The 827,030-nt window shown below is 40.7% G+C and overlaps 7 protein-coding genes and 3 long non-coding RNA genes across 40 annotated transcripts; 7 read left to right on the top strand and 3 right to left on the bottom strand.

The window, feature by feature from the left end:
* Positions 1-7,680: 7,680 nt before the first annotated feature.
* ciita (class II, major histocompatibility complex, transactivator) lies at positions 7,681-87,467 on the bottom strand. 4 transcript variants are annotated; one of them, XM_069906959.1, is made up of 24 exons: positions 87,324-87,464; positions 79,138-79,449; positions 51,969-52,100; positions 48,833-48,916; positions 48,671-48,736; positions 47,701-47,745; positions 41,251-41,337; positions 39,398-39,472; positions 37,941-38,033; positions 36,076-36,222; positions 35,328-35,453; positions 32,039-32,107; positions 30,529-30,753; positions 27,820-27,885; positions 25,251-26,970; positions 23,962-24,141; positions 21,179-21,250; positions 19,938-20,018; positions 18,983-19,096; positions 16,998-17,081; positions 15,114-15,197; positions 10,849-10,932; positions 10,082-10,176; positions 7,681-9,805 (listed from the first exon to the last, which is right to left on the bottom strand). In XM_069906959.1, exons 2-23 carry the CDS (start codon positions 79,445-79,447, stop codon positions 10,101-10,103), a joined length of 4,020 nt encoding a protein of 1,339 aa, XP_069763060.1. In that variant the 5' UTR covers positions 79,448-79,449; positions 87,324-87,464; the 3' UTR covers positions 7,681-9,805; positions 10,082-10,100. The 4 variants fall into 4 exon arrangements, with proteins under 4 accessions (XP_069763060.1, XP_069763059.1, XP_069763062.1 ...); XM_069906958.1 differs by having other exon boundaries at positions 10,086-10,176; positions 87,324-87,463; XM_069906961.1 differs by lacking the exons at positions 79,138-79,449; positions 87,324-87,464 and adding an exon at positions 62,958-63,028 and having other exon boundaries at positions 10,086-10,176.
* On the top strand, positions 70,238-86,357 carry LOC138747590 (uncharacterized). Of its 2 annotated transcripts, XR_011347565.1 has the most exons (6): positions 70,238-70,321; positions 71,246-71,338; positions 75,004-75,124; positions 75,546-75,707; positions 82,952-83,120; positions 86,244-86,357. It is a non-coding gene; the product is annotated as an uncharacterized lncRNA (long non-coding RNA). The 2 variants fall into 2 exon arrangements; XR_011347566.1 differs by lacking the exons at positions 82,952-83,120; positions 86,244-86,357 and adding an exon at positions 75,838-76,110.
* A 13,872-nt stretch (positions 87,468-101,339) lies between the features above and the next one.
* LOC138747579 (Golgi apparatus membrane protein TVP23 homolog A-like) lies at positions 101,340-130,622 on the top strand. Of its 2 annotated transcripts, XM_069906942.1 has the most exons (8): positions 101,340-101,439; positions 101,517-101,602; positions 115,169-115,313; positions 118,785-118,874; positions 120,162-120,293; positions 124,263-124,391; positions 126,096-126,129; positions 130,363-130,622. In XM_069906942.1, the coding sequence occupies exons 1-7, from the start codon at positions 101,431-101,433 to the stop codon at positions 126,120-126,122; spliced, it is 618 nt and encodes a 205-aa protein (XP_069763043.1). In that variant the 5' UTR covers positions 101,340-101,430; the 3' UTR covers positions 126,123-126,129; positions 130,363-130,622. The 2 variants fall into 2 exon arrangements, with proteins under 2 accessions (XP_069763043.1, XP_069763042.1); XM_069906941.1 differs by lacking the exon at positions 126,096-126,129 and having other exon boundaries at positions 101,341-101,439.
* Positions 130,500-187,963, bottom strand: nubp1 (nucleotide binding protein 1 (MinD homolog, E. coli)). 7 transcript variants are annotated; one of them, XM_069906938.1, is made up of 11 exons: positions 176,083-176,200; positions 171,852-171,956; positions 171,628-171,761; positions 149,739-149,807; positions 146,418-146,450; positions 144,718-144,808; positions 142,052-142,206; positions 141,091-141,201; positions 134,296-134,398; positions 132,357-132,440; positions 130,500-131,160 (listed from the first exon to the last, which is right to left on the bottom strand). In XM_069906938.1, the coding sequence occupies exons 1-11, from the start codon at positions 176,111-176,113 to the stop codon at positions 131,108-131,110; spliced, it is 969 nt and encodes a 322-aa protein (XP_069763039.1). In that variant the 5' UTR covers positions 176,114-176,200; the 3' UTR covers positions 130,500-131,107. The 7 variants fall into 7 exon arrangements, with proteins under 7 accessions (XP_069763039.1, XP_069763035.1, XP_069763037.1 ...); XM_069906934.1 differs by lacking the exons at positions 130,500-131,160; positions 171,628-171,761; positions 176,083-176,200 and adding exons at positions 131,167-131,688; positions 185,062-185,219; positions 187,629-187,963; XM_069906936.1 differs by lacking the exons at positions 130,500-131,160; positions 176,083-176,200 and adding exons at positions 131,167-131,688; positions 187,629-187,953.
* Positions 156,100-166,240, top strand: LOC138746745 (uncharacterized). 2 transcript variants are annotated; one of them, XR_011347092.1, is made up of 3 exons: positions 156,100-156,332; positions 163,556-163,623; positions 164,818-166,240. It is a non-coding gene; the product is annotated as an uncharacterized lncRNA (long non-coding RNA). The 2 variants fall into 2 exon arrangements; XR_011347093.1 differs by having other exon boundaries at positions 163,553-163,623.
* Positions 185,711-249,072, top strand: LOC138747576 (tektin-3-like). 5 transcript variants are annotated; one of them, XM_069906923.1, is made up of 8 exons: positions 185,711-185,820; positions 188,360-189,045; positions 201,451-201,534; positions 204,058-204,128; positions 208,626-208,769; positions 215,164-215,386; positions 226,395-226,549; positions 248,266-248,691. In XM_069906923.1, the coding sequence occupies exons 2-8, from the start codon at positions 188,374-188,376 to the stop codon at positions 248,567-248,569; spliced, it is 1,653 nt and encodes a 550-aa protein (XP_069763024.1). In that variant the 5' UTR covers positions 185,711-185,820; positions 188,360-188,373; the 3' UTR covers positions 248,570-248,691. The 5 variants fall into 5 exon arrangements, with proteins under 5 accessions (XP_069763024.1, XP_069763027.1, XP_069763023.1 ...); XM_069906926.1 differs by lacking the exons at positions 185,711-185,820; positions 248,266-248,691 and adding exons at positions 187,812-187,908; positions 248,889-249,072; XM_069906922.1 differs by lacking the exon at positions 185,711-185,820 and adding an exon at positions 187,812-187,908.
* Positions 249,013-322,054, top strand: emp2 (epithelial membrane protein 2). 3 transcript variants are annotated; one of them, XM_069906945.1, is made up of 5 exons: positions 249,013-249,101; positions 311,679-311,782; positions 315,773-315,872; positions 317,294-317,434; positions 318,671-322,054. In XM_069906945.1, the coding sequence occupies exons 2-5, from the start codon at positions 311,705-311,707 to the stop codon at positions 318,835-318,837; spliced, it is 486 nt and encodes a 161-aa protein (XP_069763046.1). In that variant the 5' UTR covers positions 249,013-249,101; positions 311,679-311,704; the 3' UTR covers positions 318,838-322,054. The 3 variants fall into 3 exon arrangements, with proteins under 3 accessions (XP_069763046.1, XP_069763044.1, XP_069763045.1); XM_069906943.1 differs by lacking the exon at positions 249,013-249,101 and adding an exon at positions 287,875-288,103; XM_069906944.1 differs by lacking the exon at positions 249,013-249,101 and adding an exon at positions 288,370-288,565.
* LOC138747577 (activating transcription factor 7-interacting protein 2-like) lies at positions 320,952-366,032 on the bottom strand. 5 transcript variants are annotated; one of them, XM_069906928.1, is made up of 11 exons: positions 365,930-366,032; positions 350,335-350,395; positions 348,343-348,576; positions 347,592-347,728; positions 340,969-341,106; positions 335,939-336,022; positions 335,611-335,804; positions 329,404-329,501; positions 327,590-327,684; positions 326,701-326,777; positions 320,952-326,036 (listed from the first exon to the last, which is right to left on the bottom strand). In XM_069906928.1, the coding sequence occupies exons 3-11, from the start codon at positions 348,569-348,571 to the stop codon at positions 325,937-325,939; spliced, it is 1,152 nt and encodes a 383-aa protein (XP_069763029.1). In that variant the 5' UTR covers positions 348,572-348,576; positions 350,335-350,395; positions 365,930-366,032; the 3' UTR covers positions 320,952-325,936. The 5 variants fall into 5 exon arrangements, with proteins under 5 accessions (XP_069763029.1, XP_069763031.1, XP_069763030.1 ...); XM_069906930.1 differs by having other exon boundaries at positions 320,952-323,434; XM_069906929.1 differs by lacking the exon at positions 365,930-366,032 and adding an exon at positions 360,117-360,247.
* grin2aa (glutamate receptor, ionotropic, N-methyl D-aspartate 2A, a) lies at positions 365,696-608,398 on the top strand. 8 transcript variants are annotated; one of them, XR_011347558.1, is made up of 16 exons: positions 365,696-366,415; positions 381,143-381,268; positions 406,472-406,667; positions 407,737-408,153; positions 493,259-493,851; positions 518,748-518,862; positions 538,064-538,269; positions 542,994-543,162; positions 543,338-543,491; positions 550,068-550,193; positions 553,510-553,739; positions 558,012-558,172; positions 574,920-575,107; positions 586,161-586,399; positions 587,801-587,955; positions 598,413-598,603. XR_011347558.1 is itself a non-coding variant. In XM_069906919.1 (16 exons), exons 3-16 carry the CDS (start codon positions 406,659-406,661, stop codon positions 603,983-603,985), a joined length of 4,263 nt encoding a protein of 1,420 aa, XP_069763020.1. In that variant the 5' UTR covers positions 365,696-366,415; positions 381,143-381,268; positions 406,472-406,658; the 3' UTR covers positions 603,986-608,398. The 8 variants fall into 8 exon arrangements, 7 of the variants coding, with proteins under 7 accessions (XP_069763020.1, XP_069763016.1, XP_069763015.1 ...); XM_069906919.1 differs by lacking the exons at positions 587,801-587,955; positions 598,413-598,603 and adding exons at positions 601,952-603,541; positions 603,920-608,398; XM_069906915.1 differs by lacking the exons at positions 587,801-587,955; positions 598,413-598,603 and adding an exon at positions 601,952-608,398 and having other exon boundaries at positions 406,503-406,667.
* Positions 608,399-736,286: 127,888 nt separating this feature from the next.
* Positions 736,287-799,111, top strand: LOC138747015 (uncharacterized). Of its 2 annotated transcripts, none has more exons than XR_011347233.1 (4): positions 736,287-736,350; positions 786,074-786,326; positions 798,151-798,388; positions 798,477-799,111. It is a non-coding gene; the product is annotated as an uncharacterized lncRNA (long non-coding RNA). The 2 variants fall into 2 exon arrangements; XR_011347234.1 differs by lacking the exon at positions 736,287-736,350 and adding an exon at positions 736,361-736,486.
* The last annotated feature ends 27,919 nt before the right edge of the window (positions 799,112-827,030 follow it).

Below are 827,030 nucleotides of genomic sequence, written 5' to 3'. Positions count from 1 at the left end.
TTAAACTTGCAGCAGTAAATTTGTATTCTCTTTGTCATAGCTACTCTGATTGCATTCACAGGCCATGAAAGATGATATTTTTTATATTGCACAGTCTGGCCAATGGATTTCAATAGGTCACTTGAATTTTTTTCCTGAACTTTTATTCCCAACAGCAGCTGAAATTTCTATTATTCGCAAAAGATTTGAACAAATAAAAGCAAATTTCATAATGTTACAGAAGCATTAGATTGTTTCTTTTAAAGACTAATGCTTTAGGATATATCTATTTTGTTTGAAAATGGATTTAAAGTTTTGAAAGAAATAATAAGAAGTTAAACATGAAAATCTGCAGACATATAATGCTGGAGAAACTCAGCAGGTCAGTGCACTTTACATAGCAAAGATAAAGATATATAACCAAGGTTTTAGGCTGAGCCCTTCAAATGTCTTTAAATTGAGACATACTGCACGGTAACAGCCCACGAGCCTGCGCTGCTCAATTGCACCCAATTGACCTACAACCTTGGTACATTTTTGAAGGGTGGGAGGAAACCAGAGCCCCTGAAGAAAACCCACGGAGACACAGGGAGAATGTACAAACTCCTTACTGACAGCGTGGGATTCCAACCCCGGTCCCGACTGCTGGCGCTGTAACAGCATTGCGCTGACTGCCTCTCTAACTGTGCCGCCCAAAAGAGCCACTCCTTTAGCCGGAGATGGAAGGCTCAGCTCCAAAACATTGGTTATGTATTTTTAACTTTGCTATATGAAGTATGCTGTTTTACCAGCTGAGTTTCTCCAGCATTGGGTTTTAACTTTTTAATTTGTACATGCAGGAGCTTCTGAGCTTCCATGCAAAAAGACTGACTACTGATGCAGTAATTGGGTTTAAAAGCCAGGAGATTAACAACAGAGAAATGACTGCATCTTAAAAGGCATATTAATTAGCAATCTATGATGTGCCCATGGATGGTGTGTCCATGGAATCTTCTAAGATACATAGGGCTCGAAATGTTAAAAACAATTCTTTTGCAAGCTCCCGTGTGAGTTAGGACAGCCCTACATGCTTGATTCCAGATGAAGGGCTGAGGCCTGAAACGTTGACTGCTTATTGCTTTCTAGAAGTGGTGGAGGAACTCAGCAGGTCAGACAGCATCCATGAAAAGCTGCCAGACCCGTCAAGTTCCTCCAGAATTTTGTGTGTTTCTTTGGTCATGGACCAGTTGAAGTTGGAATTCTTTAATTCAGTATGGAATATTTTTTGCCATTTGTAAGCTCAGTGTATGTAGCTAAAAGTATTATCAAATTATAACACAAATACATATGTGAATGCCTGTGTGGAAAAGTACCGTATATGTCAACCAGTAGATAGGTCGACCCCTTCTTTTTGGTCTCATTTTAACGGGTTCTATGGTATATCCATCGAATAGGTCGACCCCCATTTTCGGGCTGTCTGGGCCTCCCAGCAACAGCCCAAAATATTTTTAAACACCCCAATTGCCAAGTAACAAAGCTGTAAATTACCATAAGAAAAACAAAACCTCAGCCTACTGGACAGAAATGGGAACCTCCAACCAGAAAAATAAGGACTCCACTCCTGCCACGTGGCAGGAGCAGGAGCGACAACCTCGGCCTATGTGGCAGAAGCGGTGACCTCGTTCTCCTGGCAGGAGTGGGAACCTCAGGCTCTATCATTGTAGAATGTCTGGGTGGGTTATGGCAGCAGGGAGGTGTTAGGGAATGGCGGCAGCAGGGAGGCGTTAGGGAATGGCGGCAGCAGGGAGGCGTTAGGAAATGACGGCAGCAGGGAGGCGTTAGGGAATGACGGCAGCAGGGAGGCGTTAGGGAATGGCGGCAGCAGGGAGGCGTTAGGGAATGGCGGCAGCAGGAGGTGCTTCTAGGGTTGACCAATATACCAAATTTGCATCAAACATTTTTTGACCTTAATATAAGATCTAAAAAGTATATCTGGTGTGTTTCAACCTCCATTTTTTTGTGATTTTTGATGGTTTTACAACTCCACGTGTATGCCAAAATATACAGTACATAGTTTGTGTGGAAGAGCCAGAGGGAAATTCTTGGTGAATGTGATTGAGTTTATCATTTTCTTCCTCCTGTCTGCACCTCACTACCATCCAGAAACATAAACAGCCTTCCACTTGAGGCATAATTCACATGCACCTTCTTGAACATCATATTGCTTTTCAAGATATGGCCTCCTCTACATCAGTGAGGCAAACATAGACTTGTGGACTGGTTTTTAAAATTTTTTTATTTTTCACACGATGAACCATATTGACCAAAATACACATAAACCTTTCCCTCTTGAATATATACAGTGCCATTTTCTCCCCTTTTTCCTCCCTCCTTCCCACCCCCCTCCCCACCCACTCAACGTTCAACATATACGATACATTAAACCCATTAAACAATATCATCACACAAAGAAAATAAACAAGAAAATTGTGTCATCTACTTTTACACACTGAGTCAGTTCATTTTGTCGTCTTCTCCTTCTGCCATTTTAGGGGGTGGAGGTCCGCGGTAGGCCCTCTGTTGTGTTCCATGTACAATTCCCAAATTTGTTCGAATAATGTGACTTTATTTTTTAAATTATATGTTATTTTTTCCAATGGAATACATTTATTCATTTCTATGTACCATTGCTGTATTCTCAGGCAATCTTCTAATTTCCAGGTTGACATAATACATTTTTTTGCTACAGCTAAGACTATCATAATAAATCTTTTGTGCTCCATCCAAATCGAGGCCAAGTTCTTTACTCCTTATATTACTTAGAAGAAAGATCTCTGGATTTTTTGGTTTGTTGCTTTTTGTGATTTTATTTAATACCTGATTTAGATCTTCCCAAAACTTTTGCACTTTTTCACATGCCCAAATTGAATGTACTGTTGTTCCCGTTTCCTTCTTACAGCGAAAACATCTATCTGATACTGTTGGGTTCCATTTATTTAACTTTTGGGGAGTGGTGTATAGCCTGTGTAACCAATTATATTGTATCATGCGTAACCTCGTGTTTATTGTATTTCTCATAGTTCCGGAGCATAGCTTTTCCCATATTTCATTCTTTATCTTCATGTTTAAATCTTGTTCCCATTTTTGTTTGGGTTTATAGCTGATTTCATCATTTTCTTCTCGCAGTTTGATGTACATGTTTGTTATAAATCTTTTAATTATCATTGTGTCTGTAATCACATATTCAAAATTGCTTCCTTCTGGTAACCTCAGCCTGCTTCCCAATTTGTCCTTCAATTAGGTTTTCAGTTGGTGGCGTGCAAACATTGTACCTTGAGTTATACCATATTTGTACTTCATTTGTTCAAAAGATAATAATTTATTTCCCAAAAAACAATTTTCTATTCTTATGATCCCTTTTCTCTCCCATTCTCTAAAGGAAAGGTTATCTATTGTGAAAGGGATTAGTTGATTTTGTGTCAATATTAATTTTGGTAGTTGATAATTTGTTTTTTTCCTTTCTACGTGAATCTTCTTCTAAATGTTGAGCAGATGGTGCAGTACTGGTGAATTCCCCTGTTGCACCAGCTTTTCATCCCACTTATATAGTATATGTTCAGGTACCTTCTCCCCTATTTTATCTAGCTCTAATCTGGTCCAATCTGGTTTTTCCCTTGTTTGATAAAAATCTGATAGGTATGTTAATTGTGCTGCTCTATAATAATTCTTAAAGTTTGGTAGCTGTAAGCCCCCTTGTTTGTACCATTCTGTTAATTTATCTAGCGCTATCCTCGGTTTCCCCCCTTTCCATAAGAATTTCCTTATTATTTTCTTTAGCTCCTTGAAGAATTTCTCTGTTAGGTGAATTGGTAACGATTGAAATAGGTATTGTATCCTTGGGAAGATATTCAATTTAATGCAAAAGCCTTTCTTCGGGTGGGCTTTTTGCCAGGAGTGTCAGGAGACCCCAGCATCTGCAGATTTCTTGTTTGCCACCCTGGATGACCCCTTTGTTTTCCTGTCTCTTTCTCTGGCATCAACCAAACTTCTTCCTCTGTCCACCAATCCCACATAGCCCCCTGTCCTGCTCCTCACCCCTGTACTCTTTAGACTGGTTTGTCCTTCCTCTATTCTGAGTCTTGATAAAGGGTTCTGCCTCAAAATGTTGATGATTCTTTTTCTCCCACTGAGTTCCTCTAGCAGATGGCGTTCAGCTTCAGACTCCAGTCATCTGCAGTCTTCAGTATGTCTCCACACAAAAATGTTGTTTTATTCAAAAAAATTGAAGGTAAAAGTGTTTTGTTTCCCCTTTCACTAACATCAAATTCACTGTTTTAAAATTAAGAATATAGTTTTGAATTCTCTCTTAAATCAACCCTATCCACAACTGTTTTGGAGGAGGGACTGCAGTCATTTCTACACAAGCAAAATCTAACCAAAGCATCCAAGAGGAAAATGCAGATTCACTTGGCTTTCCACAATGACTCTAAAATTATGAATGGTTTTGACAGCATAAAGGAAGTCTTGTTAAATCCAGCAAGATTAGACAATCACTAATTGAGTCATGCTGGAGATGTGCTCAATCTATGTGCATCTGCAAACCTGCCTTTGAATTCTCTGGAGCATAAAGTTAGAAATTGTTAGATGTCAAGGAATTAGTGGCAATGCCATATATCAAATAAACATTGTAAAAGGTTCAACGAATGTGTATTTTGACCATTTCTTCTGATGCAGAAATATTCTATATTGTTGAACAAAAAAAAAATCTACTTAAACAATTAGGCATTAGTTTAGAATTAGTTGGTCCAATGCTATTACAGTGCCAGTGATCTGGGTTCAAATCCAGCACGGTCTGTCAGGTGTTTGTACATTCTCCTCATGTCTGCGTGTTTCCTCCCACCATTTAAAACATACGGGGATGTAGGTTTATTGATGTTTTTGCAGGGCATGGGCTCATGAGCAGGAAGGATCTATTACTGTGCAATATGTCTAAATTTTAAATTTAAATAGTCACCTGGCATTGGAAAATATGGCTCAATCTTCATGTGCGGGGAAAGTCAACCATGTCCAGGAGTGTGTTCTGCTCTTAAATTTTTCTTTTTAGCCATTCAGCAAACATGAAAACATTGACAATGACAGACCCTGCACAGTTCACGTAGCAGTTAGAGCGTTTTCATGGCTTTATCATATATCAGGTGTATGTCGATTTACGCCCCCCCCCACCTAATTTTCTGCAAGGATCGTGCTGGACTAATGTCCAGGCCCCCCAGCGACAACCCCAAACTTGGTTTCAACCCCCCCAGCTCCAAGTGACAAATCTGTAAAAAGAAAACAAGGAAAAAAAAAATTTGCTTCTGGCTGGGAAGATGCCAAACGTTGCTGGGTCAAATAAAAATAGTACAGATGAATCAATAGAAGATGGTCAAAAGCCGAAGTCACATCATTTTCACTATATTAAGCATGCAAGCTATTATGCATTTCTGTTGAATGAATTGCAAGTGAATTGCCTTTATTGCATTCCCAACAATTGCTTGGTTTTAATTTATAAGACATTTATACCATCCTTTTAAAAATTATTCAAATCAATTATAGAAGATCAAGCACGTCTTATTTTGGAATAAAAAAATGCATCTGCTGGCTGTCACATTTTTCCTCTTATAGCTCGAGCTAGAAGGTCCAAGACTCTTGTAAAAGCCTCTGGGGTGGAACTTCTCTACTCCGAGCTGGGAAGTCTTAACATGTGCAGTGTACTTGTACTAATTCACAAGAAGTAACTCCTTGCATTCAGCCATCCCACATGAAAACAAATTTCTCTAACATCCAGCTGCACGTAATTTTTTTTCTTTCAAACTGACTTGCGGGTGACCAAAGTCCAATTTTTAAAAAAAAATGATTTGTATGTGTTTATCCTGAGGACAATAATTTTAACTTGTCGAATGAAAATCTTACAGAAATTAATCATTTGTTTTACATTTGATCCAACTTACCATCAAGGCTGGGTTTAAAAACCAACAGCCAATCTGATCACAAGCAGACAGGTGAAGAATTGTTCCCAATTATTTTTAAACCAGACGGACCATTGTGTGCCTATGCCATGTACATACAAATAAGATTTTTAAAAATTCATTGCATACCTTCTATTTTCCATTCTGTAAACTCACGAAGTGTTTAAGATGGGGTTGGTAGGAGATATTTTTTTAAAAAGTTAACATGGTTTGTGCACTTTTACTGCCTGGCTAGTTGAATTGAAGAATCCTGTCTGATTTCTCTCCCAATACTATGTGCAGTAATCGCACCAAAAATGAACAACCACATCTTGAAGATAACTCACCATGTTTTCAATCTGCTTCAAGTACAGCTCGTTGCTAATGGTTTATGCAAGTGGAATTTTTTAATAGCTTAAAGCATTGAGGGGGAAAGACAATATGATCTCTGGTTTTCTTTAAAAGTTGTAAACTGGGTGTCTTTTATAGATTTTGGGCTGCTGATCATGAAAAAATGTTCATCTCACATACTGTTTTTTAGATATAACCTATTTTTTGTGATTTCCTACAATGTTTTAACTCTTCGAGTTTGCTACCCACAAAACAACCTGGTTTGCTCAGTCCAAGCATGCCTGGGCCTGCACTCAGTGACGGTGCCCTGCAAATGTTGCCTGGACATGCTTAGAAGACATTTAAAGATGTTGTTGAGAATTTTCTTGGCAACTACAGAGCACCAAATGACATCCAGCTGATTGACAAACAATGAAAAGCAACATGTCATTGAAAATTCATTTTCTGCATTCACACTTGGACGTCTTCCCTGCTCATCTTGGTGCCGTCAGTGACGAACACGGTGAAAGATTTCACCAGGACATTGCAACCATGGAAAAGCGGTATCAGGGCAACTGCAATCCATCAATATGCTGGCCGACTATTGTTGGACACTGACATTAGAGACAACAGATGCTGAGGACAAACAAATCTCAGTGGCAAAACATTTTTAGGTCAGTTGAACTAATGCAATAAATCGGCATCACAAGTTGATGTTTCTCTACAGCAAATCTGAAATTATCTTCATGTTCTGCTTGAAATTGTCTATCATTATCCCCATTTTTTTCAGGAATCAAACCTTTTGGAGAAAAAAAACTGTTGTTCAGTGTTATCACCCACAACAAGATACTGTTTTCCTGCAGTTTCTTTACACCCAGGTTAATGAACTGCAATTTGTTTAAAAAAGGAAATGCTCAGCAAGTCAGGTATCACCAGTGGACAGAGAAACAAAATGAACATTTTAGGACAATGATTTTCATCAGAACTCGGGTATATAATGCAATGAATGTGAATCAGGTGAAAGAGAGAGGGAAATTGCATCAGAGATAAACATGCAAAATAATAATTTAAGTAATTATGGTAAAAAAAAACTATGGTTACTGGAAATTGGAAGTAAAAATAAGGTTCTGAAAAAAGTTTGTAGGTCAAAGAACATCTGCAATAAAGAAAATGATTTTGCTGTGTGCATTTTTAACAAAATTATTGCAGAGAAAGTAATCAAATTTTAAACAAGAATGTGATGAATATTTAAATTCAGCTTTGTCCTTCAGGGACATACGAGGAAGGCTCAAGCATGGACTTGGCAATGTAAGGTTTTCTGGAGTTGATCATGTTGGAAAAGTAATGGGAAGTCCAGAAATCTTCACAAATTTCATTTTCTTTATTTAGAACAGCAGCACAATTCAAGTGATGGTTTAGTGCAATTTATTTATTTTTTTTTATATAGCAAAATTGGAAATAATCATTTTTAAATTTAAATTAAAACTTAAAAACGCAAACTTCGTTCACACTCGTGACGGCATTAATTCTATACAAATGCTTTACAAACCATGTTTCCATTTTACAATGACAAATTCTACAAATTTTACATCAGATATGAAGAACAACTCACTTTTGTACACTGATTGAATTAAAATATATTGTATGATTTCATATGTTCCAGGAACAATTTAATATGTAAGACATGCAACATTTAAAATCTTAAAGATGTTGAGATATTGATTAGGTAGCAAGAATCTTAGTAATCTTATTGCTGTATTCAGATCTACACTGCTTCAAAATGGTGCAGAATACAAAGCTGGATAATCATCTCTATCATATCAAAGGCATTACATCATTTACCAAGTGTCCATTCTAGATTAGACATGTAGTGGTGGTTATTTTCCTATCTCGTGAAATTGGGTAAAAGCTTTATCAGGCTAACTTTGCAGTCTTTAATTTGGTATAACAACACTAATCTGTTGGCATAAAATCACATGCAAGGTTGGAAGAAACAATGAGGTGATTTCTTATTCTGACCTGCAAACTAACCAAGTAATTTGAGGACATCCTCTCCAAATGAGGGAGATTTTTGAATTAAATTCCCTCCAGCAACAATATTGCATTGGAGGTTAAGCAAGTCAGTTGCCAACTTTGTTCGTGTTTTAGCACAAGAATCGATACGGCTTTTTCCAATGGAATTAACCAAGCAGCAATAAATTTTCACTAAAGTAACCAGTGTATTTAGTGAATGTTTAATAATTCAAATGATCTTCCATTTCTGGGAGGTTTAACTGCCTGCAAAGAATACCTGCCTGAAATACAGGTAATTACCAAGCAAAAAGTGAATACTGGTGTCCAGCACCTATCGGGATTGGAAGATGGCCAATTAGTGAATTTTCCAGTTGCTTGAGATTGCTTGTTGCGTGGATTGGTGGAACTAACCACTAGGGGGCGCCAATTTTAAACTTTTTTAACTTATTGATTTTCCACAATTTTTTTTGCCAGTTGCTTGAATTCCAGATATTGATTAAGACAGAATCTAGAGCATTCAAACAGAACATTTGTCTTTTCCCATCAAATTTTAAATCAGCTGATGAGCACTTTATTTTTCCTTCTAAGGAAGACATTAAACTTCTTGTTTAGTGAATTAATACTATTGAGTTTTACCATCCCTGTGTAGAAATAACCTCCACATTTTAATTTGTCTCTGGTCGGAGGTTTCTCCTGATTTTCTTATTTTAGAAATAAGGGGTCATCTTCATTGATCTTCTTGCTGTTTCTAGAGGCCTGTTTATAGTGAAGAAATAAGCTAGTGTTAAGGTGGATATTCTCGCTAAATCTACTTCCATAAAACCTCTGAGGGCAGATCCAGCATGCAAATTCCAATCCACCCTGAGGATGCAGTCAGAAGTGAAGCGCAGTCGCTCCACCTCCTCCATAATTGCCACAGCAAGCGGCGTAAAGGGGCAGGCTGATGACATCACAATTACACTGTCAGCCCGCAACCAAGGAGCTCCTACGGTGAATGGTGCTGAGTTTAGGGCTCCCTTCTGCCACCTGGAAATGTCCTCTTCCTGTTTCTCCTCCATCCCTCACTCCTTCACCAAGCTGGGCCAGGAGGCAGACGGGCGTGGTGGAGCCCAGAGGGGTAAGCCTCTTTCATTTTAATGCGGGATCAATGGGCTTCTTCATTACCCATAATCCACCACACAGCAGGAACTGCTCTGCATTTGCCAGAGCGATTCCAGCTGCATGGGAATTATGGATAACAAAGATGCCTATTGCTCACCGAGTAAGTTTGACTTCTCGGTGACAGGCTACTGCACCACTCGCTTCAGCTCCCGATGCTGCTCTCCATAAAAGCAACGCTGGACCAGCCTTGTAGGCTTTCTCCATAAAAATTAAGTCCACTTTTTTTCCTCGTTGAGCTGGCTTCAATGCAGCAGCACTCCATAAAAGGGCTCTAGTGATGAAAATACTCAGTGCAATGTACAGAGATGTGAAGAGTCAAGGTTTTCTCTATGAAATTCCATTTCTGATTGGGGTTTCTTCTGAAAGAGTGAAAACAAAGTACTGTGTTTTATTTCCAGTGACTTTCTTTTAAACTCAGCATTGGGAAATGAAGAAAATGACTGTTGGCTGCCACAATGTTTTATTTTATTTGTACCACTTCAATGACAAAGATAGGAAAGCGTACTTTTCAAACATACAACACTAGCTAAGAAGAATCATATTGAGGAAAAAAAAGATTTAAAGTTCCAGCAAAGCACTAAAACAGTAAAACTAAACATTTAATTAGGAGAGAAGGGAATGGAAATTTGATATACCTACTTGAGGAAAGTTTTCCTACTGTAAATTAATTCTGACATCAATCTGTTGAATATGTTCTGACATCCAGTGCGTAATTGTGGGACTCCATATCCTGTCAATGAAAGCAGAAAATTGTGAAACAGAAAACAAACTCATCACCCAGTAGGATAAAGGCACTATTCAGTGAAGCATCAAACCCCTCAAACAACCAAATTTCAATTTTAGCATTATTGGACTTGGTACATTTTGCCACAGAATACATTGTAAGTCTTGGTCCTCAATCCATCCCTGTTACACATGGAAACCATGAGATTGGCTCCCTATGTACAAATACAGTAAAATCCCCGTTGTTTGGAATTCAATCAACTGGCAAAAAATTGTGGAAAATAAATAGGTAAAAATATGAAAGTTTAAAATTGGCACTCCCAGTGATCGGTTCGCCAATCGGGCAACACGCAATCTGAACCAACCAGAAAATTCTTTTATCTGGCATCTGCCAATCCCCAGGGGTGCCAGATACTGGGGGTTTTACTGTAGTTCACTGATGCAATCTGGATATATATGAAAGCAGATTTGCATACATATGTGACAGAGTGCGAATGTACATGCAGTTCAGTACATGTGTTTGAGAATGCATGCTGACATTAAAAGAAGTAAATATTCATGCAGGTTGAAAAGGTCATACCTATTCAAGGTACAGTGTCAGAAAAAGCCACCGTGTTACAAAGGCAATTCTTGATATTATTGCAAATGTTAATCATCTGTGATGTTTGGACTAACTTACCATATTTTCTCAATATGAGGGCAATCTTTTAAACTTTGTGTCAGTCTCCGGGCTCCGACATCTGTAATTTTGTTGAATTTAACACTGTGAGGATTTAAAAAAAAAAGTCCCTAAATAATCTACAGTCGCAGTAGTATGAATAATTCAAAAGAATATAATATCTGCTGAAATATTTTCAATGCTTCATAATCACAATTTTATGAGATGGAATCACAGTGAAAATGTGATATTAGAAGAGAAATTGATGTCAGCTCGTTTTCTACTCCAAAATAGGTGGCAGATTGCAAGTCTCGTGCCCAAATTTAGTCATTGAGCTTATAATGACTTCTGACATTGGAATCAAATTTGGGTCAAGTTCCTCACTAACGGATGAGTTACGTGATGGAGTAGTGGCCGGTAGGAGAATACAAAGGAAAAAAGTAAAGAAAAAGCAAAGCCCCAGACACCCAAACCACAACAAATAAAAAATAAAGGTGTGGAGGAAATGGCACCAAAGAAAAAAAGCCAAAAACAATGGGAAGTAAAGAAGAAGGAAAGATGCTGGAAGAGAAAGGTGAAGGCCTTATCTGTACGAAGAAGCAGGGACCCGCCATGGAAAGAGGAGCCCACTCCCTGAGGTCAGTGGAAACCCCGCAGGGTCGCGACCCACTGAACGCAGGACTACAAAGATGGCTCACGGAGCCAAACAGAGATGCGCGAGGAATCGCACAACAAAGACAACACTGACGGGAGCGGGGACCAGCTGTGGAGTGGAACTCCACAGCTTGAACAGCTGAGAAAGACCCGACAGCAGGGCTCCCAGCGGGAAGATATAGAAAATAACGGGAATGGGAGGGAGGAGAATGATAAAAGGAAATCAGAGAAACAGCAGATGACCAGCCCAGAAGAAGAGGACCAACATCAAGACACCATAAAAAAAACCCCAGCAAACTGAGATAAACAGCCCAACAAGAAAGTCAGAAGAGACACAGATACAAGGAAGAGAGGTAGAGGACACAGGTCCTGGAGTGGACACAGGGGAAGAGGAGGGAGAACATCAAGCTCTGCACAAAGAAATAGAAGATAAAGGGAATGGACTGTACATAGATTTTAAAAAAATTAAGAATATATGGAAGTAGTAAAAGAATGGCAGACATGAGAATTTAATTAAATAAAAAGAAGAATAAAAGGTACAGAAGAAAAAGTGAGTAGATTAGAGATGGCCATGACAGAAATAGGGAAAAGAATAGACAAGGTGGAAGAACGAGAAACAGCCGTAGAAATGGAAGTGGACGACTTAAAAAGGAAATTGGAAGAATGATAAAAAAGTTAAAGAAACACAGGAGTTGTTAGCTCAGAAGATGGATATAATGGAAAACTATAATAGGAGAAACAATATAAAGATAGTGGGCCTTAAGAAAGATGAAGAAGGCAAAGATTTGAAAGAATTTATAAAAGAATGGATCCCCAGGGTCCTAGGAATGCCAGAAATACAGGAAGGAATGGAAATAGAAAGGGCACACAGAACATTAGCCCCTAAACCACAGCCACAACAAAAACCAAGATCCATTCTAGTAAAATTCCTGAGATATACGACAAGAGAAAATATATTGGAGAAGGCAACGAAAAAAATGAAAGAAGACGAAAAGCCACTGGAATACAAAGGTCAAAAAATTTTTTTCTACCCAGACATAAGTTTTGAGCTCCTGAAGAAGAGGAAGGAGTTTAACGCAGCAAAATCGATCCTATGTTAAGATATCCAGCGGTGCTTAAAATAGTTATCCCGGGGCAGCAAAGCACACTGTTCTCGGATCAGGAGAAAGCACGAGAATTTGCAGAATGCCTGCAAAACAGACAGTGATGATGTAACAAGAACAAAAATGACGACAAACTTCATATAAAGAAGAAAAATAATGTATAAGTAAGAACTAAGAAGGGGAAGAAAGGAAGTAAGGGGGGAATTAAGAGGGTGAGCTTTGTTATAAGTGAAGATAAAAGTCTTTTCTGGAGGGGGCTGGGTGGGAGAGAATAACAGTCACTGCGAAATCAGTTGACACTTGCGAGCGGGTTCGCAATCCAAATGGAGAGGGGAATTGTGGTTGCCCGGCAAGGGACAAGGGGCAACTCAGAGAGGGGGGGCATTTGGGGTTAAGGGAATTTTAGATGTGGGAATAGTGGAAATATTTTATGTTTTAGAAGTGTTGTCTTACAGTGTGTTCAAAAAATGAAAGCAGAAATGGAAAAGGAGGAAAGGTGGTGATGAGGAAGCGGAAATGAGAGGTAAACAAAGTATGAAATGGCCATGTTGAACTATATGACTATAAATATTAATGGAATACATAACCAAATCAACTTAACAGTGCAAGTAGTTAAATCAGAGGGCTGTTAAATTTACTGAAGAAAGTAAAACTTGATATAGCATTCGTGCAGGAAACACATCTAACTGAAGTGGAACATAATAAATTAAAGAGAGACTGGGTAGGGCACGTAACGGCAGCATCATATAATTCAAAAGCCAGAGGAGTAGCTATATTAATCAATAAAAATGTACCAATCAAAATAGAGGATGAAATAATAGATCCAGCAGGGAGGTATGTAATGATAAAGTGTCAGATATATTCAGAACTCTGGAATTTGCTCAATGAAGAGGATCAAAAATTTATACAAGATATCTTTTTTTAAGATTGCAGATACGCAGGGGAATATACTGATAGGAGGGGACTTTAACCTTAATTTGGACTCAAAGATGGATAAAACTGGACAAAAGACTAGCAGAAAGAACAAAGTAACCAAATTTATAGTTAAATCAATGCAGGAAATGCAACTTTTGAATATATGGAGGAGACAACACTCAAAGGAGAAGGAATACTCATATTATTCGGGTAGACACAAAACATACTCCAGGATAGACCTGTTCATGTTGTCAGCCCACATCCAAGGGAGAGTTAGAAAAACAGACTATAAAGCTAGATTGTTATCGGATCACTCACCCCTGTTATTAGCAATAGAGCTGGAGGACATCCCACCGAGAACGTATAGATGGAGATTAAACTCCATGCTACTTAAAAGACAGGATTTTAGAGAATTCATTGAGCGACAAATTAAAATGTACTTTGAAATAAATACGGAATCAGTGAAAGATAAGTTTATACTATGGGATGCAATGAAAGCGTTCATCAGAGGGCAGATAATAAGAAGATGAAGAAGGACTACAATCAGGAAATAGAACAGCTGGAAAGGGAAATAGCAAGTACAGAAAAAGAATTAGCAACAAGGGAAGATACAACAAAAAGAAGAGAATTGGCGGACAAAAAAATAAAATATGAAACACTACAAACGTATAAGGTGGAGAAGAACATAATGGAAATAAAGCAGAAGTATTATGAGCTAGGAGAAAAAAACACACAAAATACTAGCTTGGCAGCTTAAGACAGAACAAACTAAAAGAACGGTATTGGCATCAAGGAAAAAGGACAAACAAATTACATATAACCCAACAGAGATCAATGAAAACTTCAAGTTCCTCACTGAGAATAAGGATATTGCAGGAGAGGAGGTGTGGGAATCAGCATGTGAGAAATGCTTTTCTCCATCCAGGCTTCGTAGGAGAAATAACAAGCAGAATTTCTTCACTAATATTTTTTCAGCAGATTCAGGCAGATCTTCTGCTTTAGCTATTGTAGATCCGATAAAACTGCTGATGCTCTGGCTAGTTAGAGTGGCGAGTTTAGTGGGGGGGGGGGGGGGGGGTTGTGCAATACTAGCGCAGTAGTTAGTGCAACGCTATTCCAGCGCCAGTGACCCATGTTCAAACCCGGCACTGTCTGTAAATGGTTAGTGGGTTCTCTCCGGGTCTGCGTGAGTTGAAACTGGGTGCTCCTGTTTCCTCCCACCCTTCAAAACATACCAGGGTTTAGGTTAATTGGGGTATTTTGGGTAGCACGGGCTTGTGGTCTGGAAGGGCCTGTTACCGAGCTGTATGCTTAAATTTAAAATATTTTGTAGAAAGAGATTCAAGACCCATTTTTGCCTAATGATACTGATCCCTCACAGTTTTAAGGCATTAGCTAGGCGTCTAATGTTGCAGAGATCTGTGAGACTGTTGTACACACCTGGAGTAATTTGCCTTTAGAAATATATTCATATTTGCCTTCTTTAAATATAACCAATTCCATGAAATAACACCAGAAGCAAGAAAATGAGCTGAAAGAACAATGCAAGTAGTTAAAGTAGCCCTTAACCTAACTTTATAGAATTGCCATCAACTTAATATTAATGTTACTTACTCCAAAACTTTCAAAGACTTCATTACTGGGAGTATTTCTGCTAGCTTTTCTGCACCTTTGTCACCAATTATGTTGTCATAAAGACTGTGAAATAAAAGAATATTGGATGAGACAAAGTGTACATTGATAATATTAGTCATTTTATGTCTATAAATAAATTACAGGTGGCAAAGTTAATGTGGCATTTCAATCAAGAACTTTAATTTAGCAGCCAAAAACACCCACTCATCAAAAGATTGCAGGCTTACACACAAAATTACAACAGTTTCAATTTTTTTAAATCCAGCTTGCCAGCAGATTTTAGATTGTCCACACACTTAGTGGCAAACATCAATCTTAAGGGCGGTACACTTAGTGCAGTGGTTAGCATAACACTACAGCTCCATTGGAGCGCTCACACCCCTAACGTCGAGGTACTCGAGATGGCAGAGGTCGACAGCATCGAGTCCACGCTGCTGAAGATCCAGCTGCGCTGGATGGGTCACGTCTCCAGAATGGAGGACCATCGCCTTCCCAAGATCGTATTATATGGCGAGCTCTCCACTGGCCACCGTGACAGAGGTGCACCAAAGAAAAGGTACAAGGACTGCCTAAAGAAATCTCTTGGTGCCTGCCACATTGACCACCGCCAGTGGGCTGATAACGCCTCAAACCGTGCATCTTGGCGCCTCACAGTTTGGCGGGCAGCAGCCTCCTTTGAAGAAGACCGCAGAGCCCACCTCACTGACAAAAGGCAAAGGAGGAAAAACCCAACACCCAACCCCAACCAACCAATTTTCCCTTGCAACCGCTGCAATCGTGTCTGCCTGTCCCGCATCGGACTGGTCAGCCACAAACGAGCCTGCAGCTGACGTGGACTTTTTTACCCCCTCCATAAATCTTCGTCCGCGAAGCCAAGCCAAAGAAAACAGCTCCAACAACCTGCCTATAAGCAGTATGTACGTTCTCCCCATGACTGCGTGGGTTTCCTCCAGGAACTCTGGTTTCCTCCCACATCCAAAGACATACAGACTTAGTAGATTAATTGGTCACATACATGTATCTGGCTGGTACGGGCTTGTGGGCCTGCAGGGCCTGTTACCACGTTGTACTCCTAAACTTAAAAAAATTAAAGCTTATCATGACTTGTAGGTTTACTTTTAAAGTCAGGTCCATTGATGATTGAATACAGTGCTGTGAATGCTGAAGGTATCACAGAGAGGAGATAAAGGCATGTGATTTACAGTCAAATATCCTTTGAAAAATTATATAGCAGTAACAAAGGTACAGATTCACTTTAAGATGTGGCCAGCATTTACAACATAGAACAAGAGAACATGGTACAACCCTTTTAGCCCATAATATTTTGCTAATCGATGGAAATCTACTCCATAACAATCTAATTTTCCCATGGCTCACATGCAAAACCTTCTATTTTTCTTGCATTCGTGTGCCTATTGAAGACTTTTGCATGTCCCTATTATACCAACCTTCACCACCACCTTCAGCAATGCATTCTTGGTGCCCATTACCCTATGTATAAAAAAAAACCTTTCCTCCCCTCAACTTTAACAGATGTTCTCAGGTATTTGCTATGGTCACCCCAGGTAAATGGTGCTGCCTGTCCACCATAATCTTTTATACCTCTATTGTCATCTCTCATCCTTCATCACTCTTATCTGTTGTCCATCATTCATTCATTTTAAACCTGAGGTTAATCAATTCTTGCTGATCACAGGGATAAGGAAAACATGAAAATGAATGGTTCCAAGTTGCGATGGATTCAATAATTGACAGAACAGGTTGAAGGGAGTGGGTCATGTTTATGATGTCGAATATTTCTTTAAATAAACAAATCATTTTCCTGAATCACCCCCCACAAGGGGATTTTAAAAAAAAACTTGCCTGAGAGTCTTCAAGAATTTCAGGTTAGGAAGAGATCTTGCCAGTTCCTGTGCACCTCGGTCTGCTATCTGATTGCGTGATAATCTATCAAAGACAGAAAAAAAGCCACAATTTAAAAAAATTTAATTTTAAATTTACACATAGAGCATGGTAACAGGCCCTTCTGGTCCACAACCCCATGCCGCCCAATTGATCTACAAAACTGGTGGGAGAAAACCCATGCAGACACAGGGAGAACATACAAGTTCCTCACAGACAGCACCAGATTCAAATCCTCATCACCGGCGCTGTAATATCTTGTCACTAACTACTACGCTAACTGTGCCTCCCAATGATGATGTTCGATCTGCTGAATGGGGTGTTGGAAATTTAACCCACAAGAATCAATTCAATGTTGTTGCATTCTGGAAAACCTGGCACCAAATGAACACACCCAAGACATAATATAGAAAAAAACTTGATTGAACTTTGTCCGTGGTTAATTAGAAGTGGTCAGGTTTTCAATTTGTTTGCTAGAATTAGGATGGTCGATCCTGGTCGGCCATCTTTTTGGAAAGTTACACCACATTACCTCATCTGAAGGGAGAGCAGAGGGGCATGGGAAGGAGCAGGAGAAGGGACAGCAGGATGGGAGAAATGGAGGGAGTGGAGAGGAGGGAAGTGAAGCAGAGGGAAAGAGTATAGGAAAGGTGAGGGGAAAAGTGAGAAGGAGAAAAGGGAAAGAGGAAGGCTAGGTAGAGAAATGTGAAAATGTGGAGGGGTAAGAAGTAACAGGAGGGATAAAGACAGAGGAAGATGTGAGAAAATAAAATGAGGAAATTGTATCAGTTGTTCATTTGCAAGGGAACGGTGAATCATTTGTTTGGGCAATTATGATGTTTATTAAAGATATTGTCACAGTGCAGGCATTGCCTCTAGACCAGTGGTTCTCAACCTTGTACTTTCCACTTACATACCACTTTAAGTATTCCCAATGTGGGTGTAAAGAAAAAGTTTGAAAACCACTGTTTTAATTGGACCTGATTGACTTGTCATGTGCATGGTTTCATAACTCCAAAGGAAATGGGCCAATGACAATATTTTCTCAAGCGAAATATTTCAGTAATAATTGGGTCTACAGTAGTGATTCTCAACCTTCCCTTCCCACCTTAAGCAATCCCTTACTAATCACAGAGCACCGATGGTAAAGGGATTACTTAAAGTGGTATGCGAGTGGAAAGAAAAAGGTTGAGAACTACTGTCCTAGAGGGTATAAATGTTTTATGGAGCCTCAAAATTCTGCCTCTCAGGCAACATTATGGGTGATTTGCATCCACTTTAATTCTATGAATTCTGATAAGACAATTAGGAACCTGCAAGATCTACACTCGTGGGGCAGCTTGGACTGGTGGGTGTGGTTTGGAAGTTGCCGCTATCCTTCCTCCAGTCATGCTGGATTCCAGTAAACTTACATTGAAGAGGTTTTCAATTGTGAACCTAGGATTCCTGCAAGTCAATCGGGATGCCACACTTCCCACTGGTAGTACTTTGTCATGTAGTCTGCTTGATGCAGGAATCCTGCTTGTCGATTTGGAGGGTTTGGTCAAGGCAATTTTGGCAGTACTTCTTCAGATGCACATGGGAAGGTGAGATTACTGCTGCCTGGTAAACCATGAGCATGAGGCGGGGTCATTGGACTTGGGTTGGATGCACCTCAAGAGATCCAAGGATCAGGTAATGAAAATCTACTTTTACGGCATGCCATTTCAATCTTACACTAAGACATGAAGAAGGAAAAGAGTAAATACATAGTGGGAACTTGCATGTCCACTAAACCATTCATGTTCTGAGTGCTCTCAGGGAAGTTGGGTTGGGGTGGGATTCTGTATGATATGAGCTGGCCCATTACTATCTAATTGAAGCCAGTAACATGGTTCTCCCAGATTCATTTACTGACTTATGCAATGGCAGATAAAATTATGCAAGCACATACATTTGTTACTTACATTAATTTTTCGAGTGACGTTAAGTTAGACAGAACCTCTGCCAGTCTCTCAGCTCCTTCATCCCCTATTTTATTTTCATTCATTTTAACTTTCTGTGAACTTGGTCCTTCAAGACTATATTTAAAAAAAAGCAGTAGACAAGTTCACTTGAAAATCTACCTTTTCAGTACTAAAAAGTGTGCCATAATTTTTAAAAAGCAATTAAACCAGGAAGGTCTAATCATCAGCTAAGCTATGGTCTTTCTAAAATTATGAAATCTACCTATTAAATCTTTATTGCTCTTCCAATAGTTCCCCCCCCCACCCCCCCCCCCCCACCTTCCTCTTGCTATGCCTGTCATGTACAATATTATTTAGGCATGTATTCTATTTCTTAAGCAAATTAAAATATTAGACACAATAGTGTTGATGAGACAAACATCTATGCTGAGCTGCTATATTGTAAAAGATTCTACCATTAAACCAGAACACACATTATCACATTGTATTCATAGTGATGTATATTTCCAAAGTATTATAATATGGTAACAATATTATGTGGCAGACAACTCCACTTGAGCATGTAATTTTCTAAACAGATTAACAGTCTGTACTCTAACTTGAATACGATAGAGATGTAGTTAATTCAGGATATATTTTGAACTAAACTGATGAAATCCATCTTCAAGTGTTCCAATTTGGTAATCAGATTTTTAAAAATTGATTTATTTGTCAAATACTAAAATGAATTCATACTTAGCATCTCTTTAAACCCAACGCGACATTCTAGTGATTGATCAAGCCAGGTTTTCAGTCTGACATGTCTCATAATTTTCATAAAAGCAATAGAATTGATTTACTAATAATTTTGCATGGTAAATCAAGTAAAATTGATGTAATACTTGTTAGTAAAGGCTTGAGAATATTTGTCAAAATAAAATAGTGACTGTATCAGACAGTTCAATCTTTTACTCACTCTAAATATTTCAGAAATTCCAGCGATGGTAGAATCTTTGTTAATTTCCGAAATCCCTGAGGTCCATTTACAGGGCCGAGGCTGCAAGATTAAATCAAATTTTATTTCATCTCTAAACATCCATCAGAGATTCATTTAACCTAATTGTACTTAACAAGCCAATGAGAATGAAAAATAATCGTTGATGGTAGCCAGACAAATTGTCAAAACTTCTGAGATCCTTTTTTTTAATAAATTGGCAAATAATAGATACAGGAAAAAATTGTACTGAATCTATTAATCCCACAACTAATGTAATGAGTCCAATTCTGGACTTTGCATTTGCAAAGATCCATAAACAGTATACACCCAACAGCAATGTGGGCTACAAGACCATCATATTTACATTCAACCTTGTTATAAAATTCATAATTCACCTTTCTTCTATGCTATCTGACAGAGGTGTATAAAACCCACCTCACTGACAAAAGGCAAAGGAGGAAAAACCCAACACCCAACCCCAACCAACCAATTTTCCCTTGCAACCGCTGCAATCGTGTCTGCCTGTCCCGCATCGGACTGGTCAGCCACAAACGAGCCTGCAGCTGACGTGGACTTTTTACCCCCTCCATAAATCTTCGTCCGCGAAGCCAAGCCAAAGAGAAGAGATAAAATCATGAGATGCCATGATAAGGTCATCAGTCGGAATCTTTACCCAGAGCAAAAGCATCACATGTCAGAGAACATGCACTGAAGGTGAAGGGGAGGAAGTTTAAGGGAGATGTATGGGGCAAATACTTCACAGAGTGTGCTAAGTTCCTGGAACAGGCAGCCAGGTGTAGTGGGGGAAGTAGATACAACAATAGCATTTTAGAGTCTTCCAGATAGACATGTGTATATGACAGGAAAGGAAAATATACCTCAGGTGCAAGCAGCAGATTTTCAGTTTGATTTGGACATCGTTCAGCACAGACAAAGTGCCCATTCCTGTGCTGCACTGTTCCACTGAATGCCAAACTCATTGATAAAGAGAAGCATGAGACTTTTGCTGAGTCTCTGGTCTTTCTGATTTCTCCTAAGTCTCCTACAAAAGTTTGTCTTTCAGGCATGGCTAATGAACCACAAAAAGTTTGAGGCATGGCCAGCAATATGCAACCTCTGAAAATCATTAAAATACCACAACCACCTACAACCTGATATCTCAATGAGAAAACTCTTCATTCATAAATTACCAAGATTCCAGATTGAAAATCGTCACTTACGCAAATTCTAGAACTTGTAGACTCCTCACAGCAGGTAACCCGTGGAGATTATCCCCAGATATTCTTTGAATGCTGTACAAGGTTAAAAAAAATAGAAGCAAAAGATGAAACAATATGTCTTTATCGTCCGTCCTTTATTACGTGGCGATGCCCTTCTCAACTAGAGAATGTCCTGAAAGAAGTTGACTACAAACTTCAATTACAAATCCTCAATTCCAAATACGCACTTAATAGGACAGCTGGATGAGACTATTTTCCAAGTAAAAGGGGAGTTTATATACATCTTTCAGCCCTTAAAGTTCATTCTACCTCCTGCCCACATCTTGGTTATGTATCTTTACCAAGATCGTGTTCTATGGCGAGCTCTCCACTGGCCACCGAGACTTAAAGAAGAGGTACAAGGACTGCATAAAGAAATCTCTTGGTGCCTGCCACATTGACCACCGCCAGTGAGCTGATATCGCCTCCAACCGTGCATCTTGGCGCCTCACAGTTCGGCGGGCAGCAACCTCCTTTGAAGAAGACCGCAGAGCCCACCTCACTGACAAAAGACAAAGGAGGAAAAACCCAACACACAACCCCAACCAACCAGTTTTCCCTTGCAACCGCTGCAACTGTGCCTGCCTGTCCTGCATCGGTCTTGTCAGTCACCAACGACCCTGCAGCAGACGTGGACATACCCCTCCATAAATCTTTGTCCGCGAAGCCAAGCCAAAGAAAGAAAAGAATAAAAGTATTCTGTTTGACCTGCTGAGTTTCTCCAGCGTTGTGTTTTTACTTCCACCTTGGTGTCTGCAGACTTTGGTGTTTTACTTTAATTCAGTGGTTCTCAACCTTTTTATTTCCACTCACTTAACATTTTAAGTAATCCCTATGCCACTGGTGCTCTGTGATTAGTAAGGGATTGCTTAGGTGGTATGTGGGTGGAAAGTAAAAGTTTGAAAACCATCGTTATAATTGTACCTGATTGACTCGTTCTGTGCACGGTTTCATAACTCCAAAGGAAATGGGCCAATGACAATTTTTCTCAAGCAAGATATTTCAGTAACAATTGGGTCTGGAGCAGTGATTCTCAACCTTCCCTTCCCACTCACACACCACCTTAAACAATTCCTTACAAATCACAGAGCACCGATGGCAAAGGGATTACTTAAAGTGGTATGGAAGTGGAAGGAAAAACGTTGAGAACCACTGACGTAATTCTACTATTTAATTTGTTATTTGGAAATTGCATCAAGGCAGTCTGGTTAGAGCAGCACAATTAAGATATCTGTCAGATTTTTATCAAACAAGGGGAAAAACCAGATTGGACCAGGATAGAGCTAGATAAAATAGGGGAGAAGGTACCAGAAAATATACTTTATAAGTGGGATGAAAAACTGGTGCAATATAGAAGTTCACCAGTACTGCACCATCTGCTCAACATTTAGAAGAAGATTCATGTAGAAAGGAAAAAAACAAATTATCAACTACCAAAATTAATATTGACGCAAGATCAACTAATCCCTTTCACAATAGTTAAACTTTCCTTTAGAGAATGGGAGAGAAAAGGGATTAAAAGAATAGAAAATTGTTTTTTGGGAAAAAATTTATTATCATTTGAACAAATTAAGTACAAATATGGAATAACTCACGGTACAATGTTTGCATACCACCAACTGAAAACCGACTTGAAGGACAAATTGGGAAGCAGGCTGAGGTTACCAGAAGGAAGCAACTTTGAATATGTGATTACAGACACAATGATAATTAAAAGATTTATAACAAACATGTACATCAAGCTGCAAGAGAAATAAAATGATGAAATAAGCTGTAAACCCAAACAAAAGTGGGGACAAGATCTAAAGATAAAGAATGAAACATGGGAAAAGCTATGCTCCGGAACTATGAGAAATACAATAAACACGAGGTTACGCATGATACAATATAATTGGTTACACAGGCTATACACCACTCCTCAAAAGTTAAATAAATGGGACCCAACGGTATCAGATGTTTTCGCTGTAAGAAGGAAACGGGAAAAACAGTACATGCAATTTGGGCATGTGAGAAAGTGGAAAAGTTTTGGGAAGATCTAAACCAGGTATTAAATAAAATCACAAAAAGCAACATACCAAAAAATCCAGAGATCTTTCTTCTAAGTAATATAAGAAGTAAAGAATTAGGCCTCGAACTGGATGAAGTGCAAAAAAGATTTATTATGATAGCCTTAGCTGTAGCAAAAAAATGTATAATGTCAACTTGGAAATCAGAAGAGAGCCTGAGAGTACAGCAATGGTACATAGAAATTAATAAATGTATTCCATTGGAAAAAATAACATATAATTTAAAAAACAAAGTCACTTATTTGAACAAATTTTGGAGCCATACATGGAACACAACAGAGAGGGCTTGCCTCGGACCTCCACCCCCTAAAATGATAGAATGAGAAGAAGATGAAATGAGCTGACCCAGTGTGTAAAAGTAGATGACACAATATTCTTGTTTATTTTCATTGTGTGATGACATTGTTTAATGGGTTTATTGTATTGTATATGTTGAATGTTTAATGGGTTTGGAAGGGGGTGGGAAAGAGGGAGGGGAGGGGGGAAAGGGAGAAAATGACACTGTGTATATTCAAGAGGGAAATGTTTGTGTGTATTTTGATTAATATGGTTCATAGTGTGAAATTTTTTTTAAAGTTTTTTTAAAAGGCAGTCTGGTGTATCACTTTACTGAGGAGGAAGCTGAAACACATGTCTAAACACACTACAAGAAACTAAGCATGAGAGGCATCAACTCACCTTGAGAGAAATTTTCTTTCTTTGTGAATCTGCACCAGTAAGTCAAGGTCATCAATATCTTTCAAACACTTGACCTCAAAGGGATTGACAGAAAACTTGACAAGGGACAGGTGAAACAGCTCATGTAGTTCAGTTTGTTCTAAATGCTCCCAGAGTTTTATTGCATCATAAATTGACACTCTGCGGAGGTAAAACAAATGAAAGTGAGTCAGAAATTGTTAATTTAAAAAGTTCAATAATGCAAATTGGGATTTCATTTGTAGTGTTCTCACTGTTGACTTTGATCCTATGTGAACCATCCAGTGTATGCTAAAGGTCAGGACAGGGGAGGAAGGTTTCACAAGTCGTTATGACAAAAATAGTAACTATTTAGACAATATGGAAATTAAGGATTATCGGGATTCAGCGGGAAAATGCCATTGGAGCAAATGATCAGGTCAGCCTTGATCTCACTGAAAGGTGCAGTAGGCCTTGCCTGCTCGCTCTCTCTATCCTTAACTTTCCACAGCATGCCACACAACCAACACGGTGCATTGACCTTCAAGTTGCTATTGATCAATTTGTGCCTGACTGCGGTATTTCCCTTTGAAATAAATTCTGTGCCTTTGAAGTAAACATACAACTTCCCAGATGTATGAGCACAAATCAATCCCAATTTCTCAAACACTATGTCTCGAAAATTTTGACATGTGTGCCGCAGAGAGCATTCTATCTGGTCGCATCACTGTCTGGTATGGACAGGAAAAAGTCCAGCAAATTGTTTACGGGCACCAGTCTTCACTCCATCGAGGACATTGACAAGAGGTGGTGTCTCAAGAAAGCAGCCTTTATCCTCAAGGACCCCCACCTCCCAGGCCACCCCCTCTTCCCACTGCAAGTATCAGAAAGAAGGTGCAGAAACCTGAAGATGAGCACTGAATGGCACAAGGACAGCTTCTTCCCCTCTGCCATCAGATTCCTGAATGGACAATGAACCACAGACACGACCTCACTCTCATATTTTCTTACGCTATTTATTTATTTTTGTGATGTAATTTATACCAATATTTGCACTGTGGCGCTACTGCAAAACAACAAATTTCATGACACTCTGTTTCTCTCCATGAAAAATGTGAAAATTGTAATGAGATGAAAAATAAATAATTCTATGGTACAGGTTTGAAGCTTAAATATAGGAGACTTTCAAAAAAGTAAGGATGACTTAACAGAAGGACGGCCTTAAAGAGAAACGAAGTTCAAAAGGACAACAGATGAAATTCAGCTTGCACTTGGGAAGTCTGCTTACATACCTAAAGGAGGTCACATTCTTCAACGTAATGAACTGCTTGATTCCTTGTAGGTCAATGCTTGTATCCCTCAAGTCAACTGCAAAGTTCTTCGGGGCTCTCTGCAGAACATACAGCAATACGAAGATGTCCGGTGGGGTTAGTCGCGTACCTTTGAAGGATAACTTCTCGCTTAGTTTAGCAGCCACCTGAATGGCGAGGTCTGCACTCTGGGCTTCATAAACACAATGACAGAGCTCCAAGAGTTTACAAGCATTGAGCGAACTGACCTCGAGCTCGGACAAATACTTCCACAAGCTCTTTTGCTTTTTGCTTTTAACATTCAGCTTTGAATAACTGGAGAGACAGTTCAGAAAAGTATTTCCTTCTTGAGATGCCATCCCTGCCAGAAACCTGCGGACCATGTCTAACCAGTCCGCTTGGGATTTCCTTTTCTTGTTCTCCAGCAATATGATTTTTTTGAGGCCTTTGCATTTGATTTCTTCGGTAAACAATAAATACAGTGCTCCCAGGAAGTTCTGCAGGGAAGAATGTGGAAAGGTTTTCCCACATTCCTGCTCCTTCACTTCACCAGTCTTTAAGAAAGGTCTCAGAAGCCCGTGCTTCAGTCCAAAATTGGACATTTCTGCGGACCTGCTGGAGTCTGTGCATACACATTTATGGCACTGAATTCCAGCGAAGGCATGCTTGTTCAACTCCAGGAGGTGGTGCTTCTGTGAGGCAAGAGTGGTTTGCATTGGAATTTTGGAGCACAGGAGGATCTGAAGGACATTCAGGAATAAATCGGTGAGAGTGGGTGGCAATGCTAAACAAGCATCTCCACGCCGACACTGGCCTTTGAGGACAAAGCAGATAAACCTGCAGAATAAAGGAACGTGGCAAAGGCTGAGCATGTACGGCTGTTCCTGGAGACACGTCATCACTTCTTTAACCATAGGCAAGTCTTCGAAGTACCTGTGCAGGAATTCTCGCACATGGGCTGGGCTGAAACCCAGCACCTCAACAATCTTGTCCACTCTGCCAAGGTACTGGTTGAAGGTCTCTTTGGGTCTCGCAGTAATGAGAACCGTGCAGCCCTTGAGCAGCTTTTTCTGAAGGAGACCCGCCATCAGCTGTTTGGCACTGCAGGGTTTCTCCGTCAAACTGCAAGCTGATTGCTGGAGGAGGCCATCGTGATCTTGGAAGTCCTCAAAGTCATCAAAAATGAGCAGAACCTTGTGTGCATTTTGGCACAGGTATTGAAAGACTTCACCTGTGTTCTTTAGTGAAGGAAGAAATGGTTGGAAGAGCAAATCCCTCAATGTGTAATGCCTTGTAAAGCTGAATGTTCGACACTTAAACCAGAAAACAAATCCAAACTCCCCAAAACTCCCATTCACCCAGTCATGGCAGATCCTTTGGACAATGACACTTTTCCCAATCCCTGCTCTCCCGAGCAGTGCAATCACTTTCGTTTCTTTCTGTCGTTTCCCTGAAACGTGCAAGAGATTGCTCATATTTACAGTTCTTCTTTCTCGTTCTGCGATGTCATAGATCCTGCATTCTTTGTCCAAGCACTTTGTGGAGTTCCGTCCAGATTTAGTTTCAGCCTCACCCTGCACCATTGAGACCTCCACATAAATGTCGTCAAGAAGCATTTCATCGTGTTGGTGGCAAATGTAAGAGTGTTGGGTTATGTCCTTCAAATATTCTTTTACCATTTCCACACAAGCTTCCACACCCTCTGTTGAAACAAAAGATTCATTAGTTACATGTTACAATCTTGTCAATAGTGGCACAGAATTTTGTCCTTTATCACAACAGAACATAGTTGCTTCTGAAATTTGGTGCAGCTTCCTCCAATCAGTTAGTTTTGGAAAAGGTGTACAAGAGATTCCTAAATTATGGCAGGTGAACACTTTTGGATATGCAATACCTCGCAAGGGCAGTATATGGGAGAGATTGCACTGTAGTTAGTTTAATAGAGAATGTGCTCAGAGAAATATTGCAGTTCCTTTAGGAAATTATCACAGTGGGGTTGTGCGGGGGGGGGGGGGGGGGGCGCGATATGATGGGCCAGATGATCAAGGAAATTGTCCAAACAAATGATCGCAGTGATTGGGTGCAATTGGTAGAGCATGTAATTTGCCACATTATTAGAGAGTTGTACCAGGCAAAATGATGAAACAATATTCTGTTTTGGGTGATAAGCAAGAAGAATTGGGGCAATTTTCAGGATTATTTTAAAATTTCATTCAAAGAAGAATAACTGCCATTTAACAGTGAAAATAACATAAAAATTTACATGGGATCTGAAAAGATTTGACCGACAAAGAAATGTTTGGAAATCTCAGCCCTGCAAATTTCACATTTCCGAGACCAAAGTAAATGTCTGCCCTGATGAAATTCCACGCATTGTTGCAGACATCAGCAATGTCAAGAAAGTTTTAATATCTTTTCACAAATTCACTTTTGTTTGTGCTGATTGGAAAGAAAATTATATTGCACAACATTTTCAGTTTTTAAATGAGGCTCAAAATACAATATATATGGTTTTGCTCAGGGCTAATGAGTTGGAAAATTTTGTATTTACTTGTTAATGTGGGTTGCTTGATTGTTGGAATCAAAGATTCTTCACCAGATGATTCTGTTTCAAGATCTTGAATGTAAAGAAGAGATAATTAGATAATTTGCACAGAGCCAAGGTTCTCCCTCATTGCTTCTGCATGGCTTCCTAGTTCTATAAAGACTCTTCAGACATTAGACTTCCCCACCATTGCTAACAGGATTTGTTGATTACCCAAACTGTAGTGTGCTTCCTTTAGATTAAAGCTTCAGTTTCATGAGGGACCAGCAATTCCTCTACAGTCTTCTATTTCATTGTGCAACTGGCCTAATAATAAATCTTCTAACCTACTGAAGCAGAACTGGGCACTTCAATGGCACATGAGCAGAATGTCCTCTGGTTCAACTTGTCTGGGGTTGCACATTCTCCCTGTGACCATGGGGGCTTCATCTGGATGCTCCAATTTCCCCCAAAGATGTGTGGCCCAGTAGGTTAATGAGCCACTGTAATTTGCCCTTAATGTGAAATAAATGGTGGACTATGGGATTCAGTGAGAATGTGGGAAGAGTTTTTAAAAATGGGATAATTGTAGGATTGACATAAATGGGTTTGGAGAGCAGAACAATCTGTTTCCATGACCCAAACACTGAAACTGTGCATTCATTATTTCTTGATTAGTGGCAGATTAAATAATCATTACACATACCATATGCATGCATGTAATAGTTGATAGCATGCAAAGGTTGACCCTTCCCCCCTTAATTTTGGGCCCAAATCTGGTATTTTCCATATATCGCATATAAAAGTCAGTCCTCTCCCATTTTTGTCCCTGGCCGCCAGTCCACCTGCGCTCCTGATGTCCTGCCTGCCCGCCCACCCATCCAAGCTCCCGAAGCCCCAATTGTGGACTTACCATCTGGTTCTGACCACCTGCCCACCCACCCATCCAAGCTCCTGACGCATCGAACAACACAGACATGTACATAGTTATGAGCCCAGAGGACCCCACAACCCAACAGCAATAGATATTCACCAAGATAAACGGTTACTTCAACAAAAGTTGCTTTTAATTATCTTTAAACATGAAAACAGAATCACACCTTAATTTATCACTATTAACTTAACTAACCTATTAACCCCCTTCTAATTCTAAGTGCTTGTGTATGTAATGTGTGTGTAGGTTTGGAAAAGTTCTTTGATTCACAGTCCAATCTCACTTCTCATTCCTCCATGTTCACTGGTTGCAGGCAATTCTTATACTGTGCACAGAATTTAATATTTATGAAGTTCACAAAGCTTTGGTGCTTGAAAGGTAAATGGTTACTGCTCAGGGAGGTTCTTGTCAGTTTTCAGAGAGAGATTTGTTGTTCGCTGGACACCAACAACTGATTCCTATTTAATCAGCCACTTCAGTGTCTTGCCAAAGAAACTTGCCCCATCAGGGTTTTCCAGATGATAACCTCTTTCTTTCAGGACACCACAGAGTTCTTTTTTGGTTCTCTTATTTCAAGAGAAACATAAGGTGGCCTGTCCTCTCCTCTTGTATGAACTAGGCTGAACTAAGCACTCACAACCCATCTTCCAAATGGGGTTTTTCCTATAAGCTTTCCGGCTTGCCCTGTTCCAGTCTCTGCTGCTGACTGTAAAACTGCAGAACTGATCTCTCTCTCTCTCAGAGAAAAGCCTGTTTGACCTTCTCTGCTTGAAAAACCACATGACCTCTTAGAACAGCAAACAGCACTCCCAGATGGCCTGCAGCTCCGAACCTACTCCTCAGAGTTCTTTCATTTGTTGCTTTTCAAAACAACAATCCAGTAGAGAAGTCCCTTAGGCACTCCCCAAAGCTTTTGGAAAGGCATTCAGAGCCGGCCGGTCTAACTCCAGTATTTTAAATGAGATCTGTTTTCAAGTGTTTGTATGTGACCTACACTAAAGTACCTGCCCCAATTTATCTCCCAAAAACATATCTATAATCTATTACAGCATGTAATAGTCAACCCCCTCAATTTTTAACTCTAAAAATTGGCCCACAAAAGTTGACTATCACACACATATCTATGGTCGTTGAAAAGCAAAGAAACTGCAGGTACTGCAAGTCTGAAATAAAACCAGAAAATACTGAAAGTACTCAACAGGCCTGCTGGCAGCATCTGTGGAGGCAGAAACAAGGTTTCAGGACAACAAACCTTTGGTCAGAATAGGGACAAGTTAGAAATGGGCGCAGTGGAAAGAAGAAAGTCTGTGGAAGTGTGTAGAATCAAGAGGCCATGTGACCCAAAAAGAGGTGGTGACCACAGAGAGAGGGCGATGAAGGATTGTTAGCTCACAAGTGATCTGCTTGAAGATGCAAGACAACAAAAAGAGCATTTCAGTATTCTGCTTGCATTTCAGATTTCCAGTACCTGGAATGTTTTGCTTCACCCTCGTTTGTTCAAGCAATTTTTTTTTCTTTCCTCCTCTATCTTCATTCATCTCTTCCCATTCACGTTTCCTCCAGACCAACTATTTTCACTAATAAGCCTTCACTCCCACTCCCAATCAACACCACAATCCCTTGTGCCACTCAACCCTTTCTTCCTCCCTCCATGCCCGTACCATCCCAACTGCTGTTCCAACTCAAAACACATTTGAAGTGAAGGCTGAAAGGTTATTGATTTGAAAGATTGACCTCATTTCTCTCTTGCCTTGATCTGCTGAACGTTTCCCCCATTTTCTAGCTTAATTCACGCCACATACCTGGCCCCACACTGACGACGGACTCTGGCGTCATCGGAATGTCTGCAGACTGAGCACTCGTCGGGGACTCCTGCAACCTATGAAAGTCCACAGAGCGAGGAGGGGAGGCAGCTGGGGTAGGTGGACTGCCCTCAGGACTGATAGGTGAGCTGGCATTGGAAACGAAAGGTGAAGCCTTCCCTGGTATAGCTGGAACATTCTGACAATAGCCTTGCGTGGAACCAGCTGTCAATCAAAGCATACAGAGATCAAAAAATGATTATTCATCTCTAGACTAACTTGCCTTGTTAGCTTGGTGCTGAATGATAATCGAAGCATGTTTAAAAGAAGCAAATTTGAGAACAGCAGTGAGAGTCATTTCAACCAGTAGTATTGAGAAAGGTTGCAGGTGATATTTAAATAAAACAGGCCTGTCAGGCCCACAAGCCATTGCCACCCAAATATCCCAATTAACCTACAACTATTTTGAAAGGTGGGAGGAAACTGGAGCATCCAGTGGAAACCCACACAGACACAGGGAGAACATACAAATTCATTACAGACAGCGCGGGATTCAAACCCCTGTCGTTGGTGCTGTAAAAGCATTGCGCTAACTGCCGTGCTAACCATGCCCCTGTTTCCCTGATACCTGGACCCAATTTAAGCTTTTACACCAGCCACACCTTACAGGAGCAAGTCAGACACTGCCTTGCATACACTGAATTCTTAATATGATATGTGAAGAAAACCATGCACTGTTATTTTGTTTATATTTCCTGTATCTACAGTGAAACCTCATTAGAACGTGATTTGTTAATCCACGGAATCGCTTATAGCGCGAGTGTCTGTGGATCCCAAACATTAATTTTCGGATGCCAGGCTAACAGCCACAAACTCAAAAATGGACTCTCGTGACTCATTTGCAAGATGAGTATGTTAATATATGGTCTTATTATAGGGTTTGAGTCACTGTATTCTGTTTTCCTGCTTCCTGAATCATGACATATAGGCATCTGTTCCGCGACTCGGCTGTAACACGGTATGAAACCTTGGACCCCAACTACCGCGTTCTAATGAGGTTTTACTGTATTTTCTATGAATAAAGTTTATTTTTGAAATTAAAACAAAACCCTGAACCAACAGGCTCTTTGCTCACCCACTCCTACATTGTCATAAACCTAGGGTCGAGCAGAAACATCATCACAAGGGACTTGAACTCATTAATCCCATATTTTAGTTTAATATTATAATGGGTTGCACTCTAATTATGCAGGTTTTTTTTTGGATGGTCACTAAACTGAGACTCTCTCGGATCTGCGTATCCTTTTCCTGTGTTGTATGTTCCCCCGTCATTCTAAACGTACATATTAGGAAATTTGGGAACGCAAAAGGAACAAGTTAAATGATGATTCATTTTCATTTTAATCTCCCTCGCGCATTGTTACATCTGCTGTTTCACTGAGTGCATTCACACCTCATAATGAGCTGCACCCATTAAAGCGTGATTGAATAAAGACCAAAAGTGACTCACGTAGGGATTGAACAGGTGTGGCTGAGTGCAGGGTTGGAACTTCAAGGTTTGGCGGACCCTCATTTAGAACTGGGAAAAAAAAGAAAACAATTTTACAAACGATTCATCTTGTCAACAATTCATTTCACAGTGAAAAGGCCAAAGGGTTTCCTTGAATGAAAAATAAACATCTTAACCACTTTAAATGACGGAGGACAAAAGGCAACTTAATGAGCGATGATGAGAAGCGTATCAGATTATGGGGGCCATGGGTAGAGTGGATAACCAGCACCTTTTTCCCCAAGGTGGTAATGACTAATACCAGAGTGCATCTGTTTTAAAGAGAGTGGAGGAAAGTTTAGGGAAGATGTCAGAGCTAGTTTGTTTTTTGATTTACACACACACACACACACACACACACACACACACACACACACACACACACACACACACACACACACACACACACACACACACACACACACACGTGGAATGTACAGTTAGCGGTAGTGGTTGGGTAATTCAAGGAGCATTTAACCCTTTGGACTCCAGCCATTTTTAGCCTTTCATAACATATATATTCCAGACTGGGTCTATGGGTAAACTACAGTACGAACACCAGCTGGTGGTTGAGTATAAAACCAGTCCTGGGAAACGAGGACATGGAGTATATGGCCTGGAAATCGGGACATTGGGTCCAAAGGGTTAAGAGAATCTTAAGAGGATGTACATGGGAGCAAGATAAATCAGGTGGTTATGCAGTGTGAGGAAGGGAAGGTTTAGATGATTCCTGAGTGGGTTTATACATGCCAGCACACATGGTGGGCTAAGGGCCAGTACTGTGCTATAATGTTCTATGTAATACTGGCTACCTTAACTTACCAAAGTGTGTAATGAAGCTGTAACTCATTGTAACTTAATGAGCAGTGATAATAATGGGAGTTCTCTGCAAGGCCACCAGATACATTCCCTTGGTAACCCAAGGGAATGTACTGCCCTGTGAGTTCAGGAACCCACACAACCAAGGGTGCAGGGCTGCCAGAGTTCACCGGAACGCCATCACGGCACCTCACGGGGCTGCTCCCACACCTCCTAGTCGCCATTTTTTTGGTGACCTCCGGCACCTAAAAAATTAGCATTGCACCCCCACACACAACACTAGAATGTTACAGGACCTGGCAGGGCAACTATGCACTTGCCCATCTCCACCAAATGTCCTCCAGACCTCTCTTTCACGTCAATGCTACTTCTTTAAAAGCATGTGAACATTGTACATGAGAAGTTTGACGAGGAATGACTGACAGAGTTTAACCACACGACCACTGTGAATATTTTCCGACAATAATTCCCATCTCCTTTAATTTCTTTGACCATCATGAATTTGTGTCCATATCCCACAACTCCCCAATCTTCTCTTACAGTAAACTATATTTTCTTGGCCAGATCATTCACTTTCTTCAGTCAAAATGTGTTAGTTCATCACCAGAGAAACAGCCCATTAGTCTTCCCACATTTCAGATCATTCATGGGTGTACAGCCAGTGAGAATGCGCCCCCCCCCCCCACCCCCACAACTTTCCGAATGTACTTACTTTCTACAGAAACCTGCCCCTTTGCACTCTTTTCTCCAATCATGCTTCTGTAACTATGCCCATTTTCCTTTCACTTCTTTGCAGAAGTATTACCCAAGTAAATGTTCTTGAAAATTCACATCAACCACATCCACAGCATTCTCTTACTTTTATATTTTTCATAACTTTTTCTATGAATTTATTAATAGACTCTCAGGGTGCCTATCTTTTTTAAAATTTGAACTGACCATGTTTTGAATAAGTATTACAGTAAAAAGAAATCAGAATAAAGTACTGTTTACATAGAAAAACGAATGCTGCATTTCATGAAGGCTTCTTTAACTCTGCTTCTCTCTCCACAGATAGGGTCCAATTCACTGAGGACTTCCAGCACACTCTGGTTTGGGAAATTTCACTGATTGGCACCCTGCTGAGGAACTGTCGGCTGTCCCACCTCACTCATCTCAGACTTCTCATTTATTCAGATAGTGGGGAAAGTCTATATCCCTAGACTGCTGGATTCCCATTCCACTGCTTCACTCATCCTTGAGACCACTGGTGGGTCAGAGACTTGCTGGAAAGACGTCCTAAATTGTATGCATTCCCTCAGTTCTCTGCCTGTACTGGCTGGACCATAATCAATCCTGCAGAAAAGTTAACTGAAAGTGTTTGACTTCACTTCGCTTTCCAATACAGTAAAACCCTTGGTATCTGGAATTCAAGCAACTGGCAAAATAAAAATCGAGGAAAATAAAAAAAAGAATAATAGGTAAAAAAAATACGCAAGTTTAAAATTGTAAAAGTTAAGTAACACCTAAACTTTTGGTGAGAATGGGAGCAAATATTCAGCCAGCAGAGCGAGGGCCTTGGTTGTGCTTTGCTCACAGCAGCAGTTTGAATAAAGTCGTGTGAAATGCCAATGGCGTCGCCCAGGAGAATAGCTGGTTGATGCCAGTCGCCGTTGGGGTGACTCTTTATCCATGCTTAGTTAGAGTTGCCTCAGTTTGAGGCTTTATTTGTAAACTTGGGGGGGTGGGTGGTAATTATCTATAATGTTATTGTTTGTCTTTCGGACGGCTCCGTGGAGGGGGGAGGAACTTGCAGATGCAGTGACGGTTAAATGTTTTCAAAGAATGTGACTGAAAATAAAGTAAAATGCTTTAAAGTTTATATATTCATGCAAGTGAAGTTTGTTCAGCCTAAGTTCAGTCTGGTATTTTTGCCTTTAATCTTTTAAACTGTTCATTCTTAATGCAGATGCATTAGTTAGGCATTGTAAGATAAAGACTCATGTGTCCAGAAAATACACCTATCTGGCATCTTCCAATCCCCATAGGTGCCAGATACCAGACATTTTACTGTATGTCTTTAATTCTTTGTAAAATATATGTTGTTTAATGTTTCAAATGATTGGTATTTATTTGTATTTAATATTTTCATATGAAGATTTATCATCTTGAAACATAAACTCTTTCTCTCTCTTCGGTTGCTGCCCGACTTGCTGGGTATCATAGACAACATCCGTGGGGACAGAAACCTTTTTTTTAAACTGCTCGAGGAACATCACATAAATGGAGAACATTTTCATCTCTGCACCGATTAATTACAGTAGCTTTTCCTCAAGAGGTATGTCCTGGTTATGGTGATCCAAAAATAGCCGCGGTCTTCTGAACATTAGAGACCAAGCAAGGTTCATTCATTTGAGATATAAAAGTGAGAGAAACAGATTTATACACAGACCTAGAAGGCAGCTGTTTTCTTGAATGAGGATGTTGATGACTTGCTGAGGAAGTGTGGATGTCGATATAAATGGAAAGCCGGCAGCAGTGGCATCTGTTTCATTGTTGACCGAGTCCTCTTTGTTCACTGAAATATAAAAATTCAACAACCATAATCTGCCTTTTCTCAGTATATTCTCAGAGAACAAGGACTGGATTGAGCAATGATGCAGCCACATCCACTGGTAAGCACATCACAGTCGAGAAACACAAGAACTGCAGATTACGGAATCCTGAGACAAACAAAGAGAAGCTGGAGGGTCACAGAGATCCACGGAGAGAAATGGTCAGTCAGTGTTTGTGGTTGGGACCCTTTATCGAAGGTGAAGTGGGAAAAGGAGGTGGAAAACATCAAGGGGGAGGGCCTGGGAGGGGCCGAGAGGTGATAGGATGCTGAATGAATAAAGGTCGGAGAGATGGCGAAACAAGTAGGGGAGAAAACCATTGCGGGGCTGTGGGTGGGAAGCTTGAGAGAAAGTAGCCTTGATGAGAAAGTGGACAGAATTAGAGAGTCATTGAAAGAGCCGGATTAGGGGGGGGGGGGGGGTTGAGTGGGGAAAATCACCGAACTCCAGTCAGAGAGAGGAGGACAATGTCTTTAAAGGAGCCATACCCAGAAAATCCTCCATCTCCGAGTGATATCCAAATATCCAAAATGAATTAGGGTCATCTAAAGATTACATTGAGAATGAGATTTCAGTGCTACAAACCTTGGGTAACAGGTGTGTTTTGTCCAAACTGTGAGATTTGGTTCTTTACTTCGTTCAGATGGTTGATCCCTGAAGAGCACGTGACTGGGGAAAGGACATCCAGTGTCTTAGGAGTATCTTCTGGAGGAACAGCAAGATTTTCTTCATCTAAACCAAGAATAAAATGCATGGTTATGAATAACTCACAGATCAAATAATGTACTTTACGGAGCAAAGATAAAGATATATAATCAACATTTCAGGCTTGAGCCGTTCATCAATCTTGACTAAATGTTGGATATATATCTTTATCCTTGCTCTGTAAAGTGCACTGTTTGACCTGCTGAATTTGGCCAGCATCATGTTTTTACTTCAACCGCAGTGTCTGCAGAGTTTCCTGTTTTACTTCCATGACATTGTCACAGAAATGTTCTATTCTGAAATTAGCATCTTCCATACCTTTTTCTCCAAAGCAACGTTACTGGACTAGTGCTTACAAAAATAGGATGATAACACTGGACAATTAAGATGTTGCTTCCTGAACACCTTTTGGTGTATTTTATGGATTTTGGGCAGCTGATCACAAAAATCTCCTTAGCATTTTCCTAATGTACCATTTCTTTTTAGATATAATCTATTTTTGCGATTTCCTGTTATATTTTAAGTCTACTTCAAGCATGAAATGCAACATTTCATTTAAAATTAATTTTTTGCATTCGCACTTGGACGTCTTCCCTGCTGATCTTGGTGAAGTCAGTGACGAACACGGTGAAAGGTTTCGACAGGACATTGCGACCATGGAAAAGCAGGATCAGGGCAATTGGAATCCATCAATGCTGGCCGACTATTGTCGGACACTGACACGAGAGGCATCAGTTGATGAGTACAAACAAAAATCAATGGCAGAACATTTTTAGGTCAGTTGAACAAACACAACGTGTCAGTATCATTATACGATTAAATATGCTAAATTCAATAAAAGTTTAATTAATGTTTCTCCAACTTCCTACATGATACAGAAAATCTGAAATTATCTTTGTTTTCATCTTGAGGTTGTCTATCATAATTCCTAATTTTCTTTATTCAGGAAAAAAATGTGTTGTCCAGTGTAAGGAGACCACCAGCATTGCAGACTCCCCTCCAAGTTGCATTCTACCCATAGTTTTTTTTAAAATTTAGACGTACAGCATGGTAACAGGCCATTTCAGCCTATGAGTCTGTGCCGTCAATTTACACCCCCTTAACCTACACTCCCGGTACATTTTAAATGGTGGGAAGAAACCGGAACCCCTGGAGAAAATCCCCGCAGTCATGGGGAAAGCAGACAAATTCCTTACAGGCAGCGCATGTCTCCAACTCCGGTCTGGACCCGATTGCTGGTGCTATAAGGCATTGCGCTTACCGCCATGCCAACATTGAAATATATATTGTTGTTCCTTCATCAGAGGGAAAGGGTTTAAATCCTCCCCAAAAGCATTACAGGAGAACCTTTAACAACAAGACTACAGCAGTCCCCAAAAGCGGCTCACCACCACCTTGTCAAGGGTAATTACGGATGAGCATTAAGTGCTGGTGTTGCTAGCTATGTCCACATCCCACATAGTGGTTTGGTGCTGCAGTTTCAGAACAAGCCCAAAGATCACTAGTGCAAATTGATAGGGCAACAGTGCAAAATGATTCGCTAAAGCAGTGCTTTTGAGTTTCAGCATCTTTTGGTTGCCCAACTCCACAAGGGACCTGGTCCTAAATGATCTCACTCAGGAAACATCAATAGACCATTACATTACTTGCCTCCTCTATCCCATCTGCAATCAGGACAACCAAGGATCAGTCAAGAAGCAGAATGGAAACCCACCCCTCCCTGATCCAACTCCTCTGCTACTCACCTTGTTCACAGTGTGAACTTCGCTTTTTAGTAAGAGTTGATGTAGTTTTCCTTTTGCATTTCTTCCCCACATTATTTGTGTTGGATTTGGTCTCTGTTAATAAATAATTTAAAACATTCAGTAATCAAATCTTTCCAAAACCAACCTCAATTAAAAAGGAGTAAAAACACAAAAGCTGGAGAAACTCGGCAGATCAAATAATGTACTTTACGGAGCAAAGATAAAGATATATAACCAACATTTCAGGCTTGAGCTGTTCATCAATCTGACAGAATGTTGGATATATATTTTTATCCTTCCTCTGTAAAGTCCACTGTTTGACCTGCTGAGTTTGTCCAGCATTGTGTTTTTACTTCAACTGCAGTGTCTGCAGACTTTCGTGTTTTACTTCCATCAATTAAAAGGAATTTTTCAGTTCAATATACAAGTTCAGTGGAATATACCATTGTTCTGTGGTTGGTGACACAGCTGGTAAACTATCAGATAAACAACTAGGAGAATAGACTTCAAATCTTACTATGGCAGCTGTAGAAATTCAGTTCCATTTACAACCTAGTTTGGGGAACAACTAGTCTCAACATGATGATCATGGAAACCATTAGCCCATCATGAAAATATTTGGTTTACCAGTCTCCTTAATCTGCATTCCTTATTTGGATCAGACAACTCAACCTATCCATGTGGCTGAGACTTAATTGCACTCTGAAGAGGCTAAGATGGTCACTCATTTTTATAATTACCATAATGTACATCAGGGAAGGGACAGAACTGGATTGACCAACTGAGTCTAACACAACACTGATTTTGGACAAAATTACTCCCAGTCAAGCTGACCATGCAGACATCTGGGGACAGGTATTCAAGATTCCTCCATCACAATGCCTGGGCATTTCTTGTTCTGTTAATAGAACAAACCAGAGATGGTGCACAGTGCCATATGGACATCATGGAAAATCGTGGTATCAGGACAAACGTGGATGAAGGACCACCCCTCCCACCTCCACACCCCACCCCAATTACCATGATCATTTAACAATACTTGGAAGTAACTTTTCCAGAACAAGTGCAGTGGTTCAAGAAGAATGAAAGGGAGCTATGGAGTGCGACGCAGAGAGGTACAGAGAGATAGAATAGAGGGAGAGAGAGAGAGAGAGAATTAGAGAAGTATTGGAAAGAAAATTCACGAAGGCAAAAGGGAGAAGGAACAAGAGAGAGATTTAAGTCGGTCCAGAACCACTTCTCAGCAAAATACTTTGGCCTGGGCCTCAGATCCCTGAAAATCAGTACAAGCCAGCAAGGACTGGCTGAAGGGATTGTTTTCTCCGAGCATTACCAAAGTACGACACCAATGTTTAATTATTCAACTAACTGCAGCTTCCGTTTCTGCAAAGGTTGGGTTTTATGGAGTATGGAAGCACAGAGGGGATCGGGGGAAGCTGGTACTGTAAATTCCTCACCTCTTCTTAGATGCTTTGACCTGGCAGCTTGATCCTGAAACATACCTTCCTGCCATCTGCCTCCACCATCAGCAGCTGATATAAAAGAAGATGCGCATTTTAGTGCAGGTCTACTTATCAGCAATGAGCAGTAGAACATGTTCAACTACATACCCTCAGGGGCTAACTAAGGGTTGTAGACAGCAACAGTATCATCTGTGATTCCAGATATCACCAGGTGATAAATCCCACAAAGCCTACCTTCCATACATTTTTCCTCTGGCCTTCCTGGTAGGAGACTTGGTATAGAGAGGAAGAGGAATCCAACATAGGGAATTACAAAAATGCATGGCATAGGAAAAGGTCTCTTGCCCCAAAGGTTCAATTGGAACTTCTACATGTGACCCCCTGCTGCTCTACAATGCTTGACCATTTCAACTGATCCTCCTTTTCCTTTGTCTTCATCCAATAACTGGGCTAGTTCAGTGGCTGAATTGTGCCACATTTAGCCTTTTCACTGGGTATCCTATAACTGCCCAAGGTGGCGGGGGCGGGGGGGGGGGGGGGGGGGGGACTAAGGTTACAACAGGGATTATCTGCAAATTGCTGCATCACGTCAGAGCAAAGTGGATACTTTCCAGTTGGTAGGAGCAGGGCAAGTGACCCTTATCCTCCTGAGATCCCATCTAGGTTAAATATTAATGGAATTGCAGAGGTATTGGAGTATGTGTAAGAAAGCCATTGGTGCGAAGGACAAAGAAATACCTCAGCGATGAAAGGAGCCATGATGTGGAAGTAAGGGTAAGCCTGGTGTAGGCTGATATCGATTGATCAAATTTAATTAATGCTCACATGTGCCTTGCTGCTTTGTGAAATACTTTAGAGAAGTGAGGTGCCCCATGACGCATGTTGCCTGGCAACTTCAGCTTAGCTCATAAATTTCCACTAGCCTCGAGCTCCCCACATCATGTGACTCTCAAGAACAATGCCCGGGAAAAAAGGGGATATATTTCTGTGATCGGTCCACAAAATGCCGCAATTTGCAAATGAATAGTATGTAGCTTAATGCTGATAGGGTAATGCTTGTCACATGTTTTGTGATTGGTTAAGTCAGATTGCGGCAGGGTATACTAGCCTATTTATTTGTATGTTCAGGGAGATCCTTGATCCTCTACGGAGGTGATGGACCTCCCACAGGCCTGTGTATCAAATAAAGTGGTGCCCTTAATAATGTGGTGGTCCTGAAATTTGTTCTAAGGTTGAAAGGCACAAAACTTTAACAATGAAGCACCACCCCCTACCAATGGCAAGTTCCACCTCACAGCCATTGACGTACAAGCTGTCACAGATCCTCCCTTATTCAACAACCGGTCATCTATGCAGTACCTGATTCCTGTCCTTTCCACCCACCGCTTTCCAAATACCCTCTAGTTCAAAGATTCACCCTCCCCCCTCTCCCAAATCTCAACCCCCCCCCACCCTCCCAAATCTCCATCTGGTCCCTGACCCAGTCTAATCATCGTGCACCCCCCGATTCACCTCCTAGTGGCTTAAATTAGAATTGTGGTTACATTTGTCAGCACTAGGTCTTCTGTGATCCTTAACAGTCTAATAGCAAAACATTTTTTTTTAAAGTACAAGTGTCTCTCTGTTTTATTGAAAAAGAAGAAGAATATAAACTACAAGTTGTAAATCAATTTCTTGGGACCTTCAAGCAATTTCTTTTCATGGTGTCATTCGTTAAGTTTGTTAAATATTTGGGTTCTCCCATTCTTTGATGACACACTAGAACACCCTTTCTCATGTATAACCTCCAGACTACTTTATATGATCTCACACCATTAGGGACAAACAGCTTTGAATGACTAGCTCACCTCGTTTCCTGTTTCTTGCTTTGATGCAGGATGGCAAAACACAACACTGGCAAATAGTTTCATTATCTGTTGCATAAGTGGTGTGGACTGGAATTAAAAGATTAAAAACTGTTTTAATTAAATATGTTAATGGTTTATTTCCTCGATGCAATAAACTGCATGCTGTAATATTACAATAGGAAATTTTCCCCATCAAAAGTAAAGTCCAACTGATTTCCACTCAGGACTTTAATCACAGAAGAAGAGTAAACCCCCTGCTATCCAGAATTCAAGCAACCTACAGCCTTATGCAACCAGAAAATAAAATAGGGATAGTGTAGCAGCTAATGCAATGCTGTTACAGTGCTGGGGACTGGGGTTCGAATACCATCCTGTCTGTAAGGAGTAAGTAGGTTCTCCCTGTGTCTGTGTGGGTTTCTTCCAGGTGCTCTGGTTTCCTCCCACTGTTCAAAACCTACTTGGGGTTGAAGGTTTATTGGATGTGAGAGGGTGGCACAGGCTTGTGGGCCAAAAGGGGCTGTTACTATGCTGTTCCTCTAAAAAAAATTAAAATATATAATAAAATACTGTGTAAAGAAAAAATATGTTCTCTGAAGCATCACATAACCTTTGGCGAAGATGGGAGCAAATATTCAGCCAACGGAGTTCCTTGGTTGTGCTTTGCTTGTTGCAGTTGTTTAAATAAAGTTGTTTTTGAATAAAATGACAATGACCAGGATGAAGGGCTGGTTGATGCTACTCAGTGTAGGGATAATGTTGTTGTTGTTTGTCTTTTGGACGGCTCCGTGGAGGGGGAGGAATCTGCAGATGTGGCGACAGTTAAATGTTTTCAAAGAATGTGACAATTTTTATCTTTTAAACTGTTTCTTCTTAATCCAGGTGTATTAGTTGGGCATTGTAAGAGAAAGTCTCAAGCAACCAAAAATACACTTATCTGGCATCTACCAATCCTCATAGGTGCCGGATACCAGGGGCTTTACAGTATACTAAGTCCTTGATTATAAACGGTCTTTTCATGGACATATTGCAGAACCAGGTCATGCTCCTGGAAAACTTCTTCCCAACCTTTTTCATTGCACTTTATCACCATATCTTCTTGTCCTTTCTCCTATGTGCATGAATATGACTTCCTTTTGGATGGATTGATACTGTTTGCTTAACTTTCATTGGTAAGATCTATATTCTAACCATGCTCTAGGGCAAAAGGGTTCTCCGGAATCCCCTGCTGAATTTATTGGTGACAATATTTTATTTTCTGGATAGTTCTGGAGCACCTTCATCTCCCATAACCACCAGAAAAATGAAAAATCAACTGAAATCTCCTTTCAAAAACAGTAATTATTCTCGTTCCCCTGACATATCTTTCAGAATGGAACACCCTGGTGAATACATTGCACTAAAAAGGAAAAACACAGAAATGCTGGAGGAACTCGCTCAGCAATTCTCAAAGCATTCATAGAAGGTAAAGATACATAGAACACTACAACATAGTACTGGCCCTTCAGCCTTGGATGTTGTGCTAACCCATATATTCCTTCCTAAAAAAAGGACTAAACCCTTCCTGCCTTGAAACGCTCTATTTTTCTCCCATCCATGTGCTGAGGTATCTCTTAAAAGCCCCTAAAGGTTTGGCCTCCACCATCATTCCCGGCAAGGCATTCCAGGTACCCACAACTTTTTTTTTAAACTTTATTTAAAGATTTTATCATATGAATAAAACAAAAAAAATTACATTTAAAGAAAAAGAAAAATAAAGTAATTATTACAACACAGCATTAATGACCTAACTTAAGTCAGTCTAACCCCCCCCCCCATATCTACGGCCACTAAAAAAAATCTATATATATATATAAAAGAAAACCCACCCTTCCCCCCAAAAATAAAGAGTGAATAAAGTTAGTAATATTATATATAAAAAATCACTCACAAACAAAAAAAATAACAAGTAAAAATACTAATAAAAAAAAGTTATCAATCTAAAATATCACACATAAAACATATTTAAGTCAAACTTAATTGCATGTACTTAACAAATGGAGTCCACTTCAGCTTATAAAAAGACATCTTATCTTGAATTGAAAAAGGTATCTTTTCCATAATTAAACAAGACTTCATCTCTAAATACCACCTATCTAAGGTTAGTATATTTCTATCTTTCCAAGTAAGCGCTATACATTTCTTAGCCACCGCTAAGGCTAAATAGATAAAAGAAATCTGATAATCATTTAAGCCTAAGTCAATTAATGATTGCATATTCCCTAATAAAAATATATGAGGATCTAATACAACATAGATATTATATAAACTATTAAATATAGATTGAATACCTTTCCAAAACTGTTGCAATCGATCACAAAACCAAACTGTATGTAAAAAAAGTATTGGCCGTCTGATCACAACGAAAACAACAATCTGCCTTACTAAGACCAAACTTTTTAAATTTCTCTGGTGTTAAATATAATTGATGTATAAAATTATAATTAATCATCGCTAATCTAGCATTAATCAATTTCCAAATACTATTCTGACAAATTTCCATCCAGGCTTCTTCAGCTATTATAGAACCTAAATCTTTTTCCCATTTCAACTTATCTTTATCCCAATCTGTCTTGTTTTCATTTTCTTGTAAAATACAATACAAATCAGATATATACCCCTTTTTTGGTATGGAAAGTACATATTTCTCAAAACTAGTTTCAGGCAATAAAATCATATGTCGGCCACATATCTGTTTTACAAATGATCTTAACTGATAATATACAAAGGTACCCACAACTCTCTGTATAGAAAACTTACCCCTGATGTCTCCCCTAAACATTTCTCCCTTCACTTTGTACAGATGTCCATTAGTGTTTGCTACTCCCACCCTGGGATAAAGGTGCTGGCTGTCTACCTTATCTATGCCTCTCAGAATCTTGTAGACCTATATTAAGTCTCCTCTCATCCTTCTACGCTTCAAAGAGAAAAGTCCTAGCTCTGCTAACCTTGCCTCATAAGATTTGTTTTCCAATCCAGGCAACATCCTGGTAAATCTCTTCTACACCCTCTCCATAGCTTCACATTCTTCCTATAATGAGGTGACCAGAACTGAACACAATATTCCAAGTGTGGTCTCACCAGAGGTTTGTACAGTTACAACATGCCCTCACAACTTTTGAACTCATTCCCCCTATTAATGAAGTACAACATCCCATAGGCCTTCTTAACTATCCTACCAATCTGCATAGTGATCTTGGAGGAAGCATGGATTTGGACCCTAAGGTCCCTCTGTTCATTCACACTCTTAAGTAAACAACCATTAACCCTGTACTCAGCTTTCTGGTTGTCCTTCCAAAATGCATAACCTTACACTTATCTGGATTGAACTCCAACTGCCACATTTCCACCCAACTCTGCATCCTGTCTATGTCCTTTGGTAACCTAGGACAACCTTCAGTACCATCCACAATTCCTCCAACCTTCATATCATCTGCAAACTTACTGACCCCTCCTTTGGCCTCTTCATCACAAAGAGCAGTGGTCCCAGAAAAGATCCTTGCAAAACTCCTCTAGTCACTGACCTCCAGGCAGAATACTTTCCTTCCACTACTAACTTCTGCTTTCTACATGCAAGCCAAAGTTTTATCTACACAATCAAGGTTCCATGGATTCCCATGCCTCATGACTTTCTGAATGAGTCTCTCATGTGGGCCTTTGTCAAATGCCTTACTAAAATCCATATAGATCACATCTATCACCCTACCTTCATCAATTTCTTTTTTTTTTAACCTCCTCAAAAAACTCAGTTAGGCTCATGAGGCATGACCTTCCCTTCACAAAGCCATGCTGAATATCCTTGAGTCCAAACTTTAAGAATCCTCTCCAATAATTTGCATACCACTGACAAGACTCGCCAGTCTATAATTCCCAGGATTCCCCCATTACCTTTTTTAATCAAGGTGACCGTATTTGCCATTCTCCAATCCTCTGGCACCTCCCCTGTGGCCAAAGAGGACTCAAAGATCATAGTCTCCGCACCTGCTATCTCTTCCCTCACTTCCCACTGCAACCTGGGTAGATCATGACTGGCCCTAGGGACTTATCAATCAATGTTTTTAAGAAGATCCAACACTACTTCTTCCTTAATCTCAGACTTTCTATTCCTTAATCTCAACTGTTGTTTCGGGCCTGAGCCCTTCTTCAAGGTACTTTACAGCAAACCCTTATACACCTCTTATATGAAAGGCACCATGAAGCAGGTGTTCCCATTACATCAAACTCAATGATGCCATACTTCTCTTTAACATGAAGGTGTACTATCCGGGCTGTCAATGGGTATTGGAGAAAGTTGGGATTCAAAAAGCCACCTCTGTCACTTCGAGGGAACATCACCTTCTGCCACACAAATGTTGGGGTCCTTTTCTCCAGCAGCAGACAGAGGGACTGACATCAATGCAAGCAACATTACTGTCAGATTATGACATGACGACAAACCAGAAGAATTTTAATGTCCTTTCTTAGTCACTTAGTTCGAACAAAAATCGAAACAGAAGGGTGACTTCATGGTGGATTTGCAACTATGAAGAGGTTTTAATAGAATAGATGTGCAAAGAACTTTTTCAATTGCAGGTTTTGGAATGTTTTTATTTTTGTCAATAAGAATGATATCATTATGGCCAAACCATGATCTTGCTATGTATATTTGTGTTGGAGCCACTTTTCTTTACATTTATACATACATACATCACATTACATACATCACATGAACCTATTCCCCCCAATTGCACCAAATTGACCTACAACCCCCAGTACATTTTCGAAGGGTGGGAGAAAGCCAGAGCCCCCCGGGGAGAAGGTACAAACAGTGTGGGATTCGAGCTCTGGATCTGATCACTGGCGCTGTAACAACATTGCACTACTCACTATGCCAACCTTGCTGCCCATATCTTGTTTGCGTGAAACTTTGATGAGGTTCCTCGTTCCTTAGACTGAGAAATTATTCAAGTGGAAAACATCATCAAATGATTTTTATCAATGCCCTCAAATGTAAAATATACCAAGAATATTTAGAAACAATTGTACTATTTATTTTGAAGGGCATATGCGCCAGATGTTCAGGAAACTTTATCTTTATATTTCAATGTACACGCTATCCAAAAATCCCACTGCATGCAACACAGAACATTCAATTGAACATTTTCTTCACAAGTAATGTTATTCCCTTTACTTAATGTTAACATATCATCAGTTATTATTTATATATATCCCTTGTGCAAATAGTTCATGGGGCTTTCACACAGATTTCTACTAATTAGTATGCAATGCCAGGTGGACACCATTGAACTCATCAAGTCCATGCCAACTTCAAGCAGAACAATCTCATCACTTCCATTCCCCTTCGCTTTTTCCCTGCAACTTGATCTCGCTCATATCCCCCACCGCACTCTCTTCGGTTCTTTCGCCACTTATCCACATGAAGGATCATTCAGAATATCCCATTAACTTACCCACACATCTTTGGGATGTGGGAGGACACCAGAGCTACCGACAGATTCAAGGGGACGGCACAGATGGCATCTGAGACTAGGATTGAACCCAGGCCCCCAAAGCATTGAGGCAGCGATGCCATGAGTTGCCAGAAGGACCTGACTAGAAGCCATTGTTATAAAAACAGTTCCCAAAGAACTGCAAAAGAGAATTCAGAAGGAACATCTTGGACAAAGAGCATTCAGGAAGAAAACTCACTACCACAGGGAGAAGTGAATGAGGGTTGACAAAGGAATACACTGATCTTCTTTAGAGAAGAAAACTGAGGAGGAGGTCACTCAAATGGAGGAGAAAATTTAAAGTGGACTTGTTGGGTTTATGTGCTGTATCCCTACATAAATCTATGTGATCTCACCACAAAGCAAGTATTAAAGAAAGAGGCATGTTCACCTACTTTAATTCACAGATCTGAGATTAAAATCGATATTAGATCCAAATTTGAATATGCAGAGTCACTTTCCATTTGGTGGACTTCAGATTCTGCTGACCATTTGAAATTATGTCAGATAGCCTTAAACATTAACTGAAACAACAATGGTACTCCCTGACTGCCTGTTGCCTCAAGCAAGAAATAACATGTCTGTAAGCTAATGGTCAACCTTTCCTGTCTCCTACTCCCAACCTGGTGTCAACCCAGAAGGAAATGAATTTGAACAATGGAATTTGTGAATCATTAAACAATTTAGAAAGGTGTGCTATTTGCAGGATTTAAACTTATTCTACATTAGATGAAAGTGTTTAAATTTCTTGTCAACTTATAATTGGGAAACAACAACACCGCTGCAAGCCAACAAGTGATAAAGAGTGTAGACACTCCAACAGATCCAAGCACTCAATTTTGTGAAAGATCTTGGTTTGGTGCAACCCTCAAACGATAACATCCTGCTGTGCACCCACACACCCTTTATTCATTAAAACACTTACAAGTGGTGTTACTTAATGGAGTGGCTCTAACTGAGATTTCTTCGCCTGCAAAAGAGATAAAAGAGTCAAATAAAATTGTTAAACCATCATGTTTCAATCTTCAAATTTCAACTGAAAATTTTGGTGGCACTCATTCTTGGGCGAATTTCTTTGGATCTCATCACAGTGCGGTGCTAGAACACTGATGGAAGTGGGGAGACCAGGTTGTATACCAATGAATTCATCTGGTATGCCATCAATGCCATAAAATACTGATGATACCTTACTTTGGAAAACTAGATTAGAACAGGCCTTGGCAGGGTGCATGTGACGCGGTTTCCTGACCTCACTCCTTTGCAATGACTTAACAGGTCAGAGTGAATTCAGTGAATACTTGATGAAAAGATTGGAATGAAAATCAGGGATATGATAAAGCTATCAATTATAATCAATTACTTATTTGACATGTCAGTTTTATTATTTAAAACATTTTCAGTTCAGTTGTGGCTGGTACCAACCTGCAGTTCATTACTGAGGAGTATGAGTGACCTCACTGGAGCAATGCTCCCACTGCCCCCCCCCCATCTCCCTATGTACCCCTCCCCCAACACTCTCAAGACCCCCTCTCCAACTCCCTCCAGACACCCACCCTAGCTCCTTCCAGACCCCCCAGCACCCTCCCACACCCCCCCAACCTGGCTCCCTGCACCCCCGCCCACCGACTCCCTCCCCAAACCCCCCCAGCTCCCTTCAGTTCTCCCTCCCCCGACTCCCTCCAGAAACTACACCCCAGCTCCCTCCACACATCCCCTTCCCTGACACCCTCCATACCTGACCCCAGCTCCCTGCAGTTTCCCCCCTCCTCTTCAATTTCTCTAGCTCCCTAAGGAAATTATCCCAACAGAATCAACAGTGGACAGAGCACCATATTCAACATTTGCATTTATTTGAGCAAAGGTCATAGCTTTTTGAACCAATGAAAGTGACTCACCAAAATATTGCTCTAGTTCTATTGTGTTAAATGGCCGTGGATCCTGTAAGTACTTTAAGATCCCATCTACATAATAAGGAGATGGTTGCAGTTAGTTAGGTTGCAGAGTGTGAATCTATCATCCATTCGCCTGTTTAGAAGAGACTCAATCAGACAACGTACCTATTCTCCCTTCAGATTGTTCACAATTCATATCACAGAAATCATTTAGAATCCTGTGCAGCTCGGTGTAATTGTCATCAAGACCTTAAATGGAAGAAAAAAATAACATTTAGATTGTTTATGCCAGGGTAAAAGTCTTGAACCACAAGAAAATAGACAAGAGTTTGGTATATGGTGCTGCACTCCCACCCCATCACTCAAGATGATCATGGCTTCCCCCACCATCCCCCCGCCCCCCCAACTCCTCAAACGATTATCTACCTGGTCTTCAATACTTTCTATGATCTAGCCTCCACATCCCTCCAGGAGAGAGAATTCTGAAGATTCACCCCTTTTGCAAACATCATTGCTATGAACCTCAGTTTCTGTTGTCTGTTGCTTTATCTTGTAACTATGTCACCTCATTGGAGGCTCTCCCGCAATTGTAAACATCCCAGGATCTGCTCAAGATTCAAGATTCCTTTATTGTTGTGTAATAAAAACAGTGCAATGTTACACGGAATTTGCTTTCATCTGCGTAAGGCAGATAGATTCACCTTTGGCAGAAATTGCCTGAAGCGCCTCTTGCAGTCAGAGAAAGAGAAGCAAAAGAGAGTCCCCCCCAGAGTCACCACTGAGGGTCCGTGGATTCACCTCCAGCACTGCTGCAGCCACACAGAGTCTAGTCCAAACCATCAGCCGCCCGAGCTCCTGATCTGAACCTCCGACACAATCAGCAAACCTTCAGGACCCTCGGCACCTCTCGCATCCCATTCCAATACCTGGTACCCCTTCAGCCAGTCTCAAGTCAGTCTCCACCAGTCCAGAGTCTAGTGTGAACCCCTCGACCAGAGTTGTCAGCAGCCCACACCCCATTCTGATATGGTACCTTTAGGACCTTGTAGGTTTCAAGTCTTCTCATCTCCAAACAACATGGTTCCAACTGCTTTAACCACAATCCTCTTATCCACACGAGTCCTTTTAACTATCACATCTCCAGTTCTAGGGGCATGGAACATCAATTCCCGGTATACATGAGGGAATTAAAATTAAACATTTCCGCAAGTCAAAGAACTAAAGAGGAGGAGGCTGATCTCAGGTAATGCAGGAGGAGATGGAGTCAACCAGCAAGAAAGAAAGATGTTGACCCCAGAAGCCCATCAGGAAACCAGCCCTTCCTGTTAAAAGTTCAAATCAACCAATTTTTTTTTTACTGCGGGATCAGTTTAGGTTGCAAGTGCATCCATATAGACATTTGTCTTGTGTACTATTTAAATAGGACACCTGATTGGCTGCTGTGATTTGGAGTGAGAGGTCCAGCCAGTGAAACCACCCAGGCCCAACCCCACAAACTGTCCAACACAACTGAAAGAGGAATTTCAAGGTGTTCTTCATTTTCATCATCCCTTCTGATATTTTTTGTTTCCTTCTGTTGATGCACATCCACGTACAGACATTTAATTCATCGAGGTCTGAATTCCAATATGTGTGGTCTATTTTCTCAAACTTCCAATTTGCTTCTTGCTCCTTCTGCAGTTGACAGCAGTTATTCTCATCCTGTGCACAGAGCCATCTCCTCTTGCTCCCTTTGAATTTTAAGCTTTATTCTTTGGTCTATCCCAACCTCCTCACTTTCAACCTCTCTGAACTTCTTGCTTCCTCCCTGTCTCATCAAATCACCTGCTGTGTAGGACTCAAAGTGTAATGTTAAGTGAGCAAGTTCCAGCAGTGTGTTATGCTGATAGCACAGGCAACTGCCTGGGCGGTGAGGAGGAAAAGAGATATCGGTTTCAAGGATTCCAATCAACTGGTTTGTCATGCGAAATCGTGGAAATTTTGTGTATCATGGCTGCATCAATCAAAGCCAGAGCTGACTGCTGAATTAAAAGAGACTTTGAGGAGTCATAAGGACTCAGTGATCATGGATCCATTGAATATCATGGGGAAATGGTTCAGCCTTATTATATTCAAGATGACCGGCACCCATGTAACACAAGAGCAGAGCAAAGGAGATGCAGCCTCACAGCTTCGGAGATGGTTTCAATCCTCACTTCCGGCAGTTATGGCGAGGAGTTCACTCGCTAAAACCTCTCTGGTTTCCAACACATTCCAAAGACAGGTTAGTCTGTATTGTGTTTGGAGACTATCAATTTACAGAGTATAGGTGAGTGGTAGAATCTAGGGAAAATTGAAGAGAACCTGGAGTCAATGAAATGGGGTTAGTCCAGGTTTGGTGGGGGCAGGTCGTTTGTGGTGGGCATGGATTTGATGGGCTGAATGGCCTATGTTGTGCTGCATGATCATGGATTTTTAAAAGTCACCTGCCATTTGTCAACCCCATTGTGGACTTTGTTAAACACCAGCACAATGGACAAACAATTACTGATAATGCTTTAGAGTTAAATGCACTTGTCTGTACAACATCTCCAAACATATCACGTAACTACAACACCTCAGACCATCACAAGCTTCTCTGGGGTTGGTTGGCTGCATGTGGCATCCCGTTGGCAAGTTTGTAATTGGAATCCAAGGTGTAAGAACATAAGAAATAGGAGCAGGGGTCAGCCACCCGGCCCATCGAGCCGGCTCCATCATTCAATGAGATTATGGCTAATCTGATGATCATCCCTACCTACCTGCCTTTCCCCATATTCCCTAATTCCCCTACTATGTAAAAATCTATCCCACCTTGTGTAATATATGTTTACTACTGCTTCAAAGGGCAGAGAATTCCACAGATCTGCCACCATCTTAGAAAAGCAGTTCCTCTCCATCTCTGTCTTAAATCTACTACCCTGAATCTTGAGGCGGTGTTTCCAAGTTCTAGTCTCCCCCACCAATGGGAATAACTTGCCCACCTTTTATAATTTGATAATATCCCCTCTCATTCTTCTAAATTCAAATAAGTACAACCTCAGACGACTCTATCTCTCCTCATAGGCTAACCGCTATCTGGAATGAATCTGGTTAACTTCCTCTGGGCCACCTCCAAAGCCAGTATGCATCTTTTCTCAAGTAAGGAGACCAGAAGTATCCTGCGCAAGTCCACTTGCACATTTGGTCATTGAGAATCAGATCAGAATATGAGCAAATATTTGAAGCAAAATCAACAGATTTCTCAGATAACAAGCAAGGTTCTCTTATCTGCTTCATGTACCTGTCCCATAAGCGACATCTCCATTCTGAGCGCAAGTGTTGGTAAGAGCCAGCTGCTCTTCCTGAAGCAAAGTCAAATAGTTGTGGTTTTTCACTGCAGATGGCACTGCTGTACACTGTTGGTTTCTCATGTCTGCAAGCAAAAACAAAAGCCTAGATTTGAAAAACATGCCCAAAAATAAAAGGGCAGCAGAGTTAGTGTAGCGGATAGTGCAACGCTGTTAAAGCACCACTGATCGGGACCAAGGTTTGAATCCCAAGCTGTCTGTGAAAGGAGTTTGTATGTTTCTGCCCTTGTCTGAGTGGGTTTCCTCCAACGGGATCTGGTTTCCTCCCCCATTTAGGACGTACCTGGGGTTGAAGGTTAATTGGATGTAATTGGGCAGCACAAGCTAGTGGGCCAGAATGGCCTGTTACCGTGCTGTATCTCTAAATTTAAATTGAAAATAGTAGTGTTCACTGACCATTTGCTCATTCGCTCATTTTCAGATATGCAGAACTAAAACCCCTCAAATTACAGCTTATGAACAAGAAGGATATTTGTGTAAAATTGAAGAACTGTTTATGTACTTGGATGTGATTCAATGGCACAAGCTTTGTCAAAGTAAAACTGAAAGTAGCAGGGCCATGCTTGTGGGACACCCAAAACAAATATTCAAACATGATATCTGAGATAAAGGTTTACTCAAAAACAAAAATTTCTCAACACAAAGCAGGAGGAAACCATCACAGTTGATGATTCTCCTCCAAAGAGTTCAAGACACACTGTATTCACATTCTTAATTAAAACACTAAGATGTAGGAGCAAAATTAAGCCTGTTCCACCATTCAAATCCTGGCAGATATACTTTACTCTCCTGCCTTTGCCCTTTGATACCTTTAGTAATCAACCTCCACCTTAAATATACCCAATGACTTGGCCTCCACAGTCTTCTGTGGCAACAAAGTTGGAGCCTCCTAACTTTTAAATACTGTATAAGGAAAACATGGTCAAAAGAGAATGCAGTTCACACAGCCCACAATCTCCACACAATAAATCATACAGAATTATTCTGGTTAAGTAAACAAAATTGCATTCGATTACTTAAAGAATTTATATTGGATAGGGGAATCACTTCATTGGCCAACACTTGGCTTGAATGTTACCCTTCAGCTATCTTAAGTATAACTGCTGAACAGCAAGTTCCTTTCAACTCTTTTTGACAATTTACAGAATGCATAGGATGTGGCAGGGAACCTGAGGTAGAAATGCAGCAAAATTGATAATTGATACCAGTCTAAGAATACTGTAAAACACACTGAGCAATAAGAATAAAGTAGATGACCTTGTTGTACAGCTACAGATTAAAAGATATGACTGTGCCATCACCAAGATATAGCTTAATGATGGATGTGACTTGGAGCTGAATGTCCAAGGGTACACAGTATATAGGCAGGTAGGTAGAGGGGGTGGTGTGGCCCTAGTGGTAAGCAATGAAATTAAATCACTAGAAAGAAGGGACATGGGGTCAGAAGTGGGATGAGTTAAGAAATGAAAAGGGTAAAAGGACCCTAATATCAGTTATACTCGGGCCCCCAAAAAACAGCCAGGAAGTGGACTAGAAGTGACAGCTGGAAATAGAAAATGTTAAAATAATTATGGGGGATTTTAACATAAAAGGTGATTGGAAAAGTCAGGAAGTTTCCAGATCTCAGGAGAAAAAGTTTGTAGAATGCCTATGGGCTGGCTTTTTGGAGCAGCTTGTTGATAAGCCAACCAGGGGATTGGTGGTTTTGGATTGGGTACTGTGCAATGAACCGGAGGTGATTAGAGAACGACAGGTAATGGAACCCTTGGGAAGTATTGATCATAACATGACTGAGTTCAGTTTCAAATTTGAAAAGAAGCTGATATCAGGTGTCACTATTTCAGTGGAACAAAGGAAATTACAGTGGAATGAGGGAGGAACTGGCCCAAGTGGACTGGAACAGTAAATTAGTTGGAGGGACAGCAGAGCAGAATTGGATATTTCAACAAGAAATAAAGAAAGTGCAAGATAGATATATTCCAAGAAAAAAGAAAATGATGAATGGAAAAATGGCACAAATGTGGCCAACAAGAGAGGTTACGGCTAAAATAAAAGCAAAAGGGAGGGCAGACAAGGAAGAAAAATTTAGTGGGAAAACAAAGGACTTGGACATTTTTAAAAATACAAAAAGAGACAAAGAAAGTCATTAGGAAAGAAAAGATGAATTATGAAAGGGAGTTGTCAAATAACAAACAAAAGGATACTAAAAGTTTTTAAAATATTTGAAGAGTAAAAGAGACACACGGGTAGATATAAGACCAATTGAAAATGATGTTGGAGAAATTATAATGGGTAACAAAGAGATGACAGAGGAACTAAATGAGTATTTTGCATCAGTCTTCACTGAAGAAAACAATAGCAATATACCTGATAATCAGATGTCTCAGGGAATAGAATTAAGAACAGTCAAGAGAGATAGTGCTTAGTAAGCGAAATGGACTGAAGATAGATAAGTCTCCCGGACCAGATGAGGTGCGCCCATGGGTTCTGAAGGAGGTGACTTTGGAGATTGTGGAGGCAGTGGAAATTATTTTCCAGGAATCAATAGACTCTGGCACGGTTCCACAGAATTGGAAGGTTGCAAATGTAGTTCCGCTGTTCAAGAAAGGAAGGAGGCAGAAAAAAGGAAATTATAGGTCTATTAGTCTGACGCCAGTGGTTGGAAAGTTGTTGGAGTTGATCCTCAAGGAATACCTTGAGGTACATAACATAATAGGTCCAAGCCAGCACAGTTTCATGAAGGGAAGATCCTGCCTGACCAACCTATTGGAATCTTTTGAGGAAATCTCAAGTAGGATGGACAAGAGAGAGGCTATGGATGTTGTGTATTTGGATTTTCAAAATGCCTTCAATAAGGAGAGAGGTTATTTGCCAGATCAAATATTTAATGTAGAAAAGACTAGCTTATTTTGGAAAAAAATGCCTGAAAGGACCTACATTTCAAAAGAGGGAAAAAAAGTGCACCAGGGCATAAGGCATCGAAGGATAGGCTAACATTATTGCTTGGGGGTAATGCGTCCGGGGATTTCAGCTCAAGCCTTTGCTTGTATATCGCTCCCTAAATCCAAGGGCACTTCGTTGCATCATTAAGACATCTCTTCCTGTTATTTGGAAAGCAAATGCTAAGGCTTGGGTTACAATTGCCATCTTTGAAGATTGGTTCTTGAACCATTTTGTCCCTGCTGTTGAACATTATTGCCTGGCCAAGAAAATTCCTTTCAAGATTCTCCTTGTGTTTGACAACGCACCCGGACATTCAAGCACTTTAGATGAACTTCACCCCCATGTAAAGGTTGTATTTTTAACCCCCAACACGACATCGCTACTTCAGCCAATGGATCAAGGAGTCATAGCCTCCTTTAAAACCTATTATTTACGGCAGACCTTCTCACAAGCGGTCAGAGCTACCCAAGATGAAGTGATGAGCTTAAGGGAGTTCTGGAGAAATTATAACACCTATGATGCCATCAAAAATATTGCTGATTCGTGGGATGAAGTGAAGCAGTCAAATATGAATGGAGCGTGGATCAAATTGTGCCCCCAATTCGTCCATGCTTTTTAGAGGTTCACAGATGACAACATTGCTGAAGCCAGGCAAGCTGTGATTGATTTTGGTAATCAATTGCAGTTAGACATCAGTGAAAACGATGTCGTAGAGTTACTCAACTCCCATGCTGAAGCACTAACCAATGAAAACCTTATGGAAATAGAGCATCAGATGACAGCACTTGAGGAAGACTCAGACCTAAACACTCCAGAACTGAAAAAGTTTTCAATGAAAGAGTTAGCTGAAGCCTTTCGTCTCATTGAAGCAGGGATGGCAAAGTTAGAGGAACAAGATCCTAATACAGAGAGGTTTACCAAAGTTTACCGTACAGTTACCGAGGGCCTCAGCTGCTACAAAGCCATTTATGACAAGAAAAAGAAAAGCTCTGTACAAACCTCCCTTGATGCCTACTGCAAGAAATCGACTCCAGTAGTTTTATATGCATAAAAAGGTAAAATATGTACTATATACTAAGACAAACATTTGACTAACTGATGGTAAATAAGAATCGTATGTACTGACTTACCTACAAATCTGACTTAAAAACTGACTTAGGATCTGATCTCGTTCGTAACCTGGGAACTGCCTGCGTAAGTGTAGAGAAAGAAAAAAGCTTGGGAGCAGACAACAGGTAAACATATTGAAAGAGTCAACCATTGTTCTTGGTCTGAAATCAAATACAGGTCAGACTTAGTCGGGGTAACGGGTTTTCTTCTCTATATGCCAACACTGAATAATTAAGCTACTGCACGCTAAACAACTTTTCTTCATCCTATCCAACAGCACTGTGACCAATTAATTACTTTTTGGAAGTGTGGTATTCCTCAATTTACAACAAATTTAATTTTAATTTAATTTCAACATACAACATGGTAACAGGCCCTTTCAGCCTGTGCTCCTGAATTGACCTACACCCCAGTACATTTTTGAACAGTGGGAGGAAACCGGAGCACCCAGAGAAAACTCATGCAGACACGGGGAGAACGTACAAACTCCTTACAGACAGCATCGATTTTAACCCTGGTCACTGGCGCTGTAACAGAGCTGCACTAACTGCTACGCTTACCTTGCCGCCCTATTGCAGCCATTTGTACAAAACAATGTTCTGAGGACAATATTCCCTGCTGCTCAGCAGTTTTGTTGATATTAATCGAATCGAGAACATTGGTCAAGACACCAAGAAGTATCAGATAAGTCCCATGAAAGAGGCCATTTGACCCATCGCATCCATGCTGCTTGTAAAAGAAGTACTCAGTCTAATATCATCTATAGATTTCTTGTTTACTCAATCAAATCCATCCTTTTCACAAATGGACTGTAGCCCTGTGGGTCACAGCTCTTCGATACACATTGGAGATTTTTTTTTTAAATGTGGTTGGCAAGTCTGCCTCTCCACTCTTTCAACAAATGTCTTCCAGTCCCTGCACCCCCCCCCCCTCCTCGCTCCCGACCCCGACTGTGTAAAGAATTGTCCTTCCCTCTTCTAGTGTAGATTGAAAGTCAGGTGACATCTCCATCTGGAACCTGGTGGGAGTGTGGGTTGTGGAGGGTCACATGACCTCACTGACTGGAACCTAGTTAGAAGTCATATCACCTGACAATGAAGGTTGGACCCCGCCCACCCATTGGTGCACACCTGACCATTGGCCATTTTAATCACCTAGTGATCACCTGGGACAGACCCTCCAGCTTACTGTACTATAAAGTCCACCACATGTAGTAGCTCTTTCTCTCTTGCTCTTTGGCCCTGAGGCGAACCCTGCTGTGGACAATGCTGGAGAAGTTGTTGGTAAAGTGTGTACTACATAGGGACTGGGAGTATTGTATACTGTTCTAGTTGTAGATAGCATCTGAGCCGTGCCCATGTTAGACAAAGAATGGTGGGTTGCGTATTATAGTCCTTGGTTGAGATAAGTCTGTATAAACAGTTGCTAGTATTGGTAGAATTAAGTCTGATGTGACTGTGTTGTGAGTGTTATCTCTGATATGATCCCCTTACATGTGTTTGAATAAAGATTATTTCTGAATTCAACCTGTGTTCAGACTCGTTGCTCTTTGAACCCATCAAACTTGTTTCCCTTCCCACACAAGCTCCCACTAATTACCTTAATTCTGTGCCTCCTGCTATTAATCCCTTAAGTAATCAAATATTTTATCCAGGCTCATCAGAATTTTACACAGCTCAACTGAATTTCCCTTCAGCCTCTTCTGTTGCAACAAAAAACAATCCAGCCTATTTAGTTTTGCCTCAGACTAAAATCGGTCATCCTGGTAAATGTTCTCTGCACCTTTTCCAGAGCACTCAGACCTTTCCTCTAATCTGATGGCCACATAGAACCATAGAACTTTACAGCACAGAAACGGGCCCCTTTGGCCCTTCTAATCTGTACCAAAACATTTATTTTCTAGACCCACTGACTTGCACCCAGTCCATAACCCTCCATACCCTTCCCATCCATCCAGATTCTTCTTAAATGTTAAAATTGAGCCTGCATTCACCACTTCAGCCGGCAGATCGCTCCACACTCCCACCACTCTCTGTGTCATGAAGTTCCCCCTCACGTTTCCCCCTAAACATTTCCTCTCACCCTTAACCCATGTCCTCTGGTTTGTATCTCGCCGACCCTCAGTAGAAAAAGCCTTCCTACAGTTACTGTCTATCCCCCTCATAATTTTAAATACCTCTATCAAATCTCCTCTCATGCTTCTAGGCTCCAGGGAACAAAATCCTAACCTGTTTAACCTTTCCCTGTATCTCAGTTCCTGAAGTCCAGGCAACATCCGAGTAAATCTTCTCTGCACTCTTTCTGTCTTATCGATATCTGTCCTGTAGTTCGGTGACCAAAACTGCACACAATACTCCAAATTTGGCCTCACCAATGTTTTGTACAACTTTACCATAGCATCCTGTCCCCTATACTCAATACTTTGATTTATGATGGCCAATATACCAAAACCTTTCTTTATCACCCTATCCACCTGTGATGCCACCTTCAGGGAATTGTGCAGAGTTGACGCCAAGGGGGGCATCCATGGGCATTGCTCCCCATACGGTCACAGCCATCGCTGGCCGTCAGACCTGCCCTCGCCTGCATCACTAATATGCATCAAGCGCCACTAGCTTCTAGCTTGACGCACGCTAGTGACTCTCCATCCTCCCCAGGCCGCATGACTAGCATGCATCACATGTCGCTGGCGGTTAATGATGCTTAACGGCATAAAAGCAGCACTCTCGGCACCTCCATGGGAGAGGGGTGGATGATGGTAACAGCACCACCTCCCGCCCCCGAGTTTATGAGCTTTGCATTGTGACATTCTAACATTTGTTCTGGCGCCAACGCTGGAATTATGTATCTGTATTCCCAGATCCCTCTGTTCTACCGCACTCCCCAGTGCCCCACCATTTATCGTGTATGTCCTTTCTTGTATTGTCCTTCCAAAATACAACACCTCACACTTGTCTGCATTAAATTCCATCTGCCATTTTTCAGCCCATTTTTCCAGCTGGTTCACATCCCTCTGCAAGCTTCGAAAACCTTCTTTGCTGTCCATTCTTTATCACCTACAGACTTTCTGATCCAATTTACCACATTATTATCCAGATCATTGATATAGATGACAAACAACAATGGTCCCAGCAACAATCCCGGAGGTACACCATTCATCTCCAGTGTGAGAATCAATCATCCACCATTATTCTCTCACTTCTCCCATCCAGCCATTGTCAAATCCATTTCACTACCTCACCATGAATACCTTGCATCTGAACCTTCCTGACTAACCCCCCATGTGAAATCTTGTCTGTAAACAATATCCAAACTGTGATCTAACAAGTACTGGTGGAAAGTGTGCTGACTGGCTCTATCGCAGTCTAGTATGGGGACACCAATAGTTCTGAGTGGAAAGCCCTCCAAAAGGTAGTGGACACAGACCAGGACATCACAGTAAAACCCTTCCCATCATCAAAAACATCTACTGCTGCCCTCAGAGGGGAGCAGCAATCATCAAGGATCAAAATCACAGCACACACTCTGTTCTCGTTGCTGCCATCAGGAAAGAGGTCTAGGTGCCACAAGACTCGCACCACCAGGTTCAGGAACAGCTGCTCCCCTCCACCATCAGACTCCTCAACAACAAACTCAATCAGGGACTCATTTAAGGACTCTTACTTTTATACTTCATTGATTTTTTTTTCTCACTCATGATTGAACACAGTTTGTTTACATTTCTTTATTTGTTACGTTAAGTTAGTTTTCTTTTGCACTGGCAATAATGAGTGGCACGGTTGGCGTAGCGCTTAACAAAATGCCTTTACAATGCCAGCGATTGGGACTGGGGATCAAATCCTGTGCTGTTTGTAAGGAGTTTGTATGTTCTCCCCGTGTCTGTGTGGGTTTTCCCCGGGGACTCTGGTTTCCTCTTACCATTCATAACAGGTGTAAATTGGGCGGCGCGGACTCGTGGGCTGAAATGGCTTGTTACCATGCTGTGTGTCTAAATTTAAATTTAAGTGGTAATTCTACTGCACCTGCAGGAAAAAAAGCATCTCAGGGGTGTGTGTGATGTCACGCGTGTACTCTGACAATTAATCTGAAATCTGAATCCGAATACAATTCTTGGTCCTACCCTTGCATTTTATGCCTCAGATAACAAAGCAATGTGTCCAAAAGGATTCTTGAATTGATTATTGCTACATGTACCAATTGTGATGGTACAGATTCTATCACCAATGTGTCTATGTACCGATGGTAGTGTAGGATGACTGAGATTGGCTGAGAGTGTAGCGACACCTAGTGGCAGATCTTAAAGGGTTGCTCCTAGCCAGACCAGGTCATTCTGGACTGCTCGACCTACTTGTGATATGCTCCAGTCTTTTAGTTAATAAAAGCCTTGGTTTGGATCAACAAGTCTTTGGTTCTTTCGACGCGCTCGACACCAACGTACTGTGGAAAAACATGGTTTTGCATGTAATCCAGGCAGCTCACAGAGGTGCTGCAGTCTGTCACAATTTAGATTGACAAAATTTTTAAAAAAATCATTAGAAAACCAACAGGTAACAAGATTAACCATAAATAATAATGTTAACATCAACAGAAAAATAAAATACAGACTTTAAATTAAAAATAACTGCTGTTTCCTGATGGGAATCTGGTACAACAGCTGCACCAGTTACATCCAGCCCTTGTACTTTTGGTATCTGTGGATTATATTCTTGGAGGCCTTCAGTTCCTGTGCACCTTTGCCCTCTCGATTTTTCACTTCCCTGTCCCCTTCTGGGGACAATTCCATTTCCTACTTCTCTTCCCAACTGTGCAAACCTCAGTGTTCACTTGGTCAAAGACTTTTGATGCGAAAACTCAGAAATGCTGGAGGAACTCGGCCGATCTCGCAGTATCTATAGGAGATGAAGATGATGTTTCTGGCCCGAGCTCGATCGAGGTAATACATATCTCGAGGAAGGACCTGAAACGTTGGTAATACATCTTTAACTCCCATGGACGCTGCGACATGGGCTGAGCTCCTCCAGCATTTCTACATTGTTATTACAATCAGTGTCTGCAGACTTTCGTTTTTCACAAAGGCTTTTACTTCCCTGTCAACTATAATTGTTGTATCATCTGTGAACCCCTTGACCTCGTACATGACATTTAAGTTTGAGTTATTAAAATAAATTAAAGGAAGCAAGGGTCTGAGTACTGCCCTCACAAAAAGCGTTACATTCACAAAAACATATCTCAGCCATTATCCTCTCTTGCCTGCTGCTGAGGCCATTTTGAATCCAATTTACCTCTGCTTTGACTCTTCTGAACTTGCCCCATTTCAGCTTGGCTCTCCTGGGGAAAACAGGCATCTTTTCAAAGTCATCACTAAATTCGGTAGGCAACATTAAGCTCATTGACCCTCCTTGTTACCCCATCAAGCGAGCCAATCATGAAAGTTAGACATGTGCTTCATTTAATAAATCTTCATTTGCTTTCTCTGAATAATCAATGACTTTCTGATGAATGCACATCTGGGCCTTCCGAATTGAATCCTAACCTTTGAGGTTCTACTTTATGATCAGAATATCATATGAAGTGTCCAATGATGGTATCAACACCACCAGAACATCTTCCATGCTCCTCCCCTCTTCACCTTCTGTCGGGACCGCTCCTGCCATGACTCCCTCATCCACTTATCCCTTCCCACCGATTGCCCCCTTGGCACCTTCCCCTGTGGCCCCAGGAAGAGCGACACTTGCATCCACACACCAATACCCTCCCGCCATTCAAGATCCCAAAAAGTCCTTCCAAATGAAGCAACATTTGTGAATCTGCAGGAGTCATTTACTGCATCCAGTGCTCCTGTTGTGGCATTCTCTACATCGGAAAGACTAGACGCAGGCTGGGAGATCGCTTCGCCGAGCACCTTCGATCTGTCTGCATCAATGACAGGGATCTCCCAGTGGCCAACCATTTTAATTCTGCACCCCACTCCCATGCTGACGTGTCTGTCCGTGGCCTCATGTACTGTCAAACAAAGGCAACCCATAAATTAGAAGAGCAACACCTAATATTCCATCTGCACACTTTCCAGTCAGATGGCATTAACATAGACTTCTCCGGTTTCTGATCGCCCACTCCCTGTTCCCTCTCTTCCCTTTCCCTCAGTCTTCTTTCCTCCAGTTCTCCAATTCCCCCCTCCCTCTGCTTGCTAGTGTTTCCTCCCTTACCCATCTATTACCTCTTGCCTGTGGGCCTGTGCTCCTCCCCCTGCCCTCTCCTCCACCATTTTGTTCGGGTGCCCGCCAACATTTTGCTCACACCTTGAGGAAGGGCTCAAGCCCAAAATGTTGGTTAAATATCTTTATGATCTAAAGTACACTGGTTGACCTGTTTCTCCAGCATTGTGTTCTTATATGCCAGATGTATTACCTTCAATGACCCTTGTTATCTCCTCTGGAAATTTTAATCAATTTGTCCTGAATTAAATCTATGCTGAGAGCTTTTGTTTATTTTTTTTCTTTCAAAATGTTGACTGGCCATTGTTAATGTCTATTCCTTACTTCCTTTTTTAAAAAAAACCAATGGTGTTTTAAATACACAAAAATGGAAGAGAGCAAATAGATCTTGGTGTGGATGTCAACAAATCCGCTTTACATAGTGGGGCAGCTGGGTAAGATGGTCAGGTACAAATGGAACACTCATTTAATGTCTGAGACACAGCACATTAGACCGGTGAAGTCATGGTGAGGAAGTATAAAGCATTGGTTGGGTCTCAGCTAAAACACACTTGTAGTCACCACATTTAAAGAAGAATGCAATTGACCCAAGGGAGAAAATTACAAAATTCTCAAGGCCCAGGGAGGTTTAAATATTAAGAAATTAATATTTACCGTTGGCATAGTGATTAGCGCCATGCCTTTACAGCACCAGCGACCGGGACCGGACCTGAGTTCGAATTCTGCACTGTCTGTAAGGTGTTTGTACATTTTCCCCGTGTCTGTGTGGGTTTTCTCCAGGGGACCTGGTTTCCTCCCACCGTTCAAAACATATCGGGGGGTGGGGTAAATTGGACGGCACTGATTCGTGGGCCGAAATGGCCTGTTACCATGCTGTATGTCTGAATTTAAATTTTAAAGTTAAATTTTTTAAAAGTGGTTGAATTGTGGTTATTTACTTTAGAATACTGAAAAGTGAAAGGAAATTTAATTAAGGACTGGCTAGAATGAAGAGGAAGGACATTTTCTGAGAAGATTAACTCAAAAGGTATTGGCAGGAACTTGGGGTGAGGTGGGGAGTAACAGTCATGGTCATGGCTATGAAGCTCAGAAACAGGCTCTTCGGCCTAACTCGTCCATGCCAACCAAGTTGCCAATATGAACTAGACCTATTTGCTGGCAATTGGCACATTTTTCTCTACGCCTTCCATGCCCCCTCCCTTGCCACTATTTGGGTCCCAAAACAGTCCTTCCAAGTGAGGCAACATTTCACTTGTGAATCTGCAAAAGTCACCTTCTGAATCTGGTACTCCAGTTGTGGTCTCCTCTATATCGGAGAGATGAGGCCCAAACTGGTAGATTGCTTCTTTGAGCATCTTGTCTCTGTCCATCACAATAGCGTCGATCTCCTAGTGATCATCCATTTCAATTCTCTGTCCCATTCCCTTACTGACATGTCTTTCCATGGTCTCATGTACTACCAGACTGAGACCACTTTCAAAATGGAGGAACAACACCTCATCTTCCATCTGGGCACCCTCCAACCTGATAAGTGTTAACATCAACTTGTCCGGTATCCGTTAAACCCCCCCCTATCTTCTTCCCCAGCCTCCTTTCCTCTCATTCTGTCTGTCTGTCTGTCTCTCTCCCTCTCTCTTCCCCCCCCTCCTTTCTCTCTGTCTCCTTTCACCCAACTAAAATAAATTCTCACCTTTCCTCTTATCGAATTAACACTTTTTGTCTGTGGTCTGGACTCTTCCCCCTCCAATTTTTCCCACTTTCTCTCTCGTCTTTAATTTACACACCTGCCTGCTTTTTGCTTATACCTTGAAGAAGGACTCAGGCCCAAGACATCAGTAATATATCTTTACCTCCTGTGGATGCTGCGAGACCATAGATCCTCCAACATTTCTGTTTTTACTTTCCTGACACATGCCTGGGGAGTTTTTAAACTCACTGCCTGATCGGGTATGGAAAGCAGAAACTCTCCTTCCATTTAAAGCAATTGATATGGAAGTCTCCAACCCAGTAGCTGTGATTTAGTCTCTTTCGCTAAACCTCCTTCATTCAGATACCCCCACATCATCAAACATCTGGTCCTCGGGCACTTGTAGCTGGATTTGACTGGAAAATTATAGATATTGCCTTCATTATTTCTCCCCATCTTTTTTTCCCCCCTCTCCTCATCATCCAGGAGCATAATTTAATTTTTTTAAAATTTAGACATAACACTGCAACAGGCACATCCAGCCCATGTGTCCATGCCGCCCAAATGTACCCCATTAACCTATAACCCCCATGCATTTTGAAAGATGGGAAGAAACCAAAGCAACTGGAGGAAACCCATGCAGACACAGAATAATATACAAACCCCTTACAGAGAGCATCGGATTCGAACCTGGGCCGCTGGCGCTGTAACAGTGTTGCGCTAACTGCTATGATGTCCGTGCATTTCATTTTTCCCTTAATATTAATGATCCCTTAATATTTCCCATCTCTTAATTTTTGTACAAATTATTTCTCTTCCCTAATTACAACATATCCATCTCCTGCCTCACTTGCCTGCCTCTTTTGTGTAGAGAGGTATTTTATCTGAACAATATTCATATTCCACCCCCCTCCCCCACCACATACTTTACATTCAAGAGCTCCAGAATAAATGCATATTATGCAAACATCCAGACATTGGGTTTAAAAAGAATAAAAATGTTTCACAATTGACAACTTAAACTGTGCAGGAGAATGGCCCTGCTACTCGGGTCACTGCTACACAGCACCAGAGACCCAGCTTCAACACTGGCCTCAGGTATTGTCTATCGAGTGTTTGCAGGGTTTTATTATGTCTGCATGGGTTTCATCCAGGTGCTCTGGCTTCTCCCACACTCCAAAGGTATGCAGGTTTCTGGGTTAAGTGGATGCTGCTATTCATCATTAGTGTGTAGGAGTGTGATAGAATATTTTGTGTTTTATATTGTAATAGATATGATTTTGGGAGATAAATTGTGGCAGGTTTTTTTAAGTGTAGGTCACATTCAAACATTTCAAAACAGATCTCATTTACAATCCTGGAGCTCTGCTCAAGCTGGACAGGTCAGCTCCAAATACCTTTGCAAAAGCTTTGGGGAGTGCCCAAGAGACTTCATTAATGGGTTGTTGTTTTGAAAAGCAACAGATGATTAGATTCACAGCTGCAGTCTGTCTGAGTGGAGGTTGCTGTTCTAAGAGGGTCATGTGGTTTTGCAAGCAGAGAGAGTAAAACAGGCTTTTCTCTGAGATAGAGAGAGAATTAATTCAGTTCTGCAGTGTTAGAGTTCAGCAGCAACAGCTGGAACTGGAACAGGAGAAGCTGGCAAGCTTGTGGAAAAACCCCATTTGGAAGATGGGTTGTGAGTGCTTAGTTCAGCCTGGTCAACACTCTTGTGGTCCATACAAGAGGAGAGGGCTGGCTGCCTAATGTTTCACTTGAAATAAGAGAAACAAAAAGGAACTCTGTGGTGACCTGAAAGAAAGAGGTCATCATCTGGAAAACCCTGATGGGGCAAGTTTCTTCAGCAAGACACCGGCGTGGCTGATTAAAAGGGATCAGTTTGTATCCAGGAACAACAAATCTCTCTGAAAACCAACAAGAACCTTCCTGAGAGGTAACCATTTACCTTTCAAGCATCAAAGCCTGGTGAAGATTCATAAACGTTAAATCCTGTGCACAGTACAAGAATTGCCTGCAACCAGTGAACTTGGAGGAGTGGAGAACTGAGATTGGACTGTGAATCAAAGAACCTTTCTGAACTTACACACACGTTACATGCATGATTAGAATTAGAAGGGGGTAAAGCTAATAGTAATATGTTAAAATTTGATCCTGTTTTCATGTTTAAAGATAATTAAAGCTACTTTTGTTTAAGTAACCATTTGTCTTGGTGAATATCTATTGCTGCTGGGTTTTGGGGTTCTCTGGGCTCTTAACGGGAGAATCTGAAGGAAGTTCATCAGAACATGGAAAACAATTTTTTTTAAATGGAATTTATGTTCTTTGGCTTGGCTTCGCGGACGAAGATTTATGGAGGGGTAATGTCCACGTCAGCTGCAGGCTCGTTTATGGCTGACAAGTCCGATGCAGGACAGGCAGACATGGTTCCAGCGGTTGCAAGGGAAAATTGGTTGGTTGGGGTTGGGTGTTGGGTTTTTCCTCCTTTGTGTTTTGTCAGTGTGGTGGGCTTCAAAGGAGGTTGCTGCCCGCCGAACTGTGAGGCTCCATGATGCACAGTTTGAGGCGATATCAGCCCACTGGTGGTGGTCAATGTGGCAGGCACCAAGAGATTTCTTTAGGCAGTCCTTGTACCTCTTCTTTGGTGCACCTCTGTCTTGGTGGCCAGTGGAGAGCTCGCCATATAACACGATCTTGGGAAGGCGATGGTCCTCCATTCTGGAGACGTGACCCACCCAGCGCAGTTGGATCTTCAGCAGCGTGGATTCGATGCTGTCGGCCTCTGCCAGCTTGAGTACTTCGATGTTGGTGATGAAGTCGCTCCAATGAATGTTTAGGATGGAGCGGAGACAACGCTGGTGCTAGGAGCCGTAGGTGATGGTTTATGTAGAATTAGTATAAATGGGTAGTTGATGGTTGGTGTAGGTTGAAAGGACGATTTAAATGCTGATTGCTGTTGTCTATTCAAGTCTTTCCTGCCTTAGAACAACTAATTGCAGCTAATTAAGTAATTATGATGAGTAATTTTGTTAAAATTCAAAAAAGTCAAGTTCTCATGTATCGAGTGGCTGAGTATTAGCCAGAACAATGGGCATCTTGGGCTAGAAAAAAGCCAGAGTTATTCAGATTGTTGAAAAGCAGGAAATAACTTTCTATTCGTGAAACCTCGGATTATTTACTTTGCCGTGCATGATGTCATGGTCATGGGTTTATATCTAATGCTGCAGTTACTAATAGTGGGTCAGGCAGCAAGGGTGGAAAGGCACCATCACAAGTTGGAGAGTGAAAGAAAGAGGGGGCGATGGAGAAAGTGAGGCAAGACTTGCTGTGGGTATGAACTGTTGAGAGAGAAAATGAGCCAAGGTATTAAATGAGGGTTTCCATAGAGTGGAATAAAGGAACACAAAACTGCAGAATGCAACAGGGTGGTGGGATGAATCCGGCAGGTCAGGCTGTGTTCATGGAGGTAAGGAGGAGCTCCTATCACAAGGAGTAGAAATGTTCCATTCTAATACACACACGTTCCTAAAATTGATACTTTACATCGTCGTCACATGGCAATCTTGTATTTTTCCGCCTCTGTCCATTTCAAGCCAACTTGTTTCCTGTCCGCGCTCGTTCCGACAGAGGGGTCTAAAAAAAGTCAACTGTTTCTCCTCTGACCTGTGATTTTTATCAAGGAGCTGCATGAAAATGCGCATTAAAACATGTTCGATGCTGGAGTCTAGGGGAAACGATCATTCCGTCCCTCGGGCCAATCATCAATTTCCACCGGTTCAATAACCATATAATTCGTTTCGCACAACATCGGAGGTTAAAAGGACCGGATGCTGAGAACAAGCCGACTTGCTCAGACGCACGGGGCAACATTCCGCCGCTCTCAAACTTGCTTTCAGTTTCCCGGAAAGCCGATGGATGGTTCTCAGAATCCTAACAATACTACTCGGGGAATCGTTGCACCAATTTTAGGCGTGGTCACAATTGCTATTCTTTTCGCCACGTGAAATCAAAATAACATTTTTAAAGTTGCAGTTCTTAGCAATGGTCTAAACCAGTGGTTTTCACACCCCCCCCCAATTCCCTATTAGGGATTAGTGAGGGATTGCTTAAGGTGGTTTTGTAAGTGAAAAGGGGGGAAAGTTTGAAAACCACTGTTTAAAGAAAGGTCATGCTGTGTAGATTCAAATCTACCAGCTCTGATTTGACTGGACACAATCGATGTGAAACAACAACGCTGGAGAAACTCAGCAGGTCAAACAGTGCACTTTATACAGCCAAGATAAAGGTGCAAAACCAACGTTTCAGGCGAGCCCTTCATCAAGGAATGAATCAAGCCCGAAACGTTGGTTATGCATTTTATTTTCAAAATTTTAGTTTTCATTTGCATCGATACATACATACAAATTCTCTTTGCTATAACAATACAATGTAATGAAAAAGATACAAAATGATATATAAATGTTTTCTTTGTATCCCCTTCCCCCAAAAGAAAATAAACCTCCTGAATTTATTTATCATTCACTAACATTAATATATTCCTAACATATTATTCTAACCTGTACATATAAATTAGGAGGAGCGGGTGTTATGGATGATGTGGGTGGACTCTCACCATATGGTTTCCAAATCTATAAAAATTCTCAGGTTGATTCCTTAAATTATAAATAATCTTTCCCAATGGTATACAATTGTCCATATGCCATCTTATAAAATTATCTGACTTCCAGGTTCCTACCATACATTTCCGTGCCACCGCTATTGCTACACTCAAACATTTTCGTTGATATTTGTCTAACTTCAGTTTAGTATCGATAAATCACCAAGCAAAAATATTCTGGAATCTATATCTTCATAATTTGTCCCGATAATATATTCAAGTCTTCCCAAAATATTTCCATTTTTTTCACCAGACCAAACTGGATACCCCTAGATTTAGTTCCCGAGGCCGGGAACTAAAGAGGTTCCTCCTCTTTCTTTGTTACATCTGAAACATTTGTCAGAACAATTTGAATTAAGTCCATGTAATTAATATGGAGTGTAGTAGAATTGGTGTAAAAAATTATATTGTAGCATTTGATATCTAAGTTTAATTGTATTCGTTAAACTCTCCTGGCACAAATGAATTTGCATATTTAAATCTTTTTTCCTTTTTTTGACTCCTTTTTCTGCATTGTTGTCTACATTGTATATACATATTAGTAATACATTTCTCAAGAAATGTATGAATTATTAAATACTCAAATGGGCTCTGTTCCAGAAGTGTAAAATGCACGCCTAATTTCTTTTTTCAATATGATTTAAGCTGATCGTGTGAAAATCAAGTTTTATTTGGTATATTGTATTCCTCTTTCATTTGTTCAAAAGTCAAGAAAAAAAAAGATTTGAACAAACAACCTTTTATTCTTTTTATCCCTTTATCAAAGGAAGGATTAGTTAAAGTCAAAGGAGTAAGTGGATTCTGCTTTAACATAAAGTGGGCTATTTGGTCGCCCTTAATTCCACTTTGTATATGAATTCCATTCCACGTCTTGAATAAATGTTTCAAAATTGCTACTCCTTTCAAAAGTTCCTTGTTCCAGTTATACCTAAAATGTTCTGGATGAGTTTCCTTTCAATATGCACCGACGCGATCTGCTCCCCCATTTGAGAACAGGAGGATAGGGGGTCCCGTCGCCGGGCAGGTTTCCCCAGTCCTCCCTCCCCCGGGGTTGTCATCGGACGCGCGGGGCGCGAAGCCGGCTGGCCAGCCTCCAGCGATCGTTTGCCGCCAGCCCTCCTCAGACTGTTTCCCTTACGTTGACCCGAGCAAAGCTGCGAGAAAGCAGAACATGAAGCGCCAAAGACTGCAGGGGCAATGAAACACCGACCCGCTGGAGCAAGTCAGAAGGTACATGCAGCCCCCATCGTTGAATGCGCAGAAGTGCTGGAAAAAGGCAACAGGTCCCGCAGTGAATAACAGGAGCGATTCGTGACAGTTTCAGACCGCGAATAAAAGCATCAACAAATAGATAACCGGTGCCATTTCAGTATTCCCCCTGATCTTTCCAATAGTGTTCAGATTTGACCTACCGAAGGAGCCACGATCTCCTCGACCCACCGCCGTCTCGTCCCCGTCAGTCCCCCCCAAACAAATCAGCACCAGGAACACAGTGGCAGTGGCGGGGAAATCCCGGACACGCAGGCGCAGTGCGCCTCGCACAACCCGATCAAAAGTGATCTGGAGACGGCGGACGGTGTCTTTTGGACCCCCCCCCCCCCCCCCGCCCCGCTGAAGGGACTCAGCGAGCCGAGCAGCATCTGTGGAGGCAGACGGGTGGTCGGGATTGGCAATGAGGTGAAATTCAGACACGTCTCTCGGGAGGTATTTGGATAGCACCTCGACAGGTTTTTTGCTCTGAGCCCAGCTGCTGCAGTGAGGATTTGGGTTCTCTCCCTTTTTAAAGTAGCTTTTCTCTCTTTATGGGTTGTACCGAAGGAGCAAGTAATATTTTACTTCTGTAGACGAGAAACTCCCTCCTTTCCTACGGATTATAAACGACCTTTTAAAGCAGATGCAGTTTCGTTTGTTGAGGGAGATGCTTTAGAAGCTGGAACTGACAGCCCTTTTGGCCCACAATGTAGAGCCATCCTATGTAAACCTACTCAACAATCAATGCAACCCTTCCCTATTCATAGTCCACAACTCTTCCCCCTTTTCCCTTATATCTGTGAGCTTAAAAGTCTCTTAAATGCCATTAGTGTGCCACAGTAATACATTCCAGGGACCCACATTATTGTTTTTTTTAAAAAATCCCCTTAATTCCAGGCTTCAGGACTAGCCAGTTTTTCAGTCTTATGATTTTATTTCTGTTTTACTTTCTCTTCCACTTTAGCCTGTTTGACCTTGTGCACTCCTTCAGGTGTCAACAGATTTTCAAGCATTCAAAGTTTGGCACGTATGTGTCGGCCCGTCAGCATTTGGGCAGAAGAAAGGCCATTCTGTACGAACTTTTGTGAATCATTAGACTTTCTGTAGAAATCTTCTCATCCATCGTGCTCTTTCTTCATGAGGCTCTTCACCACCTTGGCAAAACTCTCTGCTTGGCCATTAGACTTTGGGTGATGCGGGCTTGAAGTTATATATGGAAACCTCCCCCCCCCCCCCCCCCATACTGGCAAAGGACTCAAATTCACTGCTCGAACATTGTGGGCCATTTTCTGATGCTACCTCTCAAGGAACTGATTTGCTGGATGTTGACTGCAGTGTTGCTACCTCTAGGTAATTGGAAAGTTACAATCAACAACTTTAAAGTGTGACCAGTCTGGTCCAGGAAGTGGTGTAAGCAGGTCCCCTTGCTGCTTTGGTCTAAAGGTAAGGCATATTTCACATGAAGCAGTGGTCTGGTGTATTTCTTGGTTCATTCTTGGCCTCTCACCTCTCGAGCTCTACGTTTGCATTTTTCCTCACCAAGATGTCCTTTGTGTATCTTTTAGAGCATTTCCTTGTGTAGCAACACTGGGATCACAAGCCTGTTCCCTTTGAAGACAACATCTTTCACAACTGACAGTTCATCTCTGCATGCCCAGTAATCTCTGCTATCTATTGGACAGTCATGCTGGCCATCCTTTCTGCATTCTAACTTTGAGCTTTTTCATTGTCTCATCTGGCTCTGTTGCTTTCCAGATCTGCTCTCTTCTATCCCAGTATACCGGAAATGAGGTGATAATCATGGTAGGCCTGTATCTCCCTGTTAACCTTGGTCGCTCTTTACTTGTTAACTGCTCGAGACCATGCATCTGCTGCAAACATGTGGGTAAATAAATTTCACATCATATTTCTGCAGCTTTATCAACATGCATTGTACCCTCATGGGACAGTCATTCAGTGGTTTGAACATAATTGAGACCAGTGGATAATAGCGCCTCTACTTCCTTGGGAATTTGTGGAGGTTTGGTATGACACCCTGGAAAATTTCTACAGATGTGTGGTGGAAAGTGTGCTGACCGGATGCATCACGATCTGGTATGGGAACATCAATACCCCTGAGCGTAAAGCCCTCCAAAAGATAGTGGACACAGCCCAGAATGTTACAGGCAAACCCCTCCCCACTATTGAGTACATTGACAGGGAACGCTGCCATCGCAGGGTAGCAGCAATCATCAAAGATGCACACCACCCTGCATGCACTCTGTTCTCGCTGCTGCCATCAAGAAAGAGGAGCAGGTGCCACAGAATTCACCCCACCAGGTTCAGGAATAGCTGCTACCCCTCCACCATCAGACTCCTCGACGACAAATTCAATCAAGGACTCATTTCAGGACTCTTACTTGTGCACTTTATTGATTTTCTTTTGTTCTCTCTGTATTGCACAATCAGTTTGTTTACATTTGTTTGTTTGTTTACATGTTTACGCTCTGTACAGTTTATATTTTGCACTACCAATTAGAGGTAATTCTGCTCTGCCCGCAGGAGAAATGAACCTCAGGGTTGTATGTGATGGCTTGTACTCTGACAATAAATCTCAAATCACATCACATACAACCCTAAGATTCTTTTTCCTGTGGGCATGGCAGAATTTCTTATTACCAGTAACTGTAAACTATATTCATAGAAAGAACTCTCAACAATGTGCAAATTCAGAGGTATAAATACTCAGTAATAAATAATGGCAAATGACAAGATATCAAATGAGGCTCTGAATGAATCTATTGTTCTGGAGTCTGACTGACTGCTGAGGAGTGGTAACTATTCCTGATCTTGATGGTGTGAGTCGTGTGGCACCTGTACCTACTTCCTGATGGCAGCAGCAAGAACAGAGCACATCCTGGGTGTGTTATTATGCATGTATAATAAAGATCTACATTTCCCAGGAGGCAATACGTGCATTTGGCACAGGAGCAAAATTCCAACTATGACAGAAGTCGAGGACACTGTTGGTTCAAGCAGCTCGAAAAATAAAGTTGTTTAAATGTTAAAACCATGCAAAGTATGTTGGTGTTTATCAAAAGAGCATTTGAATACAAGGTGAGAGATGTCTTGCTCCACTGGTTGAGACAATGGGGAGACTATAGCTGAAACCGAGTGCAAATCTCGTCTCCCTACCTGAGGAAAGAAAGGCTTGCAGCAAAAGTTCACCAGAAGTTTCCAAAGAATGATCAGAAGCAGCAAACTCATCATAAATTGCAAAAAAAAAACTTGGACACATGCATTTACGGTAAGCTGGCAGCTAAAGTTAGCAACACTGACAAACAACAAATTCAGCCCCAAACTCCCACAAGCATAGAGGGGGAGAAAAAGAGAATCAGTTCTATTTGAAAAGGTGCTGCTGAATTTGCTTGTTGTTCTTTCATATCATCTGTTTATTTACCAGTCTTCTGAATAATACCTTCACAATTCTGCTCTAGAAAAGATTAAACTAAGATACAACAATTAAGTAAAAATATAATACATCTTTAGAAGTCATTATTGTCTATTTCAGTTCAATTTCTTGTTTCATTCAGGTGCTTCCTGAATCTTTGGTACCATCGGAGTATTTTATTAGAGCAGAGATCATCGTTTCCATTGTTTATACTTTGCAGTGATCTCGATCATTAACAGTGGTGTCACAGGTGGAGAGGGTTGTAAAGAGATCCTTCATAAATCAGTTTTGCGTATAGGAATTGGGATTTTATGGTAAAGTTGTATAAAACATTGGTGAAGCCAAATATATATTGCTGCCTGGTCTGATCTGTGTAAAGAGAATTAGAATTAGAATTCATCAGAATTGGCAAAGTGAGAAAACACATTCCAGAGAATGGGGAAGGGATGGATAGGACAAAGAAAATAATTGCAATGAAATGGGGTCAGGGCTGCAGAGAGAAAGAGAGAGAGAGAAAGAAAGAGAGTGAGAGAGAGGATCAAATCTGTGCTTATGATGGGTTTTGAAATGTTTGATACAGTGAAAATCCACCAAAAAGCTTTCTGGAGGCTGAGATAGAACATGATTGGACTCTGACCGAATGTCTGGATGTTCAAATTGTTTGTGGTGGCTAGAACACATCCAGAGTTAGGGTGATGAGATGTTTGTCAGAGAAATGGTCATTGAGGAGAAGGTGGTGGCTGGTTTGCCCATGAGCAGCAGTTACCTCTATTGCCGGGTCTCGTCGTTTCCCGGGTGTTGTTTGTAGAAGGAGCAGGGAGGTTGGCACAATCAGGCCACTGCACCACATTTCCAGTGCTTCCAGTTTATGTGTTGGGCATCACCTTTGCCCCATCACTGACTCACAGGATTTGAGTTGAACTGGAAATGGGGATGGTCCTGCTGGGCTGTCAAAGCCTCAGCTTGTGCAGTGAGTACTGCAATTTGTTGTTCCAGCTCTGACTTCTCCGGCTCAATGGTTGTTGTATTGACCATATTCACCTGCACTGCAGAGGCTGTCTCGATGTAATGGAATTGTGTTAATAGTAAAATTTAAGTTAAGGTAAGTTGTATTTCTTAAACTATGTCTTAAGTAATGTAATGAGTTTGGAACAGGGTTACACACAGGTCACGGCAAAGATATCATTTGGATTCAGAGCAAAGTGTCAGTTTGGAGTTGCAGTATCAAGAAGAACAATACCATAATGGAACAGAAGTGTTCTTAATTGAAACTCAAGCACCAGGTGTGGTTCTTGAAAGCACTTCAGGCCTCGAACAAGAGAAATGAAACTCGGGGCAACTTGAGTGACCTACTTAAGCCTTTTGAAACAGAAGTGAAATCATCTTTCAGAGTCGTGATATCTGCAAGCCAAAGTTAGAAGATCACATGGTTTACAAAAAACTGGGGTTGGCAACTGTTTAATATATTATTTTTATCCTAAAGCAGGAGGGATCTTTAAACCAGAAGAAGGCTGTAGAAGTTGAGAGTCAAGACCCTGTGGCATACACAGGGGTAACACAGTAATTTGTAGAAAGAGAAGGAGATATTGGTCTGTACTATATCACAGTAACCAGAACACTGGTGTTAGACCTTTGTAAAACAAAGGGTTGAATTCTGACTGTCTCCTTTTGTTATTAGAAGGCAGCCTCATCATGGGAAGGAACTCCAGAACTCTTACGAAGCTAAGAGGGAGTTGAAGATCACCAGTGCGAGAGTTTAAGAAGAAATTTCTTCCTGGGAAATTAGCTCATCAAGATTTGTGAGTTGGAACAGTCTAAGGGCTGAAACAGTGTTAACAAAGATTTCATTACTGCTTTAAGCAATAATTTAAAAGGACTTGATGTTTTGTAATAATTTCTGAACTACAATTTAATAGACCTGCAAGTTCAACATGACTTTAAAATACTGGGCCTTAAAACTAACTTTTCAGACTCAAGTTTAAGCTGAAATAGTTTGAACTTTAGTACAATAACATTCGCTCATAGTAGGTTTTAAGCTTAGCATTAAGTAAGTTTAGAGTTAAGTAAGAACTGTTATGTGATTAATAGTTTAATTAAAAACTATTATTTTGAATTTACCGCTGTCTGGTGAATCTTCCATTGCTGTTCCTGTGTTAGTACTAACCGGTGGTGGGGTGGGGGGGGGGAGTTAGTTTGTAACACTGAGTTTTTTTTTGCAAGTTCGTCAATGTTGGTCACTTGAAAGATGCCCATCAGACGCCCCTGAACCTGCATGTGCACGCAGCGAAAGAACTTCCGTTTCCAGACGTTGTCATCAATCTTCTTGTCACCAATCAGCCTGCGTCATCTCCCCAGCATTTGTGATGGCCTCAAATCACCGAGGTAATCATCTGCCAGCAGCTCCAAAATGCAGGCTTGATCTGAAGGTTGCGTTCCCTCTACGACGTCTGCTTTAAGCACGATGTATGGCATAATTTTAACAGGATTAAGCAGCACGTCTTTTACTTCACAGGCAATCTGCTCCAGGACACGAGATGTCCTCTGGCTGGTGATATAGAGTGAATGGAAGTGTACCTCGAAGATCAAAACCCACACTCATACATTAGTTTTAAAAAGGGTGCATATATCGAGTCTGACTTCATATCATTGGGCCATTTTCCTACATGTAATTACAAGGTCACCAGATGTAGGTGATGCTAAATCTTGCCACAGAGTAAAAAGTTAACACAAGTTAAGCAAGCCACATTGTGTCTTTCCTTTATTAGGCGCAACTCCATAACAGACTAAACCACTTAAACCCCACCTCACGTCGCCCATCCCATAAGTTGCTATGAAGCTGTCCGTGCCCACGCCAGCACGTCTGGACTCCCGAACATTGCCTCTGGTGAATGACGAGCAGCAACCAGCCCAACGCAAAACATGACAACAGAAAAGTAAAGCAAATTTCAGGGCAGGGAAAATAATGTTTGTTCCAATGAATGGAAAATATACAAAGGCCACAAAAAGCAAGCTTTTCTAATCTCTCCGAATGACTGGAGCACGAGGGGTTGAAATTATACTACAACTGTTCGAAGCCCAGATTGAACCATTTCTGGTGGACAGTGAGTAATTCTGGTCATCCCATCATAGGAAGAGTGGGCTGCCCTTGGGGTAAGTACAAACCAGATGAGAACTGGGCTCCAAGGGTTCAGCGGTGATTTGATGGGCAAAGGAAGCAGATAAAATAGAGCTAAATCCTTCACATCAGATGGGGAGACAAGGACTGGGGCACACTATCTAAAGACTGCTGTGCCAAGCTGTTCGAGCCTGGAATTCGGAAATTGTTCTAGGTGCAATTTACACAAGGGTGATGGAAATGTGCAACTCTCATCTACAAATGGGATTTTTAAATCTGTAGCATATATATAGAATTATATAGCACAGGAATGGGCCCTGTGGCCCATGATGTTTGCACCAAACATGATGCCAGATTAAATTAAATCTCTTCTGGCTACACACTATCCATAACCCTCCAATCCCTGTCTCTTAAACAGTACAATTACATCTGCTTTCACCAGTACCCATGGCAGACCATTCCAGGTTCCTCCCAATCTCTGTGTAAAAAAAAATCTTGCCTCACACTTCATGTTCAAGTTTTTCATCAGATTGTACAAATACAACCCAAAAAAAAAGTGTTCTCCAGGCCTCAGTGCAACCCACTGCAAACACACAGAGATGCACACACATACCGTATATACACATGTAATAGTCGAATTTGGTGCGCCACGTTTTAGGGTAAGATGTAGAGGGTCAACTATTAAAACGATTACTTTTGCATCGTTCGAGGTGTTGGAAGCTGGAATGGGTGGCTGGGCAGGTGGCTGGGACCAGTGGTAAATCCCTGTCTGGGGTGACTGGAGCTCAGATGGGTTGGCGGGGTGGCAAATCTGCCTTCAGGGCGTCAGTAGCTCAAGTGGGCAGGCAGACCGGGCCTGGGTGAGAGTCTGCGTTCAGGGCATAGGGAGTTTGGATGGGCAGGTGGCCAGGGCAAAAAAAAAGGGGGTGGTAATCAGCTTTTATATGTAATATGGAAAAAAAATCAGATTTTGTGGCCATAAATAGAGGGGGAGGGGAGGAAACAGACTGTGACATGGTATCAACTATTACAAGCAATATATATGCCCAACACATACAGAAATATTAAAATTAATTTCATTGTTAAATAAATAATTGAGTCACGGAGTGTTTATATGAGCAGTTCTTGACACTCTCACCAACTCTTCCCCTCCCCCCCCCACCCCCACCTTGAATGCACAAGCTGTAGTAGAGGTTCTCAACCTTTTTCTTTCCATATGCCATAGGTGCACTGTGATTAGTAAGGGATTGCTTAAGGTGGTATGTGGTTGAAAGAAAAAGTTTGAAAACCAGTGTTTTAATCATACCTCATTGACTCGTTGTGTGCATGGTTTCATACCTCCAAAGGAAATGGGCCAATGACAATTTTTCTCAAGCAAAATATTTCAATAACAATTGGGTCTAGAGCAGTGATTCTCAGCCTTCCCTTCCCACACACTGAAGCAATCCTGATGGTATAGAGAGTGGTATGTGAGTGGAAGGAAAAAGGTTGAAAACCATTGCATTCTTACCCGAGGGGGGGGGGGGGGGGGAAAAATCTGTCTACCTTAACTGTGCCTTTTATAAACAAATAGCGCCTTTGGAAGACTACACAAAAGAGTCTGGAAAAACAACCAACTGAAAAACCTCACAAAGATAAGCGTATACAGAGCCGTTGTCATACCCACACTCCTGTTCGGCTCCGAATCATGGGTCCTCTACTGGCATCACCTACGGCTCCTAGAACGCTTCCACCAGCGTTGTTTCCGCTCCATCCTCAACATCCATTGGAGCGCTTTCATCCCTAACGTCGAAGTACTCGAGATGGCAGAGGTCGACAGCATCGAGTCCACGCTGCTGAAGATCCAGCTGCGCTGGGTGGGTCACGTCTCCAGAATGGAGGACCATCGCCTTCCCAAGATCGTGTTATATGGCGAGCTCTCCACTGGCCACCATGACAGAGGTGCACCAAAGAAAAGGTACAAGGACTGCCTAAAGAAATCTCTTGGTGCCTGCCACATTGACCACCGCCAGTGGGCTGATATCGCCTTAAACCGTGCATCTTGGCGCCTCACAGTTTGGCGGGCAGCAACCTCCTTTGAAGAAGACCGCAGAGCCCACCTCACTGACAAAAGGCAAAGGAGGAAAAACCCAACACCCAACCCCAACCAACCAATTTTCCCCTGCAGCCGCTGCAACCGTGTCTGCCTGTCCCGCATCGGACTTGTCAGCCACAAACGAGCCTGCAGCTGACGTGGACTTTTACCCCCTCCATAAATCTTCGACCGCGAAGCCAAGCCAAAGAAGAAGAATTCTCTCAAAGGTGGGGGGGGAATAAACACTAAATCTCCTGCAAATTTCTACTAACCAAAGATATGGTGCAAAACTGAACATGAAGTTTAGTTGACCCACATTGGACATTGTACAAACAAATGGCATGTTGGTGAGGCATTTGCATTAACAGCTCACTCGTTTGTCCATTCATAAATGTACTTATTTAAAGACCAACTTACAAACTGAAACACATCTCCAAATTCTCTTTGTTATGATCTCATTTGTTTCATCATGTGCTCAGGCCTGAAGTGTTGGCTATAGATCTTTGCCTTCTCTGGACGCTGCAAGACCTGCTGAATTTCGCCAGCACGTTTTGCGTATTTACCACAATCGCAGCTTCTGCGGACTCTCTCCTTTCGCCCCATTAAAGAATGAAATCACTTACTGCCAGCTTGTCCACTTGTCCACATTTGATCCTTGCCATTGGAAACTTGTTGAAACCCTGAACAAATCCATGGAAAATGGACACAGAGAATGGAGAGAAATGCTTGATAGTAGCCTTCATCTTTACCGAGAACAGATACCAGGATAGTTCGCGACAAATCTTCAGGTTCACATTGGCTGTAATGTTTATAGCCATCCTTTGTTAAAAGTCCCTTTTCCAACAAGTCAATCAGCAGGGTTTGGAATTTCGAAGGAGGTGCATTTGATAGCACATTAATTAAGCCAAGTAGGAATTTTCTGGACTGAATCATACCTAGAAAATATGAATTTGGAGATAATTAACACCATACATCAGATAAGAATATTCTAAATAGCCATTATCAAGTTGCCAGTATCCTTTCTCTTGTGGAATAAATCAGGAATGAATCAAGTAAATAAATGGCTGCAGTGGTTTTTCCCGATACTTATCTTTCCATCAGCAGATGTAATGTTTACTGATTGGAAGAAAGCAGTGATGAGGTTGGCATTCTTGTTTCAGTCCTGTTGCACATCTGAACCCCAATCCTTTTGCCTCTTCAGGCTGCTGTCTGACCCACTGAGTTTCTCCAGCAGTTTGTTTTTCAAGCCTCACTCCTCCGAATAGGCCTGATTTCAAACATTTCATGGTATGGTAACATTGGGCCTATTTTCAACATGAGGTCTGATGCATGACAAAATGCCAGCTGAAATTCTAAAAAATCCTGACAGTCAGGTCATCTTTACATGTACTCTCCTTTGCATGCCTCAGGCAGGTTGGTGCTGGTTTGGAGGGTAAAGGAAATGAGAGGATGTGGTGCGCTGTCGTACAGAAAGGAGACACAAGACTTAAAAACTGATCAATAGGCTTTATTCCACTTAAAGTCCCTGCTGCAGTTCGCTGTAGCTCCGAGTCACTGACCCTGAGGGGCCAGATGTGGCTTATATCCCGGCAGATGATTGGCAGCTTCACCAACTTCCTCAGTGGGTGGGCCAGCCACTTATACACAGAACAGTACATATCACCACTAGAACATGGATCATGACTTTGCAGCACAGTACAGGCCCTTCAGCCCACAATGTTGTGCTGATCTATGTAACCCTATTTGGAAAACCAGTCTTATGAGGCAAGGTTAGTAGAACTGGGACTTTTCTCTTTGGAGCATAGAAGGATGAGAGAAAACTTAATAGAGGTCTAGAAGATTATAAGAGGCACAGATAGGGTGGACAGCCAGCACCTGTTTCTTAGAGCAGGATCAGCAAACATCAGAGGACACATGTACAAAGTGAAGGGAGAGAAGTTTAGGGGAGACACAAGGGATAATTTTTTTTTAATATATAAACGCAGAGAGTTGTGGGTGCCTGGAAAGCCTTGCCAGGGATGGTGGTGGAGGCTGAAAAATTAGGGGCATTTAAGAGACTTAGACAGGAACGTGGATAAAAGAAAAATAGAGGGTTAGAGGATTGGGTGTACTCATCAATCTAAACCTTTCCTACCTTCCAGCCGTAACCTTTTTTTTTCCTTGCATACGTGAACTTGTCAAAGAGTCTTTTAAATGTCCGTATTGATCCAGCCTCCACCACTACCCCCAGCAATGCATCCTAGGCATTGTAAAAAAAACTTTGCCAGACTTCTCCCCTAAACTTTGCTGCCCTCACCTGTCCTCCAGTATTTGCTGCAATCTCCCTAGAAAAAAAGATGCTGGATGTCCCAGCAGATTATGTGCCTCCCATAATCTCGTAGCCCTCTATTAACTCCAAAGAGCAAATCTTCAGGCCTGCATTAACCTTGCCTCATAAGATATGTTCTCCAGTCCAGCCAAATCCTGGAAAATCTCCTCTGCACTCTCTCCAAAGCTTCCCCATCCTTCCTGTAATGAGGCGACCACAACTGAACACGATGGTGTTGAGGCAGCCCAGGCTAACCATTGCAGTAAGTCTCCTGCATCGTGCTTTGCTTATGGTTTCAAGGGATGTGATGATACAATCACTACACTGGCTGCACTTCTGCAGGGGCATCCTAGGAGGCTGGCCTCACTGGCCCTTTTTAAAATCTCGAGCCGACCCCCTTAGCAGCAGTCAGGCATGTAGAACCAGGAGAGTACGTAGACCTGGTTGAAGCTGATTAGAGTCTATTGTACAGTCTGTGGACTTTGTATCTGAATTCTTCGCACAGCAGTGCCCACAAGGAATGTCTGCTTTGCATGCAGAGGCAGCATTTAATCATCCACCCCTAACTGCTCTTGAGAAGATAATGGAGAACTCCCTTCTGAACTGCTGCATTCCTTCAGGGACAGATAGACCCACAATGCTGGATGGGAGAAAGTTCCAGAAGTTTTGTCCAGTGATGATGGAGGAACCGCAGTCCCCGAGTAAGAAATTAAAGTATGGGGTGGTGGATGGGATATCAAGCTCTTTGAGAGATGTCCGAGATCTAGTAGTTCAGGAAGGTGGGAGGTACTCCACCATTCTCTTGACTTGTGGCCCATGGAGGATGGAAAGGTTTTCAAAGTGACAGGATCTGAGACACTCGCTGTGGAGTGGCCAGCCTTTAACATGCCCTTGCGGGAGACAGTAGATAAGAACCATAGCAGAAGCCCAGTAATTCCTGCTGCTCTGTGAAAACTCAGAAATCAGGTGCGCTTTCGTGGGGCGAAGAAAAAGTGGGCTTGCACTCAGCACAGATCTGGCATGACCTGGTCACTTCCCTGATGTCTTCTATTGAGTAGGGCAAGTTGCAGGACTTGGAAAAAATGAACCATGCAGGTGACCCCTGGATGGCAGAGCTCATTGTGTATGGTCTACAGTTGACTGGTGTGTGCAGAGGCACAGCATCCCCCGGACAAAGCATCTGGAGGGTCCGCCCTGGCTGGTAGGCGATGTCAAAACTATAAGTAGAGCGTTTGATCCTCCACCTCGCAATTTTGTCATTCTTGATTTTGCCCCCTTGGCATTGCTGAACAGGAATTTGACAGAGTGCTGCTCCGTGAGAACCGTAAATCTTCTACCTGCCAGGTAGTGCCTCCAGTGACTTACGGCTTCTATTATGGCCTGAGCCTCCTTTTCCACAGACTGGTTCCGGAACTCGTGGCCTTGAAGCATCCGTGAGGAAAAAGGCAACCAGCCTGCCTACCTGATTGAGGGTAGTGGCCAGGGCTACATCTGAAGGTGCTTGGAATGTATTGCCAAGGGTGGTGGTGGAGGCTGGAACAATCTGGGCATTGAAGAAACTCTTTGACAGGCACAAGGGTAAAAGAAAAATAGACAATTCTGAGTAAAAGTTTAACTTTTAAGGGTTTTTTGATATATACTCTATACAGTAGGTCAGCAGAACATTGTGGGTTGAAGGGGCCTGTACTGTGCCATAAAAATGTTCTTTTCTAAATAAGACAGACCTCCCTTGCCTCCATGAACTCCACCTGCATCTGTACACTCTGGATGCACTCTCGCTTTCCTTCTCTGACTGGGGAGAAGGCTTAAGAGGGTGAGAGCATCAGCAACAGACAAATACCGTTTCCCTAGACACACTCTCCTCGCCCTCCTCCCATCAGGGAGAAGGATCCTTGCAGCCATCAGGCTCCTGAATGAACCCCATAACAGTGGTATCTTGCTGTCCTTTTGCTTGTAACCCTATACTTTGTAAACTGTGCTCTTTACACAGTTGCATGAATTTCAGAGATAACCTGCCCGATTGTTGATAGAAGACCCCTTCTCTCTTTTTTTTTTTAAATTTTTTTATTTTTCACACCATAAATCACATTGGCCATGATATACACTTTTTCTTTTTCACACATATACAGTGACTTTGATAGAAGACCCCTTCTCAATGTTCAGTAAAAGTCCAAAAAATCCAGGTGCTGGAAATTCGGACCAGGCAACAATCCAGACTTCTCAAAAACTTTTGGCTTTTGCGTGCATAAGCGCCTCAGAAGCACAAGCAACAAACGACCACCAGAAAGTCGCACAAATGTAAGATTTTTTTGGGTACCTTGTATGAAAAAATGTTTTGCTAATAAACTATCAAGACATAGCCGTTTAATCACCCTAACTTTGAATTTTCCCGTGAATCTGTAAAATCCAAACCGACCCAACCCCGAGCAGTCCGAATTTTAGAACTTTTACTGTATTGGTTATTTTTTGACCAAAAAAGGTGACTCAACCGTGGATAACAAGGGAAATTAGAGACAGCATTGGGTCCAAAGAGAGAGCATATCAATTGGCCAAAAAAAGTACCGCAACCGAAGACTGGGAGCAGTTCAAGATGCAGCAAAGGAGGACAAAGGGATTAATCAAGAGGGCAAAAATAAATTACGAAAGTAAGCTTGCGGCAAATATAAAAACCGACTGCAAAAGCTTTTATATATATGTCAAGAGGAAAAGATTGGTGAAATCCAGAGTAAGTCCTTTGCAGTCGGAATCAGGGGAATATAATGGGGAATAAGGAAATGGCAGACCAATTTATTTCTTACTTTAGTTCTGTTTTTACAAGAGAGGATACAAATAACCTCCCAAGGATGTTGAGAAACATAGAGACTAATGCAAGGGAGGAACTGAAAGAAATCAGTATCTCTAAAGACATGGTCTTGGGGAAATTGATGGGATTGAAGGCAGATAAATCCCAAGGGCCTGATAATCTACATCCTAGGGTACTCAAGGAAGTGGCCATTCAGATAGCAGATGCTTTAAGAATTATTTTCCAGAAATCGATAGATTCAGGATCAGTACCCATGGATTGGAGGGTAGCTAATGTTACCCCACTATTTAAAAAGGGGGGTAGAGAAAAAGCAGGGAATTATCGGCCAGTGAGCCTTACATCAGTAGTGGGCAAAATGATGGAATCCATTATTAAGGATGTAATAGCGGAGCATATGACTAGCAGAGAAGGGATCGGACGGAGTCAACATGGATTTACAAAAGGTAAATCGTGCTTGACAAATCTATTGGAATTCTTTGAGATGGTGACAGGTAAAATAGATGGGGGAGAGCCAGTGGATGTGGTGTACCTGGACTTCCAAAAGGCCTTCGATAAGGTCCCGCATAAACGACTGGCTTCCAAAATCAAGGCTCATGGGATTGGGGGCAAAGTATTGATGTGGATTGAGAACTAGCTGGCAGGTAGAAGACAGAGAGTTGGGATAAATGGCTCGTTTTCTGAGTGGCAGGCGGTGACCAGTGGGGTACCACAGGGATCTATACTGGGACCCCAGCTGTTCACAATTTACATTAATGATCTGGATGAGGGGATTGGATGTAATACCTCCAAATTTGCAGATGACACTAAGCTAGGAGGGGTTGTGTGCACGGAAGAGGGGGGTCAGGAAGCTCCAGTGTGATTTGGATAAATTGAGGGACTGGGCAGATCCATGGCAAATGCACTACAATGTGGATAAATGTGAGGTTATCCACTTTGGTAATACAAACCGGAGGGCAGATTACTATTTGAATGGCAATAGGTTAAGAGATGGGGAAGTGCAGAGAGATCTAGGGGTACTTGTACATCAGTCTCTGAAGGCGAGCGTGCAGGTACAGCAGGCGGTTAAAAAGGCAAATGGGATGTTGGCCTTCATATCAAGAGGGTTTGAGTCTAGGAACAAGGATACCTTACTGCAGCTGTACAGGGCCTTGGTGAGACCCCACCTGGAGTATTGTGTGCAGTTTTGGTCACCTTATCTAAGGAAGGATGTTCTTGCAATGGAGGGAGTGCTGAGGCGATTCACCAGGCTGATACCTGGAATGGCAGGAATGACTTAGGAGGAAAGATTGCGCAAATTGGGATTGTACTCGCTGGAGTTTAGAAGATTGAGAGGGGATCTCATAGAGACCTATAAAATTCTGGCAGGACTGGACAGAATGGATGCAGATGGGATGTTCCCAATGATGGGAAAATCCAGAACCTGGGGTCATGGTTTGGGGATAATAGGCAAACCATTTAGGACCGAGATGAGGAGGAATTTCTTGACCCAGAGGGTGGTGAATCTGTGGAATTCATTGCCACAGAGAGCAGTAGAGACAGGTTCATTAAATATATTTAAGGGGGAATTAGATCTACTTCTTCAGTATAAGGGTATTAAAGGTTACGGAGAGAAGGCGGGGACGGGGTACTGAACTTTAAGATCAGCCATGATCTCATTGAATGGCGGAGCAGGCTCGAAGGATCGAATGACCTACTCCTGCTCCTATCTTCTATGTTTCTATGACAAATAAATTTAAAATTAACATTTAAAGCTTTTTCATTTTGAAAAGATGGAGCCCATATACAAAAACTGGTTTAAAAATATAAAGATCTTTCAATATCTGGTCTGAGTGGTGAACCTGTGCTCCCAAATTAAATCAGATTTACATGAACATTCTCCTTTATTTTATATATATTATTTTTTAATCTATCTATATATCTATCCACAAACACAATCTATTTTTTTAATAATCATTAGGAAAAGGGGGAGGGTTAGGGAGGGAGGGTTGAATATATTCACATTTAATTTGATATGAATACATACATGTACCTTTTGATGCGATTTAAATTTTTAAATAAAATATATATTTTTTTAAATGAAAGCTTAAACTTAAATACAATAAAATACAACCAACCGTATATTGTTAGCAAGTGACATGGTCATGTTGAGTGCATTGGGTGGTGGTGTGAGTTCGGTGCGGCATTGAGAATGGAAGATCCAAAACACTCATTGAGAGAGGAGAGCAGCAAGTTTGTTCAGAATGAAAAATCGATGCTTACCAAGTCGCAGTAAAGGCATAATATCTTTTTTAAAAATGAGAATTTAATACAACAGCTGTTTAAAGAGAAGAGGTGGAGCAGGATTAAACAGCAGTAGACCAATTGTTTCAAATAAAAGGAACTAGACTAGACCAGTTGAGACAACAATTGGAGCAGCTGAAACTGTGGGACCCAAGAGGAAGTTAAGGCAATGCAAGAAGATACATTATCAATACTTACACACTACTTTTTTTAAAAATTCCTTGCATCTGCCACTTGAAGTGCAACAAAGAGAGGAGAAAGAAAAATGAAGAACATGCTGTCGATGACTTTCTAAGGAATCTTGTGCTTGACAATCCCACATGATATTTGTTTTTCAGATCCACATACTTTACAGAAACAAAAGAATGGACAGACCTTCTTATTACTATAAAGCTTCAATGGAATTCCCAGACGACTGGCAGGGGTAAATTTGCACCTGGACACAGAAAGTAGTTCTTTTGTCTGTACTCTCCCCTCAAAAATCACAAGGTTTGAATCCAATACAAGCAACTTAAATCGAAGCTGACATTCCACACAGTGCTGAGGGAGCGCAGTGCCTTTCAGAGCCATTGTCCCTGAAGTGAGGCATTAGACCAAGGCTCCATCTGCTCTCTCAGATGGGCATGAGGGACAGGTGACACCACTTAATGGCCAGGATTGGAAGCATTTCCAGTATCAATGAATATCACTCAAACTGTTGACTTAAGTCCACTCAGTATTTACTGACACACCACCTAGGAGATGGCAGGATAGTGTGACCCTATTACACGTCAGCAACCCCAGGTTCAAATCCGGGATTGCAAGGAATTTTTAAGTTCTCCTCATGTCTGCATGGGTTTTCGCCTGGGTGCCCTGGTTTCTTCCCACCTTCCAAAAATCGTACAGGGCTATAGGTTAGTTTGGATCTCATTGGGCAGCACAGGTTTAAATGGCCTTCTACCGTGCTGTCAAATAAAATTAAAAAATTTAAAAATATATAAGAATGAAAAGTTTAGACAAGGATGAAGTGTGATAAATCAGCAGATCCACAAGACAAACTGTGGCAGAATGATAGAAAATATCGCAAACGTGTTCTTGAATGTTTTAAAGTGGATAGGAAACTTACACAATCCAAATTAGTGGTTGAAGTGAGAAAATAATGCACACTGAAATACAACATTTAACCCAATTACTCTTGCACTAAAAGGTGATAGTAAAAGAGTCTCCTGGTTTAGATTTTTTCAGACTGCAATGTTATAGCAAACCTCCAAATAGATTTACATGTACTGAAGAGTATAAACTTTACATTACCCATTAGAATTATAAAAGACAAATGTCATATCATCTCCAAAACTTCAAAGAAATGTAAACATTACAGTTGTAGGGAAAAAGGATTGAATATTTTGGTGTTAGTGCAATAGAATTCTAAAGATACAGACCTGAGAAGAGGGAATCCAGAGGCGAACTGCGCAGGGTTTAACAGATAAGGTTTCTGCATAATGTGGAGCATAGAAATAGTGTTCTGATATCACCTCCTGTTCCTTGCATGGTTCATGCAAATTTTGTTTCTCACATTCACTCATATGCAGCAAAACCAAAGCTTCTCTGTTTTGAAACTAAAATTGCGAACAAATCAAAATAAAAGGGGAAAGGGTTTTTACAGTGAAATCTGACGTGAGATTAGATTTTTTTTCCTTTACAAGACCATATTATGCTAACTATTAATACAATAGTTCATCTAATACAAAATTCTATAATATTTCACCTTTCTCATTTATATCTTTCCCCATTATTGTACATTTGTCTCCCAATGCCACACCTCAACAGATAGGAGTGGGTATATTGCAGGACTATGAGATTTTATGATTATTTGGTAATTTTATTACATTAGATTGTGTTATATTTTTGGCAGAAATTAATATAGTGCAAAATGTATCCAATGCTCTGCTATTTAGAAGATAAAGAAAAACCAAGTGGTAAACTAAAGCCAAAGCCACTCAAGTTTGAAGATCCAAACTGTATGAACTATGTGGGTACAAGACATTTTTATTTTGCTTTTCATGTGTCTTTCAGGTCATTGCAAAGCAATTTACAGTCAGTGAATAATGAAGCCCACCATTTTATATTTTTATCTATCTCTCTCTTGGTTCGTGCCTATTTACAAGTGGTGAAATAATCAGTCACTGGGCTGCCATTGTCTTCTGCTCATTCTTAATTGCAGTTCAGAAGGAATGAAGTGAGGTGCCTTGACCAACTGCAGTACTCCCACGGTGCTTTTGGATGGAGACTGCCAGGATTTAGACCCCATGAGAACGAAGGAACAAATGATGAGGGCAATCCGTTAAACAGGAAACCCAGAACCCAAATTCCACACACCATCCACAAAGAACAGAACAGTAATAAATGGATAACTTGTTAATTATAGCAATGAGTTTGGGATAGATTTTGACTGGCTAGCAATAAAATTTCAACAGTCTCTCAGACTCATGGAATCAAAGAGTTTTACAGCACTTCAGCTCAAGTTGTCCATGCTGACAAAGTTATCTCCCTCAGCTGATCCCATTTGCCCACATTTGGTCCATCCTCCTCTAAACATTTGGCCCAGGATTTTCCTGTCTAAATGTATGTGAAGCTTTGCAATTCTCCCCCCATCCCACCCCCTCAGGCAGCTTGTTGCACATACCTGTGTGAAAACAGTGACCCTCAGATCATAGAAATCTTTCCCCTCTCACCTTAGATCTATGCCCCCTAATTTTAGTCACCCTGACCCTGGGGAAAGGACTTTGACTAAGCCCTTCATGATTTTACATACCTCTAGAGTCAATCCTCAGACTCTGCTCCAGGGAGAAAAATCGTATCCTGTCCAGACTTGCACTATAACTCAAACCCAGCAGTCCCAGTGACATCCTTGTGAATCTTTTCTGCACTTTTTCTCAGATTAAAAATGTTTTCCTGTAGCTGGATGACCAAAATTTCCCTATTCTTTAAAAATACTACCTTGGGATTTTAGCACCTTGGTTTCTTATGTCAGCATTGCTGCCTCTCAGATGATGATCATAACTTATTGTCAAGAACATGTCGCAAAAATGCATTGTTTTGCAGCACAATATCATAATCCAAATATTGCTATAAAATTACATTAAAAAATAAATCAATTAGTGCAAAAATCAGAGAGAATGAGGTAGTGTCTATGATTCATTGTCTGTTTAGAAACCTGATGGCGGAGGGGAAGAAGCTGACCTTGTGCCGCTGGGTGTTCGGCTTCAGGCTCCTGGACCTCCTTCCTGATGGTAGCAGTGTGAAGAGGGCACGGCCTGGGTGGTGAGGGTCCTTGAGGATAGAGGCTTCTTTCTTCGGACACCGTCTCTTGTAGATGTCTACGATGGAGTGGAGACCGATGCCTGTGATGATGGTGGCTGAGTTAACAACTCTCTGGAGTATTTTCCTGGCCTATGCATTGGCACCTCCATACCAGACAGTGATGGAACCAGTCAGAATGCTCTTCCCGGTACACCTGTAGAAATTTGCAAGAGTCTTTGGAGACATACCAAATCTCCTCACCAAGTATAGCTGCTGGTAAGCCTTCTTCATGATTGCATCGACATCATGGATGCCTCAAGACTGATCCTCAGAGATGTTGACACCAGGAACTTGAAGCTCTTAACCCTTTTTTGTGCTGACCCCCTCGATGAGGTCTGGTTTGTGTTCTCCAGATTTCACCTTCCTGAAGTCCACAATCAGTTCCTAACATTGAGTGCAAGGTGGCTGTTGCGACACTGCTCATCTAGCTGATCTATCTCCCTCATGTCCGCTTCCTCATTGACGTCAGTGATTCTGCTGACGACCATGATGCCATCAGCAAATTTGAAGAGAGCATTTGAATTGTAGCCCTGCCTCCATTTTGTCCAAGATACAACTCTCTCAAAGTAGATGCAAAGAAGGTTCATAGTCATGCACGTCTGAAGTACGTGCAAAATGTGGCGGAGCTGCTGCCACAGAGTTCAATCTGATCTCCCGTGCTGTCTGCCTGGAGTTTATGGTTTGCCCACAAGATCATGTAGATATCCTCCAGGTGCTCCGATTTCCTCCCATATCCCAAACACAGGAGTTGGGGGGGTTAATTAGCCTGGGTGGGAGGATTATGACCAGGGGTGCAGTGATGCGCACTCCGGCACCTCACGGGGCTCCTCAGGGACCTCATAGGGCCACTCCGAGCAGCGGCAGCACCCCCACCCCCACTGCTGAGCACTATCCTCAATTATAGAATGCCAAATACAACATGGCAGCCACCAAGGGCAAGTCTCACAAGACCTCCTTGTCTCCATTTTTGGTGAGCTCTGGCACCTAAAATATTTGCACTAATGTGGTGATATGTAATGACACCACTAGGTCACCAGGGGTCATCCCAGTGACCTTGTATATAAAGCAGCCCAGAGCTACAGTCTAGCCTTCCAGGTTCGTCTTGCAGAGAGACAAAGCCTCTTAGTGTACATATTAGTTTATTAAAGCTGTCTTATACTCGCACTGCTGGTGTGGTTATTGTCAGTACAACTATACCCTTGAATATGATGTAAATGTGGGTAGAGTAAAATGGGTGTTTGATGATCGGTGTGGACAGTGGGCCAAAAGATGATTATTTGATGCATGGATTTATGACTCTACTTTGTACATATTTTGGGAGAGCTCCAGCTACGCCAAACATTGTATTTAGAGCAAATAGCATAAAAAAATTGATTAACAAAAGCCTTTGAGGGTAATTGCAGATATTTGAGGAATAAACTTGATGATCCATATTTCTAAATGAGCTGGGGGGCCTTGGGCCTTAAAAAATGTGGGATGTTTACTTTTCATAAACTTAATTCAGGATTGCACTGGGACTTTACATTCAGTCTAAATGGGAAATGAAAAATACAAAATTAAATGGGTTTTAAATTGGCCATACAAAATATCAGTTCCTCAAAGGTCATGGCGTCACTTCCCCACAACCAACTTATGTAATCTGCCAAACTTTCAAACAGATCCACTTTCAACATTCAATTCCTCCAGCTGACCTGTTCTCTCCCCTTTTGCTTCTCAATTCAAACAAGCATTTTTGTTCCCCCAACTTCTTCTTTCGTTCAAATCCTCCATTTCCCACCCCCACTCCTGTGCACCAGGAAGAACCCAAAAAAAAAGGATCCCAATACAAAACATGCCATGGATCCTGCCAGACCAGTGGCTCATCTGGGTTTGCTGCAAGTAGAACCCAGCTCTTGGTTTGGGGTAATATCCAATCTCCCTTCAACATCTCCTCAGTACATACTCGTGGTCTTCCCATCCCCTGTCCACAACTGATGTTGCAACTCTCCTTCCCCTCTCATTCAGTGCTGATATTAAACCTCTATTCTAAACCAAGAATCCAGTTCTTACCACTCTTCCTCCTAAATCAAGTTTCTCCACACTTTTTCCCGATTTCTTTCTTATATTTATTCCCAACTGTTTCTTTCCTCATTATTTCATTGTTCTTCTTCTCCCCAGTGCTTCATTCCCCATTTATTTTTTTCCTACAACTCTTCTCCTCCACCTTCTCTCTCAGGATCATTTGTTTCCAACTGCTACTAATAACACTGGACAACAATTTCACCCTCTCCCACCAAAAAAAGGTTTGCTTCCTGAAAACAAATTTAGGTATTATGATAGATGACTTCAGATTTGCTGTATCATGTAGAAAGTTGGAAAAACATTAAGTTTTATCAAATTTAGCATAATGATGCTGACATATTGCACTCGATAAATGTTTTGCCTGATTTTTGTTTGTACTCGGCATCTGATGCCTCTCATGTCAGTGTTCCATGATGGATTCCAGTTGCTCCGATATCACTTTTCCATTGTCGTAATATCCTGGTGAAGCCTTTCACCATGTTTGTCACTGACTGCACCAAGATCAGCGGGGAAGAAGTCCAAGTGCAGATGCAGAAAATGAATTTTCAAAGACATGTTAGCCAGGATCTAACTTTAGGGGGAGCGAGCACATAAAAAAGGTGCCATGACACATACTAGATGGTGAGTCAGTGGTTGAATGGCGGGCTGCACTGATTTTTTTCAGGGACAGGGCGCCAGACAGACCGGGGTGGGGCACAACACATGCCAAATAATTTTAAATTCATTGCACATTTTTATTTTGTATTTATCACTAACTTCTTATCATGTTGAAAGCCAAGGAGAAATAAATACCTTTGGAGCTCTTCCTCCCCAGATGCCAGCGGCCAGGCTGCTCCCTGGACCACATTTTTCGAAAGTGGTGCCTTAATGAACTGTCTCCTCACTGCTCAGTCTCCCGTGATACACTGGCCCTAGCTTTGCCACTGCCTATAATGTACAAGGGCAGGAGTCTGGTCTTGTCAACTGCAGCAGCAGTGAGGTCTTGTTCAGAAGTGAGAGAGTGTAAAATTATTGTCTATTATCACCAATGTCCCACTGTGGACAGAGGAGCAAATGGAAAATTAAGAGGAGTAATTATCCAATTTCATGCAATAGTTCTATAAGGAGGCACAGTAGCAGAAGAACAATCCAAATTTCCAGTTTGCTCCAGTACGATCCAGTGATCATGGGGGGAAATCAGATGTGGAGAGGGTAAGCAAGTGTGTGTTCTTGGGAGTCACCATCTTGGAAGATCTATCCTGGACCTATCATGCTAATGGCATCATGAAGAAAGCACACCAGCACCTCTACTTCCTCAGGAGTCACCAGCTGCATAGCCAAGAAAGCCCAGCAGTCGCCTCTACTTCCTGCAAAGGCTGAGCAAAGTCCACCTCCCACCCTCACAACATTCGACAGAGGACGTATCGAGAGCATACTGGTTTGGAAGCCGTACCACCTCGGACCACAAGACCCTGCAGAGGATCGTGAAGTCGACAGAAAAGACCATTGGGGAACCTCTTCCTAGCAAGAAGTTTTTGCACTACCACTACCCACAGGGAAAAGAACTTCAGAATTGTATATAATGTCATATATATACTCATTAAATAAATCTGAAATCTCATTCCAACTACCTCGATAGGTCCAAAAGGTGGTAGAAGAGAGAGTCTCCTGAATACACATTCTGTGTTAGCTGATACACTCCAAGGGGGAAATATCAATCACAGATACTTCAGTCCATTTTTTGAATAAAACTAATATATAGTTATGGGTTTGAAGAGACAATGATTTTGAATAGTACAGAATAATTTGGGTAATGAGCAAACAAGACAAAAGCTGAGGGTATTGACTTTCAAAGTTGAGCAATTTTGGGAAATGAATTGGCCTAAATAAATTCTCTTCGAATTGTAAGCTTAAACATCCTTGTTGGACCGTCCGTTTTATTTGCTTCTCTTGCCTGTAACTTTACACCATTGCCTGCAGATTTTCCTCATTCTCCAGTTCTTTCTTTATTCACATCTGGAAACCAGGTACTTGATTTATGAACCATTCACAGAACTAACTCACACTCCTTCTTTCCACTGCCTTCTGGAACTTTCCTCACCCAACCAAAACCAGCAGTTACTCTCATTAACCATATATAGGAGCAGAAGGAGGCCACTCGGCTCATCGAGGCCACTCCGCTATTCAAGCTGACTCATTCTCCCACTGCAGGAAGGGCCGAAAAGCGAGAGTGTGGACTCTGGAGGCAGGTCCGAACAGATCATCCAACGCAAGGGGTTTCCCTCAATGCTTTAACCATCCCAAATTTGAAAAAAACCCATTCCTTTCTCCCATAGAGGTAACCACGCCAAGGGAACAACTGTTATCCACAACCAACATACAAACGTTGCACCTTCCCAAATGTCCAACATTCTGGCTTGAAGATATATTGTCACTAGATCCAAACTCCCTAACATAGTGAGGCATCTGTAACTAGTAAGACTGAAACCATTCAGCAAGGTGTTTGCCAGCATCTCAAGAACAATTTCGAATGAGCAATATTTTCTGGTTTTGTCAGTCTTCTGCATGTTCCCATAAGTTCATCTTTAAAAATAGCCATTTCGTTGAACTTTTGTCACAAATTCTCATAAGAACATTGAAAGAATAACTAAACGTTGTCTTCTTCTGTTGGATAAGAAAACACAGATTGAGAATCCAAGCCTCAGTTTAAAGGGTGGCATCAACCCTGGGTTGAATTCTGCATCAGCAATTAGGAGCTAGTTTCGGGATATGGTTGTTTTTTACCCCCCTTATCTTATCTCAGGCGAGTGAGGAAATTGTTTAAAAAAATGCATAGTCTCAATTGATCACGCCAATAAATTGGTTAATTATCTCCAATAAACGGGTTAATTATTTCCAAGCACTCACCTGTGCCTCGTTAGAAACGACCGTGCACATCAGTCTGTTTGCAGTGTCCTTATTCAATAGTTCACTTTACAAAAAAAAACATATTCAAAAGTTGTTCTATCCACATAATTCGGAAGTGTACTGTTCTTTTTGAGCTTCAGTTGCCATTAATTTTGAGCTGATCATGTATCAAACTAACAGCTCACCCTAATCATTTCACCACCAGGCTCACCTTGTTCTCTGCTGCCCCAGGATTCATGCCCTGTGCTATGTGAGGCATCCAAATGTCTTGCTTCGGACAGCATGTAATGTTGGGAAGTGGGCTGGGTTCTGTCAGCTGCAGAAAACACCCTCTGAGCTCTTGTTCAACCATTATTGGGCTGTAAGTATTTGTGCATCTGTGTATTCCAAGGCAGTTGAAGGGATTCCCCAAATTGGACAACTCGGTGGTTCAGGGCCCAATCCAATTTTACTCATCAGACAGTATTTAACTCCTCGTCTGCATTTTGTAGCAATAAAAATAAAGCCTTGTGGTAAAGGATCTTTAAAACAAAACTTCAAAGTTAGTAGAATTTTGAGAATATTTCAGGAACCTGTTTTTTTTTTTGGGGGGGGGGGAAACTGGTCAAGCCCACGACAAAATAGAGACCCGAGTTAAACAGAAAAGTCTGCAGACCCTGCTATTATAGTTAATACACAAAAGTGTTGGAGAAACTCAGCAGGTCTCGCAGCGTCCAATGGAGGCAAAGATATATAACCAACGTTCCTGGCCTGAGCCCTTCGTCAGCGACCAAAGAAAAATGGAGGAGAGAAGGAGCAAGGGGATGCTGTGAAGACATAAGTGGACAGAGATGGGAGGGCAGGAGAGAAAAGCTGAGAATGGATTGAGGGAGGGGGTAGCTCTGTGAATGTGGATGCGGCCCATCAAACTCCATCTTCACACTTTTAAGGTGACACTGAAAATCCAGTCCCAACAGTACAGCAGCGCAAAGCTGCGACATTACTATTAGTCTAAAGTCTTTATATTCAGTATCCCACACCATTAGAGTCACTACACGGGAGCCCCGGACGCCCACTGTGTGGGACCTGGATGCCAAGGAGATCTTCCGGTTCACCAGCAGTACGGTGAGTGAAAAACGCTGCACTGTGTCCGGGAGGATGAAGTTCTCCATGCTTCCACTATCCAATAAGCAACTCATCGTATGGTCATTCCTTTGGGTTAGGAGAGGAGGGAGAGAGAGAAAGGAGAGAGGGGAAAGGCAAAAGAGAGAGGGATGGATACAGAGGAATGGAGAGAAAGAGAGAATGACAGGGAGAATCGAGGTGGTGGGAGGGCAGATATGTATGGAGGGATCACTGTGTATGTCTGGAACAGAGATTTTGAGCAAAATGGTGGGAAGTTGGGCACAGCTGACTGCCTACTGGTGTTTCAGGGAGTCATCCCACCAGGGAAGTTAGGAGTAGTCAATGAACTGAGGTGTGTGAGGAAGTGAAGCAGCTCCTCTCACCTATCAGTCCATCAGAGCCTAGTGCTACTCCACTCACTCCCCAGAACTCTCGGAAGGATAATAACCGACGGTTGAAGAGGGGAAGCAGCCAATTCATTATAGGAGTAACACCACTTTTAATGGCTGGTCTAAACTGATTTTAAAAAGTATGAAAAATTTTGTGTGGTTCCAGATATGACTCCTCTACTATAAAACATCTGCAACTTCTTGCTATAATTCTTTGAAGTTGCAACTAAAAGTTCGCGAGGAGTTTCTGGGGATTTTTCCAACGGTGGAAATAAATTCAGGTGGCCTTTCATCACAAATAATTCAATGCAATGGGTTGCAAATGCATATATCGGTGCAATTAGAATTTCTCTGCAGGCAACTGCGTGATCTAAAATTTACTGCCAAAATGATACTGTTTAATTTGCATCGTAGACTAAGAAATTCCGCATTTAAAAAGCTTCTTTCGTGATCCAAGACATCTTAAAGAGTATTATAAGAAGAAAGTATTTCTGAAAAACTGATTCTGTTATAATGAAAGACAAAAGTGCTTACTTAATCTCAGCAAGCGCCCACAGGAATACATTTAGATCTCTGAAAGAAACTAAAATTAAACTGGCTCTACCGACTCAACATATGTGTAAGTAAATTCACGGTGAAGAAAAAGGTAACAATTCTGCAAGATAATTAATAAATACAAAACAGTGGCGCGACCTGAGATGCAGACTGCTGGAGAACAGGGAACGGAGATGCGGCACTCCCCCCCTCCCCCCCCCCCACCAGGTCTAACTGTCTAGGCTCTATACCGACTACTGTCAGCTCCTGGCAGGCTTTAAATGGCCTGGTTTTATTTAAAAATACTGTGACCGCAGGGTCTGGACCCAAGATGGTGGCACCTATGTCAGCAGCTGCCACGAGGGGTTCCGGACTCTGGGAAAGCACAGCACCAGAAAATGGGGGAACACTCCCTGTTTGAGAAGGAGAAGGAGAGGAGATGACCCATGGGACAGTGTCCAGGATCGACACCAGAGTGTTAGCGGGGAGTGGGAGGATTGGGTAACCACATGGGGGCATACACTTCTGCTCTAAAACTCATTCAGCAGGGGTGGGGGGGAGTGGTCCTGGCAGTGCCTACTTGCCTCCATGTGCTGCTGTGGTCGCACTCCCCCCCGCCACTGTTAAATGTGGTGCCATATATAATATGCACGTGGCCCACATTATAACACAATTTCCCTTCTGATGTCACGAACGTAAGTATTTTTCCTTTTCTATTTCAGTTTGTCTTTCATTTAGAGAACAGGTATGTCTTAATATTAAAAATATATTTTAATTTAAAAGGTTTTGTGCTGAAGGCTTGGTCTGTGGGTGGGTGCATCACTGTGCGTGGTTGGGGGCAGGCACAAGACCTCAGATGAAGGGGTGATGGCTGCGAATGCCCCCCCCACCCTGGCTCTGACATCAATGGTGACCACAGCGCTGGAGCAGTGAGGAGTTCTGCGGATGAAGAACACACTGGTGGTGGGATGTTGGCAACTCGAGGCAAGGAACCCACCCAGGCTGCAGGCAACTGCAGTTAAAGGATTCACACTGGGCTGAGGACTGCTGGGGATTGGCTTGAGTCTGGCTGAAGGGGTACTAGATATTGGAACTGGGATGGAAGAGCGCGCTGAGGGTGAAGATGCCCTGATCGTGTCGGAGGTTCGGATCTGGAGCTAAGGCTGCTGATGGTTTGGACTGGACTCTGGGTGGCTGTGGGGGCTGCAGGAGCACTGGAGGCGAATGTATGGACACACTGACTCTGAGGGGACTCTCATTTGTTTCTCTTTGATTGTAAGAGGTGCTTCGGGTAATTTCTGTCCAAGACAAAGCTCTCTGCCTTATGGCAGACTAAGCAAATTCCGTGTAATATTGCACCCTTTATTACATGACAAAAAAGGAATATTGAATCTTGAATTTCTATCCAAACTTCTTTAAGGAAACAGGCAAGAATATTATCCTTTTTCATTGTATAATCCTTTCCCTGAAGACCAACTCCCTCTCTATTGTTAAAGCTGCTCATGAGAGGAGTTCAGTTATTCTTTAGCTAAGTGACTTCTACTTTGCATTGAGTATCACCTCCTGATATGTCCCATCGAACTTTGACCTTCCACTGAACATCAGTGCTTGAACCTCCAGTCACTTTCTCATTTCCTTGGGAAATTTTTAATAAATACATAGTTGCTTGTAACTCAGTAATGTGATTTTTAATTATCTTTTTAAATTCATATAATCCATTAATACAGTTTTTAAATGTCTCTGTAAACTATTGAAGACACCAAAGGAGGTTCTGGAAGCACCGTGGCCTTGGGTTCCTCAGTCTGCAGCTGGTCGCTAAGTGAAACCGCTCTGCGTTGGCAGAGAGTAATGGAGCTGTGGGATCTGAGTACCGGGACTTGGATTGGCAAAGGTTCCTGGTTCCGATGATGAGCAGGGCTGACAAAGAACCTCAGGTGCTGATAGGCTTCCTAATCATATTGAAAGTTTGGCACTTGCATGTCTAGAACTTGGGTTCACCACTGTGCAGCTATGGATGCTCTGGGAGTGCAGGCAGCTTTGGAGGTAGGCGAAATTCATGGAGCCTTGATGACTCTGAAGGGACTTCCTTCTGCTTTTCTTTCTCTTCTTGGTAGGGGTGCTGGGCTAGTGACACCTCCTTGTCTGCCTTTGTGCTCATGACAATAAAGGAACCTTGAAGAGGCAACTTTCTGTGCAAAGAAATCAATCAAAATGTCAGCAGGTAAGTACCACCAGGTGACGTGTGTGGCTGCCAAGTGTGGGTGGAGGGTCAGATTGTGAGTGATTCAACTCAATATAATAAGTGTTAAACACCTTGAAAGTGTTGTGATGACTATGGAATGTCAGTGTAAATTAGTCGCAAACTGAACATTCTTAGAAAAATTACATCTAAGGAAGTTCTTCTTGGAATGCCTGAGCATTTGATAATGCTCCTCATAAAACATTCTTGGCTGATGTTGTTTATGGGATTAAAGCAGATTACCACTTCAGGAAACTGGTGTCATTGCTCTGAGATAGAAATTCATTCTGTTAGTACCAGATGAATGCCATAACCATTCCACATTGTGTCTTTCTTTGGCTTGGCTTCGCAGACGAAGATTTACGGAGGGGTAAATGTCCACGTCTGCTGCAGGCTCGTTTGTGGCTGACAAGTCCGATGCGGGACAGGCAGACACGGACTCAGCGGTTGCAAGGGAAAATTGGTTGGTTGGGGTTGGGTGTTGGGTTTTTCCTCCTTTGTCTTTTGTCAGTGAGGTGGGCTCTGCGGTCTTCTTCCAAGAAGGTTGCTATTTATACATTTGGTATACCTGTATGAACTTTTGTTCCCGTCACCCCTCTATTGATCTTCAATCCAATAAAACCTCCGTAATAAGTTCCTTACTTTGTTCACTTTCCCCCAATCAGCTACACCTCCATTCTTCTGTAACTTCATCCAGCCTTGTAATTTTCTGGGAATTCTGTGCTCCACCAACTTTCTCCACATTCCATGTCATCATTGACACCCTTTTAAGTTTTGGAATTTGTACCCTAAATGTTTCCGCCTTCGTCTCTACACTAAAACGCGCACGCACACATACTCTTCAAAGTAATGATGCTCGGTGGTTCTTTTTATTTCCATCTGAGAATAGAAGGATGTTGCGTTAGCATTCATCTGAATGAGAATAATTTCTTCAGCACTGCACTGGGTTGGCAGTCTTGATTTTTAGTGTATGGACAGGGGCATCACTAGGGTTGGTGTCACCCGATGCGGTAATTCATGGTGTCACCACCCCCCGGCCCCCCACTCCTGGATTTTCTCCCATACCAGACCATAGAGAATGCTTAGTAATAATATTACTCTAATTCCCGTATATCTCTGAATGTAATGGCAATGGTAGTGATTTACATAGTTTCATGTGGTTAAAGTGAACATTTGGTCAGAAAACAATAGAATTTGAAATAAAACTGTTTAAGAACTACATCAAAGTTATGTTTATTTTAATGTTAAACTTTATTGTTACGTGAGATATGAAAATTTGACAAGAGCAGCAACCATAAAAACATCATATAACCATATAACCATTCATGGAGCGGAAACAGGCCATGTCGGCCTTTCGAGTCCGCACCGGTTCAATAGAACAATTCCACTAGCTCAAACCTCCCGCTCTCTGCCAATAACCCTCCAAACCCCCACCCCCTCACCTCCATGTACACATCCAACCTTCTCTGAAATGACAGAAGGGACCGTGCTGCAACTATCTCATTCGGAAGATCTTTTCCCTGATCTATCCAGAACCCCGTGCAAGTGGTCTCTAAACATCCTCCACTTAACCATATAACCACTTACAGCACAGAGCAGGCCAGTTCAGCCCTACTAGTCCATGCCGTAGCAAATCCCCACCCTCCTAGTCCCACTGACCAGCACCCAGTCCATACCCCTCTAGTCCCCTCCTATCCATGTAACGATCCAGTCTTTCCTTAAATGTAACCAATGATCCCGCCTCGACCACGTCTCCCGGAAGCTCATTCCACATCCCCACCATCCTCTGCGTAAAGAAATTTCCCCTCATGTTCCCCTTATAATTTTCCCCCTTCAATCTGAAACCATGTCCTCTAGTTTGAATCTCCCCCTTTCTTAATTGAAAAAGCCTATCCACATTTACTATGTCTGTCCCTTTTAAAATCTTAAACACCTCTATCAAGTCCCCTCTCAATCTCCTACGCTTTTTCTTTGCTTTTCCCAGAGAACGTGTGAAAAATGCTAAGAGTTTGTCAAATGTGCCCAGGAAAGTTTCCTAAATCAAGGTACCAACTAGAGAGAGGGCAATACTAGATCTCATGAGGGAATGAGACAGGGCAGAAGTATGTGGTAGAGAACACTTTGGATCCAGTGATCATAATGCAATTAGTTTCAAGATAATTATGGATCAGCAGCAACAAAAACAACAGCAGGTGCAGACGAAACCACATGATTCAAAGCATCGTTGCAATTTGGTAATAATGACCGGAGGTTCAAAAAAGTAAATGAGCAGAGAGTTTTAGCCTTGTAGGTATACATGCAAGTGGGCTTCCAGAAAATGTTTTTCTTGTTATAACTACGGGCATTTTTACTTAAAATAAAAAATAAATTTCTGCTGTCACACCACACAAATAAAAATTATAGATATTTTGGTATCACCCCCTCTGATGGTGCAACCTGGTGTGGTTTGCAACCTCCACACCACCCCAGGGCGTCAGTGTGTGTAGAGCAGCCCTTTGACCCAAGAAAGTGCAAAAATAAATCTCACCTGTGGGATAATCACAGCCTGTGACACCCCACTTGAGGTAGCAGTTGGGGAAAATATGCGAATAGAGATTAGAATTCCCTCAGACTAGTTATTTCCTTGGTATTCCATGATCTGAGATCTGAATTAGCAGGTGGTGGAAGGCTGAGGCTTGGCTGAATCATTGAGGAGGCTATGATCTGGAGATGAACCAGATGGAGGAGGAGCTGCGCACCAGAGGGACTCAGCAGGTGCCGGGGATGCAATTTCGAGCCTGAGCATACCTGAGGAGGGAGGGTTTCAGACCGAAACGTCCACGACCGGTGGCTTTTCCCGCTGAGGGTCCTCCAGCACAGAGTGCAGCTTAACCGGCGGGAATTGAGTGACGCACCGCCCGGAACCAAAGTGAAGAGATCTTGGCGCAGCCGCCGCCCGGACTCATTTAGCAGCTGCACCAGCCTTGGAGAGCGATGAGGCAGGTAAGGAGAGTCCCGGTCTCTTTAATTCATTGTGTCTTTTTTAAAAAAAAAAGCAACGTTGTCGTTATCGTTTCCAGGCGCTGGTGGACGACACCGAGGACGTGTCCCTGGATTTCGGCACCGAGGAGGAGGAGGAGCTGGCGCTGAGGAAGAACAGGATCCGGTAAGGGAGCTCCCCTGGGGCGGGGGGACCCCCGGGCTCCCCGTTTTGAGTTCTGTGTGCCCGATGGAGATGTGGGCCATTCCTGCATTTTGTCAGAGTCCATTCATGCCCACTTGGTTGACTGTGGAATGGTCTAACAAATCATTCAGTTGATGTATTATCCCAACATTTTTTAAAACCAGGAGAGAGTAAAATTGGGTGGACCATCTGTTGAGTTCATTGGGTTCACAGAGAGATGAGTCTGGACACAAGTGTTACAATTGCACATGATTTTTATTAACACGGGAAATAAACAGAACGTTAAATGGTACTCGATCACTATTTCACTTAAGTGACGGTACACTTGACCCATTCACACACAACAAATGGGGACCCTTGCACACACCCAGTTCCCTGACCAATGGGGTTGTGGCTCTCTGCAAGAATTGATCTTTTGCAATACTACGGCTCAGCTTCAAATGCCAGTTTTCTTGCTATCTCGTGTTGAGGCTGGGGGCAGTCTGGCGGGCATAATCCATGTTGTACCTGGAGCACCCTTTTTCTGGGCTGTCGTTTGACAACAGGATGCCATTCCTGCTCGCATTCTCTTTAAATGGGTGCTATAAGTGTCGTGATGGATCCCTGTAATGATAGTCAGGGGAGTTGGGACTGAAAATTAGTCAATTTGTGGTTTTTTTAAAAAAATCAAAGCTCCTGAAGCCCCCACCCCATGAGGTATTTGTTTCTGTTAATGGGAGGGCTGGGGCGATGCTGTCAATGTTAAATGAAATGAAAGTATATACAATATTTCCTGCTAGTGTGTAATCTGCAACATAGTGACTGTGATCTGTAACGTTGTAATTAAAAGATGAAATTACAATTTCCTGAGTGTGCTGTGAGACATTAAGCAGAGTAGATTCCACAGCTCAGGTGCAAAAGAAAAGGTCTATTACAAAGCCTTTTCTTGGAGGTACATAAAAAGGATATGGTTGAATATCCAGTGTTGAGGTTTAGATTTCCATGGCAACAGCTCTCACTGAGAGCTCTGCATAATAAGTGACAGTGTCCTGTTGGTTGTGGTAACCGTGCTGACTGAAATCAGCGATGGTATCGCAGCAGTCTATATATTGCATTGAAGTGATCCTGCAGGGGAGGTGCGTGGAATTTTTCACTCCCTCTTGGAGTGTTTGTTAGTATGGTAGAATATTAATACAGTTTCTCCAGGGAACGGAACCCACAGAGTGCTTCCTGGTCCCTGAGCAACTAACTCTCCCTTTCTAGGTGGACCTTGCGGCTGCTGCACCCATATCCTTTCAGACTCCTCAGGGTTAAGAAGGTCAATTTTTGATGTGGCCAAATGTCTAGAAAGCGAAACCTACCCCCCCCACCCCGAGCAGAGGGGTGTGAATTGAGATGGTCCATTGTTTCTTGCAGCATCCTGAGCCACCCCTTGAGCGTGTTGTCAGGTGTCAATGTGCATATCGTTTGCTTTTTTTTTATAATTTTTTATTTTTCACACTGTGAACCATATCAACTGAAATATATACAAACATTTCTCATTAAATATACACAGTGGCATTTTCTCCCATTTTTGCCCCCCTTCCCACCCACCTCCAAACTAATAAATATTCAATGTATACAAAACAATAAAACCATAAAACAATGTCTTCACACAATGAAAAATAAACAAGAAAAATGTGTCATCTACTTTTACATACTGGATCAAGTCGTTTTGTCGTCTTATCATTTTAGGGAGTGGAGGTCCGAGGCAAGCTCTCTCTGTTATGTTCCATGTATGGTTCCCAAATTTGTTCAAATAATGTGACTTTATTTTTTAAATTGTATGTTATTTTTTCCAATGGAATACATTTATTCATTTCCTTGTACCATTGCTGTATTCTCAGGCTCTCTTCCATTTTCCAAGTTGACATTATACATTTTTTTGCTGCTGCTAAGGCTATCATAATAAATCTTTTTTGCGCTTTATCCAATTTGAGGCCTAATTCTCTACTTCTTGTGTTACTTAAAAGAAAGATCTCTGGATTTGTTGGTATGTTATTTTTTGTAATTTTATTTAATATCTGATTTAGATCTTCCCAAAACAAATTCACTTTCGTACATGCCCAAATTGCATGTATTGTTGTTCCCATTACCTTCTTACAGCGAAAACATCTATCTGATAATGTTGGATCCCATTCTTTTAACTTTTGAGGCGTGATATATAACCTGTGTATCCAATTGTACTGTATCATGCGTAATCTTGTGTTTATTGTATTCTTCATAGTTCCAGAACATAACTTTTCCCATGTTTCATTTTTTATCTTTAAGTTTAAATCCTTTTCCCACTTTTGTTTAGGTTTGTAGCTTATTTCATCATTTTCTTTATCTTGCAGCTTAATGTACATGTTTGTTATTAATCTTGTAATTATTATTGTGTCTGTAATCACATATTCAAAGCTGCTTCCTTCTGGAAGCAGTTTCCCAATTTATCCTTTAAATAAGCTTTCAGTTGATGATATGCAAACATTGTACCATGAGTGTACAATATTTGTACTTCAACTGTTCAAATATTAATAAATTATTTCCCACAAGACAATTTTCTATTCTTTTGATTCCTTTTCTCTCCCATTCTCTAAAGGAAAGGTTATCTACTGTAAAAGGAATCAGTGGGTTTTGTGTCAATAGCAATTTTGGTATTTGGCAATTTGTTTTTTTCCTTTCTAAGTGGATATTCTTCTATATATTAAGTAAATGATGCAATACTGATAAGCTTTTATATTGCATCAGCTTTTCATCCCACTTATAAAGTATATGTTCCGGTACCACCTTCCTTATTTTATCTAGTTCTATCTTAGTCCAATCTGGTTTTTCCCTCGTCTGGTAAAAATCTGATAAATACCTTAATTGTATGGCTCTATAATAATTTTTAAAGTTTGGTAACTGCAATCCACCTTGGTTATACCTCTCTGTTAATTTATCTAACGTTACCCTCGGTTTCCCCCCTTTCCACAAGAATTTCCTCATTATTCTCTTTAGTTCATTAAAGAATTTCTCTGTTAAGGGAATTGGTAACGTTTGAAATAAGTATTGTATCCTTGGGAAAACATTCATTTTAATGCAATTTACCCTCCCTATCTTTGTTAACGGTAATTCTTTCCAATGTTCTAAGTCTTCCTGCAATTTCTTTATTCGTGGCTGATAATTTAGTCTGTACAAGTAGCTTAAATTTTTATCAAACCTGATCCCTAGGGATCGGATTGCTTGTGCTTGCCATTTAAATGGTGATTCTTTTTTAAATTCTGTATAGTCTGCGTTACTCATTGGCATCACTTCACTTTTATTTGCGTTGATCTTGTACCATGATATTTCTCCATATTCCTTCAATTTCTAATGTTATTTATATTTCTGGTTCTGTTAGGTATACTATGATGTCATCTGCAAATAAGCTGATTTTATACTCCTCCTCCTTTATTTTTATCCCTTTTATTTTATTTTCTGTTCTAATCAGTTCTGCCAATGGTTCTATTGCTAAGGCGAACAATGAGGGGGATAATGGACATCTCTGTCTAGTTGACCTACTTAATTTAAATTGGCTCGATACATATCCATTTACTGTTTCCTTCGCCAACGGTCCATTATACAATGCTTTAATCCAATTAATATATTTTTCCGATAGAATGAACCTCTGTAATACTTTAAATAAATAGTTCCACTCTATTCTGTCAAAGGCTTTTTCTGCGTCTAAAGCAACAGCCACTGTTGGCTTCTTATTTCCTTGAACTGCATGAATCAGATTAATAAGTTTACAGACATATCCGCTGTTCTTCTTTTCTTAATAAATTCAGTTTGATCTTGCTTTACTATTTTTGGCACACAATCGGCCAATCTGTTTGCTAATAATTTCGCTGTTATCTTATAATCTGAGTTAAGTAGAGATATTGGTCCATATGATGCTGGTGTTAATGGATCCTTCTCCTTTGGTATTACTGTAATTATTGCTGTCTTACATGAATCAGGCAAGTTTTGTGTTTCTTCGATCTGGTTCATTACTTCCAGGAAAGGAGGAATTAATAACTCTTTTAATGTTTTATAGAATTCTATTGGGAATCCATCCTCTCCTGGTGTTTTATTGTTTGACAGCTTTTTTAATATATCCTATACTTCCTCTATTTCAAATAGTTTTATTAGTTTGTTTTGTTCCTCTCTTTGCAATTTTGGCAGTTCAATTTTAGCTAAAAACTCTTCTATTTCATCATCTTTCCCCTCGTTCTCAGTTTTCATTAATCTCTATTGGGTTATATGTAATTTGTTTGTCCTTTTTCCTTGATGCCAATAGAGTTCTTTTAGCTTGTTCTGTTTTAAGTTGCCAGGCTAATATTTTGTGTTTTTTCCTCCCAGTTCATAATACTTTTGCTTTATTTTCATAATGTTCTTCTCCACCTTGTACGTTTGTAATGTTTCATATTTTAATTTTTTGTCCGCCAATTCTCTTTTTTGTTACATCTTCCCTTTTTACTAGTTCCTTTTCTGTACTTACTATCTCCCTTTCCAACTGCTCTATTTCCTGATTGTTGTCCTTTTTCATCTTAGTTACATAACTTATTATCTGCCCTCTAATGAAGGCTTTCATTACATCCCATAATATAAATTTGACCTCACTGATTCTGTAATTATTTCAAAATATGTTTTAAATTGGTGTTCAATAAACTCTCTAAATTCCTGCATTTTAAGTAGCATGAAGTTTAACCTCCATCTATATGTTCTTGGTGGGATGTCCTCCAGTTCTATTGCTAATAACAGGGGTGAATGATCAGATAGTAGTCTAGCTTTATACTCAGTTTTCCTAACTCTCCCTTGAATATGGGCCGACAACAAAATCATATCAATCCTTGAGTATGTTTTATGCCTACTTGAATAATATGAATATTCCTTCTCTCTTGGGTGTTGCCTCCTCCAGATATCAATAAGTTTCATTTCCTGCATTGATTTAATCATAAATTTGGCTACTTTATTCTTTTTGCTTGTCTTTTGTCCAGTTTTACCCAACATTGGATCCAAATTAAGGTTAAAACCCCCTCCTATCAATATATTCCCTTGCGTATCTACAATCTTCAAAAAAATATCCTGCATAAACTTTTGATCCTCCTCATTAGGTGCATATATATTGAGCAAATTCCAAAATTCTGAGTATATCTGGCACTTTAACAGTACATACCTCCCTACTGGATCTATTATTTTCTCCTCTACCTTTGATTGGTACATTTTTATTAATTAATATTGCTACACCTCTAGCTTTTGAATTATATGATGCTGCCGCTACATGTCCTACCCAGTCTCTCTTTAATTTATTATGTTCCACTTCAGTTAGATGCATTTCCTGCACAAATGCTATATCTATTTTTTTCTTTTTTCAGGTAAATTTAATAGCCTCTTCCTTTTAATTTGGTTATGTATTTCATTAATGTTTATAGTCACATAGTTCAACGTGGCCATCTTGTATCTTGTTTACACCTCATTTCCACTTCCTCACCACCTTTATCTCCCTTTTCCCCATTTTCATCTGTTTTCCCTTTTTAAACTCCAATGTATGACAACACATTTAAAACATAAAATACTCCAACAATTCCCACACTCAATATTACCTTAACCCCAAATGACCCCCTTCCTCTCTGAGTTGCCCCTTATTCCTTGCCGGGCAACCACAACTTCCTTTTCCATTTGGATTGTGATCTTGCTCACAATCATCAACTGATTTCGCAGTGACGGTTATTCTCTTCTCCACCCCCCCCCCCCCACCCCAACCCCCCAGAAAACAATTTTTATTTTACACATATAACAAAGCTCTCCCTTTTTTTCCCCTTACTTCCTTCCTTCCCTTCTCTTTTCTCTCTTTAGTTCTTTACATGTACATTGTTTTTACATCTTTATATATACTTTATCGGCGTTCTTCATTCTTATTACATCTCCTTCTGTCCATTAAACACTCTGCGAATTCTTGTGCTTCCTCCAGATCCGAGAACAAACTGTTTTGCTCCCCGGGTATAAATATTTTAAGCACGGCTGGATGTCTTAACATGAATTTATAACCTTTTTTCCATAGGATCGATTTTGCTATATTAAACTCCTTCCTCTTTGAGTTCAAAATTTATGTCTGGGTAAAAAAAATATTTTTTGAATTTTGTATTCTAATGGTTTATTGTCTTCCCTAATTTTATTCCTTGCCCGCTCCAGAATATTTTCTCTTGTATATCTCAAAAATTTTACTAAGATGTATCTGTTGTTTTGGGGCCAGTACTCCATGTGCCCTTTCTATTTCCATTTCTTCCTGCATTTCTGACATTCCCAGGACCTTCAGGATCCATTCTTTTATAAATTCCTTCATATCTGTGCTGCCTTCATCTTCCTTCAGGCCCACTATTTTTATGTTGTTTCTCCTACTATAATTTTCCATCATATAAATTTTCTGACCTCACAACTCTTGTGTCTCTTTAATTTTTTGTCACTTCCAATTTTCCTCTTAAGTCGTTGACTTCCATTTCTACAGCTGTTTCTTGTTCTACCACATTTTCTACTCTTTTCCCTATTTCTGTATTGACTAGTTCTAATCTTTGCATTTTATCTTCTGTTCTTTCATTTTTCTTTTAGTTGCACTAAATTCGAATGACAACCATTCTTTTAGTGATCTCATTTGTTCTTCATAAAAAGCTTTATATTCTGTACATCTGTTTTACTTTCTATTTCTCTGTGAAGATCTTGGTCGTCTTCTTCTCTTCTTTATCTATCTCTTCTGATTTTCCTGATGAGTTGCTTGTATCACTTTGTCGGACCTCCCCTTCTAGGCTGTTCATCTGTCGGGCTGCCTGCAGCTGCTCCTCTTGCCGTTCACCCCGTCGGCTTTCTTCCTCACCTGGTACCTCACTCCCTCTCCTGCCACCTTCCTCATCTTCCAGCTGAGAGCCCTTGTGTCAGGCATCCCTCAGCTGGTTGCGCTGTGGTGGCTCGCTCCTCGGCTGAACCCCCCTCCCGTCGGTGTTTTCTTTTACCTTGTGCGACTACGGCTCAGCTTCAAATACTCCTGACATGTGCGACTCCTCTTGCATGCAAAGTTGCGCGCTTTTGTTTGGCTCAGAGAGCCATTTTTGCAATCCACTGGTCAGGGGGGGGTGGGGGGGTAGGGGGTCGCAACTCCACAGGGCCGGCACCAACCTCGGAGAACGGACGTTCTTCGCCACCACAGCTCCCCATTCCTTCGTGCAGGTAAGGCCTTCTTTCTTTTCCTGTGACTTTTCTTTTTTTTTTCCCATTTTTACTTTTTCCTTCTTGGGTGCCGCCTTCTTTCTCTTCTCTGACTCAGCCTCTGCAAAGTCATCAACCACACATCCTCATCTCCTGACCATGCATCTCTCCTCTCTTTGCATGGGTAGACATACCAGCCAGATCGGGTTGTCTGAAGCTGCCATGCTTTGACCAGCTGGCAGGTAGCTTTAGTGTATTTTGTTGCTATGCAGCTTATGCATGCCCTAACCTCGTTTATTGCCTCCCACAGGGACCTGTGCTCGATTGTCAGGGGTTTTATTGTTCATCTTTCTGAACACTCTGCTTAACTCCCACGTGATATCCCACTGGCACTTCAGTACTAGTAGCCATAGGGCTTCCCCACCACTCCCCCCAGCCCCAAGAAACCCCAACTCTTCTTGAAGAGAGACTACGTGGTGCCCTATCTTCTTTATGTGGGGGTCCAACCTGTCGACCCAGTTGTCTGGCTTGCCAGCCATGCCACCAAACAGCTGAACCCCTGGCGGTCAACAGACCACCTGCGGATTTTATACTCCGACCCTGGGTCCCTTTCCTATTTGTGGGCTGCCTTCTGCTGCACACCTTGGTGAGCAGTCCACAATCAACCATGCACGCAACAGGACGCCCACACACACTTGCTAATACAATCTCCCAGATTGTTAGTACAATCTTCCACTCCCACATGCTAAAGACTCCACATGCGTCCAGCTGAAACTTTGAACCCTGCTTGGAGTGCCAATTGTTGTGTTGGGAAGAGTATCAGGTTCGGTGAGTTTGCAGAGAGATGAGTCTGGACACATTAACATATGGGAAACAAATTAGAGAACATTAAGCAGTCCTTGATCATTATTTCACTTAAGCGACGATGGAGACATTCACCGAGTACCGACCTATCGCAATGCTAGTGGCTCACCTTCAGTGTAGTGCGTACCTTACCTGCGACTCTTCCAGTAATGTCCACAGCAGTGACCTGGCATGGAACGATGTCCAGGACTTAGACCACGAGGCAGATAGAAAGAATGTGATGTGCATTGGTGTTGTATACAGTGCTAATCTGTGCTTCTAGACAATAATAATCCTCGGTGATTTACCTTGGCCAGCAGTAAAATGTTCACTAATGGGTGGCTGGAGTCCAACCTTGATTGACAGGTGATGTAATTTCCGAATAAGCTTCAGATAGGGAGGACACGCGACCACCCGCGTAAACACATTCCAGGCAGGGAGGCCTTGTTTTCTCCACACACACCATCTAACATTGATTGAGACATCAGATTTGGATGTGACAGTTCCTTCACACTGTTAAGGGCAGCATGGTTAATATATTGGTTAACACGGTGCCAGTGACCAGGATTCGAATCCAGTCAGTCTGTAAGGAATTTGTACGTTCTCTCTGTGACTGTGGGGTTTCCCCCTACTCTTCTAAATGTACAGGGGTTGTGGGTCAATTGGGTGGCAAGGGCTTGTGGGTTGGAAGGCCCTGTTACCGTGCTGCATGTCTAAATTTAAAATATAATACTGCTATTAAATATGTCAGATTAGACCTTCCAAATTGTATCATGTGAAATTGTCAATAAATTGCATCACCTCATGCTTGTCTGAATTAAACTCCATCTGTCACTTCTCTGCCCAACTCTGTCTCTATCCTGTTGTAACCTACAACAACCTTCCACAGCACCTCCAACCTTTGTCATCTGCAAACTTACTGACCCACCCCTCCACTTCGCCCAAGTCATTTCCATGTCTGAGTACTAAACAAACACAACTTAAAAGCTGTCTGTCAATTTACAATGTCTTGTGGAGACGCTGAAATTTTATGACTAAATATTAGTTAGCTTTGTTTGCTCTAGTGTAGAGAAAGAAAGTAGTTTTTGAACCTGCAGTCAGTTTCATTCTCTAGTCAAAAACATACTTACAGAAAAGTTTAAAAATAGATGATAGTTGTGCCTTATTTCCTAAGAAGTGGTGGCCATTGCCCGCCAGTTGCCATGTGACAGAGCAAGGCTTATCTAATGATGAGGAATTCCATGTTCAATAGAAAGTGTCTGGGTCTTATTGTAGAGATTATTCAAGGTCCAATTATCTTTAGTTACTTTAATGATTTATTTCCAAACTTAAGTCTAACTCTGCAATCATCAACTCTGTACCCAACTCCTCAGCAAATAAAGCAGTACGTGTCTGCATGTAACAGCATATAGCTCATGTTCAATACATGGCATAACAGTATTCTTTGCTACAAAAGTGCCATGCAGTGATTATCTCTAACAAGAGGGAGTCTTAGCTGCTTGCCCTTAATGTTCAATGGCATTATCATTGCTGAATTCCCACCATTGACTAGAACTCAACTTCATCAGCCAAGGATCTACTGTGACTCCATCAGGTCAGGCAAACAATTTGCTCTTGTGATCCTTTCTGCCATTTGTAGTGCACAAATTGGAAATGTAATGGAACTAGGCTGAATATGCAACACCAACATGAATAGGGAAGGTTGTAGAATATTGTCCAGAACAAAAAGCTTGTTTGATTAGAACTCTATCCATGGCACAAAGCATTCAGGCCACTCATATTCAGTGCTTCATCTGTATTGTGTTCTGTCTTCTTTGGCTTGGCTTTGCGGACGAAGATTTATGGAGGGGGTAAAAAGTCCACGTCAGCTGCAGGCTCGTTTGTGGCTGACAAGTCCAATGCGGGACAGGCAGACACGGTTGCAGCGGAAAATTGGTTGGTTGGGTTTTTCCTCCTTTGCCTTTTGTCAGTGAGGTGGGCTCTGCGGTCTTCTTCAAAGGAGGTTGCAGCCCGCCAAACTGTGAGGCGCCAAGATGCACGGTTTGAGGCGTTATCAGCCCACTGGCGGTGGTCAATGTGGCAGGCACCAAGAGATTTCTTTAGGCAGTCCTTGTACCTTTTCTTTGGTGCACCTCTGTCACGGTGGCCAGTGGAGAGCTCGCCATATAACACGATCTTGGGAAGGCGATGGTCCTCCATTCTGGAGACGTGACCCATCCAGCGCAGCTGGATCTTCAGCAGCGTGGACTCGATGCTGTCGACCTCTGCCATCTCGAGTACTTCGACGTTAGGGATGTTCTGTAGTTACTCACTTAACCCACCAAATTGGACAAATGTCCCAGAGACCACCCATAGGAAAATTGGAACAGTGGGTGCTGATCCTCAGCAGGAGAGAAAATGGCATGAACTTGTTTTCCTTCCCTCGGTATTAAATCAAAGGTCGTTCACCTGAAATGATGTTTCTGTTTTTCTTTCCTGCCCTACTGAGTATTTCCAGTAATATACCTGTAACATCTGCAAGTTCTCTTCAAAGTTCCAGTGGTGTTCCTCATTATTGTTGGGTCTAAATTCTGGAATTTCCTAACTTGAAGCATTGAGGGCATACCTACACGAGTTCAGCAAGAAGGCTCACCACCAGGGAGGGGGAATAAATGCTGGCTTTGTCACCGATGTCTGCACCCTGGAAAATTAATGAAAATCACAATGAACCTCTATGTGGGAGCAGCAATTTTATTTAAAAAAAATTGTCTCTTAAAATAGTAACTGAAAAGCAAAATCTATAAATGTGAGAAAGTTGTAGTAAAATCCAGTTGCTGGAAATACTAAGCAAGTCGGAAAGCAGCTGATAACTTTGTGTTCAAGTTTATTGTCAGATTTAAACTTGGACAGTGAAAAGAGTTCTTCTGCAGTGATTGGTCTAAAATGTAAACTGTCACTTTCCTCAAGAATGTGGCATGACCTGCTGAGTATTTCTAAGACTTGGTCTTTATTACAGAAATTGATAATGTGCTCTGATAATCTCCTGCATGTAGAAAAGAAATGTTTTCTTTCAGGCCTGGAGTGGAATCTCTAAGGATGAATGTGGAAATAAATGATATTGAATATGGGTATAGAATTTAAAAATTGAAATTATTTTAAATGGAATGCGTTTAATATACAGTCATGTAATTAACATAAATTTGCTCCCATGCATTTACTGTTTTGGACTGGATGGGGAAAGTATTTGCTCACAATCGTTAGTAATTTTGGAGATATAATTTCATTTGATCCTTTCAATTTATGGTCTGATAATCATTTGATAATTAAAGGATATGTTTTTCTTCCTTGTACATAGTAACCAATGCCTGGTCCTCATCTTGTTGGGCTAGCTTAGTTTATTTGTATAGCACATTTAAAACCACTTGCGTTGACCAAAGTGCTGTACAGATCATAAATTACACCTTAGCTTAAGCAGCTATTTAAAGTGCAGTATAAAATGGGTCCCTGAGGTTTAGAATTGTACATATAACTTGGTAGCAATCACTTCAAAATGCTTGCTAGGGAAAAATACAACTGAAACCTGGATTTAAGAGTTAATGGAAGGGGCTGATTTGATGGAGGGAGGAATGTTGTTCTACATTTTGGGGGCTGCAATAATGAAAGCATGATCTCCCCTCAGTTTGCAATTTGAGTGTGGAACAACCAAGCGCCCTAAATATTTCGATCTGAGGGGTCTCGGAATAGGGCATTAGAAGATCGGTGATGTAAGAGGGTACTAGTCCATTGATGGCTTTGTAAAAAAGCTGGAAAACTTTAAAATCTATCCTGAGCCATACTGGCAGCTAGTGAAGGGAGGCGAGAATAGGGTGATATCGTCCCTCTTGGCTGCTGTCAGAAGCCTTGATGCAGCATTCTGAACCAATTGCAGATGGGATAATGACGACTAATTCCCGTATAAAGGGAATTAAGAGTAGTCTAAATGGGAGAAAATGAGCTACACAGACCTCCTTACTGTTTATCAAATGGCAAATGAGTGTGTTAAGCAATCCAGTATAACTGTTCCTCCATTATTTACATCTCTCCAGGAGGCATGAAACTAGGGTGTTATTTGAAACCTTTGCATTTCAATCTTGAGATTCTGCATGATGGCATTTTTTTAAAAACCTTCTGAAAGTGTGTGTCTTATTTCACCTCCTGAAATGATCTATTTAATGATCATTAGTTATTCTCTAATTGTTTTTTGTTAATAAGTACGAACAATATACTTATTGTGCAGCTTTGCAAATTCTTTAGTACATTTGATCTTGAGTAAGATATACAAATACACCTTGAAACCTGTCCAGCAGATTTGTATTTCTTCTGCTAATTTCCATTATCCATGGAATGCAAGAAGAAACCTGGCCAACTCATTGATACTGGAGGCATGGATTAGTATTGTTATACCATTACATTTGAGAATGCTGCAATATAACTGATAGGATTAAATCTTAATTTACAAGAGAGGATGCCTCAGGCGTCCTGTGAAATTGAGTTTTTTTAAAAGTAACTAGTAAATTGTAAATCCTGTGAATTAGCACATTAAAATAAATTGAACTTCAACTTTTTCTTACAGCATGATGCTTTTGACATTTTTTTTAAAAGTAGGAAATACTGAAAAAAGAAAGTTGGTATTTTAGATTGATAACTTCTAAAATCTGAGTATTTCTAACATTTTCTATTTTTATTTTTTATGTCGGGTATTTGCAATTTTTATTGCCCTTTGAAAGTAAAGTTGTCTGAATTGGAAATGCAATAACAATCATCGCTCGGCCCTCTCATTGTACCTGTATAACAGACTTTATCACTGCACCTTGGTACATATGACAATAAACTTGAACTGAGCTGGGCACTTCTGTGATTTCCTCAACAGTTATACATAGGATGACTCGATTTAACTTGCAGTGTTTTGATTGGAGCTTTGTCGGTCCCTCTAACCTCATGCTGTCCATGTTGACCAAGTGGTCTCCCGAGATCGACCTCTGTGGGAGACACCAGCAATAGCTTAATCTGCAAAAGCATACATTTGAAGTAATTATGTACCTCAGCAGCAACGGACAAAAATATCTATTTGAATGCTGATAAAATAGAAATATAATTAAGATAGAAATGTTAACACAATGTGGATAAAGCAGTTATTGGAGGTTTGGTTGTATCTTTCATCATTCTGCATTAAATAACATGATGATAACATGCTCTTTCACTCTGCAGATTTGTTTATTTTGCAAGTGTTGAAGTCAGTCAATGTACTGTTTGTGCACATTCCTCTTTGCTCAGATTGGAAAGTTCCACTGAAAGTAAAATTCCTGTTCTGATATTGCCTCAATAACTCCTATATCCATCTTTAACTAGATTGATATTCTATAATTTATGTGGGATTTGATTTTGAAGGTACATTATCATGATCAACTACAAAAATATTAATATCTTTGAAATTTATTCTTTAAATCCCTCATATAAGTACCTTAATATATATTTTAATATCTTTTTTAGGCATCCATTAGCTACATTTTTTCACCTGTTTTTCCGTGTAAGTGCTGTCATTACTTACCTCTTCTGTGACTGGTTTAGCCGAAGCTTCATTGCCTGTTTTGTGACAATACTCCTCCTCTTGTCCTGCGATTTCTGGTCAGTAAAGGTAAGAAACTTGTACCTGGTAACTTTGGGTCTCAGTTTGAATGTTTTGTATAATTTAGCTTTTCTGAAGAATGAAATAATTATTTCCTAAACATTTAACACTGCAAGTTAAATAATTGTCTAATTATTTTTCCAAGACATAACCCAGTCTTTGTGGATGATTGGTAAAATTAGTGGATAAATACGAAGTTGAAAAATGAGAATCCTCAGCATAGATTGAATACGTTACATATTTTCTGTATGTGGAGTTTTAGACACTCTTTTGCTATCCAGGGCCACTAAATTAAATTATTAATGATAGTTGTTATCAGGTAAGAGCTCTACTCTTGTGCCTGAAAGGATAATAAAATTGATGAATGTAAATTGTCCTTGCTGTGTAGGTGAATGGTGGAATCTGGAAGGAACTAATAAGAATGTGAGGCGAATAATAAATGGGATTAAATTAGTATGAGTGTAAATGGATGGTTGATGGCTGGTCTAGACTCCAGTGGGGTTGGGTAGGGGGGAAGGGAAGGGGAGGAGAATAGCTGAAGAGCCTCTGGAGCCTGCCTCAGAGGCCTTCTGTGCTGCATCTTCTCTATAACGGAGAAATTTATGTGCTGATCACCAGAAGTAATCGGCAATATGAATGCACCAGCGAGGGTAAAAGTCAGTGCTGGAGAAGCTCAGCAGGTCAAATAAGGGGGAGATGGGCAGGCTCTGTGAAGGGGGTGGACAGTTGAAGGAAAGAAGACAAAGGCAATGGGAAGGGAAGGAGAATGGGGAGTAGGCTAACAGAAACTAGAGAAGTCGGTTTATGCCATCTGGTTGGAGAGTACCCAGACAGAATGTTAGGCGGCACCTCTAATTTACTGGTGGTTTTGTTTTGACAGACAATGAGGCTGTGGACACAGGTAACAGAGATGGTGTACCTTTTGTAAATATTTATAATCTCTCTCCTTGTGACCACCACCCATCCTAACTATTTGATGTTTTCCCATTATCAATTAATTTGTTTCATATGTTTGAATAGCCTAGTGTTGCATAGTGGTTAGTGCAACGCTGTTACAGTATCGGTGACCTGGCCTGGTTTCGAATCCCATAATGTCTGTCAGGAGTTTGTATTTTCTCCCTATGCCTGTGGAGGTTTCCTCCCACATTCCAAGACCTACGGAGTTTGGAGGTTAACTGATCATGTTGGGCTCGTGGGCCAGAAGAGCCTGTTACCATGCTGTATCTCTAAATTTAACAAAATGGACGTGTTAAATGATGGTCAGAAAGTCCTGTAAAGTGAAGCTGACAGTGGGGAATGACTTCTGCATGTATTCATTTAGAAACTACACCCACAATAGAGGAATCTGTTGCTTAAGCTATGATTTTTCTGGCACTTAGGTCAGCAGATGGCATTACATTTGTATTTGATGGAATTGAGATTTAAAAGTTAGATTTCTGTACTGTACATTTACCACTGATTGGCTAATATTAATGAGTATTGAGAATAGGACATTCCTGAGTACTTTTCGTAACCTGAACTGTTCCCAAGTTAGAAATTAACAAAGTGTGTGGAAGAGGATCATAAAAACGACTGTGACAGAAGAGCGAGTTGTTGTGGGAAGAGCAGCCAACCTCACTTACAACCTCTGTCATCCTTCATCCTTCCTGGTTCATCTATCCCCCCCCCCCCACCCCCCACCCTGTCCATATTGTACTGGCTATCTCCCCTCTGCACTTTCAGTCTTAATCAAGGTTTCCAACCAGAAACTTTGACCATTGTTTCTCCCACTGATGTTGTTTGCCTCATTGAGATCCTCAAGTAGATTGATTGTCGCTCGAGATTCCAGCGCCTGCAGTCTCTAGCCTCACTGAATTAGTGCGAGAGCCTTTCAGTTCAGGTTGCCCTAACCTAGCTCTCATCAGGGAGGGGTGGGGAAGAAAGAAGGCGTTCAGAGGACCCGTATCTTCACCCAAGGACAAATTAAATTTTTATTGGAGGATAGATGGAAGAAGACAAATGATTTTTTATCAAAGAGCTCACCAATAAAAATTTTATTACAGTATTTAATTCTGTGCCAATAATTTGAGGCAGAGTTAAAATAGATTTTACTCAGTTATTTAAACATTTTCATTCATCATTCTCTTTTTGACAACACAAGAAAATTCATTAATTTAATGAAAATGAGAGTGAATTATTTTTAATGCACAGCGTATGTGAGTGTCCTGTCATCATTTCCTTAATGAGCGCTTCCAGTATTTTCCCTATTGTTGATCTTAAGCTTTTTTTATATAAATTTTTATTTAGTACTTCACTGTGAACCACATCAGTAGCAATATATATATATATTCAGTATTAAAATATACACAGTGACATTTTCCATCCCCCCACCCCTCCCCCCCCCAACCTTGCTACGTCTGGAAATAATTAAATATGAAATATTGGATGGCACAATTTCTTTTTCTTCTTTTTTGTCTACTTCTATCATTTATTTATTTCTTCTTCCTTCTTTCTTTTCCTGCTTTAAGTTATAGAGCTTCTTTCTTAAACGTATATTTAAGTTAGTAGTTTGCTTTGTCAATTTCTTCCTTTATCTTTCCCCCCAAACCATTATAAAGTGATTTAAGCCTTTTTTTCCTAGGTTTGGTAAAGAGTTGGCTTTAAAAAAAAAGTTCCTACCTTTTAGTTTAATAAATATTTTTTTTTTATCTAAAGCAAAAACTATTCTAATTATCTAACCCCTCCCTTGTGAAGTTATGATTAAGGATAAATATTCCATTAATATATGAAAGAAAAGACAACCAAACCATAAAATGGGATCCAATAATCTTATAAATTCTGAAAATAATCAAGGGACCCATAAATTTAGAAAGTTAAATTTAGTAGAACATCTAATTTTTTTTCCAGAGTCAGACATGCCATCACATCAGATAACCATTGTATGTGTAGGAGGGACAGCATCCTTCCATCTTATATTAACTCTTTTTGCAATAAGGAGAGCAAAGGCAACTACATGGGATTGTAGCCCAGACAAATTTAAATTAGCCGACTTACTTACTCCAAATAGGTCAATAAAAAGGTTTAACATTAAGAGCTAAAGACAAGGTATGGAAGATATTTTCCCAGTAACTGGAAAGTGAGGAACGTGATCAAATACTATGAAATAATGTACCTTCTTCAGCCTCGCACCTGTCACACTTTGACGAGAAATTAGAAGAGATGGGAAGGATCAAAACCTACAAAACTACAGTTGTCTTTGTTAGTTTTGACATGGGGAACTTCATTAAGCTTAAATGCAGTTATGATCCAGTATAAGGATTGGGCATGTTGAACACTGAACATGCATTTCTGGCCACCTCAATTCCCAAGCACTCTGAATAGGCTTAATTCTTTTGCTAGATTATCCAGTGGGTTGTTCCTTCTTGTTTATCTATGCCATGGTTAAAGATCAAAAGAAAATAATGATGAAACTAATCTGTATTTGTTTTGTATTGGTTGCAGAATGTAACAGGAAGGCTTTTGGTTGGCTTGCGCTGGTGGAACCAGATTGATGAAGATGGAAAAAGTCATTGGCTTTTTGAAGCTAGAAAGGTAGATAATTTTAACATGGGAAAACCATTCAATGCGATGGCAGTAACAATGGCGATGGCAGTAACAATGGCGATGGCAGTAACAATGGCATGTGCAAATTGTTGCTAATTGAAATAATTGCTGTGTTCATTGCCTTGTTTTTTTTTTTGTTAATTCAACTTCCTTATTCATATTGTGCAATTAAATGTCAGGAGTGAGACATGACAACAATACGGAATCTATGTCTTTGAAAATCAAAAATAAACTATTGAAAAAAAAACATGAAAGTCTGCAGATGCTGTGATTGTAGTAAAAACACATCGAAATGCTGGAGGAACTCAGCCGGTCTTTCAGCGTCACCAGGAGACAGATATATTGCTGATGCTTCGGGCTTGAGTCCAAGGAAAAAAAATAAGTAGAATAAGAAGAAAAAGAAAACTCCGAATAGAGACAGTGGTGGCTGGGGGAGGAATCCAGACCAACAAAAGGTGCTAATTGCCCAATTACATCTAATTAACCTACAACCTGGTACATTTTTGAATGGTGGGAGGAAAGTGGAACCCCCCCCCAGGGAAAACTCACACAGACACAGGGAGAATGTACAAACATTTTACAGACAGAGTGGTCCCGATCACTAGTGCTGTAACAGCGTGGCACTAACTGTGCTGTCCAACAGTTCTATATCTATGAATGTTGCAAGGACCTACTGAGTTTCTCCAGCACTTTTGTACATCCACTCTAAGCCAAATCCTTTCTTTTTTTTGTAGTGGAGCACTCTGTGGCAAACCTCAATCTAGTAAACAGGAAATGCATTCTTTGTTGAAGCTATATTGTTTCCCATTTTTCATTATTTAAAAAGTTTTCAAATTTCTTCACAACCTGCTGCTAAGAATATTATTATCATTCAAATTAGCCCTTCAGTTTCCTTTGCATTCTCTTAATGGACAAATTATAATGTTTTAGAAAGCATCATGTTTGCTAGATTACATTTTTGACACTTAAAAAGCATCTGAAGAAAATTACACTAAAAAAAAATCCACGCTTTCATCTGCTGTTTGAAACCTTTCCGTAATAGACTGGTTGTTGTGATCAGGTTTTTTTTAAAAAAAGAACTTTGGACTATGTCGCAGCTATTGCCTCATAATTTCATCAATAGCAGGTGTTCTCTCTCCCCATCTTTCACTCCTTTAAGCTCGTCTCTCTGACTTTTATCCACTTTTCCCCCTCATCTCTCATGTTCCCTTCATTTGTTTTTTTTGCTTGAATATTTAAATTCGAATCAATGTTATGCTTTTTGTTTATTTACAGACTACTGCTAAGAACAGAACTACATCTACTGAGGCAGAGGCTCAGATCTTCTGGCTTGGACTAGTCGTCTGTCCCTTAATTTGGACAGTGTTTCTTTTCAGTACTTTATTTTCCCTGAAGCTCAAGTGGCTGGTAAGAATTTTTAAACTGAAATGTTTAGTTAGTTTTTATTTTTATTTTTTTGTCTTCATCAATGAAGACAATCATTGGAATTTATCCAGTCCTCATTGCTAATGTCTCTCTTTGTACTGTGACAGAGTATATAGATATGTTTTTGGGAGATAAATTGGGAAAGGCTTGTTAGAGTAGGTCACATACAAACACTTGAAAACAGATCTTATTTGAAATACTGGAGCTCTGCCCCATGCTAGACATATCGGGGCCTCAGAGCTTTTGCAAGAGCTTTGAAGAGTGCTTAAGAGACTTCACTAATGGATTGTTTACAAAAAGCAACAGATGAAAGAGTTTGTCGGAACCACTTCTGTCTGGAGGTGTTGTAAGAGGGTCATGTGGTTTTGCAAGCAGAGCGAGTGTGTGTGTGTGTGTGTGTGAGAGAGATCACTAGTACAGTGTTACAGCCAGCAGAAGCAACTGGGACTGGAACAGGGCAAGCTTGTGGAAAGCCTTTTGGAAGACGACCCGGTCAAAGCCCTTGTGGTTCATGCAAAAGGAGAGGACTGGCTGTCTTATGTTTCACTTGGAATAAAGGAAATAAAAAGGCACTTTGTGGTGACCTGAAAGAAAGAGGTTATCATCTGGAGAACACTGAGGGCAAGTTTTGTCAGCAAGACACTGAGGTGACTGATGGAAGTACATCAGTTGTGGATTTCCTGGAACAACCAATCTCTCTCTGAAAACCAACAAGAACCTTCCTGAGCGGTAACCATTTACCTTTTGAGCACCAAAGCCTAGTGAACTTTATAAAGGTTAAATTCTGTGCACAGTATAAGAATTATCTGCAACCAGTGAACCTGGAGGAATGAGAAGTGAGATTGGACTGTGAATCAAATAACTTTTCTGAACTTACACACACGTTACATACATGTGCGCTTAGAATTAGAAAGGGGTTAAGCTAATAGTAATACGCTAAAGTTTGATCTTGTTTTCATGTTTAAAATTAATTAAAAGATACTTTTGTTTCAGTAACCATTTGTCTTAGTGAATATCTATTGCTGCTGGGTTTTGGCATCCTCTGGGCTCGTAACAATTCCAGAAACAATTGTTTCTGCCCTACTGTTCTTAGCCTTCATTTGGACCCTAGTCAGATGGGATGGGTTGAAATTATGAATATATTCTGTCCAATTTCTCAGCAACCTTGTTTTACTTGTTAATTTCTATTCAGAATATCAACTTCAGATGTAATCTTCTGGGCTTTGAGAAAGCTCTTCCTAATTCTGATATAATTATAATAAATAGTATATCACGAGGATTGAAAACCAGTCAGAAAGACATAACATTAAAATGTGGAAAATACACAAAAGTGCCGGAGGAACTCAGCAGGTCCCAAAGCATCCACAAGAGGCAAAGCTATATAACCAACCTTTCAGGCCTGTGGATTCTGGGTTTTGTTTAGAAAATAAAGTATTTTTCCTTTATCAAATCTATAGGATTTGATTTATATTTTTCAAAGATGATAATAATCAAATAAAATTGAATATCTGTTTAGAAAATTCATACATTAAAGGAACTATTCATGACTGTATTTCCAATACACTATTAGGAATATAATGTTAACCATGTATTTTTCTTTTAAGAATATAGACTTCAAAATATGGATATTTTGAATGAAATCTTGATCAAATCCTCAAGGGAGTGGGATTTTCAAGGATAAATAGAACAGAGAATATTAGAAGCATGGGCACAGTGGAAGACTCTGACTTGATTGACATGCTGGGTGGGCTTGTAATTTGGCAGTCTTTCACCTTCCTTTTTAAGTTTTATTTTCAAATTCTGCTTGTGTGTGGTGTTTTGTAAAGGGCATGTTCTATAGGGTTGCATTACATCTGCTGATGCTGGAAAGTCGGAATAGTTAGGACAGCGTGGTTAATGTAGTGGTCAGCGCAACAGTGTTACAGCGCTAGGGATCAAGACTGGGGTTCAAATACTGAGCTGTCTGTACATGTTGTAGGTTTTTCCCGGGGGGGGGGGAACATCTCTGGTTTCCTCTCGCCCTTCAAAATGTATTGAGGGTTATAGGTCAATTGGGTTCTACGGGCTTGTGGGCTTAAAGGGCCTGTTATGTACACATCTAAACTAGATGGCATGTGCAACGTTACACAATACTTGGGAAGCCCCAAAATGTTACATAGCCAATGAATATGAAATGACTATGCCATTATTTATTTAATGTCAGTAAATTTGCACACCAAACACTGATAGCAATGACCAGAAAAGTAGACTGAGTTGACATTGTTGGGGGGTGGTGGGTGGGCAGGATGTCAGAAAATTTTGCATTGAAAAGAACTGAGGGGTGAGATCATTGAGGGTGTACAAAAATATGAGAGGCATAGATAAGGGGAACAGTCGGTCTTTTTAGTTATAAAGAAGGAGGGCCCATAATTAGAGGTTAATAAATTTGTGAGTGGGGAAAAGTTAAAAAGGCAATCGGCATGGGTAAGTTGGGGTGAAAGGCATGTGTCTGTTCCACACAGCTGCATGTCTGCAGTATCCCTCTCATATTAGCAGTGCCAGAGAATCTTTCATGGTGAGAGCTCCAGTTTAAAGTCTTATCCAAAAGATTGTACTTTGACATTGCACTTCTGTAATTCCATTTACAGTTACTTCTATCCACCTGAACATCATCCATGCTCTCGCATGCTCCTGTCACTTGGGTGTTTTAAGTACTTGCAAGCATGTTTCAACTAGCAGTAATCGAGATTGGGGATAGTCCTAACTTTGAAATTTAATCTACTTGTGAGTTATTGTGTGTTGTGCCCTTTGTAGTACTGCTATCAACCTGCTTGCATCATATGCTAACATGTATTGGTTATTTTTAGATTAATGCTTCAATGCGGTTGACTCATCTTGCCCACTTTAATCAACCTCCTTTTGAAATTGGTTATAGATTATCACCTCAAATGTTTGTAGATGTCTCCAAGCTTCTTGGTTTGGTGCTTGGAGTTAAATTGTTTCTATCCTTTAGATTATTAATTCATTCATGCATATTCAAGTTCCAATCATGTAAAGATCATCTTTGTTTTAATTATAATTCGTGATCAATTCTGTTGTGATTTCAGTGAAATTATCGAGATCTTCGAATGGATCCTTTCCTGTCATTATAGTCAGTGTGGTACTTACTCCATTCCGTTGCACCTCCACCCTCCCCAAAAAAAAGAACTAAATGATCATCTTACTTTAAATGGTGTGGTTGGACAATTATGATTATCACTTGAGAATATTCAAAAAAGGAATCCTCAAAATATAATTTAACATATAATCTAGTTGTGCTAAGCATTGAGTTTGACTCTCCAAGTTGCATGTTCTGTGACAAATGTATTTGGTTTGCAAATAATGTGCTCCCATGTTCTCGAGGTTTTAACTTTGATTTATTGAATATGACAAAATAATTTATCAATTTTGCAATGCAATGGGGAAATAGATATTTAGTGCAGTTCTTTAATTCCAGTTTTTCAATATTGAATTAGTTGCAATTGCCAAGGAAGTCATGACATTGCAAATTTGAGTTAAGAAAATAATTTTAGTAAAAATAATTTATTTACAGAAATAAATTGTATGCTGCCTTTGAGTGAATCCTTACCTTTTATAAATGTCTGCTTATTCTGAATTACTTGCATGGTTATGACAAAATGATTTGATAATCAACCTTGCAACATAGAAGGGAAATGGATATTTAGTGTTTTTTTTTTAATTCCACTTTTTGAATATCAGATTTGTTACAATTTTCTAGGAAGTCATGACATTGCAAATTTGAGTTAAACTAATTTTAGAAAAATTATGGTAACATTACACCATATGATATTTGTGTATTTTCAGTAAAAAGTTGTATTGGTGTCTTTGAGTGAATCCGTGCCTTATATAAATGTGTCTTCTTATTCTGAATTGCTTAGTTATCTTCAGCTCACTAATTTACTTCTGTTGCAGGCTTTGGTGATAGCAGGACTTGCCTTGCAAGCAGCTAATCTGTATGGATATATCCGTTGCAAGATAGGAGGCAGCAAGAACATCACAAGGGCAGCTTCAACTTATCTTGGCCAACAACTCTTCCAGAGGGTAAGACTAAGGTCGTATACAGTTAAACATTTACATGAAAGAAAATTGTTGATACAGGTTCTTTTAAACTATGAAACTGAAAGAAAAATATTTAAGAGTAAAGGAAGCATTTCTGTTTGGTTGTCAGGTTGGTAAGAGTATCCAGTTTGGTGGGTTAACAGAGACGAGTCTGGACACGTGTGTTACAACTTTTATTAACATATGGGAAACAAACAGGAGAACATTAAACTGTACTTGATCACTATTTCATTGAAGCAACAATATAGACATTCACCTCAGATTTAGGTTGGACTCCAACAGTAAACCTATATTCGACCCGTTCACACACTACAAACAGGGACTCTTATACACACCTGGTTTCCTGATCCAATGGGGGTGAGGCTAACTACATGTATTGATCCATCGCAATACTACGGCTCAACTTCACTTCTAGGAATGTCCACAGAAGTGAACTGGGATGGAGTGATGTCTGGGGCTTGGACCATGAGGCAGAAAGAATGTGCTGTGCATTGGTGTTCAAAACAGTGCTAATCTATGCTTCTAACCAATAATCACCCTAGGTGATTTAAATTAGCCAACGCCGAGATGTGCACTAATGGGTGGCCGAAGTCCAACCTTGATTGATGGGTGATGTAACCGAATAAGTTTCAGACAGAGGCCACGTTTCCTCCATACATGACATTGGTTTGCATCAAACAAACGTAGCATGAGCAATGTAGGTCTGAACTTGAGGTACATTTGTGTGACATTTATATTCTGTGGATGAGCATTTTGTAAGTCAAAGAGCTTCCTTTTGTGGGGGTAAAAAAAATTGCATGATGAATTTTGTTGACCGACAGTAAAATACATGGAATTCAGTATCCCATTAATGGATGTAGTCAAAAGATTATATCTAAAATGAGATTCTGAACAGCATGTATTTGTATGTATGGAAGCTATATTTGACAAGAAATTATAACTTTAAATCATCAATCATATGTTTGGCTGCTTTAGAGGAGAGCTACGTAATCTAAAAAAATACAATGAAATATAAATTAATCCCCAGTTCAGCAGTGGGAGAAATAGGATTCTTTAAGATGCTAATGGTCCTGTAGCTTCACCAAATTGATGCCTCATTCTGTCGTACACTTCTGCACTCTTCATTGAACCAGGTCAATCTCCTGGTTTGATGGAGATGGTGGAGCAGGGAATACACTGGGCTGTGAAATTTCAGCTGCTGGTGCCTTACAGTGTCTCATGGACACCCCGTTATCTGGGTGGTTAGAGCTGTTTGTAGTCTGTCCAATTTCTTTGAAAGGTTATAAGCCTATTCTATTATGCACAGTGTCTGCCTTTGGGTGCTAAATGGTTCCAGTATAGCTGGCAAGAGGTGTACATGCATGGTAAGCTCTGACATCAACATTCAGACTGAAATTAACTAAAATGGCATCACTGATCTGCATCTTAAATGGGCATTACAGCCTTTAATGTACAGGGGGATGCCAGGCACACAAGGCTTAAAATGCTCTCCTTGAAGGATTATTGGAAAGTTTGTAAAGATGTACGTGGCTGGCAGAGTAGTTAATGATGTGAGCAAGTAGGTTTCTGCTCAGGTTTATGTTTTGCATTAATTACTCTTCTAAAAATGTCATTGAAGATTCATGACAGATGAATCTGCATTTTTAAATTTGGTTTTTGTCTCTAACTCCTGGTCATTTGTTACAGTCGGACATCATATTTGGAGAGCTGTAAACTAAAGGTAATGCAAATAGCATTGATGTCGTCCTCTCCACAGAAAAAATGAGATGAATCAGATGAAAAATTAATTCTAAAAATAAAAAAAACTTTATCAAAGTGTAAATTAAATTAACTGAATTTTCTTCAGTGGTTGATTTTCAGTGAGAAGAGAATAATTCTAGCAAAATCAAAGGCAGTGCCTTATATTTGAAGAATACAATTTTAATTTTTTTTGCAGTTTTGCTTCCGTGAGATTTGCCCTTTGCTACATGTTTTATACTGCTGCTAAAACTTAAAACAACAGATTTTATTTAAAAACACCACAAACAAGGACAGCACTTTTATTTGCAAAATAATGCTAAAAATACTTGTATATTTTAAAAAGAGTTGTAACAAGTTCCATTTTAGAAAGCATAAAAAATCTTATTTTTACTTTTGTAGAAAGCAGTATGCTTTCAAGGAGCACCTTGAAGGTGTGAGAGAAGTAGAGGGGCCTGATAGAATACTCTAGAGCCTTTGACATGGATGCTGAATTTAAAAAGTTCTAAAAAAGCACCTGCAAAACCAAAAAAAGAGCCTAAAAATCTTCTAAAACCGCCACAAGACTTGCCAGTCGGCACTTCCAGCCGAATCAAATTTCTGCCATTTAGCGCCAAAGATGCCATATCTGGCAATCCTGACTCTGCATTGTTCTGTCAAACACTCCCAGAGCAGGTACAGAGCACAAATAGAAGCAGGAGTGGGCCGATCAGACCCTGCACATCTCCTCCATTTAATATCTTTTGTCTCAGTGCCACATGGATGCTGAAGCTATCCATGTGAAAGAAAGATGGAAGGGACTCATATCTAGAGGAAAGCTGGTGAATGGATAAAGTTTGAAGGACTATTTGAGGAAATATGGCGAGTGAATGGCACTTAGTACAATTTGGGATAAAGCGGTTTTGAATGGACTGAAATTTATGGAGTAAAGAAGATGCCAAAACAGCCAGGTAAAGTTGCCAGTATTTGAGGTTACAACAGGTGGACTGAGGCAGTGCATGTGTGTCAGATTGAGGAAGTAGGAAATTGTTATAGTCAAAAATGTAGTGGGGTCAGATAAAGAATTTGTAAATGATCTGGTTCAGACAGAATGCTGAGTCTGCTTGAAGCAGTTGGGTTACGGGAATCTATGGCTAATCAACCAAGTTCATGTGGGTTGAATAATTTCCCTTGTGCCTTCCGGTATTGACCAGAAGAAATGTCAAGTTGCGTATTCTCAGTGGCATAGACTGAGATTAGAAATGACTTCCATTCAAGAAGAAATTTTCCTAACTTTGGGATATTCCAAAGTACTTTATTTCACTTAAGTATTTTTAAGCAAATCTATTGTATGTTGTCTTGTATTGATGATGTAAAATTTAGCTCATTCAGCATTGCATGTTGCAGAAAGGTCAAGAGTCCTTTCTGTATATACCCAAGAATCCAAATGGAATCTTGCTGTTGACTGAAGGTGTTATCAGATTGTAGCTGACCATTAGGAGTCAGCAATGGGGAGCTTTGAAGAGATTTCCAAAACCAAGATGGAGGAATAGAAAGAGAAGCCATGAAAGTGAAATCAGCAAGGTAAAGCCATTAAACTGGTTTAAAAAAAATCAAATAAGAAATATTCAGATATGACACAGCAGGAGAAATGGACGTGGATTTTTGTTATGTATCTAAGGATGAGGAGAATTGACTTGGAGGTGGAGGGGTGGTAGCTTATGGTCAATACTGTCTCATGCTCAAGGAAGGAGGATTCTGATTTGAACAAACATTGAACCCTGAATACCTTTGTTATAGGACTTGTGTTTTTTTTCTTGTAACAATGTTTGTATCTTAAGTATCACTCATTGTTAATTTCACTGTAGTTATCTTTATTTTCTCATTTTAATTAATGCTATCCTGCCACTGATGTTAAGGTAAGGAATAATCATGTGTGTTCAAGATCTTAACTGAACAAGTTAGTGAGATGTCTGTAAATCTCCCAGCAGTAGAGTTTTTTGTATTCTGGACAATATTTAAAACTTAAGTCACCTAAAATATCTCTTAACATAATTGGCAAGGCCATGCCTGGGACAGATTTGTAACTGTACTTTCTACATTACACCATTGTGGACATCTCAGGGAATGCAAATTGCGTTGTGTCTTGATCCAACTCCAATGGCATTCATGCTCCAGGACTTTCCTGAGACTGCTTCAGTGTGTGCAAGAAAATGCACAAGGGCCTTGGGCACTATAGTGGATGCACACTGCAGTGAATCTTAAGACTTTTCACATTGGTGGAAATGAAATTTCTGGGTTAGCATTGCTAATTCTCATAGATTCTTATTTTCTTTTTCCCCATTATTTATTAAAAGGGATGTTTAAATAGTGTGTTTGTCATTTGTTTCATAAACATGGGCACTAATAGAAATCTCCCAACAGGAAATATTCAAAATAAGTTTTTGCCTGATATTTCCATTATAATGCAATATACAGGTTTTATACCAACTATTTTTTTTCTCTATTTAACCATTCCAAAAAATATATATTCTTTTATACATAGCTGTGTTCCTTTTTAGTTTCTTAAGTTACAAATGTGTACATTATGTACAGTTCTCTGTATTTTGAAATGTTCAAATATCAGTAAGAACATCTCTAACAACAATTGTGAATGGGTTCTGTGTGGCAAACTAATTTTAGTGTTAAGATTAAGTGGACTCAAAACATACTCTATGCCCAACTTGAGTTTGAATCTTTTATTTCTTTTGCCATTATCCTCTCATAAGCTGTATACATTATAGCCCTCTCCAGACTCTCCCAGTATCAACTTGAATCAGAGGAGCAGATTTAAATCTTAACAATTGAAGGAATGAAAAGTATAATTAACTTTCAAGGTGAAGAGCTATGATGGTAGCCAAAACTATAACCTTGCCTTCCCAGATTTATTGCATTTCTTCAAACTACCTTACTTTGCATGTGGAGAATCATTCATTTTGGTCCAAAAGCCCTGTATTTGCTTTTGATGTTATAATTGTGCCCTGTGGTAAATTTCAAGTTTTATTTTGGTTCACTCTTAATTGCAAGGCAAACTGATATTTAATTAAGTACAAACCTTTATCCATATTTCTATGTATCCAATATTAACTTCAGTCCTTGAAATGCCAATTGTCTGTGAAAACCAGCTTCAAAAAATTTCTTGCCAGTCATACCCTTGCATTATTACACTTTGTACAGTAACAGGTCCTTTGAGTCCACTTGCCAGTCCTGCCCAATACACCAATTAACCAACAAATCCTTTCAATTTTTGGAGGGTGGGAGGAAACCTGCACAGACATTGGGGAGAACCAACAAACGGTACAAGATTTGAACCTTGGTTGCTCGCAATGTAATCATTTTTTTTTTGCTAACTGCATCACCCTTGAATTTAACTAGGTTTGAGTGGGAACCAGAAGTAGCAGGCGGCTTTTGAAAGGCAAACAAGGAAAGGTAATGGATAGAAACTGCAGATCTGGGACCCAGAATGGAAACTGAAAGGATTACCTCAGTGTTAAAAGTTGAAAGTGTTAGCTCCATTAAACTCTTAATTTGCATCATCCTGTTGTTTCTCTCTATTCAACAAATAAACCTTTTCCCAGCTGTCATTGTTAACCTATCCCACATCCATTATAAAAAAAGTCAGGATACTTATTCCTGTCCCAAGTCTCTAACCAGGAAGCCCAAAGTGTTTGTTACTAAAATGACTGCTTGTTTATCTGGGCTCAGCAGTGAGATTCAGTTCCTTGGAACAACAATGCTCTAAATAGTAGATTGTCCTGTAAAATCAATTTAGTGCAGTTAGCGAGATGATTGAATTTGAGATTGCCCATCTGACATTTTCTCCTAAATTAGGACAAACATTACCTGTGAATAAGCTCAGGTCACCAAAACAGTAAAAATAGGTGGGAGAATTTTGAATCCCTTGATGTCTTCAAATGAACAAGCTACAATAATGGTCTGCTCTGGCTGTGAAACTACAATGCCTCTTCCATGGATCCAGTGATAAATGCTGGTGCATTTGCCACTTTCCTCTCTTGCTGAGCAGCCTCAATGTTGGGTTCCCAGTGTACCCTGTCACTCCAGTCAGTCCTGGTGTAGGACAAGATTCACAGTTCATTTTGTTAGACTGTTCCTAGCTTAAAAACAAAAAAATCAGATGTCCATTTCAGTTGTAGATATCTTGTCATTATTAAAGATTTTTTTCTTCCTCCCACCACAGACATCTTGGATTTCCAACAAAGGAAAAAGAACGTAGTGCCGAAGAACTTGGAGTATTGCAGCATCAATAGTGGATTTATTTCCAAGCAGTTGCCATTTATGTTGTGAATAGAATAATCTATGCTATGAGTAAAGATGTCAGTTGAAGGCAGTTTATTTTATGTTGTAAATTTTGCAAAACAGTTTGTTTTGAAAGTACAGTGCCTTGCATACAGTTGAATTTAACACATTCATTGTATAATAAATTATTACTTTACATGATTTCTCATTTTTCAGAATTCAAGTTTGTTATGCACACTCAAACACACCGCTTCTGTATTCACAGATGTTTTAATTGTTCAAGCCCTCAATTATTTTTAGGCAGAGATTTTCCACATCTTGCCATTTTTTTGAGGAAACAAATTTATTCCAATCAGTAACCCTACTTCTGTTTCATTTAATGCTGGTGGGGTAAATTGGGACCCATTTCCCTGGCACTAGCATCTGAGTTTTAAACACTTTACAAACTTTTACATATACAGAAACAAACACACTGATCAACATCAAAGAGATCAGATTAAAACATAAGAGGAAGCACCACCTAATGTGCAAAATCACATTCATGGTCCATTGAAATTTAAACCTGTACAGGAATAGGGGGAGGTGGAAATGAGTATCTCAACACGGAGAAAAATAGTCCCAATGAATTTGATTGTGAGTTGGTCAAATTAATTCAGCATGGTGCAGAGATTTTTCTTGAAGTCACATTAAGCAGTTTTTTCCACTTCAGAACTGTGTGTGACACAATATTCCTGGATTCCTGTTTCAGAAAGTTTTTATCAGCAATTACAATTTGTTAAATAGAAAATAACCTGAAAATTCAAACACAATTTGGAAAGAAGCATTTGCCATGAAGATTTCCCAGACAAACCGGGATTATAAGAAGTTCTTCCACACTATCATGAGGGACAGATGTTGGAAAAACTAATAGCACACCAACCACTTGATCCTGCTGTGGTGAAACTATTCCGGAAAAACTAAATATAGGGCTACCTGGTTATTTCAAACCCTCACAACTTCCTAAGGCATTTCCTTATTTGCCTTTGTGATCTTCATCTTGCTGGGAAGAGGGGGAATAGCCTGACAAGTTGATAATCTGTTTCCATACATAAATGGACAGTTTAGGGATATTTTGTCCCATGCGAGTTAAGTGGGGTAGCACATTTCAGTCATTGTTGTCACAGAAGACATCACAAAATGTACTGAACAAGCTTAGAAACACATTCAATGAAATTGGGTAGTGTCTGCTTCAATTTCAGTAAGTCTTGGAGGTGCTTTGAAGTTGATCCTGAAAGTGTGGATGAAAATAATGAACAAGTGTGAGTGATTGAGTACAAGAGTCAGAATATAATGTTGCAGGTGTGTAAAACATCAGTTAGGCCACACTTGGAGTATTGTGTGCAGTCCCTGTCACCCCATTACCCTTTCAAAAGGGGAAAGAAAAGGTTTACCAAGATGTTGCTAGATTAGAATGTATTAAGTACGGAAACGGGTTGGAAAAAACTGGAGTTGTTTGCTCCAGATTGTTCGAGGTTGAGGGATGACCTGATAGAAGTTTATAAAATTACGAGGGACATTGATCAGGTAGACAGAATCACTTTATCCCAGGGTAAAAGCGTCAAATACTAGAAAACATGTATATAAAATGAGGGCCCGGAAGGTGGTGGTGGGAGGGGGGGAGAAAAAAGTTTAAAGGAGATGTGCAGATCAAGCTCCCCCCCCCCACAATGAGAGATAGTTTCCTGGAACAGGCTACCAGGAGTAGAGGCTACATAATTACAAGATAAAAGTGATATTCAGATTCCTCAATGACTTCCAATTGCGATAAGTGTAGATTCATGGTATAAATTGAAATTGATGCATTGAGGTGACGTCACTTTCAGGTAGCTAATATGCCCCAGGCCAAATTATGATTTCTTACTCTTTATTGCTTCTAGGTAATAAAGCACAACTTACGTTTTATAATATCTTTATAGGCAATGCATGCAGAAGAATCGGGAATTTCTGATAAGAATGATTTGCCTTCATCACAACTCTTTCCTGTAATGAAATTAAAATGCATTTGAGAATCATTCAACATTTCACAAGCAAACACTGACTTTAACTTTGTGAAGTGCAAGGATTTGAGGAACCAATCTCACTTCTATTTTGAATAATGCTGTCATTTGAAACCAACTGTCTCCGAAAAAGAGAAAGCAGCGCACATTATTGTTTCTGTCCTATGACCCAGATTTAGGTCAGTACATGTACATAATCTTTTATCTGAAATACGAACATTTTTTCCATGACTCGATGCAACCCACACTCAACTCGCTCTTGAATAACCCATGTCGGTCATTAGTGGAACCTTTACAGGTGCCAGTGGAGAAACAAAGTCCATTGCCTCCAATATGTCGTAGACAGTCCAATGCCCGGACACCACACCCCTGTTCACTGCTGCCAACATCCAGCGCTGCCATAATCACCCTCCATCCAGCATCTGAATTGGGAGTTCGGATGGGTGGACAGCCAGGACATCGGTGGTTCAGATGGGTGGACGTTTGGGGCAAGGGTCCTTTGAAGGGACGCTGGGAGAACCAGTAGGCAGGCAGGTGAGGTGTTGGGAGCCACCGTTGGTAGACTGCTGGGGCGAGGGTCCACTGTTAGGGCATCGGGAGCTCAGATGGCCACTGCAAATATCCCGAGTTCAGTGCTGCCACAACCTCTCCCCAGCACCCCTGTCCAGAGACCACTCTAGTTGGAGTGTATCTTTGTTTTGTGCCCAATCTGAAATTAGCACAATTAAAACGTAGCGCTGTTACAATTATTTGAAAATGTAAGTGTCTGGTCTCAAGGGTTTCGGATAAAATATTCTGCACCCGTACAAGATTTATGAACCTGCATATTTTCACAAAGAATTTCATGCTTTACATTTAAGCTCCTGATGGCCTAACTACGAAGGATGGGGCAGTGAAAATTGAGACTATGGAAGATTGTTGAAGGTACATCCCTTTCAAAATAAATATTTTTAAGGCTATTTGTTCATGTCATTAGGTTTAAGACTGTTCGTGAGGAATATGACATGTTGATCCTCAAATTTGGCTTCACCCTGACAACAAATGAAGCCAAGAACAAACATGGTTGAAGGAGATGAAATGGTTGACCACAGGAATCCCATATTTGGCATGAACATAGAGTTTTCTAATTTTAGGTAACCCCTACCCCCATTTGGTTCTACTCTTCCCATCTCTTCTTTCTGGACTTTATTTTTCTTCCCTTTTCTTTCCTACATCTCTTCCTAATGGTTTCTCCCTCTACCCGTCTCTCCATCTCTCACACCTTCTGTCCAATCACCTCACTGTCCCTCTCCTAGCTTGTTTCCTCCTTTCTACACTATATAGAGGGTTCAGATCCAGAATGGTGACTGACCATTTCAACCGATGGATACCATCTGACCTACTGAATTTCACCAACAACTTTGTGTAATTTTGCAGCATTTACACCTACAGAATGGGAGAAGCTGAAACAAGTAAATTGTGACCATGTTCCACCTTGCCGTCTCTATTGCACATAATTAATCAGGCATGTGATTGAAGGAGTATCTGACTGAGCTGGTTAAGTGTTAGTTCTTATCAGAGGGCCCTGAGATTACAACTTCATTGATGACTGGAGTTCACTTCATCTCACCATAATCTCAGCTAGTTATTAACCTCAAAGCAAAAAGAATTAGCAAGATTAATGAATGGCTTAGGGAGACAACAAAACACATTTTTCTGAAGGCTTTTACACTACCATCAGCTGTTTTGGTGTCAGTTTAAAGGTATTCAATTATCAATAGGAAAACAGCAATATTTACAGTCATTGTTGCACTTTGGAAATTCAGGGAAGTTCTGTGTGCGATTTCACAGGGACATACCTATTCTGGGATCCAAGGGTAGTTTACCAAGAAAGGGAATGCTTAAATCTTTGCACATCTTCATGGCACCTCCTGTGGTTGGTGGGAAAATTTGGGACTCGTGCTGTAAACGTAAAGAACACAGAATAAGCAACAAGAGCATGTGATATTAACACGACAGACTAAAATCAGATGAAGCTTGTTCCACAGTCTGAGTTCCTCTCCTGGTTTCTTCCCCCCCCCCCCCCCCCCCACCCCACCTTTATTTCCATAACAGCATCCCCTTCTATCTAGTCAATAAAATGATCAGACCTGGAACGTTGACTGACTATTTCTACCCACGGATGCTCTCTGACCTGCTGAGTTCCTTCAGAAGTTCCCTGCTCAAGATTCCAGCATCTGCAGCTTTTGTTTCTCGATTGCTCAGTGCCTGCTTTGTCACGCACTGCCAAACAAATCAGTTCTATGTAAGGAACCCTGCTCGATGAGTTCTCATTCTTCAAATCTCTATTGTTATACACCTACTTGTATTGACTGGCATCCTAAGCTTCAATGCAAAACTAGGGGTAAAGGCAGTCAAACATTTCTCATTAAATTTTCACCTCCACCATCTGAACAAGCCCACCCACCAATAACAAATACAATAGAATCCCCATTATCTGGAATTCAATCAAATGGAAACCTAAACAACTGGCAAAAATAAAATAGAGAGAGAGAGAGAAAGAGAATAAATAAATAAATAGAATTCAAGATAAATAAGAATAAATACTTTTTTTTTTAAATTAAAAGTTTCAAAATTGTAAAAGTAAATGCTCCCTGTAGCAACACACAACCCTTTGGTGAAGATGAGAGCATTCAGCCAGCGGAACGCCCCTATAGTGCTCTGCCCGCAGCAGCTATTTGAATAAAATAGTGGTGCCCAGGATCAAGAGCTGGCCAATGCCACTCACAGCTGGGGCAACTCTTCCCAAAGTGTCTCCCTATCCCTGCCTAGTAAGAGTCTTTATTAGAACCACAGAAACAGACCCTTTTGGCCCTTCTAGTCTGTGCCCAACCATTTTTATGCCTGTCCCACTGTCCTGTTGTGCATGGTCCTCCTAACTTTTCCCATCCATGTACCTGTCAAAATTCTTCTTTAATGTTAAAGTTGAGCCGGCATTCACCACCTCATCTGGCAGCCCGTTCCACACTTCCACCAGTCTGTGTCAAAAAAATTCCCCCTAAACCTTTCTGCTTTCACTCTTAACCAGTGTTCTCTGGTTAGTATTTCACCGACCCTCAGTGGAAAAAGCCAATCAATATTTACTCTGACTGTCCCCTTCAATTTTTAAAAATAATTTTTATTTAGTACTTCACCATGAACCACATCAGTAACAATATATACAAATATTTAGTATTAATGTTTACACAGTGAAATTTTCATTTTCCCCTCTTTCCCCCCCCCACCCCCAACGCCAACAACTTAAAGCAGGAAATAAAAGAAGAAATAAATAAATGATAGAACACAAAAGTAATATTTAATAACTTTCATAATTGTAACTCATCACGTCAAGAGATGAAGGTCTGAAATTGGCGGTTTCTAATAAACTCTGTATGGTTCCCAAATTTGTTCAAATAGAGCATATTTGTCTTTTAGGTTGTAGGCAATTTTTTTTCTATTGTTCATTTCTCCGGACCATTGTTGTATTTTTAAAGTTGCTTCCGAATTCCAAGTTCTCATTATGCACTTTTTTGCTGCTGCGAGGGCAATCAGAATAAATCTTTTTTGAACCCTGTCTAATTTTAGGCCCAATTCTTTACACTTAATGTTGTTTAACAGGAATATTTTTGGCATCCTATTTTTCATAATTCTATTTAATATTAGGTTCAAATCCTCCCAAAAGGTTTTCACTTTTGTACATTGTTGTTCCAATTTCTTGTTTACAACGGAAGCATTTGTCTATGGAGTCAGTTGTATTGTATCATATGAAACCAAGTATTTATTGTATTATTCATGAACCTGCACATGGTTCCTTCCATCTTTCATTCTTTCTTCGTATATTTAAATCTTTTTCACAACCTTGTTTGGGTTTATATATTCCTTGTTTCGCTACACATGTTGGCGATTTTTAAAAAAAATTTACTATCACCATATCTGTAATTGTATTCTAGCAGCTTCTCTCAGGTAGACTAGTTCCCAACTTTTTTAAACAACTTTTCTACTGATAATATGAAAATATTGTACCATGTGATATTCCATTTTTTTTTAACTGTTCAAATGTCAAGAAATTACTTTCCAAAAAGCAATCTTTTATTCTTTTAATTCCTTCTCTTTCCCATTCCTTAAAAATATTGTCTGTTGTAAATGAATGGGTTTTACATTAATAACATTTTTGGTATTTGATAATTTATCATCTTTTGTTCCAGATGTATTCTCTTCCATGATGATGTACATGGAAGATTGATATGTGGCACCAGTTTCTCATCCCATTGATAGACCTTTTCTTCTAATTTATATAATTCGATCTTGAGCTAAGCCGGTTTTTCTCCCATCTGATAAAAATCTGGTAAATATCTTAACTGTGCTGGTAGCTGCAATCCTCCTTGTTTATATGCCCACGTTAATTTTTCGAAAGCCACCCTTGATTTTTTTTTTAACCTTTCCATAGAATCTTTCTTATTAATTTGTTTAATTTCATTAAAAATTCCAGTCAAGGGAATCAGTAGCATTTGAAACGGGTATGGTAGCCGTGGAAGTACATTCACCTTGATGCAATTTACTCTCCCTATTAGAGTTAGTGATAAATCTTTCCATTTCTCTAAGTCTTCCTGTATTTTCTTTATTAATGGTTGGTAATTTAATTTATACAAATGATTTAAATTATTATCTATCCTGATACCTGGTGCCTGTGATTGCCATTTACATTTTGTATAATCGACTTTGTTCATTGGCATCACCACTTTTATCAATATTAACCTTGTGACTAACCCCCTCAATTTTAAATATCTCGATCAAATCTCCCCTCATTCTTCTATACTCCAGGGAATAAAGTTGAACCTTTTCCTGAAATCTGGCAACATCCTAATAAATCTTCACTCCACTCTTTCTATCTCATTGTTACCTTTCTTGGAGGTAGGTGTCCAAAATTCCACACAATACTCAGAATCAAAATTTATTGTCATGAACAACTCATGAAATTCGGTGTTTTGCAACAGCATCATAGAGCAAACATACATATTATAACCATCTTATGACATTACTACAAAAAATAAAATAATAATAAAAATAACAGTGCACAAAAAGTAAGGCAGTTTCTTTGGTTCACTGATTATTCATGAATCTGATGGCAACAAGGAAGCTGTCGTCCTTGTGCCGCTGAGTGCTCATCTTTAGGCTCCTGTATATCCCCCCCCCCCCCCCCCAAAAGTAACAGAGTGAAGAGGGCATGGCCTGGGTGGTGGGGGTCTTTGAGGATAGAGGCTGCTTTTTTAAGACACCGTCCCATGTAGTCGTCCTCGATGGAGTGAAGTCTGGTGCCTGTGGTGTCACAGGCTGAATTAAAAACTCTCTGGAGTTTATTCTTGTCCTGGGAGTTGGCGACTCCATACCAGACAGTGATGCAACCAGCCAGAATGCTCTCCAAGGTACACGTGTAGAAGTTTACAAGAGTCTTCAATGACGTACCGAATCTCCTCACAAAGTATAGCCGTTGGTGAGGCTCCAGGACAGATCCTTGGAAATAACGACATCCAGGAATTTGAAGTTCTTGACCCTCTCTACTATTGAGCCCTTGATAAGGACTGGGTCGTGTTTCTCTGACTTCCTCCTTTTGTCCACAATCATCTCCATGGTTTTGGTGACATTGAGCGCAAGGTTACTGTCATTACACCATTGACGAGCTGATCTATCTCCCTCCTGTATACTTCCTCACTGCCATTTGTAATTCTGCCGACAACTGTGGTGTCGTCGGCAAACTTGTAGTTGGCATTGGAATTATGCCTGGCCACACAGTCGTGGGGGAATAATGAGTAGAGCAGTGAGCTAAGCACACATCCTTGGGGTGCACCTGTGTTATGATCAGTGAGGAGATGTTTCCAATTTGTACTGACTGTGGTTTTCCAATAACAAAGTTAAGAATCCAGTTGCAGAGTGGGATACAGAGGTCTAGAGTTTGTAGCTTCTTGACCAGCATTGAGAGAATATGGTATTGAAGGCCGAGCTGTAGTCTATGAAGTGCAGCTGTATGTATGAATTGCTGTTTTCAAGATGATCCAGAGCTGAGTGGAGAGCCAGTGATATTGTATCTGCCATGGAGCAATTGTGAGGATTGGCAAATTGCAGTGGATCCAGATCTTTACTTAGGTATGTGCTAATTCTGGCCACAACCAGCCTCTTGAAGCATTTCATCACAGTAGAAGTTAGTGCTAGTGGGGGGTTGTCATTGAGGCGGCTCACACTACTCTTCTTGGGCACCAGGATGATTGATGCCCTTTTGAAACTGGTGAGAACCTCTGACTGCCACAATGAGAGGTTGAAAATACCCGTGAACACTCCGGCTAGTTGGTTGGAGATTTTCAGTACCCTGCCAAGTGCACTGTCAAGGCCTAACACCTTGCGAGCATTCACCCTCTTGAACGGTATTCTGATGTTGCCCATGGGAACAAATATCACAGGGTCTTGAAAAGGGATTCTAGTAGGCATCATTTGGTTCTTCTTCTCAAAGTGGGCATTAGGTAGTGAAACATCGCAACCATCTATAGTGCTTGCCTTTGCTTTGTAGGTTGTAATGGCATGTATCTGTCTCTGTCTTTAGCTTCTTCTGGAATGGCCTTCCACAGGTTGTACCTGGACTTCTTGTAAAGATCTCAGTCCCCAGCCTTAAATGCCCTTGTTCTCACCCTCAGCAGGTGTTGGATTCTCTGATTCATTCAGGGCTTCTGGTTGGGAAACACTCTGTATTTGTGCATGGGCACACAGTCATCCTCGCAGGTCTTGATGAAGTCAGTGACACCTGTTGCATAATCATTCAAGTCTATGGATGAGTTCTTGAGTATGTTCCAGTCCACCGATTCAAAGCAGTCCTGCAGATGGTCCTCCACCTCCCTTGACCACACCTTCGCTGTCTTCACCACTGGTGCTGTGGTCATCAGTCTCTGCTTGTATGCCGGGAGATGTACAGCCAGGTGATAAGACTTGCCAAAATGCAGTTTATGGTATGGTTCTTATGCATTCTTCATGCTGGTGTAGCAGTGGTCGAGTGTGTTGGTTCCCCTGCTCTCACATTTGACGTGTTGGTGGTAGTTTATCAGAGTCTTCTTCAAGTTAGCCTGATTAAAGTCTCCCACAATGATCAGGAAGGCATCCAGATGTGCTGTCACATGGCTGTTTAATCATACTGCTTAGTTCCTCCGTGCCAGCCTGGCGTTAGCCTGAGGTGGAATGTACACTGCGACCAGGATGATGGTGGTGAACACTTGATCGCCGAATGTTCCAGGTCAGGGGAGCAGGACTGGGACATGACCATCACGTCTGTGCACCACGATGAATTGATGATGACACAATCGCCACCTCCCCAGGTGCCAGTGTTCGATCAGCGCGATGGAGGGTGTATCCCTTGGCCTGCAGTGCCATGTCTGGAATGTCTGCGTTTAGCCATGTTTCCATAAGCACATCACACAGCACTCCCTGATGTCTCTCCAATGTTGAAGTCTAGCTTGGAGTTCATCAAGTTTGTTCTCCAAGGACTCTATCATGGCCAGGAAGATGGTAGGGAGCGGAAGCCTCAGGTCCCCGCATCTCAGCTTGACCTGTAGACCCCTATGTTCACATGGTCGGGTCTTCTTTCCCTGGCTCGTGAGTCGCTGCAGGAGTTGTTGTTGTACCTTCAGTTGTTGTTGTTTTGGCCTCACCAATGTCTTATACAAATTTACCATGACATCCCAGCTCCTATACTCAATATTTTGATTTGTGAAGGCCAATATTCAAAAGCTCTTTTTCCAACCCTATCCACCTGTGATGCCACTTTCAGGGAATTATGTATCTGTATACCCAGGTCCCTCTATTCGACCACACTCCTCAATGCCCGACCATTTACCGCATATGTCCTTCCAAAATGCAACACCTTGTACTGGTCTGCATTAAATTCCATCAGCCATTTTTTAGCCCATTTTTCCAGCTGGTCCACATCCTTCTGAAAGCTTTGAAAACCTTCTTCACTGACCATACCTCTGATCTTTGGGTCATCTGCAAACTTGGTGATTCAATTTACCACATTATCATCCAGATCATGAATACAGATGGCAAACAACAATGCTCCAAGTACCAATCCCTGAGGCACACCACTAGTCACAGGCCTCCAGCTGAGAAGCAATCATCCATCATTACTCTCTGGCTTCTCCCGTCCAGCCATTGTCAAATCCAGTTCTTTTAACTGCGTATTCTTAATGCAGCATTTGCGATCCCTGTAGGTGCTGGATAATGGGGATTCTACTGAACTTATTGTAATAAACATAATGTGTTTAATTTCTGGAGCTCATAAGGGTTTGCCCTTGAACTGCTATCTTGTCCAGTTTCTTTTGATGTGGAGACTAAAACAATTTCTATCAACATCCTGCTAGCATTGGAAATTTGATAATTCTCCTGAAGGAAGAAATTATTTCTAAGTTACTCATAAGTTTGAGATATCTAAAATTATGTCCATCTTAACTGCAATATCTGAAAAAGGCCTAGAGCACGTCAATGGCCCGAACTCTACATTGTGAACGGACGCCGCAGAATTGGAATGAGAGGAAAATCTACTTGCAAATTTTAAGGTGTTCATGTAAGAAACACTTCACCTTGCACTTTGGGCACACAAAACCACTCATATTTTCAACAACTCCAATTATAGGCAGTTTCACTTTCTGGCAGAAGCTGATTTCTTTTCTGACATCCTGTAGTGAAATTTCCTGTGAAGAAAAAAACAACACAATAAAGATAGAGTATGTAACATCCTGCAGTGGCGTACAAGTTAAATTGCAAACATTTCAGAATCCTTTTTGTCAGATTTACTTTTATGTTCATTATAAAGAAGCGATAGATCAAATTCTCAAGGTCAAATCATGCTCCGGAAATCTGAAAAGATTCTAAACTGGTCTCAGCTCATAGAAAGATCTTGTCATATCTCGGTGCTGCAGAACTTACACTCAAGTGGTCAAAAAACCCAGTGTGAAGTGATGGAGGGGAGTGTATCTGATGATGCTAATTCCATTAGAAAAGTCATTGTTAATTCATTTTCTCTGTCCAACATTTGCCTGACCTGAACCTTTCTAGCAACTCCTCTTCCTATTTTGGATTTCCTGCATATTTGAGAAAAGCAGTTTCTGATTGATTTTACACTGAGTATGGAGACCATAGAACGCATAGGAACAGGGCCTTTGGCCCAAATTTCTGTGCTGAACGTGATGCCTAAGTCAAAGTAAAACTCAGCTGTTTGCATATGATCCATATCCTTTTATTCCCTGCATTTATCTAGAAGCCTCTTAAAAACGACTATAGTTTCTGGTTCCATAATTACTCCTGCAGCCAATTTTGCAGGACTTCAACTGTGGTTTTCATTACTGAAACTGTCCAAAGTCAGAAAATGTCTCTCCCTTCACCCATCTTAAAATTATTCAAAGAAAACAGGGAAAATGGCACCATAATTTTCAGTGCCCACATGGTTTTTCTCCTGTCTTGTGCAAGAGGTTAATATTTAAAGCTTGGACCATCCCAGAGAGTAGGCAGCCCTGCTTTTTGCCTTGCGTAATGCAACCTGACCTGGGGAGTGGTGATGATCACAGCTCCATCGACCTGCGTGGCACTCAGGTACTGTACAATGGAGAGATGTTCATCTGAGGTACCAGGCGGTGTATCAACAATCAAATAGTCGACTTCTCCCCAGTCCACATCTCGCAGAAATTGTTTGATCAAACCTAAAGGAGCCAAGCAGCATTTTGTCAATAAGCCTTAGCAGGAGGAAAACAAAAATAATCTTGTACATTGGAACACAATGCAAAGTGAATCACTGTGACAATTAGATTTGCACTCATGATTCTTCATAAGCCTGCTTTTCACAGAAAAACCACAATCGTTGGAAAACATTTGCAGCAAGAAGGAAAATCATCTCTGGATAACAATCCCACAAAGACAGAGCTGTTTCAGAGGATGTGGACAGTACTTCAAGGAGATCTAATTGTTGAGAGGGAAAGAAACTTAAAAGAGTGAATATTACTCTTTTTTTTTTACATACAGACCAATATCTGACGTGGTTTTATCATAACAGAATATGTTGCATATGAACAAAATGCTATTTTATTCAAGATTATTGTATTTTTAAAGCTAGAAAATGATTGATTTAAGGTTTGATACTTGATATTGTTTATTTTTAGTTGATACTGTATATACTCATGTAATTGTATAATATTTTGGACCACTTTTTTGGGCCAAGGGGCGGGGGGATTGACTTTTGCACTGGTCAAACTTTTGATCTCATGAATTACCTGCGTCGTTCAAGGCATCAGGAACTCAGAGGGTCAGGACCGGGCAGCAAGCCTGCAGTTGGGGCTTTGGGAACTCGGATGGGCGGCCGGGTGGGACGCAAGAAGCTCAGATGGGCGGGCAGTCAGGGCCAAAAATGGGGGGGGGGGAAGGGGAAGGGTCAATTTTTACACGAGTTATACAAAAGCACCTAATTTTTGAGCCAAAAAAGTAAAAGGGGGAGGGGTTTTACTGTTATACGGTATCGCTGATTACAAGTGTATATGGGGTATTTGCTGAGAAAACTGTGCCAATTGACATGCAAGTCAGTTTCATGTCAGAGCTTTTGGTTTTATTTGGAGGCAAATAACTTCAAAATTGCTTATTTGACTAGTAAATGCAGCAATGGGGATCAGTTTGAGCATCCTCTTAAAAGCATACAATATATGGAAAAAAGGTTACATAAAACCATTTGTATGGAGAGAGGTCTTTTTACAGGGAGTGAAGAGGTTAAGGGTGGTCCAGCAAATGACTTCAAGGTTGGAAGAAATAACAAGTAAATTGTGAGGTCTCTCTCTACTGGGGAAGAGGTTAATGGAGGAGTACAATTTTTTTTTTAAGTAATCACTAAAGAATTACAAGGGAAAATTTGTTTTTACTCAGTTGTTTCCAATGTTGAATTCCTGATGTGAAAGAAAATTGCTGAAATCGTTTAAAAAAATTAGACAACTACATGAAAAAGACGAATGTTAAAGGATATGCATACATTTTATAAGAATGCGATTGGAGCAAACGTCTCAGGGATAAAATAACATCTGTGCAGAATTGACGTTATAGGTCAAACTCCCGTGAAATAACATCCTCTGAGTTACACAAGCAACACAAAGCAAAAGCCATCAGTAATGAGTTAATGTTGGGTAGCAATTAGATGCAAAATGGTAGAGTGCAATTCAGAAGAAGTCGAGACTATAATGTACTGGGATATACCCCAACCACACAAAAATCATCAAGGTCCAAAGGAGCTGATGCTGATGCGATGTGTCAATAATTTGATTAGAGGGGACATTCTGAAGAAATAAGAACCCTGAAAGGAGTAATCTGAATTTAACACTAAAAATTTAAAAAAACAAGAAATTGCTGTAAGCACTCAGTATGTCTGTCAGCATGTTTAGAAAGAAAAGCAGAGTCAAAGGCCTTTCATCAATTCTAAAAGCATCAGGGCTGGTAACCGATGTCAGAATTACCAAGTGGTTCTATTTTTATTTCCCATTTATATCTCATCTGAAATAACATCACAAAACCACAAGTTTGCTACCTTCTGAAATGATTAACTGTTCCCAGAAACTACTGCTCAAAAAAAAACCCATTCCTCATGAGCATTATGGTCAGGTTAACTGAATATCTAACATACCAGCTTTGGTCTGCTTCCTAAGTTGAAAAATTAGAACCCTCAGTTAGCTTCCTGTTTAAACTCCCTCAATGGTTTAAACAAAAGGGCAAATAACATTTTTTAATTGCAAGCCATTCTTTCTATCTGCGAAATTGACCACACAATTGACTTTTCACCTCAGCTGCTCAGCCTCTAAAGAAAATTTGATCTCTGGGTTCCCCTTCATTGCTTATAAGGAATGTTTGGCCCCACTCAGTTTACCTGTGACCTGATTGGCCATATTAAGAATTGGCATCACAGCACACCAAAGTTCCTCAATGCTACAGAAATTTGCTTAAGAGCTAAATGGTCTCCAAAACTAGCTTCCCTCCATACCAGAGTTCATCTATTTTCTTAAACATTGTAAATATAGCATTAATAATTAAACAAATTATGTATGACAAAGCATAATTGAACTGAAAGACAAATGCTGTCTGATCTTTTGAGTGTTTCCAGTATTTTCTGCTCTATTACGATTTTAATGACAGAAAGTTATTAGTCAAGTCAGAAAATATTAACTCAACAATAGAACACCAACCATTTTTCTTGGGTCCCCTCCAAATGATAGCATCGTCAAGACTGCTGAGCAAAAATCCTACTGACATTATACCCAGGTTTTCTTCTACATACTGTGAAAGACAGATAAAACAGAGAGAACCTCATATAATTATTGTGTTCAGAGAAAGCCAATCATTTCATAAAATGGGAGAGGTGCTGCATGCAGCTATTTCAAGACTTTTTCACAAAAGGGAATCAGATACAGAGCTTGTGTGGGTGGACGGATGCTACCGAGGTGATTAATGAATCCTCTAGGAACCTGAACTCATTTAGAAATTCATTATGAACAGCATTTATGAATTTAATTGAAAATGCTTCCAATATGGCATTGTAGGTACCATTGTTTTCAACCAAAATTGGCATCGTGCCTCAAGTCTCTTTCTCAAGCAAGAGAGCAAGCAAAATCTTTATTTTTCCTGAGTAAGAATTATTTCAACTCTTCCACACAACCAATTAAATGAGAACCTGTTAGTCAATGCATTTGTGCTATTGGATAATAATAACAACTTTAAAATTTAAAAAAAAATTAAAAATTAATGATACAACATGGTAGAAGCCTATACCGGCCATTGAAACCAGTACTGCCCAATTAAGCTTACAACTTCATTTTTGGAGAGTGGGAGGAAACCAGACCTCCCAGGGAAAACCAACACGGGCCATAGGAGAATATACAAGCACTTTACAGAGAGTGCTGGATTCGAACTCGGGTCATTGGTGCTGTAATAGCGTTGCACTGACCGTGCTAAGTCTTAACAGACTTGTAGTGACCAATAAGAAAGGAGTTTCTAGACAGCCCCATAAATGTATATACAGTAAAACCTTTGGTATCTGGCATCTATGGGGATTGGTAGATGGCAGATAAGTGAGTTTTCTGGTTGCTTTAAACTAATTTTAACTGCCTAACTAATACATCTGCATTAAGAATAAAAACGTCAAGAGAAAAATACTTGACTGTACTTACATCGAACAAACTTCAGTTGCATGAATATATAAACCTTAAAGCATTTTGCTTTATTTTCAGACACATTCTTTGAAAACATTTAACCATCGCTGCAACTGCAGGTTCCTCACCCTCCATGAAACCATCCAAAAGATGAACAATAAGATTATAGATATTTACCCCCCCCCCCTTAAGTTTACAGATAAAGCCTTACTAATATACTTAATAATATACTAATAAAGATTCTTACTAAGCAAAGATAAGGAAACACTAAGAGTCACTCCAATGGTGAATAGCATCAATTAGCTCTTCATCCTGGATGACACCATTTTATTCAAACCCAACTTTATTCAAACAGCTGCTACAAGCAAAGCATGACCAAGGTACTCTGTAGACTGAATATTTGCTCCCACCTTCACCAAAGGTTTATTTATTACTTCAGAGAGCATTTACTTTTACAATTTTAAACTTTTTTATTTGAATTTTCACTTTTTTAAAATATACATTTATCTCTCTATTTTTTTTCCTCCTTTTCTTTTTGCCAGTTGCTCGAATTCCAGATAACAGGCTTTATTGTATTCAGGTTCCTTTGACAATAAGAAAGTTGTACAATTGGAATGATTTGTTGATTGTGGGTTTAATTAGCAGAGTTTTGACCTTGCACCCTCTATATCAGGGGCTTCGCCCTTCCAATCACATCGAGTGATCCAATCACTTATTGCATTAAAATGAATACATACCACAGGAGACCATCCTGAACCACTCTGGTGTACCTACAAGAAAAAAAGGAAATATTTTAATTGGGATTGACTTTTTTGGAATAATTATTTTTTATATAAAGTTTGGGATTTTATAGAAAATAAAGATCTGGGCTCCTGGAACTCATACTTCTGATTGCTATTTAATCGAATTGAAAACTCTTTAAAATACGTAGTTGGGTAATGTCCACTTTCCTCCATATTAGCAATGGCAGCTAAGGAGAATAAATATGTAATGGGCGAGAAGATAAACTGACAGCCATGTAGATGTTCTAATCATAAATTAACTTCTGTCGAGGACCAAATTTGAGAAAGACACTCAGAGACAAAGGTTCTAATCCCTCCCCACCTCACATGCCCTCATTCTCTTTAATGACTTCCAGTTCCCAAAATTTGACATCCAATCCCTTAACACCTCCATCCTCAATAAAGAAGTTCACAAAGCCCTTCATTTCTTTCTTAAGAAGAGTCCTAACTAGTCAACCCCCCTCCACCTGGCAGAACTTGTTCTCACTCTTAATAACTTCTCCTTTGACTCATTCCACTTTCTCCCATTCAAAGGAGTAGCCATAGGTACCCACATGGGTCCCCGCTATGCCTGCCTCTTTGTGAGCTTTGTGGAGCAATCCAGGTTGCAAGCCTACACAAGCAAGGCCCCTCAACTCTTCCTTTGCTATATTGACGACTGCATCGGGGCTGCCTCATGCACCCATGATAAGCTCATCAACTTCATTCACTTTGCTGTTATCTTCCATCCCGATCTCAAATTCACGTGGTCTATTTCTATTTCTTGATCTTTCTGACTCCATCTCGGCAGACAAGCTTTCCACTGACATATTTTACAAACCCACCAACTCCCACAACTACCTTGACTACACTTCTTCACACCCTATCCCCCACAATGATTCTATTCCTTTCTTGCAATTTTTCCATCTCTGTTGCATCTGTTCCCAACACAAGGTCTTCCGATCTAGGTAAAGGTTCCATTATTGTCAGATAATACTACATTTAAAATGTAACATACATGAAATTTGTCACATAATACTACATTTAAAATGTAACATGCATGAAATTCTTTAACTTTTGTTTATGGTAAGGCAAAGAGTCACCACTCTGTCCAGCATCTCTTCACAGAAACCAACAACACCTGGTGTTCCTCGGCGGTCTTCCCTCCAAGTACTGACCAGTCCTGTGCCTGCTTAGTTTCCAAGATCAGACAATACCTCCCATAAGGGGTGCTTTCTTCACAACTCCCTCAGCCACTCACTCTCCCCACCACTCATCCCCCCGCCACATGTTTGCCCACTCTTCCTCCCTCACCACCATTCGGGGTCCCAAACAGTCCTTTCAAGTGAAGCAAAACTTCACTTGTTCCCTTTGCGGCCTTCTCTTCATCGTAGAGACTGGGCGCGGGCTGGGAGATCGTTTCGCTGAGCATCTGTCTGCATAAGTGACATAGATCTCCCAGTGGCCAACCACCAATTCTGTGCTGCACTCCCATTCTCACGTGTCTGTCCATGGCCTCATGTACTATATCATCAAGACCACCCGTGAAATGGAGGAATAACACGATTTTCCGTCTGGGCACTCTCCAACTGGATGGGGTTGACATCAACTTCTCTGGTTTCTGCTAGTCTACTCCCCATTCTCCCTCCCTTTCCCTTTGTCTTCTTTCCTCCATCTCTCCACCCCCTTTCCTCACCATTCACAGAGCCATTCCTCCCCCCCCACTTGCTCCTCCATATCCACCTATTACCTCCTGCCTTTGAAACCATACTCCTCCCTTGCCTCTCCCCCCACCATTTTGTTTTGGTGTCTGCTGACAATTTTTCATACCTTGTTAAAGGAAGGACTCAAGCCTGAAATGTTGGCCCTATATCTTTACTACATAAAGTACACTATTTGACCAACTGAGTTTCTCCAGCATTGTGCTTTTACTGTGATCTAACTAAATGGCAGTCACCAGCAGTGAAATGGGTGATTCCTGCTTCTATTTCTTCATCATCGATGCTGCTATCTTGAATAACTCAAAAGCAGCATTCACTTTTCACATTTCAGAAGTACGAAGCAATTCAGTGCAGTTATTGGATATTTTGTGCTGTGAACTTGCACTTAATTGAAACCACAATGAAAATGTTTAGATGAATTTTCTGCAGACATTTTATAACCAGATGTGAAAGAAATGTTGTCTTCTTTACTTGGCTGGTTTGAAACCCAGCATTTCAAAGATAAAAGGGCTTTCTCTCATTAATCGGGCAAATTGCGTAAATACAGTATGAAGTCCTTTTTCTTACTAATAATCCTCAAATTGCTCATCTCGTCCACACAATGACCTGATTTTTTTTGTGTTATGCTTCATTGTTTTATTCAAGTCTGCCAAATTGACCACGAAGCAGCAATGAAACTAATAACTCATTGTTTTTCCTATGTATTCTTTTAGCAACTGGATTCTCAAAATGCAGTACTGGTTTCACAAAGTCCAGGAAGTGCCAGATTTCTTCCTCAATCTTTGTTAGGTTGGTTCTCATTTGTAAGAAGCAGGTTCCCCTTCCCTATGACAAGCCCACCTACGAGCATACTGGGTGAGAACATGATCAGCAATCTGCGATGGTGCCATGGTGACCGACTTCCATGATCCACCAAATAAATAGTTACTCAAGCAAAGAAGCAGAGGGTGACTAATAACTGCTATAGCATATCCAAGAGGAATCAATCTGATGAATCTTTGCTGCAATCAGTTGATAATAAACTTGAATAAAACCTCAACCTCTTTTCTAAAGCCTGCAGCGCAGAATTGTATAAAATAATTAATTTTTATATTCTATGCATCAATTTATGAATTATAAATGAAAACATTTACATCATCCTGTATTTGCCAATTTTAACATTCAAGAATACCAAGTCATGTCCAATGACTTATGAGTAAGTCTTTACCTGTCCCAGATACTTCATCTGTGTTCGTTGTGTGCAAAGGAGCTTGGCCAGAAAACAAACTTATCCCAATCAATTCTCTCTTTTTTCACAACAATCCAAACCAACCCAAGCTCAGTAACTGACTCTTTATAATAGTCTAATGGCAAAATTAAAAGTAGTGTCAATTCAACAGCATTTTTCACTCGTTTTTTTTAATTGGCATCATTTTTGTAGGAACTTACTGTTTGGGGAAAAAAAGTCTTCAAAAGTCTAGCTTGACTTAATTGATAATTACCAAGCTACAAATAGAATTTTACGATGCTGTCTTGTGGAGTCAAATGTTGATTAAAATACATCAAATTACCCACAAACATGGAATTTCTTTCTTACCTGCTCACCTTCCACTCCCATCATTTTTGGAATTGATGGACCACATATGTCAACATCCAGAAGAGCAACCTGCCAACCAAAAAAATGCCAAGAATATACGTTACAAGCTTTCAAAATTTGAATCTCCAAGATCAGTATTACTTTAACACGCCATTGTGACTCCAGAACAGACGAACAATGCTGCAAGTATAAACATGTCATCATTTAATGGGAGAACATGTGGCCCAGAAAAAGGCGGTACAGTTGACGTAGCGGTTAGCACCACGCCTTTACAGCGCCAGTGATCAGGACTGGACCAGAGTTCAAATACCGCGCTGTCTGTAAGGAATTTGTACAGTCTCCCCGTGTCTGCATGGGTTTTCCCCGGGGCTCCAGTTTCCTCCCACCATTCGAAATGTACTGGGGGTGTAAATTGGGCGGCACGGACTTGTAGGGCCGAGGCAGTCTGCTACAGTGCTGTATGTCTAAAAAAAAATTTTAAATGCCACAAAGCAGACAAGGAAAGTGAGAAACCGGAATGCCTCTTCCCTCCTCTTATCCAAATTGGAACCTCCTAAAAAACACAATGCTGGAGACACTCAGCAGGTCAAGCAGCGTACTTTATAATAGCAAAGATATATAACATATGTTTCGGGCTTGAGCATTTCATCAAGGTAGGAGCAAAATTAGGCAGGTGTCTAAATAAAATGATTGGGGAGGTGGGGGTTTCAGTACTTTTTCCCAAGACCATGACATCTAGTCTTCACGTTGTGATTTTTTACGAAGGTGGCAGATTGGACCAATCTGGCTTGAAAGTTCTTCACAGAGATGACGGAGGTGTAGAGAGGGATATTGTAGAATCAATGGTTCTTGATTTTTGAGATACTCTTTTCCTATTTACTTCCTCCATTCTACCTTTACCTTATATCTGTGTTCTGCTTTTTTAAGCAGGTAAAAAGGAAGATCCAACGTGTTGATCCCAGTGGTCATTGTTGAAATCCTTCAGGCATGCTCTAACACAGTCTTTGGATCTCTTCTTCTGTCTACCACATGAACCCTCAGTTAGTTCTCTTAAAATATATGTATTTTGATATTTTATCACCAGTCAATCTTCCAACATGTAATTACTCATCTGATCTGCAATTCTTTCATCAGTGTATTAATGCTGGAATTTTAGACCTACATCACAGTAAAAAGCCCTTTCATCCCATGTCTGCCCAATCGCACCCAATCGACCTACAGCCCTGGTACATTTTTGAAAGGTGGGAGGAAACCGGAGCATCTGAAGGAAACCCAGGCAGACACGCGGAGAATATATAAACTCCTCACAGACAGTGCCAGATTTGGACCCAAGTTGCTGGCACCGTCACAGAGTTGAGCTCACCGTGCCGCCCCATTAACTTGCCACTTGATGTTTTAGCAAAGTGACATCAGTTAGGAAATGCACCTAGAATGTGATATATTCAGGGGTAAAAAAGAAACCACACAAATGTTTCTATATAATTCATCATTTCCATTCTCCTCAGTCTCAACTCTTGGAATAATCTATGTGCTACTTATACTGATTATGCAACAGTTATGTTGTGTTGGATTCTGTTGAGGGAGATGACCGGACAGAAGATGGCCATGGGCACCAGGTCAATGGCAATGAGCCTGGCAGAATGGTGCAAAAGAAAAGGAAAAGGAGAAATGCAGTAATTATTGGGGACTCCATTATCAGGGGTACAGACAGGAGGTTCTGTGAGCCAGATCAGTATACCCGCATGGTGTGCTGTCTCCCTGGTGCAAGGGTTCGAGATATCACAAATTGGGTCCAAAATATTCTGAGAGGAGAGGGAGAGCAGCCTGATGTCTTGGTACATGTGGGTACAAACGACAGTGACAAGAAGAGGGAGGAGGTAATGAAAAGGGATTACAGTGAGCTGGGACGAAAGCTGAAAGACAGGAACGCTAGGGTGGTGATCTCGGGATTACTACCTGTTCCAAATGCAAGTGATGAAAAGAATGTAAGGATAAGGAAAATGAACGTGTGGCTGAGGGGCTGGTGTACAGGGCAAGGATTTGGCTTCTTGGATCATTGGGATCTCTTTTGGGGAAGGCATGATCTTTATAAGAGGGACGGGTTGCACCTATATCCAAAAGGTGTCAACATTTTGGCAAGTATGTTTGGTATAGCAGTGGGGCAAGGTTTAAACTAATTTGGCAGGGGTATGGAAACCAGTGTGATAGGGAAAAGGGTAGGGAAGATAAAGTAATGGCCAGGAAAAGTAAAATAGGAAAAGTAATGTTGGGAGGAGAAAGTAAAATATCAGATGGTGCAGTGAGTTTTCAGGTCAATGATAGTGTTAAGAAAATTACAAAGAAAAATAGTGGGCAAAAAAATCAAAAGAAAAGGTTACAGAAGTCACTAGATATTAAAAGGACAAAGAGCATAAGGGTACTTTATCTGAAAGCCCGCAGTATTAGAAATAAGGTTAGTGAACTTGAGGCACAAATCGATACCCATGCCTATGATTTGGTAGCCATCACGGAAACATGGCTACAAGGTGACCCGAAATGGGAATTAAACTTTCAAGGGTATCAGGTGGTGCAAAGAGATAGACAGGATGGTAAGGGAGGTGGAGTTGCACTCTTAATCAAAGATGAGCTCCAGGCATTAGTGAGGGATAAGATCTAAAGAGCATAATGTTGAGTCCATTTGGGTAGAGATAAAGAATAACAAAGGGAAAAAATTATTGGTGGGTGTTATCTATCGCCCACCAAATAACAATAGTTTAGTGGCACAGGAAATAAATAGAGATAAGTGAGGCATGTAATAATGATACGGCAGTAGTCATGGGGGACTTTAACTTCCACATAGATTGGGAAAATCAAGTTGGCTGTGGGAGTCTGGAAGAGGACTTCATAGAATGCATCCGCAATAACTTTCTTGAGCAGCATGTTAAGGAACCAACAAGAGAAAATGCTCTCCTGGATCTAGTGTTGTGCAATGAGATAGGTAGAGTAAATGATGTAATAGTCAGAGACCATCTGGGAAACAGCAATCATAGTATGCTTGAATTTCTCATTCAGATGGAAGGGGAAATAGTTAGATCTAAAACTAATATATTATGCTTAAACAGGGGTGACTACCATAGGATGAGGGAGGAATTGGGCAGAGTGGACTGGGAGCACAGGCTAATTGATGAAACAGTTGAGGAACAGTGGAAGATTTTCAAATAAATATTTTGTAATGCTCAACAAAAATATATTCCGATCAGGAAAAAGGGCAGCAAGGGAAGGAAAAATCAACCGTGGTTAACAAAGGAAATAAAGGAGAGTATAAAATTGAAGGCGCAAGTGTACAAAGCTGCAAAGAGCAGTGGGAAACTGGAAGATTGGGAAAACTTTGAGACAACAAGGGGTTAAAAAACGGGTAATAAGAAATGGGAAAAAGGATTATGAAAGTAAATTGGCACAAAATATAAAAACAAAAAGCAAAAATTTTTATAAATATATAAAACGGAAGAGGGTGGCCAGAGTTAACATAGGACCCTTGGAGGATGAGAAAGTAAAACTGGTAGCAAAAAAATGAGGAAATGGCCGAGGCATTGAACAAATATTTTGTGTCAGTCTTCACGGTGGAAGACACGTCCAGCATGCCCAAGTGCAGAGTTAAGGATGGGAATGTTGGGGAGGGCCTTGATAAAATAGTTGTTACAAAGGAAGTAGTGATGGAGAAACTAATGGGACTAAAACCAGACAAATCACCTGGTCCTGATGATATGCATCCAAGGGTTCTGAAGGAAATGGCAGAAGTTATAGTTGATGCATTGGTGGTCATAGACCAAAATTCCTTGGATTCTGTGCAGGTCCCGGCAGACTGGAAGACAGCAAATGTCACGCCACTTTTTAAGAAGGGATGTAGGCAGAAGACTGGAAATTATCGGCCAATTAGCTTGACATCTGTAGTTGGAAAAATGCTTGAAGCTGTCATTAAAGGTGAAATAGTGATACTTTGGAATGTAAGAGTTCAATCAGGCAGACGCAGCATGGTTTTAGAAAGGGAAGATCTTGTTTGACAAACTTGTTAGGATTCTTTGAGGATATAATGGGTGCGGTGGATAGAGGGGAACAGGTTGATGTTGTATATTTGGATTTCCAGAAAGCATTTGATAAGGTGCCGCACAAGAGACTTCTCAGTAAGTTACAGGAAAGTGGAGTCCGGGGAACTCTATTGGCCTGGATTGAAAATTGGTCGTCTGACAGGAGGCAGAGAGTCGCGATAAATGGGAGTTTTTCAGGTGGGCAGAGAGTGGTAAGTGGGGTGCCACAGGGGTCGGTGTTAGGCCTACAACAGTTCATCATTTTCATTGATGACTTGGAGGAGGGGACAAAATGTGGTGTAGCCAAGTTTGCGGATGACACCAAATTGAGTGGAAGAGCAAATTGTAATGAGGATGAGGAGAGTCTGCAGAGGGATAGAGTTAAGCTGGATGAGTGGGCAAAGGTCTGGCAGATGGAGTACAATGTTAGTAAGTGTGAGGTTATCCACTTTGGGAAGAAAAATAAAAGAGCTGAATATTATTTAAAGGGTGAAAAACTACAGCATGTTGTTGTGCAGAGGGACTTGGGAGTGCTTGTACATGAATCGCAAAAAGTTAGGTTGCAGGTGCAGCAGGTTATTAAGAAGGCAAATGGAATGTTGGCCTTCATTGCTAGAGGAATTGAATTCAGGAGTAGGGAGGTAATGTTGCAACTGTATAAGATACTGGTGAGACCGCACGTGGAGTACTGTGTCCAGTTCTGGTCTCCATATTTGAAGAAGGATATACTGGCTTTGGAGACGGTCCAGAGGAGGTTTATTAGGTTGATCCCTGGGATGAAGGGGTTGACTTATGAAGAAAGATTAAATCGTCTAGGATTGTATTCGCTCGAGTTCAGAAGAATGAGAGATCTTATAGAAACATATAGGATTATGAAGGGTATGGATAGGATAGATGTAGGAAGGTTTTTTGAGCTGGCCGGGGAAACTAAAACGAGAGGACACAGTCTCAAGATTCGAGGGAGTAGATTTAGGACAGAGATGAGGAAAAATAGTTTTTCCCAGAGAGTAGGGAATGTTTGGAATTCTCTAACCAGGGAAGTGGTTGAGGCTGCCTCATTAAACATATTTAAAATTTGGTTACATGATAGAGGAATTAGAGGATATGTGGAGGCAGGTAGGTGGAGTGAGGTCATAAATTAGATCAGCCATGATCGTATTGAATGGCGGAGCAGGCTCGATGGGCCATTTTTGGCTTACTCCTGTTCCTACTTCCTTTGTTCCTAACACCAATGACTGAACAACTGCAAATGATGATGGAAAAAATCTTTCTTTTGAGAGCCTGCATGACTTTCTCCTGAGAAGTATGAACAACAGATGGCGCTGGTGACACCAGGATGCCAAGAGACATTTTACTGGAGGCATTTCTCATCAGAGATCATAAAATGGGCTCCTTTTTCACTGAATACTAATGGACAATCACTGTCAAACTAACCTACCATTATTGACAGCACCATTTTACAACACAATCCAGTGAAAATACAGAATATTATTTCAAAACAATCATTTATGTTAACTTTCAAGGCTATATACTTAAAAGGCAAGTTAGCTCTTTAAAAAGCAAATTTCCTATAAATTTTCAAGGATATTTGGAGCTCAATACCAGGGATATCAATTGTGACTAGAATAAGCCTTTTATCGCAGCCACTGATTGCCAAAGGGGTAGACAAAAGAGGCATTTAAACCCAGACATTTTTTCAATCCCATTATTGACTGTATATTTCTACCCCAACAGCAGCTGGGTGTGAAATATAGTTCTCTACAGCCTTGATCATCAAAACATCAAAAGACCACTGTTCCTGTACTTCTGTTCTCAATCCTGGATGTGTGCACAAAAGGGTGGAGAAGATGGGCAAACAGCCCAGCCACATATTGAGAGAACAGCTGTGAAGTTTGGACAACAGATGGCGCTAGTTGCAACAGGATGACACAAATGTTTTATTTGAATGGCCACTTGGAGGTAAAGAGACTGAGGTGCTTTACATGATTCAATGCTGCTCAGAAATGTCCAAGGCCTTGTTTTAGGGTTAACCTCGCCAGATCTGCAAATGTATTTTTCAGATTCATATTTAAATTGAAAGAGTTTTATATGCATTAAAAGCAACTTCCTCCAGTGCATTAGTCAGAATATATCTACAAAGTGAACACATTGCTAACAAAGATTAAAGCCACACCCATCTAAAATCTATTCCTATTTACATGAATTTACACGACACCAGCATTACTCACACCAGCATTACTCGAGTAAGAAAGGCAGCAAGAATAAACATTTGTTTGCTCATATCCCTGGCAACATAAAACGGGAAGGAAGTTTTGGCAGAAAGCATGTTTAAAAGATATACTTCCTTCTTTCAGGCTTCAGCAATTCATGGTTTGACTAAAGTTGTTACTATTAGAAGAAACCATTAGCGTCAGTATGACACACACCTCGAGGACTGGTCAAGTGTTAGTGATGCTCCGACAATTAATGAGGACATTCAAACTGTTGTTCTTTCCTGCTCACCGATGCAAGGTCGAAAGATATGAAAAAGGTAACAAGACTTGGGTGGAGTAGACATTATTTAAATGTTCATGGCAAACAAAATTAAAATTCAATTATAAATGGAGTATTGGGGAGTAGTCAGAGGAATGGAAAGGGGAGAAGCTGAGATTATAGGGGAACTGGATATAAATTGGATTAAATTGTTTACTGTCATGTGCATCGAGATACAATGAAAAACTTTGTTTCTGTGCTTTTCAGAGAACACACAACTTAAGTGCAATAAATAATGCAAAACAAAAACACAGAAATGTAGAATTTAGTGTCATGGAGAAAAGGGCAGTTAAAAACAGCCCAAAAGCCACGATAAAGTAGGATTCTGTGAGATCAAGGGGTAATCTTTTATTTATGAGATGTCCATTTATCAGTCTGATAACAGCAGGCAAAAAATTGTTCTTGAATAGGATATTACATCTTCAAACAGGATAGTGGGGTCTTTTAATATATTGGCTGCTTCCCCAAAGCAGGAGGAACTGTAGACAGAGTAGATAGAGGGGAGGGTGGTTGAATTATACAGCATGGTCTCAGGCCCCTAAGCCCAACTCATTCACACCTACTTGATCTCATTCCATTTGCCTCAAACATATTCCTCTTAAACTTTCCCTTTCCACGTACCTTGTCTTTACCACTTCCACTGGCAGCTCACTCTACATACCCATTATGAAGATTCAAGTTTCAATTTATTGTCATGTAATAAAGACAATGCAATATTACATAAAATTTATTTTTGTCTGCCGTAAAACTGCCTAAAGTGCCTCTTACAGTCAGAGAAATACTCCCTTTCAGCTTCCTTTTAAATCTTTTCTGTCTTACCTAAAGCCTATGGCCTCTAATCTCATCCTGGGAAAGATTTTGGTGACCATTCAATACAAAAAACTAAAAATTCAAAAAAGTACTGAACTCTTCTAAGCCCGATGTCTTTTTTTTTAACCTGCATTTAATACAAAAACATTTTATATCAAGGATACATGGAAAGGAACCTGCCAGTTGAGAACAGAAGAGATTTTCTATGATGGATGAATTCTTACCCAAGATAACTTCATTTTCAACGGTATTAGTAATTACACTTCAAAAGTTTAACAAAATGAACACAGCAATAAATGCTCTTGGCTTCAATTTATTGCTTCTGGGAGTCATGTGATCTTCATGCATTTTAGAATTACAAATAGACTTTGCAATTATTACAAGTGTCTATAGTGTATGGTATTACACTGGTTGCATGACTAGACTAAGGATCCAAAGGTTTGGGCATGTTAAAATCCCACTATAGAAGTCGGCATTTAATTTGGTTAAGTACCCCCCCCCACCCCCACCCCCCGTCAAATTTTCTGAACTGCTGTGGGAATTCTCCTGTTTTTAATTCTCTATGGCTACCTTTTTCCTTCTTTCTCAAAACCTTGTTATCCCTTCACATCTTGGTTGTTGGCCTTACTTTCACTGTTATGGGAACAAAATGATCCTGAATTCTAACAATTTAATTTTTGAATACTTCCCTGGTTGCACGTAGACTAGCATGCAAATGTGGCTCCCAGACCACTTCAGCCAAGAAGGCAATTTTCAATATATACTATTTTGCCTCCTCCCTACTCAAAATTTTAATTTCCAAACTTCCTCGCCCTTCTTCATTACTAGAATCGTTGAGTTACTGTGACTAACATATGCTCGCCCACTTACACTCCCATCACTAGGCAATTAAATTCCTAGGTCTAGAGCAGACCCTCTTGTAGGATTTTCGATGTACTGGCTCGAAGTATTCCTGGTACACTTCAAATATTCTACCCTTCTCTGCCTTCCAGTCCAAAATGATTCCAGTTAATATTTGGGAAGTTGAAATCCTCTACCAGTATTATCCTATTATTTGTCTACCCCTTCCTCTACACATATTACTGCAAAGTAGTCACTCTGTTTTCATTTCTAGGTTCCACCCACAAGGATATTCTCTCTCCTTACTGAAGTATTGACTGGCCTCCTTGAATAATATTGCAATATCATCTTTTACATCCTTCTCACCATACCCCACCCCCCACTCCACATTGCTTGAAGCTCTTGAATTCTGCCACTCCTTCCCATTTTTCATCTCTGTTGTAGCACAATATCCATATCCCATGTGCTGATTAATGCATCCTCCAGTTCTAGTCTTTTCATCTTTCCAACTTCCAGTTGCTGATATCCAAGTTTAAAATTCTTTCCTTAAATACATCCCCCACCTCCTTCCATCTCTCTCTCCTTCTTCGAGAGGCTTTAGAAACTCTGTGGTTACTTAACCTAATATTGCTTTAAGTGATATAGTGCCACCTTCTGTTTGATTTGTCTTGATTTGGAAATATTTTATAACGTTAATGTGCTTTAGCAATAAAAGGTTTTTTTTTTGCTCCACAATTCTTGGTTGTGGCTTAATTTGGTGAAGAGGTTAAGAGAGATAGCGTGAAATGTTTGTACTGTGAAGCTGCCGCAAAACCAAGAATTTTGTGATGTTCATGAGAATACCAATTCTGATATAGATCTCGGTGAATTTAAAGCACAATTGAAAACCATTCAATGCTGCTCAGGGCAACAGAGAAAAGAAAGAGGGGGATAAAAGTCCTGAGGGAATATTGCGAGCACACAAAGAGAAATTATTGCAACCGAGTTTCAGACACTGACTAACCCTCAATGAAAGCAATTCTCTGGTTACATTCAAAGTGTTATATAATGCAAGTTGTTGGTATAAGAAAAAGCTTGCTGCTTCTCTCAGTGAGGAAGCTTCTGGGAACGTTGACAGCAACTTTATTTATTCATGTCATGTGAATTGTTAGAGGCAAAAAAAACTTTAAATGCATCTACCTTTGCTGCTAATTGCAAGATTCCTCCATTAAATTGACACTGTGACAACCAAAGCCCAAAGGATTTCCCGCAGATGAAAAGATTTCAGGGAAACCATAGATGTGGTGCAGAAAGCAGAAGTAACATCCAACATTTTGTACCCCTGATCCTTGAAGTTTGTACATTTTAAAAAAGGTGTGCAGGTGGTGGGCGGGTGAGATAACAGAATCTTACACAAAAATGAAACTGGATTCCAGAGGCATTACTCTTTGGGAGTGGATATCATTGTTGTGTGATGAGAAATGGATTCATGGTTTACAGCTAAAACCTGAAGCAGCCAAATTATTTCTCATCATGGATATTTTCATGTAGGTCATCCTCACCCACCCTGTTAGTGAGTAAATAACAGTTCAAAATGAATCATCAACACATATGGAGTAAGGGATTTAAACTATTGTGACTGGGATTGCATTGAAATGAACTTAATTTCATTTTGATCAGGCATATAGCTAAACCGAACATGCTTTCATTTCTCTGGCATGTATTCCAATACAATACAGATTTCTGGGCGCAACAGTATGTATAACATTTTAATACATCTGAAAAGTAGATCTGCTTCAAAACATTCCTTACATTCCATCTTTCTTTAAAAAAAAACAAAGGAAGAATCTTGAACACGGGACCACACTGATGATAAATAAACTTGAACTCGAATTTCCAACTGGTTTGTCTCATCTACCACCTGCTCAGCTGAAACATAGGAGGAAAAAGTTTGTGCTTCCAACCCTCTCACACAGGCAACAGTTTACTAATTAATGAAGCTTCTCAGAATCACATATTGCTTGGATGAAAGTTATTATATTTTAATAACCATACTAGACATTAGAGAGATAGGTATGAAATGCTATTTCTTTAATTGATCCATAGCTTGCCATTTTTGATGGGATCTCTTTCAACAATTAATACGGTGCTCCTCAATTCATTAGTGGACTGCACAGATGCCACAAGAAACTCAGGCCATCACATATACCTCCCTTCCCTCCGTCATCTCCATCTCCAACTCGTGCTGCCTTGGAAAAGCAGCCAAAGTATTAAAAAATTCATCTCACCCCAGCGAAATACTCGTCAAAGCCCTCCCGTTGGGAAGAAAATTCACAAGTAGGAAAACCATCATATTCAAGGACAGTTCATGCCCACTGTTATCAGATTCCCGAACAAACCTCACAATAGTGACATTATGTTAGTTTTGCTCCATATCAACCAATATCTCTCTGTAATTGCTTTCTTTTCCCTGCCACGTCTTAATAATTGTACCGGGATTGAAATGTCCAACTCTGTTGGCTCCCAAAACAACAACCTTTACACTGCACCTAAGTACACGTGACAATCAACTTGAACCAGAACTTGAATTAGGAATAAAATTTTGGAATCAAATCATTTAAGCCACTCAACTTTGACTTCTCTTATTAGTGACCTTAGTAGATCAGGCTGGAGTCTTAAAAGAACAGTTTCATTGATGACAATAGCCTTAGTTTAACAGACAAAAAGTGACTTGAAATTTAATCAAACACCACATGCCATAATCTATCGTGAAGCTTTTTTTTTAAACAGTTTAATAGATGTCTTAAAATTCTGTGTTGGGCGTTTGAAGAATAGCATAAACACAACATTTAAAACACAAGGCTAGATTTTACAATAAAAGGCAGCTAATTCAAACCCCATTCACTGATGAGACACACAGTGGAAAGCTAAGCAGAACTTTTGATCAGCAAAGTTAACTGCACCCTTTTTTTGATGATTTTCAGATGTTGGGCAGGGGGCAGCTACAGTCTGGGGGAGATGACTAATCATCAGCGGGATTATATCAGAGCTGCCAAAGTCATATTAAAGTTAACCATGGCAAAGGAAAAGTAGAACATGTACTTTTGCAGCTCATCTTCAAAAATAAGTATGAGTTGCAGAGTACAATTTCCAACCAGTTTCATTTTCCTTCAAATCTGTTCATTTTTCTATTTCAGACCATTTTCAAACCCGGCCCATCCCAATGTACAATGGCACACACGTCCACCCCTCCTTCCAACAAGGAGGTGACTTTTTGGAATCCTCAACAGCAATAAAAAAAATAACAGCTCAAATCACTTCACAAGGATAGAAAACATAGACATAGAAGATAGGAGCAGGAGTAGGTCATTCGACCCTTCGAGCCTGCTCCGCCATTCAACGAGATCATGGCTGATCTTAAAGTTCAGTACCCCGTCCCCGCCTTCTCTCCGTAACCTTTAATACCCTTATACTGAAGAAGTAGATCTAATTCCCTCTTAAATAGATTTAATGAACCTGCCTCTACTGCCCTCTGTGGCAATGAATTCCACAGATTCACCACCCTCTGGGTCAAGAAATTCCTCCTCATCTCGGTCCTAAGTGGAACCATGGCCCCGGGTTCTGGATTTTCCCATCATTGGGAACATCCCATCTGCATCCATTCTGTCCAGTCCTGCCAGAATTTTATAGGTCTCTATGAGATCCCCTCTCAATCTTCTAAACTCCAGCGAGTACAATCCCAATTTGCGCAATCTTTCCTCCTAAGTCATTCCTGCCATTCCAGGTATCAGCCTGGTGAATCGCCTCTGCACTCCCTCCATTGCAAGAACATCCTTCCTTAGATAAGGTGACCAAAACTGCACACAATACTCCAGGTGGGGTCTCACCAAGGCCCTGTACAGCTGCAGTAAGGTATCCTTGTTCCTAGACTCAAACCCTCTTGATATGAAGGCCAACATACCATTTGCCTTTTTAACCACCTGCTGTACCTGCATGCTCGCCTTCAGAGACTGATGTACAAGTACCCCTAGGTCTCTCTGCACTTCCTCATCTCTTAATCTATTGCCATTCAAATAGTAATCTGCCCTCCGGTTTGTATTACCAAAGTGGATAACCTCACATTGATCCACATTGGAGTGCATTTGCCATGGATCTGCCCAGTCCCTCAATTTATCCAAATCACACTGGAGCTTCCTGACCCCCTCTTCCATGCACACAACCCCTCATCATGATCTGCCTCATTCTATAGATTAGTGCCTGAATCTTACAATTTTCTCTTGAAAAACAAAAGACAGAATTTGCGCTGTTGAAAATATATGAACAAATCAAAATTCAAATCTGTCAGTGTATTTGGTTAATGCCATTAATGGCACAATGTCCATAGCTAACAATGAGTAATAGATCAAAGGCAAAATATAGCAGATGAAGAAAATCAAAAAACCAAGAGCACACTATCATAGAAACACCAAGAATGTCAGAAAACATCTCTGGAGAGAAAAACAGAACTTATGTTTCAGGCTGGTGGCCTTTCATATTTTGGTGTGTGAACTTGGAGTTCACTAAATTGTTTCCCTCTTTTTGGATGATATATCTGTTGAGACATGCCTGGTTGCCTAACGGTCTGGCAAGCATTCTAATTTTCTTACCTGCAGAGGTCCTTAATCAGTTAGTATTGAAAAGTAATTTTATAGTCCTCAAAAAGTGCAAACAAAAAAAATATAGGATTCTAGAACCCTTGATTCTGATCTGTCATTCAAATATTGGCTGAAGCATTTTTCTTTTCAATCATATTTTCTTCTCCCTTTAACACCCTTATTAATGAGAATCTCATTGAAACATACCAAATATTGAAAGGGCTTGAGAGAGTGGGTATGGAGATGTTTTCAGTGGTAGGAGGAAGTAGGACTAGAGGGCACAACCTCAAAATAAAAGGATCTCCCTTTAGACCAGAGGGTATGAATCTGTGCAATGCGTTGCCACCAACAGCTACGGAGGCCAAGACATTGCGTGTATTTAAAATGGAGGTTGATGAGCAAGGGTGTCAAAGGTTATAGGGAGAAGGGCGGAAAGGAAAAATATATATCGACAATGATTCGAATGGAAGAGTAAATTTGAAGGGGCAAATGACCCAATTCTACCACTATGACTTATGGTCTAACATAAGGTCAATAGAAGCTAACATTAGCAATAGGAAAAATGTGTTGCAAAGTACACAAAAAAAACACGAAGACTGGGTAAATGCAACTTTAATTTCTGAAAGGTAAATCATATTTGATAAATCTATTCTTTTTTTTCAACTCAAGGATGAGGAGGAATAAGTCGATGTGGTATGTTTAGAAGGACTTCAACGAGGTCTGCACAGAAATTATTGGACAAAATTATAGCATGTGAAATTGGGGAGTGGCTAAGGGATAGTAAAACAGTAATCTAGAATAATGCGTTTTGGCATTTGTTCATTTTCTATAGTGCTTTATACATAGCCACTTTGTTCTGGAATATTTGCGGCTTTTTTACACTACCCCTGCTGTGTGAAAAGCACTGACTCAGAATTGGAGGGAGGAGTCATTCCAGTCCTGGCTTTTTTTCCAGCAGCAGAGGTAGTAACTGCACCAGAATGCCATCTGTGTACAAGGGAAATCCGGCATTCCGGACCAACTCAGGTAAGATTGTGTACTTTTTTTAAAAATCGTGTATTTATGGGTCACCTTTTAAAAATTGGACAATACATGCAAGTAGGACAATAGGGAAAATGTATTTAATAATAATACCGTTGTCCTGTCTCTCCTGGCAGCCCACAATTATACACCAAAGGCAAAAGGCAGAGTCGATCTAACTGATAGTGAGTTGTTCACTAGGGAATACCTGACCAACAGGCACTTTGGGTTTACCCCATATATGCATGCTCCCATAAATACAGAAGTTTGAAATGAGCTGGAGATTAAATGAGCTAATGGTGAAATAGTGGGTAAAGCACTGATTTGTTGCTGGAAGGAGAATGATAGATGATTTAATTCCTAAGTATATAATTCATGATTTTTGACAGGACAGATGTAGGGTGGCTGTTGGTCTTTCAAAATAAGGTTTGATCTTTCAAGAGTAAGATTTTTTTTTAAAGTATATATCAAAGGGTACTGGAACTCTACAGAAGGAGGGTGTGAATGCTCAGTTACTGAATGTATTCAAGACAGTCACTGACAGACCTTCAGATATTAAGGGAGAGATTAGTGTTAGGGAGTGGCAATTTGATAAAAAACCAGCCTCCAACACTGTCCCCAAAGTGTCTCCAGTCACCTTGTGCAGCTGTGAGCAAGCTGGTCTGTGGGTTTGTCTTAAGTTTGACCAATCTGAAGCCCCCAACATTATCTTTTGTTACCAATCACCAGCCTCCAACAATTGATAGCAGTGATTAGCAAAGTATTACTTTGAAAAGAAAAAGTTTGAAAACCACTGTTTTAATCATATCTAATTAACTCGTTAGGTGCACGGTTTCATAACTCCAAAAGACATGGGCCAGTGACAATTTTTCTCAAACAAAATATTTCAGTAACAATTGGGTGTAGACCAGAGCAGTGATTACTTAATCACTAGTATGTGAGTGGAAAGAAAAAGTTTGAAATTCACTGCTACAAATCAAATTTTCCCACACTTCCATAAATTGCGCACATACGTTTGATTAAATTGCTTTCTCATGCCTTTTTATATATTGTGCATGTCTGTTTTATTAAATTGTGCGCGTATTTTCCTATGTTCTTTTAGAAATTGTGCGTGTTTGATTTCCACAATTTTCCCATGCTCTTCTATTAATTGTTATGTGTTAATCAAAGTAACATTTGATTGCAAACCCATGTGTCCAGATTCGTCTCTCTCGGACCTGAGATTTTCTGAACACAACAATGACCAATGCGGGAACGGACAGTGGGCCACTGGGAGAGTATCCCGACAGCCCGCCACCAGCCCCCAACGATAGATGGCGATGATGCTAGTGAGCCACGCAGTGTCGACGATCACTGTTGGCATTACCATTATCACCATAACTTCAACTTCACATACAAAATTGGGAGAATATTTTTGAGCCATTTTTTGGGGAAAATAGGTCTAACATGCCATCAAATAAGGTATGTTATACGGGCACTAGATGCCAATGCTGTTGTGTTACATCTCTTTTGTTCCCGGAATGTCAGCTTGCTGTGTAAAAAGATGCAATGACCAGGCATTAAGCCAGCTTTGTTCAGTTCAGGTCTTCCTTGTGGCAATATTGTGGGATTTCTGTATAAAAAGCATATTTGACTATGTGGGTTTCCTCTCAGTGCCTGTTTCACAAACGGAGAATTGGAGAAATATAGCATGGAAGCAGATCCTTCAATTTTTTTTCCCCTTTGATATGATTCATAGTAACAACTCAAATTTAGCAATTTTGAAGGAAAACTGAGGCACTCATGCCGTGATGGACATTTCTTTATTATATTTGCAAAGCTAACAGCAAATCATCCAATAATTTGTGGTGAATCAGAACTCAGGCATGTGGGCAAAATAGCCTCCTTCTCGGTCATAAGGAATTTTGAGAAATCTCTTCCTTGCCAAAAACTGTTGGCACCTTTCATACATTAGCGATGACATTGCTTAGAATAAGGGAACAGGTGTCCCCAGTAAAATATCATGCCAGAAAAACAGTGGGAGAGAAATTCAACTTGTTACTTGCTAAAATGAGGCCTATGCTCTCAGATTTCGAACGTTAATCTTCCACATGCATCCTGGAGCAGAAGGATAGCAGCTAAATTAGCTTAGGTGAACTAAAGCATTGGGATCATTAAAGATGAAAAATGAAAACCAGCCTATCAGCTCAAACTCTAAACAGTGGTAGGAAAGGACCAGGGAGGTTTTTTTTAAAACTTTTTAAAAATTGAATTGAATTTTTTGAAGAGGTGACTAGGAATGTGGATGAGGGTAGCGCAGTGGATGTTGTCTATATGGACTTCAGTAAGGCCTTCGATAAGGTACCACATGGAAGGTTAGTTAGGAAGGTGCAGTCTTTGGGTATAAATTTTAAGATAGTCAAATGGATTGAACATTGGCTGAAAGGGAGAGGCCAGAGAGTGGTAGTGGATAATTGTCTGTCAGGTTGGAGGCCGTGTGCCTCAAGGATCTGTATTGGGCCCATTGTTGTTCGTTATATACATTAATGATCTAGATGATGGGGTGGTGAATTGGATTAGTAAATATGCAGACGATACTAAGATAGGTGGAATAGTGGATAATGAAGAAGGTTTTCAAGGATTGCAGAGGGATTTGGGCTGCTTAGAAAAGTGGGCTGAAAAATGGCAGATGGAATTTAATGCTGATAAGTGTGAGGTGCTTCATTTTGGTAAGAAGAATCAGAATAGGACATACGTGGTAAATGGGAGAGCATTGAGGAATACAGAAGAGCAGAAAGATTTAGGAGTAACGGTACATCGTTCCCTGAAGGTAGAAACTCACGTGAATAGGGTGGTGAAGAAGGCTTTTAGCATGCTGGCCTTTATCAATCATTGCATGGAATATAGGAGTTGGGAGGTGATGTTGAGATTGTATAAGACGTTGGTGCGGCCTAATTTGGAGTTCTTTGTGCAGTTCTGGTCGCCTAATTATAGGAAGGATATAAACAGAGTGGAGAGAGTGCAGAGAAGGTTTACCAGAATGTTGCCTGGGTTTAAGCATCTGGAGTATGGGGAGAGATTGGACAGATTGGGTCTTTATTCTTTGGAGCGTAGAAGGTTGAGAGGGGATTTGATAGAAGTATTTAAGATTATGAAAGGGATAGACAGAATGGATGTGGATAGACTATTTCCGTTAAGAGGAGGAAAGATTAAAACAAGAGGACATGAGTTAAGAATTAAGGGGCAGAGGTTTAGAGGTAACATGAGGGGGAACTTCTTTACTCAGAGAGTGGTAGCCATGTGGAATGATCTTCCGGGAGAAATAGTGGCGGCGGAGTCAATTGTATTATTTAAGAAAAGGTTGGACAGGTATATGGATGAGAAGAAGATGGAGGGTTATGGGCATTATGCAGGGAGGTGGGACTAGAAAGGGGTGTTTGGTTCGGTGCGGACTAGAGGGACCTAATGGCCTGTTTCCGTGCTGTAATTGTTATGTTACTCCTGAAAAACTTATCTCATTGTCTTTATTAAATGTAATGAATGATGAACCCACTTGTCTTAACTTGTAGCAGGAAACATTAAGACCATAGCCAAAGTCTGCAACATGGAATGCTAAAGTCTCCTACACTAAATCTAATAAGAGTTGCTAATTAAAATGAAACAGAGTCATAGAATTCTACACCATGGGAAAAGGGCCTTTGACCAAATTAGTCCCATTTCCCTGCATTCAGTACATATCCATCTAAATGTTTCCGATCCACTTACCTGGAAGCATCAGGATTTAATATAACACACATTTTGTCCTTAATTGTTAAATCAGAATATTCCTTTAAAAAAGTGGAAACAAAACTGGAAACAAAAATGATTTTCGGGGGAGAAGTAAAAATTGGGCTCTGGCAATTCAGCGGCCCATTTACATTCTGCTAATGGTAAAGTAAGGTAAGGAACTAAGTAGCGGAAAATTCAATCTCACCCACTATGGCAAATACCTGTTTGAACCCAAGTAAAGCACATTATAATTATTCTAGGAAAGGGACATAACATTCAAAACTGGTTTTCCATTTAAATATGCCAACAGAAGCAGGTCGCTTTATTAAACACACTAAGCAGGTGATGTGTCTAAATCGATGCATTTTGTTGAAAGCTGAACAAGTACATGAAAAGAATAAAATATCAGAGCAAGTAGGTGGAAGTATGATCATGTGCGACCAATTTATATTGATTGTGAAAAAAGATTTGTATGATTCAGGTTTCTTTGGAACACAAGAGATAGAGGGAGGGAAGACTCAATTTACATGTTTAAATTAGGAATCCAAGAGAAGGTGAAAGGAATGTATTTTTATCAGCAGAGATGCCAATAACAAGGAGGGAATAAATTTATGGTAATGATGAAAGATTTTATTTCCATGAAAAGTGGTGGGGATTTGGAACAATGCATGAAAGAATTGTGAAGGCAGAAATACTCAGCAATTCTGTTAAAAGTCTGGAACACCACCAATTACCAAATAAAACTGCGATGCTCGAGCTGAAAAATTAATCTAAATTGCTTTTACAGCAGGAATAGGCACAATGGGGCCAAATGGATTTCAAACGTGCCATAATTTTTTTTACACCAGCAAAAGACATCTGAGCTGACTGACCTTTCACTGCGTTGTAAGATTCAGAGAAATTCCACTGAAGTATTATTTTAAATTCCAAAAAAAAGACTGAATGAACAAGATCTGCTGTAGAATTTTCCTAAACACCACAAAAACTAGACAATATTTTAAAAACATAGCAAATAAGCCTGTGTAGCTTCCTACAGTTCTCAACAAAGTGCTTATTATTGTTTGATTAAAAACTTGTCACAGCTATTCTTTCTTAGCCCTCCTTCACTAATACCACAAGATGCTTTGGAACAACTCTGCACCATTGTATCTTCTCCATTACTCCCCCAGCACACATTACTGAAATACTTTGCTGAGATTTCTTTCTTAGCAATGCTGTTGTTAAGTCATGAAAAGGGATGGAGGGTGTCTAGCTTATAAATGTGTGGCTCACTTTCATGTGGATTGCTGGCATTTATATTGCTTTTTGAAAATGAATAAACACTGAAATCTGGGGAAATGGTGGGAAATATGTCATTTTTTTAAAGAATAGAAATTCTTTCTTTTAACCATAATGCTAAAGAATCACGGAAATTTGCTGTATTGTTAAGTTGGCGATTTGGAATTAGTTCAGACAATAGTCACAGGCTTCTTTTTTGTGCTGAGACACCATATCAGCTTTTAAAACATATACTTTTGAGGAAGAAGATTCTCAGTTTATTTGTTTTTGACACATTTCCCAGTATTTTAAAACTTCAATGATTCTCCTGAAGCACGTTTATTTTGGTATAATAATCAGGTACAGTAAAACCTCTGGTATCTGGCACCTACGGGGATTGGTAGATACCGGATTGAGTCTCAATTTTACAATGCCCAACTAATACACCTGCATTAAGAATAAAGTTTAAAAGAACAAACTAAACAAACTTCACTTGCATGAATATACAGGTACACAATCCTTTATCCAGAACACAAGGGGGACAGTGTGTTCCGAATTTCAGAAAGCCAGATTTAAGCCCTCCCAAATTTTGCTGCCGTATCCACCCCCACCCCCTTCCAATCACACTGCTGTCTCCCCACCACCCGCCTACCCGGCTCACGCTGCCAATCTCCCCCCCCCCCCCCCCCCACCCGCCTGCCCGGCTTGCGCTGCCACCTCTCCCCCCTTGCCGATTTTTGGAGCTTTCTGGATTTTAGATGTCCGGATAAAGGATTGTGTACCTGTATAAACCTTAAAGCATTTTACTTTATTTTCAGTCATATTCTTTGAAAACATTTAACTGTCGCTGCATCTGCAGGTTTCTCCCCCTCCACGGAGCTGCCCAAAAGACCAACAATAACATCACAATTAGCTCCCCCCACCCCAGCCGCGAGCAGCATCAGCCAGCTCTTCAGCCTGGGCAATGTCATTTTTTCCAAACACAACTTTATTCAAACAGCTACTACGAGCAAAGCATGACCAAGGCACTCCACTGACTGAACATTTGCTCCCATCTTCACCAAAGGTTTGTATTACTTCAGAGAATATTTACTTCTACAGTTTTAAACTCTCATTTCAATTTTTATTTCTACTCATTCATCTCATTTTTATTTATTTATTTTCCCTGTTTTTTTTTTGCCAGTTGCTTGAATTCTTGATAACAGAGATTTAATGCTTATATTAATGCTTATATATTACTTTATTTGCTTATTTTGAAAATTAGTTTTTATTTCATTTTTTGGAATATAACACACCAGGAATAATTGCCCATTCACAATGGTACGAGTTGATTTGCCTGGACACAAGACAAAATCTTTCTACTGTATTTTGGGATACGTGACAATAAACAATTGAATTCAATCCAATTTAACCGCTCTTCAGAAGGTACTGATCAAGATCCTTCCTAACCTACCACAGTATTATTTCAATGAAGGTGCAGGGAGAGTGTTTGAATTCATGAGTACACTTCTCTCTTGAGGCAGAAGTCTCACCTCTACATGCATGAACAGAGCTGTAATCTGCATCCCACTTTACAAATTGCAGTAAAACCCCTGCATTTAGTTGTTCTGGAATAAACAAAATTATTGAGTGCAACTGATATAGAGAAAATATTGTGACGACCCAGTTCAACACTTTAGCTTTCTACGGGCCATTTAGGTTTTGTCTATCTTCAGAACATTTCCTGTTCCTGGCTACAGCTTCTTCAATACAAGAGTCCAATGCAATTTATCTGGCCGATATATTCTAAAGTCATGAAAAAAAATCTAATATTCTGACAATAATAACTATGTAGCCTTGATTTCGCTGAAAACAAAGTCTTTTTACTGAATGCATACGAGTAAGTAGGTGAAATAACTATGGATAAATCAAATTGCTTGAAAAATTGTAGTTCTGGCCAACTGACACCTGATTTTAGACTCGCTTGTTATATGACAATGCCATTTGAAAAGTAGTTTTCCCAAGCCATAACCTCTCTAAATATGTCCCTTAGTATTTTGATGGCAGGTGATATCATCAGGCCATCTAGCAACTGCATGCAATTCCATTGTTTTAGCAATTTTGTGCCGTACAAAGTCTCTTTGTTAGTGATATTGATTAAGTTTATTATTGCACAAGGATCAAACTGTTGCTTAACTAACATCTCCAAAACAAAAGCTCTACCAACAGAATTTATCCCAATCCATCTCCATCTTGTTCATTAAATTTCTCTAACATGGAAGATTTCAGATTCACTTGCCACAACTTTGTGCAAATTACTACTTCAAAGGTGTGGTGTACGATCCAGTGATCATTAGGGAATTAGAGGTGGAGAGGATGAGAAAATTTAAGTTCTTGAGAGTCACCATCTTGGAGGTGACTCTCAACACACTAATGGCATAGTGAAGAAAGCACATCAGTGCCTCTACTTCCTCCAGAGTTTGTGGAGGTTTGGTATGAAACCAGAAACCCTGGCAAATTTCTACAGATGTGTGATGGAAAGTGTGCAGACTGGCTGCATTATGGTCTGGTACACCAATACCAGAGGGTAAAGCCCTGGAAAAGGTAGCAAACACATCCTAGGACATAACAGCCAAGCCCTCACCACCAGGTTTAGGAACAGCTGCTACCCCTCCACCATCAGACTCCTCAACAACAAACTCATTTAAGGACTCTTACTTTAGCACTTTATTAATTTTTTTCCCTTCCCTGTATTGCACAGTTAGTTTAGATTTCTTTATTTGCTTACATGGGCACATTATGTAGTTTTTTTTTGCACTATCAATAAGTAGTAATTCTGCCTTGCCCACAGACAGAATCTCATGGTTGCTTGTCATGTATGTACTCTCCGACAATAAATCTGAATCTGAAATTAAGTTTAAAAAAACATGTTCTTTATAATTTCTTCATTTTGAGGTTAATTCTTAGTTCTTTCATTCTTACCTCTACATTGATGCAAGATGCAAAAGATTATTTTTAAATCCTTACCTGTTTGGAGTCATCATTTGCTATCCCATGAGCTAGGTGTGCACTGAACGTGCTCTTGCCAACCCCTCCTTTTCCAGATAAAACCAGGATTTTATGTTTAACAGATATCATTTTCTCCTTGATTTCCTGAATAGCTGGAGTGTTAAAGTAAAGTTGAGGTATTTCACATTTTGAGCAAGAACCATATTAATGACGTGATAGTGAAAAATACACTGGAAATCTACCTGGATCTGGAGCTTTTGAGGCACCGGATGCACATAATGCTTGATTAGGACATCCTTGACAGGCAGAAGTCTTTCCAGCATCTTCACTGGCTGTTCCTGGACAATCTAAAATGTAACAGACAGGAATGCACACAGTTATTTTATGTGGAATTCTCCCCTGACCACATGGCCTTTCTCCGACATAACGGAAATGAGCCAGGGTGTTAATTGTAAATTTCCCTGTAGTGGAAGGAAAGTTTGTTATGATGAGAAAGATTACATGGCTGCAGAGGAATAAGAGAAAGGAAATTGGTTTCATGGAATTGGACTAATGGGATTGCTCTACTGGGAGCCAGCATGGGTTCCAAGTAAGAGGTAGAGAGAATCAGGTTTCAGAATTTGTCATGAACATGTCATGAAATTCATCGTTTTGCAGCAGGATCTCAGCACAAACATTTATATAAACCACCTTATAAAATAAATAAAAATAGTTCAAGTTTGTCAAAGTAAGGCAGTGTCTGTTGTTCATTCAGAAATCTCATGACGGAGGGGAAGAAGCTGTCCTCTTGCTGCTGAGTGCTTGTCTTCATGTTCCTGTACCTTTTTCCAGATGGTAGCAGTGAAAAGGGCATGGCCTGGGGGTGGGCATCCTTGAGGATAGAGGCTGCTTTCTTAAGACACTGCTTCTTCTAGATGTCCTCAATGGAATGAAGACTGGTGCCCGTGATTTCGCAGGCCAAGTTAACAACCCTCTAGAGATTTTTCTTGTCCTGAGCATTAGCACCTCCATAGGAAATAGCGATGCAACCAGCCAGAATCCTCTCAACGTTACACCTGTAGAAGTTTTCGAGAGTCTTCAGTGACACAACAAATCTCCTCAAACTCCTCACAAAGTATAGCTGGTGGTGAGGCTTCTTTGTGATTGCATTGACATGGATGCTCCAGAACAGATCCTTAGAGATGTTGACACCCAGGAATTTGAAGCTCTTAACCCTCCCCACTACTGAGTCCTCGACGAGCACTGGGTCGTGTTCTCCTGATTTCCTCCTGAAGTCCACAATTATCTCCTTGGTTTTGCTCAGGTATGTACAAGGTTGTTGGTGTGACATCACTCAATGAGCTGATCTACCTCCCTTCTGTACACTTCCTCATTGCCATCTGTGATTCTGCCAACAACCATGGTGTCACCAGCAAATTTGTAGATAGCACTGGAATTGTGCCTAGCCAGTCATGGATGTAGAGTGAGTAGAGCAGTGGGCTAAGCCTGCATCTTTGAGGTGCGCCTGTGTTGATTTATCAGTGAGGAAATGTTTCCAATTCATACTATGTATGAGTTGCTTTTTTCTAGGTGATTCACAGATGAATGGAGAGCCAGTGACATTGCATCTACTGTAGAGCGATTATGACAGTAGGCGAATTGTAGTGGGTCCAGTCCCTTGCTAAGGTTCATGTTAATTCAGGCCATGACCAATCTCACAAAGTATTTCATCACAGTAGATGTTAGTGTTACTGGGAGACAGTAATTGAGGAAGCTCACACTACTCTTCTTGGACACCGGGATAATTGATGCTCTTTTGAAGCAGGTGGGAACCTCTGACTGCAGCAGCGAGAAATTGAAAATATCTGTGAACTAGTTGCATGGCACAGAACCTTTCGCCAGGTTCGCCATTAGGGCCAGACACCTTGAGAGGGTTTACCCTCTTAAAACAATACATATAACATTACAGCACATTACAGGCCATTTGGCCCTTGATGTTGTGCTGACCCATATATTACTTATATTAAAAAAATACTAAATCCTCCCTATCCCTTAACCCTTTATTTTTCATCCATCCATGTGCTTGTTTAAGTCTCTTAAATGGCCCTATTGTTCCAGCTCTACCACCACCACCCCTCCTGGCAATGTATTCCAATCACCCACAACTCTCTGTGTAGAAAACCTACCCCTGGTGTGTCCCCTAAACCTCCCTCCCTTCACTTTGTACATATGTCCTCTGGTGTTTGTTTTTCCTGTCCTGGGAAACAGGAGCTGGGTGTCCACCCTATCTATGCCTCTCACAATCTTGTAGACCTCTATTAAGTCTCCTCTCATCCTTCTGCACTACAAAGAGAAAAGCTCCAGCTCTGCTAACCTTGTCCCATAAGATTTGTTTCCTAATCCTGGTAAATTTCCTCTGCACCCTCTCCATAGCCAACCTATCATGAGGTGACCACAATTGAACATAATTACCTCTAGTGGTCTGGAAAATTCTTCCAGCCAAAAACTTGTTGGGCAGATCAGTCAAATCTGAACTAGAATTGAGATATTTCAGTGACTAGGGTGGAAAAATGCATGCACTTCAACAGCCACCCGTCAGGTTTTCACCAGTTTAATTCCTCAGTGAATTCCCCGAACTGTGACTCTCAATCAGCTCTTGGACTTACTGACTATAAATCTTCATGGAGGAATGTCTTGAATGATGTTCCAATGTCAGCCTCAGAGACAGATATCACAGGGTCCTCAGATTTCACAGGGATTCTCATAGGCACTGTTGAATTCTCCTTCTCAAAGTGAGCATAGAAGGTTCATTGGGAAATGAAGCATCACAGCCACCCTTGCTTTGTAGGATGTAATGACCTGAACTCCCTGACATAGCTGTCATGTATATGTCTCTCTCTCTCTCTCTAAATAGCAGTTAGGGACAGAAAAATTTAAAAAAGCCGCAGTTACATCCAGAGAGAAAAAAAAAACTTTTTACCTAAAATGTTAAACTCAATACTCTCCAGTGGCAAATTAGATGTCAGATATGGATCAAGTGAAAGTGGTGGACATTTGCAGAAAAGGTAAAGAGTTGCTGACATTTTGTTGAGAAACAACACCTGTATAGCAATCAATTTAACATAAAAAGAGTTGAGGAAAGAGACTGAACAGGAATACAAGGACTACAATAATTCATGGATCCAATGAAGGACAAGAATAGCCAAGTTCCTTCGATTTGGAGAAGGTGAGTGCAGTGCTTCTTTAGCTGAACAAATAGAACTCAACTCACTGGTATTTGCCAACCTGCTCTCGAGGCCCACAACTGACTCTTCAATACCTCTTCTTGACATTTCTATCATCACACAAGGTATAGCTTAATGAGCAATATTCATTCTTTAACCTCCTGACTTTGACATCAATCTCACTTTCACTTTCTTCCACCTTGTGTCTCATAATCATTGTTTCATTTTCCTAGTTTCTCAGTCTGTCATATCTACTATGTTGACACAATTTTTCCTGCCATATCATCCTTGTTCTTAACATGGCTTCCCTTCCATTACAGTGTGCACAGCTTGCAACCACATCTCAATTTCTCACAATTCTGATCTCAACCCCTTTACTTCCAGCCAAAACAAACACGTTCCTCTTGGGTCTGGGAAAGTGATTAGGAGATCTCCTGGAGTGACTGGTGACCGCGACCGATCCGGGCGAGCTCAAGGAGCGACCAGTCACAACTTCTATACCACCAATTCCTATATTCAAGAGATCATCTTCTATAATTGTTGCATATTTCAATGTGATTCCACTATTGAACACAGTTGTTTGCTCCTGCCTCTCCTCTCAATATTCTAGAGATCTACTTAAATGCTTGTTTTGTATTATAAGCATCAGTGAACCAATTGGATTTTTACAACATTCTGATGGCTGCCATTAGCTGGCCCCGACCGGCCCCCCTGGGAACTCGCCCGGACCGGCCCCCCCCCCGGGAGCTCGCCCGGACCGGCCCCCCCCCCCGGGAGCTCGCCCGGACCGGCCCCCCCCCCCCCCCGGGAGCTCGCCCGGACCGGCCCCCCCCCTCCCCCCGGGAGCTCGCCCGGACCGGCCCCCCCCCCCGGGAGCTCGCCCGGACCGGCCCCCCCCCCCCCCGGGAGCTCGCCCGGACCGGCCCCCCCCCCCCGGGAGCTCGCCCGGACCGGCCCCCCCCCCCGAGAGCTCGCCCCGACCGGCCCCCCCCCCGGGAGCTCGCCCGGACCGGCCCCCCCCCCGGGAGCTCGCCCCGACCGGCCCCGACCGGCCCCGACCGGCCCCCCCGGGAGCTCGCCCCGACCGGCCCGACCGGCCCCCCCGGGAGCTCGCCCCGACCGGCCCGACCGGCCCCCCCGGGAGCTCGCCCCGACCGGCCCCCCCGGGAGCTCGCCCCGACCGGCCCCCCCGGGAGCTCGCCCCGACCGGCCCGGACCGGAGCTCCAGCTCTTCCACCACCGTCGCTTCGCCCGGCCGCTCCACACTCACGTGCTGGGGCGTTTCTCGGGACGTCCGCCATCCTACCGCTCCTTCCCGTAGGCACCGTTGCGCTCTGCCGGTGTCACCGCCCCTGCCACCGACTCCACGAGCGCCGCGGACAAACGTTCCGGCCGAGGAGCAGCGTTGCAGCGAGGCGAGGGACGGACCGACCGACCCTGACACCACGGACATTTGGATCTTGCAACCTTTTTGCCGTTGTATGTTAAGGAGATGATGAGCTTCGATGGGGCTGTGTCAGCAGGACGTGAACATTGCCTTTGTATTGCCCTTGCGAATGAACTTCTGAAGTTGACACTTTTTCCACCAATCCCTTCACCTTCTGTGACTGCTAGAAACAAACTTACTTTCTTTCCCTTCAGTCCAACAAACCCTATCCCTGGAACTCCTTTCAGGACCCCCCCCCCCCCCCATTCAGGAATTCCACGAGAAACCACATGGTTTACGATTTTCTTGAGCACTCTCAGAATCAGAATCGGGTTTATTGACTTGTACGTGTCGCGTAATTTGTTGTTTCTGCACATTTACAGGGGCAGAATTGCCATAAATTACAGTTCAGTAAAGACCATATTTTTTTAAAAATAAATTCGCGCAAAAGAAGTGAGGTAGTGCCTGGACCTTCATTTGCACTCAGAAATCTGATGGTGGAGGGGAAGAAGCTGTTTTTGTACTGTTGGGTATTCATCTTCAGGCTCCAGTACCTCCTTCCAGTGAGAAGAGGGCATGGCCTGAATGGTGAAGATCTTTGACGATAGAGGCTGCTCACTTGAGACACCTCCTCTTTAAAAATGTCCCTAATCGAGTGGACAAATGCTATTTATGGCACTGACCAAGTTGACAACCCTCAGTAGCCTTTTCCTGTCTTGTGCATTGGCACCTCCATACCAGTCAGAATGCCCTCCACGGTACACCTGTAGTAATTTGCAAGGGACTTTGGTGACACACCAAATCTCAAAGTCCTGACGAAGTATAGCCACGGGCAAGCGGTCTTCATGATTCCATTGACAAGAAGGTCCCAGGGTAGATCTTCAAGGAATTTGAAGCTCTTTACCCTCTCCACTGCTGACACCTCGATCAGAACTGGTTTGTGTTCTGGTTTTCCCTTCCACAATCATTTCCTTCGTTGTGCTCACTTTGAATAAAAGGTTGTTCTTGTGACACCGTTCAACTAACTGATCTATTTCATTCCTGTACGTCTCCTCATTGCTGTCTGTGAATCTGCTGACGAGTGCAGGGACATCAGTAAATTTGCAGATGGCTTTTGAATTGTGGCTCACCACACAGTCATGGGTGTAGAGTGAGTACAGCTCTGGGCTTAGCACGCATCCTCGAGGTGCGGCAGTGTTGCTTGTCAGTGAGGTGGAGACTGTGGTCTTCCAATCAGGAAGTCAAGGATGCAGTTGAGGGAGGTGCAGAGGCTCAGGCCTTGAAACGGAAGGTGCTGAAAGCTGAGCTGTAGTCGATTCAAAACAGCCTGTTATACATATTGCTGTTGTCTAGGTGATCTGGGGTTGAATGAAGAACCAGTGCGATTTTATCTGCTGTGGTGTGATTGTGGCAGTAGGCAAATTGCTGTGGGTCCAGGTCTTTTCTTAGGAATGGTTTAATTCTGGCCATGAACAACTTCTCAAAATATTTCATTTCAGTAGATGTGAGGGCTACTGGGTGATAGTCATTGAGGCAGTTCACCCTGCTCTTCTTGGACACCGGGATGATTGATGCCCTTTTGAAGTAGGTGGAATGTTCGACTGTAGAAATAAGAGATTGAAAATATCCGTGAACATTCCAGCTAGTTGGCTGACACAGATGTTCCGTACATTGCCAGGTACACCATCAGAGCCTGATGCCTTGCGAGAGTTCTCCATCTTAAAAGATGTTCCGACATTTGCCTTAGAGTCAGCTTCCATAGCGTCACCAACTTCTGCAGGGATTCTCGTTGGTACATTTGAATTCTCCTTTTCAAAGTGAGCATAAAAGATGTTCAGCTATCAGGGAGTGAAGCATTGCAGTCATTTATATGTTAGGCTTCACCTTGTAGGATGTAATGCCTGAAAGCCTTGCCATAGCTGGCGAGTTTCTGATTCTGCTTCTAACTTCACTTGAATTGTTTCTTTGCTATTAAGGTCATACCTAGACTTTCTGTATAAATATAGGTCACCAGTCTTAAATGCCATCGACCTAACCTTCAGTAGGTTATGAATCCTTTTCTTCATTCACAGCTTTTAGTGATGTACTCATAGTATGTGCTCATGGGCACACACACATCCACACAGCTTCTTCTGAAGTCGGTGACAGCTGTGGCATTTTCATTCAAGGTTGAAGATGAATCCTTGAATATGGCCCAGTCCACCGATTCAAAGCAATCCTGCAGGCCTAGTTCCACCTCCCATCACCATACTTCCACCATCTTCACCACTGGTTCTGTTGTCCTTGGTATCTGCTTGTACACCAGGAGTAGAAGTACAGTCAGATGATCAGACTTGCCAAAATGCAGGCTTGGGTTAGCTCGGTAGGCTTTCTTGATGGTGGTATAACAGTGGTGATGGTGGTGTAACACTGGTTAAAATGATTTCCACTTGTAAAATAATTCATTTCTTTACAATCTGGTAGAGTGTGCACCATTGATTAAAATGATTTAGCAAGTGATTATATCGACTATTAGGTAAAACAGAATGAAGATAGCTTCGAGATATTCCTAATTTGAGATCAATCCAGGATTACCTAATATAGTTCAATTTGCTATTTTAAGCAGAAATTCAACCCTCAGAAAGCATCAATGCAACTCTTAACTGTCCATCTAATGTATTTTGGGTGGAAGTTGCTCAAAATTATAATGTAACGGCTATATACTATACACTAAGATTGATCTTGAATGGCTACAGCAAAGTTTAAACACAGTATGTTGTTTAAGTTTCCAGTTTTATGACATATTTTCATTAACATTTGACAATTAGGATAGGTACACAAACATCATTCTGCTGGTGAGAATGAAAATTGTATGAAATGTTCTGCTTTCCTCTATCTGCACTGGAATCAGAATGCCAGAGCAGATAGAGGAGGGAAAAGATGATGTGAAAATTGCATATCAGGGGAGAAATGTTCTCAGGTGTATCTATTTCAGTGCAAGGAGTATTGTAGGAAAGGCAGACAAGCTTGGAGTGTGGATTGGCATATGGAATTATGATACTGTAGCCATTAGTGAAACTTGGTTGCAAGAGGAGCAGGACTGGCAGCTCAACGTTCCAGGTTTCTGTTGCTTCAGCCGCAATAGAATGGAGTGGGGGGGGGGGGGGGGGGGGGGGGGGGGGGCGAGAATGAAAAATTTTAATTTTAAATTTACAGTGTTTAAATTTTTTTTAAATTTAGACATACAGCATGTAACAGGCCATTTCAGCCCACGAGTCCATTCTGCCCAATTTACACCCAATTGATCTGCAACCACTGGAACATTTTGAAGGGTGGGAAGAAACTGGAGACCCAGAAGGAAACCCATGCAGACACAGGGAGAATGTACAAACTCCTTACAGACGGCACAGGATTCAAACCCCGGTCCTGATCACTGGCACTGTAAAGGCATTGTGCTAACCACTACACCAACCATGCCACCCCTAGTGCAGAAAAGCAGTTCCTCATCTCTGACGTAAATCTACTAGCCTGAATCTTGCCCCCTCGTTCTCGTCTCACCTACCAGTTGAAAAACTTACCTGTGTACTTTTACCTATTATTGTTAGTCAAAGCTATAGGCATGAAGAAACAAAAATAGACTGTTGGTTCAGACCAACCACTGAGTGATTGTCCCTGACTTCATTTACAGGCCATTTAGCCCATCATGTCCATTCTGACTATGTTACCCATCTGAGGTAGTCCCATTTCCCTGCAGTAGAATCTTATCCCTCTAAACAATTTCCCATCTATGTACCTGTCCAAACATCTTTTAAATGTGGGCATTTTATCTGCTTCCACCACTTCCTCTGGAAGCTCATTCCATGTATGCACAACCCTTTGTGTGAAAGTGTTGTCCTTTTAAATCTCTCTCTCCCCCCCCCCCCCCCCCCCCCACCCACCACAACTTAAACCTATGCCTTCTTGACTCCTACCCTGGGGAAAAGAATGTGACTATTCACCACCCCACCCCCAATCATATATCTCTTTAATGTGACCCCTTAGCCTCCAATGCTCCAGGGTAAAAAGTCCGAGCCTATTTAGCCTCTATTAATAATTGAAGCCCCCTTGTCCCAGTAACATCTTTAAAATATATAAATAATTTAAATATAAATTTCAGGTTCTCCTGATATTATCTTTTCTTCACATCAGCCTATCTCTCTAAACAATGATTGGGAGGTTATCAGTGGTGCTGTCACATCTTGCAATGGCATAATTCCAGGATTTGTGGAGGAAACGATATTTTTCTCCCTTTGAATGCATCTCCTTCTCTGTACCACCCAGCCTTATCTTCTGAAAAAAAGTCCCTAAGAACAAGGTTTTTTAACTGCACTTAAGAATAAATAGAATGTAAAGCATCCAAAATCTGAAATGAAAACAAAAAAAAAACAGGAACACATAGCAGATTAAGGTTGGAGAAACAGACTTAATGTTTCAATTCAATGACCTTTCACCAGAATACAGTCTACAATGAATCTGCATTGATTTCATAACAAACTAAGCCAACAAGCTCCTCAAACTGGGGTAAATTCATAGCAGATATGAAATTATTTTACTATGCACCAAGGAGAGGGCGTTCTCTATGTTTGTATGCAGACATAATAGCTGATTTTTCTTGGATTTAACTTCTGGTGAGTTGAATTTCATGCCAGAAAAATGTCTTACTATAAAAATTCATGAAAAACTGCCAAAATATGTCCATTTTGTTTGCTTATACTTGTGATCCAACCCTAACAATGTATACAGCAATACAAAGTATAAAAGTAAGAGCACAAAACAATGTACACTGTTACAGTGAAAAGAGAACCATATATACACGTGTACGAGATTGGGCAACATGATTAATGTAGCATTTAGTGCAATACTATTACAGGGCCAGCGTCCTTGGTTTGAATCCCGTGCTGTCTGTAAGGAGTTTATACGTTCTCCCCATGTCTGCATGGGTTTCCTCCAACACTTCAAAATGTACCATAGTTGCCACGGTTGGCTTACAGTTAGCGTGATGCCTTTACAGCACCAGCGATCAGGACCAGGGTTTGAATCCTGCACTGTCGGTAGGGTGTTGGTACATTCTCCCCGTGTCTGTGTGGGTTTTCCTCGGGGGCTTCGGTTTTCTTCCATTGTTCAAAACGTACTGAAAGGATGCAGAGGGAGAAACAGTCACTACATTTAAAGTACATTTGGATATTTCCTTGAAGAGCTGTGATCTACCAGGCTTCAGATCAAGAGTTTTGATTCACTAGACAACAGATCAAGGGCTGTGATCCACCAGGCTACAGATCAAGAGCTATGATCCACCAGGCTACAGGTCAATAGCTGTGATCCATTAGGCTACAGATAAAGAGCTGTGATCCACCAGGCTACAGGTCAATAGCTGTGATCCACCAGGCTACTGGTCAATAGCTGTGATCCACCAGGCTACAGGTCAATAGCTGTGATCCATTCTCTTCTTTGGCTTGGCTTCGCAGACGAAGATTTATGGAGGGGGTAAAAGTCCACGTCAGCTGCAGGCTCGTTTGTGGCTGACCAGTCCGATGCGGGACAGGCAGACACGGTTGCAGCGGCTGCAGGGGAAAATTGGTTGGTTGGGGTTGGGTGTTGGGTTTTTCCTCCTTTGCCTTTTGTCAGTGAGGTGGGCTCTGCGGTCTTCTTCAAAGGAGGTTGCTGCCTGCCAAATTGTGAGGCGCCAAGATGCACGGTTTGAGGCGATATCAGCCCACTGGCGGTGGTCAATGTGGCAGGCACCAAGAGATTTCTTTAGGCAGTCCTTGTACCTTTTCTTTGGTGCACCTCTGTCACGGTGGCCAGTGGAGAGCTCACCATATAACACGATCTTGGGAAGGCGATGGTCCTCCATTCTGGAGACGTGACCCACCCAGCGCAGCTGGATCTTCAGCAGCGTGGACTCGATGCTGTCGACCTCTGCCATCTCGAGTACTTCGACGTTAGGGATGAAAGCGCTCCAATGGATGTTGAGGATAGAGCGGAGACAACGCTGGTGGAAGCGTTCTAGGAGCCGTAGGTGGTGCCGGTAGAGGACCCATGATTCGGAGCCGAACAGGAGTGTGGGTATGACAACGGCTCTGTATACGCTTATCTTTGTGAGGTTTTTCAGTTGGTTGTTTTTCCAGACTCTTTTGTGTAGTCTTCCAAAGGCGCTATTTGCCTTGGCGAGTCTGTTGTCTATCTCATTGTCGATCCTTGCATCTGATGAAATGGTGCAGCCGAGATAGGTAAACTGGTTGACCTCCAGATAAAGAGCTGTGATCCACCAGGCTACTGGTCAATAGCTGTGATCCACCAGACTACAGGTCAATAGCTGTGATCCATTAGGCTACAGATCAAGAGCTGTGATCCACCAGGCTACAGGTCAATAGTTGTGATCCACCAGGCTACAGATCAAGAGCTGTGATCCACCAGGCTACAGATCAAGAGCTATGATCCACCAGGCTACAGATCAAGAGCTGTGATCCACCAGGCTACAGGTCAATAGTTGTGATCCACCAGGCTACAGATCAAGAGCTGTGATCCACCAGGCTACAGATCAAGAGCTGTGATCAACCAGGCTACAGATTAAGAGCTGTGATCCACCAGGCTACAGAAATAGAGAGGTGCATGGTCATGGAAGCTGAGAAAAATAATTTAAAATTGTGGTGTTCACGCATTGTCAGCTAATGTACTCAATGAAAGGGTTTGGGCAGATTCAGTGTTTTGGACAATGTTTACAAAAGTGTACAAGAGAGAGGGTAGTGAAGAGAGCTGCTGAATTCTTGATTCTTAATGAAACAAAAAACATGGAGGAGGGACTGAGCAGCCGACATCCTGAGGGGAGGAACCAAGTGGTACAATGAAGGTGTAAGAATGAGATTTGGGGTTGAGGTTAAATAAGGTGTTAGGGTTGAGAACAGTTTAGTTCAGCCAAGAGTGTGAACAAGAGGCTAGAACAATTTGAGTAAAGTGAGGTTTATGGCTGGGCCTGAAATGAATGGGTGTGATCTTTTCAATTTTGGTGGAAATTGTGACTCATTCATGACCAATTATTAGCCAAGCTGACTGACAGAGGCAGTGGAGAAGTGGGCAGAGTTGGTGGTTGGATATGACTGAATGTCAGACAGATGGCACATGGTGAAGTGTGTAGATGGGGTCACCAAATAACTGAAAAATAGAAAGACCATGATTAGATCCTTAGGCATTCCCAAATGATTTGAATAGAAGCCATTATCTGTCTTTAATTGGATAGCTGAGTGAAATCAATCAATGGCGCCCACTTAACCTATCAATGGAGGAGAAGCTTTAAAAGAGAAAGGTGTGGTTCGGCAGAAGTAGTTAAGGTGTATGTTGTAATTAAACCATCTCAAAGGCTGCCAGGAAGACAGGAAATAAAGGAAGGGGAAATGCACTGCAGTCACAGTCACATGCATGTAATTAACATCAGCTGGAGAATCAGGGATAGGCTATAGAGGATATTATAGAAAGAGAAACAACATTTGAGGATAAGGATGTATTACAACATCAGCCAGCATTGTGGCCAGGAATAGAAATGTAGTAGCACAAGTCCTCCCGGGTTCCAACTATCTAACTTATGGACACCCATAACGGACGGACAGGGATGGACCTGTGGCACCTTCAAGACTCCTTTATTGTCATACAATAAAACAGGTGTAATATCACACAAAATTTTGGTCTGCTATAAAGAGAAGCAAAAGAGAATCCTCCCAGAGTCACTGAGTGTGAGGAACCACTGTGCAACTGTTATTGCTGTCTAATATGAATGTACTGTATGGGCTGGCCAGACAGTACTCCTCCCCTTAGAATTCCCATAAAGGCAGTTATGCCCAAATCTCTCCCTCAGTACCTGCCTTGGAACCAGGCCAGTAACATGAGACATGCTTGCAGTTTATGGTGATTAAAGCCTATTTATCACGACTTCTAGTCTGACGTGAGTTATTGATAATCACCATACTTTCATGCCATGGACAAGGCAATACGTGTGGATAAACTGGACACTGACCCTAAAGCTCCAGAGGCCTCTATAAAATTCATACAGTGGCTACACTGCCTCAATGCCTTCATAAGACAAAATGACGTGCAAAACAAAGAAGATAAACGAGACCGGCTCTTCACACAGGTCAGCCACCATGTTTTTCAAATGATCAGAGACTGCAGTACTTGCACAGCCGCCATGGAGCTCCTGCAGTCAGTACCAAAACCTGACGGACATCAACTATGCTAGGTATCTTCTGGGCCATCAAAGCCAAGTGCCTGGTGAGTCAGTGGACGAGTATATGTGGGTCTTGTGGGAGCTGGGGCGAGCCTGTGGCTGCAGAGAAGTTTCCACTTGGAGGAGCTGATCCAAGATGTGTGTGTAGCTGGCTTCACGTCAGATCAAATCTTAAGTTAGGTTATTAATGTTGTGTTGCAATAATTACTTCATTTTTATTTTTTCTTTAAATGTAATTTCTTTGTTTATTCATTTAATAAAATCTTTAAATAAAGTTTCAAAAAAAAAAGGTCAGATCAAATCCACCAGAGACTGCTAGAAAAGGGCGATCAGAGCTTGCAGGAAGTCGCGGACCTGGCCAAATCATTTGAAATAGCTCAGCAAAAAGCGGAAGTCTTTTTCTCTGGCATTGCAGCTGCTGCGTGGAGAGCACGGGCGCTGCCATCTTGGGACACAGGATCTCAAACACCCAAAGTGCCACCTATGTGGCCACACAAAACATCCACATTGGAGCTACCCGGCCAGAGATGTGACTTGTTCCTGCTGTGGGAAGAAGGAGCACTACGAAAGAGTATGTGGGTCCAAACCTTCTTCCAGCAGGGCCACTTGCAGGCAGCAGCCATCGCCATCTTGGACCGCGTCACTTCTCCGGGACCATGGGATAACAACCCACGACAGCACCACTTCTGGCAGCAAGGAACAGCACTGCGTGCACACCATGGGCGCAGCCATCCAGTCAGTGTACCTGTAGATGTTGATGAGGGACAAGAGGTTCCTTAGTCTTCTAAGTAAGTAGAGGCATTGGTGCATATTCTTGACCATTATGTCAATATGCTTATCTCAGGTCAGGTCATTGGAGATGTGTATCCAGAAGAACTTGAAGCTATCTTCATTTTCCACTTCAATGCCATTCATGTGGACAGGGATCTGGCCTCTACCCCATCTCTTCTTCATTTTATTGACATTGAGCGAGTTATTTTGGCACCATGACCTTTTCTTGTGTTCCATCTCCGTTTTCGTATCTGGCCTATGACAGTCACCAAATTTGAAAATGCTGATGGAACAATATTTAGTTGTGTAATAATTGGTGTCGAGGGTATCTACTGCGGCACTTCTTGAAGAGTGCAGATTTAAGTGAGATACCCATGGAAATTAAGACCAAAAAAATGCTATGGCCATTGGGTATGACATCATAATGACAAAGTATTATCATAAAGGTCCTTCAGCTGCTTGGGTTATATGCCACTCAGCCCAACTATAGAATATCAAAGTCATGCAATGGCATATGAGAAGTTGCTCCACTTCTGAACCTGCTATAATAAGTGACTATTAACATTATTTATCTGGTCAGTATATGTTCTTGTGCTTAAACTAATTTTTAAGCAGATTATTCTCTTGCTATATATTTAATTGGAGTATTTTTCAATTTCTGTTCTCTATATCATTAAAATAGTTCAAGAATAAGAAAAGTAGAAATATTAAACAATTTACTTCTTTTAATATATATTATTTCATTGTTCTGTTTCCATATAACCATATAACCATTTACGGAGTGGAAACAGGCCATGTTGGCCTTTCGAGTCCACACCGGTTCACTTTTCATTCAAAGTTATAGTCCAAACCAGTGGTTTTCAAACTTTTTCTTTCCACTCACATACCACTTTAAGTATTCCCTATGTCGTATTCCCTCTGTGTTAAGGGATTACTGAAGGTATGTGAGTGGGGGGGGGGAATTGAGAATCACTGCTCTAGACCCAATTGTTACTGAAATATTTTGCTTGAGAAAAATTGTCATTGGCCCATTTCCTTTGGAGTTCTGAAACCGTGCACATAACGAGTCAGTAGGGATGATTAAAACAGTGGTTTTCAAATGTTTTCTTTTCACTCACGTTTGGGCATCTGCCTATATTTTGCTCATAACTTGATGAAGGGCTCACCCTGAAACGTTGGTTATGTATCTTTATCTTTACTATATAAAGTACACTCTTTGACCTGCTGAATTTCTCCAGCATTGCATTTTTGCTTCAAGTCTGGAGACTTTCTTGTTTAACACAAAGCATTCAGGACTCCCCAAGAAGCAAAAAGTGGCACAAACTTAACTTTAATGTGATAAAGGCCAAGTACTCCAACAAGATTATTGTGTTTGTATGTGTATGTAGGGGTGGATGATGGGTGTTGATTGCAGGACAGTTTGTCCAGTGAGATTGTTGCGAACATATTGAGTGGGAAGATCAGCACAGGCAGTTCAGTGTATTTACTAATATCCCTTTCACACTTGCATCCCAGTAAATCGGCCGTTCAGTGTCCTGGGATAGGAATGAGGGTATGGCTTTTCACACAAGACCACTCCTAACCGGGACACTAAATGCTTTCACACGTTTTATCCCCGGCTTTTGGTCTGTTCTAATTTTAATAGAAAGCGCCTGCAATGCAATTGCCCATTTCACACTTGCCCGATCTCGCCGGGGATTATATTAGGGGTCAAGGCCGGCAATCCCCGGCGTGAAATGACGCCGGCGTTGAGCAGATTTTGCTTTCACACTTGCCACTTTAAAGGCTGATTGACGTTCGATTCCTGGGATCACTGGCATGTGTGAAAGCGGCTTAAGTCAAGCAAACCTGCTCTATCAAGATAGATACTGACCACCCATTGCCTATTATTAAACAGCACCATCAGAATAGTTCTTGGGGGCGCAAATGTTTCTGTGGCCCTTGTTCACGTGGAAGAGGGATTGATGTGTAACCTTTCTTATATACAGGTTGTCTTTGGCTCTCCAGTCCGGGTGGAAATACTGCTGCAATTGTACCTTCTTTCCCTTTGAAGGAATAGAGCACTTTCTCGTGACAAGGGATAGGGTCTCCTCTCAAATTGAACTCTGACTTGTACTTTGAGAGCATTTTAAGAGGGACAAATTGGAGGGGGGGGGGGTGACTATTTAGACTAAGATGGGCCTGGAACAGGAGATCAACAGCAGAAGATGCAGTGATTTTTTTTTGTGTGCTTCCACCTGTACATTGTGGGAAGGGGGAATAATCCCACAATCTAGATCTGGAAATGCTGCCCAGATGTGCCAATATCAAGCAAAGAAAAGGTGGGGGGGGGGGGGAATAGGCTTAATGCATGATTAAGTGGGATGGATGACGCGCATTTTACCCCTTTGCATCCATCATCTGATTGGAATCAAGTCATCGCTCATAGGCTGCCACCACCCACCGCAGGCGTCAACATGGAGGAACAAGATGGACCCCTGACTCGAGTAGGCGCCGCTTGCGATGCTGGGGTCCACGCCGACGCCGCCCGCGCGCGCGCAACCTCTGCACCAGCAGCTGACTCCGTTGCTAAGGGTCCGGGATGTTGCGGCGTCCCTGGCAACCGCCGGGCGGCCCCGCTCCAGCGCCCAGCCGGCTGGCCCTGCGACGGCGCGCGCGCCGAGGTGACGGGCGAGCCGTTAACTCGGAAGTGGTTTCTCCGTGAGGCGCGGGCGCCCCCTTCTCGCGGCCCCCGTGCGACGTTTCCGAGGGTTAACACCCGCTCTGCCTCTCCCCCCCGCCGCCGCCCCCCGAGCTCGCCGTTCCCCTCGCAGCAGGCGTCCCGTCGGCCAGATCTGGCACCGCGTTAGTTGAAAGAACGATGCCAGCCATGTATGCCTTGCTCATCATGGTCCACTTTATGATGTCGTGCATGTCATAATGCGTCGTGAGAAAGTTTTATGTCATTACTATAGTAATATGTGCTCACCGTCTGACATCTGGGTGAAGCCAAGATTGCATTTTGTCTTTTGTCTCCAATTGTTTTTTTCTTCTTCTTCATTGCCTTAGATTTCTCATGAAGTCAAGAGCTATTTATCATCGCCTCAAGCTAATAGAATTCCATTTCTCTTGTAGGCACTGTAGCCACCATGTATGGCAGGTGTTGCACAGCCGATTTGGAAACGAGATGCAGTAGCGTTAACCTGCCGTGGAGACCGAGCACCTATTACAAGGTTGCAGGCGTCAACAGCACGCTCGGTCCCTATACGAAGAACCTGTGTGGGAGGCAGTACCCAAATATGACCGCTTACCCACCGATGACCTCGTGCTCAACAGTGGGCGGGGGTCCCCTAATCAACTGCCCCGTGCCTTCGTACCCGGTGATGCACTCCTGTCCAGCCATCGCCCCCCGGCCGCCAGTAAGCAGCCCCGTAGTGAATCCTTGCTCTGTGATTGACCCGTGCCCTTCGATGGACCCGTGCTCCCCGGGAACCTCAAATCGCATCGCCCTTTTCAGCAGATACACTCCGGGTGAATGGTTGGAGGCCAACCACACCAACTACAAGCAATCCAATTGTTCCAGGCATAATGCTGAGAAGCTCAGGGAGGACACATCAAGACTCATCCAGGACAAAGCTCAGCTGACAAGGAAAATACAGAATGATACCAGTGCTAACATTGGGCAGAGGATAGAGGACATCAGCTTCTGGAAATTGGAACTTGATCATGAGCTTGATCAAATAATCATGGAGATTCATGCTCTTGGGCAAGTGAAGAGAAGAGTGGAGAAAGCACTGGAGGAGACAGATGCCCATCTCCAGGTCAGAGAAATAATTACCATATATACTCGTGTAAAAGTCAACCTCATGTAAAAGTTGACCCCCAATTTTATGGCCAAAGAATTTGGGATTTTCACCATATCTCATGTAAAAATCGACCCTAGTTCTTCACAGATAACAGATCAACAGTTGCAAGTCCATGCATATAAATGTTATAATGAGGAAATGAATGGTTTAGGACAGTGATTCTCAACCTATTTTTCCCACTCACATACCACCTTAAGTAATCCCCTATTAACCACAGAGTACTGATGCCATTCGGTGCTCTGTGATTAGTAAGGGATTACTTAAAGTGGTATGTGAGTGGAAATAAAAGATTGATAACCATTGATTTAGGACGGTGGTTTTCAAACTTCCCCCTAAAATCACATTCCACTTTAAGCAACCCCTCTGCCATAAGTGCTCTGTGAGGATTGCTTAAGGTGGTATGTGACTGGGAAGGGAAGGTTGAGAACCACTGCTGTAGTCTCAATTGCTACTAAAATATTTTGCTTGTGAAAAATTGTCATTGGCCCATTTCCTTTGGAATTATAAAACCGTGTACCTAACGAGTCATTTAGGTACGATTAAAACAGTGGTCTTCAATCTTTTTTAACAGTGGTTTTCAACATTTTTTGTTAGTAATTCTGTTTAATGTTGATAGTTTTATCTTCTATCTCTTTAAAATTGCTTCTGCCTCCTAATGGGTATCCACACAGGATCTCTTCAGTATCTTTACTGTTGATGTTGAAACCGATGAGAGAGGTGCAATTCACCCTTCTACAAGAGGGGAATGCTTTTTGTCTGTGGGCGTGTAGCGGGGGTGGTGAGATGCAATTTCATAGCGTGGCTGTACACAATCAGCTGAGAGAATGCAAGTGGTCAAATCGTTGTGCTGATATAATTGTTGCATAATGTTGAAGTCAAGACAATGAAAATTTTGGTTCCTAAAAACCTTTGGGTCTATTTTATAGATTTTGAGCTGATGATCATAAAAATCACTTTCACAATTTCCTATCATGTACCGTTTTTCACATATACCCTATTTTTGTGATTTCCTGTCATATTTTAAATCTACTTCAAGCATAAAAAAACCACGATGAGCCACATGTCATTGAAAATTCATTTTTGCATTCGCACTTGGACTTCTTCCCTGCTTTCACCAGGACTTTGTTGAAAAGCAGTGTCAGGGCAACTGGAATCCATCAATGCTGGCCAACTATTGTTCGACACTGACACGAGAGGCATCAGATGCTGAGTACAAACAAAAGTCCGCATCATGATGTGACTAAATATGCTAAATCCAATAAAAGTTGATTTAATGTTTCTCCAACTTCCTGAGTGATACAGCAAATCTAAATTATCTTCGTATTCAACTTGAAGTTGTCTATCATAGTCCCCAATTTTTGTTCAGGAAGCAAATTTTTTGTAGAAAATTTGTCGTTCAGTGTTACCAATGTCACCATGCACCCAACTCGACACACTGCAGATCAGCATCTGCTTGAGGGACAAGTGACCTCTCGCTCTGTATTATTACATTAATTGCTTTTGTTCCTTATTTGTTGAGAGACATTTGGATTTCTGCTACTGATTTTGGATTCAAATGTGAATTTCAGCCTCTCAACAGTAGTATCCATGTAATAGTCCAAACATTAAAAAATGGTCCAGAAAATTAAACTTTTACACGAGTAAAAGTGCTATACAGGGATATCCACAGTAGAAGAGTGGAAAAATAACATTATTCTCAATTCCTCACTATCAATACTATTTTCTTCTTCTTTGGCTTGGCTTCGCGGACGAAGATTTATGGAGGGGGTAAAAAGTCCACGTCAGCTGCAGGCTCGTTTGTGGCTGACAAGTCCGATGCGGGACAGGCAGACACGATTGCAGCGGTTGCAAGGGAAAATTGGTTGGTTGGGGTTGGGTGTTGGGTTTTTCCTCCTTTGCCTTTTGTCAGTGAGGTGGGCTCTGCGGTCTTCTTCAAAGGAGGTTGCTGCCCGCCAAACTGTGAGGCGCCAAGATGCACGGTTTGAGGCGTTATCAGCCCACTGGCGGTGGTCAATGTGGCAGGCACCAAGAGATTTCTTTAGGCAGTCCTTGTACCTTTTCTTTGGTGCACCTCTGTCACGGTGGCCAGTGGAGAGCTCGCCATATAATACGATCTTGGGAAGGCGATGGTCCTCCATTCTGGAGACGTGACCCATCCAGCGCAGCTGGATCTTCAGCAGCGAGTCCACGAGTCCAAATACTATTTTATACTAATAGCATTTGACATGGTTTTGAATGTCTGATTATTAAAATAGATTTTGTTGGACAGATATAGACCTAGTTTTCTTAAGCTATATATGAAATAATTTAAAAGTGCAGCTTGGATGATTGCAGGGTAAGGTTATATCTTTCAGAAGTAAAACACAAAAATTTGTAGACACCGTGATTGAATTAAAAACTCAAAGCTGGAGAAGCTCAGCAGGTCAAGCTTTAGAGAGCAAACATAAATATACATAACCGACATTTCGGGCTTGAGCCCTTCATCAAGGTATGGGAAAATGTCGGCAGGCATCCAAACAAAAGATAGTAGGAGGGAGGGGTGGTCGCAAGGCAGGAAGAGAAGGGAGGAAGGGGTCTGAAGTGATCAAGGGAAGGGAAGGATGGCTCAGTGAAGGGAGAGGGAAGGGAGGGATAGCTCAGTGAAGGGAGAGGGAAGGGAGGGATAGCTCAGTGAAGGGAGAGGGAAGGGAGGGAGGAGAACGGGGAAGGAAGTGGGGGGGGGGGAAGAAAGAGGAGACCAGGTTGGCAAAAACGGAAAAAGTCGATGTTAATGCTATCTGGAGACCAGAACTGCACGCCAGATACTCCAGATATGATGAAGGGCTCAAGCTCGAAACATCGGTTATGTATTTTTACCTTTGCTACATAAAGGACACTGCTTGACCTGCTGAGTTTCTCCAGTTTTATGTTTTTACTTGTATCTTTCAGATATTGATGCAAAACCCTTGAATTTTGTTTTCCAGTCAGTGATGAAGTTTGAACTATCACTTTATTATCTGCTCTTGGTTACCCAGCTACTTGTTATTTTGTGGCTACCTTGATTTTTTTTTAACTGACTGCTCGAATTAGTTTGAGATGATTTTGGAATGTACATTTTTATATACTTGTGGCATAAAAGAAAAAGTGCACACTTATTTTCACATGAATATCTTTATGTTAAATACATCCATAAATATAAGTTTAAGCAAAGATTTTATAATTTTTGCTCAAAAGGACTCAGCGAATCAAGATTAAAGGAAGAGTGGGGCAATTGTGATATCCATTACTTCTTGAGGTTCTTTTATTGAGAATGCATGGACCTTTTGGTGCCTTGATCAATAAAAGAGAATATTATTCAGCTTCAAAGTTAATATGATTTTATAACTTTTTTGTGTATGTTGAAGGTGTTACTGGCAAGACTATTTATTGCCCATTTCTAATTGCCCTGAGGATGTAGTACGAGCGTGACTTCTTGAAGCACTGTGGTCCCTCTAATAAAGGTATTTCTGTAGCACTGGTTGGAAGGGCATTTGAGAATTTGGATCCTGTGATGACAGGATAGTTTTATTTTTCCCAGATCGTGATATTGTGCAACTTGGAAGAGAACTTACACCTGCACTATTTCTTGGTGAAAGAGATTGTGGAATGGGATGACCTGCCCGAGAAGTCTAAGTGAATAATCATTGTGAAATATACAGCAAGAACACATCAATTTATATGGTAGGGGAATTAAGGGATATGGGGAAAAGGCAGGTAGGTGGAGATGAGCCTATCATCAGATCAGCTATGATCTCATTGAATAGCGGAGCAGGCTTGAAGGGCTGGATGGCCTCCTCCTGCTCCTATTTCTGAAATTCTTGTGTTCAGTGATGAAGGTAAAGGAATATTTACAATGATGGACAGTCCTGGGTGTTGGCAAGCTTCTTGAGTGTTGTTGACACTACATTCATTCAGGTAAATAGAGAATATTCCATCATCTTCAAGATACCCTCATAACCTAACAATTGGGCTATAAGGGAGCTTCAAAGAGAACATATTGTGGGTACAGACTAAGTTCTCTTGTGAGGGAAAAGAAAGGTAACTTAAACTCGAACTCCCTAGGCAACTGAAGAAATGGAGACAACAATCAAATCACAAACATTGCCTCAGCTCAATGTCAGGCTCATAAAATGTTAGAAAATTGAGCAGAATTTAGCAGGATAATTGAAAAGTGAGATGAAAGAATAACTGAATGTGGAGGAAAATGAACAATGGCATGAAATCTATGTCAAGTTGTTCAGTGCTAAAGGTTGCAGGTTCCTAATCACTAAGCCTCACTTTAAAGGCCCTCTGGTACAAAGAACCCAGGTTTGACCCATTCAGTGTGATCCTGCAGAATGACAAGTTTTCAATGCTCCAATCCCACTGAAGTGCTTTGACAGCCAATTAAATTGCTGGCTGTCAAGATGCATGGATGTCATAGTTATTAATTGAAAATGTACTTTAAAACACATTTAAATGAATAAGTAAAACACAAAATTCTGCAGACACGGTGGTTGAAGTTAAAAAAGAACACAAAATGCCGGAGAGGCTCAGCAGGTAAATTAATAAAATTATTATTTTTTAAAAATGTCAGTTATCTGAAAAGTATTCCTCCCCCATTCATTTCCATTGAAGTATCTGGAATTACTGAATCCACCCCAGATTTAGCCTGGTTCGATCGTCATACTCTTCTTTCTAACTCTTGACTATATAGTGCTGTATCAGAGTGCAGTTGTCTGCACTTTGCAGTCAACTGCATGGAAGCTTGCGACTAATGTGTTCAACTATGTCTGCAAGGGAGTCCTGAGCTTGCACATTTGGGAGTGTTACACAAGAAATGGGTGGCGTTTCTTGCAGAAATGCTGGGCGGTTGTACAATTTTGAAACAATAGGTCTTTATAAACTAACTGATGATCAAAGAAAAAATGAAGATGATAGAGGAAAAAACATCTTTTGGAGGCTACAGGGATGGCTGAGGTTTAATGAATGCTCTCTCTCTTTGCGAAAGTAGTGGATGGTGTCAGTATTGCAGTTAACATGTTTAGAACATTGGATGCGAGGTAAAAATGAGGTCCATGAATGTTTGCCAGTACTCCAGGAACGTCACCCAGTTGACGTATGATCCATCCAAGTTGCTGTTGAAAGTGGGGGAAATGATAGCTAAGGTTTCACATTTCTTGGGATAAAGGAGTAATTCCAGCAACTGCAGAGTCCCAAACATTGTGGGAGAGTTGATTGGTCACTGCAACTGCTGGAGTAATATCTGTGGTGAAAGTAATTTGCATTTGTAAAAGAACATGAGTAAGGAAGTGAAAGCCAATGTGGTTCCATTGCAGGCAAATCATGTCTGAAGAAAATGTTGGATCCTTTCGTGAATTAACATCAACAATTGATGAAGGTGATTCAATTGATGATGCCTCTATGGATATCTGGGATGTTTAATCTGGGATAAATTCTTCATTGGTTGGTGTCAGACTTAGCACAAAGTTGAGATTACCGGAGCAGGAAGTCCTTCAGAAGCAGAGGTGGGGTGGGGGAGGAATAGTGGAGAGAAGTGACAAGAAGCCACAGGGGTGCTAATGGTGAATTTAGGGTACAAATTTAACAATGTACTTTGATGGAAATGTAGGGATATGATTGACACTGTGGGTGTGAAAAGACTTTGAACGTTTTTTTTTTGTAAATAATTTATTGTGAATAAAGTCTATTTTAAGAAGAAGAAAAGACCTTTGACCACAAGGCTATCAGGCAGTGGTCAGCACAGAAACTCCTGCAGATACTGAGAGAGGATGACTTGATGGACCTGATGGGGTGGTAATCTGAGCAGACCATCCAGGTCATCGCTAGGGCTCACAAAAAACACCAGGGCTTAGCCTGGCTGGTGGTGAGAGGAGCCCTCCCAGTCAGATCCTTCCTGTATGACCGGAACAACATCACCCACCTGCTTGTCGTCCCTGAGATGACAACGTTAGAGTGGACATGTTTGCCCACCTCTTTGCTGATTGCAGATTCACTAAGAGTGTGTGGAGAAGAATGCAAGGGTCCTTGTCACAGTTAAGCCCCAGCAACAGCGTGACAGAGGACTCTCTGATCAATGTGCTGTTCCTGGGGATGCACACAGAGTCAGATGTCCAGAACTGCTGGAAGACCATAATCTTGGTGAAGGATGTACTTTGGTCTGCCTGAAACCTGTTAGTCTTTCAGTTCGTGGAAATGTTGACGAGGGTATGCTGCCGACTGGCACATTCCAGGCTGCAGAAGTACATCCTGAGGGACCTATTAAAGTTTGGTACAGTCAATGCAAGGGTGCTTTGGGGAAGAACCACAGCTAGGAGTTCCACCCCCTCTCCCGTACTGGACATTTAAGGGCTGAGACTTGGAAGTCCCTCAAAGGACAGAGAGTGGAGAAGTGACAAGGTGCCACAGTGGTGATAATGGTGTAAATGGAATCAAATGTAACAATGAACAGGGACGGGTACGTATGGATATGAAAGCAAAGGTGGGAACAGTCTCTGCATGATTTTCCACTTGAAAATAATTAATTTTGAATAAAGTCTATTTTTGATTTAAAAGAAAAGTTATTTGCAGATTAGTAACATTTCAGAGACCAAAGTTCAAATCTCTCCATGACAACTGTGGAAGTCAGGGGAACACGACCCAGTCCTCATTGAGGGCTCAGTAGTGGAGAGGGTCAAGAACTTCAAATTCCTGGGTGTCACATCTCTGAGAATCTGTCCTGAACCCTCCATGTTGATGTCATTACCAATGCCTATACTTTGTGAGGAGTCTGTGGAAGTTTGGTATGCCACCGAAGACTCTTGTAAACTTCTACAAGTGTACCGTGGATAGCTTTCTAGCTGGTTGCATCACTGCCTGGTATGGAGGTGCCAAATCTCAGGACAAGAATAAACTCCAGAGGATTGTTAACTCGGCCTACAATATCACAGGCACCAGACTTCACTCCATCGAGGACATCTACATAAGGTGGTATCTTAAAAAATCAGCCTCTATCCTTAAAGACCCCCACCACCCAGGCCACGCCCTCTTCACTCTGCTACCATCAGGATAAAGGAACAGAAGTCTAAAGACAAGCTCTCAATGGCACAAGGACAGCTTCTTCCCTGCTGCCATCAGATTCCTGAATAATCAATGAACCAAAGACACTGCCTTACTTTTTGTGCATTGTTATTTTTATTTTTTATAGTAATGTTGTAAGATGGTTATAATACGAATATTTGCTCTATGATGCTGCCATGAAACACCAAATTTCATGACTTGTTCATGGCAATAAATCCTGATTCTGGAATTCAAATTCAATGAGTAATTCTGGAATTTGGAAAAACAGCAGAAACTGTGCTCAGTAATGATAATCACAAATTCTACCAGATTTTTCCTTTTTAAAAGTGAACAATGTTGTCAGGTGGAGAAACCTGCCTCTCTTACTTGTTCCAGACCTACTCCTGGAGTCTAACTCTTAAATATTCTTTGAAATAGCCCAGAAAACCACTCTGTGGAGATCATTACCTTTACAAGGGGCAGTTGAGGATGGGCAATAAATGGTAGACTTGCCAATATATCTCGTATTCCAAAGAGAAAGAATGAACTGAGACAAAAATCAGCTCTAGGGTGTAATTCTAGGAGCTCTTTAGGTTATTGTCATCTCAAGCTGCTCCAACAATTGGAGAAAATGGGCTTTAAGAAGTAAGGAAAGAGTGAAGTCCTGTGGTGGGTGGTAGGGGGAGAGATTAATATTGTAAATGAATTATGGTATAGGGCATTGAACTGGAAGGATTAAAACTTCATCAGCCATAACTTGATCCTTTGCATCTGGGGGCACAGTGGGTTAGGTCTGAATAATGGAGATGTGAGTTTGATATCAAGAAACTAATTAGAATGTATTCATAAAAAGATGTTTCTGCGATTAGCTCTAAGGAAAAATAAATAGTAAATAAATGAGGTGGAAAACAGTAATTTCACTCCAACAATTTACAATGGATGTAAACAGCCACTGAGCCAAGTCTTGGTGGTAGTTATTAACATACCAATTAAGCCAAAGAATGGAATTTTGGGAAAATGAGTTTGCTCATGTTATGAAAAATATAATTAGCTCATACCTTTCTCTAATGTACTAAATTAGAAGTAACACATTTTCTTGCAAAGAGTAGCTTTATTTCTATTAAACACGAAGCATGACATTTAATTCATCTGCATTCTTCCCAATTTTTAAATCTAAATGTTAAAAATGTTAATAAGTAGTTTGTTTCTTTTCCCCCTTTAAAAGGTCTAAATTCTAGCCCCATTCCTGTGGCTCAGGAATGCGGTAGAAGGAAGATAACACTTCAAAGAATCTGGAACATTCCGTTGCTCATGTCAGTCGTTACTTAGTTAGAACTAATCAATTCTTCATGCCCTGTGGCTCTGCTACACTCATCCTGTATTAATCCGCACGTCGTCACGTGGGCAAAGTCTATTGTTTTTAAAGTAAAATTTTAAAAAATTATTGAAATGTGGAAAAACTCAGCAAAGTTCTTGTAAAAGTTCCTGGCCCTGACATATGAATTGTTTACCTTGCCACAGATGCTGCCAAACCTGCTGGGTTTTTTTTCCTTCATTTTAATATTGAATTTAACATCATCTACATTTTTTAAAGTATTTGCATGCATGGGTTTTAAACAGTGCTGTGATCATAAGGCAAATAGAGTCCACATAGCTACCAACAATATTAGGGCTCCATTAGCCTTATGACCATTATTTTCCAGGACCTTTCAAATTGATCTCAATAGGCAGATTTGATGTGGTATCTCATTTGAAACTGAGCCGTAGGCATATCCTCCTCCTTGATATGCATCTCTCTAAAAGCTATCTTCTTGTAAAATTAATTTGTTGTGTGGAACTGAAGATTTTGGATGTTGGTTCATAAGCATTTCCTGAGGTTTTGTCTCATTTATCAGAGCATAGTTAGGAGGCAGACTGTGGACTTATTTTGTAGACAATTGTATCTTGCCCACTATATTGGTGAAGGCTTGTGGTTTGTTCAACCTTGCACATTTATCACTCTTTTTCAGTGGCTGCTGTTTGCGCTTTAAAAAAAAATTCCAAACCTTTAATCCAGGATTAGGAAAGATTTTTTTTTGTTTTTAACCAAGTAAATGCCATATGTCAAAGGAGCATTAGTCAATATAAGGAAACAAACGTGGCCATTTGGCTTCCTTCCAAAATGAAATTCAACTGATAAAGCATTTGCAGAAAATGGGGAGAGTTGTGGTGAGAGATAATTGACCTAAAATATTTTCATAATGAGTATTTCAATGGGGTGTGCAATCCAATTCCAATTTGAAAACAAAGGTCATCAGTACAATTGGGGATTTTCTGCAAGGTTCAAATGCGCTTGTGGGTTAGGGCAGCCAGGTATTCATAATCATATCCAGTGGAGTTTAGCTCATGCTTTGGCACTTTTTCCATGATATATGCCTCAGCTGTTAGGCTGTGGCAACCTGTGAGGATTTCATTTGAGTGAATTTCTTTAATAAAATACTTAATCTTTGTAATTAAGCTGCCACTCTGTTGCCCATAGCTCTCCCTCCAGTAACTGTGTCTGCCAAGTGCTCTTACCTAATCTCTGAGGTTCTGATTACACTGAACAACAAATGTTTTCAAAAGGATGGCTTCATGAAATGATAGACAACTTCAAGCTGAACACAAAGATAATTTCAGATTTGCTATATTACGTAGGAAGCTGGAGAAACATTCATTTGTTTTAAACTTCGGCATGTTTAATCACATAATGATAATGCTGAAACATTGCGTTAGTGCAACTGATCTAAAAAATGTTTTGCCGCTGATTTTCATTTGCACTCGGCACCTGATGCTCTCCTGTTAGTGTTCAACAACAGTGAACCAGCATTGATGGATTCCAGTTGCCCTGATACTGCTTTTCCATGGTCTTGATTAAACCTTTCACTGTGTTCGTCATTGACTGCACTAAGATCAGCAGGGAAAAATCCAAAAGCGAATGCAGAATATGAATTTTCAAAATGACAATTTGCACTTCATGGTTTTTTAATGCTTGAAGCATGTTGACAATCAACTGGATGTAGTTTGGTGCTTTGTGGTTGCAACAAATGTAACAAAATGTATTGTAGCTGTTGCGACATTAACAAAACCTTTCTGCTGTATTGAATCTTCCTGAAGACAATAATTGCTATTGTTAAGAATACTTAGTATGTTATTCCCTGAAGAATAACAACCTGCATATTGCATTCAGCCTATATAAATGTAATGTATAGCATCTGTATATGTGAGCTGTTTTTATAGCCTGTCTGCATCTATCCTGACTAAGAATGCCCAAGCCTAAGACAACATTTGCATAGCACCTGAACTGAGTGCATGCCCAGGGCTGCTTGGACTGACCAAAACAGCTTGGTTTGTGGGCATTATACTAGTAGACTTAAAATGTGATGTGAGATCACAAAATAGGTTTGCTGGCTGCGCACTGTCCTCTTTGGAGAATTTATTCAGATCTCGCTGCCTCAGTAGACCCTTGCCACCCTAGTAATCATCTGTTTGACCGGCTGCCCTCTGGTAGACGTTTTGGGTCCATTAAATCACGGACAAACAGACTTAAAAACAATTTTTACCCCAGAGCCATACATGAACTGAATACCGCCAGATATTGAATATTGTATTGTTTTATTGGGTTGTTGTTTTTATATTTTATTTGTTTGATATATGTGTGCCCTGTCAGGATGCGCGTTCATTTTCGTTGTACTTGGGCAATGACAACAAAGGTTATATTATTTCTAAAAGACGGTACGCGATAAGAAAATCGTAAGGTGATTTTGATGATCAGCAGCCCAAAATGCATACAAAAATGTTCAGGAAGAAAAATCTTTGTTGTCCAGTGTTATTATTCTTTTGCTTTTCTTCCCTTAAATCTCTGTTCTGTGATCTGCATATTGCTTAAACAAGTGGTTCTCAACCTTTTTCTTTACACTTACGTAATCCCTATGCCATCGGTACTCTGTGATAAGTAAGGGATTGCTTAATATAGTACGTGAGTGGGAAGGGAGGGTTGAGAATCACTGCTCTAGATCCAATTGTTATTGAAATCTTTTGCTTGAGAAAAATTGTCATTGGCTCATTTCCTTTAGAGTTCTGAAACTATGAACATAACAAGTCAATTCGGTACGATTAAAACAGTGGTTTTCAAACTTTTTCTTTCTACCCTCATCCCACCTTAAGCAATCCCTTACTAATCACAGAGCACCTGTGGCATAGAGATTACTTAAAGTGGCATGTGAGTGGGAAAAAAAAGGTTGAGAACCACTGGCTTAAACCGTGTAAATTCACCGATTTTCATTCTGTTTCTCTTTTCATGGACGCAGTCTGACTGGCTGAGCATTCCAACATTTTCTGTTTTACCTTAGTAATATGCAGTTTTCCATATTTTAATTTTATCTCGTACTGGTGTTTATTGAAAACTCCTAATAATTTTAGAATTATAACTCATTTGCCCAAGACTCCATTCTGCAAATTTAAGGTTTAATCCTTAGGTTTCCCTGGAACATCAGTTAATTTTTTATTGTTCTCTCAACTCTATTTTCTTCTTTCAGTGGTTTATATTGGTCCTTGTTTAATTTATTTTCTGAAAACTGATAATGTAACGCTTCGACATCTTTGCACTGAAGTGTCCTTAGATTTTGAGTTCAAGTCTCTGGAATGGTTATTGAAGCCTTGGCCTTTGTAGCAAGGTACATATACATAACTGAACCATACAGTCTGTAACTTATTAAAATATGAGTTAAATAAACATTTTTTCTCATCAGCTAACATCACACTTTAAGAATAATGTATCTATTTGCAATGAATATCAAATATGACAAAATTCAATGGCCCATGTATGGCTTTGAGAACTATGCCTTCTGAAACCTGGTTCAATTAATTTCAATAGAAGCGAGTTCCATTGAAGCAGTTTCGTGTGCACACTTTACTGCTTCATATGTTTAGTGCAATCCACAGGGGAGGAATTTTTATCCCAATGGTTTCAGACGGAGATTATTTTTCATAAAGCATACAGTGACGTAGTCATTTTCAATACACCTCAAAGCACTTCACACCCAATAAAACACTTCTATATATGTCTGTGTGTTGCTTTCCCAATTTGTTGCTCATTAAACTACCAAACAGCTTCCTAAAAGTGATGGGAGTGAAACTATTATGTTCGCCCTTCTCATACCCATTTTACTGGGACCTTAATCTCTCCCAGCCAAATATAATTTAAACACTTTAAAAGAAGTCAATAAAATTGTTCCAAAGGTTTAAAATGAATAATACAATGATATTCTTTGTGGCTTATTTCAGATGGTTCAAGAATGTTTATATCACCGTGAAAAGAGGATGGGCATTGACTTGGTTCATGATGAAGTGGAGACACAGTTACTTGAGGTGAGTTACCAGAAGGCAGCTAGGAACAAGAGCAAAATCAAGTTGTGCTGGACTGTGTTTCACTTCAATAGATAACTGCAACAGTACCTATATTTCCCAGTAGCCAGAAAGCATTATCCGATGATTCCACTGAGCACAACACCTCATTATTACCCTGATACTGCAAAGCTTCATGAATCAATCCTGAATTTGGAACTTTGTTGCGGACTGCATCAGAATATAGGCCTGAGATATGGTAAAGCCTAAAACCTCAAAGTGAACACTTTGTCAAAAATGGTCTTCCTAAAAGTAAACCACAAAAATCTGCAGATACTGTGGTTGGAATAAAAACACAATGTTGAAAAAACTCATCTGGTCAGATAGAGTACTTTAAATAGCAAAGATAAAGATACATTATCAACGGTTTGGGCTTGTGCCCTTCAGAAAAACCACAATGCTGGAGCAACTTAGCTTGAAACATTGGTTATGTATCTTTATCTTTGCTGTATAAAGTACATTGTTTGACCAGCTGAGTTGCTCCAGCATTGGGTTTTTACATCTTTCCAAAGCTCTTTGTTTCCTATTACTACAATTTAGGCATGACAATGAATAGTTACTGTTGACTAGTAGTGCAGTGCTACAGTTCAACAGTCAACATGAAATAAATAAGAGATCTCAGAAGCCTGAAGATTAATGCCTATAATTCAGAGATGAACATTGTGCTTTGCTTTTCAATGGTGTAAGTGCTTAAACTGTTTGAGCCATCTGAATCCATTTGCTGATATTAGCATTTTGTAGTTCACTGGTATTCACTGATCAGATAGAATTAATCAGCAAATGTGCCTTTTTTGTGTACATTGCTAACAAGTAGGCTATTATCAGCAGGAGGTTTGTAAAACTGAGCCCAAATCCTTCTTTACAAATTAAAAGTTACTCATCTGAAGCAATACAGCTTTGTACCACTTAGATGTGGTCACACTGGTTATCTCCTCCACATTCTAATCTCAACAGTGGCTTTAATTTTTGCTACCAATTTTGAAAGGTGTTTTTAGGAAAACTCCTTCTGAATGAGGTAACCCAAAATTAATTCTATATTCTGATTGTAAAATCAGGGCAAAACCATGGGTGTGGTCCTTAAAATATATGTAGCAGTGCATTCCGAGCCCTGAATTAAAGGTGATGTTCTACACCAGTAGCAAAAATTAACGCCAAATTTATGAATGAAATGCCAAGGGAATGACCAGTGAGCCCGCGTCTGAGTCCTGCAGTGTGAGGGCTGATGCCTGATAAATGCTGAGCCCAACATGGTTAATGGAGGCTCGTGCAAGATCTCCTCCTTTACTGGGAAACTTGGAGCCGTTATAAAAGCAAAATAGGGTGGTGTGGTTAGTGTAGCGGTTAGCGCAATGCTGAATAGGCATCAGGGACTGGGGTTTGAATCTGGTCCTGTCTGTAAGAAGTTTGTATGTTTTCCCCGTGTCTGTGTGGATTTCCTCTGAATGCTCTGGTTTCCTCCAACCATTCAAAAACGTACTGGAGGTGGAGGTCAGTTGAGTGGCACAGATTCGTGGGCCGAAAATACCTATTACCATGCTGAATGCCTAAATTTAAAATAAAAAAAAATGTAAAAATGGATGGACAGAGAAAGAGAGTAATGTTTCATCAGAAATTCAATGTTGTGACCTTAAATGTTAACCGTTTCTCTCCCACAAATGCTTCACGCCCTGTTGAGTATTTTGTACTCTATTTCGGATGTTTATAGCTTTTCCTTATTCTCTCCCATATATCAACCCAGAAGATTGGCACATGGGAGGCTAAACCACTGGATGCACAAGAGTCCACTCGCCATGCTGCGTAATGCATTGCATCAGCATTCAATCAGCTGACAGGAAGCAAGAAAGCTATTCTGCCGTGAAATGGCAGAAACTCATTGTTTACTGGCACCCATTTCCCCATCCCTAGCGATGTAAACTCTACACCTACTTTTTAAAGGGGCAGAAGTAAAATATATGACATTTTTGTCAGTTCTTCAGGTGCCCAGCTGGTCTCCTGGTCCAGATCCGACACAACTGATGTTCACCAGGAATCTATACGGAAACCAAATTTCCCCACTTATTTGACTTCAAACTTCCATCATTGAGGACACAAGAACTGCTCATACTAACCCTCCAAGACTACTATTTATTAAACAATATTTTATTTATTTTTATATATGTATATATGCACTGCAAATGCATTGTTTGTGTGTTATGTCTGGCTATGTGCTTGCATGTTTTTGCACTGAGGACTGGAGAATGCTGTTTAATTGGGTTGTACTTGTACATTGGGATGGTAATAAACTTGATAATTAATACAGAAATTCCTGGTGAACTTGGATTAACAAAAAATTTTTATCTAGGCACTGGCCCTCAAGGGGTGAGAAATGACTGGTATGCTTAAGAGTGTCACCTTTCTACCACCCCCACTCTGCTGGTCATGATAGAAGTGTACCAGAATTACGGACATTAGAAGATGCTTCTAGTTTTTTTTATTATTTGTTAAAAGGAAATGAGAATAATCAAGTGCATCCAAGAAAGATTGAAAAGAGGCATAGAGAGAGCCACCGAACAACTTGCGTAAGTAATTTTTAAATTTGCTACAGCACTGAAATCTGAATGATAATTCACTTCCTATCACTAAGTTTGAGAGTTTATGCCTAGCTCACTCTGTACGTGTACTGAAAGGTTTCTGTCATTTATAATTAAAACAAAACATGTAATTTTGCATTCGATCTTCCTGAATGTGATAGACTGAATAACTTCTGCAATTATGATGTGAAAAGGACGAGGCGGATCATTGAGCCAATGCCAATTTTTAGTGCAGTCACATCTACCCATTCCCTCATTCATTTCCTGCAACCCATTATCTTGCGCTTGTCAAATAACACCCCACTTCTCTCCCCTGATTCTTCTGCCAGTCACATACACTAGGGGAGATTTATAGTTGCAAAGCACCTTACAATCTGGACATGGTTAAGATGTAGGAGCAAACCAGAACACTCCAGGAAAACCCACATGGTCTCAGGGAGAACGTGCAAACTGCACACAGCACAGCGAATCCAAATTGAACATGGGTCCGGTGCCGTGAGGTGGCTGCACTACCTGAAGCATCAGTGTGCCACACGGCACCAGTGATTGGGACCTGAAAGTCCTCCTTGTGCTCCACTATCGTGATACAGTCAGCAGCATGTAGAGTCCTCTCTGTTGCAGCCAGTTGATAATTAGTTAAAATCAGCAGGCTGACAGGCTCTGCCAAGCCAATTTAATGCCACCACTATCAACTCAGTCTTTATTTGCACCTCCTCCATTTCCCACTCATCTGCCCTGGCCCGCTCTGCTCCCAGATGTAATAAACACAGGATTCCCCTTGTCCACACCTACCACTCTACTAGCCTCCACATCCAACACATGATCCTCCGTAATTTCCTCCCCTCCAACGTGATCCCACCAGCAGACACATCGTTCCCTCTCTGCCTTCCATAGGGACCTCTCCTTGCGTGACTCTCTTATCCATTCATCCCTTCCTATCAATTGCCTCCTTTGCACCTTCCCTTGGGCTGCAAAAGTGCCCACATCATCTCCCTCACTACCACTTTGACCCCCAAACAGTCCTTTCAAGTGAATTAACACTTCACTTGTGTATCCGCAAAAGTTATCTACTACATCCGGTGCTCCTATTGCGGCCTTCTCTACAGTGGAAAGACTGGGCACAGTCTGGAAGATCGCTTCACTGAGCTCCTTTGCTTTGTCCGCATCAGTGGTCAGGATCTCCAAGTGGCCGACCACTTCAGTTCTGCGCCCCACTCCCATGCTGACATGTCTGTCCATGGCCTTGTACTGCCCCACTCAGACCACCAATAAATTGGAGGAGCAACACTTGATTTTCTGTCTGGGTGCTCTCCAACTGGATGGCATTAACATGACTTCCCCAGTTTCTGCTAGACTATTCTCCATTTTATCTCCCTTCCCCTTTCCCTTCTTTCCTCCAGCTCTCTGCCACCTTCCCCCTCCATTCACAGAGCCATTCTTCCTCCCCCTTGCTTGCTGGTGTGCCCTCCCTCCCTTATTCACCTATTTCCTGCTGCCTGTGGGATTGGTTCTTCCCTCTGCCCCTCCCCCCACCAATGACGTGCCTACCTATTTGTTTTTTACACCTTAATGGAACTCAAGCCTGAAACATAGGTTATGTTTCTTTATCTTTGCTATATAAAGTGCACTATTTGTCCTGCTGAGTTTCTCCAGGATTGTGTTTTTACTACAAGCCAATTTAATACCACACAGGCAGCAGGCAAACACCATTGGATCACTAATAGATCACAGAAACCATCCCTTTGACCCATCACATCCACGATGAGCGTCAGGTACCTAGCTATACACACCCCATTTGGTCCATAGCCTTGTATGCTTGCTAGTTTATGTGCTGGTCCAGTTACTTCTTCAATGCCTGACTCTACCGCCCACTCAGTTCATTCCAAACTCCAACCATCCTCTGGGAGAATTGTTTTTGCCTCTGATTCATTTCAACCTCCTACCCCTTCCCTAATCTCATGTCTACTAGTCTTGGGTTCCTGTGCTGATTGGTTTATCCACCCTCTTATCAGGCTGCAATGATCAGGCTATGTTTTCATCCTGATACACACTCCAATAATCACCTGGTCTCTCCCTTCATTCTCTTGTCTGTACAGGTACTACACATTTCCTCATCCTTCTTGAAGGACTCGCCTGATGGTTCTTCTTAACAGGCATCACCAGGCATTTGCCCAGCAAAGTGTCTTGAGCTTAATTAGAATGTTTACTGCAGCTATTCAAATGTGTTCTTAAAACAAAATTTGATATTCTAAGTGCTATGGTCATTGCATGCAGAGTAGTCTTTTACAGAAGGTAAAACTTGAAGGTGTCTACTCTCTTGTGCATGACTCAAAGCCCTCAGACTTGGAGTCCTTGAAAGCATCCTGCTATTGTTGGTTCAGTTCCCACTCTAATTAATCTATTAAATGTAAGTTTGGGATTCTTGTGGATGTGGTCAAACAGAGTATTGGTTTCACCTTTTGCTTTTGCCTTGTGTTAGAGCAATCATTGATAAATTAAAACACAAGGTCAGATAAAAATTGCATTCAATATTGGCTGGGAATCTTCATGTCTTTTGACTAACACACGTTATCGAGCAATTGTGAAAGAGAACAGTTTTATTGCAGCAGAACATATGGTTTTTGCAACTTTTGGATGAGAAAATGAAAAATACTGAGCATTATTCATTGCTAAACCTTTCCTACAGCCTCACGTACTGAGGCCATGCTTAGTACTTCCCTTCAGTTCAAAAGTTATTTTCAACCCATACCTTGCTTTTCTTTCTCATTCTTCAGTGCCACCATTTTACCCTCCAAATCTGCCCTTCATTTTGGCACCTTAACTGAACATGGGAAGGAGATGCTTAACTGAGCCATGAACTTTGGTACTGTTCTAAAATTTTGGAAAGTTGAGCTCAGATTTATTTACAGTAAAAGTCCTAAAATCCAGACTGCTCGGGGATTGGGTCAGTCCAGATTCTTGGGCAGTATTTTTAAAATTCGAATTTAAGGAGAATAAACAGGTAAATTTGGATAATTTATTAATGAAACATTATTTCATATAAAATACAAAGTGAAAAAAAAAATATAAATTTTCTCTCATTTCTATGACTTCCACCTGGTCGCTTCTTGCCACTGTGCATCTGTGGCACTTACGTGTGTACTCATGTACTCACGCTTGCAAACAAAAACTGAGAGTTTCCGAGGAGTTTGGATTCTCGGGTGGTCTGGATTTTTGGCATTCAAATTTTTGGACTTTCACTGTAGTTTAAATTCAGTTGATCAAATGATCTGGAATTCGTATCAGTGCCAATGACTAGATTGTTAAAATCCCATCTATCATCCTCATTTGATCCAGCCTGTAGATGATCCTCGTTGTACAGGTGTGACAGTTGCGAACCCATTGACTTGAGCTAGCAAGTCATTGTTGCATATGAATCCAGCAGTTCAAGAGGTTAACACTAGCGAGAGTGCAGAAAAGGTTCAATAACGTGGAAGAGAGAGCCATGGTCATCAGGAGAGATTAACTAGGCTGGGTTTGTCCTCACTTGATATAGATAATGAGGGGTGACTTTATAAAATTGAGGGGTCAGGTAGGATAGATAAAATATATTTTCCGACTAATGGAGTCTAGAAATAGAGGGCACTAATTTGAGGGAAAATGTTTAAAGGAGATCTGAGGGTTTTTTCACACCAAGCGTATTGAATATTTGGAGCAGGTTGCGAGAGAAGATGGTGGACAATGTTTAAAAGGCATTTGGATATGTATTTGCCAGGAAGGACTAGAGGGATACGGGCCTAATGCAGGCAAATGGGGTTAGAGTACCTAGGCATCCTGGGCCATAATGATCTATTTCTGTTCTTCATTTTTCTGTGTTCTATGAAAGTGGCTTGCCAGCTCATTTAAGTTGCTGTAATTTGCCCTCTAAAAAATTGGAGCATTAACATTGACTTCTCCGGCTTCCATTACCCCCCACCCCCACCACTTCTTCTTCTCCCTGTTGCCTTTCCCCCAGCTGGGTGTGTCTCTCTCTTCCCTTTTCCCTCTGTCTCCTTGAAAAGAGCCTAAATAAATTCTCACTTCTCCTTTTATCATATTCAGTTAACATCTTTTGTTGGTCTGGACTCCTCTGTTTTACATTCTTCAGTCTTTATTCAGATGCCTTCTTGTTCTTTGCTTGTCCGTTGAAAATGGGCTCAGGCCTGAAACGGCGGTGATATATCTTTACCTCCAATGGATGCTGTGAGACTGGCTGAGTTCCTCCAGCAGTTCTGTGTGTTTTAACAAAAAAATGGAACTGCCTGTTGTTTTGCCAGCTTTTCTTCCAATTGTGATTTTTGACCGCAAATCTGCAGAACAATCGTGGCATCCAGTGGGTAAACTGAAGGATCTTCTCACACCTAACCTCTAAACTACGTTTAAACAGCAGCAGGTAAGGTGGATCTTTACTATTTCCTTCTATGAAGTTACCTTGCAAACATGGACCTTTCTGTTTGTTATTAACAGAAATAACAGGGCTGCCCAACATGAACTGGAAAGAGATCTATGTGACAAATGCTCTGCATACTGGATTGATGATAAGGCACATCAGTTGAAGAACACCTCGGATGGTATCAACTATTACTGTGGAATTGAGCAAGTGAATGCTACGTAAGTGTAATAGCCCAATCTGATACCTTGTTTTGGAAAATTTATACCTGAAGATAAATGCATTCAAAGTTAACATAAGGACATGAACAGCGAGAGAAACTCCATTAAACTTGTTTCACAAGAATTGTTTCAGGTGTTTGATGGGAAAGGGACAAAATGTTAAAATGGAGTGTGTTCTTCTGATAATTTGGTCATGTGGGTAGATTTTGGATTCTTTTGTGGCAAAGGGGCAGGCAAATTTCCATCTCTCCCATTTTCTTTTTTCACTGAAAATGCCCTGATAATTCAGATTTGTATGATGGGCTACTACTGTCTTGTTCTCAGCAAGTTCATGCAAAGCTCCTCCATCCACAGTTTTATCTACTATTCCCATTGCAGTTGGATGAGAGTTGAGAGAGCTTTTCATAGCACCTGCAGTGTGTAATCTAGGAATATTGCCGCTGACGTGAATCCCGCTTTTTCCGAAACCAGTAAAACTGAATACGTATTGGCACAGAGAATACCTATTGCTCACAGAGAGTGAGTTGGAGAGCCTTTCCCCTTAAGGTCACTACATCCACACCCAGGCCACTTGGACACACTGCATTTGAAGAGGTTTTAGGATGAAGCCCAAGGGTCAGCACCCCTTTTGAAGCTGAAGATGGCACATCTGCTGTCATAAACAAGGATACTGATTGCTTGTTGAAAGTCCTTCACTGACATTTGGGATTTTGTGGTGCAATCAATAATCATGGGAGCAGCAATTTGGACTGCGTCTATTCACCAACAAAGATTTCTGCACAATTTGGCATTTTTTTGTTTATTAACCCCTGTTGATGTGTACAATAATTTGTATATATTTGACTCACAAAATTGTTGAGGTAGGCCCTGGAAATGATGGCTAAAACTGTGGCGATGAACTTAGACTCAAAGATACTGTATTACTCAGTGAAAGTTCCGATGAAAAATCTACGCCTCGTGTCAGCCATTTCACAGAGGTATGAAGGACACAGTAGCCCAGACCCTAACTGGTAAGCTTCATTAAGGTGAAAAAGCAACAAAGATTGATCACATAAATTAATTTGATGTTTGAGACTGAGTTTCAGGACTGTCTTTAGAGCACCCAGTGGGAGTGTGCATTATGGCAACAGTGCTACTTTTGAGCTGAAGGCAGACCCTGGCACATTTCTGTCCTCATCAACCTGACCTTATCCCCAACTGCATCCAATTAATACTTCCTTTTCCTCTTTGTGTCAGATCCTTATCTTTCTGACATGTCAACTACATATTCCCTGATTGGGCATGCTTCTCTTTGATGAACTGGGACAAAGGGTCATATGAAAGCTTCATCTGTGCAATCCCCCACTTTGCAAAGAGACTTCTTACTTCAGATACTATCTGAGCTAAAATATCTTGTGAAACAGAACAGTGAAGATGGATCTCTGACCTTGTATACCCATCTGTCTCAGGTGTCAACAAATCATCCTGATGCTTTTTTCACTCTCATTTATTGGCCTACATGGAATCTCGCCCTTTTCTGCGTAACTAGATCAGATTTTCTGAAGAAATAGAAATCCAACAACTCAACGGTCTCAATTTGGTGTGAGCTTTACTTATATAACTACATGCCAGTCAGCCAAGTGCCAGAGTTCTAATGACTGCAACCAGTAGACAAGGATCTCTGGTGGGATAGCACAGTCTGTAAAGGATAATCAACAATGGCTGGAGAAGGAGCATGTTAAAATGTTCAATCAATGCAAATTTGGCAGAGTATATGGCAAAGAATGGCATGGAGATGCAATAATGAGGACAGCAATTATATCAACAAAGCAGAGCAGAGGCACCTTTTAAGAAACCCACCTACCCAAGGTGGCCCTAGGATCCCACAAACGCAGACCACACATGGGTAAAATGTGTATCAGTTGGCAACTTGCTCTCAGAAGATCTGGTAGCATACAACATTTAAGTATTAAGCAATTCAAATTATTCCTTTCACTGCTAATATGGCCTTATTTTCTGTTCCCTAGACTGTAAAACTGAGAAATCATCTTGTTTTTCAGGGATCCTTCACTGATCAGGACAATTAATACTTTGAGATTGGAAAGTTCCAAATAATATGACCATTCTAACTAATGGTGTTTAGAAAGGAGATCCATGCAACACTCTTGAATAACTTCAAGCTCCAAAAATATTTAAATTTGGCATGGCACGGTTAGTGTAGCAGTTAGCTCAATGCTCTTACAGTGCCAGTGACCCAGGTTCAAATCGGGTGCTGTCTGTAAGGAGTTTGTATGTTCTCTCCGTGTCTGAATAAATTTTCTCTGGGTGCTCAGGTTTCCTTCCGCCTTCCAAGTGTTGTAGGTTCATTGGGGTATTTGGGTTTAAATTTAGATTTAAATAGGGATATTCACCTGGCATTGGGAAATATGATTTAACCTTTGTGTGTGGGGAAAATTAACCAATTTTGACCATTTCCAGAGGAGTGCAATCTGTTCTTGAAAATTCCTTTCCTGTGTCCTTGACCACCTGAGATTCAGAACATGTTCAGCATCTACATGTTGAAAAATGCACAATCTTTCAAAAACATCACTTGGAAATCCCTGAACCAGAACAAAGATAAAGTCAGACTTGTGACAGGAGTGGTGTACATCTACTCAAAATGAAAAACTTTAATTAAATATTCAAGATAATGTAATGGAAAAAACTATATACTGGCTTTGGAAGAAGTGCAGAGAATGTTCCCCAAATTCATTCTGGAAATTAGGGGATTAGTTCATGAGGGGGGATTGATCCTGGGACTTTACTCACTGGGAGAAGAATGAGAGGGGATCTTATTGAGACATATAAAATTATGAAAGAAATAGATAAAGTTGAAGCAGGGAAGTTGTTTTTACTGGCAAACAAAGCTAGAAATAGGGGTCAAAGCCTGAAGATTCAGGGGACTAAATTTAAGAAAGAGATAATGAGGAACTGCTCTCCCAGAGAGTAGTGAATCTGTGGAATTCTTTGTCCATGTAAACAAGTATTAACCATATTTAAGACATAAATTTTTGAAGAATAGAGGAATTAATAGTTGTGGGGACAGGCTGGGAAATGGAGCTAAGTTTCTAGTCAGATCAACCATGCTCTTGTTGAAAGTTCAAGCAGGCTTAATGGCCTACTCCAGCTCTTATTTTCTATATTCTTATGATGCAATTTTTCTGAGACTAGTCTAGTCATTTACGGTTGTAGGTGGCTACTTTCTAGTCAGAAGTTATTCTAAGAATGATGTTAGAACTGAAAATATACTGGAGTAAATGAACACCTTTCACATCATCCAAAAATGCTTTGTAGCAAATTAAATATGTATAATTGTAGTTACAGAATTGATGCAGGAAACACAATATCTAACATGCCTCGAACGAAGTTCTACTAACAAATGCGATTATGACCAGAAGTATGCTTTATTTATGTTGAACGAGGGATAAATATCACCCTGGATATCAGGGATAACTCCCTTGTTCTTTGAAATAGTGCCATGAGTTCTTGCCGTGAGTTCTTTTATATCCATCCAAGAGAACAGATAAAGCCTTGGTTTACTATCTCAGAATACATAAACCTCAGTAATACAACACTCCCTTAGTATTAAACTGAAGTCACTGCCTGGATATTTGAACTTGAATTTCTGGAGTGGAATGTGAAGCCACAATTTTCTGACTCACAAGTAAAAGAGCACCCCACTGGGACACACCCATCACTAAGGAACTCTGAAGTATAAAGTATGCATTTTAGTAAAATTCAAAAATGTGACTCATCAAGTCATGGGAATACATAAGCTGGGCTGACCATTGACAGAGCTCATTGGGAATGTTGGCTCAGGATGTAGTCTAATGATGACCTTCCATTCTCACCACTGAACCCCAGCAACTACTTCTGCCCAGGATCTCAAATGAAAATGGACACACGTAGATGGGGAACGTGTTAACTGTGAGGTTTTACTGATGGGAGATCTGCGCCTTCAAGGCATATTAGCAATTAAAGATATTTAATAAATTAGGTTGATTCTTCATTCCTTGCAATATACTTCTACCACAGCCTGAAGTCAGAGGCAGACTATTTGTCTTTGACTGGGTCGTTGCTTACAGCTGTTTTCTGATTCCTGCGAGAAGGGAGACAGGAGTGGATTTCCAAAGTAAGTACAAACTCACTGCTGCAATTTCCTTTGGAATTTTCCCTGAAACTGTGAAGGAGGAAAACAGAGCAAATTGAGCTGTTCTGTCTGTTTGGCTCAGGCACTATATGCAGATAAATCTTTCCAGCAGTGATGCCATCCAATAAAAACACGAGAACATTCAGTGGTGGAGAAAGCTATTTGCAAACATGCATGTTTTTAATAAATCCAATTGTGGAGAGTTCCAAAATGGTCAGTATGGTTTCTCAACTTCGTCGACTCAAGTTCACCTTTCATTACAGGTTGTTGGTATAGTTGTCTACCATTCAGGCTTAGGTTTGCTGAATGCATCTCCAGTGCATGGTTTGCTGGATGGCGCTTTTTTTTTCTCTCAGCAGGCAGTTTTCAAAACAAACTCCATTGTCTTGTTGTGATGGGTTTACCTCTTGTTTGAAAGATCTCGCCATTGGTAAAGACCACAGGGGCCTCAACTTTCAGTACGAAAACAACAACCAACTTGTGTTGTCATGTTTTTGAAGAAGAAAACCACAGAGGGAATGCAATACATTTTTAAAGAATATTTCCTGTCCTAAACATAATTTTTCAATCAAGAGCAGCTGGGTGCCTTAAATATTTGGCAAAGAAGTGGAGCAGGAATGCATTGGTATATATAATATTCATTCCCTTTTTCTGCACAAAGAGTGGTGAATTCAATTCTGTAGCTCTCAACGTGATAGGACTAAAGGAATTGTGCCATCCATATCAATGATTAATAAATCTAGTGAAGAAATCCACATGAACATGTCCACCTCCTATTTAAATAGTATGGTACATTGGAAGTACTAAAGAGACCGAATACACCAGCACACATTGTATGATACATTATACAGGAAGAGTTAAAGAGGTTATTTGGATGAACATGCCTGTCTCCATTTTAATGTTCTGAATCATTAACTGTGGTTGTGAAGGAATAAAGTTTGTAAACTTATATTCCCTCACCACAAAATAAACAACACTTCTGTTGATTACTGTAGGCCTGCTGACTCAAAGATTCCTCAGTCTCAGTTGGCCTAAGTGATTCATTTTATTTAACTGTTTTCAGTCAAGTAGAAGGAAATCTTTCCTTTTTAATCTTTTTATTAATTTTCCACAAAAAAAAACAATAATATACAGAAAACTACAAAAAGTAATAAACATTGTCCTTGAATATAACCACCAAGTACTTTTAAATTAATTCAACATTTCCATATATTAACAGTTGCATCGAGTAAGGAAATAAAGAGTTAATGCTTAAAACTATAAAAAAGACATCTAATTCCGATGGAGAAAAAAAGGATTAAAAAACCTCAAAAAACAAAAACAACAGGTCAATCCATTCTGAGAGTAATTTCAAAGAAAGTAGAAAAGAGACTCTGAGTAAACACAACACACTTGGAGAGAAAAAAACAGACTGGAAGTGGTTGAATTTTGTTTATTAGTTTGAGTCATGCAAAAATATTGAATAAATGGTCGCCAGGTTTTTTCGGTATCAAATGTCTGACTTCTAATTTTTTTCTAAATCTAAGCATGATATGATGGAGGAAAGCCATTGAAGAAAAGAAGGCAAATTGCAATCTTTCCATTTGACTAATATAACTCTCCTTGCCATCAATGTTAAAAAGGCTACTATCCTTTGGGCTGAAGCAGGTACAAAGCATGATCCCAAAAATAGCTGTAAGTTTGGCTGTAAATCTAGGTCCAACACTTCACCTAAAGTTTCAAAAACACCTTGCCAAAAATTATCTAACTTTGTATAAGACCAAACTGGCCTCTTTGGATTTACACCTATCACAAATAGGACTTGTATTAGGAAAAACACAGACCAATCTGTCCTTAGACATATGTGCCCTATGCACTAACTTGAACTGAATCAGAGAGTGATGGGCACAAATTGAAGAAGTATTGACAAATCAAAAAATTCTTTCCCATAAATCATCAGATTTATGCTCAAATTCCAGTTTCCAAGCACCTTTAATTTTATCATTGGATATAGGATGTAAATTAAAAAAGCTATTAGCTATCAATCCTTAAGGAGAAGAAAATCTATGATGGAACTTCCATCCACTGATGACGTGAAATTTACATGCAAATAAAAATACAGAACATCTGATTCAGAATAGATCTATAAATTTTAATAAAGTCTGTTTTTTCAGTAAGGCTTTAAATTCAAACCAACTGAAATTGCGCTTTTACCTTAAGCAATTCATATGTGTATTACTTGGCTAGGATCTCAACGCCTGTCTCCTGGTTGAAGTATACAGAAGAGAACATCCTGCGTTCACAATGTGAGCGGGCAGCCTCATCGAGACTGCGAGATGAGCTTGAAAAACTTCTAGCTGCGACTTCAGAGGAATTGTGGAAGCAATTTAACAATGTCAATCTTGCATTTACACATCGCATCTTTGAAATTGGTGATGCCAAGAAAAAGTTACAGATGCACCTGGCAAAGGTAAGGGATGCAAACAGAATACAGTAAAACCCCTGTTATCCAGAATTCGAGCAAACGATAACCTTGAGCAACTGGCAAAAAAAATTGTGAAAATAAATAGGGAAAAAATACAGAAGTTTAAAATTGGCATGTCTTGCCATTAGTTCACAAGTCACGTAACATGCAATCTCAAGCAACTGGAAAATTCACTTATCTGGCATCTACCAATCCCTATGGGTGCTGGATACCAGGGGTTTTACTGTATATATTTATTTCTGAGGAATGTGGGTTGATTGGAGGATGCCCATACCTGGAGCAGGCGGTAATAGAGAGCCTTCTTGATCTGCTCATTTCTGTTGGGTCAGAGAACTTCAGGATTTTGTTTCAACTCAAATAAAGAAATGATGCTGTATATCAGTGCCTGAATGTAAATTGGATGGGAATGATCCTGGGTTTTCTGCACAGTATTACTCGTGTCTTTGATGGTTGAGATCTCAAATGTAATGGTACTTATAGTGAAATAAGAAAATCTGCAGACCCTGTGATGGTAGTTGATACACAAAAATGCTGGAGAAACACAGCATAATTTTAAATACCTCTATAAAATCTCCCTTTGTTCTTCTTCGCTCCAGGGAATAAAGTCCTAACCTATTTAACCTTTCCCTGTAACTCGGTTCATGAAGTCCTGACAACATCCGAGTAAATCTTCTGTGCATTCTTTCTATCTTATTGATATCTTTTCTGTAGTTAGGTGACCAAAAATGCACACAATACTCAAAATTTGCCCTCATCAGTTTACCATAACATTCCAACTCTTATACTGAATACTTTGATTTATGAAGGCCAATATGTCAAAAGCTCTCATTACTACCCTATTCACCTATGGTGCCACTTCAAGAGAAATGTGTATCCGTATTCCCAGGTTCCTCTATTCTATTGCACTCCTCACTGCCCTACCATTTATCGTGTGTACATCACCTCATACTTGTCCATATTAAATTCCATTTGCCATTTTTTTAGCCCATTTTTCCAACTGGTCCAGATCCCTCTGCAATTTTGAAAATCTTCTTTGCTTTTCACAACTCCTCTGATCTTTGTATCATCTGAAAACCTGCTGATCCAATTTACCACATTATCATCCAGATCATTGATATAGATGACAAATAACAATGGTCCCAGCTTCGATCTCTGAGGCACACCACGAGTCTGAGCATTAAGCCTGGATGCAAACAAATCAATCTCTGGCATGCCAAAGGTGTTTGCTAGTCCACTCAGTGCTATCATTGAATTTCCTGGACATCAGGTCCGCCTGTACGGTGTTCCAACCCGGCAGGTAGGCAGCAGTAACCCAAATGCTCCTCTATATACACCAGTGCCATTACTCAGTGGCTAACTTGTTACAGGAAGGAGATTTAAGACCTCCAATATTATTGAGATAGGCCATAGCTGAAGTGTTATCTAACCTCAGCAGTACATGAATATCAGCTTCCTTCGCACAGAAAGACTTTAGCTCTAGAAACTCCGCCAGCATTTCCAATTAATGCCTGATTTAGAGGCCTCCCTGAGCTCTATGTCTGTCCATCTGCCCCCAGTAGAGACCTTTAGATTCATGGCTCCCCAACCTTCACCACTGGCATCTGACCTGATCTCCAGCACCATCTTTCTGAGCTCAATCCGCGCGTGAGCCTGCGAGATATGGTTGATCCACCATACCAGTGTTGGATCTGGCCTCACTAGTTAGCCTCGTGGACCTGTCAAAGTGTCCCTGGCTGCCTTAAGAGCAGATATTTTATCCCTTTCCAATAACCTATAACTTAGCAGGCCATGTTGTTCCGCCAGGAAAGCCACCACCAGTTTCCCAATCAACCTGGCCACCTTTTTTATGGAGGGACAACACCCTGTCATAAGCCCTCTGCAGGCAGTTCTGATCTCTGCTGCTTTATCCTCTGGCAGGGTAAGTCTCATGTCTTCTGTATCAATAATGAAGCCGAGGAATTTTAACCTCTTGGTAGGCACCAACACTGATTTCTCGGGATGTATAAGAAACTCCATGTGGCTTAACAATCTCGAAGTGGCTGCTACTGCCCTTTTTGTTTCTTTGAACGATTTGCCCATGATAAGAGTATCATCGAGGTAACCCATTACCATGTGCCCCTCTTTCCTGAGCTTGGCCAATACCGGCTTCAGAAACTTGGTAAATGCCCTGGGTGCTGAGCTCAGCCCATTCGGCAAAGCCTTATGCTGCCATAGTTCTCCCTTCCAGGAAAATTTTAAGAACTTCCTGTGCTGTGGGCAGATTGCAACCAAATAATATGCGTCTTGCAAATCTATCGAATCCATGTAATACCCCTTGCTTAACATAGGCAATGCAGAATATATGTTTTCCATATTAAAATGTCTGTACAAGATATATTTGTTAAGATCCGATAGATCCAGTATAACTCTTATGCCGCCACTTCTTTTGAGTCGCGTGAAAATGTTTGAAACAAACTCATGGTTTTCATGGCTACAACGTTCAATAATGTTTTTCCTTTTTAACGCCATGATCTTGGCGTGTCCAGCCTCCGTCAGTTGCGGTCTGCGCATTTATGTATATAGACCCTTCCTCCTTATCGGAGAGGATTTCTGTGGGTCAAATTTGATTTTATAACCCTTTACTGCCTGCTGAATAGAAGCATCAGTGGTAATATTACACCATCTATCATAGAATAGCGTTAATCGCCCGCCAACCTTTAAAGCCTTGTAATTATCAAGAGTACTCAACTGTAAATGCGTAACGTTCACTTCCTCGACCCACCTAGTCTATGGGCTGGTGCATTCTGGGCCCACCTACGTGAAGCACTTTGAGCAGGAAAATTCTGCTGCCGGTGTCTCCATAGAGGATGTTGCCCACTTGGAGCGGGAAACGGCCTCAGATAATCCACTTAAATTCCTGCGATAGGGGTGAAACATAACAGGTTCTCTTGCCTGTGCTCTCAAACATCTGACCATGCCAACTGCTGCCTTTTGCTGCTCACTCAAATCTTTCACCTGTTTGCTGAGATCGTCACTGAATAGAAATTTTGTTACAGGGTTAGATGGTCTGCACAAATTATCATATCTTTTATTTAGGTCAAGCTTGATCAGCTCCTTCCTGAAGGCATTCAGTTCATAGTTTGCATGGGATAACAGCCCTCGAGCTTCTTGTTGGATCTCCAATAAATTATGTGAGAGCATTTGTGCAAATGCAGTGATACCTTTAACCACTGACTTCTGTAGTCTTTGCAGTTTCATGTCTTTTGCCCTTGTGGGAACCTTCAAATTGTCCCATATCATGGGGTTTACCTTAGGCACCTCCAACAGAGGGCAGTTAACAGGGCAGGGGTACTTCTTGATGGATTCTTCTAGTACCATCTCCTGAAAAGCATTCAACACCATATATGTGATAGACCCCGCAATATCATCTATTAGTGGCTGGGCGATACCCCCTCGGTACTGTAAACTTTGCGGCAATAGCCGGTATATTGTCCTCCTGACTGGTCTGAGCAATATATGGGGATTTGGGTAAATCCCTGCCATTGTTTCGCAAGTAAACTGGGCGATATGTCAGAATGGACCTGATCTTCATTCACTGTAAATGCAACGCAAAGACATTGGAAAAATTTTTAATGATAATCTGGATGTGGTCGACTAAAGGTTCACTTCTGTACTGATCCATTGTGCATTTGTCACTCTAAAGTAGTGTGAGTCATTTTTCAAACCAGGAGATTGAAAATATCATTGCAGATAAATTTTAGGTGTTGCAGTTTCCCATCAGATAAGAAAGTTTTATGCTGGGTAGAAAATGCTTGGGGAAACACAAGTAGGGATAAAGAATCAGGAGTCAAATTTCTTTGTGTACTTTTGGCACCAGACTTGTCCCAATATTGCATTAGTCTGGCATAACCCTGTTTTCAAATGCAGAATTGCTGTGAGAATACATTTCCAGATGGATCAGTCTAACCAAGTTATGCAGCCTGAAACCCACTTTTCTCCATGGATTGTCTCAAAATTCAAGATTCCTTTATTGTCATGTATTAAAATAGGAGTAATATTACACAAAATTGACTTTAGTCTTCCGTAAGGGAGACAAATATCTGTCATCAGCAGAAATTGCCTGGCACCCTTTACAGTCAGAGAAATAGAAGCAAAAGAGTTACTGAGTGGCCATAGACTCTGAAGCGACACGGCCTTCTGCCCAAACCATCGTCAACCTGAGGTCCCGATCCAAACCTCCGACATAGTCAAGAAGCCTTCAACGCTCTCGGCAGCCCTCTCACAACCCAGTTCTGATACCTGGTACCCCTTCAGCCAGTCTCGAGCCAGTATCCAGCAGTTCACAGCCTGGTGTAAGTCCTTTGACTGCAGTCGTCAGCAGCCCACAGCCTACTTGGGTTCCTTGGCTTGAGTCGCCACAACTCGCCATCCGTGTGTTCTTCAGCCACAAAGCCACAGAACTGGTTTGCCACCGTGGTCACTGTCCCATAGGGTCATCTCCTCTGATCCAGATTTCAGATTAATTGTTAGAGTACATACATGTCATCACATATAACCCTGAGATTCTTTTTCCTGCAGGTGAGGCAGAATCACCACAATGCAAAAAAAAAGCTGTATTCAATGTACACATCTAAACAAATAAAGAAATATAAACTAACTGTGCAATATAGAGAGGAAGAAAATCAATAAAGTGCAACAGTAAGAATCCTTAAATAGGTCCCTGATTGAGTTTATTGTTGAGGAGTCTGATGGTGGAGTGGGAGCAGCTGTTCCTGAACCTGGTGGTGTGAGATGTGTGACACCGATACCTCTTTCCTGATGGCAGCAGTGAGAACAGAGCATGGGCTGGGTGCTGTGGATCCTTGAGGATTGTTGCTGCTCTCTGATGGCAGCATTCCCTGTAGATGTTCTCATTGATGGGGAGGGTTTTGCCTATGATGTCCTGGGCTGTGTCCACTACCTATTGCAAGGCTTTACACTCAGCGATACTGATATCCCCATGCCAGGCCATGATGCAGGTGATCAGCACACTTTCCATGACACGGTCAGAGTTTGAGGCATCTGTCTGTTAACTTTCACAAATTACAGTGCAAAGTTGAGAGATAAGACTTTCAGCCCATTTGATCATACTCTACCAGTTTACAATCTGAGTTGATCGAGCACACGGCTAAAAACTAAGTGTTAAGGATTACCCTAAAGGAATAAAGAGCCAATGAGGCTTTGGAAGAGAATACCAGGTTTGTGTAGCATTATCAACAATTAAAGTAAAATAAAGTGGATTGAATTTAATAATTCGTAAAATAAATTAAATTACATGCGAGTTATGTAAATTAAGTTTTAAAATATCAATTAGGCAAAAATATTGCCTTTATCTGCTGGGGAGCCCCATTTTTCAACTTTTAAATGTTTAGCTCTGGACCACATGTTATCTGTGTTTTATGGTGGGAATGCACCCCTCCCCCCAATTAATTCACTTTTTTAAAAGGGGTCAAAGTTCAACTTTGGATCTTTGAAAATCATTGGGAACTTGGGGAACAATGTGCATGAAGAAAATCACTTGAAGATTATTGGGAAGTAACTCTTTAGATTTCTCCTCAGAATTCAAAAGGCATTACCACTTGTTATTTTTAGTGAAACATTAAGGATTGGCCAGCAAATTTCAAATGGTGATTTTTACCTTTCCTGATCTCCATCAGAAGTGTATTCTGAGGGTGATGACTCCCATGCCTGTTGGGGATACAGATGGTGTAGGCACAAGTGGGGAACAAAGAGACATTGTTCAATTTAGGAACTGGCCTGGCCGATTGATGTTCTATTATTCCTTATCTTTCTCACAGTTGTTCTCTTGTTCTGTTGGAGTGACAATATAGAATTTGGGTTGTATTGTGTTTCCAGACCAGGAGATCTTGGTTAAACTCCACCGTGGTTAAAAGAAACAGGGCTGGGGAGAAATTCAGTTGCCTTTTCATTAGGCTCTAGACTTTTTCATTAGGGCAGAGAAATCAGGTATTTTTTTACATTGTTACATTGTAATCAAACCATTAAAACCACAGGAATTGGTTAGAAATGTGAAATAAGAAAGTCTGCAGACTTTGTGATTGTAGTAGGTACACAAAATTGCTGAAGAAACTCAGCAGGTCACACAGCATTCATAGGAGACAAAGATATATGACCAACATTTTGAGCATGAGTCCTTCATGAAGGAATTGGTTAACCAGGTTGTGCATTCTTATTCTAGATTGGCAGCTGGAAGTAACATGGGCTTGAAGATTTGGGTGTTGGTGGAGTATGCTACAGAATGCTGAGATAGCTCTTCAGATACTTGATTTTCCATGTGGAATTCCCTGCTTCAGCTGTGTCTTCAGATTCCTCATTGGTCTAGCCCTCGCCCTTGTCTGTAATCATCTCCAGACTTGTACCCTGGCAATGTCTGCATTAATTCATTTCTGAATTTGTGCGTATTCTTGACTTTTGTCACTTCAATATTGTCAGCAATGTCTTCCCCTGCCCAAACCTTTAGTATTTTCCCTTCCTAAACCTTACCAACTTTTTCATCCTTTAAAATACTTTTTAAACCCTGCCTCTTCAGTCTTGTTTATGGGCGTCTGTCTCAGATTGTCATCTTCTTCAGCTTATCGTTCTAGACAGAACGGCCTGATCTGCTTGAGCATCGGATGGAAGGGCAGAATGTACTCAAAGTCAGATCACAGTGCATCCGAACTCCCACGATCTCACCGGACACGGCACTAACTCCAGTGGCTGAACACAGTTTTGTTGAGCCGATGAGCAGCAAACACTTCATTTCTAACTCCTGTGCTCTTCCCATTATACTTGGTGTATCTAGCCCATCCCAGTCCCTTTAAAATGGGGTCACTAGCCTGAATGGAAACAGCAAGTAAAGGCAATGTTTTTGCTTATTGATATTTTAAACTTAATTTGCATGAATCAAATGTATCTTTAATTTATTTTACATATTGTTAAATTCATTCCAATTTAAAAAATCTGTAATTGTTGTTAACTCTCCCCAAACTTCTAGCATTCCCTTCCAATGCCTCATTGCCTCTTTATTTCTTTTTTTAAAAAATTTTTTATTTTTCACACTATAAACACATTGATCAAGATACATACATTTTCCCTCTTGAACATATACAGTGTCGTTTTCTCCTCCTCCCCTCCCTCCCTCCCTACCTCCCCTCCCATTCATTTAAAGTTCAGAAAATAGGATATATTAAACCCGTCAAACAATGTTGTCACTCAATAAAAACAAATAAGAAATTCCACTGAGTCAGTTCTTTTCATTCTCTTCTTCTCCTTCTGTCATTTTATGTTGTAGATGTCCCCTTAGCTTTGACCATCTGCCATATCAGCTCAGCTGGTTCTCCTCTGTTGTTGACAGTTCCAGAGAGACCCCCTGCCCGTGGTCTCATCTCCGCTCATGGACCACTCTGTTGCATTGGACGATTTCAGGATGTTATAGTTTAAAGAAGTTACTGAAATTGCAGAGGAGGTGTGTGCATGAGGCCTGTTGGGGGATGGCCCAATTGGATGCAATATGTCCATTTCTCTTTGATAATGTACCTGCAAAAGGTTTTATGTTTTGTCTTTTGCATTAAGAATGATACATAAATGGAGATTTTGTTCAGTTGTAAGATGATGATACGGAAATTAATGTAAGAGAGATTTGAACAAAGCAAAGTCAGGAGAAAAGATATTCTACAGTGACCAACCAATTAACTACTCAGGAAACAAAGCTTAAAAATTACTGTCTAGACATGAGTGCAGCACGGTTGGCATAGCAGTTAGTGCAGTACCTTTACAGCGCCAGTGATTGGGACTTGTGTTCGAATCCCACGCTGTCTGTCAGGAGTTTGTACGTTCTCCCCCATGTCAGCATGGATTTTCTCTGGGGCTCCGGTTTATTTCCACTGTTCGAAACATACCGGGGTGTAAGAGGCTAAGAGTCCCAAATTTATTAGGTTGCTGCATAATCATTTCAAAGAATAAGCAGTTTTAATCAGAAAAACAGCCTTCTAATCCTTTACGATGTCAATTCAATGACCTTAAATCAAATTGATATTAAAATACTTGCACACTGGAATGGTGATGACCACCTGACCTGTCACTGAAAATGTCTGTAAAATACAAATGGGATTGACAGGTCGCCTGACAGATTCTCATCCATTCCTCATTTGCTTTGCCACTGACATTAAATGTGGCCAGCTTTACACCAGGAGCACTCTGCTGAAGGTGGCTTCTATATATTCATCAGAAAACTGCTGGCCGGTGGGGAGTCACGTGATGGAGTAGTGGCCGGTCGGGGAACTCCAGCCCTCTCCGGAAAAGTAAAAAAAAGACAGTGAAAAAACAAAGGCACAAACACAAAAACCAAAATAAAGTGAAAGTAAAGGTATGGAGAAAATGGCAGCTAAGAAAGAAAAGCCAAAAGCAATGGGAAGAAGAGAAGAAGAAAGGATGTCGGAGGAAGAAGGTCAAGGCCTTACCTGTCCGAGGAGGCCCGCTGCGGAGAGAGAAGCCCACTCCCTAAGGTCAGTTGAAGCCCCGAACTCGGGACTACAAAAATGGCTCACAGAGCCAAACAAAAGTGCGCAACCGCGCATGCGCAAGACAAAAATAACACTGACGGGAGGGGGGACCAGCTGAGGAGTCGATCTCCACAGCTGAAATTGACAGCCACAACAAAGCAGCAAGAGGAAAACACAGAAAATAACGAGAGCTAGAAAGAAGAGAGTAAAAAGAAATCAAAGAAACAACAGATGACCAACCCAGAGGAAGAAGACCAGCAGCAAGACACTTCTAATAAAAATAAGAAGACCAAAAATACCCAACAAAATAAAACAAACAAACCAACAAGAAAACCAGAAGAGACAGAGGTAAAGGACACAGATCCTGGAGTGGACTCAGAAGAAGAAGAGGAAGAACACAGAGAAATGGAAGATGAAGGGAAGGGCAAGACAATGGATATATTTTTTTTTAAAGAATATATGGAATCAGTAAAAGAATGGCAGTCACAAGAATTCAGTGAAATAAAAAGAAGAGTAAAAAGAAAACTGCTGGCCTAATATAAGTGTACTTACATAATCCAGCATGCACTGTGACCACTAATATTTTGCCATATCTTTGCGTAATATTATAACTGAAAGAAACTGCACTCTGCAAACACCATTCATGGCTTCTTGGGCTATCCCAAGGGCTTTACAGTTAATTGCATTCTAATGAATTGTTTAACTTTAGTCTCAAAATACCAAACAGACCAACAGGGTTACCTCTAGCATTACATACAGTTGCATAGAGAGAACAATTTAAAGAGCATGGGATTACAAGGAAAAGCAAGATCAATTAGCACCAAACAAGGCCAGCATGAGAACATTGTCATGGGGTTCATCCAGGAGCCTGATGGCCTGAAGGGAGCAGGGCAAAAAGTGTGTGTCTGGAGTGTGAAGGGTCTTTCAGGGTTGGCTGCCTTTTCAAGGTAGCAGGTAATCTAGATGGAGTCCATGGAGGGGAAGGAAAGTTTTCATTATGCTCTGAGCTGCCTGCATTACCTTCTGATCTAGAGCAGATACCATACCACTCTGTGATGCATCACAGTATACTTTCGATGATGCCCCTGTGGAAGTTGTTAAGGGACAAAGGGTGGGGGGGTTGGGAGAAGCATGCCAAACTTCTGCATCACCGGGTTCAGGAACAGCTGTTACCCCTCCACCATCAGACTCCTCAACAATAAACTCAATCTAAGACCCAAGGACTCTTCCTTTTGATGCACTTTCTTGATTGTCATATCTATGTGCTTGTCCCAGGTCAGGACATTGGGGATATTTATCCCTAAGAACTTGAAACTATCTACTCTTGACTTCTGCACCATTAATGTGGACAGGGTGTAGACTCTGGCTCCTCTCCTTAAGTCATTGATAATCTCCTTCATCTTGCAAATGTCAAGAGAAAGATTGTTACCTTGGCACTATGCCATGAGGCTTTCAATCTCTTTCCTGCATTCTGACTCATCGTTATTTTCTTTCTGGCCCACCTCTGTGGTGTCAGTGGAAAATTGTAGGACTTTTGAAAATTATAAATTGTAGTTCAGAGATAAATATGAGTTCAGAATTTGTCAGCAGTTTGCAGTGATTTGGTATGACATCTGAAACCCTGGCAAATTTCTACAGATAGGTAGTGGAAAATGCGCTGATCGGCTGCACCATGTTCTGGTATGGGGACACCAGTACCCCTCAGCCCTGAAGAAGGTTGTGGAGACAGGCCAGGACATCACAGGAAAAACCCTCCCCACCATTGAGAAGATCTACAGGAAACACTGCTGCAATCATCAAGGGTCTACATCACCCATCCTAGGTTCTCTTCTCACTGCTGCCATCGAGGAAGAGGTCGAGATGCCACAAGACTCACACCACCAGGTTCAGGAACAGCTGCTCCCCCTCCACCATCAGACTCTTCAACATTAAACTCAATCAGGGACTTATTTAAGGACTCTTACTGTTGCACTTTATTGATTTTCTTTTTCTCTGTATTGCAGTTTATTTCTTTATCTGTTTAGATGTGTACGTTGAGTACAGTTTTTTTTGCACTCTCAATAAGTGGTAATTCTGCCTTGCCCATAGGAAAAATAATCTCAAGGTTGTATGTGATGTCATGTATGCACTCTGACAATAAATTTGAAATAATTCAGAATAAACCCAGTGATCTGGTACCATGTTCAAATGAGATAATAAACTGGTATGTCTACTCACTACTGAACTGTCGCTTGGTTTGTGTTCTTGGAGTGGAGTCTTGAACCCACATCCTCTGCCTCACAGGTGAGACTGGTGCCTTTTGTTAAAATGCTGCTAATATATAGAAATAAGGAGAACACATGTTAGAATGGAGTTAGAGGTTGCTTGACTGGTTTACTACTGCAATGATTTATCTTGGGCTATGGACATGTTCCTGATTGAGAGGTTTTAGCCAACTGGCGCGGGACATGATCTGTGCTTTGTTTCTCCAGGTTCTGCAAGAGATATTCCAAATGGAATGCACCATTGAGGAACTGAAGATGGCCATCAGGCAAAAAGAAGCCCCCATGAAGGTGGCACAGACCCGTTTGGAGGAGCGGATCAAGAGGCCCAATATGGAGCTGTGCTGTGATCAACCTCAGCACAGGTGAGTCACTTTTTTTCCAGCAATGTGTATCACCTAATTACACTGGGCAACAAAGATAATTTTCCTCCTGAACCCTTTTTTAGATATCACCTATGTTTGTGATTTCCTATTATATTTTAAGTCTGCTAGTATATTGCCCACAAAGCAAGCTGTTTTGGGCAGTGCTTGGGCATGCACTCAATCCAAGTGCTATACAAGTGTTGCCTTCGGCCTGGGCATGCTTGGAAGGCATTTAAAGATGTTGCTGATAATTTTATTGGCAAAGTGAATCCAGCTAATCAACAACATGATTCACAAATACAAAACTATGAAGTGCAACATGGTCTTTGAAAATTAATTTTCTGCATTCACACTTGGACCCTTTCCCTGCTGATCTGGGTGCAGACAGTGAAGAACATGGTGAAAGATTTTACCAGGATATTGCAACCATGGAACAGCGATATCAGGCAACTGGAATCCATCAGTGTTGGCTGACTACTATTGGACACTGACGTGAGAAGCATCATATATGCTGAGTACAAACTAAAATCTGCAGCAAAACATTTTTAGGTCAGTTGAACTAATGCAATAAATCGGCCTCGTTATGTGATTAAACGTGCTAAATTCAATAAAAAGATATTTGATAGATGTACAGTATTTAAAATTATGAAGGGTAAAGAAAGAGTAAATGTAGATGTGCTTTTTCCACTGAGGGTAGGTAAGATACAAACCAGAGGACATGGGTTAAGGGTGAAAGGGAAAAGTTTAGGGGGAGAATGAGGGGGAACCTCTTCACACACAGAGAGGAGGGAGTATGGAATGAGCTGCCAGCTGAGGTGGTGAATGCGGGCTCATTTTTAATTTTTAAAAAGAATTTGGACGGGTACATGGATGGGAGAGGTATGGAGGGCTATGGACGGTGCAGGTCAGTGGAACTAGGCAGAAAAATAGTTCAGCATGCACCAGAAGGGCTGAAGGGCCTGTTTCTGTGCTGTGTTCTTCTGTGGTTTACTTAACGTTTCTCCAACTTCCTACGTGATACAGCGAAATCTGAAATTATCTTTGAGTTCAGCTTGAAGTTGTCTATCATTATCTTCAATTTTTTTTCAGGAAGCAAACCTTTTGGGAAAAAAATTGTTGACCAGTGTTATTCAAGGATTATTCCATTCATGCCATTAATATCTGCCATTAGGCAATCGATGATGAATATAATCAGTAATCATGGTCCTATCCTGGCCTCACTTGTATGCCAGTCTAACACAGTGAAATCTCTTCAAAATATGGCCACTTTGAATCAGTTTTTCTCCTTTTTGATGGACTTTTCTCTTCAGGCCTACTCACATTTAAATTTTTCATTTGTAATTGTGGGCACTTTATCAGTGAGGTCAATTACTGCATTTAAACCACCTGATGATTATTTCTTCTCAATCAGTGCTCAGTACATGTGCTGATTGTGAATGAACTTCTTACTGGATGCACAACTCTTCCTCGTCATACCGTTCTTCTGCTCCAGAGAATTAATTTAAAATATTTTCAACCATTAGCGTGGACTCAATAATGGAAAGTAAATCAGTGCAATTTATAAAAATTAAGTCACACTTTCACCACCTTGTCAAGAAAAATTAGTCTAAAGGATATGAAAGTATCTGGTTAGTTGAGCATGATGCCAATCATTTATTTACCCCGTGCATAGTTGGTCTTGGTAGCTAGTAGACCGGCATGACTCTGGATTAATTTCTAAGGGTAGCCAGACATACCTTATCTTCTCTGGGGACCCTCCAACCAGATGACATTAACATTGACTTCTCTAGTTTCCATTAAACCCCTGCTCCCCCATCTTCTTCCTCCTGTTACCTTTTCCCCATCTCTCCCTCGCCCTCTCCTTCTCTCTTTCCTTTTCCCTCTGCCTCCTTTCACACAGCCAGAATCAATTCTCACCTCTCCTCATCGTATCCAATCAACACTTTTTGTTGGTCCGGACTCCTCCTCCGGCCAGTCTTCAGTCTTTATTTTTATGCCTTTCCATTCTTTGCTTATTCTTTGAAGAAGGGCTCAGGCCCGAAACATCGGTAATACATCTTTACTTCCTATGGACACTGCTAGACAGGCTGCGTTCCTCCAACATTTCTGTATGTTGTTTTCTAAAGGGAGTCACCCGATTGATAAAGTCCTTAATGAGCTCCCAGTGTCAAACAAGGCTACATCACTGCCCCAACATCTTTCTTGCAGCAATCTTTCTTGAGTAAAGTTAATACAGTACTAATGGGAAGTGTTTAATCATAGTGATTACTTTCGAGAAGCAAAGTCACCTGAACATCAGCTCTCAAGCCATAGTAAGCAGAGGTAGCTGCTGTTTGCACATGGTTGGAAAACATGATGTTTATTGCAGTAATGTTGTTCTTCTAGTTGTCCACCAGAGCAAGTAAATAGGTGAACTTTATAATCAAAGCTCCCAGACCAAGGTCTCTACCAAATGGCCCCAGCTGCACCACATTGCCTTCTGACGATGAATGTTCACCGAGACCCTAAAACAGGTGGTCCACTTTCCACATCTCCGTCACCACTTCTCGCTGAAGCCAGACATCAGCGATGAAATTCATTACTGCCTTCGAGTCAAAACACATGTCGTTTGATTTTAGAAAACGAGGCTCAAAACTTATGTTCTATTGGGTAGCAGTGACTGCTGTCATCTCCTGGCCTGACTCTCAGCTCACTCCATTACAATTTTAAACAAAAATACAGTTGATGTCCTGCAATGCATTTGCAATGCACAAAGTGGTTTGAGTTTAGGGTTTGACTGCACAGCGACTCGAGTAAAGAGTGTGAAATTGATTTGCAAACTATAAGCATCCGCTACATTAAGTTCTGAGAGCACAAAAGAGCTGCAGTATTTTGTAAGTGATACCAATAATGATTTCATAATTAATTGAGCAAGAAAGGAAAAGACTAGAATTTTAACAAAGTTTAAAAACAATTTGTTCTTATCATCCTCTTTCTCTGAGCATGTTGCTTCTTCACATTGATTTTCACTCTCTTCTATTGTCCTGTATGTTTCTGTACTCTTTATTACAACCACTATACTACTTGAGAGATGTTCAGTCATTATTTTTACCTACACAACTGAGTGGGTGATGATTTCAAATAAAAATTTTCTATCTAATGCTTTTCACTTGTTCAGCTGGAATAGGCCAAGGGAAAGGCGCACAGATTACTCAGCTTTCCCTGGGATTTTTCTCATCTTTGGTATTTTTTGGGAGCAGAAACTGTCGATGCTGTTACCTGGAGTACTTGCTGCATTTCTGGTCTCCTTATTTCAAAATCATGGGCGTCAGCATCTCTGAGGATCTGTCCTGAGGCCACCAGGTTGATGCAATCATGAAGAAGTCTATACTTTGAGAGGAGTTTGAGGAGATTTGGTATGTCACCAAAGATTCTCACAAATTTCTATAGGTGTTCCATGGAGAGCATTCTGATTGGTTGCATTGCTGTTTGGCATGGAGGCACTCATGAACAGTACAGGAAAAAACTCTAGAGACTTGTTAGCATGGCCAGCAACAGGTAGATTTGGAAAATCTAGCTGGTGCGGGACTGCAAGAGAATGAGTTTATAGAATGTCTGCAGGATATATTCTTAGAGCAGCTTATGATGGACCCCATCAGGGGGAAGATGATTCTGGATTTGGTGTTATGTAACAATGCGGATTTGATAAAGGACCTTGAAGTAGGGGAGCCATTTGGTAATAGTGACCATAACATGGTAAGTTTTAATTTTCAATTTGAAAGGGAGAAGAAAAGAAAGTCGGAAGTTTCAGTATTACAGTTGAATAAAGGGGATTATGTCACCATGAGGGAAAATACAATGGAAGGATGCCCTGGCCAGGAGAACAGTGGAACAAAATGGCAGGCATTTCTGGACATTTTTCAGAAGGTACTGGACCAGTTCATTCCAAAGAGGAAGAAAGATTTTAAGGCAAGAAAAGAGCTGACAAAGGAAGACAAAACAGTATCAAGACCAAGGAGAGGAAGTATAATATAGAAAAGAGGAGTGGGAAACTAGAGGATTGGGAAACCTTAAAAGAGCAACAGAAGATTACTAAGAAAGCTATACAGGAGGAAAAGATGAGGTACGAGAGTAAACTAGCCAATAATATAAAAAGGGATAGTAAAAGCTTCTTTAGGTATGTAAAGAGGTTAAAATTAGTTAGGACCAAAATTGGGTCTTTAAAAACAGAAACAGGCAAAATTATTACAGGAAGCAAGGAAATGGCCGATGAGTTTTACAGATACTTTGGATCTGTCTTCACCAGGGAAGATACAGGTAAATGCTAGATGGGGAGTAGAGGTCCTGTGGTATCAAAGGAATTGATAGAAATTCCAACGATAATGGAGGAATTGATAGAAATCCAGATTCAGAAGCATGTGGTCTTGAACAAATTGAATGGACTGAAAGCTGATAAGTTCCCAGGGCCGGATGGACTGCATCCCAAGGTGCTCATGGAGGTTGCTCTTGAAATTGTGGATGCATTGGTCGACATTTTCCCATGTTCTATAGGTTCAGGAGAGGTGCCTGTGGATTGGACGGTGGCTCATGTTGTGCTGCTTTTTAAAAAAAGAGGGAGAAAAAAATGACAATTACAGATCGGTTAGCTTGACGTCATTAGTGGAGAAGATATTAGAATCTATTATAAAAGAAGAAATAACAGAACACTAAGACAGAAATAATATCATTGCAAGTCAGCGTGGATTTCTGAAGGGAAAATCATGCTTGACTCATCTTCTGAATTTTTTTGAGGATGTGACGAGAAGGGTGGACATGGGAAAGCAAGTGGATGTGGTGCACTTGGACTTTCAGAAAGCTTTTTATAAGGTCCCGCATAGGAGATTAGTAGGCAAAATCAGAGAGGGTGATATTGAGGTAGGTGCTGACATGGATAGAAAATTGGTTGACAGACAGGAAACGAAGAGTTGGGATTAACAGGTCACTTTCGGGGTGGCAGGATGTGACAAGTGGGATCCTGCAGGGCTCGGTGCTGGGCCCTCAGTTGTTTATCATATATATTAATGATTTAGATAAGGGGATTATAAATAACATGAGCACATTTGCAGATAACACGAAACTGGGTGGCAGTGTGAAGTGTGAGGAGGATATTAGGAAAATGCAGGGGAACTTGGACAGGCTGGATGAGTGGTCAGATGCATGGAAAATGCGGTTTAATGTGGAGAAATGTGAGATTATCCACTTTGGTGGCAGGAACAGGAAGGCAAATTATTAATTAAATGGAGTCAAGTTAGGGAGTGAGGAAGTGCAATGTGATCTAGGTGTACTTGTTCCTCAATCACTAAAAGCCAGTATGCAGGTTCAACAAGCTGTGAAAAAGGCAAATGGCATGTTGGCCTTCATAAAAAGGGGAATAGAGTATAGGAGTAGAGATGTCCTTCTGCAGTTGTACAGGGCCCTGGTGAGATCACACCTGGAGTATTTTGTCCAGTTCAGCCTCCTAATTTGTGGAGGGACATACTCGCTATTGAGGGAGTGCAGCAAGGTTAATTCATGGGATGGCAGGATTGATGTTTCTACATGTTTCTGATGTTGGGGGAGACTAGGACTTGAGGCCATAGTTTAAGAATACAGGGAAGGCCCATTAGGACAGAGATGAGAATTTTTTATTTTTTTTTTACCCAGAGAGTTGTTGGTCTGTGCAATGCTTTGCTGCAGAGGGTGGTAGAGGCAAGTTCTCTGGATAAGTTGAAGAGGATGTTAGATTGGGTTCTTGTGGACTGGGGAATTAAAGGTTGTGGGGAGAAAGCAGGGGCGGGTTAATGATAGTGGAAGATCAGCCATGATCTAAATGAATGGCAGTGCTGGCTCAATGGGCTGAATGGCCTACTCCTATTGTCTATTATTGTCTATTATTATGTGGATCAGTCTTTACTCCATCGAGGACAACTACGAGGCAGTGTCTTAAGAAAGCAGCCTCCCTCCTCAAGTAAACCCCACCCCCCAAATCATGCCCTCTTCTCTCTGCTACCACAAAAAAACTGGTACAGGAGCCTGAAGATGAGCACCTAGTGGCACAAGAGCAGCTTCTTCCCCTATGCCATGAGATTTCTGAATGGACAATGAACCACAGAAACAATAAATGTCATGACATGCTTATGAAATAAATTATGATTTTATTCTGCTTTATACTTTGAGAAAGGAGATTCACAGAGTTGATTGCCTTGACTACAAAATACCTCTTCCTTCTATCCCTCACTGTTAAAATAGATTCCTCAATTGATAATGAAATGACAGCAGTCTGCCAAATTACTAGCTTCCTAATCAAGGGACTGAAACCTAAAGTCAAAACATTGACCACTGGGATGAATTTGTTTTAAGATGGGGGATAGGATAACAGTTATTTCCAGGGGTAAGCTTGGAATTTATCATCGTGTTGGTTTTCTGTTTCTGCCCTGATCACCTACCCAATGTCTACACCAAATCTACGTTAATACCAATGAAGGTCCACATCCTCAACTTATGCCCTCAAATTCTATCAATCATTCACTCACTATGGGAAACTTACAGTGGCCAGCTAGCCGACCAACCTACACACGGGCATCTGAAGGAAACTGAACACAGTCACAATGATTCCACACTGCCAGCTCCCAAGGTGAGGATTGAACCTAGGTCTGTGCTGCTGTCAACACTGTTAACACTGTGTAGTCAGGTTAAGTTTATTGTCAATCTGATTTCACAAGTACACTGTTCTCAGTGCGAAACATGCAAACGCACAATCAGAAATAACACACTTTCAAACAATACATTTGTAGGACAAGTATTCATATACATAAATAAATAGTTTTGGAAATATGAGATGATTAGTATGAGCAGTTCCTTTGGTTGTTCAGCATTCTCACTGCCTGAGGGAAGAAACTGCTTCTCAACCTGGTGGTGCTGGCTCTGATCCTCCTATATCTCTTCCCCAATGGGAGCAGCTGAAAGATGCTGCGTGCAGGGTGGAAGGGATCCTCAATGATTTTGTGCATCTACTTCAGACAATGATTCTGGTAGATAGCGTCGAGGGGAGGGAGACTTCAGTGATCATCTAAGCCACTGTTATAGTCCTGTGGATTGACCTCCGATCCATTTCTCTGCAGCAACTGTAATGCAGCTGGCCAGGATGCTCTTGACAGAGCTCTTGTAGAAGGTTGACATGATGGCAGCCAATAGCCTTCCCCACTTCAGTCTACTCAGGAAGTGCAGTCACTGATGGGCCTTCCTGACAACTAAGGAGATGTGTGTCCATGATACGTCCACTACAGAGTTATTGATGTGTAGTTGAGGATGGTTGTTCCTGAAAGCTGCTCCCTGTGTAGTTACTTACCACGAGGCCAAAATTGGACTGGGGCTTGTCATGTATTCCAGAGCCATAGAACATCTTAGCACAGAAAACAGCCCCTTCGGCCCTTCTAGTCTTCTATTTTTCTGCCTCGACCCACTGACATGCACCCAATCCATGGCCCTCCATACCCCTCCAATCCATGTACCTGTCCATCTTTTTTGAAAATGTGAAAATTGAGCCGGCATTCACTACTTCAGTTGGCAGCTCATTCCACACTCCCACCACTTTCTGTGTAAAGATGTTCCCCCTAAACCTTTCCCCTCTCACCCTTAACCCATGTCCTGTGGTTTGTATCTCACCTTACCTCAGTGGAAAATGCCTACTTGCATTTACTCCTCATAATTTTGCATATCTCAATCAAATCTCCCCTCATTCTTCTACGCTTAAGGGAATAAAGTCCTAATCTGTTTAACCTTTCCTTGTAACTCAGTTCTTGAAGTCTGGGCAACATCCTAATATATCTTCTCTGCACTCTTTCTATCTTATCGATATCTTTCCTGTAGTTGGTGACCAAAACTGCACAAAAGACTCCAAATTTGGCCTCACCATTGTCTTATACAACTTGACTTTGAAAGCATTCCTGGCTGTTCACATCTCCAATCTTTGTGTCGTCTGCAAACTTGCTGATCGAATGTAGACCAAAAGCACCCAGTGAGGTCACAGGCAGGACTGCAGTGAACTGGTCCACCTGCTTCAGGCTGTGTGCACCAGGTGGGGTGCAGCCGGAGACTACTCAGATCTACGTGCTGAATGGAATAACAAAATGGTTCACAAAAGGCTGAAAAGAAATCTTTCAAATGTGCCTCTGGTTCCTTTCTGCACTGAAATCCCCAGGTGCAGATTGAAATTTGGAACAAATGAGGAATGTGGCTGAATGAGAATTAAAAAAAGATGAGCATTTCTTCATCGCCCTTCACAACTTTTGAACTTCTTAAAGCCAATGAAATTTGTTTGAGTGTTGTGGTGATTCTAATGGGAGAAATAAAGCTCACCAGGGTGGGGTCAAAGTGAAGATAAAAATTTGACCAGCTGTTTATTTGAATCAATAGAATACAACCTTCCATTCTCCTCAGACTCCAGGGAACTTTCCATATGTCCCAGACTCATTCCAACAAGATCAATGTAAAAGTAAAACATGAAAATCTGCAAACACAGGATTGAAGTTAAAACACAATGCTGGAGAATCTCAGGAGGTCAAACAGCATACTTTCTACAGCAAAGATTCACAACCAATGTTTTGGGCTTGAGGCCTTCATCACGGTCTGAAAAATGTAGGCAGGCGCCCGAACAAAATGGTTGGGGGAAGGGGCAGGGGTGGAGCACAGTCCCAAAGTTAGAAGGTAATAGGTAGATAAGGGAGGGAGGGCACAGCAGCAAGCAGGGGGAGGAGGGGTGGCTCTGTGAATGGAGAGGGAAGGGAGTGGAGAGCTAGAGGGAAAGAGAGAATGAAGAGTAGGCTAGCATAAATCAGAGAAGTCAATGTTCATGCCATCTGGTTGGAGATCGCCCAGACAAAAAAATCAAGTGTTGCTCCTCCATTTCAATTCTGCGCCCCACTCCCATGCTGGCACGGCTGTCCATGGCCTCATGTACTGTCCTAACAAGACCATTCATAAATCGGAGGAGCAACACTTGATTTTCCGTCTGGGTGCTCCTCATCCTGATGGCATGAACATGATTTCACCAGTTTCTGATAGCCTACTCTCCTTTCTCCTTCCCTTTCCCTTTGTCACCTTTTGTCTAGCTCTCCATCCCCTTCCCTTTCCATTCACAGAGCCATCCCCCCTCCCCCTGCTTGCTGGTGTGCCTCCTGCCTTTGGGACTGTGCTCCTCCCCCTTGCTCCAACACCACCCTCCCCATCCCACAATTGTATTTGAGCGCCTGCCTACATTTTGTATACCTTGATGAAAAGCTCAATGTAAACTTATGATTTGCTTTCACCCAACACTGCTGTTTACAGAACAATAAGAAGTCTTGATCTTCAGAATGATGCTTTCTCTTTGTCCATTTAGGCTCAATTGTCACCAGTCTTGAGGCTCTGACATCAGACTCCAAGGCTGCTGCGTTTGCTTATTCCATAATTAATTCCAGTTTACCCCTGTAGTCACTAGCTCGTGTTTCTGGTGAAAATGGGTTGTGCCTGGAGCAGCTTTTGATTTCAGTTTCGTAGAATCTGTGGTAGGTTTGTACAGCATCGTAGCAGACACTGCACCTACAGTATCCATGCCACCTTTTTGCCCATCTACACAAATCCCATTTGCCTATATTAAGTTAGATACATTTATGCTTTGCCTATTTGACACTATTTAAATGTCATTTAAATGCAATAATTGCATGATTCTGTGACCTCAGTTGGCAGTGAGTACAGACACCAATCACTCTATATGTAAATAAAAACGTTTCCCTCAAATCCCCTTTAAAATTCCTTCCTTTTGCCTCTCATTTATCATATTTCTGCTATGAGAAAAAGATTCTGGCTATACACATATATCTTCTTATTATCTTGGATCACTCTGTCAGGTCATCCCTCAGCCTCCTTCTCTCCACAAATCCATCCCATCCAATCTCTTCCCATAACTAAAGTCCTCCAATCCAGGCCACATCTTGGTGAATCTCTGAATTCTGTCCAGCACAATCACATCTTTCCTATAGTGTAGTGGCCAGAACCACACACAATACTCCAAGTGATGTCTAACCAGTGTTAATAATGTCCCAATTTTCATATTCTTAGCCTGGATCGACAAAGGCAGGGATGCTGATGTCTCCTACATCACCCTAATAGCAAATTGATTTCTTGAGCATCTCCCCATATCAAATCAGAATATACAGTAAAACCCCTGGTATCCGGAACCTATGGGGATTGGTAGATGCCAGATAAGTATATTTCCAGTTGCCTGAGACTTCTTACAATACCTAACTAATGCACCTGCATTAAGAATAAACATTTTAAAAGATAAAAATACTATATTGTACTTACACTGAACAAACTTCACTTGCATGAATAGTTAAACCTTAAAGCATTTTCACTTTATTGTAAATCACATTCTTTGAAAACATTTAACCATTGTTGCATCTGCAGGTTCCTCCCCCTCCACAGAGCCGCCCAAAAGACGAACAGTAACATTATAGATAATTAACCTCGCCCTCCCCTAAATTTACAGATTAAGCCTCTGACCAGGCGACTCTTACTAAGCAGGGATAAGGAGACACTTTAAGAGAGTCACCCCCAACGGCGAGCGGCATCAACCAGCTCTTCACCCTGGACGATGCCATTGCTGTTTCACACAACTTTATTCAAACAGCTGCTGTGAGCAAGACATTCATCATTTTGAATATTTGCCCCCATCTTCATTAAAAGTTTATGTGTTACTTCAGAGAACATTTACTTTTACAATTTTAAACTTGCTTATTTTTCACCTATTATTTTTATTTATTGTCCTCGATATTTTTGCCGGTTGCTTGAGGTTGCCAGTTGCTTGAATTCCAGATAACAGGCATTTTATTATATTATGCTTGTGAAGAATTTAGTTCTGCTTCACTCAGGAAGTTTCTTTTACAGCTGGCTTATTTTTCATAATACTTGGGCTATTTGTCTGATAAATGAAACACTTCATTGTGTGGTAAAAAAGGATAAGACTGATGTTATATCAGAAAAAAAAATTCCAAACTACCCATGCCTTTTATGTCTTGATGAGAGTGCATGTCAACTTAGGTTCATTATGTAAAATGACAAGCACAAAACACACTGTCCAAATTAAATATGTCATTTCGTATATCCCTCAAGTAGTAAGTAGAGGTTATCAACACTCACTGTGTCAGTAACCATTTTGTAACTTGAATAATTTTTCCTTCAGAGAAAGACTATCATCCCCAAAAAAATCTGAAGCATTTCCTATTAGCTATCTACTGGTCCAAGTCTTCTACAACTTGGCAGAGAATGATGTGGCCTCAGGAAAAAGGAGAAAATTATAAAATATATGAAAAGCTTCAATTTTCACCTCTCGATCCAGTGTTTAGTAAAATATTTTCTGTTATTAGCTACAAATTGAAAATGGTAGGGCCGAGATAGATTGAGAATGGATTGAAAATTCATCCATGTAATGTTAGGAATTTTTCAGAAATTAAGAATTATTGGATAGAATTCTGTTCTTTCAACGTCTGCCAGTAAATATATCACAAGATGGGTTGAGATAAAGAAGAGCCTTTCAGCCCATTTGACATAGCCAATAAAAATCCTAACTTTTCTTTGACCCTGGCATGGAATCAAAATGTCAACAGTGAAAACACTAAAGAAAGTACAAGGAGTTGTATAGTTCTTGTAACTTCTTGGATTTTTTTCCCCTCATCCATTTCTCCTTTTCTTCCTCATAGAAAAGGTCATGACACGTTTCCACAGGCACTGAGAGCCTGTTGTCTTTCTGCTACAATGGAGGAGTATCTAAATGCCCTTCATAGTAATGTGTTGAATCTAGTCTTCTCTTGAAACATATAAATGCATCACACATTAGTGGACAAAAGCAAGGGTGAATTTTCCCCTCCTTTTTAAGAATGCACTCAGTGATTCTAGTGCCCACCACTCTTGACGTAATATAGGTTAAGCAATCAAGGTAGGTGAAAAGTAGAGATTCAGGAAATTCAAAACAGAAACAAAAAATGTTGGAAAATGTCAGGTCAGGCTGCATCTGAGGCTAGAGAAGCAATTAATGTTTCAAGCGGAAGATCCTTTGTCAGAACAACTCTGGAGTGGAACTTGAACACACAACCTTATGCCAAACAACAGAAACATATTACCCCACTGAGCCACAAATGATTCGGTGGAGAAAACTGGGAACAGGAAATGTGAACAGCCATGATGTTTGATGTTTTGTGACATACCAAGACAAATAGTCAGCAGGTATTTTAGAGTATATTACATGGGAACATTGAAGTAATCTACTCTATATCTATTTTGCAGTTTGCATGTCGTTTGACCTAAAACCCTTACATTTTCACTCTTTATACAGTAAAGGTACAGTTAGATACCACTTTGCAACAATCTCTTTCCTTTTTTCTGACCAGTGGTTTTTCTTGGCACTAACCTTAGCTGATCCTTGTTACATTCTCTCTGGAAACAAATAATCAAGAAAGTGCATGTCAGATTTCTCATCCTGCTAAAGCTATGGCAATTAAAATTCTCTGCTTGTTGATCTCCATTTGGACACTTCAAGAAAGAGCAATTGAATGCTATTTTTTTTTTCAAAATTGAATACAGCAAAAACCCCATTGTCTGGAATTCAAGCAACCAGCAGCCACAAACAACTAGCAAGGAAATTGGGGAAAATAAATAGGTAAAAAATACAGGTTTAAAATAGGGGCACCTTGCTGTTAGTTCGTCAATCCATGCAACATCCAATTTCAAGCAACTGGAAAATTAATTTACCCGGTATCTATGAATCCCCATAGGTTCTGGATACCAGGGATTTTACTGTGTTCTGAATGCTCTTCCACCAACATGTTGTCTGCCAGGCAGCACAGGATGCTTCAGGGGTGTTTTAACCCAAGAAAACTTGCATCTCTCCACCCTTAAATTAAACCTGAGACATTAACATAAATGCACTAAAATGCGGCCTTAAATCATTCAGAGAATAATAACACAGAAAGCTGTTTCCATTCATTGCTTCATCTTCCAGCCAGACCCACAATGAAAATTCTTGGCTGTAGATGCCTTTAATTGGATGAACATTTTGCTGTCTCTATATAATCAGCATTACCCATCAGCTCTCTATTCTTGGTAATTAATATATTAACCACAGCAGCAGGAATTCTACACCATAAAAGACACCAACTAACTGGTCTAGTTTTCCATAGTTTGTTTCTAACTAGTAATAACATTTGGAAGACTACAGACATTCAGCATGTTATTCCATCGTCTCCCCACCCCCCACCCCCAGTGTGTGAACCAAACTAAAACAAGGCATTTTGTTCATCAGTCAACAATGTCCAGTCCTCTCTTATCAAATATGGCTGCAGCCTAATGTCATCATCACAGGTGGTCTTTAGGGCACAGGCCTCAGCCCAAAACATCTTGATCACCCATCCAGCAGAGTCTGGTGGGTATTGTAGCATAGATAAAAGCTCACACTCGACTGGAGGGAGAACTAACTCTTTTATTAGCTTATAACACAGGTAAGGTTCATGAACAGGCTTCAGAGGGGTTCAGGGTTTAGGCAGGAAACCAGGGTTTTATACGGGCCCTCCAGGGGAGGAGGTGGGACCAGTCGTCAGTACAGGATATTTCTAGTGAATCCCAGTTCACTACAGGTATGTTCACTAATACTTGGCAACGAGGACTAAAGAAATCTGATAAAGCATGGGCCCCAGAATAGATTCCTGCAGAACACCATTGTTCACTGACCTCCAGGCAGAATATACTCCATCTAGTACCACCCTCTGCCTTCTGTGGGCAAGTCAATTCAGGTTTCCATGGATCCCATGCCTTGTGACTTTCTGGGGAACCTTGTCATATGCCTAACTAAAATCCATATACACCACATCCACCACTGATATCTTTTGTCACCTCCTCAAAATTCTGTTCAAAGTCAAAAGGTATTATCTGTGAGATAAAATCCATCTATATAAAATCAGTGTTTTGGCTTATACAACAAATATAGCTTAACAGGTCTTGGAAATCCACATACACGACATGAAAAATAAAAACTACTACATTTTCTGAGTAGTTTATGTTCTGACATAAACACCGATTTCATTTGATTGTGGTTGAGACACTTATGCAATCAGTGGAGGAGCAAGGAATTACTGAGAGCACCTAAATTCCCATGTTTTTCTGCAAAATCAGAAACGTTAATTTCACAGCACGGTACAGGCCCTTCAGTCCACAATGTTGGGCTAACCTGTATAAACCTACTGTATGATCAATCTAACCCTTGCCATCCTCCTGCCCCCTCTTTTTCTTGTACCAGTGTATCTTAGAGTGCCACTATTGTATCAGCCTCAGCCACTGTCCATAGCAGTACATTCCAGGAACCCACCATTCTCTGTGTAAAAAAAAAACAACTTCTGACCCTTCTCCCGTAAACTTTCCTTCATTCACCTCAAACAGATTCCTCTGATATTGGCCATAGCTGCTCCAGGGAAAAGGTAGTTCCTATCCATTCTATCTATTTGCCTCGTAATCTTATACAGATCCATTAAGTCATCTCTCATCTGCAAGGTAATATTTCACAAGATAATATCCACAATTTCACCATTATTACCATAATGCAGTACAATGCTTAATTGGAGCTAAATAGCTTTAGGAGGTATATTCATATTTATCCTAAAATCTCCTCAGGGCCAAATGTTTCTGGAGAGTAAAAACCAGATACAGATTTGTCTTGGCCCTCTCTAGAAGTTAATGAACTCTGCTCATCTCAAACTTATCAAACTTCTGGAGACCATAAACTTTTACAATAAGGCTGAACACGATTCTCAACATGTTGTCCTAAAATCCTATTTTTCAACACTGCTTTAACTCATGTATTTTAATTAATAATTCACCTTAAAAAAACATTTGTTTCTGTTTGTGTGTTGCCACCCCATGAGAAGGAATGTCTGGTTGATTTATTTGTTCTGTCCACCACTGAGAAACTCAGAGAAATAGTCATTGATTTTCTTGGGAAATATAAATAGTACAGCTGACAGGCTAAATCACAAAGTACTACCATAGATGAATATTCCCAATGTTCTCCAGCAGTAACTAGTGATATTTAATGAATTTATGTAACTTGAGACCATACACGACAGCTTGATGTTAAACATCTTTCTTGCAATCCTAGAAACAGATAATCAGAAATCCCTTGGAAACCATGCGAACATTTATTTGTGATATTTTCCCTCACAGTCTTTTGGCAAGATTGTGCCTGGACATTGGGGGTGTGCCTGTTAAATTTAAGCATTTATGACCTTGATCATTAAAACATAATTTTAGTTCACTTAAGGGCACATATCCCTTTTCTCAAAGGGAGGAAGGTTGCACGGTGTTACAGAAATTTAGAGGAAAGTTAATCTATTTGTTTCTCCTAAACTAGTTAGCTTTAGAGTAACTAACACCCACTAGTCCAAAATTTAAAATCCCATCCTCTCACATTTCAAATGAGTTCCAAACAAAATTCAGTTTTGAAAGTGCAGTGTTCACTGTTGGGAAAAGACACACTGCAGGAAGTAACGAACAAAAAGGTCTCCAGTAATGTTGAGGATTTTAAAAAACACATATTATTGCCCTTTCATGTGCAGGATTTACATTCAGAATGTGCTTGATGTCCTTTTAACAAATAAAGTATGAAAGGGAATAATGCATTTATGCAGACATATACTGATAGATTGTTCAATTTTTGAAGTGAACATTGAAACCTATGGAATAAATCCAGACCTGATGTTCATCTAGTTTGAGTTGGAGAATCAAGAACATCATGTTGAGGTCCTATTTTGGATTGATGCTGCATTTGAATGTTCCAGGTTTCTAAATTCAAGTTCCAGAAATTTGAAGAGACAAGCTAGACCAATCACACTAGTGCAATGTCAAGAGAGTGCTGCACATTGGCACAGATGAATAAAGGGGTGAATGTCTCCCATGGATGCTTAAAAATGGAAATCTGAGATTAGGTACCGATCAGCCACAGTCCTATTAAATAACAGTGCAGGTTTAAGTGTTGCATGGCCTGTGCCTAATTTCTGCAGTAAGTGAATAAGATATTAAACTGAAGACACACCTACTCACTCAAGTGAGTATAAAGGTCCCAATAGATTAATTTTGAGCACAGCTATTCTCCCCAGTGCTCTGGTCAACTTGATACTCTTCGTTGTAAGAAGAAATTACAGTAAAGCCCCTGGTATTGGACATCTATGGGGATTGGTAGATGCTGGATAAGCAAGTTTTCCAGTTGCTTGAGAGTCACTTTTACAAAGGGGTGAATATACCTCATATACCTGCGTTAAGAATGAACAGTTTAAATGGCAAAAATACTATACTGTACTATACTTACACTGACCAAACTTCACTTCCATGAATATATAAACCTTATTTAACTTTATTTTCATTCATTTTCTTTGAAAACACTCAACCTTCACCGTTCTTCCCCCTCCACGGAGCCCCCCCTCCCCCCCCCAGTTTACAGATAAAATCTTACTAATATACCTCATGCTCTACAAATAAAGATCAAGACCCTTCCTAAGCAGGGATAAGGAGACACTTTAAGAGAGTCACCCCCACAGTGCATCAACCAGCTCTTCAATAGAAAGGGCACACAGAACATTAGCCCCTAAACCACAGCCACAACAAAAACCAAGATCCATTCTAGTAAAATTCCAAAGATATACGACAAGAGAAAATATATTGGAGAAGGCAATGAAAAAAATAAGAGAAGACAAAAAAAAAAACCACTGGAATACAAAGGTCAAAAAAATTTTTTCTACCCAGACATAAGTTTTGAACTCCTGAACAAGAGGAAGGAGTTTAACGCAGCAAAAACAACCCTATGGAAAAAAGGTTATAAATTTATGTTAAAATATCCAGCAGTGCTTAAAATAGTTATCCCAGGGCAGCAAAGCAAACTGTTCTTGGATCTGGAAAAAGCACGAAAATTTGCAGAACACCTACAAAACAGACAGAAAAATGAAGAGATGTAACAAGTACAAAAATGACAACAAACTATATATAAAGAAGAATAAAGTATAAGTAAGAACTAAGAAGGTAAATAAAGGGAAATAAAGAGGAAATTAAGAGAATGAGCTTTGTTATATGTGAAGATTAAAATCTTTTCTGGGGGGCTGGGTGGGGAAGAATAACAGACAAGGGACAAAGGGAAACTCAGAGGGATTAAAGGAATTTTAGATATGGGGATAGTGGAAATATTTTATGTTTTAGAAATGTTGTCTTACAATGTGTTCAAAAAAGAAAACAGAAATGGATAAGAAGGGAAGGTGGTGATGAGGAAACAGAAAGGAAAGATAAACAAAGTATGAAATGGCCATGTTGAACTAGATGATTATAAATATTAATCAAAAGGAAGAAGCTGTTAAATTTATTGAAGAAAGAAAAAATTGACATAGCATTCGTGCAAGAAACACATCTAACTGAAGTGGAACATAAGAAATTTAAGAGAATGGATAGGACATGTAACAGCAGCATCATATAATTCAAAAGCCAGAGGAGTAGCTATATTAATCAATAAAAATGTACCAATCAAAATAGAAGAGGAAATAATAGATTCAGCAGGGAGGTATGTAATGATAAAATGTCAGATATATTCAGAATTTTGGAATTTACTCAATGTATACGCTCTTAATGAAGAAGATCAAAAATTTATGCAAGATATCTTTTTGAAGATCGCAGATACGCAAGGGAATATACTAATAGGAGCGGATTTTAACCTTAATTTTGACTCAAACATGGATAAAACATGGATAAAACTGGAAAAAAGACTAACAGAAAGAACAAAGTAACCAAATTTATAATTAAATCGATGCAGGAAATGCAACTTTTGGAGATATGGAGGAAACAACACCCAAAGGAAAAGGAATATTCATATTATTCGGGTAGACATAAAACATACTCAAGGATAGATCTATTCCTGTTATCAGCCCACATTCAAGAAGAGTTAAGAAAATGGAATAAAAAGCTAGATTGTTATCGGATCTCTCACCCCTGTTATTGGCAGTAGAGCTGGAGGACATCCCACCGAGAACGTATAGATGGAGATTAAACTCCATGCTACTTAAAAGACAGGATTTTAGAGAATTCATTGAGCGACAAATTAAAATGGACTTTGAAATAAATACGGAATCAGTGAAAGATAAGTTTATACAATGGGACGCAATGAAAGCATTCATCAGAGGACAGATAATAAGTTATGTAACTAAGGTGAAGATGGACTACAGTCGGGAAATAGAACAGTTGGAAAGGGAAATAACAAATACAGGAAAAGAATTAGCAATAAAGGAAGATACAACTAAAAGAAGAGAATTGACAGACAAAAAAATAAAATATGAAACACTACTAACATATAAGGTGGAGAAGAACATAATGAAGACAAAACAGAAATATTATGAACTAGGGGAAAAAACGCACAAAATACTAGCGGGGCAGCTTAAGACAGAACAAACTAAAAGAACGGTATTGGCATCAAGGAAAAAGGACAAACAAATTACATATAACCCAATGGAGATCAATGAAAACTTCAGAGAATTCTACGAACAACTATATCAAACTGAAAACGAAGGGAAAGAAGACAAAGTAGATGAATTTCTAACTAAAATTGAACTACCGAAATTGCAAACAGAGGAGCAAAATAAATTAATAAAACCATCTGAAAATAGAAGAAATACAAGAGATATTAAAAAAAACTACCGAACAATAAAACACCGGGAGAGGATGGACTCCCAATAGAATTTTATAAAACATTTAAAGACTTATTAATTCCTCCTCTCCTGGAAGTAATGAACCAAATTCAAAAAAACACAAAACATACCAGATTCATGCAAAACAGCAATAATTACAGTAATACCAAAGACGGGGAAAGAACCACTATAGACCAATATCTCTACTCAACACAGATTATAAGATAATAGCTAAACTATTAGCAAACAGATTGGCCGACTGTGTACCAAAATAGTAAAACTAGATCAAACTGGATTTATTAAAAAAAGGCAAACAACGGACAATATCTGTAAATTCATTAACTTAATCCATGCAGAATAAGGAAACAAAACTCCAACAGTGGCGGTTGCTTTTGACGCAGAGAAAGCCTTTGACAGAGTAGAATGGAATTATTTATTCAAAGTACTACAAAAATTCAACCTACCAGAGAAATATATTAATTGGATTAAATCATTATATAAGGGACCACTGGCGAAAGTGACAGTAAATCAAACCAATTTAAATTAAGCAGATCAACAAGGCAGGGATGTCCACTATCTCCCTCACTGTTCACGTTAGTTATAGAACCACGAGCAGAACTGATAAGAACAGAAAATAAAATAAGAGGGATAAAAATAAAAGAAAAGGAATATAAAATCAGTCTATTTGCAGATGACGTTATAATATACTTAACAGAACCAGAAATATCAATAAAAGAATTAGTTAAGAAATTGAAGGAATATGGAGAAGTATCGGGGTACAAGATCAACACAAATAAAAGTGAAGCAATGCCAATGAATAATGCGGATTTCACAAAGTTTAAGAAAGAATTACCATTTAGATGGCAAACACAAGCAATTCAATACCTAGGTATACAACTAAATAATAATCTCGGCCATCTATACAAATTAAATTATCAGCCATTAATGAAAAAATTACAAGACGACAGAGCACTGGAAAAACTTACCACTAACACTGATAGGAAGGATAAACTGTATTAAAATGAACATCTTCCCAAGGATACAATACCTATTTCAATCATTACCAATTCACCTAACAGAGAAATTCTTCAAGGAGCTAAAGAAAATAATAAGGAAATTCTTATGGAAAGGGGGGAAACCGAGGATAGCACTAGATAAATTAACAGAATGGTACAAACGAGGAGGCTTATAACTACCAAACTTTAAAGATTATTATAGAGCAGCACAATTAAGATACCTATCAGATTTTTATCAAACAAGGGAAAAACCAGATTGGACCAGATTAGAACTAGATAAAATAGGGGAGAAGATACCTGAACATATACTATATAAGTGGGTTGAAAAATTGGTGCAACATAGGAATTCACCAGTATTGCACCATCTGCTCAACATTTGGAAGAAGATTCACGTGGAAAGGAATAAAATAAATTATCAACTACCAAAATTAATATTGACACAAAATCAACTAATCCCTTTCACAATAGATAACCTTTCCTTCAGAGAATGGGAGAGAAAAGGGATCAAAAGAAAAGAAAATTGTTTTTCGGGAAATAAATTATTATCTTTTGAACAAATGAAGGACAAATATAATATAACTCACAATACAATGTTTGCATACCATCAACTGAAAACTGACCTGAAGGACAAATTGGGAAACAGTCTGAGGTTACCAGAAGGAAGAAATTTTGAATATGTGATTACAGACACAATGATAATTAAAAAATTTATAACAAACATGGACATCAAACTGCAAGAAAAGGAAAATGAGGAAACAAACTGTGAACCTAAACAAAAATGGGAACAAGATCTAAACATAAAGATAAAGAATGAAACAGGGGAAAAGCTATGCTCTGGAACTATGAGAAATACAATAAACACGAGGTTACGAATGATACAATATAATTGGTTACACAGGCCAATCACACCCCAAAAGTTAAATAACTGGGACCCAACAGTATCAGATAGATGTTTTTGCTGTAAGAAGGAAACGGGAACAACAGTACATGCAATTTGGGCATGTGAGAAAGTGAAAAAATTTTGGGAAGATCTAAACCAGATATTAAATAAAATCACAAAAAGCAATATACCAAAAAACTCAGAGATCTCTCTTCTAAGTAATATAAGAAAAAAAGAATTTGGACTCGATTTGGATGGAGCACAAAAAAGATTTATAATGATAGCCCTAGCTGTAGCAAAAAAATGTATTATGTCAACCTGGAAATTAAAAGACAACTTGAGAATACAACAATGGTACATAGAAATGAATAAATGTATTCCATTAGAAAAAAATAACATATAATTTAAGAAATAACATCACAATATTCAAACAAATATGGGAACCATACATGAAACACAATAGAGAAATCCTACCATGGACCTCCACCACCTAAAATGACAGAAGGAGAAGACAACGAAATGAACTGACTCAGTATGTAAAAGTAAAAGACAAATATTTATTGTTTATTTTTATTAAGTGACGACATTGTTTAATGTATCATATAGATTGAACTTTGAATAAATGGGAAGGGGGGTGAGGGAGGGAGAGAATGGAGGGGGGAAAAGGGGAGAAAATGAAACTATATATTCAAGAGAAAAATGTCTGTGTATATTTTGGTCAGTATGGTTCATAGTGTAAAAAATAAAAAAATTAAAAAAAAACCAGCTCTTCATTCTGGGTGACATCATTGCTGTTTCACACAACTTTATTCAAACAGCTGCTACGAGCGAAACACAACCAAGGCTCTCCACTGGCTGAATATTTGCTTCCATCTTCACCAAAGGTTTATGTGTTACTTCAGAGAACGTTTACCTTTACAATTTTAAACTTTTATGTGCACTTTTATTCTTATTTATTTTATTTTAATTTTTAAAATGTATTTATTAAACTATTTTTTTTTGCCAGTTGCTTGAATTCTGGATAACAGGTTCACTGTGATTGTATTGTGCACAGTTTATATTGTTGTTTCTTTTACTGTCCAGGTTGGTCTGTGAAGTGTACACCATCGATGCAACTATACAGACACTGAAACAACGGCTCCAGGAATCTCAAAATGCTTTGCAACTGTTGGTGCAAACTAAGTCTGTCTTAGAATATGACATTGCTGTAAAGGCCAACTCTCTCTTCATTGATCAGGAAAAATGCATGGGGATGCGCAGAACCCTCCCCAACACACCACGCCTGATTGGCTGCACTCAGCTGAACATGGGCCATTATTGTGCCCGCCCACCCCCAGAAAAGAAACCTTGCAACTGTGGTTGCAAAAATAAAAGGAAAGTAACATAAACAAATTAAAATAATGAAGCCTACTGGCTTTGGATAAGTGCATGCTTTGGTCTGTTTCAGAAAACAAGACTTGATTATTGTGTGGCAAAATAAAATAAAGAAAATTTGTGGTTTAACAAGAATGTTCATAATCAGAGCCACTTGCCTCAATTGGGAGATGACATTTGACATTGCCTGATGTCATCTCACCGTGTAAATCTCATTAGGTTTTCATCAGAATGTTATATTGTGCTGACGACCCACTTTTTGCTCATTTTAGTACAGTATGACCTAATTTTCACCTTTTATTATCCATTCTCTGCTCTGACACTATATCTAGAAACCTGTACCTTTGCCAATTTTAAAGATGAATGGACCCAAGGCGGACATTGTCACTGGGTCAATCTCAGGGCGAGAAAGTCGTTGAATTTCAGGAAAGAACCACTTCAAGGCAACTGGGTGAAGAGGTGATGCCATGGTTTTCCATCTTGATTCCTCGTCAGATAATAAAGGCTTCATGTTTATTTGGGGCAAAGCTGATCCAGAAATTAAGGTCAGAACATCTTGCTTTTTATTCTGTGAAAGGATGGGTATTATAACTGAACTGGCTTCCAAACAAGTTATGGATATTATGAATTGGTTCTGAATAATGAGCTCCCATTTATTCTTCTTTCAACAGTGTAAGACCATACATTTTAGTAAAGAAAAGCTGAAAAGGAAGTCTCTCTGAAACAAAATCTGTGGGTTTAGAATGACTCCATTGTGCTATAGGTTTATAATTAGCACCTAACCTGGTGTTGAGTAATGCTGAATATACTGTACCAACTCCCAGTAATTTCTTCCTAAAAGTTGTATCGTAAACCAACAATATTGGTTATCAGACTGTTAGTCTTGAACACTTTAGTCTGAGAAATCGTTAATTCACTGATGAATTTCTGTTAGATTTTTTGAGGCTAGCTTATCAACATTGTACCGTTAAACTCCTGGTATCCAGCACCTATGAGAATTTGTAGATGCTGGATAAGTGAATTTTCCGATTGCTTGAGATTGTGTGTTGCGTGAATGGCAAACTAAGTGCTAGGGGGCATCAGTTTTAAACTTTTGTATTTTTTACCTATTTATTTTCTGCAATTTTTTTTGCCAGTTGCTTGAGGCCACTGGATGCTTGAATTGATAATGGGGATTTTACTGTATCTGTTTGAGTGGGCAAGAGACTGAGTATTCTGTCACAAGGACCTGGCTCCCCATCTTTTCTCCCCATCCATAAGGTAAAAGTAAGGAGTATGATGGAACTCTTTTATCCTCCACTTGCCTGAACCAATACAGTTCCAACACGCAGCAGCACAATGGTTTATTTGATTGCCGCTGCATTCATGAGCGTCCAGGTACAGCCACTCTCATCTCTACTGCACTATGTGCCACATAATACCCAGCTCACTGTCTTCTTTGGCAGCACCTGCTGCAGCCAAGGATTTGGCTACCCAGGAGAACATTGATTGCAGGTAACACTTAGATAAGTTGTCATTTCCTCATTGTCTCTGAGTCATTCCTAATTTAGCTGCACATTCATCATGGAGATGGTTTAAGAAGGTGGTTCAGCGGCAACCAGAGGTAGACAATATTGCCATAAATATTGCTTAAATAAATCAAATTATATCAAGAGTGCACTTAACACTCATAATGAAATCCTCTAACAACATCATTTACCGTTTCTAGAAGCTAAAGGAAACATTCCTTCCTTTAGTAAAACCCGTTCTGCTCATTGTGTCCTGTGCTGTCACCTGAATGGGAAGAGTGAAGCTCATCTATCTATTTGGATTCTTCGTGACAGGTAAAGGAAGATCCCTCACTGCAGATTTCAGTTCTTCTCCCCGAAAAAAAAAACGAGTAGTTTGTTCATAACTGGAGGCTGAAGCATTGGCCTTTCACTTTAAAGGAAAGAAACAACAGCTGAGGGTGTTAGAAGTGTGAAAAATCATTAGTTAACTTTGAAATCACCTCTCTTACTCCATTGTTCCAATCTCAGCAACCTGTTATGGAATGCTGTCGGAAATCAACTCCAAGCTTTGTGTGCTAATTCTTCATGGCTCTTAGCTGGTTCAATAAAGACTCCTTAGCAGCAATTCTATTGCAATGGAATAGAACATTGCAGAACGATCAAAGGATGTCTTGTTGCAAAACTGAGTATCCATTTTAACCCTTTGGACTCTGGCTATTTTTAACCTTTCATAATACAGTATATACTCCAGACTGGTGTCATGGTTAAACTACAGTATGAACACCAGTATGAACCAGCTGGTGGTTGGGTATAAAACCAGTCCTGGAAAACAGGGGCACGGAGTATATACACTTGTTGGTAGTCCCTGAAAATAGGGACATGGAATTCAAAGGGTTAACATCAGGAGTTCCTTGTCTGTTTCCTCTGAGTTTATACAGTAGATCCTGACGGCAACTAATTAAAGAGACTGATGAATACAAACCATATAAATTGGAAGTTTGGACTCTTCTCCTGCACCTTTAATTAATTGTTCTTTGTTTACAATACTGTAAGGCCTCTTGATTCTTAGCCCATATTATCTGATCACCTGCTATTATGGTGACATTCTGTTCCGTCCACTGGGAGAAGTTCAAGTTTATTGTCGTCCACAATTGTACAAGTACAACCTGATGAAACTGTTCTCTGGACCTCAGTGCAAAACATGCGGACACACAACCAGACATACAGAGAATTCAGATGCCCCCTCTTCAGGCAACAATCCCAGTATATTGCATTGATCCTCCCTGCCATTCTTATGGTGCTGTGAATTAACTTCCAATCCATTTCTCTACAGCAACCCGAGCACACTGTGATGCAGCTGGCCAGGATGCTCTCGATAGAGCTCCTATTGAAGGCTGACATGATGGTGGCCGGTTGCCTTCCCCGCTTCAGTCTTCAATCATTCTAAGGAAGGATTATGTCAATTGGAAATACAAGTCTGCAGATACTGCAATGTGGAGCAAAAATGCAACTGCTGGAGAAACTCGAGTAGTGTCTATGGTGGAGGGGAGGGGGTGGGGGTAGGGATTATGGATAGAGACCCTGCAGAGGACCAACTCCGACCTGATTATTAAATTAATTGGAGTTTGTTGGTGAGTTGACAGTGGCTGTTAATTAATGAACTGAATTAATATTCATAACAGCCACTGTCAACTTACCAACAAACTCCAGATTCAGTCCTTAAATTTTGTGTACCCAGATCAGAAAATATAGGTCAAAGGATGTCCTGAACTAGTATAGTTCAGGTAGCCCATCCACCGTTTAAATATAGAATTTCCTGACCAAGACTTGATCATTCCACAGCTCAATTACATCATACATGGCACAGATGACTTCAAATGTTCAGCTCTCCTGCACCTCCTCATGAGGAACACAGTCTTTCATCATAAACACGCCGGCACCTGCAAACACGGAACTCCTCATGATCACCTCCCACCTAGCACATTTAACACTGCTGCTCAGTATAAACATTACCCTAGACCATAAACACAGCTCCTCAATACAAACATACCACTTACTGCAACCACCACCTCTCACCAAAAATACCATAAACAGATCTCTCACCATAAACATTGACCTTCAATATGATATGGCCCTCACCTCTCATCACAGAAATCTGCTCTCACCTTTACTACATTGTCACCATAAACAGTATAAACTACAGAGGACAAAATCAAGTGCAATAACTCTGAGGCTGTTCAAACTGAAGCTGCTCTGTAAGGGCCCTAAGACTGCCTTTATGCTCACACGCCTACAGAGAGGTGGTATGAATTTCTTATTCTTCATACAAAATGCCTTCCAGTATTTGGAAAAGATGACTCATTTCCTGGCAGTATAATCTCCCAGACTTGGCAATGCCTGTACCTGTGGAGCCTCAGTCCAGATGTTGTTACAAAGCCCTGAAGAACGCAAACTATGGAGCATCTGTGTTTGTTTAATTCATTCAATTACCTTGTGAACGTGTTGATTTAGTGCAAATGGTAGAAGACAAGCACTCGGATGCTTTGCTGTGCAGAGACAATAATATTTTCAGTGATCAGAATTGGCCTGTTTCAAAAATCAAGATGTACTATTCCAGACATCTCAGAATTTTATTCCTTTGAAGACTGAGAGTGAAGGTACACAAAGGGCAGGGCAGTGATGCTTTTACTCACACAGAATATGAGCCTTTCTTGATGAGCATGTTTTTCCAGCTCAATCACACTTAAACGCATCACATTATATTTAAATAGCTTCAACAGAACAAAGCAGCAGAGTGCTTTGCCATGGAACAAAAATCAGAAATCAGGGCAGGAGAGCTGGGTCGCAATGGAGGGGAGCCCTGGAAGCTACGACTGATGAATCATGGAGAGTTTGCAAGGTTATCATACATATTGGAGAGGAATAACATCACCAGATGGATTGGAATTGCAGAAAATATAAGCATGGAGTTTACTTTTAATAAATACCCTTAAGATTATCACATTCAAGAGGAAAGCAAGTGGCAATACCTCCATTGCATTGTTCTAACCAAGATATACATCTGCCTCTTAATGAAGAGGAACTGTTCTTTGGCTTGGCTTCACGGACGAAGATTTATGGAGGGGTAAATGTCCACGTCAGCTGCAGGCTCGTTTGTGGCTGACAAGTCTGATGCGGGACAGGCAGACACGGTTGCAGCGGTTGCAAGGGAAAATTGGTGGGTTGGGGTTGGGTGTTGGGTTTTTCCTCCTTTGTCTTTTGTCAGTCAGGTGGGCTCTGCGGTCTTCTTCAAAGAAAGACATGCCATGGGAACGTGGCCAATGCCATCAGTCCAAATGGGTTAAATCAATAAGATGTTCTGGAGAGAAGGTAAAGTTGCCTTCAACCTTGGCTGCATAGACCATTCCTGTTTCTGTGTCTTCTTCAAAGGAGGTTGCTGCCCGCCGAACTGTGAGGCGCCAAGATGCACGGTTTGAGGCGAGATCAGCCCACTGGTGGTGGTCAATGTGGCAGGCACCAAGAGATTTCTTTAGGCAGTCCTTGTACCTCTTCTTTGGTGCTCCTCTGTCACGGTGGCCAGTGGAGAGCTCGCCATAGAACACGATCTTGGGAAGGCGATGGACCTCCTCTATAGACACAAAAAGCAGCAGCATTCATTGCAACAAGCCTTGCAACCAAGAGAAGACATCTCTGCAGAAACACAGACTAATATGTCAGGGGCTCTTTCAACAGGCTTTCAAACAGCGCTCTGGCCTGAACACAAGCTGCTAGCAAAACTCAGTAGGAGAAGCAGAAATGGTTGAGCTGGCCTTTAAGAAGCTCTGCCATCTCCTTGGCATTGGGAACGTATATTCATAACACTAGTCTCAGCTCGATGACTCTAAATGGCCATTCTTGTCATCAAGAAGAAAAAGATATCTGAGAAGTTAACTGGATGTGAGGAGGTAGCAAGGAGTTAGCCAGTAAGTGGTTGGTATGTCAACTTCAGGTTGTGGCGGTCAAAGGCCAGGGGGTATATAATGAAACTGATTGGCAGAAGGAAACATCTTTTCCTCATATTTTGGCGGTGGATAGAATCCACTGCCTCAGGGGATTGGAGAGGCAGAAACGCTCTAAAGTACTTCAACGTGTGTGCGCGAAAAGCACACGTTAGAGTGGCAGCTCCAGTCATGTTTATTGTCACAGGTACCAAGGGACAGTGAAAGGGGTTGTTTCTTGTGCTATCCAGCTCGTCTACCCCTACATAAGTACATCAGAATAAAACACAGTGCAGGAAGTGGCATGACAATGAGAGGAAGAGCAACATTAATGTTACTAGTGCAAGATTCATTCAGAAGTCTGATAGCGGTGGGGACGAAATTGTTCTTGAATCTGGTGGTGTGTGATCTTACCCTTTTGATTCTTCTTCCTGACATGAGAGGGAGAAGAAAGAGTGGCTGGGGTGGGATGAGCCCTTTAATATGTTGGCTGCTTTTAATAACTCTCTAAAAATGACACAGACAGATGCCAACATCAAAACATTTCTATCATTCTGTACATTAATGTACCTGTGTAGCTCCTGGATATCCTTTAGATATCCAATAAAGACCAATGTATAACCTCACCAACAGAAATATTCCCAAAAATAAATTTACTTTTAAGCTCTGCCCTCTGGGTCTCATTTTCCCTTATACCACAGAATCCTACAGGTTCAAAGTTGAAACGTAGTCAGGCAGTGAATGAATGGCTGCCTCGACCCCAGCCTCAGAATTTCTATCTGGGGGTAGAACCTCAGGAAATATTCTCTGAAAGTGGCACATTGAATGGAACACACTTGTGTGTGAGTGTGAACATAAACCTATTGTCAATTGTGTGTGAACATCCCATACCCTTGTGTGTGTGAGTGTGAACATCACACTGCCCTTGTGTATATAAACGTCATCACACTACCCTTGTGTGTGAGTGTGCCTTTGACTGTACTTCAATGGCTGGCAAGCCATTAGGGATTACCTTAACTCAGGCTGCCGTATATAACTCCAAATGCTTCTTTCTTTATTATCTCATACCTCTATTGCCCCACCTGGCCATATAGAAGAATAATATTCGCAATGTAACCACATGTGATGCCAGTCTTTATGAATAAACTGAGCACAAGCCAAGCACACATTTTCCCAGTACTTTCATGGATTAACAATGAGGACTGAAGAACCTAATCAGTCCCAGCATATTGCATTTACGAAAAAAAAGGTTTGAAATAATGGAATGAATGTGGCATGGGGGATGTACTATCCAGCTATGATCAGATCTGCTCAGTGCAAATGATTAAGAATATAAGAGAACCTAGTCAGCTGGCAACATGCTAGTCATTTTCCCTGGCAGTGAAGTTTTGCACCATTAATTGCACACAGGAAGAAAGTTTGTAGAAACTTAAAGAAATTTCACTGAGACAAGTAAGGAGATAACTTTCAGCAGCGAAACGTATTTGCGATGGTGCAAAAGGTGTGTGAAAGGGGAAGGGGGAAGAATTGGGAGCCAAGCAGGGTAAGGGTGAAAGGCAATGTGATGATGTGAGAAAGGAGTTTCATCAAACAAATGGACATTTTTTGAAGTAATTAGAGAATCCCAGGTCCTTCTTAAGGGACCTTCTGAATTTATTACTCAGCATATTCCATGAGTAAGTCATGCTAATATTTGACTTGCTGAACTGCATAATGTCATTCAATTCTGACTAAATAGTTCACTTTATCAAGCCTCAGTTAGGATTTCCACAGGCTACGGAGTGAATGAATCAGCAAATCGCAGAGGCATTGAGATATACAGTAAAGTCCCTGTTATACGGAATTCAAACAACCGGCAACCTCAAGCAACCGGCAAAAAAAATCGTGGAAAATAAATGTAATAAAATTGGCACACCTCGCCCACTAATCACCCAACACACAACTTCAAGCAACCGGCAAAAAAAATCGTGGAAAATAAATGTAATAAAATTGGCACACCTCGCCCACTAATCACCCAACACACAACTTCAAGCAACCAGAAAATTCACTTATCCGGCATCTACCAATCCCCATTGGTGCCGGACATCAGGGATTTTTCTGTACATCACTGAAACAGGTCCTTCTCCCAGCTTGTTCGTGCCAACTAAGGTACTTTACAAAGCTTATCCCATTTGGCCCACATCCCTCGTCTCTCTAAATCTTTCCTATCCCTGTACCTGTCCAAGTGTCTTTTACATGTTATAGCTGTTCCTGCCTCTACCACTTCCTCTGGTAACTAGAGAGGGATACACTCAACCCTCTTGGTGAAAAAACTAACCCTCAGATCCATTTAAAATGTAAATATAAATGCCCTCTAGTTTTAGCCTCCCCTACCTGAGGGAAAGGCCTGTCACCTTTCATCTTATCTATGACCATTATTATATAAATGTCTTTCAAGTTACCCCACAGCCTTCTTCACTGCAGGAAAACCATCCCAGCCAATCAATCTCTCATTATGATTCAAACCCTCTCTAGCTTAATCTCATTCCCCCCTCTAGTATAGCGACCAGAACTGCACACAATATTCCAAGTGCAGCTGTAACTCTTGTCCTCAATGCCCTCTCTAATGAAGACAAATATGCCACTTGCCTCCTTCAACATCTACCTCCATTGTTCATTGACCACTGTCATAATTATCACTTGTTATTAAAGATTTTATGCAAATACTGAGTTGGAGCAATTGAATAATAAATAATTATTGAATAACGGGGCAGTAAATTACATGCACATGAAAACACGAAAAAAAAACATTGCACATATGGTTCCTCCTATTTTTCTTCAGAATCCTGGTGGAAAGACTTTTATAGGTACAGTAGAAATCCAAACATCCGCATGCCACCCGAGAATCTGAACTTATCAAAACCCCTCAAACCTTTTAAATTTAGTGGGCTTTTGTGTGTGTGCGTGCACGCGCAAGCGCCACAGATGCACCGTGGCACTTTTCTTTAAAACTGCTCGTTTCGATAAATGAAGCACACTGTATTTGCTAATGGATGAACTATCAAAATGTACCTGTTCACCTCTTTATTCCTCCTTAAATTTGAATTTTAAAAGTACAGCCCGAGAATCCTGAAAATCTGGACCGACCCGATCCCTGAGCAGCCCAGATTTCAGACTTCTGCTGTGCAACTCTTGTAAGGCTTTGTGTGTATAGGTGGCCGATTTGTAATATTTGCATGGTTAAGCAAGCATTTGTTTGATGTCTGGCCAAATGTACAAACATGTTGTAGTGACAGAGTGCTAGTAATCCTCCTGACCATTAGAGGGAGTTGGAGACTAGTTTTGTTGCAGCTTCAGTTGGATTCAAGATGGATGCCTCCACATGGTCGTGAATGAGTTCTATAGCTAATAAAGTATAGTTGTTTGAAAAAACCTGTTTCTTTATTACAATAAAAGAAACATCATACTTGTGACATGTGCCATCATGCTCTTAATATGATAGCACTCAATCACATGGCCCATGGGAGCAAGCACCCTGATTCGTCATCCATAACCTGTAAATCACAAAGATGAGCACTGAGGAGAAACTTGGAGAGGGGTTCAGCCATCCCCCACCTTTCCTCATCCCACCAGCTCCTTCCATTAAAAGTGCAGATGTGCTCACCTGAATGATGATCAGGTATCTGATTGACCATTGCAGCTGTGTTGATTCCCCCCCACATCTGATGTAATGGCACTGGCTAACTTGATGTTTTCCTGATCTTCTTGACTACAGGGTGTCCTCTACGTGCCCTGATTTCCTCTCACATCACAAAGGCATGTGGGTTGAGAGTTTAAATGCCCCGACTGTGCAAGTGATGGGGAAAATCTGGAGGGAGGGAGTTGAAGGGAATATGGGGAGAATAAGATGGGATTAATGTAAAGAGGTGCTTGGTACCCATTCAGGTGTCCATGGGCTGAAATGTGTGTCCATAATACAATGAGTATTTGTGGGATATTTGGTTATTGTCATTCTGAGGATTAATGTCTGAAGCAAATAAATTGGCTAGATGGATCTATTACATTGCTAAGAGAGCTGACAATTTAATGGAGTTGTAAATTTGGTTCACACACTCATTTTATTAGTCATGTTACCAGCATGTGATCTTGACCCATAGTTCGTCATATCTACTTCCTATCCACTTTGAATTCCAAAACATCAGGTTGATATATTCTTATTTTCCTCTACTACCTGGTGGCCAACCTTTTAATTTTTAATTTAGACATACAGCACAGTAACAGGCCATTTCGGCCCATGAGTACGTGCCGCCCAATTAACTTGGCCCCCCCCCCCCACCCCCCACTCCAGGTCGTACTCGTGGGCTGAAATGCCCTGTTACTGTGCTGTATGTCTAAATTAAAAATTAAAAGGTTGGCCACCCCTGCTAGTTGAATATGTTAAGCAGCTGTTAGCGAAATGTACCACTGTATCAGCACATTTCTTCCATCGAGTGTAAAGTTTGACATGCTCAAAGTATGCTCAAAGATTGTTGCAGGGCTTTGAAGGAGTGTGGGATGTGGGAAAGCTCAGAATAACCGTATTCCTAACCTTCATGGGTAAAATAGTTAAGTTGTATGTGTGAGCTTGTATTTGAGGTTGAGGCCAAAAAAAAACGTGTTTACCAGTTTTCTTGAGAAGGGCTTCTGGTATATGGTTGTCCTGTGAGAAAATAAAAACTGATACTTGTCTAAGTAGTTAGTTACAAAGTTTGTACCTGGTGAATTTTGGTTCCTGCACTAGTGAGTAGTGAGCTTCCCGACAAGCAATGGAACTCAAAGAAATGTACGGTATTTTACTCTGGATCACGATAACCTTCAAGGGTATTGCACTATTCCATCTGGTGCTGTGTATTCCACACCATTTTCTCCAGGCAGAGTGTGATTTTGCTTCCTAACTTCAAAGACGACTGCTATTCCATGAAGCAGTCTGTATGTACCTTGATCTGTGAAGCAAAAAACACTGATACAGTATCTTTCATAAAGTTTCTCAAAGTATTACAATATTGATATAATTGACTTGTAACCAGCATCTGAACTATTTATTTTTGGTCCAGAGTTAAAGGCCAGTTGATATTTTTTTTTTATTTTAAGCTTTCATAAACCTGGAGATGAAGGAGAAGGAGGAGGGTGGTTGTGAGATGGCATAAGTGCCATGCCCACTCTGGTCTCACTCTCTTGTTTCTCTCTCCCAATCTCAATCTGAGCAGGTCAGTTGTTCACCCCATAGTGGAAAAGGGGTCCTTTTCTGACAGAAAAAATCTCTAAGACATCATCACGACCCAAATAAGGGAGCGTAGCAGTTAGCTCAATGCGACTGGGACCAGGGTCTGTAAGGAGTTTGTACATTCTCCCCTTATCTGCATGGGTTTCCTCCAAGTGCTCTGGTTTCCTCCCACTTTTCAGAGCATGTTATGTCTTCTTTCTTCTTTGGCTTGGTTTCGCGGACGAAGATTTATGGAGGGGTATGTCCACGTCTGCTGCAGGCTTGTTGGTGACTGACAAGTCCGATGCGGGACAGGCAGGCGCGGTTGCAGCGGTTGCAAGGGAAAATTGGTTGGTTGGGGTTGGGTGTTGGGTTTTTCCTCCTTTGTCTTTTGTCAATGAGGTGGGCTCTGCAGTCTTCTTCAAAGGAGGTTGCTGCCTGCCGAACTGTGAGGCGCCAAGATGCACAGTTGGAGGCGATATCAGCCCACTGGCGGTGGTCAATGTAATTAAACATAAAAGGTAGGGTGTAATTGGGTGACATGGACACATGGTCCGAAAAGGCCTGTTACCGTGCTGTATCTCTTTATGTATGTGTAAATCAAATTAGCTGGAGGCTGAACAATCAATTCATGATCACCCACTTTATCAATTACTAATTGTCAAAATTACCCCCTCAGTGTTGTGAGGACCTTATGAATGTAGAACAATATAACACACCTGACTATACAACGTTTTAATCATTTCCAGCCTGGATCTTGGCTCCAAGTCTCATAAGAACAGAAAATTGATTGACGATCAACACATCTATCAGAATCACTTCAAAAATGTTCTGATTACTTGCAGAACATGTGAAAGGAGACAAAGCCCTACTAAATAGCACTTTGCTGTGACTCAGGCAAAGCCTGAGAGTAGAAGGGGGTCTCAGAGACTGAGACACCTTGCAGGGAAGCAAAGTGGAATCACCCAATTCACAGACTGCTGAGGTTCAAATGTCAGAATTTGTTCCCAGGAACATTGATGCGCTTTCAGCAATTAGCTCTGGCTTTCATGGAATGCCATGCACAAGAGCTGTGTGAGTCGATGTATGCAACATCTGAGCATGATGGTGGGAACAGGAAGAGGTTAGAGATGTCCATGCACTGGGCAGACCATGTGGTTTGAGGCAAGGAAAATCGCATGGACGTTACATCTAAATCTGCCTTGTTGATTGAGGACTCGATGATAAATATGTGGATTATGACTGCTACACATCAAATGGCTGTTGGCCATGACATGAATGCATAGCATCTCTGTCATTTTGCATTGAGGCAGAGCAACGGGTTTTGCTTTGTATTCACAAGGAACTGGTCCTCGTGGGTGGCACGGTTGGCGCAATGCTATTAGAGCGTCTGGTACCCGGATTCCAATCCGGAGCTGTCTGTAAGGAGTTTTTACGTTCTCCCTGTGTGTGCATGAGTATCCTCCGGGTGCTCTGGATTCCTCCCACCCTTTGAGACAAACAGGGATTGTAGGTTAATTGGTGTTTTCGGGCGGCACAGATTCTTGGGCTGGAAGGGTCTGTTACCATGCTGTATGTTTAAATTAAAATTCCAATTTATGGGGGAAGTGAACTGTTGGGTGTCTTGAAGCTAGGAATAGGTCCAGCTGCCAACCATTAGAACCAAATGTGGGCCCATCAGCATCTTGGACCGACTTTACCATTCAATAAGATGCCAATTCTTCCTTTGCATCAGTCATTTTTCTGCACTTAAACCAGGGGTCCCCAAAGTTTTTAGACTGTGGACCCCCTCATCAAGCCCTAGTCATGGAATCCTGGCACTGGGTGGGGGTGCTGGATGGGGTTGGGTGCTGGATGGGGTTGGGTGCAGGCTGGACAGTGGGGAATGAGAGGAAGTTGGTACAGTGGCTAGATGTTTGTTTTAGTCTGAACAGTCTGGCTTTTGAGCCCTCTGACCTCCATCTGGTGCCACCTTGAGCTGAACATTAATTTGTCCTCCATTTGGGGGTGGTGTGGAGGCGCTATTTTAAACCTCTCCTCCCCCAATCCCCTGGCATTTATTGACCCCCCTGGATGGTCCCATTGACCCCTGGGGGTCGATATTGACCACTTTGGTGACCTTAAACCATAGTCCTTGGTTCATTTAATATTGAGAACTCTATCCATTGCTTGATTATATTCTTCCATAGCTTCCTCTCTGCGTAACAAAAGGAAACCCCTCTAATCTTGTCTATCAAATTTGAAGAGGCAACTTGTGGTTTGCCCTGTACCTGTGCCAATATCTTCTGGCAAATCCTTCTCCTTCATACACACCTCTAGTGGTTAGCCTCTAGCCCCTTCTGCGGTTGTGAATTACTGAGATTCTAGAGATATCAGCACCTATTCTACAATTTTAACTTTAGCTTCACAGCTTTCCCTGGGTTTCTGGACCGACCAGTGCAGTGAGTAAGCTGCAGTCCGCTGAGGGAAATAGGCTAGTGCTAGTTGGTGTTAAAGTAGGTAATTAGGTCTCTTACCTATTTGTGGGATCAGTTTCATTCACAGTACTTTTGCTCAGCATCTTTCCCTCCATGTACTGTGCAGAGTTGCAACATTGGTTTGTGACTTCAGTACATTGTCATGGTCCATTCTCTTTAAAGGTATATGATAATAATTGGGAGGGAAGGTAGTAGTGGGCATCTTTGAAATTGAGTCACATAGGCACACAGCAAGGAAACAGGCCCATTGGCCTACTGACCCCATGCCCCCTTCGACCATCCTACACCAATATACCTGAGCGTAAAGCCTTGCAAAAGGTAGAGGACATCACAGGCAAAATCCTGCCCACTATCGGGAACATCTATGGGGAAAGTTGCCGTGGGAGAGCAGCAGCAATCATCAAGGATCCACACTACCCAGCACACGCTCTGTTCTCGCTGCTACCATCAGGAAAGAGGTGTAGGTGCCACGAGACTCGCACCACCAGGTTCAGGAACAGCTGCTACCACTCCACCATCAGACTCCTCAACAACAAACTCAATCAGGGACTCTTCCTTTTGCACTTTATTAATTTTTTTTCCTCTCTGTATTGCACAGTCATTTTGTTTACATTTATCTATTTGTTTACAGAATACACTGTGTACAGTTTTTTTTTTGCACTACCAAAATGTAATTCTGCCTCGCCTGCAGGAAAAAGAATCTCAGGGCTATATGTGATGTCATGTATGTATTCTGACAATAAATCTGAAATCTGAATACGATTTTTAAAATTCTCCTCATGTTGTAGAAAACCATCTATTGTTAGAGCTTTTTTCTAAAAAAAGGTATATACTATTTAGAATATGAAATTGGATATGATAGACGGAATATCTTATTTAGTTTATGTAACTCTCCATACTATCTTATTGAATTGCACCTTTTGTTTGTGTATGTTCTTTATTAAACTCAATAAAAATATTTAAAAAAAAGAAAACCGTCTCTCTCCTAAAGGGTTGGATGCACAAAGCCTAATGAAAATAGTGAGTTGGAGCCTGGTTCTGTCATCTCAACACGAATCCTTCCATGTTCACTCAAATCAGGCCCTGCAGATTAAAACTCTGCTTTGGTACTCAGCACAAGTGTATACAACGTTTTCAGACCTGAATGATCCCAACGGTTGAAGATATGAAAAATCCAGAACAATGAGAATCAAATTTAAAATAAAACAAGCTGGAAATGTGAGATATAAAGTGCAAATGCTGGAAAAACTCAATAGGTCAGGCAGATGCAGCTTGACCTGCTGAGCATTCTGGTTTTACATCAGATCTTTAAGCCCAAATCTTCTGGTAAAATAAAACTAGAACTAACTGCTCCACAGAACAGAGAGATGGTGTCAATGGGATCTTTTAAACTGCTGCACCTGGGTAGCCCACCTGAGGCCCAGGTGCAGTTAATGGGTCAAAGGTTTTCCCAGGATCTTTTAACCTTCAGGGGGATTGCCCTATTAAATCGCCAACCTAGCAATTTAAGGGAGATCTCGCCCCCGTGATGACATGGTGAGTGATGCATCACACGCTCACTGGATGAAATGAAGTAAAAGATTTTAAACTTACTCTTCCTAGGAAGCATGTTTAAACCAAATTATAATATCCCCATTCCTGACCTGTACTGCTGAGTTCCTCCTTTACATTTGAACTTGGCACCAATGTCCTGCCCAGTGGTGCACGTACGCAAGTGTGACGTCACCGGAATAATTGGGTTTGCCATTTTTGTTTTCAAGTCGCCGGTGGACGAGATCTAGGTAAATTTAACTGGGTTCCCTAACTGCCTCTGAGGTTGATTTAAGAGCATGCTGAATGAGTCGGATCCTTTCAAGCTGCCTTGTGAGTGGGGTGCTAACCGGGAAAATTGCCTGGTTAACCCCATTTTACATGGCATCTTGAAAGTGCCTAGTGACTCCGACAGGTCTAAATCTAAGTAGCAAATGCGATCAAAGTTTTGGATTTGGCATCCCATTTCAGCTGTAAAAATCTCTCTGCCATTGGAGACCTCGTTATTCTGCTGGAATATGGAAACTAAATAAACTAAATAAGCAAACCTTCAAAAATAACTTCATTGCTTTTGCGCGCATTTCAGACAGGTACAATTCTGTGGGATGCAAAACAGCAGCAATTCCTAATACAGGGCACAAAACAAGTTTTGTGAGGTGTGCTTTAGATGCAGAATAGTTGACAATGGTTTCTAAAGAGATAAAGTTGTGTTGAGCCTGAGGACATTTCTGTGTGGATGGGAGCCATAATCTACTTAGGCCAAATGTCTTAAAGAGTCTCACATGATGTCTACTCCACCCTCCTAAATGATTGTGGCTGCCTGGAGCACCCTTATACAAGTGTAGTGAGACCCAAACTTACATTTTCTGTTTTCCCTTTTCCCAGGACCATAGATAAATAATGGTGAGAAACATGTAGTAGAGTTAGTTAGGACTTCTATAAATGGACAGAGAGGATACAGACAAAATCCCTTATTTAATTAGCAGAAATGTTCAGACTTGGACCTGCTACAGGAATGATTGACACACTTGAGGTGATTCGGTATATCACTGAAGACTCTCGAAAACTTCTACAGGTGTGCCGTGGAGAGCATTCTGGCTGGTTGCATCACTGCCTGGTATGGAGGTACCTATGCTCAGGACAAGAATAAATTCCAGAGAGTTGTTAACTCAGCCTGTGACATCACAGGCACCAGACTTCACTCCATCGAGGACGTCTACAAGAGGTGGTGTCGTAAGGATGCAGCTTCTATCCTCAAGGACCCAGCCTGTGTCCTCTTCACTCTGCTACCATTGGGGAAAAGGTACAGGAGCCTGAAGAAGAGCACTCAGTGGCACAAGGACAGGTTCTTCTCCACTGCCATGAGATTCCTGTATGAACAATGAACCATAGACACTGCCTATTTTTTGTCTTTTTCTTTATCATGCATTATTTGTATTTATTTTGTAATGTGGTTTCTCTAAATGTTTGCATCTGTGACGCTGCTGCAAAACAATGAATTTCATGACATGTTCAAGACAATAAATTCTGATTTTGATTCTGCCTAGTGAGCTCCAGGAATCACACCCAGAAACCATCATGAATATCATTATTCCACCACCTCCTCCCAATCCCCATAGCATCCTGGATTCAAACTGGCAACTGCTCCAGGATTACTGTGAGCACTGTTCCTTCTAAGCTAATGGTTCTCAGCCTTTTTCTTTCCACTCACATACAACTTTAAGAATTCCCTATGCCGTAGGTGCTCTGTGATTAGTAAGGGATTGCTTAAGGTGGTATATGGGTGGAAAGAAAAAGTTTGAAAACCACTGTTTTAATCGTACTTAATTGACTCATTATGTGCAAGGTTTCAGAACTCCAAAGGAAATGGGCCAATGACCATTTTTCTCAAGCAAAATATGTCAGTAACAATTGGGTTTAGAGAAGTGTTTCTCAACCTGAGATGAAAGGCATTTGTATAGATGAATGGACTTACCAGTCCGAACCTACCTGACCTTCCCTAATCCCTCCCTTAGCTCTTCCTTGGGTTTCCCAATAAAGGCGGGTGTGCCCAGACTGTACCTGGAACCTGGCCAAATAGTGCATTAGTAATGCTCAGGATTTTGGTAATTAAAGCTGTTTAATCACTCCATCATGTTGATGTGATTATTGTGTGCTCCACAAAACCTTCCCTTTTCACTCACATACCACCTTAAGCAGTCCCTTACTAATCACAGAGCACCGATGGCATAGGGAACACTTAAAGTGGTTTTCATGATGTTTTACCTTACAGTAACCTAAAATAATGTAGTAATTAATAATTATACTTATTGAAAATAATCTCTTAGCTAACTGCTTCTGTTAACTAGTTAGCCGGTTAAACGAGTAGTTAATTATACTGGTATTATAGTAAAACACACCAGTACAGTTTTATCAGCCATGGGAGATTGGCTGTGCCAAAATTATCCTGAAACAATTTCAAGATTACATTTGCACAAGCATTCAGTCCACACATACTTTAGCCACATGAAAAAAAAATTTCACAATGTAAGATTTTTGTGCACACTGACTACTAAAAATTAGAGGGAACATTGACTGCGAGCACCTGTTTTGGCACAGGATCAAAAAATGTATTGCGAAGGCCAAATATCTAAATCCATTTTGTATCCTATTCCCCACGATACAAGGAGTAAAACACTGTGGTTAAGTGAAAAAATACACAAATGCTGGAGAAACTCAGCATCAAAGAGTGCCTTTATCTTCTTTGGCTTGGCTTCGCGGACGAAGATTTATGGAGGGGGTAAAAGTCCACGTCAGCTGCAGGCTCGGTTGTGGCTGACAAGTCCGATGCGGGACAGGCAGACACGGTTGCAGCAGTTGCAGGGGAAAATTGGTTGGTTGGGGTTGGGTGTTGGGTTTTTCCTCCTTTATATAGCAAAGGTAAAGCTACATCACCAATGTTTCGGGCTTGAGCCCTTCATCAAGGTGATACAAGTGTGTGTTGGGGAGGAGGGGTTGGTGGGGGGGGGGAAGGGGGGTGAGGGGAAGGGGGGTGAGGAGCATTGGGAGCTATTCCCAGCTGGAAGAAAGGGAGAGATTTGAAGGGAAAACCCTTCAGTGAACAAAAGTGTTTTTGTGTGCAGAAAAAAGACTGAAAGCTTCACCCTTAATGAATGAAGTGACACACAATGAGTCAATAGGAAACCTGCAAACTGAATGATCAAAGCGTGACCAATTTCTGGTTGCTGACTGCCCACTAAAATTTAGAATTAATTTTTTCTAAAAAAAAACTTTTAAATGCCCACTTAATACTGTTAAGCAATTGTGAGTAATTTATTCAAAATGATGTTTTTTTTAAATGTTATTTTGGTTGGATGATGATTGCAGTCGTGACTCACCAGTGACTCACACTCAAAACCCCAACTGCTTCATCTGTGGAGATACTTCAATGCGACTATAATTTGGTCAAATGTACCATTTTGTTTATTTAACATTATGTACACTACTCTTTCTTCTTTCTTCTTTGGCTTGGCTTCGCGGACGAAGATTTATGGAGGGGTATGTCCACGTCTGCTGCAGGCTCGTTGGTGATTGACAAGTCGACGCGGGACAGGCAGGCACGGTTGCAGGGGAAAATTGGTGGGTTGGGGTTGGGTGTTGGGTTTTTCTTCCTTTGTCTTTTGTCAGTGAGGTGGGCTCTGCAGTCTTCTTCAAAGGAGGTTGCTGCCCGCCGAACTGTGAGGCACCAAGATGCACGGTTGGAGGCGAGATCAGCCCACTGGCGATGGTCAATGAGGCAGGCACCAAGAGATTTCTTTAGTGCACCTTTGTCTCGGTGGCCAGTTGAGAGCTCGCCATATAACACGTCTTGGGAAGGCGATGGTCCCCCATTCTGGAGACGTGACCCACCCAGCACAGTTAGGTCTTCAGCAGCGTGAATTCGATGCTTGCGGACTCTGCCAGCTCAAGTACTTCGATGTTGGTGATGAAGTCATTCCAATGAATGTTGAGGATGGAGCGGAGACAGCGCTGATGGAAGCGTTCTAGGAGCCGTAGGTGATGCCAGTAGAGGACCCATGATTCGGAGCCGAACAGGAGCGTGGGTATGACAACGGCTCTGCACATGCTGATCTTTGTGTGTTTCTTCAGGTGGTTGTTTTTCCAGACTCTTTTGTGTAGTCTTCCAAAGGCGCTATTTGCCTTGGCGAATCTGTGGTCTATCTCTTTGTCGATCCTTGCATCAGATGAAATGGTGCAGCTGAGGGAGGTAAACTGGTTGACCGTTTTGAGTTCTGTGTGCCCGATGGAGATGTGGGGGGGCTGGTAGTCATGGTGGAGAGATGGCTGATGGAAGACCTCAGTTTTCTTCAGGCTGACTTCCAGGTCAAACATTTTGGCAGTTTCCGCAAAACAGGACGTCATGCGCTGGAGAGCTGGCTCTGAATGGGCAACTAAAGCGGCATCGTCTGCAAAGATGGCAGTCTCTTCAATCTGAGGTGCCTGCAAGCTCACACCAAGACACAAGAGCAACTTGTCCGTGAATTACTCTTTGCAGACGATGCTGTCCATACACTACTAGCACTAGGTCATTTCATGTCAGGCCTTCGCCCCAAGGCCGACTACAAGAGTGGATCGAAAACTTAAGTCTTATCTTTCAGACAGCTGCCCTAAAAGACTGTTCCAACATCACATTCATATCCAGAGGCACCTCGTAGCGCCCTCTGGAGCCGATGGAGGTGGGGTTACTGGTGCCGTAGCGCCACCCGTCATAAATACACGGCAGAGCAATGGCTGTCTTCCCTACCCTTAATCCCCCCCCACAGCTGGAACTGTTGTGGGTTGGAATCAATGCTTCAGAGCTGGCCACAGCACATTCAGGAAGGTACGTCTTTAGGCGTAAGGGCGAAGAACCTCTGCCTTTACAGACTGGTGCTTTCCCTGCTTGAAAGTGCCTAATGATGGAAACAAGGATGGAAAGCCAAGCAAATCCCATTGGTTCAGTGAGAACCATGGCCTAGGCTTGCAGTGAAGAAATAACGTATATACCTGTTTTAAAGTGACATTTTGTAGACCATTTTTAGCGTTAAATGTAGGGGGTTGACTCTTACATGGATATTACTTTTGACTGTGGAAAGCATCTGCTTCATTGGAGGCAGCGGGAATTCGATTGGCGGGCGGCTGGGACCAGGTAAAAGTCTGTGGTTGAGGCATCGGGAACACCAATGGGCAGATGGATGGAGCCCAGGCAAGAGTTTGCGGTCGAGGCATTAGGAGCTCTGGCCTAAGGGGGACCGGGACCCAGGCAAGAGTCTGAGGTCGCGGCGTCAGGTGGTTGGGGCCAAATGAGAGAATAGGGTCGATTTTAACATGGTATGTATGGAAAAATACCAGGTCTTGGGGCAAAAAATAGGGGGGGGTCCAATTTTTACATGGTATCGGCTTTTACATGGGTAAACATGGTACTGTTCAGTTTTTGACTGATGGAAGTTAGTCTGCAGGAAGAAAGGCCCTTCTCATGTTAATAAAGTATTTAGTCTTCAGCATTCCCCGCTCATTGCACATTGTCACACTGAGCAGATGGCATTGTCCGACACTTGGTCTGTGCTGATGTGCATCGCCAGTGCACCACTGAAATTACAAAGACATCTCAAGCTTTTGCTGTTTCTAACATATTGCTGCCAACTCAGGACCCTGAAAGTGCTCCGGGCACTATTGTCAAGGAATTGCTTAAGTCTGTGTAAATGCATTGTACGCCTAGCAACAGCGAAGTGGGTAACAGGAGTTGTCTAAAAAAAAAACTGTTCCTATGCTGCCTGCCAAAGCTGATTCAAAAAGAACTCATCGCCGTGGATTCAAAAACAAAAGTTTTTCCCCAATTTTCCCTCCTGCTGCAATAGCAACAGTGGTTGTTCAAAGTCACATGGCTGCATTTCAGTGGAGATTCATTGAAACATGACAATGATTGCCTCCAGGGCTCCATAATGCTACACCCTCTGACTGACTTCAAATCATAATCAATTAAGCCATCAGTGGCTGCCCACTGAGCACTCTTCTTAATCTGTAGAGCTCTATTCTAATTGTTCGAATCACCTGATATCATTGGGAGCCAGTTTTGACGTGTATCTTGACACACTTGTTTTAGACATACAGCACGGTAACAGGACCTTCTGGCCCGAGAGCCCATGCAGCCCAAATTAACCTGCAACCTAGCAACTGGCAACCAATCAGAATAAAATCCCTGTATCCTGTCTCTCTGCTTCCTGCCAATCAGCCAATGCTCCATCTATCCTCATATGTTTCCTGTTATACCATGGGCTCGTACCTTGTTAAGTAGCCTCATGTGCAGCACCTCATTAAATGCCTTCTGAATATCCAAATACACAACATCCACTACATCTCCCTTTATTCAGTCTGCTTATCCCTTCTTCAAAGAGTTCTAATAGATTTGCCAAGCAAGATTTTCCCTTAAGGAAACCATGCTGGCTTTGGCCTATCTTGCCATTTACTTCCAAGTTTGGGAGGAAACTGGAGACACAGGGAGAATGTACAAACTCCTTACAGAGGGCGCTGGATTCGAACTCCGGTCACTGGCGCTGTAATAGCGTTGCACTAACCACTACGTTAACCGTGCCACCCCATCAGCAGGTCTTTCCCAGCTGACAGTCGGGTGCTGAAATGTAATCATTCTTATTTTACCCATATAATTGTCAGAAATACTTGGAAACATGGAGATACATAATTTCAAAAGAGATCATTTAATCCAAAGTTTCATATCTCTCGTGTTATTGAAGGGAGGAAATTGGCACTGCAGTAAGGCCATACTTTGGTAGATTTAGATTCGTTTTATCAGAGTTATTTATTATGTTCACATGTATTAGGGGATTAGCTATAATGGTATGGATGTTCTGTAATGCACCAGAGTTGATTCGACAGCTTAGAGTAAATCAACCATTGTGGACCAATATGACTGAATTCAATTTGAGATTTAACAAGGTGAAACTAACGTCAGATGTGTTGGTCTTTCAGTGGAGTAAAAGGAATTAGAGGGGAGCTAGCCAAAGTAGATTGGAAAGGGGCACTAGCAGGGAAGACAGCAGAGCAGCAATGGATGGAGTTTCTGCAAGAAATGAGGAAGGTGCAGGATAAATACAGATCAAAAAAAGAAGAAATATTCCAATGGAAAAATGTCACAACTGCGGCTGACAAGAGATGTCAAAGCTAACATCAAAGCAAAAGAGGGGGCAGACAAGGATGCAAAAATTAGAGGGAAGATGCAGGACTGAGAAGTTTTTAAAAATTTGCAGAAGGGGACTAAAATACCCAAAAGGAAGAAAAAGCAGGTGAATGAGAAAGCAGGCTAGCAAATAGCATCAGAAGATACAAAAAGTTTCTTCGAGTATCTAAAGAGCAAAAGAGAGGTAAAAATAGATATAGGACCACTAGAAAATGACGCTTGAGAAATAATAATAATCAAGGAGATGGCAGAGGAAATGAATGAGTAGTTTACATCAATCTTCACTATAAAAGATATTAGCAGTGAGCCAAATGGGGACGAGCATCAGGGATGGGAAATGAGTGTTGTTACTCTAGCAAGGGAGAAGGTGCTCAGAAAGTCGAATGGTCTAAACCCGGACCCAGATAGATTGTACTCTCGGGTTCTGAAAGAAGTCACAGTAGAGATTGTGGAGCCTTTCGTAATGATCTGTCAGGAACCCACAGATTTTCGTATGGTCCTGGAAGACTGGAAATTTGCAAATGTCACCCTACTATTGATGAAGGGACGAAGACAGCAGAAAGGAAATGATAGATCGGTTAGCCTGACATCAGTGGTTGGGAAGATGCTGGAGTCGATTGTAAAGGATGAGGTTATGGAGAACTTGGAAGTAAATCACAAGATAGGCCAAAGCCAGCATGGTTTCCTTAAGGGAAAATCTTGCTTGGCAAATCTATTAGAACTCTTTGAAGAAGGGATAAGCAGACTGAATAAAGGGAGATGTAGTGGATGTTGTGTATTTGGATATTCAGAAGGCATTTGATGAGGTGCTGCACATGAGGCTACTTAACAAGGTACGATTCCATGGTATAACAGGAAACATGAGGATGGATGGAGCATTGGCTGATTGGCAGGAAGCAGAGAGACAGGATACAGGGATTTTATTCTGATTGGTTGCCAGTTGCTAGTGATGTTCCATAGGGGTTGGTGTCAGGGCCACATCTTTTTAAGTTGAATATTATTAATTTGGAATATAGAATGAATGGCTTTGTGACCTGCTTTGCAGATGATAGGAAGGTAGGAGAAAGAAATGGTAGTGCTGAAGAAACAGGGAGGCTGCAGAGGGACTTTGACAGATTAGGAAGATTGGCAGGGAAGTGGCAAATGAAATACAATGTCAGAAAGTGTATGGGCATGCACTTTGGTAGTAATAAATAAATGGGTTGGCTATTTTTTAAATGGGGAGAAAATTAAAAATCCCCGGATGCAGGATAGCCTGAAGGTAAATTTGCATGTTGAGTCAGTGGTGAGAAGGCAAATGCAATGCTAGCTTTCATTATAGATGGATAATATACAGTAAGAGCAGGGATGTGATGTTGAGGCTTTATAAGCCACTGGTGAGACCTCCCTTGGAATATTGTGAGCACTTTTGGCCTCCTCATTTAAGAAAGGGTGCTGATGTTGGAGAGGGTTCAGAGGAGGTTCACAAGGTTGATTCTTGGAATGAAAGGGTTATCGTATGAGGAGCATTTGACAGCTCGGGTTGTATTCATCGGAATTTAGGGGAATGAGGGGGGAATTCATTGAAATATTTTGAATGTTGAAAGGTGTGGACAGAGTAGATGTATAAAGGTGATTTCCAGGCTGGGAGAGTTTAGATTGAAGATGGAAGGGTGTCCGATAGAACAGAGGTGCAGAAGAATTTCCTCAGCCAGAGGGTATAAATCTGGAGAATTGGCTGCCACAGGTGATTGTGGAGGCTAGGTCATTGGGTGGATTTAAGGCAGAGATTGATAGGTTCTTGATTAGCCAGGGCATCAAAGGTTATGGGGAGAAGATTGGGCAGAGCGGCTGAGTGGGAAAATGGATCAACTCATGATTTAATGATGAGGCAGAGTTGATGGGCTGAGTAGCCTATTTCTGCTCCTATGGTCAATAAAATACAAACCCTGTGAATCCCATTAAAAGATTTGCATATGAACAAGCTCATTTCAGGCTGCTGTCAGTATTGTTATCGGTAACTGTGGTGGTACACCACCGGCCTACTGCAGGAGGCAACCTCTGTACCTGCAGGAGTGTAAGGGGACAGGGCAACACCTGGCCGGCTGTCAATCAGTCGCCCTGAATGGATCAAGCCCCACCTGGTCGGGTGTCAATCACCCTCCCGGATATAAGCCTGCGCTGGCCTCCCGAGGCCTCACTCAGAGTTGCTGCAGTCACAGCCAGCTGGCTCTGTGGAAGTCTTTGTGGATTAAAGCCTGTTGTACAGTCTTTATCTTTGTGTGTGTGTGATTCTGGCTAACAGCGCACCACAGTAACATCTCCCTGTTTGCAGCAAGACCTATACAAAATAATTTCTGTTTTTCTGGTCACTTAACAGTTCAGAAGTATTGAAGGACTATCTCGCACAGTACAGAAGGCATAGGTTTTGCTCTGCATTCAGTGAACAGCTCCAAGTTTGTCCTCTGCCAAAGTAAATGCACTGCATGAGGGTGTAGGAATTTGAAACAGCAGGAGACATGTCCAAACAACTCCAGGGTGCCTGGGAAAGCTGAAGGGAAGGTGAAAGATTGACAATATTGTGCATTATGTATGTTAAACATGTGAAGAAGAAAACATCATCCAATCCTGCTATAAATCATGTTTTCCCTCAATATTCAAGTTGAGACATCCTTTTCTTTTTAAAATATTTTTATTGATACAATGTGCTACAAAATTAAGAAAACACAATATTCTCCTAATAAGGAAATGCAGTGCACAGAGCACAATTGTAACAATAAAATAAGATTAAACAACAATAAAAAAGAAAAATCTCAAAACCCCTTCCTCTAAGCAAGGTTGAAAGTTGTCATGAATGAATCAAGTGTCACCAGCTTGGACAGGAGAGCACAGAGACATGCTTATTATCTTAGAAGGTTAATTACAAATACAACTACAGTAAAAGTCCATAAATCCAGGCTACTCGAGAACCCAGGCTCTCAAACTCTTAAAATTTAGTGGGCTTTCTTGTGCGAGCGAGTGCCGCAAATGCACCGCGGCAACAAGTGACCATGCTTAATACAGGTCACCTTATCACAAGGAAATTCATTTGTATCCTGTATTTTCCTTGTACATTTTTAGACATAATTTCAAGCATTACATGCTGTTTTTTTGTGAAAGAATTTTGTTTACATTTTTGACGTGTTGAATTTTTCTTTAAAATTTCTCATTTTGATAAATAAACTATCAAAATGTACCTGTTCATCTCTTTTTAACAAAAATGTATTCCTCCTTAAATTTGAATTTTATAAGTACTGCCTGTGAATCCGAACATCCAGACCGACCCAATCTTTGAGGCCTTTTCAATTCCAGTAACTGATCAACTGAAACAATATAAAATGTTACACCAATTTGTTGCCACCTGAAGCTGCCAGTTTGAGCAGTAGAAGCATACGCCTCCATAGATCTTTGTCCGCGAACCCAAGCCCAAGAAAGAAGAAGCATTTAATTGATAAGAACAAGCATTTGGTGGGAATGAAGCAAATGGATGTGAAAAGAAGATGACCCAGTCCCCATGGGGCACTTCAGATGTTCTGAAGTATGGATTCATTTGGTGGAATATTGCTGGGTCAACATTCTGCCAGATTGATGAATAATTAGCTGTTTAAAATCAGAACCAGAAATTCTTTTCATTGCAGTGTTGGAGCCAGTTGCCTCGCGCAATAGTTGGACGTGAAATTAGACCTGTTCATGTTTCCAAGCATAAATTCATGTTAAATGCAACTAATGTGGGAGTGTTATCAATAACATTATGCATTTCTGACAATTTCAGTAATACTGTACAATAAGATTTTATATCAGTCATTATCATCATTTGGCTGAAATCATTTAGCGTTCAGGATGGGGATTTCTGAGGATCCTCAAACATGTATTAAGTATTCTATCCACTCGTTTGATTGCTCACTCGGAAGATTCTGGCTTAATCTCCACACTAGAACATTAACAGAGAGTTCACGGTGAACATTTCCCATAAATTGGAGGAACAATGCTTAATTTTCCATCTGGGCGCTCTCCAAACAGATGGCATCAACATGAACAACTCCGGTTTTTGCTAGCCTACTCTCCATTCTCCCCCCGCCCTTCCCTATCACGAAACAATATTTATTTGTATAGATGGATACTTGTTCTAAATATGTATTGTATGATTGTCTTCTTTTTTCCAGCTCTCCACCCTTTCCCTCTCCATTCATCAGAGCCATCCCTCCTTTCCCTATTTGCTGGCCTGCCCTTTCTCATCCAACTATTACTTCCTACCCTTGGGACTGTCCTCCTCCCCCTGCCCCCATCACCATTTTGTTCGGGCACCTTTCGACATTTTTTTATTCCTTGATGAAGAGCTAAAGCCAGAAACGTTGGTTATGTGTCCTTATCATTGGTAAATAAAATACACTGTTTGACCTGCTGAGTTTCTCCAATGTTATGTGATTCAAGCCTGATCTTGGAAACTAAGCAGTTTCAAGCCTGGTCTGTACTTGGAGGGGAGACTGCCGAGGAACCCCAGGTGCTGTAGGTTTCTGTGAGGGGTGCTGGATAAAGTGGCGACTCTCTGTCTGCCTGACAGTAGACAAAGATTAAAGAATTTCATGTGTGTTACATTCTAAATGTAGTATTACGTGACAATAATGGAAACTTTAACTTTTCTACTTCAACCACAGTGGTTGCAGACTTTTGCGATTTTATTTTATGGAGAGCATCGGATGTTGTCTGAGATAATCCTTCAAATGGGACGTTAAATGGATGCTCCTGGTTGGCTCGGGAGTTTAAAGGAGTTTACACTTCTCTTTGCAAAAATGTCGGAAGATTCCATGGTTTCTTATTCTCTCAGACTGGCTGCTTTAATAAGTTACTGAAGCGTAGCCAAATTGAAAAATTCAGAGCTGAGTTGCATCTTTATGAAGTAATCGTGTAACTCAAGGATCAACGGAGAGTAAAATAGAGTTGAAAACTTGACATGGTGAACAGCCTCCTATTTTCCAGTCAACGCAGCTCAAAATAAATAAACTGGCCATTCATTGCATTGTTATTTTAGCTGCTGATGTTCTATAAATTGACTGCTGCCTGAACAGGCCACATTTTGATGTAATTAATTTTGAACAAAACAATTTTGTGAGTAGAATGCTTTCTTCTTTCCTATATCACAGCTAGACCCAGCACTAATGTACTTGGAACAATTAATTTGTCAAGCTTGGTGTTATCATTAAACAAAGGAATAATGAAAGACTGTTCAAAAATTATAGACTGAAAAATACACAATATTTGGGTGTTTTTTTTTATGATTAACGGCAATAGCTAAAAGACAAAATGAAAGGGTGGAATTTATTCCAAGTCTCACAATAGATCTCTCTCTTGGCTTGGCTTCGCGGACGAAGATTTATTGAGGGGGGTAAAAGTCCACGTCAGCTGCAGGCTCGTTTGTGGCTGACAAGTCCTATGCGGGACAGGCAGACACCAAGGGAAAATTGGTGGGTTGGGGTTGGGTGTTGGGTTTTTCCTCCTTTGTCTTTTGTCAGTGAGGTGGGCTCTGCGGTCTTCTTCAAAGGAGGTTGCTGCCCGCCGAACTGTGAGGCGCCAAGATGCACGGTTGGAGGCGATATCAGCCCATTGGCGGTGGTCAACGTGGCAGGCACCAAGAGATTTCTTTAAGCAGTCCTTGTACCTCTTCTTTGGTGCATCTCTGTCTCGGTGGCCAGTGGAGAGCTCGCCATAGAACACGATCTTGGGAAGGCGATGGTCCTCCATTCTGGAGACGTGACCCACCCAGCGCAGCTGGGTCTTCAGCAGCGTGGACACAATAGATAAAGCCAAGTTTATTGTTATCTGATTGCACAAATACAACCCAACAAAACAGCGTTCTCCAGTCCTTGGTGCAGAACATGCAGACGACACACACATATTTAGGACAAGTATCCATCTATACAAATAAATATTGTTTCGTGACTATGAGAATCTCAGATGGTCAGTGTGAGCAGTTCATTTGGTCGTTCTGCATTCTCACTGCCCGTCGGAAGAAGTTGTCCCTCAGCCTGGTGGTGCTGCTTCCTATACTCCTGTATCTCTTTCCTGACGGGAGCAGCTGAAAGACGCTGTGTGCAGGGTCACTGATTTTTGCACACCTTCTTCAAACAACGATCCCGGTAGATCACGTTGGTGGAGGGCGGGAGGGAGACTCCAGTGATCCTCTCTGCCACTCTTATGGTCCTGTGGATTGACCTCAATTTGAATTTTCACGACCGTAGTGACAAGAGTGAGCGGAACGGAAGATTTAAAACAATAACATGGTTTCCTTAAGGAATGTAAAATTTATACTTCCCTGGAATCACAAGTTTGAATCTCACTACAATAGCTAGGGCAGCAAAGCATCAGCAATCAGGATTGGGGTTTGAAACATGCACTGTCTGTAAGGAGTTTGTATGTTCTCCCTGTGGCTGCATGGATTTCCTCCAGGTGCTCCTTATTCCTTCTACCATTCAAAACGTACCGGAAACTGTAGGTCAGTTGGGTGCGTTTGGGTGGCACGGGCTCTTGGGCGGAAATGGCTGGGTAAGTCTGTATGTCTAAAACTCACAAGGGGACCATAAAACTACTGGACTGTCATTTTAAAAATCTTGGTCAGTATTGTTTTTTAAGAAAGGAAATCTGCTGCCCTTTCCCATTTCCCTTCGACCAGACATTAACAGTGTGACTGACTCTTCATTGCTTCTGTAGATGGTTTCCAAGTCACACAACTCGAAGGGATGGACAATATCTGCTGATCTTCCATGGTATGATTGGCTAAAGGTAAAGAAGGCATCAGACTTAATCAAATTACTCTTCAGGTAATAGTGGGGTTTAATGGAAGAGCTGTGAGGAGGCCAAGATTCACCGGAATTCAATGATCACCAAAGATCTGAGACATCTGCAGAAAGTAAAGCAAAAATCACCACTGTCCTGGAGTGATCTTTCAGCCCTTTCCCGGAGATAGCTCGGGAGTCATGTGCTCTGTTTACTTTGCACTGAGACAAGGTCTCGATGAGGTTCATTGAAACATGATTCCAGAAACAAGGGTGTTATGAGGAGAGATTGAATAGTGTGGGACTATACTGAATGGAGCTTGGAAGGATAAGGGGGAATCTTATAGAGTCATATCAAATTATGACAGAATTAGCTAATATAGAAACAGAGAGGGTGTTTTCACTAGCAGGTGACACCAGAGGTAAGTAGTAACTGCTTCTTCCAGAGGGGAGTAACTCTGTGGAATTCCTTGCCCAAGATGGAAGGAGCAGCAACCTCATTTAAAGTATTTAAGACCCAGTTAGATACATTGTTTGAAGAACAGAGGGATTAATCGTTTTGGGGAATCGGCGAATGAATCAGTGCAGCTGAGTGCATAACCAAATCAGCCATAATGTTATTGATTGATGGAGCAGGCTCAACAGGCCAGATGTTCTACTCCTTCTCCCATTTAATATGTTCTTATAACTAAGGATTTGCTTTTGATATAAATAATGATAGATAGCAATGTACCTGTGCATTCTTTGGCTTGGCTTTGCGGACAAAGATTTATGGAGGGATAATGTCCACGTCAGCTGCAGGCTCGTTTGTGCTGACAAGTCCGTTGTGGGACAGGCAGACACGGTTGCAGCGGTTGCAAGGGAAAATCCGCCCTGCTCCAGCTCCCTCAACAGCCCCTAAGGCGAGAGCTGGATGAGGTCCTCACCCGGGAAGAGACATATAAGGCAATTGAACAACTGAAAAGTGGCAAAGCAGCAGGTATGGATGGAATCCCCCCAGAGGTCTGGAAGGCTGGCGGCAAAACTCTGCATGCCAAACTGCATGAATTTTTCAAGCTCTGCTGGGACCAAGGAAAGCTGCCTCAGGACCTTCGTGATGCCATCATCATCACCCTGTACAAAAACAAAGGCGAGAAATCAGACTGCTCAAACTCTAGGGGAATCACGCTGCTCTCCATTGCAGGCAAAATCTTCGCTAGGATTCTCCTAAATAGAATAATACCTAGTGTCGCCGAGCATGTTCTCCCAGAATCACAGTGCGGCTTTCGCGCAAACAGAGGAACTACTGACATGGTCTTTGCCCTCAGACAACTCCAAGAAAAGTGCAGAGAACAAAACAAAGGACTCTACATCACCTTTGTTGACCTCACCAAAGCCTTCGACACCGTGAGCAGGAAAGGGCTTTGGCAAATACTAGAGCACCTCGGATGCCCCCCAAAGTTCCTCAACATGGTTATCCAACTGCACGAAAACCAACAAGGTCGGGTCAGATACAGCAATGAGCTCTCTGAACCTGTGCAATAAACATGAATCAACTTGCTCAATTGTGAACACTACAGACTGATACATTTGATAACAATTTGGTGCATTAAGAATTCCTTCCCTCCACTTCCCTCACGCCCTTTATAATCTGTCCCATTGGTCAAGTATTTAGTTAACACTTTTTTTTTGTCAGTTTGCTGCAAATGATTGAGCTTCTAGAGTTGTCGTATCATAGCCTGCCTACCCACCTGATTTAGCTTACACGGACACCATTCCCAACATATTTTAAGCCAACCACTGTTCCAACTACAGTACTTACAAAATTGAGACCATTCCCAATGCATTTCCAGCAGCTGCGTTCCTGCTAATGTAATTCACTCACTGTATTTTATTGAAGCCGTCATGGGTTGAAGAAATGAAACATCTCCTGCAGGATTTATGAAATAAACAATTGTTTGCAGACCTAAATCTGCAGAAGCTTTTACATTAGTCATGTCATAAACAACAAAAATCCATGACAATCCCTTTCTGCAACTTGCACTTGACACAAACGACAACTTGGACTTAAAAGAGTGACTTTGAAATGGGAGATGTTTTAAGAAGCTTCACAGGGCCATGAGCAGATAAACTTCATGTTTATCTTCACCGAAACAGTTCAGCGATCAAAACCTCAGCCACAGAGGTAGTTTGCCACAAGTATCACAGGAGAGAAGAAAGTAGTTGAGAGGCAGAGAAATTTTGGGAGACAATTCCAGAGCTCAGGGCCTTGACTGTTGAAGCTTTGGTCATTTCTGGTTGAGTGATTAAAACTGGGGATGCGTGAGAGGCTAGAACTGAAAATCTGCAGTGATCTTTGCTGGCCAGTAGTCATGAAAGGGGTAAGACCATGCTCGGACTTGCTCCTTTTTCGTGTTTGGTAGGTGACTGTATTAACCGAGGCAGTGTGTATGTGAGCGGCACGGTTAGTGTAGCAGTTAAGCAAGTACAATGCTGTGACAGCGCCAGCGACCTGGACCATGGCAGGAATCCCACACAGTCTCTAAGGAGTTTGTACATTCTACCCATGACTGCCTGGGTTTTCACTGTGGGCTCTGGTTTCCTACCACCGTTCAAAATATACCGGGTGGGGGGGGGGGGGGTTTAGGTCAATTGGGTGAAATCAGGCAGCAAGGATTCGTGGTCCGAAAGGGCCTGTAACCGTTCTAGATGTCTAAATTTAAAATTTTTAAATCACCAAAGAGCAAGGCCCCTCAACGCATAGTCATGTTGGGAAATGTGTATTGCTCTCATCTTGACAATATACTTCTGAAAATGTTCTGTAACCTGGGCTTTTGAGAAGAAACTAACAAACTATAATCTCTACCTGAATTAAAGATTCAAAATCAAAATTCAAAACGTAATGGCAAAATCCAAATATATTCCAAAGCCTTGTCTGAGGTCTGGGAGATACTTTTAGCCTAGTTTACTCAGGCAAAATATTGTATGTTTCTGTAACTAACTAATTTCAAATAAAATGAAGGAAAATACTGTGGATGCAGAAGATGTTGGGCAGATGGGGCAGCGTGGGCTCATGGCTGACCATGCTGTTTGTCTAAATTTAACAAATATTCAGCATTATCAACAGAGAACGGGACAGAGCCAACATTTCAAGTTGCTAACAGTTGGGTGGTGCAGCTCTGTCACATCTCTGGCTTTAACCTTTCCTGTGCTGTCTGTATATTTGTACAGGTACTCCCCGACTTATGACTGCAATTTGGACCGAAGGATTGGTCATATCACAAAATGGACATGTCAGAATTTTACCCACACGCGTGGAGTACCAAAGTCTTAAAGCAAACTTTTTAATCAAATCTTTTTTTCATCGTAGATTTGACAATAACAATTTAAAGCTACCTGAATTTGTCGATCAACCTCGGTGAATCTTTCCACATTCTGGTCCATGCTTACCTTGTTAGTTGGCGTCCCAGGGTCCGTAGCTGGGCGCAGCCATCTTGATTCCAGTGCGCATATGCGAGTCTTCGGTTGGTGCATGTGCAGTGGGTTCACGATATTGGTGTTTGGTTGGTGCATGCGCGAGGGTAAGCGCCCTAACGATATTGAATGTGTGCCCTTAAGTCTCGTGCATGCACCACCCGAACTCTAATACGTGAACCCACTGAGCATGCACCAACCGAAGACTCGCATATGCGCAATGGAATCAAGATGGCCGCGCCCAGCTACGGACCCTGGGACGCCAACTAACAAAATAAGTACACACATTTTGGCTCTTACATGTTATAGTTTGTCAAATACAATATAATCCGTGTAAATTTTATATTTTTTTAATATTTAAAATAAAATTTTGGTCATATGTGCAGATGGACCTAAGTCTCATAGGTCGCAAGTCAAGAAGTTCTTGTCTATACAAAGCATCCTCTGGTGGGTGTTCACCACCTCCTCACAAACAGGTAGAGATGAGCAATAAATGCTGGTCTTATTGATGTCCCTGTCGGCTGTTGGAGAAATAATAGACTTGATAGCTAAATTAAAATTCAGCAGAGAGGAATTCATCCAGGCATCTTACAGTGAATAAACAGAGGAAATGGAATTTGTTAAAAAAAAAATGTCAGGGCAGCATATGTCTGTGTTAAATGAAGAAAAAATGAATTTGATCCAACTTAAGTTTATACATTCATCTGAGCATCATTAGTTCACTAGCTTTCATTGTTAAATCAATGGGTGGCTTGTTTAATGAAACAACCAACCAATACAAAGATTTTATAATGCACTTCAAAACATCCAGATGATTTTCATTATATGGTGCAATACTAGACAGGATATTTAAGAGAGTTCTCTTAACCTTTATGACATGAAAAAGGAAAGTTTAATAGCCAGCTGGTGATGGGTATAATTTTTCTTTTTATCAGTTATTTTAGTCTTGTTTGCAAATGGAAGTATTTCTACACAAGGGAGCAGATTGAGGATGGGCAGATGTATGGAGAGATTTGAGAGAGTTAGGGGGAGAGAGAGCAATCTCCCCACATCTCTCAGAAGCAAGAGGTTTCACAGCTTATGGTTACAGTGGCACAGTTAGCGTGGTAGGACAGCCCGGGTTAGCACAGCACCATCACAGCGCCAGTGACCCAGATTCGAACCTGACGCAGTCTTTAAAGACCCCAGTTTCCTCCCACCCTGCGTACGGGATTGATTGGGTGTAATTCGGAGCAGCGGGTCTCGTGGGTCAGAAAGACCCTCTACCGTGCCGTATCATGGAAGAAAATTAAAAATTTACCATGTAGCCTTTGGAATTAGTCCAGATTGAGTGCATTCGATGTGACAAAGTCGTTCAGGTTGTGTATTCTCCATTCTTCATGCCTTTTTTTGTTCTCCTCTTTTGCACTTTGATGCCTCCCCACAGTTAATCAGCACAAGGTCTGTCTGTGTTTTTATCTACCTGGTTTTATTTTGCTACTTTATTCAGATTCCTGAGTGAAGGGAAACGGCCTTAACTTTCTGCTGTTCTTACACTTTTTGTTCCATTTGGCTGATCTTCTCACAGCTTTAGAACAACTGCATCTGGCTTAAGAGGTTGCATGAGGAGGAGAAAATATTCCCTCTTCTCTGATCCAGCCAGTCGCATAACCCAGAGAGCCTGCATGGATTGAGAGAGGCTTGATTTCCAGCCTTCTTATTGAGATAATTTAAAAGAAAAATTAAATGCATTCTTCTATATTTTTCTCAGATCAGAAGCCTCTCCTGAAGCCAAATGTTCCAGTTTTCTCTGGACCTGATGATGTACAGTTTGCCAACAGATAGTCAGACACTTAAGACCTTGAGATAAAGTTGGATTTATATAGTGTCTTTTGACTAATGGTATCCCATAGTGTTTCATATTAATCAGAATAAGGATTTATTGACATGTTAAGTCATCACATTTGGTGTTTGGCAGTAGCATCATGGTGCAAACATATATTATAACCAGCTTATGATATTACTATAAAAATAAAATAATTATAATGATAAAAATGCACAAAGTAAGGTAGCATCTATGGTTCATTGATTATTCAGGAATCTGATGGCAGCGGGGAAGAAACTGTCCTTGTGCCGCTGAGTACTTGTCTTTAGGCTCCTGCACCTTTTCCCTGATGGTAGCAGAGTGAAGAGGCCATGGCCTGGGTGGTGGGTGTCTTTGAGGATAGAGACTGCTTTTTTTGGACACTGCCTCATGTAGACATCCTCGATGGAATGAAGTCTGGTGCCTGAGATGTCACAACCCGAGTTAACAACCCTCTGGAGATTATTCTTGTCTGGAAAGTTGGAGTCTCCGTACCAGACACTGATGCAATCAGCCAGAATGCTCCCCACACCTGTCGAAGTTTTTGAGAGTCTTTGGTGAAATACCAAACCTCCTCAGACACCTCACAAAGTATAGATGCTGGTGAGCCTTCTTCGTGATTGCATCAACATGGAGGCTCCAGGACATATCCTCAGAGATGTTGACAGCCAGGAATTTGAAGTTCTTGACTCTCTCCACTACTGAGCCCTCGATGAGGACTGGATCGTGTTCCCCCGACTTCCTGCTGAAGTCCACAAACATCTCCTTGGTTGTTGCCGTTACCATTGAACGAGCTCATCTATCTCCCTCCTGTACGCTTCCTCATTGCCGTTTGTGATTCTGCCAACAACTGTGGTGTCATCGGCAAACTTGTAGATGGCATTAGAATTGTGCCTGGCCACACAGTCAAGGGTGTATAACGAGTAGAACAGTGAGCTAAGCACGCATCTTTGGGGTGCCTGTGTTGACGATCAGTGAGGAGACGTTGTTTCCAATTCATACTGACTGATGATCTTCCGATTAGAAACTCAAGAATCCAATTTCAGAGTGGGGTGCAGAGGCCTGGAGTTTGTAGCTTCTTGACCAGCACTGAGGGAATAATGGTATTAAAGGTTGAACTGTGGTCTATAAAGACTAGCTATGTATGTATGAGTTGCTGTTTTTGAGGTGATCCAGAGCTGAGTGGAGAGCCAGCGATATTGTATCTGCCATGGAGCAATTGTGATGAGAGGTGAATTGTAGTGGATCCAGATCTTTACATGCTACTTCTGGCCATGACCAGTCTCTCGAAGCTTTTCATCACAGTAGAAGTTAGTGCTAGTGGGTGGTAGTCGTTGAGCCAGCCCATACTACTCCTCTTGGAATGATTGATGCCCTTTTGAAAAGCGAATTGAAAATCATAAAACTCAATTTTTAATTGGACATCAGCCAGGTGTTTTTTTTTCATTAAGAAAGAGAATAAAAGGCAAGACCCTTGCATGGAATAGTTTAGGTTTGTTATGTAATTAAGGGGCAAGAGCACACTGATGCGGTACAGTAAAAACACAAAGTTGGGGAAATACAGCAGGTCAAACGGTGGACTTGGTATAGCAAAGCTAAAGATACATAACCAATATTTGGGGTTTATCTTTAGCTTTAGGCTTCTTCAGGTGCATTCTTTGCCAAGAATGCGCCTGCAGAAGCAGATTCAGACCTGTGGAATGGTCATTCAGGTGGCAGCACTGAAAGCGCTTTAAGGCCTGCATTCAGGTGCTGGGGGGACCTCAGTGCTCTGGCATTTTCAAGTGGCCTCCCGACATCCGCCATATGGGTATAATATGTGGCTTTACATCGGGGGATTTTGGCCACCTGAAAGTGCCTTTTGTTTTATCAAGTCCACCCCGTTTGTCCTGATGAATTTCTCCAGCTTTGTTGTTTTATTTCAACCATAGTGTCCGCAGTCTTTCATGTTTTATTACTATTGAGGTCTCATTGTTATTACAAGAGCCCTGGGCCTACAGAGTTACTGGGTAAATACAGTAAACTGCCACCCCACCCCAGTATCCAGCACCTATGGGGATTGTAGATGCTGTTAAGTGAATTTGCCGTTCACTTGAGATTGTGTCTTGTGTGGTCTGGTGAACTGACCGCTACGGGTGCCAATTTCAAACGTTCATATTTTTTACCTATTTATTTTCTGTAATTATTTTGGCAGTAGCTTGAATTCTGGATAAGGGAGATTTTACCATAAAAAGAAGTTCCTATCCTATGAAACCTGTTGGAAAAGTTGGAGATCCCTCTCATTCACTTCAAGTAGCTTATTCTTGCTTCATTGCTCTGTTTCTGATATGTTGATTAACCATTGGCCAGTCTTGAATGCTGAATATAGAACAACTTCTCTGTTCCCATGATCTTAATATTCATGTTATGCAAAACCTATCAACATTTCAGGTGGTGCCTGGAGCGCGATTAGTTGAAAAACAGGTTTTTGCAAGTGTGCCTTTGAGGCTGACATCATCAGTGTACAGACTGCGTAGTCATGAGACCTCCTGTGGAGGTGGCGATGCAACCAGTGCAGCCTGGGATTTGGAGGTTTGGCAGGGTTGTCCAGGTTCAGCCTCAGATGTGTAACTGCAATAAGAAGCTAACAAGTGGCAGATTGGGCATACAGCCTCACTCTTGAAGAAAACTATTCTGATTAACCATCAACCTGTTCCAAAATCTCCCTGATATATAGCACTGATAAATTATTAGGCTGCTCCCCACATCACTGTGTGGATTGTGTCCATCCAAAGGTATGCTTGACATCATCGTCAACATGGTACAAAAATGCGCAAAGCAACACTAGATCTGATATGCACACTGAAGGCCATACCTCCTTCAATTGGGACTGGGGAACAGTCTCATCAAATTCGACTTCCATCAAAAATGTGTCTCCATCTTACATTTGCTCCACAATGGCATGCAAGCTGTGATACTAACTGATGGATCTGCAACAGAACTAGTCTCAGTGTTAAACAAGACTGAATCATTGCCCCAACACATCTCTTAATTTTTCTTGCCAAAATGACGCACTCGTTCAACTTCAACAAACTTCCTGCAAGGGTGAAGATAATCCTAAGAGCTAAGGTGAAGCTGAAACGGTTGCAGCTGGGCAGAAGATAAATGAGTTTGAAAGCACACACCTCCACATACGAGAATATCTCTTTCCTATGGTTATCAGACCCTTGAATAGACCTCCCGTTAGTAGAGGATGTGCTGCGCTGTTTAATTGTAGGCAAGCAAGAAATCTACAGAGGCTGGGGAACGCCACACAAAAGTGCTGGAGAGCTTAGCAGGTCACACAGCATCTGTAGAAAGCAAATAGGAAGTCCAAGTTCAGGCCCGAAACATGGATGCTTTCCACGGATGCTACGTGACCTTTGTATATTGTACTGTTTTAACAGCACCTTTTGTTCTTTTTAAAATATTTTTATTCATTTTAATATAGAACATATTCTTTCTTTTCTTTGGCTTGGCTTCGCGGACAAAGATTTATGGAGGGGTAAATGTCCACGTCAGCTGCAGGCTCGTTTGTGGCTGACAAGTCCGATGCGGGACAGGCAGACACGGTTGCAGCGGTTGCAGGGGAAAATTGGATGGTTGGGGTTGGGTGTTGGGTTTTTCCTCCTTTGTCTTTTGACAGTGAGGTGGGCTCTGCAGTCTTCTTCAAAGGAGGTTGCTGCCCGCCGAACTGTGAGGCGCCAAGATGCACAGTTTGAGGCGAGATCAGTCCACTGGCGGTGGTCAATGTGGCAGGCACCAAGAGATTTCTTTAGGCAGTCCTTATACATATACAGATGATATAATTTAAGAAAATTATATGGATAATTATATAGAATTAATAAAGCTTTCAGTGGAACAAAAACATACGTTGTAAATCATGGCACCTTTTGTTTACACTTTTTATTTTGTTTGAGACTATCCCCTACACTTTGGTTTTATTCTCGTGCTAACTTTGATACTATGAACAGGTTGACTTAATTGGATAGGACACAGATCAGTTTTTCCCCACTCTTTCCTAGTGCATGTGACAAAGTTACATGGTTACTCTAACCGCTACGCCTTCACAATTGGGACTGAGGTTCGAATCTGGCGCAGTCTGTCAGGAGTTTGGACATTCTCCCCGTGTCGGCGTGGGTTTCCTCCCATAAGGTCCATCAGGTGTAAATTGGGCGGCACGGACTCATGAGCTGAAATGACCTGTCCACATTTAAAAAAAAAATCAACTGAATTCAATTCGATTCATGCAAAGGATTTTGAAATGAATGTAGTAAAAGAAATGGGTAGAAGTGAGTCATTGTGTTAAATATGCAATGTGGGAGTGACTGCAGAATGTAGTCTACTTCTGAATCCGGATTTACTCACGATGCAACTAGCTCTCACCAAACACTGATAAAGAGAGATCAAATTGTCCCAATTACATATTTCATGCCAACTGATCTTACCTCTGCCTCATTTGCCAATGTATATAAATCCATGCCCCTGAGGTAGCTCAGATTTTAAATTCAATAATTTTTTACACTTCTGTTCAATCTTCCTCTTTACTTCTAGAAGAAGAACCCAGGTTCCCTGGACTCTTCATCCTCCTCCCCCACTCCCTGGAAAATCTCATTCCCCCCCATCCCCTGGAAATCTCATTCCCCCACCCCCTGGAAAATCTCATCCCCCCACCCCCTGGAAAATCTCATCCCCCCATCCCCTGGAAAATCTCATCCCCCCACCCCCTGGAAAATCTCATTCCCCCATCCCCTGGAAAATCTCATCCCCCCATCCCCTGGAAAATCTCATCCCCCCACCCCCTGGAAAATCTCATCCCCCCACCCCCTGGAAAATCTCATTCCCCCACCCCCTGGAAAATCTCATCCCCCCACCCCCTGGAAAATCTCATCCCCCCACCCCCTGGAAAATCTCATCCCCCCATCCCCTGGAAAATCTCATCCCCCCACCCCCTGGAAAATCTCATTCCCCCATCCCCTGGAAAATCTCATCCCCCCATCCCCTGGAAAATCTCATCCCCCCACCCCCTGGAAAATCTCATTCCCCCACCCCCTGGAAAATCTCATCCCCCCACCCCCTGGAAAATCTCACTCCCCCCTCCTCCACTTCAATGCACACTCTTTAAAATATTCCCCTTTGTGAAGACGCACACAGAGCTGAACCCCTTGTGGAGGCACATTAAAGGGACAGGAGTTTCTCCCGAGTCGAGCCTGCACGACTCTGCCAGGGCGATGTATCCCAGCTGATCCGCAACCACCACCTGACTCTCTAGTTGTGGCCCCGGACATTAAAAAAAAACTGGAAAGTGTTTCTCTGGGACGGGAGGAATAGTTGGCGTCGTTGCATGGATTTCCAGCTGCCCAGTCGGAGAGCGACGGGGAGTTCTGGGTGTGACTGGGGCAGTTGGGAAATCCTGATACGGCGAAAGTTTACACATGAAATCGAGTTCCCCCCGCCCTTAAAAACTGCCAACCCAGGAGACGCCTTGGAAGTGAGACTCGCGAAGGCTCATCTGCTCCCCGCTCGGACCAGTCTCTGTAAGTAACTTGCGCGTGTTTCGGTGAAACGTCCCGATCGAGGAGGGAGGCTTTTAATGTTTCCGATGATTTTTCGTTTGCAGTTTTAATAGGAAACACAAGGACTTTATTTTTTTGTTTGCCTTCAATCTCGGCCGCGGCGTGTTGGCTGTTTCGCGGACCCGAGGCGGGGCTGGGCGAGAACTCGGCTGGAGCCCGATGTGCAAGGCGGGGGAAGCGGCAGGTGTCCTGGCCCCCGGGACCAGAGGGTCCCAGTACCGGGACTTGTCGCCCTCGGCCGGTTCCACGCAACCCAGTTACCGTCTGAAGAAGGGGCGAACCCTGACAGTCAGTCGCTCCTCCTGCAGCCGCCTCGAGTTGGGAGTTCGGAGTTGCCGCAAACTTTGGAAAAGGGCGTGGCTGTTCCCCAAGTGTTGGTCGAATTTGCTCTCGCCCCGCGCCATCGAACGGGATATTGACAAGGTGGGCTTTCTCCGTCGGGGTTGAGTCCTCCTAATGGACCCTCGGCTGCCAACGCGGCCACTCCGTGTCCTGGCTGCGACGGGCTCGCAGACACTGCTCTGGCAGCGATTTCATCTTGAATCGGGAGACCTGGACGCCGCTCCCTCCCTCTCTCCCCCCAGGCTGCCCGGGGCCGAGGGAGGCGGCTCACCTTGGCCGGTCGGTCGGGACCTTCTGGCCAGGTGCAAACACCTCATTTCGAATAACAGCCACAGAGCGTGTGGGCGCGGGGATGGTTTGTCACCACTTCAAAGCAGTTTGGGTCAAGGGCGGGGGACTGATCATTTCTACCTGCCGTCAAACACCGGAGCCTGTTGGCAACCGAGATGAAGAGGAAAAATCCCCACACAAATGCTGGAGAAACTCAGCAGGTCATGGAGCAAAGCCCGAAACGTCGGTGATGTATCTTTCCCTTTGCTCCATAAAGGCGCCGTTTGACCTGCCGAGTTTCTCCAGCATTTGCTCAAGGTTGAGCTGTTTTTGTGCTCCTCTGGGTGATTTTATTTTGGGGGGGGGGTCAAGAAAACTTTGTTTTGCATTTCTAGAACTCTAGGTGCGGGCTCTGCCTATTCAGCCCGTCTAGTCGAAGCTGTTTGGATGCCTTCCACTTCCGTCCTGTTGTACAGAACGGTCTCCACTCCGGGTCGTTTCTTGGGTCACCGCTGACACGGCGATTGGCCTTCATGAAACGAGGGGGGGGGGGGCTTGGTTATGGTCACTGGCTCTATTGTCAGCCAATCTGCAAACCGTGTCGTCCCTCCTCACCACCACCAATTCCAACAAGGAGTCGAGGCAATAATTAAATGCAGCCCTCCTAAGGCGTCAGCCCAATTTGGCGTTCCCCTCCTGATGGTGGGTGTAACTGGTGTTAGCCGAGGTAGTCCTCAACAGTTACACCCACCATCAGGAGGGGGATGCCAATTGGAGTGATGCCTCAGGAGGACTGCATTTAATGGTCTTCTGACCTTCAAGCATTTGTTTTGAATATGACTAAGGTGGGGATTGGGTGGTCCAATCTAACAGCACAGTACAAGCCCTCAGTGTTGCACTGACCCAAAAGGAAACACTAAATTTTTCTGACCTTGTCACCCTCTATTTTACTTTGGGTGGTGGAGACTCTGGCTTAAAGAATAAGTTATCCAAGTGAGCTGCTGCTACAAGTACAATAGAAATCTGCTGATTTGTGGGCCCTTTTCTCGAGTGGTTATTCAATGTGATGCCAAAGATTAAGCCTCCTTGTGTACCGCTTTTCCATTTCAGCATTATCATTTGATAGAATCAGTCAGTCCCAGATGAGTCTGCCTTCGGGTAAAGAAGTCCAAACATTCACAATCCTGAGGGAGTTAACTTGTTCACCTTCTTTTCGTGGATGAGCCATGCCATTGGGCATATCTTCTCCTTTAGAAAGGAAACAGTCTCTTGGCACCTGGCCTGGCAAGCTTCCTCTGAATCCCATCTGTCAATAATATGATCTCTTGTTCTAAGCTCCTTTGAAACCTCACTTGATGGAAATGGTATGATGAAGACCGGTTGTGCCCACTTTGGCAGCATGGTCTGAATATATTGGTGTCCTGCTTGGTGCAACCCTGCACACTTGGGAGAGGATCCCTGTACAGCAGGCAGGTCAAAGCAAAGCAGTGTGATGGAGGGTTCAGTTTCATGTGTTAACGGGTGGCCAGGGTTCTAGGGGTGTCTGCATCACCTCCTGTTGGACGTGATGGAAGCTTCTATTGTCTCCTCCCTTTGTTCCCTCTGGGTCAACCCCACCCAGAGATTTGACAAGCTGACCGAGCAGCTTCTCCAAACTGAGTTGTAGGCTGATTCATTGCTGGATGAGTGCCAGGCTCCTGCAATGGTGTCAGTAACCTGTCGCTGTGTACAACGCATCCTACATACTAAGAACTTTGGTCAATTTCACCAAGATGGTTTTGACTACTCCTTGCAGAACTTGTGTGTCTGAAGCAAAAGAGATCTGGGCAGTTTTTAATCAGGCTGCAGTAGATGTGGCTGACTTCACCACCCAAGCTCAAGCAAACAAATTTTTAACATAACAGCTACACTTTGGATGAAATGTGGTCTGTTGAAGTTTGAAAGGATTGTACTGACTTTTGATGTATGTACATTACTCATCAGCAACTTTAGTTTTCATATTGTCCAATCTTCCCCACCCTGTCTCTTGTTTATATAGACAGTAATTTCTGCTCTTAATTGGCTCGGAATTTGTTTGAATTTTGTATGTTTTTAATAAAATTTAGATAATTAAAGAATTGGGTCTGAGATGTTGCTTTTAAGTGGTCATTTAGTTTGATGCTTCAAATGTAACCACTTGGTTAGTGGCCATTGTTGATGCTGGATTTAGCATTGCTTCTGTGGAGAGTTAGGTAGCAAATTCCCAATTCTGTCAGGAGACCATCACCTTGTGGTTGGGGGGGGGGGGAAAGGAAAGACACGGGGTGCTGGTCAAGAGCCTCTGCTGGAATTAGACTCTAAGAGGATCGTGCTTCCTTCAATACGCCACTTCTAGTCATAAGGAGTAATTGCAGAACCACCGGGGGCCCAGAGTGAAAAGGAGAACACTGGGGGCAGAAACCATACCCTAGATGTGCCCCTGCTAATGGATTGTATAAAGGAATGGCATAAGTCAGTATACAGGATGGAGAATGAAAACTTGGCTGAATGGTGCACCAACAACAACCTTGCACTTAATGTCTCCAAAACTAAGGAGCTGATGCTTGAGTTCAGGAAATGAAAACCAGAGGTATACCATTCAATGATCAGAGGTGGTGAGGGTGAACAAATTTGTTCTTGGGAGTCATTATCTCAACACACCAATGGCATTGTGAAGAAAGTGCGTCAGTGCCTCGACTTCCTCAAGTTTGTGGAGATTTGATATGACATCAGAAACCCTGGCAAATTTCGATATAAAGGTGTGGTGGAAAGTGCACTGACCGGCTGTATCATGATCTGGTATGGGGACACCAATTTCCCCTGAGCATAGTAAAGCCCTCCAAAAGGTTGTGGACACAGCCCAGGTTATCACAGGCAAAATCCTCCACCATCATTGAGTACATCTTCAGGGAACGCTGGTGACAGAGGGCAGCAGCAATCATCAAAGACCCTCATCACCCAGTACACGCTCTGTTCTTGCTGCTACCATCAGGAAAGAGGTCTAGGTGCCACAAGACTGGCACCACTAGGTTCAGGATCAGCTGCTCCCCCTCCACCATCAGACTCCTCAACAACAAATTCAATCAGGGACTCATTTAAGGACTCTTACTTGTGCACTTTATTGATTTTTTTAAAAAATTCTCTCTGTATGGCACAGTCGTTAGTTTACATTATCTGTTAACAATTTATTTGTTTACATGTATATGTTACTGCAATCTAATTCTGCTACACCTTCAGGAAAAGAAAAATCTCAGGGGTGTATGTGATTTGTGTCCTCTGACAATAAATCGGAAATCATGGGTCACAATCAATCTGACTGGTTTTAGGAACAGTTTAATTTAAAGGCATAAGATTTGCAAAATCTTTATTTTTATCTGCTCCTGCTCCGTGCTTTTCCTCCATTTCTAGGTTACACCCTATGTCAAACTCTGTCTCCCTCCCCCACCCCCCCTGCCTTGCACTTTATTCCACCAAGTTGATCCAAGCTACTGAAACAATTCTCAGGCTTCTACTTCCAGCGTCACTCTATAAAATCATCTGTGGAGGGATAGGACAGGCACTGCTACATAATTTCAATATTTTAGAAAAGGGTGACTGATGGTGGTGTAAAGGATCATGGAGTTCCTACAAAAGTGGGAATAGATTTTAAAAAAATAACAATGAAAATCAGCATGGATTTTAAAAAGGAAAATTTAGCCTGACCAATTTATTTGAATTTTTGAGAGAGAACTGAGAGTAGTGTAATGCATTACCTTTATGTACATAAAGGTACATATTTATGTACCTAATTATGTACATAAATATGTACATAATTATGTACCTTTATGCCCCATGATATACTACCAGTAATTAACTCGAGGGACAAGTACCAGAGTGAACTGTGAGTTGGCTTCAGGATAGAAAGCAGAGAGGGAGTAAAGGACAACTTTCCATTGTGGAAGGTGTGTAGTGGGTTCCACAAGGTCTAATACTAGGACACTGCTGTTAACAATTTGCATGATCGATTTAGGCGATGGAATTTAAAAAAAATATATATTTGTAAGTGTGCAGATCACTGTAAGGGAACAGGTCACTGGGACATGCTGCAAAATACAGTTTAAAAAGAACAATGTAGAAATGGCAAGCAATTACCTAATGGGCTTGTATATAATGTATATAATGAGGTAGTGTATCCTAGCACCAAAGAAGAGGTACAAGGACTGCCTAAAGAAATCTCTTGGTGCCTGCCACATTGACCACCGCCAGTGGGCTGATAACGCCTCAAACCGTGCATCTTGGCGCCTCACAGTTTGGTGGGCAGCAGCCTCCTTTGAAGAAGACCGCAGAGCCCACCTCACTGACAAAAGGCAAAGGAGGAAAAACCCAACACCCAACCCCAACCAACCAATTTTCCCTTGCAACCGCTGCAATCGTGTCTGCCTGTCCCGCATCGGACTGGTCAGCCACAAACGAGCCTGCAGCTGACGTGGACTTTTTACCCCCTCCATAAATCTTCGTCCGCGAAGCCAAGCCAAAGAAAGAAGATCACTGTAAGGGAACAGGTCACTGGGACATGCTGCAAAATACAGTTTAAAAAGAACAATGTAGAAATGGCAAGCAATTACCTAATGGGCTTGTATATAATGAGGTAGTGTATCCTAGCAAGAAGAAGTTAATTATTTCACGCAGGGTGTATCTGGGTGGGGTAGAGGGAAAATGGAATCTTCGCGGTCCAATATGCTGAAAACCAAACCAATGACCCCAGAAGGGGTAAAAACTGAAAAGCAGAAAATTTGTGTTGTATTTTGGTTGAATCAACTAGTTAAAATTCCCATGTTATACAGAGATATAAATGGATCGGGCTCTTTTTTTTCCCAGTGAGAGTGAAAAAAGGCTAAAGGGTGATCATGAAGGTCTCATTTTAAAATGAGAGATTTTGATGGTAGGAGCAGAGAAGGTATCTCCAAATGTAGGGGAGGTCACAGTTGGAGAATAGAAGTACAAGATGGTCATTGTTTCATCCAAAACCGAATCCAGAAGAAGCTTCTGCACCAAGGAGTGGTGAGATTGTGGAACTCGCAGAGAGTGGTTGAGCTGGATGAAAGAGTTGGCCGACTATTATCAGGAGGAGAATGGAGTGTTTTAACTCATTAGAAGGGGACAGTGAGAGGGAGAGCTCACGTGGAGCAGAAATGATAGTATGGGCTGATTGGGCTAAATAGCCTGTTTCATTGTGCATTATTGCCCATTCCTCAGTAATTCATTTCCTTTTGAATATCATTAAAATTTTTTCCATCCATGTACTTGTATCTTGTACAGAGTTGAAACTTAGTTAAATTTAATTGCAATGTTGACATGGTATTAACCCCTCTCCCACTATAAAAGTTGCAATGATAAAAATAGATACAATTTTTTTTATATATAAAGAGAAAATAATAATGTTTTGGATTGCACGAAGGATTGGCTCACACACTGGGGTCTTGAAGTATTTGTATAAAATGACTTTAGGGAAGAAGATTGTTATAGGTCTTAAAAGGCCAGAAGTACATTTTTACCAATTTATCAGCATGGGTCAAAATAGAGATGGATAAAATAGGAGAGAAATTAGCAGAGGAATTTATTTATAAATGGGATTCAAAGTCAATAACTGGTGTGCAGGAGGCATCTTTGCTTAAACATTTGATCATTTGGAACAAGGTAAATGAAATTGGAACGAAAGGAAATGTATCACCCAAAACACCTTTGATTCAAAATAACCTTGTACCTTTTACTAAAGATAATCCATTTAAAAATATTCGGTTTCACAATGGTATTAAAAATCTAGAACCTTGTTATGAACAAGGTCATTTGATCTCGTTTCAACAGTTAAGAGATGAATATGCAATTCCTCAAAATGTACTTTTTTTGCTATCTTCAATTGAGAGGATATTTGCAGGGAAAAATTAGGTCCGAACAATTTGCTGGCTTGTATTGAGTTGGAGATTCTCATTAGAGGTTATACTAAGAAATTTATTTTGCAGAACACAAGATTGTATGACAAATGTTAAAATATTATTTGTATCAATTCTATTTAACACCACCAAAATTGCACAAAATGAAATTGGATTTGTCAGATTAAATGTGTTGGATGTTGTGAAGAAATAAGAACTTTTTTTGCATTCTACATGGTCATGTTCTAAAGTTAAAACTTTTTGGATGGATTAAGGAAAGTTTTTCCAACAGATTATTGGTATTGTTTTTCCACAAAATCCAGTAATTCATTTACTTCAAGGCCCACCCTTTGTAGTCCTTCTGGGAAATGAGTCCAATTTGCTAATAAAACAATTCTTGACATTCTCTTGGCCTTTTCTGTTGCAGAATGGAAAATGGTGCATCCATTGAATTGTAATATGACCACAGCTTCTGTTTTTCCCCCCCTCACTTGAATGAGGTAGTAAAGTGCTGTGGAACATTCAGAAGAGGTGATGGATGTTTATATGTACACGTTCTCTGATTTGGGTACATGTGTTGAAATGCAGATGGATTGCAAACCACACCGATGCTTTGGGTAGAATTTCAAATGTGTATCAACAATACTTAAAACAGAAAATGCTTCAAACATAAAGCGGGTTAGCAACTTCTATAAAAAGTTCAGACAAAAGGAAAGGTGCATTTTTCATAAATTTCAGGTCAGCCCAAAGTGCTAACACTCTTCAACTACAACTTTGCAATAAATGTAGTGACTAGAGTTTGCACTTTCTCCAAACAGCAATTAAACAAATTGCAGTATATTCAGAAGGGTCAAAATGGAGATGGATAAAATGGGAGAGAAATCAATAGAGGAATTATTATAAAAAGCCCACTAAACTTGAGAACCAAGTTTATATAAAAAAAAAAACCCATTCACTATGTTTCTCTTTTCCTTCAGGCAGTGTAAAATATGGTGGTGGTGGTGATTTCCTTAAACCTGTGGGAGCACTGTCAAGGCACAGGTTATTACCCCCGTCTGCTGCAAGTTCTACGGGCAAACTGTCACCTCAAGTACAGAAACTTGCCACTCATTCCACCTCTAATTTGAGTTAGTGTTTCACCAGTTCAACCCCTGGGGCACTTTTTCCTAGATTCTGTATTTTGCTGTTCTCTCATTGTGCACTCAATCTTCAACTGTGTATTATAAAACCTAGAACAGTGGGTCTCGACCTTTCCACTCGCATCCCACTTTAAGTAATCCCTGTGCCATCGGTGCTCTGTGATTAGTAAGGGATTGCTTCACCTGGTATGTGAATGGGAAGGGAAAGTTGAGAATTACTGCTCTAGACCCAATTGTTACTGAAATGGTTTTTTTTTGAGAAAAATTGTCATTGGCCCATTTCCTTTGGAGTTGTGAAACCCTGCACATAATGAGTCAATTAGGTATGATTTTTAAAACTGTGGTTTTCAAACTTTTTCTTTCCACCTACATAACACCTTAAGTAATCCCTTACTAATCACAGCACTTATGGTATAAGGAATACTTAGTGGTATGTGAGTGGAAAGGAAAAGGTTGAGAAACACTGACCTAGAAGCATGAGGTTTGATTGCACCTTGACCTATTGACTACTTGTATTGCTGTTTGCATTTGGGTATATTGATACCACAAACATATTCGTACTTGCAACCAGCATTACCCCATCACACAAAATAATTGTAATTAAAATGTTGCCTCGAAGGGTCAGAATGTTGTGGAGATGATGTTTAAGATCATAGGAGGTCATGAACAACTGAATAGAAGTAATCACTACTTGGGTGAGGGGTGGACAGGATTCTGAGCAGTTTGTATTCTGCAAGCAAGGTGAATGCTCAATTTCAAATGCAAATCTGTGGGCCTTATTCTGTCATCAGAGCAAGAACGTTGTCAGAGAAACTGAAGGAAAACATTGTGATAATATGTATAGGCAGTAATTTTTCATTGCTCTAGGTAGGACATTCCACACTGGTGCTCAGTTGAGGGAAATTGAAGTAGTTACAAACACAATTCTTCCTTTGTGCATAAAATTGATGCTGTTAGTGTCCTTGAGCTGGGGGTAAAAGATTGGCAATGTATATGAATATTCATAAAGCTTCAGCTTTTTGGAAGGACCTCATTCAGAACGATGCCAGCTTAGAAATTCACTGCTGGTCAATTGTGCAAAATTTGCTACATATTCTTGGTGAATTGCACCACGACTCGGAGTTTTTTTCTACTTTGAAGCCAAGGAAGTGACTTTCAGGGAAGAGTGCAACACATTGGAGAGGCTACGACAGGGAGGTGAAATTCTGGCCAACCATGTTTCCTCTATCTATGGGTGAAGAGAGAAATATTAATTCATGATCACAGGTTAAATGTGAAGATGGGATAGGTCTGATGATCATGAATGTGTTAAGTTGAGGCTGCGTAAAATAGTTTGCCTCCACAAGTACCTGAATTCTAGACTCCACTTGCCCTTTCTGCCCAAGAGATCTTGTTTGAGGAAGGGAAGGGCTGTGGTTTCTATTACCTTGCGATACAATTCCAGCAAGTTGAATGAAGAAGCGAGATTATTAGTAAATGTCTGGACTGATCATTCTAACCTTTTGATGCTCTACTACTTGTATATTTTTGAATATGCACTGATGGATTGTGGGTGGAGAGAAAAAGGTTGAAAACCACTGTTTTAATTGTACCTAACTGACTTGTTATGTGCATGGTTTCAATGACAATTTTTCTCAAGCAAAATATTTCAGTAACAATTGGGTCTAGAGCAATGATTCTCAACCTTCCCTTCCACACTCACATCCCACCTTCTTCTCTTTGGCTTGGCTTTGTGGACGAAGATTTATGGAGGGGGGTAAATGTCCACGTCAGCTGCAGGCTCGCTTGTGGCTGACAAGTCCGAAGCGGGACAGGCAGATGCGGTTGCAAGGGAAAATTGGTTGGTTGGGATTGGGTGTTGGGTTTTTCCTCCTTTGTCGTTTGTCAGTGAGGTGGGCTCTGCGGTCTTCTTCCACCTTAAACAATCCCTTACTGATCAGAGCACCAATGACATAGGGATTACTTTGTGGTATGTGAGTGGAAAGAAAAAGGTTGAGAACCACTGTGCGAGACTTTCATTGATTTGCAATAGTCCACTAGTTTTGTGGTCTTTGTTTAAAATTCCGGATTATTCCAATGTTTTTTTTTGTTGTTGAAAAACACTTCACCCAACCCCTTGCATTGTGAAAGGAAACTGCATCATAGATTTGCAAACTTTGTAATGTAGATAATTAATCTCTTAGTACATTGCTCTTTTGGGATTTTAAAATGCTACATTGCATTTTTTGGTTGGCTTGTCATTCATCCTCAATGACGTGAAGTTGGGTTTACCCTTTTGTGTGGGATAGCCCAATAATATAGTTGCCAACACAAGGAAATGTGTGATGACACATCTGTTCTAAGTTGCGTGGGGTTGTGGTCATGTGCACAATACAGTGATTCTTCTAGCAACTCTTAGTTTGCAGAAGAATTGTGTAAATTTCCAGATTAGTGCCTGAGGTTTTGAATCCTATGGAAGATTAGTTCCTAGCTTGGTGCTACATTACAGGGAATGGTAGTTAGCTTGTTGGACTTGTAAACTTGAGACATTAGTTCAAACCACGAACAGCAGTTGGAAATTTTAAATTTAAATATTTTTAAAAATGGTTATAATTTTGAGCATGGTTTTTGGATCTGAATAGCTGGTGGAACAAGCCTGAGAGGTCTGTTCCTATTTCTTGTGCTCTTATCCAGTTTGACCTATGTGGGAATCCATACTCTCTATCATTTGCCATTTCAGTTGGTAGTTGTCATCGCAAGTCAAAGTAGCTTAAAATGTCATCAGGGTTGGGAGGAATCTGCTTCTAATGTGAGCTTGCACTAAACATGGTGCTGGATGTAGTGGAGACAGGTTACACCTTGTGATTTGATCTTCATTTAGATCAGGCAACCCAAGAAGAGCTTTCCACCCTGGAAATCAGCTTCTACTATCTCTGGATTGTAAAAGATTTTTTTCTAATTCTTTGGTTTTCGTGGCATTGAAGTGATGAAGTGGCATTCCCTGGTTTCTCTATAGTTTTTAAAATTTCAGTGGAAATTTTGATATGGCACTACATCGCATGTAAAATTTGAGAAGGGTGAAGTTCAATTAACTTTGCAACTTAAAAAAAAATTATAACTCATAGTCTGTTTATTTAAACACTAGCAATAGTAAATCTGAAATGTTCTTGAACTGCAGTTGAACCTGAATCTACTGAATTTGCTGTTTCTTTAGATTACAAGCCTATCATGGGCTTGACTGCAATCGTCCATTAAAAACAATCGACGTTCTCTGAAATGTGAATTTTCAGAAGTTGTTCTTAAATGAAGTCTTTCATAATCATTAGTTCAGTGGAAATTTCAATGCATGGAGATCAGGCACTTCATAACTGGAGGCATTACTTCAAACAATGAAAGTTAGTGTCTGAACTTTTATTCCATGATGGTTATAATTTAACTATGGCAGGAATGTCATGAATCTAGTTTGCTTATGAGAATTTATGATCTGCACCAACTTGGTTGTTTCTCAATTTATTTTTAGGCTACTAAACTCCCACTGAGCCCTGATCACTTGTGATGCCCTGACATCACAATGAGGCAATGGTAGCAAAACCACACCAAGTTCTGAAGTTGGAAAGGGAGTTCTAAGATGTTGGATTGAGCAACATTATATTTTTCTTTTGTGCATCACCGAACAGCCAGTACTTCATTGTGGGGGTGGGATCCCCCTTAAATTGCTGGGTTGGTGATTTAATGGGTTGATTTTATTTCTTTCCCCCCCCCCCCCCCTGCAATTTAAAAGGTGCTTCCAGCACCTTTACCCCAGTAATTGCATCCAGATCCCAGGAGGGCTACTCAGGGGCATCTTGTAGATAGTTAACACTGCTTTCTTGGTGACCATTGGTGATGAGAGGAATTATTTAAGGATTACCAGTACATTGGATGACTTTACATTGGATGATTTTGAAATTGTGTGTGTCTTCAAGCAAATAAAAAGTGCCCATTCTTTTGTTGGTGGGGAATCTGAAGGTGAGTCACTCATCAGTCAATCTCTAATTTGACCACACAAGCAACTCTGAAACTTCTGGTCTGCAATGACTTGGAAAAATTCGACGGGATGTGGGGATGGTCATGTGCTGGGTGTGGTCCTGCTTGGTTGCTTGCATGACAATTGTTACTTCACTCAAGCAGAGACGGCTGCCACCTCAAGGCAACTAAAACAAGAGTAGCAAAGTATAAATGGACATTTTATGGTGCAGTCTTCTGTGCTGCAGTCCCCAATGCATTTTCATACTTCAGGAATACTACCACAGCTTTGTGGCTTTTGTCTTGTGCTGGATTTTGGTAATTGCTGTAAAATTGATTATGACCAACATAATTTTGAAAACGTCACATGGTGTTTGATTCTAATCTGCTCTAAATACTCTACATTCATGGATGACTTGTGCTATTTGTTCACATGAATGTTTTCTCTCTCTCTCTCTCTCTCTCTCTCTCATATAAAAATCCTTGTGATCGTACCATAAGCTTGAAGATCATGTGCATCAAATGTTCTGTTTGTGCAGCGTCCAATGGGTAGGGAGGTGGTTTTATAAAAATATACATAAAGGCTGGCATCTGAGTTGAGAAAGGATCAATCTTCCCCACGCTAGTCCATACCTTTCACTATTTAACTAGTGGTTTATATTTTTTTGTTTCCTTTACACCAGTGGTTTTCAGACTGCCGCCCCGAAACTTGCATTCCACTTTAAGTGATCCCTCTGCTGTAAGCGCTCTGTGATAGTAAGGGATTGCTTAAGGTGGTATGTGGTGGGGGAAAAAAAGGGTTGAAAACCACTGTTTTAATTGTACCTCATGGACTCGTTATGTGCACGGCTTCAGAACTCCAAAGGAACTGGGCCAATGACAATTTTTCTCAAGTTATCAGTGGGCGGGCCAGCTCCATATTTACACTAATCAACAATAACTATAAACATGTGGAGGTAAAATATCACCACAGATTGTTTTTCAAAATTTAACTTTTGTTTAAAATCCCCATCTGAGCATGTACGCCGTTCTAGTTGGTATGACTTCTGTGTTGTCATTTGCATGTTTGATAGAACCTAGGGAGGGACTGTACATTTAGGATGATGGGGTCCCTGTAGCTCAGTATTCTCTAATCTTCATAGATTAGAAGAAGGTGAGAACATTGAGAACTGCTTGATCTCGCAGCCTGTGTGGAAAAAATCTCTCGAGTGAAAATTCCAGCCGAGCCAAAGAAACACAACGAATTTACATCAAAAGAATTTAAAAAAAAAACCTTGATCAATTTCAACTGTTCAATTCTGCTTTCTTAAGAAAAGGACATTCAGTCATGGAGTAATATAGTACAGAGACCCAATGTGACTCCCTTTTTCAAAAAAAGGCAGGAAATCGCAGGCTACTAGTTGACCAGCTGTTATTGGCAAGATGCTAGAGTCAATAATGGAGGAAATGGCCCATCAGTTATTCATTTGAACATAATTGTACATGGTCTTCTCAAAAGTAAACTGTTTGAAATTTGCTTGAATTCTGTGAGGATGTCATGAAGAAGGTTGCTGGAGGGGAACCTATACATGTTTATATTTCCCAGAAAGCTCATGGTTTTGGAGGAGTACATTAGAATAGTTTGTGATCTGAGAGATGGCCAGTTTCCAGAGTTGGAATAAATGGGTCCTTTTCAGATTGGAAAGAGGCAAGTAGTGGAGTACCCCAGGGATTAGTTCTTCACCCACCCACTGCTCACTACTTCACTATTTATATTACTACCTGGAGGAAGGAACAGTTTGCAAAGTCTCCAAACTTGCTGACGGAAGGGAGACTGACTCTGTAACTTGATAGCGAGTGAGTGGGCAAAAGACTGGTAAATGGAGTTTAATATTGGGCGAGGGGGGGGGGAAAGGGGAGGGGAGAGAAAGTGCCAATGGTGGACTGGAAACAAAAATCAAAGGCAGATTACCATCTGGATGGAGAGAGGCTGAAAGAGAATGTAGTATTTAAGGGTCCTTGGTGTTTGAATCACAAAGACCTAGCAGACTGATCCAACACGAAGGCAGACAGCATTCTGGCCTTCATTGCAAAGGTGGTGGAGTTTTTTAAATGGGGAGATTGCAAATGTACAGTGAATTGGAAACACTCCCCTGGAATACTGTCCAGTTTTTATCTCTTTCCCCCCCCCCCCCCCCAAAGGTGACATTGGAGATGGTGCAAAGGAAATTCACAGGAGATGAGAAGAATTTCCTATTGAGAGAGACCAAATAGTTTGGGGTTGTATTCCTTGGAACTTTAAGTGATAACATTCACCCTGTTGTGTTGGAATAAGATCACCCTTTATAGAGTTTTGTTCAAGATAAAGGGGTATGTGATTAAAACTAGGGTATGTAGAAATTTCTTTTTCAGAATTTCTTTTTGGAATCAGGACTGGTAGATGGGGTAAATGAACACAAGAAATACAATCTTAGGGTCAATTAATGTCATTTGAGGAATAAACATGCTACGCCACATAATACTCTTGTGTTATTTTCAATTAATTCACCTTGGTCTTGTCCCAATGTAAGGCCTTTTTGGACAGATTTATGAAATTCTTTGGAACAAGTTACAGGAATTGATTTTCTAAAGTCCTGATTTATTTTTATTAGGAAATATTAAAGGCACAAGATCCAAATTAAAATGATCAGTTTATCAATTGGAATTTGTTAAATTAGCTTTAACAGTAACAAAGAAATGTATTGCAGTCACTGGCAAGGTTGGGTGGGGCAGGGTTCTTTGTGTAAATGTTATAATTACATGTATGGAACAGTTTAAATATTCAAAAGAAATAAAATTTTTGCAAAAAGTCTGGCATGTCATGACTGAGTTCTGGCTCCATCTACCTACAGCTTTTTTTAAATTCCTCCTCTCTCTGCCTTGATTGAATTAAGTTGCTGTATATTGTGTCATCGTTGATCCTTGGCCCAAAAATCTGGTGTTTTTGAATGACCATTATGCCTGCCTGCTGATCTGAGCTCCTGACTAGACTCTCCACCTGGTCCCACCTATCTGAGCTCCTGATGCCTTGAACAATGTGGATGCTTAGTGGTTAAAAGTTGGACCCAGATAAAAGTCACGCCACCCCCTTTTTTTGGGCCCAAAAATTGTGATATTTGCACAAGTACGTTATTGTCACCTTTTGAAAACCCTCAAAGACTGAGCATCCAGTCTGGATTTGTAGCCTTCTGAACAAGGAGACTTCTTCCATCTTTATCCAAAATGTGCCCTCTTCTCCAGCCTGAGGGAATAGCTCCTCACAGATCGCATTGGGAACTGGAGCTGGATGAGTTCCAGATCATTCAGGAGGCAGATGGGGTGATTATCAGGGAGGGTAGTCACACCTCCGAGGCAAGTAGATGGTGACAGTCAGATGAGGGGAGGGGGAAAGGAATAGACAGTGAGTGCAGAGTACCCCATATGGCCACTCCCCTAAGCAGCAAGTATGCAGATTTGGGTGCTGTTGGTAGGGGTGAGGTGGAATAACAGGGAAAGACTATAGCAGCCAGATTCCGGAAGGGAGGGTTATAGAGGACAGTAATAGTGATGGGAGATTCACTGCTTAGGAAAACAGCAGATTCTGGGGAAAATATCAAGGCTCTCAGATGGTATGTTTCCTTCCAGGTGCCAGGGTCAATGTCTCCCATGAAGTCTGTGATATTCTTGAGAGGGAGGAGGAGCATCCAGAGGTCATCAGAGTACTAATGACGTAGATAGGAATGAGTTTAGGGAGAGAAATAGTTTTTTTTTTTACACACCATGTGGTGGGTGCCAGGAATGCATTGGCAGGTGTGGTGATGGAAGATGGTAAAATAAGGACACCTGGTTGGGGATGCGGATTTAAGAAAAATAGAGTATGATGAGTTTTGGGGGGGTGGTGGGGTGGTAAGGATTGGAATAGGTTTGCATGGGTGGTTCAACATCGTGGACTGAAGGGCATGTTCTGTTCTAACCTTTTTCCTTTTGATTTTACTCACATGAGCATTTGTTTCTCCTAATTCGTAATATTTACCATCAAATACTTGGGTGTCCTTGCCCTTTAGTTTTGTCAGGACCACCTAGAGATGATTAATCCTGAAGATAAAGGAGATACCGAGAACCCGGTAACAGTACAGGGAAAGTTTAAATAGGCACCCATTCCTGCCCTGATCCCTGTGCTCAAACCAAAAATAAAAGGTTTTTTTTAATTTGGAATGTAAAGTTTGTGAATTTTGTTCAGCCTGACACTCAACCGACAATGACCGCAGGACAGTTTGTTCACCTGCAAAGTTTGAAATATTTCTTCCTGAGAATAATTTCCTATGTTTAGCAGCCCTTAACCCCTGCCAAGTTGTATGGCAATCCGATTGGTCTTGCCAGAATCTGCTGATATACCTTTTTAACGTCACTGAGTGAGTGGGCAAAACTTTTGTTTCCAATCTAAACCGTTCAAAACTCTTCTCCGTGCCATGTTGTGGGCCTGTAAATCAAACATATCAAATTTGGATGTAATTTCCATTTTAAACACAAACATTCTGCTGTGTTCCAAGACAGCACTTTGCTGGTTTTCAACACATGTTTGTAGAGTTCTCAGCATCTTTCTCATTTTGTAATATCAGCTAATTTAAACCAACGTACCAAATTTTTTCCTGATCTTCAGTTCAGATTGTCAATTTGAGTTGTTCTGAGGCCCTGAAACAACTGGTGGAGATGAAGCTGAAATCAACTATGAACATACTGGGGATTGTAGGTTAATTGGACAGCACAGGCTCATGGGCTGAAATGACCAGTTAACGTGCTGTATGTATTTTAAATAAAAACTGCTATTTCATCATCAAGATGTGGGTGTTCTTGGGAAGACCAGTATTTTTTCCCTTGAAGGTGGTGTCCATCTCTTGAACCACTGCAGCCAGTGTGGTGAAGGTACTCCCATGGTGTTGGTGAGGGATTCTCTGGTATTTCCCAATGGCAAGGAAGGACTGCGGAAATGTTTCCAAGTCAGAATGTGGGAGGGCTGTGACAGGGAGGTGTGAAGTGTTCCTGGCAGTGAATTTGTGGGTGGTAATGTTTTCAGCAGTTTACTTGCCCTCTATTTGATCCTCATTATTGAGAGGTGCTGTCAGAATAAACCTATGGATGGATCTGACTAATGTCTTGTATTCTGCTCTTGAGTTTACATGTGTATAGTTTGCAAAGAGGATCCTGTTTTTGTACAAAACACTCCTTCCAGAGGTGATTGGGTGAAGATAGGGAATAAAAATTGATTTGCAACCTCGTGCCTGCCTTTTCCAAACCCAGATGCGCTGAGCTACTCTGTCGCCTAAATGTACAGCAGAAAAAGCCACGAGATATTTTCAGAAAGAGGGAGAAACTTGTATACTTCATCTACCATTTTATTCAGTTCCTGTTCAGCCAATTTTTGTGATTGTGTATGCAAATAGTCCTTGAATCTCATCCAATTACACCCCCATCCCCATCTCTTGGCAGACCCTGCTTGTCTAACTTGAGATGAGGCTTCATTTTGTAATGTTGTGGATACCCCAAAAAAGTCTTGCAATCATCACCGTAATATTGGCAAACAGTAAAGGACCACTTTGTTACTGATTTAATAGGAGCATCTGGTCATCTCACTTCAACTCTGGTTTCCACTGGACCATGTGCACCCCAGAAAATGACAAGGCTGATCAATAATCTATAGAAATGTTCACTGATCACTAGTGCCTGTGAAATATGGGAGAGAGAATACCATGTAACATTGTTCCTCTGACACCACCATACATGTTATCATTTGGTCACCTACTACTCTTCTTTCTTTGGCTTGGCTTCGCGGACGAAGATTTATGGAGGGTTATGTCCACGTCTGCTGCAGGCTCGTTGGTGACTGACAAGTCCGATGCGGGACAGGCAGGCACGGTTGCAAGGGAAAATTGGAGGGTTATTGGCGGAGAATAGGTTGGGGGATCTAGTGGAGTTGTTTGAGTGAACTGGCATGGACTTGAAGGGCCGAAATGGCCTGTTTCCATGCCATAAACTTATATATATTAGCCCAACAAGATTGTTTCCATTCATTATTGAGGCATCAACATGGTATTCCAAGCATAATTAAGATGGAGCAGAGATAGAACACGAAGCAAAAAAGGATACAAAGACGGTTCAGTAGTGACTCTTTTTACAACTACAGATGAATCACAAATTTTAAACACCGAGCAAATGCATAATAATCTAAGTGTATTTCATTTGTATGGACTGAATTTACTTTAAAAAAAAAAGTCACTCAAGATTGGAGATTTGCCAAAGAACTGATAGAACAAGTCTTCACTTCCACTGAATTTTCTGTACATTTTGCTAGTGACTCATTTCCCACTAGGTCCCAATCACTCAACCCCAGTCCCAATCGCTCAACCCATCCCCAGCTGCATGTAGATCCCTCCTATCCATGTATATATCAAGCCTCCTCTTAAATAAAAGAATTGACTCTGCCTCAACTATTTCCTCTGGAAGATTATTCCATTCAGACACCACTCTCTTGAGTGAAGAAGCATCCTTTAATGTTTCTCCTAAAATTTTGCCCCCTGACCCTCAACTTGTGTCCTCTTGTTTCAACCTCCCCTGCTCTCAGGGGGAAGAGTCTACTTGCATCTAGTCTATCTGTTCCCTTCATAATTTTAAACACCTCTATCAAATCCACTCTCAACCATCTACGTCCCAATGAATAAAATCCTAACCTCTTCACTCTTTCTCTGTACTCTAGGTATCTTTCTGCTTTCATGCTATAAGTTACCACGAGAATTGGCAAAGCAATTTGACAACCAAATCTGGTACTTTTATGGAGTGGGTATTTGGGGCAAATGGAAATGATTGGATAATTACCACGCCATTCAAACTTGTCGGTGGACAGTATTGCTCTATTTGGGTATTTATTTCTGAAATGCACTGGTTTGAAGGTGTGATCGAGGCAGATACTCTGGCATTTGGATGAGCATGTGAAATGCCATGGTTTACAGGGCTGTAGGCCAAGTAGCACAGAGTGGGGTGAGTAGAAAAAAAAACTCAACGGCTGGTATGTGACTGGTTCCACACTCTTAATGTTATATTTAACCATAATTTTCTGAACATTGTTTCACCCACTCCCCACTTCTGGTGCAGGTTATTGTAATTGGTCTGTAAATGGTGTGAACCCTGAAAATTCGACCTCCAGTGGAGAGTGCTGGGAAAATGCAATTTGCTTTTGTTGACTTTGAATAGGGAAGTAAGCGGTATGTAAATGATGGCATAGTTGGTTTTTTTCACTGAATTCAAATATTTGGAGCCATTTTTAAAAAAAAGTGATACCCTTTTATCTCTTCCAATAGCCTAGTGTGAATATGTACGCAGCTATAAAATAAGTTTTCAAAATAGCTCTTCAGACTGACTGTTTTCTTTTTCCCCAATGAGATGTTGGTAGTTCTAATGAAGAACATTTTCGTGCATTGAAGAGCACTTGGCACTAAGCAGGAGTGAGGCAGATTAGTTTGCATATTTTGCAGTGGACCACACCCGGTACTGTACCACAAGGATCCATCAGAAAGCGTTTGTCTGTGGATGAAGAATCCTTGATGACATCTGTCGTATTAGGTGCTGACATGCAGATCGTGGTCTGAAAGTTTGTTTTGCTTTGTTTCTGATGGAGGGGGAATTTGTTCCAGGGCCTGGACTTGCAGGCTGAGTGATGAAAGAGTTTGTGTAGGAGGTGCATAGTGGTTTAAATTTTGACTGGGTGCTTTGAGTATGTTCTTAACAGCTTGTTAACAAAAGGGACAATTGTTTATTTTGGGATGGGAGGATTTGCTTATGCTCTAAACTGCACATTTCAAATCGATCAAGGAAGTATGATCTTTCACAGCAAAAAGAAAAGCTGTAATTTTGCATTCTGGGAGGTGAATAGTTCTGTAGACTTTTGGTATATAGGCGAGTGTTATAATCTGAAAATATTTTAAATTATTAATTTTCGTGGAAATTGTAGGATTCTTTCAGAAACACTTGGGTGAAATAATATTTGTATTGGAGAAGGGGCAGCTAACATGGTGATTAGCGCAACGCTGTTACAGCGCCAACGACCTGGGATCGAATCTGACCTGTCTGTGTGAGGTTTCCTCCCAAAGTGTACGGGTGTTGTAGATTAATTGAGCCAGAAGGGCCTGTTACTGTGCTGTGTCTTAATTTGCACTCTTCTGGCACAGATTTCCAGGTTCACATTGTAAGGTAAAACATCATGAGATGGGAATGTGTAAGGAGTTACCCTGCCCTGTACAGGGCTGTAACAAGATGTAAATGCATCCTTGTACTTACAAGATAAGAGAGACATTGATGGATTGAGAGGCAGGAAGCTAGCAGGGAAAGGATAGCAACAGTTTTAGTCATTGGACAAGTAATGATATGATGATGTTCTAAGCATGTATCCAAGGGTATAAAAAATCACCATTTTGCTGATAACGGCAGAATGCATTCTCCGACTAACTTTGTTAGTCGCAAGTGTTACAATCCGGTAATAAAGAACAAAGAACCCTGATTTCGACTCAGCCTGGTGTTTGTCTCACTCATTCATGAACAAAGCAGACCTAACAATATCTGAGTTGGGAGGTGATTTTGAGATTATTCAAGGCATTGGTGAGGCCAAATTTGGAATACTGTGTGCAATTCTGGTCCCCAAATTATAGAAAGGATATCAATAAGGTAGAGAGGGTCCAGAGAAGATTTACTAAAATGTTGCCTGGATTGCAGTATCTAGAATAGAAAGAAAAATTGAGTAGACTTGGTCTTTATTCATTGGACCGTAGAAGGTTGAGGGGGGATTTGATAAAGGTATATAAAATTAGAGGGGAATAGATAAGAGTAGATGTGAATAGACTCTTCCCCTTGAGGGTAGGAGAGATTGGAACGAGGGGCCATAAGTTTAGGGTTGGGGGGCAAAAGTTTAAAAGTAACATGAGAGGAAACTTCTTCACTCAGAGAGTGGTGGCTGAGTGGAATGACCTTCCGGAAGAGGAGGTTGCAGCAGGGTGATTTTTGTCATTTAAGAGAAGGTTGGATGAGTACATGGATGTGCAGGGGGTTGGAGGGTTATGGACAGGGAGCAGGTATGTGGGACTAGAGGAGATCACTTAAATCGGTGCGGCCGAAATGGCCTGTTCCCGCACTGTAATTGTTATATGGTCATATCATTATCACTTCACTAGAGTTTCTGTCAATGAAGGTCTGGAACACAGAAATGGTGACCTGTTACTGCATTTAGGAGCGTTTTAATCTTCGATTCACAGTTTAATCCAAACTACCTAATACTTGTAACTTTTTTAAAAAGGTGGTTTCAATTCATTTCAAAATATTTTCCACAGTTTATGCAGGGTTTATCATTTTAATTATTTAAAAAAAACCCTCCAAACATCTAGCTTAATGTTCTTGAACTGTCGAATACAATGCGTATTTTAAATAGTGAAATCTGGATGATGGGTTAAAGGTTTTTTTTCGGTTGAACTGCAATGTGCCAATAAGAAAGACCATTTGGTTCCTGATGAGTTTGCCCAGCTTTCTGAGCAAGTGTAATTTTTGCATCTTGTTTTCCGAGGTTCAATATGCTGATGTCTTCTTGTATTTAGGATGAAACTCGTGGTATGTCACTGTGACTGCGAGCAGAGGTGCATGGATTTTTAATAGGCAAAAATCAATTCTAGTTCAGTTACCAGCCAGAGACTGACTGTTTTTGGAGTTGATTAAATACAATAAAACCTCCAGTTTCTGGCACCTATGGGGAATTGGTAGATGCTGGAGGAGTGAATTTTCCAGTTGCTTGAGATTGCATGATTGGTGAACTAACTTCTGGGGGAGCCAATTTTAAACTTTTTTAAACCTATTTATTTCCCGTGATTAACTTTTTTTTTGCCGGTTTTCCTGCCTTACCTCAGAATTACCTGGACCTCTGTAAAAACTAGCTGTTAGTTGTAAGCTAATAAAAGTGTGTGCTCCTCAAGTCTCCGAGTTCTATCGATCATGTTACAATTTTATTGGCTTACTTTTGGATGGAAGTTCTTCTGAAGCCAGGCATGCTCCAGGTCGACCCTCTGTCCCCAGAGGCCCCGGAGGAATTTGATTGGAGTGCTTCCAGTCCTACATCGCAGCTTCCACTCTGCTTCGATGTCTTCCACTCTGATGCCCTCAGGAGATTGGTCCTCCTCTCTGCAGTTGGCTCCCAAGGGATACGCAGTCATCAGGGACTGCGAGACATGAGATGGCCATCAAGGGTCTGAAGGCCCACGACATGAGGCCTCTGAACGATGTGCTGATTGAGGCACCGACTCTCTCAATGTTGGCAATGACTGGGTGAGTTGCTGGATGACTGTCCTGGATCTATGGACACTGATGAGAAAGTCCCATTATGAAGCGGTCTCTTCCCAGGTGAGGGAAGAAGAGCAAGTCTGGGACAAGTTCCTAGTTGGAGTGAATTCAAGGTATGTGAAGCAGTGACTCCTAGAACTGGGGAAGAAGGACCTTGCCAGTATCCTCAACTTGGTGAAATCCCTCGAATAGGCCCAAATAGGAGCCTATTGCTAACGAAAGCAGCACCTTCTCCGAAAACCAGGCCTGTGATGCACAGCAGTTGCCTCCGTACGGTACCGACTACCGTGGCCACACATGACTGGGAGTGCTACTTCTGTGGACTGGCCAAATACCTGTGAAAGATGCTGTGCGTTCTGGATTATGGTAAGAGGGGACACTGGGCAAAAGTCTGTCGGGCAAAGGGGAACTTCCAGAAGCTACCAGGCTACTGCATATGCAGCCCCCGAACAGTCGTACACCCCGTGCCCAAGCCCAGAGGAGTGGGCCCTGGCCTCTCCATGCTGCTCGCTGCTCCCATCTTGCTGCGCCTCATGGTGGGAGCTGCTACAAGAAGAGAAGGAACAGCGGGAAAAATGGCTGGCACTGCTACTGGAAGAGAAGCAATGGCAGAAATGTCAGCCATCTTGCTGCTCCTTGTGGTTGATGTCACCTCACTGGCCTGTGGATCAAGGAAACGCTGTCGGGGAGAGCAATGCAGTATCCGTCGTTCCTGACCAAGCGGTACCCTACCAGCTGAACAACTAGATGATGGAGGTGAGGGTAAATGGACATCTGATGGACTGTTTAATAGACACTGACTCGCAGGAGAGCTTTATAAACTCTGACTGCTCAGTAGTACATCTGAGCCAAGGTGCCCAGGAAGTTCTGGAAGAGCAAAGTGCACCAGTACTAAGACGCTTAACTAGAATAACCAGACCCCCAGACAGGCTCAACTTGTAAATAATTATAAATATTTCTTCCTGAATGGGGTCTCTGTTTTTGCCCACAGGTTCTTTTCTGAAGGAGAGAGTGTGGTCCTGATTATAAACGCTTTTCCCGCCTTGCCTCAGAATTACTTGAATTCCTTTATAAACACTGGCCGTTAGTTGTAAGCTAATAAAAACGCGTGACTACTCGGAGGAGCACAATCGATCATGTTAGTCATTCAGGAAGCATTAAGGAAAATGGAATAATTCACCAGTAGTAATTTTGAATTTGGTAGGGAACATTTCATCTAAACTTTTCAACATGACCTTACCAGAATTCCAGCGTAATTGTTTGTGTGGGGCTGATGGAAGAACTGCCTGTCTAGATTTAAAATTGATTCAATGGGCATATTACATGAGAAATATTTAAATTAATGGTTTTGCCAGATGTGCTCTGATCCAAATTTAAGGTTTCTTCCAAAAAATGTTTCTATGAATTGCACAGGCTTGTATTTTCCATCACACTGTACCACACACAGTTTGTTATCACTATCACAAAGATCAATATCAAAATATAATTTGTCTTTTTTTGTTTTTCCAGCAAACTTTGTACCTTGAAGTAACGAGATGTTGGTGCTCCTGGGATTTATTCTCGTCTTCCACATAGCAACAGCAGCCCTGCTGTTCATTGCCACAATAGATAATGTGAGTTGACTTCCTAACGTGAGGAGCTACTCACACGAGCCATCCGAGACATTCGTATTCATGAAACCATATTTGTCCGTCATATGTATTTGTCTGTATGTGTGTTTGTGCCTGGTTATGTCTATCTCTCTGGCATGTGTATTTGTATGTGTGTTTGCGCCTGGTGGTGTGTCTGTCTGTCTTGTAATAGAGGATCGGAGAATGTTGTTTCGTCAGGTTGTATTTGTACAATCATGTCCATAAACCTGACTTCAGATGCGGTTGTGCAGAGGTACATGTGACCTAATTTATCAGATTTATTGACACAACAGATCAGAAGGCCAATGTCCTATTTATTGTGGGGAAGTTATTAGAAGGGTTGAGATTAGCTGTAGTTATTGTGAGAAGAACTCTGGAGACTAACCTCCCTCTTCAAGAGGTTGGGTTTGTCTTCTAGATAAGAGCAATGTCTGAGCAGAAACAAAAACCCTCTAGTGCCTTCAAAATGACTAAATGTGAATAAAATCATGGTGGTGTGCTTGATGCCCATTATTGTTTACATTTTGAAATTTATGAATTTGTCAGTCTTTTTTATTACCAGACAAACTGTCCTTTTGCAGTTTACTCTGAAGTGTTTGAGTCAAAGTGTTCCAGTCAAAGCATGGCTGATTTTTTTTAAAATATAAATTTATGATAGACTTGGATGACAAAAAAACGAGGCTTTCTTCAAAGGACAGTGGAAGCAGAGTTCCAAAGACACTTGACACTCAAAGATTTGCCCATATAACTGAAATGAGCAATCGTTTATTTTTGAACACCCTTTTTTGTTCTAGATCCTCCCACTGGGGGAAAATGTCCTCCTGCAGTAATAGTTTCTTTCCCGGCACCAACATCTTAGAAGTTTTAACGTAGCCCCCCCCTTTTTTTAAAAAAAATCCTGCATTCCAATGAATTCCTTGTATTACCAAGAGAACTTGTGTATTGTTAAACAATATATAATGTAATTGGGAATAGTTAATGTGCATGAAATCTTTCCACTGACTGGTGGAACAAATGAGGATAAACTGCATTGTCAGCTCAAAAAAAAGATAAATTGGAAGGTTTTTTTTTCACCTTTTCCCCCCCCCCCCCCCTTGCAATGGTTGAATGGACTTTCTTTATTGAAATGGGAGGGTTTTCTTACAAGGGAAGATTAGACAAGCAAGTCATGTAGCTGATGGAGTGTAAGGGTCTTGCCGAAACATCCAAGATGTTGACGAGGCTTGACAGAGTAGGTGTGGAGAGGAAGAACTCTAAAACCTGGGCCTGTGCAACTGGATCCTTGCCTTCGCATCATCGCAAGGCCAGTCAGCACGATTTGGAAATGACATTTCCTCCTCACTGACGACCAACACAGGCACACCTCAAGGATGCAGGCTTAGCTCACTGCTCTACTCACTCTACACCCATGACGGTGTGACTGGACACAATTCAAATGCCGTCTACAAATTTGCAGATGAAGCCATGGTCATTGGCAGAAACATGCAGATCAGCTAGTTGAGTGTTGTCACAAAATGGCCTTTCACTCGATGTCAACAAAACTTGGGAGTTGATTGTGGACTTCAGGAAGGGGGAATCAGGAGCACATGAACCAACCCTCAAGGGGTCAGCAGTGGAAGAGGTTGAGTTTCAAATTCCTGGGTGTCAACATCTCTAAAGACCTGTATTGGGGCCTCCATATCAATGCCATCATGAAGAAGGCTTACCAGTGGCTATACTTCCTGAGGAGATTTAGTGTGGTCACCCTTGCAAATTTCTACAGTTCCTGTCAAAGGAATTCTGACTAGTTGCATAACTGTCTGGTATCGAGGTACAAAAGCAGAGGACAGGAAAAGACTAGAGTTGTGAACTTATTTAGTGCTATCATGGGCATCACTCTATTGAGGCCCTCGACAAGAGGCAGTGTTTTGAGAAAGCAGCCTCAATCCTCAAGGTCCTTCACCACCCAGGCCACGTCCTCTTCACACTGCTAGTCTCAGGAAAGAGGTACAGGAGCCAGCGGCTCAGAAACTGCTTCTTCCCCTCTGCCATTAGACTGCTGAATTGTTGTTACAAAATGGCGAAGTTCGTGACAGTAAAGTATGGATTCTAACCAAAACGAACGAGGTTTTTTCCTGAAGATCATGGGATTTTGAAATTTGCATTATCTTTTGAAGAAATTTTTTTTGGATAGATTTGGATATTAAAAGAAAAATCAGCCATGAATGACAGCAGGGTTGAGGGTGTGCCAGAAGCCAAAACCTTTATTAGTTTGTATGGAAATTTTCTTTCTTAATAAACAAAAAGAAAGTTTTGGCTAGCAATGGACATGATGGGCTGGTTTTCTTTTCTGCTTTTTAATGCCTATGATTATAACCTGTGGCTCTGAGATTTAGCCTAAAGTCACACAAAATAATTCTGGCATGGATTAGCTCAGTGTTATCAGTTTGAAGGAATAATGGAATGTCAACAGGATTAAATGGACAACTATCATAGATAAGAAATTGGGTTAAGGAATGAAAAGTAGCATTGAGGTGAACGGTTGATTTTTGGATGGTGTGAATTTACCCTTGTATTTCAAAAGAATGCCCTTTTCATTTTAATAACCTGGATTTGAAAATGGAGTTGCATAGAGCTGGGATGCATTTTTTTTTTTGTTTAATGAGTATAGGCTGTAGTTTCAATAGAGTCCAAGACAAGAGGGCACAACTTCAGGATAATTTAATATCAATTTAAAACATGCAAAAAAAACCCAACTTTTTAGTCCGAGGGTTGTGAGTCTATGGAATTTGTTGCCACAGGTGGCTGTGGAAGTGAGGATATTGCATGTATTTAAGGCAGACATTGACAGGTATTTGATTAGTCAAGGCAGCATCCAGGGGTACAGAGAGAAAGCCAAGGAGTGGGGCTGAGTGATGGGATGGATCAGCTCATGATAAATGGTGGAGCAGGCTCAATGGGCCTATTTTTGCTCCTAGATCTTGTGAAAACATATGGGGTTCTTGACTTTTTAAAATGAGCAATCAAAAAAAAACCTTTTGGGTCTCATCTGGAGTTTTTGGAAACATCTAGGGATTGTACTCTTTTTGTTGGAGTGTGCTGGAGGTTTTCTGGCATGATACCAGGGGTGGGGAACTCTGGGTATGGGAAGCTCTGGTGGGTCTGTCTAGAGGAGTGACGATAGATCACTTTTGGAGGTTTTAAAAATCGTGGTCTGAGCTTCTGCAGGACAATTGCAGTTGCCTGAACTGGATTCAGAAGGATGATCTTGCTGGCTTTCTCCACCTTTTTTGAGTTTTTGGCCCAGCCCTCCTCTCCTCTGAAAGGAGCCTGACACCCCCTGGCGAGTCAAATTGTACATAGCTTTCATTTGTCAAAGCTATAGGTGAATTTTTTTTAAATATTGTTGAAATAAGATGCACAATCTAATTCTAAAATGACTTAATTTAATCATGAATTTTTAAAATTTTTATTTTCAAATGGATCCTCACTAAAATCTTTTGGATCTTGGATCCTGTGCCAGGTCAGCCCAGGGAATCCCAAGACTGTTGTGTTTCAGCTCAGTAATGGTGTTTGATAAATTAAACTTGGATGAACCATTTCTCAGTAACCAGGGAATAAAGATTTGAGGTGGTAGGGCAAAAAATGACCAGGGCATTTTAAAATAAAAATGCACCAGAAATACTTTTTGAAATGGATTCAAGGGAAATATTCAGGCAGGATTTGGAAAAAATGGGCTGTGAATTGGGATGGGGGTCTTGGATTATTAAATTGCTGTTAAATAGTGATCGAGACAGGAGTGAGGAGTTAAATAATATCCTTCATTATAATTCTAGACTGATCAATAAAACAAAGACAGTGAAGTTATGTAAATAACGAGTCATGAGAGAAGATAAATTATTGGCATTCCACTTCAAAAATGCAAGCAACATTTGAAAGGGAAATGCATTTCACTTCTTTGCCTAATCTTCCAAAACATTTTCTTTGCCGTAGGCTTGGTGGAAAAATGACATCAGCAGCACTGATATATGGCAAACTTGCTACTACTACAATGCATCTCAGTGCAATGATGAAATAGTTTCTAGTTACGGAGGTAAGTGTTGATGTCAAATTAATACTGTGCATAAAGTTAAATCTATTCAGAGACTTGACATTTTCTGATCGTGATGAGTAATTAAATTGGAAGGTTTTAAAAAAAAAAAAAAGCCCTTTAGAAATATTTAAAATACTGTGGTATTGATGCTGTTTACTATCCTTTGTTTAATAATTTTTCTCATCTGATCCAAAGGGCATCATTATTGGGGCCCTCGGTACATCTATGCTGTTTCGTGTAATACCAACACCTCAATTTGTCCAGATTAAATGCCATCTGCCCACTCCTCAAACTGATCTATGCCCTGTTATATTTGACCACCTTCCTCAATATTTATAATTCTACCTATTTGTCATCTGTAAGTACCCAGCTCTGCTCTGACTGAAATGCCACTGGTCAGACGCTTCAGTTAATGAAATGCCTTCCACCATGATCCAGTTTTCGTTACCAAAATCAGTCACTTCCTTGATTCTCTGTCTCTGCGCTTGCTTTCTAACCCAGGACTTTGTTCCAATGCTCTCTGGCTAAACTGCCATCTTTTGCTCAATAAAAGCTCTTGACCACATCCTTACCAGAACATTTCCTATTCTCTCACAACCTTTGTGTTGGATTGTGGTTTGTCCTTCCCTTGGAATTTCAATCTTGAACTCTCCCCTCCCTCAAGTCTGGAATTCCCCCACTCTAAAACCTTCTGAGATTTTTAACTTATCTCTTTAAAGTCCCCTTTAAAGACTGTTTGTCACCAAGAATTTGGCCAGCGGTCCTTTTGTTTCCAGTTGTTGTTCTATTTTCAGAACAACCTATCAACTCACTGTGCCATCCTAACGTAACTAATTTGTCCATGCCAATCTCAACTAGTTGTCCCATACTGATATTGAACAAAAGTTACCTACCTGCCGGATGACCAACATGGGAGATTTACATTTTTTGGCAGAAGTGATGCTAATAATTGGATTTGTGTTGTATCCAATTTTTAAAATCTGATTTGCCCTATAAGTTGATTAGTCTCTCTGGGGAGACTTTCCCAGAGATGGGCAAGGAAAGTAATAGGTCCATTAAATAATTGGAAGATATGCAGGGGGTGGAGAGGGGAGCATATTGGTGTTGTTAGTTTCTCTTTATTCATCGAGATAAAAGACAATGTGGAGAAATCATAGATGGGTGGGAGGTGGGGGGGAAGAGAATGGGTGTAGGAGATGGACCTACTTGTATAACTTGTGCTTTTTTATTGTGCAACCTTTTTGTTAACCTATTTTTGTGAACTAGTTGATTTATTTAAAAAAAAAATTGAAACCCAGTTCTAAGATTTAAGGATGATGTAATTGAGAAACATGGTGAGGACTTTGAGATTGATAATTAGATTTGTGCCTATTCTGAGTTTGGGCCAAGAGCCAATCCTTGAATGTCTTTATCTTCTGCAGATGCTATCAAAGCAATACAGGCGACAATGTGTCTGTCGGTGATCTTCTGCTGTATTTCATTCATTGTGTTTGTTGTTCAACTGTTCCGGCTGCAGAAGGGTCAGCGATTCTTCATTGCTGGAACCTGTCAACTACTTTCTAGTAAGTGTGTCCAATAATAATAATATATATAATTTTTTGTATGTTTGTGTGCTTCTTCAAAAGCTCAGCTGATAGTAAGGTGGAAACAAGACTGAAGTGATTCTACACCTTGCTCAAGCCAGAAAGCCTTTAAATTGTTTATGATCATGAATTGGGGTCCCTGCTTGGTCTTCTCAACCATTGGTTTGATCAAAGATGCACAACATTGGCTGATCTATACATCATGATTTAATCTTGCTCCTATTGCTCTCTAAACCCATTACATCACTTTTTTCTGATTGGTGATTCTACAATGTCAGATTAACATGATTCTCATTAAGAACTCTGGTAAGATTGTCACTTCTTCTTAGTAGATACAAGTAGGTTCCCCTTTCGACATTTTGAAGAGAACACTTGTAACTGGGTCCCCAGGTCTATGTCCAAGAAACTCTATGTATATCACATAGACTTCAACGTTAGAAGTGAATTAAACAGACAAATGAAGTTGACTGTTTAATGGCTACCTCATTCACCCTATCAGTCATTTGTATCAACTTTCTGCCCCCCCCCCCCCCCCCCAACTTCTCTGCTACCAAATCACTTGCTGCAACAAAACAAAATGTTGGAGGATCTTGATGGCCTGTGGAAAGCAATAGATGCCCAATGTTTCAGGTCAAAACCCTTCATCAGAAATTACATGGAGAGGGAGGCCTGGAGCTCTAGCAGTTTTTCAAGATGTGAATGAGGTCTCCTGCAGAATCTTCCTGATGTAACACAATCTCTGGCCATCTCCAAATGGCCATTCAGGTGCTCTTTCCCCAAGATGATGTTTTGCCTTCACCTTTTTAACAAGGCTGAGATTAAACTTTTTTTTTGTTCAATATTCTTTCTTGCCTGGTTATGGAACCATGGTTGTTTGAAGTTTTTTTTAAATCTATTTTCCCTGTGTGAAGTATCCTTTGCATCTTGGTTTTAAAAACCTCTATTGAATTGTAAGTTGTTAATGACTTGTTAAGATTCAGAATGAACTACTGTGAAATCTACAGCATCACATGCTGATTTGTAAATAAAATTCATTCAGAAGTGATCTTTCTTTATTTTTTAATCAATTATTCACTTTTCCTTTGACTGGACCCTTGTTCAGCATATTGCATTTGTTGATTGCAAAAACTGATCAGTGATCCTTCCTGGAAGGGAACAAGTGTGTGTTATGAATGAATCCCATTGACAAATGATATTTTTGTTCTTGTTTTGTAGGTCTCTGTGTAATGATTGCAGCTTCCATTTACACAGACCATGAACAAACTTTCCATAAGAATTTGCACGAAGGAAACTATGGCTACTCCTTCATTCTAGCTTGGATTGCATTTGCTTTCACTTTTATCAGTGGCATTATGTACATTGTTTTACGAAAACGTAAATAGAAGCCTGGATGGGCCTAAGTACCAGTCCAGAGAAATTTCGCTTTTGGGCAAATTTCAAAATCTGCAAATTGTACAGTAATGATTAAATAAAGCAAAAACATGGTGGTTAATTTTGCGACTGTTTTGAATTTACAAATTCTTTAAGATCAGTTTGGCACAGTTTTAATAAGAAATAGATTATTATTTGATGAGGTAAATTGAAAGTTTTAAAACCAGCAACAAGCAGTTTTTGTTATTCTACAAGTAGTCAATATGCAATGTTTACATTTAAAGGAGGTGGTTTAAGCATTTCAACCTTCGTGTTATTAAACTAGTGGCTTGTTACTCCTTTTCCTGTCATTCTGAATGTTCACTAACCTTGGCCAGATGTTTATTTCCAAAAACATATTTTAAACTGTCCATTTTTAATTCCGGAAAAAAAAAAATTAATCAACTGCATTGCCAACCTGAACCACACCATAAAAGCCCGAACTAGACTCGATGTGCAAATATACCCAAGTTGGTTGGAAGAGGTGGGTAATTCATTAAGTGCTGTATTCATGAAATTGTATCAGATATTTCGATCTGAATTTTTTTTTGGATTAGTTTAAGTAATTATAATTAACTATATTCTCGTTAATAGTTAATAATATTCTATAGTTAATAGTGAGCAGTAGTACTGCTGCTACTCAGTTCCATGGACCTGGGTTCAATCCTGTCCTTTGATATTGTTCTGGTGTTTTCCTTGCAACATCTTGAGTTTCTGCTAAATGCTCCAGTTTCCTCCCATGTCCCAAAACACTGGTGAGTGACAGCAAAAGTTTGGTTGGGGGTGTGGGGTTGCAGGGGATTGTTGATGAGTAGGCAATGGCTGTAGGGATAAGAATGTTCTAAGAGCAAGGATCAACTTGATGGGCCATATGGCTGCCTCCTTTTTCATAAATATGAAAAATAAGTAAATGGAAACAATTACATTCTCGCAGGAATTTAAAAATAAGTGATCACCCCTTTTCAAATTATTGAGGCATTTTTTGATGTTTAATAGGAAAAAGTAATACAGATACTTGGAGAAGTAGTAATCTGATTTTTGGAGAGAAGTAAATTTTGATGCTTGGGTGTATTTTTACATTTTATTTATGTAAGCCATCTCCTTGAGTGTAAACTACTGGAAGTGATCATTTGCTTTCTTGAAGCACTACCAAGTGAAATGCTCTGAGGTTATTTCTTTTGCTTAATATTGGTAGATTAAGCAACACTTTTTTTGTGATTCTTCCCTTCAGACAGCAGTGGCTTTGAATTGATTTTAAAGTTCATTTTGTGTTCCAGTGATGTGAAACGAGACTTTTGTTGTGCACTGATTTCTTTTGTGCATCTACCCCGTGAATATCTTGTAATGTAAAACTTTCAGTTTCATTTTTCTGCCACTCGATGTCCCAGGAGTAATTTAAAACAATTTGCATTGAATAATCAGGACACCTTTCATCAATTTGCTGTGATTATCTTTATGAAACACTGATCTGAGCACCTCCAGCATAGTTTACTCCCATTATTTAGCCACATCAAACTAAGAAGCTTGCACAGGAACTGACAAGAGTCCTGACCACCTTAGTATTTGTGGATACAGAAACTACTGCTGTAAATGAATACTTGAATTCATGAGTGTGTGAGTGCTGCTTGTTCCTGATTATGTTTGCAAAGACTTTGAAATCCAACCATCAGACAGAATGTGTCACATGGCTGTTTTATATTCCTTTCCTCCATTCCTGCACTTTTATAATTGGAGAACGAGCAACCTAAATTGAAAATAATGTAATTGCACGGAAACTACGTTCAAAAGAGCATCTCATTTCTTAAAACTTTTATCCCAGAGAAATAATTAACAGTAAAATCAATTTTAACTTTTAAATAAATCCTATGTAGGAAATGCCGCTATAGATAATGACCGTCATTGTGGTTCCTGTTTCACCACATATTCTTGTGACTTCTAGTGGCAGAGAATGAAGGTGCTGTTGAGTAAACATTCTTGAATGGAATCTACAAGTGTCTGAAACGTAATGCTTTTGAAAGCCATGACTTTTTAAAAATTGCCATTGTAGCCAAGTTTAATGAGCAAATATTTCATTTTATACAAAATGTTAATGGTTATTGTAGCCAAGTTTAATGAGCAAATATTTCCTTTTATACAAAATGTTAATGGTATATCTTTTTCAACAACAGTCAATAGAAGCAATTACAAAACTGGTAATTTTGTTAAAAAGTTCATAGGGGACACCATAATGCATTTCAGTGAGCATCACAGGATTTGATTTTTGCAAATAGGTTCAATTCCATAAAGCAATGATAAATAAATTAGTGCTTTGATAAATAATCAGTCCTCTATGAAATTCTCACAGCCACTTAAATCTTATTCGTTGTTGCAGTAGCCACTTGTTCTGAAGTTGGTGTTTTCTCGAGCACAATATATTAGTCCTAATTTTCTCATGTATATATTGCATGCTAATTTGTTATTGGTGCTTTTTTTAACTCTAGTGTTATTGTGCACAATGAAATAAGGTAATACTCATGCCCAGTATAAATGTGCATAATAAATAAGGCTTTTATCATGCAATGACATAACATTTTAATTAATTCTCTGCTTAAATGATTGGGGGAAATTTAAAAAAAAATATTATCAGATTGCAAGAGGTGGGGGACACAGTTTCTGGGTATTTGTGTGTATTGAAACCATTGAAAAATATGCATGAATTGATGAGATTTATTGTAAATTAGATATGTTTCAAAGTTTGCAGTGCATGAATTTTAGCACCAACCTCTGCATTGTTTTATTTTTAAAATTGGCATTAATTTCAAACAAATCCTTTTTTAAAAATGAAATACATGTATGAAGATCCTCTTAAAATAGTTGAAATTGTGATGTGTATATAATTCAACAATCCTTTATGTGGTAAGCCTGGTTATGATGGATTAAGTAGGCCATTAAAGAGCTAGAAATATGAAACATTAGTTTTAGTTAGCAATTTCTGTTTTGATGTAATCTACCATTTTGACATTTAAAAAAAAAATCATTCCACTAAGCCAGGTTTCGTGTTGGAATAGTGGGATGGATTTTAACTTGGCATTTTTATTTAGTTACCACAATTTTAACAATGTAATATAGATTGGTTTTTAAAAAAAAAGTCTGAAATACAAATGATTATCTGTATTATGTACAATAAAGTACTACCAAGCAAATCAATAACTTGTGTATATTGTCTGAATATTTACTCCTGATGTAACATTGAGTTTATCTTGTCTGACATGCAATCCTCAACTCCTCATGGTCTACATAAATGTATCAGGAAATGTTCAGTGATCTGTTACAAATCATATTTACATTTTCTGATTAACGTTTCAATTGTTCTAGATTGAGAAATTAGAAATTCATACTTTACTAAATAGTTTAATTAAGATGTGTTCAATCTGAAGCCAACTTGATAAAATTTAGTGTCTTGCTGAAGTGGATGAGCACCATTATGATTCAGTGTTTCTATTTTCTTAAATGGAATCTACTACAAGTGTCTGCAAAAAGAGATGCAGCAACTTCATTAATACCGTCTCTACAAATTCTAGAGTGAAATTTGTTATTCAATTCAAAATATTTTAGAGTTTTTGAATGTGATATTTTGTCATTTACAGCTACTCATTCAGCTTGTGCATCAATGTTCAGCTTGGAGTCAAGTATGGGTAAAATCTTATTATCCCAATTATTTTGTAAAACTGAACTTCAAAACATCCATTGCTGGGTTTACAAGGCTTTCAGAAGTTCAAAGTACCAAAAAAAACAAAGTTGAATGATGAATTAAATGGGAAATTTAAGGTCACAATATCCCATTTTTAAAGGGAAAAATGTAATGATTGAGACGATAGGTTTTTCACTAGGTAGCAGAAACACTAAGATAGCAAGAAGAATAACTGTCTTTCCACATGGTTCATGATCAGTGCCAATTTATCTATACAATAGAAGCTGGCACAAGATAAATAAAACAGCTTGATAAAATCCTAACCAAAATAAAGTAACAAGTTAAAGTACTATATATTTAATCTTACATTTTCATTCACACAACCTGAGAAAGTAATTTTGTTTGATTAACATTTAACCACGTAAACCTGCTTGTATGCAAGTTCACTTAATCCATCAAGAACAGCCAGAGGTATGAGTTAGTGCTATTGGTAGTTTTCACATAATAAAACCAGACTGATAGATATTTCTTCTGTATCTTGTTTCTAGTAAATAAAGCTGGTGATTCACAAAATGATAGTTTTTTTTTTGTTGCTCCAGCTTAAAAGTAGATATTATTTTACTGGTATATTGAGTCAAAGAACATGCCACTGGAAGAGGCTTGGCTTCTGGAATTTGTGATGGGCACCGCAAATTAACATCCTCGTAGGTATACATCTTGATTGTGTACAGGAGCAAAAATCTGACTGACATCTAATAACAAGTAAGAGACCATAATTTCTTTTTCTACACAGGATACATTTTGTTCTGACTTTTGGAGTGGGTTATCAGCTTTAGAATGCAGATCTGATGTTGAAATGAGCTCAAATAGTCTATTAAGCAGCACAGATTAAAAGGAACCTAAACAGATATAGAATGTGAAGATATTCTCTGAATTCGCAAGTGAACACAGTAATCCCAATCATCTCCCACCCCCTCCCCACCAAATGACAGCGTGGACCTATCACCCAGACCAAAGGGGTCAATGGTGTTTTATTTAACATTTTGCAATTGCTGTGTCTGGCTGTAGCCGCGAGGGATTGTAATTAGACAGATTATTCATTGATGTTGATGCAAACTTGAAACCTAGTTCCACACTATGATTCCAGAAAGCTTACTGGCATAACATCTGACTTAAAAAAAAAATCTCTTGCAGCAAAATAGTGGGATAGAAGTAAAGCATTTCTGAACATTGCATTTGCATCACCCATAAGGGTGAGGCAAGTTTTATATCATTAAAAAAAAATCATACATTTTTGGTTACATTAAGTTAATCAATCTGATTAACAATGATTCCAAAGGATGGGGTCAACAGCCAAAATATTTTTCTGTCCAAAGCAAATCAGGCCAGCTTAATTCTAACATAGTTCCAAAAATATCCACCCTTCAAAATTGAAAGTCTTCCTTTGAACAGAAAATATATGGAGATATTTATTATCTTTGACTTTGGATTGTAGAGACAGAGATTACACATGGAAATATTTCCAAGTGTAGATGTACCAAATAAGAAATGGAATTGGCACTTAGAAGCATGATTCATTTTAGTGTGTATTATGTTTACTCAATATTAGAGAAGCATTTATTATTTTAACGTTAGGATAGATCACAGACAAAGGTGGGAGTGGCAAATAACTGGGAGGTCAGATTCACTCCTGTCGGTGTTCCACAAAGTTGACATCTAACCCAGACTCCTCCACATTGGTGAAATCAAGCATAGAAAAGTACATGTGCTGTTTGCAATGGTAATCCAGAGCTTCTGACTCCACCATTTTAACTCTCCTTCCCACTCTTCTTGACTCTCTATTGCAACTGAAAGGCAAACCAACTTTGAAGAATACCATCTCATATTCTGCTTGGGTGGTTTACAACCCAATGATATATTACTGAGTTTTCAATTTCCGATAACCCACACCCGTGCTCTCTTCCCATACACACCCACCCTTCACCTAGTTTTTTTTACTCTTGTTCAACTCTTTGAATCTCTCCTCCCACCTGTTTTGACTCTCCATCTGTGAACTATTAGCCTCTGTTCCACTCTGATAAACTGCTGGATATTGGCAATATTCCTTGTTACCTCTCAGTCCTGATGAAAGGTCTTAAACTGAAATTTTGACATTCCCATCACAGATTCTATTGAATCCAAAGTTCTTCCAGTGTTTATTTTTAGATTCTAGCATCTGCAGTGTCCTTCGTCTTTACCCAATTTGTGTTTGTCCAATGTAGAGGAGACCACATTGGGAATACTGAATGCAGTACACTTGTGAAACATTGCATCAGTTGGAAGGGTGGTTTCAGACTTGAGAAGGCAAGAGGTAAAAGAATAGGTGTTGCATCCCCTGAAATTGCATAGGAGGTTTTCTTATGAGGGGAATTCAGCTTTTGCTCTATTCAAGAAGGGACTGAGTAGAGATGTCAAAATAGATAATATTGCAATCTGAGACTGCTATGGAATGGCACAAGATCATCAAGAAGTCCAGCACAGTATGGGCCCTTCAGCTCATGGCTATTGGGCTGACCAATACAAACCTACTCCATATCAATCTAACTCTTTCCAACTTCAGAGCTCATAACCCTTCATTTTCTTTACATTTGAGTCTTTCAAATACTAGCCTCCCCTAACCCTATCGACAATCTATTCCAGGCACCCACCATTTTAAATGGTAGTAAAATACTTCTATGTTCCTTAAACTTTCCTCCACTCACCTTAAAATCAATGTCATCTGATATTGGCCATTACCACCCCGGGAAAATAGGTGCTAGCTGTCCTATGCCTCTCAATCTTATAAGTTGCCCCTCATTCTCCATCAGTCCAAAGGAAATAGCTCAACCTTTCCTCATAAGTCATGTTCTCTAATCCAGGCAAATCTCTGCACCTGCTACAAATCTTCCACATCGTTATAATGAGGCAACCATTATCAACATCAGGTGCAATCTGCATTGAAGAAGTTACCATGAACAGCGGTGAGGTGGTGCTGGTCAGGGAGATGGTCTTCTTTTGTAAGCAGAGATCAAGTTTTTGATGTATTAAAGATAATTTTCCACTTGTGGCTTCATATTGACACTCAAAATCCTGTCGTCGTTTAACCGCTAATACAAGTATTCAGCTGATGCTACTGTGATGCTTAGTTCCATTATTCTGAAATCCGAAAAAAACCAAAATCAAAAAAAAAACTTCTGGTTCCAAGCATTTTGGGTAAGGGGTACTTGACCTGTATGGCACACCTATTCTTTCATTGACTGCCAAAGTTGGTGCATCCTTCTCGTATATTTTTCCATAGGAATTTTTCTTTTGTTGAGATTAAATAACTCCTTCAATGCCTTCCATGTTGATTCACTGTTTTATCCTTTATATATTTTCCCAGTTCACTTCATTGTAACGGTCTTTATTTCAGTTTGGGACAGTTGCTTCAGATCCACAGTTCTCACCCACAAACTTCCTTTGTCACTCTTCCTGGAGGATTCTCTATGATGAAATTATTAATTAATTCTTCAATACTGGATTAATAATTTGCTCCCTATATATTTCTTTAATTAACTAACCCAAAATATACTCTATGAATTCACCTTCAAGTATGCCCAAGTTAATCAATTTCTGCAAATTAAAATCATTCTTCTTACAACCCCCATCATTGCTTGATTTATTCTCTGCCTTCTAGTATAGGGGCTGTTAGGAATATATATTACTCCCCTCAAGGATGTCTTACCCTTACTGATTCCTGGTTCTATATCTCGAGCTTATGCACCCATCTCAATCCTCACCCACTCTTGCTCTGATCTCATTGTTTTAACTGCAGTTTAGAAAGCATGAGGAAATTCGGGAAATACAAATTGATGGCAGTTGGGTAAAATGTATGACTTTAAACTCGGCTATACACATTGCTGGATATCTTGCTTCTAACCTTGCATCATGTTGGAAATGGTTCTTGATTTACTGTGAGCAACACCTCAGCTGATTGTCTGAGATTTTACATTGCTTGTGCAGAGCAGATTGATAAGAATATTCAAATCATTTATTTGTTCAATTATGCATTTTGCATGTTAAAATATACCAACAGATTAAAAGACCCCAAATAAAGCAATTTTCAGCTATTGCTTGGAATCAAAACAGCTAGCAGGTACCTCTTTACCTAGTTTGATTGTTAAGATACCATTCGTCGTCTTTTGTAAGATCTATTATCATACGACTACTTGTCAGATTATACTCCTGCAAAAATAAAATATGAATGCATTATTAATTAAAATGAATCCGAGTAATGCATTTCTTGACATCTCAGACTTAATGCAAGTTTTACTGGTTATATTATAAACAAGCAGTACACTTTACCACCATGTCTTCAGTGATCCCACATCCAGTTAAGTACAGAGATCTGTTTTTAATTGTTGACTCAAATGAAAAGCTGTCAACAGATGGAATAAATTGAATGCTTCTGAAGAAAGATCAATCTGAAACATCAACTGGTTTCTTTTCCATCGATGCTGCATTTTCCAGAATTGTGCAGCTTCTCCATGTTTTTTCTTTTTTAAATTTGTTTTCCAGTATACAGAATAATCCTAGTACATGGCAGCTGCAGGGATTGGTAAATGCCAGAGAAGCATTTTTTCCAAGATTGCATGCTGTGTGATTGGTGAACTAAAGGTGGCGTGGGGTGCCAATTTTAAACTTCAGTATTTTTTACCCATTTATTTTCTGTGATTTTCTTTTTGGTGGCTGCTTCAATTCCGGATAATGGGGTTATACGTGTATTTTTAGCTTTCGAATATGATGCAGCAGGATACCCAATTATTAGCCATGCTGGTACTGCTGTTCATTTTGGATAACTATTTAAAATTAAGCATTAATTAATTAAATACAATTTGTTTGTCGATGTCTATTTACTAATAGAGTTTTTATGTAAATAGTCTGATTTTAATTCATTACATAATGTATTTCAAAATATACTATTCCAAACTAGCAATTCTTTAAGAAATGAGTTAATTAAACCAAAACATTCAACACAAAGAGCATTTTGGACCTACCTGCCTTGCATCACCTTGTTGTCCTTCACTGTCAGGAGACCAAATCAGAATGTCTGGAGACACCACATTTCTTTGTGTAATTATTGAAGTGACACCTGTTGACAAAAAATAAAACTCAATATCTAAATTAAGTGCTGATCATATTTATACAATTAAAGCTGAAATGGCTGAATGAACTATTCCAAATCTACCAAAAAAGTTAGAGCAGATATTTTACATTGGACCTTCCCATCTGGGTTGAATATATTTGCATCATATTCTTTTAACTTTTTAAATAAACAGTGAGTACTTCCATTAGAACAACGGGTAGGTACTGTCATTGTGCACTTTCAGTTTGTTTACATTTCTTCATTTGTTTTTTTTGCACGACCAATAAATGGTAATTCTGCCTCTCCCTCAGTAAAAAGAATGTCTGGGTTCTATGTGACGGCATGTATATACTCTAACAATAAATCGGAAATCTGAACCAGAAAATCGGTTCACCCACCAACATTGGCAGCAATAATTCCTAAACTTGCATCAATCTGCTATTTTATTCTAAAAGTACTATAAACAAACACAGCAGGTTGCAGAACAGATACACACCTGATTTAATTCTATCACTGCAGGAACAGTGACCAACTACAGACTAGACAACTACTTTGTCGAACACCTATGCTCTGAATTCAAGGGCCATCTGGAGTTCCTGGTAGCAAGCTATCTTAATTCTCCTCCCCATCCAGTCCTGTCTGTTTTCAGCCTCCTTCAGTGTCACAGTGAGGCCAAATGCAAACTTCAAGAAGAGCACTTTATATTCTGCCTAGACAATCTGCAAGCCAATGGCAAAAACATTATTCTTTAATTTCAAGTAATCAGCACTCACTTGGTTCCTTTCTCTCTCCTATGGATCCACTCTGGTCTTCTCTCCCTCAGGTGCTGGAGCCAGGATTCAAGAGGGTGCTAAAGGCAAGAAGGGCTCCAGAAGGGCCTTGGGTGCTGAAGGCTTCCTGATAAGTGTCATGTTTGGATCTAGAGCTCGGGCGGCCGATGGATGGAACAGGAGTCTGTGCAGCTACAGAGGCTGCGGGAGCACTGGAGGCGAATCCATGGACACTCAGTGTCTGAAAGGACTCTCTTTTGCTTCTCTTTCTCTTGTACTGTAAGGGTGATACCGATGGTGGCTCTTTATCTGCCTTACAGCAGGCAGAATACAATTTCATGTAACAGTACATGTTCTGTACTATTACATGACCATAAAGGAATTTTGAACTTTTCCAGACTACCTCCAGTCCTGTGGTAGTTTCTTTCCTTTTCTCCTCTGCTCTCACTGACACTTTTTCACTGGTTTCTCTAACCCCCAACTATTTTCATCTACCCACCATCTTTCCCTTATCTGGTTCCACTCTTCACTTCCCTTTTGAATTAGATTCCATAATCTAAAGTCTTTTAGTTAAAACACAATGCTGGGGAAACTCAGCAGATCAAACAGTGTACCTTGTGTAGCAAAGGCAAAGATACATAACCAATGTTATGGGCTTGAGCCCTTCAGGGTACAAGCAAAATGTAGACAGGCACCTGAACAAAGCCATTTGTTGTCTTCACTGATCACCTCCTCATCTCTGTTACTATCTCTACCCTGCCCTCCCTCACCTGACTCCAACTATTGCCTGCCAGCTCATGACTCAACCACCCTCCCATCTCCCTTTTACACCGCCAGTCCTGATATAGGGTCTTGATTTGAAAAGTTGACTCTCTTCCCCTCCACACAAACTGCCTGATCCAGTATGTTTTATTTTGCTAACAAATTCCAGCTTTTTGTTATTTAAGATAGTTACCAGAGCTGTATATACTTGCTGGAGTTACAGTGTCCAAATTCTTCGGTAATGCAATATTCCTTTCATTCTTTGCATCTTTAGGCAGAGAGTTTGCAAATCTAAGGAAAAATATTGAAAGAAAAGGAATATTAATCCATGCCATCAATCGAGCGGGAAGTCTGGTTCCCTTAGAAAATCTCAGATTTCAAACATTTGATGCTGCAGCTTTGTTGTAATTGATGGGTAATATACCAATCTTAAATTGTGTGAAAAAAATAGCAGAAGTTAAAATGCACAAATCAAATTAGAAATCAAGAGAACTGCTCAGTATTTCATCATACATATTAATGATTTGGCTGAATGTAGTGAGTTGTACTTTCAAGTTTGCAGATGCCACTATACAAGGCAGACATCAGCAAGGAGGAAATTGCAAAGAACATTCACAAATAAAGTGGTAAAATTATGACAGGTAAAGTTTAAGTAAGAGCAAATAATTTATTCTGGATCTTCGAAAGTAAATGACATCCAAAAGTTGAAATAACAAAGATTCATAGCTATATATTACTGTACACAAGCAAATACAAAAATGTAAAAGACGTTGTATTTTGTTGGAAAGCGTAAAATGGCCAAACCAGATTTCCAATATAGGGCTGATGCAAAGAAAACGTTCTCTGGATAGTGTAAGTTTGGAATTTTCCCTCTCAAATAAGAGATGTTAATTTAAAATTGCAACTTTATAAACAGGAGTCATTTTATGTCAATGGGATCTTATGGTAGCTAATTTAATTATGACCCATTTAAAAGTATTTAATTAGTTGTGCAGTCCTTAGGATATCCTCATATTTTAAAAGGTAATGTGCAAGTACAAATAGTTCTTAATGGGGTAAACATATGCAAACTAAATTTAGCCTAAACCTAACTTGGCAATATACAAAGGTTCAACACTGTCCACTGTTTATAGTCACAGCTTGTTCAACAACATTTTTACAAGTTTATGACAGAAAAACTCCCTAATAATTGAAAATGTCATAGAACATAAAGATAAAACTTGGTAACAGGCCCTTTGGCCCATCAACAATAAATTGAAAATAAAGATCAAGGATTGATTCCTGGGCAATTTTTTTTTTAACAGAGTGATGACATCAGGCTATGGGTGGATAATTAAGAATGAATTGGATTGGAACGGATTCTCCCAGGTGGATGTGTGCTTTGTAGTGATCCTGTAGATTTGTCAAAACATGAAGGAAAGTTTATCATGACCAGAGTCAATCAAAATGCCTTTTGTGACTTTAGGATTATAAGTGTGTTTATTATTGGGGAAGAGTGGGTAGTGACAGATTTGAAAGGGATGTGGAGATATCCCAAGGGGCAGAAACTGGTAAACATCTACTAATGTGAAGGCTAGGGCATGTGACTGGGATGTCAGTCTGGCAAGAATAGAGTTCAGTGGTCAGGCAGACAAGATTTATTCAGATGACAGTTAAGGAGAATACAAATACCATTTCAGCAGGTTGGGGGGCGGGGGGCGGGGGGAGCTCGCAGTGAAGAAATACCACAGATCACCAATGCATTCCCATACAAATCTGCTCTGCAGAATGATCTAATTACACAACCTAGTTATTCACTTGAAAAGATCCATGATAGTCGTGTGGTATTCATGAATTGTTAGAGGGAGATGAAGAGTCTTAATAAAGTAAAATTGTCAGCAGCCAGGTTTCAGGGTGAAGTTGGGTTTCTCTGGATTAATTAACAAGCTGGGGGGAGGTAGGTTTATTCCCTAGGTGGATGATAGGGCAGGGTACAGGGGGAATGGGGATGAGAGCAAAATCAGAAGGAGGAGCAAACTTGGGTAAGGATTTGCATGTAGGTTTGCGTGGTAGGGAAGAGATGTAAGATGGTAAAATGGGACAGCTGATGGAGCTGTTGCATCTCGTTCCAACAGCCCAGAATCAATCTGGAGCTCCAGTGCTGGCTCTATGGAGTTTGCACATTCTCCCCATGTGGGTTTTCTCAGAGTAGTTTAGTTTCCTCCCACATGCCAAAAATGTGCAGCTTGGTAGTTAATTGGGTCCTGTAAATTCCCCCTCGAGTGTAATGAATGATAGGATTGGTGGTGATGTGGGGAGAATAGATTACTGTAGGATAGATGCTTGATACCAGTATGGATTCAGTGGACTGAAGGGGCTTTTAATCCCGTTGGACTCGGTGACCCTGATTTTAGGAACTACCACAAGTGCATATACTCATGTCTCTATTTTCCAGCACTGGTTTTATACCCATACTGATTTTTAACCTTTCATACTATAGTTTACCCATGGAACCAATTTGGAGAACAAATTGGTCCTTTATCCAGACATCTAAAATCCAGAAAGCTCCAAAATACGGTAAGTGGGGACCAGCGGCAGGGCAGCCGACTGCGGTTGGGAGAGACGGCCGAGGGACCAGCGGTCGGGGGAGACATCAGCACAATTCGGGTGGACTTTCTGAAATCCGGAATTTGGAACACACTAACCCCCAAGGGTTCCAGATAAAGGATCGTGCTCCTGTATTATGAAAGTTTAAAAATGGCCAGAATCTAAAGTGTTAACTGCACTGAGAGCTGAGGATAAAACTAGTCACTTGCATGTATTTCTGAGTTGAGCCTCACAAGCACTTTGAAGACCTGCTTCAAAGTGGCTTTGAAAACTGGCTGTATGCCAGAAATCTTAGACATGCTATCGAGTTGTGGATTGCATGATTTTGGGAACATTTGGTTTCCTGCTTAGCCAAGATTATGAAAGACCCAGAAAAAGAATTATATACTTCATGCAGTATGTCCACAGTTTACTTTATGAAAAATCTGTTGTTGAATTTGAATTGTACAGTGTCCAAAAACTGGATTCATTTTCTTTTTTTAAATTTTTAAAAAAATTTTTCACACTATGAACCATATTAACCAAAATACACACAAACATTTTCCTCTTGAATATACAGTGTCATTTCTCCCCTTTTTCCCCCCTCTCTCCTCCCTACCCATTAAACGTTCAACATATACAATACAATAAACCCATTAAACAATGTCATCAAACAATGAAAATAAATAAGAAAATTGTGTCATCTACTTTTACACACTGGGTCAGTTCATTTCGTCGTCTTCTCATTCTATCATTTTAGGGGGTGGAGGTCCACGGTAGGCCCTCTCTGTTGTGTTCCATGTACGGTTCCCAAATTTGTTCGAATACTGTGACTTTATTTTTTTAAATTATATGTTATTTTTTCCAATGGAATACATTTATTCATTTCTATGTACCATTGCTGTACTCTCAGGCTCTCTTCTGATTTCCAGGTTGACATTACACATTTTTTGCTACAGCTAAGGCTATCATAATAAATCTTTTTTGTGCTTCATCCAATTTGAGGCCTAATTCTCTACTTCTTATATTACTTAGAAGAAAGATGTCTGGATGTTTTGGTATGTTGCTTTTTGTAATTTTATTTAATAGCTGATTTAGATCTTCCCAAAACTTTTCCACTTTCTCACATGCCCAAATTTCATGTACTGTTGTTCCCATTTCCTTCTTACAGCAAAAACATCTATCTGATACTGTTGGGTTCCATTTATTTAACTTTTGGGGAGTGGTATATAGCCTGTCTAACCAATTATATTGTATTATGTGTAACCTCGTGTTAATTGTATTTCTCATGGTTCTGGAGCATAGCTTTTCCCATTTTTCATCTTTATGTTTAGATCTTGTTCCCACTTTTGTTTGGGTTTACAGCTTATTTCATTGTTTTGACTGTGGTTTCGGGGCTAATATTCTGTGTGCTCTTTCTATTTCCATTCCTTCCTGCATTTCTGGCATTCCTAGGACTTTTGGGATCCATTCTTTTATAAATTCTTTCATATCTTTGCTTTCTTCATCTTCCTTAAGCCCCACTATCTTTATATTATTCCGCCTACTATCGTTTTCCATTATATCCATCTTCTGAGCTAACAACTCCTGTGTTTCTTTAACTTTTTTGTCACTTTCTTCCAATTTTCTTTTTAAGTCGTTCACTTCCATTTCTACTGCCATTACACGTTCTTCCACATTTTCTAATCTTTTCCCTACATCTGTTATGACTAGCTCGATTCTACTCACTTTTTCTTCAGTACTTTTCATTTCACTAAATTCTAGTGTCAGCCATTCTTTTAATGCTTTCGTGTGTTCTTGAAAATTTTTTAAATCTATGTACTGTCCATTCATTTTACCTTCTATTCCTCTGTGCAGAGCTTGGTGTTCTTCTTCTGTGTCTGCTCTTGGGTTTGTGTCTTCTATTTCTCATCCTTGTATCTGTGTCTCTTCTGACTTTCTTGTTGAGCTGCTTGTCTCAGTTTGTTGGGTACTTTTTTCCCCCATGGTGTCGTGATGTTGGTCCTCTTCTTCTGGGTTGGTCATCTCTTGTGTCTCTAGTTTCCTTTTTTCTTTCTCACCCCTCCCATTTCCGTTGTGTTCTTTATCTTCTAGCTGGGAGCCCTGCTGTCGGTCCTCTCTCAGCTGGTCCACCCTCCCGTCAGCCTTGTCCTTGTCGTGCGCATTGCGCACCCCCGTTTGGCTCCGTGAGCCATTTTTGCAGTCCATCGGTCGGTGGGTCGCGACCCTGCGAGGTCTCCACTAACCTCGGGTAGTGGGGTCCTCTTTCCACGTTTCTCTTCTGGCGTCTTTCCTTCCTGTTGTTTTTGGCTTTTCTTTTTTAGGTGCCATTTTCTCCACACCTTTATCTTTTATTTGTTGTGATTTGTGTGTCTGGGGCTTTGCTTTTTCTTCACTTTTTTTCCTTCTTTTCTGGAGAGGGCTGGCATTCTCCTACCAGCCATCATGTGACTCCTCCTGTGATACTCACTTGAAGCTCCTTAGATTGTTCTCTGTTCTAAAGTTGTTACCTAAATGCCAGATGTTTATGCTACGCTGACATTTTTGGGACTCCACCATCAATGCCATTGTTATTATAATACAAAAGAAATTATCAACAGAAGCGAAGAAAGTTTGGTTTTTATAAACAGTTTTCTAGATGAACATGGATCTGCAAAAAGCATACGATTTTCCTGAATTGCAAGTTTGCTTAGCATCAACAACAAATTTTGAGAATGTCACGAATTGAAAACAGTTTTTGTTAATATAGAAGTCAGAAAAAAAAAATTATCTGACATTAGAGCACTGTGGTACAATATATTCCAGACACAAGTTCACAACCAGCAGGATTTTTCCATATATTTCCACTTCTAGATTCTGGCATGGTCTCGGAGGAGTGGAAAATTGCAAATGTTCCTGCAGTATTCAAGAAGGGAGGAAGGCAACAGAAAGGAAATTATAGACCAGTTAGCCTGTGGTTGGGAAGATATCAGAGTCAATTGTAAAGGATGAGGTTACAGAGTACTTGGAGGGACATGACAGGATAGGCCAAAGCCAGCATGGTTTCCTCAAAGGAAAATCTTGCTAAAAAACCTATTGGAATTCTTTGAGGAAGTGACAAACAGACTGAATAAAAGATCCAGTGGTTGTTGTGTATCTGAAGTTTGTAAACCACGGTTTTAAATCATACCTAATTGACTCGTTATGTTCACTGTTTCATAATGCCAAAGGAAATGGGCCAATGACAATTTTTCTCAAGCAAAATATTTCAATAACAATTGGGTCAGGAACTGGGATCCTCAACCTTCCCTTCCCTCTCACATCCCACCTTAAGCAATCCCTTACTAATCACAGAGCACCAATGGCATAAAGTGGAATGTGAGTGGAAAGAAAAAGGTTGAGAACCACTGGTCTAGGACAAGGCGCCACACTTCAGGATTGAAGGGCATCCGTTTGGATCAGAAATTAATAGGAAATTTCTTCAGAGGGTAGTAAATCTGTGGAATTTTATTATATGTGGTTGTAGAGGCCAGATCATTGAGTGTCTTAAGATAGAGATTGATAGGTTCTTGATTAGCCAGGACATTAAAGGTTTATAGGTTCTTGATTAGCCAGGACATTAAAGGTTTATGGGGGAAGGCCAGGCAGTGGGGCTGAATGGGAAAATGGAATAAGCTCATAATTAAGTGACAGGGAAGACTTGATGGTCCACTTCTGCTCCTACTGTATGGCTTTATGGTTTCTGGAGCGAATACATTCCTAAAAATCCTCTTTGTTGTAAGTCTCAGGTGAAAATACACAACTTTAACATGATCAGCATTGTAGATTAATCTTCTATAGTTAAATGAATCAATACCTTGTAAGTTTCTGTAAGTTTAGCTCATAAATAGCAGTATCAGGAGTTTTCTTGCAAGGCAAAAGCTGTGATGCCTGGTCTGATGGATCCACCAGGGCTATATGCGAATCCATGTAGTTTGCATTTGCCATGGACTCTGCACATTTCACTTTTGCTCCAGGAGGTGGATAATTTGATCCAGGAATCATTTTAGACTGTTGTATCAATGAAGATCAATGGTTACAGTAATAATGACTGTAATTAATATAAAAATAACAGCAAGTACAAGCTAATGTAAATTAATCTAGAATATGTATATTTAAGTAAAAAGCTGAAGATCATTTTGTACCTCCTCGGATTTCTTCCTGAGCGATGCTCTATTTATGGTCTGTAAAGCAATCTTTACTTTTCTTTCCAAATGTTTTATTCTAATCTGTGTGAGAAAAAAATCATCTCAACATCCTGTATATCTTAATAAATGTTTTATAACCGTGTTAATGATATGAATCTATACAAGTCAAGGTCACATAAGAAGAGTATAGGAATATTTTATTACAAAAGAATCAAATGTATAATCAAGCAAAATTCAAGGCATTGAATTCAGGGTATCCTCTGTATGGCAACATCCAAAAATATTTTATGAACATATTTGGAACAAAATGGTCTTAGGGAAGGAACAAGTCTTCTTAAAGATAGGATGGATCTCTATGTGTGGAGCCAGAAAAGACCAAAAAGAGTATTTTATAAATCTGTATACTGTGGAGCAGGATAAACATGCTTGGAAGATGAGGGAGATGACTAAAAATAGCCTAGGGCATGTCTGTTTCAATAGTGAAGAGCAGATTTAGATCAGATCAAGGTGGAGAAGCTTCCAGATCCAGACCAGGTGCCACCCAGAACACAAGGCAAAAAGGAAATTCTTTGGACATTAACAAACATTTTTTAAAAAACCTCAAAAGGACAGGAGAAGATCCAGAGGACAAATTGATGCCATTATTTATAAACAGCTGTAGCCTCAGACCTGTTAATGAGGCTGTTAATGTAATCTGATGTCAATGGTAGCTAAACTGGCATGGTTAGTGTCACCTTTAGTGCAATGGCATTACAGCAGTGATTGGGACTGTGGTTTGTATCCCATGCAGTCAAAGGAGTTTGTACGCTCTCCCAGAATCTGTGTGAGTTCCCTCTCTCTGTTCGAAATGTACTGGGGGTTGTTAGTCAATTGGGTCATTACCATGATACATGTCTAAATTTAAAAACAACTGTTGAACAGGATTCTGAGAGATAGAATCTATCACTCAGGGGGGATTTAAGGAGGAGGGCAGCATGGATTTGTGTGGGAAATTGTATATCACAAACTTGATAGAATTTTTGAAGAGGTGACAAAGAGAGTAGACTAGAGCAAGGTAATTGATGTTTCCACCTGGCAGGTGGGTACGGAAGGTTAGAACATGAGATTGGAAGTCACCTCACCAATTGGATAAGAAAATTGGCTCAGTGATAAGAATCAAAGTAGCTGGAGAGTACAGTTTTTCCAGATTGGAGGACCATGATCAGTGTAGTACCTAATGATTTGGGTCGAGGAGCCTTGCATTTGTGTAATCTACACAATAATTTGGACAACGATGTTTTTAGCAAAGTAAACTTGCTGATGACACAATAGGTGTTGAGGGAACAGTGAAAAGGTTACCTGAATTTACAAAAGAATCTAGATTAGATGGGGATTGGGTGAAGGAAAGGCAAATTCAGTTCTAACTTGGGTAAGTGTGAGATCCTGCGAGTGGGCAAATCAAACCAGGGCCCTGAAGAGTGCTATGGAGTAATGGGAGCATTCATTCATATCATATGGAAAGGACTGCCAAAGTGGTAAAGTACCTAATTACATGGAGAGGGGTTTGCAGGGTATAAAACAAAAGGGTATGTTGCATGTCATGAATAAGCTGGGTCAGTATGCCGTATGACTGTCACACACCCCTCACACACAGTTTAGTAACTGTGTTCAACCACAATGTACTCACACATATAATATGTGCAAAACAGAAGTATGCCCCATTTCTAATGGATAATTTTTGGCATAGGAGCTCTTAACCACTTGCATATGGACAGTTACTGCCCAAAACATTCGCCAGTGAGTGGGGAGAAGTGGGAATGACGTCTTATTCAGAATTTAGTTTGAAGAATGGTAGTTGGGCAGGTGCATCAAGGCAGAACTGAACATAACTTAACAATTTAATGGGAAAGGATAAATACAATAGGAGCCACGTGAATTTTGCTTGATAGAGAAATTTAGTAAATAATAGAGGGGAAACAGGTCCTTACAAGGAAACTCATGGTGTTCATAGGTAAAATGTTCCTTCAAAGAGAAAGAGTGGGATTGCCAAACCTGGAAACCCTAGCCTGCAAGATACACAAGGGTAAAAGGGGGCAAAAAGGTTTTGCTTGTCAGGTACCATGAACTTAAGGCAGACAAGCCGAAAAAGCTCAGTAAATGTTAAAATGAAAAGAGAAACTAACAAAGGTGAGGGCATGAAAAATTACAGACAATTAAATCGGAGAAAGTTCAAAGATGTTGCTGTATAATAGCTTGTAGTAGGAGGTGGCGGTCATAACAGCACACTATGAAAAACAACTATAAAGAAGGCATGCATCTGTGAAATATGGATCAGGTAAATCTAGTAAAATGTATTAAGGAATTAGCACCTTTGAAAATGTTCAAAACAAGATTGGGGTGAAGTTTACAGGAGGCTGTTCAAAGAAGTAAGGAAGGAAATTATAGAAGCTCAATTTGTTAATTTTCCCTGGCAACAGAGGTGAAGAGTGAGAGTGCTGACACCAAACTATCCACAGAATGGAGGAGATAAAATAATTACAGGCACCAACAAAGAGTTGATGAGAAAAGTGTATTTGGTGTGGTCTACCTGATTTTTGCAAGATTTTTGTTGAGGTCCCCAGTGGGTTCATTAAAAAATAACAGCCCATGGGATCCAACAGAGAGTCAAATTGGATCCAAAATTAACTCAGTAGCAGAACTTAAAGGTAACTGCGTTCAGCTGTTTTGTGATTGGAAGGCAGTTACCTGTGGGATTCCACAAGACTCATTATTTAGTCCTTTTTGTGAATGATCAATGATTTAAATGCAAATGTAGGGGGCATGATAAATAAACTTTCAGATAATTCATTAATTGGCCACATGGTTGACTGAAGAGGAAAGCTTTAATTTTCAGATATAATATGTTTTGATATTTTAGAAAGAAAAATGGCAAATGATGCCTACCTCAACTGGAGAATTATGAGATAATGCATTTAGAGAGGTGCAATAACACAAAGGAATATAACATTAATGACAGGAAATTGAGTGGTATGGAGGAGCAAAAAGAAATACAAGAATATTTTCAACATGGACACTAAGACCCAAACAACCTTCTGTACAGTAATTTTTCTGATCTGACTCCAGCAGGCATTTTGACCACAAACTGATGCCCTTGCATGTATTGGGAAAAGTTATTTTTCAGTTGTGTTTGTTATAATTAAAAAAATTAAATAATTACCGGCACTGTATATACTCATGTAAAAGTCAATCTCATTTAAAAGTTGACCCCTTATTTTTGGCTACTAAATATGGAATTTTCCAAACATCTCAATCTTAGTCTCTCCACCCACAGGCTGGAGATCCTAACGCCTTGAATGTGGACTTGCGCCTCAGTCCTGGCTGCCAATTGGAACTTCCGATGTCTGCGACAATGCCCAAGAATTGGTGCCCAAGACCTCCCCTGCAGCAGGACGTGTTTAGATGTGCAGACTCTATTATTACTTTAAATTTAGACATGCAGCATGGTAACAAGCCCTTTTGGCCACAAGCCTCCGCTGACCAAATACACCAATTCACCTCTACACATGGTATGTTTTGAAGGGTGTGAGGAAATCAGACACCCCAGGGAAAACCCACAAAGACTTGGGGAGAACGTACAAACTCCTTACAGACAGTGTGGGATTTGAACCCTGGTTCCAATTGCTGGTGCTGTGAAGGCATTGCACTAACCACTAAACCAACCATGCCACCAACCATTAATTCTTTATTCGTTTAGAGATCATTTGGACTTGTGCTACTGATATGGTATTTTAGATTCTCATATGAATTTCAGCCTCTCAAATAGTTGATCTCCTAAATTTAACTTTAAATATTGATCTACAAAATTCTGCTTTTACACTAATATTCACTTTTATTCACTAATATTCACTTAAATTTTTTTTCATGGAACGAACATTTTTGAATGTTAACTGTAAAGCTGACTGTCAAGGGATAAACAGGCTCTACACTTTACTAGGTATCTCCAATTAAAAGGTAATCTTCTCCCCCCCCCCACCCCCCCACTAAAAATATTCCAGGTCCTGAGCCACGAATGCATGCATTCCAATGACTTAGGAAATTTTTCAGTCCAGATGTACCTGACTGTGCATATTAGGAAAAATAAGTCTAACATTTCATGTGTTAGGAATTAATATTGCTGTCAGGGGCTGTCGGCTGTTGGAATATTCAGGTGGGAGAACCCTCTGAAAGTGTCTAGACAAGATGAAATACCTGGCAGGTCCTTATAGCCTGTGCCAACCAACTGAACGGAGCTTTTTGCAGACATTTTCAGCTTCTTGCAAATGCGGTCAGAGGACCCTACCTGCTTCAACTTGGAATACATCATTCTGGTGCCCAAGAGCAAGGTGATGCAACAATCATCAGGTCAGCGGCACTGATTATCTGACATGCTATGGAGCAAATCAACTTCCATCTCAAGAAGGACCTGCACCTACTTCAGTTCACTTATCACCTTAACAGAACAATGGTAGATGCCATCTGGGTGAATCTCCATTCTTTGTTAGATCACCTGTGTCAGGCTGTTCATAGACTACAACTCCGCATTCAACACCGTCATTCCAGCAAAATTCATAAGCTAAAGGACCTGGAACTGTTTATCCTTCTGTAACTGGATCCTTGACTTCCTCATCAGCAGACCCCAATCAGTGTGAATCGGCAACATCACCTCCTCTTCTCTGACCATCAAGTGAGCCGCTGCTTAGATAAGGTACCTCGAAGGAACCCTACCCACCCTGGTTACAACCTCTTCTCTCCACTACCTTTGGGCAGAGGTAGTAGAGAAACCTGTAAACCAGCACCTCTAGATTCAACAATAGTTTATATCTAACAACTATTAAACTCTTGAACCTTCCCTTGGATTACTATACATCCATCTCATATATTTGTTTCTTTAATCCAATTAGTTTACTATTATATTTGTTTTCACAAGTACTTGGTCGGCTGCAGCAATGAACAGAGCGTATGAAGAGTGTAGCATGTGCATGAAAATAAATTAATCCTAAAAAACTTACTTGAATGCTTTTAGCCAGTTCTTCGTGTTTTTGTGTACAGTCAATGTTGTCAATTCGTCTTGTTAATTCCTCAAGCTTCTTGCCCAAAATATTGTGATCAAGTTCAGTGGAAATCTTTCTATGAAGGACATTTTGAATCTAATGACACAAATTGGAATGAGTTTCTTGATTAGAAATATAGGAAATGAAAGCAAAGCTCGCAAGTTCAAAAGATATACATTGTTACATTAAGCAGTATCAATTGTAATGTGATGGCCTAGTCCTTTCAGTATTGTTCTTTACCCTTGTAACATTGCCTGAAGAGGGCGCACAAAATCAGTGAACCGGTGCGGACTCGAAAGGCCAACATGGCCTGTTTCCGCTCCGTAAATGGTTATATGGTTAAAAGGAATTACCATTCAATTGAAGGAAAAAAAATCTAAATTTGTTATCCTTTTCACATTAACACAAATAATTTTCCTTTTGTCTCTGTTCTTTAAAAATTTCCTGCAGGTCTGATTCTAAAAGTAATATGACATTCCATAGCCTAATGATTTTGTGCGTGGAGTTGGCTTTTATTTAAAGCCCAATTACACCTCTTGGTGTGTGCACAGCACTAAATGAAATCTTCAAGAAATGGCAAAAGCCATGTGGCCAAGAGTTAGACCATGATTGATCAGAAGAATTAACTGAATTAAAATAAACATATTTCCGTGGATACATTACTTTTTTCAGTCTCTTCCAATACCTCTACCACGGATATTTTTGCAAAATTTGAATATTAGGAAGTTTCTTCGGAAAGGCAAGTTAGCCAGAGTCTCCATGGAAACATTAACTTGGAAATACCACACGGAAGGGATTTGCAAATCCCAAATTTGACTCAAAAATCGATCAATTCCTTTATCAATGGATAATAAAATTCTACATACATGGTCCAGTAAAGGGATCAGATATGTGGAAGATTGTTATATGCAAGGGCAATTAATGTCACTTGAACAGTTAAAAAATAAATATAATATTCTTAATAATACAATCTTCTCCTACTTTCAATCGAGCTTTTATCAGAGGTGAATTAGGACCAACCATCATATTACCAGAGTGCGGTGAGATAGAGAATCTGATTTGAAAGGGGAACGCAAGAAACTTTACATCTGTAATGTATTCTTTACGTCAATCGAGCAACCCTAAGCGGAAGTTATACAAATCGAAACAAAGATGGGAGCCAGACTTGTATTGGTGATAAGAACTGCTCCAATTTATGTCAGGATTATATGACCAATACAATTAATGCAAGATATAGATTGGTGCAATACAATTTTTTTTGCATCAGCTATATCTTACCCTACAGTAGTTGCATAATTCAAATATATTGATATATGTTTTCGATGCAGTGAAGAAACAGGAACCTTTTTACATTCCACCTGGTCGTGCACTAAAATTAACGCCTTTTAAGTATTTTACGAAATCAAATTATTGGGAAACAATTACCACAAAGTCCAGAATGGTTTCTCTTAGGATGGGTCCAAGTGCGCCGCCTTCAAACAGTCCACAGTGAAAAGTTTGTCTTAACCCCCTATGTCCAAAGTGAAAGTCCTGCCGGACCGCTGGAGGACCTTGCATGGACACTCGTACGGGCGTTGCAAAGGGCCGCGCCAAACAAATATGAATTCCGCTGAGTCCAGCTCTTTAGGACGATGTGATGGCCGGATGCTGTGATGCAAGGGAGGCAGGAGGCTAGCGAGGATAGCTTCTTATGGAGATCCGCCAAAGGTTTCGCAGGCTCGGATGCGACATTAGGCTTGGGGGCGAAGAACTCACCAGGCAGCGAGAGCGGCGCGCCATAGACCAGTTCCGCAGGAGATGCCTGTAGGTCATCCTTGGGTGCTGTTCTGATGCCGAGGAGGACCCAAGGCAGGTCGTCTGCCCAGCCTGGGCGGTGAGGCGAGCCATGAGGGCAGATTTCAGATGATGATGAAACCTCTCCACCAAATCATTTGCTTACGGGTTGTAGGCTGTGATGTGGTGGAGTTTAACTCCCAGGAGGTTCACCAGCTGAGCCCAGAACGCGGAGGTGAACTGGGTGCCTCTGTCACTTGTGATGTGCGCTAGGACTCTGAACCTAGTGATCCAATGGCTGACTAGGTTCCTGGCACACGTCTCTGCGGAAGCCTCTTTGATGGGAACAGCCTCCAGCCATCTCGTGGTCTGGTCAACTATTGTGAGAAGGTAGCATGCCTCTCTGGACACCGGCAGGGGGCCTATGATGTCAATGCGGATGTGCTGAAATCTCCGCATTACCGGGTCGAATTGCTGGATTGGGGCCTGCGTATGCCGGTGGTCCTCGGAGGCTTGGCACCTGGTGCAGTTCCTCACCACCTCAGCCATCTTTTTGCCACACAAACCACTTTTCCACCATTCACACCGGTCTTCACCGAGGGGTGGGCTCGGTCATGGAATAAGCTGAAAACCCACTGTGGTGGGACTACTGGGCGCAGCGAGCTGGTGGAGCCGTTGCAGAGCAGCGTGTCCGGGCTGTTGGGCAACTGAATATCCTGGAGCTCAAGGCCAGAGATGGCGGTCTGGAGAGCCTGCGTCTCGGTGTCCTGTTTCTAGGCCTGTGTCAATTGTGTGTAGTCAAGGCCGGGGGGGCGAGAGCATTGGTCACCGGACGAGAGAGCACATCCACCACAACATTGTCTTTACCTGCCCTGTGCCAGATGTTGGTGGTGAATTCTGACATGTAGGAGAGGCGGCATTGCTGACGAGCCGACCACGGATCTTTGGCCATCACGAGTGCCTGCGTGAGAGGCTTATAGTCTGTGAACACAGTGCAGGGCCTGCCCTCCAGAAAGTATTGAAAGTGCCAGAAGGCCAGGTACAGCGCCAGGAACTGTTTGCTAAAGATGGCCAGCAGGCGCCACTATCCGCTGAACCACTGCTCAAGTACGCCCCCTACTGCCTTGGCTGAGGCCTCCACTGAGAGCGTCGTGTGTGTCTCCGGGCATGGGTTGACCAATAGAGTTGCGTTGGCAAGGGCCTCCTCCAACCAGGTCAAGAATTTCTCCTTAGCGGCAATCGGCGTGAACAGCGATCGCGTGGTGCGGGCGGCGCCGGGGATGAACCGATGATAAAAATTCACCATCCCCACGAACTCCTGTAGGCCCTTGAGGGTGGATGACTTGGGGAACCGCTGGACGGCCGCGACCTTCTCTGGCACCGGGGCAGCACCTGCTGCCGAGATGGTGCCCCAGGAACTGCAGCGTCTGTGCCGAACTGGCACTTGGCCACTTTGACCGTGAAGCCAAACACCACCAGTCGGACAAACAGGGTACAGAAGTGGGACTTGTGCTCTTCGTGGTTGTGGCTGGCAATAAGGATATCGTCCAGGTAACTAAACACAAAGTCCAAGTCCCTACCCACTGCGTCCATGAGGCACTGAGAAGCCTGGGCTGCGTTCTTGAGCCCGTTAAGACATACGCAGGAATTCAAAGAGGCCAAAGGGGGTGATGATTGCCATCTTGCCGATGTCCTCGGGGTGGACCGGGCTCTGATGATACCCCTGCACCAAATCGACCTTGGAGAAGACTTGTGTGCCGGGGAGATTGGCTGAGAAGTCTTGAATGTAGGGAACCAGGAACCTGGTCGCGTCGTTCAAATGCTGGTACTCACCACAGGGTCTCCATCCCTCGGAGGATTTGGGACCATGTGGAGAGGGGATGCCCAGGCGCTGTCTGAGTGACGGACAATCCCCAACTCTTGCAGTCGGGAAAACAGTTCTTTGCCAGCTGCAGCTCCTTGGGTGGAAATCGTCTGGGTTTGGCATGCAGCGGGGGGTCCTGCGTGGAGATATGGTGGTATACCCCATGCTGGGGTAAGGTGGTGCTGAATCGTGGTTGTAGGATGGTGGGGAATTCATGGAGTATGCTCAAATACTCGTCCCTGGAAGTGGCACCTCCTCAAACTCTCCATCTCTCTTCCTCTAAAGCTACATTTTCAATGTTCTTAATTTTTTTTACTATATGATCCATTGTTTAAAAAATCCTTTCACATCTGCACCTTCATCTTTCAGGTCCACTAATGTCAATTTTCTGGGTCAATAGGTCATGTGACTTCATAATCTCTTTGCCCCTAGCTTCCAATTATTATTTTTTTTAAATTCAGTCACCTCCGTTTCCAAACCTGTCACTGTTTTCCACTTCTTCACATTGCTTTTTCATTTCTGTCATTACATTTTCCATTCTTTGAATTTTTACATCTGTTCCTTGTTATAATAGCTTTAAAATTGGACATCATTGTTTCCATTAAAGTTCTTATTTGTTCAAAGTATTTTTTATCCACCAACTGGATTTGCCTTTTACCCTGCATTTTTTCCTGTTGTTGTTTAGCTTTTTCAAAAGCTTCTCTTTCTTCGTCCACGTCTTCACTCAATAATGAGCCCGTTTCTATCATAATTTCTCCCGTTGTATTAGCAGCAACCTGCTGCCGACATCCGCACTCATCGGTGTCTCTTTTAGAATGTATACTGGGCGTGCGCGAGGAGTCATGCATGCGCGCTGGCATTTCTCTTTCTGACTCCATGAACCATCACTTGATCCTACTGAGCGCAACGTTGCCCCCGAGCTGCCCGCTTACCAGCTTTGGGCCGTCATCTTTGGGAGAACTCTCGCCTCGCGAACTCCGGTAAGGCCTCCTTTGTTGTCGGGCGATTTCTTTGTTTTGTGGCGCTCTGATGAGCTGAAGTAAATCACTGCCACCATACCAATGGCTGTTAACGACTGTTTTTATTCAAATTCAGCATTCCCCTTTAAGGGCAGCATGAGCTCAGTCACCTGGTGCATTGTGACGTCATAATCACTGCCCAGGGCACGCACTGGAATCAAGAAGAAACCCCCGATGATGCCATCTTCTAATGGCTGCCCCGCCACATGGTGATACAAGTGGGGTCGGTTCACCATTAGACTGTGCGCGGCCACAGTTTCTTCCTGACTTATCGCTGTAGGTTTTTCTTTCTTTGGAGCCATCTTCAGGCTTTCCTTGGACTGTTTAACGACTTTTATGTTTTATTTCAAAGTTTTCCTTTTCTGTCACTTTTTCAACTTTCTCTGGAGAGGGCTCTACCTGACTCCTCCATAAAGGTGTTCTTCCTCTTCCTCCTCCTCCAATCAATCTTATTCCAAAGTTCAATTAAATGTTTCAGTATGGGTGTTTTTCTATTCACTATTAACAATCTTGTATTCCATTTATAAATAAATTCTCGTGGATTTATCTTACCTATTTTATTAAGTTCTATATTCACCCATGCTGGAACTTTATTTAAATCATACATTATTAAATCTCAACTGGGGTGTTTTATAATAATTTTTAAAAAGTGTCGAGCTGTAAACCTCCTAAATCATATTTCCACATTAATTTTTCCAAAGAAACTCTGCCATTTTCCCTTTCCATAAAAAATTTCTAACACAAGTGTTTAATTCTGTAAAGAAATTTTGAGGAATTGCAATTGGAATCTATTGAAATAAATATTGTATTTGAGGAAAACATCCATCTTAACAGAATTTACTCTACCTATTAAAGTAATGGGTAACATATTCCATCTTGCCAAATTTTCTTTAATTTTCTTTAATAAAGATAGATAATTCAAATTAAACAACTTTGTTAAATCTGGTTGCACACAAATACCTAAATATTATATTCCAACATCTGGCCATCGAAATTCAATTACTTTTTTACATTTTGCATAATCCCATTAACTAAAGGCATAATTTCACTTTTATCCCAATTAATTTCTCCATATTCTTTTATTTTGACTTTGTTGTTGTAAAGAATTTAAAGGATCTGTTCAATAAATTTATTTGCAGATGACATTTTGATTTATTTTATGTTTTTCCTGATCCACCCTAATACCCACAATCTTATTAATTCAGCCAAAGGTGTTATGGCTAAAACAAATAAAGCTGGTGATAATGGACAACCTTGTCTGCTTGATCTAGTTAAATCAAAAGATGTTGAAACCTGACCAACAGTCACTACTTTTGCACTAGGTTTCATATAACATTTTAACCCAATCTATAAACATTGATCCTAATTTACATTTTTCCAAAACTTTAAAGAGGAAATCACATTCTAATCTATCAAATGCCTTTTTAGCATCTAAAGCCACTGTTACACTCAAGAGATTCCCTCTTTTGAACTAAATGTATTAAACTAATCAATCTCACGGCATTATCTGGAATTTACGATCCTTAATAAATCCAGTTTGATCCATATGTATTAATTTTGGTAAATACTTTGCCAATCTATTTGCTAAAATTTTAGCTACTATTTTTATAATCAACATTTAATAATGAAATTGATCTACAAGATATTGGTCTCATTAAATCTCTATCTAGTATTGCAATTGAAAATTGGTCGAATTTCTGGTAGAAAATGTACCTTCATAGCTTGATTTAACACCTCCATGAATGAGATATTAAAAGATCCTTAAATTTCTTATAAAACTCTACAGGAATCCATCTTCAAATGGACGCTTTGAAAGCAACTTAGAAGAAATATAATGGCAATCTAACAATTTATTACTTTCAACATTAATTTCTCTTAAATTCATATCTCCTTAATATTCAAAATAAAATTAAAACTAAGATCACCTCCTCCCAGGATATCTTCTTGGTAGTTTCATAACTTAAGCAGGGAAGGTCACTTTTTTCATCTTGTGAGGTTTTGATTTTCTTCTGTTTATTTTTTCCTTTTCTTCTTGAATGGATCCTCTTTCTTAGAATTTGACCTTGTGGTTTTATACAAGATTATATAGATATAGAAAATAAGCACAGTATTTTCCTCAAAAAAAAATTAGTTATTTTAGGTTTTGCAATTCTCTATTGTCAACATTCAATGTACACTTCACTAAATTGTAGTCGAATACAAAATAACTAAATGGAGCACATAAATTTTATATTTTCTGGTTTAAGATCTGATAAGACCATTTCTGACGTACTGTTATAGTTTGGATAAGTTTCCTTCAAGGTAACTTAATTTGTTTTTGCTTTACTTCCATCTTTAAGACAATCAACTAACAACAGAAATAAACTATAATTTTTATGTTTAACTTATTACGTGAACAACAAGTTAAATATGACCACAATTGCTATGTGTGACATCCTATAAATTGTCCCCTTTCCACCCACAACTAGATATTCTTTAGGAGGCTGTTCAATCAAATAAAACAAAAATCCAGGAATATTTGAAAGCAAATATACCTGTACTACAAATTCAGTACTGCATCATATTTATAATCAAAGTCCCTCCAGGTAATAAAGTTAGATATTCTTTGATTTACCAAATTATTCAAATGTGCATAACAGTACTAGCTGCAGACATACAAGAATCCAGTTTACTTACCAGAGCCTTTCCTCTCTTTTCGTATCACTGGAGGGCATTCAACATCACCTTGGTCATCATTGAGAAATTTGGATTCATCAGATTTCTCTTCATTGCGGTTCTTTGAAACATTGGTACTTTGACTTTCAGTGTGTACACTTCTATTGCATTTGCCATTTATATTTTGAGTAAAATTAAATGGTGATGACTGCATACTATACGTCCTGTTCTCTTGTGTCTCAATGGACATATTTTCTAAAAATAGGAACAGATGAAAGCTTTAATTTCTTCATATTACTGGTTTTGTCATTAGAGTCTGAAGAAATAAATTTATCTTCAGCATCAACACGGTGAAGGAGTGGTTCAATATTCCAAGTCTTATCTGAACTAATGGATTTTAAATGATTTTCCTGATTCAGAAGTTCAGGAACCTTGGGAGAATTGGTTTTTACCTCTGTTGAAATCCTCTCTTAATACTCATGAAGATAGTACGAATAGCGCTATCATCTGAAGCAGCTTTGTTTCGATCATCAGTTTCAGAGGATAAATTTGTAATGCTTTTCAGAAAGCTACCACTCTGATGCTCTTTCTGAAGATGTGTTTTAGTTTCAAAGTGACCATTGTTTCGAAAGTTTTTGACATTTTAACCCTAGACTCCCAAGGCGTTTTTCTGTTATTCAAACATGAGGCAATTTTTTGAACTTAGGTCTTAATCACTTCAATGTTGTTGTTAAACGTCACATTCTGGTTTATTTCAGATTCTGGAAGATCATTATTAGCATCTTTGGAAATGAAGAGTTCATTAGATTTATGATCATCTATACTTCCTGCATTCATGCTCTGCAAATTATTTCCTTGATGATCAGGTTCTTGAGATGTCTTCTTCCTAGTAATGTTTTCCATTATAGGTGGTCACTTACTTTAAGGGTTTTCTTTTCTCGAAAACCCTCGTGTGGACAAACATTTGCAGCATCCATATTTGATTATCTACAATGTTCAAAGATAAACTGATAGCATCATAATTACAGATGATATTAATACAGAAATCCATCACAATTCTCATTCAAGTTTTCATTTTTCTGCCAACTTTTCGCTTCATCCTAGATAGACAAGAAACCTCAATCCGAAGTGGAGTATACAATTACATTTTGAACATATTTAAAATAATCCTACAAACACTTTGATTTGCTCACCAAACCGATGGAATTTTTTCCTATTTTCACAGCAGCTAATTTCCATGCAGTTTGTTTGTAATCAGTAACACTACACATTCTAATAAAATTATTAATAATCTTTTAAAAAAATCTAGGAACATTTCCTAACTCTCAAATCTAATTCTTATGGTTTTTTAAAAATGCAGAAGAAGTCAATGAAGGACCATGGCTCTTTTGAAAGGAACCAGTATGACTGAAAGAAGCACTGATAGCCATCAATTGCTTGATGTGGCTAAATCTGCATGACATGAATAAACTGGAGATAAGACAAAAAGAGCACAAGACTGAAGAGCCACAGAATAAGTTCGAGAAGCCAAATTACACTCGAGGTTATATACCAAGACATTAGCTTAATTTTAATATATTTTAAGTACAAATTATATAAATCTCTGGCAATCATTTCTGGGATGATTAGTGACTACTGGGAAATTGGTATGGGATCTTTTGAACTTTTCCAACACATACTGGAAACAATTTGCAAACCAGAAGGAGAAAGAGCCAGTGCTTTAGGTCAAATCATTTTGTCAGAAATGCAAAGAAGTTTGGTTTTGGTTTTAAGTTGCAAGGAGAATGGAGAGATAATCTCAGTCAGCTTCCCTCATTTATGTAGCAAAGAGAGGGCTTATATTATCCAAATGGAAACCCTGGTCCAATCCTGACAAATATTCCCAAGTATTGATGCGTCTTCTCTTTTGCCAATCTATTGTCATGTAGATAATGATCTCATTTTAGAATTAAAGTTGATAACTTCATATTAATCCATGATAAACTGTATCAGCCATATACTTGGCCCACTTACCCAATTTAAAATTCTTTATTATGTACTTTGTGTCCTCAATTCATACCAGCTTGAAAATAATCTGCAAATGTAGAAATGTCACATTTAGTTTCTTTACCTTTAAGTGAGCATTTTATTGTAGATACTGCATTTTCTAAAGGTCAGGTTGCAAGTTCCTAAAAACGTTAGCATCATTCTGAAAGGAACTTGCTATTTAAAAAAAAATCATCAGAATGTTTACAGCACAGAAGGATCCAATTCACCCTCTGGTTTACATTAGAACTCTAACTGGTCCCTCTTCCCATAATCCTGCAAATAAGGCTTTTTAAAAAAAAGTGATGCAGCAGTTCTGTGTGGAATTTGTATGATCTCCCTGTGACCATCAGGTGCTCTGGCCTTCTCCTACACCTTGCATCCTGGCTGGTAGGCTAAACAGTGACTGTAAATTACCCTAAACTTTAGGGCCTAAAGTGTCATGGGTGTGTGAGAATTGGGGTGGGTTTTAAAAGGCAAACAAGAGGATAGGTCGCAGGGTAACAAACTTGTCGAGGCACAACATGAAAAAAAGGTCTTTCAGGCCACAAATGTACTGACCATCAATCACTTTTTAAAAATTTTTATTTTTAAAAGGCTTCCTACTTTCTCATCAACTCCTCCCCAGATTCTACCTCTCAAACTACAGGTCATTTACTAGCCTATCAACCTGTAAATCCTAGGGATTAGTGGTTGGAACTATTGCTGTTTGTCAGGCAGCACTTTCCAATCTGTGTCCTCTTCTACCAAAAAGAGGAGCAGAATCATGGAAACACCATGAATGGCAGTTTCACCTCCAGGTTTTGCACTAGTCAGGTTGAGAAAGCTATTGCTCAACCTTTATAATTGGCAAGTGTAAATCCTGAACCACAGCATTGTGGGAGTATCTTCAACAGAAGGACAACAGCAGTTCAAGGCAGTGAATCAACAATACTTTTTTCGTGGACAATTAAATGCTGTCCTTGCCAACATTAAACATTTTCCATGAACTAGAAAAGTTTTGCCTGGCACACAAATATTTTTAAAAATAGGCTAAACCTTAAATCAATATGACTCAGCAAGGGTGGCACAGTGGTGCAACAAGTGGATATACTGCCTCACAGTGCCAGTGATCTGGTTTCAATCCCAACCTCTGGTACTGTGTGCACATTGGGTGGTCACTGTGTGAAAGTGAACAAAAAAAAAAAATCTGCCGCTACTTGGGTCTAGTGTCATGCACAAAAATGCTGGAGAACCTCAGAAGGTCACACAGCTTCCATTTAAAGTACAAGCAGTCAACATTTCCAACCTGAGCCCTTCAGGTAAGCCAAAAATCAGGCTGGTATCTAAATAAAAAGGTGAGGGGAAAGAAAAACAAACAAGAGCCCTCTGCCCAATTAATGATGGTGTTGTCTCTATACGATAAGTATAGAATTATGTTCCAGGATAAAGTGGATAGCACAGGTGGAAATCAAGGTGGGTGATTCAATTCACATTGGGATGGTTGACAGGGTTTTGTTTTTGTAGCCCATCTTGAGACAATAAATATCACATTAAAAATTAATCAAAATTAATATTTAAAATTAATCAAACACCGTCAATGATTAAAGTCTGAAACAAAATGAAAAAATGCTGGAAACTCCACAGGTTAGGCTCTCAAGTTTGAATACAGTAGTTTATAAAATCTGTAACTCCATCCGTCTGATGCGGTTCCCATTTTAAATCTCAAAAAAAAAAAAGGCCCTGAGTCATTTATTCCAAGTTACAGAATACTGAAACCTGTTTGGACAAGGTAGAGGGCAAGTCTGAACCTACCTGCCTCGACTCAGCCACTTGAATTGCCTGAGGTGGAATGGTGAAACATCTTACTGAATCTCTCTCGTCCTTTTAGGGACTGTAGAACCACAATGCTACTGGGAAAAAAAGTTCAGGATCTGGACCCAGTGACAATATTTGCAGGCAAGGGTGATTGATATGTCAAGGTGAAGAACCTGCAAGTGTTGAGGTTCCCATGGATTTGCTGCCTTGTCTTCCTTTGTGGTGGAGATTAAAAATTTGGGATATGCCATCAGTACAACTTGGGCAAGTGAACTACAGGATAATCCTGTAGTCATTGTGCAGCAGTGATGAATAAATCAGACTGTAGCCATGAGCGTTGTAGTGGATAGGGTGCATTCTGGGGAATGCAGATACTGAAATCTGGAGGAACTCAGTGGGTCAAGCTGCTTCAGTGAAGATAAAGAATGATTGAATTTTTAAAAAAAAAAAGGGTTTTAGACAGAATTACTGACTATTTTTTGTCCCACTGATGCTGCTTGAACTGCTCAGTTCCTCCAGCAGATCATATTTAGGTGGATGGGGTGCAAATTAAGTACATTGCTTCATGCGAGATGGGGTCAAGTCAATTTGAGCCTCGCCTCGCCTCATCAAATCAAGTCAAGTCACCTTTATTTGTCGTTCATACCACAACTATTAAAACAATGCACAGTAAAGACAAGACAGTGTTTTCCAGGACCTTGGAGCAGATTTGCACAAATAGGAGTTCAATATTGCCATAATACAATAGAAATCCATGATATACTAGTACAGGTACACAATCCTTTATCCAGAACCCTTGAGGACAGTGCGTTCCGAATTTCAGATGTTTCCGGATTTCGGAAAGCCAGATTGAAGCCGGTCTGACTTGCACTGCCAGTCTCTCTCCCCACTTGCCGGTTTTTGGAGCTTTCCGTATCTTCGATGTCTGGATAAAGGATTGTGTACCTGTACACACTTTCTAGGAATTGGGGGGAAAAAAAACTGTTGCACAATCTGGTCACGTGGTCTTTCTTCCTACTATGATGGCCATGTGCAACACACGATGCATGCAAAAGGCAAATAACATTATGAAGGACATTAGAAGGGCATTAGAAGTCCTTCATAATGTTATTTGCCTTTTGCATGCATCGTGTGTTGCACATGGCCATCACAGTAGGAAGAAAGACCCCAATAATCTTCTCCACTAACTCTCATTATCCTCTGCAGGCTCTAAAGTGGTACGGTTTCCAAACCTGGTGGTGATGCAATTGCTCAGAATGCTCTCAATACGTCCTCTGTAGAAGCTAGTGAGGTGGGAGAAGCACTGCTGGGCTTTCTTGGCTCTCTAGCCAAGAAACTTGGTACTCTTGATGACCTCAATGGTCAGTGGATCATAGTTCCCCCTGGGCCCTCCTGAAGTCAACAACCACCTCTTGTTTTATTAACATTCAGATACTGGCTGCTAGCTCTGCACCAGTCCGTTAGCAACTGCACCTCATCTCTGTATGCTACCTCAACGTTCTTGCTGATGAGGCCTACCACGGCCGTATCGTCTGTGAACTTGACGCTGTGGTTCGAGCGGTTATGGGTCAGCAGAGTGAACAGCACTAGACTAAGCACATAGTCCTCGGGGCCCCCCGTGCTCATCGTAATGGTCTTAGAAGTACTATTTTCGATTCATACTGCCCAAGGTCTCCCCGTCAGGAAGTCAAGAATCCAAGTGCAGAGGGAGGTGTTTGGGTCCAGCAAGCTCAAAATCCCTATCAGGTAAGGAGGTACGATTGTGTTGAATGATGAACTGAAGTTAATAAACAGGATTCGAATATGCACGTCCTTATTTTCCAGGTGGGCGAGGACGAGATGGAGGGTGGTGGCCATGGTATTTTTCATAGAGCAGTTGGATCAATGTGCAAGCTGCATGGGGTCCAGTGAGGGGGACAGCAAGAGCTTGAATTTCCCCATAACGAGCCTCTCGAAGCACTTCACGATGGTAGATGTGAGCGTGATTGACAACTTCTTTGGGACGGAGACGATGGTGGCAGCTTTGAAGCACGTTGGAACCAAGGTGCTGCTCTGGGAGATGGTAAAGATGTCGGTGAGAACATCTGTCAGCTGAGCCGCGCGTCCCGTGAGCACTCTGCCAGGAATGTTATCCAGTTCAGCAGCTTCCCGTGGGTTGACCTTGCCTAACATTCCCCTCACGTCGGCCACTGTGAGCCACAGCACCTGATCATTTGGACGAGAGGTTGTTTTCTTCATTTTTCACCTCAAAACGTGTGTAGAAGTTGTTCAGCGCATCTGGGAGGGAGGCATCACCAGCACAGACAGATGGTGTAGTCTTGTGGTTGGTGTAGTCTTGAATGCCCTTCCACATGCGTCACTTATTGTTGCGGTCCTGAAAGTGACTATGAATTTGTTGGGTCTGTGAACACTTTGCCTCCCTAATGGCCTTAGACAGCTTGGCTCTCACAATAGTTGTGAGAGCCTCCCTTGTCTGAAGGGAGTTTCAGCTCCTCAGCAGTACGTGCACCTCCGCAGTCACCATGGCTTCTGATTAGAGTGAGTGATAGTGGTCTTGGGCACAGTGATGCTGTCAGTACACTTACTGATGTAGCTGGTCACTGATGCCGTATACTCTTCCAGGTTGATGCAGTCATCATTCATTGCTTCCCTGAAAATGTGCCAGTCATATGCTCAAAGCAGTTCTGAAGTGCATGGATGGCTCCTGCTGACCAGGTTTTAACCTCCTTCACAACTGGTCTGGAGCATCTTGATTATTTAATGATGCTGAAAAGACTTTGGGGAGACCACTCACTAAGTTGCCAGTCTCTGACCTACTCATACAATTGTGATATTTATATGGGTAGCCCACGAGTTTTTGTTCTGTATTGACCTTTAGGAAATTGATCGGTAAGATACTCTTGTTGGAGATGGTTAATTTTCAGTACGTTAGTTGTATGAATTTTACTTACTATTTTTCAGCCTAGAAGATAGAAACATAGAAGATAGGAGCAGGAGTAGGTCATTCGACCCTTCGAGCCTGCTCCGCCATGGCTGATCTTAAAGTTCAGTACCCCGTCCCCGCCTTCTTGCCTATCCTTGTATTTATTTTCAAGGTTTTGCTGTAGAAGTTACAAAGGGAATTGAGATGCACATTATTAATGCAGATCTTCAATTCAAAAAATGATGATGGAAGGCAGGGAAAATGCTAAATATGACTTGGTCTACAACACTGCACTGAGGAATTCCTGCAGTGACATTCTGACTGAGCTCCAATAACTCAACTCTTTCTTTGCACAAGGTAGGACACCATTGGAGTGCTTTCCCCTTGATCCCGTTTGGCTGCATATCTCTCAGTCAAAGCAGATGCTAAGAGGACATATCCTTTTGCGTAGGAGTCCAAAATTAGGAGACTTGGTCTCAGGCTAAGTGAATCACTCACTTAAGAGGAAGAAGAACTTTTTAGTTCTTTCACACAGTTGTAAATCATTGGAATTCTCCAGCCAAGATAATATATAATGAATCATCAAGTAATATTCCAGCCCGAGATGCACATTTCTGTACTATAAAAGAATTTACAACCATGGGAATCAGGCAAGTGAAGTTGAGGTCATAATCAAATTTGCTGTAATATTATTGAATGATGGAGCAGGCTATAGGAACACTACATCCTACTCCCACTTCTAATGTCCTTACAGTAACAGAACAAGATTGATGTACAATTTAGTTCAAATGCTTCAATATTATTTAAAATATGGTAAAGGGAGTGGTAATGGATTTAACTATAATTGTCAATCATCATACCTCTGAGGGAACAATTGAATTACTTGTCTATATCTGTATTACTGACCCTACTTTCCATTCCAAAGTAACTCCTTCACATATATGGTCTTTCGTTGTAAGATTGCTAAACAAGAATTTTATAGGCTATCACCGAGTAATGAATTCCATTTTTATAGATCTCCATTCGTTTATTTTGTCGACAAATTGGAAAAAGTATTAAAAAAACCCTCAATTTGGTACCCTTTCCTCCACAGTATTGTAACAAATAAAAAAAGACACACAAAAACCAAGAAGAAAGAGTAATTACCAAAGTGGAGAGAGGTACCCAGTTCAGCTATTTGTAAAAACATATATATGCATACATGCCTGACTCTGAACTTCATAACATTATGGAGTTTGTTCATCTTGAGGTCACACACAAATCAGGTTCCTGAATTTTACTGAATTGTACTGCAGCAAGTTTTTAATGAAATCAACACATCTCCTCAATTAACTGAGCTATTAACACTTCCATTCTTATTTGGTATTCACTTATTGCATCAAACAGTCTTTCGCATGGTCATCTGTTCAATATTAATTAAATAAGAACCCTTATCATTAAGTCAGATGGCACCTGTGGAATGTGAAAATGTTAATGTTGAAAGTGAAGACTCATCAAAACTTTTCTCGGTTTAATTGCATTTCTTATTCCTCCAACTGTATTTTATTTTTCAATTTTAATTTATACAACAGCTCCCTCTATCACTCGACTGGTGTACTTGCATTTTTAAAAATATTAGGCTTGAATTGGAAGGGAGAATTGGGCAAGTACAGAGCTTAATAAAGTCATGGTAAGAATAAAAATGTCAGAAATAAACACTGCATCATTAAAATAGGATTAAGGATAAAAATGTACAAATACAGCTTGTGCTATTCCTTCTGGAGATATGATCAAGAATGTCAAAAAATTAGATTAAAGCAAAAATAGGAATATTCTAAGAACCAGAAAGATAATAACAAGATGCTAGTCCGCAGCATTTGTTTCATTCCTCGCGATCTTCCAGAACATGCAACGGAACAGATAATGGTCTAATCTGTAGATTAGATGTTATATAATTAGCATTAGATGCTGACAGCATATGCAACAGTGAAGCTAAGAGAAATGGAGTATAAAAGGTAAGAGTTAAAACGATTTTTCGGGATGATGAATATAATCCACCTCTTAGTAATACAATTGTGGACTCAGAAATTGATTAGTTCATTTGTTTTATGTCAAAAAGCATGAAATGATTAAAAAACGTGAACAGGATTGCTGTTACAGTATCATCTTACTTGAATTTCGACAGCATCTGGTGTTGTCATCCATGGGCACAAGAAATCATTCAAGTGTCTACTCCTTATAACTTTAGAAATGCAGCAACTGTGCCTCAGTGTAACATCACTTCATGAATAATTTTAAATGGTTAGATATTTGTTAATTTGTGCATTTTGATTATGGAGGGGACATTTAATAGTTCCAACATTTTCCCAAGAGCACAGGAAAAATAGCACTATACATGAATACTTTCCATTAAAACCACATGTGGAACAAAAACATATTGATGAAAATGAGTTCTCACATCTGAACTGAAGATCCAAGCAAAAATTCAAATGCTTACTTAAAAACTGATCACTTAAACCAGATTAGAATATGGCTAAAATGCATTAAAATGTATAGTATCACGACTTGAAACAAGGATAGCTGCATATTAACAGCAATAAAAAAAAACAAAAGTCTGTAGATAACATGGTTGAAGTAAAACAATGCTGGAGAAACACAGTAGGTCAGTGTAATTTATATAGCAAATATAAAGATACATAACCAATGTTTCAGGCTTGTGCCCTTCATCAATGCACATTATCACAGCTGCTTTGATTAACAAAAACACTTCTATGTGAGAAAACACCCAAATTCATATTTACTGCTTCATTTTTAAACATACAACACCCTACAAGAGCAACACAGTGGCACAACTTACTGAACTGCTACTCAGCTGCAGCAGCCCAGGTGGGTTTGGGAATTTATGTTCCCAAATAATTGGGTTGCTTTCCTCCGGTACTCCTGTTTCCTTCCTCATCATAAAAACAGGAGGCTATAAATGGTAGAATCTAGGATGGAACATTGATAAGAATATGGGGAGAATAATCAAGTTGAAATCAGTGTAAAAATGAGAGCGTGCAAGAAAGATGGTGTGGACTCAGTGGGCCAAAGGGCCTATTTCCATGCTGCATCTCTCCAACTTCAAGTATTTGCATTTAGTTGATGTAAACAACATAATAAGAGAGAAACCAACATCTTCATGCACCAACCAAAAAATATTCAGCAACAAGTTTTGATCCCAATTTCTACAAAAGGAAATTAAAACTCCCAAGAATTCTTATAGACTGGACAAATCATTTTCATGTTATTCTATAGAAACATTATATATTTTTATAGCACTGAAACTTCAACAATTTGAGGTCCTCATTACTTACTGCAATTGTATTCCAATTTCAGATTTACTCATGTGTTACTTATAGTTTAACCTTTACCACACATTTCATGTACATGCTTTAAGCATCAATTTTCTTCTGGTTGTTCACAGTAAAAGTTACAAGCATTTACTGCACTCTTCCTAGTTGGTGGACGCCATAAAACAATAAAGATTTCTTGATTTGTGACCACATGATTTTTGGATTTTGGCTATATTGATATTATAGATATTTAGCTCTGATGTTTAAATGTCTGCATTTCAAAAAAATAAATCTTTTATGTACATTTTAGTTCTATATATTCATTTTTCAGGAGCTGAGGATTGCTGGCATAGATAGTTTTTGAACTGCACAGTCGCTTTTCTCAAGGTACTTCCACAGCACCAAAACTTCAGGTCTAACCCACGAACCCAGGAAGGAAGGAACGGCAATAACTTTCCACATCAGGTTGGCACTTGACTTGGAGAGGAGCATATTGTGGACTTGGGAAGGGGAGGCCAAAGGTCCATTCACCTGTCTTTATTGATAGGACAGCAGTGGAGAAGGTTATTACCTTCAGATTCCTGGTAGTCCAAGTAACGAAGGACATAGTGCACATAGAGGCAACCATGAAGAAGGAACACCAACATCTCTTGTTAAGAGTTCAGTGAACCCCACATCAATAGAAATACACCAAAGCAATGGTTCCTTAAAATTAATTTAATTCTGAGTATAGAACAAGATCAACACTTAACATATCGACACTAAGTTATTTACACAACCTAATCTATGCACAAGTGTGTGTAATGTGCTTTCAATCTTCCACTGTCCACATTTCCAAGGCTATTTTTTCCAGTAATCTTCAATCCTTTGCACAGAATCAGTCAATACATTCAAGCAAACTTCAGTGCTTTACTTAGAACTACCAGGCAGGAAAGTTGTGGAGGGTTACAGAGAGATGGTTGTTGCTTGTTGGACACCCTAAGTAGTAGTGTCTTCCAGAAGAAACGTCTTCTTTCCAGGTTCTTCTCACAGAGTTCTTCTTCTCTTTGCCACACCAGGAAGACTAGCCGCCACTCCTGATTTCCATAGAGTACACTCAGGCTATCATATTAGAACTCTGCCCAGTCTTGAAAAAGGAAGCCTTTTCAGCAAGCTCCTATTCTGTCCAGCCTTTTCTCAGACTACCTCCAGCTAACCGCCTTCTCTCTCGTTCTCTGCCCCTCCCCTCCTGATGTTCTAGGCTTTTTTTTTGGTTTCAGTTTGCAAATGTTGCAATTTCCAGGCTCTGCCAAAAAAAACACATGGCCCCAACTCTCTGCAAATGTCTCCGTTTCTGGAGCATCCCAGCAAATTGGCTGTTCAGTATCCCGGGTAGGAATGGGGGTTTGGCCTTTCACACTAGATCACTCCTAACCGGGACACTGAACACATTCACACTTGCAAGGGTTTAACCCTGGCATTTGGTCTGTTCTACCTTTAATAGGAAATGCCTGCAATGCAATTGCCCGTTTCACACTTGCCTGATCTCAATGCAGAGTCTGCAGATGCCAGGGATTGTATTAGGAATCGAGGCCGGCAATCCCCGGCCTGAGATGACGCAGTTGTTGAGCAGATTTTGCTTTCAAACTTACCACTTCAAAGGCCGAATGGCGTTTGATTCCTGGGATCACTGGCAAGTGTGAAATGGGTTTTATATTACAAAGAGCTTAATGTTGATTTTAGGAAGGCCAAGGGACTACCTTGTCTGTATTGAAGGGAAGGAGGCAGAGACTCAGAAACTTCAGGCTCCTGGGAGTCCAAATCCCAGATCATCTTTCCTGAAGCCAGCCACGTGAAGGCGGCACACCTGTCTCTCTTCTTTCTAAGGAATCTGAGGAAATTTGACAGGTCATTGGATAGTTTTATCAAATATCTACAGATGCACGGTGGAAAATATACTGTCTGATCGCATCACAGGCAGATTTGGCAATACAAGTACCCAGAAATGCAAAAGGCTGCAGATGATAGCAAACACAGCCAGGTCCATCAGAGGTTCTGTCCTCCCATTCATTGCAAATGTAAGATTATGGTCTCATGAAGGCAGACACCATCATAAAGGCTCCCATCACTGTGATCACAACTTCACTGCTACATTCAGGCAGAAGGCACTGATGTCTAAAAAAAAAACAGCACTTGAGGTTCAAGAACAGTTTCTTTCCAATGGCCATCAAGCTCTTGAACCGCCTCTTGGTGCACTTCCCATGCACTATTGCAAGCCACTTTTTTGCACGAGGACTACGGTTCATATTATACGCAGCATCAGGTTTTTATTGTCTCTTAATTTTTATTCAGTTTATGATTTTAGTTTTTCTTTATCGGTACCTGTTTTGCTGTAGCAAGTAAACCTTTCAGGCATATCTACGTTGTACAATGTGTATAATAAATCCATCATCATAAAGGACCCCCATCACCCTGGTTTCAATTTCTTTTCTCTGCTCCCTTCAGACAGAAGCTTCAAGTCCAGTACATTCAGGTTCAAGAACAGTTTTTATCCAACAGCTATCAGGTTCTTGAACCTCTCTGTACTACTCTAACCACCAAAAGGTTCTAAACTACTGAAACATCACTTTTTTTCCTTGCAGTACTTTGTGCGAATATTTATCATGTTTTTCTGTCTTGCATTTGTGGTCATTTATATTTTTACTTTTGTAGTTGTTGCATCTTATGTACCCATTTGGCTGCAACAAGAAAAAAAAATCAGTGCATCTGTACATTATGCTGATGTATATGACAATAAACATGCAATACATTGAACATTAAACATGTAAATAGGTGGAGTTCCCATGCTCTGAACTTCTTGGCAGTAGAGGTCACTTGCTGATGGAGCAGCACTGATTGTAGTGCACGGTGTGACAAGTGGTGGAGAGAACAAATGATCAGGATTTTGGTTGATACCATTTCAGCAAAATGCTTTGTGCTGGATGCTGTCAACATTCAAGAGATTGTTAAAGCTGCACCCAGCTTGCAAACAGAGAATAGTCCATCATATTCCTGATTTGTGCCTTGTAGATGATAGAAAGACTTTTGGAGGTTAGACAAATCACTCATGATAATGTAACGACAATTTGACCTGGTCTTGGAGTGCTTCATTTGCTGAGAAAATTGAAAGCAAATTGAACAATCAGGGAAATTCCAACTTCTGACCTTATGATGAGGCAGCTGACTTCAAGATTCTTTTATTGTCATGTCATGAAACAACATTTATTTTAGACTACTTGTAAGGCTAACAAAAATTCATCATCAGTAGAAATTTGGACCCTTCACAGTCAGAGGAAAAAGCAGCAAAAGAGAGCCCCCCCCCCCCCCCCCCCCCCCCCCACCGAGTGTAATGGAGCATCCATCAATTCACCTCCAGTGCTCCCACAGCCATAGTTTTCAGTCAAAACCATCTGCAACCCAAGCTCCAGATTCAAACCTCCAATGCAATCAAGAAGCCTTCAACACCCTCTTACATCTCAGTTCTGATACCCAGTACTCCTTCATCCAATCTTGACTCTAGTCTCCAGCAGTCAGTCCACAGCCTGCATGGGTTTCTTGCTGACACATGAGAACACTAACCTGGGAACACTTGCAGTAATATCCTGAGGGTAGACTTTTTTTCTACAACAGCCACAGCTTTGTGCAAGGTACAACTCCAATGACGAAAGAATTTTCCTATGTCAATTGACTTCAGTTTTACCAGAAATCCCTAATGTTAGATTAAATCAAGAGAAGCCTTGATGTCAAGGGTGGTCAGTGTCATGTTACCTCATAGGCCGGCTTTGAGACCTGGAGCTGTGATCCTAATGAAGATCAAAGTGGGTGAACAGGATGCCATGCAAGACTGCTACCATGGCATTGTTCATTACAACTAGTAACATATTGTCATTGATTGAGACACACATTACGGCAACTGGATTGAAAATGCTTGTAGTTTGTGAATAGGACTTGCCCACACAATTTTCTATATTGCCAGGTTGATGCTAGTGTTCTAACTTTACTGGGAAGAGCTTGGCTAGGGCTAGTTATAAAGCTTGTTCTTCAGTATTACAGCAGAATTTTGCCCCATACCATAATCTTTGCTTTATATAATAAAATGCAGCCATTTTTATATCATGTAGTGAATTGAATTGGCAGAAGCCTAGCTTGTGTGGGACAACTCTCCCAATTTAGATTCTTTAGCATTTGTAGATATTTTTGAAGAATTACTTGCTTCACAAAATTAATTTATTCTTTGATTAGTTTCTTTTGGATATGGTAAACAGTTACCGTATATTTCGACATACAAGTCATGAAACCCAAAAAAAAACAAAAAGGGGTTCGACTTGTGAATGCCAGATATACTTTTGAGACCTTAAATTCAGCTCAAAATCCAACCCACACTGATTCAGCATACAAGTCGACCCTTGAAAAATGGAAAAAAACCGACTGCGACAGATTTGCATTGAGATTTTTATTGAAAATAATCAATTAGCACCTTTCAAAATCATTCTCACCATCAGCTGAAGGTGACAACCACATCCATAATCTCACTGCTTAAACATTCAACATATGGGTCCAAGTCAATTATCTCTTCTGCCCTGATCATCTAACACAGTGGCCCAAGGCTCTGTGCCAATGGGTCAAATGGGCTGGCTCCCATTCAATAAATTGGCTTCCTGCCCAAATGCGACTGATTGCTTCACCTACTTGTCAGATGCTATCCAGCTATCAAAATTTGCAGGATGCCCATAGCCATTGAGACCTAGACTTCAAACTGGCATCATACCCCTTTATGGTCAACAGGAATGGCAAGTGTTAATGGCCTTTCCTGCAAGGTCTTCACCTGCATGGGGGATGATGGATCGGCAAGAGGGCCCTTGCTCTGCCACGTTTTGAGGTGCCCGGTGAGGTACCAGGCCCCTGCCCAGAGGGGGTCACGGAGAGAGGGGCGAGTGGGTGGGAGAGGGGAGAGGGATGCTGGCTGATGACATCAGCCGACCCCGAGCCAGCCGCTTACAACGGCTGTACATTCATGTGAGGCGCGCCGCCGATTCTCCTTCCCAGAGAGGGAGTTCAGTCGGCGCCTTGGAGCCGGCCACAGCGCATTCATAGAGGCGAGATTCCCGAGCAAGGGCGGAGAAGCTTCGCCTTTACAGTCAGGCCTTTTCACTTCACGAAAAGGCCTGAAGGCACAGAAATCACTGTACTGCTTCCATTCTACATGCTACAAATTCATATTTTTTAATTATCACGTGCATGGAAAAAGCGAATCGACCCACGATTTTCCGGTCTTTCGAACTGTGCAGATACTGACTGGACGCCTTCAATTGTAACAATCCTTTCAAAGAGATAACTCGTAATTTGTACGCAAGAATGGCCCTGAAATATTGCACCCCTCGACTGCATTCTAACCTTGTCTACCTGCCTCGAATACTGTTCATTTCCCCTGGCGTGACTCGGAGTGTTGGACTTTGTGGGTTTTGCAAGAGCGGCTGCAACTCGACAGCCTGAACCAATCACAATTGCTAATGAATGATGCGGACTTACTCTACGAATGAAATAAAAAAACCTTGCCAGTACACGATCAGTGCTCTTTATCGATTTATTACCCCCCCCCCCCCCCAATAGATTTCCCTCCACTCAAAGCTTCTCTGCCTTAGAACTTGCAGCCCAGACGCCAGGAGACAGAGGTCACAACTATAGACACTACGGCGTCTTTTGCGGTCACCCTCCGAAACCAACATCCCTTGGAGGAATAACCCCCCCCCAAAAAAAAAGTTACTGGTTAAATTAAATATTCAAAGAAAGCTACTTTTGGGAAGATTCAGTTTAAAAACACGTCACTTGTTCTCTCCCTCTCCCTCTTCCCCCCCTCTCTCCCCCCTCCTCCTCCCCCTCCTCCTCCCCCCTCTTCCACCCCTCTCTCCCCCCCCTCCTCCCCCCTCCTCCTCCCCCTCCTCCTCCCCCTCCTCCTCCCCCTCCTCCTCCCCCTCCTCCTCCCCCTCCTCCTCCCCCTCCTCCTCCCCCTCCTCCTCCCCCTCCTCCTCCCCCCTTTCTCCCCCCTCTCTCCCCCTCCTCCCCCCTCTCTCCCCCTCCTCCCCCCTCTCCCCCCCCTCCTCCTCCCCCTCTCTCCCCCTCCTCCTCCCCTCTCTCTCCCCCTCCTCCTCCCCCCTCTCTCCCCCTCCTCCTCCCCCCTCTCTCCTCCTCCTCCCTCTCTCCCCCTCCTCCCTCTCTCCCCCTCCTCCCTCTCTCCCCCTCCTCCCTCTCTCCCCCTCCTCCCTCTCTCCCCCTCCTCCCTCTCTCCCCCTCCTCCCTCTCTCCCCCTCCTCCCTCTCTCCCCCTCCTCCCTCTCTCCCCCTCCTCCCTCTCTCCCCCTCCTCCCTCTCTCCCCCTCCTCCCTCTCTCCCCCTCCTCCCTCTCTCCCCCTCCCCCCTCTCTCCCCCTCCTCCTCCCCCCTCCTCCTCCTCCCTCTCTCCTCCTCCCCCCTCTCTCCTCCTCCCCCCTCTCTCCTCCTCCCCCTCTCTCCTCCTCCCCCCTCTCTCCTCCTCCCCCCTCTCTCCTCCTCCCCCCTCTCTCCTCCTCCCCCCTCTCTCCTCCTCCCCCCTCTCTCCTCCTCCCCCCTCTCTCCTCCTCCCCCCTCTCTCCTCCTCCCCCCTCTCTCCTCCTCCCCCCTCTCTCCTCCTCCCCCCTCTCTCCTCCTCCCCCCTCTCTCCTCCTCCCCCCTCTCTCCTCCTCCCCCCTCTCTCCTCCTCCCCCCTCTCTCCTCCTCCCCCCTCTCTCCTCCTCCCCCCTCTCTCCCCCTCCTCCTCCCTCCCCCCTCTCTCCCCCTCCTCCTCCCTCCCCCCTCTCTCCCCCTCCTCCTCCCCCCCCCCTCTCTCCCCCTCCTCCTCCCCCTCTCTCCCCCTCCTCCCCCCTCCTCCTCCCCCCTTTCTCCCCCCTCTCTCCCCCTCCTCCCCTCCTCCTCCCCTTTCTCTCCCCCTCCTCCTCCCCCTCTCTCCCCCTCCTCCTCCCCCTCTCTCCCCCTCCTCCTCCCCCTCTCTCCCCCTCCTCCTCCCCCCTCTCTCCCCCTCCTCCTCCCCCCTCTCTCCCCCTCCTCCTCCCCCCTCTCTCCCCCTCCTCCTCCCCCCTCTCTCCTCCTCCTCCTCCCTCCCCTCTTCTGCTGCTGCACAGAGGTGGCCTGAGATTGGAGCCCTCTTTCACCCCAAAACAGGACCAACCAACGCCTGAGAACCGCCAACACGTAGAACAATGAACTCCCATGCGCAGATTTAAACCCCCCCCCCTCCAAAAGCCCCACTTTGTCAAGTGGGACCCCCACACATCAGTCGAAGTGAACGTCCAGTAAAATCCCACTTTAAACCCTTGCAGCCCCGGACCCAACCCCATGCAACCGGGGATGGAGCCACCTTCCCTGTTGGAGGTTCTCACACTTCGAAAGGAACTTTCAACAAATGGCCGGAAAAGTCTTGCCACTTTATCTTATGATGATGATGATGATGAAATCGGCATCTTAAGTCTCATGCGGGGTAAACGTTTAAAGAAAAGTCCATACCTCGCTCAGGTACGCGCTGTCCCCACCCGGCCGGGGCTTCAGGTAGGGCAGGGCGGCGCATGCGCACAAGCGGCGACCGTTAACGGCGGGAATGACGGATGAAATTTCAAAGCGACCCCGGGGCCAACCGTGCGCCGGACCCGAGGCGCAGGCGCAGTCGGGCGGCGGCTCCGGCTCTCGCCGAAGGCGGGCGGGCGGGCGGGGCCCGGCATCGCGGCGAGTGAAACGTGCGTCGGCGGACACTGTGCACGGCTTAAAAAGGGAGAGGGGCGAACCCAGCCCACCTCCAACTAACCGCACGACAGGGGGAAGTTCCTGCTCAAGCACCCCCCCCCCCCGAGTTGGGGCATCTTCCTGCAACTGGGCGACAGGGCTGAGTTTGCGTGATTAATTAGAGACATTGACACGTGTCGGTTGGAGCCCCTTGGGGTCTTTTCCATCTACCCAGAGACGTGGAGGGAAACACCTGCAGACAGACACAGTCAGGTAGGTCGGTCAGGCAGGCAGGCACTTGCCTCTGCTCCCATATACACTGGTCGTGACCCGTGATGGAGACGTGGTTTTATTTGTACTGTGCAGGTGCCGGCCCTTCGGCCCTCCGTCTTGTGCCAATCTCTCTATTCAGACCTGGGAACCCTCTACTCACCGGCCGGCCTTAAATGCTCCCAATGTTTCCGCCTTCACCACCATTCCTGGCGAGGCATAGCAACTCTTTGCATTTAAACCCCCCCCCCCCCCACCCCCACCCCAACACACCCACACACACGCACACTACCCTTAGACCTTCCTCCATTCACTTTGCAGGGTGCTTGCAATTCCCGCATTGGGGGAAAAAAGTGCCTCTCCCAGAAAAGTCCCACCCACCTCTGCTCACCCCCCTTCGTAAGACTTCTTTTCCAATCCAGGCAACGTCCAGATAAATCTCCTCTGCACCCTCTCCTTAGCTTCCTATAATGAGGTGACCAGAAATGAACGCAATAAGTGTGGTCTCGCCAAACGGACAGTGTATCCATACAGACCTTTTGGCTCAAATTGCTGGCCAAAATATTGCCACCATACTCATCCCAGTTGCTTGTGTTTGGACCATATCCCCCCAAATCCTTCTTATCCATTTTCTTCTTAACTACTGCAATAGAACCTTCCTCAACCACCTCCTCTGCAAGCCTGTTCCATGCACTCATCACACTGTCTAACAAAGAAAGTTGTGCCTCAGGACAAATCTCTTGGATTTATCTCTTCCCCTTCACTTTAAACCAATGTCCTTGGTGACGAATATCCCTTCTGAGGGCAAAAGATTCTGCATTCATCTTGTCTATTCGTTCAAAGATTTTATATACCTTAGTAAAATGTGAAAGTCTGCTGGAGAATCTCAGCAGGTCATACAGTGTACTTCATAAGAGTAAAGATGCATAATGAACTTTTGGGCTCGAGGGCTTCATTGGGGGAAAAACAAAATAACGGGGAGATGGGCAGGGGAGGAGCCAGCTCCAAAGGCAGGAGGTATTAGGTGGATGAAGGAAGGAATGGAGACCAGCAAACAGGGGAAGGTGGGATGGCTCTGAATGGAGAGGGAGAGCTAGAGGTAAGAAGTCAGATGGATGAGGAAGGAAGGGAGGGAGAATGGGGAGTAGGCTAGCAGAAATGAAAGAAGTTGATGTTAATGCCATCCAGCTGGAGAGTGCCCTGACGTAAAATTAAGTGTGGCTCCTCCAATTTACGGATGATCTTGGTAGGACAGTATAGGAGACCATGGACAGACATGCCAGCATGGGAGTGGGGTGCAGAATTGAAATGGTTGGTCATTGGGAGATCCTTGTTAACTGATGTGGACAGAGCGAGTCTAGGACTTTAAGTGATATATTTTCAGAGTCTATGTAGCTGGTTGATGTCCAAAAAATATATATACAGGATGGGATAATTGCTACACTTGAGGATGTGCGCCAAGCTGGCTTTGGATTTGATCTGTCTAAAAATGTAGCAAAACTAAAGATTGAAAGGAGAGCTTATTTCTAATGTCTCAATTTTTTTATCAATACTTTTCTCTTGCAAATGGAACTCATGGACAAATAAGCAGTGATTTTAAACAGTCAAGATTTGCACAATGGATCTATGCATATTTACTTGTAATATTTTCTGTGATTTAAGATTTTTTTCTTGACATGCTATCATTGCTCTATTGTCTTTATGTACATCCCAAATTTTGTGTAAAATTCAAAAATGCAGATGAATCATCAAAAGTGCTCAAAAGAAATATGAGTGTTACTTGTCAAAACTATTTGGGAGAATCGGTGAAGAAGTGTCAGTTTGAATATAACATAGGGAAGGGTATGGTCATGGACTTTGGTTGAAGGAATAAAGGCATAGACTATTTTCGAAATGGAGTAAACTCAGAAAACTGGGCCAAAATGACCTGGGAGTCTTAGTACTGGATTTTCTAAAGGTTGACTTGCAGATGGAGTAAGTAGTGAGAAAGGCAAATAGAATGTTAGTATTGCCATTTGAGAGGATGAGAATATAAAGGAAAAGGTGTAATGCTGAGGCTCAATAAGGCATTGGTCAGACCATATTTGGAGTGAAACACAAAAGTCTGCAGACGCTGTGATTGTAGTAAAAATACATCGAAATGTTGGAGGAACTCAGCCAATCTTTTCAGTGTCCATAGGAGACAAAGATTATATTGCTGACTTTTCAGCCCTGAGTCCTTCAAGGATAAACAGAATAAGCCAGAAGCAGGAAATCTCAAAGCCTCAGAATTCAGACAATGTTGGCTGGGGGAGGAATCCAGATCAACAAAAGATGTTAATTGGCTATGATAAGAGATGAGGTAAGAATTTATCATGTTTGTGCGAAAAGAGAAGGAAGGGTGAGACAGAGCAAGGGGAAGGCAATGGGGGAAGAAGTAAGGGGGGCATTTAATGAAAGCCAGAGAACTCAATCCAATTGGAGAGTGTCCTGTCGGAATATAAGGTTTTGTTCCTCCAATTTACGGGAGGTCTCAGTCTGGCAGTTCGCGAGACCATAGACCGACATGTCAGTAAGGGAATGGAATGGAACATTGAAATGGGTGGCCTTTGGGAAATTCACTCAATTGTGGCAGACAGAGCCAAGGTGCTTAACAAAGCCATCTCCCAGTCTGCGTCCAGTCTCTCCAATGTAGAGGAGACCATAATGAGAGCACCAGATCCAGTAGATGACCCCTGCAGATTCATTTGAAAAGTTTGTCCCAAAAGGTGGTGAGGGAGGAGGTGTGGGTACAAGAGGAGCATCTCCTATGGTCACAGGGGTAGGTCCCAAGGGGACGATTGATGGGAAGGGAGGAGTGGACAAGATAGTTAAGGAAGGCATGGTCCCTGTGGAAGGCGGAGGGGGAGGATGTGACTAGTGGTGGGATCATGTAGCAGGTGTTAGAAATGATGGAGGTGAATGTGTTGGATGCAGAGTCTGGTGGGGTGGTAGGTGAGGACAAGAAGAATCCTGTCATTTTTGGCATGGGGCAGAGGAGGCCAGGGCAGGTGTGTGGATAAATGGAGGATATGCAGGTGAGCGCTGAGGGAAAGTCACATTGTTTGAAGAAGGAGGACATCTCTGATAATCTGGCATGAAAGTCCTCATCCTGGGTGCAGATGCGACGGAGATGGAGGAATTGAGAGAATGGAATCCTTACAGGGGACAGGGTGGGAAGAGGTGTAATTGAGGTAGCTGTGGGGGTTGGTGAGTTTGTAGAAGATATCTGTTGAGAGTTTGTCTCCTGAGATGGAGACAGAGATTGAGGAAAGGAAGAATGTTGCGAGACATGGACTGTGAATTTGAGGTCAGGATGGAAGTTGGAGAATTGTGAGCAGTTTTGGACCTCATCCAAGGAAGGATCTGCTGAAGAGGGTCCAGAGGAGGCTTACAAGAATGATCCAAGAGATCAGAGGATTAATAAATGAGAAGTTTGATGGCTTCTGATAGATTGGCGAGCTTTGCAATACATTTTTTTCCTGATTTGCTGTTTCAGTAACTTTTATCTCACTAGAGCTTAGGATGAGTAGGGATCTCATTGAAACATACTGAATATCGAAAGGCCTGGACAGAGTGGATGTGTAGAAGATATGTACAGTAGTTGGAAAGTCTCACTCCAGAGGGCACCCTTTTAGTGGGTATCCTTGTAGAACAGAGATGAGGACAAATTTCTCAACTTGACAGTGGTGAATCTGTGGAATTTGTTGCCGAAGATGGCTCTGGAGGTCGTCATTGGCTATATTTAAAGAAGAGATTAATAGGTTCTTGATTAGAAGGTGTCAAAGGTTACAGGGAAAAGCAGACTGAGAGGAAAATTAAATCACCCGTGCTTCGAGAGGCAGAGCAGACGCGATGGGCCAAATGACCTAATTCTGCTCCTACATCTTGCATTAGACTGCTCTGCATTGTGCAAGCTCAATTACTGGTCATTTTTTTTTCGTTGAGTGAGCAAAGTTGAGGCTTTTAAATTGTAAAAGGTATGTTTTGCATTATGGACAGATATAATCATAGATGTTAATTTTGTTTACTTTTTGTAGAATTTGATTAAAAATACATCTTGAGTATTTGAATGAAGATAAAAAGGTAAAATTACTGGGAGGGTTGGGGAAATGAAATTGGGGAGGGACTCAGCAGCAGACAGAATTATTAAAGGAACTCTCTGGGCCCTTACCTCAGCTGCTTGTGTATGTAATTATGTATGTAATTTAACCTTTTTTATCTTGGCCTTCATAAAAGGGTTCCTATTCAAGATGTTGACTGATCATTTATACCCATGGATGCTGTTTGACCTGCTGAGTTCCACATGCATTTTTTTGTATATTCAAGATTCTAGCATCTGCAGCTTTTGTTTCTGTATTGCTGGTTTTGATGCAGATTTGTTCAAAAACTGAATTGACAAACATTTATTATCCAGGGATACTTGCCTCTAGTGGCTTTCATTCTCCTAAGTGCTCAGAGATAATAGCTTTCAGCTGGGCAAAGTTGTGCAATATTCAACCACAGTTTTTGATTCTTCTGATAGATGGATTGCAAGGGTGTTGCAATACATTTATTTTTCTGATTTGCTATTTCAATAACTTTTGTAAAGCTTGATCAACTCTTGAGAATTGCAAAACCTTACAGAAGCCCAGTTTATGCCATAAACACCAGCAAGGAACCATTAGCCATGGTTACAGTCTTCAGGACCCTCCTGGAGATTTCTTTGTGAATCACAAATTAATGAATAATAACTGCCTTATGTTAAAATAACCCATTAAATGAAGCAAACAATAACTTGCTTGTTTGTTAGAGCATAAGAAACAGGAGCAGGAGTAAACCTTTCAAGTACCTCAGTGTCACTTTCCTTTGCCATTCCCATTATCCCTAGACCCCTCGCATGTAGTTTTAATTACCTACCTAGAGGAAAGATATCAGTAAGATTGAAAAAGTGCAGAGATGCTGGAACTTGAACTGAGTTATAGGGAAAGGTTGAATAGGTTAGGACTTTATTCCCTGGAGCATCAGAGAAGGAAGGGAGATTTGAGAGAGATATACAAAGTTATGAGGGGTATAGATAGGGTTAATATGAACAGGTTTTTGCCATTGAGATTGGATGAGACAAGAATATGTGGGTTATGGGAGAACGATGAAACATAAGGGGGAACATCACTCAGGGTTGTGAGAGAGTGCCAGTGGATGTAATGAATTGGGTTCACTTTCAACATTTAAGAGCAATTTGGATGTATATGGACGGGAATAAGCTCAAGGGCTATAGTCCGGGTGCAGGTCAATGGGAGGAGAAGGAAAGTAGTTTGGTAAGAACTGGATAGGTCGAAGGGCCTGATTCTGTGCTGTAATGTTCTCTGGTTCTATAAAACATATCTAGAGAATCTACACTGTAGTTTCTCTATGGTAAGATTAACCTTGTAAACTAACTAAATCTTGAGAGTGCAGGTGGATAGTGGCATTGTGAGGTCAGGAATTTCCCATTTTTATAAAATTATATCTGTCTGTCGTTTCTTTGATATATAAAAAAAATAGATTTGATGGCTCCTCATTTTGTCAATAAAAGTCTGAAATAGTGTTGAAAAATTTGTTTTGGGGTTTGAATTACTGTATATCTTGCAGGGCTTATGTCATTTATTGTAGTGTATGGCAAAAATAGTTGATTTGTACTTAGTGAAAACTTCTGTATATGAAGCACCTTATAAAAACAGGAATCCTGAATCCTTCGAAAGCATATAGTTGGCAGCTGTCTTGTGAAACATAATTAACTCTCAGTATGCAAGAAAGCAAGGCCACACCCAACCAGTGCTATTTTAAGGTTTACCAATCAGCTAGAGATTGGTAAATTGACAGATCATTGTGCTACTTATTCAATCAATCAAGAAATTGTAGCTATAAATTGCTTGTGGATTCATTATGAAAATTGATTTTAAAGATAATTACTTCAAGTGGGAAAATGTGGATTGTTCCACTGGATCTCCAAGACAAATATGAGGTAGTCCTGAGGAATAAGTGATTTTGCATATTGGTAGACAAGGAGAGTGGCAGATCCTTATTTCTTTTTTTGAATATATTATTTTTGTTTTTTTCCATAAATATACTTAGCAAAATTTTCCATTTTCAAGATGTATATATAAACTTACAAAACAAACCAAAGCACATCAACTCCTTCCCTCCCATCCCCTTCGCAGTATAAATCCATACGCTGTCAGGGCTAACGGTTCTTTTTTTAAAAAGAAAAGTCTTTGGGGAAGTCATTTATATTATTATAGTAGCACCCTATATAGTCCAAATACACTTGCTATATTTTTACAAATACATCGGATTTGTTCATTGTTTGTTTTCCCCCCTTGGGTATACAACTGTTCATCTGTCTTCCATTCTACTATCTGTAGAGGGGAGTCGATTTCTAAGTAATTGTAATACATTTTTTGGCCACAACTAAAGCTATTTTGACAAATTAAATTTGGAATTTAGTTTGTTTATTACTTATTTTAATAAAATTCCAAAAGATGAAGGCCACCTCTGTGTTATATTGATCATGAACTGCTCTGATGCCAGAAAAGAGCTGTTAGTACTATTATAAAGCTATTTGTTTGCATTAGGATAACTGAATATTTATTATCTTTATTTATTTATATTTCTAATTTATTGTTCATATCACAAAGTCATCCTCTGCAATTTCTATCATGTGCCACATTGATCCCACCACCAGACACATCTTCCCCTCTCTGCTTTCCACCGGGACCACTCCCTCCTTGACTCCTCCATCCCTTCCCACTAATCGACCCCTTGGAACCTTCCCCTCTGGCTGCAGGAAGTACCACACTTGGATCCACATCTCCCTCACCACCATTCGGCGCCCCAAACCCTTCCAAGTGAAGCAGCACTTCACTTGAATCTGCAGGGGTCATCTACTGCATCTGGTGCTCCCATTGTGGCCTTCTCTCCATTTTTAGAATAATTTTTTTAAAATCAATTATGGTAATTGCCTTTTGGTTTACTTGTTTAAAACCAAGTGCAGTGAATGTTTGATTTTTCAAAGGCAAAACATTGAGTATTAATGACCTTGAGAGACCAGATTAATGAAGAATTTGGACTGTGTGTGTGTGTGGAGATGCTTTTAATGTAGGTCTCCTTATCACAAGGAGAATCTGCTGATCACCATTAGGAATGATTGGGGGAGTTTATTAAGAGAATATTCAACACTAAGCATTGTGATTATACCAATTAATTAAGTAATGGAGAATGGCATATGATTTAGTCAAAGAATTTGTCCATCAGTGGTATTCAGCTGAATGCCCGATAACTATTGGTCTGTCCCTCTTTCACTTTTTAAGCACCTAGTACCACATTAACCATTTTCCAGTCATCTGATACCAACCCTGTAGCCAAAGCAAATTGGAAAGTTTATAAAAATGATATACAGTACTAGGGCACCATTTCTTTTTCCCTGAAAAGGCAAGTCCTTTTTAATTTTTAGGGGCTTGGGAGGCAGGATTCATCATGTGTCCTTGATTGCTCTTGAGAAGGTGCTGCGAACTTGTCTTCTTGAATCTTCTTTGCCGGCTGCCCTTCTTGCTGGTGGAGGTCGTAGGCTTGAGAGGTAGTTTCAGAGTTGGTTCAATAACTGCAGCAAATTTCATGGATGGCACAGGCTGCAGCAATTGTGTGCCAGTGGTGGAGGGAATGAACAGAGTGCAGGTCAACCTGGCTGCTTTGTCCTGAATAAATGCAGCTCCAACTTTATTAAACTCCTGAATGAAGTAGGAGCAGCTTATTTTCAGGCAAGTGAAGTATACTGCATAAAGCTCTTCACTCGCACTTTGTAGATTTAGGATTTCAGAAATTAAGTCATTCACAGTAGGGTACCCAGCCTTTCCTTTATGTGACTAGATAAGTTTCGAGTTAAAATAGTAACTCACAGAATGTTGTTGATTCAGTGAAACTAATGTCATTGAATATCCAGGGTATGAGGTGGCCATTGCCTGATAGTCCTGTGGAATGAATGCTGCTTACCACACTATCATAACGTGCCTCCACTTTGTCGAGGTCTTGCTGTATGAAGGCAATGACTGCTATATTTTCAAAGTAATGATAAATAAAATTGGATATTGTGCAATCATCAGGAAGCTTCTGAATTTGAAGTATTCATTAACTGACACTTAAGTGCACATTGAAAAGCGACTTGTTTCTCATTTTGTTTTTGCAGATGGCTATACAAACAAGAAATTGATGATCATTTTAAATATACAAATTATTATAGAATAGAAATAAATACAATGTTTCTACAATTTAATCCATGTAGATTAACAAATGGTTATGTATTAAAGGGATGGTAGCAAACAAAAACTTCACATGCTTATTTCTACTTTCAAAGTGTGTTGATGAGATACTCCAGGAAGTACACTAACATCTCCTTGTCCCTCAGCAAGTTGAAAACATACTTACTGGATGCATAGTATGTGATGTAGGAGCTTCTCTTTTCAAAATGCGGCTTGGAGCAAAACAGAAACTTGTTTCCCCTCCATGGACTCCCATCTTCATCTCTTTCTTCTAAGGCTGCCTTTCTTATATTCCCATGAGAAAGAAAGAAAGCTCAAGAGTGAAACGTGCATCAATGGGCTTAAAGACCTTCTTTCCTGCAACTATCAGGTCACTGCAGTGCTGTCACGCGGCTCTTCTTGGTATTAATTGATCTATTATTTCATTGTAACTCTATGCTCTAAATTGTGCTCTTCTACTTTAAGCTACATGAATGTGGAATTTGAACTGTTAAAGTGCTTGCAGAAGAACCAAACTATGCTAAATATAATGTGGTAAATAAACAAACATAAATTTAGTTTCTATGGTATGATCTTGAAAAGTGTACCTCCGACAGGGATGTATCCATTGCTTTTGATGGCCTTCACCAAGAAAGAAGATGGAGCTGCGGAGTATCATAAGTTTCACATTATTCCCCAAGAAAGAACACCAGAAACATAAGTTTCACATTATTCCCCAAGAAAGAACACCAGAAATTAAATGGTTAAGAGAAAGGAAATGTTTAAAAATATCAACATCTATTCATTCAAACAGACTTTGTGGTCTTTCATATTAATGGAAACTGAGCAACATGTTTTCTGGAACATCATGCATGACATTTCTTGAAAGGCTTCCTGTGTTGCAGCTGTAGATTTCTACAAGATGTGGGCAGATTTCCACCTGAAACAATTAGACATTTCCATAAATTAAAAACCTCAGTATTCAGATAATCTTTGCTAATGTCTTGATATTTTTTGGGGGTGGGGGGGGGGGAACAATTTGCAATAAAATTATCAGGGACAAATGTATTGTCATTATTTTATAGCTTCTAAAATGCTCATCACTTTTCAACTGCCACCTCACTATTTATAACTTCTGAAATCAATGACTGGAAAACTGGTCTCCCCTAGAGAGGTAACTGACTGTCCTGTTGATAACACACATGGTCCTCTTTGCCCCCTATATTGTGCAGCTTTAAATAATGCTTGTAATAATAGATTTTTCCATAAATGATTGCAAAAACATTGGATTTTCATTTGTTTTTCGATGTTAGAAAATTTTGCCCTGTGGATTCAAAATAGATTGAAAAGTTGAGCTGGAGATCAGTGCCAAGAAATCATTGAGTATCTCAGTATGAATAACATTATTGAATCTGAAGGTGAGGATAAAAATGTTCAGAATGATGACCTATGAATTAAAAAAGTGATACTGTTAACAGAAATATGTGAGATATTTACACAAATCTTTGTGATAGAAAAATAACTTGCAGAACCAAAGCACCATTGAAGACTGGAGAGTAGCAAATTTGGAGCCTGTGCTGAGAGGGTGGGAGAGATGACTGGCAATCGCATCATTCTTTCCAAAAAAATGTTTTTATCTCAATTTTATTGATTTCTTAGACTGATGTGTACATTATTGTAGTCCGGAGGCATTATCTTTAAACAATGTGATGACCTTAAAATATAATTTTTAATGTGTTCAGGTTGATCAACAGAAAAAGAACATGCAAGATTTAATTTTAGATAAGAGAAATTTATTTCAGCAAAATGCTGAAATGTATAAAATCCAGCATTATCGACAATAACTTTCGTTATTGGTGGATGACAATTATAAGAAAGAATTTGTAAATTTATATACATTTAAATTGGCTGAGGCAATTGAAGGTTTAAAATAACAATTATCTATATGATATTTTCAGTCCATTCGTTAGATTGTGGACTTGCATTACTAACTTTTCTTTAATAACTACTTGGGCAATGCAGTGTTTAAGGCACCATACATTGCGAGTGTACTTTTAGCTTTTGAATAAGCAAGGAGTAAGATTTGCCAAATTCTATTTAATAAAGCAAACACCTGCATTTAAGTAGGCTTCAGAAAGGCTGTGGCAGTCTCAACTTCTGCAATCTCCAATGCCAAAGTCACTGTATTCTGTTTCCCATCCTGTATTATTAGTATTGCTTTTCTGTATGTATAAAACACATTACTGGACATGCACTGAGAAACAGGCTGCTTGGATTTTTAATGCAAGTTTTATTTTCTTTATCTGTTTATTGAACTTGGTGTATACTTTCATGCTAATGTTTGTCACAGTTTGCTTTAATTGCAACACTGATTTTTCTCACAAGAATCTCACTTGAAATAAGTATATTGTTAAAGATGGCAATTTGTTTAAAATTCCTAAAATAGTACTGTATTTGGGGTGGAAAGTTTCTTTGGAAAGATGATAGATTGAGATAGTGGAGAGGTGATAAACAGACAGAGTTGTTTCTTCTCAAGTATGTTGAATTTATAAACTTCTGTGGGACTGGCTTAAACATGGATTATATCATGAATGGCAGAACCCTGGAAACAAAAACAAGTAATAATGGATTATGAAAAGATGATTGTGACTGAAAAAAACATGATATCTGTGCAGGAATATGTTGGGAAAACAACAAAAGAAATGTATATCTGCAATTGTCCGATTGCTTCGTATTGATGGTTGAAAACAAAACTGCAGATGTTTGACTTTTCCTTCTCAGTTAATATCAAACAATTTACCTTGATGGTTACATTATCCAAAAACCTAAATGATTGAACCAAAACCAAATTCAAACCCCACTTTGACAGTTGGAAGACTTAAATCAAATAATTAACTAGAGCTGGAGTGTAAAAGAATAGCTAATAATGACCACAAAACCACAGATGGTCATACAAGCCCATTTATTTCCCAAATGTACCTCAGAAGGAAATATGCCCCTGCTAAACTGGTCTGGCTGTTGTGTGACTGCACATATCACCAATGCGAATGACTTTGATCTGCCTCTTCAGGTCAGAAAGAGTTCGGGATGAACAATAGATGGCAGAGCAGTTAGGGTAGTGGTTAGCACAATACTATTACATCGCCAACGACCTGGGTTCAAATTGAGAGCTGCCTGTAAGGAGTTTGTTCTCCCTGAGACCATGTGGATTTCCTCCAGGTGCTCTACCCTTCAAAAATGAATGGGTTTGTAGTTTCATTGATGTATTTGAGAGGTTGTGCTTTATCTCTAAATTTTAAAAAAAAAAAATGCTGACCTTCCCAATGAATAAATCAAAATGTGTAAATTCCTTCAAATATTTGTTTAAACTAATCAACAATTAAATAGATGAAATGTCGGAGGAAAAGGTGTTTCTCAATTTAATTGACCATTAAATCTAACATTCAATCAATAAAAGAAATATAATTAGAAAATCAAAATAAGCATTTAAGACAAAATCAAACACATAATGATGGAGGATTTCAGTAGAAAGATTAGAGAACCATACTTTATCAGCCAAGTACAGGTAGATATTTAAATATATTGATAGTGAGCTGTGACCATTGAGAATTCTTTATCCCGGAGATGGAAATTCATTAGCTTCTATCACATCTCACAGGAGATGAGAGAGACCATAGGATTTGGATAGTTTGTCAGTATATTGAGGAGTTGCTGTGAGACAATACATGCATCCCTGAGATCCATATCTTAGACCTGAGCAGCCACATTGCCTTGATTCATTGTTGGGAGAGCACCAGCAGAGGGCAGTGATTCACATCAGGATTGTCACTCCCATTTTTCAGGCACAACATTCGATACGAGTGAAATGTCTTTATTTAAAAAAAAAACATACTTGTGAAAATTTGAACCAGAGGTCCTAAAGCACAACAATGAATCAGCATTCTCTGATGCACCAATTGAGATGTATAAATTAATGCAATTATTCAAATCACTACTGCATTGATATAAATGTGCTAATTTGTCAGTTGTACAAAAATATATCATAAACTGGTTCTGATGAGTTTGTCAATGCTTTTATATCAATTTGTATAAAATGAAGCCTGTATGTATTTTTATGCAGATTTGATCTGTATAAGCATCTGCCTTTTCCATAAGACTTGCAATGAAAGAACATCTTGGTTTGGACTCTTCAGCCAGGATCTTCTGCAGTAAATAGTACTGGATGCACTACCCTATTTCTGAAGCATATTTAGAAGCGTGTGGTCAACAGGATCTTATTATATCAAATATTTTTCATTTTCCTGCTTTGAAAATTAATTACTTGGCACAAAATGTACATTCATGCTTCTATTAAATAAATTGGATCAGCCATTTTTGCAATGTAAATGATGAAATATATCGTCCCAAATGTTTGACAAAATCTCTGATTGCAAAACCTGGCTAATAACTTACTTTTGTTGCAATGCACAGTCAGACTGAGATTTGCTTTATAGACACCAATTGGGGTCAGAAGAGTGATCTTTTCACATTGTTTGTCCATTCATGTATGCTAATTGCACCCAACCCATTTGAAATAAATATAATTTATTAAACTATCAGATGCATGCTAATGGTCAACTTTAGAAACATTAAAAATAAAAATGAGGCAATTCATTTTGCATTTTTATTATGCAAACACTTTTTGTAAAAGAAAAATTAAATGCATTTTCTGAATTTCACAACATCTGACCGCAGCAGAACTGAGAGAGAACAGTATTGATGGAGTGAAACACGAGTCTGCAGACCTTCAGATTATAGTATTGATGGAACCTGCCTATTCTCTTAGCAAGTGATGATGACCGTAATCTAATAAGAAATATAATATGGTTATTCAGTTTAGTTATCCAATTCTCATATTCACTTATGGCATAAAGGAAGCCATTCAGCCCATGAAGTCTCAGAGCAATCTCATATTTCCTTCTCCCTTACTTATTTCTATCTCTTGTATGCCATAATTCCCATCCTAATTCTCCTACTACACAAGAAGTAATTCACAGTAGCCAATTAACTTATCAACTCGTATCTTTGGGGTGTGGGGGAAAACTAAAGCATCTTGGGCAAAATGGACACAAAGAGAACATGAAAAGTCTACCCAGACAACATTGTTCAGGATTGAACCTGGATTTTGGAGCTATGAGGCAGCAGGCACAATTTGTTTTACCTACTTGGGAATCTTTGCTGGTAATTTAAGAGTCGTGTGTTTCTGAAACAGAATATGCCAAAAATTTAAGAAGATTCTTTAAAATAAAATTATCACATAAGCCCAAAAAGGCCCTGAGGCAATGCTCTTTCATTTTTATAGCAGGAATCAGTTATAGCATTTACCCATTCTCCCACTCAAAACATCAAGTATGTCACAGAGATTACCTTTAATTCTTCTAAATTGCATGATTATGGGGAAAAATTAATTTGAGAAATGTTAAAAAGGCAAAAAAAAGAGATAAAGCAATATGATAATGAGGAACATTTACTGACTGTGTTAATTGGAGTTTTTATTCAGATTTCAGATTTATTTGAGATTTATTTTCAGATAACACTCATGACATCACACACAAACCTGAGATTCTTTTTCCCCACAGGCACTTATTGGTACTGCAAAAAAAAACTGTACATAGTGAATACATGTAAACATATAAAGAACTGTAAACTGATAACAAATGGAAACCAACTGACTGTGCAATAGAGAGAATAAACAAAATCCATAAAGTGCACAAGAAAGAGTCCTTAAATGAGTCCCTGATTGAGTTTGTTGTTGAGGAATCTGATGGTGGAGGGGAAGCAGCTGTTCCTGAACCTGGTGGTGTGAGTCTGTGACACCTAGACCTCTTGCGGTAGCAGTGAAAACAGTGTGTGTGCTGGGTGGTGTGGATCCTTGATGATTTCTGCTGCTCTTCCAGGGCAGTATTCCCTGTAGATGCTCTTTATCGTGGGGAGGGTTTTGCCTGTGATGTCCTGGGCTGTGTCTACTATCTTTTGGAGGATATGGGTGTCCATTTTCTCAGAATAATTTAATTGCCTGAAGAATAATAAATGCTTTTTTACAGGACTTCAATGCATAGTGTAGCTATCATTACTGACATTTGAGTTTTTGAATTTCAATCATGTCATATTAAAACTTCCAGGAAATCAAGAAAAAATAATTTGAACAGTTTGATAATTGGATAGAACATTATTATATTGTGTCATTCTTACAGCTAAAGATGCAGGTTTTCTAATGACTTAATTAAATATTTTTAAATGTACTTCAGAGGCCAGAAAATAATTAGCTCAATGTAGTTTTCAGAAATTCTTTTAATTTGAAACAAGATTTCAGTTGAAATATATTTTACTAATCACTTCCAGGATTAGCAGATCATTGCCAAGGATTGCCCAACCTGAGTTCTCCTTGAGAAGGTGTTTATGAACTGTCTTGTTTGTTTAGGAAAGTCCTGATGCAGTTCCATTGCACAGACTCGGAAATGATAAAGGAACAGTGATATAGTTGCAAATCAGGATGCTACATGATTTGGAGAGCTATCTTCATGGACCTGATCTGAGGCAGATGTTGGTGAGTTTGAGAGATTCTCCTGAATTCAACCTTTATTCATTAATGCTCTGTACTTTATAGTTGACAAACATAGCAGTCCTAATGTCCCAGTGGTTGAGGAAACAAATACTTTTGATGGCAGACTTGTTGCTAGTAAAGTAGGTCCTTAAAACAAATGGTGTTAAGTTTTAGCAGAGTTGACGGAGTCGTGCTCATCCAAGTAAGAGAAGAACATTTTAGCCTGATTTGAGTCTTTTAGATGGTAGAAAGACTCTGGGGAGCCTGGAACATATAATGCACCAGAGGGTAACCTTCCTTTGTTTTTCATTTGTGATAACTGGCTTGTCCAGTTGAGGTTCTAGTGTTCATCCCAAACTCTGAGCAGCCTCATTGTACAGAGAAATGAGAGAAGAGAGATTCCTATAGATATCGATCGATCTCGAGATATAGATATATATAAATTCTGATTTATAGAATGCTCATTATTTAAGTTGCAGAAAAATTTGGGGCTTGAGCATTAAGACCATGGATCAGGTGTACACCAATGACTCTGGTGTGTACAAGGTTTCACTTTGACCCACTTTGGTTATACTTGAACCACACACCTATCCTGCTCACCATGGCATACAGACTGCTGACAAAGCAAACTAGGTAATTTTTCAGGGAGATCAGGATGTGGCTGGGGTGGGGGGGGGGGGGGGGGAGAGCACAGCATTGCAGCAAGATTTCTTTGAGACGATAGAATGGAGCTGTTCCAAGGAGGCAGCCTCCTACAGCAGTCTTGTAAACAAAGGAGTACACAGTCTCAGTAACTGGCTACATCAGCAAGTGCATTGAGGATATTACTGAGGTCAAATGCTTCATAACTAGGGCTAACTCGAAATCATGGTTGGATGCAGAAGTCTAGGCCCTTCTCAGAATTCGTGAAGCTGCTTTCAGAACAGTGGATAAGATGGCACTAAGATCAGCTAGGGCTGAACTCTCCTGTGTAACTTGGAAGGCATGTGAGTACGCACAGAAGATCCAGACAACTGTGCAACACTAGCGACATGAGGCGCAAGTGACAAGGGGTCAAGACTATAAAGGATTGAAAGTCAACCTTGTAAGTTGACTCCTTTCCAGACATACTGAACACCTTCTATGCACGTTGATGAGAATAACAGGATGACACTGAAGAAAGCTCCATGTCCCCTTGATGAATGCATAGCTTCAGGAGAGGTGAGGAGAATCCTACCCAAGGTGAACCCACACAAGGCGGAGGGACCAACAACATATCTGGTTCGGTACTGAAGGACTGCGCTGACCAATTAACGGAGGTCCTCATGGACATCTTCACTCTGGTAGTCCATAATTCTCACAGGGTTCAAGACAGACACCATCATCCCAGTACCCAAGAGGGTTACTGGCCACCATTATGCCAACCTTCTATCAGAGCTCTATTGAGAGCTTCCTGGCCAGCTGCATCATAGTGTGGTACTGGATCGTAAGTAAATCCACAGGACCATAAGAGTGGCAGAGAAGATCACTGGAGTGTTCCTCCTTCCCCCACCCCCCTCTATTGATGTAATCTATTGGGATCGTTGTCTGAAGAGGGTGTACAAAATTCTTGAGGACCCCTTCCATTTGCTTCAACACCTTTCAGCTGGGAGAGAGACACAGGAATATCAGAGCCAGCACCACAGCAGTGAGAATGCTCAACAATCAAGGGAACTGCAACACCAACCATCCCAGACTCTCCTATTCATGCTTTATTTATTGTATAAATAAATACTTGTCCTGCATATATATTTTTTGGACTCTACATGTCTTGTATCAGGTTGTATGTCTGCATATTTTGTACCAAGGACCAGAGGACACTGTTTTGTCGAAATCGGATGACAATAAACTTGACTTGAAGACGTACTAAAGAAACATAATAATGATAAATGACAGGAATAAATTAAAGATTTAGGCCAATTTTACATCGATTCAAATGTAAATTGAGGATTAAAATAGGAGAATGAGCAGTAGCCAGTAAAACAGAAAGAAATGCATTCAAATAAAACTGTTTTCATGGAAAATGATGAATTGTGTGGAAATACAATTCTGAGTTAGTGAAATTATAAATGTGAACTAGCTATGCAATACTATAGGTCTAATATTTTAAAGTATTAAGAAGGTATAGTTAAAAGTTTAAGGCAATGACTTTAAGGTTCCAGTGATGCTCAAAAACGACCTGACTCATTTAAATAGTTTTGGAGCACCACTGGAACTTTATGGAGAAAGTAATCCTGCAATACACCATAAATTCCATTTGATGGTGCATGATGTCTAAGATGAAGAAAGGATAGCTTTCAACAAAGCAACTGAAGGCTAAACGATGAAACTCTGGAGTTGAGAGACAAGTTAAAGCTCTGTTTTCATTTAGTGATTACAGGGGAAATGGAATAGTGAGAATTAAACTACAACTGTGTCATTGTTTCTAATGAAAAGCAACATTATCTTACAAGGAGAAAAAAATAAGTCAATGAACAAGAGGAATTTCAAAGTATCACTAGAAATATAATGACTAGATAGATATGCTAATTATAAAGTCAAATAGCAGCAACATAATAAGAATTAATGCAAAGATGATGGACAGTAGAAAATAATCTGGGGATCTGGTGGGATATTAAATCCAATAACTTGATCTTAGTTGGCAGTGAAAAATGTGGATGTGGCAAATTTACATTAAAAAAAATTACTGTAGATGTACAGTAACAGACTTTTCTGGCTTACAAGCCCCTGTTTCCCATATACACCCATCATCCTACAACCCCCCCCATATGTTTTGGAGGGTGGGAGGCACCTGGAGCACCCGTGGAGACCACACACCGACACGGGGAGAACTTACAGACAGCACCTGATTCGAACATGGGTGGCTGGAGCTGTAACAGCATGGCACTAAACACTCTGCTGCCCCATCCCTTAATAGTTTGCAGATAGGATATAGATACTTACAGATAAAGAGAATTAAGGGATTCATCGCATGTTAGATCTGTGACAATGAATAATTTGATGATGCTATAATTTGACACTGGTTAGTTTTGAGTATTGAAAATGCTCTGTAAGGAAGCACAAAGAATCCGATTGCAGCACCAAAGTTAGTGATAGAAAATAATGCTTCCTCAAATTCTTGTAGTGGGAATTTGGACTTGGGTAATAACTGTGCTTCTATCATTTCTGTTCCCTCCCCCACCAAACTCAAACTTGATTATAATTAGGTGTGTCACAGTTTTAGTGTGGTTTCTATTTAAAAAGAAAGATGTTTTAGATCTTGATCTTCATGCATCTTAATTGTAATGCTCCCAGTTTATGTCAACTGTCATCACTTTGTTGGACAGTAATCAGGGAAGTGTATCAACCCTTAAAGCCACCCTTCCCATACCATTCTAAGAGATCTCGAACCAGAGTCCATGTCTCAAAATGAGGGCTAGATTATTTTGGTCTAATATTAAACAAAAATATGGCAGAGAAACATAACAAAGTTCCAAATGTTGAAGAATTTTTGGCAGAACAATTATAAATGGTGCATGTCACAATGGTAAGGTACAGTGATGCAAATTGCACTCAAAAGACATGAACAATTCACCTTACCATCAAAGGATGGATTCATTTGAAAGATGTGGCTAGGATTGTGACTGGATGCAAATAGGTCATGAATGCTTCATTTTGTAACACGCTATTAATAAGTAATGGTGTGGAACAGCTATAAATGTTCAGATCAGGTGCTATGAAATCATTGCAAAATCAAACTAACTTGATTTTGTGTTTTTGATACATTTTAATACATAATTTTTCCTTCTCAACTTGTACTAATAAATTACAGTATTTGCTGGGTTAATAAAATCAGTTTGCTAATATCTAGTTCTTTTTATCTTGCATGCGTCAACTCCTGTAAATATATGCTGATGTTTGAGTGCACAACAACGTGTGGGAAAAGGAGGAGGCGGCTTTAATTAAAGCTGCATTCTGGAGAAGTACAGTGTCCATAGAATTCTGGATTCTTCCTACTTGATATGAACTGTGTTCTATAGTTGGCTGAACTGAAATTCCCTGGACTTCATAAGAACAGGATTCCCATCATCCTTACCTACTACCCCACCAACCTGCCCATCCAACATATTCTCTGCACTTTCTGCCACCCATCACCAGGCACATCTTCCTCTCCCCTCCTCTTTTCCTGTAGGAACTCCTGGTGAAAGATTCATGCCTGGACTGTCAACTGCCTTTGACTTTGGATGCTACATTGCCTGTTGGGTTTCTTCAGCACTTTTGTGTGCTGCACGAGACCTCAGCATTTGCAGATTTTCTTATTTACCTCTTGAGGTTAAGGCCTAGTGTTTTGTGAAGAATACATTTGAGTCACCCAACAAAATTTATCTTTTTGAGAATCATGCCACCATCAGAGAAGGATCTATTTGATGTTGATTTGGTATTGCCTGGTGTTTGACCGAGATACTAGTTGGAGGGTGGGGAGTGAGGTTTGAAAAAGGGATTTTGACATTTGACTACAGTCTTATGATGAATGCTGAGAAGCCACAACCTAAATAATCATTTAAATACTGTAAAGACCCCAATATCCGGCATCTTCAGAGATTGCAGATGCTGGACATGCAAATTTCCCAGTTGCCTGAGACATTTTTACCAATTTTCCTGCATTAAGAATAAACAGTTTAAAAAAAAAAGTGCAAAATGTAAAATGAAGAAAAAAAATCAGTCTTGCAGTCCTTAATTATGCAAAGTTAACTTTAATTAGTTAATTCCTGTAACATACCAAATTTAAATTCGAACCCCTAGCACTGGTGCTGTAACAGTATTGCACTAGCCATGCTGTTATAATTAACCACCCCTCCCTCAGATTTACAGATAAAGTCTTACTAATATACTTACTAATAAAAGTAGATGCTTACTAAAGGGATAGGGGACCCTTTGGGAGAGGAGAGTCACCCCCAACGGCGAACGGCATTAGCCAATTCGTCATCCTGGGCACTACCATTTTATTAAAACACAACTTTATTGAAACTTTATTCAAACAGCTGCTGCAGGCAAGTCATGACTGGGGTGCTATACTGGCCAAATGCTTGCTTCTATCTTCACCAAAGGTTTGTGTGTTGCTTTGGAGAACATTTACTTTTATAATTTTTTCAATATTTGTATTAAATTTTACAATAATAATGCAAAAAGAAGCCATATTTATTTAAATATAAAGAGTAATAAGAAAAGAAATGTACAAAAGAAAGACTTGTATTAGAAAATCTGTTACATATATGTTAGATATTATAACAAACAAAAAAAAGTAAATAATCATGTAATCATTTGATCAGTTAAAACATATGGCTAATTGAAAAAGATTAAAAAAAAATTGATACTATACTACAAATTTTACACAGTTCCCTTCTAAAGTATTTATTTGGTAAATACATACAATTTCACTATCATTTATGTAAAAAAAAATAGACAAACTCACAAGACAAGATTTAAATGATCTTAATAGATTATAAAAAAAATAAAAGAACCCCATAAACTTAAAGTTGAAATCTGTTACAAGAGAGGAACATTTGATTTTTGTTTTAAGTTAGACGTGCCATCATGTCATATAACCAGTGAGTATGAGTTGGAGGGACAGCATCTTTCAATATTGATTATCTAGCAATAAGGGAAGCAAAAGAAACTACATGGGATTGGGACACAGTTAATTTCAAATCGATTACCTTAGTTGATCCAAAAAGAGCAATTAAAAGATTAGGTATAAGATTTGCATTAATAACTAAAGATAAGGTACGAAAAATATCTTCCCAAAATTTGGAAAGAAAGGAAAAAGACCAAACCTATGTAATAAAGTACCTTCTTCGGTCTTGCATCTATCACAATTCCAAGAAATATTAGGATAAAATTTACCCAATTGAACTTTAGAAAAGTAGGCTCAATATAGAATTGTAGAAGCGAATGATGCGCACATAAAATATCTGAGAATAAGAACGGAAAATCTTGCTACCATAATTTTTTAATCTTATCGAAGGAGTTATCCCTAGACTTTAAGAGTAAATCATTTATAACTGATATCAGCTTTTTTAAGATGTTTAAAATTATAAATCATCCCTTTCATATTTAAAACAAGGTCCTGAGGAAGTCTCAAGGATACTAATTAAAAAATCTCCTAATTTGTAAATAGCTAAAGAAATTATACTTGGGTAATTTAAATTTAAAAGGTAGTTGTTCAAATGAAGCTAAATTATTATCAATAAATAAATCTTGAGAAGATTGGATAACCAACTTAAACTATTCATGAAAAGCAGAATAGTGCTCCGAAGGTGGGAAAAAAGAATTAAATAATCTAGGGCTAGTAGTAAAAATTTATGAAATAAAAAAAAATTCTAAATTGATACCAAACTCAAAGTATGTTTAATTACAAAATTATCAATTCATTTGGAAGTATTGAAATAAGAGAATAATTTTTAGTGGAATTAATTTCTAAATTAATCCATTTTGGAGCATCTATTCCATCCTTGTAATGAATTGGAAAAAAAAATGTGATACATCTAATATTAGGTAATGCTAATGACCTTTTTAAGATTTTAAAGGAAAACTTTAAGCTTAAGCTTATTTTTCCAAATTTATGAGGAAATAATTAAGTCAAGTGAATCAAAAAATGTTTTAGGAACAAAAACAGTCACAGCTTGAAAAATGTACAAAAATTTAGGTAAAATATTCATCTTAATAACATTAATTCACCCAATTAAGGACATCGAAAGACGAGACCACTGAGATAAAGCTCCTTCACGTGATTCAATAAAGTAATAAAATTCTCTTTTTAAAAAAAAATAATAATTTTTTTTGTAATAGTAACACCTAAATAAATTGATTTTTAGCTACATTAAAAGGAAGGGCAGTATCGAAAGAACCAGAAGACTTCAACACAAACAAGATTTTATTTATAAACTAAAAATTGGCCAAATTGAGGAAGCAATGACAAAATGGATGGGATTGAATGATCAGGATCTGAAATGTTCAGGAAAAGATCATCTGCATATAAAGAAACCTTATGAACACTTCCACCTCTTAAGATTCCAAAAATATTATTGGATTGGTGAAAGGCCATAGCTAATGGTTCTAATGCCGAATTAAATAACAAAGGGCTAAGACCTTGCCTAATACCATGGTAAAGATTAAAAGGTTTGGATTTTAAGGAGTTGATGAGGATTGAGGCAACAGGAGATGAATGTATCAATTTAATCCAATCGATACATTTAGGGCTAAAATTTTTCTAACATTTTAAATAAATAGTCCCTTTCCACCCTGTCAAAAGCTTTGTCGGTATTTAAGAAAATAATGCAAATAGGATGTGACAGGAAGAGAATATAGAATATTCAATAAGTGGCGGATATTAAACTGAATAAAACCAATTTGATATTCAGAAATAATAAGAGGCATAATGTTTTTCAACCTATAGGCCTATATTTTAGACAAAATCTTAGCAACAGCATTCAAAACAGAAATCAGTCTATGAACAATCAGATAGATTCTTATTTTGGGGAATAAGTGAAATTGAAGCTTCATTAAAAGTAGCTTGCAATTCCCATCAGTAAAATGTTCAGAACAAACTGAATCTAAAAGAGTGCCAATGATTGGGAAAAAGTTTTGTAAAACTCAGCTGGGAGGCCATCAGGACTGGGAACTTTGCCAGATTGTAAAGAGTTAATTACTGCAGTTATCTCCTTAGAAGAAACAGGCTTTTCCAACACTGACTGCTTTTGTAAAGAGCGCGGAAACGGTCAAATTGTCTAGAAATTTCTCCATTTAAAAAAAAATTGAAGCTTTAGAAGATTCTGATTTATAAAAGTTGGAGTAAAATTGTCAAAATGCTTCATTTATCTTTATATCATCAGTAGTTACAATTAAAAATTAGCAGTGAAACCTTTCAATTAACTTGCTAGTATAGCAGCCCATGGCCCACTCCACAAGTTGACATAGCAATTGTTGAACACGATGATTGGGCAGACAGCCTACTCCCATAGGCCGCAGGAATAGTGGTCAAATTGGCCAATCGCAGCCAGTGGATTGCAGGGGGGTCCAATCTGGGCCGTTGCATCCAGTTCAACCAGTCAGCAGCCAGCCTTGCTCAAGCCACGTCCTTGTGGTGACACATCAACTGTCTATAAAAGGTAAAGTTGCAGCCCAATAAGGTCAGTGTCAATTCTTTCTACCTCGAGCTATTACCTGAGTTATAACCATAGTGACCCTGCTACAATAGCAGCTTTCCTGCTTTTTCACTATGAATATAAAATTTAGATTTACTCTGCAAAAGTTGTGTCTGAATAGGATATGTAATGAGTAAGTTATATTTAGTTTTTTAGTTTGACCCTTTTTTTCAGCATACTGTTGATCTATGAGCTTCACTTGAATGGCCAATTCATCTCTCTCCAATTAACTTTCTTTTTCACATTAGGCATAAATGGAATGATTTGACCGCTAATATCAGCTTTAAAAGAATCCCAAACTAGAGACCTCCGAAGAGAAATTATTTTCAAAAAAGAAAGCAAATTGATTTTTTATAAATTCCAAAAAATCAGGATCACACAATAAAATATAATTCAAACATCATTGTTTAGTAGCTCTAGGTCGATGGTTCTCTTATCTTTTTCTTTCCACTCAAATACCACTTTAAGCATTCCCTATGCCATAGGTGCTCTGTGATTAGTAAGGAATTGCTTAAGGTGGTATGTGGGTGGAAAGAAAAAGTTTAAAAACCACTGCTTTAATCAAACCTAATTGACTCGTTATGTACAGGTTTCATAACCAAAGGAAATGGGCCAATGACAATTTTTCTCAAGCAAAATATTCCATTAACAATTGAGTCTAGAGCAGTGGTTCTCAACCTTCCCTTCTCACTGACATACCACCTTAAGCATCCCATACTAATCAGAGTACCGATGGCATAGGGATTACTTAAAATGATATTTGAATGGAAAGAAAAAGGTTGAGAACCACTGGCCTAGGTAAATCTGAAATATTAATTGATAATTCCACCAGAGAGAAGTCAGAGCTTAAAATGCTCTCTTATTTACAAAAGTTGATGAGTGGGATTAATTATTTATCTACAAAGAAATAATCAGTCTAGAAATATGTGTGATGCACATTAGAGAAGAAAGAATACTCCTTATCATTAGGGTGAAAAAAAATCGCCGAATATATTTGATGCCACATTGTAACATGAATGAGTTGATGAGTATGGCAGTTTTAGAAGACGATCCGTCCAGTACAGGATCTATCCAACAGTTCAGGTCACTCCTACAATCAAGGAATATAAATTTAAATCTGGTAAAACTTTTACAATTTTAAATTTTTATTTAAATTTATTTATTCCAATCTTTATTTATGTATCTATCCATTTATTTATTTATTTCCTCGGGGTGGGGGGGTGGTTGCCAGCTGCTGAATTCCAGACACTGGAGATTTTACTGAAATCAGAACTACTGGGATCTGTAAATGGAACTATTCAAACAAAATTTACAATCTACCAATCTTACCCTTTTTATCCTTTGAAATGTTGGGAGAAGTTCATTCAAGGTCAGTGAATTTTATGAATTCTTGGATGTTCAGATAACTTAAAGGCCATGACTTTCTTTTTAGAAATGTTGGGAAAATTTCAAATAGGGCCTGTGAAGAACATCATCAGTTTATAGGTTCTTGGATATTCAAATAACAAAGGCCATGTCTGTTTCTCTTATGTTGGATGATTTAATGAAAGTTTGCAGAATTCTTAAAGAATTTAATTATCTTGTGTTTTAAAAATAGATTGGATAGATACATGGATGGGAGAGGTTTGGAGAGTTATGGAGTGGGAGCAGTTTAGTGGGACTAGCGAAATAATGGTCGGCACAGGCTAGAAAGGCAAATGACCTGTATTCTGTGCTGCAGTGTTCTATGGTTCTATTTTTTCATTCAGAAGGTACTTCAGTTAGATAGTTACAGGTAGGTCAGAGTTCATACTTCTAAGCTGCATTTAGGAAGGCTTGGATGATATTTGATTTTGCTTATTTCCCAAAGAGTAGTAAACCTCTGAGCCAAGTTACCAGCTCAGTTTTGAGTGCATTCTTTCAAGGGAGCTCCATTAATCCTGCAATGGCAAGATCATATCTTATAAAAGATAAATTAAATAACATTAGTCTATGGTGGCTACTCAGACTAGTTTTAGTCATTAATTAACAGCCGTTTTGAAAGAGATTTTCTATTTTTTTTTTCTCCAGAGTGGCAGGATGAATTCACAAGGGGTTTTAAATCATTTTTTTCCAGATGTGATAATGATTGGGAGTGTGTGGGCTCAAGGCATTGTGTTTTTGTGCAGCAGGCTGAATGGACCCACCAATCTTTTACCCATCATTTTTGTCTATTACTTAATTAAAGACAGTTATAAGCTTATTATAGTTCTATTTTTTCAGGCTGTCTGAACAGGCTATTCATATTGATGAACATCATATGCCTCCTGGGTGGAGGAACAAAACATCATATTTCTTTGGGTAGTCTTAACACACAGCATGAAAATTTAATTTTCTAATTTTAGAAATCCCCACCTCTATCTGGTTCCACTGCTTCCATCTCTTTTTTTTCACCTGCTTATGTTCTTGCATTTCTTTCTAGTTTCCCCTGCCTGTGGTCTCTCACTATCTTTCTGTCTACCTCAACAACTTCTGTTCAATACCCTATGAATCTTTTAGCCCCTCTTCAGCTTCTATCCCCCTTTATATACTTGATATCACCACTTCTTTCTTTAGTTAGATAAAGGGTCCCAACCTGAGACATTGACTAACCATTTCTAATATTGGATACTGCCTGACCCACTGAGTTCTTCAGCAACTCATTGTTTGTGTGATTCCAGCATCTGAAGTTGTAGTATTTTTCTATTGCTCATGTTAAATATTTGCTATAAACTACTGTTTTCAAAAGCAATAATAGTGCAGATCTGACATGTAGAATTAATTAGTCACACCATTGGAGTATCGTTGATGGAAATCAGAGAGGAATTAAGTTCTTTCAAATTGATTATAATTATAAATCTTATTATGGAGGCAACTTAAGTAGTTATTAAGTATGTATCAAAGGCACTCTTAACACAAATATTTTGCACAGCATTCCTGTTCTGTGTTACACTTAAGGCATGCTTCAGTTATAGCAGCATACAGTAAGCAAATGATTTTCTTTCTTGCTACAACAGTATAGATATCAAAATTGCAACTTGTTTTTCCAAAAGATGGCAGTAGAAGAATTACACTGGTTTTATTTTTCTGTCATTATAAACTGTCTCTGAGATAAACATAGACAGCATTTGACAAAAACATTCTGCTGCTTTCATAATTCAGTAAAATCCCAATTATCCGGCACCTACGCGATTCACAGATGCTGGAAATGCAAATTTTACAGTTGGCCGAGACTCCCTGTTCCAATCCCTAACTAATATACCTGCATTAAGAATACACCATTTAAAAGATAAATGGCAGTGCAAAATGTAAAATAATTTGAAATAAATATCAGTATTACAGCCTTTAATTATGTAAAGTTCGCTTTAATGAAGTAATTTCCGTATCTTCCAAAATTTAAATTTAAACCCCAGTCACTGCCACTGTATTGTGCATTGTGATATAATCATATAACAATCACAGTCTCTGTTACACGAACTGTGCCACTGTCATAATTAACCTGCCCTTCCCCAAGTTTGCAGATAAAGTCTTACTAAAATATTTAATACGAATAAAAACACTTACAAGGCAGGTACAGGGAGACACTTTGGGAAAGTTGCCCCAGTGGCGAGTGGCATCGACCAGCTCTTCATACTGGGCACCACCATTTCATTCCAACGCACCTTTATTCATACAGCTGCTGTGGGCAGGGCATGGTTGGGGTGCTCTGCTGGCTGAATGCTTGCTCCCATCTTGACCAAAGCAACCTGAGTCACCTCCATGCAAGTCAGGCGCCCGGTGCACCTTTCTCACACTGACAACCCAGCTCACCTCCACGCAAGTGTCTCGGTCAGGCCCTTGGCGCACCTTCCCCGGGCTGATAACCCAACTCACCTCTACGCAAGTGTCCTGGTCTGGTGCTTGGTGCACCTTCCTTGCACTGACAACCTGGCTCATCTCCACACAAGTGGCAACAGTGAAAAGAATGCATGTGCTTTGAGGGATATTGCTAGTTCATTGAGGCAAAGCTGCGTGTGTCTAACAAAGTCTCAGCGCTCCCTTATGGGGTTCGTTTGTCCAGTTGTATTAATTCCGTCTATTTATTTACTTATTTGTTTTTGCTGTTGTTTGAGTTTCTGGTTGATTGAATTCCAGATAATTGGGATTTTACTGCAGAAACAAATGTGAAAGAACTAACAGACCACTGGAATATTAATAAATGGAGCATTCTTTCTTTGTGTGTTTGAATCCAGTTCCAGGAGAAAGAAAAAAGAACAATTTGTTGGCAGCCAATTTGTTGCCACCATTTTGCATCCAAGATGAATTTATACTTCATTGATTTGTCTGAGGCATCACAGTTCCGATACTGATCTTATCCTTGTTCAATAATGAGATGAGCATCCTTTCTGATAATGTCCCTCAATGGTGTACTTTTATTCCCAGTCAGGGACTAAGTCAAGAAGGTCATTTTCTATTGGTGCTTTTGATTAAGTAATGGAATTTGGCCAAATGATCATGAATGTATGGGAAGATTGAGTACACAGCCTTGTGGGGCACCTGTATTCAGGATTATTGTGGTGTCACCCATCCTTACTGCTTGTGGTCCACAGATCAGGAACTCAACTCTCCACTTACTGATTCCTACATCTTGAAGTTTTGGATTACATGAATTTATGAGTATGATGTTGAAGGCTGAATCTATAGTCAATAAATAGGAGTTGGACATAGGTGTCCTTGTTGTTGAGATGTTCCATGGTAGAGTATAAGGCCAGGGCAATGGCATCAGCCATTAACCTGTTCAATGGTAGGAAAATTGTGATGAATTGAGGCCGACTGAAGTTAATTGGGCCATGAACAACCTTTGAAGCACTTCAGAATGATTCACTGGGTGATAAACATCGAGTCACTTTCTATTGCTTTTCTTGAGTACCGGGAGAATAATAGGCTGTTGGTCAGCTCAATCTTGTCCACTGAATATATGTGCAAAATTTTGGACAAAATCTGCTTCAGGTTCCATATGCAGCCAGGAGTTGCTTAACACCACACTTCCACATATTTCACTCACTTTATTTAATTACTTCTCTTGAGATTGTCCTCTTTTCATATGAATTTCAAATTCTGGTAAAATCTATGAAAGGTCACTCTGTATATTCACTGATCTTATTCAGCCTTTGCTTTTTTCTGGTTGTTAAGTCATATATTGTGCAGCTGTCTAGGTCAAGCTTGTATCAACCATGGGAAATCTTGGATGCGAGATCCCATGTGAACCAGAATTGCATGTGGAAGTGGAGATATTGGAGGAGAATTTGCATATGTGACTCATATACACCTACTGCAAGCCAAGAACAGAATATTTTGGCAGGAAGCTATAAACCTACCTCCTACTCATTTGGTTGATAGTAATGTGGAGAATTTTGTTTTAATATTTATGCATTCAATGTACGCAATCCCTATCTTTTCAGGCAAGGGTCAACAGCATGAAAGAGTTATCCTTTTAAGTCCTGAATTGAGTTCACTGTCTTAATGGCAATATTTAAATAAATTTATATCCACTTGATTTTTAAGACAAATTTCATAGCTAAGTAAATTTTAAGAGAAATGCAGCAAAGGTTGATATCTTATGAAATAATTTCTTGAATTAATTCTAAAGAATTTGTACATTAATTATTTTATTGTCACGTATACCAAAATGCAATAAAAAGCTTTTTACATGAAATGCAGGCAATCAAACTGAAACAGAAGTAGTGGAATATAATAAATAGACAAATAAATCAGACAACAATTGTAGGGATTAATATTACAGTAGTCAAATAATACAGGGAATAGATAAAAGTACAATATACAATACAGTGAAATACCTTTTGCCAGTGTGAGATCCATTAAAGAGCTTAATAAAAGTAGGAAAGAAATTGTCCTTGAATTGTCAAATTCATGTTCTGCCCAATGAAAAGGGTGAGAAGAGAGTGAGAGCAGGGTGGGATGGGTTCTTTAATATTTTAGTAGCTCTACCAAGGCATTGAGAAGTACTGATTGAGTCAATGGAGCTTGGTTTTCCTGATGACTTGAGCTATATTTAGCACTCTCTGCAGTTTCTTGTGATCTTGGACAGATCCTGTACTAAGCTGTGATGCACCTAGATAGGTTACTTTCCATGGTGCACCTGCAAGAGTTTATAAGAGCTTGGGGTCTCCTCAGGCTTCTATGAAAATTCTCTGGTACACCTCCTTGGTTGTTACATCAACATGGTTAGACCAGATCAGGTTGTTGGATCTATATACACCTAAGAACCTCAACACCATTGCTAGATATGTGCTTCTCCATTTCCAATTCCGGAGTGGAATGGAGACTTTATTGCTCATGGTGGAAGCCTTATACCAATTTTTTCAAAATGTAATTTTCTTTTTATTCCTTTTTAAAATTTAGAGATATAGAGTGGTAACAGGCCCTCCCAGCCCATGACCCTGTGCCCCCCAAATACACCTAATTAACCTACTAAACATGCGGAAATGGGGAGATCAAACAAACTCATTACAGATTTAAACTCCACAGAAGAAGAATTTTTAATCCATCATGTTGGTGGGGATTTTTGCCTGGTTAAAGGCCTTGGAAATTCTGTCAACCTTCCTCTTTTAATTTAACAAGAGGCAAACATAATCCTCAGAGATTGTCAGAAATTGGCATTTTCAGCTGCTAATCCAATTTCTCAGGAGTTCTGATAATTTCCCATTTCTGTAGAATTTCTCTACTAGTAACTTGTTCAATGATTTATAAAGGGATGTTTCATTCCACCTGGCATAAAAAAAATCTGATAATCTTTACCAATGCAAATATTTGATGTGTTTTCACTCAAGCCTTTTCAGCTTTTTTTGGTATTAGAGTACATTCGATCTTTTAAAATATTTCCAAAACATTGTTAGAGGAAGAGGAAAATTAGATCCAAAAATTCCTGGTGCTGTTGCAATCCCCCGTCATTAAAAAGCAGCCTGAGAGTAGCAGTGAGAAAAAGGTGGCCAAGGTGTTCTTTATGATTTTGACAGCCTCCATGAGGCAATGCCTCACAAAGATTTTTTTCAATGGAAGGGAGATTGGTACCGGTGCTGGAATTGGTTATGTTTGCCACTTTCTATAGCCTTCTGCATTCCTGGACACTGGACTTGTTAAACCAGGCCTTGGTGCAATCAGTATACTTTCCAAGGAACAGAAACAGAGGTTCAATAGAGTATTTGACAAAACGCTGAACTTCCTCAAACTCCTCAGAAAGTAGAGATATTGGTGTGCCGCCTTCAATGTTCTGGCTCCAGGGGAGGTCCCTAGTCCTCTCCATCGTCATTGAAGGCAGGTGCATAGTCCATCCATCTCCATTTCCTAAAGTCTGCAATAAGCTGCTTGGTCTTTTTGATGTTGAGAGCAACTTTTTTGTTTTGACACCACATACCCAGATTCTCAATCTCCATCCTATATTTGACTCAACGTCAAGTCCAGTCAAATCACCTTTATTTGTCATTCATCTAATGCAATGTACAGTAAGGATGAGATAGCATTCCTCCAGGACCATGAAGCAAATTTACAGAAATAAAAGTTAAATATTAAAACACAATACAATAAAGATCCATGATATAACTAGTGCATATAGGTTTTGGGAATTGAGGAGCCTGATGGCTTGGGGGAAAAAACTGTTGCACAATTTGGACATGTGGATCCGAATGCTATGGTACCTCCTTTCAGGTGGCAGAAGGGAGAGGGATGTGAAAAGTCCTTCACAATGTTATTTGTCCTCTGCATGCATTGTGTGTTGCAGATATCTATCGTGGTAAAAGAGGTCCCAATAATCTTCTCCAATAAACACTATCCTCTGGTCTGGGATGGTATAGTTTCCCAACTAGGTGCTGATGCAATTACTCAGAATACTTTCAATACATCCTCTATAGAATGGAGGGTGGGGGATGAACTTTTCTCAGGAAGAAGAGGTAGTGCCGGGGTTTCTTGGCTATGCAGCTGGTGTTAAGGGACCAGGTGAGATTCTCTGCCAAGTGCACACCAAGAAACTTGGTACTCTTGACGATCTCAATGGTAGAGCTGTCAATGGTCAATGGAAAATGATCTCCCCAGGCCCCATTTCATTTGTTTTATTAACGTTCAGATATAGATTGTTGGCTCTGCACCAGTCTGCTAACGACTATACCTCATCTCTATGCTGACTGATCATTTTTGCTGATAAGGCCCACCACGGTCGTTTCATCAGTGAACTTGGTATTGCTGCATAGTCATGAGTCGGCATAGTGAACAGCAATGGACTAAGCACGCAACCCCAGGGGGCTCCTGTGTTCAGTGTAATGGTATTAGAAGTGCTGTTTCCAATCCGGACTGCCTGAGGGCTCCCCGTCAGGAAGTCAAGAATCAAATTACAGAGGGAGGTGCTTGGGTCCAGCAGGCTCAACTTCCTTATCAGGTACTGAGGTATGATTGTGTTGAATGCCGAACTGAAATCAATAAACAGCATTCGAACACGTGTTCTTATTTTCCAGGTGGATGAGGGTTAGATGGAGGGTGGTGATGATAGCATCACCCATAGAGCGGTTGGATCTGTATGTGAAATGCAGGGGGTCCAGTAAGGGAGGGCAGCAAGAGCTTGATGAGCAACTTCATGATTGTCGTCGTGAGTGTGACAGGACGGTAGTCAGTGAGACAGGACACTGACGACTTTGGCACAGGGATGATGGTGGCAGCTTTGAAGCACGTTGGAACCATAGTGCTACTCAGGGAGACGTTAAAGGTGTCAGTGAGAACTTCTGCCAGCTGAACTGTACATCCCATGAGCATTCTGCCAGGAATGTTATCCAGTCCAACAGCTTTTTGTGGGTTGACCTTGCCTAACACTCTTCTCACATTGGCCTTTGTAAGACACAGCACCTGATCATTTGAAGAGAGGTGGTTTTCTTCACCGCCACATCATTTTTCACCTCAAACTATGTGTAGAAAATGTTCAGTGCACCTGGGAGGGAGGCATCACCGGCACAGGCAGAAGACGTAGTCTTGGGGTTGGTAATATCTTGAATACCCTTCCACATGCATTGCATGTCCTTGCTATCCTGAAAGTGACTATGAATACGCAGATTTTGCCTCCCTAATGGACTTAGCTTGGCTCTTGCAATAGCTAGGGCTACCTTATCGTCTGCTCCGAAGGCAGAGTCTCAGCTCCTTGACAGTACACACACACACATCTGTAGTAATCCATGGCTTCTGATTAGAGCTAGTAATCATAGTCTTGGGCACAGTGGCGTTGTCAGTACACTTACTGTAGCTAGTCACTGATGCTGTATACTCCTCCAGGTTGATAGCAATCACCATCAATTGCTGCTTCCTTGAACATGTGCCAGTCAGTGCACTCGAAGTGCAAGGATGGCTCCTGCTGGCCAGGTTTTAACCTGCTTCAGAACTGGTCTGGAGCATCTGATGAGTGGACTGTATACTGAGATATGGTCTGAATATCTGAGATGGGGGTGGGGCTCAGCTGATAATTGTTGGAAATGTTCATAAACACAAGGTTCAATACGTTCACTCCTCTGTAGCAGTGTCCACATACTGATGGAATTTAGGCAGCACTGATTTTAAAATCCCCAGCGATAACATACGTTTTGTGAGAAATGGTCACTAATTAAACATTTCAAACCCTTTTAACAGTGCACATGTTACCAACAGTTTCTCCAGCACCTTTCCACGTTTCTAGGCCTGGTGTGAAGCAGGGTGATCCCTTGCTGACAGAGGTAGAACAAGGAACACATGGAACCTTTATGGTGCTGGAGGGTCTAGCCCACCAATGGCTTGGTGCCAGGAGGGTTAATCCAATTACCACCGCCAATGGCCCAAGGCCAAATACAGACAGGCTAGAGAGTCCAGTTCAGGTAATTTACATGGTACCCATGGCAAAGTGTGCACTACTGGGTGGGATGGAACCAAACCTTGATTGGCAGCCGGTGTGTCCTCCAACTAGGTAGGGGACAATGCTGTCATGTGACAATCACACCCCTTCCCAATGCAATAATATCAGATTCTCCTTCAAATTTGAGTCTCCTTCCTTACAAACTGCAGATACAATTTTGGAAGTCAGTTGTATCACTTGGCACTCAAAAGACAAATAGACTGGAATTTTGAATCAAGTCTACTGTCACTGATGTTGCAAATATCCAGTAAGGAAAGATTACTGGAGTGGCCAAGATTGCAATGGCACAGTGACAAGAGTCATGAGAAATCCGCTTTCTCCCAGACTCTTGGCAATGCAACTGTTGAGTTATTTGATAGAACTGAGTGGGCTGGTGTTCATTTCAGGAAAGATAATTAAGTTCTGACTTTATTATTTTAAATATCAAGATTGCAAGGAAATATTTATCCTAACCATCTCCTAGGAATAATGATCCTAACCATCTCCTAGGAATAATGATCCTAACCATCTCCTAGGAATAATGATCCTAACCATCTCCTAGGAATAATGATCCTAACCATCTCCTAGGAATAATGATCCTAACCATCTCCTAGGAATAATGATCCTAACCATCTCCTAGGAATAATGATCCTAACCATCTCCTAGGAATAATGACTGTCCTTGCCAATTGAAGGCATTAGTATCTAGTGGGAAACTGATAGAAAAATTTATTCTGATGTAAAATTGATGGCCTGCTACTATTTTTAATGGTTAATCAACATGGACATGTTGTAAAATAACAGCTGTAGTTGGAGTCTAGCATATCTATAAAGCATTTTTTTTTAAAAACTTGGTTTTATCTACTTTTATATACCAATCCATTTTAACTGTATCCGGTAATATTTTGACATTAAGGCTTGTGGTAAGATGTATTCTTTTTCAACTTCAGGGAAACCATTAGTTCTATTATCTTCCGAGAGCAAAATACCAACAGAAGCTGAATATTTTTTGATATTAATGCACCTGCTTTAAGTACAGATGGTGTAACAAGATGTAAAAGTTTAAAGCGTGTTTTTTTTAAAAAAAAACTTGCAATCGCCTTAGTAATGAACAAGTTCAAGAGAGCACAACAAAAAGCAGCCCATTTGCTTTCAAACTGCAGGAATCAGATAGTTTTGCAAAACAGTAGAGTACTTTTTGACTTGGACGAGTTTCAATTAATCCCATCTAGTAAACTATTGTTAGCCGCCAGCAGTATTGAATAAAGATTGTAATTTTGAATCGGCGGAGCATCTGCGGAGATTTTGTTGACAAGTGCTTTGCGAGCAGTTCACGCTTTGTCGGTTGTTGGCATTGAGAAAGGCTCGCGGTGCTGAAAGTGACAGCTCCAGTGTTGACATGGATTATTTCCGTTTTCTTGGGAGTCATAACGATTATGTCTGTATGTGGTGGGGGAAGGGGAGAAGTGGGACTTGGTTGATGGAGGGAGGACCCGAATGGCTTGCAGATTCGTCTTGGATCGCATTTAGATTCCTCGAATCCTCCATAAATTAAAACTTCCAAAACATTGCGTCCCGGGATTATATTTCCGATTCAATTTACAGTATTTTTGTTTTGCATGTACAATGTTCTCCCCTGTTGTCTTTTATACTGCTGGTTCCAACGGTGCACTGGGTCCGATTTCTCTTTGTACACAATGCGCCAAGAGGACTGCACGTCATTAAAAAAAAACTACTCGAACCTGTCTTCATAACGGTTAGAAGTAAATATAATGCGGGTCAAAGACCACCAGACCCACTAATATATCATTTGAATTTACTGTGTCAACCCCGTAATTAGGGGCAGATTTAGTCATTCATGGTGCGGTAACAGAAGCTACAGGGATTACGTTATTTTTCCACATATGGGGAGATGTGCTTTTCAAAATCGAGGCGCTTTAAGGCATCACGACTATATTTTATGAAACAAACGACCAATTGTAGAGAAATAGAGCGTGTTTGAATAAGAACACGTCCAGAGGTGTTTTGCAGGAGTGTGGGCAAACAAAAAAAATGACCCAAGCCATACAAGGGGAATCGAGGACGTAAGCCCAAACACTGTCAAAATAGTACGGTTTAAGGAAAGATGGAGGCTTTTAAATAGCTTGGGCGATTTTAACAGCTTCAGAGCCTAAATTTTGATAACATGGTTCACTTGGCTTAATTCAAAGGACAGTATTGTATTATTTCATCGTCCTGACGGTCCCGAGCAACTCTACTCTGCACACCCTTTACTGTTGTCTCACAATCAACCAGAAAATATGTTTTCGAATTTATAATGTAAGTGGAAACGGGGAAATGCACTGTACTGTAGTGTAAACGGTTACAGTCCAGGCCGGCCACCTGCTCAGGTTGTGAGTTATTGTCGGCGAAGCCACTTGGGGGGGAAAAAAAAAATCCTTTCATACCACCTCGAGCACAGCAGGCCAGCAGATGGGAAATGGAAGAGTTCACGTCCATACCCATCCTCGTATTTGTGCGCCCCTCTCCAACTTTTATATCCAGGCATTGATTTATTTATTTAAACTAAGTAAGTCCACTTTTGGTGCAGTGACTGGTTGTAGCTAAAGCGTAGTACACCCATTTTAAGGTAGAACTGTTCAGCATCGATTGTCATCGTTTCACTGAAACATACCTTAGCCACGAGGAGGAGGAGGCTGGGACTTGATATAAACAGCCACCTTCCATTGAGTCAGCCGAGTAGAACACACAGAATATTGCAGCATGCTGCTTTGTTGGGCTTTTGGTACATATTCCGTATCGACTTTCCGCAGTCCACCTCGGTTCCTGTGTCCGGTATCGTGTCTGCGTTCGTGTTCCTCGGCTGGCTGCATTAGAAACCTTACTGAATTTCTTCAGGAAGGATGAAGAATTACTCGTGTCACACGAATGCTTCCGTGTACAGAATACTTATTCTTTAAATAGTTTATTAATCCGCTCTAGCGTCATTGATCATTTGTGTTACACAGCGAGAAAGAGAAAGAGAGGAAACGACTATCCGAGACGCCCACGGTACGAAATGGATTGAATGAATGAAATCAAGGGTATCACAAATGAAAATCCGTCATTCACAGCCAAAAAAAGCTAGCATATTCCTTTCAAGGGAGAAATTCCGAGGGACGTGAGCAGCCTGCTAATGTGCCAGGAAAAGGAGGCTATGATTTCTAAACGCCTCCGAAATAGAATCTCTCTTCTCAAGTTGACTCCTGACAAACTGGCATTTAAACAGAAGCTCCGAAACCCGTCTCCCGATGAATTGAAGGGGGGGTGGGGGTGTGCATATAGCCTCTGGGGAACCAGCTGACTTCGCCAATAAGCGGCACTTCGTGGGGATAAAGTGCCGATACGTGGAGTTGTTGAGGGGTTTTGTTAGATTCTTTGTGCGCAAAAACGGCCGTCTTGGAACATGCTTCACAATTTTACCAAAGGCCACCCTTCCAAAAAAACGTGGCGCCTATGTCTAAACCTTCACCGATTCATAATGGGTAATTTCAGTCCTAAGTGACCCTTCACGCCTTTAAAGACCATTTTGACCCACTTAACACCGCCAAGTTCTGATCCAGCACAAAACGAGTCATTTCTTAGCTTTAAGCTGGTGATCTCAGTGCATGCGGTGCTGAGACACATCACTGCGGAATGGAGAACTGCAGGCTCCACGAAGATCTGAAATATTGGCGGGGTGATTCCTTCCGGTAACTAGACACTTGATACAATGTGCTGCTCCCTCCAGTGAAAACATTGAGTTAACCATGTATTGTCTCTGAAATGGAGAACTCCCTCGCGAATTCATTACGTTACCAGATGATTGACGTATCAGTGCAATCTCTGGTGGAGTTTAATACAGAAACGTGCTGGAGAAACGCAGCAGGTCACGCAGCGTCCATAGGAAGCAAAGATTTATAATATTGTTTAGGGCCTGAGCAAAAAGAGGACAGGCGCCTAAATTTAAAAGAAAAGAAGGGGGGGGGGCGAGGAGTTCAAGTCAATTGGCAAGAGGTTGTATAGATGGCAATGGGTGGGAGGGCAGAAGGTATAAAAAAGCTGAGAGGTGATGGGGTTAGAAGAAAGACAGCTCTCTGAATGGAGAGGGAAGGGGAACTAAAGGAAAGGGAGAGGGAAAGCCCTAACAGAAAATGGAGAAGTAGAACCATAGAACATTACAGCACTGAGGGCCCTATTGGTTTGGGCATTCTCCAACTGGATGGCATTAACATTGACTTCTCTGGTTTCTGTTAGCCTACTCTCTATTTTCCCTTCCCTTTGTCTTCTTTCCTCCAGCTCTTCCCTTCCCTTTTCATTCATGGAGCCATTCTTTCTCCTGCTGCTTGCTAGTTTTCCCTCCCTCCTTATTTACCCATTACCTACTGCCTTTGAGACCCCCTGTCTCTCTCCCACCCCCACACTTTTTCATACTTTGATGAAGGGCTCAAATCTGAAACGTTGGTTAAGTATCTTTATCGTTGCTATTTAACCAGCTGAGTTTCTCCAGCTTTGTTTTTACTTCAATCCTGATGCCTGCAGACTTTTGTGTTTTACCTTTGACCCTTCTGATTTGAGATTCGGATTTCAGATTTATTGTTAGAGTTTATACAACCCTGAGATTCTCGTCTATGCCGAACTATTAGTCTGCATAGTCCCACTGACCTGCACACAGATGTTAATGCCATCTGGTTGGAGAGTGCTCAGATGGACTATTAGGTGTTGTTTCTCCAAATTGTGGGTGGCTTGGATCTGGCAGTGCATGAGGTCATGGCACTCCCTCCTATTGCAGCAGACAGAACCAAGGTGTTCAAAGAAATGATCTCCCATTCTGTATTCACTCTCCTTAATGTAGAGGAGGTCAAAATGGGAGCATCGGATGCAATAGATGACCTCTGCAGATTCATGTGTGGCTTCACTTGAAGGACTGTTTGGGGCTCCAAATGGTGGTGAGGGAGCAAGTGTAGCATTTCCTGCCGTCACCAGGGTAGGTACCAAGGGAATAATTAGAGTGAAGGTTAACTGGATGAGGGAATCATGGAGGGAGTGGTCCCTGAGGAAGTTGGAGAGGGGAGGAGAGAAAAATATGTATGTGGTGGGATCACATTGTAGGTGATGTAAATTGTGGAGGAAAAAATATTGGATGCGGTGGCTGGTGGGATGGTAGGTGAGGACAGGGAATCTCGTCCTTGGGTCTAGGGACTGAGGGGCCAGGTTGCATGTGCCTGAAATAGAGGAGAAATAACAGGTAAAGATTGAATTGTTGGCAGTAAAGTAGAAGAAGAAAGACATCTCATGATCTTGGAATGGAAGACCTCATCTTGGTAACAGATATGATGGTGATGGAAGAATTGAGAGAAAGGAATAGAATCCTTATAAGGGACAGGTAACTGTGGGAGTTGGTGGGGTTTGTAGAAAATGTCTGTAGAGAGATTGTCTCCTAAGATGGAGATGGTGAAATTTAGCTGCAAAGTGGATAAAGTTAACAAGCTCATCATGGGTGTACAAGGCAGCACCACTGCAGTGCACCAATGCAGCAGAGGAAGAGTTGAGGTGCCTTGCATGTGTAAACGTAGCATGGATTTCCCCACATAACCAACTAAAAGGCAGACGTAGCTGGGACCTTCGAGATTACCCATGGCTACCCCTTTCACTTGAAGAAAGTGGGAAGTCAAAGGAGAAGTTATTGAAGGTGAGATCAAGTTCTGCCAGGTGGAGGAGGGTGCTGGTGGAGGGGGACTGGTTGGGTCTGTTGTTGAGACCAAAACGATGGCCTTTGAAACCTTTGGCATGGGAATAGATGTTTACAAAGATTAGACTCCCAGCACTGCCAAACTAGTCTATCTGCAAATTGGAGGAAGAACACTGAAATAACATCTGGACAATCTCCAACCAGATGGCATTAACACCCATCTTGGGTTTCTGTTAGATCTTTCTTACTTTCTCTCTATCTCCTTTCCTCCAGTTCCCCACGCTCTTCCCCTCCCCTAACACCTCAGCTTTTTCTTATGCCCTTCCACCCATATCCACCTATGACCTCTAACCTGTGCTCCTTCCCCTGCCCCTTCTTCCCTCCTCTCCCCATCTCTTTGTTCAGGCGCCTGCCTGCTTTTTGTTCATACCTTGAAGAAGGGCTCAGGGTCGAATTTTTTGTGTGTCTTTGCTTCCTAGGGACGCTGCGTGACTTGCTGTGTTTCTCCAGCACTTTTGTGCGTTAAACGACAGTCACAGCGTTGCAGATTTTCCTGTTGAACGGTTTGGTGTATTAGACCTTTTTAGTAAATTGGTCTCTGAAGTCACCTATGAACAGCCCGGTCTCTCTCGCTCGCACACGCCGCACGGAGTTGTAATTCACATTGTGTCCGTAAGGATGTGTTGTCAGGTTCCTCGAACGGAGAGCCCAGGAATCCACGAGTCCAGTATTGCAGTCTCAAATGAGACAGACAGCAGGATTTCGGCAGAAGCTCATGAGTACGGCACCGGGAAATGCAAGCTAGTTTGGGGTTGATTTTACTGATGCTGAAGCGTGATTCTCGGAGATAGGTCCGTCGAGATCACCGCCCAATGCAAGCAGTAGTCTCGTGGCACATTTTGGGAGAAGGCTGCATGGATGCTTTAGCAGGCGTGTCGGTCACCGAGGAAGCAGTCATAGGCGTGGGGTTCAGTGCAAATGGGTTACCTTGCAACCTCCTTTTTGAGTTTTCAAACTGCAGCTATGTCGAAGAATGATGCTGTAAGTACGACTGGTGCTTTTCTCGTGCGTTTGAACTCCTACTGCAATTGTTATACTTTGCTGTCTGCAGCTCTTGCTTCGAAACACAAGACCCATCCATACGATTTCATTTTCTACGTTGCAGGTCTTTGTTTGCACAATATACTGTCTGCAAGATCTAAGTCTCGCTGTTGAAACTGAACTCCGTTTGTTTCATAGAGAAATCAGCTTATTTTTCCTCGGTGGTTTTACTGCTAATTTTCTTTAAACCTGCCTACAATTATTGGTTTGACGAAATTAAAAAAAAAAAGAATTGGTGGAAAGTGCAGCACGTTTATTTTCTATTTTAATTGGGCTTACTGAATTTTATGCCCACTGTAGACCAACTTTGCATCCTTTCATACTTCGTTAGTTCCTGACGTAAGAGCAGCAGCCGAATCCCAAGGAAATAAACTGGATCTTAACGTGTCAATCTGGGGAGATGCAACGCCGTTCAAAACGACCCTTGGTGTTGCGAGCCAAGATATGAAAACCTCTCCAACATGCCAGCGAACAAAAGCATTTCGTGATGTCCAAGGTACATGTTCACATATATTGTTTCACGCACCGTGACCATTGGAACTGCAGGGGGCACTGCAGCCTTTCACCTCAAACTACCAATGTGAAAGAATTTATCTTTAGAATAAACTTCATCCCAATTTATTTCCTGTCGTTACTGGCCAATTTACCCCATCACGGTTAACGTCTCTAACCCGTAGAGAAATCTTAAGCTTGCAAAAAAAACCATCACTGCATGCTCCCATATTATTAAAATCCACAGTTATATAAATCTGTTTTCTCTGATTTAAAGTATTTCAATAAGATTAATTTGCGGCACCCATTAAATAGCGTGGACTACACCAGAGCCTAAACTGATTCATCAATTGATTAGGAAGGATAAAACGCCCACTTGGTCGAATGATTTATTTCGTGACTTCAGTGACCAAAATAGCTTCTCAAGCCGTCGTTGAAGATATTACCTTTACTACCACTGCAAATCAAACTAGCATGGGGCAACGACTGCATATTTAACTACCCCTCCCCCTCTCCCACCTGCCGACACGTTAAAGGAAACGTGCATTTCTTAAATTGCTTCGAGACCATGTGGTGCAGTATTAAAACCATGTCAAGTCCTGATGTCCCATATATGTTGCATCGAATGTCCGATTGGGACAGACAAGTTCGCGAGCTATGCAGCCGCATAGTATTAGGCAGAAATAGACCCCTGTGCAAAAGCAAACACGACTGATGTTAGAAAAGGACACATATTCCCCAAATATGTCAATAGAATGTGACCCCTGACGATTGAGCACTCCAAATGATTTGCCAGCCGTCCTAAGCCTTTAGATATTCTTATAAAACCTGTCCTGAATACTCAGTAGTATGTAAATTAGGTCAGATGCCTTTTTTTTGGGTCTTCTGACGAGGGAGGAGAAGCTCCCACAATATGCGGAGACTGCGGTTTCCTCGTCCTTATTTGGTGAATAGGTGCACTTTCCCACGTTGATGTTTTGTGGATGAAATCTAAAAGAGGGGGAGAGTGGAAGGAGAAAAAGGTGCTTTGTTTCGGTGCAATCTGCAGATTTTGGTCATCTTCACCTTCACAGGGGCTGGAGCTTCCGAAAATGGGACGCCTCGGGGTTCTTGCGGTGGTGGTTCTCGATCTGCTCGTCTTCCACTTGGATCTAATCGGGGGGCAGCAGGGTTACCCGACCCTCAACATCGCCATCATTATGGGCACAAACCCCGACAGCATTGGCTTTCGGGACGTGTGGCTCAAGGAAGACGCCCCCGACTTTCCCATTGATGTGAACGTGGTGACCGTAGCGGTGAACCAGACCGACCCGAAGAGTATTATCACTCATGTGTGTGATTTGATGTCGGGCACCAAGATCCACGGGGTGGTGTTCGGCGACGACTCGGACCAGGAGGCTATCGCTCAGATTTTGGATTTTATCTCCTCCCAGACTTTTATCCCTATCCTGGGAATCCACGGTGGCTCTTCCATGATCATGGCCGATAAAGTAAGTGCAAGTGGAATTGTTTCTTATCACATTCTTTTCACAGGAGGAACTGTCTCTTTCTCATCCATTGAAAACTTCCTGCCAGACTTGGAAGTGTGCACTGATGCTCCTTGGAGGATGCGGACAGGTAAGATAATACTTCAAAGAAGGATCACATCCTCTGTAAACTAAGGGATTGTACCTGGTACACATTTTTCTTTGGTCATGGATGGCATTGTTTGGGACAAGGAAGCGGCATTTTTTCCACATTCACTCAAAGACCAGCAGCAAAGGTTGATTCTGACCATTCAACAGTTCAGTCCCGTACATGCTCCAGGTGTGAGAGAAATCGATTGAAACCGATAGTGCGCATAATGGACTCAACCACGTGTTAGGCTACTTTAAAGTGTCAACCCTGTGCAGTGTATTGTTCGACTTCAAAGGAAGCAGCCAGAGGATGTCGAATTCTTGCTGTGGTTCTGTGAGTGAGGGGGCGCAGCTGAGTTGCATTTCACTCAATTCATTCATGCATTCGACCGAGTCGGGCTCAGATTTGCAAGCGAATCAACTTCAAACCACAGTGGTTGCCAGAAGTTATTTTAAGACAGCAATCCAAATACTTGATGCAAGACAATAACTAAGGATTAGCAGCGTGGAAAAAAAACCTATTTAAAATGGTTATTGAGAAGTGAAGTAATCTTATTTGGATATGACCGTTTATTTAAATAGTTTCTGCCAAATGGGATTGTGGTTGGACTGCCAAATTAAAGAACGTGTAACTCAGAAGTTAATATTCCAACAAGGAACAGAAAATTGAAAAGTCTAAAATAGTAGTTTAAAAAAAATCTGCTTGGATCTAGAGAATTTAATTGAATTTCAGATGAACTTTTACTTGCATCAATCTCACTTCCACAGGAAAACTTTGCAAAACTTTGCTTCAAGAAATTGAGAATGCTGGTCATAGATGACAGATGACAAGTGATACACTCTAATTTTGTCTCAGGCTGTAAGTGATATTATAAATAATTGGAACATGAGAATGTGGATAAATTAAAAATTTTGATGCACCTGTCTTGCCCCAGAATCAAAATCCTGGTGTGTGCATGTGTATCTGTAACTGTGATTTTATTTGATATTGGACAGGAGGATAATAACTAGTGAAAATTCTAATGTAATAAAATTTAAATGAAAATAAAGGAACATATTTCACTGACTATTTGTTTATGACACCATTAAAACCTATGATAAAGACATACGGCCCAAATTGGTGTTCAGGACTTGTCCGAGTTTCTTGCATTCAGTCCATATCCTTCTAAAGGCTTCTTATCGTATTTGTCCAAATGTCTTTGAATGTAATAATTGTATTTACTTTTGCAGTTTCTTCTGGAGGCTCCTTCTGCCCTTGGGTTCCTTTTTACATCTCTCTCCTTATCTTGAACCTATGACCTCTAGTTCTAGAATTGTCTGTGAATATTCACTTTATCCATGCCCTTCAAGATTTTATGTACCTCTATAAGGTCACTTCTCAGCCTCCCATGCTCCAGTTGTAAATTTAGATATACTTCCTCTGTTCACTACATCACCAATTTGGTGTCATCAGCTAATTTACAAATCTTGTTAATTATACTGTCATCTAAATCATAAATATACAAAATAAACAACAGTAGACTGAGCACTGACTCCTGTGATAACCATTGGTCACAGGCCTCCAATTAGGAAAGCATCCCTCTACTCTACCCTCTGACTCCTTTCACCAGCCAATTTTGAATCCATTTGGTCAGTGAACCTTGAATCTCATGTGACCTATCTTCGACTACTCTATCATGCAAGAACTTGTCAAAGGCTTTACATATATCCACTTTGTCACTGCCTCAAAAAATTCTATCAGACTCGTGAGACATGATCTTCCATGTTTAAAGCCGTGCTGACCACTTCTAGTCAGTCCCTGTATATCCAAATGCTGGTAAATCTTATCCAACAGAATCCCCTCCAGCAACTTTCCCACCATTGATGTCAGGTTTACAGGCCCATAGTTCCCTCTTTATCCTTGCTGCTTTAAAAAATGTTTACGATATTAGTCAATATCCTGTCTTTTGGCACTTTACCTGATGCCAAAGATGAACTAAATATCTCTGCAAGGACAGTTTTTAAAAAAAAACTAACTCCTCACAAGGTCTGAGGATGTACTTAGTTAGGCCCTGAGTATTTGTTCACCTTAATCTGGTCCAAAGCTGCCTCCCTGGTAGTTCATATATGGTGCAGGATATTGCAACTTGTCAATTCCTTAGATTTCATGATCTTTACCACAGCAAAGACTGATGTGAAGTATTCATTTAAAATCTCACCCATCTCCTGTGGCCCCACACAAAGATGGACACATTGATTTTTAATGGGACTAATTCTCTCCCGAGCCACCTTTTTACTCTTAATATATCTGTAAAATCGCTTCAGATTTTCCTTCATTTTGTTTTCCAGATCCATCATTAGTCTCAATTTGACCAAAACCATTGACTGGCCATTTCCACTCGTGGATGCCGCCTGAGCTGCTATGAGTTCCTCCAGCAGCTCCTGGTTTGCCAGATCCATCTCATTATTTTTTCTTTAGAGTTCTTTTATGGACCCAAACCGCTTAAACTCACCTAGGGATTTGCTTGACCTGTACTAATTAAAACTGATCTTTTTCTGACCAAATCTCAATATCCTTCATCCACCAAAGTTTCATAAACTCACCAGCCTTACCTATCAGTCTCATTGAATCATGTTGTCCCTGAACCCTTGCTATCTCACTTTTTAAAGCCAGCTGACCTCTTGCATGCAAACAGCCTTTCCCAAACAATCTCTGAATGTTGTTAAAAGTTTGTAAGGGAAAAAAAAACACTTTTTCTGTTAACTTTTTAAAGTTACACTAAAAATACAAAAACTGTAAGCTAAGACATGTAGATATCAAAGACGACCAAATAGGAAAATTACTTTAAAAATGACAATTTCCATAAAGTCATCAAAAAAACAGGAAGGATAATTGGGAAAGGAAAATTAAATTCATTACAATGAATCAAAAACCAAAGGCAGCACCAAAGGTGAAAAAGCAAAAGACATTAATGTAACATCAAAAGTATGAGTGGCAATTAGTGTTAAAGAATAGATGTGATTCAGTTTTTGAATGAAGAGACAGGGCAACTGTTAATTATTTTTAAGACTTGTTCAGGGAAAACGATATTAATTCAATATCTAATTACAATAGTACAATTACTATTCTATCCAGCTCTGGTTTTCAAGCTCCAACCAATGCCTGTGAGTTGCACAGCAAAGCTGGAAGACAGGACAAAATTATAAAAATGAATAAATTTTGTTCCGAATTCATAATTAGTTTTGAGACTTGGGGACAGGAAAAAAACCTCTCTGAAGAAGTGTTAACACCTCTCCTGCCCTGCTATTAGTGGTTGTGCAAATGAGGTCATTATACAAAGGCATGAATGAAAAATTGTGGTTTCTGTGAGTTCAAATTCCATCCTGATAATTTGAGAATTTGAATGGTAAATAAGAAGTTGCAAGTTGGAAAACTGCAACCAAACACATAAAATGTTGCAAGTTGATGTTTCAGGTTGAAACCCCAAAATTCCTCCAGCTCTTGGTGTGTTGAGAAACTCAGGGCAGATTTTCATGATTTCCAAATAATTTTTGAGCATTTGAAGATACATTTCCCTGTTTTCTTTTCTACCCATCAAATAAAGGAATTAAAAAATATTTTGCAATTATTTTAAACATTTTTCCTTTTTTAAGATATCAATATTTATCGAGGCTCTATTCAATTCTGTTTTCCTTGACAATGATTTTAAAGCTGGCCATATCTGCAAGAAAAAGGTTGAACACAAGAAAGACCGAGTCATTTGTATTTTCAAATGGGTGGCACACTTAGTGTAGCATTTAGAGGAATGCATGTTACAGTGCCAGTGACTGAGGTTCGAAACCGGCTCTGTCTGTAAGGAGTTTGTATGTTCTCCCTGTATTTGCATGGGCTTCCTGTCAGTGCTCTGGTTTCCTCCCACCCTTCAAAATGTACTGTGAGCATAGGTCAGTTGGGTGCAATTGATCTACACAGGCTTGTGGGTTGAAAGGGCCTGTTACCATTCTGTATGTATGCCTAAATGTCAATCAGTTTGATCATTTTACTCACACAATCAGTGTTTCTAACACAGGCAAATGCCCAAGGATCACATGATATATTCTCTCTATCTTTATTTATTAATTCACAGGATACAGGTATCATTGGGCCAGTCGTTCATTTAATATTTATACTTTATTAGCCTTTAACTAATCTCTTGTTAGGCTACTTCAGAGGGCAGCTAAGAGTCAAATGCATCTATTAACCCTTTGAAGTATGTGAAATGATCTTAATTTCAGCTTTTTACATCTCTGTCACACAGCTTTAAGTGTTCAGTCTAGGTGCCTGGGGTGAAATATATTACAAATAATTCTTGCTTGTAATATTGTGAAGTGTTTCTGTGTTTGGCGGGAAAACATTCAAGCGTGGGGTTTTCTTAAATGTTATTGTTTTCTTAGGCGAATTAAAGTAAATACTGACTGTCAATGCTAACAATTATTTTAAATGCAAATATTGTGGTTAAAATTGTGGTTATTCCTACATCACCCCCCCCCCCCCCCCAAAACTACCATTAATCAAATTTCAAGGTACTGGTCTATATTGCAAAATAAAATGGTGTACTATATAGCAATACTGTTATACATGATAGGGAAAGGAATTTAGAAGCAATCTTTGTTCCAGTAACTTTCATGATTTGTCTGAGTGTGGCAAATTCAACTCTGTGATGTGGGATTAGAATATCTAACTAAATTATGAAGTCATTTCCTGACATCCAAAACATACTGTTCCTTGATAGCATGAAATTACCCAATAGCGTATAGTAGCTCTTGCCATCACAAATTCAATTTGCATGCACACATTTATCCATGGATACAGAGTGAAATGTTTGAGATTGTAACACTTAGTGGCCATTCAATGAATGGTCTGCAATCCTGAAAATTTTAAAATGACCAAAATAATTTATAACTATAGTACTTTCATGAATTAATTAAAGATATTAGAGACATTAATACTCCATCCCAACCCCAGTAGCCACTGGGGTCTCTATCTCAACCCTGGTGGCCCACAGGCAGGTCTCCACCTTGGCTCCAGTGACCCACAGGATTGAGCCTCCCTGGGCCTGGTGGCTTATAAGACTGACCTCTGATGCGAACTCTCACCCTGACCCCACTGGTTTACAGAATCAAGTTTCTGCCACCCACGTTGCTGAGCCTCCATTACGCACTCTCTGGCCCATCTCACTGCCCTTCCCCACCCCCCTGACTTTCCCAACTTTTCCCTTCTTCGCTTCAATCTGTACCCTCCACCTCCTGATCCATCCCATCCTCCTCCCCCCCAACCCCCTCTCCCTGATCCCTGCCTGGTCTCCTGGTCTCGACCATCCTCTCTGACCTTGTTCTGTCCTCAGTAGAGACCTCACCTTCATCCCCCTTCACCCACACTGAAATGACTTCCTGTATATCATGATGCTGAACTCTTCTTCCATTGGTTCCCTCTTTGTGTCCACCTCTACAACCAAGATTCTACAATCCTCACTGCAGACCTCTTCTGCCACTTTGAACCTTCTTCTTCCTCCTGGACAGCTCATTCTGGTTTTATGCCTGCTCTAGACCTTTATATTTCCAATTGACCTCGTGACATCAGCCATATTGACTTAATTGCTCCCCTCATTCATTGCAATTCCACCTCCTTGGCCCTCCACACTTTCTGCACTAATCCTAACGTCAACATCAAACCTGTAGACAAGGGTGGCGCTATTATGGCCTGGCACACTGAACTCTTTGGTGAAACTAGATGACAACTCTAAGACACCTCCTCTTACTTACCCCTCCAAAAGGATCCCAACAAGCCTCATCAAATCACTGTATCAGGAGCTATCTCTGAACTCATCACTTCCAATAATCTCCCTAGCAGAGCCTCCTACCTTATTGTTTCCCAACCTGCACTGCCCATTTCTACTTCCTACCCAAGATCCACAAACCAATTGCTCCTGCAGACTCATCGTTTCCCCGTGCTCCTACCCTACTGAACTGGCATCCATTTACCTTGACTCCATTTTGTACCTCCTGGTCTGGTCCCTCCCGACCTATATCTGGGATACTTCACCTGCCCTCCTCCACTTCAACAATTTCCTGTTCTTGAACTCATCTACCTCATCTTGACGTGGACACCCAATTACTATACATCTCCATCCTCCATACCAAAGGCCTCAAAGCCCTTTGTTTCTTTCTCGACAACAGACTCAACCAGTTCCCCTCTACCACCACCCTCCTCTAAGCGGGGGAAACTTGTCCTCATCCTCAGTAACTTCTCCTTTGACTCATCACACTTCTCCAAGTCAAAGGGTAACCATGGGTACCTCCATGGGCCCCCTCTATGGTTTCATTTTTGAGGGCTCGGAGGAGCAATCTGTGCTACACCAATACATCTCGCATCATCAAGATCTGGTATGGGGAACCAATACCCCTGAGCGCAAAACCCTCCAAAAGGTAGTAGACACAGCTCAGGACATCCCACTATCATGAACATCTACAAGGAATGCTGCTGTCAGAGAGCAGCACACACTCTGTTCTCACTGCAGCCATCAGGAAAGAGGTATAGGTGTCATCAGATTTAGGAACAGCTGCTCCCCCTCCACTATCAGACTCCTCAACAATAAATTCAATCAGGGATTCATTTCAGGAGTCTTACTTTTGCACTTTATTGATTTTTTTTTTCCCCCCTTCTCTGTATTGCACAGTTTACTTTTCTATATTTGTTTACACATGTATGTTGTGTGCACTTTTTTCTTGCACTACCAATAAGTAGTAATTCTGCCTCTCCTACAGGAGAAAAGAATCTCAGTGTTTAATTTTTAAAATGTATTTTAAATTTAGACTTGCAGCACGGTAACAAGCCATTTTGGCTCATGAGTCTTTGCCGCCCAATTTACACCCAATTAACTTGCACTCCCAGTACGTTTCGAATGATGGGAGGAAACTGGTGCCCTGGGGAAAGCTCACGCAGACATGGGGAGAATGTACAAACTCCTTGCAGACGGCAACAGATTCAAACTCCTATCTTTATCACTGGCGCTGTAAAGATGTTGCACTCACTGCTATACCAACTGTGCCACCCATAATGTGATGTCATGTATATATCCTGACAATAAATCTAAAATCTCATTCTGAAATCTTTCAGATAGTAACAACAAAAATGTCAACAATGATGTTACACCTTGGTGTATTTATTAAATACATTTGAATTTGGAACTCCATTTAGGTTCTTATTTGTTCGACTTTTAGTCTGATAAAGAAGCCGGTTCGTTAAATTTATGTGAAGTTGGCCCAGTTGATTTAAATTTAGACTAACAATATGAACACATTTCAACTGTGAACTAAGAATGGACAGGAACAGAAGATCTTTGGAGGTAATGCTCACCTGCTTAGTACTAATCAAGAGTGGATTGGTGTCTCAGGCAAGATTCTTCTGTTTTTTTTTTCATCTGCTAGTGATGGATGGATTCTGTAGCAGGTAGTTGATTCATTTGGCCATAACACAGTGGTGGAAGTGAAAATATCTCCCCATAAAATGGACAGTATGGTTAGCATAGCAGTCAGTGCAACCCTGTTACAGCGCCAGCGATTGGGATTCAAATCTGGTGCTGTCTGTAAGGAGTTTGTACCTTCTCCCTGTGTCTGTGTGGGTTTCCTGCAGGTGCTCTGGTTTCTCCCCACCTTTCAAAACATTAGGCAACACCAGGCTCATGGGCCGTAATGGCCCTATTACAATGCTGTATGTCGAAATTATAAAATAAATTAAAATGTAGAACCAGTGACAGATATCATTTTAAAAACTTCGATATAACACTGAAGATGTATCATTGATTTCATTGAATTGTCATTTTAACTTAAATTCAGGTTCCAGAGCGGCGCTGTTTTAATGAGAAGTAAAACAGATTGCTGTTACATTACATCATTCCTGTTGCTAAAGGCCATTGAAGGTATCAGGTCACCCAAAATGAGACAAAAGACTGTCGATCCTTACAGCAAAGAAATGCAATAGAGGAATGCTATTTAAAAAAAAAAAAAAATTGCTAGATTAATTGATGTGGAGATATTGAAACCAAATTGTACTTGAAGACTTTTTTAAGATGTTTTGTGGTCCAGGTGATCTAACACCGATAAGAGGGCCAGTATGATAGCATCAGCTGGTGACCTGTTATGATAAACCAAGCTCTCAAAGTACTTCATCCTATTAGACACAAGTACTAGTGGTACTAGTGGCTGCCTGATGATCAGACAGATCACCTTGAACTTCTTGGGCATGATGGGTGACCTTTTGAAGCCAGTGGGGTCCTCAGACCATAGCACGTCTGCAAAAAGTTCAACTAGTCAGTCTATGCAGCTTTTAAGAATGCAGCCAGGTGCACAGTTCATGAAAGGAACCTTCAGGATGCTTTCTGAAAACTCACCCTCTTGAAGGTGCTCTTCACATCATTCTTAGAAGCTGGGAGCGCAGAGTTTCTGGTACCTGTGGGAACTCGTGAGGATGCATGACTGTTTTCCCTTTGGAAGCAAGCTTAGAATGTATGGATGTCAAGTAGAAGAGATGTACCACAGTTCATGATACTAACAGGTTTTTTCTGCAAGGATGTAATGGCTACACCCAGTTGCTGAGTGTCCACTTTGGTCTGGAATTGTATTTGTGCATTGGTAATCGCCTGGCAAAGGTTGTACCTGGACTTCCTCTCTGTCTCTTGGGTACCTGCTCTTTATGCCACTGAGCTGGTCTTAAGCAGGTTGCAGATCTCTTAGTTCATTCACGGCTTCTGTTAAGGTACACTCCGCTCATCTCAGTAGGAACACCATCATCCGTGCATTTTCCGATAAAGTTGGTAACAGATGGCGTATTCATCTCGGTCTACTGTTGAGTCTTTCAACGTAGTCCAATCCATCATCTCCAAAACATTACAAAGCTGCTCTTCTGCCTCCCTACTTCAGAAATGTGGTTTTAAAAAAAAATTGGAGGATAGCTATCTATAAATTTTGTTCATGAAATCGATCTCAGTAACTTAAAGAAGTGTGGGTATCCTGCCTGATGAATAGAGGAATACTTTACTGCGAATAAAGGAAATGTGACTGGTCTTCAGTGCTTTCTTGGTTTTGAAGCAGTGTGGCTCAGGCAGATTTTATTTAAAATTAAAGCGCAAAGTTAACCAAATAGATCACCGTATGGAACCTTTGAAACTTGCAATTACTACTCTAGTCCTTTAAAAGTTTGAAGCATGGCTTCTGCTCCACAGTGTCCCGATTCCAAGATTCATTTGAAAGGTAAACCAGATTTCTGGAGTGTAAACCTATGTGACAGCCAGAGAGCTAGAGTATATATCTTCGCACGCAGTGCCTTAAATGGTAAGGGATGAAAACCAGAATAGTTTGAACATATGCAAGCTTATGTTTTGGTGTCCATTCATGACATGAAGACACCAGAGGCCAGGATTTTCCACTCCCCAGTGGCAATGCTTGTCAGAGTTATTCTAGGTACAGGCCTGCCTGGTCAGAATTGACTTAATTCATCACGAACTCATGAGGTTCTTGGTGGAGAAGTGGATGGCAGAATGATGTAGGCGTAGTGAGTATAGAGACGAGGTGTTCACTGTTGCAGGCGACAGATCTCTGACATTTGTGGGCAGAAATGTCTGCTTACAGGTATATGGAACTGCCAGCTGGTGGTTCTGCAAGGGATTTAAATGTTCTCTGTCACCATACCTTCCCTGCTAATCCTGAAATGCTGTTGAGTGCAGTGTTGTAAAAATGAGAATGTATGTTTATTGACTCATTTCAGTAATATTACAAAATGCATCATGTTCAAAGCAGCAAGAATCTTATTCTATCCACAGTCATCCACCCTAACATCCGCAGAAAGCAAAAGTAAAGACAGAAGATAATGCTGGCTGAATTGCTGTATAAATGGTCACACTTTAGTTCAATCCTTCATCATGCAATCATTGAAAATAACAATGGATGTCCTTAGGATCAAGAGTGAATAAAGAAGGATTGTATACAATTTGCGGTGTAGTAATAATATGACATTTTATGGATTTTGCATATTGACAGGAGGCATAACTGCTTCAATATGATTCAACACTGATTCAGTATGGTACCTGTACAATTAAAGGTCAGGATTCATGATTCATAAATATTTGGGTTATACAGGTGCAACCTTAAGAGGTGATGTTCACATAATTTGAAATCATTTGTGTAACAGTGTGGACATTCCTATCTTTGTCCAAGGCTGGGATCCTAAATTGACTGCTGGCACTACAATTGCTTCCATATTAAAACAGCTAAGACCCAAATGAAAAAAATGTTACTGTTTGTAACTGTTCTTTTCCCATTATATCCATTTAAGTTCTTTGCAAAAATTTAGGTTGTATAGAAGGACTCAATGGGTCTGATGTTGTCTCCATGGGTGTGATATCCATTGAACTATTTCAAGAGCACAGGGGCAAAACTTTCACAGGCAAACTGAAGTTAAGTCAAAATGCATGTTTTGTTAGATTTTTTTTTAAACAAAGATCTAGCTGATGATCTGCAGAAGGAGAAGGGGCTTGAGCAGTGGTTCTCAACCTTTTTCTTTCCACTCACATACCACTTTAACTATTCCCTATGCCATAGGTGCTCTGTGATTAGTAAGGGATTGCTTAAGGTGGTATGAGGGTGGAAATAAAAAGTTTGAAAACCCCTGTTTTAATCGTACCTGATCGACTCGTTATGGGCACAGTTTAATGACTCCAAAGGAAATGGGCCAATGACAATTTTTCTCAAGCAAAAGATTTCAGTAACAATTGGGTCTAGAGCAGTGATTCTCAACCTTCCCTTCCCACTCGCATACCACCTTAAGCAATACCTTATTAACCACAGAGCACCGATGGCACAGGGATTACTTAAAGTGGTGTGTGAGTAGAAAGAAAAAGGTTGAGAACCACTGGGTTTGAGCCACACCAGTGCCATAGATCTGTCATTATCCTTGGTTAAGATGCTCAAACCTAGACCTAAGTGGTATGCTGGGGGAATACCAGTCACCTGCTCATCATTTGTATTCTCTTTTCTCTCTTTCTTGATATGAACTGATCTGGTGAAAACAACCCATTTCAGAGACATCCAACTCTGAAGATTTGTTTAAAAGTCCTCCACAAAATTCTTGGAGAAAGATCAAGGCACCCAAAAACATTGAGATGATGAATCCACTTTTTTTTTTTTTCATTTTTAAGATCTTAATGTCAATGCTCATCTCTTCTTGTCTGTAAAACCACTTCTTCTGCTGAATGTACACAGACTCTTCTGTGGTGTAATGTTCCAGGAATTTGACCCATCATCTATAATACAGAATACTGTTGAGCAATAGCATGGATCTCCCAGTGCCCATCCATTCAGTTCCCATCCCATTCCCTTGCTGACATGTCTGTCCTTGGTCTCATGCATTGCCAGACTAAGACCACCTGCAAATTGGAGGAACAACACCTCATCTTCCGTCCGAGCACTCTCCATCCAGATAGCATTAACATCAACTTCTGTTTCTGTTAACCCGCCTCCACCCTTCTTCCCCCGATACCCTTCCTGCAGCTCTCTCACACTCTCTCTCTCTTTTCGCTTTTCCCTCTGTCCACTTTCACAGAGCCAAAAATGATTCTCACCTCTGCTCTTCTCATATCCAATTAACACCTTTTGTTGGTCTGGACTCCTCCCCTGCCAGTCTTCAGTCTTTATTCTGACACCTTCCTTTTCTTTGCTTATTCCTTGAAGCAGGGCTCAGACCTGAAACATCAGTAAGACATATTTATCTCCTCTGGACGCTGCAAGACTGGTTGAGTTATTCCAGCATATTTGTTTGTTTTTATGATTAGTATAATATTTCCTGGTCAGGATGTTGTTCAACTTTGAGGAGAACCTGTGGATGATAGTCTTTCCATGCACCAGCTTCCTTTTCCTTCTTGGTAGTAGAGGTTATCAGTTCAGAAGGTACTGCTGGACAAATAATGTCAGTGTATTTTGTGGATGATATTCATTGCAGCCACTATATGCTGAGGATGAGGATACCTGATTGCCTCTAGATGGCGTGAATCTTGAGAGTTATTGGCCTCTTTACCAACAAATAATGGGACTGATTCTTGATTTGACCACTGCAAAGAAACAGAGTTTAAGAAATGTAGAATATGTACATGCATTAAACATGCTACAACCCCAACAGGTCATATTCATTCCCATTCCACTACTCTCTGATGCAACCTTCAACATTATATGTTACAATAAAATCACCTCTCATTCTTATAAATTCCAAAGAGTACAGACCTCTTTTGACAGGACAATATTCACATCTAGGTATTAACCTCATGAATCCCTTTTAGACTGCCTCCAATGTGATTACAGTATATCTCTTCTTGGATTAAGGGATTAAATCTGTGCAAAATAATCTTGGTGTGGCTTCACCAACACCCATTTCAACAAATCTTCCCTACTTCAAAACTCCAACCCTTTGCAATAAAGGCAAAAATGCCTCATATTATCCGAACTAATTTTTGTACCTGCCTTCTAACTTTTTATGCTACATGCACAAGAACATATAGGTCCCTTTTAACCTCACTCATTTGCGGTCTTTTACCATTTAGATTACAATCTACCATTTGATTCTTATTACATGACCACTTTTCCCTAAATTAAGCTCCATTTACCAAATTTTCACCTACTCACTCAATTTACATCCCATCACAGAATCAAAATATCTCTATCACAACTTGCCCTTCCTTTATTTTTGTGGCATCAGCAAACTCTGAAATCTTGCGTTCAGCCTCCTCATTCAGTTTATTTATATAAGTAGGAAATAATTTAGAGCCAAGAACTGATGCTGTAGGTACTAGTTATATTCCAACCTGAAAATGTTCCAATGATTTAATCTCTCTGTTTTCTTTGTTTAACCAATTTTCGATTCATACCAACACTCTTACTTCAATACCATTAACAGTTCACTTGCCTTTTATATTGCACTTTGCCTAATGCTTTTTTGGAAGGTAAAATACACCACATCTACAGATCTCTCTATTCTAATTGTTTGTACATATTTAAAGAACCGAAGCAAATTTGTTAAACATAATTTGCCTTTCATGAAAACGTGCTGATTTTCATATGATTTTCATGAAAACGTGCTGATTTTCATATGATTATAATAAAATTTAATGATGAATTTGTTATTTCTTTTTTTGATTATTGACTCGAGCGTCTTACCAACAATAGATAGTAAACTAACTAGTGCATAATTTGCTGGCCTTTGCCTTCCTTTTTGAACAGGGAAGTTACATTTGATGCTTTCAGTCCTCCTGGGATTCTCTGAGTTTTGAAAAACTTCAACCAATCTGCTCACTACCTCTGCAGCCACTTTTATAAAACCAAGAAGGCATGTGATGGGTATTGATAATGAGTGGGGAGTTGCCAAGAATGTCAGAGAAAATGGTCGCTTTCAAATACTGAAAGGGGAATGGGAAGATGTGTTTAGTTTGCTGGAGGTGCCAGGAATAACAGATGGAGATTCATTAAATATAGAGGCAGGGAAGATGAAAAGTGAGGAAGAGGGGAGCTATATCTTGGGTCTGAGAAGTGTAGAGTACAGTAGTGCAGAAAATGGAATGGACATTGTTAATATTAATTTCAGTTGGTTGTTGGCAAAGAAGATGACATTACAGGATAGATGTGAAGGGGAAGGAGGATATAAGATGATGGAGAGGGTGTAGACAAGCTAGCTAATAAGGTAGAAAGCTTGAAGATGATATTGGTTGATGATATATCCCGGAAATAGAGATGAAGAAATCTAAGAAGCCAATGGAGCAATCAGTTGAAGGTGAATGAAGGTGACAAAATTAATTAAATTTTCTATTGGGTGCAAGAGCAGGATTCAGTACAAATCCAGTCATCAGTGGTGAGGGAGAGCAAAGTTTGGGCTGAATTTTCAATGCTTATCTTCCACTTATTGGCTCCCAATAATTGCTAAATCAGGAGGCTGCAAGGAAACACATATCAGTATAGATCAGTGGTTCTCAACTTTTTTCTTTCAACTCGCAGACCACTTTAAGTAATCCCTATGCCATCAATGTTCTGTGATTAGTAAGGGATTGCTTAAAGTGGTACGTGAGTGGGAAGGGAAGGTTGAGAATCACTGCTCTAGATCCAATTGTTACTGAAACCTTTGGCTTGAGAAAAATTGTCATTGGCCCATTTCCTTTGGAGTTCTGAAACCGTGCACATGAGATACAATTAAAACAGTGGTTTTCAAACTTTCTTTTCACCCACTGTAGAGCTCGTTGAAAGAACCAAAGACTTGTTGATCCAAACCAAGCAAAAGACAGGAGCTCTTCACAGGTGGCCGACCAGTCTGGAATGATCCGACCTGGCTAGGGACACAACCCTTTAAGGCCCAGACAGTAGGCGTGGCTAAGCGCTCAGCCAATCGCTGTAAGCACAGTCATTACACTCCAGATACTGTAACTATATACATTGGTGATAGGTCTGTACTATCACACCCACATACCACCTTAAGCAATCCCTTACTAATCACAGAGCACCTCTGGCATAGGGAATAGTTAAAGTGGTATGTGAGTGGAAAGAAAAAGGTTGAGAACCACTGGTCTAGATAATTTGCACCAACTGTTTAGTATTGCATATGTACATTATGTTATTCTTGGTCTCTAATGCCAAGTCAAAATCTTTTGCTGCTTCCCATCATGAACTTCATCAGTGAAAGATAGTAATTAATGGATTTTGGAGAAATGCAATTTCAATATTTGAAGCAATTTGCTCCCTTATATTTTGTTTCTTTGCTGATAAACATAGATATTAAAGTAATTATTAATCATTGGAGCTTCCACATCACAAGATGCAAAATAAATTGCTTGTGTTGATCTCTTTATAACAGCATCAAATAGTATTTTTAAAGCATCTTTAAAATAATAAAGCACTGAAAGAAACGAGCTGAATCGGACAAAAACTATGTGTGGAAAGAACAGCAGATGCTGGAATCTTCACCACCTCAGGCAGCAGCAATGGGGAGAAATGGTCAGTCAGAGCTTTGAGGCAGGTCCTTTATTGAGATGCAACAACGGCTTCCAACCTTGCTGCCTGGCCCATTGAGTCCTTCCGGGCTTTCATTGTTTGCACAAAAGTTGCGTTGTTCTGAGCTTGATGTTTAAAGAATCCTGGTCAAAAGTAATTTTGGAGGAGAGTTTTGTAGATGATAAAAGGGTAGAACATGGGAAAAGTTTAAGGATGGAATTTCAGTGTTTACTGCAAAGACAAAGCTCTTTTCTTGCCTCCTTCTGTCCAAATAAATGATTCCTGATGCTGTACATCAATGACTCAAGTTCTCTTAAAGTGCCACTCAGCACCGGAGTCATCTCGCAGCAGGAACACTCCTACTATGCCACCATCACCATAAAAATAACCTTGGAGCAGGTTTCATTGATAGAATGAGACCAGGGAATGGTTGAAAAGGAGAAATAATAATTAGCTTAATGTATTTTTTCCCAAAGGCTATTAGTGTTGTGACAGAATATAGACATGTTGAAGGGAGATAAATTGGGGCCGGGTTCTTGGTGTAGGTCACATACAAACACTTTAAAACAGATCTTATTTAAAATACTGGAGCTCTGCTCATGCTAGACATGTTTGGGTCAACAGTCTTTGCAAAAGCATTGGAGGGTGCCCAAGATTTTTCACTAATAAATTGTTGTTTACAAAAAGGCAACAGATGAAAGAGCTTGTCGGAGCCATATTCTGTCTGGAGTGGAACTTGCTGTTCTAGGAGAGTCATGTGGCTTTACAAGCAGAGAGAGTCAAACAGGCTTTCTCTGTGTGGGAGAGACACACACACACACACACACACACACACACACACACACACACACACACACACACACACACACACACACACACACACACATCAGTTTTACAATCAGGACCAGCCACTGGAACAGGTCAAGCTGGCAACCTTGTGGAAAACCCCATTTGGAAGTCGGTTGTGAGTGTTTAGTTCAGCCTGGTCAAAGCCTTTGTGGTTCATGCAAGAGGAGAGGACTGGCTTTCTAATGTTTCACCTGGAATAAGAGAAACAAAAAGGCACTCTGTGGTGACCTGAAAGAAAGAGGTTATCATCTGGAGAACCCTGAGAGGGCAAGTTTCTTTGGCAAGACACTGGCATGGCTGATTAAAGGTGTACAAAGAAAACCGACAAGAACCTTGCTGAGTGCTAACCATTTACCTTTCAAGCACCAAAGCCTGGTAAACTTTATAAATGTTAAATTCTGTGCACAGTTGAAGAATTGCCTACAACCAGTGAACTTGGAGGAATGAGAAGTGAGATTGGACTGTGAATCAAAGAACTTTTCTGAACTTACACACATATTACATACACCTGCACTTAGAAGGGTTTTGGGGTCCTCTGGGCTCGCAACAGGGTCTTGAACACTACTATCCTAACCTAACACTAGCCATAAACTGCTCCAGGACCACCAAGTATGCATGCACTGTTAAAGTGCACTAATTATATCTGAATATTTATTTATCTATCCTTTTATAATTGTTATCTCTAATCCTTGGTATATTGTGGTCATTTAATTTATGCTGTCGTTGATCTATCTTGAATACCTGTGTGGCTGCAGCAGGTAAGAATTTTGGAATGTCTGTACATTACAATAACTCATACTGTCAAGGTGGCAAGTGTACTCAAAATCACTGGACATTCCCCAAAGAATGAATTCCAATGAAATGTTTCACTCAAACTATTTCATTAGTATATAGATGATAATTTAGTTACACCTGGATTTGTTCTTTACTACTCTCTTGATCGCCAAAGTGAAAACAAAGATAGATATAGACAAAAAGGCTTTTCAGAAATGACTTTCATATTGTTGTATGCTCTTTCTCTGAGTGAACATGGAGGAGGGAGAGAAAGTTGAGTTCAGGGATGGATCAGGCCACCCTGATTGTTTAGGGTGAGTTGTGAATAGATGAGAATAAATATAACAGATGGTGTTTGGAAGAATGACAACAGAGTGACACCACGTGATGAATTTCTTACTGTTCCACTGGAAGAGCACAAATCATTTTCATTAGCTTGTTGTTCAAATAAATGTAGTTATTATTCTAATATCACACATCAATGTTCTATTTAATAGATGTGTCACAGTATAAATATAGCACAACACCATTTGTATTGTATAAGTTGAATATTTATGGGCATTGGAGGGAGGTGGGTAGAGGGGAAGGGGGGTGGAGAAAAGACCACTGTGTAAATTTAATGAGATACGTTTGTACACATTTTGGTTGATATGGTTCACAATGAGAAAAATTAAAAAAATATATATAAAAAAGCACAAAAGCATTTGGTCTTTTAGCTGTAATGTCACTTGTCTCTTGAAATTTTGACTTTTTTCTGGTTGGGGTAAAACACGAAAGTATGCAGAAGCTGTGATTGTCGTAGAAACACAAAAATGCTGAAGGAATTCAGCAGCTTCTGCAACATCCATACGAGGCAAAGATAATATGACCAATGTTTCAGGCCTGAGCCCTCCTTAAAGGTATGAGCAGAATGCAGGCAGGCGTCTGAATAAAACAGACTGGGAGAAAGGAAGAAAGGGCAGGAGAGGAGCCCAGACCAACAGACAAAAGGTGAGAATTGATCGGGGAGGGGGTACCTCTGTGTATGCAGAGCTGGAGGTAAGGAGAAAGAGAGAAAGGCCTGGAAGAAAAGAGAATCAGAATTTATTGTTGTGGACATGTCTTAACATTTTCAGCAAAATTATAGGTTCAAATATTGCTATCAATTACAATGTTAAAAAAATTAATAATGGTGCAAAAGAAGAGAAGTGAGACAGTGTCTTTTGTTGATTGTTCATTCAGACATCTGATGGCAGAGGGGAAGAAGCTGTTTTTGTGCTGCTAGGTTATCAGTCTTCACTCCATGAAGGACATCTACAAAAGTCAGTGTTTTAAGAAAGCAGCCTCTATCCTCAAAGACCTCAACCATCCAGGCTATGCCCTCTTCACATCAGGAAGGAGGTACAGGAGCCTGAAGGTGAACACCCAATGGTACAAAAACAACTTCTCTTTTGCCATCAGATTTCAGAATCCTTACATGGGGTCAAGATGTGGTCGAGGTAGCTCAGGGTCTTGGTGGGTTTGTAGAAAATGTCTTGAAAGTTTGTCTCCTGAGATGAAGACCAAGAAAGTGAGAAAGGAGAGAGGGTTGCTAGAGTTGAATCAACTGAACTTGAGGTTGGGGTGAAAATTGGCAGCAAAGTAAATAAAACCTCCTCCTCCATCAGCGCTGTCTCCGCTCCATCCTCAACATTCATTGGAATGACTTCATCACCAACATCGAAGTACTTGAGCTGGCAGAGTCCGCAAACATCGAATCCATGCTGCTGAAGACCCAACTGCGCTGGGTGGGTCACGTCTCCAGAATGGAGGACCATTGCCTTCCCAAGATCGTGTTCTATGGCGAGCTCTCCACTGGCCACCGAGACAGAGGTGCACCAAAGAAGAGGTACAGGACTGCTTAAAGAAATCTCTTGGTGCCTGCCCCATTGAGCACCGCCAGTGGGCTGATCTCGCCTCCAACCGTGCATCCTGGCGCCTCACAGTTCGGCAAGCAGCAACCTCCTTTGAAGAAGACCGCAGAGCCCACCTCACTGACAAAAGGCAAAGGAGGAAAAACCCCAACCCCAACCCACCAATTTTCCCTTGCAACTGTGCCTGCCTGTCCCGCATCGGACTTGTCAGTCACCAACGAGCCTGCAGCTGACGTGGACATTTTACCCCCTCCATAAATCTTCGTCCGCGAAGCCAAGCCAAAGAAAATAAATAAAAGTTGATGATCTCATATGGATACGTGAGACAGCACCAAAGTAGTAGTCAGTGAAGCAGAGTAAGTGTTGAGGAGCCTTGCCTGTAGCATGGATTGCTCTACATAGCCAAGAAAAAAGGCAAGGCATAGTTTGGGCCCATGCACATACCCATGGCTACCCCTCTGATTTGGAGAAAGTGGGATGAGTCATAGGTGAAGTTATTAAGGGTGTGGACAAGTTCTGTCAGCTGGAGGAGGGTGATAGTGGGAGGGTACTGATTGGGTCTGTTGTCGAAGAAACAAAGGGCTTTGAGGCCTTTGGTATGGGGGGGTGGAGATGTATAGTGATTGGATGTCTATACTGAAGATGATGCAGTTGAGTTCAAGGAATTAGAAATTGTTGATGTTATGAATGGCATGGTAAGTATCCCGAATGTAGGTGGAAGGAACTGGACCAGGGGGGGACAAAGTAGTGGTGAGGTAAACATACCAGTTCAGTGAGGCAGGAGCATGAGGTAACAATGAGTCTGCCTTTTCAGGTTCATTTCTTGATGTCTATTTGCTATTATTTTATTTCCAGGCTACCAAGAGAAATTCAATGAAAAACAGCCTGAAGTAAATAAGAATACAATTTTTCACCATCAGATTCAAAATTTATTGTCAAGAACATGTCAAAAAATGTATTGTTTTGCAACAACGTCACAGTGGAAACATTTATAGAAACCACCTTACAAAATAAATAAAAATAGAGCAAGCAAAAGTCAAAGTGAGGCAGCCTCTGTAGTTTATTGTTCATTCAGGAATCTGATAGCAGAGGGGGAGAAGCTGTCCTTCTGCTGCTGAGTGCTCATTGTCAGGCTCCTCTGTCTTTTTCCTGATGGCAGCAGAGTGAAGAAAGCGTGGCCTGGGTGGTGGAGATAGACCCTGCTTTCTTAAGACACTGCCTCTTCTGGATGTTCTCGATGGAGTGAAGACTAGTGCCCATGATGTTGCAAATTGAGTTAACAACCCTCTGGAGATTTTTCTTGTCCTGACCATTGGCATCTCTGTACCAGACAGTAATGAAACTAGCCAGAAAGTACTTCATGGTATACCTGCAGAAATTTTTGAGAGTGTTTGGTTACATACAAAATCTCTTCAAACTTCTCACAAAGTATAGCCCTTGGCGAGCCTTTTTTGTGATGGCATTGACATGGAGGTTCCAGGACAGATCCTCGGAGATGTTGATGCCCAGGAATTTGAAGTTCTTGACTCTCTCCACTGCTGACCCCTTCATGTTCTCTTGATTTCCTCCCTAAGTCCCCCATCATCTCCTTGGTTTTAAATAATGTCAGCTTGGTATGCAGAAGGAACCTCACAGTCTTTTGGCACAACCTTACATCAGTGTTTGCTAGTGTTTTCCTCAGGAAAGCTATCTCCATGTTGGAACTTTGTCCACACAGGGTTTTGCAAAGCAAAGGTAGTCTTCAAAGCAGGTCAAAGACCAGCTTAAAATAGGATCATTAAAATAATCTGCCAGGATTTGTTGCATCTTGCTCTTTGCTAGGCAGTTGACCTTGTTGGTATCTTGACAGTGAGATTGAAGGTGACCACCAGCAATATTGAGGCGAGGAAGTCCACTCCAGAACTGATGAATAAAGGTTACTTGTTTCAGGAGCCCAGTTTAACAGAGAGTTCCCAGAACAGGTATTTTGTTGCTCATTGTTTTGTACTGCTTTGTGTATATATATAAAAAAAATTTCATTGATATTCCTTACTACTCTTTAACAGGAACATCTAATCCAGGCAGGTGACCCGATAAACACTAATTTTACTTCCTATTTTCCAACGTATGAGATTTTATTTACAAAGTTCACATTGTGTCTTAAATTAGAATCACAATATTTCTAGCTATGAGGATAGATTGAATAAAGTTTGAAAATCTCTGTATCATAGGAGGCTGAAGGGTAATTTATTTGAGTTACATAAAATTATAAGGGGCTGAGATAAATAGAAAGAAACTATTACTTTTAGCAAGGGGTCAAAAGCTGTAGAACATAGACTGAAAGTAATTTAAAGTAATTGGTGGGAAGATTACTAGAGATGAAATGCTCTCTAACTTGCTTGGTAATAGAGCTCTTCAATGCATTACCTGAAGGCAGTAGAGATAGAACCCTTTTCACATTTGAAAACTGTTTAAAGTGCACTTAAAGAGCAATAACCTGCTCTCGATCCGGTGCTGGAAGGTGGGCTTTAATGACCTCACTATGCCTGTGTCATTCTTAAAAAGACAACCTGGCCTAATCTATTTATCAGCCATTCACTTTCTAAGTGCTGACAAATTCAGGATTTCCATACACACAGACTGGAACATGCAAATTTCAGTTTGGGAAAGTAAAACCCAAAAGTTTGCAGACTCTGTGGTTGAAGTAAAAATGCAATTCTGGAGAAACTCAGCAGGTCAGAGAGTGTACTTTATATAGCAAAGATGGATACATAACTAATGTTTCAGGCTTGAGCCCTTCATCAAGATATCGTCAAAATGGGTAGGTGTCTGTTGCCTGCTTAAAAAAGGCTTCAAAAGTAACCCTGGAAATTATAGGCTGGTGAGCCTGACGTTAGTAATAGATAAACTTTTGGAAGGCGTTCTAAGAGATGGGATATACAAGTATTTGGATAGCCAAGGACTGGTTAGGGATAGTCTACATGGCTTTGCGTGTGGTAGGTTGTGTTTAACCAATCTGAATATAGATTTTTGAGGAGGTTACCTGGAAAGTTGATGAAGGAAAGGCTGTGGATATTGTCTACAGGGACTTTAGTAAGGCCTTTGACAAGGTCCCACATGAGAGGTTAGTCAGAAAGATTTCAGACACTCGGTATTCATGTTATTGATAGTTCTGGTTCTGTTAAGTATACTATAACATCATCCGCAAATAAACTGATTTTATATTCCTTGTCTTTTATTTTTATCCCTTTTATATTATTTTCTGTTCTTATCAATTCTGCTAGTGGTTCTATTGCTAACGCGAACAATAAGGGTGATAGTGGGCATCCCTGCTTTGTTGATCTGCTTAAGTTAAATTGCTTTGATATATATCCATTTACTGTCACTTTCGCCAATGGCCCCTTATATAATGCTTTAATCCAATTAATATACTTCTCTGGTAAACTGAATTTTTGCAATACTTTGAATAAATAATTCCATTCTACTCTGTCAAAGGCCTTCTCTGCGTCTAAAGCAACTGCTACTGTTGGCGCTTTACTCCCTTCTACTGCATGAATTAAGTTAATAGATTTACAAATATTGTCTGTTGTGCGTCTTTTTTTAATAAATCCAGTTTGGTCTAGATTTACCATTTTAGGTACATAATCTGCTAATCTGTTTGCTAATAGTTTAGCTATTATCTTCTCCTTTGAAGAAGACCGCAGAGCCCACCTCACTGACAAAAGGCAAAGGAGGAAAAACCCAACACCCAACCCCAACCAACCAATTTTCCCTTGCAACCGCTGCAATCGTGTCTGCCTGTCCCGCATCGGACTGGTCAGCCACAAACGAGCCTGCAGCTGACGTGGACTTTTTACCCCCTCCATAAATCTTCGTCCGCGAAGCCAAGCCAAAGATCTTATAATCTGTGTTAAGTAATGATATTGGTCTATATGACGCTGGTGCGAGTGGATCTTTCCCTTGCTTTAGTATTACTGTAATTATTGCTGTTTTACATGAATCTGGTAAGCTTTGTGTTTTGTCAATCTGGTTGATTACTTCCAGGAGGGGAGGAATTAATAAATCTTTAAATGTTTTATAGAATTCTATTGGGAATCCATCCTCTCCTGGTGTTTTATTATTTGGTAGTTTTTTATTATCTCTTGTATTTCTACTATTTCAAATTGTTCTGTTAATTTATTTTGTTCCTCTATTTGTAATTTTGGTAGTTCAATTTTAGTTAGAAATTCATCTATTTTCCCTTCTTTCCCTTTGTTTTCAGTTTGGTATAATTGTTCATAGAATTCTCTAAAGTTTTCCTTGATCTCTGTTGGATTATATGTGATTTGTTTGTCTTTTTTCCTTGATGCCAATACCATTTTCTTAGCTTGTTCTGTCTTAAGCTGCCATGCTAGAACTTTGTGCGTTTTTTCCCCTAGTTCATAATATTTCTGTTTTGTCTTCATTATATTCTTCTCCACCTTATATGTTTGTAATGTTTCATATTTTATTTTTTTATCTGCCAATTCTCTTCTTTTAGTTGCATCTTCCTTCATTGCTAATTCTTTTTCTATATTTACTATTTCCCTTTCCAACTGCTCTGTTTCCTGATTATAGTCCTTATTCATCTTGGTAACATAACTTATTATTTGCCCTCTAATGAACACTTTCATTGCATCCCATAGTATAAACTTATCTTTCACTGATTCCGTATTTATTTCAAAGTACATTTTAATTTGTCTTTCAATGAATTCTCTAAAATCCTGCCTTTTAAGTAGCATGAAGTTTAATCTCCATCAATACATTCTTGGAGGGATGTCTTCTAACTCTATTGTCAATATCAAGGGTGAATGGTCCGATAATATTCTAGCTTTATATTCTGTTTTTCTTACTCTATCTTGCATACGAGCTGATAACAGAAATAGGTCTATTCTTGAGTATGTTTTATGTCTACCCAAATAATATGAATATTCCTTTTCCTTTGGGTGTTGTTTCCTCCATATATCCAAAAGTTTCATTTCTTGCATCGACTTAATTATAAATTTGGTTACTTTGTTCTTTCTGTTAATATTTTTCCCAGTTTTATCCATATTTGAATCCAAATTAAGGTTGAAATCCCCTCCTATTAATATGTTCCCTTGCGTATCTGCTATCTTCAAAAAAATATCTTGCATAAACTTTTGATCTTCTTCGTTAGGTGAATATATATTGAGTAGTTTCCAAAACTCCGAATATATCTGACATTTTATCATTACGTATCTCCCTGCTGGATCTATTATTTCCTCTTCTATTTTAATTGGTGCATTTTTACTGATTAATATAGCTACTCCTCTTGGTTTTGAATTATACGACGCTGCTGTTACATGTCCTACCCAATCTCTCTTTAATTTCTTGTGCTCCAATTCAGTTAAATGTGTTTCTTGCACAAATGCTATATCAATTTTTTCTTTTTTCAGTAAATTTAGCAGTTTCTTCCTTTTGATTTGGTTAGTATTACGTTAATATTTAAAGTCATATAATTCAACATAGCCATTTCATACTTTGTTTATCTTCCCTTTCCGTTTCTCCATCATCACCTTTCCTTCTTATCCATTTCTGCTTTCTTGTTTTGAACACTTTATAAGACAACATTTCTAAAACATCAAACATTTTCCTTATTCTCCTATTTAAAACTTCTTTAACCCCATTCTCCCCTTCCCCCTCCTGAGTTGCCCTTTATCCCTTGTCGGGCAACCACATCTCTCCTCTCCATTTGGATTTGTGAATTCACTCGCAAACGTCAACTGATTTTGCAGTGACCGTAACTCCTCCCCACCCAGTCCACCCCGGAAAAGATTTCAATTTTCATATGTAACAAAGGTCACTCTTTTAATTCCCTCCTTATTCCCTCTATTCTCTTTCATTCCCTTATTAATTCTTGTCTATACTCTATATATTTTCCTCTAAATACAGATACATTCATGTATACACACATATCCATACACATCTATATACATATATATTTTGTATATATATATATATATATATATATATATATATGTGTATATATATATTTTGTGTATAATCATGCTCCGAATCATGGGTCATCTACCGGCACCACCTACGGCTCCTAGAACGCTTCCACCAGCGTTGTCTCCGCTCCATCCTCAACATCCATTGGAGCGCTTACACCCCTAACGTTGAAGTACTCGAGATGGCAGAGGTCGACAGCATCGAGTCCACGCTGCTGAAGATCCAGCTGCGCTGGATGGGTCACGTCTCCAGAATGGAGGACCATCGCCTTCCCAAGATCCTGTTATATGGCGAGCTCTCCACTGGCCACCGTGACAGAGGTGCACCAAAGAAAAGGTACAAGGACTGCCTAAAGAAATCTCTTGGTGCCTGCCACATTGACCACCGCCAGTGGGCTGATAACGCCTCAAACCGTGCATCTTGGCGCCTCACAGTTTGGCGGGCAGCAACCTCCTTTGAAGAAGACCGCAGAGCCCACCTCACTGACAAAAGGCAAAGGAGGAAAAACCCAACACCCAACCCCAACCAACCAATTTTCCCTTGCAACCGCTGCAATCGTGTCTGCCTGTCCCGCATCGGACTTGTCAGCCACAAACGAGCCTGCAGCTGACGTGGACTTTTTACCCCCTCCATAAATCTTCGTCCGCGAAGCCAAGCCAAAAAAAAAATATTGTGTATATATATATATATATATATATTTTGTGTGTATATATATATATATATATTTTTTTTTTGTGTGTGTATATATATATATATATATATATATATATTTTGTGTATATATATATTTTGTGTGTATATATATATATTTTTTTTTTGTGTGTGTATATATATATATATTTTGTGTATATATATATATTTTGTGTGTATATATATATATATTTTTTTTTGTGTGTGTATATATATATATTTTGTGTATATATATATTTTGTGTGTATATATATATATATTTTGTGTATATATATATATTTTGTGTGTATATATATATATATTTTGTGTGTGTATATATATATACATATATATTTTGTGTGTATATATATATATTATATATATACATATATACACACACATACATATAGTTCATGGTCATTTTTACTCTTATTACATGTCTTCATCTCTCTGCTTGTTTTGTAGTTGTTCTGCAAATCTTCGTGCTTCCTCTGGATCCGAGAATAGTCTGTTTTGTTGCCCTGGAATAACTATTTTAAGTACCGCTGGGTACTTTAACATAAATTTATATCCTTTTTTCCATAAGATCGTTTTTGCTGTATTGAACTCCTTCCTCTTCTTCAGGAGTTCAAAACATATGTCTGGATAGAAAAAAAATTTTTGACCTTTGTATTCCAGTGGCTTTTTGTCTTCTCTTATTTTCTTCATTGCTTTCTCCAATATATTTTCTCTTGTTGTATATCTTAAAAATTTTACTAAAATGGATCTTGGTTTTTGCTGCGGTTGTGGTTTCGGGGCTAATGTTCTATGTGCCCTCTCTATTTCCATTTCTTCCTGTAATTCTGGTCTTCCTAGGACCCTGGGGATCCAATCTTTTATAAATTCTCTCATATTCTTGCCTTCTTCATCTTCCTTAAGGCCCACTATCTTTATATTATTTCTTCTATAATAGTTTTCCATTATATCTATCTTCTGAGCTAACAGCTCATGTGCCTCTTTAACTTTTTTATTAGATTCTTCTAATTTCTCTTTTAAGTCCTCTACTTCCATTTCTACGATTATTTCTCATTCTTCCACATTGTCCACTCTTTTTCCTATCTCTGATATGACCATTTCTATTTTATTCATTTTTTCTTCTTCATTCTTAATTCTTCTTTTATCTCATTAAATTCTTGTAATTGCCATTCTTTCACTGATTCCATATATTCTTTAAAAAAAAGATATATCCATTGTCTTGCCTTTCTCTTCTTCTTCCATTTCTTTCTGTTCTTCTTCCTCTGGGTTGACCATCTGTTGTTTCCTTGTTTTCTTTTTACCCTCTTCTTTCTTGATGTCGTTATTGTCTGTGTTCTGCACCTGCTGCTGTGCTGCAGGTGTCTCTCTCAGCTGTGGAGATCGACTCTGCAGCTGTTCCCCCCTCCCGTCAGTGTGGTTTTTTTCATGCGCATCATGCATGCGCGAGGAGTCGCGGTTGCACAATTTTACTCGGCTCTGCGAGCCATTTTTGTAGTCCCGTGTCCGGGACTTCCACTGACCTGAGGGAGCGGGCTTCTCTCTCCGCGGCGGGCCTCCTCGGACAGGTAAGGCCTTCACCTTCTTCTTCCGATGTTCTTTCTTCTCTTCTTCCCGTTGTTTTCGACTTTTCTCTCTTCGTTGCCATTTTCTTCTCACCTTTATTTTTACTTTGTTTTTAATTTTAATCTTGTATCTTTGTGTTTTGTGCGTTTTTTTTTAAACTTTTCCGGAGAGGGCTGGAATTCCCTGACCGGCCACTACTCCATCACGTGACTCCTCTATCATTTAGGTGCCTTGACGTTCGGCGTATGTGATCCTTTCTCTCTATCAGTTACAATCTCTGACTCTCTGAATTGTAGTGGTTGCCTCTTCTCCTTCGATGAAGGCTCCTTCTTTGAGCTGAGACCATAGTCGATGTTGAGTTCATGATTATACGAGGGAAAAAATACCGAAGTGTCTTCTTCAGTTGCAGTGTACATACTGGACAGGTAACCCTGGCCATTGATCTGCAGATTCATCTGCCCAGTGTTTTTAGTTTTACAACCGTAAATTCCAATTTGTAGAACCTACTTGTAAGGACCATCCACCATCTGCAATCCATGGCTTTATGTGAACCTGATTGAGAGGCTAAACAGGAAATACACCTTGCCCAAGGGTGACCTGTAGGCTATTGGATGGAAGGACCAGATTAAACCTTCTTTTGCTGAACAATTGCACCAGCACTGAACCAAAATATATACAATGAACCTTGAATAAAATCTGGAATGTACATATTAATCACGTGAATTGTTTGATTACAAATTTATAACTATGGAGCATGTGCAAATAAAGGAAAAACATATCTTTGTTTCCAAACATTATAGAGGGCACTGTATGATGCTGCATAGTTCTGAGGGACATTTGCATTGTTGGAAGATCTTTTTTTTCATGCATTTTTCTCCATTTTACCCTATCCAGCATGGAGGAGTCCAGGGCACTATTTTGGCCATCAACCAAAATCTTTAAAGGCAGATTGTTTGGTCATTGTCAAATTACTGGAGTTTCCATGAGCTTACTGTATATAAATTGTCCAATGTATTTTCCCATATTACAACAATGATTATTCTTTGTAAATAGTTTAAAAACTTAAGACACCAAATAAATGAGGTTTTTAATTTTCTTTTAATCCCACTCCAAGATGCATCTTTTCTCCCTCCTTTCATTTTGCTTTCAGTGCTCAATGTGAGTTTGAATTCAATATTCTAACTTGAGCTTCCTGATCCAAGTACCATACTCTTCGCCCAATGATTCACCAATCTGGTTGCTGACAGAGAAAAGCAGTTGCTTGTTCAATACACTGTGCATTCCAAATGTCACACCAAATTGATTTTCTGATTCCGGGGGATGAAAACCTCCCATGGGAATTCTGGATTAAATACTAAATTTTTGTAGCTTGTTTGGCAGAAAAGTAAAATTTGACACCTCATTTGAAGATGTATGACAGTAGGAAGTTGATGTAGACCAGGGGCCTCAAAACATTTTAGTCCATTGACTCCTTCATGGAATCCATGATCCCTAATCGACCCAAGGCATGAATTCCCCACCCCACCGGCGACATTCTTTCTACTTCCAAAAGTACAAAGAACACACACCTTTTTCTTCTCCACTCGTCCTCACTCCCTTGTCCTCCATCTGCTCTCAACTTATTAAAAGGCCAAACCCAAATACAACAAGGCAGCCACCAAGGCCTGCTCTCGCAAGAGGTTGGCCACAACTGCAATAGATACTATTTTATGTAGATACATCCCTGCTTTCCACTGCAAAAGTTCAATCGACCCCCACCCCCCCGGTGTTTAGGTGTTTATCAACGCCCTTTCGACTCCCAGGTATTTATCGACCCCTTGGATACTCCCATTGATATTGACCACTTTGGAGACCTTTGAGGTAGACTAATATCATGTACTTCAAAGAAGACAAAAAGTGTTTCTGCACGGAAATTCTATTTTATTGTATGCCTCTCGATAAATTTGGAGACATGCATTGTGAAAGAGAACCAAGACTCAGTTTATTGGTCATATATTCATAACTATTAAGTTCACTCAATTCTTCACTGGAAATAGACCACATCATTATATTCCCTTCAACTACCATATGCATGAAAATTCAGCTGTGTTGAAACTTTCGAAGCAAGGACAGCCTCATTTCATTCAGAATCCTCACAATCTATTGGAAATTGAAAAGTTCACCCTGGCACAGAAGTGAATATCCCCTTCCATCATTGATTATTCTAAATTCTGCAACTGCAACAGGGCACTATGAGAGGACCTTCTGTGGAACGACTGTAGCGAATCTGGTGATTGTAGCCCATCACAATCTCCCAAGGATGATTGGGTATGAGCTGCCCTTGCCACTGAAGCTAACTATGCAAAAATAAATAAATAGATCCAAAAAATTTACAACTCTATGAGAAGAACATTTTCATCATCCCCTTTTCCTGCAACTACTTCCCTTAGACCAAGAATCTCACGCTATGAGAAACATCCTGTCAAGATTGTTAGAATCTGAGGTACCAAATGAGGGCAAGGGTTAATTGAAAGTAAATTATAATACATTGTAAGTTATAGAAACAAAGTCGAGTCATCATTCGTTAGGTATAAAAGCAGAGATAATTTTTTTTACTATTCGTCCACAAAAAAAAATATTTGAATATAGATTTCAGATTTCAGCTTTATTGTCAGAGCGATGTCATGTATGGGCTGCTTAAATCTATATTCAGATATTCGGACTTTAATTGAAAATTTTCATTTGGACATGGCTCTTAATTCAGACGTTGAAATATTCTAGAGACTCTGATGTTTGTCTATTTCGAAGAATTAAATACAAAATAAACAGCTAATGCTTATTATTGGGTGCATCAGTTCTCTTAACGTTAATGAAAATGGGGGACCGGCTAGGACCAGATCTTTCCTCTGTCTTCTGATGGGTAGTAAATTGATCTTAAAAATGGCTGTGATTTTGATCAGTGTCATTGAATGTGACTGCCTGAATCCTGATAACTAACATCCTACCTCTCATCAGATCCTCCTGTGCTATTTAATGTGCATCCATTGGACATTTCCAGGAGAACACGATCTTCATTAAAATAATTCTTATGAAATGCATCCTCTCAAAAGGTGCTGGGTGATTTTGGGTCTTTTGGTGAGGATCACGTTTGTCCTCTCATGTAAAAGATCCAATGGTGCTAATACAAAAAAAATAACAAGATAGTTATCCCATGAGCAATATTCACCATGTCATTTTTAGTGGTTTTTGGGGATCTTGCAGTGCTAAACTGGCAGCTGCATATCAGATGTTACAGTAGTTAGTACACCAAAAATGCCTCATTGACACAAAAATATTGTTAAGAACATTAAAGATGCTATACAAATATGTCTTTTATCCCAAAATGGCCACATACTGTTAAAATCATTTGATTTTAAATGATACATTGATTGCTGTAAGTCAATGAAACTGGAATTCATTGGGCAGCGCAGACTGTGCCGTTGAAGTAAGAAATTACAGCAGCTTCCTCTCGCCTTTGGGAACTGCTAGTTGGAGATGGAGGAGATTTTTCTCAGTTGACTGTGCGTTGTTACGGATGATTTATGATGGAATTCGCAGGACAAAAAAAGGCACAATGTCACCTTGACTCACTAGACCGCATTTCTGATATAAAATGAATGCCGGTGAACAGCTTGAGCTCCATCGCAATTTGGTGCAGTGGAAAACAAAGTGGGAAAACAATTCAAACACTAATCAATCTATTCTTTAGGAATGGGTGTTAATAAACATCATTGTCACATTTTTTTTTAACCTCCCATGGAATAAAAATAGTAAAATAATGTCTTGTGTTTAATGCTTGGTAAAAGTGGCTTAAGTATTCTCGATTTTGCCTGGATAAATTTATAGGTAATTTTAAACTACATTTATTATTAGTGTTGATACTGCATTATTGCTGAACATTTTGGAGACTAAACTGCTAACAAATCATCTTGCAAGCGCACTTACTTGCTGGCAGAACTGGCCCACATAGACACAGCAATTCACTGAGGCAATTCAGGTGTAATAGTGAAATTAAAATTGTTGTCAAGCCACATAAAATATATATAAGGGAAAATTATAAAATGGAACATAGAAGCGATTCATTTTAAAGAGCTCCATAAATAAAGAAAGAGGAGTACAAAAGGTTAGACTGTTAATAGTGGAGGGGAAAAGTTCTGGGATAAGCAATAGACCAGAATTAAAGGAATGCAGACATCCTGGAGAATTATGGGGCTGGAAGAGACCATTGTGGTAGGGAGGGATGAGACCAATGAGAGATTTTAAACCAAGGATGGGAATTTTAAAACTGATGTGTAAACTAAATGGGAATTAGTGTAAGTCAGCAAGTATAGGGGTGAAGGGTGAATGAGATATGATGTGAATTGGTGATGAGCAGTGAATATTTTCCTTTGGCGGACGGAGGGTAGATAGAGTGAGGCCAACCAAGAGTGTATTGGATTGATGAATCTCTGGATAATATAGATGAGGGTTTCAGCAGCAGGTAAATTGAAGCAAATGTGGTGTCTACTGATGTTATGGATTTTTTTTTGTTATTGGTTTTTTTTGGAGGACAGCATTATTGACCATCCCAAATGACCAACGAGGACACATTTTTAAATGCATGCAGGTCTTCTGGTGAGGATACTCCCAATACTGTGGTGAGGAACTTCCATGATTTAGACCCACCAATAATAAAGGAACAAGGAACCATTAGTGTAGTGGTGAGTGCAACGCCATTACAGCACCGGCGACCTGGGTTTGGATACGGCACAGTCTATAAGAAGTTTTTACATTCTCCCTGTGCCTGTGTGGTGCTCCTGCAAGTGCTCTGATTTTTCTCCCACTTTTTAAATGTACAGGGATTGTCAGGGTATTTGGGTGGCATGGGGTCGTGGGCCGGAAGGACCTGTGGTGATGCTGTATGTCTAAATATAAAATGATTTGTGACATTGAGGGAATCCTGGTGTTGACAGAGGCAATAGATTTTGAAGGTTCTGGCAGAGTAGCCAGGCAAGAAATTAAAATGTGTTTGTGCTGCATGAATAGTGGAAAAAAATACTCAGAGTGTCGATGGAATACATGATTGACATTGAATTTTTAAAGTTAGATTTCTGCTTATCTAGGCAAGTGGAGAGTATTGCAGCTGATGGAAAGGCTTTGGGGTTTCACTTGCATCCTGTTGCAGGACGAGAATTGTTTTGGGTGCAACTGGGAAACAGCAGAGGGAGTTGTTGGATGAGCAACCAAGACCACCTGTAAATTAGAGGAGAAACACCTAATTTTCCATCTGGACACTCTCCAACTGGATGGCATTAACATCGACCTCTCTGGTTTCTGCTAGTCTACTCCATTTCTTCCCTATCCCTCTGTCTTCTTTGTTCCAGCTCTCTACCCCCTTCCCTCTCCACACTGAGCACCCCTCCCTTATCCAGCTATTACCACTTGCTTGTGGGACCGTGCTCCACTCCCTGCGGCTTTCCCCACACCTTGATGAAGAACTCAAGCCCAAAACATTGGTTATGTATCTATCTTTGGTAAAGTAGGCCGTTCGACCTGTTGAGTTTCTTTAATATTGTGTTTTTACTTCAATCATGGTCTCTGCAGACGTCCGTGTGCTACAAGAGGGAGGTATTTAATGGCCTCTGGATTGTGGAGGTGATACAAGCCATGGAATAAATGAGAAAATTGGAAGAATGTTTCAGACGAAATGTGGTAATCCTAGGGAACTTTAATCTAGACACAGACTGGGAAGAGCAATTTGAGTACAAATTTTACTACTATTTAAAATACTATAGTGTTTTACTACTATTATACATGGGCCTTGTGAGATCAAGGAGGTTTGCTGCATAATTTTGGTCTCCTTGCCTAAAAAGGGACGGCAGCAAAGCTTCACAAGACTGTTCCAGTGGTGGATTTGGGGTATGAAGAGGGATTAACCAAACCAATTATTAAAGAGCTGGATGGATGATACAATGATGGTTGTCCAATTTGAGGAATCTAGAACTGCAACCCAAAGAAAAAGGATTGGCTAAAATGACCAAAATGAGGAGAAATTTCTTCACTTAAAGGATGGTGAATCTTTGGAATTCTCCAAATCAATATTGATAATTTTCTAGATATTAAAGGAAAGGCAAGAAAATAGTTTTAAGATCCACCACAGACCGACTGAATGGTGAAGCAGGTCCAAAGGACCAGCTGCTTTACTGAAGATCCAATGTCACATTTTCTTGTGACACTCTGCTTCTAATTTGCTCTTGTAACTGCAGTATTTGTAATACTGACTCCAGGATACCTTTGGTGGTGGTGGGGGGTGGTGGTGGTGGTGGGGGGGAGGGGAAAGGATGAGGTTGGAAATTGGGTTGGTTGATGGTTAGTCACTATCTTGTGGAAAATGGTAATTTTTTGTTACTTTGTGGCACAAATATTACTTGCTAGGTTATCACCCCATGTCTGCATGTTCTCTGCATGCAGGACCACTTGATGTTCTGAGGTGTTCTGACTGGAATCGAAAATTAGGCAATAATCCAGGAACCTCCCTCTTTGTGATCATATTGCTGGAGGTAAGGTCATTAATGAGACAGCTGAAGATGGTTGCATCTCCTGCAGTGTTGTGCTGGTACTGAGATAATTTGCCATCAGCAATGGCGATCACTTTCCTTTCCACAGGGTTGCACTAAGCATTATTCTTGATTCCATCCAACTCCAGTTTTACCCTGGATGGCTTGATCTGAAGACCCTCATCATCCATTACTCTGGCCTTCATATCAACATGGAGTTGCCATATTTTGCCATGATCTTCCTAAGACCCTCACACATACAGTATTAAGATAGGCAAAGGTCTTGAACAGACCATAGTTTTATTCTTGGTACTCTTTTTGGAGTTATCTTGCTGTGAAAATCGTGTCTCCTGTTCCACAAAATTCATGAAAATCACACTGGATATTCAGAAGTAGATTTCCCTCAAGGTAAGTAATTAGCTCTTTAACAGGACTCTACTGAGGGTTTTACCAGTGATTAAGAGTTAAAGAGACAACCAACTGAAAAAACTCACAAAGATTAGCGTACACAGAGCCATTGTCATACCCACACTCCTGTTCGGCTCCAAATCATGGGTCCTCTACCGGCATCACCTACGGCTCCTAGAACGCTGCCACCAGCATTGTCTCCGCTCCATCCTCAACATTCATTGGAGCAACTTTATCACCAACATCAAAGTACTCGAGATGGCAGAGGCCGACAGCATCGAATCCACGCTGCTGAAGATCCAACTGCGCTGGGTAGGTCACGTCTCCAGAATGGAGGACCATCGCCTTCCCAAGATCGTGTTATATGGCGAGCTCTCCACTGGCCACCGAGACAGAGGTGCACCAAAGAAGAGGTACAAGGACTGCTTAAAGATATCTCTTGGTGCCTGCCCCATTGACCACCGCCAGTGGGCTGATCTCGCCTCCAACCGTGCATCTTGGCGCCTCACAGTTCGGCAGGTAGCAACTTCCTTGGAAGAAGATTGCAGAGCCCACCTCACTGACAAAAGACAAAGGAGGAAAAGCCCAACACCCAACCCCAACCCACCAATTTTCCCTTGCAACCGCGTCTGCCTGTCCCGCATCGGACTTGTCAGCCACAAACAAGCCTGCAGCTGACGTGGACATTACCCCTCCATAAATCTTCGTCCGCGAAGCCAAGCCAAAGAGACAAGAGTTAAAAAAAAATCCTGTGTGAATCGAAAGAATAAACTGAATATGCAACACGCTGCAGTCACACCCACCTTTTTCCATGCTTGTAAAAGATGGACAGTGTAAAGCAGACAGCTGAACCACTTCTGAATGACCTTACCATCAAGTGGCAAGGCAAGTCCAGATGTACAGACCCTGTCCCACATAATTCGCATAAAAAGCAGTGCTCGATTGCATGAGGAAACTAGAATGGAGGAAGCAGAGAATTGCAAATTGAAGAACTATCCCAACAGTTCTGTCACCTGTACAAAATGAACTTTTGAGCCCAGCCTGACCTAATCAGATACCTTTGAATACAACACTGAAGATTATATATCATTATTGCCCTTGAGAATGAATGCTGAACAACCACACAACACTTGCATTCACAGACATATTAATCATGGACTGTGAATGCACCTTTGTATTTTCGGTTTGTCAAGCTGGGAAATTTGCAGCCCATTCATTCAAAAATTAGGATGACACTTTTGGCATTTAATGTTTATCTTACTTTCAAGTCATCTTTTGTGTCGCATTCAACTGCTATTCCATCTATTTTAAATGCACTTTACACACATTACTTCCTGTTTCGCTGTTTCGGGAGATTTTAAAACATTTTATTTGTTTTGTTATCTGATTTTTATTTTGTACAAGTTATTAAAGCAGAAATAATAGTGTAATTATGCATAAAATGTACCCAGAATATTAATCTAGCCTATTTGCCGGAGAAGGAAAGGACTGGGGTCACTGACTTGATACTTTTTATTGAAGTTAGTACAACACACAATTGCTAAATGAGAAAGTTGTGAACAGCGGGTGTGGTGTGACTAGGGACTCTCTTATGACCATCCAATATAGGTTTCATATTATTTTCAACATGACACATGGGTTTTTTTATGGAATTGCAATGATTTCATGGTTATAATTATTAATTCTAACAGTTTATTGTGGATTAATTTAATTGCCTAGATGTAAATTCTCCAGATGCCTTGGTGGGATTCAAACTCGTGTGTCTGAAATGTGATTCCAGTAATTGCAGTCATTGAAAAGAGTGTAACTTACACCCATGAATGCAGTTTTCAAAGCACTCCTAATGATTTTGACTCGAAGTGTTGGTTCATGGTAAATCTGTTGTATTACCTGTGCTAGCTCACTCCTCCCCAAAACCCCTTGTACAACACACCTGCTCTAGGTGGCTACTTCATTGACCTTGAAGTCTCAGTTTGTGGTTGTCCCATGCATGAATGGAGCAGCCCTCAAGTAGAGATCAAACCTCTGGGGCTCCTGTGGCCTTGACTCAATTCCACCTTGTCAGGATGGTTTTATTGTCTTTTAATGTAATTTTTTTAAAAGCAGTGGAAATTGATTTACATTATTAAAAAAATTATTTAAAGCACTGCTAATTTAAAAAAAACATAAGTGTACAGAAAATTAAAAACATAAGCACAAAATTTTCTTTTTGTATGAAGGTTGGTGACTTCATTTGAATTAATGGACATATGCTTGATACCCAGATGTGAAGTTTATCCAGCTCCTTAGCTTTGCAAATGACAGAATATGCTGTTATGAGAGATCTAGGGCATTCCGTATTTCCACATTGCAGTGGGCAGTTGTGCAAGTCCATTTTATTAAACTGCCATTTTTTTAGAGCTCCTTATCAATGATGCCACTTTTTCACCCATGTCTTATTAATTTGGCTTAACAATGGTGAGAAAGATCATGGGCTAGAAATTAAAAATGCTGGAATTTTTCAGTTTCGGGATCCTTTATCTGTCCTGACGAGAGGCCTTATTCTGAAAATTAATGGTTTCTCTTTCCACAGATGCTCCCTGAACTGCTGGGTTTTTCAAGCATTTTGTTTTTATTTCAGATTTTTAGCATCGGTATGAAAAAAACTGTTCTCCAATAATAAATTATTGTCCATAATTATATGCAAAGAATTTCCAACAACCCAATTATATTAGCAGCTGGCATAGAAAAGTTATGAAGAGGATATCAAAGAGAACCACATGTCATGCATTGAGGGAACAACTTCATAGCTTTTGCAGTCGATTCTTCATTGGGCAGTATTTCCACTGGTGTGGGAAGGCTATTTAAACCTAGATTTCACGAACAATTTTGGGTACAAGAGCAATGAATTTAATTGATCAAAATTTTAAGCATCGATATCAATTGAGAATTTGAAAAAGCAAGTCAGTAATGAATGAGCATTTCACTTAATTAGGCTATGTTTGAAAAAACCTTATCTCTGCAATAACAATTAAAAACCAATTAGAATGAAGAATTTAAAGCTTTGTTTAGTAAATCAAATGAGCAAGTTGTGCCTCAGGTCTGATCTTCCTGTCTGGATTAATTTAAATCCCAGTCAAGGTAATAAAAATCTAGCCAATATGTGCAAAATAATTAAAAGGAATGTTAAAAGCTTGTCCTTGTCAAGTCATTTTGCATAGTTAATATATATATAATTCATAAAACTTTCAAACAGATAAAACTGTACATTCACAGTATAGGACAAAATATTCCATTCACTCACAAGACACTTAGGACATCAACGTGGCATCAATTTTACTTCTACGTACATTTCGTGACCAAACGGTGGGATTCCAGCTCTTCAGTGTGCAAAGCTGAGTTAAAGCTGTAGTCTTTTCCCTCAGAACCTTTGTAGCGTCTGCACCAACCTTTGGGGGCTTTCCCCAGCATCTATTGCTGGGTGTGGTAATATGTCCGTCTGTAATAGTTGGTTGTTGACAGCTCCTTCCACTGGAACACTCAAAAATTTTAGATCAACCAGAGGAAATCTTTCACTAAATTTATAGTTTCTCAGCAGCTCTTGACATTTGTTTCAGTTCAGGGGTGAACCTGGGAACAACCAAAGAGCACAGCCCTGTGAAGGGAGTTTTTTTTTCTAAAAAAATATACTTATTTACAAACTATGCATTTAATCAATGCAAATACTTGCCTTGTCTTCATTAGTTGCATCAAGCATATCTTTGGAAGTTTTACATTATGTCAAGATGACATCAATTTTCCACTCCCGTGCAAGTGCTAAATTTGAGAGATGATTATACACAGTCCGTTACCTCCGTGTTCATTGTGGGAAGACCCTAAACTGTGACCTTTTCTCATACGTCCTTTGTAACTTCTGCATTAAGCTTCATCATTTCGATCAGGCATTTTTTTTTCTACCTATGGCACCCCTAAGGCTCTGCTCAAAGTTTATGGGCCCCCCTTCTCTGAGAAGCAGGCAGGTTTTGGTTTCTTCCCTACTTCTCTCATATCAACTACATTTAAAAAAAAACAACAAATATTTATATGCCATGAGGCAAAAAGAAAACAAGGGTTTTACTAAAATGTGCTGCGGCCCCCAGGCTGATTTAGATACACGCATTGGAAAGTGCCAGTCTGCAGCATTCGGTTCAATTTTCAGCTTCCATGTTCTCCTGCCAGCCTTTTGGTGACAGACAACAGGTGGGAGTGGTTAAAGAAGGTGAAGGGCTCAGGCCCAAAATGTTGGTTACATATCTTTGCGTCCTATTGGTACTGCGTGATCTGCTGAGTTTCTCCAGTACTTTTGCACATTACACTAGTTATTAGGTCTGACCTGTAGAATCCTACTTGAGCACTTATTTAGAATGTTCTAAGTGTATTATAAATTGGAAAGCACATCAACTGATACTTGTGTTTAAAAAATGAGGTCCTTGTTTTAAAGTATAAAAATCTTGGTACAGTGTTGTTATGCGTTCGTATATATGTTGCATTAGGATTTCACTTGACTATTGTCCTGGTGCCATAATGGGAAATAACTGAAATGGCTTTTAGTTAAATTAACTGCGATCAACTGATATTTATATCGTGCCCCTTAGTAAGAACAATCCTAGTAATCGCAAAGCAAGTAACTCCATCTTTCCATTTTTCAAACTGAAGGAGCAGATAAATAACATTGTCTCAAAAACCTTGAGGAAAATTATTATTTCACAGTGGTATCATTGTTAGTATTGAATACTTCCTGTAGACCAACACATAAATATTTGTGTAAATAGTAGTTACTCCTTCATAGCTGAAATATACTAGAAATGTCAGACTAATTAAGAAAGATTGAGTGCATTATTTAAAAAAAACATCAATTAAATCCAGTTTAATTGCACATTTAAAATGCACTGAAATATCAGTTTCACCACTTGCAAACTTCATTAAATTTTAAAATTTATCGGAGCTACTTAGAGCACATATTAAGTCATTCATTTTGGCATAGTATCTTCTTAAAGGTAATTTTATATCTAAATTTACCACAAGAGGTATATAGGAACAGAACAATACAATTTTCTGTGACTGCTTTGGTTCTGATTAAATTCTTAATAGTTATGAATATAGTTCATTATCTTGTACTTGTTTTCAGTGAATTGTTACAACATTTTTCCTAATAATAATTATATTAAATAATATCAATGCTTAGTAAATGGATATAATTTGCTTTTGGTGCTCAAACACAAGTTGCATATAGGGCTAGGGTCCAGTTGAGTCTCCTAAAAAGCGTTAGAAGTGGCATTTAGTACACGAGTCATAAACAAAAGCTGATCTGTGAGGTTCCTCTCAGAACCTTAATGTAGATCTTCCAGCTGCCACATGGTTCCTGTGCTGATCAGCAGAATAAGAATCTCCCTCCACGTGGAGTGAAATGAAAGTCAGAAAACCCAGAGAACTGGGGGACATTTACCTCTCTAGTATATCTAGATCCCTTCTCCCTCCCCATTACGACCAAGTGCAACATGCTTAAGTTGGCAGTGATTGAGATTTCAGATTCATTCTCATAGTTCATACATGACATCACATACAACCTTGAGATTCTTTTTCCTGTGAGCGAAGCAAAATTACCACTTATTGGCAGTGCAAAAAAACTGACTCAACGTACACATGTCAACAATATAAACAAACCGACTGTGCAAACAGAGAGAAAAAAACCCATAAAGTGCAAAATTAAGAGTCCTTAAATAAGTCCTTGATTGAGTTTGTCATTGAGTCTGATGGTGGAGAGATAGCAGCTGTTTCTGAACCTGGTGGTGTGAGTCTTGTGGCTGCTATACCTCTTTCCTGATGGTAGCATCGAGAACAGAGCATGTGCTGGGTGAAAGTTCTGCTGCTCTCTGACAGCAGTGTTCCCTGTAGATGTTCTTGGTGGCAGGGAGAGCTTTACCTATGATGTCCTGGGCTGTGTCCACTACCTTTTGCAGGTCTTTATGCTCAGGTGCATTGGTGTCCCTATACCATGCCATGATGCAGCCAGTCAGCACACTTTCTACCACACCTCTCGAAATTTGCTAGGTTTTCTGATGTCATACCAAACCTCCTCACACTTTGCTTCTTGCTACAGGCAGGTCAACAAAAATGTGAACAGCAGAGATTGTAGTTTTCTATGTCACAGGAAAATGTCAGTGCTTGTGTCAGTTTTCTGATGAGCACCAATTGACGTAGAAATAATTAATGGTGCAGTCTAACACACAGAAATCTAGCAATGTAAAACATGAAAGTCTCCAGACACCGTGGTTGAAGTAAAGGATGACTCTGTGAATGGAGAGGGAATGGGATGGAGAGCGGGAGGAACGAAGACCAAGGGAAAGGGAAGAGAGGGAGAACGGAGAGTAGGCTAGCAGAAAATGGAGAAGTTGATGTTAATGCCATCGGCTGGAGTGTGCCCAGACGGAAAATTAAGTGTTGTTCTTCCAATCTATGGGTTGTCTTGGGTGGACAGTACTTGAGGCCATGGTCAGACTTATGAGCAAAGGAGTGGGACGCAGACATGTGAGTATGGGGTGGGGTGTGGAATTGAAGTGGTTGGCTGCTGGGGGATTCCTGTCACTAGCTTAATGTGTTTTGTTTTTCCATAAAAGGGATGAACAAACATGTCCAATGAACAGGCAAAATTCATAAAATTACAGGTGTTTTCCAAGGTGTTCATGAGTTGACATCAATACAATTGCAGCTATTTTTCATTAACTTGCTTGTTGCTATTCCTAGGATCTTTCATATTTCCTGTCCTCAACCAACAACTCAATTGTTTATATTGGCTGCCTTCACTTCATTCTCCTTCACTGATTACTCTGGATCCATTGAATTTTCCAGCTTCACATTCGGTGACAAACCTTCTGCTCCTTTCACTGTGAAATTGTCTTCAGCTCCTGAAGTTTTGCTCTTTGCAACTTGTAGATCTTGCCACCTTTCTGTGTATTCCTCATTTTGGAATGCCCATGTTGTTTGAAGTTCAGATGGGAGATGACCAGATTCAAACTGAGTGGTTTGATATTCTGAGAATGTTCCTTTTGGTTGTGGAATTGGGGACTAAGAAAGCATCGTGTTGACAATTTGAATTTGAGATGGGGAGAATTTTTTTCCTTGTCCAAAAGTTATACGTGTAGTGTTACCTCATTATAACACACCCTGTACATATTGTGGATGTTATCATTAACCCCCGGACAGAAATTAAAGAAATGTTATTTTCACTTATAATGTGGGAATCTCATAGTGTGGAATTAAGGTTGTTTGTTTACATGCACAAGGGATTGTAATTGCACTGTACAAGAAATTCTGCACTTCAGCTGGCTTTAGATGTTCCAACATTGAGAGAGTGTTAAGATGGATATTTTGTACTATAAGAGAATAAAAGGATTTGGAGATTTGGCACAAGAATGGATTTTGGACCAAACGTCAGATCATCCATTTATCCAATGACAGAAGTGGTCTGAGGAATGGTATCTGCTCCTATTTCTTGTGTTTTTACTTTTTTAAAAATTTTTTTATTTTTCACACTATAAACCATATTGATCAAGATACATACATTTTCCTTCTTGAAAATATACAGTGTCGTTTTCTTCCCCCCCACTTCCCTCCTCCCCTCCCTCCCACCCTACCTCCCCTCCCTCCCTTCCTACCTCCCCTCCCATTCATTTAAAGTTCAGAAAATAGGATACTTTAAATCGGTCAAACAATGTTGTCACTCAGTTAAAATAAACAAGAAATTCCACTGAGTCAATTCTTTTCATTCTCTTCTCCTTCTGTCATTTTAGGTGGTAGAAGTCCACGGTAGGTTTTCTCTGTTGTGTTCCATGTATGGTTCCCATATTTGTTCAAATATTGTAATGTTATTTCTTAAATTATATGTTACATTTTTTTGCTACATCTAGGGCTATCATAACAAATCTTTTTTGTGCTCCATCCAAATCGAGTCCAAATTCTTTGTTTTTTATGTAACTTAGGAGGTAGATCTCTGAGTTTTTTGGTATATTGCTTTTTGTGATTTTATTTAGTATCTGGTTTAGATCTTCCCAAAATTTTTCCACTTTCTCACATGTCCAAATTGCATGAACTGTTGTTCCCATTTCCTTTTTAAAGCGAAAACATCTGTCTGATACTGTTGAGTCCCATTTATTTAACTTTTGAGGTGTAATGTATAGCCTGTGTATCCAGTTATATTGTATCATACGTAACCTCGTGTTTATTGTATCTCTCATGGTTCCGGAGCATAGCTTCTCCCATGTTTCATTCTTTATCTTTATGCTTAGATCTTGTTCCCATTTTTGTTTGGTTTTACCATTTGTTTCCTCGTTCTCATTTTCTTGTAGTTTAATATACATGTTTGTTATAAATATTTTGATTATCATTGTGTCTGTAATCACATATTCAAAATTGCTTCCTTCTGGTAACCTCAGACTGTTTCCCAATTTGTCCTTCAAGTAGGATTTCAGTTGGTAGTATGTCAACATTGTATCGTAAGTTATATTATATTTATCCTTCAGTTGCTCAAAGGATAATAGTTTATTTCCCGAAAAACAATTCTCTATTCTTTTGAACCCTTTTTTCTCCCATTCTCTAAAGGAAATGTTATCTATTGTAAAAGGGATTAGCTGATTTTGCGTCATTATTAGTTTTGGTAGTTGGTAATTTGTTTTATTCCTTTCTACATGAATCTTCTTCCAAATGTTGAGCAGATGATGCAACACCGGAGAATTCCTACGTTGTACCAATTTTTCATCCCTTTTATATAATATATGTTCAGGTATCTTCTCCCCTATTTTATCTAGTTCTAATCTAGTCCAATCTGGCTTTTCCCTTGTTTGATAAAAATCTGACAGGTATCTTAATTGTGCGGCTCTATAATAATTTTTAAAGTTTGGTAGTTGTAAGCCTCCTTGTTTATACCATTCTGTTAATTTATCTAGTGCTATCCTTGGTTTCCCCCCTTTCCATAAAAATTTCCTTATTATATTCTTTAAATCCTTGAAAAATTTCTCTGTTAAGCGTATTGGTAATGTCTGAAATAGGTATTGTATCCTTGGGAAAATGTTCATTTTAATACAGTTTATCCTTCCTATCAGTGTTAGTGGTAAATCTTTCCAATGCTCTAAGTCGTCTTGTAATTTTTTTCATTAGTGGATAATAATTGAGTTTATATAGATAGCCGAGGTTTTTATTTATTTGTATACCTAGATATCGCATTGCTTGCGTTTGCTATCTGAATGGTGATTCTTTCTTAAATTTTGAGAAATCCGCATTATTCATTGGCATTGCTTCACTTTTATTTGCGTTAACCTTATACCCCGACACTTCTCCATATTCCTTCAATTTCCTATGTAATTCTTTTATTGATATTTCTGGTTCTGCTAAGTATATTATAACGTCATCTGCAAATAGACTGATTTTATATTCCTTGTCTTTTATTTTTATCCCTTTTATTTTATTTTCTGTTCTTATCAGTTCTGCTAGTGGTTCTATGGCTAATGCGAACAATAAAGGAGATAGTGGGCATCCCTGCCTTGTTGATCTGCTTAAGTTAAATTGTTTTGATATATATCCATTTACTGTCACTTTCGCCAATGGCCCCTTAAATAAAGCTTTAATCCAATTAATATATTTCTCTGATAAGCTGAATTTTTGTAGTACTTTGAATAAATAATTCCATTCTACTCTGTCAAAGGCCTTCTCTGCGTCTAAAGCAATCGCTACTGTTGGAGTTTTATTTCCTTCTACAGCATGAATTAAGTTAATAAATTTACAGATATTGTCTGTTGTTTGTCTTTTTTTAATAAATCCAGTTTGGTCTAGATTTGCTATTTTAGGTACATAGTCGGCTAATCTGTTTGCTAATAGTTTAGCTATTATCTTATAATCTGTGTTAGGTAAAGATATTGGTCCATATGACGCTGGTGTAAGTGGATCTTTCCCTGCCTTTGATATTACTGTAATTATTGCCGTTTTGCATGAATCTGGTAAGCTTTGAGTTTTATCAATCTGGTTGATTACTTCCAGAAGGGGAGGAATTAATAAATCTTTAAATGTTTTATAGAATTCTATTGGGAATCCATCCTCTCCTGGTGTTTTATTGTTCGGTAGTTTTTTTTATTATCTCCTGTGTTTCTTCTATTTCAAATGGTTTTGTTAATTTATTTTGTTCCTCTGTTTGTAATTTCGGTAGTTCAATTTTAGTTAAAAATTCATCTATTTTATCTTCTTTCCCTTCGTTTTCAGTTTGATATAGTTGTTCGTAGAATTCTCTGAAGTTTTCATTAATCTCCGTTGGATTATATGTGATTTGCTTGTCTTTTTTCCTTAATGCCAATACCATTCTCTTAGTTTGTTCTGTCTTAAGCTGCCACGCTGGAATTTTGTGCGTTTTTTCTCCTAGTTCATAATATTTCTGTCTTCATTATGTTCTTCTCCACCTTATATGTTTGTAGTGTTTCATATTTTATTTTTTTTATCTGCCAATTCTCTTCTTTTAGTTGTGTCTTCCTTCATTGCTAATTCTTTTTCTATATTTGCTATTTCCCTTTCCAACTATTCTGTTTCCTGGTTGTAGTCCTTCTTCATCTTAGTTACATAACTTATTATTTGCCCTCTGATGAACGCTTTCATTGCGTTCCATAGTATAAACTTATCTTTCACTGATTCCGTATTTATTTCAAAGTACATTTTAATTTGTCGTTCAATGAATTCTCTAAAATCCTGCCTTTTAAGTAGCATGGAGTTTAATCTCCATCTATGCATTCTTGGTGGGATGTCCTCTAACTCTATTGTCAATAACAGGGGTGAGTGGTCTGATAATAGTCTAGCTTTATATTCCATTTTCCTAACTCTCTCTTGCATGTGAGCTGATAACAGGAATAGGTCTATTCTTGAGTATGTTTTATGTCTGCCCGAATAATATGAATATGCCTTTTCCTTTGGGTGTTGTTTCCTCCATATATCCAAAAGTTGCATTTCTTGCATCGATTTAATTATAAATTTGGTTACTTTGTTCTTTCTATTAATTTTTTTTCCAGTTTTATCCATGTTTGAATCCAAATTAAGATTGAAATCCCCTCCTATTAGTATGTTCCCTTGCGTGTCTGCTATCTTCAAAAAGATATCTTGCATAAATTTTTGATCTTCTTCATTAGGTGAATATACATTGAGTAAATTCCAAAACTCCGAATATACCTGACATTTTATCATTACATATCTCCCTGCTGGATCTATTATTTCCTCTTCTATTTTGATTGGTACATTTTTACTGATTAATATAGCTACTCCTCTAGCTTTTGAATTATATGATGCTGCTGTTACATGTCCTATCCAATCTCTATTTAATTTCTTGTGTTCCACTTCAGTTAAGTGTGACTCATGTATGAATGCTATATCAATTTTTTCTTTTTTCAGTAAATTTAACAGTTTCATCCTTTTGATTTGGTTATGTATTCCATTAATATTTAAAGTCATATAGTTCAACATAGCCATTTCATACTTTGTTTATCTTTCCTTTCCGTTTTCTCATCATCACCTTTCCTTCTTATCCATTTCTGCTTTCTTTTTTTGAACACATTATAAGAGAACATTTCTAAAACATAAAATTTTTCCATTATTCTCCTATCTAAAATTCCTTTAACCCCACTATCCCCTCCCCTTCCTGAGTTGCCCTTTGTCCCTTGTTGGGCAACCACATCTCCCCTCTCCATTTGGATTTGCTAAATCAATTGCAAATCAATTTGCAAGCGTCAACTGATTTCGCAGTGACCGTAATTCTTCCCCACCCAGCCCCCCCCAGAAAAGATTTTAATCTTCATATATAACAAAGGTCACTCTCTTAATTCCCTCCTTACTTCCTTTCTTCCCTTACTTTCCCTTCTTAGTTCTTATCTAAACTCTAATTTTTTAAAATATACATACACACATATACACACATATATACATACATATGTGTGTGTATATATACCCATATACACACATACATATAGTTTGTGGTCATTTTTGTTCTCGTTACATGTCTTCATCTCTCTGTCTGTTTTGTAGTTGTTCTGCAAATTTTCGTGCTTCCTCCGGATCCAAGAATACTCTGTTTTGCTGCCCTGGAATAACTTTTAAGTACCACTGGGTACTTTAGCATAAATTTATATTCTTTTTTCCATAGGATCATTTTTGCTGTATTAAACTCCTTCCTCTTCTTCAGGAGTTCAAAACTTATATCTGGATAGAAAAAAAATTTTTGACCTTTGTATTCCAGTGGTTTTTTGTCTTCTCTTATTTTCCTCATTGGTTTCTCCAATATATTTGCTCTTGTTGTATATCTTAGGAATTTTACTAAAATGGATCTTGATTTTTGTTGTGGTTGTGGTTTAGGGTCTAATGTTCTATGTGCCCTTTCTGTTTCCATTTCTTCCTGTAATGCTGGTCTTCCTAGGACCCTGGGGATCCATTCTTTTATAAATTCTCTCATATTCTTGCCTTCTTCATCTTCCTTAAGGCCCACTATCTTTATATTGTTTCTTCTATTATAATTTTCCATTATATCTCTCTTCTGAGCTAACAGCTCTTGTGTCTCTTTAACTTTTTTATTAGATTCTTCTAATTTCTTTTTTAAGTCATCTACTTCCATTTCTATGGCTGTTTCTCGTTCTTCCACCTTGTCCACTCTTTGACATGATCATCTCTAATCTATTCATTTTTTCTTCTGTTCTTTTTACTCTTTTTATTTCACTGAATTCTTGTGACTGCCATTGTTTTATTGATTCCATATATTCTTTAAAAAAATATCCATGTACTTGCCCTTCCTTTCATCTTCCATTTCTCTGTGTTCTTCCTCTTCTTCTTCTGAGTCCACTCCAGGATCTGTGTCCTTTACCTCTGTCTCTTCTGGTTTTCTTGTTGGTTTGTTTGTTTTATTTTGTTGGGTATTTTTGGTCTTCTTATTTTTATTAGAAGTGCTTTGCTGCTGGTCTTCTTCCTCTGGGTTGGATATCTGTTGTTTCTTTGATTTCTTTTTACTCTCTTATTTCTTGTTCTCGTTATTTTCTATGTTCTCCTCTTGCTGCTTTGTTGTGGTTGTCAATTTCAGCTGTGGAGATCGACTCCTCAGCTGGTCCCCCCTCCTGTCAGTGTTCTTTTTGTCTTGCGCATCGCGCACACGCGACTCCTCGCGCATGCACGGCTGCGCACTTTTGTTTGGCTCCGTGAGCCAATTTTGTAGTCCCGAGCTCAGGGCTTCAACTGACCTTAGGGAGCGGGCTTCTCTCTCCGCCGCGGGCCTCCTCGGACAGGTAAGGCCTTCACCTTCTTCTTCCGACGTACTTTCTTCTTCTCTTCTTCCTGTTGCTTTTGACTTTTCTTTCTTCGCTGCCATCTTCTCCACACCTTTATTTTCACTTTATTTTAGTTTTTGTGTTTGTGCCTTTGTTTTTTCTCTTTTTTTTAAATCTTTTCCGGAGAGGGCTGGAGTTCCCCGACCGGCCACTACTCCATCACGTGACTCCTCCCTCTTGTGTTTTTACTTGATTTATTTTATTACTTTGATTTCTTTAACTAACTGCATTCATGTAAGCAACTTTGTTCTGTCAAGGTGGATCCATGCAAGCAATCCGATACCTAGGGATCAGGTTAGATAATAACAAGCCACTTGTATAAACTAAATTATCAGCCACTAATAAAGAAATTGCAGGAAGACTTAGAACATTGGAAAGAATTACCGCTAACATTAATAGGGAAGGTAAACTGCATTAAAATGAACGTGTTCCCAAGGATACAATACTTATTTCAAACATTACCAATTCCTTTAACAGAAAATTCTTTAATGAACTAAAGAGAATAATAAGGAAATTCTTGTGGAAAGGGAGGAATCCAAGGGTAGTGTTAGATAAATTAGCGTTAGATAATCAAGGTGGTTTGCAGTTACCAAATTTTAGAAATTATTATAGAGCCACACAATTAAGGTATTTATCAGATTTTTACCAGACAAGGGAAAAACCAGACTAGACTAAGATAGAATTAGATAAAATAGGGGAGAAGGTACCGGAACATATACTATATAAGTGGGATGAAACGCTGGTGCAATATAAAAACTCACCAGTACTGCATCATTTACTAATACATGAAAGAAGATCCACTTAGAAAGGAAAAAAACTAATTATCAAATACCAAAATTACTATTGATGCAAAATCCACGAATCCCTTTTACAATAGACAACCTTTCCTTTAGAGAATGGGAGAGAAAAGGAATCAAAAGAATAGAAAATTGTTTTTTGGGAAATAATTTATTGTTTGAACAGTTGAAGTACAAATAGGTACAATGTTTGCATATCATCAATTGAAAGCTTATTTAAAGGATAAATTGGGAAACAGCTTGAGATTACCTGAAGGAAGCAGCTTTGAATATGTGATTACAGACACAATGATAATTAAAAGATTTATAACCAACATGTACATTAGGCTGCAAGAGAAGGAAAATAAACTATAAACCTAAGCAGAAGTGGGAAAAGGATTTAAACATAAAGATAAAAAATGAAGTATGGGAAAAGTTATGTTCTGGAACTATGAAGAATACAATAAACTCAAGATTATGCGTGATACAGGGTAACCCATTGGTTACACAGGGTATATATTACAACTCAAAAATAAAAAAAAAGGATTCAACATTATCGGATAGATGTTTTCGCTGTAAGAAGGAAATGGGAACAACATTACATGCAACTTGGGCATGTATGAAAGTGAATACGTTTTGGAAAGAATTAAATCAGATACTAAATAAAATAACATACCAAAAAAACCAGAGATCTTTCTTTTAAGTAACATAGGAAGTTGAGAATTAGGCCTCAAATTGGATAAAGAGCAAAAAAAATTCATTATGATAGCCTCAGTAGTAGCAAAAAAGTGTATAATGTCAAATTGGAAAATGGAAGAGAGCATGAGAGTACAGCAATGGTACACAGAAATGAATAAATGTATTCCATTGGAAAAAAATAACATATAATTAAAAAAAATAAAGTCACAATGTTTGAACAAATTTGGGAACCATACATGGAACGTATCAGAGAGAGCTTGCCTCGGACCTCCACTCCCTAAAATGATAAGAAGACAAAACGACTTGATCCAGTGTGTAATAAATAGATGATGCATTTTTCTTGTTTATTTTCCTTTGTGTGAAGATATTGTTTTATGGTTTTATTGTATTGTACATGTTGAATATTTATGGGTTTTGGAGGGTGGTGGGTAGAGGGGAGGGAGGGAAAGGGGAACAAAAAAAGGGAGAAAAAACCACTGTGTAAATTTAATGAGAAACATTTGTACATATTTTGGTTGATATGGTTCATAGTGTGAAAAAAAAAAGTGGATCCAGGCTAGTAACATAGTCCCAGGTATATCAGTTTACTTACGCAAATATCACCTTGGGACAAGATTGACTAACAGATGGTGATTTGCCATTTTCTTTATTATTTTCGAGATATATCATTTATCTAGGATGACACATATAATAGAACTTCATTCATGTTACATATGCAATACTAATGATAAAATTACATAGTGGGACTTTGCATTTTAGTGCAAGAAATCATGATCTAAGAATGTTTTCTTAAGAAGTGATCTGTGTTTTTTCATTGTTTTCTTGCCTGAAATCTCATTGGTGAATAGTTTGTAAATTAGAAGGTGAATTACTCAATGTGCCACTCAGTATATTCCATCATTACCTAATATCTAAAGATAATTTATTTTTCTATCCTTTGCGCAATATTAAACCAAATAATGTCAAATTATCTGTGGCTGCACTGTTGATGGATATTTAGGATTCATCAGGAAGTAATCAGGAAGTGTTCTCGTGGGGAAATTACTGCTGAATAGGCATTACACTGAGAGCTCACTGAAAATAAAAACCATTTATATGTAAATTTACCAGTAAAATATTAAATATTTACTATCCTTGACTTTCAACTTTCTTTAACTAATGCTTTTCAATTTTGATGAATAATTCATATTGATTTGTGCAAGTTTTTTCAGACAAGCAATGATATTAAAATAGAATTTTAACATTGTGATTATATAAATTTCCTTCTCTGTGCTTTCCTCTATTCTCTTTTAACTTGGCAGAAGCAGGATGCTCATTGGCAACTGCTGGTGTTACTTTGTTATCAGTCTTTAGCAGCTGCTGGAGAATGGTAGTGTAAAAGTTGGATGAAAAGCACGTTTTTGTATGGCATCTGTGTGCTTTCCTCGTTACCACCAAACATTCCACAACTGAATTACGCAGCACTAAGTGCCCCTCTTCGAATAGCTTCTGCAGTGGTCTGTGGGAAAACACAGTGTACGCTTTCTGCTGGTTTCCCAAGCTGACATCAAGGTCAGATGATGGAATGCCGGCCTCATTGCTTGAACTCCCAAGTAAGTGTCACCAGATTTCAGATTTATTGTCAGAGTACAGACATGACATCACATACATCCCTGAGATTCTTTTTCTTGCTGGTGAAACAGAATAACCACACATTGGTAGGGGAAAAAAACTGCATTCAATGTACACATGTAAAAAAAAGAAATGTAAACAAACTGATTGTGCAATGCAGAGATTTTAAAAAATCAATGAAGTGCAAAAGTAAGAGTCCTTAAATGAATCTCTGATCCCCCAGTGATCTCTGGATCATACGCCTCTGGTTTTTCCTTCCTGAAGTCAACAATCAGCTCTTTCGTTTTGGTGACATTGAGTGCGAAGTTGTTGTTGGTGCACCATTCAGTCAAGTTTTCAGTCTCCCTCCCATATGCTGACTCATCGCCCCTTTTATATCACCCATTACTGTGGTATCGTCAGCATATTTGTAAATCGTGGTGTTGTCATACTACGCTATACAGTGTAGAGTAAGGGGCTAAGAATGCAGCATCACTGCACTGAGATAGTGGTAGGAAGCACAGCTGGATTCTCAGTCCCATCTGAGGTGTGGATTAGATGGCCATCTTTCTCTTTGTAGGCTCTGTGTTTGTTGGTTCTGAAAATGAATGCAGTGGTCTTTTTTTGGAGGTTAAACATTGATTGCTGCTGGAAAGTCATCAGTTTGGTGAAAGACAAACATTCCACTGGAAAACCAGCAAGTTTTTGGCACAGCAATGAGGTCTTCACAACTGGCATATTCCAAGTCGAAGGAGCACTTGCAGAATGCAAAACGCAAAACTTCAATTTGTATGTAGCCAAAAGAGATGGAGGAAATATTTTGTCTTTTTTTCCCCTCAGTATTCACAAAGGAAGCAGACATAGAGTTGTGGGAAGTAAGAAAAACAAGCAGTGAAGTCATGGAACCTACACAGATTAAAGAGGAGGAAGTACTCGCTCTCTTAAAGGAATAAGGGTAGATAAATCCCCAGGGCCTAACGGGATATTCCCTCAGCCTTGAGGGAAGCTAGTGTAGAAATCGCAGGAGCTTTGAAAGAAATATTTAAAATGTCCTTAGCCATGGGTGTGAGGGTGGGGGATTGGGGGATAGCTCGCGTTGTTCCCTTGTTTAAAAAAGTAACTCTGGAAATTATAGCCCAGTGATCGTGGCATCATTAGGAGGTAAATTATATAAGAGATCGGATAACCAATTATTTTGATAGCCATGGACTGATTAGAGATGGTCAACATGGGTTTATACATGGTAGATCATGTTTAACCAATCTGATAGAGTTTTTTGAGGAGTTTACCAGGAAATTTGGTGAAGGAAAGGCTGTGGATGTCGTCTACAAGGTCCCACATGGGGGGTTAGTCAGGAAGGTTCAAATGCTAGGTATTCTTAGTGAAGTAGTGAACTGGATTCGACAATGGCTGGATGGGAGAAACCAGAGCGTAGTGGTGGATGGTTGCTTCTCATATTGGAGGCTTGTGACTAGTGGTGGGCCTCAGGGATCAGTGCTGGGACCATTGTTGTCTTGTCATCTATATCGATGATCTGGATGATAATGTGGTAAATTAGATCAGTAAGTTTGCAGATGACACAAAGATTGGAGGTGTTGTGGACAGTGAAGAAGCTTTTCAATGCTTGCAGAGGGATCTGGACCAGGTGATAAAGTGGGATGAATAATGGCAGGTGGAATTTAATGCAGACAAGTGTGAAGTTTTTTAATTTGGAAGGACAAACCAAGAAAGGGCATACACGGTAAATGGTAGGGCATTGAGAAGAGGGGTAGAACAGAGGGATCTGGGAATACTGATAGATAATTCTGTGAAAGTGGTGTCATATGTGGATAGGGTTGCAAAGAAAGCTTTTGGCATTTTAGCCTTCATAAATCAAAGTATTGAGTACAGGAGTTCAGATGTTATGTTAAAGTTGTATCAGACATTGGTGAGGCCAATTTTGGAGTACAGTGTGCCTAACTACAGGAAGGATATCAATAAGATAGAGAGAGTGCAGAGAAGATTTACTAAGACTTTAGGGACTGAGTTACAGGGAAAGTTAAACAGGTTAGGAATTTATTCCCTGCAACCTTGAAGAATGAGGGGAGATTTGATAGAAGTATTTAAAATTATGAGGTGGATAGACAGAATAAATATAGATAGGCTTTTTCCATTGGGGTGTGTGAGATTCATACAAGAGCACATGAGTTGAGGGTGAAAGGGGACAAGTTTAGGAGGAACATGAGGGGGAATATCTTCACACAGAGAGTGTGGAATGAGCTTCCAGCTGAAGTGGTAGATGTGGACTCGATTTTAACATTTAAGGGAAATTTGGACAGGTATATGGATGAGAGAGGTATGGAGGGCTATGACTGAGTGCAGGGCAGTGGGACTCAGCAATAAAAAATGGTTTGGCAAAGACTAGAGGGGCTGAAGTAGCCTGTTTCTGTGTTGTAATTGTTCTATGGCTCTATTATAGGATGCATCTGCAACTGGAGGGAGGAGACTGTTCAAGTGATTCACTGATGTTCTGTTTAAATATGAAACAAAACCATTAAAAGAAATTGTTGAAGTCAAATTGAATGTAGATAGCTGGAAACTGGCTGAAAGATGTAGGAGTTTACCTTGAGACTACATTGAATTTCTTTGGAACTGTGGCCGAGGACAGAGAGGATAAGAGTGGAATTTGGGTAGAGAATTGAAGTATTTTGGAAGCTCAACAGCATGCTCATGGGCTGAATGGAAGTGTTTAACAGTCTGCTTAGTCTACCCCAAAGTCTAAGGAAAACAAGAAATAAGGTTAAGAGCAGGAAGCATCACTGAAAATCCAGAAAAAATAATCGCAATCTGAAAATTTGTGCATGTCTAAATTTTCATATATTGTAGATAAATGTTTAGTCTGACTGACCAATCTAAAATTCACCATCTAAAGCCACATGCACTTCAGGTTTAATGGCTGAGGACCAGATTGTTTAGGGGTCAGAGAGAGTGGGGTAGAGGAAGGAGAATGCTAAGTTATCCATGGGGGAATCAGAAGTGAAATTATAAATTGAGCCTGCTTGAATATAAAGTACTGAACAGCATGGATTCTGCTTCTTTGTCACCTTCTTCACAAATTTGGTTGACAAACTGTCCATGCCTTGTAAAATGCAATTTGACACAATTTTATATAACATCTCCTCTTACACTGATGTTCCATGAGATTTTAATTCTGCATTGCAACGAGTGAATCACTCAGTTACTAATGCATTTGCAAGAATAAATGAGTAACAATTTTGTTAGTATTGGCTTTTGAAGGCTTGAAAAATACTTAAAACTTTGGTCTTAAAAAGAAATCATAAAGGAGTGTTATTTGAATTGTTTTCCCATGTTTAGCTGCAGTTACAGTGGACCTTAATAAAAACATAAGAGCCCCTTTCACAATAGATAACCTTTCCTTTAGAGAATGGGAGAGAAAAGGGCTTAAAAGAATAGAAAATTGTTTTTCGGGAAATAAATTATTATCCTTTGAACAAATGAAGGATAAATATAATATAACTCACGGTACAATGTTTGCATACCACCAACTGAAAACCTACTTAAAGGACAAATTGGGAAGCAGACTGAGGTTACCAGAAGGAAGCAGCTTTGAATATGTGATGACAGAGACAATGATAATTAAAAGATTTATAACAAACATGTACAAGTTGCAAGAGAAAGAGAATGAGGAAATAAGCTATAAATCCAAACAAAAGTGGGAACAAGATCTAAACATAGAGCTAAAAAATGAAATATGGAAAAAGCTATGCTCCGGAACTATGAGAAATATAATAAACACGAGGTTACGCATGATACAATATAATTGGTTACACAGGCTATATATCACGCCCCAAAAGTTAAATAAATGGAACCCAACGGTATCAGATAGATGTTTTCGCTGTAAGAAGGAAACGGGAACAACAGTACATTCAATTTGGGCATGTGAAAAAGTGAAAAATATTTGGGAAGATCTAAATCAGGTATTAAATAAAATCACAAAAAGCAACATACCAAAAAATCCAGAGATCTTCCTTCTAAGTAATATAAGAAGTAAAGAATTAGGCCTCAAACTGGATGAAGCGCAAAAAATATTTATTATGATAGTCTGAGGTGTAGCAAAAAAAAATGTATAATGTCTACTTGGAAATCAGAAGAGAGCCAGAGAGTACAGCAATGGTACATGGAAATGAATAAATGTATTCCATTGGAAAAAAATAAGATATAATTTAAAAAATAAAGTCACATTATTTGAACAAATTTGGGAACCGTACATGGAACACAACAGAGAGGGCCTACCGTGGACCTCCACCCCCTAAAATGATAGAATGAGAAGATGAAATGAAATGACCCAGTGTGTAAAAGTAGATGACACAATTTTCTTGTTTATTTTCATTGTGTGATGACATTGTTTAATGGGTTTATTGTATTGTACATTTTGAACGTTTAATGGGTTTGGAGGGGGGTGGGAAAGAGGGAGGGAAGGGAGGGGGGAAAAAGGGGAGAAAATGCCACTGTGTATGTTCAAGACGGAAATGTTCGTGTGTATTTTGATTAATATGGTTCATAGTGTGAAAAATAAAAAAAAAAGAACATCAGAGCAAGAGTGGGCCACGCAGTCTTTCAATAACATCAATAACATTGAACCTTTCCTTTCAATAACATTGTGAATGATTCCCTATTTAAAGTTCATGATCCTGCCTGGTCCCTCTATTCTTTGATTCTCAGTGTATTCAATCATCTGTCACTCTCATCCTTGAATATAATAAACAATCACCAAGGAGGGCAGAAAATTCTAAAAAAGTTAAACCCTTGAGAAAAAGACAGTAAAGAAATGGTAATTGGCCAAGAATCTGATTTTCCTTCCTCAACAGTTTTCAAGATTTTCGATCTGAATCTTGAAGCCATTTTTTAAATTTTTTTTAATTTTTCACATTATAAACCATACTGACCAAAATACATACAGACATTTTTCTCTTGAATATATAGTGTCATTTTCTCCCCTCCCTCCCTCACCCCCCCTTCCAATTTATTCAAAGTTCAATCTATAAGATACATTAAACCCATTAAACAATGTCGTCACTTAATAAAAATAAACAAGAAATTTTACTGAGTCAGTTCATTTCGTTGTCTTTTCCTTCTGTCATTTTAGGTGGTGGAGGTCCGTGGTAGGATTTCTCTATTGTGTTTCATGTATGGTTCCCATATTTGTTCGAATATTGTGATATTATTTCTTAAATTGTATGTTATTTTTTCTAATGGAATACATTTATTCATTTCTATGTACCATTGTTGTATTCTCAAGTTGTCTTCTGATTTCCAGGTTGACATAATACATTTTTTTTGTTATAGCTAGGGCTATCATTATAAATCTTTTTTGTGCTCCATCCAAATCGAGTCCAAATTCTTTATTTCTTCTATTACTTAGAAGGAAGATCTCTGGGTTTCTTGATATATTTCTTTTTGTGATTTTATTGAAGTGAATTTTACCTGAGCTGCAGCAATTTGGTCACACCAGTGGTTTTTCATCGTAATTCGGTGATGTGAAATGGTTGCTAGCCATTCAGAAGACTCGGATGCAACTCATCCATAAAATGGATCACAAAGTCTAAATTTCAAAATGAGAAGGGATTCCTTGACTGTTGTCATAGTCAGGGCCACTTTTTGGGCTACGGGTTATGTTTATCTCCTTTGCATTCACTTCCATTGATTTTAAGCCTGAAATGTGAGCTTTCGTTTTAGGTTCTCATACATTTTGTTCAGATCTCTTGGCGTGTTCAGAAAATTTAGTGTAAATATTATTTTTGAACTGATGAAGAACAACAAAGAAAGCAGTGGGATGATTCAGCATTCAGTAAAGGCTCGTAAAACTAAGAATGGATAGTTTCTGGTGTTTGCCAACAATTGTGGAGAGGAAGGAAGGTTAAAAGTTTCGATAAAGTAAAAGGCATGATAAATAGCATCCTATTCCATAACAATTAAAGTCAGTGCCTTTAAACTACAAAACATAGAACACTTTGATGATGGAAGGCAGCTTGGCAAAGATACTCTTGAGGAGTGGGGTAAATAATGAGATAAAGCTCTTTTAAGATCTGCTGATGTTAGAATTTTTAACACCAAACATAAATCTTTTCAAGATCACTTTTGCTTTTAATTATTGTGATGCAAATCTTGGCTGCTACCACAAATGCTGAACAAGCAATGATTGACTGATTACCATAAAAAAGTCAATCTAATTTAATAATGAAAAAAATGTATTTATAGCATGTGATTGTATCTAAAGCAGAACTTTTGAATGTTTGGCTTAGGGAATCTTTGACTTTTTAAAATTCATTCTAAAGGAAAGCAAGCAAATGAAATCAATTTAATTTTTAGCCCATCATCCAGAATATGTTACTTCATCAAATGGAACTTGCTACAACTCAAGCCTCAGAAAGTACCATAGTATTGCACATTGCCAAATTGATTTGTCCCATGTCTGGGTGAGAAGGTGACTGATTTTAATTTGAAAAATGAGAATTGGTAACATCAGTTTTATTCAAGATGGCCTGTTGAAAATCAACATGTTAGGTCACCTCTCAATATGTATCTTTGAATTTTTTTATTGGTAGATGATGGTATCAGACAATGATTCCTGTCTCTTATAACTGAATCATGCGATTAGCAGTGCAGTGCTGTATGGAGTTGAATTCCATGTTCAAGGGACAGGCAGTGTAATAACTGCTATAATAGGTCAAATACCATCACCAGCTGCCATTTAAACATATCAGCTGATATTGAGGAGAAAGACTCTGACAAGATCAAAAAGAAGGATATTTTTGCATTTATGGCTGATAGTGATCAGATAATGCCTCATGATAATGCTGTTGAGGGATAATTATTGACTTGGATTGTAGGAAACTCTCCTGCCTTTTAAACAGCACTATGGAATTAATGAATTTGAAATCTCACCTGTGTAAACGCATCCTTTCTGTAGTGTAGCAACTAGAACTGTACAAAGCGCTCCACCTACGGCTGAAAGCTGCACCATAACCTCTCTGCATATGTATTCTGTGCATCAGCTAATGATGGTGAGTATCCTTGGTGTCTTCTTCACTGATTTATCTCCTGTGGCTCCAAAGTGCAAGTATGATATGCACTGGGGGTCAGATGCTGGTATATCTGATTGTCAGACATCAAATTCAAACAGTGCAAAGACCTTTGATGAGCTGGCAAAATCAGTCAAAGCAGTGTCGGGGTAGAGAGTCGAGTACTAAAAGGTGAGTATCAGAAGCTGCAGAGGTAACTCAGAATGGTGAGCTCCTCCATGGCTGATCTCACGCAGGGACCACTGCCAGTTTAGCGGTTATGGCATTAGTGTTGGGACAAAGTGGAAACGACCACTTGATTATGTATATACACCATAAGATTCCAGATGCACTTAACAATTAGTTTTAAGATGCAATATTTCATTCCATTAGCATTACACAAATGAATTTCTATGTCTCTTTTAACTCAAGTTAAGTTTAGCAATCGGAATCATAAAATTATTACATGTCCCGCTAGATAAAAAGGATTCATCCTAATTTCACCTTCCAGCAAGAAGTTTCTAGCTATTTCTACAGATATCCAAATACATTTTAAATGAGGTGGCAAACTTTGGCTCTTATCTTTTCAGGAAATGAGTTCCGGGCCCCTGCAATCTTCTTGGCTGCTACATCTGAATTATTTGACTGACCAATATAAATTTATTTGCCTGGGTTTTGATCCCTTTCATAAGGGAAAAGTAGTTTCCCTTTGCCACATCTGAATGATATATTTGATTGAAGAGTAATCATTGTGTTAATGGTTCACAGGGCTTTCTGTTATTTATACTTACATTGATGCTTGGTGGCTATACAATTTTTTCAATTACTTTATTTGTTTTTAGTCTATTCATGATTGACATTTTTTGTTCTGTCAGCAACTTCAATTTTGCACTGTCAGATAAAATAGAGAAAAGTTAACTTTCGTGAAAAGTCCACTGACTCTCAGATAAAAGATAAAGTACTTGCTGTTTAACATTCCAAAACACAGATTGTAACGTTAAAAGTGGGCCAGTTACTGCAGATAATTAGTTAACTCAGAAATCAGTATTCTAGTGTGCCCTCTTCATGTTTTCAACCACAGATGTTCTGATCAAAAACAAGGAAACTGAAATCTTGTGGAATGATGTACTTCAGCTAGGAAGAGGCTAAATTGAAAGTCATCAGTAAACTATCGCTTCGACAGTGGATGTGTCTTTCTGTTATTGTTCAGTTGTAGAGTAATAGCTTTTGCCATCACATATATGCTTGGAGCAGCCAGAACCAAGTGTCACAGTTACACAGTCTCACTAGACAGCTGTGCTCTAGTGGTGGGACTTAGATCAATGGTCTTAAATGAAGGTATCTGTTTTCAAGCAGAATTCAATTGAGTGAAGCCATCCAGCTGAGGTGGAAACTAATAACTAGAGGCACATATTTAGGCTGGGGCCTGCAGGGGCATAACACCAACCCCAATTCAAATAATTAAACAGATTCAACGTTTTTGTCTGCATCTAGATCCATGACTTCCTGTCGAACAGACCATAACCAGTGAAGTTAGATAAAAACATACCATCCTTGATCCCACTCACCGTCAGCGCTCCTCAAGCACATATACTCAGTCCCCTTCTATGTGCCCCCTGCCTCCATGATTGCACAGCTAAATTTTGTTCTTGTTCCATTTTCAAATTTGTCAAAGCTGCCACAAAAGTAGGTCAGGTATCAAAGAACGACAAAACGGTATACAAGAAAGAGATTGAAAGTCTGGTGGCATGGTACCAAGGTAACAACCTGTCTCACTCAACACCAGTAACTCGAAGGAGATGATCTTTGGCTTCAGGAGAGGAGTGCGGAGTCCACACCCCTGTCCATATTAATGGTGATGAAATCAAAAAGGTACTCATCTAGACATATTCCCAACATAATTGCATTATTTATTCTGTTTAATGAAAAATAATTCAAAGTAATCAATCGCAATGGACGTGATCAACTGTCAAACCAAATGATCGAGATAAGTTTTTGGAATGTATTCGTTGAGGCGATTGGAGGTGTGGGGATAAATACGGACTTTGGGTATGAATATGTACATGGAGGCTTTGTTTAATGGACTTTGTAAATCTGTGAAAACTAAAATATTAAACAAAAACTGTCTAACTAAATGAAATCAGTTTAATGCAAAACAAAGGATGGAGCTTTTTTTGTTGAGAAAGATTAGAATCACAGCCTATAATTATGTGACTCCGTTATTGTAACACTTGGGGAAGATCCTAGCAAGAATGAGGTTATACAGGTGTAGGGAAAATTGAGGAGCCACTTACCTGGCAGATGTGTTGCTGCTTCTTTAGCACCAAGGTCAGGGAATATGGGTGCTAAAGCCTGTGGCACATTTAGAAGACCAAAAGTTCAGAGCAGTTCTTTTTGTTGTTAATGTTAATACTAATTCCCTGGCATTCTCTCAGCTGTTACATCATGAATGTACAGAATCATACCTTTTTTGGGTCATTTGTGATAGTTGCAATATTTATTTTCTGACTTGTCCAGGTATGAGGTAAAAATAGAAACAAAGCTACTAGCATAATTTGCTCTGGTAGAAAAGCATCTGTCTTCATGCCTCCCTGGAACCCCAAATTTTCTTCAGTGCTTCTAAATACAGAGGAAGCCCCAAAGGGATACCCGTAGCTCTTATGTAAAAAGGACAGAGCCATTCTTGCCTGGAGACAGTCATAGGCAGTAGATGGCTGCAGGATTCTGAAGATATCATTAATTTCTTCTCTCCCAAAAGAGCAATGTACAATAAAAGGAGCCAAGTAATTGTTTGGAAAGCCATGCTGCTCTTTTTGGCATCATGTTTGCTGCTCCTTGTTACTAGAGACCATGCATAAGAGTGAGAGAGAGAGAGAGACCTTATTTATATTGGGTGCCAACCATCTGGAGCAGTGTCCTAGTGATTCTGATGCATTAGCTGGTGCTTGAATTTTATTCCTGCCTTTAATGAGCCTGGAACATGGCATCTGTCAGGTACATACTCACCTGGAAACATTTCCACTGAGCTTTTCAAGTTGCTCGCTCTAATTTGCACACGGGAGCCCTGAGGACAATTGACATGGAGTTTACAGTACTGCCCCTGGAATTCCAGCATACTCGTCAATTACTATAGGTTCTGGGTTAAATCCCGACATGTCCCAGAGCTCAGTTTAAATATAGTTTTGTGGGGGTTTTGGACAGACTAAATACCTCAAATACAATAATTAGCAGGAGGAAGCTCATAATGCACACAAGCTCTTAAAGTCACTGACAATCCTAAATACAGCATGTAGCGTGAGATCCTGTTATAAAAACATGTCGTGGTGAAAAAAGAGACGTCGCGCTAAATCAGTGTTACTTATCTATACTTGTTCAACCTGCCTCACCTCCATTTTAGCTGAACCCCAGCCGTACCTGCACGACCTGGCCACACTCTGGCTGCATTATCTGGGCAGCAGCTCCCGACAGGAGCAGAACCTTCGGCAGCTGTTCAAGCTGAGGGATTCTGGAGGAGAGCGCACTGCCACCAGCGTGCTGCGCATCTGGACGACGACAACCCGCTGAGCTGTGACTGCTGCCTGCGCTGGCCGCTGCAGACCAGCTCAGCTCTCAGCTCTGACCAGCAGCCGTCGGTGCGCGTGTCTCATGGCGTCGGGTGTCAGCGGCTGAGGGCCAAACAATGTATTTCAGGTGCAGATCCAATGACTCATCGTGTTACATCCAAATACACGGAAAATATGGGTAGAAAAAAATCGGGGTTTAACTGTACTCATCAACACTGATTTGTAACTGTTCCTCACTTTTTCTCATTCAACATTGCCACGCCTCTACTGACCTTAACATCAGACACTCTCATCAGCAAAACCTTTCCTCCTGAATTTACTTAATGCCTTACAATGACTTTTCCTTTGTCCGTCTGAATATTTTTCTATTTGTGTGAGAATTAGTGAACTTGCATATTGGTCAAAATGCTTGAGATGGGACATGGAGTTTCGCAGTCATTTCAAATGCACGCTTGAAACTCAGGAAGATTGACTGCTGGGATTGAGCGTGCAGATGTCCTTTGCTGAGAGCAAATGCTCTAATTTCTATTTTTTTGCATTGCATTGATCAAATTGGCAAGAACCACTTATTGAAAATAAACTTGATAAAGCAGGATCAGCTTTATGGAAACTAACAACAAATGTAATGAATGAATAGGAACACACATATTCATGATCCACAGTGGAGCCATCCTCTAAGATAACATGCAAAAATGTTATAGTATCGCCAGAAAGTTGCCTGGAAAATCATTTGGGCTGAGAAATGGAATGAATTTCAGTGACAGAATGTGTCATGTTGAAGCACCTTCAGGATGCACTAGGGACTGCACTGAGGTTTTATTTTCAGGCCCTATTTTTAATAGGCCATCTCTATGCATTTCCTAGACACATTATTCATTGTTTTTCTCATTATTAATGATAATTGAAAGACTATGTCTGTGGTTGATCTGTTTGTATTATTTAAAAAGCATTGAGACATTAATGCCAGTGGCGGTATATGTACTCCGGACTTGGCTCATGGGTAAATTGTAGTGAACACCAGTACAAAGCAGCTGGTGGTAGGGAATAAAACCTGTCCTAGTTAAAAGGGACACGGAGAATATGTACTTGTTGGTAGTCCCAGAAAACCGGGATACAGAGTACCATATTTTCACTCATATAACATGCACACGGATATAACACGCACACGCATATAACACACACAAAATCTTAAACTATGTAAAAGTATTCTCGTATAGTGCCCATAAGCATATACCGAACAGGTGTAGTATTCTATATTCCAACTCACGAGAGCAATTTGGATTTATTTGGGATAGGCGCCAAAACACATTCCATAGTCCCACTATCTGCCACAGTTAATTTCCCACGATTTACAACCCATTCAACTGCCCCCAGAAGTGTCAATCGCCTATTATATAGATGATAACCTCCTGCAACACATTAACAAACTTTGGAGAGGATCGGGAGGAAAGAGATGTAGTAGTTATATGCAAGGATAGAAGGAATCAATTAAATAGATCGAAGACAGTCTTAAGAGTTAAGCAGGATTTTAATTCTGTCATGATATTAAAAGCCCTTTAAAATAAACCTTATCTTGTTAAAAAATAATCTGCAACTGAGAGATTTATAGTTTGATTTGAAGAAATGAGGATGATTAAACTGACGCCATAGGGCAGAATCATCCCAATGTTGTCTCAGAGGCACTTGATATGTCAATCTCCTCCCTGAGGGGATGGATCTGAGCAATTACCATTGATAAGATGTAGGGGCCTAGCCAGAATATCCTGTTTCTTGGAATACCATGGCACTCAGGCCAAAGAGATATTTCCTGAGACTGCCAAGGTCAAAATTTTGAATGTTGCCATTTTGTATGATTCCAATTCCCACAGTATTGTTTATTAGTTCCCACACTCACTATAAATTGTATGTATTGTTTATTGCAGCTTCCACTTTAAATCGTGCACGTTGTTTATTGCCAGTGCGACTTTCCCATGCCCACTCTAAATTGTACATATTCAACATGTTAAAAAAATTCTTGTATAGTGTGCACATGCATATAATGTGCGGTGGGTTACCCGGTTTGTAAAAAAATGAGTTATATGCATAAAAATATGGTATATGCACTGATTTGTAATCCCTTAAAACCAGGACATGGAGTCCAAAGAGTAAAGGTGCTTTTTCCTGGTATGTATATATGTGCTTTTGAACCTGATCCTGATATTGCCTGACATCTGCTCCCATGTAATTTCCACCAGGAATAATTTTTACTCGTTTACTCAATCCTAACTGCCTTTTCCTGCATACTAGGATATTGAAATCAATTCTGGTATTCCACAGCAGCCCAGGCTGAAATTACATTTCTAGAATATAAGAAATGAATTTTCAGCCCATTTGGATTAGATGGTGCTTTTACCTTTCATGGTGTTCAGAAGCCTGTTTAAAAAAAATAAAATAAAATAAATTACACCTTGGAATTAATGGCATCAAGATTTGCTAGTGTTGGATTGACAACCAGGAAACTCTGCAGGTTGTCAACTGGCTGCTCAGGCATGAAATTAGGGTTTCAGGTAAGAAAACCGGAGGAGAAACAATCTTCCTTGCATTTCAATAGCTGGGAATAGCTAGTATTTGCTGGCAGTGCCATTAATGACCAGATCCCATGAATGAACAGATAATAAACCTTCTGCTCTTTCCCAGCATGTCTTCTGTGAAAAGGAGGTCAGCTGAAGGTTGGGAATGGAAAGTGGCAGTCTGCTCAGCTTTGGCAAACTTCCCTTTCACTGACAGGGCAGTAGGAGTGCTTGAAGAGGATTTTATAACATTTACAAATTGAAGAGAACAAGGCATCACAATGTTTGCCATTCTCAGTTCACTCCAACCAGTGATAAGGATAAAGATGGAGTCGATGATGAACATTGCCCATATTTAGTAGTATATGACTTTCGGTTAGTAATAGAATTGTAGCATCATGTTATTATTATGACACAGAGAGTAGTCCATCAAATCTATGCTAACTCGAAATGGAGTTTTAATTCCTCTGTTAAATCCCCATGGCCCAACAAATTATTCTCAAGAATTCATTAGAGCACTAGTAGAGAAATGAAAATGCTTTAAGGAAATAGAAATAAGAGGAAAAAAGAGAGATATTTCCATTAATCATCAATAAGAAATAGGTACAAACACTTTTTGTGTCCCAAGCTCTAAAGGTCATTCTAGGGTACTGCTAAGTTCAGATTTAATTGACGAAGAGCTGTTGTGTGACCATGTCTGCACAGGTTAATTGCTATGAAAGAAATTTATGTTTGAAAACATTCACATGCAAAACCATTTTTGGAGAATGTAAAGGCTCCTTGGAAACCACATTTTTTTTCCTCTTTTTGTAATCTTGCCAGTTGTTAGGTTGCCAAGATCTTACAGGCAATTGTGAATGGCCAACTGAACTGCAAATTGTCATGCAGCTGTTGATCTATCTGGTCGGGATCTCCTGGTGGGGATGGACAGATGTCTAATGTTGGAGTCAGACAAAAATTAAGCTGCTGCTTTGTTCCCATTTCTCCTCCTCAATAATTGAACATTTTTTGATACATTACAGCAAACATCATTGGATGGGAAAAAAGAAAGACTTGCATTTCTACTACGTCTTTTGTCATCTCTAAATATCCCAAATTTCTTCACAACTACGCTACTAAAATCTATCAGCATATAATAATCAATTGGAAAAAAAATTAGTGGAGCAATAATTGTTGGGAATGGTCCTTGAAGCCAATATTTTGAAATGTATTTCATCCTCTTGTCCGGACATATAGAGTATTGATTGAATGCCTCATTTGAAAGCACTTCCAACAATGTAGCATTCCCTCATTAGTGAAATGGAGTGTCATAACTTACTGTGCACCACTGATCCAGAGACAAGAGATTGAATCCAACCTTGGCAATTGGGAATGTAAATTCAAGTAATTCAATCAAGCTGATATCCCTAATGGTCACCACGGTAGAATCAGATGGTAAAATCCATCTGATTTACCTGTATCCTTAGGGGAAAGAAATCTGACTTCATTATCCAAACAGGCTTGTATGTGAATCCAAAGCCATCAATTTAGTCTGAATAGTTTTCTCAGTTCAGGGACTGTGAATGAGAGGAGGAGCATTTAATAAGCACCAAGAAAGGTAGATGCTTGTTTAAATCTTTCCATTGGCTAATTAGCTCTAGCCAGTAAAAGGAAAGGAAGCTCAAGAGGAGTGGCCATTGTGGAGTGGCCCAGTGGAACTCTAAGGCTTTGGTGAGCAGAGGTTGAGGTGGTGGTGCAGAACCTGAGGTAAAATAAGGACAATTCAGTTGAGGAACAGAAGGATTCTGCAATGAGGCACAGTTAAGAACAGTTTTTTCAAACTTTTTATTTCTACTTTCATGTGGGAATGGCAGCTATGGCAGGAACATGTTCATTTTGCAGTCAGGGAACAGTATCCCTGATGACTTCATCGATGAGAAGTGCATCCATCTGCAGCTCTTTACAAACCCTGAATTGGAGGAGCAAATCTGTAGAGAGATAGCAGACAACAGCAGGAAACATAAGGTTGTGATAGTAGGAGATGTTAACTTTCCATGTATTGACTAGGACTCCCAATCTGTAAAAGGACTGGATGGCTTGTAGTTTGTCAAATGTGTTCAGGAAAGTTTTCTCAATCAATATATAGAGAAGGGATGGCCAACTTGTTAAGTTAGACCGACAGCTCGGTAACAGGCCATTTCGGCCCATGAGTCTGTGTTGCCCAATTAACCTACACCCCCAGTACGGACTCATGGGCTGAAATGGCCTGTAGGTCTAAATTAAAAATTAAAACGTTGGCCACCCCTGATATAAAGGTACCAACTAGAGAGAATGCAATACTATTAGGGGATGAGACAGAACTGGTGACAGAAATATATGTACGGCAACATTTTGGGTTCAGTGATCATAATGCCATTAGTTTCAATTTAATAATGGAGAAGGATAGACCTGGGCCATGGGTTGAGATTCGAAATCGGAGAAAGGCCAATTTTGAAGAAATGAGAAAGGATCTAGAATATGTGGATTGGGATAAGTCGTTTTCGAGCAAGGATGTGCGAGGTAAGTTGAGGACCTTCAAAGGTGAAATTTTGAGAGTACATTGTATGTTCTTGTCAGGATTAAAAGCAAAGTGAGCAGGCTTAGGGAGCCTTGGTTTTTGAGGGATGTTGGGGATCTGGTTTGGAAGAAGAAAGAGGTGTATAGCAGGTATAGGCAACATGGAGCAAATGAGGTAACTGAGGAATATAAAAGATGCAGGAGAAACCTCAAGAAAGAAATCAGGAAGAGTAAAAGAAGACACAAGGTTGCTCGTATTAAGAGCAAAAGGATAGTAAGGAACAATGTTGGTCCCCTTGAAGATCAGAATGGTTAGCTTTGGATGGAGCCAAAAGAGATGGGGGAGATCTTAAATAATTTTTTGTTAGTACAGCATTCACTCAAGAAACTGGCTCAGAGTTTTGGGAAGTAAGGAAAACAAGAAGTGAGTCCATGCAACCTATACAGATTAAAGAGGAGGAATGGTTGCTGTCTTAAAGCAAGTAAGTGTGAATAAATCCCCAGGGTCTGACAAGATATCCCCTCAGACCTTGAGGGAAGCTAGTGCAGAAATTGTAAGAGCTTTAGCAAAAATATTTAAAATATCCTTAGCCATGGGTGTGGTGCCGGGGAATTGGAGATAAGATCACATTGTTCCATTGTTTAAAAAAGGCTCCAAATATAACCTTGGAAATAATAGGCCACTGAGCCTGACATCTGTAGTTGGTAAATAATTGGAAGATATTCTAAGATAGTGGTTCTCAACCTTTTTCCTTCCTCTCATGTGCCACTTTAAGTATTCTGTATGCCATAGGTGTTCTCTGATTAGTAAGGGATTGCTTAAGGAGGTATGTGGGTGAAAATAAAAAGTTTGAAACCTCTATTTTAATCATACCTAATTGACCCATTATGTGCATGGTTTCAGAACTTCAAAGGAAGTGGGCCAATGACAATTTTTCTTAAGCAAAATATTTCAGTAACAATTGGGTCTAGAGCAGAGATTCTCAACCTTCCCTTCCTACTCACATACCAACTTAAACAATCCCTTACTTATCACAGAGCACTAATGGCATAGGGATTACTTAAAGTGGTCTGTAAATGGAAAGAAAAAGATTGAGAACCACTGTTCTAAGAGAATGAAATACAAGTATTTGTATAGCCCGGGACTAATTAGGAACAGTCAACATTAGCTGTGGACCTGGTAGGTCATATTTAACCAATTTGATAGAATTTTTCAAGAAGGTTACCAGGAAAATGGATGAAGGAAAGGCTATGGATGTTGTCTACATGGACTTAGTAAGACCTTTGACAATGTTGCACATGGGAGGAGGAGGTTAGTCAGGTAGGTTCAGTGTGAGGTGTTGCATTTTGGAAGGACAAACCAAGAAAGGGCATACATGGTAAATGGTAAGCCACTGAGGAGTGTGGTAGAACACAGGGATCTGGGAACACAGATACATAATTTCCTGAAAGTGGCATCTCAGGTGGATAGGGTTGTAAAGAGTGTTTTTGGCATATTGGCTTTCATAAAGTATTGAGTATAGGAGTTACGATATTATGGTAAAGTTGTATAAGATATTGGTAAGGCCAAATTTGGAGTATTGTGTGTAATTTTGTTCACTAACTACAGGAAAGATATCAATAAGATAGAAAGAGTGCAGAGAAGATTTACTAGGATATTCCCGGGACTCCAGGAACTGAGTTACAGGGAAAGATTAGGGTTTTATTCCCTGAAGTGTAGAAGAATGAGGGGAGATTTGATAGAGTATTTAAAATTATGAGAGGGTTAGACAGTAAATATTGGTAAGCTTTTTCCACTGAGGGTAGGTGAGATACAAATCAGAAGACATGGGTTAAAGGTGAAAAGGGTAAAGTTTAGAGGGAACCAGAGGGGGAACTTCTTCACACAGAGAGTGGTGGGAATGTGGAATGAGCTGCAGGTGAACTGGTGAATGCGAGCTCAATTTTAACATTTAAGAAGAATTTGGAGAGGTATATGGATGGGCTATGGACTGGGTGCAGTCCAGTGGGACAAGATAGAAAAATATTTTGGCACAGACTAGAGGGCCAAGGGGGCCTGTGTCTTTGCTGTAATTTTCTATGGTTCTAAATGGTCTTGAGATATGGGGGGGATTAGATTTAAGACAGAGATGAGGAGGAACTGCCTCTCCCAGAAAGTTGTGACTCTGTGGAATACTCTGCCCTATGAAGTAGTGAAGCAGCCTCCTTAAATGTATTTAAGACGCAGATAAACATATATTTGAATAACAATGGTATTAAGAGTTTGGGGAACAGACAGGCAAGTTAAACGGAGTCCATGACAGGATCAAATATGATCTTAATGAATGATGGAGCAGGCTTGATGAGCCAGATGGCCTACTCTTGGTCCTTTTCCTTATGACTTTGTGTTCTTTGGGTCAATATTAACTGCATCCATCTACTGAATTTAAATAGAAGACAAATGGACTGAGATTTAAAACAACCAAATGAGAATTGTCATCGAGGCTTTATGGCTAATATTCACTGGAGTATGTAAACATTGAGAGTTTCCTCTTCCGGTCATACTTTTAATGATACTTTAATGTCATTTACGCCTCAGACCACCTGCTTTTCATATTATCCGTTTCAATTGTGACATTGATTAATTGTCTCAATCATAATGCTCTTGCACACTCGACCTGAGAAGTGGTGTTTGAAATTTTGCATTTCTTAGAGGCCAGATATGAATATGTGCCGGTGAGGGGAAGATTTTAAAAATGGCAAAAAAATCTGCTGGAAGAATCCAGTGGATCGAGCTTATCAGTGGGGGTGGGGGGGTGGTAATTTTGAAATGTGTGTGTGTTGGGGGGATTGGTGAACCAGACATAGGATAATGAACATATGAGGATGGGGATGGATGGAGTTGGGGCACAAGAAACAGGTGATTGGTAGGTATCAAAAGAGAGAGAGAGAGAGGGAGGGAGAGGGCAAGGGAGAAAACCGACATTTTCATCAACATTTTTCAATTTCAGCTAATCATCACCTCCTTTCCTTCTCCCCAACCACCTCTAGTTCTTAATCCCCGTCCACTTTTTCTGTCCTCTTTCTCCTTTGGTGAAAGTGCAGTGAATATAATATAAATTCAGATTGTGAGAAATTTCAGTGAGTGAATCTCACATTCACCAAGATTTACACTCAGTATGTTTGCAATTTCTGAGAAATGAAAGAAAACCAATTATATACAAATGAAATCCAAGATGATTCATTTCCAGAATAAAGTTATCGGTAGAACAGATGGAGAGTATTTCACAGGAACGGCATTGAAACATAAAAGTAGGACTAGCAGAAAGTTAAAAGTAAAACACGAAAATCTGCAGACACCGTGGTTGAAGTAAGAACACATCGCTGGAGAAACTCAGAAGGTCTAACTGTGTACTTTTGGTAGCAAAGATAGAGATACATAACCAATGTTTTGAGCTTGAGCCCTTCATCAAGGTTCATTGGAAATGAAGGGCTTAAGCCCGAAACGTTGGTCATGTATCTTTATCTTTTCTACCTAAAGTACACTGTTTGACCAGCTAAGTTTCTCCAGAGTTGTTTTTATTGACAGAAAGTTAGACTTTTTTCAGTCATCTATGGGATGTGGGTGTTGGTGGGTTTGGGTGTTGCCCTGGTGAAGGTGATGGTAAAATGAGGCTGATCAGGAGTTGCAGTATTTGAATCCAGCAGTGAGGAAGTGAGCAATGATAAGCTACCAAGTCTGGATGCGTTGTGACATGAAGGGGATCCAGCAAATGCAGTGTGGTCCTATGATTTGCTAATGTTGTCCATTTGGAAGTTTGCTCCCAAAGAAATTTTAGCAAAATATTGCAATTCATCTTACAAATGGTCCACATGGTAGACACAGTGGTTGGAGTGAGTGATTAATATGCGAGCATGGCTGATAATCAAGCAGACTGCTTTGTCCTGGATAAATTGCAGCAGAAGTCAAATATATAAGTCAAAAATAATCTACCTATTACCGGTACTTTGTATTTGTGTTGCTATTCATTGATATTTAATTAATGAAGCCAATTTAAACATATCAAGATAGACCCATCCTCTTTGACTTTCATTAATTTTCTCATGATAGAATCTTGTTTTCAGTTCATCATTTACATGAAAATGTATTATTCTGAAAAATCCTATTTAAAAGATCAAATCATAATTTTTTCACTTCGTATGCAATCTTTTGTTTTCCCAGCAAACCTCATTAATCCTTTGTTTATGACGTCAGGTCGCTCGCCTGAGTACTACTGGTACCATGTAACCCAGTACTACCTGTTGCATGGTCAGGTGGTCGACGACTAAACCAGCACCCCCACCAGGCTTGCCTGGTGGGGAGGGTGGCTAGACATCCGGCAGGATGAGAAACAAGACCTGTTAAAGGGCGGATGAACCCTCCCGTAGGGTCAATGGCCACGTAACAAACACGTGCCGTGAAGCCTGGAAAGAGCATCCCTTGCATCGAAGCTTGATCTCTTCATTCACTGCAACAGAACTTACCCCAGCCGTCTTGGACCTCACCATCCCACTGGATCTGGGAGGAGATATCAAGAGGGCGGGTCTGGACCTGTGCAACTCTACTCACCTAAATCCATTCACATACACGCTATTCCTATCTGAGGAGTCAGATATCCTCATATCAAACACCACAAAATGACTGAAAGGAACCATCATCATCCTATGGGATGGATACAGAAGAAGAAGTTACATAATTTTGTGTAGTTTTGGGTTAAAGGAATGAATATGTCATGTTCATGCAAATTAATCTATTTACAAGTTTCTAATTTTCATTTATCCTATGATATTAGGTAATGACCATTTAAAACTGCATCTAATGATATATTACACACAGTAAGGGAATGTTTCAGGAGTTATACAAGTAGTGATAGGCAATTGAAACAATCTTTTGCAAAGACAGTTGTGAGAAGTCACCATCTTGTATTCCTGAATAGCATACCTTACTACGTTCCTAGTTTTGAGTGCTGTAATAGATTTCCAAACATCAAACATTCTTTCACATGAAAAATGAATCACCTTTAAGGCCAGGCTGTACAGTGCGTTGGGCATGGATCTTTTATTTTTAGGCTCTTGGTTTAAATCTAGAACAAATAATGAAGTTGAAAGACCCTCATAACATCTAGAAAATAGGTGTGGGATAAGGCCATTGAACCATTTGAGTCTGTACCATTGTTCAATACGATCGTGGCTGATCATTTAATTTCACTATTTTATTTCTGCTTTCTTTCCGTACCCCATGATCCCATGAGCCTTGAGGACCACATCTAACTCTCTTTTGAATATAACTAATGAAGTGGTGTCAACATCATTCTGTGGCAAGGAGTTTCACATCCATAAGTCCCTGAGTGAAGAGGTTTCTCCTCATCGCAATCCTAAATGACTTCTTAGAGTGTGATCCCTTTTTTTGGACTTCCCCAAAATTCAGGAACACTTTTCCTGCATTTAATCCACCAGGTCCTGTCAGAATTTTACATGTCCCTATGAGACCATCTCTCATTCTTCTGAATTCCAGTGAGTATAACCTTAATCCATCCTCTCTTTCTTCATACATTAATCATGTTATTCCAGGAATCAGTCTGGAGAACCTTTACTGCACTCCTTCGATAGCAAGAATGTCCTTTTTTCAGATTAGGAGACCAGTGCTCAAGATGTGGCCTCATTATGGACTGATACAACTGCAGGAAGACCTCCCTGCATCCATATTCAAAATCTCTCACAATAATTCAGAAATTTAGTGGTGATTTATTGATGCAACAGAAACAACAAGGGTTTTTAAGAACATAATAGGGGAAAGGGTAGATCATGCCCTATCATTCTATAGGATCATGGCTGATTTTTTTTTAACCTTTGCACCCAATCTCTCTATTTTTTGCTTCCTCAAATATGCAAAAATGTATCAGTGCCAGTTTGGATTGCAGTCAATGGCTGAACCCCCGAATTTTAAGATTAACACCACCCCTCTCCCCAATCTTGCCTCTGAGTGAGAACTTTCTCCTCATTGCAATCCTAAATGGCCCAACACTCACCTTACTTATAGTTGCTTTTTTTCCCAACACTCTATGATTCTGGAAATCTCTACACCAAAAATATTGTTGCAACACTATTCAATGACATCCCTAAAGAATTAACCGGATAAAAGCAATATTTATTATCCATTGTATATAATGCTGCAATATATCCGGAGCACCTACAGATGGGCTAGAGGTGATCATGATTTCTACATGTGGGAGAAATCAGACACAAGCCAACATCCATCATATCACATTACAGTTATTATTTTAAATATGATACCGTGTCAGCATAAGAACATACATGTATCCTAGGAGCCTCTCAAAAAGAAATAAGATTTCTAGAGTTTACCCAACAAAGGACATGTAAGATTGGCAAAAATGTTACACAAACTTGCAAAGGATGAAATAAAACATTGTTTTTGTAAAGAATAATAAGAACATGCAGGCGACAATGGACCCAAGGCAATGGAAAACCTAGAACAGAAGTAATGATCAGAAATATAAGGTGAAATAATACTTAACTGTCAATCATATACGGTGCTTTATTTAGTGATGGGGAATAAATGTTATAAAATTTTTTATATTTCTCTCTTTCTTAAATGCTTGAAAGTCTTGGCAAAAGGCTAGCAAACACATTCACATCCTCAAAGTTAATGCAGTCAGACAAATCAGATTATTCCTCTCTTGAGGCAAGATTGGGCATATCAGCATTTCCTCCCGATGAATACTTCAGCTCAAAATAAAGCTCAGAACTGCTTAAACTCATAATGGATATTGGTTAGCCAGCATCTGTGCAAATTCAAACCGGCCACTGAGTTACAGGGAAAGGTTAACAGGTTAGGACTTAGTTCCTCGGAGTGTAGAAGAATGAGTGGAGATCTGAAGGGGATAGACAGAGTAAATGTAGGTCGGTGTGATAGAAACCAGAGGACATGGCTTAAGAGTGGAAGGGAAAGGTTTAGGGGAACATATGGAGTGGTGGGAATGCGGAACGAGCTGCCATCTGAAGTGATGAATGCAAGCTTAATTTTAACATTTAAGAAGAATTTGGACAGCTCTATGGATGGGAGAGGTAGGGAGGGCTATGGACAGTGGGACTAGGCAAAAAAATGGTTCAGCATAGACTAGAAGGGCCAAAGGGCCCTGTTTCTGTGCTGTAACGTTCTACGGTTCGATGACCAATGAAGAAATATCTATTTTAATCAGTGAAGTGACAATAATATAGCTTGATAAATAAACAATTGGCATTAGTGTTAAGCCACGTAATTTTAATTATTTGAAATAAAATAATTTTTAAAAACTTTGTGATAACAGATTGATTAAAAAAAATAAGTTTATCACTCACATGTTAAATTGAGTTTTACCTGCAATTAATTGGTGATTCAAAAGGATAAATGCCAATTTCAGATGAAGGAGAAACTAACCACTGAACCATTTAAGAGCCAGCTTTATCCCAATATACTTTTTTTTAGTCTCATTAGTTTGGTAGATTGAATTTTTTGTCCATGGCGCAAAATTACTTTTTGGCCTTAGAAGGCTCTTGGTGCTTGAGGTTACTTTCTTGAAGTTTAATGAATGTATATTACACAGTCTTATACCAGTTCTTTAGAATTTTAAAGCTATTAAGATTTATAAAATTCAAGCCTTGTCAACCTTGTGCAATAAAATGTTTAATTCTCATCGAAGCATTCATTATTAATTGAGTACCTTCCAGGTCACATTTACAAAGGTTTCAATGAAATGAAACAGCTTGAGAAAATTGTTCGATTTTGTGTTTAAATCAAAAGAAACCATTAACAATTGGATTATAACAAGCCAAAGTGATTTTATTTGAAATTATTGTGAGCATCAGAAAGGAAGGAGAAAGAAGCCATGTAAATAGCTGATGTAGGTTAGAGAGAAATGCTGCAGTCAGTTATTAAAGATGTCATTGTTGGGCATTTGGAAAGGAGTGAGAACATTAGTCCAAGTCAGCATGGGATTTACAAAAGGGAAATCATATTTGACAACTTTTCAAAAAAATTTTTGAGGATGTAGCTAGTAAAATAGACAGTGGTAAACAGTTAATGTGGTGCTTTTGGACTTTCAAAAGGCCTTTGATAATGTCTTGCTCAAGAGATTGATCAAATTCATAAATATAAATAAATAGATAGTATATTTCAATCTTATTTAAACAGTTGCAGTGAAGAATTGGGATTGGTGGAATTGCTTTGAGAGTTTCTGTTATTTGCCTTATTCTGTGTCTTAAGGAAAGCTGAACAGTGTTATATGGAGCTGATTGGTAGAGCACTCGAATTTGATCTCCAGCACATTTGCACTTCTATGCTACAACATGCAGGTGTAGAAATCTTTCAGTTAACTGTCCCATCCCACAATGGCTATCCATCACTGTGATCTGGCCCATTGATGATGATGCAAATGATGTTCTGTAGGCCACCATGCAAGTCAAGGCTCTTCTGTAATAGCACAACAGCTGCATGGATGAACAGAAAGAAAATGGCTGGCAAGAGTTTGTGCCAGTGGTAGTAAATTGGCAATTGCCCTTTACTGTAGATTTTTAAATTGAAATTTTAATTGTTTTGTGCATTTATACAGGTGCTCCCCATCTTACCATGGCTCGACTTACGATTTTTGAAGTTATGATGGTTTGAATCCGAACTTTCAATTTCAAATTCTGATCTGTTCCCATGCTTGAGATTATGCGGATATAAGAGTAACACTGATGACCCTGTCGCTTTAGCATCTTCACCATCCAGCAATTAATTTCAATTCAATACTTCATACATTCTTCATGCCCAGGGTTCTTTCAGCTGTGTACGTTAATGTTCTTTTTCAGTGTAGAATAAAGGTATTCAAAATGTAATTATAAAAAATTGTAGGTGCATTTTTTTTCGACACAATTTTTTTTTGACTTGCAATAGGTTTGCCGGAACATAATCCCATTGTAAATTGAGGAGTACTAATACGTGGCATTATATCATCCAATTTATGGATACAGGTCTCCTGATAATAGAATAATCAAGAATAAAAGTAGAAAATGTTGGAAGCACTCTTTAGGTTAGACAGCATCTGTTGGAAAGTGAAACAGAGTTACTGTTTCAGGCTGGAAACCCTTCAAAGGGAGGTAAGAATGGCTGCTGTGAAAGTGGTGGAGGACTGGAAAGGACAAAGAAAATATTTATAATAGGGGGAGGTGAAGCCAATTGAGTTAACGGAAGGACTTAGATGAATCTTCCTTGTGTTATGTGTTGCTATTGGCAGAACTGTTGGATATGCACAGCCAGTCAGGCTGTGCTAATGGAGAAAATAAAACTATCAAATATAGTTGACTTGTTAAAATGACGATTTTGGTACAGACAGAGAAAGTGAGTTCCATAAAGTTGGAAAATTTGATATTGAGTCCAAAAGACTGCCATGTGCCCATTGGAGGATTGGCTGTTATAGCTCGAGCTGGCATTAGTAACTGTGCAGGAGGCCACAGATAGGTAGGTCAGAAATGAAACCGGATAGAGAATTATCCTGAATTCTGTTTTTCTATTTAGTGATTATCAGAATTCCAAATTTTAACCCTTGTTAGCATCCAGTCTCGAGCAGGCTTACTTGGTTCCAGGCTGATAATGTGCAGAAAACAATATTCCCATTTTTCTTCATCTCAATCTTCAGTCTCAGTGACAGATTGCTTAATTAGAACCCATGTCTCTGACATGTTTATGCTATGCTTAGCTCAATTAGAACTGTCAAAATCTAATTTGCTGGTGACATCTCCTGGATATTATCAATAGGAGATATTCATCGCCTTGCCTTTAATCTTATTTAAACTTTAGCAGTGAAGGATATTCTGACAGTCAAATGTCATTTCTCTTTCCACATCTGAAGCCCATGAATGGCTTCCTGAGCTGGTAATCTCCTTGAGAAGTTCTTGGGCTGGACTTCAGCATGGAGCGATCAATAACTTTGTGGGTTCCACATTCATACAAGAGTCCAGAAACCTAGAAGCATTCATTCTAGGGAATGCCAGCAATTCAGTGCAGAATCATGACTTTTTCTAGCAAAATCTAGGTTTTGGATTTTGGACAAATAAAAGGAGAAGCATTTAAAAAGCAGTGGGAGAGGTAAGTGCTTGTGTAAATTTTTCTATTGGCTCCATTAGCTATAGCCAATAAAAGGAAGGGAAGCTCAAGTTAAGCAGCCATTGTGGAGCAGCAGTGTGTGAGTGGTGCAGTTTAGATTGGGAATTTGAGGCTTTGGTTCAAGAGGCCCAGTGTAGGAGTGCGAATTTGAAGCTTTAGTTTGAGAGGTTCGGTGAGCAGAAGCTGAGGTGGAGGTATAAGAGTTGAGGCAATGTAAGGACAGGTTTTTACAACTCTTTCCTCTTTAATAGAGAGTGAGAGTGACAGCCAGGGCAGGGACATGCAGAAGGTGGATACTCATGGATGCCAGCAGTATCCGTGATGACTTCATCTGCGAGAAGTGCACCCAACTGGAGCTTCTTACAGACCGGGTTAGGGAATTGCACCTGGATTGGGATGAACTCTGGATCATTCAGGAGGCTCTTGAGATATTAGACAAGAATTACAAGGATGCAATCACACCTAGGATACAGGAGGAAGGTAGCCGGGTGGCATTCTGGAGAGGGAAAGGGAATAGGTAGGCAATGCAGGACACTCCAGTGCCATTCCTTTCTACTTCAAGTATACCCCTTTGGATACTACTGAGGGGAATGACTTATCTGGGCAAGGTAGCAGCCAATAGCACCCTGTCAGCCCCAGACCTCTGAAGAGAAGTGTGAAGTCAGGTAGAGTGATAGTCATGGAGGACTTGACAGTCAGGGGAACAGATAGGAGATTTTTCAGCCACAAGAGAGACTCTAGGGAAGACTCCTCCCTTGTCTTTTTATTCCAGTGCCTGCCTGCTTTTTGTTCATGCCTTGACAAAGGACTCAAGCCCAAATTGTTGGTAATATATCTTTACCTCCTACAGATGCTGCGAGACCAGCTGAGTTCCTTCAGCCGTACTGTACTTTGACTACAATCGCTGCATCTGAAGACTTTTTTTCATGTTTCACTGTAGGATAGTGGGTTCTCTCCTGGGTGCTCAGGTCCAGGATCTCTCTGAGCGTGTGCAGAATATTATTAAGGGGGAGGGTGAGCAGCCAGAAGTTGTGGTACACATTGATACCAATGAAAAGGCAGGAGTTGTGTCGAGGTCCTGCAGAGCAAGTTTAGGAAGTTAAGAAAGAGGCTGAAGAGCAGGACCTCCAAGATGGCAATATCTGAATTACTCCCCGTGCAACAAACTAGGAAAGTTAGAACAGGAAGAGAGTGCAGACAAATGAGTACTGACAAGATGGTTCAGCAAGTTCTTGGATTATTGGAATCTTTTCTGAGGAAGGGGCTGACCTGTGGAATGGGTTGCATCTGAACTCGAGGGAAACTAATATCCGAGCAGGGAGGTTTGCTAATATTATTTGGGGGGTGGGGGGGGAGGAGTGTGGAGGGGGTTTAAAGTAGATTTGCAGGGGAGTAGGAAACAAAGTGAAGAGGCAGTTGGTGCACAAGTAGGAGCCAGCTAATGGATGGTTTGCGTGGAAGGACAGGCTGATAGAGCAAATTTGCTGCCAGTGGAATGAGTTGCAATGCAACAGGGACACAGAGTCAAAAGTAACAAATAAAGGGCTAAAGATTTTGTATTTAAATGCACACAGCATAAGAAATAAAGTGGATGACCTTGTAGTTTAATTGTACATTGACAGGTATGATGTTGTGGCCATTATGGAGTTGTGGCTAAAGAATGGATGTCATTGGGAGGTAAGAATACCCTGTGTATTGAAAGGACAGGCAAGTAAGCAGAGGGGGTGGGATGGCTCTGTTGGTGAGGAATAACATTAAATCATTAAAAAGAAATGACTAGGATCAGAAGATATAGCATCACTGTGGCTTGAGTTAAGAAATAGCAAAAGTAAAAAGACACTTTTGGCAGTTACATACAGACCTCCAAACAGTAGCCAGGATGTTAACAACAAATTACAATGGCTAATAGAAAAGGCGTGTCAGAGGGGCAATGTTATGATAGTCATGGGGGACTTTAACATGCAAATAGATTGGGAAAAACAGGTTTGGACTGGATCCCAAGAGATAGATTTTGTTGAATGCTTTCAAGATGGCTTTTTAGGACAGCTTGTTGATGAACCCACTAGGACAAGATTTCCTAAACTGGAATCCTGGGGTTCCACGGAAAAGCACAAGGATTCCGCAGAAGAAATGACGGGAGTAATAACGATCTATCTGGTTTTATTTAAATCAATTATTGCCTCTGTCTTTAATTCAATTTGTTTCTGGATGGCAGCAAACAGTGCACTCCACCCTAAGAAAGAAAAATAACATCATGAGGCCTCGTATCAGCAATGCAGACTCCAGACCTGCACATCATTTTCAACTCATGAGAATCCAATTTCTTTTGGCATGAAGCTGACCATAGTTTAAAGATATTCAACACGTGCAATATTAAGATCCATGAATTGTTAGTTTAAAAAAGAAACTAGGATAATTCATCTGAAGAAATTACTGAGGTGCCACTTTTTTCATGAAGATTCTTTGATTATTTTGAAAAATCAGGAGTTATAAAGAAACAAAGTTATGACAAAAAATATTTGTCACTTGGATTCACCTCAGCGGGGAAGAAAACGGCACTAGATGCACAATTTTCATATTATGCAGCAATGAAAGTGAAATACAGGAACCGACTTGATGTCACTCCTGGCAGAAGGATACAACTTTCTAATATTGTGCCCAACATTAAGAAGATCTGTGAGGATTCCATTAAATGTAAATTAGAGGCAATAGTGGATTCTGTGTTGAGTTGTGTATCAGAGGTGATCAGAGAGCTTAGAATATAGGAAACATTAGGGGGCAGAGATATCAGGGAAGGGAAATGAATGCTGTTACAATTTCAAGAGAGGTGCACAGAAAGCAGAATGATCTAAGGGTGGATAAACCTTCCAGACCAGATGGATTGCATATTGGTAGAGATTGTAGAGGCATTAATTCAAGAATCAATAAATTTGGATATAGTCCCGGAGGACTGGATAATCGCCAATGTCACCCCACTAGTCAAGAAGGAAGGGAGGCAGCAGAATGGAAATTGTAGGCTGGTTTGCCTGATGTCAGTGGTTGGGAAGACGTTTGAATTAATTGTCAAGGATGACAGATTATTGGTCTTTGAGGTTTAGACTAGCAGGGGAGTAGCTACGTCATATACCCTAGACCGGTGGGGCGGTCCTCTTCTAGGGGGCCATCCTCTGCGACCGAGCACTGAACGGATTATTTGGAGACACATGGGAAGATCGGCCAAAGCCGGCATGGTTTAATAAAGAAAAAAATCTTGCTTAGCAAACTTATTGGAATTCTTTGAAGAAGTGACAAACAGGCTAGAAAAGGAGATGAAGTGGATGTTGTGTATTTGGATTTTCAGAAGGCCTTTGACAAGGTGCCACAATTAAGACTAATTCACAATATAAGAGCCCATGGAATAACAGAAAACGTACATGAATAGAGCATTGGGTGATTGGAAGGAAGCAGAGAGTCAAAATATAGGGCTCATAATCTGGTTGGCTGACAGTGGCAAGTGGTATTCCACGAGGGTCGATGTTGGGGTTGCTTCTTTTTATTACATTCAATATTTTAGATATATAGCCTGGTAACAGCCTGTGCCACCAAATTAACCTACATCCTCGGTACGTATTGAAGAGTGGGGGGAAACCAGAGCCCCTTGGGAAATCCCACGCTGACATGGGGGAATGTACAAACTCCCCATTGGGATTCAATCCCTCATCTGGATCGCTGGCACTATAACAGCGTCGCGCTAACCACTACACTAATTGTACCACCCCCAAGCTGACCGTGGTGCTCCTTATATTGTATATTAATGATATGGTTTTTGTAATGAATAGCTTTGTAACCAAGTTTACAGATGATATGAAGAGAGATGGAGGAGTAGATAGTGTTGAGGAAACAGGCTGCAAAAGGACTTAGACAGATTAAGAGAAGGACAGAGAAATGGCAAAGAAGTACATTGTTGGAAAGTATATGGCTATGGATTTTGGTAGAGAAAAAAATAAATGGGCAGACTATTTTTTCAAATGGGTGATCAGGCTCCACGCTGAGCCTTTGTTCAACGAGCATGGTTCCCTGAACAGACTGAAGAGGCGCGGGGACGGGTGGCTGTGAGCGAGCAGCCTGTTGAGCTGAGCTTGACAGGCTGCTCGCTCGCTCCCACCTGCCCCTGCGCCTCATTTAATCTGCTTTGGGGCCTTGCTTGTTGAACAAAGCCTGATCCCTCAAAGCACTGTGGGAGAGAGCAAGTGAGTGGGCGGGAAGGAGGGAGAGAGCGAATGGGGAAATTGAGCAGTGGCTGTGACTCTGGAAAGCACAGACCACCCGAGGGAAGGTAGTCCACGAAGCTGCAGGTCTACTTCCTGGACAGCTGCAGCATCTCCATGGGATTCTTGAAACTGGGTGAGTAGCTTGAATGTTTTCCTCATGTTTCCATCTTACAGAGGAAAGTCTCCACTACATTTGTATATCGGTGCCCGAAAAGGCGGCACCAAAATGTTGTCTTTGAGAAAAGGACCCGGGGTGGTTTTTGAGGCAATTTCTTTTTGGGGGGGGGGGAATAAAATGGGGGTCCTATATACCGTCAAATCTGGTATTAGTGGAGAGTGATAACTTGATCTGAGAACTGAGTGGTTTGAAGCCTCGGCCTCATTAATATATTTTCAGTTTCAAAGTTGATAGAATGAAGGACAGTCCCATAACTCCATAAGACGTAGGAGCAAAAACAGGCTTTTTGGCCATTTGATTCTGTTCCACCATTGAATCTAGGCTGATTTATTTTTCTCCTCTACCACATTTTCCTGCCTTCTTCCTGTTGACACCCTTAATAATCAAGAACCCATCAACTGCTTTTAATATGTTATTCAGATATCTCCCATGTGAGGTGATGTGGCCCCCACAGCTGTCTTTGACAACTAATTTCACGGTTTCACCACCCTCTGGCTGAAGAAATTCCTCCTTTTCTCTGATCTAAGGGGACACCCCTTCATTCTGAGGCTGTACCCTCTGGTGCTATTCTCTGCCACAACTGGAAACATCTTCCCCATGACCCTTCCAACCAGACCTTTCAGTAGGTTTTAATGTGATCTACCCCCCCCCCCCCCCCCAATCCTTCTAAATTCCAGTGAGTAAAGGCCCAGAGTCATCAAATACTCCTTATATGTGAGATCATTCCTGGGATCATTTTTATAAACAGGGCCTTCTCCAATGCAACACATCTTTCCTTAGAAATGGGGCCCAAAACTGCTCACAATACTCCAAATGTGGTCTTATCAATCCCTTCTCATACCTCAGCATTGCATCCTTGATTTTATGTTTTAGTCCTTGAGCATTTGCCTTCCTTGCAAGTTAACTTTCAGGGAATCCTGCACTAGAACTCCCAATTCTCTCTGCTATTTTTAATTCTATCATTTACCTAAGTTCATGACTATACACTTCGTGACCCCATGATCTATCTGCCTCCTCTTTGGCCATTCTCCCAGCCTGTCAGACTCCCTGTTTCCAAAACATTGCTTTCCACTTATCTTTGTCACATCTGTAAACTTGGCCACAAAGCCATTAATTCCATTATCCAGATCATTAACATAACGGTGTGTAAAGCAGTGGACCCAACACTGACCCCTACGGAACATCACTCATCACCAGAAGCCAATTAAAAAAAAACCCTTTATTCCCCCTCTCTGCTTTCTACCAGTCTGCCCACTTCTTATCCATGCTGGCACCTTTCCTGTAATACCACGGACTCTTGTCTTGTTTAGCAACCTTGTGTGTGGTAGGTTAGAGTTTTCTTCTAGGATCCGATTCTCCAACTAATTCTCCTAATCTGGATTCACTTGATTAAAAAAGCACAGTGACTTTTCTGCCAGGCACAAAGTTAAAAATAACAGTTGAGATCTGATGACATCATGGGGAGTTGATTGGCTGAAGAAAGGAAAGGCCCATTGGCTTTGGCAAGAGGTTCATCATGCTTCTGTCGAAGCAGATTAAAATCATAGTCTGGGGATTTAGATGAATTCCAGAGGTAATTTTAACTTGCCACTTTTGCTATTTCTACTGAGACAGCTGTGTTAAAATTAGAATTAATGTTTCCAAAATAATATTGGAAAGAGATTGCTAGATTAAAACTACAGTGCCAAAAGATGGGTGCACCAACTATGATATAAAAACATGAGTCACAGCACAGAGCCAGGGCTTTTGGCCCACTGTCTGTATCAGCCATCAACTGCCTTGCTATATTAATCCCATTTTCCAGCCCTGGATCCTCTGCATTGCAGGCGATCATTTAAATACTACTTAAACATGATGGTGCTCATTTTTATACTACTTCAAATACTTCACAACCTCCTCGGGCAAATTCCAATGACCTTTTAAATGATAAAAATTGTTTCTCAAATCTACTCTAAATCTTTTACTCCTTACTTCTGCAGTCAACACCTCTGTTAATTAGAAACGTTCTCAGTATATACCTAATTAATGCCCCTCATTATTTTATATACCTCAGTTAAATCCCTGAAGAATAAACCTAGCCTGTCCAGTCAGTAGTCATAAGTTCTTGGGCGTCACTATCTCAGAGGATATTTTCTGGACCAACACACTAATGGCATCAAGAAGAAAGCACATCAGTATCTCTACCTCCTCAGGAGTTTGGTATGACATCAGAAACCCTGGCATATTTCCACAGATGTTTGCAGAAAGTGTGCTAACCAGCTGTATCATGGTCTGGTATGGGTGCTCCAATACTCCGGAGTGGAAAGCCCTCCAACAGGTAGTGGACACAGTCTAGGACATCACAGGCAAAACCCTCCCCACCACCGATAACATCTACAGGGAATGGTGCCATCGTAGAGCAGGTTTAATCATCAAGGATCCACATCACCCAGCACCCGCTCTGTTCTTGCTGCTACCATTAGGAAAGAGGTATAGATGCCACAAGACTCACACCACTAGGATCAGGAACGGCTACTACCCCTCCACATCAGACTCCTTAACGAGAAACTCAATCAGGGACTTATTTAAGGAATTTTACTTCTGTACTTTTTTGATTCTTTTTTTCTTTCTGAATTGCACAGTCAGTTTCTTTACATTTCTTTATTTGTATGTTGAGTCTGTTTTTGTTTGTACTACTGTGGTGCGTTGTTAGTCAGAATCAGACACACACAAAGATAAAGACTGTACAACAGACTTTAATCCACAAAGACTTCCACAGAGCCAGGCTGGCTATGGCTGCAACAACTCTGAGTGAGGCCTCGGGAGGCCTTATATCCTGGAGGGTGATTGACACCCAACCTGGTGGGGCTTGATCCATTTAGACTGACTGATTGACAGCCTGCCAGGTGTTGTCCTGTCCCCTTACACTCCTCCAGGTACAGAGGTTGCCCCCTGCAGTAGGCCGGTGGTGTACCACCACAACTACAAATACTGGTAATTCTGCCTCATACACATGGAAAAAAAAATCTCAGGGTTGCATGTACTCTGACAATTAATCTGAATGTAGTGTTCCATCTCTGTCAAGAGCTAGCTGAGTCTTCTTTAAAGCCCTCCAATGCAATCAGTCCTTCCTGCAGTATGGCTACCAGACTACAAACAGTAAGAAATTTGTGGGCTAACTAATATTTTATATCGTTGTACCTAATCTTCCTGCTTTCTTTTTCTGTTAACTCGGCCTGCGACATCATAGGGACCAGAGAGCATCTACAAGAATATCTTATATCCTTAAGGACTCCCACTCCCCAGGCCATGCCCTTTTCACTCTGCCACAATTGGGGAAAAAGGCACAGGAGCCTAAAGATAAGCACTCACTGGCACAAGGACAGCTTCTTCCCCTCCGCCGTCAGATTCTGAAAGAACAACGAAGCACAGAGACTGTCTTACTTTCATTTTTTCCTGCACTATTTTTATTTATTTTGTAAGGTGGTTTATATGAATGTTTGCACTGTGTTGGTGTCGCAAAACAACAAATTTTGCGACTTCTTCGTGACAATAAATTCTGATTCTGAGCTAATGAAGGCAAATAAACTGTCTTCTTATCTATCTTATCTGCCTCCATTGCTGTCTTCGTGAATTTAGTTGAGAGGACGCCATTTTAGACTACCTCTCAACTGTTCAGTTCAGTCCAATTCTAAATGTGTTCAGAGGGATCTAAATTGCATACCTTTAGATTTTCATGTGCTGATTTTCTTCAGAACTTTACACAAGGCACATTTTCTTTATTCTGAGAGCAGTTATGATCTGGATCTCACTGTTTACAAAACTGGTGGAAACAAGGTCCTTGAAAAGGATTTTGCAAAAATACTTGTGGGGAAAATGAGTTACAGAGTTACAGTGAAATATTGGAGAAAAAAAGATTAATAAGATTTCTGCCAACCCTAGACACTTTGAAAGGCGTCCCTCTAAGGCAAAATAATTCTGTGATTTTTATGTTTCAAATTACCGATATAGCTGTGAAATAATCTGAAACCTTTTGTTTTCTCAATGGATATTAATGATTGCTGCCAAGTATTTTTGAATGGATTATGAAAGATTCTTGTCTAAGTATTAGCATATTGTAATGAAAAGCACATTGAGTTAGGTAGGATTAATTAGCTCCATTCAGCAAGGATTTGAGCTTTGCTGATGTGTCCTCATCTTACTTATTGGAAAATTGATCTCTGTGGTCAAAAATAAGAAAACCTGTGAACCACGATGTGTTGAACAGTGATGATTGGTAAGGTGTACGTACATAATCAAATCAGTTTCACACTCCAACACTGTGCTTTTGAATGTGAAGTTTATCCCTCTACTATTCTATCCACATTCAAGATTCTCCTTAAAGCTCATCTAATTTCTTACCTCTCTTAATGTAGGATTGTGTTACATTTCCCTTGTGATTTTTGATGTATATATTTTCCCTTTGGATTTCCAATTGTCTTATCTGTTCACCCAGTGTTCTTGACTGTTTTTTCATTAAATGTTATCATTAAGTAATTTTGTAATTTTTATTACAGGATCAAAAGTCAACGTTCTTCCAGTTTGGAGCTTCCATACAACAACAGGTTGGAGTGATGCTAAATATTATGGAAGAATATGACTGGCACGAGTTTTCCATTGTAACCAGCACCTTCCCTGGACACCATGAGTTTATTAGCGTATTAAAAACCACGGTTGAAAATAGTTTTGTTGGCTGGGAGCTTCTCAATACCATCACATTAGATGCCGTTGATGGAGATTTAAAGGCGCAAGTCCAATTGAAGAGAATACAGTCCTCAGTTATTCTGTTGTACTGTTCAAAAGATGAAGCTATTTTCATACTGGAGGAGGCTCGTTCCCTGGGCCTCACGGGCTTTGGTTTCATTTGGATTGTCCCCAGCTTGGTAAGCGGTAACACAGACATCATACCTGAGGAATTTCCAGCTGGGCTGATTTCTGTGTCTTACGATGAATGGGACTACTCCCTTACAGAAAGGGTGACAGACGCTGTTGGCATTATTACGACAGCTGCTTCTGCCATGATGGAGCAATATGGGTACATTCCTGAAGCAAAGACGAGTTGCTACGGCCAGTTGGAAAGGAAGGTTCTTCCATTTCTTTCCCTGCACAAGTAAGTTTCTGATGTTTTGTTTCATTTTTATTATGTGTAACTGTTTGAATGACATATGCTATCTTGTGGATTTTTTCTCTCACTGCTATGATGGGAAGAGCTTCCTCAAGCATAACTGATGTAAATCAATTAATTTATCAGCTGTGGAACCTTTTGCATACATTCCAGTCGACAACTTTAAAATAGCAATTTGAAAGATTTTGAAGTAAACAACTGCCTGCTCTCATTGGGGGAAATGACTAGGTTCTGTGTGTAATCTTAAGAAGAGAAAGAGGGAATTATTAAAATGCTTCCACTACATTTTTATTAGGTCCTTGTTAATTGTAGTAACAAATGTAGAAACTGTTTAAGAAAGCCGCACTAGACATATTGGCAGGGAGAGGGAATTGACCAAAGAACTATTGGTCAATTGGATTGTTATAGATTTTATTCACCTACCCTAATGTTGCTCCATATTAGTTTTTCTTTGATAATGCTCGAGAAGCACTTTGGAAGATTTCCTAAATTAAAGGAGTTATGTTAAATCCAGGCTGTTGCCATTCCTGGAATGAAGGGATTAGCATATGAGGACCATTTGGGGGCTCTTGGACTGTACTCCTTGGAGTACAGAAGAATGAAATGGGACCTCATGAAGCATTTGAATGTTGAAGGGTTTGTGGAGGCCAAGTTGTTGGGTGTTTTTAAAGCAGAACAGTCTGACTATCTGAGCAGGAGAATGGATCTGTTCATGATGGAAAGAGTTGAGTGGCCTACTTCTGCCCCTTTATCATGATCTTATTCAATGTGTCAATTTGCAACAATATTGGCAATGGCCTCACTTATAAGCTCTGTTCTGCCAATGTTAGGAAGTTCTATTGAAAACCAGATCATTAGATGAGTCATGTCAGCCTGAGAAGACTAGCTATGACTTCCTCTGAGTTTATTGATAAATCTTTTTTAAAACTCAGATTCTAAGTAGCTATGATTTCCTCTGAGTTTATTGATAAATCTTTTTTAAAACCCACTACAAGACAGTTCCCACCATCAAACCAAAGCATGTTAATGCTGCCTTCTTTCATCTCTCAAGGAATTGGTTTGATGCCTGAAAAGGAGAAGTTTGCAGCAATACAGAGATAAACATTTATATGTTATTTTCCTAATCCGCTTTGCAATCCGTTAAGTCCTTTTATAAACTATCAGCATTGGACTATATTAAAGCTTGTCTAGCTAACTTGCATGCAGCATTTTTCCTCTTCAGAATCTGATGCAGTTCTTTAAATTAGTCCCTTGAAGTTGCATTCCTTTGAGAGGACATAATAGTGCCTTATAAAGACAGCTCCTGACTTAGTTCTTCCCTACTCTAGATTTTAGTGCTTAAGACTAAAGGGGATGGTTTGAACACAGCTTCTTCTAAGTCAGAGACAACAGTATTACCAAATCAGCCACTATTAAGTCAAATCAAGTCACCTTTATTTATTGTTCACTCCATGCTGGCATGGTAAAGACAAGATGGTGTTTCTCCAGGACCCCGGAACATATTTACATATATATATAAGAATAGAAATTAGAATAGAAGTTAAACATAAATAAAATATTAAAATATTTATCAATATTAAACAGACCAATGGCAGCTCCTTCAAGGAGTCATGTTGGATTAAGAGCCCTCTTGGCTGTACTATTCCATGAACTTCTCAGTGTTTTGGGCCTGTTTACTTTGCTCTATATATGGCATAAATAAAAGAGGAAACATCATTGATATCAGTTCATTACAATGGCAGTGAAGGCTTTTCTTGCGCTAACTAAAGCTAAACATCTGATTGAAAACTGAAAGCCACTGGTATTTTAGATACAGTTTATCCAAACTATACCAGAAAGAGCACATGCATCTTGCTTCTCTTTGCTCATATCTAATTTCTCATATGATGCAGAAGACAGATGGTTTTAATCAACGTGTGGACAACTGTAGTTGAAAGGCAAGAATGATAATTTAATAAGAATAAATAGTGATGTGAGGATATTTATGTTGTAACTGCTGGGATGCAAATAACATATAGTGCTTATGTCATAAGTAGTTAATATTTTTATAGCTCCATGGATCACTGTCAAGCATGCTGTTCCCATATAATTTGGTTTTTCAGTAGCATCAACAAAACAATCTGGCTAACTACAAATGCAGAGAACACAAGTGTGATCAATCGGAAGACGACCAGTAAATGGCAGACCACTGGAAAGGGATTGTCTATTGCGGTGAAATCAGGCTGCAATCCTCATTTAAATTCTGTCTTTCAGACAGCTGTGCCAATTCCCCAGGCCAATCCTCCTTGCATATGTGTACTTGTGGGGGGGGGGGGTGGAGGTTGATGTAATTGGGTAGCACGGACTTGTGGGCTGAAATGTCCTGTTACTGTGCTGTATGTCTAAATTAAAAATTAAACGGTTGGCCACCCCTGGTGTAGAGCATGTCAGAAAGTTTGCCACACTGATGAGGCTGGTGTGATCCTTGCTTGCAGGAAAGAACAGGATAGTTCCCCAGATCTCAAATCAGACAAGGAGTCTTCCAGACCTGAGGCTTGGCTCTACTTCCTTTGCTCAGCTTCAGCTCTGTAAAAGGCCCTCTGCCATTAAGAGGGGAAGGCCACTGTTTAATTGTTGACTTCCAGATGTGCTACCTGCCTTGGTCTTACACACTCTGAAACCATGCCTGAATTAGATTACCAGTGGTGCATCAATAATGTACCAGCTGGTTTGTACATTATTTGGCAGGTGTAAGTTATTCAGAGTGTGCATTTGAATGACAGAATAGTGTGGGGCGGGGGAAAAATTGATGGGAATGTGGGGGGAATAGGCTGCAGCAAAATTTAGTGGGGGAATGGGATTGTTCTGTGGGGTGGCAAAGATTGAAATTCAAAATTGTCTCCTTCCACGCTGTGAAGAAATGTGGAAATAGCACTGGATGATGGACTTTCAGGATTGATAGATGAAACATCAGCCAGCATTGCATTTTCATATTGTCATGAGATCTTTTTTCTTCTACGGAGAGCCTCAGTTTCATGTCTATTTGAAAGATAGCGTGTCCACCAGTACACCATGCCAGATGTACTGTATTTTTTGCTTGATTCTCTTAATAACGTATGAACCCCTGACCTTGTGACTGAAAAGGAAGGGAGCTTCTACCAAAGCCAGCACAGTATGGTTAATTCGCAAATCACTGGCAAAAATGAATAAAAAAGGACATGAAAAACGAGACATGATCTTCTTGTTTGGTTGTGGAGGAAAATCCTCAGGTTATTCCAGACCGAGATGCCATGGTGTAGGGTGAAAGAATTAAGCTGAAGGTATGGCTCCCTTCATTGCTATCCACAGAAGTGTGTTGGAAGAATATTACATGCCTGATTCTTCTCACTAAGTTTAGATAAGAAGTAATCAGATAGTTGAAATCTTTATGAAAGATTTAAATTGCGAGACTGGGATAGATATGAGAACTCTCAGTGTCAGTTTCAAGCCTTTTAATACTGCAACATGTGTGTGTGAGAGCATCTGAGCACTTAGAAGAATAGCCCCAAAACTCCTTGGAATAAAATGGGTGAAAAATATGATTTCTTCCTGGGCCAAAGGGAATGTTTAAAACATTTTTCAAAAATCATTTACCTGGACTTTCTGTGATTAACAACTTACCTGCTGTCAGCTGTCTTTGGCAGATTGTCATTTGACTTGGATTGGTTATGCCCATGGTCAAATGAAACACTTGGCTCAGATGTCTCCGAAATGGAGCAGGAGTAGGGCATATGGCCATAACCAGTTCTTGATCTCATTCTTCTTTGGCTTGGCTTCGCGGACGAAGATTTATGGAGGGGGTAAAAAGTCCACGTCAGCTGCAGGCTCGTTTGTGGCTGACAAGTCCGATGCGGGACAGGCAGACACGATTGCAGCGGTTGCAGGGGAAAATTGGTGGGTTGGGGTTGGGTGTTGGGTTTTTCCTCCTTTGCCTTTTGTCAGTGAGGTGGGCTCTGCGGTCTTCTTCAAAGGAGGTTGCTGCCCGCCAAACTGTGAGGCGCCAAGATGCACGGTTTGAGGCGTTATCAGCCCACTGGCGGTGGTCAATGGGGCAGGCACCAAGAGATTTCTTTAGGCAGTCCTTGTACCTTTTCTTTGGTGCACCTCTGTCACGGTGGCCAGTGGAGAGCTCGCCATATAACACGATCTTGGGAAGGCGATGGTCCTCCATTCTGGATACGTGACCCATCCAGCGCAGCTGGATCTTCAGCAGCGTGGACTCGATGCTGTCGACCTCTGCCATCTCGAGTACTTCGACGTTAGGGGTGTAAGCGCTCCAATGGATGTTGACACTATTGACACAAATACCAATATTCAATTATTCCTTGGCTGCCAAATTACGTAGCAATCTCTGTTTTGAATGTATTCAATAACCTAGTACTAACCTTCAAGGCGTCCAGTTCCTAAGATTTAAAACTGTGTGAGTGAGGAACTCCTTAGTTACAGTGCCTGAATTAGGGAAACTAGGTATAAAAAATGCTGCAATTTCGACATGGTCAAACCAAAATGTATACCAAGAACCTTGAATAAAATCTGGAATGTGCACTTTAACCACTTGTGAGCTGCAAATTTAAAATGGTGGAGCACAGGGGCAAATAAAGGTAAAAAAAAAAGTGTCTTTGTCCCAACATTATGGAAGGTACTGTCTGTTCTAAATAGCTGATTTCTTATTGTGACACCATGGACTATGGTTTTAGGTTCTCAAACGAGGGGAAACACTATTTCTGATTCTACTCTTTCTAACTCCCCCAGAATCTGGTGTATATATATGTGATATTTCAAACAAAGTGACATTCCAACTTGTAGCTGGGTATGCATGAAATTCTGACGACTGGATGGGTTTAAAAGGAGCTTGGGCGAACCCTACTCTGTTCTTTTAGGTGATGTAGTGGAGGTTTTCAAGATTAAGAAGTACATTGTGTAATTGATGAATTAAATACATCTGCTGCAGTTGTAGATTTCTGGTCAAATTTTCATCAGTTTCTTGGTTCTCACTGTATTCTATATCATTTCTTGACTATGTAAATTCTCAATTAATCTCAAAATTCAGCAGCTGTGAGGGATGCTTGAGTATGATGCAGTCATCCAAACATCGTGACTGGTAAAGTTTGACGCTACCAAGGAGTCTAATGTAGTGCTGTCTGTGACCTACTTGTGCTTCTGTCACTCATGAATTGTCCAGACAACTGGTCTCAGTGATATTAACCCTATCAGGTACCCGGCCTTGATCTATTTCCACAGTTGATGGAATGAAAGTATTATCTCTGAGAAATATCTTCTGTCTCCAGGAGTTAACGCTATTTGTGTCTTCTGAAGTGGAAGCCCATAATGTTAAGAATGAAAGAAGAAACAGATTTGGACTCATTCCAGGTGACATCCTGGTTAATCTCCTTTGCACCCTCTCCAAAACTTCCTGTGATGAGGCGATCAATATTCCAAGAGTGGTCTAACTCGAGTTTTATAGAGCTGCAATGCCTCACGATGTTTTCCTATTTTCTTACATTTTTCTCATGCCTCCTCAAATATATACAAGAAGAACCTTTTTTGTCTAGTTAGTAATGTCACAGGGATTACTCATACATAGCACCTCATCTGCCCACAAAACTCTGTTGGTTTAAACTTGCATCTGATTGGGATCTGAGCTGGTTCGTTATTTGTTTTAATTTTAATAGTTCTCCTACCAATTTTTTTTAATTGAGTGTGGTGGGTTAAAATGAATTCCAATATTGATACATTAAAAGGAACAGTTCATCATCTGGTACCTTGATCCTGATGAATAAACTATTAATTGTGGAATAAATGTAGGTGTTGAAGTACATGCATATTTTAATCGACTAATAAATTAATCAATAACCAGACAGGTCTTTGGAGCATAATCAGCTACATTAAATAATAGAAGGCTTTGACAGGATTGATGGAGGGAAGATTATTCCATTTGTGGGCCAATACAAGATTAGGATTGTCACTGATCCATTGAATAAAGAATTACTTAATGTGCAGAAAGGGTGAGGTGCATTTAAGAAAAAAAACAAACAGGGACATAAAGGAGAAAATCCTTGGATATATTAACAAGGGAACATAAAGAAGCTTGGAAAATCTAGAGGGACGAGTGTAGTTTACTCAAGCCTGCTCTGCCAATCTGATTCTTGACATCAAATCCATTTCCTGACCTGATTACCATAACCCATACTATGTCATCTATTTTTGAACATAATCCACAGTTCAAGGATAGAGATACACAATTCTCCCAGGGAGGAAATGTGTCCTTAACTTCACCCAAGTGGACATCCCCTTTTCTTGAGACTGTACATCAGTTTTACAAGAGGAAGCATCTTGCATCAAACCGCCACACTCCCTCAAAAATGCATCACGTTTCCAAAAAAACCACCAACCTTCTTTCTAAGTGTAGGCCTATTTTGTTCAATCTATATGCCTCATTCAAGAAGGCGAGAGAACATTTTTTACAGTACTTTCTTGTCATCTATGTGAGGCATTGGCTCAAGGAGGCAGCCAACATCACCCCAGCATGCTCTCATCTTTCTGCTTCCTTCAAGCAGAAGGTACAGAAGCCTAAAGTCCAGCACCTCCAGGTTCACAAACAGTTTTTGACAACAGCTACCAAGCTCTTGAATCTCTCTGTCCAAACCAAATCATAACACTATTTCAATATCACCAAAGATCTGTCTGCAGTATTAACTCAGCATATTTTTGCACTTCTGGCAAAATGTGAATATTTATTTTTATTATTCATTTATTTTTCTCTTTAATATATTTTTTCAGAGTTTTATGTACCTGGGAAGCTACAGCCAGGAAGACTTTATTGCATATATATATATATATATATATATAATTTGTACTTATTTATATGACAATAAAAACCATTCATTCATTACATTCTAAATAAAGAGCAAAACTGTGTGTGATATTACAGTTATGCTATCACCAAAGTCCAATGCAGTTGTAGTAGGCTTGCAAAGATTTGAAATCCTAGCCTAGATGAGCTGAATTGATCAATTTTTGCGTTGGTTATTTATTTATTTTGTATGGGCCATGGACATCATTGATGAGACCAGCATTTATTGTCCATTTCTAATTGCTTGTAACTGAGAGACTTGCTTAATGAAATGAAAACCGTCAACATCATTTAGTCACATGTAGGTATAACACTTAAGCATGGCAGATTTCCTACTCTGAAGGACATTAGTGAACCAGATTGGTTTTAATGACAATCCTCTCAATTCTCCTCTCTTAATACTGATGTTTTAATCCAGATTTTATTTAATTGCCCAAATCTAAACTGCACAGCTGCTACAGTGGGGTTTGAACCCATTATCTCAGATCAATACTCCATTTCCCTGGATACTAGCCCATTTATATGCTATTTCTCCACAATTCTATTAAACACTTTTTTAAAATAAATTTTTGGAACTCCTGACACAATAATCTTTGTGTGAAGTCTTGACACTCCCTGCAAGATATGCTCTCTGTGCAATAAGATATTGTGAAACGGTTTCTTCCCTGTGATGGTACAGATTCTATCACCAATGTGTCTATGGTAGATGGTAGTGTAGGATGATTGTGATTGGCTGAGAGTGTAGCCACGCCTACTGGCAGGTCTAAAAGGGTTGCTCCAAGCCAGACCAGGTCATTCTGGACTGGTCGACCTACATGTGATATGCTCCAGTCTTCTAGTTAATAAAAGCCTTGGTTTGGATCAACAAGCCTTTGGTTCTTTCGACGCGCTCTACATTCCCCTCTTCCATCAGATTTCAGAATGGATAGTGAACCACAGACACTACCTCAATTTATCTTCTTTTGCACAAATTTATTTCTTTTTAAAATATAATTTAGAACAATATTTGCACCTGTGATACTGCTGTAAAACAACAAATTTCGTGACACACTCGTGACAATAAATTCTGATCCTGACCTCTAACTTAATTACTGTCATTGAACACACTTCACAGTTTTGCTTATATTATGAATTTTATGTAATGCTGCGCCATAGGTGCAGTTGTTATACGTAGAATTCAATAGCAAAATTAGTGGAATTAATCTCATTTATCTTTGCAGTATTTGCGGGGGTCTTGCATTCTCTTACTGTTCAGCTGAGCAGCGTAAAAAAAAACCCTCGATGGACACTGTGTTATGGTGCTTGATGCTTGCATCAAGTGGAACACTGAGTACCCAATGTTGTTCCTTCATTGAAGAAGGAAAGTAAAGATAATCCAAGAAATTACAGGCCAATAAGCCTCACATGAGTGGTAAGGAAGCTATTGGAGAAGATAATTAGGAATAGGATATGCACACATTTACAAAGACATGGCATGACTTTGTGTGGGACTGGTTTTGAGGAGGTGACAAAAGGTTGTTGATGAGGGTAGGGCAGTGGATGTTGTCTTCATGGACTCGAGTAAGGTTGTTGACAAGATCTCTCACGACAGGCTTGATCCAAATGGAAAGATGCAAAGGGATCCATGGTGAAATGATAGTTTGAATTCAGAATTGGCTGGCCAATAGATGACAGAGGATGGTGGTGGAAGGGAGTTATCCTGGCTGGAGGTCCATGACCAGCAGTGTTCTTCAGGGATTGATGCTGGGACTCCTGTTGTTTATGAAATATATAAACAACTTCAATGAAAATGTCAATGGGTGGATCAGTAAGTTTGCAGATGGAGTTGTGGACATTGTAGAGGCCTATCAAACGAAATGGTGGATATAGATCAGTGCAGATAAGACCAGATAAACAGCAGGTGGCACTTTGGGAGATTAAGTGTAAAGAGAGAGTATACAATTACTGGCAGAACTCTTAACAGCTTTGATGTACAGAGGGATCTGCGTGTCCAAGCCCATGGTTCCCTGTAAGTGGGCACACAAGTAGCTAGGGTAGAAAATAAGATGTATGGAATGCTTGGCTTCATTGATCAGGACATGGAGTAGAAGAGTAAGGGATGTTGCAGCTGTATAAAACTTTGGTTAGGCCATATTTAGAATATTCTGTGGAATTCTGTTTGCTCCTTTATAGGAATGATGGGGAGGTTTTGAAAGGGTACAGAAGAGATATACCACAATGCTGCCTGGAGTAGAGGTGAGTGCTGGGGTTGGGGGGGAGGGAGGTTGGACAAACTTGGGTTGCTTTCTTTGGGTGAGGAAAACGTGATGGATGTTTATAAAAATACTGTGAGAGCCATTGATAGGGTAGATAGATAGAATCTTTTTACAAGGGTTAAGAATTAAAGGACATTCATTAAAGGGGAAAGCAGCTATGATTGTTGGGTTTAAGAGGCTTTTTACTGATTAATATGCTGGGCAGAGAGGAATATGGATCATGTGCAGGCAGAAGAAATTTATTTGACATTAGTGTCATGTTTGGCACAGATATCATGGGCTGAAGGGCCTTTTTCTGTGCTATACTGTTCTTTGTTCTGCCTTTCAGTTATGTAATCTCATTCCATGTACAGGGGAGGTTAGCAAACCATGAAAGCTTTGTTCTCATGGTTCATGACTCTATCTGAACACTTCAGTGCCGCCTGGTAACGTGCTGTAAATCTATGCAGCGGAAAGAAACATATTCAATAAGACCTTTTTAATTCTGCTGTATTTCATGCGCAAGGAGTTATATCTCATCCAGTGCTTTCAGTATGAATCCTTCTCAATTTTACATCTCATTGTTGCTAGAAATTTAGACAGATAAAATTGTAGGAATGTAGTAAATCTATCTCCGCAGATATGGTGCAATATGACAGTCAATGAGGAAAGCAGTGAACTATCCATTGGCATATAATTTTGCTGGTTAATATTCATTTAACAAGAAATAAACAGTCAAATGTCCAAAATGAAATTAGTTGTCAAAATTCTACTATTAACAGTAAAATGCTGGAGAAACACAGCAGGTCAAACAGTCTTTATAGCAAAGGTAAAAATGCATAACTGACGTTTCGGGCTTGAGCCCTTCATTGAGGTATGGAAAAATGTCAGCAGGTGCCTGGAGGAAGGAGGAGGAAGCATGTTCTCAAAAGCATGTTCTCAAAAGCAGGAGTTGTGACTACATCTCCCTCCCCCCCCCCCACTCTTTTGTTTGGATGCCTGCTGACATTTTTCCATGCCTTGATGAAGGGCTCAAGCTCGAAACGTCAGTTATGTATTTTTACCTTTGCTAGATAAAGGATGAGAAAGGGCTTTGGCAAATACTAGAGCGCATCGGATGTCCCCCAAAGTTCCTCAACATGATTATCCAACTGCACGAAAACCAACAAGGTCGGGTCAGATACAGCAATGAGCTCTCTGAACCCTTCTCCATTAACAATGGCGTGAAGCAAGGCTGTGTTCTCGCACCAACCCTCTTTTCAATCTTCTTCAGCATGATGCTGAACCAAGCCATGAAAGACCCCAACAATGAAGACGCTGTTTACATCCGGTACCGCACGGATGGCAGTCTCTTCAATCTGAGGCGCCTGCAAGCTCACACCAAGACACAAGAGAAACTTGTCCGTGAACTACTCTTTGCAGATGATGCCGCTTTAGTTACCCATTCAGAGCCAGCTCTTCAGCGCTTGACGTCCTGCTTTGCGGAAACTGCCAAAATGTTTGGCCTGGAAGTCAGCCTGAAGAAAACTGAGGTCCTCCATCAGCCAGCTCCCCACCATGACTACCAGCCCCCCCACATCTCCATCGGGCACACAAAACTCAAAACGGTCAACCAGTTTTTCTATCTCGGCTGCACCATTTCATCAGATGCAAGGATCGACAATGAGATAGACAACAGACTCGCCAAGGCAAATAGCGCCTTTGGAAGACTACACAAAAGAGTCTGGAAAAACAACCAACTGAAAAACCTCACAAAGATAAGCGTATACAGAGCCGTTGTCATACCCACACTCCTGTTCGGCTCCGAATCATGGGTCCTCTACCGGCACCACCTACGGCTCCTAGAACGCTTCCACCAGCGTTGTCTCCGCTCCATCCTCAACATCCATTGGAGCGCTTTCATCCCTAACGTCGAAGTACTCGAGATGGCAGAGGTCGACAGCATCGAGTCCACGCTGCTGAAGATCCAGCTGCGCTGGATGGGTCACGTCTCCAGAATGGAGGACCATCGCCTTCCCAAGATCGTGTTATATGGCGAGCTCTCCACTGGCCACCGTGACAGAGGTGCACCCAAGAAAAGGTACAAGGACTGCCTAAAGAAATCTCTTGGTGCCTGCCACATTGACCACCGCCAGTGGGCTGATATCGCCTCAAACCGTGCATCTTGGCGCCTCACAGTTTGGCGGGCAGCAACCTCCTTTGAAGAAGACCGCAGAGCCCACCTCACTGACAAAAGGCAAAGGAGGAAAAACCCAACACCCAACCCCAACCAACCAATTTTCCCCTGCAGCCGCTGCAACCGTGTCTGCCTGTCCCGCATCGGACTTGTCAGCCACAAACGAGCCTGCAGCTGACGTGGACTTTTACCCCCTCCATAAATCTTCGTCTGCGAAGCCAAGCCAAAGAAGAGATAAAGGATACCGTTTGACCTGCTGAGTTTCTCCAGCAAAGTGTTTTTACTTCAACCTCGGTGTCTACAGAATTACATGTTTTACTTCTGCTTTAACACTATTTGCATTCAATTTATTTTGACAGCAATATATTTTAGAAATATTTCATACCACTCTGAGCTCTTATTTTTTTCAGCAATAAATATCTCTCATCTAAAATTTACATTTTAAAGGGGAAAAGCAATGTAATAATGGATTTGAGATAGTAAGCAAGAAATCTGCAGGTGCTGGAGTCTAGGGCAGCACATACAAATCCTGGAGGAATTCAGCAGATCACGCAGTATCCATAGAAAGCACAAGGCTTTGGGCAATGGTTTGGGCCTAAGCCCTTCTTCTGGAGTGCTGAACATCAGACAGACTCCTAAACAAAGGGGGGAACAGGAAGAGTGAGGAGCATAGGCTAGCAGAGAACAATAGACTGTTTCTCCACTGTGTTTATGAATGCGCCTTGCCAACAGTGCTAGATACATTTTGTATGCTGCAAAAACCCAGCTCTACTTTGACAGCTCCACAGTCTTAAAATAATTGGTCTGCTTACCCAGTATCCTCGTATTAGATGACCTGAAACATGCCTTATATGTATAGGGAAAGTTAAAGCCATTGGCCAAATTGTGCTCATGGCTAACCAACAAGTCCTGAGAGAATGGCTTGCTAGTTTCAGTGGTTAGTACAGCAGCAAGCTCTTTTTCTTCTTCTTTCTTTCTTCTTTGGCTTGGCTTCGTGGACGAAGATTTATGGAGGGGTATGTCCAGGCCTGCTGCAGGCTCGTTGGTGACTGACAAGTCCGATGCGGGACAGGCAAGCACAGTTGCAGCGGTTGCAAGGGAAAATTGGTGGGTTGGGGTTGGGTGTTGGGTTTTTCCTCCTTTGTCTTTTGTCAGTGAGGTGGGCTCTGCGGTCTTCTTCAAAGGAGGTTGCTGCCCGCCGAACTGTGAGGAGCCAGATGCACGGTTGGAGGCGAGATCAGCCCACTGGCGGTGATCAATGTGGCAGGCACCAAGAGATTTCTTTAAGCAGTCCTTGTACCTCTTCTTTGATCCACCTCTGTCACGGTGGCCAGTGGAGAGCTCGCCATAGAACACGATCTTGGGAAGGCAATGGTCCTCCATTCTGGAGACGTTTCTGTTAAATGTGCACTCTTCTGACTCACCTTCCTTGTTGAGTTTAGGTCCTTTGGGAAGTCCTACCACATCGGAGGGCTGGGATATACTTAATATCTAGCCCCTTAAGTTTATTTGATGGATTTGGCAAGGCCCATTCAAGTGAATAACATCATTAAGTGGTAAATTTATCTGCTTTTGTTTATTTTTTTATTTCATTGTGTATCAATGTGTTTAATTATTTAACAATAGTTTTAAGTATTGTTATCTTCTTTAAAAAAATAGTTATAATTATTTAAAAATAACCACTTCCAAATGTCTCTGATGGTCAGGTAGTGTAAGCCTTTAGTTCCTGCCCTCCTTACAGCAATGATCCATGATCAGGTTTTACCACAAGCTTTGTTCCCAAACCACTGACCCCCATTCTTTTCCATGACAAAGGCTGAATTGTTCTGTTCTTCATCTTTCTATTGAATTTGATTCAGAGGCAAGTTTCAAAATAAGGAGTTGACCTTTTGAGAAGGGAAGGAATTTCCTCACTCATTGGTAAATATTTGGGATTTTTTAAAACCCATAAGGGTAGTGGAGCTTTGGGATAAAGATCAATAGATATTCAGTCGTTTAAAAAGAATCAAAGGATATGGAGATAAAACCAGAAATTGGCATTGACATTAAAGCACACCTAACATCTCCTTGAATTGCAGTGCAGGGATGAGGGCAGGATGACTTACTCATGCCTTGGTTTCTTATGCTCTTTTGTACTTGCCTAATTATGATCTCCAAAAATCCTTGAAGTCACACCTGCTTGTGAACTCATCCATGTCTTTTTAAAAAATCTCTGCCAGGATGTATTTGTATGGTAATCCTTTGAGTTTCCTATCGTTTATAAAGTTAAACTCAGTTGAACCTGTTCCCCTTCTCAGAATTTGCACCTAAACTCATTCACACATTATCATTGTGCTTGATGACTCATGGTCAAACAACACATCTTAAAATTCCTTTCTACGACTTGTACACTACCAATCCATTTAGTCTCCTCTATTTCTACAATTCTCTGAAATATCTACTCCTCATCCAATTCTGGCCTTGTTTATCTGCAATTTTAATCTTACGCATGTTGACAGTTCAATCTTCAGTTGATTGCTTCGGAATTGGCCCCAGAAACCTTTCCATCTTGCTACAGTCTACATGTCTTTCTACTTTTAGATGCTCTTACCTTGTCATCCTAAATTTTTGACCAACTATCGTAATATCTCCTTATGTGGCTAATGGTTGAACTTTATGTGGATTGCTCCAATAAAACACCAGGCGATAAGTTACCACAGCAAAAGTGCAAAAGAAATACAAGTTGTTATTATAATGAGGATATTGAAGAATATTCCTGTCCTGATTAAAATTTCAGATTGAAGCCGAGGACAATGAGGATCTGATGCAATGTAAGATTTCCAGATAACATGGTAGCATATTTATCACCAGAAGAAAATTTTTAAAAAGTAGGACCAGAGGTAGACCGTTTGTTCCCTCACATCTGCCCACCATTTAGTATGATCGTGGCTAATCTGCATGAGGTTTTATTTCCTCTCCTCTGCCAGTTCCCCGTTGCCCTCAATTCCCCAATCTTTTGAACTGCTTCCTCTTTAAATACAGCTGAAGATTTTGCCTCCACAACCCTGTCGGGTAGAGAATTCAAGAGCCACAATCCACCAAAAAACACATAATTTTCCTTAGTATAAGCTGCAAATGACTAGATAAAAATATTCAAAATACAATTTATTCTTTCCATTCAATTTGGGTATCTTTAATGGTTGGAGAGATGAGGCAAAAGCAGGCATCAATGAGTAATGGCTTAGAAATTGAATTTTTTAGTGATTTCAGCAGATTATCCACAGAGGCACAGACTTTTTTTTAGATCCCTGTGAGTCTTAATGGTGAACAGATGCTACATTTAATTGGAAATAATATCCCAAACGACTGAAAACAACATTTCAACCAGCATTTCAGGCAATGCTTCTGGAAAGAAGAAGAGTTGATGCTTGAGGACAAATTCACTTGTTGATGAGCACAATTCATCACTGGGATTCTTGTTAAAACACTTTGTCTCGATGGATTGGGGAAGGTGTAGCGGCAGCGACATTGCTAACTGAAATAACACACAACCAGACGGGTTGAGCTTAGTGAACAGAACTGATTTATTGCAGGCTGCTTGGCTGGCCTTATACTCCCAGCTCAGACCTGGCTGAGAAATGCGCTGGGGGCGACGTGGGTCCCCAAGCGTGGGCTTCTGAGCCTGGTGCCGAGGTCGAAGGGGAAAGCCCCAACGGCGCCATTTTGGCCGGCTGCCCCGCCGCGTGTGTTACAAGCAGGGCCTGTTCGCCTGCCTAATGGTGTGCCGCCACACAGCCCCCCCCCCCCCCCTAGAACTGGCGCCGATGTCCTTTTTAGTCGGGCGGTCTTGGTTCTTGGGCTGGGCCACAACTACTGGTTCAGTGGGGTCGAGGTGTGCTGGCTTCAGCCTGTCCACTGTAAACAGTTCCCTCCTACCACCGATGTCCAGTGTGAATGTGGACCCTGAACACTGGACGACTTTGTACGGCCTCTGTAGAGGTGCCTTGCATGGGCCTCGCCGAATAAAAACGTACTCCGCGGAGTGCAGCTCGCTGGGGACGTAAGAGGCCCGTGTGCCATGTCTGGGCGGTGGTGGGGGTGCGAAGGATCCCAACTGTGCCCGGAGGTGGGGGAGTAGTTCATGCGGTGACCGCTGGGGGTTGTGAGGTGCGTTGACGAACTCACCGGGAAGCGCTAGTGGTGCGCTGTAGACCAGCTCGGTTGATGACGCCTGTAGATCTTCTATGGGCATCGAGCAGATGCCCAGGAGCACCCAAGGCAGTTCGTTCACCCAGTTGGGACAGGTGAGGCGGGACAAAAGTGCCGACTTAAGGTGGCTGTGTAGTTGCTCGACCAGCCTATTGGCATGCGGGTGATAGGCCGTGATGCAGTGTAGCTCGATTCTCAGCCTGTTGACGAGCTGTACCCAGAGAGCAGAGGTGAACTGGGCACCCCGATCGCTGGTGAGGTGATTCGGAATGCTGAACCGGGCGACCCAACCATGCAACAGCGCTCGGGAGCGGGAGTCCGTGGAGGCATCTGGCATCGGGATTGCCTCGGGCCAACAAGTGGTCTGGTCCACCACCGTGAAAAGGTAACATTTACCCCGAGAAACGGGTAAGGGCCTGACGATGTCCATGTGAATGTGGCTGAACCGTTCCCGGATGTGTTCAAACTCCTGTACGGGTGCACTGGTGTGCCTGTGTACCTTGGACAGCTGACAGTGGGTGCAGGTTCTGGCCCAGCCCGCGATCTGCTTCCACAGCCCATGCCAGACGAAAGGCTCTGCCACCATACGGACTGTGGATCTGATGGAAGTATGTGAAAGGTAATGGATAAAGTGGAAGACTTGCCTGTGCCACTGATGGGGAACCACTGGTCATGGGGTGCTCATGGAGACATCACCTAAGACGGTGCCGTCATCTGCCCGTGATGGCAGTCCTGAAAGCTCGCGTCTCCTCGTCGGACTTCTGGTCCCAGGCGAGCTGGTCGAAGTCGAGGCCGGGTGTCAGCACACAGATGCCTGGTCGTGAGAGTGCATTGGTGACCACGTTGTCCTTCCCCACCTCGTGCCGAATGTCGGTGGTAAACTCCGACATGAAGGAAAGGTGACGCTGCTGGCGGACTGAACATGGATCCATTGCCAAGGCGAGTGCCTGAGTGAGGGGTTTGTGGTCGGTAAAATGGTAAAAGTCCTTCCCTCCAAGAAATAGTGGAAATGCCACACTGCCAGGTACATGCCCAGTAACTCACGGTTGAAGGCTCTATACTTGTGCTCTGGTGGGCGAAGAAGCTGGCTGAAGAACGCCAGTGGCTTCCTCTGTCCATTCACTTGCTGCTCCAGGACAGCGCTGATGGCTGTGGTAGAAACATCAACAGAGAGCACCATATGCAGGTTGGTGTGTGGGTGGGCAAGCATGGTAGCCTTTGCGGGGGCATCCTTCGTGGCCTTGAATGCCCTTCAGGCCTCTGGAGTCCAGGCAAGTGTTTTGTGTTTGGCCGCGATGAGGGCGAAGAGCAGCTGCATGATGCGTGCAGCGCCTGGGATAAAACGGTTATGGAAGTTGACCATACCTGCGAACTCCTGCAGCCCCTTGAGGTTGTCTGGGTGTGGAAACTCCTTGATTGCGGCAACCTTTGTAACAGCAGGCATGGCTCCTTTGGCCATGATGGTATGGCCCAGGAACTGCATGGACTCTTTCCCAAACTGGCACTTGGCTGGGTTGATCGTGAGGCTGAAGTCGGCCAGTTGGGAGAAGAGAGTGCGCAGGTGGGCCTTCGTTGCGCCTGATCCCTGCTGGCGCCTTTTGCAGGCCGATCTGGAAGTGGACAGTCTTGTCTCCAGACATCCGGATCTCTGTTGCATTGGCCGCATGGAGGGGAGGTCCTTGAGGCCGGTTTCTGGACTCGATGGCTGTGGCCGGAATAAGGCTGATCTGGGCCCCATTGTCGACAAGGAAACATCGGCCGCTGACTGAGTCCTGCAGGTAGGGAAGGTCGTGTCCCTGGACAGCTGCCGCAGCCATTAACTGCGGCCGGCCTGCTCATTTCCCTGGAATGAGCAGGGCTGATGACATTTCCTAGCCTTGGCGCCCCAGCACTGGTGGTAGAAGCAGAGGCCCGGATCAGATGCCTTGCCTCTGGTTATGCTCTTTGTGGCCCTCGTAGGGACTGGGTGTTCTACTGCGGCACTAGAGGAAGGCTTGGAGTGGTCATGCCCATGACTTGTGACCTGCTGGACTGCTGAGTACCCTGGGAATCGTTTGAGCCATAACTCATGAGCCTTCTGAGCAACCTTCCTCGGGTCAGCAAAGCTCTCTTGGGCCAGTAGTGGCCAGATGTCCTCAGGCAGATGGATGAGAAAGATGCGCTCAAAAAGCGGGCAGTTGGCGTGATCGCCCATGAGTGCGAGCATCTCATCCATTAGCTCATTCGGGGACCTGACCCCCAAGGCATTGAGATGCAGCATCCAAGCGGCACGCTGGTACCTGGATAGTTCGAGGGAGCCGGTGAGCACCCGCTTGATGGTCCCGTATTTATCTTCTGCGGGTGGGTGTTGAATGAGGTGCCGCACACGTTTGGTGATGGCCTGGTCCAGGGCGGTGACCAAATGGTAGAACCTGGTTGTGTCTGAGGAAATCTGGCGGAGGTGAATCTGGCATGGCTGAACCAGGTCTCCGGCTCCTGCACCCAGAAGTCAGGGAGCCTGATGGCTACAACACTGATCGAAGGATCGCTCATGTTGGTTGGGTTCAAAGGTCACTAATTGCAGCGACAGCTACACTGCTAACTGAAATAACACACAACCAGACGGGTTGAGCTCAGTGAGCAGAACTGATTTATTGCAGGCTGCCTGGCTGGCCTTATGCTCCCAGCCCGGACCTGGCTGAGAACCACACTGTGGCGCTGACGTCACCAGGGCGTCACGTGGGTCCCCAAGCGTGGGCTTCTGAGCCTGGTGGCGAGATCGAAGGGGAAAGCCCCAATGGTGCCATTTTGGCCGGCTGCCCCGCCGCATGTGTTACAAGTGGGGCCTGTTCGCCTGCCTAACGGCATGCCGCCACAAAGGATCCATTTAGAACAAATTTCAAGTCACCTTGATTCAGTTTCAAATAGGCAAATATCCATGAACATTCAATAAATAAGCACATCAAAGGCGACAAGGATAAGTCTGGATAACTAGAAAAGGTTACTTTTTCAACAGGAGAAAGCTATTTGTATATTTGTGAGCCCTCAGAAAACACAGGTGCCAAATGAAGAGGAATCCTTTCAAATCAGACTATTGGTGATATTTGTTATCTTCTTTGCGGACGAAGATTTATGGAGGGGGTAAAAAGTCCACGTCAGCTGCAGGCTCGTTTGTGGCTGACAAGTCCGATGCGGGACAGGCAGACACGATTGCAGCGGTTGCAAGGGAAAATTGGTTGGTTGGGGTTGGGTGTTGGGTTTTTCCTCCTTTGCCTTTTGTCAGTGAGGTGGGCTCTGCGGTCTTCTTCAAAGGAGGTTGCTGCCCGCCAAACTGTGAGGCGCCAAGACGCACGGTTTGAGGCGTTATCAGCCCACTGGCGGTGGTCAATGTGGCAGGCACCAAGAGATTTCTTTAGGCAGTCCTTGTACCTTTTCTTTGGTGCACCTCTGTCACGGTGGCCAGTGGAGAGCTCGCCATATAACACGATCTTGGGAAGGCGATGGTCCTCCATTCTGGAGACGTGACCCACCCAGCGCAGCTGGATCTTCAGCAGCGTGGACTCGATGCTGTCGACCTCTGCCATCTCGAGTACTTCGACGTTAGGGATGAAAGCGCTCCAATGGATGTTGAGGATGGAGCGGAGACAACGCTGGTGGAAGCGTTCTAGGAGCCGTAGGTGGTGCCGGTAGAGGACCCATGATTCGGAGCCGAACAGGAGTGTGGGTATGACAATGGCTCTGTATACGCTTATCTTTGTGAGGTTTTTCAGTTGGTTGTTTTTCCAGACTCTTTTATGTAGTCTTCCAAAGGCGCTATTTGCCTTGGCGAGTCTGTTGTCTATCTCATTGTCGATCCTTGCATCTGATGAAATGGTGCAGCCGAGATAGGTAAACTGGTTGACCGTTTTGAGTTTTGTGTGCCCGATGGAGATGTGGGGGGGCTGGTAGTCATGGTGGGGAGCTGGCTGATGGAGGACCTCAGTTTTCTTCAGGCTGACTTCCAGGCCAAACATTTTGGCAGTTTCCGCAAAGCAGGACGTCAAGCGCTGAAGAGCTGGCTCTGAATGGGCAACTAAAGCGGCATCATCTGCAAAGAGTAGTTCACGGACAAGTTTCTCTTGTGTCTTGGTGTGAGCTTGCAGGCGCCTCAGATTGAAGAGACTGCCATCCGTGCGGTACCGGATGTAAACAGCGTCTTCATTGTTGGGGTCTTTCATGGCTTGGTTCAGCATCATGCTGAAGAAGATTGAAAAGAGGGTTGGTGCGAGAACACAGCCTTGCTTCACGCCATTGTTAATGGAGAAGGGTTCAGAGAGCTCATTGCTGTATCTGACCCGACCTTGTTGGTTTTCGTGCAGTTGGATAATCATGTTGAGGAACTTTGGGGGACATCCGATGCGCTCTAGTATTTGCCAAAGCCCTTTCCTGCTCACGGTGTCGAAGGCTTTGGTGAGGTCAACAAAGGTGATGTAGAGTCCTAGTGTCGCCGAGAATATTCTCCCAGAATCACAGTGTGGCTTTCGCGCAAACAGAGGAACCACTGACATGGTCTTTGCCCTCAGACAGCTCCAAGAAAAGTGCAGATATTTGTTATAAAGGATTCCCATTAACTTAATTTCACTTGGAAATGTTTTGCAAAATTTCTATTGCCTCCAAGAATTCTTGAATATTCTCATATATAATTTTTTTATTTATATTTATTAACCTTTCCAAAAGGATTTTTATCTTCTGTTGAGTCATGCTTGTGTGTGTGTGTATGTGGGGGGTGGGGGGGTGCGGTGTCTGCTTCTGGTTCTTTTTATCTGCCACTTTCAACATGCTACTGATTATCTGCCCTAATTTTTCCTCATGTGACATCAACAGTATTTTTGACATCAGTTTTGTGAAGATCTTTAGAATGTTTGTCAATGTTGAAGGTGTTAATTAAATGCAAGTTGCTGTTTTTTTATACAATACTTCACCCAGACTAAACTTTATATGGATTCCAATTACTTTATTTTTGGAGGTCTGACATGCCTTTGACTAGCTTTCAGCAGTTTGTTCTTGCCTCTGCCAGGATGTATAAATGTTCTCAATAATTAAGTTTCAACCTGCAGCATAATTCACCAGCTTCTGTGGACTTTAATACTAACCTAATGTACTTAATGTCCTTCAGCATTTTTGACACGTTACGTACAGGTTCTCATTGTACAATCCCGCAGGACATGTATGCCAAACGAGTGTCAAGTTCACAGTGAGCTGCAAATGAATTTCTATGCCCTACGCAATTACAAGGTCCCATTGTGGAAATGGATGATTCGCATTGTCCCTTTGCATTACTCCTGATAGCATTCCAAATATACATGGCTCTGTTCTATACAGCACTGTTGTACTCATGTTTTAATCCTTTCTTCTTGCGGTGAAACTTTTGGCAAGACCTTGTTGGCACCACATTTTGCTGGTGAGGTATTTTTAAAGTGGGCCTATAGTGAGTCAATTAGGTACAATTAGAACAGTGGTTTTTAAACTTTTTCTTTCCACTCACATACCACCAAAAACAATCACTTACTAATCACAGAAAACTTATGGCAGAGGGATTACTTAAGGTGCAATGTGAGTTTGGGAGGGGGGGGGGGTGCAGTTTAAAAGCCACTGGCCTAGAGCAAATGAGCAGTTTAAAAAAAAAATACCAATACTAAAAAAAATGCATTGGGAAAATTATTTTGCCAGTAACGACACGGAGAACTGCATCCCTATGGTTTTGATGGAGGTGGCTGTGGAGCATTTCCAGATTCCACAGATTGTAAGGCAGCAAATGTAAACCCACTACTTAAGAAAGGAGGAAGTGAGAAAATAGAGAATCAGTCAAATTAGCTTGATATTAGTAGCGGGGAAAAGTTGCAATTTGTTATTACAGAAAAAATACGAATTGGATTGGACATAGTAAACCTAGGATTATGAAAATGATGCTATTTTTAACAAATCTATTTGATCTGTTTATTGAGGGTGTTATAAGCAAAATAAATAGCAACAGGACCAGTTGATGAACAATGGATTTTCAGAAAGCCTGTGGAAAGGCACATAAAAGATGATTAAACAAAATTAAAATGTCCAACAGGGTTTATGATAAACTGTTGTATACGAGCAGCACGGTTGCTCTAGCGGTTAGCACAATGGCTTTACAGGGCCAATGATCGAGACCAGGGTTTGAAACCCACACTGTAAGGAGTTTGTAGGTTCTCACTGTGTCTGCATGAGTTTTCCCAAGGTACTCTGGTTTCCTCCCACTGTTTGAAACATACCAGGGTTTGTAAGTTAATGGGGTGTAAATTGGGCGGCATGAACACGTGGGCCGAAATGGCCTGTTAAAATGCTGTACGTCTCCATCTAATTAAAAAAAAATTAAATTTAACATTGAGAATTGGTTGATGAAGAGAAACATAGTTTATTTGAGAGCTGAGTGCCTCAGCTGCTCACAAACTATATCAAAAATTTAGATGAGAAGATAAAGTGCTATATTTGCCATATGAAATGAGGTCTCCGTGTGAGCTGTGGGAACAGGGGATTTTTAGAGGTTAAATAAATGGGCAAGGAATTGGCAGGGAGAATAATGTGGAGGTCATCTACTTTGTAGAAAAAGTAGAAAGGACCAGTATTTTTAAAGTGGTAAGTGTTTAAAAGATGTGTGGCTGAGAGAGACCTTAATGTCCTTGAAAATAAATAATTGAAAATTAAGGCGCAGATAGACCAATCAATTAGGAAGGAAAATGGTACATTGGATTTTATTGTAAGAGGATTTGAATGTGAGAGTAGAGGCACTTTGCTCCAATTATCTGGAACTCCCTGGGGGAACATTCTGCAATACCGTGTGCAGGTTTAGCCTCTGTATCTATGGCAGGAAATACTTGTGATAGGAAGTTAGCAGATTGAATTCTGGAATTGAAGCTCTGCTGTACAAAAGAGATTGTTGAAAAATAAGAGGTGATCTCAGCAAAAAAAACTTTCAATGGGCTTGACAGGATAGGTGAATGGTTGAAATTTCCTCTGGCATTCAACCATTGAGGATATCGATTAGAAGAAATTGCTTTGATGGTAATGAATCTAGAATTCTGCTCTCAATATATCCATGGATGTTCAGTTGTTGACAACAATCAAGAATGAGATTAACAGATTTTTAGATATTATCGAGGGTTATGGGCTAGTGCAAAAAATTGAAGCTGAAGACGAAGTAAAAGATCTTACTGAATGACACAAAAGGTATTGGGGTGAAGTGGCCTGATTCAGTTTCAAAAGGTTTGCTTCCTGTGAAAAAAAACCCATGGGAATTATGGTTGCAATGTCCTGGTGAACCCTTTCACCCTGTTCACCATCGACTGCACCAAGATCAGCAGGGAAAAAGTCCAAGTATGAATGCAGAAAATGAATTTTCAACTAGAGGTGCCACTTCATGGGTTTGAATGCTTGAAGTAGACTTAAAATGTGACAGGAAATGACAAAAATTTAGGTTTTATCTAAAAAAGGGTAGGATAACAAAATGTAAAGTGATTTTCACGATCAGCAGCCTAAAATCCATAAAATACTCCCAGGAGTTTTCAGGAAGCAAAATCTTCATTGCCCAGTGTTGTATGCCACTGCAATTTTTTTTTTTTTGCATCCACCCTACAGAGATTAATTTGATACAAGTGATCACCCGTCCATTATAGAACCTGGGTGATTTTTTAAAATTCAGTTGAGAACTCTGTTGTGCCAGACGACTGCCTCTGTGATAAATCTTACCCCACAGGAATGGTCCCATCTCACAATGTTATCAGGGCTAGACAAACTTTTCCAAATTGTGTGAGATAGAGTCAATTTATCAGCCTGCAATGTCAATTCAGTTCTCTTTCCCAACAGATGCTACCTGACCTTCTGAGTATTTCCAGCATTTTACGTTCTTATATGAATAAAAACAGAGCATTTGTTTTTCATCTGAGAACAGTGTGTGGAAGCATTCTGTGCATTAATTAGTTGCTGAGTTATCTTATATTGTAACAATCACTAGGAGAACATACAAAATCCTTATGGATACCACCAGTTCGAACCACAGTCACTGGAGCTGTAATGGAGTGGTGCTAATTGCTACGCTAACCGTGCCATTCATGAGAATTAGGTGAAAAAGCGAAGATGAGGTAGAAGATTGTCCGCTTTAACCATGAAAAGTAAAATAAAAAGTGCAAAGAAATGGAATAAAGGCTTCACATGGATCTGGAAATAGTCATGGCAATAGAGAACTGTCTGATGATTGTGTACATTATTCTTCATTTTGGATAATAATCTTTCCTTGCTCTTTCATTTGTATCTATTTGATTTTAACTGTAGAATGTCTCATGAAGCAGCAATTTCTATCATGAGTTAAGTCACAAATATATCAAACAATCCAATTCATGAAACTTCCAAGAATGTTAATTCAAGTCACGTTTATCTCCTCAAAGCCCCCTGAGACAAAGAAAGGACATTTACAAATTGACTGTTTTCACAGATGTATAAAATCATTCAGCTGTTTGAATAAAGATATCTGAGAATTGTAGGAGGAATTCAGAAGATCCCTATCAAATGCATCTTTTTTTTGACAAATTCATGGCTGAACATAGTTTTTTTCAGAAAAAAACTACATTTTTCACTGAAAATATTATCTGAAGTTCTCATCAAAATAACTTTCCATTTGTATGGGTTTATCATAATTAGCTTTGATTCTACAACAAGTTCACACTTCTTGTGTTTATTTAAGATCCTATTTCAATTAAAATATATTTTCCTGCACTATAAAATTTGAAAGTCAAACATTACCTAATTGCTTTAATATTGCAGATAAAAGATTACAAATCATGTTGTAAACTTATAATTAATGTTTGGTGATGCAATAATGCCCTGCAATAAGAAATGAACAGCTTACGAAAAACAGTAACATTTTTCACTGTGAATAAAGAATGATAAAACTGTCAAGTTAGTATAATTATTTACTTGCAAGCAAACACATTATATAACCAATATGTAAGTACTGATAACATTATGTGATATGATTTATTACTACCAGCTAAATGATGCCCTGAAATTTCCCTGCTTTATGATCCTGGGAATTACATCAAGATTGTGGTCAAAACGTTTCTATTGGTGATTAAATTTTGAAGTCAATACTGTAGCAGAATATCTTATTATCTCAAATTTGTTATACTTTATTCATAACTTGAATGAAGCATTAGAAATTTAATGTCACACAGACTTATTTATCACTTGTTACATGTACATATCTATATGGTTGTATCATTAGAAATAAATCTATTTGTTTATCTTTAAGAGTAGAGTTTCATCCAAAACCAAAAAAAATAGTTCAGATAATCAGCAGATTTTATCATTGAAAGGTTTTAAACTTTATACTCTACAGATTATCATCAACTGTTCTACATTCATTCCTCAGGTTTATGATGAATGTTTCTTGGAATGGCAGAGATCTCTCCTTCACTCGGGATGGGTATCAGTCCAACCCAAAGCTAGTGGTGATAGTACTGAACAAAGAACGTACCTGGGAAAAGGTCAGTTTTCATTTTGTTCCCTTCTGTTTTAGGAGAATAAGATTTCCTCTTTCTGTTCCAGAATCATTCAATTAAAGGTTCTCCTGACTTCCAACATTTTGTTCCAGATGATCAAACAGCTCTTCGATTAAAATTTAAAGATTTTCATTCACATATTTATTTAACTAGTCGAGGTTTTAGAGTTTTGATTGGGGTTTACTGCAGTCATTTTGAATATTATTCAATTACCGTACTAGTCGGAAAGTCAGTTTCCATTTATCCCTCTATCTTCCATTTATTCTACCCTTCCAAGTCACTCTTTGTGATCAACTGCATGCTCAACAGGTAGGAACAATAGATATTTGAATGAGATGCCATAAAAACACTAACTTCTTTAATGCTGGTATGCTAAATGAGCTCAATTGTCTATAGCACTGTCACTTGAGTTTAACATTCCTAAATATTTGACTAAGCACATAAGTATCAGTTTTATTTCCTCAAATGAAGATTTTGCAATAAATGGAAGTATATTGTGATACATTTATGGAATATGATCATTTTTCTCAGCTTTTTCTTCTCACTGAGCAAGGCTAGTGGCATCACATTCCACTCATCCCCACTTCTGGCATGGTTCAGGCATTTTTTATTACCATGGATATTGTAATGTATATATACTCAATGAATATTTCCTCTCTAATGAAGTCCATTGCAGAAGATTGAAATTAATACATGTGAGAAATGAAGAATCCAAACAAGGTTGTGTAATATATTCAGGGCTCTTCACTAACTCTTGTTTCCTATGGTAGGAGAGTCTAGGACAAGAGGACACAATTTCAGGATAAAATGGCATCAATTTAAAACAGAAATGCAGAGAAATTTCTTTAGCCAGAGGGTCGTGAGTCTGTGGAACTTGTTGCCACAGGCGGCAATGGAAGCGAGGTCATTGGGTGTATTCAAGACAGAAATTGACAGGTATTTGATTAGTCAGGACATCAAGGGTTATGCGGAGAAGGCCGGGCTGATGATTAAATGGCAGGGCAGACCTGATGGACTGATTGGCCTACTTCTGCTCTTATACCTTGTGATGTTGTGACTGAGTATGGTAATATTGTTGCAGTTTAAAAAGCTGCTCATCACATCACAAAATCCTTAAAGGGCCAACCATGAGCTAACAATCCTTGTTCACTGACTATATAATAGAAACTGCTCTGCATGCCCTCCTTGAAACAACAAAAATCTAAACCAAGCTGGCATAATTCCAAATTTAAACATGCACTGGTTGTGGTTTTCACAAAGGCGCAAGTGTTACTTGTGTTGAAGTCATATTGAAGTCCTGTCAATTGATATTATTGGAATATCATCCATCTCTGATGTCAAAAAGATCATATACTGACTTCACTTGAATAATATTAGATCTAATTCAGGAAGATTTTCAACCTTGCATTCTCCTTTGCTATTCCCCTGAGTATCATCCAGGAGAAAAGCAAAGTCAAATGTGCTATTATTAAGGGGTGAACCATCTACTTTATAGAATTTCTCTCTACCCCTTCTTCCCATTTCATATCTGTGTGGTGACCTGTGTCATCTTCATTGTCTTCGGATGCAGATCGATCCGCCACTCCTTGCAATTTGTCTCATGATGTTTTCAAGATTGTTATTGTCTTTCTTTTTATTTCCAAACTGGGTTGAATGATGTCCCACTGTATTCTGAATCTTCTATCATTAATATTTCAACAGGAACACATCCTATTGTACTGTGTTACCTTGTCCTACAGCATAGGACAAATGCTGCAGATCAGTGTTTCTGAGTGAAATTTGATTGACCTTCATCACCTATTTCTTCCAAACCTCTCCCACTGTAAGAAACTACCTTTCTGCCTTTCCATTGGAATGGAATCAAAACAGTACTTTACTTCATTGCTCTTTATGCATTTTGCATACAAGATGACCTAAATTGAGAATAATATCAGATACTGCTTATAAAGTTTCATATGTTGTAAAGAATGATTTGCTGTCATTGTTTCTCTGGTTCTAAATCTCCCCTCCACCTCAAATGGTGTCCAATTAATATTACAATATTATCCACTTCTTTTCACAGTAATTTATTTAGATTTGGTGGAATGGACTTGTAAGCCACTCCACAGTGTTTATATTCTGTTGGCTAGTTCCTATATATGCATGGACCATTTTTCATAATCTTTCTTAGTGATTCTGTCTGGCCTGCAGGAAAAAGAATTTCAGGGTTGTGATATCTGACAATAAATCTTTGAACTTTTTATATGATAATATTGGGTCCTCACTTTCGATAGTACTGGATAAAGGTCTATGATGGAATAATTTCATGGATTCATTCAGATCTGAGTTTGAATCTTCCCACTTAACGAATATTCAGACACTTTCTCCGAAAACATGATTCTAATTCTAGTTGGTTCCTGCAGATATGTTGGAGAAATTTCTTTCCACTGGTAGAATGTAAATTTTCTTTGCTTATTTGTTGTGGCTTCTACTTTGAGTCAACTTATATTATTTAAAAATTCCTGAATATCAGTGTTTAGATATAGTTGATAAATTCAAGGCTATATAATAGTAGCAATTATAGTAACAAAATAATTACCTTTGTGTGTCTCTTTGCTAGCCAACAACCATTGAAATAAAGGAAAGGCAGTGGGATAAATATTTCAACAGGAAAATCAAGTTTCATCCACTCTTCTTTGCAATAGTGCCGTTACATTTATTGTAAACACATGAAAGATCAGGTGGACCTCAGTCTGAAAGATTGCACATTCTCAATAATGCACTTGGTTTACATGCTGTATAGGGGTTTTGTACCTACAACCTCACCATAGTTCTAACATCAAAACCACAGCTGGGTTTTTTTTCCCCCCAGCTACTTTGAAATTAACACTATTTTTGAGCGACTATTCACACTCTTGGCCTTTGGAATGTTTTCTAGAGGAATTTGTTAATTCTGGTACTCTCTTTCTATAATGAACATTTCAGAATAAATTAGTGAAATATTTATCTCCAAAAGCCAAGAGAAGCTAGTAACTACTTTTTCAGTAATAATCACTTTTAATTACTTAAAAAGCCATTTTTAATAAAATCTGTTTTTTTGAACTTCCATATTTGCAATACAATTACTGTAGGATTCCTAATGCTTTCTCCAAGAGTATAGTCATCTTTGACATGGAAATATACCCCCTTGGTAAATGTAGATCCAGACACCTTGATGTTGCCATAGGTTGTAGAAAATATACAAAGAGGGAGGTTATTCAGCCCCACATGTCTGTGCTAGTTGAAAACTGCAACCCTGGAGCTTGCTGTCCTTCACTGATACATCCAAGGATCTTTTTTTTTAATATGCGGTGAAGGTTTATTTTGGAGTGAAGGACACACAGAACACCTCTTGGTGGCTGAGAGTGAATGAGGTTCCTAAAGAAATGAGCATAAGTAAAAATTGGCATTGGAGATGTTAATGAAACTGAAGAAGTTAAATTCTTGGGTCCTCATGATCTACGATTTTGATGGTGGTGACTGAAAATTTCATTGATTCTAGAATCATTTGCGCAGATTACAAGGTGAGCTTTGCTTACTGGAGAATTTCATGAATGTTAGTAGATCTTTAACCAGGCAATGTATAGCAGTGATATGGAAATCCGATTCCCCTCTCCTCATTGATAGATGATCTTCAGAAATGAACCGATGTATTCCTCTTGTAAAGATCACATACAATTTTAGAAAAGGATATAATACCTTCCTGGAAATTTTGGCAGCCTTAACTAGAATATATAGGCACTTCCCTGACACCACTATAGGGATGTGATCATTTCTGGTTAGCCAGAAGGCCTCTGTGAAGGATGCAACACTGTGGTAATACTGTGTTTCACTGTACGCACTGACAATGGGGTTTTTCCTTGTCCTCTTTATCTTTGTTTAATAGGTTTACATAGAAAAGGCAGGGAAGTGGGGTTTTCTTGGTGTTTAATTTTTAAATATACTTAAAGATGAAAATAAAATATTCAAAGGTACCACCCTACTCAAGAAAAGGAGACAAATAGAATGGTTAGTTTGACATTTATAGGAGGGAGAAGACTTTATATCAAGAAAGTTGTAACAGGGAATGAGGTAAATAACAATAGGATTGAACAAAATAACATGGATGTATGAGAGGGAAATTTTCTTGGCAAATCTGTTAGAATGTTTTAAGTTTGTAACCAGCAGAATAGTTAAGAGTAACCGAGTTGGTGTGGTGTATTAGGAGTTTTAAATGGTATTTGAAAGGGTGCCGAAGAAATGGAAACTACCACTAAAAAACATAATGGGAATCAGTATAGGATTGGTCTGGTTGTTGCTGTGTGGGGATTGCTATTGGAATGTCTCATAGCAACAGCCTTAAAACACTACCTCAGTATCAGAAAAAAATAGAAGTCAAATGCAGATGGTTACAAGCAGTACACAGATTGATAATCTTCTCTGATGTCAAGGATATTCCATGTGGGACATGGACTGGAGCCACTTTGGAGTCATCGATTATTAATTCATTTGCAAATAACTTGGAGGATTTTTTTCTTTATTTTTGCTATTCAAGGACTGTATTTTACAGAAACTAATAAGTTGTGTGCCCGAGAGGCACCACCGAGTGACAGATGATGGCCAAGTTGTCCACAGAGATCTTCCCCTTCTTGCGTTAGACATCTCATTTAGAATCAGAAAATCTGTCAAGGCATCTTGCCAAGCCCTGGCCTCCAAGGGTGCCTGCCAGGCAAGGGTAGAGCTGGTCTCGCAGCATCTGGCTAAGCCTGCGATATGGATCTAATTTAAACCTTCTCCCTGAGCCACTCATGAATGAGCAGGTGCATGACTCTGAGAGGCCTTGAGGCTTGCAGATGTATGGATTATGAAGGGCATCTTCTTAATAGCTCCAAAACTTATTTTATTTTGCTCGAAGATTACAGTGAAAATAAATAGAAACGCCAATGAAATGGCATGGGATGAACCATGTGATTGATCTAGGTGGCACTGCATCTCCAGATCCTTGTATGATCATTAACAAGTTGCATGTCTCATTGCAGAAGGTAGATTGAAGCTAAGTTAACCTTCTTGGCATTATCTACCAGAGGTAGATAATCTTTGCTGGTCCTGATTTCTCAGTCACCCATCTGGGGTTGCCAAAGTTGCACTCCAAGTTTAAGGGACAGGTTGTGAGCAGGCATAGGGATAGGCAGTATTTTTTGTGTAGGTCAGGAAGGATTCTAGATCTCATTCAAAGTAATTCTTTTCAATTAATTCAAACGTCACTGGGGTGTGTAGGTTGCCTGAGGACCATTTAGCTTGGGGGTCAGCCTGGGGGTCTTTTCTCAGTTTGGATCCTGAGATAGGAAAATTATTTGGGAAGATGGGTATCCTGCATTAAATTTCCAATGTTTGCAACCCTGCTTCTCCTTCTGCCCTCCCCCCCCCCCGCCCCTTACTCCCTTTCCCCTCTTCATTTCTCCAACAACAGTAGCACCCAGCTGAGTGGCACCTTGAGTTGACAGGCTATCATGGCTATGGACGTTTGCGTCTGTTGCAACAAGGTTGCCTTGGACAGACCTTTTGGCTGTGTAACGGGCTTGTTCTTGTGCAGGATTCTCCAGCTGTTTCCCTGTCCTACTGGGAGACTTACTTCAAGGCAAGTTTGTTTAATTTTCATTTGATAATGTTCAGTTCTCATTGCTCATTACAAAATCTTGGCAGAGTCCTTGCTGGCTTAGGACTTGGGTCAGAAAAATAGAGCATTGAAAACCAATTTTGTGAGAGGAAACTTTTTTTGATGAAAGAAGGAAAACTCATCTTCCATCTGGGCACCCTCCAACTGGATGGCATTAACATCGACTTCCCTGGTTTCCATTAAATCCAACCCCCTTCTTCCCCTGTTGTCTTCCTCCAGCTCTGTCTTTCTCAGTCTCTCTTCCCTTTTTCTTTTGACTCCTTTCACAGAGTCAAAATCAATTCTCACCTCTTCTCTTATCATATCCAATTAACACCTTTTAATGTCTGGACTCCTCCCCCCACTATTCTTCAGTCTTTATTCTGACACCTTCCTATTCTTTGCTTTTTCCTTGAAGAAGGGCTCAAACAAGAAATGTTGTTTCTTTACCTACAGACGCTGTGAAACTGGCTGAGTTCTTCCAGCATTTCTGTGCATTTTTACTACAATCACAACATCAGCAGACTTTCGTGTTTCACTCTCTTAGACTAAGGAACAGTTGGTTGTCCTACTCCCGGTCTTTGATCATATGGATACTCCAACCTCCATCTTCCTGATTTTCCCAGTCGAGGCTCACTCTGCATAATCCCTGATCATCTGTTTTAATTTGAAAAAAATAGACATACTGCACAGTAACAGCTCCTTCTGGCCCACGAGCTACGCAGACACAAAGAGTATGTGCAAACCCCTTATAAAATAGTACCGGATTTGATCCTGGGTCACTAACCGTGGCTCCCAATTGCTCTTCCATCTCTCAGGCCAAACTTTTTGCCATCTCACCCACAGATTCCATCCATCTCAGCGCATTTTGCTTTACCAGTTCCATAATATCTGAAAGAGAATATGTAACATGGCAGGTCCAGCTGCAAAACCTAAATGGTCAGGGCAGTGCTGTCCCACATCTTGAATGATGTATTTCTCGTTTTAGGCAAATATGCTCATAATATTTATTCCTTCTTGGGTTATGTAGTTAGGAGCTTATTACAGTGTTTAGCCAAGAAGCCTGCAAATGTTTGTTCAGTGGACCAAATCCCTTGGTCAGGGATCTGGGCAGTTCAACCCATTCTCACTCATGAGGCAGGCTGCATTTGGATTTGTTTTAATAGCTTTGATCAACTGTTGGTGTACCGTTCTTGTAAAACCAAACTCCTTCAGAGCCTTACTCCCCCAAATTTGAATGTTTTTTTTCCCTTTTAACTTCATTGTAGTTTTAGGCCAGGCAGCCAAATTATTTTAGGCAAGACAGAGCAGTGAATACGAGTATAGAATTTAATTTTTTAAATTAAAAACTTTAATGTAGACATACAGCATGATAACAGGCCCTTTTGGCCCACAAGCCTGTGCTGCACAATTACACCCAATTGACCTACAATCCCCGGTATGTTTTGAAGGGTGGAAGGAAACCAGACCACCTCGAAGAAACGCATGCAGACACGGGGAGAACATACAAACTTCATGCAGTCAGCACCAGATTCGAACCCTCGTCCCAATGGCTGCCACTGTAAAAACATTGCGCTAACCATTACACTAGTCATGTCGTATTTACTTTTAATTACTGTACTTTTTATATTAGAGTGAATCTTGAACAATCAGCTTTACCAATATCAAGTTCCTCTGGTTCAAGATTCAAGATTCCATTATTTTCATGTAAGCACAGAACATGGCTTCTTTCAGCCATAAGACAGAGTCGTCATTAGTGTCGTCCGACAACCCTTAGAGTACGAGAGACAGAAGCAAAGGAGATTCTCTTCAGAGTCACAGAATGTCTGTGGATTTGCCTCCAATGCTCCTGCAGCTTCTGCAGCCACACAGACTCCTCTTTGAACCATCAGAAGCCCGAGCTCCAGATCCAAAGCTCATATGATTGGAAGCCTTTCAGCGCCTGAGGCCCTTTGGAAGCCCTTCTTGCCCTCAGCATTCTCTTGAATCCCGACTCTAATACCTTGGTTCTCATAAGCCAGTCTCCAGCAGATCGCAGCTCGTGTGGGTCCTCTGACCACAGTTCGCTCACAGACAATGTGTGTTCCTCAGCCACTGAGCACCTTGCTGGTTGGCTGCCATGGTCTCCATCCTGTAGGGTCATCTCCTCTGCTTATTCTTCTCAAAGGGAGTGTCCTTCCCATTTCTGGTCCCCTCCACTGGTCTGCTGATTCCCAGAGTCTGTAACCCTTTGTGGGTACTGCTGAGCACAGGCACTGCCATTTTGGGCACGCGGTTGCAGGATTTGGTTTACAAACACCATCAGCTCCTCTAAATGACTGTTTATCACCTGTACAGAGCCACCAGCATTAGGACTGAAGTCTTCACTCTCTGCTCTTCCAGGTTAGGGTTACCACTCTCTGCTCTTCCAGGTTATTGTTTCCACCTCAAAAATATAAATTCATACATACGGCTGCTCTTCATAGACCACAGCTTGGCTTTCAATACCATTATTCCCTCAGCACTGGTCAAGAAGCTACAAGCTCTAGGCCTCTGTACTCCCCTCTGCAACTGGATCTTGACTTTCTCATTGGAAAATCACAGTCAGTATGAATTGGAAAAAACATCTCCTCCTCAATGATCATCAACACAGGTGCACTCTAAGGATGTGTGTTTAGCCCACTCCTCTATTCGTTATATACCCATGTCTGTGCGGCCAGGCACAATTTCAATGCTATCTACAAGTTTGCCGATGACACTACAGTTGTTGGCAGAATCACAAACGGCAATGAGGAAGTGTACAGGAGGGAGGTAGATCAGCTCATTGTGTGATGTCACACCAACAACCTTGCACACACCTTAACAAAACCAAGGAGATGATTGTGGACTTCAGGAGGAAATTAGGAGAACACGACCCAGTCCTCATTGAGGGCTCAGTAGTGGAGAGGATCAAGAACTTCAACATCTCTGATGATCTGTTCTGGAGATTCCACGTTGATGTAATCACAAAGAAGGCTCGCCAGCGGCTATACTTTTTGAGGTTTCTGAAGTGGTTCGGTAGGTCACCGAAGACTCTTGTAAAATTCTACAGGTGTACCGTGGAGAGCATTCTGGCTGGTTGCATCACTGCCTGTATGCAGGTGCCAACTCTCAGGACAAGAACAAGCTCCAGAGGGTTGTTAATTCAGCCTGCCACATCAGAGGTACCAGATTTCAGTCCATCAAGAACATCTACGTGAGGCGGTGTCTTAAAAAATAAAATCAGCTTCTATCCTCAAAGACCCTCCACCTCCCAGGCCATGCCCTCTTCACTCTGCTACCATAGGGGAAAGGGTACAGGAGCCTAAAGACGAGCACTCAGCAACACAAGGACAGCTTCTTCCCCGCTGCCATCAGATTCCTGAATAATCAGTGAACCAAAGACACCGGCTTACTTTTCGTGCTCTGTTATTATTTTATTTTTTATAGTAATGCCGTAAGATGGTTATAATATCTAAGTTTGCTCTACGACGCTGCCGCCAAACACCGAATTTCATGACTTGTTCGTGACAATGAATCCTGATTCTGATTCTCCAAATAGAAATACAGGACAGCCTGTTCAAATTTAAATTCAAATTATTTCTAATATGCATACACATACTTACATTGAGATAAAGTAATATTAATACATGGGAAAAACTTGTACTAAAATATGTTGGAATCACAGTCATCTAGATTAAATTAAAAATTTAATCAGGTTAACTTTGCATGGGTGAGACCCTGTTAACAAAATATTTCTTATCCAATTATTTAAATTATTTAAATTACATACCTTTAATTATTTTCTCTTCTTCTTCTGTATTTATCTTAATCGAGACATTTGTTATTTTGTCTGTTCTTTTGTAGTTGAAGAAAGCATCCATCTCTTATGCTTCGTTGTTTGTAGGTGCTGCTTTATATCCGACTTCCACTATTTTCGATATTGAATGAACAATTGAGTATTCCACAAAGAGCTTCAAAACAACTTTCCCCTTGTTTAATAAATGTCTATTCTTCAGACAATGCATCACAAAATTTACACCTTCATTTTGCCATGTTGGGGTTAAATTACAAAACACAAATGAAAAATATTTTGCTAGTTTACCAGCAAAAGAATTGGGAAAAAAAAATCAAGCCTGGTTATTTCACTGATGCGTCACTAACAGCTACAAACACATAACTAACAGGCTGGCTGGTGGCGGCGGCCTACAAATGCACATGTATACGTTTCATTGAAACATGTCACGTGTGCATTTGTTGGCTGCGGTTTCAAACGAGTTCATTACTTGTCGCAAATACTTGCTGTCTCTGGGTGACTTTCTTCTATGAAATAGTGGAGTTATTTAATGTTTTAGTTTTAATGTAAAATTCAAGTAGTACAAATTAAATGATTGAAAATTCCAAATTGTGTAGCCTCTAAAGTGTTGAATTTTGCAATTTATTAAAAAAAATCTTAATACAGGACATTTAAAGCATCCTGATAAAGTTGACACAGGACAAAAATCATTAAATACATGTCCTGTATATGTGGGACACCAGACAACCCTATCCCAGATTTCTTCTTCTTTGGCTTGGCTTCGCGGACGAAGATTTATGGAGGGGGTAAATGTCCACGTCTGCTGCAGGCTCGTTGGTGACTGACAAGTCCGATGCGGGACAGGCAGGCACGGTTGCAGCGGTTGCAAGGGAAAATTGGTTGGTTGGTTGGGGTTGGGTTTTTCCTCCTTTGTCTTTTGTCAGTGAGGTGGGCTCTGCGGTCTTCTTCAGGTTTACATCAGCGGCAAATGTTGTTACAGCAATACTGGACTTATTCAATGGTTGATGAAAATAATAAATCATATAAAAATCATATTTGATGAATACTGATCAAATATAAATTGATATTATCAATAAAGGCATGGGGAGCATAGTAGAACTTGGGTGTACTGTGCTATATATTAATGGACTATTAAACTGCAAACAGTACCTCTCATTGTAGCTTGCCTGTTTCATGCAATAACTTGGAGCAGATATTATGCAGTGTATGTTATGCTTAGCAGGTTCTTTGCCAGTAGAATGTAGAGAGTAAACACTTAATCTTGATTGTGACAAACAGCAAGTTGATTCATTTGACATTTATCTATACTGACCATCTGTTGGATCTTTGTCTCTTCCATTACCCTGTTAATTTGAGAAGCCCATTCGCTGACATCGTCAGACCCAAGCATAATTTGAATTAGAACTGAGTGGCAAATCAAACACAAATTGGAACAAGTCTTGAATGCCTGGGCTTTTTATTGCTGCTGATGTTCATTGATATGGCAGCAGAAAGTCAAATCTAATTGTAAATGGACTGTCGTGGCAGCAGAAGTGGTACTGATTTCATACTTTAATATTGCATCAGGAAATCAATATAAATATCACCACTTGGGGAATCTTCAGACCAACTTGGGCAGCTGAAGTGCATGGATCTGTACGATAGGTTGACAGAAAGTACGATGCTGACCAAGTGAAGCACATGACCTCTTTATTTTCCACCTCAGTGATTCTGATATTTCAGTATTTGCTCTTGAATAGTCTCGAGATGGTCTCACTTTCTGAAAGAGGAACGACTTTCAGAATGTTGCACACTTTCAGCGATCTCGGTGAACAACCATAAAAGAATGACGTGTGGCATGGGAGACCAGTCAATTTAAAGCAGTAAATTTACAATCACAATTAAGGAGACTTCCCCTTGGAATCACTGAATAATTTCTCACCACTACTCCTTCACTCTTACATTCGCAAAAAAAGAACATGGACTGTCCATATATATGCAGCATTTATTGCATTGGCTAAATTAATAATCCCTGGATTGCGAAGGAACTATATAGAAGGCCTCAATACAACCAAAGTGCTCCACAGCCAATAATGCTCAGCAAAGTTCTATGAATAAAAATGACATAGATGACCACATAATCTGTCCTGGTGTCATTTCAAGAATAACAACTTTGGACAAGGTAACCAAGATCTCTTCATTTCCATGTAGCTGGGAAGATGGAATCTCAGACTACATTTCATTAAAAAGACAGCACCTTTGACCATGTGGGCCCTGCCGCTGAAATATAATAAAGCTGCAACCGAAATTATACTCTCCTACTCTGGAGTGTAATTTGAACCTGCAACTTCAAACTCCAGTGAGAATGCTGCCACTGAGCCAAGTCAAACAAACCACTACAAGCTGCTTGGAAATGCAGTGCATTTTAAAATATTTTTTGCCTCAGTGCGTAACTGCCAGATACTGCTGTGCCAGTTTTTCTTTTCTGATTTAAGCTGAATCCTAACATATGTGGGCAGATGAATGAGTCTAACTGTCTCATTTGGTGTACGCTCTGAGAAAAAAGCTCAGTGATTATAATTATACTCGGCAATGTGTTTATTTTATCACTTTTGTGCTCTCCTATAAACTGGACAAATGCCATTCAGAGAACATAGCATTGTTGCAGTCACTCATACAATGCCAAGAGAACGAAATACCTGTGTCGTTTAAGTTATTGTCAGGGGCAGTAACACTCGTATGCCACAAAATTGTAACCAATGTGATTTTTGTATGTGAGTGCGTAGGTGGAATACTTCACCACTGTTCCTCGTTAAACCCCTACATTAAATGATTTGTACATTAGAATTTCATTTAAAATATTTGCGTCAGGAACTGTTGACAAGATTAAGCGTATCTCAAAACTGCCTCAAGGATGATGTCTTTTTTTAAAACTTTATCTAAATTACTTGGGAGAGAACTGAACATTTCATGGTTTTGACATGAGGTGGTTTAGACAGAAATCACCTCAATGTGGTGTGATAGGAACACCTGCAATAAAGAGGGAAAAGAGTAGGAAAGAAGGGGAAAGGGAAAGTAATTATTTAGAAAACTTCAGGAAGTAAGATAAATCTAATTTCACATTTGAATCATTATGTACAACTAAGGATGGAATTGAACTAAATCGCTGTCAATTGTAATTTGCTTCCTCTTAGATTTTAATGAGCAAGCCATTGTATAATTAGGCAACAAATTGAATGGTCTAAAATATTTAATGAGCGGCTACTTGACCAGGTTTTGGTGTGTTTGGTCTGGTCAGCCATTTTAAGTCTACTATCCATAAAATCCCTGGAATTCAAGCAACTGGCAGCCTCAAGCAACCAGCAAAAAAAAGAGGAAAATAACTTAAAAAATTAAAATAAATAAGTATAAAATAATAGGTAAAAGTATGTAAGTTTAAAATTGTAAAAATAAGTGTTCTCGAGAGTGATACTTGTCAAGTATCCTGTGTAGTCATCCAGTGTAAATGCTGGTTCCCAAAGCTGGTATCAGCTGAAGCTGACTGCATCTGTCTTGTGTTGCTCTGTTGGATTTATCATGAGTCCAATAGGACAGCATGACCTTCTGTCGAATTCCCCACTGAGATTAAGCTGCAGAAAATGGAGTAAATACAGTAGTTGCTGGAGGAAAGGTTTTTTTTAATGTTATTTAAGATAATTTGAGTATTCTAATTTATTTTAGACTGCAAATATACTTCTGAACACTTCAAATGTGAGAAAATATGTCAACACTATTTAGATGTTTTTCAATTAATTCTTGGTCCTACTGCGTGGCATTTATAAAGATTGAATGGTCCTGAACAAACTGACAGTTCTGAAGGCTCATGAATCCAGGGTAAGGAAGGGATGAGGGTTGAAGAGACTGTAAGAAAACCTGAAGATGCTGCTGACGTGCGAGGAATCATACTCATTGGACACAAGAACAAACACGATGGCCCAGGGCAAAAGAAAATTGATTTTGGGGACAGCAGAAAATCTACTTCAATGAGGACGCATTCGGGTTTGCAAGAAATGGAAAATTGCCATGTGCTTTGGTTGAAATTCTGCCCTGAATTTAAGTTAGGGTTCACGTTATATAAATTCTGTATTCATTTCTGTCTTTTCAGATTGAATGATGTCAAAAGCCCTTTGCATTCTTCATGCCATTCTCCACCTCAATTACTTGGGCAGTAAATCGATATGGATTGTAAGAGCCAAAGGCTCATTTCTTGCCTGTGGTTTGGCTGCGGGTTTCGGCAGTGTCCTGGGATCTGTGGGTCTCTTCCCATGTCCACGCATGTGTGGTTGTCTCAGCCCCAGTGGCGGCAGCTTCAGCCAAGGCAGGCATGTCTGCCAGTACACAGGCGTTATGGACTGGATTGATACATGCGCACTTGGGTCAACCCTGGCAGCAAGCAGTTGGAGCCAGGGCCAGCACATTCTGCAATGAACATGCGCGGGGGTTTGCGCGTGTTGAAAAGTTGGTTCATTAGTCTGATTCATCAGTTGGGGCTATCCTAGGAGGTTGAGTTAGATCTCAATAATTTCTGTTCATCATTACACAGATATTAGAACATTTCACGGACATTCAAACATTACGCGAATGTTAGAATGTTACACAGACCTTAGAACGTTATGCATTACATGTTATGATTAAATAGTATTTCGCTAGAACGTTACTTTCTTCTACAGCAGTTTTTGCTATTGATGTTGAACGTTACTACAGACTTTAGCCCTTTTGTGTTTGTTAATAAAGAACATTTAAGAAAACTAATTTGGGCTTCATTATTGATTCATTCAATAAACCTGTCATAGACAAATGCCTCACTTAGCCCCCAACCAACTATTGATCGAAGTCGCTATATTTAGTCAACAGTAAATATTGTTGTTGGAATGGGAAATAGAAGGATAGAAAATAGAAAATTTTCTTTCTTTGTTATGGAGTGATATTGAAAATAATACGGTGGCCATCTTTGAAATGCCTTGAGCTTGTGGCAGTCTGTAATCCGCATCCATCAGTCTGAGTATCAGCCACAGAGGGATCCAGAGCTTCTAATCTTATAGCAGAGTATCCTATAGACATGTTGGTGGAGCCATTTCTTGAAAGTCAGTGATATTATAGATGGATGCTGTGAGGAAACTTGCTTATTAACAGCAGCGGTAGGTTTACGTCTGTGGACTTCTTTTCTGTATTTGTGGCAGGTTTTGAACATAGTTTGGATTTGCTGCCACTAGGCCATTAGGGACTGTTGATTTGGCTTTTGTGGTGCATGCTTGGTACTCGAGCTGGACAAATGGTGGAACAAGACGAGTAAAATGGCTGCAGCCACCGACGGCGTTGCTCTTGAAGAGCAACGTATTGAAGACACGAATGTTGCCAATCTCAGAGTAGAACTGAAGCGACGGAGTGGTGTTAAAAGAAGTTGGCAAAAGAAGAAAAGGCATCTTCGCTTGATGGGAGTGGAGACATTACAAACCATTGCAGAAGATAACGACTGAATTTGAAGGCAGCAATGTGGGAAATGGGCCTTGTGCTGTTAAAACCATGCTTGGTTGGACAATTAATGGAACTTTACGAGGAAATAATACTCAGGAGCTGTCAGTGACAAGTGTCAACAGGATTTCGGTTGTGGAACTTGATGAGTTGTGGGAACAGCAAAATACTGTTCTTTTCTTCAGAAGTTGTCTTTCTTATTAAAACAGATCAATGTGAATATCAATCAAAGGCATCTAAACCAATTCTGAGGAATTATTTTCATCAACAATAGACGTAAATCAGATTAGAAGATGCCCCAAATACTGCTGGTGATTATTCCCTATGTAGTAACTGAATCTAAGGCAGAATTAAAACAAATGACTGCAAAAGTGGTGCAACTGCCTTCGGAGAAAAAAGTGTTGAAAAGGGACTCAGAAATATTGGATAATCAGAAAAACAGAAAAGCCAGAGAGTGGAAGAAAATAACTGCTGAACAAATTTATACAATTATTGAGGAAAGAGATTCAGCTTCATCAAGAAGTAAAAGGTTGGAGGAGGATATTCTTCTTTTGAAAGAGAACAAGTCATTGGTTAATAACATAAGACAACTGACAGCAGAAAACAATCAAGAAGGCCCAGCTAATAATGATGCAGAAAGAAAGATATTGCATTTCAACCATGAAAGAAGCAAGATGAAGAAATTCAAACACTTTACTACAGCAGGGATGAAAGCAGAAGTACCAATGTGTCACATGATCTTTTAACTCCAGATCAAGTTCGTAACTTCTCAGAAGATAATGAGAGAATTGCTTTCCTATCAAAAGAATTGAACGCAGAAAGAGAATCTAATAAAAGGCTTCAAAATAAACTGTCAGAAACTGAGACTGAATTCGAAGTTGCAAAATTGGATCTGGAATTTGAGGAAAAGGTATTTGAAGCCAGAGCGGTTGAAAAGGCTGCAGTTCTAGTTAAAGAGATTTGTGAGAGCCATTAGTGGAATCTTATCTATGACTAACTGTGGAAAAGAAAGAAAAAGATGACCAAACCTGTGGCAGGGAAGGTTAAAGAGACTTATTTATTAAAATTGAGAGAATTCTGTTTTTGTGCTGGCCGCAGAAGAGTCCTCTTGTATGTGAACACCCATATTGTGCACTCGTTAGGTTACTATGGAAAGATATTATGGCACAAAGAAAGGAACAGTAGGAGCCATAATATACTTTCCATCAGACACCTTAGATTCAAGTGATTTCAGAAATTTAGAACAACAACCTGAAATGCCACTTACAATGCCCGCAGTAGAAATAAAGAGATGATATAGAACAGAGAAGGTAAATGGCTTAATCAGGTAAATATTTTGCAGAGAAATGGACGTTTGAAACAATCTGCCCAAGAGAGGCCATCAAAACTGACAGAATCAGAAATTGATGGCTGGTTACAATCCCAGCTGGTAATTTTCCCCATCAGCGTGGGTGTTTAATAAGAGGCTGTGACTCTGGGGTGTGGATGGAGCTGGAGCAGTGGGTGTCAGCACAACTCCTGGTGTCTGACATAATTTGGAGTAATGGTGTGTTGTAAATGTTGCACAAATGAAAATGTTAACCTTGTTCATGTTGAACAGGAGAATGAGAGAGGAAATCAAAGTAGCTTGAACTCAGGCAGCTGGTACATTGACTGATACTTTTCTCACAATATACCGACTTTGAGTGGATTCAAAAGATCCTAGAGCACTGTTCAAAGAAGAAAAGGAATATTACCCCTATTGTTCTGGTCAATATTTCCCCTGCATACAAGATCCCTGAAAACTGATAATCTCTCAGTCTCCCTTCCTGGGTACAATGTTGTTGACTGCCATGTTTCTGACATGAATGTAGCAAAAACACTTCAAAAGTATCTTAATGGCGGCAAAAAATCCTCTGTCTTGCATTCATGACGTGCAATATATGGCTCAGAAAGCTATTGCATCCTATACTGTTTAAATGAAAAACATGGTACAATTTCAACAGAAGACTGGTTGCCAAGGAAAATTGAGAACTTGCAGTGAGGTAGATAAAATCCTCAATTTTTCCTAAGATTCTTTCTTCAGTGGTCACACAAATACATGGTTGTCCTGGGCACTCGAGCAGAAGCAGATCTTCAAAATAAAAGTGAGATTCACTGAATCAATACTAAAAAATCCTTAAGAAGGTGGTCTCTCAAGCTCTCTCACCCACATGGGATCTCCACCCCTACTAGTAATGAGACTCCCCAACTAGAAATCCAGCCTTTACCCCTCTTCTCCATCCTGATTATGTGTCCTTCCCTTGTTTATGATTTTGCCCGCTCTACTACCCCTACTGCCATTTGTGTGACTTGATTCCTCATGCCAATGTTTTGATTGATCTTGCCCTGATTAAGAACTCAACACTTGGCATTAGTCTCCTCCACCAATTGCAAGTTGGACCAAACAGACTCCTCTGTTGCCAATTTTGTCCTGACCCCACCAAGTTGACTCAACCCCTGTGGTCACAATACACACCTGTTTTTGGGTTCCCCCTTCACCAACGTTGCCATGAGCATGGTCTGTATCCATGATTTTATCCTGTTTGAATGCAGAGGGCCTGATCTATGCAACACCTTGTCTTGATGGATTAAATAACAACACCATCAAGCTTTTAACAAACCTTAATGAACCTCCTGTGCACGGTTGAATTAATTTGTCTTTTCATGGTGCAGAAGGAGTTCTAGGCCATGTTTTCTCTTTCATTGCATTTATCATGGAATATGCTGCAATGACAATTGATGCAAAGTAGGTCACTTCTTTTTCCTTTTTAAAATCTCTATCACTGTATCTTTTGATGAGGAGAATATTTACTTTTTTTTGCTACTAAGAGATTGCCTATTGCAGGGACCTTTGTTGTATAAATCTTTTACACAGTTTTTCCACCTTCTTTTCATCCATCGTTATTGAATTGTGTCAGCAGGAATCCATTGCCCTGATGTTGGCTGGCCAAGAGTATTACAATAAGTATTGCAATCTCCACAAAAAGACAGTTCTGTGTCTGGATTATCATTTAAGGCGACCAATCAGATGGCAGATTTTATTCATTATATATCACTGTAAGCGACACTTGGGGATGATCCTCAAAAATGTTTAGATATGCTTAGGACACTTTTCTTTACCTGTCCACTCCCTTTCCAGATGTGACCTGTAGACTTAATCTCACTGGATGCCCCCGTCAGTACTGCTGTTTGTAGGTGTGCACTGTGACTGCACATGATACCCTTGGCTTGAGACTTTGCTGAAAATGTAGAATGGGTAGTGAAATAATGAAATACACTGCCAGGTCCATCAGGATGTCAATGTTTGAACACATTTGGGAAAACACAAGCAAAGAGCAGCTGACAATTTCTGGATTTCCACGTTCCAATGTTGGCATGGAAGAGCCATCCATAATAAAATTCCAAACTCCAGCATTCTCAGGACCTTGGTAGTCCTGGTCAGATAGACTCTTGTGTTTCCCCCCCCCCCCCCCCATTAGTATTCTAACACACAATCAATTCACTCTATTTAGATGATCCAGGATATTTTAATAAATTTTCCAGGGAACCTGTAAAGTTTAAAGATTCTGCAGGAACTGGGAGCTAGGTAAATTGAAAGGGAGCATGGGAACTGGAACTGGAGTGATTAGTTATATGAATGTAATCTCTTCCATTCTTTAGTTCATTGGTTGGATACATGCTTTAAGTCTGTGGAAGCAAATAAGGGATCAGAAAATTTGTTGGTGAGACATAGCTATGAAGATTTCTCAACATTCAATATTAATGTCATCCTCAGGAGAGAGGCCAGCTGAGTCCTTCTTTCATTATACTAAAGGCACAATTGTGCATTGCAAATGAATGCCCCCTGGTGAAGCCTTCTTCCAGCCAAATTTAATGAGGCATTGCAAAGTGAGGTTATCATGAAATCCCAAAAAAGTTTTCCTGAGGGCCTGGGCTAATTGTTGTAAATGCTGGGCTTCACATCAGGGTGGTTTAGACATCTTGTGTCTCACATTTCCTTTTCTCCCATAAGTTTTCTGAGGCTTTTACTTCCATGTACTGTTCGTTCCTTTGGGAAAATTGTGCTTGATGTTCCTTCTGTGCAGCAGTGCAGGTCATATTATTGCGCTAAAGGCACTATCTAAATGCAAATGTCAGTAGCCAGAATTTGCCTTTTGTTGGGCAAGCTTAGTCAACACATGAATGATTTTGATATTTTCCTTTTACAGGTTGGGCGATGGGAAAACCGTAGCTTGGCCCTGAAATATCCAGTGTGGCCAAGATTTAATTCCTATGCGGATGATGAGGCAGATGACAGCCACCTCAGTGTGGTAACATTAGAGGAAACCCCTTTTGTTATTGTGGAAGATGTGGATAAATTAACTGGAACTTGTGCAAGAAGCAATGTTCCATGCAGAAAAAATATCAAGGCTTTGTGAGTATAATCAATGTTCATTTTAATTTTTCCCATTGGCTATTCCAGCAAGATGAGAGCAGGTTGCTTTTCCCATGGTGGTTTTTACTGAAACTTCAAACTTGACATTTTTAAAATCAATAACTAATATTTTTAATGCTTCACATCAAATAAAATGGGAAGCGTGTACTTGTAGTTAAACCATTGGCATATCCCAAAGCAGGTTTAAGCATTTCAAAAGTGCCCATATGCAGCAAATCCAATAAATTTATTCCTCTTTTTGTTCAGCATATTTTACATTTTCATTATTGACAGGTTTTTGTTGCTTAAAACCATTCTAGTCAACAAAGTGCCCATTTCTCAGTTATGAATTGGGCATTTCACTTGAGTTTGATCACACATGGTGATTGTAGCTATTGGGAAGTTGTCCCAGTTATTTCTGTGTGAAGTTTACCTTTATGATTCTAATTTGTTTCCCCCCCCCCCCCCCCCCCAGAATCAGCCCTTGTATCTGACATCAATATTCTTGCATTATTTGTCTTCTCCCTTACTGGCAGACATTGGAGCTATTTGGTGAAATGTTCCTGGTCATTGTTGAAAAGTTAGAAAAGAGTCAGGATCGTGTCATGCTGGGATTCCCAATGAGACCTCAATTAAAGGGTCTCTATGTGATATCTGTGCCTTGCATATTGGACCTGTGAGCCTCAGTTTTCAGTGCTCAGAATATTTTAAACCTTTTTTTCCAAAAATAAATTTTATTGAAAATAAATTACTTGTAAAAGAAAACCTTTCACGCCTATTGATACGTTTCCATCCCTGTACGTTACATTCTTTCACTATTTAGCCTTTTTGTCGATTGTTTGAGCATTGTGGCAGCTTTTTGATATTCGAGCCGGAGACTGTAATCTCTGCCTCATTGATTGTCCCACACCTCTCAGTGATGTGGGGTCATTTGTGGCACAGGACTTTATCAGACTTTATTCATGCTGATGCCCTCAGTCAACAGCAAACACCACATTGTGCTCCACTGATTCATACTGCACCTTGTTCTATGTACTGTGACCTCATCCAAGCAGTTGCATTATATGCGAGTATTTATCAGTAAATTTGCCCATATTCTGTCAATGGACACAAAAAGGTGTTTCTGAGCACGTAGGATATAAAACTAGAGAGTGGTAATAAAATAGAATACTTGAGCAAATGGGAATATTTGAACAAAGAAAGGTAGGACCAGGAACAGGCTAGTCCGATATTTGAACCAACTCTGCCATTCAGTACAGTCATTCTCTCTCTCAATGTTATATTCCCACTCTTACCCTTAGCTCACAAAGCCTTTTGTGCCTGTATTTGGAGAATTCTAGATAAGTTGGTGGCGGTGGAAGGGTATAGAAGATTATGGCGATAGAATAAAAGGATGAATATTAGGAAAAATGCTTGAATGCCCTGTTTCTGTGATATATTTTCCATGCCACTCTGACCATTGACGCATTCCTCAAGTGAAGAATGAGCTGAATTTTATAGTGTTATATATCAGTTAATTTGCTCATAAAATCAAATGCCCCATTCAGCTCAGTTTAATGCTCGATTTTAAAAGAATATCATGCCTAATTATAACTCGCCTGAATTGCCAGTTTGATAACTTAGATCACAGAACGACAATCTATCATAAGCACTAGTCCCAAGTGGATCTATTTATGACTCTGTGATTAATATTGTGCATTTCTACAAAGCCTTGAGGGAAAATGTTGTTTGTGGACAACAAGCATTGATTTGCTTATATACTCCAAAATGAAAATAGAAAAAGGTGAAACTTGATTAGTCTTAATTAAGCCCATTTATGGACTTAAATTTCTAATAAAATCTTGATATATTGGGGTAGAGGGATAAGTAAAGCAAAAGATGGATTCAGGGCTGGATATAAATGGGAACACTGGATTGAAATAAGCTAAGTTCCGGTCTGAAATGTTGAATTCATTGCTGAGTCTCAAAGGCTGTAATCATCAGGAGATATTCCTCAAGCTTCAAAGAAACAGGATAAGGTGGCTGAAGGCAAATTGTGGAGTTAAATTGACAGGCAATTGGAACTAGAATTATGCTATTAAAGTAAACAGCTTTCTTAAAAGTGGTCACTCATCTCTGTTGGTCTGCTCCTTGTTTGACTCCTTTGCCAGATTCAGCTCCAACAGAGTCATCAAGCTTGCAGATGAGACAACGATAGTTGGCTTCATCAGCACCAGTGATGAGTCACAATACAGAGAAGAGGTGAAAAATCTTATGTGGTGTGAGAATAGCAACCTGAGTCTCATTGAGGACAAGATGAAGGAGTTGATTGTGGAATCCAGGAGGACCAGGAACAACCATCCTCCAATAACTCGGAAATGGAAAGAGTAGAGAGCACCAAGTTCCTTGGAGTTCACTTAACAAGTGATCTATCATGGACACACTTTTTCTCACTTGTCAGGAAGACGCAACAGCAACTGCACTTCCTGAGAAAACTGAAGTAGGCAAGGCTATCAGCCACCATCACCTTCTACAGGAGCTCTATTGAGCGCATCCTGGCCAGCTGCATCACAGTGCGGTACAATTGCTGGCCGGAATTGGGTCAGAGGTGAATCCACAGGATCGTAAGACGTGATCTCTGGGATTGTTGTCTGAAGATGGTGCGGGGCGATAGGACCCTTGAGGATCTCTGTCACCCCGCACACAGCATCTTCCAACGACTCCCATCGGGAAAAAGATACTGGAGTATCAGAGGTAACACCACCAGGCTGCGAAGCAGCTTCTTCCCATGGGCAGTGAGAATGATGAAGGACCAAAGGAACCAAATATTAGAGACTAAATTAGAGTGATTTGCTAATGTCCTCAGGGAAGGACTTTGACCATTTTTCCCAGTTATGTGGTTCCAATCCACCTTTTCAGGGGCAATATTTGATGGAAATGTTATCATTGTCTATTATCCTCCCAATAGGTTGGTTTTTTTTAAAGAATTAAATTGAAAAGTGTACAAACAAATTGCTCTTTCAAGAGAGCATTTGAGGCTTTGGAAGATGGTCATTAAGATTCGTATCACCCACGTCTCCATCGAAAGGGAAGGAGACTAGTGTTGTGAATTGAATGACCCTATTGGAACGATGAAAGATGGAGGGAAAGAAATATCTGTTTGCAATAGACTGGAGCTGTTAAAAAATGGCAGAGGTTGGTCTCTACACGGAGGCTGTTGAAGTGGAAGGTTCTGCGGGAGAGGAATAGGAGCAGAAGTGTGAGAAATGGAACGGACATGATCGGGAGCCTTGTCAGTTACGGTGGAGGAGAATTCTCAGCTGAAGTCAAAGAAAGGGATATCAGATATATTGTAAAAGAATTGGCATCCCAGGTAAATGGGTAATAAATGGTGGGATTACCAGAACAGACATGACCATGAAAGTAGGCCTGGGGCAATGGAATTATGTACTTTCAGGCTACAAGTTGGGAGGAAGTGTGGCCAGCATAATTGATGTTATTTAGAAACTCAAGCCTATTAATGGCTTTATTAAGAACTATCAAGCTTGATCTATTTATATATTTCCCTTGCAAAAGATCACCAAAGTCAAATATCCCCAGAACTGAATAGTAGTAGAAAGGAAGAATATGAGATGGACCATGTGAAGACCAGAGAAGAGGTAAAAATTGAAATTGAAGTTATGGTAAGATGCAATCATCAATACACAGACTCTGAATCTTAGGAAGACGGTGACTTTCTGTTTGACAGAAAGTAGATCTTTCACTGGAGACCATATTTCAGGAACCTTTTAGCAGATGAGAAATGGTAAATAGGTGCAAATTATAGAAAAGTTTACTCCTGGCCATTGATGAATATTGATCGTTAAGGGGCCTGCAGGATTCTTTGGCTTGGCTTCGCGGACGAAGATTTATGGAGGGGGTAAAAAAGTCCACGTCAGCTGCAGGCTCGTTTGTGGCTGACCAGTCCGATGCGGGACAGGCAGACACGATTGCAGCGGTTGCAAGGGAAAATTGGTTGGTTGGGGTTGGGTGTTGGGTTTTTCCTCCTTTGCCTTCTTTTGAGGGGGAGGACGTGGAGGGGGAGGACGTGGAGGGGGAGGACGTGGAGGGGGAGGACGTGGAGGGGGAGGACGTGGAGGGGGAGGACGTGGAGGGGGAGGACGTGGACCTGTCCTCGGGCCTGCGCAAAGGAGCTTTTAGGTGGAGTGCAGTGCGCGCAGTACTGGCCCCACCCTTTACACCCATGGTTCGTGTGCCGTGGCCAAGCAAGCTGGGACGTGGCAGCGAGGTCCTTGGGTCGTAGGTTTTATATCGGAGTGGCCTTCTCCTATGCAGGTTTCTTACCCGGTTATATTGATTATATTGTTGATCTTTACTTCACAAATGTGCTGAAAGATTTATTTCACACAAGAAGTCACAAAGAGAAGTCTCGGATTAGTTTTATCATTTGGAAATGTAGCTCACCATGTATTAAAAGAATTGCCACTGGTAATTTACATGTTTTATTTAACTTACTGACTGCCTCTGCATTAAATTAGCAGAGGTGAGCATTGCTGTTGCATTTGTGCATTTCCACAGTTCAAGCCCAGGGTAATTAACCTGAAATTTAATTAGAACACGAACAGGACCTTCATAATATGGTGACTATATTGATTCATTTTTTTTTAGACAAAAGGACAGATTCCTTGATCCTGTAACAGATCTTTATTTGCTATTATTACCTCACTGCTTTCTTCCTTTGACAGCAATTCTACTGACAAAGGACTCTTCGTGAAGAAATGCTGCAAAGGATTTTGCATTGATATTCTGAAGAAACTTGCAAAGACTGTGAAGTTCACATATGACCTGTACCTGGTGTCAAATGGGAAGCATGGCAAAAAAATTAACGGTGTATGGAATGGAATGGTTGGTGATGTAAGTTGCTTTAGGTAATAAATAGTGGCAAAATGTTGTATAGTTTTAGGTTTAACATCTGTCGGCAGATAAAAGCCTTCCCCAACCCAGAGCCCATCCCTAGAAACAAATGAGAGCTGCGCAGGCTGTATGTTTTAACCCTTTTCATCCTTTTCTTTGTCTCCACTGCTTCCAGGTGATGTATCAACGAGCAGAGATGGCTGTTGGCTCGCTGACTATCAATGAAGAGAGATCTGAAGTTGTGGATTTCTCAGTTCCCTTTGTGGAAACAGGAATCAGTGTTATGGTGTCTCGGAGCAATGGCACGGTTTCCCCCTCTGCATTCTTAGGTAAACTGTTTTGAGATATACGACCTATATTGTTCTAGTTGTCTATTTGATCATTCTTCCTGTAATATTTCCTCACATATGTTGAGGCTTCAGCATTTAGGACAATCCAGAGTTCACGTTTTAATCTTATATTAGACCAGAGGTTCTCAACCTTTCTCTTTCTACCCATATCCCACTTTAAGTAATCCCTATGCCATCAGTGCTCTATTAGTAAGGGATTGCTTAAGGTGGTGTGTGAGTGGGAAGGGAAGGTTGAGAATCACTGCTCTAGACCCAATTGTTACTGAAATCTTTTGCTTGAGAAAAATTGTCATTGGTCCATTTCCTTTGGAGTCATGAAACTGTGGCCATAACGAGTCAATCAGGTACGATTAAAACAGGGGTTTTCAAACTTTTTCTTTCCACCCTCATACCACCTTAAGCAATCCCTTACTAATCACAGAGCAGTGATGGCATAGGGAACACTTAAAGTTGTATGTGAGTGGAAAGAAAAAGGTTGAGAACCACTGCTTTAGCCTTTGCCAGAAGTTACTTGACTGTCTTTATGGCATTCCCTATCTTCCATGTAGAGAATGTTGAGATCATGTAGGTGCAATCTTTGCAAATTTATTGGCAGCAAATTTTGGGTAATTGCCTCCTATTGCTTTATCAGTAATATTAATCATTCATTTTGTGAAGATGATTAAAGATGTAGATGAATTGCAGGAAGTCCATTATCAGGAAGATGGAAAATGTTGACAATCACCACATAGGTTTTTGCCTCCACCATGAAGAAATACTCTGCATCTTCACCCAAAGCTTATATATACCACAGGCTCCTCTTTCTTCCATACATTTCAAACCAGTATTCATCACATTTTGCTTTCAATCCTTGCTATTCATTCATCTGCTCAAACCTATATTTTCTTCCAATGTGATTGAGCATTTGTATCCTCATATTGTTGGTACTCTGTCACCTCTCAAAAGCAATCTGCTGAACTCAATTCAAACATGGTCGTCTGAGGTGAGATTATGTGGGGATTTCTTTGAACATCTTAAACCTACTGCATATAATTCCTCCCACATTCACACAGTGTGTGTCTCGGCATTTGTGAGCGGTCCACTTGTGGACACTATCAGCTGGCTATCTTGCATGATTGGTGCTCCAAGACCTTCAGCTGAGAGTCGGATCATTCCTGACAAATGAAAAAGAGTAGCATCTGCTGTTATGACACCATCACTTTAATTGCTCAACAGCTTGTTCATAGATGTTCCACCATTATTCAACATTGTTTCTTGTCAGTTGTGTCAGGTAGTTCTAAACTTCAATTAGTCAGGACACACATTTGCTTAAGTGGTTGATAAATCAAATGATCATTGGATCCCAACCATGTCTGTCAGGATTTTTTTTTTCATTGCTTTCAGCTTTGTTGAATCTAGTTTGGGCCCTCAGTGATATCCATGAGATCAACCTGAAGAAATCCATAGTATGCCAAGATGCACCACAAGCGCCTCTCTCTGTACCTGTTCTCTTAAACCCTTTCTTCTCTGTTATCACTGCCTCTGCAACAGTTTGTCCTTCTCTAATTGCAGAACACCGTTTGGAATTAACTTAATCCCTCAATTGCTTTATTTACCCTTTGAGGAAACCCTTCAAGAGCAGCGCTGATCCCAAAAATCACGATTGGCCACTGATATTTCCCAAAAGATCTTGTAAGGAACATACTCCCAATGCCAAAATACAGTCTTTACAATCCCCAACCTCAAATACAACAGAATATCGATTGATTTAATTTAAAAATAATGAGTTCCTTCCTCAGTACCTTGTGCACATCATGTGATCTAGAGAGGTTCTCATTTTTTCTGACTTGATCTAGACATACCATTGGATTGAAGTGTCTTCTGCTGTGATGATCAGCTATAATGCACAGCTTTTCAAGTTCAGTTTCCGGTTCTGTTTGACAGCTACAGGAACACAACTTGGATTTACTTTTGGCTGCTCACCCTCATCCAGTTTGAGGTGGAGCTTTCTCTCCAGCTTTCCTTCAAAATAGTTGAAAGTTCATTCAGCAGTTGCTTCCTGTCGAGTGTGCAACTTGCCTGTTTTCTCATCGAGTTGTCCATCTGTACAATCTACTTGCCTCCACAAACTTGACATTGTATTTCTTTCCATACTCTGCACATTTTGTTTTCAGCTGCATTTGCCCAATGACATTACAGTCATGTGACTTTACATTCTCTTCAAGGTTCCTTGCAGACACCTTTGGTATGATATCACATGTTGTGTCACTGCCTACCTGGAACTGTACAATTTTCCCTTCCGCTTCCATAATGGCAAAGATTGGTATTGAGAACTTGCCCTCATCTTCTCTTTCTGGGGTTCAAAATCAAAACAAAAAATCCTAGAAATACTTAGCAGTTCACGAAGCGCTGCAGGAAAGAAAAATTGTTTCATGTCAGCGCCCCTTTATCAGAACTTGGGAAGATAGATTTAAAAAGTAGTTTTAAGTTGCAGAGAAGATAGTGGAGGAACAAACAAGACTTGTGGAATAACTGCAATAGTCCATAAAGCATAGCCAGGTTGCCATGGGAGATGGGTTGAAGAGATCATTTGGTCAAATGGGTCAAAATGTGCTGTTAAAAGGTGAAAAGGTAGTGTGCTTTGCCAAACGAAGGGCATGCCCTGCTATTAGAAATGGAAACAATCCATCCTCAGCAGAGGATAGTTCCCCAGGTTCTGAATTCTGACTTGGATTTTATCATGCTCTCTCTCAGATGTTTCATAGGAAATCGAGTCATCCTGTTTATTGCAGCATTCCTCTCCTTAAGCTTCTCAATCTGCTCTTTGTTCTGTCACTGAAGTATTTTCAAACTTTGCACTGTCATTGTTCTTTCTTTCTCAGCTTCTGTTTGACTATGTGAAAAGAATTTGTTGTCTGCTACCCATTTATCACATCTGTCTTTTGTTATCGCGAAGATTTGGATTTGGCACACTGTGCCAGTTCTGGGCTTCAGCAGATGCTCTCTCAATCCCACATCTCCAATTTCACAGATCAATGAATCCTCAAGACCTCTGAAGTTACAGCTTGCAACCAGCAACTTATCAAATCTCTCCCTATTTGCCTGATACTACCTATAAAACCAATCTGTTCACCATCTCCTTGTATGGAAAGTTGCAATATTTCCCAAAGGTTTTGAGAAATTCATCCTTTTCTTGATTGGTGGATGCAATTGTTTGGCGAAGCTCTCTGACTTCATATCCAACTGGATGCAACACCTTTGGTCCCATCTTTAGTTCTCCATTATTATTCATTGTTAACTGGACACAGAGAGAAAATTCCTACTTTTATTGCTTCCACATTCAGATTTCAGATTTATTGTCAGAGTACGTACATGACGTACATGACAACACATATAATCCTGTGGGCGATGCAGAATTACCACTTATTGGCAGTGCAAAAATAAACTGAATCAAAGTACACAGTAAACAAACTGTGCAATCCAGAGAGAAAAAAAATCAATAAAATGCAAGAGTCCTTAAATGAGTCCCTGAAGGAGTTTGTTGTTGGGGAGTCTGATGGTGAAGGGGGAGCAGCTGTTCCTGAACCTGGTGCTGCGAGTCTCGTGGTACCAATACCTCTTTCCTGATGGCAGCAGTAAGAACAGAGCGTGTGTGCTGGGTGGAGTGGATCCTGGATGATCGCTGCTGCTCTCTGACAACACCGTTCCCTGTAGATGTTCTTGATGATGGGGAGGGCTCTACCTGTGATGTCCTGGAGGGCTTTTCGCTCAGGGGTATTGGTGTTCCCATACCAGACTGAGATGCAGCCAGTCAGCACAATTTCCACCACACATCTGAAGAAATTTACCAGGGTTTCTGATGTTATGCCACTCATTGAGATTACTTGCTTCAGAATCTATCTGCTGATACAGCTTTATCTGTTCCATCCTCCCACAGGTCAATGGTGTACCAAGTTTGACATTTTTGTCCATGAATCTGCCTCTTGTGTCGACAGCAGTAGTTCTCAAACTTTATATTTTCCACTCCTATACCACCTTAAGTAATCCCTTACTAACTACAGAGTACCTGTGGCATAGGATGCCATTGGTGCTCTGCGGTTAGTGAGGGATTACTTAGTGTTGTATGTGAGTGGACCCATCGGTGCTCTGTGGTTAGTGAGGGATGTATTAAGGTGGTATGAATAAAAGGCTGAAAACCACTGGTCTACAGCAATCTAAGTCGTATTTCTCCTTGTTCCAAGAAAACAACCTTTAAATATAATTTAATGTGATCATTCACTTGATTGCATGTTGTAATCTATTTATCCTTTTAATTAAATACTCATAATCACGTTCATTTTATTCTTAGTAAGTTATGTTGCAAGGGCATCACTTCAGGATCTTCAGGATGAAAAGGCATCAATTTAAAACAGAGATGTGGAAATATTTCTTTAGAGTGAATCTGTGGAACGTTGCCATGGATGGGTGTGGAAGCAAGGTCATTGGGTGCATTTAAGGCAGAGATTGGCAGGTATTTGATTAGTCAGGGCATCAAGGGTTATGGGGAGAAATACAGGGAGTGGAGTTAAGTGGGAGGATGGATCAGCTCATGATTAGAATGGCAGAACAGACCCGATAGGCCTACTTATGCTCCTAGATCTTGTGATCTTGTGAGATATTGCTGAGCTTGCTATCTAATTGTCCTCCATCTTGGTGTAACTTTCTGACCTCTGACCTTAAAATTCTTACGGTTACAATTGTGGCATTACCATAAGGTGGCACCAGATAGCTATACATTCCTCATGGTCTCACTTGCCAGGATGAATGTCCAAGCTTAATTCTTGTGATGACGTTGCTTGTGTAGAACAGAAGTATTTACATGGGCCTTCTCAGCTGAATGGCTTGTACCTGTGTTGTACATCCAAATCTTTCACCAGTAATTAAAATCAGAGAATTCTGTGTATACTCAGGACAGGCAGCATCTCTGGAGAGAGAAGCAGATTTAACATTTCAATATATATTTTTTTCAGAATTAAGAAAAATTACAAACAAAATCTATTTTTGGTGGCAGAGAACAACGAAAATGTCTATGATAGGGGTGGACTCCTGGGAAGAATGAATGAGACAAGTCGTGTTAGTAATTTCAAAGAGAGGCTGGAGGTTCATTGCAACTGATCTGTCTGAAAAATATATAGAAATATGAGATAAATGAATAAAGAGGAGAGAGAAAAAGAATGAAAAGATAAGGGAGAGAATAAAAGGGACACTGTTGCTAAGAATGCTGAATAATTGTCCCTGCTGTCCAACAATCGTCATGAATAATGTGACATAATCATTTAATTGGCAAAATGCTCTGCAATGTAAAATGCAGTCAAGGGTTTAAGCAACCTCTCAGGATTCTCCCTAAAAAAAAACCACCAGCCACCTTAAAAATTATTTTATTGTCTATTTGTTTATCATAAATTCTCCTAACCTGCTGTGTCTATATTTATCAAGTTGGAGGGAGGATATAAGCAAACAGACTGAATATTGAGAGTGGGGATATAATAATCATGGTCCATCTTCAAAGCCATACATTTAATTAAAGTTCCCTTATACTTGTTGGGAATGAATGGTCAAACCCACCCCTGATCTCACATTATTTGCAATGCCCAGAGCGATCCATTATAGAGAGTGTCGGTTATGGGTGTTAAAAGTGATGAGTGGGTGGTGCGTTGACATAGGACATTCCCAGCTCTGCACCTGTCCACCTGAGAGGTGATTCACGCACTTTGAAACCTCGGGCCCGTTTAACACTTCTGCAAACTGTTTTGAGGTAATTTTTCAATCCTATTTTCTTAGTTTGGATATTAAAAGGTTTGCAAAGTAATCAATTAAAAAATATAGAAATACCATCATTAAATTTTTATGATTAGATGTGATTTGTTAATATTCTACTTTATTATTATTATGTACTTATGTAACTGGAGAGTCATTTACTAGGAATTATTGTTAGTTTCTTAATGGTTCCATAGGAGGTCGGATATATCAGAAGCACTCTAATTAGTAACTGAGGACACCTTGCTCTCCCCACAGCCCCAAATATCCTTGCATATGTTTATGATAATGTTGTGTTCATAATTATTTGAAAGGATTTAAAGCAAACATTCAACTAATTCTCATTTTTAATTCACAAAATTAGAAATTGACAGCTTCTCCCAATAAATACAGATAATTGTGTCAGTAAAATGCAGTGAATGGAGAAGAGTATATTTTTATAACGTATATGTCAATAAAATTAATAGCAATCATTTACAACAGTGTGAGCACAAAGCTTGGTTGATGGGGGAATTATCAGTCATCTGCAGTCTAAATGGCTTTGCTGTTGTGGATATTTATTGTTGACCCTTCCCAGAAGAGGGAAAAATAAGTTTGGTTTCATTTACCGGGAGATGAACTTTTCAGGCTGGTTTGCTTCTTCGAACTCAACCAAAGTGGTAAGTCAACATTTTGCAATGGAATTTTCTGCATAATCGCTCCTTGTAATATTGCAGAAATTGTCTTCTTTAAGGATAATGCAATGTATTGATTTACTGATTATTTTCTTCTCCCTTCCAGAGCCCTTCAGTGCAGCTGTGTGGGTCATGATGTTTGTTACACTCCTCATCGTGTCTGCCATTGCAGTGTTTGCATTTGAGTACTTTAGCCCACTTGGCTACAACAGAAATTTAGCAAAAGGAAAAGGTAAACATTCTATCCTGCTTGTATTTTTCACTGTAGAAAGGGAGCAAATAAATGTAGGCTTTTCTGTGTCTCAATATACTTTATCTAAGACTACATTGCATGTTGTATGCTGAGTGCTGATTCATAAATACTTGCGTAGCATGGGAAGGTGGTAATGTCTGATCTATCCTTTGCAGTGGGGTCATTGGGTAATGGTCACAGTAACACAGATATCATGTTTATCTTTCATTCATGTGTCAGTTTGTTCTCGTTTCAGTGATGTAAAATGATTCAATAATTCAATCATTATAATATTAGAAGGAGGGAATTTGGCCTATTAACTCTCCACTGGCAGATCAGTCAATCCCATTTTCCTATTCTTTAGAGGCTTTAAATTTTTTTCTTTTCATTTTGATATAGCCGTAATTTAATCTCCATCCACAACACTTTCAGGCAGTGTATTCCAAAAGGCTCACAAAAGGCTACAACTCGCAAATCTGAAGTGACTTCAAATCTCTATGGTTGGATCTTTGATCTTGATCCTTTTCACTCGAGTTTGAACTCTACTTTTTCTGCCTACCTCATCTAAATGCATCATGATTTTGCACACCTCCATCAAGTCTCCTCTCAACCTGTTTCAAGGGAACCAGTCTCAGATTTTTTTGTATGTTCTTCTACCTGAAATTCTGTCCTGGTGCCAGACTCGTAAATAAGTAAAACGCAGACGTCTGCGGGCAGTGGTTGAAGAAAAAAAACACAATGCTGGAGAAATTCAGCAGTTCAAACAGTGTACTTTATATAGATACCGGGCTCAAGCCCGAAACGTTGGTTATGTATCCTTATCTTTACTATATAAAGTACACTGTTTGACCTGCTGAGTTTCTCCAGCCTTTCGTTTTTATGCCAGACTTGTAAATGTTCTTTAATATAAAATTATCAACCTCAAGAAGCCTGTTTAAGGTTTCAAGCTTTTTTGGTAGCCCTCTCACCTCCAAATAAGGATACGAGTTCAAACCTTCCTCCAGAAATTTGTGCACATTAGGTTGTGCCAATATCAAAAGAAATGCACTGGATGGACAGAAACTTCCATGTTTCACTGTTGGATGTTAAAGATCCTTTGGGATATCTTGAAAATGAATAGAGACATTTTGCCTGGTTATTTGTTAATTATTCCATATCCAAAACTTGTTTTTTTTTAAAATTAACAGAGGTTATCTAATAATGATCCACCGCTCTTTGTGAGACCTTGCAAGTAGTTGCCTTTCCAACAAAACAGTATTAACTCTGCACCAAAAGTATATGATTGACTGTAAAGTACTTGGCAATATTTCTGAGGTGTTAGTGGATCAAAATTTTTTTGTTGTTGCTTGATCAATCTGAAGAAAAGCTTGTCTGCGGTGCTGGGGCACTGAAACTGATTTATTTTTATCTGGTCTGGTGAAAATGTTAAAATACACAGCACAGGCTCTGACTTTCAAAGTTCAAATGATGTGTCATTTTCAAGGACTGGCGAGCATTATTCTGTACCATTTGTTACAATATACCAAAGTCAAATTAGCCCCATGCTGTCTTATACCTCAAGCTGCCATCTGGCTTAGTTATGTATACTTCAGCGAAAGGCATCTTGTTAAAGGCGTTAGTTGTGCACCGGGAAGAAACACCTCGTAAGGATTCATTGATGCTGAAAGAAAAAGGCATTTTTTTCTTTAAAATGATGACATTTTGTAACCATCTGAAGAAATGGACCATCTGAAACTCTTTATGTGAAGAAAATATATATTTTTTTGCTTTTAGATTGCATATTCCTAGTGATTTTTTTGGGGAAGTTTTTTGTCACCAACATGTTATGTTGCACATCAAATCCATGGGACTCTTTCTCTAAGCTTAACATTTTCAGTCTTCTCACCTACATTTTTATAAAATAGATATGTCACGACCTCACAAACTCAAAGCAGATTGCAGATTTCCCTGCAGTGTGTGTCAACTTCATTCAATTATTAGAGTTGATAGTCAGCGTACAAGATTACCTATTCCAAAGAGTTCTTCAAAAAAAAAGTCTTGCATATACGTATATATAAGCACCTTGCAATACTTCACTTGCTCTACAGCCAGAAAATGTCAATATTTCATGCCTGATTTTATTCTCTTTTCACTCCCTTCAAGAGATACAAGTTTAAAGAGAATTTGAGTCGAAGGAAGGGTGTAGATGACCTCACAAGATGAGCTAATATAGAGATGAGGGAGAAATGGTTGTGGCAGGTAGAATCAGAATCAGAATTTATTCTCACGATCAAGTCATGAAATTCGGTGTTTTACAGCAGCATTATTGTGCAAACATTCATATGATTTGGTAGTTCTGAACGGGAATATTGATCGTTCCCATCAGAGCTGCACGCCAAGAGATGGCACTGCAAGGCGCCATAGTAATGGAGGGCTGTCTTGTCAGTGCACTAAAGGCAGTTCTTCCAAGATGTAAAACCATTAAGAGTAAAAATGCTTCCCAATATTTACCACAGGTTAGAATGAAACCAGAGCTCCTCTGACCACCTGCCTACATAGATTGAAGAGAACTACATTAAATCTTTGTTCGCTATCATGAAGAATTTAAAGATTATTTGTCCAATGCAATTCACACTTGAAAAAGAACTGTCTACTTGAACTCCTACAATGTATTGGAGTTGCGAGTTCTAGGATTTAGACCAATCTTTAACAAAGGAAGAGAAATACATAAATTGCTCCAATCTTTTCTCCTTGGCTTTACAAAGTTCCTGTTGATGTTTCTCTTTTTCAAATGTTTAAGTTTTATGACTCTTCATAGATTGTCTTCATTCTCTTCAATTCTGATGAAGAGAATTGTTTCATTCTCCAGAGATCCTGCCTGACAATTTTTTGGTTCTTAATTCAGATTTCCAGCAGCTACAGTTGTTTTTTGTTTCATTTCTGGAATGTTTAGCTTTCACTTACGTAGCGCCTTTGATTGACTTTACCCCATTATGTTGCCATTTCACTGCTAGTGATTTATCTTTGCCCTTGAGGCAAATCTAATGCCAATTTACATCTGGATGAGTTCAGAGATTTATCTATTTTTAAAATATATTTATCCCAGTCATTAATCATTAGCTTGAACTGAATAGGATTGCCTCAACATTCAAGTTATATACCTCAAAGTTTGGTGATCTACAATTCTGAAGTACTGAGGGCACACATCAAAATCATTATTATTCAGAAGCTCTGGTGACAGCTTCTTCATTGAAGACATTAGGTGTTTTGATAGATTAAGTTGGAAATTTCTGTCGGTGCTTCAAACATGTTCTTATATGCTGTTCTATATTTGCAGCTCCACATGGGCCCTCCTTTACAATAGGCAAAGCAATTTGGCTCCTCTGGGGCTTAGTTTTCAACAACTCTGTGCCTGTTCAGAATCCGAGGGGGACAACGAGCAAAATAATTGTGTCAGTGTGGGCCTTCTTTGCTGTCATATTCCTTGCAAGCTACACTGCCAATTTAGCTGCCTTCATGATTCAGGAAGAGTTTGTTGACCAAGTGACTGGGCTCAGTGACAAAAAGGTGAGAACATAATAACAGCTACATTTAAAAATAAACATTGACTCCAAAGTGCGCTACGAATTTTCTGAGCCGGTGAAGGTGCAAACGTTTTCTTAATTGATTAATGAGAAGGAAACCACTTGTTTTAAGGTGCTGAAACACTGTAAGTTATATGGTTATATATTACATTGAAACCAATGAAAACATGATCAAAATATAGCACGGCTTGTGACTTCCAAATCCTGTGTGGTATTTCTATTCTGTTATTCTGAATCCCTCTGCTGAAAAGAACTTGACAGTGATTATATGGCAAAAAATTTTGTAAAATGTCTTCAAACAGGTCATATATCGAACAAATAGAAGTGTTCTGTAAAGAAAAATATAGGCCTGGAAGTTGAGGGAGAGGGTGGTATCATGAGAACTTAAAATGATGTATCTGATTCTGAAAAAGCAAACGCTTGGTTGAAATTGGATTAGAAGCATACGACATGCTGACAAATCTCCTGCCACAGTGTATAAAAGATGTTGAAAGAAACAGGAAGATAAACTTTTATCTGAAGTCAATAGAAATACCTGAAAATATAGTTGAGGACGTGGAACTAGAATCAGAGTGAGACAATTAGTGAGTACCTCATCTCATTCAAGAATTTATTCATGATCTGCAATTTTGATGATCTTCTGGATCATCCCTTATGTGATGGTGTAGAATGAAAAATGAATCTCTGAAAAGATGTTTTTTTAAAAAAAAATTCATTTTTCGCACTGTGAACCATATCAATCAAAATACGTACAAACATTTCCCTCTTAAATATACACAGTGGCATTTTCTCTCCTTTTTTTCCCCTCCCTTCCCTTCCCACCTCCCTCCAAACCCATTAAACGTTCAACATGTACAATACAATAAAAGCATTAAACAATGTCATCACACAATGAAAATAAACAAGAAAATTGTGTCATCTACTTTTACACACTGGATCAAGTCATTTTGTCTTCTTATCATTTTAGGGGGTGGAGGTCCGAGGCAAGCCCTCTCTATTATGTTCCATGTACAGTTCCCAAATTTGTTCTAATAATGTGACTTTATTTTTTAAATTATGTGTCATTTTTTCCAATGGAATACATTTATTAATTTCCATGTACCATTGCTGTACTCTCAGGCTCTCTTCTGATTTCCAAGTTGACATTATACATTTTTTGCTACAGCTAAGGCTATCATTATAAATCTTTTTTGTGCTTCATCCAGTTTGAGGCCAAGTTCTTTACTTCTTTTATTACTTAGAAGGAAGATCTCTGGATTTTTTGGTATGTTGCTTTTTGTGATTTTATTTAATACCTGATTTAGATCTTCCCAAAACCTTTCCACTTTCTCACAGGCCCAATTTGCATGTACTGTTGATCCCGTTTCCTTCTTACAGCGAAAACATCTGTCTGATACTGTTGGGTCCCATTTTTTTTAAACTTTTGGGGCGTGATATATAACCTGTGTCACCAGTTGTACTGTATCATGCGTGACCTTGTGTTTATTATATTCTTCATAGTTCCAGAGCATAACTTTTCCCATATTTCATTTTTTATCTACTGTGCTTATTTACCTACTGTTTCTCAAAGTATTCAGTAAGTCATTAGTCCTGAGGTGTGATATTTTTCTACCATGCTATCCAGAAAGTTAATAAAGGAAGACAGAAGAATACCTACTCAAAATAGGATTCGCCTAACCCTGAAGAGGGAGGCAAGTTTAAAAAAAAATCATCTGAGTGGAGCCACAGCAATTGGTTCCCATCAGGATCAATAGCGCTCTCTAAGATTATTTCAAGGGAGTCTTGGAACTTTCATGTGCTCTCAAAAAGCAAAAGTCATCATAACTGGAATTTCCTTGGGTAGTCTAGGATTTCCTTCAGATTTGTCCCACTGAAATGTAGAGGAGTTCTCTTTTCTGGTCCAATTCTGCTATCCCATTCAGATATTCTTTGAGCTCAAGCAGAATCACTGGACTGTGTGGAATTCTATGAACAACATTTTTAAAAAAACAAAGCTGAAATAAAGGAAAATCCTGTCAGGATACATGAAGATCTTCAAAAATCAAAATTTTGTGTGAGTGATCAATTTGGAAGATGCTGAAAAAAACAGATTTTGGTGCAACAAAAATGTACCTGATACTTTTTGACAATGAGAATCAAAAATTCTAAAGAAAAACAACCATTCTTATTGCCTGCATGGAAAAATAGTCAGGCTATCGATTTTAGTGTAGGTGAGAGAAACAGCTGAACTTCCTTCCAAAATATAGGACTTCTCCTGTTACAGTGTTGAAGCTATGTTTGTTTTTTCCCCTTCTTTATCCTTTAAATACTTCTGTAATTGGGATATAGTACATGTTGCCCCACTTTAATATCTTGTCATGGACTAGATATAAAATAGCACATGGAAATCCTCCTTATCCTAGTCCTTGAAGAACAGAGTTAGCTGATCCGTTAGAAAACAGCACTTCCTTTTGCTGCCTTGGTTGCAGCTAAATTATCCAGCGACACCATTTTGACATTTCCTGACTGAGTCTGACCCACTTTAAGAGCTGTTCTAAACAGATTGAGCTTATCTCTTTGCATTGTGTAGCACAGACTCTGATCCTGTAAAGCCCATAAATTCCTGTTGTGACAACGATGAATATCTGCGGTCAGTGAAGTAGCATTTTTCAACTGCAACATTTTAATTTTTTTAAAAATCACTTGACAGATCAAAATGCTTTCCACTGGTTTCAGGAACATGGCACAGGACTGTTGCAAATTTAGATTGTTTCTAATAATAAATGCTGCATCTCATCTGACTCAGTCGATTAATAGACATTTGATCACCATCCATGGTACACCATTAAGAGTTAAAGACGAACATAATGCCAATTTATTTGAGGGAGGGGAAGTGACATTTTGGTTTACTTTCTTGCAATAGAACAGCACAGCATAGAAAACAGGCTTTTCGGCCCTTCAAGTCTGTGCCGACCACCACTCCAATAGTCAAATGGCTGGATAGGGAGGATTCAGCAGTGAATTTGCTCTTTTGATTCAGTGATAAAATGTTTCTCTGATGAATGAAGTTGTATAACAATATCGTTTTTAATGTAATGAACCATCTGTAGGCATTTTTGGGAGTGTTCTCAAACCAACATGAACTAACAAAAGGAGATTTCAGAATAGGTGTGTCAAAGGTTTGTTCAAAATGGGTTTTAATAAACATCTGAGAGAAAGAAATGGTCTGATAGGGCATGGAGTTTCGGGAGAGAATTGCAAATGCCCCTGATGGGTTTCAAGACTGAAGAAAATTATAAGCATTGGGTGGGACAAATTAAAACTTTGATGGAACATATTCTCCGACATCCATATCTGTTGGTTGGAATGAAATGTTCAGTCAATCCACAATGACAGAAACATAGCCAGTCATGAATAAGAAGGACATTTTTATATATAATATATAAAAAGATGCTGTGCTGTTGAACGTTTACCTTTGCCAAATCCCCCATTACCAAAATAATTCCTCATATTTAAAAAAAAAAGTGTTATAATAGCTGGACTTTGTTCACAGATAATTTGTTGAGTACATGTCTTGACTGAGCATCAAAACTAAGGGACTGGGAAAATATTTAAATACTCAATGACTATACCAATCCTTTACAATAACAAGTCACAGCGTGTTTCAGGATCACAGTTAATTCATATTCATCATCAAATATTGATGGCAGCCTAAAGGCAAGAAGAAGAAGAAGCAGAGATAGAATGGAGCGATCATTTGAAGAAGAATATTATGACCATGGAATAAACTGATAGTGTGTGCACTCTATGGTCTTGCTCCTTTGATTCTGGAGCCATCTCCTTGATGCCAGCATTTGTTGTAAGACTCTGCGTGAGGCAGCAGATCAAGTTTTATTCCGCAACCCTAGCTGGAACAATTTAAAGAATGAAACAACTTTTAATTCAGAGAATAAATTTACTATAAAGTTCATTGCTGCCAAGAAGACACTTTTGTCTTTTGAAATGTCATGCTCTGCATCATCAGGTTATACTGCTCACTTAAATTGGATATCTCCTGGGCCTTTTGGCAGGGCTATCAATGGAAAGACAGATTCTGAGAGCTGCTTATGTGAGACAGGTAAGTATTTAACTTTGAACGGAAGCACTTTGATTTCTGAGTCTCTATTGCTTTTAATACAGGAAACTGTTTGGAATGTAAAAAGCTATTCACTAATGTTTTAGCACACGTATAAAATTAATATAAAAATATTCACCATGGATTTTGTATCTCTTATAGTTTCAGAGACCTTATGACCATTCACCACCATTTCGATTTGGGACTGTTCCAAACGGAAGCACAGAGAGAAACATCAGAAATAACTATCCAGATATGCATGCTTATATGTCCAAGTACAACCAGAAAGGAGTTCAAGATGCCCTGGTTAGCCTGAAGAGTGGGTAAGTATTAGATGCCACTTACAAATTTATCGCACAGGTTTCCAGCTATATTTTCACAAAGGAGCAATGGCTTTTTAATTTGTACGTGCAATATGCGAGGAAGTTATGGATTCATTTTATAATTCTTTGGATTGGCCTCAACTAAAGTATATTTCAGGGCTTCATACTTTTGGGAAGGGTGTCAAGACTTTGGTGTAGAAAAGATTTTCAAGAATGACACCAGAAATATTAAAAACAATAGGTATGCATTTATAGATAAACCAAAAATAATTAAAGCCAATTTAATACTTTTCTGTAGTGTAATGTTGGAAAAGTGTCTGCCAAATTGCACACAAGCAGCTCTCACAAAAAACCAATATGATCTTTGATCTTTACATAAAAGAGAGAGATCATTTGACACATTGGTCATAGCTTGCCAAAAGTGTACTTCAGTTTAATCATGCTTCCGGCTTTGGTTCTTAATCGTGCTTTAGCCCAGCTGAATGATTCATTCAAAAGGCAATTCTGACAATGTTACAGTCTTTTGGAACTGAAACCACAATCCTTTAACTTACTGAGTCCTGCTGGATCCTTACCAATGTGGTGAAAATTCATCTGAAGCGAGAGATGAGAAAAACAGGGTTAGAATGAAATTGAAGGGGTCACAGTATTTAACAAGTATCTCTAAAAGTCTGGGGGAGGGGCTTAGTCTAAAAATTCAACTGATTCCATTGGAGGGTGGCCGATAATTAGGGAAGAGCATTGGCTGATTGGCAGGAAACTAAGAGTGGGAATAAAGAGATGCTATTCTGGTTGGCTACTGGTTACCAGTGGTATTCTGCAGGGATCGGTGTTGAAGCCACTTCTTTTTATGTTGTATGTTAATGATTTGGATTGCAGAATAAATAGCTTTGTAGCTAAGTTTGAAGATGATACAAAATAGGTGCAGGCTGCTGAGAGTCTTCGATTAGGGGAATGGGGAAAGAAGTGGCAAATATTTAAAAGTGTACGGTAGAAGGAATCAATGGGCAGACTATTATGGATGGGGATAAATTCAAAATATGAATGTCAAAGAGTCTTGGGAATCCTTGTTTAGGATACCCTAAACGTTAACCTCTAGGTTGAGTCAGTGGTGAACAAGGTGAATGCAGTGTTGGCATTCACATCTAGAGGAATAAGATACAAGAGCAGGGATGTGATTTTTGAGGGTTTATAAGGCAGAGGTGAAGCCTCATTTATTTAAGAAAGGACGTTCTGGCACGGCAGAGGGTTTCGAGAAGATTCACAACATTGATCTTGGAATGAAGGGACTGTATTAGCACATGAGGAGTGTTTGACAGCTCTGGGACTGTACCCCTTGGAGTTCAGAAGAATGAGCGGAGGCCTCATAGAAGCATTTCAAAGGTTGAAAGGCCTTGGAAAGAATAGATGTGGCAAAGTTGTTTCCCATGGTAGGGAGTCCAGGACTACAGGCCACACCTTCAGGAATGAGGAGCGCTCAATTAAAACTGATGAGCGGAGGAATTTCTTCAGCTACCATGGGTGGCGGGGGTGGGGGGGCAGGTTGTTGGATGGATTTAAGGCAGAGATTGATTGGTATCTGAATAGCTAGGGTATCAAAGGTTATGGGGAGAAGGCAGGAGAGTGGAGCTGAGTGGGAGAATGGATCAGCTCATAATGGAATGGGCTACTTCTGCTCTTATCTCTTAAGGTCTTATGATAGCAACATAAATAATGAGGAGAGAGCTTTTATGTGATAAGTTGTTGTGATTTGCAAAACAGATATCATTGCTTAAAAAGTTTATGCCCATAAAGCAAAAACTTGCAGGGTTGTGGGAAAAGGTCAGGGGAGTATCTATCATTGCACAAAAGCCAGGCATGAACAATAGTACAAACCTTTTCTTCTGTGCTGTATAATCCTATGTACACTGTTAATTTTAAGGATGTTCAATAGTGTTTGGATAGAGTGAGAAAGAGATTTAGATACTTTCCCTCTTTAGCCAGGATGTCCTCATCTGAGTTAGTACAATCCTCACACATTTCCACTCGATATGTGTCACATTAATGAGGCTGGGGATTGGTCTTTTGAGGTTGGCATTTAAGTCCATCCTTAAAATTCAAGTGACCCTTTGCTGCTTTATTGTCTGTGACATTGCTCGTAACAACACTGGGATATCAAGCAGATGAACAAACTAAAAGAAATGATCTTGGCTTAAAAAGAATGGCAAGTATATGAAATTGCTGAGTATAGCATGTATTGTGAATTATTTCTTCACAAACAACACTCCTATAAATGCTGAGTGCATATGGAAGGGGGAAAGGGACCGAAGCAAATCAACTCAATCCAGAATCAGCTTTTGGACCTCAAAAAAAAACTAATGTTTTGGGGATGATGTTGTTTTTTTTAATTGTTAATTGAGAGGGAAACAAAATCTGAAGCCTCTGCCTGCTGCTGAGAATCACTGAAATATCAAAAATGTTCTTTTAATGTTACTAAATGCCAATCTGTGATATAAAGAAAACAGTTTCAGGTTGTTGATCTTTTATCAGAGCTTCTTTCACAAGAATTATGATCATTAAAAAAAAAATAGGTCAAATCTCTGGTGCTTTTGGGCCTTTTAACTATTCCAGGAGGTAAGTTAAAGAATACTCAGGGCAGCAGAGATGAATGTTTAACTTGGAAGGTTCTTCGTATCAGCTTAGAATTTCCTGGGAGCTGGAAGCCATGCATTTTTGTTACGTTCCTCCCTCGTGGGGTCTCCAGTGTCTGCTGCCATCTTCATCTCAAGCGGTGAGGTTCTGTGGTGCACAATCCCTTCAGGTCATAAATGACAACAAGCCCCACTCAGAGAAATTCTCTGAGATGTAATTCCACCACTAGGCCACCAGGGGCCATCCCGGTGACCTTGTCTATAAAGCAGTCCAGAGCGACAGTCTAGCCTTCCAGGTTTGTCTTGCGGAGAGACAAGACTTCTTAGTGTACATATTAGTTTATTAAAGCTGTCTTATACTCGCACTGCTGGTGTGTTTATTGTCCGTACAAAGTCATGATCTCAGACAGTCAAAACTGTCAACAAGTTTGAATATTTGAAAATGTCTCTGTTATCTTTTAAAAATAAAGCATTTTTAGTTAATGAATTGTTAAGACAATAGACATTTTCTGAAACTGCCTCTCTCCTTGAGAGAGAATGGGTGGGTTGGCTGATCCCATTCCAGGTCTCACATGGTTTATCTTCAGTGGGCAGTAGCCTCAGTGTAAAATCCTCATGTTTTCTGCCAATTAGGGAAATTGCTGGCAATCACTGAAGAGGAAACCTGGGACTTGTACATTTACTGACACCTGTACCAGAACCTTGAACCTTCTGACAATTTATGCAGAACATGCTCATGATTCACAGGAGAATCCCAGCCATTATTCTCAATTAATTGTTACTTGATTTGGGCAGTCAAATTGAGATGCTGGTTCAAGCATGGAACTTCATAGTTCACTGAGCTTTGCGTAGCCTGGCAAGTGGTTATATGAGCTATGAGACTTGGAATCACAGAAAAAAAAAATGTCTATCTTTTTGGTCTTTCTCAGGAGCAGAAGCCATATATTTTACCGAGCCCATCGCTGGCAGACAACCAACCAAGCACCATTATCTAATTATGAGGACAGCATATCTCTAATTTTATTCTTAGACTGCTTGCATCCATTGTTTGACTACTGGAGCCAGTTGTTAGGGCAACCATAACCACTTTAGCTTGTATGTCTCTAACATTAAGGAGATGTATCATTCCTTGTGATTAGGAATTTTTAGCAGGGACCGAACATGTGCATTTGAAGGGGGAACTGACATTCCATCTTGGTTTTAATCACCCTTAGTATTTTCTGAATTTGTGTTGATGTCTGTGACTCTAAGCCATTCTCTAATTGAACTGTGCATCATTGGGCCTCAAAATTGTATAAGAACTGAAGAAATAGGGGTTACCCTTGTATGCACCACCATTAGAAAGATTGTTTACCTTAGTAGCACTTTCTTGCATAACCCTTTTTCACTTTATTTGTTAACATCTAAAACAGGCTAAACATTGTGCAATAGAATATTTTGCAAGTTCTGATTGGCACACAATGTTCACAATTACATTCACCAATCATATTTCTTCATATTTTAGAGCCAGGTCTGCTGTGCTTATCACACACTCCACAGAGTGTGCAAGGCACGCAGAGTGGCACCAAACATTGCACCATGCTCATTTGAGGGCCAGCTGCACAAAGTTCTGTTCACACTCTTGGCCCATGAAATGAGGCGACTTTCACATGTTGAAACAGGATCAACTGAAGAGATGGGACCTGCTCTGTCATTAGCTGGAGACCTGATTTAAAGTACACAATGCCTTGGAATTTCATTCTGGTGCCTCACACAGGGCTAGCTAACATGGACTTCCCTCCACATCACCAATAGGTTTTTGGACTTTCTGAGCCCTTGTAATGTTTTTCACTTTTTTTTCATTCCATACAAGAATGTCATTCACGTAATCAAGTCTGTACTGGTAAGTCAGAGCATTCTCCATCAGTTGCATTCTCCCACTTGCTTATAATTTAGCCCCTATTTCTCTGGCCTTAGGGGTTAATTACATAGGTCAATTAACATATCAGTGTGTCTTTAGCATGTGGCAGGAAACCCACACAGACACAGTGAAAACATGCAAACTCCAGACAGGCAGCACCAGTGGTCAGAATCAACCTGTTCGTTGCACTACCCACCTATTTCTGGATAGGCTTCCTGAATATTTTAGTCCTCAGTCCAAGATATCCTCTGCCCATTCATTCTCCTCTCTGCAAAAAAAACCCGATGAAGATAAAATCAACTTTAGCACTATATCCTTTCTGCCTGCTTTGGTTAAAGGGAACTGCTGGATGTATCCTCCTTAAGTTTTGACAAAGTAATTGATGATTCCTCAGCAAAGGTTTATTTGGAAAATAACAGTCATGGTGTAGGAGGTAACATTTTGGTGTGGGTAGAAGATTGGCTCGTTAATAGTAAACAGCGAACAAGCATAAATTGATTGTTTCCTGGTTGGAAAGATTTAATGTGGTGTGCCACAGAGATCAGTGCTGGGAGTTCAAGATTTTAGAATTTATATGCGAATTGGAAGAAGGCACCAAAGACATGGTCGCTAAGTTTTCTGATGACACAAAGGATGAGTCAAAAACTAAGCTACGAATGAGAAATACAGAGAGATATTGATAGGTTAGGTGAGCAGGCAGGTCTGGCAAATAGAGTATTATGTTGTAAATTCAACTAGCCTGTAGGTGTTTGAACCTGTGACAGGTAGGAAAAAAAATCAACTGCCAAGCACAACCTGTGAAAGGAACTCAGCAGGTAAACTAGCATTAGTGGGAGAAAAAGAATGATTCATGTTTTGAGCCAAAACTCTTAATCAGCACTGAGCTGGCCAACTGATCCTTCATGTCTGCACCACTTCATGATGCTCTCTTTAAACACTTTCTTTTTATCTTTCCTTGACATACAGCACGGTAACGGGCCATTTAGGCGCACGAGACCATGCCACCCATTTTACACCCAATTAACCTACACCCCTGGTACATTTCTAATGGTGGGAAGAAGCTGAAGCCCCCAGGGAAAATCCTCGCAGACACGGGGAGAACATACAAACTCCTTTACAGACAGCGTGGGACTTGAGCCCCAGTCCAGATCGGTGGCACTGTTAAGGCGTTGCACTAGCCACTGGGCCAACTGTGCTTTCCTTTCTTTTGCTTTCCAATCTCAAGTCTTTCCCCCCCCCCCCACCCCCACAACCAACCACCTCACCTTTCTCCACCCCTTCACGATCCACCTCACCAGTCACAGGCACGAACTCATGAGGTAAGTAAATGGAAGGTACTCTCTAGTAAATTCTGCCTCTGCTCCCGTAAGCAGACTCACTCTCTTGGAAGGGCACAGCATGAAAATTGTAAGCACATTCACAAATGCTGCTATGTTTTCAGCTGCTCCTTGACTCTTTCTCTACATCTTCCCCCACCTTCTTGTAGGATGGCTTGATGCCGAGGGGAGGAAGGGGAAAAGGGTGATAGCTGACATGTGTTGTGTCTTTTTAAGCCCAATCCATGTCATCTTCCCTATCATAAAATTTGTGTTTAGATTTTAGACAAGCTGCACAGCTAATAAGCTGCACAGCTTATTAGTGCCCTTGCCCATTGAAGAAGGCAGAGAAAGCTCCTGTTTTCCAGGCTTGGTGGCATTTTACCATGAGCAAGCATGGCCTTATAGCTGCTGTTCTAATTCTTCACAGAGCTCCTGTTCCATGTTGTGTGCTGCATTGCAGTCCTACGATGCAGCAAACTGTTGCAATGCTTAAATCACTCGTCTTCAGTTCTTCATCTGGATTTACTGGTGTGCAGGTGGTCACATACATCCATTATTCCATTAGACACACTTTTAATTTAATACTTTATGCTGAATTTATTAAGTCAGCTATGAATTCCACTGAAAAAGGATATTTTGGGGGCAAAAATATACCGTGTGTTTTGTGTATTTGCTCCTTTCAGAACAAAATTGTAGTCTCATCTTCCTGGCAAGTATTCAAATGCTCCAAATGATAGATTGTTACTTAAGTGGGGAAGGCTGAAATCATTAATAACTTTAAGTGCAAGCACATTGAAATGGAATTTGCGGAGTGCTGTGGGGAGCGTTCATCCCCACCTATTCTATCAAGAACGGTTGGGCTTTAAAACTACTGCATAATTTTAGTTGAATTGTGCAGCCACTTGGATAACTGATCTGTGAAAAACTGGACCCTGGAGTATATACTGTTTCTCTGTTAAACTGAAGTGGAATATCTATTAAAATACAGTTGTCAAATTAGTTTAATAAAAATCAATTCTACCCGTTAACTTAATAACAGAATATTGATCGTAAACAATAGTCAATCAGTGTTCATTCCATAAGATTGGGAAGTTCATAGCTTTCCTGGATGAATAAATAGTTCTGAGGCCAATCTTTGGTTACTGTTACTGCAATTCTGGAGGCTGGTGTGTCAATGTCAGATAGGATTTGTTTGGGTAGGGGTGGCCATTTCAAAAGGAGGACATGGTCATAGGTTACCATATAGATATTAAATGGTATTGCAAAAGCAACAAATTGAAACACACACACACACACACACACACACACACACACACACACACACACACAGTCAGCTCACTTGTCTGAGTGCTACTGGTACCATGTAACCCACTACTACCTGTCGCATGGTCGGCAACTAAACCAGTTCCCCCACCAGGCTTGCCAGGTGCGGATGGTGGCTTGACACCCTGAAGGATGAAAAACAAGACCTGTTAAAGGACGGATGAACCCTCTCGAAGGGTCAACGGCCATCTAGCAAACATGTGTCGTGAAGCGTGGAAAAGGCTTCCCTTGCATCGAAGCTTGATCTGGCCAATCACTGCAACAAAACTTCCCCTCCCCCCCAGCTGTCTTGGACCTCACCATGCCACTGGATCCAGCAGGGGATGTCGAGGGTGTGGGTCTGGACCTGTGCAACCCCTACTCACCTAAATCCATTCACACACATGCTGTTCCCTTCTGAGGAGTTGGATATCCTCATATCAAACCCCACAAACTGACTGAAAGGAACCATTATCATCCTATGGGATGGATAGCCAGAAAAAAAAACCCTTGACCATGTTCTCCTTTTGGAATAATGACCCTAGTTCGGATGTGACATCTTCTCAAGCATATGGCATTCATCATCTGGGATCTGGTTACTTAATGGTTAGTAATCACGATCACATGGTTACTTAACTCAAATTTGTCTGAGGTTTAAAAATTAGGCTTTAAGCAGTACCTTGATGAAGGGCTCAAGCCTGAAACATTGGTTATATATTTTTATCTTTGCTACATTAAGTACAATGTTTGACCTGCTGAGTTTCTCTAGCATTGCATTTTTACTTCAACCATGGAGTCTGCAGACTTTCATGTTTTACTTTAAACAGTACCCATTCAAATAAATTGTTCAGACATCTGAGAGATGAAAGGTAGCAAGATACTAAATAAGTGTAAATCCTCAAGTATTTAGGAAGGCTCACTGAGTGAGTGCATTTTTCAGCAAATGTTCTCTCAACATGTTTCTTAAATTGGGAAATCAGAGATTTACATAATTTAATTCTCCAACTGATAATTTTCATGAAAACTGCAGCTCTGAACACACGATTGTCCTGCCTTCGTCTGAGAGAAGGGCTTGAATGTGTAATCAGCTAAATAATACGACTTTTCTAGACTGCGTTCTTTAATAGTCTTGAATTTTGGCTCACCCAAACGCTGCTATTCAATATCATTAATTAATTAAATGCCAGTTGGCAATTTGTCAAAGTCAAATCCTTTCAAGTCCTGCTTCTTTCTTTATCAACATTAACATTGTCTTTTTAGCAATGTAAACAATTGATGGCTATATAAGAAATAGAAGCAGGACTTCGGCTATACATTCTCTCAGCCTACTCGAAAGCAATCCCTAAAGCTCACTTATTTCCCCATACCCTCTTCTCTCATGCATACCCATTTACACCCTGTTTATTATCCCACCATTCACCTATGGACTAATTGAACTAATAATTGGCACATCTTTGTGATGTGGAAGAAAACGGAATCCCAGGTGGTCACAGGGAGCGCATGAAAACTCCACACAAGCCAGTGATTCTTCGTCCTCTAAAGTTCTCAAACAAGCTATGGAAAGGCCATGATGAGCTTCGGCTCAGACAAATCTGACATTATGCTGACGATACAAATTAATGTATATTTGCTATTTATTGTCTGCTGGCATTCGTTTCAAGAGGACTAGAATATAAGAGCAGGTACTGGTGAGTCCTTTGTTGGAGTATTGTGAGCAGTTTTGGACTCCTCATTTAAGAGGCAGTGGGAAAATGGATCAGCTCATGATTGAATGGCGAGGCAGACTTGATGAGTTGAATAGCCTATTTCTGCTCCCATGTTTTATAATCTTGTGGACTTCCTACAATTTTCTAGGTTCAAATTTCTGTTTTAATATCTGTCACTTTGCTGTTTCTTTCTGCCTCATGCTGCAGTTGGAACCTCACATTGACTTCTTTTTAGAATCACTCTCATGCCCAAATATTGATTCAGTCCATCCTCTTTCACTCTGTCTTGTCTCCTCTGTCTTCTGACTGCTTCAAATTTATCTCCTCATTCAAGTTCCATTTACTTGTTTTGCTTTTCCTGTTACCAGCCTCGAATCACTGGCTCCAGTTACATTATAGCTGTCTGCCTCTGCCCTTAATATATGTTCTTTTTTAGCTTTTGTCTTCTCAGCTCTCCTTGATGATACCTCAATGGTTTTATTTTTAATCAGCCTCTTTTTTTGTCTTGTCTCCTGTGGGAATATATTTTTCTTTTGTTCATCCTGTCCAGTCCAATCGCAATGGGTTGAGAAGAGCATTGTGCAGTTTCACCAAAGTTCCTCACTTTTTCACAAACCTAATCTAAGCATGAGGACATTCGGGGCTGTTTTTTTTGGGGGGGGGGGGGGAATAATTGTAATGGTTAGCTACAAACCAGATGACAGTCACAGGAATTAAGTGGATCAAGTCAGATTGAAAGCAATACCTATCTCAAAGGAAATTAATCTGATATTTCATGTTCTAGATTTGTGATGTGATATTGCATGCAATTTGGATTCTGCTTTTGTAATCCAATCGCAATTATTTCAATATAATGACACAGGTTGAATTCGTTCCTACGTGATTATTTTTTTCTTAATTATTTTAAAATCCAAAAATCTGGGTTTAATGATGACAGAATGATAAACCTAGAAAGTCTGTCACCACTGAAATAAAATGGTTTAATTACATTTATTAGATCAGATTAGATACTATTTATTGTTATTTTATAAAACAAAAATGCCATGTTACACAAAATTTTGGCATTAGCAATTGCCAGGTGCCCCTTACAGTCAGACAAAGAGAAGCAAAAGAGTTCCCTCAGAGTCACTGAGTGTCCACAGATTCGCCTCCAGTGCTCCCACAGCCACACCAAGCAAAAATATTCTGGGATCTTTTGGTATCTGTATCTTCATAATTTGTCCCAATAATATATTCAAATCTTCCCAAAAATTTCCCACTTTTTCACAAGCCCAAACGGCATGTAATAAGGTTCCTGTTTCTTTGTTATATCTGAAATATTTGTCAAAACAATTTCAATTTATATGGAGTGTAATATAATCGGTGTAAAAAAATTATGTTGTACCAGACTCCACATCTTACCCATTAAAATTTATGCCCCCTTGTTCATGATTTGGGCTAATAACTAAATGGTTCGAGGGTTGTTATTTATTTAATGGGTAAATGTATGAGCAACTTCCATGATAGAAAATATTTGAAAATAAACATTAGTTGTTAGTTATTCAGAGGCATTATCTTTTCCAGCTTCTAATATTCAATCTCATTCCTTTGATAACTGACCTACTTTGGACAAAAAATAATAATTTAAATGTTGGCAAAAGAATTTGGTAATTACATTAGTTGCAATCTTAAATAAACTGACATCTAATTTATCAAAATTCATTTCTTTATTTGCTGCTGAGGTCTTAAGTTACTTTTAAACAGTAATAACCTTAAAGGCTTAAAAGTTACAATGTTATCAAACAATATAGAGTGGAATGAATTAATCCATCTTAATGCAATGGAGTGGCCCCATGAATTATTTGAAATATGTTCCTGGAGAGGAACATAAGTTTAAAAGAATTCAAGAAGCACCATGAAAAGTTTTAAAAGAACTAGAGCAGTAACCATTCAGAACGTGAACATTGTGGAGAATGCTTTGCAGCAATGGGAGAACATGTTTTAAAGTGCTTTGCAGGAACATCCTCAGATATATTTTGAGCCATCCCTCGAGATATTTGGGCAGATTATCCTGAAATTGATGTCCAATCTGAAGAGCCACAAAACCCTCAATACCTTGGGGGCCTGCCCCTGAAGCTGAGCAGGCCACAATTGGTTCGGACACTCATTCCTTACAATATAGAGAAAGATTGAAAAGTGGAAGATGATTTCAGCAAAAGTACAAGGAGAATTGTGGACAATTCCAGCCAGGATCACTCCTGGCCGTTCTTTGCCGCTCCAACATAACCTCAGTCTGACGGACCGGCAGGACCAGTATTATCTACTGCATTTAGTGCTCAACATCGGAGACTGGAAGATCACTGTTGAGCACCTCGGCTCAGACTGCCACAGTAGCATGGATCTCCCAGTGGCCACCCATTTCAATTCCTCGTCCCATTCCCTTGCAGTCACATCTGTCCATGGCCTCATGCACTGCCAGACTGAGACCTCCTACAAATTAGAGGAACATCACCTCATCTTCCATCTGGAAAATGGCATTTACATTGACCTCCAGTTCCCTTTAAACCCCACACCTATCACAGAGATGCACTTGAAAATTGAGAGCTCGCCAACCTCCAAACCCCCCCCCCCCCCACCACCACCCCTTCAGTCCCTCACTTTATGCTTTCAGCAACAAAAGGATGGCTTCTTCCCCAAGGCCACCAGATTCCTAAATGGACAATGAACCACAGATACTGCAAACAACAAATTTTACAACACTTTCTTGACAATACATTCTGATTCTGATCATATGTCAGTCCTAAACTCATTCAGGCTGAGGGAGCAGATTGCCCAATGTAATTCCTGTGGAATCTAATAGAGCCTGGTGCACTGATCATTTGCATGGAGTCCTAGCTGAGTTTGGCTTCGAATTTTGAGACCTAGTCAGGGAAGTACTGCCATTTATGAGCAAAATGCAATTGATTATAATTCAGGTGACATCAGAAAATATTTTTAGGTTAGAATAGAGGAAATGGTACGGTTGGAGTGAATGAGTGTCATTTTAAGACTAAAGATTCAGGTCAATAAAACATTTAAATTCTTTCTTATTTTGGGATCATTGGGCGTGTTATACTACTTTGCAAATTTCAAATATAATCACTGCCCTTTCTTCAATCCCATTCTTGCTTGATCTCTGTGAGTTACATCACACAAAAATCCATGTAGCTTGGATTCTGCCTTAAGTACTTTAATTTTAATTTTTTTTGGGGTGTCAAATGGTTTACAAAGTCAATATCTTTGAACTATTCCCTGTTGATAAATGAAAGGTTTCATGCTGGAAATGCCATGAAATGTTAGCAATAGTCTGAATGTACTGACTCCCAAGTGTGACCCTGTACCTTAAGAATAATTAACAAATTAAAGGCTGTTCTAAGCATCGATCAGCAAATATGGATCCAAAAGCCATAAATGGCTGCAGATCAAGCTTCTACTGATAGTTCATCAGTCAACAGTGCTGGAAGTACATGACTCAGAATTGCATTTTATTAAATGTTTATATTTATTGAGTCCATGAGAAATTAGCTGGTTAGCTTTATCAAGAGAAGAATAGTGTTAGAATTTTGCCTCAGCTGAATAATAAGCTATTTGATATCATTAATTTATTTTGATTTGGACATGCAGCACAGTAACAGGCCATTTCAGCCCTTGAGTCTGTGCCTCCCAATTTACACCCCCAGTACGTTTCGAACGATGGGAGAAAACCAGAGCCCCCCCGGGGGAAAACCCACGCAGACACGGGGCGAGCGTACAAGCTCCTTACAGACAGCGTGGGATTTGAATCCTGGTCCCATTCGCTGGAGCTGTAAATCTGCTACTGCTATGCCAACCTTTGGGAATTAAATCTATAAAACCAAAGTGTAAATTTCAGAATTGACAGGAAACCCCCAAAAAAGTCACATTCAGTGAATTTAAGATAAGTATAGAAAATGAAGGACAAACTCATATTAGGACGGATAGCATCTGTAAAATTGAGTATTTAAAGTCAAACCAAATTTGCAACCCCCCAATGACAAGTAAAATTGATTGGTGTTTGACCTGATTAGTAATGATATTTGGAAAGAAATGAGAAGAAATAAACTAGAAATGTGTTAACCATTAAAGAAAAACCCGTGGTAAAATCAAGCATCCCTTTGTATGTGAACAAAAATCACACCAAACTGGCCACATTATTAGGCCCTGGTTATGTTTTTCAATAATTTTTACATCACAATTCTAACATGTGGCATTAAGAAAAGATGCACATTGTGTTTGAATGTCTAACCTTTTTTTTTCTACTGTGCACATGTTCATTTTACATATGGTAATGGTTCCATTTTTCCTTTATAGTAAATAGATGTTTTGGTTGTCAGAGACATTTTAATTCTGATCCACATTTGTGAAACATTTTCCCATACCTGTCTTCATGAGAAGTGTTTCAAAGATTGATTGACCTTGTTCATTCAATTGCAAGTTGTACTCCAACTCCAAAATTTGCTGCTTTGCCTTCAACAACATTTAAATTTGGAAATTTTCACTTGCAAATCCATTTCTGTTCATTTTCTGTCATTGACATTTATTTTAAGGAACAGATTCATCAGTTCTTTGTTACACTGAGATTTCTATCTAAGTGTGAATTTGTGACATGATATGGCTCCTAACAGTCAAAAGCGGCACATTAAAAAAACGGTGACATGCTGTTATCTACTGCTACTATGCGTAAGAGAAGGTGTTTAGTTTTGCTAAACAAGGTTGATGTAAACAGGATTGGTAGCATGATGTCCTTCCAAGAATGAACCAAATGGAGTAGAACAGAACTAATTAGAAATATTTTTCCCTTCCCATCTGTGCCAGTGACGGCTGGAATTCCCTGCTCTAACTCCATTTCCCCGGTCTTTTCCCCTTTATTTAGGCTTGCTGAAATTGCAGTGAAAATAATGCTGAGGGATGAGTTGACAGCTGCAAGAACTGTACAAGCAGCGCCAAGAGAATGAGTAATGTCACAATGAAGATAGCTTTAAAGGGCCTGATTCATGTTTACAAATAAAATGCTTTTATCTATGAAATTAATGATCTACTAAATTAATGGACTACAAATGAAGTCAAGTGGAATGGGTGAATAAAAACATGCAATTTTTGAATGTGTGATTTGGTGACAGACCATTAATTACTGCAAAAAGCAGACTCACTCCCAATTTACTGTGAAAGACAACTCTTTCCACCAGTTCAGTACCAGAAATTCCTCTAATTACTTTTCCTTGTCAAATTTTCTGATATCATCATCTTTAAAGTGTATTTTGAATTAGTTTGATCTAAAATATCCTGTAGCAAAATTCAGTAAAGATCAAAAATTAAACAACAGAATTCAAGAAACCAAGATATAACTTTGTCAACCCATAATGTAATCAGCATCTTGTTTAAACCCCACAAAACTATCTGGTACCTGATACAAAGGAAACACTTGAGATAGTTCCAGTGAAGTGCGAGCATTAAACAGTGCAAGCCAGAAGACCGCTAAAATTTGTACATAGCATTTCATTTTGGATTCTTTGTTGATGGTATAATATTTAACCCACATAAGGTGGCATGGTTAACGTAGCAGTTAGCACAACGCTGTTACAGCGTCAGCGATCGGGACCGGGGTTCAAATCCCACATTGCCTGTAAGGAATTTGTACATTCTCCCTAGGACTATGTGGGTTTCCCCCCACCCTTCAAAACATTTCAGGGTTGCAGGTCAGTTGGGTGTAAGTGGACGCCACAGGCTTGTGAACCAAAAGAGCCTATTACCATGCTTGCTGTATTTATGTCTAAATTAAGAAATTATGCCAATTGGTTGCAGACTGTTGAGATAGAATAAATATAAGGTCTTGTTCATCCAAAGCCTCTACTAGGCAGTACATGAGACCATCGAGAGACATGTGGCGTTCCAGACAGCATCAATATTGACTTCTCCAATTTATGTCACTCCCCTCCCCTAGTGTCTCTCTTTGCCTCATCCGTCTGTCTCCCTTCTTCCACTCCCTATCTCCTTCCCGTCCCTCCCCTATCAGGGAGCCATCTTTCTTCTCCTCTGCCTTCTCCCACTCACTTAGCTTCTTTAACTTCTACTCTCCCATCTGTATCCACTTACAACCTCACCTGTTGGCCTGTGTTCCTTCCCTCTTCCCTTTCTCCTTCCCCACCTTTTTATTTAGACATCTGATCTTCAGCACAGTTGAAGAAGGGGTCAGGTATGAAACTTCGATTGCCTTTTATTTTCTATTGATGCTCAGTGAGACGTGGAGTTTCTCCAATACTTTTGTATCTTGCAGAAGATCCAAGCATCTGCAGATTTTCTTGTTTCCTCCATGGGGGAAAAAGGCGGAACTGCTGTAACGGCAGTGCTGTCGCTGGAATAGACCAGGGAGAGGCGACAAGCACTGCTCCACAGGGTCCTACCTCTGGGACTAATGTTGACAGCTCTATACAGGCTTTAAATGGCCTGTTAAAGGAGCCAATGGTGTGGTTTTTTTTAAATCCTGCAACCATGGAGTGTGTACCCAACATAGTGGTGCTTGTGCTGGGCAGAAGACGATGAGGGGTGGCAGACTGCAAGAGAGCAGCAGATGAGTGCAGGGCACTAGAAATGGAGAGAACACCTCTGCCCACACCCCTTCCCCATTGATAAGGAGAAGCATAGGAGACCCGACAGGGAAGGTGACCACAGCAGCAGACCATCAAGGGGCTCAGCAGCCAAAGGACCCAACAGTCTTTGGGTGGTTGGTGACTTCCAGTTGAAGGACTGTGGGCTGCAGGTGACCTGAGTGAAGGACCTACTCAGGCTGCGGGCTGCTAAACACTGGCTCACGGGAATTGGGTATTGGAACCAAGAGTCGAAGGGGTGCTGAGGGTAAGAAGGGCTCCGGAAGGGCCTCGGGCACTGAAGGCTTTCTGATGGTATCAGAAGTTTGGATCTGGGCTCGGGTTGCTCATGGTTTGGACAGGAGTCTCTGCGCTTGCAGAGCCTGCGGGAGCACTGGAGGCGAATCCACAGAAACTCAGTGACTCTGAAGGAGCTCTCTTTTGCTTCTCTTTCTCCCATTGTTAGGGGAACCAGGAAATGCTCATGGTGACTCTTTATTTGTATTATTACAGAGAAATTTTGAAGTATATCACGTATATTACATTTTTAATGTCTTATTACATGACAATACAATGCACCTTGAACTTTGAAGAAAGGTGTAGAAAAAAATGTTGACTAAGTTAGAAGAGAGGAAAACGTGTGGAGTAATTATGCAACAATGGGGCCAAATACCTTACTTCCATTCTTTAAATGCTTTGAAACTTGATATAAACTTTAATTTTGCCAACTTCAGCCTTGCTGTTGTTGAGATAGCAGGATTTGAAGGAAATTACTAATGATTTTAAGAACATGTCACAAGAACAATTCAGCATAATGTCCCCACCACTTCTTTGTATAGTCCAATGAGTAATTAGGTTCTTTGTTATTATTTTGCCTATATTGGCGTTAAAACTAAATTGAAGTTATCATTTGAATCTGATTCACAAAGTTCGAAAGTCGTTTTAGGACCAACATCGTTGCTTATAAACCGAGATAGATCGGGAGTACCGTCTTTTTGGAGCACTGCCCTTCCAATCATTGTTCCGAGAAACAAACTAAATTTACCAAATATTGCCAAGAATAGACAAGGATAATGTTAAAATCACTGTTGCAGCTTAGAAAATATAGTTCATAATGCAATAAAATGTCTGTATTTAAATTGAGGGATTCCTAACTATTTGGTACAACTTGAGTTAGCAAGTTGTTTCTCGCTTATGACTGAGGCTGGATGCTTCCTGATGATCAAACCTGATGGTGATGTTTTCAGTCATACCACTTCTTTTATTTTAGAAAGTTGGATGCATTCATATATGATGCTGCAGTTCTGAATTACATGGCTGGAAGAGATGAAGGTTGCAAGCTTGTAACGATCGGCAGTGGATATGTCTTCTCAACCACTGGCTATGGGATAGCTCTACAGAAAAGCTCACCTTGGAAGCGGCAGATTGACTTGGCTCTTCTCCAATTCGTTGGTGATGGTATGTGTGCCCCTTATCACTCATGAGAATCTGTTGAGTCTGTGTTATTTTGTTGTGAAATTATCCCGCTCCATCAGGAAGCTCCAGTGGAAAGAAAGTTCTCTGAGGAATAGGCTTGAGATACTAAATAAAGGTGGGGTAGTTCATACTGGCATATTCAATTATAAATATGGATATAAGAATTAATACTGCAACAAGTAACATGAAAGACTTCCAAACCTTAGCATCATAAAGTTTTTTTATTCAGGCACGGAGATTTTAAAAAAATGAATGCAGAGATGATCACGTACACTGGACTTTTGAGACGTTATTATTTTGTTTTCTTTTTTCAGTTTCAGGAATTAACATCTCATGCTTGGAGGATATCTCGATGACATTCAGCTCAATTCTTTTTTTTTCAGACAGTTAAAATGTGCATTTTGAATTTGTAAATCACTGATTAAGCACTAGCTGGGGAATAACCCTCAAGAGGTAAATATAGTTGAAAATAATGCAAAAAGAAGTTGCTCTATAGACAAGAGAGGCAGAATGCCACGCCTCCAATGTTGCTATCACCGCAGAATTCTAGAATTTAAGAAAAACTGTGCTCATAATGATTGTCCTGAAGCTACGGTTGTAAAATAAGACATTGGGGAGGAAACCTGGTCCCATTGATATGTGACTCAAGGCCCACAGAAGTACAGTTAATTCTAAAATTACCTCGCAAACAAACATGTTCAGATTGATCAGGAATGGGAAACAAATGGAAGGCTTGCCATTGATACCACATCCTGAATTACATTAAAAAATATAGGATGCCATTCACGCTTCACACCTGATTTCCATCAATGGACTGGTCTAAAATTCATGGCTCTCTGTGTGTACACTGCCTCTAGAGATCTGGCAATCACAGGAAGTTTGAGGGCATCCAGAAGAGTCTTTTGGTAAAAAAAAGATCATCCATCACTTGTATTAAAGAGATAGATAAAGCGAAGTCACTTGAAATGAGTTTTGGAAGCAGAGTGCAATGTGCAGTTTTCCTATTGAGGCATAACTAAAGCAAGTGATGGAGGACGATTTTAGCTATGAACTTACAGCCTCTATACTGATATAATCATTTAGTAGATTATTTGTACAACCCCTACACAAGCCAAGGAGGTTCTCTCAGCTGGTGCAGTTATGTGAATTTCAATGAACTCGATTTGAAGATCGTCATGTCTTCTGCTCTTTGGAGAAGAATAGCTACTAATTGATAGTTCAGTATACCATGGTGCTTCTGGAGAAAGAGGCGTACATTGCCAGCAAGGACCGTGCAATCCTGAAGCTACTTAAATATTGCCCATTGTCTTGTCATGTAATGGAAGTCTAGTCATGGTACATGGTTTCCTTTGGTTGAGATGATGTTGTTAATTTTTGTCTAAAATAGTTCTTGTATGTGAAATGTGAGGTTAATCAGTCATTCTTCTTTAACCATGTGCACTGAACAGCTTGACAGTGGTTGGACTGAGCTCCCATTCATTGTTTTGAATTAATAGAATTATCTGTTGGCAGGTGTGTACAACCAAAGACCAATATTTTTCTATAAAAACACAATGCTGGAGAAACTCAGCAGGTCCAAGGGTGTACTTTATGTAGCAAAGATAAGGGTATGATGATGAAGGGGTCAAGACCGAAACGTTGATTATGTCTCTTTATCTTTGCTACATAGAGTGCGCTGTTTGACTTGCTGAGTTTCCCCAGCATGGTGTTTTTTACTTCGAACCACAGTGTCTGCAGACTTTCATGTTTTACCAATATTCTTCTGCAGAGTTTTATTTAGATTTCGATTTATTATCAGAGTTCAAACAGGCGTCAATCATACCGGTGCCCAAGAAGAGTGTAATAGTCTGCCTTAATGACTATCGACCAGTAACATTACATCAACAGTGAAGTGTTTTGAAAGGCTAGTGTTGAAGCTTATTGGCTCCTATCTGAGCAGTGACATGGATCTGTTCCAGTTCGCCTATCATAGCAACTAGTCTGCGGCGGATGCCATCTCACTGGTTCTACACGAAGTCCTTGAACACGTGAACAGTAAAGATGTTCTTTAATTCATTTATTTAATCCTGTTTCATTTATCAGGGTGCTCTTTATCGACTACAGTTTGGCATTTAACACCATCATCCCCTCAAAACTGATCAGCAAACTCCAAGGCCTGGGACTCAGCACCCCACAGTGTAATTGGAACATAGATTTCCTCACCTCCAGACCACAATCAGTGAGGATTGGTAAAAACATCTCCTCCACAGTCTCCATCAGTACTGGGTCCTCACAGGGCTGCATTTTTTTTCCCCCTGCTCTACTCACTTTACACCTACGACTGTGTGGCTTCATACAACAATAACACTAATTTGCCACCAATACCACAGTAGTCATCATACAGGAGAGATATTGAAAACTTGGCTGAATGGTGCACCAACAACAACCAACAATCAATGTCACCAAAACTACGGAGCTGATTGTTGACTTCAGAAAGAGAAAGCCAGAGGTAAACAATCCAGTGATCATTGGGGGATCAGAGGTGGAGAGGGTGATCAAATTTAAGTTCTTGGGAGTCGCTATCTCACAGGAACTTTTCTGGACCCAACACACCAATGGCATCGTGAAGAAAGAACGTCAGCACCACTACTTCCTCAGAAGTTTATGGAGGTTTGGTATGACATCAGAAACCCTGGCAAATTTCTACATACTGTATGCATGGTGGAAAGTATGCTGACTGGTTACATCATGGTCTGATGTGAGGACACCAATACCCCTGAGCGTAAAGCCCGCCAACAAGTAGTGGACACAGCCCAGGTCATCACACGCAAAACCCTCCCCACCATCAAGAACATCTACAAGGAATGGTTCCGTCAGAGGGCAGCAACAATCACCAGCGATCCACACCACCCAGCACGCGCCCTGTTCTCGCTGCTGCCATCAGGAAGGAGGTGTAGGTGCCACAAGACTCGCACCACCAGGTTCAGGAACAGCTGCTACCCCTCTCACTGTAAAAAACATCTTCAACAGCACAGTCTTACCAGCTTCTTCACGCTGACAGTATTATTCGGCAGTGCATCCTTCTCAGAATATTGTTGTCAATCCACCCAGTAATAATAGATGCTCTCTACTTCTCATTCTCTCTCATGCTATTTTCTTTCCCTTTCTCTATTTATGGCCACTCAAGTTGTGATGTGTCTGGCTGATGGTATGTCTAACCATGAAGACCTGTTAACCATAACTCATTTGCCCTATCTATTTTAATGGAAAAAAGTTAAGATTTTTCCTGTAAAAAAAAAACTCCAGTTACAATTTACTGAATGACTTGAACTTAGTTCTGGAACTCAGTAATGCTGACATGTGTCTGTATGGAAACATACATGTCATACATATACACACACACACACACCACCCCCCCCCCCACTGCCTTGTAAGTTCTCCCCATGTCTGTGGCTCCGGTTTCCTCTCACTGTTCAAAACGTACTGGGGTGTAGGTTCATTGGGTGTAAATTCGGCGGCATGGATTCATGGGCTGAAATGCCTGTAACCATGCTATATGTCTATATTTTTTTGCAAACACATTTAATAGACCTTAACTGGTTAAGATTTGTATAAGATTAAGGTTGTCACATAAGATACTTGTGATTGTTTTTGTCCTGAGGTGTACTTGATGCTAAGTTCAAATTCTTCTGCATTGATTTTGTTTTTAAATGAAAAGGTTGAGACAATGTCAAGCTGTGAAACTGAAGTTAGGTTTTATTCATGTGAAGGGAGACTGATTCCTGAGATCCTGTTGTGTTTATTCACACACCAGATGAACATACTATTGTATTGATTTTACAGCATAGAGGCTGGCCATTTGGCCCAAATAGACTGTGCTAGTATTTCAACATGCATGCAAGATTCTTGGTATTTTATGTCAAACCTGATCTACATATTCATCATAAGTTTACCATTTGCATCTAGGAAGGTCTGAAAGATCATACATTTTAGGGCAGGGTTGTAGTACTTTCCACAGTGGTTGGATTGGTTCATCCAAGGGTGCTATTATGCCTTGTTCTTTGCACCCAACTGTGTTTAATGTGAACCAGATCGATGGATTAAATTTTCAGAATTATGACTTGTGCGTGCTTGAGACCAAAGCAAAATATTGCATCTGCTGGAAATCCAAATTAAAACAAATAATCTTGTGGATACTCAGCAAATCAGGCCACATCTATGGAGAGAAACCTACCGGTAGTCACTGTTTCAGATCCTGATCTTCCATCAGAATTTTATCTCCACTAATGCCTGGCTGTCAGGCATTCCTAACATCTTTGGTTTTATTTCAGATTGGAACAGTTTGACCAGCTACTATTTCTGGCAGGTCAGCTCTTCTTCTTTTGAAATGGTTGCATGAGTTTGGTCGTAAAATAATTAATTTGCTGGACGTGTAGTCCTGAGGCTTGCACTAATGAATCACTTCCATTATGGCAGCAGGGTAATTTAAATTGCTAATTACGTAAATCTGAATTAAAAAGATATATTTTTAATGTTAACCAGAATTTTAAAACCAATTTGGTTCACTTCCATCCTGTAGCAAAGGAAATCTGCTGTTCTTACCTGGAGTATCTAGTTGATTTGCTCTAAAATGAGTTGGAAGGACTGACACAAATCTGGCTACAGGACAGCAGCCATTCCAGAAAAGGCTCTCCGTCAGTCTCTCACAGGAGTTTTTAGGGACAAAATATTGTTCATTTCAATTGCATGATTCAATGAGAGGAACCAATGATACATTGATAGTTTGTTGTCCAATGTGGCTCCATTTATGTTGTATTGATCTTGGTACCGAGGGTGAGGGGCAGGTAAGTCATTGCCAAATGCTTCTAATTAGATTGATGAAAATGTTGTTTAAGTAGTTTTATGCCAGACGAAAGTATCCCTTAATTATTTCCATATTTTATAACTAAGAACAGGAAAGTGAATGCCCAGGCATTTTCAGTGGGGTTGAGAAGGATTTAAGAAAGATTGGTTTGAGTATCAAGGAAGACAAAGGACACAGCGCAGTCTTAATACAGGACAATGCACAGAACCTGGACTCCATCCATTCAGCAGTCAGAAAGTATCATGGCATTGAAGTAGGCCCTTTAAGTTGCCAGTCATGTTCTCTACATAAGACAGTCATATTTGACAGCATTCGTCTCATATCCCTCTAAAGTTTACCTGTTTAAAAGTTTTTAAAGCCTCACAATTCTCTACCACTTCCTCTTGCAGTTTGCTACATAAACCTGCTGTCGTCTGTGAGGATAAAAGATTCCCTTCAAGTCCCCTTTCAATCTTTCCCCTAACACCTTAAGTCTTTGCTCTCTGGACTATGACTATTTACCTTATCTTTGCCCCTTGTGATTTTATAAATCTCTATCTAAGTTCTCCTTATAATTCAAGCTCACCAGTCCCAGTAACACTCTTGTGAATTTTTTCTGCAGCCTGTCCAGCTCCATGATTCTTGTAACTGGGTAACTAGAATTGTGTACAATAATCCAAATGTGGTCTCACCAACATCGTGTACAGTCGTAACATGCGAGGTCCCTGCTGCCCTGATCGATGAAGGCTAGCCTGCCAGATGCTTTCTTTACCAACCCATCTACCTGTGTCATCATTAGGAATAGTTTTCAGTAGTTGGGGTTCCATCAGTATCACTCAGCACCTGACCTCCGTGTAGCCTTGTTCCAAACATGGACAAAGAGCTTAATTCCAGAATGAAATGAAAGTAACTATCCTTGACATCAAGGTAACATTTGATTGAATATGGCCTCAAGTAGCCCGAACTGACAGGAATTAGGGGGAAAAAAACCTCAATGGCTGAAATCATGGATAAAACAAAGGAAAATAGTTGTGATAGTTGGAGGTTAATCATCTCAGCCACAGGACATTTCTCTGGGTATTCCTCAAAGACCCAATCACCAATGACTTTCCTTCAATCATAAGGCAAAGAATAGAGATGTTTGCTGATAACTGCAGTGTTCAATATCTTTTGTGAAGCTTCATTTAAGTAGGTCCACAACCAAATGTAGCAAGACCTGGACAATATCCCAGCCTAGACTGGTAGGTGGCAAGTAATGTGCTATATGTGTCAAGCAATGATGATATCCAAGAGAAAATCCAGTTGTAACCCATTCAATTCAATGGCATCACCATCAACCAGGGTTGGCGCTAAGGGGAGAATTCACAGGCAATCAATCTGTGCTTCTCTAGGTAGTGTGACCCCCCCCCTCCACCCACTCGTGCCCATTGCCCCCCCATGAGATAATGTGACCCCCCCCCTTCCCAACCTGCAGCCTTAGTGTCACTAGTCTTCACGTAATATAAGCGATGTGTTTATCTCTTCAAGGGGGATGGCAGTTGCGCAAGGAGGAGGTTCATGGTAGGCAGCAATTCCCCCCCCCCACCCTGCTCTCACCTGCTGAGTGAGTTTTGAAGGCCAGATTGTGCCGCTTGCAGTTACCCTAATGCCCCCCACTAAGACTTATTCTGGTGCCGACCCTATCTCCAACTATCAATATCCTGTGATTAGCGGTGACCAAAAACGTGAATAACCATGTACACAATGTAGTTACTAGAGAACATCAGAAGCTAGGAATCCTACAACAAGTTCCTCTCAAAATTCATCTTAATTCCTCTGAAAACCTCCTGAGTGATCCCCCATGAAATCAGTTGTTTGACTGGTTGTAACATATTCAATTTCTGCTTGCTGACTGCTCTCAATGGCCTAATGAGCTCCTAAATTCAGCACAGGACACTTTGCAGGCATCCATTTTTAGTGGCATACATTGAGGTTCCAAGATCTTTCCATGTTCACGACATTATCCAAACTCCTGATGACTAATTTTTCTGGACTAATTGAGTGTTTGATAGGTTAGTTCAGTGATTAATACAAGTAAATATATCCAGCTCAAATTGCGCGGATGTAAATAACAGTCCAGGATTATGTAAGAATTATTTCATGAGGATTCAGCTGCGGCAAATAATGAGATGCACAGAAGTTAATATTACCTTTCAACAATTTGCAGATCTCTCTGGAGGTGCTCTATTTATTGACCTAATTAGGCTTCAGTATGCTTTTGATTGGCCTAGAAATTCTGTGTTCAAGTCAGCTACTTTCCATTTCGCAGTAATGCTTTGTAGTTCTACCACGTTGTGAACTCTCTTAAAAAGAACAATCCTACAGAGCTTAGGATGACTTTGCAATAAATTCAGTTTGTCACAACCCTAAAGTATTTTCCAATATCAAGACGACTTGACCTTTGCGGGGCAAGATCATTAAAGCAAAGGATACAAAGATTGGTGACTTTATGGTAACAATTATCCTTGATTTGAAACATGGAGGAAGAGAGATAGGGCTGATTAGTTTACCATTGATTCTACATTCCCATATAAACCCTCATAGCTGAACAAATGGCTTGGTTAATTGACAGCAATTGAGTTTTCTATAAACCTAACAGGACCTTTTTGAAAGTTAGTGAAACGCACACAGAAATGCTGGACGAACTCGACTGGTTTTGCAGTGTCCATAGGAGTAAAGATATATTACTGATTTTCAAGCTTGAGCCCTTCTTCAAGGCCTTGTGTTAATTACATCCAGTGCAATTTGACCTGGACATATTTATTAGTATTAATTACTGAGCTCACCTCTGACTAAACACTCAATTAGTTCAGAAAAATCAGTCATCAGGAGTTTGGATAATGCTGTGAACATGGAAAGAGCTTGGAAAACCAATGTAGGGCACCAAAAATTGATTTCTGCAAAGCATCCTGTGCTGAATTTAAGAGCCCATCAGGCCATTGAGAGTTACCTTGAAGAAGGCCTCAGGCCTGAAATGTCGGTATTATACCTTTACCTCTTATAGATGCTGCTAGACCGTTTGTTCCTCGAACTCTTCTGTATGTTTTTACTACAACCTCATTGTCTTCAGTCTTTCGTGTTTCATCCCGCTTTTTGAATTCAGTTTGTCACATCCACATCAAAAAGCATAGTTCAGTTATTTTTCTATCAGCTCATTTGAAAGAGAAAGTAAAATTTATCATAAATTTCAAATTCGATTGTGAGCTTGTTCTTTCTTTCTCTTCTTTGGCTTGGCTTCGCGGACGAAGATTTTTTGGAGGGGGTAAATGTCCACGTCAGCTGCAGGCTCGTTTGTGGCTGACAAGTCCGATGCGGGACAGGCAGACACGGTTGCAGGGGAAAATTTGTTGGTTGGTGTTGGGTTTTTCCTCCTTTGTCTTTTGTCAGTGAGGTGGGCTCTGAAGGAGGTTGCTGCCCGCCGAACTGTGAGGCGATATCAGCCCACTGGCGGTGGTCAATGTGGCAGGCACCAAAAGATTTCTTTAGGCAGTCCTTGTACCTCTTCTTTGGTGCACCTCTGACACGATGACCAGTGGAGAGGTCGCCATATAACACGATCTTGGGAAGGCGATGGTCCTCCATTCTGGAGACGTGACCTACCCAGCGCAGTAGGATCTTCAACAGCGTGGATTCGATGCTGTCGGCCTCTGCCATCTCGAGTACTTTGATGTTGAGGATGGAGCGGAGACAACGCTGGTGGAAGCGTTCTAGGAGCCGTAGGTGATGCCGGTAGAGGACCCATGATTCGGAGCTGAACAGGAGTGTGGGTATGACAACGGCTCTGTTTACACTTATCATTGTGAGGTTTTTCAGTTGGTTGTTTTTGCAGACTCTTTTGTGTAGTCTTCAAAAGGCGCTATTTGCCTTGGCGAGTCTGTTGTCTATCACGTTGTCGATCCTTGCATCCGATGAAATGGTGCAGCCGAGATAGGTAAACTGGTTGACCGTTTTGAGTTTTGTGTGCCCGATGGAGATGTGGGGGGGGCTGGTAGTCATGGTGGGGAGCTGGCTGATGGAGGACCTCAGTTTTCTTCAGGCTGACTTCCAGGCCAAACATTTTGGCAGTTTCCGCAAAAAAGGACGTCAAGCGCTGAAGAGCTGTCTCTGAATTGGCAACTAAAGCGGCATCGTCTGCAAAGAGTAGTTCACGGACAAGTTGCTCTTGTGTCTTGGTGTGAGCTTGCAGGCGCCTCAGATTGAAGAGACTGCCATCCGTGCGGTACCGGATGTAAACAGCGTCTTCATTGTTGAGGTCTTTCATGGCTTGGTTCAGCATCATGCTGAAGAAGATTTAAAAGAGGGTTGGTGCAAGAACGCAGCCTTGCTTCACGCCATTGTTAATGGAGAAGGGTTTAGAGAGCTCATTGCTGTATCTGACCCAACCTTGTTAGTTTTCGTGCAGTTGGATAACCATGTTGAGGAACTTTGGGGGGCATCCGAGGCACTCTAGTATTTGCCAAAGCCCTTTCCTGCTCACGGTGTCGAAGGCTTTGGTGAGGTCATCAAAGGTGCACGTTGAGATAACACTAGGACCACAATTTTTTTTCAGAAGATTTGCTTCCTGAAAAAAAAATGGAGATTATGATAGGCAACTTCAAGCTGAACAACTATAATTTCAGATTACGTAAGAAGTTGGAGAAACATTAAATTAATTTTTATTGAATTTAGCATGCTTAGTCTCAAAATGATGCTGATGCCTTGCATTGGATTAACTGATCTAAAAATGTTCTGCCACTGATTTTTGTTTGTACTCAGCATCTGATGCCTTTTGTGTCGGTGTCCAACAATAGTCAGTCAGCGTTGAGGTATTGCAGCTGCCTTGATACCACTTTTCCTTGGTCATCATGTCCTGGTGAAACCTTTCACCATATTCATCACTGACTGCACCAAGATCAGCAGGGAAGATGTCCAAGTGTGAATGCAGAAAATGAATTTTCAATCACACGTTGCACTTTGTGGTTTTATGTGATTGAAGTGGACTTAAAATAGGACAGAAAATCACAAAAATAGGTTAGATATAAAATATAGATACATGACAGGAAAATGTTTAGGTGATTTTTGGTGACCAGCAGCCCAAAATCCTTAAAATACTCCCAAAAGTGCTCAGCAGACAGAATCTTCATTGTCCAGTGTTATTTATAAATATTCACAATCTTTGAAATTTTTTTGTATTATTTTAATGCAGATATTAGCCCTGTTTTAAGCAATTCAAAGTTCCTGTTAAAGAAGAGGAATTGTTCAGTTGTGACTGCTCATGTTCTAATAGTATTAATATATTCTGGCTATGAATCTTTACCATTGTAAATGGACCACAGATAAATTGCAATAAAGTCTTGAGGAAAGGCTAGCAGAAATAGCTTTCCATCTTCCAATATTCCATATCTGCAGATCCAAGGTAAAATTTCATTCAAACTCTCATCTGCTAAAAAGGTGCTATATTCTACTTCTGAAGTTCATGTGCAAGAAAATATTTAAAGTGAAATTCAGAAGATGGTTACAGTGTCCCTCCATGATTGACATATACGTTTAAAGCTTGCGATTGAAAATGAACCTTTACCCCCTTATCTTCTGGGCCTCACACTGTTGGAAGTGTGGTGCTGAAGGTTAGAATGTCTGGTGAGGAGGAGGCCCAGATAACCTACACCTTAACCCTCATCAATCTGTTCTCAAATTAAGATTCAAATTCAAATTTTTCTAATTGCTTTAATCACTTCTGTGTTTTCTCCATTATCATACTGTCAAGCTCTGTGGTTAATATGACCATTTTCATTCTAAAATGTATATTACAAGCTCAAATAAAAACATTGGAACAAGATGTAGAAGTAGCAACGGGCCACATGGCCTCTATCTTGAACATGCTCAATCCAACGAGTTGGTCACCCACTTTATTGCTTGATCCCAAAATATTCTACAAAGATCCATTGATCTTGGCCTTGAAATCTCATCGACCTTTATCACCCTGATAGAGAATTCTCTGGGAAAATTTTTAAATTTAATTTTAAAAAATTTCCTTTTCAATTTACACCAATGCCGATGTTGTGGGGTAGGTCATCAAGGACTAAAATCAGGAGCTAAGGGTGGATGAAACTAGCTGGCTGGTTTTGAAATCCTTTCCATCCTGTGGAGGACTTTGTCCCTGGACTGATTCAGGATCAATCTGTGCTTCTCTTGCAGGTGAAATGGAAGAGCTAGAGAGTTTGTGGCTGACTGGAATTTGTCACAATGAGAAGAATGAAGTGATGAGCAGCCAATTGGATGTTGACAACATGGCGGGTGTGTTTTACATGCTGGCTGCAGCCATGGCACTGAGTCTGATCACCTTTGTGTGGGAGCATTGGTTTTACTGGAGCCTGCGGCACTGTTTCATGGGACCTTGCAGCGGAAAACCAGGACTCCTCTTTTCAATCAGTAGGGTGAGTGAGGAAAAATACAGCCACGTCTACGTCTGCTTGATAATGAACTACTCAAATCTTTCGCATTCTTCGATCTTATGTGTAAAATGTGTTGAGTTTTAAGAAAAGTAACACATCATCAAATAATGTTAGAGGAAATGCAATAATCTCGTAAAAATGTACCGGATTCTGTCGTTAGATTTAAAAAAACAATAACTTGCAACATATTGTTATCAAAACAAAAACATTTGGTTCTTAAACTGAGTCAGGGTCATTTTAACTTGGAACAATGATGCAAAGAATGTGATATTTCACTTGTCGGCTGTTGTACATTCTCTTTGATTTTCCTTTACATTGTGGTTGGAAGTTAAATCCATTACAATGGATGACCCATGGAATCTACCATTAGGAAAGATCCTTGTATCAATCCACTTGCCTCCAACCAGACATCACAATAGTTGGCCATTCAGCCCTTGGTGCTCCAGCTCACTGAACTAACCATCCAATTAATCCCACACATTTCCTTGTAATCTAATGCAGTAATCTAATATATATTTGTGCATGTCTGTCTGTTCTCCATGCAAATCAATATGGAGCACTCCAGAAATGTCCAAGGAGGTTCAGATGGGGTAACAATTGATGCTGAAGTCATGACCACATTGAATTTAACCTTTAAGCTCACATGAAGTTCAAAAGTGCTTTTGACCTACTTGCGCTGACCTGCTTTACTGTTTATTATACAAGTATTTACTAGCAGAAACTTGCATTATTGATTACTATAATTGTGGTAACATTTGATGCTGAAGGTCATGACCACATTGAATTTAACCTTTAAGGTCATATGAAGTTAAAAAGTTTTTAAAAAAAAAAATCAAACTTGCACCAGGGACACCTCAATTAGCATCAATATACATTCAGAATAAAAACAAATGGCCAAACCCAGTTCAAATATGTGCCCACAAATGTGAAGCAACATTGGTAGAAGCTCTTTACAAGCCTGTAGAGTTGGACAAAGGAGAAAGCAAGAGACAGCAGGGGAACATCAGTCTCTCCTCACTGTTGGTGCTTCCAGACACGCAAGGAGCAGGCAACAGGAAACAGAAGAGTAGCAATACGTCCTTCTCAGAGCTCAGGCCTCCAGACAGGCAAGGGGCAGGCAGGGGGAAACAGAACAGCAACACCAGGCCTGCCTCAATGCTCAGCCCTCCAGGCAAACAAGAAACAGAACAGCAGCCATACACCTGATTCAGTGCTCAAGTCAACAATTAAGTATTTTATTTCCCAGGCAACACCAGATAGCCTGCTAGTTTAAAATAAAGACAATACATTTGATTAAAAGTGCATTATTTTCTTGATGATTCATTAAGAAAGATAAATATTAAAGAAAATTAAAAAAAAATAAAGCTAACCTTTCATTCTTAGCGATAATCACCTCCATTCAAGAGCATGTGCATAGCAGCCTTGTTAAATTGGATCCAACCCTAGAGGCCAGCCCTCCCTGTCTAGTAGGGAAGCACAGGTTAGATATAGCGACATCTGAAGTCCAGCATGTCTTTCAAGGCACATCTAGACCAAAGGTGAGACAAGGCTTTTCCACTTCCACTCAACATATTCAAGTCTGTTGAAATGAAAAGAGAAAATTGCAGCTTGGCTATTAGAAACCTCGGATCACACCACTGACAACACTCTGATGCAACTGTGAGGTATTGAATAGAAATTAAACAATGTTAAGGAGACAAGAGCATTTGAAATATATCTCTGTAACATTTTCTATGGAACAAAATGCTCAATAATGAAGAAGTAATTTATGATAACAAGCATGGTCTTTTTATGATTAAGTAATACTCTTATCCTGTTTACATGAAAAGTTGGTTGTTCAGAAATCTCCCCTTGTCATTTCAGTGGGTTGTGTTGGCTTCACTCTCACATCTTATGGCATTTCTTCAATCTTAGTTATGTTTTTAGTTTCCATGGTAGGCAAGCATTGTGTGGACAAATCACCCTGAGGCAGAGACATAAAAAAGTCCAGGAATTTAACCACTCTGAACTAATATGCCCAAGTTTTGAATGTATTTAATTTTACATTCAGTGCCCCTGTTAATTTTTGAAGTGATGTGAGGTCAAATCCATTAGACTGGATTGAGAGAAACCAATTGGATGGTAATATTAACATGGGCAGTCCAAGAGTTCTGGGTATTAGGTTTACTGGGGTGGAAAGGGTGGCACCCGTGAATCACTCACCGAAGAACTGCTATAAAACACGAGAGTCAGCAGGTGTTGGGATCTTGTACCAATGCACAAAAGTAAGAGAGAAATGTAATTTCGTGCAGCTTCCATAGAAAGTCAAAAGATTTTTGACGCTTATGAGAATTGCTTTCCTGTGCTGCCCATTCCTGGATCTCTGCAGGAGATCAAAGGTAAGGTGCAATTTGGGTATTTGAGCTGGCAAACAAATTGTGCTGAGGTAATAGAGAGTCTGCAGTGATACAAATGAGTTAAGTGAGTGGGCGAGGATCTGCTCGATGGAGTACAATACTGGAAAATGCAAGGTTATCCATTTTGAAAGGAAAAATAGAAAATCGGACCACTATTTCCACATTGTTAAGTTGCGGCATGCTGTTGTGTTGTGCAAAGAGTCCTGGGAGTGCTTGTACGTGAATCGGATAGGTTAGTTTGCAGATGCAGCTGGTGATCAAGAAAACAAATTGAATATTGGACTTCACTGCTAGAGGGGTTGAATTTAACAGTAGGGAGCTTCTATTGTGTTCGCTATGGAATTTAAATTTGGTTGTTGGTTTGAAATTTAAGAAACCACGCTAGCAGGCTTCATATCAAACTTTATTTATATTTGTGAATAATTAGCACTTCTTTCTGAAATGAAACAAAGTTGATGATAGTTTCCGAGCCTGAAATTAATTAAAGGTTAAGATTTGGATGAAGGATAAATTGGTTTGGGAAAGCAGTGCATGAGAGGAAATATGGGGTAAGGAGAGGATAATATGTGGACTCCACCTCCTGCCAGATAGCCATTTGTTGAGGAAGTGACTGCTTCCACACCAAGGTGTTTCATTAGCTTTGGAGAGTCAGTGTTGACTTTGTCTTTTTGAGGCCACAAATTGAAAATCACTGTGAATCAGCGGCCATCTGGGGTTTTGATGATTTGGTAAGCTTGCTGGTTGGAACTTGATTACAAACGTCCCACCTTAGGTCAGAAGGAAAAGGCAAGTCTTTTGCAACTCCAACTTGCAATATGTATTTTTCTTTCTAAATCATTTTGGGTTGTTTAGACACGAATAAGTATAGTGTCTGAAGCATAATGAGTAAGGTGTAAGGGATGCTCTCAAAAATGAACAGTGCTATTCCTGAGAAAATAAGTACTTGGTTCCTAGGTAAATGGTAAGAGTTGGTTAAACTTATCTCACTCAGAGTGAGTCACGTGATGGAGTAGTGGCCGGTCAGGGAACTCCAGCCCTCTCCGGAAAAAGTTTTAAAAAAAACAGAGAAAACGCAAAGGCACAAACACGAAAATTAAAATAAAGTGAAAGTAAAGGTGGGAAGAAATGGCAGCAAAGAGAGAAAAGTCAAAAGCAACGTGAAGAACAGAAGAAGAAAGAACGTCGGAAGAAGGTGAAGGCCTTACCTGTCCGAGGAGGTCTGCCGCGGAGAGAGAAGCCCGCTCCCTCAGGTCAGTGAAGTCCCAGGCTCGGGACTACAAAAATGGCTCATAGAGCAGAGTAAAAGTGCGCGACCGCACATGCGAGATGCGCATGAAAAAAAACACACTGACGGGAGGGGGGATCAGCTGCGGAGTCGATCTCCGCAGCTGAGAGAGACACCTGCAACACAGCAGCAGGTGCAGAACACAGACAATAACGACATCAAGAAAGAAGGTGGTAAAAAGAAAACAAGGAAACAATAGATGGTCAACCCAGAGGAAGAAGAACAGAAAGAAATGGAAGAAGAAGAGAAAGGCAAGACAATGGATATATCTTTTTTTTAAAGAATATATGGAATCAGTGAAAGAATGGCAATTACAAGAATTTAATGAGATAAAAGAAGAATTAAGAATGCAGAAGAAAAAATGAATAAAATAGAAAGGGTCATCAGAGATAGGAAAAAGAGTGGAAAATGTGGAAGAACGAGAAATAATTGTAGAAATGGAAGTAGAGGACTTAAAAGAGAAATTAGAAGAATCTAATAAAAAAGTTAAAGAGGCACATGAGCTGTTAGCTCAGAAGATAGATATAATGGAAAACTATAATAGAATAAATAATATAAAGATAGTGGGCCTTAAGGAAGATGAAGAAGGCAAGAATATGAGAGAATTTATAAAAGATCGGATCCCCAGGGTCCTAGGAAGACCAGAATTACAGGAAGAAATGGAATTAGAGAGGGCACATAGAACTTTAGCCCCGAAACCACAACCGCAGCAAAAACCAAGATCCATTTTAGTAAAATTTTTAAGATATGCAATAAGAGAAAATATATTGGAGAAAGCAATGAAGAAAATAAGAGAAGACAAAAAGCTACGGGAATACAAAGGTCAAAATTTTTTTTTCTATCCAGACATAAGTTTTGAACTCCTGAAGAAGAGGAAGGAGTTCAATACAGCAAAAACGATCTTATGGAAAAAAGGATATAAATTTATGTTAAAGTACCCAGCGGTACCTAAAATAGTTATTCCAGGGCAACAAGACAGACTATTCTCGGATCCAGAGGAAGCAAGGAAATTTGCAGAACAACTACAAAACAAGCAGAGAGATGAAGACATGTAATGAGAGTAAAAATGACCACGAACTATATGTATGTGTATATATATATATATATATTATATGTATATATATATATATATATATATATATATTATATGTATATATATATATATATTATATATATATATATATGGATGTGTATGTATATGTGTGTATACATGAATGTATCCGTATTTAGAGGAAATATATAGAGTATAGATAAGAATTAATAAGGGAAGGAAAGGGAATAAGGAGGGAATTAAAAGAGTGATCTTTGTTACATATGAAAATGGAAATCTTTTCCGGTGGGGGGGGGCTGGGTGGGGAGGAATTACGGTCACTGCAAAATCAGTTGACGTTTGCGAGTGAATTCGCAAATCCAAATGGAGAGGGGAGATGTGGTTGCCCGGCAAGGGATAAAGGGCAACTCAGGAGGGGGAGGGGAGAATGGGGTTAAAGAAGTTTTAAATAGGAGAATAAGGAAAATGTTTGATGTTTTAGAAATGTTGTCTTATAAAGTGTTCAAAACAAGAAAGCAGAAATGGATAAGAAGGAAAGGTGATGATGGAGAAACGGAAAGGGAAGATAAACAAAGTATGAAATGGCTACGTTGAACTATATGACTTTAAATATTAACGGAATACATAACCAAATCAAAAGGAAGAAACTGCTAAATTTACTGAAAAAATAAAAAATTTGTAAAGCATTTGTGCAAGAAACACATTTAACTGAATTGGAGCACAAGAAATTAAAGAGAGATTGGGTAGAACACATAACAGCAGCGTCGTATAATTCAAAAGCAAGAGGAGTAGCTATATTAATTAGTAAAAATGTGCCAATTAAAATAGAAGAGGAAATAATAGATCCAGCAGGGAGATATGTAATGATAAAATGTCAGATATATTCGGAGTTTTGGAATCTACTCAATGTATATTCACCTAACGAAGAAGATCAAAAGTTTAAGCAAGATATTTTTTTTAAGATAGCAGATACGCAAGGGAACATATTAATAGGAGGGGATTTCAATCTTAATTTGGATACAAATATAGATAAAACTGGGAAAAAAATTAACAGAAAGAACAAAGTAACCAAATTTATAATTAAATCGATGCAAGAAATGCAACTTTTGGATATATTGAGGAAACAACACCCAAAGGAAAAGGAATATTCATATTATTTGGGTAGACATAAAACATACTCAAGAATAGACCTATTCCTGTTATCAGCTCGTATGCAAGACAGAGTAAGAAAAACAGAATATAAAGCTAGACTATCATCGGACCATTCACCCTTGATATTGACAATAGAGTTAGAGGACATCCCTCCAAGAATGTACAAATGGAGATTAAACTCCATGCTACTTAAAAGGCAGGATTTTAGAGAATTCATTGAAAGACAAATTAAAATGTACTTTGAAATAAATACGGAATCAGTGAAAGATAAGTTTATACGATGGGATGCAATGAAAGCGTTCATTAGAGGGCAAATAATAAGGTATGTAACCAAGATGAAGAAGGACTATAATCAGGAAACAGAGCAGTTGGAAAGGGAAATAGTAAATATAGAAAAAGAATTAGCAATGAAGGATGATACAACTAAAAGAGAATTGGCGGATAAAACAATAAAATATGAAACACTACAAACATATAAGGTGGAGAAGAATATAATGAAGACAAAACAGAAATATTATGAACTAGGGGAAAAAACGCACAAAATTCTAGCATGGCAGCTTAAGACAGAACAAGATAAGAAAATGGTATTGGCATCAAGGAAAAAAGACAAACAAATCACATATAATCCAACGGAGATCAATGAAAACTTTAGAGAATTCTATGAACAATTATACCAAACTGAAAACGAAGGGAAAGAAGGCAAAATAGATGAATTTCTAACTAAAATTGAACTACCAAAATTACAAATAGAGGAACAAAATAAATTAACAGAACCATTTGAAATAGTAGAAATACAAGAGATAATATAAAAACTACCAAATAATAAAACACCAGGAGAGGATGGATTCCCAATAGAATTCTATAAAACATTTAAAGATTTATTAATTCCTCCCCTCCTGGAAGATATCAACCAGATTGACAAAACAAAAAGCTTACCAGATTCATGTAAAACAGCAATAATTACAGTAATGCCAAAGCAAGGGAAAGATCCACTCGCACCAGCGTCATATAGACCAATATCATTACTTAACACAGATTATAAGATAATAGCTAAACTATTAGCAAACAGATTAGCAGAGTATGTACCGAAAATGGTAAATCTAGACCAAACTGGATTTATTAAAAAAAGACGCACAACAGACAATATTTGTAAATTTATTAACTTAATTCATGCAGTAGAAGGGAGTAAAGCGCCAACAGTAGCAGTTGCTTAAGACGCAGAGAAGGCCTTTGACAGAGTAGAATGGAATTATTTATTCAAAGTATTGCAAAAATTCAGTTTACCAGAGAAGTATATTAATTAGATTAAAGCATTATATAAGGGGCCATTGGCGAAAGTGACAGTAAATGGATATATATCAAAGCAATTTAACTTAAGCAGATCAACAAGGCAGGGATGCCCACTATCACCCTTATTGTTCTGTTAGCTATAGAACCACTAGCAGAATTGATAAGAACAGAAAATAATATAAAAGGGATAAAAATAAAAGACAGGGAATATAAAATCAGTTTATTTGTGGATGATGTTATAGTATACTTAACAGAACCAGAACTATCAATAAAAGAATTATATAAGAAATTGAAGGAATATGGAGAAGTGTCGGGTTACAAGATTAACGCAAATAAAAGTGAAGCAATGCCAATGAATAATGCGGATTTCTCAAAATTTAAGAAGGAATCACCATTCAGATGGCAAATGCAAGCAATAAGATACCTAGGTGTACAAATAAACAAAAATCTCGGCCATCTATATAAACTCAATTATTATCCACTAATGAAAAAATTACAGGGCGATTTAGAGCATTGGAAAGATTTACCATTAACACTAATAGGAAGGATAAACTGTATTAAAATGAACATTTTCCCAAGGATATTATACCTATTTCAGGCATTGCCAATACACTTGACAGAGAAATTCTTCAAGGAGTTAAAGAAAATAATAAGGAAATTTTTATGGAAAGGGGGTAAACCGAGGATAGCACTAGATAAATTAACAGAATGGTATAAACAAGGAGACTTACAATTGCCAAACTTTAAAAATTATTATAGAGCCGCACAATTAAGATACCTATCAGATTTTTACCAAACAAGGGAAAAGCCAGATTGGACTAGATTAGAACTAGATAAAATAGGGGAAAAGATACCTGAACACATATATAAATGGGATGAAAAATTGGTACAACGTAGGAGTTCTCCAGTATTACATCATCTGCTCAATACTTGGAAGAAGATTCATGTAGAAAGGAATAAAACAAATTAACAATTACCAAAACTAATAATGACGCAAAATCAGTTACTCCCTTTCACAATAGATAACCTTTCCTTTAGAGAATGGAAAAAAAAGGATCAAAAGAATAGAAAATTGTTTTTCAGGAAATAGATTATTATCCTTTGAACAAATGAAAGATAAATACAATATAACTCAAGATACAGTGCTGGCATATTACCAATTGAGATCCTACTTGAAGGACAAATTAGGAAGCAGTCTGAGTTTATCAGAGGGAAGTAACTTTGAATATGTGATTACAGATACAATGATAATCAAAAGATTTATAACAAATATGTATATTTGTCTGCAAGAAAAGGAGAATGAGGAAACAAATGGTAAAACTAAACAAAAATGGGAAAAAGATTTAAATATAAAGATAAAAAAGGAAACATGGGAGAAGTTATGTTCTGGAACGATGAGAAATACAATAAATACAAGGTTAAGTATGATACAATATAACTGGATACACAGGCTATACATTACACCTCAAAAGTTAAATAAATGGGACCCAACAATATCTGATAGATGTTTTCGTTGTAAAAAAGAAATGGGAACAATTCATGCAATCTGGACATGTGAGAAAGTAGAAAAATTTTGGGAAGATCTAAACCAGATATTAAATAAAATTACAGAAAACAATATACCAAAAAACCCAGAGATCGTCCTCCTAAGTAACGTAAAAAACAAAGAATTTGGACTTGATTTGGATGGTGCACAAAAAAGATTTGTTAAGATAGTCTAGCCGTAGCAAAAAAATGTATTATGTCAACCTGGAAATTGGAAGATAATTTGAGAATACAACAATGGTATATAGAAATGAATAAATGTATTCCATTAGAAAAAATAACATATAGTTTAAGAAATAACATTGAAATATTTGAACAAATATGGAAGCCATACATGAAACACAATAGAGAAAACCTACCGGGGACATTTACCACCTAAATTAACGAAAGGAGAAGGAAATGAAAAGAACTGACTCAGTGGAATTTCTTGTTTATTTTTATTGAATGACAACATTGTTTGACTGGTTTAATGTATCTTAGATTTTGTACTTTAAATGGATGGGGGGGAGGTGGGGAGGGTGGGATGGGAGGAGGGGGGGAGCAAATGACTGTATATATTTGAAAAGGAAAATGTATGTATCATGGTCAATGTGGTTTATGGTGTGAAAAATAAAAAATTTAAAAAAAAAACATCTCCCTCAATAGAGACAAGCTGATGATGGGATGCTCATTTCTTGAAAGGGAATTTTTACAATATTTGAATCATTACAGGCATAGTTTTCTCTGAAGAAAGCATTCACGTACATGAGGACGTAGACCGCCCAACGTCACATTATTTTTTTATTTTCCACACACATTATATTAGCATTTGAATTCAGATATATCAGCCCATTGCCACAAAGAAGCATATTAAAGTAATAGATCAATTTCTCAAAGCTATTTTTTTTCCATGTTGGATATAAAATGTCAGTAATGGAAGGGTATGTTGTTTTAGGAAGAATAAAACACTAGGGGAAAATAAGTTACATTTTTGTGAAAAATTACACTTTATTGCTTTTAATAGTCCTATCATGTTAGTCCTGTCTGAAATCTTTCTGTCTTCCAATTTAGTTGCTATTGGTCCTGAGAATCAAATCTATAAACCTCTATAAAAACAATACTAAAGACATTGTCAAGTGTATGGACAGCCAGACTCTTATTATTCCACTATTTATGAATATAAAACACAAAGTGAGTTTGAGAGCAATATAATGATGGTGAATTCCAGTTTCATGAAAGAGCAAACATTTATTTCCTTTAGAGGTTTAGCTGGCAAAAATGATAAAATAATTTTGGGCTTTAAAAAAACAATGCTAACATTTACATGTGCTTACATCCTTTGAATTTCACATTACAGATGTGCTGCCGGTATTCATGCACCTCATTGGCTATGCATCTTGAGGCTATTAAAAGTACCTTAGAGCTTTTACATTTTTCATTATGGGAATATAGTTCTTTTATATAATACATATTAATGTGGAGTTTAACTGTTAAACATTCTACTAATGTCCCTGGAACATCCTCTGTGCAATGCACAACAAGACCTTGGGAGGGATGTGGGAAAACTGGATAGAGATCTGGCAAGGTTCTTGCAATAGTTGGTTGTAGATTTTTAAGTTTATAACTCTCTAAATTAATGACAAATGCAACAAAATATTTACCTTCTTGGGCTAAGTATTGCTTCATCCCAGCCCTTCCGATCAATGTCTTGGCCCGCAGGGCTTTTGGATTTGGACACATCAATAGATTTTCCATTCTCCAAATCAATGAGATACTTATTAGGAGCTTGAAGCATGCCAGCAGCTCTCCATCACCCTGGCTGTGCAAAGATATAAACTCCTCTTGTTGAGTTCTTGAAGGATCATTTGTGATCTGGAAGTTTGAATAAGTTTTTTAAAAAATACATCAAGCCTGATGCTGGAAAGGAGCACGTTCGATATCTCACTCTGTAATCTGAATATTTTTATCTGCAGGTTAGTTCTTTCCTCGTGAGAAAAAGACCTTACATCTACAGAATACATTTAAGAAAAACAGTTTGTACTGAGAAATTAAAACAGCAGTATATTTAAAATAAAATACATGATTAACTATCAATTTGTCAGGAGGATTTGCTTCCATATTTCTTTAAATACTAGGAAATGAATGGAAATTCATCCAAGCATCTTCAGATAAGAAAGATGCACAGGATTTCTCACGGTTGCTTTTTCCACAAATGCATACTCTCCGATCTCAACGTGGTTGCAATTACAGAGAACAGTGTGTGACAAGATGCAATCTTTAAAATGGTACAGACTTACAACAGCAATGGTTATTAATCAATATTATATAAGAATGATCTATTAGAGTTGTACAAGATTTACAAGTTCAGCATTTTGCTGCAGACGAATCTTAAATATTCTGTGTTTAGGAGATGCGAAGTCTGCATGGAGGTGCCTAAACAGGTTTTGCTGAGCATGGCTGTGGTGCAAAGCTTTAAAGCCAAACTGTAACTCTGGAAGCTAAAAGCCAGCCAGAGACAAAAAAAAAGCCACAGCAACATGATTAGGAGTCATACTCGACTTGTTTTCCCACATTTTGCATGTACCATGGAGTTAGCAAAACATTAAATGCAGCATTATAGGCAAGGATGGAATTCTTATCTTTCAGAATACCAGAGACAGAGCCAAATGATTCATAGAAGAGGGAAGATTATTATCTTTATTGCTTTTGGCAAAGTATATAATGGTGAAGGATGTTAGTCCTGGTACAGGATCATAAGCCTGCATTAATCTTCTTATTGTACTTAAGTTTAATCAACCAATTATTTGTCTCGTGTGCACTTACCCTGACAGACGAGACAGCAACATTATTACAAAAAAGTGAAATAGCCATTATATGAGATATTTATGCTGAATCCTCTCCAAGGAAGTTGTATTTCATTAGTATCCATCAAAGGGATGAAGGATGAGATTGTGTTGCATAATATTGCGGCAAGAAGGGGAAATATACCGATTTATATTGCACCTTGCATTATTCAAGAACGCTCCAAGCCCAGAGTCGCATTAAAAAGAAAACATTATGAACTAAACTCTAATGCGGAAGACTACCTTCCACTACCTTGGCGCTGTTCATGAATGCACACGAAAACCTACCTTGACAATCATAATTTGTAATCACTGTATCCCAATTGTCTTCATAGGAATATAATAAACCGTTCCACTTGAATGCATGCATTTCGAGGGGCAGACCAAAGTCATTACATTTCCATAAGTGTGTTTTAAATTTACTTTTGCTGCCCACTTTATTATCTTTTCAAAGATCCGTAACTGAAATGACGTCTGGGACATTGGTGTAAAAGGTTCCGAGAAGTCTTTGCTTTGTTCCCTCCGTTATAATTTTTCAACATTCTTTTATGAACAATTTGCCGAGGTCAACAAGTTACTCAGGTTTGGGGTTTTTTTTCCTTTCCTAATCATGTAAATTTCAGTTAGATTTGCACCTAAATTCCTCTGCTTTTCTAAAGAAGTTAATTCATTTAAATTGCTCCTCATTACTTAAATTCCTGCTACTTAAATCAATGTTAATCTGTAGCATTTCGCCCTCTCATTCTCAATAATAATTTTCAAATCCACTTGTATCGCCTATGCTCCCCCATTTTATATGATCCTTGTTTTGTGTTACATTGCCTCCTAGCTCTCTGCATGTGATTAACGCTGGAATTATAAAATAAGATAACATTCTTTGTGATGACTTGTAATATCGTACTGGAACTTGTTAAGTTTGGACAATATGAGCGTAAATGCCATACCTGGTAATTAAAGGCAAGAATATGTATGGTACAAGGACTGCCAAAAGAAATTTCTTGGTGCCTGCCACATTGACCACCGCCAGTGGGCTGATAACGCCTCAAAGTGTGCATCTTGGCGCCTCACAGTTCGGCGGGCAGCAACCTCCTTTGAAGAAGACCGCAGAGCCCACCTCACTGACAAAAGACAAAGGAGGAAAAACCCAACCCCAACCCACCAATTGTCCCTTGCAACCGTGTCTGCCTGTCCCGCATCGGACTTGTCAGCCACAAACGAGCCTGCAGCTGACGTGGACATTACCCCTCCATAAATCTTCGTCCACGAAGCGAAGCCAAAGAGAAAGAGATGTATGGGAATGGAAAGTCAAACCTACCAAACGTGCAAGCTGTCTGAAGATCTTACTACGTGTAGCTTTTATAATTCATGCCAAGTCAATTATATCTCACCCAACTGTTGATTATCACTTGGAAAATTGCACATCTGTTAATCTGCAATATGAATATCATTGCACATCAGCAGCTTGAAGTATATTAGCTCTCCATGCATCATAGCTCCAAAAGGAAGCAAAAATCAAGTGCCTTAAAATTAAACGAAGCAAATTGAAATAATAGATCCTTTGGAAAAGATCTTGAGTTTGTAACCTCATAACCAGTCAGATGGAAGGTTATGGATTCCCTCAATGCTCGCGATGCTACAAGTGCAGCTTGGAATCCCGACTGCCTTTTAATAATAGCAAGTTACTGCCAATTCTATTGTTATTTTAATATCTTAAACTGTTTATTCTGAAGGCTAGAAGTTTGTCAGTATTGAAATTCCTCAATATGACTAAGGGTGATGAGCTAAATGGCTGAGTAAGTCTTATTCAAATCCTCAGCCAGGGTCTTTTCCCAATACCTATAAGGATGATATCATCTGTGGCAATAGCTGTGCGATGATGTCACTTTTCCCAGTAATGGTATTGTGACATCACTTCTCTCAGTATCTGTATGACAATTCCAAGGCCATGTTCGTCAAGTTAATCTGACCTGGTTCTTCTAGCCCAGTAGTTTTCAAACATTTTTTTCCCATTCACATACCACCTTAAGTAATCCCTGTGATTAATAAGAGATTACTTAAGGTGAGATGTGAGTGGGAAGGGAAGGTTGAGAATCACTGCTCTAGACCCAATTGTTACTGAAATATTTTGCTTGAGATAAATTGCCATTGGCCCATTTCCTTGGGAGTTATGAAACCGTGCACATAACGAGTCAATTAGGTACGATTAAAGCAGACTTTCAAACTTTTTCTTTCCACTCACATTACCACCTTACTAATCACAGAGCCCCTATAGCATAGGGAACATTTAAAGTGGTCGCAATCTTGCCCTTACCCAGATTATTATAATATATGATTATAATATAAAGTGAAACAGCAAAGGAATACAATTCTTCCTCATTCTGTACTCATAGGTTATCCATACTTACTCTTAATGATTAATTAAATCATTGGATGTTTTTTCATCTTTGACAAACAAAGATTGTTCAAAGATGGCAGTTTCCTTTACCATGAAGATGATATAACAGCTATTCAGGTTACAGAAACTCATACTTCCAGAATTCACAAAACACTACCCAAAAATCTGAGATATAGAATAAAATTTGCACTAATGGAATTTATGTGGGGAAAATAAATAAGTAAACTTACAGAGAGTGTAAAAGAAAGCAACAGATTTTGTCAATTTTTATTTTTAGTTACTCAGTACTGCAGAGCAATAAGATTTGAATATCACGTCATCGTCTTGATTAGCTTGGCAGTCACAGCCAAGTCCCTCCTTTGCCATGTCCTCTCAGTCCGAGGGCATGCAAACAAACGTCTCAGAATGCTTCATCTGTGAAACAATTTCTCTGAAACACTATGCTTGTCTCCTTGAAATGAGACCTCAGCCTTTACTCCACTTTCACTAAATCGCCAAGCTTAATTCATTAACCCTCTGAACTCCTTGTGCACTCGTATAAATAAGGTGAATAGTCATCATCTTTTGTCCCTGGGCAGGGGTGTCTAAAACTAAAGAATGCAGTTTAATGAACGAGGGGAAAGTTTAAAAGGGACCGCACATGGAACTAACAGCCTGAGGAAGCTTTAGATGTCACATTTAATTGATGAAGTAACTCTATCCACATTTTATTGCTCCATTGTGACTAAAAGTGTTGTAACTAAAAATGAAAATTGACCAAATTTGTTGTTGCTTTCGCACGTTATCATTCCCTAATCCTCACGTTGGCCTCAGCTGTTAAATAATGGTAGGGGGCACTTTGTCATCACTAATAAGATAGCTTAATATCTTATAGGAATTCATCTCTGCTTATAACATGGGATTCAACGGGGAAAATGGGTTTGATTAGAGAAGATCATGGTAAGGACTGTTTTCTAGGAGTTCAACTCCTCCATGATATGAGAGACGCCTATATATATATAGTTCAGAGGATGTATGAAGACGTTTTTCACTTCATGCAGTGAACAACTAAGATGAAAACCATTGAGCTTGGTTTTAGGTGTCACAAAGCACATGTGTCACTACCCAGGTCATATCCTTAGAGTCTGGAGTGCAAGATATCCAAATCTGACTCAAGGGAGGTAGAGAGCAGTACCATGCAGATAATTTGCTGGATTCTGCATTGTAATTCCCCTGCTCCCTCTGGTGGAAACTCATACAGCTTGAAAAAAACGATTCCCTTCCCAAGTGAGATGTCAAAGGAAAAAGTCCTCAATCATTATTTTAAAATGTGCCGTTCACATCCAAACTTTATTATTCAATTATTGGTTGATAATGGGGAGTAACTATGTTTTAATTCCAATGTGCCTAACAGAATGAGGTGTAATTGTTTACAATTTATACATATAAAATGTAAGATGGTTGATGTGTTTTTTTTCAACACTGAAAATGGGTGTAAGATTCTTTGGCTTTTAGTCATTGTAGTTGGGTTTGCTGAAAAAAACACAAATATTTAGCTGAATGTATTGCATAATAGCCCCCAATCGCATGCTAATTCAGGCTTTGTTTTTGTTTTACAGGGTATATGGAGCTGTATACATGGTGTCCCCAATGAAGAAAAGAAGAAATCTCCCAATCTGGATTTAAACAGCCCTCAAACAAATATTCTAAGGCTGTTCAATACAGCAAAACCAATGGCCAACATATCGAACCTTAATACTTCAAGAGCAAATTCTCCCAAAAGAACTTCCAATTTCATTCCGAGAGGGTCATTGCTACTAGACGTGGTTGATCAAAAGGGGAACTTCTTGTATACTGACAACAGGCCCTATCAATCCAAGGAGACGGGCTTCAATGACAATACCAATGAAATGTTAACATTCAATGTAAGCCGTCAGAAAGACAACCGCAACAATTATATCCTCCAAGGGCAGCACCCATTGACTCTAAATGAAGCAAATCCCAACACTGTGGAGGTCACCGTAAGCTCAGAAACCCCGAAACTTAACTCCAAGCCTCGGCAGTTATGGAAAAAGTCCGTGGAAACTTTGCGGCAGAATCAGGGATCAGTGGTAGAAAGTGTCAATGTAGAGCCCAAGCAAGCGGTTAAAAATCAGAGGTACCTGCCAGAAGAAGTGGGCCATTCGGACATGTCGGACTGCTCAAGCCGAACTGCTTCCCACAAGGACCCTGATAACAATCAAAAACATCATAAACACAAGGAAGCCTTCAAAAAGAAATCCATGATGGCCAGATATCCTCGCGATTGCAGTGAGATAGAGCTCTCTTATCTTAAATCGAAAGAGGGGCATCAACACCATCGCGAGAAAGTCTACACCATTGATTCTGACAGGGAGTCCAATTATCACTCAGATCACCAACATTACCGTGAAAATGCAGCAATTCCTGAAGACTTGGACTACCCACCTGTGTATTATGATCAGAACGAGAATTACAGAAAACAGGAAGCAGTTCTGCACTTAAATAGGACTCCTCAGCATAATGAAGGCAACCTTACTAATGCTGAAAGCAAATACAGCCTGTACAATAAGCATTACAGCTTGAAGGAGAAAAATATTTCTCCCGTAGAATACAGTGATAGGTATAAGCAACCCACTGCACACTGCAGAAGCTGCCTTTCCAAGCTGCCTAACTATACCACACACTATACGGTCAGGTCTCCGTACAACAGGTGCGATGCCTGTGTACACACGGCAAATTTATATGACATTAGTGAAGATCACATGCTACAGGAGCCAGTCAGCCCCATGTGCCCTGAAGAATCCTTTGCCCATCACTGGGCCCCTTCAGAGGTGTCTAACTTGCAGAGAGTGAATAGGCTGAGGATTAGCAGGCAGCACTCCTTTGACAATATCCTTGAAAAGCCGAAGGATGTGGATCTTGGAAGACCTGCCCGGAGTGTGAGCCTGAAAGAAAAGGACAGGTTTCAGGATGACCCTTACACTCATGTATTCAATTTTAAACCAGAGAAACTCTTTAACACGAAGGTTTCAGTTTTTGACCACAATCTGGAAGAAAGCAAGCGGAGCAAGTCATTGTACCCAGATCATGTCTCTGAGAATCCATTCTGGCACAACTTTCGTGAAGATCAGCATCTGGTCCATGGGCGAAGTTCTTCTGACATATATAAACAGTCTGCTGCATCAAAGGCATGCTACGATACTCACTTTAGATCATCTGTTAAGTCGACAACATCATCCTGCTCGAGAGATGGACGTGTTCCTAATGATGTGTACATTTCAGAACATATTATGCCTTATGTATCAAGCAGGAATAGTATTTACTATGCTCCCAGGGTTTTGAATTCTTCCAGCAATAGACGTGTCTACAAAAAAATGCCTAGTATTGAATCGGATGTTTGACTCATCATTTGTTTGTCTAATTCCATGTTAATGCTATTCATTTTGCTGTAGCTAATGATGTCCATAGTTGCCAACATTTTGAAGTAGGAACTTAGGAGACATTAAGGGGCAGCTTTGCCAGATAGTCATTGCTAACATTGTCTTCTTTCTCCTATTTTCTGATAGATAGGGCTGACTGGCCTTTCCTACTATCTGATGGCAAAGGAGCGACAGAAAAGAGATACATGTTGATGATCATACCAACTGGTTAGCTTTGCTGCAAATGAAGACTGCATAAAATGACCTAGTGGAAATATTGTCTCCCTTTTTACGGCGCATTAATCTTTAACAGACCACACTAGGCAGGCCATTGAATCTTAGGAGAATACTGGTCATGTAAAATAAGCAAGAAATAGATGAGAAGCTCAATATTACTGTGTAAATGTAGGGAGTTGGCAACTATGCTATTATCTGTACTCCAATTCTGGAACTACTGAAATGTTTCCAAAAGTGAAACCCTGAGCTAAAGCAGCTAATGGCACAACTTTAGGAAATTCTGAGAACAAATGGGTCCTCTGAAAGAGCCATAATCATTTTCTTTCAACAATCCTGAGTATATAGCTTAGACTGTGTGGCTAACCTCCTCAATTTGGCGACCTTATCCCTGGGATACCTTGTCGTGAACATCAGTCAGACAGGGCACTATGAGGATTCCAATGTTAAGCCTAATATTTGTACCACACTATAGAAGGGATCACACCGAGTTTCAGTACTACAGTTGTAATATTTTGAGCTTTGTTTTCCATTATTCCTTCTGGTAATTTGTTCGAGCCTTTGTTGCTTTCTCAAGTTCATTCACCTGAAAAAAAATCATGGACCGGCGGTCCAATAATGAGATGAAAACATTAACCACTGGGGAGCAACAGAAATTTGCTAATAAAATGCATGGCATGAACGTTCAGGGATTTTGCACTTCTGAACATTAGAGATTTTAGTAAGTCCTGGTAGGAGCAAAATGTAATTTATATGCTGTTAGCTTGGGGATTCACTTCAACTGAATTCTTTAACTCTTCCCGATTTGATCGACATCCAGACATGAATTGTGAACTAATCTGATAGTCCATCTCTTTGCAGTGTATTTTCATTCTATTGTATATTTATCATGTAAACTTGAACTGATTATTTTGATATGAAAACAGAAGAGTAGCATATGCCTCTTTGGCATAGAATGTCACCATTATTGAAAAGTACATATGATTATTACAAAAATAGTACATGTAAGTATCTTCAGTTAACTCTAGATTTCTAACCAGTGCTGAATTTTTGCTGCTTGGTAAGTGAAATATGCCCATGACTTTGACTATAAACTTCCATAAATACCAGCACACTCTGGGCATTTTCTACGTTGAAAGGGCTGGAACTTGTGACTTGTGACAGTGACATGCTGAATTTAGAAAAATAATTTGATCATTGAAAAGCTCTATTTCAGGCTTAAATAGGAACCTTTGTTTTATTTTATGATGTTTTTCACAATATCATGTGAATAGCGTTCCTTAAAGAAAGATGGTTTTGGCATAAACAACATTTCAGAAAGTTGGCTGTCATTTCATTCCAGAAGTCTATGTTTTACTCTGAGGTCTGTATCTAATTGTATCAAAGGAACACCCCAATAAAATGTTCATTAGAGGTAGGGTAAAAGATACAGAAATGCTGGAGGAACTCAGCCGATCTCAGAGTTTATAGGAGGTAAAGATATCTTACTGTCGTTTTGGGACTGAGCCCTTCTTCAAAGCACCCTGTACCTTGAAGGGCTCAGACCTGAAACCTCGGTAAGATATCTTTACCTCCTATGGACAATGCAAGACCAGCTGAGCTCCTCCAGCATCTCTGTGTGAATTTACAACAGTGTCTCACTCATTATGAATGCAGGAATGTGGCAGTCCAATTGATCAGCTTTGCCTCTGGTACAGATACTATGTGGCTGCATGGTATCAGGGAATTAATTTCCAATCTGCCCGCAAATCCAGGAAATGTCAGTTAAACGTACCAAATGTGAAAGTCTTAACTTAGAAGCAAAATTAAGTCATTACAAATTAGATTGAAATTTCTTGAAGCCAGCACAGAAAATAAAATATCAAATTACAAAAACAATTAAATGTTGTTCTACAATTCTTGAAAATGCTGGTGGGAATTCAGCAACAATACGTCAGTGATTACTTTTGCAATGTAGTTTAAAAGACCATTAATTAATCTTCGTCACTTACTTCTTTGTGGAACCATAGAGCAGTCGCATTGAATGGCCACTGCTGAGAAATTCATTGCCCAATGAACGCAGAGTCTTCCTCTAGAAAACAGATTGCATGTTTACACTGGAAGAATATTCAATAATACTTCAATAGAATTTTGAAACTCTATAAAAGATTTAAATTGTGTTTTCTCTTCCACCAGAGCTGTGAGAAGGATATGGAAAAGAAGGGGGGAGGAAAATGCAATTCCAACATTGCGTTCAAGGTTTTTTTCCATGGAATACCTGCTTCCCACTCATCACAATATGATTTCAAGCAATAATATAATTTCTGTTAAAAACCAAATAGTGAACTCCCACAATTAGCGTGGCGGCTAGCACCACACTATAACGGTACCAGCGATTCGGGTTAGAATTCGGCGCTGTCCGCGCAGAGTTTGTGAGATCTCCCTGTGTCTGCGTGGGTTTCCTCCAAAAGCGCATGGGGATTGTTAATTGTTAAAGGTTGATGGTTGTATTTGGGTGACATGGACTCATGGGCCAGAAGGGCCTATCACTGTGATGTCTCTCTAAATTTGAAAAAAAAAAATTAAATCTAAAAATATCTCCTCCATCCTAATATTCCAAACTTCCTGGCAACTGAGCCAATATTGGAAACTGCAGCAAGCAATCCTTTTGAACAAGCAGGCTGCAGGCATATACAGAGTATGATTTGATACTGTCTTGGGAACGAAAGGAACACTTCCAACTGTTCTGAAATCATGTCATTTTTAACTTATGTAATTAACAGTCTAATTTTACAATCAGTATTTTTTTGACATTCCCATGGAACCTCTCCCACTAAAATAACCTTTCAAAGTAATTTATCCCCCTTCAATATTATTTTGCCATATCCAAACCTCTTAAAATAATGATAATGGAATGATTCTTTTTTCCTTTTTAATGGTATTCTTGGGCAACAGAGAATGGCCAAGTGTAGAACAGACAACTTACACTACTTAAGAGTATCTTGAACAGTAGCCAAATTACTCTAGAAGTATGTGACCTTGTACCACAATGAACCTAAATTGATTATAGTGCAAGATTAAGAAAAGCCTGATTATTTTACCATCTGAACACTTTTTATATAGAGACATAAATAATATTTCAGCTGTAAATTGCAGTATTTGATTTTTATATAATTGTAATTATTGAAATGAATACGAAAAATAGTTACAAAAAATTATAAACCTTCATTTACATAACCAACTAGATAAAGCCAACAATTGGTATTTAGTGCAGTTATGAGTGTAGCAAGTTAACATACAATTCCACTGTACAAACCAGTTAGTAGTTTCTCATCCCATCAATGTCGACAGTAAATTGCAAAATATATTTTTAACAGAAGAATATTAATTGCCTTTATTATTAGTTTTCATAGCTTCTTGCTTTCCTTAGCATATAATGATTTCTAAGGTGAGAGGAGTAACATGATATTGTGGAAATTTCATTGGTGCCCAAACACGCAGTGCATTTAATTCAGGTACCATGATGACTGGCACTCAGTTCCTGGTGTACGAAACTGGATTTCTCAGTCCAGGAAATTAGGCTGTCCAAAACAGCATTTTATATGTCCAGATACATTTTTGTTTCGTGTGTCACTGTTTTATGTTCCAAATGTGCCCTCTCGAATTTCTTTTAAAATCAATTGCAGTATCTTCTACAAATAGAGTTGGTTTGATGTGGTTGCTGTCATGCCATTGCTTCATATTGCATCAGTGGTGGAGTTAAACAAAAATAAAATCAGTAAGATTATTTGGCAAGGACTAAGCATAAATAATTATAAGATATATATTTTGCTAGACAGAGCGAATTCAAGCTAGTAACCAAATGTTTGGATCTGAAATGTTCTTTGACTGTGTGCATGTTGTCCTCAACCCCAAAATATATGTCATGCTTATCCAATTTACATTGATGTGCAACTTGGATGGGAAAGCATTGAAAACACATTTTGCCTTGCAAAATATTCACAATAATATTCTGTTTAATTATTGGTACTAAAGTAATTTGTTTCCTGCTTATTTCTTCATTAGATGAGAAAATACTAATAATTACTTTGTGACCGTTAAGATTTCAAACATATCTGCTATCAAAGTCTGTATTTACATTTGTTTTGATCTTTATATGAACTCTGACTGTAATATTTGCCAAGGCTGTCATTAAAACTGTAATATGTGTTTTCCCATTGTCGATGTGTAGAAATTACAATTGGAATGGATTTAGAATGTTCAAAGTGTTTACCGCAACAGCATTTGATGTAAATAGGTTGTCAAATGTGCCAGAAAATCTGATGTATAAATGTAAATAAGTAAAAGTACCATTTTTCTAAGGAAGACTATTTCTGCCACTTTATATCAAAATTAAAACTATAATCACTTAAATTTCTTTAATACTGTGGTTATTTTAAATGAACTTTTCTGCGTTACCTGTCTCCTGTAATTAGTCTCTGCATTGGACGTTTAAATGGATTCTACACGAAGAATAAAGCTCAGCAGTTTAATCGTCATCCATATCGTCAGCTAATTGTGGGCCAGGCATTTATGTAGATCTTATGCTACGTAAGTCACTTCGATTTCCACACAACATTATGCATCACATAGTAAGAAATCTCAGATTTCAAGATTATGATTGTGGGAACTTGTTGAGTGTAAATCGATAGCTTCATTTGTTACAACAGTTACCACAGTGGTTAGCTCAGCGCCAGGGTTCAAATCCCGCGCTATCTGATTGTACATTCTCCCTGTGCCTGCGTGGGTTTCCCCCCTCCCCCGGGGTCTCCAGTTTCCTCCCACCGTTCCAAACGTACTGGGGGATGTAGGCTAATTGGGTGGCATGGACTCGTGGGCCGAAATGGCCTCTTATCGTACTGTATGTCTAAATTTTAAAAAAATAATAAAATGTCTTGGAATATCTTGAAGTTGCCAAAGCTACAGGGTAAATCCTTTCTTTTCTATAGAAGTAATACTTTGATTCTCATTTGTTACCTGTAAGGAAAATTACTGCATTTGCCAATCAAGTATTTTTCAAAGTATTTTTGGACTCAAGGTTAAAAAACGGCTTACAATAAAATCATTTAGGAAAGATCTATAATTTCTGTTGTGGCTCAAAACCCATTCACCTTAAACCTATCTTTTCTGATGCTCACATTGTCTTGATTGAGAAATGGCATAACTGACTCTTTTATTCAATAATGAGTTTTGATCATCAGGAAATTTGAGACATTCATTGCCTTCCTTTTTTTGGTCTTGTATCAATCCACAAAGGTTTTAAGTTAGTGTTGTCAAGATGCCAAACTGTGGAAAGGCTGTTGTTGAACAATGAATGGTGTTGAATAACCTGCCTCTCATGCGTTTGCATTTTGCTCAGTTTCCAGGAGAAACGATCTCAATATGTCAGCCATTTTGGATCTTTGAGGAGGTCCATTCCTCCTGAGGAAACCACTCAGTTGCTGTATTTCCAACGCTCTGGTTCAGTGTGAAAGTTGAGTAAAAACAGGACAATAACATATTGAGGAGGTTGAGGCAAAACCCAGGTCAAGGATTTTCATTCTTCAGTGGCTTAATTCAGTTACAGATACATCACGTTATGTCAGCATATTGGGCCTAGAACTCTTATTCGTGTACTTATCTTTTTGTCAAGGAGTGATTTCAGAAAAATGTGATCTTTCCATTCTAGAATGGGGAGGGTGGAGTAAGTATTGGAGGTTAGTGGTCAAGATTAATTTAATTGTGTTCCTAAGCTTAGCCAATGCTGCTAAATTGCCATTAGATGGTGGAACTTGTGATTGTGTTGTTCAATTGTTGCTTTGTGCCCGAAAACAAGCATGTACCTCTATTAATAGCGCGTATTGATTTACCTCTTTTAAGAAACAAATTGACCTAAAGAATGCAGAAATACATGTGTATCAATACTCTTCCAGTCTCTAACATTATCAACATCACACATATCAAAATAATAAGGTTCCATATTCTCTTATAGGCTTTGCATGAAATGGTGAGTCTCAATGAAATGAGGTCTCAATTCATGCCAAAAGCAGTTTTATTAAGGAACTCTATTCACTGTTAGTGAAAATCTGGATATATGCCTTGCAGGGGAGTGGTGCAAGGTCTGAAGTACAGTTGAAGAGGGAGATTTTAAGGCATTAGTAGAGTTGTTGTATTCAATAGCAAAACAAACAGATTATTTGCTCATTTACTGACTGCAATTCATGGGAGCGTACATAATGCAAGCTGGCAGTTGTATTTTCTACACAATAACGTCTGCCTTGTAGAAGTATCACATTAGCAGTAATGCACTTGACAATATCTTGAAAAGAGCATGAAAAGCAACATATAAATGCAGGTTTATTTTTCTTTCTGGTCCATTAGGAAACATTGCTCAGATCTTGCTTCAGGAGAACTGATTATATATCCACATACATGGATCTACCAATACTTAAAAATTAGTGACCACACAAAATAAGAAACAGATCATGGATTGGTGTTTTGACTCTTACCTGCTCTGCCAATCAATAGCTAATACTTGAAGCCAATTTCCTGTATTAACCTCATAGCTCCAGCTTCCTTTAGCTTCCAAAATCTATTAAACTCACCTTGGAAATGATTTGCGGGAGTAAATCTTGTGCTGAGATTCTCCCAGGCATCAACCAAAATACCCGTCAGGTCAAAAGGAATGGACCCTTCCTTCAATTTGCACTGAAATATGGCACATTCACAGCTGGCCTCTGCAATACAAAGTGAGGTGCTAAGAACACAGGAAAATAGAAGCAGGAGTGGGCCTTCCCCTCATGTCTTCTCTGTCATTCAATATGATCAATGCAGGCCTCAATTAGTTTTCTGCACTATTTGTTTTGTTAAATTTAGATACTGTAACAGGCCAATTCAAAGCTGCCCAATTTAAACCTGCTTAACCTATACCCCGGTGTGGTTATTTTTTTCCACATCAGTCTCAATTCCTTGTACTTTCAAAATGTATCTACCTCCCCCTTAAATGTATGTAATGATCTGGTCTCCTTCATAGGCAGAGAATTCTGGAGATTCACCATCATCTGAGAAAAGAAATATCTATGCTCTTCAGTCCTAAATAACTGGCACTTGTAATCTTGTGGCTTTGATCACATCTCTCCCACTGGGGAAAACCAACCAACATTTGCTATGCCAATTGCACTTTGAACCCCATCTGTACAGTATGTTTGAATAAAGTCACTCCTCATTCTTTGAAACTCCAAGGAACACAGACCTGAAAAGATATTTTGTGGTATTGCTTTGATGGTTTTATTATAATAATAAAGTACTACACGATCTATAACACGATCGTGTTATATGGCGAGCTCTCCACTGGCCATCGTGTCAGAGGTGCACCAAAGAAGAGGTACAAGGACTGCCTAAAGAAATCTCTTGGTGCCTGCCACATTGACCACCGCCAGTGGGCTGATCTCGCCTCAAACCGTGCATCTTGGCGCCTCACAGTTCGGCGGGCAGCAACCTCCTTTGAAGAAGACCGCAGAGCCCACCTCACTGACAAAAGACAAAGGAGGAAAAACCCATCACCCAACCCCAACCAACCAATTTTCCCCTGCAACCGCTGCAACCGTGCCTGCCTGTCCAGCATCAGACTTGTCAGCCACAAACGAGCCTGCAGCTGACGTGGACATTTACCCCTCCATAAATCTTCGTCCGCGAAGCCAAGCCAAAGAAAAGTACTAGAAATTTATAATGTCGAAGGAGGTTATTTGCTCCAGTTGAGTTCATGCCAACCAAAAGTAAAAGGTAGATCAAACCCACTGTGCATTTCTCAGGCTACAACTTGCTGGTTACACATCTGCTGCTCAATGTCAAATAATGCTCAGATGTCTTACTGTCCTCACATTGTCCTGCCCCTTTAGGACCAGGAACTCGAAGATGACACCATGCTGGGTTTATTCACAGTTTTTTCTTTTTCTTTTAAAAATATTTTTATGTTGAATAAAAACAACTACACACATATAAGTTGAAAAATAATTTGTACCTTTCAAACAAAACGTTGATCATACATAGTAAAAATTGCGTGCACCCTTCCCAATCAAACTCATTATATCAAAATATTGAAGAAAACAAAAAAGTAAACCCCCCCCCCCACCAATAATCAAACCCCTCCCTCTAAACAATGCAAACCTGCATATCTAAAATATACATACGAACCGAAGGACGACATTCAGAAACCAGAGAGCGCTGATTCAGGAGGGGGATCCAAGCACCCTAGTTCTTTCAATTATGGTCATATTCCGTGAACGAGCCCCAAGTCTTATAAAAGTTCATCTTTACATCTTTAACATTTTATCTGATTTTTTTTCTGAACTTAAGAAGGATGTGACCTCCTGTAACCACTGAATATGAATAGGTGGCGTGCTGTCTTTCCATTTCATCAAAATTCACAGTTTGATTGTTACTTGGTCAAGGAACTTTGCAGATTCGAACAGGCTGTAGGTCACAGATTACTGGTTAAAAGTAACAAGTTGATTTTCAGTCAACTGGTGAATTCATAATGAGACTTGGTCAGAGGGAGAACTTTCAATTTGATGTTTTCAGGCATTTTATAAGTAGTTTTGCATAAAATTTTAAATGCTCTTTCATGGGCTACCCTACATGTGGGAATGGATTGCCTGAATTTCCTCTGTACAATTGCATGTAAGGTTATGCATAAGATGTTGAGATCTCTAATGAATCATCCTATTACATTTGATGTTGTCACAATCCCTGGTACTCACATCTCCAATCACATTTCTATTTGGGACATGACTCTCTGACCATTACCTCTTACATCACACACTACTATTCCAATGATACGAATGGTCTTGCAGTTTTTATTTGTTTCCTCTATCAGTTATACTCTCTCCTTTACCCAGCATGCTCCCACATGGTCATTCATTCTCCAAACTGCCAACAAAGTTTGCAAAGCAGCAAACCCAGCAGCTTTATCACTGTGTTTCCCCACTCCATCTCAGCAGAACCTTCTGTCCGATGCCTTCAGGCTGAGTACGGAGAAAGGAAATCCCAAGTGACAGCAAGTACTAATGACGAGATTATTTCTGGTTCATGTTTTTTTTTGCTACCACATCACTGGTCTCCTGTCTTTAAGCTCTTTTTGGTTGACGTTTGCCAAAAGCAATAACAATCCTCATTTCAGAGAATTCCAAAGCTTGTGAATTACACCCTGTGTGATCCAACATTCGTTATCTACCAACAGGACATCACTCAGAGGACCAGCTGCCTCGGCAGGTAAAAACGTTCCCAAACCTGTTGAACTGCTTCATTAGAACGAGCAACTTTGGCTGGGCTCACCCTTCTGCTGGAGAGCAGGAAAGGTTTGCGCTGTTTAATATGATGTCAAAGCAACAGTGACTTGCAGACTGATCCTGGTTTGTCCCTTCCTTTAATTCCCTCTGTCCTTTTTGCACACTCTCCCTGAGTGATAGCAGCACTTTCAGGATCTTGCAGTGAGGCCAGCTGGAACGAGCCTATTCTGCAACACACTGCATCCAGGCATCAACAATCTGTGCCAACAAAATGTGCCCCTTAAAAAGAGGATAAAGCTCAGCTGAAAACAATCAGATTCCCAACACAGCCACGGGTGAACATGTTCATGAGTGCAGCAGACAAGACATTTGAACGTTTACTGCACCAATTAATGCTCTTTTTGTCTTTTCCTGTTTATTATTAATAATCAGAATGCAAACTAAGTATTCATGTCCCATACAAACACTGTAAACTTTTTAATTTAATTTTTTAAATTAAATTTAGACATACAGGCGTTCGGCTCGGCAAAAGGCCCTTTTGGCCCATGAGCAATCACACCACGGGTACGTTTTGGAGGGCAGGAGGAAACAGGGGTTCCCCCCCCCCCCCAGGGAAAACCCACGCAGACATGGAGAGAATGTCCATACAAAATCTGTTTACATCCTTGAGATAATGTAAAAAATCTAAAATACAAATCAATTGTAAAATCTAAAGTAAAACACGAGAGTCTGCAGGCACCGTGGTTGAAGTAAAAACACAAAGCTGGAGAAACTCAGCTGGTCAAACAGCGTCCTTTACATAGCAAAGAAAGAGATACATAACCAACATTTCAGGCTAGAGCCTTTCATTAAGGTATACTTCATCTTTGCTTCATGAACTACATTGTTTGACCAGCTGAGTTTCTCCACAATTGTGTAAGACTTAAAGGCCATTCCAGCACCTACAGTTACACTGTGCCCCTTGTAGGGCTGTAAGCAGCACTTTAGATTTAGTTGCACCCATAACATTGGATAATGTAACTTGGAAGCATTATCAATCACAATTAATGTACCAACCCGTAAAAGTTGGCAGGGCAGGTTTCCAAATACATGGGGTAAAAGCACTGATGTGATCAATCGGAGAACTGGAGAGGTTTATGGGGAAGAAATTGGTGCTTCGACAAATGAAGTTCAGGTATTAGTGGTGGTAATGCAGGTGTCAGAAATAGAACATAAAATGTTACAGGCCTCATTGTTGTGCCGACTTATATAAACCTAAAAAAATACAACCCCCCCCCCCCCCCCGACCTCATCACCTTCTTTCTTTCATCCATGTACCCATCTCAGAGTCTCTTAAATGCCCCTATTGTTTCGGCCTCCACCACCACCCCTGGCAATGCATTCCAGGCACCCACCACTCTCTGTTTAAAACTCTTACCCCTGATGTCTCCCCTAAACCTTCCCACCTTCACTTTGTCCAGATGTCCTCTGGTGTTTTATACTCCTGCCCTGGGGAAAAGACGCTGGCTGTCCACCTTATCTAATCTGAAGATCTCTATAGTCACCTCTCATCCTTCTTCGCTCCAAAGCTCTGTTAACCTTGCCTCGTAAAGCATATTTTCCAATCCAGGGACCATCCTGATCAATCTCCTCTGCACCCTCTCCTTTGCTTAATGGAGGAACTCGGGGAAAGCTGTCGATTTGGATGTTAAACAGGGAGAGAAATCCTCCGAAACATGAAGGTATCATCTTTTTCCAGTGACATAAGGAGTAAAGTAAGAGCTGACTCACAACACGCTGAAACTGTGACACGAATTTTAATTGTATGCAAACTGCTATCATAAAATGGACACAGTCTTCAAGGAGTCTTTTATTTATTGAGTCAGTGGTGAAGATGGTGTGAGCAATGTTGGCGTTCATTTCTAGAGGAAAAGCATGCAAGAGCGGGGATGTAATGTTGTGACTACAAAGCACTGGTGTGACCTCACTTGGAGTTCTATGTATGGTTTTGGGCACCTTACTTGAGAAAACATGTGCTGGCATTGGAGAGGGTTCAGAGAAGATTTACTAGAATGATACCAGGAATGAAAGGAATGATTGCTGGCGCTTGGACTGTACTTGCTGAAGTATAAAAGGATGAGGAGGCGTTTTAAATGCTGAAAGGCCGGGACAGAGTAGATGTGGCAAGGATGTTTCCCATGGTAGGGGATTCTTGGACAAGAGGTCACAACTTCAGGATGAAAGGATGTCAATTTAAAATAGAAATGTGGAAAAGAAGGTCACGAGTCTGAGGAACTTTTTGCACAGGAGGTGGTGTCAGTGAGGTTGTTGGGAGCATTTGAGACTGAGATTGACAGATTTTTGATTAGTTCGGGCATCAAGGGTTATGGGGAGAACGGCAGGGTGTGGGGCTGAATGGGAGGATGATTTGAATGGTAGAGCAGACTCGATAGGCCGATGGGCCTACTTCCGCCCCTATATCTTGTGATCGTGTGATTATTTTAGTTGTGTTCTTCCCATTTGAGTCTGAAATACTGTTTTGCCCCAAAGCACTGACTGTCTGTTTCGCTCCACAGGTACTGCCTGACCCATCGAGTTCCTCCTGCAGTTTGCTTTTAGCTCTTACTTCCAGCATCTACCTTTCAACTTCCTGAAAGCCTGACCACTTCGCAATGCCAGTGTTATGCCACTTTCCCTCTAAGAGGAATAGCTTCTGTCAAAACCATTTCTTGTGGAAAAGCTTTACTCGCTGAATAATAGTGTATCACTGTTGACTCTCCGAGCAGAAAAAGTAATCTTTTCCTTTTTCTTTCAAAAGCTTATCTAGTTCTGAAGCGCTGTTTCATCATTAATATAGATACAATCTTGCAGTCCCTGACGTTTACATGCTCATTATTCTTTTGAAAACCAAAATGGATTTTGTAAAATTGATGTTTTTTAATATACCATCTCCAGAGCAGCAGAAAGTCCTATTTTGACGGCTGGACTGATAGTGCCCAACAGGACCTGTCAGCTTCTGATGGAAAAGGAATTGTGTCTGAAATATCCATTACAGCCTCCCTCAATCTCTCACAGTTTGCAATATGTTGTGAGAATAAAAAAAACGGTGGCTGCTTTCCAAGCTTTACTCAACTTAATTGTACAGTTACAGTTAGATTTTAAATGAAAGGCGCAGGTAGGGGCTGATTGGAGGAAGAAAACTACTAACAATAACTTTGTAATATTACACAATATTTACAAGATTTATTGCCATGTAATAAAACAGAAAATGTAATATTGCACAAAGTTTCCTTTACGCTGCCATACGGCAGACAAAATAAAGTCACCATTGGTATTGCCTGGCACCCCTTGCAGTCAGAGAAAGAGAATCAAATTAGTCCCCTCAGAGTGTCCAGAGATTTGCCTCCCACAGTTGCACAATCCTGTTCTCATGGTTTCTCTAGGTTTCGGCTACACTGGAAGTTGGGAAAAACTTTACTGAGATCACAGCCCATCAATATTGTGGACTGGGAAATTTATTAGAATGCCCAAGAGGGCATTCAATTCGCAAGACAGGGCCAGTCAATGAGATGAATGCCAGGGTATTTGTCTGCCTCACAGCAAACGGCCAAATGTGTAACTAATAAAGACAATGACCACAGTAAACAGTCTATTTAAAGAGTGTAGGAAACACATTAAGAAAATCTTCAGCTCCCTTATTCTGTTGAATCCAGTTTTTTTTTTGCCAGAAATGCTGAGCGTAAAGTATAAGTAAACGTTGTGCTTCAGTTTAAACTCAATCACTTACGGATGACAGAGAAATTTCTCTGCCATGTCTTTGCTGCCTTGGAATAACAGTGAGGCCAAAGATATCCTTAATTCAATTATTGAGAATGGAAGGGTTATGAAAGAATAAAGATTACAACTATGTTTCACAAAGAAACAGCTAATCTAGACCCACGAAACTAAAATGCAAAGAAAAGCTTCAAAGGGATGTCCACCATTTAAAGTCCACTTCAGTTATGCATATGAAAATCTGTTAGCTGGGCAAAATGCCAGATAATAATGACTTCAAAATGAAGCAGAATTATCTAATCCAGGTCCCGATATCAAACAGGAAAACCAGGATGGGCTAACTTTAAGAAATCTGAAATAGGTCCTCCAGAGAGACATTTACAAGTTGGTTCTGATTAAAAATTACTTTGAAACTTTAACATGTCCTCAATAACCAACTGGACCCTTCCACCATTTCATTTTCAAATTTAGATGTGCTGCACAGTAACAGGCCCTCCCGGCCCAAATACACCCAGTTAATCTTCGTAAGTTATGAAGTGTGGGAAGTGACTGGCACCCCCAGAGGGAACCCACGCAGAGAAGGGGAGAATGTACAAACTCCTTACAGACAGCGCCAGATTTCAACCCGGGCCGCTGGTGCTGTAATAGCGTTGCGCTGACCACTAGCCTAACTGCGCTACCCCTCCTGTTTATCTTTCCTTCTTGGATTCAAACCATGCAAACTAAAATTAAATTTGTGCTCTATGATTTAGTTTGCTCAATAAACCAACACCACACCAGAAAGCAGCTGTTGGGTTAGGGTCTGGCATGATCTGAAATTATTTCTTCTACAAAGCATTTTAATTCACAGCAATAAATTTCTGGTATTCTTCCGATAAAGAGAATTTCCTGAAAGAAGATTGTGTATGATATTTCTAATAGATTTCAGATTTATTGTCAGAGTACACACATGACATCGCATGCAACCCTGAGATTCTTTTTTCTTGAGGGCGAGGCAGAATTACCATTATTGGCAGTACAAAAATTACACATGTAAACAAATAAAGAAATGTGAACAAACTGACTGCAATACGGAGTGAAAAAAAATCCATAAATGGGTCCTGATTGAGTTTGTAATTGAGAAGTCTGATGATGGAGGGGCAGCAGCTGATCCTGAACCTGGTGGTGCAAGTCTTGAGGCACCTAGACCTCTTTCCTGATGGTAGCAGCGAGAATAGAGCGTGTGCTGGGTGATGTGGATCCTTGATAATTGCTTCTGCTCTTCGATGGCAGTGTTCCCTGTAGATGTTCTTGCTGGTGGAGAGGGTTCTGCCTGTGATAACCTGGGGTTTCGTGTTTTATTTTCTTTTTTGCGTTCATTGAGACATGCGCTAGTGGGTAGACTGACCAATGCTGACATTTTCACAATTTCCAGCCATTAGTAGGCCTTCCATCTGGTGTCAGCTGCGCCTCACTGAGTTAGAGGTTTGTGCGTCTTAAGTCCTATGCTTGAAACATGGGGATGCAAAGAATGTTCAGAACTGGTACATGTAAGATGGGCGTTCTAGTCCCCATTTCTCACTCGTGTGATCCCCATCCCCAATATGGCCAAAATGGGTGACTTGGTCATTAATTTCATCATGCTTCCGGGAACTTTCTGTGCACAAATTGGCTGCCATGTTTACAAAGGTTTAACTGTAGAGGGAATCTTATAGAAACATATAAAATCATGAAAGGCATGGATGATAAGATAAAGGTTGGTAAGTTGTTTCCATTGGTGGGAGAGACCAGAACTAGGGGACACAACCTCAAGATACAGGTTAGTAGATTTAAGACAGATATGAGGAGGAACTGCTTTTCCCAGAGGGTGGTGAATCTATGAAATTCACTGCCCATTGAAGCAGTGGAGGTGACCTCAGTTAATATATTTAAGACAAGGTTGGATTGATTCTTACATAGTTGGAGAATTAAAGGATATGAGGAAAAGGCAGGTAGGTGGAGATGAGCCCATCATCAGATCAGCCATGATTACATTGAATGGCAGAGCAGGCTGGACGGTGCCAGATGGCCGACTTCTGCTCCTATTTCTTATGTTCTTATATTGTACTTGGAAAGGAAACACTTATATAAATGACTTTCTTTTTCTTTAGCAGACAACTTGCCATTTTCAGTTAATTGAAATCTATGGACAAGTGAACGAGAAGTGAATTTTACATGAACATCTTTCACATTTTCAGGTGTCCCAAACTGTTGGAAATTCTGCAAGTAATTTGCATTGGTCTGGTTTTATTTTGGGATATCTTCCCATTTTTATGGAGCGTAACAATTACCTAATATGAAACCCATTTTGTTACCTGCAAGTTGGGTGGCACGGTTAACAGTGGTTAACACAACACTGTTACCACTCCAACGATTGGGACCGGGGTTCGAATCCCGCACTGTTTGTAAGGAGTTTTCACGTTCTCCTCGTGTCCAGGGGCTCCATTTCCTCCCATTGTTTGAAATGTACCGGTGTTTATAGGTTAATTGGGTGTAACTGGGCAGCACGGGCTTGAGGGCTGAAACATTATGTCTAAATTTACAAACAAATAAAAAATTAAGAATTTTTTAAAAGTTTTCCTGACTGAGACTAGAAACAAATTCAAAACACAAGACTATAGAATCGTTATGACACGAAGGCCATTTAGCTCACTGACCTATCCCTGCCCTTGTAGATCAATCATGGTCCCATTCCCCTGCTTTTTTCCCCTGCTCTTCCATTTCCACCAGCCCATCCAGGCACGAGTCACAAATTTCCAACAGTTTGGGACACCTGAGAATGTGAAAGATGTTCATGTGAAATTCATTTATAAATCACTTGTCCGTAGATTCCAATTAACTGGAAGTTGTAGACAATTTTGCCGATGTTTTAGTACAGTTTCTCTGCTGAAGAGAAAGATACTTTTACGTTAGGCCTTTCATGAACTCAGAGCCTCCTTTCAAAGTATGTTATTGTTAAGCTTTAGTTTTCTTTAAACCCCCCCACTGTACCCTTGGCATTTTATTTTAAACCTGCCTTTGAACCACATACTAATAGCTTCTCTGTATTCATCCTTTCTACAGCCATCATGATCTTGTGATCAAATCCCCCCTTCAATATACCTTGTTCCATTCTGCGCACCCACAATTATGCTGTCAAAAACCAGCCACTTAAGATGGTTGTTTTCAAAGTCCACAATGGAGCAAATTTGATCGATGAATGTTTACCCTGAGCCTCATCTGTTCACTCTAATCTGGAAGCCAGGAGCAACTGAAGCCTGAAGACATACAATTAAATTATGTGATCTTTGTAGATCCAGTGAAAACAATTGGCAGCTGTTGGGATAATGGGAAAAGAACATAGAACGGTGCAGACAGATGTTCACAAGCCAGCTAGTTTGTGTTGCAGGTCCAACACCTGCTTTGCGTGGAACCAGAGAAACAATGAGCCACATCCTGACTTGCACAGAATGTATTACGTTGAAAAGTACCCCACAGCAGCAATAGCAAAGAGCATTTGATGCTTGGCTATACAGTAGTATAAACTATTACAAAAACAGGCATTAAGCTTGCTTGGAGAGATGGGTTTTATGGGACTTTTTAAATCATTCAGGAGTTTACAGAGAGAATTCTAAAGGGTAGGCAAGTGTTGGAGCTGTTACAGACTGAGGATTTGGCAATACTATGTGAGGCAAATACTTGCGAGCAAAGGCAGAGTAAAGCTTGGCAGATTTGGAAACAAGAAAGAGAATATTTGTTCTGAATTATTGCTGTGCTTTTTCTGTTTTAACGTGAAATCCAAGGCAAAGTGGATCAGTTTATTATGACTTTCTAAAGGCATTTAAGAATCAACCATGTTGCAGTTCTCACCACCCCCTCCCCCCACCCCGCCTTTCCTTTTTGCAGTTCCTTTCTTGGTGTGTAAAAGATAAAGGTAACCAACCAACATGTCCTTGGCAATGTGAGGAAGGGGAGGGAAAGGATTTGTTTCTGCTATGGGATATATTCAGATTGACTCTTCTTTGGCTTGGCTTCGCGGACGAAGATTTATGGAGGGGGTAAAAAGTCCACGTCAGCTGCAGGCTCGTTTGTGGCTGACAAGTCCGATGCGGGACAGGCAGACACGATTGCAGCGGTTGCAAGGGAAAATTGGTTGGTTGGGGTTGGGTGTTGGGTTTTTCCTCCTTTGCCTTTTGTCAGTGAGGTGGGCTCTGCGGTCTTCTTCAAAGGAGGTTGCTGCCCGCCAAACTGTGAGGCGCCAAGATGCACGGTTTGAGGCGTTATCAGCCCACTGGCGGTGGTCAATGTGGCAGGCACCAAGAGATTTCTTTAGGCAGTCCTTGTACCTTTTCTTTGGTGCACCTCTGTCACGGTGGCCAGTGGAGAGCTCGCCATATAACACGATCTTGGGAAGGCGATGGTCCTCCATTCTGGAGACGTGACCCATCCAGCGCAGCTGGATCTTCAGCAGCGTGGACTCGATGCTGTCGACCTCTGCCATCTCGAGTACTTCGACGTTAGGGGTGTAAGCGCTCCAATGGATGTTGAGGATGGAGCGGAGACAACGCTGGTAGAAGCGTTCTAGGAGCCGTAGGTGGTGCCGGTAGAGGACCCATGATTCGGAGCCGAACAGGAGTGTGGGTATGACAACGGCTCTGTATACGCTTATCTTTGTGAGGTTTTTCAGTTGGTTGTTTTTCCAGACTTTTGTGTAGTCTTCCAAAGGCGCTATTTGCCTTGGCGAGTCTGTTGTCTATCTCATTGTCGATCCTTGCATCTGATGAAATGGTGCAGCCGAGATAGGTAAACTGGTTGACCGTTTTGAGTTTTGTGTGCCCGATGGAGATGTGGGGGGGCTGGTAGTCATGGTGGGGAGCTGGCTGATGGAGGACCTCAGTTTCTGCTATGGGATATATTCAGATTGACTAAGGAGGATACAAAACACCAATTTATGTTTGATCCACAAGCCCAGGATCCATATCATAGGAATTTGGAAAAAAAGTTGACTTCGTCTCCATAGCTATGCTCCATTTAGGTTTAAGCTAAAAACACACACTTTCTAATATTTTCCATCTGCTGTTCCTGGGGAAAATGAATTTCTCTCTATATATTAACAGCAGCATTCTTTATTTCCAAATTTCTGCATAAATTTCACTAAATAAATATGAATCAGGTTGAAACATTATTGTTTTATGTGACAATCCGATTATAGTGGAACTATAAATATGAATTCTTCTGTGCTGGCCGAGTTACCTATCTGAGCCAGACCCAGTTTGGGCCCCCTAACCTTCTAAACCTCTCCTATCCGAGAGCCTATGAACAACTCTGGATGATTTCTTTAAATTGGGTCATGACAGTCTACACAGTGAAAGGCAATGGATCTTTTAAACAAACTGTGAGGGCATGAACATCGTGCACAACACCTTGTACTAAGACTTTGTTTGAATTTACAAAACAGATGGTTAATGTTGTTAAATTAACTGGAAAATAATTTGTGACATTATCTTATCAGTTCTGCCGCAGTTATACTTCCAATGCTTCCCGAATTGAGCTTACAATACTGCTAAATGTTGCATCTGTGTAGTTTACCTTTCAAGTACTGCCACCCTCAGTATGATACCATTTGTTGGGCCAAAACCTGACAAAACAAATCAATCTGTGACACTTGAGGCCTATAAGTAGGAATGTAACCCTATAGCAGCAACTTCCATTGGTGTGATGTCTTTAGTGTAGTGAAAGCAGAGGGTGCCAGAACAGTTGGCGTACCAGTTAATGCCATGCTTTTACAGCGCCAGCGATCTGGACCAGACCAGTATTCGAATCCCGCGCTGTCTATAAGGAGTTTGTATGTTTTCCTTGAGTCTGTGTGGGTTTTCTCTGGAGGCTCGTTTCCTCCCAGTGTTCAAAACATAATGGGCAGGTAGGTTAATTGGGGAGCACCGACTCGTGGGCCGAAATGGCCTGTTACTGTGCTATATGTCTAAATTAAAAAAAATAAAATAACAGGAGGGTTCTCAAAATGGCAGTGCCATCAATGGTGAGGACCTGGCAGAGCAGAGAGCGCGCACACAGCACTGCTCCGAAGGGTTCAACTGCCTGGTCCGGATGCCTATACAGGTGTTAACCAGCATGTTAAAGAGGCTGTATGTGTTTTTAAACTGTTATCCTGCAACTGTGGGTCTGTGCCCAAGATGGCAGTGCCTGTGTTCAACAGCAGCCACAAGGGGTGGGAGACACTGGGGAGCAGGAGACCAGCACAGGGCACCAGAAATGGGGAGAACACCCTCCACTGAGAAGGAGAAGCAGAGCAGATGACCCTGCAGGACAGCGACCGCGGCGGCGGACCAGCGAGGGGCTCAGCGGCTGAGGGGCCCACATAGACTGTGGATGGATTGCGGTCAGGGTCCTTTTTCTTTCCACTCACATACCCCTTTAAGTATTCCCAATACCATCGGTGCTCTGCGATTAGTAAGAGTTTGCTTAAGGTGGGATGTGAGTGGGAAGGGAAGGCTGAGAATCACTACTCTCGACCCAATTGTTACTGAAATATTTTGCTTGAGAAAAATTGTCATTGGCCCATTTCCTTTGGAGTTCTGAAACCGTGCACATAACGAGTCAATTAGGGACGATTAAAACAGTGGTCTTCAAACTTTTTCTTTCCACCCACATACTGCCTTAAGCAATCCCTTACTAATCACAGAGCACCTGTGGCACAGGGATTATTTAAGGTGGTATGTGAGTGGAAAGAAAAAAGTTGAGAACCACTGCTGTAAAGCCAATATTGCTCCCTTTCGTGTGAGCCCTGGACTAAATCTGCCTCGCTCTAGTAGTGGATTTAGGAGTTCCATGGTAAAAATCATATACCCTCCCACTGATTTTAAACCAGCCATCTGGTCACCAATTGTTCCCACCTGCAACTGCCTTCACATTCCAAGATGAATTTATTTTAAATTTTCTGTGTTCTTAAATCATTTAGCTTTTACATGCTTATGTCATCAGTAGTCCCTCAATGTGATTTTGATGTTTAAGCCTTGTGCTCAATTCAAAACAAGTATGGAAGCTGGATAATAAAATAAGAAATTTTGTTTTTCCTTTGCTATCAGATTATTAAATCATTGACCTGCATTTACAGCAGGTTCTCATAATTTGGGAAACCCTGAGGAGAAGATGCCATCTGTTTGTTCCCAGAGGTTCTGCTCACCTTCGTCTTTGTGTTGTAGCTGTAGGTAAGTAGTTAACTGACTCGGCATACTACTGCACAATACTGGTGCAAACAACAAATTTCCTGACACACGTTCATGGCGATAAACCTGATTCTGATCCAGAGAACTAGGCTAATTAGTTGAACTGAGTTCAAATTCCAACACAGCAGTGTAGAATTTAAATTCAGTTAATAATCTGACATTTTCAGTAACCACTTCAATTTGTTGTTATGTTTAAATAAGTGTTTCAATTATGTCTAAACAAGTTCAAAGTTCAGATTTGTTGGCAGTGTACATACAGGACATTACATACAACCCTGAGATATTTTTTTCCCTGAGGCAGAATGTCTATGTATTGGTAGTGCAAAAAACTATACTCAAGAAGATACGTACTGTATAGGGTGGCACGGTTAGGGTAACCATTAGCGCAACGCTGTAGCACCAGTGAATGTGACAGGGGTTTGAATCCAGCGCTGAGATTGTATGTTCTCCCCATGTCTGTATGGGCTTCCACTGGGTGCTCTGGATTCCTCCCACCAATCAAAATTGTAATTGGGTGCTGTGGGCTCAGGCTCTGAAAGGGCCTGATACTGTGCTGTATGTCTAAAATTAAAATTAAAAAACAAAAGTAAATTGTAAACAAATGTTAACAGCTTGATTGTGCAAAACAGAGAGAGAAAAAAGTCAATAAGTGCAAAATTTTCTTGATTGAGTTTGTTGTTGAGGAGACTGATGGTGGAGCTGTTCATGAACCTGGTGGTGTGGGTCTTGTGGCACCTGTATCTCTTTCCTGATGGTAGCAGCAAGAACAGAACTGGGTGGAGTGGATCCTTGATGATCACTGCTGTTCTCCGACCACAACATTCCCTGTATATGTTCTCGATGGTGGGGACGGTTTTCCTGTGATGTCCTGGGCTACCTCAGGGCTTTCTACTCAGGGGTATTGGGGTCCCCAAACCAGACCCTGATACAGCTGGTCAGCACACATTCCACCACACATCTATAGAAATTTGCCAGGGTTTCTGTTGCCATACCAAACCTCTGCAAACTCCTAAGGAAGTCGAGGCAGTGAATTGCTTTGATCACAATGCCAATAGTGTGTTTGGTCCAGGAAAGATCCTCTGAGATAGTGACTCCCAAGAACTTAAATTTGCTTGCCCTCTCCAACTCTGATTCCCCAATGATCTCTAGATTGCACACCTCTGGTTTTCCCTTCCTGAAGTCAATAATCAGTTTCTTGGTTTTGGTGACATTGAGTGCGAGATTGTTGTTGGTGCACCGTTCAGCCAAGTTTTCAGTCTCCCTCCCGTATGTTGGCTCATTGCCCCTTTTTATACAACCCAATTTCCGATCCACACAGTCATGGGCGAATTGTGAACAGAGCAAGGGACTAAGAATGCAGCCTTGTGGTGCTCTGGTACTGATAGAGATGTTCTTACCAATCCTCACTTATTGTGATCTGGAGGTAAGGAAATCCAGGATCCACTTTCACAATGGGGTATTGAGGCTCAGGTCTTGTAGAACTATCTGCTTTGGTCAATATGTGACTCTAAAACCAACTTAAAGCTAAGAAATAGCCCAGCAGTCACTAAATTATCAACATTTTCTCCAGGGACAATTAGGGGTGGGAAATAAAAGCTGGTCTTGCCGGTGATGACCAGACATTGAAAACAAACCTCTCAGTATGAGACTTTCCACCACCATTAAATATCATGTGCAGTCGGCAAACTCCCTTGACAATAGATTTGCAATATCTGTACTTGGCCTGCATGAATGGAGGAAGAAAAGTTATTATGACCTGATGGAAAGGGAGCCAAAAAGAGGAAATGGGAAGTCACAGTAACAATATTTTACTCTCTGAGAACCCCAGCTAGTTCAGGTCTCCATGAAAGTTGTGAACGAGTGCTGAATTAATAAAAAGGAAGTAGGCTCACTGAAAAATGAACTTAAAATGTAAAAAGACAGGAAAAATACCTCTTCGCTATCCCGCAAAATCCCCAGGCCAACCTTACCCCCATAAAGGGTTTGTCTGTGATATATCCTTGGGTATAACTAACCAAGAGCAAATAAAGTGGTTTTCATTTGAAAACCTTAAGAGCTGCTATTGCAGAGAAACAATTTTTTTTGTTGTTTGCGCTACATTGTAATGGATAACCTGCTGAGTTTTACATTTATTGCTGTCTAATCTATTTGGCTCAATAATGAACCTGGATTAAAATCTATTCCTCATTCTACAAATATCTGTAATGTCACCATGAAGCTTCAACTTTTATTTTGAAAATTTTACTTTTGATTTATTTCAAAAATATACATAATATATCTATCTTTTTCTTACAAACAACAACAAACACCAAAAAACAATCTATAAATACAGATCCACTCGCCGTCAGAGCTTACATCTCTTTTAAATATATACAATTGGGGAAACCACGTTTGGATATATATAATTAGCAACAGTTAAAGTCTTTTTTATAATTACCCTATTTGAGCCCCTACGTGGTCCAGGTACGGATGCGAGATCTTTACAGAAGTGTCATATTTAGTCTTTAAGTTATATGTTGATTTTTTTCCTCATAGTTATACAGCTGTTCATTTCCGCTGTCCATCGTGCTATAAATAGAGGGGAGTCGGACTTCCAAGTGATCGCAGAACATTTTTTCGCTACAACCAGGGCTATTTTTATGTGAGATTTGATATTTATTCAATTTGTTGCTTATTTCCATAAAATTACCTACTAGATATAGGTCTGGGTCACCTGCGAAGGCCACTCCTGTTGTCCTGGTTAATTTTTCAGCAAGGTCTTGCCAAAATGGCCTCATCTTAACGCACGACCACGTGACATGTAGAAAAGTTGAAATTTCAACTTTTTCAGAGATGAAACCATCCTCAATAACTCACTGACTTCATTCAATTATTTCCTTCCTCCTCTATTTCTCCTGTGATTTGTTGACTGTAATTTCACATTGAATTCCAGATGCATTGAAGCAATAACTTACACAGCAAAAATCCTTTTTGTTATTTTCATTGCAAACCATCCCTTATTTGCATTTTGCTAAAACTGAAGCCAAAAGCCATTTGCTTATTAAAACATCGACAGCAACAAGAGTCTTTGGCTGACGAATCAATAATGTTGAAGCAATGTCTGTAGCTCTCTCCCATCTCTTCTCTATTTGATCAAATGTTCATTCACTTGCCAATAGATATTTTCAAAATGCTTACAACAAAAATCAAAATTACTATCTTAACCTTTCTCCACTCTGTCTTCAAACTCCAAAGAGAAAGGGACTGTTTGTGCAAATTGGCCCAACGCAGGATCAAAGAACCCACAATTTTTCTGAGGAATCATTGAAATGACCCTTAAGTAACATAAGGATCAGATTTGTAACGAGCACTCCTGATATGCAAGCTTGCTTTTGGGAACATAAAGTCTAACCGCAATCAGTGAAGATTGGTAAGAACTTCTTCTCCACAATCTCCTTCCGTACTGGAGCACCACAGGGCTGTGTTCTTAGCCCTCTGCTCTACTCACTTTACATCAACGACTGTGTGGTTCGGTTCGATAATAACACCATTTGCCGATGATACCATGCCAGTGGGTTGTATAAAGGAAGGGGATGAGTCAACATACAAGATGGAGATTGAAAACTTGGCTGAATTAATCATCAACAACAACCTTCCACTCAGTGCCACCAAAACTAAGGAGCTGATTGTTGATTTCAGGAAAGGAAAGCCTGAGATGTACAATTCACTGATTATTGGGTGATTAGAGGTGGAGAGGTTGAGCAAATTTAAGTCTTTGGGAGTCACTATCTCGGAGGATCTTTCCTGGAACCAACGCACCAATGGCATCATGAAGAAAACTTCTACTTCCTCAGGAGTTTGCAGAGGTTTGGTATGACATCAGAAACCCTGGCAAATTCCTACTGAGGTCTTATAGAAAGTGCGCTGACTGGCTGTATCACGGTCTGGTACGGGGACACCAACAACCTTGAGTAAAAGATAATGGACACTGCCCAGGGCATCACAGGCAAAACCCTCCCCACTATTGAGCCCATCTACAGGGAACGGTCCTGTCGGAGAGCAGCAGCAATCATCAAAGACCCTCACTACCCAGCACACACTTTGTTTTTTTTTGTGCCATCAGCAAAGAGGTCGAGGTGCCACAAGACTCACACCACTAGCTTCAGGAACAGCTGCTCCCCCTCCACCATCAGACTCCTCAATGACAAACTCAATCAGGGACTCATTTCAGAACTCTGACTTATGCACTTTGTCGATTTTTTTTCTCTCTCTGTATTGCACAGACAATTTGTTTATAGTTCATTATTTGTTTACATGTTTTAAGCTGTTTTCAGTTTACTTTTTGCATGACCAATTAGAGGTAATTCTGCCGCTCCCCCAGGAAAAAGGCATCTCAGGGTTGTATGTCATGTCATATATGTACTCTGACAATAAATCTGAAATCAGTCCTTCGGTACCATCTTTTTTAACCATTGTACATGGAGACAAACAGTCAGGAGCATGGAATAAAACCTTTGCCCCAACTCACCCCCACTGACCAAGGTGGGATTTGGTCCATATCCTTCCTCTCCATGCATCTGTCCAAGTATATTTTGGACATTGTGATTGTACTGTACTCATACAGGCGCACAGGATGTCGAAAGATAAAGCAAGGTGATGGAAATAGAATTAATCAATGTACTAGCATGAGGTGTATGGGAAAAGTATGGGGAAAAGGATGAGATTATTCTTCAAGATAACTATGTAATTTTATGGGATGAATGGTCCATTCTGTGCTATGAATTCTCTTTTCTCCCATGATTTTAAATAATGAATCTTTTCAGATTGGTAAAATACATCAGGGTATAATTTGCCAGAATTTAAATTTCACTGATAAATCCATTTGCGGGTAATGGTATTGTTTTTAAATGAAAATAGGCTCATAAAGTTTCTGTCCTATCAGCACCGTGGTTAATCTGTCAAATGCTAGGCACAATTTGGTATTTTTTCCATTCTAGTTTTTCTGATGTTCTCATTGAAAGCATGCTGATAATTGCCTGAAGAAAGTCTTATTATAAGATGACTTTCAGCTTTAAAGAAAATGGGATAATTAGAAGCAAATGCTTCAATAAAACACACAAACATTGTCCGCTGTTGGGCCCTGCTAGTCTTCGCCTGAGTTTAATGGATAGAAAGTCAAATAGTGGTCGCTTGAAATTGAACAACCTGGACAATAGCTTCAGCAGAAGCAGACAGATGGGTTAATGTGTTGGGTGGGAGGATATAGTTGACTATTTCTGATGTCCAATATTTGTGGTTTGTCTTAAATCAGAATTAAAATACAGGGATATCGGTGAAAAGCTTCCATTCTATAGTGTCATTTACAAATCTAGCATATCTAAATTGCTTTATATCCATTTTGAATCCAGCAAGCATTTTTAAAATAGGGTCAATATTTATACTGTTGGAATGTGATGGCTGGTTTGGACATACCCTCCCACAACCACCAACCTGACAGGAGTTAGATCGTCCGTCATTTCTAACTGAAGGTTATTGAAGGGAAAAGAATGATTCAGGATGTTTGTGAGAAATTCCCAGCTCTTTTTCAAAATATTGTTGCTGGATTCTCTTATACATAACTTTTACACTGGGGTATCAATCCAAATCTTGGCTCAGGTCTAATTCTTGCAACATTGAGCTCATTTGAACAAGTCACACTGATAAATGTATGGTTAGCTTAGTGGTTAGTGCGGTGCTATGACAGCACCAGCGACCGTGGTTCACTTCTGGCACAATCCGAGAGGAGTTTGCCAGTTTTCCCCATGACTTATGTAGGTTTTCCCTGGGTGCTCCAGTTTCCTGCAAAAAGTACGGGGTTGTTAGTTAATTGGGTGTAATTGGGCAGCAAGGGTTTCAATGGCCAGAGTAGGCTTTTAACGTATATGAAATAAAATTTTAAACATTAAAAAAGTTATGGAGCTGTTAATGAAGTTCACATTCATTTATTATCATTTGCAACCAGATCAAACAATGTTTCTCACACCGACACATTTATACACAACAGGTAATAATCACATTTATATATTGTTATATGTGTGTGTGTGTGTGTACATGTACACACACACACACACACACACACACACACACACACACACACACACACACACACACCCACAGGTAAATAGGAATTGACTTGTTCCTTTATAGGAGACCCAAGGTTATTGGATACCAGTCATCAATCTCATAGCCTGCAGGAAGAACCTACTTCCCACCCTGGCAGCCCTGATTTTTGAAGCTCCTGACAGTTCTGAAGCTGTGTGCAAAATATATGAATGTAGGAATTAGAAACAGTGGTAAGTTATTTGGTCTGCACAACTTTTTAATGAAGATTGTGGTTCATTTAATTGTACCCTCAGTCAGCATTCCCATCCAAGTGCATTAACAATTCATGCTCTTGCTCATTTAAAATTTATCTACAGAAGTAAATCACAAAAATCTGTAGACACTGTGGTTGAAGTAAAAACAGAAAATGCTGGAGAAGCCCAGCAGGTCAGACAATGTCCTTTATGTAGCAAAGGTAAAGATACAGAACTGACGTTACAGGTTTGAGGCCTTCGTCAAGGTCTCTACTTTGATGAAGGACTCAAGCCCAAAACATTGGTTCTGTATTTTTACCGTTGCTACATAAAGGACATTGTTTGACCTGCTGGACTTCTCCAGCATTTTATGCTTTTATTAGAATTTATCTACGTCTGCTTTAAACATATTCAAATACTTTGTCCTTTCAGGAAGAGATTTCCAATGTCTAACAACTTACCAAGAGGGAAAAAAAAAGCATCTAATCTCTAAGCTAAATTGGTGAGCACTTATTTTTAAACAATGGTTCTTTGTTCTAAATTCTCCTACATCCAGCCTGTCACGATCCTCAGGGTCTTTTATGTGCTAAATAACTGGCTTGTTGGCAAAAGTGAAGTGGAACACATAAAGGGACGGTGAAGCAAACATAGATCTCAATGTGGTTGTGTATCAGGGAGCTAAAGGATCCTCTCCAAGGATCTGTCCTGGAGCCTCCATGTCAATGCAATCACGAAGAAGACTCACCAGTGGCTATACTTTGTGAGGTGTTTGAGGAGATTCGATATGTCACTGAAGACTCTCAAAAACTTCGACAGGTGTACCATGGAGAGCATTCAGGCTGGTTACATCACTGTCTGGTACAGAGGTGCCAAATCTCAGGACAAGGAAAATTTCCAGAGGGTTGTTAACTTGGCCTGTGATATCACAGGTGCCAGACTTTACTCCATTGAGGACATCTACAAGTAGTGTCTTAAGAAAGCAGCCTCTATCCTCAAGGACCCTCACCACCCAGACCATGCCCTCTTCATCTGCTCCATCTGGGAAAAGGTACAGGAGCCTGAAGAGAAGCACTCAGCGGCACAAGGACAACTTCTTTGCCGCTGCTTTCAGATTCCTGATTGAATCAAAGACACTGCCTTACTTTGACTTTTCATGCATTATTTTTATTTAATCTTTGTAAGGTGGTTTATATAAATGTTTGCCCTGTAATGCTGCCAAGAAACAATGAATTTCATGACTTGTTCATGACAATAAATTCTGATTCTGAAGGTTGATGGTTGTGTCTTGGACAGCGAGGAGGTGGGTTCGTGATACATTTAAAGCAGTGGTTTTCATACTGTCCCTCTAAACAAATATTCACCTTAAGTAATCCCTATGCCATAGGTGCTCTATGATTAGTGAGAGATTGATTAAGGTGGTGTGTGAGTGGAAAGAAAAAGGTTTGAAAACCACTGTTTTAATCGTACCTAGTGGACTCGTTCTGTGCATGGTTTCATAATTCCAAAGGAAATGGGCCAGTGATAAATTTTCTCAAGCAAAATATTTCAGTAACAATTGGGTCTTGAGTAGTGGTTCTCAACCTTCCCTTCCCACTCACACACCACCTTAAGCAATCCCTAGCTAATCACAGAGCACCGATGGGAGAAGGATCGCTTAAGGTGGAATGTGAGTTTAGGGGGGCAGTTTGAAAACCGCTGGCCTTTGATCTTGGGGCCAGTTTTTTTTAGTCTATTCATAGGATGGCAAGTGATAGTTTCTGCATGATGCAAAAAATGGAAGTATTGTGAACTGCAAAGAGTATTGTGATAGAAGAGGATAAGCAAACAGATGGAGTGGGTAAATACTTAGTCAATGAAGCTTAATGTGAAGAAATGTGAGGGGATGCATCTTGGTAGGAAGAATGGCAACAAAGAGCAAAGATTCCTTTATTATACACAAAATACACACGAGTTGTTTTCCTTTGCCCTGGAAAAGCACACAACGAACTAGTCCAGCACCACTCTCATTGGAGTGGGAGGGAATGCACAGGTCATTGGGTAATAGACAGGACCTATCGACCTGTGATGCCACTTTCAGGGCATTATGAATCTGTTCCACCACACAGTGGCCTACTGTTTTCCTCCTGGCCCTACCTTGGTTGGACCTCCCGAGGTAGGGCCAGGAGGCCCTTCCTTGGTTGGACCTCCCAAGGTGCATCACCTCACTTTTGCCACATTTCAGCCCATTTTTCTCAGCTGGTCCAAAACCTGCTCCAAGCATTGAAAGCTTTCCTTGCTGTTCACCCTCCCCCCCCCTCCCATTTATAGTCTCATCTGCAAATTTGCTGATCCAATTTACCTCAATATCATCCAGATCAGTAGATACAGATGACAAACAACTTTGGAGATACCACGAGACACACTGAAATACACAACAAGTCACGGGTCTTTGATAGCAGCAACTCCAATGGTGGCTGTTAAACCTTGGATGATAAACCATAGCCCTAGTCCAATAAATTGCTTCAAAGATAATCAAGGAGAAAACAGTATCTCAAAAATGTAAGTTTGTAAATCTTTTGTGCAGAGATAAATGATCTCTTCTGAATACAAGAGCCTGGTAACGTAGAGATGAAAGATGCAGATGTTGGAACATGGAGTAAAAGTAAATTGATGGAAATGCTTATTAGGCCGAGGAACATAAGTAAAGGGAGAAGGATGGCCCTACAGTCCCTGGAAAAGGGGTTTGGGAGTCGGAAATTTACTTTTTCCACTCCTTCCTGATGAACGAGAGAGAAGCTGTTCATTGTGAGAACAATCCCGCCAGTCCCATTTCCACACATATTTCCTGCAATCTATTCTCCCTCAGCTGCCCATTAATCACCCCAGCCTGCCCCCAGGTTGCCTGCATCCCACCTACACTTGGGATCCATTGCAATAGATAACTGGGTTACCAATCAGCCTGTCCCTGTGATGGGGAAATTCACTGCAACATCCAGGGGAGGGTCACACTGACACAAGGAGAAAAGGCAAACTCCATGCGTCTGGGGTCAGGATACAACTAATAAGTGGAGGGACTGTGTGGTGGAAGAAGTCAGTGCTTCACTCCCACTCCAGTAGACACTGCCTCATTTGCACTCCAGTAGTCAGTGCCTCACTCCCGCTCCAGTAGTCAGTGCCTCACTCCCGCTCCAGTAGTCAGTGCCTCACTCCCGCTCCAGTTGTCAGTGCTGCTCTGTTGTACCTGTGCTAATCATTCTAATGAAGTAATGTTAGCAGATTTGGGAATTTGATCTCAAGGTTTGATTCTCGAGTAAAGGAACACTTCTTTCTCCTAATTCCAAGATCACCAGAAGGTTCACATGAATAACGCTGCATAAATGGATAAAAAAAACTAATTCAAATAACTTCTTTAACTTGAAGACTGACAAAGATTCAAAGACTGAATATGTTGTGGGCAAATTGAAATTGTTTAAAATAATCAGTAATCGTTTCGGTTCCTGGTATTTTTCTCTCCCAATATTCATTTCCAGGAATGAGATATATACAACAGGCTTCAATGTGTATTCCAGTTGTTTAATACCAGCATCCAAAGTCAAAATTAACTCCAATCAGTGTGTGTATCTGATCACTCACTGGAGAATAGCTGTCCCTTTCAACAGCATTTCACACAATCAAACTAACATTTTTATGACTGATGTGAAACACAACATTGTCCATAACCTGTGGAGCCATGGCCTGAAACCACTCACATGCCTTCTCTAACAACCTGTGGTAAGTTCTCTCAACCATTTCCGACATGCCGTGCAAATGACAGATAGAGGCCATGCCTAAAATAAGTGTTCTCTTTTCAGCACTAGGTCACAATGATACCCAGTGAGACCGGAGGGATAGTGCTTCAGACACAAGATCATTCCATGGCAAGCACAGATTCTTTCAAGGACATCTTTGCAGAGGAACTTCATCACTAAAAGCATCAACTCCCTCTTAAGTTTGAGAATGAATTCATGTCATGGCTTCAGGGGCCTATAACAAAATAAATAACCCCGGTTTGTCTCACTCGACAAGAAAGAAAATAGATAATCAGGCACCGATCAAGATCCTTCAATAGATGGGCATGCGCTTCTATTTACTTCCATTTGTTGAAATATGACATTTTAAATTTTAGTTGTTCTAATTAAGTATTAATAAACTGGAACATGTTATGCGACATTGAAAATGTAGCCCTAATAATGAGCTGGACATTCTGGGGAAACCCAAACACCTCAGATGTTGAAATCTCGAGCAAAACCATGAGAAGCTGGAGGAACACAGCAGGTCGGGCAGAGTCCAAGGGTAGAAATGGCCAGTCAACTTTTAGAGTTGGGACCCTTCATCAGAATTGGCAAACTGGGGCACTGCGGATTGACAATCTTGTCAGCTGCAAATGGTGATCCTCATTTAGTCATGCGAAAAATATCTCACTTCATCTTTTCCTCTTGCTGAATATACAAGTTTAAATGTAGAATGATACAAAATCTGGAAATCTGAACTATTTTAGCAGAGCAGAAAGCCCGTGAAACCCAATTTCATCTAATTAACCGGCCAAACCTGTACGTTTTGGAGGATGGAAAGAGATTGGAACACCCAGAGAAAATTCATGCAGGTCACGGGAAGAAAGTACCAGCTCCTTACAGACAGTGTTGGACTCGAACCTGGGTCGTTGGCGCTGTAATAACGTTGCCCTAACTTCTATGCTGACCGTGTGCCACCATAAAGCCAACTATTGCTGGGAACTTTCAATGTTCAGTTGGTGGGGAGGAAAGGGAAGCAAAATTATCATCAGGATTGAGAAAAAGTCATTAACTTGAAATATCAATTGAGTTTCTCTTTCCCTCTAATTTTTAATAGTTAGTGTGTGCAAAAATCTTATGTTGTGCAAATTTTTTTCCTGTGACTCAAGTATTTACACTGAAATGCAAACATGAAATTGTTCCATGGTTGATAAAACTGTATTGGTATGTGTTAACATCATACAAGTATGATTGCATTCTATGAAGTAATGTACTTAGTTAAGATTTTGTTCTATACTTTGAACTAAGTAGGTATAATTATTAATTACTACATTATTTTAGAGAGCTAACCTTTTGTGCACATATTAATTTCCTTTGTGCGCTGGTTGCAAAACATGTGTGTGCGTGCACACGCCCAGCTTAGGGTAGTGGTTCTCAACCTTTTTCTTTCCACTCACATACCATAAGTATTCCCTATGCCATAGGTGCTCTGTGATTAGTAAGGGATTGCTTAAGGTGCTATGAGGGTGGAAAGAAAAAGTTTGAAGATCCCTGTTTTAATCGTACCTAATTGACTCGTGATGTGCACGGTTTCATAACTCCAAAGGAAATGGGCCAATGACCATTTTTCTCAAGCAAAATATTTCAGTATCAATCGAGTCTAGAGCACCGATTCTCAGACTTCCCTTCCCACTCACATACCACCTTAAGCAATCCCTTTCTAATCACAGAGCACTTATGGCATAGGGATTACTTAAAGCGGTATGTGAGTGGAAGAAAAAGGTTGAGAACCACTGGCTTAGAAGGAATGGTGCTGTTGACTATTTCCATTGTTTTGTGGTTCTAACTAATGACTGGGAGAGCTTGCAGGAAACATTATCATTGAATTGTGGCACACCACTAGGACTTTTGGACCATCGATCAACCATCACATCCCTAAATACCATTTACCAGCACTTGGTCTGTAGCTTTTTACACCTTGCTGATTCAAATGTTCATTCAGATACTCCTGACTCCTCCAGAACACGCCTACCAAGCACCCTCCAGATGAAAACCTCCTTCCTCAGGAGCTCCCTCTAAACCTCCTACCCCTGTTTTAGATCCCTCTGTTTCTGGAAACAGTTTACTTCTACCTACACTATTGTGCCTGCTGTCTTTCCGCATCAAACAGGAACAAAATGACCCAGAGCAGACAAAACCATTCATTTCCAAGATCTTTATGCAAAAAAAGGTGAATTGCTAAAAACAAAAAGGTCAGGGATGAAATGCATCCTGGAGGAAGCACAAATGGGTTGCCGCAATTAAACGGGCATCTGGTTTTACCCTGCACAGAATGGTGTCGTCTCGCAATCTGTGAACGTGATCTACTGGGTGCTGCGAGTGGTTTGGACAATGATTTAGACATGGAGTTAAACCACTGAGCCAAGAGGGCACGTGTCCGCGATCCTCAATCTTGATTTTGAAAGTGCGGCCATAATGCCTTTGTCTCTGCGAGGTACATCTTTGATTTAGCTGAGCTATTTTTGAACTATAATGCATAGTGGTCAACTTTGCATGCACAGGAAGATTATGCATTTGGTTCAATCGTTACCTCTCTCAACCGAGTGTTTTCCAAGAATGCCCTCTGATTTGTAAATTGAGAAATTAATGTAAAACAGAAGAACGAGGGCAGCTTTTGCTTAAAGCCTGTGATGTGCTCCTCATTTTTCTAACTGATATTAGTCAAAGGTCAAACATTTCCAAATGATCGTGTGATCCTATGTGTGTGCAGACGGCAGAATGAACAAAAGAAAATTAAAACAGTAACCGTTCAGGGAAGGTCATCAAAATAATTAACAGGATTTTTTTTTTATGTGGCTTGAGGCAATTTTGGGGAATTAATAGATCTGAGTTCTCTCTCTGTAAAGCTGAACTCAAAGCCAATCATCAAAAAAACTCGAAGGTCTTCCATTCCAGATCATCAGAGATGCCCTCCTTCAAATAATGTGGCTTTCCCTCTACCCGCTACCACCCTCAACTCAGCCCTCATCTGCATATCCTTCATTACCTGCACATCCGTCCTGACCCCCCCCACGCGCAATAAAGACTGGGGATTTCTTTAGTCCTCACCCAGCACCCCACCAGTCTCCATGTCCAACATATCCTCCTCTGCCATTTCCAGATTTTGTATCATTTTGTATCATTCTACATTTAAACTTGTATATTCAGCAAGAGGAAAAGATGAAGTGAGATATTTTTCGCATGATTAAATGAGGATCACCATTTGTAATCCCACAACTAGACCCATATTCCCCTCTCCTCCCTTCTCTGCCTTCCATAGGGACCGCTCTCTCCACGACTCCCTTGTCCACTCCTCCCTCCCCACCAATCATCTGCTTGGCACCTACCCCTGTGACTGCAGGAGATGCTCCACTTGCTCCCGCACCTCTTCCCTCAGCACCATTTGGGGCCCCAAATAGTCCTTCCAAGTGAAGCAACACTTCACTTGGGAATCTGTAGGGGGTCATCTACTGCCTCCGGTTCTTCTGCTGTGGTCGCCTCTACTTCGGAGAGACTGGACGCAGACTGGGAGATATCTTTGTTGAACACTTTGGCTCTGTCTGGAGCAACAGCGTGGCCACCCTTTCTGATTCCCCATCCCATTCCCTTTATGTCATGTCTGTTTGTAGTCTCATGCACTCTGAGACTGAGACCACCTGCAATTTCGAGGAACAACACCTCATCTTCCATCTGTGCACCCGCCAACCAGATTCCATGAACAATGACCTTCAATTTCCGTTAAACCTCTCCCCTCTCAATTTCTTCCACCTGTGGCCCTCTCTCCAGCTCACTCTCTCTCCCCCCCCGCCCCTCACCTTTTCCCTCAGTCTCCTTTCACATGAGCCACATCAATTCCCACTTCTCCTCTTACATTTCTGGTTAACACCTTTTATTGGTCTAGACTCCTTCCCCTGACAGTTTTCAGTCTTTATTCTTACCTCTTCCTGCTCTTTGCTTATTCCTTGAAAAGGGGCTTGGGCCCGAAACATTGGTAATATATCTTTACCTTCTATGGATGCTGCGAGACTGGCTGAGTTCCTCTAGCATTTCTGTGTTTTGACTACAATCACAGCGTCTGTAGACGCTTTTTTCACTCAAATTTAATCATACTTCATTTATGATGAGATCTCTAAACATAGTATACAGTTAATCTTCTAACCGTATACAGACTTTTGACTATAATATTTATTCAATTAGAAATCTGTATGCAAGTAATTGATATTTAAAAGAATAGTGTGTGTGACTGCAGGACCGTAACTTATCTCCTGTCAATCCACGTCTGAGTCTTTATTAATTGAGTAGTATGTTTTTATTAACAGTACATTTACGTATTGTAAAGAATAATTTTTTTTGGCAGTCTAGATTTGAATTACTATTAACTTCATTCACATAGTTAAGCTAACAGGCCAATTTCCTGATGGTTCATGATTGGTCCTGAACCCATATATTTCTTTGTTGATCAAACTCTGGCCAATTTCCTGATTGCCCAGTATTGGTTCTGAATCTCTGCTTCTCAGTAGTTGGCTCTGAGATGTTATGTTCCCTGAACAGAGGTCTGCTCTCTACTCTTATTAGTGCTTTGAAACAAATGCCCTCAAAGTCTGAAATATAATTCTCTAGGTTTGGTAGAGGGAGACAGAATTTTCCCTATGCACAATGGGTTGTATTTGCAGCATACCAAGTTTCTATATAAAAGGCTTGTTTCTATTTAACATCCTCAGACAGTATACTCCTCGTTTACAATAAAACTTTCCTGACTGCACATAAATAAAAAAATTGTTTGTGCTGTATTGAGAGATGTTGGCAAACTTCACCACATGGAACTTCATCTATATATCATCTCATCATCATGTTCTTTTCAAAAATAGCTTGGGGAACAGAGCCTGGCAGGCTTTGGCATATGTAATCTGGCAGCACTCCGAGAATCTGCCACAATCTGTTCGATACGTTTATGTTTGAAATATTCATTTTGTAAAATCTTGCGAGGATTAAGGATGCAGTCACTTCTTTCAGCTCTGCAAGAATACTGCTGGCATGGGAAATATCTGAAGAGGATCTGTATTCGGATTCTCTTGGTCCATATCTTGATGGACAAAAGCAAAATTCTGTAGATGCAGAAGATCTGAAATCAATGCTGAAAAATGCTCAAAGTGCAAACAGGACATGTTGGAGATACTCTGCAAGTCAGGCAGCATCTGAACTGAGATGAATAAAGTTAGTGTTTCAGGTTGATGAGTTGACATCGCAGCATCCATCGTATGTTGGTTTCTTTCTTCTCTTTGGCTTGGCTTCGCGGACGAAGATTTATGGAGGGGGTAAATGTCCACGTCAGCTGCAGGCTCGTTTGTGGCTGACAAGTCCGATGCGGGACAGGCAGACGCGGTTGCAGGGGAAAATTGGTGGGTTGGGGTTGGGTTTTTCCTCCTTTGCCTTTTGTCAGTGAGGTGGTTTAGATCCCAGGAAATACCCAGATGTGGTGCGTCAAGAAAGGAAGAGAGTTGGCTAAGATCAGAAATGGGAAAAAGTTAGAACAAACAGGAAGTCTGTGACAGGTGGATGGCGACAGATTAAGTGGCAACAGTTATGGTGATGTGGGTAAGAGAGTACACCGTCAGGGGTGAAAATGATGGTTCTCTGAGACAGCAGAATAATTGTCTGACATCGTTGAACCAAATTCATATTTTGAAAGTTGCAATGAGCAGGTTAAAACAAATGATAATTGTCGCTCATGAGCAAACAATCAACAAACCTTACTTGGAAATATCACACAAATAAATGGGAAACAGACTGAGTTACATGGGTGAGTGAATGTTATTCTTCTGCATTGTATATGCTGAAACTGGGACTTGTTCAATAGCGAATGCCTCCCTTGTCGAAATGCCGATGTTCTGCAGCTTTGACACCCAGCACTTTGATTAACAAAAAAAAAATAAAGATCTTAATGTACCATAAAGTGGGAAAACAATTCCAGCAGTGCTATGTTCATTAGATGCCCACAAATGAATTTCAAGCTGAATTTTCTCAATTCATGAGATAGACTTGACAGAAATATTTTTCATGCAACTGGAGTTCAAATTAAATGTAGGACTTTAAAACAATGTAATTGAAAATTAATTATAAACCAATCATTTTTGAAGTTTCCATTTAGGTATATTAAAATGTTGGAAAGAATGCTAAGTGTATTTAAGGAAGACAGGACATTGCAGTGGGGGGAGGGGGTCTGACTTAATCTGTCGACAAAGTGAAACAGATTATGTACAGGATGAGCAGGAAAATGAGGGAAAGAACAGGAGCCATTAAGGATTGCCATGTTCATCTATGCGTGGAGCCAAGGGAATGGTTAGGCCTCAAATTAGTTCAATACTGAACTGGCATTATGAGGACAAAGTTGCTGTTTGCTGCCGATCTTGGACATCAAATAATGTGAAAAACACAGTTTGAGCAACTAACATTTTCAATCTTCTCCACCAATGCTAAGGTCGAGAGAGAGAGAGAGAGAGAGAGAGAGAGAGAGAGAGAGAGTGATTTAAAGCTCTGGTTAATTCCCCTTCAAGCATGGGAGAAATTGGCTTATGGAGAGCAGGTCCAGTATGGTAGATTTGGTGGAATTGTAATTCAGAGCACAAACAAGCAAACTGTCTGTCAATGCAATTATGTAGAAGCCAACAATCATCTCCCCAATGGGAACCACTTAAAAGAAGGTGAGATGCCACACATATGAAATGAAACTCGAAGGATCACTTGAAGCATCGTTGAGAGGTGCTGCTTCACACCATCATGTGATGAATTTTCACTCACTTCTTCATGATCTGCACATTGAGCTAAACATTCAAATTGTCTTGGCTTCATATGCAGGAAGGACAACGGGGATGTCGATAAGGCGGCATGTTTAGTTTAGTGGTTAGCACGTCACTATTACAGCGCCAGCGACCCTGGTTCGAATCCAGCATTGTCTACAAGGAGTTTGCCGCTTCTGTGTGGATTTCCTCTGGGCATTCTGGGTGAAATTGGGCAGCGTGGGTTGAAATGGCCAGAATCACCCATTTAAAAAAAAGGCACTATAATTGTGTGTAAGCATCATTGTGGGGCTCTCAAATGATAATTTAAGGACTGATGCCATGGTTACTCTGCTTGGAAACCCCTTGGAATCAGTAGGCCCTTTCAAACTGCCATGTAAAATGGGGTTAGCTGGGTAATTTGCCCAATTAATGCCCCAGTTATGCGGCAGTTAGAAAGGGTCTGACCCAGTCAACCCCGTCGGAATCCAACCGGGTCCCTGACCTACCTCAGAGGTAGTCAGGGAACCCATTTAAACTTACCTAGGTCACGTCCACAAGCGATTTGAACAGGAAAATGGCTGACCTGCTTATTCAGTGACGCCAGCGCTTGCGTGCATGCATCACCGGGCAGCCAGCACCCGAATATCCGTCAGTACTTCCGCTGAGTGTGGGATGTGTCACTGTGGGGGTGGGATCTCCCTTAAATCGTGATTTAATGGGTCAATCCTCCCTGCGGTTTGAAAGGTGCTTCTAGCACCTTTGCCCCAGTAATCGCACCTGGGTCCCATGGGCTGTAGTTTAACAGGGGCTAGTGTCTATTGCATGTCTTCAGTGCTCACTAAGCTGAATTCCAGGCTAAGCTAATACAGGTGTGAACAGAGGACGAAACACTATTGATATCAAGTTGAGGGCTCAGTTAGAATTGGAACCACAGTACATGTAGCGTGGCAGTTTCTTTCTCTGCCCCACTCTCTAACTTACCATAAGAAAAATGATATAACTCAGTATATGTAGCCAACATTGCCCAACTGAAAACAATGAAGAGTGTTTGAAGAATAAATTCTAATTAATTGTGACAGCAAGGTTTGCTGAAATTGGAGTGATCAGCTTTGAAGATCATGTGGATTTAGAAGAATGACATGAGGTGGGTAGCTTTTCTTGAGAGATAGTATAACCTCATACCTCTGACGATATTCTCCTCTGGTCTCAGAGCAGAAGGATCTCAGCATCTCCGTGGTTGTCTGCATGTGTTCCTGCAGGCCAGTGATAATGTTAGGAGAACATGGGAGGAGAAAGTCACCATCTTCCAAAAGTAAAAAAGAGCGATGAGCTTTCAACATGCTCCGCTGGATGCCTCAGATTTTTAATCTTGTGCTTTTACATTATGCATCACAAATAGTGGAACTAAAACAACTTGTTTTGACGTACGTGGGAGTTAGCAGGCAAATAAACCTCCCAGGGTTGTTAAATAGCCACTCTGGATCCCGTGGGTGAGAAATTGATCAGAAAATGCTGCAGTTACCAGAATGCGGATTTTTAAAAAAACCCAGAAATTGCTGAAAATATTCTCAGGACAGACAGAGCGAGAGATGCAGAGTCGACTTTTCTTTAGGGTTGGGGGTGAGATAAACAATACAAGTTTTAAGGAAGAATTTGGAGTGATATGGGTATTGATTATTGCTCCTTTTTGATTCATGACTGCAAATTAAATGCACCAGCTACCGGACAAGAAGTTTGATTGGATAAATGGAAAAAAACAGCCTAATTAAGAAAGGATTAGAAACGTTTGTCTAATTTGTGATTTAATATTATGTGATCACTGGTGAATGTGTATTGTAATGCATTACATGTTGTGGTAATTAAATGATAGTCTCAGGTTAATCACAGATGTTCAGTGGAATTTTGCAACAACAATAAACATTGGAAGTATAATCAGATAGTGGAAAATAAATACATCTGAAAAACAGTCCTTTCTAACAAGCACAATGATGTAAAGGACAACTACCCAGCTTTTTTCCCTTCTCAGCCATATCCACCAATGACTTCTTGCTGTGGGCCTGTGCTCTCCCCCACTCCACCCCTCTCTCCACTTTTTACTCGGCCTGCTTTTTGCTCATACCTTGATGAACGGATCAGGCCCGGAACGTTGATTACGTATCTTTGCTACATGAAGGAGTGGTGGGTAACCTTCTGAGTTTCTCCAGCCCTTTTGTGCATTTAACTACAATCACCAGTATCTGCAGACTTTTTGTTGAACAGATTCACAAGGCATGCTGTTTCAGGACGCAGATTTCCACGAACTACTGGAAACCACAGATGATTGGGAAGTCAGCTCACTGCTCAGGGCCAGGTTTATGGTATTTGAGGCAGGAGACCCAGCCCTCTACAAGAAATACAGACATCTTTCATCGAAATGTCAAAGCCCCCACATGGTACCCCCCTGAATGACTACTTTGACCTCTACCATCATGAAGTGCTTTGAGAGGCTGGTCATCGCTCACATCAACCCCAGCCCCAAGTCAGCCTTGACCCAATTCAATTTGCTTATCGGCCAAATCCGAAGCAGCAGGCGTCTCCCTCGCCCCCCCACATGGATGCCACAAACTTCTTTACGGTAAAACCTATGGGGATTGGTAGATGCCGGCAAAGTGCATTTTCTGGTTGCTTGAGATTGCGTGTTGTGTGATTGGCGAACTAACGGCGAGGCGTGCCACTTTTAACCTTCCATTTTTAAAAATCTATTTATTTTCCACGATTTTAATGGCTGTCGGTTGCTTGAATTCCAGATAACAGGGATTTTACTGTAAATCTCAAAGTCAGAGCTGAACCAGAAGTTCTGTGTTAATTATTACAAGCAACTCAGTGAACTAACTCCAGGGTGGTAGATGCCCTTTGGTAGCTCCTCTTCTCCTACTCCAGGAGGAGCTGGGATTAATCCCCATTCCAAGAGGCTTGAGAGCAAGAATTGCCAGGAGTTTTGACTTTGGGGTTAGTCATAAACCAAATATCTCATCTGGCAGCTCAGGAGAATGTCCAAAAACCCAAGACACAACTCAACAAAGTTCTCTCATGCCCTGGCCAAGTTAGCTCTTTTAGCCAAGTGGAAAGAAACTCTGATTACCCAGTCCTTTCTGTTCTTGGAAGCTTGTTGTGTGCAATTTGACTGTTGTATCTTCAACGTAATAGCAATATAACAAGTGCCAGGTGAAATGAGTGGTGGAGAATTCGATGAGTTGAAGGGAGTGGCCACAAAACAGAATCGGTGCAAAGACAGCAAGAGAGTTTCGTTTGCTCCGTTGAGGCATCATCTGTTTGTGGGAACTGACGTAGAAGAAGTAGAAAATGGCAACTTAAAATCAATTAACATAGAAAATAAAGAAACTATTAACAGGAGTGGGCCGTTCTGCCCTTTGGATTTGTTCTACATTGTATATTCAAATAGAATATGGAACATTGAACATAGAACATTACAGTACAGGCCCTTCAGCCCACGATGTTGTCCTGACCCATATAAACCTACATCACATCATTCAATCCTTCCCTCCGTCACAGGCTATAATGAAAATATTGCGCTTGCGGTGCAAATCTCTGACGGATAAGCCTTGAAGCTCATACATAGAATGTATGAAAGCATTTTATAGCCATTAAAATTATTAAAGTTGATTGTGACCTTGCCCTAAATAATGTTATGTGGGGTTGCAAGAAATCCATTTTCTTTTCACAGACATTGGTTTGTGGATTGTTTAGTTCCAAAGGCAGATTTTGGTGAAGGAACTAGAGCAGCATTTCAATCTTAAACCATCGAAATCACAGGGGGACATGGAACCAGTAATCACAGGAGCATGTCAATGAGTATATCATTATGTTGAAGGATCTGCTCTGACATTGTGGCATGGTTACTGTAGTGGTTAGAGCAACACTGCAACAGCGCCAGTGACCTGGGTTCGAATCCGGTGCTGTGTGTATGTTCTCCCCGTGTCTGCGTGAGTTTCCTCCTGGGGCTCTGGTTTCCTACCACACCAAAATGTACTGGGGCCGTAGGTCAATTGGGTGTAACCAAGCGACATGGACTCGTGAGCCGAAAGGGTCTGTTACTGTGCTGTATGTCTAAATTAAATTAAATTTTATAGCAAATTTCATGTTGTTTAGACCACACCTTGTGGTACAGATTACCCTCTGCAACACTGAAGACAGCCATTCTGCCCATCTGGCATATTCTGACCCCCCCCCAGCTAACCTTGTTTTATTTCCCTGCAGCCCTGCCTCTACTCTCTCTCACATGTGCCTGCCAATGCCCATTTGATTTTCTTCACTGTTTATCTGTGCTGAGGGGGGTCTCCCTTTACCCCTCCCCCCCAGCACATCATTAACAGGTGGGCTGAAACCAGAGCAGTAGAAGGAAGAACATACGAACTGAATACTAACAGCACCCTCAGTCAGAATCAAGCGCAGGTCCTAGGGGCTGAGTCATAAGACTGCCCCACTTTGTGCAGACTGCAGTTTAACTGATGAGTGAATGTAATCAGAATTAATAAACATTTATTTGGACATGTATTGTAAAATTATGACATTCAAGGAGACAGCAAGGTGCACTCTCGGGATCTGTTCTCTGAAAGAAAGCTATCTTTGGGTTTTAAATCATCATCAATGGTTTTTCAAGCCACGTTGGACAGGGAGTAGATTGGTGTCCAAATTGTTGTTCATGCTATCAAGAGAATGCATTAATAATCATATAGACTGGGGTGGCACAGTTAATGATTATTTGTGTAGGTCTCTCCGATATAATATTTTGTGAACAAGACAGGATTCGACATAAACACCTCACCGTTTCATATTCATCAAAATAGCAGTACTTATCAACATAATGCATACAATGTTAACAATTCGACAGGGTAACTGAAGCCCGATACAAATCAAACAGCTTGTTCCTCTAAAACAGCCCCCTTTTGGCTTCAATTCTTTTTTCTACATTGTGAAATTTGTCATCTGGCTCCATTAGAATTAGAATTCCATGAAGTGATTCACTCAATTTGCCTTCAGGATATGAGGAGCAATTTGTTTGTGGCTCTCTATGTGATTCCCCTAGATGAGGTTTTCGAGGATTTGAAAGGAATTGAAGAAGTGACTCTGAACGTAAAAAAACTCAACTTGCTTTTTGTGGAGGAGTGTGCCCTATTTAGGCATTAGTGCAACATGGCATCACTTCTGCACAGTCGAGCTCCAATGTTACAGAGCTGAATCAGGTGGGATCAGCCAGGTTCACCACCCACAGTACAATCCTGTTGGCACTTGGAAACTGAGGGCCAGCCAAGCCGACCCTCCTGTACCTGAGGGTTCTTCTGCAGGGTGGAAACTGGGACTCAGATGATGTTTACTGAAACCTCAGTCGACCTGCTGACGGCTTGCTACTTTTTGTTTAACTGTCCGACCAACAGAGGCATTTAAAAAGTTTTGAAGCATGCTTAACAGTTAGGGTAGCGTTAGGGCATCGTTATTACAGCGCCAGGGCCTGGATTCGAATCTGGTGCTATCTGTAAGGAGTTCTCCCTGTGTCTGTGTGGGTTTGCACTCTGGTTTCTTCCCACTGTTCAAAATGAACTGGGGGTTGTTGGTCAATTGGGTTAGTTAGGCAGCATGAGCTCAGGAAGGGCCTGTTACTGTGCTGTATGTCGAAGTGAAATTAAAAATAATTTAAATATAAGTAAATATTATTTAAAACACAGTACAAAGGCCTAGACATTGGTAATAGTACTGAATTTGATCTTTTAACTTTTTTTGTACGAAGGAGTAACAATGAATAGGGGGAGCTGAGGGGCCAGGTGTGAAGAGCATCCAGGCCCTCTATTCAGTCATTGTTACTGGTCTAGTAGGAAAGTAGATGTGGGGGTGATGGCATTGTATGTGCTGTTGTCTCAACTTCAGGTAATCTCTGACTCTGAGTTTCAATGATGTTGCAAATAGGCCGGGGGATGGAGACAAAATAATGGAGAGATGTAATTATTCAGATCGGCAGGAGGGGGGTAAAATGTTGTAGGGATTGAACTAGAGGCAGGTATTCAGGACTAGGCGTGGTAGGAATGCTGCAGCTTCCAGGATTCGAGGGCTGTGTGCACAGTAACAGGAAGATCTAAGGTTGAAGTCTTAATTTAGAAATCCAGAATGGGCCATTAAACTTGTTCCAGTGTTGAAGCCAAATTTGTTGAGCAATAACACTAGCACTGTTAGAAGGGTGATATCTATCTCCTGCTCTGACCAGCCCAATGAAAAATCTCCACCATCTAATGACCAGAGGACATCTTTCTTCCTGGCTTCCTTCCCCATGAGGTACCCAAATGGACTGAATGTGACAGATTTCAGGGAATACAGGAGAACGTTCTTCACCTAGAACATGGTCAGAATATGAAACTTATTATTCAATAATGTTGTCAAGGTTAAAAGCGTTGCTACATTTGGTGGGTGGTTAAATAAAAAAGCAGGAGTAAGAAATGTCACCAAATGTCACGAAGTGGACTCAATGGCACCAAAGCCAAGGAGCTAATGGTTGACTTCAGGAAGGGAAAACCAGAGGTGTGCCAAGTAATCATTGGGGAAATCAAAGGTGAAGAGGGCGAGCAAATTAAGTTCTTGGGAGTCACTATCTCAGAGAATCTTTCCTGGAGCCAACACACCAATGGCATCATGAAGAAAGCATGTCAGCGCCTCTACTTCCTCAGGAGTTTGCAGAGGTTTGGTCTGACATTGGAAACCCTGGCAAATTTCTACAGAGGTGTGGCGGAAAGTGTGCTGACTGGCTGCATCACAGTCTGGTATGGGGACACCAGTGCTTCAAGAACACTGGCATTGGAGAGTAGCAGCAATCATTGAGGATCCGGACCACCCAGCACATGCTTTTTTTCTCCCTGCTACCATCAGGAAAGAGGTATAGATACCTCAAGACTCGCACCACCAGGTTCAGGAACAGCTGCTACTCCTCCACCATCAGACTCCTCAACGACGAATATAATCACAGACTCATTTAAGGACTTACTTATGCACATTATTGATTTTTTTCTCTCTGTATTGCACAGTCAGTTTGTTTATATGTCTTTATTTATTTGCATGTGTATGTTGAGTACTATTTTTTGCAGTACCACTAAGTGGTAATCCTGCCTCACCTGCAGAAACAAATAATCTCAGGGTTGAATGCGATGTCACATATGTTCTCTGACAATAAATCTGAAAGAATGGATATGTTGATAGGATTAGAGAAATTAGTGTTTGAGAAGGTCTGAGGCGCATGGCTTGTGTCATGTACAGGTTGCCCTGAAAACTGTCAGCATTCTTTAATGCTTCTTTAAGAAATGTGAGGAAGGTTCTGAGAAATGTCAGAGACTGACATTGTTGGAAAGAAATTTAAAATATATTTTGCAGTAATGAGGTGAACCATGCCTTTAATGAGGACATGTGATATGATTGCATAACCCCACTTTGCTCTCTGCACTCAAAACCTGGGCATTCTCCCTGCTACAAATGCATACAGTTTTATTTTCTAAATGTAATCATCGTCAATGTTCCACATTCAATATTTTTTGAGAGATCTCTTTTCTAACATAAGAAACTCATTAAGCATATCACAAAATAGCTTACTCATTTTTGTTATTCTAAGGGGGGACTTAGTGTAAATCAGCAAACTATCTCCATTGATGCCTTGGCATTAATCAAAGAGGGGCTCCAAATGGAAGAGAAAATGCCTGTAACAGAATCCTGGACTGAATTTAGAAAGCTATTAACATAATGACTCATCTCTGGTCTGAAGCAGTGGATCTGATGCCTAAGGTAATGAGAATATAATGGACTGCACTGTCAAAATTAAGTCTAACTGGAAAAGAAATGGGGTCCAAAGTGGGTTCAGCTGCAGAGGTTCACCCCAGGAGATTGTTCTTTCCATTTTCCCATATTAAATTTTTGGAATTTTTTTTTGCAGAATCTATGAAATAAATGTCATTGTAAGTTCTATTTTGTTTCTATTCCAATGAGTGGGTGCATTTAGCATGTTCTTTCAGTTATGAACAATAAAATAGAAATTATATTTCTCACCGGAATAGATGTAGGACATTCTCAGCGTGGAAAACCAGCTCCATTCCAATTTTAATCTTTGCCACGAAGAATTTTTCTCTGGCAGTCCCTTCGCACTGAGGTGCTTCCACTCCAGTTCGATGGATCCCGAGGTGGCTGCTGAGGCCAGTGTGGGACCTGCAGATGCAAGCACAGATAGTGGAGTTATTGAGGGTGGGTCGTTTGAGAGGGAGCATGTTGCTTCTGCTCTTCACGCTGGGTTCTGTGTGCTTCTACACACACTGCTGAGGCCATCTCAATTGACCTTCTCTATTTTGAAGATTCATGGGCTGGAGATGACCATGAGATAATGGTTATTTTCTCAAAGAGGCTTTGAGCGCAACCTCCAGCCTTTCTCTAACCCCCTATCATCCAGGTTGAAGTAGAATATACTAGGAGGCATGCAAAAGATATTGAGTGCTCACTGGAACTGACTGAAACTAATTAGGGCTGCATTGCTAGGGTTCTTGGGCTGGGAGAGAGCATTGACATTCGTTCTCTTATCCCGCTAGTGGATTTGGAAGTTTTATGGAGAAAACTTTGGTGATATCTCCTCAGCACTTTGAAGTGCCTGAAATAAGTAGTCCATGACTCCAAAGAGTAAAGGAGAGCAGGTAACACAACTGCTTGTAGACCAGAAGACATTTGTCCAGTACACCATAACACAACTGAAATATAGGCCATGGGATAGGTGCCCTGTAGACCATGGGACAGGGGCCTTGCAGACCATACGACAGGTGTCCTGTAGATCATGGAACAGCTGTCCTATAGACCGCAAGGTTTGTGTTGAACTTGCGACTAAAGTTCTTCACCACCAAATTTGGGTGGCATCTTTTTCTCTAGAGACCTTGTTATATTTTAATTGGGATCAAGACTTTGTCTTGCTATTGGCCAAGGATGATTGCAAGGTTGGACTGGACAGTTTTTGTGGAATGGAGTTATTAGAGTCAAGGATAGAGCCTTGGCCATGGAGTACTTTATCTTTCATAGGTTTTCACAAATGGAGGCCATTCTTTGTGCCTCATAATCCTAACTGCATTAACGCATACATATTATCTGTCAGCTAACTGCTGGGATGACAGCACCTTTCAACCCACCATCTGCTCTGGGGTCAGATGGAATTACATTGTGACGGAGAATATAGTTTCTATACTTCGTTACAATAAATGGATCCTGGGCATTGACTATCCATGGGGTCCTCCTGCTTATATTCTCCAGTTGCTCCCATAGGAGAAGTGCAGCTAGGAATGGGCCTTAATGGCCCTCAATCGTGCTCTGCCATGGAACAAGATCACTGGTGTCCTCAACGGATTCTGCATGATAGCCATGTCTCTTCAAGATTCCCCTGTTGTCCAAGCACCTAACTATTTTGATTTTGAATATACTCAGCGCCTCAACCTCCACAGCTCTCTTGGGCTGAGAATTCCAAACTCTCCCGTCTGTCTGGGAGAAGGAATTTCTCTTTGACCAGACTGCTTATTCTGAAACTCTGCTCCTTATTCCTCGATTCCTCTGTGAGAAGAAGCATTCTCTCAGCATTGGAGTGGAACAAGAAAGTCTGCAGATGTTGTGGTTGTAATTAATACACAGAAGTGCTGGAGAAACTCAGCAGGTCCTACAGTGACTATAGAAGGCAAAGAGGTATCCCAACATATTAACCCTGATGAAGGGTTTGCCTCCTATCAATACTGCAGGACCTTCTGATTTTCTCCAGCACTTCTGTGTATTCCCTTAGCATTAACTTATTAAGCCTCCACAGAATGTTACATGATTTGGTGAGACCACGTAACATTCGACTAGAGGGTATGGTCTCAGCATGGCAGCAGAGAAGGCTGAGGACAGACAGGTCAGTGTGGGAGGCAGGAGGGGAGTTGAGGAGACGGACGGATGGAGTGCAGGAATTTGGCTAGTTGGAGCTGGGAAGAGAATTTTCTTGAAATAGTCAACTGAAGCGCGGGATTTAGAAATATTAACTTAAAAAAAAGGATAAAGGAAATAATCATCATTATTTCTCTCTGTCGAGTTTTGCTGGTTGAACAGGTTGGTTTTATTGCTGAAAATAAATTTTTTTAATCAGAATCCATTAACCTGATGTCAACAGCAACCCAGACAGAGATTGGGTCAGAGCAGGTATAACTTTGTCACAAATATGTCACACATATTTCCAGCAAATGAGTGAAATGAACAACTCTAAAATTTAAACGAGGTCATTGACTTCTGCCTGCTGTTAGAGAGTTTCAGAGAAGGAGGACTGAAGCTGTCACCGAAAAACAAATTAAGCATCCTTTAGTAACACTGGAATCAATGCAATAAGTTGAAACTGCAAAGGATAGATGGAACTGTTGTATTTTAGTTACGGTTAGTAAATAAATCTACTGTGAGGTATTTGTCTTGGACTTTGAAGAGTTCTGTTTCCTGCTGGACTACCTATTAAATGCATGTATAATGGACTGGAAACTCGAGAGTGCTTTATTGTTAGACCCCCTGGTGAGGGCAGGGAGGGATGAAGGTCACACAGCAAGGAATGCAGCTCACATAGTGAAAGCCGCCAAGTAGACTCATCACTGGAATTGTTGAAGGGAGACCAACTATCGAAGGAGATGCTTTCCACTTCAAATGGCATTCAAGGATCCTTTGGCAGAAGGCAAAGATTCGCCCCCTACTTTGCTTTGCCAAAGCCTGTAACAGATGTTCTATCATGCTCTCCTTCAGAGAATCTAGAACAGTTTGCACGACAGGACCAACTATCTGGATTATGAAATGTAGGGCATTCAATGTTTCTGATATTTGAAAACCACTGTTTTAATCGTTATGGGGGCAGGGTTTCCGAACTCCAAAGGAAATGAGCCAATGACAATTTTTCTCAAGCAAACTATCTCAGTAACAATTCTTAACCTTCTTTTTCCTACCTTAATCACAGAGAACCTAAGGCTTAAAGATTACTTAACGTGGGATGTGAGTGAAAAGAAAAAGTTTGAAAACCACTAATCTATTTGATATAATTAACACCTCAAAGACTTACTTAGATTTGATGGAAGAGGTGGGAACAATTGTAATGTCTAAAGACATTTTGACAGGTATATGGAGAGGAAAGGTTCAGAATGATAAAGGAAGAAGGCAGGCAAATGGGACTAGTTTGGTCAGAATGGACATGTTGGGTCAATGGGCCTGTTTCTGTGGTGTAGAATGGTCTGACTGATCTCTGCTTTTCTCTGCAGCCCAAAACAATAACAAAGCATGCAACCTGATGCAGGCTGCAGTGGTCCTTGCCATTCAGAGCAGATGCAACCTGATGCAGGCCGCAGTGGTCCTTGCCATTCAGAGCAGATGCAACCTGATGCAGGCCGCAGTGGTCCTTGCCATTCAGGGCAGATGCAACCTGATGCAGGCCGCAGTGGTCCTTGCCATTCAGGGCAGATGAAATTAGGAGAGGTTATGTTCCTGTACTTGACCACCATCCAAAATTTGGCTTGGCTATGGTACTGTCTTGTCCTGAATAGCCAACTAACACCATGGATTATGCAGAATAACAACCCATGAATGGAAATGGAAGTCCTGGAATGCCATTGTTGGCTCCATCTTCAGAAATATTGTCCATCAACACTGTTTGAGCAATGCAAGAAAGTCTTCAGATACTGTGGTCGAGTGGAGTACACAAACAAACCTGCTGGAGAAACTCAGCAGTTCCCACAGTATCCAGAGGAAGTAAAGGGTAACCAACATTTCTGGCCAAGGCCCTTCATCAGGCAACAAAGGCCCAGGCCTGAAACAATGGTTTCTTCAGCGTGTTTGGGTGTTGAACGACTTGCAGGAGAGTCATCTTCTGCTTATGCACAAACATGTAAGAAAGAAGGGGAGTCACGTGATGGAGGAGTGGCCGGTCAGGGAATTCCAGCCCTCTCCGGAAAAGTTAAAAAAAACACACAAAGCACAAAGGTACAAGATTAAAATTTATAATAAAGTAAAAATAAAGGTGAGAAGAAAATGGCAGCGAAGAGAGAAAAGTCGAAAACAACGGGAAGAAAAGTGGAAGAAAGAATGTCGGAAGAAGAAGTTGAAGGCCTCACCTGTCCGAGGAGGACCGCCGTGGAGAGAGAAGCCCGCTCCCTTAGGTCAGTGAAAGTCCCGGGCTCGGGACTACAAAAATGGCTCGCAGAGCCGAGTAAAAGTGCGGAACGGCGCATGAACAAAAACACACTGACAGGAGGGGGGAACAGCTGCGGAGTCGATCTCCACAGCTGAGAGAGACACCTGCAGCACAGCAGCAGGTGCAGAACACAGACAATAACGACAACAAGAAAGAAGAGGGTAAAAAGAAAACAAGGAAACAACAGATGGTCAACCCAGAGGAAGAAGAAGAAGAAAAACAGAAAGAAATGTAAGAAGAAGAGAAAGGCAAGACAATGGATGTATCTTTTCTTAAAGAATATATGGAATCAGTGAAAGAATTGCAAGAATTTAATGAGATAAAATGAAGAATTAAGAGTGCAGAAGAAAAAATGAATAAAATAGAAATGGCCATGTCAGAGATAGGAAAAAGGGTGGAAAATATGGAAGAACGAGAAACAATTGTTGAAATGGAAGTAGAGGAATTAAAAGAGAAATTAGAAGAATCTAATAAAAAAGTTAAAGAGACACAGGAGCTGTTAGCTCAGAAGATAGATATAATAGAAAACTATAATAGAAGAAATAATATAAAGATAGTGGGCCTCAAGGAAGATGAAGAAGGCAAGAATATGAAAGAATTTATAAAAGATTGGATCCCCAGGGTCCTGGGAAGACCAGAATTACAGGAAGAAATGGAAATAGAGAGGGCACATAGAACTTTAGCCCCGAAACCACAACCGCTGCAAAAACCAAGATCCATTTTAGTAAAATTTTTAAGATATACAACAAGAGAAAATATATTGGAGAAAGCAATGAAGAAAATAAGAGAAGACAAAAAGCCAGTGGAATACAAAGGTCAAAATTTTTTTTTCTATCCAGACATAAGTTTTGAACTTCTGAAGAAGAGGAAGGAGTTCAATACAGCAAAAACGATCTTATGGAAAACAGGATATAAATTTATGTTAAAGTACCCAGCGGTACTAAAAATAGTTATTCCAGGGCAACAAAACAGACTATTCTCGGATCCAGAGGAAGCAAGGAAATTTGCAGAACAACTACAAAACAAGCAGAGAGATGAAGACATGTAATAAGAGTAAAAATGACCACGATCTATAGGTATGTGTGTAAAGGGGTATATGTGTGTATATATAAAGTGTGCATACATGAATGTATCCGTATTTAGAGGAAAAAATATAGAGTATAGACAAGAATTAATAAGGGAGGGAAATGGAATAGAGGGAATAAGGAGGGAATTAAAAGAGTGACCTTTGTTACATATGAAAATTGAAATCTTTTCTGGGGGGCGGCTGGGTGGGAAGGAGTTACGGTCACTGCAAAATCAGCTGACGTTTGCGAGTGAATTCGCAAATCCAAATGGAGAGGGGAGATGTGGTTGTCCGCCAAGGGATAAAGGGCAACTCAGGAGGGGGAGAGGAGAATGGGGTTAAAGAAGTTTTAAATGGGAGAATAGGGAAAATGTTTGATGTTTTAGAAATGTTGTCTTATAAAGTGTTCAAAACAAGAAAGCAGAAATGGATAAGAAGGAAAGGTGATGATGGAGAAACGGAAAGGGAAGATAAACAAAGTATAAAATGGCTACGCTGAACTATATGACTTTAAATATTAATGGAATACACAACCAAATTAAAAGGAAGAAACTGCTAAATTTACTGAAAAAAGAAAAAATCGATATAGCATTTGTGCAAGAAACACATTTCACTGAATTGGAGCACAAGAAATTAAAGAGAGATTGGGTAGGACACGTAACAGCAGCGTCGTATAATTCAAAAGCAAGAGGAGTAGCTATATTAATTAGTAAAAATGTGCCAATTAAAATAGAAGAGGAAATAATAGATCCAGCAGGGAGATATGTAATGATAAAATGCCAGATATATTCGGAGTTTTGGAATCTACTCAATGTATATTCACCTAACGAAGAAGATCAAAAGTTTATGCAAGATATTTTTTTGAAGATAGCAGATACGCAAGGGAACATATTAATAGGAGGGGATTTCAACCTGAATTTGGATTCAAATATGGGCAAAACTGAGAAAAAAATTAACAGAAAGAACAAAGTAACCAAATTTATAATTAAATCAATGCAAGAAATGCAACTTTTGGATATATGGAGGAAACAACACGCAAATGAAAAGGAATATTCATATTACTCGGCTAGACATAAAACATACTCAAGAATAGACCTATTTTTGTTATCAACTCGTATGCAAGATAGAGTAAGAAAAACAGAATATAAAGCTAGACTATTATCGGACCATTCACCCTTAATATTGACAATAAAGTTAGAGGACATCCCTCCAAGAATGTATAGATGGAGATTAAACTCCATGCTACTCAAAAGGCAGGATTTTAGAGAATTAATTGAAAGACAAATTAAAATGTATTTTGAAATAAATACGGAATCAGTGAAAGATAAGTTTATACTATGGGATGCAATGAAAGCGTTCATTAGAGGGCAAATAATAAGTTATGTAACCAAGATGAAGAAGGACTATAATCAGGAAACAGAACAGTTGGAAAGGGAAATAGTAAATATAGAAAAAGAATTAGCAATGAAGGATGATACAACTAAAAGAAGAGAATTGGCAGATAAAACAATAAAATATGAAACACTACAAACATATAAGGTGGAGAAGAACATAATGAAGACAAAACAGAAATATTATGAACTAGGGGAAAAAACGCACAAAATTCTAGCATGGCAGCTTAAGACAGAACAAGCTAAGAAAATGGTATTGGCATCAAGGAAAAAAGACAAACAAATCACATATAATCCAAAGGAGATCAAGGAAAACTTTAGAGAATTCTATGAACAATTATACCAAACTGAAAACGAAGGGAAAGAAGGGAAAATAGATGAATTTCTAACTAAAATTGAAGTACCAAAATTACAAATAGAGGAACAAAATAAATTAACAGAACCATATGAAATAGTAGAAATACAAGAGATAATAAAAAAAATTACCAAATAATAAAACACCAGGAGAGGATGGATTCCCAATAGAATTCTATAAAACATTTAAAGATTTATTAATTCCTCCCCTCCTAGAAGTAATCAACCAGATTGATAAAACACAAAGCTTACCAGATTCATGTAAAACAGCAATAATTACAGTAATACTAAAGCAAGGGAAAGATCCACTCGCACCAGCGTCATATAGACCAATATCATTACTTAACACAGATTATAAGATAATAGCTAAATTATTAGCAAACAGATTAGCAGATTATGTACCTAAAATGGTAAATCTAGACCAAACTGGATTTATTAAAAAAAGACGCACAACAGACAATATTTGTAAATTTATTAACTTAATTCATGCAGTAGAAGGGAGTAAAGCGCCAACAGTGGCAGTTGCTTTAGACGCAAAGAAGGCCTTTGACAGAGTAGAATGGAATTATTTATTCAAAGTATTGCAAAAATTCAGTTGACCAGAGAAGTATATTAATTGGATTAAAGCATTATATAAGGGACCATTGGCGAAAGTGACAGTAAATGGATATATATCAAAGCAATTTAACTTAAGCAGGTCAACATGGCAGGGATGCCCACTATCACCCTTATTGTTCGCGTTAGCTATAGAACCACTAGCAGAATTGATAAGAACAGAAAATAATATAAAAGGGATAAAAATAAAAGACAAGGAATATAAAATCAGTTTATTTGCGGATGATGTTATAGTATACTTAACAGAACCAGAACTATCAATAAAAGAATTATATAAGAAATTGAAGGAATATGGAGAAGTGTCGGGTTACAAGATTAACGTAAATAAAAGTGAAGCAATGCCAATGAATAATGCGGATTTCTCAAAATTTAAGAAGGAATCACCATTCAGATGGCAAATGCAAGCAATAAGATACCTAGGTATACAAATAAATACAAATCTCGGCCATCTATATAAACTCAATTATTATCCACTAATGAAAAAATTACAGGGCGATTTAGAGCATTGGAAAGATTTACCATTAACACTAATAGGAAGGATAAACTGTATTAAAATGAACATTTTCCCAAGGATATTATACCTATTTCTGGCATTGCCAATACACTTGACAGAGAAATTCTTCAAGGAGTTAAAGAAAATAATAAGGAAATTTTTATGGAAAGGGGGTAAACCGAGGATAGCACTAGATAAATTAACAGAATGGTATAAACAAGGAGGCTTACAACTGCCAAACTTTCAAAATTATTATAGAGCCGCACAATTAAGATACCTATCAGATTTTTATCAAACAAGGGAAAAGCCAGATTGGACTAGATTAGAATTAGATAAAATAGGGGAAAAGATACCTGAACACATATTATATAAATGGGATGAAAAATTGGTACAACGTAGGAGTTCTCCAGTATTACATCATCTACTCAATATTTGGAAAAAGATTCATGTAGAAAGGAATAAAACAAATTACCAATTACCAAAACTAATATTGACGCAAAATAAGTTACTCCCTTTTACAATAGATAACCTTTCCTTTAGAGAATGGGAGAAAAAAGGGATCAAAAGAATAGAAAATTGTTTTTCAGGAAATAGATTATTATCCTTTGAACAAATGAAAGATAAATACAATATAACTCAAGATACAGTGCTGGCATATTACCAATTGAGATCCTACTTGAAGGACAAATTAGGAAGCAGTCTGAGTTTACCAGAGGGAAGTAACTTTGAATATGTGATTACAGATACAATGATAATCAAAAGATTTATAACAAATATGTATATTAAACTGCAAGAAAAGGAGAATGAGGAAACAAATGGTAAAACTAAACAAAAATGGGAACAAGATTTAAATATAAAGATAAAAAAGGAAACATGGGAGAAGTTATGTTCTGGAACGATGAGAAATACAATAAATACGAGGTTATGTATGATACAATATAACTGGATACACAGGCTATACATTACACCTCAAAAGTTAAATAAATGGGACCCAACAGTATCTGACAGATGTTTTCGGTGTAAAAAAGAAATGGGAACAACAATTCATGAAATCTGGACATGTGAGAAAGTAGAAAAATTTTGGGAAGATCTAAACCAAATATTAAATAAAATTATAGAAAACAATATACCAAAAAATCCAGAGATCGTCCTCCTAAGTAACATAAAAAACAAAGAATTTGGAATTGATTTGGATGGTGCACAAAAAAGATTTGTTAAGATAGCTCTAGCCGTAGCAAAAAAATGTATTATGTCAACCTGGAAATTGGAAGATAATTTGAGAATACAACAATGGTATATAGAAATGAATAAATGTATTCCATTAGAAAAAATAACATATAGTTTAAGAAATAATATTGAAATATTTGAACAAATATGGGAGCCTTACATGAAACACAATAGAGAAAACCTACCGGGGACATTCACTACCTAAATTAACAAAAGGAGAAGGAAATGAAAAGAATTGACTCAGTGGAATTTCTTGTTTATTTTTATTGAATGACAACATTGTTTGACTGATTTAATGTATCTTAGATTTTGTACTTTAAATGGATGGGGGGGAGGTAGGGAGGGTGGGATGGGAGGAGGGAGGGGGGGAGAAAATGGCACTATATATTTGAAAAGGAAAATATATGTATCATGGTCAATGTGGTTTATGGTGTGAAAAATAAAAAATTTAAAAAAAAACATGTAAGAAAGAAATTAAACTCTAATTCTGAAAATTGGCTTTTATTGATTTAAACAGAAATTTTTTAAAACTGGCACAAATGAATGTGCACACCAACTTTATTTCAGTGCGTGATTAGTACATACAGCAGAGGGTGAATTTTTAACCCACTAATTTTTACATTGTCCCTTTACCCACTTTTTATCTTGCGCTAACTGCAAATGTCAGCATTTTTATATATACCAGAATTAGAATCAGGATTTATTGTCATGGTGTTTGCTGCAGCACCATAGAGCAAACATACATATTATAACCATCTTACAACATTACTGTAAAAACAATTCTGCAACTGCGTAATTATAGCAGCCTCAAGGCTGGCCAGTGAAGAAGCTATCTATGTACCTACAGGTTTTATCTATAAATATATATTGCCTACACCACATATATGTGCACCAATAAGGCATCTGTTTGTGCCTTTATTTCCCTTTCACCAGCCGGAGAGTTTGTTATTGCTTGGATTGAATGAATGAAAGTTTCATCCTGAGGAAGACAAGGCTGGTGGTTAAAGTAATTTTATATTTCTACATTCAGCCATTTTGGCCCTCGAGTCCATGCCGCCCAATTTACACCCCATTATCCTACACACCCGGTGCATTTTTTTGAAGGATGGGAGGACACCTGAGCCCCCAAAGACACGGGAAGAACGTACAAACTCTTTACAGACAGCGTGGGATTCGAACCCCGCTCTGGTCCCAATCTCTGATGCTGTAAAAGATTTGTGGTAATCGCTATGCCAAAACTGTGCTGCACAAGAGAGAGGTCGGTATTAGAAGCATTGAGGAATAAAGCAATAGATCTGGCATTAGCACAGCAAAAGTCCAAATATTGGTTGAACAATCGAGGAACAAGGCTCTTCATTTTGGTGCCATCAAAGAGATGCTGGTGGAACTCAGGCAGATGGGGCAGTATCAATATGTAAAGTGGAAGTCAATGTTTCAGGTCAAGATCCTTTATTGAAACTGACTTTCAACATTTAAGATTCCTTTATTGTCATGTAATAGTACAGAAAATGTAATAATACAGGAAATTGCCTTCTGCCTGCCCTAAGGCAAAGAGTCGCCATTGGTGTCGCCCGTGTAGCGTGTTGAATGACTCAAAGACTTGTTGACTCAAGCCTCGGCTTTTATGAGCAAAAAACTGGAGTGTATTACATCGAGGTCGACCAGACCAGACTGACCTGAATCTGGTTAGGAGCAGAGGGCGTGGCTACAGCTCTCAGCCAACCATTATTGCTATATGTATACAAATATATACATTGGTGATAGTATCCTGTAGTATCACAGCCCGTTGCCCCTTTTAGCAGAAAACAATATTGTTGTAAATCAAATTAAAGAGGTTGTGAGCAGCAGACCAGGTAATATGTGTGGAAAAACAAAAATGTTACTGATGGATGGCAGTGTAAAAGATCAGCAAGGTTAGTGTAGTGCAACACTCTTACAGGGCAGCAATCTGGACTGTAATCTGTAAGGAGTTTGTACATTCTCCCCAATGACTGCATGGGTTTCCTCCGAGACCTCCAGTTTCCTCCCACCCTTAGAAAATGTACGATGGTCGTAGGTGTATTTGGGGAGACACGGGCTCGTAGGCTGGAAGGGCCTGATACCGCGCTGTGTGCCGAAACCAGTTGGAAAGGGTGGTTGTCTGAAATTTTTGAATTTAATGGCGAGTTCTGAAGTTAAAACCTAACCAGATGGAAGATGAGGTATTATATCTTGAGGTTATATCGGGCTTCATAGCGGTCAAAGACAGAGAATTCAGAGTAGAAATGGGCTGGAGAAATAAAGTGACAGGTGTCTGGAAGTTAATTCACTAAGTGGAAGTGTTTTTTTTAATTGTCTCCTTCTACTGTGTCATTTATCTGGACTCCACTTACGTTCCTCCAGATGGAACATCTCCCTCTCCAAAGCAGCACCAAGATAATTGTGTCACCTGGAAAACTTTGGTCTCGCATATATTCTGACTTAAATCACTCTTATGTCTCACTTTTCCCATTCTAATGAAGGGTCATTGTCCTGAAACATTAACTAATTTTCTCTCTCCACAGATGCAGCCTGATTTACTGAGCATTCATATTTTTTTTATGTATTTATTGCCGATTCCAAGATCCTGCTCTGCTTAAAATGCTGTAGATGCCGACATAAGGCAATTTTTTGAGTCCAAACCAATATAACATTCTAAGAATCTAAGAAAAATCACATTATTTTTTTGCCAATAAAAATAAAAATAACTTGAGAACATGCAATGTCTGGATATATCAACAACCTTGGCCGAATAATCTTTGCACAGTCAGGGACTTGAATTCCCTGCCATGGGTGACTTATACCAGTCGAGGCTATCCCTCATGGTCGAGGATGATGGCCTTTGTTCCATTGATCCACAGAGCAAATACGCCTGTGCATGTATTTGTTTAACCCGTACTTGATATTGCACTCCAAGAAGCACACAATCCTTCACAAATCAACCAACTAATCCCAATGGCATGGAAACCATGACGATTGGAGCTGAGGGATTTGTTGCCGGCTTCAGAGCCGTTAAGTTCAGAGTAACTTCGTCCGCCTGCTCCACCGCTGAGGACTTGGTTGGATTGTTCTTTGTCAGGGACATCACCCTCAACCTTACCGCCAAGGGTGGCGCTACCAGGAGCATTGTTCCAGGTGGCATCACTTTGGGATCACAGGACCACTCAAGCTTCTGCACCACGACAAGGTGACAATCCACAGAGTAGTTACTACTCTGTGAACTGACATTCTGTAAAATTCCTCACGTTGTTGATGCTATACGTTCAGGGCCCAATCTAAAATTATCTTATCATTTTAAACCCTCAGATGATTTAACTGGGCTTTCAACAGGACAAGAATAAAAACATGAGATGACTGTTTGATGATCCATGTAGAACAATGGTTTTCAATCTTTTTCTTTCCACTCACATAACCACCTTAAGTAATCTCTTACTAATCACAGAGCACCTGTGACCTGGGGATTACTTTATATGGTATGTGAGTGGAAAGAAAATGTTTGAAAACCACTGATGTAGAATGACAGACCTGGGACCAGTGGTCTCTGAGAGGGTTGTCTGTGCAGGCCATTCTCTCTACTTATTCTTTAATCCTTTCAAATTCTCCCTCTTCAAATATTTATTAAATTGCCTTTTAAAGATTAATTCTGAACACAACATTCTTTCTGCTAAGGTTCTATACATTAAAAAGCAATATCTAACCACTCTTCATTCTGGAAGTTATGATCTCAGATTTAAATTGTTTCAAGCTTATAGAGTTAAGGAATTTGTTTTTAAATTTAAATTTAGACATACAGCACGGTAACAGGACCTTCCATCCCATCCCATGAGCCTGTGTCACTCAAATATCCCAATCAACCGACAACCCCCGTATGTTTTTGAAGGTGGGAATTGGAGCACCCAGAGGAAATCCACACAGACCCAGGGAGAAGGTACAGACAGCAACAGATTCGAACCTGGGTCACTGGCACACTGACAGCATGGAGCTAACCACTCCACTAGCCATGTAGTACTCCCTCTTTGTAATCAAAAGTGTTCATAATCCTTTTGTCTTCATTCTGACCTCCTGAACATCCATGATTGTGTACAGAATGGTCCCAGAGTTGAGGAATTTCAACTACAAGATTAGAAGGAGGTCAAGGTGCCACAGGACTCACACCACCAGGTACAGGAACAGCTGCTACCCCTCCACCATCAGACTCCTCAACAATGGATTCATTCAGAGACTTGTTTTCTGACTCTATTTTACTCATTATTTATTACTTTATCTGCATCTGCATGTGCACACACAATTTCTTTGCAGTTCTTTCTTTGAGTACAGTTTATAGTTACCATTATAGAAATTCTGCCTGGTCTGCAGAAAAAGCGTTTCAGGGTTGTATGTGATGTCATGTACGTACTCTTAACAATAAGTAAAGCACAAAAGTCTGCAGACACTGAGGTTGAAGTAAAAACACAATGGTGAAGAAACTCAGCTGGTCCAGCACTATGTAGTTAAGCTAAGGGCTTGAGCTCTTCATCAAAGAGAATAAATTTGAACTTTTGACTTTTTGACTTTGAGACTGAAGAAACTAGTATGTGACAAAGAAGCTGAGAGGAGACATGATAGAGGCATACAAGACCATTACTTGTTTAGATAGTGTAATTCAGTATGCACTTAATAGTGGGTTAATTAAGATACATTTTTCAGGTCGAGTTATTGTGAAATTCTCACATAAGAGGTGTATTGGAATTATTTTATTTGATCTCTCAACTGTTCTAATTTATGCATAAATAAACATGGTCTACCTATGTCTAACCCTAATGTGTTCTAAGGGTGTATTCTGACTACATAATGCGCTCCCTCAAACCCATGAATGAAGCTGTGGTTTGATGAAGCTACCTAATTGTCATCTACTAGAACTGCAGCATTTATTTTGTCAGGTTGAGAATATATGTGTGCACACGCACACACACACACACACACACACACACACACCCCTTCTGTGGAAGGAGACCAGGTACAGGGGGAAGAGATATAGCAAAGTCGTAGAATCGTACAGCATGCAAACAGACACTTTGGTCGATCCAGTCCACACTGATCATTAAATATCCATTGAACATCCATTTTTAAAAATAATTCTCTCCACATTCTCACAATATTGAGGAGGTCCATGCATAGCCAACCCCCTCAACAGTTGGGCAGATCCTCATCACTGGAATCTACTCAAGCCTGGTTTCTGGGCATTTCTACATGGCTGGGAGCTTGTCTATGTTATAATACTGGATGGAGGATGTACCTCTATGGCCAAGTCAATCAGGACAAAAGAATCTCAGGGTTGTATGTAATGTCATTTATGTACTCTGGCAAATCTGAACTTTAAAAGTGGGTAAAGGTTATGATCCCATTATTTAGCTCAGATTGAATGCATTTGCAGGTGAGGGTGGTGAAATGGTGCAAACTCAATCCTGTCAAGGCTTGTTGCAATCTGGGCTCCACACATGAATCTTCGAAGAGAACTGCATTCTGAAACTTTCTCTCATTCCATCTACTCCTGATAACTTTCCTTTGGCACTCAGCAGTTAACCTCCTCGAGATGCAAAAGCAATTCATAGTTGATGACAAGCCAGGGGACGTACTCGTAATGGTTTAATTTGAACTTAATTCTTCCTCACAAAATACTGACATCTGAAATTTGATGGACTCCAGCTCCATTTGGGAAGACTAATATGATTATGGAACAAAAATCGATGTCCATTCCATTTTAATAAAGTGAAACACAATATTCCATTTTCTATATTCTCTTTTCATTTCACATTGTTTCCAGTAATGTTATTCATTGGACTACTGTAAGCACATCTTTCTGATTTTCATTACCAAGAGTGGTATTAAATTTATTTGCACCATTCAAGGCCAACTGACCCCAGGTCTTTTCTTTCTGTTTCCATCATAAATGCATTGCAGAACTGCCCTTAAGTTCAGCAGTTTCAATTGGAGGAAGTGCTTTCAAAGCACTTTTTTTAACATAGACTTAAGGTGAGAGAGGGAAGGTTTAAAAGGGTGCCAGAGAAAGGGGTGGGGGTGGGTGGTTTTAATTGTAACATTTAAAAGACATTTAGACTACTAAATGAGTAGAAAAATACAAAGATTTGGGCCGATTTGGGTCAAATGGGATGAGCTTAGTCAGCATGAACAAGTTGGGCCAAAGGGCCCGTTGCCATGCTGTGAATCCCATGACTTCAGCATCTTCTAATTCAAATTAAATCACTTCAAAAAAATTAATTTAGGAATATAAGTGGTAACAGGCCATTCTGACCCACAAGCCCGTGCCGCACAAATACACTCATGTGACCAATTAACCTCCTAACCCTGTATGTCTTTGGAATGTGGGAGGTAACCGGAACACTCAGAGGAAACCATGCAGACACAGGGAGAATGTACATGCTGGATCCAAACCCGGGTTCCTGGCACTGCAATAGCTTTGTGCTAACTGCTACACCAACCATGCTCTAAACCAGTGGCCTTTTTGCTTTCCACTCACATACCACTTTAAGTATTGCCTATGCCATCGGTGGTCTGTGATTAGTGAGGGATTGCTTAAGGTGGTGTGTGGGTGGAAAGAAAAAGTTTGAAAACCCCTGTTTTAATCGTACCTGATGGATTCGTTATGTGCACAGTTTCAGAACTCCAAAGGAAATGGGCCAATGACCATTTTTCTCAAGCAAAAGATTTCAGTAACAATTGGGTCTAGAGCAGTGATTCTCAACCTTCCCTTCCCACCCACATCCCACCTTCAGCAATCCCTTACTAATCACAGAGCACTGATGGCATAGGGATTACTGAAAGTGGGATGTGAGTGGAAAGAAAAAGGTTGAGAACAGCCGCAGCTCTAAAACAAATGCAAAGGCTATTGGATGGCATCGTCTTTGGCATCTTTCTTTTTCATAACTCCTTTCCTCTATTCCACAGAGCCCAATGCACTTAAGTTTTTTGCCTGGAGGCCAGCTTTAGCTTGATTTTTCCCACTGGCATTGAATGATTTTAGAGCACAAATCCCACCTTTCCACACTCTCTCCCCCAACCTGGTACAACCCTTAAAGTTGATCATCTGACGAAGGGCCCAGGCCTTCTCAAAACTTAATTTAAAAGATGCAGGAGCAAAATTTGGCCATTCAATCCATCAAGTCTGCTCTGCTATTTCAGTGGAATTAAACAAGAAAGTCTGTGGATGCCAAGGCCAAATGCTGCACACAAACACGCTGGAGAAACTCAGCAGGTCCTGACGAAGGGCTCAGGCCCACTATGTTAATTACCCTTTCCTTACTCAGGGCCAGCACCAAGTTGGGGGGGGGGGGGCACCAAACGTGGTCATTCCCTCCCCCCAAATGAGGTAGTTTGATTCCCCCCACCTGCTTGCGGCCACTGACCTCCCTCCCAATTTTGTGTCAACATTAGTGTCACTAGTCTCCACTCAATATAAGCAGTGCATTTGTCTGTTATGTCAGAGGGAATGGGGATGGCAGTGGTGCATGGAGGAGGTTCATGGTAGGTAGGTAGGTTGGAAGAAGCACCATCGCCCCCCCCCCCCCCCACTGAGCATAACATTGTGCCCCTCTTGGTTACCCTAATGCCCCTCGCTAAGACTTGTTTTGACGCCGAGCCTGGCTTTGTTTCCTATGGACGGTGCGAGACCTGCCAAGTTTTTCCTGCATGTTTGTGTATTTCTCTGATGGCCTTCTCTTTGTCAAGCTCACCTCATGTAAATAAGTTGATAAATGAAAGCTGACAGTTTTCAACTAGCTCATTATCGGTCAAACATATTTTCCCCAAGGAACTGAACTGACAGCCTTTTGGGTTCATGTTGCTCAGTAACTCACTGAAGCATATAATAAGGGTAAGGACATTACCTTTACGTTAATGTTCCTTATGGTTTCAGAAACCAGCTCCTGATTTACAACAAAGGAAGGATTTTAGAAGTGTCATCACTTCTCCAGCATAAGAAAAACAACAGCCATTTGTGCACAAAATGTCTCCACAACAACAATTGGTTTGCAGTCTTGCATTGTAATATTATAGAAGGAATACAGGTTACTTGAAATGGAATACCATTAGACAAAAATATTGTGCACCTTGTTTCGATGCAAAGTATTGTTATCTGGTTCCTGAATCTTGCCTGTAGTTTGTGCCTTTATCATTAGCTATAAAGCATTTTGGGTCATTCATTACATCGAGGCAAATTCTTCTTTTTCCTTGTTCCTGCTCTGTCTACACTGTGACGTAATCCTGTATTTACAGTTTTAACCTTTCAACATGATTTGCTGCTACATGAACCAAAGTTGAATATGCAATGTTGTATCAAAGAGGAAGGTTTAGAGTAGAAATCTGTCCAGCGTTGTAGGCGAAACACACTTGATGTACGAGCACCGACATCTTATGAAATTTGTTCTATTGACTGCATATGGACAAAGTTCAAAGCATGCATATATCCACAGTGTGCATATTGCCCGTACATTAGTCTCAAGTTTTTTTCTCTGAGCTTTCCAGTGCAGATCAATTATCACACAATGACAAACTTTAATACAGTGCCGCCATTGTAGCGAATAGTGCTACGTTCGTGTATATCAACCCTGTTGCAGAAACCAAAGTGATAAGATTTGATAGAGCCATAGAACACTACAGCACAGAAGCAGGCCCCTTCAGCCCTTCTACCCTGTGCCAAACCATTTTTTTTTGCCCAGTCTTGACCCACTGTTAGCACAATGCTTTTATAGTGCCAGCGGTTGGGACCGGACCAGGGTTCAAATCCCATGCCCTCTGTGAGGAGTTTGTACATTCTCCCCGTGTTTGCATGGGTTTTCTCCAGGGGCTCTGGTTTCCTTTCACCTTTCAAAACGGACTGGGGATGTAGGCTAATGGGATGTATATTTGGCAGCACAGACTTATAGGGATGAATTGGCCTGTTACAAAACTGCATGTCTAAAACAAAATTAAACCTGCATAGCTCTCCTTACATCTCCCATCCATGTATTCACCACCTCAGCTGGCAACTCATTAAACACTTCCACCACTCTCAGTGTGAAGAAGTTCCCCCTCAGGTTCCTCCTAAACTTTTCCTCTTTCAATCTTAGCCCATGTCCTCTCGTTTGTATTTCACTGACCCTCTGTGGAAAAAGCCTATCTAATAGGTCATATACATTGAATGGTAGGCTATTGAGATGTGCAGAGCAACAAAGGGATTTAGGAGTGATGGTAAATAGTACCCTCAAGGCTGATACTCAGGTAGATGGTGTGGTGAAGAAGGCATTTGGAATGTTGGCCTTCATAAATCGGAGTATTGAATTCAAGAGTAGGGAGGTTTTCATGAAATTGTACAAGGCATTGGTGAGGCCAAATTTGGAGTACTGTGTACAGTTTTGGTCACCAAATTATAGGAAAGATATAAACAAAATAGAGAGAGTGCAGAGAAGGTTCACGAGAATGTTGACAGATTTCAAGGTTTGAGTTACAGGGAAAGGTTGTGCAGACTGGGGCTTTTTTCTCTGGAGCGTAGAAGATTGAGGGGGGACTTGATCGAGGTGTTTAAGATTTTAAAAGGGACAGACAGAGTAAACGTGGATAGGCTTTTTCAATTAAGAGTGGGGGAGATTCAAACTAGAGGACATGGTTTAAGATTGAAGGGGGAAAATTATAAGGGGAACATGAGGGGAAATTTCTTTACGCAAAGGGTGGTAGGGATGTGGAATGAGCTTCCGGCAGACGTGGTTGAGGCAGGATCATTTAAGGAAAGACTGGATAGTTACATGGAGAGGAGAGAACTGGTGGGGTATAGACCAGGTGCTGGTCAGTGGGACTAGGAGGGTGGGGATTTGTTATGGCATGGACTAATAGGGCAGAACTGGCCTGTTCTGTGTTGTAAGTGGTTATATGGTTAATTTACTCTGATTATGCCCCTCATAATTTTAAATACCTCTATCAAATCTCCCCTCATTCTTCTATGCTCCATTCCCTGTTTAACCGGTGCCTGAAGTCCAGGCAATATCTTAGCAAATCTTCTCTGCACTCTTTCTATCTCATTGATATCTTTCCTGTAGTTAGGTGACCAAAACTGGACACAATAATTCAAATTTGGCCTCACCAATGTCTTATGCAACTTTACCATAACATCCCAGCTTGTAGAAGTTAAAATGTATATCATGCTCGCAAGCTTTCTGTGGCTTTTGTTTAACATTTTTATGCTGTCTCCTAGCAACACCTTTGGCCTAGGGTCATAGCTCATTTTCTCGGCTTGGGAGATAAGTGACAGTTTAATTTATTTTGTTCTGTGAAATGGAAGATCTAGAGAATGTTCTGACATTTCCTATGGACTATTTAACAACATTTATCAACTTATAATAGCATCAGCAATGTTTAATGTAATTTAATAAACATTGGAAAGCTCAACTTGACTTTAGTACGAATTTGTTTGAATGAGTCATAGACAACAACAACAACATTGTTTTATCCTCCAAGCAACTATAAAGGAAAAGTAGTCACTACATTTAACTCAAAAGGAAGTTGGAAATTGGATTTGGAAGTTGAATTGAATTGATTGGGCTCTGTTTAGAGCATTTAGAACTTAGAGGCACATTTGTCAACAGCAGCATCCAAGACCATTGGAAGCGGAAAGCCTGACTTAAGGGTTTCTTCTGTGTTTATTGCAAGTTTGGTCATCAATAAAACTGGGTGACACAGAAGTTCTACAAGCTTACGCCCTCTTTCTAAGAGGATGTTGCAATGTCATGGCTGAGGATCAGCCATCTACAAGTCTACATGTCTACTAACATGCTAATCATTTTAAGTAACTCTACTGGATGAGAGAACTATGAAGTTCATTTGTTGAATATCAAAAAAAAACTATAAAATGGCTACTTTATGGATTTGGTGGAGTTTGTTGAAGGGCAAATGGGCATTATCACAGATCCAGTGTATGGAAATTTCAAAGGCACTCAGACAGTAAGCAAAAATGTTGAGAGGTCCAAATCATACCCTCAACCTGCAGCATTGGTACAGACAAATGGTCTTACTGGGGCCGATAAGAACAACTGCAAATATTTAATAGTACCTATGCAAGTCAAGGCCAAGAAAGGAAATGTAATCGTGTATTTCTTGACCCAGGTAGCACTGCAACATTTTGCACTGTGGGGCTTAATTGTCAAGGAACAAGGTCAAAAATTCTATTGAGGTCAAGTTATAATCATTGAAACAGGCATTGTTTTGGGTTTAGAGATTGTTGGACTGGATAGTAATGATTTTTGTGAGCTTCCAGGTACATCCCCTCAGAAAACTAGGTCTATGCCTAAAGAAAACATCCCACATCAAAACGACATTGAACTGTGGGCGCATTTGAAAAGTATTTGTTTACGCAAAATCACCTCTGAGATTGAGTTGCTGATTGATTCAGGTGTACCTAAAGCTTTGGAATGACTAGATAGGATAAGGAGTGTGGGAGACAGACCTCGCACTGTCAAACATATGCTTGGTTGGATGATTAATGGACCCTTAGGAGGAAGAAATGAGGTTCAGGATCAGTCAGCTATAAATGTGAACACAATATCGATTGTTAAACTTGCTGAGTTGTGGGAGCAGCAGTTCTAGAACGACTTTCCTGAGGGCCTCAGGGGCGACCGAGAGCCTTGGAAGGAAGATCAGCAGTTCTTGGAATTGGTGTCAAAATCTACCAAACTGGTTAATGATGATTATTGCATTGGATTACCTTTAACGAATAGGGCATTTTGCATGCCTGATAATGGAGGTGTTGAACAACGTACATTGAATTTAAAGAGATTTAAGAAAGATTCTTCCTTTCATTCAGACTACACCGACTTCATGTCTGACATGATGATTAAAGATTATGCAGAGAAAATAGCAGAGGAGACCTTGGAAACTAGTGATGGCAAAAAATGGTATTGACCACACTATGGGGTCGTGCATCGGCAGAAGAGAAAAAACTTGGAGTGGTATTTGACTGTGGAGCAACCTTTCAGGGAGTTTCACTAAATTCTCAGCAGATTTGGCCAATACATTGATAGGAGTCTTAACTAGGTTCTGTAACAAACCTGTCAACATCACTGCAGATGTGGAACTAATGTAGTGAAAGAAGACCGTGACTTGCAACGATTCCTTTGGTGGCCTGATGGAGACTGCGGTCAGAGCATGGTGGAATACGGAATGGCAGGGCATTGATTTGGAGCGACTTCATCATCAAGTTGTGCGAATGTTGCCCTTAGGAAGTGTGCTGAGGACAATATGGAACAGTTTAGCTCTCAAGCTAGAAGCACCATCAGGAATATCTTCTATGTGGATGACTGTCTCACTTCTGCAGCTACAGAAAAAGAGGCAAGAGCTCTTTATCATGAGTTGTGAGTGGTCTGTTTTAAAGGAGGCTTTCTACTTACCAAATGGATAAGTAACAGTCGCTTTGTGTTGCCTGCCATACCTGAAGCAGAGAGAGCAAAAGAAATGGAAAATCTGGACTTGGATCATGACAACCTTCCTGTGGAGAGCGTGTTAGGTGTACAATGGTGTGTTCAGTGTGACGTTATTTTTTAAAAATATTTTATTTATGATTTTCCAGTCTTGAACTCAAACAGTTATCAACACGATCAGTGTCAATGTTAACATGGTCAGCATTGACAACAATTTAAAATAATCCATATTATACAGTTTCCAGAGAGTTCAAGCTCCTTTTATCTCCCTTCCACCCAATCCCCATATTCGACACTGCATGTGTAAGCAACCACACATACACAGGGCACTAAAGCGATTCACAGCAAAGGGAAGAAACAGATGGGAGGATTTTGTGGGTTTGTCATGGCACAGCAGCCAGAGCGCAGGCTGTTTCATTTTCCTGACTTTGCCTGGTCTGGACGAGTCAGACTCCCCCATGTCCCAACCACCCCACTCCCCCCCCCCCCCCACCAAAGCGGCTTGGGAGATAAGTGACAGTTTAATTTATTTTGTTCTGCGAAATGGAAGATCCAGAGAATATTCTGACATATCCTTTTGACCATCTAAAGTTTTAACGGTTTGTAACAATGTTTAGCATTTTATACTAATGTTAGCAATATTTAATATCATTTAATAAACATTGGAAAGCTCAACTTAACTTTAGAATGAATTTGTTTGAATGAGACATAGACAACAACAACATTCTTTTATCCTCCAAGCGACTATGAAGGGAAGTACTCACTAAACAACTCCAATATGCAATACTTTGATTTATAAAGGCCAATATGCCAAAAGCTCTCTTTACAACCTTATTCATCTGTGATGCCACTTTCAGGGAATTATGTTTCTGTATTCCTGGGTCCCTCAGTTCTACCACACTCCTCAGTGCCCTACCATTCCCTGTATGTGTTCTTGCTTGGTTTGTCCTTCCAAATTTCAACACCTCACGTTCCTCTGTATTAAATGCCATCAGCATCTGAGTCAATAAATATTGCTGATAGAAGACAAAAGTTATGCTCACTCAAAAAAAGATTTAAAACCTGATTCCCTTCCATAACAACAAGAGATTTGGAAGAATTTCAAAGCTCTCAAAACACCTTGTAAGGGTGCAACATTTTTTCATTCCTGACTGTGGAAAATGTTCCATTTTTTTTTGGTTCATTGACTAAGTTGGCTGTTGGAATGAGGTGACAGACACTTTATATTACTCCACTGAAGTAAGACACTCTCATTTCAAAAGCTCCAATCTTCCCAAACGTTGTCAAAAACAAAATCCCCAAGATAATCTTTCTCCCAAAGGGTCCTTTCCAGTTCTATATTCTATGAAGTCCAAAGCACGAAATTTCCAGAAGATATCTGTTGGCCACTTATTCTGTGCATCTTGTGGTGATATGACCACCAGCCTACTGCAGGAGGCAATCTCTGTACCTGCAGGAAGACCACCTAAGGGGTTGACACCACCTGGATGGCTGTCAATCAGCCGACCTGAATATAAACCTGAGCCCCGGCCCCTGCTGAGCCAGTCACACGGGGAGCCACGAAGGCATGAACTGGAGTTCAGACTTTTACTGGAATAAAGCCTGTTGGACAGTGTTTCGAGCTTGTGTTTGCTTGCTTGAGCACCACACATCTTACAAAAGTCCGTTTCAGAAGCTGTGATTTTTTTATTTATAGAGCAGTTTTTGAAATTGGTAGGTATGGGTTTTCACATTTCACTCTGTGTTCCATGGAATGGTGTACCTTGTGGATAGCATATGAACGAAGGTAAATTATTCAGCACAAAACATTTTCTGCCATTAAATCGTTCTTTTATTGGTACCTCTAAAATCGTTGCCTAATAGTACAGTATCAAACTCAGTTAAGTTTTCCAATTGCAACTCACCCTTAATAACTAACTGCCAAAAAGTTCCAGCTACCACTGTTTGTGGAAATGCTTCCCAAAATAAATGCCAAACTCATGCCCTTGTTTGGGATTCTCCCACAAGAGGAAACAAGCACACAGTATCTCTACCATCCTCTAAACATAATATTGAAATAAAGTTTTTATTAAAGTACTGTTATAAAAGGGATTGTATTCCTACCTAGTCCATCACCACCACAATGAGGTGTTATTTGCTGGGTTTACATTACCTGGTTTCATTTGTTAAAAATTCTTTTTGGGTTATAAATCCCAATCATAGTTTTCAACCTGCTGCCTTTATATTGCTCAGAATGTGTTGACAGATTATTACAAACTAATTAGATATTTATTTTCTCCCTTTGTTATTTTTCACCTCTTTTGTACAGGGCAATCTGTTCCATCTATTTACGTTTCTTTAAATCCCAGAAGTTGAGCTTTGTGAAGAATTTCCAATAAATGACAGTCTCAAAAGTAAAATGGATAAAGAGCATCGTGCCCTTCAACATCTCTTGTGTTCACTGAAGAAAACGTTACAAGTTAAAGTTTACTGATTCTACCATTATATGCAGAGATAAGAATATTCCAAACAAAACTCATAGTTCCTGGGCACTATTATTAATTATTCAGCCACACAAAATAACAATCTGATTGTACTTTCCATTTTGAAGGCGCAACATTAGCCATGCCTAGTTGTTTTGAAAAAGGATGGCCATGTTGGATAGTGACATCATGGAGGAAGTGGGGACTGATAATAACTTATAGACCTTCAGTCTATTTCATTTCCTTAAACCGGAGCATCTGGTGCTCCAGGTCAGGAGACTTGACTGTGGCCGTTCAGACAACTCGTATGACATGCAGTGTAAGAATGCATGCAATTGTTAAAGGTTAGGCAATTTTTTTGACAGTCTGCTTGATTTAATTATTTGAACCCCAGTTGTAAGTGGTTTTGTTTCTATTACAGGAGCTTTGGTGACTAAAAATAGATTGGAGAAATACATTGTCCAACTATGAGCCCAAACCAGATAGACCCGTGCATTTGATCTTCTCTGTTAATCTCATATATTACCTTTTAGTTAAAAAAGTTATTTGTATTTGCTTCTCTCATGCAAGCACCTGACCACAACTATTACCAGAGGAAATAAATACGTGTTATAAGCTGTTTGTCGATATCAAATCTACCAAATTGGAAGTTTCAATTGACCTTGAGGCAGGTGGACCATTGTAATGAGGTTGATAGATGGATCAGGTAAGTTTAACCCCTCCAGTGCCAAGCCCTTTTTACTTTAATCCTCACCCAATAGGAATTTCTTTGTAAATCGTGGTTTGCCTGATATTGACTTGTACAAAACTGAAACAGGCTTCAACCCAGCACCTCTATGGCAAGCTTTCTCTCCATCACAACTTATCCCATTTGGCCATGTTAGAACTGTATCCTTCCGTTCCTTGCTTAGTGCGTGTTTCTACTGGGACACCTCGTATCACTCCGCATCACCTCGCATCACCGCAAATTTTTGTCCCCCGCATCACCGCGTATTTTACGACTACCCGAACTGTTTCTACTGAGCGATAAATACGCGGTGATGCGGGGCGATGCAAGGTGACCAGGAAGTCGCGTATTTTAAGGTCATATATCAGGTCATTTTGTTTTCCCATCCAAAATGCCCTTCACCATCATTTCCTGCCATTTTGTGATCAAGAATCGCTGAAGATCAAATGTCCAGTTGATACTGTCCGACATTTTCCAACGAAGAAATGAAAAAGTTATAATGACAGACAAGCTTGATATTTGTCCAGGGAAATTACTCCAATTTAACGATACACAAAGGAACAGCGGAGGCGATATGAACGCAGTATAGCTAGCTGGTAGGTAGCTTGTGCAGTATATATATGCAATAAGATAATGCGCTGTGCCGGTGTGTGCATGCAATGATCAATTGAAGAGCACAGGGCGAAAAATTGAGTCTTCCGGTACACCGCGAATTCGTTGCTCACTGTGTTTCTACTGAAAAATCATCCCTCGCATCACTGCGCATTGGCCACTACCCAATGTGTTTCTACTGAGGAAAAATTTGAGGTGTTACCTCGCATTGCCCCGAATTTTCATCGCTCAGTAGAAACACGGCCTTAGTTATGTGTCTGTTTTAAATGCCTCAAGTGGTACGATTATGTTTGATTCCATCACCTCCACTGGCAGCATGGTCCAGATCTTTTTCACCATCTGTCTTGAAGAAAAGAAAGCAGAATCCATTGGAAATTGGACAAGTTAAACTTGGATCTGCTGCTGTCTAGAAGTGATTTGATCAAAACATATAAAATTCTAAGGCAAACAAGAGAGACTGCAGATGCTCGGAACCTGGAGACACACATGAAAAGCTGGAGGAACTCAACGGATAAGGAACCGTCCATGGAATGTAATAGATAGTCGGCGTTTCTCGTGAGGTGGAGGTGGAGATGATCTTTCCTCTTGTGAGAGAAGCTAGAACTTTGCTTCGCTTCAATTAATGTATTAAATTGGTCTCCTTACCTCCTGATGAGGAAAGAGAGAAAAAATTTCGACAGAATGCATGAACTCTTGTCTTATATTGAGATGGATCTCTCCGCAGATGCTGCCTGATCTGGTCAGGATTTACTTCATGCTTTCCAGAATTTGAAAGCTTATGAGAATTAGATATTGAAGTTATTGGAATCAGGGACTTAGAGTGATCTTAAATGTGGAGGAAATAAAATTTTGAGTAAAAGGAGTATAAAATTATTTTTGTTTTAAATTTTGAATGCCCAAATGGCCATAGAAGTGGAAGAACCATTTAATTGAATTGGAGGTTCTCCACGAGTTATGTCCATCCACACATACAACCGAATCTTTAAAAGATATATACGAGGAAAATATAAAACGTACATGGTTTATGTTGTGTTTGACCAACTATAACAGGGATACAGGGCATGTAAGAACCAAAATGTGCGGATTAACCTTGTTAGTTGGTGTCCCGGGGTCCACAGGCTGGGTGCGACCGTCTTGATTCCTGTGTGCATGTGCGACTCTTCGGTTGACGCATGCTTGGTGAGTTTGCTTATTGGAGTTTGGTTGGTGCATGCGCGAGAGTTAAGGGTGCAAATTCAATATCGTCAGGGTGTTTAAGATAGGTCCAGATTATTTGACCTTACGTGCAAGGTGTGCACTATAAAAAGGGAAATAAATAAAAACGATACCAAACAAGTGCCTTCCGTATGCTGGACAAGGCACATAATCAAATTCAATGATAATGCCTCACCAGGTCCCCCCACCCCACCCATGACTAAACAGGGTTGCTGTGTTTCCGATGGAGCAGGCTGTTGTGGGAGCTGCTCCCCAGTGTCAGAGAGGAGCGCAGAGAAAGAAATTTATCTGGTCACCAACTCGCCTACCTGGTTTCTCTGGCTTGGCTGGCAAATGTGAGCACCCTTACCATCAACGTCTGTGAGCAAGCTGTGCAAGGTCATCCATCAGGTGCCAAAGCCCTCTCTTGGCTTGAGCCTCCCGCTCCTTGGCCTCATGCTTGGGTGCTCCCTAAGCACAAAGCACAGAGCTCAGATGTGATAGCACGGCAGGGGGACAGTCCAACAGCCATTTTTCTGGGCTGTCCTTTGACACCAGGATGCTGTTCCTGCTTGCGTTCTCTTTAAACATGTGCTACCGTTGCTGTTTTGGATCCCTATGACAATACTCAGGAGGATTCAGAACTGAAAGTTAGCCAATTTGTGATTTTAAATAAAAACTACTTGAGGCCCCTCTCCGTGAGGTATTTGTTTCTGTTAATGGGATGGATAGGGTGACACTGTCATTGTTAAATGAAACAAAATATATATACATTTCTTGCTATTGTTTGATCAATGACATTCTACTTATAAACTGTAACTTTGAATCTGTGACACTACTTATAAATTGTAACTTCAATTCTCTAAGTATGCTTAAAGACATTATTACAACAGCTCAGGGTGATTAAAAAGGAGAAAAACAACACAAAGGGTCCATTACAAAGTCTGTGACTGGCATCTGCATAACAAAATTCCTGCTGGAATACCCATTGCTGAGGTTTAAGTTTCCATGGCAACAGCTATTGCCCATTTTTTTTTGCTGAGAGTTCTTTGCATAATAAGTGTCAAGAGCCGTTTCTTGCTGGTTGCTGTAACAATGCCATGTGCAATCTGTGACGACATTACCGCAGTCTGTGCTGTTGAGCGTTTTGCCGACCCTCACAGCGAGAAGAAGGGTAGCCTTCTCCTGTGGGGAGGTGGTGGTGGTGGTAGTGGGGGGGTTTGGATAGCTCAAATGATAGATTAGTCATGGTCCACCTCCAGTGGGGGAGCACCAGAGGGGAGGCTGGACCATCGGGTGCCACAAGACATGCCCCACCAGGTTCAGGAACTCCCCAACAACAAACTCAAACAGGGACTCATTTAAGGACTCTAACTTTTGCACTTTATTGATTGTTTTCCCTCCCTGTATCGCACAATCAATTTGTTTACATTTATTTGTTTACTTGTGAAAGTTGTGAACAGTATTTTTTTTTGCCTTGCCCACAGGAAAAAGATTCTCAGGGTTCTATGTGATGTCACGTGGAGTAAGTGAGCAGTTCACACAGCATTCATAGGAAGTAAAGAAAGAACAAGCAACATTTCGGACCTGAACCCGTCATCGAGTGTGCATTCCAGTTTGGAAATTCTGCTAGTCTCTCACCACCAAAGTCCCAAGGATGTCAGAGTTTTACCGTACTTCAGCACTTTCACATACCATTTGTTCTGATTTTAATGATTCTGTTTTAGGTTCCCTCTCTAATTAAGCCCATATTTCCTCTTGAGTACCATTTGTACAGTCCCTGCAGCAACACAGAGCAATTCTAATTGCCACACCTGCATGTGAAAGTGGCACCGAGGAGGTCTCCAGATAAACACCACACCAGTAAAACATGAAGAACTATAAAAGCAAATTCTTTGGAATCCAAGTAAAAAATTGTGGTCTCATTCAGAGACAGCCAATTAATGAGATGGCCGCTGGGCTTATTACCATTGGTTCAGGATGTGCAGGCTATATGACCATACATTTATAATATTAATGAATGTTTGGACTTTACACACATACATTTTTAATGAGTAAAACAGTAGAGTAAATGTGCTTGAAGCTGCTTCGGCAAAATTTTGGAGTTCATAAATTAGTCTGACTTTTCCTTTGTTAAATGAAACCACCTGAACCCTAATAAATTCTCAGGAAATTTCCCTGTGAAAGCAGTTGCCTCCGTGACCTTGGTGGTAATTGTCTTCAGGCCAACAGCCAGAATTAAAAGTTCAATCAATCTTATATAGTGCGCTTACACATTAACAACAGGCCACAAAATCATGTGAGACAATTTGAAAGGTTAATTCTGCAACTTTTGGATCGATGCAATTCACCCCAGTCGGACCACCTTCAATTATACGTGTGGTACAACGCTTTGTAACTAACTTTTGCTCCAAGGACATGGACACAGAATGGAGGCTGACAATCTGTGCCATCCAGCAGGAGTGGCCACTTTCTGAGGTGCTTTCTTTCAGATGAGTTGTTGATCCAAGACCCTGTTTAATCTCTCAGATGGATGCAGGGCCAGTGTCAAGAGGGGGAGGGGGGTCACGTTCGCAGGCATTACTCCCCCCAAATAAGCTATTGTGACCTCCCCCTGCCTGCAGTGCTAGTGTCACTAGTCCCCACACGACATAAGCAGTGCGTTTGTCTGTTATGTCGGAGGGAGGGGAAAGTGTGACAGCGGCAGCGCATGGTAGATGTTCCTGGTAGGTTGCTAGGCATCACTTACCCCCCCCCCACCGCTTTCGAACGTCGGATTGTGGCCCCTGCGATTACCCCAGTGCCCCCTGATTAGACTTGTCCTGACGCTGACCCTGGATGGATGTAAAAATATTCTATAGCTGTACTTCACGAAACATCGGGGACTTAGCTCTGATGTCCTAGCTGATATTTACACATCATTAAAATTGATTGCCTGATAACATATTGCAATTGTCTCTGAACACAAATCATCCATTCCGGCAGTAACTTTATTAGTTGTACAATGCCTTATGACAGAAATCCTTTCACTTCCTGGACAGTCAGGCTGGCATCTATCTGACTCCACCACCTGGAATCAGTCCACTTATGTCTTATATTATTTTGAATATTTAAATAGAATTTAAATCGGCAGGTTAGGTGCCCATCTGTAGTTCACGATCAGAATGGGGTGCAGTCGACCAAAAAACTGGTGGTTGCCTCTCCCCTTGATATTTAAAGGTGCCTCTTATCCCTCCCAGTGTTCTCAATGCTTCACTTTTGTTTCTGTTCACCTGTGGCCTGTGGTTAGAATGAAACTACACCCTAAGTTGGCCAAGTGCAGGAACTCTCACAGACTTTTTCTGAGGTCATGCCAAAGTGATATCTTATACCAATGAGGTGCAGGTGGTTGTGCAGGTATGTTTCACACATCTAGGGCCCCTCGTGCAGTCGGCTGCAGCAATCATGGTTTAAGTTCATGGGGAACAGAGGAGGATGTGCTTTAACCCATCATATCAGGGACCCTTAAAGTCGTGGCTCTCAGTAGGAATGGCCACTTTGGCCACTGGGGCTGGTATAATGAGAACAGGGTGGGAGAGGGCACCCTATTCTTTTTTTAAAATATTTTATTTAAAATTTTTGTCCATTCATGAAGTCAGTTACAAAATTATAAAGATACAAATAGAAAAAAATAAGTCCTTTATACACTTCACTCCCCCAAACCCCTCCCACCCTAGAAACTCCAAAAGAAGAAAAAAAAAGCAAGGAAAACAGAAAGGATCGCCAAGAAAGTGTCACTCACCACACAGATCTCCAATATATATTCTATTTAATTTGTAGGAACATAGGAAGTAGGAACAGGAGTAGGCCAAAAATGGCCCATCGAGCCTGCTCTGCCATTCAATACGATCATGGCTGATCTAAATTGTAGTTCATTTTTTTTTTGGAGAAGGTTAACGCAAATCTCTAGGATTAGAAAAACTTCTGAAAGTTGTAAATACGGGCGCCTACACACTCTATTCCTGACGGATGGTTGAATATCCTGGCGGCAGAGGAGCACCAGACCAGACAAGCCCTTCCCAATAACAGTCAAAGCCCTGTGCACTTTATTTCAGCGTGTACGATCAAACAACAACTCCAACTGTGCGTTGGATCTGACGGGTGTATTGTCAGCGGCCTCTGTGTGTGGGCACGTCAGACATCAAAGGGCCGCATATCAATTCAGTATTGCACACTGCAAACGTGGAAACCTGCGACTGAATTTCTGGAATTAAGCCTCAACTTCTGATCAGACTTGACCTCAGGAAGAAAATCCATTTCACTCTTTCGAATGATTAATCACCCGCCAGCGTTCCCATTGGTGACTTATTTGGTGGTGACTGAGTCCACTGGAGCCTAACATCGAAGCTCACTGAAAGATTTGATTGCAATTATGAAGAGGCTCACCAGGTTTCCCACACCATCAAGTCAGTTCCATGAATGTCTTCATTATTGTTTTTTGTAAGTGGTAACAAACTGCCCTGTTTTCTGCAGATGTGAGAACATCATTAAAGCTGGCACCAAAACTACCATTCTTATACAGAGCAAACCATCGAAAGTGAAAGGCATGCTTGTCGGTTTCAATACTGCAATAGCGGGGATCTCCCAGTGACCAACTATTTCAATTCCCCACTCCCATTCCCTTGTCTGACCATGGTCTCAGACTGAGGCCACACGAAAATTGGAGGAATGACCTAATATTCTAGCTGGCCATCTTCCAACTGATGGCATTATTAACATCAACTTCTCTAGTTTCAATTAGCCCCCTCCCCATCTGGTTGGAGGGTGCCCAGACGGAAGATGAGGCATTGTTCTTCCAATTTGTTGGTGGCTTCAGTCTGGACAGAGATCTACGTTATTGCCATGGACAGAGCCGAGGTGCTCAACAAACTATCTCCCACCCTCTGCCATTCTTCAGTCTTTATTCAGATGTCTTCCAGTGTTTTGCTTAGACCAGGGGTGGCCAAACTTGCTTAACTCAAGAGCAACATACATTAAAATTCAGATATTTGAGAGCAGTAACATTCACATGAGCGCAAGCCATGCCCACTAAAACTAACATTGTGAGCACCGGCTCATACGATTCCCATCTCAGCCAATGTATTCCTTTGAGTCACACTTTGTATGTCAAAGAGCTGCACGTGGCTCCCGAGCCGCAGTTTAGCCACCCCAGGCTTATACGAAGAAGGGCCTGAAACATTGGTGATATACTTTAACTCCTATGAACGCTGCGAGCCTGGCTCATTCTGCCAGCGTTTCTGCGACACTCCTGAGTCAACAAGAATAGCAGAAATAACACCAGGTACATCAAAAATGAGGCATGGACTGAGCAGTGGAAGCAGCATGCTAGAGGCATCCAAGAATATGAGCAGAGGGCAGAAAGTAAAAAATAAATATTAACAATAACTTAAATTGTGAACTGAAAACTATCTGCTATGAGATGTAACAAAAAATGAATATCTCTGATAAATACAACAACCCTGCATAAATTGCAACTTTAGACAATTCATTTTCAGATGTACATAGAGATCAAAATGTAAATAGATTTTTCATTCAGAGTTCACAATATTGGATGCAACAATTTTTTTGGGGTGAAATTAAGGTAATCGTCAGAGGTTCAGAGAGAGAAGCAAGGAAATTTGACCTGGCTTTGAAAAATAAGGGAATTTGGGAATAGGAAAAAAACAAACAGGGGGAAATGACACATATGGTGAGGAATGAATTAAGCAAAGGTCAATTCAAAGCCAATGAACTTGTGCGGCACGTTTAGTGTAGTGGTTAGTGCCACACTGTTGCCATGCCAATGTTCGGGACAGGGATTCGAATCCCAGGCTATCTGTAAGGAGTTTGTATGTGCTCCCTGAGTCTGCGTGGATTTTCACAGGGGCTTCGGTTTCCTCCCAGCCTTTGAAACGTACTGGTGGGTTGTAGGTTATTTGGGGCAGCACCGGCTCATGGGTCGAAAGGGCTTGTTACCGCTGTGTATGTCTAAATTTAAAGATTTAAAATTTAACTCTGCCAATTATAGCTAATAAAACAGGGAGGGGAAGGACACGTGAACTGACTGAAGCGCAGGTTGAAAAGGATGTAGTGTGGCAGGAATGATCGCAATGCAAGATGCCACAAACGAGTGGAAGGCAAATCCGAGCCTTTACTGGATGGGAAAAGGTCTCCGGAGGGATTTCACATGAATGGGGCAGCTGTCAGTTAAACAAACAAACAATATTTCATGTTTCTGTCACTCAGTCGAACAGTTAATGATCTACAAGTATTTTTTTGGACGAGAAAATCAATTCAAGGGAGTAAAAAGGAAATAACTACAAATATTATGTAATAATTAACAAATTAAACGAAAGCAAAAGGTCTTAAAAATCCTTTACCTCTGCTTTATATCTGCAACTCTACAATCTCTGTTGAAATCAGTGTATGTTCCTGACACAGTCTGCAAGAAGTATGCCCTCAGCATGAATGCCAGTTACATGACAGCCAATATTTCAAATCATCAGTCTTTTTATCAGCTTCAGAACTCATTGGTCATCAGCAAGTGAAAGATTAACTCTGTTCCATTCACCAAAGACATTACCGAGCCTGCCGAAGATGTCAACTTTAGTAAAACCCCTGATATCTGGTGTCAAGGTCTGGTATGGGGACACCAATAGCCCCGAGCTAAAACCCTGCAAAAGATCATGAACACAGCCCAGGACATCACAGGCAAAACTTTCCCCACCATCAAGAACACTGCCGTCAGAGAGCTGCGGCAGACATCAAGAATTCACATCACATGCTCTGTTCTCACTGCTATCATCAGGAAAGAGGCATCGGTGCCACAAGACTCACATCACCAGGTTCAGGAACAGCTGCTACCCCTCCACCATCAGACTCCTCAACAATAAACTCAATCAGGGACTCATTTAAGGACTCTCACTTTTGGACTTAAGGGGTGGAAACAGGATCCCCTTGAGCCTGTTCTGCCATTCAACAAGTCCACAGCACCTCCTTGACTTCTTTTGGACTTAAGGGGTGGAAACGGGATCTCCTTGAGCCTGTTCTGCCATTCAACAAGTCCACAGCACCTCCTTGACCTCAACTCCACTTTGAATTTTAAGATACAGCACGGTAACAGGCCCTTCTGGCCCCTTACCAAATCTTCATATTCCCGCATTCTCAAGATCACATTTCCATTGATCGCAGGATTAAATGTGTTTACCAGTTGAGCATCAAAAGCCCTGGGGCTGAGAATTCCAAAGATTCCTCTGATTCCTTTGAGCATCAGTGAAAATGCCCCCGAACAGTCTTGCGTCTGTTATGTAATTATTTAAAGTCAATTTACTTAAAGCTAATGTTTTTTTAATTGAACTCTAGAATACCAAATTTACTCCTGAAGTGACCTCACCTTGCGAATTGAATAAATTCTTTGTTTTACATGATGAACAGAACATTCTATTTGTAGCACAGAATGTAAATTGTGTTTTACACGAGATTAGCATTATCTGCCATCTGCCTGTAGTAGTAACCATTATGGCCACAGATGGTATTTCAATGGGCCATCTACACTGCCATGTGCTGTTGATTGGAATGAGATGATCAAAATGGGAGAATCACTTGGCATAGGGAGGAAAAATTACACTTGCTGGTCAGTCTGAGTCAGCCTAGTGCATTTCTCTTTACTGGGAAGTACGCCTAGACTTACACCTGCGCACCCGCACAAATGTACACGGACACAGTGGCACAGGCACACACACAGACACCTACACACATGCACACATACACACATAGAGGCAAGCACACGCAAAGGCATATCTTTGAATCTTGAGTTCACTCTGGTTTGGAAAAACTAATGACAAAAATGTGACAATTCGAACAACTTGTCACATTTTCTTGTTCGGAGCTAAACATGCACACTCAATTATTAATGTCAGAGTTATCCTTTCTTCAGGCCGCATTGTGATCAACTAGAAAAGATCGCAATGAGGGAAGCTTGCTGTACTTGACCACCTGTTCTGCAATGAATACAAATGAAGAGGCACGGCTGGTTACATGTGAGCTTTAGATAATGGGCTGAAAGATAAGCAAAGTTTTTAAATTGAGGTTGAGGTTTGTAAGCTGCTGTGAGGGAGTTCATCACAAAAGATATCTCCTGATTTTGTGTCAAAGGTGCAATGCTATGATAAAGCCATTGTTTGACTCAGTTGACCACATTTGGAGGCAAAGAAGGGTTTGATTTTCCAATCATGTATGAAACAGTCGCATCATTGGTATTCTCTTTGTATTCTTTTCAGAATTTCCTGCATCCTTTCAGTAGGTGAAAACCACGGAACCTTGCGTTTAGATCATGAATGCGTACCTTATTTCAGACAGCATTTGAAGTTCAGGATCTGTTCTATTTTTCATTGCATTTGAATTAATGAAGTAGGGAGAGGATCAGAAAGGGCTCCAAAATATTATGTGGCCAGTTGGGCTCGACAGGTGCAGGTTACTGATAATTCATAGGATCTCTCAGTGTGTTGCAGTATCTCAACAGATGTGAATATTAATTAGACAATTAAATCGGCCAGTTGATTTAACCAAAAATAATTAAAAATATACTGAGATCATTTTCATTATTAGCTACTGAATTGTATCTTCAAAATCCCCATTAATAACAGGTTTTACAACAATCCCTTAATATCATTAATATAATTGAACCTTATTTTACTTCTGAGCTTTCCTTGAGTTTCTTGGTTGTTTATTCCCTTCAAAGTTATTTTGGGATTTGGTTTCATTGCTGCTGGTTGAATGAATGAATAGCAAAATAATAATTGCATTTTTACTCAAGACTTTGTCTATAATTATGATTTCCTTCATAAGTTATTTGGAAAAAAACTTTGCACTGGAGCAACTTTAGTTCAACTCTTCAAGCTTAAGTCAGGGAAACATCACATGGGTGGTATGTCCATGCTTAAGGTTATTGTTACCAGTTACTTGCTTTTAAAAAAAGCAAACCATGTATACTACCGGGAAGCAGAGATATATAACATTGTAGCATCAACTATAGTCTAGCAGCCAAAGTCAATCTAACTATGTTGCAATTTATGGTTAATAAGCTTTATGGTTTCATCTTGGATCAGTTCCATTTGGGATCCTTCAAGCTTTGAAATGTGCTTGATTAACCATGTATAAATGCAAGACCCTCCATCAGCCAACTCCCCACCATGACTACCAGCCCCCCCCCCCCCCCCACATCTCCATCGGGCACACAAAACTCAAAACGGTCAACCAGTTTACCTATCTCGGCTGCACCATTTCATCGGATGCAAGGATCGACAACGAGATAGACAACAGACTCGCCAAGGCAAATAGCGCCTTTGGAAGACTACACAAAAGAGTCTGGAAAAACAACCAACTGAAAAACCTCACAAAGATTAGCATATACAGAACCGTTGTCATACCCACACTTCTGTTCGGCTCCGAATCATGGGTCCTCTACCGGCATCACCTATGGCTCCTAGAACGCTTCCACCAGCGTTGTCTCCGCTCCATCCTCAACATTCATTGGAGCGACTTCATCTCCAACATCGAAGTACTCGAGATGGCAGAGGCCGACAGCATCGAATCCACGCTGCTGAAGATCCAACTGCGCTGGGTAGGTCACGTCTCCAGAATGGAGGACCATCGCCTTCCTAAGATCGTGTTATATGGCGAGCTCTCCACTGGCCACCGTGACAGAGGTGCACCAAAGAAGAGGTACAAGGATTGCCTAAAGAAATCTCTTGGTGCCTGCCACATTGACCACCGCCAGTGGGCTGATATCGCCTCCAACCGTGCATCTTGGCGCCTCACAGTTCGGCGGGCAGCAACCTCCTTTGAAGAAGACCGCAGAGCCCACTTCACTGACAAAAGACAAAGGAGGAAAAACCCAACACCCAACCTCAACCCACCAATTTTCCCTTGCTACCGCTGCAACTGTGTTTGCCTGTCCCACATCGGACTTGTCAGCCACAAACGAGCCTGCAGCTGACGTGGACATTACCCCTCCATAAATCTTCATCCGCGAAGCCAAGCCAAAGAAGAAAGAAAATGCAAGATTGCTGATGAGATATTTTGAAGTTCTTTTGATGATCCAGTGATCATTGGGGGGATGAGAGGTGGAGAGGCTGAGCAAAGGTAAGTTCTTGGGGTTCACTCATTTGGAAGAATCTTTTCTGGACCCAACACACTAATGGAGTTTGCAGAGGTTTGTTATGACGCCAGAACCCATGGCAAATTTTTACAGATACATGGGGGTAAGTGTGCTGACTGACTGCCTCACCCCTGAGCATAGAGCCCAGCAAAAGGTTGTGAACACAACCCAGGGCATCCCAGGCAAAACCCTCCCCACCATTGAGAACGTTTATAGGGAATGCTGCCGTCAGAGAGCAGCAGCAATCATCAAGGATTCACATCACCCAACATTGGGTCTCATAACACTTCCCAGAATGTCAATGTTTAGTCCAAAATCTTTCATTCTGCAGCCTAGGATCGTTCTACCAATGCAAAGGTTGAGTTATCATTTTTACATTTAGTTGACCTTGGAAGATCAGCAAAGATGAAATGCACACTGATTTTTAATGTCTGGTTTGAATGAACATGGATGTGACTTTCTGACTGCCCAGAAATCAAGGGTCAACATGAATTTGTTATGGCATTTAAAAATGTAATATCTGCTCCAGAATAAATGATTAGCTTCAAATGCTAAATCAACGCATTTCAGATGTAAATGCCTCGAAGAAATATAAACATTAGTAAACTTTGAAGGGTACAATGACCCACTTATGGATTAAACTATTCTGGGATAACAAAACCATTCAGTTCTTCAAGCAAGGAGAGATACAAATATAGAATTGATTTCCTTGTGAGAGCTATATCAACGATTTTAATCAAGGACATTCATGTTTAAAAACACATTGCACTTTTATCCAAGAAAATAAAGAAAATTAATATCTATAGTGCCAGTGACCTGGGTTCAATACGGTGCTTTCTGTCAGGAGTTTGTATGTACTCCCTGTGCCTGGGTTTCTTCTGGGTGCTTTGGATTCCTCCCATCCTTCAAAAATGTATGGGAGATTAAGGTGGCATGGGCTTGTGGGCCAGAAAGGCCTCGTTACTGTGCTTTAAATTTAAAATTTTAATTTACAGCAGTCTCCCATCAGTGTACTTCTGAGCAGAGACAGATTGAAATGGTCAGTGTGTGTCCTGAATACACAGGCACATTCCATTTGTTTGGGAGGAACATGCATGTATGAGCAGAACTGAGCTGGGTGAAAAAGGAGTCTGATGATGTCAATGTGCAGACAAGTGCAGCAAATGACAGAAGGGAGAACATAATGGTCGGGTCTTGAGCAATACTTGGCCAGTGTGACAATTCCTAATGGGAGGAAAATTAACACCTTCCACTTAGCTGTGAAATGCCTCACATGGTGTTAATGTTGTGACAGTAATTTCTTTCAGAGCCCTGTGGTCACATTCAAATGTGATCCTGACATCAGTTTAGGGAATGGAAATTTCATTTTGAAAGGCATTTAGTGTCATTAAAAGTATTATTCTATCCTATGTGTGATTTGGAGAGACCTGGTGTGCCATGCTGGAGAAAAACGAAAATCTTCCAAAAACACTGACGGCTCTAAATCAGTCCAACATGGACCTTGGAGATGCACTATGTATATGGTTTTTAGACGGCCATGTCAGGAAAATCGCAGAAAAAAATTAACATAATTATTGCCCGTGTGGTCATTCACACTGGTCATCTTATTAGACTGCAAGTACCTGAGTCCGATAGTTGGACATGCAGTAGAGTCTGTCAACAAATTTTTTCCGGTACAATTTACACTGCAGGCTTCCTCCAAAATGTTGTTGGGGTCCTGCAGGATAAATCGTGATGCAGGAATGGACTCAAAATTCCTGCATATCCCTTTTTAAACTACCCATGCAGTGGCCAAATTCCTTGATTGTGCCGTTACATGCCTACAGCCTAAAAACCATACTAGGCTTGTTGTGATGTACACTGGAAGATGCCCAAATTTTATGACATGTAATGGAAATTTATGCTTAAAAACGACAGGGGATGGGGGGGGGGGGGGGGGGTTGTATTTGGGCGGAAAGGGTTCGTGGGCTGGAAGAGCCTTTTACCGTGCTGTATGCCTAAATTTTAACTTAGTAATTAAATTGTGCTTTATCGTGTTGGCCCCACTCTCACAAATCTGAACTTGAAACATTCCATTAATCTGTCTGCCTTCACCCAGCCGAAAACCACCAATGTACTGTTAGCCTTCTCATTCGTGCATTGTGGAGGTTATTCAACAGCGAGCACACAGAATCTTTCAAAATTTTTCAAAGCATTTTAGTTTAACAATGTCCTGCGTCTCATTGTATCAAACAGGGAGAGATTACCTCGACGTTTGTAGCGAGGATATTGAGTGGGGTTAAGAGTGGTGTACAGGATTTAGGTCATCTTAATTCCCAAACTGCACTCAAATAAAAAGGCTGACTCTTGCTCAAAGTTGTCTTCAAATGGTGGGGGCATGCTTGACCTGAATGAAGGAGGGTGGAAGCTGGTTGAAGGCATGGAGTCATTTTATGTGGTATCTGCCTCTTACTACAATACAAAATAATATTTTGTCCTGGTTTCAATCATCCTCTCCAAGATCATCAATTCTGTTCCTCCTGATTGGACAGCTGGATAGCGAGCATTTATGTTCTTATCCTTAATTCAAGTCAAGTTTATTGTCACCTGATTGCACAAGTACAACCCAATGAAACAGGGTTCTCTGGCCCTTGGTGCAAAACATGCAGACACACAACCAGGCAAAAATACATATGCAGGACAAATATTCAATCAATACAAATAAAGAAATAAATATTGTTTCATGAATAAGAGAGTCTTATTCCACTCACATTCCACCTATGCAATAGGTGCTCTGTGATCAGTAAGGGATTGCTTAAGGTGGTAGTGTGTAGAAAAAAAGTTTGAAAACCACCGATGTACAGTCACTCCTTGCATCTTGTGAAGCAGCCGAGATCTGCTCCACATTGGCTGATGGCCATGTCTGATCTTGCCAACGCATCCCACAATATTAGACTTCCCAGTCAATGATGCCCAACTTCATTCTATCAGGCTTCAAATTCCCTTGGTGTGACCTTCTTGGGAAAGCTCAGCTCCTCTTGTGCTAAGCTTGGGTCATATGAATTTAAGAAATCTGCTGTCTGGGTAAGCTCGGTGATTAAGCCTCTTGATGTGAACTCCATTTACAGTCCTGGTTCTCTCTTCTTTTGTTACCACACCAAATCTCAATTTCAAATTAACACACAGCTGGGGTCAATACCGAGTCTCCCTCCCTTTCTTCTCAAGACTCCATTAATTGGAATGACAGGACATTGTCTATTTTATGTGTCGCCCTCAGAGAATATCCAGAAACAACATGCATAGATCCTGAGTGAAATCCTGATGAAGTGTTACAAAAATCATGGAGACCTTGAACAATTTAGATGCAGGAGGAATCCATTCATTGCCATTCGAGATAATTCTACCTTTAGTACTAGTTATGTTTATCGTCATCTGATTGCACAAGGACAACCTGATGAAACAGCGCTCTCTGGTCCGCAGTGTAAAATACACAGGCACTAAACCAGACAGAACATGCGTGCAGACAAGCAATACAAATACAGGGCAACTATTCATAAATACAGATAAAAATAAATTGTCATGCGCGGTCAGCAGGGGCAGCTGCGGAAAAGATGGCATTGCGGGACCTTCTCTTCTGGTCCCAATCAGAAGAGTGCGTGCGTGCTCGCATCAGCGGGACGCAAGCTCTGGAATGCGAGAGGCAGGACCAGACACAGCCTTAATTCAAAGTAAAGCAGTGGTGTTACTCGAGCTTTCGGCCTGTTGCCTCAGTCTTTTCGCTCCGCTCACTACAACCTCATACTTCTCCAGATTAAATTCAGTTTGTCACTTTTCTGCTGAACTGGGCAGATCATTCATGTCTTCCTCAACTTGATAACTTTTTTTTCCATACTGACAATTTGTTTCCACACAGAGAATTTTACATTGTTTACGGTCTTTTTTATTGTTCCTTTAAGGTCTGACAATGAATATAAATGGCAAAAAGCAAGAGACTGAATGCTTAGCCCACTGGCAAAGTCACTTGTCCACAAATCCTTCTTGCTTCATCAGTGCTCTTTCCATTTTACCCTCTCAAACATTCTGCCAAGTGAGACAATTGGAATTCTCCCTGATCGGATCCACATTGATTGTCCCTGTTTCTCTTACATTAACAGCCCACCTCAGAAGTTAGACAGGGAGGAGTGAAAAAAAATAAAAGTCACTGCAGTCTCTTCCCGAGCGGAGAACATCTGCTAAGTGGAGTGTAATGTGTGAAATTATGAAATTGCCCAGCTTGACAGCAAAATACAAAATAAAAGTTATCTAAGCGATAAAAGTAATCTTGTGAGATGCAAAGAGATCTGGATATTCTAGAGCATGGTTCATAAAAGGCTGCCATGCTTGGAAAGAGCAGGTAATAGCAAAACTATCAGATCATCATTTTTTTATTGTGAAGGGAATTGAATACAAGAGAAGGGAAATTGTGCGTCAGAAACATGAAATGTTGGTGAGATCAGATGTGACTTGAACTTTTTCATGAATGGTGCAAGTATATTGGAAATAATTCAGAGAAGTTTCTCTGAATTTGTACCTGGAAAGGAATGAGGAAATATTGAATAGACTTGTATCTGCTGGAGCTAAGAAGTGTGGAAACACGAAGAATCCTGAGAGTTTTTGTCAGGTTGGATGCAGAGAGATGCTTCCTTTGTGGAAGGATCAAGAACTGGGGGGAGGGGGGGGTGATTCACTGTTTAAAAATAATGGATTGAAACATGAAAATCTACAGACGCTGTGAAAGTAGTCAAAACGCAGAAATGCTGGAGGAACTCAGCCAGTCTCGCAGCATCCATAGAAGGTAAAGATATTGTACCGATGTTTCGGGCCTGAAAGCAGAGGGAAACAGATTCTTCCAAGGCAAAGAAGTGAAGGTAATTGTGAGTGGATGGGAAGATAGTGTTGATTTAGATTGTGAATGGTAGAGAGGCCTAATGGCCTAATTTGTACATTCATGCTTTTGTATGATTCAGTAGTGGGAGCCAAATCATCGACAACTTTCTGATGAACTATGGGAATTCACAAGAAACCTCCATCATTGTGACATATTTGGGAATCGAGAATCTGGTTGGGTGATGCCAGAACAACAAATTTGCTCTCAACGTCACCAAGACCAAGGAACCTACTGTGGGTTTAAGGAAGGGGAAGCTGAGCAATAACATCCGCATTGTCATTAATGGAACAGCGGTGGAGAGGGCTGGTATCTTAAAGTTCTTGTGTGTCCACATATTAGAGGACCCTTCTTGGAACCAGAACATGAAGACTAGTATGAAGAAGGCACACCAACACCTCTACTTCCTAAGGGTCTGAGATCTGGCATGTTATTGAATACTCTATCGAACTTCCACAGGTGTACTGTACTGTGGAAAGTAAGCTGTCTCCATCAGTATCACAGCACTTACAGGGCTTCATTCATAGCCTCTTTCTCTACTTGCTTTGCAACTATGACGTGTGGTTTGGTTTGACAATAACACCATCTACAAATTTGATGATAGTGAGTGGCATAAAGGGGACAATGAGTTCGCATACAGGAGGGAGATTGAAATCTTGGCTGAACAGTGCACCAACAGCAACCTCGCACTCAATGTCACCAAAACCAAGGAGATGATTGTGGACTCCGTGAGGGGAAAAGCACAGGTGTATGATTCAGTGAATCACTGGAGGATCAGAGGTGGAGAGGGTGAGCAAATTTAAATTCCTGGGAGTCACTATTTCAGAGGACCTTTCCAGGACCCAACAAACAAATGCCATCATGAGGAAAGCATGTCAGCAACTCTACTCTTTCAGGACTTTGAAGAGCTTTGGTAGGACATCGGAAAGCTTGGAAAACAGCTACAGATGTGCAGTGGAAAGCGTGCTGGCTGACTCCACCATGGCCTTGTACGAGGGCACCAAAACCTCTGGGTGGGAAGCCCTACAAAACACAGCCCAATGCAAAAGGGTCCCTACCATCGAGAAAATCTACAGGGAATGCTGCTGTCGGAGAGCAGCAACAATCATCAAGGATCCACACCATCTAAAACATGTGATCTTTTCTCGCTGCTCCCATAAGGAAGGAGGTACATTGTATATACAAGATGCTCACCACCAGTTGTTACCCCTCCACCATCAGACTCCTCAATCAAGGACTCATTTAAGGACTTTTACTTTGCACATTTTTTATTATTAAATATTTATTTTCTGTATTGCAGTTTGTTTGGACGTCCTTGTTTGTTGCATTTGTCTCTTTTTTTTTTAGTACATTTCTTTGCATTACTGTTAAGTAGAAATTCTGCCTGGCCAGCAGAAAAATAATCTCAGGGTTGTATGTGATATTATGGATGTGCTCTGACAATAAGTCTGAACTTTGATGCTGACTGGTTGAATCACAACCTGGTTTGGTCATTTGAGTGCCCATGAATGCTGCAGAAAGTAGTGAACATTGCTAAGTCCATCACCGCCTCCAACCTCTCATCCTTTCAGGACAGCTACATGAGGCGCTTCCTCAGGGAGGAAGCCAACATTACAAAGGACCCCAATCATCTTGGGTACAACAGCTTTTCACTGTTATCTTCAGAAAGAAGATACAGAAGCCTGAGGTCCTGCACCTCTAGATTCAAGAACAGTCTTTTTCTAAGGGCTAACAGGTTCTTGAACCTCTCCTTACTACCCCCGTCATAAACTACATTGGGACCACAAGACCTCTCTGCCCCACTGAACAACACTTTTTATTAGGAGTCACGTGATGGAGTAGTGGCCGGTCGTGGAACTCCAGCCCTCTCTGGAAAAGTTTTAAAAAAACACAGAAAACACAAAGGCACAAACATAAAAATTAAAATAAAGTGAAAGTAAAGGTGGGAAGAAAATAGCAGCGAAGAAAGAAAAGTCGAAAGCAACGGGAAGAAAAGAAGAAGAAAGGACGTCGGAAGAAGAAGGTGAAGGCCTTACCTGTCTGAGGAGGCCCGCCGCGGAGAGAGAAGCCCGCTCCCTAAGGTCAGTTGAAGTCCCGAGCTTGGGACTACAAAAATGGCTTGTAGAGCCAAGTAAAAGTGCGCAACCGCGCATGACAAAAAAAACACTGACGGGAGGGGGGACCAGCTGAGGAGTCGATCTCCACAGCTACAACACAACAACAGGAAGAGAACATAGAAAACAACGAGAACAAGAAAAAAGAGAGTAAAAAGAAAACAAGGAAACAACAGATGATCAACCCAGAGGAAGAACATAGGGAAATGGAAGAAGAAGGGAAGGGCAAGACAATGGATATTTTTTTTAAAGAATATATGGAATAAGTAAAAGAATGGCAATCACAAGAATTTAGTGAAATAAAAAGAAGAATAAAAAGTACAGAAGAAAAAATGAATAGATTAGAGATGGTCATGTCAGATATAGGAAAAAGAGTGGACAAGGTGGAAGAACGAGAAACAGCCATAGAAATGGAAGTAGATGACTTAAAAAAGAAATTAGAAGAATCTAATAAAAGAAGTTAAAGAGACACAAGAGCTGTTAGCTCAGAAGATAGATATAATGGAAAACTATAATAGAAGAAATAAAGATATAAAGATAGTGGGCCTTAAGGAAGATGAAGAAGGCAAGAATATGAGAGAATTTATAAAAGATTGGATCCCCAGTGTACTAGGAAGACCAGAATTACAGGAAGAAATGGAAATAGAAAGGGCACATAGAACATTAGTCCCGAAACCACAGCCACAACAAAAACCAAGATCCATTTTAGTAAAATTCCTAAGATATACAACAAGAGAAAATATATTGGAGAAAGCAATAAAGAAAATAAGAGAAGACAAAAAGCCACTGGAATACAAAGGTCAAAAAAAATTTTTCTATCCAGACATGAGTTTTGAACTCCTGAAGAAGAGAAAGGAGTTTAATACAGCAAAAGCGATCCTATGGAAAAAAGGATATAAATTTATGCTAAAGTACCCAGCGGTACTTAAAATAGTTATTCCAGGGCAGCAAAACAGACTATTCTCGGATCCAGAGGAAGCACGAAAATTTGCAGAACAACTACAAAACAGACAGAGAGATGAAGACATGTAACGAGAGTAAAAATGACCACGAACTATATGTATATGTGTAATATATATATGTGTGTGTATGTATATGTGTGTACATGAGTGTATCCGTATTTAAAGGAAAATATATAGAGTATGGATAAGAATGAATAAGGGAAAGAAAGGAAAGAGATGAAGTAAGGAGGGAATTAAGAGAGTGACCTTTGTTATATATGAAAATTAAAATCTTTTCTGGGGGGGGCTGGGTGGGGAGGAGTTACGGTCACTGCGAAATCAGTTGATGCTTGCGAGTGAATTCACAAATCCAAATGGAGAGGGGAGATGTGGTTGCCCGACAAGGGATAAAGGGCAACTCGGGAAGGGGAGGGGATAGTGGGGTTAAAGAAATTTTAGATAGGAGAATAAGGGAAATGTTTGATGTTTTAGAAATGTTGTCTTATAAAGTGTTCAAAACGAGAAAGCAGAAATGGATAAGAAGGAAAGGTGATGATGAGGAAACGGAAAGGGAAGATAAACAAAGTATGAAATGGCTACGTTGAACTATATGACTTTAAATATTAACGGAATACATAACCAAATCAAAAGGAAGAAACTGCTAAATTTACTGAAAAAAGAAAAAATTGATATAGCATTCATGCAAGAAACACATTTAACTGAAATGGAGCACAAGAAATTAAAGAGCGATTGGGTAGGACATGTAACAGCAGCGTCATATAATTCAAAAGCTAGAGGAGTAGCTATATTAATCAGTAAAAATGTACCAATTAAAATAGAAGAGGAAATAATAGATCCAGCAGGGAGATATGTAATGATAAAATGTCAGATATATTCAGAGTTTTGGAATTTACTCAATGTATATTCACCTAACGAAGAAGATCAAAAATTTATGCAAGATATTTTTTTGAAGATAGCAGACACGCAAGGGAACATACTAATAGGAGGGGATTTCAACCTTAATTTGGATTCAAACATGGATAAAACTGGGAAAAAAATTAACAGAAAGAACAAAGTAACCAAATTTATAATTAAATCGATGCAAGAAATGCAACTTTTGGATATATGGAGGAAACAACACCCAAAGGAAAAGGAATATTCATATTATTCGGGTAGACATAAAACATACTCAAGAATAGACCTATTCCTGTTATCAGCTCACATGCAAGACAGAGTAAGAAAAACAGAATATAAAGCTAGAATATTATCGGACCATTCATCCTTGATATTGACAATAGAGTTAGAGGACATCCCTCCAAGAATGTATAGATGGAGATTAAACTCCATGCTACTTAAAAGGCAGGATTTTAGAGAATTCATTGAAAGACAAATTAAAATGTACTTTGAAATAAATACGGAATCAGTGAAAGATAAGTTTGTACTATGGGACACAATGAAAGCGTTCATCAGAGGGCAAATAATAAGTTATGTAACCAAGATGAAGAAGGACTACAATCAGGAAACAGAGCAGTTGGAAAAGGAAATAGCAAATATAGAAAAAGAATTAGCAATGAAGGAAGACACAACTAAAAGAAGAGAATTGGCAGATAAAAAAATAAAATATGAAACACTACAAACATATAAGGTGGAGGAGAACATAATGAAGACAAAACAGAAATATTATGAACTAGGGGAAAAAACACACAAAATTCTAGCATGGCAGCTGAAGACAGAACAAGCTAAGAGAATGGTATTGGCATCAAGGAAAAAAGACAAACAAATCACATATAATCCAACGGAGATTAATGAAAACTTCAGAGAATTCTACGAACAATTATACCAAACTGAAAACGAAGAGAAAGAAGACAAAATAGGCTGGTGATGGTGAGGCGAATCCATCCATAGTGCTTCACTTTTTCTGACTGTGTGATGTGCTGAGGTAGCAGCGAGCAAACACAAAATTCCAGTTCAAGCCTTGGTGGCTCCCCGTGTTACTGGCTCAGGAGGGGCCAGCTCAGGTTTATAGTCAGGTCGGCTGATTGACAGCCGGCCAGGTGGAGTCAACCCCTCAAGTGGTCTTCCTGCAGGTACAGAGATCGCCCCCTGCAGTTGGCTGGTGGTTGTATCACCACAGACTGTAAGAGGTGCTTCAGGCAATTTCTGCTGATGCAAATCTGTCTGTCTTACGGCCGAAACAAATTTTGTGTAATATTGCACTGTCTTTATTACATGACAATAAATTAAATCTTGAAATCCATTAACACTGTCATTACCTCTGGCTGTCCAAATAAAAGGACTACAATCAGTCACAGAAAAGATACCTTGCATTTGGACCATTAGCTTTGTACTTTGCAAGTGCTATCCTGTTATGGTCATCGACAAACAAATCACATCCCTGTGCTTTTTATTTAACCCAACAGCTTTTGATTATATTGATCAAAGTCATCTGTTTATCCACAATGACATGCTGTCATCATGTGATTAAGTGTTTATGAATTACCTATTAAAGCACAGAGGATTATTCTTCACATATTACGGCATATGAGAGCTGAATAAATCATCCATGTTCCACAAAAATAGAACATGTAGTCAGATCGATTGCCAAATGTGAGCTCTGAATTTTAAGTGGGGAGGGAATGATTTGAAGTTCACGTTCAAATTTATGAGCATCTGATTGTACAGTACAATTCAACGAAACAGCGTTCTTCAGTTCTCAGTGCAAGAACATACATAGACATAACTCACATACAGACAAATAATACATATGCAGAAAATTGGTACTGTACATATATAAAAATAAATACAGGTACGCTCTGACTTGTGGCCCTTGCAACTTACATCCATCTACATATCCGACCGAATTTTTAAAAAATATATAAAATTTATGCGGTTTATGTTCTATTTGACAAACTATAACAGGGATACAGGGCAGGTAAGAGCCAAAATGTGTGTACCTACCTTGTTAGTCGAAGTCCCCAGGTCCATAGGCTGGGCGCAGCCATCTTGATTCATGTGCGTATGCCTGAGTCTTCAGATGGCGCATGTGCGGCTGGATCGCATATTGGAGATTGGTTGGAGCATGCACGAGAGATAAGGGCACGAATTCAATATTGTCAGGTGTTTAAAAATCGCGCATGCGCCAACTGAGCTTCAATACTCGAATCCACTGTGCATGCGCCAACCGAAGTCTCACGCATGCGCACAGGGATCAAGATGGTTGCACCCAGCCAAGTGGATGCCCTGCTAAATTTAATTTTAAAAATATTTTATGACTATGCACCCCCCCCCTTAAATGCATTGTGGCCCCTGGGGGGGGGGCCTTGTGGCCTCCTTTGAGAATGGCTGCTCCAAATGATGATTTTTTCCTATTTTCAGCTCAGAATGGCTAACCTTTTATTATAAAATTGTGCCCCCTGGTTTGAGAAACCCTTGGCAGGACAAATATCCTCCCTGGGTATACCCGGTTAAGTATTTTTTCCATATCAATGAGATCATATCTCATTCTTCCAGAGATAATTTTCCTCCTGATCCAACAAATCTATGCTGTGGTTTTTCTGCTGCAAGTATATTGTTCTTGAAGTAGAATTTATTTAGACATACACCATCACTATAAGATCTTCCGGCCCACAAGCCCATGCTGCCCAATTACACCCAAATGACCTACAACCCCCCTATATTTTGCAGGATGAGAGAAAACGGGAGCACCTGGAGGAAGCACACGCGGATGTGGGAAGAGCGGACAAACTCCTTAACAGACAGCGCTGGATTCGAACCCAGTTCACTGGTGTTGCAGCAGTTTTATGCTAACTGCACTGCTAACCGTGTCACCCCCGAATGCAGGACTTATTCATGATGATCTAGTCTCACCAGGGACATGGAAACACCCAGTTTCCCTCCAAGTTACAGATGGACTTGGACACATATCTCACTGCTCCTTGTTTGACACTGAATCCAAATCCTGAATCCCCTCACCTCACAGTAATTAAGAAAGATGATTCACCACCAAATCCTTCTCAAAGACAATTAAAGCTACAACAGTAAGTGCTGATCTTGGGAGTGATATTGATATCACATACATGAATAAAAAAATACACATATAACTAACCATATAACTGTTTACGGTGTGGAAACAGGCCATGTCGGCCCTTCAAGTCCACGCCGGTTCACTTGAACAACTCCACGTTCAAGAATTTTTGCTGTACCTTACATGGCCTTCCTGTAACACCACAAAGGGATATAATTCATCTCGGAATGCTTAATCAAGAAATAATCCCAGCAATCAATAGTGGCCAACTCTTATATCCCATGGCTACTTGGAAATAGTGGGATGGGTTTTGAGCAGACATTGAAATGTCCCATTCATGTGGAAAAGAAAAAAATAATGGCATAGTCAAGGCTAATACATGCAAGCTAAAATGTTTGGCCAATGTATTCACACTCCTTAATAGCACATGATTTAATTGTGGATTTTCAACCTTTTCCTTCCCACTCACAAACCACTTTAAGTAATCCCTATGCCGTCGGTGCTCTGCGATTAGTAAGTGATTGCTTAAGTTGGTACGTGGGTGGGAAGGGAAGGTTGAGAACCACTGCTCGAGACCCAATTATTACTGAAATATTTTGCTTGAGAAAACTTGTCATTGACTCATTTCCTTTGGAGTTCTGAAACCGTGCACATAACGAGTCAATCAGGTACGATTAAAACAGTGGTTTTCCACCTTTTTCTTTCCACCCACATCCCACCTTAAGCAATCCCTCACTAATCACAGAGCACCGATGGCACAGGGAATACTTAAAGTGGGATGTGAGTGGAAAGAAAAAGGTTGAGAACCACTGAATGAATTTAACTGAAGTGTAACTAAGATTAATAGATAAATGACAAGTCCACTTTGTTTGAAACCATTACGAATAATTTTCAGCAAGAACTGAAGATTTAGAAAGAATTGTCACTGAATAACACCTGAGCTCTTTGCACAAGTCATTTGTTTCCTCTTTCGGCATTAGATTTAATCCTATGTTTGTTATTGTTTTGAAGGGAAAGATCAAAAGGTTTTCAGGGTCAAAGGTTGAATGTTCATAAGGGTGATTTGCATTTAGAAATAACATTGTCCAGGTCTCCAGAAGACTCACAAAGTTATGTACTTCCCATTTACCCTGATCAGAAATTGCCTGCAAACACACAAAGGCTGGAGAAACTCAGCAGGTCAAACAGTGCCCGAAACGTGGGTTCTGTATCTTTACCTTTGCTACAGGGACTGTTTGACCTGCTGAGTTTCTCCAGCCTTTGTGTCTTTTTTCATTTAACCACGGTGTCAACAGGATCCTGTGTTTTACCCCAGAAATTATCTGCAAGTGAACAGATGTTATTTTTCCTGCCCTGTGCACTCAGGGCTACAGCTGTAACCCTAACCTATGGCTTGATTCCAATCAGTATTCCAAGTACTTCCTTTTTCATTTACTTCCATTCCTCATGGACTGGAGACAAAAGTAATGGGTTTTCTATTGCATGTAATCCAACAGAACGATTCTGACTACACCTCCACTCCAAGATGATACATTGCTTGTCAGCTTCAACCCACACATATTATTGCAATGAACAAGGAGATCTCTAGTCGTTAATCTATTTTTTGCATCTATTTCAACATGAGGCACATTTTGCCTTCCTCTCTTCTGTGAGTATTTTGGAGTGCCTATTTCCTTCAAGACTCTGGTCTGCACACCAACCATTCCCCCTCCGTACACTCCTTGCTGATGCATTCATTGGAGATGCCAAACTAGCCCTTAAAAACATCTCTCCTTCCAACCAGCCAGGGAGCCAAAAGTTACATGTAATTTGTTTGTCCTTTTTCCTTGATGCCAATACCATTCTTTTAGCTTGTTCTGTTTTAAGCTGCCAAGCCAGTATTTTGGGCGTTTTTTCTCCTCGCTCGTAATACTTCTGCTTTATCTTCATTAAGTTTTTCTCCACCTTGTACGTTTGTAGTGTTTCGTATTTTATTTTTTTTGTCCGCCAATTCTCTTCTTTTTGTTGCATCTTCCCTTGTTGCTAGTTATTTTTCTGTACTTACTATTTCCCTTTCCAGCTGTTCTAGTTCCCGATTGTAGTCCTTCTTCATCTTAGTTACATAACTTATTATCTGCCCTCTGATGAAGGCTTTCATTGCATCCCGTAATATAAATTTGTCTTTTACTGATTCCGTATTTATTTCAAAGTACATTTTAATTTGGCCCTCAATAAATTCTCTAAAATCCTGTCTTTTAGGTAGCATGGAGTTTAATCTCCATCTCTATGTTCTCGGTGGGATGTCCTCCAGCTCTATTGCTAATAACAGGGGTGAGTGATCAGGTAACAATCTAGCTTTATATTCCGTTTTCCTAACTCTCCCTTGGATATGGGCTGACAACAGGAACAGGTCAATCCTTGAGTATGTTTTATGTCTACCCGAATAATATGAGTATTCCTTCTCCTTTGGGTGTTGTCTCCTCCATATATTCAAATGTTGCATTTCCTGCATTGATTTAACCATAAATTTGGCTACTTTGTTCTTTCTGCTAGTCTTTTGTCCAGTTTTATCCATCTTTGAATCCAAATTAAGGTTAAAGTCCCCTCCAATCAATATATTCCCCTGCTTTTCTACAATCTTCAAAAAAATATCTTGCATAAACTTTTGATCCTCTTCATGAGGTGCATGTATATTGACCAAATTCCAGAGTTCAGAATATATCTGACATTTTAACATTACGTATCTCCCTACTGGATTTATTACTTCCTCCTCTATTTTGATTGGTACATTTTTATTGATTAATATTGCTACACCTCTGGCTTTTGAATTATATGACGCTGCCGTTACATGTCCTACCCAGTCTCTCTTTAATTTCTTGTGTTCCACTTCACTTAGATGCATTTCCTGCAAGAATGCTATATTTATTTTTTCTTTTTTCAGGAAATTTAATAGCCTCTTCCTTTTGATTTGGTTATGTATTCTGTTAATATTTATAGTCATATAGTTCAACATGGCCAGCTCATACTTTGTTTACATCTCATTTCCACTTCCTCACCACCATCTTTCCCCTTTTCCCCATTTCCATTTCTCAGTTTTCTTTTTTCGAACGCACTGTATGACAACGCTTCTAAGATATAAAATATTTCAACCATTCGCTTAATCCCAAGTAAGGCCACCACATTATTATGCTATCCCTTGCTCCTTTAGTTTGCCTGAAGAACAAGCGTAATACATACCAATTTATTACCCATGCTTAGTAATCATTGCTTGCATAAAATGCAGCCACGTGGTCAGAAATCCATATGAGGATAATGTTATAATTATTGTTGAGACAATAATTGGTTACAACCAACCAACTCTCAGGGAGCCAAAAGTTGAAGTGAGATTCATGTGCACTTCTTCCAACTTAATGTGAGTGTTTACAATGTGGACTTCTCTACAGTGAAAACACAAACAACTGCAACAATTGATAGATTCCAGCTTCCTCTGTGAGAATTAAACATCAAAATTGATAGAACACTTTTATTTTGGAGCAGGAATCAGATACAAGTTCCAGAGCTTGACCAAACGAAGGCAGCTTTATTTTCCATTTAGGGTCACTTCTCCCTCTGACAAGTTCAAAAAGCTTTGCCATGCATCTATTGTTGCTCGTTGAGACAATAATTGGATCCTTCACCTATATGATCAGCAGCGACGGATCCTGACAGCTGCCATGACGTGGCGAATACTAATTTCAGTTCCTGGCAGGACTTTAATTTTTCTGTTGATCTTGCACATTGCACTCACGTCATTGAACTTAATCATTTCATGCCATCCAATTTGAATGAGTCTTCTCCTGTACTTGAAGCCAGCTGACTTCTCTGGGGACTGTAGAGTAACTTGTAAATGCAATGCAAGTCCAAATGCTAATATGGGACTAGAATTATGTGCTGGGTAAGAGTTTTTCTGACTTGGTAATGCTTTCTCTGCTGCTCTCTGTAAATATTTAAACACAGTTGTGCTTGTGTGTTTAGACTTTGGAAGAGCTAAAATGGTGTCGACTTTTTCCAAAATGTACTTACGCCAATCCCTTCATTTACTCTCTAACCCAAAAGAATTTTGTCGCAATTTTATTTATTTTAATTTTGAAATTGTAACATTATCCTCATATGGATTTCTGACCACGTGGCTGCATTTTATGCAAGCAATGATTACTAAGCATGGGTAATAAATTGGCAAATTGGTATGTATTACGCTTGTTCTTCAGGCAAACTAAAGGAGCAAGGGATAGCATAATAATGTGGTGGCTTGACACAGGGGCCTTACCTGTGCATGTCTTAGTCTACCTGTTGATAAGTAGAATCATTTCAATTTGAGCAGCACGAGGGAAACTACTTAGCCCATCAAGCCCATGCCAGCCAAGAAAGGGCTCTTTGTGTAAATTACACTTTCCAAATCTTGGTGTACAGCCTTATAGCTTACAGCTGATCAGGTACCTGTTAAAAGTGATGGCAAATTCCGCCTCCAATCCCCTTTCTGACAATGAAATCCAGAGTACCCCCACTGATTCTTCGGGGAAGTAAAAACCTTGTCAACTCTGCTGTAATTCTTCTACCAATGAACTGGAGTTCAGTGTGTACACAGCTGTTCCCTGCACTCTAATTGTGGTATAACTAATGTTTATACAGTTCTTGGACTACTCCGCATGACTGTTAATTATAAGGTATATTTTTAGTATCTTGGTTGGACAGCTAAAGCAGCCATTCAACTCCTTAGATACGTTACTTGCCAAAGGATTTTATGTAAGATTTGTTTTCAATGGGCCTATACCCTCGAGATCAGGGTTTCCCAACCAGGGGTGCGAGATAACATTTCAGATTTTTTTATAAATCCATATTCCTTCAATTTGGATAATATGTCGGTTGTTGAAGAGCTGAAGGAAGATCTTATTGAACTACGCACAAATCGTGTTCTTGAAATGCAGTTTGAAAGCCAAACTTTGGAACAATATTGGTGTTCGGCAATGGACATGTTTCCAAGACTTTGTGAAAAAGCACTAACTGCGCTCATCCCCTTCGCGACGAGTCTGGATTTAGGGCCCTTTTGTCAATCAAGATAAAATCTAGAAATCGCTTGGGTGCACAGGCAGACACGTGGACAGCTATCAGCAACAAAGCGCCACGTTTTGAAAAACTCAAGCAATAAACAGGAACAAAAAAGTCATTAAATTTAAATTGGCTTATGAACATTTGAATGTTAGTTCTTTAATTTTTTTTAAAGAAATTTCATGCATGGATGAAAATTTAATTTTTTTGTAGGGTTTATACAACTTTTAATTTGTTGTAATATTTTTTCTTTTCCATATGTTTCATTTTTGTTTATATATTATTAAAAATTGATGATACAAATTTGTTTTGGTCACCTTCACCTTTGTTCTTAAATAAATTATTACTTTAAGGGGTGCGAGAACAGATTAAAATTTTTTAGGGGTGCGGGGCATAAAAAAGGTTGGGAACAACTGCTCTAGATCAATGGTTCTCAACCTTTTTCTTCCCACTCACATCCCACTTTAAATAATCCCTATGCTATCGGTCGGTGCTCTGTGTCCATGCAAACGTGAAGAAGGTTCGTCAGCGGCTGTACTTTATGAGGTGTTTGAGGAGATTCTGTATATCACAGAAGACTCTGGAAAACTTGTACAGGTGTACCGTGGAGAGCACTCTGACTGATTGCATCACTGTCTCATATGGAGGTGCCAACACTGAGAGCAGGTAATAACTCCAGAGAGTTGTTAATTTGGCCTGCAACATCATGGGCACCAGTCTTCATCCTGTTGAGGATATCTACAAGAGGCAGTCTTAAGAAAGCAGCCTCTATCCTCAAAGACCCCCATCACCAGGCCCTCTTCACTCTGCCACCATTGGGATAAAGGTACAGGAGTCTGAAGACGAGCACTCAGCAGGACAAGGACAGCAGCTTCTTCCCCGATGCCATCAGATTCCTGAATGAACAATGAACCACTTTGTCTTTTTTCTTTTCCTTGCACAATTTTTATTTAATTTGGAAGGTGGTTTATAGCAATATTTGCCCTGTGACGCTGCTGCGAAACAATTAATTTCGTGACTTGTTCATGACAATACATTAAATTTAAATTAAAAAAAAATTTAGACATACAGAACAGTAACAGGCCATTTCGACCATGCTGCCCAATTTACACCCAATTGACCTACATCCCTGGTATGATTTGAATGGTGGGAGGAAGCCCGAGGCCTCAGGGAAAACCCACGTAGGCATGGAGCGAATGCACCAACTCCTTATGGACTAAACGGGAATTCCCAATCTCTGGAGCTGTAAAGGCATTGCGGTAACCGTTACACCAACTGTGCTGCCCTTTCTAATTCTGGAAAACCATAAAGGTAACAACATATAGTCTTGAAGTCCACTAAGGTAGTCAGGTAAAACAGTTGAGCTATAAACAAGGAAGGAGATTTTTGCAAAATCACCATTAAGTCTGGGATGCAATGCAAATAAATACTCAGTTGAGGCTGCGTTTAAGAAGCTTCTCAGCATCTAATCTCCAGGCCCAAAATAGGAAGTGCAAACACTCTGGATGTGGCTCTGTACAGCCAGTGTAGTCTTCAGAAATATTGGAGGAACTTCACCATTTCTGCTTTGACTACAACCAGAGCATCTGCATACTTTCGGGTTTCACTCAGTGTAGTCTTTCCTTCTTGAGGTGGATCTCCCTTTCTCCTGAGGGTGTGTGTGTGTCTCTCTCTCTCTCTAGAGATGGGTGTCAATGCTAACTGGATTCTGAAATGATCAATGCAGTGACAGAATAATTTGGAAAAGAAGCATTGGATTGAGCAGACTTATCAACAATTGATTCTGTTTTCAAAGATCACATAATTGAACATAATCACATGATTAAGATGAATTAATCACTTCATCTTAGATTGATGAATTTACCACTGAATATCTATTAAATAGTTAAATGCATATTATGTATGTAAATAACTACCTTTTTAAAATTTAATTTGGACATACAGCACAGTAACAGGGCCCGTGCCACCCAAATACCCCAATTAACTTACAGCCCCCAAACGTTTTGAAGGGTAGAGGGAAACTGGAGCACCTGGAGGAAACCTAGGGAGAATGTACACACTCCTCACAGACAGCATTGGATTCGAACCCGAGTTGCTGGCGCTGTAATAGCGATGCGATAACTGCTAGGCTAACTGTGCCTCCCAAAGTCTGCATGGCTCATCAGTTTTTGTTCGAAGAGGGAAAAGTGCATACATACGATCATAAGTATGCCCAAAAGTACTTTGTGCACTGTGTGGCATTCCATACCTTGTTTGATCAGGCATTGTGGCAGGTTGTGATTTACTGCCTTCGATAAGGATGTTCTGTTGACCGCTCTTCCTCTGTTACTTGAGGATCAATACAAAAACACCCACAGGTGCAACATTTCTGTTTTACCCAATATCCATGACACAGTTTAGTAAATAAATGTGCAGTGAAATGTTTGGTGCCTGTTGCTTTATAGGAACAGCTGTCTGTTTTAATATTGATCTCTGTGATTGACCACAGTACGCCCTAGGCCCAATATTCCCTTTCTGTGCTTGACTGAAGCAAATGCTGGGATTTTAAACATTCTTGTCCAGACAGCTTTCACCTTCACTCTTTATCCCTATACAGAACAAAACTTGCATTTATGTAGTGTTTTTTTTTAACCAGATACAACTAGAACTCTAATTTATACAATGTATTTAACTGAAAATAAAATTAAAATGCATATTGCCACATCAAGGAAGTCTGAAACCAAACTTGAAATGCGAGAGCGAAGCTTGGCTGAAAGGCAAGATTGAAGGAGCATATTAGAGAAAGGCAGGTTTAGGGGGGGAGGAATCCAATGGCTTGGGCTCACAGACAGTGAGATGAATGTGGTGGTTGAGTGGATAAATTTAGGTTTCCTCAAGGTAAAAATTGAGTTGGACAAGTGGAGAATATTGGAGGTTAGGTCATGTGTATTTCTAATGACAAGGATCTGATTCAGAAAGAAGGTGAGGTTTAAGCAGTAGTTTGTGTTGATCACTGAGCAGAGAGGTGGCATGAATAGCATTTTGCGCGATTAGGAGATGGCAGCACGGAATTAGCTGACCTTCTGTTTATGAAGAGTAAAACAAAGAAGATAAACCAGGATATATTGGCATTATTTAGACTAGAGCATGTTAAGGGCTAGATGAGGGTTCAAGGAGTCAATTAGTCAATGACCACACTTTATCATCCATGAAGCCTTGTTTGAAGTATGGCCATTGTTAAAATGTAGGAACAAAATTCAGTCCATTAGGCTCGCTGTACTGTGGTAATGATCAGAGAATTCCTCTAGTGGTAAAAGCACACCAAAAGATCTTTATGCACCATGTTCACGACTATTTTGGTTGTGGGCCAACCACCACAAAATCCAATATTTCCACCGTTCATGTCGTTGACTGTAATAGATTGCTTGCAGAGCAATTTTGTGCATTCTGGAAGATACAACATAAACAAAGGCATATCTGCGGCAGGCTCTGACTCTGGGGTGTTGGAGGAAGGCAGGAGCTGGAAAAGTTTCTGGAGATAAGAGTTCCTTCACAACATTGTGTGCAATCCCAAGGGCCTCTACAAGCTAAAGAAAAGGCATGACTGCTTTGCTTATTAAGGATGCAGTGCAGGGAAGAGCAGCTGAATTTTGAATTTATAGATACCATTTCTCATTCGTACAACTAACATGGTTGGATTAACATTGAGTTTCCAAAATTTACAGTGGATGCATTGGGAGTTGAGATCTTCAGCATCTTTCTGAAGTTCATGACCATAAATTATGCAGAAAGATGCAGGCAAGGAATGTGAGTGATACCATACTTTCAGCATGTTAATCTGGTTTGCTTTGAACTCATCTTTATCAATTTGCTGCAGTTACAAGCCCTGCAAACATGTTATGGCAGGAGAGTGGCCATTCAGCCTGTTGAGTGCTTACTGGTTTAATGCACGTTCCACTCCCTGCTTTCTTCAATCATCCTGGATATCTTTTCCTCTAAGTATTTATTTGGCTTTCTTATGAATGCCACAATTGAATCTGATTAGTGAAGCAATAAATTCTCTCTGCAGCTTTTTGGTTGCAGAGGTGGACTGCCTGGAATCAGGTCCTTGGACCCACCATCTCAGTGGCAGCCATTAACTATGTATCTATACCAATGGTTTTTAAACTGTCCTGCTAAACTCACATTCCACCTTAAGTATTCCCTATGCCATTGAACCATAGAAAGTTACAGCACAGAAAAACAGGCCATTTGACCCTTCCGGTCTGTGCCGACTAATAAAACTAGCTAGTTCCACTGTCTACTCTCCAGAGCACTGCTATCCATGTATTTATCTAATTTATTTTTAAAACTCAAGATTGAATCTGCATTCACTTCATCAGATGGCAGCTCCACACTCCTACCACTCTTTGAGTGAAAAGCTTTCCCCTAATACCTCTCCCCTTTCAGCCTAAAGTGCTTTGTGATTGGTAGGGGATTGCTTAAGGTGGCATGTGAGTGGGAAGGGAAGGTTGAGAATCACTGCTCCAGACCCAATTGTTACTGAACTACTTTGTTTGCCTTTGGAGTTTCCTTTGGAGTTATGAAACTGTGCAGATAACAAGTCAATTAAGTACGATTAAAACAGTGGATTTCAATCTTTTTCTTTCCACTCACGTACCACCTTAAGCAATCCCTTACTAATCACAGAGCACCTATGGCATAGGGATTGGTTAAGGTAGAATGTGAATTTAGGGGGGCAGTTTGAAAACCACTGATCTATACTAACCCCATTTCCATGTCCTTGGCCCATAACCTCCTCTGCCATGATTTTTGAAGTGTTCGTCTAAATAGATTCAAGTATATCCCACTTTATGAATATTCACTTCACACAAATTTGCTTTTATTAAGAAACCTGTGTTCGCTATTCGAAAGAAATTTGAATGGGTTTCTGATTTTATGAAAATAGCCTTCAATTGTAGTGAATGGGTCTTCGCTTTATGCGATTGAAAGGTTTCATGGGAACACGCTATTTTTGTAAAGCAGGGTATACCTGTATTATGAGAATATCTCCCTCTCTCTAGATTTCAAATGGTCTCTTGGTGAAAACAATTCTTCCTCAAATCCCTTCCAATTGTCCTGTCCCTGACCCCACTCCGATGCCCTCTGGTTATGTACCACTGAGAGGAAAAGCCTTTCACTAGCTACCCCATGTTTTCCCTTCATAATTTTGTCTACCTCAATTTAGACCCCTCTTTGCTTTCTCTGCTCTAAGTGAAACAAAACTAGCTCTTAATGTGTTGGCTAGAACTGAACTTATCAGTTCATCTGTGCCCTAAACAAATTGCCATTTTTTGTAACAATATTTCCCTGTTGTTATATTCTCTCCCCTCATTAATGAGGGATGGGGATAAAGCAGGTTTCCAGTATCAAAAACCAGCCTCAACCATTATCACCTGCTTCCTTTCACCAAACCAATTTTAGGTTCACCAAGTTGATTCCAGGGATAGTCTATGAGGAGAGATTGAGTTGCCTGGGACTGTATCACTGGAATTTAGAAGAATGAGAGGGGATCTTATAGAAACATATAAAATTATGGAAGGCACAGATAAGATCGAGGTAGGTAAGTTGTTTACATTGGTGAGGGAGACCAGAACTAGGGGACATAAGCCACATTCAGATGGAATAGCTGGGAGAACGTGGCTCCAGAGCCGGCTGTGGGTGTGTGCAAAGCAACTTTCAGTTGGCAACACTGAAGGGGCTGTTCTGGTACCTGAAAGGTCTGCAGCGAGGAGAGGCACTGTGGAGCAAATGCCGGCTCCTGTTGACTGTGGCCTAGTCCTGCCTGCTTTCAGGTGCCCAGGGGGAGCGCTCAGAAGTGGAGAATATGCCTAACCAAGGAGGGTAGGCTAAGTACTCCTCAGGTCATGGTTCTCCGCTTTCAGGTGGCCTCCCAACACCCGCATTCGGGTATTTTAGGCGGCTTTATGTTGGGGTATTCTGGCTACCTGAAAGTGACTATAGCCTCAAGATTCAAGGTAGTAGATTTAGGATGGAAAAGAGGAGGAACTGCTTTTCCCAGAGGGCGGTGAATCTGTGGAATTCGCTGCCCATTGAAGCAGTGGAGGCGACCTCAGTAAATATATTTAAGACAAAGTTAGATAGATTTTTACATTGTAGGGGAATTAAGAGATATGGGGGGGAAGGCAGGTAGATGGAGACAAGCCTATCATCAGATGAACCATGATCACATTGAATGGTGGAGCAGGTTCAACGGGCCGGATGGCCGACGGCTACTCTGAATTCTTACGTTCTTGCGTTTGTATGTTCTAGATCTAAGTTCCCAAGTTCCCATTCTCCCATGTGGGATTTTGTTATAAATCTTTCCGTAGTGCAGGTGACTGGTTTGAAAAATTGAATCAAATTTGTCAGACAGGATCTATCCTTAATAAAGCTATTCTAGCTGTCATGTTTAATGTCACGTGTGGCAGGTACAGTGAAAAAGTTCATTATGTACCTGAATAGAAGGAATGGCAAGTGGAATTAAATCAGAGATAAAAACAAACTACTTTTTTTTTACAATATCCAACAATAATTCATGTGAATAAAAATGAATCTACACTTATAAGAATTCATTTTCAGTACCAGGAAGAAGGTTTCATTGTATTCATTACATCACACTGTTAAAAATACACTTCTCCTGGAAGCACTAGGCACCAATGTTTTGCAACATGTTAAATTAAGAAGTAGGTGTTGATTGAGACAATTACGTTGCTGGTATACGAGAAATGGTATAAACATCTTACCTTTGGCCAAATGGGCACATAATGCCACAATATAACACTTCCGAAATGGAAAACGACAGCCATGCCGCTGGTGCTGACCCACAAAGAGCGGAGATACAGTGCTCCCGAGGGGTCCATCCACCCAGTCAACTGCCGTCAGTGCCACACAGGCTTTGAAAGGCCTGTTAAAGGAGCTGACAGTAGTTTTATTTAAAATCCCATGACTTCCACCAGGTTGGCACCCAAGATGGCAGCACCTCTGATCGGCAGCAGCGACAAAGGGTTGCAGACTCCAGGGGAGCGGAGGACTGGCGCAAGGCACCAGAAAACAGGGAGATCATCCCCTGTCTGAGAAGGAGAGGCAGAGGAGGCAATCCACGGGATGGTGACTATGGTGGTGGACCAGTCAGGGGGGTCTGCAGCTGCAAGACCCATGGCAGGTTGCTGGTGACTTGATGCAAGGAACCCACAGAGCCTGGGAGCTGCTGAGACTGCTGTCAGGAGACTTGCACTGGGCAGTAGACTACTGGAGACTGGCTCAAAACAGGCTGAAAGGGTGCCAGGTATTAGAACCGGGATGCGAGGAGGTGCTGAAGGCGCCGAAGGGTCCACTGTGTCAGAGGTTTGGATCTGGAGCTCGGGTTGCCAATGGTTTGGACTGGATTCTGTGTGGCAAACCTATCTGCCTTACAGCAGGCAAAAGCAATTTATACAATGACAATAAATTGAATTTTGAATTAATTTAGCACTCCTTCAATACTGTACCGAAATATCAAGTAACTTACAGGTTGTAGCATCTGCTAATGGCAGCGCTACAGAATGAAGAAACATCCACACAGTGTGAGGGTGAACTAGTCACTGACTTTATTGCTTGAATACTTTGCACGGGAAAACACCCACATCCAGTTACGTGTGCACCGGCTCCCGGAAGTGATGTCAGCGTGTCGTGGCGTCACTCCCTGACCAGTGGTGCACCATCGGGAAGCGGTGATGTCCCCTATGTCACACGCGTCGCTAACCAAGGGCTTCTCCTTGGGAGTGAAGGGGGACTTGTGCCATTTTGAGTCGGACAACTGGGGCGGCGAATCTGCCCGTCTAACTGCGCGGTCACTCGGCCTGCTACAAGGTTCAGATTAAGCCCTGAGTGAGGCTCTTAGGCCTTGAGGTTTTTACTGATCCAAATTGGCGGATACATTTATTGATGATGAATGAAGAGCAATAAAAGAAATTAATGGTTTGCTCTTCTTGTTTGACTTTATGTCCTCAAGACTTTCCAATCAAGATTATGTAAATTGTGCATATATTTGCCAAAGCCCCTGTGGTAACCTATTAAGTGCTTTATTTTATTGCTGAAGAAGCTCTTAATTAATGGGTGCTTCAGAACATGTAAGTCAGCAATGTTGCTTAGGATGCCTTTGGAATATTTATTCCTCAGTGGAATGGGTGATTGGGAAGAATAGAATGGCTTTTGAAATAAGGATATTCAGGCTTTATCACTTCAACTGTTAGCACTGGGCAATTAAACCCTGTTTAGAACTGAACCAAAATAAAGTCTACTAGTCTGTGAATGCACAACGAACATGAACAGAAAAAGAGAGTTCTTTCACTTGCGCTGAATATTAAATATTTATGATCCATTTCTGGGCTTGTTTCCTTATCATATCCCACTGGTACCATTCGTATATACCATGGTTCACTGGGTGTCATAATATCGTTGAGATTTAGTTTCTCAGCTGGATGTAAAGGTGACATCTCCTCAAAAAGCATGTGGATCCCTCCCTTGGAATCGTTGAATTACACAGCGTAGAACAAGCTCAATTGATTTAATATTACTTTGAAAGGGCTATTCATTTACATCTCAAATACCAATATTTTCTTCAAAGTTATTTTTGAATATTTAATGAATTCCTCTTCAGTGGTTATTATTCCACCTGTTTCCGTCCTCTTTACATGCAGATTGTAATAACTCACATGGGAAAAGCAGCTCTTTTCATTTCCCTCTTATTTTTATGACGATCATCTGTGGACTATGATCTCTTCCCTCATATTCCTGCTGAGTAGACCATCTATTCCATTAAATCCCATTATCATCTTATAAAGCTAACATCAACCTTTTCTGCTCTCAGAACAATCCCTTTGATCGCGCATCACCAGATAACACCAAGCACCAAATGGTAAATTGTTCATTCAGAAGCAACATAAAACGAGGGCTTGCCTGCCCTCTCAAGGGGAAATCGAAATCTTTCTTCTTTCCTTCTCATTTGCATGCTCTTCAAGGCATTTCATGATAAGATTCAAGATTCCTTTATATAATAAAATAAGTGTAATATTACATGAAATCTCCTTTTGTCTACCGTAAGGCAGACAAAGGTTGGCCATCAGTAGAAACTTCCCTGCACCCACTACAGTCAGGGAAGGAGGGCCAAAGGAGAGTCCCCAAGAGTCTCTGAGCTTCCATGGATTCGCCTCCAGTGCTCCTGCAGCCACATAGACTTCAATCCAAAACCGTCGGCAAGTCGAGTTCCAGATCCAAACCCCGACACAATCAGGGAGCCTTCAGTGGCCTCGGCACCCTCTCGCATCCCCGCTCTGATTCCTTCAGCCATTCTCCCGCAGTCGACAGCCTGGTGTGAGCCCTTTGACCAGCGCAAGGACTGACAGCGGACCGCCGGGAGAGTCTCCCGACAGCCCGTCACCGGCCCCCACACTAATTCCACTGCCCCCTCGCTCCCCCCTCAACAGCCCACCACCAGCGGTGAAACTAGTGAGCCACACAGATGATGATCATTGTTGGTGTTACTCACCGTTATCACCCTCAGTTCAACTTCACATATAAGACCCGGGGGGGATATTTTGAGTCACTTTTTTTTGCTGTCAAATATGGTGTCTAGGTGAAAGTCGCCAGATGCTGTGATTGTAGTAAAAACACACGGAAATGCTGGAGGAGCTCAGCTGGTCTTGGAGTGTTCATGGGAGGGAAAGATATATTACCGTCGTTTCGGGCCTGAGCCCTTCCTCAAGGTAAGTAGTGAGCAGGGTTCTGCAAACAGGCCAGCTCTATAACAGGTCGAGAGTACAATTTACGGAGTTCAGGATTACAATGAAAAGGAAGATCAATTAGCATCGAGCAAAGTTATAGTTATGGCCCACTTCTGTGGAGTCATCAGTAAATTTGAAGATGGAGTTGGAATAGTATCTAGCTGTATAGTTGTAGGTGGAGAAGAAATGTAATAGAGGAGTGAATACATCCCTGAAGAACATCAGTGATGAGTGTGATCGCGGAGGAGATTTTGTCACTCATCTTTAATGACTGCAGTCTGTTTGACCTGAAGATAATCACGGGGTGGGGTGTTGGGGGGAAACATTGAAATTTGGGGATGAGCTTGCTAGGGACTGTGCTACTGAAGGCAGAGCTGTTGTCCTATGAATACTAGTCTAATACTTTAAAACCCCTGCAATCGGGAATTCAAGTAACCGACAACCTCAATCAAACAGCAAAAAAAAAAGTGGAAAATAAATAAGGTAAAAAATACAGAAGTTTTAAATTGGTGCACCTCTCCTTTAGTTTGCCAATTGCCAACATGTAACCTCAAGCAACTAGAAAATTCACTTATCCAGCATCGACCAATTCCCCAGGAGTTTTACTGTATTGTGACATCCAGGCCACTGGAAAATTAGGGAGAAGCCAGCTGCCCAGGATCTGTTTGGCCGATAGGCAAATTAAAGCGAGTCAAGGCTGGCTGTGGGCTAGAGTTGATTTGAATGATGACTAGCCTCCATAAATCTTCGTCCGCGAAGCCAAGCCAAAGAAAGAGCCTCTCAGAGCACTCCATGGTGGTGGATGTCAAAGTAATTATTCAGGGCACTACCTCCTGGGGACTTTGGACTGTGCAGGGAGTGATTAAAAATGTCTGTATTTCTTGTAGAGGGCTGGTTCTCCTGACTTGAATCTCACTAACCTGGCCCTTAGCAGTGAGCTGACTTTCCTGACCATCTGTGGTTACCAGCAGATGATGGAAATCTTCTACATTCTAAAACAACATGCCTTATTTGTGAATCAATTCAACAAAAATGTCTGTAGACAGTGTGATTGTAGTTCAATACACAAAAGCCCAGCATTCCTTTGTGTAGCAAAGATACATAACCAGCGGTCCGGATCTGAGTTGTTCATTCGTCAAGGTATGACCAAAAAGTAGGCAGGTGGGGGACAGGAGAAGGAGCACAGGCTCTCAGGCAAGGGTGATTAAGGCAGAAGAGAAAAACCCTGGGAAGTTGTTCTTTTGATCATTATGCTTGTTAGAAAGGATTGTTTTTCAGATGTTTCTTTTCCACTGTTTGATTATGCTTCCAATGTTTATGGTGGTTGCAAAATTCCACTGAACATCTGCGATGATGCCCTTGTACTGTTTTAACTGCACCTTTCCCCTGAAGCCCCCTGTGATCACATGATGCACTCTTTCACTTGCCGCGGCTTTTGTCACAGTACTTCTGATTTATCATTTGCAACCTCATGCCCTTAAGTGTGAGTTGACTTTCCTGGATAGCACGCAAAGCAACACTTTCCCCTGTACAGGTGACAATTTTTTTTTTAAAAAGCAACAATATTATGGCACTATTTTCTCACTTTTAAATATGGGGTGAAGACCACCTTAAATCTTGTTTGAAATTAAATTCATGCTTCTTATCCGATAAGACTTCCTCTTGAGTGTTGGAATATATTTGGACCCCGCTGTTTCGTGTGACATAGAGCAGGTTTTCATTAGTTCCAATTTGGAAAGAACCCGATAAATAAGATTCTGTAGATGCTCATGTTTTCGGCTAATGGATTAACTGAGATGCATTCAGTTTATAAGGGAGCAGTGACAGGACAAAGTCACTTGATTTTGATTCATAAATGAACATATTAGATTCTGTCACTTGAAACACTGACTCAGAGCTTTCAATTACATTGTGAAGAAATAAACGACCAATGTAATGGGTTGAGCAGCATCTGTCTAATTGCATTATAATAAAGATAATAAGAATTTTTCTTAGATCAGTTGGAAGCCAAATGTAATCTCAAATAAATGCTCCTAATGATGAAACTTTTGAAAAAAAAAGGGAAATGTATCAGTATTAGGTAAACAAGAGAGACTGCAGAGGCTGGAAATCTGGAGGGATGTGCAACATGCTGGAGGAACTCAGTTAAATTTTAGATTTATTGTCAGAATACAACTGCTGCTCCCTCTTAGCTGTGTGCGTTTGCGCGCGCACACACGTTCTGCAACGAACACCCGAAGGTAATTAAGGTGTGCACAAAAGGTTAGTCACCTAAAATAATGTAGTAATTCTACTTGTTGAAAATAGTCTGTTAGCTAACTGTTTCTGAAACAATTTCAAGTTTATATTTGCACAAGCATTCAGTGCGCACATACCTTTGTCATAGGTGAATAATAAATTGCGCCACATAAGATTTTTACGCACACTGACTACTAAAAATTAGAGGGAATGCATACAACCCTGAGATTCTTTTTACTGCCAGTAAGACAGAATTGCCACTTATTGGGAGTGCAAAAATACTGTATTCAAGAAGTTAAATAAACTAGAGGACATCCCACCAAGAATGTATAGATGGAGATTAAACTCCATGCTACTTAAAAGACAGGATTTTAGAGAATTCATTGAGCGACAAATTAAAATGTACTTTGAAATAGATACGGAATCAGTGAAAAATAAATTTATACTATGGGACGCAATGAAAGCATTCATCAGAAGACAGATAATAAGTTACGTAACTAAGATGAAGAAGGACTGCAATCGAGAAATAGAACAGTTGGAAAGGGAAATAACAATACAGAAAAAGAATTAGGAATAAAGGAAGATACAACTAAAAGAAGAGAATTGACAGACAAGAAAATAAAATATGAAACACTGCAAACATATAAGGTGGAGAAGAACATAATGAAGACAAAACAGATATATTATGAGCTAGGGAAAAAAATGCACAAAATACTAGCGTGGCAGCTTAAGACAGAACAAACTAAAAGAACGGTATTGGCATCAAGGAAAAAGGACAAACAAATTACATATAACCCAACGGAGATCAACGAAAACTTCAGGGAATTCTACGAACAACTATATCAAACTGAAAACGAAGGGAAAGAAGACAAAATAGATGAATTTCTAACTAAAATTGAACTACCGAAATTACAAATAGAGGAGCAAAATAAATTATTAAAACCATTTGAAATAGAAGAAATACTGGAGATATTAAAAAAACTACCGAACAATAAAACACCGGGAGAGGATGGACTCCCAATAGAATTCTATAAAACATTTAAAGACTTATTAATTCCTCCTCTCCTGGAAGTAATGAACCAGATTGAAAAAACACAAAACATACCAGATTCATGCAAAACAGCAATAATTACAGTAATACCAAAAATGGGGAAAGATCCACTAACACCAGCATCGTTTAGACCAATATCTCTACTTAACACAGATTATAAGATAATAGCTAAACTATCAGCAAACAGATTGGCTGACTGTGTACCAAAAATAATAAAACTAGACCAAACTGGATTTATTAAAAAAAGACTAACAACGGACAATATCTGTAAATTCATTAACTTAATCCATGCAGTACAAGGAAATGAAACTCCAACAGTAGCGGTTGCTTTAGATGCAGAGAAAGCCTTTGACAGAGTAGAATAGAATTATTTATTCAAGGTACTACAAATATTCATCCTACCAGAGAAATATATTAATTGGATTAAAGCATTATATAAGGGACCATTGGCGAAAGTGACAGTAAATGGATATATATCAAATCAATTTAAATTAAGCAGATCAACAAGGCAGGGATGTCCACTATCTCCCTCACTGTTCGCGTTAGCTATAGAACCACTAGCAAAACTGATAAGAACAGAAAATAAAATAAAAGGGATAAAAATAAAAGACAAGGAATATAAAATCAGTCTATTTGCAGATGACATTATAATATACTTAACAGAACCAGAAATATCAATAAAAGAATTACATAAGAAATTGAAAGGAATATGGAGAAGTATCGGGGTACATGATCAACGCAAATAAAAGTGAAGCAATGCCAATGAATAATGTGGATTTCACAAAGTTTAAGAAAGAATCACCATTTAGATGGCAAACACAAGCAATTCAATACCTAGGTATACAACTAAATAATAATCTCGGCCATCTATATAAACTAAATTATCAGCCATTAATGAAAAAATTACAAGATAGAGCACTGGAAAGACTTACTACTAACACTGATAGGAAGGATAAACTGTATTAAAATGAACATCTTCCCAAGGATACAATACCTATTTCAATCATTACCAATTCACCTAACAGAGAAATTCTTCAAGGAGCTAAAGAAAATAATAAGAAAATTCTTATGGAAAGGGGGGAAACCGAGGATAGCACTAGATAAATTAACAGAATGGTACAAACAAGGAGGCTTACAACTACCAAACTTTAAGAATTATTATAGAGCAGCACAATTAAGATATCTATCAGATTTTTATCAAACAAAGGAAAAACCAGATTGGACCAGATTAGAGCTAGATAAAATAGGCGAGAAGATACCTGAACATATACTATATAAGTGGGATGAAAAATTGGTGCAACGTAGAATTCACCAGTATTACACCATCTGCTCAACATTTGGAAGAAGATTCACATAGAAAGGAATAAAATAAATTATCAACTACCAAAATTAATATTGACAAAAAATCAACTAATCCCTTTTCACAATAAATAACCTTTCCTTCAGAGAATGGGAGAGAAAAGGGATCAAAAGAATAGAAAATTGTTTTTCAGGAAATAAATTATTATCTTTTGAACAAATTAAGGACAAATATAATATAACTCGCGATACAAGGTTTGCATACCACCAACTGAAAACCCACTTGAAGGACAAATTGGGAAACAGTCTGAGGTTACCAGAATGAAGCAATTTTGAATATGTGATTACAGACACAATGATAATTTAAAAATTTATAAAATTTATAACAAACATGTACATCAAACTGCAAGAAAAGGAGAAGGAGGAAACAACCACTTCGGTTGTAAACCTAAACAAAAATGGGAACAAGAGCTAAACATAAAGAATGAAACATGGGAAAAGCTATGCTCCGGAACTATAAGAAATACAATAAACATGAGGTTACGCATGATACAATATAATTGGTTACACAGGCTATACATCACACCCCAAAAGTTAAATAAATGGGACCCAACAGTATCAGACAACAGTATGTTTTCGCTCTAAGAAGGAAATGGGAACAACAGTACATGCAATTTGGGCATGTGAGAAAGTGGAAAAGTTTTGGGAAGATCTAAATCAGGTTATAAATAAAATCACGAAAAGCAATATACCAAAAAACTCAGAGATCTTCCTTCTAAGTTATATAACAAATAAAGAATTTGGACTCGATTTGGATGGAGCACAAAAAAGATTTATAATGATAGCCCTAGCTGTAGCAAAAAAATGTATTATGTCAACCTGGAAATTAGAAGACAACTTGAGAATACAACAATGGTATATAGAAATGAATAAATGTTAGAAAAAAATAACATATAATTTAAGAAATAACATTATAATATTCGAACAAATATGGGAACCGTACATGAAACACAATAGAGAAATCCTACTACGGACCTCCACCACCTAAAATGACAGAAGGAGAAGACAACGAAATGAACTGACTCAGTGTGTAAAAGTAAAAGACACAAATTTCTTGTTTATTTTTATTAAGTGACGACATTGTTTAACGGGTTTAATGTATCGTATAGATTGAATAAATGGGAAGGGGGGGTGAGGGAGGGAGGGAGGGAAAGGAGGGGGGAGAAAGGGGAGAAAATGACATTGTATATATTCAAGAGAAAAATGTCTATGTATTTTGGTCAGTATGGTTTATAGTGTGAAATATAAAAATTTTTTTAAAAAGTTAAATAAACAGGATAGATGTAGACAGGCTATAAAAGCAGCTCACATATGCAGATGCTGTGCATTACATTGATTATAGACTGAATGCATGTTGATGCACATGTTCTTCAGGTAATAGCATTTATTGTCTTCAGGAAGATTCAATACAGCGCAAATGTCTTGTCAATGTTGCAACAGCTGTGATACATTCTGTTATATTTATGGCAAGTATACACTTAAGGGTCAAAGTGCATGTCTGCACTTATTAAGCTCCAGTTCGGTTGTAAAATTGGTGACCAAGACAAACCCTGGGCTCCTCACATTTCTTGTGCAACACGTGCAGTCAAGCTGAGAGCTTGGCTCAGACGTATTCGGAAGTCAATGCCATTTCCTGTCTGTGCTAAATTCAATATAAGCAAATTGAATATTTCTTCAACTTCCCAAGTGATACAGAAAATCTGAAATTATCTTTGTGTTTAGCTTGAAGTTGTCTATCGTAATCCCCAATTTCTTTTCTGGAAACAAACCTTTTAAATAAACGTCATCCTGTGTAATCAGCCTTAGAAAAGTATATTTATGAAGAATATGCAGGACAAAGTAGAGAAACCCCCAAACTTTCTACAACAACGTTTTGCTCAGGCATAGAGAAACTATGGTATAACGACCTATCCACAAAACCTCACCACCTCAGCACTCAGTCGGTACAGCCTGGAGTGTCAGCCTGTCAACACAATAGAAAATCAGGTCACCAGCATTTTCATCTGTGGCTACACCCACATCCAACACTCCTGACCTCATGAATTTACAGCTGCTTAACGTAAACTCTGTTGATGTAAACATGCTTGGCATGTAACTTTAATGACTTTTTCCCCTCTTAGCACTTAATGTGGCAAGAGATTGTGCTTTCACTTTAGCTTAGCAGATTTGCTGATCACGAGATGGTCTCGTCCGTGTTGTGGGGCAGACGCGCAGGATGGGTTATTGCTTTGTGAATTAGCAGAGCCAGAATTCTGGTTGCCTGTCACTTTTAATTCCTCGTCTTGCTCCCATTCCAACCTACACTGCTCCATTGAAGTTCAAAATAGGTTCGCAGAAGAAAAGCTGATCTGATTTACAAATAATGATTCTTGTTCACCTGGTATTGGACACCTTTTTTGGTTTCATTGCTTTTTCCATCAGCCACCTTCAGTCAACCATTTTTGTCACAGTTCTTTCTCTCTTTGTGCATTTCTGCATTGATTTTCTCTGATGCTGCCCAGTTTTGATTAATGGTCATCAAATTGAAATGTTTATTACTTTTCCCTCTCAGAGATACTGCCCGACCTGCTGAATATTTCCTGGCTTTTCTATTTTTATTTCAGATTTCAGTATTTTGCTTTTGGACCTCGGCCAAATGCCTTGTGTACGCCACAAGAATCCCCAATCAGCTTCACATGTTCCATATGCGCATAAGGAACAGTCCATCAGTCTTCATTCTGACTTGATAGTCCTGCAAAGACACAGCGCTCCCGCGAGGGTCCAACTGCCTAGACCATTTGCCATCAACCCCGTACGGGCTTTAAACAGCCTGTTAATCGAGCCGATTGTAGTTTTATTGAGAAGTACTGTGACCGTGGGGCCTTCACCCAAGATGGCGGCGCCCATTAATTGGCAGCGGCCACGAGGGGATGCAGACTCTGGGGAAGTGGAGGACTGTTGCAGGGCACCAGAAAATGGGGAGAATGCCTCCTGTTTGAGAATGAGAACCAGAAGACCCACGGGACGGTGACTGCAGCAGCAGACCAGTGAGGGGCTCTGCAGCTGAAGAACGCTCAGATGGTGAGGCTGTTGGTGTCTCGAGGCAAGGAACGCACTCAGAATTTCCACGTACCATCTTTCCAGACCTATGTGAGAATCTGATTTTCATGTCACTGCTATACATTTTCTTGCAATTGCCAATGCAATTTTTGCATATTCTTTTTGATATAAATTCAGTTTCAATTTTGGTATTATCCCTGAAAAACTACCCAGTAGAGATAAACATTGGATTCTGTGGAAATTTAATTCCTGTAACTTGGTTCAAAGGAGTTCCTCATTCTATCCAAAATGGTCTCAATTTTGGACATGACCACATAGAATGTAAGAAAGTACCAATCTCTTAGCTACATCGAAAACATTGACCTGAAAGATCTCACTTGAGTCTATTTAATTTTTGTGGGGTAAAATATAGATGATGAAAAACATTACACTGAACCAATCTATATCGAACATTTATTGTATTTGTCATACTATCTTGACATAGTTCCGACCAATAAAAAATTTCAGAGGGTTGTTTACTTAGTCTGCAACATCACGGGCACCAGACTCCACTCCATTGAGGACATCTACAAGAGGTGGTGTCTTCAGCAAGCAGCCTCTATCCTCAAGGATCCTCCACCACCCATCACTCTGCTACCATCAGGAAAAGGTGCAGGAGCCTGAAGACGAGCATCTAGCGGCACAAGGACAGCTTCTTCCCCGCTGCCATCAGATTCCTGAATGAACAATGAACCCATGGCCGACTTACTCTGTGTGCATTTCAGTTGGAAATGAATCTGGATCTTTCAATCTCTGTTCTCTGGAATAACTTTAAGAATTAATAAATATAGATTCTTGTCTGTGTGATATTTGCGGATCAATGGATCCAGATTTGTATTGAACTGCATGCTTTTAAGATATTAAATTCAAAATGGATGAAAAGATGCGGCCGCAAAACAATGAATTTCGTGATAGGTTCATGAAAATGAATGTTGATACAATTTCAGAATCAGAATTGGATGAAATGTAAATTACCCTGAAGATTATATTAAAGGAAAGTGTGTAGTTATCGTGATGCCCCAAATAACGTTCATTTGTCAACCCATGCCAGCATGAAATGACAAACTAACTGCGCCCTTAATTGTTGTTTGACTGTCTCAACTGTGCACACGAATTGTATTTCTTTGAATGTTAATAGTGATGACTACTGCAATCAAATTACGAATTGTGAAGCCTGGGATCTTGGTCAAAATATCCTTGCAGGAATGAAATAGATTTTCTTCATTCCATGGCCGTCAGAAGTTTCTTGGCCGGCACATTGCTCAGGTGCTGCTACTAATAAACCACTATCCCAGTCAGAGGACAGTCTTTTTGTTGTGGCTGACAGCCAATAGATTTTTAGCTGTCCAGAAACGGTGACCTAAACTTGTTTACATTAAATTACTGTCATAAATTTGCCTGCAGACTTAATCTGCACACGTTGCATTGCAAATTACCAATCTGACTGCATTACTATTATGTCATTTGTGGAGTTTGATACACACATCCCTCCATTTTGTCATTGACACATACGATGGAAAATTGATGACCTGGCACCCACAAGCAGTCAGAACCATTTACCCACCTTTCCTACCTGCCAATGAAAGAAAAGTTGCAGGGAAAGTCAAGTCAAGTTTATTGTAAGCTGATTGCAAAATACAACACCATTCTCTGGTCCTCGCTGCAAAACACACAGGCACACAACAAGACGTAACACACATACAGACTGTCAATACATATGGAGGCCAAGTATTCATATATACAACTAAATCAATAGATGTTCTTTTGTAAATATGAGAGACTTGGATGATTAGTGTGAGCGGCTCCTTTGGTCATTTAGCATTCTCACAGTCCATGGGAAGGAGCTGTTCCTCAGCCTGGTGGTGCTGGCTCTGGTATGCCTGTATCTCTTCCCCGATGGGAGCAGCTGAAAGATGCTGTGTGCGGGATGGTAGAGTTCTTCAATGATTTGCATGCCCTCTTCAGACTATGATCCCCAGCAGATCACGTCGATGGGTCGGTGGAGGGGGGGGCTGAAGGGGAGGGGAGCTGAGGAGGGAGACTCCAGTGATCCACTCTGCCACTCCAATAGTCCTGTGGATTCACCTCCGATCCATTTCTCTGCAACAACTGTACCACGCTGTGATGGAGCTGGACAGGACTCTCTCAATGGAGCTCCTGTAGATGGTTGACATAAGTCAATGATGGAATTGCATTGAGAACTTGCATAAACTCAGTGGGCCAGATTTCCCCCTTCAATATCATAAGAAAATATGAAGCATGAAAAATGTCTATCTCCCTATTCCTTGAGATGCATCTTTGCAGAACACATTTACACAGATGCTACTCACTCTTAGGCACCCTTTTCTAATTGGCGATATTTTTTATTTGTGAACACAATGATTGTTTGAGAGGCTGTTTAACCATAGGGCCATTTTAACTACCATCCTTCCCTGGTGCCATACCCATCCCTGCATTAAGTCGCTCTCTGAGTTTACCTTCACTGCCTCATGCAGTTTTGTAACTACGTGCAATTTATTCCTGGGGTGCAAGACAACCATTGTTGCTTTCCCATTCCTGCCCTTGAGATAGTGACATGCAGTCTTCTTGCGTCAAGGTTGTGCCTCTGCTCTGGAAAAGGCTCTCCAAAAAATGCCCAGGGAATTTATGAACAGTGGTAAAAGGTTATTGTGCCCTTTTGGATCGACTTCAAATGCACAATATTGTCCCTAACACCAAGCTCTTTTGTTATTTTGCCATCACCAATGCATTAGGTTTCACAGAACCTAGAGTCGGAACTTCATCACATTGGCATTGATCAGATTTCTTTTACGCATATCACATAAATCATGTCCCTGGCCATCTGGATCGCAGTACTCAGAGTTGTAATTAATTTGAACAGTCCATTACCGTAATAAACTACCTACCATTTGATTTAGTGATGGCAATTGATACTCCTTCCTGGTGCAGGAAAACATCCTCTGAATCATAGGTTCTGAAAACTTGCCATCTTTTCATCCATTTTGAATTTAATATCTTAAAAGCATGCAGTTCAATACAAATCTGGACCCATTGATCCACAAATATCACACAGACAAGAATCTATATTTATTAATTCTTAAAGTTATTCCAGAGAACAGAGATTGAAAGATCCAGATTCATTTCCAACTGAAATGCACTCAGAGTAAGTAGGCCATGGTTAGTGTAGTGGTTAGAGCAACACTTTTACAGCGCCTGCGACCGGGAATCCCACGCTGCCTGTAAGGAGTTTGTGCATTCTCCCTGTGTCTGTGTGGTTTTCCCCTGGTTGCTCTGGTTTTCTCCCACCGTCCAAAACGTAACTGGGGTTATAGGTCAATTTGGGTGTAACTGGGCAGCACGGGCTCATGGGCTGAAAGGGCCTGTTACCATGCTGCATGTCTAAATTTAAAACTTTAAAAATTTTGTTCACCACTGGCAGGACGGAGCAGAGAGAAATTGGGTCCATGGTAAGGGGTTAGACTTTTTTTTCCCAATCAGACTTGAGCATTTTCATCGAGACAGAGAGTGGGAAAGGGGAAGCCAGAGATTCCCCTCTAAAGCCATGATCTTGTGCCTATTGCCCCTTCTCCTCTCCAACATGGAGCTCCAGTCCAATGGTATCAACCTCTCCAACAAGCACTACTTTGCCCCAACCATTGCAGTCTGGCAAACATTCTGAAGTAGTCAATGTTTTTGTCAACTGGGCCGGAATCTATGAAGAGACAATGTTGGAAATGCTCCCCAAAGCTTTGTGGGAATTTAAGCTTCTGGGAAAATCCATGATTCCCTCCACTCAAACATATTATCCTGCACCTTCTCTATCTCCTTGTCAGGATGAGGCCATTTCGAGTCCTAGAATCCGCGAGTTCTACAGCACGGAAAAAGGTCCTTCAGCTCAACTTGTCCATGCTGACCCACCTTGTCCCATTTCCCTGTATTAAACCTTGCCTATTCATCTACCTATCTAAATATCTCTTGAATGTCACAATTATCCATGCTTCTACCAGTTCTGCAGGCAACTCCTTCCATATTCCTCAGGTTCCTTTTAAATCTTTCCCCTCTTAGCTTAAATCTATGCTGTCTAATTTACATTTCCGTCCTCCAGTAAAAAGGCGATGACTATTTATTTATCTACGCCTCTCACGATTTTATAAAACTCAATATGAAACCCTCCAGGAGGAAAAGTAACAGCCAATACAGCTTCTCCTTATAATTCTAGCCGACTCATCCCCACAACAATCTATGAATGTTTTCCAATTTGATGATATCTTTCCTATAACTGGGCGACCAAAACTGCACACACTACTCCAGTTGTAACAGGAAGTCCCTGCTCCTATATCTATGCTCTGACTGATGAGGGCAATCTCTTCCTTCACCACCCCCTCCACATGAGTCACCAGTCTTTAATTCAAAGACATTCTTCCCAGCTCCTGTAGATTTACTTTCGCTCAGATTCTCTCAGGAGTTGCCTGGTGTTTCATTGAACTGGGGTGGCTGTGGTGGATTCTGAACACTGGCAGTTAATCCTGTCAAAAACATTCCACATTTTGAAATATCTTGGGGGGGAAAATCTGATAAAAATGAAACAATTAAAATTGCTTAAAGTTCACAGAAAATGTAAAAGCAATGAAAAACTAGCTTAATTTACATACGGCTTAAATTAATTATCAAAGGCTTAAAGATTCCACCAGTTAAATAGAAATGGTGTTCTTCTCTCAGCTGCAACCGGGGAGAAGATTCTTAAATAGCTTTCAGGCATCAGTGCGGGGGAATTGCAGCAACTTTGCACTCCACCAGTCATCTCCTTCATGAATCTAACATCACAGTGTGGTCTAGTAATAAGCAGCCAACAAAGTGGGACGTCTCCGTTTCTGAATTCAGTGAGAATTCCAGTGTTTCCACACCAATTGCTGCAGTTCCTTCACAAAAATCATTTCAGCACATTTTCTCATTACCTTTGAAAGGATTCCATGACCCTGTTCAAAAATATTCTCAATCATTCGTCTATACTTGGCTTCAGCCTAAATATAGATGAAATGACAGAAGACATTCATTTCCTCCTCACGACTTTTACGTGCTAATATTAAATTTAAGTCTACAGGTCAATTAAACCAACATGTAATGCTCTCAATATTCAAACTCCACAGTCCCTAGTGAAAACTCACCAAGCATTGATCACCCAGATGGTTGGACTATGTAGGGCATGCAAAGACATTTGACAATCACTGCAGAGAAAGAGAGAGCAACGCTTTAACTCTTTTTGTCTCTCTTACAGACTCTGTCAGGCACTGCTCTGCGGGGATGCAATTCTATTGTCTTCCACTCACAGGGGGCCGGAGTCTCCTCCAGGCCCACATGCACAATGCTGGGGGAGCATAGTGGAGGTCAAAGTCTGGTTTCCTTGCCAAGGCACCAGAGCCAGTGCCATTATAAACTCAATGACCTTACATGAGTTACCAAGGTTAATGATGCGTCTACATTGGCCAGAGCTAACCAAATGTGTTCCTACCTTCTCTCCTCTCCTTCTCCCCTCCACCTCTTCCCATCAGGCATCTGCCTGTTTTTTTTCTGAAACCCAACAAAGTGTCCAGGCCTGAAACAGGGATTATCCTTTATTTCCTATGAATGCTGTATGACCTACTGAATTTCTCCAGGACGTTTGTCTATTGCACTTCTCCCCCAGCATCTGCCGATTTTCTTGTTTAATGCTAATCTCAGACATGTCACAGTTCACCATATTCTTCTCTGCTAATTCATTCAATTAACCAACATGACTTAATGCAACATTCAAATGCTTCAATGTACTCTCTCTTAGCAATGCAATGGGCAAGACATCCAAATTGAACAGACTGCCCCATACTGCCAGCTTCTTAGCCATGTCTGTCTGTACAAGTCTCACTGAAAGTTGGATGAAATGGTGCACAGCCAAAGAGAGATGGACTTAATAACTCCTTGAGTGGGGAAACAATGCTGGTTCAACTGTCAATGAGTGACTGGATTAAATTGGCCTTGTATAATTAATCTTCCTCCCACTGGCCCATATTCTAATATTTTAATTTAATTTTAATTTATAAATACAGCAAGATAACAGGCCCTTCTGGTGCACGAGCCCACGCCGCCAAAACACATCTATGTAGCAATTAATCTACTAATCCCGTACGTCTTTGGAGGGTGGGAGGAAACCGGAGTATCTGGAGAGAACCCACCCAGGTATGAGGAAAACGTGCAAACTCCTAACAGGCAGTAAGGTCGCTGGCACTGTCATAGCTTTGTACTAACCACGCCACCTGTGATTTTATTTTCTCTGATTTAGGAACTACAGATGATCTAAGTGAGAATCTCTTCTTTCAACCCATTGCTTCCCGTTACAAATGCTCGGAGATTTTTCAGCTCCTCAGGCACTCGAAGGGCAAGGAAAAAAACAAGTGACCATTCAGCAAGAGGGCTGGGAGTCAACGGCCCGCAGTCAGAGCCGGAGATAATTCATCCGACTGCAGAGTACTCAGAGGAGTCGAGCGGTGGAGCATCAGAGATCCAGGCTCAATACTCCATCTGAAAGATAGTGTCCCTGACTATGCCTGTGTTCACCCTGACAGATATAGAACAGGGGTAGAATTAGATCTCTCAGCTACTTATACCTGCTCCACTGTGGAATGTGATCATGTTGATCCTCCATCGAAGTGCCACATTCCCTCATCTCTCCACACCCCACCATGACCTTTGAATATATTCAGTGCCTTGGCTGCCTCGGCCTTCTGGAAAGAATTACCCACACTCACTGCCCCCTGAATCCAGTGTGACTCACCTTCTGAATGTATATTTGAACACCAAAATCTAGGCCTCTTGCAATTCCCTAAAAAGCCATGGTTGAACCAAATTTCAAGGCAAGTCAAGTTTATTCTCATCTGATTGTACAAGTACAACCCGACACAACAGCATGCTCCGGTCCTCGGTGCAAAACACGCAGACACACAACCACACATACAGACAAACAATACATCTGCAGGACAAGTATTCAAACATACAAATAAATAAATAAATATTGCTTCATGAATATGAGAGTCTCGGGTGGTTAGTGTGAGCAGCTCCTTTGGTCGTTCACCGTTCTCACTGCCCGTGGGAAGAAGCTGTTCCTCAGCCTGGTGGTGCAGGCTCTGTGGCTCCTGTATCTCTTCCCCAATGGGAGCAGCTGAAAGCTGTTGTGTGCAGGGTGGAGGGCGTCCTCAATTAGTTTGCACGGCCTCTTCAGACAACTGTCTTGGTCGGTCACGTCGATGGTGGGGGGGCTGGGGGGCGGTGGGTGGAAGGGAGACTCCTATGATCCTCTCTGCCACTCTTGGCCCTGTGGATTGACTTCTGATCCATTTCTCTGCAGCAACCGTACCACACTATGACGCACCCAGCCAGGACGCTCTTGATAGAGCTCCTAGAGAAAGTTGTCTCATTATCTGTCTTTTACTTATGTTACTGATAGCTACAATCTAAGCTACACCAGATGAATGTGCCTAATTTGCTATCTGTCTGGCTCCATGTCTGTCTCAGGCTCTGTCACTGTTCCCATACAGCGGAAGGCTTGACATTTCAACTGCAGAGCAGGCTGCTTCTAACCATATGGTGCATAATGGCAACCTACAGTAATTTTCCCCATAGCGAGATTTTCCACAGTAGGGATCATCTTTGGGCATGAAAAATGTAAGCTTAGCTAGAAATATATGTGGTGCAAGTTGTGCCATTTTCACAAGTCACTTGATTCAATGCTCCAATAATAAACAATAACCTTTCCAAATCTCTCTCTGCATTCATTCAACAGATGAAAAATTATTTCTAACTCACCAAAGACTCATAAATTACAAATCAGATTCAGATTTGTTGTCAGAATCAGGATTTATTGTCACCAACAAGTCCTGAAATTCAGTGTTTTGTGGCAGCGTCAGTGCAAACATTTATATTGTAACCATCTTAAGACATTACTATCTAAAAGAAATTAAAATAATGGTGCATGAAAAGTAAGGCAGCGTCTTTGCATCAATGATTATTCGGGAATCTGATGGCAACGGGGAAGAAGCTGTCCTTGTGCGGCTGGCTGCTCGTCTTTAGGCTCCTGTAACTTTTTTCCCCGATGGTAGCAGAGAGAAGAGGGCATGACCTGGGTGTTGGGTGTCTTTGAGGATAGAGGCTGCTTTTTGAGACTCCGCCCCATGTAGACGTCCTCGATGGGGGTGAAGTCTGGTGCCTGTGATGCATCAGGCTGAGTTAACAACCCTCTGGACTTTATTCTTGTCCTGAGAGTTGGCGCCTCCATACCAGGCAGTGATGCAACCAGCCAGAATGCCCTCCACAATATACCCGTAGAAGTTTAGAAGAGTCTACCAGGAGATACCGAATCTCCTCAGACACCTCACAAAGTATTGCCGCTGGCGAGCCTTCTTTGTGATTGCATCGAAATGTAGGCTCCAGGACAGATCCTCTGAAAGATTGACACACAGGAATTTGAAGTTCTTGACCCTCTCCACTACAGAGGACTGGGTCCTGTTCCCCTGACTTCCTCCCGAAGACCACAATCATCTTCTTGATTTTGCTGACATTGAGCACAAGGTTGTTGCCATTCAACAAACTGATCTATCTCCCTCCTATACACTTCTTCATTTCTGTTTGTGATTCTGCAACAACGGTCCTTTCATTGGCAAGTTTGTAGACAGCATTGGAATTGTGCCTGGCCATATAGTCATGGGTGTATAGCGGTGGGCTAAGCACGCATTCTTAGGGTCTGTCTGTGTTGATAATCATTGAGGAGATGTTGTTTCCAGTTCCAGTTCATACTGACTGTGATCTTCTTATGACAAAGTCAAGGAATCAGTTGCAGAATGGAGTAAAGAGGCCTAGAGTATGTAGCTTCTTAACCACCACTCAGGGAATAATGGTTTGTATGAATTGGTGTTTTCCAGCTGAGTGAAGAGCCAGCGATATTTCATCTGCTGTGAAGCGATTGTGACGATAGGCGAATTGCAGTGGGTCCAGATAGGTACGTGTTAATTCTGCTGTGAAGCGATTGTGACGATAGGCGAATTGCAGTGGGTCCAGATAGGTACGTGTTAATTCTGACCATGACCAGCCTCTCAAAGCATTTCATCACAGTATAAACATGATATCCCATATGACCCTGAGATTCCTTTTCCTGTGGGCAAGGCAGAATGGCTACTTATTGGAAGTGCAAAAAAATACACACAATGTATACATGTAAACAGAATGTAAACAAAATGTAACAGACATTCACTGTGCAACACAGTGAATTTAAAATAAATCAAAGAAAGTGCACAAATGTCCGTAAATGAGTCCCTGATTGAGTTTGTTGTTGAGGAGTCTGATGGTGGAGGGGGAGCAGTTGTTCCTGAACCTGGTGGTGCAAGTCTTAGGGCACCGACACCTCTTTCCTGATGGTAGCAGCGAGAACAGAGCGTGGTGTGGATCCTTGACGATCGCTGCTGCTCTCTGGTGGCACCAATCCCTACAGGTTTTCTTGATGGTGGGGAGGGTTTTGGCTGTGATATCCTGAGCTGTGCCCACTACCTTTTGGAGGGCTTGACATTCAGGGGCATTGGTGTTCTTCGTACAAGACCGTGATGCAGCCGATCAGCGCACTTTCCACCGCGCATCTGTAGAAATTTGCCAGAGTTTCAGAAATACCATGTATACTTTTATTTAGTTTGCCAAGAAAGTGCTTTCAAATGGCACGACATACAGAGCCTTCAGCCTTTCCAGTAACACATCCGACCACACTTGTGCAGATGAACTGATATTAAATGGAGATATTTACTGTGACATTCAAATTGCATCCCTTTAGCCAGATGCAAATCTAATTAAATTAGCAATAGTTCAGCAACTGCTCTTTCCTTGTTTTTGCCAAATGGAAAGTTATCAGGAAATCATTCAGGAAAATAGTGCTCATGGAATTGAAAAGAGTTCCATCTGAGAGGTTATAGGAGAAGAAATGAGAGGCTAGAGAACATTTTCAGCTGAGGCAGAGTATATAATGATTAGAAAATCCTACAATTCATGGAAGATTAGAAATTTAGGTAGTTGGCAGGGGAGAGCCAGTCCACTGCTCTCTTCTCAGTTTACACTCAGTAGCTGAGAACACTGAAGAATACAACCTCAAATATACAGACCTAATACTTCCTTGGTTTTTGAACAACAATGCCCTTCCTTCTCTTCAATTCCAAAGCTGTCTCGCTTCAAATGGCTTCTATTTCAACTATTTTCTAATGGACCAAGGGCGTTGACCTTCAGAGAAACACAAAACTTACAGACATGGGAATCTTGAGCAGACAATGAGAAGATGGAGAAACTCAGCAGGTGAAGCAGCATCTGTGGGTAGAACATTTCATGAACTCCCTGTGTGTAGAAATGGTCAGTCAATGTCTTCAGTCGAGATTCTTTATCAAGACTAAAGTAGGAAGGGGAAGTATCAAGGCAAGAAAAATGAGATGGGGAGAAGCTGGAGAGGGTCTAAGATAATAGGGTATTGTACAGTAAATGGGAGAGGTAGAGAGACAGGTAAAGTGGAAGACTACTGGGAGAATGTTACATACTCAGACACCAGCAATAGAAATTAGCCAAGACAATGGTATATTTAGTGTATGTGTGTGTGTGTGTGTGTGTGTAAAATATCCCAAGTAATTAAGGTTCAGGCCCAATTCTGGAACGTCAGTTCCAAATCCAGTCTCAGAAATCCAATGTTGACATGAAGATTCTGAAATTGATGCAAAGAAGTGTTTATGAATGAGGTGGGAGAGACCAGGGTGACAGATTGTTATAAACTCATGAAAACCTTAAGTTGCTTCCCAAGAAATGTCCTTTCAGATGAGTGTAGTCAAAACTCCCCTTTTCCTTTTCTTGGGGAAGCAAAGCGAGTGGCTTTCACAAAGCTTCCAGAACCCTTCTGTGGGTCATCTGAAATGTGACCCTCCCTTTCTGGTCACAGTATAGTACTCTAATCCCCCTTCAAAAGTGACCTTTCCTTAGAGGGAGAAATCAGACAAATTGTCCATTACCACATGAAGCCATTTCAGTGCAGTATTCCTCAAAGAGCTGCTTCTCCTGTGCTGCTTCCTTAAAATGGCCCCTGATCAAACAGTGTACTGTTTCTTTAATATGTTGGTCATATAGTCAATTCGCCTGTGCTCCAGGGTTTCCTCTCTCTTCAGAAGTAGTGAATTTGAGTACACGGTGTCCTCAGCCTGTCAGCCCACAGTTTTGTAGCTTGAGTTATTCTCTTAAAGTGACAGTCCCACCCAAATGAAAATGAACCGGGAGCACGTAATAGGAGGAAAGGGTTGGAGAGATGTTTAAGAATGTGAATAGGTAAAGAAGAGATGGAAATAGTGGAGAATAGGTTTAGTCAGAATCAGAAAATCATACTGCTGGGTTTAAGGTTATCCAGGATAAATATAATCCATTGTTTCTCAAGTTTACAATTGGCCTCACATTGACAATGGGTGAGGCTGAGGAGTGAGGGAATAGGAAGAGGAACTAAAATGGTTCTCTCTTGGACCCACAGCCATAGCACAGGTATCCAGCGAAGCAGTCACCCAATTTGGGTTTAGTCGCGCAGGTGTAGAGGAAGCCACACCAAGTCTACCTAATGCATTAGATTAGGTTGGACAATGTGCAGATAAAGCTCTGCCTCCCCCAGAAGGTCTGGATGGAGGTGAGGGGGGAGATTTAGGTGCACATTGTTCATTCTGTGATTACAGTTCATTGAACTTCATTACTGTTCGATTTTTCCAAGTCCAAATCACCTCCACTCAAGACTACCTCCTTTCAATTCATTAAAGTCTTTGCTTGTGTGTAACAAGTAGGTGAGAGTCAGCAGGAGAAAGTGACATCCCTGAATAATTAATCCACTCTGCCTTCAACAAGAGCAATGCGGGCTAGTTTGTTGTAGAACAATCTGATGATCCATGAGGGTTTACTCCTCTGCTTCCATTTAGCCCTTTATGCATTTTACAAGGAAAGATGTGCATGGTTATTTAAACAGACAGCACTACAGTTTTGAACATGAAATCCACTCTCCATGCTCCTTGTCAATTTGGCTGTGGTTCCAGGTCACTGCGAATATGAATATAGGAATGACTCACAATGGCAGCATGAGCTTCAGTCAGTTATAACCCGGTCTGTGAGAGTTTGACCTGAGCAGTGGAGAGATCTGAACATAAATGAACATTCGGCGGAACTCATGGAAACTGATCCACTATCAAAGTGAATCACAGTATTGCAGAAGGTGGCTAGTTCTTTAATTCAGGGGTCACTTTTGAAAGCAAACACAAGTTATTAAGTGGCTGAGTGATTTGCGAGAGAGGTATATCAGGTCAGGTCAACAGATATTTCAGCATCAATAACTATGATAGAGTCCAAGAGATATAGAGACACAGAATCTTGACACACAGCAAGGAAACAGGCCCCTCAGCCCTTCAAAACTATGCCAACCATCAAGCGCCCATTTACACCAATGTTATTTTATGCTCCTCAGCTTTCTCCTCCACGCCTGTTTCTACCTGTACATGGTTTGTAGAGCTCAATTAACTTACCAACTCGCACGTTTTTCACAAAGTTCATGCAGATGGCACCACAGATTGGCAATTAGCCCAGACGACTGGAGTTGTGAGGCAACTTCTTGACAGGATGAACCGTGGTGATGCCCTCTTCTATTTCCCTCTTTGCTTCCAATTCCATAGGTATTGCTTTTCTCAGCCTTCCTTCATAAAGGGATGAAGTAATTTTAGAAATTTTAAAATTTCGACATACAGCACAGTAACAGGCCCTTCTGGCCCATGAGCCTGTGCCGCCCAATCACACCCAATTGACCTACAACCCCCAGGTGTGTTTTGGAGGGTGGGAGGAAACAGGAGCCCCCCAGGGAAAACCCATGCAGACACAGGCAGAACATACAAACTCCTTACAGACAGCATGGGATTCAAACCCTTGTCCCGATCGCTGACGCTTCATCAGTGTTGCGCTAACCACTACACTAGTTTGCCATAACCATGGACGGAAAATGACAGCTTTACACACATCCAGTTCTTGGAGAAGTGTTTTCTTTCTTGCTGTAGCATTGACTCCTTGGACTGTCTGCACAATTGCAAGTCATTTTTTTCCACTAGGATTCATGAGAATATTTATATCGAGCCTATATATTTATTTTCTCTTTTAATTTAATTCAATTATGGTTTTTCTTTACGAGTACCTGTTTGGCTCCAGCTCGTAAGAATTTCCAAGCCTATGTGCATTGTATAAACTCATCATCAAGGTATCTGAATGGATTTTGTGGTCAATTGTGACAAGAGACTCTTACAAATCATGGCACTGGCTTTTGTCCTTTGGCTCTCAATGGGCTTTTACACTGTGAGTAAAACAAGTAGAATTCTAGAGTGGAGAAGCACGGATTTGACTTAAAATTGTGCAGGGGAAATGAAATAAATAAGGTAAAAGGAACTGAATGTATGATAGAGAAATAAATGAGAGAAAAGGAAAGTAGAAATAAAGCCAGCTTCGTTAATTACAATCTCCATCAATCATTAATATAAAAAGGATTAAGACTATACTTGTAAAGTTAATTTTACACTGATGGAGAGGTTGGCAGATTTATTACATGCTGCTAAAAATATAATTCACCCAATGAATGAACATTTGTGGAATATTCAGTGTAAGTTATTGCAACTTCATTGCATCCACAGGATTATCAAGTTAGATACCAGTGGAAATTGAATCGTGATGTTCATTTTTAACTGTGAATGTCCGGTTGCCGGCTGTTTCATTTATTTCATGACAGAGGTGAGTGCTAATCTTTTACCGTTATTCTTATCACAGGATCTGAGCCAATGAGAGAAAAGATCTACTCCAATGCAATGGGATGGATTTTGTAAAACTGATCTCTTAACATCACGTTTGATCACGTCATGTTTTAGAGATCTTAAAGCCCATCCTGTGCATTTTGCAGCAGTGAAATATCTGACAGGTGGAGAGAGACAGCCAGCAGCAACAGTTCTCTGTGTATCACCCACTGGAGAAGAGTTCAGGTTACAGAGGCCTGCAATAGTTGCAGTCATTGGGATGGATCGGTAGCGACAATTCTATTGTGCCAATCACATATATTGAAATGATTTGCGATAGGTAACTTATCACAATCACAAGAAGGGCATGTTTAACTAGTTTGTGTTTCAAATAAGTTAACAGGAGGAATGAATCCCTGTGTTACAGTGAAACCATTGCATGGCTTATTGGTGCATGCCTCCAAGCTGAAGGCCATATGGAAGACAATTGCAGATTTATATTGACAAAACATTGGGATTCTTTTTCCTGTGGGCCAGGCAGAATTACCACTTATTGGTACAGGTAATGCAAAAAAAAACTGTACACAGCACACACATGGAAACAGACAGAGAAATGTAAATAGATAAAGAAATGTAAACAAACCGACTGCCACAATACAGGGAGGAAAAAAACAATGAGAGTCCTGAAATGAGTCTCTGATTAAGTTTGTCGTTGAGGAGTCTGATGGTGGAGGGATAGCAGCTGGTTCTGAACCTGGTGGTGTGAGTCTTGTGGGACTGACACCTCTTTCCTGATGGCAGCAGTAAGAACAGAGCACGTGCTGGGTGATGTGGATCCTTGATGATTGCTGCTGCTCTCTGACAACAGTGTTCCCTATAGATGTTTTTGATGGTGGGAAGGCTTTTGCCTGTGATGTTCTAGCTGGGTCCATTACCTTTGGAGGGCTTTACACTCAGGAGTATTTGTGTCCACATACCTGACCATGATGTAGCCAGTCAGCAGACTTCCCACCACATATATGTAGAAATTTCCAGGGTTTCCAATATCATAACAAACCTTTCCAAACTCCTGAGAAAGTAGACGTGCTGATATGCTTTTCTTTTTAACGATGCCAATAATGTGTTGTGACCAGGAAAGATCATCTGAGATAGTGACTCCCAAGAACTTAAATTTGCTCATCCTCCCCACCTCTGGTCCCTCGAGGATCACTGGATCATATCAATCTTCTCCTGCTGAATACTGCAGAAGCCACGTCTGACTAGATGAACCAAGCACATCTTTTTCCTTTGAACCAAAGACCTCACCCACATTAAATATTCTGCATAAGATCCTGTTTTGATTTGTACTTTTAATAATGTCACTGCAGGATGACATTTATTGTGAATCTGGAGTAAAATATAGGTCAACCAAGGAAGTAGAGTTCTTTTTCTAAACAATTTTTAATATTTGCAAACTTCTTAATGACTATTAATTCATATTAGATTTCTCATTTATTTCACAAACTTAACTTGCTTGGCTGCAGTGGAGGGACTTAAATTCATGCTATCAGACCCATGGGCCAGGAATTTCGAAAGCAGTCCACTTAATGTTGGTCCTGCGTCCCTGTCATATCAAGATTTAACCGTGGAAAAGTTTTGTTTCAACTCTTTCAAGGTCTTTATTCTATTGCATCACAATCATTACCTGGTGACTAAATATTTTCGCTATTAATGAGCTTTACAAAGCCCTTCACAGAAGCCTGTTTAAAAATGAACCTCCCGAGGCAAAGAGGAGGTTATTTGGAGGTGAGAGCAAGACATAAGTTGCAAAGAGGTTCCAAACTCTGGTTCAGGATGCGATGCAGATGAGATGATGTTTATGTGAGGCTGGAGGTCACTAGAGGCAAGGCACGAAGATATGTATCCAAACTGGATTAATTAGGTAAATCTACAATTGGGACTTGTTTTAGAGATAGAAGTAGATATTTTTTTGGCAGCTTAATATTTATAGTCAGAATCTCATTCAGAGATTGATTCAAACATTGAGGCATTGAACAATCAAATTTAGGATGAGGTGGTTGTCAAAGAGGACATGGTTATTGGCAGTCCATGTTGACACCATATCAAAGGAACATAGATATGTATAAATGCAACTGGAGACCATTCAGCCCATAATATCTCTGCTGATCATAACACTGGAAAACAATGATTTTGGTTCCTGAACACTTTTGGGTGTATTTTATGAATTTTGGGCTGCTGATCACAAAAAGCACCAGAAAATTTTCCTATCACGTACCGTTTTTTAGATATAACCTATTTTTATGATTTCCTGTCATATTTTAAGTCTATTTCAACCATACAAAACCATGAAGGGCAACATATCATTGAAAATTCATTTTCTGCATTCGTACTTGGACTTCTTCCCTGCTGACCAACATGGTGAAATATTCACCAGGATATTGCGACCATGGAAAAGCAGTATCAGGGTAACTGGAATCCATCAATGCCGGCTGACTATCGTTTGTCACTGGCACGAAAGGCATCAGATGCTGAGTACAAATGAGAATCAGCGGCAAAACATTTTTATGTCAGTTGAACTAATGCAACGTGTCAGCATCTTGATGTGATTAAACATAAAATGTAATTTAATGTTTCTCCAACTTCCTACGTGATACTGCAAATATGAAATTACCTTGGTGTTCATCTTGAGTCGTCTACCATAAACTCCAATTTTTTCAGGAAGAAAACCTTTTGAAAAAAAATCAGCGAATTCCAGAGCTTTGGTGAAAAATAATCCCTGTCATCTCTCCAATCCTTCTCCTAACCACATTTCCTCATTATCTATCATTCTGCATTGGGAAAGGGAAGTGCATAACGAGAACGGGATTGGTCTTTGGTTATCAGGAAATGTGGCGGGGGTCAGTCCAGAGAGATGGCAGGAAAGGCAAGTTAGCACATCCCTCTATGACTGCAGTTGCAGGGGAAAACATTCAAAGTTTGAATGCATGGCTGTGAATAAGAGTGATGGAAACTCTGTTGTTTTTCATTTCTCACTTGCTGTGTGTTTCCAGTATCTTCTGTTTTTATTTTAAATTTTCAATATTTTCACAAGTGGATATTCCAACCCATACCACATTCTTCCTTCCCTGTGCCACTTTCTTTTAGACATTCAGCACAGTAATGGGCCAAGCCTAATAGCTGTTAATACGCCTGAGATTGTCTAATCTCAGAAGCTAAGCAGTCTTAAGCGTGGTCAGTACTTGGATGGGAGACTGTCTAAGAACAGTGGGCGCTGGACAAAGTGGTGACTCTCTGTCATGTATGTTACATTCTAAATTTAGTATTACATTCCAATAATGGAACCTTTACCATTTCGGCCCACGAGTCTGTGCCACCCAAAGTACGTTTCAAACGGTGGGAGGAAACCAGAGCCCCCAAGGAGAACATACAAACTCCATACAGACAGCGCAGGATTCGAATCAAAGTCCTGATCGCTGGCGTTGAGCTAACCACTACACCAACCATGCCACCATGTAGGTCTTAACAACTTAGCGTTAATTAGGCTTGTGTTAAAATTAGAACAGAGTGCAGAATTTTCACCCTTTGGACTCCAGATGTTTTTAACCTTTCTTAATAAATACTCAAGACTGGGTCCATGGGTAAACTACAGTAGGAACACCAGTATGAACCAGCAGGTGGTTGGTAATAAAATCAGTTCCAGAAAACAGGGACACGGAGTATATGCACTTATTGGTTTTCTCAGATGCACTAGTTGATAGTCCCGGAAAACCAGTTAAAAAAGAGTTTAAGAAAGGGGGCTTTTTTTAAAAGATGGGCTTTTAAAAATTTTTATTAACCAAAAATAATTTCAAAACCTCTTCTTTGACCCTGCTTCATCAGATGTCCTCTATATGTCTCAGCTCCCTCTCCAACTGGGTTGTAAGCCCTATGCCAGAGACTTGGGTGGAGTGATCGAATTGACACTTCAGTGCAGTACTTGGGGGGAGGGGAAACACAAGAGGTTGCAGATGCTGCTGGAGGAAGTCAGGGGATCAGGCAGCATTTGTGAAGGCAACCCAATGGCTGGCAGTTGAGCTCAAGGCCCTGCGTCGGGCCTGGGTCGGACTCAATCCTAATGCAGTGCCTCGACTCAACACTTTGACCATTCCCCTTTGCCCATTCCCCTTTGCCTCCACAGACGCTGCCTGACCCGGTGAATTCTTCCACACATTATTGTCAAGAAAATTCTGTTGAAAACACTGCAAAATGAGGCTGAGCTGGTGTCTCGGTGATTGTCAAATACGCCACATGTGCAATTTTGAGGAAGACGAGGGGTTTCCACCCTGGTGTAGGCCCAAAATGCATCTTCCCGTTCATCACATTTTCAGGTCATCCTTTGTGGGATCTTATTCTGCACAAACTGGCTGCAGCATTACAACATTATTTCTTTTCCTGTACGTCAAGAAGAACTTCATAGGCTTAGAAGCACTTGTACACATTCAAAGGAAGGTGCTTGCTATCAAATACAAGTCCTTAATAATTGCAACGCATTGCAGTCTTCTCCAGTGCTCCACCTAGTGGGTGCACTGGCATTACAGCCTTTCACCAAGCCAATGGAGTAAAACACAAAATTCTGCAGACACCGTGATCGAAGATTAAACACAATGCTGGAGAAACTCAGTGGGTCAAAGAGTGTCCTTCATGTAGTAAAGATAAAGAGACATAAACCAATGTTTCAGGTTTGAGCCCATCATCAAGGCATGGACAGAACATCAACATACCTTGATGAAGGGCTCAAGCCCAAAACGTTGGTCGTGTATCTTAACCTTTGCCACATAAAGGATGCTGTTTGATCTCCTGAGTTTCTCCAACATTGTGTTTTTATATCTCCAGACTTTCGTGTTTCAAGCCAGAAATTACATTCCCAAAACCAATGACTATTACTGTAATTCCAGGCCTGTGTGAGGTACAATGTTAAAATGAAGATGGAGAAAATGCAACACACTTGTAGACATTGTAAGTAATACAAGTCTCAGCATTAGTCTTTGTGGTGAGATGTAATTCCACCACTAAGTCACCAGGGGTCATCCTGGTGACCTTGTCTATAAAGCAGTCCAGAGCTACAGTCGAGCCTTCCAGCTTTGTCTTGCAGAGACAAGACCTCTTAGTGGACATATTAGTTTATTAAAGCTGTCTTATACTCACACTGCTGGTGTGGTTATTGTCCGTACATAATTACACCATTGGGCCACCAGGGGTCATCCCCGTGACCATGTCTATAAAGCAGTCCAGAGCTACAGTCTAGCCTTCCAGGTTCGTCTTGCAGAGACAAGACCTCTTAGTGTACATATTAGTTTATTAATGCTGTCTTATACTCGCACTGCTGGTGTGGTTATTGTCAGTACAGTTTTTTCACAGTACATTCAGGATATACTGATTTTAAATGCACTTTCCAGCTTTTCAGAATAGCAGCTGTTCTTCCGTTCAGAGATTCAGAACACAGGGACAATAGAACTCTGAAGAAATGAGATGTTCATTGGCCTAATTATCTCCAACTCGTGTAAGCCAATGAAAATCTACCTTCCGAATTCCTCTGTTATCCCTTACACAAGCACGTCCATTGTTTTACATAGGAATGCAGAAGGCAAACTGGAAAAGAGGCAATGGCCCTTGGCTAAGAAGTGAATAGCAGCATTTAGGACCACGAGTCCATGCTGCCCAATTTCATCTGATTAACCGACACCACCTGTACGTTTCAAACAGTGGGAGGAAGCCAGAGCCCCTGGAGGAAACCCTAGCAGACGTGGGGAGAACGTACAAACTCCTTACAGACAGAGCAGGATTCGAACCCCGGTTCCAATCTCTGGTGCTGTAACAGCATTGCCCTAATCGCTCTGCTACGTGTAAGCAGTTCTGCAGATTATTACTTTTTTTGGAGCTGTAAATCTGTCCTAATGTAAATATGTGTTCTAAATATGTATTAGCAGAGGTAATCGTGAATGCTAATTGGCCTGTAATATTAAGGAAAGATACAACACAGAGGATCACACAGAAATGATTGTGAGACTCTGGTACAGTTACTGCAGAGAAATGAATCGGAGGTCAATCCACAGGGCCATGAGTGGCAGAGGGGATCCCTGGAGTCTCCCTTCCCCATCAACGTGATCTACCGGGATTGTTGTCTGAAGAGGGAATACAAAATCATTGAGGACCCCTTCCACCCTGCACACAGCATCTTTCAGCTGCTCCCATTGGGCAAGAGATACAGGAGGATCAGAGCCAGCACCACCAGGCTGACGATCAGCTTTTTCCCACAGGCAGTGAGAATGCGGAACAACCAAAGGAACTGCTCACACTAACACCCAAGGCTCTCATATTTACAAAACAATATTTATATATTTATTTGGACGTATTAAAACTTGTCCAGCATATGTATTGTTTGTCTGTATGTACGTTTCGCACAGAGGCCTTTTGTATGCCACTTTGACCAAATTGCCCAGTGTAATAGACAACAAATGTACCCACATCCCCCAGCTCACCCTGCCTGATACTTGGGCATGCATTTTAAAGGTATGCTAGGCAAGCAGGCAATAAGTGAATTTTCTTTTAGGCATCCAGCGCTGTTACAGATCCTTCCGGCCTACAATCCCGATCTAACCAATTAACATACAACCCCAGTACGTTTTGAAAGGTGGAAGGAAAGCAGAGCACCTGGAGGAAACCCACGCAGACACGGGGAGAAGGTACAAACACCTTACAGACAGCGCTGGATTTGAACCTGGATCGCTGGCTCTGTAAACGGTGTTGCACTAACCGCTACAAGAACCATGCCTCCCAATTTTGGAGCCAATTTTGCATGGCAGATATAATGGAATTCGTTTGTATGAATTAAGTGAATCAAAAAGCAGGCAAAGTTTAGTCAGGGATGGCCAACCTTTTGATTTTTAATTTAGACATACAGCATGGTAACAGGCCATTTCGGCTCACGAGGACATACTGGGAGTGTAGGTTAATTGGGTGGCAAGGACGCATGGGCCTATTACCGTGCTGTTTGTCTAAATTAAAAATTAAAAGGTTGGCCACCGCTGACTAAACCTTGTCTGCTTTTTGGTCCAATGGGTAATGTTTACCATGGCTAGGCGTCACATTGAGCCCTGTTCCAGTGCTCCCCCTATATTGCTGCCTTGGGATAACTAGCATAATGTTGTCGCTGAATCTCCAGAGGAATCTGGGGCTGGTGGAGCAACTGCTTCCTTCGGTTGTTCCCCAGGATGTCGGAGGAAACGTCAGCAGAATAATGCATGAGATGGGGTTACCAGATCACACCTTGCAGCTTTAAGAGTCCAGGCAAGGAAGCCACTGAGCCACAGAAAGAGAGAGAGGGGCCTGGTTGGAGAGTGCCCAGACGACTATTAGGAGTTGTTCCTCCAGTTTATGGTTATGTAGTGTGTGACTGACTGCTCTGTGGATTAATGAACAGTAGCTTTTGTCAAGCTGCGTTTTCCAATTTGCTTTTCATATTAAATCAAGATCTGAGGTTGAGTGCTTGAAACCATTTGTCTCAGACTAACATATATCTTGGGGACAATATTTACGCTACTTCTTAATCAATCCTTCGTCTCCACGAAGACCTGATTTTACTGTCAGTTCCTGGGCAAGTTGACAAGGGACCGATGTTAATTCCCAGGCAGCTAGGGATGATGTGGATGGATTCATGCTTGAAAAACTACAGTTTTACATCCCTCTTTTTCGAAGCAAGCTCCAAGCTTAGAAGAAACGTCCTTCATTCTCAGGCACTCAAACATACTACCCACCCCATCCCTCTCCCCCATCTGGTTTGATTGCCCTTCATCTCCCCAGTTAATAGTTCCCATTATCACTTCCTCGGCTGGCTGATGCCACCTACCCTTCCCCTAAACTGATTGCCACCTAAACTGGAGGAACAACACCTAATAGTCGTCTGGGCACTCTCCAACCAGATGACATTAACATCAATTACTCTCTCTTTCCATCTCCTTCTGCCTCCTTTCCCCATCACCTTCTTTTTTTTCCTTATGCCCTCCCACCTTTATCCACCTCCTGCTGGTGTGCCTCTGCTCCTCCCCCTGCCCCTACCCTCACCATTTTATTCAGCACCTATTTGCATTTTTGCTCACATCTTGAAGGGCTCAGGCCCAAAAAGATGGTCACATGTGTTTGCCTCATATGGAAAGCTGCATGACTTGCTGAATTTTCCCAGCACTTTTGTGCACCAGGGATAATAATGTCTTCAATTCTATTCAAATGGGCAATTCTTCAACATCTCTGTCCAAAGGCAGGACCTACAACAGTGCCTTAAAGCCCCTTTCACACTTGCCAGTGATCCCAGGAATCAAACGCCAATCGACCTTTAAAGTGGCAAGCGTGAAAGCAAAATCTGCTCACAATGACAGTATCAGATGATGTCATCTCATGCCGGAGATTGCCGGCCTTGACCCCTAGTACAATCCCCGGTGTCTTCAGCTGCCAGCGTTGAGATTAGGCAAGTGTGAAACGGGCAACTGAATTGCAGGCACTTCATATTAAAGGTAGAACAGACCAAATGCTGGGGTAATCCCTTGCGTGAAAGCGTTCAGTATCCTGGTTAGGAGTGGTCTAGTGCGAAAGGCCAAACCCCCATTCCTATCCCAGGACACTGGGATGCAAGTGTGAAAGGGGCTTCTGACTGTAGCAGAGATTCCAGAGAGAAATTGATGGCAAGGCAAAGCTGGGTAGATTTTCAGGTGTTAAAAGGAAATCAAAGGACCGAGGGTGGTCATTGATCGTGCCACCAAAGGGTAAGTACTGAGAAAAGTTTTGTTTTGATTCTGGCTGAGCTCAGTCATTTGCCAAGTGCCCTATTTAGTGCAATGACAAACATTTCCTGTGAGCCAAAGTGGCACTACTCATTCCTCTGCGAATCTCTCTATTTTATTGAAAACTAAATGATTGCAATACATGTTGATTGATTGTTTCTGACTAAAATATATCTAATCCAAATATAAACTAAGTTTATTCTAGCCACATTGCAAATCCTTGAGCAGTGACTGACAGAAAATTGGCTAAAAGATTAGGTGTCTGACACACCATGAGGAATTGACTTCAATCTTAAATCCAGTGGGAATATAGGTACACATCTTATCGATTACTTCACTTTTGCCTCTTTGCACTGTTACAAACTATAAGGATCTAATGGCAGGTTGTTAATTGCTCCAGCAGAGCACATTTGCCAATTAAAAGAGCAGTGAGGAATAGGTTCAAAAACACTGGTTAGGCTACTCTATCATCCTCCCCCACCACCCCCCCCCACCCCGCCCCTATCTACTGGGATCGTTGACGGAAGAGAGCATGCAAAATCATTCAGGATCCCTTCCACCCTGCACACCGCATCCTTCAGCTGCTCCCATCAGGGAAGAGATACAGGAGGATCAGAGCCAGCACCACCAGGCTGAGGAACAGCTTCTACCCACAGGCACTGAGAATGCGGAATGACCACAGGAACTACTCACACTGACCATCCATGACTCTCCTACTCATGAAACAATATTTATTTGTGTGTGTGTGTGTGTGTGTGTGTGTGTGTGTGTGTGTGTGTGTGTGTGTGTGTGTGTGTGTGTGTGTGATGTCTGGTTGTGTGTCTGAATGTCTGGCACTGAAGACCAGAGAATGCTGTTTCATCAGGTTGTACATGTACAATCAGATGACAATAAACTTGATCTGACTGTTGAGTGCATTCTGGTCACCACATTATAGAAAGGATGGAATTGTGCTGGAGAGGGTGCAGAGGGGGTTCACCAGGATGGTGCTTGGAATGGATCATTCCCATGATAAGGAGAGATTGTAGAAGTGGAGTTTATTGGTCCTGGAGCAGAAGGGGCTGAGAGGATTCCTGATAGAGGTGCACAACATTATGAGGGGACAGATAAAGCAGAGAGCATCTTTTTCCCATTGTGGGGGGGATTAAGACAAGAAGCTGGAGGCATAGATTTAAGATGAGAGGAATGAAGTTAAGAATTCTGGAAACTGGGGTGGGGTGGTGGGGAGGATGTGAGATTAAATCAGGTAATGGGGAACTTGTAACAGGAAAGACACAAAACAACACTTGTTACTAAAACAATATTCACATCAGAGATCTTCAATTCCAGTGGTCGCCCATTCTTTCTCTTCGTTACACACGTGCGGTAATATTCAGTAACTAGCACACTCTTACAACAGGGACTTCAACACACACTCCCAATTCCCAGTCCCATCGGGGTACGGCTTGATGCTAAGTATTCCCACACAATACTGCGGTCTGCTCTAAGTGTAGTGCACACCTTACCAATGACTCTTCCAGCAATGTCCACAGTACACGACCTGGCATAGAGCAGTGTTCATAGTCAGGATCAAGGAACTAAGAGCAAATCTGATATATCTGGTGAGTTTTTAAAGTGCAGTAAGCTGGGGAGTCTGGCCCAGATAATTAGCAGGTGATTTAAAGGGGCCAGTGGTCAGGTTTGCACAAATGGGTGGGCAGAGTCCAACCTTAATTGGCAAGTGATGCAACTTCTGACTAGGTTCCAGAGTGAGAGGTCCTGTGACCCTCCATAATCAACATTCCCACCTTGTTTCAAATGGAGAGGCCACATAACTCCACACCACACGGTGGTAAAGACATTTTGCAACATTTAAGAACTATCCAGAAGCCATGGAATCGGTATTGTTGGATACAACTACACTAATCTAAACCTGTGTTCGATCCATGGCAGAGGTAGTAGCCCGGAGGTATATGGTTTGACCCACATAGAAGCAACAGATAAAGAAAAGCAGATTTCCTTCACAATAAGTGAAAACAATACATTTTTGGAGATGTTATGCATGAGAATATGCCCCCTCTGTACATCCAACAATATTGATAACACGTTGCTGACATTCTACTAAATATAATAGTAGAGTTTAGATGAGGGGAATGACTTTAAATTATTGATCTTCCACAAAATAATTTTAATGTCATTAGATTAGATCAAATTTATTATCGTACAAAACCAAAGAAATACAATTAGCATCAAACCAGAAGTTTAAAAAATAGTGCTATATACAAATAACAACATGCAAATAAAAACAAGTGCTTTCAACAAGCAATTCTAAAAGTACTGACACTACAATGTGAGTGCAGAACCACTCAGCGCTGTGATTTAAGGTTCAGAAGGGTCACAGCCTTAGGGGAAAAAAATCTCTTTTTGAGCCTGCTGGTTCGAGAGCTCCTGTAGCGCCTACCGGATGGAAGAAGAGTAAAAAGTCCATAGTTGGGGTGAGGTGTATCATTGATAATACTCTTCACCCTGCCCAGACTGAATTACTACTGGAGGTCTCCCCAGTGCTCAGATCTCAGACATAAATTACACTGGGCAACAAATTTTTTCAAGAGGGTTGCTTCCTGAAACGATATTGGGGATTAATGATTGCCAACTTCAAGCTGAACACCAAGATAATTTCGGATTTGCTGTATCACATAGGAAGTTGGAAAAACGTTAAATGAACTTCTATTGAATTTAGCAGTATTCTGACACATGGCTTTAGTTCAACGGACCTAAAAATGTTTTGCCGCTGATTTTCGTTTGTACTCAACATCTGATGCCTCTCGTGTCAGTGTCCAACCATAGTCGGCCAGCATTGATGGATTTCAGTGACCTTGATCCCGCGTTTCCATGGTTGTAATGTCCTAGTGAAACCTGTTCGGCACTGACAGCACCAAGATCAGCAGGGAAGATGTCCAAGTGAGAATACAGATAATTACTTTTCAATGATATGCTGCACTTCATAGTTTTTATGCTTGAAGTAGATTTTAAATATGACAGGGAGTCACAAAAAATAGGTTGTATCTATAAAATGGTACATGAAAGGAAAATTTTAAGATGATTTTCATGATCAGCCACCCAAAATCCATAAAGTACACCCAAAAGTGTTCAGGAAGCAAAATTTTCATTGTCTAGTGTTATTAAAATAGATTGGCCATTGCTATGTTATTGTTTGTGCCTTTTGGTCTCTACATTTCTGACACTGAAACACTCTCAACATTTTTATTGGCTGTCGGAAGCTTTGGAGTATCTTGAAAACTAGAACACAAATGCAAGTTGTTAAAAATAAATTGGTCATGATCAGTCATTAAACAATTCCAACTGATCATAATCAAAACTTCAAAGAGGAAAACGAGTTCAAATGTTTCTATTTTTTAAAGTGCTTTCAAGAGATGAAACTATTTCAGAAAAGAAAAGCTGGAAGTAATGATGAATTATTCATTGCAAGGAGATAGGTCATTTCAGCCTTTTTTTTCATGTTTATGTGAGTGATGTTGTTAGCCAAAGTCTTCTCAATGTTCAGACCAGGACCCTGGATTCAAGGCCTTTTCACACAAGTGGGTTAACCGGGCAATTTACCCAGTTACCTACCTGGGAATCGTGCAGTGTGAAAAGGTTGGATCAGGCAGGGCTGGCTTCAAGACCTGGGTGGGGGTGGGGGTACTCTCAGAGCCCGGCCGACTTCACATGCCAATCCCCTTCTGGCAGCATGAAAGCACAAATGACTTGCCTTTTAAGGTTCATAATGTCATTGCCTGCGTGCGTGCGTCACATAGGCATCTGCGACTATGCGGTCTTGTTCCTCCAGTGTTGCAGCATACCATTGACAACTATGTTTTCGCTAGCTGCCTGCATTGTAATTGAGGCACAGAGTTGCAGGGCCAGCATCCATAAATCCATCCCATTTGCCATTACAACTGTGCAAATTTGACTTCCGGTGGGACTTCCTGTGAGTGCATAATGCTCATTCGTGACATAATCGCTGGGGGCAGGACCCCCCCCCCCCCCTTACAATGCCCGGATGCCGATTTCCCAGGTAAGGCTGCGACGTGAAAGGCTGGGGAGGCCCAGCCTTCCCAGGAACTTTACCCGGGTTCTAGGAGGGTCGTCTAGATTTGGCAATGTGAAAAGGCCTAGTGAGAGTCAGCTCTCCTGTCTGAAAAGGGCAAAATAAACTAAGCTCCACTGGTTTAATCCAGATTCTAGTGCTGAAAGCCAAAATAAACCTCTTCATTAGGTACCCACCACTGCATGAGATAATAGATTTGTATCTAAATCCCATCGTGGGTTCTGGTGAATTAAATTAAATTTAGATTGAACAAGCTCATGGAGCAATGGTAATCCAGAAACTACCCTCTGATGTCATTCAGGGAAGTGGTTTGCCATCCACTTTTACCCTTTTGTGACTGCCCACCTGTAGTCATGTGGTTTGCCCAACTCTCCTTTCAAATGGCTCGGGAAGCTATTCAGTTCAGGGTTAGAAATGGCAGTTTGTGTGAGACAGAGATCCTCGAGGCCACTGGTTTTCAAACATTCCATTTGAAATATTCCCTATACCATAAATTCTCTGTGGTTGGGAAGGGATTGCTTAAGGTGGGATGTGAGTGGGAAGGGAAGGTTGAGAACCACTGCACTCGACCTAATTATTACTGAAATATTGAAATTGTAATTGGCCCATTTCCTTAGAAGTCATGAAACCGTGAACATAACAAGTCAATGAGGGACGATTAAAACAGTGGTGTTCAAACATTTTCTTTCCACGAACATAAGCAATCCCTTACTAATCATAGACCACCTATGGAATACAGATTGGTCAAGGTAGAATGTGAGCTTAAGGGGACAGTTTGAAAACGACTGCTCTAAGGTCATCAAAATCCCTCAAAAATATATCCTGCATGTCTTCTTTGGAGCTTTCATTTTTTGTAATCACTCATAAAAACTGGGCTTAGACTAATTGTACGATGCACACCCATTGTACAAGCACGAGGCAGTTTAGACCTACGGTATGTGATCTAGTGCATGGTTTTTACAAAGGAAATGGTTTCCAGTCTGCTTGAAGGAGAATGCTGGGGTTTCCACTTAAAACTGAACAGAACAAGTCATGCACTTGGAAAGTAAGTTCAAGATCACTGTCCAATTTCCACTTTTAGGCAAGAAACTGTGAGAACCTTTACAATTCAATTATCTATTGGGCTCAATTAGATCATTGAAGCCCATTTCTAATATTTCATCAGTCACACTGCATAACCTTTCTATTGACCGACCTACACTGGTCTCAATAATTTCATGATATTTATTGTTCTTAAGCTTAGCATGGTTAGTGTAGTGAAACAATGCTGTTCCAATGCCAGTGGCCTGAGTTCGAATTTGGCACTGTCTTTAAGGAGTTTGTACATTCTCCTCATGTCTCCGTGGATTTTCTCTGGGTGTTCCAGATTCCCCCATGTTCCAAAGACGTACTTTGATAGTAGGTTAATTGGTCACATGGGTGTAATTGGCCGGCATGGGCTCATGAGCTGAAAGAGCCTGTAATTGTGTTGTATCTCTAAACCAAAATTGCTATTTAATTTAATAACCTAACCTTCACCTACATTACTAAAGCCTGAAGAGACTGGATTTTCATCAGGGAAATGGCATTGTCCTCTTCTTAGAAGGTTTGACAGGCCACATGGCCAAATCCTGCTCCTATATCTGATGTTAGCTGACGTGGAATATTGCAACCAAGAAGGAGTAATTTCAATCCATTGTGCACTGAGTTGGGGTCTCAATCCCCTGTGCTTTTCTTGTGGCCCTACAAACTAAAAATCTCGCAAATATTTGTATTAATTTCCTCTTTTAAAAGCTGCTGTTCTGTCTGCTTCCTGCCCAAGTCAAATAGTTGGTCGTAACTTTCTTTTCAGCAGAAAATTCCTTCAGCTCCTGACAAGATTTTCACAACTGGTTCAAGAAATTAACTCAATAATTCTCCATGAAACATACTGAGCAGAAATCAATACCTGTCTGCTTTTCATCCAGACCCAGACATAGATGCAGATCTTTTACCCAAAAGACCAAACTATAACTAAAACTGCTGGTGTGTCTACGAACCATTAGCTTTCAAAGTCCTTCATGCAATTTTGTTTTACGTTCGTGCTGGAATACCATTTCTTCTTAGTTGAAAGGCATTTTATGAAATTTAAATTACACTAGACAACAGGTTTGTTCAAAAAGGTTTGCTTCCTGGAAAAAAAAAGGGCATTAGGATAGACAACTTCAAGCTGAACACAATTCCAGGAAGTTGGAGAAACATTAAATTAACTTTCATTAAATGTAGCATGTTTCATCACATATTGACGCTGAGCACATGTTCAACTGACCTAAAAATGTTTTGCTGCTGACTTCCATTTGTACTCAGCATCTGATGCCTCTTGTGTCAGTGTCCAACAATAGTCGGCCAGCGTGGATGGATTCCAGTTGCTCTGCTACCGCTTTTCCATGGATGCAATGTCCTAGTGAATCCTTTCACCATGTTGGTCACTGACTGCACCAAGATCAGCAGGGAAGAAGTCCAAGTACGAATGCAGAAGATGAGTTTTTCTGTTGCACCTCAAGGTTTTGTGCGCTTGAAGTTGACTTAAAATATGACAGGAAATGACAAATCAGTTATAGCTAAAAAACGATGTGTGATAAGAAAATTTTAAGGTGCTTTTCGTGATCAGCAGCCCAAAATCCATAAAATACACCCAGAAGTGTTCAGGAAGAAGAATCTTTGTTGTCCATTGTAATAGAGTCATTGAACGCTTTCTTCTTTGGCTTGGCTTCGCGGACGAAGATTTATGGAGGGGGTAAATGTCCACTTCAGCTGCAGGCTCGTTTGTGGCTGACAAATCCGATGCGGGACAGGCAGACACGGTTGCAGCGGTTGCATGGGAAAATTGGTGGGTTGGGGTTGGGTGTTGGGTTTTTCCTCCTTTGTCTTTTGTCAGTGAGGTGGGCTCTGAGGTCTTCTTCAAAGGAGGTTGCTGCCCGCCGAACTGTGAGGCGCCAAGATGCACGGTTTGAGGCGAGATCAGCCCACTGGCGGTGGTCAATGGGGCAGGCACCAATAGATTTCTTTAGGCAGTCCTTGTATCTCTTCTTTGGTGCACCTCTGTCACGGTGGCCAGTGGAGAGCTCGCCATATAACACGATCTTGGGAAGGTGATGGCCCTCCATTCTGGAGATGAGACCTACGCAGCGCAGTTGGATCTTCAGCAGCGTGGATTCGATGCTGTCGGCCTCTGACATCTTCAGTACTTCGAAGTTAGGGATGAAGTCGCTCCAATGAATGTTGAGGATGGAGCGGAGACAACGCTAGTGGAAGCGTTCTAGGAGCCGTAGGTGATGCCGGTAGAGGACCCATGATTTGGAGCCAAACAGGAGTGTGGGTATGACAACAGCTCTGAATACGCTAATCTTTGTGAGGTTTTTCAGTTGGTTGTTTTTCCAGACTCTTTTGTGTAGTCTTCCAAAGGCTAGGACTTTACTAATCTACTGGACAAATCTTACCTTTGCACACAAACATCCTTCAACAGACTCCCATTCCACTTCCCTTGGGCATTTGCCCAATTCCTTTCACTATTAATGGCATGAGAAATATTTAAAGAGGGTTGAATATGAGGATTATTAAAATTAGCAATCTGACAGTAATGTTACCACTGACTAATGGCCAATTTCTATTTTTCACATTTGACTCTGCTTTTAATTATTTGTGTCAGCTAATGAGGTGCTAAATCATCTGCAATTTTGTTTTAGTTATTGTGTCCTCATTTTAATTTAATTCTTAATTACACTGGACAATGAAGATTTTGCTTCCTGAACATTTTTGGGTGTATTTTATGGATTTTGGGCTGCTGATCACGAAAATCAATTTGAAATTTTCCCATCACGTACCTTTTTTTAAAGATACTGCATATCCTATTTTTATTATTTCCTGTCCTATGTTGTCTACTTGTATATTGCCCACAAAGCAAACTGTTTTGGACAGTCCAATCATACCTGGGCCTGCACTCAGAACAGGTGACTTAGGCCTGGGCATGCTTAGTAGGATAGATGCAGACAGGCTCTAAAAGTAGCTCACATATGTTCTTCAGGCCATAGCATAGTGACTGCACTTAGCCATAGCATTTATTGTCTTGAGGAAGATTCAACACAGCAGAAATGCTGATCTTGGTGCAATAAATGATGAACCTGGTGAAAGGTTTCACCAGAACATAGTGACTATGGAAAAATGGCATCAGAGCCACTGGAATTCATCAGTGTTGGCTGGCTATTGTTGGACATTGACTTGAGAGGCATCATATGCTGAGTACAAATGAAAATTAGCGGCAAAACATTTTTAGGTCAGTTGAACTAATGCAATGTGTCAGCCTCATTATACTATTAAACATGCTAACTTCAATAAAAATTAATTTCTCCATCTGCCAATCTGATACAGAAAATCTTAAAGTATTTTCACATTTGAAGTTGTCTTTCATAATCCCTAATTTTTTTCTGTAAACAAACCTTTTGAAAAAAACTTATTCAGACATGGATTTGTAGTTCAGCTTTCACCATGTCAAGAAAGCCCATTGAAATACTTAAACAGGGCTAATCTGCATGCAGCAAGCTGCTGAGCCATTAATAGCTAATTAATTTGGTTTCTCAATGACCGGACCTCTCACCTCTGGATCAGATGGTTATGGGTTATGTTCCCACTCCAGGGACTTGCCTGCAATATGTAATGTTGCATTGAAGTGTTGAGAAAAATAGAAACATAGAACAAACACTCCGCAGAAACAGGCCCCTATGGCCCTTCTATGCTAGACCATTTGTTTTTGTCTAGTCCCACTGACCTGCACCCAGCCCTTAGGCCTCCATACCTCTTCCATCCATGTACCTGTCCAAATTCTTAAATGATAAAATTGAGCCCGCATTCACCACTTCAGCTGGCAGCTGGTTCCACACTCCCACCACTCTCTGTGTGAAGAAATTCCTCCTCATGCTCCCCCCAAACTTTTCCCCTTTCACTCTTAACCCATGTCCCCTAGTTTGTATCTCACCTACCCTCAGCGAAAAAAGCCTATTGACATTTACTCTGTCTATTCCCCTCATAATTTTAAATATCAAATCTCCCCTCTTTCTTCCAGGGAATAAAGTTCTAACCTGTTTAACCTTTCCCTGTAACTCACTTTCTGACATCCTGGCAATATCTTAGTAAATCTCTGCACTCTTTCTATCTTATTGATATCTTTCCTATAGGAGCTCCAGTAGGTGGGTGGTAAGGGACAAAAATAGGGGAGGTCAATTTTTACATGGGTCATACAATTCCGCACTTTTGAACTTGTTAGTACCTGCATTGTTCAAGGGGTTGGGACCAGGTGGTTAAGTCCGTGGTTGGATGAGCAGCTGGCCAGGCGATGAGTGTTCAGATGGGCAGGTGGCCGGGTGACAGGTTTTGGATGGGTGAGGAGCAGGGACAAGGATTTGTGATCAGGAGCTCGAATGGGCGAGTGGCCTGAGAGAGAATCCACAGCCAGGAGCTCAGATGGGCTGGAAGCCAGGTGATGGATTCAGACGGACAGGTGGCCAGGCCACAGGAGCTCGGGTGGGTGGACGTCTAGGGTGTCGGGAGCTCTGGTGGGTGGGCAGCCAGGGTTTCTTGATCTCTGGTGAGGGGAAGAAGAAGCTCCAGTAGGCAGATGGTCAGGGACAGAAATAGGGGGGGTTGACTTTTACATGGGTCATAGAATTTTGGGGCCAATAAAAGGGGGGGGGGGTGGAAATAGATATGGTATCAACGATTACATGAGCACATACAGTAACCAAGATGCCACACAGGATAGTTAAAGAAACTCACGAGAAGCATCTGTTGGGTTATTCAAAACTCAGCATGAGGTTCTGTTTGGCTAATTTCTCATTGAACAACTCTGCCCTTTACCTTGAATACCAACCTGCTGAGCTCCTGATAATAGGGACATTGAGATTTGTTCAACAAAATTCACTTTCAAGTATTGAATTGAAGTAGTTACATCAAAAATGTAAATTTGGCATTAATATATAAAAATATAGTTTCCAACATGCTTTCCCTTCCCACCTGCTCCTTTTCTCCACCATGTTAAAATCAAATCAAGCAGGAGGTGGGAACCACAGAAGAAGATCCTGGAGCCAGAGATATTTAGATAAAATTGCAGATAAAATCTGAAGTTTTCATCCAGGTCAAATGAAGCCCTCCAAAAGATAGTGGACACAGCCCAGGACATCACAAGCAAAACCCTCCCCACTATTGAGAACATCTACACAGTGGTTCTCAACTTTTTTTCTTTGAAAACCACTGTTTTAATCATCCCTAATTGACTCATTATGTGCACGGTTTCACAACTCCAAAGGAAATAGGCCAATGGCAATTTTTCTCAAGCAAAATATTTCAGTAACAATTGGTTCTAGAGCAGTGATTCTCAACTTTCCCTTCCCACTCACATACCACTTTAAACAATCCCTTACTAATCGCAGAGCACCGATAGCATAGAGATTACTTAAAGTAGTATGTGAGTGGAAAGGAAAAGGTTGAGAACCACTGATCTCCAGGGAACACTGACATCAGAGAGCAGCAGAAATAATCAAGGATCCACACCACCCACTCGCTGCTGCCATCAGAAAAGAGGCATTGGTTCCACAAGACTTTCTCCATTAGGTTCAGGAATAGCTGCTACCTCTCCACCATCAGACTCCTCAACAATAAACTCAACCAGGGACTCATTCAACGACTCTTTTACTTTACTGATTTTTAAAAATTCTCTATTGCACAATCAGTTTGTTTACATTTCATTATCTGTTTACAGTTCTTTATTTGTTTACAAGTGTACGTTTGCGTACAGTCTTTACATTACTAGTAAGTGGTAATTCTGCCTCGCCCACAGGAAAAAAAGAATCTCGGAGTTGTATGTGATGTCATATATATGTACTCTGACAATAAATCTGAAATCTGTATCTATTCCCTGCTAGAGAGGATCCAAATCTGGATGATACACCCCACAGTCATGAAATGGTGTCCACATTGGATCCATTGTAGAGTTGAGAACGTTGAATGCAAAATCCAAACATGTCTTCAGTGAGTTTATATCCAGAGCCAAAGAATCCATATTTGTTTCAAAACCAAAATGTATAAGATCAAGAAATCTCCAAAAAAAACTCCAATAGTGGAGTAACAGTTGTTCATTTAAGGCTTATGTTTCAAGGTTCCTTTTCTCAGTTAATAATACATAAAAATATAATATGCTCGATATACTACAACTTTTGTCTGCCGTAAGGCAAGCAAAGAGTCACCATGATCATTACTCGGCACTCCCAACAATAAGAGAGAGAGAGAGTCACTGAATGTCTGTGGATTCGCCTCCAGCGCTCCCACTGCCTCTGCAGTCGCACAGACTCCCGTTCAAACCACTGGCATCCTGAGCTCCAGGTCCAAACTTCCGACGTGATCAGGGAGGCCTGTGTGCCTGAGGCCCTGCAGGAGCCCTTCTCGGCACCCTGTCGAATCCTAATTCCCGATACGTGTTAAACAACTGCATTGAGGGGAACTTTGTAAATTAGCAAGATACTGTATTTCATTCTTGAACTTGTAAAAGGGATATTGGCAAAAAAAAAGAAAGATTTAATGCAGGGGAAGACTGTTGAGATTGCTCCACTGGTGGCTGGTACTTGCTCAATGACCTCAGTCACCTGATTTTTGTGCCTTAACAGTTTCAAGGAATGGGGTATCAGAACCACTGTGGGCAGTTAACTGACTGATTTAAGAGAGAACTGCTTTTAAGTTCTCATCACCTTCCAGCAATCTTTGGAGCAATCAAACAAAAAAATTCTATTGTGAGCATTTGTTACACTGGAATAAACAGGAAAAGAGAAGGTTCATGGGATAAAAATTGAATGTAAACTAAATCTTGAAGGGTCAAAATGTTGAGTATTAAAAACTGATCTGAAATTCTTCTTTTAATCATGTAAACCGAAGAGTGGACAAAAAAAAATGAGTGGTTTGATATCTTAGTTTGTACCAAGTGACCTACTAATAATGGCAAGACTGAGAATGGAAGCATTTAGGTTATTTTTTTAATGAGGCCATGTCTATCTGAGAATTGAACTGAATAACAATACTATAAATCAAACAGAACGATCTGATATTTAATAAAGCACAGGTTATGATTTAAGGCATCTCTTGAAATTAATCTAACATGTAACTACGTTTTGACTGAATACATTAATACCTCAGAGCAGCTCCTTACATTTTCTGCAATAAATTGCCTTTTGTGGTAAGGATGTGTTTATTTCTCTGTCTCCAGTTAAGTAATTGTTGTCTACATAACATGGAGAAGTATTTTTTTCCCCCAAGTAAGTTTTTCTTAAGTTTCTTCATTGATAGTAGCTCATTATTTTATAGTGTGAAGAGAATTGCTTTAGTCGATTTACAGTCCTTACTGGTGACACAAATATTGCGAAGCGGATTTTGGGATTGGTGCATTTTGGTGCATCAGATGGGCTTGGGGAAATCTTTGTTCAACTTTGTTGGTTTTGTTTGATTAAATCCCATTGAAGATGAGTGTCTTTTTCAAATTTATTTCGACACTTTTCAGAAGATGGGTGTGTGGTGAAACCACTATTGTGTATGTAAATGATGCGACATTTTCTGTTTGACCCTGCTCTCACTGGCCGGCTCTTGACTCCTCCCCTTTATCCCCCATAAAGGCTGTCATACCACAACCCTGCCCCCAGTTCGAGCCCGGGTCAGCGTGAGCCAGCAACACAAGGGATGCTGTCCATCTCTTGCCAATAAAAGCCTTCAGTTCCAGTAATTTTGTGCATCAGGATGTAATTGGCAAGGTCAGCATTTATTAACCATTCCTTGTTCCTTGAGCAAATAGTGGAGAGCCATCTACTTGAGTCACTGCAGTCCTTCTGGTGAGGGTTATCCTGTACACTTGTTGAATCAGGAGTTTCGGGATAGGCTTTGGATAGGTGCATGGATGGGAGCGGTATGGGGGCTATGGTCTGGGTGCAGATCAATAGGACTAGGTAGAATAATCTTTTTCTTTGGCTTGGTTTCGCGGACGAAGATTTATGGAGGGGTAATGTCCACGTTCAGCACAAACTACAATAGCCAAAGGGGCTGTTTCTGTGCTGGAGTATTCTATGGTGGGAAATTCAGCAGAGATGCACCACTGGTCTTTGTGACATTGTTTCCTGTCAAATGTTACAGACTAAAACGCTACATGAAAAATGGTTGAATAGACAGTTTCATCTGTTTTAGTTCAATGAAGAGTCAGTGATATATTTCCTATTCGGAATAGTGTGAAAGTGAAATATGAAATTAAAAAAAGATAGAGGGAAACATGGAGCCAGTGACATTCCCATGCTGCCATTGTCCTTGGTGACAGAAGCCCTAGGAAGTGTCCTCACTGTATCCCAAGCAAATAACTGAGTGCATTTTGTATATGGAACTGTGAAGGGATGAGGGTGATTGATGAGGTGCCAATCACGTGGGTTGCTATGGTATTGAGCATCTTGACAGTTGTTCCCCATATGTTTTTGTCATGTTCTTTGTAGATGGCAAAAGGACTTTGAATGACTCACTACACGATTGCCTTGCCTGTTCTTATAACCACAGCATTCGTACAGCTGGTCCATTTGATCTTCCGATGAACTGTGTGTTCATATTGATGTTGGTGAGCCCAGCTATGGTAATGCCTTTGAACAGAAAGGGAGGTGGTTGGACTTGTTCCTGGTGCGTAAAAGGTTTGTGGTGTAAGTGTTACTTAGCAGGGTTCTGTCCACATCTGAATGCTATCCTGGGCTTGCTGCTTGCAGGCATGGGCTGCCTCATTAGTGAGCACTCGTGGATGGAAGCATCCCACCACTGCTGGTGTGGTGGAAGAAGACCCATGGATAAAACAGCTGTGCCGAGGAACTCTTGCTGAACTTGGCTGTTGAAGCTGAGCCTCTGAAGGTAGAAGATCAAAGAACCTTCCAGATACTCCCAGAAACAAATGCTTCCCAGACTTGAATTTCGGAATGTTATGGGAGCAACCAATGATTGAGATTAAGTTAAGCTCAGAATCAGAATTTATGGTCATGAACGTGTCACAAAATATGTAATTTTGCAGCAGCGTTACAGATGCAAAACCAGGATAAATTACTTTTTAAAAAATAAAATAAGTAAATTAGTACAAAAGAAGAGGGGAAAACGTGAGGAAGTGTCTGTAGTTCATTCAGAAATCTGATGGCAGAGGAGAAGAAGCTGTTTCTGGACCATTGGGTACCCACCTTCAGGCTCCTTCCTGATGGTAGCAGTGAGAATAGGACATGGCCTGGGTGGTGGGGTCCTTGAGGATAGAGGCTGTTTCCTTGAGACACCACCTCTTCTAGACGTCATCGAGGGAGTGAAGACTGGTGCTATGTTAGTGCCGGCCGAGTTCACAGCTCTCTGTAGTCTTTTCCCATCCTGTGCATGGTCGCCTCCAACCCAGGACGTTGAAGCAACCGGTCAGAATGTTCTGGACCTGTAGATATTTGCAAGAATCTTTGGTGCCATAAAAAGTCCTCAAATTCCTCATGAAGTGTGTCCACTGCTGATCTTCTTTGTGATTGCATCAATATGGAGGCCCCAGGATAGATCTTCAGAGATGTTGGCACTCAGGAATTTGACGTTCTTAACCCTTTCTACCTCTGACCCCTTGATGGGGGCTGGTTTGTGTTCTTCTGATTTTTCCCCTTAGTTTTGCTCATGTAGAGTGTAAGGTTGCTGTTGTGACACCACTCAACCAGCTGATCGAACTCACCCCTGTAAACTTCCTCATTGCATTGATTCTCCCGGCGACCACTCTGGGAATATTTTGCTTTACTTGTTCATGGACTGGAAGTGTGCATTTTTCATGACTAACACCAAACTTAGTGCTTTGTATCACAGAAAATAATTCCATATGAAAGTATTTTTATTTGCCATTTACACTGGCACCATTAATGCTTTGTATGTTACAATCAATGCAGCCTTTCAAAGAACAATCTCATTTTGCTTATGAACAAAAGAGATAAGCTTTGTCCATTTACAGATACTGCATGGATGAGGTTAGGTACTACACATATTCTCCCTTTGTGGGGTGTCCAGCAGCATTGGGTCATAGATAATGCAGTCAATTCATAACTTGTCACTACTAATGGCTCTTCCACAATTGGCCTGAGAGTAGGCTATTTCTAAGGCCAATTAAAGCCTGTGGGCTTGAAATCTCAGAAAGGACAGATGGGAAATAATGGTAAATTTCCATCTCAAGAGGACATGAATAAACTGGATTTTCAAAATAATCTTTTATTCCATGGTCAAAGTTGTCAAGACAAGCATAGATTCATTTGTGTAAAATTCAAGTTAGCTGCCTTATTGTCTCCAGATCATTCATCTTGGCATCCAATTTACTAATCTTATAATTACTACCACCATTCCACCTGGCTGAACTTTAAATAGTGTTAAATAATAGAAAGTGTATAATAATGTCTGGATTTTTTAATTCATTGCTTGTAAAAAAGACTCAACTCCCTTGACATTGTAACAATAAGCAATATTTAGAAGACAAATCATGGTGTCAAGGACCATGAATTTGCACAAGGCCTAACCTGGCTTCAACCTGTCGGAGAGGTCAGAAAGATATAAAGGCCCTTCAGCTCACCAAGCCTGCACCCCCTATCAATTACATATTAATCCTATATTTTTTAATTCTCCCCATAAACTTGTCAACCCTTCACAGCTTCTGCCACTCAACTATACAATTCGAGGTCATCCACAATGGGCAATTAATCAACCAACTGGCACATCTTTGGGATGTGGCAGGAAACCAGAACACCCAAGCAGGGAGACCGGACAGTGAGTACTCCGGATCAGTGCTGAACTCCAATCTCAGGCGATGTGAGACAGTGGCTTCCCCAGCTGCACCAATGTTCCATCCCTTCTACATCTGTTCTCAGTAAAAGCCCATCCACGTTACCAGGAAGGCACATGTGATTGCACTGTGGCTAAAATAAAAATGCAGAGTTTGAATTCAGCTGAATGGGTAAGATATTTGGGTAATATATAAACCAGACTTTCATTTCAATCTTACGTCTTTTGCACTATTCCTGCATATCAGTGTCAATTTTCTGTCATCACATTTCCTCTCATCGTTTACAATAATCCTCCTCCATTATACCTGAATCTGGCCGAAGCCCCTTCCCTTCAGGGATTAATTGGCCCCATTTCTCTTCTGTGCAAGCATTGACTCACTCCCAATCAGCATCGAATAGGCCAAAGGTTCTCAACTGCACAGAACACATCACCCAATTCCAAACTGGCTGCCTCACTCAATTAGCTTGAGATACACCTTGAAGCAGTATTGTGGTTAAAGTTCATTGACAGGGACAAGCTTTATATTGCATTACATTTGAATGAAACGGGTTCTGCTGTACATGATCTTGATGGTTAAAAAAAAAACATTTAAAAATCAAAATCAATTCTTCAAAGAAGAGCAGAAGTCTTCTGTGCCCCGTAGGAAACAATATTCATATGGAACAATGAAATTCCATTACAATATATTTATTTAACATTGTGCATTATGTCACAGATAACTGCTGGATGAATGAATTGCAAGCTGTAAGAGTCATTGTGAAGATGTGACAAAGGATATTGATGGCAGTTGGCTACTTTTATAACTGAGTTAGAAGTTCTCTTTGCATTTATTCGCAGTGGGGAATAGTGAAGTCTTATAAATTCACGTACTCGAAAGCAGAGAAAGGATTTAAATTTATAAATTTCCCAGCCTTAGGATTTCCAACAGTACTCACAACGAGCCGTGCCATTTATCTGAAGTGTGGTTGCTGTTGTAAAGTTTAGTAACGTGGTTCACAATAATCTCACTGATTTTCTTATTGCGTTGGCTGGCGGATGAATGTTGGGGAAGGTTCGTGCTCTCCTCACGCGGTGCCATTGGACAAGTTTTCTCTTCATCTGTGATTTCCATGTCTCTTGTGATGTCTTGTACCTCAGACACCACATCAGTTTGATTCTGCATTAGGCGGCAAGCCTAGATTAGTTAGTGGGTCTCTGGCATGGCCTTGACTTCAAACTCAAATCACTTGTTTCATTTGCAATTGGATCAAATTGGTCTCAAGCCATTTGCAAGATAAGTGATAAAGAAATGAACAACTAATTGACAAGGCCTTCTTCTCGGCTCTACAATTTTACCTTCAATTGGAATTGATATTGAGGAGGACTAGTCTGGTGGGGGCTGAAGGTTTCTGGTGTAAGAGGCCATGGGTGATTGATATGCCCACTGCCAAGGTTTCAAATATCGTTCTCAGATTTGAGGATAAAGTTATTTTATTTATCCATTTACAGAAGGTGATGGAGAGCAGTCTTTTTGAATGCATGGGAAGGGAGGTCCAGGATTTAAATTTAGGCATACTGTGAAGGAATAAGTTTTATAAATATGCGTCATAAAGGGTTAATGGATGAGGTAAGGATACGGTAGCTGTTTGTGCAATAATGGGAAGATAATTGCCTTCTTAACATTTGTACTGTAGTGAGATAACAGCTAACTTCACAAGTATGTCAATAAACCTTGGGTTCAAGATACTCTGACTTTCCCAGACATTTGTAGACATTACGGGGTAACACGGTATGGTAAAAACAAAATGCGGATGTGTGAAACACATGTGAAACTTGTAAGGGTCTCTTGCAGAACCCTGGCCAAAATGTGTACAAATGTACAATGAACACTCCGATACTTTGAGTGTGGGGCTCAGTGTAGACAAAGAGACACTGAACTCTTCCTTGAATCCCTTCACTCTACTAGCATTACAAAAGCTGTTGTACACTTCATTGGTTCTGCTACTTTCTGCTCTTTGTTTTCCTACAGCGCAGGCTGACTTTAACAATACAGCATGGTAACACACCCTTTCAGCCCACAAGCCCCTGCCAACCAATTAAACCCAAATGGCCTACAAACCCTGGTGCGTTTTTGACCATCCAAGTCAGGATGCTGTGGAACTTGGAGGGGAGCCCATGAGTGGTAATCCTGCCATGTGAGCTACCCATTGCTTTTCGTGGCGGTAAAGGTCAGAGGTTTAGAAGATGCTGTCAGAGTAGCATTGGGAAGTTATTGGAGTATTTTATGTCAATGGTATGCACTCTAACCATGGGGCGATGCTGGGAAAAGGATTTGTTTTCTTGGACTGCACCCCTGGAGTATCCTGCAGTAGCCCATGTTATAATCTACCTCCGAAGTCTTGTTCAGGGGTTAGTTTTGATTATGACCAATGAGTGCGAAATGGCAGTATCAGAGAGGCTGCAGAATGGATATCTCCTATCAACAGAGGGACTTGTGTTAAGGGGGGAAAGGTGAGATGTTCAGGGGAACTTCTTCACACAGAGAGCGGTGAGTGTGTAGAAAAAGCTGCAGCTGGCAGAGGTGAATATAGGCTAAATTCTGACATTTAAGAAAAATTTGGATTGGGTTCGTGGATGGGAGGGCTATGGCTTAGGGGAAGATCAATAGGACAAGGTATAATAATAGTTTAGCACAGACTAGATGGGCCAAAGGGGCTGTTTCTGTGCAGTAACGTTCTATGGTTCTACGGTAGGAAATTCTGGGAGATGCATCACTGGCGTGTGAGATTTTGTTACCTGTCAATATTACTGACCAAAACGCTACATGGTTTTAATTTGATCATGAGAACTCATTTATCTAAGCAGCTTAGAAGAAAATAGATTAAAATCTGAGAATGGTAGATTTTACATAATGAAAGATGGGGTATGATTATGGGGAAAAGGCAGGCATTTCGAGTCAGATCACAGGTCAGTTCTGGTCTGAGGAAATTAGCTCGGAGAACAGAAGAAATCATTGTTTGATTATGCATGAAGAAAATCTGGAGTGACCATCAAGGCAGGGAGGTAGCCGCAAAGCAAATAAAGATAAAGAAAATGAACAGTTGAAGCTAATTTGTTCCAGTGAATACGAATCGATTACTGCCCGCAGTTTGCAGAAGTCCTCTGTGGTGTGCGAGCTTAAAATGGCTATTATCCTCTTTGTTGTTCTGGATCTTTGGCTGACAGGATATAATTTCAAAGGTTTGTAAAAGTAAGTGCATCAAATTGATGAGCCTGTCTTCAGCCGCAGTAACAAGCTGAGTCATGATGCACAAGAGAGAATTTGCCGCCTTCATTCATTGTGCCTGAACCAAACAGGGCAATGTCAGGGAATGTCAGCTCGTGTGTGTGTGTGTGTGTGTGTGTGTGTATGTGTGCAGAGATGAATGAAAGAAACAATCGACAGATGTTAAAGCAGTAATGAGCAATTCTGGGCTCTTCGTGTTCCATTAACAAAGGTGTATTTGTCTTCACAATAATATGTAAAGCAGTAAATTGTTTCAATTTGATCTTTGGCAAGATGGAGAATGTGTTATATTCCGCCAATTAACGGAGGTGGTACTAGATAGTCAGGTGATTTCTTAATTACCTCATCGAATCTCAAATAGTTACAAACGCTAAGATTAGGACACCACACCTGCTTCTAATTTGACTTCTGTAAACGCACTGACGTCGTCTTTCTATGTATTAATTATTCAGCCGTGCTGCAAAAAAAAAAACACCATACATTTTCAAATACTCTGGCCACAATAATTGGGGTCATGCAGGAGAAGGCTCAGCTTTCAGCACTTGTTTGAATGGAGGGAACAGACAAATTTTAACCAGCAGAAAGACTGACGGATCTTAAAGTCTCCATTGATGTTTCGTGCTGATAACCTTGTGTATCAATAGAACTGGAGCTTGGGTTCAGCAAACATTTCATTAACCCATGATAAGTTGGAGAGAGGGGGAGAAAAAGGAGGAGGGAGGGAGAGGAGAGAGGGAGGGAGGGAGAGAAGGAGGGAGAGGAGGGAGAGAAGGAGGGAGAGAGGGAGGGAGAGAGGGAGGGAAAGAGGGAGGGAAAGAGGGAGGGAGGGAAATGGATGGAGAAAGGAAGGAGGAGAGGAGGGAGAGAGGTAGAAAAAGAGGGAGCGAGAGAGATAGGAAAAGAGGGAGCGAGAGAGGAAGGATGAAAGAAAGAATTTATTAAAATTTAGAGATACAGTAATTCAGCACAGTGACAGGCCCTTCCGACCCATGAGCCCGTGCTACCCAAATACACCCACTTAACCTAAAAACCTGGTTTGTCTTTGGAGCGTGGGAGGAAACTAGATCACCCAGAGGAAACCCACGCAGATATGTGGAGAATGCCTTACAACCCAAACCTGGGTTGCTGGTGGTGTGATCACGTGGTGCTACCCACTATGCTAACTGTAAAGATTAAAATCAATCTGAGGTGAAGCATTTCACTAAACTAACATTTATAATTGTAAATTACAATTTTTCTGCATCAAAGGTTTATTTTGAAAGAAATTGTATAATCTATGTACCATATTTAATTACTTTCTAATATTTTGACAGTGACAAATTACAAATGTTTTTCAAATCAACAGATTAGCTTGAAAAAACATGTTTCTAATTAATTATAGGAGAATTTGATACCGTTCTCTTGGATGGTATTGTTTTGACAGTTGAAAACCGTGGGTATCATCTCACTAACAGGGCAGAACATTCATTGTCGATACAAAGCTTTTTAAGAATGGGAAGAGAGAGTAAACAGGCAGCTTCTCGTCTCTTTAATTGAGGAAGGATGTACAGGCTTTGGAGGTGGTGCAGCGGAGATTCACCAGGTTGGTTCCAGAGATGAGGGAGTTGTCTGATGAGAAAAAATTGAGTCGACTGGGATTGTAGTCACTGGAATTTGGAAGAATGAGAGGGGATCTTATAGAAATATATAGAATTATGAAAGGCATCGATAAGATAGGGTAGGTCTGTTTTTTCAATTGGTGGGGGAGATTAGAAATAGGGAGCATAGCCTCAAGATTCAGGGTAGTAGATTTTGGATGGTGATGAGTAGGAACTGCTTTTCCCAGACGGTGGTGAATCGATGGAATTCACCGGCCATTGAAGCAGTGGAGGCGACCTCAGTAAATATATTTAAGAGAAGGTTGGATAGATTTTTATGAAGTAGGGGAATTGAGGGATATGGGGCAAAGGTAGGTAGGTGGAGATGAGCCTAACATCAGATCAGCCATTAACTTATTGAATGGCGGAGCAGACTCAACGGGCCGGATGGCCGACTCTTGCACCTATCTCTTAGGTTCTTTGATGAGACGATGGTGAGACATCATCTTGAACTGCTAGATAGTGCCCCAGCACAATTGCTCTATGAGTTCCATGATTATGATCGAGTTATGATGAAGATATGGCAATACATTTCAAAGTTGGGATACGTGATTTGCAGGGGATCCAGCAAGTGATGGTTGTGTTCTCCTGCAGCGGCTTTCTTTCTCTTCGCTGTTAGTGTTGATTTAGGAAGTGCCACTGCAATATCCTGTCTTGAGCAGCTGTGGTAAATGTAAAAGGCTTTCTCTATGGGCTCCTTTTCTACATTAAAACGCAGACAATCTGGTACACTTGGGACTTCAGTGATGCTGAACTGGCAGATTTTCCAGACTATTGGATATTATTTCTATTTATACTCCAACATTCTTTCAAATCACCTTTTGTCTCAGACGCTACTGTTTTTCCAGTAAGTTTACAGGGAGAATAGGAGACAGGGCCCCAGTCAGCTTAAATGGAGTTTGGGAAATGTGGCTCTTGTGAGTTTAAAGGGATCATGGGTAACAAGGCCCCAATCAGTTTAATGGGAGCACAGGAAACTGGGAATGGAGAATTCAATGAGGGTGCAGACAATGGGGACCCTATCAAGTGTAAAGGTAATGGGGCCCTTCTGAGTGTAAAGGGAATGGGTCCTGACGAGCGTAAAGGGAATGGGCCCTGCCGAGTGTAAAGGGAATAGGCCCTGCTGTGTGTAAAGGGATTGGGGCCCTGCCAAGTGTAAAGGGAATGGGGCCCTGCTGAGTGTAAAGAGAATGCAGAAAATAGTATCTTAGGATCATTGATGCTGAACCGTTAGGATTCCTAACCAATGGGATAATGGATAATCTGAGTTTTAACATACTGTGAATCCAGCTGAATCGGAGGGAAATCCACCATGAAGCCCCATGTCTGCAGGGCTGTATTACAACAGTTTCATACTGCCCACGGACAGTGACACGCCAGTAACAGAGAGTGTTTTACACTCTGCTCAGTATTAAACCCTAACCTTGCCGAATAATGCTCACTGTGGACGATGGTAAGAGGTGACTTTGATGAGGCATCAAATGGGCAATCCTCCTGATCTTTGGCAAACAACCACAAAAGTTTCTGATATTCCTAAGTGGTCATAAAATTGAAAGTGATATTTTCCCCATAATAATGGCAACATCTTTTAAAATCTTTAAATTAAAATATGCACCATTGTAACAGGCCCTTTTCAGCCCACGAACTCGTGGCGCTCAATTACACCCAATTGACCCTTCAACCCCCAGTACATTTTGGAGGCTGGGCGGAAACCAGAGCCCTCAGGGAAAGCTCATGCCAAAACAGGGCGAAAGAACACACTCCTTACAGACAGCACCGGATTCTAACCCAGCTCACTGGCACTGTAATGGTGTTGAACCAATCACTATGTTAACTGTGTTGTGTGCACCTGCCAGAACAATGTCAATAAAGGCATGGAGCTAAGTGCTCCTTTAACTCTCAGTCACAAAATGTTAACAAGACAGCAAAGAATGCCTACAGGGAATGGGCAGTCTCCACCATTGGCCAGTCCAAACGTGTTCTCTCTCGCACACTGATTCATCACAAGGTATTATCTGAGGCCTGTTTGTTGTGGGCTCCACAGTGTTCGCTCTGATTTTGTACAATAATGAGATATGAGATCAGTAACTTCTTTCATTGGGGGATCTCTCCCTACCATGACGGACATCTACTGCACTCGATGCAGGCGAAAGGCAATAAACATTGTGAAGGACTCCACACACCTCTCACGTAAACTGTTCTCCCTTCTGCCATCTGGTAGGATGTACTGTAGCACTCACACCCTTGCGACCAGATTGGGACACAGCTTTCTCCCCCAAGCCATCAGTCTCCTGAATTCCCAGAACATATGTGGATAGTGTATCATGGACCTTTACTGTATACATCTTAATATTTTAATGTGTTTAACTACTAACTTGTAAATATGCTCCGTGGTCCAAGAGAAACGCTATCTCGTCTTTACCATGTGAGCCTGGCATGAACAATAAATAAAGGTGACATGACTTGACCAAATTGTGATCAATGCAAATTTTCATTAGCGACGTGGGTAAGGATTCCTTATCTGCTTTCCTAATGTCACTTTCACACCATTGCAAAACATCAGAGCCCATCCAACAGCACCCTCAACAACTCCTCTCTGTGTCCAGTTGAAAAAGAGATGTTATTCAGTCATAAGCTAGCAGTTATTTTTTTTCTCTCTCTCTCTGTATTGCACAGAGAGTTTGTTTACATTTCTTTATTTGTTTACATATGTATGTTGAGTACAGTATTTTTTTGCACTACAAGTAAGTGGTAATTCTGCCTTGCTTGCAAGAATCTCAGGGTTAGATGTGATTCATGTATGTCCTCCGACAATAAATCTGAATCAGAATTTATTGTCATGAACATGTCATAAAATTCATTGTTTAGCATCAGCGTCACAGTGCGAACATTTATATAAACCACCTTACAAAATAAATAAGAGTGCAAGGGAAAGACAAGGTGAGGTAGTGTCTGTGGTTCATTGTTCCCTCAGGAATTTGATGGCAATTGAGGAGGGAGCTGTCCTTGTGCTGATGAGTGCTTGACTTCATGCTCTGTACCTTTTTCTCAATGGTAGCAAATGAAAAGGGCATGGCCTGGGTGTTGGGGGTCCTTGAGGATAGAGGCAGCTTACTTAAGACACCGCCTCTTTTTGATGTCCGCGATGGAGTGAAGATTGGTGCCCATGGTGTCGCAGATTGAGTTAACAAACTTCTGGAATTATTTACGGTCCTGAGCTTTGACACCTACACACTGGACAGTGATGCAATCAGCCAGAATGCTCTCCATGGAACATCTGTAGATGTTTTTGAGAGACTTTGGTGACATTGTGGTGCCTAAAATGGTGTGTATTAGCCACAATAATATCTAAATAAAAAGTGGGAAAATGCTCCTCATGTCAGACAGTATCTGTAGATCAGTGGTTCTCAATCTTTTTCTTTCCACTCACATACCACCTTAATAGGTGCTTATAGGTGCTTTGTGATTAGTAAGGGATTGCTTATGTGGGTGGGAAGAAAAGATTTGAAGACCACTGTTTTAATTGTACCTCATGGACTCGTTATGTGCACAGTTTCAGAACTCCAAAGGAAATGGGCCAATAAGAATTTTTCTCAAGCAAAATACTTCAATTACAATGGGTCTAGAGCAGTGATTCTCAACCTTCCTTTTCCACTCACATCCCACCTTAAGTAATCCCTTACTAATCACAGAGCACCAATGGCACAGGGATTACTTAAGGAGGGATGAGAATGGAAAGGAAAAGGTTGAGAACCACCACTGTAGAGTAAGATGTTCCTGTTCTGTTCTCTTGTTCCTCTGCCATCTTCTATGTTCTCTGTGTGAAAGCCTCAGAGATTTAGTTTAATTCGGTACCTTGTCTACCTCACACCTGTGCTGTACTGCTCCATGTTTCAGACAAGATTCATTCTTTCTCTCTCCATAGATGTTGGATGATTTGTGGGATATTTCTCTTTTATTTCAGAATTCCAGCATCTGCCATATTTTGATTTTTAACCATGAAAGTGATGGAAAAGAAAATTGCAGTAGATGGAAAGCACAGTTTTTACCTTTGGCCAAGTAAACAAAAATCAAAACGCTAAAAAGAACCACCCTGTGAAATATTCAATGGGCTGCATTTGGTCAGGTTCAGGTCAATTCAATTAGTTGTGTTTCGTGTGTCAATAAGGTGATGATATAGGGGGAGGCTGGGTAGGGGTTTCACCCTGGTACGTAATCATGTCACTGTGCGATGAATGAGGCTGCTGGCAACAAGTTTGAGACAGATGTATTGCCGTCAGGGTTGTCCTCCGGGATGTTGTAATGGTCACACCAAATGATTACACGGCCTGCCAAGCAGACAGTTCCTTAAAACTTAATTCACTCCTATGAATACATTCCCTTATTCTGCTACGCATCTAACGAGTGCATTGGAAGGATCTCAGTCCACATGGGATAGTGCGGGCTCTAGATGTTTTTAGGAGTAGATTCCTGTCCCTGCAGTCCTGGCCGTTGAAGGGGAGAGGAAGATAACTTGAGCTATAAATAGCACCGAGCTTTGCTCAAAGATTCTGAACCAGTCTCAGCATGATTTCTCAAAGCCTGCAGCATTGACACAATGAGATCATTTCTGCTACCATGGAGCAACACATTAAATGTATTCCAGGTCAACAGCTCAGCGAAAACATCAGATCCTTCATTTGCTTTTGCTAAACTTTCACAGCACCAAAGAATTGAGGTTTCTCTTACTCCCCCGTTTAAATCAGAGGCCATAGCTTATCTGCTTGTCTTCCTTGGCTCTCGCGGTTCTGTAGTTAAATTATCAGACTGGTCTCCAAAGACATAGACCGTTGATGGGGAGCTGAGAATTCGAAACCCTCCACGAGTAGCAGGAAAATTCAATGAGTGAAACATTTCGAGTCTCCCTTGTTATTGCTGGTAACCCAGAAGCCACGGGGTTATTGTAAACACCAATCTGCTTCACTCTTAATCCCTCATAAAAGAGGCCAGCTTTTGCTGATCTTCCGATATGCGACTTCAGAAACAAAATGATGTGCTTAAGCACATTTGAAATGGTTTCGGGAGCTGTTCAGTTCGCGAAGCAATTAGGGATGGGGATATTGTTTCCTTGCTCGTGGCATCGACATTCCACAAAATAATTTAATGATTTTGGCAGATGCTTATTTGTAAATTTTTCTAATTTGTCATAAACATTGCTGATCTTGGCATTGATTTATATTCTTCCCATCCAGTGGAGATAGGGATTGAACCTGTGGCAAGATATTACGTACTGAACCCCTGCCACCTTCCCAACTTCCAGTGATTTTACAGTTTGGATGTGCTGTTCACTGGAAACGTCCAGGCCTGATGAAGTGATTCATGCCTCGGTGCAAAGTGCAACCAGACAAGCAGCACTCCATCCAACAATCTGGGTGAATGGAGGTGGGATGATTTCATTTTTAAAGGGAAAGATCCTGGAGTTTCCTTTCAAGGCCCGAACCCACGGGCCTTCACTATGACTGGGCCTTTCCTCCATACCCTGACCATAACATCCTCCTGACGCTCTCAACAGCCTCATAGACTACTGCCCTGTTCCTCTGGACCCCAATGATAACTCGTGCAGTCTCACTCCTTCACACAGAGCTACTCACAACTCCCTCAGAGTTCAAGAGTTAATAAAAGTGAAGTCAGAAAATTAAAATAACTCGGGGCTTTATGTTGTATTCATTATGACACTCTCCTTGCACCACAGCTCCCACCCCCACACATGACCAGACTGCACATTCAGTTGACAGTTTTTGTTCATTCATTTCTATGGACTGCAGCATGCACCACTGGTCCTTCCAATACAGAGGTGGGCAAGCAACCAACTGAGGCAGAGTTGGGATCACAAGGGCAGCCCAAAAGGGGCCAGGGACCCAGGTTCGAATCCTGCGCTGTCTCTACGTTCGTCCTATAACTGTGGGAGTTACCTCTGGGTGCTTCGCTTTCATCCCACATTCCAAAAACATTACAGGGTTTGGCCCCATGGCTAAATTGGCCTTGTGGGATGGACAGGCCCTGTCTCTCTGCTGAAAATCTAATTTTGGAAATAATTAGGTTTAATTTCCACGATGTCCAAAGCCCTTCTGCTGGTGTCCATTCTTCGTCCTTTGAATAAATCCTTTTGACAATGGTTGAGAGATGCGAGTGAGTTGTTTTTGAGTCACAAGGCAATGTCAAATCCAAGCTCAACCGACAACAGAGCTATTTTTTGCATGACTCTTGAGAGCCATATTATGTTCAGGGTTGGCAGTAGCTAAATTTGAACCAAAGTATGACATTTTATTTTAATTCATAAACTGGTGATGTCACGCTGTGCATAAGGATAGCATCTTTCCATTTGGACTGTGACTTCATGGGCATAATACTGCAAGCTTGAACTTGAAATTTGAACTTGAAACTGTTTAAAGTAGTTGCTACTTCAATTTGTTTAAGCCCTCCCAATTTGGCAAAAACAAGTCTCTGTGAAATCTCTTCGAGGGACTCCTACCCTGAAGAAGTTCTCTTTTGCTTTCCGGTGAGTTCTCTCACTGCTCCACATCTGCTGCTTTCAAGTTCTATGACCAAAATGACAGTCATTTCAACTGACCTGTGCCAGGGATTTGGAGGCGTCGTGGAAGTTATCCATTTTGTTTCCCCTACGCAAGGAAAAGGGGAGTTGTGACAACTGTTCATCTGAAAGGATATTTCTCAGCAAGAAACTTGACAAGGATTCGTGAGTTTTCAACAGTCCAGTCGCTCAGTCTCACCCAGGCTCGCTTCCACAGGCACATTGCCTTCATTACTCACCTCCACTGTTATTATTTTTCCTCATGGCCTCCAGCTTCAGTTCTGGGCCTCCCAATTTGGCAAACCCTCTTCCCTACCCATTACAGACAACCCCCTTCCCCTCATTTGCTGGTGTACCTCCCTTATCCACCTATGACCTCCTGCCTGTGGGACTGTGCCCCTCCCCCTGCCCGTCTCCCCCACCATTCTGTTAGGACATCTGCATACATTTTGTCCATAACTTGATGAAGGACTGAAGCCCAAAATGGTGGTTTTGTATTGCAGTGCACTATCTGTAACCACCAAGACCAGGCTGAGGGAACGATAGGCTTTAATATACAGAAGAACCTTGCTGGCCTGGATCCAGGTATAGGAATGGAGGGAAGGGTGAGGTAGCTTAACCTTTATGGCCCAGGACCACAGGGGAGAGGAATTATAGGGTATGAGTCATCAGTGGGCGGGCCAGCTCCATATATACAGTAGCCAACAATAACTATATACAATGGAGGAAATATGCATCTTTATCTTTGCTCCATCACAAACAGAACTCGAGTAAGTCCATGAGCAAGGGATCCATGGAGCCATAAGGCTTTGCTTGATCACTTAAACAGTGATCCACTGCAGTGAGTTAACTGATGTCAGTTCCTCTTGCATAAAGCAGAAGGGCATTTTGAGCAACTAGTTCACCCATTGAATCCCAGAGATGTGGAACAAGTTTTCAGAAAGCCTTGCAGAAATATTTCATGGGGAATGTCTGGAGCAAGTGTGGCAAAGTGCAAAATTCTTGCATCAATCACACGAGTCATGATAGGCCCAAGCTGTTAAATGTGAATGTTTTACAATTTCATTGATTTTATTCAATACAACTTATGCAGTCAGCAATCTCTGGAGAAATGGATTGGAGCTCAGCAGGATACAAATTAATGTGAAGGAATTAATACAAGGCAATGTAGCTTTTAGCAGTTGACATAACTTCTGTATTACAACACAAGGTCAACATATTATGTTGCAGACCAGCAGCAATAGAAATTCATCAAGAAACTGTAATTATTTTACTTTTAAAGTGATATATTTATCTATAATTATTATTAATATCTTACTTAAATTAACCCTAACTATGCATGACTATACATGTGTGTGTGATACCCTAGCCATTACAACTTGGGCACAATTCTGGGAAGTCATTCCAAAGTTCAGTCCTAGAAATCCTGTGTTGAAACTCAGACTTTAAACTGACCCCCAAAGGTAATCACGAAGGAGGTGGGAGAGACTGAGCGACTGGACTGTTGAAAACTCACGAATCCTTGTCAATTTTCTTGCTAAGAAATATCCTTTCAGATGAACAGTTGTTACAACTCCCCTTTTCCTTGCGTAGGGGAAACAAAATGGGTAACTTCCACGACGCCTCCAAATCCCTGGCACAGGTCAGTTGAAATGACCGGCACTTTGGTCACAATTTGATGCAGCAATTCTTCTGCTTCCTTTACCCAGTCAATCAAAGTGACCTTTCCTTTGGTCACGGTGATTCAATACCCCTGACAGAGAGAATCAGCCGAATTGTTCATTTCACACAGAGTCACTCCATTTTCGTGATCATCAGAAGTGAAAAATCCTGTTTCTTTAAATGTCCCACTCACATGACCTGTGTTCTTGGATAAACAACCATTGTTCTTTCTCCTCCTCGAGAATATTGACTTTAGGTATAATCTGCACTTGATGGTGCCATCCAGTCTTTCAACAACTGTGAATGGTTGCAGCCTGTACTAACAGTGACAATCATACTAAATGAAACGTGAACACGTAATAATTATACCATTTAATACGATCAGTTAATATAGGCAGGAATTGAAGGACACTCAATCAGGAAGTTCTGTACTTCTCTTGCTTTCCTTTGCATGAGTAATTTTATTTTTATCATTCTCGCTTCTTGTCTCCTTCACAAGTTTTCACTTGGTCCACTCTTTTGATTCAAGTTCTCACATTTCTGAAATAAGCCCATTGAAATGCAATTGCCATGGCTGACTAGAGCTGAACTGTGCAGACACTGAATGTCACCTCTTGGACATGCTCAGTGGCTGACAGGACTGCAAAATAGTTCTCCAAGACCGGCAGAGTGCAGCTCATGGAACTAGCACTGCAACCATTGGGTGGGGTACACCCTCCTACATCAATGGTTGTGGGGAGCAAATGATCAATGTTTAAGTGCGAGATAAATCTGATGCACCTTTCAGATAACTCAAGAGATTAAGACCATTGTTCTCTTGTACTGCTCTCTCTCTATGGTCAAGGTTACCCACTATATAACTGATGAAAATATATTTTTGCAGTTCATGTAACAGCCTTGCTGGTGCAATGGATTATGATTGGAAAAAATACCCTAAGCCAGGTCCTCCAAGGACAGACTGCTCATCAGGTCCCTTGGTTGCAAGACTTTCTTGATTGCTTGATGTTTCTATCACTTAAATCTAAATAACATGCTGAAGTACTACAAGATGACATCTGGAGAGGTTTTGTTTGTTATAGATTTTTTATCACTGTGAAGCTTCCATTTGTTTTTGCAAGTGAAAAATGATAACTAACATTTATCCTCTTCATTACTGGTCCTTTCAGAAGCTCTGTATCATTAATTAGATCACTAACAATGATTGCTGGCATGCATTTGAACCCAATGAGTGTGGATCCCACTGAAAGTATTATCAAAAGCAAGGGCCTGCCTGAAGAATGAAAGGAACTGTAATTGGTTTGGGACTTCAGTGAGAGGCACTGGCGAACTGTAAAGTGGGATGCCAGATGATATCAAGAAACATGAACTCCTCTCTGCTTTCTTTCTACTGGCTTATATTTTAATCCTTTTTGTTTCCACACCTAGAAACTTCCAAGGGGTCATTCTGTCAAACCCTCTCTAAACAGTTGATAAACACACTTAAAAAGAATCGACTCTGCACATGTAGTTTTCCAGCCGAATAAGCAAAGATAACTGGTCACGTCTTGGCTATTCCTGCATTTAACTGGCAGCCTTACTAGTGGGTCAAGGGCCAGGCTAACTCAGCCTACAAAACTGCAAAATTTCTTCGAGGGATGCCTACCCTGAAGGAGTTCTCCATTACTCTTCAAAGGGAGTTCTGTGGGATTCCCTCTCATTGCCACTCCTCTCCCCCCCCCCCCCCCCATCTGTATTGAAGGGCTCAAGCCCGAAATATTGGCTATGTATCTTAATCTTTGCTATATGACGTACACTGTTTGACCTGCTGATTTTCTCCAGCAGAATGTTTTTATTTTTAACTTTTAGCCTCTTGTCTTGGATATTCCTCGTACCTTGGGAATCATCTGAAGACATGGGAATCAGTTGCACTGATTCATGACTGAGTTGCTAGGTTTAGAACTATAGAACCATACAACTCAGAAACAGGCCCCTTCAGCCTTTCTAGTCTGTGCCAAACCATTTATTTTGCCTAGTCCCACTGACCCACAGTCAGTCCATAGCCCTCCAAACCCCTCCCATCCACCTAGCTGTCCAAATTCTTTTAAATGTTAAAATTGTGCTCACATTCACCACCTTAGCTGGCAGCTTGTTCCACATTCCTACCACTCTGTGTGAAAAAGATCCCCCTCATATTTCCCCAAAACTTTTCCCCTTTCACTGTTAACCCATGTCCTCTGGTTTGTATATCACCTACCCTCAATGGAAAAAGCCTATCCACATTTCCTCTGTCTATCCCCTTCATAATCTTAAATACCTCTATCAAATCTCCCCTCATTCCTCCGGGGAATAAAGTCCTAACCTGTTTAACCTTTCCCTGTAACTCAGTTTCTGAAGTCTGGGTAACATCCTAGTAAATCTTTTTGCACTCTTTCTATCTTATTGACATCTTTGCATCTATGGACAGTTCTACTAATTTCAATACCCTATTGCACAAATGTTTACAAGAAGGACTTGGCTAGAAGTGACCATGGCACATACAAATTTGATGCCTCAATCAACGTTAGATGGTCCACCCAATTTTACTTTCTCTCGCTCCTTGTTTTAAAAAAGTGTGATAACACAACTGAATGATTTGTTGAAGCATTCCACAGTCAACCAAGTTGGCATGAGTGGACTCTGACAAACAATGCAGGAATAGCCCAGAAGGACATTTTAAGGCAAGAGTAAAACACAAGTCTGCAGACACAGAGGTTGAAGTAAAAACACAATGCTGGAGAAAATCAGCTGGTCAGACAGTGTCCTTTATATTGCAAAAATTAAGACGCATAACCAATGCTTCAGTCTTAAGCCCATCAAAGTATAAAAAATGTCAGTAGTGGTGCCCGAACAAAATGGTACTGGGAGAGGGGCGTGGTCCCAAAGGCAGGAGGTCATGGGAGGATAGGGGAGGGAGGGCACAACCACGGGGCAGGGATGGGTCCATGAATAAAAAGTTGGAGGAAAGACAAAGTGAAAGTAAAGGAGAACAGAGAGAAACCAGAGAAGTGGATGCTAATACCATCTGGTTAGAGAGTGTCCAGACAGACAGACATGGATATCAGTGGGAAGGTGGATGAGCTCCTGATCCACCAAGATTCTAAGCACAAAGGGGAAGCTCAGAGAGGCATATATCCCAACTGCTTCACTTTTCCTCCTCATCTCCCTTTTTTTTTTAAGGTGGAGATTGGTGCCAATGTCCTCAACTCCACTGGTGCCCTCCTGGAAAAATGTAAAATAAATCCATGATCTGAAACTGTGAACTTCCTTTTTGGAAGGAAAAGGTCAAAACCTAGAGTTTTGATTCTTACTTAATTTTGTGCATCTCTTTTAAGAGAACTATTGTTTGTAGTGTTTCCATAGTGATTATGATGTAATAGGCTCCCAGTCACAAGTGGCTTGCTCATTATTCTACAAGATGTGAAGGAAGCGTGATCAGAAGAAATTTTTCTTTGAATTTTTGTATCTCTTTAAATACAACTGTGATTCTCTATTATACAGTAAATACTTTGTTATTCATCATGATGAAAGTCTTAATGCTAAGCTACGCAAAATGTTTACCTGTTATATCAACAAATTAAAATTACATAAAATAACCACAGAGTTTGTTTAAAGAGATCTAAATTTGGGATATCGGAGCTCACGCTTTTGGAAGATGATACTTTGAAATTAGTGTCATCTATAGGGAATAATACACACCCTATCCCACACGCCACCAAACCAGAGATGTTCACGTAGATGGGAAGAAAATAACCCTTCTTATTAAATTATGCAAGTTATACTCCCAAGTTTCAGACACACCTGCTAATTACTCAGTGAAAAAGAAAAGCATCAGGTCAAACATTTACTGTACATCCAAAGTTGTGGAGCAAATAATGGATAGGATTGGGACTGATACTGACTTTTTGTTCAATTGCTTGACTGCTGGTGACTTGCAGGACATCAGGTTGATTGACTCATCAAAGACGCAAGGGGGTTCCATCTTTAATTGCACACAGTTGGAGGAGGGAACAATTCATAGTTGATCGTTTTATGTATTTGTTTATGAAGCAATGCACTCTCCTGCCTATTTTGGTCTTTTCTTTTCCCCATGCCTTTCTCTTCCCTTTTTCCACTCCCCTTCTCTTCTCCCTTCTCCAATCCAGATCTTTCTTTCCTTCTGCTGCAGTAAAATGGAGGTTGGTAACCGATATCTGCTCAGGTATAAAATTAAAGTCTAAACCTTACTTGACCTGACAAAAAGCCCATAATGCTGGAGAAACTCTTAACCATTGCTTTATTAAGGAATCTTGATGAAAGGCTTCGGCCCAAAACGTTGGTAATGTATCTTTATCTTTGCTACATAAAGGACATTGTTTGACCTGCTGAGTTTCTCCAGCATTGTGTTTTTACTCCAATCACAGCGTCTGCAGACTATCATGTTTTACTACTTACTCGACCTGACCTTGGCCAATTCAAACTTAACCAGAACTTTAGGATTGTGGATGTAATATGCCCTGGGCCATTTGAAGATTATTAAGCCAGGACACCGACATGAAATCAGCTTTGACAGCTACATCCAAAAGGTACCATTTGAAGCTCTGGCAAAAACATCATCAAAAACCCCCCCCATCCCCACAATCCTCCCCAAGGGCTTGATCATTGATCTGAGGCAAATGTAGCCATTATCCAAGAAAATGCTCATGGTCCGGGGCAGTGTTGGCTGAGAATGACAGGCTGCTGCCAACACCAAGACAAACTTGAAATTGATACTTAAGCATCACCCTCCTGTCTGTCAGATTTCTGGGCTATTCCTTAGATGAGTGTCTGTATAACATCATCTGTACCAGGTGATATTCATCAAAGTGATCCAGAAAGAGTGCTGCATCAGGCCAGCGTGCTTCAGCCTGACCCAACCAAACCAACCAGAGCCCAATGGTTTTGATAACCATAGGCTGATCTTGAACCTGGAACTTGATGGGTTCCATCAGGAACATATCCAGATGACTGGTCTTGCTTCCTGACTTTTATTAATGTAACTTACTTTAATAGATGCAGTGGTTAATGATAAGCATATTGCTTATCAAGATTGAAGTTTAAAAACAGACATTTGACAAGTATTGTCTGTGGATATGATAGTCTTGGTTTGATGTTCAGTTATTTGAAGACCTCATTAGTGCATATTTTAATTTCAGGTATTCGAAACATTTCACTTTCCCAAAATGGAAATGATTTGAAAATCATTCAACGCCATTTTATTTTGACACAATAGACAATGTCAAGAAGAGCCCTTTATTTTCTTATACCTTTGACAGAATTCCAAAACTATGACTGGCAAGATTATAAACTGTAGAACAAGGTTTAATGATCTGAGCATTCCAAAATATTAAAGATAGCACTTAGATGATGGCGATTACAACAAAGTACTGACATGGCCATTGGTAAATTCTTGCAATGTATTGAAACTCAAATGAACCTATTGAGCACTAGATCCCACAATAGAAAAAGTAAATCCTAGAACAAAACATTTAAGGACCCTTTTATTGTCACATATTAATACATTAAAAATATAACATTCATGAATACTTCTGTCTGCTGCAAGACAGACAAAGAGTCATAATTGAATGTTATTGTGATTAGTCTGGTCAGTTAACAAAACAACTGCCCATTGAGAAGTGCTCTTTAACCCAGATGGTCATTGAGAGTATTTTTCGGAACAGTCATATGATCAATATTGCACCTCTATCGGTAAGTGAGAAGTTAGAAATTTATGTGGAGTATTTATGGAATTATGGAGACAAGAAGAAAGACCATTCACCCCATTCAGATACGATTGGCTCGATTATAGAACTATTCAATCAGTCTCTTTGCAACAACCTTTCCTTCTTTGATCTGCTGATTTTCTTTTGCAATTATTAAACACCTTTTCTTTTTAATTATTATTTCACCCTCTTTGTAAAATAAAATCCCATCTCTTTGTCTCTCCCCACCTTTCTATTGGCAATAATCTTGTATTTACATTCACCTGTCTATGGAAAAAAAATTCGCTCTGCCTAACTTACCCAAAACAATCATTTTTATAATTCTACCTTACTGTTTTCAAATATGATAGCTGCTTCTCGCTACTCACACCAAATCCAGACAAACTTCTAATTTCAAGATTCAATTTATTGTTATTGTAATAAAAGTGTCATCTTACATGAAATTGCTTTTGCCTGCAATAAGGCAGACAGATTTGCCATTGGCAGAAATTGCCTGAAGCGCCTTAGAGAATTGTGGTGCATAATGATTAAGGACCCCAAGGTAGATTCATTCAGAAAGTCATGAGGCATGGGATCCATGGAATCTTGGCTGTGAATTCAGAATTGGCTTGCCTTCAGAAAGCAGAGGGTCGTAGTGGATGGAACATTTTCTGCCTGGTGGAGTTTTGCAGGGGATCTGTTCTGGGAACTCTTCTCTTTGTGATTTTTGTAAATGACCTGGATGAAGAAGTAGATGGATGGGTCAGTAAGTTTGCAGTTGACACGAAGGCTGGAGTTGCTGTGGATAGCGCGGAAGGTTGACCTAGGTCACAATAGGATAGTTGGGCTTAAGAGTGGCAATGGTGTCTAATCCAGATAAGCTCTGGAACTCCCTGAATCACTTCACTTGCATGAATGCACTCAGCGGGTCAGGCAGCATCTGTGGAGAGAGAAATGGAGTCATTATTTTAGCCCACTGCATTCATTTTTTTTAATAAAAAAAGCCTTTTCAAAAATATTTTTGGTACCAACCTTGTCCTAGCGTCCTCTTCTGGCTAGGTCCAATTGATCTGTGATAGGTCTTGAGTTGTTTCACTACATTAAGGCTGCTCCAGGTCTGCACACATCACAGACAATTGACAAACTCTCAATAGGAGTCTGATCCCACTCATCTCCAGTGAGGTTGGGTTTAACTCGAGACCAAAATCGTCACATTATAATTGATGCCACACATTGAGACTGCTGTACTGAATTAAATGTCAGTTACAACATGAAATGAAGAGTCGTGAACAGTTGAGCATTTCATCAGGACGTGAGCAGTGAGGGAGAATGGAGATTTTCTCACTTGCCAGATGACAGCAGCATTTCCATTAGGACTGGATTCAAGTTCTTGCAATGGTGAAGTGCAGAAGTTTGCAGCTGATAATTTCTCAGCATTGGGCCGGCAATCGACTCAGAAAATCGATGAGAGAAAAGTTAAACAGAAATGTTCTTTCAAAATATTACAAAAGTTAGGAGGAGATGCCGTTACGTTTCAACAGATCATAATTAATAAGCAATCAAGGGATTGTTTAATCACAATGAGGGATCCACAATTCCACATTAACGACTGCTCCTGTTGTCTAAACTCAAATGCTCTACAGTAAAATCCCCATTATCTGAAATTCAAGCCACCGGCAAAAAAAGGCGGAAAATAAATAGGTAAAAAAAAAACACAAAAAATTAAAATTGACACGCCTAGCAGTTAATTTACCAATCATACAACACGCAACCTCAAGCAACTGGAAACTTCACTCATCCGGCATCCATCAATCCCCATAAGTGTCAGAAACAGGGGTTTACTGTATTTCCAAGCGATATACAACTTTTAACAATTCAAAAATTTATTTAAAAAAAAAACATGATTTTGACAAAGCACAAACTCCGACATTCAGGAGATCCAAACTTTTCAGTTAGTAAGACTAATAAAATTTTAAAAGCAATTAAATTAAAATAAACTCATTCAATTAAAAAACACAAATAGTCTCAGGCTCAGCTTGAGCCCAAAACTTTAGTTATGTATCTTTATCTTTCCTCTATAAAGGACATTGTTTGATCTGCTGAGTTTCTCCAGCCTGGTGTTATTACTAAACCATCCCAATTCTTTGTTGTGTATGTAAATGTGTGCAAAGAAATAAGAGGTCAAGCAATGCATTTCAAGTAAAGTATGCAATGCAATTTGACCTAATTTGTAATTATTTGTGGCACTCATTAACCACTGCAGGTGATATAATTTCATTATCATGAATTGTAATATGTTAATTAACATCGGTAAAATATTCTTGATTGTGGTAGGTTTGAATAATTCAAAATAATGGGGCCACTTCATGTCAGAAGTCACAGTTCTATAAGAAAATATTTGCCATAATGCTTCAATGTGCAAGTTTTGACAGTGCACACACACACACACACACACACACACACACACACACACACACACACACACACACACACACACACACACACACACACACACACACACACACACACACACACACACACACACACACACACACACACACACACACACACACACACACACACACACACACACACACACACACACACACACACACACACACACACACACACACACACACAGCAGTGTTAACCATTAATTATACTATATTGCATCATGAGTGCTATTGTGGCTGCCTGGGGTTACTCCCCCTTCAGTTGTTTGAAGGGTTTCCCCATTGGTCTCATCCCTCAGTGCCCAGTAGCAGAAGACCCTAGGCCAGCAGTTTTCAAACTGTTGCCCTAAACTCACATTCCACCTTCAGTATTCCCTATGCTATAGGTGCTCTGTGATTAGTAAGAGATTGCTGAAGGTGGTATGTGAGTGGAAAGAAAAAGTTTGAAAACCAGTTTTAATCATACCTGAACGGTTTCATAACTCCAAAGGAAATAGGCTAATGACAACTTTTCTCAAGTAAAATATTTCAGTAACAATTGGGTCTACAGCAGTGATTCTCAACCATCCCTTCCCATTCACACACCACCTTAAGCAATTCCTTACCAATCACAGAGCACTTATGGCATAGACTATGGTCCTTCTCCACAAAGCCTTTGCATTGGCTGCACCAAGCTTCAGAGCATCTTTCAGCATGAACTCGTGCAGCCTGGAATGTGCCCATCAGCTTCATTCCCTCACTGATACCCCTCTGTTCTAGGCTGAAAGGCCAACAATTTTCAAGCAGAGAAAATAGAGTCTTCCAGCAGTAACTCTGCCTGCACTCCAAGGAACAGCCCATAAATCACAGAGAACTCTGGTATACTGCTGCTGGGGATGAACTGTGACAAGGACCCTTACAACTTACTTCATAGCAAATCTAGTCTGCACAGAGGTACATGATGCCCTCCTCCCCATCACCATCTCAATTTGTTTTGCTTATTTCAAAAATGAGCTTTATTCACAATAAAAATATACAAAGGAAAACAGTGCAGTCTCTTCTCATTATTAGTCACATAGATTTCATTACTGTACATTGTAGTGTCAATCCCTTTTTTCCCAACATAGCACCCTTGCTACTAATGCAGTCTACTGAGGTAACGAGTCCTCCGAGGTAACTTGCTACTAATGCAGTCCTCTGAGGTAACTTCCCCTTTCAAGGGGCCTGAAAAAATCCAAAAAGGTTGCAGATGCTGAAATCTTGGGGAAAAAAAAAACAGAATTGCTGGAGAAACTCAGCAGGTCAGGCATCATACATGAGTAAAAATTGTCAATTAACATTTTGAGTGCGAATCTTCCATCATGGCTAATAATAGAGGAAGCAAGACTACATATACAGTAAAACCTGTTAACTGGAATTCAAGAAACCAGCAAAAAATGAAAATTGCAGAAAATAAATAGATAAATATACGGGTTTAAAATTAGCACGCCTTGCCTATAGTTCGCCAATCCACTCAACGCACAATCACAAGCAACCAGAAAATTCACTTATCCGGCATCTACCAATCCCCATAGGCACCAGATACCAGAGATTTTCCTGGATAAAGGGGGAAAGAAAATGTGGTCAAAACTTGAGCTGCCTGTCGTCAACCATTTTAACTCCCCCAACCATTCCTGTCCTTGACATCATCCATTATCATGGCAAGGTGCAACATAAACTTGAGGATCAGACTTCTCCTGGACAGCCTAAAACCAAACAGCATGAACATTGACCTCAAATTTTAGGGAACCCCTACCCTCACTTTCCTAATCTGTTCTTTGCTTACTCCCTCCCACACTTTTATTTCCCTAGCCTCCTTCCTAATGGTTTCTCCCTCATGCCACTCCATCTCTCATACCTTCTGTCCAAAACTCGATCACTTCTGGGCCCCTCCTAATTTCACCTAAAATGAGCCTCGAGGTTCTATGGGGCACTGGTGAGACACCATTTGGAGAACTGTGTGCAGTTTTGGGCTCTTTATCTTAGAAAGAATGTGATGTTGTTGGAGAGGGTGCAGAGGAGATTGACTAGGATGATTCCCAGAATGCAAGAGCTAATGTATGAGGAGCGTTAGGCAGCTCTTGGGTTGTATTCATTGGAGTATAGGAGAATGAGAGGAGATCTCAGAGGCATTTCGTATTTTGAAAGGTTTAGATAGGGTGGATGCGGGTAAGATGTTTCCCTTGGTGGGTGAATTGAGGACAAGGGGTCATAGTCTGAAAATGAACTGTGGAACTCACTGCCGCATACAGCAGTGGAAGCCAGATCACTGGGAGTATTGAAACAAGAGACAAGTATCTCATTAGTGACGGTGTCAAGGGATATGGGGAAAAGGCCGGAAATTGGAGCTAGTGGAGAGTAGCTTTGTGTAGATTTACAGAACACACTCGATGGGCCTACTGGCCTGCTTCTGTCCCTTTGTCTTGTGATCTTGTGAGAAAGGGTTCAGACCCCAAACATTGACTGACCATTCCTACCCGAGCTTATTTACAGAAAAGGTGGAGGTTCTTTGAAATCAATCAGCCTTCGTGCTTCAGCAAATAAAAACATGCTGGTGTTCCTCAAGCAATCCTTTATTTTTTCAAGCATGAAGGCTGAAGGGACAACACGCAACCTGTGGGATTAGTTTAAAAAAAGGATGTATTTAGAACTTTTTTAAAAAAAAGAAAATTATTTCAAGATTAGTATAAAGCATCTAACTAAATTTTTAAGATGTCACCCAAGAAAGGAAAAAAATGCCTCAGCTAACTCCTACTAAGAAGTTGGAAGAGAAGGAGGAAAATGAAACTTCGACCTTAGGGTCGAAGCAGGCCGCTGAGGTATTTTCTGGATCTGCCAGCGAGGACCCAGGAGAGGGCCTTCCTCCAGAGTCTTCTTCGCATGAAGCAGTCAAGATGGCGCTGGAGGAAAACCTAAAACTGCGTTGCACATTCGCGAGAAGTCAGTCATGCACAATTCAATTCAAAAAGCGGCTGAGAAAAAAATTCAAAGTCTCTTAAAGGGGCAGTCTGGCATGTCAACTTCAGGGCATGAAGGAGACCCAAGCCAAATGGGAGAAGCTTCAGAAGAGTATAAAAGCAAAGAAGATACTTCAAGTTCAGAACAGACCAGAGAGAAGAACAAGACCTTTTAAGAAATAAATAAGAAAGACTGAATCTAAAATTGAACTTCAAATTAAAGCATGAAGGGTCAAGAAACACAATCAGCTGTGATTGTATTGAAAACACCAAAACGCTGGAGGAACTCAGCTGATTTATTCAGCATCTAGCATCTTTGATTAAAATAGCATTGGTGGTAGCAAGGAAATGTATTGCAGTGACTTGGACCCATATTTAGATGTGGGAAGGTGGAATGCAGAAATTCAAAACTGTATTCCTTTAGAGAAAATAACATACAATTTGATAAATAATTTTCCTATTTTTTTTGCAAATTTGGAGCCTGTTTACACAAATTTTTGGTATAAATGGTCTTCCAGCCTCTTAAGATCAGTGTTAACTTTCACCCTTAAAATGAAAATGATTAGATAAAATCTGTTGATCTCCAGTGTGTTGGGGGTGATTCTCTGGGAAATCCATGATACTACATTATTTCTTTCTCTTTTTCATTTTTTATATTATATAATACTTTTATATACATATTTTTTAGGAGGAGGGGGTGAGGGGTTGAGAGAAGGAGGGCAGGAGAGGGAATATAACAACCATGTAGCAAATAAATATTTCTTCAATTTAAACACTTATTTGTATATAATGGATTTATTAATTACATGTATGGAAAATTGTTTAAATAATTATTTTTTTTAAGTTATGTCGGTAAGGGAATCAGATGGAGAATTGAAATGGGTGATGTAATGGATCTGTGTTAATATTAATATTTCAGTTAATGTTAAGCTATATTTAATATAAAAATGTCTTCGTAAAGTAAGTTATAGAGTTAAGTTTTTTTTAAAGTGAGGAATTGTGGGCTGGATACAGGGTCACACATCGGTCTCAGCACATTTGCAGAAACACCATTACATTAAGAGAGTTCAGTTGGAGTCAACGTGTCTTGGAAAACCAAAGCCATGAAACTGAAGAAGCTGTTCTTAATTGAAACTCAATTCAAATTCCAATGCTGGAGAAACTCAACAGATCAAAGAGTGTACTTCATAATGATACACACTCAATGTTTCAGGCCTAGGTCTTTCATCAATGTATGAGCAAAATGTAAATATGTGCCTGAATAAAATGGTGGGGCACGGGGGGAGGAGGAGCCCATGCCTAGAAGCAATAGGTGGATAAGGGAGGGAGGTCACACCAGGAAACAGGTGGAATGCTCTATCAATGAAGAGGGAAGTGGTGGAGAGCTGAAGGAAAGGAGACAGAGAATAGGGAGTGGTTTTGTAGAAACCAGAGAAGTCAATGTTAATGCAATGCAGTTGGAGAGTGCCCAGTTAGAAAAAAAGGAAACTGTTCCATTATTGTCACGTAATGTAACATACATGAAGATCTTTAACCTTTGTCTACCGTAAGGAAGACAGAGTCGCCATTTTGTCCAGCACCCCTCACAGAAACCTACAGCACTGGGTGTTCCTAGGTGGTCTCCCCTCCAAGTACTGACCAGGCCTGTAGCTGCTTAGCTTCTGAGATCAGATAATCTCAAGTATATTCAAGCTATCCTCCAATATGGTGCCTGGGTTTTGCAGTGCACAAGGCCAGAGAGCAGCACAAAATTGAAGTGATTATCCACTGGGAGATCCCAGTCATCGACGTGAACAGAGTGAAAGTGTTGAGTGAAGCGGTTTCCCAGTCTCTCCAATGTAGCAGCCCAGATGCAGTAGATTCACAAGTGAAGTGTTGCTTCACTTGGAAGTACTATTTGGGGACCTGAACAATGGTTAGGAAGGAGGGGGGGGGGGGGGGGGGGGTTGCAAGTGTGGCACATCCTGCAGTCGCAGAGGAAGGTCCCCAAGGGGTGACTAGTGGGAAGGGATGAGTAGACGAGGGAGTTATGAAGGGAACAATCCTCACAGAAGCCAGAGAGGGGAGGAGAGGGAATGTGTCTGGTGGTGGGATCATGTTGAATTTATTAGATTTATTGTATATAATACCCTTGGGATAATAAGATTTCATTTCATTAAAAAATAAATGTATTTAAATAAGTTTGTAGCTGACATTTATAATGTTATTCTTGGTAATTGGTCTTAATTAACTAAACACAAACACAGAACTTTCCATGTTCAATTAAAATGAATTGTTTGGAGATTTGAACATGGAGAACGTGTTCACAATTATTTGTTAGAGCTGTACGAGTCATCTTTTGAATGAATTATTGCTTCTCAGCTTAATAAATGGTCCATTAATGTATCCTTTTCTGAAATATGCAACTTTAATGAGTGGTTTGGTGATTTAGATTATTTTTGTTTGCTTTCATTTGTTCAGAAACATCGTTATTACTGGCAAGGCCAGCATTTAATATCCATCACAAATTAACCCCCCCGTGTCAAGAGCGTCCAAGGTCACCTCAGGTGGGATATTGAGAGTCAGCAACATGAGTGAGTCTGGGAAAACAAAAACAAATTGGAACCAACAGCAGAAGAAGCTGAAGAGACTTAGCATCTGCAGAGAGAGAAAAACAGAGTTTACATGGTGATGAGAGGAGAAAGTGGATTCACTAATAAACCACACTGGGCAGGTAAAGCACATTTCTCTCCTTGCAGGGCATCATTGCACTGAGTACTGGCAGCAGGCTGATAGTTTCATTGTATATTAGAACAGAGAATAGACCCTTCAGCCCACATTGCCTGCACTGACCGTGATGCCAATTTAACTCACCCCATCAGCCCGTTCATGTATTGTCTCAACCACATCTGCTTCCAACACCTCCCCTTGCGGTGTATTCCAGGCACCTACCACTCTACGTTTTAAAAAAAAACTTGGCTCTCTAATCTCTTTTAACCTTTGACCCTCTCACCTTAAAACCATGCCCTCTGCTATTTGACATTTACACCTGGCAAGTAAACATGGACACTGATGTCCAGACATTAGTCAGAAGATGAACTGTGTTGGACCAACAACAGAGGCTGGATGGGAATAGGATGGAGAATGGAGGTGATGAGCAATAACTCCTTAATTTTGGTTGAACAGAGGATTAAACATCGTTTCGGCAAACAGGTATCCCTTTCTGCCTTTGGATTCGTGAGTGAAGATTACTTGTCCACATCATGCAATCCACTAAAATGGAAGGATGCAAATGATTTGATGCTTCAAAGGCAAAATTTTGCATCTGTGATTGGCAGGGAGGGAGGAAGTGGAAAAAATCCATTGCATTATTTCCAGTTGCACATGAAGGAGTTATAAATTTAGATGTACAGCACAGTTACAGGGCCATGAGACTGCGCTGTACAATTAAGCCCAATTAACCTGAACCCCCAGTACATTTCGAATGGTGGGAGGAAACTGCAGCCCTTGGGGAAAACCCACACAGACACAGGAAGAACGTACAAACTCCTTTCAGACGGCGTGGGATTCGAATCCCGGGTCCCATTGCTGGTGCTGTAATAGCTTTGCACTAACCGCTATATTAACTGTGCTGCCCAATGAGAAGGTGTTCATGGACATAGAAGTGGATCTTGAGAATTGCAGAGGTAATGATTCCTTCAAGATTTTGCAAAGGAAAGGGAGAAGATGACATGTCTGGCAATGGTTGTGCATTGTAGGAAGCTGGCAAGGTGGGAAATGAGGACGTGGGAAACGTACACTAGCTTTCAGTGCAAGGATAAACTGAAAGTAGAATAGGGAAATGGGACCAACAGAGCAGAGACATTTGTCATTCATGTGATGGGGAAACATGGTTGAAGAAAAAGGAAGACATGCTGGAAATGTAGTGTTGTCGGAACAGATCCATGGAGTCAATGAAATCAGGATGAAATAGAGTCCTTAATAGGAAGTGAGAGTGAAAGAAATGCAGTGGAGTCTGTGGACCAGCGATAGAAAATGGTTGCTGACCTTTCCCTCAAATGGAGGTGGAGAAGCAAAGGAAGGGAGGGAAATGTCAGACAGACCACAAGAGTAGAAAGCAGCACGACTGCAGTCATCAACATAATGGAAAAAGTGGAGTGGCGTTACAAAAATCATCATCCTGTCAATTCCATCTTTGGCATGGTTCACGTTCAAGTTTATGATCCTCTTTCTGTACATATACAAACAGACAAAATAGCATTTCTCTCTGGATAATGGCGTACACACATCCCTCACAAAGGACTCAATAATTACACTCACATAAAATTATAATATAAAAATAAGTACATATAGGTATTCTAGAATAATGTATTCAGTTTCATTTATAAGAGACTGAAGGTTGCAGGATACCATTCATCAATCTCACAGCCTGCGGGAAGAAGCCATTTCCCAACCTGGCAGGTCATGATTACGATACTCCTGTACCTTCTTTCTATTGGTAGTGGGTTATAGAAACTGGTGCTGGATGGTAGGGATCCTCAATGACTTTTTGGGCCCTATTTAAGCAATGATCGGAGTGAGTATCATCAATAGAGGAAAGGAAAATCCAGGTAATCTTGGCTGTTTTAATTTTCCTCTATATTAGCCTCCAGTCCGATGCTTTGCAGCTACCATATCGCACAATGATGCAGCCAGTCAGGCCACTCTCAATTCTGCTCCTGTAAAATGTGTCCAGGATGGGGTTCAGTTGCCTTGCTCACGTCAACTTCCTCAGGAAGTGTAGACGTTGCAGTGCCTTCCTGACTAATGAGGTGCTGTTGTGGATGCAGGATAGGTCATCTGTGCAAATTGTGAGTAATTTATTTTTGAACAAGCACAGTTGCCTGGGATAAGGTACAAAGGACCTTTGGCTGGTAGGATTCAACACAGTCCTGACTCCCATTAGTTTGTGTTCTGAATCAAGTTCAGCTTTGGCTTCAGAGGGATGCCAGCAGTGACAGCTGATAAATCACTGGGAAACAGGAATTCCAGAATGCAAGCCCCTCTTTTTAAATTCATTTGAATTCAGCGGCTGAACTCCCAGACTGGCTGAGTGTTTGGAGAATGAAGCTGTCAAGTTACAGGAGAATAAATGAAGATGTATGAACTGAGCTGTCATCTAAATTGGAGGACTGATCTGAACAATGATTAATCCTGAAGCAAAAAATGTATTTGTTCACATGTATTCACTCTTTCCTTTTTCATTTGATGGGAACAGCTTTATCCTCTACTCTGGAGAATAAATTGCATTTTGTTAAAGTTCATTTTTTTTATGCCAATAAACTAAAGAATACACTTTCCACAGAAAAAAGCCTAATCTCAATTAGCAGTGAGAAATCGATCCTTAATAAATTGGCAAATGATGTTTACTTCAGTCAGCAATTTTGGTAAAGGATTAAGGTAGCACAGATGATCGATGGAGAACAGTTGATGATGCAGTGTACGTGGACTTCCAAAAGCATCTGATGAAAATGCCTCACAACAGACTTGTCATCAAGACTGAAGCTCACTGCATTGGAAGAGCAGGAGGAGTAAATATAGAAAATTGGCTATGTCGGGACACAAAGTAACAGAGTTTGAAACAAGTGCAGGGCATTTTGGAGAGGCAGGGTAGTAGAATTGTTCGTTGGCTATTACATTGAGCCAGAATGCAGCTGATGGCTGAATGGTCTTACACTCTGTGGTATTCTTTCTATAATATTGGAATGGGCAAGTTTCAGATTATTTATTCTAACAAGCCTTTGCTATCATTATTGGGAAGCTAATTTACTCCAAATCAGATGGCCAAAATTGTTCATTCTTGCTTGCATACATTTTTCAAGCCCATCTCTTTCTCTCTCTCTCCCTTTTTCTCACTCTTACCATTCTCACAATTGCTGTCACACACTACTTTCCACTTTCTCCCTCCTTCTTTCTAAAAATTGACCACTGATCCATTTTGATAATTCAAGTCCTTAGGCCTTGAATTGAAAATCATTTGGAAGGAATGAGCTGAAGAGTGGGCCTGAAGGGAATGTGGCAAATTGGTATTCCTCAAAAATCTGTGAGTCCTTAATTTTTTTAGCCTATTTATTAATTACTTGGGTAGAGAAATAAAGAGGCATGTATCCAGCTGAAGTAACAACTCCAAGCCCTTTGACCTCAAGTCGGCAGCAGCCCGCAGCCTGTGCGGTACCTAACGCATGTCACTAACGACACACTTCCTCTGTGTGTCGTTCAGCCACAGAACTCTCGCTAGTCTGCCACCGTGGTCACAGTCCTCAAGGTTGTCTGCTCTGCTGCTTCTTCTCAACAAGGAATGTTCTCATTATTACTGGTGCCCTGTGCAAGTCTGCTGCTCCCCTGGAGTTTGCAACCCTTTGGGGCCCCAATAATTAGAATAAAGGAGAATATGCTGGACAGCAGCTTTGATTCTAATGGAGATATTTTCTTACCTTTCCCAATTGATGTGAAAGATGATAGGTGTTTAATATTGATTGAAGGCTGACAGGAAATGTTGAAAAAAATATTCACTTGAGAGCTTTGTGCTCTGGCTTTACGCTATACTTGACCAAAGGGTTTACATAAATCTTTCAAATAAATAAAATGGTGAGAAGATCATCTGTGAAATACTAGTGTCAGGTTTATTAAAGATACCATGATCAGGAGGCGGGGAAGTAAAATCATTGTAAAAAAAAGTTGATGTGAGGGGTTCATGGTCGAGGGCTAAGTAATTAAATGCAGAGCATTCAGCTGAAGATACAATTGAATCATCTTGCATGGAGCAATGAAACAGGAAATGCTTCTTAGTTTGTCAGAGCAGTTAAAGAAGAACACTGTAAATTCAAGTTTCTGAGAGTGGGTTTTTCCACACATTTACTGCCACACATCATTCATCTGTCAGACACCAACTGGAGAAAAAAAATCAATTCAATTTAGCACAGGAGGCCAAAGAGACTGCAAACGAGGGAATCTGGATTAAAGACCGGTTGGTGCAAAGCAGGAGGTATTAGTGGAGGGAGAGTTGAATGCTCTTTGGGTCAGTTCTCCATTGCTCAGTCTGAATCGTAATTGCCAGCCAGACCTCCGACAGCGTCAGAGGGCCACAATCGGATCTCTGTCGTCCAGGTGAAACATGAACGGAATAACTTCACAGAGGGTAAAGGTGGGAAAACGAGAGGGGAAGATGAGAAAGGGTAGTGAAAACGTGCAGGGACTGAACAGGGGTCAGATGATGTGAAGGGGCAGCAATATCCAGGCATTGAGAAGCAGAAGAAGTTTGCAATCTTTGATATCTTAAAGACTATTGCAGCAACACTTCAGCCTTGAGATATCGTGAGCCAGTTTTGTGTGGGGAGAGTTAAAGTACACGAGTATGCTGATACATGGCATTAAGCATGGATGCCACAATACAATGAGAGTAAAGCCTTTAGAAACTTGGAATAGTTTGACCACACCTGTGAACCCCTGGGTTGTGAAGGGTGGAATGCTCGTCGGGAGATTTGCTAGAGATGTGGTGGTAGGACCAGGCTTCTGTGCCCATCTTATTGAACACAGGAAGAGAAAGAGAACCGAATGAGGTGAGCAAGGTAAAGGAGTCAGACTTGACTGCTGTCAGATAGAGGAGTGGAAGTTCAAGGCTGGCATTCCAATGGCAGTGAATTTAACTGTAAATGAAAATAAAAAAATGGTAGACACTGGAAATTGGAAATAAAAGCAGACATGCTGGAAACATTCAGCAAGATAGGCAGCACCTACAGAGAGAGAAAAATGGGGGACGATGCTTCACGTGGAAACAAATGGAATATTATACAAAATTGCCTTTAGTGCAGACAAAGATTCAACATTAGCATTACCCCTTACAGTCAGAGAAAGAAAGCAAAAGACAGTCATTTCTGCACATAACACCCCCTCCCCCCACACCATCCGCCACCAGAGCCACTGTCTGTGGAGTCAACTCCAGTGCTCCTGCAGCTGCACAAGTCTCTAGTTCAGTTCAAACCATCAGCAAACCAGTTGGCACAGACTTGAGGGTCTGTGCTGTAACATTCTATGGTTCTAACCCAAGCCCAGAACCTTGCCGTCAGCATCTCCTCCAATACCTGGTTCTCTTGAGCCAGCAGCCCAGTGTAAGAATCAAAGAACTTTCCCGAACATACAGACATTACATACACATGCGCTTGGAATTAGAAGGGGGTCAAGTGAAAAATAAGTTTAAGTCTGATCCTGTTTTTATGTTTAAAGAAAATTTAAAGTAACTTTTGTTTAACTACTTGTCTTGGTGAATTTCTATTGCTGGTGGGTTTTGGGGTCCTCTGGGCGTAACAGGGATAAACAAAGCCCATCTTACCAATAACTCCATGCCTGTTGGGATCAACAGCCTACTGACCCACCGGGATCAACAGCCTACTGACCCACCGGGATCAACAGCCTACTGACCCACCGGGATCAACAGCCTACTGACCCACCGGGATCAACAGCCTACTGACCCACCGGGATCAACAGCCTACTGACCCACCGGGATCAACAGCCTACTGACCCACCGGGATCAACAGCCTACTGACCCACCGGGATCAACAGCCTACTGACCCACCGGGATCAACAGCCTACTGACCCACCGGGATCAACAGCCTACTGACCCACCGGGATCAACAGCCTACTGACCCACCGGGATCAACAGCCTACTGACCCACCGGGATCAACAGCCTACTGACCCACCGGGATCAACAGCCTACTGACCCACCGGGATCAACAGCCTACTGACCCACCGGGATCAACAGCCTACTGACCCACCGGGATCAACAGCCTACTGACCCACCGGGATCAACAGCCTACTGACCCACCGGGATCAACAGCCTACTGACCCACCGGGATCAACAGCCTACTGACCCACCGGGATCAACAGCCTACTGACCCACCGGGATCAACAGCCTACTGACCCACCGGGATCAACAGCCTACTGACCCACCGGGATCAACAGCCTACTGACCCACCGGGATCAACAGCCTACTGACCCACCGGGATCAACAGCCTACTGACCCACCGGGATCAACAGCCTACTGACCCACCGGGATCAACAGCCTACTGACCCACCGGGATCAACAGCCTACTGACCCACCGGGATCAACAGCCTACTGACCCACCGGGATCAACAGCCTACTGACCCACCGGGATCAACAGCCTACTGACCCACCGGGATCAACAGCCTACTGACCCACCGGGATCAACAGCCTACTGACCCACCGGGATCAACAGCCTACTGACCCACCGGGATCAACAGCCTACTGACCCACCGGGATCAACAGCCTACTGACCCACCGGGATCAACAGCCTACTGACCCACCGGGATCAACAGCCTACTGACCCACCGGGATCAACAGCCTACTGACCCACCGGGATCAACAGCCTACTGACCCACCGGGATCAACAGCCTACTGACCCACCGGGATCAACAGCCTACTGACCCACCGGGATCAACAGCCTACTGACCCACCGGGATCAACAGCCTACTGACCCACCGGGATCAACAGCCTACTGACCCACCGGGATCAACAGCCTACTGACCCACCGGGATCAACAGCCTACTGACCCACCGGGATCAACAGCCTACTGACCCACCGGGATCAACAGCCTACTGACCCACCGGGATCAACAGCCTACTGACCCACCGGGATCAACAGCCTACTGACCCACCGGGATCAACAGCCTACTGACCCACCGGGATCAACAGCCTACTGACCCACCGGGATCAACAGCCTACTGACCCACCGGGATCAACAGCCTACTGACCCACCGGGATCAACAGCCTACTGACCCACCGGGATCAACAGCCTACTGACCCACCGGGATCAACAGCCTACTGACCCACCGGGATCAACAGCCTACTGACCCACCGGGATCAACAGCCTACTGACCCACCGGGATCAACAGCCTACTGACCCACCGGGATCAACAGCCTACTGACCCACCGGGATCAACAGCCTACTGACCCACCGGGATCAACAGCCTACTGACCCACCGGGATCAACAGCCTACTGACCCACCGGGATCAACAGCCTACTGACCCACCGGGATCAACAGCCTACTGACCCACCGGGATCAACAGCCTACTGACCCACCGGGATCAACAGCCTACTGACCCACCGGGATCAACAGCCTACTGACCCACCGGGATCAACAGCCTACTGACCCACCGGGATCAACAGCCTACTGACCCACCGGGATCAACAGCCTACTGACCCACCGGGATCAACAGCCTACTGACCCACCGGGATCAACAGCCTACTGACCCACCGGGATCAACAGCCTACTGACCCACCGGGATCAACAGCCTACTGACCCACCGGGATCAACAGCCTACTGACCCACCGGGATCAACAGCCTACTGACCCACCGGGATCAACAGCCTACTGACCCACCGGGATCAACAGCCTACTGACCCACCGGGATCAACAGCCTACTGACCCACCGGGATCAACAGCCTACTGACCCACCGGGATCAACAGCCTACTGACCCACCGGGATCAACAGCCTACTGACCCACCGGGATCAACAGCCTACTGACCCACCGGGATCAACAGCCTACTGACCCACCGGGATCAACAGCCTACTGACCCACCGGGATCAACAGCCTACTGACCCACCGGGATCAACAGCCTACTGACCCACCGGGATCAACAGCCTACTGACCCACCGGGATCAACAGCCTACTGACCCACCGGGATCAACAGCCTACTGACCCACCGGGATCAACAGCCTACTGACCCACCGGGATCAACAGCCTACTGACCCACCGGGATCAACAGCCTACTGACCCACCGGGATCAACAGCCTACTGACCCACCGGGATCAACAGCCTACTGACCCACCGGGATCAACAGCCTACTGACCCACCGGGATCAACAGCCTACTGACCCACCGGGATCAACAGCCTACTGACCCACCGGGATCAACAGCCTACTGACCCACCGGGATCAACAGCCTACTGACCCACCGGGATCAACAGCCTACTGACCCACCGGGATCAACAGCCTACTGACCCACCGGGATCAACAGCCTACTGACCCACCGGGATCAACAGCCTACTGACCCACCGGGATCAACAGCCTACTGACCCACCGGGATCAACAGCCTACTGACCCACCGGGATCAACAGCCTACTGACCCACCGGGATCAACAGCCTACTGACCCACCGGGATCAACAGCCTACTGACCCACCGGGATCAACAGCCTACTGACCCACCGGGATCAACAGCCTACTGACCCACCGGGATCAACAGCCTACTGACCCACCGGGATCAACAGCCTACTGACCCACCGGGATCAACAGCCTACTGACCCACCGGGATCAACAGCCTACTGACCCACCGGGATCAACAGCCTACTGACCCACCGGGATCAACAGCCTACTGACCCACCGGGATCAACAGCCTACTGACCCACCGGGATCAACAGCCTACTGACCCACCGGGATCAACAGCCTACTGACCCACCGGGATCAACAGCCTACTGACCCACCGGGATCAACAGCCTACTGACCCACCGGGATCAACAGCCTACTGACCCACCGGGATCAACAGCCTACTGACCCACCGGGATCAACAGCCTACTGACCCACCGGGATCAACAGCCTACTGACCCACCGGGATCAACAGCCTACTGACCCACCGGGATCAACAGCCTACTGACCCACCGGGATCAACAGCCTACTGACCCACCGGGATCAACAGCCTACTGACCCACCGGGATCAACAGCCTACTGACCCACCGGGATCAACAGCCTACTGACCCACCGGGATCAACAGCCTACTGACCCACCGGGATCAACAGCCTACTGACCCACCGGGATCAACAGCCTACTGACCCACCGGGATCAACAGCCTACTGACCCACCGGGATCAACAGCCTACTGACCCACCGGGATCAACAGCCTACTGACCCACCGGGATCAACAGCCTACTGACCCACCGGGATCAACAGCCTACTGACCCACCGGGATCAACAGCCTACTGACCCACCTGGATCAACAGCCTACTGACCCACCTGGATCAACAGCCTACTGACCCACCTGGATCAACAGCCTACTGACCCACCTGGATCAACAGCCTACTGACCCACCTGGATCAACAGCCTACTGACCCACCTGGATCAACAGCCTACTGACCCACCTGGATCAACAGCCTACTGACCCACCTGGATCAACAGCCTACTGACCCACCTGGATCAACAGCCTACTGAACCATCTTCCATCAATGCACTACTTCCATTCATAAACAGAGGCTGCCAGGCTCTGAAATTCCAGAGCTGTGAAATACTATTGCCGACATAATTTCCAGAGATCTGGACACATTAGGGCCTTAACAGCATCATATATCAAACTCATCTGTGTAATGGACAATTCTGCTGCTGCTGTACATTTCTCTGAAAAGTATACCTTGATGTGATTGATAGGGATTCAACACTGCCCTCTGTTCAACACGGACAATAAATCCATCTCAGACTGTGGAACAAATATATTGTTTTTCAATGCCATAAAGAAAATACATTTAGATGGTCCTCTCTGCTTTAAAAGTTACCTTATTTAATTGGTAGTTCTGTAACTGGCAAGGCGAAAGCCAACATGACCAATTTTGTGGTTCACAAAAATGGAAAATACCTGAATTTCCATCATGCATTTGGTAAATTGGAAGGAGTATCAGCTGACCTTTTGGTATGAGAAGTGTTTGGTCACTTATCTTCTTTGACTGTACTTTGAGGTCAAGGTTGATATAGTTCCTCTTGAGTTTTGTGATTCCTGAGAAGGTTGATGTGTCCTCAACAAGATCAATGGACTCTACCATTGATTGGGGTGGGGGGGCAAAATCTTTAACCCTCTGGATCCTGGCCATTTTTAACCTTTCATGGACTAGGTGCATGGGTAAACTACAGTACGCACACCAGTACAAACTAGCTGGCGGTTGGGTATAAAACCAGTCCCAGAGTATTGGGACACTGAGCATAGTCCCTGAAAACCAGGACATGGAATCCAAAGGCAAATTTAAGACAAATAAATGGGTGATTAGAGCTTTTGGTATTGATGCCCTTCTGAATTTTAAAAAAATATTCAGTGCTTTCCAAAATGCTTCTGGATCGACAGGATCTTGCCAGGGTTGGTGTTGCATTTCTCCAAGGGGGTTCCCCTGCTCCTTCTGAGAATCCAATGCACAATATCTCGACTCAGCAACTGAGATGTTATGTATTTCCAAATTCAGTACTTGGCCACTCTTTGCCAGAATAACAGTAAAAAGGATGATGGTCTAAGGCCAGAGAGAGAAAAACTGCAGATGCTGGAAATACGAAGTTAAAACAGATAATGGTGAGGGGGGGGAAAATCAACATGTCAGAGAGAAATAGTTAATGTTTCAGGTCTGAGTCTTCATCAGAATGGCCGACATCTGATGAAGTTAGCGGTTTGGAACAGCACAGTGGTTTAATTCTGATCTTTGGGTCCAACTTTGTGGAGCATACACATCCTCCCTGTAACCATATGAATTTCAGAAGCAGTGGTAAGTGCATGTGGTCCCTTTACTAGAGACTAGATTTTTGGTAATAGAATTGGAACAACTGGTGAAAATGATGCATCACATGGTATAATGAGATTGCCTGAAGATGGGACCATGGTGGTTTTATAAATGGGCTGCCAAACTGGACAGTTAGGTTACGATCCAATGAAATAGGAGTTCAGAGCTCATCATAGTAGCTGGAGAATTTCATTTCAGTGGAGAACAAACATGTTAACACGAGTGGCCATGATGTTGACTGTCATAAATGTACAACATATATGGACTTTGAAGAAAACCATCCTCTTGTGAATTAAATCCTGCGAGATTCATTCTTAATTATATTAAGTAATCTGGTAGGGATGGTAGAAACAGGGCACTGGAGAGAGAATACATTACAAGGACACAGGAAAAGAGCGGGGTGTGGAACAGAGAACCAATCTATGAGGAGATGATGTTGACTCAATGGGCCAAATTTCCTTCTGTGCCTTAGCAGCTCAGATTCTACAATGATGGAAGAAAAGCACTCAAGACTTCAATTAATTATTTTCTTCTACCCTAACTTGTCCCCAGATTCCCAATGGCCACATTCAGCACAGAAATGTAACTGTCTGCATTTCTGCAGTGAAGGGTTTAACAACAAACGATTAATCTGAGGAACTATAATTTGTTTTTCTTTTACTTTTTTCCCCAACCAGAAAAATAGATTTGAAGAGATGAGTTTTATTTGTGAAACAGCAAAGAGCTTTCATTCTTCACTCAGATTGACAGAAATTATATGTTTGTCATATTTCAGTAATACCTCGGAGTTGTTTTCCTTTTCATCTATGGCAAATTGCTTTTTTTCTTCTGTAACTATGGGCAACAGTCTGTAACTCCAGGCACTCTCCCTCAACACTGATCACTCTTTCGATGTATGCATCATAACCGATGCTGCAAATTTCTTACTTATGTTGACAAACCGACTTACCCAGCATGAATCTTTATTGTTTATTACCCAGAAACAGAAAATTTCAAATGTTACTGTGACGCTGGGATTGTAGTGCAATACACAAAAGAGCTGGAGGGTCTCAGCAGGCCACACAGCGCCTACAGGAAGTAAAGGGTCACTTTCGAGAACACTTGGTAGGAATCCCATGCAGTCAGCCAGAGAGCATGCACACTTCACGCCGACAGCACCGAGCCTGGGAATCTGGCATTTGTGAGGCAATGGCTTGACCAGTCACCTATATTACTGATGTGAGTACATTCTGAAAGTAACAATTTGATTGGAAAGAGTTTGAAAGGCACCATGGAAACAAAGTTTGAGGTTTTTTTTAAATTACAGGTGAGATGATTCCTTGAAATCCAAACTATGTCACCGGAGGAGCAGCAAGTATTTTTGCAAGTTGAATAGAATTCAAAAATAAGCTACATGAAACCTTTGGCTAGTTACTTAGCCACATCTAAGACAACTAATGAACTGCCCCCCTCTTAACCAGTTCAGACTTCCTTTCTCTTGACTCCTTCCCCCCCACTCTTCATGCAGTCCTCTTCCCACCCTCACCACCCCCCCTTCCCCCTTTTGTTGGGACATCTCTCATGTTCCCCCACACCTTGATGAAGGGCTCAGACCTGAAGACCTGAAACATTGGTGATGCATCTACAACTTTGCTACACAGAGGCACTTTTTGGCCTGCTGAGTTTCTCCAGCATTTGTGTGGTTTTTTTTCCCGCCCCAACTTTACCACTGTGTCAACAGGATCCTGTATTTTGCCCCCAGCCCATTAAAAAAGGATCACTTGAAAGATTACTGCAGCTCTACCTTTTCTGACAATTAGTGAAAGAGTTTGTGTAACTGTAGAATAGGTTCATAGCTCAATGCAAATGAGCAGCAGTAGAAAGATGTGACAAAACTAAATAAATGACCACATTAGGTGCCTATTAAATTTATTATACATTATTAAAGGCAGAACAATTTTAACTTGCATTTCTCCAGGAAATCATTTGGCTCACATCATGTTGAGTGGATTCCATGAATGAATAGGTTTTTTTTATTAAAGATACTGAGCTTTAAAAGGATAAATGGTCATTTCTTCTTCCACACTTCAGTAGCAAGCCCTGCTTTCTTCTCATCTGCCAGGTGTACATCAAGATTCTGAATATAGTGCATGATTTTCCTTCTAGATAAAAATGTCTCACAACCAATTCACTCCTTGATCCTTGTGTCAAAACAAGTGTTTTCCTACAACTCCACTTCAAAAGATTCCTATTGTCTGACACTGTGGGACACCCTCAAATAACTGCAGGGTGTTGTTTATAAAGGGTCAGATGATTGTATTTGGATTGCTTGAAATGAACTTTTAGCTTTAGGGTGTTGCCAAAGATTAGAGGTTACAAACTACATGTCCAGGTTGATTTTGTTTTACCTCGTAAATAAAGCCACTTGATCACAATCTAATTGTTCATCCGAAAATACTGTGGCTTTCAGCTGTAAACTATACCTTTCCAACAACCAAGTGCACACGAATGTCAAGAAACTAGCTTCCAAATCCTCTTTCAGACTATTTTGTTTTTAATTTAGAAAACTATTTCTTTTCACCAAGCAAGGTAGATTAATGCTTAGGTTTACCCCTGCAATATACAAGTGATAGAAGCAATTTCATGTCAGACTTCCACCTGGAGGCTGGCTACAAGAGCAGATTGAAAACTTTAAAAACTTACCTTTCAGAAGCAGCCCTAAAAAGGCTGTTCCAGCGTCACATTCATATCCAGAGGCGCCTCGTAGCACCCTCTGGAGTCGATGGAGGTGGGATGATTGGTGCCTTAATGCCACCCAGAACAGTTCCAGGTGTATGGCAGATTATGGGTAGGGAAGACAGACATTGCTCTGCCACATTTTGAGCCACAGAGAACATCCCTGAAGGCCAAAGCTGCCCCGTGAGGCTGTCACAGCCCGCAATGGCCGCCCTCTAACAGCTCTCACTGGCTCAGATGGCTCCCACTGCCCCACCACCCCCAACTTGGAGGGAGAGGCGTGAGTGGGGAGATGGGTCGCAGGCTGATGGCATCATCCACCCACCCCAAAGTAACCACTTCGCGCGGCTATACATTCAGATCGGCAGAGAGCTGCACTGCGGAGATCATCTCTCCTGGAGAAGAGTTGGAATATGCAACTCAGAGACTGCCTCCGCCCATTCAGAAAGGTAGGTGATTATGCGTTTTGGCAGAGTTTCTCCACCTTTACATCTATCTCAACTTTTGAGCTATCTGAAATGACCTAATGAAGTTGCTTGTTTCTTTCAACATTCTAGGTGCAGACAATGTAATTATCACCATTTAAACTGCATTTAATCACCTGTTGGTAATCTGCTTAAAAATAATGCCCTCAATGTACAGGGCTATTCTCCAGAGATTTAACAGAGAACAATTCTTCCACTGGTTTCCTCCTGAATACCTACTTGTTATGTGAAATGACATCCTTCTTCATTTACACCTCCTGTCTCCCCAAATATCTTACTTGATCTCAGCAAATTATTGGTCAGTTTTCATTATTATTATGAATTCAACATTTTAATAAAGCTGTATTGAGTTCTATCAAGAGCATCCTGTCCAGCTGCTGTGGTAAAGTTGCTGCAGAAAAAGGGATTGGACAGGAATCCACAGGACTACAAGAGTGGCAGAGAGGATCACTGGAGTCTCCTTCCCACCCCCACAATCGACATGATCTACTGGGATCATCATCTGAAGAGGGCATACAAGATCAGGAGGATCCCTACCACTCCACATCTTTCAGCTGCTTCCGTTGGGGGAAGAGATCCAGGAGGATCAGAGACAGCATCACCAGGCCGAGGAACTGCTTCTTCCCACGGGCAGTGAGAATGCTCACACTAACCCTCTGAGCCTCTCCTATTCATAAAACAATACATTTATTTATTTGTGTAGATGAAATTCTTGTCCTATATCGTTTGTCAGTTAATTATGTGTGGCTGTGAGTCTCCATGTTATCGACCTGTGTGAAGGTTGTTTCGTTGGGATGTACTTGTATAATTAAACTGGACTTGATCATCTAAATCATACAAGGGATTAGGGTTATTGTTGTTAGTGTCTCTCCCAAACGTGGAGAGGCAATATGAAGGAGATGTTGGGTCCCTGAAAGACTTGCTTCTGCATCTAGGCTAAATAAAAATGGTCATCTGTCCTTTAATTTTGTAAAGCAGCACCCTTCTGCCAGGAATGGGGCCTGTGTGGATTGTGCGTGCCTATTAGGGGTTTAATTTGGGGCACTGTGCCAAGTTAATGAGCATGGTACAGTGGAATATCAAGACTATTATTTCAATGAATAACCATGAGAATAAATTCCACTCTGATGCTTTGTATTTCACAGCTGTGCCACACCATCTCCTTATGCCAACAGCATATTGTCAAAAGCTCCCATGGCACATCAATATTTACATGGCACTTGCAGTTTCACTTTCACCCCTGAAACACTTCCAAGAGAGACTGTCCCTCTAGAATAGGCAAATTTAGGGAGTCCAATGACTAAAGATTGTAGTCATTTGGCAACAGATAAAGCTTCAGTGCTCGTCACCTTTTTTGGACATCAAGCCATCAGAGGAGAGGATTAAATCTCCAATTTGATCATCAATTGATCTATCCAAGGACAAGAAAAACTATGACCCTTCGAAATGTTGAACAAAGCCCAAAGCATCTGTTTTCCACATCAAGGTTTAACTTCAAACCGGTACCTGCAGGCTGGCCATTTCTACCTTTGTAGAAATGCCCCTCCTATTCCACTCCCCCACAGCATCTTGCTGCAAGAGTCCCTTAACTGTGCCATGTCACCTATCAATTGGCCTTCAACTAGCGGCCATCCACACTTCTGATGCCAATTTCCCAATTCACACCAAATCCCGATCACCCATCTACTAATCTGTTAACCAAAATCACTGATTAAAATTGACACCTTTCCTTACAAATGTTGTGATGGATTGAACTAAGAAGTGACCTGAATAAGAAGTGGCTGGAACTTGTGAAATGTTTGATAAAGAGTGCAAAGTATCCAGTATGTTAAATGCTCACAAAACTGGAAGTGTTAGAAATGTCATGAAAGGTCTTGCTGGATGGTAATGTGGATTAATTAAACTCAGAGACTGGGCACAGACTAGGAAATCACTTCGTTGAGCACCTCATTTCAGTTCACCACAATAGCCAATGCCCACCCATTTCAATCCCCCCATTCCCTTGCTGACATGACTGTCCATGGTCTCATGCACTGCCAGACTGAGACCACTTGAAAATTGGAAGAACAGTGCCTCCTCTTCTGTGTTGGCACCCTCCAAGTGGATGGCATTAATATCGACTTCCCTAGGTTTCATTAAACCCCCTCCCCTAACATCTCTTCCCCCCTACCCCCCCCCCCCCCCCCGAGCTCTGTCCCTCTCCCTTTTCCGTGTCTCCTTTCACATAGACCAAATCAATTCTTACCTCTCCCTTTATCCAATTAACACCTTTCGTTGGTCTGGACACCTCCCGCAGCCAGCACTGTCTCTATTCTGAGATTTTCTTGTTTTTTGCTTATTCCTTGAAGGGCTCAGGCCCGAATATCCCAATAGATATTCTATATCTTTATCTCCTATGGACACTCAAGAACTAGCCAAGTTCCTCCAGCATTTCTGTGTTTTTACTACATCATAGCATCTGCAGACTAGTGTTTCACTCAAACCGAAAAGCAGGTCTCCTTGAAATATTGGTAAAAATTGAGCTAATTTTAGCAACACTAATTGTGAGCATACAGTAATAAAGCAACATGGTGCACAATGTAGTTACTTCTGAAAATTTATAGGATTCATTCTAACCATAATATGCCCTTGTGTGAGCCTTTGCTCTTCTGGTGCAGATTGATGGAGATCTTTATCATTGATCATTGAAGAGCTGCTCTTCTTCCAAAGGGAGACTCATTTACAGCTTGTCTGGGTAGTGAAGACAAGGATTCCTGGACTGATTGAATTCTGGGATTGGGAAGAAAATACAAAGGAAGTCTAACACTTAAATTGTATCCCTTCCAAAGTCACACCGAACAGTCGTCTTTGAAAACTTTGCACAGCTGTAATGCAGGAAGCTGAGCTCCAAATTGTATGGAACACAACATGACATAACAGATCGATGGAGAAATATTGGCCAAGATACGAGAGATAACTCTTGTTTAGGCCATCTTAACAAATAGTGTGATCTTGCTTATGAAAACAAGGGCCTAACAAGAGTGGTTTCACTGAGGCCAGAGCATGTCCTAATGTACTCGCTGAGAGAACCAGATACACTCATATCTGGCAACTAACCTACAGGTCTGCTGTGTCTCGCACAGGATCACCCTGTCGATGGGGTGCAGAATTTCATTGAAATAAGTGGAAATAAGGTTTTGATATTTAATTCACACATTAATACTAATTAAAATAGTGAAAATAAATGTTAACACGTTCATGTTTTTTTTTTCATTATTTAAAGCTATATCTAAATAGCTCTAATTACACTGCACAATGAAGATTTTGATTCCTGAAAGCCAAGAGAAGAAAACTGCCTGAGCACTGGCTGCCATGCTGTGACAAATTGATAAACTCTGATATATGTCTTATATCTTTGTTGTGAATGTCTTGAATGTTATGTGTTACTGTGATTCTTTTTTCTCTTTTCTTTGGCTTGGCTTCGCGGACGAAGATTTATGGAGGGGGTAAAAAGTCCACGTCAGCTGCAGGCTCGTTTGTGGCTGACAAGTCCGATGCGGGACAGGCAGACACGATTGCAGCGGTTGCAAGGGAAAATTTGTTGGTTGGGGTTGGGTGTTGGGTTTTTCCTCCTTTGCCTTTTGTCAGTGAGGTGGGCTCTGCGGTCTTCTTCAAAGGAGGTTGCTGCCCGCCAAACTGTGAGGCGCCAAGATGCACGGTTTGTGGCGTTATCAGCCCACTGGCGGTGGTCAATGTGGCAGGCACCAAGAGATTTCTTTAGGCAGTCCTTGTACCTTTTCTTTGGTGCACCTCTGTCACGGTGGCCAGTGGAGAGCTCGCCATATAACACGATCTTGGGAAGGCGATGGTCCTCCATTCTGGAGACGTGACCCATCCAGCGCAGCTGGATCTTCAGCAGCGTGGACTCGATGCTGTCGACCTCTGCCATCTCGAGTACTTCGACGTTAGGGGTGTAAGTGCTCCAATGGATGTTGAGGATGGAGCGGAGACAACGCTGGTGGAAGCGTTCTAGGAGCCGTAGGTGGTGCCGGTAGAGGACCCATGATTCGGAGCCGAACAGGAGTGTGGGTATGACAACGGCTCTGTATACGCTTATCTTTGTGAGGTTTTTCAGTTGGTTGTTTTTCCAGACTCTTTTGTGTAGTCTTCCAAAGGCGCTATTTGCCTTGGCGAGTCTGTTGTCTATCTCATTGTCGATCCTTGCATCTGATGAAATGGTGCAGCCGAGATAGGTAAACTGGTTGACCGTTTTGAGTTTTGTGTGCCCGATGGAGATGTGGGGGGGCTGGTAGTCATGGTGGGGAGCTGGCTGATGGAGGACCTCAGTTTTCTTCAGGCTGACTTCCAGGCCAAACATTTTGGCAGTTTCCGCAAAGCAGGACATCAAGCGCTGAAGAGCTGGCTCTGAATGGGCAACTAAAGCGGCATCATCTGCAAAGATTAGTTCACGGACAAGTTTCTCTTGTGTCTTGGTGTGAGCTTGCAGGCGCCTCAGATTGAAGAGACTGCCATCCGTGCGGTACCGGATGTAAACAGCGTCTTCATTGTTGGGGTCTTTCATGGCTTGGTTCAGCATCATGCTGAAGAAGATTGAAAAGAGGGTTGGTGCGAGAACACAGCCTTGCTTCACGCCATTGTTAATGGAGAAGGGTTCAGAGAGCTCATTGCTGTATCTGACCAGACCTTGTTGGTTTTCGTGCAGTTGGATAATCATGTTGAGGAACTTTGGGGGACATCCGATGCGCTCTAGTATTTGCCAAAGCCCTTTCCTGCTCACGGTGTCGAAGGCTTTGGTGAGGTCAACAAAGGTGATGTAGAGTCCTTTGTTTTGTTCTCTGCACTTTTCTTGGAGCTGTCTGAGGGCAAAGACCATGTCAGTGGTTCCTCTGTTTGCGCGAAAGCCGCACTGTGATTCTGGGAGAATATTCTCGGCGACACTAGGTATTATTCTATTTAGTAGAATCCTAGCGAAGATTTTGCCTGCAATGGAGAGCAACGTGATTCCCCTGTAGTTTGAGCAGTCTGATTTCTCGCCTTTGTTTTTGTACAGGGTGATGATGGTGGCATCACGAAGATCCTGAGGCAGTTTACCTTGGTCCCAACAAAGCTTGAAAAACTCATGCAGTTTGGCATGCAGAGTTTTGCCGCCAGCCTTCCAGATTTCTGGGGGGATTCCATCCATACCTGCTGCTTTGCCACTTTTCAGTTGTTCGATTGCCTTATATGTCTCACCCAGGGTGGGAACCTCATCCAGCTCTAGCCTTAGGGGCTGTTGAGGGAGCTGGAGCAGGGCGGAATCTTGGACTGAGCGGTTGGCACTGAAAAGAGATTGGAAGTGTTCTGACCATCGGTTGAGGATGGAGATCTTGTCGCTGAGGAGGTCTTTGCCGTCTGAGCTGCGCAGCGGGCTTTGGACTTGGGGTGAGGGGCCGTACACAGCCTTTAGAGCCTCGTAGAAACCCCTGAAGTCGCCAATGTCCGCACTGAGCTGTGTTCGTTTGGCGAGGCTAGTCCACCACTCATTTTGGATCTCCCGGAGTTTGCGCTGAAGATGGCTGCATGCGCGACGGAAGGCTTGTTTCTTCTCTGGACAGGACGGCTTTGTAAGGTTAAGTGTTAAATGTCATGGGTGTTTGGGTAGGAGGGAAAGAGGGAGGGAGGACAGAAAGAGCTTGAACTCTGCAGAAAGCCTTGTATAGAATTGATAATTGTAAACTGGAGTCAATGCTGATACTGTTAACAGACGCGGATAATGTTGATAATTGTTTGTTTGGAAAATCATAACTAAAATATTCAAGATGAATTCCTGAACATTTTTGAGTGTATTTTAATGGATTTTTAGATACAATCTATCCTGTCATATTTTAAAGCTATGAGTATATTGCCCACAAAGCAAGCTATTTTGGTCAGTCCAAGCATACCTGGGCATGAACTCAGTGCAGGCGCTATACAAATGTTGACTCAGGCCTGGTCCTGCTTGGAAGGCATTTAAAGATGCTTTTGAGAAGTTTCTTGGCAACCTCATGGCACCAAACTACATCCACATGATTGACAACATGCTTTTTAAAATTTAATTAGGACATCATTGTTTATTCACTCTAACAAAATTCAGCCAACCAATCAAAATGTCGAAGAGCAATTGCTCTGTAATGTTTTGTAGCTTTCTGCAATTATCGGCACAGGTTCTAATATAACTGACCACCAGAATATTATAAAATACAATATCCATAAAATGACTGGAAAAAGTAAAATTGACAACATGCATGAAGCAGACAAACCAGGAAGTGAAACGTCACTGAAAATTCCCTGCTGATCTTGGTGCAGTCAGTGACGAACATGGTGAAAGGTTTCATCAGGACATTGTAACTATGGAAAAGCAGCATCAGGGCAACTGGAATCCATTTGGAAAGCTGGACATCGACAGGAGAGGCATTAGATGCCAAGCACAAATGAAAAATCAGTAGCAAAACACTTTTAGGTCTGTTGGAGCGCAACGTGTTGCCATCATTATGCAATCAAGCATACTGAATTCAATAAAAGTTAACTTAAATGTTTCTCCAACTTCCCACGCGACACGACCAATCTAAAATTATCTTAGTTTTCAGCTTGATGTTGTCTATCATAATCCCCAATTCTTTTTGAGGAAGCAAACCTTTTGAAAAAAATTGTTGTCCAGTGTTATCACATCTGCAGGAGGGGCCTTGGGTCTTGTGGCCCAGTTGCTGTTTGCAAACCATTCCATCTCATGCAATAGCCGCATCAGTCAGACTGGCAGTGCTTAAGGGGCTGTTCAGATGCAATGGATTAGCAAGCCCATTGTACAAAGAGCAACAGCAAGGTGCATGCAGATCTGCTGCACTCTGACCACTCCCTCATCCAAAAGACAGTGCAATATTTCATCAGTTACACAGCAGGGGTCATCTACTGCGTCCAGTGTTCCTGCTGTCTCCGCTACATAGGACAACTGGGCGCAGACTGGGAGATCGCTTTCTTGAGTGTCTCAGCTCTGTTCACCGCAATAGAATAGACCTCCCAGTGGCTACCCATTTCAATTCCCCATCCCATTCCCTTGCTGACATGTCTGTCCATGGTCTCATGCATTGCCAGAGCACGAGCAAATTGGAGGAAAAAAGCTAATCTTCCATCTGGGCACTGGATGGTCTTAACATCAACTTCTCTGGCTTTTGTAAAACCCACCTTCCCACTTCTTTTCAACCCCCCCCCCCCCCCCAAATCTTTCTCTCTCCCTTTGCACAGACAAAATCAATTCTCACCTTATCATATCCAGTTAACACCTTTTGTTGGTCTGGACTCCTCCCCCAGCCAGCAGTGTCTCTTCAAAGGAAGGGCTCGGGGCCCAAAAGGTCAGCAGTACATCTTTTTCTCCTGTGGATGCTCAACGCCAGCTAAGTTCCTCCAGTATTTCAATGTGTTTTTATGTTAAACAGCAGGAGACCAGCTTAATTTTCTGCCTTCCAATCCTTACCGAAGAACTTACACCCATCACTGCCTACCCCAGGCCATTGAGTGCCATAGACTGAGCCAAATCTGAGAATACTGTATGCTATCTGATTGGTTGAGATTTGGAAGTCTGAATGGTCACCTCCTTATTTAGTCTTTGATTTATTGTGACAAATTTACATCTGTGAAATTGCTGCCTTCTGTTTCTAGTGTAGAGTTTAGAAGTTAGAGCTGAGGGAAGATGTCTACCGTTACCATTTAAGCTCTACTGGGGAATAAGATGAACAGGTGTTGGTGTAGGGGAGAACTGTGAAATGTAGCTGTTCTAAGAATAATTCTTAATTATAATGAAAAAGTATCAATCCTACTTTTTTGTTGCAAGAAAGCAAAAATGCTTCATTTTATTTTTTTATAATTGTATTTGGACAACAGGTCTTTTGCTATGTTTAGTTCAATCTTCTGGTCAATACACACACGACATACAGAGAATCCTTTCCTTTCTGATTGCATTACAGAAAAACCAAGCCGGTTGGTATCTGATGGCCTGAAGCTGTGATGGTTCTGTTGATTTTTATACTTTTCCATTCCTTCATTATTTATGTTCTCCGTTTCACACAATAGCATTATTATAATGGCATGGACAATCTTCAAGATTCCTTTCTTGTCATGCAAGAAAGGAAGTGTAATATTACATTCAATTGCCTTTAGTCTGCTGTAAGGCAAACATATTCGCTACCCACAGAAATTGCCGGGAGCCTCTTACAGCCAGGTAAAGAGAAGCAAAAGAGAGTCCCCTCAGGCCTTGAGTAACCGTGGCTTCTCCTCCAGAACTGCCATAGCCACATCAAGTCCAGACCAAACCATCAGCCGCCCGAGCTCCAGATCTGAAGCTCTGACATGATCAAGAAACCTTCAGCACCTTCCGCACCCTCTCTTATCCCAAATCCGACATCTGATACCCCCTTCAGCCAGTCTCCAGCAGTTCACAGCCTGGTGTGAGTCCTTTGACTGCCTGTAGTCTGTGTGAGTTTATTGCCTCAAGTCGCCAACAGCTCCTGCTGCCTACAAGTTCTTCAGCCACAGAATCCTTCACTGGTCCACTGCTATGGTCACCATTCCATAGGCATTCCACTCCTCTGCTCTCCTCTTTTTCAAAGGGAGGGGAATCTTCTTGTTTTCTGGTGCCTGGAGTCTGTAAACCTTTGAGGCTGCTGTCAAACATAGGCACCGCATGATTTTAAAATAAGCCACCATTGGCTCCTTTAACAGGCTATTTAAAGCCTGGACGGAGCCTAGAACCCTGCAGAGGAGTGCTGTGACTCCTCTCCTCGCAGGACTGCACAGCGGCAGCACTGCCTTTGCTGCAGCCCATCATTTCTGATGTTCTAACTAATGTATCAAGGCCAGTTCAGGATCTCCACTGTGTTATGATTGCTTCAGCCTAATTGGCTCTAGTTAATTCCAGGTGTGGGGCTGGTTTAGAACGAGAGCAAGGTTAGGATCTTAAAGGCTTTAACATCTGCCTTGGATAAGATTTTCTTTGAAGGGAAATTTTCAAATCATATGCTTTGGCAATCCTTTAACAGTCACCATTCTAATCCCAGTATGTACAATTCAAGCACGTCTGTGTGATTAGAGGGAATCAGACAGCAATGAATTGCATCGAATTAGGAGCAAAGATATAACCATAACCATATAACAATTACAGCATGAACACAGGCCAACTTGCCCTCTTACTCCATACTGAACACTTACTCCTACATCACCCCACTGATCTCCACTCAACTCTTAGCTCTCCATTCCTTTCCCAACCAACTTCTTAAAACACTAAATTCAAGCCTGACTCCATCACTTCGTCTGGAAGCTCGTTGCACACACCCACTGCTCTCTAATTAAAAAGTCTCTCTCCCCACACCCCCTCCCATAATTCCTCTGGACTTTTGCCCCCAACTCTCAACCAGTGTCCTCTCGTTTATTGTATTACTGGCTTTTAGTGTTGGAAGGTGGTGGGATTTGGGCCTTTGAGAATTCAACCTTGCTGGTCATACACAATGAGGAGGAAGCTGGGGATTGAGAATACATCAGGGGTCAGTTAAAGTGCAAAAGAGTGAAAGACTTCAGCTCAGTATTCCAATTGGCCATTCATTTGGGCTGAGTGGCCTGTTTCCATGCTAAAAACCCTCCATACATCAAAGTAATATTTTATTTTTCCTCGATTTAACACAAGCAGCAAGGGGCCAATCCCAGTAACCTAATCAAGTATGGCCAAAATGTATTGGAATATGCGAGGGGAAACGATTTCTTTTACCAAGAGAGGGAGCAGGAGCTGGAACTCACTACCTGTCAGGAGGAAGTGGGAACCAAGCCAACCACCACTTACAGGAGGGAAAGATATACTTCAACATTTTCCAAGGTTTTGTTCCACTCCCATTTTGTCCGGGTGCCTGCTGACATTTTTACAGATCTTGATGAAGGGCTCAAGCCCAAAACGTTGGTTCTGTATCTTTGTCTTTGCTATATGAAGTGCGCGGTTTGACCTGCTGAGTTTCTCCAGCATTGTTTTTGTTTTAACCATGGTGTCTGCAGGCTTCCACCATCAGATTTCTGAACAGAGAGGTGGAAAGAATGAGCAAATGTAGATTCTTGGGAGTCACTATCTCGGAAGATCTTTCCTGGAACCAACACACCAATGGCATCATGAAGAAAGCCTCTACTTCCTCAGGAGTTTGCGGAGGAGCTAGTGGAGTTGTTCAAGTGAACCGGTACGGACTTGAAGGGCCGACATGGCCTGTTTCCGTGCTGTAAATGGGTTATATGGATCTGGGTGGCCCCATGGGGACCTGGGCAGGCGCCATAGTGATGCAAGCATACACCATGGGTTTCAGGGCTTTGGGGAAAGAACCAGGAAATGGATTTAATGGGATTGGTCTGCAACAAACATTCTCAACAGGCCCCTATGGCCACCCTGGGGGCCTCAACTCATTCAAGAAAAAGCCTCATTTTCTTTTCACCTCAAGTAACACGTATTTTGCATTTTTTTTGTGTATTCGGTAGAAATGCAGAACAAATTTGACAGCTTCAAAGGCATGGGGGGGTGGGGCGCATAAACTTTGAACAGGGTCCGGGGGGGGGGGGGGGGGGGGGGGGGGGGGGGGTGCTACCATAGCCAAAGAGAAGGTTGTGAATGGCTGCTCTACAATGACCAGGTATAGATTCCCCAAGCTGAACTACCTCATTTCATGCTGTGAACATATTAATTTGTCTCAGTCAAGCAGGCAGACAGTCTTTCATACTCCATTTTATATTGTAAAGATCTGTTCAAATCCAATAGATTATTTAGTTATCAATTTTCTAGACTTTTCTACAGAGGTGTAGTGGAAAGTATGCTGACCACCTGCATCACAGTCTGGTTTAGGGACACCTATACCCCTGAGCACAAAACTCTGCAAAAGGAAGTGGACACAGCCCAGGACATCACAGGCAAAACCCTCCCCACCATCAAGAACATCTGTAGGGAACACTGCCGTCAGGAAGCAGCAGCAATCATCAAGGATCCACACCACACACTGTTCTCGATGCTACCATCACGAAAGAGGTATCAGTGCCATAAGACTCACACCATCAGGTTCCACCATCAGACTCCTCAACAACAAACTCAATCAGGGAATCATTTAAGGACTCTTACACATTGATTTTTTTTCTCCTTTCTGTATTGTAGTTTTTTTTTTAAATTTGTTTTTTAGTGTACTTTGAGTACAGTTTTTTTTTTGCACTTCCAATAAGTGGTGATTCTGCCTAGCCTGCAGGTAAAAGAATCTCAGGGTTGTATGCGATGTCATGCATGTACTCTTGACAATAAATGCAAAATCTAAATCTTGTACAAGAATGTCTGATGGGAACAGATAACCACAGAAATGCAGTTTGGATCTTTAGAGCCCTGGTACTTAACAGGCACATTGCACAGAGATAGATTAAAAAGTAAATTGTGCTGCATTCCTTCAGTTCTCTCAAATGCTGGCCCACATTTCAATCCTGGGTGGAAACATTGTTATGTCTTTGAGTTACTTGGGGGGGGCATTTTAAATAACTTAGAGACACAAGATTCAAATAACAGACTTTACTTACTGATGCCTTCCACCATCTCAGGATACTGTTCACACACACTCATACATATGCCCCACAGTGGTGCACTACAGTGAGAAGAGTGTATTCTTATATGGCTACAAAATAGTTCACATTATCCAGACAATATAACAAACAAGAACCTACCTTCTTGTGTCCATATCTGAAACCCATTCAGAAAGACAGGGCCTTCGTGATCCCCACGTTCCTTGGGAAATCCCTTGATGCCAGCAACCTTTTCCCAATGTTGGACAGCTGTTGCATTCCATCCCTCACAGGCATGTGGCTGTCCATTAGCATTCATGCAAACCTCTTGCAAAGGCTCCTGTATGGGACTGCTAAACCTTGCACACTCTTTGTCTGCCAACCAGTGGCTAATTGTAACTTTGCAGCTTCTGTGGATGGGATTTAAAAAGGATAAGTTGGAACCATAAGAACTTAATGAGCTAGTTTGCAGCAAAAGGGCCAATGTTTTGTCATCAGCTGTCATGAATTTGCAATCAGGCCATGACAATTAGGGTAAATGAATCGTTATTACTTAGACTAAGATCAGGCAGAGATAATAAATTAGCGTTTTCACCCTTCTAAATGAGCTTAATATTATAGTTCTGGTGTAGTAATCAAACTCCCACACAGCAGAATCTATTAATGAGAAACCACAAGGAGAGAAAGTCAGTGTGTGGTGTTTCCCAATACCCCATGTCTTGCTGCTAAGATGTCATGTGTAGACTCTTTTAGATATTTTCCTTTATGAGGATTCATGGGGGTGTCTGTAATCTCTCTGGCTCACTGATCTTCTGTTGTGTTGAACCACAAAGGTCTGCCATGAAGCCTATCAGTGGCCCAGCAGTGAGAACAGCTTAACTAATGCCTTTGAAACAAACTCACTGTCTGCATAAAAGAATATCTCAGCTGCCTTTCACAATCCCAGGGCAGTTCAAGGTGATTTACAACTACCACTAATATAATTATTGTTATAATATGGGGAATATATAGCCCATTGAACGTAGAAAGCTCTCACCTACAGCAATGTGATAATAATTAGAAGGCCACGTTAGTGAGGTTGATTAATATTGGTCCGGACACCAGGGGTGTCTTCTCTGCTATTCTTTTAATTGGGATTTGTTACATATACCTGAGAGATCAGTTAAATACCAATGTAACATTTCATTCAAACGCGAGTGACAAGAGAAATCATCTTGTGGTGTGGTCTGTCAACACTTGAGATTTGTGTTCTACATAAAGATTAAAAGGTTACTTCAAAATTGTGTGCTATCTGTGAGTAATCTTTAATGGGTTTTCCCATCACGTGACAGGAGAGACAAGTGCTTGCAGATACTGGAATCTGGAGTAAAATAAAATAACTCCCCTGTGCACTCTGAGTTTCGATGAAGAGTTCTGCCCCAAAACGTCGACCATTCTTTTTCTCCCTCTGAAGCTGCTCGATCCCTTGAATTCTTCCAGTAGATTGTTTGTTTGTATGTAGATTGTATGTTCACATCACGATGTTGTTCAACAGGGATCCATCCCTCTGAACTGGCCCAACAACAGCAGACAGAGGAAATGGGGAAGTTTTCCCCACAGAAATTGCGATGCCAATCACCAGAGCCCATTTAATCCCCTAAAATGGCTCAAAGCATTAAGCGGATGTGTAAAGACCTTCTTTAGTGTAAGTATTTTCATTGAATGCACATTGTTCTGAAGAAAATGAAAATCAAGGAAGGCCAGCCTCCCTTCCCCCAATCTTGATAAGGTAGTCAATTAAATTCAGCCAATGTTCTATTCCATGCAATTATTTTTTTTGGGGGGGGGAAAGATTTCTAACTTCATTGGAAATAACTGAAGACACACATTTAGCATAATCTGGAAAATAATCAGGAGGTAAAAACATAATGCTGGAGAAACTCAGCAGGTCAAACCATGTATTTTATAGAGCAAAGCTACATAACCAATGTTTCGGGCTTGAGCCATTCATCAAGGTATGGAAAAATGTTGGGTGGGAGGAGGAGCACAGTCCCAAAGAGAGGTGGTAATAGGTGGAGAAGGGAGGGAGGGCACAGCAGCAAGCAGGGGGAGGAGGGATGACTCAGTAAATAGAGAGGGAAGGGGGTGGAGAGTTAAGGGAAAGAAGACAAGGGGAAAGGGAGGGAGAATGGAGAGACTGGAGAAGTTGATGTTAAGATGTCGCCCTTTTACAAATAATCAGAGGTGCCTGGAGAGAAAATTGCATTACACACTGTGGCTCATTGTCATAAGGACTGTGGTTCCTGTGAAGCTGGCAGGAGTTCATCCAACAGCAACTTTTACAAGTGAACTTGATAAGTACAGTAAACTCTCATAAGAATGTGATAGTTGGGGTCCAAGGTTTCCATATGACCATATAACCACTTACAGCACAGAACAGGCCAGTTCGGCCCTACTAGTCCATGCCGTAACAAATCCCCACCCTCCTAGTCCCACTGACCAGCACCCAGTCCATACCCCTCTAGTCCCCTCCTATCCATGTAACGATCCAGTCTTTCCTTAAATGTAACCAATGATCCCGCCTCGACCACGTCTGCCGGAAGCTCATTCCACATCCCCACCACCCTTTGTGTAAAGAAATTTCCCCTCATGTTCCCCTTATAATTCTCCCTCTTCAATCTTAAACCATGCCCTCTAGTTTGAATCTCCCCCACTCTTAATTGAAAAAGCCTATCCACGTTTACTCTGTCTGTCCCTTTTAAAATCTTAAACACCTCGATCAAGTACCCCCTCAATCTTCTACGCTCCAGAGAAAAAAGCCCCAGTCTGCACAACCTTTCCCTGTAACTCAAACCTTGAAATCCTGTCAACATTCTCGTGAACCTTCTCTGCACTCTCTCTATTTTGTTTATATCTTTCCTATAATTTGGTGACCAAAACTGTACACAGTACTCCAAATTTGGCCTCACCAATGCCTTGTACAATTTCATGATAACCTCCCTACTCTTGAATTCAATACTCCGATTTATGAAGGCCAACATTCCAAATGCCTTCTTCACCACACCATCTACCTGAGTATCAGCCTTTTTTTTTTAAATTTTTTATTTTTCACACCATAAATCACATTAGCCATGATATACACTATTTCTTTTTCACACATATACAGTGACTTTTTCTCCCCCCACCCTCCCTCCTCCCAAGCCACCCCCCCACCACCCCCCCTCATCCATTTTAGGTATACAATCTAGGTTGCATTAAGCCAGTCAGACAATGTTGTCATTCAACAAAAATACACCAGAAATTCTACGGAGTCCATTCTTTTCTTTCCTTCTTCCATCAACTTAGGTAATGTTTGTCCCCGGTAGGTTTTCGCTATTGTATTTAATGTAAGGCTCCCATACTTGTTCGAATATTTCAATATTATTTCTTAACCTATATGTTATTTTTTCTAATGGAATACATTTATTCATTTAAATTTAGTAGTTTCTTCCTTTTAATTTGGTTATGTATTCCATTAACATTTAAAGTCATATAGTTCAGCGTAGCCCTTTTATATTTTGTTTATCTTCTCTTTCCGTTTTTCCATCATTACCTTTCCTCCTTTTCCATTTCTGTTTTCTTATTTTCAACTCTTTATAAGACAACATTCCTACAACATCCAACATTTTCCTTATTCTCCTATTTCTATCTTATTTATCCCCAATCTCCCCTTCCCCTCCTGAGTTGTCCTTTATCCCTTGTCAGACAACCACATCTCCCCTCTCCATTTGGATTTGCGAATCCACTCGCAAGCGTCAACTGATTTTGCAGTGACCGCTATTTCCCCTCACCCCACCCCCCCCAGAAAAGATTTCACTTTTCATATGTCACAAAGGTCACTCTCTTAATTCCCTCCTTATTCTCTCTATTCCATTACCTTCCCTTATTAATTCTTGTCTATACTATCTATATTTTCCTCTAAGTACAGATACATTCATGTATGCTCATTGTCCCTATTCACTCTTATACCTCTTTACCCACATACATATCAATCGTGATCATTTTTACTCTCATTACCCGTCTTCATCCCTCAGTCTATTTTTGTCTTTACCCAAATACATATCAATCGTGATCATTTTAACTCTCATTACCCGTCTTCCTCCCTCAGTCTATTTTTGTAATTGTTCTGCAAATTTTCGTGCTTCTTCTGGATCCGAGAATAGTCTGTTTTGTTGTCCTGGAATAAATATTTTCAATACCGCTGGATGCTTTAGTATAAATTTATACCCTTTCTTCCATAAAATCGCCTTTGCTGTATTGAACTCTTTTCTCTTCTTTAGGAGTTCAAAACTTATATCTGGATAAATGAAGATTTTTTGCCCTTTATACTCCAGTGGTTTGTTGCCCTCTCTTACTTTTTCCATTGTCTTCTCCAGTACCTTTTCTCTTGTAGTATATCTTAGGAATTTTACTACAATAGATCTTGGTTTTTGTTGTGGTTGTGGTTTAGAGGCCAATACTCTATGTGCCCTTTCTATTTCCATTTCTTGCTGTAGTTCTGGACATCCTAGGGTCTTAGGGATCCACTCTTTTATAAACTCCCTCATATTCTTGCCTTCTTCATCTTCCTTAAGGCCCACTATCTTTATGTTATTTCTTCTGTTATGGTTTTCCATTGTATCTATTTTTTGAGCTAGTAGTTCTTGTGTCTCTTTAGTTTTTTTATTAGATTTCTCCAATTTCTTTTTTAAGTCTTCTACCTCCATTTCTGCTGCTACTGCCCGCTCTTCCATCTTGTCCATTTTCTTTCCCATTTCTGTTAAGGTCATATCTATTTTATTCATTTTCTCTTATGTGTTGTTTATTCTTCTTCTTAAATCATTAAATTCCTGTGTTTGCCATTCTTTAAATGACTCCATGTATTCTTTAATAAGAGCAAGTATATCCTTTATCTTGCCTTTCTTTTCTTCTTCTATTTCACTGTACTCTTCCTCTTCTTCTTCCTCTGGGTTGGCCATCTGTTGTTTCTTTGTTGCCCTTTTCTTCTCTTCTTTCTTGTTTTCATTGTCTTCTGTGTTCTCTTCTTGCTGCAGGTGTTCTGCAGCTGTCGTTGCCGGCTGTGGAGGTCGACTCCCCAGCTGGTCCCCCCTCCCGTCGGTGTGTTTTTTTTCATGCGCGGTTGTGCACTTTTACTCGGCTCAGCGAGCCATTTTTGTAGTCCATTATTTACCGACCTGAGGGAGCGGGTTTCTCTCTCCGCAGCGGGCCTCTTCGGACAGGTAAGGCCTTCACCTTTTTCCTCCTTTGTCTTCTCTTCCTCTCTTCTTACCGTTGATTTTGATTTTTCTTTTTTTGTCGCCATCTTCTTTCCACCTTTATACTCACTTTTCTGTAACTTTTATTTCTGTGCCTTTGTGTTTTCCTTTGTTTTTCCCGACTTTTCTGGAGAGGGCTGGAGTTCACTGTCCGGCCACTACTCCATCACGTGACTCCTCCAGCAATACAGAATCTTACTTAAAGTAAATGGACCCAGAATGATTTTCAGACTACCTACCTGAGTATCAGCCTTGAGGGTACTATTTACCACAACTCCTAAATCCCTTTGTTGCTCTGCACATCTCAATTGTCTACCATTTAATGCATATGACCTATTTAGATTTGCCTTTCCAAAATGTAACACCTCACACTTGTCTGTATTAAATTCCATCAGCCATTTCTCAGCCCACACCTCCAGCCTTCATACCGCGTTACAGCCGAGTCACGGAACAGATGCATATAGGAAGCAGGAAAACAGACTCAAGCCCTATAATAAGACCTTTAAACTCTACACATTAACCTACTCATCTTGTAAATGAGTCACAAGAGTCCATTTTTGATTTTGTGGCCTCCTAAAATCAATGTTTGGGTTCCACAGGCACCCGTGCTATAAGCGGTTCCGTGGATTAACGAAACACGTTCTAACGAGGTTTCACTGTACTTGAAAGAGAACAAGTTTGCCAGCTTGTGAGGGAAGAGGAAGGAATGCTGGCTCATAACTTCAAACTCTTTCAAACAGTTAACTCAGACATATTAGCCTTTGAGAACCTGCATCTGAGTGACATCATTGTCTAACACCGAATAATATATTCATGGCTTGGCTTCGCAAACAAAAATTTAGGAACGGGGCTGTTCATGTCTGCGGCAGGCTCACTGATGGCTGACACGGCCAGTGCGGGACAGAGGTGCCCGGCTGCAGCGGCTGCAGGGAAATTCTGTTCTGGGTTGGGTGCTGCTGCATCACGGTTCTTTCTCCATCTCCTTTTGTCCTCAAGGACAGCCCTGCTGCGTCCTCGAAGGAGGAGACAGACTGGTGGTGAATGGTGAGTTGCCAGGACTCGCGATCACTGGCGATGGTCAATGTGACAGGTGCCAAGGGATTTCTTCAGAGACTCCTTGTACCTCTTTTTCTGAGCCCCTCTGTCATGGTGGTGAGTCTGCCTTACAGCACAATCTTGGGCAGGCGATGATCCTCCATCCTAGAGACGTGCCCTGCCCAGCATAGCTGCGTCTTCAACAATATGGTCTTCATGCTGGTAACCTCAGCCTGTTTGAGGACTTCAATGTTGGTGATGGAGTCACACCAGTGGATGTTGAGGATGATGCGGAGGCAGCACTGGTGGAAGCACTCAAAGAATTGTAGGTAGGTGACCCACAACTCAAGGCTGTACAGGAGGGTGGTCAGTTCAATAGCTCTAACACTGAATTACCTCATGTTAGCTGTTAGGATGTCCAGGTTCAACAATGTCATATTAATATTTGAGGTGTGGGAGCGAATTGGTGAGGAAGGTATATAGACATCATTGAAGTGACTGTGTTTGGTAACTGGAAGGAGTGCTATTCATTTGCAGTCATCTCCCATTCCACAGACTTTTAGGATTCAAAACCAAAGCAATAAAAATGTGCAATTAGAGAAATGCAAAGAACATTGGTCCCCTAACAATTGTTCCTGCTTGCAAATCATTGCTGTTCTGATAATATCTTAAGGAGGCACAACATCCTTCTTATTTACTAAAAGCAATCTCAGTTCTTTGCGCACCAGTCTGCGGTTGTTAGCACTTTGATCAGCTTACGACACAGCACAGTCTAAATGAATCCTCCTATTGCCCATATGCCAAAAAGAGATAATCAGTGATTGCCATTATGATCTGCTCTTCAACAGCGAGCAATTAGCTGTTTAATTTCAAGATAGGAAAGCTTTTCCATGACATAAAAGAAGATTTTGCCCATCATTCTCTATGAAACCACAGCTACAACTCTGATTGAAATAAATACAAAAAATGCTGCAACCTGTGGAAAGAGAAACAGTTAAAGTTGTACATCTGGGACCCTTGTTTGTGAATAAATAAACTAATTGTTTGTCATTTGCACACGAACACACACGCACAGCAGTGCAAGGGCACCATCTTTTCCCAAAGTGAGATTCATTCAAGGAGTCTGGTAACTGTATTTTAAAAAAACTGTCCTTAAATCTGAAAATTTGTGTTTTCAAGCACATACAGTACGTCTTCTGCTTGATGGAAAGGGTGGGTGTTTCAGGTGTGGGGGGTGGAAGGCGGTATGACCGAGGTGGGATAAGCCTCAACACCTGTCCCAAAACAGTAAGAGATCATCAGAACTGAGAAGGAAGGAAACAAGTCAGTCTACGTGATGGAGCAGGTGGTAAAGGCCAATGGGTGGAGCAAAGAGAATTTCTCGGATAGATTAAAATGGATGTTTAACTTTTTGGCCTTAATAGGATACAAATGTCTTGTAAACAATGTATTGATTCTTTAAATGTTACCTGTCATAACCATTAATAAAGCTTTCCAATCTACCACAGCCAATCCATTTGTCGTTTGATTTATATTGATTTCAGACCTTGGTATCAGATTAAATCCCATCATTTTTTATTTAAAACTTTATTAACTTTATCATCATTGTTCCCTATAGGTCCTTTAATTACCGAATTATCGATGAAGGGTTTCTCATTTTACAAAGCTGTATTGAAAATGATCTATTCCCCAACAGGTTCTTGAACATGCTTTTTTGAAAGACGATCTTTTAAATACTCTATTCTACTAATTTGGCTTCAGGCTGGAGATCTGTCTTCAGACGAAGGATTTCTGACCCGCATCAATGACTCTATTTTCAACATTTGCTGATTTTATTTTTGTTTTACATTTCATGTATCAGTTTTTTTTTGCTTTTCACTTCCAACTTTGGCTCAATCTAAATGTAAATAGAAGTCCCTGATGATTATTGCATTACTCTCATTACATACACCTCTAAAGTCCTGATTGATACAAAAAGTCCCAGCAAACCATAGAACAATTACAGTAGAGGACAGACCGTGCCAAATCATCTCTTTTCCTAGTCCCTGTCTAAATTCTTCTTAAATGTTAAAATTGAGCCCACATTCACCACTTCAGCTGAAAGCTCGTTCCACACCCCCACCACTCTCTTTGTGAATGTTCTCCCTCATGTTCCCCCTAAACTTTTCCTCTTTCATGTCCTTTGATTTGTAACTCACCTACTCTCTATGGAAAAAAGCCTATCTACATTTACTCTGTCTACACCCCTCATAATTTTAAATACCTCTATCAAACCTCCCCTCATTCTTCCAGGGAATAAAGTCCTAACCTGTTTAATCTTTCTCTGTAACTCAGTTCCTGAAATTCGGGCAACATCCTAGTAAATCTTCTCTGCACTCTTTCCATCTTATTGATATCTTTCCTGTAGTTAGGTGACCAAAACTGCACACAAGACTCCAAATGTGGCCTCACCAATGTCTTATAAAACTTCAACTTAGCATTCTAACTCATGTATTCGATACTTTGATTTATGAAGGCCAATATGCCAAAAGGTCTCTTTACAGCCCTATACACCTGTGATGCCACTTTCAGATGATTATGTATCTGTATTCCTAGATCATTCTGTTCTATCACACTTCTCAATGCCCTACCATTTACTGTGTAAGTCAGGAGTGTCAAACTCAAATTCACGGAGGGCCAAAATTAAAAACTTGGACTAAGTCGAGGGCTGAACTAAATATTTATTGAAAATTTTCATCAACATCTGCATGTTTTCTCTTCTTTCAACATATGTAATGTTAAACTTTTTCTTATTAAAATAAATGTTTAATAATAGTTTTGGATAAACTCTTTCATTGTCATTGGCCCATTTCCTTTGGAGATCTGAAACCGTGCACATGACGAGTCAATGAGGGATGATTAAAGCAGTGGTCTTCAAACTTTTTCTTTCCACCCACAGACCACCTTAAGCAATCCCTTACTAATCACAGAGCACCAATGGCACAGGGACGCGAGTGGAAAGAAAAAGGTTGAGAACTGTTGTATTGTGGTAACTCCACATCTGATTAGGTTAATTGTTCGGCAAGAGGTCAGAGAAGGACCCCCCCCCCCCCCACCCCAAGAAAGGCTTAAATCACAGGAACAAAATAAGCTTCCGTCTCACTGCTCCCAATCTTACACAGTCCTGATGTGGAATGTGGGGTCGCAGCTCCACGTTCACCCGAGTTCAGGTGTTGTCTGTGTGGAGTTTGTACGCTCTCCCCTTGTCTTGAACCAACAGGTCGGTCGCCTGACGAAGGCACCCGAACCCCCCATTGAAACGCCGGTGTCCGGGGCGGTAGAGGAATTGGCTGAGAAGAGCGCGTTGCTCCCACCCCCCTCCCATGGTTGGAGAGGGATTAAACTGCGATCTCACGGCGCCAGGCTTGTCTCCAACAAAAGGAGCAAGAGGCAGGGTCCGCCGCGCACGGAGCGAGGGGGAAGGCATCGCCAACGAGATGTTCGGTCCGGCGTCGCCGCTGAAGCGCAGACCCAGCGAGGATGGTTCCCAACTCCAGCCATGTCTGTGTGTCTGGGAGCCGGGCGGGCTGAGTGCGGCGCTCCGATCCCCGGGATTCGGGACTCTGAGATCCCTCCACACCTCCGGCGTCTTCATTTTCACCTTCAGTGTGCATGCGCTATACTGGCGCGGCGGCCAGCGGGCCAACTCTAATATATATTTAATATGATCTTGCGGGCCAAATATAATTATATCGCGGGCCAAATTTGGCCCACGGGCCAGAGTTTGACATGTGTGGTGTAAGTCCTTGCTTAGTTTGTCCTTCCAAAGTGCAGCACCTCATACTTACCTGCATTAAACTCCATCTGCCATTTTTCAGTCCATTTGACCAGCTGGACCAGATCCCTCTGCTCTGAAAATCTTCTTCACTGTCCAATCTCCAATCTTTGCCAGTCTTGAGAAGCAATCTTCCACCATTACTCTTTGGTTTCTCCCATCCAGTCATTGTTGAATCTAGTTCACTAATTCACAATGTATGCCTAGCATCTGAACCTTCCTGACTCTCCTCCCATGCGGGACCTCGTCAAAGGCCTGACTAAAGTCCATATAGAAAACATCCACAGCCTTCCCTTCGTCAACTTTCCTGGTAACTTCCTTGAAAAATTCTATAAGGTTGGTTAAACACAACCTACCACGCACAAAGCCATGTTGATTATCCTTAGTCAGTTTCTGGCTATGCAAGTAATTGTATATCTGATCTCTTCGAACACAATCCAATAATTTATCATTAACATCAGGATCACCAGCCTATAATTTCCATGGTTATCTCTGGAGCCTTATTTAAACAATGGAACCATGTGAACTACCCTCCAATCCTTTGGCACCACACCCATGGTTAAGGACATTTTAAATAATAGACCCTGCAATTTCTCCACTAGCTTCCTTCAAGGTCCAAGAGAATATCCTGTCAGGACCTGGGGATTTATCCACCCTTATTTGCTTTAAGACAGCAAGCATTTCCTCCTCTTTAATCTATATTGGTTCCATGATCTCACTGCTTGTTTTCCTTACTTCCCATAACTCTGTGCCCATTTCCTGGATAAATACTGATGGAGAAAAAACATTTAAGATCTCTTTTGGCTCCACACAAAGCTGACCACTCTGATCTTCAATTTTGTCCCTTACTGTTTTTTTTGCTCTTAATATAACTGTAGAAACCCTTAGACATTGTTGAAGCCACTGCCTTGCCGGACTCCAAGAGTGTTGGGGGAGTGCAGAGACTGTATCTATTTTCCTAGGCAAAGGGGTCAAAGACCATGTGGCATTGATTTGAGGAGAAAGGATTGAAGGAGAACTGAGGAAAATCTTTCCACACAGAGAGGTGGTGTTAATCTGAATCACACTGCTTGAAAGAATCATGGAGGCAGAATTCATCGACTACATTTAAGGAGCAAGAGATGCGAAGAAGGGTCAGACCCAGTCGCTTTACCACAGCTGGCATTGGTTGAATGGCTTTTTGTGCCATTGTAGATAGTCCAGATTTATCATAATTTTAGGCATTGCATTCTTCATTCCTCCAAAGAAAGCATTCCCAGCACACGTACATTTCTCATAACATTAATGGTCCAGAATGGAGGACCATCGCCTTCCCAAGATCGTGTTATATGGCGAGCTCTCCACTGGCCACCGTGACAGAGGTGCACCAAAGAAAAGGTACAAGGACTGCCTAAAGAAATCTCTTGGTGCCTGCCACATTGACCACCGCCAGTGGGCTGATATCGCCTCAAACCGTGCATCTTGGCGCCTCACAGTTTGGCGGGCAGCAACCTCCTTTGAAGAAGACCACAGAGCCCACCTCACTGACAAAAGGCAAAAGAGGAAAAACCCAACACCCAACCCCAACCAACCAATTTTCCCCTGCAACCGCTGCAACCGTGTCTGCCTGTCCCGCATCGGACTTGTCAGCCAAAAACGAGCCTGCAGCTGACGTGGACATTTACCCCCTCCATAAATCTTCGTCCGCGGAGCCAAGCCAAAGAAAAAATGGTCCAATCCTGGGATCACTCTCACAAACCTGGTTGAGATATACAATGGAGATAAATTATTGGATGACATCATCCAATTCATTCATCTTTAGAAAGGACAAGATTCAGGTTAACTACCTTTTCCATTGCAAACTTGATGAGTAAACAGTTATAACAAACACAAGACATTCTTTATCCCAAATGACCTAGGTAGCTTAGATGTTCCTCAAGATGGGTGTAGGTACAGGGCGAAGGTGGGGTTCTGTTACCTGGTAGTTCTCCAAACTCTAACCTTTTGATATTACAAGGTTTTTCTATCCCCTACACTTTATATTAGCAAAGATAAGGATGTGTAACCAATGTTTTGGTCTTATGCCCTTCGTCAAGGTGTGAGCAAAATGTAGGCGGGCGCCTTAATAAAATGGAGGGAGGGCACAGACCCACACACAGGAGGTAATAGGTAGATAAGGGAGGGAGGGCACAAGAGAAATCAGGGACATAGCTCTCTGAATGGAGAGGGAAAGGGGTGGAGTGCTGTAGGAAAGGAGAGAGAGAGATGGGGAAGAGAGGGAGAACAGGGAGTGGTCTAGCAGAAACTGGAGAAGTCAATGTTAATGCCAGGGGAATGAAGAATGAGGGAAGAGTGCCCAGATGGAATATTAGAGATTGCTCTTCTAATATATGGGTGGGCCTGGTTTGGCAGTGCATGAGGCCTTGGACAGACATGGTGGCACGGGAGTTAGGGTGCAGAATTGAAATGGTTGGCCACTGAGAGATCCTGTCATTGATGAATACAGAGGAAAGGTGCTCAGCAAAGTGATCTACCAGACACAAAGTTTCTCTGATGTAGAGGCCACAATGGGGGCACAAGATGCAGTAGGTGACTCCCATGGATACACAGTGAAGAGTTGCTTCACTTAGAAGGACTGTTTGGGACCCTGAATGGTGGTGAGGGAAGAGGTGTGGACGCAGGTGTGACATTTCCTGCGGTCACAGAGGAAGGTGCCAAGGGGGCGATTAGTCGGAGAGGATGAGTGGACAAGGGAGTCACAGAGGGAGCGGTTCCTATGGAAGAAGGAAATGGGAAGATGTGTCTGGTGGTGGAAATTGCAGAGTATGTGATGAGGAGGCTGGTGGGGTGGTAGGTGAGGAAAAGGGGAATCCTGTTTTTATTGTGTTTAGGGGCAGAGGGGGCCAGGGCAGATGTGTAAGAAATCGAGGAGATGTGTGGATTGTGGAGGGGCCTAAAGCCCTTCTGTCTAGAATCTGGTGGGAATGTGGATTGAGGAGGGGCATGTGACCTCTCCATCTGGAACCTGATCAGAAGACGCCTCACCCGCCAATCAACCTCAATCCTTGCCCACAGGTCAGTGCACACCTGATCATTTGCCCCTTTAATTGGCTTATTGATACCTGGGCTGGACCCTCCAGTTGATGACACAACAAGCCCATCACACAGGAGCCATCTTCCTCTTTCTCCATTAGGATGAACCCAAGCCCCACTGCAGGTTGGGGACCATGGAGGATCACTGGTAAGGTGTGCACAGACAAAGGGTTGGGAGCAGTAATTTTGTGTGTCTCGTGTCCCTAGTTTAGTTAGATAAGAGCCAAGCCTGCCAGGTATATCAAGATGGCGACTATTGTATGTGATAACTTGATTGTAAAGTCTTCTACCTGTGAGTGGCTGCGAGTGTATCATTTAACCAGCAAGTGTCCATCTGTGTGTGTATCTTTTACCCGTGTTGCGACTCCTGTTGGAATCTAGGGGTTAAAACATTATGAAAGAAATGATTAATTAATAAGTTTATATTTACTGCATGGTTCAGGGGAAAAGAGGAATGTGATTAAGTGGCAATCACAGCATGGAGCAAAGTTGGCTGAGCAAAATGGTCTGCTCCCAAATACAGGGAGAGGAAATGCATAAAACGATTTAGGAGGAATGCTCAAACTGAAGGAGGTGGTGAGTAGCACAGGAGACACAGGCCAGACCAGAACAAAGAATGGCCTGCAAGAAACAAAGGGAATGGAAAACCAGTCTTCTTTCTTTGGCTTGGCTTCGCGGACGAAGATTTATGGAGGGGGTAAAAAAGTCCACGTCAGCTGCAGGCTCGTTTGTGGCTGACCAGTCCGATGCGGGACAGGCAGACACGATTGCAGCGGTTGCAAGGGAAAATTGGTTGGTTGGGGTTGGGTGTTGGGTTTTTCCTCCTTTGCCTTTTGTCAGTGAGGTGGGCTCTGCGGTCTTCTTCAAAGGAGGCTGCTGCCCGCCAAACTGTGAGGCACCAAGATGCACGGTTTGAGCCGTTATCAGCCCACTGGCGGTGGTCAATGTGGCAGTCTAGGAGGAAGATTAAGGCATGAGGAGGTGTTAAAGAGAACAGCAGAAATTGGCCAGACAGGAACAGAATGGTGATTAGAAATATCTGGGGATGAATTAATTTCTGATCAAAACAACAGGATACTCTGGCCTGGAGGATTAAGATGGGAGCGCTACACCCCAGATATCTGTAAAACAGGAGATGACTTGTGATAACCCTTATGCAAAAAGATCTAGCAAAGGAAGCCAACTTTTGTTCTGTATGATAATGAAATCTAGCAAAGGAAGCCAACTTTTGTTCTGTATGATAAGGTTGATCTATATAAACTGAGCCAACTGGACAATAGGGGTCAGTCTTGGGGAATAGCTCACTGTGCAGGTGACCTATGAACTAACGATTGACCCAGAGCTCTGTTAAGTTTTATTCTTGTGCTGTGTAATAAATTGACTGTTGAACCGAATACCTTCTCCTATCACTTCATTCAAAGAACACGCTGGACTCAGACCACACATAGACTAAATTAAGAGTAAGGTAAAGCCAGAGTCCGACACTCCCCAACACATCAAAATGAAACACTACTGTTAGAATGGCCCAGTTGGTGCAACACCTTTACAGCGCTAGCAATCGGGACCGGGTTTTCAATCCTGTGCTTTCTGTAAGGAGTAGGTACATTCTCCCTGTGTCTGCGTGGGTTTTTTCGGGGGCTCTGGTTTCCTCCCATTGTTTGAAATGTACCAGGGGTGTAGGTTAATTAGGTCTAAATTGGGTGGCACATACTCGTGGGCCGAAATGGCCTGTTACTGTGTTGTAATCCTAAGTTCTTTTAAAAATCAGCTGCGTTCAGACTCATTACCCTTGGGACCCATCAGACCACTTTCTCACACACACAACAATGCGGGTAGGGGCTGAGCTGATAGTGGTAGAGGGGAAGCCACGTATTAGCAAGTTAAATGTAGATAAGCCG

This window comes from Narcine bancroftii, chromosome 12 (assembly GCF_036971445.1).
Source record: "Narcine bancroftii isolate sNarBan1 chromosome 12, sNarBan1.hap1, whole genome shotgun sequence".
Taxonomy (NCBI): Eukaryota; Metazoa; Chordata; class Chondrichthyes; order Torpediniformes; family Narcinidae; genus Narcine; species Narcine bancroftii.
Note: the sequence above shows the minus strand (reverse complement) of the source record. Positions and strands in the feature narration are given on the sequence as shown.

What these genes read in the sequence shown, in the direction of transcription:
- ciita (XM_069906959.1), bottom strand. Translation starts at nt 79,447, where the DNA reads ATGATTCAGTCCAGAAAATTCCTACTTGGCTTAATTAATGTGCTATCA. An exon ending in TCCATTAAGTAACACCACTT is followed by an intron (nt 41,338 to 47,700) that starts GTAAGTGTTTTA and finishes TTTTAATTCCAG; the next exon opens with TCCACACCACTTATGCAACA. An exon ending in GTCAAAGCATCTAAGAAGAG is followed by an intron (nt 38,034 to 39,397) that starts GTGAGGAATTTA and finishes ATTTATTAACAG; the next exon opens with AGACCAAATCCAACACAAAT.
- LOC138747579 (XM_069906941.1), top strand. An exon ending in GGCTTTTTGAAGCTAGAAAG is followed by an intron (nt 118,875 to 120,161) that starts GTAGATAATTTT and finishes GTTTATTTACAG; the next exon opens with ACTACTGCTAAGAACAGAAC. An exon ending in CCCTGAAGCTCAAGTGGCTG is followed by an intron (nt 120,294 to 124,262) that starts GTAAGAATTTTT and finishes CTTCTGTTGCAG; the next exon opens with GCTTTGGTGATAGCAGGACT.
- nubp1 (XM_069906933.1), bottom strand. Translation starts at nt 176,265, where the DNA reads ATGTCCGTGGTGTCAGGGTCGGTCGGTCCGTCCCTCGCCTCGCTGCAA. An exon ending in CCCGAGAAACGCCCCAGCAC is followed by an intron (nt 171,957 to 176,082) that starts GTGAGTGTGGAG and finishes GTTACATTTTAG; the next exon opens with ATTGTCCAGGAACAGCCAGT. An exon ending in TGGGAGTGGAAGGTGAGCAG is followed by an intron (nt 146,451 to 149,738) that starts GTAAGAAAGAAA and finishes TTTTTCTTGTAG; the next exon opens with GTACACCAGAGTGGTTCAGG.
- LOC138747576 (XM_069906922.1), top strand. Translation starts at nt 187,827, where the DNA reads ATGTTGCGGCGTCCCTGGCAACCGCCGGGCGGCCCCGCTCCAGCGCCC. An exon ending in TGGAGACACAGTTACTTGAG is followed by an intron (nt 201,535 to 204,057) that starts GTGAGTTACCAG and finishes ATTTGTTAAAAG; the next exon opens with GAAATGAGAATAATCAAGTG. An exon ending in AGAGCCACCGAACAACTTGC is followed by an intron (nt 204,129 to 208,625) that starts GTAAGTAATTTT and finishes TGTTATTAACAG; the next exon opens with AAATAACAGGGCTGCCCAAC.
- emp2 (XM_069906945.1), top strand. Translation starts at nt 311,705, where the DNA reads ATGTTGGTGCTCCTGGGATTTATTCTCGTCTTCCACATAGCAACAGCA. An exon ending in TCATTGCCACAATAGATAAT is followed by an intron (nt 311,783 to 315,772) that starts GTGAGTTGACTT and finishes TCTTTGCCGTAG; the next exon opens with GCTTGGTGGAAAAATGACAT. An exon ending in AACCTGTCAACTACTTTCTA is followed by an intron (nt 317,435 to 318,670) that starts GTAAGTGTGTCC and finishes CTTGTTTTGTAG; the next exon opens with GTCTCTGTGTAATGATTGCA.
- LOC138747577 (XM_069906928.1), bottom strand. Translation starts at nt 348,571, where the DNA reads ATGTCCATTGAGACACAAGAGAACAGGACGTATAGTATGCAGTCATCA. An exon ending in AACTTACAGAAACTTACAAG is followed by an intron (nt 329,502 to 335,610) that starts GTATTGATTCAT and finishes ATTTTTCCTTAG; the next exon opens with ATTTGCAAACTCTCTGCCTA. An exon ending in AACAAGGTGATGCAAGGCAG is followed by an intron (nt 326,778 to 327,589) that starts GTAGGTCCAAAA and finishes TTATTTTTGCAG; the next exon opens with GAGTATAATCTGACAAGTAG.
- grin2aa (XM_069906918.1), top strand. An exon ending in CCATTTCTTTCCCTGCACAA is followed by an intron (nt 493,852 to 518,747) that starts GTAAGTTTCTGA and finishes TTCATTCCTCAG; the next exon opens with GTTTATGATGAATGTTTCTT. An exon ending in AAATTTAGCAAAAGGAAAAG is followed by an intron (nt 550,194 to 553,509) that starts GTAAACATTCTA and finishes CTATATTTGCAG; the next exon opens with CTCCACATGGGCCCTCCTTT.